The sequence below is a fragment of the Podarcis gaigeae genome, assembly GCF_964106915.1.
Source record: "Podarcis gaigeae genome assembly, chromosome: W".
Classification (NCBI taxonomy): Eukaryota; Metazoa; Chordata; class Lepidosauria; order Squamata; family Lacertidae; genus Podarcis; species Podarcis gaigeae.
This window is the reverse complement of record NC_139695.1, coordinates 19,844,080-20,997,512: the sequence shown is the minus strand read 5'-3', so window position 1 is coordinate 20,997,512 and position 1,153,433 is coordinate 19,844,080. Positions and strand designations below refer to the sequence as shown.

The 1,153,433-nt window shown below is 44.5% G+C and overlaps 1 protein-coding gene, 5 long non-coding RNA genes and 1 pseudogene across 9 annotated transcripts; 2 read left to right on the top strand and 5 right to left on the bottom strand.

Moving 5' to 3' along the window:
• Positions 1–133,021: 133,021 nt before the first annotated feature.
• LOC310836075 (uncharacterized protein) lies at positions 133,022–138,123 on the bottom strand. The gene is made up of 2 exons (XM_083721000.1): positions 137,409–138,123; positions 133,022–134,069 (listed from the first exon to the last, which is right to left on the bottom strand). Exons 1-2 carry the CDS (start codon positions 138,073–138,075, stop codon positions 134,002–134,004), a joined length of 735 nt encoding a protein of 244 aa, XP_083577126.1. The 5' UTR covers positions 138,076–138,123; the 3' UTR covers positions 133,022–134,001.
• Positions 138,124–279,522: 141,399 nt separating this feature from the next.
• On the top strand, positions 279,523–282,650 carry LOC310835964 (tigger transposable element-derived protein 1 pseudogene; annotated as a pseudogene). Of its 3 annotated transcripts, none has more exons than XR_014568650.1 (3): positions 279,523–279,639; positions 280,565–280,611; positions 280,794–282,650. The product of XR_014568650.1 is annotated as a tigger transposable element-derived protein 1 pseudogene (transcript). The 3 variants fall into 3 exon arrangements; XR_014568651.1 differs by having other exon boundaries at positions 280,785–282,650; XR_014568652.1 differs by lacking the exon at positions 279,523–279,639 and adding an exon at positions 279,932–280,506.
• Positions 282,651–353,561: 70,911 nt separating this feature from the next.
• LOC310836013 lies at positions 353,562–1,149,032 on the bottom strand. The gene is made up of 2 exons (XR_014559832.1): positions 1,146,813–1,149,032; positions 353,562–353,697 (listed from the first exon to the last, which is right to left on the bottom strand). It is a non-coding gene; the product is annotated as an uncharacterized lncRNA (long non-coding RNA).
• On the bottom strand, positions 545,854–546,327 carry LOC310835998. The gene is made up of 2 exons (XR_014559817.1): positions 546,196–546,327; positions 545,854–545,917 (listed from the first exon to the last, which is right to left on the bottom strand). It is a non-coding gene; the product is annotated as an uncharacterized lncRNA (long non-coding RNA).
• On the top strand, positions 550,037–571,190 carry LOC310836002. Its single transcript, XR_014559821.1, has 4 exons — positions 550,037–550,506; positions 556,841–557,928; positions 562,716–563,035; positions 569,251–571,190. It is a non-coding gene; the product is annotated as an uncharacterized lncRNA (long non-coding RNA).
• Positions 815,038–816,770, bottom strand: LOC310836011. Its single transcript, XR_014559831.1, has 2 exons — positions 815,947–816,770; positions 815,038–815,363 (listed from the first exon to the last, which is right to left on the bottom strand). It is a non-coding gene; the product is annotated as an uncharacterized lncRNA (long non-coding RNA).
• On the bottom strand, positions 998,528–1,084,244 carry LOC310835985. The gene is made up of 2 exons (XR_014559804.1): positions 1,082,642–1,084,244; positions 998,528–998,939 (listed from the first exon to the last, which is right to left on the bottom strand). It is a non-coding gene; the product is annotated as an uncharacterized lncRNA (long non-coding RNA).
• Positions 1,149,033–1,153,433: the final 4,401 nt, after the last annotated feature.

Sequence of the window (1,153,433 nt, the reverse complement as noted above, 5' to 3'; positions counted from 1 at the left end):
ATTATCATAATATTCTCTCTTAAGGCATTACATGCCGTAAACTTCATACCTGTGGTCCATAACTGTTCCCAATCAGCAAACATAATATTATGTCCAACATCTTGTGCCCATTTAATCATAGCAGATTTCACCGTTTCATCCTTTTTTTTTAATAATATTTTTTATTAAGTTTGTAAAATACAGAAAAAAGAATAAAGAGCATGTTATGAGAATAAAATAAAAAGATTACAAATTTTCTTGTTCTTTTTTCCAAATCTACTGGACTTCCCCACATCCTCCCAACCCTGCATTCTCTGTGAACATAACATCAGCAATTTGTTAACTTATTTCATTACTTATTGTATCCTTCGTTTTATCATGTTACCCAATTTCAAATGTGTTATAACCCGAATCATGTGCATTTTCATTTAAACACAATAAAGTTATTTCCTTATTCTATCTCAGACTTCTTGTGCCTTAATTTCCATTTCTTTAGTTTAACATTACTGAAGCTAGAGTTTCCTAAAAGGTGCATTTTTTAACATTCATACAACTTATAGTGTTTTTCCAGATAGTCCTTAAATTTTTTCCAGTCCTCCTCGATTGTTTCTTCTTCCAGGTCTCGAATTCTGCCAGTCATTTCGGCCAGTTCCATGTAGTCCATCAACTGCGTGTGCCATTCCTCCAGTGTGGGTAAATCTTGTGTCTTCCAATGCTTTGCAATCAAGATCCTTGCTGCTGTAGTAGCATACATAAAAAAAGTTCTGTCCTTCTTAAGCACTCTCTGGTCCACCATGCCCAGGAGGAAGGCCTCTGGTTTCTTAGGTAAGGTAAATCTAAATACCTTTTTTAGTTCATTATGAATCATTTCCCAAAAGGCCTTCACTTTCGGGCAGGTCCACCAGAGGTGAAAGAATGTCCCTTCCGCCTCTTTGCATTTCCAACATTTATTATCAGACAGGTGATATATCTTAGCAAGCTTGACTGGGGTCATGTACCACCGGTATATCATTTTCATAATGTTTTCCTTCAAGGCACTACATGCCGTAAATTTCATTCCGGTGTTCCATAACCTTTCCCAGTCTTCAAACATAATGTTATGCCCCAAATCCTGCACCCACTTTATTATGGCGGATTTGACTGTCTCATCCTGAGTATTCCATTTAAGCAGCAGGTTATACATTCTCGAAAGTAGTTTACTTTTTGGTTCTAACAATTCTGTCTCTAGTTTCGATTTTTCCACCTGGAATCCAACCTTCTTGTCTACTTTAAAGACCTCTTGAATTTGTGCATAATGCAACCAATCTCGCACCTTGTTTTTTAATTTTTCCAAGCTCTGCAACCTCCAATTGTCTCCAATCTTTTCAATAATTTCCCATATTTAGGCCAATTGGCCTCCATGTTAGGTCTCTTACGTGCCTTGGCCTCCACCGGTGAGAGCCACCTCGGAGTCTTACTCTCCAATAAGTCTTTATATTTTGTCCAGACCATTAAAATTGCTCTCCTAACAATGTGGTTTTTAAACAGTTTGTGCACTTTAACCTTGTCATACCACAAATATGCATGCCACCCAAAAGCATTGTCAAACCCTTCCAGATCTAGGACATCAGTGTTTTCCAGTAAGATCCAATCTTTCAACCAGCAGAAGGCTGCGGATTCATAATATAACCTCAAGTCTGGCAGGGCAAATCCCCCTCTTTCTTTTGCGTCAGTTAATATCTTAAACTTTATTCGGGGCTTTTTGCCCTGCCAAACAAACTTAGAAATATCCTTCTGCCACTTTCCAAAACATTCCACCTTGTCCACGATCTGTAGGGTCTGAAACAAAAATAACATTTTTGGCAATACGTTCATCTTTATAGCTGCTATTCGGCCCAACAAGGAAAGTTTCAATCTTGACCACGTTTCCAAATCTCTTTTGATTTCTGACCAACATTTCTCGTAGTTGTCTTTAAACAAATTCAAATTTTTGGAGGTCAGATACACCCCTAGGTATTTTACTTTTTTAACCACATTTAATTCTGTTTCTTTCACGAACTCATCTGTTTCTGTAGTTGTCAAATTTTTTGCTAAAACCTTAGTTTTTTGCTTGTTCAACTTAAATCCCGCCACCCGACCAAAATCAGAAATTAATTCTAACACTCTTTTAGTACTAGAGACTGGCTCCTGCAATGTTAATACCAGGTCATCTGCAAATGCTTTCAATTTAGATTTCACCGTTTCATCCTGAGTATTCCATTTCAACAGCAAGTTATACATCTTTGACAAAATCTTAGTTTTAGGTTCTAACAGCTCTGTTTCTAATTTTGATTTTTCCACCTGGAAGCCAACTTTCTTGTCCAAATTATATGCCTCCATTATCTGATAGTAATGAAGCCAATCTCTCACTTTATTTTTTAATTTCTCAAAACTCTGCAGTTTCAACTCATCTTCTTCTTGTTCCAAAATTTCCCAATACTTCGGCCATTTGGCCTCCATATTGAGCTTTTTCTGAGCTTTCGCTTCCATTGGGGACAACCACCTAAATTGGGGTTTTATTTTCCAATAGGTCTTTATATCTTATCCAAACATTAAACAATGATTTCCTGACAATATGGTTTTTAAATGCTTTATGTGCATTTTGTCGTACCACAAGTATGCATGCCACCCAAAAACATTATTAAAACCTTCTAAATCCAAAATGTCTGTGTTCTCAAGAAGCAGCCAGTCTTTCAACCAGCAGAATGCTGCTGATTCATAGTAAAGTTTAAAGTCTGGCAGGGCAAATCCACCCCTTTCCTTTGCATCAGTTAATATCTTGAATTTTATTCTGGGCTTCTTGCCCTGCCAGACACATCTAGAAATATATTTCTGCCACTTCTTGAAACAGTCCATCTTGTCCACAATTTGCAATGTTTGAAACAAAAACAACATTCTAGGCAATACATTCATCTTTATAGCTGCAATTTGACCCAACAAGGAAAGCTTCAAATTTGACCAAATTTCTAAGTCTTTTTTCACTTCCGTCCAACATTTTTCATAATTATCTTTAAATAAGTTCCCATTTTTAGCTGTCATATTAATCCCCAGGTATTTCACTTTCTTAACCACAGTCAAACCCGTTTCATTCTGAAACCTCTCTCTTTCAATCGATGTTAAGTTTTTCTCTAAAACCTTAGTTTTTAACTTGTTCAGTTTGAATCCTGCCACTTGACCAAACTCTTGAATTAGTTCCAAAACCCTTTTAGTACTAGATTATGGCTCCTGTAACGTCAATACTAAGTCATCTGCAAATGCTCTCAATTTGTACTGTTTGGCTCCGACCTGTATACCTTTAACGAACCGGTCCCTTCTAATCATGTTCAGCAGGACCTCCAGGACCGATATAAAAAGCAATGGGGAAATTGGGCACCCCTGTCGTGTCCCTTTTTCTATCTTAAATTCTTCCATAACCACATTATTTACAATTAATTTGGCCTTTTGTTCAGAGTATATTGCACCTATACCATTTTCAAAACCTTGGCCTACCCCCATACCCTGTAGGTTCTTTTTCATAAAACTCCAAGAGATGTTGTCAAAAGCTTTCTCCGCATCCACAAATATCAGAACTGCTTTAGTGTTTATATTCACTTCTAGCTTTTCCAAAATGTCAATTATGTTCCTCAAATTGTCAGACAAATGTCTTCCCAGGAGAAAGCCCACTTGGTCCTTGTGAATCTCTTCCATCAATACTTTTTTCAATCTCTTGGCCAAAATGTCAGCAAAAATTTTGTAATCCACATTTAATAACGATATGGGACGGTAGTTCTTAAGTTGAGTCTTTTCAGTCTCTGTTTTCGGTATAAGTGTGATATACGCCTCTTTCCACGACTCTGGTGCCCTTTTCCCTTCCAAAATTTCATTGCAGACTTCCTTCAAGGGTTGTAATAGCCACTCCTTCAAAGATCTATAATATCTGGAAGTCAGCCCATCCGGTCCTGGAGACTTGCCTAGTTGCATATTTTGGATGGCACCTTCTACTTCCTGATCAGATATTTTATAATTCAGCATTAATTTACTTTCTTGAGAGATTTTTTGTAATCCATTTGTCTTCAAAAATCGGTCTATGTCCATTTCTTTCTGTGGCCCTTGTGAATATAATTGTTTAAAGTACCTCTGGAAGCAATTTCTAATGTCAATTGGATTATGTATATTCTTTCCTTCCACTTCTAAATTTGTGATGGTGTTTAATTTTTGTCTTTTTTTCATTTGCCAAGCAAGCCAGCAGTTTCCCACATTTATTCGCTGATTCAAATGTCTTTTGTCTCATTTGTTTAATTTTCCATTCTATTTCCTGATCCATCAGTTCCATATATTGTACTTGATATAGTTTTATTTCTCTCAGGATCTCCTGCGACTTTGGCTTTGCTCTCAATTTTTTCTCCCCTTCTTTTATTTTCTCCAGAATTTTATCTTTTTTCTCATTTTGGCCTCTCTTCTTTATTGCATTCTGTTGTATCAAAAACCCTCTCATCACAGCTTTACTTGCATCCCAGATTACTCTTTTTTCAACATTGGTGTTCATGTTTATTTCAAAAAAGTCTCTCAAAGTTTTTTGGGCCTTTTTATACACTTCTTCATCTCTAAATAAGGTGTCATTCATCCTCCATCTGAAGGAACCGGTTGTTATTTGCTTCATCTCCATCCTTACAGAGTTATGGTCGGAGCAAGTTTTTGGGCAGATTTCCACTTTCTTTATCTTTGGTGCCATTCCTCTAGTAATCCATATTTGGTCAATTCTAGTCCATGTCATCTTGGCTTCAGAGAAAAAGGTTCCCTCTCTCCCCAGGGGGTTCTTTGTTCTCCAAATGTCAATCAAGTCCATATTGTCAGTCAATTCAAAGAAAGTTTTTGGTAGTCTACCATCTTTGGTGACTACCTGTCTTTGTGCCTTGTCCATATTTGTAGATACTACTCCATTCATATCCCCCATCAGAATTAAATTATAGTCCAAATAGTCCAATAAAATCTCATGCAACTTCTTGAAGAATTCAGATTTCCCCTCGTTCGGTGCATAAATTCCTACAATCAAAAATTTCTCTCCTTGAACTTGAATTTCAATTGCCAAAAATCTTCCTTGCTCATCTTTAAAGATTAATTTCGGTAGTAATCTCTCCTTTGCATATATCACAACTCCTCTTTTTTTTACTTTATCAGATGAAATAAATTCTTGTCCCAATCTCTTATTAATAAGTATTTTCCTATGTAGCCTCATTACATGTGTTTCTTGTAGACAAATCAAGTCCAATTGTTCTTTTTTTAATATGTGAAAAACGCTTTTTCTCTTCCAAGGTGAGTTCAGACCATTACAATTCCAGCTTAGAAGTTGCAGAGCCATGATGATGGGGTTACTTCGCTTTACCTCCTACTGATCCAAGTAACTGTTCTTGTTCTGTTGGTGGTGTCTCTTTCCTTGGACTGTGCAGTCCAAAAGAAAAGTTTGCTATATCAATTATTCCTTTTTCCAATGCTCCTGGGTCTTCTCCGGATTCTACTTCTTTTTGCAGGTCTTCTCCGTGATCTTTCAGAAATCTGTCTTTGTCGTTAACTGTTCTTATTCTTGTCTTTCTTCCTTTATATTTAAAAGATAGGCCTTGAGGAAATTCCCACCTAAAGAGGATTCCGTTTCTTCTCAACAGGGCAACTAGGTCTCCGTAGTTGGTCCTTAAGTCCAAAAGTTGTTTTGGAATGTCCTTAAAAATCTCTGCTCTCGAATCTCCAATTTCCAAAGCTCTTTGATAGTGCAGGTTCAGAATTTTGTCTCTCTCCTCTTTTGTTAGGAAAGTGATCAAACAGTCTCTTACTTTATTCCTCCTTTGTCCTTTACCGAGTCTAAATGCACTCACTATCTTAAACTCTTCTTTCTCTAGATCCTGTTGCCAAAAGTCTGTAAATTCCTGTGTAAGAAAATCAGACAGATTATCTTTCTCACTTTCTGGTACCGCCCTGATTCTTAAATTCCTTTCTTTATCTCTTAATTCAATCATAGAAAGTGTCAGACCGTGGTCCTCCAATTTTCTTCTTTTTAAAAAAATATTTATTAAAAGTTTTTAATTGCAATACAAATAAATAAAACACAATAGTATATATCATAACACATTTTCTAGTCATCTTTGGACTTCCTCACGTCTTCCGTTTCTGCGTTCCCAGTTATAGAAAATTTAATCCAGCAATTTATCACCTTGTTTGCATACTTACTAACTAGTTTTCCAATGTTACATCACACATTTTAAATAAATTTCTTTTATATCTTAAAAAATTTGGTTTAACCTCATCATTGTCTAATTAAATTTAACTTATCCTCATAATTCACCTCATCTGTTTTAATGGTGCCGAATTATTTATAATCTAGCATCCTGCTTAGCATTCAAACAATTTACAGTATTTTTGTAAATAAACCTTAAATTTCTTCCAGTCTTCTTCTACCGTCTCCTCTCCCAGGTCTCGGATTCTGCCAGTCATTTCAGCCAATTCCATATAGCCTATCAGTTGCGTCTGCCATTCTTCCAGCGTGGGTAAATCTTGAGTTTTCCAGTACTTAGCGACGAGTATCCTTGCTGCTGTTGTTGCATACATAAAAAATGTTCGGTCCTTCCTTAGCACCTTCTGGCCGACAATGCCCAAAAGAAAGGCCTCTGGTTTCTTAGGGAAGGTATACTTAAATACCTTTTTCAGCTCATTATATATCATTTCCCAGAAAGCCTTCACTCTGGGGCAAGTCCACCAGAGGTGAAAGAATGTTCCTTCATTTTCTTTACATTTCCAACATTTGTTATCAGACAAATGGTATATTTTTGCAAGTTTAACTGGGGTCATGTACCATCTATATATCATTTTCATAACATTTTCTTTCAGAGCATTACATGCAGTGAAATTCAGCCCATTGGTCCACAACCTTTCCCAGTCCTCAAACATGATATTATACCCAATGTCCTGAGCCCACTTTATCATAGCTGATTTTACCATTTCATCTTGTGTATTCCATTTTAACAGCAAGTTATACATTCTTGAAAGTACCTTAGTCTTAGGCTCTAACAATTCTGTTTCCAACTTTGATTTTTCCACCTGGAAACTTTTTGTCAAGTTTAAAAACTTCTTTAATCTGAGCGTAATGTAACCAATCTCGCACTTTATCTTTCATTTTCTCCAAACTCTGCAGTTTCCAATTATCTCCATCCTTCTCTAATATTTCCCAATACTTCGGCCATTTGGCCTCCATATTGAGTCTTTTTCGGGCCTTTGCTTCAAATGGTGAAAGCCACCTTGGAGTTTTATTTTCCAATAAGTCTTTGTATTTTGTCCAGACTTTAAATACTGCTTTTCTGACAATATGGTTCTTGAAAGCCTTATGAATCTTAACCTTGTCATACCATAAATATGCATGCCAACCAAAAGCATTATTAAAACCTTCCAGATCCAATACATCAGTGTTTTCAAGAAGCAGCCAATCTTTTATCCAGCAGAAAGCTGCTGATTCGTAATACAACCTTAAGTCTGGCAGGGCAAAGCCCCCTCTTTCTTTCGCATCAGTTAGTATCTTGAACTTAATTCTGGGCTTTTTGCCCTGCCAGACAAATTTGGAAATATCTCTCTGCCACTTCCGGAAACATTCTGTTTTGTCCACAATTTGTAATGTTTGAAACAAGAACAGCATTTTTGGCAATACATTCATCTTTATAGCAGCAATACGGCCTAACAAGGAAAGTTTCAATCTTGTCCAACTTTCTAAGTCTCTCTTAATTTCTGACCAACATTTCTCATAATTGTCCTTGAATAAACTCAGATTTTTAGCTGTTATGTTTACCCCTAGGTATTTTACTTTTTTAACCACGTTTAACTCTGTTTCTTTCTGAAACCGTTCTGACTCTGTATCTGTCAAGTTTTTTTCCAATACCTTAGTTTTCTGCTTGTTCAGTTTAAATCCCGCCACCCAACCAAACTCTTGAATCAATTGTAATACTCTTTTCGTACTAGATTCTGGCTCCTGCAGGGTCAAAACTAGGTCATCTGCAAAAGCTTTAAGTTTGTATTGTTTCACTCCGACCTGAACTCCTTCCACCAACCGGTCCCCTCTAATCATGTTCAAAAGCACCTCCAGAACTGAAATAAATAGCAATGGGGAAATAGGACAGCCTTGTCGTGTTCCTTTTTCAATTTTAAATTCTTCTGTAACCACATTGTTAACTATCAGTTTAGCCTTCTGTTCTGAATAAATTGCGTCAATCCCATTTTCAAAACCCCATCCCACTCCCATCCCTTCTAAATTTCCCTTCATAAATTTCCAAGAAATATTGTCAAAGGCCTTCTCCGCATCTATAAAAATCAACACTGCTTTTGTGTTAGTATTTGTTTGCAGGAGCTCCAAAATGTCAATAATGTTCCTTGTGTTAGCAAACAAATGTCTACCTGGGAGAAAGCCTGCCTGGTCCTTATGAATTACTTCATTTAAAACTTTTTAAAATCTACTTGCTAAAATGTCTGCAAATATTTTGTAATCCACATTTAAGAGAGAGATGGGACGGTAGTTCTTAAGTTGTGTCTTTTCAGTTTCCGATTTTGGTATTAATGTGATAAACGCTTCTTTCCACGATTCCGGCGCCTTCTTCCCCTCCAAAATTTCATTGCTAACCTCCATCAATGGTTGTATCAAATAATCTTTCAATGTCTTATAATATTTGGATGTAAGCCCATCTGGCCCTGGAGATTTGCCCAATTGCATGTTCTGAATGGCTTGTTCGATCTCTTGTCGTGTTATTTTACAATTCAGGATTGATCTATTTTCTTGTGACAATTTTGATAGTCCATTCTTTTTCAAAAATTGTTTTATCTCATCCTCATCTTGTGGCCCTTGAGTATATAGTTTTTTGAAGTATCTCTGGAAACACTTTCTAATGTCCACAGGGTTCTGGATATTTCTTCCTTCAATCTCTAAGTTTGTAACTGTATTTAGTTTTTGTCTCTTCTTCAACTGCCATGCTAGCAGTTTCCCACATTTGTTCGCCGATTCAAATGTTCTTTGTTTCATTTGTTTAACTTTCCACTCTATTTCCTGGTTTATCAATTTGGAATATTGTGCTTGATAGAGTTTAATTTCTCTCAGAATCAGCTGTGACTTCGGATTTAATCTTAGCTTCTTCTCTAATTCTTTAATTTTCTCCAAAATCTTCTCTCTTTTCTCATTTTGTAACCTTTTCTTTACAGCGTTCTGTTGTATCAGAAACCCCCTCATCACAGCCTTGCTTGCGTCCCAGATGATCCTTTTTTCCACCGTAGTATTTAAATTTATCTCAAAATAATCCTTCAAAGCTTTTTGGGCCTTCTTGATGATCTCCTGATCTCTAAGCAAATTGTCATTCATCTTCCATCTAAAGGAGCCTTTTGGTAGTAGTGTCATATCCATCTTTACTGCATTATGGTCGGAGCAGGTCTTTGGGCAGATTTCCACCTTTCTGGTCTTGGGTGCCAGACCTCTAGAAATCCAAATTTGGTCGATTCTTGTCCATGTCAGTTGGGCTTCAGAAAAAAATGTCCCCTCTCTTCCCAAGGGGTTCTTTGTCCTCCAAATATCAATCAAGTCCATATTGTCAGTCAGTTCAAAAAAATCTTAGGTAGTCTGCCATCCTTTGTCAAGTTTTGACTTTGTGACTTATCCATGTTGGTTGATACGACCCCATTCATATCTCCCATCATGATGATGTTATCATAGTCCAGATAATCCAGCATACTCTCATGCAACTTCTTGTAGAATTCCGATTTCCCCTCATTTGGTGCATAGATTCCTAGAATCAAAATTTTCTCTCCTTGATGTTGTATCTCAATTGCCAAAATTCTTCCTTGCTCATCTTTAAATAAGAGTTTAGGTGACAGGCTCTCCTTTGCATAAATCACCACTCCTCTCTTCTTCACTCGATCCAAAGAAATAAATTCTTGGCCTAGTCTTTTGTTTATTAACACTTTCTTGTGGAGCCTAGTCACATGTGTTTCTTGCAAACAGATAATGTCCAATTGTTCTTTTTTCAGTATGTGAAATATCTTCCTCCTTTTTTCCAGGGAATTGCCTCCATTAATGTTCCAGCTTAGAAGTTGCAGAGACATCCTGAATAAATCTGTTATTTTTCTGGGGGTGGTATCTTTTTTCCTGGGTCTTCAGGTTCCAAGGGTGTAGGTGCAGCTGGTAATCCAGGCCCCAAAGGTGTTTCAATTCCTTTCTGAAGGTCCTCTCCATAGGCAATTAAAAATTTATCTCTGTCTTCAGGTGTTCTAATTTTAACCTTCTTCCCTCTGAAGGTAAAAGATAATCCCTGAGGAAATTCCCACCTAAAGATGATTGAATTGCTCCTTAACAATCTAGCCAGTTCAAGATAGATGGATCTAAGGTCCAAAAGTTGTTTCGGGATATCTTTGTAAATTTCAGCTCTCCTGTCCGAAATTTCCAGTGATTTTTCGTAATGTAGGCCCAAAATCTTGTCTCTTTCCTCCTTCGATCTTAAAATTATCAAACAATCTCTGGGCTTGTCCTTCCTTGTAGATTTTCCAAGTCTAAAAGCCGACAAAATTTTAAAGTCCTTTTCCTCCTCTAAAGGCCAAAATTTAGAAAATTCTTTAGTCATGAACTCAATTAAATTTCCTTGTTCAAGTTCTGGTAATGACCTTAACCTCAGGTTGTTTTCCCGGTTTCGCAGTTCTATCATAGACAAATACGTCTGTTGCTCTCCAACTTGCTTATGCAGTGGTTTTACCTCTTGTTCCAAATTTTCAACTTTCAAAGCTGTTGCCTCAGCCAGTTTGCGATTTTCTGCAGTGTCCTCAGCTAGCTGCCCAATTGATTTTACATTCAGAGCCACTTGTTCAGTTATTTTATTTAGGCAGGTTGTATTTTGGTCAATCTTGGCCGTTTGTTCATCCGCTTTCTTGTCCAAAGATTCCACTCTCCTATCCAGAGATTCTAACTTTTCCAAGATTTTTTCTAAAATTGAAGCCGTTGTTCCTGCAGCCATATCTTCCAGCTGCAATTGCTCAGCTTCTTCTTCCCCTGCCAATGAGAGAATAGGCACAGTTTCTTCCCCTGCCAACGGCAAAGTAGGCACAGAGGATCTACGTGTCTGTAAGGCTGAGGCTAAAGTTGTTTGTCTAGTTCTTACTCTATGCTCCTTTTCTTTGGGCTCCTTTTTTCTTGCGCCGCTCATTCCAATTTTATCTGATAGTCAAGGTCAACCAACTTGTTTCCATGGGAATGCAACAGCCCAGAGAGTAAACAGTCACACAGGAGGAAAGGAAAGAGAAAGTAAAGTAATATCCTCTAGAGGGAGCTCAAAATGTCTTAAGGAAAAAAGCCATACCGGTAAAAGTCCATACAGTCCAATTTTATGTCCAGGAACCTTCACAAACTTGAATTTAGCAGAGTTGGTTTGAGTGTATTACACTGTTTCTAATAAGTGCCAATTTAAAGTTTCAAAGTAGCAAGTCTTTAGGCACTCAGGTTGTAACAGATCCCAGATACCATGTATCTGATACTGCAAATTGACAGTTCTATTATTCAGGCAGCACAAGCCCCTGGGTCTCTCAGTCAGAATTTGTAGTTCCCAAAAGAAGAAGTTTCACACAGTTCAAATAAAAGATATGTCAGGAAAATAACTTAAGTCTTCACTTTACCCTAACCCAACTTCTGTGGGAGCCAAGATCAGTTAATTTTAACACCTCTTCACAGGCTTCATTTCTCAAAATCTTTGCTTTGATGTTACCGCAGCAGCGGAAGACGGACTTCCTTTTGACCTTTCTCCGCTTTCAACCCAATTTCTGTTAATTTTGGCTCAAGATTTGTTACAGTCTCACATGACCTGAAAGTGTTGCTGTGCAATGCCAGGTCAATGATTCATAAGACCACTGCCATCCATGACTTGATCATGGATGGAGGACTTGACCTGGCATGTGTAACAGAGACTTGGTTGGATGAAGCAGATGGGCCTGTTCTTGCCGCTGCTTGTCCACCAGGTTTCTCTTACGCACAGCAACCCAGGTCATGTGGGCGGGGAGGGGGGGTTGCAGTGATTTTTAGGAAGTCATTAGTTTGCACCAGGCGTCCTATTGGGAAGACCCAGTTTTCTGAGTGCATGTTCTGGAAGTTGGGCAATAGGGGCAGTACAGGATTCCTTTTGGTGTACCGACCTCCCCGCTGCACCAAGGATTCCCTGCCCGAGCTGCTTCAGGTCGTGGCGGATGTTCTCCTGGAGACACCTAGCTTGGTTGTCCTAGGGGATTTTAACATCCATGCCGACACGACCTTACAAGGGGCCGCTCGGGACTTCGTGGAAAGCGTGGCCTCCATGGGGCTGTCCCTGAATAAGTCTGGCCCAACCCATAGCCGCGGACATGCCTTGGACCTGGTGTTTACCTCTACGGATGTTGGTGATCTGACACTAAGTAAAAGTGAAACGAAAGAAGTGCCATGGTCAGACCACTTCCTGGTGCAACTGGACTTCTCTGCGACCCATCCCCTCTGCAGGGAGGTGGGACCGATTCGGATGGTCCGCCCCCACCACTTAATGGATCCAAATGGTTTCCAGAGAGTGGTAGGGGATGCTCTATCCCATGTTGATGGCCTTTCAGCGGATTCCCTGGTGGCCCGCTGGAATGTGGAGTTAACCAGGGCTATTGACTGTTTGGCTCCGAAGCGCCCTCTCCGATTGCATGGAGCCCGGAGAGCCCCGTGGTTTTCCACGGATCTGAGGGCAATGAAACAATCGTTGAGACGGCTAGAGCGCCGGTGGCGGATAACTCATTCTGAATCTGACCGGACACAGGTTAGAGCTCAACGTCGAGCCTACCAAGTGGCGATAGCGACGGCAAAGAAGACTTTCTTCACCGCCTCTATTGCATCTGCAGAAAACAGCAGCAGGAGACTCTTTGAGGTGGCTCACAATTTAGCGGAACCACCTGTAACATCGGGGCCCAGTACGGGCCACATGTTCTCCTGCAATGATTTTGCAAATTTTTTTGCAGATAAAATCGCTCAGATTTGGGAAGAAGTAGACTCCACCGTGGGAGCAGGGCCGGGGCGGGAGAGTGCTAGAGTCCTGTCTGGTCAAGTTGTGTGGGATCAATTCCAATCTGTTACCTCCGAGGATGTGGACAGGCTGCTTGGACGAGTGAAGCCAACCACCTGTTTCCTGGATCCTTGCCCATCCTGGCTTATAAAAGCTAGCCGGGAAGGACTGGGCGATGGGCTTCGTGGGGTGGTGAATGCTTCCCTCCGTGAGGGAGCCTTCCCAGACCCGCTGAAAGAGGCGGTTATTAAACCGCTTCTTATAAAACCATCTTTAGATGCGGCCACGATGGCCAATTATCGCCCAGTCTCAAACCTTCCATTCTTGGGCAAGGTGATTGAGCGAGTGGTTGCTGAACAACTCCAGGCACGCCTGGAAGAAGCGGACCATTTGGATCCCTTCCAGTCGGGATTCAGGCCTCATCATGGGACTGAAACTGCCTTGGTCGCACTGGTTGATGATCTCCGGCGGGCTAGGGACAAAGGTGAGAGCTGTTTCCTAGTTCTGCTGGATCTCTCAGCGGCGTTTGATACCATCGACCATGACATCCTTCTGGACCGTCTTGAGGGGCTGGGAGCTGAGGGCACTGTCATACAGTGGTTCCGCTCCTTCCTCCTGGGCCGTGTTCAGAAAGTGGTGGTGGGGGATGAGTGTTCAGACCCCTGGGCTCTCACTTGTGGGGTGCCTCAGGGTTCTGTCCTCTCCCCCATGCTTTTCAACATCTACATGCTGCCGCTGGGAGGGATCATCAGGAGGTTTGGGCTGGGTGTTCATCAGTATGCAGATGATACCCAGCTCTACCTCTCTTTTAAATCAGAACCAGTGAAGGCGGTGAAGGTCCTGTGTGAGTGTCTGGAAGCGGTTGGAGGATGGATGGCGGCTAACAGATTGAGGTTGAATCCTGACAAGACAGAAGTACTGTTTTTGGGGGACAGGAGGCGGGCAGGTGTGGAGGATTCCCTGGTCCTGAATGGGGTAACTGTGCCCCTGAAGGACCAGGTGCGCAGCCTGGGAGTCATTTTGGACTCACAGCTGTCCATGGAGGCACAGGTCAAATCTGTGTCCAGGGCAGCTGTTTACCAGCTCCATCTGGTACGTAGGCTGAGACCCTATCTGCCTGCGGACTGTCTCGCCAGAGTGGTGCATGCTCTGGTTATCTCCCGCTTGGACTACTGCAATGCACTCTACGTGGGGCTACCTTTGAAGGTGACTCGGAAACTACAACTAATCCAGAATGCGGCAGCTAGACTGGTGACTGGGAGCGGCCGCCGAGACCATATAACACCGGTCTTGAAAGACCTACATTGGCTCCTGGTACATTTCCCAGCACAATTCAAAGTGTTGGTGCTGACCTTTAAAGCCCTAAATGGCCTCGGTCCAGTATATCTGAAGGAGCGTCTCCTCCCCCATCGTTCTGCCCGGACACTGAGATCCAGCTCCGAGGGCCTTCTGGCGGTTCCCTCACTGCGAGAGGCCAAGTTACAGGAAACCAGGCAGAGGGACTTCTCGGTAGTGGCGCCCGCCCTGTGGAATGCCCTCCCATCAGATGTCAAAGCGATAAACAACTACCTGACATTCAGAAGACATCTGAAGGCAGCCCTGTTCAGGGAAGTTTTTAATATGTGACATTTTAGTGTATTTTTCATCTCTGTTGGAAGCCGCCCAGAGTGGCTGGGGAAACCCAGCCAGATGGGCGGGGTACAAATAATAAATTATTATTATTATTATTATTATTATTATTATTCACGGTTTGTTGGTTCTGAAGTCAAATTTTTCAAGGAAAAAAGGTCAGCGCTCACTGGCAGCAGCTGTGCGGCTTCACTCTGCAGAGTAGCGATCGACTCACAGCGCCGCGACCCCCTCCACGGTCAGAGGCTCCTTACGGGGTCTCTTCTCAGTGTTAGGAGCCGCTTCTGGCGCCCGCCAAGTCCCACGGCCACAGGCTCTTGCTGCCTGTGGTTTTTCGGTGCGGGTCTCCGCTTTGCCGTAGCGGACGACCCGATTCTGCAGAGCTTCCTCCTCAGCGCGAGAGGAGGACCGCCATTGCCGTTTCGCGCCGCCTCCGGAAGTCCCTCCAATTTTCTTACTTGTAGTGTTCAAATCAATTTTGGCAGATGCTTCAGTTACTTGTTTGTTTGTCTTAGCTACGTGCTTAGCCAAATTTTCCAAAGATTCATTGATTTTTCCAAGTGCCTGTGCCAGAACGTCTTCAGACATAACTTTTATTTTAGCCTGTGAAGGTGCAGCCCCTGATGTACCAGATGCTCCAGATGTTGATGCCCTGCGCTGGTGTGTAGTGTCAGCTCGGTACAATCTGCCAGACCTCGTAGTCTTTTCCTGTGTCAACTCTAATTTTCCTTTGTCATTTGCCATAACACTCTCATGAGAATCCAAGGTCACTCCCACGGCTGAAGGAGATTTTTTTGAATGGGAATTTTCCTATAGCCCAGTTGTTGTTGCAACAATGGCAGTACTCCTCTAGGGGGACACAGTTACAGTCCAAAGTTTGCAACTTTAGTAAAACAAATATAGCCCTTTAAAGTCCCCCAACTCCCTTAAAAAACAACAGTTGCAATGTAATTCAATGTTACTTTAAAATCAGGAGAAGTCTGGAAACACTGTATCCCTCTCGCAGAGTCAAATCTAAAGTTCTTAAGTTGCCGACAGGCTTTCCACTGGCCGGCTTTTCCTGTCTGGGGACAGCCCGTTCCCAGGTTTTAAGCAGCGGATATTGACTTTCTTTCCCCCCTTTTCTTGCAGGTAAATATTCTCAGTTCTTTCCCACTCCACTCCTGCAATCTGGAGGGGAATCAACCTTCTTGATGTTAAGATTTACGTCTTTTAAAAAGTCTTTCAAAGTTTCCGCTTTACAGTCTCTTTGCTTTGATCTATTTACAAGTCGGGAAGGCAGACTTCCTGTTTGTACCTTCCCGTTTCGGTATCCAATTTACTCAAATTTTCTCCGATTTTCTCCAATTAGTTCAATATAAATCTACTCACGGGTAGTTGCTTTTAAGTCCAAATATCCCAGGAAAAAGTCAGCGCTCTCCGATAACGGCTATGCGGCTTCGCTCTGCGGAAGAAGCAGTCGACTCTCAGCACCGCGCCTCACCCCCGTCTTGCTCCGGAGCCCTTAAATAGGTTCCTTTGCAACTTGGGGGGGGCGCAAATGGTGCCCGCCGAGTCCCCACGCTCGCAGGCTTCCTCCGCCTACGATTTTTGAAGGGTCCCCGCTTTGCCGCAGCGGCAAGACCCGATCCCGCGGAGCTGGTCCCTCCGAGCTCAGAGGGAATCCGCCATTAATCGTTGGCGCTGACCCGGAAGTCTCTAGTAAATTGTTTTTCTAATGGGTGTTTTAGTCTCCAAATATCAATTAAATTGGAGTTCTCTACCATTGAGAAGAATGTCTTTGGTAGTTTCCCTTCTTTAGATTTGCCTGTTACTCTTAGTCTATCCATCTCCATTGACACAACTGCATTCATATCACCCATTATTATTATCTTTTGGTCTAGATATTCAAATAATTTTTCCTCTAATTCTTTAAAAAAGTCTATTTTGTTTTCATTTGGTGCATATACTCCAACAATTATTTTTTTTTTCTCCTTGCCATTTAACTTGTACTGCCACAATTCTGTTAGGATATTTCCGTTCCACCTTAAAAGTGAGCAGGCTTTGTGAGTCACAGAGTCTGCGTATTTCCTGTTCACAGGATGTTTATGTTTCCTGTTGCTTTCGTTTCTCTGTGCCTGAGCAGACCGAAGCAGGCAGTCATGTTTTTTCTTTGTTCTGACCAACGCTGAATAAACTTGTAAATATGCTCTCCTGCTGTGCATCTTTCGCTGTGCATTATCTGTGCATCAGTTCTGGGATGTGGAAGGCTATTTTCTGGAACTCGTGTCGCTAATTGCTGATACTGTATCTACGGGAGATCGATGGATGTCCGGAGTCGATGTGGAGGCAGTGATGGCCTTTGTCTCCCTGGCAACAGGTTTTGGGCCCATATTCAAGGCACTTACAGGAGAGTAAGACTGCGACAGACTGCTGAGGTATGTGCAAAAGCAAAAGCAAATGAGGCTTTTCTGTGGGCCGCGGCAAGAGTCTCTGATCTCAGGCTGGTCTAATTGGCCTGGGAGCCGAGCCAAGCAGGCTTCGTGATTAATGGGAGCCAAGATAAGGAGTCTCTGAAGTGAAAAAGACTCACGGTTCAAGTAAAGAGCTGGAATGGAGTTTTTCCAAGCCTCTGAAGCTGCTGAGTGCCCAAAGTTAAACCGGCACAATTATGAGACCTGGGCTGTGTGGTGTGAGAGCTTGCTGCGACAGTTTCGAGTGTGGCATACTGTGTGTGAAGCCCCTCCAGTTCCTCTGACAGATAAATGGAAGGCCCAAGATTCAAGGGCTGTAGACGTAATAGTCTTGTCCGTCTCTCTGGAGGAGAAATTTCCTCTCTGGAGGAAATTGCTACGCTAGCTGGCAACACGACTGCACGTCAGATGTGGAATGCTTTGAAAGTAGCTCATCTGCCAGTCATCCCAGCCCAGAGTTTGACTGCATCGGAGGTCCTGGCTGTTTCCCAGAATGCGAGTGAATGCAGGGATGCTGAGGGCACCGGTTGCAAGCTGCAGGGGGAGCTGACTGTGACGTCATCCCAGGCAGCATTCCAGTCTCTGGGGGGAGCCAAGGAGTCGGCAGCTGAGAGCTCTGTTTCTCATGGGAGCCAAGGTCATCCTAACAGATACCGGAAGGCCAGAGGTAAACAGAGACAGATGCCTGCAGATGGCCCAAAGCAGAAGGGGGGTGGAAAGCCCAAGCCAGGGAAAAACAAGGCTTTGTTTGCTGGCACTGCTTCACCAAAGGCTAAAGGCAAGTCTGATGGCCAGGAGCAGGGGGGCAAGCAGCAAAAGCCCACGCCGGTGGAAAACAGGGTTTTGCTTGCCAGAAAAGCTGCTCCAAAGGCCAAGGCCAGATTTATTGTGGACTCAGGATGCACCCGCCATCTTTCAAAAGACCGGCACCTGTTTATCTCCTTCACACCTCAAGACGGAGAGATCCACCTGGCTGATGGAAGGACGTTGCAAATTGCAGGAAAAGGGACTGTGAAACTTGCAAGTCTGCACACTATCATCAGAGATGTACTTTTTGTTCCAGGTGCTGCGGACAATTTGCTTAGTGTCCCACAGCTGACTGGGCGTGGTTTTGAGATTTCCTTCAAGAGGAGCGTCTGTGTCATCAGGAAAGGCAAAGAGGACATTTTGCATGCAAAGTTTATGGATGGCTTATTCTGTATAACTTATGATGACAATGCTGTTGTGTCTAATGTTGATTCTTGTTGTGTTGCACAAACTAACAAAGTTCTTCATGCAGGATGCATTCATGAAGCACATCAAAGATTTTGTCACATGTCTTGGCAAGTGCTAGCCAAGATGCCTGAGTTGGTTGAGGGTTTGAACATCAAACCATGTAAGTTTCACATGAAATGTGTATCTTGTGCAGAGAACAAGGTGAAGGTTGCTCCAAAAGGCAAGGAGTCTAGCAGGCAGGCTTCCAAACCCTACCAGCTAGTGCACGCAGACCTGGTTGATTCACTTGCGCCCTCTTTGGGAGGAGCAAGGTACTTCATGGTTCTAATTGATTCTTTTTCTAGGTACATTCATGTGTTTATGCTTGAGCAGAAATCGCAAGCGTTTCCTAGGTTCAAGGCATTCTGTGGTTGGAGAATGTTCATGGTAAACGTATCGGCTGTTTGTTTACTGATCGAGGCGGGGAATTCACTTCTCAGCAGTTTGAAGCTTTCCTGACTGAGAAGGGAATCCAGCATGACTTGTCAACGCCTAGATCGCCATGGATGAATGGACTTGCGGAGCGAGCAAATCAGACTTTGCTTCAAGGCCTGAAAACCTTGTTGCATGATGCCAACCTCCCTGAGAAGTTTTGGGGGGAAGCTCTGTCGACGTTTGTTTATTCCTATAATCGCAGACTATCATCACCTATTGGTTGTACTCCCTACGAGAAGATGTTTGGTAAGAAACCGAACGTCAAGCACATGAGAATCTTTGGTTCTGACATGTGGGTACACACCCCACAAAGCAACAAGCTTGGGAAGCGTGGGGCACATGGTTTGTGTTGGAATTCAAGCCCTTCTCATGAGAAGCTGGCAGCAGTCCAGGCACCTGGCTTGATTCCCTTTTGACCTCCCTGGCTGCATTCCCCAGCAGACGCAGGCAAGGTCTCGATCGGCGATTCTTCTCAAATGTGAGAAGAACACACCCCTCTTTCCTGCCTTCCCCAGGCAGGGGAAAGAGATAGACAGAAACATATTTACATGCTTTTATTTCTGTCTTTGCAGCGTTACAAAAAACGTGACTGCTCTTTCCAAATTCCAGCAGTGTTGTGACTAAAACTTCCTGTACATCCTGTACAGCTCATATTACACTCTGACGTAATTCCGGTGCTGCGCACTGTGAAATGACTGCCCCTCTGTTCCCACAGCAGTCCCAACATTCCCATCATGTTTACACTTCAAGCTAGGACTTTGCAGCTGCATTGCTTCATTATCGTAACATCCTCCCCCATAAGAATCAATGTGCGCTGCGAACATAGCTTGATCCAGAGAAGAAAACAAACAGTTGTTATACATATAACACTCCCCTGCTGTTTCAGTTCCACCCTTGGAACTACCCGCCACTGGTTTCCCCAGTGTACCTCTCTGGTTGTCTGACTTCCAAGGAATGAGTGCATCTGCATTACCTTGGCTAGGGAATGTAGTGTTACGCTTAGCAACTCCCTGTTGTGTCTTTGTCTCTGACTTAGACACAGCTTCATCCTGTCTTGAGTTGTTAACAATAGTAACACATGCAACAGCTGAGTTAGCAAACTCTTTTGAATAGCTCTTGGGTGGTACACCCTTTATAACTCTCTCAGACCTGCGTATGAGGTGCTGATCCTCTCTGCTCACTGGTTCAGTCTTAGGACTCTTTGGAGAACCAGTTTCAATAGTAAACAGTGGTTCATCCTCCACCTGTGAAGGTCTAGCCATTGTGTGATATTTCCTCTCAATGACTGTGTCAACTGAGCTCTTTGAGCTATCACTGTCACTCTCAGTACCACTGTAATCAGTAAAATCATCATCATCATCTGAATTGTCCTCAGTGGGAAATGTGTGAACAATTACTCTCTCCTGTTCAGGAGCACTCTCTAGAAATTTTGTGAGAATCACTTGACCAGATTCAGACAAAATTACTCTGTAGAGACCCTTTTCATAACCTACAAAAATGCCTCTGGCATTCTTTACTCCACCTGGAGCTTCGGTCCTGACTAGGGACCCAAAAACCTTAAAATGGGCTACAGAAGGTTTTGTGTGAAATAGCTTTTCAAAAGGAGAACATCCCAAACCTTTTGAAACCTTTCTCAACCACGTGTAACAAAAACACAATAGCGATTCCACCCAAAACTCATGTGGCAAGTGTGAACTCAGCAATTGCGCCTTCATCCCTTTTTGCAATTCTTTGTTCACTTGCACACAGACACTTTTGTTCCATGCTCCTGCAGAAACAGCAGTCTTGTGCCTTATCCCTTTCTTATCCAGGAAATCCTGAAAATCCTGTAAAAGGAAAACTGGCTTTTCATCTGTGAAAAGACAATCAATGTTAGCATCATGAACAGTTTTAACCTTGTCACAAAACTCTTTAAACCTTTCTAAGGCTTCTTGTGGTTTCTGCAATGTGTATATCCATACATAATGAGTGAAATAATCCACACACACAAGATAATATCTTGCATTGCCTCTAGATGGGGCTAGAGGTCCAATCACATCAGCATACACTCGCTGAAATGCACTGTTAACTCTCGTCACCTTCCGGACGTTTCTCGCCATACCTGCAAGAGAAATCATGTTAGATTCAGATGCATTACACTTTATGCAATCACTTTGATCAAAAGTCAACAAATACAGTCCATCTTTCTCTTTGGCAAAAAGATACAGCTCTCCATCTTTGTAGATTTTGCAGCTTTCTCTATCATAGGACAAAGTCAGTCCTTTCTTTGTGATCTGCGAAACACTCAGCAGATTGAAGTTTAAATCAGGAACCAAATACACATTGTTAATAGTCAAGTTCAGACTTTCAAGATACACAGTTCCAAATCCGGTCGCTTCCAGCTCTTGGCCATTGGCCTGTTTCACAGTGAAGCTTTGCTTCTTAAACGTTGAAAATGGTTCTTGGTGAGATGTCATGTGTTGCATCGCTCCAGTGTCCAAAATAAAAGCGTTTTCCACTTCTGGTGCGGCTTCTAGTGCCATCAAAGCCTTTGCAGGTTTCACCTGGGACTTGGTACGACTTTTGCCTGACGCTTCAGGCTTTGCAGAGCTCCCCTTAGCTCCTTTCTGTTGACGTGGCTTCTTACAGTTCCGCTGAAGATGCCCAGTCTGTCCACAATTGAAACAACGGACAACGTTCAAAGCAACAGTCTGTTCTTCACTTGCACTAGCAGTGGGGGCTCTACTCCGAGCCTCACTCCCCCTGTCAGCAACATCCGTTGCAGCAAGAACAGGAACAGCAACAGCAACAGCAGCAACAGTTCCTTCACTCCCCCTTTTGGGGTCAAAGCTCTTCTCAGCTTTCGATAAGCTTTCATGAATTTGGCCAGCGTCATCTTGCCTCTCCCCTTCTGGGGTAGTTAACTTCCGGCTCTTGCTTCTCACTCCAGCTTCACAAGCTTTTTGGAGCTTCTGAGAGAACAAAGCCATCTCAATCTCAAGCCTCAGCTCTGACTTTCGAGCCTGCTAAAATCCAATAGCTGGCTGTTTAGTTTTTGCACCTGGGAGCTAAACGCTGGCTGCTCTGGAAAGTCCCTCCAAGAGCAGTGATATAGCAGTCAAAACAAACGTTGTTTTCTTGCCTCTCACAGTCTCAGCCGCACTTCCGTGTTGGCTGGTAATTTTTCACTTTTCAAGCTAACTGGCTCAGAGGTGGCTGGAAAGCATACTCATCTCGTTGCTTAGCAACTGGACATTCCAGGCTTTGAGCAGCAAACCGCTATCACCCCAAGAATGTGAGGTATGTGGCTGTCTCCCAGTGCTGTTTCTCTTTATCCAAGAAAACAGCGTTCGTGAACCAGAGAAGTATCAATCTGCGTTCACTCTTTTTAGCCCAAAAACAGCATACCTTGAGGGTTCCGTAGCTCCTTGCTTATCAGCAAAAACGTCTGTTCTGATGTTCAGCCATTTGATGTAGCTCCATCCGCACGCTACCACAAACTCCTTTATCTTCAAGCAGAGGATGAAGTACGATCCATCAACCTCTTTAGCTGCTTTACATGGATCGGTTCCATTTTGCTCGATGCTACCATTTTGTTGGAATTCAAGCCCTTCTCATGAGAAGCTGGCAGCAGTCCAGGCACCCAGCTTGATTCCCTTTTGACCTCCCTGGCTGCATTCCCCAGCAGACGCAGGCAAGGTCTCGATCGGCGATTCTTCTCAAACGTGAGAAGAACACACCCCTCTTTCCTGCCTCCCCCAGGCAGGGGAAAGAGATAGACAGAAACGTATTTACATGCTTTTATTTCTGTCTTTGCAGCGTTACAAAAAACGTGACTGCTCTTTCCAAATTCCAACAGTGTTGTGACTAAAACTTCCTGTACATCCTGTACAGCTCATATTACACTCTGAGGTAATTCCGGTGCTGCGCACTGTGAAATGACTGCCCCTCTGTTCCCACAGCAGTCCCAACATTCCCATCATGTTTACACTTCAAGCTAGGACTTTGCAGCTGCATTGCTTCATTATCGTAACAGTTTGTTCATGGGGTACGAAAAAGGTGCATACAGGGTATGGATGACTAACTCTAAGTCCATTAAGTTCACCAAGAGTGTTGAGTACAATCCTAAGTGGGGGGGGGGGGGGAATGTGGGAATTTTCCAGAGTTACCCAGAGGTGGATGAAGGTGATGTGAAAAAGGCAGATAATGTTGAGAAAGCTGAGGATGATGATGATGATGATGATGATGGTGATGGTGATGATCAGAGTTCGGATTCCAGTTCAGTTGGTGGCGCTGCTGCTGGTGTCAGTGACAGTGATGACACAGCAGACTACAAGAGCGTAAAGGCCTCAGTCAGACCATCTGATGCGTCTGACAATGAACTGGAAGAACCGCTGTTCACCATTGGTCACTTTTCTCCTAAGGAGGAGGAGATGAGTCCAGAAGACTTGCGTCTAGTTCGCAGGTCTGAAAGGGCGACCAAAGGCAGACCTCCGAAGAGATTTGCTGATGAGTTTGCTAAGACAGCAACTGCTGTTCTTAGTAGCTCAGAGAAGGTGTGGGAACCTTCAAGCTTCAAAGAGGTTCAGGAGTTAACCTCTAAAGATGCTGAGCCTTGGCTAAATGCCATGAAGGCTGAAGTTGATTCCTTGAACAGGAACCAAACTTGGGAGCTGGTACCGGTAGTCCCAGGAATGAGACTGGTTGGCAGTAAATGGGTCTTCAAGGCCAAGACAGACCAGAATGGCAAGGTTGTCAGACACAAAGCCAGATTGGTTGCCAGAGGTTTTTCACAGGTACCAGGACAGGATTACCACGAGACCTACTCGCCCACCGTCAAATATGAGAGCATTCGGCTAATGCTCAAGATCGCTGCAGAGGAGAAACTGCATGTTTCCCATCATGACATTAATACAGCTTTTTTGTACGGGATTTTGGGGGAGGAGCTGTTTATGCTTCCACCTGATGGAATGCAGATACAGAAGGGAATGGTCTGTAAACTGCGGAAATCCTTATATGGTCTCAAGCAGAGTGCGAGGTGTTGGAACACAAAACTCACTGAGACATTGCTTTCTCTAGGTTTTCACCAGGGCAAAGCTGATCCATGTGTGTTTGTCAAGGAGGAGGGGCAAAACAAACTGTATTGTTTATGTTTTGTTGATGATCTTCTGATGTTTTGGAAGAATCAGGCTTTTTACCAAAGCACCCTAGCTCAACTGAAGGAGCACTTTGACATGAAGGATCTTGGTGAGGTATCCAACTATCTTTCTCTGCAGGTGGAGAGGGACCAAGCAGGTAATTTTCTGGTACACCAAACACAGAAAATTGCTGATGTATTAACCAGGTTGAAATTGGTTAATGCAAACCCAGCAGACACACCGATGGTGACAGGTTACCAGGTAGATAGTACTGCTGAAGCGTTTTCTGACACTACGCTGTACAGATGCATTCTAGGCAAGCTGAATTTCATTGCTGGATGTTCAAGACCTGACATAGCTGTAAGCACTAACCTGCTTAGCAGACATGCTAACAATCCTACTGTTCAGGATTGGAAAGCTCTGAAGCGCATAGCCCGCTATTTGAAAGGGACTATGCACTACAGGCTGAGGTTCACCAGTCAGAAGACTGGAGGTCTTGAAATCTTTGCAGATGCTAGTTTTGGAAGTGACACCACGGATGGTACAAGCACTTCTGGAGTGTGCTACATGTACAACCATTGTCTGTTTGACTGGCTGTGCAAGAAGCAGACGACAGTGAGCCTAAGTTCCTGTGAAGCAGAACTCAAAGCTCTGTCATTTTCACTCATGGATTGTGAATGGTTGATGCAACTGTTTAAGGACATCGGAGTTTCTGTGAAATGTCCTATACAAGTGTATGAAGACAATAGATCCTGTTTGGCTTTGCTGAACTCAGAGAGTTGCAAGCAAAGAACCAAGTACTTGCAGATTAAACTACATCGTGCATGAGAGTGTATTCAGAAAGGACTCATTCAGGTGTCCTACATGGCAGGAAATGAAATTCCTGCTGATCTGTTGTCTAAGGTTGTTAACAGAGAACAACTTAAGGTTTATGTACAGAGGTTGCAATTGGGTTGAACCACAGGTACTACAGGTTACCAGGAAAGGGGGAGGATGTTAGGATATTTCCGTTCCACCTTAAAAGGGAGCAGGCTTTGTGAGTCACAGAGTCTGCGTATTTCCTGTTCACAGGATGTTTATGTTTCCTGTTGCTTTCGTTTCTCTGTGCCTGAGCAGACCGAAGCAGGCAGTCATGTTTTTTCTTTGTTCTGACCAACACTGAATAAACTTGTAAATATGCACTCCTGCTGTGCATCTTTCGCTGTGCATTATCTGCTGATAGAGTGTGCATCAGTTCTGGGATGTGGAAGGCTATTTTCTGGAACTCGTGTCGCTAATTGCTGATACTGTATCTACGGGAGATCGATGGACGTCCGGAGTCGATGTGGAGTCAGTGACGGCCTTTGTCTCCCTGGCAGTATCCCAACAAATTCTACCCTCCTCATCTTTAAAAAATTATTGTGCTTCTAATTTATTTTTGATGTATAATACCACTCCTCTCTTTTTAGTTTTATCCGATGAAATAAATTCATTTCCCAGTTTTTTGTTTATTAAAATTTTTCTGTTTCCTCATCACATGAGTCTCTTGTAAACAAATGATATCCAAGTTTTGCTTTTTCAAATATTATTGAATTTTATTTCTCTTTTTTTCTCATTCATCCCATTAATATTCCATGACCAAATTTTCAACGCCATGTTGATTTCTAATTAATTTAAATTATAGTCTTAAAATCTTATTTCTCCTCTTCTTCCTCCCCTTCTTCTCCTTCCTCTTCTGAGTCTTGTGGGCCTCCTCCTCCAGCTCCTGCCTCCGCCAGCGCTGCCTCTTCATCTTCTCCTCCCAGTTCTTTGTATATTCTCAAAAATTTGTCCATTTCATCCAACCTTGTTAATTGTGTCTTTTCCCTTTGTAAGCAAACGATACTCCTTCTGGGAATTCCCATCTGAATTCAATTTTGTTTTTCCTCAGCGCTTGCACCAACTGTTGATATTGGTTCCATTTTTTCAACCACTGAAGTGGGACGTCTTTAAAAATAATTATATAATTCCCATCAATGTTCAATCTTTTCTCCCTGTTCTTTTGTAAAATTAAATTTTTCATTTCTCTGTCTTTAAATATAACCAAACAATCTCCTGGGAGTTTCTTTGCTTTTGTTGATCTTACTTTAATTCTAAAAGCATTTTGTATTGTATTTGCAACATCCTCTTCTTGCATCTCTAACCACATAGCAATTTCTTTAATCAATTTCTCCTTTATTTCTTCTCCTTGGGCCTCCGGGACCATTCTAAATCTCAAATTGTTTTCCTTCTGCCTCAGTTCATTCATCACAATTGCGTCCCACAGTTCCTCTTGCGTCTTATTAAACTCTACTACTTCTGCTTTAGTTTTCTCTTCTTGCTTTCTAATCTCTTTAACTTCCGTTTTAATCTTTTTTGCCCCTTCTTCCAAATTTTGTGTTCTTTTTGTCATATCCTTCATCTGCCCCTTTATTTCATTAACTGTTTCATCAATTTTTTTCACAGTCACATCTATTTTTTTATCCATCTGCTCCAATTTTGTCTCAATATTTTTTTCCACTTTTTTGTATTTCTTCTTTAAGATCAGATTTGAGTTCTGTAAACATCTTTACTAAGTCTCCTTTAATATCAGATTCTTGTCTAGAACTCTTTCTTTCTGCTGGTGTCCCTCCTTCTCCTTTCTTCTGCGAATGAGTAATCTTGTAAATTAAAAATTAGTGCACCAATAATATTATCCACCAGGGGGCAGTGCAAACTTAAAATCAATTTCAGTTCTGTAAATGCTATATTTATATGGTTATCCACTAGAGGGCGTTCTTTATCTATTTAGCCAGCTGTTGTCCAAAAGGAGACAAAAACAACAACAAAAAATAAAATAATAAATAAAAAGTAGAAATCCAATACTTCTTCTCGCCACTTGGATGGCCAAATCCATTTCCGTTTAAAATTCTAAACCACAGGGGGGAATGCACTGGGACAACCGATCTCAGTGATCACGGGTAGGAGGAGTTACGCTAAGACCAGACCATGTCATTACAGAGGAGGCAGGTTTAGTCGTTGTCTGAGGACTATTCCTGCCTCCGGGTCTGGTCCTGACCGGATGGATACTAGAATCAGCAAGGGATACCCACATGACCTGAAGGTGCTGCTGTGCAATGCCAGGTCAATGATTCATAAGACCACTGCCATCCATGACTTGATCATGGATGGAGGACTTGACCTGGCATGTGTAACAGAGACTTGGTTGGATGAAGCAGATGGGCCTGTCCTTGCCGCTGCTTGTCCACCAGGTTTCTCTTACGCACAGCAACCCAGGTCATGTGGGCGGGGAGGGGGGGTTGCAGTGATTTTTAGAAAGTCATTAGTTTGCATCAGGCGTCCTATTGGGAAGACCCAGTTTTCTGAGTGCATGTTCTGAAAGTTGGGCAATAGGGGCAGTACAGGATTCCTTTTGGTGTACCGACCTCCCCGCTGCACCAAGGATTCCCTGCCCGAGCTGCTTCAGGTCGTGGCGGATGTTCTCCTGGAGACACCTAGCTTGGTCGTCCTAGGGGATTTTAACATCCATGCCGACACGACCTTACAAGGGGCAGCTAGGGACTTCGTGGAAAGCATGGCCTCCATGGGGCTGTCCCTGAATAAGTCTGGCCCAACCCATAGCCGCGGACATGCCTTGGACCTGGTGTTTACCTCTATGGATGTTGGTGATCTGACACTAAGTAAAAGTGAAACAAAAGAAGTGCCATGGTCAGATCACTTCCTGATGCAACTGGACTTCTCTGCGACCCATCCCCTCTGCAGGGAGGTGGGACCAATTCGGATGGTCCGCCCCCGCCACTTAACGGATCCAAATGGTTTCCAGAGAGTGGTAGGGGATGCTCTATCCCATGTTGATGGCCTTTCAGCTGATTCCCTGGTGGCCCGCTGGAATGCGGAGTTAACCAGGGCTATTGACTGTTTGGCTCCGAAGCGCCCTCTCCGATTGCATGGAGCCCGGAGAGCCCCGTGGTTTTCCACGGATCTGAGGGCAATGAAACAATTGTTGAGACGGCTAGAGCGCCGGTGGCGGATAACTCATTCCGAATCTGACCGGACACAGGTTAGAGCTCAACGTCGAGCCTACCAAGTGGCGATAGTGACGGCGAAGAAGAATTTCTTCACCGCCTCTATTGCATCTGCAGAAAACAGCAGCAGGAGACTTTTTCAGGTGGTTCACAATTTAGCGGAACCACCTGTAACATCGGGGCCCAGTACGGGCCACATATTCTCCTGCAATGATTTTGCAAAGTTTTTTGCAGATAAAATCGCTCAGATTCGGGAAGAAGTAGATTCCACCGTGGGAGCAGGGCCGGGGCGGGAGAGTGCTAGAGTTCTGTCTAGTCAAGTTGAGTGGGATCAATTCCAATCTGTTACCTCCGAGGATGTGGACAGGCTGCTTGGACGAGTGAAACCAACCACCTGTCTCCTGGATCCTTGCCCATCCTGGCTTATAAAAGCTAGCCGGGAAGGACTGGGCGATGGGCTTCGTGGGGTGGTGAATGCTTCCCTCCGTGAGGGAGCCTTCCCAGACCCACTGAAAGAGGCGGTTATTAAACCGCTTCTTAAAAAACCATCTTTAGATGCGGCCACAATGGCCAACTATCGCCCAGTCTCAAATCTTCCATTCTTGGGCAAGGTGATAGAGCGAGCGGTTGCTGAACAACTCCAGGCACGCCTGGAAGAAGCGGACCATTTGGATCCCTTCCAGTCGGGATTCAGGCCTCATCATGGGACTGAAACTGCCTTGGTCGCACTGGTTGATGATCTCCGACGGGCTAGGGACAAAGGTGAGAGCTGTTTCCTAGTTCTGCTGGATCTCTCAGCGGCGTTTGATACCATCGACCATAACATCCTTCTGGACCGTCTTGAGGGGCTGGGAGCTGAGGGCACTGTCCTACAGTGGTTCCGCTCCTTCCTCCTGGGCCGTGTTCAGAAAGTGGTGGTGGGGGATGAGTGTTCAGACCCCTGGGCTCTCACTTGTGGGGTGCCTCAGGGTTCTGTCCTCTCCCCCATGCTTTTCAACATCTACATGCAGCCGCTGGGAGAGATCATCAGGTGGTTTGGGCTGGGTGTTCATCAGTATGCAGATGATACCCAGCTCTACCTCTCTTTTAAATCAGAACCAGTGAGGGCAGTGAAGGTCCTGTGTGAGTGTCTGGAGGCGGATGGAGGATGGATGGCGGCTAACAGATTGAGGTTGAATCCTGACAAGACAGAAGTACTGTTTCTGGGGGACAGGAGGCGGGCAGGTGTGGAGGATTCCCTGGTCCTGAATGGGGTAACTGTGCCCCTGAAGGACCAGGTGCGCAGCCTGGGAGTCATTTTGGACTCACAGCTGTCCATGGAGGCACAGGTCAAATCTGTGTCCAGGGCAGCTGTTTACCAGCTCCATCTGGTACGTAGGCTGAGACCCTATCTGCCTGCGGACTGTCTCGCCAGAGTGGTGCATGCTCTGGTTATCTCCCGCTTGGACTACTGCAATGCACTCTACGTGGGGCTACCTTTGAAGGTGACTCGGAAACTACAACTAATCCAGAATGCGGCAGCTAGACTGGTGACTGGGAGCGGCCGCCGAGACCATATAACACCGGTCTTGAAAGACCTACATTGGCTCCTGGTACGTTTCCCAGCACAATTCAAAGTGTTGGTGCTGACCTTTAAAGCCCTAAACGGCCTCGGTCCAGTATACCTGAAGGAGCGTCTCCACCCCCATCATTCTGCCCGGACGCTGAGGTCCAGCGCCGAGGGCCTTCTGGCGGTTCCCTCATTGCGAGAAGCAAAGCTACAGGGAACCAGGCAGAGGGCCTTCTCGGTACTGGCGCCCACCCTGTGGAACGCCCTTCCAGCAGATGTCAAAGCGATAAACAACTACCTGACATTCAGAAGACATCTTAAGGCAGCCCTGTTCAGGGAAGTTTTTAACGTGTGATATTTTATTGTATTTTTGGTTTTTATGGAAGCCGCCCAGAGTGGCTGGGGAGGCCCAGCCAGATGGGCGGGGTATAAATAATAAATTATTATTATTATTATTATTATTATTATTATTATTATTATTATTATTATTATTATATACCCGCAAACATAAAAATTCCCAATTTAAAATCTTTTTAATTTTTAAGTCCTGATAAAAAAAAACCAAGGAGGAAAAACAATCCTATAAAACTCTTCCACAAAAAAACCCAAAAACAAAAAAAATAACCACCAGAGGAGTAAAGTCAATCCAAGTTCAGAAAGGGAGGTTAAAAAGGGGGGAAAGACATAAATCCAGACATAAATCCAAACTTCTCCAAGTATCCACCGATAAATTAAAATGGTGTTTCCTTTCTTCCTCTTAAACAAAGGGGATATTAAGGAGGGGGGGCAGGCTTTCCCCCACTGTCCAAACTTTAGCAGATAATCAAACTGAATGTCCCAAAATAACTAAATCCCATCTCTTAAACAGATACCGCAGAAAAAAGAAAGCCATAATTCTTATCTTCCCTTTAAACGGTGCCACAAAAGCGAGGGTAAAAAAAAACAGTTAAAAATGGGAGCTTCACAGTTCATTGCACAGTTTGTTAAAATCGAAAGTAAAGTAATCCAGTCTTGAATCCTTTCCCGACATCTTAATCTTCCACAAAACCGAAAAAAGAAAATTGTCCCCTCTATCGCCTCAATCTTCTTCCCCCCACCGTTAGTTTCTTTTCATGTAAGTCCATTAAAAATACCCAAAATAAGAAGCAAAGAAACGAGATAGTTCTTCTTGTCAAACAGCCTCCGTTTGTTTTTTACTCACAGTTACGCTCCGCACTGATAATAGTCCCAGTGTAAAGTTGACCTCCTGTTTATCCTTTGTCTGCGTCGAATTAGGTCCAAATCAGCAATTTTAGTCAATTCCGAAATTCCCCAATCGATTCCTTTTAATTTGGAAAGCCGATCGCTCTAGTGGGCAGGCTCGGGGCTTCGCTCCTAGAAGCAGGCAATGGCGTCCTGCTGCTAGCCCTTCTACCCCGCCGCTCTCGTCTCCTCTGTAAAAGAGGATACCTGGCAGCCGGGGGAATCGCTTCTTCGCAGCGCTGGGATCCCAACCCCCTGAATATCCTTTCAGCGGGGTTTGGGGGGCTACGGCGCCCTTTTAGCACCCCCTTTTTCCTTCTAGGAGTTAGCTCCCCTCTCCCGAGGGAAAACTCGCTTGCTTCCACCTCACGATCAGACCAGAAGTCCCAAGGCATAACCATGCGTTTCTTAAAGTCAATGTGTGAGTTTTTCGATGGGACCAAACGTCTATTGTATGCCTGGGACTCTGATGGTTTATATAGACTGTATTTTCGCACCTACTCCCAATCGCCTATAAATTGCAGAGCAGCACAGTCAAGCCAGGGGTGGAGGAATGTCAGGCCACATTCTGGGTGTGTCCATGAGGCACACCGACTTCTAGGACATCTGAATTTTGCTGATGTAATTAAGACAAAGAAAATTGTTAATGGCCTCAACTTAAAACCATGTAAATTATTTATGCAATGTCTATCCTGTTGCAAGAATAAGATTAAGGTTGCACGCAAGGGTAGGTGCTCAGATAGGAAAGTAACTGAGCCATTTGAGCGTGCACATTGTGATTTAGTTGGGCCACTCCCACCATCATTAGGAGGTTCTAAGTACTGGCTTACCCTGATAGACCAGTATAGTAGATATGGTTGGACTTATGCAATAGCTGAGAAGTCCCAAGCATTTGAGAAGTACAAGGTTTTTTGCAACTGGGTAAAAACACATTTTAACAAACCTATTAAGAACCTGTTTTCTGACCGGGGCAGGGAATTTGTTTCTGAGGATTTTGAGAATTTCCTGGAAGTGCAGGGGACTACTCTTACCCCCGAAGTCCATGGCAAAATGGGCTTGTTGAAGTTGTGCAGCGTGACTTGCAGGCAGGGGTTAAAACATATCTGCACGATGCTAATCTGCCCAAAGATTTTTGGGCTGAAGCGCTCAATGCTTTTTGCTATGTTATTCTGCTATGTTATTCTTTTTTGCAAATGTTATTCTATGTTATTCTGCTATGCTATTCAAATGTTATTCTATGTTATTCTGCAAATGTTATTCTATGTTATTCTGCTATGTTATTCTTTTTTGCAAAGTTATTCTGATTTAGATGTCACCCCCTATGAGAAGCTGTTTAAAAAATGCCCGAATCTGAAATACCTACGCATTTGGGGTTCAGATGTAATTATGCATTATCCCGCTAATCAGAAATTGGGTGAGCATAGTGTTCAGGGAAAATTAATGGGCTACCAGCAGGGGGCGTACAGAATTTACATACCAGCAAGTGGCAAACTTCATATTACCAGAAGCATGATACAAACTGTAAATTGGAATGTCGTTGCTGTTTTCCAAGATTGTTGTTGTTGTTTAGTCATTTAGTCATGTCCGACTCTTCGTGACCCCATGGACCAGAGCACGCCAGGCACTCCTTTCTTCCACTGCCTCCCGCAGTTTGGTCAGACTCATGTTTGTAGCTTCGAGAACACTGTCCAACCATCTCGTCCTCTGTCGTCCCCTTCTCCTTGTGCCCTCCATCTTTCCCAGCATCAGGGTCTTTTCCAGGGAGTCTTCTCTTCTCATGAGGTGGCCAAAGTATTGGAGCCTCAGCTTTCCAAGATACTAACGGTATAAATGATACTGAGGAAGAAGAGGAAGAAGCAGCAGCAGGAAATGGTGCTTCTGAATTAATGGAAAAAGACGAAAAGCCTGTTGAATCTGATAATTTGCTTGATGATTTAAAGTCACAGGCACCCGAGGGGAGGTTAGATTCTCTTGAGTTTTCTGACCGTGAGCTTAGCCTACAGGCATCTCTTCAGTCTGACAATGATGATTTACAACCTGAAACTAGTAGTTCACTTAGTCCCATTAAGTCTGAGGAGTCTGACTCTCCTTCCGGACTGACGTTCAGACAGAAAGAGGCAGAAGCCACAACGTTTTGCAGATGAACATTTTAATACTGTGTATGCCAATAAGGCGGTTTTTGAGCCAAAAAGCTACAAAGATGTTCAGAATTTACCTAAGCACCAAGCTGTAAATTGGTATAAAGCTATGAACTCTGAGATAGCTTCTTTAGAAGAGCATAACACTTGGTCTCTTGTACCACAAACCCCAGATATGAGACTTATTGATTCAAAATGGGTTTATAGAGTTAAAATGAATGACAAAAATGAAGTTGTAAGGTACAAGGCTGGATTAGTTGCTAGGGGTTTTCAAAAAATTCCAGGCGAAGATTATGATTTGTATTATTCACCAAGTGTAAAATATGAAACAGTTAAGCTTTTGTTAAAAGATGATTCACAACGTGGACATTCTGCTTATCATTTGGATATAAAAACTGCATATTTGTTTGCAGCTTTAAAAGAACATTTTTTTATGTATGTCCCTGAAGGCATAGACGCCGCTGAAGGTTTGGTATGCAAATTAAATAAATCCCTTTATGGTCTGCACCAAAGTGGAAGGAATTGGCACCAAACTTTAGCAAAAGAATTGCTGTATATTGGTTTTTCACAGGGAAAGGCAGACAATTGTGTATTTATAAAGGAAAGGTCAAACTGTAACAAAAATATGTGTGTATGTAGATGACGTGTTAATTTCTACAAAAACTAAACAGGAATATGAACAGGTAGTATCACAGTTACAGAAGAAATTTGATGTGGTGGAATTAGGCATAGCTAAAAATTACTTATCCATGCAAATTGAGAAAGGCAAAAATGGATCTTTTCTGGTTCATCAAACTGCAAAAATTGATGATCTAGTTGAAATGCTATGTTTAGAAAATGCAATTTGGAAGGAAACACCTATGGTGTGTGGTTTCACCTTTACAGGTGAAAATAAGCCATTTCCTAACAAAACTTTGTATCGTTCTGATATAGGCAAGCTAAATTTCATTCAAAGAATCTCAAGACCAGATATAACTTATGCTTTTCACTTTCTGGCAAAATTTGTGGAAAAGCCCACTACGCAATGTTTCTCTGCTCTTAAGAGAGTGGTAATGTACCTTAAACATACCAAACATTATAGGTTGCAGTTTACAACAAGTATTGACAAAGGTTTTTGAAATTTTCTGCATCTCATGCATTGGAACAAAATAATTGCAGGGGTGTGTCTGGTATGGTGTTTGGTTATAATGGTTGTCCATTTGAATGGAAGTCCCAGACACAAACCATTATTTGTTTCTCCACAACAGAGAGTGAATTATGTGCATGCGTTCAGGCCACTCGTGATGTAGAATGGTATCTGCAAGTATTTGCAGACCTCTACAGATGCAAGTAACACTACCAGTAAAAGTTTACCTTGATTCCCAGAGTGGACTTGCTATCCTATGTTCAGAAATCAATACGCAGCGCACTAGAGTCTTAAGATTACGTTTACAGTTTGTAAAGAAACTAATTGCTGATGAAATGATTGTATTTCAATATGTTCCAGGTGACAATCAAATTGCAGACATTTTTACTAAAGCACTTCTAAAGGTTACACATGAAAGACATGTACAAAATATGCTTTATGTTTTTGTTCCACAATAATGAACCACAGGGGAAATGTTGAATGGTCACTTTAAAATGTGAAGGTTCATTATTGTTTCACAAGTTGTGTATGTCTTTAAGGGCCAGGGCCAGGGCAGATAACGAGACCCAGTCTTACAGCTGTGAAACATAGCAGGTGCTGCTGAGTTGTGTTAATCAAGCTGTGTCAGCAATTGGGTATAGTATATAAGGGGCAGCACCTAGCGCTCTCATTACCCTGGGGGATGGGTTGGTGGTTGGGTCTGGTTTGTTGTTGATGTATTTAGCATATAAGGAGTTTTTGTTTTTGTTGTTAAAACCTTGTTTAAGTTATTTTTGAGTCCCTTTTTAATGCATGGTCTCCCCAGCAAGCTCTCTGCAGCGCTGCTAAACTGCAAATAGCCAACAGAAATGTGCTAAAAGGAAGGCACGCCTGGCAAATCCACACCGTGATCAACTCCCGCCCGTAAACCAATGTCCCCACTGTGGAAGGACGTGTGGATCCAGAATTGGCCTCCAGAGTCACTTATGGAGTCATTGTTAAAACCATGTTTATGGAAGACTATTACTCGGCTACGAGTGATCGCCAAAGAAAGAACAACACTGGTCATTAATAAACAAAACAAATAAAGCAACATAATCTTTTTCTCTTTTAGCCACCCAGCCAGAGACCTAATGGTGACTCATTCAGATGCTCATTTACACTAACCCAGATTTAGTTGATCACATGCCCTAATAAGGACACCTGTTGCTGGGAGAATTTTCTGTTGCCTAGCAACTTGTTCAATACCATTTTTCAAGTTTCTTCTAGAATATTCCAACACCATTATGGGGTGAAGCATGGTGCTATAGATTGGGGGGGAAACCCCTAAACCCTAGAAATCAATAAATGGTAGGATTTTGATTATTTTGAATATTGAAGGGAAGATTTGAGGTCATCTGTTTACAAAGCTATTTTCTGAGTCTTATTTACAACTTCAAGAGAAATTATATGGAAGACAAACTGGTTAAGAAAAAAGTAACAGCTGCTTAAAGCTACAAATATTAGCAAAAAGTATAATTTTTGTGTTTTTTCAGAGTTTGTAAATGGGTTAAAACATCTAGAGTGGGAGGAGGACATTGTCACTTTTTATTATTATTCGCATTGTCTATGTAGCTAAAAATGCAGATTAAGAGACCCAATTATGAACCAGCCAACATGATTTCACATATTTTCAACCCAATATTACATTTCACTGGTTTTCTTGAAATATATTAAGTTGCACACTAAAACTGTCTAGCTATCAGTACTGCAGAGTGTTTTAAGAATTCACCTAAAATACTTCACTGCATGCTTTGCATCTTGGTGGACATAAGATATGGACTTCAAATGGATAACTGTACCCCATTACCATGGAACCATGATGCAACAATGCACAATTAGATGCTGCTGCCATATTTGAAACTAATCTGCTAGTCTCTAATGCATTGGCAGTACATCTAGGGCAAAATCCAAGGTAGACAAAAACTGCTTCAACACAATACATTTTGCCTTATGGGTAAGCAATCCCCGGCCATTTTATGGGTTCTGTGTATTAATGTGGACTGAAACAAGTGAACTGGGTGGCCACAGGAAGCCAGCAGCAGATTGTCCAATCAAGCAGTATCTTGTCAGCTGCTACAATCACAGTGGGTACTGAGTTTGGGTAGAAAAAGAGCTATCTAAAGAGGCATCCCTATGTCAATTTTTCCCCCTCAGTAGTGTATACACATAGTGTGCAATGATGTGCTGTATTTTACATTGTGGCTGATGATGTGGAGGCAAATGCATAATGTGATGATGCATCAACTTATAGTAGATATTACATTGTGTGCATGTGGGTGGGCAGGATAGGGGTTTGTGTTGGGGGAGGTGCACATACCGGGGTGGGTGAAAACACCTTTTATTTGCTTGTTAAATTTGTATCCCACCTTTCCAGCAAATGGTGCTCAAGTTGGTGTGTGAACTGCCTTTAGGCATTCAAAATTAATAGAAACAGCTGGAAGATATGCAAGTTAACTCTTCCAGATTAGATCTCTACAGCTGTCTACATGTCCTATGGAGCTCTTGAACTTTACTGCTATATTATGGCTTGAAAATTCTTAACACTGGTAGGCAGTAGAAAGGGAAAATAACATACCAGCCATGTTTTCATGAAACTATAAACCATGGCTTAGCACTTTGTGCACAACATACATCAGTCCTCATGCCCTCTGGTTTGAAGTTGCCTTCTTTAGAAACTGACCAGAGCTTATTTTAAACCACCGTCTGTGATTCTGTGAACGTTAAGCTAAATGGTACTCTTGGATTTTCTTATTTTAATAGACTTGCAGCGGAGTTTCCTTTTTAATTGAGAATCTTTATTATTTACAAAAATTATACTGGTTGAATACAAATAAAATAACATAATCCTTTCATCTTCCAGCCATCTGGCCATATACCAAATGCTGACTCATGCTCATTTACACACTGACACTTTACATGCTCTGACCCTTGTTGGTCACATGACCTTTATAAAGTCTCCTGATGGGGACTTCCGGAGGCGGCGCAAAACAGCAATGGCGGTCCTCTTTACTCTGTGAAGAGGGGCTCTGTGAAAAAGGGTCGTCCGCTGCGGCAAAGCGGAGACCCACTAAGAAAAACCACAGGCAGAGCGAGCATGTGGCCGTGGGACTCGGCGGGCGCCAAAAGCCCCCCCAGAAACGAAGAAGGAACCTCGTAAGGGGCTCCGGAACGTGAAAGGGGGAGCGGCGCTGTGAGTTCATCGCTCTTTTCGTGGAAGCAAAGCCGCGCTGCTGCTGCCGATGAGCGCTGACCTTTCTTCTTGAAAACACCGGAATTGGCTGTAACATACCCGTGAGTAAGGGGAACTAAATATTGGACTAAATTTGTGGAATTTGGCTGAAAACGGGAGGCGAGTAACAGGAAGTCCGTCTCCCGATCTTGCTAACTAGATCAAAGCAACGGCTTAGAAGTGTGCTGAAGCGTTCAAAAGGGATCGTAAAAGCAGAACAAAGGTGCATTGATAGACTTTGTATTGAAAAGACAAGAGGGAAATCTTTGCAAAACTTGTGGACTCTATTCTTGGAACTTTCTTCCTATTTTTGAGCTATGCGGAGTTAAAAGGGACAACCCAGTTGTCGAACTGTCAGCACGTAAAAGAGAACTGTCAAACTGCTGATACTGTTGTTGGAGTTTAAACTGTTACATAGACTGAGATACTAATGCTTAAACATTGTTGCTGGGACCCTTCTTGACACCTTGTGACCCTTTTTTAAGAAATAGAAAGCCTGGGGAACCTTCCTTTTGTGTTCTGGAATTACTAAGACTTAATATGGGGAATATAGGAACTTCAATGGCGGAAAAGAGTTCTCTCCTTCCTTGAAACTTTGAAACACTCCCCCTAGAGGATTGTGGAGACATAGAGGCCTGGGAACTGTATTTTATTGAGACTTTCTGTGGTTTAATTGTTTACACTCTGGATTTGTCTGTCTCATGGAATAAAAGATAATTTGACCTTGAACAGAGGCAGGTGTGGAATGAGCGGCTCAGGGAGAACAAGAGCAGCCAAAGCTAAAGAAAAAGAAAAGAAATCGGTGCATTTTGTTCAAACAACCTTAACTCATCAACGTAGATCATCTGTCCCAACTGTGCTGACAGCACAGGAGGTGGAAGTTGAACAGCCTGCTGCAGAAGACATGGCAACTGGAGGATCTGAAACAGTCCTGAAACAAATTTTGGAGCAACTGGCAATTTTAAATCAAAAAGTGGACAATCAATCATCAAAAATTGATCAAGCTACATCCTCTATTAGTAAATTATCTGATCAGGTTTCCCAGCACACCCAGGCAATTGAGAAACTGCAAGGAGCCACGGCTGAAAATTATAAACTAGCTGTGGAAGCCAGTCAAAAAGCAGAACAGGCGAACAAAAAGGTTGATGAGATCAAGGGGGAAGTAAGGCCTCTGAAAAGACAGGTAGGGGAACAACAAGCCTACCTGTCATTGGTTGAACTGAAAAGTAAGGAAAATAATCTCAGGTTAAGGGCCATCCCAGAATTGGAGGAAGGAAATCTAGAGGGATTTTTGACACTTTTGTTCTCCAAATTCTGGGGAATTGAGGAAGACAAGGAGTTTAAAATTGTGACGGCTTTTAGACTGGGAAGATCGATAAAGAAAGATAAGTCCAGAGACTGTTTGGTTATTTTGAGATCAAGAGAGGAAAGAGACAAGATACTAGGCCTACATTTTAAAAAATCTTTGGAGATAGAAGGTAAAAAGGCTGAAATCTATAGAGATATACCCAAACATCTTTTGGATCTTAGGACCACTTATACAGATCTGACCAAATTGCTGAGACACAACGCAATTCCTTATAGGTGGGAGTTTCCGCAAGGACTATCATTTACTTACAAAGGAAGGAAAGTAAGAATTAAAACACCTGAAGACCAGCAGAAGTTCCTATACGACCACGAGGAGGACCTCCAGAAAGGAGCTGCAGCTTCTTGGCCACCGCCACCACCGGGACCATCTCCAAAGCCTACACCGTCTGGATCTGGACCAGCACTACCACCTCCGGGATCGGAGGGAAACCTAGACACCCCACTGTAGGACCCACTAATTAGACCAGGATGTCTCTGCAGCTTCTTAGCTGGAATATAAATGGCGGAAATTCTCCGGAAAAAAGAAGAAAAGTATTTCATATTTTGAAAAAAGAACAATTGGACATTATTTGTTTGCAAGAAACACATGTGACAAGGCTCCACAGAAAAGTGCTAATTAACAAAAGATTAGGCCAAGAATTTATCTCTTCGGATAAAGTTAAGAAAAGAGGAGTGGTGATATATGCAAAGGAGAGCCTGTCACCGAAATTCTTATTTAAAGATGAACACGGCAGAATTTTGGCGATTGAAATCCAGACACAAGGAGAAAAATTTTTGATATTAGGAATATATGCTCCAAATGAAGGAAAATCGGAATTTTTCAGGAAGCTGCACGAGATTATGCTGGATTATTTAGATTATAACAACATCATTATGTTGGGCGATATGAATGGGGTTGTGTCTGTAAATATGGATAAGTTGCAAAGCGCTAACATAACGAAAGATGGCAGACTACCTAAAACTTTTTTTGAAATGACTGACAATATGGACTTAATTGACATATGGAGGGTTAAGAACCCCCTAGGAAAAGAAGAGACTTTCTTTTCTGAAGCTCATCTGACATGGACACGAATCGACCAAATGTGGATAACTAGAGGACTGGCACCCAAGACTAGAAAGGTGGAAATCTGCCCAAAAACCTGCTCCGACCATAACGCCCTGAAAATGGAACTGAGACTAAACACAACCGGATCCTTTAGATGGAAAATGAATGACACCTTACTAAGGGACGAGAAGATTGTTAAGAAGGCCCAAAAAACTTTAAAGGACTATTTTGAGATAAATTTAAATACCACTGTGGAAAAAAGAACAATCTGGGACGCAAGTAAAGCAGTTATGAGAGGGTTTCTAATACAACAAAACACGATTAAGAAAAAGTTCTGGAATGAAAAGAAGGAGAAGATATTGGAAAAAATAAGAGATGGAGAGAAAAAATTAAGATCTAGGCCCAAGTCGAAGGAAGTGCTGAGAGAAGTGAAATTTTTCCAAGCACAATATTTGAAATTGATAAATCAAGAGGTGGAATGGAAAATTAAACAAATGAAACAAAGATCTTTTGAATCAGCAAACAAGTGTGGGAAACTGCTAGCATGGCAGTTGAAAAAGAGACAAAAACTTAATACAGTTACAAATCTAGAGATTGAAGGGAGAATGGTTCAGAAACCCGAGGAAATTAGAAAGTGCTTCCAGAGATATTTCAAAGAACTTTATTCACAAGGGCCGCAGAAAGATTCGGAGGTGGACCAATTTCTTAAAACTAACGGATTACAGAAAATACCTCAGGAAATGAGAACAACCCTGAATAGTAATATCACACAGCAAGAAATTGAAAGTGCCATTCAGAACCTTCAATTAGGCAAATCTCCAGGCCCCAATGGACTTACCTCCAAATATTATAAGGTTTTGAAGGACTATTTGATACAACCTCTGTTGGAGGTCTGTAACCAGATTATGGAGGGGAGGAAGGCACCGGAAACGTGGAAAGAAGCTTTCATCACATTGATACCTAAACTAGAAACTGAAAAGACCCAGCTTAAGAACTACCGCCCCATCTCACTCCTAAATGTGGATTACAAAATTTTTGCGGACATTTTGGCAAGTAGGTTTAAAAAAGTGCTTAATGAAGTGATCCATAAGGACCAGGCCGGCTTTCTCCCTGGTAGGCATTTGTTTGATAACACAAGAAACATTATTGACATTTTGGAACTTCTACAAACAAATCTTAACACTAGAGCGGTTTTAATTTTTATTGATGCGGAGAAAGCCTTTGACAATATCTCTTGGATGTTTATGAAGAAAAACTTGGAAGGGATGGGAGTGGGGCGGGGGTTTGAAAATCGAATAGAAGCAATATATTCAGAACAAAAAGCTAAATTGATAGTAAACAATGTGGTGACAGAGGAGTTTAAAATTGAAAAAGGGACACGCCAGGGGTGCCCTCTATCCCCCCTACTGTTTATTTCAGTTCTGGAGGTGCTATTGAACATGATTAGAAAGGACCGGTCGGTACAGGGAATTGAGGTCGGAGTGAAACAATATAAATTGAAAGCATTTGCAGATGACCTGGTATTAACATTACAGGAGCCAGTCTCTAGTACTAAAAGAGTGTTAGAATTAATTTCTGACTTTGGTCGGGTGGCGGGATTTAAGCTGAACAAGCAAAAAACTAAGGTTCTAGCAAAAAATTTGACAACTACAGAAACAGATGAGTTCCTGAAAGAAACAGAACTAAATGTGGTTAAAAAAGTAAAATACCTAGGGGTGTATCTGACCTCCAAAAATTTGAATTTGTTTAAAGATAATTACGAGAAATGTTGGTCAGAAATCAAAAGAGATTTGGAAACATGGTCAAGATTGAAACTTTCCTTGTTGGGCCGAATAGCAGCTATAAAGATGAATGTATTGCCGAAAATGTTATTTTTGTTTCAGGCCCTACAGATCGTGGACAAGGTGGAATGTTTTGGAAAGTGGCAGAAGGATATTTCCAAGTTTGTTTGGCAGGGCAAAAAGCCCCAAATAAAGTTTAAAATATTAACTGATGCGAAAGAAAGAGGGGGATTGGCCCTGCCAGACTTGAGGTTATATTACGAATCTGCAGCCTTCTGCTGGTTGAAAGATTGGATCTTACTGGAAAACACTGATGTCCTAGATCTGGAAGGGTTCGACAATGCTTTTGGGTGGCATGCATATTTGTGGTATGACAAGGTTAAAGTGCACAAATTGTTTAAAAACCACATTGTCAGAAGAGCAATTTTGATGGTCTGGACAAAATATAAAGACTTATTGGAGAGTAAGACTCCGAGGTGGCTCTCACCGGTGGAGGCCAAGGCACGTAAGAGACTTAACATGGAGGCCAATTGGCCTAAATATGGGGAAATAATTGAAAAAATTGGAGACAATTGGAGGTTGCAGAGCTTGGAAAAACTAAAAAACAAGGTGCGAGATTGGTTGCACTATGCACAAATTCAGGAGGTTTTTAAAGTAGATAAGAAGGTTGGATTCCAGGTGGAAAAATCGAAACTAGAGACAGAACTGTTAGAGCCAAAAAATAAACTACTTTCGAGAATGTATAACTTGCTGCTTAAATGGAATACTCAGGATGAGACAGTCAAATCCGCCATGATAAAGTGGGCGCAGGATTTGGGGCATAACATTATGTTTGAAGACTGGGAAAGGTTATGGAACACCGGAATGAAATTTACGGCATGTAGTGCCTTGAAGGAAAACATTATGAAAATGATATACCGGTGGTACATGACCCCAGTCAAGCTTGCTAAGATATATCACCTGTCTGACAATAAATGTTGGAAATGTAAAGAGGCGGAAGGGACATTCTTTCACCTCTGGTGGACTTGCCCGAAAGTGAAGGCCTTTTGGGAGATGATTCATAATGAACTAAAAAAGGTACTTAGATTTACCTTACCTAAGAAACCGGAGGCCTTTCTTCTGGGCATGGTGGACCAGAGAGTGTTTAAGAAAGATAGAATTTTTTTTATGTATGCCACTACAGCAGCAAGGATCCTGATTGCAAAGCATTGGAAGACACAAAATCTACCCACGCTGGAGGAATGGCATACGCAGTTGATGGACTACATGGAACTGGCCGAAATGACTGGCAGAATCCGAGACTTGGGAGAAGAAACAATTGAGGAGGACTGGAAAAAATTTAAGGACTATTTGAAAAAACATTATAAGCTGTACGAATGTTAAAAAATGCACCCTTTAGGAAACTCTAGCTTCAGCAATGGTAAATTAATGAAATGGAAATTAAGGCACAAGAAGTCAGAGGTAGAATAATGAAATAACTTTATTGTGTTTAAATGAAAATGTATATGATTTGGGTTATAACATCTTTGAAATTAGGTAACATGATAAAATGAAGGATACAATAAGTATTGAAACAAGTGAACAAATTGCTGATGTTCTGTACCACAGAGAATGCAGGGTTTGGAGGATGCGGGGAAGTCCATTAGACTTGATGGAAAAAAGAACATGGAAATTTGTAACTTTTCTATTTTATTTCTTATATCTGTTTTCTATTCTTTTTTTCTGTATTTCATAAACTTAATAAAAAATATTATTAAAAAAAAATATATAAAGTCTCCTGATGCTGGGCAGACTTTTCTGTTGCCTAGCAACCTGTTCAAGACCAATTCTCAAGTTCTTTCTAGAATATTCCAACAGAGCTGAAGGCTTTGTTTGCACTTGCTGCAGCTCATCTGCACAACACTAAACTGTGGCCATCAACATAGGACAGTGTATATGGAACTCTAAAATCTCTTAAAGTGAGGTTATCAGGAGACTGATAATTCCTAGGCTTTTAACAGTCTCAAAGCAACATTTTAAACCTAAAAACTGTAAAATCAATAACATGATTTTGGATAAATCAGACTTTGGATAAACCAGCTGAATCAAGTTTACAGATTTAAAAACTACATTAAAAAAACTTTCCCCCCTGACGTTTTATTCTGTGTCAAAGTGAACTGCCTTTCCCCTCTTTCCTAAACTCACACTACTATAGTGTAAGCCCAAGTGGCTTAAAAGGCACCTGTCAAAGACATGGCACCCCAGAGTGACGATGGGGAGGATTAAGGGGATAGTGGACTAGAGATCTACAGAGACAGGGATCTTCAGAGAGGCAGCAAGATAGGAGGCGGCAGAGAGGTAGTTCTTCCTTCCTTTACAGCAGTTTGAATCCAGCCCCCCTCAATCCCCCTCTTTTTCTTCTGTCAGAGAAGAGGAGACAGTTTCTCAGGGAAGTGAGCCAGGGCTGGTGGGGAGTCCAGACACTGAGGTATCGGGTAGCAACCAGGAGAGAGGAGGATTCATCAATCAAAGAAGCGTAAGGGGGGCTCCTGGAGGATATCCTGTTGGCGGAGAGAGCGTAGTTGAGATGCCTCAATGTCTTGAAAGGAGCTGTGTAGGAATAACGGAAACGACAGGAGGTTGGATGTACTTGAGCTGTGCAGAGACACGCTGGCAAGCATGTTCCAAGCAAGCTGCCAGCTAGTTCTTCGGAGGCTCCTTTTTTTAGTAGAAGTCAACAACTGGAAACAGTAGTGAAACCACCCTGAACTTAATGTATTTCCATCTAAGCACATTTCCAGCATTAGCAAATACATGTGTCAGCAGGTGTTTCCCTCAGATGTTCCCCCCGATACTTGATTACATCTGCGTCCCCGGTCATGCTCCAGCCAAGCAATATGTCTAACAAATAAATTGTGAAAGGACAAGGTCAGGGGGAAAACCCTGTTTTCTAGCCAAGAAGGCAAAAGGTCAGGGAAAGCAGGTGCAACGCTCCTTGATATACTGTTGCTTGTCTGGTGCAAGGTTTGCCTTCGCAAAGCGGAGCGTTACCTCCACAGAGCTGCTCGCTGGGAATGGCTCGGAGTGTAATTGCTGTACATAATAAACTGTTTGGAAAACTGAAAGCGTCTGCTTGCTGCCTAATTAAGCCGAGGAGGAAACCAGATAGTGACAGCACCACAGCACAGGTTAACTATAAAGGGGCCACATTTTAAACTCTGCATGGCATGTCTGAACTTTTTTTTTTTTTTTTTTGAGCGTTACAAATGCAATCAGAATGTCATTACTTCTGCAAAAGGTACAATAAAACTGAAATATGTCCTAATAGATAATATATTATTTAGGCACCAGGCAAAAACATTCCTCTTTACCCCAAGCCTTTGGTCATTAATCTATGGCCTGTTAATGGTGTGAAGAGGACTATTATGATTATTAGCATGCTGTCTATTTTTACTACAACAATCTTTATTATGGTCCAGAGACCAACAAAACATTACAAATCAATACAGAGTTCATACAGCCTACCTCCAGGTTAATCAAGCACTTTGTTTGGAATATAGGGCTCATTTGTTCTTGCAACCACCGATAAAAACTTTGCCACTGCCAAGGTTCTAGCTTTTGTCCGGTCTTCCAGTAGGAACCTGACATAGTGAGCCTCTGACTTTCCCGGGAAAGGCACCAGCAAGGGTAGTATCAGTTCAGCCCTGGCCTGCTCATACTTCGCACAATGTAACAAAATATGATTTATGGAATCGATGTCTTGAGCACACGAGCAAAGTCTGTCCTGGTAGGGAACTCCTCTCAACCTACCATCCAGCACTGCAGAGGGGAAGACATTCAGTCTGGCCTTAGTAAAAAGCCTTCGATAGTTGGGTACTGTCAGGTTTTTGATGTAAGATGTTGACTCAAAGACATACCCATAATGAACTCCTGCTGCCAGTGGACTACAGACTGCGTGTGACCGAGATCGCAAGTCACTGTGTGCATTGTCCCATAATCTTTGCTTTAAAACCTTTTGGGCGCCTTCATAGCCCAGGTAATACAGTTGGGGGGGAGACAGACCAATAGAGGTGGCTTTTTTAGCCATGGTTTTCTGCCATTTGCTGACAAATTCCTCATTGGTCAAATGTTGGTACAGACCCTTCCCTAGATTAAACACTGAAATCCTGAGCCAATGTCTTAGGGCAGCCCACCACGCTCTAGCTGAAATTGGGCATTCACCAGCTTCCAACAGAAGTACGGAGTTGGGGACGCAGTTAGGTACCTGCAGCAGAGATCGTATAAATTTTGCCTGAAAGCCATCTAGCTTTGGCAGGTCCCCATTATGCCAGACATTTGCTGCATACAGGAGTTGGGAAACGGGCTTTGCATTGAAAACCCTTAAGGCTGCTGGAACATATTTGCCGCCCTTTGTGAAGAAGAATCTATGTATGGCTAGCTTTGTAATCTCCGCCTTTTGAAGGGAGGTTTGCCAATGGTGCTTCCAAGATCTTGTATGATGGAATGTGAGCCCTAGGTAACTGAAGTATTTTACCTGTTCAAGGTTATGGCCCTCCAGCACCCATTTAGACTGGGAGAATCTTCTTTCGAAGACTAAGATTTTAGATTTTTCATAATTAATGGATAAACCATTTCCAGAACAGTAATCAGAAAATTTCCTCAACAGATAATTCAAGCCCGGCCTGGAACGCGAGATGATGGCTGCGTCATCAGCATACAACAACAAAGGGGTCCTTCTCATTCCTATTTTTGGAATGTGTCCATCTGGGTCCATTAAGTTCTCTTCTAGGTCATTTAAGAATAGACAAAACAATGTGGTGGCCAAAATACAACCCTGTCTCACCCCCCTAGTCATCTCGATGCTGTTCGATAGCTGTCCCTGTCGACCGCATCGGACCTGCAGTTTGGTTCCATTGTACAGGGCTTTTATAAGAAAGAGAAGTCGTTTGTTCTGCAAGATCAGACTCAATTTGGACCATAGCTGGGATCTGGGGATGGAGTCAAATGCTGATTTCAGGTCCATAAAGGCCACGAAGAGTTTACCCTGTAGGTGTCTGGTATACTTCTCAGCTAGGAAGGACAGCATTAGACAATGGTCTGTTGTTGAATGATTCTCACGGAAAGCTGCCTGGGCTTCAGATAGTATATTATGTTCATTTAGAAAAGTTGTCAATTTGCTACTGAGGAAATGGGCATACAGTTTCCCAATTATTGAGAGCAGGCTAATAGGCCTATAATTGGAAGGTACATTTGGGTGGCCTCTCTTAAAGATTGGAACTACTATAGCATGTTTCCAGCTATATGGTACCTTACCAGAGTTATTTACTACCGTAAAGAGTGCTGCCAGAAGCGGAGCCCACCAGTGTTGGTTTGATGTAATCAACTCCGCTGGGATAAAGTCTTTCCCCGGAGCCTTTCCACTCTTCAGATTCCCAATTAATGTATGGACTTCCTCCACAGTAACCGGCCTCCAATTAGGGAGCAGTGACAATTGTGCCCTGTCATCCTCCTGTAAACTGGAAGGGAGGTTTGGATTTTCCATAAATATATTTCTGAAGTGGTTCTCCCAAACCTGAGCTGGAATGACACAGCTGGTGGCTGAAGAACTATTTTTCATTGAGTCGGAGACCAGTTGCCAAAAGAGTTTAGTTTCATTGTTTAGTGAGGCATTCAATAGTAGGGACCAGGAATTTTGTTCGGACTGCCTTTTTTTTGAGGCCAAAAGGGCTTTGTACTCTTTTTTGATTTTGAAATAAGATTGAGGTAAGTAGCTTAATCCAGCGTTTCTATAGGCCAAATAGGCGTTCCTTAAGGCTTCCTTCTTTGTGTGGCACTCTTGGTCAAACCAACTGCGCCCTTTAGCAGTGCGTGGCTTGCCGGCTGAGTTTATGTTAACCGAGACCACATCCTGCAAGGACTCAATGAGATTTTCATAAGCTGTCAGGGAGGAATCTATTGATAAATTGTTTATTATAATTGATCTTAACTTAATTGCAGTTTGTGAATTCAATCTATTCTCAACTGCAATTGCTATCTCAGGTGTCCATTTTTTCCTACGCAATGCTGGATCATTTGCTTTGTCTATATCCTCATGTTCTATGTGAGAGTGCTGAATTGAATTTTGGTCAGTAGTGGAGATGATAAGAGGTAAGTGGTCACTTTCAGTCCTATTATCTATTGTGAATTTTTTAATTGATTCAAAGGCCTGTCTGTTAGTGAGACAGTAGTCTACTGTGCTGGCCCCATTTGAATTTATGAATGTGTACTCGCCTTCTCTGTCCCCGGGGAATGCCCCATTAGCAATGATCAGATCAAGACTTATTTGTAAAAAAGCCAGGCAGAATCCAGCATAGTTGATTTGGCAATCTTTCGAATGTCTACGTGGGGGTGGGTTTAGCAAGAGGGCGCTATTTTCCTTTAGATCTCTTAATATTGGGAATTTTATTTCCAGGCTATCATCATTTGAGCCTATTCTGGCATTCATATCTCCCATTAGGTAAAATGGCGAGCCAGGGTACCTAATTTGTAGGGAATAAAGGAAACTATGGATTTTACGCCACGTGCTCTCTATCTGTGTTTGCACTGTATATGGTGGAATATACACTGAAACAAGAATAATACTCTTGGATTCCATATGCAAGGTGATCCCCAGTGCCAGCTGCTCGAAAACTGAGCACTCAATAACTTGTGACGCCAATTGAGTGGAAACCAGAGTTGCTAGGCCACCCCTCGGTCGTCCCCTTCCAAGCGGTTTAGAGGCCTTGATTTCATAGACGTCGTAACCGTCTAGAGCTATGTTATCAGTTGCCCAGGTTTCCTGCAGCATTATTATGTCAAAACCCGTTATATATTCACGAAATGGCTTGTCCCCAAGTTTGTTAGCCCAACCCTCTATGTTCCATGAGATAATGTTAAAGCTGCTAGTTCCATAGCTGGCTTGGCTTCATTGTGGTGGGGAAATTGTTATCAGCTCTTCCACTGGTTCGGTAATGATGCAACCGTTCTTAGGATATGCACGGTGTTGTTGTTCTCGGGATTGATTTGCAGCATTTTCCCGATTTCCCGGCATCGACGGTGTTATTTGGATTGCTGGTGCCATCGGGGGGTCTTCGTCAAAGATAATTAAATCTGTCTCTGGCTTTCTATGTGTCCCATTTCCCTTGGGAGAGTCGTCACTTGGCATTGGCTGATCAGATTCCAGTTGGGATAGAGGGTGGTGAAATTCTGGATCTGCCAAAGGCGTAATAGAGAGTCCTATCTTTGAATTATCTAGATTGGGCTGGCGTTCTTTGTGTGTTTGACCTTTTTGGTCTGATGTTTTCCTCTCCAAGTGAGTGTTGCAGCTGGGTTCACCACACATATTCATCTTTGACGGCCCTTCCGAATGAATCATGGCCCTGTGGCGAAAGCTCTTCGGCAGAGAGGGTGCTGATTGCTTGGGGTTGATCCGGCTATATGACAAGTTTCGCAGTAGTTGTTTTCGTTCTGTGTCTTTAAAAACACGCCTCAAAACAATATTATAGTCCTGTAAAATGGCCCTATATTTCAGTAGCATTTTAGGGGTAGCTGAGTCAGAAAATGTCAGCGTGAGTCTAGTGTGCTGGGGGTCCGTGCAAAGCAAGTTTATCGCGATCAGTGTTGCAATGGATATTTAGTAAAAGCTTAAAGTTTCTCTTCACACTGTCGATTGATTTCCAGTAAGGCAGCATACCATTAAAAGGATATATATCCGGAGCTACTTGAGTACTTTGTAGGATCAGGTCCCTACTTTCGCTTTGGTTGTTTTTAGTATTTGTAGTCTCTTGGTTATCAAGTCCAGGCCGGTTGCACCCCTGTACATGATGGTCTAGAGGGTCTAGAGGGAGGGCAACGCTATGGTCGGTCTCTTTAGTACTGAGTTGGCTATTTTTGGCTGTCAGGAGCACCAACTCCATCAGGAGAGACGTTACCTTTTCTAATTTGATGTTAATATCCTCCACTGTTCTTGCAGTCAGCAGACAGTGGTCCGCGAGTATTTCTGCATAGAGCGGTGCCCCCTCAGATGGTAGTTCATGGGATAATTCATGAGCGCTCATCTCAGCATTCTCCCCTGGTTGATCTCCGCCCATTAAAGCATCCCCACCTACCTGGGAATGCGTTCTGTTTGGTGTGGTAGGTTCTGAGTTCTGTGCTTTTACAAAATCGTCCATTTTGCTCTGCTTGCTCTTCTGTGGGCTCCCTTCTGGAGATGAGGCCGGTCGTTTCTTTTTCCTAGGCATTTTCCAGGGATAGAGCCGCTGTAAATCAGAGCAGCTTCTGCTGTAAATCAGGAAGCTCGGCGTCTACCCACGATGGGGCGTCTAATCTCCACTCCTGCTGAGCTGGAGCTAATTAGGGCCTTCTCCGGAGCTTTCCAGACTTTCTGTAACTCAGGCCCTTGATCTAAGCTTTGTAAATTAATAGCTGCCAACTAACAAATAAAGTACTGAGGCTGATAAAAGCTAGTAAAAACTGATAAAAAAGCTAGTAGAAACTGATAAAAATAATAAAAACAGCATCAACTGATGCGGAGTTCAAGTCGACGCTACTACTAACGACGACGCCATCTTCTATCTATTTTTATGCTCTGTATTATGTTTTTATTATTTTGCTCTGTAAAGCATGTTCTTAATGTTGTACACTGTCTGAGAATCTTTTGATAAAGGGTCGTATATAAATCAAATAAATAATAATAGTTTTAATTCTATCCAAGTTTAATTGTGGTTTTAATGCTTTTTCTATGTTTTTAGCTGTTATTACTTTTATCTGTAAGCCGTCTTGAATCCCTGTCAACAAAAATTGTGGGGTCTAGATAAATATCTTTTTTAAAAAAATGATATTTATTGAGTGTTCCATTTTAACAATCCAATCAAACCACATTATACAGTCCAAATTATTCAATAATCAAACAGTCCAAATATTGTGCCAAATTATAAATTTTTGGGCAAGCCTCCCATGCTCTGAGGTCGTGGGGGGGTGTCTGTGTCAGGAATTCAGCTTACACTTGAGTAGGACCCTGGCAGAGACATATGCCCGACTGGCGTGTTCTCCCCCTCCTGGTCTTTTGTTCGGGAGCTTCATAAGCTTTCTTCAGCCCGAACATCACAGTGACCAATGCCAACCGACACCGGCACACTTAGGGATCCGCAGAGTTTGCGCATCATGTGTAACAGACCTCAGCAACTCAGCATTTTGGCTAATCTACTTTATTTACATATAAACACACACGGAGCACTGCAACATGGCTCCCTCTCTCACTAGCATCAGAAAGCAAAGAGAGAAAGAACAAAAGACAACAGTCTTCACGGAACACAGCAACGCAAACATCCTGTTTCCATCACATCCCACTCTGTGGAGTCAAAACTTACACCGTCATGTGAAAGGCAAAAATCCCATGACTGCAATCATGGAGCAGGAATTCTAACATCCTCCCCCAATTCATGATCTGTGTTGCAGTCATCAGTGTAACTGCAACAACCATCCAGATGCCATACGCACAGTATACCCTGTATCACCCGTTCCACCCTTGGAACTACCTGGCACACATGGCCTCTGGACATAGTCCAGCTTCCTTCGCCAAGGAAACAGTGTCTACCCTTACAGCATTTCCCGTCCCTCAAGGACAAACCCTGTACCCCTTTCATGACTCCAGTTTCCAAGACCTGTGTCGAGCCACTAACCACAGCTAAATCTGCAACAGCTGTGTTAACAAACTCCTGAGCATACCTGGTGGGCATTTCACCCATTGTAGCTCCTCCTGATCTACACATCTGGCACATTTCCCCCACTGTATCAGTGGAACTCACCTCAGTGCACCTGCTATTTATAACAGCAACAGACTTAGTATCTAAGTCTCCAGCAATGGGGTAGCCTAGGAAAATACACACACACACCCCCACTCTGCTCTGCACTCAACATCCCCAGTGAGCAAAATCAGCTTAGTATGAGGCTTTAGTATTCTGTACAAGCCTCCATACCACAGGAAGAATCTATGCTCCCTGCCTCATGACGTCTTAACCCACATGGTCAGACCTATCCATTGGCATCCTGGCTTTTTCCAGGTTTATCTTGTCACAGTTCCCATCAGAAACTCTGACTGAATCCAGGGAAAGACCTTGCAAACTATGTCTGCCTAGCGTATCGCTCTGTGACTTTGGAACCCACATGTCAGATCCAATCATTGGCATCTTGGCTTTTTCCGGGTTTGCCTTGTCACTGTCATCATCACCAATAGAGTGCCTTTGCAAGATACCCATATTGCCTCCCCCTTTTGCTTTGTCCTGAGCACTGGTACACCTGACCATCTTTGTGTCAGACATCAGCAATCTGGAAGACCCATGCAAACATCTTGCATGAAGGACTTCCGGGTCGGCGCCATCGCCGAATGGCGGGCTCCCTCCGAGCTCCGGAGGGAGCCGGCTTGGCAGGGGCTGGGTCCTACCGCACCGGCGATGCGGGGACCCTTAAAAACCACGGCCAGATTGAGGCCGTGGACATGGAGACTCGGCTGGCACCGTTAGCGCCCTCCCGACTCGTGAAGGAGCCTTTTTAAAGGCTACGGATCGGGTGCCGGGGAGAAGCGTGGTGCTTTGAGTTCTCTGCTATCCCTGCCGAGCGCAGCCGCATGCCATCCGGCGGAGAGCGCTGACTTCTTCTATTGAAAATTCGGCTCTAAAGAAGAACCCGTGAGTAATTGGAATATGGACTAAAAAAAAAAGGGGATAAATTTTTAAAATTCGGAGCGAACGGGGGAGGTGGAAAAAAGGAAGTCAGCCTACCCCTAAATTGTAGAAGAGCCAAAACAAAGGACTGGACAACTAAGATCGAGTGTAACCTTATCTTGCCGAATCAGCAACTTCGCGAGGGAAAATTATAAGATTGAGCTGGAGGAGAAAAGTGGAATTGTTTTAAAAAAAAAGCAACCCCCCCGGAATCCCTGGAGCGATTTGTGAAACTGCCTGGAGAAAAGTGATGGAGGTTTTGACAGCTGTCAAAGAGCTGTCAAAAAGGAAGATTAAAATAGAGACTTTGTTATGAGGACTTTGCCGGTTATATTTGTTACAAATTGAATACAAACTGTTTTAAATATCGGTCAACAAGCTACTTGGTCTGGTGGATGTGATTCTGGAAGGGAACTTTGTTACTGCAATCCACCTAGAGGAGCCGAGGGACATTGCATGTGTTTTTCACAGGAAATGTGAACAGTTGAATGGAACTTTCAATCTCCTGGGAAACTGCAGGAATGGAACACTATTTTGTCTACAGAGGTCTACATACTACAGGAAACAATGGAACTATTTGTTGGAAAATGAAAGGAACATGATGTAATGCTTTGCTTCAAGAATAACAAACCTCTGCAGAGACACTAGAAACTTTTGGAAAAAGAACATTTCTGTGGGAGAACAGAGAAATAAAAAGGAGGAGAATGATTGATAAGAACAAGGAAACAACAAGAACTGGACAGAACTGGGGGAACATTTGGGATATTCAGGTTTGACAAGCTTATGGATACAAAATTGGAGTTTTTACTCCTGGATATAAAAACCTGGATAGAAGAAATGGGCCCTTATTTGATAGACTCCTTCTACGATTGGACATCCGTAATTAAAGACTGGCAAAGAATCGGAGGGATATAGTATAATGTGGGAACTCCAGGAAGATATTAGAAGTGGAGGGATAGGTGAAACGCAAAGGGGAAAGAGGGGAGGGAAAATTGGAATCCAAAGGCTGTAAAATTATTATTTACATTTATCTTATTTTCATCTGTACTATGTTTGAAAGGGGGAAACCCGTGGAAGGGTAAAGATCGATCTTAGGGGACGAGAATTTGGATAAATTGGGTTATTGACGAAGAGTGTAATTTGGGGATAAGAATTTGTTGAATTTAATTGCTTATTTGGAAGATTTGGAACACAAGAGGGGGTAGGGAGGGGAAGTCCTAGTTATTGGCAATAGATTGGATTTAATTTGCTTTGATTTGTTTTAATTTGGAAAACCTTAATAAAAATTATTATAAAAAAAAAAAACAAACATCTTGCATGAAAAGAATGGTTATCAGACATAGCATCGCATGTCTCTCCAACCTTTCCACCATCCCCTATGTTAACATCACAACACAGCAAGAACAAACCATTTATAATGCAGTTTTCGTTCTTCTGGATGGTTGCGTTCTGTTTGTTGCCATAAACAGAACAGCTGCGCTGCATCAGCTGGGCTTCTCGACCTGGAATGAAAAACACTTTAGACATCACAACGTTACAGCTTTTCAGTTCCACGGTCCAGGTGCCATGCACCTCCAAGGAATCTCCACTCGACTGGTGGATCAAATCCTTCTGTGACATACATGTGGTGAGCAGTTCCTGTCGGAGCCTCCATACGACCGAGCTGTAATGGCTACTCCTCCGGCCGTATCTTCGGAACCCATCCAGGCTCTCCTCTGACGATTAATGACCTAAGCCTTTGAATGAGGCTTCAGGCACGCTCTCCATTGCGCAGAGTACTCAGACAGCAGCAGAAGGAGCCAGAAATATGTGCTACATTGCTACTTTATTTCTAACTACGTAAGACAGAAAAGAATATGCATCTGCTCTCTGTGAGAGACAGAAAACAAATGAACAAAGAAACAGGAAACCAGTAACGTCAACATCTGTCTCCCGTGAGATTTCCAACAGTCTGGAATGTCAATAGAGTCTTGTGACTCCAAGAACTGCACAGTGGCATAACAGAAACCTAACAGTTCCATCTTCCACAAAGGTATGCCTTCCTTTCAGAATCTCACACAAAAGATTCTTGCACCTCTGTCCTGGAACAGCTGGTGACCAGCTCTGCACTGAAGCTCTGCGTCTCTGGCCTTGCTTCATGTTGCCTGTCAGAAATGCTGCAAACCTTCCTTGCTTTTGCAATCTGTCCAAACTTCCCACTGCTTCGACCTTAGCAGCACCACCTGCTGGTTGCAGTGATGGTTGGGATGATGTCAATCAGTTCCCCTTCTCCTCCTTCAGTTCTGGAGAGTCCTCCCCTCGAACAGGAAAAAATGCAATTTTCCTCCAAAACGCTTCCAAACATGACTGGAGCTTTTGGCCTCAGGAACAATTGCCTCCCACATCATGTGGGTGTCAGAGAGAGCAAAGTCCAGTCTTCCGAACTTCTCTGGCATCCTTGATAGCTCGTCGCCGTCTTGGAATGTCCAAGTGTGTTGCAGATGAAATTCCTGCCGATCACACACTCTGGCTGTTGACACCAGACACAGCATCAAACTGCTTTTGCAGCTTCTGGAAAAAAATCACTGCTCCCCCACATTCCCAAACACACATGGAATGCATCAGAAAAATTCTATCTTCTCAAAGTTCATGCCTGCTACTTCAATGCAGCATCGGGGGAAATTGCTCCCTCTCCCATAGCTGATGTTTCACATACAGCTATTGTTTTGGCAAAGCTTACCGCTGAGCAAATCCAGCTTCATAAGCATTGGGGTATGTCCTCCCTTTGTAGCACATAAATCAGGGCTACTTTCTCTTGGCAAAGACCTGCCGCATCAGGCATTCCCTCTATGTAACTCAGGGACTTGGAATCCAACCCCTTCCAAAAGGTTCACTCTGCAGCTTAGTCCAAGCTGAAACATTTACTGTCCTTATCAGACAGCTATAAATCAAGCCTTCTTCCACCGGCTTGAGCCACTGGCTTTGGCACAAAACAGTCCAGCCTGCCTAAATTTACTTTCACTTTTAGGCAGCTTCTTACTCACAGTATCTCCACACAGCTTTTTTCTCTGCCGTCTCTGAAGAGACTTGCCTCACGCTGCCGCTTCCAGGAGACTCCAAATGAGACAAAAACAGCCCCCGGTTCTTCCTCTGCTGGCACTGGGTCTGTGGCCCCGATCCCTGGGCCCATAACCATTGTCAGGAGTTCATCCACACATGAGTAGGACCCTGGCAAAGACACATGCCTGACTGGCATGTTCCCTCCCTCCTGGTTTATGACATAATAGGCATCACTGAAACCTGGTGGGATAAGTCCCATGATTGGAATGTAATAATGTAGGGATACAATCTATTTCAGACAAACAGACCAGACAAGAAAGGAGGAGGAGTGGCGTTATATGTCAGGGATGTGTATACCTGTGAAGAGATCCAAGATTTAGAACCTCAAAGCCAAAGTGAGAGCATTTGGGTCAAAATTAAGGGAGAGAAGAATAACAGTGCCCTCATTGTGGGACCAGTTACAGATAGGTAGCCGTGTTGGTCTGCCATAGTCAAAACAAAAAAAAAATCCTTCCAGTAGCACCTTAAAGACCAACTAAGTTAGTTCTTGGTATGAGCTTTCGTGTGCATGCACACTTCTTCAGATACACTGAAACAGAAGTTTCCAGACCCTTCTATATAGTGAGAAGGTGGGGAGGGGTATTACTCAGAAGGGTGGTGGGAATGGGTGATTGGCAGATAGCTGTGATGAGCCTGTTGACGACTCTTAACGACTGCAATTGGTCTTACAGGAAAAAGCAAGGGGTGAGAAGGTGAAAAATGGCTTTGTCATGTATAATGAGATAAGAATCCAATGTCTTTGTTCAGACCAGGTCTCTCCATGGTTTTAAGTTTGGTGATAAGTTGCAATTCAGCAGCTTCTCTTTCCAGTCTATTTCTGAAATTCCTTTGTAGTAAAACAGCTACTTTGAGATCTTGTATAGAATGTCCTGGGAGATTGAAGTGTTCTCCTACTGGTTTCTCTGTCTTGTGATTCCTGATGTCCGATTTATGTCTGTTTATTCTTTGGCGTAAGGTCTGGCCTGTTTGTCCAATATAGAGAGCTGAAAGACACTGTTGGCATTTGATGGCATACACAATGTTAGACGATGAGCAATTAAATAGTCCCGAGATGGTATGTGTGATGTTGTTGGGGCCAGTAATGGTGTTGTCCGGGTGTATGTGGCAGCAAAGTTGGCATCTGGGTTTATTGCAGGCTCTGGTGCCAGTGTCCGTGTTAGGTCTGGTTGTAGTATTATTGTGGGTTAGGAGTTGTTTAAGATTGGGTGGCTGTCTGTAGGCAATGAAAGGTCTTCCTCCCAGAGCTTGAGAAAGAGAACTGTCATTGTCCAGGAGAGGTTGTAGATCTCTGATGATGTGTTGTACTGTTTTAACTTGGGAGCTGTATGTGATGACTAGAGGTGTTCTGTTATTTTCTTTTTTGGGTCTGTCTTGCAGCACGTTCTCTCTGGGTATCAGTCTGGCTCTGTTGATCTGTTGTCTAACTTCATCTGCTGGGTATTTTAGTTCTAAAAAGGTTTGCTGTAGATCTCTTAGGTGAGAGTCTCTGTCTGTAGAATTGGAACAGATGCGGCTGTAACGTAGAAAAAAGAATAAAGAGCATATTATAAAAGTAGAGAAAGAAAGTTACAAATTTTCTTGTTCTTTTTTCCAAATCTACTGGACTTCCCCGCGTCCTCCCAACCCTGCATTCTCTGTGATACATTACATCAGCAATTTGTTAACTTGTTTCAATACTTTTTGTATCTTTCATTTTATCATGTTACCCAATTTCAAATATATTATGACCCAAATCATGTACGTTTTCATTTTAACACAATAAAGTTGTTTCATTATTCTATCTCTGACTTCTTGTACCTTAATTTCCATTTCTTTAGTTTAACATTACTGAAGCTAGAATTTCCTAAAAGGTGCGTTTTTTAACATTCATACAACTTATAATGTTTTTCCAAATAGTCTTTAAATTTTTTTCAGTCCTCCTCGATTGTTTCTTCTCCCAAGTCTCGGATTCTGCCAGTCATTTCGGCCAGTTCCATGTAGTCCATCAACTGCGTTTGCCATTCCTCCAGTGTGGGTAAATCTTGTGACTTCCAATATTTTGCAATCAAAATCCTTGCTGCTGTGGTGGCGTACATAAAAAAAGTTCTATCCTTCTTAAACACCCTCTGGTCCACCATGCCCAAGAGGAAGGCCTCTGGTTTCTTAGGTAAGGTAAATCTAAGTACCTTTTTTAGTTCATTATGAATCATTTCCCAAAAGGCCTTCACCCTCGGGCAGGTCCACCAGAGGTGAAAGAATGTCCCTTCCGCCTCCTTACATTTCCAACATTTATTATCAGACAGGTGATATATCTTAGCAAGCTTGACTGGGGTCATGTACCACCGGTATATCATTTTCATAATGTTTTCCTTCAAGGCACTACATGCCGTGAATTTCATTCCGGTGTTCCATAACCTTTCCCAGTCTTCAAACATAATGTTATGCCCCAAGTCCTGCGCCCACTTTATCATTGCGGATTTGACTGTCTCATCCTGAGTATTCCATTTAAGCAGCAAGTTATACATTCTCGAAAGTAGTTTATTTTTTGGCTCTAACAGTTCTGTCTCTAGTTTCGATTTTTCCACCTGGAATCCAACCTTCTTATCTACTTTAAAAACCTCCTGAATTTGTGCATAGTGCAACCAATCTCGCACCTTGTTTTTTAGTTTTTCCAAGCTCTGCAACCTCCAATTGTCTCCAATCTTTTCAATTATTTCCCCATATTTAGGCCAATTGGCTTCCATATTAGGTCTCTTACGTGCCTTGGCCTCCACCGGTGAGAGCCACCTCGGAGTCTTACTCTCCAATAAGTCTTTATATTTTGTCCAGACCATTAAAATTGCTCTCCTGACAATGTGGTTTTTAAACAATTTGTGCACTTTAACCTTGTCATACTACAAATATGCATGCCACCCAAAAGCATTGTCGAACCCTTCCAGATCTAGGACATCAGTGTTTTCCAGTAAGATCCAATCTTTCAACCAGCAGAAGGCTGCGGATTCATAATATAACCTCAAGTCTGGCAGGGCAAATCCCCCTCTTTCTTTCGCATCAGTTAATATCTTAAACTTTATTCGGGGCTTTTTGCCCTGCCAAACAAACTTAGAGATATCCTTCTGCCACCTTCCAAAACATTCCACCTTGTCCACGATCTGTAGGGTCTGAAACAAAAATAACATTTTTGGCAATACGTTCATCTTTATAGCTGCTATTCGGCCCAACAAGGAAAGTTTCAATCTTGACCACGTTTCCAAATCTCTTTTGATTTCTGACCAACATTTCTCGTAGTTGTCTTTAAACAGATTCAAATTTTTGGAGGTCAGATACACCCCTAGGTATTTTACTTTTTTAACCACATTTAATTCTGTTTCTTTCACGAACTCATCTGTTTCTGTAGTTGTCAAATTTTTTGCTAGAACCTTAGTTTTTTGCTTGTTCAACTTAAATCCCGCCACCCGACCAAAATCCGAAATTAATTCTAACACTCTTTTAGTACTAGAGACAGGCTCCTGCAATGTTAATACCAGGTCATCTGCAAATGCTTTCAATTTATATTGTTTCACTCCGACCTCAATTCCCTGTACCGACCGGTCCTTTCTAATCATGTTCAATAGCACCTCCAGAACTGAAATAAACAATAGGGGGGATAGGGGGCACCCCTGCCGTGTCCCTTTTTCAATTTTAAACTCCTCTGTCACCACATTGTTTACTATCAATTTCGCTTTTTGTTCTGAATATATTGCTTCTATTCCATTTTCAAACCCCCGCCCCACTCCCATCCCTTCCAAATTTTTCTTCATAAACATCCAGGAAATGTTGTCAAAGGCTTTCTCCGCATCAATAAAGATTAGCACCGCTCTAGTGTTGAGCTTTGTTTGTAAAAGTTCCAAAATATCAATAATGTTTCTTGTGTTGCCAAACAAATGCCTACCAGGGAGAAAGCCAGCCTGGTCCTTATGGATCACTTCATTAAGCACTTTTTTAAACCTACTTGCCAAAATGTCTGCAAAAATTTTGTAATCCACATTTAGGAGTGAGATGGGGCGGTAGTTCTTAAGCTGGGTCTTTTCAGTTTCTAGTTTGGGTATCAATGTGATGAAGGCTTCTTTCCACGTTTCCGGTGCCTTCCTCCCCTCCATAATCTGGTTACAAACCTCCAACAAAGGTTGTATCAAATAGTCCTTCAGAACCTTATAGTATTTGGAGGTAAGTCCGTCAGGGCCTGGAGATTTGCCTAATTGGAGGTTCTGAATGGCGCTTTCAATTTCTTGCTGTGTGATATTACTATTCAGGATTGTTCTCATTTCCTGAGGTATTTTCTGTAATCCATTGGTTTTAAGAAATTGGTCCACCTCCGAATCTTTCTGTGGCCCTTGTGAATAAAGTTCTTTGAAGTATCTCTGGAAGCACTTTCTAATTTCCTCGGGTTTCTGTACCATTCTCCCTTCAATCTCTAGATTTGTAACTGTATTAAGTTTTTGTCTCTTTTTCAACTGCCATGCTAGCAGTTTCCCACACTTATTTGCTGATTCAAAAGATCTTTGTTTCATTTGTTTAATTCTCCATTCCACCTCTTGATTTATCAGTTTCAAATATTGTGCCTGGAAAAATTTCACTTCTCTCAGCACTTCCTTCGACTTGGGCCTAGATCTTAGTTTTTTTTCTCCATCTCTTATTTTTTCCAATATCTTCTCCTTCTTTTCATTCCAGAGCTTTTTCTTGATCGTGTTTTGTTGTATTAGAAACCCTCTCATGACTGCTTTACTTGCGTCCCAGATTATTCTTTTTTCCACAGTAGTATTTAAATTTATCTCAAAATAATCCTTTAAAGTTTTTTGGGCCTTCTTAACAATCTTCTCGTCCCTTAATAAGGTGTCATTCATTTTCCATCTGAAGGATCCGGTTGTATTTAGTCTCAATTCCATTTTCAAAGCATTATGGTCGGAGCAGGTTTTTGGGCAGATTTCCACCTTTCTAGTCTTGGGTGCCAGTCCTCTAGTTATCCATATTTGGTCGATTCGTGTCCATGTCAGATGAGCTTCAGAAAAGAAAGTCCCTTCTTTTCCTAGGGGGTTCTTAACCCTCCATATGTCAATTAAGTCCACATTGTCAGTCATTTCAAAAAAAGTTTTAGGTAGTCTGCCATCTTTCGTTATGTTAGCACTTTGCGACTTATCCATATTTACAGACACAACCCCATTCATATCACCCATCATGATGATGTTGTTGTAGTCTAGGTAATCCAGCATAGTCTCATGCAGCTTCCTGAAAAATTCCGATTTTCCTTTATTTGGGGCGTATATTCCTAATATCAGAAATTTTTCTCCTTGTGTCTGAATTTCAATCGCCAAAATTCTGCCGTGTTCATCTTTGAATAAGAATTTCGGTGACAGGCTCTCCTTTGCATATATCACCACTCCTCTTTTCTTCACTTTGTCCGAAGAGATAAATTCTTGGCCTAGTCTTTTATTAATTAGCACTTTTCTGTGGAGCCTTGTCACATGCGTTTCTTGCAGGCAAATAATGTCCAATTGTTCTTTTTTCAAAATATGAAATACTTTTCTTCTTTTTTCCGGAGAGTTTCTGCCATTTATATTCCAACTAAGAAGCTGCAGCGACATCCTGGTCTAATTGGTGGGTCTACAGTGGGGTGTCTAGGTTTCCCTCCGATCCCGGAGGTGGTAATGCTGGTCCAGATCCAGACGGTGTAGGCTTTGGAGATGGTCCCGGTGGTGGTGGAGGCCAAGAAGCTGCAGCTCCTTTCTGGAGGTCCTCCTCGTGGTCGTGTAGGAACTTCTGTTGGTCCTCCGGTGTTTTAATTCTTACTTTCCTTCCTTTGTAGGTAAATGATAGTCCTTGCGGAAACTCCCACCTATAAGGGATTGTGTTGTATCTCAACAATTTGGTCAAATCTGTATAGGTGGTCCTAAGATCCAAAAGGTGTTTAGGTATATCTCTGTAAATTTCAGCCTTTTTACCTTCTATCTCCAAAGATTTTTTGAAATGTAGGCCTAGTATCTTGTCTCTTTCCTCTCTCGATCTCAGAATAACCAAACAGTCTCTGGACTTGTCCTTCTTTATCAGTTTTCCCAGTCTAAAGGCCGTCACAATTTTAAAGTCCTTATCTTCCTCAATCCCCCAGAATTTGGAGAACAAAAGTGTTAAAAATCCCTGTAGATTTCCTTCCTCCAGTTCTGGGATAGCCCTTAATCTGAGATTATTTTCCTTACTTTTCAATTCAACCAATGACAGGTAGGCTTGTTGTTCCCCTACCTGTCTTTTCAGAGGCCTTACTTCCCCCCTAATCTCATCAACCTTTTTGTTCGCCTGTTCTGCTTTTTGACTAGCTTCCACAGCAAGTTTATAATTTTCAGTCGTTGCCCCTTGCAATTTTTCAATTGCCTGAGTATGATGAGAAACTTGCTCGGATAATTTACTAATAGAGGATGTAGCTTGGTCAATTTTTGATGATTGATTGTCCACTTTTTGATTTAAAATTGCCAGTTGTTCCAAGATTTGTTTCAGGACTATTTCAGATCCTCCAGTTGCCATATCTTCTGCAGCAGGCTCTGCAACAGGCTCTTCAATTTCCACCTCCTGTGCTGTCAGCACAGTTGGGACGGATGATCTTCGTTGATGAGATAGAGTTGTTTGAACAAGTTGCCCTGGTTTCTTTTCTTTTTCTTTAGCTTTAGCTGCTCTTGTTCTCCCTGTGCCACTCATTCCACACCTGCCTCTGTTCAAGGTCAAATTTTCTTTTGTTTCATAAGTTAGACAAGTCCAGAGTGTAAACAATTTAACCACAGAGAGTCACAATAAAATACAGTTCCCAGGCCTCTATGTCTCCACAATCCTCTAGGTGGGGGTATTTCAAAGTTTCAAGGAAGGAGAGAGCTCTTGTCCGCCATTGAAGTTCTTATATTCCCTATGTTAAGTCTTTAGTAGTTCCAGAGCACAAAAGGAAGTTTCCCCAGGCTTTCTTTTTCTTGAAGAAAGGCCACAAGGTGTCAAGAAAGGTCCCAGCAACAGTGTTTAAACGTTAGTGTCTCAGTCTATGTATCAGTTTAAGCTCCAATAACAGTATCAGCAGTTTGACAGTTCTCTTTTGCACACTGACAGCCCGATAGCTGGGTTGTCCCTTTTAACTCCACATAGCTCAAAATTAGGAAGAAGGTCCCAAAAGTAAGATCCACAAATTTTGCAAAGATTTCCTGCTTGTCTTTTCACTACAAAGTCTGTCAAATACACCCTCGTTTTACTTTTACAGTCTCTTTTAAGCGCTTCAGCGCTCTTCTGAGCAGTTGCTTTAATCTGGTTAGCAGGATCGGGAGACGGACTTCCTGTTACTCGCCTCCCGTTTTCAGCCGAATTTCAACCAAATTCCCAAGTTTTTTCGATGTTTAACTCCCCTTACGGGTATGTAGCAGCCAATTTTGATGTTTTCAAGAAGAAAGGTCGGCGCTCATCAGCAGCAGCAGCGCGGCTTTGCGTCCACGAAAAGAGTGATGAACTCACAGCGCCGCTCCCCCTTTCGCGTTCCGGAGCCCCTTACGGAGCTCCTTCTTCGTTTCCGGGGGGGCTTTGGGCGCCCGCCGAGTCCCACGGCCGCAGGCTCACTCTGCCTGCGGTTTTTCTTAATGGGTCTCCGCTTTGCCGTAGCGGACGACCCTTTTTCGCGGAGCCCCTCTTCACTGAGTAAAGAGGACCGCCATTGCTGTTTTGCGCCGCCTCCGGAAGTCCTATATACAATGGACTGTTTGGTATGTTTGGGATGGTAGCTAGATGTAGATATGTTTGTCGGTCAGTTGGTTTACGGTATAAGGTGGTGTCTATGTGCCCATCCTGTATTTTTATAGTAGTGTCCAAAAAATGTATTTCTTGCATAGATTGATTCATTGTTAGGTTGATTGTGGGGTGAAAATCATTGAATTTCTGGTGGAAGGTGTCCAGGGTCTGTTGACCATGTGTCCAGATGATAAAAATATCATCAATGTATCGCAGGTACAAGAGAGGTTTGAGTGGGTAGGAGTTTAGGAAACGTTCTAAATCTGCCATGAAGATGTTGGCATACTGTGGGGCCATGCGGGTGCCCATTGCTGTGCCGCTGATCTGAAGGAACAGGTCATCACCGAATTTGAAGTTGTTGTGGGTAAGGACAAATTGGCAGAGTTTGGTGGCAGAGTCCGCTGTGGTTTTATCTGAAATGGTGTTCCTTATAGCTTGTAAACCATCGTTGTGTGGGATGTTGGTATACAGAGATTCCACATCCATAGTAGCTAGTATAGTATTGTTGGGAAGATTATTTAAAGATTGTATTTCCCTCAGAAAATCTGTGGTGTCACGTACATAGCTGGGAGCACTGATGGCATATGGTTTCAGAACAGAGTCCATATAACCAGAGACACCCACTGTAATAGTGCCAATACCTGAAATGATGGGGCGTCCTGGATTTCCTGGTTTGTGTATTTTAGGTAGAAGATAGAAAGTTCCTGGTCGAGGTTCTGTTGGTGTGTTAGTGAGGATCTGTTCTTGGATGTGTGGGGGTAGCTCCTTAACAATCTTGTTCAGTTCTTTTTTGTATTCTTGTGTGGGGTCTGAGTCCAATTTTATGTAAAAGGCGGTATTGGAAAGTTGTCTGTGAGCCTCCTGAATGTAGTCAGTTTTGTTCATGATGACGACAGCTCCACCTTTGTCCGCTTCTTTAATTATAATGTCTGGGTTGTTTCTGAGATTATCATTGTGGGAGTTTACTATAGATCCCCAAGCCAAACAGAGGACATAGATGATGCCTTCCTGGAACAGATGGCCAAGCATGCAAAAGGAAGGGAGATAGTAGTAATGGGGGACTTCAATTACCCGGATATTTGTTGGATGTCAAACTCAGCCAAGAGCATAAGATCAAACAGATTTCTCACTGGCCTTGCAGACAACTTCATTGTCCAGAAAGTGGGAGAAGCAACAAGAGGAACAGCCATTTTAGATCTGGTCCTAACCAATGTTGAGGACCTGGTTAGTGGGGTAGAAGTGGAAGGATCATTAGGCGCGAGTGATCATGCTCTTCTGAAGTTTACTATACAGCGGAAAGGAGCAGCCAAGCATACTAGGACTCAATTTCTTGACTTTAAGAAAGCCGACTTCATAAAACATAGGGAAGTGCTGGGTGAGATCCCATGGACAGTAATACTAAAAGGAAAGGGAGTTCATGATGGCTGGGAGTTTGTTAAGAGGGAGATAGTAAAAGCACAACTTCAGGCAATACCAATGAGACGGAAACATGGATGGTGCCTAAAGAAGCCAGGGTGGCTATCTAAAGAACTTTTAACTGAGTTAAGATTAAAAAAGGATGTGTACAAAAAATGGAAAAAGGGGGAAACCACCAAAGAGGAATTCAAACAAATAGCCAGCACATGTAGACACAAAGTCAGAAAGGCTAAAGCACAGAATGAACTCAGGCTTGCTAGAGAGGTTAAAAGCAACAAAAAAGGCTTTTATGGGTATGTTCGTAGCAAAAGGAAGAACAAAGAAACAGTGGGGTCACTCAGAGGAGAAGATGGTGAAATGCAAACAGGGGACACAGAAAGGGCTGAACTCCTCAATGACCTCTTTGCCTCAGTCCTCTCTGATAAAGAAAACAATGCCCGACCTGAAGAATTTGGAGCAAATGATTCAGCAGAGGAAACACAGCCCAGAATAACTAAGGAGATAGTACAAGAATACTTGGCTAGTCTAGATGTATTCATGGCTCCAGGGCCAGATGAACTGCATCCAAGAGTATTAAAAGAACTGGCAGATGTGATCTCAGAACCACTGGCAGTCATCTTTGAGAATTCCTGGAGAACAGGCGAAGTCCCGGCAGACTGGAGGAGGGCAAATGTCCCTATTTTCAAAAAGGGGAAAAGAGAGGACCCAAATAATTACTGCCCAGTCAGTCTGACATCAATACCGGGGAAGATTCTGGAGCAGATCATTAAGCAAACAGTCTGTGAGCACCTAGAGAGGAATGCTGTGATCACCAATAGTCAGCATGGATTTCTGAAAAATAAGTCATGTCAGACAAACCTGATCTCGTTTTTTGACAGAATTACAAGCCTGGTAGATGAAGGGAACGCAGTGGATGTAGCCTACCTTGATTTCAGCAAGGCATTTGACAAGGTGCCCCATGATATTCTTGTAAAGAAGCTGGTAAAATGTGGTATTGACTATGCTACCACTCAGTGGATTTGTAACTGGCTGACTGACCGAACCCAAAGGGTGCTCATCAATGGTTCCTCTTCATCCTGGAGAAGAGTGACTAGTGGGGTGCCACAGGGTTCTGTCTTGGGCCCGGTCTTATTCAACATCTTTATCAACGACTTGGATGATGGACTCAAGGGCATCCTGATCAAATTTGCAGATGACACCAAACTGGGAGGGGTGGCTAACACCCCAGAGGACAGGATCACACTGCAAAACGACCTTGACAGATTAGAGAACTGGGCCAAAACAAACAAGATGAATTTTAACAGGGAGAAATGTAAAGTATTGCACTTGGTCAAAAAAGAAAATGAGAGGCACAAATACAAGATGGGTGACACCTGGCTTGAGAGCAGTACATGTGAAAAGGATCTAGGAGTCTTGGTTGACCACAAACTTGACATGAGCCAACAGTGTGATGCGGCAGCTAAAAAAGCCAATGCAATTCTGGGCTGCATCAATAGGAGTATAGCATCTAGATCAAGGGAAGTAATAGTGCCACTGTATTCTGCTCTGGTCAGACCTCACCTGGAGTACTGTGTCCAGTTCTGGGCACCACAGTTCAAGAAGGACACTGACAAACTGGAACGTGTCCAGAGGAGGGCAACCAAAATGGTCAAAGGCCTGGAAACGATGCCCTATGAGGAACGGCTAAGGGAGCTGGGCATGTTTAGCCTGGAGAAGAGGAGGTTAAGGGGTGATATGATAGCCATGTTCAAATATATAAAAGGTTTTCACATAGAGGAGGGAGAAAGGTTGTTTTCTGCTGCTCCAGAGAAGCGGACACGGAGCAATGGATCCAAACTACAAGAAAGAAGATTCCACCTAAACATTAGGAAGAACTTCCTGACAGTAAGAGCTGTTCGACAGTGGAATTTGTTGCCAAGGAGTGTGGTGGAGTCTCCTTCTTTGGAGGTCTTTAAGCAGAGGCTTGACAACCATATGTCAGGAGTGCTCTGATGGTGTTTCCTGCTTGGCAGGGGGTTGGACTTGATGGCCCTTGTGGTCTCTTCCAACTCTATGATTCTATGATTCTATGGTTGATCGTTCGGGAGCTTCAAAAGCTTTCTTCAGCCCGAACATCACAGTGTCCAATGCCAACCGACACGGCACACTTAGGGATCCACAGAGTTTGCGCATCATGCGTAACAGACCTCAGCAACTCAGCATTTTGGCTAATCTACTTTATTTACATATAAACACACACGGAGCACTGCAACATGGCTCCCTCTCTCACTAGCATCAGAAAGCAAAGAGAGAAAGAACAAAAGACAACAGTCCCACTTCACGCAACACAGCAACGCAAACATCCTGTCTCCATCACATCCCACTCTGTGGAGTCAAAACATACACCGTCATGTGAAAGACAAAAATCCCATGACAGCAATCATGGAGCAGGAATTCTAACATCCTGATCATCTCATACATCTACTGTTTTTCATAGTCATTTCTGATAATTCCCATAAGGCATTCTGATGTTAATCCTTCATTATTTTCGACAGCCAGTGAATTTGTCCAGCAAGCGAGTTAAATTAAAACAGTATGTTTCTGTGTGGATTTTATGTCCTTTTCCCTTTCTTTATGCTTCAAATCCGGCTATGGCGTTCCAATTTCACTTTCCAATATTATATTTATCTATAACCAAGGATTCCCCTCTGTAGGTTCACAGCATCTCTTCACAAACTGATGTTTCTGCCAAGTCAATCCAAGAATCTTCCCATTGCAGGCAGCTGCCAAATCCACTCAGTCCAGATAAGATCAAATCAAGGCGTCTGCCCAGTACTTTCCCCAGACCAGCTGTCTTTCAAACATTAGCCTTTCCAGGGAAGGTTTTACCAAGTAAAACTGGAAATACAAATATCAAGAAATAGAATATTAAAGGCTTACCTCTCCCTATGGCTATATAATTTGATTCAATAAGCTTGTCAGACCCAACAAAATTTGTTTCACTTTTGCTCATGGCCGTTTGCCGATTTTAGAACTGTGCCACGTCCCCTTGCAAGTCCCCTTGGTCATGATCACCTTCAATCTGAATCTCATATTCTGAAACACTGCCATGGTCCGAGTGCCCTTCTTCTTGCAGATAGTTATGGAGAGTTTTGGTGTGAGTTGTTTCCATTCTTAAATCACTGCCTGAAGCAGACAGCCGCACCTGAGAGCAATAGGGAGGAGAGATTTCCACCAGACTGGCAAAATAACTCTTTAACACTGTTGTGGTTTTCCAGAGCATCTTCAGTACCAACAGTTACAGTCAGCTTCACCATCACTGATATTTGAATGGATGCTTTTGAGTATCTGTGTGCACTTATCAATGACACACTGCATTTGTAGAAAACTAGCTGCAGTTAGAAAGCTAACATTACCTATAAAGGACAGCTTTGTGAATAGCTAGTTTGTTAGCAAAGGTTTCCTCTGCATAATGCTGCAGTTACAGTTGCAATTGAAATTATTCAGCCCCATTGCAAATCAGGTTTATTATCAAAATTTACAGACTTTCCGCGTTTTGCAATGAGAAAATCAAATAAAAGCAATTGAAATAGCTCAACACAACAGATGCTTTGAGTGGCTTTGCTAAATTCAGCTTAAATTGCAACTTACACTGGCTTTTCCAGTCTCACTATTATTCAACCACCTGAACAGACTTCCTCACAACAGCACAAATACAACAGGTGTTGTCTCTCTTTTCAAATTATTTTTATTAATTAATTTTCCCAATTATTACAAATCAAACCAGTTTGGCAGGTAGAAATGGGCCTTACAGCAGGGAGCAGTTAAATTAAATTAAATTAAATTAAATTAAATTAAATTAAATTAAAACAATTTCTTAAAATCAGGTTTCCCACTCCTGTTCCAAATGATCATCATTTCCTCACATAGCCGCATCATTTCTTATTTAGAGTCCAGTTAACATCCTTCATTTGCCATTAAACATTTTTCCAGCTGGCCACTCAGCATCGGGTTGTAGTCTGTGCTCTTGTTGTCTCGAGACAAAGGAACAGCACACAGAGAGTTTGTGGAGGTGCAATGGAAGGCGAAGTTGCCCTGACACCCAAGAGGAGTTCTTGGGCACCATAAGCTCCTGGCAGCGCAAAAAGGGGTTTACCCAAATTTCACAGTAAAGAAAATATCTGAACAACCATCAAAGAAAAGGGGAGAACCTCGGCAAATTGAGCAGAAAACACTCTCGCATGCAAACGCCTCGAGAATCTGAGCGACCAGTGCTGGTCTACTCCGCAGAGATAAGGAAACAAAATTAACAGACTGCCCACCCCCGGCAAAACAAAGAAAAATTATGAAGACAAAAAAGGGGGACACAGAAACTAAATCTAAACAACAGGAGAAACAAGGTACATACTAAGGGAGTCTACCTCAATACGGCGGCAAAACTGGCAAACTAAATTGTGGAAGAAACCCAGAAAGAAGTAGATTACCCGACAAAGAAAGCAAAACAGTATCCCAACGGGATGTAAAAAAACCCAACGTAAACAGCAGAGGGGAGACGGAAGATAAAACTGCCTCCAGATGCCAACAGAATGGTAAGGGGGAGAAAGACGCTGAGTAAAAGAGAAGAGAGGGACAAGGAGGAGAGAAACTTACTGGGAAAAACAGATGGAGAGGATGGAGAGGTGGTGGGTGGGTGTTGTTGGAGGGAGAGAAAGGCGGATGGGGAAAGAGGTGCAGTAAGAGGCTGGGTCGACAAACTGAGAGAGGAGGGGAGAAGCAGGTGAATCAGCGAAAGGGAAGGCAGCCATAAAGGAAGTGAGGACACCAGGCACACAGGAAGAGACGTCAAAGTAGAAACACATACGCAGGGAAAGGAGAGTAAAGAAAAATCAGAGAGGATTTCCCCAAGGGGAAAACTTCACATACATAGAAAGAAGGAAGACCTTTAGAACTGTGGGTAAAGCAGGTATTTTCTGGAGAAAATACTGGAAAGACTTGGGAGGGGAACGGGTCCAGGAACTGGAGGAAGAAGGATCGGAGTAAGGAACGGGGAAAATATAAAGTAAGTCTAAGAAAATTAGATGGGAAGATTGAATTAAAATTGTTTTTATTGGTAAAGTGATTTATCTATAATAAAAATTAAAGGTAAAGGTAAAGGTACCCCTGCCTGTACGGGCCAGTCTTGACAGACTCTGGGGTTGTGCGCCCATCTCACTTAAGAGGCCAGGGGCCAGCGCTGTCCGGAGACACTTCCGGGTCACGTGGCCAGCGTGACATCGCTGCTCTGGCGAGCCAGAGCCGCACACAGAAACACCGTTTACCTTCCCGCTGGTAAGCGGTCCCTATTTATCTACTTGCACCCGGAGGTGCTTTCGAACTGCTAGGTTGGCAGGCGCTGGGACCGAGCAGCGGGAGCGCACCCCGCCACAGGGATTCGAACCGCCGACCTTTTGATCGGCAAGTCCTAGGCGCTGAGGCTTTAACCCACAGCGCCACCTGCGTCCCATCAATAAAAATTAAATTGTATTTCATGGAATGTAAATGGGCTAAATAACAAACTCAAAAGAAACAAAATAGAACAATTATTAAAGAAAAAAATGGGACATTATCTGCCTACAGGAGACACATGTTGTGAGGTTTGGTGTTTATAGGGTTAACCTCTATGTGTGCTGCATTTGGGGAGGAGCTTTCTACACCCGGGAGCTGAGTTCTTTGTCTCAAAGCAGAGGGAGCAGAGACACACGCGATGGCTGCTGTTTCTGATGGATTGCCATTTGTTGTTTTATCTGTCTGATGTAAATAAAGCTGTTTAGATTAGAAACAGCGTCTGGACTATCTCTCTCTCACTCACACATCAAGCACGCGCTGCCATTCTGCTACTGACTGGGAATTCTGGGGCAGTGGAAGTGTACCGGACCCAGTCAGCTTATCAAATACATGTAGCCAGAAAACACAAAAGGGTCCTGGAAAAAAACCAAGGCTAGGTATAGAATTTATAGCCTCGGGAAGGAAGAAAAAGAGAATTGGTAATATATGTTAAACCAAATCTGGATCCCAAAATGCTGTTTAGATGAAGAAGGACAAATAATAGGGGTGGAAATAATGCACAAAAAGAAAAAAAAATATTATAGGGATATATGTACCTATAAAAAACTAGAGGAAAAAATGTGGGACTATAGCAATGACAATTTACTACTTATGGGAGACCTGAATGGGGTAACATCAATCAAAATGGAGAGAACCACCAGAGATAATATATCGAATGAAGGTAGATTACCACTCTCCTTTTTCCAAATGGTAGAAAACTTTAATTTGTATGATGCACGGAGAGTCAAACACCCAAATGTAAAGAATATTACCCACTTTTCAGAAGCAAAAAAAATCTGGAGGTAGAATTGACGGGATTCGGATATTGAAAAAATTAATACTAAAATTTTAAAAAGCAGAAATTTTAAGCAAAATAATATCAGACCATAACCCAGTAACAATACATATAATACAAAAAAGGAAGATGGAGAATGAATGATGAGATATGGAATGATGAAAAGACAGTCAAAAAAGCCAAAGAAATGTAAATAGAATTTTTTGAAATAAATATGAAACAAGGAATAGACATAAATATAATTTGGGACACAAGTAAAGCGTATATGAGGGGTTTTGGGGTTCAACAGATGGCAAGAAAGAACTAAAAAATGGAAAATAACATTCAACAAATAGATCAGATTAGACAGAGTGAAAAGGAAATGATAAAGAACCCCAAAAAAGAAAAGGCTAGATACAACATTAAGATTTTACAAACATATATCTCAAATTTATTAAGTAAAGAAGTAGAAAATAAAATTAAACAGATGAGACAAAGTAGCTTTGAATCAGCCAACAAACCTGGTAGGATGTAAGCCTGGTTAATAAAGAAAAGGCAAAAAGATAAAATCATTGGGAAAATAATCGATCAAGGGGAAGATATAGAAGATCCAGATAAAATAAAACAGAGTTTTGTAAATGTCAGGGATCTGACATCGGAGCCGAGTGGAGAGGTTAGGCTCCCTAATGATGCCGGAGAGGGAACCAGCAAGGGGAGAGAGAGAGCTTCCGCTGGGGAAGGAAACCAAGGTGACACCAGGAAGAAAGGAGAGGCTGAGAGTACTTCGGAGGGGAGGCTCCGAGACTCTTCCAGCGAGGCCAGTGAGGAGAGTGCAGGACCACCGCTGGGCACACCCACTCTGCGCAGAAGGCTTCCGCGCAGAGAAGCGAGGAGGAGGTTGTCTGTTAAGGAATTCTTGTGTTAGAGGAAGTTTAGGAAATGCCCACTGACGGATTCTGCCAGTGACTGAGACAGTCGCGTTTTTAGGGCTGTCAAACCGGGGAAAGGTCCAGCTATACTACCAGCTCGGAGCAGTTTGGAATTTACGCACAAGCAACCCTAATTCCCATTACAGTAAACTATTACAAAAAACTGTACAAAGCAGAAGACAAAGAGATAAATAGAATACAACAAAATAAAGTACCAAAAATAACAGAAGGGGAATACAGTTATCTAAATTTGACCATTGAAATAGAAGAGATACAAGAAGTAATTAAAAACAAACAAACAAACAAACAAACAAACAAGCAGGGAAATCACTGGGCCCTGATGGAATCTCAATTAGTTATTATAAAAATTTAGACGAGGCTATATTACCAACCCTTAAAAAGATTATGAACAATATATTAGAGAATGGAAAAACTCCGACATTATGGAAAGAAGCCTTAATAACCTTGAATCCGAAACAGGGAGCAGATTTGATGAATACTAAAAATTATAGACCAATAATAATAATTTATTTATACCCCGCCCATCTGGCTGGGTTTCCCCAGCCACACTGGGCGGCTCCTAATTGAATATTAAAAACAGAATACAGCAATCTCATTGCAGTGGTACCTCGGGTTAAGAACTTAATTCTTTCTGGAGGTCTCTTCTTAACCTGAAACTGTTCTTAACTTGAGATACCACTTTAGCTAATGGGGCCTCCCACTGCTGTTGTGCCGCCGCCATGCAATTTCTGTTCTCATCCTGAAGCAAAGTTCTTAACCCGAGGTACTATTTCTGGGTTAGTGGAGTCTGTAACCTGAAGCGTCTGTAACCTGAAGCATCTATAACCCAAGGTACCACTGTACTAAATTCGGACTACAAAATATTTGCAGGAATACTTGCAAACAGATTAACAAAAAAATATTGAATAGAATAATTAATGATGACCAGGCTGGCTTCCTACCAGGAAGACAAATATTTAACAATACAAGAATGATTGCTCTAATAGAATGTAATGGTTCTAGGGGTTGCTCGTGCGTATGTTGTCGCCACACCTGGCTGGGTTACCTGGGTGAACCCTTTCTGTCCGGACAGCCACCCATCCGTGGCTGTCTCAATCGCTGACAGAATCCGTCAGTGGGCGTTTCTTGAACTTCTTCCAGCAAAGAAGTTCTTTGACGCCAAGTCTCCTTCTACTCTCCCTGCGCGGAAGTCTTCCGCGCAGGGAGGGTGTGGGCAGCGAAGGACCCGTGCTCTCCCCGCTGGTCTCCGGCAAGGAGTCCTGGAGCCCCCTCGCCGATTCCCCCATCTGCCCCCCTTCTCCACTGGTGTTACACTGATTTCCTTCCCCAGCAGATGGGCTGCCTCTCTCCCTACTGGGACCCTCTCCGACATCCCTCTGGAGCCTTCCCTCCGCCTCTGGCTCCGATGGGAGTTCCCTGACATAGAATATTTGGAAATGAAACCAGATAAGAGAGCAGCAATAATGTTAGTGGACGCCGAGAAGGCTTTTGATAACGTATCATAGGATTTCTTGCTGAAAACCATTGAGGCAATGAAATTAGGAAGTAAAATAAATTGTGGAATTAATGCAATTTGTAATGACCAGAAAGCCAAATTAATCATAAACAATGAACTAATGGAAACGTTCAATATTGAAAAAAGCACTAGACAAGGCTGTCAACTGTCGCCACTTCTATTCATTACGATCCTAGAAACATTACTAACAGCAATAAGGAATGAACCAAAAATAAAAGGTATTAATTTGAGCAACAAATATTACAAACTCAAGGCCTTTGTGGATGACCTCGCTATAACCACAGAGAATCCTATGGAATGCATATTAGAAACACTGACAAAAATAAACAAATTCAGGAAAGTCACAGGCTTTAAATTAAACAAAGACAAAACAAAACTATTAGTGAAAAACATGAATGAGGAAGAAAAAAGAGAATTGGAAATTAAAACAGGAGTAAAGATAACAAAGTGAAATACTTAGGTATCTGGGTCACGACAAAAAATATAAATCTCTATAATGACAACTATGTAAAAATATGGAAAGAAATTTTTAAAAATTTGGAAATTTGGGGAAGGTTGAATCTGTCACTTTGGGGCAGGATGTCCATAATTAAAATGCTACTAAAGAAATTGTTTCTATTCCAAACACTATCAATAAATAGCAGAGGAAAATGTTTCAAAGACTGGCAAAAAGATCTGGCAAAATTTATTTGGCAAGGTAAAAAACCTAGAATAAAATTCAAATGATTAATGGAAATTAGAGACAGAGGTGGATTCGCAGTTCCAGACCTTAAATTATACTACGAAGCAACGTACTTCGTTTGGTTTAAAGAGCGGATGATGTTAAAAAAATACGAATATACTTGACATCAAGGGGTGGAACAATGTATTTGGGTGGCACGGCTACCTGGGACACAACAAAGTGAAAAACCACAGAGGAATTCTCAACCATATAATCAGGAAAGCACTACACACAGTGTGGGAACGATACAAAACATTGTTGGAGCATAAAACCCCATGGTGGTTCTCACCAGTGGAGGCAATCATCATCAAACCCCCCCCCCAAAAAAAAAAAACATGGCAAACAACTGGCCAACATATAAGGATCTATTAGAGGAACAAAATAAACAATTATTTTTTTAAAAAAAATAGGAACTTAAAGAGACAGGTATAACCTGGCTACAGTACCATCAGTTAAATGCAATCTTTGAGAAGGCCAAAAAAAGATCAGATTTGAGATTAAAATTTCAGAATTAGAGAAAGAATTAATACAAAATAATAGGAAGATACTATCAAAAATGTATAGGTTACTACTAGATTGGAACTTAAAAGACGAAGAAGTAAAAGAAGTTATGATAAAGTGGGAGCAAGATCTGGGTTACCCTATAGAATTAAAAAAATGGGAAGAGTTGTGGGAAAGAAATCTAAAATTTATGGTGTGTTACCTAATTAAAGAAAATTTCATGAAAATGATGTTTCTTTTTCTTTTTTTAAAATGCTTTTTATTAAGTTTTTCACAAAGAGAAATAAAACAGTATTTTACAGTCATCATTTTATGTCATCTTATTTACACTGCGTATATTCACGCCCAGACTTCTTTCCTTCCCTGCTTCGGTTTTCTTAATATATATCTTCTCTTGTAGATTCTGGGACGATGGCTGGGACAAGTTCCACAGGGGGGGAAGCACTGGGACATCCGATCTCGGTGATCATGGGCAGGAGGCGGAGTTACGCTAAGACCAGACCATGTCATTACCGAGGAGGCAGGTTTCGTCGTTGTTTGAAGACTATCTCTGCCTCCAGGTCTGGCCTTGACCGGATGGATACTGGAATCAACAGGGGAAACCCACATGACCTGAAGGTGTTGCTGTGTAATGCCAGGTCAATGATGAATAAAACCACTGCCATCCACGACCTGATTGTGGCTGGAGGATTTGACCTGGCATGTGTGACAGAGACCTGGTTGGAGGAAGCAGATGGGCCTGTCCTTGCCGCTGCTTGCCCACCAGGTTTCTCTTACGCACAACAACCCAGGTCATGTGGGCAGGGAGGGGGGGTTGCAGTGATTTTTAGGAAGTCACTAGTTTGCACCGGGCGTCCTACTGGGAAGATCCAGTTTTCTGAGTGCATGTTCTGGAAGTTGGGCAATAGGATTCCTTTTGGTGTACCGACCTCCCCGCTGCACCAAGGATTCCCTGTCCGAGCTGCTTCAGGTCGTGGCGGATTTTCTCCTGGAGACACCTAGTTTGGTTGTCCTAGGAGATTTTAACATCCATGCCGACACAACCTTACAAGGGGCTGCTCGGGACTTTGCAGAAAGCATGGCCTCCATGGGGCTGTCCCTGAATAAGGTTGGCCCAACTCATAGTCATGGACATGCCTTAGACCTGGTGTTCACCTCTAGTGATGTGGGTGATCTGACATTAACTAAAAGTGAAACAAAAGAAGTGCCATGGTCAGATCACTTCCTAGTGCAACTGGACTTCTCCACGACCCTTCCCCTCGGCAGGGAAGTGGGACCAATTCGGATGGTCCGCCCCCGCCACTTAATGGATCCAAATGGTTTCCAGAGAGTGGTAGGGGATGCTTTATCCCATGTTGATGGCCTTTCAGCTGATTCCCTGGTGACCCGCTGGAATGCGGAGTTAACCAGGGCTATTGACTGTCTGGCTCCGAATCGCCCTCTCCGATTACATGGAGCCCGGACAGCCCCGTGGTTTTCTTCGGAGCTGAGGGCGATGAAACTATCGCTGAGACGGCTAGAGCGTCGGTGGCAGAAAATTCACTCCGAATCTGACCGGACACAGGTTAGAGCTCAACGTCGAGCCTACCAAGTGGCGATAGCGATGGCAAAGAAGACTTTCTTCACCACCTCTATTGCATCTGCAGAAAATAGTAGCAGGAGACTCTTTCAGGTGGTTCGCAATTTAACGGAACCACCTTTACTTTGCCTTGTAAAGACCCCAAGATCTTCTGCAACGATTTTGCAAAGTTTTTTGCAGATAAAATCACTCATATTCGGAAGGAGCTAGACACCACCGTGGGAGCAGGGCTGGCGTAGGAGAGTGCTAGAGCTCTGTCTGGTCAAGTTGCATGGAATCAATTTCAATCCGTTACCCCCGAGGATGTGGACAGGCTGCTTGGACGCGTGAAACCAACCACCTGTCTCCTTGATCCTTGCCCATCCTGGCTAGTAAAAGCAAGCCGGGAAGGGCTGGGCGATGGGCTCTGCAGGGTGGTGAATGCTTCCCTCTGTGAGGGAACATTCCCAGATGGTTTCTTTAAAAACCATCTTTAGACCCGGCCAGTATGGCCAAGTGGTGGTGGGGGATGAGTGTTCAGACCCCTGGGCCCTCACTTGTGGGGTGCCTCAGGGTTCCGTCCTCTCCCCCATGCTTTTTAACATTTATATGAAGCCGCTGGGAGAGATCATCAGGGGGGTTGGACTGGGTGTCCATCAATATGCAGATGATACCCAGCTCTACCTCTCTTTCAAATCAGAACCAGTGAAGGCGGTGAAGGTCCTGTGTGAGTGCCTGGAGGCGGTTGGAGGATGGATGGCGGCTAATGGATTGAAGTTGAATCCTGACAAGACAGAAGTACTGTTTTGGGGGGACAGGGGGCGGGCTGGTATGGAGGACTCCCTGGTCCTGAATAGGATAACTGTGCCCCTGAAGGACCAGGTGCACAGCCTGGGAGTCATTTTGGACTCACAGCTGTCCATGGAGGCGCAGGTCAATTCTGTATCCAGGGCAGCTGTCTACCAACTCCACCTGGTACGCAGGCTGAGACCCTACCTGCCCGCGGACTGTATCGCCAGAGTGGTGCATGCTCTAGTTATCTCCCACTTGGACTACTGCAATGCGCTCTACGTGGGGCTACCTTTGAAGGTGACTCGGAAACTACAACTAATCCAGAATGCGGCAGCTAGACTGGTGACTGGGGGCGGCCGCCGAGACCACATAAGACCGGTCTTGTAAGACCTACATTGGCTCCCAGTACGTTTCCGAGCACAATTCAAAGTGCTGGTGTTGACCTTTAAAGCCCTAAACGGCCTCGGCCCAGTATACCTGAAGGAGCGTCTCCACCCCCATCCTTCTGCCCAGACACTGAGGTCCAGCGCCGAGGGCCTTCTGGCGGTTCCCTCATTACGAGAAGCAAAGCTACAGGGAACCAGGCAGTGGCGCCCGCCCTGTGGAACGCCCTCCCATCAGATGTCAAAGCGATAAATAACTACCTGACATTCAGAAGACATCTTAAAGCAGCCCTGTTCAGGGAAGTTTTTAATGTGTGATATTTTAGTGTATTTTTGGTTTCTATGGAAGCCGCCCAGAGTGGCGGGGTACAAATAAATTATTATTATTATTATTATTATTATTATTATTATTATTATTCACCTTCTATACGCATCACAGGATTTATGTTAAACCTGCTATAGTTTTTAAACTTCTACAGTTAATTCTTATGTATGCAACAAATTTACCCCACTCTTCTTCAAACTTTGTCCCTTTTTGGTCTCAAATTTTATAAGTCATTTTAGCTAATTCTGTATACTCAAAGTGAGATAATACTTTATTCGGCTATAAGCCCACAAGGTAAAACAAATCAATAGATAAAATAGCATTTTACAATCTAAAATATCAACTAAAATATTTCAGTGCATAATCTCCTTAAATTACTTAAATTCTCTAGATGTACCGTGTTATGGCCTTGAAGATAAAGATGGTGCATAGAGTTTACTGGATTTTTAATAGTCATGCAGCATTCCATGAAGTCTTTTATATGAAAGAACTGAAATCAGGAATCTAGCAACCTGTAATGTTCTATAAGAGTCAATGTCCTGGAGTAGATAAGCTAGATGTAATTCAGGTGGTTTAGCAGCAATTTCCAGAATGATTGAACTCAGGATCCTTGATCGGGGAACAATGTATAAGGGGCAATTAAACAAGATATGATAAAGGGATTCTATTGATTTGTTGTCACATGCGCATAAAACAGAGGTTTTACCGTTAGAAAATCTATTGTTCAGCACATTTGAGGGGAACACATTAAATCTGGCTCTAACAAATGCGAATCTATGCGACGCAGCCGATAAAGTAGACAGATATCGAGGTATCTGGGACATAGATGTAATGCCCTGATTTATCGGGGAACATGTACCTCCACCTGTAGTAAGATTTTGTTGCAAATCTACCTCCTCCAATCTTTGTTTGATGACCTTTTTAGCTGTAATTAGATCTAAATTAAGTATATCGGAAGGAGAGATTCCATAAGACAACAGTTTGGAATGGATTTTTGTTGCCCATGGGCTGGTGAATTCATCTCTCCAAAGGCACTGAATAAGATGGTAGTTTGGCAATTTATGCCAAAGGGACAGCCAATAATTAAAGGCATGTCTCCACATCAGAATATCTAGGGAGGGGGTCTTAAGTTCTAAGCGAATGGCAGAGTTGCTTACACAGGAGGGTAGTTTCAAAAGGCATCTTAGAAAAAGATTTTGCAATGTCACCAGAGGCAAGAGGTTTACAAAGGCGCCCCATAAAGGGACCGCATAGGCCATAGTTGCAACCACTTTTGCACTATAAACTTTTAAGGCGGATGGAACATGCATAGCACCCTCAGTAAAGAAGAAGCGTAATAGAGCATAGATAAGGGCTTTAGCCTTATTTTGTAAATATGTGATATGCGCTTTCCATCCCATATTATACTGGAAGTAAATTCCTAGATATTGAAATTTGTAAACTTGTTCAATTGGCTTCCCCTCGAGTTCCCATCTATACAGTTTACGACTCCTGGAAAAAATTAGGACTTTAGATTTGGAATGGTTAATAGTAAGTAAATTTGTTTGGCAGTATAACGCAAAAATCTTAAGGGCCCTCCTCAAACCGATTCGAGAATAAGAGAGGATCACCGCATCGTCAGCGTACAATAATAAGGGGCAGCGATAGTCTGCAAGCCTGGGTGCATGAATGGAGGTTTGGGCCTCAGCTAGGGGCGTTCTCATGTCACTAATATAGAGGTTAAAAAGATAGGGGGCAAGGATGCACCCTTGTCGTACCCCCTTATTTATTGGTACAGAGTTTGTGAGATCGCCCTCAGGTGTTAACCTCACCCTAGCGGCCGTCCCTTCATGTAATTTAATCATAAGCCACAACAGCCTTTTATCTATGCCCCACTTTGCTAGTTTTTCCCATAACAGCTCTCTAGAGATACTGTCAAAAGCCGCCTTCAGGTCTATAAAAGCGGCACATAGAAGACCATGAGTAGGGGAAGAATACTTCCGCGCCAAATGATATAGAATTATAGCATGGTCAATAGAAGCGCGATTTGGTCTAAACCCGACCTGTTCATGGCCTATCAGATTGGAATCTTCGGCCCATTGGGTTAGTCTGGTTAGCAGGAAGCGAGTATAGATTTTCCCGATGATTGATAATAAACTGATGTTACAATAGTTTCCTGGGTCCTCTGGTGGTCCTTTTTTATATATAGGAATTATGATGGACTCCTTCCATGATCTAGGTATCTGGCCCGTGGCATTGATTGCATCAAAGATTTTTGCAAGAATTTTAGCCCACCATGTTGGGTGTTGTTTAATAGCTTCCGCCGGGATCAGATCGGGCCCTGGGGCTTTATCAGTTTTCAGTTTAGCAATTAAATCTACTATTTCCTCCGGGTCAGTATCTGGCCATATGGGCAAGTGACTTCAAAGAGTATCAGATTGAATGTTAGAGATATCTGTCTGGGAGAAATATTTTCTTAGAAATTGTTCCCATGTCGGGGCTGGGATAACCGTCAATGGGTATTTCCTCGATCTTTTGTTGATTAAATTCCAAAACCCGCGAGAGCTGCGAGGCTTAGAGGCAGCAATCAGCGCTTGCCAACGTCTTAGCTGCCACTCGTGCTTGGCTGACTTCTGTGCCTGTTTGTAAGCAATTTTGGCCTGCAAGTACTCTGGGGGGAGAGTTTCAGCTCCAGAAGATTTATATCTGTTGTAGATACAACAGAGAGAGAGTCTAGCTTGCTTACATTTGGCATCAAACCCAGGTGCACCGAACCTGGGTTGATCCCGGTTAACCAGGTGAGCCGGCATCGTAAAGAAGCTAGTTAAATCTGCAGAGAAGTGGGAGAACCACTCCAGTATCCTATTTGGTTCAGACAACTCCGCCAATGAAACAATAAGGGATTCGGAGATATTCCTCTGGAAGAATTCTGCATATTTTGGGGCCTGTTTCATAGACCATTTAATGCCTCTTACTTGAGCTGTGGCATTTAAACCTACATGAATTGGGTGTGTACCGCTAACCGGGTGCCAGTCAAGCGTTAGCTTGGCCGCTAGAGGTAGGTGGTCACTGGATTGTACATTATCTACTTTGAAATAAAAGAAGTTTGAAAATAGGTCTTCTGAAACTAGAAGATAGTCTAGGACACTATTTGATGTTGTGCCCAAGTGAGTGAATTCACCTGGCACGTCCGGAGGGCAGTTGCCATTTAAAATGTTCAAATTCATACGAATGGCCAATTGATAAAGAAGGACTCCCGCCTCATTCACTCTGTTGTCCTTAGATCTTCTTGATGTAAAAGAGATTAAATCAGATTTTGGGTAGGGGGGAGATACCCACCACTTGGCCTTAATTATCCCATTCCAGTTGGCGGCTGTACATGCATTAAAGTCACCACCCATTATCGATGGAATATTAGGGTACATAACATAGTGTTGCTACCAAAGGGTTAAGAGGTAGCAAGACGCTCTAATCACTGAGCAGCTGGAAGTCATTAAGCTTCCAGGAATGTGAGTTTGTATAAATAGTCAGTTCACCCGTGTGTTTGTCCCTTTTGGGAGAGTTTGCTGATATGTGTGGTTCATCGCCAAGGTTTTTTTTTTTTTTTTTTTTTTTTTTTTGTAAATAAACCTTTTCTTTGAGTTCCAAACCGCTTGCTCCAAGATTCCTCTTTGAAAAGATACTGCCTCTCCTGCCCTTCTTAAACCGCTGCGTGAAATGCTCTGCTGTAATGGGACTTGTGACGATGGAAGCGCACTGGACATTTACTTAGCATTAAACTAATTAAAGTTTAATGGGACACATAGCATGCCAATAAATGATCTTCCAGAGAATCCCATCTGCAATTCTGCATTATTTTTGTCTCAAAATAATATAACCCATCTCTGCATTCCACCTGCAAAAGAGATACGTTATTCTTTGAAATAGTGCAAACCCCATTTTCAAACACAGTTTTAAACCCAACTCTATCAAGTTCTGACACAGACAAAATACACCCCTTCATTCCCTTTAGCACGTAGGCATCAATTTCTGTTTGCAAACAATTCAAGAACACTGTGCCTACGGTCTCTAAGGAACGTTTAGTTGAATCTGCCATTGTCACAACTTTAGGGATTTGCAAATGCCTGCAATTCTGCAAACGGACACTAGATTGTGCCACCAGGTGGTGAGATGCACCACTGTCGATCAACCAGCGTAGATTGCTGCCTTGGCCACGCCCTTGCATCAACGCCATTGCTGAAGCCATGTGCTGTGTGCTGTGGGAGTAGCCATGACCTCCTCCTCTTCTTCGACGTCCCCTGGAACTCCTTGTCTGGTAACTAGGGGTAACGGCCTTGGTGCTGTCTTGACCAGGTTCACGTGTGCAATTCCTGATTAAATGGGAAGGGGAACCAGAGCGAAAACAGTGTCTAGCTGTAAAAGCATTTACTGTGTTCTCAAACTCAGCATCCCCACTCTTAGGCACAGCATAACTCCCCTTTGAAGACAAACCTCTTTCTCTTTGCCTTTTATCCTGTTCATCTGCAAGCCGATATGAAATGTATTCAAGGGTTAATTCAGTTGAAGGCATATCCTCCAAAGTTAGAGCTAGAGTCTCATAGCTTTTATCAAGAGAAGACAACAATATGTATGACTGCTGCTCCATAGAGAAAGGAATGCCCAGCTGTCTTAGTTGATTAAAGGCAGACACCATTTTGGCAATATGTTCTTTCACACACGCTCCCGGTTGGAGACGTAAATCAAACAAACATCTTGTAGCATGGATCTTGGCCCCCGCAGTGTTTCTGGAATTTAACCGCTGCAGAACCGTCCAGACCTCATGCGTGTTCTATAACTCAGAAACATAAGGCATTTGCTCTGGTCCCACTGCCCAAACTAGTAGACCTTGGGCTTTCCTGTCGCGTTTCTGTGAAGCTGCTGCTGCTGCTTTGTCTTCTGCAGACGCGTCTGCAGCTGCCTGTAAAGGCGGTGCTTCAGTGCAACTCCACAACTCTTTTGCTTGCAACCAAACCCTTACTCTAGCCTTCCAATCTTGCCAATTTTTCCCATTGAGTCGCGTAAACGGGACAGCAAAACTTTCCTGGGACTCTGCCATCCTCCCTGGGGCTTAGGAACGATACTCACACACCTGTAGACCGTCTCCCAGCTGCTGAGGTGGCTCCTTGAGGAATAAGACGTCTTCCAGCGAGTACAAACTGCTCAGTGCCTGTTTAAAACTTTTCTAGGCACGTTGCAGGACTCAAGCTGCTTTGAAGGCTTTCGTTGTCGGCAACCGCTTCTGACTTCGCTCCAGTCCTTGCATAAATCACTCTGAACTGCACTCCTTATCTCCTTCTTGACGTACAAACATCCATAACCTGTCCCAGACGGCGGTGCCATAAATGAACACAAGAATTATGGGTGGGCGTGTTCACACAACCAGCATGAACCTGTTCAACTTCATCTGGACTTGTCTCAAAAGCGTTAAGGAAAAAGGGAAGTCCAAGGGCTAGGAAACTCATCTTTTGCGGGTACGAACCACACGCCAAATCTTGGAGGTTCGTGAACCCAGATGGGGATACTACAAGAGTGGTCCTCAGTAGGAGCGCTGAATTTTGTGAGCAGTCCAGATGGACTCACTTACATGCTAACCCTGACATTTTGAGAGATGATTTAGGCATTTATGCTGAGAATGAAAGTCCAGAGAGTAGTGAGCCAGAAGGGGATGGTGCACAAGGTTCAGATGCAGATTCTGACCAGGCACAAGGTTCTTCTCCTAAGGTAGAAAAGCCAGAATCTAGGAGTGTTCCAACATCGCCAGTCAGTAGGCCTAGCAGACAGCAAAAGCGAAGCAGGTCGCCTGCAACACCAAGCCCAAGGGAGGTATCTAAACGGAGGTCTTTATCCCTAGGGGCACGTCCAGATATTAAGTCTGAGACAGATTCTGATAGCCAACGGTCAGAGGGGGCACAAGAGGAGCAATTGCGCAGGTCAAAACGTGCCACAAAGGGCAAGCCGCCAGAGCGGTTTAAGGTGACAAGTGTATACGTAAATATGGCACAGTGTGAGCCAGATAGCTATATGGAAGTACAACAGCTTCCAAGCTCAGAAGCCATAAAGTGGCAGGAAGCAATGGAAAAGGAGATGGCTTCAATGAAGTCTCTCGGTGTGTTTACAAGTACAGAGCTTCCGAAAGGGCAACAAGCTGTAGGTTGTCGATGGGTATATCGTTTAAAGCCCACAACTACTGAGGAGTTGCAATATAAAGCCCGACTAGTTGCAAAAGGGTTTTCGCAGCGCAAAGGTGTTCACTATTCTCAAATCTATGCCCCTACTTCAAGATCGGAGTCATTAAGAATGCTTTTAGCCTCTTCAGCTAAGAAGGGAAATAAGCTGTTTCATTTTGATGTCAATGTGGCTTATTTAAATGCAGACTTACAGGAGGAAGTCTATATGACACCACCACCAGGTTTTGAAGGAGATAAGCCAAACCAGGTCTGGCGCCTACACAAATCCATTTATGGGTTGAAACAGTCCGCCCGTAATTGGAATTCCTGCTTAAACGGGACTTCCGGGTCGGCGCCATCGCCGAATGGCGGACTCCCTCCGAGCTCCGGAGGGAGCCGGCTTGGCAGGGGCTGGGTCCTACCGCACCGGCGATGCGGGGACCCTTAAAAACCACGGCCAGAGGAGGCCGTGGACATGGAGACTCGGCTGGCACCGTTAGCGCTCTCCCGACTCGTGAAGGAGCCTTTTTAAAGGCTACGGATCGGGTGCCGGGGAGAAGCGTGGTGCTTTGAGTTCTCTGCTATCCCTGCCGAGCGCAGCCGCATGCCATCCGGCGGAGAGCGCTGACTTCTTCTATTGAAAATTCGGCTCTAAAGAAGAACCCGTGAGTAATTGGAATATGGACTAAAAAAAAGGGGATAAATTTTTAAAATTCGGAGCGAATGGGGGAGGCGGAAAAAAGGAAGTCAGCCCACCCCTAAATTGTAGAAGAGCCAAAACAAAGGACTGGACAACTAAGATCGAGTGTAACCTTATCTTGCCGAATCAGCAACTTCGCGAGGGAAAATTATAAGATTGAGCTGGAGGAGAAAAGTGGAATTGTTTTAAAAAAGCAATCCCCCCCCCCGGAATCCCTGGAGCGATTCGTGAAACTGCCTGGAGAAAAGCGATGGAGGTTTTGTTATGAGGACTTTGCCGGTTATATTTGTTATAAATTGAATATAAACTGTTTTAAATATCGGTCAACAAGCTACTTGGTCTGGTGGATGTGATTCTGGAAGGGAACTTTGCTACTGCAATCCACCTAGAGGAGCCGAGGGATATTGCATGTGTTTTTCACAGGAAACTTGAACAGTTGAATGGAACTTTTAATCTCCTGGGAAACTGCAGGAATGGAACATTATTTTGTCTACAGAGGTCTACACACTACAGGAAACAATGGAACTATTTGTTGGAAAATGAAAGGAATATGATGTAATGCTTTGCTCCATGAATAACAAGCCTCTGCAGAGACACTAGAAACTTTTGGAAAAAGAACATTTCTGTGGGAGAACAGAGAAATAAAAAGGAGGAGAATGATTGACAAGAACAAGGAAATAACAAGAACTGGACAGAACTGGGGGAACATTTGGGATATTCAGGTTTGACAAGCTTATGGATACAAAATTGGAGTTTTTACTCCTGGATATAAAAACCTGGATAGAAGAAATGGGCCCTTATTTGATAGACTCCTTCTACGATTGGACATCCGTAATAAAAGACTGGCAAAGAACCTGAGGGACATAGTGTAATGTGGGAACTCCAGGAAGATATTAGAAGTGGAGGGATAGGTGAAACGCAAAGGGGAAAGAGGGGAGGGAAAATTGGAATCCAAAGGCTGTAAAATTACTATTCATATTTATCTTATTTCCATCTGTACTATGTTTGAAAGGGGGAAACTCGTGGAAGGGTATAGATCGATCTTAGGGGATGGGAATTTGGATAAATTGGGTTATTGATGATGAGTGTAATTTGGGGATAAGAACTTGTTGAATTTAATTGCTTATTTGGAAGATTTGGAACACAAGAGGGGGTAGGGAGGGGAAGTCCTAGTTATTGGCAAAAAGTTTATAGATTGGATTTAATTTGTTTTGATTTGTTTTAATTTGGAAAACCTTAATAAAAATTATTATAAAAAAAAAGGAATTCCTGCTTAAACGATGCTCTAGAGAGCATGGGGTTCAGAAAGAGCGCAGCAGATGCGTTTCTTTATCTAAAAGGCTTGGGATGTGAGCAAGAAGCAGTCTTGATATTTGTTGACGATTTATTATACAGTGGAAAGGATGATAAACTTGCACAACAATTTGCCACAAAGCTTGGAGAAAGGTTTCAGATAAAATCACTAGGCAATGTATCTGTTTATCTAGGAGTTAAAATTCAGCAAGATGAAAATGGGAACTATTGGCTCAGCCAAGAAGCTAAGATCCAGCAGTTGCTGGAAAGGTTTAAAATGGACAACTGTGCTGGTGTTAAAACTCCAATGGAGTTAAGTTACAAAAAGGATGCTCAAGCCGAGCAACAGGCAGAGTTCAGTAATCCCGGGGTTTACCAGTCAGCGATAGGCAGTCTACTCCACATTGCACAGTGGACTCGGCCCGATATAACATATGCTGTCAACATGCTGTGTAGACAAGCTGAAAAACCATCAATGCATGCTTGGCAAGGAGTAAAAAGAGTTTTAAGGTATCTCCAAACTACCAAAAGGTTTCGCTTAAAACTATCAGCAGAGGGCAGCACACAACTTGAATGTTGGGCCGACAGTAGTTGGGCAGATGCTGAACCAGATAGAAAATCAGTGTCAGGTTATGGCTGTTTGTGCGTCAAGAAGGAGATAAGGAGTGCAGTTCAGAGTGATTTATGAAAGGACTGGAGCGAAGACAGAAGCGGTTGCCGACAACGAAAGCCTTCAAAGTAGCTTGAGTCCTGCAACGTGCCTAGAAAAAGTTTTAAACAGGCACTGCACAGTTTGTACTCACTGGAAGACGTCTTATTCCTCAAGGAGCCACCTCAGCAGCTGGGAGACGGTCTACAGGTTTGTGAGTATCGTTCCTAAGCCCCAGGGAGGATGGCAGAGTCCCAGGAAAGTTTTACTGTCCCGTTTACGCGACTCAATGGGAAAAATTGGCAAGATTGGAAGGCGAGAGTGAGGGTTTGGTTGCAAGCAAAAGAGTTGTGGAGTTGTACTGAAGCACCGCCTTTACAGGCAGCTGCAGAAGCATCTGCAGAAGACAAAGCAGCAGCAGCAGCTTCACAGAAACGCGACAGGAAAGCCCAAGGTCTACTAGTTTGGGCAGTGGGACCAGAGCAAATGCCTTATGTTTCTGAGTTAAAGAACACGCATGAGGTCTGGACGGTTCTGCAGCGGTTAAATTCCAGAAACACTGCGGGGGCCAAGATCCATGCTACAAGATGTTTGTTTGATTTACGTCTCCAACCGGGAGCGTGTGTGAAAGAACATATTGCCAAAATGGTGTCTGCCTTTAATCAACTAAGACAGCTGGGCATTCCTTTCTCTATGGAGCAGCAGTCATACATATTGTTGTCTTCTCTTGATAAAAGCTATGAGACTCTAGCTCTAACTTTGGAGGATATGCCTTCAACTGAATTAACCCTTGAATACATTTCATATCGGCTTGCAGATGAACAGGATAAAAGGCAAAGAGAAAGAGGTTTGTCTTCAAAGGGGAGTTATGCTGTGCCTAAGAGTGGGGATGCTGAGTTTGAGAACACAGTAAATGCTTTTACAGCTAGACACTGTTTTCGCTCTGGTTCCCCTTCCCATTTAATCAGGAATTGCACACGTGAACCTGGTCAAGACAGCACCAAGGCCGTTACCCCTAGTTACCAGACAAGGAGTTCCAGGGGACGTCGAAGAAGAGGAGGAGGTCGTGGCTACTCCCACAGCACACAGCACATGGCTTCAGCAATGGCGTTGATGCAAGGGCGTGGCCAAGGCAGCAATCTACGCTGGTTGATCGACAGTGGTGCATCTCACCACCTGGTGGCGCAATCTAATGTCCGTTTGCAGAATTGCAGGCATTTGCAAATCCCTAAAGTTGTGACAATGGCAGATTCAACTAAACGTTCCTTAGAGACCGTAGGCACAGTGTTCTTGAATTGTTTGCAAACAGAAATTGATGCCTACGTGCTAAAGGGAATGAAGGGGTGTATTTTGTCTGTGTCAGAACTTGATAGAGTTGGGTTTAAAACTGTGTTTGAAAATGGGGTTTGCATATTTCAAAGAATAACGTATCTCTTTTGCAGGTGGAATGCAGAGATGGGTTATATTATTTTGAGACAAGTCCAGATGAAGTTGAACAGGTTCATGCTGGTTGTGTGAACTCGCCTACCCATAATTCTTGTGTTCATTTATGGCACCGCCGTCTGGGACATATTAATTTTCAGTATGTTAAAAGGCAACCTGAATTATCAGAAGGGTGCAAAATGAACAAATGTACTAAGTATTTGGATTGTACTGCATGCAAAAGGGCGAAGGTTCATAGATGCAGCTATCCCAGTTCAGATAGGAAATCTGACAAAGTATTCCAACTTGTGCATATGGACCTATGTGGCCCAATGCCTGTTGCTAGCATGGGAGGTTTGAGGTATGCACTGTGTCTCTCGGATGACAAAACGAAGGTTACATGGTTTTTTCCTCTCAAAACCAAAGCAGATACTGCAGAAACACGTGAACCTGGTCAAGACCACACCAAGGCCGTTACCCCTAGTTACCAGACAAGGAGTTCCAGGGGACGTCGAAGAAGAGGAGGAGGTCGTGGCTACTCAAGCAATCTGCTCATAATTGGAATGAGTGTTTGAATGACGTTTTGGTAGGCATTGGTTTTAGCAGGAGCAAGGCTGACAATTGCTTATATTTCAGAGGTTCAGGAGATGTTCAAGAATCTTTGCTTGTTTATGTAGATGACCTGATTTATACTTCAAAGACACAAGAACAAGTAAAAAAACTAGCCAAAGAGTTAAATAAACACTTCAAAGTTAAGAATCTTGGTGATGTGAAGGTCTATCTTGGTGTTCAGATAGATAGGACCAAAAATGGCAGTTTTCTACTGAATCAAAAAGGCAAGATATTGCAAATGTTGAAAAAGTTTGGCATGACGGAGTGTGCAGGTGTTAGAACACCAATGGAAATGGGTTTTGTAAAAGACAATGAGTTCAAGGATAGTGCTGAATTCAAGCGTGCTGAAATCTTTCAGTCAGCACTGGGAAGCTTACTTCATCTTTCGCAATGGAGTAGACCAGACGTTGCTTACGCTGTTAACTTACTCAGCAGAGAAGCTTCAAAACCTAGTGTAAATGCATGGAAAGGAATTCAAAGAGTGTTAAGATATTTACAATACACCAAAGATTTTTGCCTTGAATTATCTTCTGAAGGACAAGCACAGATTACTTGTTGCGCAGATAGTAATTGGGCAAATTTAAAGGATAGAAAATCAGTGTCTGGCTGTGTAATAAAATTTGGTAACTCTCTGATTGGGTGGAGATCCAAGAAACAGAACCTGATTGCTTTGTCGTTAACAGAAGCTGAGTTCTATGCCTTATCTGAGTTATGTAGAGATCTAGAATTTTACAAATGCTTGGCACAAGAGATGTATGAAAAGGCCATCACTCCAATCACTGTATGGGGTGATAATCAACCGTGTCTTAAGTTAGCACAAAATGGGCAGTTTAAAGGTCGTACAAAACATTTGGATATCCTATTTCAAAATGTTTGTCAAACGGTAAAAGCAGGAATTGTTAAATTAAATTACTGTCCCAGTCATGAAAATCAAGCTGATGGTTTTACAAAACCGCTTGGGTTTCAGCGGCATGAAAACTTTTGTGAAGAAATGGGTCTGAAGTAATTTTGTTTTTGTATTGCCAGCGAGAGGGGGTGTTAGGGTGTGAAACCTAAGACGCTGGCAAGTTAGCAATGTCATGTGACTTTAAGTAGTCAAGCTCGTTAAGTTGTTAAGTTGCTCAGTATATAAAGAGTGTTTGTTTTCTCTCCCTGTGGGGCGTGAAAACTTTAAGGGTTTGCAAATGTCTGCAATTCTGCAATCGGACACTAGATGGCGCCACCAGGTGGTGAGATGCACCACTGTCGATCAACCAGCGTAGATTGCCGCCTTGGCCACGCCCTTGCATCAACGCCATTGCTGAAGCCATGTGCTGTGTGCTGTGGGAGTAGCCACGACCTCCTCCTCTTCTTCGACATCCCCTGGAACTCCTTGTCTGGTAACTAGGGGTAACGGCCTTGGTGCTGTCTTGACCAGGTTCACGTGTGCAATTCCTAATTAAATGGGAAGAGGAACCACAGCGAAAACAGTGTCTAGCTGCAAAAGCATTTACTGTGTTCTCAAACTCAGCATCTCCACTCTTAGGCACAGCATAACTCCCCTTTGAAGATAAACCTCTTTCTCTTTGCCTTTTATCCTGTTCATCTGCAAGCCGAGAAGAAATGTATTCAAGGGTTAATTCAGTTGAAGGCATAGCTTCCAAAGTTAAAGCTAGAGTCTCATAGCTTTTATCAAGAGAAGACAACAATATGTATGACTGCTGCTCCATAGAGAAAGGAATGCCCAGCTGTCTTAGTTGATTAAAGGCAGACACCATTTTGGCAATATGTTCTTTCACACATGCTCCCGGTTGGAGACGTAAATCAAACAAACATCTTGTAGCATGGATCTTGGCCCCCGCAGTGTTTCTGGAATTTAGCCGCTGCAGAACCGTCCAGACCTCATGCGTGTTCTTTAACTCAGAAACATAAGGCATTTGCTCTGGTCCCACTGCCCAAACTAGTAGACCTTGGGCTTTCCTGTCGCGTTTCTGTGAAGCTGCTGCTGCTGCTTTGTCTTCTGCAGACGCGTCTGCAGCTGCCTGTAAAGGCGGTGCTTCAGTACAACTCCACAACTCTTTTGCTTGCAACCAAACCCTCACTCTAGCCTTCCAATCTTGCCAATTTTTCCCATTGAGTCGTGTAAACGGGACAGTAAAACTTTCCTGGGACTCTGCCATCCTCCCTGGGGCTTAGGAACGATACTCACACACCTGTAGACCGTCTCCCAGCTGCTGAGGTGGCTCCTTGAGGAATAAGACGTCTTCCAGCGAGTACAAACTGCGCAGTGCCTGTTTAAAACTTTTTCTAGGCACGTTGCAGGACTCAAGCTGCTTTGAAGGCTTTCGTTGTCGGCAACCGCTTCTGTCTTCGCTCCAGTCCTTTCATAAATCACTCTGAACTGCACTCCTTATCTCCTTCTTGACGTGCAAACTGCCATAACCTGTCCTTCTTAAACCGCTGCGTGAAATGCTCTGCTGTAATGGGACTTGTGACGATGGAAGCGCACTGGACATTTACTTAGCATTAAACTAATTAAAGTTTAATGGGACACATAGCATGCCAATAAATGATCTTCCAGAGAATCCCATCTATAATGGAGGTCTGATATAAGACCACCTGGAGGAAGATAAACATTGGTGATTAATAGTGAGAATTTTTCACTTGAAATCAGACCAATAAAAGCAAAAGGAGGAAAAGTCTGAACTAGCGAGAGTTTAGCTCTCATTTTAAGCGATATGGCGATTGCAAGATTGCCTCTGGACCGGCCACCTTTCTGGGAGGGGATAGCTGGAAGTGATATCAGTTCAAAGCCATTTATATCTATTTTATCTTCTTCCCATGTTTCTTGCAAGAGGATTATCTGAAAAGAGTTTATATAGGACAGAAATTCGGGATCTAATCTTTTCCTTTTCCAGCCAGCAATCTTCCAACATAGGACTGCTAGCTGGGGACTTCTGTGTTGTTCTTTTAACAGTCAAAACGGAGGGGGGGGCAGACTCTCTGTTAAAGACAGAAGATGCAACAAAAAAGTCAGTTATTTTACTTTGGGAAGATGGTAACTGTGAGGAGCCCTCCAAATTAAAGTTTTTAACAATTTGGTTCGACTGTTGGCACACCGTGGATGATCCACTGAAAGTAGAACCCTGAACAGGAAGTCTCTTCATTTCGAAATTCTTGGTACAACTTGACAGAGAAATACCCAGGGAGGGGGAAATTGAGTCCGTCGGAGGAAACCCTCTCGCAGATTTATCATCCGACATTTGGATGATTTTATTGATGCGTCCCATCGGGTCTTCAATCGTTTCCGACGGCGGGTCCCGAGGTGTAACATTCGCAGTTTCCTTTGAAGAAGGTAATTGAGGGGGCATCGCGGGGGCGGGAATTGCGGAAGGCTCTCTCAGGGGCATCACTTGTGGACTACTTCTATATCTGGTCGAAACTGGAGAAGATTCTAGCTCTGGCATAGATGAGTGAGTTAAAGAGGGATTTGAGTCAAGCAGGGAAATGAGAATTTCATCCTTAGGTATGTTGGTCGATGAATATAGATGAAGGTTCAGTGAGGATGGCAGCGCCTGGTCGTCTCGTGATGTAGCGCACGGGGCAGAAACAACTTGAAGATTTGAGTCTTGTCGGATGGTTTTTGTTTTCAGAGTGGGGCTGAGCTGAAGAAGGTCAACCACTTCTGTCCGGTGAGCCCAAGTGGGATTATTTGAGACATCGTTAGTATCTTCCCCTCTATGTTGGACTTGCAAAAGCTGAGATTTAAGCGTGTCAAATCTTTGCATCATCACCGACTATTCTTTTGGAGGGAGGGCTCTGAACGAATCAATAAGTTCCCTTTCGTCAAGGGCAGTCTGCAGATTTTCGTCCTCATATATGGCTGTTTGAGAGGGTATTGAGTTTGGTCGAGGATGGCACGCTGCAGAGTCATCGCGGTGGGGCCTGACAGTATTTTGAAGTAAGGCAGAGTCTCTTGTCCTAATGTCCTCACCGCCAGGGCACCTATTTAGAAGGGGTTTGATCTTGCTGTCTGCAAAAACCCTCGTTGCTACGATGTTGGCCATGGACAAAAGCGTTTTCCTCCTAACTGTTCCACCAGGCCTTTGGTCAGGGCGCAGCCTGACCCCCTCCTCTGGCAACCTGCACAGAATTTTGCTTGATGGTTGCCATTAATTTGATTTTAATTAATTTTATAATGAATGTTTTTAGAATGTTGAACTATTTTGACTGTTGTTAGCCGCCCTGAGCCCAGCTTCGGCTGGGGAGGGCGGGATATAAATAAAATTTATTATTATTATTTAACAATAATAGATGGTATCTTTTCAGAGTGGAACGCAAGTATCACCTTCAAGAAGTTGGTCTGCCGGAGAAGGGGCATCACAGCATATAGGTCAATCTGATGTTTCTTAATTTTTAAAAGTTTGCTTAAACAGTCTTTAGCCCCTTCTAGCGTTGACCATCTTCCTATTTCCGACCTGACAGAAAGGCAACTTTTCTTGGGTTGCAGAGTTAATATCTGATTGTTCAATTGGGAATTTAAGATATATTTAATTTTAGTCTCCTTTATTTTATCTGAATTGGGGTGAGGCAATAAGTTTTTGACCTCACAAACTGAAGATTGTGTTGTTGATTCAAGTTTTTCGATTTTCAGCAGGATATTGGATAATTGTGAAGATACCTCGTCCAGCCTTTTAAAAATACAGTGAAGGGTCTTAATTACTAAGTGTAACTGCTCACAACCGGGGAACTCCCCCATATCAGATGCCAAACCATCTTCCTGTGATGAGAGTTTTTCTTTCGTATTCTCCATTACAGGCTTTACTTTTGAAACATTTTGAGTCATCGGAATTGGAGTAGCTTCTAAATCAATTAGAGGTAGGAAGCGATTTTGGGTTTCCACTGCAAAGCACTGCTCGGCATGGTCACTCCCTCCTCTATTCCGGTGTGGCACCAACCTTGATAGTTTTGGTTTAGGGGATGATAGGGGCTCATCAAAGTCTCTCAAGCGTTTTTTCTGACCCATACTTTCCTCAGGCCAGGGATTATACGATTCTTAAAATAACATAACACTTGACACACAATTAAGATAATGGCGTTCTCAACTCTTTTAGCAGCTAAGGCCAGCCCGCTGATAAGAGAGAAACAAAGAGCAGCCTGCAGCAGTCTGGAGCAGGGCCAAATCTCTCAGAGAGTTTCCATAGCATGCGGCTGCAGCAATTATAAAATACTTCAAAAACTGACTGGGTCAGTTAAGATAAAATATAAAAGATTAAAAGAAGATTAAAAGAAATCCGAAGAGCACTGGTAAGCGCGTCTTACCTCGGCACCATGTTGGCCCCTCCTCCTGTATACTCAAAAAATTTGGCCTGCCATTCCATTACCGTTGGGGTCTCCTGTAGTTTCCACTTTTGAGCCACAAGGATCCTAGCTGCTACTGTAGCATATTGGAATAATTTATGATCCTCCTTTTTTACTTCCTCCCCTATTATCCCTAATAAAAAGGCCTCCAGTTTTTTCGGGAATGTATACTTTAAAAGTTTCTTCAGTTCATTATATATTAAATCCCAAAACTTTTTAATCCTTTCACACTCCCACCACATGTGGTAGAGATCCCCATCTTTTAATTTACATTTCCAACAGGCTTTATTGCTCAATTTATACATTTTTGCCAATTTAACCGGGGTGATATACCACCGGTATATCATTTCCCCTAAATTTTCTCTTAAGGTGGAGCACGCTGTAAATTTCATACCTTCGTTCCATAATTTTACCTATTTATCATATTCAATGTTGTAGCCAAAGTCAACCGCCCACTTTATCATTACTTCTTTTATTAACTCATCCTTAGTGTCCCATTCCAGCAGGTAATCGTACATTTTAGACAGGAGTTTTGTTCTGCCCTCCAAAATTTCTATTTGGTATTTGGACTTTTTCTCACTAAATCCCATTTTTTTGTTCTCCTTTAATAAACCATTCACCTGGTGATATTGTAGCCATCCTGTAAGCCCATCTTTTATATCCTCATATGGTTTAATTTTCCACCCATTCTCTGTTTTCACTAATATATCTTCGTAGGTTACTCTCTTTCCCTCCATATTTAATCTTTTTGTTGTTAACACATCTATCGGGGATAGCCACCAAGGTGCAGTTCTTTCTAATAAATTTTTGTTCTTGTCCCATACATCATATAGGGCACCCCTAAAAATATGATTTGTAAAACCTTTATGTATTTTCACCTTGTTATGCCACAGATAGGAGTGCCATCCGTATTTATTATTGAACCCTTCAAGATCCAACAAGTTGGTGTTTTCCAGAATTATCCATTCTTTTATCCAGCATAAGCAGGATGCCTCATAATATAATTTCAAGTTTGGTACTGAAAACCCTCCTCTCTCCTTCCTGTCAGTTAATAATTGAAATTTAATCCTCGGTCTCTTTCCTTGCCCAATAAATCTTGATAGAGTTTTTTTGCCAATCCTTAAACTGAGATAACCCTTTAATCACAGGGATCATTTGAAAGAGAAATAGCATCTTCTGTAAGATATTCATTTTAATCGCTGCCATTCCTCCGCTCCAGGATAGCTTTAATCTGTTCCAAATATCCAGGTCTCCTTTAATTCCTTTCCATACTAAAGTATAATTATCACTAAATAAGTTAATATTTTTCATCGTGTCAGGGAACTGCCATCGGAAAGACAGGAGGTGGAGAGGCTCTCAGAAGGCAGGAGAGAGTCAGCAGCGGAGGAAGGCACCAGTAGGGGGGGAACGGGAAATCATAAAGAGAGAGAGACGGAGGCATGGCTCAGGGACTCTTCCAGCAGTAACAGTGGAGGAGTTTCAGATCCTCCCATAGGCACTCCCACTCCTCGCCGGAAACTGTCGCGCCGAGAATCCAGACGACGCGTTTCCGTCAAGGAGCTTTTATGTTGGATTAAATTCCGTAGACGCCCACTGTCGGATTCTACCAGCGACTGACGGAGCCATGCTTAAGGGGCTCCGTTAGAGACAGAGGTTGGCTGACCAGCCAAACCCTGAGGGACTAAGCTTTACGCACAAGCAGCTCATTATCCCATCACACATCGTTAGCCAAATCCCAAAATATTTTACTTTTTTCACCACATTAATTCCGCACTTTTGTTCCACTTGTTCTGTTACTTTCCTATCCAAATTTTTAACCATCATTTTAGTCTTTATTTTGTTTAGTTTGAATCCTGATAGTTTACCAAATTCCTCTAATTCCTCCAATGCTTTCCCAACACTTGTTCGTGGATCCTCTAAAGATAATACAAGATTGTCTGCATAGGCCTTCAATTTAAATTCTTTAGTCCCAATTTTTATTCCTCGTATTTCTGATGATTTTCTTAACCTATCTGCTAAAACCTCTAGAACCATTATAAACAGCAACGGAGATAGAGGGCATCCCTGTCTCATGCCTTTCGTAATATCAAAGGACTCTGTCAAAGTATTATTTACAATTAATTTGGCCGTTTGGTTAGAATAAATTGCAGCTATACCCCTCATGAATGAGCCCTCTATCCCCATTGCTTCCATACTCTTCAGTAAAAATTGCCACGACACATTGTCAAATGCTTTTTCTGCGTCAATGAATATTAACACCGCAGGTATATCATTCCTAATTTCCAAATATTCTATAACATTTACAATGTGTCTTACGTTGTCTTTAAGTTGTCAATCGGGTAGAAAACCGGCTTGGTCCTTATGAATCAAATCCTTCAATCTTTTTTTCAATCTATTTGCCAGTATTTCTGTAAAGATCTTATAATCGTTATATAACAGTGAAATCGGCCTATAATTCTTAATATTTAACCTATCAGCTTCTTGTTTAGGAATTAGAGTTATGTATGCTTCTTTCCATGTATTTGAAATATTCCCTCCTTGTAGAATATTATTCATAACTTCACAAAGTACTGGAATTAATTGTTCGTTCAGAATTTTATAGTATTTGGTAGAAAGTCCATCCGGACCTGGAGCTTTACCTATTTTCATCTTTTTTTATCGCAGTTTGAATCTCTTCTGTTGTTGTTATTGGTTTATTTAATTGCTCTTTTTCTTCAACTGTTATTTGTTTCCCTTTATGATCTTCTAAATACTTTCCTATTTTGCTTGCTTCTTCATTCTCTTTCCTATACAAATCTTTGTAAAATTCCTGGAAGGACTTCTTTATTTCCCTCGGATCTTCTATTTGGTGTTCTCCTGCTTTTATTTCATTTATCACATTCTGGTTTTGTCTTTTTCTTAGTTGCCATGCGAGGTATTTCCCAGCTTTCATAGCCAATTCAAAAAATTTCTGCCTCATAAATTTAATTTTCCATTCGACTTCTTGATTTACCAATATTGAAAATTGAGTTTGTAACATTTTAATTACTTGCTTAGTCTGTTCATCTTTAGGTTTTATTGTTAATTTCCTTTCACACTCTTCCAGTTGAGCCAAAATTTCTTCTTTTTTCTTTTCTCTCAACTTTTTCCTATAATTATTTTGCTGAATCAAGAAACCTCTCATGACAGCTTTACTCGCATCCCAAACAATGTCCAAACTTGTTTCTTTATTTAAATTCCATTTAAAATATTCTTTTAAAGTATCTTTAGCTTTTTCAATCACTTCTTGATTTTCAAAAAGATTTTCATTCATCCTCCATCTAAATGAATTCTGTTCTTTACTTCTTAACTCTAAGATTATAGGGTTATGGTCTGATAATGTTCGTGGTAGTATCTCGCATTTCGCTATTCTTGGAGTCAAATCCCTTGAGATCCAGATATAATCTATTCTTCCCCAACTTTGATGTGGCTAAGAGAAGAAAGTAAATTGATTTGTGGTTAGGTGCTTAAGTCTCCAAATGTCTATCAGGTCAAAATTATCAGCAAGATCAAAGAAAGTTCTTGGTAGCTTGCCTTGCTTAAACTTTTTCTTTTTTGCTGACCTGTCTACTTCTGGCATCACCACACCATTGCAATCTCCCATTAGTATTATATTTTGGTCAACGGTTTCTATCAGTCTTCCAACTTCTTGTAAAATTCCACCTTATTTGTATTTGGAGCATAAATCCCAAACACATTAATTTTCTCCCCCTGGTAATTAATTTGAACAACAATTATTCTCCCTTCTTCGTCCTTGAAGATTAATTTGGGCTCCCATGATGGGAAGTTTTGCTTCTGCACATGACTCTGGCAAAACCGTTCTAAGCTGAAACATTCCTTCTTCACCCTAGAATAATAATAATAATAATAATAATAATAATAATAATAATAATAATTAATAATAATTTATTATTTGTACCCTGCCCATCTGGCTGGGTTTCCCCAGCCACTCTGGGCGGCTTCCAACAAAGATGAAAGATACACTAAAATGTCACATATTAAAAACTTCCCTGAACAGGGCTGCCTTCAGATGTCTTCTGAATGTCAGGTAGATGTTTATCACTTTGACATCTGATGGGAGGGCGTTCCACAGGGCGGGCGCCACTACCGAGAAGGCCCTCTGCCTGGTTCCCTGTAACTTGGCCTCTCGCAGTGAGGGGACCGCCAGAAGGCCCTCAGAGCTGGACCTCAGTGTCTGGGCAGAACGATGGGGGAGGAGACGCTCCTTCAGATATACTGGACCGAGGCCGTTTAGGGCTTTAAAGGCCAGCACCAACACTTTGAATTGTGCTCGGAAACGTACTGGGAGCCAATGTAGGTCTTTCAAGACCGGTGTTATATGGTCTCGGCGGCCGCTCCCAGTCACCAGTCTAGCTGCCGCATTCTGGATTAGTTGTAAATGGTCTGCTTCTTCCAGGTGTGCCTGGAGTTGTTCAGCAACCACTCGCTCAATCACCTTGCCCAAGAATGGAAGGTTTGAGACTGGGCGATAATTGGCCATCGTGGCCTCATCTAAAGATGGTTTTTTAAGAAGCGGTTTAATAACCGCCTCTTTCAGCGAGTCTGGGAAGGCTCCCTCACGGAGGGAAGCATTCACCACCCCACGAAGCCCATCGCCCAGTCCTTCCCGGCTAGCTTTTATAAGCCAGGATGGGCAAGGATCCAGGAGACAGGTGGTTGGCTTCACTCGTCCAAGCAGCCTGTCCACATCCTCGGAGGTAACAGATTGGAATTGATCCCACACAACTTGACTAGACAGGACTCTAGCACTCTCCCGCCCCGGCCCTGCTCCCACGGTGGAGTCTACTTCTTCCCGAATCTGAGCGATTTTATCTGCAAAAAAATTTGCAAAATCATTGCAGGAGAACATGTGGCCCGTACTGGGCCCCGATGTTGCAGGTGGTTCCGCTAAATTGTGAACCACCTGAAAAAGTCTCCTGCTGCTGTTTTCTGCAGGTGCAATAGATGCAATAGAGGCGGTGAAGAAAGTCTTCTTCGCCGTCGCTATCGCCACTTGGTAGGCTCGACGTTGAGCTCTAACCTGTGTCCGGTCAGATTCGGAATGAGTTATCCGCTACCGGCGCTCTAGCCGTCTCAACGATTGTTTCATTGCCCTCAGATCCGTGGAAAACCACGGGGCTGTCCGGGCTCCATGCAATCGGAGAGGGCGCTTCGGAACCAAACAGTCAATAGCCCTGGTTAACTCCACATTCCAGCGGGCCACCAGGGAATCAGCTGAAAGGCCATCAACATGGGATAAAGCATCCCCTACCACTCTCTGGAAACCAATTGGATCCATTAAGTGGCGGGGGCGGACCATCCGAATTGGTCCCACTTCCCTGCCGAGGGGAAGGGTCGCAGAGAAGTCCAGTTGCACCATGGCACTTCTTTCGTTTCACTTTTAGTTAATGTCAGATCACCCACGTCACTAGAGGTGAACACCAGGTCTAAGGCATGTCCATGACTATGAGTTGGGCCAACCTTATTCAGGGACAGCCCCATGGAGGCCATGCTTTCCACAAAGTCCCGAGCGGCCCCTTGTAAGGTCGTGTTGGCATGGATGTTAAAATCCCCTAGGACAACCAAGCTAGGTGTCTCCAGGAGAACATCCGCCACGACCTGAAGCAGCTCGGGCAGGGAATCCTTGGTGCAGCGGGGAGGTCGGTACACCAAAAGGAATCCTGTACAGCCCCCATTGCCCAACTTCCAGAACATGCACTCAGAAAACTGGGTCTTCCCAATAGGACGCCTGGTGCAAACTAATGACTTCCTAAAAATCACTGCAACCCTCCCTCCCCGCCCACATGACCTGGGTTGCTGTGCGTAAGAGAAACCTGGTGGACAAGCAGCGGCAAGGACAGGCCCATCTGCTTCATCCAACCAAGTCTCTGTTACCCATGCCAGGTCAAGTCCTCCATCCATGATCAAGTCATGGATGGCAGTGGTCTTATGAATCATTGACCTGGCATTGCACAGCAACACTTTCAGGTCATGTGGGTATCCCTTGCTGATAGATAGATTGAAAGAATCAATCACCAGGCAGATTGATGACCCTACAGCTCAAAATGAATTGATGAAAAAATTGGCCTTTGAAAATGCAAACACCGATTGCAAGAAGGCTTTGCAGTCAATCATACATCGCCCCAAATATGACCTGGCCGATATGATTCAAACCTGTCCAGATGTCGGCAGTCAGAGCCACGCGATGTCTTTGCTTGCCGGTGCCATCTAGGCTGGCAATAAGCCCACGGGCAATTGCTTCAATTGCAAATGCCCAGGTCATTTTGCTAAACAATGAAGAGCCCCTGGCGGGGGAGCAAACAGGAATGGTGATGCCAATAAGGCTAAACCTTCCAAAAAATGCCCAAAATGCGGAAAAGGCTATCATTGGGCAAATCAGTGCAGGAGTTCGGGAAACTCCATGGGGGCCCAGCTCTCGGGCCAGGACAAATAGAGAGCCCTCCGCCGTTAGTTTCCACTATTGATAATTTTTCTAAGGATACACCCTCTGATTTCACCATTGATTTAATCAATCAGGAAACCAAAGACGCTGTTTTACCTGGTGAAATTGTGCTCATGCCCACCCAATTGGCGGGCCCACTACCACCTAAGGTCACAGGTTTAATTTTACCCAAATTCTCTGCGGCCAAAGAAGGAATCCTGGTTATTTCAGGAGTCCTAGATCCTGACTATGTGGGCACAATCATGGTTCCATTTTGGAGCCATATGCCCATGCAGCTAAAAAAGGGTGAGTCTTGGGCTCATTTGGTAGTGCTCCCTTCTCATCCTACTGCTTCTATTATGGATAGTAATTTGCACCAGCTCTCTCCCCTTTCTCCGCAGCTATTAGCTGTAATCCAGAGGATCGGTGAACAGAAACTTCTTCGTAAGTATAAAATCAATGGCAAAGTTCTGGAAGGCTTGATTGACACGGGCGCAGACATTTCTGTCATATCCAGTAATTTCTGGGACCCCATGTGGCCCCTTGAGTCTGCCTCTGCAGTTTGGGGTGTGGGTGGACCTCAAACTTCTTCCAAAAGTGTACAGTGGTTGCCTGTTTCTCTGCCTGATAGCTCTGAAACCATTGCATACATCCAGCCCTGTGTGCTGAAAATCCACCTCAGTCTGTGGGGCAGAGACCTACTACAACAATTACAAGCTACCATTCAATTTAATGAGTAAGCTTGCACTCCCCCTCAACTGGAAATCCACCACCCCTGTATGGGTGGAACAATGGCCCATAACGGGGGAAAAGCTACTTGCTTTAAAACAATTGGTGAATGAACAATTATTGGCAGACCATATTGAGTTTTCTGTTAGCCCCTATAATACACCCATCTTTGTCATAAAAAAGAAAAGTGGGAAATGGAGATTTCTCCAGGACCTAAGGAAGATTAATGACATCCTTGAACCCATGGGGCCCTTGCAGTGTGGTCTGCCTAATCCGAATGTGATCCCCCATTCTTACCAATTGGCTATCATAGATTTGCAAGATTGCTTCTTCTCCATCCCCTTAGAGGAGAAGGATCGTAAATTATTTGCTTTCACTGTTCCTGTGTTAAATAACAGCCAGCCCACGGAACGGTATCAATGGAAAGTCCTACCGCAAGCAATGTTGAATTCCCCTACCATGTGTCAATATTATGTGAATCAAGCCCTCCAGCCTTTCCGTCTTCAGTATCCACACCTTTTAGTCTTTCATTACATGGATGATATATTAATTGCTGACCCCCACCTTCCCCCTCAATGGAAACATGATATGGTAGCCTGTTTGTCAATTTATGGTTTGCGAATTGCTCCCGAAAAGGTGCAGGAATCCTCTCCTTTTAATTACCTGGGACACAAAATGATAGCTAGCTATTCCATTCCCATAGTCCCTGAGCTTCATGCTCCAAAAACAATGAAATATGTCCAGTTACAACAATTGCTGGGCAATATCTATTGGATAAGACCATATTTTAAAATCCCTCTTGAAGTTTTACAGCCACTTTTTTTCAGCCTTAAAAGGCCATCAATCTCCTGGTGAGCAAATTACCTTGACCTCTTCTCAACAGAAAACCGTTGCCCAGTTGAAGGAAATTATGCGTCTCCCCTGGGTTGACCGAGTAATTCTTAATATTTTGCCAGATGTAGTCATAATGACAGATTCTGTCCAACCTTTTGCGGCCCTTGTTCAGTTAGGCCCATCAAAAGTCCATATTATTGAATGGCTGTATTTACATGATACGCCAAAAAACACGGTGACTCCTTTAGTGGATCTCCTTGCTCAGCTCATCAGCAAGGGTCGCTATCGATGCAAAAGTCTCTTTGGTATTGATTGCCGCCAAATTGTTGTGCCCATGCCCCTGGAGCAATGGGAAACTTTTTTCCACTAGCATGGATTTGCAGTGCGCTTTAGCCGATTTTGTCGGCTCGGTGGGATGCCATGCCCCCGCCGACCCTCGCCTGCAAATGGGTAAACAATTTTCCCTATCTTTCTCTTCCATATTGTCTCCTGTCCCTTTGGATGCCCCTGCTGTTTTTACTGACGGAGCCCCCTCCAGGGGGGTGGTTGCATGGCAACAAAATGAGGAATGGCACATCCTCTATACTCTCCCACAAAAAATAGGCTCAGCGTTCTGAGTTGGCAGCTGCCGTTAAAGCTCTGCATCATTTCTCCTCACAGCCAATTAATTTGGTAGTGGATAGCCTTTATGTTGCAAATGTTATAACTCGTTTACAGGGCAGCTATGTAAGTCCCTTATTGGATGACAATCTATTGAGCCTTTTCCTGTCCTTACAATTGCTTCTCTCCAATCACTCCCACCCACTATTTGTAGTGCACATTCGCTCTCACCAACCCTTCCCAGGCTTTCTCACTGATGGCAATGCTAAAGCGGATTCTTTGCTTGGGGCTTTGCATGTCTCCCCCATTGAAAGTCATGCTTTCCGGCTCGTGCAATTATCCAACAATGCCCTCAATGCTCTAATCAGATTGGCCACCCCAGGCCTGGTGTCAATCCCCGTGGGCTGGAGGCCAACCAGTTGTGGCAAATGGATGTGACTCACTTCTCCTCTTTCTCACCTTGGAAGTTCATAAATGTCTGCATTGATACGTTTTCTGGCTTCATTTGGGCCACCCATCAAAGGGGAGAACAGGTTAAACATGTTTGCAATCATCTTGTTCGTACCATGTCAGTCATGGGCAAACCTCATTCCTTAAAAACTGACAATGCCCCAGCGTATTGTGTGAAAACCTTTGCTCAGTTTTGTGAAACTTGGAATATTCACCATTTTTTTGGCATCCCTTACAATTCCCAAGGCCAAGCTATTGTTGAACGTGCCAACTGCACCCTAAAAACTGCCTTAATTCGACAGGAAAAAAAGGCCGGAGTCCCAGCCTCACTTTCAGAAAAGGAAGGCTGGTTGGCTAGTGTTCTCTTTACTCTCAATCATTTGAATGTCTCCATACAGGATCATCAACCCTATACTCGCCTGCAAAAATATTTCCAGGAAAAAGAGATACTTGCGGCCCTGCTGGTCCGTTATAAAATATTACCCTCCAACGAATGGAGTGAACCAGTAAAACTGATTACCTGGGGAAAGGGTTATGCTGCAGTTTCTACTCCACAGGGTGCTCGCTGGGTTCCCGCATGCTGCGTCCGCCTCTACCATGGCATGGCAACAGGCCCTGCCGAATCCGATACCGCAGTTCGACTGTCAACTCCAGATCGCCCAGGATGCGGTGCCCAGCCCCCCCCCCAGGACTCGCAAGCGGGGAAATCGTAATGGACCAGTGATGTGGGGCCAAATAAAATCACTCTCATTTCAAGCTGAACAGTTTAGAAAGGAAAAGCAGCTGGAAGCAACCCCTGATAATTTGCTTTTGTGTCTCATTTCCTGCCTTAATATAAATTCCATGATAGTGCTCATTTTCAGCGTTTTGTTTTTGCCCCTCTCTGCTTCCGCTCCTAATAGCGGTGGTTCCACACGAATAAATGTGTGGGAATCTTTTGCAAAAACCCTCAATGTTTCTTCCTTTTGCCTAACTCAGCAAGTATTAATAGGTGAAATTCTTGGCTCTTGCCTTATCCCTGTTTGCCATGACCCTCTTGATATGCAAAATGATACCTGGTTTTACTCATCCCTACCCCAAAATGATTCTCTCTGCACCCTTGGTTATTCCGGTTACCATCACTGGGGTACCCAAGTGCGCCGATGCCCACCTCTGGCCATTGATTTGTTGACCCCATACGTGGCTTCCTTTAATGTCACTTGCACCCGTATGGTCAATTGCACAAAAACCAACTGTGTGGAAATGGGCAAGAATAATTTTAATTGCTCTAATTATGTAAATATCTCTTATGTATATAAATAAACAGAGCTGCCTGAAGGCTGGTTCTGGTCGTGCCCAGGCTATACATTCAATTATATTCCAGCAAACATTAGCCATGGCACACCTTGCTGCTTAAACCGTTTGTCCATCATTTTACCCAAAAAGCATCATTTGTCCCGCTCTCGATATCGCCGCTCTGTGGAATTGACTAATGATTGTGACGATTCTGTTTCTCTTCCTAGTAGATCTGAATATATCTCCTTAGCTGTTTCTCTCTTAGGAGTCCCTGGGTTGGCTGTATGGAATAGCATGAATATTAACTCTTTAGCTTGCTCCGCAGCAAAAGCTCTGAACTTTACTTCACAAGCCCTTCACCTTTTGAATAAAGAACAGAGTGAACTTCACCACGGCCTTTTACAAAATCATGCTGCCATTGACTATTTGCTCATGCTTCATCATTATGGTTGTGAACAAGTGAATGACATGTGTTGTTTCAATATTACTGATAATTCCAAAGCTATTCAAAAGCAAATCTCTCATTTGCAAAATCTCACACATCACATCAAACAGGACGTTGGATTTTCTGGCCTCTGGGATTCGTTCGCCCAGTGGCTCACTGGCTGGTTGCCAAATCTGAATTGGCTTCGTAATCTTTTTCAATATGTTATTGTCATAATATGTATATTAATTTTGCTATGTTGCTTCATCCAATGCATTCCTGGTCTCATACGCCTTTGGTCTCAGTTTTTTTCTCCTCCTCAGCCACCCAATAAAATCATCGCTGCCTACTTTGCAAAATGGCAGCACCACCAGTAAACATTAGGGGAGATGTGGGCAGACTTATTTTGGGCATGCGCTGGCAAACCACGTATCCCAAAGTATTTTTGTCCCACTCACCCTGAAACAAATAATAGGGGAGATGTGGGCGGACTTACTTCGGGCATGCGTTGGCAGACCACGTATCCCAAAGTATTTTGGTCCCATTCACCCTGAAATCACATAGCAACATTGGTGGGCAGACTTACTTCGGGCATGCGCTGGCATACCACGTATCCCGAAGTATTTTTGTCCCACTCACCTTTAAATCAAAAAAGAAAGGAGGTGATGATGGGAAGTTTTGCTTCTGCACATGACTCTGGCAAAACCGTTCTAAGCTGAAACATTCCTTCTTCACCCTAGAATGTTCAGTTCACATTGAGTTCATGAAAACATTGTACCCTGACCTGTTCTTAATGCATGGTTCATCTATGGATGAAGACTATATCAATCCCTAGTAATAGTTTAAGTCTTGCTATATTAATCACTAGTAATAGTTTAACAAGAAGGTTTTCACGCCTGTCCAATTCTGTGTTCCCTTTCCCAACCTTTAATCTATTCATGATTAATGCTTATATGCAACCTTTGCATTGTATTTGTGTTAACCAATCAGCAACAAGCACATATGTGGCAATGCTGTAATATTCAATAAAAGGGACTCCCCGAGACGTGCTCGGGAGATGCCTCCCATATGACACTTGCCATTCGTCTGTCGTTTATTTCAACCCAACAATAACCAATTTTGTCCACTAGGGGGCAAGGGTAACCTTGACAGAACGCAACCCTGGAAGTATAGAGGCCAGAGTTAAATTTAACAATGTGAGAAAAGAAAAAACAAAACAAAAATAAAAAATAAACCTTACTTGCACTTTCACACTGTGCCTCTAGATGTCCCCCTTTCACTTCCCCTCCCCCACAGTGACTTTCACTTTGTCTCTTTGTTCCCAACTCCAATTAACACAATATCTTTAACAATTTCACTTCAGTAATTCGTCACAAAAAAGAAAGAAAGAGAAAGATAGAAATAAAAAACGGGGGGGGGGAATAAAGCATAGGAAAAATACACAAAAACTCAAATTGTTAATCCAATTAAAGGTCCTCTTCTGCGGTCCTCTTCTGTTCTTCTGTTCTTCCGTAAAATCTTAACTCAGTCTTTCAATAAAGTCTTCAGCCCCTTAATCGGCCTAATCCACCACGATGGAAATATAAGAGAAGAAGGAGAAAAAAACATTTAATTTTTTATGTCTCAGTACTTATCTCTATCCTCTTGCTAACTTAAGCCAATAGAGTACTAAAGATTATAACGAAGTCCAATATTTTTCTTCTTAGCCTCTTGTTGGCTTAATCCACAGGAGGAGATAAATAAATATGCATAAAGTTTTAAAGTTGTCCATCAAGCCTTTCTTTTGCGTAACTCAGTTCTTATTCAGCTGGCTGATTTTTGTCCATTTTATTCCTCTTGCACTCCCTTTCTTTTTCTTCTTTCTCTTCCAATTTCAGTCTTATCCTCCACAAAAATATAATCCAAATAATCCAGATGATAATGATTGATACTCTAATACAGGAGAAGGTATATAAGCTTATATTTATGCAGTCTCATGAAGCAAGTTTAGTACAGTCTCAGAAGACGTTTCTATTTCAAGCCCTTTCGTGTCGCATTTTACTCTTTAAACTGGATTATTTCTTTACTTCCCCTCCACCTCAAAAGTACCCAAAAAGAACTACAAAGTCTCTAATATTTAACTCTTTTTTCAGTTGTTTGCTTTTAAGTATCCCTTGCCTCAGAGCACTGTTCTGAGGACTTTCACTTTGTACTCACTCAGCAGGAACTTTCACTTCCTTCTTTGTTCCTGTGACTTTGATCTCCACGCCATTTTCTCACCGCCACTGGGATGGACTCCCTTTTTACATCCCACAGCATCCAAAACTTCTCCAATTACAGGGAGACTAATGTAAGGATAAGGTCGGTACCAGAAGTGGAAGAAGACAACTTAGCTGAGTTTCTGACCAAAATATTTTCCAAGTTCTGGAACTTAGAGGAAAAAGACTTTAAAATTGTATCAGCTTTCAGGTTCGGAAGACTTCTAAAGAAAGACAAACCCAGAGACTGTTTGATAACATTGAGATCAAAGGAGGAAAGGGACAAGATCCTGGGCCTGCACTACGGAAAGTCACTGGACATTTTGGACAAAAGAATTGAAATTTACAAGGACATTCCTAAACAACTCTTGGATCTTAGATCTGAGTACTTGGAACTAGCAAGACTGTTGAGGAGCAACTCAATCATCTTCAGGTGGGACTTTCCTCAAGGATTATCCTTTACTTTTAGAGGGAAGAAGATTAAAATTAGAACATTGGAAGATAGAGATAAATTTCTGAACGTGTACAGAGAGGACCTTCAAAAAGGACTCGGATTACCCTCGGGGCCTAGAGCACCAGAGGCACCGGCACCCTTGGATTCTGAAGACCCAGTGAACAAGGTACCACCCCCAGAAAAATAACCAGATTTATTCAGGATGTCTCTGCAACTGTTGAGTTGGAATATAAATGGCTGTAATATTCCGGAAAAAAGGAGGAAAATTTTTCATATATTAAAAAAGGAACAATTGGACATTATTTGCTTACAAGAAACACATGTGACTAGGCTCCATAGAAAAGTGTTAATGAACAAAAGACTTGGTCAGGAATTTATATCTTCAGATATAGTAAAGAAGAGAGGCGTGGTGATATATGCAAAAGAGAGCCTGTCACCTAAATTTTTATTCAAAGATGAACATGGAAGAATTTTGGCAATCGAAATACAACATCAAGGAGAGAAGATTCTGTTATTAGGAATTTATGCACCAAATGAAGGAAAATCGGAATTTTATAAGAAGTTGCATGAGACTATGCTGGAGTATCTGGACTATGACAACATCATTATGATGGGAGATATGAATGGAGTCGTATCAACTAACATGGATAAGTCACAAAGCCAAAATGTTACGAAAGATGGCAGACTACCAAAGACCTTTTTTGAAATGACAGACAATATGGACTGGATTGACATTTGGAGAACGAAGAACCCCTTGGGAAAAGAAGGAACATTCTTCTCTGAAGCCCAGCTGACTTGGACAATAATCGACCAAATATGGATAACTAGAGGTCTGGCACCCAAGGTCAGGAAAGTGGAAATCTGCCCAAAGACCTGCTCCGACCATAATGCACTGAAAATGGACATGACATTATTACCAACCGGTTCCTTTAGATGGAAGATGAATGACAATTTGTTTAGAGACCAGGAGATTATTAAGAAGGCCCAAAAAGTTTTGAAGGACTACTTCGAGATAAACATGAACACTACGGTGGAAAAAAGAATCATTTGGGACGCAAGCAAAGCCGTGATGAGGGGGTTCTTGATACAACAGAATGCTGTAAAGAAAAGAACACAAAATGAGAGGAAAGATAAGATCTTGGAGAAAATTAAAGAGTTAGAGAAGAAGTTAAGATCGAATCCGAAGTCACAGCCGATCCTGAGAGAAATTAAACTCCATCAGGCACAATATTCTAAACTGATGAACCAGGAAATAGAGTGGAAGATCAAATTAATGAAACAAAAAACCTTTGAATCGGCAAACAAATGTGGGAAACTGCTGGCTTGGCAGTTGAAGAAGAGTCAAAAGTTAAATATAGTCACAAACCTGGAAATTGAAGGAAGAAACATTCAGAACCCCGTGGAGATTAGAAAGTGTTTTCAGAAATATTTCAAAAAATTATACACTCAAGGGTTGAGATTAAACAATTTTTGGAAAAAAATGGACTTAAAAAACTGTCACAAGAAAATAGATCACTCCTGAACAGCAAAATAACACGACAAGAGATCGAACAAGCCATTCAGAACATGAAATTGGGCAAATCTCCAGGGCCAGACGGCCTGACCTCCAAGTATTATAAGACATTAAGAGATTATTTGATACAACCATTGATGGAGGTCAGTAATGAAATTATGGAGGGAAAGAAGGCGCCGGAATCGTGGAAGGAAGCTTTCATCACATTGATACCAAAATCGGAAATTGAGAAGACACAACTCAAGAACTATCGTCTCATCTCCCTTTTAAATGTGGATTACAAAATATTTGCAGACATTTTGGCAAGCAGACTTAAAAGAGTTTTAAATGAAGTAATTCATAAAGACCAGGCAGGCTTTCTCCCAGGTAGACATATGTTTGCTAACACAAGCAACATCATTGACATTTTGGAACTTTTGCAAACAAACATAAATACAAAAGCAGTGTTAATTTTTATAGATGCGGAGAAGGCCTTTGATAATATCTCTTGGAAATTTATGAAGGGAAATTTAAAAGAAATGGGAGTGGGACGGGGTTTTGAGAATGGGATTGATGCAATATATTCAGAACAGAAGGCAAAACTGATAGTTAACAATGTGGTTACAGAAGAGTTTAAAATTGAAAAAGGTACACGACAAGGCTGCCCGATTTCCCCTCTGTTATTTATTTCGGTTCTGGAGGTGCTCTTGAATAGGATTAGAGGGGACCGGTTGGTGCAAGGGATTCAGGTCGGAGCGAAACAATATAAACTTAAAGCTTTTGCAGATGACCTAGTTTTGACTCTGCAGGAGCCAGAATCTAGTACAAAAAGAGTATTACAACTGATTCAAGACTTTGGTCGGGTGGCGGGATTTAAACTAAATAAACAGAAAACTAAGGTGTTGGGGAAAAACTTGACAGATACAGAGTCAGAACGGTTTCAGAGAGAAACAGAACTAACTGTGGTTAAAAAAGTAAAGTACCTAGGGGTAAATATAACAGCAAAAAATCTGAGTCTATTTAAGGATAACTATGAAAAATGTTGGTCTGAAATTAAGAGAGACTTGGACAGCTGGACAAAATTGAAGCTTTCTTTGTTAGGCCGAATTGCTGCTATTAAGATGAATGTATTGCCAAAGATGTTGTTTTTGTTTCAAACATTGCAAATTGTGGACAAGACGGAGTGTTTCCGGAAGTGGCAGAGAGATATTTCTAAATTTGTCTGGCAGGGCAAAAAGCCCAGAATTAAGTTTAAGATATTAACTGATGCGAAAGAAAGAGGGGGCTTTGCCCTGCCAGACTTAAAGCTGTACTATGAAGCCGCAGCTTTCTGCTGGCTAAAAGACTGGCTACTTCTTGAAGACACTGATGTGTTGGATTTGGAAGGTTTTAACAACGCTTTTGGTTGGCATGCATATTTATGGTATGACAAAGTTAAGATCAATAAGGCCTTTAAGAACCATATTGTCAGGAAAGCAGTATTCAATGTCTGGACAAAATACAAAGACTTATTGGAAAACAAAACTCCGAGGTGGCTCTCCCCTCTGGAAGCTAAAGCCCGAAAAAGACCCAATATGGAGGCCAAATGGCCAAAATATTGGGAAATATTAGAAAAAGACGGTGACAATTGGAAATTGCAGAGTTTGGAGAAAATGAAGGGTAAAGTGCGAGACTGGTTACATTACGCCCAGATTAAAGAAGTTTTTAAAAATGACAAAAAACTAGGGTTCCAGGTGGAGAAATCGAAGTTGGAGACAGAATTGTTAGAACCAAAGACTAAGGTACTATCAAGAATGTATAACTTGCTGTTAAAATGGAACACACAAGACGAAATGGTTAAATCTGCTATGATAAAGTGGGCACAGGATATTGGGCATAACATTATGTTTGAGGACTGGGAAAGGTTGTGGACCACTGGGCTGAACTTCACTGCATGCAATGCTTTGAAGGAAAATGTAATGAAAATGATATACAGATGGTACATGACCCCAGTTAAACTTGCCAAAATATACCATTCGTCTGATAATAAATGCTGGAAATGTAAAGGAAATGAAGGAACATTCTTTCACCTCTGGTGGACTTGCCCTAAAGTGAAGGCCTTCTGGGAAATGATATATAATGAGTTGAAAAAGGTATTTAAGTACACCTTCACTAAGAAACCAGAGGCTTTCCTCCTGGGTATTGTCGACCAGAAGGTGTTAAAGAAGGACCGAACATTTTTTATGTATGCAACAACGGCAGCAAGGATACTCATCGCTAAGAATTGGAAAACACAAGATCTACCCACACTGGAAGAGTGGCAGATGCAGCTGATGGACTATATGCAATTGGCGGAGATGACTGGCAGAATCCGAGACCTGGGAGAAGAAAGGATTGAAGAAGATTGGAAGAAATTTAAGATCTATTTGCAAAAATATTGTAATTTGGTTGAATGTTAAGAAGGATGCTTGATCATAAATAATTGGCCACCACTAAACTAGACTGGAACTTGATGATAAGTGAGATTAAGGAAAACATAAACCTTTCGGAGAATTGCTAGACTATACTTAAATGAGTGGATATAAGATTGCAAACAAGATGATAATTTGCTTGCAAAACTTCTCCAATTATTTTCCAAATTTTCCTGGATATAAATATCCTGTGCACACAGCAGATTCTTATATTTTCCCTTTTGGAAGCTTGCCGCTTTCATGTGAAGCTTGAGACAGCGCAGCTCGGGGGTGGTGGTGCCTTACCTTTCACGTCTGCTGCTCTATCCCTTTCTCAGGTCTTAATAAAAAAAACACAGAGAAGCAGGAGAGCTGCTCTGACGCCACTGGGTGCCCCTGTCCCTCAAGGATGACCCCCTTGAGGTTTGGGGGTGCGCAGTGTCCTTGCGCCCCCCCTAAGCCCCCACGCCACTCAAAAAAACCCCAGAGAGGTTTTTTCGCGCTTCAGCGATATCCACGGCTAAACCAGAAGTCCATGAAAATGATTTTTCGGTGGTATTTAACCCCTTCAAAATTAGCCAAAATGAATAAAAATAACAATAATGTTGGACATGCAAATTACACGAGGGAACCTTTTTCCACATGTGGTGGACGTGTCCTAGAATCAAAAAATTCTGGGACACGATCTACGAGGAGTTTTAAAAAAAGTTAAAGCTTACATTTCCAAAAAAAGCCAGAAGCATTTTTATTAGGGATCCTAACAAATAACATCCCAAATGAAAACAAAAGAATATTCCTCGATGCAAGGACAGCAGCTAGAGTTCTAGTAGCAAAGTAATAGAAGAGTGAACTTATTCCATCAATAGAGGAATGGCATCTAAAGATATGCGAGTACTTGGAACTCGTGAAAATGGCAGAATCAATAAGAAACAAATCAGCAGAGAAAGTAAAAAAATTGGGAATGTTTCAATAATTATTTAATGAAACAAGGTTCAAATATCAAGACTTGGTTGTGTTTTGAATGACTTCGCAAACAGAGACACAAGGTGTCCTCATTCCAATATGAGGATAAAACATTAAACACAGGAAGAAGTAGGCAAACTCAAACTGAAACTGTAATGAGGCAGAAGGAAGTCAACAATATAAAACACATTAAGAGATTCAACCCATACTAAAGGTTACAATATACAAGCAATACTAATATAGGTTTGGATCATATCAAATAGTACCTATCAGGTGATAGGTACCAAGATTGTTTAAGTTATCATGTTGGTATAGTTAAGTGTTCTTGATTATTGTCTTTTCTTTTTTCTTTCTTTTTCTTTCTTTTCTTTTTTATATATGAAGATGTGTATGTTTTATTTTATTTTTTTGTATTGGTTATTAATGAATGCTTTTGTTAATAAACATTCTTTTTCACCTTATAAACAGCACCTCCATTGCATCTTACAGATAAATAGTCCATTTCACATGTGTTCACATGTGTTCACAATGTGTTCACATTGTTGTTCCAGACCTGGTGTGCTGGTAGAGTTAATTACTATCTTCCATTGTTCAGTTTTTTGAAGTGTTTATCTGGATGGTAAAGGTCACATTCCATTCCTTCCTAGTTTACAGACTAGCGTATGAGCTGCGGCCATAATTAACTCACAGAATGTGTATCCGATCTCTACCATTAAAATTCCATTCTGGAGTTCTTCCTCGGCACACAGTTAAAAACAACATCTTTTCTCAAATTCAACCTCTTTACTACGTCTGTTTGGCAGCAGTTCATTCCGTCCCCCCAACTGCATTCCTCCAACAGTAGTCCAGGAATAATTTTAAATCAAGTCCATTCAGCCTTGGTCGAGGGGGGAGAGCATAGTAAAACCTTGTTAAATTCCTTGTTGAGCATAAATCAAAAGCCTCCTCCCTCTTCTGAAATAACCAACAGAATAACATAGCAGCCGCTACACACATCCTTTTCATTATGCAGGGGAGGACAGGAAAAAAAGGAGACCATTTGAAAACCATAAGAAAGCACAAAGCACCTTGTTCTCCCCCTTCCTTTCCCAGCTGTTGTAAGGATTCTCAAGCAGCTGACTGATTGCAGCCCATTAGCATATGTTGGTCCATGAGCGCCTCTCGATTAATGCCAATTGTCCAAATTATGGAGGAACCATGCACAAATCATACCAGAGACAGAGGCTCATCCATGACAGGGACACACTCCCAGGTCACACCTGTTCGGCCTTTCAGGCTGGCAGACACAGGCTTGAGTGGAACAGTGAGCTCTCCAGACCCCACTGGGGAACACTGCCAGTATTTTTGCCTCATAAATCCTGGTTTTTCCCTGCCTGAACCTCCCCATTGCCCAAGGGCAGCGAGGAGCTACTGCCATTGACTTGTGATGTAGCCGGAAACCCAACAGGTGTTGTCTCAAGCACACCTGTGCAACTAATCAAGGGCTTCACTAGTTGCACTGGGTGTGCTTGAGCTGGAACACATGAAACACCTGAGCTGGCTAGGAGGTTGCTGAGTGTCCAATTTTTGTTTGATTTGCTCATTGCAAATAGCTGAAAGTCTGCAAATTTTGATAATAAACCTGATTTGCAATGGGGTTGAATAATTTCAATTGTAACTGTATATTTCATTTATGTCCCACCTTTTTCTCCAAGGAGCCAAAGGTTGTGTATTGGTTCTCCCCTTACTCATTGAATGGCTTAAGAGGTAGTTACTGGCCCAAAGTCACCCAGTGAGCTTCATGGCTAAGGGGGGATTTGAACTGTGGCTCTTCAGTGGCACAGGGAAGGTTCATGTGGCTCCCTTCCTTAGATGCAGTGTAAGAAATGGAGATATAAAAGCTAGGAGCCAAAAACAGAATGGCTAGTCACCCCTCCCCAAATGCATCAGCACTTTATTTATTTTTCAAAACGCATGAACTAATACACAGTGACACATTGTTAACACCACTTTTTTTTTTGAATAATATTTATTAAAGTTTCGACTTCCGGTCAGCGCCAGCGATTAATGGCGGATTTCCCTCTGAGCTCCGGAGGGAGTCTGCTCCGTGGGTTCGGGTCCTGCTGCTACGGCGAAGCGGGGACCCTTAAAAATCACAGGCGGTGAAGCCTGTGAACGAGGAGACTCGGCGGGCACCTTTTGCGCCCCCCCAAAACTGTGAAGGAGCCTTTTTAAAGGCTTCGGAACGGCAGCGGGTGAGCGGCGCGGTGCTGAGAGTTGTTTACCCAGTCCGTGGAGTGAAGCCGCATCGCCATTATCGGAGAGCGCTGATTTCTTCCTGAGAATTGGACTTAAAAGCAACTACTCGCGAGTACGATTAAAGGATTAACTGGAGTTAAATTTTGAAGAATTTGGGCACCGAAACGGGAAAGGTATAAAAAGGAAGTCTGCCTTTCTGTTCTGCAGATAGATCAAAGCAAAGAGACTGCTAAGCTGTAACTTTTGGAGAATTTTTCCTGGAAAAGAGCAAATCCACCGTTAAAAAAGCGGCCCTCCTCCCGTTTGCAGGAGCGGTGGGGGAGGAAATTGTACTTTTTATACCTGCATGAAAAGGAGAGATTAAAAATACATCCACTGTCTTAAACCCTGGGGACGGACTGCCTTGACAGGGAAGCCGATTTGCGGGCTGTCAGCACGTTAAGGTAAAGACTTTGGAAGTGACTTCTGAGCTAACTCTGTGAAAAGATACAGTGTCTCTGGACTGTCTTTGGACTGTTTTGTATTTAAAATAACTTTGAAGGTAATTGAAACTGTGGCTTTTTAGGAGATATGGGGGACTTTTAAAGAATAAATTTGTTTCAAAATTTGTAAAGTGAAGTTGGAATTTCTCCCCCTAGAGGAGACTTTGTTGCAACAATAACAACTAAGCCACTAGCAGCTGAACCACTGGAAATTTTCTATTCAAAACAAATCTACAGGCGTGAGACTGACCTTGGCTTGGCATGAGAGTGTTATGGCAGATGGTAAAGGGAAAGTAGAACTGGCACAGGAAAAAGGTCTTAGGTCCGGCAGACAATACAAGACTGATATTTCACAACAAAGAAGGGCTTCAACATCCGGAGGCACAGGTGCAGCTGCTGCCTCACAAATAAAATCAAAAATTATGTCATCTGAAGACGCATTGGCAAAGGCACTTGGCAAAATTAATGAATCCCTGGAATATTTAATGAAACAAGGGGCAGAGACAAGTAAACAAGTTGCAGAAACTAACAAACAAGTAGCTGAGGTCTCAGCAAAAATTGATTTAAATACTACAAGCATAAATGAACTAGGAAAGAAGGTGAATTCTAATACACAGACTATTGAAAAACTTTTAGAGGAATCGGCTACAACTCGAAAGATTGCAGAGGAGGCAAAGGAAATTGCAACTGCTACCCAGGAGAAGATACCACCGGTCTTTAAGAAATTGGAGGATCATGATTTGACACTGTCCATGATTGATTTGCAAAGAAAAGAGAGAAATCTAAGAATCAGAGCAGTACCTGAAAGTGAGAAGGATAATCTGGTGGACTTTCTTACAAAAGAATTTTCGGACTTTTGGCAACAGGGCCTGGAGAAGGAAGAATTCAAGATAGTGAGTGCATTTAGACTCGGCACAAGACAAAGAAGGAATAAGGCAAGAGACTGTTTGATAACTTTAAGATCAAAAGAAGAAAGAGACAAAATCCTGAATTTGCACTACCAAAAAACACTGGAAATTGAAGATTCTCATGTGGAGATCTTCAAGGATATACCGAAACACATTTTGGATGTAAGAACCTACTACAGAGATCTGGTTGCTTTACTGAAAAGAAACAGCATACTTTTCAGGTGGAAATTTCCCCAAGGCCTATCCTTTAAATACAAAGGAAGGAAAATAAGAATAAGGACAGTGAGTGATAAAGACAAGTTTTTGAGAGAACATGAAGAGGATCTTCAGAAAGAGGCGGAATCTGGAGAGGAGCCAATTTCATCAGGAAAAGGAATACTGGACATAGCAAACTTATCATTTGGACTGCAACCACCGACAGAAGAAGAACAACTACTTGGAGCAGTAGGAGGGAAAAGTAAATAATTCCATCATGGCTCTGCAACTTCTAAGCTGGAATTGTAATGGCTTGAACATACCCCGGAAGAGAAAAAGTGTTTTTCATATATTAAAGAAAGAACAATTGGACTTGATTTGATTACAAGAGACACATGTGATGAGGTCACATAGGAAAATACTTATTAATAAAAGATTGGGACAAGAATTCATTTCATCTGACAGAGTAAAAAAAAGAGGAGTGGTGATATATGCAAAGGAAAGAATGTTGCCGAAATTAATTTTCAAAGACGAACAAGGAAGATTCTTGGCAATTGAAATTCAAGTTCAAGGAGAGAAATTTTTGATTGTAGGAATTTATGCACCGAATGAGGGGAAATCCGATTTTTTTAAGAAGTTGCATGAGATTTTGTTGGATTATTTGGACTATAACTTAATTTTGATGGGAGATATGAATGGAGTAGTATCTACAAATATGGACAAAGCACAAAGACAGGTAGTTACTAAAGATGGAAGACTACCAAAAACTTTTTTTGAAATGACTGACAATATGGACTTGGTTGATATTTGGAGAACAAAAAATCCTCTTGAGAGGGAGGGAACCTTCTTTTCTGAAGCCAAAATGACATGGACTAGAATTGACCAAATATGGGTTACTAGAGGAATGGCACCAAAGATAAAAAAAAGTTGAAATCTGCCCAAAAACTTGCTCCGACCATAATGCCGTAAAGATGGAGATGAAACAAATAACAGCTGGTTCCTTCAGATGGAGGATGAATGACACCTTATTTAGAGATGAAGAAGTGTACAAAAAGGCCCAAAAAACTTTGAGACTATTTTGAAATAAACATGAAGGCCAATGTTGAAAAAAGAGTAATCTGGGATGCAAGTAAAGCTGTTATGCGAGGATTCTTGATACAACAAAACGCAATAAAGAAGAGAAGCCAAAATGAGAAGAAAGATAAGATTTTGGAGAAGATAAAAGAAGGGGAAAGGAAATTAAGATCAAAACCAAAGTCTCATGAGATTTTGAGAGAAATCAAGTTATATCAAACACAATATATGGAATTGATGAATCAAGAAATAGAATGGAAAATTAAACAAATGAGACAAAAGACTTTTGAATCAGCAGATTAATGTGGTAAATTACTGGCTTGGCAAATGAGGAAAAGACAAAAATTAAATACGGTTACAAATTTAGAAGTGGAAGGAAAGAACATTTACAACCCAATTGAGATCAGAAATTGCTTCCAGAGATATTTTAAACAACTATATTCACAAGGGCCACAGAAAGAATTGGACATAGAGCAATTTCTTGAGAAAAATGGATTAAAAAAAATCTCCCAGGAAAGTAAAATAGTTTTGAATCAGAAAATAACTGAACAGGAAATAGAAGGTGCCATTCAAAATATGCAATTGGGCAAATCTCCGGGACCAGATGGGTTGACTTCCAGATATTATAAAGCCTTGAAGGAGTGGTTATTACAACCTTTGAAGGAAGTCTGCAATGAAATTGTGGAGGGGAAAAGAGCACCAGAATCGTGGAAAGAGACTTATATTACACTTATACCGAAGACAGAGACTGAAAAGACCCAACTTAAGAACTACCGCCCTATTTCATTATTAAATGTGGATTACAAAATTTTTGCTGACATTTTGGCTAAGAGACTGAAAAAAGTTTTGATGGAGGAGATTCATAGAGACCAAGCGGGCTTTTTCCCAAGAAGACATTTGTCAGATAACGTAAGGAATATAATTGACATTTTGCAAAAGCTAGAAGTGAATATAAACACTAAAGCAGTTTTGATATTTGTGGACGCGGAGAAAGCCTTTGACAATATTTCTTTTTAAAAAAAATAATTTTTATTGGTTTTCCAACACAAATAAAAAACAAAACAACACACTCACATAAACAAACGAAAACATATAAACATGTATAATTTCAAAAACGTTTTTTTCATAACCTTACTTCTCGGACTTCCCCTTACCTCCCATTTTCTGCATCCTTGTTTTAAAATTTCTTCAGCAACTATTCAGACCAATTAATTAATTACTTATTTTCTTTTTAAACTTCTTCTAACACTTAATCAGTTACAGCTGTAATTCTATATTTTCCTTTCCCCTGACATTTTAGCATTCTTCAATTTTACAACAATTTTTAAGATATACTTTAAATTTCTTCCAATCTTCTTCCACCGTCTCTTTTTCTTGGTCACGGATTCTGCCGGTCATCTCCGCTAGTCCCATGTAGTCGATCACCTTTGACTGCCATTCTTCCAGTGTGGGTAGTTCTTGTGTCTTCCAATACTTTGCTAAGAGGATCCTTGCTGCTGTGGTAGCATACATAAAAAACGTCCTATCCTTCTTTGATACCAATTGGCCGACCATGCCCAGGAGAAATGCCTCTGGTTTCTTATGAAAAGTACATTTAAGTACCTTCTTAATTTCATTATAAATCATTTCCCAGAAGGCTTTAATCTTCGGGCAGGTCCACCAAAGGTGGTAAAAGGTTCCTTCAGTTTCATTACATTTCCAGCATTTATTATTAGGCAAATGATAGATTTTTGCAAGCTTGGTTGGGGTCATGTACCACCTGTAAATCATTTTCATAATATTTTCTCTTAAGGCATTACATGCCGTAAATTTTATACCGGTGGTCCATAACTGTTCCCAATCCGCAAACATAATGTCATGACCACTGTCTTGTGCCCACTTAATCATGGCTGATTTAACTGTCTCATCCAATGTATTCCATTTCAACAGCAAGTCGTACATTCTTGATAAGTTCTTAGTATTGGGTTCTAACAGCTCTGTTTCTAGTTTTGATCTCTCCATCTGGAAGCCAATTTTCCTGTCTTGTTTGAACACCTCCATTATTTGATGATAATGAAGCCAATCTCATACTTTAGACTTTATTTTCTCAAAACTCTGTAATTTAATTTTTCCACTCTCTTGCTCTAGGATTTCACAGCATTTTGGCCATTTGGATTCCATATTAGGTTTTTTCACTTCCTTGGCTTCTATTGGTGACAACCACCTAGGGGTTTTATTTTCCAACAAATCCTTATATCGAATCCAAACACTATATAATGCTTTCCTGACAATATGGTTTTTAAATCCTTTGTGAATTTTTACCTTGTCATACCATATATATGCATGCCAACCGAATCTATTATCAAATCCTTCCAAATCCAAAATGTCTGTATTCTCAAGAAGTAGTCAGTCTTTCAACCAGCAGAAAGCTGCCGATTCATAGTACAGTCTTAAGTCCGGCAGGGCAAACCCCCCTCTATCTTTTGCATCAGTTAATATCTTAAATTTTATTCTGGGCTTTTTGCCCTGCCAGACAAATTTAGATATATCTTTCTGCCACTTCTTGAAACAGTCCACTTTGTCCACAATCTGTAATGTCTGAAACAAAAATAGCATTCTAGGCAATACATTCATCTTAATTACAGCAATTCGACCTAACAAGGAAAGTTTCAAATTTGACCATATTTCTAGATCTTTCTTTACCTCTGTCCAACATTTGTCATAGTTATCTTTAAATAAATTCACATTCTTAGATGTCATATCAATCCCCAAATATTTCACTTTTTTTGCCACCATTAATCCAGTTTCACTTTGAAACCTCTCTTTTTCATCATTTGTTAAGTTCTTCTCCAAGACTTTAGTTTTTTGCTTATTCAACTTAAATCCTGCTACCTGACCAAAAACTTGAATTATTTCTAAAACTCTTTTCGTACTAGTGTCTGGCTGTTGTAAAGTCAATGCTAGGTCATCTGCAAAGGCCCTCAGTTTATATTGTTTGGCTCCGACCTGAATTCCTTCAACCAGCTGGTCCCCCCTAGTCATATTTAACAATACCTCCAAGACGAATATAAAAAGTAGTGGGGATATTGGGCACCCCTGTCGTGTCCCTTTTTCTATGGGAAATTCTTCGGTAACCACATTATTTACAATTAACTTTGCTTTTTGTTCAGAATATATTGCACCTATACCATTTTCAAACCTTTGGCCTATCCCCATCCCATGGAGATTCTTCTTCATAAAACTCCAAGAAATATTATCAAAGGCTTTCTCCGCATCCACAAATATAAGTACCGCCTTCGTATTAATATTAACTTCTAACAATTCTATAATGTCAATTATGTTTCTTACGTTATCTGACATATGTCTCCCTGGGAGAAAGCCAGCCTGGTCCTTATGAATCTCCTCCACCAACACCTTCTTTAGTCTCTTTGCCAAAATGTCAGCAAATATTTTGTAATCCACATTAAGTAATGATATAGGGCGGTAGTTCTTAATCTGATTCTTTTCAGTCTCAGTTTTTGGTATAAGTGTAATGAATGCTTCTTTCCACGATTCAGGCGCCTTTCCCCCCTCTAAAATTTCATTGCAGACCTCCTTCAATGGTTGTACTAACCATTCTTTCAAGGCTTTGTAGTATCTGGAGGTCAATCCATCTGGTCCTGGAGATTTCCCTAATTGCATATTTTGAATGTCACCCTCTATTTCTTGTTCGGTTATTTTCTCATTCAAAATCATTATACTCTGTTACGAAATTTTTTGTAATCCATATTTCTTAAGGAAATCGTCTATTTCTCCTTCATTCTCCGGCCCTCTTGCATATAATCTTCTGAAATAACACTGAAAACAATTACTGATCTCATTTGGTTTATGAATGTTCCTTCCTTCCACCTCCAAACTTGTGACTGTGTTCAATTTCTGTCTCTTCTTCAATTGCCATGCTAGAAGTTTCCCACATTTGTCTGCTGATTCAAATGTCCTTTGTCTCATTTGCTTAATTTTCCATTCAATCTCTTGATTCATCAGTTCCATATATTGCATCTGGTAGAACTTGATTTCTCTCAAAATCTCATGAGACTTTGGTTTTGACCTCAATTTCCTTTCTCCTTCTTTCATCTTTTCCAGTATCTTGTCCTTCTTTTCATTTTGTTTCTTCCTCTTTAAAGAGTTCTGTTGTATTAGGAAACCTCGCATCACGGCTTTACTTGCGTCCCAAATTATTCTTTTTTCAACATCTGTCTTCAGGTTTATCTCAAAGTAATCTTTTAAAGTTTTTTGGGCCTTTTTGTAGATCTCATCATCTCTAAATAGGGTGTCATTCATCCTCCATCTGAAGGAGCCAGCTGTTATTTGCTTCATCTCCATCTTTACGGCATTATGGTCGGAGCAAGTTTTTGGGCAGATTTCTACTTTTTTTATCTTTGAAGCCATCCCACTAGTAATCCAGATTTGGTCAATTCTTGTCCATGTCATTTTTGCTTCAGAGAAAAAGGTTCCCTCTCTCTCAAGAGGGTTCCTCGTTCTCCAGATATCAATCAAGTCCATATTTTCAGTCATTTCGAAGAAAGTCTTTGGTAATCTCCCATCCTTAGAGACCACCTGTCTTTGTGCTTTGTCCATGTTTGTGGAGACCACACCATTCATATCTCCCATCAAGATTACATTACGATCCAGATAGTCCATTAATATCTCATGCAACTTCTTAAAAAATTCTGCCTTCCCTTCATTTGGTGCATAAATTCCAACTGTCAGAAATTTTTCTCCTTGGACTTGTATTTCGATTGCCAAAAATCTTCCTTGTTCATCTTTAAAGATCAACTTTGGGGCCAACTTCTCCTTCGCATAGATCACCACTCCTCTTTTCTTGACTTTATCTGACAAAATAAATTCCTGTCCTAATCTTTTGTTTATAAGTAATTTTCTATGTGCCCTAGTCACATGGGTTTCTTGTAAACAAATTAAGTCCAAATGTTCTCTTTTTAAAATATGAAATACTTCACGCCTTTTTCTGGGAAGGTTCAAACAATTACAGTTCCAACTTAGAAATTGCAGAGACATCTTGTTGTTTAGTTGATTACTCTCCAGCTGCTCCCTGCGGCTGTTCTTCCTCAGTCGGTGGTTTAAGTCCAAATGTTAGATTCAAAATATCTGCTTCTGGAGTCGATTCCACCACTTCCTTATGAAGGTCCTCCTCGTTTCCTTCCAGGAATTGTTCTTTATCTTGCACTGTTCTTATTTTTACTTTCTTCCCTTTGTAGTTAAAAGACAAACCTTGTGGAAACTCCCACCTGAAGAGTATCTTGTTCTTTTTCAGCAGGTAAACCAGGTCCTTATAGTGAGTTCTTGCCTCCAAGATGTATTTAGGGATGTCCTTGTAAATTTGAACAAAAGCGTCTTCAATCTCAAGAGTTCTTTGATAATGTAAATTTAATATTTTATCCCTTTCCTCTTTGGATCTTAAGGTTATCAGGCAATCCCTTGGATTCTTCCTGTTTTGTCTCCTACCCAATCTGAAGGCAGCTGTTATCTTAAATTCTTCTTCCTCTTGGTTTACCTGCCAAAATTCTGAAAATTCTTTGGTGAGAAAGTCCACCAAGCTGTCCCCTTCACTCTCTGGGACCAATCTTAATCTCAAGTTTCTCTCTTTCCTCTGCATCTCCCACAAAGACAAGGCCGCCTCATGTTGATCCAACTGTTTACAGACTGGTACTAATTTTTCCTGTGTAGTTTCTGCAGTAGCTTTAGCTTCCTCAGCAATCTTTCGAGTTGTAGCATTTTCTTCAATCAATTTATTTATGGTTTCTGTATTTGATGTGATACTTTTAGTATTTAGATCTAATTTTGTTGACAGTTCTGTCAGCTGTCTGGTATTTTCCGTGCTCTGCTTTGTCAAAACTTCTAAAGATTCATTTATTTTAAGTAATGCTTGTGTCACTGGATCCATCGGTATATTTGTCCCTTTTTCCTGCCCAGCTGCTCCTGTTGGCAGTGTACTAGATATTGAGCCCCTTTTCTTTTGTGTAGCTTTGACTTTAGATCTTGTTATTATCTCTTCTGCTGGGCCACTCATGTCCCAAGGTCGTTCCCACAGGAGCAGCTTTAAATGGAAAAATCCACTGACTTGTTTTTTTAAAGTCTGTATTGCAACTGTTTCCCCTCAGCCCTCTAGAGGGAGTAATTCAATGTATCCAATAGACAAAAAAAAAAAAAAAAAAAAAAACAAAACAGAAAAAACAAGAAATCCCCAAAGAGAGAGATTTTTTAGCAACAATCTTCCAATATATCCAAACTGTCAATTTGTAACTTCAGTAAAGTCCCAGACTTGTCACAAATAAAGTCCCAACTTTGTAACCAATCTTATCTGACAGCTCACAGTCTCTGTGCCTTGCTCAGGCAGTCCGTTCCCAGAAATTAAAACGGCAGAAAACTTTTCTTCCCTTTACTTTTTCCATGCAGGTTAAGCCAAATTCACTTCACTTCCCCCTTGCTCCTGCTTGCTAGGGGGAAATTCAAGTTCAATATCGAGGCTAAACAGTTCAAATTTATTTTTCCTTCAATTGCAGCTTTGTAGTTTCGTTGCTTTAGCTATCATGCAGTCCGGGGAAGGCAGACCTCCTTTATTTTGTACCTTTCCCGTTTTCGGCCAAATTTTCAGCAAGGTTTTGACAGTACCAGTAAGCTTTCCAATCCTACTTACGGGTGTTCCGTTTCAGTTCCAAATTTCAGGAAGGAATCGGCGCTCTCCGCCTATGGCGACACGGCTTCACTTCACGGGCTGGGTAGCCTTTGACAATATTTCTTGGAGTTTTATGAGGAAGAACCTCCGGGGGATGGGGGTAGGCCAAGGGTTTGAAAACGGTATAGGTGCAATATACTCTGAACAAAAAGCAAAGCTAATTGTAAACAATGTGGTTACGGAAGAATTTAAGATAGAAAAAGGGACACGTCAGGGGTGCCCAATCTCTCCATTACTTTTTATATCAGTCCTGGAGGTTTTGCTGAACATGATTAGAAGGGATCAGCTGGTTAAAGGGGTACAGGTCGGAGCTAAACAGTACAAATTGAGAGCATTTGCAGATGATCTGGTACTTACATTACAAGAGCCAGAATCTAGTACTAAAAGGGTCTTAGAATTAATTCAAGAGTTTGGTCAAGTAGCAGGATTTAAATTGAATAAGTCAAAAACTAAGGTATTAGAGAAAAATTTAACAGCTATTGAAAAAGAGAAGTTTCAGAATGAGACAGGTTTAACTGTGGTTAAGAAAGTGAAATATTTGGGGACTAATATGACAGCTAAAAATGTGAACTTATTTAAAGATAATTATGAGAAATGTTGGACAGAAGTGAAAAAAGATCTAGAAATCTGGTCAAATTTGAAGCTTTCCTTGTCTGGTCGAATTGCGGTTATAAAGATGAATGTATTGCCTAGGATGTTGTTTTTGTTTCAAACATTGCAAATTGTGGACAAGATGGACTGTTTCAAGAAGTGGCAGAAAGACATTTCTAAATTTGTCTGGCAGGGCAAGAAACCCAGAATAAAATTTAAGATTTTAACTGATGCAAAGGAAAGGGGGGGATTTGCCCTGCCAGACTTTAAACTTTACTATGAATCAGCAGCTTTCTGCTGGTTGAAAGACTGGCTGCTTCTTGAGAACACAGACATTTTGGACCTAGAAGGTTTTAACAATATTTTTGGGTGGCATGCATATTTGTGGTATGACAAGGTTAAAGCTCATAAAGCTTTTAAAAATCATATTGTCAGGAAAGCATTATATAATGTCTGGATTAAATATAAATATTTGTTGGAAAATAAAACCCCAAGGTGGTTGTCGCCAATGGAGGCAAAGGCTGTGAAAAGGCTCAATATGGAGTCCAAATGGCCAAAATATTGGGAAATTTTGGAACAAGAAGGAGACAAACTGAAAGTTCCATGTAGTCCATCAACTTCATCTGCCATTCTTCCTGGGTGGGTAGATCTTGTGTCGTCCAATAGTTTGCGATGAGTATTCTTCCTGCTGTTGTTGCATACATCAAGAAAGTTCTATCCTTCTTTGACACCAATTGGCCGACCATGCCCAGGAGAAAGGCCTCTGGTTTCTTCAGGAAGGTATATTTAAATACCTTTTTCGTTTCATTATAGATCATCTCCAAGAAAGCCTTAATCCTTGGGCACGTCCACCAAAGGTGAAAGAATGTACCTTCATTTTCTTTACATTTCCAACACTTATTATCGGGTAAATGATATATTTTTGCAAGCTTGACTGGTGTCATGTACCACCTGTATATCATTTTCATAATATTCTCTCTTAAGGCATTACATGCCGTAAATTTCATACCTGTGGTCCATAACTGTTCCCAGTCAGCGAACATAATGTTATGTCCAACATCTTGTGCCCATTTGATCATAGCAGATTTCACCATTTCATCCTGAGTATTCCATTTCAACAGCAAGTTATACATTCTTGATAATATCTTAGTTTTGGGATCTAACAGTTCTGTTTCCAATTTTGATTTTTCCACCTGGAAGCCAATTTTCTTGTCCAGATTGTAAGCCTCCCTTATTTGATAATAATGAAGCCAATCTCGCACTTTATCTTTTAGTTTCTCAAAGCACTGCAATTTCAATTTATCTCCTTCTTGTTCCAAAATCTCCCAATGTTTCGGCCTGTTAACACCACATTTTAATAGCCATTCTTACTTGGACACCACAAGCATAAATGGGGCTCAGCCTTAGCCAGTGTTAGAAACTCAGATATAAGCTAGGCACCAAATGGCTCCTTAAACCAAGGTTTCAGTTGCCAAAACAGAATGCCTAGTTGCCATTTTTGGACAAGATGGCTCTGTCAGCATCACCCTTGAGCCAGTGCCACTAACTGGACTCATACACTTCAGCCCCGACTGGGCTAGGCGAGCTGGGTAGCACTTCCAGAGACCACCTTCTGCACAGGAACAGGTCAAAGTGCTGTGGACTCACAGCTTAGAGTTGTGAGCATCGGATTCACTCCAACAAGAAGACAGTCGTTGCACAGCAGAGTACAGCAGAGTATAAAGGTAAAGGTAAAGGTACCCCTGCCCGTACGGGCCAGTCTTGACAGACTCTGGGGTTGTGCGCCCATCTCACTTAAGAGGCCAGGGGCCAGCGCTGTCCGGAGACACTTCCGGGTCACGTGGCCAGCGTGACATCGCTGCTCTGGCGAGCCAGAGCCGTATACGGAAACGCCGTTTACCTTCCCGCTGGTAAGCGGTCCCTATTTATCTACTTGCACCCAGAGGTGCTTTCGAACTGCTAGGTTGGCAGGCGCTGGGACCGAGTATAAACGACTCGGAGAGCAGCTCTGTAGAATATCTTCTTTATTCTATCTACAACTATTATACAACTATATAGAGAGCTTAATGAGGTCTAAGCATAAATGAATGCTGCACTACACTGAGTGTCTGCAGCTGCTCTTAGCAGCAACCTTATCTCTACACACGATCTGTAACACTCAGTCTCTCTCTCTCCCCCCCCACACACTGACTGGCTGACTCTTTGATGTGGTGCTGGAGCAGAATAAGTAGAGAGCAGAACACTGCCCCTCCTCTCTGGAGAATCAGCAGACTCATCAGGAGATTCTTGGATATGGGAGGGGTGAAATCTCCTCATCCTCCCCCATTTCATCCGACCATTTCAAGAATCTTTAATATAACTGCAATTTACACACACACACTCCAAAAGTTGTTCTCTGCTTACAACCTTGGTTTATATATGCAGGTATCTCTCTCCCCCTTCATCTAAGACACTTTAACACATCATTAAACAGTCACTGCAACCACTCTGTGTCTATCAGGAAAGAGTTAAACCATAAACCTCAATCTGTGGTTCACACAAAATACACATTGTGAACACACAAATGAAGCAGCTTCTAGAAAAATCTTCATACACATTTTTTCTCAGATACAAATTTACATTATTAATTGGGCAGATTTGAACAAACCACTTTCTGTACTTAAACATACGCTTGCTCCTTCAATCCTGATCCTTTTAACATATTACACATGAACTACTTAAGATCAGGTAAGGAAATAAATAAAGCGTTTTGTGCTATTACTCTCAGCACACTTCATGCCTGGTTTAAAAACCCCACCAGAGTTGCTCGTGACCGCAGCCTTAGCGAACTCTTCAGAAAACCTTTTCGGTAGTACACCCTTGGTTGTTCTCTCGGATCTGCGCAAAACTTTCTGATCCTCTTGTTTTGGTGCTTCCTCCTCTTCGGGAGAAGGGGGAGCTAAAGTATATGAAGCTGCTAAGTCTGAATCAGCATCAGACTCTCCTGAGGCTTTTGGGTTCTGATAATCTGTGCCACCATCTGGAACTACATTGGCATCAGAATTATCAATCACATCAGAACTTGCCTCCCTCTTAACTGTCTTTGCCCCTTTTGCACCATCATCACAAATGGAATGGCACTGAAAAACACCAACTCTGTCCCATTTTGGATTGTCCTCAATACTCCTGGTCAGCCTTATGGTTTTTGTGTCTGTGATCAGGACACTATAAGACCCTTTCTCATATCCTAGGAAAACACCATGCTCACCACGCTTGCTCAGTTTGTCACCCTGCAAGGTGTGCACCCAAACCTCTGATCCAAAAATTTTAAAATGCTTTACACATGGCTTTCTTTTGTGAAGCATCTCATATGGGGTGCAATTTACAGCAGACTGGTACCTTCTGTTATACACGTGACAGAAAAACGAAAAAGCTTCGGCCCAATAGGGATTGGGCAGCCCCGAATCATGTAACAGTGTTCTGATTCCTTGCTGCAGGGTCTGGTTTATTCTCTCACATAAACCATTCTCCCAGGGTAACCTGGGCTTGTCCGTCCTATGCTCAATGCCCTGTTCAGAAAGAAAACTCTCAAACTCCTCTGAACAAAACTCTCCACCCCTGTCTGTGAAAAGACAATGTACATTCTCATTATGTACATTTCTGAGCCATTTACAAAACTGGCGAAACTTGGTAAAGGCTTCAGACTTTTTCTGCAACATATAGACCCATACATATCTAGAATAGGCATCTATCAAAACCATGAAAAACCTTGAATTGCCTCTAGCAAGCACTAGAGGCCCCACTAAGTCTGCATGAATGACTTCGTATGGTTTCTTGGCCTCTCTCCCAGACTCTGTACCTTTGGGAGCTTGCCTTGCCTTACTCTCAGCACAAGAAACACATTTCATATGGTAGGGACACTCTTTCAACTTCATACCCTCAACCATATCAGGCATTTTTGCCACAGCCTGGAAATTCAAATGACCATAAGCACGGTGGTAATAATGAATACATTGGTCATGCAACTTCTCATTCTTATCAACAGACAAATTGCAACACTCTCTCTCAGTTGCATCTACAGTACCTGAAACAAAAGGCAATTGGTACAATCCATTAACACATTTTGCATACAGAATAAGCTTGCCATCTCGACGAATTTCACAACGAGATTTAGCAAACACCACCTTAAACCTTGACGATCAAGCTGGGAAACACTCAACAAATTGTCCTGAATATCAGGCGCATACAGGACATTCTTAATTGTTGCATTCAGGCTCTTTAAAAACACAGTTCCCTGAGCCAAACTTCTGAGAACAGTCCCATCTGCTTGATGAATTGCTTTGTCTTGCTTCTCAAGCTGAACAAAGAGATCCTTATCTTTGGCTACGTGGTTGGAACAGCCAGAGTCGATCACAAAGAACCTCCGCCCACGTTGATTGGAGCAGCGAGAGATCAAAGCCTTTGAAGTAGCAGGTGCTTGGGGATTTCGCCGTCCTCCCCCTCTGCCTCTGAAGTTTCCCTTCTTCTTTGAAGATTTCTTGCAGTGGAAACTCACATGGCCTTGTGCTCCACACGAAAAGCACCGCCTCAACTTTAGTGCTTTAACAGCAGCAGTTTCACTTTCACTTTCCCCTGCTGGAGACTTAGGCACATTTTCAAGCACATTTTTAACAGCACAGTCCCGGCTTTCTCTAACAGCCTGTCTGCGATCCCACTCATTCAGGAGCACGCTAGACACATAATCTTCCGTTAGCCGATCAGAAAGCATTGTAGAAATCTGGGCAGCTACTCCATCGTAAGAATCGTCTAGGCTATTTATCATCAGCATTGCAAACACAGCCTCTGAAATAGCCAGGTCTCGCTGAACAAGGTCCTGTCTGAGACGCTTTAACTGAGATAGATGGCTAGGCAAATCACCACCCTTCTCCAACTGCAGCCTGCACAGCTTCTTGAAGAAAATCACACTGGAACCAGCATTTTGCCTCAAATGCATATCTCTCAGTTTATGCCAAACAGCTCGTGCAGTCTCTTTTTTTTAAAAAAAGTTTACTTTATTAGACAAATTTTTAAAATGCACACATACCAAAGGAGTAAAAATACATGAAGAAAGAAAAGAAAAGAAAAAAAAGAAAAAAGAAAAAAGAGAAGAAACAAGAATAGAAAAAACCACTATACACTTACAGGCAGTGGACCTCGTGCAGTCTCTTGACCCTCTAAGTTTACCAGCAAGTGGTCTGAAACACTCAAAACAATTGTCCCTCGGGCTCTCATATCTGCAGCATGCCACTCAGGCCATTCTTCTGCATCCTCACCGGGAGGGTCATCTTCTATCGTGTGAAATAGCTTTTCCCTCTGTAAAAGGGCTTTCATCTTGACCTGCCAAACTGCATAGGTCTCAGGCGTGAGGAGATGAAAGGACAGAGCCATCTGGCCAGAATGTGTACAGGCCATGTCTGCTATTACTTAGAGCAAGGCACTTCCCTCGTGCAACACAGATAAAGCCTTGACTCCTTCAGCCACTCTCTTTCCCACTCAAAGCGCAATTAACAGGCAAACAGGGATGCTATCTTTTTTCTTTGGCAGTCAGCAACATACCTCCATAAATCAAGCAGCAGCAACAGCAACAGCGACAGCTTGAACACTCTGCTCCAAAACAGCTCTGCTTCTGGGCACCACAAATCAGTCCAGTATGCAGCCTCCGTTCCGCCGTCCGACAATCAGCAACAGAAACCTCTGGCGACTGGGACGACTGGGACGACTGATATGACTGGAACAACGACTGGTCAGACGACTGGGCCCATAACCGATGTCAGCATCACCCTTGAGCCAGTGCCACTAACTGGACTCATACACTTCAGCCCCGACTGGGCTAGGCGAGCTGGGTAGCACTTCCAGAGACCACCTTCTGCACAGGAACAGGTCAAAGTGCTGTGGACTCACAGCTTAGAGTTGTGAGCACCGGATTCACTCCAACAAGAAGACAGTTGTCGCACAGCAGAGTACAACAGAGTCTAGCAGAGCATAAACGACTCGGAGAGCAGCTCTGTAGAATATCTTCTTTATTCTATCTACAACTATTATACAACTATATAGAGAGCTTAATGAGGTCTAAGCATAAATGAATGCTGCACTACACTGAGTGTCTGCAGCTGCTCTTAGCAGCAACCTTATCTCTACACACGATCTGTAACACTCAGTCTCTCCCCGCCCCGCCCCCCCCCGACACACTGACTGACTGACTCTTTGATGTGGTGCTGGAGCAGAATAAGTAGAGAGCAGAACACTGCCCCTCCTCTCTGGAGAATCAGCAGACTCATCAGTAGATTCTTGGATATGGGAGGGGTGAAATCTCCTCAGGCTCTAAAGTTCTATTTTTCAAATGGTAGACTGACTGTGATTGATTATCATTTAAACACCTGACTAGCTCAGATAACAACCTTGAGCTACCTTAAGAACTTTGAGGAGTCCTTGAGAAGAAAGGTCACTTGATCCAGGGACAGTCTACATATACAGGTGAAACTCGAAAAATTAGAATATCGTGGAAAAGTTCATTTATTTCAGTAATTCAACTTAAAAGGTGAAACTAATATATGAGATAGACTCATGACATACAAAGCGAGATATGTCAAGCCTTTATTTGTTATAATTGTGACGATTATGGGGTACAGCTGATAAAAACCCCAAATTAACAATCTCAGAAAATTAGAATATTGTGAAAAGGTGCAGTAGCTATTCAATCCATAACACCTGCAATGGGTTCAGTAGGAAGCACAATCATGGGGAAGGCTGCTGACCTGACAGTTGTGCAGAAAGCCATCACTGAGACCCTCCATAAGGAGGGAAAGCCTCAAACGGTAATTGCAGAAGTTGGATGTTCCCAAAGTGCTGTATCGAAGCACATTAATGGAAAGTTATGCGGAAGGGGAAAGTGTGGAAGAAAAAGGTGCACAAGCAGCAGGGATGACCACAGCCTGGAGAGGATTGTCAGGAAAAGACCATTCAAACGTGTTGGGGACTTTCACAAGGAGTGGACTGAGGCTGGAGTTAGTGCATCAAGAGCTACCACACACAGACGGATCCTGGAGATGGCCTTCAAATGTCATATTCCTCTTGTCAAGCCACTCCTGAACAAGAAATGACGTCAGAAGCATCTTGCCTGGGCTAAAGGGAAAAAAAGAACTGGGCTGTTGCTCAGTGATTCCAAGTCCTCTTTTCTGATGAGAGCAACTTTTGCATCTCATTTGGAAACCAAGGACTCAGAGTCTGGAGGAAGAATGGGGAGGCACACAATGCCAGATGCTTGAAGTCCAGTGTGAAGTTTCCAATGCCAGATGCGTGAAGTCCAGTGTGAAGTGAAGTTTTGGGGATCCATGCCATCAGCTGGTGTTGGTCCACTGTGCTTCATTAAGTCCAGGGTCAACGCAGCCGTCTACCAGGAGATTTTGAAGAACGTCATGCTTCCTTCTGCAGACGAGCTTTATGGGGATGCTGACTTCATTTTCCAGCAGGAATTGGCACCTGCCCACACTGCCAAAAGTACCAAAACCTGGTTCAGTGCCCATGGGATTACTGTGCTTGATTGGCCAGCAAACTCGCCTGACCTGAACCCCATAGAGAATCTATGGGGAATTGCCAAGAGAAAGATGAGAGACATGAGACCGAGCAATGCAGAAGAGCTGAAGGCTGCTATTGAAGCATCCTGGTCTTCCATAACACCTCAGCAGTGCCACAGGCTGATCGCATCCATGCCACGCAGTAATTGATTCAAAAGGGGCCCAAACCAAGTACTGAGTACTGAGTACATATGCATGCTTCTACTTCTCATAGGTCCAATATTGCTCTATTTGCAGTCCTTGTTTTGCTGATTTGATTTAATATTCTAATTTTCTGAGATTGTTAATTTGGGGTTTTCATCAGCTGTGTGCCATAATATCACAATTATAACAAATAAAGGCTTAACATATCTCGCTTTGCATGTCATGAGTCTATCTCATATATTAGTTTCATCTTTTAAGTTGAATTACTGAAATAAAGGAACTTTTCCATGATATTCTAATTTTCTGAGTTTCACCTGTATACTGACCTATTCTGACCTCTTTTTCTTAATGGTGACACAGACCATTCATAATGTAAGACTATTCTTCATAACTGTGAGCAGGGCATTGGGGTGGGGGAAGTGAAGACAAGCTACAACAATTAACTAACATTGTTCCCTGCTCCTGCTCAGGCTGCACAGAAAAAGCATTTTGCTTCCTGAAACTCATTACAATTGTGCAGATAAAATATAACGGCTATAATTCTACAGGATGTGGTATTAGTGTGTGAAAACAGTCAAGATTCAGTGATCTCAGGCATGCACCTCCAGATGGTGGAGATGTCAGATGCCATCCTGGCGCCCAGGCATCTTAATCACAAGCAGCCAATAGCAAGGTGAAAAATACATCTGGCACTTGGCTAATTTCTAACACTGGCCTCAGCAATAATGACCAACCATATGTATTTATAAATACTGGGGTGTGGGGGGTGTGGAGGGGTGTATGTACACACACACTCTCTTAGCCCAATATGTTATGCTGCAACTTCAGCATGTACTGCAGTCACAGTTAAATATGTCTATTATATCAAAATTATTGGAAGAACAGGCCTAACAGCACAATCTTAACCGTTTCTACTGTTACCGGAAAAATCCGAGGGCTCCCTTGGACAAAAAGTAAAGACACCAACCAGGATAACTTGGAGCAAAACAGCAGCCTGTAGGCTTGGCCTTTGCGTGCTGAGGTCCCCCAAAACACCCTTACCCCAATAACTCACACATCACACATAATTTTTGTTTAAGGTTTTTGGCATAATTTTGGCCACAACTTTATTAGCATACAAATTGTGAGTGGTTGCTTAGGCATTGGTTATGACTATCTGTCCCCCCCCCCCCCCCCCGCCTTGGGGACAGCACTGGCTCCCGGATTCCAGCGAAAGCCAGTGTGGAGGAACAAGTTCAGGGATAACTGGAGCTGCGACACAGACCCTCAGCTTCTCCCCGCATGCTCCTAGGGGCTTACACGGCCCAAACCCGATTCCAGGGGATTGGACGAAAGGATGGTAAGCCCCTGAATTCCTTTAAGGGAATTCCCGTGCAGCAGCAGCATTGGAGGGGCAGGCACAGCCAATCCATACCCCTACACCAACCAATTTAAACCAATGCCTAACCGCCACTCGAGCCCTTACGCTCGCCGCCAACCACTCACAAACTCAAACACACCCTCAACTTATCCACCACCGAATTTAACCAAACATCATTCCCCACTGACGACAGATGAACCCCATCCATCATAAAGAATTCAGTGGCTCTGAACGTAATAAGAGGGTGTGGAATCACAAACCCACCCAATTCGACCACCAACTTGCTCACCGCAGAATTAATCCGCTTTCTAACCCGTTCAGTGGCCTCCAAACAGGGACTACCCTGCCAATTACGGCGTTGAAGCAGCTGTGACCAAAGTATTTTAGTCGCCGGCACCATGGCCGCCAATTCCCTCAGATCTTCCAACATCACAGCACGCAAAACATAACAGGAAGATGAAACCATATCATTTTCCCCAAGCTGGACCACAATCGCCGTAGGAGGGCCTTCCATTAGAACACGCCTCTGCATAAGCAGTAGAAGCTCCTTCCACAGCATCCCCCTTCTGGAGATCCAGGACACCCTCACGTGCTGCGGAAAGCCAAGGCCATGTCCTACTCCGGACTGTCAAGCTCTGCTAGCAGCCCAGTGTACAATACTGTGCCCCACGATCCAGATGCGTATAGCTGCTGGACCTAGGGCAAAAACAGAATGTAAGCAACAAAATCACATCATTTTCGTACATAACCTCTGTACGCATCAGACCTCCACCGGCCCAGGTCCTTGATCCTTTCCACCGATAATCCCCAGTGAGCAGCAGTCGTCGCAGCCCCAATCCGAAAGGAATGAGGAGCAAACTCCGATGCCGCAAGGCCGCAGGTAGCAATAACCTTGCGCAACACCTTGGCAAACTGGTGGCGGGCCAGCGGATACCCATTCTCATGAATAAACAAAGGGCCCTCTCCAGGTGGTTGTAAGGCAAGGTACTTCTTGAGATCCTTAACCGGGCAAGGGCCCCCTTCCCCAGTTGCTGGGAGCCGAATCACCGCTCCCTTCCCCCGATCAGTTTTAGAACTCCTGACATTGACTTGCAATTCGGATGGAGACAAGCTCACGTCCTGCAACAGCAAACCCCTTGAACCTCCGTCCCGTGTAGGCTCAAGGACCACCTCCCCCACTCTCAGGGCCCCGAAGAAGGCCAATGAAAAGGCTGCGGAAAACAACCGAGCCTCAAACCTGGACCAACAGATGCTCCTCAGTTTACTGCACATCCTAGTCAGCAGGTGAAATGTAATGGGCCGCCTGGAAGCTGGCCTAGAGGGACGAAGACGCCCCCAGCCTTCAAGAGCCTTCCGCACAACAAATGGATCCTTGTTAAAAAATGCCTTGCTAAAAAAGGAAATTGCTGCGGAATGCAATCTCAGCGTCCTGTTTGCCCGGCGCCTCTGAAATAAATGTGCCAGATACTGGAGCACCTGGTTGGTAGAATGGGGGTTACCAACTCCCCCCGCCACCTGTTGCCCGGTGAACTGTAAGAAATCAGTCCAAGCCTTCTTATAAGACCTCAAAGTGGAGGGGGCAAGAGATGCAGCTACTCCCTGTAAAACTAAGTGCTGCCAAGGTTCCAGAGATGATCCAGGAAAAATTCCGGACGGTCTCGAGCCACTGGCGCCAGGGACCTGAACCGCTCCATCTGAAAACGGGACAGAGCATCAGCAATCTCATTAGACACGCCAGGAACAAAACGAGCAGAAAATACAATGTTAAAATGCAAGCAATGCAAAACAAAAGCCCGTAATAGAGCTGATACCCTAGGGGATCGTGAAGACTGCTTGGCTAGCACATTCACCACCGCCAGGTTATCGGACCAAAAACAAACTCGACGGTCCCTGAAATGCTCGACCCACAAATGCACGGCCACTACAATGGGAAAAAACTCCAGAAAAGTTAGGTCCCGAGTTATAGATTCCCCACGCCAAGCCGGTGGCCAGCGCTCCGCACACCACCTACCATCCCAGTACAGACCAAACCCCAAGGACCCCGCGGCATCAGAGTGCACCTGAAAATCAGTGTGGAGGTTCAAAGTGTCCTGCCACAAAGACACCCCATTGAATTCCTTCAGGAATTCCAACCAAATCCGAAGGTCAGCCCTCACCTGCCGTGGGGCTCTCAAACCTGACATGAATCTGGCCAAGCGGGAGCAGAATGGTCGCCCCGGAGCGACCACCCTGTAAGCAAAATTCAGGTGACCCAGCAACGACTGAAGCTGTCGCAAGGTAACCTTCTTCAATGGTAGCAGATCCTCAATGATTCCTTTAAGCGCAAGAATCTTATCCGCCGGCAACCTGGACGTTTGGGCCATGGTATCCAACATGATACCCAAATAAGTCAGCTACGTAGAAGGACCTTCAGTCTTCTCCGCAGCTAATGGCACGCCCAGCTCCTCCGCTAAGTCAGCAAAGGCCTGCAGTAACACAACGCAGTGCCCAGTATCACTAGCCGAGGCCAATAAAAAATCATCCAAATAATGCGTGACACCGCTCAAACCCGTCCTATCACGCAAGGCCCAGTCCAAAAATGAGCTAAAACTCTCAAAAGCCGCACAGGCTACCGAGCAGCCCATAGGCATGGCCTTATCAAAATAAAATCCTCCATCAAACTGGAAGCCCAGTAACCAAAAGTCATCGGGATGAATAGGAAGCAGCCGAAATGCTGATTCTATGTCGCATTTGGCCAATAGAGCACCTGGCCCAAATTTCCGAACCATCTTGATCGCTTGATCAAGGGAAGCATACCTCACTGAACAAAGCTCCGGGGGAATAACATCATTTACTGATGTGCCTTTAGGATGTGAAAGATTGTGAATTAGGCGAAACTCCCCCGGGGCTTTCTTAGGAACAATACCCAACGGTGAAATGTGCAAATTGGGAAATGAGGGAACCGCAAAAGGGCCAGCCATACGATGTAAAGCCAGCTCCTTCCTGATTTTCTTGCGTGCCACCTCTGGCATATCCATGACTGACTTTTGATTCACAGGATTCCGAGCCACCGGGTTAGAAATCACCGGAATCCTGAAACCCAAAGAAAAACCATACCTGTCTGGGTATGACTGCAACAATGATAGCAGTGGCTGTAGCTGTACTGGGGTATAGGCTAAGGAGGATAAGATACTACTTTGGTGCTCCAGCGGCTGGGGCTGGAGGGGCGGCTTTGGAGGGCTGCTGAGAGCCCCCCCCTTTCCGAAAGGACCGGCAGCCTCCAGCACAAGCCGATGCCGGATGGTTCCCAGAACACTTCTCACAAGCATGTGAGTACCTGCAGAATTGACGCAGGCAGGTACCCTTGTTAAAATCCCAGCAAAACAATTTCCGACCCGCCCTTAGTGGGACAACCTTAGGTTTCAGTGGTTCTGCAGCCTTCTTATCAATACGTGGAGCCACATAAGTGGTCCATACGTCCAAACCCTTCCGGTCCCAGCGAGCCGTAGGAATCTTAGCTGCCCTGCGCCTAAAATTCTCATCATACGATATCGCAGCAGATTCTCCAGCCATCGTGAAGGCCGAACGTACTATAGACAAGTACACCCATAAATGTAAAGATCTCCTAGGATAAGCTGCAGACACTACTCCAGCAAAAACCTGGAAGCTATCCAGCCACCTTTCGAATGTCCTGTCTACCTTTGCTAACACCGCCCGCTTTTTAGAGGCAGGGAAGCCTTTTTCCTGTGGGTCTTGACCCTCAAGCGGGGGGGGGGGCAAGGCTGAATATATCAACATAACGGCCATCCAAGATCCTGGACCGCAGCTTGGTAGCCAAGTGGGCACCGGGTATAAGGTCCCTGGCCGAATTGGTGGCTACCCTTACCTCGGGTACCAGAACCCCATCCCGACACTCCTGCACTGCCCCGTACCTTGCCCTGTGGGAGTTTGCCCTACACTCCCAAGCCCATTTCGGGAGTACCGTCAACTCCCCAAAGCCCCAATAAAGCTTAAGAGAAGCCTCCTCATCGCTACTGGAGCTGGAAGAAGAAGTACCTGAGGAAGAGGATGAAGTGCCCCTCCAACTTCTCTTGGCACGCCTCCTGGAGCTGTTTTTGCGGCGACAGTGTCCACCAGAAGAAGATTTGGGAGGTGGAAGGAGGCTATCCTCTACCGAAGACTCAGAATTGTCCCCCTGCTGAGCGGTGCCCGGAAGAGACTGAAAAGAGACAACCTGAGAATGACCAGGAACCGACCGCACGACTGTTGAGGGTGGCGCAGCTACTGCCCGCGCTGCCCTAATCCGAGCAGATGCCCTTCTCCTGGCCGTACCCTCGGCGCCACCCCGGCCCCTTGGCGTGGCAGCCTGAGACCTGGGTAAACCCAGGGTCTGGGCCAAGGTATCAGGTGAGAGACCCCCAGGTGCCATAATCCCTCTCTCATCTTCACTAGAGGACAACGCCAGAGAGGATGCGCCTGTGGGAGGGGCTGGCCCTACAGAAGAGGTCGACGGAGTTGAGTAGCGATGCAACAGGCCATCCATTTCAGCTTCAACACGGGCCAGCCCAGCAGGGTCACCAGCCAAACCCGTGACCATGGATTGAATGCGACTCAGCGACTGACTTGGCTCAGGCGAACGCAAGGCTTGGGACAGGCCTTTTATAGGTCTCTTGGCTGAGGACACAGGACCGGGCCTTCTAGGCGACTTCCTTTTTGGGGCCATACCTACTACCAATGGAAAAACAAGTAAGCAATTAAAGACAGCAAACAATATCTAAATCGCTAAACAGGCAATAACCAGCTAAAATGGGTATTGGTTCAGCACTTTTAACCAGCTGCAATCAAACCAACCACCACCAGGTGGCGCACTTGCAACCAAAGCCAATTAAAGGCTGCGTTTACTGCCACAGCCACTAGAGGCCATCATACAGTAAAGGAAGGCAGAAAATGGCGCTCCCGCCAAAATCACACAAAATGGAGGTCCCTCAACCAGCCCTCGAGCGAAAGGCCTCCAAGGCCTCGAATCAGGCCAAAAGCAAGCTAAAGTAGCCCAAACCCCTGCCGAGCGCGCTGTGCTCGATCGACAATAAAACTGTTACCCGGCAGCGTCCCAACGGCCAAGGCCGGCTCGGCCACGCCGCGCGCGCCGGAGTACACCCGCAACTGCCGCTGGCGCGGGCGAGGAGAGGGAAGGCGTAGGCCGCCCACCCACCCAAGGTAAGCCGCACCAGAAGCCTGCAAGCCGCTGGGCCCCCGCAGCCCCACCGGACTCCGCGGGGCGCCCTCACGGCGCCCCCCGTCCCAGAGGCCCGCCTCGGCTGTGCGGAGCGCGCCAAAGCGCGCCGCGAGCAGCGCCGGCCTGGGCGGGAGGAGGGACCGCGGCGGCACCCGCCTAGCTACGCCCTGGCCCCCGGGCGCCGGCGGGAATCGTGAGGGAGTGGGGGGGGAGGGGGAAGAACTACCAAACCAAAAAACAAAACAAACAAGGATAAATTAAGATTAAATAATAAACGTTTTCCCAGCCACTAACCCCTAAGGGCCTCAAAGCCGGGCCAAAGTACCAAGCCCCCCCAGCGCTTCAGTCGTGAGCCGGGCCGTAAGCCGCACAGGGTCTGGTACCCACCCTCGGGCGCCAGGGAGATGTGGCAGGGATAAAATGAATTAATAAAAGGAAAACCAAGGAAATAAAACCCAGGATAGGAAAAGGAGAGAAGAAGGAGTTAAAAGTACAACCAGTCCTTCACTGAGTTCAATCTGATCCGATGTCCACAGCGAAAGAGAAAGTAGCCTGCTGTGGACCCTGCTTAAATATCCTCTGATCCCTCCCCTAAATTTGCAACATTAAATTTGCCCAGCAACAACACCAACCAACATTAGGCCCCTTGATTCCAGCCTGCCTAATTACTACAGGGTGCTTTGTCCGGCCCCATCCGCAACACGTGCTCTCCTTTAGTGAGAACACGCTTTATTGAACTGTTGCAACAGGGTGTTCCCCTCACTTGCAGGAGAGAGAAAAGACACAGAAAAATGGTGTGCAAGACCTTATAAAAACTTTTTGAAATTCCCATCCTGTAGGTCAAGCCCACCCCCAGAAACATCATGCATACATTACAGAAAGGAGGGGTTGAGGGAAGAGTTGTGGTGGTAACCTGAGTGTCCTGTCACCTGGCTGGTTCCCTTCTCCCCCTCCCCATGAGTCATTTTCAGAAGACAAAAGGTAGTCGCAGTTTCCTGCCCCCTGAGGGAAGATCTGATCATTGTCCTTTGTTTCAGTCCATGCTGAATCCACTCCCATATGCAAGTTCTTTGTGATCTTGATTGTCTTCTGTCTAGGACCATCAGGGTTGGCATAGCAACTGGGCAGGGCTCCTGTGGATGTGCTGGGATGGTGAAGGGATTATGGCTGGCCTGTATCAAACCTTCCCCATTTTGTAGTCCTTCCTTCATGGAGTAAAATAAAAGTGGAACAGTGAAAATCCGATGTATGGTTGATTTTCTATGAATTTATAACAGAAGCGTATCGCATGTAGTGTGTGAGTGGGAGTGTGTGTGAAGTTTGTACAAACTGAATGATTGGGGGGGCGGGTTTCCTGCTACACTACACAGAAATAGATCCTACTGAATTCAAAAGGTCTTAAACCCAGGCAAATGGGATTGGAATTGCAACCTAATTCATTACTTTTGAGTACTTCTCCATTCACAAGATAACATTTTTTGGCAGGACTGCCTGTATAGCTGAGCCTTAAAAATCCTGTTACATGAAAGGTTCTGGGTACCTGGGTGTCAGGGAGCCAACAAGAACAGGTCATTCACAGTTCAGAGAAAGGAAGTGAAACACTGGCTAACTTAGTTAGTTTCTTTATTAAGTACTGTAAGTAGAACAGAGAACACACAGAGACTTCTAAGGGTTGCTTCATTCTAGAAGAAGCAGTTGCCCAGACTGGCTTGCAACTCTCCCTTCACTCCCTAGCCCTCTGTGTCAGGCCCCTCCCTCTGTCTACGGCAAGCCCCAAGGAACCCTCTCTGTGTCTGCCTGGCTTGGCATCATGCAGCAGACAGTGCATTCTTGGGGGGGGGGGGGGCTTGCAGGTTGTCAGCAGAGAAGCTGTCAGAGTGGCTCTGTGATATAACTGCAAAGTCTGATTCCTGTCCTTGTCCTGTGATGGGGCACCTGCCTATTTTCCTCCTCTTCAAACTCCCAAACCCCAGTACTTCCCAGCTCATCCCCTCCTCTGGGGTGTGTCTGGTTTCCCACCACCAGGAGCCAGTATCCAAATCCTCTCCCTCTGTGCTTCCCCTGGGGAGCGCTTGGCCAGGCGGCTTCTGCCACTCCTCCCCAGCCAGCCAGTCCCTGACACTAGGATGCCACATTTACCATAGCAAAGTAGCTATGTAAATGTTAATACAGTTTGCAGACCTTTCTTTTAATATCCAGAATTTGAGACTCTCTTAAAACAGAGGTTTTCAACCTGTGTGCCTCTGCACCCTTGGGTGACTTAACGATTGGTCAGAAGTGCCACAAGAGGGCCCCCCTCCCCCTCCACCTTCCTGCATCTCTGCAAATCTCTCTCTCTCTTGATCTCTCTCACACACTCTCCCCGTCCCAGGTGAGGCCCCTTTTCAGCTACTGTAGGAGGGTTCCAGTTGTGGAACATTCTATGCAAAGTGGGAAGATTGCCACTTACTGTAGGGGGAGGGACGGAGGCTGAGATCTCTCCAGCAATGAAGGGATGCTCTGGTGCCTGCCTCCTACTCTCAAGTACATACCAACAGTACATGCAAGCACCTGAATGACTAAAGTCAAGCACGTGGGGGGGGGGGGGAGTGAGGGAGTTGTGCCATTTGTGAGAAAGGGTTTTAACTCCTCTGGAAAAAGGGTTGTTTTCATCCCTTCTACTTGCAAGTAAATCCCAACTCTGTTTGTGTTATCACAATGATATCCTGTCTGTTCTACAGGGAGCTCAAGGTGGTATATGTGGTTCTTTTCCCCACCACCCCCTTCTAGCTGCACAAAAACCCTGCGAGGTACGCCAAGCTAAGAGAAAGTGAGTGGCCCCCAAGGTCACACCCTGTGAGATTTATAGTGGAGGATTTGAAGCCCTGAAGTTGCCCCAGGCCCCCTGGTAGGTTTGATCATTATTCCTTCAGTTTGTCCATCTCTTCAAAATAGGGCAACCAGATCTCTTTGCTTGACTGCAATGCAAAAAATTTAGATAGAGCTGGAGGCATCTGTAAGACATTTAATTTACTCCAGAGCCTATACTTGGGTAATATTAGCAGCAGCCCAAAAGCCACAAAGTTTGGTCCTCTTCAGAGTCGTCTCAAGCCAGAAATAAAAGCCCCCCCCCCAATTTATTTGCTGCCATTATCTGCAATACAGCAATATAGAAAGATTATTTAATTTGGTTTGACTTGTAATAATTTGGAAAATTAATAAACAATAATTTGCGGGGAAAGAGACACCACCTGTTATATTTGTGCTGTTGTGAGGGAGTCTATTCAGGTGGCTGAATAATTTCAATTGCAACTTTATAACATCATACCAGAGAATATCATATCATAGGAGTTGTGCAGCCTCCAAGCCAGGTGACAAAGATTGTGGACAGACTTAAGTCCCACACAGATCACCCATAGAGTGCCACCTGCCCCTATTTATTCAAACCCCTTCTCAAAACCTTCCATGAATCTTTCAGCTAAATTACAATTCCTCAGCCTAAACAAAATATATTAAAGTGTAACTGCATCTTGCAGCACTGGAGGTAAAAGACAGGGGGAGGGAAGAACGGAGTTCTAACACCCCCACTGCTGTTGCTACTGGAGAAAATGCAGTAGCGTTAAACGTTGTCAATGTTACAATTGTGGCCAGACTGGGCATCTTCAGCGGAACTGCAAGAAGCCACGTCAGCAGAAAGGAGCCAAGGCGAGCTCCACAAAGTCTGAGGCGTCAGGCAAAAGTCATACCACGGCAAAGGCTTTGATGTCACTAAAAGCCACACCAGAAGCGGGAAACTTCTTCGTCCTAGACACTGGAGCCACAGTTCACATGACAGGACGCAGGGATTTATTTTCTACGTTTAAGAAGCAAAGCTTCGCTGTGCAACAAGCCAACGGTCAAAAACACCGGGATTGGAACTGAGTATCTTGAGAGTCTGAACTTGACTATAAGCGATGTTTATTTGGTTCCAGAGTTGAAGTTCAATCTGCTCAGCGTTTCGCAGATTGCTAAGAAGGGACTAAAACTGTCCTATGATGCTGAAAGCTGTGAGATCTACAAAGATGGAGAGTTATATCTTTCTGCCAAAGAGAAAGATGGACTGTATTTGTTGACTTTTGATCAAAGTGATTACATGGAATGTAATTCTTGTGATTCTAACGTGATTTCTTTTGCAGGTCTGACCAAGAAGGACGCCAAGAAGGTGACCTCGAGGGTCGACAGAGCATTTCAGCGGGTGTATGCTGATGTGATTGGTCCTCTACCACCATCTAGAGGCAATGCAAAATATTACCTTGTGTGTGTGGATTCTTTCACAAATTATGTCTGGATTTATGTTTTGGAGAAACCAAAAGAAGCCTTAGAAAGGTTTAAAGAGTTTTGTGACAAAGTTAAAAATATGCATGATGCTAACATTGCTTGTCTTTGTACAGATGAGAAGCCAATTTTTCTTTCACAGGATTTCCAGAGGTTCCTGCAGGAGAAAGGGATAAGACACAAAATTGCTAGTTCCGGAGAAGCATGGAAGAGATGTGTCTGTGTTAGGGTGAACAAAGAATTGCAAAAGGGAATGCATGCGCAATTGCTTAGTTCGCATCTGTCAAATGAATTCTGGGCGGAGTCGCTGATGTCATTTTGTTATACGTGGTTGAGAAAGGTTTCAAAAGAGTTGGGATGTTCTCCTTTTGAGAAACTGTTCCATAGAAAACCTTCAGTTGCCCATTTCAAGGTTTTTGGGTCTCATGTGAGAACAGAAACTCCAGGTGGGGTAAAGAATACCAGAGGCATTTTCGTGGGTTATGGAAAGGGTCTCTACAGAGTAATTTTGTCTGAATCTGGTAAGGTGATTCTCACAAAATTTCTAGAGAGTGCTCCTGAAAAGGAGAGAGTGATTGTTCACACATTTCCCACTGGAGATGATTCTGATGATGATGATGATGATGAGTTTGATCTTATTGAGTTCAGTAGTACTGATGATGACAGCGATAGCTCAGACAGCTCAGTTGTCACAGTCATTGAGAGGAAATCTCACATAATGACTAGACCCTCAGAAGAGGAGGATGAACCACTGATTAAGCTTAGTACTGGTTCTCCAGAGAGTTCAGAGGCTGAACCAGAAAGCAAAGAAGAGCAGCACCTCTTACGTAGGTCTGAGAGAGCAACGAAGGGTGTACCACCCAAGAGGTATTCACAGGAGTTTGCAAACCTAGCTATTGCATGTGTTGCTGTTGTAAACGACCAAGGACAAATTGAAGCTGTGTCCGAGTCAGAGACAAAGGCACAACAGAGAGTTGCTAGCCAAGGTAATGCAGAAGCACTCATCCTTGGAAGTCACACAACCAGAGAGGTACATTGGTGAAACCAGTGGCGGGTAGTTCCAAGGGTGGAACTGAAACAACAGGGGAGTGTTATAAGTATAACAACTGTTTGTTTTCTTCTCTGGATGACGCTTTGCTAGCAGCACGCATTGATACTTTAGGGGGAGTATGTTGCCATAAAGCAGCAATGCAGCAGCAAGCAAAGGCTATAGCAGCTCAGTCAGCTGCTTGTGGCTGGAAAGCCAAACAGGATGTTTGTGACTGTTGCCATGGGAACAAAGGGGCAGTCCATTCTGTACTGAGCACCGGATGTTAGCTCAGTGTGTGTGTCATATGACCCGTACTGGAAGTACATGGGTGGAGTTTATTCTTACTGCTGTTGAGTGCAGACATGTTTCTCTGTACTGATGTAAGAGACAGAAATAAAGGATGTAAATAGATTTCTGTCTGCTTCTTTTCCCTCCCTGGGGAGACCAAAGGGGAGAGAGAAGGAACGGTGTGTTCTTCTCACACATCTGGGAAGAATCGCCGAGACCTCGCCTGCTTATCTGCCGGGAGTAGCAGCGGGGAGGTCGACAAGGAATATCTGCCGGTGCCTACGTTGTGGCACATTCCTCTGACCCAGGCAGATTTCCAACAAATCCCTCTCTCAGGTTAGCGTACCTCACAGAGTGGTTGTTAAGATCATGGGGAAGGCAAGTGTGCTGCCCTGTGTAGCCTGGGAAGAAAATAAAATGTGCATATACAGTTGAAACTCGGAAAATTAGAATATTAAATGAAATCAGAAAAACAAGGTTTGCAAATAGAGCAATACTGGACTTCTGAGAAGTTGTTGTTATTGTTTAGTCGTTTAGTCGTGTCCGACTCTTCGTGACCCCATGGACCAGAGCACGCCAGGCACTTCTGTCTTCCACTGCCTCCCGCAGTTTGGTCAGACTCATGCTGGTAGCTTCAAGAACACTATCCAACCATCTCGTCCTCTGTCATCCCCTTCTCCTTGTGCCCTCCATCTTTCCCAACATCAGGGTCTTTTCCAGGGAGTCTTTTCTTCTCTTCTCATGAGGTGGCCAAAGTATTGGAGCCTGAGCTTCACGATCTGTCCTTCCAGTGAGCACTCAGGGCTGATTCCCTTAAGAATGGAGAGGTTTGATCTTCTTGCAGATCAAACCTGCAAGAAGCTGGTAAAATGTGGTCTTGACTATGCTACCACTCAGTGGATTTGTAACTGGCTGACTGACTGAACCCAAAGGGTGCTCATCAATGGTTCCTCTTCATCCTGGAGAAGAGTGACTAGTGGGGTGCCACAAAGTTCTGTCTTGGGCCCGGTCTTATTCAACATCTTTATCAACGACTTGGATGATGGACTCAAGGGCATCCTGATAAAATTTGCAGATGACACCAAACTGGAAGGGGTGGCTAACACCCCAGAGGACAGGATCACACTGCAAAACGACCTTGACAGATTAGAGAACTGGGCCAAAACAAACAAGATGAATTTTAACAGGGAGAAATGTAAAGTATTGCACTTGGGCAAAAAAAATGAGAAGCACAAATACAAGATGGGTGACACCTGGCTTGAGAGCAGTACATGTGAAAAGGATCTAGGAGTCTTGGTTGACCACAAACTTGACATAAGCCAACAGTGTGACGCGGCAGCTAAAAAAGCCAATGCAATTCTGGGCTGCAGCGATAGTGTTATTCTAAAGCAGCAATGCTGCAGCAAGCAAAGGCTCTAGCAGCTCAGTCAGCTGCTTGTGGCTGCAAAGTCAAACAGGATGTTTGTGACTGTTGCCATGGAAACAAAGGGGCAGTCCATTCTCCTTATTGAGCACAGGATGTGAGCTCAGTGTGTGTCATATGACCTGTACAGGATGTACATGGGTGGAGTTTTGAGTTTCTCTCTGTTAGTTGAAGAGAGCAGACATCTTTTTCTGTATGACTGCTAAAGACAGGAATAAAAGCATGTAGTTACATTTCTGTCTGTGTCTGATTCCCCTCCCTGGGGATATGCAGGGAGGAGGAGAAGGAGGAGAAGCAGTTGGTGTGTTTTTCTCACAGCCTGAGGAAAATCGCCGGAACGGACCTCTTATGTTTTTCCTGCCGGGAGTCGCCGGAGGGAGGTCAAAGGAATTCAGCCGGTGCCTAGACAGATAGGCACATACCTCTGACCGGAGTATAGCATCTAGATCAAGGGAAGTAATAGTGCCACTGTATTCTGCTCTGGTCAGACCTCACCTGGAGTACTGTGTCCAGTTCTGGGCACCACAGTTCAAGAAGGACACTGACAAACTGGAACATGTCCAGAGGAGGGCAACCAAAATGGTCAAAGGCCTGGAAACGATGCCTTATGAGGAACGGCTAAGGGAGCTGGGCATGTTTAGCCTGGAGAAGAGGAGGTTAAGGGGTGATATGATAGCCATGTACAAATATATAAAAGGAGGAGGGAGAAAGGTTGTTTTCTGCTGCTCCAGAGAAGCGGACACGGAGCAATGGATCCAAACTACAAGAAAAAAGATTCCACCTAAACATTCGGAAGAACTTCCTGACAGTAAGAGCTGTTCGACAGTGGAATTTGCTGCCAAGGAGTGTGGTGGAGTCTCCTTCTTTGGAGGTCTTTAAGCAGAGGCTTGACAACCATATGTCAGGAGTGCTCTGATGGTGTTTCCTGCTTGGCAGGGGGTTGGACTCGATGGCCCTTGTGGTCTCTTCCAACTCTATGATTCTATGTTTCTATGATTCTATGATTCTTGCAGTCCATGGGACTCTCCAGAGTCTCCTCCAGCACCCTAATTCAAAAGCATCAATTCTATGGCGATCAGCCTTTTTTATGGTCCAGCCTTCGCTTCCATACATCACTACTGGGAAAGCCATAGCTTTTACTATACGGACCTTTGTTGGCAAGGTGATGTCTCTACTTTTTAAGATGCTGTCTAGGTTTGTCATTGCTTTTCTCCCAAGAAGCAGGCGTATTTTAATTTCGTGGCTGCTGTCACCATCTGCAGTGATCATGGAGCCCAAGAAAGTAAAATCTCTCACTGCCTCCATTTCTTCCCCTTCTATTTGCCAGGAGGTGATGGGACCAGTGGTCATGATCTTCGTTTTTTTGATGTTGAGTTTCAGACCATATTTTGCGCTCTCCTCTTTCACCCTCAATAAAAGTTTCTTTAATTCCTCCTCACTTTCTGCCATCAAGGTTGTGTCATCTGCATATCTGAGGTTGTTGATATTTCTTCCAGCAATCTTAATTCCAGCTAGGGATTCATCCAGCCCAGCCTTTCACATGATGAATTCTGCATATAAGTTAAATAACCAGGGAGACAATATACAGCCTTGTCATAATCCTTTCCCAATTTTGAACCAATCAGTTGTTCCATATCCAGTTCTAACTGTAGCTTCTTGTCCCACATAGAGATTTCTCAGGAGACAGATGAGGTGATCAGGCACTCCCATTTCTTTAAGAACTTGCCATAGTTTGCTGTGGTCAACGCAGTCAAAGGCTTTTGCATAGTCAATGAAGCAGAAGTAGATGTCTTTCTGGAACTCTCTAGCTTTCTCCATAATCCAGTGCATGTTTGCAATATGGTCTCTGGTTCCTCTGCCTCTTCTAAATCCAGCTTGCACTTCTGGGAGTTCTCGGTCCACATACTGCTTGAGCCTTCCTTGTAGAATTTTAAGTATAACCTTGCTAGTGTGTGAAATGACTGCGGTAGTTGGGAGACTTCCGGTGCAGCGCGATCTCGTTGCAAGCGGGGATTTTACCGTGAGGGAAATCCCGGGTTATTTCGGAGGATTTGGGGTGCTACAGGGCGTGGTGGCCCCCTAAAATACCTCTGGTGGGTGTCCAGAAGGTCAGGTTCCCGGCGGGACCAGAAGCGTTCAGCCCGGCCGTCAGGTAGCTTCTAAAGAAGCGAAGAGAACGGCGGAGCAGATCTGCGGGTCGAGGGAAGCCATTATCTACCTCCGAATAGCGAAGCCCCGAGCTTGCTGAGGAAGCGCTACGCTCTCAAATTAAAGGAATCCGGCTCTAAATTAATTATAAATTTGAAGTTTCAACAACAAGGAAGTCCCGGAGAGAAAGGAGAAGTTTGAGGAGTTCAGCTGACAGCCGAAATCAACTTAGACGCAGCACTGCTTGCAGAGCCGGAAAAGGGAAAGTGAGTTGCCCTAGCGGCTACTGTTTCTTTTCCCCTATTAACTCTTCTAAAAAGTAACTTTTTATGAGGACACAATATATTAAAGACATTATGAAAGTAAAAGGGGAAACAGAAGAGTAACTTTTTGTTTAAAACTGAAGTCTTTGGTGCAACGGAGGGGGTAAATAGAAGGAGGAAGTACTTCTCTACTTTCACTTTTAAAAGAACAAAGGACAGGGAAACGGAAGAGAAGGCTCCGACGCCATTGAGAACGATTAAGCATAGTAAATCAGACACAGTATTAAAGAGCAAGTACATTTTGGCAAGTTTGCTTGGTTGCTGTAAACTATTTTTATTTTTTATTTTTTGGAATCCTTGATATAAAGAATACACAAGTGACTTTAACCAATTGAGATATCTTCATAAATTTTACTTTTTTCATAACAACGCCACACCAACGCGACTTTGGGACCTCTAGTGGTTGGATTGAGACATTACAATTTGTTTTTCTTTTTTGTGATTTGTTCTACACTTCTCTATTGATGGTTACTGAAAGTTGGATATAAAATTGGATACAAATTTGACATACAAGATTCTCAAGGTATTTTGGATTTATAACTGTGGTGTCTTCTGCTACCTGTGAAAAGTAGATTTTGGGTTATTATTATTTTTTGATTTTTATTATGTACATTGCTCCCAAATTTGGAGACAAACTGGAATAAAATTGGATATTATTGGACATGAATTCGATAATAAGGATTTAAATACTCTGTCTTCTTTTTTTTCTTTTGGGACGGATTTCATCAGGAAAATAAACTATAAAGAGGATTAGCCTGAGTGGAGGCAAGAAGACGACATCGTGTGGACCCTGTATTAATATTTTGTGATATATATAATTTAATGATTATTAATATTGAAAGGTTATAAATTTGAAAATTGAGTAACTGTAAAATTGATAAATTGGCAAATTTTGAGGTATACAAAAGATTACCCCATCAGATAAATATTGAGGAATATTGGAATATTGGAAGGTATATGGGAGGTGTTAACATCTAATCTCTTTTTTCCTAAGGGATCGGCAAAAGGTTTTTATTGTGTTTGTTGGATTAATTGGAGTAAAATGTCGAACCCATCAAAGAAAGGGACTGATGGGGGGACGCCAGCAGAAAGGAAAGGGTCCAAACAAGAAGCAGATTTTAAGGCAGATATTTTAAGAATGTTTGCGGAAATTAAGCAGAGTGAAAAGAATTTAGAGTCAAAACTAGTGCAGGTAGATAATAAGATTGGAAAAATGGATTTAAAAAATGATGAAACAGTTAATGAATTGAAAGGGCAAATAAAAGAGGCGTTCAGGAGAACGCAATCTGTAGAGGAGGGATTGAAGAAGACAAGATTGGAGATGAAAGATGTCAAACGGGAGGAAGAAAAGATAAAAGTAGAGATGGTGGAATTAAGTAAAGCGCAAGAAGAAATGAAGGATGTAATAGCCATGAATGAACTGCGACAGAGGGAGGTTAATTTGAGACTTAGAGCGGTGCCAGAGATACAGGGAGAAAATATTAAAGAGAAATTGATAACAGAATTAGCGCAATGGTTGGAACTACCAGCAGAAGAAATGGCAAAAACAGTACAAAATGCATTTAGAATGCGAGTGAGAACAACTAAAGCTATAAATCATTGGTACAAACGCTGAAGAAAAATAACATTGAATTCAGATGGGAGTTCCCGGAAGGAATTTCATTTATGTACAGAAGTAAGAGGCACAGATTGACAAGTCCAGAGGAAACTGGGAAATTTTTGAGAAAATACAAGGAATTAAGATCAGAAGTGGAGGAAATCAATGGAGCAGATTGAGGAACACCAGGAGGATTAAAACCAGAGGAAGAAGAGGGAGAGAATGGAAAGGAAACAGATGAGGAAGAAGAGGAGGAGGAGGAAGAGACAGCTAAATTATATAAATACAAAAAATATATATATTTAAAATCAGGACATCATAGCGTTAAAAATTTGGAATTGGAACATTAATGGGATGAATGAAAAAAGAAAGAGGAACAAAATTGAACAATTTTTAAAGAAGAAAAATTTAGATATCATTTGTTTACAAGAGACACACGTGGCAAGAAGACATAAAAAAAATTGATTAATAAGAGACTGGGAAATGAATTTGAATCTTCAGACAAGGAGAAAAAAAGAAGAGTGGTTATATATATAAAAAATAAAATTGAAGCCCAACAAATTTTCAAAGATGAAGAAGGAAGGATAATTGCGGTTCGAATCAAATGGCAAGGAGAAAATTTGATTATAGTCGGGATCTACTCACCAAATGGTAATAAGACTGAATTCTATAAAATCTTAGAAGAAAAACTATTTGAATATATGGACCAGAAAATTATATTAATGGGTGATATGAACGGAGTGGTTTCATTGGAAATGGATAGACTCAAGAGAGGGGAAAAGTAAAGAAGGGAAACTGCCTAAATCTTTCTTTTCAATGATAAAAAATTGCAATTTGATAGACATTTGGCGTCTTAGACACCCATTGGACAAACAATTTACTTATTATTCAGAACTGAATCAGTCAATGTCAAGAATTGATCAGATTTGGATCTCTAGCGAACTGACTCCAAGAACCCAACAAATAGAAATTCAACCAAAAGTGATTTCCGACCACAGCCCAATAAAATTTGAATTAAAAAGTTTTGAGGAAAGAACTTTCAGATGGAGAATGAAAGATTATCTCTTGGATGACCAGAAAATTGTGGAAAAAGCGCAAAAGAGGTTAGCAGAATACTTTGTAGACAACTGCAACAAAGGTACAAAAATGAAAGTGGTTTGGGATGCAAGCAAGGCAGTGATGAGAGGATTCTTCATCCAGCAGAATACAATTAAGAATAAAAACAGAGAAAAAGGTAAAGAAGAAATTTTGAAGCAGATAATGGACAATGAACAAAAACTAATTAAGAAACCAAACAGTTCGAAAATAAAAGAAAATAAAGTTTTACAAACCCAGTTTGCAATTATAATAAATAGAGAAGTGGAATGGAATATTAAAAAACTGAGACAAAGAAATTTTGAATTTTGAATAAATCAGGAAAATGGCTTGCATGGCAAATCAAAAAAAGAAAGGAACAGAACACAATAAACAAAATTACAGTGGAAGGAGAAGAGATAACCAACCCAAAGGAAATCAGAAAGGGGTTCTTGGACTACTATAGAAGACTATACAGAAATAGAGAAAGAAACAATCTGAGGAAAATAGAGAGATTTTTAAAGGAGAAGAGGGTGCAGAAGATCTCGACAGATAAAAAAGAACAATTGAATACCCTGATTGAAATAGAAGAGATAAAAGAAGTAATAAAAGATTTAAAAAGGGGAAAGGCTCCAGGGCCAGATGGATTCACCACAAGCTATTATAAAGAAATGAAATCTATTTTGATGACGCCAATGAAGGAAGTGATGAACAAGATCTTAAGAGAAAGAGATATTCCGGAAACATGGAAAGTGAGTGAGTGCCTGAGGGCCCTGCTCCTTCCTGCCACTTACCATCTGGCCTGGGGCGGGGCCTGAAGCCTCACAAGGACTGCTTGCTGCTTGCTGCCGCTGCCCAGGAGGACTCCCCTGAGTGAGTCCCTGAGGGCCCTGCTCTTGCCACTTACCACCTGGCCCAGGGCGGGCCCTGACAGGCCTCACTAGGACAGTTGTTACTGCCGGAGGGGCACAGAGTGTTTTTAAAATGTTTTTTTAAAAAATTCTTTTGGATTTTTTGTAGGTGGGGGGGTGGGGGTGGGATGGATGTTTGGTTGGGCTTGGGGAATTTTTTTTTATTTTGATGTTTTTGTAATTTTTACAGGTTTATTTTTTGTTTGTATTGTTTTATTGGTTTTGTTTGTTTGTTTAAGGTGTTATTTTGTTCTTAGGGGGCGGGGTCAGGGCTGCCGGGGAGTGGGCCCCAGCCCACAAAATGGCTGGGGCATGTTCCACAGGGGGGGATGCACTGGGACAACCGATGTCAGTGATCACGGGTAGGAGGAGGAGTTATGCTAAGACTAGACCATGTCATTACAGAGGGGGCAGGTTTAGTCGTTGTCTGAGGACTATTCCTGCCTCCGGGTCTGGACCTGACCGGATGGATACTAGAATTAGCAAGGGATACCCACATGACCTGAAGGTGCTGCTGTGCAATGCCAGGTCAATGATTCATAAGACCACTGCCATCCATGACTTGATCATGGATGGAGGACTTGACCTGGCATGTGTAACAGAGACTTGGTTGGATGAAGCAGATGGGCCTGTCCTTGCCACTGCTTGTCCACCAGGTTTCTCTTACGCACAGCAACCCAGGTCATGTGGGCGGGGAGGGGGGGTTGCAGTGATTTTTAGGAAGTCATTAGTTTGCACCAGGCGTCCTATTGGGAAGACCCAGTTTTCTGAGTGCATGTTCTGGAAGTTGGGCAATAGGGGCAGTACAGGATTCCTTTTGGTGTACCGACTTCCCCGCTGCACCAAGGATTCCCTGCCCGAGCTGCTTCAGGTCGTGGCGGATGTTCTCCTGGAGACACCTAGCTTGGTTGTCCTAGGGGATTTTAACATCCATGCCAACACGACCTTACAAGGGGCACTGTCATACAGTGGTTCCGCTCCTTCCTCCTGGGCCGTGTTCAGAAAGTGGTGGGGGGGGATGAGTGTTCAGACCCCTGGGCTCTCACTTGTGGGGTGCCTCAGGGTTCTGTCCTCTCCCCCATGCTTTTCAACATCTACATGCAGCCGCTGGGAGAGATCATCAGGAGGTTTGGGCTGGGTGTTCATCAGTATGCAGATGAATCAGAACCAGTGAGGGCGGTGAAGGTCCTGTGTGAGTGTCTGGAGGCGGTTGGAGGATGGATGGCGGCTAACAGATTGAGGTTGAATCCTGACAAGACAGAAGTACTGTTTTGGGGGGACAGGAGGCGGGCAGGTGTGGAGGATTCCCTGGTCCTGAATGGGGTAACTGTGCCCCTGAAGGACCAGATGTGCAGCCTGGGAGTCATTTTGGACTCACAGCTGTCCATGGAGGCACAGGTCAAATCTGTATCCAGGGCAGCTGTTTACCAGCTCCATCTGGTACGGAGGCTGAGACCCTATCTGCCTATGGACTGTCTCACCAGAGTGGTGCATGCTCTGGTTATCTCCCGCTTGGACTACTGCAATGCACTCTACGTGGGGCTACCTTTGAAGGTGACTCGGAAACTACAACTAATCCAGAATGCGGCAGCTAGACTGGTGACTGGGGGCGGCCGCCGAGACCATATAACACCGGTCTTGAAAGACCTACATTGGCTCCCAGTACGTTTCCAAGCACAATTCAAAGTGTTGGTGCTGACCTTTAAAGCCCTAAACGGCCTCGGTCCAGTATACCTGAAGGAGCGTCTCCACCCCCATCATTCTGCCCGGACGCTGCGTGTGCTGGCCCCGGGGGGAAGGTTACCGTTGGCGTAGTCAAAGTCCAGTCCTGGGTCACTAGCCTGGAAACAGTTCACAAGGAGCGGGGCGAGGTCCGAAGCCGGAAGCCGGGCGGGGACAGGAACACTGGAGGGTCAGGTCTGGGTCAGGGGAAGGAACAGATACTCAACAACGACGTTGCTCCCGCAACCTGGGACCAGGCTGACTGGCCTTTATCTTCTCTGAGGCCAGGGGCGGTCCCGGCCCCCAGGAGACCCGCCTCTCCTGGCCTTAAGGCGAGCACTCCTCCTGGGAGAAACCAGTTCCCTTCGCCTCTCTGCCCTGAGCCTCTGCAGTTCAGGAGAGGCCGAAGGGTTACTGGGCCCAGGGGGAGACTCACCTGTAGGCACTGAGTCCTCAACCACCTCTGGAGCCAGAGTGGACTCACCTGGTGCCTGCTCACTTCAGAATCAAGGCCCTGCCCCAGTTCAGCCGGCCCTGGAGGCGGGGACTCCTGTGCAGGCTGGGATTCCTCCGGTTCAGCCTCTGAATCGGATTCCCAGGCCATCACACTGAGGTCCAGCGCCAAGGGCCTTCTGGGGGTTCCCTCATTGCGAGAAGCAAAGCTACAGGGAACCAGGCAGAGGGCCTTCTCGGTAGTGGCGCCCGCCCTGTGGAACGCCCTTCCAGCAGATGTCAAAGCGATAAACAATTACCTGACATTCAGAAGACATCTTAAGGCAGCCCTGTTCAGGGAAGTTTTTAACGTGTGATATTTTACTGTATTTTTGGTTTCTATGGAAGCCGCCCAGAGTGGCTGGGGAGGCCCAGCCAGATGGGTGGGGTATAAATAAATTATTATTATTATTATTATTATTATTATTATTATTATTATTATTATTATTATTATTCCAAAACAGGACTCAGATTTAACTCAAGTGAAAAATTACAGGCCAATCTCATTGCTAACCACGGACTATAAAATATTTGCAGGAATCCTTGCGAAAAGGTTGCAAAATATATTAAAGGAAATCATCCATAAGGATCAGGCGGGTTTTCTTCCAGACAGGCAGATGAAAGATAATATAAGAAATATAATTAATATGGTGGAATATCTGTCCACCAGGAATGATAAACAAGCCATAATGATGTTTGTGGATGCGGAGAAAGCTTTCGATAATATAGCATGGGACTTTATGTTGAGAAATTTGGAATATATGGAGGTTGGTAAAGAGTTCTTCAATGGAATAAGAGCAATTTATACAGAACAAAAAGCCAAACTGATTATAAACAATGTAGTTACAGAAGAAATAAAGATACTAAAGGGAACAAGACAGGGATGCCCACTTTCGCCTTTATTATTTATAACAGTGCTAGAAGTCCTTCTGAATTCGATTAGACAAAACAAGAAAATAAAAGGAGTGACAATTGCCCAAAATGAATATAAGATCAAAGCGTTTGCAGATGATTTAGTAATAACGATGGAAGAACCAACAAGTACAGTAAAAAATTTTTTGGAGAAGTATTGGAGGAAATTGAACAGTTTGGAGAAGTGGCAGGTTTTAGATTAAACAAGAAGAAAACGAAAATGATTGTGAAGAATATGGATCAAAGTGTAATTGAAATAATGCAACAGCAAATAAAGATAGAGGTGGTTAAAAAGGTGAAATATCTAGGAATATGGGTAACTCCTAAAACATAGATTTGTACAAGAACAATTATGAGCCAGTGTGGAATGGAATAAGAAAGGACCTGGAAGTGTGGGGAAGAATGAAACTGTCATTTGGGGGAAGGATTTCTACTATTAAGATGAATGTGCTACCAAAAATACTATTTTTATTTCAGACTATCCCCATAATTAAAGGGAATAGGATTTTCAAAGAGTGGCAAAGAGCGATTTCAAGATATATTTGGCAGGGCAAAAAGCCAAGAATTCAATTTAAGTTGTTAACAGATATAAGAGAAAGAGGAGGCTTTGCCCTGCCTGACTTGAAACTGTACTATGAGGCATCATGCCTTTGCTGGATGAAAGACTGGATTAAATTAGAAAACAAGGAACTGCTTGACTTAGAGGGGTTTGACAACAGGTTTGGATGGCATGCGTATTTATGGTATGAGAAAAAGAAAGTCCATAAAGGTTTTGAGAACCACATCTTCCGAGGTCCTTTAATTGAAGTATGGGATAGGTATAAAAACCTATTAGAACCTAGAGTACCACACTGGCTATCTCCTTTAGAAGCTATGAGTGTAAAGAAAATTAATATGAGAGGCAATTGGATCACATATGGTCAATTGTTATTTAAAGAAGGAGGAAAATGGAAAATGAAACCATATGATCAGGTTAAAGAAATGTTTAGGAAAGATAGTAAAGAATATGGTTATGCTGACAAGGATTCTAAATTTCACACTGAAATAATAGATAATGATGTTAAAATTTTATCCAAAATGTATAAGCTGTTGTTAGAGTGGAACTTAAAGGATGAAGAAGTTAAGTTGGTAATGATTCACTGGGCCAGAGACTTTGGTTATAATATAGAATTTGAGGACTGGGTAAGACTTTGGAAAGAGAGGTCTTCCGGGGTGGCGCCTTCGGCAATGGCTGCCTCCCTCTGAACTGGAGGGACCAGCTCCGCGTGAAACGGGTCGTATCCGCTACGGCGAAGCGGGGACCCTCTCAAAAATCACAGGCGGATGAAGCCTGTGACCATGGGACTCGGCGGGCACCTTTAGCGCCCCCCCCCAACCCGTTAAGGAACCCACCAACGGGCTCCAAAGTGAAGAGGGGGAAGTGGCGCGGTGCTGAGAGTCATTGGCTATTTCCGTGGAGCGAAGCCGCATAGCTGTTGCCAGAGAGCGCTGCCTTTTTCCTGGAACAATTGGGACTTTAAAACAACAACCCGTGAGTAGTACAGAAATTGGATTCTTTAAATATCTTTAAATTCAGCACTGATCGGGGAAGGTAAAAACCCGAAGTCTGCCTCCCCTTTCTGTAAATATTCTAAAGCAAAGAACCTCCAACTAAGGTCATGGAGAGCTTTATTTTTTGCAAAAGATTTTAATTCTATTGATTGATACTACAAGAAAATTTATTTGGAAGCAGGGGAACCTGCGGGAGAAGAACTAAATTCAAAAATTGATGTGCCACCCCCCGGACCCGGGAGTGGTCTGTGAGAGCCGGTTGATGAGCAATTGAACAATTTGACAGCTGTCAAGTTAGCTGTCAAGATACAAAAAGAGGACTTTGTCTCTGTTGCTTATATTGGTTACAAGTTTAGGTTTTAAAAGAAGGAAGGACTGCTACAATTTAACTTATGGAACTTTTGGTTTTGTGCTGAAAGGAGTAAAAAGAAACTTAAATCCCCCTAGAGGGAGTCTTGGGACATTGCATTAAGAACCAGCTGAGAAATTGTTTTTTGACCTTGATATGCTTAAGAATGGCAGTTGGTAAGGAAATCCAGTCTGAACTGAACAGGACTTTCTTTCTCTTGGGAAAGCTGCAAGGTCAAATAGGTGTTTTGATTACAAATGTTACAACTTTGGGCACAAGAGCTAGTACTAGCTATGAACTTGATAAGAACTTGGTACAGGAATTCTACTTAACTGAACAAACAGAGAAAATTGAGAAGGAGAATAATGTTGCTTTTGAAGAGAAAAAAGGGGGGGACTCAACCCTGCAGGTGCAAAAGGTGAGCTGCAACTTGAGGCTTGACATGATGGTAACAAGAAGAAACAAATTTCTGAAGATGGAAGCCTGGCCTGAATTGGAAAATGAAAGATGGAGAGACCTCCTTATCTGGAGATCATATGACCCTTGGATTATAAATTTGATTCAGTTGGAAGTTGGAGCTATGGGGACATTTGGAATTCAAAGGAGAATGAAACAAGATGTGGAATACCCTATAGGCCTTATCTTCAAGTACGTAGGCCTGGCTGGAAGAAACGTGGATGCTGCAGGGCAGGAGTCTCCCCAAGATTTGGTCTTGAATATTAAAGACTATCAAAAAGACTGGCAGAGGAGCTATGAGAGACATTTAAGAGCCTCGGACATAAGATCACCGGGTTGATGGTCTTATTTGAGATTTGTTGGGGACTGAAACCGGGAAGGGGGATGGGTGGAACGAAAAATGGGAATTTAAAGTGTACATAATATAAGTTGCTTTTTTGTTTTATTTTTTTTTTTGTCTTACTTTTAGGAGAATTGGAAATTCGTGGAAGGGAATTTTCTTTCAATCTTAGGGAAATGTTTTAAGAACAAGTACCGTTATATAGGTTTGGATGAGAGTTAAGTTTGGATAAAGTAAAAAAGTGGTTTTCAAAAATATGGTAAAATCAAGGTTTTTGTTGATAAGATGTTTGAGAAAGGAATTGGATAAGGATCTGCTGAACCAACAATTTGAATTGGAATACAAAAAAGGGAGGTATGAGGAGGTCTGGGAAACAAGTTAATGAAAAATAAGTAACGGAAATTTTATGTGTTTTTAATTATTTTTATCTTTGTATGTATGTTATTTTTTCTTTTTTTCCTTATTTTTGTATGTATGTTATTTTTTCTTTTTTTTCTTTTTGATTTTTATTGTATTATTATTGGAATCTTTAATAAATATTCTTTAATTCTTAAATTGTTATTAGTTTTCATCAAACATACATCCCAATACATTCATTGTATTAATACATCTCATACATAACATTAGCTCTATTGAGCTTTGGACTTCCTTCCTTCCCTTCGGTAAGTATCATATTGTGATGGGATAATGAGCTGCTTGTGCGTAAAAGCTTGATCCCTCTGGGGTTTGGCTGGTCACCCAAACCTAGGCACTAACGGAGCCCCAAAGCTTGACTCCGTCAGTCGCTGGTAGAATCCGACAGTGGGCGTCTACGGAACTTACTCCAACATAAAAGCTGTTTGACGGACATACGCCTCCTGGACTCTCTGCGTGACAGCTTCCGGCGAGGGGTGGGGGTTGCTAAAGGGGGTCTTGTTACCTCCTCACTGTTCTCACTAGAAGTATCCCAGAGCCTCTCCCCCGATTCCCTTTCCGCTGGAACTCCTGCTCTCCCCCTACTGGTTCCTTCTTCTGCTGTAGAGTCTCTCCTATTCTCCTGGAGCCTCTCCACCACCTGTCCCTCCGATGGCAGTTCCCTGACATCCACCTCCCCCCCAGGGCCCCCTTCACCCCCCCCGCCTCCTCTCCCACTGGCGGTGAGGGCGGAAAGCCCCGGAAGGAACTCTCCTCGTCGTCCGAGGATTCAAACACTTCTAACCACGGCGTACCGTCTCTCTCCTCGTCTTCCTCTTCTTCGTCGGAGTCGGCTTCCTCACCCACCCCTGACTCTGGGAACCCTTCAAACTCCCCTTCCTCATCGGTGGTCCCAAAGTGTTCCCTTCTAAATCGTGCCACGGGTTGCGATTTTTTTGGGAAACGCTGATGAAATGTTTCTATTAAAACCTTGTCCTTGACTAACTCTGCTGGTACCCAAGTGTTTTCCGACTCAACTTCCCCCTCCCATTCTACCAGATATTCCACCTGATTCCCCTTCCACCTGGAATCAATGATTCCTGCCACGTTCATGTCGCGTTCTCTCTCTTCTATCACGGGCGTTTGGGTGACCTCTCTACAAATAACTTGGCGGTTTCCTCCGCGGTGACCGCATGGGAACAGGCTATAAAATGACACATCTTAGTTAATAGATCTACCACCACCATGACAGCTGTTTTGCCCTTGGATTTTGGCAGGTCCGTCATAAAATCTATGGATACTGCCTCCCATGGCCTTTCTGGTGTGGGTAAGGGTTGTAATAGCCCCGCTGGCGCCACCCTCTCCCCTTTCGCTCGCTGGCACCTGTCGCAACCCCTGACATATTCCTGTACGTCCTCCCTCACCTTGGGCCACCAAAACTCTCTGGTAACCAACCACATGGTTTTGTGCTGTCCAAAATGCCCCGCTGTGGGGCTGTCATGCAACTGCTTGAGTACTCTGCCCCTCAGTTCCCCATCTGGTATGTACAGTGCCCCTTTGTAATACAACGCCCCGTTCTTTTCTTCAAACCCCCCTGTGTTCTCCTCTGTCCTCCTGAGTTCTCTGAATTTCTCTTGGGCGTATTCATCGTTCTCAGTACCCTCTATCAGTTCCCTCTGCCCCACCAATGCCGCCCCACACACCCAGCGGTCTTCAGGGATTACATGCCTTGCCTCAGGCGCTCCCTCCCCCTCTAAGTACTCAGGTTTCCTGGAGAGAGCGTCCGCCCTCACGTTCTCGGAGCCTGGCACGTAACGAATCTCAAAGTGGAATTTGGAGAACTCCTGGGCCCATCTCACTTGTCTCTGGTTCAGCACTCGTGCTGTTCTCCAGTATTCCAGATTTTTGTGGTCAGTTCGGACTTGAACCTTGTGCTGCGCCCCAATCAGCAAGTGGCGCCATCTCCGGAATGCTTCATGAATGGCGAGCAGTTCTCGGTCGTATACTGTGTAGTTCCTCTCGGATTTGTTCAACTTCCGCGAGAAGAACGCACACGGTCTCCATTCGGACGTATCTTTTCCCGGCTGGAGAAGCACGGCCCCCACCGCTCGGTCTGACGCGTCAGTCTCCACCCTCATTGGTTGTTGTAGATCTACGTGCAAAAGTTGCTCTTCCGACGCAAACGCCTGCTTTAAGTGTTCGAACGCCCGCTGCGCTTCTTCCGTCCAAACAAATTTTTTCTTGCTGCTAAGACAATCCGTGATGGGCGCTGTTAAATGGGCAAAGTTTTTGATGAACTTCCTATAGAAGTTTCCGAAGCCCAGGAATCTTTGCACGTCCTTCTTGGTCTTAGGTGTTTTCCATTCCAGTACCGCTTGAACCTTGCTGGGATCCATGGCCAATCCCTTGTCAGACAACCGGTACCCCAGGAATTCCACCTCCCTGGTATGAAACTGACATTTCTCCAGTTTCACCCACAGCCGATTTTCTCGCAGTTTGCTCAGTACTTCTCTTACATCTCGCACATGCTGCTCCTCATTCTCTGAGTATACCAGGACGTCATCTAAGAACGCTACACAGTTCTTGTAGAGCAACGGCCCCAGGACGTGATTCATGAACGATTGAAAACAGGCTGAGCCCGCCTGTAGACCGAAGGGCATAACGAGGTACTCAAAGGCCCCCAAGGGGGTGAACATAGTGGTTTTCCACTCATACCCCTTTCTCACACGTATCAAGTTATATGCCCCTCTAAGGTCCAACTTGGTAAAAATTTTCCCTTTTCTCACCCGTGTCAGAATGTCATCAATTCTAGGCATAGGGAACGTCACTGGTTCTGACACTGCATTTAGGCCCCTGAAATCACACACAAGCCTGGGTTTACCCGTGTTTTTTTTGTCCACAAAGAACACTGGGCTGCCCCCCACCGCTCGTGACTCTCTGATGAAACCTCGCTTGAGGTTCTTGTCAATGAACTCCCTTAACTCCTGCATCTCACTGTCTGACATTGCATACAGCTTGCCCACTGGCAATTGTGCTCCTGGGAGTAAGTTAATTTGACAGTCAAAGGGTCTGTGCGGGGGCAGTTTATCTGCTTCCTTTTCGCTAAAGACGTCAATCAAGTCAGCGTATTGTGGTGGCACCTTCCCCTTGTCCATCACTTCCATCCCTGCTAGAGTGGCCCTGGCCCCTGCCTGAGCCTCTCCCTCCTTGCAGTGTTCTAGGCAATGTGCTGATCCAAAGGAAACCACTCTCTGATGCCAGCCTACTAGCGGATCGTGTAGTGCCAGCCAGCTCATTCCCAAGATAATAGGAGCTCCTCCCAAGGTGGCTACGTTAAACGCTATCAGTTCTGTGTGTCTTGCCACCCTCATTATCATTGGTACAGTCTGTTGGCTCACTTCTCCTCCCAACAGTTCCCTCCCATCAATCGTGGTAACCTGCAAAGACTTACTTAATGGGATAGTCTGTATCTGGTGTTCAGCTGCAAACTCCTTACTCATGAAATTACAGGAACTACCTGAATCCAATAGCGCTTTTATCTTTAGTGGGTGTCCGTTTGCCAGTTCCAGCAACACCTCTATCACAAGCGCTGGTCTTGGAGGTTCCGGCGTGGGCACATTCACTACTCCCTGGCCTGGCTGCTGTGCCCTGATGTTGGCAACCAGGCGTTGGCTTTTACTTGCTCCTTGATTTCTTCTTCCTCCTTTCCCCCAACAGTTCCCGCCATCCCTTGCCATTCCTTCCTTTGCGGACAGACTCTGGCAAAGTGACCTGGCTGTTGGCAGAGATAACATCTCTTGGTGCTCTTTCCCTCCTTCTTCCGCCCCTCACTGGTGTTTGAAACTGCGCGCGCGCGCGCTGTTCCAAGTTCCATCGGCTCTGCTGGCGGGAAAGGCTGCTCCGGAATCTCCGGAATGCGGAAGTCCTTCCAACGTTCCCCCTTTCCTTCCCGCTTTTCCAAAGCTCTGGCTTCCTGGCGCGCTCCTATGGACAGCGCAGATTTAGTCAGATGGTCCATAGACTCCGCCCTAGGCGCCCGGGAAAGTTCATCTTTCACTGACGGAGAGAGCCCTTCTTCAAACAGCATTTGAATAGGTTCACTCGCAAGGTCCCACCCCAGTCTATGAATCAGCATGGTGAACTCAGTCCAGTACTCACGTACAGATCGGCTCCCCTGTTTACACGCCATTAACTGCCTGCGCACCACCCCTTGCTCAATCTCGCTGGAAAACATCAAGTCCATGGCGCGAAAAAATTTCATTGTGTCCTTTAAGATTTCATTATTGGCTGCCATCAGGGGCCTAATCCAGTCCCTCGCCCCTCCCTCTAGATGGCCAATCACATACGCCACTCTAGAGTTCTCATCGGGGAAGTCATCAAACAGTAGATTGAGAGCATATTGCATCTCTGTCCTAAATGCTTGATAGTTCCTGGGATCCCCCCCAAATTTCTGCACCAATCCAGGCACCTTTCAGGCAAGTGGGGTGGTTTTTCCCTTATCCGCATCTTGAGCCCTCCTCTCCTCGAGCCTTGCCGTTTGCAGCGCGAGCTGGACCTCCAACGCCCTGTACCTTTCTTCCAGGCTTGGACCTGCTCCAGCTCCAGCTCCTCCGGTTCCGGCTGGTTCGCTCATGATGCCCTCTGCTTGCACAAGCTGCTTTCAAAGACTGTCGGATTGCTGTGATGGGATAATGAGCTGCTTGTGCGTAAAAGCTTGATCCCTCTGGGGTTTGGCTGGTCACCCAAACCTAGGCACTAACGGAGCCCCAAAGCATGACTCCGTCAGTCGCTGGTAGAATCCGACAGTGGGCGTCTACGGAACTTACTCCAACATAAAAGTTGTTTGACGGACATGCGCCTCCTGGACTCTCTGCGTGACAGCTTCCGGCGAGGGGTGGGGGTTGCTAAAGGGGGTCTTCTTACCTCCTCACTGTTCTCACTAGAAGTATCCCAGAGCCTCTCCCCCGATTCCCTTTCCGCTGGAACTCCTGCTCTCCCCCTACTGGTTCCTTCTGCTGTAGAGTCTCTCCTATTCTCCTGGAGCCTCTCCACCACCTGTCCCTCCGATGGCAGTTCCCTGACACATATATTTTATTTATGTCACGTATTTTATACATTTATCTATTTGATCATAAGCTGTTGAAGTTAATCAAATCCTGCCAGTGTTTTTAAAGATTTACAGTTGTTTCTTACATAATCCAAATATTTACTCCAATTTTCATAAAACTTTTATTCATCCTGATCTTTTATTCTCCCCGATATTCTAGCCAGTTCCGCGTAATTAATCATTTTGACCTGCCATTCAGTAATAGTTGGTATTACTTCTGTTTTCCAATTCTGGGCTAACATAGTCCTTGCTGCTGTCGTGGCATACAGGAATAGGTTTTTATCTTTCTTTTTAACATCTTTACCAACTAGTCCCAGTAGAAAGGCTTCGGGTTTTTTTTAAAAAAAGGATACTTAAACATTTTTTAAGCTCATTGTAAATTAATTCCCAGAAGCCTTTCACTTTACTGCAATTCCACCACATATGGAAAAGATCTCCTTCTACCTCTCCACATTTCCAACATTTCTTATTTTTCATTCTGTACATCTTTGCCAGTTTTACTGGCGTGAGGTACCACCTGTATATCATTTTTCATACATTTTCCTGTAATGCCGTACAAGCCATGAATTTTAAGTTCACATTCCATAGTTCTTGCCAGACTTCTAATTCTATATTATAACCAAAGTCTATGGCCCATTTAATCATAACCTCCTTCACCTCTTCATCTTTGGTATACCAATTTAATAATAACTCATATATTTTGGACATTGTTTTATTTTTGCTTTCTATAATATCTATGTGAAATTTTGATTTTTTTATCTTCAAATCCCATCCTCTTTTTGTCTTCTTTTAATATTGCATTAATTTGATGGTATTGTAGCCATCCACTCAGTAAATTCTCCACTTCTTCATATGGCTTTAACTTTGGGCCTTGATTAGTTTTCCTAAGCAATTCTTCATATGTAGATCTGTTTCCTTCCATGTTAATTTTCTTGATGGTTAGTACATCTATTGGAGATATCCACCAGGGGGTCTTTCTTTCTAGTAGATTTTTATTTCTCTCCCATACCTCATACAATGGTCCCCTAAATACATGGTTTAGAAATCCTCTGTGAACTCTTACTTTATTGTACCACAGGTACGAGTGCCACCCATACCTGTTATCATGGCATTCTAGGTCTAGGAGATCTGGGTTGTCCAACTTTATCCAATCTCTGACCCAGATTAAACAAGCAGCTTCATAGTATATCTTCATGTCTGGTAGAGCGAAGCCTCCTCTTTCTTTTTTATTCACCAAAATCTTCATTTTTATTCTTGGCCTTCTGCCCTGCCAGACAAATCTTGCTAAAGTTCTCTGCCATTCTTGAAATTGTTTAAGTCCTCTAATCACAGGGATTGTTTGATACAAAAATAACATTCTAGGTAGGATATTCATTTTAATTACTGAGATTCTACCTAAGAAGGATAGTCTCAGTCTGTTCCAGATTTCTAAGTCCTTCTTAATGCCTCTCCACGTAGTTTCATAGTTATCCTTATATAAATTTATGTTTTTTGCTGTCAACCATATTCCTAAGTACCGTATTTTTTGCTCTATAACACGCACCTGACCATAACACGCACGTAGTTTTTAGAGGAGGAAAACAAGAAAAAAAATATTCTGAATCAAATGTTGTACTAAACTATTTAATAAACAACCGGTATATCAGAATCATATTACAACCATGTAAAGTGAACAGCAGTCAACAGAGGCATTAAGAACCATCATCACTGTCATTAACAAATGAAGAGAGAATTTTAGGTTCGAGTACTCTTCTAGTCTTCTGTGAACCCCAAGAACTCATCAGTGCCAGAGTCAGAATTTATGAAGTGCAGTTGCTCACAATCACTGACATCACTTTCTTCGCTATCTTCATATAAAATGTCATCTTCTTTTGCATCCAAACCATTGCTAATGCCACATTTTTGGAATGACTGTGCAACGATTTCCTCCTGCACCAAGTGCCATGATGCTTTCACCCATTCACAAACTTGACTGATAGTGGACCTCTTCATTCGTCCAGTAGGTGTCAGATCATGATTACCAGCAGCCATCCATTTGTTCCACTCTTCTCGCATAAAGACTTTAAATGGCTTGTTGATGGAAACGTCGAGAGGTTGCAACTGGCTGGTAAGACCTCCAGGAATTACAGCTAGATGAGTCTTCGCTTCTTTAAAGCACTTTTTTGTAGTTTTGCTAATATGTGCTCTAAACTGGTCCAGTACTAATAAGGCAGGTTTTTTCAAAAGCCCTCCAGGATGTTTGGACCACACATTTTCAACCCATACTCTCATTCCATTTTCGTCCATTCATCCTTTCTCATGAACATGTACAACAATTCCTCGTGGAATCACTTCTTTTGGAAATGTTTTCCTTTTGAAAATTAACATGGGTGGCAATTTGGTGCCGTCTGCACAGCAAGACAACACAACCGTGTAATGGGTTTTCTCATGTCCGGAGGTTTTCACAGCAATAGTTTTGGCACCTTTCAGATCAACAGTCCTATTAGATGGCACATCAAAGGTTAGCGGGACCTCATCCATATTCCCAATCTGGCCAATTTCAAATCCATTTCTCTTCCTAGCATCAATTACAAATTTATGAAAAGACAGAATCTTAGATTCATATTCTTCTGGCATTTTTTGTGCAATTCTAGTTTTCGTGCGCATAGCAAGGCCACATCGCTTCATAAATCTGTAGCACCATGATGGTGAGCCAGTAAAATCATGAATGCCTTTCTCTAAAGCAATGCGTTTGGCTTCATATATTATCATTTTTGTGGAGACTGTGAAGCCATTATTCCGGTGATGTGTGATCCATTCTTTCATGGCCACTTTGCAGCATGTCCACGAAAAGTGTGCTTACTTTTATCTGCTTTTTGCAGCTGATCCTCCTGTTTCCTCCAATCTCTTATCATTCTTTCTGTTGGAGGTGGCCCAAAATGTCTCTCTGCTGCTCTGTTTCCATGCTCCTTAACATATTTTACTACCTCTAGTTTAAAAGGAATCTTATATGCTAGTCTTCTCTGCTTTATGAACCTTATCAGAACGGGGGAGGTTTTCTGCAAGAAAATAGAGTTTTCTGCAAGAAAATGATGAAGGAACTGTCAGTAATGTATGGTATCTCCAATACAGTGATGAAGGAAGGGGGGAGCTCACATTTGTCCTAGGCAAAGCAGCCAACTCCTATAGGCCTAGGTGCCTCCACCCCCCCATTAATATTTGAGGGAGTCTTCCTCCCCCCATGAAGATTGGCATTGCCATTCATATAAGGTACCAGTGTGCATGCACTTTGTCTTGTACCTACCCCCCATATTTTATTGAAGTTGGAAGAGGGAGGGAGGGAAGGAAGGAAGAGAGATGGAGAGCTCACATTTGTCCTAGGCAAAGAAGCCAACTCCGATTACGATTACAATTACGATATCTGTATTGTCATTGTCCCTTGCGGAACAATGAAATTGAAAAACTACATAAAACCACATAAAACTACCACAAAACTACATAAAACTACATAAAAACATTCAAAAACCCCTAAAAACTCTAAAACCCCATTTTAAAATACACTATACTACAGAGACCCCTTATGCTGCGTTTAGAACCAGAATTGTATTAACGTAGAAACTGTTTCTCAGGTGGCTAGTCCTGGCCTTTATAACCCTATAGCTTCTTCCAGAAGGCAGAAGCTAAAAGAGATCATTTCCAGGGTGCGTACTATCATGTGCTATCTCTGCCACTTTCTTATGGCACCTGGCAGCATAGATTTGATCTAAGGTGGGAAGAGTGCACCCAATAATTCTCTCTGAAGTCTTTACAACCCTGGATAGCATTGTTTTTTCCCTGGCCGTGCAGCTCCCAAACCACACACAGAGACCATAAGTTAGTACACTCTCCACAGTGCAATGGTAAAATGCCATCAACAGGTCCTTTGAGAGATTGTTTTTCCGGAGGATTCTCAGAAAATATAACCTCTGCTGTGCTCTCTTCACCAGGTCTTTGCTGTTCTCTCCCCAGGTTAGGTCGTCTCTCAACTCCATTCCCAGAAATCGAAACACCAAGACCTGTTCCACGCACTTCCCCTCAAAAATAAGTGGCTGAATATTCAATTTACATTTCCTAAAGTCCACAATGATCTCTTTTGTTTTCTTTAAGTTAAGGAGTAAGTTGTTTTTCCCACACCACTCCCCCAACTACTCAACTTCCTTCCTATAGGCCACCTCCCCCTCTCCAGCAGTAATTAAACCAACCATCGTTGTATCATCTGCGAACTTAATGATCTTATTACTGGGGTATTTGGGGGCACAGTCAGCTGTATAGAGCGTATATAAAAGCGGGCTCAACACGCACCCCTGCGGCGTCCCCGTATTCGTGATGAGATCCGCAGAGACGTGGGAACCCATCCTGACCCTTTGGGAACTGTTTGATAGAAAGTCTAATATCCACCTGCACAAACATGGTGGAATTCCCAGGTCTAATAATTTGGGCACCAATCTATGCAGAAGGATAGTATTAGATGCAGAACTAAATTCTACAAATAACAGTCTCGCGTAGTTCCCTTGCTTCTCCAAATGAGTCAGGACAGCATGTAAAGCCATTGCCACAGCATCCTCTGTGGATCTCTTTGCCTTGTACGCAAACTGGTAAGGGTCAAGTCCCACTGGCAGACAAGATAAGATGCGCTTCCTCACCAGTTTTTCGAAACATTTCATTATAATGGGTGTCAACGCCACAGGGCGAAAATCATTCAGACTGTCTATCTTTGATGTTTTTGGCAGGGGTATAATGGTAGCGGATTTCAGACAGGGTGGAACAGTGGCTTGGGCCAGAGACTGGTTAAAAATCTTCGTAAAGTCGATAACTATGAAAAATGTTGGATTGAAGTGAAAAATGACTTAGAAACATGGTCAAATTTGAAGTTATCACTGCTAGGCCGAATTGCTGTGATAAAAATGAATGTATTGCCAAGGATGTTGTTTTTGTTTCAAACATTGCAAATTTTGGACAAGATGGATTGTTTCAAGTAGTGGCAGAGAGATGTTTCCAGATTTGTCTGGCAGGGCAAGAAGCCTCAAATAAAATTTAAAATATTAACTGATGCTAAAGAAAGAGGTGGATTTGCCCTGCCAGACCTTAAACTTTACTATGAATCAGCTGCTTTTTGCTGGCTGAGAGAATGGCTGCTTCTTGAAAACACTGATGTGCTGGACTTAGAAGGTTTCAAGAATTTATTTGGTTGGCATGCATATTTGTGGTATGATAAGGTAAAAGCACATAAAGCGTTCAAAAACCATATTGTTAGAAAAGCACTGTTTAGTGTTTGGATAAGATATAAGGATTTGTTAGAAAATAAAACCCCAAGATGGTTGTCACCAATGGAAGCGAAAGCACAGAAAAAGCTCAATATGGAGGCCAAATGGCCGAAATATTAGGAAATTCTGGAACAAGATGGAGACAGAATAAAACTGCAGAGCTTTGAAAAATTGAAAAAATAAAGTGTGAGATTGACTCCATTATTACCAAATAATGGAGGCATACAATTTGGACAAAAAAGTTGGTTTCCAGGTGGAAAAATCAAAATTGGAAACAGAATTGTTAGACTCCAAAATTAAGAATTTGTCAAGAATGTATAACTTGCTGTTGAAATGGAACACTCAGGATGAAACGGTGAAATCTGCTATGATTAAATGGGCACAAGACGTTAGACATAACATTATGATGGCTGACTGGGAACAGTTATGGACCACAGGTATGAAATTTACGGCATGTAATGCCCTAAGAGAGAAATTAATGAAAATGATGTACAGGTGGTACATGACACCAGTCAAGCTTGCAAAAATTTATAATTTACATGACAATAAATGTTGGAAATGTAATGAGACTGAAGGTACATTCTTTCACCTTTGGTGGACATACCCAAGGATTAAGACATTCTGGGAGATGATCTATAATGAAATGAAAAAGGTATTTAAATATACCTTCCTGAAGATACCAGAGGCCTTTCTCCTGGGTATGGTCGGCCAATTGGTGCCAAAGAAGGACAGAACTTTTTTTATGTATGCAACTACAGCAGCAAGAATACTCATTGCGAAGTATTGGAAGACACAAGATTTACCCACCCGGGAAGAATGGCAGATGAAGTTGATGGACTATATGGAACTGGTGGAAATGACTGGCAGAATCCGAGACCAGGGAGAAGAATCGGTGGAAGAAGACTGGAAAAAGTTTAAAGACTATTTACAGAAATACTGTAAAATCAATGAATGTTAGAAAAATGTTGGAATGAAGTTATATGGCTTTAGTAGAAATGTTATAAGGAACTAAGTACAAATAGATTATTAATGTATTAAAAGGAAAAAATAAGGTTAGAACATGTTAAGATAAATTACAGGACAGAAAACAGAGGAAGATGGAAAGGAATTGCTGAAACAGTTAATTGAAGTGGAACACAAAAAGGGAGGTGTGAGGAGGTCGCTGAAACAAGTGAATGAAAGATAAGATTATTGGATGTGTTTTAAATTGTTTTTGTTTTGTCTTGTTAATTCAATGTTTTAGTGTTAGTGTTATGTAGTGTCTTTGTTTTTGTATTGTATTGTATTGTTTTGTTTAATTCTTTTCCTTTCTTTCGTAGTCTCTAAACTGTTAATAAATATTATTTTTTTAAAAAATAAAAATCTTCGTAAAGATTCCTGCCAGTTGGTCCGAACAATCTCTTAGCAGCTTGCCAGCCACCCCATCCGGGCCCATAGCCTTCCTCGTGTTTACCTCCTTTAATATTCGCCTCACTTCTCCCTCTTCCACCCTGGCAGCATTTCCTGTAGGTAGTGACGCCAATAGCTCTGGCATCCCTGTTGGTGTCACCTCAAATCGGGCAAAGAAGGTATTCAACTCTCCCACCATGGAAGCAGTACTCTCCACCACTGATGAATTCCTTGATTTATAACCAATCAGATGTTGGACTCCCTGCCACATTTGTCTAGTATCATGATTTCTCAGATGGTCCTCATTTTTTCCTCTGTACTCCGCTTTTGCTTTCCCGATACCCCTCTTCAAGTTTGCTCTTTCTATGCCATACAATACCCAGTCCCCAGTTCTAAAAGCAGAATTTCTGGCCTTCAATAATCTCCTAACCTCTCCTGTCATCCAGGGCTTCCTATTTGGATACAACTTAACATACTTTTCCCTGGTGACATTTGCTGTGCAGAATCTAATATAATCCAGGACCGTTGATGTATAAGTTTCTAGATCTTGATGGTTGAAGATATTCCAGTCAGTCTCCTGGAAACAGTCCTGCAGTTGCTGAGAGGCTCCCTCAGGCCACACCGTAACCATCCGTGTTTGTATCTGGCCTTGTTTCCTGAGGGGTGTGTATACTGGTGTCAGAAGCAGGGACACATGATCTGAACCACCGAGGTGTGCCAAGGTCTTGACCTCATATGCCCGTCTAATGTTCGTATACACCTTGTCAAGAGTATTTTCTCCCCTTGTTGCACACTCAATGTGCTGATGGAATTTTGGGAGTACTGCCCTCACATCTGTGTGATTGAAGTCCCCCGCAATAATGTGCACAGCCTCCGGGTATCTACTCAATCTAGCATTAATTGTCAGAAATTCCACATCCAGAGAACAGTAGGTATCCAACTTGACAGAGTCAGTACACCAGTTTTGATTTACAAAAATACACACCCACCCACCTTGTTTCTTGCCAGAATCCTGTGTCCTGTCCCACCGGTACGTTGTAAAACCTTGTAATTCAACAGCTGTGTCTGGAATAGCTGAATTTAACCATGTCTCTGTGAGTATCAGCACACAACAATCCCGGATGTCTTCCTCCACTCCTACACGAAGCCTCCATTCACCAAGTTTATGGGCCTAGGTGCCTTCACCCCCCCATTAAATATTTGAGGGAGTCATCCCCCACCCCCCACTGTGCTATGTGAGGTGGGGCTTACCTGGCTGCCCCCCAATATTTTTTGAAGTTGGAAGAGGGAGGGAGGGAAGGAAGAGAGAGGGGGAACTCACATTTGTGCAGCTGCCTTGCCTCGAACTGGAGCAAAAAGAGGAGGAGACGCAGGGACACAAGCCTTGTAAGCCGCTTTGTTTGAATTTACCCGTGAGGTGCTGGGGGATGGATGGAAGGGGATGCCCTCTTTGTCCCTCCTTCTGGCTCATTGTAAAGAAAGCAGAGTACGTGTGTGTAAGGGAGAGCCATAGAGCAGGCAGACACTGAGAAAGAGAGGCTGTCTCCCTTCTCCCACCTTGGCTTTTACACGCTGCGCTCAGCTGTTGCCGGCTTCCCAGCGAGCGGCTCCTCCCACCTGCATTCGCTCCACACATTTCCCTTTACCTTTTTTTTGGGGGGGGGGGCTGAGTGTTATGGTGCAAAAGGTACGGTACTTGGCTTTTTTAACAACTGCAATGCCAGTTTTTTGTTGTAGTTCTTCTGATTCTTCTTTGCCTATGTTCTTGATTAACATCTTTGTTTTGTTTTTATTTAATTTGAACCCTGCTAATTCTCCAAATTCTTCTATTTTCTGTAAAGCTTCCTGTATGCTTTCCTTTGGGTCTTCTAAAGTTAACACTATATCATCCGCAAATGCTTTTATTTTGTATTCTTTATATCCAACCTTGATTCCTTTTACCTTTGGTTCTTCTCTTAGTATTTTAATAAGCACTTCCAAAACAGTTATAAACAGGAGAGGTGATAAGGGACAACGCATTTTGAAGAGCCTCCTGTACTTTTAGCATTAGCCATCTTGTTTCTTTAAAGCAGGCTGCTCTGTTTACCAGCAGCTGTGTTTCAAACAGCACACTGCACAAGGCTTTTGCTTATGCTGCCGGTCGATGCTTTGGATAGAAGTTCAAAGTCCACCCTTATTGCCAATTAATTAGGGACTGGCAGGCTTCCCGGAGCATTGAGCACATACCTCTCATCAATCATCTTGACACGCAGAGAAGATAAGCTGCATTCTGTTCTTCTGGGCCCGAAACCAAAAATGTCGGACTTGCGCTCCGTTACGACCAAGCGACTCCCCCGGAATTGCCTCATCCGATGATAATTAACGACCTGAGCTTTTGATGAGGCTCCAAGCACGTTTCCCCATTAAGCAGAGTATCCAGCAGCATGAGGAAGGATGAGACAGTATGAGCTACATGGCTAAAAAGTTTTATTTCTCGCTACGCAGACAGAAAAGAAACATCCTCTCTCTGTGATTGGCAGAGAGCAACTGGAAACACAAAGGAACAGGAAACAGTAACATCACATCCAACTCCCGTCTTCTGTGAGACTTCCAACAGTATGGAATTCCTGGAATGTAAACAGAGTCCCGTGACTCCAAGCAACAGCACAGTGGCATAAACAGAAACTAACAAAAGTGTGGTTGTCATCTCAGGGGTTTCCCTTAAGAGGGGAGTGCAAGAAAGTGCAGCCCAGAAGACTGGGGCCCTTTGAGGCCCATCAGATCAACCCAGTGGCTTTCAGGTTAAAATTGCCGGACAGCATGAGAATACATCCGGTGTTTCATAGGTCCTTGCTTTCACCTTACAGGGAGGGGCACAGCTTCCCGGGAAGGGAGGAGGGTGTGTCTGCCCACCCCAGCGTAGAAGAGAGGGAACTCTGTAATGAAGTTATGGAAATACTTGACTCCAGGTGGAACAGGCAACAGCTAGAGTACTTGGTTGCCTGGGAGGGGGAGCCCAGTTCAGAGAACGCGTGGGTTCCCGCAGAATCTGTCACGGAGGAGTATCTTGTGGAGGAGATCTATGCTCTTTTCCCACGCAAGCCAAAACCCCATGTGCTGGTCCCGAGGGTTAACTGTGCGGCGAGGTCCGAGTCCAGTCCAAGGTCGAGGGTGCAGTATGGAGGCTGTCCGTCAAAGCAAAAGCTGGGTCCAAAGCAGGTAGTCGGGTGAGGTCAGGAACTCTGGCAGAGGTGAGGGCAGGAACAGGCTACCAACAATGTTGCTCCCACAACCTGGGACTGGGGCTGGCTGGCTTTTATCTGCCCTGAGGCATAGGGCGGCCCCGGTCCATAGGTAACTCGCCTCTCCTGGTCTGGAGGCGAGCACTCCTCCTGAGGAAACTTAATTCCCTCCGCCTCTCTGCCCTGAGCCTCTGCAGCTCAGGAGAGGCTGGAGGGTTACCGGACCCAGAGACAACCTCAGCCTCCCCTGACAGGGCTGGGAGTGGAGAACCTGCAGGCAATGGGTCCTCCATCACCTCAGGAGCCAGAGCAGACTTAGCTGGTGCCTGCACCTGAGGATCCAGCACAGGTGAGGACCCTTCAGGCTCATGCCCCAGCCCCAGCTCAGCTGGCTCTGGAGGCGGGGACTCCTGTGCAGGCTGGGATTCCTCAGGTTCAGCCGAATCCCAGGCCAGCACACCCCAGGAGAGATTCTTTGAGGAAGTGTTTGACCCCACAGAGGACGAGGAGGACTTCGCAGGATTTACATCCTCAGGGGAGGAGGAGGGACTCAGGAACGAAGTCGCTGAGCTGTCTGATGGGGAGGAACCTGACTGGGGCTTCCCACCAGAGAGGGGGGGGGGGACAGGGGAATGGGAAGCAGTTTTTGAATCCACAGAGGAAGACGACTATTCTTTCTGGGGTTCCCCCCCTCTCCTACCAATGCCCAGGAGAGGAATGCTGCTAGAGACCCCACCAACGAGGAGGGGGGTCTTGAGGGGGGGTGGATGTCAGGGAACTGCCATCATCTCAGAGGCGAGAGATGGTGGAAGGGCAGTTGTGTTATAGGGAGACTCTGCAAATCTGGCGAGGAGGAAAGCCCCACCTCCAGTGGAGAAGAGGTGCAAGGGCCAGAGGATGCTAGGGAGAGCCTTAACACTGACCCTGAGCAAGCCGGAGAGGCAGGAAGCGCACCCTTGCCAGCGCCCATTCTGTGCAGTAGTCTTCGGTGCAGGGAGGGGAGGAAAAGGCTGGGGGTGACATGACTTTTATGCTGGGGGTGGTACAAAAACCTACCACTCCCAGATTCTGCTAGCGATTGAGCCAGACATGAACTTACGATGCTCTTCACTGTAAATAGTTTGCACCAAGAATAAAGCCTGTAAAAGACAGGTCAGAGTCTTGCCTGGTTACTCTCGAGCAACCACAACAGCATCTGACACTACCAATTATTGTTCGCTACGTACACATGGACGCTGAGAAAGCTGTATCCATCTGTAACAAAGTTGTGGACTTTGTTCAAATTAGAGGGGAAACAGCTGAAATAATATACACAGCTTCATTTCAAACAATCAAGGAACTTGGTTTGGAGCATAAATTGGTAGCGGTTTCAGCAGACAATATGAACACCAACTTTGGTGGTCTGAAGAGGAAAGGTTCAAACAATGCCCTCACCAAAATGATGGAAGGTTTGGGAAAGAATATTCTCGGCTTGGGATGTAATGCTCATATGATTTACAACAGTGCACATTCTGCAATAAATTCAATCCCTCTTGATTTTGAAGGACTTGTTATTTTTTTTTTTTGTTATTTTCATATATTTACAGTAAGAGTAGGATGTCTGAAAGATTTTTGTGAGTTTGTAGGACAGGAACACAAGAATATTCTTAGCTACAGTAAAGTCAGATGGCTTTTGCTGCTACCATCCATCAGAAGGATGTGCAAAATGTATGCTGCCTTGAAATCCTTCTTTCTGTCTGAGGAGGAATGTCTAGCCATGCTGAAAAAGTGGTTCAATGATCCTTGCACCTATTTATGGATGGATTTTGATGCCTCAACTCTGCCACTTTTCCATGATTCCATACTCCAAGCCGAAGGAGGGGAAGTAACAGCAGTGGAATCTTGCATGATTCTCAACAGTTTAATTAAGAAACTTCAGGCTAGGAAACATGACAAGTTTATTCCCATCTCAGTGAGGAAAGTTTTGCCATCTCTCGAGAAAGAAGGTTCCTGCACGCAGGAAGAATTTCTCACCACATTAAGCGACTTCTACACTACTGCTGTTGAATATCTAACTGCATGGAGCTCCCACTCTGAAGATATTAGGTGTATGGAGTGCATTTTGCTTAGGACTTCTCCAGAGAGAGAAAACTTTGAACAGCGTCTCCAATATTTTTCATCAAGAGTAGGAGGAGTTGATCTAAGTGAAGATCATCTATTTGATGAAATTTCTTCTTTGAAAGAATATGTATCAAAAGAAAAGATAACTAAATGGAATGAAGATGGTCTAATGTGTGTTCAAGATGAAGTGACATTTTCTCATTCTTCTCTCAGAAAATGATCCCCTATCCACAGCTTCAAAAGTTGGTTCAACTCTATCTCTGTCTGCCAGGAAGCAATGCTGAAGTGGAGAGAGTGTTTTATTCCATGAACATGATGTGGACATCTCAGAGATCAAGATTTGAAATTGACACTGTGGCATCTGAATATAGACTGCATTTTTAATCAAGACTTATATTGGCTTATATCTTGATCAGGTTCCTAAATTAAATGGGCTTAGATTTTCAAATGTTTCATGCCAGGCAGAAAGAACCTTGGCAAGAGGTTTTTCTCCTAAGACAAGGGGGCCCCATTGATTTATAGTAGAAAAACAATTCTCAAAGTCATAAAAAGGGAGAATTACATATGCTGCCCCAAGGCTGAAAAAACACAATTAAGAATGGGTAAATAGTAAAATAATACCAATGTGCCTCCCAGTAAAATGAGCCAGATCTTCTTTCTAAGGTTGAAAGGCCAAGAGCAGTGAGAAAGGCAACTGGCTTGGCTAGAAGAAAAGAGAGCATTTTTGGGAAATCTTTTAAAGCTGTTTTTTACTGAGTTCCTTTTTACTTTACAAAGGCTTTATTCTTTTAAAAGGCTACCTATGATAAGTGAATGAAATATATTAGCTTAAATATATTGGCTTAAATGTAATTATGCAAAGGATTTAAGGAATGCTAGATTCTTATTTCATATGGTTGTAAGAGTTGTATTTATCCTGAAATTAAGTCAGCCACCAGTCTAGCCCCCCTGCTAGACAGAAGACGCCATCCAAGCACTCTTGATATATAGTTGTCAGGCATTTGTTTAGAAACCTTAAATGAAGGAAATCTTTCAATGTTGATGTGAACTCAAGATCCTTGACATCTGTTGAACATAAAAATGTAAGATTAAACATTTGTTTTAGAAGGCAATAGGGCAAGGAGGGCAAGAGGTGAGCTGGTAATTAAGATTCCATGTAAGATATATTATTACTTATTTGTCACATATATAGCTCTTTGTCTCCCTTATAAGGGCAAGGAAGTGGGTGTATCTTTTGTGGGTGTATCTTTTGTGATTGGTTCTACCAAACAGCCAATAGGAATTTCAACCAGGCTGATTGGACAGAGGCAGCCACAGGAGGAGCAAAGGGGGCTGGATTAAGGGAATATAAGTGCTGGCCAGGATGGCAAGAGGCCAGGCCAGAGCTTGGTAACCATATACCACTGAGCCTCTCATTTATTTGTCTGACAAATAAATTATTATTTTAATTTCTCTATTGCTGCGTTGAATATTTCATTCCAGCTAAGCGTTAACCACAAGCAGGGTGCTACATTTTATGGTGCCACTGTGACTCGGATAAGTGGTCTGCTGGAACGCAGCCCCTTCGCCCTACTGGGCAGGGTACAAGAGAGAGGACAACTGCTTACCCAAAGCGCGCATTGGTAAATTTTTCCAGGGGGAACGCAGAAGACTCGTCTGTCTGATACCCTGCTCATTGGCGGCGACGGACCGGGGGAAACAGGGAACCAACCAAGGGTAAGTGCACAAAGGGATTTTTGGCCCTCCAATTAATTAGGAGGAAGAGAAGTCTTGATCAAACTTCTGCGTCTCAGTAAGGGGAAACTGAGTACGCTAGGTGGTTGGGTACATCAGATGTTGGTCTGGTGGAGGAAAAGGGAAGGATTGGGAGGTAGAGTGTGGTGAAGTATCCAGCGCATTGTATGTGTGAGAAAGTACAGAGCAATCTGTAGCTGACCTGAGTGTGGAGTGGGTAGTACTTCGGTTCCCAGTGAGGCGACTCCATCTGGGCAAGGAAACTCACGAAGTGTGTGTGCGAGTGACTGAGTGGATACTTCACAGGGCCATACAATGGGAGTTGGGGGTTCAAAGGGGGAAAATACACCTCTTGAGTGTATGTTAAATAATTTTAAGAAAGCCTTCTCAGGGGCATATGGAGTCAAAATGACGCCAGAGCGCTTGAGAACGTTATGTGAACTAGAATGGCCAAAACAAAATACTGAATGGCCATCTCAGGGAACTTTTGATATAAATTTAGTAAGCAAACTTTGGTCTAATATCGCCAAAGAAACCGGAGGGTGCCCAGAACAATTTCCATATATAGATTCCTGGCTGAGCACATTAAATAAAAATCCTCCATGGATAAGGGAATGCAAAGTCAAACGATGCAAATTATTGGCTATAAAAGCTGAAGCTAGGAAAGGAATCTTGCCAAATAAACTCAAACCCATTTTTGAGGGACCAGAGGAAGAGGTGCTTCCACCTCCACCCTATGCTCCACATCGAAGGGAGCTTAATCCAAACACTCCACCAGTTGTAACCCCAAGGCAAGAAAGTGGAATGAATAATGGGAGTGGAGTCACAGAGCTTGATTCCTTGATAGATTATGATAAATATCTTCAGGAGGCATTGGAGTCCTATAATAAAGCCCAAGCAGAAGTGGTTATTCCACCTGTGACTCCTAATAGACCTGCATCTACAGTCTCCTTTAGTGGAACAACTGATTGCCCACCCCAAACCCCTGTACATCCAAGTCCTAGAGAATTATTACAGAAGTTACAGGGAGACCTTAATCGGTCAGCAAGCAATACAGCCAGGCGTATAAAGCTGCTAAAAGAACGCCTTGGGACAAATACCATCCCCTATGATTTGAGGCCCCTAGAGCAAAGCAAAGAGAAAGATCACGTAGTAGCCCCTCTTAGAAGAGTATTTGATGCACTTGAGGAGCCTGCGCTGGTTAACGGGCAACCCGGACCACGGCCACCTCGAACTTCGACCCTGCAATATATTCCATTCACAACTACAGATTTGATGAATTGGAAAACACACACCCCATCTTTTGCAGAAAAACCTCAGGCTATGATGGACTTGGTGACTTCAATAGTAAATACTCATAGCCCTACTTGGACAGATTGTCGCCAGCTCCTAAATACTCTTTTCACCACTGAGGAAAGGAGAGACATAATTGAAAAGGCACAGATATATTTGCGTGAGCAGGCCAGAGTGGGAAATATTTTTAATATTGACCGTCATCTCCAAGATAACTTTCCCTTGGAAGATCCTAATTGGGATCCAAACAATGGAATTCACCTGGCCAGACTTACCACCTACCGCCAGACACTTGTGCAAGGTATCCGCAGGGCATGCCAGAAGCCCACTAATATGTCTAAAGTCTCAGAAGTAGAACAGAAACCAAATGAGAGTCCGGGAGACTTTTTAGAGAGGCTGCAAGAAGCCTATCGTATATGGACTCCTTTTGACCCTGAAGCCCCTGAAAACAGCAGAATGATTACTGCTACATTTGTGGCTCAGTGCGCTTCTGACATTCGTAAGAAAATTCAGAAATCAGAAGGATGGGAAGGGATGCTGATGAGCCAAATTATGGCCATTGCACGCCGAGTTTATCGGAATAGGGATGAGGCTGAGAAGCAAGAGAAGAAGAAGTGGCAGAAGGAAAAGATGGTAATGCTAGCCACAGCAGTGAAGCAAAACCACCGCCCCTTAAATGGAGGGAGAGGGCGAGGAAAGAATCCACCACTGGGAAGGAATCAATGTGCAAATTGCAAGAAGGAGGGTCATTGGAAGCGGGAGTGTCCTGAACCCCTGAGGTTGGAAGAAGTACGCCCAGGCCCAGGCCCAGGCCCAGGCCCAGGCTCCGGCCCAAGAAACCAGGGACGGGGACGGGGAATGATCCGAAATGGAAGATATCAGAGACCAGGACAAGGACAGAGTAGAGACAATTTCATTGGACTGGCAGAAGAGGATTTTACTCAAGACTAGGAACGACCGGACTCCATAAAGTTAGGCTTCCAGGAGCCCACGGTCACGATTCAATTAGGGAGCCATTTAATAGACTTTATGATTGATACTGGGGCTGAATACTCAGTACTCCCAGAACTATTGCAGAAAAAGGCATCCAAAAGTGTAGTCATTAAAAGTGCCACTGGTCAGTCAGCTAAGAGGTCTTTCCTCCAACCTTTGGAATGCCAGATTGGGGGACATCGTTTAACCCATCAGTTTTTGTATATACCTGAGTGTCCAATACCTCTCTTAGGCAGAGATATGCTGTCCAAATTGCAGGCCCAAATCACCTTCACTCCTCGAGGTCCAGAAATGAAACTGCCATCAAAAGCAGCAGGAATAATTACCCTCTCAGTACCCAAGGAACAATCATGGCGCCTAATGTCAGCCCTGCAAGTCCAACCCACATTGGATACAGAATTAAACAAGCTCCTCCGAACTCTACAGGTGCCACCAGGAGTATGGGCCGAAAATAGCCCACCAGGAATGGCTAAGAATATAGCTCCAATTGTAGTAACCCTAAAACCTATGGCTACCCCTGTATCTGTAAAGCAATATCCCTTACCCCGGCGAGCAGCAGAGGGCATCCAGAAACATTTGGACCGCCTATTAAAATATGGTCTGCTTAAGCCTTGCCAATCAGAATGGAACACACCCCTTTTGCCTGTTCGAAAACCTGGGACAGTGCAGGACTTGAGGCTCGTAAACCAGGCTATCAAGACCTTGCACCCAAATGTACCAAACCCATATACCTTGTTGAGTTTGATCCCACCAGAAGCAACATTTTTTACTGTATTGGACTTGAAAGATGCATTCTTCTGTTGCCGGCTGGCACCACAGAGCCAACCTATATTTGCCTTCCAGTGGGAAGACCCTTTAACAGGAACAAAAGGCCAGCTAACCTGGACAAGATTGCCCCAGGGCTTCAAAAATTCCCCAACTTTATTTGGCACTGCCTTGGCGAGGGATCTAACAAGTTACCCCTCAATACCGGGAGAAAAGGTGGTTCTGCAATATGTAGATGACCTTATACTAGCGGCAAAGGATTTTGATACCTGTAAAGAAGGGACAGAGGAACTGCTCCACTTGCTCTGGGAAGCTGGCTACCGAGTTTCCCAGAAAAAGGCACAGTTATGTTTAGAAAAGGTCAAATATTTGGGCTTTGACATCTCACACCAACAACGAGCATTGAGACCAGAGATGAAAGAAGCTATTTGCCTTATCAAGGAACCTACCACAAGGAAACAACTTAGAGGATTCCTGGGAACAGCAGGGTTCTGTAGACTATGGATACCTGATTTCAGCAGTCTGGCCAAGCCCTTACATGAAAGCACTCGAGGTGCAGAAAAGGACCCATTCGTATGGGGACCTGAGCAGAAACAAGCCTTTTTAGTTATCAAACAACGACTTATGGAGGCCCCAGCCCTTGGATTGCCTAATTCGGAAAAACCCTTTCAGCTGTATGTACATGAACAGAATGGGATTGCAGCTGCAGTCCTGACCCAGAGACTAGGAAGTTGGAACCGTCCAGTAGCTTATTTGTCTAAACAATTGGACTCAGTAGCAAAAGGATGGCCTCCATGCCTAAGGGCAGTAGCGGCCACTGCAAGCCTTGTCAAAGAAGCTGATAAATTTACCTTCGGCCAGACGATGTATGTGAATGTACCTCATGCTGTTCTGACACTCATGGAATATAAGGGTAGTTATTGGCTAACGAACCCAAGGATGGCTAGATACCAAGGCCTATTGTGTGAAAATCCCAGGATTCATCTACGAGTAGTGAATATGCTCAATCCAGCGACTTTGCTGCCCCTGCCAGAGGTAGATGATGAAGAATCACATGATTGTCTCCAAATAATGGATGAAGTTTATTCCAGTAGACCTGATCTGAAAGATGAGCCATTGAAAAATCCAGATGTTGTATATTATACGGATGGTAGCAGTTACCTGCATGAAGGTGCCAGACGAGCAGGATATGCTGTGGTCACCAATGAGGAAGTTGTGGAAGCTGAAGCTTTGCCTGCTGGCACCTCAGCACAAAAGGCTGAACTTATAGGCTTAACTAGAGCTCTGCAATTGGCAGCCGGATGTAAGGCAAACATCTATACTGATTCTAAATATGCCTTCTTAACCCTGCATGCACATGGAGCTCTATGGAAAGAAAGAGGTCTAATAGGAGCCCACGGGAAGGCCTTGAAATATGGACCTGAAGTAGAAATCCTGTTAGAAGCAGTATGGGCTCCAGAACAGATTGCTGTAATGCACTGCAAAGGTCATGGACGAGGAAGGGATCCAATAACCAGAGGAAATCATGCTGCTGACAAAGCAGCCCGAGAGGCAGCCCAAAAGCCTGTGGGAGGATTTATAGCAGCCCTCATACCAGAGGTAGTTCCAGAAGAAGTTAAACCTCACTATACCCCAGAAGAGAGGAAGTGGGCTGAACAGGAAGGAGCGGTTGTGAAGGACGGTTGGATGATCCTGCCGGACAATAGGATTTATGTACCTCATCATCTAGCAGGCACAATTGTAAGAAATTATCATGAATCTACTCACCTTGGCGGTACTGCAACCAGAGAGAGTCTCAGTCGGAAGTTGTATATTATTAATCTATCACAATTAGCAACTTGCATTTCACAGAAATGTGTTCTTTGTGCTAAAAACAATCCCAGGCAGGGACCAGTACAACCTCCTGGAATTCAGCATGTGGGATATGTCCCCATGGAAAGTCTAATTGTGGACTTCACAGAGCTGGTCCCTTCTAAGGGATTCAAGTATCTCCTTGTGTTTGTAGATACTCTTACCGGATGGGTTGAAGCTTTTCCCACCCGAACTGAAAAGGCACGAGAGGTAACTAAGAGACTCCTCACTGAATTGATCCCAAGGTTTGGATTACCTAGATGCATTGGAAGTGATAATGGGCCAGCGTTCATTGATCAAGTAGTACAAGATGTATGTCGAGTCCTACAAGTAAAATGGAGACTGCATGCAGCATATAGGCCTCAGAGTTCAGGGAAAACTGAAAGAATGAATCGGACTCTGAAAACCCAATTGGCAAAATTAACCCAGGAAACGGGATTGGGATGGGTAGATGTGTTACCCATAACACTGTTTCGTGTTCGGTGTGCACCCACAAAAAGACTTAAGTTGTCACCTTTTGAGCTCCTGTATGGGAGACCGCCCTCCTTTGTTCAGGATATTCCAGCTGACCTTAAACAAATAGGAGATCATGTGACACAGGGACAAGTGCAATCTCTCTCCCGTGTTTTTGTTTCTCTTAACAGGTGGGCCCTCGAACGCACGCCGTGCAGCATTGCCGAGCCAATTCATCAGTTCCAGGCTGGCGATAGCGTATGGGTGAAAGAGTGGAAACGTGATCCACTTGCACCAAAGTGGCGTGGACCTTACACCGTCTTGCTCTCTACTCCAACAGCGGTGAAGGTAGCTGAGGTGACCCCCTGGATTCATCACTCTCGTTTGAAGAAGTCCGAAGGCAGTTGGACGTGCAAAGGTGACCCCTCTAATCCTTTAAAACTAACTCTCTCCAAAAACCCCTGTATCTAGCCCTACCGGGAACGGGCTAGGTCACGGGCAACATTTGACGACCGGCCTGCTGCAGCCACAACCTGGAAGCTGGCTGACCTGCGCACGCCTGAAGCTTGAGGAGCGTCTGAACCAGCGACTGTGAACGGAAAGATTCTCTAATACAATTGATTGACTGCCCCCTTGTGGAACAATTATCAGAGATATTACTCATTGGGGATCCTCGGGATATATGTTTTGGTCTTGGTGGTTCCCCATTTCTGTCACTGGGGGAATTATATTGGGGCTAATAATTATTTGCTATCACAATAAGGTAATCTTTTGTGGAAGGAATGCATATACTAGACATCAACATGATTTTATTATTAATCCTGATCCCTTGGGAAGGGGAAGGGTCCTTGAATCTGACCAAATTGGCTAAATATGGATTCAGCCATGACCACAATATGTGGGTAGGTTTAGCTGAAATGGTAGCCAATGTTGCAAATAGGACCAATTGCCTTGTTTGCTCTCTTGGGCCAGATGATTCAGAGGGAGGTATGCCCTTATTACCGATACCATTAGATGCCATTGGTATGGTAAGCGAAATGCCACACCAAACAGAAATACAGAATTTCCCCGGATGGAACTCAACTAAACCATTACGAGTTATACCTGTACAAGGGGAATTCTGTGTACATAAATCATCAGATGCAGCTGATTCTCCCATGATAGGCTCTTCTCATTGTCACTATACTTGGGATTATATTAAGAATAGTCATACCTGGGCACACGGTACTACCTATCGAACTCGGAATACCTTGCCCTGTGCACCTCCTTTTATTCACGCATGGAAAGTGGTGTGGAACATAACTGTGACAGAAAAAGGCAATCTAACATACTGCACTGTGAACTCTCTACCTCTTTTGGTATTTCGCCTTCTGTACTCCACGTACCAAAAACCTCAGACCCGATGGTTGTGGTGGATATGTGGAGAATGGGCATACAAAAAGCTCCCTTCCAAATGGAGTGGGACTTGTTTCTTGGGTTGGGTATTACCACCAATGTGGATTATGCCCACTAGTTCGGCCAGGCGAACACGAAGGAATGCTGATATTTCTCATATAGCAGGAGGAAGTACCCAAAGTTGGAGCGGTACTGATGATTGGCCGCCAGAGCGCATTATAGCCTATTATGATCCTGCCTCCTGGAATCCTGGTGAGCTCATACAAGGGGCACGGGATCCTATTTATAATCTAAACAGAATAATTCGATTGCAAGCAGTAGTGGAACTTGTAACCAATGCAACGGCCCAGAGTTTGAGACTTATTGCACAACAGTTGGATGAAAGTAGAGCCGCCATTTTGCAGCTGAAAATGGGAATGGATTATGTACTTGCCAGGCAGGGAGGCCTATGTGGAGTCTTGAACTTGACAGGGAATGCCTGTTGCTTTAACATTTCAGATAATGGTGAGGCAATCCGTGTGTTGGCCACAAAGATGGAGAATATAGCACATGTCCCAGTACAAACATGGGAAGGATGGGATATGGGATGGCTCACCAATTGGTTACCTAATGTCACAGGACTCAAAGGGATACTATTGTCTTGCTTGTTTTTCTTGACAGTAGTAGTATTGGTTTTGTGTATGATGCCATGTATCATTTCATGTTTTAGAAGTACAATTAGCAAGATGGTTTCAAATGAAACTCTACCTCATATCATGGCCCTATACAGAGCTTTACCTCAGGAATATGATGAAGGTCAAGCTATCAAGGACACTTGGGATGAAGGTCCTTGAGCTTGAAAGGGGGGAATGTGGCATCTGAATATAGACTGCATTTTTAATCAAGACTTATATTGGCTTATATCTTGATCAGGTTCCTAAATTAAATGGGCTTAGATTTTCAAATGTTTCATGCCAGGCAGAAAGAACCTTGGCAAGAGGTTTTTCTCCTAAGACAAGGGGGCCCCATTGATTTATAGTAGAAAAACAATTCTCAAAGTCATAAAAAGGGAGAATTACATATGCTGCCCCAAGGCTGAAAAAACACAATTAAGAATGGGTAAATAGTAAAATAATACCAATGTGCCTCCCAGTAAAATGAGCCAGATCTTCTTTCTAAGGTTGAAAGGCCAAGAGCAGTGAGAAAGGCAACTGGCTTGGCTAGAAGAAAAGAGAGCATTTTTGGGAAATCTTTTAAAGCTGTTTTTTACTGAGTTCCTTTTTACTTTACAAAGGCTTTATTCTTTTAAAAGGCTACCTATGATAAGTGAATGAAATATATTAGCTTAAATATATTGGCTTAAATGTAATTATGCAAAGGATTTAAGGAATGCTAGATTCTTATTTCATATGGTTGTAAGAGTTGTATTTATCCTGAAATTAAGTCAGCCACCAGTCTAGCCCCCCTGCTAGACAGAAGACGCCATCCAAGCACTCTTGATATATAGTTGTCAGGCATTTGTTTAGAAACCTTAAATGAAGGAAATCTTTCAATGTTGATGTGAACTCAAGATCCTTGACATCTGTTGAACATAAAAATGTAAGATTAAACATTTGTTTTAGAAGGCAATAGGGCAAGGAGGGCAAGAGGTGAGCTGGTAATTAAGATTCCATGTAAGATATATTATTACTTATTTGTCACATATATAGCTCTTTGTCTCCCTTATAAGGGCAAGGAAGTGGGTGTATCTTTTGTGGGTGTATCTTTTGTGATTGGTTCTACCAAACAGCCAATAGGAATTTCAACCAGGCTGATTGGACAGAGGCAGCCACAGGAGGAGCAAAGGGGGCTGGATTAAGGGAATATAAGTGCTGGCCAGGATGGCAAGAGGCCAGGCCAGAGCTTGGTAACCATATACCACTGAGCCTCTCATTTATTTGTCTGACAAATAAATTATTATTTTAATTTCTCTATTGCTGCGTTGAATATTTCATTCCAGCTAAGCGTTAACCACAAGCAGGGTGCTACAACACTATCAAAGCTATGTTATCGGTCTTAGTAACTTTGCCATGACTTGCCAAGAATTTTCAACAAAACTGGAGTCAAGAAGAGATCTTCTCAGCAAGGTGCACTCTTCGGAAAAAACACAACTAGTTAAGAACAAAGGTTATTCTTCAATTTCATTAATGTAGTTGTTTTAATGTATTATCTTAGTAACAAAGTAATATTATTTCATTATTAATACATTTATTTTGTTTTTTTATTTAGTCGTGTCTGACGCTTCGTGACCCCATGGACCAGAGCATGCCAGGCACTCCTGTCTTCCATTGCCTCCCACAGTTTGGTCAAATTCATGTTGGTAGCTTCGAGAAATGGGATCCTCTTCAAGGAGGGTCCTGCTTGTGTGTGGGACCTTGGGGCTCCCCACCCCAGCGTCCGGAGGCTGGGCATGGCCCGGTTGTTTCTGGGACAGCTCCACAATCGTGCCAGTTATGGCACCTAATCAGGTTCATTTGTGGGTTGGGGGAGGGAAAAGGTATATAAACAGCAGCGCGACGAGTCAGAGGCACTTGCTTTGTGCTGCGGCTGTGTCGTTTGGCTTGCTCGTCACTGGCGGCTTCTCGCCAGCAACTTCCCATAACCGATTACTTACTCAGGCTTGTGCCACTACCCCTTTTGCTTTGCTTGTTTCCTCCACTATTCTTTTAGGCTTCGCATTGAATTGGTTCCCTCCCTTCTCTACTTTATATTTACCTCAACCCAACTGTCTCCCTTCTCTTTCCAACCCCTTTACACTTCCCCCCGTTCACTCCCCTCTTCCCTTCCCAACAACCCCCCCCCCCCCCATTCCTTATCCCTCTTTTGCTTGATTTTCCTAACATATATATTGTGCCTGAGGTTTGGGAGTTTATTTTTGGTTCGGGGGTGGGGTATGTGTTTGGGTTTTTTCCAATAAGGGTCGTCTAGTTCAGGGAGGTTGGGGGGCCTTTTCTGGTGGGCTTCCTCATACCGGTTGCATTCCCTGGTTGCGTTGCGTCTCCTTGGCATTTTGCTGTCTCAGCTCGTTATTTAATTTAGCCTTTCCTCTAGATTTTAGGTATTTTAATTGACTTTAGAGGTTCGCCAGTGCGCCAATTTGGTTCACATGCCTGGTTCTCTGTGGGTGGCTCTTTCTGGGACCGTAAGGGAGCTGGTTGCGGGGTCCCCGGCGATACATTATTTTTATTGTGGCAGCCTTTGAGGCTCTTCAAGAGGAAGGGCCTTTCAGTTTAGTGATTTTTGTGCCTTTTGTTGGGGAGAGAAATTAGAAATGCTCATTCTTGCCAGATGCTGCCTCTGGGAGCATTTTTGCTTTAGCCACCCTCTTGCGTAATATTGTCTGGACGGGAATCGCCATCTTAGTTTGTCCATTATGGCTGCCATTTTGACCATTTGTTTGGGCGGGAACTAACACTAGTTAACTCAGTTTTCTAGGGGTATTGCCAATTTTGAACTTTATAGCAGTACGATTTACTTGGCTGCAGTTCATTTAAGGGTTTAAACGGCTATTTTTGTCTGGCATACTTGTTTCTTTTTATCTATCCTTTCCCTTTACTGGAAGATTTCGTCGCCCTCTAGTGCCACAGTGATAGAACTGCTGACACATTCGCAAACTAAGCAGGGTCTTAACAAAAAAAATTCCTTCCAGTAGCACCTTAAAGACCAACTAAGTTAGTTCTTGGTATGAGCTTTCGTGTGCATGCACACTTCTTCAGATACACTGAAACAGAAGTTACCAGACCCTTCTATATGAATTGCAACTTATCACCAAACTTAAAACCATGGAGAGACTTGGTCTGAACAAAGACATTGGATTCTTATCTCATTATACATGACAAAGCCACTTTTCACCTTCTCACCCCTTGCTTTTTCCTGTAAGACCTATTGCAGTCGTTAAGAGTCGTCAACAGGCTCATCACAGCTATCTGCCAATCACCCATTCCCACCACCCTTCTGAGTAATACCCCTCCCCACCTTCTCACTATATAGAAGGGTCTGGAAACTTCTGTTTCAGTGTATCTGAAGAAGTGTGCATGCACATGAAAGCTCGTACCAAGAACTGACTTAGTTGGTCTTTAAGGTGCTACTGGAAGGAATTTTTTTTGTTTTGACTATGGCAGACCAACACGGCTACCTATCTGTAAGCAGGGTCTTGTATGGTTTCAAGTTGGATGGGGACCATACCATTCTGAATCACAATTGCTGTTGTTGGCTCATTCTGGAGTGATTAAGAAGTGGGTATTCTATTGATATACATTCATTAGAGTCCTGCTTTGGCTTTAAAGTACAGTGGTACCTCGGGTTACAGATGCTTCAGGTTACAGACACTTCAGGTTACAGATTCCGCTAACCCAGAAATAGTACCTGGGGTTAAGAACTTTGCTTCAGGATGAGAACAGAAATTGTGTGGCGGATGCGGGAGGGCCCATTAGCTAAAGTGGTACCTCAGGTTAAGAACAGTTTCAGGTTAAGAAAGGACCTCCAGAACGAATTAAGTTCTTAACCTGCAGTACCACTGTATTACGTTAAGCGGTTAATAATTGTTTTCATTTAATTAGGTCATGTTAATTTATTCATTGCTTTGATTGCATACAGTTCATTTTACTTTAATTTAATTTAGCTAGTAAATTGATTTAATTTAATTTTATTTCAATTTTTAAGCGATTCAATTAGCTAATTTATTTTCCTAATTGGAATTATTTAACTAAAAATTTTCCCACAGTTGATTCCTAGCTATTAACCGTTGCTTGTTCTGTTTCTAGCATGGCTCCAAAGAGAAGGACACCAGCCATGGTCTCTTTGCGTGTGTGCAATTGCAGCAGCAGGAGAGTGCATAGGTCCTTGACTCCAGTTGACCAGCCTATGTCAGCAGCACCTCAGCCCCCGGGGCAATTGGGTTCCATTATGGCCAGCTTAGCGAACTGTGAGGACAACCTGAGCTTACAGGGTTAAACAGCTCAGAGTGTGCGTCCTGCCTACTGTGGGGCAGGGAGACTCTGCGTCACTTCCGAGAGTCTGTCCTTTGTTCTATTCTGCTTTCGGTTTTTGTCCGGGACAGACATGCTGGCACGATGTTCCGTGACTGGATAATTCTGCTGTATTAAAGTGCTTTTAGCTTTTAGTAACTCTGTGTGAGACTCTGATTTATGCACACTGACGCACAGAAGACAGAGGCTTATTTTCTGACCACTGCTAGACTCTGCTTTTGCTCAGAGCTTTGGAATGCTTTTATCCCATGTTGATGGCCTTTCAGCCGATTCCCTGGTGGCCCGCTGGAATGTGGAGTTAACCAGGGCTATTGACTGTTTGGCTCCGAAGCGCCCTCTCCGATTGCATGGAGCCCGGACAGCCCCGTGGTTTTCCACGGATCTGAGGGCAATGAAACAATCGTTGAGACGGCTAGAGCGCCGGTGGCGGATAACTCATTCCGAATCTGACCGGACACAGGTTAGAGCTCAACGTCGAGCCTACCTAGTGGCGATAGCGACGGCGAAGAAGAATTTCTTCACCGCCTCTATTGCATCTGCAGAAAACATCAGCAGGAGACTTTTTCAGGTGGTTCACAATTTAGCGGAACCACCTGCAACATCGGGGCCCAGTACGGGCCACATGTTCTCCTGCAATGATTTTGCAAAGTTTTTTGCAGATAAAATCACTCAGATTCGGGAAGAAGTAGACTCCACCGTGGGAGCAGGGCCAGGGTGGGAGAGTGCTAGAGACCTGTCTAGTCAAGCTGCGTGGGATCAATTCCAATCTGTTACCTCCGAGGATGTGGACAGGCTGCTTGGACGAGTGAAGCCAACCACCTGTCTCCTGGATCCTTGCCCATCCTGGCTTATAAAAGCTAGCCGGGAAGGACTGGGCGATGGGCTTCGTGGGGTGGTGAATGCTTCCCTCCGTGAGGGAGCCTTCCCAGACCCGCTGAAAGAGGCGGTTATTAAACCGCTTCTTAAAAAACCATCTTTAGATGCGGCCACGATGGCCAACTATCGCCCAGTCTCAAATCTTCCATTCTTGGGCAAGGTGATTGAGTGAGCAGTTGCCGAACAACTCCAGGCACGCCTGGAAGAAGCAGACCATTTGGATCCCTTCCAGTCGGGATTCAGCCCTCATCATGGGACTGAAACTGCCTTGGTCGCACTGGTTGATGATCTCCGGCGGGCTAGGGACAAAGGTGAAAGCTGTTTCCTAGTTCTGCTGGATCTCTCAGCGGCGTTTGATACCATCAACCATAACATCCTTCTGGACCATCTTGAGGGGCTGGGAGCTGGGGGCACTGTCATACAGTGGTTCCGCTCCTTCCTCATGGGCCGTGTTCAGAAAGTGGTGGTGGGGGATGAGTGTTCAGACCCCTGGGCTCTCACTTGTGGGGTGCCTCAGGGTTCTGTCCTCTCCCCCATGCTTTTCAACATTTACATGCAGCCGCTGGGAGAGATCATCAAGAGGTTTGGGCTGGGTGTTCATCAGTATGCAGATGATACCCAGCTCTACCTCTCTTTTAAATCAGAACCAGTGAAGGCGGTGAAGGTCCTGTGTGAGTGTCTGGAGGCAGTTGGAGGATGGATGGCGGCTAACAGATTAAGGTTGAATCCTGACAAGACAGAAGTACTGTTTTTGGGGGACAGGAGGCGGGCAGGTGTGGAGGATTCCCTGGTCCTGAATGGGGTAACTGTGCCCCTGAAGGACCAGGTGCACAGCCTGGGAGTCATTTTGGACTCACAGCTGTCCATGGAGGCACAGGTCAAATCTGTGTCCAGGGCAGCTGTTTACCAGCTCCATCTGGTACGTAGGCTGAGACCCTATCTGCCTGCGGACTGTCTCGCCAGAGTGGTGCATGCTCTGGTTATCTCCCGCTTGGACTACTGCAATGCGCTCTACGTGGGGCTACCCTTGAAGGTGACTCGGAAACTACAACTAATCCAGAATGCGGCAGCTAGACTGGTGACTGGGGGCGGCCACCGAGACCATATAACACCAGTCTTGAAAGACCTACCTGCCATAACTGAAAGATGGTGGCGTGTGTAGATGCAGCGGCTGGTTGCTCCTCAACTCAGAATTTGGCTTTTTTGTCCTGCCAAAATAGACTTGTTTATAGTCGGCAGGACATGTTATCTATTCGGCTACGGAGTGAGTGCTGCACAAATTGTGAGTGTCTCCGTGTCTACAAGGAAGATTTTTTGACTTCAAAGAACTGGGGAGTAAAGAGACACAGGAGAGACCGTAAACAGAAGAGAGGCTGCAGAGGAGGAAGGCGATTAAGGCAATTAAGGTTGAAGACACAACATTATAACTTACCGCTTCCCAGCATTTTCTATGCGAATGTGAGATCTTTGGTGAATAAGCTGGAGGAGTGGAAATTGTGGATAGCAACGGAGAAAACTGTGAGTGAATGCTGTCTTCTGCTGCTTACAGAAACTTGGCTGACACCAATTATTCCTGACTCAGCCATAGAACTAACAGGCTACACAGTGTTCCGCCATGATAGAACAGAGGACTCTGGTAAAAGAAGGGGGGGGAGGTTTGTGTGCATACGTGAATAACAGCTGGTGCACAAACCACGCTGTGATAGCTAGTCATTGCTCCCCAACTGTGGAATTTATGACGCTTAAATGCAGACCTATATATATCCCCCGAGAATTTACAGCAGTACCGATAACTATAGTATACATTGCACCTGATGCGAACATCAATGAGGCAATGGGTCTTCTGCATGATGCCATTAGCAGACAACAAGGCAAGTATCCCGAGGCTGCATTTCTTGTATGCGGGGATTTTAACCAGGCAGATTTGAAAGTGGTCCTACCTAAATTCTATCAACACATAAAGTGTGAAACCAGGGGAGAAAGGACTCTGGACAGGCTGTATACAAATGTCAAACAGGCCTATAAGGCCGAACCACTGGCACATCTAGGCCAATCTGATCATGTGTCCCTGCTCCTGACTCCTGAATATATTCCATTGAGGAAACAGACTCCAGCTATAAAGAGGGATATTATAATATGGCCAGCTGAAACATCCCAACAACTACAAGACTGTTTTCATGACACCGATTGGGAGGTATTCGCCCAACAGGATGTAGAGACTCATATTGAGCAAGTGTTGGACTATATAGGTTCTGCACTGACAATGTAACACAGAGGCGCCGGATAAAGATCTACCCAAACAGGAAGCCCTGGATGACAAGGGAGGTCCAGGGGTTGCTAAAGGCAAGAAATATTGCTTTCAGAAGTGGAAATAAGTCGTTGTACAGCTTAGCTAGAGCGGATCTAAAGGGAGGTATCCGTGTAGCAAAGGAGGCGTATAGACAGTGGCGGGAGAATCATCTACAAAGTAACAACACCAGGCAGGTGTGGCAAGGTGTGCAAGAATTAGCAGGGTATAAATCCAAGGATTCCCCGGCAGACGAGGGAGGGGCATCCCTCGCAGAGGATTTGAATGCCTTTTTTGCCCGTTTTGAAGTAACATCTGCAGCAACACCTGCTGAGGCTTTACCACCACCACCACCACTCCCTGTGAAGGCTTTGCCACCATCACCACCATCACCATCATCAGTACAAAGGAATGTAGTAGTCTCTGTGGAAAAAGAAGAGATGAGGAAGGTGTTGAAGGGAATCAACCCAAGGAAGGCCACAGGGCCAGATGGGGTAGCTGGAAGGGTATTGAGAGACTGTGCAGATCAACTAGCAGGAGTTTTCACTGGGATTTTAAATCGATCCCTAGCCCAGGCTATTGTTCCATCCTGCCTAAAGTCCTCTACTATCGTTCCAATAGCAAAAAAATCTAACCCAGAAGATCTGAATGACTTTCGTCCAGTAGCACTCACACCTATAATCATGAAGTGCTTTGAAAAGCTGGTACGAAATTATGTCATTGCCTGCCTACCAGAGGGACTGGACACATTCCAATTTGCTTATAAAACGAAAAGATCGACAGAGGACGCTGTGGCAATTGCCCTCCATGCCATTCTTGCACATTTGGAGCAGCGGGGGGTTATGCCAGACTGCTTTTTAAAGATTTCAGCTCAGTATTTAATACCATTCTACCACAACGTCTGATGTCTAAACTGGAAGATCTGGGGCTTCCGTTATCACTTTGTGGGTGGATATTGGACTTTTTGTCAGACCGCCCCCAGAGGGTTCGGTTGGACCCTTATACCTCCAATATGCTTAAGACTAACACAGGAACACCACAGGGATGCGTACTCAGTCCGCTCCTTTATATTCTCTACACGTACGATTGTGTCGCTGCTCACCCTAGTAATAGGGTTGTCAAATTTGCAGATGACACAACCGTGATTTGGCTCATCCCTGAAAGGGAGGGTGAAACGGACTATAGAGATGAGGTGGAGCGGCTGACAGAGTGGTGCAGAGCTAACAACTTGCTCATAAATACAAGGAAGACAAAGGAACTTGTGGTGGACTTCAGGAGACAGAAGAGCAATGTCCAGCCACTTTTGATTGATGGGGTCTGTGTGGAGAGGGTAACAACGTTCAGATTTTTGGGCATTGAATTACAAGAGGATCTGTCCTGGAGTGTCAACACAAGGGGGCTTGTGAAGAAGGCGCAGCAGAGACTGTACTTTTTGAGAATTCTAAGGAAAAACCATCTTCCGCAGAAACTGCTGCTTGCCTTCTATCACTGTGCCATTGAGAGCGTGCTCACTTATGGCTTATGTGTGTGGTACGGAAGCTGTACTACCCAGGACAGGATGGGGTTGTGCAGAGTTGTTAAGGCAGCAGAGAGCATTGTTGGCTGCCCACTCTCCACCTTAGAGCAGATTTATGCCACAAGGTGCCATAGGAAGGCACTGGACATAGTAAAAGATCCATCGCATCCTGGTCACTGTCTCTTCGAGCTCCTGCCGTCGGGACGGAGATACAGGACATTGAAGACAAGAATGAGTCGTCTTAAGAACAGCTTCTTCTCCAGAGCGATCTCGGCCCTGAATGGGAAGCCTGGACTTTGAAAGTCGTCTAATCTTCCTTGCTGTATTATACTGTATTGTTTTAATTAGTGTTTTTATAGTTGTTTTTGATTTTGTGTGGAGTGCCCTACCTGGGTGGATGGAGCAGCCAAGTAATGTTGTTGTCCCCGAGAGGGGGCAATGACAATATAGATAGTATTATTATTATTATTATTATTATTATTATTATTATTATTATTATTATTACATTGGCTCCCAGTACGTTTCCGAGCACAATTCAAAGTGTTGGTGCTGACCTTTAAAGCCCTAAACGGCCTCGGTCCTGTATACCTGAAGGAGCGTCTCCACCCCCATTGTTCTGCCCGGACGCTGAGGTCCAGCGCCGAGGGCCTTCTGGCGGTTCCCTCATTGCGAGAAGCAATGCTACAAGGAACCAGGCAGAGGGCCTTCTCGGTAGTGGCGCCCGCCCTGTGGAACGCCCTCCCACGAGATGTCAAACCGATAAACAACTACCTGACATTCAGAAGACATCTTAAGGCAGCCCTGTTCAGGGAAGTTTTTAACGTGTGATATTTTAGTGTATTTTTGGTTTCTATGGAAGCCTCCCAGAGTGGCTGGGGAGGCCCAGCCAGATGGGCGGGGTATAAATAATAAATTATTATAAATTATTATTATTATTATTATTATTATTATTATTATTATTATTATTTTATTATTATTATTGGAATGCAGGCTGCAGAGCAGAGGCCTGGCTCAGCGATGGAAGTGCGCTGGACTCCAGATTTATCTCTCTGAGCAATAAATCACTTCAGAGGTTATGGCCGAAGCAAGACGCTGTCAGAAAAAGCCTGCTTTTATGTGCTGTGTGCTGAAAAGCTTTTGGCTGCTGAAGAAGGAAGCCCAGCTCTGAAACCCTGCCTGGAGGAAAGCAGGGGGTCTTGCTGGCTGCAAGCTCTGTGCTGCAAAGTGTCGCTGGAGGCCTCTCCTCGGAAGCTGGCTGGTACGCGTGAGTACTTCTGAGCCCCAAGGGAGGACTGGGGGAGGAGATGGCTGATCTCCAGGAAACTTTTAATGTGCCGTTTGAACAGTTGAATGGGCAGAACTGGGAAGACTGGTCGAGGGGAACATGGGCGTGGCTCACAGGGAAAGGCCTGTGGAGCTGTGTTCAGCGTGAACCTACCCCAGCAGCTGCTGGTGCTGATGAAGCAGCGAGGGTGCAGGCAGCTACTGCACTGAGAAGGGACCAGAGAACGTTGGGGCTTTTAATCCTTGCCTTGGATTCCTCCCAACTCCCTCATGCTGACGGTTTAACTACTGTGAAAGCTGTCTGGGACGCTCTGGAGCGTGTCCATCAGAGACCGACTGCTGAGGCCAAGATCCATACTACTAGGAGTCTTTTTGAGATGAAGCTTATGTCGGGGGGGTTCAATGAGAGACCATATAACCCAGATGCTGGCCACGTTTAATAAGCTTCCACAGCTGCAAGTCCCTCTCTCTGAGGAGCTCAAAGTGTACATTCTCCTGAGCTCATTAGACAGGAGCTATAAGACATTGTGTTTGACCTTGGAGGCTATGCCGGCCGAACAGCTGCGTCTGGATTATATTGCGGGGCGTCTTTGCGATGAGGAGGCTCACAGACAGAGAGCTGGGGTTCGAGCTGCAGACCCAGGCTGTGCTCCCAAAGGTGGGGGTGCAGGGAATGCAGGAAGAGCTGGAGGGGAGACTGTGAGAGCTTTCGCTTCATGCCGTTGTTATCGATGTGGTTCTCCTTCCCATCTCGTGAGAGACTGCCCAGTGGAGGCGCAGGAAGGGCCCAAGGTCATCTCCCGGAGCAACCAGATAAAGAGCTCTTCGAAACCTGGGAAACCAAAGCCAAAGGCAGCTAGCAGAGACGGCCCTGAACATAAACATTTGCCAGCTTCTATGGCAACATTCCAGAGCTCTGAACAGGACGCTGTGCTAAATTTGTGATAGACTCAGGAGCGTCACATCATCTCGTGCCCTCTGGTGGCTTTCTGAGGAACTGCATCTCTGTAGTCTCTGGAAAATCTGTTTGTTTGGCAGATGGGACTAAGCGTGCTCCGACGCAGACTGTCTCACTGTTTTGTTCATTCTTACAGGATTCGATACAGGTGTTTGTCGTTCCTGGACTGTCCTACGTGTGGCTATCCGTCGCCGCTCTTGTTGATGATAATTATAGAGTCTGTTTTGAGGATAACATGTGTTCTATTTCCAGGGATGGGCAACAACTAGTCAGTGTGGAATGTAAAGATAGGCTGATTGTGCTAGAAGCTTCTCTTGCAGGTCCAGAGGACACCGAGGCAGCTCAAGCACAGTGTGCCAATATTCCAGTCCATGATGCGTGTGCTCATCTCTGGCATAGACGTCTGGATCACGTGTCGTGGGGTTCCGTGAAGAAGATCCCAGAATGTACTGAGGGGTGCAAAATGAAATCCTGTGCTAAGTTTCTTCAGTGCAGAGCGTGTAAGCACGCAAAGGTGAAAATGTGCCCATACCCAAGGTCTGAGAGGGTGACGACTAGGCCTTTTCAGCTAGCACATGCAGATTTGTGTGGCTCCATGTCAGTAACCAGTCTTGGCGGGGCTAAATTTGCGTTGGTGCTGATAGATAATTTTTCGAGGAACGGCTGGCTGTTCACGCTTAAACACAAGAGTGAGGCTGCACCGCTAATCAAAGACTGGATTGCGGCAGTGGAACTGCAGTTTTCCACGCGCGTGCGAAACTTTCAGAGCGACCACGGCAGAGTTCACCGGGTCTGTGCTGCAAAGTTTCTTCCGCCAGAAGGGAATTCAATACAGGTTGACAGCTCCACACAGTCCCCAGCAGAATGTCGTTGCAGAACGCCGGAACAGAACGCTGCAGGAGATGTCTGCAGCATTGCTGTTTGATGCCGGGCTCCCACAGCGCTTTTAGGGGGAGTCTTGGCGGACGGCCAATTTTACAGGTCATTTAATTCAGTGGTAGGGGACACACCCTATTTTCTGCTGCATGGCAAGAAGCCCAAGGTGCATTTCTTCGGTGTTTTTGGCTGTGAGGCTTGGGTCCTCATACCAAAGGCCAAATGCAGAAAGGGTGGCCCTAGGTCCCAAAATATGATTTTCTGTGGGTATGAGCCAGGGAACAAGGGGTGGATGTTCGCTTATCCATCAGGGAATCAGTCCAGAATTCTGCTCAGCAACAGTGCTGAATTCTGTGAGCAGAGTGGGTGGACATGGATACATGGGAACCTTGATATTCTTTCAGAGAGTCTGCTTGACTCTGCTGATGAAGAAGAGGAAGAGGTTGAACCTGCTGCTGAGGCACAAAGTCCAGACCCAGACCCACAAAGTCCAGACCCAGAGAACTTCTCCTAAAGCTGCGAAGCTTGAACACAGCAGTGCTCCCTCTTCTCCCACAGTTTCAGCTGAGAAGTCCAGAAGGCGCAACAAGTCAGAGGGGGAGCTCTCTGATTCCAAGGACGTTCTGGCTGGCCCTAGTGGGTCAGAGGGGGCACCTGAAGTTGTGTTGCGCCGTTCAACTTGGGCAACGAAAGGGAAACCTCCTGACAGGTTTGCAGTCACTAGTGTGTGGGTTGGTATGGCACAGTGTGAACCCAAGAGTTTTGTGGATGTTCAGAAACTGCCTCAGGAAGAAGCCAGGAAATGGCATGTGGCGATGCAGAAGGAGATGAGCTCAATGGAGTCTCTAGGTGTGTTCTCCCTCACGAAGTTGCCAGTGGGCAAACAGGCCATGAGTAGCCGCTGGGTTTACCGTCTTAAACCCACAGTGTGCTGGTCCCGGGGGGAGGTTACTGTGAGGCGTGGTCAGAGTTCAGTCCTGGGTCAAGGGTCTGGAGACTGTCCACCAGGGGTGAAGCGAGGTCCAAAGCGAGAAACCAGGCGTGGTCGGGAACTCTGGAAGAACAGGTCTGGGTGCTGGCAGAAACAGGTTTCCAACGACGTTGCTCCTTCAACCTGGGACTGGGCTGACTGGCCTTTATTTCCTCTGAGGCCAGGGGCGGTCCCAGCTTACAGGTGACCCGCCTCTCCTGGCCTTAAGGCGAGCACTCCTCCTCAGAGAACTTAGTTCCCTCCGCCTCTCTGCCCTGAGCCTCTGCAGCTCAGGAGAGGATGGAGGGTTATTGGACCCAGGAGCAGCTTCACCTTCCCCTGACAGGGCTGGGAGAGGCGCACCTGCAGGCAATGGGCCCTCAATCACCTCCGGAGCCAGAGTGGATACATCTGGTGTCTGCTCCTGAGGATCCGGCACAGGTGCAGGCCCTTCAGATTCAAGCCCCTGCCCCCGCTCAGCTGGCCCTGGAGGCGGGGACTCCTGTGCAGGCTGGGACTCCTCAGGTTCAGCTTCTGAATCAGACTCCCAGGCCATCACACCATCCCCCCAGGCCCCCCCTTCAACCGAGGTTCCGGACCTGGCTTGCTGGGGTACGCTGCATGGAAATCACGGAAGCAGGCAGGCGCAAGAATGTTGGCTGCTGGTTCCCAGGAACGGTCCTCCGGTCCAAACCCCTTCCAGTCTATGAGATACCGCAGCTTTCCCCTGCGGTATCGGGAGTCCAGAATGCGTTCCACCTCGTACTCGGGCTCCCCCTGAACCAAAACTGGCTGTGGTCGGGGACGGTTCGGGTGGGTCTCGTCGGGTGGGGCCACCGGACTCAGAAGGGACCTGTGGAATACCGGATGAACCTTCAGTGTTGGGGGTAACCGGAGATGGAATGCCACAGACAAAACCTGGTCCATGATAGGAAACGGGCCGGTGAAGCATGCATCCAGCTTCCGTGAAGGTCGAGAGGGGTGGAGGTGGTGAGTGGAGAGCCATACCAGGTCACCGACATGGAGTTCCAGCCCCACCTGGCGGTGGCGGTCGGCCTGGGCCTTGTATGCCTCCTTAGCCTGTCGCAGTTGCTCCATCAATAGTTGTTGCTGAGACTGGAGCTCCTGCAGCCACTCTGTCACCGCAGGGACTGTGGATGCCGGAAGCACATCTGGGAACAACCACGGAAGGTAACCATAACTGGCCTGGAACGGGGTCTGCTGAGTGGATGCATTCACCGAGTTGTTGTAAGCAAACTCTGCCAACGCTAGGTGGTCGACCCAGTCATCCTGCTGGTAGCTGCAGTAACACCGGAGGCACTGCTCCAGCACCGCGTTCGCCCGTTCCGTCTGGCCATCGGTCTGTGGGTGGTAGGCTGACAATAGAAAGACCTCTGTCCCGAGGGTCTGGTGCAACGCTCGCCAGAAATGGGATGTGAACTGAATGCCCCGGTCGGACACCACACGCTCAGGTAGGCCATGCAGGCGGAAGACATGCTAAAGGTATAGCTGAGCGGTTTCCTTAGCTGTGGGTACGGATGGGCAGGGGGCACAGTTCACCATCTTCGTGAAATGGTCGAATAAAACCAGGAGGCAGGTACAGCCATGAGACGGGCGTAAGTCCACCACAAAGTCCAGCGAAACCGTGTGCCAAAGACGTGGTGGGACTGGCAACGGCTGAGGTAGGCCAGGGGGTTGCCCGGTAGGGCCCTTGGCCTGCCGGCAGACATCACAACCAGCAACGTAGCGAGCCGCGTCAGCCTTCAGGCGGGGCCACCAAAACTCGCGGCTTACCAGATAGGTTGTCCGATACTGCCCGAAGTGTCCTGCCGCTGGGGCATCATGGGGCATCCAGAGGACCTCAGCCCGCAGTGGCCCTGGCGGGATGTACAGGCAACCGTGGTGCAGCAGTAGGCCCTGGTGCAAGACCAGCCCCGGATACTGAGGGTATGACCCTTTGGCCAGTTCCCGGAGTCGTTCTCGAGCCCAAGTGTCGACCTGCTGCTGTTCCCTCACCCGAGCCTGCAGTGGCTCAGCCTCCTGAGTGGCCAGGAATGCAGCCGGTGGTAGGATCGTGGTTGGTACTGCTTGCTGTACCGTGTCTGCGATGTCTTCGGGTTTCCGGGACAGGGCATCCACCTTCTGGTTTTGGGAGCTAGGGATATAGCGGATCCGGAACTGGAACCGGGAGAAGAACAACGCCCACCGGATCTGCCTTTGGTTCAACTTGCAGGTGGTCTGAAGGTACTCCAGGTTCCGGTGGTCGGTTCTCACCTCCACTGGGTGTCGTGCCCCCTCAAGATGGTGGCGCCAGACATCAAAGGCCACCTTGATGGCCAGCAGTTCCCGCTCCCACACGGTATAGTTACGCTCCGCCAGAAGGAGCTGGCGGGAATAGAAGGTGCAGGGTAACAGTGGCGCATCAGGTCCGTGCTGCTGGGACAAGACGGCACCGAGAGCCGTGCTGGAGGCGTCGGTCTCTACCACAAAGGGTCGAGAGGGATCAGGATGTTGCAAGATCGGCGCTCTCTGGAAACAGGCCTTCAACCCCTGAAACACCTCCTCTGCCTCCTTGTCCCAGGAAAATGGCGTCTTGGGGCGCAGTACCCGAGTCAACGGGGTGGTGCGATGAGCATAATCTGCAATGAAGGTCCAGTAATAGTTGGCAAACCCCAGGAATCGCTGTAGGTCCTTGCGGTTCCGAGGTGCCGCCCATTCCCAAACCGCTGCCACCTTCCCAGGATCCATCTGGACCCCATCTGGAGAGAGAAAGTCCACTGACCGCTGATGGAACTCGCACTTGCTGAGCTTCGCATACAGGCGGTGCTCTCGCAAGCGCTGCAGCACGGTCCGGACATGACTCTCGTGGCGAGCCGGGTCACGGGAGAAAATCAGACTGTCATCTAAGTACACCACCACGTACTTGTCTAGCAAGTCCTGGAACACGTGGTTGATGAACCGTTGCAACACAGCAGGCGTGTTGCACAATCCGAAGGGCATAACCAAATATTTGAACTGCCCATACCAGGTCCCGAATGCTGTCTTCCACTCATCCCCAGCTCATATTCGAATTAAATTGTAGGCCCCCCGGAGGTCTAGCTTGGTGAACACCTGCGCCCCTTGCACCCGCTCTAACAACTCCGAAATAAGGGGCAAGGGGTACCGGTCTGGGATAGTAATCTTGTTCAGGGCCCGGTAATCATGGCAAAGATGAAGCTCCCCACTCTTCTTCTTAACGAAGAGCACTGGAGCAGTGGTGGGCGAGGTGTAAGGCCGAATGAACCCACACTCCAGGTTCTTACGAAGGAAGTCCTGCAAAGCTTCACGCTCTGGCTCTGTAAGAGAGTATAGGCGACTCACAGGCAGGGGCGCCCCGGGCTGGAGGTCTATGCCGCAGTCGAAAGACCGATGGGGCGGCAGCTGGTCTGCCCCCCGTTCCTCGAACACATCTTGGTAGTCCCGATAAACAGCAGGGAGCGTTGACGCAGCCTCCTCAGTGGGGGCGGCTGCTAGCATCTCAGACCGAGCATGGGGACACGGGTCTGGGAAGTGCACAGTCTGATTGACCCAGTCAATCTGAACATTGTGAGACTCCAGCCACTCCATCCCGAGCACCAGGGGAAACCGGGGCATGGTAGCAATGTCCAAAGTTCGCACCTCCCGGTGCTGCTGGTGACACAGAACCAAGGGCTGTGTCTCCTGAGTAACGGCACCTGAGCGCAGGAGCCGCCCGTCAATTGCCTCCACCTGTACCGATTCCGACTTATCCTGGAGTGGCACCTGATGATGGGCGGCAAAGGCAGAGTCCATATACGAGCGGGTTGCCCCTGAATCCACCAGAGCATGGGTGAGAATCCAGGGCCCACCAGGGGGGTATAGGCACACCGGAACCATGAGGTGTTGCAATTCCACCGGTGAGGGCCCCTCTTGCAAGGTATCCAGGGCCTTCGGCTACCGGGGTTGGTGGTTTCCCTGAGGCTGGCATCTTCTCGGGACAGAATCGGGCATAATGTCCACTCCCACCACAGTAGAGACACAGGTTCCCCTCCCGACGCCGCGTCTTCTCCGAGGGGGAGAGGCGAGGTCGCGCTGCCCCGAGCTGCATTGGCTCGTCCGGCAACTCGGCTGTGGCCGTGGAGCTGCTGGGAAGGACTGGAGCCCGAGAGTGCTAACGGTCCCGGGCCTAGCGACGGTCCTCCAACCGATCGTCTATCTGCAGGCTCCGCTGAATGAGGGCGCCCAGCGTGGGGCGATCCATCGTGGCCAGCTGGTCCAGTATCTCATCCGAAAGCCCCTCGAGATACTGGTCCCGCAGTGCAGAGTCATTCCAAGACAAGTCCTGCGCCAACAGCCGAAATTCTGTGGCGTAGGTGGTGGCTGTGGACTTGTTCTGTCTCAACTGACGAATCGCCCGATTGGCTTGGCTCCCCTTCAGAGGGTTGCCAAACGCAGCCTCCATGTGGTTACAAAACCCCACATAGTCTGTTAGCAAAGGAGAGTCTTGCCAGAGCAGTGGCAAAGCCCACGTAGCCACCTGGTCCTTTAACAAACTGATCAAGAAGTGCACCTTGGTGCGATCGTCAGGAAAATTCCGGGCTCGCCCCTGAATGTACAGCTTGGCCTGGGCAAGGAACATGGGAAAGCTGGCCGGGGACCCATCAAATTTCTCTGGCAGGGCCACTGGGTACTTGCCAGAAGCTGGGGCGTCGGCCCCAGGAGCGGGTAAGGCGTCCAACTGCTGCTGAAACGCCGTAACCGCATTGCTTAGCTGCTGAACGGTGTGAGTCAAGTCCTGGTTCTCCTGGGCCAATGCCACCAAGTCAGCTGCCTGATCAGCCATGGCAAGGAGGACACCCCGGAGAAGAGGCTCGTAGTGGATTACAGAAAGACCAACAAATTCATGATTCCCATCCGATACCCCTTGCCACGCATTGGGGATCTGCTGGAAAGGTTGAGGTAAGTGAAAATGTTCACCAACCTGGATTTGAGGGGGGCCTACAATTTGATTTGTGTGAGACAAGGCGATGAGTGGAAGATGGTGTTCAGTACCAGATATGGGACTTTCAAGTATTTAGTTATGCCGTTTGGGTTGCAATCGGGCAAGGCCACCTTCCACACTAACTATTCGCTAACTATTACCGGAAGTTAGTGTTGGCTATTTGCAGTTTAGTAGCGCTGCAGAGAGCTTGCTGGGGAGACCATGCATTAAAAAGGGACTCAAAAATAACTTAAACAAGGTTTTAATAACAAAAACAAAAACTCCTTATACACTAGATACAACAACAAACCAGACCCAACCACTAACCCATCCCCCAGGGTAATGAGAGAGCTAGGTGCTGCCCCTTATATACTATACCCAATTGCTGACACAACTTAATCAATACAACTTAGCAGCACCTGCTATGTTTCACAGCTGTAAAGCTGGGTCTCGTTATTTTGCTCTGGCCCTTGCTCTGGCCCCTTAAAGACATACACATTGAGTGGAACAATGATGAACCTTTACATTTAAAGAAACCATTCAACATTTCCCCTGCGGTTCATCATTGTGGAACAAAAACATTAAGCATATTTTGTACATGTCTTTCATGTGTAACCTTTGGAAGAGCTTTAGTAAAAATGTCTGCAATTTGATTGTCACCTGGAACAGATTGAAATACAATCATTTCGTCAGCAATTAGTTTCTTTACAAACTGTAAACATAATCTTAAGACTCTAGTGCGCTGCGTATTGGTTTCTGAAAATAGGATAGCAAGTCCACTCTGGGAATCAAGGTAAACTTTTACTGGTAGTGTTACTTGCATCTGTAGGCCTGCAAATACTTGCAGATACCATTCCACATCACGAGTGGCCTGAACGCATGCACATAATTCACTCTCTGTTGTGGCGAGACAAATAATGGTTTGTGTCTGGGACTTCCATTCAAATGGACAACCGTTATAACAAAACACCATGCCAGACACACCCTTGCAATTATTTTGTTCCACTGCATGAGATGCATCGCAGAAAATTTCAAAACCTTTGTCAATACTTGTTGTAAACTGCAACCTATAATGTTTGGTATGTTTAAGGTACATTACCAATCTCCTAAGAGCAGAGAAACATTGCGTAGTGGGCTTTTCCACAAATTTTGCCAGAAAGTGAAAAGCATAAGTTATATCTGGTCTTGAGATTATTTGAATGAAATTTAGCTTGCCTATAGCAGAACGATACAAAATTTTGTTAGGAAATGACTATTTTGAGATAAACGGTTGAAAAAAGAGTAATCTGGGATGCAAGCAAAGCGGTCATGAGCGGGTTTCTGATTCAACAGAATGAGAGGGTTTCAACAGAATGAGCGGTCATGAGATTCAACAGAATGATTCAACAGAATGAGCGGTCATGAGAGGGTTTCTGATTCAACAGAATGCAATAAAGAAGAGAACTCAAAATGAGAAAAAAGATAAAATTCTGGAGAAAATAAAAGAAGGAGAGAAGAAATTAAGAGCGAAACCAAAGTCGCACGATATTCTGAGAGAAATAGAGCTATATCAAGTACAATATATGAAAATGATAAATCAGGAAATAGAATGGAAAATTAAACAGATGAGACAAAAGACATTTGAATCGGCTAATAAATGTGGGAAACTGCTAGCCTGGCAGATGGAAAAAAGACAAAAATTAAACACTATTACAAATTTGGAAGTTGAAGGAAAGAATATACAGAATCCATTGGAGATTAGAAAGTGCTTCCAGAGATATTTTAAACAACTATTTACACAAGGGCCACAGAAAGAGACTGATATAGACCAGTTTTTAAGAACAAATGGATTACAAAAAAATTCTATAGAAAATAAGTTAATGCTGAATTATAAAATAACAGAACAGGAGGTGGAAGCTGCCATCCAGAATATGCAGTTGGGCAAATCTCCAGGGCCGGACGGTTTAACCTCAAAATATTATAAATCGTTGAAAGATTGGTTAATTCAACCACTAAAGGAGGTTTGTAATGAAATTTTGGAGGGGAAAAAAGCTCCAGAGTCGTGGAAGGAAGCTTATATTACACTTATACCGAAAACTGAGTCTGAAAAAACACAACTTAAGAACTACCGCCCCATATCCCTGCTTAACGTGGATTACAAAATCTTTGCAGATATACTGGCTAAAAGATTGAAAAAAGTACTAGTTGAGGAGATACACAAAGACCAAGCTGGCTTTCTCCCGCGTAGACACTTGTCTGACAACACAAGAAATATAATTAACATTTTAGAGAAGCTGCAAGTGAACATTAATACTAAAGCAGTTTTGATATTTGTTGATGCGGAGAAAGCTTTTGATAATATTTCTTGGAGTTTTATGAAGAAAACTCTTCAGGGGATGGGGGGTTGGTCAAGGTTTTGAAAATGGTATAGGTGCAATTTACTCAGAACAAAAGGCCAAATTGATAGTTAACAACGTGGTGACAGAAGAATTTAACATGGAGAAAGGGACACAACAAGGCTGCCCAATTTCCCCATTGCTTTTCATTTCGGTCCTAGAGGTTTTGCTAAATATGATTAGAAGGGACCATTTGATCAAAGGTATTCAGGTCGGAGCTAAACAGTACAAATTGAAAGCTTTTGCAGATGACTTAGTACTGACATTACAGGAGCCAGAATCTAGTACTAAAAGAGTATTAGAATTGATTCAGGAATTTGGTCAAGTGGCAGGATTTAAGTTGAACAAATTAAAAACTAAGGTTCTTGAGAAAAATTTAACACCGATTGAGACAGAGAGGTTTCAGAAGGAGACGGGTTTAATACTGGTTAAGAAAGTAAAATACCTGGGGGTTAACATGACCGCTAAGAACTTAAATTTATTCAAAGACAACTATGAGAAATAGTTGGTCAGAAGTAAAAAAGGATCTAGAAATATGGTTGTCAGGGGCTCAGGAGCAGAGGCACAGGGGAGAGAGGAAACGGAGAGCGAAGGGGAAGAATCTGAGGGCAGCGTAGGGGAGTATGACAGTGGCCCGAGAGATTCCATGAGCTTCTCCAGCGATTCAGAAGATTCCCAGAGGGGGGCACCGACGGCCAGGGCAAGGGGGGTCCCAGGGGGGACGCACCAGAAGCAAGGGGCCAGCGGGTACTCCCAAAGCAGCAGCGGGAGATCAGGACCAGTTCCCCCATCAGAGCGTAGTGGGGGGGAAGAGTCCCATGTATCAGGGCCAGCGTCTCCTCCAGTAGGGAGAGAAGATGAGTCCGGGCTGACCACGCCTCTATCAGAGAGTGAGGGAATGGAGGGGAAGTCAGGTCCAGCTAGCCCCCCCGAAGGGGGAAGCAGTGACAGGAGCAGTGTAACGGTGAGGAGAAAGGTTGCCGGCTGGGCGCGCGCGCCAAGTTCAAATGTACAGGCGCGCGGGATGGCAGAAAACCCGGATTGGGAACCAGGTCCTAAAGCCCGCCGGAGGCAGGGGGAAGACTCAGGGGACTCAGCGTCAGAAGAGTCTAGAAAGGGCAAGACCCCAGTGGACAGGCGGACCCAGAGGAGGAAAGAGCAAAGGAAGAGGTGGAGCAAGGCTAGAGTCTTAAACTGGTGTCTGGGGGGAGGAGATTCAGACGGAGCTTCAGCGGTCTAGAGTTCAAGACGTAGAGCTGCACGCCGCGGCTTTGAAATCGAAACTGAACTTCAATAAAGACTTTTGTATATAACAAGAACTGGCGTTGGTCCTTTGTGAGTTGGGACCTCGGGCAGCTCTGACAATGGTCAAACCTGAAGCTTTCCTTGTTTGGTCGAATTGCTGTTATAAAGATGAATGTATTGCCAAGAATGTTATTTTTGTTTCAATCATTGCAAATTCTGGACAAAATGGACTGTTTCAAGAAGTGGCAGAGAGATATTTCTAGATTTGTCTGGCAGGGCAAGAAGCCCAGAATAAAATTTAAAATATTAACCGATGTAAAGGAAAGAGGTGGATTTGCCCTGCCAGACCTTAAACTCTATTATGAATCAGCAGCATTTTGCTGGCTGAAAGAATGGCTGCTTCTTGAGAACACAGACATTTTGGATTTAAAAGGCTTTAATAACGTCTTTGGGTGGCATGCATATCTGTGGTATGACAAGGTTAAAGCACACAAAGCATTTAAAAACCATATTGTCAGGAAAGCATTGTTTAATGTCTGGATAAGATATAAAGATTTACTTGAAAATAAAACCCCAAGGTGGTTATCACCGATGAAAGCGAAGGCTCAGAAAAAGCTGAATATGGAGGCCAAATGGCCGAAATATTGGGAGATTTTGGAACAGGAAGGTGACAAACTGAAATTGCAGAGTTTTGAGAAATTACAAGATAAAGTGTGAGACTGGCTGCATTACTATCAAATAAGGGAGGCTTACAATTTGGACAAAAAAAATGGCTTCCAGGTGGAAAAATTAAAATTGGAAACAGAACTGTTAGATCCTAAAACTAAGATATTATCAAGAATGTATAACTTGCTGTTGAAATGGAATACTCAGGATGAAACGGTTAAATCTGCTATGATTAAATGGGCACAAGATGCTGGACATAATATAATGTTTGCTGACTGGGAACAGTTGTGGACCACAGGTATGAAATTCACGGCATGTAATGCCTTAAGAGAGAATATTATGAAAATGATATACAGGTGGTACATGACACCAGTCAAGCTTGCAAAAATTTACCACTTGCCCGATAATAAATGTTGGAAATGTAAAGATAATGAAGGTACATTCTTTCACCTTTGGTGGACGTGCCCAAGGATTAAGGCTTTCTGGGAGATGATATATAATGAAATGAAAAAGGTATTTAAATATACCTTCCTGAAGAAACCAGAGGCCTTTCTCCTGGGCATGGTCGGCCAATTGGTGATAAAGAAGGATAGAACTTTCTTTATGTATGCCACAACAACAGCAAGAATACTCATCGCAAAGTATTGGAAGACACAAGATCTACCCACCCTGGAAGAATGGCAGATGAAAGTGATAGACTATATGGAACTGGCGGAAATAACTGGCAGAATCCGAGACCAGGGAGAAGAGTTGGTGGAAGAAGATTGGAAGAAATTTAAAGACTATTTACAGAAACATTGTAAAATTAATGAATGCTAAAATGATGTCGGATTGAAATGAAGCAGTTTTAGCAATAAGGTTAAAAAGGACTATGTAAAAATGGATTGATAACAGATGAAAATGTAAAGCTATAATATGTTAAGATATAGAATTAAGATAAAAACAAAGAGGGAAAGGATTTGCTGAATTCACCAAGCGAACTGGAATACAAAAAAAGGAGGTGTGAGGAAGTCAGGGAAACAAGTAATTGAAAGGCAAGACTTAGAAAGAGGGATTTACTTTTTTTAAATTGTTTTTATTTCTTCTGTATTTTGTATTTTTTGTTTTCTTTTTTCTTTTTTCTTTTTTTCTATCTTTTTTCACCATTTTTGTAATCTTTTTTGAAATCTCAATAAATATCATTTAAAAAAAAAACAAAAAAACAAAGTGCATTTAGACTGAGAGTCAGAACAAACAAAGCAAGAAAATTTCCAGGAGATTGCCTAATCACTTTTAAGGATAGAGAAATGAGAAATTTGATACTACAGAAGAACAGAGAAAAAAGATTAGATATAGATGGGAACTATATCATCATCTTTAAAGACATACCAATAAGACTGTTGAAACGAAGAGATCCGTACAAGCCACTGGTGCAGATTCTCAAGAAAAACAATATCGAATTTAAATGGGAGTTTCCTGTGGGAATTTCGTTCTTTTACAAAAGTAAAAAGCACAGGCTGACGAGCCCAGAAGAAACAGGGAAATTCCAGAGAAGGTATAAGGATTTAAAAGCAGAGGAAACAGAAGTTAAAGGAGCAGAAGGTGGAGCTGGAGCAAAAGAAGAATTGGAATTGGGAGACGGAGAAGAAGAAGAAGAAAATGGAAGGAAGTCTGAAGAAGAAGAAGAAGAAGAAGAAGAAGAAGAAGAAGAAGAAGAAGAAGAGACGCATAGATTATAGGAAAGTAAAACAAACTTATTTAATTAGAAACCATCATGGCGCTAAAATTATGGAATTGGAATATTAATGGGATGAACGAGAAGAAAAAACGGAATAAAATTGAACAATTTCTAAAAAAGAAAAATTTGGATATCATTTGTTTACAAGAAACACACGTGGCAAGAAAGCACAGAAAAAAATTGATTAACAAAAGATTAGGAAATGAATTTATATGTTCGGATAGAGAGAAAAAAAGAGGGGTCGTTTTGTATATCAAAAATAAAATTGAATCGCCACAAATTTTTAAAGATGAAGAATTATTGCAGTCCGGATCAAATGGCAAGGGGGAAATTTGATAATTGTCGGGATCTATGCACCTAATGGAAATAAGACTGATTTCTACAAAACTTTGGAAGAAAAACTTTTTGAATATATGGACCAGAAAATTATAATAATGGGAGATATGAATGGGGTAGTTTCGCTGGAAATGGATAGACTAAGAGACGGAGCATCTAAAGAAGGAAAACTACCCAAGTCTTTCTTTTCAATGATTAAGAACTGTAATTTGATTGATATTTGGAGACTTAGACATCCATTGGAGAAACAATTCACATTTTTCTCTGAACCAAATCAGTCAATGTCAAGAATTGATCAAATATGGGTCTCGAATGAACTGACTCCAAGAATCCTACAAGTTGAAATTCAATCTAAAGTAATCTCAGATCATAATCCAATAAAACTGAAATTAAAAGGCTTTGAAGAAAGAACATTTAGATGGAAAATTAATGATTATCTTTTGGACGACCAGAAATTTTTAGGAAAAGCACAAAAGAAACTAACTGAATACTTCATTGATAACTGTAACAAGGGCACAAAAATGAGCGTAGTATGGGACACAAGCAAGGCTGTGATGCGAGGTTTCTTTATTCAGCAGAATTCATTGAAGAATAAAAATAGAGAAAAAGGGGAAAAGGAAATTTTAAAGCAGATAATGGACAATGAACAAAAATTAATTAAAAAACCAAATAACTCCAAATTAAAACAAGAAATTAAGACTTTGTGTAATGGTTGTGAGGGGTTACTTGTGCGTAAATTGCCTTCGGTTTAGTTAGTTTGCTTGCCGAACCATGCTTAAGGTGAGAGCTCGCCCTCCGTGACCTGTTAGTCACTTGCAGAATCCATCAGTGGGCGTTTCTTGAACCTCTTCCAGCATAAAAGCTGTTTGACCCCGAGTCTCCTCCTATGTTCCCTGCGCGGAACGCGTCTGCGCAAGTAAGGGGAAGGCAGGGGCGTGCCAGCGCTCTCTCCACTAGTTTCGGGTGAAGGGTCTTGGAGCCCTGTCACCAATTCCTCCATCTCCCTCTCTTCTCTATTGGTGTTACCCTGAATTCCTTCCCCCCTGCTGGTCCCCTCTCCGGCATCGCTCGGGAGCCCTGCCTCCGCTTCTCGCTCTGATGTCAGTTCCCTGACACTTTGCAATCACAATTTGCAATGATAATAAATAAAGAAGTGGAATGGAATATTTAAAAGCTAAGACAAAAAAACTTTGAGTTCGCGAACAAATCAGGCAAATGGCTTGTGTGGCAAATTAAAAAAAGAAAGGAGCAGAACACAATCAACAAAATTATAGTGAACGGCGAAGAGATAGATAATCCGAAAGAAATCAGAAAAGGATTCTTTGACTTCTACAGACAATTATATAAAAATAAAGAAAGGAATAACATGAGGAAAATAGAGAGATTTTTTAAAGAGAAAAAGGTGCAAAAGATCCCGGCAGATAAAAAAGACCAACTGAATGCCCTAATAGAGACGGATGAGATAAAAGAGGTTATAAAGGAATTGAAGAGGGGAAAGGCCCCTGGACCAGATGGATTTACATCAGGTTATTATAAAGAGCTAAAAGATACTCTGATGATACCCTTGAAAGAAGTTATGAATAATATTCTAAAGGAAAGAGACATCCCGGAAACATGGAAAGAAGCATTTATTACACTTATCCCAAAACAAGATTCGGACCTAACTCAAGTGAAAAATTATAGGCCTATTTTATTGTTGAATACAGATTATAATTTTTTTGCAGGGATCCTAGCAAGAAGAATGAAAAAGATATTAGTAGAAACTATTCATAAGGATCAAGCAGGTTTCCTTCCAGGCAGACAGATGAAAGATAATGTAAGGAACATAATTAATATTCTGGAATATCTGACTGCCAGGAATGAGAAGCAAGCTATACTTATGTTTGTGGACGCAGAAACGGCTTTTGATAACATAGCATGGGACTTCATGTTGAAAAATTTGGAGTGTATGGAAGTGGGAAAAGAGTTTTTCAATGGGATAAAGGCAATATATACAGAACAGAGAGCTAGGTTGATTGTAAATAATGTGACTACGGAAGATTTTAAAATATCTAAAGGAACCAGGCAGGGATGTCCGCTTTTGCCATTGCTGTTTATAATAGTCCTGGAGGTCTTTCTTAATGCGATTAGGCAAAATAAATTAATAAAAGGGATAACAGTTGGTCAGAATGAATATAAAGTTAAAGCCTTTGCAGATTATCTGGTAATAACGATTGAAGAACCAATAGAAAGTGTAAAAGAAGTGTTAGAGGAGATTGAACAATTTGAGAAAGTGGCAGGGTTCAAATTAAATAAGAAGAAAACCAAAATAATTGCAAAAAACATGTAGCAAAGTATGATAGAAATAATGCAACAACAAACAGAGATAGAGATGGTGAAGAAGGTAAAATATTTAGGGATTTGGTTAACTCCTAAAAACATTGATCTATTTCAGAATAATTATATACCGGTTTGGAACGGAATAAGGAAAGATCTGGAGGTGTGGAGTAGAATGAAACTATCTGTCAGGGAACTGCCATCGGAGGGACAGGTGGTGGAGAGGCTCCAGGAGAATAGGAGAGACTCTACAGCAGAAGAAGGAACCAGTAGGGGGAGAGCAGGAGTTCCAGCGGAAAGGGAATCGGGGGAGAGGCTCTGGGATACTTCTAGTGAGAACAGTGAGGAGGTAACAAGAGCCCCTTTAGCAACCCCCACCCCTCGCCGGAAGCTGTCACGCAGAGAGTCCAGGAGGCGCATGTCCGTCAAACAACTTTTATGTTGGAGTAAGTTCCGTAGACGCCCACTGTCGGATTCTACCAGCGACTGACGGAGTCATGCTTTGGGGGCTCCGTTAGTGCCTAGGTTTGGGTGACCAGCCAAACCCCAGAGGGATCAAGCTTTTACGCACAAGCAGCTCATTATCCCATCACACTATCTTTTTGGGGTAGAATTTCTACGATAAAGATGAGCGTCCTGCCAAAGTTGCTATTTTTATTTCAGATTATCCCCATAACAAAGGGGGTAACAATCTTTAAAGAGTGGCAAAGAATGATTTCAAGGTATATCTGGCAGGGTAAAAAGCCGAGAATTAAGTTTAAGTTACTAACAGATGCGAAGGAAAGAAGAGGCTTTGCCCTGCCAGACTTGAAGCTATATTACGAAGCAGCATGTCTTTGCTGGGTGAAAGAATGGATAAAATTAGATAGTAAAGAATTATTGGACTTAGAAGGTTTTGATAACAGATTTGGATGGCACGTGTACTTATGGTATGGGAAGAAGAAAATTCATAAAGGTTTTGGGAACCACATCTTCCCAAGTGCGTTAATAGAAATATGGGATAGGTATAAAAACCTATTAGAACCAAGAGTTCCTCACTGGTTATCTCTGTTAGAAGTCATGAGTGTAAAGAAAATCAATATGAGAGGTAAATGGATTGCATATGGTGAATTGATAATAAAAGAAGGAGGAAAATGGAAATTAAAACCATATGAACAAGTTAAAGAATATGTTTATGATTGGTTGCATTATTTTCAGGTTAATGAAATGTTTAAAAAAGATTTTAAAGAAAGTGGTTATGCAGAAAAAGATTCTAAGTTTCAAATGGACATTATAAATAATGATTGTAAAATTCTGTAAAAAATGTATAAGATATTGTTGGAATGGCATACGAAAGATGAAGAAGTTAAATCGGTAATGATACAATGGGCCAGGGATTTTGGTTATAATATACAATTTGATGATAGGGAAAAATTATGGAAAGAAAATTTAAAATTTATTGCATGTAACGCGTTAAAGGAAAATGTGATGAAAATGTTTTATAGATGGTATATAACACCAGTAAAACTAGCAAAAATGTTTAAGACGTGTAATAAGTGTTGGAAATGCAAAGAAAAAGAAGGAACGTTTTATCATATGTGGTGGGACTGTAAGAAAGTGAAAAGTTTCTGGGAGATGATATATAATGAGTTGAAAAAGATTTTAAAATATACATTTGTAAAGAAACCAGAGGCTTTTCTTTTAGGGATTACAGGAAACGAGATAAGAAGAAAAGACTGTAAACTATTTCAATATGCAGTTACAGCTGCAAGGATTTTACTGGCCCACAAATGGAAACAAGAGGAAATACTGACGACTAAAGATTGAAACTGACAGACTACGCAGAATTGGACAAGCTAACTGGGAAAATTAGATATCTTAAGGACCAAAAATTCATCGAAGACTGGGGGAAATTTGTAGAATATCTGAAAAACACATGTGATGTGCAAACAACGTTAGTGGGATTTCAAGAAGCACTATGAAATTTGAGATGTATTGTTTTAAAAAAAATAGAAGTGGGAGGGAAGACTACTGACAATACTAATGAGAAAGAATGCGCAATTAAGAGGTAAAGATGGATGATTGTCAGAGAAGCTGAAGGAAGTTCAAAAAGAGAGAATTGGTTTGTCAAAAAGTGGATAAAATTGTATGTTTGTGTTGTAAATTAATATAAATTATTATAAAAAAAGGAAATGGCCCAGATGTTTGTCGAACACATGTTCAAGCTGCACGGGTTGCCATTGCGAGTGGTTTTGGATAGAGGGCACAATTTACCTCGCAATTTTGGAGGAAGCTGATGCAGCTTTTAGAAGTAGAAGTGTGCCTGACCTCAGCAAAGACACCCTTAAACCAACTGGGAGTCAGAGAGAACCAATGCTACGCTGCAACAATACCTGCAATGCTATGTGAACTACCAGTAAGAAGACTGTGTGGACAAGCTGGGACTAGCGGAGTACGCGTATAACAACGCGGTGCATACGTACACCCAACAAACACCATTTTTAGCCAACTACAAAAGACATCCCTGGGCGTTTCTGGATCCTTGGAACACACTGTCAGTGCCAGCAGCAGAGCAGCTTGTGGGGGAGATGCAGGCCTTACAAGAACTACTGAGGGAAAAACTGGATGAGGCTAAGGCCGCATACAAGAAAGACGCTGACGAACGTTGACAACAGGGGGAGGAGATCGAAGTGGGGGATAAGGTATGTGTGATGGGATGATGAGTTGCTTGTGCGTAAAAGCGTAGTCCCTCAGAGTTTGCCCAGATTAGCAAAGCTCTGTCTATAGCGGAGCCCCTTAAGCATGGCTCCCTCAGTCGCTGGCAGCATCCGACAGTGGGCGTTTACGGAATCTACTCCAGCATAAAAGCTCCTTGACGGAAACGCGTCGTCTGGATTCTCGGCGCGACAGTTTCCGGCGAGGAGTGGGTGTACCTATGGGAGGTCCTGAGACTTCTCCGCTGTTATCGCTAGAAGACTCCCTGAGCCATTCCTTTGCCTCCCTCTCTCTCTGATCTCCCACTCTCCCCCTGCTGGTGCCTTCCTCCGCTGCTGAGTCTCTTCTGGCTTCTGAGAGCCCCTCCACCTCCTGCCTTTCCGATGGCAGTTCCCTGACAGTATGGTTGTCGGCAAAGGACTTGCCAACGAAGGGGAGGTGCAGGAAGTTGGAGGCAAGGAGGTTGGGACCCTATGAAGTGGTAGAACATATAAATCCGGTGACGTTCAAACTTAAGCTGCCAACCTCGATGAAAATATATCCTGTATTCCATAGGGCCCTTCTGTCACCATACGTTCCAGTGCACCCCCACCAGGAACCTAAGCAGGCACCCCCTCCCCCAGTCATGGTAGAAGACCAGGAGGAGTTTGAGATCCAGGAGATTTTAGATTTAAGGTTGTGTAGAAGACAGTTGTGTAGAAGACAGTAGTGATGTATGGAAGTGAGAGCTGGACCATAAAGGCGGCTGATCGCCGAAAAATTGATGCTTTTGAATTATGGTGCTGGAGGAGACTCTTGAGAGTCCCATGGACTGCAAGAAGATCAAACGTATCCATTCTTCAGGAAATCAACCCTGAGTGCTCACTGGAAGGACAGATCCTAAAGCTGAGACTCCAGTACTTTGGCCACCTCATGAGAAGAGAAGATTCCCTGGAAAAGACCCTGATGTTGGGAAAGATGGAGGGCACAAGGAGAAGGAGACAACAGAGGACGAGATGGTTGGACGGTGTTCTCGAAGCTAGAAACATGAGTTTGACCAAACTGCAGGAGGCAGTGGAAGACAGGAGTGCCTGGCGTGCTCTGGTCCATGGGGTCACGAAGAGTCGGACACGACTAAACAACAGAAGACAGTTGCAGTATCTAGTGTCATGGAAAGGTTATGGACCTGAGGAAAACTTTTGGGTATGGAGCCAGGATTTACATGCCCCAGAATTGCAGAGGCAATTCCACAGTAGGTATCCCCACAACCCCAAACCCAGAGGGTGGGGGGAGGCGAACGACCTTAGCGAAGAAGAAGCTAAGGAGATAGATACAGGGTGGGAGCTGGAACCGAGAGAGCACTCCATGACAGGCAGTGAGGCTGAAGAGGAGGAAGGGGGCTTAAAGGAGGGGGTGATGTCAGCTCTGGGAATCTCAAGCCTCTCGTGCCTCTGCTGACAGAGCCTGAGAAACGCAAGAGATGTGATTAGGTTGGAATGTGAAGCGGGTGAGGAGTAGCCAAGCTGCAGTAGGAATCTCACAGAACAAAGGGCAGGAAGAGAAGCGGGGGGGGGGGGGGGGGAGAGACACAGACTGTTAGCTCCAGTTCCAACTCTGACGCAGTGACCCCAGAAATAGCCTGTCCAAAAAATCGTAGGCTCGACAGAATCTGCAAGAAGAGGGAAAAAGAAATAAAGCAAAAGTTGGGGCTTCGTTGCTGGAGGAGGAAGGTGCGGAGCTCAGACTCAGCAACTGCAAACTGTGATAAACACACCGAAGACTGAGCTCCGCAGTGATTTATGAGTTTGAGCAATAAACATGAGATAATTACTGCTGGAACTGTCTCGCTTCTGTGGGGGAGAACCAAGCCATTACAGTCTGTTTTCTATAATGGGAAAGCTTTGTGCTGGTTTCCTCTGTATGAAACTGACAACTTTTCTAAATGATAATAACATAATATCCTGGCAACACAGTTTTGCAGAAGGTTTATCATGAAAATTGCAAGCATCTGAGGCTTCCGCCGTGGTGCATTCTGTAATGGGTCAAGGGAAGTGCTCTGATACAGTGGCGAGGGGGGAACGAGGACAACGCAGACTCCCCTGGGAAAAAGCCAGAGAAGAGGTCTCTGGCCGAAAAAGTACCGAGTGGCGCCAGAAGAAACTCTTCATGCCCCGGCACAAAAAGTGGAAGGTGGCAGGAAGAGTCTAGCGCTAAAAAGGGGGCACCCCTAATAGCGAAACGCCTCAAGACCCAGACAAGGAAGCACCTGGTTTCTCCAAATATTACAACTGTAGACTTCAATTCAGACTCCCTAAAACAGACTTTACTATCAGCAATGTGTGGGAGCCTGGGAGCAAAACTCTATTTAAAACAGCAGCATAACATGATTTGGAAAAAGGAGGTTCACTCCGAAGTGATTTTAACAATTGTGACTAAGAAGCTTTGTGAGGATTACTTCCAGTCTCTTGCTGTGGGAAAAGGCTGCCTCCCACATGAACAGACCCCAGCTGTGCTAGTAATTCAGGGTTGATATGGGGGTAATTAGCCCTGGCAGACTCCCCAGGGTGGGGAAGGACTGTTTCACAGACCAGCAGATCATCTGTGATATGTTGGCTTGCATCAAGGTGCAAGCGGCAGGGATGCTGGGTCTAAGAGCACAGCATGGCTGGCACTCTCCAGAGCCACTCCTACACGCAAGAGACACCTGTTTTTCATAATTATAAGATTCAGGGAGAAAAACCAGGCATGTTCCAGATGGAGGAGAAAAAAGAAAAAAAAAACTGCTAAATTATACAGTCATTGGATGTTGAATTTCGGACTTTAAACAGACTCCCATCTTGAAACATGGATTAAGGAGGCGAGCAACCGCTATTTTTTGTTACTTGCTATATTACATCACAATTTGGCGAAGCTCAGCCAGAAAGAATTTAATTACTTGAACGAAACACAAGAGGTGAAAATTATAATTAAATGCATGATGCACAGCCCTCAATGGAAAACTCTAATGAGAAGTTGGCAAAACAAGATCAGATATGGCAGCTTGGGCTGAAGACGGAAACAAAATGTCGATTATTATTGCGCAGTGACAAAAAAATAATAATCTTATAGAAAAGAACTCCTTTGGACTTGGGTGTATTTCGTTCTAAAATATATCTGCTTGTATGGATTATTTTTTATACATGATTGTGGACAGAAATTGTGGACAGAAGGACGGAGAGCGCTGGATCCCTGCCAGCTCTACTAGGGCCTGGAGGAGCTGGGGGAGGGGTCCTTTTCTTCTTGGAGGATACAGCTGGGAAGCATGCCCCACAAGACAGCAATATATAAAGACATATACAGACATCAGCTCATTAAGAGGCATCAGAGAGAACTTGTTGACTTGCTGACTTTATAAACTTTCCTTTGGAACGAAGCCCGATGCCTTTAATGAGAACTTAACAAACAAAGGAGAGATAAGAGGACTGAATTGTGAGAGGTGAGTGCTGCCAAAGCCAGCATAGATAAAACTCCAGGCTCGCCGCCAGTTTCTGTCTTTTAGATTTATTTACAAAGTTCAAAAGGTTTCCAGAGCTTCAAAGCATGTCTGTCCCTGTCTCATTAGATGGCTCAAATGGCTTTTTCTTACTCCTCCTTCCCTAGCAGGCTAATCGGCGGAAACCCCGCATCTTATTTCCTCTGTTCAAAGGATAGCTAGTTCTGGGCTGAGCATCCCCCCTCCCAGCCTCTTCTTCACTGTCAGATGAGACGCTGCTAATTAGCTCTTTCAGCTCTCTATAAGTGCTGGTCTCCTCCCTTGGCTCCTTTGCCATTTGCACTTCCCTGACATCCACCCCCTCCTCAAAGGCCCCCTCCCGTTCGGGAGACTCGACTGTACCCATCTCTCTTTCCTCTGGGGTGGTAGGGGAGAAGCCAGAAAAACTACCCTCCTCCTCATCCGTATCTTCGAACACCTCCCTCCAACCCGCAGTTCCTGGTGTTCCCCGATAAACGCCTTCATCTTCTTCCTCCTCCTCTTCCGATGCTGGGAAACCCTCAAATTCCTCTTTGTTGTCTGTTGTTTCGAACACCTGTTGAAAAAACCTACCCCGGGGTTTGGGTTTGTCAGGGAAAAAACTGTGGAACTCCTCCACCAGGCCCTCGGCGGTGATACTGTCTTCCGGGACCCAGGTATTCTCTGATGTCGGGGCCCCTTCCCACGCCACCAAATATTCCAAATGTCCCCCATTCCAGCGAGAATCCAGTATTGCCATCACCTCGTTGCACTGCTCCCTTTCCTCCATTTTGGGTGGTGGGCTTTCCCCCTCCCCACTACCCTGCCTCCTTCCCCCCTCCCTGTAGGGGAACAGCAGTGACCTGTGAAACACCGGATGGATCCTCATGCTCTCTGGCAACCTAAGCTTAAACGCCACCGGATTGATTTGCTGTATAACCTCAAAAGGGCCCACATTCCTGGGCTTGAGTTTCTTGCAGCCCCCTCTCCAAGGCAACCCTTGCGTGGACAACCACACCTTGTCCCCATCCAGGATGACCTCCCCCGGTCGCCGATGCTTGTCGGCCTCCTTCTTGTATAACTCCTTAGCCCTTTCCAAATTCAACTGCAGCTGCCTATGGATTGCCTCCATCTCCTACACAAACTGTTTGGCTGCAGGAACACTCCACGACTCCTCCCTTCTTCCCGGGAAACCCCTTGGGTGACGCCCGTGATTGGCAAAGAACGGAGTCATCCCAGTGGATACATTCTCCGCGTTATTGTAAGCAAACTCTGCCAGGGCTAGTTTGTCCACCCAATCGTTTTGTTTTTGACTCACGTAACATCGCAAATACTGTTGCAAAACAGCATTCGCCCTCTCCGCTTGCCCATTGGTCTTGGGGTGCCTCGCCGTCGTGAAACTCACTTACACCTGCAGCAAGCCCATGAGCTTGCGCCAAAAATGTAAGGTGAATTGAGCCCCCCTATCTGAAACCACACGGGCACGTACCCATGCAACCTAAACACATGCTCTACAAACAACTTGGCTGTTTCTTCCGCCGTCACGGCATGCAAACAGGCCACGAAATGGCACAATTTGGTCAGTAGATCCACCATCACCATGATAGCGGTCTTACCCTTACATCTGGGCAGATCAGTGATAAAATCCACCCCCACCACCTCCCATGGCTTTCCTGGTGTCGGCAACGGTTCCAACAACCCCGCTGGTGCCGCCCTTTCCCCTTTGGCCCTCTGGCATGTGTCACACCCTCACACATATTCCTTTACATCCTCTCTCACCCTGGGCCACCCAAATTCCCGGGTGACCAGTAGCATGGTCTTATGCTGTCTAAAATGCCCTGCCGTGCAGCTGTCATGGAGTTGCTTGAGAATTCTGCCCCGAAGGTTTTCACCTGGAACATGCAAGGCCCCCCTATGGTACAGGAGTCCAGCTTTCATTTTGAAACCCCTCTCGGCACCCCTTTTTCTCTTAACTCCCCCATCTTTTGTCTGGCAAAGTCATCGTCTCTGAGCAGTTGCATTAGTTCGTCATCCTTGACCAACGCCCCCCCACACATCCATTTGCTCTCGGGGAACATCAGCCTTGCCACCGGAGGCCCTTCTCCCGACAGATACTCCGGTTTCTGGAACAGCGCATCCGCCCTCGCATTCTGCTCTCCTGGCACATACTGGATCTTAAAGTTAAAGTTGGCAAAGAACTCTGCCCATCTTATCTGTCTCTGGCACAACACCCGTGCCGTACGCCAGTACTCCAAATTTTTGTGGTCCGTGCACACCAAAATTTGGTGCTTCGCCCCAATCAGGAAGTGCCTCCATTGTTTGAAAGCAGTGACGATCGAAAGCAATTCTTTATCATAGATGGTGTAGTTTTGCTCCGATTTGTTCAGTTTCCGCAAAAAAAAGGCACACGGCCGCCACTCCCCCTTTTGATCTGGCTGCAGCAGCACCGCCCCTATTGCCCGATCAGACGCATCCGTCTCCACACGCAGTTGTCGAGCGGGGTCGACGTGGATCAGTTGCTCCTCCAAAGCGAAAGCCCTCTTAAGCTTCTCAAACCCTTCTTGGGCCGCCTGCATCCACCGAAACTTTTTCTTGGCACTGAGACAGTCCGTTATGGGCGCCGTCAGTTTTGCGAAACCCTTGATGAATTTCCTGTAGAAATTGCTGAAACCCAGGAAACACTGAACATCTTTCTTGGTCTTGGGGCTCTCCAATTCCACCACCGCCTTCACCTTCTCCGGATCCATGGCCAAACCCTTGTCCGACAGCCGGTACCCCAGAAATTCGACTTCTTTCGCGTGGAACTGACACTTCTCCAGCTTGACCCACAAGCAATGCTCCTTAAGTTTGCTCAGGACCTGACATACATCCTTCACGTGCTGTTTCTCATATTCGGAGTACACTAGCAAGTCATCCAAAAAGCAAACGCAGTTCCTGTACAGCAACGGTCCTAGTACGTGCTGCATGAAGGCTTGGAAACAGGGACTTCCGTACTGCAAACCGAAAGGCATGACGAGATACTCAAACGCCCCCATCGGGGTGAACATGGTGGTCTTCCACTCATCACCCTCTCGCACTCGGATGAGGTTGTATGCCCCCCCCCGGAGGTCCAGCTTGGTGAAAATCTTCCCTTTCCGCACCCGGGCCAGAACATCGGCGATCCTCGGCATTGGGAAAGCCACGGGTTCTGTCAGGCTGTTCAGGATTCTAAAGTCCACTACAAGCCTCCTCTCATTAGTCGATTTCTTGTCCATGAAGAACACGGGGCTCCCACCTGCCGCCTTGGATTCCCTGATGAATCCCCTTCTTAGTTTTTTCTCAATAAAATCCTTCAGGTCCTTGATCTCTCCCTCCGACATGGAATAGGTCTTTCCCACCGGCAACGTGGCCCCCGGGACCAGGTTGATCTGACAATCATATGGTCGATGCGGCGGCAACGCGTCAGCCTCTTTCTTGCTGAACACCTCCTGTAGATCCCTGTAACACGACGGGATTTCAGTCGTCCCCGCTCTGCATGCTGCTGCCATCATGGCCTCCGTCTGTCGAGGTTGCTCTAGACCCAGGCAGTTCTCCATGCAGTGCGTCAAACCGAACGTCAGGAACTGTTGATGCCAGGAAACCACCGGATTGTGCAAAGCCAACCAGCTCATGCCTAATATGATAGGCGGACCCGCCAGCGTGGCCATGTGAAAAGCGATGACCTCGGAGTGGGTAGACACCCGCATCCGCATTGGAGGCATTCGATGAGTCACTTCACCTCCCAGCAATTCTCTCCCATCAATTGTAGTTACTTGCAGCAGAAAATCCAAAGGCCTCAGGTTCAGTTGGTGCTGCGCTGCAAACTCCTTGCTAAAAAAGGACGCAGACGCTCCTGAATCCACTAACGCGAACTCCTCCACTGCCTGGCCATTTGGGAGCTCTAGGACCACCTTCAACACTATGCTTGCTTTGGGGTGTCCAAGCCGAGGACTTTCGGTGCTGCTCCCGCCTGGCTGTTGCCCCGGTCCACCACCAGCCAGGCTTCTCTGTTTCCCGAAGGCTGGGCTTCCTCTGTCTGTTGGGTGGCTCGCACCATTCCCTGCCAGTTACGACGCTCCGGACACACTTTGGCAAAGTGCCCTGTTTTCTGACACACAAAACATCTCTTGGCCGCTTGCCAGTCTGTTTTCTCCTTCCCGCCCGACCGTTGTGCTTTCAACCTCTCCCGTGCAAAGGCTGTGCCTATTTCCATGGGATCAGGCTCTTGTTGACGTTCTGAGGCAGCTGCAGGCATTTCAAGAATGCGGTTACCATGGAAACTCCGCTCTCTGCCCTGCTTCCTTTCCCGCCATCTGGCTTCCTGTCTCAAACCCATTGCAAGAGCAGCCTTCGTTAATTCGTCCATATCTTTAGGGCGGGGGCCCCTCGCAAGCTTGTCCTTAATTTCTGGATTCAGTCCAGCTTTAAACAACGCCTGTACAGGGTCTGCTTCTAAATCCCACCCCAGTTTCTGCACGAGCATGGTGAACTCAGACCAGTAACTGCGCACCGTTGATTTGCCTTGTTTCAAAACCAAAAGCTCCTCCTGCGTCTTGTCAATTAAACTTTGATCTGCATAGATAAAGTCCATCGCTTGTCAAAACTTGGGCAGATTTCTGAGGGCTTCATTATTGGAGGCTATTAACGGCCGGATCCAACGTCTAGCCCCTCCCGACAGGTGCCTAATTATGTGAGCAACTTTCTGGGCATCGTCCCCAAACTGAGCAGATTGAAGCTCTAAAAAATATTTCATCTCAGTTTTGAAATCCAGATAATTTTCCGGGTCACCATTGAACCATTCCACCCACACAGCCTTGCCCCCATCTTCCCATAGCCCACCTGTGGCTCCTTTCTGAGCACCTCTGGCTTCCTCAAGACGGGCCTGCAAGTCTGAAGAACGCTGTTCCAACACGGCATTTCTCTTCCTAAGCTCCAAAACCTCCTTCTCCATCTTGGTGCTTATTTCTTATTCCACCAGCTTTTCAGCAGCAAGTGATTCGAGGCATGCTGTGAGAGGTAAGTGCTGCCAAAGCCAGCATAGATAAAACTCCAGGCTCGCCGCCAGTTTCTGTCTTTTAGATTTATTTACAAAGTTCAAATGTTTCCAGAGCTTCAAAGCATGTCTGTCCCTGTCTCATTAGATGCCTCGAATGGCTTTTTCTTACTCCTCCTTCCCCAGCAGGCTAATCGGCGGAAACCCCGCATCTTATTTCCTCTGTTCAAAGGATAGCTAGTTCTGGGCTGAGCATCCCCCCTCCCAGCCTCTTCTTCACTGTCAGATGAGACGCTGCTAATTAGCTCTTTCGGCTCTCTATAAGTGCTGGTCTCCCCCCTTAGCGCTTTTGCCGTTTCCACTTCCCTGACATGAATACCAAATAATAAGACAGGGAATAAGATGAGTTAAAAAAATGCACCTTGTGGGTTAACTACACAAAAACTTTGCTACAAGATGTGAGCCACAGAAACAACAGCTGATTAGACTGAGAAGAAGGGTGGATAATATTAGTCTTGAATTTGAAACATACCGAAAATGCAAAGACATGAATGAGGACAATTATCTTCAGATATTTGGAACATGGGAAGTCCCAAGAAATTTTTTATAATTGGAATATATAATTGGTGTATTGTTATTATTGTAATTTGGATTGATTTGATTTAATTTGTCATTAATTGGAAGATTGTTATTGAAAATGAGTAAAGTATTTAACAAAACAAAAACAAAAAAGAAGCTTTGTGAGGATTACATCCTAAACTCAACTAAGACAAAACATATCAAAGAAAATAAATACCTGCAAGAAGATACTGCCCAACCAACAAGAACGCTGTTTAAGCAGACGGAAGGTACATGGGGAGAAGTGGAGGTGGAGGCGGTGGGGAGATCGAGAGGAATCGGGAGAGGGAAGAGCCAGGATGACACGATACTGCGAGAGCATTTTGAGAGCCTGGAGGGAGGAGAGAAAGGAAGGAGAAAGGTTTGAGGGCAGATAAAGATGGTGGGGTCAGCTTGCTGATTGCTGACTCACCCTCACATTGGAAAAATCAAACAGGAAACAAAGAAAGAGGAAGGACAGTTAATAAATATTCTGGGAACCAGGAAGAAAGACCTACCATGGCTGGTAACAAAGGAAGGGAAAGCGGACTTCCAATTTCCGCCGCGGATAGAAAGAGAGCGCGGAAAGCCTCGTCGGGGGTTTCCCGAACAACACAGGGGCTTGGGGGAGTTGCAAAGGCACAGCACCCCCAAAATATCTCAAGGGGGATACCCTTGAGGGATGGCTAACCGGCAGCGCGGAAGCGGTCCGGCAGTTTTTTCGGGGTTTTTTTTCTTGAAGAGCTCGAAGACGATGGGATTGCAAGCACAAGAGGAAGGTACCGACCCTGTGTTGCGATGCCTCTCGCTCTCGCTAGAGAAAGCGGTGAATCTCCAAAAATTTAAGAGCGGACCCTTAGTGCGAGAGAAGTATTTTAAAATTAAAAATTTTAAGAACACACTAAAGGAACGCTGGATGTTGAAGGATTAAATTAAGGAATCCAATCCGGTGGAGGAGTTAAAATGGCGCAGGATACAAAGTCGCAGGAGTAAAGGAAGGAAGCAGCTTTTAGCCTGACTGCGTGAGTACATAAAAAAAGCCCACAGCAGCTTTTGTTGAGGCAAATAGACTTTTGAATTTGTGAAACAAAGCAACAGATTAGGGACTATCCAGAGATTTTGTTGTTCCCTCTCGGTGAGAGAGATAATTAGAAACGTAATAACCACAGAGCTGATTGAAAGAGCAGCTTGAGACGACTAGTAGAAGTTTAATTTAAAAGAAAACAGAGAGAGCTTGGAAGCTGCGTTAAAAACAACAAAGTTACAGTAAAGACAAGAATAAGGGAAGACTGGCAGAAACGTCTCTTCTCTTTTAAATAAGAACTGTCTAAGAAAAAAGGTTATATTTGACTGCAATGAACCTGGGTACTCTTTCGATCCTTACTGCTGAAAAACTGGACTTAAGTTAACCCCCTCTTTCCCATTTTCTTTTTCGTTGCTTTTTTTCTCTCTGGGAAAGATTCACATTTAAGCGTTGGAGATAAAAAAAACACAGAAATAATTGGAATGCGGAAAATATCACCCAATAAACCCTGGGAAAATTTGGAAAATAACTTTGAGTGTTAAAAACGGGGTTTTACACCCCAGTAGACTATAATTGGATATTTACAACATCTTGAATTGGACATTCACATCTCTTATGGACTTGAAAATATAAACAGGAAATTGGGACAGAATACGGACCAGTGATTTGGTGACAGAGACGGGAGCAGTGATTTCTTCTTTTTTGTGATAGAGACTGAAACAGTGATTTGGTGATAGAGATTGGACCATTGATCTCCTTTTCTTCAGGGACAGAGACTGAAACAGTGATTTCGTGATAGAGACCGGACCAGTGATCCTGTGATATTGGGATCTAATTAATAATAATAATAATAATAATAAATTTTATTTATATCCCACCCTCCCCAGCCGAAGCCGGGCTCAGGGCGGCTAACAATAATCAAATAATCAAACAATCAAATAATCACACATTCAAAATATTCATTATAAAAATTAATTAAAATCAAATTAATGGCAACCAATTAAGTAATATTCTGTGCAGGTTGCCAGAGGAGGGAGTCAGGCTGCGCCCTGACCAAAGGCCTGGTGGAACAACTCTGTCTTGCAGGCCCTGCGGAAAGATGACAGGTCCCGCAGGGCCCTAGTCTCTTGTGACAGAGCGTTCCACCAGATTGGAGCCGCAGCCGAGAAGGCCCTGGCTCTAGTTGAGGCCAGCCTAACCTCTCTGAGGCCTGGGACCTTGAGGATGTTATTATTTGCAGACCGTAGGTTTCTCTGTGGGGCATACCAGGAGAGGCGGTCCCGTAGGTACGAGGGTCCTAGGCCGTATAGGGCTTTAAAGGTTAAAACCAGCACCTTAAACCTGATCCTGTACTCCACCGGGAGCCAGTGCAGCTGGTATAGTACTGGGTGAATGTGATCTCGCAGTGAAGACCCCATAAGGAGTCTCGCCGCGGCATTCTGCACCCGCTGGAGTTTCTGGGTCAGTCTCAAGGGCAGCCCCACGTAGAGCGAGTTACAATAATCCAGTCTGGAGGTGACCGTCGCATGGATCACAGTGGCTAGGTCAGGGCGAGAGAGATAAGGGGCCAACTGCTTAGCTTGGCGGAGATGAAAAAATGCCGCCTTTGTTATAGCTGTAATCTGCGCCTCCATAGAGAGGGAGGTATCGAAGATTACACCCAAACTCTTAACGGACGGTGCTGGCACCAATTGCACCCCCGCAAGAGATGGGAGTTGCCCCCTCAATCCCATATCGTCCCGGCCAAGCCAGAGGACCTCTGTCTTCGAAGGATTTAACTTCAACCGGCTCCCACGTAACCATCCAGCCACAGCTTCCAGACATCTCGCCAGTGTGTCTGGGGCCGAGTCAGGATGGCCATCCATCAACAGATAGAGTTGGGTGTCATCGGCATACTGATGGCAGCCCAGCCCAAAACTCCGGGCAAGCTGGGCGAGGGGGCGCATAAAGATGTTAAAAAGCATCGGGGAGAGAATCGCACCCTGAGGCACTCCACACACCAAGGGGTGGCGCGATGACAATTCCCCCCCAAGCGCCACCCTCTGTCCCCGACCAGAGAGAAACGAGCGCAGCCATTGAAGGACTGTGCCCTGGATCCCCACGTCGGCAAGGCGGTGGTCCAGGAGTTCGTGATCGACCATGTCGAAGGCTGCTGACAGATCTAGAAGAATCAGCAGCCCCGACCCGCCTCGATCCAGCTGCCTGCGGAGATCATCTGTTAGGGCGACCAGAGCCGTCTCGGTCCCATGGCCAGCGCGGAAGCCGGACTGGAATGGATCCAGAGCAGATGTTTCATCCAGAAACCTACCAAGCTGTTCAGCAACCGCTCTCTCAATCACCTTACCCAGGAATGGAAGATTCGAGACCGGGCGGTAATTGGATAGATCTAAGGGATCTAATGATGTTTTCTTTAAGAGCGGACGCACCACTGCCTCCTTCAGTTCCCCTGGGAATATCCCGGTGCCAAGGGACAAATTGATGATATCCCCCAGGGGGGCCCGCACCTCGTCTGGACACGCTCTAATCAGCCATGACGGGCACGGGTCAAGAGGACAGGTGGTGTGCTTTCCAGCTCGGAGGAGTCTGTCCACATCGGCTGGAGATATCCGGTCAAAGTGCTCCAATACTGGACCCGAGGACAGTCGAGGGGCCTCCAGTTCCTTTATTGTATCCAAATTGGCAGGGAGGTCATGGCGGAGCAACAGGACCTTCTCCGCAAAAAAGCTCGCAAATGCCTCACAGCTGTGTGTCAAATTATTATTTAAATTTGGCTGTCCTTCAAGGGACGTTAAAGACCGAATTATACTAAATAATTGCGCCGGGCGAGAGCTAGCGGATGCAATGGAGGCCGAGAAGTAGGACTTCTTAGCGGCCTTCACTGCCATCTCATAGGTTTTCATAAAAGCCCTATAAGATGTTCTTGAGGCTCCGTCACGGGCACCCCGCCATACTCGCTCTAGCCGTCTGAGATCCCGCTTCATTTTCCGAAGCTCCTCGGTAAACCAGGGAGCCCGGTTTCTGCGGGGTCGCAGAGGGCGCTTAGGTGCGATCTCATCGATGGCTGCCAAGAGCTGGGTATTCCAGCCCTCAACAAGCTCAGTCAATGAGTCGCCAGGGGGAGCAAGGTCCCGCAAGGCTTGACGGAATCTATCAGGGTCCATCAGCCTCTGCGGGCGAGCCCAAATCGGCTCACCACCTAAGCAGGGTGGGGGTGGAAAGTCAATCCTGGCTTTCAGGGCGTAGTGATCAGACCATGGCACCTTCATCGAAGGAGACATGATCACATCTATACCGGCGCCAAAGATCAAATCCAGCGTGTGGCCTGCTTGATGTGTGGGGCCCGAAACAAACTGGGAGAGCCCTAGTGTCGCCATGGAAGACACCAGGTCCAGAGCCTGTGAGGAGGGAGTGGCATCAGCATGGAAGTTGAAGTCTCCCAATACCAATAGGTTAGGGAACTCCAAGGCCCAGCCGGCCACCGCCTCCAGCAGGCTTGACAGGGTGGCTGCTGGTGCGCTAGGTGGCCGGTACACCAGCCGGACAGCCAAGCTCTCCTCGGCCTGTTTTAAATCGTGGATTAAAGCCTGAATTATTAGCCTTACTAGACCTTGGATTAGGACATTATTTAATTTTTAAAAAAGGAACTACTGCTCTCCCATCAATTTATGTGGACTTTAGAAAACCACTTTAACAGAAATAACTCATACATAAGTAATAATTATTTGAGTCTTGGAGAAATTTACCAAACTTTCGGAGGGAGTTAATGTTTTAAGGGATGGTTTGGGAAAACACAAACTATATTGTCATATACTATTAATAATACCCTAGGAGGGGGGAATCATTTGAAGAAAAACAAGAGCCTAAGGAAGGTACTAAGGTGTATAAACAAGACTTTAAGATTGCCAAGGTCGAGACATACTGGGATTATAAGTGAAGCTATTTTCTTTCATTTCTGGACATTTTATTATTCAGCTGGATCTGTAACTGTTTATTATAATAGTACATATTTTCTGGTGGTACTAGGAGGTATTATGGTTGTACTTTAGGATACAGCTGAATTAATTGACTTCAAAGGTAATACTCTGTCTGAAAAAAAGGAAATATAATAGATATAAAAGAAATTGTAAGAATATAAAATAAGAAAAACAAAATCGCACGGGTGTAATAAGGTAAATTTAAAAAAAAAAAGATTGTGTGCCCCTCAGGGGAGAGACAGAAAATTAACACAGACTATTGTGTAAATAATCACAAAATGTCAGGGAAAAATGGAAAAAAGGTAGGAGGGACTCCTGGAGACAGAAAGGTCTCACGACAAGAGGAAATTAAAGACCTAGACATATTGTGGTTAAAGATCAAAGAGGAATTTAAACAGAGTGAATTGCATATGGGAAGTAAATTAGGAGAGGTGCAGGAACAGATAGATAAAAAAATTGAAGGAGCTGTGGGAAAACTCACTAATAAAATACAAGACCTATCATTTACATCAAACGTTATAGAGGAATCGGACTTACAGGGTGGCACCATCGGAAAATGGCTGATTCCCCCTAATTCGGAGGGGACTGGCTCCGCGGAAACTGGGTCTTTACCACTACAACGCAGCGGGGACCCTCAAAAATCACAGGCGGGTGAAGCCTGTGACCGTGGGACTCGGCGGGCACCTTTTGCGCCCCCCCAATCGGCGAAGGAGTCCAGCTCTGGGCTCCGGAGCAGAGCGGGGAAGTGGCGCTGTGCTGTGAGTCGTCTGCTTCTTCCGTGGAGTGAAGCCGCGAAGCCGTTGCCGGAGAGCACTGCCTTCTTCCTGAAAATTTGGCACTAAAATCAACGATCCGTGAGTAGGTCAATTTTGCAATTAAAGGAACTCTATAAAAGATTTGGCACCGAATGCGGAGAGGTATAAACAGGAAGTCTGCCTCCCGTTTTTGTAAAGGAAGTAAAGCAATGAACTTGTAAGCAGAAACTTCAAAGGACGTTCTTAAGGATTACAATCTGAACATCAAACAAGTGTTTCCCCCCCTTTGACACAGGGGAGGAGGGGGGAAAGGATTTGAACAGCATTTCCCTGCAAAAAGAGAGAGCAAGAGCAGCTCAAATCCACCGCTCAAATCCCTGAGACCAGCTTCTAGTGAACAGTAAAAATGCCGTATTGGGAAACGTGCTGTTGCTGAAAGTACTTTCTTTTGTAATAGTTAACTCTGCGTCTGAAGATACAATTAAGACACAATATTACTGACTGGTTTCTCCTGATTTCAAAGTATCAGGTAATAAATAAATTGAAATAGAAACTGTTGTCCTTTTGAGACTGGGGGATGAAAGGGAAAAGTAAGTTACTTTAAAATATTATTGACTGTCGTTGTTACTGTGTCCCCCTAGAGGAACTTGGAAATTGCTGCAACTGCAGCTGGATTAAGGGAATTTTCCACTTCAAAACAAATTCTGACTTTGAGTGTGTGACTGACCTTGACTTTTATCTGGAGGGTTATGGCAGATGGGAAAGACAAGTTAGAGTCTCAACAAGCAACCAGATTTGGCAGAGTACTTCGTACAGACGGTGGGCTGCAAAGGAGAGCTTTGACATCCGGCCCTGCTGGCTTGCCAATAACAACCCCATCGGCACAATCTAAGCCTAAAGGTATGGCTGCTGACGATGCCCTGGCTCAGGCACTTAGTAAAATAAATGAATCTTTGGATAAAATAAGTAAACAAGTAGCCGAGGCATCGAGTAAAATTGACCAAAACACCACAAGTATTAATCAAAATACTACAAGCATTAATAATTTGGGTCAGAAGGTAAACACTAATACTGAGACCATTCAGAAATTACTACAGGAATCAACTTCAATACGAAAGACAGCTGATGAGGCAAAAGAAATTGCAACCTATGCAGCCACCGTTGTAGAAGAGAAGATACCACCGATACACAAACAACTACAAGACCACAGATCAATACTGTCTATGACTGAGTTGAGGGAGAAACAAGCAAATTTAAGGGTCAGGGCAGTTCCTGAATTGGAGAAAGATAATTTGATTGAATTTCTTACAAAGGAATTTGCAGACTTTTGGAATCCAGATTTGGAGAAGGACAGCTTCAAGATAGTGAGTGCTTTTAGACTCGGAAAAGGAGGGAGAAAGAATAGAGCAAGAGACTGTTTGATTACCCTCCGAACAAAAGAGGAGAGAGACAAAATCTTGAGTCTGAACTTCCAGAAGACTTTGGTAATACATCAGTCAAGAGTGGAGATATTTAAGGATATTCCGAAACATCTTCTGGACCTTAGGTCCAATTACAGAGACTTGACTGCACTGCTGAGAAGTAACGGAATCTTTTTCAGGTGGGAATTCCCCCAAGGTCTGTCTTTTAGTTACAAAGGCAAGAAGATAAAAATAAGATCAGAGGACGACAAAACCAAATTTTGGAAAGACCACGGAGAAGACTTGCAGAAGAAAGCTGAAGGAGAGTTAAGAACACTTGTAAGTGAAACTTTGGATATACCAGATCTACCTCCTGAATTAAAAGAGCGTTTGAAGAAGGGGATACCACCAACAGAACAGGCACAGGCACTGGGTGCAGTTGGAGGAGAAGCATAGTAACTACATCATGGCTCTGCAACTACTAAGTTGGAATTGTAACGGTTTGAACTCCCCTCAGAAAAGGAGATCTGTGTTTCACTTATTAAAAAAGAAACAATTGGATCTGATTTGTTTACAAGAAACTCATATAACAAGGCTACAGAGGAAACTATTGATTAATAAAAGACTTGGTCAGGAGTTTATCTCATCGGACAAGGTAAAAAAAAGAGGAGTTGTGATTTATGCAAAAGAGAGATTACAACCGAAATTTATATTTAAAGATGACCAAGGAAGATTTGTGGCAGTTGAAAGTCAAATACAGGGAGAAAAATTTTTGATAGTAGGTGTTTATGCACCAAATGAGGGGAAATCTGATTTTTTTAAAAAGTTGCATGAGATCCTGATGGACTATTTGGATTACAATGTAATTTTGCTGGGAGACATGAATGGAGTGGTATCTACACATATGGACAAGGCACAAAGACAGGTAGTCACCAAGGATGGTAGACTACCGAAAACTTTTTTTAAGATGACAGACAACTTGGATTTAGTTGATATTTGGAGAATAAAGAACCCCTTGGCTAAGGAGGGAACCTTCTTTTCTGAAGCCAAAATGACATGGACTAGAATTGACCAAATATGGGTAACTAGAGGAATGGCACCAAAGACTAGAAAAGTGGAAATCTGCCCAAAAACCTGCTCCGACCACAACGCTGTCAAGATGGAGATGAAACTAATATCAACTGGTTCCTTCAGATGGAGGATGAATGACACCTTATTTAGAGATGAAGAAGTTTTAAAGAAGGCCCAAAAAACCTTGAGAGACTACTTAGAGATAAATATGAACACCAATGTGGAAAAAAGAGTAATCTGGGATGCCAGCAAGGCGGTTATGAGAGGGTTCTTGATACAACAGAATGCACTAAAAAAGAGAATCCAGAATGAGAAGAAGGATAAAATTTTGGAGAAAATAAAGGAAGGTGAAAAAAAATTGAGAGCAAAACCCAAGTCGCAGGAGATTTTGAGAGAAATAAAGTTATACCAAGTGCAACTTATGAAAATGATGAACCAAGAGATTGAATGGAAAATTAAACAAATGAGACAAAAGACATTTGAGTCAGCTAACAAATGTGGGAAACTGTTGGCTTGGCAAATAAAAAAAAGACAAAAACTAAATACAATTACAAATTTAGAAGTGGAAGGAAGGAACATACAGAACCCAGCTGAGATCAGAAACTGCTTCCAGAGGTATTTCAAACAATTATATACACAAGGGCCACAGAGAGAAATCGACGTAGACCGATTTTTGAAGAAAAATGGATTACAAAAAATCTCTCAAGAAAATAAATTAATGTTGAGCTATAAAATAACTGAACAGGAGATAGAAGGTGCCATCCAAAATATGCAATTGGGTAAATCTCCAGGACCGGATGGACTGACTTCTAGTTACTACAGATCCTTAAAGGAATGGTTAGTACAACCTTTGAAAGAAGTCTGTAATGAAATAATGGAGGGGAAAATGGCACCAGAGTCGTGGAAAGAAGCATATATCACACTTGTACCGAAAACAGAGACTGAAAAGACGCAGCTCAAGAACTACCGTCCCATATCACTGCTTAATGTGGATTACAAAATGTTTGCAGATATTTTGGCTAAAAGACTAAAAAGAGTGTTAGTGGAAGAGATACATAAAGACCAAGCAGGTTTTCTCCCAGGAAGACATCTTTCTGACAATGTGAGAAACATAATTAATACCATAGAGAAATTGCAAGAGAATGTAAATACTAAGGCAGTTTTAATATTTGTGGATGCGGAGAAAGCCTTTGACAACATCTCTTGGACTTTTATGAAAAAGAACTTACAGGGTATGGGGGTAGGCCAAGGTTTTGAAAATGGTATAAGTGCAATATATTCAGAACAAAAGGCAAACTTAATTGTAAACAATGTGGTGACGGAAGAATTTAAAATAGAAAAAGGAACACGACAAGGTTGCCCAATTTCCCCATTGCTTTTTATATCGGTTCTGGAGGTTTTGCTGAACATGATTAGAAGGGACCAGTCGGTAAAAGGTATACAGGTCGGAGCCAGACAGTACAAACTGAGAGCATTTGCAGATGATTTAGTGTTGACGTTACAGGAGCCAGAATCTAGTACTAAAAGGGTTTTAGAACTGATTCAAGAATTTGGTCAGGTCGCTGGGTTTAAACTGAATAAGACAAAAACCAAGGTTTTAGAGAAAAATTTAACACAAATTGAGAGAGAGAGGTTTCAGAACATGACAGGTTTAACAGTGATTAAGAAAGTTAAATACTTGGGGATCAATATGACAGCAAAAAATGGGAACTTATTTAAAGATAACTATGAAAAATGCTGGGGTGAAGTGAAAAAAGATTTAGAAATATGGTCAAATTTGAAGCTTTCTTTGTTGGGTCGTATTGCTGCTATAAAAATGAATGTATTGCCTATAATGTTGTTTTTGTTTCAGGCATTGCAAATTGTGGACAAGATGGACTGTTTCAAGAAGTGGCAGAGAGATATTTCCAGATTTGTCTGGCAGGGCAAGAAGCCTAGAATAAATTTAAAATATTAACGGATGCAAAGGAAAGATGTGGATTTGCCCTGCCAGACTTTAAACTTTATTATGAATCAGCAGCTTTCTGCTGGTTGAAAGAATGGCTACTTCTTGAAAACACAGACATTTTGGATTTGGAAGGTTTTAATTATTTGGATGGCATGCATATCTGTGGTATGATAAGGTCAAAGCACATAAAGCATTTAAAAACCATATTGTTAGGAAATCATTGTTTAATGTTTGGATAAGATACAAGGATCTATTGGAAAATAAAACCCCAAGGTGGCTGTCACCGATGGAAGCGAAAGCTCAGAAAAAGCTCAATATGGAGGCTAAATGGCCGAAATATTGGGAAATTTTGGAACAAGATGGAGATAGACTAAAACTGCAGAGTTTTGAGAAACTAAAGAACAAAGTGCGAGACTGGCTTCATTATTATCAGATAATGGAAGCATATAATTTGGACAAGAAAATTGGCTTCCAGGTGGAAAAATCAAAATTAGAAACAGAACTGTTAGAACCCAAAACTAAGAATTTGTCAAGGATGTATAACTTGCTGTTGAAATGGAATACTCAGGATGAAACGGTGAAATCTGTTATGATTAAATGGGCATAAGATGTTGGACACAATATTATGTTTGCTGACTGGGAACAGTTCTGGAACACCGGTATGAAATTTACGGCATGTAATGCCTTAAGGGAGAATATTATGACAATGATATATAGGTGGTACATGACCCCAGTCAAGCTAGCAAAAATCTACCATTTGCCCAATAATAAATGTTGGAAATGTAAAGAAACTGAAGGTACATTCTTTCACCTTTGGTGGATGTGCCCAAGGATTAAGGCTTTCTGGGAGACGATATATAATGAATTGAAAAAGGTATTTAAATATACCTTCTTGAAGAAACCAGAAGCCTTTCTCCTGGGCATAGTTGACCAATCGGTGTTAAAGAAGGATAGAACTTTCTTTATGTACGCCACAACAGCAGCAAGAATACTTATTGCAAAATATTGGAAGACACAAGATTTACCCACTCTGGAAGAATGGCAGATGAAGGTGATGGATTACATGGAATTGGCGGAAATGACTGGCAGGATCCGAGATCAGGGAGAAGAGTCATGGGAAGAAGACTGGAAGAAATTTAAAGACTATCTACAGAGACACTGTAAAATTAATGAATCTTAGAATGATGTTGGATTGAAATTAAGTGGTTTCTAGCTGTAATGGTCTAAAAGAATATGAAAAAATGGTTTTTTATAAGTAAAAATAGTAAAAATTCAAGGCTGTAATAATTTAAGATTAAAGATTTGGGTAGAATAAAGAGGGAAAGAAACTGCTAATATATTGAATTGGAATACAAAAAAGGGAGGTCCGAGGAGGTCCAAGAAACAAGTGAATGAAAAATAATATGATGAGAAGACTGATTGTTTCTTTTTTTTATATAATATTTTTTATTAGTTTTATGAAATACAGAAAAAAGAATAAAGAGCATATTATAAAAGTAGAGAAAGAAAGTTACAAATTTTCTTGTTCTTTTTTCCAAATCTACTGGACTTCCCCGCGTCCTCCCAACCCTGCATTCTCTGTGATACATTACATCAGCAATTTGTTAACTTAGTTCAATACTTGTTGTATCTTTCATTTTATCATGTTACCCAATTTCAAATATATTATGACCCAAATCATGTACGTTTTCATTTTAACACAATAAAGTTGTTTCATTATTCTATCTCTGACTTCTTGTACCTTAATTTCCATTTCTTTAGTTTAACATTACTGAAGCTAGAATTTCCTAAAAGGTGCATTTTTTAACATCCATACAACTTATAATGTTTTTCCAAATAGTCTTTGAATTTTTTCCAGTCCTCCTCGATTGTTTCTTCTCCCAAGTCTCGGATTCTGCCAGTCATTTCGGCCAGTTCCATGTAGTCCATCAACTGCGTTTGCCATTCCTCCAGTGTGGGTAAATCTTGTGACTTCCAATATTTTGCAATCAAAATCCTTGCTGCTGTGGTAGCGTACATAAAAAAAGTTCTATCCTTCTTAAACACCCTCTGGTCCACCATGCCCAAGAGGAAGGCCTCTGGTTTCTTAGGTAAGGTAAATCTAAGTACCTTTTTTAGTTCATTATGAATCATTTCCCAAAAGGCCTTCACCCTCGGGCAGGTCCACCAGAGGTGAAAGAATGTCCCTTCCGCCTCCTTACATTTCCAACATTTATTATCAGACAGGTGATATATCTTAGCAAGCTTGACTGGGGTCATGTACCACCGGTATATCATTTTCATAATGTTTTCCTTCAAGGCACTACATGCCGTAAATTTCATTCCGGTGTTCCATAACCTTTCCCAGTCTTCAAACATAATGTTATGCCCCAAGTCCTGCGCCCACTTTATCATTGCGGATTTGACTGTCTCATCCTGAGTATTCCATTTAAGCAGCAGGTTATACATTCTCGAAAGTAGTTTACTTTTTGGTTCTAACAATTACTTTTTTGGTTCTAACCAGCAGAAGGCTGCGGATTCATAATATAACCTCAAGTCTGGCAGGGCAAATCCCCCTCTTTCTTTCGCATCAGTTAATATCTTAAACTTTATTCGGGGCTTTTTGCCCTGCCAAACAAACTTAGAGATATCCTTCTGCCACCTTCCAAAACATTCCACCTTGTCCACGATCTGTAGGGTCTGAAACAAAAATAACATTTTTGGCAATACGTTCATCTTTATAGCTGCTATTCGGCCCAACAAGGAAAGTTTCAATCTTGACCACGTTTCCAAATCTCTTTTGATTTCTGACCAACATTTCTCGTAGTTGTCTTTAAACAGATTCAAATTTTTGGAGGTCAGATACACCCCTAGGTATTTTACTTTTTTAACCACATTTAATTCTGTTTCTTTCACGAACTCATCTGTTTCTGTAGTTGTCAAATTTTTTGCTAGAACCTTAGTTTTTTGCTTGTTCAACTTAAATCCCGCCACCCGACCAAAATCCGAAATTAATTCTAACACTCTTTTAGTACTAGAGACAGGCTCCTGCAATGTTAATACCAGGTCATCTGCAAATGCTTTCAATTTATATTGTTTCACTCCGACCTCAATTCCCTGTACCAACCGGTCCTTTCTAATCATGTTCAATAGCACCTCCAGAACTGAAATAAACAATAGGGGGGATAGGGGGCACCCCTGCCGTGTCCCTTTCTCAATTTTAAACTCCTCTGTCACCACATTGTTTACTATCAATTTCGCTTTTTGTTCTGAATATATTGCTTCTATTCCATTTTCAAACCCCCGCCCCACTCCCATCCCTTCCAAATTTTTCTTCATAAACATCCAGGAAATGTTGTCAAAGGCTTTCTCCGCATCAATAAAGATTAGCACCGCTCTAGTGTTAAGCTTTGTTTGTAAAAGTTCCAAAATATCAATAATGTTTCTTGTGTTGCCAAACAAATGCCTACCAGGGAGAAAGCCAGCCTGGTCCTTATGGATCACTTCATTAAGCACTTTTTTAAACCTACTTGCCAAAATGTCTGCAAAAAAAATATTTTGTAATCCACATTTAGGAGTGAGATGGGGCGGTAGTTCTTAAGCTGGGTCTTTTCAGTTTCTAGTTTGGGTATCAATGTGATGAAGGCTTCTTTCCACGTTTCCGGTGCCTTCCTCCCCTCCATAATCTGGTTACAAACCTCCAGAAAGGTTGTATCAAATAGTCCTTCAGAACCTTATAGTATTTGGAGGTAAGTCCATCAGGGCCTGGAGATTTGCCTAATTGGAGGTTCTGAATGGCACTTTCAATTTCTTGCTGTGTGATATTACTATTCAGGATTGTTCTCATTTCCTGAGGTATTTTCTGTAATCCATTGGTTTTAAGAAATTGGTCCACCTCCGAATCTTTCTGTGGCCCTTGTGAATAAAGTTCTTTGAAGTATCTCTGGAAGCACTTTCTAATTCCCTCGGGTTTCTGAACCATTCTCCCTTCAATCTCTAGATTTGTAACTGTATTAAGTTTTTGTCTCTTTTTCAACTGCCATGCTAGCAGTTTCCCACACTTATTTGCTGATTCAAAAGATCTTTGTTTCATTTGTTTAATTCTCCATTCCACCTCTTGATTTATCAGTTTCAAATATTGTGCTTGGAAAAATTTCACTTCTCTCAGCACTTCCTTCGACTTGGGCCTAGATCTTAGTTTTTTTTCTCCATCTCTTATTTTTTCCAATATCTTCTCCTTCTTTTCATTCCAGAGCTTTTTCTTGATCGTGTTTTGTTGTATTAGAAACCCTCTCATAACTGCTTTACTTGCGTCCCAGATTATTCTTTTTTCCACAGTAGTATTTAAATTTATCTCAAAATAATCCTTTAAAGTTTTTTGGGCCTTCTTAACAATCTTCTCGTCCCTTAATAAGGTGTCATTCATTTTCCATCTGAAGGATCCGGTTGTATTTAGTCTCAATTCCATTTTCAAAGCATTATGGTCGGAGCAGGTTTTTGGGCAGATTTCCACCTTTCTAGTCTTGGGTGCCAGTCCTCTAGTTATCCATATTTGGTCGATTCGTGTCCATGTCAGATGAGCTTCAGAAAAGAAAGTCCCTTCTTTTCCTAGGGGGTTCTTAACCCTCCATATGTCAATTAAGTCCACATTGTCAGTCATTTCAAAAAAAGTTTTAGGTAGTCTGCCATCTTTCGTTATGTTAGCACTTTGCGACTTATCCATATTTACAGACACAACCCCATTCATATCACCCATCATGATGATGTTGTTGTAGTCTAGGTAATCCAGCATAATCTCATGCAGCTTCCTGAAAAATTCCGATTTTCCTTCATTTGGGGCGTATATTCCTAATATCAGAAATTTTTCTCCTTGTGTCTGAATTTCAATCGCCAAAATTCTGCCGTGTTCATCTTTAAATAAGAATTTCGGTGACAGGCTCTCCTTTGCATATATCACCACTCCTCTTTTCTTCACTTTGTCCGAAGAGATAAATTCTTGGCCTAGTCTTTTATTAATTAGCACTTTTCTGTGGAGCCTTGTCACATGCGTTTCTTGCAGGCAAATAATGTCCAATTGTTCTTTTTTCAAAATATGAAATACTTTTCTTCTTTTTTCCGGAGAGTTTCCGCCATTTATATTCCAACTAAGAAGCTGCAGCGACATCCTGGTCTAATTGGTGGGTCTACAGTGGGGTGTCTAGGTTTCCCTCCGATCCCGGAGGTGGTAATGCTGGTCCAGATCCAGACGGTGTAGGCTTTGGAGATGGTCCCGGTGGTGGTGGAGGCCAAGAAGCTGCAGCTCCTTTCTGGAGGTCCTCCTCGTGGTCGTGTAGGAACTTCTGTTGGTCCTCCGGTGTTTTAATTCTTACTTTCCTTCCTTTGTAGGTAAATGATAGTCCTTGCGGAAACTCCCACCTATAAGGGATTGTGTTATATCTCAACAGTTTGGTCAAATCTGTATAAGTGGTCCTAAGATCCAAAAGGTGTTTAGGTATATCTCTGTAAATTTCAGCCTTTTTACCTTCTATCTCCAAAGATTTTTTGAAATGTAGGCCTAGTATCTTGTCTCTTTCCTCTCTCGATCTCAGAATAACCAAACAGTCTCTGGACTTGTCCTTCTTTATCAGTTTTCCCAGTCTAAAGGCAGTCACAATTTTAAAGTCCTTATCTTCCTCAATCCCCCAGAATTTGGAGAACAAAAGTGTTAAAAATCCCTGTAGATTTCCTTCCTCCAGTTCTGGGATAGCCCTTAATCTGAGATTATTTTCCTTACTTTTCAATTCAACCAATGACAGGTAGGCTTGTTGTTCCCCTACCTGTCTTTTCAGAGGCCTTACTTCCCCCCTAATCTCATCAACCTTTTTGTTCGCCTGTTCTGCTTTTTGACTAGCTTCCACAGCAAGTTTATAATTTTCAGTCGTTGCCCCTTGCAATTTTTCAATTGCCTGAGTATGATGAGAAACTTGCTCGGATAATTTACTAATAGAGGATGTAGCTTGGTCAATTTTTGATGATTGATTGTCCACTTTTTGGTTTAAAATTGCCAGTTGTTCCAAGATTTGTTTCAGGACTATTTCAGATCCTCCAGTTGCCATATCTTCTGCAGCAGGCTCTGCAGCAGGCTCTTCAATTTCCACCTCCTGTGCTGTCAGCACAGTTGGGACGGATGATCTTCGTTGATGAGATAGGGTTGTTTGAACAAGTTGCCCTGGTTTCTTTTCTTTTTCTTTAGCTTTAGCTGCTCTTGTTCTCCCTGTGCCGCTCATTCCACACCTGCCTCTGTTCAAGGTCAAATTTTCTTTTGTTTCATAAGTTAGACAAGTCCAGAGTGTAAACATTTTAACCACAGAGAATCACAATAAAGTACAGTTCCCAGGCCTCTATGTCTCCACAATCCTCTAGGTGGGGGTATTTCAAAGTTTCAAGGAAGGAGAAAGCTCTTGTCCGCCATTGAAGTTCTTATATTCCCTATGTTAAGTCTTTAGTAGTTCCAGAGCACAAAAGGAAGTTTCCCCAGGCTTTCTTTTTCTTGAAGAAAGGCCACAAGGTGTCAAGAAAGGTCCCAGCAACAATGTTTAAACGTTAGTGTCTCAGTCTATGTATCAGTTTAAGCTCCAATAACAGTATCAGCAGTTTGACAGTTCTCTTTTGCACACTGACAGCCCGATAGCTGGGTTGTCCCTTTTAACTCCACATAGCTCAAAGTTAGGAAGAAGGTCCCAAAAATAAGATCCACAAATTTTGCAAAGATTTCCTGCTTGTCTTTTCACTACAAAGTCTGTCAAATACACCCTCGTTTTACTTTTACAGTCCCTTTTAAGCGCTTCAGCGCTCTTCTGCACAATTGCTTTAATCTGGTTAGCAGGATCGGGAGACGGACTTCCTGTTACTCGCCTCCCGTTTTCAACCGAATTTCAACCAAATTCCCAAGTTTTTCCGATGTTTAACTCCCCTTACTCACGGGTATGTAGCAGCCAATTTTGATGTTTTCAAGAAGAAAGGTCGGCGCTCATCAGCAGCAGCAGCGCGGCTTTGCGTCCACGAAAAGAGCGATGAACTCACAGCGCCGCTCCCCCTTTCGCGTTCTGGAGCCCCTTACGGAGCTCCTTCTTTGTTTCCGGGGGGGCTTTGGGCGCCCGCCGAGTCCCATGGCCGCAGGCTCACTCTGCCTGCGGTTTTTCTTAATGGGTCTCCGCTTTGCCGTAGCGGACGACCCTTTTTCGCGGAGCCCCTCTTCACTGAGTAAAGAGGACCGCCATTGCTGTTTTGCGCCGCCTCCGGAAGTCAGAAGACTGATTGTTTCTAACAACTTTTATTTTGTATTTTTTTTCTTTTTTCTTTTTTCTATTTTGTAATGCAAAAATCTTAATAATTTTTTTTTATAAAAAACAACAACAAAAGTTATAGAGGAATCAAACAAGAAAATTCAAAAAGAAATGAAGGAACATAAAAGGGAGACAGAAAAAATGAAGGCAGAAATAAGAGATTTGAACAAATTACAAGAACAGATTGAGGATAGCTTAGCTATGACAGAAATGCGTCAGAAACAACTCAATTTAAAATTTAGAGGAGTAGAAGAAGAAATTAATGAGAATATAAAAGAAAAAATGGTAAGAGAATTAGCAAAATGGTTGGAAACAAAAGAGGAAGAAGTAACCTGTACTGTAGAAAATGCATTTAGAATAAGGGTGAAACCCCAGCAGCTCAAACTAAAAAAAATCTCCTGGTGATTGTTTGATGATTTTCAACTCAATTGAGATAAAAAATATGATATTAAGAACAAGTTATCGGGGGAAAAATAATAATTGAAAACAGAACAATTATTATATACAAAGAAATACCAATTAGACTTTTGTGTAAAAGACAAGGACAAATAGTAAGTGTCTTACAGAGAAACAATATACAATATAGATGGAAGTTCCCCGAAGGAATTACCTTCTATTATAAAGATAAAAGATTCAGATTGACAGATACACAAGAAGCAGAATTTTTTTTGAGAAGATATGAGAAGGAGCTAGGAAAAGGGGAAGAAAGGTACGGAGGAGGAGGGAGATATACAGAAAGGAGGAAGGAAAAGAAGGCAAAACCACAGAGAAGCAAAAGAGAGAGAGAGAAGAGGAAGAAGAGGAAGTGGAAGAGGAAGGAGCAGTAGGAGGAGAAGAAGAGGAGGAGGAGGAAGAAGAAGAGCTAACGGAGAAGAGGTCGACTAGAATATAAATTAAAGTCAAACAATATAATGTCGTTAAAGGTTCTGTCCTGGAATGTAAATGGTTTGAACGAAAAATCTAAAAGGAATAAAATTCAAAAGGTGTTAAGGAATAAAAATTATGATGTGATCTGTTTTCAGGAAACACACGTGGCAAAAAAACACAAACATATACTAGCAAATAAAAGGTTGGGGTAGAGTTTGTTAATTCAGACACTAATAAAAAAAGAGGAGTTGTGATATACGTGAAGGAGAAATGGGACCCAATATTAATATGTAAGGACGATGAAGGAAGGATTTTAGGAGTACAAATCAACCATCAGGGAGAAAAGATTAACGTTATAAATGTCTATGCACCATATATGAATAAAGCTGAATTCTTAAAAAAATTGGAACAAATGCTAACAGAATTGGAGGATCATAAGATGATTTTACTTGGAGATTTGAATGCCGTGCCAACACCTGAATTAGATAGAAGCGTGAAAAGAAGAAAAGTTAAGCAGGGGAAATTACCAAGAACATTTAATAATCTGGTGGAAAATCTAGATCTGATAGACATCTGGAGACATAAAAATCCAACAACGAAACAATATACACACCTGTCAGAACCACACCAAAGTTGGGCCAGGTTGGATCAAATATGGGTCTCAAGAGAATTAACATTAAGAGCACTTAAATGTGAAATCCAACCCAGAACTCTTTCAGATCATAGCTCAGTAACGTTGGAGATAAAAAGCAGATTACAAGGAACATACAGATGGAGAATGAACGATTATCTTTTTGAAAATGAGGAAATAATTGAGAAGGCCAAAAGAACGTTAAAAGAATATTTTGAGATGAATTTAAATAAAGAGACTAATATAGAGATAGTTTGGGATGCCAGTAATGCAGTGTTAAGAGGATTTTTAATTAATCAGAACAGCCATAGGAAAAAGTTAAGAGAGAGAAAAAAAGAAGAAATAATCAATTAAGAGTGTCAGGGAACTGCCATCGGAGCCAAGAGTGGTGGTGAGGCTCCCTAGCGATGCAGGAGAAGGACCCAGCCGAGACAGAGGGAACACTTCATCGGAGGAAGCAGATCAGCGTGACACCAGGAAGAACAGAGAGCCAGAAGGGAAGTCAGAGCGATGGCTCCAAGACTCTTCCACAGAGACCAGCGGGGAGAGCCCAGGACCTCCGCTGGCTACACCCACTCTGCGCAGAAAACCTCCGCGCAGGGAGGCTAGGCGGAGACTTGGTGTCAAACAGCTTTTATGTTGGAAGAAGTTCAGGAAACGCCCACTGACGGATTCTGCCAGTGACTGACACAGCCACGGAGAAAGTGCTGTTCAGCCAGGGAAAGTTTAGCCAGGGAACGTTGCCGAAAGCAGCGGCCACTTACGCACAAGCAACCCCAATTCCCTTTACAGCAATCCGTCAGTCCCCTAACGTTGCTTGTGCACAACGATAGGACTGGCAGCATCATGAGTCAAACAGGAGGAGCGGGCGCCGGAGAGGGAGCAGCGGCAGTGCCAAATCTGGAGGAGAGAAACCGGGATTTGGAACGGCAGGTGGCTCTGTTAGCGGCGCGGCTAGATGAAAGGCGGACTCAAGATGCCCAGGGGAAGCCCACCCCCACCGCAAGGAAGGTACTGGGACTGGTGCACAAGTTTGGGGGAAAACCCAGAGATTATAATGCATTCAGGACGGAGGTACAGTACGCGCTGGAACTGCAGTATGATGATTTTGCTGATGACGGGGAGAGGGTGGCTTATGTTATCGGACACCTTCAGGACGCGGCCAGAGAATGGATCCGGCCATTAATGGCAACGCAGAATGCTGCCCTAAAGGACATTAGGAATTTTTTTGGCGCCATGGATACCATGTTCGCAAGTGAAGTGGAACAGAGTGTGACGCGCAGGGAACTGATGGCGTGCAAGCAGGGGGGCCAGTCAGTTAGAGAGTACTGGTCGCGTTTTGCGATGCTGATCCACAGACTTGGGTGGGAACTGAGTTCGGAACCAGTGCAAATGCTTTTTGAGGAAGGCTTATCCCCCTCGGTGAAGGATGAACTTTCCCGCGCGCCCCGCCCTCAATCGATGGATCAGCTGACTAAAGCTGTGCTTGCGATAGGAGTACGGCAAGAAGTGCGCGCTCTAGAGAAGCGGGAAGGGAGGGGAGAGCGTTGGCATGACAACCGAATTCCTGAAATACCGGAGCAGCCTTCCCAGCCAGTGGAACCAATGGAGATTGGAGGAGCGTGCGCGGGGGGGAGGGTTCAAACTCCGGCGAAGAAGGAGGGGAAACCAGCCAAGAAGTGTTTCCTCTGCCAACAGCCAGGACATTTTGCCAGGGTCTGCCCTCAGAGGAAGGCATGGCAAGGAATGGTGGGAGCTGCTGGCTGTGAGGAGGAGGGGGATAAGGAGCAGGGAAAAGCCAACGCTTGGTTGCCCATCAGTGGGCACAGCAGCCAGGCCAGCAACCAGTAAAAGTGCCCAAGCCAGACCCCCCCACAAGCAGCCACAGCCATAGAGGTGGTACTAGAACTCCCTAACGAGCACCCAATCAAGGTGAAGGCACTGCTGGATTCCGTCAGTTCTTGCAATTTTTTTTGCAAGGATTTCGCGCTGGAGCACCAGTTCCACCTTCTGCCTCTAGACAGTCCCTTACAGGTAACGACCATTGATGGCAGAGAACTCCTGGGAGGAGAAGTGACGCACCAGACTCCCCCCATGAGAATTAGAGTTTCCAGACACACAGAAACCATTGCCTTCCACGTAGCCACACTGGCAGGACCGCCAATCATACTGGGGATGAGCTGGCTGGCACTACATGATCCAGTGGTGGCATGGCACCAGCGGACAGTTACTTTTGGGTCAGCTCACTTCATGGAACACTGTCACGGGGGGGGGGGGAGACCCAGAGGATGGCCGTAGCCAGGGTGGCAGGGATGGCGGTGGGGGGAAAGGGGAAGGTACCACCGCAATACGCTGACCTGCAGGAGGTCTTCAGTGAGAAGGAAGCGGATAGACTACCCCCCCATAGGCCCTTTGACTGTCAAATCAACCTACTCCCAGGAGCTCAGCTGCCAGTGTGTAAACTGTATGCCATGTCAGACAGAGAGATGCAGGAGCTGCAGGAGTTTATTGACAAGAACCTGAAAAGAGGTTTCATAAGAGAATAAAGGGCGGTGGGAGGCAGTCTGGTGTTCTTTGTGGACAAAAAAGACACAAATCAGCCCAGATTAGTCGTAGATTATAGGGGCCTCAACCTTGTATCGGAACCCGTGACCTTCCCAATGCCCAGGATTGACGACATTTTAACGCGAGTAAGGCAGGGGAAAATTTTCACTAAGCTGGACCTTCGGGGAGCGTACAATTTGATTAGGATGAGGGAGGGGGATGAATGGAAAACCACCATGTTCACCCCTCTGGGGGCCTTTGAGTACCTAGTTATGCCTTTTGGATTACAATCAGGCTCCGCCTGTTTTCAAAGCTTCATGCACCACGTGTTGGGATCCCTGCTGTACAAGAATTGCGTGGCCTTCTTAGATGATGTGTTAATCTGCTCGGAGAACGAGGAGCAACATGTCAGAGACGTCAGGGAAGTGCTAAAGAGGCTACAGAAGCACCAGTTGTGGGTCAAACTGGAGAAGTGCCAATTCCACGCCCGAGAGGTCGAGTTCCCTTGATACAGGTTGTCGGACAAGGGCCTAGCTATAGACCCCGGCAAGGTGCAGGTGGTTCTGGAATGGAAGACCCCCAAGACCCGGAAGGACGTGCAGAGGTTCCTGGGGTTTGGGAATTTCTATCGGAAGTTCATCAAGAACTTTGCCCACTTAACCGCACCCATCACCGATTGTCTCAGTAGCAAAAGGAAGTTCGTCTGGACAGAAGAGGCACAGCAATCTTTTGAAAGGCTAAAGAGGGCGTTCGCTTCGGAAGAGCAGCTCTTGCACGTGGATCTGCAGAAGCCAATGAGGCTGGAGACAGACGCGTCAGACCGAGCCGTGGGGGCGATGCTGCTCCAGCTGGGAGACCAGTCCAGCTGGAGGCCGTGCGCCTTTTTCTCGAGGAAGCTGAGCAAGTCGGAGCAGAACTACACGGTGTATGATCAGGAACTGCTTGCAATTTATGAAGCTTTTCGACGCTGGAGACATTTGTTAATAGGGGCGCAGCACAAGATCCAGGTGTGCACGGACCATAAGAACCTGGAATACTGGAGGACTGCACGGGTGCTCAACCAGCGACAAGTGCGATGGGCTCAGGAGTTCTCCAAGTTCTTCTTCTTGATTCAGTACGTGCCGGGAGAGGAAAACGTCAGAGCAGACGCCCTCTCCCGGAAGCCGGAGTACATGGAAGGAGAGGGACCACCAGAAGCCCGACATGTGATCCCCGAGAACCGATGGGTGTGTGGGGGAGTGTTGGTGGGGAGACGAGAACTAGCCGGGCTGACAAGAGACGACGAGTTCGCCCAAATCAAAATCAGGGAACTCAGGGGTGAAGGGGAAAACCATGGGGGTTTTGAGGAGAAGGAAGGGGTACTGTATTACAGGGGAGCACTGTATGTACCAGGGAATGACTTGAGGAGAAGGGTACTCAAACAACTAAATGATAACCCGACGGCGGGGCATTTTGGTCAACACAAAACCATGTTGCTTGTCACCAGGCAGTTCTGGTGGTCAAGAGTGAGGGGAGATGTACGGGAGTACGTAAGGGGTTGCGACCGCTGCCAAAGAGCGAAAGGGGAGAGGGCAGCGCCCGCAGGGTTACTGGAACCCTTACCCACACCGGGAAGACCATGGGAGGTGGTATCCATAGATTTTATGACCGATTTGTCCAAGTCAAGGGGGAAAACAGCCTTCATGGTTGTTGTAGACCTTTTAACAAAAATGTGCCATTTTATCGCTTGCTCGCATGCGGTGACGGCAGAGGAAACTGCCAGGCTGTTTGTGGATCACATCTTCAGGCTGCATGGCGCCCCCTTGAGGGTTTTGTCCGACCGAGGAAGGCAATTTACTTCCAGGTTCTGGAGGAAGCTCATGAGCTTGCTGCAAGTCGAGGTGAGCTTCTCGACAGCCAGACACCCGGAGACCAACGGGCAAGCGGAAAGAGTGAACAGTATACTCCAACAATACCTACGCTGCTATGTCAGCGAGAGGCAGAACGATTGGGTGGAGAAACTAGCGCTGGCCGAATTTGCGTACAATAACGCTGAACATGTGTCCACGGGAATGAGCCCGTTCATGGCCAATTATGGGAGTCACCCCAGGGCCTTCCCAGGGGAGGGGGAGGAGAGGTGGAGTGTACCGGCGGCAGAGCAGTTTGTAGAGGAAATGGAGGCCTTACACCAACAACTTAAGATGAACTTGGAACGGGCCAAGGAAGTGTACAAGAGGCAGGCAGACAAGCACCGTAGGGAAGGGGAAACCATACGGGTTGAGGATTGGGTGTGGTTGTCAACCCAAGGGTTACCGTTCAAGGGAGGTTGCAAGAAGTTGCGACCAAGGCGGCTGGGACCTTTCGAGGTAACACACCAGGTTAATCCCGTGGCGTTTAGGCTCAAGTTGCCAACCAGCATGAAACTATACCTGGTGTTCCATAGGTCTTTACTCTCACCATACAGGGAGGGACTGGAATTTCCAGGGGGGGGAGAGAGAGGTCCCTACACATCCACAGGTAGAGGAGAGGGAACTCAGTAGTCAAGCCTCGGAAATACTCGATTCAAGATGGCGAGGGAGACAGGTGGAGTATTTGGTGGCTTGGGAGGGGTAGCCCGAGTCGGAAAACACGTGGGTTCCCGCGGAAACCATCAGGGATGAGTATCTCCGGGGGGAGTTTCACAGCAGGTTTCCAAGGAAGCCCAAACCAATAGCGAGGTTCTGGGAGGAGCAATTTGGCACCACAGATGATGAAGAAGAGTTTGTGGGATTTCCGGCCTCCGAAGAGGAGGGGGGAGAGGTATCAGAAGGAGAGGAATTGGATTGGGAAGATTACCCCGTAAGCAGAGATAGCAGCAGGTGGAGAGCAATGTTTGAATCTTCAGAGGATGGGGATAGCTCCTTCCGGGGATTCCCCGCATCACCGTCAGAGGGGAGGGAGGAATTTGGGCCAAAGGAACGGGCCGGAGGTGAGGGGGGTCCGGGGGGGGGGAGGTGGATGTCAGGGAACTGCCATCAGAGCCAAGAGTGGTGGTGAGGCTCCCTAGCGATGCAGGAGAAGGACCCAGCCGGGACAGAGGGAACACTTCATCGGAGAAAGCAGATCAGCGTGACACCAGGAAGAACAGAAAGCCGGAAGGGAAGTCGGAGCGATGGCTCCAAGACTCTTCCACAGAGACCAGCGGGGAGAGCCCAGGACCTCCGCTGGCTACACCCACTCTGCGCAGAAAACTTCCGCGCAGGGAGGCTAGGCGGAGACTTGGTGTCAAACAGCTTTTATGTTGGAAGAAGTTCAGGAAACGCCCACTGACGGATTCTGCCAGTGACTGACACAGCCACGGAGAAAGTGCTGTTCAGCCAGGGAAGGTTTAGCCAGGGAACGTCGCCAAAAGCAGCGGCCACTTACGCACAAGCAACCCCAATTCCCTTTACAAAGAGATTGCGAAAGAAAACTAGCAATAAATCCAACTGAGGAGCAGGTTAAACAAACTTATAGAATATTACAAACGCAATACTCAAATTTAGTAGGCCAAGAAGTAGAATGGAGAATCAAGATATGGAAGCAAAAATTCTTTGAATCAGCAAATAAAACCGGAAAATTATTAGCATGGCAATTACGAAAAAACAAAAAACAAAATATGATCAACAAATTAAGAATAGAAGAGCAAATTGTGGAAGAACCTAAGAAAATAAAGGAAAATTTCATCAAATTTTATGGAAAATTATATAAAAGAGAAAAAGAAGACAGCACAGAAATAAAGAAATATTTAGAAGAAAATAGACTAAAAGGATTAACAGAAGAGGAAATAACACAATTAAATAATCCTATAAAAATTGAAGAAATCCAGGATGTGATAAAAATAATGAAATTAGGAAAGGCTCCAGGGCCTGACGGCCTTTCAGCTAAATACTACAAAGTTCTAGAGGAATATTTAGCCCCGGTGCTGTGTGAAGTAGCGAATAACATCTTAAGCGGCAGAAAGATACCAGACTCATGGAAGGAAGCCTATATTACATTAATATCTAAGCCTGACACAGATAAATTAGATATGAAAAACTACAGACCAATATCATTATTAAATAATGATTATAAATTATTTGCGGAAGTAATGGCCAACCGTCTTAAGAAATGTTTAAAATACCTTATCCATACAGATCAAGTCGGATTCTTACCCAATAGACAATTAAAAGACAACATCAGACATATAATTAACATCATTGAATATCTAGAGGCCAAGAATGAAATACCTGCGGCACTAATTTTTATTGACGCCGAAAAGGCCTTCGATAATGTATCTTGGCAATTCCTTGTAAGATGTCTAGAAACAGTAGGGATAGAGGGTGCCTTCCTGGAAGGGATAAAAGCTATTTACTCAAGCCAGAAAGCAAAATTGATTATTAATAATGATTTAACTGATTATTTCAAAATTTCAAAGGGTACGAGACAGGGGTGCCCTCTATCACCTCTTTTATTTATAATGATATTAGAAATTATAGCAAATAAGATAAGAACAACTCCAGAAATACGTGGAATTAAAATTGGAAAAAAAGAATACAAACTGAAAGCATACGCTGATGATCTGATGGTATCATTAGAAGATCCACAAAAAAGTGTCCATAAGGTAATAGAATTGTTAGAAGAATTTGGAAAGTTATCGGGTTTTAAGTTAAACAAATCAAAAACTAAAATGATGACGAAGAACATGGAAAAAGTTATGAAAAACCAGCTAGAGGCTAAAATTGGAATTAAAGCGGTAAAAAAAGTAAAATACCTGGGAATTTGGCTAACTATGAAGAACATAAATTTAATGGCGGACAATTATGAAACAACCTGGAAAGAAATTTTAAAAGATTTAGATATATGGAACAGTATAAAATAATCATGGTCAGGAAGAATGGCCGCAATTAAGATGAATATACTTCCAAAGTTGTTATTTCTATTTCAAAATATTCCGGTGATAAGAGGAAACAAAGTATTTAAAGTTTGGCAGAAAATATTATCTAAATTCATTTGGCAGGGGAAAAGGCCTAGAATTAAATTTAAATTGCTTACAGATAGAAGAGAAAGAGGAGGTTTTGCAGTAGCGAATTTGAAACTGTATTACGAGGCCTCATGCCTCTGTTGGATTAAAGAATGGATTGTAATAAAAAACACTGACCTACTAGATCTAGAAGGCTTTAACACCAGATTCGGTTGGCACGCATATTTGTGGCATAATAAAGCAAAAGTACATAAAGAATTCTCCAGTCACATCATTAGAGGACCTCTGCTAGAGGTTTGGGAAAGAAATAAAAATCTTCTTGAAAGGAAAAATCCCTGGTGGTTGTCACCAATAGATATTTTAACAATTAAAAAAACAAACATAGAAGGTAAGAGATGGACATATGAAGATTTATTGGTGAGAACAGAAAAAGGTTGGCAGATCAAAACGTATGAAGAACTAGGCGATAAATTAACAAGTTGGTTACAATTCCATCAAATTAATGCACTGTGGACAGAAGATAAAAAGACCGGGATAAACGAAAAAAAATCAAGATTCCAGATAGAAATACTGGAAGGAAATTCAAAACTCTTATCAAAAATGTATAATCAATTATTAGAATGGGATACTAAGGACGAGGAAGTAAAAGAGGTTATGGTGAAATGGGCGATAGATCTGGGATATAATTTGGAATACGATAGTTGGATTAAGCTCTGGAATAAAGATATGAAGTTCACTGCTTGTGTTGCCTTAAGAGAGAACATGGAAAAAATGATGTACAGATGGTACATCATCCTTGTAAAATTGGGAAAAATCTATAAGAATAGAGATAAAATGTGCTGGAGGTGTAGAAACAAGGAAGGTAGTTTTTACCACATGTGGTGGACTTGTGAAAAAATCAAGAACTTCTGGGAGCTCATTTATAATGAACTAAAAAAAATGTTTAAATATACTTTTGTTAAAAAACCTGAAAATTTTCTTCTGGGAATGATTGGCAATGAAATTAAGAAAGAGGACCAGACCTTATTCCAGTACACAACAGCAGCTGCTAGAATTTTAATCGCCCAAAATTGGAAATCAACTAATATCCCAACAGTAAGAGATTGGCAAAGTAAATTATTTGAATATTCAGAATTGGCAAAATTAACACAAAAAAATTAGAGACCAGAAAGAAACAAAGTTCATTAAAGAATGGAATAAATTCATAACCTATATTGAAGTAGATTTAAAAAATGTAACCCTTCGGCATACAAAAGTTTTAAAGAAAAACTGGGGGGGGGGGAATGTATTACATAACCCAAAACTGAGGTGGAGGAAAGTCAATAACCTACATGTTTGTCTGTTTTCTTCTTCTTCTTCTTATAATTAAGTTATGTTGTTCTTATTACTGTTTTTTTCCCCGTGAAAAATTTATTTTCTGTACATGTGTGTGTATATGTGTGTATGAAAATTAATAAAGAGAAATTTTAAAAAAAGGAAGGGAAAGCGCACAGCGCCACCTGGCAGACAATTTTAAAAGTGCACGTAAAATGTGTTGATGTGTTCATCCTTTATATTTGAATCCAACTCTTCTATCTCTTTCAATACAAACATTGGGAATAAAGTCTCTCCTCCCTGGAAGAGAGGGGAGTGGTTGTGGGCGGAAGCCCGAGCTCCGCCCCTAGCAGGGGGCGTTAGCCCCCTGCCTCCCCCACTCACCTGGCTGGTGCCTACGCCCATCGGCAGGCACCCAACCAGGTGACTCCGAGGGGGTGTTTACAGCAGCCTATATGCTGCGGCGCCAGCCCCTCCTCGGCCTCACTCTCCGTCGTCCCGTCGCGAGTCAAGACCGTCCTTATCTTCCGTGTGCTCAGCTGTGGGGAGGCGACCACGTGGATCCAAGGAAGAGGACCTTGACCAGGGAAGTTTGCCTTAATTCGCTTGTTGTGTGCGCTGGCCTCTTTTCCTCCTTTCTCTTGCTCCCAGTAATTACCAGTAATTCCTTCCATGGGATTGGGTCGTGGTGTGTGTGTTCTGGGAGCGGGACCACCACTGTTTTCCCTTTCAAACTGTGCTACGAACGTTGAAGCAGCAGCGCACTGTAAAAAGCTCTATAAAAGCCTTCTAGTTGCAGGCAGTTTTTGCTTGGCTGCCTCCCCCGTATCCCTCGTGTGACTGCTTAGGACACCCCCTTTTTGTCACCCCCCCCCCCCCGTCTGTGTCCTCGCCTAGTTATGAGTGGCGCTCCTTGGAGCGGCTTGTCGCAGCCTCCGATTTTTGCTTGCCTGCATCCCCTTCTTTTGCACAGCGCCCCTCCGTCTTTTCTCTATCAGCACTTTCTCAGCGCTCCTCCGACTTCTGATCCGACACTCTGTGTGGGGTGAGTGCGTGTCCCGGCGCCCCTGCGATTTGAGGGGTGACAATCTGTGTGTGGGAGTGTGTGTGTGTTTTGGACACCACTGTGCTTGTTGAGGGGGTGCTGGTGGAAAATCGCGGAAGCGCATTAAATAAAGCCCCTGCCAGCCGGCAAATTTACCTTCCTAATTTTATTCAGGCACACGCCGTGCGTTGGTTTTTGCACCCACGTGTTCGCCTGTGATTGTAAAAACACTTGCTTCTCCCCCTTCTTCTCTTTCAATACAAACACTGGGAATAATAAATTTTGCGGAGTATCCAAAATAAAAGAAAGGAATGAAATAAGAACTTAAGATTCATATCCTGACAGGTCCCAATAGTTTGAAAATGTTAGACTTTGAGGCTCTGGAGTTGTTGGTTATATTGAAAGATCTCATTAACCAAACCTGGGTCAAAGCATATTAACTTGTGTATATAGGAAAAACAAAGGGAAAGTCAAGATGGCCAATAAGAAAATACAATCTAAAATAACTTCTACTGCCAGCTTACAAGGTAGGAGACGTTCAACAGCAGAAATTGTTTTTTTTAAAATATTTATTAAGAATTTTTATAAGAGAAAAACATAAATAACAAACAACATTGCTTATGTCATACACAAAATTTCATAACTCGTTTGGACTTCCTCACGTCTCCCGCTCCCACTTGCATTGTTAAAAATTTTTTTCAAGCAAATTATCATCTTGTTTACAATCTTATATCCACTCGTTTCAATATATTCTGATAGTTCTCCCAAAGGATTTGTCTTTTCCTTAATCTCACTTATCATCTAATTTCAATCTAGTTTAGTGGTGGCCAATTATTTATGATCAAGCATCCTTCTTAACATTCAATCAAATTACAATATTTTTGTAAATAAGTTTTAAATTTCTTCCAATCTTCTTCCATCCTTTCTTCTCCCAGGTCTCGGATTCTGCCGGTCATCTCTGCCAGTTGCATATAGTCTATCAGCTGCACCTGCCATTCTTCCAGTGTGGGTAGATCTTGAGTCTTCCAATTCTTGGCAATGAGTATCCTTGCTGCTGTTGTTGAATACATAAAAAATGTTCGGTCCTTCTTTAACACCCCCTGGCCGACAATACCCAAGAGGAAGGCCTCTGGTTTCTTGGTGAAGGTATACTTAAATACCTTTTTCAGCTCATTATATATCATTTCCCAGAAGGCCTTCACTTTAGGGCAGGTCCACCAGAGGTGAAAGAATGTTCCTTCATTTTCCTTACATTTCCATCATTTATTATCAGACGAATGGTATATTTTGGCAAGTTTAACTGGGGTCATGTACCATCTATATATCATTTTCATTACATTTTCCTTCAAAGCATTACATGCAGTGAAGTTCAGCCCAGTGGTCCACAACCTTTCCCAGTCCTCAAACATAATGTTATGCCCAATATCCTGTGCCCACTTTATCATAGCAGATTTAACCAGTTCGTCTTGTGTATTCCATTTTAACAGCAAGTTATACATTATTGATAGTACCTTAGTCTTTGGTTCTAACAGTTCTGTCTCCAACTTCGATTTCTGCACCTGGAACCCTAATTTTTTGTCATTTTTAAAAACTTCTTTAATCTGGGCGTAATGTAACCAGTCTCGCACTTTACCCTCCATTTTCTCCAAACTCTGCAATTTCCAATTGTCACCGTCTTTTTCTAATATTTCCCAATATTTTGGCCATTTGGCCTCCATATTGGGTCTTTTTCGGGCCTTGGCTTCCAGAGGGGACAGCCACCTCGGAGTTTTGTTTTCCAATAAGTCTTTATATTTTGTCCAGACATTAAATACTGCTTTCCTGACAATATGGTTCTTAAAGGCCTTATTGATCTTAACTTTATCATACCATAAATATGCATGCCAGCCAAAAGCATTGTTAAAACCTTCCAAGTCCAACACATCAGTGTCTTCAAGAAGTAGCCAGTCTTTTAGCCAGCAGAAAGCTGCGGCTTCATAATACAGTTTTAAGTCTGGCAGGGCGAAGCCCCCTCTTTCTTTCGCATCAGTTAATATCTTAAACTTAATTCTGGGCTTTTTGCCCTGCCAGACAAATTTAGAAATATCTCTCTGCCACTTCCGGAAACACTCCGTCTTGTCCACAATTTGCAATGTTTGAAACAAAAACAACATCTTTGGCAATACATTCATCTTAATAGCAGCAATTCGGACTAACAAAGAAAGCTTCAATTTTGACCAACTGTCCAAGTCTCTCTTAATTTCAGACCAACATTTTTCATAATTATCCTTAAATAGACTCAGATTTTTTGCTGTTATGTTTACCCCTAGGTACTTTACTTTTTTAACCACAGTTAGTTCTGTTTCTCTCTGAAACCGTTCTGACTCTGTATCTGTCAAGTTTTTCCCCAATACCTTGGTTTTCTGTTTATTTAGTTTAAATCCCGCCACCCGACCAAAGTCTTGAATCAGTTGTAATACTCTTTTTGTACTAGATTCTGGATCCTGTAAAGTCAGGACTAGGTCATCTGCAAAAGCTTTAAGTTTATATTGTTTCACTCCGACCTGAATCCCTTGCACCAACCGGTCCCCTCTAATCCTATTCAAGAGCACCTCCAGGACCGAAATAGTCCTTCAAAACTTTTTGGGCCTTCTTGATAATCTCCTGATCTCTAAACAAATTGTCATTCATCTTCCATCTAAAGGAACCGGTTGGTAGAAGTGTCATGTCCATTTTCAGTGCATTATGGTCGGAGCAGGTCTTTGGGCAAATTTCCACTTTCCTGACCTTGGGTGCCAGACCTCTAGTTATCCATATTTGGTCGATTCTTGTCCAAGTCAGCTGGGCTTCAGAGAAGAATGTTCCTTCTTTTCCCAAGGGGTTCTTCGTTCTCCAAATGTCAATTCAATCCAATCCATATTGTCTGTCATTTCAAAAAAGGTCTTTGGTAGTCTGCCATCTTTCGTAACATTTTGGCTTTGTGACTTATCCATGTAAGTTGATACGACTCCATTCATGTCTCCCATCATAATGATGTTGTCATAGTCCAGATACTCCAGCATAGTCTCATGCAACTTCTTATAGAATTCCGATTTTCCTTCATTTGGTGCATAAATTCCTAATAGCAGAATCTTCTCTCCTTGGTGTTGTATTTCGATTGCCAAAATTCTTCCATGTTCATCTTTAAATAGAAATTTAGGTGACAGGCTCTCTTTTGCATAAATCACCACGCCTCTCTTCTTTACTGTGTCTGAAGATATAAATTCCTGACCAAGTCTTTTATTTATTAACACTTTTCTATGGAGCCTAGTCACATGTGTTTCTTGTAGGCAAATAATGTCCAATTGTTCCTTTTTTAATATATGAAAAATTTTCCTCCTTTTTTCCGGAATATTGCAGCCATTTATGTTCCAACTCAACAGTTGCAGAGACATCCTGAATAAATCTGGTTATTTTTCTGGGGGTGGTACCTTGTTGGCTGGGTCTTCAGAATCCGAGGGTGCCGGTGCCTCTGGTGCTCCAGGCCCTGAAGGTAATTCAAGTCCTTTTTGAAGGTCCTCTCCGTACACGTTTAGAAATTTGTCTCTATCTTCCAATGTTCTAATTTTAATCTTCCCTCTGAAAGTAAAAGATAGTCCTTGAGGAAAGTCCCACCTGAAGATGATTACGTTGCTCCTCAGCAGTCTTGCTAGTTCCAAGTACTCAGATCTAAGATCCAAAAGTTGTTTAGGAATGTCCTTGTAAATTTCAGTTCTTTTGTCCAAAATGACCAGTGACTTTCCGTAATGCAGACCCAGGATCTTGTCCCTTTCCTCCTTTGATCTCAATGTTATCAAACAGTCTCTGGGTTTGTCTTTCTTTGTAAGTCTTCCAAGTCTGAAAGCTGATACAATTTTAAAGTCTTTTTCTTCTAAGTTCCAAAACTTGGAAAATATTTTGGTCAGAAACTCAGCTAAGTTGTCTTCTTCCACTTCTGGGACCGACCTTATCCTTAAATTAGTCTCCCTGTTCCGTAATTCAATCATAGAAAGGTAGGTCTGGTGTTCTCCTACTTGTTTACTGAGTGGTCTCACCTCTTTTTCTAGCTTTCCAAGTCTTTGGCTGGTATCTTCAGCCAATTTCCGATTTTCACCTGTAGCCTCCTTCAATTCTCCAATTGCTTGTGCATTCTGTGCCACTTGTCCAGTTAATCTATTTAGACATTCTGTGTTTTGATCGATTTTAAATGTTTGCTCATCAGCTTTTTTATCCAAGGATTCAACTCTCTTGTCCAAAGATTCCAATTTTTCATAGATTTTCTCTAAAATAGAAACAGTTGTTCCAGAGGCCATATCTTCCAATTGTAATTCCTCAGTTTCTCCTTCTCCTGCCCTTGGCAAGGATGCAGCTTCTTCCTCAGAAAGTAAAATAGGCACAGACAATCTACGTGGCTGTAAGGCTGTGGCTAAGGTTGTTTGTCTAGTTCTTACTCTATGTTCCTTTTCTTTGGACTCCTTTTCTTTAGGCTCCTTTTTTCTTGCACCACTCATTCCAAAGTTATCTAAAAGTCAAGGTCAGGCTGAGTTGTTTCCCATGAGAAAGAGACGGCCCAGATGGTAAGAGTCTAACAGGAGGCCGGGAAAAAGAAAGTAAAACAATGCCACTGCTGTAAATTCCAAAACCTCTAGGGGGAGCTTAAAAAGTCTTTCGGGAAGAGATCAATTCCAATAAAGTTCATAAAATCAAGATTAATGTCCAGGAACCTTCAAGTAATAAGTTTTAGCAGAGTTGGTATTAAATAAATACAATGTCTCAAATAGTGCTTGCTGGTATTCCAAATGATGCCTCAAAGTAGCAATTCCAGACCCCTCAGATTGTTTCCAAATTTAAATTCAAAGTATCCAAATCTGCAAGCTGACTGCTACAGTTACTCAGGCAGTTCCAGCACCTGGGTTTTTAACTTAAATTGTAACTCCAGTAGGAGAAGATGTCACAGTCCAAATTAGCAACACAAAATCCAATGCTTACAGTCCTATTCTGCTTCAAAGGAGGTTCAATGGGTGCTCAGATCCATTAGGTTAAAAGTTCACTCTCTGCCTCCACACCTCCTGCTCTTTGCTTTGAAGTTCAGTAGCAGCGGAAGACGGACTTCCTTTTTTTCGTCAATCCGCTTTCAGCCAAATTCCGTTGCTTTTTAGAGCTTTAAAAATTTTTGAAAGTCCTTATTACTCACGGATTGTTGCTTTCCGAAACGTAGATTCAGGAAGAAAGGTCAGCGCTCACCGGCAACAGCTTCGCGGCTTCACTCCGTTGACTGCGGGGCGACCCTCAGCGCCGCTACCCCCTCCGCGATCCGGAGCCCCTTACGGGGTTCCTTCAACGTTTTGGGGGCAGCTCCTGGCGCCCACCGGGTCCCAAGACCGCAGGCTTCTGCCGCCTGCGGTTTTCCGATGTGGGTCTCCGCTTCGCCGTAGCGGACGACCCGTTTCAACGGAGCTTCCCTCTCCTGTTTAGAAGAGGGCAGCCATTACCGTTCGCGCCGCCTCCGGAAGTCCCGTTCAACAGCAGAAATTGATCCCAATGCAGACTTGAAAGATTTGATAGTCAACGTGAATGAAAATATAAATGAGAAACTGGACTCAATGGACAATAAGATTGAACAAAATTTAAAAATAATAATAGACCTCCAAGGAGAGGAAAAAGACCTGACAATCAAAAATAAGGAGCTAGATAAATCAGTTCAGGAATTAAAAATTAAGACTACTAAGCAAGAAGAAGTGTCCAAAAAAATTCAGAATAATAAAGATCTGAGAAAAAATCAGGAGGCTCTATCGGAGGACATAACAGAGATAAAGAAAGCACAAGAGCAAATATTGGATCAGATTGCCATCTTGGTAATGTATCAATGTACAAGGATTCTGCGTTTTCGAGGAATCCCTTTATCCCAAGACGAACAAATTGAGAATAAAATAATTCAAGAGTTAGCAAAGTGGGTGGGAGTCCAAGGGGATGGATATGGATAAAATATTCAGGATCAGATCAGAAAGATCAAATACGTACAAAGGCCCAGGAGATTGCCTAGTGCTTTTAAACTCAAGGCTACTCAAAGATAAAATACTTCAAAAAAGAAGCCAATGTAAATTAGTAATTGATGGAAAGAATATATCAATTTTTAAGGAATTGCCAAAAAGACTACTTAAGAAGAGGCAAAATTATAAAACTCTCACAGATGCCTTAAAGAAAAACTCAATAAGATTTAAGTGGGAATTCCTGGAGGGACTGACATTAAGATCGACAGAAGAAGTGGCAAAATTCTGGAGAAAGTACAAAAAAGGAGCTTGGAGGAGAAGCATTGGTGGAAAGAGAAAAGGCGTTGGAAGGGAGAGAATAGAAACTTCAGTGCAGAAGGATAATCACTAGACAAGAACGACGTAATTAATTCACTTGAGTTTAGAAGTTTAACATAGTAATAAATTAGATAAATTTGAATAAAGATTGAAGAACTTGAACATAATTTCTTGTTGTATGCTAAGCTAGAAAAATGCCAGTTCCACGTCCAGGAAGTAGAGTTTTAGGGCTATTGCCTTTCACCAAAGGGGGTGCACATGGACCCAGCCAAGGTGCAAGCAGTGTTGGAATGACAACAGCCCAGAACCAAGAAGGACGTGCAGAGGTTTCTGGGATTTGCACACTACTATCGTAAGTTCGTACCAAGGTATTCTCAGATCACACCACTCGCAGATAGTTTTTCACAGCTCTACCTCTCCTTTAAATCAGAACCAGTGAAGGCGGTGAAGGTCCTGTGTGAGTGCCTGGAGGCGGTTGGAGGATGGATGGCGGCTAATGGATTGAGGTTGAATCCTGACAAGACAGAAGTACTGTTTTGGGGGGACAGGAGGCGGGCAGGTGTGGAGGATTCCCTGGTTCTGAGTGGGGTAACTGTGCCCCTGAAGGACCAGGTGCACAGCCTGGGAGTTATTTTGGACTCACAGCTGTCCATGGAGGAAAAGGTTAACTCTGTGTCCAGGGCAGCTGTCTACCAGCTCCATCTGGTATGCAGGCTAAAACCCTACCTGCCCGCGGACTGTCTCGCCAGAGTGGTGCATGCTCTAATTATCTCCCGCTTGGACTACTGCAATGCTCTACGTGGGGCTACCTTTGAAGGTGACCCAGAAACTGCAATTAATCCAGAATGCGGCAGCTAGACTGGTGACTGGGAGTGGTCGCCGGGACCACATAACACCGGTTCTGAGATATCTGCATTGGCTCCCAGTACGTTTCCGAGCACGATTCAAAGTGTTGGTGCTGACCTTTAAAGCCCTAAAAGGCATCGGTCCTGTATACCTGAAGGAGAGTCTCCATCATTCAGCCTGGACACTGAGATCCAGCGCCGAGGTCCTTCTGGCGGTTCCCTCATTGCAAGAAGTGAGGCTACAGGGAACCAGACAGAGGGCCTTCTCGGTAGTGGCGCCCGCCCTGTGGAACGCCCTCCCATCAGATGTCAAAGAGATAAACAACTACCTGACATTCAGAAGACATATTAAGGCAGCCCTGTTCAGGGAGGTTTTTAATATGTAACGCTGTATTGTTTTTAACACTTGATTGGAAGCCGCCCAGAGTGGCTGGGGAAACTCAGCCAGATGGGCGGGGTATAAATAATAAATAATAATTATTGTTGTTGTTGTTGTTTTAAGGGGTAAAGGGCCTTTCCAATGGACCAAGGAAGCTCAGGAGGTGTTTGAGAGTTTAAAAGCAATGTTTGCAACGGATAAGTTTCGGATGCATTTAGATCCATGTAGACCAATGAGGGTAGAGTCTGATGCCTCAGACAGGGCGATTGGTGTTTTAGTACAGGAAGACAGGCAAGGCGACTGGAGGCCATGTGCCTTCTACTCCAGAAAGTTAAACAAGTCTGAGCAAAACTACACAATCTGGGATAAGGAACTCCTTGCGATCACTTCTGCCTTTAAGACTTGGAAGCACTACCTGGAGGGTGCTCAGCAGTGGTACGCATGGACCACAAAAACTTAGAGTACTGGAGAAAGGCTAGACAGTTGAATCAAAGGCAAATTAGGTGGGCAGTTTTTTGCTGGGTTTAATTTCAAGATTGAGTATGTTCCAGGGCAGCAAAATGTCCGAGCAGACATGCTGTCCAGAAAACCTGAATATATGGGAGAAAAGGCACTTCCAGAAGTGAGAGGGGTTCTGAAGCCAGAGCAATGGGAATGTGCTGCAACCATAGTGAGTGACAGGCAGTTCTTGGAGCAAACTGCTATTGATGAATTTGTGCAAAAAAAGTTAGGGGAGTTGAGGCAAGGTAGGAGGAAAGAGGAGGGTTTTGAAGAGAAAGGAGGGTTCTTGTATCACAAGGGAGCACTGTACATCCCAGAAGGAGAATTGAGAGCCAAGATTCTAAGGCAACCCCACGACAACCCCACTGCGGGTCATTTTGGTCGCAATAAGACCTTGTATCAAATCACAAGAGAGTTTTGATGGCCAGGTTTGAGGGAAGATGTGGAGGCATACGTTAGGGGATGTGAGATATGCCAGAGGGTCAAGGGGGGCACCTGTTGGATTGTTGCACCCCTTGGCCATGCCCGGTAAGCCCTGGGAGGTAGTGTCTATAGACTTCATAACTGACCTGCCAACCTCACAGAAACAAACAGTCATTTTGGTGGAGGTAGATGTGTTCACTAAGATGGTACATTTCATATCCTGCGAAAAGGTGCCATCAGCTCAAGATACTGCCAAGGTGTTTATAGACCACGTTTTCAGGTTGCACGGTTTGCCCTCGAGGCTAATATCTGACCATGGAGCTCAATTTACTTCACAGTTTTGGAGGAAGTTAATGCAACTGTTAGACGTGGAAGTAAGTCTCACTTCGGCCAGGCATCCACAAACAAAAGGGGAGGCAGAAAGAACGAGTGCCACACTGCAGCAATATCTGAGGTGTTATACCAACTACCAACAAGATGATTGGGCAGGAAAACTGAGTTTGGCAGAATTTGCATATAACAATGCAGTACACGCATCCACGGGGTGGGCACCTTTTGTGGCAAATTATGGGCTGCACCCAAGAGCTTTTCCCGGACAGGAGGAACAGCTGTCGGTGCCAGCAACTGAGCAATTAATGGAGGAGCTGAAATGCTTTCATGAAATGTTGAAAGAGGATTTAGAGGCATCAAAGGTGGCATATAAGACAACGAGGAGGAGTTTGTGGGATTAGTCCCTCCTGAGGACAGGGAGGGAGAAGAAGATTGGGAGGGGCTTAGACGGGGGGGGGGTGATGTCAGGGCAGAGCCAGGACGATCAGAGTCCCCTGACATAGCAGAGCATGAGCACTTAGAGACAGGAGCAGAAGAGGAGTACGTGTATGTAGAAGGGGAAGAAGAGCCTAGTGGAGCAGCGTCAACTCCAGCAGGACCTGAGAACCAGGAAGAGGTGGGGGTGTGAACGGGCTGACTTACAGGCATCGCAAGGGTTAAACTCTGAATCGGATGGGGGCGGGAGATTTACAAGACGTGAGGACAAATGAAAGGGTCTGAGGCGGGGCTCAAGACAAATTGAGGGAAGTCAAAAAAGAGAAGTAAGATGTAATTAAGATGTATGGAATGTATAAATTTGCTTTTGTATTTGAAAACTAATAAAAATATAATATATATATATAAAAGAGGCGGGGCTCAAGGTTCTCGCACTTTAGGTGCTGGAGGAGGAAGAAGAAGCCGTTAGCTGTATCTGAAGTGAGTGGCTCGGTTTGATGGATTAATCATTATGCCTTCTGTATATAGTTGTAAATAAAGACTATAAAACCATCAACATTCTGCCGTGGTTTCTGGTGAAGTGAGCAACTTCCAGCCCTGACAATAATCCAGTTACACTGGAACTGAGAGATAATAGAAAGATAAAAAGAAGATGGAGAATGAATGGGAAAAAAATTAAATGATGAAAAGATTATATGCAAAGCACAAGAACTACTTAGAGAATTTTTCCAAATTAATAAAGAGCAAGATACAGATAGTAGAATAATATGGGATGCGAGTAAAGCATTTATAAGAGGATTTTATATCCAACAAAATGTGATTCAAAAAAGAAACAGAGGGAGGAAATGGACCAAATTCGAAAAGAAATGGAAGAAAACGAGAAAATATTAGCCAAACAACCCAAAAATGAAAAAGCAAGGCAGGCAAGCAATTTAATTATCACACAATCAATTATCAGCCTTATTAAATCAGGAAGTAGGAAAAACATCAGATGGTTAAAATAAAGGATTTTTGAATTGGAGACTTCCGGAGCAGCACGCTCAGCAACAGGTTGGAGTTTGTGCTCCTGCTAGCTCGAGACAGACTCAGCACTTAGGGAGTTTTTATGGGAGCAACGGGAGGCGTAGGTTGCCCCAACTCAGGTAGATTTCCTGAGAGCAGAAGCTCAAGGTGGCACAATAAGGGGTTCCTGTTGGGTTGAAATAACGACAGACGAGTGGTGAGCGTCATATGGGAGGCATCTCTTGAGCATGTCTTGGGGAGTCCCTTTTATTGAATATTACAGCATTGCCACATACGTGATTGTTGCTGATTGGTTAATACAAGTACAAAGCAAAGGGTTGCATATAGGCATTAATCACCGATAGATTAAAGGCTGGGAAAGGGAGCACAGAACTAGACAGGCATGAAAACCTCCTAATTAAATTATAACTAATGATTAATATAATAAGACTTAAAACAATTACTAATGATTGATATAGGAAACTTAAAAGAACATAATAATCACGTTCCGTAGATGTGATCAACTATGCATTAAGAATGGGTCAAAGTACAATGTTTTTCCTGAACTCAATGTGAACTGAACATTCTAAGGTGATGAGTGAATGTCTTAGTATTAGAACGGTTTGTGCAACATCATGTGCAGAAGTGAAGCTTAGAAGCAAGACTTCCCATCAGGCCACAGTCATGTGTAGAATCATAGCATCCCATCAGGTTCCCCCAAAACATAGGTCAGTTGACTGAAGGAAAAATAGAAAACCAACAGATGTGGGGAGAACCTTGGTGCATCAAACGAAACCACTCCCTGGTACTAGCGCCTCAAAACCTGGCGAGACAGCGCTGAACTTTCCTTTGCGAAAAACATAAGTTAAAGGGATGCTCCCCCCGGAGAAACCCCAAAATTGAAATAAATAAATGAAATACGGAACAAGTGCTTTTAAAAACGGAAAGGAAAAGGGGGGGAGTGACTAAATTGCTACAGTATCAAGTAAATAGAGGGTTATGGAAAGAGGGGCTATCCCCCACAACAGAGGCAGAGACTGTTATCGTAGCTTGCAGTGGATTTTTAAGGAAAACATTCAACACGCCAGACCGACTAATACTGATTAATAATCCAACAAAACTCAACAGTTAAAAAGGAAACGTCTTTTAAACAGCATCCTGAAAAGGACCTCAGCTGTAACAAAAAGCAAGAAGGCTCTTATTAAAAGCAAGAAAACTGCAGAAACTCTAAGAAAATGCCAACACCCCACAAATCCTCCTCAAACCAGAACGGTAAGCAAGGGCGAAAATGCAAAGAAGAAGGAGGGGCTAAAGAACTGAAAAGCCTTACCGGGGGGGACGGGGACTTGAAGTAAATGACGACAATTAAACTTGTGAGGAGGCGGTTTAGATAAGAAGAGTTACTATTTGGAAGGGCTGCGGGGGACGACTCGGAGGGAGGAGGCGGTGCAAAGACAGAGTGGGTGTCTCAGAGATCTGGGGAATTGTTCGGAGGGTCATCTGGAAAGCGGGGAAAGAGGGGAGTGAGTCAGCAGATTAGACAGCGGCCATTACGGAAGTGAGGCACCAACCCTTTAGGAAGAGACATCAAGAAGATAGACCAGCGGATCAAGGAAGAGAGGCAGACAAAAGGGAAGGTCGGTATTACACAGTGACAACTAGAGGACAGAAACGACATAACACCCAAAGAATAAACAGAAGACAATTACCCTTAGTCACAATGCCCCCATTAAACCTGCTATTATCACAAAGAAAACAAAACTAAGGTAGCCTAAGAAGGTAACAAGAAAGGAAAACTTCAGCTAACAGTTAAAGTACTCAGCCTACCCAAATATTAAAGGACCGGACTGTGAGGAGTATATAATTCACATTAGAGCTCAAATCCAAGGACAGTCAGACAACCAAATGGGCTCTAAGAGAACACAAACAATGATCGGCCTACCAGTTTGAAAGCATGTCAAAGTGCAAGTAGATAAATAGGTACCGCTCCGGCGAGAAGGTAAACGACGTTTCCGTTTGCTGCTCTGGTTTCACCAGAAGTGGCTTAGTCATGCTGGCCACATGACCCGGAAAAACTGCGGACAAACGTCGGCTCCCTCGGCCAGTAAAGCGAGATGAGCGCCGCAACCCCAGAGTCGTTCGCGACTGGACTTAACTGTCAGGGGTCCTTTCCCTTTCCCCTTAGGAATACAAATTACAATGAAAAAATATCAACCTATTTGAAGATAAGTATAATAAATTATGGAAACAGATTAAAAAGGATTTGGAAACTTGGCAAAGATTAAAGTTATCATTCTGGGGGGAAATTACAGCAATAAAAATGAACATCCTCCCAAAAATATTGTTTTTGTTTCAAGTGATTCCTATAATTGGAAAAATGGAATGCTTTGACAAATGGAGAAGAGAGTTATTAAAATTTATATGGCAGGGTAAGAGGCCTCGTATTAAATATGATACTTACTGATAAAAGAGAAAGGGGGGATTTAGTCTCCTGGATTTAAAATTATATTATGAGACCTGTTGTCTCTGCTGGATTAAAGAATGGATATTACTAGAAAATATGGATTTGTTGGATTTAGAGGGACATAACAACAGACATGGTTGGCATGCATATCTTCTAGATAATAAGACAAAGGTCCATCAAGGATTTATGAACCATATAATAAAAAACTCTCTTATCAAAGTATGGAGGAAATATCTGTCAGGGAACTGGGGGCTGAGAAGGGGAAATACAGAGAGAAGCCTCCGATCGTAAGCAGCTACACATCTTCAGAGGGGGAGGATGACGAAGGGTTGTCAGGAAGCAATGAATCAGGGAGGGGGGAGCAACTTCCGGGGTTTAGCTCTTCATGTAAAAGAGGAAGGAAGAGGGGAGGGCTCCGGAAATGGTTATGCTGGAGAAAACGAAAGGAGGGGCCAGTCTCGGCAACTGACACCGAATAAGCCAGACATGCTTTAGAGAGCTCCGTAGTGTAAATAAGATAATGGACTCAATAAACCCTGTAAAGTGTTGGAAATTCAAGCCCTTCTCATGAGAAGCTGGCAGCAGTCCAGGCACCCGGCTTGATTCCCTGTTGACCTCCCTGGCTGCATTCCCCAGCAGACGCAGGCAAGGTCTCAATCGGCGATTCTTCTCAAACGTGAGAAGAACACACCCCTCTTTCCTGCCTCCCCCAGGCAGGGGAAAGAGATAGACAGAAACGTATTTACATGCTTTTATTTCTGTCTTTGCAGCGTTACAAAAAACATGACTGCTCTCTTCAAATTCCAGCAGTGTTGCGACTAAAACTTCCTGTACATCCTGTACAGCTCATATTACACTCTGAGGTAATTCCGGTGCTGCGCACTGTGAAATGACTGCCCCTCTGTTCCCACAGCAGTCCCAACATTCCCATCATGTTTACACTTCAAGCTAGGACTTTGCAGCTGCATTGCTTCATTATCGTAGCTGAAGGCCTGGGCTGTGATCTTTTCTAGCACCCACCAATCATCCTTGACAATATCACAGGTTACTAGAAGCACTTGAAATGATATCAATAAAAAAGAAAAATATGGAGAAATTAGGGGTAATGTATAAGCAACTTTTAAAGGACGAGCAAGGACAATTGAAACTGAAACCATATGAAGAACTTAAACAGTTTTGTACCACCTGGCTACAATATCATCAATTATAGGATAAATTTAACTCTGATAATAAAATTTGTTTCCAAAAAGAAGAATCAAAATTCCAGTTAGAACTTTTGAATAATCCAAAAAAAGAGACATTTTACAGGTGGTATTTAACCCCTGTAAAACTAGCCAAAATTTATAAACTAACATTGAGGCGTTCCCAAAGTAAAGGAAGGATTGAACTCTGATTAATAAGAATACACACAGAGGCTTGAACTAGCAAGACTCTGGGAAGGGTGCGTATAATAATCTGTCCTCCACCCCCTGGCCCAGGTCGTTTTATTCACAAAAGAACTTTTTACAGAGTGTTCGTAAGAGCCAATCAGATTTCTTCTGAGCATTTCAACAAACCCCATGTGGGGACAAAGTTAAACTACAAACACTAATTAAGCATGCATACTTTGGGGGTAAACAAAACAGAACTACAAAGGAGTGTGTCTGGCAACCCCGGAGGTGATAACAAGCAATATACATGAACAAGCAATATACATGATAAGGATGGCCAGGAAGACAGAGATCATTATCATCTTCAGGTGAGATCTGTTTCCTGGCCCTAAGATTAACATCCTAAGATTAACATATCAGAAAACCTACATTAAAGAAACTGCCCACCATCTTTCATAGCCCAGGATGCATGCCTGGCGAAGCAACTGGCAGCTGGGCTGTGTACGTGACTTGTCAAGCAAGAGAAATGGAGCAGGGATGCAGAGGTGTGGATTGATAAAAAATCATATAAAAATAGTTTAAACCCAGTCAACACAATACTTTCATTGCTGACACAGATGGCTTACTCTATATTTGTTATAATTCCTCATAGCAATCCCACTACATAACATCTAATCTGTGTTGGAGATGTAAGGTATCAGAGGGATCTTGGTATCATGTCTGGTGGGGAAGTGATAAAATTAATTTTTGGGGGGGAAATATATATGAGGAATTGAAAAAAAATATTTAGAATAACAATTGGTAAAAAGCCGGAAGCATTCCTTTTAGGAATTGTAACAAATGACATCCCCAAAGACATGAAGAGAATTTTTCTATATGCAACAGCCGCCGCAAGGTTATTGGTTGCCAAAAATTGGAAATCAGAAGAAGTACCTGTTGGGATACTGCCAGGGAGACAGAGGCATCAGGCAGGCCCCAATCATCATCTCCGGACCATCTCCTGGTCTCCCATGGAAACAGCCTCAGTCAATTAGCAACACGAGCCTCAGACACATTCCAAGACTCATGCACACCCTTTTCAGCAGTCTCTGCAACAGAAGATTCACCCAGAAGAGCATATTTACAGCTTTATTCAACGTAGGTCAGAACAAAGGAAAAACATGACTGCTAGCATCCATGTCGAGGGGGGAAAAAAACCAGAAACAAAAGCTATATACAGAACGGAAACTCCCAGTGAGCAAGAAGTACGCAGACTTGTGACACACAACAGCCTGTTCCCTTTTTAAGGAGGAACGGAAATATCCTAACATCCTCCCCCTTTCCATGTAACCTGTAGTACCTGTGGTTCAACCCAATTGCAACCTCTGTACATAAACCTTAAGTTGTTCTCTGTCAACAACCTTAGACAACAGATCAGCAGGAATTTCATTTCCTGGCATGTAGGACACCTGAATGAGTCCTTTCTGTTGGAGGGGGATTCCCAGCTGGTGGCAGAGGACAGAGTGACTCCAGGAGACATAGGTGTAAAAACCCAAACTAAAATGAAGACTTTATTACAAAACAATAAACTCAAACTCGGGTGGGTGTTATTCCTGCAGGCAAGCTACAAAACTCAGCTTTTTTCCTTTATAGCAACGGTTAGCTGCAGCCAATTAATCCCAGAAATTTCTTAAAGGTATACACACATGTTTCTGTGCCGAATGTCCCCTAACACTTTCTGAATACGCTCTTTTGCACAATGTAGCTTAATCTGCAAGTACTTGGTTCTTTGCTTGCAACTCTCTAAGTTCAGCAAAGCCAAACAGGATCTATTGTCTTGATACACTTGTATAGGACATTTCACAGAAACTCTGATGTCCTGAAACAGTTGCATCAACCATTCACAATCCATGAGTGAAAATGACAGAGCATTGAGTTCTGCTTCGCAGGAACTTAGGCTTACTGTTGTCTGCTTCTTGCAGAGCCAGTCAAACAGACAGTGGTTGTACATGTAGCATACTCCAGAAGTGCTTGTACCATCCGTGGTGTCACTTCCAAAACTAGCATCTGCAAAGATTTCAAGACCTCCAGTCTTCTGACTTGTGAACCTCAGCCTGTAGTGCAAAGTCCCCTTCAAATAGCGGGCTATGCACTTCAGAGCTTTCCAATCCTGAACAGTATGATTGTTGGCATGTCTGCTAAGCAGGTTAGTGCTTACAGCTATGTCAGGTCTTGAACATCTAGCAACGAAATTCAACTTGCCTAGAATGCATCTGTACAGTGTGGTGTCAGAAAATGCTTCAGCAGTACTATCTATCTGGTAACCTGTCACCATCGGTGTGTCTGCTGGGTTTGCATCAACCAAATTCAGCCTGGTTAATACATCAGCAATTTTCTGTGTTTGGTGTACCAGAAAATTACCTGCTTGGTCCCTCTCCACCTGCAGAGAAAGATACTTGGATACCTCACCAAGATCCTTCATGTCAAAGTGCTCCTTCAGCTGAGCTAGGGTGCTTTGGTACAAAGCCTGATTCTTCCAAAACAGAAGATCATCAACAAAACATAAACAAAACAGTTTGTTTTGCTCCTCCTCCTTGACAAACACACACGGATCAGCTTTGCCCTGGTGAAAACCTAGAGAAAGCAATGTCTCAGTGCCTTTTGTGTTCCAACACCTGGCACTCTGCTTGAGACCATATAAGGACTTCCGTAGTTTACAGACCATTCCCTTCTGTATCTGCATTCCATCAGGTGGAAGCATGTACAGCTCCTCCCCCAAAACCCCATACAAAAAGCTGTGTTCACGTTGTGGTGAGAAACATGCAGTTTCTCCTCTGCAGCAATCTTGACCATTAGCCGAATGCTCTCATACTTGCGGGGGGTGAGTAGGTCTCATAGTAATCCTGTCCTGGTACCTGTGAAAAACCTCTGGCAACCAATCTGGCTTTGTGTCTGACAACCTTGCCAGTCTGGTCTGTCTTGGCCTTGAAGACCCATTTGCTGCCAACCAGTCTCATTCCTGGGACTACTGGGACTAGCTCCCAGGTTTGGTTCCTATCCAAGGAATCAACTTCAGCCTTCATGGCATTAAGCCATGGCTCAGCATCTTTAGAGGTTAACTCCTGAACCTCTTTGAAGCTCGAGGGTTCCCACACCTTCTCCGAGCTACTAAGAACAGCAGTTGCTGACTTAGCAAACTCATCAGCAAATCTCTTTGGAGGTTTGCCTTTTGTGGCCCTTTCAGATCTGCATACTAGATGCAAGTCTTCTGCACTCATCTCCTTCTTCTTAGGAGAAAAGTGACCAATGGTGAGCAGTGGTTCTTTCAGTTCAGTGTCAGACGCATCAGATGGTCTGACTGAGGCCTTTGCGCTCTTGTAGTCTGCTGTGTCATCACTGTCGCTGACAACAGCAGCAGCACTGCCGACTGAGCTGGAATCTGAACTCTGATCATCATCCTCAGCTTCCTCTTCTACCTCTTCATCATCCGCTTCTTTCACATCATCTTCATCCTCCTCCTCTGAGTGACTCTGGAAAATTCCCACATCCCCCCCCCCCCCCACTTAGGATTGTACTCAACACTCTTTGTGAACCTAATGGACTTAGAGTCAGTCATGAATACCTGTATGCACCTTTTTCGTACCCCATGAACAAACCATGTGCCTCACGCTTCCCAAGCTTGCTACTCTGTGGGGTGTGGACCCACATGTCAGAACCAAAGATTCTCATGTGCTTGACGTAAGGTTTCTTACCAAACATCTTCTCACAGGGAGTACAACCAATAGGTGATGACAGTCTCCTGTTATAGGAATAAACAAACGTGTTCAAAGACTCCCCCCAAAACTTCTCAGGGAGATTGACATCATGCAACAAGGTTTTTAGGCATTGAAGCAAAGTCTGGCTTGCTCGCTCACAAAGTCCATTCATCCATGGAGATCTAGGAGTTGAGAGGCTGTGCTGGATTCCCTTCTCAGTCAGGAAAGTTTCAAACTGCTGAGAAGTGAATTCACCCCCTCGATCAGTAAACAAACAGCCAATGTGTTTGTTGTGAGCATTCTCCAACAAAGCACAGAATGCCTTGAACCTAGGAAACACTTCTGACTTTTGTTGGAGCATAAACACATGAATGCACCTGGAAAAAGAATCAATTAAAATCACGAAGTACCTTGTTCCAACCAAAGAGGGCGCAAGTGGACCAACTAGGTCTGCGTGGACTAGCTGATAGGGCTTGGAAGCCTGTCTGCTAGACACCTTGCCTTTTGTTTTTTTTTTTTAATAATATTTTTATTAGTGTTATGAAATACAGAAAAAAGAATAAAGAGCATATTATAAAAGTAGAGAAAGAAAGTTACAAATTTTCTTGTTCTTTTTTCCAAATCTACTGGACTTCCCCGCGTCCTCCCAACCCTGCATTCTCTGTGATACATAACATCTGCAATTTGTTAACTTGTTTCAATACTTGTTGTATCTTTCATTTTATCATGTTACCCAATTTCAAATATATTATGACCCAAATCATGTACGTTTTCATTTTAACACAATAAAGTTGTTTCATTATTCTATCTCTGACTTCTTGTACCTTAATTTCCATTTCTTTAATTTAACATTACTGAAGCTAGAATTTCCTAAAAGGTGCATTTTTTAACATTCATACAACTTATAATGTTTTTCCAAATAGTCTTTAAATTTTTTCCAGTCCTCCTCGATTGTTTCTTCTCCCAAATCTCGGATTCTGCCAGTCATTTCGGCCAGTTCCATATAGTCCATCAACTGCGTTTGCCATTCCTCCAGTGTGGGTAAATCTTGTGACTTCCAATATTTTGCAATCAAAATCCTTGCTGCTGTGGTGGCGTACATAAAAAAAGTTCTATCCTTCTTAAACACCCTCTGGTCCACCATGCCCAAGAGGAAGGCCTCTGGTTTCTTAGGTAAGGTAAATCTAAGTACCTTTTTTAGTTCATTATGAATCATTTCCCAAAAGGCCTTCACCTTCGGGCAGGTCCACCAGAGGTGAAAGAATGTCCCTTCCGCCTCCTTACATTTCCAACATTTATTATCAGACAGGTGATATATCTTAGCAAGCTTGACTGGGGTCATGTACCACCGGTATATCATTTTCATAATGTTTTCCTTCAATGCACTACATGCCATAAATTTCATTCCGGTGTTCCATAACCTTTCCCAGTCTTCAAACATAATGTTATGCCCCAAGTCCTGTGCCCACTTTATCATTGCGGATTTAACTGTCTCATCCTGAGTATTCCATTTAAGCAGCAGGTTATACATTCTCGAAAGTAGTTTACTTTTTGGTTCTAACAATTCTGTCTCTAGTTTCGATTTTTCCACCTGGAATCCAACCTTCTTATCTACTTTAAAGACCTCTTGAATTTGTGCATAATGCAACCAATCTCGCACCTTGTTTTTTAGTTTTTCCAAGCTCTGCAACCTCCAATTGTCTCCAATCTTTTCAATAATTTCCCCATATTTAGGCCAATTGGCTTCCATATTAGGTCTCTTACGTGCCTTGGCCTCCACCGGTGAGAGCCACCTCGGAGTCTTACTCTCCGATAAGTCTTTATATTTTGTCCAGACCATTAAAATTGCTCTCCTGACAATGTGGTTTTTAAACAGTTTGTGCACTTTAACCTTGTCATACCACAAATATGCATGCCACCCAAAAGCATTGTCAAACCCTTCCAGATCTAGGACATCAGTGTTTTCCAGTAAGATCCAATCTTTCAACCAGCAGAAGGCTGCGGATTCATAATATAACCTCAAGTCTGGCAGGGCAAATCCCCCTCTTTCTTTCGCATCAGTTAATATCTTAAACTTTATTCGGGGCTTTTTGCCCTGCCAAACAAACTTAGAGATATCCTTCTGCCACCTTCCAAAGCATTCCACCTTGTCCACGATCTGTAGGGTCTGAAACAAAAATAACATTTTTGGCAATACGTTCATCTTTATAGCTGCTATTCGGCCCAACAAGGAAAGTTTCAATCTTGACCACGTTTCCAAATCTCTTTTGATTTCTGACCAACATTTCTCGTAGTTGTCTTTAAACAGATTCAAATTTTTGGAGGTCAGATACACCCCTAGGTATTTTACTTTTTTAACCACATTTAATTCTGTTTCTTTCACGAACTCATCTGTTTCTGCAGTTGTCAAATTTTTTGCTAGAACCTTAGTTTTTTGCTTGTTCAGCTTAAATCCCGCCACCCGACCAAAATCCGAAATTAATTCTAACACTCTTTTAGTACTAGAGACAGGCTCTTGCAATGTTAATACCAGGTCATCTGCAAATGCTTTCAATTTATATTGTTTCACTCCGACCTCAATTCCCTGTACCAACCGGTCCTTTCTAATCATGTTCAATAGCACCTCCAGAACTGAAATAAACAATAGGGGGGATAGGGGGCACCCCTGCCGTGTCCCTTTCTCAATTTTAAACTCCTCTGTCACCACATTGTTTACTATCAATTTCGCTTTTTGTTCTGAATATATTGCTTCTATTCCATTTTCAAACCCCCGCCCCACTCCCATCCCTTCCAAATTTTTCTTCATAAACATCCAGGAAATGTTGTCAAAGGCTTTCTCCGCATCAATAAAGATTAGCACCGCTCTAGTGTTAAGCTTTGTTTGTAAAAGTTCCAAAATATCAATAATGTTTCTTGTGTTGCCAAACAAATGCCTACCAGGGAGAAAGCCAGCCTGGTCCTTATGGATCACTTCATTAAGCACTTTTTTAAACCTACTTGCCAAAATGTCTGCAAAAATTTTGTAATCCACATTTAGGAGTGAGATGGGGCGGTAGTTCTTAAGCTGGGTCTTTTCAGTTTCTAGTTTGGGTATCAATGTGATGAAGGCTTCTTTCCACGTTTCCGGTGCCTTCCTCCCCTCCATAATCTGGTTACAAACCTCCAACAAAGGTTGTATCAAATAGTCCTTCAGAACCTTATAGTATTTGGAGGTAAGTCCATCAGGGCCTGGAGATTTGCCTAATTGGAGGTTCTGAATGGCGCTTTCAATTTCTTGCTGTGTGATATTACTATTCAGGATTATTCTCATTTCCTGAGGTATTTTCTGTAATCCATTGGTTTTAAGAAATTGGTCCACCTCCGAATCTTTCTGTGGCCCTTGTGAATAAAGTTCTTTGAAGTATCTCTGGAAGCACTTTCTAATTTCCTCGGGTTTCTGAACCATTCTCCCTTCAATCTCTAGATTTGTAACTGTATTAAGTTTTTGTCTCTTTTTCAACTGCCATGCTAGCAGTTTCCCACACTTATTTGCTGATTCAAAAGATCTTTGTTTCATTTGTTTAATTCTCCATTCCACCTCTTGATTTATCAGTTTCAAATATTGTGCTTGGAAAAATTTCACTTCTCTCAGCACTTCCTTCGACTTGGGCCTAGATCTTAGTTTTTTTTCTCCATCTCTTATTTTTTCCAATATCTTCTCCTTCTTTTCATTCCAGAGCTTTTTCTTGATCGTGTTTTGTTGTATTAGAAACCCTCTCATAACTGCTTTACTTGCGTCCCAGATTATTCTTTTTTCCACAGTAGTATTTAAATTTATCTCAAAATAATCCTTTAAAGTTTTTTGGGCCTTCTTAACAATCTTCTCGTCCCTTAATAAGGTGTCATTCATTTTCCATCTGAAGGATCCGGTTGTATTTAGTCTCAATTCCATTTTCAAAGCATTATGGTCGGAGCAGGTTTTTGGGCAGATTTCCACCTTTCTAGTCTTGGGTGCCAGTCCTCTAGTTATCCATATTTGGTCGATTCGTGTCCATGTCAGATGAGCTTCAGAAAAGAAAGTCCCTTCTTTTCCTAGGGGGTTCTTAACCCTCCATATGTCAATTAAGTCCACATTGTCAGTCATTTCAAAAAAAGTTTTAGGTAGTCTGCCATCTTTCGTTATGTTAGCACTTTGCGACTTATCCATATTTACAGACACAACCCCATTCATATCACCCATCATGATGATGTTGTTGTAGTCTAGGTAATCCAGCATAATCTCATGCAGCTTCCTGAAAAATTCCGATTTTCCTTCATTTGGGGCGTATATTCCTAATATCAGAAATTTTTCTCCTTGTGTCTGAATTTCAATCGCCAAAATTCTGCCGTGTTCATCTTTAAATAAGAATTTCGGTGACAGGCTCTCCTTTGCATATATCACCACTCCTCTTTTCTTCACTTTGTCCGAAGAGATAAATTCTTGGCCTAGTCTTTTATTAATTAGCACTTTTCTGTGGAGCCTTGTCACATGCGTTTCTTGCAGGCAAATAATGTCCAATTGTTCTTTTTTCAAAATATGAAATACTTTTCTTCTTTTTTCCGGAGAGTTTCCGCCATTTATGTTCCAACTAAGAAGCTGCAGCGACATCCTGGTCTAATTGGTGGGTCTACAATGGGGTGTCTAGGTTTCCCTCCGATCCCGGAGGTGGTAATGCTGGCCCAGATCCAGACGGTGTAGGCTTTGGAGATGGTCCCGGTGGTGGTGGAGGCCAAGAAGCTGCAGCTCCTTTCTGGAGGTCCTCCTCGTGGTCGTGTAGGAACTTCTGTTGGTCCTCCGGTGTTTTAATTCTTACTTTCCTTCCTTTGTAGGTAAATGATAGTCCTTGCGGAAACTCCCACCTATAAGGGATTGTGTTGTATCTCAACAGTTTGGTCAAATCTGTATAAGTAGTCCTAAGATCCAAAAGATGTTTAGGTATATCTCTGTAAATTTCAGCCTTTTTACCTTCTATCTCCAAAGATTTTTTGAAATGTAGACCTAGTATCTTGTCTCTTTCCTCTCTCGATCTCAGAATAACCAAACAGTCTCTGGACTTGTCCTTCTTTATCAGTTTTCCCAGTCTAAAGGCAGTCACAATTTTAAAGTCCTTATCTTCCTCAATCCCCCAGAATTTGGAGAACAAAAGTGTTAAAAATCCCTGTAGATTTCCTTCCTTCAGTTCTGGGATAGCCCTTAATCTGAGATTATTTTCCTTACTTTTCAATTCAACCAATGACAGGTAGGCTTGTTGTTCCCCTACCTGTCTTTTCAGAGGCCTTACTTCCCCCCTAATCTCATCAACCTTTTTGTTCGCCTGTTCTGCTTTTTGACTAGCTTCCACAGCAAGTTTATAATTTTCAGTCGTTGCCCCTTGCAATTTTTCAATTGCCTGAGTATGATGAGAAACTTGCTCGGATAATTTACTAATAGAGGATGTAGCTTGGTCAATTTTTGATGATTGATTGTCCACTTTTTGGTTTAAAATTGCCAGTTGTTCCAAGATTTGTTTCAGGACTATTTCAGATCCTCCAGTTGCCATATCTTCTGCAGCAGGCTCTACAGCAGGCTCTTCAATTTCCACCTCCTGTGCTGTCAGCACAGTTGGGACGGATGATCTTTGTTGATGAGATAGGGTTGTTTGAACAAGTTGCCCTGGTTTCTTTTCTTTTTCTTTAGCTTTAGCTGCTCTTGTTCTCCCTGTGCCACTCATTCCACACCTGCCTCTGTTCAAGGTCAAATTTTATTTTGTTTCATAAGTTAGACAAGTCCAGAGTGTAAACAATTTAACCACAGAGAATCACAATAAAGTACAGTTCCCAGGCCTCTATGTCTCCACAATCCTCTATTTCAAAGTTTCAAGGAAGGAGAGAGCTCTTGTCCGCCATTGAAGTTCTTATATTCCCTATGTTAAGTCTTTAGTAGTTCCAGAGCACAAAAGGAAGTTTCCCCAGGCTTTCTTTTTCTTGAAGAAAGGCCACAAGGTGTCAAGAAAGGTCCCAGCAACAATGTTTAAACGTTAGTGTCTCAGTCTATGTATCAGTTTAAGCTCCAATAACAGTATCAGCAGTTTGACAGTTCTCTTTTGCACACTGACAGCCCGATAGCTGGGTTGTCCCTTTTAACTCCACATAGCTCAAAGTTAGGAAGAAGGTCCCAAAAATAAGATCCACAAATTTTGCAAAGATTTCCTGCTTGTCTTTTCACTACAAAGTCTGTCAAATACACCCTCGTTTTACTTTTACAGTCCCTTTTAAGCACTTCAGCGCTCTTCTGCACAATTGCTTTAATCTGGTTAGCAGGATCGGGAGACGGACTTCCTGTTACTCGCCTCCCGTTTTCAGCCGAATTTCAACCAAATTCCCAAGTTTTTCCGATGTTTAACTCCCCTTACTCACGGGTATGTAGCAGCCAATTTTGATGTTTTCAAGAAGAAAGGTCGGCGCTCATCAGCAGCAGCAGCGCGGCTTTGCGTCCACGAAAAGAGCGATGAACTCACAGCGCCGCTCCCCCTTTCGCGTTCCGGAGCCCCTTACGGAGCTCCTTCTTCGTTTCCGGGGGGGCTTTGGGCGCCCGCCGAGTCCCACGGCCGCAGGCTCACTCTGCCTGTGGTTTTTCTTAATGGGTCTCCGCTTTGCCGTAGCGGACGACCCTTTTTCGCGGAGCCCCTCTTCACTGAGTAAAGAGGACCGCCATTGCTGTTTTGCGCCGCCTCCGGAAGCCTAGACACCTTGCCTTTTGGAGCAACCTTCACCTTGTTCTCTGCACAAGACACACATTTCATGTGAAACCTACAGGGCTTAATGTTCAAACCCTGAACCAACCCAGGCATCTTGGCCGGTGCCTGCCAAGACATGTGACCAAATTTTCGGTGCACCTCCTGAATACATCCTGCATGAAGAACTTTGTTATTTTATGCAACACAACAAGATTTAACATTAGACACATCAACAGCATTGTCATCATAATTTATACAGAACAAGCCATCTATAAACTTTGCATGCAAAATGTCCTCTTTGCCTTTCCTGATGACACAGATGCTCTTCTTGAAGAAAATCAGCTGTGGGACACTGAGCAAATTGTCTGTAGAATCTGGAACAAAAAGTACTTCCCTGATGGTTGTGTGCAGACTTGCCAGTCTCAACTGTCCTGACTCCTGCAATTCTCAACGTCTTTCCATCAGCCTGTTGGATCTCTCCATCTTGAGGCGTGAAGGAGATAAACAGGTGCTGATCCTTAGTTAAATGCCGTGTGGCTCCAGAATCGACAACAAATCTGGCTTTGGCCTTTGGAGCAGCAGTGCCAGCAAACAAAACCTTGTTTTCCACCGGCCTGGGCTGCTGTTTGCCCCCCTGCTCCTGGCCATCTGCAGGCTTTTGTCTCTGTTTACATCTCACCTTCCGGCCTCTGTGAAGACAACCTTGGTTCTCACAGGAAACAGAGCTCTCAGCTGCTGACTCCTTGGCTCCGGCTCCCCCTGGACACTGGAATGCTGTCTGGGATGACATCACAGTCAGCTCCCCCTGCAGCTTGCAACCGGTGCCCTCGGCATCCCTGCAATCACTCTCAATTTGGGAAACAGTCAGGACCTCCGACACAGTCAAACTCTGTGCTGGGAAGGCTGCCAGATGGGCTACTTTCAAAGCATTCCACATCTGACTTACTGTCGTGTTGCCAGCCAGTGTTACAATTCCCTCCAGAGAGATGGACAAGACGATCACGTCTATGGCCCTTGAATCCTTCGCCCTCCATCTATCTGTCAGAGAAACTGGAGGGGCTTCACACACAGTGTGCCACACTCCAAACTGTCTCGATAGGCACAGTACCTTGCCCAGGTCTCATATTTGTGGGCATTAAGCTTTGGCACGAAACACCATTTGAGGCTTGTAAAAACTCCATTTCAGCTCTTTACTTCAGCCGTGAGTCTTATTTCCTTCAAAGACTCCTTATCTTTGGCAGCTCATAAATTTCGAGGCCTGGTGGCTCTTCTCCGCCAGCCTAATTAGCCTGCCGGACATCAAAGACTCTGCCGCGGCATCAGAAAAGTCTTGCTTTTCCCCACATACCTCACACAGTCTTCAGCAGTCTTACTCTCCTGTAAGTGCCGTGAATCTGGGCCCAAAACCTATTGTTGGGATACTGCCAGGGGGACAGAGGCATCAGGCAGGCCCCAGTCATCGTCTCTGGACCATCTCCCGGTCTCCCGTGGAAACAGCATCAGTCAATTAGCAACACGAGCCTCAGACATATTCCAAGACTCATGCACGCCCTTTTCAGCAGTCTCCACAACGGAAGATTCACCCAGAAGAGCATATTTACAGCTTTATTCAACATTGGTCAGAACAAAGGAAAAACATGACTGTTTACATCCATGTCGAGGAAAAAAAACAACAGAAACAAAAGCTATATACAAAATGGAAACTTCCAGTGAGCAGGAAGTACACAGGCTAGTGACACACAACAGCCTGTTCCCTTTTTAAGGAGGAATGGAAATATCCTAACAGTACCATCAGTGATAGATTGGCAACATATTGTTTTTGAAATGATTGAATTAGCAAAAATGACAGCAACAATTAGAATGCAATCTAACCAAAATCTCAAACAGGAATGGGAGTGTGTAGACGAATACATGATCAAAAGATGCTCCAAGAAAAATTTATTGATATGCATAATTTAAACAGATATACAAGAATGTATGTTTAATTATAAAGATACAAAATACAATCACAATAATGTTATAAAAACACACACAAGAAAGTCACGCGCGGGTGGAGGGAAGACATAGGGAAAGAAATAAGAAGCAAATAAGAAATGACCAAATGTTGGTACATAATGAAATGGAAAAATGTGAATTTACAAATATAATGTATATGTAATACTATGTGAATATTTTGTATATGTATCGAGATATCAATCAATCAATGATAATAACATAATACCTTAAGCCCAGGCTGCCTTTCACTAGAATTTCTCAACATCAGACCACTGCCTTGTGCTGTCCCACTTAGCGGAGAAATACACCAGGCCTCTGTAGGGAAAATTATTTGTCGTCTTTATGGACTTGAAATCCACATTTGACTCTATTTCCAGCTCGAAATTGTGGGCCAAATTACATCTGGTACTGCGGGATAAAAGACCTTATTAATGCTCTGTATAGCGACAGTAAATTGCAGGTTAGATGTGGGTTGCAGGGCCAACTTTGGGATTGTATTGAGATGGATAGGGGAGTGAGAAAAGGGCAGTATTTTGGCCCCTACATTGTTCAGCCTTTTTCTAAATGATTTAGAGGAAAGTATAATTGACCCAGATGGTCACCTCCCAAAAACAGGAACCAGAAAGACCCCTCTCTTACTGTATGCACAGAATGCGGCCATACCCTCTTGGTCCAGACCTGGTTTGAAATACCAACTGAGGAAGTTTTCAGATTACTTGTCTGCAAATGGTTTACCCATCAACTATGAGAAATCAAAAATCACGGTCTTTGAGAAAATATGTAAATGTAAATGGGTATGGGTGGCCATACAGTGGTGCCCCGCAAGACGAATGCCTCGTAAGACGAAAAACTCACTAGACGAAAGAGTTTTTCGTTTTTTGAGGTGCTTCGCAAGACGAATTTCCCTATGGGCTTGCTTTGCAAGACGAAAACTGAGGAGATTTCACCCCTCCCATACCCAAGAATCTCCTGATGATCTCCTGATGGTCTCTGCTGACTCTACAGAGAGGAGGAGCAATGTACTGCTCTCTACTTCATTAGTCAAGTGAGTGAATCAGTGAGTGTGTGAGAGAGTCAGTCAGTGTGTCGGAGAGAGAGTGCAAGAGATCGTGTTGATAGATAAGATTTCTGCTAAGAGCAGCTGCAGGCACTCAGAGTATAGCATTGATTTATGCTCAGAATATTTAGCTCTGTATATAGTATTATAGCTGTAGTTATAGAATAAAGGAGGATATTTTACAGAGCTGCTCTCCGAGTGGTTTATACTCTGCAAGACTCTGCAAAACGCTGCTGCGCAACGGCTGTATTATTGAGACAGTGAATCCGGTGCTCTCAGCTCCAAGCTGTAAGTCCACAGCACTGTGACCTGTTCCTGTGAGAAAGGAGGTCTCTGGCAGTGCTACCCAGCTCGCCTAGCCCAGTCGGGGCTGTAGTGCATGAGTCCAGTTGGTCTTGCAAGTTTGTTTCCTTTTTTGTAAAACCGTTAATACCCAGGGTGCATTGCTTGAAGAGGTGCAGTTGCGACTTGAACTTTGAGGAGCAACACATAGCACGCGGTGTGGTAGCCTTTTTTGAGGTTTTTGAGGACTTTGCTGATTTTTGAAGCTTTTCCAAAACTTCTTTTGCATCCATTTGGTAAGTTAAACTTTTAAAACTTTTTTGGATTTTGGGTTGGGGTGTTTGGAATTCAAGGACTTGGTGTTGGGGAGAGGTTTGCAAGAATCTGGGAGCTTGCATGGTTTTTTTCTGCATTTTTATGATTTTCTGTGACCATTGGGGCATGTGGTTTTTTTTTTCTGGATTTGAATTTCTGTGTGGTGGCTGGCTGGGGGAACAGTTGAGGAGGGGTTTGCAACAATCTGGGAGCTTGTGTGTTTTTTCCTGCATTTTTATGATTTTTTGTGACCATTGGGCCATGTGGTTGTTTTTTTTTTAAAAAAATAATCTGGATTTGAATTTCTGTGTGGTGGCTATCTGGGGGAACAGTTGAGGAGGAGTTTGAAAGAATCTGGGAGCTTGTGTGGGTTTTTTTGAATTTTTATGATTTTCTGTGACCATTGGGCCATGTTGGTTTTTTTTTTAAAAAAATAATCTTGATTTTAAGTTCTGTGTGGTGGCTGGCTGGGGGAACAGTTGGGGAGGGGTTTGCAAGAATCTGGGAGCTTGTGTGGGTTTTTTTTAAAATTTTTATGGTTTTCTGTGACCATTGGGCCATGTTGGTTTTTTTAAAAAAAAAATCTGGATTTGAATTTCTGTGTGGTGGCTGGCTGGGGGAACAGTTGAGGAGGGGTTTGAAAGAATCTGGGAGCTTGTGTGGGTTTTTTTTTTTAATTCTTATGATTTTCTGTGACCATTGGGCCATGTTGTTTTTTTAAAAAATAAATAAATTCTGGATTTGAATTTCTGTGCGGTGGGTGGCTGGGGGAACAGTTGGGGAGGGGTTTGCAACAGTTGGGGAGGGGTTTGCAATTTCTGTGTGGTGGGTGGGTGGCTGGGGGAACAGTTGAGGTTTTTGAAGACTTTGGTGATTTTTAAAGCTTTTCCAAAACTTCATTTGCAGCCATTTGAGGATTTTGAAGACTTTGGTGATTTGCAGCCATTTCGTAAGTTAAACTTTTAAGACTTTTTTTTGGGGGGGTTGGATTTTGGGTTGGGGTGTTTGGAATTCTAGGACTTGGTTCTGGATTTGATTTTCTGTGTGGTCGGTGGCTGGGTGCTTTTGAATTTTTTGGAAGTGAAGCACTGATTTATTTATTTATTTTTTTTACGAAGAAAAAAAGTTTACGAAGGAGCTGTGCTGCCATGGGACCCAAGAAGACTGCTGCTGCAGAGGCCGGCGAGAGGAAGAAGGAGAAGGTGACACTGGAAATGAAGAAGGAGATCATCCGGAAGCACGACGGTGGAATGCGTGTGACAGACCTCGCCAGGGAGTACGGCAGGAATCCATCGACCATCGGAACCATCCTGAAGATGAGGGAGAAGATCCTTGCGATGGATGCAGCCAAGGGAGTCACCAGGATCATGAAGAACCGCCCAGCTGTTCTGGAGGAGGTCGAGAAGTTGCTGCTCATCTGGTTAGAAGAGAAGCAGCGTGCAGGGGACACAGTGACTGAGGCCGTCATTTGCGAGAAGGCCAAGGCCTTGCACGCAGACCTCGTCCGGGAACAGTCAGGAACCTCAGGTGAGCCAGAAGTCTTCAAGGAAAGCAGAGGTTGGTTTGACCGGTTCAAGACAAGATCTGGAATCCACAGCGTGGTCAGGCATAGAGAGGCTGCCAGTTCTGATGTTCCTGCGGCTGAAGACTTTGCAGCGGAGTTCCTGGAGGTTGTGAAGACGGAGGGCTACGTTCCACAGCAGGTCTTCAACTGCGACGAGACCGGGCTGTTTTGGAAGAGGATGCCCAAAAGGACTTTCATCACTCAAGAGGAGACCAAGTTGCCTGGCCACAAGCCCATGAAGGACCGTCTGACCCTGCTCTTCTGTGCCAACGCAAGCGGCAACCTGAAGATCAAGCCCTTGCTGGTGTACCACTCGGAGAACCCACGGGCCTTCAAGAAACACAAGGTCGACAAGGAGCAGCTGAGTGTCATGTGGTGATCCAACAGCAAGGCTTGGGTCACACGTGTGCTGTTTGTGGACTGGGTCAATCTTGCTTTTGGCCCTGCTGTCAAACAGTACCTGCTGGACAACGACCTGCCGCTGAAGGCTTTGCTTCTGATGGACAATGCTCCTGCTCATCCTAAAGGCCTTGAGGAGGACTTGTTGGAGTAGTTCAGCTTCATCAGCATCATGTTCCTGCCGCCTAACACCACACCACTGCTCCAGCCGATGGATCAGCAGGTCATCGCCAATTTCAAAAAACTCTACACCAAGGAGCTTTTCAGGCGATGCTTCGAGGTGACTGATTGCACCACCATCACCCTGTGGGAATTCTGGAAGGACCACTTCGACATCGTCACCTGCTTGAAGATGATCACCACGGCCTGGGACGGGATCAGCCTGAGAAATTTGAATTGCGCTTGGCGCAGCCTGTGGCCGGACTGTGTGGCACCAAGTGACTCTGATGCACCAGAGTCAACAGTGGTGCAGGACATTGTTTCCTTGGGGAGGACCATGGGCCTGGAAGTCACAGAGGAGGACGTCAGCGAGCTGGTGGAGGAGCACGACCACGAGCTGACCACCCAGGAGCTGGTCGAACTGCAGGCAGAGGCTGCGCAGGAGCGGGCCTCGCAGGAAGAGGAGGAAGCAACTGAGGAACGGCTGTCCTCCAAAGAACTGAGGGACATTTGCCAGAAGTGGAAGGATGTGCAGGCTTTTGCACAGCGGCACCACCCTAACAAGCATGTGATACATGACCTTGTGAACACTTTTGATACGACGGTCATGTCGCCTTTCAGGGAGGTGCTGAAAAGGCGGATGAAGCAGCAGACCATGGACAGGTTCTTCAGCAAGAAGCAAAGAGTGGAAGAGGAACCTTCTTCGAGTGGTCCCCCAGAGTCTTAGAAAATGTACTGTACACTTTGTTGATTTTTAAATGTTTTTCTGTCATGTTTAGAAACTTAATTTATTGTTCCTTCAGTTTTTGAACTGCTCTTTACAGTATGTGTGACTTTAAAGAGCAGTTAACAAACTCTTGTTGTACCAAATTTGGCTTTGTTAGGACTTTTTTTGACCATAGGAACACATTAATTGAATTTCAATGCATTCCTATGGGATTTTGTGCTTCGCAAGACGAAAAATTCGCTAGACGAAAAAACTCACAGAACGAATTAATTTCGTCTTGCGAGGCACCACTGTAATCTAGAGCAGACCAAATGCTTCCGGTATTTAGGGCTGTTGTTTCACCACACAAAGTCCTGGAATTGCCACTGGCCTGTCAGAAGGCGAAGATGAGCAAGCTTGCTATACTCCGTTCTTCTTCTTTTTCCCTCAAAGGGAGGTCATTATGTTCCACCAGCCATAAGGATATTTAATGCAAAATCTGTTCCCCAACTCCTAAATGCTTCAAATGTCTGGTGCAATGGTTTATGTCCTAAGCTAGACAGGTTCCAGGCAAAGTTCATTCGGTTCCTACTTCAGGTTCTAAACTGTGTTCCTAATTCAATTCTATTTCTGGAAACAGGTAAATGCCTGCTTTCCACCAAAGTGTGGTGGGCTGCCCTGAAATACTGGTTAAAGATTTCAGTATTTGTACATTTAAGCAGCTGTCAGTTCATGGTTAAACTATGGCTCAAAAAGCCTCCTCAATTGGACTTTTAGCATCCTTTTTACATCATCTGGGTTATGATATTGCCCTTAAATCATTGAGACAGAGGTTATGGGATATTGCATCCACTCTCTATCATATGAAACCTGTGGATCATTTGCATCCAGAATTCAATATGGGCATGATTTTCAATTACCCTTGTATCTTACGAATCTGTCAGTATCCAATTATTGTCAACTGTTTACCAAAGCCAGATTAAATGTATTTCCATCTGAAGTTCTAAATGGCAGACTGACTGATATACCTTATCAGAATAGACTATTTATGCTTTCAGGCTGTTGATTGTATGAAGCATATCTTACTACACTGTGGGCTATATAAACAAGCCAGGGATCAATTAATTAAACCCCTTTTCTCAAAGATAAGTCAAATTATATTACCCTGGCCATGGCAAAAAAAATTCTCAGAGGTAGTAAGAAATAGAAATCAGCATGCTCTGGATAAAACATAGTGACTGCCTTGAAATCTTTTCCTTGTATCTCTGCTGCATTTTGCTTTCAAAACTGTTTTTATAGGTCTTTGGACCATAATCAAGAATGTGTGTGTTATCTGATCCCAAGTGAACACTGGTGTGCAACATGCAGTTCAAAACTCATTTCACACATTGCCCAAACTTCTTCAGATTGCCCCGTTCTCTCAATACAGTGGTGCCTCGCAAGACGAAATTAATCCGTTCCGCGAGTCTCTTCGTCTTGCGGTTTTTTCATCTTGCAAAGCATGGCTATTAGCGGCTTAGCAGCTATTAACGGCTTAGCGGCTTTAAGAAAAAGGAAACAAACTCGCAAGAACTCGCAAGACGTTTCATCTTGCAAAGCAAGCCCATAGGGAAATTCGTCTTGCGGAATGACTCAAAAAACGGAAAACTCTTTCGTCTTGCGAGGAATTCGTCTTGCGAGGCATTCGTCTTGTGAGGTACCACAGTACCTCATAGCTCCTTCTTTCCTGTTCATGTCCTCTTGCTTTTCATGGCTTTAAAAAGTGTCATTTCCCCTCTTTCTATGCAGGTTAAAAATACTTAGAAGGGGCAGCATTTTATTTGAGATATAATGGTTGTATTGCTTATGGAATAGTAATCTTTCACACACAGCCAGTTGCTGGAAAAGAAATTTATAGATTTCAGGCATATGTGTGTGCATTTGTAGTTTGTTGAAAGGGTTTTGGTCAATAATGCAGTTTACCTACATAGCGAAGCATTTTAATGTATAATGTTTTATTATGTTTTTATATATGTTGTAAGCCACCCAGAGTATATCTCACTGGGTTTTGCCAATTATCCATTAACAATTATCTGTGCTGTCTGTGATGTGTAGATCAAGTTTACACATTTAATAAAGTTGTCTCCAAAGTTCATTTCCTGCAGTACTCTAAACTAAAATACCCAATTTATGTTGTCAAAAGGGTTTTCTGCATAAAAAAATCAAAATAAAAAAGAATAAAAGCAGCTTGCTTCTCATTGTGGTAATTCAAGCATTCAAAAACGTCTAATGCATTTCTTTTAACTGTCCTTTGGGTAGGACTCCACACTGATCGTCGTGAATGAAGTCCTGTAAAATCTTGTTTAATCTTTCTGACAAAATCAATGTAAATAACATATGATCATTGTTCAGTAAGGAAAATAGTCATTATTTATTTATTTATTTATTAATTTTGCTAAAGACATGTTTTGAGCTTCTTTAGGTGTAAGTGTAATGTTGGCCTCCTTCCAGCTATCTGGTGTCTTACCACTCTGTATAATATTGTTTATTGTTTTTTGTCCATTGCAAAGGTTGTAAATGTTCATCTTCAAAAGGCATAGTAAGAAGCCAATAGTCCATCTCGGCCTGGTACCTTTCCTTTCTTCATTTTTAAAATTGCATCACATAATTCTCAAGTAGTTTTGGGGCCATTCATTATTTGTCTTTGAGGATCTGAAATGTTTAGTAAATGCCATTTTTTTTTAAAAAAAAAAGATATTACTTGACATTTATACAACTTAGAATACTGGTGAAATACTTTTTTCATATTTTGTATTATCTGTTATTACAGCATTTCCTTCTTGCAACTTCAGTATCACTTTCTTTTCTTTCTCTTTCCACAGTTTATATGCTAACCATTTCCCAGGTTAGCAAATTCAAAAAGATAGTGTTTAGCATAATTCCATTTTGTTTCTATCTCCTACATTGTTAACACAGACAATTGCATGTCAAGGCCCCATGACCACTCCGTTCTCTTAGGTACCAAGCAACTGCATATACCACCTTCCCTGTTGAATGGTCACTTTAAATTTGAAGGTTCATTATTGCTCCACAAGATGTGTATGTCTTTAAGGGCCAGAGCAAATAACGTGACCTAGTTTTACAGCTGTGAAACAGTATAGCGAGTGCTGCTAAGTTGTGTTAATTAAGCTGTGTCAGCAATTGGGTATAGTATATAAAGAGCAGCACCTAGCTCTCTCAGTACCCTGGTGGTTGGGTCATGGCTATTGATATGTTATAATTAATGTAAAAGGAGTTTTTGTTTTTGTTATTAAAACCTAGCTAAAGTTATTTTGCATTCTTTGTAATGTGTGGTCTCCCCAGCAAGCTCTCTGCAGCGCAACTAGTCTGCAAAGAGCCAACATTCCCGTCCTCTGGTAGTGTCACTAAGGGGTGAAACCAGCCGGAAGGGGCAAATCGGGGCATGCCGCAAGTGGTCTCCATTGAAAGAGTGGTATGGTCTGGGCATTGGACAAGAGCCACTCCTCCCAGATCCTTTTAACAGGTTACCCTTAACCGTGGAGGGGCAGGTGGAGGCTACAACCTCCCCTCCAACCAAGACCTAGGCTTACCCAATGCCTATCCAACTGAGTCGTTAGCTGTTTGCCACCAAACCAATCACACCTGCAACCGACCATAGATGCCTTCCACTATGTTGCGCAGCCAGATATCATTGCCAGCATCTGAAAGGTATGCCCCGTCTCCCCGATAATGTGCCTCCCAATTAAATGTGATGTCAGGGTGTCAAATCACACAGCACTTGGAGCGCTCCACCCTGCGACTGATGGCACGATTGGCCTGCTTCCTGGCCCGATTAAGGCTAGCAGGGTCAGGGCTGTTGCGCCACCAATGCTGTTCAAGCCAGTGGGACCATAGAATATGGGGAAAAGATGCTGACAGTCTTTCTAAGTTCTCAATTACACTCCAATTAATGTCTATGGTGTTCCAGGGGCTGAGATCATTCTCCCTTAGCTGGAGAATGATTGCCTTGGGGGGGCTGTGTTGCCTGATCTTAAATGTGACAATGGGCATGAACTCCTGCCATTTCATTCCATGCCTCATAAACCAGGATATCTGGATGTAGGGCGATAAACTGAGGATTCTGTCTCTCCCTGTGTTGACTGCATGGACCCTAGCCCACTGGGCTATACTGTGGCCGACAATTCAGATCCATTTTGGGCAAGTACCTGTGGAGATTGATATTATGCGGGGGTGAGTACTTGTGACTCACAATGTACATATTTCTTATTGGCGTTAGAATTAAAACAATCAGGAGGTGTAAGTCTGTCTGTTGGGAGGCCCCACGGAGCTGCCATAGTGGTGGCCCCGATTCTAAAGGAGTGGGTTGCAAAGTTGGCTGCCTGACCCCCACAGGTTAAATGACTTTACGCAACACCTATGTAAATTGGTGCCTGGCCAGTTGCGAATTGTCTTCGTAAATGAATAACGGGCCAGGACCTGGGGGCCTTAGTGCCAAGTATCATATCATGTCCTTGACAGGGCAGGGTCCTTTGTGCTGCAGTGCAGACAGTCTGATTAGCGTTCCTCTGCCTGCCTGATCTGTCTTGAATGAGTGGATCCTAATTACTAGCTCATCCGGGGTGAGATTTATGTCTTATCATAACAGCCCATGGGAAAGGGGGTCACTGGTGCCCTCGTTAACATATCCCCCAACTCTAAGGGCCCCCCAAAATGTGACCGAGTAAGTGGCGCTGAAAAGCCTGATCTTGTATTTTGACCAACATATGTTTTGGAGAGAGCGCCTAATTGTGCAGAGCATGTCAAATGTGATCAACTTTTGACCTTCAGTGTTGGGGGGGGGGGGTTAAGCCTATGTACCAGAAATGACACACAATGATTGATGGAGTGCATACATTTACTGAAGAAGGTGATACCAGCTGCCTGAAGGGCCAATGTCTTAGCCGCACCACCCAAGCTTCTCAGGTGGGCAAGATACTGCATAACCTCACTTCAGGTCTGGGAATGGAGCCGTGAGGGATGGCCTTCTGATCTCTCTGGTTAAAAGGCCTTCAAATACTTGGAAAGCAGCTCCATGTGGTCAAAAGACTAACATCAAAGGGTAAATAAACTTTCTACTATCTCTTTACAAGACTAATTAAGATAAATCACCATGTCTATCAACATGAGAGCTGCTGAAAGAACAAAAGTGGCAGAAGCTAACGCTGAAAAAAGCATGGCTGATGCAACAAAAGCTGACTCAGACGCTACCAAACATAAACAGGCAGACCCAAATACAGCTATTTTACAAAATATCCTGACCCAGCTTGAAACCCTAAACCATATACAAGACAAGCTGAAAACTCTAACAAAAGACTTTAATGAGTTCCGGGTGCAACTGACAAACTGTGAAGGCAGATGGGACTCATTTGAGACATTTTCACAGGCCTCTCACAACACTCTTAATCGTTGCCATAACAATTTAGAATCTCAGAAAAGATGAAAGAACCTGAAAATTCTCAGCCTTGAAAACCTGCCAAGCCAAATTGAGCTGGCAGATTACTATGTCAATTTGACATAGAATATGTTTTCAAAATCCCAGTGAAAAGGTGAAGGACGGGGGCTCCCTCAAATATAGTAATTGTCAAGTTTGTGCATGTTCAAGATAGAGATGATGTGCTGGACCCGGGGGTAAGGTACCGTGGGCGTAAGCAGAGTCCACACGAAGAGGGGCGAGGTCCGAGGGCCGGTAGGGCTTCCAAGCGCTGCTGAAGCGCCGTAACCGCGTCGCTGAGCTGCTGCACAGTGTGAGTCAAGGCCTGGTTCTCCTGGGCCAAAGCCACCAGCGCAGCTGCCTGGTCAGCCATGGCCTCTGGCTCTTCCCGAACGCACCCCAACGAAGGGGGAGTGCGGGTGTGGCGGGAGCAAACTGTGCTGCACCCGGGGGTAAGGTACCGTGGGCGTAAGCAGAGTCCACACGAAGAGGGGCGAGGTCCGAGGCGGAGAGCCGGGCGGGGAGCCTCTGGCTCTTCCCGAACGCACCCCAACGAAGGGGGAGTGCGGGTGTGGCGGGAGCAAACTGTGCTGCACCCGGGGGTAAGGTACCGTGGGCGTAAGCAGAGTCCACACGAAGAGGGGCAAGGTCCGAGGCGGAGAGCCGGGCGGGGAACAGGAACGCTGGAACAGGAGGCCGAGCAGGGAACAGGAACACCGGATGGTCAGGAACAGGAACACCGGATGGTCAGGAACAGGAGGCCGAGCAGGGAACAGGAGCACAGGAAGGTCCGAAGCCAACAACGACGTTGCTCCCGCAACCTGGGGCCGGGCTGACTGGGCTTTTATCCTCTTCTAAGGCCAGGGGCGGTCCCGGCCCCCAGGAGCCCCGCCTCCTCTGACCTTAAGGCGAGCACTCCTCCTGGGAGCAACCAGTTCCCTTCGCCTCTCTGCCCTAAGCCTCTGCAGATCAGGAGAGGCCGAAGGGTTACTGGGCCCTGGAGGAGGCTCACCTGTAGCCACTGAGTCCTCAAGCCCCTCTGGGGCCAGAAGGGTTTCACCTGGGGCCAGCTCCTGGTGCTCTGCCACAGGTGCAGGCTCTACAGCATCTAGGCCTTGCCCCAGTTCAGCCGGCCCTGGAGGCGGGGACTCCTGTGCAGGCTGGGATTCCTCTGGTTCGTCCTCTGAATCGGAATCCCAGGCCATCACAGATGAACTCTTACGCAAATTCCGCCAAAGATCAATAGAAGCCCCGGTGCAGTGGGAACAGAAGAATATTTCTCTCTTCCCAGACTTCTCCAAGTATGTGATTCAAGCGTGCTCTAAATTTGTTAAAGCAAAAGCCCTTGCTAGGGCAAAGAATGTGAAATATTACATTCAGTTCCCAGCAAAGTTTTGTACTAAATATTCAGGTCAAACTCATAATAAGTGGAATAAGCATTATTTTTTAGGAAAATGAAGTTGTAATGTTATTCTTAAAAAACAACCTTGAGTTTACAAATTATATTGCCTGGGAAGTGTAAATAATATGATCATGATTACCTGACAGTGTGGCACTTTTAGAATCTGCTTTGTGTTGTCATTAAACATGTTGGGAGTCATTCTGCAAAGAAATAGTAAAAATGTTTGTACCTTTAAGAATTGTTTCTGTGAGCTCTGGGCAGATTGGGTACAGCTGGTAATGACTACTGCAGTCTTATTAGACTTTACCGATTGGTGGGGTCTGCGTTGCTCCCGGATGGGAGGAAGGAAGTCAAATGACACCAAGGTTTGGTTCAGAGAAAGAGTTTATTCTGCTCTCCGGATAGCAGAAGGCACTGCGTGAATCGGTTCACAGCAAGCACAAAAGCAAGAGAAATTACATACAGTATATATATCCTCCAGGTACCCTCTCCCCCTTTCCCCAGGAATCCAGACACGTAAGCTTATACACGTAAGTTGACATCACAGATGTTCCTGCTCCTGTACTCTTAACCATAAAAGGGTGTTCCTGTTCCTGTATTCCTTATCTTGGGGTAAGAAGGTCACCAACTCTAAGAGCATTCCTGGCGCCGTTCCCGGGGGGCTAACAAGGTCTGTGCGTCAGTGTAAGGTAAGACCCAGATGTGTCATCCCTGCTCCACTTTGGAACTGACAAGGCCATTCATTAGGCATCACGGACTGATAAAGGAGAGAGCTTTGTTTATACAGCTGTGTTCTTGTTATACATTTCCTCAAGAGCTCAAGTTAATGGTTTTTAGCTAATGCACCCTTGGAGAAGGAAAAATGGGATTTTGGGGCCCGTTTCAGACTGACTGTACAGTCAGATTTTAGATTTGGGAAACCCATTCCTTCACTACAAAAGGAGGAAAAGTTGCAGTTTGAACTTTGCCTGCAGGGAGAAAACACCCACAAACTTTGTTGTTTGTTGTTTTGTAATAAAACCTTTATTTGTTTGGTTTTACACCAGTCTTGTGGTGTCATAGTTTCCGTCATCTGCCACCAGATGACAGAAAAAACCCTCTAACCAACTATGGGTGCCAGTAGTCCTGAGTGGGCAGTGACAGATTGTGGAAAAGAACCCAGAGACTGGAAGCAACTCAGTGTTTCTCAAGCAGCTAGCTGTGTGAAGGCGTCGGCAGGGAGTGTCTGTTTGCGACCAGGAGCCGAGCAATTTCTTCAAGTCACGTGTGAGTAAAGACTGCGTGGAAAGCTGAAAGCTGGGTGGACCCATGGCTGGACTTGGAGCTGGAGCTCAAGGGGGAGCTTCATGTTTTCCAGTAGAGAAACTGGGAGAATCCAATTATATGTCATGGAGTTTACAGACGCAGGCATTTTTAAAGAAAGAACAATGTTGGACTGTTATTGTTAACCCTCCTTCAGATTCAGAAGTTGTTTTATCTTCAGATGTTACAGATAAATTTGTGAAATTTGAGGAAGAAAAGCCACAAATTAAAGAAAGTTCTGAAAGTGATAGTGATGAGGAATCAGGGGATGAGGGTCCCAGTACACAATCTCCTAAAGCTGAACCAATTTCTCCTGAGCAAGATGAATTAGAAGGGAAGATACCGTATTTTTCGCTCTATAACACGCACCTGACCATAACACGCACATCGTTTTTAGAGGAGGAAAACAAGGGAAAAAACATTCTGAATGAAACAGTGGATGTATCATTTTGCGCTTCATGCTGTGGCCACAGACATGTGATCTGATGGTGAATTTGGGCTGACCCAATGCAAAAATCCTGAGAATCCCTGTGCATCCATGGTTTGTAACCACGTTTTTGCACCATTGCAGCCCCAGGCAACAGTGGGTGCGTGATTTTTGGGGGGCAGGCTGTAGCCATGGACATGCTATGTGCTCTGATGGTGAATTTGGGCTGACCCAATGCAAAGATCCTGAGGATCCATGTGGATCCATGGTTTGTAACCACATTTTTGCACCATTGCAGCCCCAGGCAACAGTGGGTGCGTGATTTTTTGGGTGCAGGCTGTAGCCATGGACATGCTATGTGATCTGATGGTGAATTTGGGGTGACCCAATGCAAAGATCCTGAGGATCCATGCTTTGTAACCACATTTTAAGTGGGGAGCGAAGGAAAAACAAAGAAGGGACATTAGAGGGGTGTGCAGAGAAGCAGCTGGCTAAGAATGCAGGAGAGGGATTTAACGGGAGGGAGGAAAGAAAGGCAAAAGTTTCCCCCCACCCAAGCCAGCCATCTCTCTCTCTCTCTCTCTCTCTCTCTCTCTCTCTCTCTCTCTCTCCCTCCCCCCTCTCTCTCTCCCTCTCCCTCCCCCTCCCCCCTCTCTCTCTCCCTTCCCCCCTCTCTCTCCCTCCCCCCCAGCAGCACCGGAGCTTGCCTGGAGGGGAGGGGCTTTCCCTGCTCTTTGTTCCGTTTCAGCAAACACAGCAACGAAACAGAGGGGGTGGGCAGTAAGACCCTGAGGCAGAATGCAGGAAAGCAGCCGCTTCCTCTTTTCAGGTTTCGCTTCTCCGTGCAGCGTGCAGCGCCGCGATTTGATTTTTGCATGATTTTTCGGCTCCAGGGACCACACATTCTCTCTATAACACGCACAGACATTTCCCCTTCCTTTTTAGAAGAAAAAATCTGCGTGTTATAGAAGGAAAAATACGGTAGTTCAGAGGGGGAAAGTGCTCAAGTTAGAAGATCACAAAGAAGCAATAAGGGGTTACTTCCAGAAAGCTTTACCATACAAGAAGTTAAAACTGTTGATGTGAAGAAAGAACCTCGTGATTATGAGGAAGTTTTAAAGTCACCACACCAGGAAATAGTAATGTGGAAAAATGCAATGAGAGCAGAAACGAAATCTTTAGCAGAACATAATGTGTTTACTATTGAGCCATTGCCAGAAGGAAAAAAGGCAATGGACTGTAGATGGGTGTATAAAACACTTGGCAGATGGTAGTGTTAGGTACAAAGCTAGGTTGAAACCTTTTCTCCTACTGCAAGGAGCAAAAGTGTACGTTTATTGCTAGCTATTGCAGCACCTTCGTGGATCACTGCCTTGCTGTGGTGAAGGGCTTGAATAACTCAGAGAAGCTATGAGTTATGATGTGCAGGCCACCCAAGATGGACAGGTCATAGCGGAGAGTTTCGACCAAACGTGATCCACCTGGAGCAGGAACCGAATAGCCTCTCCAGTATCCCTGCCAAGAAAACTCAATGGACAAAGACAACAGGCATATAAAGGTTATGACGCTGGAAGTTGAGCCCCTCAGGTCAGAAGGCGTCCAACATGCTACTGAGGAAGAGCGGAGGACAAGTACAAGTAGATCCAGAGCTGATGAAGCGGCTGGGCCAAAGCCGAAAGGACGCTCAGTTGCGGATATGCCTGGAAGCGAAAGGAAAGTCCAATGCTGTAAAGAAAAATATTGCATAGGAACCTGGAATGTAAGAACCATGAACCTGGGTAAGTTGGATGTGGTCAAAAATGAGATGGCAAGAATAAATATTGACATCCTGGGCATCAGCGAACTAAAATGGACGGGAATGGGCGAATTCAGTTCGGATGACCATCATATCTACTACTGTGGGCAAGAATCCCGTAAAAGAAATGGAGTGGCCCTCATAGTCAAAAAAAGAGTGGTGAAAACTGTACTGGGATGCAATCTCAAAAATGATAGAATGATCTTGATACGAATCCAAGGCAGACCTTTCAACATCACAGTAATCCAAGTTTATGCACCAACTACTGGTGCTGAAGAAACTGAAATTGACCAATTCTACATGGGTGGTGCTGTGGGTTAAACCACAGAGCCTAGGACTTGCCGATCGGAAGGTCGGCAGTTCGAATCCCCACGACGGGGTGAGCTTCCGTTGCTCGGTCCCTGCTCCTGCCAACCTAGCAGTTTGAAAGCATGTCAAAGTGCAAGTAGATAAATAGGTACCGCTCCAGCGGGAAGGTAAATGGCATTTCTGTGTGCTGCTCTGGTTCGCCAGAAGTGGCTTAGTCATGCTGGCCACATGACCCGGAAGCTGTACGCCGGTTCCTTCGGCCAATAAAACGAGATGAGCACTGCAACCCCAGAGTCCGTCACGACTGGACCTAATGGTCAGGGGTCCCTTTACCTTTACCTTTATGAAAACTTACAACACCTTCTAGAAATGACACCAAAGAAGGATGTTCTTCTCATTATAGGGGATTGGAATGCTAAAGTAGGGAATCAAGAGATAAAAGGAACAACTGGCAAGTTTGGCCTTGGAGTTCAAAACGAAGCAGGGCAAAGGCTAATAGAGTTCTGCCAAGAGAACAAGCTGGTCATCACAAACACTCTTTTCAAACAACACAAGAGACGACTCTACACAAGGACATCACCAGAAGGGCAGCATCGAAATCAGATTGATTATACAGTGGTGCCCCGCAAGACGAACGCCTCGCAAGACAGAAAACTCGCTAGACGAAAGAGTTTTCCGTTTTCGAGTTGCTTCGCAAGACGAATTTCCCTATGGCCTTGCTTCGTAAGACGAAAACGTCTTGCGATTTTGTTTCCTTTGTCTTAAAACCCGTTAAAACCAAGGGTGCTTTGCTTGAACAGTTGCAGTTGCGACTTGACTTCGAGGAGCAACTGTTAGCACGCGGTTTGGTAGCCTTTTTTCAGACTTTGCTCATTTTTGAAGCTTTTCCAAAACTTTTCCAGAACTTCTTTTGCATCCATTTGGTAAGTTAAACTTTTAAAACTTTTTTTTGGGGGGGTGGATTTTGGGTTGGGGTGTTTGGGATTCAAGGACTTGGTGTTGGGGTTTTTTTGCGAGAATCTGGGAGCTTGTGGGTTTGTTTTTTTGAATTTTTATGATTTTTTGTGACCATTGGGCCATGTTTTTTTTCAAAATTTTTCTGGGTTTGAATTTCTGTGTGCTGGGTGGCTGGGGGAACAGTCGGGGAGGTTTCTGCAGGAATCTGGGAGCTTGTGGGGGGTTTTTTCCTGCATTTTTCTGTGACCATTGGGCCATGTATTTTTTTAAAAAAAAATTCTGGGTTTGAATTTCTGTGTGCTGGTTGGCTGGGGGAACAGTTGGGGGGAGGGGTTTGCAATTTCTGCGTGGTGGGTGGGTGGGTGGGTGGGGGAACAGTTGAGGTTTTTGAAGACTTTGGTGATTTTTGAAGCTTTTCCAAAACTTCTTTTGCAGCCATTTGAGGTTTCTGAAGACTTCGGTGATTGATTGTTGAAGCTTTTCCAGAACTGCTTTTGCATCCATTTGGTAAGTTAAACTTTTAAAACTTTTTTGGGGGGGTTTTGATTTTGGGTTGGGGTGTTTGGGATTCAAGGACTTGGCTCTGGGTTTTAATTTCTGTGTGGTGGGTGGCTGGGTGCTTTTGAATTTTTTGGATTTGAAGCACATCACTGATTTTTTCTTTTTCTGAGTTTACGAAGGAGCTGTGCTGCCATGGGACCCAAGAAAACTGCTGCTGCAGAGGCCGGCGAGAGGAAGAAGGAGAAGGTGATGCTAGAAATGAAGAAGGAGATCATCCGGAAGCACGACGGCGGAATGCGTGTGACAGACCTCGCCAGGGAGTACGGCAGGAATCCATCGACCATCGGGACCATCCTGAAGATGAGGGAGAAGATCATGGTGACTGATGCAGCCAAGGGAGTCACCAGGATCGTGAAGAACCGCCCAGCTGTTCTGGAGGAGGTCGAGAAGTTGCTGCTCATCTGGTTAGAAGAGAAGCAGCGTGCAGGGGACACAGTGACTGAGGCCGTCATTTGCGAGAAGGCCAAGGCCTTGCACGCAGACCTCGTCCGGGAACAGTCAGGAACCTCAGGTGAGCCAGAAGTCTTCAAGGAAAGCAGAGGTTGGTTTGACTGGTTCAAGACAAGATCTGGAATCCACAGCGTGGTCAGGCATGGAGAGGCTACCAGTTCTGATGTTCCTGCGGCTGAAGACTTTGCAGCGGAGTTCCTGGAGGTTGTGAGGACGGAGGGCTACGTTCCACAGCAGGTCTTCAACTGCGACGAGACCGGGCTGTTTTGGAAGAGGATGCCCAAAAGGACTTTCATCACTCAGGAGGAGACCAAGTTGCCTGGCCACAAGCCCATGAAGGACCGTCTGACCCTGCTCTTCTGTGCCAACGCAAGCGGCAACCTGAAGATCAAGCCCTTGCTGGTGTACCACTCGGAGAACCCACGGGCCTTCAAGAAACACAAGGTCGACAAGGAGCAGCTGAGTGTCATGTGGCGATCCAACAGCAAGGCTTGGGTCACACGTGTGCTGTTTGTGGACTGGGTCAATCTTGCTTTTGGCCCTGCTGTCAAACAGTACCTGCTGGACAACGACCTGCCGCTGAAGGCTTTGCTTCTGATGGACAATGCTCCTGCTCATCCTAAAGGCCTTGAGGAGGACTTGTTGGAGTAGTTCAGCTTCATCAGCATCATGTTCCTGCCGCCTAACACCACGCCACTGCTCCAGCCGATGGATCAGCAGGTCATCGCCAATTTCAAAAAACTCTACACCAAGGAGCTTTTCAGGCGATGCTTCGAGGTGACTGATTGCACCACCATCACCCTGTGGGAATTCTGGAAGGACCACTTCGACATCGTCACGTGCTTGAAGATGATCACCACGGCCTGGGACGGGATCAGCCTGAGAAATTTGAATTGCGCTTGGCGCAGCCTGTGGCCGGACTGTGTGGCACCAAGTGACTCTGATGCACCAGAGTCAACAGTGGTGCAGGACATTGTTTCCTTGGGGAGGACCATGGGCCTGGAGGTCACAGAGGAGGACGTCAGCGAGCTGGTGGAGGAGCACGACCACGAGCTGACCACCCAGGAGCTGGTCGAACTGCAGGCAGAGGCTGCGCAGGAGCGGGCCTCGCAGGAAGAGGAGGAAGCAACTGAGGAACGGCTGTCCTCCGAAAAACTGAGGGACATTTGCCAGAAGTGGAAGGAGGTGCAGGCTTTTGCAGAGCAGCACCACCCTGACAAGCACCTTGGGAACACTTATGATACGACGGTCATGTCGCCTTTCAGGGAGGTGCTGAAAAGGTGCATGAAGCAGCAGACTATGGACAGGTTCTTGAGCAAGAAGCAAAGAGTGGAAGAGGAGCCTTCTTCGAGTGGTCCCCCAGAGTCTTAGAAAATGCACTGTACACTGGATGTACTGTACTGGACTTTTTTTGACCATAGGAACACATTAATTGAATTTCAATGCATTCCTATGGGATTTCGTGCTTCGCAAGACGAAAAATTTGCTAGACGAAAAAACTCGCAGAACGAATTAATTTCGTCTTGCGAGGCACCACTGTATTCTCTGCAGCCAAAGATGAAGAAGCTCAATACAGTCAGCAAAAACAAGACTTGGAGCTGACTGTGGCTCAGATCATCAGCTTCCTATAGCAAAATTCAAGCTTAAACTGAAGAAAGTAGGAAAAACCACTGGGCCGGTAAGATACACTCTAAATCAAATGCCTTATGAATACACAGTGGAAGTGAGGAACAGGTTTAAGGATTTAGATGTGCTGGACAGAGTGCCTGAAGAACTATGGGTGGAGGCTCGCAACATTATACAGGAGGCAGCAACAAAAACCATCCCAATGAAAAGGAAATGCAAGAAAGCCACTTCTGACCTGGGGAGGAGGTGGTGTTGCGGGCTTCACACCCCCAACATGTGTGCGTGGAGGCTGGCTCCCAGCCCCACGTGATCTGGGGAATCCTCGGCCATGTCATCCCCGGGCCAGCCAATCGGCTGTCTCAGGGGGTGTGGCTTGCCTCATTTAAGGCAAGCGCGGCCGAGGATTTCCCTCTTTGGCCGCTCAGCTGCTTTGGTTTGCTCAGCTGCTTTGGTTTACTGTTAGCTCTCTGGTTGTGTTTTCAGAGTTTTTTTGTTGCATTAGAGATCTTCTGCCTGTTCTCTCCGTTTTTTCTCCTTCTGGTTGCAAGGCCAGTGATCACAGCGCGTGGATCAGAAAGGACCTGGGAGCGCAATCCCGTCTGCTTTGCTGACAGCGTTCGGCTCGGAGCTCACTTAGCTGGGAACCTTGGCTGCTGGTTTTCCCCCGCAGCTAACAGTGCCACGCCATGCAGGAACGGAAAGAAGGGGCTAAGGTGTGCAATCTGTTGGTACTAAAGGGTTAAGAGGTAACAAGTCGCTCTAATCACTGAGCAGCTGGAAGTCATTAAGCATCCAGGAATGTGAGTTAGTTTGTATAAATAGTCAGTTCACCCGTGTGTTTTTCTCCTTTCCCCTCCCCCCTTTGACCTGATTCGCAGACTCAGTTTGTGGCCATGGGCGTGTTTGCTGATATGAGTTAAGTTTAGAGTAAAGTTTTCTTTATGCCGGAGATAAAAGCATGTGTGCTTTATCGCCAGGGTTTTTCTTTTGTAAATAAAGTTTTTTCCTGAGTTCCAAAGTGCTTGCTCCAGGATTCTTCATTGAAAGGTACTGACTCTCCTGCCTTCTTCAACCGCTGCATGAAATTCTCTGCTGAGATAAGATTTATGGCGCTGGAAGCGCACTGGACATTTACTTAACATTAAACTAATTAAAGTTTAATGGACAGGTTATGGCTGTTTGTGCGTCAAGAAGGAGATAAGGAGTGCAGTTCAGAGTGATTTATGAAAGGACTGGAGCGAAGACAGAAGCGGTTGCCGACAACAAAAGCCTTCAAAGCAGCTTGAGTCCTGCGACGTGCCTAGAAAAAGTTTTAAACAGGCACTGCGCAGTTTGTACTCACTGGAAGACGTCTTATTCCTCAAGGAGCCACCTCAGCAGCTGGGAGACGGTCTACAGGTGTGTGAGTATCGTTCCTAAGCCCCAGGGAGGATGGCAGAGTCCCAGGAAAGTTTTGCTGTCCCGTTTACGCGACTCAATGGGAAAAATTGGCAAGATTGGAAGGCGAGAGTGAGGGTTTGGTTGCAAGCAAAAGAGTTGTGGAGTTGTACTGAAGCACCGCCTTTTCAGGCAGCTGCAGAGGCGTCTGCAGAAGACAAAGCAGCAGCAGCAGCTTCACAGAAACGCTATAGGAAAGCCCAAGGTCTACTAGTTTTGGCAGTGAGACCATAGCAAATGCCTTATGTTTCTGAGTTAAAGAACACGCATGAGGTCTGGACGATTCTGCAGCGGTTAAATTCCAGAAACACTGCGGGGGCCAAGATCCATGCTACAAGATGTTTGTTTGATTTACGTCTCCAACCGGGAGCGTGTGTGAAAGAACATAGTGCCAAAATGGTGTCTGCCTTTAATCAACTATGACAGCTGGGCATTCCTTTCTCTATGGAGCAGCAGTCATACATATTGTTGTCTTCTCTTGATAAAAGCTATGAGACTCTAGCTCTAACTTTGGAGGATATGCCTTCAACTGAATTAACCCTTGAATACATTTCTTCTCGGCTTGCAGATGAACAGGATAAAAGGCAAAGAGAAAGAGGTTTGTCTTCAAAGGGGAGTTGTGCTGTGCCTAAGAGTGGGGATGCTGAGTTTGAGAACACAGTAAATGCTTTTGCAGCTAGACACTGTTTTCGCTGTGGTTCCCCTTCCCATTTAATTAGGAACTGCACACGTGAACCTGGTCAAGACAGCACCAAGGCCATTACCCCTAGTTACCAGACAAGGAGTTCCAGGGGACATCGAAGAAGAGGAGGAGGTCGTGGCTACTCACACAGCACATGGCTTCAGCAATGGCGTTGATGCAAGGGCGTGGCCAAGGCAGCAATCTACGCTGGTTGATCGACAGTGGTGCATCTCACCACCTGGTGGCGCCTTCTAGTGTCTGTTTGCAGAATTGCAGGCATTTGCAAACCCTTAAAGTTGTGATAATGGCAGATTCAACTAAACGTTCCTTAGAGACCGTAGGCACAGTGTTCTTGAATTGTTTGCATACAGAAATTGATGCCTATGTGCTAAAGGGAATGAAGGGGTGTATTTTGTCTGTGTCAGAACTTGATAGAGATGGGTTTAAAACTGTTTGAAAATGGGGTCTGCACTATTTCAAAGAATAACGTATCTCTTTTGCAGGTGGAATGCAGAAATGGGTTATATTATTTTGAGACAAGTCCAGATGAAGTTGAACAGGTTCATGCTGGTTGTGTGTACTCGCCCACCCATAATTCTTGTGTTCATTTATGGCACCGCCGTTTGGGACATATTAATTTTCAGTATGTTAAAAGGCAACCTGAATTATCAGAAGGGTGCAAAATGAACAAATGTGCTAAGTATTTGGATTGTACTGCATGCAAAAGGGTGAAGGTTCATAGATGCAGCTATCCCAGTTCAGATAGGAAATCTGACAAAGTATTCCAACTTGTGCATATGGACCTATGTGGCCCAATGCCTGTTGCTAGCATGGGAGGTTTGAGGTATGCACTGTGTCTCTCGGATGACAAAACAAAGGTTACATGGTTTTTTCCTCTCAAAACCAAAGCAGATACTGCAGAAACAGTTAAAAATTGGGTTCATGCAGTAGAACTTGAATTCGGTACTAGAGTACTTGCTTTTCAGACAGAGGGTCAGAATTTACCGGGTCTGTGTTGCAGAATTTCTTTAAGAAAAAGGGAATTAAGCATCGTCTGTCTACACCTTATTCCCCCCAAGAAGGAGGCGTGGCCGAACGTAAAAAACAGGGTTCTGCAAGAGTTGGCAAACTCTGTTGTTTGATTCTAAACTCCCTCAAAGTTACTGGGCGGAAGCCTGGCAGACGGCTACTCATATTCTGAACCGAGTATATAATTTGGTAATTGATACTACGCCATATTTTGCTTTATACGGGAAGAAGCCCAAAGTTAATTACTTTCGGGTGTTTGGATGTCCAGCCTATGTACTTATCCCAAAAGCATTAAGGAAAAAGGGAAGTCCAAAATTTTTATCTCAGAAGAATTCTAGGCCTCCCTCAGAGTACTCCGGCAGCTCTCCTAAGAGTGGAAGTAGGATTACCTTCTGTGTCTGCCAGGGCACACTTAAGATTCCTGCGTTTTTTTACCAACCTCATAGATGCCCCGAACACCTTATTGGCTAAACAAGCCTTTGTATCATTACAAAATAACACTACTTGGCATAAAAGTCTATCAGACATTCTATCCAGATACAACCTACCTGAGTTAAATACTCTCAAATTGTGGAGCGCTGATAAAGTTCGGGAATGGATCTTTGAAAAAGACGCCTTTATGGACTCCACCAAGATAAAGAACTCTGGGTTTTCCTACTGGCTCCCCCAAGTAAAAGCAGTCAAAATCTGTGCCAACTACTTGGTCGAGATCACTGACCCCACCCTTCGGAGAGCTTTTACTATGGCACGGTTTCAAACATTGCCAACTGCCTACCTGACCGGTAGATACACAAAAACCCCAGTAGAACATCGTCTATGTCCTTGCCTTATGAGAATTAAAGAGGACCTTACACATTATTTCCTCTATTGCCCCATTTATTCGGGCTTTAGAGATGCATTGCTGCAAATTATACCCAACTGTATAACCAGTCCTGAAGATAGAGTAAAATTTTTGTTAGTTGATGCAAACCCACGCATTACCCATGTGGTAGCGGTCTTTGTGATGAAGGCCATGAAAGCCAGGGAAAGATTTATGAACGACAATGTAAAGACCCCTCCATCGTCTGTTTGACTCGCTGCTCGTTTTCCCTCCTTTTCTATTTTGTGGGAAGAAGGTTTTGTCGGCATAGTATGTAATGAATTTTAACAATTTTTAACTACTGTTGATTTTTGTGCACAGGCATGGTCCTCACAATAAACGAATTTGTTGTTGTTACTGGGCGGAAGCCTGGCAGACGGCTACTCATATTCTGAACCGAGTATATAATTTGGTAATTGATACTACGCCATATTTTGCTTTATACGGGAAGAAGCCCAAAGTTAATTACTTTCGGGTGTTTGGATGTCCAGCCTATGTACTTATCCCAAAAGCATTAAGGAAAAAGGGAAGTCCAAGGGCTAGGAAACTCATCTTTTGTGGGTACGAACCACACGCCAAATCTTGGAGGTTCGTGAACCCAAATGGGGATGCTACAAGAGTGGTCCTCAGTAGGAGCGCTGAATTTTGTGAGCTATCCGGATGGACTCACTTACATGCTAACCCTGACATTTTGAGAGATGATTTAGGCATTTATGCTGAGAATGAAAGTCCAGAGGGTGGTGAGCCAGAAGGGGATGGTGCACATGGTTTCAGATGCAGATTCTGACCAGGCACAATGTTCTTCTCCTAAGGTAGAAAAGCCAGAATCTAGGAGTGTTCCAACATCGCCAGTCAGTAGGCCTAGCAGACAGCAAAAGCGAAGCAGGTCGCCTGCAACACCAAGCCCAAGGGAGATATCTAAACAGAGGTCTTTATCCCTAGAGGCACATCCAGATATTAAGTCTGAGACAGATTCTGACAGCCAACGGTCAGAGGGGGCACAAGAGGAACAATTGCGCAGATCAAAACGTGCCACAAAGGGCAAACCACCAGAGCGGTTTAAGGTGACAAGTGTATACGTAAATATGGCACAGTGTGAGCCAGATAGCTATATGGAGGTACAACAGCTTCCAAGCTCAGAAGCTGTAAAGTGGCAGGAAGCAATGGAAAAAGAGATGGCTTCAATGAAGTCTCTCAGTGTGTTTACAAGTACAGAGCTTCCGAAAGGGCAACAAGCGGTAGGTTGTCGATGGGTATATCTTTTAAAGCCCACAACTACTGAGGAGTTGCAATATAAAGCCCGACTAGTTGCAAAAGGATTTTCGCAGCGCAAAGGTGTTCACTATTCTCAAATCTATGCCCCTACTTCAAGATCGGAGTCATTAAGAATGCTTCTAGCCTCTTCAGCTAAGAAGGGAAATAAGCTGTTTCATTTTGATGTCAATGTGGCTTATTTAAATGCAGACTTACAGGAGGAAGTCTATATGACACCACCACCAGGTTTTGAAGGAGACAAGCCAAACCAGGTCTGGCGCCTACACAAATCTATTTATGGGTTGAAACAGTCCGCCCGTAATTGGAATTCCTGCTTAAATGATGCTCTAGAGAGCATGGTGTTCAGAAAGAGCGCAGCAGATGCGTGTCTTTATCTAAAAGGCTCGGGATGTGAACAAGAAGCAGTCTTGATATTTGTTGACGATTTATTATACAGTGGAAAGGACGATAAACTTGCACAACAATTTGCCACAAAGCTTGGAGAAAAGTTTCAGATAAAATCACTAGGCACTGTATCTGTTTATCTAGGAATTAAAATTCAGCAAGATGAAAATGGGAACTATTGGCTCAGCCAAGAAGCTAAGATCCAGCAGTTGCTGGAAAGGTTTAAAATGGACAACTGTGCTGGTGTTAAAACCCCAATGGAGTTAAGTTACACAAAGGATGCTCAAGCCGAGCAACAGGCAGAGTTCAGTAATCCTGGGGTTTACCAGTCACCGATAGGCAGTCTACTCCACATTGCACAGTGGACTCGGCCTGATATAACATATGCTGTCAACATGCTGTGTAGACAAGCTGAAAAACCATCAATGCATGCTTGGCAAGGAGTAAAAAGAGTTTTAAGGTATCTCCAAACTACCAAAAGGTTTCACTTAAAACTATCAGCAGAGGGCAGCACACAACTTGAATGTTGGGCCGACAGTGTTGGCTTTTTGCAGTATAGTAGCACTGCAGAGAGCTTGCTGGGGAGACCATGCATTAAAAAAGGGGACTTAAAAATAACTTAAACAAGGTTTTAATAAGAAAAACAAAAACTCCTTTTACACTAAATACATTAACAAACAAACCAGACCCAACCCATCCCCCAGGGTAATGGGAGAGCTAGGTGCTGCTCCTTATATACTACACCCAATTGCCAACACAGCTTAATCAGTACAACTCAGCAGCACCTGCTATGTTTCACAGCTGTAAAGCTGGGTCTCGTTATCTTGCTATGGCCCTTGCTCTGGCCCCTTAAAGACATACACATCAGGTGGAACAATGATGAACCTTTACATTTAAAGAAACCATTCAACATTTCCCCTGCGGTTCATCATTGTGGAACAAAAACATTAAGCATATTTTGTACATGTCTTTCATGTGTTGGGCAGATGCTGGACCAGATAGAAAATCAGTGTCAGGAATGGCGATAAAATTTGGAAATGCACTAATTGGTTGGAGATCAAGAAAGCAATCACTTATAGCTTTAAGTTCAACTGAATCTGAGTTCAATGCATTATCAGATATATGTAGAGAACTGGAATTTTATAAGCAACTGGTACAAGAATTGTTTGGAGAATGTTCCCTACCTATCAGAGTGTGGGAAGACAATCAACCTTGTATTAAACTAGCTAAATCAGGACAATTCAAGGCACTCACAAAACACTTGGATATCCGTTATCAAAATGTATGCCAAAGTGTAAAACAAGGTTTAGTTGAACTAAAGTATTGTCCAAGCAAAGAAAATCTTGCAGACGGTTTTACAAAAGCTTTGAGTCCGCAATCTCATAAATATTTCTGTTCAGGTTTAAATTTGAATTAAGGTTGGTACAGCTAAGTGTTACGAGCAAGAGGGGGTGTTGGTACTAAAGGGTTAAGAGGTAACAAGTCGCTCTAATCACTGAGCAGCTGGAAGTCATTAAGCATCCAGGAATGTGTATAAATAGTCAGTTCACCCGTGTGTTTTTCTCCTTTCCCCTCCCCCCTTTGACCTGATTTGCAGACTCAGTTTGTGGCCATGGGCGTGTTTGCTGATATGAGTTAAGTTTAGAGTAAAGTTTTCTTTATGCCGGAGATAAAAGCATGTGTGCTTTTTATCACCAGGGTTTTTCTTTTGTAAATAAAGTTTTTTCCTGAGTTCCAAAGTGCTTGCTCCAGGATTCTTCATTGAAAGGTACTGACTCTCCTGCCTTCTTCAACCGCTGCATGAAATTCTCTGCTGAGATAAGATTTATGGCGTTGGAAGCGCACTGGACGTTTACTTAACATTAAACTAATTAAAGTTTAATGGACACAATCCCTGATCACTCTGCTCTGCAGGCAGCTTCCGGCTTCGCTTCCATCCTGCAGGGATCCCAAGCCGCTGGTTCCACTGCAGCGAGCTGCGCCTCGCCGTGTTTCCCTCCCCGCAGCACCAGAACAGATCCCTCCATCGGGTGCCTCCAGCACGCCTGCCCAGGACATTTGCACGCGAGCCGCTGCAGCGCTCGCGGGATGTGTAGTTTATCTTGGGGTTTTTGAACCTGAGGGAGGTGCGGGCAATTGGGGGTGAGTGGAGGCTTTTGTTTTAGCAATACGCCTTGGTGGGAGGCTGTTGTGATAGCTTGGTTGCACACATTCTTGGGCAAGGTGATTGAGCGAGTGGTTGCTGAACAACTCCAGGCACGCCTGGAAGAAGCGGACCATTTGGATCCCTTCCAGTCGGGATTCAGGCCTCATCATGGGACTGAAACTGCCTTGGTCGCACTGGTTGATGATCTCCGGCGGGCTAGGGACAAAGGTGAGAGCTGTTTCCTAGTTCTGCTGGATCTCTCAGCAGCGTTTGATACCATCGACCATAACATCCTTCTGGACCGTCTTGAGGGGCTGGGAGCTGGGGGCACTGTCATACAGTGGTTCCGCTCCTTCCTCCTGGGCCGTGTTCAGAAAGTGGTGGTGGGGGATGAGTGTTCAGACCCCTGGCCGCTCACTTGTGGGGTGCCTCAGGGTTCTGTCCTCTCCCCCATGCTTTTCAACATTTACATGCAGCCACTGGGAGAGATCATCAGGAGGTTTGGGCTGGGTGTTCATCAGTATGCAGATGATACCCAGCTCTACCTCTCTTTTAAATCAGAACCAGTGAAGGCGGTGAAGGTCCTGTGTGAGTGTCTGGAAGCGGTTGGAGGATGGATGGCGGCTAACAGATTGAGGTTGAATCCTGACAAGACAGAAGTACTGTTTTTGGGGGACAGGAGGTGGGCAGGTGTGGAGGATTCCCTGGTCCTGAATGGGGTAACTGTGCCCCTGAAGGACCAGGTGTGCAGCCTGGGAGTCATTTTGGACTCACAGCTGTCCATGGAGGCACAGGTCAAATCTGTATCCAGGGCAGCTGTGTACCAGCTCCATCTGGTACGTAGGCTGAGACCCTATCTGCCTGCAGACTGTCTCGCCAGAGTGGTACATGCTCTGGTTATCTCCCGCTTGGACTACTGCAATGCGCTCTACGTGGGGCTACCTTTGAAGGTGACCCGGAAACTACAACTAATCCAGAATGCGGCAGCTAGACTGGTGACTGGGAGCGGCCGCCGAGACCATATAACACCGGTCTTGAAAGACCTACATTGGCTCCCAGTACGTTTCCGAGCACAATTCAAAGTGTTGGTGCTGACCTTTAAAGCCCTAAATGGCCTCGGTCCAGTATATCTGAAGGAGCGTCTCCTCCCCCATCGTTCTGCCCGGACACTGAGGTCCAGCTCCGAGGGCCTTCTGGCGGTTCCCTCACTGCGAGAGGCCAAGTTACAGGGAACCAGGCAGAGGGCCTTCTCGGTAGTGGCGCCCGCCCTGTGGAATGCCCTCCCATCAGATGTCAAAGCGATAAACATCTACCTGACATTCAGAAGACATCTGAAGGCAGCCCTTCAGGGAAGTTTTTAATATGTGACATTTCAGTGTATCTTTTATCTTTGTTGGAAGCCGCCCAGAGTGGCTGGGGAAACCCAACCAGATGGGCGGGGTACAAATAATAAATTATTATTATTATTATTATTATCATCATCATTATTTATTATTTATTATATCTGGGGGTTCCCATTGTAAGGTAGTCATGTGGCCCGGTTGCAGCGGCGATCATCTTAGGTGAGGCACACGGCACGTGATACAGTATCAATGCGGCCATTTTAGGTGTGGCACACATGGCCCGGCAGCCCCAGCGATCATATTAAGTGTTGCATAGCCTGAAGCTAGCATGTCACAGGGTTTATTCTAGGGAGGCACCAAGCAAAGTTAATTAACTTTGTTGGTTCACGGTATTTGGGGGTCACTTTCTGATACCGCTGGGCAACTTCCTTAATTATAACTCACTATAAAGGCAGGGTTTTAAACCTTTTGGCAACAATAAATTGGTTAGTGCCTTGCTCATAAAGTATCCCTGGCACAGACTGTGTTTAGTGGATTGATTTAGCACATATGGTGGCTTAATTTTAAAGTGCTGTTGCCTAGTGCCTTGCCCTGTTGCAGATCTTGCTTAGTGGATTGTTTTAGTGTGTGTGGTGGCTTATTTTAAAGTGCATTTGCTAACGGGTATGGCAGCTTAATTTTTAAAGTGTGTTTCCTTAGTGCCTTGCGCATAAAGTGCCTAGTGTTGTATTTGATAAGTGCTGTTTCGCTTGCACAGAGAGTGCTTTCTGGGTATAAGTTATTGTGTAATTTTCTGAGCTTCATACACAACGGCCATTTAATTTACTTGCTTTTAATTTAATTTTTAAGTTTCCTTTGTGGCAAGCAGAAAGTATATATTATTTCATTTAATTTGTGCATGTGGTTTGAGAACTTTTGGGTGCTTCTGTTTTAATTACTGTGCTTAGGGGATTAAATTTAAAGTGTTATAGTGCAGTGCCTAGCTCATAAAGGGCTTGTTCCTCATCAAGCAGGGCACAAGCGGACCCGTAGTAAGTGCTTCGGGTGAATAGTTAAAATCCTGTTGTGGTGTCAGTTATAATAGCAAGGTTGGAACCCCAGCAAAATAAAAAGCTTTAGCAACCTTTGAGCTGCTGTAGGCTAGTGTGGACAACACTCAACTAAGAGCAACACCACAACAATAACTGTTTGGGGAGGCTAGTGTGGACAATACTGAACTAATAGCACCGACACAACAATAACTGTTTTAGGTGGTCAGTGCATAAGCTCGGTGGTGCCATGGCTTCCAGGGGCAACCCACAGGCACCCTCTCCCAATGGAGGCGGGTCCGGTACGCAAACCCCTGCCATGCCTTGCAACCCACAGGCCTTTGCACAGTTCTTTTCTGCGTTTGAAACATTCTATCTACAATGCAGGCTGAGGGTCACAGGGTCCCCTGTGCCAATAGCAGGTACGCAGGATTGCATTCCAGACACCCTCCCTAGCAACCAGGAGTGCCCAGGTACATCAGCCTCCAGTTTAAGTGCTGCGCAGCCTGGGAGCAGCCTGGGTAGTCACCCTCACACACGCTCACAGTCATCGCGCACACAAAAGTCTAGGCCCAGTTCCACGGGTGGCAGGACACATTCCACTAGGTCTAATCGCTTTATTCCTCAGCAGCAGATTATAGATGTTCCTAGTATATTGCAGGAGCTACTGTCTCAGCCTACACCCACCGAAGGGGGATCAGGATCATCTTCAGAGGATAATGCGCAGGCACAACAAGTAACACCCACAACCGCTGAGATGACCCCTGACGTCAGTGAGGTGCAGGGAGGAAAGAGAAAGGCAAAGAAGAAACACACAGAGAAGAAGAGTAAGAAAAGTAAGCCTTCCGACACTGAGGATGAATCAGGTACTTCCTCATCAGATTCCGACAGTGACGCCCCCTTGGAGTCTGGGGGAAGAAATTTCTGGGGTCCCGTTATGGGTTCATGAGCAGAGGGCTAATTGCCATCATAAGACATTTAATGGGTCCTTGGAATGTAAGGGAGGTGCTTTGGTGGAGGACGTGAAAACGTCCACTAATTTTTCCACTGATTTCATTTTGGGAAATCACCTATCCAAAAGGAAAAGGGCCAAGATTCTTAATGGGGATTATGTGGATTTTTTCACCCTGCTTCCACCAGCTAAGGTCTCAGGGAAGGGGGAAAAGAAGCGTACTTATGGGAAACGAAGGTATAGGACACCACAGGCAGAACGCAATTTTGAGAACTGGCTGGACAGGGTTTCAGGTCTTCATGGGCGTAATTTGCGCATGTTATCCCAAACGCGCCATGCATTTAGTTGCCTACATGGCCCACGTACGAAGGGCCTTTGCTCTGCCTGGGGAGGCAGCCGCCTTAACGTATGATGAAGATTTCAGCAGAAATGCTTCTTTGCTGCCTACTACCCGCTGGGACCTGAGGGACCAGAACTATTGGATGGAGCATGTGGGTCCATACGTGGAAAAGAAGCCACAGGACTCATTTAAGTCTGGTAAGTTCGAGTCAAAACGTCGTAGGCAGTGCTGGGAGTATAACAGAGGGACGTGTATGTGGCCAAACTGTAAGTACCTGCACGATTGTGAAAAGTGCCTAGGCAACCATCCGGCCACATCTTGCTTTAAAGGTAAGCAGCCCTTTCGGGGCAGCAGGGGGCACTTCCACCAAGGAAATCGAGGTGCCCCGGGACCCTCCCAGGGTGCGGCCGGAAACTGGTATTAATACTGCCCTCGGTCTGGCCTCCTCACCAATTAAATTGCAACTGCTAAAAATCTTCCTTGATTTATACCCAAACAAGCAAGCCGCTAGGTACCTTTGGGAGGGGTTTTCCCTTGGTTTTAGAATTCCTGTTTCATTCACACCTAACTCCGGGAACCCCCCAAACCAGAAATCTGTAAAGGATATGCCAGATATCGCTAAAAAGAAAATACATAAGGAAATTATGGCTGGGAGGGTAGCTGGCCCCTTCATGGAACCTCCGTTCGAGGGTTTACACATTTCGCCGTTAGAAATTGTCCCTAAGAAGGCCCCGGGCGAATACCGCATGATACACAACCTTTCCTATCCAAAGGGGAGTTTGGTTAACGATGCAATACCACAGGAATTGTGTTCTGTGAAGTATGCCTCCTTCGACCAAGCGGTAAAGCTTATTCGTAGATTCGGTAGGGGAGCCCTGCTAGCTAAGTGCGACATCGAGTCTGCCTTTCGTCTCCTTCCGGTTCACCTGGATGACTTCCATTGGCTGGGTTTTTAATTTGAAGGGGCGTATTTCATAGATAAAGCCATACCCATGGGGTGCTCGGTAGCATGTGCAGCCTTTGAGACCTTTAGCACATTTCTGGACTGGGCTCTTCGCTTTAAAACTGGTTCCGAAGGGGTGGGACATTATCTTGATGACTTTATTCTTGTGGCAAGTAATGGGCCCAAGTGCACAGTGTTACTACAAGCATTTACATCCCTGGCAGAGGCGCTCGGTGTCTCTTTGGCTACGGACAAAACTGAAGGCCCAGTCACAACCATGACCTACTTGGGCATAGAGCTGGACACGATCGCGCAGACATCTCGCCTACCCAAAGAAAAATTAACTGCCCTTAAATAGTTTATTTTACAGCTGCTGCGTCTTAGGAAGGTCACCCTCAGGCAGATTCAATCGCTCCTAGGTCATTTTAACTTTGCTTGCCGGGTGGTGTCCCCGGGCCGCCCCTTTTGAGGGCTTTTGACAATGTTGTCAGCAGGTCTGCAGACTCCCCAGCACAGGGTGCGCCTTTCAAAAGTGGTCAAGTCTGATTTGGAGGTTTGGCTAGAGTTTTTGGACATGTACAATGGCATTTCATTATGGCAGGACAATCTGTCACTTCAGGCTGACTTTCAGGTACAGTCTGACGTGGTGGGTTCCTTAGGGTTTGGCATCTACTTTAAAGGACAGTGGTGTGCGCAAATGTGGCCCTCGGCCTGGCAGGGTAAGCCTATAACGCGTGACCTCACCTTCCTATAATTTTTTCTGATTGTGGTCGCGGTACACTTGTGGGCGGAGGAGTTCAAAGATCACATGGTATGCTTCTGGACAGACAACCAGGAAGTTGTCTCAGTCCTATCAAAACAGTCATCGCGTTCCCCAAGGGTGGCAGCCCTGCTGAGATCCTTTGTCCTTTTGTGCCTAAAACTAAACATTTATTTCTCGGCCAAGTTTGTACCAGGAGTTAATAATGACATTGTGGATACTCTATCTCATTTCCAGATGGATCGCTTCCGCTCATTGGCGCCAGAAGCACAGCAATTGCCACAACCATTTCCGGAGCACCTTTGGAGCCTTGGGAGTGAGAAGTCCTGAAAATTGTATTAGCATCTGTTGCCCCGTCAACACTTAGATCATATAAAAAGGTTTGGTCAGATTTTTTGGCATTCCATAATAAAATAGAGATAGGCGTGACACCCCCCCTGCAAAGGCAGAGGTGCTAAAATACCTGGTGCATTTACTGTCGGAATTTCCGTTCAACCGAGCTGATAAGGCTCATCTTCAGAATTGCATCCTGGCGGTTAATTGACCACCTGATCCTTTGATAAGGCCTCAGGCACGTCGTCCCAGCAGAGCATCAAAACAGCATGCGGAAGGATGAGATAGTATGAGCTACTCTGGACTGTGGTGGTTAAGGGTTAAACCTCCTGAATGTCCTGCATCTGGGAAGGAGCTTCCCAGGAAGCGGAAGCTGCGTTGTTCTTTGTCTGTGTCTGTGTAGAAAGCACTTTCGATTTGGGCGGAGAGAGAGACATACAGCGTGTGTCCGAGTTCTGATGGAACTGTTTGTTGTTCTGCTTGCTGTAAATAAACGCTGTTAGAAAGAATAGTGAGTGGACCCTTTTTCCTTCTTCTCACACGGAAGCAACCGCTGCTCAGCTACGCAGCTGTCTGGAAGCAGATTTATTGCACCACGGAAGCGTGCCGGACAGGCAGTAAATTTCACAGGTTATGGACCGTTCGTTTTGCTGCTGAGTGTGAGAAGGAAATGTCCAGCTTTGAAGTCCTGCCAGACATTGAGGCAGTTGAGATTTCGCTTGTGAAGCGGAGCTGAAGGAAGCATCTTTGAGCACCGGCTGGCAGAAGTGTGAGTAAGCTAAGCCCCGGGAAAGATGGCGCAGGCTCCAAAGGCTTTCACCTTGCCTTTTGAAAGGCTGACTGGCCCCAATTGGGAGGAGTGGTCCGTAAGGATGAAGCACTGGCTGTTGGGAGAACAGCTCTGGCAATGCATGCAAACTCCACCACCTCAGGCTGCTGAGAGTGCTACTGAGGCAGAAGTGGCTGCAGCTCTGGAAAGGGAGCAGAGTGTGCTGGGCATGTTGAGAGCAAGCGTGGATGCTTGGCTGTTGCCTCACCTTGGGGGGAGGAAGGAGGCCCGGGTCACTTGGCAGGCACTGGAGAGGGTGTGTGAAGCCACAGTGGGAGCCAAAGACCGAGAGGGGGCCGTGAGCCCAGTGAGGGCTAAAAACAACGTTCCTGGAAGCTGTTTCTACACTTCAATACATCTGTGTGATGGACAGGGAGAGAGGCAGAGAGCTGAGAGGAAAGCAGTCGCAGGCTGTTCCTCTGGAAGCTGGGCACCCAGGAGTGGGGGTGCAGGCAGAAGCTGGGAGAGCTCTGTGAAAGCCTTTGTCTCCAAAAGATGTTTTCGTTGTGAAAGTACTGGCCATCTTGTGAGAGACTGTCCTGCAGAGGCGCAACAGGAAGGGCCCAAGGTGGTCTCCCAAAGCAACCAGATAAAGAGCACTTCCAAGCGTGGAAAAGCTGGCAAGGGCCCTGGCCGTGGCGAAAGTAGAGAGAAAACATCTCTGTACCACCTGGCTGTTGTGAAACCCAAACAGGAAGCCAGTCTCTCCTTTGTTGTTGACACTGGAGCCACACACACTTTAGTGTCATCTGCTGGGCTTCTTCAGAACTGCAAAGTGGAAGATATGTGTCACTGGCAGATGGAAGCAGAAGGCCACTGACTCAGTCTGGAACCCTTTATTTTTCATTCCTAGATCATGATGTTCAGGCTTTTGTGGTTCCAGAAATAGCCAACTGTCTTTTATCTGTGTCTGCTCTAGTAGCTGATGGTTTCTGTGTTCAGTTTGCAAATAACATGTGTTCTTTTTCCAGGGATGGGAAGCAGCTTTTCAGTGTTGAGTGGAAGAATAGTCTGTTCGTGGTTGAGATGCCTATTGCTGGTGATGACCCCCCTGAGGTAACACAGGTGCAGTGTGCAAACGTCCCACCACATGATGGCTGTTCCCATCTCTGGCACAGGAGACTCGCTCATTTGAATTGGTCCTATATCAAGAAGGCCCCAGAGTGTGCAGAGGGGTGTAAATTAAAGGGATGTGATAAGTTTTTAGATTGCAGAGCCTGTAAGCAATCCAAGGTAAAAACATGCTCATATCCCAGGTCAAGCAGAGAGACAAGCAAGCCTTTTGAGCTAGTCCATGCAGATTTGTGTGGACCCACGCCAGTAAAGTGTCTGGGTGGGTCAAAATTCATTCTTCTTTTGGTGGATGCTTTTTCGAGGAACTCTTGGGTTTTTTCGATAAAACACAAAGGGGAAGCCACTGCATTGATTAAGGATTGGATCACAGCGGTAGAGTTGCAATTTTCTACCAAATTGGTTAGCTTTCAGAGCGATAGAGGGGCGGAGTTTACTGGATCTGCACTGCAGAGTTTCTTCCGCCAGAAGGGGATCAGTCACAGACTGACAGCACCACAGAGTCCTCAACAGAATGGTGTTGCTGAACGCAAGAACAGAACACTACAAGAGGCTGTGGCTGCCATGCTGTTTGACGCAGGACTCCCACAACGCTTTTGGGCTGAAGGGTGGAAGGCGGCTTCGTTCACTCAGAATCACGTGTTTAATTCAGCTGTAGGGGACACACCCTATTTTCTGGTGCACGGTAAGAAGCCCAAAGCGCATTTCTTACGTGTTTTTGGCTGTGAGGCTTGGGTCCTCATCCCAAAGGCCAAACACAGAAAGGGTGGACCAAGGTCCAGGAAGATGATCTTTGTGGGATATGAACCTGGGACCAAAGCATGGCGGTTCGCATCTCCTGATGGCAACCAGTCCCGGCTGCTTGAAAGCAGCAGTGCTGAGTTCTGTGAGCAAAGTGGGTGGACACGCATACATGGTAACCCAGATGTTCTTTCAGAGCAGTTTCTTGACTCAGATGAGGAGGAAGAGGAGGGAACTGAGCCTGTTGCTGAGGAACAGAGTCCCAAGCAACAGGGTCCAGAGCAGGAGCGGCCCAAAACCCCTCCAAGGGGGTGGCCTAGAACCCCTCCATAGTCCACTGTCAAGTCTGAGCCAAAGAGTGAGCCGTCCTCACCTGCAGGTCCAGCAGAGAGGTTCAAAAGACACAGCAGGTCGGAGGGGGAGTTCTCTGATACTGGGGATGATCTAGCTGGCCCTAGTAGGTCAGAGTTGGTACCAGAGTTCACACTGAGGAGATCAACTCGGACCACGAGAGGTAAGCCACCTGACAAGTTTGAAGCCACAAGTGTGTGGGTTGGTGTGGCTCAGTGTGAACCTGAAAGTTTTGAGGATGTTCAGAACCTGCCTCAGGAAGAAGCCAGCAAATGGCATGAGGCGATGCAGAAGGAGATGAGCTCAATGGAGTCTCTAAGTGCGTTCTCTCTCACAACGTTGCCGGCTGGCAAACAGGCTGTGAGCAGCAGGTGGGTTTATCGCCTTAAACCCACAGAGTCTGGAAAACCACAGTACAAGGCTAGGCTAGTTGCCAGAGGGTTCACACAGCGGAAGGGGCTGCATTACAGGGAGGTGTATGCTCCTATTTCCAGAAGTGAAACTCTGCGCATGCTCTTAGCCGTTGCTGCACAAAGAGGTTGGGAGATGAACCACTTTGATGTAGATGTCGCCTACTTGAACTCAGATCTCCAGGAGGAGTTGTACATGCTTCTTCCTCCTGGGTTTGAGGCCAAAGGGCAAGGCATTGTTTGGAGATTGCATAAATCTATTTATGGTTTACGTCAATCTGCCAGAAACTGAAACATGTGTCTGAATGAAGCCTTAGAGAAGCTAGGTTTCAGGAGAAGTGTTGCTGATAACTGTCTGTACCTTTAAGGGTCAGGAGAGACACAGGAAGCTATTCTGGTCTTTGTTGACGATATTATTTATATGGCCCAGACAGATAAACATGTGGAGAAGTTTGCTAAAGAGCTCGGTAAACAGTTCAAGCTCAAACATCTAGGAGCTGTTCGGACTTACCTGGGTGTAGAGGCAGCTCGAACTGAAGATGGAAGCTTTTTGCTCAGCCAGAAGGGTAAAATTGAGCAACTGCTTAAGAAGTTCAGAATGACTGAGTGTGCAGGCATTTGGACACCCATGGAGATGAGCTACGTGAAAGACAGTCAGCAAGTAGAATGCACTGCGTTCGAAAATACTGAACTCTTTCAGTCAGCTCTGGGTATCTGCCCCACTGTATCTGTCCCAGTGGAGCAGACCTGACATAGCATCAGGTCTTGAACATCTGGCAATGAAGTTTAGTTTGCCTAGCACACTTCTGTACAGTGTAGTGTCAGAAAATGCTTCTTCAGTATCATCTATCTGATAACCTGTTCTCATTGGTGTGTCTACAGGGTTAGCATCCATCAGGTTTAGTTTGCTTAACACATCAGCAATTTTCCGTGACTGGTGTACTAGAATATTACCATCTTGGTCTCTCTCTATTTCCAGAGATAGGTAGTTGGTTACCTCACCAAGATCTTTCATGTCAAAGTGCTCCTTCAGTTGAGCTAGGGCGCTGTTGTACATTGTGACATCCTTCCAACAGCAAAGAATAAAACAGCAACATAAAACAAGCAATACAGCTTCTTTTGCCCTTCCTCTTTGACAAATGCACATGGATCAGCTTTACCTTGCTGAAAACCTAGAAAAAACAACACTTCAGTGTGTTTAGAGTGCCAGCATCATGCACTTTGCTTGAGACCATATAGGGACTTCTTCAGAGAACAAACAAATCCCTGTTTTTCAGAAATGTGTAGATTCTCTTCTGCAGCAAGTTTGAGCATAAGCTTAATGCTCTTATATCTCACGGTGGGTGAGTAGGTCTCGTGATAGTCTTCTCCTGGTACCTGTGAAAAACCTCTGCCAACCAGTCTGGCTTTGTGTCTGACTATCTTGCCATTTTCACCTGTCTTTGCTTTGAAGACCCATTTGCTGTCAAGCAGTTTCATCCCTAGAACTGTTGGAACTAGCTCCCATGTTTTGTTCCTCTCTAAGGAATCAAGCTCAGCCTTCATGGCAGTTAACCATGGCTCAGCATCCTTTGAGTCCAAAGCCTGGATCTCTTGGAAACTTGAAGGTTCAAATACCTTATTGGAGCTATTAACAGCTGTTACAGCTTTTGCTGCTTTAGCAAATTCATCAGCAAATCTCTTTGGAGGTCTACCTTTTGTGGCTCTTTCAGACCTGCAAATTAGACGTAGGTCTTCAATGCTCTCCCCTTCTTTCTTAGGAGAAAAGTGGCCTATAGTGAACAGTGGTTCCTCCAATTCTTGATCAGAGCCTTTGGAGGGTCGCATAGAGGCCTTAGCACTCTTGAAATCCTCTGAACCATCTGATTCAGTTTCAGGTTCAGAATCAGAATCTTCATCAGTGGGTGTGGGGTTTTGCTGCTGCTTATCCTCAGACTCTTCACTGTCATCAGGATAACATTGGAAAATACCCACATTCTCCCCCCACTTGGCATTGTACGCAACACTTCTAGTGAGCCTAATTGTATTAGTGTCAAGAACCTTTCTGAGATCCTAGAAAGATACCATGCAAATCACGTTTGCCTAACTTGGAGCTTTGTGGTGTGTGAACCCACATGTCAGAACCAAAAATTCTCATGTGCTTTTTTATATTGATATTTATTTATTTTCACAAACAGTTTTATACAGCCAATCACATTTTGTCACACATTCATATTTTTTTTGACTTCCCTCAGTTTCTCTGACGCATTTCTAAACTTATTATTGCCTTTAAATATCACCTCTCCATCTTACTCTCTTTTTTACAACATTCCTTATTTTTTCACAGAGTCTCTTGAAAACCAACAAGCGTTACCTGTTCATCACTTATACTTTTCAGATAATCTGTAAATCTTCCCCAGTCCTCAATGAACTTTTGGTCCCGCTGATATCGAATCTTCCCTGCTAATTTATCCAGTTCCGCATACTCAGTCAGTTTCAGTCTCCATTCTTCCACTTTTGGAATTTCTTCCTGCTTCCATTTTTGGGCCAGAAGTATTCTCGCTGCTGTTACTGTGTATTGGAAAAGTTTACAATCTTTCTTATTTATATCATTTCCAACCATTCCCAACAGAAAGGCCTCCGGTTTCTTAACAAACGTAAATTTCAACATCTTTTTCAATTCATTATATGTCATTTCCCAGAAACCTTTCACCTTTTTACACTCCCACCACATATGGTAAAATGTCTCTTCTTTTTCTTTACATTTCCAACACTTATTACATGTTTTATACATTTTGGCCAATTTTACTGGCGTTATATACCATCTACATATCATTTTCATTACATTTTCCTTTAACGCAGTGCATGCCGTAAATTTTAACCTTTCATTCCATAATTTAAACCAATTGTCAGGGAACTGCCATCAGGGCCGGAGGGAGAGAGCGGGCTCCAGAGGGACTCCAGAGAGCACCCCGGGAGGGGGAGAGGCAGCCCATCTTCTGGGGAAGAGAATCAGCGTAGCACCGGTGGAGAAGGGGGGCAGATGGGGGAAGCGGCGAGGCGGTTCCATGACTCCTTGCTGGGAACCAGCGGGGAGAGTAGGGGTTCTCCACTGCCCACACCCTCCTTGCGCAGAAGGCTTCCACGCAGGGAGAGTAGGCGGAGACTAGGCATCAAAGAGCTTCTTTGCTGGAAGAAGTTCAAGAAACGCCCACTGACGGATTCTGCCAGCGATTGAGACAGCCACGGGTGAGTGGCTGTCCGGACAGAAAAGGTTTACTTAGGCAACCCAGCCAGGTGTGGCACCGGTTTACGCACAAGCAACCCCTAGAACCATTACAGGAATTCGTCAGTCACTGACGTTGCTTGTGTGCAGCCCCGGAGAGGCAGCACGATGAGCCAAACAGGGACAGCCGGAGAGACGGAGCAACAAGCGGTGGTGAGAGGTCTGGTTGAGAGGAACCGAGATCTGGAGGCGCATGTAGCTACCCTGACGGCGCGGCTGGAGGAGAGACGGGCTCAGGATGCACAGGTCAGAACCACCCCCATCGCAAGGAAGGTACCGGGACTGGTACACAAGTTTGGGGGAAAGCCCCAAGACTACAATGCCTTCCGAACGGAATTTCAGTGTGCTTTGGAATTGCAGAAAAATGACTTTGCTGATGACGGGGAGAGGGTGGCTTACATTGTGGGACATCTGCAGGATGGGGCGCGCGAATGGAACTGATGGGGTGCAAGCAGGGGGGGCAGTCCGTCAGAAACTACTGGTCGTGTTTTGCGATGTTAGTCCACAGGCTCGGGTGGGATCTGGACTCTGAACCGATACAAATGTTGTTTGAGGCGGGTTTATCCCCCGAAGTGAAAGACGAGTTGTCCCGAGCGCCCCGGCCGCGGTCGATGGATGAACTCACAAAGGCTGTGCTTGCGATCGGCGTACGCCAGGAAGCGCGGGCTCAGGAGAAGCGGGAGATAAGAGGGGAACGTTTCCATGACAACCGCATTCCTGAGATGCCGAGGGAGCCTTCCCAGGCGGCGAAGCCGATGGAAATTGATGGCGCGCAAAGTTTCAAACACTGGTGAAGGTCAGAAAAGGGAGGGAAAGGAGTGGAAAACTACCAAGAAGTGTTTCCTCTGTCAACGACCGGGACATTTTGCTAAGGTCTGCCCTCAACAAAAAGCCTGGCAAGGGATGGTGGGGGCTGCAGGCCACGACGAGAAGGGGGAGGAAGGGCAGGCGTAGGGAAACAACAATGCCTGGCTGCCAACCAGCAGGGGCAGCAGCCAGGCCAGCGACCAATAGAAGTGCCCCAGCCTGACCCCCCCAAGGCAGCTATAGCCATAGAGGTGGTGCTAGAACTCCCGAATGGGCACCCCGTCAAAGTGAAGGGATTGCTAGATTCGGGCAACTCGTGTAATTTCTTCAGCAGAGACTTCACTCTGGAGCACCAACTCCACCTGTTACCACTAGATTTTCCCTTGCAGGTGACCACCATCGATGGCAGGGAACTTCTGGGAGGGGAAGTGACACACCAGACACCTCCAATGCGAATGAGGGTCTCCAGGCACACAGAAATCATTGCCTTTCACGTGGCCACGCTGGCAGGACCCCCAATAATACTGGGAATGAGCTGGCTGGCAATACATGATCCAGTAGTGTCATGGCATCAGCGGTCAGTCACCTTTGGGTCAGCTTACTGCTTAGAACACTGTCTGGGAGGGAAGGAACCAAGAATGACGGTGGCCAGGGTGGCGGGGGTGGCCTTGGAACAAAAAGGGGAGGTGCCACCACAATATGCTGACTTGAAGGAGGTCTTCAGCGAGAGGGAGGCAGATAGACTACCCCCCCACAGGCCCTTTGACTGGCAAATCAACCTACTCCCAGGAGCTCAGTTGCCGGTGGGTAAGCTGTATGCCATGTCCGACCGGGAGATGCAGGAGTTGCGGCAGTTTATTGACAAGAACCTGAAGAGGGGGTTCATAAGGGAATCAAAGGCAGTGGGGGGCAGTCCGGTGTTCTTTGTGGACAAAAAGGAGACCAATCAGCCCAGGCTAGTCGTAGATTACCGGGCCCTGAACCTGGTGTCAGAACCCGTGACTTTCCCAATGCCCAGGATTGACGACATTTTAACACGTGTGAGGCAGGGGAAGATTTTTACCAAGCTGGACCTCAGGGGAGCATACAATTTGATTAGGATAAGGGAGGGGGACGAATGGAAAACAACCGTGTTCACCCCCCTGGGGGCTTTTGAGTACTTAGTTATGCCATTTGGATTACAATCGGGCTCCGCCTGCTTTCAAGCCTTCATGCACCATGTGTTGGGGCCCCTGCTGTACAAGAATTGTGTAGCCTTCCTGGATGATGTCTTAATCTATTCGGACAATGAGAAGCAACACGTCAGAGACGTCAGGGAGGTGCTACAGAGATTGGAGAAGCATCAGCTGTGGGTCAAGCTGGAAAAATGCCAATTCCACACCAGGGAGGTCGAGTTTCTGGGGTACAAGTTGTCAGACAAAGGCCTAGCCATGGACCCAGGCAAAGTAAAGGCAGTGCTGGAATGGAAAGCCCTCCAAAACCGCAAGGATGTGCAGAGGTTCCTAGGCTTCAGCAACTTCTACAGGAAGTTCATAAAGAAATTCGCTCACTTGACAGCGCCCATAATGGACTGTCTTAGTAGCAAAAAGAAGTTCGTGTGGACAGAGAGTGCACAGCAATCCTTTGAAAGGCTGAAGAAGGCGTTCGCCTCGGAAGAGCAGCTCCTGCACGTGGACCTGGAGAAGCCCATGAGACTGGAGACGGACGCGTCCGTCCGAGCCATTGGAGCGGTCCTTTTGCAGCCCGGGGCCAAGCAGGGCTGGAGGCCGTGTGCCTTTTTCTCAAGGAAGCTGAGCATGTCAGAGCAAAACTACACAGTATATGACCGAGAACTGCTTGCGATCTATGCGGCGTTTCAGCAATGGAGACATCTACTGATAGGGGCGCGGCACAAGATCCAGGTCCGAACTGACCACAAGAACTTGGAATACTGGCAGACCGCGCGAGTGCTCAACCAGAGACAGATTCGGTGGGCCCAGGAGTTCGCCAAGTTTTCCTTCGAGATCAGATATGTGCCGGGAGAGGAAAACGTAAGGGCAGATGCTCTCTCCCGGAAACCGGAGTACATGGAAGGAGAGGGACCGCCGGAGACCAGACACGTGTTCCCCGAGGACCGGTGGGTGTGTGGAGGAGCGTTGGTTGGGAAACGAGAACTGGCAGGGCTTACTAGAGAAATAAGTTCTCCTATTACTTATATAACTGTCAAAACCAATTTCCATTGATAATTTCCAATTATAATTGTAAAACTGAACACCCTTCGAAAAACAAAACACAAAACAGAATTTATTCTTTCTTCTTGCCACCACTTAGTCTAATTCCAATCCTATCCACAGTCCGAGGCAGACTCCAGAGGTTAAATAATATAATGTCCAATCAATTGTATACCATTCAACACTATGTGCAATCTTTAAGATAGCCAAAATTATTGCAAAAAAGAGGAAAGTGAAGGAACTAGCTCCCATGTGTTGCAAAGTGTTGCAAAGGGGGGGGGGGGTTGAAAGGGCAATCCGGGGTTCAAAAGTGCTGAGATGAAAAAATTAAATTTGAATATAAAATATTTTTGAAATGCCTAAATATCGCAATATATCCACAGAAACCAATTGGCAGACAGTGCATTCAGATTATGCAGAGGAAAGGAAAAAATCACCAAAAAAAAGAAGAGATATTGAAGAAGTAACCCCAAATCTGGTGATATAGAGATGAAAAAGAAAAAAGCCAAATCCACGTTTAAATTAAATCCAAATATACATCAAGTGACGTTATACCACAATGCAGCCGAATAGGCAGTTCCTTCTCCTTTGTAGGTACTTCGTAGGTACTTGAAATTTAAAAGAGGGGATTAACATGAAGATCCTTCACTCAAGCTCAGTCATTTTCCCTTTTATAATAAAAAGCTAGGTTGAAAACAGAAGTAATTAAAAAAAAAACCTATAGAGGAAACACATTACCAAATATATTCAGATAACTCATTCAATCTGTCTTTTTATCTCTTTTCTTCTTCTTTTTTGTTGCTGGGTTGCTTTAAACTCCAATTAAAATGGAGGTGCAAAAGCTCTATTTTATTGCGCAGTTCTTTTTTAAACCGAAAGTACAGGGAAGCGTCTTACTGTCTTTACTTCTGTCAAACCAATCGTTACAACTAAGACCTCCAAAGTCACAAAATAACCAACTTCTGCTTCCTCTTTTAGTTGCCCACTTTTTACAACTTTTGCAACAATGTATGTTACTTTTAGCAAACTTTCTCAGAGAAAGAAGTTCAAACCGCCTGCCGAATCACCAACCTCTCATTCCAAACTCCGCTTGTAGTCTTGCGTTCCTGTCCGATCTCAGATGAAACTGACCTCCGTTTTCCTTCTTTTTTATTCCGAAACCTTCCTTTTTATTAAATCCAATTATAAATCCAAATTTGGTTCGAATTTCTTATGAGTTGAGAATCGGTCACTCACCCTGCAAGCCTGGGGCTGCGCTCTCGGGGGTAAGACAATGGTTTCCCGGTGCCTGCTTCTCCACCCGCCATTCTCTTCGCTCCTATTACGGAGTTACCTGACGGCCAGGCGGTCTACAATCGGCTCCGCTGGGATCCTGACCCTCTGGTTTCCCTCCAGAGGGGTTTTGGGGGGCTACTGCGCCCTGTAGCACCCCTGTTTGTCCCCAAAAGCCCGGGTTTTCCCTCTCCGAGAAAATCCCGCTTGCGTCGGGTCCGTGGCTCGATTCTCATGTGCTTGATGTATGGTTTCCTGCCAAACATCTTTTCATAGGGGGTACAACCAATCGGTGATGACAATCTGCAATTATAAGTATAAACAAAACAGCTGAGCGATTCTGTCCAATAACTCTCTGGAAGATTGGCATCATGCAGCAAGGTTTTCAAGCCTTGAAGCAATGTTTGGCTTACCCTTTCACAAAGTCCATTCATCCAAGGAGACCATGGACTTTGTGAATTCCTTTCTCAGTCAGAACAGCTTCAAACTGCTGAGAAGTGAATTCTCCCCCTCAATCTGTAAATAAACATTCCACTTGTTTATCATGCATATTTTTCAACCAAGCACAGAATTCCTTGAAACTAGGAAACGCTTCTGATTTCTGCTTGAGATTGAACACGTGAATATACCTGGAAAATAAATCAATGAGGACCATGAAGTACCGGGCTCCACCCAAAGAGGGTGTTAGTGGACCAACGAGATCTGCATGCACTACCTGGTATGGTTCTGTAGCTTGTCTACTAGACACCTTACCTTTTGCAGCCATTTTGACTTTGTTTGCTGCGCATGTGTCAGGGACTCAAGAGCAGGAGCACAGGGAAGGGAGGAGATGGAGAGCGAGGGGGAGCAATCCGAGGGCAGCGTAGGAGAAGATGACAGTAGCCCGAGAGATTCCATGAGCCTCTCCAGCGAATCGGAAGATTCACAGAAGGGGGCGCCGGTGGCCAGGGCAAGGGGGGCCCCAAGGGGGACACTCCAGAAACAAGGGGCCAGCGGGGACTCCCAGAGCAGCAGTTGGAGATCAGGACCGGCTTCCCCACCAGAGCGTAGTGGGGGGGAGGAGTCCCAGGTATCGGGGCCAGCGTATTCACCACCAGGGAGAGAAGATGAGTCAGGGTTGACCACGCCTACATCGGAGAGTCAGGCAACGGAGGGGTGGTCACGTCCAGCCAGCTTCCAGGAGGAAGGAAGCAGTGATAGAAGCAGTGTAACGGTCAGGAGGAGGATCACGGGGTTGGCGCGAGAGCCAAGTTCAAATGTACAGGAGCGCAGGACAGCAGAGAACGAGGATTGGGAACCAGGTCCTAAAGCCCGCAGGAGGCAGGGGGAGGAGTCAGGCGACTCAGCGTCAGAAGAGTCCAGAATGGTGAATGCCCCAGCGGGCAGGAGGACCCAGAGGAGGAGAGAGGAGAGGAAGAGGTGGAGCAGGGCTAGGATCTTAAACTGGTGTCAGAGGGGAGGAGATTCAGACGGAGCTTCACCGGTCTAGGGTTTAAGACGTAGAGCTGCGCGCTGCGGCTTTGAAATGGAAACTGAACTTCAATAAAGACTTTTGTACATAACGACAGCCTGGCGTTGGTCCTCTGTGAGCTGGGACCTAGGGGCAGCTCTGACAGTAAGCTCCGTCTCCCATAAAACCTTCGCAGCGTGAGTGGACGCAGCGAGGGGCGAAGCTTGGTGCTTTGCGAGCTCACGAAGATCGGAAAGGATGAGTACCGATGAAAGAGTGGCAGCCTTGCAAGAAGCAGTCACAAGGCTTAACATGGAAATAGCAGCATCCAGAAAGAAAGAGGATGAAGCAGCCGCTGCCTGCCGGGATCTGCAAACCAGGTTGGAAATGTTGACCAAATAGGGGCTACCGGGTGCCAGACCAGAGGGGATTGGTCTAGGAAAGAGGGGAGGCAGCCTCGTGTCTCATTTCGATGGGAGCCTGCAGCAGTATCCTAACTTCAGAGCAGACATAGTTTTCGCGCTCAAGTTGCTGCAGAAGGACTTTAGAGATGAGGAGGAGAAAGTGGGCTTCATACTGACTCATCTCCATGGGGAAGCTAAAGCGTGGCTGCGCAATCTGTGGCGCGATAATGACCCAGCCCTCCGAAATGCGGATGCCTTTATTAAGGCGATGGACGCTTGTTTTTTATCAGCGGTAGATGTAGATGTGGCCAGAAGGGAGATACATGGACTGAAACAGGGCAAAGCCACTGTACGACAATATCACTCCCGCTTTTTTGCATTGGTCAACGCACTGGGATGGGAAAAAGACTCAGCTGCCGTCCGGGACCTGTTCTGGGAGGGGCTGAATGGGGCTGTGAAAGACGAAATTGAGAGGGGGGAGAGACCCCAGAGCACTAAAGAAGTTGTCCAGAAAGCGCTGGTGATAGGAGTGCGGCTGGAAGAACGTCCTTGGAGCAAAGACGAAGGGTGTTGGGGACGCACACCAGCTAGATCACCTCCTTTCTTTCCCAGAGAGACAGCGTGCGCCCAGTCCACGCCTCCACTGGGAGGGGGAGAAGAGCCGATGGAGTTAGGTGGTGCCAGGGCTCAGACAGCAACCAGAGCCCAAACACCAGGAGCAGTCAAGGCGAAGCCTCCTAGAGGGAGCAGGAAGTGTTACATCTGCGATAGTGCTCAGCACATGGCGAAAGAGTGTCCCCAGAGGATCCACAAGCACACTGCAGCCTCAGCAACAGTAAAAGAAGCAGTTCAGCAGGGAGAACCACTGCAGGGAAACGACGGAGTCTGGCTGGAAGCGGAGGCACTGGGGCCCAGCCAGACGAGTCAGTGAAGCAGTCCCCAGGGATTTTACAGCCCACAGACCCCCTCCCACCCAAACCAGTGGTGCAGCTCACCGCATCACTCCAGCTTCCCAATGGGCTCACCATGGAAGTCCCTATTACCATTGACTCTGGTAGTAATGCAGACTTTATAGGAGTGGATTTTCTCAAGCAACATAACGTAGCGCTCCTACCAGCCACGATGCCCCTGAAAGTGGTCACGGTCGATGGCAGGGAGCTATTGGGAGGACAAGTGGTACAGCAAACACCGCCAATGGTGATGCACATTGGAAATCACCGCGAAGTCATCAGCTTCAACGTCACCCACCTGTCGGACACACCCATAGTATTGGGCATGAGTTGGCTGGACAGGCACAGCCCGGCATTAGCATGGTACCAGCGTCAATTGACTTTCTGCTCCTCCTACTGCGCAGAACACTGCATCCTCGCTAACCAGGAAGATGAGGGGCACGAGGATGGACCACAGCTACACTTAGGCATGTTGCAAGTGGTACCCGACAAGTACAAAGAGTTTTTGGAGGTTTTCTGCGAGAAGGAAGCGGACAAGCTACCTCCCCACAGGCCCTACGACTGCAAGATTGACCTCCTGCCGGGGGCGACGCTGCCGACGGGGAAACTGTATTTCATGTCTCAGGATGAACTGCATGACCTCAGGGAGTTCATAGATCACAACTTGAAGCGGGGATTCATCTGAGAATCCAAAGCAGTGGGGGGCACACCCCAAAAGAGGCTTGTAGTTGATTACAGAATTTTAAATTCGAAAACCAAGCCCATGGCGTTCCCCATGCCCAAGATCGATGACCTGCTCGCGACGGTGAGGAAGGGACGCATCTTCACCAAGTTGGATCTACGAGGGCCGTACAATCTTATACGCATGCGGGAGGGCGACGAGTGGAAGACAGCCATGTTTACGCCCCTAGGCACCTATGAATATAGAGTTATGCCGTTTGGTTTACAAAATGGCTCCCACTGTTTCCAAGCCTTCATGCACCACGTCTTAGCGGGACTCCTCTACAAGAAGTGTGTCTGCTTCCTAGACGACATCCTGATCTTCTCGGAATCGCAGGAGGCTCACGAGAGGGACGTCAAGGACGTTCTGCAGAGACTACGGGAGCACAGACTTTACGCCAAACTGGAGAAGTGCCAGTTCGACATGACGGAGGTGGATTTCCTGGGTTACAAGCTATCCGACAAGGGACTTGCCATGGACAGCGCCAAGGTCCGCTCTGTGTTGGACTGGAAGAGCCCGCGCAATCGGAAGGAGGTCCAGAAGTTCGTCGGCTTTGCCAACTTTTATCGCAAGTTTATCAAGGGATTTGCCATGCAGACGGCGGCCATCACGGACACCCTCAGCTCCAAGAAGAAGTAGTTCATCTGGACGGAGCAGGCGGAGCGGTCCTTTCAGACGCTCAAGCGTCTCTTCACGTCCGAAGAGCTGCTGCTACACGTAAACCCCAGCACGCCCATGAGGGTGGAAACGGATGCCTCAGACAGAGCCGTGGGGGTGGTCCTGCTGCAGCGAGACCCGCAAGGGGACTGGAGGCCGTGCGCTTTCTACTCCAGGAAACTCAGCAATTCGGAGCAGAACTACACCATCTGGGACAGGGAGTTGCTAGCCATCCATGCAGCCTTCAAGGCGTGGCGACACTTCCTCATCGGGGCCAAACACACGGTCCAGGTTCGCACAGACCATAAGAACCTGGAGTACTGGCGCACGGCGCGGTTCCTGAACCAGAGACACATCCGCTGGGCGGAGTTCTTTGCGGATTTCGACTTCAGGATACAATATATCCCGGGAGACAGCAACATCATGGCTGATGCGCTATCCAGGAAACCGCAGTACCTCGAGGAAGCGGCACCGGTGGCGGCCAAACACATTTTCGCACCTAAAGCGTGGGCCTGCGCTTCGGCCAACGTGGACCTAGACGCGGTACGTCGCGCTCTGCAGACAGATTCCTTCGCGCGATCCAAGATGGAGGAGGTGCGAAGCGGCACTGCGAAGGACAACGAGTTCCAGATACGCGATGGACTACTCCTCCGTAAAGGGGCTCTCTACGTACCGGGAGACGACCTCCGCGCGAAAGTACTGCAACAGTTACACGACGCACCCAGCGCTGGACACTTCGGCAAGGACAAGACGGCAGAATTGGTGGCCAGACACTTTTGGTGGCCCAGGATGAGGGGAGAAGTCGCGGATTACGTCACTAGGTGCGACACATGCCAAAGGGCCAAGCCAGTACGGGACTGTTGGAACCACTACAGACACCGCTCGAACCATGGGAGAGGGTGGCCCTAGACTTTGTCACTGATCTGCCCAGCTCGCGGGGCAAAACAGCAGTACTCGTGGTCGTAGACATGTTCACCAAGATGGCGCACTTCATTCCTTGCGCGAAGGTGGCCACAGCGGAACAGACCGCCAAGCTGTTCATAGACCACGTGTTCAAGGTCCACGGCCTACCACGATCTATCCTGTCCGACCCGGGGCGCCAGTTCATCTCGAGCTTCTGGCAGAAGCTGATGGGCATCCTGAACTTCAAGGTCAACCTAGCGTCGGCAAGACACCCGCAGACCAACGGACAAGCGGAGAGGGTCAACGCTATCATGCAGCAGTACCTGAGGTGCTACGCGAATCAACAGCCCTCGACCTGGGTGGACTACCTACCGCTGGCCGAGTTTGCCTACAACAACACGAAGCACGGGTCCACGGGGGTGACACCGTTCTTCGCCAACAATGGGCGGCATCCCAGAACCTTCCCGGGATTAGAGAAAGGGGAGGAGGGGGAGCCACAGAGAGCAGAGGCCTTGGCAGCGGAGTTGCAGGAGGTCCACGAGCAACTCAGGAGGCAGTTAGAACTAGCGAAACACGCCTACAAGATGCAGGCAGACAGACACAGAAGGGTTGGGGAAGACATCCAAGTGGGGGACTGGGTCTGGTTAGCGGCCCAGGCAGTGCCGGCCAGATCGTTAACTAAGAAAAAGCTCGGACACAAGCAGCTAGGGCCTTACCAAGTCGAGGCACAGATCAATCCAGTGGCCTTCCGGTTGACACTCCCGGAGGGATCCAGAATGCACCCGGTCTTTCATAGATCAGTGCTCATGCCCTACAAGGCACCTCACAGGTTTCAGGCGCCAGAGACAGCACCAGACCCGCTCAGAGTAGCGCCCACGAAAGGGGGGGTCGCCGGGGGCGGAACCACTCAACGAGGCCACAGAGATTTTAGACTCGAGATGGGGGGAGGAATGGATTGAATATCTCCTCGCCAGGGAAGACACCCCGGCCAGCGCCAACAGGTGGGTACCGGACTATGCCGTGGAGGAGCAATTCCTCAAAGACGAGTTCCATGCACTTTTCCCACACAGACCCATGCCGGCAGATTATTTTGATGAATATCTTTTCACACCCACACTCTCAGCCAGCACGTTTCAGGGGTTCTCATCAGCTGAGGAAACGGCGCCAGAGACTACCTCTCCGGAGGGATCGATCTCAGGCTTTGGTACGGACCGCTCTTATTGGTGGGACACTCAACCCGAGGAGGAGTGGCGCTGGGAACTGCTAAGAGGGCCCTGGCATGCAGCCTCACCCGAGGAGACGGGGGGACAGGGGGGCATGGACGGGTTGGGGGAGGACCCTGGGTTCGAGCACACCTGCAAAGATATGGAAGCGGAGGAGATTGACGTCGACGTGCCCGTCATGGACTGGCAGCATGCCAGGGGGGAAGAACTGTATCCTGCACTCACCCTCACAGCATTGGAGCACCCAGAACCCACGCCAGAAGAGGGAGAGGGGGGAAGGGGGGGGCTTCGAGGGGGGGATGGATGTCAGGGACTCAAGAGCGGGAGCACAGGGAAGGGAGGAGATGGAGAGCGAGGGGCAGCAATCCGAGGGCAGCGTAGGAGAAGATGACAGTAGCCCGAGAGATTCCATGAGCCTCTCCAGCGAATCGGAAGATTCACAGAAGGGGGCGCCGGTGGCCAGGGCAAGGGGGGCCCCAAGGGGGACACTCCAGAAACAAGGGGCCAGCGGGGACTCCCAGAGCAGCAGTTGGAGATCAGGACCGGCTTCCCCACCAGAGCGTAGTGGGGGGGAGGAGTCCCAGGTATCGGGGCCAGCGTATTCACCACCAGGGAGAGAAGATGAGTCAGGGTTGACCACGCCTACATCGGAGAGTCAGGCAACGGAGGGGAGGTCACGTCCAGCCAGCTTCCAGGAGGAAGGAAGCAGTGATAGAAGCAGTGTAACGGTCAGGAGGAGGATCACGGGGTTGGCGCGAGAGCCAAGTTCAAATGTACAGGAGCGCGGGACAGCAGAGAACGAGGATTGGGAACCAGGTCCTAAAGCCCGCAGGAGGCAGGGGGAGGAGTCAGGCGACTCAGCGTCAGAAGAGTCCAGAATGGTGAATGCCCCAGCGGGCAGGAGGACCCAGAGGAGGAGAGAGGAGAGGAAGAGGTGGAGCAGGGCTAGGATCTTAAACTGGTGTCAGAGGGGAGGAGATTCAGACGGAGCTTCGCCGGTCTAGGGTTTAAGACTTAGAGCTGCGCGCTGCGGCTTTGAAATGGAAACTGAACTTCAATAAAGACTTTTGTACATAACGACAGCCTGGCGTTGGTCCTCTGTGAGCTGGGACCTAGGGGCAGCTCTGACAGCATGCCTTACACTTCATGTGGTATCTGCAGGGTTTAATAGTCAACTAATAGTTCAACTAAGGCAGGCATTTTGGAAACTGCCTCGAAGTTTAAATGACCACGTTTCCTGTGATAATCATGAATACATCCTGCATGCAAAACCTTGTTAGTATCTGCAATACAAGTTTCATTCTGCACAACATCAACAGAATCATCATAATGCAATACAAACAAACAATCAATATAATCAGCATGCAATACAAAGTCATCTTTCTTGGTGATGGTGCACTTCCTTTTCTTGAAGGAAACGTCTATGTCCTGTTCAGTCAGCTGTGAGATGCTCAATAGGTTGTGTGCAGCATCTGGAACAAAAAGAATGTTGCGTATCGATGCATCCAAGCTGTGAAGAACAACCGTTCCGTATCCTTGACTGGAGATCGTGTGGTCATCCGCTTGGTGAATCGCACCTTCTTGCGGAGTAAAGACCACGAACAGGTGTTTGTCCTGACAGACATGCCTAGTAGCTCCCGAGTCGACGATGAAGAAAGATCTAGACGTCTTCTGGACCTTTGGAGTGAAGCGTGAGACCATTGCCTTGTGTTGCGTTGTCTTGGACATCTGACCCTTGTCTTTGCCTTTTCCACGCGTTGAGCCTTCGCTGCGCTGCTCTGTTGCCTTGGCCTTGGGATATTCACATTCCCCCTTCACGTGGCCTAGACGTCCACACGAGTAGCATTTCACTGCTTTTAAAGCTTTGGCACCATCTAGTGGTTCCACTGCATTCTGGGATGACGTCTGTGAGGACTCCCCCTTGGTGATGCAGCTAGCACTACGCCGATCTGCTTCATTTAACACCACAGCAGTGACATGCGCTACCATAAGCTGAGCAGTAGGCAAAACAGCAAGCTGGCTGGCTATCGCTTCCCAACTTGAACCCAAAGAACGTAGAATCATGAAGGAATACACAGCCTCTGGAAAGGTGATTCCACGCTGTTGCAACTCATGCCTTAGATTCTGCATTTCCATGAGGTGAGCACGTACGCCTGCTCCATCAGCAAGTGCCATATCATGCAACTTGGCATAAAAGAACAAAGAAACACCCTCTTCTGTTCTCAAATGTGACTCTTGTAGACTGTCCCACATCTGCCTGGCTGAGGCCTTGTCACGCAAAATACATAGCTCTTCAGGAGACACAATCAGCGTCAGAGTTCCCCTTGCTTTGGAATCCTTAGCCTTCCATTGTTCAGTCACTGGAGCTGGGGGGGGGGGCATTTGATATCACATTAAACAGACCCTCTTTTCGTAGCAGAGCTTCTGCATGCTGCACCCAGTTTTGATAATATTTTTTTTTGAGCTTTGGAAATCCAAACACGTTCTCAAGAGCCTCTGTTACTCTTGGACTGGCCACGTCTGTGACTTTTAAAGCAGACTGCGTCTATTTGCCAGCTGCATTCCAAAAGCACACTGCATAAGGCTTTCGCTTTCTCCTGAGCTTCTGCCGCAGCTGATTAGTGCTTTGGCTTGAAGTTCAAAGTCCACCCCTTATTGCCATTAATTAAGGACTGGCAGGCTTCCTGTGGCAAGAGCACATACCTCTCATCAATCTTCTTGACACGCTGAGAAGATAAGCTGCGTTCCGTTCCTCTGCCGTTCGTTTGGATTCTGTTCTTCTGGGCCCAGGACCAAAAATGTCGGAATCTCCATTCGACCGAGCTGATAAGGCTCATCTTCGGAATCACCTACCAACGGTTAATTGACAACCTGATCCTTTGATAAGGCCTCAGGTACGTCGTCCCAGCAGAGCATCAAACAACACGCGGAAGGATGAGATAGTATGAGCTACATTGTTATGCTTTATTTTCTAGCTACGCAGAGAGCAAAGAAATATACATCCTCTCCCTGTGAGAGCAGAGAGCAACAAAACAAAGGAACAAAGGAAACAAGAAACCACTAATGTCACATCCCATCTCCCGTCTCCGTGAGACTTCCAATAGCCTGGAATCCCTGGAATGTAAACAGAGTCCTGTGACTCCACGCAGCTGCTTAGTGATAAGTGTGAGGAGAACCTGAGCTTACAGGGTTAAACAGCTCAGAGTGTGCGTCCTGCCTACTGTGGGGCAGAGAAACTCTGCGTCACTTCTGAGAGTCTCAGTCCTTTGTTCTATTCTGCTTTCGGTTTTTGTCCGGGACAGACATGCTTGCACGATGTTCCGTGACTGTGGATAATTCTGCTGTATTAAAGTGCTTTTAGCTTTTAGTAACTCTGCGTGAGACTCTGATTTATGCACACCAACGCACAGAAGACAGAGGCTTATTTTCTGACTGTTGCTAGACTCTGCTTCTGCTCAAAGCTTTGGAATGCCTTTGGAATGCAGGCTGCGAAGCAGAGGCCCGGCGCAGTGATGGAAGCGCTGGACACCAGACTTATCTCTCTGAGCGATAAATCACTTCAGAATAAGAACAGAAACTAACATTTACAAGGGTTGGGCCGCACAGCGAAGACACTTAACATACAGTCTGCAGCGATCTCCTTCTTTTGTAACGCCATGTACTCAGTAGACCCTTGTGCTGATTTTCTGGTGAGGAAGGTGCTGGAGGGCTGGCGCAGGCTTCAGCCTCCCAGCACTGATGGTAGAAGACCCATAACCTTTGACATCCTATGTCAAATCCATAAAAAAACTAAGGGCCATTTGTTGGTCAAAGTATGAAGCATGCCTATTTTCAGCAGCTTATTCCATCGCCTTTTTCGGCGCCTTGCGCATAGGCGAGGTGGTTTGCGACGACCAGCCAGATTCTGTTGCACCTGGGATCCTCTTAAAGGATGTGACATTATCTCGTTCAGATATAGTGCTCCATATCCGGAGCTCAAAAACTGATCAGCTAGGAAAAGGGGCCCTAATTCGGCTTATAGCAACTCAAAAGAAAGGGCCATGCCCAGTAAAGGACGCAAGACAATTTATATATTTGAGAACAAATACCCCTGGACCATTTTTCATACATGCAGATGGCTCCCGCCTTACAAGACATGAGTTTACACGTGTTATGTGTAAGGCAATTGCTGCTTGTAGTTTTTCCCCAGCTGAATTTGCGGCCCACTCATTTCGGATCAGGGCAGCCACTACAGCAGTACACTTAGGCTTACCAGCTGAAAGGATAAAGGATCTGGGTCGATGGAAGTCAGATGCTTTTAAAAGGTACATTCGGAGGCCTTTATGACTGTTTTCATAACCCCTGACCCCTCCTTGTTATGCTCTTTTTCTTTTAGGTGACATGGTTGTGTACGTTTGGATCATAGGCCATAGCATCGTCCACTGGGCCAGAAACCATGCTGTCAGCCGTGACCAGGGGTGCAGGTTAGATCTGCCAAAAAATGTTGAAATCTCCTGGATCACTCTCTGTGGAATGCGTCGGGTGGAATTTCTGCCAGCGGTAAAAGCAAGAGCCGCCGTGAAAGGCCCACCGGATGCCCTTGTCATTCAGCTGGGTGAAAATGATTTGGCCTACCGGAAGGGTGTGGACTTAATGTGGAACATTTTCAATGATTTTGATGATCTGAGGATTTCTTTCCGAAATTTAGTCTTAATTTGGTCATCACTGTTGGAAAGGCGCACTTGAAGGGACTGCTGATGCCCTATTGCTATAAACAAATCCAGAAAGATCCTGGAATGCTCAGTGGCACGTAGAGTGGCAGCGCTGGGGGGGGGGATCATTGACCACCCCAACATCCAGTTCAGCAAGGTGACCCTGTACCGCGAGGATGGCGTGCATCTTTCCAATGCGGGAAACAATGTTTGGTTGGCTGACATATCTGCGGGGATTGGGGATTTGTTGCAGGTCTGAGGGTATTGGCGGCGAGCTTGCTCGAGTGGCGGTTAGGCATTGGTATGGGTATTGTTATGTAGATGTATGGGGAGGAGTGCCATCACCTCCCCCAGATATTGAAGGGTAGTCTGGTAAAGGATTCTGGGGGCATGGCCCCGTCTGAAGCCTATGGAGGCCAGGGCCCAAGGCACGCCCCCGAGCGGTGACCCCAGGGGAGTGCCTAGTTGATGTGCATCAGCAGGGCTCCCCCTGCCTGGTGTTAACCTTTCCAGGTCTTCAAGCAAGCAGGCTGAAGCTGATTAGTCGGATAGGACCAATGCCTAAGCCAATACCGCTCATCACTTTTAACCAATAAAGTTGTGGCCAATTTTAGCCCATAAGCCTTAAAATATCGGTGTCATATGTCTTTATTCCTACTGGTGGGAGGCGGGAACTCGCCACGCAAAGCAAAGTGGCTGTCCAACGAGGCCTTACAGATAGCGGGGGAAAGAAGTCAAGCAAAATGTGAGGGAGATAGTGAAAGATAAAGGAAATTGAATGCAGATTTCCAAAAAATAGCAAGGACAGACAAGAAGGCCTTCTTAAACAAGCAATGCAAAGAAATAGAGGAAAACAACAGAATGGGAAGAACCAGAGATCTGTTCAAGAAAATTGGAGATATGAAAGGAAAATTTCGTACAAAGATTACCATAATAAAGGACAAAAGTGGTAAGGACCTAACAGAAGCAGAAGACATCAAGAAGAGGTGGCAAGAATACACAGAGGAATTATACCAGAAAGATATGGATGGCTCGTACACCCCAGGTAGTGTGGTTGCTGACCTTGAGCCAGACATCTTGGAGAGTGAAGTCAAATGGGCCTTAGAAAGCACTGCTAATAACAAGGCCAGTGGAAGTATTCCAGCTGAACTATTTAAATTTTTAAAAGATGATGCTGTTAAGGTGCTACACTCAATATGCCAGCAAGTTTGGAAAACTCAGCAGTGACCAGTGGATTGGAGAAGATCAGTCTACATCCCAATCCCAAAGAAGGGCAGTGTCAAAGAATGCTCCAACTACCACACAATTGCACTCATTTCACATGCTAGCAAGGTTATACTTAAAATTCTACAAGGCAGGCTTAAGTAGTATGTGGACCGAGAACTCCCAGAAGTGCAAACTGGATTTAGAAGAGGCACAGGAACCAGAGACCAAATTGTCAGCATCGCCCTTGAACCAGTGCCACCGACTGGACTCATCCACTTCAGCCCAACTGGGCCAGGTGAGCTGGGGTAGCACTTTCAGAGACCACCTTCTGCACAGGAACAGGTCAAAGTGCTGTGGACTCACAACTCAGAGTTGTGAGCACCAAATTCACTCCGAAGACAGTTGTTGCACAGCAGAGTACAGCACAGCATAAACCACTCAGAGAACAGCTCTGTAGAATAACTACTTTTATTCTATCTACAACTATCATACAAACTATATACAGAGCTAAATGGAGAAGCTGAACTGCACTGAGTGTCTGCAGCTGCTCTTAGCAGCAACCTTATCAACACATAGATATCACTCTCTCTCTCTAACACTCAGTCTCTCTCTTTGAGATGAGGCTGGAGCGGAATAAGTAGTGAGCAGAAACCGCCCCCCTCCTCTCTGGAGAATCAGCAGGGAACACCAGCAGATTATTGGAATGGGAGGGGTGAAAGAGAGTTCCAGAAAGACATCTACTTCTGCTTCATTGACTATGCAAAAGCCTTTGACTGTGTCGACCACAGCAAACTATGGCAAGTTCTTAAAGAAATGGGAGTGCCTGATCACCTCATCTGTCTTCTGAGAAATCTCTATGTGGGACAAGAAGCTACAGTTAGAACTGGATATGGAACAACTGATTGGTTCAAAATTGGGAAAGGAGTATGACAAGGCTGCATATTGTCTCCCTGCTTATTTAACTTATATGCAGAATTCATCATGCGAAAGGCTGGGCTGGATGAATCCCTAGCCGGAATTAAGATTGCTGGAAGAAATATCAACAGCCTCAGATATGCAGATGACACAACCTTGATGGAAGAAAGTGAGGAGGAATTAAAGAACCTTTTAATGAGGGTGAAAGAGGAGAGCGCAAAATATGGTTTGAAGCTTCACATAAAAAAACACGAAGATCATGGCCACTGGCCCATCACCTCCTGTCAAATAGAAGGGGAAGAAATGGAGGCAGTGAGAGATTTTACTTTCTTGGGCTCCATGATCACTGCAGATGGTGACAGCAGTCACGAAATTAAAAGACGCCTGCTTCTTGGGAGGAAAGCAATGACAAACCTAGACAGCATCTTAAAAAGCAGAGACATCACCTTGCCAACAAAGTTCTGTATAGTTAAAGCTATGGTTTTCCCAGTAGTGATGTATGGAAGTGAGAGCTGGACCATAAAGAAGGCTGATCACCGAAGAATTGATGCTTTTGAATTATGGTGCTGGAGGAGACTCTTGAGAGTCCCATGGACTGCAAGAAGATCAAACGTATCCATTCTTCAGGAAATCAGCCCTGAGTGCTCACTGGAAGGACAGATCGTGAAGCTGAGGCTCCAATGCTTTGGCGACCTCATGAGAAGAGAAGACTCGCTGGAAAAGACCCTGATGGAGGGCACAAGAAGGAGGGCACAAGGAGAAGGGGACGACAGAGGATGAGATGGTTGGATAGTGTTCTCGAAGCTACCAGCATGAGTTTGACCAAACTGCGGAAGGCAGTGGAAGACAGGAGTGCCTGGCGTGCTCTGGTCCATGGGGTCACGAAGAGTCGGACACGACTAAACGACTAAACAACAACAAATTCAGCACAACGTGGGTCTAAGGTAAATCATTTTGATATTGAAACTGTTGTTTTTGCAGAGTCCCGTACACAGCAGAAGGATGAGCAGTACATGCCACATGCTTAACTTTAGTTTATTTACACTTCAATGCTGAGAGTTTACAAGCAGGCATCTTGCCTCTGCGAGAGCAGAGAAGCAACTCCTCTCTCCTCGGAAAACAAAGAACTTCGAGAGAAAAAGTGAAAAACAGGAAACCAGTGTACGTCACATGCAGTCTCCCATTCCCGTGGGAAAACCCAACAGTACGCTGACTGTGGAATGTAAACAATGCCTTGTGACTAGCATTTCGCTGCACAGTGAAGGAAGCAGAAACCAACAGAAACAGCTTATCTTAACGCAAATCTGCACAAAGAAATTTTTATTAATCAAGCACCAGGATTTGTGACAAGCGAACAGAATTCTGTATATAGGTTACACAAAGCAATCTATGGGCTCAAAAATCAGCTAGAAATTGGAACGAGTGTCTTGATAATACTTTTTAAAAACTTGGCTTTAAAAGAAGCTTAGCTGATAACTGCTTGTACACTAAAGGAAAAGGTGATAAGCAAGAATTATGTTTGTCTTATGTTGATGATTTGCTTTATTCTACAAAAAATGACAAGCTAGTGGAAAAATTTGCAGAACAACTAAGAAAGGAATTTAAAGTAAGAGTTTTGGGACCAGTAAAAAATAATCTTGGTCTAGAAATTCAAAGGACAAACGATGGAATTTTTTTGTTGAGTCAAAAAGAGAAAATAATGGAATTACTTGAAAGAAGCAATATGCAAAACAGCAAGGGAGTAAAAACCCCAATGGAAATAGTTTTCAAGAACGAAGGAGATTGCACAGAACCAGTAAATCCTGAAAAGTACCATTCAATAGTTGGAAGTTTATTATACATTTCATTGTGGAGCAGACCAGATTTGAGTTATGCAGTTGGAATACTGAGCAGACTAGTAAGCTACCCCACAGAAAATGCCTGAAAGGGTTTAAAACGTATTTTCCAGTATTTAAAACATACACTTGATTATTGTTTAAGATTACCATCTTCAGGGTCTACAAAATTGCAGTGTTACGTTGACAGCGATTGGGCCAACCTGCCTGATAGAAAATCCATTTCTGGTATGGTGTTTCAATTTGGGTATTCCTTGATAGGTTGGAAGTCCAAAAAGCAAGGAATCGTGGCCACATCTTCAACAGAGGCTGAATACTGTGCTTTATCGGAGTTGTGTAATGAAATAAAATATTACGTTCAAATCCTCAATTATTTAGATATACAATGTGATTATCCAGTTCAAATATGGGAACTTCCAGGTTAGCGCCATCGGCAATGGCGGAATTCCTCTGACTTAGAGGAACCCGCTCCGTGAAAATCGGGTCTTGCTGCCGCGGCGAAGGCGGAGACCCCTTAAAAATCCCAGGCGGAGGAAGCCTGGGAACGTGGGATTCGGCTGACACCAGGAGCGCCTCCCCTAATCGCAGCGCGGTGTCTTGAATCAACCGCTATTTTTACGGAGTGAAGCCGCACAGCCGTTGCCGGAGAGCTCTGACTTTTTCCTGTGGACAATTGGACTCTAAACAAGTACCCATGAGTAGAACGAAAAATTGGATTAAGAAACACTTTAATTTGGCATTGAAGTGGGAAGGTCTAAACAGGAAGTCCGCCTTCTGCTTTTTGTATACAGACTGAAGCAAAAATTGTGCAAGCCAAAGTCTGGAATGTTGTATATAAAGACCTAAATTTCCTTCATTTTTAACCATCAAAACCCCTCTTGGAAGCAGGGGAAAAGAGGGGGAATTTTGATTGTTTAAGCCTGTGGAGAGAGAGTAAAGAAAGATAAATTTCCACCATCTCAAACCTGGGAACGGGGTGTCAGAGACAGAAACTTTTGGGGAAGCCCATCAACTGTGAATGGAATGTTTTTTGACAGATAGTTAAAGAAGAGAAACAAATTGACTCCAAAGTCACCTTTTGCATTTAAAAGAAACAAAAATTTGAAAAATGAAAGTAACTTTCTTTTGCTGGACTTGTGTGATGGCCTGGGATTCCGATTCTGAGAGTGAACCGGAGGAATCCCAGCTGGCACAGGAGTCCCCGCCTCCAGGGCCGGCTGAACTGGGGCAGGGCCTTGATTCTGAAGAGCCTGCACCTGTGCCGGATCCTCAGGAGCAGGCACCAGGTGAATCCATTCTGGCCCCAGAGGTGGTTGAGGACTCAGTGCTTGCAGGTGAGTCTCCCCCTGGGCCCAGTAACCCTTCAGCCTCTCCTGAACTGCAGAGGCTTAGGGCAGAGAGGCGAAGGGAACTGGTTTCTCCCAGGAGGAGTGCTCGCCTTAAGGCCAGGGGAGGCGGGGCTCCTGGGGGCCGGGACCGCCCCTGGCCTCAAAGAAGATAAAGGCCAGTCAGCCCGGTCCCAGGTTGCGGGAGCAACGTCGTCATTGAAGAGCTGTTTCGGCCAGCATCCAGTCCTGTTCCTCCAGTGTTCCTGTTCCCCGCCCGGCTTCCTGCTTTGGACCTCGCCTCGCACCTTGTGGACTATTTCCAGGCTAGTGACTCAGGACTGAACTTTGACTATGGTAACAGTAACCTTCCCCCCGGGACCAGCACAGTTTGCTCCCGCCACACCCGCACTCCCCCTTCATTGGGGTGCGTTCGGGAAGAGCCAGAGGCCATGGCTGACCAGGCAGCTGTGCTGGTGGCATTGGCCCAGGAGAACCAGGCCTTGACCCACACCATTCAGCAGCTAAGAGATGTGGTTGCGGCGCTTCAGCAGCGGTTGGATGCCTTCCCAGATCCTGGGGCCGACGCCCCAGCTCCAGGCAAGTACCCAGTGGCCTTGCCAGAGAAATTTGATGGGGCCCTGGCCAGTTTTCCCATGTTCCTCGCCCAGGCCAAGTTGTATATTCAGGGGCGAGCCCGGAACTTCCCTGACGACCACACCAAGGTGCACTTTTTGATCAGTTTGTTAAAGGACCAGGCGGCCAAGTGGGCTTTGCCACTGCTCCGGCAAGACTCTCCTTTGCTAACGGACTATGTGGGGTTTTGTAACCACTTAGAGACTGTGTTTGGTAACCCTCTGAAGGAGAGCCAAGCCAATCGAGCGATTCGTCAGTTGAGACAGGACAAGTCCACAGCCGCCGCCTACGCCACAGAATTTTGGCTGTTGGCACAAGAATTGTCTTGGAATGACTCTGCACTACGGGACCAGTATCTTGAGGGACTGTCGGACGAGATACTGGACCAGTTGGCCATGATGGATCGTCCCACCACGCTGGACGCCCTCATTCAGCGGAGCCTGCAGATAGACGATCGGTTGGAGGACCGCCGCCAGGCCCGGGACCGCCAGCACTCCCGGCTCCTAGCGCCAGTCCTTCCCAGCAGGTCCACGCCCACAGCCGAGTTGCCAGTCGAGCCAACGCAGCTCGGGGCTGCGCGACCTCACCTCTCCCCCTCGGAGAAGACGCAGCGTCGGGAGGGGAACCTGTGTCTTTACTGCGGTGGGAGTGGACATTACGCCCGTTCCTGTCCCAAGAAGATGCCAGTCGCAGGGAAACCGCCAACCTCGGTAGCCGAAGGCCCTAACAACATGGGGTCCCAAACCATGCAAGAGGGGCCCTCACCAGTGGAATTGCGACATCTCAAGGTACTGGTGCGTCTCTACCCTCCAGGTGGGCCCTGGATTCTTACCCACGCTCTGGTAGATTCGGGAGCAACCCGCTCCTATATGGACGCTGCCTTTGCCGCTCATCATCAGGTGCCACTTCAGAACAAGCCAGAACCGGTACAGGTGGAGGCAATCGACGGACGGCTCCTGCGTTCGGGTGCCGTCACTCGGGAGACCCAGCTCTTGGTCCTGTGTCTCCAGCAGCACCGGGAGGTGCGAACCTTGGACATTGCCTCCATGCCCCGGTTCCCCCTGGTGCTCGGGATGGACTGGCTGGAGGCTCACAATGTTCAGTTTGACTGGGTCAATCGGACTGTGCACTTCCCAGACCCATGTCCCCATGCTCGGTCCGAGATGCTACACCCACTGAGGAGGCTGCATCCATGCTCCCCGCCGAGTACCAGGACTACCAAGATGTGTTCGAGGAATGGGGGGCAGACCAGCTGCCGCCACATCGGTCTTTTGACTGCAGCATAGAACTCCAGCCCGGAGCGCCCCTACCGGTGAGTCGCTTATACTCTCTAACAGAGCCAGAGCGCGAAGCTTTGCAGGATGTCCTGCACAAGAAGCTGGAGCGTGGGTTCATTAGGCCTTCTACCTCGCCCACCGCTGCGCCTGTACTCTTCGTTAAGAAGAAATGTGGGGAGCTTCGCCTATGCCATGATTACCGGGCCCTGAACAAAATTACCATCCCAGACCGATACCCTTTGCCCCTTATTTCAGAGTTGCTGGAGCGGGTGCAAGGGGCGCAGGTGTTCACCAAGCTAGACCTCCGGGGGGCCTACAATCTAATTCGGATCCGAGCCGGGGATGAGTGGAAGACAGCGTTCGGGACCCGGTACGGGCAGTTCGAATACCTGGTCATGCCCTTCGGATTGTGCAACGCGCCTGCTGTGTTCCAACGCTACATCACCCCACGTGTTCCAGGACTTGCTAGACAAGTACATGGTGGTGTACTTGGATGATATTTTGGTTTTCTCCCGTGACCCGGCTTGCCACGAGGGTCATGTCCGGACCGTGCTGCAGAGTTTGCGGGAGCACCGCCTGTATGCAAAGCTCAGCAAGTGCGAGTTCCATCAGCGGTCAGTGGACTTCCTTGGTCACCGACTCTCTCCAGATGAGGTGCAGATGGATCCTGGGAAGGTGGCAGCGGTTCGGGAATGGGCGGCACCTCGGAACCGCAAGGACCTACAGCGGTTCCTGGGGTTCGCCAACTACTACCGGACCTTCATTGCTGATTATGCTAATCGCACCACCCCGTTGACCCGGCTACTGCGCCCCAAGATGCCGTTTTCCTGGGACAATGAGGCAGAGGATGTGTTTCAGGGGTTGAAGGCCTGTTTCCAGAGAGCGCCGATCTTGCAACATCCTGATCCCTCTCGACCCTTTGTGGTAGAGACCTACGCCTCCAGTACGGCTCTTGGTGCCGTCTTGTCTCAGCAGTACGGACCTGACGCGCCACTCTTACCCTGCGCCTTTAATTCCCGTCAGCTCCTTCCAGCGGAGCGTAACTATACTGTATGGGAGCGGGAACTACTGGCCATCAAGGTGGCTTTTGAGGTCTGGCGCCACCATCTTGAGGGGGCACGACACCCGGTGGAGGTGAGAACCGACCACCGGAACCTGGAGTACCTCCAGACTACCCGCAAGCTGAACCAAAGGCAGATCCAGTGGGCGTTGTTCTTTTCCCGGTTCCAGTTCCGGATCCGCTACATCCCTAGCTCCCAAAACCAGAAGGCGGATGCCCTGTCCCGGAAACCTGAAGACAACACAGACACGGTACAGCAAGCAGTACCCACCACGATTCTACCACCGGCTGCATTCCTGGCCACCCAGGAGGCGGAGCCACTGCAGGCTCGGGTGCGGGAACAGCAGCGGGTTGACGCTTGGGCCCAGGAACGACTCCGGGAACTGGCCGAAGGGTCATGCCCTCAGTATCCGGGGCTGGTCTTGCATCAGGGCCTTCTGCTGCACCACGGTCGCCTGTACATCCCGCCAGGGCCACTGCGGGCTGAGGTTCTCCGGATGACCCATGATGCTCCAGCAGCGGGGCACTTTGGGCGGTATTGGACCACCCATCTGGTAAGCCGTGAGTTTTGGTGGCCCTGCCTGAAGGCTGACGTGGCTCGCTACGTCGCTGGTTGTGATGTCTGCCGGCGGGCCAAGGGCCCTACCGGGCGACCCCCCGGCCTACTTCAGCCATTCCCAGTTCCACCACGTCCTTGGCACACGGTTTTGCTGGACTTTGTAGTGGACTTACCCCCGTCTCGTGGCTGTACCTGCCTCCTAGTTTTCTCCGACCATTTCACTAAGATGGTGCACTGTGCCCCCTGCCCATCTGTACCCACAGCCAAGGAAACTGCTCAGCTGTACCTTCAGCATGTCTTCCGCCTGCATGGCCTACCTGAGCGTGTGGTGTCCGACCGGGGCGTTCAGTTCACATCCCGGTTCTGGCGAGCATTGCACCAGACCCTCGGGACAGAGGTCTGTCTCTCGTCAGCCTACCACCCACAGACTGATGGCCAGACGGAACGGGCGAACACGGTGCTGGAGCAGTACCTTCGGTGTTACTGCAGCTACCAGCAGGATGACTGGGTCGACCACCTAGCATTGGCGGAGTTCGCCTACAACAACGCGGTGAATGCGTCCACCCAGCAGACCCCGTTCCAGGCCAGTTACGGTTATCATCCACGGCTGTTTCCAGATGTGCTGCCGGCATCCGCGGTCCCTGCGGTGACGGAGTGGCTTCAGAAGCTCCAGTCCCAGCAACAGCTATTGATGGAGCAACTGCGCCAGGCCAAGGAGGCATACAAGGCGCAGGCCGACCGCCACCGCCAGGTGGGGCCGGAACTTCACGTCAGTGACCTGGTATGAATCTCCACTCGCCACCTCCACCCCTCTCGACCTTCGCGGAAGTTGGACGCCCGTTTCACCAGCCCGTTTCCTATCGTGGACCAAGTCTCACCTGTGGCATTCCGTCTCCGGTTGCCCGCAACCCTGAAGGTTCACCCGGTCTTCCACAGGTCCCTTCTGAGTCCGGTGGCCCCACCCGATGAGTTCCACCCGAACCGTCCCCAACCGCAGCCAGTTTTGGTCCAGGGGGAGCCTGAGTACGAGGTGGAACGCATTCTGGACTCCCGATACCGCAAGGGAAAGCTGCAGTATCTAATAGACTGGAAGGGGTTTGGACCGGAGGACCGTTCCTGGGAACCAGCAGCCAACATTCACGCGCCTGCCTGCCCCCGAGATTTCCATGCGGCGTACCCCAGCAAGCCAGGTCCAGACCCTCGATTGAGGGGGGGGGCTGGGAGGGGGGATGGTGTGATGGCCTAGGATTCCGATTCTGAGAGTGAACCGGAGGAATCCCAGCTGGCACAGGAGTCCCCGCCTCCAGGGCCGGCTGAACTGGGGCAGGGCCTTGATTCTGAAGAGCCTGCACCTGTGCCGGATCCTCAGGAGCAGGCACCAGGTGAATCCATTCTGGCCCCAGAGGTGGTTGAGGACTCAGTGCTTGCAGGTGAGTCTCCCCCTGGGCCCAGTAACCCTTCAGCCTCTCCTGAACTGCAGAGGCTTAGGGCAGAGAGGCGAAGGGAACTGGTTTCTCCCAGGAGGAGTGCTCGCCTTAAGGCCAGGGGAGGCGGGGCTCCTGGGGGCCGGGACCGCCCCTGGCCTCAGAGAAGATAAAGGCCAGTCAGCCCGGTCCCAGGTTGCGGGAGCAACGTCGTCATTGAAGAGCTGTTTCGGCCAGCATCCAGTCCTGTTCCTCCAGTGTTCCTGTTCCCCGCCCGGCTTCCTGCTTCGGACCTCGCCTCGCACCTTGTGGACTATTTCCAGGCTAATGACTCAGGACTGAACTTTGACTACGGTAACAGTAACCTTCCCCCCGGGACCACAACAACTTGCCTTCAAAAGATGGATACAAATGGAAATTGTTCCCTCTAGAGGGAGCTTGTTAAATTGTTGCTGGAGTCGATCTGGGGATTTCACAGCTGTGGAGATTAGGATCGTGAGACCAGACTCTGATCTTGAACAAAAATGGATATAGAAGAAGTTTTGGTGCTTGCTTTTTGCAAGACAAGCGCTTTGCTGGAGCAGATGCATGAGACGATGAATTTGATGACTGTTGCAGTTCAAAATTTTGGACAAACAGTGAATACTTATATAGAAACCACTCAGGACCCAACCCAGGAACCTGTTTTGACAGGGCAAGTGCAAATGCAGAAGACAATGGAGGAGGTTGCAGCTGAACCTCAAGCAACACAAATGGATAGAACCGAGGCCCTGCAGGAGCATAAGCCGCTGTTCTTGAAGATTGAACCTGGAGTGGGCCAGGGGGGGGTCTGGAGTTGTGGGGGTCCTTAATTTTGGAGGGACTTTGAAACATGCATTTAAATATTTTCTGGACTACCTGTTTGACTGTGGGGAATGGGACTGTGGGGAATGGGCTGATCTGTTGAGGGGAGATGGAGATATTTTTGGGTTGGAGTTTCCCCGAGACCTACTCCTCAATGAGAAAGGAAAGAAATTAAGAAAGAGACCAACAAAAGACAAGGCAAAGTGCTGGTATAAACAAGAAGAAGAACTGCAGAAGGGACATGGAAAGGACTTAAGAGCCTCGGACATAAGATTACCAGGTTGATGGACTAGAAGGAATGGACAGTAAGGTCTGACATAACCCGAGACCAGGAAGAAGAGACGTTGGATGAAGATTGGAAGAAAGCTTTAAAAATTTATTTTGGGAATTAGGGTAAAATTTATTTTGGGAATTAGGGAAAATGGTGGAATGAAATCATTTGGCTTTAGTAGAAATGATATTAGGAGCTATGTATAAATAAGTATTAAGTTCTAGGATTTAAGGTATTTTATGGTAAGATAAGGTTAAAATAAATTAAGGTAAATTGAATGACAGACTATTGTGAAAGATGAAAAGGATTTGCTGAGTTAATTGATAGGTTAGACTGTTAAGATAAATTATCCAATAAAAATTGAGAAAGATGGAAAGAATTTGCTGAAACAATTAAACTAGAATACAAAAAGGGAGGTGTGAGGAGAGGAGGTCGATGAAACAAGTAAATGAAAGATAAAGAGATGGAATATTGGATGTGTGTTTTATTTTTTATTTTTTTATTATTGCTGTATTTTTCTTTCTATTTTTTTCTTTTTTCTATTTATTTTTTATATATTGTAATGTATACGTTATTTTTTTTTTGCTGTTTGTTTTCTTTTTCTCCTCTCTGTAATCTCTAAACTCTTAATAAATAACATTTTAAAAAAACAAATATGGGAAGACAATCAAGCTGTAATAACTTTAGCTGAGTCTGAGCAGTTTAAAAATTGTTGCTATCAAAGGGTTAAAAGGTAGCAGAAACGCTCTAATCACTGAGCAGCTGGAAGTCATTAGGCTTCCAGGAACATGAGTTTGTATAAATAGTCTCCTGTGTGTTTGCTCCTCCCTTCTCCCCTTTTGGGCGTGTTTGCTGATATGTGTGGTTTGTCGCCGGGGTTTTTTTTTTTTTTGTAAATAAACCTTTCTTTGAGTTCCAAAACCGCTTGCTCCAAGATTCCTCTTTGAAAAGATACTGCCTCTCCTGCCCTTCTAAACCGCTGCGCGAAATGCTCTGCTGTAGTGGGACTTGTGACGATGGAAGCGCACTGGGCATTTACATTAAACTAATTAAAGTTTAATGGGACAGGTTATGGCTGTTTGTACGTCAAGAAGGAGATAAGGAGTGCAGTTCAGAGTGATTTATGCAAGGACTGGAGCGAAGTCAGAAACGGTTGCCGACAACAAAAGCCTTCAAAGCAGCTTGAGTCCTGCAACGTGCCTAGAAAAGTTTTAAACAGGCACTGAGCAGTTTGTACTCGCTGGAAGACGTCTTATTCCTCAAGGAGCCACCTCAGCAGCTGGGAGACGGTCTACAGATGAACAGGATAAAAGGCAAAGAGAAAGAGGTTTGTCTTCAAAGGGGAGTTATGCTGTGCCTAAGAGTGGGGATGCTGAGTTTGAGAACACAGTGGATGCTTTTGCAGCTAGACACTGTTTTCGCTGTGGTTCCCCTGCCCATTTAATTAGGAATTGCACACGTGAACCTGGTCAAGACAGCACCAAGGCCGTTACCCCTAGTTACCAGACAAGGAGGTCCAGGGGATGTCGAAGAAGAGGAGGTGGTCGTGGCTACTCCCACAGCACACAGCACATGGCTTCAGCAATGGCGTTGATGCAAGGGCGTGGCCAAGGCAGCAATCTACGCTGGTTGATTGACAGTGGTGCATCTCACCACCTGGTGGCGCCATCTAGTGTCCGTTTGCAGAATTGCAGGCATTTGCAAATCCCTAAAGTTGTGACAATGGCAGATTCAACTAAACGTTCCTTAGAGACCGTAGGCACAGTGTTCTTGAATTGTTTGCAAACAGAAATTGATGCCTACGTGCTAAAGGGAATGAAGGGGTGTATTTTGTCTGTGTCAGAACTTGATAGAAATGGGTTTAAAACTGTGTTTGAAAATGGGGTTTGCACTATTTCAAAGAATAACGTATCTCTTTTGCAGGTGGAATGCAGAGATGGGTTATATTATTTTGAGACAAGTCCAGATGAAGTTGAACAGGTTCATGCTGGTTGTGTGAACACGCCTACCCATAATTCTTGTGTTCATTTATGGCACCGCCGTCTGGGACATATTAATTTTCAGTATGTTAAAAGGCAACCTGAATTATCAGAAGGGTGCAAAATGAACAAATGTGCTAAGTATTTGGATTGTACTGCATGCAAAAGGGCGAAGGTTCATAGATGCAGCTATCCCAGTTCAGATAGGAAATCTGACAAAGTATTCCAGCTTGTGCATATGGACCTATGTGGCCCAATGCCTGTTGCTAGCATGGGAGGTTCGAGGTATGCACTGTGTCTCTCGGATGACAAAACAAAGGTTACATGGTTTTTTCCTCTCAAAACCAAAGCAGATACTGCAGAAACAGTTAAAAATTGGGTTCATGCAGTAGAACTTGAATTCGGTACTAGAGTACTTGCTTTTCAGACAGACAGAGGGTCAGAATTTACCGGGTCTGTGTTGCAGAATTTCTTTAAGAAAAAGGGAATTAAGCATCGTCTGTCTACACCTTATTCCCCCCAAGAAGGAGGTGTGGCCGAACGTAAAAACAGGGTTCTGCAAGAGTTGGCAAACTCTATGTTGTTTGATGCTAAACTCCCTCAAAGTTACTGGGCGGAAGCCTGGCAGGCGGCTACTCATATTCTGAACCGAGTATATAATTCTGTAATTGGCACTACCCCTTATTTTGCTTTATATGGGAAGAAGCCCAAAATTAATTACTTTCGGGTGTTTGGATGTCCAGCCTATGTACTTATCCCAAAAGCGTTAAGGAAAAAGGGAAGTCCAAGGGCTAGGAAACTCATCTTTTGTGGGTACGAACCACACGCCAAATCTTGGAGGTTCGTGAACCCAAATGGGGATACTACAAGAGTGGTCCTCAGTAGGAGCGCTGAATTTTGTGAGCAATCCGGATGGACTCACTTACATGCTAACCCTGACATTTTGAGAGATGATTTAGGCATTTATGCTGAGAATGAAAGTCCAGAGAGTAGTGAGCCAGAAGGGGATGGTGCACATGGTTCAGATGCAGATTCTGACCAGGCACAAGGTTCTTCTCCTAAGGTAGAAAAGCCAGAATCTAGGAGTGTTCCAACATCGCCAGTCAGTAGGCCTAGCAGACAGCAAAAGCGAAGCAGGTCACCTGCAACACCAAGCCCAAGGGAGATATCTAAACGGAGGTCTTTATCCCTAGAGGCACATCCAGATATTAAGTCTGAGACAGATTCTGACAGCCAACGGTCAGAGGGGGCACAAGAGGAACAATTGCGCAGGTCAAACCGTGCCACAAAGGGCAAGCCGCCAGAGCGGTTTAAGGTGACAAGTGTATACGTAAATATGGCACAGTGTGAGCCAGATAGCTATATGGACGTACAACAGCTTCCAAGCTCAGAAGCCGTAAAGTGGCAGGAAGCAATGGAAAAAGAGATGGCTTCAATGAAGTCTCTCCGTGTGTTTACAAGTACAGAGCTTCCGAAAGGGCAACAAGCTGTAGTTTGTCGATGGGTATATTGTTTAAAGCCCACAACTACTGAAGAGTTGCAATATAAAGCCCGACTAGTTGCAAAAGGGTTTTCGCAGCACAAAGGTGTTCACTATTCTCAAATCTATGCCCCTACTTCAAGATCGGAGTCACTAAGAATGCTTTTAGCCTCTTCAGCTAAGAAGGGAAATAAGCTGTTTCATTTTGATGTCAATGTGGCTTATTTAAATGCAGACTTACAGGAGGAAGTCTATATGACACCACCACCAGGTTTTGAAGGAGACAAGCCAAACCAGGTCTGGCGCCTACACAAATCCATTTATGGGTTGAAACAGTCCGCCCGTAATTGGAATTCCTGCTTAAACGATGCTCTAGAGAGCATGGGGTTCAGAAAGAGCGCAGCAGATGCGTGTCTTTATCTAAAAGGCTCGGGATGTGAACAAGAAGCAGTCTTGATATTTGTTGACGATTTATTATACAGTGGAAAGGATGATAAACTTGCACAACAATTTGCCACAAAGCTTGGAGAAAAGTTTCAGATAAAATCACTAGGCAATGTATCTGTTTATCTAGGAGTTAAAATTCAGCAAGATGAAAATGGGAACTATTGGCTCAGCCAAGAAGCTAAGATCCAGCAGTTACTGGAAAGGTTTAAAATGGACAACTGTGCTGGTGTTAAAACCCCAATGGAGTTAAGTTACATAAAGGATGCTCAAGCCGAGCAACAGGCAGAGTTCTGTAATCCCGGGGTTTACCAGTCAGCGATAGGCAGTCTACTCCACATTGCACAGTGGACTCGGCCCGATATAACATATGCTGTCAACATGCTGTGTAGACAAGCTGAAAAACCATCAATGCATGCTTGGCAAGGAGTAAAAAGAGTTTTAAGGTATCTCCAAACTACCAAAAGGTTTCGCTTAAAACTATCAGCAGAGGGCAGCACACAACTTGAATGTTGGGCCGACAGTAGTTGGGCAGATGCTGGACCAGATAGAAAATCAGTGTCAGGAATGGCGATAAAATTTGGAAATGCACTAATTGGTTGGAGATCAAGAAAGCAGTCACTTATAGCTTTAAGTTCAACTGAATCTGAGTTTAATGCATTATCAGATGTGTGTAGAGAACTGGAATTTTATAAGCAACTGGTACAAGAATTGTTTGGAGAATGTTCCCTACCTATCAGAGTGTGGGAAGACAATCAACCTTGTATTAAACTAGCTAAATCAGGTCAATTCAAGGCATACACAAAACACTTGGATATCCGCTATCAAAATGTATGCCAAAGTGTAAAACAAGGTTTAATTGAACTAAAGTATTGTCCAAGCCAAGAAAATCTCGCAGACGGTTTTACGAAAGCTTTGAGTCCGCAATCTCATAAATGTTTCTGTTCAGGTTTAAATTTGAGTTAAGGTTACGAGCGAGAGGGGGTGTTGCTATCAAAGGGTTAAAAGGTAGCAGAAACGCTCTAATCACTGAGCAGCTGGAAGTCATTAGGCTTCCAGGAACATGAGTTTGTATAAATAGTCTCCTGTGTGTTTGCTCCTCCCTTCTCCCCTTTTGGGCGTGTTTGCTGATATGTGTGGTTTGTCGCCGGGTTTTTTTTTTTTTTTTTTGTAAATAAACCTTTCTTTGAGTTCCAAAACCGCTTGCTCCAAGATTCCTCTTTGAAAAGATACTGCCTCTCCTGCCCTTCTAAACCGCTGCGCGAAATGCTCTGCTGTAGTGGGACTTGTGACGATGGAAGCGCACTGGGCATTTACATTAAACTAATTAAAGTTTAATGGCACAAAAATAAATCCAAACATTTAGAAATTAAGTATGAAAATGTAAGTGAAAATGTTAAACAAAACCTGATAATGCTGAAATACTGTGAGAGCATGCAAAATGTGGCTGATATATTTACGAAAGCAACAACTTTTGAGAAACATGCACAACTAGTGACAAAATTAGGAATTGTTGTGCATGATGCATAAATGTTTGGTATATGTTTAAAGTACTGTTTTGTTTCTGTTTGAATGAGAGGGGGTGTTGGGAGTCATTCCGCAAAGAAACAGTAAATATGTTTGTACCTTTAAGAATTGTTTCTGTGAGCTCTGGGCAGATTGGGTACAGCTGGTCATGACTACAAAAGGAGGAAAAGTTGCAGTTTGAACTTTGCCTGCATTGAGAAAACACCCACAATCTTTGTTGTTTTGTAATAAAACCTTTATTTCCGGACTGCTGCGGTGGAAAATTGAGACATTCACAAATTAAAGGAAGGATTGAACTCTGATTAATAAGAATACACACAGAGGCTTGAACCAGCAAGACTCTGGGAAGGGTGTGTATAATAATCTCTCTCTCTCTGTCCCTCCAGCCCTCGGCCCAGGTCGTTTTATTCACAAAAGAACTTTTTACAGAGTGTTCATAAGAACCAATCAGATTTCTTCTGAGCATTTCAACAAACCCCACGTGGGGACAAGTTAAACTACCAAAACTAATTAACAGAACTACAAAGGAGTTCATTCAGCAACCCCGGAGGTCATAAACAAGCAATATACATGATAAGAAGGATGGCCAGGAGGACAGCGATCATTATCACCTTTATGTGAGATCTGTTTCCTGGCCCTAAGATTAACATATCAGAAAGGCCTTCAAAGAAGCTTGCCCACTATCTTTATGGCCCAGGATCCTGCCTGGCGAAGCAACTGGGCTGTGTACGTAACTTGTGAAGTAAGAGAGATGGACAGTAGAGGAAATGGCCAGAAATGCAGAGGGTTGTGGGATTTGATCAGAAATTATTGTCAATGAATTAAACCCAGTCAACACAATGCATTCATCGTGGACACAATGGCTTGATGCATATTTTTTTATTCCTCATAGTAATCCCACCTGACCCCACACTCTGGATATTTGCACTCCTACAGAAAATGTTGGTGTGCTAAGTGTCGTCTGTGACACAGAGCTGGCAGAGAGGCTTTGAGGGCAGCACCAGAGCTCAGTGCACCCCCACAAAACCCCCACAGGAGTGTGGGGACCCAAGGGTTCCTGCAGAGCGAAAATTCTTGCCCCCCCGAGCCCCCCCCCCCGGTGGCTGTTTAGCACACGGGAGGAAAGGGGGAGAGGCTTGAGGACGCTCCAGGCAACAACGCATCCTCCTGCTGAAGCTACGATCCAACAACAGAAGCAACAGACCTTCCTAATTAGAGGTAAAAGCCAATAAAACAATTTAAAGGTGCAATTAGACCATAAAACTTCAATTTGGCGAAACGGAAACAAAAGAGGAAGTCAGTTTCTGATCTTTGCGGACAGGCTCTGCAAGGGAACTTTTTTGTGAATGGGACTCAGACTTTGTTTATTGCTATGGAGAATTGCTACAGCTAACTTTGACTGGAAGGATGGTTACATTCTAATGGTTTGCAACTTTAATTGTATCCAGTTACCGAGTGAGATATAAGTTAAAATCTACACAGCTGAAGGTTTAAGCAACTTTATAAAAAAATGGAGGAGCTAAAGAAGAAAGGGGGAAGTAAAGACAGGAAGCCTGCAGGGAACTCTTGCACATTTGGGGGGCAACCTCCAAAATAAAAGTGGGAAAGAGCCTGGAACAGCTTCCCAAGTATTCGAAAGTACCCCAAAAAGAAATCAGAGAGCTCTCCAAATAAGATTTGTTAATCAAAGCCTCAGCTGCTTGCGAATTGGAACTTTAGTTGCCTGTGAATTTACGATTTGGAAAAAAGACTACGGTCATGGGATTAAAAATAAGAACCAACTAAAAGGACCTACAAGTTCTGGAAATATTACAAATCACCACCATTTGAGAGACTATAAGTAGATAAGTATAATTTAAAGAATAATCTCTTCTCTGCTGGTTTGTTGTAACAAAAGGAATGCACAAAACAAATTTTTAAAAAACAAGACAATATCGGAAATTGGAAATTGGACTGACCTAATATATGTTTAAATTTTACCTCCCTTGTTCTTGGAATATTAATTAACTGCCCCCCCCCCCTTATTGTTAAATATTGTATTGTATATTGATATATTCTATGTTACATGCTTTATTGAAAGTCCCCCCTTTTTTTCCATATCTTCCTTTGCCTAGGGGATAAAAGTGAATGTGAAAGTGTGACGGGGAGAGAGATAGCTGACAAAAGGGGAACTGGGAGAAAGCTGGGAGGGGGGGATACCTGTACGGCCGAACAGACTCAGAGCTGGCAGGTGTGACCTTGAACAACTCATATAATACTGGGAACCAACAGATAAGAAATGTCGGGGCCAGACAGAATAACAACACGGAAAACAGCAGCTTTGGTTGCTGCTGCAGCTGCAAGACAGGCCAGTGTACAGGGCGATAATGGGGAAAAAGGTGACAAAGAACAGACAGACCCGTTTGCACTGCAGCTTTTAGAATTCAGGAAAGAGATGATGAAATCAATGCAAGAATTTACACAACAGGTCCGTAGTGACATGGAAAAATCTAATTTATCATTGAAGGAACAAGTACATAGAGATATTAAGAACTCAAATAAAGTTTTAAAAGAACAGTTTGGGATATTGGGAGACAAGGTTAGCAACTTGGAGACAAAATTAGATAAATTAGAAAAATTAAGAGAGGAGGTCACAGAAGTAAGGGAGGAACAAAAAGGGATGTTAGGATTGGTACAAGGGGTTCAAGAGAAAAAGAGTGACTTAGAAGATCAGGTTTTACTTCTGCAATTACGAGAACGGGACAGGATGATCAGAATCAGAGGGCTACCAGACTCTGACTGTGAGCCAGTCCTAAAATTATTATTATTATTATTATTATTATTATTATTATTATTATTATTATTTGTATCTGGCTGTGTTTCCCCAGCCACTCTGGGCGGCTTCCATAGAAACCAAAAATATACTAAAATATCACACATTAAAAACTTCCCTGAACAGGGCTGCCTTAAGATGTCTTCTGAATGTCAGGTAGATGTTTATCGCTTTGACATCTGATGGGAGGGTGTTCCACAGGGCGGGCGCCACTACCGAGAAGGCCCTCTGCCTGGTTCCCTGTAGCTTTGCTTCTCGTAATGAGGGAACTGCCAGAAGGCCCTCGGCGCTCGACCTCAGCGTCCGGGCAAAACGATGGGGGTGGAGACACTCCTTCAGGTATACTGGGCCGAGGCCGTTTAGGGCTTTAAAGGTCAACACCAGCACTTTGAATTGTGCTCGGAAACGTACTGGGAGCCAATGTAGGTCTTTCAAGACCGGTGTTATGTGGTCTCGGCGGCTGCCCCCAGTCACCAGTCTAGCTGCCGCATTCTGGATTAGTTGTAGTTTCTGAGTCACCTTCAAAGGTAGCCCCACGTAGAGCGCATTGCAGTAGTCCAAGCGGGAGATAACTAGAGCATGCACCACTCTGGCAATACAGTCCGCGGGCAGGTAGGGTCTCAGCCTGCGTACCAGGTGGAGTTGGTAGACAGCTGCCCTGGATACAGAATTGACCTGCGCCTCCATGGACAGCTGTGAGTCCAAAATTACTCCCAGGCTGCGCACCTGGCCCTTCAGGGGCACAGTTGCCCCATTCAGGACCAGGGAGTCCTCCACACCAGCCCGCCCCCTGTCCCCCCAAAACAGTACTTCTGTCTTGTCATGATTCAACTTCAATCCATTAGCCGCCATCCATCCTCCAACCGCCTCCAGACACTCACACAGGACCTTCACTGGTTCTGATTTGAAAGAGAGGTAGAGCTGGGTATCATCTGCATATTGATGGACACCCAGTCCAAACCCCCTGATGATCTCTCCCAGCGGCTTCATATAGATGTTAAAAAGCATGGGGGAGAGGACGGAACCCAGAGGCACCCCACAAGTGAGGGCCCAGGGGTCTGAAAACTCAACCCCCACCACCACTTTCTGAACACGTCCCAGGAGGAAGGAGTGAAACCACTGTATAACAGTGCCCCCAGCTCCCAGCCCCTCTAGACGGTCCAGAAGGATGTTATGGTCGATTGTATCAAAGGCTGCTGAGTGATCCAGCAGAACTAGGAAACAACTCTCACCTTTGTCCCTAGCTCGCCGGAGATCATCAACCAGCGTGACCAAGGCAGTTTCAGTCCCATGTTGAGGCCTGAATCCCGATTGGAAGGGATCCAAATGGTCCGCATCCTCCAGGCGTGCCTGGAGTTGTTCAGCAACCACGCGCTCAATCACCTTGCCCAAGAATGGAAGATTTGAGACTGGGCATAGTTGGCCATACTGGCCGTGTCTAAAGATGGTTTTTTAAGAAGCAGTTTAATGACCGCCTCTTTCAGCGGATCTGGGAATGTTCCCTCACAGAGGGAAGCATTCACTGTTGGTTTGCAAGCCCCCTCCACAGAGGCTGGCCCCTCTCACTGTCCTCGAAGCTTGCTTACCGGTAACCACCTCTGGCTGATATCTCGGACAGACCAGGGAGATTTTGATAGGCGACATTTTCCCAAGCGTGGGTAAAATGCACAACCCCTCTCTCCTGCTTCCGCAGGGGAAAGAAAATAAGTCGGAAATTTATTTACATGATGTTTATTTCTGACATTACAGCACTAGAGAAAAACACGTCCTTTCAGTTCAGTTCTTCCAGCAAGTCTGACAAACTTCCTGAACATGCGCACACAGAAGGTTTCAAGTTACACTCTTCACAAAGACTTATCCAGCCTGTGAACGTCCTGGGAAACTCTTCTTTCCCACAGATAGGCGCATCATGTGATGTCAACAATCTGTCTGTCTGCAGCGGTGATGTTTCCATATACTGACATTCACCACCCCACAGAGCATACCGCCCAGCCCTTCCCGGCTTGCTTTTATTAGCCAGGATGGGCAAGGATCAAGGAGACAGGTGGTTGGTTTCACGCGTCCAACCAGCCTGTCCACATCCTCGGGGGTAAGGGATTGAAATTGATTCCATGCAACTTGACCAGACAGGGTTCTATCACTCTCCCGCCCCAGCCCTGCTCCCATGGTGGTGTCTAGCTCCTTCCGAATATGAGTGATTTTATCTGCAAAAAAACTTAGCAAAATCGTTGCAGGAGATCTTGGGGTCTTTACAAGGCCCCGGTGGTAAAGGTGGTTCCGTTAAATTGCGGACCACCTGAAAGAGTCTCCTGCTACTATTTTCTGCAGATGCAATAGAGGCGGTGAAGAAAGTCTTCTTCGCCGTCGCTATTGCCACTTGGTAGGCTCGACGTTGAGCTCTAACCTGTGTCCGGTCAGATTTGGAGTGAGTTTTCTGCCACCGACGCTCTAGCCGTCTCAGCGATTGTTTCATCGCCCTCAGCTCCGAAGAAAACCACTGGGCTGTCCGGGCTCCATGCAATCGGAGAGGGCGCTTCGGAGCCAGACAGTCGATAAAAAAGGTAAAGGTAAAGGTACCCCTGCCCGTACGGGCCAGTCTTGACAGACTCTGGGGTTGTGCGCCCATCTCACTCAAGAGGCCAGGGGCCAGCGCTGTCCGGAGACACTTCCGGGTCACGTGGCCAGCGTGACATCGCAGCTCTGGCCAGAGCCAGAGCCGCACACGGAAACACCGTTTACCTTCCCGCTGGTAAGCGGTCCCTATTTATCTACTTGCACCTGGAGGTGCTTTCGAACTGCTAGGTTGGCAGGCGCTGGGACCGAGCAGCGGGAGCGCACCCTGCCGCAGGGATTCGAACCGCCGACCTTTCGATCGGCAAGTCCTAGGCACTGAGGCTTTAACCCACAGCGCCACCTGCGTCCCTGGTTAACTCCGCATTCCAGCGGGCCACCAGGGAATCAGCTGAAAGGCCATCAACATGGGATAAAGCATCCCCTACCACTCTCTGGAAACCATTTGGATCCATTAAGTGGCGGGGGCAGACCATCCAAATTGATCCCACCTCCCTGCAGAGGGGAAGGGTCGTGGAGAAGTCCAGTTGCACCAGGAAGTGATCTGACCATGGCACTTCTTTTGTTTCACTTTTACTTAGTGTCAGATCACCCACGTCACTAGAGGTGAACACCAGGTCTAAGGCATGTCCATGACTATGAGTTGGGCCAAACTTATTCAGGGACAGCCCCATGGAGGCCATGCTTTCCGCAAAGTCCCGAGCAGCCCCTTGTAAGGTCGTGTCGGCATGGATGTTAAAATCCCCTAGGACAACCAAACTAGGTGTCTCCAGGAGAACATCCGCCACGACCTGAAGCAGCTCGGACAGGGAATCCTTGGTGCAGTAGGGAGGTCGGTACACCAAAAGGAATCCCTATTGCCCTAACTCCAGAACATGCACTCAGAAAACTGGATCTTTCCAGTAGGACGCCCGGTGCAAACTAGTGACTTCCTAAAAATCACTGCAACCCCCCTCCCCGCCCACATGACCCGGGTTGCTGTGCGTAAGAGAAACCTGGTGGGCAAGCGGCCTAGAGACATATGTGACACAGATAATTTCAGAGTGGATGGGGGAAAGAACAGATTGGCTGGATGGTTCAGTTGAAAGCTGTTATAGAATTAAATTGTTTCAGAGCAGAGAACGGAAGCAGCCAGGAGACATTTTGTTAACATTAGTGACAAAAAAAGTGAAGGACGCAATCCTTCAGAATTGCTTTGAAAATGATCTCGTGGTTGCTGGACAGAAAGTAGACATTTTTAGAGAAATTCCTCTGAAATTGAGATTAAGAACAACAAAATACCGGTTTTTGACAACCGCTCTTAGGAGAGCCAACATCAGATACAAATGGGAATTTCCTGAGTGTGGGATGTAAACACAGAAGCAGTCAATGACAACATTCCTAGAGTGTACATGTTAGAACATGGGGAGGGATGTCTGTCCATCAAGCAGGTAAACTTCCTGGGGACGGACTTCCTCCGCATGTGACCAGAGGTGGGTGTGGCCTCACCTGTGCAGGTAAATGATAAAAGCACAGGGCAGGCAGACATTCTCTCTCTTGCCTCTTGCTCTCTCTCATCTTCATCTTTTGAAGAAGCAGGATGCCCTCTTGGCTCTCAGCCAAGAGAGGAGGATAGGACTATCTTCCTATAAGATAGATTCTGAATGGATGTAACCTTTTTAAAGTTGTCTGCCTTCTGGGATCATATTGTGAACAGAACGTGAGTAAATTCTTTTATAATGACTGTGTTGTGTCTTGTATTTTAAGAGGGAGCAAAGGGGAAATTACCAGAGTAATTATTATAGAGGTTCTAGCGAACCTGTGCAGATGTTACCGTTGCAAACCTAAAGGGGAATGTCTATAAACTCTGCTGATTTTTTGGGAACTTGTTAGCACTAAGAGAGTCTGTGTACTGGTCCAGTAAACGCTTCTGCTGCGCAACCAGCAACAGTTCTCTTTGCAGAGTATTAATTAAGTCCAGTGCAGAGATTCTTGTTGCAGTACAAGCTTCAGAGTCTCAGCAGCAAAGAAATAACGACACAGGGAAGCCTGTCTTTCCAAAGACAGGTTTATTGCAGAAAGATAACAGAAACACCTCCGGAGCTTTCAGACATTTTTGCTTCATGCCCCACAGGCAGAGAAAACAAACACTCTTTATATACTGAGCAACTTAACAACTTAACGAGCTTGACTACTTAAAGTCACATGACATTGCTAACTTGCCAGCGTCTTAGGTTTCACACCCTAACACCCCTCTCGCTGGCAATACAAAAACAAAATTACTTCAGACCCATTTCTTCACAAAAGTTTTCATGCCGCTGAAACCCAAGCGGTTTTGTAAAACCATCAGCTTGATTTTCATGACTGGGACAGTAATTTAATTTAACAATTCCTGCTTTTACCGTTTGACAAACATTTTGAAAGCGGATATCCAAATGTTTTGTACGACCTTTAAACTGCCCATTTTGTGCTAACTTAAGACACGGTTGATTATCACCCCATATAGTGATTGGAGTGATGGCCTTTTCATACATCTCTTGTGCCAAGCATTTGTAAAATTCTAGATCTCTACATAACAAAGATAAGGCACAGAACTCAGCTTCTGTTGACGACAAAGCAATCAGGTTCTGTTTCTTGGATCTCCACCCAATCAGAGAGTTACCAAATTTTATTACACAGCCAGACACTGATTTTCTATCCTTTAAATTTGCCCAATCACTATCTGCGTAACAAGTAATCTGTGCTTGTCCTTCAGAAGATAATTCAAGGCAAAAATCTTTGGTGTATTGTAAATATCTTAACACTCTTTGAATTCCTTTCCATGCATTTACACTAGGTTTTGAAGCTTCTCTGCTGAGTAAGTTAACAGCGTAAGCAACGTCTGGTCTACTCCATTGCGAAAGATGAAGTAAGCTTCCCAGTGCTGACTGAAAGATTTCAGCACGTTTGAATTCAGCACTATCCTTGAACTCATTGTCTTTTACAAAACCCATTTCCATTGGTGTTTTAACACCTGCACACTCCGTCATGCCAAACTTTTTCAACATTTGCAATATCTTGCCTTTTTGATTCAGTAGAAAACTGCCATTTTTGGTCCTATCTATCTGAACACCAAGATAGACCTTCACATCACCAAGATTCTTAACTTTGAAGTGTTTATTTAACTCTTTGGCTAGTTTTTTTTACTTGTTCTTGTGTCTTTGAAGTATAAATCAGGTCATCTACATGAACAAGCAAAGATTCTTGAGCATCTCCTGAACCTCTGAAATATAAGCAATTGTCAGCCTTGCTCCTGCTAAAACCAATGCCTACCAAAACGTCATTCAAACACTCATTCCAATTATGAGCAGATTGCTTGAGTCCATAAATAGATTTATGTAGTTTCCATACCTGATTTGATTTACCAACTTTCAATCCTGGCGGTAGCTCCATATAGAGCTCTTCAGCCAAGTCTGAATGAAGATAAGCTGTAGAGACATCAAATTGCTTCACTTTGAACCCTTTCTGAGCAGCAACTGCTAATAGTGCCCGTAGGGTTTCACTCCTTGAAGTGGGTGCATAGACTTCGGAATAATGTAACCCCTTTCTTTGCGTAAAACCTCGAGCTACAAGCCTTGCTTTGTACTCTGGTTTCCCCATCGCTGTTGTCTTTATCCCGTACACCCACCTACAACTTACTGCCTTGGTACCTTCTGGCAGTTTGGTGATGGAAAACACACCCAGTTCTTTCATAGAATTCAACTCTTTTTGCATGGCCTCATGCCACCTACTGGCCGCCTCCTGGGGTAATTGCTCAACCTCCTCAAAACTTTCAGGTTCGCAATTTGCCAAACCAGCCCAAACACTAATAGCTTGGTACCTTTCAGGAGGTTTACCTTTGTTGGTACGCTTGGAATGCCTTAACAGTTCCTGTGATGTTCCTTCAGTTTCCCCCTCTGACCCAGAATCACTAGTCGTCACCTGTTTGTCACTAGTAGTTGAAGAACTTTCTGATTCTGACTTTACACGTCTCTCTTGCTGTACAGGTGAACTTTTAGAGCTAGAAGATACTGACTTTACAGACTTGGGTGAACTAGACGATTTCTCACCCTCATCCTCAGACTCAAATTCCTCAGCCTGTTCTGGAACTAATACCTGCCCTGGGGCGTGAGTTTCATTGTTACTGTTCACCACATCAAATAGTATGTCAGGATTTCCATGAATTTTATTCCAACCATCCTGTTCTCAAAATTCCGCACTTCTGCTGATTGTGATTTTCGTTTGATTGCCTTCTACATTCACAAATCTCCAACCTTTTGTGTTTGCTTGATAACCACAGAAAAACATTTCTTTAGATCTAGGATCGCCTTTCCTACGTTGTGCCCTAGGCACCAGCACATAAGCACGACATCCAAAAACTCTTAGATGATCAATTTTTGGTTTTTCCCCAAATAACATGAAGTAAGGAGTGTTGCCTACTGATTCTTGGAGTTCTCACGTCGTCTTCCCCTGTAGCTCCGGAAACTGGCCTTGGACTGTTGAAATTCCTGTTGCTTTTCTGGACACTTTGCTATCAAATGAAACCTGCTGCCACATCGAAAACATGACTTGCTGGCCATAGCAGACACTTGTGAGGCTTCCTTACAGCTCTGCCTGCTAGTTCCCCCACGCTGGGAAATATCTGAACATCCAACCCTTGGGGTATTTGAATTATCAATACATTTTCGATGATGTTGATATTCTTGCTCACACAATCTACCAGTCACATAATTCATATTCAGCTGGTCCTCTGGCAAAACTTGTAAAGTTAGTACTAAGTTTTCAAACCCTGCATGCAGGCTGCTAAGCAGAGTATAAACTTTAATATTTTCAGGAAAATTCACACCTAGAGATGACAGTCGGTTGAAGTACTCAGTCATCTGTGACGTGTGTTCAACCACACTATCCCCTGGCTTCAGGTTCAACTCATACAAAGCACGTATAATGTTCACCTTCTCTCCGGGCGTGGCTCTATGGTGAATTCGCCTAAGAGCTTCCCAAATTTCAAATGCAGACCTTAAATTTTCCACATGAGGTAATTGTGAATCGTCTATCGATACCATCAACATGCATCTAGCTTTAGTGTCCATTTTATCATGTTCCCTGTTCTGAGCATGTGCAGCAGCCTGTTGCTCTGCTGTGGCATCTGCTGCAACAGCCACAAACGGCTTTCGCCTCTGGACATAGTCAGCCCACACTTCTTTGGCTTCCAACCAGACTTGAGCCCTCTTAGACCACTGCACGTAATTAGCAGAGTTCAACTTTGTAAAGGGAACCTGGAAATTTTCCACTGCCATTCTTGGGGTCTGCTGCTACTCCCTCTGTGTGCCCTTGCTTCTCTTTCCCCTTGGGATTTGTTTTACTCACTTTTCAGACGCCTCCAGCCTCCTCTGAAGCCTTTTAAACTTTTTCCCTCCGTCTCTTCACTAGCAACCTACCACCGTCCTCTGTTTTTATTAACAAAACAAAAACACAACGGGAGGTCAAGCTAGCCTTTTGCAGCTAATGAAGCTGTAAATCTTCACTTACGCAGCTCTCTCAACTTTCTGCAGCCTCTCAGTTCCTTTAAGAGCTGGATTTACGACCAAGCCGGTCTTCTCTCATCCGAAAGCTGCTTTCACTTTCTCTGCACACAATACAGCTGTAGAAACGTAGAAGGAGCCATAACCTAAGAGAGTCTGTGTACTGGTACAGTAAACGCTTCCGCTGCGCAACCAACAACAGTTCTCTTTGCAGAGCATTAATTAAGTCCAGTGCAGAGATTCTTGTTGCAGTACAGGCTTCAGAGTCTCAGCAGCAAAGAAATAACGACACAGGGAAGCCTGTCTTTCCAAAGACAGGTTTATTGCAGAAAGATAACAGAAACACCTCCGGAGCTTTCAGACATTTTTGCTTCACGTACCGTAGGCAGAGAAAACAAACACTCTTTATATACTGAGCAACTTAACAACTTAACGAGCTTGACTACTTAAAGTCACATGACATTGCTAACTTGCCAGCGTCTTAGGTTTCACACCCTAACAAGCACAAGTTGGATAAGGATATAATTAGTCAATATATCCTCTCCTGCACCCCAGAACATTCCCACACTGAGGGTATCTCCTTTCCATACATGAAGAGGAGATATAAACTGACATCAGAATTTCAGGCGAGAGAATTCCTGGATAAAAATAGGAGAGACTTAGATCCCAAACAAGACAGGGGAGACCCCCAGTCTGAGCAAAAGAAAGCCTTGGAACAACTTGCACTGGAAGAGGCGGCATCAGGGAAAACAGATATTGTAACTGACTCTGGAAATGGCCAATCTTAAATTATTGAGTTGGAATGTTAACGGTTTATTTTTTTAAAAAAATTCTTTTTATTAAGTTTCATTTGCCATACACACACACACACACACAAAAAGAGCATTTAAAGAAAAAAGAAAAAAGAAAAATACAACTACTCATTAAACGAAAAAACAAAGAAAAATAGAAAGAAAAAACCAAAAAGAGGAAAAAAGACTAATACATATAACAGTTAACATACACCGACTGACTTCCTTCCCTGCTGATTTCGGGTTTCTAATTTTAAAAATTTCATTTTTACAGCTGGTATTGGTTATTAGTTTATACATCGAAAGTTTTATAACAGACCTGCTATAGTTGGTAGGTTTCTATAATTACCTTCAATATAGACCATGAATTTATTCCAATCATCATTTAACTTTGTATTTTTTTGATTTTTAATTCTTTGCGTCATTTTTGCCAATTCGACAAATTCATATAATTTTGTTTGCCAATCCCTCACCGTTGGTATGTTTGTACTTTTCCAGTTTTGTGCGATTAGCATTCTGGCCTCTGCTGTCGAATATTGGAATAAAGTTTTGTCTTCTTTCCTAATTTCTTCTCCAATAATACCTAGTAGGAAGGCCTCTGGTTTTTTAGGGAATGTGTATCTAAATATTTTTTTTAACTCATTGTATATCAAATTCCAGAATTTTTTCACATCCTCACATGCCCACCACATATGTATAAAATTGCCTTCTTTTGTTTTACATTTCCAGCAGGCCTTATTTCCAGTCTTATACATCCTACTTAATTTTTCTGGTGTTATATACCATCTATATATCATCTTCTCTAGGTTTTCTCTAATTGCAACGCTTGCCGTGAATTTTATCCCTTATTCCACAATTTTGACCATTTTTCATATTCTATATTGTGCCCCAGATCTATCGCCCATTTGACCATAACCTCCTTGATTTCTTCGTCTTTTGTATCCCATTCCAGTAATATATTGTACATTTTAGATAATAACTTAGATTTGCTTTCAATTATTTCAATCTGGAATTTGGATTTCTTTTCATTCATTCCAATTTTTTTGTCTTCTGTCCATATTGCGTTTATTTGATGATACTGTAACCAGCCTGTCAGCTTTCCCTTCAACTCCTCATACGGTCTTAATTTCCAGCTGTCTTCAGATCTTATCAATAAATCTTCATATGTCAATCTTTGCTCTTCCATATTTATTTTTTTGATTATTAGGATATCTGTTGGGGACAGCCACCAAGGTGTTCTCCATTCCAGCAGTTTTTTGTTTTTTCCCCAAACTTCGTACAGTGAACCCCTGATGATGTGACTTGAGAACCCTTTGTGGACCTTCTCTTTGTTTGACCACAGGTAGGCGTGCCAGCCGAACCTGTTATCGGCCCCTTCCAGATCTAGTAGGTCAGTATTCTCTAGAGTTATCCAATCTTTAACCCAACATAAGCAGGCGGCCTCGTAATACAGTTTTAAGTTGGGGACTGCAAAGCCCCCTCTCTCCTTTCGGTCTGTAAGTAATTTAAATCTGATCCTCGGCCTTCTTCCCTGCCATATGAATCTTGAAAGAGTTTTCTGCCAATCTTTAAATATTTTGGAACGGGAACAACATTTTTGGAAGTACATTCATTTTTATTGCCTCCATCCTACCCATCCACGAGAGATTAGCTCTATTCCAAACATCCAAGTCTTTTTTAATTTCTTTCCACGTTGTCGAATAGTTGTCTTCGATTAAATTTATATTTTTTGGTGTGAGCCATATTCCTAAATATTTTATTTTTTTTGCCACCTTGATTCCATATTGTCTCTCTAATTTTTCTCTTTCATCATTTCCCAGGTTCTTTATCATAACATCAGGTCGTCCGCGTAGGCTTTTAATTTGTATTCCTTTATTCCTATTTTAATCCCTTGGATCTCTGGTATCGATCTTATTTTGTTCGCCAATACTTCTAATACCATGATGAATAAAAGCGGGGAGAGAAGGCATCCCTGCCTTGTTCCTTTTTCGATTTTAAATGTATTTGTAAGGTTGTTGTTTATTACCAATTTGGCAGATTGGGCTGAGTATATTGCCTCTATTCCTTTCATAAATTCGCCCTCTATCCCTGCCTTCTCCATGGATTTTAGTAGAAACAACCAAGAGACGTTATCGAACGCCTTTTCCGCATCTATAAAAATCAATGCCGCAGGTACATCGTTATTCATCTCCAAATATTCAATTATATTTATAATATGTCTCACATTGTCTTTCAAGAACCTGTTTGGGAGGAAACCCGCCTGGTCTTTGTGGATTAGATTTATTAGACACTTTTTCAATCTGTTTGCCATAATATCGGCATAGATTTTATAATCGTTATTTAGTAAGGATATCGGCCTATAGTTCTTGATGTTCAGTTTTCCATGTCTGGTTTAGGGATTAACGTTATATATGCCTCCCTCCAGGACTCAGGTATTTTTCCTCCTCCTAAAATATTATTCATGGTATCACAAAGCGCTGGTGACAATTGATTTTCCAAAACTTTATAGTATTTAGCCGATAAGCCATCCGGACCCGGTGCCTTTCCCAATTTCATTTTTTTTATCGCATTCTGAATCTCTTCTATTCTTATAGGTCTATTTAATTGAATTCTTTCTTCTTCTGTTACAATCTTCCCTTTGCAATTCTCTAGATATCTTTCTATTTGGATTGGATCTTCTTCTCCTTTCTTATATAACTCCTCATAAAATTTGAGAAAAATTTTTTGTATTCTTTTTGGGTCTTCTATCAGTTCTTCCTCTACCTTTATTTTATTTATCACATTTTGTTTTTGTCTTTTTCTCAGTTGCCAAGCTAATAATTTTCCCATTTTGTTTGCTGATTCAAAATATCTTTGCCTCATTAGCTTAATTTTCCATTCAATTTCTTGGTTTGTTAACATCGAGTATTGTGTTTGTAATATTTTTATTGTTTGTATGCTTTGTTCATCTTTCGGATTTTCTGTTAATTTTTTCTCAGACTCCCTTAGCTGTCTGAGAATTTCTTCCTTCCTTTGCTGTCTTATTTTCTTCTTGTGGTTATTTTGGTGGATAAAGAAACCTCTTAGGACCGCCTTGCTGGCATCCCATACCACTTCTATATTTGTTCCTGCGTTGAGGTTCAGATCAAAATACTCTTTTAATGTAGCTTTGGCTTTTTCAATAACCTCATCACTATCTAATAAATATTCGTTCAACCTCCATCTAAAACCCCCCTGCGATACGCCTTTTATTTCCAATGTTATTGAATTATGGTCAGAGAGGGTTCTCGGTTGGATTTCACATTTTGTGGCTCTTAAGGTAAGTTCCCTCGAGGTCCAAATTTGGTCTATTCTGCCCCAACTTTTATGTACATCTGAGAAGAAAGTAAACTGCTTTTCTGTTGGGTGCTTGTGTCTCCACATATCTATTAGATCCATGTTTTCTTCCAGGTCCTGAAATGATTTTGGTAATTTTCCTTGGTTTCGTTTTTTCTTTTCTGTTTGTCTATCAATTTCTGGTGTCGGCACTGCATTGAAGTCTCCCAATAAAATCGTCCTATTACTTTCTAATTCTAATAAGACTTGTTCCAATTTCTTAAAAAATTCTGGTTTATTTGAGTTTGGGGCGTATATATTTACCACATTAATCTTTTCCCCCTGGAAGCTGATTTGTACCCCCAGTATCCTTCCTTCTTCATCCTTGTAGATCAGTTTAGGTTCCCATTTTTCATTGACATATGTTACTACTCCTTTTTTTCCCTCTGCCGTGGAGCTTATAAATTCTGTTCCTAAATTCTTATTTAACAAAACATGTTTATGCTTTTTGGCTACGTGAGTCTCTTGTATACAGATTACATCCAGCTTTTTCTTTTTCAAAACATTTACAATTTTATTCCTTTTAGTTTTTTCGTTCAAACCGTTTACATTCCATGTTAAAATTTTAAGATTCATTATTGCTTTTGTCTACTGATAAGTCAGTAATTTACCAATTTGGGTTTTTACCAATGTAAATTCGGGTGGTTTTGCTTTCTGTTTCTTCTTCTTCCTCTCCCACTTCTTCCTCCCCTACTTCTCCCCCTTCCTCCTCCTCCCCCTCTTCTCCCTCCACTCCTCTCTCACCCTCCCCCCTCCCCCTCAGTCCTGTACCACCCCTCTCCTCCTTATCTCCACCTTTCCCTCCGTATCTCTCCTCCATCCTCCCAAGGTCTTTCTCGTATCTACGCAGGAATTTACTGACTTCCTGGCTTTCAGTAATCTTAAATCTTTTTTCCTTGTAGAAAAAGGAAATCCCTTCTGGGAATTCCCATCTATGTTGTATGCCATTCTTTTTTAAAGTATTTACTAACTGTTTGTATCCCTCTCTCTTGCGAAGAAGTCTGGTTGGTATTTCTTTGAAAATGATAATTGGTCTTCCATCAATTACAAGTTTCTTCTGGTAACTTTCTCTTAAAATTATGTTTCTCATCTCTATCGATTTGAAAATCACTAAGCAATCTCCTGGAACCTTTTTCAATTTGTTTTGTTTGGGTCTTATTTTTATTCTAAAGGCATTTTCTATTGTTTGTGCAACTTCTTCTTCCTTCAAAACTAACCACCTTGCCAATTCTTTAGTCATTTTTCCTTTAATATCTTCGTTAATTTCTTCCCCTACTCCTCTAAATTTTAAGTTTAACTGTTTTTGTTTCATTTCCATCAATGCTAAATTGTCCAAAACTTGGTCTTGACTCTTGCTCAGTTCTCCAAAATTCTCCTTTATTTTCTCTGCTTCCTTTCTCTGATCTTTCATTTCTCTTTGTATTTTTTTGTTTGAGTCTTCTAAGGACTTTGTTCGAGTTGTTAGTTCTTTTATCTTATTTGACAGTTCCCCTACCACACCCTCTATCTTCTTATCAATGGATTCCTGCATCTCTCCTAGTTTTTTCTCCATGTGGATTTCGTTCTGTTTAAATTCTTCCTTTATTTTCATCCATAATACATCTAAATCTCTGATTTCCTCTTGTCGTGAGGTTTTCCTCTCTGATGGTGTTCCTACTGGCTTCTTCCCGTCCTTTCCCGCCATCTCCCCGGTCTCCACCTCCCCTCACCCCTTATCCTTAGTTTTAGACAAAATTTAATTTCTTATGTCTCTCCCCTAGAGGGCGCACAATCTTAAATAATTTTAGTTATCTCAGCAGGAGATGCACTGGTCTTCCCTTATTCAGGTCAGGACGCTATTGTCAAGTTCCACCGTCAGGAGTTCCCACCCTTCAGATAATATACCTAGTCTGTCCTCCTGATTCAAAATGAAACCGCCTTATCAAATGTCTCCCACCTTGTAAGTGTTATCTTAATCTGTCCAACTCTTTTGCACTCCCTTTTTATGGATTTTCTAGTCTGAAGTTTCACCTTCAGGTCTTCATTAAATACTTTTAGTCTCATCTGCCACCCATCTAAATTCTGAAAATCAGGCAGAATCACGACTTGTTAACAATTTAGAGATATGGTAGTACACTACAGCCAACTTGGGGAGTTGTTGCTCTAAAATATTGAGGAGACTGTGGTAAAGAAAGAAAGGAGGAAAAAAGAAAAAGGGAAAAAGAGAAAAGAGGCGAGAGAATAAGCTAGAAAAAAAAGCTAGGGAAAAGGGGAGAAAGACGGAATAATAAAGGTGAGGGTAGAAGATTGTAAATATACTCAATGTCCGAGTTTTGTTATGTTTGTTCTGTTTGTTCTGTTTTCCAATTAGAACAGTTTATTTCTCCTTCTTTTAATCGGTTTTCAGCCACTTGTTTGGCTTAATCCATTTCCGCGGGGTGAAGGCGGTATTTAGGAAACTATCTGGATAGTGTTCCTGTCGAAAATGTAGGGGTTAAGAAAGAGGAGGAGGGGGGAAGCGAAGGAATGGGGGGAGGGGGGATGAGAAAAGGGAGTAGGAGGAGTAGGAGGTTCAAAAAATTTCAAGGTCTCTCTGTAGTACAAAAATATTCCATAGAGGGGAAAAGGAATCTAAATTAAGTTCCAGCTTCTTAACTTTGCGCCTCCCTACTGGAACTTTCCGATCGCGGAACTATGCAAAGAGGGATGATTTAGGAGTTCGGGATTATCTATTGTTCGTCCGACAAAATGGGGGGGGGGGGCTTCTATTTCCCCCACGAAAAAAGTTCCGCTCAAAAGTAGATCAAGTTCAAGAGATGCTACAGCCTTCGTCATGCGGATTATTTCCAAAAATATAATTAAGTCCTTTGTGAACCGGCAGGGTGTATAGGGTCCAGCTGGGTTGCTACAAAGAGGAGGTAAGTACTGGCGGGCCGTGTAGACACGGGTCTTGCAGAATTTCCTTCCCGCTATTAGTAAAGGGTGAGGGAGGGCAAAGTCCAGAAAGTCAGAAGGAGGGGATCGAAATTCCAAGATTTTTTTTGGGGGGGGGGCCGCCGTCAGAGCTGGTGAGGAGGGGAGACATTTACTTCTTCAGCGCCATTACGGTCTGTATACGTTCCTTCTGTTCTGCTCTCCCCTCTCCCCCTCTTGCTTTTCCGCTCCTAATTAAAGCCTCCGTTAAGTCCTCTCAGTATGCCCTTTAAATCCTCCTCTTACTCTTTCGTGTTCACCCAGTACGATACAAAGTCTCTGAAGTTTTCTTTCTATTTAGCTACTTTCTTCTAATTTGTTTCCCTTACCCCGCCTAACTGCCGACGGGGACTTTCACTTCTCCGTTTCTACAGCGGGTGAGTAAAAGTTTCTTTGTTTCACTCTTACGATTTTAGTTCCAGCGCCATCTTAGATCCGAAATACAGGTCGGGCTCCTTAACTTAATCTATTAACATCCATCGCTCCTTAGTTTCTATCTTTCAATTTTCAGTTCCAACATTTATCGCTCAGCACCAAGGGCGTCTGTTCTTAAAATTACGGAGATTTGTTGCCTTTTTCAGTGGGAGCTAGAGGCATTACCGCACGGGGTCCGCAGAGCTTACCAAAACGCGTTTCTCAGTCCCATCGCTCCCGAGTCTTTCCAAAAAGAGAAAAAACCCGAAGGAACTCCGGAACCATTCCAACGCTGCTGGTTTGCGCTTCCCTCAAGGGGGCCCCCCTTGAGATTTTGGGGTCGCAGTGCCTTTGCGTTGCCCCTCAAACCCCCATGCAGTTCGGAGAAGCCCTTCAGCGGCTTCGCCGCGCTCCCTTACTGCTCGCGATCCAAACCGGAAGTCGGAATGTTAACGGTTTAAATTCTGGAGCCAAACGACATCAGATTGAACATGTAATAGCAAAACAGAAATTGGATATAATCTGTCTCCAAGAGACACATATTGCAAGAAAGCATAAAAGGGTCTTAATTAACAAAAAATTAGGTATGGATTTCATCTCATCAGATAAAACAAAAAAGAGAGGAGTTGTTTTTTATGTTAATCCTGCACTTGAACCCAAATTGATTCAGAAGGACGAAAAAGGCAGAATTTTAATAATACAAATTAAAATCCAGGGAGAGAAAGTGATATTGGTTGGTATTTACGCCCCTAATGATAAAAAAGCAACTTTTTTTCAGAAAACTAGAAACAGAACTACTTGAATTTGCAGATCAAAAGATTATCTTAATGGGAGACTTAAATGGAGTTCCAGCTTTAGACAAAGACAGATCAGCCAGGAAAAAAGAGACCAAAGAAGGTAAACTGCCAAAAACTTTTTTTGACATGACTCAAAATCTAAAGCTGATAGATATCTGGAGAATGAGACACATGTTTGATAGAGAGTATACTTTTTACAGCCATATACATGACAACAGCTCGAGAACAGACTCTGTATGGATTTCCAAAGAACTGGAAACAAGGGTCAAAAGAATTGAAATCAATCCCAGAACCTTTTCAGACCATAATTCCCTGACTATGGAATTACAAAAAGGAAGCCAAATCTCTTTTAGATGGAGATTAAATGATGATTTATTAGATGATCACAAATTTGTTGAAAAAGCAAAAAAGACCTTGATGGATTATTTTGAAATAAATAGTCAAGGGCTAACAAAGTTACCGACGGTCTGGGATGCAAGCAAGGCTGTTAATTAGAGGACTCTTTATACAGCAAAACAAATTTAAAAGGAAATTGAGAGATAAAAAGAAAAAAGAAATATTAGAGGAAATTATGAAAAAGGAGAAACAGCTGTCAAACAAAGCAAATAAAGAGGCAGTAAAACAGGCAATCAAAACATTACAAACCCAATATTCAATTATTATAAACGAGGAAATCAGCTATAAAATAAAAAGAGTAAAACAAAAATATTTTGAGCATGCAAATAAACCGGGGAAGTTGTTAGCCTGGCAGTTGAATAAAAGTGAACAAAGGAACGCCATAAATAAAATTAACATAAATGGTAGAATTACAGACAAACTGAAGGAAATACGAGAAGGATTTGTTAAATATTTTTCTGAGCTGTATAGACAAGTGAAAGAAAAAAACATTTAAGATAGAAGAGTACATTAGAAATAGCAATATGCCATATTTAAAAGAAGAACAAAGGAACATCCTTAACTCCCAGATAGCAATGCAAGAAATACTTGAGGCAATAAAAAACTCTAAAAATGGCAAATCTCCAGGCCCGGATGGCTTTACGGCAACATATTATAAGACATTAAATGAACAATTAGCGAACCCATTGAAAGATGTCATGAATGAAATATTGAACACAGGCGAAATCACAGAAACATGGAAACAGGCCTATATAACATTAATTCCAAAACAAGACGCAGATTTGCTGCAAATTAAAAACTATAGGCCTATCTCCTTGTTAAATAACGATTACAAATTATTTGCAAATATTCTAGCTAACAGATAAAAAAATATTAAATGAATATATACATCAAGATCAAGCCGGGTTCCTACCAGGAAGACAAATGAAGGAGAATATAAGGAATATTTTGAATATAATAGAATATTTGGAGGCTAAAAATGAAAAGAAAGTGGCAATGATGTTTATAGACGCTGAAAAAGCCTTTGATAATGTTTCTTGGAAGTTCATGATAAAGTTGTTAGAACAAATCAGAAGCAGTCCTAAGTTTTTAAAAGCAATAGCAGCAATCTATTCAGAACAAAAAGACATACTAATTATAAATCAGGTGATAATGGATGACTGTAAGATCCAAAAAGGAACAAGACAAGGATGCCCATTATCACCATTACTGTTTATTCTGGTCTTGGAAGTACTTACCAAAAACATAAGAACAAATAAAGAGATTACAGGTGTGAAAACTGGGAAAAGTGAATTCAAGTTAAAAGCGTATGCAGATGACCTAGTGATAACAGCGGAAGAACCTAAAACTTCACTCCCTAAAGTAATAGAAAAAATTCAGAATTTTGGGGAAGTGGCAGGATTTAAGCTAAATAGGAATAAAACTAAATTATTAGTTAAAACCATGAAGGAAGAAGAAAGAACCGAATTAGAACAAAACATTGAGATTGAAGTCCATAAAAAGGTTAAATATTTAGGGATTTGGTTAACATCAAGAAATATAAACCTATTTAAAAATAACTATGAAAAAATTTGGCTTGAGAAATTTAGAAATATGGAGCAGAATGAATCTCTCAATGTTAGGAAAAATATCAGTGATTAAAATGAAAGTGTTGCCAAAAATGCTATTTCTTTTTCAATCAATACCTGTCATCCTGAAAGATTAATGCTTTAAAAATGTCAGAAAGAGATTTCTTTTTAAAAAATTTCTTTTTATTAGTTTCTATTAACCATACAACAACCAACAAAGACGAAACAAAGAACACAGCAAAAAAGAAAAAAAGAAAAAACAAGACATACAATAGTTAAACAACACAACAATAGTTGACTTCCCTTCAACTTGGTTTTGGACTATATTACAAAATATTTTCTTTCTGCAGTTTCATTTTTTAACCTCTGCATGTTGCAGGAGTTATATCAAACCTACTGTGATTTTTAAATTTTTTACATCTACTTCAATATATGTTATGAATTTGTTCCAATCATTAATAAACTTTGTACCTTTTTGGTTTCTAATTTTTTGTGTCATTTTTGCCAGTTCTACGTATTCAAATAATTTAGTTTGCCAATCTTTTACAGTTGGGGTATTTGGTGTCTTCCAATTTTGTGCTATCAATATTCTGGCGGCTACTGTTGCATATTGGAATAATATCTGATATTTTTTAATTTCATCTCCAATTATCCCCAAAAGGAAGGCCTCGGGTTTTTTAACAAAAGTATATTTAAATATTTTTTTAAATTAATTATAAATAAGTTCCCAAAACTTTTTGATTACCTCACAAGTCCACCACATGTGGTAGAAATTGCCTTCCTTGGTTTTACATTTCCAACATGTTTTATCTCCAGTCTTGTACATTTTCTCCAATTTTACAGGTGTGATGTACCATCTGTACATCATTTTTTCCATATTTTCTCTAAGTGCCGTGCAAGCTGTAAATTTCATACCTTTATTCCAACTGTCATATTCTACATTATATCCAAAATCTATCGCCCATTTTACCATTACTTCTTTTATCTCTTCATCTTTGGTGTCCCATTCTAGCAACTGCTTATACATTTTGGATAGAATTTTAGATTTACCTTCTAATATTTCTACCTGATATCTGGATTTTTTTTCATTCATCCCTATTTTTTTGTCTTCAGTTCACAGAGCATTGATTTGGTGAAATTGGATCCAACCTGTTAGTTTATTCTTTATCTCTTCATATGATCTGATTTTCTATCCTTTTTCTGTTCTTACTAGAAGGTCTTCATAAGTCCATCTTTCGCCTTCTATGTTTATTTTTTTAACTGTTAAGATGTCAATTGGTGATAACCACCAGGGAGTGTTTCTTTCGAGCAGTTTTTTATTTTTCTCCCATACCTCAAGCAATGGCCCTCTAATAATATGGTTAGAGAATCCTTTATGGACCTTTTCCTTATTGTGCCACAGATATGCGTGCCATCCAAATCTGATGTTAAAACCTTCTATGTCCAGCAAGACTGTGTTCTTTAAAACAATCCATTCTTTGATCCAACAAAGGCACGAAGCTTCATAATATATTCTCAGATTTTGAACCGCAAATCCTCCCCTGTCTCTTTGGTCCGTAAGTTATTTAAATTTAATTCTCGGTCTTTTCCCCTGCCAAATGAATTTTGAGAGAATTTTTTGCCAATCTTTAAATACTGAGGTTCCCCTGATTACCGGAATGTTTTGGAATAAAAACAGCAGTTTCGGAAGTATATTCATCTTAATTGCCGCCATTCTTCCAGACCATGAGAGTTTTATCCAAGTCCTTTTTTATTTTTTTCCAGGTATTTGTATAATTATCTTCCATTAAGTTTATGTTTTTCATGGTTAGCCATATTCCCAAGTATTTTATCTTTTTACCACTTTAATCCCAGTCTGTGTTTCAAGATGGTTTCTTAAATCTTCCTTCATGTTCTTAGTCATCATTTTAGTTTTTGTTTTATTTAATTTGAAGACGGATAACTTTCCAAATTCCTCTAGTAATTCTAACACTTTACCAACACTTTTTTGTGGATCTTCTAACGATAACATTAAATCATCAGCATATGCTTTCAGTTTATATTCTTTTACACCAATTCTAATTCCACGTATCTCTGATATTTTCCTTATCTTATTTGCAATTATTTCTAGCACCATTATAAACAAAAGGGGTGACCCTTCGAGATTTCAAATGAGTCAGTTAAGTTATTATTGATAATCAGTTTAGCTCTTTGATACAAATAGATCGTTTTTATTCCTTCCAAGAATGTGCCCTCTATCCCTGCTATTTCCATACATTTTAATAAGAATTGCCAGGATACATTATCAAAAGCTTTTTCAGCATCAATAAAAATTAGTGCCGTGGGGATTTCATTTTTACATTCCAAATATTCAATAATGTTTATTATGTGCCTTACGTTATCTTTTAATTGCCTATTGGGTAGGAATCTGGCTTGATCCGTATGAATAAAATTGATTAAACATTTTTTGAACCGATTTGCCATTACTTCTGCAAAAATTTTATAATCATTATTTAATAATGATATCGGTCTGTAGTTCTTAATATTGAGTTTGTCTGAGTCTGGTTTGAGTAGCAACGTAATGTATGCTTCTTTCCAGGAGTCTGGTACCTTTCCTCCTCTTAAGATGTTATTCGTTACTCTAGGACTTTACAGTACTTTGCCGATAAACCACCAGGCCCTGGGGCTTTCCCTAGTTTCATCTTCTTTATCGCCTCTTGGATTTCCTCTATTTTTATAGGTTTGTTTAGTTGGCTTTTCTCCTCTTCCGTTAAGCATTTGATTCTATTGTCTTCTAAATATTTTTCTATTTCTGTTGTATCTTCCTCTTCTCTTTTGTATAATTTTTCATAAAATTTAAGGAAACTTTTCTTTATTTCATTAGGGTCTTCCAAAAGTTGCTCTTCTATTTTTATTTTGTTAATCACGTTTTGCTTTTTGCTTTTTCTTAATTGCCACGCCAAAAATTTCCCCGTTTTATTTGCTGATTCAAAGGATTTTTGTTTCATTAACTTAATTCTCCATTCCACTTCTTGATTTATTAATATTGAGTATTGTGTTTGTAACATCTTGTACAATTGCTTCTTTCGTTCCTCACTAGGTTTTGTTATTAGATTTTTTTCACATTCTCTTAATTGAGTATCTCTTCTTTTTTTTTGTTCTCTCAACTTTTTCCTGTAACTGTTTTGTTGAATCAAAAACCCTCTTAAAACTACCTTACTGGCGTCCCAAACTATATCTATGTTTGTTTCTTTGTTAATGTTTAAATCAAAATAATCTTTCAGGGTAATTTTGGCCTTCTCAATCACCTCATCATTTTCAAGTAAGTAATCGTTCATTCTCCATCTGTACGTACCCTGTACTTCACATTTTAACTCCAAAACTATCGAGCTATGATCGGAGAGGGTTCTAGGTTGTATCTCACATTTCACAACTCTTGTTGTTAGTTCTCTTGAGACCCATATTTGATCCAACCTACCCCAGCTCTGATGTGGTTCTGAAAAATGTGTGAATTGTTTCATCATTGGATTTTTATATCTCCATATGTCTATTAAGTCTAGGTTTTCCTCGAGGTCATTAAACGATCTTGGTAGTTTCCCTTGATTCAGTTTTCTCCTTTTTGAGCTTCTGTCTAATTCTGGTGTTGGCACTCCATTTAAGTCTCCAAGTAAAATCAGCTTATAACTCTCTAGATCTAGTAATATTTGTTCCAATTTCTTAAAGAACTCTGCTTTATTTGTGTTTGGGGTGTAAACAGTTACCACATTAAGTTGTTCTCCCTGATGGTTAATTTGTATTCCCAAAATTCTTCCTTGACCATCCTTACAAATTAATTTGGGTTCCCATTTCTCCTTCATGTATATCACTACCCCTCTTTTTTTATTAGTATCTGAGTTAATGAATTCTATTCCCAACCTTTTATTTATCAAAATATGCTTATGTTTTTTGGCCACATGTGTTTCCTGACAACAAATGACGTCAAAGTTCTTTTTCTTTAAAACCTTCTCAATTTTATTCCTCTTAGATTTTTCATTCAAACCATTCACATTCCAGGACAAAAACTTAAGAGTCATTGTTATATTTAGTTACTATTTGTTCTACTCTGTTTTTCTGGTTTATATTCTAGTGGTTCTATTTCCAATAATTTCTTCCTCTTCCTCTTCTTCTCCTCCCACTGCTCCTTCCTCTTCTCCGTCTTCCTCCTCCTCTCCCCCTCCTGTCTCTGCCCTCTCGACTTCTCTTTCCTTTCTTCCTCTCTTCTCCTCTGTATTCGTCTCTCTTCCTCCAGGTCTTTCTTCCAGTTTTCCAAGTTCCTTTTCGTATCTTCTCAAAAACTTTTTCACTTCTTGAGTGTCTATCAGTTTAAATCTTTTATCCTTGTAGTAGAAGGAGATTCCTTCTGGGAACTCCCATCTGTATTGTATAGCATTTCTTTTCAAGACACTTATTATTTGTCTATATCCTTCCCTTTTGCGTAGGATCCTGATTGGAATTTCTTTAAAAATAATAATTGGCCTGCCTCCAATTATTAATTTTTTTTTTGATAGCTCATTCTTAATATTGTGTTTTTTGTTGGGTTGAAATAACGACAGACAGGTAGCGAGCGTCATCTGGGAGGCACCTCTCGAGCATGTCTCGGGGAGTCCCTTTTATTGAATATTACAGCATTGCCACGTATGTGCTTGTTGCTGATTGGTTAACACAAATACAATACAAGGGTTGCATATAAGCATTAATCACCAATAGATTAAAGGGTGGGAAAGGGAACACAGAATTGGACAGGCGTGAAAACCTCCTTATTAAACTTTTACTAGTGATTGATATAGTATTCATCCGTAGATGTGGTCAACTATGTATTAAGAACGGGTCAGGTACAATGTTTTCCTGAACTCAATGTGAACTGAACATTCTAAGGTGGTGAGTGAATGTCTTAGTATTAGAATGGTTTGTGCAGCATCATGTACAGAAGCGAAGCTTAGAAGCAAGACTTCCCATCAGGCCATAGTCATGTGTAGGATCATAGCATCCCATCATCTCCCCCTTTCTTTATTTATTTAATGGTGAGTGGGACAGAAATACATCGGGATACATGGTTTGCCAACGCATACCCTAAATAATTCTGCCCACATCTCCCCTAATGTTTACTGTTGGTGCTGCCATTTCGCAAAGTAGGCAGCAATGATTTTATTGGTTGGCTGAGGAGGAGAAAAACACTGAGACCAAAGGCGTATGAGACCAGGGATGCATTGGATGAAGCAACATAGCAAAATTAATATACATACTATGACAATAGCATATTGAAAAAGATTGCGAAGCCAGTTCAGATTTGGCAACCAACCAGTGAGCCACTGGGTAAACGAATCCCAGAGGCCAGAAAGTCCAACGTCCTGTTTGATGTGATGTGTGAGATTTTGCAAATGAGAAATTTGTTTTTGAATAGCTTTAGAATTGTCCGTAATATTAAAACAGCACATGTCATCCACTTGTTCACAGCCATAATGATGAAGGATCAGCAAATAATCAATTGCAGCGCGATTCTGTAAGAGTCCATGTTGGAGTTCACTCTGCTCTTTATTCAAAAGGTGAAGGGCTTGTGAGGTAAAGTTCAGAGCTTTTGCTGCGGAGCAAGCTAAAGAGTTAATATTCCTGCTATTCCATACAGCCAGTCCAGGGACTCCTAAGAGAGAGACAGCTAGAGAAATATATTCAGATCTGCTAGGGAGAGAAACAGAATCATCACAATCATTAGTCAATTCTACAGAGCGTTGATATGGAGAGCGGGATAAATGATGCTTCTTGGATAAAATGATGGACAAACGGCTTAAACAACAAGGTGTGCCATGGCTAATGTTTGCCGGAATATAATTGAATGTATAGCCTGGGCACAACCAGAACCAGCCTTCATGCAGTTCTGTATATTTATATATATATGAAATATTTACATAATTAGAGCAATTAAAATTGTTATCCTTGCCCATTTTCACACAGTTGGTTTTAGTGCAATTGACCATACGGGCACAAGTGGCATTAGAGGAGGCCATGTATGGGGTTAACAAATCAATTGCCAGAGATGGGCGTCGACGCAGTTGGTTACCCCAGTGATGGTAACCGGAATAACCAAGGGTGCGAAGAGAATCATTTTGGGGTAGGGATGAATAAAACCAGGTATCATTTTGCATATCGAAAGGGTCATGGCAAACAGGGATAAGGCAAGAGCCAAGGATTTCACCTATTGATACCTGTTGAGTTAGGCAAAAGGAAGAAACATTGAGGGTTTTTGCAAAAGATTCCCACACATTTATTGGAAGTGGAATCACCGCTGTTGGGAGTGGAAGCAGAGAGGGGCAAAAACAAAACACTGAAAATGAGCACTATCATGGAATTTATATTAAGGTAGGAAATGAGACACAGAAGCAAATTATCAGGGCTTGCTTCCAACTGCTGTTCCTTTCTAAACTGTTCAGCTTGAAGTGAGAGTGATTTTATTTGGCCCCACGTCACTGGTTCATTACGATTTCCCCGCTTGCGAGTCCTGGGGGGGCCGGGCGTTGCATCCTGGGCGATCTGCAGTTGACCGTCGAACTGTGGTATCGGATTCTGCAGGGCCTGTTGCCAAGCCATGATAGAGGTGGACGCAGCGTGCAGGAACCCAGCGAGCACCCTGTGGAGTAGAAACTGCAGCATAACCCTTTCCCCAGGTAATCAGTTTCACTGGTTCACTCCATTCGTTGGAGGGTAATATTTTATAACGGACCAGCGGTGCTGGAAGTATCTCTTTCTGCTGAAAATGCTTTTGGAGCCGAGTAAAGGATTCATGATCCTGTATGGAAATATTCAAATGATTAAGAGTAAAGAGAACACTAGCCAACCAGCCTTCCTTTTCTGAAAGTGAGGCTGGGACTCCGGCCTTTTTTTCCTGCCGGATTAAAGCGGTTTTCAAAGTGCGGTTAGCACGTTCAACAATAGCTTGGCCTTGAGAATTATAAGGGATGCCAAACAAATGGTGAATATTCCAAGTTTCACAGAATTGAGCAAAACTTTTTGCACAATACGCTTGGGCATTGTCAGTTTTTAAAGAATGGGGCTTGCCCATGACTGACATGGTATGAACAAGATGATTACAAACATGTTTAACTTGTTCTCCCCTTTGAGGGGTGGCCCAAATGAAACCAGAGAACGTATTCGCATTTTGGTGATGGAAAGCATAATAATAATAATAATTTATTATTTGTACCCCGCCCATCTGGCTGGGTTTCCCCAGCCACTCTGGGCGGCTTCCATAGAAACCAAAAATACACTAAAATATCACAGATTAAAAACTTCCCTGAACAGGGCTGCCTTAAGATGTCTTCTGAATGTCAGGTAGTTATTTATTGCTTTGACATCTGATGGGAGGGTGTTCCACAGGGCAGGCGCCACTACTGAGAAGGCCCTCTGCCTGGTACCCTGTAGCTTTGCTTCTCGTAATGAGGGAACCGCCAGAAGGCCCTCGGCGCTGGACCTCAGCTTCCGGGCAGAACGATGGGGGTGGAGACGCTCCTTCAGGTATACTGGGCCGAGGCCGTTTAGGGCTTTAAAGGTCAACACCAGCACTTTGAATTGTGCTCGGAAACGTACTGGGAGCCAATGTAGGTCTTTCAAGACAGGTGTTATGTGGTCTCGGCGGCCGCCCCCAGTCACCAGTCTAGCTGCCGCAGTCTAGCTGGATTAGTTGTAGTTTCCGAGTCACCTTCAAAGGTAGCCCCACGTAGAGCGCATTGCAGTAGTCCAAGCGGAAGATAACCAGAGCATGCACCACTCTGGCGAGACAGTCCGCGGGCAGGTAGGGTCTCAGCCTGCGTACCAGGTGGAGTTGGTAGACACCTGCCCTGGATACAGAATTGACCTGCGCCTCCATGGACAGCTGTGAGTCCAAAATGACTCCCAGGCTGCGCATCTGGTCCTTCAGGGGCACAGTTACCCTATTCAGGACCAGAGACTCCTCCACACCAGCCCACCCCCTGTCCCCCCAAAACAGTACTTCTGTCTTGTCAGGATTCAACCTCAAGCCATTAGCCGCCATCCATCCTCCAACTGCCTCCAGGACCTTCACCGCCTTCACTGGTTCTGATTTGAAAGAGGTAGAGCTGGGTATCATCTGCATATTGATGGACACCCAGTCCAAACCCCCTGATGATCTCTCCTAGCGGCTTCATATAGATGTTAAAAAGCATGGGGGAGAGGACGGAACCCTGAGGCACCCCACAAGTGAGGGCCCAGGGGTCTGAACACTCATCCCCCACCACCACTTTCTGAACCCGGCCCAGGAGGAAGGAGCAAAACCACTGTATAACAGTGCCCCCAGCTCCCAGCCCCTCTAGACGGTCCAGAAGGATGTTATGGTCGATTGTATCAAAGGCCGCTGAGAGATCCAGCAGAACTAGGAAACAACTCTCACCTTTGTCCCTAGCTCGCCGGAGATCATCAACCAGCGCGACCAAGGCAGTGGCCGGGTCTAAATATGGTTTTTTAAAGAAGTGGTTTAATGACCGCCTCTTTCAGCGGATCTGGGAATGTTCCCTCACAGAGGGAAGCATTCACCACCCCGCAGAGCCCATCGCCCAGCCCTTCCCGGCTTGCTTTTATTAGCCAGGATGGGCAAGGATCAAGGAGACAGGTGGTTGGTTTCACGCGTCCAAGCAGCCTGTCCACATCCTCGGGGGTAACGGATTGAAATTGATTCCATGCAACTTGACCAGACTGAGCTCTAGCACTCTCCCGCCCCAGCCCCGCTCCCACGGTGGTGTCTAGCTCCTTCCGAATATGAGTGATTTTATCTGCAAAAAACTTTGCAAAATCGTTGCAGGTGATCTTGGGGTCTTTACAAGGCCCCGGTGGTAAAGGTGGTTCCATTAAATTGCGAACCACCTCAAAGAGTCTCCTGCTACTATTTTCTGCAGATGCAATAGAGGCGGTGAAGAAAGTCTTCTTCGCCGTCGCTATCGCCACTTGGTAGGCTCAACGTTAAGCTCTAACCTGTGTCCGGTCAGATTCGGAGTGAGTTTTTTGCCACCGACGCTCTAGCCGTCTCAGCGATTGTTTCATCGCCCTCAGCTCCGAAGAAAACCACGGGGCTGTCCGGGCTCCATGCAATCGGAGAGGGCGCTTCGGAGCCAGACAGTCAATAGCCCTGGTTAACTCCGCATTCCAGCGGGCCACCAGTGAATCAGCTGAAAGGCCATCAACATGGGATAAAGCATCCCCTACCACTCTCTGGAAACCATTTGGATCCATTAAGTGGCGGGGGCGGACCATCCGAATTGGTCCCACCTCCCTGCAGAGGGGAAGGGTCGTGGAGAAGTCCAGTTGCACCAGGAAGTGATCTGACCATGGCACTTCTTTTGTTTCACTTTTACTTAGTGTCAGATCACCCACGTCACTAGAGGTGAACACCAGGTCTAAGGCATGTCCATGACTATGAGTTGGGCCAAACTTATTCAGGGACAGCCCCATGGAGGCCATGCTTTCCGCAAAGTCCCGAGCAGCCCCTTGTAAGGTCGTGTCGGCATGGATGTTAAAATCCCCTAGGACAACCAAACTAGGTGTCTCCAGGAGAAAATCCGCCACGACCTGAAGCAGCTCAGACAGGGAATCCTTGGTGCAGCGGGGAGGTCGGTACACCAAAAGGAATCCTGTACTGCCCCTATTGCCCAGCTTCCAGAACATGCACTCAGAGAACCGGATCTTCCCAGTAGGACGCCTGGTGCAAGCTAGTGACTTCCTAAAAATCACTGCAACCCCCCCTCCCCGCCCACATGACCCGGGTTGCTGTGCATAAGAGAAACCTGGTGGGCAAGCAGCGGCAAGGACAGGCCCATCTGCTTCCTCCAACCAGGTCTCTGTCACACATGCCAGGTCAAATCCTCCATCCACAATCAGGTCGTGGATGGCAGTGGTTTTATTCATCATTGACCTGGCATTACAGAGCAACACCTTCAGGTCATGTAGGTTTCCCCTGTTGATTCCAGTATCCATCCAGTCAAGGCCAGACCCGGAGGCAGGGATAGTCTTCAAACAACGACTAAACCTGCCTCCTCGGTAATGACACGGTCTGTTCTTAGCTTAACTCCGCCTCCTGCCCATGATCACCGAGATCGGATGTCCCAGTGCTTCCCCCCCTGTGGAACTTGTCCCAGCCATCGTGTTGGCAGGGGCCCCACTCCCAGGCAGCCCTGATCCCGCCCCTTAAAAACAAAACACAAACTATACAGAACCAATAAAACAACAACAACAAAAAAGGAACAGAACAATTATACTAAAATTAATCCCCAACCAAATATCCATCCCACCCACCCCCAACAAAGGATAAAAGGAAAAAAAGAAATAAAAATTTAAATTGCCACCGACTGCTTGAGGACATTTTAAAGCATATTAACCACCTGGAACAGGGAAGCAATGGCAAAACACTTCCCACCCTTCCCAAAAAGTTTGTTCCAAATAAGGGCCTGGGCCACGCCCCCTGGGCCAGTTGGAAAAGGCCCTGGAATGGAGCACGCCCTGCAGTCCTCACCCAGCCGATGGAGTCCCTTTGTAGCTGGGAGAGACGGCCTGGGCCACGCCCCCTGGGCCAGTTGGAAAAGGTCCTGGAAGGGAGCAGGCCCTGCAGTCCTCACCCAGCCGATGGTCCGAGGCCTCACTGCAGCAGGAGTCCCTGTAGTAAAGTTAGTGTTTGTTTAGAAGCTATTCCTTGGTCAAGCAACAAAAGTGAGGCCTTGTGGGTAACCAGCTAGCCACAAGAACTATGGGAAATAAGTTCTGTCCCTTTAACCTCAGACTAACAGGCTCCCAGGGTGTGAGAGATTTACTATGGGAAAGGAAACCCTTGATTTAATGAAAGCCTTGACACCTGGGTCCGAAGTTATGTGCATTCCCTCAGTGATGTTATCTGCCTTAATTGCCTGAGAATGTGTATCTGCATAAACGCTAAGGAAGGGAGGAACCCCTTTGATTTAAGTTCTGGCTTCTTAATGAGTCCAGCTGCCAGAAGTTAGATTGATTGGCCCGCAAGCCGGTCATTGGAGAATTCAAAAAATAATCAGGAGTTATGATTGGTTTTGGGGTTCCGACGCTACTTGCAAATTGGGGATAAAAGATCTTGGAAATGGCTGAGAAAGCGCGCTCTGCAATCCGCAAATTGCCCGGCTGCTGATGGTCCAACTAGTAGCTGTCCTTTCATCCTTTGTGTTGGAGAATTGGAAAAGACTCTGAATGCGGAACTTTGGAAGGACTTTAACCATTCTATCTGTCTCTTAGTTGTGAGTATGTAAGCCAGTTAGATTTTACAATGTCTTTGTTTTCTTGCTTGTAACTTACCAAAGAAGTGCCTGCTACTTTAGCATGTTTTCTTATGTTCTTTTAAAATAAAATTTTAAATAAGAAACTGTTTGGGTTTGTGTGCCTTTCCGGGGGGAATAGCTAATTCCTAGCCTTACGCTTGTTTATGCTCTACCGTGTAATTTCTGCCTGCAGGTTTGTGGATACAACTTGTGGAGTGGGGATAGCCAGTGATAACGGGTCACAGCCTTCTCCCTGGGTTGTGGTTCTGTGTCCCCTGGAACAGAGGGAGTGGTGGCAGCCCTACCGGGTCTATTTTGTTCTGTTTTTGTAAATGTAAACACGCCTGCCAACACTGATCAAGAAACCTGGTCTGGCCGGAGAGCAAAGACAGGTGAGGGAGGGGTGAACGGTTGGGGGCGAAGGTTTACCACAGTCCCTTTATAGCTGGGAGAGAGGGCCTGGGCCACGCCCCCTGGGCCAGTTGGAAAAGGCCCTGGAAGGGAGCAGGCCCTGCAGTCCTCACCCAGCCGATGGTGATGGAAAGCATGACTTTCAATGGGGGAGACAGGCAAAACCCTGAGTAAAGAGTCTGCTTTTGCATTACCATCAGTGAGAAAGCCTGGGAATGGTTGGTGAGAGCGAATGTGCACCACAAATAGTGGGTGGCAGTGATTGGAGAGAAGCAATTGTAAAGACAAAAAAAGGCTCAATAGATTGTCATCCAATAAGGGACTTACATAGCTGCCCTGCAAACGAGTTATAATGTTTGCCACATAAAGACTGACCACCACCAGATTAATTGGCTGTGAAGAGAAATGATGCAGAGCTTTAACAGCAGCTGCCAACTCAGAACGCTGAGCTGATTTTTGTGGGAGAGTATAGAGACTATGCCATTCCCCATTCTGTTGCCATGCAACTACCCCCCTGGAGGGGGCTCCGTCAGTAAAGACACTAGGGGCATCCAAAGGGGCAGGAGACAATATAGAAGAAAAGGACAGGGAAAATTGTTTGCCCATTTGCAGGCAAGGGTCTGCGGGTATATGACATCCCACCTGGCCAACAAAATCTGCTAAAGCGCACTGCAAATCCATGCTAGTGGAAAAAACAGTTTCCCATTGTTCTAAGGGCATGGGCACAATAATTTGGCGGCAATCGATGCCAAAGAGGCTTTTGCATCGGCGGCGACCCTTGCTGATGAGCTGAGCAAGGAGATCCACTAAAGGAGTCACAGTGTTCTTTGGCGTGTGATGTAAATACAGCCATTCAATTATGTTAACTTTTGATGGGCCTAACTGAATAAGGGCCGCAAAAGGTTGGACAGAATCTGTCATTATGACTACATCTGGCAAAACATTAACAAGTGCTCGGTCAACCCAGTGGACACACATAATTTCCTTTAACTGGGCAACAGTTTTCTGTTGAGAAGAGGTTAAAGTAATTTGCTCACCAGGAGATTGATGGCCTTTTAAGGCTGAAAAAAGCGGCCGTAAAACTTCAAGAGGGATTTTAAAATATGGTCTTATCCAATTAATGTTGCCCAATAATTGTTGCAGTTCTACATATTTCATTGTTTTTGGAGCATGAAGCTCAGGGATTATGGGAATGGAATAGCTAGCTATCATTTTGTGTCCTAGATAATGAAAAGGAGAGGATTCCTGCACCTTTTCGGGAGCGATTTTCAAACCATAAATTGACAAACAGGCTTCCATATGCTGTTTCCATTGAGGGGGGAGGTTTCACCAGGTAAAACAGCGTCTTTGGTTTCCTGATTAATTAAATCAATGGTGAAATCAGAGGGTGTGTCCTTAGGAAAATTTTCAATAGTGGAAACTGACGGCGAAAGACTCTCTATTTCTCCTGGCCCGAGAGCGGAACCAACGTGCCAGGGAAAGGCTGGCACTGCAGCAAAAGGCTGCTGAACACGCCCCCACCGCGGCACCTGGTTGGGTGGCCACTGGGGGGCGTGAGTGCCAGCCAGGTGAGCTGGAGGCAGGGGGCAACGCCCCCTGCTGGGCGGTGCTCGGGCTCCCGCCCACAACCACTCCCCTCTCTTTCAGGGAGGAGAGTCTTTCCCGAACTCCGGCACTGATTTGCCCAATGATAGCCTTTACCGCATTTTGGGCATTTTTTGGAAGGCTTAGCCCTGTTGCCGTCACCATTCCTGTTTGCTCCTCCGCCAGGGGCTCTGCATTGTTTAGCAAAATGACCTGGGCGCTTACAGTTGAAGCAGTTGCCTGTAGGCTTATTGCCAGCCTGGATGGCACCGGCAAGCAAAGACATCGCATGGCTCTGGCTTCCAATTTCTGCACAGGTTTGAATCATATCGGCCAGGTCGTATGTAGGGTGATTTATAATTGACTGCAAAGCCTTCTTGCAGTCGGTGTTTGCATTTTCAAAAGCCAATTTTTTCATCAATTCATTTTGGGCTGTAATGTTATCAACCTGCCTAGTGACTGATTCTTTCAATCTATCTATAAATTGATGGTAAGTCTCCGAATGTTGTTGCTTAATATTAACAAAGGAGCTCAGTGGTTGCCCTGAGACAGGGACTTTCCGAAAGGTGCGTTGCACACAGGTCGCGGTGCGACTGAAATGCAAAGGTGTCAATGTCGCCTGGGCTGTTATATTATCATACGGACCAGCGCCATAAAGTTGATTGGCTGTATGCTGTAGATCAGCCAGGGCTACTGCACTATGCTTAAATTCGCTTTCAAAAACTACATACTCACCTCCTTCACTGGTGTTGTGCAATGCCAGGTCTATAGGCAACAAAACCGCGACCCTGCAAGATTTCTTTACCTCGCAGGGGGTCGACCTGGCTTGTGTGACGGAGACTTGGGTGCGCGAAGCGGTAACTGTTACCTTACGAGAGATGGCACCCCCGGGTTTCTCCGTCCTCCACCAGTCACGGACTGTGGGCCAGGGGGGAGGGGTGGCATTATTAATCTGGGAAGATTGTTCTTTCAGGGCTCTACCATCGCCATCAATCCCCGGTGTGATGGGATGATGAGCTGCTTGTGCGTTAAAGCTTAGTCCCTCAGAGCTTGTGCATGGTTCTCAAACTCTGCCTTAAGCGGAGCCCCCTTAGACATGACTCCCTCAATCGCTAGCAGAATCCGACAGTGGGCGTTTGCGGAATCTGCTCCAACATAAAAGTTCCTTAACGGAAACACGTCTTCGGGATTCTTGGCGAGACAGCTTCCGGCGAGGAGTGGGTGTACCTATGGGGGGTCCTGAGACTTCTCCACTGTTTTCACTGGCAGTCTCTCGGAGCCCTCCCTCCGACTCACTTTCTCTCTGAGCTCTTTCTCTCCCCCTGCTGGTACCTTCCTCTGCTGCTGAGTCTCTCTTAGCGTCTGAGAGCCCTTCCACTGCCTGCCTTTCCGATGGCAGTTCCCTGACACCCGGCATTGAATGTGTTGGCTTAGTGTGGGGCTCCGAGGAGAGCTTGAGGCTCGAGGGAGTTGACCAGCATATCATAGCTGTCATCAAGGGAACTCAGGACTATAAAGACTTTGTCCTCTTCCCCCACAGGCCTCCCTCTTAAGGCTAGCTCCTGGAAACAGCCTGTTAGGAATTTTAGGTGGTTTACCAGGGAGTCCCCCGGTTTCTTCCGACACTGGTACAGTTTCCTGGTCAGTGTTATCAGTGAGCCAGCTGTCTCTCGCACATGGACAGCCTTGAGCGCATTCCACGCCTCACTTGCCGTCACCTTATCAGCTACGTAGACTAGCTGGCTGTCGTCCACTCCAAGGATGATCGTAGCCAAAGCTTTCTCATCCTTTTCTAGCCGGGCCTCTGCTAGTGCCAGCTTTTCATCGTCGTTCTCATCCTCCTCAGGGGGCTGCGGTGGAGTTTCCACCACCTTCCACAGACCCTCACGCTTGAGGCAGTGTTGCATGCGGACCGACCAGATGCTGTAGTTTGTGGCCGTCAGCTTCTCCAGCAACACGCCACTTCTGGACTGCTCCATCCCTGCAGCTCACCTCCAGCACCCACGGCTAGATAACTGCCACCTGTACTCTTGCGCAGCGGAAGCGTGCTGGGCCCATAACCCTGTCGCGTATTCCTCGCGGCGCTTTTAGCAGAAACGCTCAGTCCCAGGTTTTTCCCAGTGCAGTCTTTTTAATGTGAGCTATATACAGGTATTTACAAAAACAGTCCATACAGAGTACCTGCTCCTTAAGGCAAACGAATGCTCTCTACCACAGCATCACCACACCACAGCACAACCACCACACAACCACAATTACTGTTAAACAGGCTTTCCTTTTAAAACAGGTGATAGCCAATCACATTAATCACATTCCTGCTGAGTCACTCTGACCCAGCACTTCACAGAGTATTGCATCATCCTGTTGAAGCCTGCAGACTTACTCAGTATCCTGCGAATCCCAACAATGAGCCCATAACGCGATTTTGAGACCATGAGGTGGTTGTGGGACCGAGAAGCAATGTCCAGTCCTTCGTAAGAGATTTATATTTGGACCTGTTGACAATGGTGGGATGATATTCCCTGGAACGAAGAGAGTGAGCTAGAATTTCTGCACTGTTATGGAAATCATGGTCCAGAAGAGGAATTTCTTTTAAGGCGTAAAAATTGTCCATAAGGTAAGTTGTCCTTCAATCGTCTGGGGTGAAAAGAAGAATAGTGTAATAGAGAATTACAATCAGTGGGTTTTTTCTGAGGTTTAACAGCAAGGAAGCCATTATGTTTTATAACCTCAACATCCAAAAAAATACAAGAAACGGAGCTATGATGACCCGAAAAAGACAAAGATGGATGTAACGAGTTAAGCCATGTGGAAAACTGTAAAAACTCTTGTTCATTACTGAAAAGGAAAAATAAATCATCAATGTATCTGTAATAAAGTAATAAAGCAGAAGAAAAAGGATTGTTGTGTAAAATGTGTGATTTTTCAAATTCATTCATGAAGATATTAGATACCGAGGGGGCTATGAGAGATCCCATAGCCACTACCTGCAATTGAAAATAAAATTGGTCCATGAAACGGAAGTATTTCCCCCCCGCCAATATAATATCCAATAAATCAAGAGGGAAATCCGGTGTGTGTGTGTGTGTGTGTGTGTGTGTGTGTGTGTGTGAAGGATCTGTGTGGGATCGCAGAAGGCGACTGATAATTGAATGTGCCTCATCTAAAGGAATGTTGGTCTATAGCGAGGCTACATCCAGAGCAGCTAGAACCATAGCGTCAGTGACTCTGGTCTGCTCTATGACTCAAATAAAATGAGACGTGTCATGTAAATACGCTGGTGAATCCTTGGCAAACGGTTGAAGAAAATGTAAGTATTTTGCTGTGGGATCCAAAATGGAACCCAATCCTGATACTATAGGCCTGCCTGGGGGGAAATGAATGTCCTTGTGGATCTTAGGAAGGCAATAAAAAACTGGAATACCACTCGAGCAGTTGGGGTTCGGATTGGGGAACTCACCCATACGTACACAACACTCACCCATACGTACACATCACTCACACATACGTAATGCCAATATGGAGGCACCTCTGGTAGAACATTTTGTTTCTCACAATCCTTCAGACATGGATTTATTATTTACAGTTTTATGGGTGAATCAAAAGACAATTGGTATCAGAAAAGATTATGAGTGACATTTACGGCAGCAAGAAACCCGTTTTATTTTTATGTTTAAAACTATTCATCCAGGGGGACTTAACTCTGAATTAGACCTCAATTGTTTTGATTATCTGTATCTTTGCTGTTACTTTGTACCGTGTCTTTAAACTCGGTCTCCTTGTTATTAGTATCACCCGGGATTGGCTATATATATTTTTTTCAAAAAATGTTGTTAGTAACAGTGACTACATAATCGCATGAGCACTATTCCAGAGTATTTTTCATTCTCCTGTATATTATAGCTATTCAAAAAAATATTGGCTATGTAACTTTTTTATGTTACAGTTTATAATTTATACGCTATTTGAAGTTGTTGTTACGCATGTGCAGGTCATCATTTGAATATTTTATTTTCAGTTAATGAAGAAATTACATATCTTTCTACTTACGAGTGTTGAACTAATTGGCTGATGAAGAATTCACCGAAACAGTAGTTGTTATCCAGAAGCACTGTTCAGCAGAGTTCAAAGTTGGACATCAGAATTGGACATTTGCTGATTATACAAAGCTTCACAGCTTGTTCTCCGCCAGGTAAAGTCTGGCACCGTGATTCATTTAAGGTTTTTCAGAGACTTTCAGATACTTCAGTTTGTTAGTTTTGAAGTTTTGAATTATTCCATAAAGTTTTTCACATTGTAATTGTTTCGGGCCATCGTGTTGCTTTTGATATTGCTGACTCATATTTTGCAACACAGGGACCTGAGGGTTGACAGAGGCGGCATCTAGAAGCCGGTGAGTGCCAACCAGGACCGTCCAGTTGGACTCTAAAGAGAGTCAGAAGAGACTGCTGGAGGTCCCACAGAAGGGGCTCAGCAAGCACCAGCAGAGATGGCAGATTTCCAATCTTCCCAAGTGGTAAATATTGGGGAAGGCATTCCTTTTGAACTTCTCTCAGAGAGCAACTGGCTGAGTTGGTTGATAAAAATGCAGCAGTTGCTAAAAAGAGATGGACTGTGGGACTGTGTTGAAATGGCTGGATGAAAGGGCTTGTGCCCAAATCATGCTGTGTTTGAGCAACTCTCAGTTATTGCATGTAGCAAATGCCAGCACAGCGTTTGAGTGCTGGAATTGATTAAGAGCAATGCATGTCAGAGAAACTGCTGGAACCATAATTTCTCTTACCAGAAGGCTGTTCAGGACTGTTATGAAGGAAGGTGGGAGTTTGGCAACTCATCTTCAAACACTGAAATCTCTGTTTCTGCAACTACAACAGAGAGGTAAGCATTATGATGAGACTGACCAACCTACATTATCCTTTCAAGCTTGCCTGAAAGCTGGTTGCCCGTGATTAATATCATGGAGAGTATGTGTCCCCGAGATCTGACCCTTGAGTATGTTGTCGGAAGATTGACCGAAGAAGCAGAAAGAAGGTCAGATAGACAGGCTGAACTCCAAGAGCGGAGGAGTTACAGCTGAGGGGGCCAGCAGCAGAATCTGCCAACGGAGCAATGCCAAGGTTTGGACTTGGCCATGTCATTGAGGAGATGCTATGGATGCAACCAACCCAGGAATGTCCAGCACCAGTGCAGGGCAAGACTTCCAGGAGACGACATGGAGCAGAGACAGCAATCGATGCAGAAATGTAAGCAGAAGTGGTTCTCTTCAGGGAAGAGGAACACGTGTTCTGCTCAGCTTGTGCCTGCATTTTCTTGAGAGGAGAGGAAGATACCTTCGAGGAACGTAGTTGCTGGACTCTGGCAGCAGCAAGATTATCTGCAACAGTCGGGAGGACTTTAGGACCCTGGGGAAGCCAGTCAGCTGAAAAGACTCAATCTATCTTGCTGATGGTCACAGGAGCAAGCTTGATGGCCAGTGAATATGTTTCCTGCAGTGCTTGAACACTACCAGAGACTCTGTCAGCAGTTTGGACTATTGTTTACTGTCTGTAAGCTGTTCGATTAATGCAGGGTATAGTGTTAAGTTCACGCAGGATGGTTGTCTGATAAAGAATGGAACTCAGGTATCTGGCCATGCAAAGATGGAAAATGGGCTGTTAAAGCAGCCCAGGGGGTTCAGGATAATCTGCCAGTTCATAAGGGGTGTGTACAAGAACTACATAGAAAACTGGGCCGTGCAAATTTTCATGTGCTTTCTGAGATGCAAAAGGTGTGCAAAAATTTAAAGGTATGTAAAATGGCCAAATTTAAGAGGAAGCCTGTGGCTTCTAAAAGTGACAGTGTCTAAAGAAGTTTTAGAACTTGTCCATTGTGACGTGATAGGCAGACTGAAGGGGGCACCAGATGTGCTTTTCTGGTAATAGATGATAAGTCACGTTTTAGTTGGTTGTTTTTGTTAAATCAGAGTGTTTCCCCACATTCAGAGAATGGGTTGCCAAAGCTGAAAAGCTCTTCGCTCACCCTTTTGTGCAGTTGCAAACAGATAGGGGTGGGGAATTTCTGAACAAACAATTTGGGGCATGGTTGCGATATAAGGGGACCACTCATTGTTTGACTAACGGTTATAGCCCTGGTGAAAATGGTCTGTGTGAAAGACATGGGGCTGTAATACAGTCAGTGAAGGACTGCCTGCTAGTGGATGCAGGATTAGGTCACAACCATAGGCTGTGGGGTGACACATTCCTCTCAGCAAACTTTCTGATCAATAGAACCTGGTCGAGCTCTATAAAGGATATTCCTTATCGAATATTGTTTGGGAAAGTACCAGAGTGGTCGATGCTCCATAACTGGGGTTCTTGTGCACATGTAAATATCCCCAAAGCTCAGTGCCAAAAAGGGGGCGCTAGAGCACAGAGACTGTGGTTTGTGGGATACCAACCCTATGGCAAAGGGTGGCGTGGTTCTGTCACGAAGTGCAGACTTCGCTGACCAGGACAGATGGACCACGATCCATGCCAACCCAGATTGCCTACTACCCCTGCAAAAAAGAGAAGCGGTTTCTTCTCAGCCATTGGCAACACAGGAGCAGGATGAAGAGGAGGCACACACTTCCCCAAAAGATGTGGCAATAGATGATACTACTTCTCCAGAGGTAGAGAAAGAAGAGCCCAGAGATAAGGGAGCAGGAAGAAGTAGTTGTAGCTAGATGCTCTCAGCATTCAAACAAGGGTGTACCTCCCCAGCGTTTGACCCTAGGAGGAGTGAGAGTGAAAGATGTGAGTTATGTGGAACCACAAAGCTATAACAAAGTCTTAGACTTACATCCTGAGGAATGTGCTTTGTGGCAACAAGCTATGAAAGAAAAAATGAACTCTCTTAAATGTAACAAAGTGTTTGAGGTTATAATGCAGCCACCTGGTGGCAGAATGGTGTCATGCAAGTGGGTTTACAAAGGGAAAACCCTTGCATCTGAGGAGCCATGTTTTCAAGCCAGATTAGTAGCTAGAGGGTTCACTCAGATAAAAGGGGAGAGTTATGATGAGGTGTTTTCTCCCACTGTAAAAAGTGAAACTTTTTGTTTAATGCTCTCTATTGCTGCTGTAAGACAATTAGCAGTGCAACATTTTGATGTTGATGCTGCATAAAGGTAAAGGTAAAGGGACCCCTGACCATTAGGTCCAGTCGTGGCCGACTCTGGGGTTGCTCATCTCGCTTTATTGGCTGAGGGAGCTGGCGTACAGCTTCCGGGTCATGTGGCCAGCATGACTAAGCCGCTTCTGGCGAACCAGAGCAGCACACAGAAATGCCGTTTATCTTCCCGCCGTAGCGGTACCTATTTATCTACTTGCACTTTGACGTGCTTTCGAATTGCTAGGTTGGCAGGAGCAGGGACCGAACAATGGGAACTCACCCCGTCACGGGGATTCAAACCTCCAACCTTCTGATCAGCAAGTCCTAGGCTCTGTGGTTTAACCCACAGCACCACCCGCGTCCCTTGATGCTGCATATCTGCATGCAAATTTAGACCATGAAGTGTTAATGAGACAACCCCCTGGGTTTGAAGAGGGGAATGGCGTTTGAAAAAAGGCTGTTATGGCCTCAAACAAAGTGGAAGGTGTTGGAACCAGTGTCTAAATGAAGCCCTTGTAAAACTTGGTTTTAAAAGGAGTGTGGCTGATCCATGCCTTTACACCAAGGGAACAGGTGACAAATATCTGATGCTCCTAGTCTTTGCTGATGACTTGCTAGTAGCAAGTAGTTCCACAGATGAAATCCAGAAGCTCACAAGTCAGCTGGAAAAGAGATTTAAGCTTAAAGCACTAGGACCTGTAAGCAACTACTGGGGGGGGGGGGGTAGAAGTAAAGTGTGAAGCTGATGGAAGCTTCCTACTAATCCAGAAGGAGAACATTCTTCGTTTGCTAGAGCAGTTTGGCATGGAAAACTGCAAGTCAGTTCAGACTCCCATGACACCAGATTTCCCAAAGACAGTGTGCAATGATGAATTTGATCAGCCTGAGTTGTATCACTCAAAAATAGGATCACTGTTGTATTTAAGCCAGTGGTCAAGGCCAGACATTGTGCGTGCTACAAATGTACTGAGCCAACGTGTATCTAAACCCAGCACTGCCGATTGGCGTGCTGTGCAAAGGCTTATCAGATATTTAAAAGAGACATCAAGTGTATGTTTAAAGATATCTAGTATGCAAAATGAGAGACTAGAAGTATTTGTTGTTGCGGACCGGGGGAGCAGTGTAGCTACCAGAAAATCCACAAGTGGCATGGTAATGTTTGCCAATTCCACAATAGGATGCAGGTCAAAGAAACAGGGATTTGTCGCAACCTCATCCTGTGAGGCAGAATATGGGAGACTGTCTAGCATGTAATGAAATCATGTGGTTTATCCAGATACTAAAAGACCTAGATTGTAAAGTGGATTTGCCCATCCAAGTGTATGAAGATAGTCAATCGTGAATTGCATTAGCAAGCTCGGAAATAATGAAATCCGCATCAAAACATATTGCTATTTTCATGCAAACGTTAGAGATTGTGTACAGAATAGGGTAATCAAACTGGAATAGTGTTAATCACAAGATAATATAGTGTAGCACCCTGCTTGTGGTTAACGCTTAGCTGGAATGAAATATTCAACGCAGCAATAGAGAAATTAAAATAGTAATTTATTTGTCAGACAAATAAATGAGAGGCACAGTGGTATATGGTTACCAAGCTCTGGCCTGGCCTCCTGCCATTCTGGCCAGCACTTATATTTCCTTAATCCAGCCCCCTTGCTCCTCCTGTGGCTGCCTCTGTCCAATCAGCCTGGTTGAAATTCCTATTGGCTGTTTGCTAGAACCAATCACAAAAGATACACCCATTTCCTTTTGCCCTTTTATGGGAAACAAAAAGCTATATATTCTTCTATCTATAAATGACAAATAAGTAGTAATATATCTTACATGTGTCTCAACATGGAACCTTAATTACCAGCTCACCTCTTGCCCTCCTTGCCCTATTGCCTTCCAAAACAGATGGTTAATCTTAACTTTTTATCTTCAAGGATCTTGAGTTCACATCATCATTGAAAGATCTCCTTCTTTTGGAGGTCTTTAAACAAAGGCCTGACAACCATATGTGTGCTCTAATGATGTTTCCTGCTTGGCAGGGGGGCTGGGCTGGTGGCTGGTGGCCCCTGTGATCTCTTCCAACTATATGAAATAAGAATCCATCATTTCTTAAATCCTTTGTATAATTACATTTAAGCCAATATATTTAATACATAACATAAATAACCTTTTAAAAGGAAAAGAAATCTTTGCAGAGTAAGAGAATCTCAGTTTAAGAAAGAAACAACTTTAGAAAAGACTTCCCAAAATGCTCCCTCCCTTTCTGCCAGCCAGATGCTTCTTTCCATTTGCTCTTGACCTTTTAACCTTGGGAAAATATGGCTCAAGTTTAATGGGAGGCACATGGTTTTATTTTACTATTTATCAACTCTTAATTTATGTTTTCTCAGCCTTTTTTATATTCTGTAACATGCAAGGTCAGTGTCCTGCTCTCAGCCTGTAATTCCCTTTTTACGACTTTGAGAATTGTTTTCTGCTATAAATCAGGGGGCCCCCTTGTCTAGGAGGAAAAACATTGCCAAGGTTCTTAGGCAGCTGGTCTTTTGCCTGGCATAAACATTTGAAAATCTCTAAGCTCTTTTTCAAATGCAGGCCCTTATCAAAAACTATAAGCTTTGATAAAAAATGCAGGCTTATGATTAGATGCCTCAATAGCTGATTTGTTTACCAAGCCTTTGCCAACAGCATGCCATACCAAATTGATGACAAAACTGGGTTTATGTATATAGTGTATATATGTTTTGTTTCTGTTGGGAGTTTTTTGCATTTAAAGAAACAGAAGGGGTGTCACAGCTTAAAATTAGCCGCTGTTTCTTTAATACAAAAGGAACTGAGTCTGCATGAGTCAGTGGCCTACAATGAATCGGCAAAGCCTGCATAACTCATGCAACCTTTCAGCTACATATGCCTGTATATATAGAATGGCTGGTTGGTAGAAAGCTGGTTGCGTTTGATATGTATAAAGCTCTCGGTTGTGGTTGGAGAAGACTTTTTTTAGAATAAAAGCAGCATTCTGCAAAGTACTCTTTCTCAAGGACTCTTTGTGCCGACTAGGGTCCAAGGACCAGACAAAGGAGGTCAGAACCTTTTCTTTTTCAAACACTGACACATTCCTGGCCCAAATCCCTGAAGATGTTCTGTATTCTGCAACATTTGAAAGTACTTTTCCAACATCAAGTCCTAAATGTGCAGCTTGTATCGTAATCCAGTCAAATGCAGCAGCTGTATTCTCATCACTCACACCACTGCCTTAGTATCTTGGATCCAGTAGATTTGCAGCAGTGTGTATTGGATGGCAACAGAATTATTCCCGTTCCTTAATAAAATCTTTCACTTTACTTTTTTCAGCAGTTGCAAGTGGAGATGCACTTAGGTTTTCAAAAACAGATGTTTTTATCATAGCCATGTGGTTAGGAATTTCTCACAAAAGTGCAGCGTCTTATTCAGATGAATGGATTGCTGAAAAAATTGGTGTTAAAATCTGTAGGGAGTTCTGCATCTGAACCCAAAACACGTCCTCATTAAGCACAGTGTTCCTTATATTTCTGGGAATTTTAAGATCTTCAATTATTACTGTTGCTTGAAGAGCTTCTTTGTTTTTTAGTAAATTTTCAAAGGAGATCACCACTCCACCCCAACATGTTTTACTACAGAGCTTCAGTGTCACTATTTTATTCTGTGGATTTTTTTCTGCTTGCTTCTTCTTGGAGACTGCGGTGACAACATGAGTAGCTTTTACATATTTGATAACTTCTTTATCTCTTCTATAAATCCTTTGAAGGGTGTCCAGTTTCATGAAGTCACTAAGAAGTAAGTTTAGTCCATGAGATGCACATCCTATTGCAGTAATATGTGGATACTTGTCCATTATGATTTCCCATGCATCTTTCATATTACTTGCATTGTCAGTCAGCAAAGCAAATACTTTACCACTCTTAATTTTCTCTAAAACTGCACATATTTCACTGCTGATATACTCTGCAGTATGTCTGTTCTCTCCAGTTTCAATGCTTCCATAAAAGACTGGTTAAGGTGTTGTTATCACAAAGTTGATAATTCCTTCTCCCTGAGCATTTGTCCACCCATCTGTAAGTATTGCAAGACATAGTCCTTCACTGATTTTTCCTTGTACAGATTCCATCACACGCTCATATTCTGACTCCAAAAGAGGCTTGCTCAAGCAATGTCTGTTTGGCAAATGATTTGATGGTCGTAATAATTTAAAAGCTTCCTGCCAATATGCATTTTCAGTTATTGACAACGCTGATCCAGAAGCATATATTGTGAAGAATCTTTATTGCTCAGATAAGCCTTGGCGTCCAGCCCGCTTCAGCTGCGCAGTTCTGCTAGGCCTCCGGACTTCAAAGGCCACATTCCAAAGGCTCTGAGCAACACGCAGAGATGAGCAGCGGTCAGAGAAAGCTGCAAGCTCCAATGCGTTCTTCGGTGTGCTTAAATAAAATCCACTCAGGATATTAGCAGCTAGAAGCAGTTTTTATTTACAGCAGACTATCCATTGTCTATCACAGCGAACAGCATCGTGAAAACATGTCCTCTCTCCTCAAAAGCGAAAGTAGAGAAAAAGAACAAAGGCTGGAGACTCTCGGATATGACGAATCTCCCCCCTCCTCCCAATTTGTAGGCAGGGCGTACACTCTGAGCTGTTTAACCCTGTAAGCTCAGATTCTCCTCACACCCCCTCTCGCCCTGCGCTACTGTGGGGAAAGTATGTACAGAACTTACCCCCAACTCCAAACCATCACAAAACTCCCCATGACGCTGGAAGCTTAAAGGTTTGGTAAATCCATCGGCCAAGTTATCGTGACTGGCACAATACTTCAGCCGAATCAAACCTGACTGAACACTCTGACACATTTTGGAAGCGTATGTCCAGATGCTGGCCTTAAATTGCGCAGATTCTGGCCTTAAATTGCGCAGATTCAGCCAATTTCAAACAAGGTTGGTTGTCTTCCCAAACCGTGATGGGCAAGCTACAATCCCCATAGATCTCTTGCACCAAGCATCTATAGAACTCTAGTTCCCAGCACAAATCAGACAGCGCACTGAATTCAGCCTCAGTAGAAGACAGCGCAATGAGACTTTGCTTTCGGGACTTCCACCCAACTAATGACTTCCCAAACTTTACCACTAACCCAGACACAGACTTGCGGTCCTGCAAATTTGCCCAGTCACTGTCCGCATAGCATGTGAGCTTCGCCTCACCTTCAGCTGGCAGCTTAAGACAGAAGTCTTTGGTATGCTGCAGGTAGCGCAGTACCCGCTTGATACCGTGCCAAGCACTCACACTGGGCTATGACGCTTCCCTACTTAGCAGGTTGGTAGCAAAGGCAATGTCTGGTCTGCTCCATTGGGACAGATACAACAGACTACCTAGAGCAGACTGAAAGAGCTCAGCATTCTCAAACTCTGCACTTTCTGCTTGCTGGCTATCTTTCACGAAGTTCGTCTCGATGGGTGTCCGAACTCCTGCACAATCAGACATTCTGAACTTCTCAAGCAACTGCTCAATCTTGCCTTTCTGACTGAGCAAGAAGCTACCATCCTCAGTTCTCGCTATCTGGACGCCTAGGTAGATCTTTACTGCACCCAGGTTCTTGAGCTGAAACCGCTTCCCAAGCTCTTTGGCAAACTTCTGCACCTGTTTGTCTGCCTTTCCAATGTGGATGATGTCATCAACAAAAAATAACACCAATTCCTGTGAGTCTCCTGATCCTCTAAGGAACAGGCAACTGTCAGCAAGACTCTTCCTGAAACCTAGCTTCTCCAAAGCTTCATTCAGGCACAAGTTCCAATTCCTGGCCGACTGCTTCAGGCCGTAAATTGACTTGTGAAGTTTCCACACAGTACCTTGCTCATTGCCCTCAAACCCTGGAGGAGGAAGCATGTACAGATCCTCCTGGAGGTCTGAGTTCAAGTAAGCAACGTCCACATCAAAATGATGCACCAGCAACCCTCTTTGTGCAGCGACGGTCAAGACCAAACGTAGAGATTCACTCCTACAGGTGGGAGCATAAGTTTCCGTATAATGCAACCCCCTGCGCTGCGTGAATCTCTCGCCACTAATCTGGCCTTATACTGCGGTTCTCCAGTCGCTGTGGGTTTAAGACGGTAAACCCAGCAGCTACCCACGGCCTGTTTCCCCACCGGCAACTTCGTGAGGGAGAACACACCTAGAGACTCCATTGAGTTTATTTCCTTCTGCATCGCCTCATGCCACTTCCTGGCTTCTTCCTGAGGCAGTTTCTGAACATCTTCAAAACTCTCGGGTTCACACTGTGCCATTCCGACCCACACGCTAGTGACGGCAAACGTTTCAGGAGGTTTCCCCTTGGTCGTCCGAGCTGAACGGCGCAGCACTACTTCAGGAAACCCCTCTGACCGACTGGGGCCAGCCAGAACGTCCTTGGCATCAGAGAGTTCCCCCTCTGACTTACTGCGCCTTCTGGACTTCTCAGCCGAACCTGTGAGGGAAGATGGAGCACTGCGTTGCTCAATCTTCACAGCCTTGGGAGAAGTTCTCCCCTCTGCCTGCACTGGGTCTGAACTCTGAGCCTCAGTAGCAGGTTCAACCTCTTCCTCTTCTTCATCGGCAGAGTCAAGCAGACTCTCTGACAGGATGTCAGGGTTCCCATGTATCCTTGCCCAGCCACTCTGCTCACAGAATTCAGCACTGTTGCTGAGCAGAATTCTGGACTGATTCCCTGACGGATAAGCAAACCTCCACCCCTTAGTCCCTGGCTCATACCCACAGAAAATCATCTTTTGGGACTTGGGTTCACCTTTCTTGCGTCTGGCCTTTGGTATGAGGACCCAAGCCTCACAGCCAAAAACGCGGAAGTAGTGCACTTTCGGCTTCTTTCCATGCAGCAAGAAGTACGGTGTGTCACCTACCACTGATTTGAACGACCTGTTCAGAATAAAGTTGGCCGTTCACCAAGCCTCCCCCCAAAAGCGCTGTGGGAGCCCGGCATCAAACAAAAGAGCTGCGGACATCTCCCCTAGAGTCCTGTTCCGTCTTTCCGCAATCCCGTTCTGTTGGGGAGAGTGCGGAGATGACAACCTGTGTTGAATCCCCTTTTTGCGGAAGAAACTTTGCAGTGCAGACCCGGTGAACTCCCCACTGCGATCGCTCTGAAAGTTTTGCACCCGTGTGGAAAACTGCAGTTCCACAGCCGCAATCCAGTCTTTGATTAGCGGCGCAGCTTCATTTTTGTGTCGGATCGTGAAGGTCCAGGAGTTGCGTGTATGGTCATCAATCAGAACCAGCGCAAATTTGGCTCCACCCATACTGGTCACAGACATCGGACCTGACAAATCTGCATGAATTAACTGAAAAGCCCTAGTGGTCACCCTCTCAGACCTAGGGTATGTGCACGTTTTCACCTTTGCGGACTTGCACGCTCTGGAATTTAGAAACTTAGCACATGATTTCATTTTGCACCCTTGCGTACACTCTGGGATCTTCTTCACTGACCCCCCAGGACATGTGACCCATGTGTCGGTGCCATAAGTGAGCACACGCATCATGAACTGGAACGTTGGCACACTGTGCTCGTGCCACCTTCGTGTCACCTGTACCTGCAAAAGAAGCATCTATCACAAACAACCTGTCTTTACATTCAACACTGACTAGTTGCTGTCCATTCCTAGAAATAGAACACCTATTGTTCTCAAAACACACTCTGTAGTTCTCAGCAAGAAGGGCGCTGACAGACAGCAACGCGCATGACAGTCCTGGAACAACAAAAGCTTGGATCGAATCCTGTAAGAAAGAACAAAACAGTGAGCCAGTCTGCGTGAGTGGGTGTCGAGTCCCATCTGCTAAACAGACAGTCTTCCCAGAAGTTACAGAGGTGCAGTTCTCCAGGAATCCTCTAGATGGCACTAAATGATGGGAAGCACCTGAGTCCACCACAAAAGTCAGCACAGCGTCCTGTTGACAACTCTTGACTGCAGCCATAGAGGCTGCCAAATGTTTATGTTCAGTGTCTCTGCCAGCTGCCTTCGGCTTGCCTTTCCCACGCTTTGAAGAAGAGCCCTTTATCTGGTTGCTACGGGAGACGGTCTTTGGATGTTCCTGTGCCTCCACTGGACATTCTCTCACCAGATGGGAGGGGGAGCAACAGCGATAACAGTGGCGACGCGTAGCAACAGCTCTCACAGCTCCCTCTTCAGCCATTTCTGCGTTCCCAGCACCCCCACCTTTGGGTGCACAGCCTGGGCCTGCAGGCTCCCCAGCACTCTGGTTGTAGGCCTCAACATCACACGGCCCCTCAGAGACAAAGCAGCTACTCCCAGCTATAACTTCAGGAACATGGCCAGCAGCCCCCACTGGGCTCTCGGCTTCCTCCCTGCTCTCGGCTTTCTCCTGGCCCTGGGCTCCTGCTGAGCTTTCACACAGATTCCTCAGCACCTGCCAGGCGGCCTGAGCCGACTCAACACCCTCCAGGTGGGGCAACAGCAAAGCGTCCACGCTTGCTCTCAACATGCAGAGCTCTCTGTGCATTCTTTGCTCTCTATCTTCCAGCAAAGCAGCCTCCAAGTCTGCTGCGTCATCTTCAGTAGCAATTGGCATGGGTGGGGCAGGCTCCTTCTGGGCTATACTCCAGAGCCCTGTGGCCAAAAACCACCCCCTTACTCTTCTAACCCAGATATCCCAGGACTGGGTTGTGAGCTTTTCAAACGGGACATCATAAAAGTCCTGGAGCTCAGCCATCTCCTCCCCCAGTGCTCCCATTGGGGCCTTTGAAGTACTCACGCGTACCAGCCAGCTTCAAAGGAGAGGCCTCCAGTGGTTCTTTGCAGCACACAACATTTTAGCCAGTTTCCCTGCTTTCTCCCAGGCGAAGCCTCAAAGCAGAACTTTTTTTCTCCGGCAGCAAAAAGCAGCTTCTCAACTTTCACAGCCTCTTTAAGCACACAGCAGGCATCAAAGCAGCTTCTTCTAAATGCAATTACTGTCGTCCATAACCTGAAGAATGTTTATTGCTCAGATAAGCCTTGGCGCCCAGCCCGCTTCGGCTGCGCAGTTCTGCTAGGCCTCCGGACTTCAAAGGCCACATTCCAAAGGCTCTGAGCAACACGCAGAGATGAGCAGCGGTCAGAGAAAGCTGCAAGCTCCAATGCGTTCTTCAGTGTGCTTAAATAAAATCCACTCAGGATATTAGCAGCTAGAAGCAGTTTTTATTTACAGCAGACTATCCATTGTCTATCACAGCGAACAGCATCGTGAAAACAGGTCCTCTCTCCTCAAAAGCGAAAGTAGAGAAAAAGAACAAAGGCTGGAGACTCTCGGATATGACAAATCTCCCCCCTCCTCCCAAATTGTAGGCAGGGCGTACACTCTGAGCTGTTTAACCCTGTAAGCTCAGGTTCTCCTCACATATTGCTCTTGCAAGGGCACGATCAAATTTCTCCTGATTTTCAGGTGCCATTTTATCTATAAATGAAGGTATGGTGCATTTTTGTGAGACACTGGTTTGCAACACTGGTGAAGAAACACTTTGTAATGACCCAGAAGCAGCAAAAATAGTGTTTCTGGAATTAGAACTCTGGAAGGAAAAGCTACTTGCACTTTCATTCTGGTCCTCATCATTTAATTCCATAAAGTATTTTTTAAATGTCTTTAGGGCACCTCTCTGGCATGCAAGAATGTGTTTTGTCATCCTTTTGTAGCATTTGGGAAAGAATATTTCTTCTCACAATATTTGCAAATAGCAGCTTTGCTCTCAGCAGAAATTGCACTCTGGAAATGTTTCCAAACTCTAGATGTTGGTCTCACCATTTTACTGAGAGGAGGAAAAGAAAAACCAATTTACTGACCAGACTATAGGTAAACATTATGCTGTGGTGGTGGAGAACATTAATAGGAATCATTTAAGGGTTACAAAAGAGAAAGTAATTTGTCAGTCAAAATTACCCTCTTACCTGTCAGTTAAGGCCTGAGAAGAGGACAAAAACTATCACCTCCTGTATACCAACAATTACTCAACTGTAGGAGGTCTGAGGTACACAAGTAAACTAAACTGGAGGCTTTTCCCTGCAGTGCCCCCTAGTGCCACAAATGAATATTTATCCTGTTTGAGAACTGCATTGAGAAGTACAGTGTTACTTGAATTCTATTCCAGGATTTGCTTGCCTTCAGCTGAGAGAACTTGCAATAATTTAAGACTTTACAAAAAGTCCCAGAAATCTTTCATTAAGGTCTTCATGTTATATAGTTTGAATACCATATCATAGATATATTATTTATCATTGGAAAAGAACATATTCCACACACTTTTTTTTTCAATTTTTCCAGGAAAAAACAGCTTTGGGGAAAAATGGGGAAAACTTGTTCCCCCCCCCCCCAAAAAAAAAAAAATAAAAATCCAGGTTTATTCCAGGCCTTCCCATCTCTAGTGGTTTGCAGAGGAACTGGAAGCTATGCACAGCTTACTGCAAGATCACCTAGAAAGAGCGAAGAAACAATACAAGAGGGAGGCGGATAAGCACAGACAGTAAGGCAGGGAGATAAGGGTGGGAGACCAGGTGTGGTTGTCTACCAAAGATTTGCCGAGTAAGGGGCGGTGTCGTAAGCTGGACCCTCAGAGGGTGGGGACATTTGAAGTGGTAAAGCAAATTCACCCTGTGTTGTTTAAGCTTTGACTGCCTGCATCCATGAAGATACACCCGGTATTTCATAGGTCCTTGTTTTCTCCTGTGACACCTGCACACCTTTATCAACTGCCAAAAGAGTCACCACCCCCTCCTATCATGGTAGAGGGGAAACGTGAATATGAGGTGTCGCAACTGTTGGACTCTCGCTGGAGGGGGAGGAGATTGCAGTATCTAGTGTCTTGGAAGGGGTACGGGGATGAGGAAAGTTCATGGGAGTACTCGGGGAATGTAGACGCCACTAGGTTGGAGGTGGAGTTCCACCGCAGGTACCCCAACAAACCCAAACCAAGAGGGTAGAAGGAGGAGTGTGAGGCGTGGGAAGAAGACAAAGAGAGTGTGGCGGATTGGGGATTGGAAGTAGAGGAAAACCCACAAGGGGGAGGTTACTGGGAAGAGAGTGAGGATGAATGGTGGGGAGGTTATGGCAGCACTCCTCGTGAGGAGGGGGAGCAGGGAGAGGTGGAGAAGGACCTTGGGGGGGTGTCATGAATGAACCAGCCCCCAGGGAAGGTTTGCTGCCAGCTGAAGGAAGCAGCCAGGAACAGAGAGAGTTAACTGCCAGGTAGGATGAGCATCATCTAGTGCCAACTCCCCCACCCCTAGGAATGCCAGCTGAGACGTGTAAAATGCCGTGAACAGAGAAGGAAGCAGTTTAGCAGGTGGGAAAGAGCTAAGAGACAGCCTCTCAGAGAATGAGGAAGAGGTGGGAGCTGACCCTCTCAGTCCAAGGTCTCGGCAAATGGGAGGGCTGCAAGACAGGAAGCAAAACAAGAGGTGTCAGAAGAGAAAGTTCAGTTGCTTCTGGTCTTGCAGGAAGCACTCTTCAGAAGGGTCATCTTGATTGCTGATGCCGGCGGCTAGGTTACAGCCGTCCAGAACTATCTGTTTCTTTTGCATTAAAACCTCTTTTTAATTAACAACGCTTGCTGTGTTATCAAAACGGGAAAGCATGACAGGCTGCAGTCAGTGATTGCAGCTCAGCTGAGGTGACAGTTCCCCAGCAGTGATTTCAGCTTGTGGAAGCTAGTCAGGGCTGTATACCTAGCCTAGCATCCCAACTTCGTCACCAGTGAAGTGTAGGTGGGTTCCCACGAGACAAGACATGGTGATAACAGCAAGAATCTTTATTCAACTACATGACTGGGAAACAGGGGCAAAGCAACTGCTTATATACCGTACATTCCTGAAAGCCTGGCCACTCCCACTCCCAACGTGATTGGCTATCTAAACTCCCAAGCTGTGAATCATGAATCAGAGTTCAAGGGCCAAAGGCAGAGGCCCAAATCCTGAAATGTTCTGTGATTGGACATCATGTATCAAATCAGAACACAGGAGCTCAGAATCCTTAGTCCAGACTCAAGCTCAGGCAAACACAGACCACTGGATACATAATTTTGGAGGAAAAAGATATCACATAATGAGCTTAAAAACAAGAGAGGTCATAACAAGACACGTGATTTATTTTGATGAAGAAGGTAAAGCTACCCCTCCCAGTTTGGTGTTATCTGCAAATCTGATGAGCATCCCTTCAATTCCTTCACCCAAGTTGTTTATAAAGACATTAAACAACAATAGGCCCAGGACAGAACCCTGCAGCACCCCACTTGCAACTTTTATCCAGAATGTTGAGGAACCGGACTTCCGGTCCGCTGCGGAGGAAATTGCGGTGAACTCTGTGTCGTCCGCATAAGAGACGGCACGGTTTAAGGTAAATAGAGCCTGAGGGTGATCGCCAGGAATCAGCGCACCCCCCAAAAAACCCCACAGAAGAGTGGGGATCCCAGGGGTCCATCAGAAGTGGAGAAACTCGCCTCCTGAATCCCCCGCTTGCCGCTTTGCACACGGGAGAAAGGGAAGAGGCTTGAGTTTGCTCATGGCTTCAACACACTCTATTGCCGAAGCCACATTCCGTCACCAGAAGCAGCGGATCTTCCACTTAGAGGTAAAAGCCAAATAAAGTTCTTAAAGAAAGGAATTAGGTCTAAATTAATTTGGTGAAACGGAAGCCAAACAGGAAGTCAGGTTTCTGTGGACTGGCTCTGCAAGAGACGTTTTTGTGAATGGGAGACAGTGAACTGCTGACAGTCATGGAGACTTAGTTACAAATTGGCTCTGACTTTGGGAAATGTTTCCTTCTTTGGCATACAAGTTAGAAATTACTGTATCAAGCTGTTCTTTGGAACTAAAAGGATATGTAAGCTGGAGGAATTTGAACAGTTTGAACAGTCTTTTGGAAATTGGGGGCGCAGAAGAAAAGGGGAAAGGAAAAACCCCAGACTTTGGGGCTTGGAGATATAAGAGGGAACTCTTGGTGCTATTGAGGGGAAACCTCAGGAAGTGGAAAGAGCCTGGAATAGCTCTCAAAGCAACCTTATTGCCCCACAGTAAGTGCCTGCAAAGAAAGACGTACCAACTGGAACTCCAGCATGCTTGTGATTTAAACACCAAATTAAACATGCCATGGGATTACAGTAAGGATCAAAGTGGAGATACAGTTTTTGGATCTATCGCAGTTTTTTTGAGACAATATAAGCAGTTAAGTACAAACTAAGTACAATTTTGCCCTTAAAGACATGAAACTGGAATAGTACTGTTCTGACTTTCTGTCATTGGACTTTTTAATTTTGTTTCTCATTTCTCTCTCCCTTATAATTGTACATTTTATGTTTCTCAATTTTATTGGATGTCTTTTTTCCTCTTTGCTATTTCTTTGTGATATTGTATGATAGTAATATTCAATGCAGTGGGGAGGGAGAAGGTAGACAAAAGGGAAAGATAAACTGGGAAACAAGCTTGGAGGGGGGAAAACAATCTCACGGTCAAACAGAGTTGGAACTTGTAGGTGTGACCTTGAATAACTCAAATAACACTGGGAACTAACTGATATGGTGGGGAAGGAAGGAGCAACAACTTGAAAAGCTGCAGCTGCGGCCGCGGCTAGACGGGCTAGTGTTCAGGAAGAATTGCCTGATAAGGGGGGAAGAGAACAGACAGATTTCCTTTACAGCAAATTTTGGAATTTAGGAAAGAAATGGTTCAATCGATGCAAAATCTTACACAACAGTTCCATAGTGATATGGAAAAAGCCCATCAAACACTGATTGAACAAGTCCATAGAGGTATTGAAAATTCAAACAGAGTTCTGAAAGAACAATTTGGGATACTGGGAGATAAAGTCAACAAGTTGCAAACCAAAGTAGATGTAATGGCTTGGCTCTCCCACAGAAGCGAGACACCGGTAGTAATTATCTCAGGTTTATTGCTCAAACACATAAATCACTCCGGAGCTCCTTCACTCCGTGTCTGATTCGAAGTTTGCAGTTGCCGAGTCTAAACTCCGCCCCTTCCTCTTCTTCCGACAGGGGGAAAACCCCTTTTGCTTCCGTTCTTTTCCCCTCCTCTCACTGACCTTTTCGCGCCTTCGAGTTTTGGGGCTGACTATTCCTGGCCTCTCTCCATCTGTTTCTGAGCTAAGATTGGTATTTTGTGTATCCCTGCTCTGGCTCCCCCTTCCTTGGTCACTATGCTCCAGGATCAGATTAACATTGCTATCTGCTGCCTCCTCTCTGTTCTCTGAAGCCATGCCGCTAGGCTGCCCCTCCTCCCTCTCACATTCCAGCTCACATTCCAGTGTCCTTATCTCTCTTTGTCTGTTCTCATTCCCAGCCTGTCAGCTTCAGAACAAAGCTGACAGTAGATAACTTGGAAAAGACCAAAGTGGAGATAGGAGAATTGAGAGAAGAACAAAAAGGGATGAAGGGGACTTTGGAATGGGTTCAAGGGAAGCAGAATGAACTGGAGGATCAGATTCTCCTTTTGCAGTTAAGGGAAAGAGATAGGACATTAAGATTAAGGGGATTTCCAGAATCTGATACAGATTCAAACCTGGAAACATATGTCACACAGACAATCTCGGAGTGGATGGGAGAAGGGAGGGATTGGCTGGATGGACTTTCAGAGAGCTGTTTTAGAATTAGGACATGCGAAAGCAGAGAGCGAAGGCAGCCAGCAGATGTGTTATTAACATTAGTATAAAAAAAATGAAGGATGCAAACCTTCAAAAGAGTTTTAAAGACAATCTCATGGTTGCTGGACAGAAAGTGGACATTTTTGGGGAAATTCCACTGAAATTGAGACTTGAGACTTGAAATTGAGAAGGATTAGATATAGGTCTTTAACAACGGCACTCAGGAGAGCTGACATCAGATATAAATGGGAATTCCCAGAAGGCATATCCTTCACATTTATGAAAAAGAGATACAGGCTAACATCGGAATTCTAAGCAAGAGAGTTCTTTGAAAAACACAAGAGAGACTTAGACCCAAAACAAGACAGGGGGGACCCAGTAGCAGAACAAAGAGCTGCTTTAGAGCAGCTAGCACTGGAAGGGGCAATGTCCAAAAAAACAGATATTGTAACTGACTCTGACAATGGCCAATCTTAAAATACTGAGTTGGAACGTTAACGGATTAAACTGTAAAGCCAAACGCCACATGTATTGAGCATGTAATAGCAAAGCAGAAATTAGATATAATCTGTCTCCAAGAAACACACATTGCAAAAAAAACATTAAAGGTAAAGGTAAAGGTACCCCTGCCCGTACGGGCCAGTCTTGACAGACTCTGGGGTTGTGCGCCCATCTCACTCAAGAGGCCAGGGGCCAGCGCTGTCCGGAGACACTTCCGGGTCACATGGCCAGCGTGACATCGCTGCTCTGGCGAGCCAGAGCCACACACGGAAACGCCGTTTACCTTCCCGCTGGTAAGCGGTCCCTATTTATCTACTTGCAGCCGGAGGTGCTTTCGAACTGCTAGGTTGGCAGGCGCTGGGACCGAGCAGTGGGAGCGCACCCCGCCGCAGGGATTCGAACCGCCGACCTTTCGATCGGCAAGTCCTAGGCGCTGAGGCTTTAACCCACAGCGCCACCTGTATCCCTTCAAAAACAAACAAACAAACAAACAAACATTAAAGAGTCCTAATTAATAAAAAAGTAGGTATGGACTTCATCTCATTAGATAAAACAAAAAAGAGAGGAGTAGTTTTTTACATTAATCCTGCACTTGAACCCAAATTGATTCATAGGGATGAAAAAGGCAGAATTTTAGTAATACAAATTAAAATTCAGGGAGAGAAAGTGAGATTGGTTGGCATTTATGTACCCAATGACAAAAAAGCAATCTTCTTAAAAAATTAGAAACAGAACTACTCGAATTTGCAGATCAAAATATGATCTTAATGGGGGACCTAAATGGAGTTCCATCTCTAGATAAAGATAGATCAGACAGGGAAAAAAGAGACAAAAGAAGGTAAACTACCAAAGACTTTTATTGATACGGCTCAAAATTTAAATTGGATAGATATATGGAGAACTAAACACATGTTTGATAAAAGTTCACTTATTATAGCCATGTACATGACCGTAGTTTGAAATAGACTGTGTGGATCTCTAAAGAATTGGAAACAAGAGTCCAAAAAAAAATTGAAATTAATCCCAGAACCTTCTCAGATCATAATTCCTTGATAATGGAATTGCAAAAAGAAAGTCAAATTTCATTTAGATGGAGATTAAATGATGATTTATTAAATGATCAAAAACTTTTGGAAAAATCGAAAAAGGCTCTGACTGATTATTTTGAAATAAACAGTCAAGGACAGACAAAATTACAGAGAGTCTGGGATGCAAGTAAGGCGGTAATGAGAGGACTCTATACAAAAAATTCATATAAAAGGAAATTGAAAGAGAATAATAATATCATAATAACAATAATTTATTATTTATACCCATCTGGCTGGGCTTCCCCAGCCACTCTGGGCGGCTTCCAACAAAACATTAAAATACCGTAATACATCAAACATTAAAAGCTTCACTAAACAGGGCTGCCTTCAAATGTCTTCTAAAAGAAAAAGGAGATCTTAGACGAAATTACAGAAAAGGAGAAACAACTGTCAAACAAAGGAAATAAAGAGGCAGTCAAACAAGCAATAAGAACTCTACAAATTCAATACTCAATGATAGTTAATGAGGAAATTAGGTGGAAAATAAAAAGAGTGAAACAAAAATATTTTGAGCATGCAAATAAACCAGGAAAATTGTTAGCTTGGCAGTTAAAAAAAATTGAACAGAGGAACTCCATAAATAAAATTAATATAAATGGAAAGACCACAGACAAGCTGAAGGAAATACGAGAAGGATTTGTTAAATATTTTTCAGAACTGTACAGACAAGGGAAAGAAAAAATGTTTAGGATAAAAGAGTACATCAGAAGCAGTAATATGCCACATATAAAAGAGGAGCAAAGGAACATTCTTAATTCCCAGATCACAGTGCAAGTACTGCTAGAGGTAATAAAAGGGTCAAAAAATGGCAAGTCACCAGGCCCGGATGGACTTATGGCAAAATGTTACAAAAAAATAAGTGAACAATTAGTGAACCCTTTGAAAGATGTCATGAATGAGATATTGATTACAGGTGAAATTCCAGAAAAATGGAAAGAGGCCTATATTACAATAATTCCAAAACAAGATGCAGACTTGCTGCAAATTAAAAATTATAGGCCTATTTCTTTGTTAAACAACGATTACAAATTGTTTGCAAACATATTAGCTAATAGATTGAAAAAAATATTAAATGAGTATATACCTCAAGATCAGGCAGGGGTTCTTCCAGGTAGACAAATGAAGGCGAATATAAGGAATATTTTGAATATAATAGAATACCTGGAGGTTAAAAATGAAAAGAAAGCAATGATGTTTATAGATGCTGAAAAAGCATTTGACAACGTCTCTTGGAAATTCATGACAAAGTTACTTGAAGAAATTAAATGCGGCCCTAAATTTTTAAAAGGAATATCAGCAATTTATTCAGAGCAAAAAACCAAATTAATTATGAATCAGGTGATAACGGATGAATGTAAGATACAAAAAGGAACCAGACAAGGTTGTCCATTATCACCATTATTGTTCATCCTGGTGCTGGAAGTACTTGCCAGAAATATAAGAGCAGATAAAGAGATCACAGGTGTAAAAACTGGGAAAAGTGAGTTTAAGTTAAAAGCATATGCAGATGATTTAGTGATAACAGTGGAAGAGCCCAAAACTTCATTCCCTAAAGTAATAGAAAAGATTCAGAAATTTGGGGAAGTGGCAGGATTTGAGCTAAACAGGAATAAAACAAAATTATTAGTTAAAAATTTGAAGGATGAAGAAAAAAAGGAATTAGAGCAAAACATTGAGATAGAAGTCCATAAAAAGGTTAAATATTTAGGGATATGGTTAACATCGAGAAATATAAACATATACAAAGATAATTATGAAAAATCTGGCTTGAGATAAAAAGAAATTTAGAAATATGGAGCAGAATGAATCTCTCATTGTTAGGAAAAATAGCAGCGGTTAAAATGAATGTGCTACCAAAAATGCTATTTCTTTCTCAATCAGTCCCAGTAATTGTGAAAGGTAGTGCCACAGGTGGGCTACTGGGGAGGAGCAAACCTGCATTGGTGGAAAAGTTTCACGGGAATACAGAGGAATATTTGGGATTTAAAACGGAGATGAACTATCTTCTGGAGCTAGAGGCAGCTCAGTTTGCTAATGATGCTCAGAAGGTTGCCTATCTAATTAGTCACCTGTCGGGAGGGGCCAAGAGTTGGGTGAGGCCTTTGATTGCAGCTAATAATGAAGCGCTGCGAAGTTTGCCCAAGTTTTGGCAGGCGATGGATTTGATGTATGCAGATGAAAGCCACATAGATATGACGCAGCAGGAGCTTTTGGCTTTAAAGCAAGGCAGCTCTGCCACTTCTTGAAACAATCCATCTTGTCCAAAATTTGCAATGTTTGAAACAAAAACAACATCCTTGGCAATACATTCATTTTTATCACAGCAATTCGGCTTAGCAATGATAACTTCAAAGTTGACCATATTTCTAAGTCCTTTTTCACTTCAATCCAACATTTTTCATAGTTATCCTTAAACAAGTTCACATTCTTGGCAGTCATGTTAACCCCTAAATATTTCACTTTCTTAACCAATGTTAATCCTGTCTCCTCCTGAAAATTCTCTCTCTCATTCACAGTTAAATTTTTCTCTAAGACCTTAGATTTCATCTTGTTCAACTTAAAACCTGCTACCTGTCCAAATTCTTGAATCAGTTCCAGTACCCTTTTGGTACTAGATTCTGGTTCCTGTAAAGTCAATACTAAATCATCAGCAAATGCTTTCAGTTTGTACTGTTTAGCTCCCACTTGTATACCTTTAACCAATTGGTCCTTTCTAATCATATTTAGCAAAACCTCCAGGACCGATATGAAAAGCAATGGAGAGATTGGGCAGCCTTGTCGTGTTCCTTTCTCAATCTTAAACTCTTCTGTCAATCCAACATTTTTCATAGTTATCCTTAAACAAGTTCACATTCTTGGCAGTCATGTTAACCCCTAAATATTTTACTTTTTTAACCAATGTTAATCCTGTCTCCTCCTGAAACTTCTCTCTCTCATTCACAGTTAAATTTTTCTCTAAGACCTTAGATTTCATCTTGTTCAACTTAAAACCTGCTACCTGTCCAAATTCTTGAATCAGTTCCAGTACCCTTTTGGTACTAGATTCTGGTTCCTGTAAAGTCAATACTAAATCATCAGCAAATGCTTTCAGTTTGTACTGTTTAGCTCCCACTCGTATACCTTTAACCAATTGGTCCTTTCTAATCATATTTAGCAAAACCTCCAGGACCGATATGAAAAGCAATGGAGAGATTGGGCAGCCTTGTCGTGTTCCTTTCTCAATCTTAAACTCTTCTGTCACTACATTGCTCACAATTAATTTTGCCTTTTGTTCTGAATAAATTGCACCTATACCATTTTCAAAACCTTGACCTACCCCCATCCCCTGTAAATTCTTCTTCATAAAACTCCAAGAAATATTATCAAAGGCTTTCTCTGCGTCCACAAATATCAGAACTGCCTTAGTATTAATATTCACTTGTAGTTTTTCTAAAATATTAATTATGTTCCTCATATTGTCAGACAAATGTCTGCCCGGGAGAAAGCCCGCTTGATCTTTATGAATTTCTTCTACTAACACCTTTTTTAATCTTTTAACCAAAATGTCTGCAAAAAATTTATAATCCACATTAAGCAGCAATATGGGGCGGTAATTCTTAAGCTGTGTCTTTTCAGACTCAGTTTTCGGTATAAGTGTAATATAAGCTTCCTTCCATGACTCTGGTGCCCTTTTCCCTTACAATATTTCATTACAGGCTTCCTTCAATGGTTGTATTAACCATTCTTTCAAAGATCTGTAATATCTTGAAGTCAAACCATCCGGTCCTGGAGATTTACCTAATTGCATGTTCTGGATGGCCCCTTCCACTTCCTGATCCGTTATTTTATAATTCAACATTAACTTATTTTCCTGAGAGATTTTCTGTAGTCCATTTATTTTCAAAAATCGATCTATGTCCATTTCTTTCTGCTTCTCCTGTGTATAAAGTTGTTTAAAGTACTTCTGGAAGCACTTTCTAATCTCCACTGGGTTCTGTATATTCTTTACTTCCACTTCCAAATTCGTAATAGTATTAAGTTTTTGTCTTTTTTTCATTTGCCAGGCCAACAATTTTCCACACTTATTTGCTGATTCAAATGTCTTTTGTCTCATCTGTTTGATCTTCCATTCTATTTCCTGATTCATCAATTTCATATATTGTACTTGATATAACTTTATCTCTTTCAGGATCTCCTGTGACTTTGGTTTTGCTTTCAGTTTCTTCTCTCCTTCCTTTATTTTCTCCAGGATTTTATCCTTTTTTTCATTTTGAGTTCTCTTCTTAATTGCATTCTGTTGTATCAAGAATCCTCTCATAACCGCTTTACTTGCGTCCCAGATTACTCTTTTTTCCACTGTAGTATTCATATTTATCTCAAAATAATCTCTCAAGGTTTTTTGGGCCTTCTTGGTCACTTCTTCATTCCTAAACAAAGTATCATTCATCCTCCATCTAAAGGAACCGATTGGCGTCAATTTCATTTCCATCCTCACAGCATTATGATCAGAACAAGTTTTGGGGCAAATCTCCACTTTGCTGGTCTTCGGAACCAATCCTCTAGTTACCCAAATTTGGTCAATTCTTGTCCATGTCATTTTAGCCTCAGAGAAGAAGGTTCCCTCTCTTCCCAGAGGATTCTTCATTCTCCAAATGTCAACTAAATCCATATTTTCAGTCATGTCAAAAAAGGTTTTTGGTAGTCTACCATCTTTGGTGACTACCTGTCTCTGTGCCTTGTCCATATTTGTAGACACCACTCCATTCATATCTCCCATCAAAATCATATTATAATCCATATAGTCCATCAGAGTCTCATGTAACTTCTTTAAAAAATCTCATTTTCCTTCATTTGGTACATAGATGCCTACTATCAAGAATTTCTCTCCTTGTGATTGAATTTCAATTGCAACAAATCTTCCTTGGTCATCTTTGAATATAAATTTCGGTGATAGGCTCTCCTTTGCATAAAGAACTACTCCTCTTTTTTAACTTTATCTGATGAGATAAATTGATGGCCCAATCTTTTATTACTCAATATAAAAGAACCGCTACTACTGACTGATTGTCTGTATTGAAACAAACCCTATGATTGCGAAACTGTCCTGCCCATAAATGTACTGCCACTACAATAGGAAAAAAATCTAAAAATGTAAGGTCTCGAGTAATGGGCTTGCCCTGCCAGTCTGCAGGCCACCTTTGAGCACACCACTGTCCCCTGAAATAAACACCAAATCCCAGAGAACCCGCCGTGTCTGATTACACTTGCAAGTCAGCCTTGAGAGCCATAGTATCTTTCACGTTGCCACACTGGTGGGACCCCCGATAATACTGGGCATGAGCTGGCTAGTGCTACATGATCCAGTGGTGGCCTGGCACCAACGGACAGTCACCTTCGGGTCAGCACACTGTTTGGAACACTGTCTAGGGGGGGAGAAACCCAGGGTGAGGTTGGCCAGAGTGGCAGCAACTACACTGAAGCAGAGAGTGGAAGTGCCGCCACAGTACGCAGATTTACAGGAAGTCTTCAGCGAGAGGGAAGCGGACAAGCTGCCGCCACATAGGCCCTTCGACTGCCAAATCAACCTGCTCCCTGGGGCGCAGCTACCGGTGGGTAAGCTGTATGCCATGTCGGACAGAGAGATGCAGGAGTTGCGAGACTTTATTGACAAAAACCTTAAGAGGGGGTTCATAAGGGAATCTAAGGCGGTGGGGGGCAGCCCTGTGTTTTTTGTGGACAAGAAAACCACGGATCAGCTGAGGCTTGTAGTGGACTTTTGAAAATTAAACCTTGTATCGGAACCCGTGACCTTCCCAATGCCCAGAATTGATGATATTCTGACTAGGGTGAGGAAGGGCAAGATCTTCACCAAGCTGGACCTCCGGGGAGCATACAATCTGATTAGAATAAGGAAGGGGGACGAATGGAAAACCACCATGTTCACCCCCCTAGGGGCCTTTGAGTACCTAGTCATGCCATTTGGACTACAATCGGGCTCAGCCTGTTTTCAAAGCTTCATGCACCATGTGCTGGGACCCCTGCTGTACAAAAACTGTGTAGCATTTCTGGACGACGTACTGATCTATTCGGACAATGAAAAGCAGCATATCCAGGACGTCAGGGAAGTGCTGAAGAGGCTACTAGAGCACCAATTGTGGGTCAAGCTGGAAAAGTGCCAATTTCACGCCCGTGAGGTGGAATTCCTGGGATACAAGTTGTCGGACAAAGGACTTGCCATGGACCCTGGCAAGGTGCAGGCAGTGCTGGAATGGAAGGCCCCTAAGACCCGGAAGGATGTGCAGAGGTTCCTCGGGTTCAGCAACTTCTACCGGAAGTTCATCAAGAACTTCGCCCACTTGACCGCACCCATCACGGATTGTGTCAATAGCAAGAAGAAGTTCATCTGGACGGAAAGTGCCCAAAGGTCCTTTGAAAAACTAAAGAAGGCGTTCGCCTCGGAGGAACAGCTCCTGCACGTGGATCTGCAGAAGCCGATGAGGCTGGAGACCGACGCATCAGACAGAGCTATTGGAGCAGTGTTGCTACAGCCGGGACGGAGCCAACACACCTGGAGGCCGTGCGCCTTCTTCTCACGGAAACTGAACAAATCGGAGCATAACTACACGGTGTATGATCGCGAACTGTTAGCTATTTATGCAGCTGTCAGAGTTGCCTCTAGGTCCCAGCTCACAGAGGACCAACGCTAGTCAGTAATAACGTATAAAAGTCTTTATTGAAGATTAGTTTCCATTTCCAAACCGCAGCGTGCAACTCTACGTCTTAGAACCTAGACCGGCGAAGCTCCATCTGAGTCTCCGCCTCCTAGACACCAGTTTAAGACTCTAGCCTTACTCCACCTCTTCCGTTGTTCTTTCCTCCTCTGGGTCCTTCTGCCCCCTGGGGTTTCCTCCTTTCTGGACTCTTCTGACGCTGACCCCCCTGAGTCTTGCCCCTCCTTCCGGCGGGCTTTAGGACCTGGATCCCTATCCGGGCTACCTGCTGTGCCGCTCGCCTGTACATTTGAACTTGGCGCGCGCGCCCAGCCGGTAACTTTCCTCTTGACCGTTTCCCCGCTCTCCGATGGAGGCGTGGTCAATCCTGACTCATCTCCTCTCGCTGGTGGTGAGAACACTGGTCCCGATGCCTGGGACTCCTCCCCCCCACTGCGCTCTGGTGGGGAAGCTGGTCCTGATTTCCAACTGCTGCTCTGGGAGTCCCCGCTGGCCCCTTCCTTCTGGGGTTTCCCCCTTGGCACCCCCCTTGCCCTGGCCATCGGCGCTCCCTTCTGTGAATCTTCCGATTCACTGGAGAGGCTCATGAAATCCCTCTGACCACTGTCACCGCCTACGCTCCCCTCGGATTCCTCCCCCTCGCTCTCCATTTCCTCCCTCTCCTGTGCCTCTGCTCCTGAGCCCCTGACAGCAGCGTTTCGGCAGTGGAGACATCTCCTAATAGGGGCACAGCACAAGATTCAGGTTTGCATGGATCATAAGAACCTGGAATATTGGAGAACAGCTCGAGTGCTCAACCAGAGACAGATTCGATGGGCACAGGAGTTCTCCAAGTTCAACTTTGAGATCAAGTACGTGCCGGGGGAAGAGAACGTGAGGGCGGACGCGCTTTCACGGAAGCCCGAGTATACGGAAGGAGAAGGACCGCCGGAAGCTCGACACGTGTTTCCTGAGGAACGATGGGTTTGCGGGGGAGCGTTGGTTGGGAAACGAGAACTAACCAAGCTGATTCGCCAGGACGAATTCGCCCAAACCAGAATCAGGGAACTCAGGGGAACGGGGGGAGATCAGGGAGGCTTTGAGGAGAGGGAAGGACTGCTGTATTACAGGGGAGCAATGTATGTGCCCGGGGAAGCCCTGCGAGAAAGGGTTCTCAGACAGCTTCATGACAACCCAACAGCGGGGCACTTTGGGCAACACAAAACCATGTTACTGGTTACGAGGCAATTCTGGTGGCCAAGGGTGAGGGAAGATGTACGAGAGTATGTACGGGGGTGTGACCGCTGCCAACGGGCCAAGGGAGAGAGGGCGGCCCCGGCGGGGTTACTGGAGCCCTTACCCACACCGGGAAGACCATGGGGGGAGGTGTCGATTGATTTCATGACCGATTTACCCAAATCTAGAGGGAAGACAGCAGTCATGGTAGTAGTAGATCTGCTAACCAAAATGTGCCATTTTATAGCGTGCTCACATGCAGTAACGGCCGAGGAAACTGCCCGGTTGTTTGTGGATCACATTTTCAGGTTGCATGGGGCTCCGACGAGGGTTATCTCCGACCGAGGGAAACAATTTACCTCGAGGTTCTGGAGGAAACTCATGAGCTTATTGCAGGTGGAAGTGGGATTCTCGACGGCGAGACACCCGGAGACCAACGGGCAAGGAGAGAGGGCTAATAGCATTTTACAGCAATATCTACGCTGCTACGTCAACGAGAGACAGAACGATTGGGTAGAGAAGCTAGCACTAGCGGAGTTTGCGTATAACAACGCTGAGCATGTGTCCACGGGGATGAGCCCGTTCATGGCTAATTATGGGTTGCACCCCAGGGCTTTTCCTGGGAGAGGGGAGGAAGGGTGGAGCGTGCCCGCCGCAGAGCAGTTTGTGGAAGAAATGGAAGCTCTGCACCAGCAGCTTAAGATGAACCTGGATAGGGCCAAGGAAGTGTACAAAAGACAAGCAGACAAACGCCGCCGGGAAGGGGAGACCATTAGGGTGGGGGACCGGGTGTGGTTATCCACACAAGGCTTACCTTTCAAGGGCGGGTGTAAGAAACTGAGGCCAAGACGGCTGGGACCATTTGAGGTGACCCACCAAGTTAACCCGGTGGCGTTCCGGCTCAAGTTGCCAGACAGCATGAAGATCCACCCGGTATTTCATAGGTCACTGCTCTCACCGTACAGAGGGGAGCGGAGGGTCCGGGAGGCAGGAGGGGAAGGGCTCACCGACCCACTAATGGAAGAGAGGGAACACCACACGAGGTAATGGAGATCCTGGATTCGCGCTGGCGAGGGCGGCAGGTGGAGTACCTAGTGGCTTGGGAGGGGGAACCCGAGTCAGAAAACACGTGGGTGCCTGCAGGGGAAATAGATGATGGATATCTGGTGGAAGAGTTCCACAACAGGTATCCGAGGAAGCCCAAACCCCTCGGGAGATTCTGGGAGGAGCAATTTGCCACCACCGACGAGGAGGAGGAGGATTTCGTGGGTTTTCCGGCTTCCCAGGAGGAAGGAGGAGAATCGTCAGGAGAGGAGGAGTCAGATGGGGAAGTCCCGACCGTGAGAAATTGGAGCAGGTGGGAAGCGGTGTTTGAGTCCACGGACGACGACAGCAGCTCCTTTCGGGGGTTCCCGGCATCGTCGGCTGAAGAAGGGGACAAGGTCCCATCACAGGGTCAGGCCGGGGGTGAAGGGGGTCCTGGGGAGGAGGTGGATGTCAGGGAACTGCCATCAGAACGAGAGACGGAGGCAGGGCCACCCAGCGATGCCGGAGAGGGGACGAGCAGGGGGGAAGGATTTCAACGTAACACCCATAGAGAAGAGAGGGAGATGGAGGAATTGGTGACAGGGCTCCAAGACCCTTCCTCCGACGATAGTGGAGAGAGCGCTGGGACGCCCCTGCCTTCCCCTTACTTGCGCAGACGCGTTCCGCGCAGAGAACATAGGAGGAGACTCGGGGTCAAACAGCTTTTATGCTGGAAGAGGTTCAAGAGACGCCCACTCTTGGATTCTGCAAGTGACTAGCAGGTCACGGAGGGCGAGCTCCGACCCTGGGCATGGTTGGGGCAAGCAAGCTAACTGAACTGAAGTAAGGTTACGCACAAGTAACCACTAACTACCATTACAGTGATCTTCTGTCCGATGCTCTTTGCTCTAGTCCTTTATCTGGTGATCTTCTGTCCGATGCTCTTGGCTCTTTTCCAAGTTCCTTCTGCATATCTTCTTCGTAGTTATACAAAAACTTTGCTTTATCTTCTACTGATCTTATTTTTATTTTCCTTGCTTTGAAACTGAAGGATAGACCTTGGGGAAACTCCCACCTAAAGATGATTTTATTCCTTCTCAGCAGGGCAACCAAATCTCCGTAGTTAGACCTAAGATCCAAAAAATATTTCGGGATGTCTTAAAAAATTTCCACTCTTGACTGTTGTACTTCTAAGGTCTTCTGGTAGTGCCAACCCAAAATTCTGTCTCTCTCTTCTTTAGTTCGGAGGGTGATCAAACAGTCTCTTATTCTATTCTTCTCTTTTCCCCCTCCTCTTCCAAGTCTGAAGGCCCTCACAATTCTAAACTCTTCTTGATCCAAGTCCAAGTCCCAAAAATTAGCAAATTCCTGTGTGAGAAAGTCTATCAAACTTTCCTTCTCCAGTTCAGGTAAAGCTCTGATCCTCAAATTCGCCTGTTTTTCTTTGAGCTCAATCATAGAAAGCGTCAACTTGTGGTCATCGAGTTGCCTCTGTAGGGCTGGGACTCTCTCTCCAGTTGTGTTACTTTACCTTCCACAGCAGCAACTTTTTCCCTAGCTTCCTCTGCGGTCTGCCGTATCAAAGTAGATTCCTGTATCAATTTCAGGATGGTTTCTGTGTTGGTATTCAACTTTTGTCCCAAATTATTTATACTTTCTGTATTTAAATCGATTTTAGTAGTTGCCACATCCACTTTCTTGTTAAGCTGTTCCAATGAATCATTTATCTTACTTAATGCAACCGCTAAGGCCTCTTCTGTTAACATTCCTCTTGATTTGGAATGTACTGGTGCCAGCCGCAGAGGAAGCAGGGGGGGGCTGATGTTGAGGCTCTCCTAGATTGATGCCAGGTCTTCCCAGACCTTGTTGTTTTTTCCGGAATTGACTGGTCTATTTTTTCCTTTCGATCTGCCATAACACTTAAAAGATTCAAGGTCAGTCCCACAGTCCCACAGTTTTTATCTTGCAGCTGGAAATTCCCCTAATCCAGCTCTTGTAACAGTTTCGAAAGCTTCCTCTAGGGGAAAACAGTTTCTATTTGTATTAATCCGTAATGACCCCTTTTAAAACACAGTTCAAACAATAAAGTTAGTTTCAATTTTCAGTTACTTTTGCTCCTTTTTAAGAGCAGACGGAGACAATAGAAACAATGTATCTCTCTTATTTAGCTAGCTGTCAGTGAACGTTCTATTCGCTGTCAATGAACATTTCAAAAACGTCAGTCTTACTAGCAGCCCGTTTCCAGGTTCGGAGCGGTGGTATTTTAACTTTCTTCACTCTCTCCTGCAGGCATACACAATCCAAAACTTTCCCCCTCTTCTCCTGCTTCCAAGGGGGGGTTAATGTTTTTTACCGATGGAAATTTAGTCCTTTACAGTAGGCTTTCCAAGACTTTAGCTTGCAGCCTCTTTGTCTGGCAGGGCAAGAAGCCTCGAATAAAATTTAAGATATTAACTGATGCTAAAGAAAGAGGTGGATTTGCCCTGCCAGACCTTAAACTTTACTATGAATCAGCTGCTTTTTGCTGGCTGAGAGAATGGCTGCTTCTTGAAAACACTGATGTGCTGGACTTAGAAGGTTTCAACAATGTATTTGGTTGGCATGCATATTTGTGGTATGATAAGGTAAAAGCACATAAAGCGTTTAAAAACCATATTGTTAAAAAAGCACTGTTTAATGTTTGGATAAGATATAAGGATTTGTTAGAAAATAAAACCCCAAGATGGTTGTCACCAATGGAAGCGAAGGCACAGAAAAAACTCAATATGGAGGCCAAATGGCCGAAATATTGGGAAATTCTGGAACAAGATGGAGACAGAATAAAACTGCAGAGCTTTGAAAAATTGAAAAACACAGTGCGAGATTGGCTCCATTATTACCAAATAATGGAGGCATACAACTTGGACAAAAAAGTTGGTTTCCAGGTGAAAAAATCAAAATTGTGAACAGAATTTTTAGATCCCAAAATTAAGAATTTGTCAAGAAAGTATAACTTGCTGTTGAAATGGAACACTCAGGATGAAACGGTGAAATCTGCTATGATTAAATGGGCACAAGATGTTGGACAAAACATAATGATGGCTGACTGGGAACAGTTATGGACCACAGGTATGAAATTTACGGCATGTAATGCCCTAAGAGAGAATTTAATGAAAATGATTTACAGGTGGTACATGACACCAGTCAAGCTTGCAAAAATTTATAATTTACCTGACAATAAATGTTGGAAATGTAATGAGACTGAAGGTACATTCTTTCACCATTGGTGGACATGCCCAAGGATTAAGACATTCTGGGAGATGATTTATAATGAAATGAAAAAGGTTTTTAAATATACCTTCCTGAAGAAACCAGAGGCCTTTCTCCTGGGCATGGCCGGCCAATTGGTGCCAAAGAAGGACAGAACTTTTTTAAAAACAAAAAAAAATTCCTTCCAGTAGCACCTTAAAGACCAACTAAGTCAGTTCTTGGTATGAGCTTTCGTGTGCATGCACACTTCTTCAGATACACTGAAACAGAAGTTTCCAGACCCTTCTATATAGTGAGAAGGTGGGGAGGGGTATTACTCAGAAGGGTGGTGGGAATGGGTGATTGGCAGATAGCTGTGATGAGCCTGTTGACGACTCTTAACGACTGCAATAGGTCTTACAGGAAAAAGCAAGGGGTGAAAAGGTGAAAAATGGCTTTGTCATGTATAATGAGATAAGAATCCAAGGTCTTTGTTCAGACCAGGTTTCTCCATGGTTTTAAGTTTGGTGATAAGTTGCAATTCAGCAGCTTCTCTTTTCAGTCTATTTCTGAAATTCCTTTGTAGTAAAACAGCTACTTTGAGATCTTGTATAGAATGTCCTGGGAGATTGAAGTGTTCTCCTACTGGTTTCTCTGTCTTGTGATTCCTGATGTCCGATTTATGTCCGTTTATTCTTTGGCGTAAGGTCTGGCCTGTTTGTCCAATATAGAGAGCTGAAGGACACTGTTGGCATTTGATGAGTAATACCCCTCCCCATCGGAGGAGCAGCTGTCAACCCCAAGCGACTGCTGCGAGTTGAGACAGATGCCTCTGATCGGGCGATAGGGGCGGTGTTGCTGCAACCAGATGAAAAGGGGGAGTGGCGGCCGTGTGCGGACCACAAGAACTTGGAGTACTGGCGTGCGGCGCGGGTGCTGTGCCAGAGGCAGATACGCTGGGCAGAGTTTTTTGCCAACTTTAACTTTAAGATTCAATATGTGCCAGGGGAGCAGAATGCGAGGGCGGATGCGCTGTCTCGCAAACTGGAGTACCTGGCAGAGGAAGGGCCTCCGGTCGCCAGATTACTGTTCCCCAAGAACAAGTGGACTTGTGGGGGAGCGTTGGTGAAGGACGAGGAACTGATGCAGCTGCTCAGAGACGATGACTTTGCAAGGCGAAAGATGGGCGAGTTAAGGCAAAAGGGGGGGTGCCGAGGGTGGTTTCGAGGTGAAAGGGGGGCTGCTGTACTATCGGGGGGCTTTGTACGTGCCAGGTGAAACCCTTAGGGCCAGAGTCCTTAAGCAACTTTACAACAGCTGCATGGCAGGGCATTTGGGGCAACACAAAACCATGCTACTGGTCACCCGGGAATTTTGGTGGCCCAAAGTGAGGGAGGATGTAAGGGAATATGTGAGAGGGTGTGACACATGCCAAAGGGCCAAGGGGGTAAGGGTGGCCCCAGCAGGGTTGTTGGAACCTCTGCCCACACCAGGAAAGCCATGGGAGGTGGTAGCGGTGGATTTCATCACTGATCTGCCTAAGTCTAAGGGTAAGACAGCAATCATGGTGGTAGTGGATCTCCTAACCAAAATGTGTCATTTTGTGGCATGCTCCCATGCCGTGACGGCGGAAGAAACAGCCAAGCTGTCTGTAGAGCATGTGTTTAGGTTACATGGGGTACCTACCCAGGTGGTTTTGGATAGGGGGACTAAATTCACCTCACGGTTTTGGCGCAAGCTCATGGGTTTGTTGCAAGTAGAGGTGAGTTTCACGATGGCGAGGCACCCTGAAGCCAATGGGCAGGCAGAGAGAGCCAATACAGTTTTGCAGCAGTATTTGCGGTGCTAGAGACAGAATGACTGGGTGGACAAATTAGCCTTAGCCTAGTTTGCTTACAATAACGCAGAGAACGTATCCACAGGGATGACTCCGTTCTTTGCTAATCATGGGTGTCACCCCAGGGCGTTTCTGGGGAGGGGGGAGGAGTCGTGGAGTGTGCCTGCAGCGGAACAGTTTGCGGAGGAAATGGAGGCAATCCACCAACAGCTCCAGTTGAACTTGGAAAGGGCTAAGGAGGTCTACAAGAGGGAGGCCGACAAGCATCGGCGACCAGGGGAGGTCATCCAGGTTGGGGACAAGGTGTGGTTGTTCATGCAAGGGTTGCCCTGGAAAGGAGGGTGCAAGAAGCTTAAACACCGGAGAGTGGGGCCTTTTGAGGTGATCCAGCAGGTCAGTCCGGTGGCATTTAAATTAAGGTTGCCTGAGAGTATGAGGATACATCCGGTATTTCACAGCTCACTGATGTCGCCCTACAGGGAAGGGGGAATGAGGCAGGGTAGTGGGGAAGGGGAACTCCCACCACCCGAAGTGGAGGAAAGGGAGCAGTGCAACGAGGTGACGGAAATACTGGATTCTCACTGGAATGGGGAACAGTTAGAGTATCTGGTGGCGTGGGAAGGGGCCCCTAGTTCTGAGAATACCTGGGTCCCGGAGAGTTGTGTCACTGACAAGTATCTGGTGGAGGAGTTCCACAATTTCTTCCCTGACAAACCCGAACCTCAGGGTAGATTTTTTCAACAGGTGCTTGGGCTGACGGTCGATGAAGAGGACTTCGAGGGATTCCCACCATCTGACGTGGAGGAAGAAGAAGAGGAAGACGTCTATTGGGAAAGACAGGGAACTGCGGGTTTGAGGGAGGATTGGAGGAAGGTTTTTGAAGATACGGATGAGGAGGAGGGAATTTTTCCAGGTTTCACCCCCACCACTCCGGAGAAGGGAGAATCGGGAACGGTCGATTCTCCTGAGCGGGAGGGGGCCTTTGGGGAGGGGGTGGATGTCAGGGAATTGGAGGCTGAAAAAGAGGTGAGGGGGGAGCAGAGAGGCACTTACAGAGAGCCTACGTCTTTAATCAGCAGCTATTCCTCCACGTCAGAGGAAGATGGGCCAGAAACGTCAGGAGACAATGAAACTGGGAGGGGTGAGTTAGTGCCAGGGACCAGCCACTCACGGAGCAGAGGAAAGAGGAGGGCGGGACTCCGGAAATGGGTCTGCTTGGCGCGGCGAAAGAAAAGATCAGATGATCCAACTGACTCATAAAGATGGAGTGTATCTTTTGAACTCTTGTAAATACTTTGAAGCTTTGCAATAAATCAGTGTACAGAGATGGCTGTTTGCCCAGAGTTTTATCTCAGCTAGCTTGTCAGCACTTCCCTCACAGCGGCCAAGGATAAAACATAAGATACTTACTGATATAAAAGACAGAGGCGGTTTTGCTCTCCCAGATCTTAAATTATATTATGAAGCGGCTTGCCTGGTATGGATCAGGGACTGGATGAAGTTGGAAAAGCAAGAAGCATTAGAATTGGAAGGACATGATAATAGATTTGGCTGGCACGCATACCTATGGTATGGAAAAGGGAAGGTACACAAAAGTTTTTATAATCACATAATCAGGAAGTCATTAATAAGAGCATGGGAAAGATATAAAGATTTGCTAGAACAGAAGACACCTTGGTGGCTTTCACCACATGAAGCTTTACTGCTCAAACCACTTGGAAAGAAAGGAAAGTGGCTTACGTACGCTGATTTGCTAAAGGATCAAGAAGGAAAATGGAAATTAAGAGATTATGAGGAAATAAAAGACCATTTTCGGAGCTGGTTACATTATTGGCAACTACATGAAACATACAAAGATGACAATAAGAAAGGATTCAGTTATACGACTTCCAGATTTCAAAAGGAAGTCGTAGAAGGGAAGGTGAAGCTGGTGAAAGGTGTGTATAGTATTCTGCTAGAATGGGATACAAAAGACGAAGAGGTGAAATTAGTTATGATTAAATGGGCACAAGATAGGCGTCATAACATAATGTTTGAAGACTGGGAAAGGTTCTGGAAAACTGACTTACAATTTACAGATTGCTCCTTGCTGAAAGAAAATTATATGAAAATGATGTATAGATGGTATGTAACACCAGTGCAGATAGGAAGAATGTACAAAACCGGTTCAAACATGTGTTGGAGATGTAAGGAAAAAGAAGGGACTTTTTATCACATGTGGTGGGACTGCAGTAAGATTAGAAAATTTTGGGAAATGATATATAATGAGTTGAAAAAAATGTTCCAATTAACATTTGTCAAAAAAACCTGAAGCATTTTTGTTAGGGATTGTTGGGAAAGACCTGCCAAAGAAATTTAAGAATATTTTTATGTATGCAACAACTGTGGCAAGAGTCTTAATAGCACAAGGATGGGAGAATGAAGAAACCCTGACTAAAGTACTATGGCAAGAAAAATTGATGGACTACGTGGAGTTGGCGAAATTGACATACAAATTGCGGGACAAGGACAACTGTGATTTTAAAGAAGAATGGGAACTTTTTACAAAGTATTTAAAGAAACAGCAAAATGAATTGGACTCATTGGCAGGTTTTGAATAAACACTCACAAATTTATTATTAATAACACAGAGACAGATAAGTTAAGGATCTTTACAATTTTACAATATGCAGAGAATTATAAGTATGGAAAAACCAGAGAGAGGAGCTGAGGGAAGTCCGGGGGAGGGGAGGGGGGTTTCTTTTGGGGGAGGGGGGAGGAAAAAACTAGGGGGGGACTTTTGGATGATATGTTTTGTTAATATTATGTTGTTATGCTTAATAAAACTTTAAAAAAACAAAACAAAAGCAGAATGTTGAGGAACCATTACTCTTTGGGTTCGGTCAGTCAACCAGCTACAGATCCACCTAACAGTTCCCCCGTTCAACCCACATTTTACCAGCTTCCTCACAAGAATATTGTTACAAAAGCCCAGCACCTGTCCCTCTCTCTGCCAAGCTGCAGCAAGAGTGCATGGGATCTCAGGCGCCCACACAGGGTCTGTGTCCCTTTGGAGAACAGAATACATAGCGTAGGCTGTTGTGCTTTAAGAAATAGGGTTTATTCACCTATTTACACCTTCCATTAGAATGGAGGGGGTCCAGATCTTACAGCATGGTCCACAGTAGTGCAGGCAGTCCTTCCTTCACCCCTGACAAGATGGATCTCCCCCTTTCTTCTTCTTTCTTCTTCCCATAAGTCCCTTGCCTGGTCCCAGAGCAGTTACCCTGGCAACCTTCCAAATCTCTAGTCTCTGGTCACACCTGGGACAAGGAGTTGTTGATGACCATCTATGCTAACAGCTCTGCTCTTCCCTCAGCCAGCCAGACTGGTTTGTGTAAGTGTTATGCACTGAGTTTACTGGGATCCAAACTGCAGCAGTCTGATTGATCCTAGAACAATAGGATCCAAAATGCAGCAGTCTGATTGGTCCTAGAACAATGCAGCAGTATGGTTGGTCAGCAGGAGCCACCCAATCCAGCTCCAGATAGAAGTGAATCCACAACCTGATTGGCCTACAGGAGAATTCCGGAATTAGCCAATCACGTGCAGCCCATTGTGTAAATAATGTATATAAAGCAGATACTTTGAGGGGACTTTCATTTCCCTCCTCACCACTATGAGCTGAATAAAGAGCATGAAATCCACTCTCGACTCTGAGTATATTTCACTGGCGACGAGGATGGGATCCCGCTGAGCGGACCGCCACACACAGCACCTCAGCACGGCCACCTGCCGCACCGTTGCCTTGCACCGTGTATCCAGGCTTCAGCTCCGGGACCCAAGGAACTCAGAATGGCAACCAACAGCAGCTTCTCGCTGTTCAACCCAGCATCCGGAGACTGGGAAGCGTATGCCTCCTGTTTCATAGAATCATAGAACCATAGAGTTGGAAGAGACCACAAGGGCCATCGAGTCCAACCCCCTGCCAAGCAGGAAACACCATCAGAGCACTCCTGACATATGGTTGTCAAGCCTCTGCTTAAAGACCTCCAAAGAAGGAGACTCCACCACACTCCTTGGCAGCAAATTCCACTGTCGAACAGCTCTTACTGTCAGGAAGTTCTTCCTAATGTTTAGGTGGAATCTTCTTTCTTGTAGTTTGGATCCATTGCTCCGTGTCCGCTTCTCTGGAGCAGCAGAAAATAACCTTTCTCCCTCCTCTATGTGACATCCTTTTATATATTTGAACATGGCTATCATATCACCCCTTAACCTCCTCTTCTCCAGGCTAAACATGCCCAGCTCCCTTAGCCGTTCCTCATAAGGCATCGTTTCCAGGCCTTTGACCATTTTGGTTGCCCTCCTCTGGACACGTTCCAGTTTGTCAGTGTCCTTCTTGAACTGTGGTGCCCAGAACTGGACACAGTACTCCAGGTGAGGTCTGACCAGAGCAGAATACAGTGGCACTATTACTTCCCTTGATCTAGATGCTAGATCTAGATACTCCTATTGATGCAGCCCAGAACTGCATTGGCTTTTTTAGCTGCCGCGTCACACTGTTGGCTCATGTCAAGTTTGTGGTCAACCAAGACTCCTAGATCCTTTTGACATGTACTGCTCTGAAGCCAGGTGTCACCCATCTTGTATTTGTGACTCTCATTTTTTTGGCCCAAGTGCAATACTATACATTTCTCCCTGTTAAAATTCATCTTGTTTGTTTTGGCCCAGTTCTCTAATCTGTCAAGGTCGTTTTGAAGTTTGATCCTGTCCTCTGGGGTGTTAGCCACCCCTCCCAGTTTGGTGTCATCTGCAAATTTGATCAGGATCAAATCAGCAAGCCCCTGGGGAAACCATAACTGGGTTTGTGACCTCTCTCCGCCAAGTTGCCCGGTTCTGCAACTTCTCAGAATTGGAGAACATGCTTCGTGACCGCCTCGTCGGTGGCCTGAAGGATGAGAAGCTGCAACGACGCCTCTACGCTAAGAAGGACCTAACGTTCCAGGTCGCTCTGGAGGAGGCCCTGGCAATGGAAGCTGCCGAGAGGTCGACGCAAGAGGCACAGCCGAGCCAGCCGTCCCAACCGAGGGTCCACCACAAAGGACGACTCAGGATCTGACAGGGAGGAGGTGCACTGAGTACAGCAGTGCACTCAAGCAGCGCACAGACCACAGCTGCCTCGACGAGAAGGAGGAAACTGCGCAAGCTGCGGGGAGAGTCACGAGAGGAGGACCTGCCATTTCCGCAACACAGAGTGCAGGCAGTGCGGAAAATTGGGACACATCGCCCGGGTGTGTCGGGCTCGGCCCACCCGACGCCAGGCATCAGATGACCGATCCAAGAGCCCCAGGTCCCAGGGCCCAACACACCAAGGCAACTTGACGGAGCTCACAGACTTCCAGGTATACCAGTTGCCCCACCCCAATGTAGAGAAAATTTATGTAGAGGTACAGATAGAGGGGGCCCCGTGCTGCATGGAGCTTGACACGGGTTCAACTCTATCCATAATCTCAGCAAGGACCTTAAGGAAACTGTGTCCTAGTGGGGGTCCCAAACTCAGGCCAGCCCCATTCACCCTCCGGGACTTCCAGAAACGTAAGGTCCCCACAATGGGGATGGGGACCTTCAGGGTGCAATATCGAGGGTGGACGCAGCAACTGGACTTGCTTGTGGTCAAGGGCCCCTACATTAGCTTACTGGGATTGGCATGGTTTGGACCACTGGGGCTAGCCGTCACCGGGGTGAACCACACTAGCTTACAAGCGGACGTGGACGCCATATGCAAGGAATTTTCGGGGGTTTTCGATGGGAAATTGGGACAGTATACAACCTATTAGGCTCAAGGCCCGCCGGGTCCCGTTCGCCCTGAAACCCCGTATAGACAAGGAATTGGACCGGCTCGTGGAGCAAGGAGTGCTGGAGCCGGTGCCTAATGCCCCCTGGGAAACCCCTATCATCACACCCATCAAGCCTAATGGTTCGGTCCACATCTGCGCAGACTACAAATGTACCATAAACAAGGCCCACAGCCCACGCATACGCAGTGCCAGTGGTCAACCATGTCCTTGCCACCCTGGCTGGGTCAAATTTTTTTGGAAAGCTGGACTTGGCCCAAGCATATCAACAGTTGCCAGTAGATGAGGCTACAGCAGAGGCACAGACGATTGTGACACACAGAGGAGCGTTCAGGGTAAAGCGGCTGCAATTCGGTGTCAGCATGGCACCAGGCATATTCCGGAATCTAATGGACTCTCTCCTTAAAGGGATTCCTGGCGTCACCCCCTTCTTTGATGATGTGTTGATTGCTGGGCCCACACCAGAGGAGTTTGAGGACCGCGTCCGCACCGTTCTGCACTGTTTCCAGACGGCGAGTCTCAAGGTGAAGCGGGAAAAATGTCTACTAGGAATGCCTCAGGTGGACTTTCTGGGATTTATGGTGGATGCAGAAGGGGTCCAACCAACTGGGGACAAGGTACGGGCCATTTGTGATGCCCCAGCGCCCAAGAGCAAGACTGAACTTCAGGCCTTCTTGGGACTATTGAACTTTTACCATTCCTTCCTTCCCCACAAGGCGGCGGTAGCGGAGCCCCTACATAGACTCCTGGACAAGCGGGCCCCTTGGGTGTGGGGCCAGCACCAGGAGGCAGCATTCCAGGCAGTCAAGGACTTGCTTGTCTCAAATTCGGTCTTGGCACACTTCGACGAGAGGCTGCCGGTGGTGCTAGCATGTGACGCCTCGCCGTATGGCATCAGCGCTGTCCTGGGACACCAACTCCCGGATGGAAGAGAGGTACCGGTGGCATACTTTTCCCAGACACTCAACGCAACCGAGCGGAACTACTTGCAAACCGACAAGGAGGGTCTGGCAATCGTGAAGGGAGTAAAAAATTCAATGATTTCTTGTACGGGCGGCCCTTTACCGTGGTGACTGACCACAAGCCGTTGCTTGGTTTGTTTGCCCCTGAAAAGCAGACCCCCCAAGTGCTGTCTCCTCGCGTCCTCAGGTGGTCAATTTTCCTTGCCAGCTACCAGTATGCACTGATTCACCGCCCTGGGAAGGCGATGGGCCATGCGGACACCCTCAGCAGGCTACCACTACTGGAAACAGGCCCCGAGCCAGCACCTGCACAAGAGGTTATGAGCCTGGAGCTGCTTCCCGACCGCCCCATTCAGGCACAAGAAGTTGCACACCATTCAAAGAAAGATAGGGTCATCTCCCGGGTCCTGGACTGGGTGTGGAGGGGATGGCCCAGCAGCCAGAATTCGCCAGCTACACAACCCGCAAACATGAACTGTCGGCCCACAAGGGGTGCCTGTTATGGGGAAGTAGGGTCGTTGTTCCCCAGCCCCTCCGCCAAAGGGTCCTCACAGCCCTACACACGACACACCCAGGGGTAGTGAGAATGAAGGCCCTTGCCAGGAGTTATGTGTGGTGGCCGGGGATCGACGGAGAGAGAGAGGCCTGGGTCAAACACTGCCAGGCCTGCCAAGAATCCTGCCCAGATCCCCCAAGGGCCCCAGTCCAGTCCTGGGAGTCCGCCCAAGCACTATGGTCACGCCTGCATGTGGATTTCGCTGGCCCCTTTCAGGGGAAAACATTCTTCATAGTGGTGGACTCCTACACCAAATGGCTGGAAGTCGCACTGGTACCGTCCACTTCCATGTCCGCAGCCATCTGGGTACTACGCAGGCTGTTTGCAACCCACGGGCTCCCTGACACTCTTGTCTCAGACAACGGGACCGCATTTACGTCAGGAGAATTCCAAATCTTCACAGCGTAGAACGCCATCCGCCACATCTGTTCGGTGCCATTCCACCCTGCCACCAATGGCCAAGCAGAACACATGGTGCGGACCACCAAGGACACCCCCCGCCGCATGATGCAAGGGGATTGGGAGTACCGCCTTGCCACATTCCTTCTAGCACAGCACAGCACCCCCAGCTCAATGACTGGCCGGACCCCGCTGAACTACTAATGGGTCGGCGCCTTGCAATCAGATTGGACCGCCTTCACCCCGATAGAGCTCAGGATGAGGTAGTGGTGGGGGAAGGCAGAAACCCCTGGACCTTCAAGGCCCAGGACCCAGTGTACGCAAAGAATTTTGGGGCAGGCCCAGCATGGGTACCCGCCACAGTCACCAGAGTCACTGGCCCCGTGTCGTACGAGGTGCTAACGGATGGGGGGCAATGCTGGCACCGCCACTGCGACCAGATACGGCGACGATTCCCGGGAGAAAACCAGGAGGAGGACAGGTAAGAGGAGTCCCAAGGGAACAGTGGGGCAGTGAGGCCCATAGAACAGGAGGGGCCAGCAGGACAGGCAGAATCAGTAAATACAGAGAGGACCCGCAAGGCCAAAAGGACACCGGAACCAGAACCACGACTGAGCGAGCTGATTGCACCAGACCAAACGGCCCCATTACAGCCAGCATCCTTGGAACACAAGCCAGAACCTGAACCCCGGACCAGGGAACACCCCAGGCCACAACACACACGTAGGCCGCTGGCGTACCTTGAGGACTATGAATGCAACCTCCCGGGCAGGACTGGAACTTAGAGGGGAGGGGTGTTATGTACTGAGTTGAATAGGATCCATACTGCAGCAGTCTGATTGGTCCTAGAACAATAGGATCCAAAATACAGCAGTCTGATTGGTCCTAGAACAATGCAGCAGTATGATTGGTCAGCAGGAGCCACCCAATCCAGCTCCAGATAGAAGTGAATCCACAACCTGATTGGCCTACAGGAGAATTCCGGAATTAGCCAATCACGTGCAGCCCATTGTGTAAATAATGTATATAAAGCAGATACTTTGAGGGGACTTTCATTTCCCTCCTCACCACTATGAGCTGAATAAAGAGCATAAAATCCACTCTCGACTCTGAGTATATTTCAGTAAGGCAGCCTAGGAATCCCCTTGCAGCTTATATTGTTCCTTCCTATCACAAAGAACCCCAAATCCTAGCATTTATTAATTTATAGGGTTTACCTCAAATCTCTATCAATATCATGGGGGACTTTGCCGTACTGAAGTCAAGATAGGGACTTCCGGGGGCGGCGCGAACGGCAATGGCGGTCCTCTTCACCCGCTGAAGGGGAAGCTCTGCAGAAACGGGTCGTCCGCTACGGCGAAGCGGAGACCCAGGCAGGAAAACCACAGGCAGGCAGTGTTAGCCTGTGGCCGTGGGACTCAGCGGGCACCATTGGCGCCCCCCGAAACGGTGCTGAGAGTCGATCGCTCTTTCTGTGGGGTGAAGCTGCGAAGCTGCTGCCGGTGAGCGCTGACCTTCTTCCAGGGACAAATTGGCTACGAAACAAATACCCATGAGTAAGAAGAACTTTATTGATTCGGGACAAAATTGTTGGAAATTTGGCTTCAAAGCAACCAGGAAGTCCGCCTCCCGGCTCTGTATAAAGACTTAAAGCAAAGACGTTTAACTTGCTAATGCCCGGGAATTTATGTCTCTAAAGGGTATTCATCTGACCATCGATTGGAATCTAGCTTACCTCTGCTACATGTGGATTTAACCTTTTATTTGTGGATATATCTCTTTTTACTTGTGGATTTACAAATTCTTTGGGAGACTCTGGCAATCGGGCTGCTAGACTACTAGAGCTACAAAGTTGCTAGAACTGTCAAACCGGCTAGAACTGTTACAGTGGACTGTTACATTGATCTGCTACATTGGGAATTCACACTTTTTGAGACATTGTAAGTACTCAAGGATTGGCTCTGCAAAAAACTAAAGGACTAAGAAGGTTTTTAGAATTTTTTTTGGCTGTTTGATACTGACATTAATATTTGAGAGACTTGAACAACTTGGTAAATTGCATGAATAGTAACTTTTTTTTTCTTTTCTCTCTCAAGAATTAGCCAGTGTCCCCCTAGTGGAACATTGAAACTTGGCAATTGCTGGGGGAATTTTCCATTCCAGGGGCTTGTGGATTCCCATGGGAATTGTTAAGCGTGAGACTGACCTTGGCACATAGTCAGTGGTGGGATGAGTGGGAAAACAAGATCAGGTAAAGCCAAAACACAACAAACTACTATAACTTCACAGCTGCGCAGATCATCGGTTCCTATTGTTTCCGTGGCACAACAGGAAGATTTAGAGCAAGCAAGGCCTGAAGGAATGGCCACAGGTGGAGACACATCAGTATTGGATAAAATCCTTGGAAAACTAGACGATCTGTGTAAGCAAGTGAATGAACATTCCACTAAATTAGATCAAAATACAGCCAGTGTTGATAATTTGACTCAACAAGTTGGCTTAAATGCACAGGCAATTGGGAAACTCTTGGAAACCACCACTGAAAATCGCAAAATTGCGGAGGAGGCCCAACGGAAAGTGGAGGCCGTGGAACAGGAAATAAAACCTATGCGTAAACAGATTGGTGACCACCAGGCATACCTGTCCATGGTGGATATAAAAAGTAAAGAAAATAATTTGAGATTGAGGTCAGTCCCAGAGCTTGAAAAGGGAGATTTAAATGAATATTTGACAAAAGAATTTGCAGAATTTTGGTCTTTGGAAGAAGATAAGGACTTTAAAATTGTAACTGCATTCAGACTTGGAAGAGGAGGGAGGAAGGTTAAGTCTAGAGACTGCCTGATCTCCCTCAGAACGAAAGAAGAAAGAGACAAAATACTGAATGCACACTTTCAAAAGACCTTAGAAATTCAGGATATTAACGTGGAAATCTACAAGGACATCCCGAAACACCTATTGGAACTTAGATCTGATTACAGAGATTTGGTGACATTACTGAGAGGTAACAGTATCATCTTTAGATGGGAGTTCCCCCAGGGATTATCTTTCACCTTTAGAGGGAAGAAAGCTAAAATCAAAACAGCTGAAGACAAGGAAAAATTTCTGAGTGACTACAGAGAAGACCTTCAGAAAGGGATTGAAGGTGAACTAGGAGCCTTAGGACCTGGACCACTAAGTTCGGTACCCACACCTTTGGGATCTGAGGACCCTGAGAAAGTGATACCACCACCAAAGGGAGAATAAAAACACTTCAACATGTCTCTGCAACTACTAAGCTGGAACATTCATGGCTGTAACTCTCTGAAGAAAAGGAAAAGGATATTTCATTTATTAAAAAAGGAACAATTAGATCTAATTTGTTTACAGGAAACACACGTGACCAGGCTGCACAGGAAAGTTTTAATTAATAAGAGACTGGGCCAAGAATTTATCTCATCTGACATAGTGAAGAAGAGAGGAGTTGTCATCTATGCAAGAGAAAGCCTGTCACCAAAATTTCTTTTTAAAGATGAACATGGAAGAACTTTGGCAATTGAAATTCAAGTACAAGGAGAAAAAATTTTGATCTTGGGAATTTATGCACCGAACAAGGGGAAGTCGGAATTTTACAAGAAGTTGCATGAGACAATGCTGGAGTATATTGACTACGATAACATCATTATGATGGGAGATATGAATGGGGTGGTATCCACGAATATGGATAAAGCGCAAAGCCAAAATATGATAAAAGAGGGCAGACTACCAAATACCTTTTTTGAATTAACTGACAATTTGGACTTGATTGACATCTGGAGAACAAAAAACCCCATAGGAAGGGAAGGGACTTTCTTTTCTGAAGCGAAAATGACATGGACAAGAATTGACCAAATATGGATAACTAGAGGACTGGCACCGAAGACTAGAAAAGTGGAAATCTGCCCAAAAACCTGCTCCGACCATAACGCAGTAAAGATGGAAATGAGATTAACTACGACTGGCTCCTTCAGATGGAGGATGAATGACACCTTACTAAGAGATCAAGAGATTGTTAAGAAGGCCCCCAAAAAATTGAAGGACTATTTTGAAGTAAATCTGAAAACTACAGTGGAAAAAAGAATAATCTGGGACGCAAGTAAAGCAGTTATGAGGGGGTTTCTGATACAGCAGAATGCAATAAAGAGGAGAGCCCAAAATGAGAAAAAAGACAAAATCTTGGAAAAGATAAAAGAAGGAGAGAAAAAGTTAAGATCGAAACCAAAGTCACAGGAGATCTTGAGAGAAATTAAATTATATCAAGTACAATATATGAAATTAGTAAACAAAGAAGTTAAATGGAAAATTAAGCAAATGAGGCAAAAAACTTTTGAATCGGCAAATAAATGTGGAAAACTGCTGGCATGGCAGTTGAAAAAAAGACAGAAATTGAATACGGTAACCAATTTGGAGATAGAAGGGAGAAATATACAGAATCCTGTGGAGATTAGAAAGTGTTTCCAGAGATATTTCAAACAACTGTATACACAGGGGCCGCAGAAAGAGACTGACATAGACCAATTTTTAAGAACTAATGGATTACAAAAACTATCTCAAGAATATAAGACAATATTGAACTATGAGATAACGGAACAGGAGATTGAAGGTGCCATCCAGAACATGAAATTGGGCAAGTCTCCAGGGCCGGACGGGTTAACCTCCAAGTACTATAAGATTTTGAAAGACTATTTAATCCAACCACTAAAGGAGGTGTGCAATGAGATTATGGAGGGGAAGAAGGCACTGGAGTCGTGGAAAGAAGCTTTCATCACACTCATACCAAAATCCGAAGCTGAAAAGACACAACTTAAAAACTACCGTCCCATATCCTTGCTAAATGTGGATTACAAAATTTTTGCAGATATTTTAGCCAATAGGCTGAAAAGAGTGTTAAATGAAGTAATACATAAAGATCAGGCGGGCTTTCTCCCAGGTAGACATTTGTCTGACAACACAAGGAACATTATCGATATACTGGAGTTATTGCAGACAAACACAAATACAAAAGCAGTGTTAATTTTTATTGATGTGGAGAAGGCCTTTGACAACATTTCTTGGAGTTTTATGAAAAAAAACCTTAAGGGAATGGGTGTGGGACGAGGGTTTGAAAATAGTATAGAAGCAATCTATTCGGAACAAAAAGCAAAATTGATAGTTAATAATGTGGTGTCAGAAGAGATCAAAATTGAAAAAGGAACACGACAGGGGTGCCCTATCTCTCCATTGCTATTTATTTCGGTCCTGGAGGTGCTCTTGAATATGATTAGGAGGGACCAGTTGGTTAAAGGTGTTCAGTTCGGAGCCAAACAATATAAACTTAAAGCCTTTGCAGATGACCTGGTTTTGACGTTGCAGGAGCCAGAATCTAGTACGAAAAGAGTTTTAGAATTGATTCAGGAGTTTGGTCAGGTGGCAGGATTTAAACTAAATAAACAAAAAACTAAAGTATTGGAGAAAAATATGACTTTAATGGAAATAGAAAAGCTTCAGAAAGAGACAGATTTAAATGTGGTAAAGAAAGTGAAATACCTAGGGATAAATATGACAGCCAAAAACCTGAATTTATTTAAAGACAATTATGAAAAATGTTGGTCAGAGGTAAAAAAAGATCTAGAAATATGGTCAAATTTGAAGCTCTCCTTGCTGGGCCGAATTGCTGCTATAAAGATGAATGTATTGCCAAAAATGTTGTTTTTGTTTCAGACCTTGCAGATTGTGGACAGAATGGACTGTTTCAAGAAGTGGCAGAGAGACATTTCTAAATTTGTCTGGCAGGGCAAAAAGCCCAGAATAAAATTTAAAATATTGACTGATGCTAAAGAAAGAGGGGGGTTTGCCCTGCCAGACATGAAGCTATATTATGAATCAGCAGCTTTCTGCTGGATAAAGGACTGGCTACTTCTTGAAAACACTGACATTCTGGATTTGGAAGGGTTCAACAATGCGTTTGGGTGGCATGCATATTTGTGGTATGACAAGGTTAGAGCTCATAAAGCATTTAAGAATCATATTGTCAGGAAAGCAGTTTTTAATGTCTGGACAAGATATAAAGATTTATTAGAAAACAAGACCCCAAGGTGGTTGTCACCTATGGAAGCTAAGGCTCGGAAAAGACTCAATATGGAGGCCAAATGGCTGAAATATTGGGAGATATTAGAACATGATGGAGACACATGGAGATTGCAGAGTTTTGAGAAATTAAAAGATAAAGTGCGAGACTGGCTACATTATTACCAAATCAGAGAGGTCTTTAATTTGGACAAGAAAATAGGTTTCCAGGTGGAAAAATCGAAATTAGAAACGGAATTGTTAGAACCCAAAACTAAGGTACTGTCAAGAATGTATAACTTGCTGTTAAAATGGAATACTCAGGATGAAACGGTCAAATCAGCTATGATCAAGTGGGCACAAGATATTGGTTATAACATCATGCTTGCTGACTGGGAACGGTTATGGACCACTGGTATGAAATTCACGGCATGTAATGCCCTGAAAGAGAATATTATGAAAATGATTTATAGGTGGTACATGACACCAGTCAAGCTTGCAAAGATATATCATTTGCCTGACAATAAGTGTTGGAAATGTAAGGAAACTGAGGGAACATTCTTTCACCTCTGGTGGACGTGCCCAAAGGTAAAGGCTTTCTGGGAAATGATCTATAATGAATTGAAAAAGGTATTTAAATATACCCTCCTTAAGAAACCAGAGGCCTTTCTACTGGGCATTGTCAGCCAGAAGGTGTTAAAGGAAGATAGAACTTTTTTTATGTATGCAACAACAGCAGCAAGAATACTGATCGCTAAGTACTGGAACACACAAGATTTGCCCACCTTGGAAGAATGGCAGATGCAACTGATAGACTACATGGAACTGGCAGAAATGACTGGCAGAATCCGAGACATGGGAGAAGAACAAACAGAAGAAGAATGGAAGAAATTTAAAGACTATCTGCAAAAACATTGTAAAATATTTGAATGTTAAAGTGATGCAGGATAGTGAGACAATGTGGCATTAGTGACAAAGCTGAAAGAAATGTGCAAAGATGTTTTATGAACAACAAGTAAAGAAACATAGTTAAATTAATCAAATGATGGGGGATTAGAAGAGAAGTGGATAGCAGTGGGAATGGTTAATTTAAAAGAAATTATGAAATATTAAAATTAGTCAAAATAGAGGAAGAATTTGCTGAAACTAAATTGGAAATTTGAATACAGGAAAGGGAGATGTGAGGAAGTCAGGAAAGTAAGCTATATGAAATTAAGATCTGAACGTATATATTTTTGTTCGGTTTAGGTGTTTTTTATTGTTTATTGTTTGTTGTTGTGTTTGTGTTATTTTGTTTTGTTTGTTATTATAAATTTGTTGAAATTTTAATAATTTTTTTAAATTTTTTTTTTTACTGAAGTCAAGATACACTATTTCCACAGGATTTCCCTGATTCACCAAGCTTGTTGCTCCATCAGAAAAAGAAATGAGCTTTGTCTGACATGACTTATTATTTAGTGGCACATACTGGGTCTTAGTAATCACAGCATCCTTTTCTAAGTGCTCACAGACTGTTGAATCACTGGGCAACAATTTTTTACTTTTTGAATGTTGTCGAGATTTCTACAAATGATTTAGGGTATTTTTGCACTGCTGAATCAGGAAATGGCATCTGTTTCTCTCCATCAGGCCAGGTTTACTGTAAACTGAATGGTGGGCATTGATAAAGGTAAGTACACGTAAATTGCATGTTGCTTCACCATTTTTCAAACTTCGGGGCTTGAACTTCTGTTTCTTGGAACTCCTGGAATGTTCAGCGGCAGGGAGGTCTCTCTTCAGAGTCCAACAGTAGTCAGCCACAAGTAAGTGAAGCAGTCACCATCCTTGTCCAGAGCCTTGGTGAACTGCTTGATTAAGCCAAGCTTGATGTGCAGCGGTGGGAAGAGTATTCTGTCTCTGTCCACCAGAGGGTTGTTGATGACGTTCCTTTTTTTGCAAGGCACCAATTCCTCCCGCACAGGCCAGTCCTTCTTCGTGTAATCGTGAGCACGGTCCCTACTATCCCACATGCACAGAAAACATGGGTACTTGGTGAAGCCAGACTGTTGTCCCAACAAAAAGTTCACCATCTTCAGGTCAACACAAATAAACCACTTATGCTGATCATAACCAATTTTCTCCAGCACATACTTCACCGTTTCATAGTTCTCCTTCAGTGTACTTGAGTGAGCCAGGGGTATAGAGGCAAACTGGTTGCCATTGTGTAGCAGAACACATTTCAGTGATCGCTTGCTGCTGTCAATGAACAGTCTCCAATCTTTGGGTTTGTACTGTGGCACTCCAGGCTTGAGCAGAAGCTGCACAATATCTGCACAGTGCACCAAGTCCTTCTCTTCCGAGAAAAAACGGAGGTACTCTTGATGCCTGTTGTGGAAGAAGCTGATGCGAGCGCTGTCAGAGAGGAGGTTTTTTTTCCTTCAATCTGGATGCCAACAGTTTGGCAGAGTCCTTTGACAAGCTGAGGTCGCGAAATAGATCATTCAACTTCTTTTGGGAAAATGGATGTGGAGCGTCATCTTCAAGAACCACTTCTTCTTCTTCATGTCCTTCAACACTGGAGGCATCTTCGTCACTAATGTCAGGAAGTTCTTCAAAGATAGGCACTGGAATTTCATCAAAATGAGCTACAGGACGACGTGCTGATTGAAGATCAGGATACTTTGTGGGGCGGCTTTATGCTTTGCCACACCAATTTATGGAAGATTTTGAGGTTTTATGACTTCAAACTGATCCCTTTTTGACATAACCACCCAGAACTATCGGACCTGAATACTTCTTGTCATTAAAATAACCATTTCCAATCAAAACAATTATTTGACATGGCATTTTACCCCCACCAACTTCTTCTAAAATGCTCCACACAAGCGTACATGTGAATAAAAACGTAAAAAAACGACATGTGGCCATAGCTCAAAAACTTGACCTGATTGAGCAAAACCAATGTGAGTTTTGGATTCAGCGCATCAGATTCGTCCTAAATCAACTGAAAAAATGCAGACAACAAATTTGTTGTTGACCAGTGATCTGTTCTAGGACCTTTCCTGCTATTGATGTCAAGCCCACCAGTCGGTAGTTACCTGGGTCTTCTCCCCCCCCCCCCTTTTGAAGATGAGGACAAGATTTCTGTCTGTAGGAACCTCACCTGTTTGCCAAGATTTCTCAAAGATTATTGACAGAGGCTCTGAGATTACATCCGCAAGCTCCTTTAATATCCTTGGATGCAGCTCATCAGGTCCTGGAGATTTGAACTAATTAAAAGTTGCTAGGTGTTCCAATGCCACCTCTTTTTCTATTTTGGACTGCAACTCCCTCCTTACATATTTTATTATTGTTATAGGTAAAGGTAAAGGGACCTTTGACCATTAGGTCCAGTCTGGGGTTGCGGCGCTCATCTCACTTCTGTTGGTTTCTGTTTCCCTCACTGAGCAGCAGCTGCAAGTCATGGGACTATGTTTTCATTCCACAGTTCAGTTACTGTTGGGTTCACACGGGAAAGGAAGATGGGATGTGACGTACACTGGTTTCCTGTTTTCTTTGTTCTGTCATTCCTTTGTTGGAGTTGCTCTCTGCTCTCACAGAGGCAAGATGTATATTTGTGTGTTCTCAGTATAGCTTAGAAATAAAGATTAGCAATGTAGCCATACCTGCTTCATCCTTTTGTTTGCGGACACTGGGATTATGCTCTGCTGGGCTCAGGATCAAGATGAGCCGTAACAGCTCGAGGGCTGGAGCTGAATGAAACTAACAATTTTTGGTTATGGGGCTCCAGAGGGCAAAATCAAGATGACGGATAGCGGAGGCACGGAACGTTATTTGCTCTGCGCGTCAAGATGATTGATGAGAGGTGTGTGCTCTTGCCCCGGGAAGCCTGCCAGTTCCTAATTAATGGCTTTAAGGGGTGGACTTTTGGGATTCTTTGAAGCCTTTGAACTTTTAAGCCAAAGCACTAACAGGCTGCAGCAACAAGAAGCTCGGGAGAAAGTGAAAGTGCTTTTGGGAAGCAGCTGTAAACAGACACAGGTTGCTTTAAAGACACAGACATGGCCAATGCAAGGCTAGCAGACACTTTTGGGATTCCAAAGCTCACCAAAGAGAATTACGCGGAGTGGGCACAGTATGCAGAGGCACTGCTACGGAAAGAGGGTCTGTTCAATGTCATAACAGACAACCCCCCCAGCTCCTGTAACAGATGATTGGAGAGCAAGAGATTCAAAAGCAAGGGGAACTCTTACGTTGATTGTATCCCCTGAAGAGCTATGTCTATTACGTGACAAAGCCTCAGCCAGAGAAATGTGGGACAGTTTGCAACACTCACATTTGAGAACAGAGGCTGGAGCTTCTTTGTTCTACTATGCCAAGTTGCATGATATGGCACTTGTTGAAGGTGCAGATGTGTGTGCTCATCTGATGGAGATGCAGAATCTGAGACATGAGATGCAACAGAGAGGACTCACCTTTCCAGAGGCTGTGTATTCCTTCATGATTCTACATTCTTTGGGTTCGAGTTGGGAAGCAATTGCCAGTCAGATTGCCGTATTGCCAACTGCTCAGCTCACAGTAGCACATGCTACTGCTGTTGTACTGAATGAAGCGGATCACCGTAGTGCTAGCTGCATCACTAAGGGGGAGTCTTCACAGACGTCATCCCAGAATGCAGTGGAACCACTAGATGGCGCCAAAGCTTTGAAGGCAGTGAAATGCTACTCGTGTGGACGTCTAGGCCACGTGAAAAGGGAATGCAAGTATCCCAAGGCCAAGACAACAGAGCAGCGCAGCGTAAGCTCAACGCGTGGAAAAGGCAAAGGCAAAGGTCCGGTGTCCAGGACAACGCAGCACAAGGCAATGGTCTCACGCTTCGCTCCGAAGGTTCCAAAGGTCCAGAAGACGTCTAGACCTTTCTTCGTCGTGGATTCGGGCGCGACCAGACACATTTGCCGCGAGAAAAGACTGTTCGTGTCTTTTACACCACAGGAAGGTGCGATTCACCAGGCGGATGACCACACGATCTCCAGTCAAGGCTACGGAACTGTTGTTCTTCACAGCTTGGACGTATTGATACGCAACGTTCTCTATGTTCCAGATGCTGCACACAACCTACTGAGCATCGCACAGCTGACTGAACGGAACACTGACGTTTCCTTCAAGAAAAGGAAGTGCATCATCACCAAGAAAAACGATTATGTATTGCATGCTGATTATGGTGACCATTTGTTTGTGTTGTATTATGATGATGATGTGCAGGATGAAACTTGTTGTATTGCAGGTACTAACAAAGTTTTGCATGCAGGATGTATTCATGATTTTCATCGAAAATTTGGTCATTTACACTTTGAGGCAGTTTCCAAAATGCCTGCCTTGGTTGAAGGTATGACTATTAAACCCTGCAGGTACCACATGAAGTGTAAGGCATGCTCAGCAAACAAGGTCAAAATGGCTGCGAAAGGTAAGGTGTCTGGTAGACAAGCTACAGAACCATACCAGGTAGTGCATGCTGATCTTGTTGGTCCACTATCGCCCTCTTTGGGTGGAAACAGGTACTTCATGGTTCTTATTGATTCATTTTCCAGGTATATTTATGTGTTCAATCTCAAGCATAAATCAGAGGCGTTTCTTAGGTTCAAGGAATTCTGTGCTTGGTTGGAAAATGTGCACGGCAAAAAGGTAAAATCTCTTTTTACTGATCGCGGGGGGGAATTCACTTCTCAGCAGTTTGAAGCTTTTCTGACTGAGAAAGGAATTCAGCATGATTTGTCAAGTCCTCATTCTCCATGGATGAATGGACTTTGTGAGAGAGCAAATCAAACATTGCTTCAAGGGTTGAAACATTGCTGCATGATGCCAATCTTCCAGAGAGTTATTGGGCAGAATCTCTGAGCTGTTTTGTTTACAGTTATAATCGGAGATTATCATCATCGATTGGTTGTACCCCCTATGAAAAGATGTTTGGCAGGAAACCATACATCAAGCACATGAGATTTTTTTTATATATAATTTTTATTAAAATTTCTTTTACAAATTATTCAACACAATCTTATTCTCATATTTTACAATTTTTGAACTTCCACCAGCTCCTCCACCAATCATCCATATTTCTTATTCGTTACGCATTTTTCATGTCTTGTATTGCCAGTTAATAGTAACTTAACACTTCTGTTTTTCTTTTACAGTACATCTTTAACAATCACAAAGCCTCTTTAAAACCGACTAACGTTGTCTGTACATCACATCTATTTTCCAGATAATCCGTAAACTTTCCCCAGTCCTCGATGAATTTGTGGTCTTTTTGGTTCTGACATGTGGGTTCACACGCCACAAAGCTCCAAGTTAGGCAAGCATGTTTTGCATGGTATCTTTCTAGGGTATCAGAAAGGTTCTTACAGAGTAATGATGACTGACTCTAAGAAGTGTTGAGTACAATGCCAAGTACAATGCCAAGTGGGGGGAGAATGTGGGAATTTTCCAGTGTTATCCTGATGACAGTGAAGAGACTGAGGATAAGCAACCGCAGCAGCCCACACCCACTGATGAAGGTCCTGAGTCTGAATCTGAGACTGAATCGGATGATTCAGAGGATTTCTAGAGTGTGAAAACCTCTATGCGACCCTCTGAAGGTTCTGATCGGGAATTGGCGGAACCATTGTTCACTATAAGTCACTATTCTCCTAAGAAAGAAGAGGAGAGTGTTAAAGACTTACGGCTAATTCACAGGTCTGAAAGAGCCACAAAAGGTAGACATCCAGAGAGATTTGCTGATGAATATGCTAAGACAGCAGTTGCAGCTGTTAATAGCTCCAAGAAGGTATTTAAACCTTCAAGTTTCCAAGAGATCCAGGCTTTGGATTCAAAGGATGCTGAGCCATGGTTAACTGCCATGAAGACTGAGCTTGATTCCTTAGAGAGGAACAAAACATGGGAGCTAGTTCCAGTAGTTCCAGGAATGAAACTGCTTGGAAGCAAATGGGTCTTCAAAGCGAAGACAGATCAAAATGGCAAGATAGTCAGACACAAAGCCAGATTGGTAGCCAGAGGTTTTTCACAGGTTCCAGGTGAAGACTATCACGAGACCTACTCACCCACCGTGAGATATGAGAGCATTAGGCTCATGCTAAAGCTTGCTGCAGAAGAGAATCTACACGTTTCTCACCATGATGTGAATACAGCATTTTTGTACGGATCCTTAGGTCAGTGTTTCCCAACCTTGTGCCTCCAGATGTTTTTGGCCTACAACTCCCATCATCCCTGACCACTGGTCTTGCTAGCTAGGGATGATGGGAGTTGTAGGCCAAAAACATCTGGAGGCACAAGGTTGGGAAACACTGCCTTAGGTGAATCACTTTATATGCTTCCACCTGATGGCATACAGGTAAAACAGGGATTTGTTTGTTCTCTGAAGAAATCCCTTTATGGTCTCAAACGGAGTGCACAATGCTGGCATTCTAAACTCACTGAAGTATTGTTTTCTCTAGGTTTTCAGCAAGGGAAAGCTGATCCATGTGTATTTGTCAAAGAGGAAGGGCAAAAGAAGCTGTATTGCTTATTTTATGTTGATGATATTCTTTTCTTTTGGAAGGATGTCACAGTGTACAATAACACCCTAACTCAACTGAAGGAGCACATTGACATGAAAGATCTTGGTGAGGTAACCAACTACCTATCTCTGGAAATAGAGAGAGACCAAGAAGGTAATATTCTAGTACACCAGTCACGGAAAATTGCTGATGTGTTAAGCAAATTAAACCTGATGGATGCTAACCCTGTAGACACACCGATGACAACAGGTTATCAGGTAGATGACACTGAAGGAGCATTTTCTGACACTACACTGTACAGAAGTGTGCTGGGCAAACTAAATTTCATTGCCAGATGTTCAAGACCTGACATTGCTGTTAGCTGTAATTTGCTAAGCAGACAAGTCAACAATCCTACTGTTAAGGATTGGAAAGCTCTGAAACGCATAGCACGCTATTTAAAAGGCACTATGCATTACAGACTGAGATTTAACAGTCAAAAGTCTGGTGGTCTTGAGATATTTGCAGATGCAAGTTTTGGTGGTGACACTACAGACAGGAAAAGCACGTCTGGGGTTTGCTATATGTACAATCAGGGTCTATTTGATTGGTCATGCAAGAAGCAAACAATAGTTAGCTTAAGTACTTGTGAAGCTGAACTGAATGCACTGTCTTATTCACTTAAGGATTGTGAATGGTTGTTACAATTGTGCAAAGACATGAAAAGTCCTGTCAAATGTCCAATCCAGGTTTATCAGGACAACAAAGCATGTTTGGCTTTGCTGAATTCTGAAGGTTGTAAGCAAAGCACGAAGCACTTGCATTTAAAGTTGCAACATGCTAGGGAATGTGTTCAGAAGGGACTTGTAACGGTGTCCTATATGCCAGGTAATGAAATTAATGCTGATTTATTGTCCAAGGTTGCTCCAAGGGATCAACACTGTACCTATGTACAGAAGTTGGGTTTCTACTGATATTGTATGAACACGCTGCCCAGTGATGTTCACAGAAAGGGGGAGGATGTTGGTTTCTGTTTCCCTCACTGAGCAGCAGCTGCAAGTCATGGGACTATGTTTTCATACCACAGTTCAGATACTGTTGGGTTCCCACGGGAAAGGGAGACGGGATAGTGGTTTCCTGTTTTCTTTGTTCTGTCGTTCCTTTGTTGGAGTTGCTCTCTGCTCTCACAGAGGCAAGATGTATATTTGTGTGTTCTCGGTATAGCTTAGAAATAAATATTAGCAATGTAGCCATTCCTGCTTCATCCTTTTGTTTGCGGACACTGGGATTATGCTCTGCTGGGCTCAGGGTCAAGATGAGCCATATCAGCTCGAGGGCTGGAGCTGAATGAAACTAACAGCTTTATTGGCCGAGGGAGCCGGCATACAGCTTCTGGGTCATGTCGGCAGCATGACTAAATCGCTTCTGACGAACCAGAACAGTGCACAGAAACGCTGTTTACCTTCCCTCCGGAGCGGTACCTATTTATCTACTTGCACTTTGATGTGCTTTCGAACTGCTAGCTTGGTAAGAGCAGGGACCGAGCAATGGGAGCTCACTCCGTCGCGGGGATTCAAACCGCCGACCTTCTGATCGGCAAGCCCAAGGCTCTGTGGTTTAACCCACAGTGCCACCCGCGTCCCATTATTGTTATAGATGTGGGTAAAATTAATAAATGTTAGGATTTTAATTAATTGGGACATGGATTAAAGTGCAGAACTGTGCCAGGCAGGGAATTCAGGGAATGCATGGGCTGGCTTATGCAAACCAGCCTGGCTGGCTGGAGGAAGAGCAAACCTGTTAGCATTACATAAAGGTGTTGTAGGGCCATTGAGGAGAGGAATCCTTTAGCCTGGGGGGTGAGATGTTACCAAGGTGATGGAGTGTATGTTTGAAGGGTCAGGAAAAGGGAGCTTTGAAGCAGGGATTCCTGGGAAGGAGGAAGTAAGGCTGAGATCCATTTTAGAGACAGAGATGAAAGGTTTCCTGTACTGCTGTGGGGGCCATGCTGTAAGATCTGAATCCCTTGCATGGAGACTGAAGGTGTAAATAGGAGAACAAACTGTATTTCTTAAAGCACAACTGTCTCCACCATATCTTCTATTCTGCAAAAGGACACAGGCCCTGTGTGTCTGCCTGCGGTCCCATGCACTCTTGCCACTGCTTGGTGGAGATAGGGGCACAGCAGACTTTTGTAACACTGGTGTCAGAGGTGGGATCTGTGTTTCCTGGCGAGAAGGCCTAGGAGTGACATACACCTAAAGTCAAATTGGAGGGAGGAGAACCAACAACCCTTGAGCTGGAGAGAAAACTAGCAGAGACGGAAAGGGCAGAAGCACAATGGCAGCAGTCTGTGTTCTTGCATGAGCAGCTGCAGCAGGAGAATGAGAAGTGCCACAGTAAGTTCAAATATCTGCAAAAGGAGTACATGGGATACCTCCAAGGAAAGCAAGATGTGACTCCAAATGTGGTGAGGAAAGCAACAACATTCCTTGAGCAGCTCATATTGGTGGACCAACAGTGGGGTGAGCATGTGAACAAGCAGGTCATTGAAATAAACCAACTGACAGACCAGCACAATAGGATTCTCCTTGGGGAGAAAAGTGTAACTCCATGCGAGGGAAGTGCCCTGCTGGAAGGTGAGAAGCTACAGGGGTCTGGGAGTGACCCGGGAGCCCAGCTGCCAGGTGCCCAAGAGGAAGGGGTGACCAGAGAGATCCAAACCATGGATGGGCAGTTCAAGGGCTTGGACTGTGAAGAGTTGCAGTCTGTAGGTGAATGCAATGGAGATAAGGATAAGCTGGCTGGAGTGGGGGAGCAGTCAGCTCCCACTGAGTCGAGAAGCTGTGCCTGAGGAAATGGGAGAGGAACCCTCACCTGTGAGGAAGGCAGTGGATGCCAATGTACCCATGGAGGGGCAGCAGCTTCCTGTGAGCTCGGGGGGGGGGGGAGCTAGAGGAGCAGCAGGCGGCTGCTGGATCAGCGCCTTTGTGGTGCCAGGAGAAGGGGAGCGCAAAGCTCCTGCTGAATCTGTGATGGAAGAGGACTTCTGGAGCAGCGTACTCGGAGGACGGGTGAAGGATTGTGCTCTTGGCAACTCGAGGCAGTCCAGACGCCAGAGAAAACCGAGGGAGTGTAGCACCCTGCTTGTGGTTAACGCTTAGCTGGAATGAAATATTCAACGCAGCAATAGAGAAATTAAAATAATAATTTATTTGTCAGACAAATAAATGAGAGGCACAGTGGTATATGGTTACCAAGCTCTGGCCTGGCCTCCTGCCATTCTGGCCAGCACTTATATTTCCTTAATCCAGCCCCCTTGCTCCTCCTGTGGATGCCTCTGTCCAATCAGCCTGGTTGAAATTCCTATTGGCTGTTTGCTAGAACCAATCACAAAAGATACACCCATTTCCTTTTGCCTTTTATGGAAAATAAAAAGCTATATATTCTTCTATCTATAAATGACAAATAAGTAGTCATATATCTTACATTTGTCTCAACAAGGAACCTTAATTACCAGCTCACCTCTTGCCCTCCTTGCCCTATAGCCCTCCAAAACAGATGGATATTAGTTTTAAATTTTTATCTTAGACAGATGTCAAGGATCTTGAGTTCACATCATCATTGAAAGATCTCCTTCTTTTGGAGGTCTTTAAACAAAGGCCTGACAACCATATGTGTGCTCTAATGATGTTTCCTGCTTGACGGGGGGGCTGGGCTGGTGGCTGACTTAATTTCAGGATAGTTACAACTCTTACAACTATATGAAATAAGAATCCAACATTTCTTAAATCCTTTGCATATTACATTTAAGCCAATATATTTAATACATAACATAAATAACCTTTTAAAAGGAAAAGAAATCTTAAAAGGATCTCAGTTTAAGAAAGAAACAACTTTAGAAAAAGACTTCCCAAAATACTCCCTCCCTTTCTGCCAGCCAGATGCTTTTTTTCCATTGCTCTTGACCTTTTAACCTTAGGAAAATATGGCTCAAGTTTAATGGGAGGCACATGGTTTTATTTTACTATTTATCAACTCTTAATTATGTTTTCTCAGCCTTTTTTATATTCTGTAATATGTAGGGTCAGTGTAACCTTGGCTCTCAGCCTGTAATTCCCTTTTTAGACTTTGAGAATTGTTTTCTGCTATAAATCAGGGGGCCCCCTTGTCCAGGAGGATAAACATCTTGCCAAGGTTCTTAGGCAGCTGGTCTTCTGCCTGGCATGAAACATTTGTGAATTTTTAAGCTCATTTTAAAATACAGGCCCTAATCAAAAATATAAGCTTTGATAAAAATGCAGGCTATGATTAGATGCCTCAGGAGAACAGGAGGCGTTAGTTTTCCCGAGCTCAGGTGGGGATCCTGAGTATAGAACCCAGGGCAATGCATTTCTGGGATTTCCCCAAGACCAAACAATTTAAAACCCATTTAGAAATGTCTGGCCGAAGAGCTAGCAAGGGGAGAAACTCAGCGCTAAGGGACAGAGCCATTCTCTGGCGTTAACGTCTCCAAACCCAGCGAGGAAGTGCTGAACTCTCCATTAAGTTTAAAACTGGAGATAAAGAAACCCCCGCCCCCCTTCCTTATAAAGAACTGGAAACTGGAAAACTGCTGGTTATCAGCAGAGCACAGGGGCGGAGGCAGCAGAAATAAAGAATATAAAAAATACAGAGTGACCTTTTAAGAGTGAAAGGGGACCAATCCCCACAGCACCAACAGTAACTGTTATTAAACTTCACAAAGCTGCCTTATAAGAGTGAATATAACCCAGCAGAGAGTTTTAAAACAGCAAAGACAGAGATTGCTGAGAATGCTGAGACAGAGACTGCTTAAATAGCAGAGAAAGGGGGGAAACCAGCAGCTTCTACTTACATAAAGTTGCAACTTTTAACCAGAGCCTTCAATTAAAAAGAAATAAGGACAGAAACACTCTGTGTCGGCTGTGTGGGACGAAGGGGCTGTGAGGGGAAGGAGAAGGGTGAATGAGTCAGCGTGGAGGAGCCCCGCCATAACAGGAGCAAAGGCAAGCAGGAAGAGAAGCTAAGGAGTCAGCCTGCACACATGAAAGGGAAAAACAGATGAGACAAAACAGAGTGTAGAAAAAACTAGAGGGACGCCTAGTGGCAAAAGAAGTGAAAGACATGAGTAAAATCAACAGAAGGCAATTACCGTAATTTTCGCTCCAAAACACGCACTTTTTTGCTCCTAGAAAGTAAAGGAAAATGCCTGTGCGTGTTACGGAGCGAATGCACTTGACCGGAGCCATGGCTGCCGTCAGTCAAGCAAAGCGGGAGCCACTTGCAGGGCTTTGCACGGCTCTAGCTTTGATTGCTTTACAGCCAGGAGGAAGGGGAGGAGCCGAGGAGGAGAGACGGAAGGAGAGCCATGGCAGCAAAGCGGGCAGCAGCCGCTTACATGCGAGGAGGGACAGACGGGAGCCATAGCGAGCCGGAAAAAGCACCCCGTAGCCAGCAACAGCTGCTGCAGCCTCAGCTAGCAAAGGTCCGTGTGCTCTCTAAATGGAGCAATGAGGCTGCAGAGGGACGGCAGGGCACACAAGGGCTCTGAGCCACGAGCGCAGTGAAAACCAGTAAAAAAGTTTTTTAAAAGGCTGCTGGGGACAGGAGGGCACAGGATGAGGGATAGGGGGAATTACGATTCTCCCAGCGTCTCAGCTGATCCGCTGAGCAGGACTTGGGTTGCAGGGGATTCACCATTAGCTGCGTAAAGCAGCAAAGAGGGAGAGAAGGAGCAAAGCGGGAGAGGAAAGGAGATGCTTACACTGCTGTAAGTGGCTGCTGTCCGGTTGGCTCCTTTAAAGCAACCGTGCTCTTTGCCTCCCCCCTCCCCGCTCAGCTCGCCGAAAAGCTCCTTTTCCACACACCCCACGCGAGCTCCTTCTCCCCTTAAACCCCTTTCCTGCATAATTAGCAGCATCCTTCTCCACCCACCCCACGCGTGTTCCTTCTCCCCTTAAACCCCTCTCCTGCATCATTAGCATCATCCTTCTCCACCCACCCCACGCGTGTTCCTTCTCCCCTTAAACCCCTCTCCTGCATCATTAGCAGCATCCTTCTCCACCCACCCCACGCGTGTTCCATCTCCCCTTAAACCCCTCTCCTGCATTATTAGCAGCATCGTTCTCTACACACCCCATGCATGCTCCTTCTCCCCTTAGACCCCTCGCCTGCATTATTAGCCGCATCCTTTTCCACACACCCCACACGTGTTCCATCTCCCCTTAAACCCCTCTCCTGCATTATTAGCAGCATCGTTCTCTACACACCCCATGCATGCTCCTTCTCCCCTTAGACCCCTCACCTGCATTATTAGCCGCATCCTTTTCCACACACCCCACACGTGTTCCTTCTCCCCTTAAACCCCTCTTCTGCATCATTAGCAGCATCCTTCTCCACACACCCCACGTGTGTTCCTTGTCCCTTGAATGCTTTTCGTTCCCTCCCCATTTAAAACGTGGTTACAAAGCATGGATCCAGATGGATCCTCAGGATTTTTGCACTGGGTCACCCCAAGTTCACCATCAGATCACATAGCATATCCATGGCTACAGCCTGCACCAAAAAACACACACGCACCCATTGTTTCATGGGGCTGCAATGGCGCAAAAACATGGTTACAAAGCATGGATTCACATGGATCCTCAGGATTTTTGCATTGGGCTACCCCAAACTCACCGTCAGATCACGTCTGTGGCCACAGCATGAACCACAAAAATCATACATCCACTGTTTCGTTTAGAATATTTTTTTCTTGTTTTCCTCCTCTAAAAACTACGTGCGTGTTATGGTCAGGTGCGTGTTATAGAGCGAAAAATACGGTAAGTATAGTGGTAGTTCCACCTACTGGGCAAACTGGAAATAACAAGAATAAACTGATATAATAAAGAAATGAACACTGTATATATTAGCTAAATTTGAAAGAATGTGAACCTAAAAAACCTAAATAACCCAAACAAAGAAGATTCCTGGTCTTACTCAATATAAGAGCAATTAAAGAATTATTATTATTATTATTATTATTATTATTATTATTATTATTATTATTATTATTATAAAACGGAAATGGAAGTATAAAAAGTGAAGCAAGGGAAACTCCCAGAAATAAAAGAAGCGCAGAAACCACCTGAAACTGTTATTTTAAAAGAGGTATTGCTAGGTAGGCTTCTCAATGGGATCGAAGAAGATTCAGACAACAACTGGCCTAGCCTCAGCCTCTAACCAAGCAAGGAGAACATCAGTGGTGGAGAATGAGAGCAACATGGACGTTAAAGAGATATTATTGGCAATGGAAAGAATGGAGAAGAACCTAGGAGATAAGATAAGCACCCTAGATGGAAATATTAAAATCTTAGATGGAAAAGTGGAGAGTATGGGCACAAAGATTGAGAAAAATTCCACATTAATAATGGACCTTTCTAATCAAGTGAACCAACTGACAACAAAGAACAACAAGCTAGACAAGATGGTGCAGGAGATAAAGAATAAGTCATTAAAACAAGAGGAAGCCATAACAAAATTCAGGCAGATCAAAGAGACTCAAGGAAACTCCAAGTGAAAAACAAATAGGAAACTGAGGAACTGAGGAAGGTTCAGGAAGAGACCCTGGATGCAATTGCTGTCCTCTCCTCTTCAACAACCTGGTCGGGATCTCCTTCATAATCTCAATTACTTTGCCCTCTATACACAAGGGATCTGTTCTATTCTTTAATAGGATTTTCCCCCTGAGTAGCCTCAAGTTCAGAAATACTAAACAATCTCCCGGTCCCTTTTTGTTTCTTGACTTGTTTGCCTTAATCCTAAATATTTTTTAAGTGTCCAAAAGTAACTCATCTTCCTCGACCCCCTAGCCAATCCGCCAGTACTTTCAATAGTTTTGAATATTGATTACAAAATTTCCGCAGACGTGTTAGCAAATAGATTGAAAAAATGCTTGAACAGAGTAATAGGCAGGGACCAGAATGGCTTCTTACCGGGGAGACAGATAAAAAATAATACAAGAATAGTGATTGATCTTCTAGAATATATTGCTATGAAACCTAGCAAGAAGGTGGCAATGTTACTGGTAGATGCGGAGAAAGCCTTCGACAGTGTGGCCTGGAATTTTCTGGTCCACACTGTGGAAAGTTTGAAACTTGGGAACAAAATTTCAAATGGTATTAAAGCAATATATGAAAACCAGAAAGCTAAGCTAATAATTAACAATGAAATAACTGAAGAATTCCAAATTGAAAGAGGCACCAGACAAGGATACCCTCTATCCCCACTTTTGTTTATTATGACGCTGGAAACACTCCTAATAGCGTTAAGAAAGGACCCAAAAATCAAGGGGATTAGCCTAGGTAATAGACAATATAAAGTCAAAGCGTTTGCGGACGATGTAATCATTACTACAGAAAACCCAGAAGAAAGTATACCAGAAGCACTAAAGAAATTGTTTGAATATGGAGGAGTATCAGGCTTTAAGTTAAATAAAGAAAAATCTAAATTATTAACAAAAAATATGGGGGTAAAGGATCAGGAAGAATTGGAAAGAGTAACAGGCCTTAAAATTACCATGAAAGTTAAGTATTGGGGGATCTGGGTCACAACTAAAAATACCAATTTGTACAAGGATAACTATGTGAAGAAGTGGAAGGAAATAAAAGGACATCTAAATAAATGGAATAAATTGATCTTGTCCTTATGGGGAAGGATATCCTTGATAAAAATGTCAATTCTACCAAAAATGCTCTTCCTTTTCCAGACGATCCCAATAATTATCGGGACAAAATGTTTTAAAGGTTGGTAAAGGGATCTTTCTAATTTTATCTGGCAAGGTAAGAAGCCAAGAGTAAGGTTCCAAGTACTGATGGAGCCTAGAGAAAGGGGCGGGTTCGCTGTCCCAAACCTCAAGCTGTATTTTGAGGCTGCATGCATGACATGGCTGAAAGATTGGATGTTACTGACAGACACCGAAATCTTAGACCTGGAGGGCTGGGACAAAGTTTTCGGGTGGCATGGCTATCTGGGTCACGATAAAATAAAAGCACATAGAGGATTCACTAATCATTTGGTGAGAAAGGCCCTATTCGAAGTCTGGGAAAGAAATAAAACAATAGTAACAGCCAAAACTCCCTGGTGGCTATCACCTATAGAGTCATCAGCCTTGCATAGAAGCAATATGAAAGATAGCTGGCTAACATATAGGGAACTCGTAGAAGAGATAAAAGATTGCCCAACCGTAAAGAAATTTGAAGAATTAAAAGAGAGGGGGGTGAATTGGTTAGAATATTTCCAATTAAAAATAATATTTGAGAAGGATAGTAAGCTTAAGGGGGTTGATAAAAAAAATCTCAGTATGGGAAAAAGAAATTTTATATAAAAACCAACAGACGCTCTCAAAAATATATAAACTGTTACAAAATGGGAAAATAGAAAAGGAGGAAAAAGGAGACGCTATTAAAAAATGGGAACAAGATCTGGCCCACCCAATTGAATATAATGAATGGGAAAGACTATGGACAAAAAATATAAATTTTACAGCATGTTACCTAATAAGAGAGAACTATATGGAAATGTATCACAGGTGGTACCTGGCATCAGAAAGGCTTGCAAAAATGAATAAAACATATAATAATAAGTGCTGGAAATGCAAGATACAAAAAGGAACCTTCTACCATATGTGGTGGACATGCCCCGAAATTGGGAAATTTTGGAGCATTATCCATGAAGAAATAAAGAAAATATTAAGAATATCATATAGTAAAAGGCCAGAGGCATTCCTTTTAGGAATTTTAAATGATGATATCCCAAAAGACAAAACTATTTTTTTCTTATATGCAACGTCTGCAGCAAGAATCCTGGTGGCTAAGTACTGGAAAGGGAATCAGTTACCCACTAGGGGAGAGTGGCTATGTAAGCTCTCAGAATACTTAGAATTAGCCAAATTGACAGATATAATAAGACAAAAACCAAAAAGTGAAGTAAAAATAGAATGGGAGTGCCTAAATGAATACCTCAAAAGTTAAGGTTCGAGGGCAGAAATCTGGCTGACTCTGGAATAACCTTGTGAAGTGAAAGGATATGAAAGAAGGATTTATATCTAGATGTTAGGATAGAGTGGATAAAGAAAACGGGAAAACAGGAAGACACAATGAGCGATAAAGGAGGTGCTGTGAGATTGGTGGAAGTCAATGTTTTGTTGTTGTTGTTTTAGTGTTTATAATATTAACTTGTAAGATATGGATTTGTTTGTTTTTTTGTCTTTTTTAGTTTTCGAATGTAGATTTTTGTGTGTTGTGTATTGTTATATTTTGATATATTTCGTGTTGTTGTTGCTGTGTGGAAAATACTAATAAAATTCATTTTTTAAAAAAAAAGAATATGTGATGGAAAAGGAAACTGAGCTGGCAGAGTTTTCCTCTGTGGAGGAGAACACACAAGGAAAGCTTCAAGAAGAGGCATGTCTGCGTGGGCCAGAAGTACAAGAGGCTTGTGTGCCTGCTGGATTTGGTGAGGACAGTCCTTAAGCGGACTCTAGCAGCCAAGGCCTCCCAAAGTCTCATGGGTTGGGGAGAAGAAAGACACTGAGGAATTACCGTATTTTTTGCTCTATAAGACTCACTTTTTCCCTCCTAAAAAGTAAGGGGAAATGTGTGTGCGTCTTATGGAGCGAATGCAGGCTGCACAGCTATCCCAGAAGCCAGAACAGCAAGAGGGATTGCTGCTTTCACTGCGCAGCGATCCCTCTTGCTGTTCTGGCTTCTGAGATTCAGAATATTTTTTCCTTGTTTTCCTCCTCCAAAAACTAGATGCGTCTTATGGTCTGAGGCGTCTTATAGAGCGAAAAATATGGTACTTGTCTTTGTTTAGTTCCAGGGGTAAGCAAACAGGGGGGGGGGGTTGCAAGCCACCCTGTGGGTGGGATGGGCTCAGAGGTTCGAAAGAAAGTGCCCCCAGAAAAAAACCTGGTGGCAAAATTGTGATTTGGAATTTGGGGCAGGAAATGAGGTGGACTGGGCCCCAGAGAACAAATTCCCCATGTGCCAGAGAGGAGGCAGCTGGGACCCTGGAATTATGTTTGAAGGAGCTGCAGAAATTGTTGTGGGACTGGGGGTGTGAGTTTGGGGGCCCTGACCCACAACCCAGAAGGAATAGGAGGGGCCTCAGAAGGACAGAAACTGTGAATTAACCAACAAGGACTAAGAACTGTTTGATTAACTCAAGGATAAGAGTAAACAGACACAAGAATTGTCGCTCCAAGTGATCCTTGCTATTGCGGGTAAATTGGGGGGGGAGCATGGGCATCACTCCCTCTCTTTAAAGCTCTGGGGGTACTGGAGTGTCTGGGCTCCACAGTGTGGTTGGCCGGCTCCCCCAACTTTGGGAGGTCCCGGAGGGGGCCTGTTAAGGTTTGGGTTGAGTGGCAGTACAGGACACCATTGCTCTGCCCATAACAGGAAGCCTCTAAGTCTGAGCTTCAGTGGTGACTTCCCTAAAAATTCAATTTGCCTTTTATTGGTTTTTTTAAAAAAGAATTTGCTTGAATTTGGCATTCCTTTGGGATGAAAAAAGGGAATCCATCCCAGAAGTGGTGTATTTTTGTTGCATGGGGACAATCTGGTTGTGTAATAACAAAAGGTAACGAAAGACCTAGTTTGCTTCTGAATGTGAACTGCAGTGGCTGTTACTACCTTACGTGATATAAATAATGCATGAATGAAGATTGAAGACTGATTGATTGTACCCCACCCCCCACCCCAAGAAAAGAGACTTTCCAATCTTAAGGTGAACTGAGTGTGTGGTGTATTTTATTTTGGATGTATATTCCCTCAAACTGAAAGGAGTTAAGACTGAGGGGAAGGCGGTGCCAGGGTTCTGGTAGTGTCCCAGAGCCTCTACGCCACCCTCCCAAAGAGCTAAGACTTTAGCTGTAGGAAGTCTATACCTGTAATAATTGGAACAGTGGATATTTTTTGAATAGGCTCTTCTGAAAAGACTTCCCCCCTATTTGAGTTGTTGAACTAAGGCAGAAATCTGCCTTTCTTTGTGGAAGGCTAAACAAGTACTTGCAGTTGCTGCCATCATCGAAGGTTGATAAGAATGATGTGAACTAAAAATATGGCAGGAGTTAGACAAGTGGACTGAGCTACCTTGTGGCCAACTTAATAATTATCATTGAATTTTTGAAAATGAGGTCATAGAGACATCTGTTGGGTTACACTAGAATTTCAAGTGCTGGAAGATTTTTTTTTTTTTTTTCATGTGATGGCAACCCAGAAGAAAGATTAGACACCAGGACAAACAAAAAAGCTTCCACAAGCTGAAATGGCAAAGGACAGGCAGGAAAAGGAGGAGGAGGATAAATCTGACATTTTAGCTATGTTTTCAGCTTTGCGTACAGGATTAGAAGCAAACACTCAGGCCATTAAAGATCTGCCGGGGAAGATATCAGGATTGGAAACTATTGTGCAAGTCCTTTCTTCTAGAACTTTTTTTGAAGAAAATGCAGGTGGAGACAAAAGAAATTGAAAAAGAACAAGAGAAGATCTAGAAAGATAGGCAGCACTTGGATCTAAATCTTGTTGTTGTTGTTTAGTCGTTTATTCGTGTCTGACTCTTCGTGACCCCATGGACCAGAGCACACCAGGCACTTCTGTCTTCCACTGCCTCCCGCAGTTTGGTCAAATGGATCTAAATACGTACATTAATACTCAAGATGCTATTGAAACAATAACATCAGTTCAAATGATATGGCACCACATGTCCCAAAAATATAATTTTGACCTTTTCTCCCACGACAAAATGACTTTGTGGGGAAACCCATCTTTTAAAATTGGAAAAGAAATGGTCATATGGAAGAGGTGGATGAAATTGGGTATATTAACGTTAGACCAGTTGATAAACGAAGAGGATGAATTCTATACATATTCCATATTAAGAGACAAATAAAGATTACCCACAAAAGTTCAATGGCAATATCTCCAGATAAAACACTTACTAACCACCATCTACGGAGCTAATAATAATAATAATAATAATAATAATAATAATAATAATATATTTATACCCCACCCATCTGGCTGGGTTTCCCCAGCCACACTGGGCGGCTTCCCACAAAAGAGTAAATATACATTGAAACATCAATCATTAAAAACTTCGCTAAACAGGGCTGCCTTCAGATGTCTTCTAAACGTCAGATAGTTGTTAATTGCTTTGACATCTGATGGGAGGGTGTTCCACAGGTGATGCGCCACTACCGAGAAGGCCCTCTGTCTGGTTCCCTGTAACTTCACTTCTCGCAGTGAGGGAACTGCCAGAAGGCCCTAGGCACTGAACCTCAGTGTCCGGGTTCAACGATGGGGGTGGAGACCCTCCTTCAGGTATGCTGGGCCGAGGCCATTTAGGGCTTTAAAGGTCAGCGCCAACACTTTGAATTGTGTTCGAAAACGTACTGGGAGCCAATGTAGGTCTTTCAAGACCGGTGTTATATGGTCTCGGCAGCTGCTCCCAGTCACCAGTCTAGCTGCCGTATTCTGGATTAGTTGTAGTTTCCGGGTCACCTTGAAAGGTTGGACCACGTAGAGCTTGTTGCAGTAGTCCAAGCGGGAGTTAACCAGAGCATGCACCACTCTGTTGAGACAGTCCACGGGCAGGTAGGGTCTCAGCCTGCGTACCAGATGGAGCTGGTAGACAGTTGCCCTGAACACAGAATTGACCTGTGCCTCCATGGACAGCTGTGAGCCCAAAATGACTCCCAGGCTGCACACCTGGTCCTTCAGGGGCACAGTTGCTCCATTCAGGACCAGGGAGTCCCCCACACCTGCCCGCCTCCTGTCCCCCCAAAGTAGCACTTCTGTCTTGTCAGGATTCAACCTCAATCTGTTAGCCGCCATCCATCCTCCAACCGCCTCCAGGCACTCACACAGGACCTCCACCGCCTTCACTGGCTCCGATTTCAAAGAGAGGTAGAGCTGGGTATCATCCGCATATTGATGGACACCGAGCCCCAACCCCCTGATGATCTATCCTAGTGGCTTCATAAAGCATGGGGGAGAGGGCAGGACCCTGAGGCACCCCACAAGTGAGAGCCCAGGGGTCTGAACACTCATTCCCCACTACCACTTTCTGGACACGGCTGAGGAGGAAGGAGCGGAACCATTGTATAACAGTGCCCCCAGCTCCCAGCCCCTCTAGACGGTCCAGAAGGATGTTATGGTCGATGGTGTCAAAAGCCGCTCGAGAGATCCAGCAGAACTAGGAAACAGCACTCACTTTTGTCCCTAGCCTTCCAGAGATCATCGACCAGTGTGACCAAGGCAGTTTCAGTCCCGTGATGAGGCCTGAATCCCGATTGGAAGGGATCCAAATGGTCCATATCCTCCAGGTGTGCTTGGACTTGTTCAGAAACCAGCGTTCAATCACCTTGCCCAAGAATGGAAGATTTGAGACTGGGCGATAGTTGGTCATATTGGCCGGGTCTAAAGATGATTTTTAAAGAAGCGGTTTAATGACCGCCTCTTTTCAGTGGGTCTGGGAAGGCTCCCTCGCAGAGGGAAGCATTCACCACCCCGCAGAGCCCATCACCCAGTCCTTCCCAGCTCGCTTTTATTAGCCAGGATGGGAATGATCAAAGAGACGGGTGGTTGGTTTCACTCGTCCAGGCAGCCTGATTCCATGCAACTCAACTAGACATGACTCTAGCACTCTCCCACCCTGGCCCTGCTCCCACAGTGGAGTCTACCTTTTTCCAAATCTGAGCGACTTCATCTGCACAAAAAAAAAAAAAAAAAACTTTGCAAAATTGTTGCAGGAGATCTTGGGGTCTTTGCCAGGCCCCGGTGGCAAAGGAGGTTCTGTTAAATTGCGAACTACATGAAAGAGTCTCCTGCTGCTATTTTCTGCAGATGCAATAGAGGCAGTGAAGAAAGTCCTCTTACACAACAAAAAACCAGCCATCAATATATAAATATTTTTTTTATTAGCAAACCAAGTTGATATACAAGTATTGAGGGAAGATTGGAATAAAAAATTAGAGGTCTCAACTTCGACCACACAGTGGGAAACTGTTTTAAATGCTATAACAAGGGTGTCTCTGGATTTTAAATTGAGGCTTATACAGCAAAAAATAATATTTAGAATATAATGGACCCCATTACATTTGTTTTAAAAAGGGCTATCTAAGGTATCTAACTGTTGGAGATGCAATAGGGATAATGCTTCTCTAAAACATGTTTTTTTAATTGTACTATATTGAAAGACTTTTGGCAGAATGTAACTGTAACCATCAACAGAACTGTACGGAACAACCTCACATTTATAGAGCGAAACATCCTCTTGAACTATATACCCAACACATGGAACCTTACAAAAGGACAATATGAGTGGACTCTCCGCTGCCATAACCACAGCAAAAAGACGGATACTAATGAATTGGAAAAATAAAAATGTGGCTCCTTTCTATGGCTGGATCGAAGACTTGTACAAACCCACAACATATGAACAACTTGCACATAAACACAGACTTGCCATTGATAAATTCAATGATATTTGGAATCCATTCTTACAAATACTGTAATAGGTTGAGATCTGGTGAGGTACAATATCAATCTTGTAAAATATACAGTTTTGGGTCCATTCCCCCCCCCCCATTGCTTTCCCTTCTGCACGGGTTCTGTTTCTTTCCCCCCCTTTTTTGTTTGTGTCTTGTAATGGTTATATGGGGTTGCTTGTGCGTATGTTGCCGCCACTCCTGGCTAGGTAGCCTGGTTAAACCTTTCCTGGCTGGACAGCCCTTCACTTCGTGGCTGTTCAGTCGCTAGCAGAATCCGCCAGTGGGCGTTTCTTGAACTTCTTCCAGCAAAGAAGTTCTTTGACGCCAAGTCTACACCTACTTTCCCTGCGCGGAAGTCTTCTGCGCAGGGTGGGTGTGGGTAGCGGAGGACCTGTGCTCTCCCCGCTGGTCTCCGGCAAAGAGTCCTGGAGCCCCCTCTCTGATTCCCGCATCCGCCCCCCTTTATCCCTGGTGTTACGCTCATTTCCTTCCCCAGCCGATGAATTCCCTCTCTCCCTGCTTGGCCCTTCTCCGGCATCGCTTGGGAGCCCTGCCTCCACTTCTGGCTCCGATGTCAGTTCCCTGACATCCACCTTCCCCCCCAGGACATCCTCCACCCCGGCCCGACCTTTTGACCCAACTTTGTCCCTTTCCTTGGCCGGCGATGCGGGGAATCCCCGGAAGGAGCTGTCGCCATCCTCTGAGGATTCAAACTCCGCTTCCCACCCGCTCCGATCTCTTCCCACGGGGTGGCCCTCCCAGTCCGATTCCTCTTCCTCTGACGCCTCTCCTCCCTCCTCTTCGGAGGCAGGAAAACCCACAAAATCCTCTTCATCATCTGTGGTTCCAAATTGCTCCTCCCAGAATCTCGCTAGTGGTTTAGGTTTATCTGGGAACAGGCTGTGGAACTCCTCCACAAGATACCCATCATTGATAGCCTCCGCGGGAACCCACGTGTTTTCTGATTCGGGTTCTCCCTCCCAAGCTACCAAGTACTCCACCTGGCGCCCTCGCCACCTTGAATCGAATATTTCCATGGCTTGGTTGTGGTGTTCCCTCTCCTCTACCTGCGGGTGTGTGGTGACTTCTCCCTCTCGCCCCGGGAATTCCCGCCCCTCCCTGTACGGTGAGAGTAGGGACCTATGGAACACCGGGTGTATTTTCATGCTGTCAGGCAACTTGAGCTTGAATACCACGGGGTTCACCTGCTGTGTTACCTCAAAAGGTCCTAGCCGCCTTGGCCGCAACTTCTTGCACCCTCCCTTAAAAGGTAACCCTTGGGTTGACAACCGCACCTGGTCTCCCACCCGTATGGTCTCCCCTTCCCAACGGTGCTTGTCTGCCTGCCTCTTGTAAATTTCCTGGGCCCGCTCCAAGTTCATCTTGAGTTGCTGGTGCAAGGCCTCCATTTCTTCCACAAACTGCTCTGCCGCAGGTACGTTCCGCCCTTCCTCCCCCCTCCCCGGGAAGGCCCTGGGGTGACACCCATAATTGGCCATGAACGGGCTCATTCCCGTTGACACATGTTCAGCGTTATTGTACGCAAATTCAGCCAGCGCTAGTTTCTCTACGCAATCGTTCTGTCTCTCGCTCTTTCTGCTTGCCCGTTGGTTTCCGGGTATCTCGCCGTGGAGAAGCCCACCTCGACCTGCAGCAAGCTCATGAGCTTCCTCCAGAACCGGGAAGTAAATTGTTTCCCGCGATCTGAGATGACCCTCGAGGGAGCCCCATGCAGCCTGAAGATGTGATCTACAAACAACCTGGCTGTTTCCTCTGTCGTTACCGCATGCGAGCAAGCTATGAAATGGCACATTTTTGTTAGCAGATCGACTACTACCATGACTGCTGTCTTCCCCCTTGACTTGGGCAAATCTGTCATAAAATCTATGGATACCACCTCCCAGGGTCTTCCCGGCATGGGTAAGGGTTCCAGTAACCCTGCGGGTGCAGCCCTCTCCCCCTTTGCCCTCTGGCAGCGGTCGAACCCTTGTACATATTCCCGTACATCTTCCCTTACCCTTGGCCACCAGAACTGCCTGGCGACAAGCAACATGGTTTTGTGTTGACCAAAATGCCCCGCTGTTGGGTTGTCGTGGAGTTGTTTGAGTACCCTTCCCCTCAAGGTCTCCCCCGGTACGTACAGCGCTCCCTTGCAGTACAGTACCCCTTCCTTTTCCTCAAACCCTCCCTGGTTTTCCCTTCCGTCCCGGAGTTCCCTGATTTTTGTTTGAGCGAATTCGTCGTTTCTAGTAAGCCCGGCTAGTTCTCGTTTCCCAACCAACGCTCCCCCACACACCCATCGGTTCTCGGGGAACACGTGTCTGACTTCCGGAGGTCCCTCTCCTTCCATGTACTCCGGCTTCCGGGAGAGAGCATCTGCTCTTACGTTTTCCTCTCCCGGATCTCGAAGAAAAACTTGGAGAACTCCTGTGCCCATCGAATCTGTCTCTGGTTGAGTAATCGCACAGTCCTCCAGTATTCCAAGTTCTTGTGATCTGTACACACCTGGATCTTGTGCTGCGCCCCTATTAGCAGATGTCTCCATCGTCAAAATGCTGCATAAATTGCAAGCAGTTCGCGGTCATACACCGTGTAGTTTTGCTCCGACTTGCTCAGCTTCCTCGAGAAAAAGGCAAACGGCCTCCAGCCCTCCTGGGCCACCGGCTGCAACAGTACCGCTCCGATGGCCCGGTCTGATGCGTCGGTCTCCAGCCTCATTGGCTTCTGCAGATCCACGTGCAGGAGCTGCTCTTCTGAAGCGAACGCCTTCTTCAGCCTTTCGAAGGATTGCTGGGCACTTTCTGTCCAGACAAACTTCTTTTTGCTACTGAGACAATCTGTGATAGGCGCTGTCAAGTGGGCGAAGTTCCTGATGAACTTCCGGTAGAAGTTGCTGAACCCTAGGAACCTCTGCACGTCCTTCCGGGTTTTGGGGTTCTTCCATTCCAGCACCACCTGTACCTTGCTGGGGTCCATAGCTAGTCCCTTGTCAGACAACTTGTAACCCAGAAACTCGACTTCTCTGGCGTGAAATTGGCATTTTTCCAGCTTGACCCACAACTGGTGCTTCTGCAGTCTCTTTAGCACTTCCCCGACGTCTCTGACATGTTGCTTCTCATTGTCCGAACAGATTAAGACGTCGTCCAAAAAGGCTACGCAGTTCTTGTACAGCAGGGACCCCAACACGTGGTGCATGAAAGCTTGAAATCAGGCGGAGCCCAACTGTAATCCAAATGGCATAACTAAGTACTCAAAGGCCCCCAGGGGGGTGAACAGGGGTTTTTTCCATTCGTCCCCCTCCCTCATCCTAATCAAATTGTACGCTCCCCGGAGGTCCAGCTTAGTAAAAATTTCCTCCTGCCTCACCCGTGTTAAAATGTCGTCAATCCTGGGCATTGGGAAGGTCACGGGTTCTGACACCAGGTTGACGGCCTGGTAGTCCACAACGAGCCTGGGCTGATTAGTATCTTTTTTGTCCACAAAGAACACCGGTGACTGCCCCCCACCGCCTTTGATTCTCTTATGAAACCTCTTTTCAGGTTCCTATTTTTCCTATTATTTTTTTCAACCTGTTAGCCAATAATCCTGCATATAAATTTTATAATCCGAATTTAACAACGAAATGGGTCTATAATTTGAGACAGATTCCAAGTCCATACCTTGTTTTGGCAGGAGTGTTATATACGCTTGGGTCCAAGAGTCTGGAATATTCCCCTTCTCTACTGCTTCCTCTATTACTTCTTTTAGTGGGTCGATTAATTCATTTAACAGTATTCTGCTGGTATGCTGTCTGGACCTGGGGATTTCCCTATTTTTAATTTTTGAATCGATTCCTTAATTTCTACGGTTGATATTGGTTCATTTAATAATTTATGGTCTTCTTCTGCTATCTCTATTAATTTATTTTTCTTTATATATTCCTTTATTTCTTCTATTGACACGTCATCTTTCTGATAGATTTTTTATAATATTTTTCAAATTCTTTTTTAATTTCTGTAATATCTCTTATTGTCCTCTCTTCTACTTTTATCTTATTTATTAATTTTTCATTTCTTTGTTTCTTTAATTGCCAGGCAAGGATCTTGCCTGGTTTATTTGCCCATTCAAAATTTTTATATTTCCAAAATTTGATTTGTTGTTCTACCTCCTGTTCTATAATTTTATTGTATTCTACTCTCAGTAATTTAATTTCTTGATTTAATTTCTCTTTATTTTTGCTTGCATAGGCCAATTTTTCCTTCCTTTTAATTTCTTCTAAAAGCTCCCTTTTCTTTTTTTCTTTATTCTTATATGCTGTTGAGTTTTGTTGTATGAAATATCCCCTAACAACTGCCTTCCCAGCATCCCACACTGTTTTTACATCTGTCCCTTTCCTCCAGTTGTTTTCAAAATATTCCTTCATCAACTTTCTGGCTCCTTGTATTACTTTTTGGTTTTTTAATAGGAAAACATTCATTCTCCACCTTTCTCCCCCCTTTCTCCTCTTTTCCTTTAAGAGTTAATGATACTGGATTGTGATCTGTAAGTGTTTTTGGTAATATTTCGGCATTCTCTGCTTTAATTGTCATATCCTTAGTAATCCATATACTGTTGATTCGACTATATAAATTTTTTGGTTCTGATAAATATGTGAACTCCTTTTCGACAGGATATTTATATCTCCATATATCCACTAAATCAAAGATCCTTACCATTTCCACAAAACTTTTTGGCAGCTTCCCTTCATTTCCCCCTCTCTTCTTCTGCAATCTGTCCAATTCTGGTTCCATTACTCCATTTAAATCCCCTAACACAATAATTCTCATATCTATATATTCCATTAATAATGATCTTACTTTAACATAGAATTCTGATTTTATTTTATTTGATCCATAGATTCCCGCTACCACAATTGGTTCCCCCTCTAGTGATATTTTGAATATTACAATCCTCCCCTCTTTACCTTCATATAACAATTCTGGTTCGTATTTGCTTTTAACATACATTACAACCCCCCTTTTTTTTCTTACATCACATGTGATGAATTCTTCCCCTAACTTTGGTTTTACTAATCTTTTATGCTTAGTATTGATGTGGGTTTCTTGTAAACAAGCAAGGTCCCACGTCTGCCTCTCTAAGATACGTTCTATTTTCTGCCTTTGCCTCCTATTGTTTAAACTATTTACATTTTAAATTTCATACTTTATTAGTTAAAAAATTATAAAGTTAGTAGAAAAAGTTTAAGTTATCTGTGGTAGTAAAGGAGAAGAGACTTGTAATAGTTATTGGTCTGATTAGTTCTTTATCCTTCCACCCTTTGCTGAGCTCTCTCTTCTTCTTCCGCCTCATCCAATAGCTCTCTCTTTTTTCCTTCCTCATTTCTTACTTCGCTTTTCCCTCCTCCTAATTCTCTTCGATACTTCCTCCAAAACATATCTGCTTCCTCAAATGTCTCAAATCGTCTTCTTTTTCCTTTGAAATTGAAGGAAATCCCCACTGGGTATTCCCGTCTGAAGGCTATTGATTTGGCCTTTAATGCTTTTGTTAGAAATTGGAATTGCGTGGCGAGTTCCCCCCTCCCACCAGTAGAAATAAAGACACAAGACACCATAGTTAAGGTTAATGGGCTAAAATTGGCCACAACTTTATTGGTTACAGGTGATGAGCAGTATTGGCTTAGGCATCAGTCCTAATCAACTATCTGGCTTCAGACTGTCTGCCTGAGAGGCCGGGAAGGGTTAACACCAGCAGGGGGAGCCCTGCTGATGCACATCAACTAGGCACTCCCCTGGGGGTCACTGCTCGGGGGCGTGCCTTGGGCCCTGGCCTCCATAAGCTTTGGACGGGGCCACGCCCCCCAGAGTCCTTTACCAGACTACCCTTCGCAACCGGGGGAGGTGATGGTGCTCCTCCCCCCATTCATCTACATAACAATACCCCGACCAATGCCTAACCGCCACTCGAGCAAAGCTCACCGCCAGTACCCTCAGACCTGCAACCAATGACTAATCCTTGCAGAAATGTCAGCAAGCCAAACATTGTTCCCCTCATTGGAAAGATGTACGCCATCCCCGCGGTAGAGGGTCGCCTTGCTGAATTGAATGTTGGGGTGGTCAATGACGCGTCCCCCCAGCGTCACCACTCTACGCGCCACCAAGTGTTCCAGTATTTTTCTGGACTTGTTAATAGCAATAGGGCATCTGCAATCCCTCCATGTGCGTCTTTTTAACAGGGAAGACCAAATTATGACTAGCCTTGGGAAAGAGTTTTTCAATTCATCAAAATTGTTGTAAATGTTCCACATTAAATCCACGCCCTTCCTATAAGCCAAAGCGTTGTCCCCCAGCTGAATGACAAGGGCATCCAGTGGGCCATCTTTGGCGACTCTAGCCTTTACTGCCGGTAGAAATTCTGCCCAACGCATTCCACGGCGAGTAATTCAGGATAACTCCATGTTCTTTGGCAGATCTAGCGTGCCTCCCTGACCCCGGCTAACTGCATGATTTCTGGCCCAGTGTCCGATACCATGGCCAATGATCCAGATACGCACAGCCACGTCACCTAAAAGAAAGAGAGCATAACAAGGAGGGGTCGGGGGGGTGAATACCACCATAAAGGTCTCTGAACATACCCTTTAAAGGCGTCTGATTTCCACCGCCCCAAATCCTTTATCCTTTCAGCTGGGAGGCCTAAGTGTACTGCTGTAGTGGCTGCCCCGATCCGAAATGAATGAGCCGCAAATTCCACAGGGGGAAGACTGCACATAGCAATTGCCTTGCGCATGACGCGCATAAACTGATGCCTTGTAAGGCGGGAGCCATCCTTATGTATGAAAAAGGGGCCAGGGGCATTTGGTCTCAAGTATAAGAATGTCTTGTGTCCTTTACTGGGCATGGCCCCTTCTTTTGAGTTGCTATAAGCCTAATTAAGGCCCCTTTTCCTAACTGATCAGCTTTGGAGCTCCGAATATGGAGAACCAGGTCTGAGCGAGATGATGTCACGTCTTTTAACAGGATCCCCCGTGCAACATGACTGGGCTGCTCATTGTGCACTACCTCACCAATGTGCAAGGCGGCAAAAAAGGCAACAGAGTACGCTGCAGAAATAGGCGTGCTTCATAGGTCGACCAACAAACAGACCTTAGTTTTTTATGGATTTGACCTAGGATGTCGAAGGTTATGGGACTCCCGCCATCTGTGATGGGAGGCTGGAGCCTGCGCCAGCCCTCCAGCGCCTTCTGTACTAGGAAGTCAGAGCAAGGATCTACCGAGTACAGAGCCTTACAAAAGAAAGAGATCTCTGAAGACTGAATGTTAAGGGTCTTTGGTGCGTGGCCCAATCCCTGTAAATGCACCAAGTATTTCAGCACCTCTGCTTTTTTCGGGGGGGGGGTGTCCTGAATAGCAAAGCCTATTTTATTACGAAATGTCATGAAATCTGCCCAAGCCTTCTTATAGGATCTAAGTGTTGACGGGGCCACTGATGCTAATACTCCCTTTAGGACTTCTCGCTCCCAAGGCTACAAAGGTGCTCCGGAAACGGTTGAGGCAATTGCTGTGCATCCGGCACCAATGAGCGGAAGCGATCTATCTGGAAGCGAGATAGAGCATCCGCGATATCGTTATTGATTCCTGGTGCAAACTTAGCTGAGACATAAATGTTTAGTTTTAGGCACAAAAGGACAAAAGATCTCAGTAGAGCTGCCACCCTCGGGGAACGCGTGGATTGCCTTGAGAGTACGGAAACCACAGCCTGGTTGTCCGTCCAGAAGCATACCAGGCAGTCTTTGAACTCCTTTGCCCACAAATGCACTGCCACCACTATTGGAAAGAATTCCAGAAAGGTAAGGTCACATGTTATAGGTTTTCCCTGCCAGGATGAAGGCCATGGTTGCGCACACCACTGTCCCCTGAAATAAACGCCAAACCCGAGAGAACCCGCTGCGTCAGATTGTACTTGAAAGTCAGCCTGAAGCGATAGGTTGTCCTGCCATAATGAAATGCCGTTGTACATGCCCAAAAACTCCAGCCATACCTCTAGGTCTGCCTTAACTGCTTTCGATAGACGGACCCTGTGATGGGGAGAGTGCAAACCTGCCGACAACCTCGCCAAACGCCCACAAAAGGGGTGGCCCGGGGCCACCACCCGGCAAGTGAAGTTAAGATAACCTAGAAGCGACTGAATTTGCCTGAGGGTGACCTTCCTAAGGGGCAACAGCTGTAAAATGAACTCTTTAAGAGCAGTCAACTTTTCCTTGGGTAAGCGGGATGTTTCAGCGATAGTATCAAGCTCTATGCCTAGGTATGTCATGGTTGTGACAGAACCCTCTGTTTTGTCATTTGCTTGAAGGGACGCCCAGCTCCTGCGCCAGGAATGTAAAAGCTTGAAGCAAGGCTACGCAGTCAGGCGCATTACTAGCCACTAAATAAATAAATAAATAATAATAAAATTATTTATACCCCGCCCATCTGGCTGGGCCTCCCCAGCCACTCTGGGCGGCTTCCATAGAAACAAAAAATACAGTAAAATATCACACATTAAAAACTTCCCTGAACAGGGCTGCCTTAAGATGTCTTCTGAATGTCAGGTAGTTGTTTATCGCTTTGACATCTGCTGGAAGGGCGTTCCACAGGGCGGGCACCACTACCGAGAAGGCCCTCTGCCTGGTTCCCTGTAGCTTTGCTTCTCGCAATGAGGGAACCGCCAGAAGGCCCTCGGCGCTGGACCTCAGCGTCCGGGCAGAACGATGGGGGTGGAGATGCTCTTTCAGGTATACTGGACCGTCATCTAAAGTCATCTAAATAATGCCCCACCCCTTCGGAACCTGTTTTAAAGTGAAGGGCCCAGTCCAGGAAGGTGCTAAAGGTCTCGAAGGCTGCACAAGCTACTGAGCAACCCATGGGCATGGCCTTATCTATGAAGTATGCCCCCTCAAATTTAAAACCCAGCCAACAGAAGTCTTCCAGATGTACTGGAAGGAGGCAGAAGGCCGACTCAATGTCACACTTCGCTAGCAAAGCTCCCCTCCCAAATTTACGAATAAGCTTTACCGCTTGATCAAAGGAGGCATATTTAACTGAGCAGAGTTCCCGAGGAATTGCATCATTAACTGAACTACCCTTAGGATAGGAAAGGTTGTGTATCATGCGGTATTCACCCGGGGCCTTCTTGGGGACAATACCTAGCGGTGAAATATGTAAACCCTCAAATGGAGGCTCCATGAAGGGGCCAGCTACCCTCCCACTGGCAATTTCCTTATGTATTTTCTCCCTAGCAACTTCAGGCATGTCTTTTACTGATTTTTAGTTGGGGGGTTTCCGGAAATGGGTGTGAATGAAACAGGGATTCTGAAGCCAAGGGAAAACCCCTCCCAAAGGTACCTAGCAGCTTGCTTATTTGGGTATAAATCGAGGAGGGCTTTTAACGGTTGCAGTTTAATTGGTGAGAAGGCCAGACCGAGGTTAGTGTTAATACCGGTTTCCGGCCGAGCCCTGGGAGGGTCCGGGGGCACCACGGTTACCTTGGTGGAAGTGCCCCCTGCCACCCCGAAAGGGCTGCTTACCTTTGAAGCAAGCTGTGGCCGGATTGTTGCCAAGGCACTTTTCACACTCATGCAAGTACTTACAAGTGGGATGCAAACACGTGCCTCTGTTATACTCCCAGCATTGCAGACGCTTTTTTGGCTCGACCGTCCCAGATTTATGAGGGTCCTGCGGCTTCTTTTCCACGTAAGGGCCCACGTGCTCCATCCAATAGTTCTGGTCCCGCAGATCCCAGTGGGTAGTTGGCAGTAAAGAAGCATTCCTGCAAAAATCTTCATCATACGTTAAGACAGCTTCCTCCCCCGCCAGGGCAAAGGCCCTCCTTAGATGCGCCATGTAGGCTACCAGATGCATACTGCGTTTGGGATAACGTGCACATACTACCACCATGTAAACCTGAAACCCATCCAGCCAGTTCTCAAAATTGCGTTCTGCCCATGGCGTCCTATACCTTCGCCTTCCATAAGCACACTTCTTTTCCCCCTTACCCAACACCTTAGCAGGTGGAAGCAGGGTGAAAATATCTACGTAATCCCCATTAAGAATCTTGGCCCTTTTCCTATTGGACAAGTGGTTTCCCAAAATGAAATCGGTGGAAAGATTAGTGGAAGTTTTTACGTCCTCCACCAGAGCACCTCCCTTCCATTCCAGGGACCGATTGAAAGTTTTACGATGGGAATTAGCCCTCCTCTCATGCACCCACAAAGGGACCCCAGAAATATCCTCACCAAGGCCCCAGTACGCCTCCAGGGGGGCGTCGCTATCAGAGTCTGAAGAGGAAGTACCTGATTCCTCCTCAGTGTTGGAAGGCTTACTCTTCTTTGACTTCTTAGCAGTGTGTTTTTTCTTCGCCTTTCTCTTTCCCCCTTGTACCTCTCCGACGTCCGGGGCTGGCCCTGCGATTCCGGATGTTTCTAGCTGTGGCTGGGCCTCCTCCTCCTCCTCTGATGAAGCAGAACCACCTTCTGTGGGCGTATTTTTAGACGGTGGCTCCTGGAATATACTAGGGACATCTATAACCTGCTGCTGTGGAGCAAAGCAATTAGGCCTAACCAGCGGAATTTGGTGTAGACGTTTTGTTATGAGATGACTGAGAGTGCGTGTTAGGGCGACTGCCTGTACTGCTGCATGGCTGCGCACTACTCAGACCAGAGGCAGATGTACTCGGATGCTCCAAAATGCTAGGTGGGGTGTCTGGAATACAATCCTGCATACCTACTATTGAAGCAGAAGACCCTGCACCCCCTGGCCTACACTGCAGATAAAATGTTTCAAAAGCAGAGAAGAATTGTGCAAAAGCCTGAGGACTGCAAGGCATGATAGGATTTTGGGACCCGCCCTGTATGCCAGGCCCACTTCTATTGCTAGAGGATGCCTGTGCATTACCCCTGTTGGCCATAACCACCACAGCAATTAATTATACAGTCGCTTATCAGTTAAAGCTCCAAAGGAAGCTGCAGCTCAGTATGGCACCAGGTGCCCTAAATTTTGTTGGGGTTCGTGTTTATTAGTCTCTCCCCACCCACAGGTTTCAACTAATGCTAAGTAGAAAGCAAAGAAGACGATCAGCTGCATATAAATGCCCCTGCTAGAGCCACTTGCCAAATTAGGTACACAGCAGTGTAATTTGCCAAATAAGATGCAAAAAACTCTAGGTCCCAAATCTGGGTCTCTCAGGACCCCCCAATGTACTTCAAATAATTGCCCTCAAACGACGCAATGCACTAAAAAAGCCACCAGCCCCTGCTAGGGATTAATGAAGCCACAGACTGCACCTTAATTATAAATTAGAAGCTCGCTCTTAATCAGTTAAATGATTATCTGTTAAAATGTGCCGATCCACAGCTTAAATATCACTCCTCCTTTGGCCAACAGCACTTTAAAATTCACGCTTATTTATTTTATTTTATTTTATTTTATTTTATTTTATTTTATTTTATTTTATTTTATTTTATTTTATTTTATTTTATTTTATTTTATTTTATTTTATTTTATTTTATTTTATTTTATTTTATTTATTTTGCTGCGCGATGCAAATTAATTATTGTATTGGCAACTATAAATTACTGGTAATGAATTATACTGTATTGGCAATCTCCGGCCTTTATTAATTGGAAGGATTTTGCCCCAAGCAAACAGCACTGTATAAGTTAGCCTATTCCATAACAGCACTGAGCACTTTGTTACAATTAAAGGATTTAATGCGCAAGATACAAAGTTCCCCTTAAACAAACACAAAGTAAGCAGCTAAAGCGTTACAGCCACAGGCAAATGACACAAAGTAGCCCTGCCTGTAAAAAACAACAACACGGGCACAGGCAGGAAGCTGCCTCTCGTAAAATGGCGGCCGCCGTGCGACCACATGGTCTCACTTAAAATGGCGGCGGTGCCTATTGGTTACCGTGGCAACTCAGGAAACAGTTCTCCCTTCCCAAGGCGCAAAGTAAGCGATCCGCCATTAGCCCCAAAGCGCTGAGTAAAAGAAATTTAAAAGGTAGCCTCCTAAAAGCAAATGCGCCTAAGGCTGGCAGCTCCAAAAAAACCTGGCCGCACGCAAATTCCCCCAGTCGTTAGTGGGCTACACCCCCCCCAAGCCCCGGTACTGGGAGAATCAAACCTCACGCGGTTGCGGAAGGCTTTCATGTTGAAAGAGGCTTTGCCAAGGTATAAGCCCTAGCCGAGGAGGACCTCGCGTCACGGAGCTTGGTAGAAGCAAGGCTGTAAGGAGTTCGTGGAGAGAGGCTCGGTAACGGCAATTTGCAGCACAGCGCTCCTGGAAGTTTGAAGAAAGCCGAGCAGCTGGATGCAACCCAAGGAGCTGCTGAGAACAGTGCTGTTGTGGGTGGAACGCCAGGCAAGTATCAGGACTCCAGCAGGCTAAAAGGGGTTAGATGGAGGCAGACTGTCCCGTGAAGGAATGCGCGAAACGAAGTGAAATCCTGCAAGTGGACCAAGCCGGAGCAAGCCGTGCCAAGCCTCAGCGCATACCCTTTCCTCCGCTCCTCGGCTCCTCGTGCTGCGGTACGCTAAGACCAAAGGCAAAAAAAAACAACAACAAACAGGAGACAAAAGCAAAGCAACAAACCTAGGCAAGCAGAGTATATAAACCTAATACCAACCAAATTTCCCAGCTAATTGGCGGCAAAAGAGGGAGCTCCTCTACCGCGCTTGCCTTAAGTTCGGCTGGCCAATTGGCTGGCCAGGGGATGACGCGGCAGAGGATTCCCCTGTTCGCGCAGGGCTGGGAGCCAGCCTCCGTGTGAGTGTTGGGGGCGGGAAGCCCGCAACACCACCTCCTCCCTAAGGTCGAAAGAGGCTTTGCTGTCTCTTTTTTATCAACCTGGGTGGGACTTCTCGTAAAAGTATTATTTCTTTTCCATCTATGGTTAACTTGTTCTTACTCTTTGTTTGGAGGATCTTATCTTTCATCCAATTCGATGTGAATACAATGATGCAGTCTGCCGGCCATTTGTTCATTTTTGCTTTTCTTCAGTTCACTCTGAAGATTTTATCCGTTTGTTCTATTATGTCTTTTTTCCTGTAAAAGTAACCACTTTGCTAAAATTTCAATCATCTTCTTCCAAATATCCTCCCTCTTCTCTTCTGGAATATTTCTGAATCTCAAGGTCTTCTCTTTAATCTGTATCTGTATCATTGCTAGAGCATCCCCAGTAGCTTCCTGGATTGCTTTTTGTTCCTCCATCTCCTTTTTCGATCTGTCCATTTCATTTATTTGTTCCCTTTGTTCTTTGCAAATTTTCTTCACCATCTCTTCCATTTGTTGATTTTTATTCTTTATTTCTTGTACTTTCTTATCTGTCTCCTTCATTCCTTCTAAGACTTCTGTTAATTTTTTCTTTATTTCTTCATTTTCATTTTTTTCCATTGTGTTTTCTAATTTTTCTAATTTCCCGTCAATTGTATTGATTTTTCCCTCCAACTCTCTTCTCATTCCACCAATGTCTGCCTTCAAACTTGAAGGGAAGCTTTGCTTCTGCACACGACTGTGGCATGATGGGAAGTCTTGCTTCTAAGCTTTGCTTCTGCACATGATGCTGCACAAACCGTTCTAATATTAAGACATTCCCTCATCACCTTAGAATGTTCAGTTCACATTAAGTTCAGGAAAACATTATATTCTGACCTGTTCTTAATGCATAGTTGACCACGTCTATCGGAACATAATTGTTTAAGCCTTGCTATATCAATCACTAGTTATAATTTAATTAGGAGGTTTTCATGCCTGTCTAGTTCTGTGCTCCCTTTCCCAGCCTTTAATCTATTGGTGATTAATGCCTATATGCAACCTTTGCTTTGTACTTGTGTTAACCAATCAGCAATAAGCACATACGTGGCAATGCTGTAATATTCAATAAAAGAGACTCCCCGAGACTTGCTCGAGGGATGCCTCCCATATGACACTTGAGAGCCAGTCACACTTCTTTGAAGTCTCTCAGCCCCACTCACCCCACAGAGTGTTTGTTGTGGGGGAGGAAGGGAAAGGCGAATGTTAGCCGCTTTGAGACTCCTTAAAGGGAGTGAAAGGCAGGATATCAAATCCAAACTCTTCTTCTTCTTCTACTACTCGTCTGTCGTTTATTTCAACCCAACACAAACTTATGATAAGCTCCCTCAAATCCATTTCTTCAAAGCCTGAGTTTCTTCTTACAGTAATTGTTGCTGTTGACTTCCAGTTCCAGTCGTCTGTTTTTTAATTGCATGAGACATTTTGCATTCTCTTTTTCAACCACCAGATGTCCTTCTGTTGCTTCAATTTTCCTTTACTGCTGCTTTTCCTACTTTGTCCATTGGGTGTCACTGTGTTCTTATTTATTCAGCTCACCAGCTTCTGTCCTCCTTTAAACCTCACTTTCACTATTTTGTCTTCGTCACTTCCTCCTTCTCAGTGATTACTCAGCGTCTTCAGACCCTCATCGCCATCTTATTTGTTAAATTCCCCTCCTTTCCCCCACAGCGTTCCTTATTCCTTTGTCTTTATCTTTCCTTCAAGGACCTTCAGTTTCAAAGCGGCTGCTTTACTCTACCCAGCTCCAATAACAGGCAGCCTGCACCGCTTTACACTTTCTAGTAAGTCCGTTTCAGATAGTGTGCTTTTCAAATAGTTTAATTGCAATCTGAGTGATTTATTTACATTCTCTATATATTTTTTCTGTTCTTCTGTCTTCCCTTTACTTTTGTGGTAGCATTGTTTCCCCTCCGCTATTTTTACTCTTTATTTTGTTTTGGGTTTACTCACTCCGCGAGGGGTTCCCCCCTCCCTGAGTTCCCCTTTTTTCTTCTTGTCTTATTTCCTTTTAGGTTTTATTGCTGCTGCTACCACTTTACGTTTCTTTTAATATAGAAATAGAGATTTTACCATCTTGTTGCTGCTAGACTCCTGTCTAGTCATGTTATATGGGATCAATTCCAATCTGTTACCTCTGAGGATGTGGACAGGCTGCCTGGATGAGTGAAACCAACCACCTGTCTCCTTGATCCTTGCCCATCCTGGCTAATAAAAGCGATCTGGGAAGGGCTGGGTGATGGGCTCTGCGGGGTGGTGAATGCTTCCCTCTGCGAGGGAGCCTTCCCAGACCCGCTGAAAGAGGCGGTCATTAAACTGCTTCTTTAAAAATCATCTTTAGTCCCGGCCGATATGGCCAACTATCACCCAGTCTCAAATCTTGTTCGGATAGATTTATTGCTTTATTGCTTGGCGCCCAGCCACGCTCCCCTGCGAGTCTCTGCAGCTTTGGTTTACGCAGTGTGGCTTTGGAGCGGTCGTAAAGCAATTAGCAGAATTACACAGCGGCTGTATGTGAAAGGGCAGTAAAAAAGTCCAGACGTTTCTTCTATCCTAATACCTCTTTATTGGGAAACAAAACAGCGTATTTACAATCCATAACAGCCATCAGTCTGTAGCTACATTTTCTCTGCGTCGTTCTCTCTCAGCTTGCAGCTATGCAACAAACTGCTTTCGCTTTCCACTCAGCTCACAGCATTCCAAGCTGCTTTCGTCACATCCTGGCGTACTTCCCTTGTATGCGCCTCCTCTCAGGCTTGAGGCACAGAAGGTTAACCCTTCACTACATCCAACACCCCCTCTTGTCTCGCGCCTGAGGGGAGAATCGACCCTTGGTGGTCCCAAACCCAGACCTTCGCAAAACTCCCCATGTCTTTGGAAGATGAGTGGCTTCGTGAACCCATCAGCTAGGTACTTGGCAGAGGGACAATACTTCAGTGCAACTAATCCCTCTTGAACACTCTGGCACACATTCCGAAAGCGAATGTCTAAGTGTTTAGTTCTCGCCTTGAACTGACGAGAGGCATGGTTGATTGTCCTCGAACACACGTAGCGGTTGACAATCCACTTCGTAGAGTTCCTGTACTAAGCAAGCATAGAACTCTACTTCTCTGCACACCTCTGAAAGAGCACTAAACTCAGCCTCAGTGGATGAGAGCGCTATAAGACTTTGCTTCTTGGACCTCCATCCAACTACTGAGTTCCCAAACTTCACCACTAGGCCAGACACAGACTTGCGATCCTCAAGATTAGCCCAATCTGAGTCCACAAAGCAAGTCAGTTTGACTTCTCCTTGCGCTGGCAACCTAAGACAAAAGTCTTTGGTTTCCTGCAAATACCTCAGAACTCTCTTGATGCCATTCCATGCTTGCACACTAGGGTTTGAAGCTTCCTTGCTGAGTAGATTGACAGCAAAAGCTATATCAGGTCTGCTCCACTGGGACAAGTACAACAAACTCCCTAGGGCTGACTGAAACACTTCAGTATTTTCGAACGCAGCGCGTTCTACTTGCTGGCTATCCTTCACAAAACTAGTCTCCATAGGACTTCTCACTCCTGCACAATAACTCATCCTCATTTTCTGAAGCAATTGCTCGATTTTGCCTTTCTGGCTGAGCAAGAAACTTCCATCCTGTGCACGCTCAACACTGACACCTAGATAGGTTTTGACAGCACCAAGCTGTTTACGCTTGAACCGTTTACCTAGCTCTTTGGCAAACTTTTCTGCCTGTTCATCCGTCTCTGAAAAGAATAACAAGTCATCCACCCAAATCTGCAAATACTCTTGTGTTGCACCTGAACCTCTCAAATAAAAGCAACTATCAGCAACACTTCTCCTGAAACCTAGCTCTTCTAAGGCTTCATGCAGGCACATGTTCCAGTTTCTAGCAGATTGACGTAATCCATAGATGGATTTTTGCAATCTCCACACAACATCCTGTCTCAAGTTCTCAAACCCCGGAGGAGGAATCATGTATAGCTCCTCCTGGAGATCTGAGTTTAGGTAGGCAACATCCACATCAAAGTGGTTTACCTTCCAGCCTCTCTGTGCTGCACAAGCTAAAAGCGTTCTCAGAGTCTCCGCTCGTGACGTTGGCGAATACACCTTCGTGAAGTGTATTCCCTTTCTCTGAGTGAACCCTCGAGCAACTAACCTGGCTTTATACTGTGGCTCTCCAGTGTCAGTGGGTTTCAAGCGGTAAACCCACCTGCAACTCACAGCCTGCTTTCCTGGTGGCAACTCTGTGAGTGAGAACACACCTAGGTCTTTCATGGACTTCATCTCTTTGTCCATTGCCCTGTGCCACTTATCTGCTTCTTCCTCAGGTAAACTCTGAATATCCTCGAAGGATTCAAGTTCACATCTGGCTGAACCTACCCAAACGCTTGAAGCGTCGTACCGATCAGGAGGCCTCCTTGTCCTCGCTGATTTCCTCAGTGTGAATCCTGGTGACCCTGCTGCCTCACTGGGTCCAGCTAAATCTTCCTCAACTTCAGTGTCTTCCCCCTCTGACCTGCTGCGCCTCTTGGGCCTTACAGCTGGTCCAGCAGGTGAAGAAGGCTCACTCTTTGGCTCAAACTTGACACTTGCCTGAGGAGGTGTTCTGGGTTCCCCCCTCTGAGGGATCCTGAGCTGTCCCTGCCTTGGACTCTGCCTCTGTGGTGGACCCTGTTGCTCTGGACCATGGTCCCCAGCAACAGGTTCCTCTTCCTCCTCAACGTCTGAGTCATAGAACGGCTGTGGAATTACGTCTGGATTAGCGTGCAGACGCTTCCAACCAGCTTGCTCACAGAACTCAGCGCTGTTGCTGATAACCAACCTTGACTGGTTTCCACTTGGGTACGCAAACCGCCAGGCCTTTGAGCCAGGCTCATACCCTACAAAGATCATTCTTTTAGATCTTAGCTCACCTTTCTTGCGTAGAGCCTTTGGAATAAGCACCCAAGCCTCACAACCAAATACACGAAGGTAGTGTACCTTGGGTTTCTTTCCATGCAACAAGAAATACGGGGTATTTCCTACACTAGAGTTGTACACTCTATTCTGCGTATGGACCACAAATCTCATAGCTTCAGACCAATATTTCTGGGGTAGCCCTGCGTCCCACAGGATCGCAGACACAGCTTCCTGCACCGTCCTGTTCTTTCTCTTTGCGACCACATTTTGTTGTGGAGAGTAAGGAGTGGTCAGTCTGTGGCTAATCCCCTTCTCCCTAAAGAAATCCTGTAAAGCAGAACCAGTGAACTCGGAACCTCTATCACTTTGAAAGCCACGAACTCTGGTGGAAAAGGTTACCTCAACTGCGGTGATCCAATCCCTGATCATTTTAGCTGCCTCCCCTTTCGTTTTCAGGGCAAAAGTCCAAGCAGATCTCGAGAAATCATCAATCAGGAGCAGAGAATACTTCGATCCTCCCAGTGACTCAACTGACATGGGTCCACACAGATCTGCATGAGTTAATTCAAAGGGTTGTGTGGTCTGCCTCTCTGACTTTGGATAGGAGCATGTCACAATTTTTGCCTGTTTACATGCATTGCAATCTAAAAATTTGTCACAAACATTAAATTTGCACCCTTGTGTCAGCTCTGGTGCTTTCTGAAGATATCTCCAATTCAAATGGGCGAAGCGTTGGTGCCAAATATGTGAACAACCATGGTGAGGCGCTACATTCACACATTGGCCCTTCACTTCTTCGGTGTCATCCTCTCCTTTAGAAAAAGGCACATTTACAGCAAACAAATTGCCTTTAGACTGCACTGTGTACACGTGTTTCCCATCCTTGGAAAACTCACATTTTGTACCTGCAAAAGAGACATGATAACCATCAGTGAGTAAATCATGCACACTTAACAAACAGTTAGTTAAACCGGGCACTGCATAAGCTTTGACTTCATGCTTAAGAAAGGGACAGAAGAAAAAGCCTGTCTCTGTTAGTCTTTTTCTGCTTCCATCTGCAATCGTCACAAATTTCTCAGTTTCTACTGTCCTGCAATTTCTCAAAAGACCAGGAGATGGCACCAGCGTATCTGTGGCTCCTGAGACGATTATTACAGTGAGAAAGTCTTGTTGTTTACATTCCTGGGTCACCATGGCAACAATCTTCTCGCTGCCCCCCCTCCTTGGGGCCTCTGCAGATGTCCTCTCTGGTTGTCACGGCAACAGACTCCCCCCCCCCCGGCAGGAAGACTTGCCCACGACCTTCACAGCTTCCGTAGATGCAACTCTCTCAGTTGCCTTGGAAACCGGACTTGTCTCAGCGTTCCCACACAACTCCACAGCTCTTATCTCTACTTGCTGCAGGTGGCCGGCCTTGAAGCCTCCAGCTCGGCTAGGCTTCAGCTCATGGCGTAAACAACTCTTGGCAGCTTTTGGAGAAAGAGGCGTCTCTGAGCTTTCACTGCTCACTGCCCCCCCCCCACTACTCACGGGGCTCCCAGGACGTTTTCCTGCACCCCCTCTGGTGGGTAAAGGGCTCCCACCTCTTGGCCTCTCTCCTGGCTTCTCACAGAGACACGTTGCAGCATCCATACAGCTCCCAGGCTCAGCAAAAGCCCCAGCAGCATTGCCAGCAACAGCAACAGTCCCTTCACCCCCCCCCCCATGGGGGCTCCCAGCTCCTCCCAGCTGTGTGTCGGCTCCCACGAATGTGGCCGACGCCATCTTGCCTCTCCCCTTCGGATGCAGCCATGTCTCGGCCCTTGCTTCCCACCCCAGTTCCACAAGCTTCTCGGAGTGCTAGCCAAGCGGCCTCTGGCCTTTTTGCACCCAGGACAACTGGCACTGTTAGAGGTCAGAACTCAACAGGTTAAGTTGTTCCCATGATGCCTCAACATTCTGACGTCAGGATTGGAAGCTGGGAGGAGTCTGTCTCTGTTCCTTTGTCTTTGAGAGAAAAGGCAGCAGTTTGTCATGGCTGCGAGAAGTCCAGGAGTTTTCTGAGAAATGTCGCAATAAAGAACTGTTAATAGACAAACCAGTATTCTGTGTGTTTGTCTGAAGCTAAGTGACAGCTTTGCCGCTGTGTTTACTCTGCAAGGCGTGACTGGACGGAGCAGAATGCGCAGCTGATTGGGAAGCGCACCGGACCGCTGTAAATGGCTAATTGGGATCGTAAACCAATTAGAAGGTCACGCCCTAATCAATAAATCTCACAGGCACTAGATGAGCATCCACATTTTCTGCCAAAAAAGCAAGCACACACTTCTCAACTTCACTTTGCTCTGCAGCCCTTTCAGCCTCTGCTTTCCCAGCTGCCTTCTGTGGGGGGTGAACTACGTCCCACAGCTGCTCCCCCACTAGCAACAGCTCCACTTGAAAGCTCCACTGCAGCCAATTTTGGCTACCCAGTTTCTGACATGGCAGTTTAAACTCAAAGCCATGTTCTCGGGGCTGAGCCATTGTCTCCCTTCTGTTGACAGCCAAACCGAGCACTCCAAACAACGTGGCTCTCAGCTCCCTCTCCGTCAGCCTCCTCCGATCTGCCCTCTGCTCTCTTTGAAGCCTTGGCAGTCGCTCAAGCTGACGTTCAGTCTTTTGAAGTCTTCCAAAGCCCTTTCTCACACGCTTCGCATCGACCCATAACCTGTACGGATAGATTTATTGCTTTATTGCTTGGCGCCCAGCCACGCTCCCCTGCAAGTCTCTGCAGCTTTGGTTTACGCAGTGTGGCTCTGGAGCGGTCGGAAAGCAATTAGCAGAATTACACAGCATCTGTGTGTGAAAGGGCAGTAAAAAAGTCCAGACGTTTCTTCTATCCTAATACCTCTTTATTGGGAAACAAAACAGTGTATTTACAATCCATAACAGCCATCAGTCTGTAGCTGCATTTTCTCTGCGTCCTTCTCTCTCAGCTTGCAGCTATGCAACAAACTGCTTTCGCTTTCCACTCAGCTTACAGCATTCCAAGCTGCTTTTGTCACATCCTGGCGTACTTCCCTTGTACGCGCCTCCTCTCAGGCTTGAGGCACAGAAGGTTAACCCTTCACTACATCCAACAAATCTTCCATTCTTTTTGAAATGACAGACAATATGGACTGGATTGACATTTGGAGAATGAAGAACCCCTTGGGAAAAGAAGGAACATTCTTCTCTGAAGCCCAGCTGACTTGGACAAGAATCGACCAAATATGGATAACTAGAGGTCTGGCACCCAAGGTCAGGAAAGTGGAAATCTGCCCAAAGACCTCCTCCGACCATAATGCAATGAAAATGGACATGACACTATTACCAACCGGTTCCTTTAGATGGAAGATGAATGACAATTTGTTTAGAGATCAGGAGATTATTAAGAAGGCCCAAAAAGTTTTGAAGGACTACTTTGAGATAAACATGAGCACTACTGTGGAAAAAAGAATCATTTGGGACGCAAGCAAGGCCGTGATGAGGGGGTTCTTGATACAACAGAATGCTGTAAAAAAAAGAACACAAAATGAGAGGAAAGACAAGATCTTGGAGAAAATTAAAGAGTTAGAGAAGAAGTTAAGATCGAATCCGAAGTCACAGCCGATTCTGAGAGAAATTAAACTCCATCAGGCACAATATTCTAAACTGATGAACCAGGGAATAGAATGGAAGATCAAACTAATGAAACAAAAAACTTTTGAATCAGCAAATAAATGTGGGAAACTGCTGGCTTGGCAGTTGAAGAAGAGACAAAAGTTAAATGTAGTCACAAATTTGGAAATTGAAGGAAGAAACATTCAGAACCCCGTGGAGATTAGAAAGTGTTTTCAGAAATATTTCAAAAAATTATATACTCAAGGGCCGCAGAATGAGGCTGAGATTAAACAATTTTTGGAAAAAAAATGGACTTAAAAAACTTTCACAAGAAAATAGATCACTCCTGAACAGCAAAATAACACGACAAGAGATTGAACAAGCCATTCAGAACATGAAATTGGGCAAATCTCCAGGGCCAGACGGTCTGACCTCCAAGTATTATATGACATTAAAAGATTATTTGATACAACCATTGATGGAGGTCAGTAACGAAATTATGGAGGGAAAGAAGGCGCCGGAATCGTGGAAGGAAGCTTTCATCACATTGATACCAAAATCGGAAATTGAGAAGACACAACTCAAGAACTATCGTCCCATCTCCCTTTTAAATGTGGATTACAAAATATTCACAGATATTTTGGCAAGCAGACTTAAAAGAGTTTTAAATGAAGTAATTCATAAAGATCAGGCAGGCTTCCTCCCAGGTAGACATATGTTTGCCAACACAAGGAACATCATTGATATTTTGGAACTTTTGCAGACAAACATAAATACAAAAGCAGTGTTAATTTTTATAGATGCGGAGAAGGCCTTTGATAATATCTCTTGGAAATTTATGAAGGGAAATTTAAAAGAAATGGGAGTGGGACGGGGTTTTGAGAATGGGATTGATGCAATATACTCAGAACAGAAGGCAAAACTGATAGTTAACAATGTGGTTACAGAAGAGTTTAAAATTGAAAAAGGTACACGACAAGGCTGCCCGATTTCCCCTCTGTTATTTATTTCGGTTCTGGAGGTGCTCTTGAATAGGATTAGAGGGGACCGGTTGGTGCAAGGGATTCAGGTCGGAGCGAAACAATATAAACTTAAAGCTTTTGCAGATGACCTAGTCTTGACTTTGCAGGAGCCACAATCTAGTACAAAAAGAGTATTACAACTGATTCAAGACTTTGGTCGGGTGGCGGGATTCAAACTAAATAAACAGAAAACTAAGGTGTTGGGGAAAAACTTGACAGATACAGAGTCAGAACGGTTTCAGAGAGAAACAGAACTAACTGTGGTTAAAAAAGTAAAGTACCTAGGGGTAAACATAACAGCAAAAAATCTGAGTCTATTTAAGGATAATTATGAAAAATGTTGGTCTGAAATTAAGAGAGACTTGGACAGTTGGACAAAATTGAAGCTTTCTTTGTTAGGCCGAATTGCTGCTATTAAGATGAATGTATTGCCAAAGATGTTGTTTTTGTTTCAAACATTGCAAATTGTGGACAAGACGGAGTGTTTCCGGAAGTGGCAGAGAGATATCTCTAAATTTGTCTGGCAGGGCAAAAAGCCCAGAATTAAGTTTAAGATATTAACTGACGCGAAAGAAAGAGGGGGCTTCGCCCTGCCAGACTTAAAACTGTACTATGAAGCCGCAGCTTTCTGCTGGCTAAAAGACTGGCTACTTCTTGAAGACACTGATGTGTTGGACTTGGAAGGTTTTAACAATGCTTTTGGCTGGCATGCATACTTATGGTATGACAAAGTTAAGATCAATAAGGCCTTTAAGAACCATATTGTCAGGAAAGCAGTATTCAATGTCTGGACAAAATACAAAGACTTATTGGAAAACAAAACTCCGAGGTGGCTGTCCCCTCTGGAAGCCAAGGCCCGAAAAAGACCCAATATGGAGGCCAAATGGCCAAAATATTGGGAAATATTAGAAAAAGACGGTGACAATTGGAAATTGCAGAGTTTGGAGAAAATGGAGGGTAAAGTGCGAGACTGGTTACATTACGCCCAGATTAAAGAAGTTTTTAAAAATGACAAAAAACTAGGGTTCCAGGTGGAGAAATCGAAGTTGGAGACAGAATTGTTAGAACCAAAGACTAAGGTACTATCAAGAATGTATAACTTGCTGTTAAAATGGAACACACAAGACGAAATTGTTAAATCTGCTATGATAAAGTGGGCACAGGATATTGGGCATAACATGTTTGAGGACTGGGAAAGGTTGTGGACCACTGGGCTGAACTTCACTGCATGTAATGCTTTGAAGGAAAATGTAATGAAAATGATATATAGATGGTACATGACCCCAGTTAAACTTGCCAAAATATACCATTCGTCTGATAATAAATGTTGGAAATGTAAGGAAAATGTAGGAACATTCTTTCACCTCTGGTGGACCTGCCCTAAAGTGAAGGCCTTCTGGGAAATGATATATAATGAGTTGAAAAAGGTATTTAAGTATACCTTCACTAAGAAACCAGAGGCCTTCCTCCTGGGTATTGTCGGCCAGAAGGTGTTAAAGAAGGACCGAACATTTTTTATGTACGCAACAACAGCAGCAAGGATACTCATTGCCAAGAATTGGAAGACTCAAGATCTACCCACACTGGAAGAATGGCAGATGCAGCTGATAGACTATATGCAACTGGCAGAGATGACCGGCAGAATCCGTGACCTGGGAGAAGAAAGGATTGAAGAAGATTGGAAGAAATTTAAAATTTATTTACAAAAATATTGTAATTTGATTGAATGTTAAGAAGGATGCTTGATCATAAATAACTGGCCACCACTAAACTAGATTGGAATTTGATGATAAGTGATATTAAGGAAAAGACAAACCCTTTGGGAGAACTATTAGATTATATTTAAACGAGTGGATATAAGATTGCAAACAAGATGATAATTTGCTTGAAAAAACTTCTTAACACTGTAAGTGGGAGCAGGAGACGTGAGGAAGTCTAAACAAGTTATGAAATTTTGTTATGATATAAGCAATGTTGTTTGTTACTTATGCTTTTCTTTTACAAAAATCTTAATAAATATTTATACAAAAAACAACAACAACAAATCTTCCATTCTTGGGCAAGGTGATTGAGTGAGTGGTTGCTGAACAACTCCAAGCACGCCTGGAGGATGCGAACCATTTGGATTCCTTCCAATCGGGATTCAGGCCTCATCATGGGACTGAAACTGCCTTGGTCACACTGGTCGATGATCTCCGGCGGGCTAGGGACAAAGGTGAGCGCTGTATCCTAGTTATGCTGGATCTCTCAGCGGCTTTTGACACCATCAACCATAACATCCATCTGGACCGTCTAGAGGGGCTGGGAGCTGGGGGCACTGTTATACAATGGTTCCGCTCCTTCCTCCTCAGCCATGTCCAGAAACTGGTGTTGGGGGATGAGTGTTCAGACCCCAGGGCTCTCACTTGTGGGGTGCCTCAAGGTCCTGTCCTCTCCCCCATGCTTTATAATAGCTATATGAAGCCACTGGGAGAGATCATCAAGGGGTTTGGGCTGGGTGTCCATCAATATGCGGATGATACCCAGCTCTACCTCTCTTTTAAATCAGAACCAGTGAAGGCGGTGAAGGTCCTGTGTGAGTGCCTGGAGGCGGTTGGAGGATGGATGGCGGGTAACAGATTGAGGTTGAATCCTGACAAGACAGAAGTGCTGTTTTGGGGGGACAGGGGGCGAGTGGGTGTGGGGGACTCCCTGGTCCTGAATGGTCCTGAATGGGGTAACTGTGCCCCTGAAGGAGCAGGTGCACAACCTAGGAGTCATTTTGGACTCACAGCTGTCCATGGTGGCGCAAGTCAATTCTGTGTCCAGTGCAGCTGGACCAGCTCCATCTGGCATGCAGGCTGAGACCCTGCCTGCCCACAGACTGTCCCGCCAGAGTGGTGCATGCTCTAGTTATCTCCTGCTTGGACTACTGCAATGCGCTCTACATAGGGCTACCTTTGAAGATGACTCGGAAACTGCAATTAATCCAGAATGTGGCAGCTAGACTGGTGACTGGGAGTGGCCGCCGGGACCATATAACACCAGTCCCGAGAGACCTGCAGTGCGTTTCTGAGCACAATTCAAGGTGTTGGTGCTGACCTTAAAAGCCCTAAACAGCCTCAGTCCTGTAAACCTGAAGGAACGTCTCCACCCCCATCATTCAACCCAGACACTGAGGTACAGTGCCAAGGGCCTTCTGGCGGCTCCCTCACTGCGAGAAGTGAGGTTACAGGGAACCAGGCAGATGGCCTTCTCGGTAGTGGCACCTGCCCTGTGGAATGCCCTCCCATTAGATGTCGAGGAAATAAGCAAGTATCCTACTTTTAAAAGACATCTGAAGGCAGTTCTGTTTAGGGTAGTTTTTAATGTTTAATGCTGTATTGTGTTTTTAATATTCAATTGGGAGCTGCCCAGAGTGGGGCATAATAATAATAATAATAATAATAATAATAATAATAATAATAATAATTCCCTTCTTAGTTAGAAAAGCAAAGGCCAGAGTTGTGTGACCTAGAAGCCAGAAGCAGGAAGAAGCCAGAGAGAGAGAGGCATGCTTGATTTCTGCTGGGATCCAAGGCTGTGGCCATGGGGAAAACAATACCTGTTTGAGATGTTAATGCTGTGAGCAAGGGAGAAAACTTCTCCCAAAGTTCTTAAAAGTCCATAAATGATTAAAGGAATCTCATATTGGAATCCATGAGGTTGGTCTCCTCAGATTAATTGGATCAAGGAAGCCTTAAAAGGGGAGCTATTATTTTCCTTTCAGTCATTCTCTGTAAATTATTGCTATGTTGTGGTATTCAGTACTTGTAAAAGTGTGTTAATATTTTTTTGTAAATAAATCCAATAGGTAAATTGATAACTTTGATAAGGTGTGATCATAATCCCAAAATCTGTGTCCGACGAGAGGGCATGAAAATTGATTTTGCAACTCCAGTGACACAGCATGGCTCCTGACAGTCCTGTTTCTGTATGTTACGGTCCTCCACAGGTATTTCTCCTGCATTGAACAATCTTCTCCCTCTTTAGGGGCACCCCCGGCCCCACATCACTGTTGCAGGACTGTCTACTCTACTCTATTAATAACTTCCTCATCTTTCCGGATAACTCGAAGTGTGGATATTTACTTACTTACCTACCCACCCACCCACCCACAGGTCTCAGGGCGGTTCACAGGATAGGCAGGCCTCAAGTTAAACCTTGTCTGCCAGCAAGACAACCAGCTTGCACTTGATACAGGTATTGTTTTACATATTCTCAGGCAGGAAGACAAAACATGGCACAGGTATTGCAGGTCACTGCAGCACCTCCCTCACCACCCATGTCTCTTTGTCCTACGTACACTGTGAGACAGCACTCTAGACCTCAAAATGCCCTCGCAAACACTCCTGGTTACAACTCCTGGTTACAAGCTCCCAGAGACTTCAAGCAGCTGAGTGGAACTGCTGCTGACTGCAAACTTTATTGTGCATTCAGTATGATCTGTGCTCGTGATGGTGTTTGTTATGTACTGAGTTGAATAGGATCCAAAATGCAGCAGTCTGATTGGTCCTAGAACAATAGGATCCAAAATACAGCAGTCTGATTGGTCCTAGAACAATAGGATTCAGAATGCAGCAGTATGATTGGTCTGCAGGAGCCACCCAATCCAGCTCCAGATGGAAGTGAATCCACAACCTGATTGGCCTACAGGAGAATTCCGGAATAAGCCAATCACGTGCAGCCCATTGTGTAAATAATGTATATAAAGCAGATACTTTGAGGGGACTTCCATTCCTCCTCACCACTATGAGCTGAATAAAGAGCATGAAATCCACTCTCGACTCTGAGTATATATCAGCGTTGGAGCATTAGTTTTCCTGCTTTCAATACTGTTTGCATCTTTAAAAGTTTCAGAACAGATAGGTTGCTTAGTTTCCAATCTGCATATGTCCTGTTGCTTCCTGCTGAAATCCTGTGACTTTTTATACCACAAATTTTCTAGGGTTGCTGGTGGGGTCTTTTTTTGTCAGGGTTTCAGGGACTAGCAGGGCTCCAAAGAGTGTGTGGCAGAGGCAGGGAACCAGGAGAGGGGACCAGTGAGTTTAGGGGTGTCCTATCACCTGCAAGGGGACGCGAGTGGCGCTGTGGGTAAAAGCCTCAGCGCCTAGGGCTTGCCGATCGAAAGGTCGGCAGTTCGAATCCCCGCAGCGGGGTGCGCTCCCGTTGCTCGGTCCCAGTGCCTGCCAACCTAGCAGTTCGAAAGCACCCTCGGGTGCAAGTAGATAAATAGGGACCGCTTTCTAGCGGGAAGGTAAACGGCGTTTCCGTGTGCAGCTCTGGCTCGCCAGAGCAGCGATGTCACGCTGGCCACGTGACCCGGAAGTGTCTTCGGACAGCGCTGGCCCCTGGCCTCTTGAGTGAGATGGGCGCACAACCCCAGAGTCTGGCAAGACTGGCCCGTACGGGCAGGGGTACCTTTACCTTTATCACCTGCAAGGCAGGAGCCAGGGGAGGAGGGAAAGTCAGGACTGTCAGTGACAGAGGAAGGCATGCAGGATGTGGTGGAGGGAAAAGGGACAGTTCAGGTGAGGGATGGGTCAGTAGATTCCCCAGCTTCCCCTGCCCCACTGTCTCCAAGAACCAGGAGGGACCTGAAAAGGGAAGAGCAGTGACAACTTTTGTGCAGAAGAAGTCTCAAGTTGTGGGCACACAGCCCAGCAGAGGAGGGTATATAAGCCAGAGGAGGGGAGGGACATAGGGTTGCCACCTGTCCCTAGAGAAATGGGATTGTCACTTTTTGGGACAAAAATGTCGTCTGTCCTGTTTGGACTTTTTCCAGTATTTGAGCTCCTCCTCAAAACTGTGTGGGCAGAGGGTGGATCTGGAGAAGAGCAAGAGTAAGACTTTGTGAGGGCAGGGCGGAGGGTGGGTCTGGTTCATTGGTTGGCATCGCCTGTCCACCTCCCTTCCCCTAACTCACTGTTGCTGTCCTTGACACTACTGTATTATCCTCCCCAACCCCAGGAACAGCCCCTCCCTTCCTTGACACCATCAGGCCTGTGAGGGAGGCAACTGGCCGCAAATGGTGGCTGCCTCACTGTTGGTGCAGCTGAGAAGGAGCCCGGCCCAGCACAAGCAACAATAGAGAAAAGGGGGAAGGAGCAACCTCCTCTCCCTTCCTCACCCCCTGCATCCTTCCCTTTCACTGGTACCTTTGAAGGTGACCCGGAAACTACAACTAATCCAGAATGCGGCAACTAGACTGATGACTGGGAGTGGCCACCGAGACCATATAACACCGGTCCTGAAAGACCCTCATTGGCTCCCAGTGCGTTTCCGAGCACAATTCAAGGTGTTGTGCTGACCTTTAAAGCCCAAAACGGTCTCGGCCCAGTATACCTGAAAGTCCATCTCCACCCGCATCGTTCAGCCTGGACACTAAGGTCCAGCTCCGAGGGCCTTCAGGCAGTTCCCTCACTGTGAGAAGTGAAGCTACAGGGAATAAGGCAGAGGGCCTTCTCGGTAGTGGCGCCCACCCTGTGAAACGCCCTCCCAAAGAGAAAAACAACTATCTGACTTTTAGAAGACATCTGAAGGCAGTCCTGTTTAGGGAAGTTTTTGATGTTTGATGTTTTATCACATTATTATTATTATTATTATTATTATTATTATTATTATTATTATGTTGGGAGCCACCCAAAGTGGCTGGGAAAACCCAGCCAGATGGGTGGGGTATAAATAATACATTATTATTATTATTATTATTATTATTATTATTATTATTATTATCCTCCACTGCTGCTGCTACTCTAACATGGTGAGTGTCCACCGCCACTTGGCCCCCTCTGCCACCCCGACCTGACTCCTCCTCCTCCTCCTCCTTTGTGCTTGAGTCTCTTCTGCTGCCAGCTTGGGCAAGAGCCTGGAGCTGCAGCTCAAGTCCCCTGTAGGAACCGGCTGTCTACCTCTGGCCCCTGCCCATCTATGTGAGTTGAAGCAAAGAGCGGAGCCGGGGTGGTGAGGGAGGTGGGAGGCCGAATGCAGGGAACCACCCTCCAAAAGGGGAGGGAAGGATTTGGTGTCATGAGAGTGTGTGTGCCCCACAAGCCCCATCCCCTGACCTATCCCTTATGTTGCCCGACCAAAGGTGGCAAACTTAGAGAGGTCCCACTATTGCTCTAACTGTTGCACAGGGCCCAGACCTGTGGACAGCTACCCAGTGGTGTAGGGAGCTCAAGTGGCCACAGGGGTGGAGCATGCTGGAGGTGGGATGCGCCACCAGAGCTGCATGCCTCCCGGTGCCCTCCAGCTGGCAGCTGAGGAGGGGGTGCAGCAGCTTGGCACCCTGCGAGCCCAGCCCCAGGCCGCAGTGCTTTTAGGAGCAGTGCACTAGGTTCTGGGGTGCCTGGACTTGCACGCCACCTTGGGCTCTGGTGTGCCACCCCAAAGGTAAATGCCACCAGGGGCATCCCGCCCCCCCATCCCCCTAGCTACACTACTGCAGCTGCCTAGAGGCGAGAAGCATGTTTGTGTGTGTGTACCCAGAGCACCGTGGAAGCAGCTGCAAGTGTTTCTCTTGCCAATAAAGAGTTCACTATCAGGTGTGTGCCTCCCTTATCTGGAATGGGCCATAACAAAGAATGCCCCTCTTGCCAATAATAATGATGTAATATCAGGGAAGCATCACAGAACAAGAAATAAAGCCAAACAATGTGTGTGATGTCCATATAGTATAAATTCACCACTAACACACTGTTATTGTGTCAATCACATCCAAATAAGGCAGAGCAAAAAACCAATTTAGAGGGACCCTCTGCTTTCCCTCTTGCCCCTCTTTTTTTTCTTCAGGGTGGCAGTGGGTGGGAAAATGGGATTCTTTTGGTAATTAAAGGCATTGATACATGGAGATTTGACTCCAGACCAGATTAAAATGTAATACAACTTGGAGGTGCCTCAGAAGTCTGGGCAAATTGCCAGAGGGGGGAACAATGTGGGGCAGACTGGACAGATAATAGGTGAACTCCCCCCACCCTCACCGTCAGTCCATCAAAAATGTTTGCTCTATCTACATTTGGTTTCCTTCCAGAGATTTGCGAGAGGGGAGCTCTCTTTCCCCCACCTCTAAGTCCTTTTGTCCATCCTTTGTAATGGAAAGAGTTCCTCCTAAATCAAAGCCATGACAATGTTATTGTTTCTCCACTAAGGTCAGGAATGTGGACAGCTGCTATTGTGACGGTGCAGCCTGGGTGGTTGGGGGTATTGAAGGGTCGGCCTGTCTCTGTGGGTCATCTGACAACAAATCCTTTTGAGAATAACTACCCTTCATCACTGCCAATATTGTCTTTTGCCAGCAGGGTCCTGGCACAGAACTTGAATGGCTCTAGCTTCGGCCTCTGTCCACTGCATCGGTCAGCATCTGGGAATGGACAGAAGGGCATTGTGTGTGAAAAAAGCTTTGTTTTATGTTACAGCTCCCCGGGTTTGGACTAGGACTGACCAAAGCCCTGGTGGGTGGGAGAGAATAGATTTAGAGAAGGGGGGATTGGGAAAGTATGGGTCAATGCTTCCTAGAGTGTTTTCCCACCCCTCTGGGCCAAATACTTTTGTGTCCAAACTTTAGAGAGCCAAGATGATGAATTTTGAAGGGGTCATTCTCCTGCGTTTTCTCCCTTTTTAAAAAGTAGGGGAATTTATTAGGGGTGGGGGAAAATATATAAAAGGGAAAATTCCTTCTTTTTTAAAAAGGCAAAGAATTACGGTAAGCCAGATGTTTTTGTGGAATTAAGAAATCTATGTTGTGAGTTAAATGAGGGATAAAACACATTTGGCTGGAAAGTACAATCAATATATCTGTCTGCTTTTGCTTTTTTTAAAAAATTGAAGCAGTATTTTATTGAAAGTAAATAGTTTTACATCAGCTGATGTGAGTCATTGTGGGAATTTTCTATCCTAAATTCTATCTAACAAAAAAAGAGGACCCATCCCTATTTTCTGATATCTTTCCCTAGTAAAACATATCCTCATTTTGCCTCTCTGTGTGATTTGCAATAGATTGGCAAGACTTTCGAGACCCAAATAAGCAGAGGTTGGATGGCCATCTGACATAGATGCTTTAGTTGAGTTTCCTACATTGCAGGGGTTTTTACTAGAAAGATGCTCCTTGGGGTCCCTTCCAGCGCCATGATTTTATTTCATTATGATCCTATCATTTTATGTAATTGTATTGTGTATAAATTATAAACATGAATAAAACATGTTTCATTTACAAACAAAACATTTAAATAGCTACCTTTCTACCAGTAGGATGGGGGGCATGGGCATAGCCAGGAGAAGTTGCTGAATTGCAACTTATCACTAAACTGAAAACTATGGAGAGACCTACAGTCTTAATAGAGATATTGGATTCCTGTCTCATTACATATGCTAATCACCTGCATACTATCCCTTGCTTTTTCCTGTAGGACTAATTACAGTTGTTAACAGTCGTCAACAGGTTTACCATACCCATTGAGTCAATCACCCATCTCCTACTACCCTCCTGAGAAAACCCCCACTCCATCCTCCCACTATATATAAGGGTCTGGTGACTTCTGTTTCAGTGTTTCTGAAGAAGTGTGCATGCACACGAAAGCTTATACCAAGAACAAACTTAGTTGGTCTCTAAGGTTCCACTGGACATTTTTTTTATTTTTTTTTATTTAGTTGGTAATACTGCAGCCAGTCATTTACATGTTCTTGAATCTCTTCAAGTTCTTTCAATTTTAATTTCCCTTCTATTTCTATTAAGAGATCTCTATATGTAGGCCATATCTCTTTCCTATTTATTTTTTTAATTGAGGCTGCTTCTGTTGGTGACAACCACCATGGGGGTCTTGGGTTCTAATAAATCTTTGTATCTTTCCCATACTTTGGCAAGTGCTCTCCTAATTATGTGATTATATAATCCTTTATGTACTTTCCCTTTATCATGCCACAAGTACGCATGCTATCCAAATCTGTTGTCATGTCCTTCAAGATCCAACATGTCTGTATTTTCTAATTTAATCCAATCCCAGATCCAAGTAATACAAACAGCTTCATAGTATAGTTTAAAACCTGGAAGGGAGACTCCTCCCCTGTTTTTAGTATCAATGAGTAGTTTATATTTTATTCTAGGTTTCTTCCCTTTCCATATAAATTTTGAGATATCTTTCTGCCATTTCTTGAAGCATGCTGTGTTACTTATTACCAGTACTGACTGGATCAAGAACAACATTTTTGGCAATGCATTCGTCTTAATTACTGCAATTCCTCCTAATAATGATAAATTCATTCTGCCCCATATTTCTAGATCCATTTTTATTTCATTTCAGATCTTAATAATTATCTTTAAATATGTTAATATTCTTAGCTGTGAGCCAAATTCTAAATATTTAACTTTTTTATGAATTTCTATTTCTATGATCTGATGTAATTCTTTTTTATCCAATTCTGTAAAGGTGCTGCTTCCCTTTCGCATTAACACTCCGGCAAAGTCAGCATTGATACTTACAGTCTTTATTACATATATACAAGAAACAACTTGTTATGTACTGAATTGAATAGGATCCAAACTGCAGCAGTCTGATTGGTCCTAGAACAATAGGCTCCAAAAGGCAGCAGTCTGACTGGTCCTAGAACAATAGGATTCAGAATGCAGCAGTCTGATTGGTCTTAGAACAATGCAGCAGTATGATTGGTTGGCAGGAACCACCCAATCATGCTCCAGATAGAAGTGAATCCACAACCTGATTGGCTTACAGTAGAATTCCAGAATTAGCCAATCATGTGCAGCCCATTGTGTAAATAATGTATATAAAGCAGATACTTTGAGGGGACTTGCATTCATTCCTCCTCACCACTATGAGCTGAATAAAGAGCATGAAATCACTTTGCGACTCTGAGCATATTTCACTGGCGACGAAGGTGGGATCCCACTGAGCTGACTGCCACACACAGCACCGCAGCACCGCCACCTGCCGCACCGCTGCTTCGCACCGTGTATCCAGGCTTCAGCTCCGGGACACAAGGAACTCAGAATGGCAACCGACAGCAGCTTCTCGCCGTTCAACCCAGCATCTGGAGACTGGGAAGCGTACGTGTCAGGACTGCCACTAGGTCCCAGCTCACAGAGGACCAACGCCCAGTGGATGTTATATACAAAAGTCTTTATTAAAGTTTAGTTTCCATTTCCAAGCTCTGGGCGCGCAGACCCACGTCTCGACGCTAGACCGGCTAAGTCCCCTCTGACTCACTGCTCCACCCACACCAGTTTAAGATTCTAGCCCGGCTCCACCTCTTACGCTGTTCTTTCCTTCGCTGGGTCCTTCTGCCCTCTGGGGTTCCCTCCTTCCTGGACTCCTCTGACGCTGAGCCTCCTGAGTCTTGCCCCTCCCTCCGGCGGGCTTTAGGACCCGGCTCCCTTCCCGGGCTCCCCGCTGTGCCGCGCTCCTGTACATTTGAACTTGGCGCGCGCGCCCAGCCGGTGACTTTCCTTCTGACCGTTTCCCCGCTTCCTGATGTGGGCGTTGCCAAACCTGACTCCTCTCCTCCCTCTGGTGGTGAGGACACTGGTCCCGACTCCTGGGACTCCCCCTCCCCACTGCGCTCTGGTGGAGACGCTGGTCCTGATCTCCAACTGCTGCTCAGGGACTCCCTGCTGGCCCCTTCCTCCTGGGGCTTCCCCCCTGGAGCCCCCCTCGCTCTGGCCACCGGCGCTCCCTTCTGTGAGTCCTCCGATTCGCTAGAGAGGCTTGTGGAATAACTCTGGCCACTGTCACTGCCTGCGCCCCCCTCGTACTCCTCCTCCTCCTCACTCTCCATTTGCTCCCCCTCCTGTGTCTCTCCTTCTGAACCCCTGACAGTACGCCTCCCGTTTCACCTTCCTCCTAGAAGCCAAAGGGGTCACCGATGCAGAAGACGGCAAGAAGAGGGCAATATTCTTCAGCGTCTGCGGAGAGGAGACGTTTGAAATCGCCCGGGCTCTCCTTGCACCTGAAGACGTTGCTACTGTTCCATTCAAAACAATAATGGAACAGCTGAAGGGGCACTTTCGCCACAGCCCTCAGTGGTGGCTCATCGAAATGCCTTCTACGCAAAGCGGCAAGCCCCTGGGGAAACCATAACTGGGTTTGTGACCTCTCTCCACCAAGCTGCCCGGTTCTGCAACTTCTCAGAGCTGGAGAACATGCTTCGTGACCACCTCGTTGGTACGTCTTTCTTTGCAGGCACTTACTGTGGGGCAATAAGGTTGCTTTGAAAGCTATCCCAGGCTCTTTCCACTTCCTGAGGTTTCCCCTCAATAGCACCAAGAGTTCCCTGCTAGCTCCCTCTTATATCTCCAAGCCCCAAAGTCTTGGGTTTTTCCTTTCCCCTTTTCTTCTGCGCCCCCAATTTCCAAAAGACTGTTCAAACTGTTCAAATTCCTCCAGCTTACATATCCTTTTAGTTCCAAAGGACAGCTTGATACAGTAATTTCTAACTTGTATCCCAAAGAAGGAAACATTTCCCAAAGTCAGAGCCAATTTGTAACTAAGTCTCCATGACTGTCAGCAGTTCACTGTCTCCCATTCACAAAAACGTCTCTTGCAGAGCCAGTCCACAGAAACTTGACTTCCTGTTTGGCTTCCATTTCACCAAATTAATTAATTTAGACCTAATTCCTTTCTTTAAGAACTTTATTTGGCTTTTACCTCTAAGTGGAAGATCCGCTGCTTCTGGTGACGGAATGTGGCTTCGGCAATAGAGTGCGTTGGAGCCGTGAGCGAACTCAAGCCTCTTCCCTTTCCCCCGTGTGCAAAGCGGCAAGCGGGGGATTCAGGAGGCGAGTTTCTCCACTTCTGATGGACCCCTGGGATCCCCACTCTTCCGTGGGGGGGGGGGGTTGGGGGTGCACTGACCCCTGGCGATCACCCTCAGGCTCTATTTACCTTAAACCGTGCCATCTCTTATGCGGACGACACAGAGTTCACCGCCATTTCCTCCGCAGCGGACCGGAAGTCTGGTTCCTCAACATTCTGGATAAAAGTTGCAAGTGGGGTGCTGCAGGGTTCTGTCCTGGGCCTATTGTTGTTTAATGTCTTTATAAACAACTTAGGTGAAGGAATTGAAGGGATGCTCATCAGATTTGCAGATAACACCAAACTGGGAAGGGTAGCTTTACCTTCTTCATCAAAATAAATCACGTGTCTTGTTATGACCTCTCTTGTTTTTAAGCTCATTATGTGATATCGTTTTCCTCCAAAATTATGTATCCAGTGGTCTGTGTTTGCCTGAGCTTGAGTCTGGACTAAGGATTCTGAGCTCCTGTGTTCTGATTTGATGCATGATGTCCAATCACAGAACATTTCAGGATTTGGGCCTCTGCCTTTGGCCCTTGAACTCTGATTCATGATTCACAGCTTGGGAGTTTAGATAGCCAATCACGTTGGGAGTGGGAGTGGCCAGGCTTTCAGGAATGTACGGTATATAAGCAGTTGCTTTGCCCCTGTTTCCCAGTCATGTAGTTGAATAAAGTTTCTTGCTGTTATCACCATGTCTTGTCTCGTGGGAACCCACCTACACTTCACTGGTGACGAAGTTGGGATGCTAGGCTAGGTATACAGCCCTGACTAGCTTCCACAAGCTGAAATCACTGCTGGGGAACTGTCACCTCAGCTGAGCTGCAATCACTGACTGCAGCCTGTCATGCTTTCCCGTTTTGATAACACAGCAAGCGTTGTTAATTAAAAAGAGGTTTTATTGCAAGAGAAACAGATAGTTCCGGGCGGCTGTAACCTAGCCGCTGGCATCAGCAATCAAGATGACCCTTCTGAAGAGTGCTTCCTGCAAGACCAGAAGCAACTGAACTTTCTCTTCTGACACCTCTTGTTTTGCTTCCTGTCTTGCAGCCCTCCCATTTGCCGAGACCTTGGACTGAGAGGGTCAGCTCCCACCTCTTCCTCATTCTCTGAGAGGCTGTCTCTTAGCTCTTTCCCACCTGCTAAACTGCTTCCTTCTCTGTTCACAGCATTTTACACGTCTCAGCTGGCATTCCTAGGGGTGGGGGAGTTGGCACTAGATGATGCTCATCCTACCTGTCAGTTAACTCTCTCTGTTCCTGGCTGCTTCCTTCAGCTGGCAGCAAACCTTCCCTGGGGGCTGGTTCATTCATGACACCCCCCAAGGTCCTCCTCCACCTCTCCCTGCTCCCCCTCCTCGCGAGGAGCGCTGCCATAACCTCCCCACCATTCATCCTCACTCTCTTCCCAGTAACCTCCCCCTTGTGGGTTTTCCTCTACTTCCAATCCCCAATCCGCCACACTCTCTTTGTCTTCTTCCCACGCCTCACACTCCTCCTTCTACCCTTTTGGTTTGGGTTTGTTGGGGTACCTGCGGTGGAACTCCACCTCCAACCTAGGGGCGTCTACATTCCCCGAGTACTCCCATGAACTTTCCTCATCCCTGTACCCTTTCCAAGACACTAGATACTGCAATCTCCTCCCCCTCCAGTGAGAGTCCAGCAGTTGCGACACCTCATATTCAGGTTTCCCCTCTACCATGATAGGAGGGGGTGGTGACTCTTTTGGCAGTTGATAAAGGTGTGCAGGTGTCACGGGAGAAAACAAGGACCTATGAAATACCGGGTGTATCTTCATGGATGCAGGCAGTCAAAGCTTGAACAACACAGGGTGAATTTGCTTTACCACTTCAAATGGCCCTACCCTCTGAGGGTCCAGCTTACGACTCCACCCCTTACTCGGCAAATCTTTGGTAGACAACCACACCTGGTCTCCCACCCTTATCTCCCTGCCTTACTGTCTGTGCTTATCCGCCTCCCTCTTGTATTGTTCCTTCGCTCTTTCTAGATGATCTTGCAGTAAGCTGTGCATAGCTTCCAGTTCCTCTGCAAACCACTAGAGATGGGAAGGCCTGGAAAAAACCTGGATTTTTTTTTTTTGGGGGGGGGAACAAGTTTTCCCCATTTTTCCCCAAAGCTGTTTTTTCCTGGAAAAATTGAAAAAAAAAGTGTGTGGAATATGTTCTTTTCCAATGATAAATAATATATCTATGATATGGTATTCAAACTATATAACATGAAGACCTTAATGAAAGATTTCTGAGACTTTTTGTAAAGTCTTAAATTATTGCAAGTTCTCTCAGCTGAAGGCAAGCAAATCCTGGAATAGAATTCAAGTAACACTGTACTTCTCAATGCAGTTCTCAAACAGGATAAATATTCATTTGTGCCCCTAGGGGGCACTGCAGGGAAAAGCCTCCAGTTTAGTTTACTTGTGTACCTCAGACCTCCTACAGTTGAGTAATTGTTGGTATACAGGAGGTGATAGTTTTTGTCCTCCTCTCAGGCCTTAACTGACAGGTAAGAGGGTAAATTTGTCTGACAAATTAGTTTCTCTTTTGTAACCCTTAAATGATTCCTATTAATGTTCTCCACCACCACAGCATAATGTTTACCTATAGTCTGGTCAGTAAATTGGTTTTTCTTTTCCTCCTCTCAGTAAAATGGTGAGACCAACATCTAGAGTTTGGAAACATTTCCAGAGTGCAAATTCTGCTGAGAGCAAAGCTGTTATTTGCAAATATTGTGAGAAGAAATATTCTTTCCCAAATGCTACAAGGATGACAAAACACATTCTTGCATGCCAGAGAGGTGCCCTAAAGACATTTTAAAATACTTTATGGAATTAAATGATGAGGACCAGAATGAAAGTGCAAGTAGCTTTTCCTTCCAGAGTTCTAATTCCAGAAACACTATTTCTGCTGCTTCTGGGTCATTACAAAGTGTTTCTTCACCAGTGTTGCAAACCAGTGTCTCACAAAAATGCACCATACCTTCATTTATAGATAAAATGGCACCTGAAAATCAGGAGAAAATTGATCGTGCCCTTGCTTCTGGATCAGCGTTGTCAATAACTGAAAATGCATATTGGCAGGAAGCTTTTAAATTATTACGACCATCAAATCATTTGCCAAGCAGACATTGCTTGAGCAAGCCTCTTTTGGAGTCAGAATATGAGCGTGTGATGGAATCTGTACAAGGAAAAATCAGTGAAGGACTATGTCTTGCAATACTTACAGATGGGTGGACAAATGCTCAGGGAGAAGGAATTATCAACTTTGTGATAACAACACCTTAACCAGTCTTTTATGGAAGCATTGAAACTGGAGAGAACAGACATACTGCAGAGTATATCAGCAGTGAAATATGTGCAGTTTTAGAGAAAATTAAGAGTGGTAAAGTATTTGCTTTGCTGACTGACAATGCAAGTAATATGAAAGATGCATGGGAAATCATAATGGACAAGTATCCACATATTACTGCAATAGGATGTGCATCTCATGGACTAAACTTACTTCTTAGTGACTTCATGAAACTGGACACCCTTCAAAGGATTTATAGAAGAGCTAAAGAAGTTATCAAATATGTAAAAGCTACTCATGTTGTCACCGCAGTCTCCAAGAAGAAGCAAGCAGAAAAAAATGCACAGAATAAAATAGTGACACTGAAGCTCTGTAGTAAAACATGTTGGGGTGGAGTGGTGATCTCCTTTGAAAATTTACTAAAAAACAAAGAAGCTCTTCAAGCAACAGTAATAATTGAAGATCTTAAAATTCCCAGAAATATAAGGGGACTTCCGGAGGCGGCGCGTCCGGCAATGGCTGCCCTTTCCTAACCGGGAAGAGGGAGCTCCGCAGAAACGGGTCGTCCGCTACGGCGCAGCGGAGACCCTCACCGAAAAACCACGGGTAGCGTAAGCCCGTGGCCGTGGGACTCGGCGGGCACCTGGAGCGCCCCCCGAAACGCAGAAGGGACCCCGTAAGAGGTCCCGGAACGTGGAAGGGCTGGCGCGGTGCTGTGAGTCAATCGCTCTTTCTGAGGAGTGAAGCCGCAAAGCTGCTGTCGGTGAGCGCTGTCCTCTTTTCTTGGGAAAATTCGGCGTGAAACCAACAACTCGTGAGTAAGATCAGAAAAGATAAGGTTTGGAATACAAATTTGTTGCAAATTCGGCTAAAAGCGAGAGACGTAACCAGGAAGTCCGTCTCTTGCCACTGCTTAAGACTTAAAGCAAAGACTTTGACCTTTGGAGCCCTTGAAGAGGTGTCAAAAGGCAATCAACTCTCACATCTGTTTAAGCTATTTTAGGACTTAACTTTCTAAGAATTTTACTTAATACATGAATTGTGTGATACCTGCACTGTTGGATATACAAATTGATAAAGAATCCCAGGCAGTCGGGCTGCCTAGATAAGAGAACTGTCAGTTTGCAAGACTTGGATACTTTGTTGCTGGAACCAGCATTGGCTGAGCTTTACTGGAACTGTTGCTTTGAATTGTTACATTCTGCACTTACTGAGACATTGTTATACTTTGAGACCAACTCTGCTAAATAGAACTGCTGAAGGTTTTCAAGAAATTAAAGGCTGTTTGGACATTGCTGTTAAATACTGAAGTTTGGAAAAAATTTAATAACTGATATTAATAATTAGACTTCTTCCCTATAATAGAACCCGGGCTCCCCCTAGAGGATCTTTGGATTACAACTAAATGTGACTTTCCTTTTGGTTTCCTTTCCTCCGATTTGGTTGTTTATCTTATGGGCTTGTGGATTCTCATGAGAACATATCCAGTTTGACCTTGACTAGCAGATAGAAGTGGAATGAGCAGTACTGGGAGACAAACAAGATCGGCTAGAGGAAAAAGGCAAACAACTTTGACTCTACTTTTCCAGCCGCGTAGATCATCGGTCCCTAATGTTTTGGAATTAAAGGAAAGTGTGCAGTTGCTGGGAGAAGATATGGCAGCAGGTGGAACTGCATCAGTATTAGACAAAATACTTGAAAAATTGGAAGGCCTAGATAAAAAGGTGGACGAACAAACGATAAAGATTGACCAGACTAGAGATTGTGTCAACAAGCTAACAGAACAAGTTACTTCGAACGCTCAAGCAATCAGGAACTTATCTGAATCCACTGTAGAAAATCGGAAGCTGGCAGAGGAAGCCATTCAGAAAACTGAAGCACTGGAGCAGGAGGTGAGACCACTGCATAAGCAGGTCGGGGAACAACAAGCCTATCTGTCTATGATTGAACTTCGGATGATTAGAAAGGACCGGTTGGTACAGGGAATTGAGGTCGGAGTGAAACAATATAAATTGAAAGCATTTGCAGATGACCTGGTATTAACATTGCAGGAGCCTGTCTCTAGTACTAAAAGAGTGTTAGAATTAATTTCGGATTTTGGTCGGGTGGCGGGATTTAAGTTGAACAAGCAAAAAACTAAGGTTCTAGCAAAAAATTTGACAACTACAGAAACAGATGAGTTCGTGAAAGAAACAGAATTAAATGTGGTTAAAAAAGTAAAATACCTAGGGGTGTATCTGACCTCCAAAAATTTGAATCTGTTTAAAGACAACTACGAGAAATGTTGGTCAGAAATCAAAAGAGATTTGGAAATGTGGTCAAGATTGAAACTTTCCTTGTTGGGCCGAATAGCAGCTATAAAGATGAACGTATTGCCAAAAATGTTATTTTTGTTTCAGACCCTACAGATCGTGGACAAGGTGGAATGTTTTGGAAGGTGGCAGAAGGATATCTCTAAGTTTGTTTGGCAGGGCAAAAAGCCCCGAATAAAGTTTAAGATATTAACTGATGCGAAAGAAAGAGGGGGATTTGCCCTGCCAGACTTGAGGTTATATTATGAATCCGCAGCCTTCTGCTGGTTGAAAGATTGGATCTTACTGGAAAACACTGATGTCCTAGATCTGGAAGGGTTTGACAATGCTTTTGGGTGGCATGCATATTTGTGGTATGACAAGGTTAAAGTGCACAAACTGTTTAAAAACCACATTGTCAGGAGAGCAATTTTAATGGTCTGGACAAAATATAAAGACTTATTGGAGAGTAAGACTCCGAGGTGGCTCTCACCGGTGGAGGCCAAGGCACGTAAGAGACCTAATATGGAAGCCAATTGGCCTAAATATGGGGAAATTATTGAAAAGATTGGAGACAATTGGAGGTTGCAGAGCTTGGAAAAATTAAAAAACAAGGTGCGAGATTGGTTGCATTACGCACAAATTCAAGAGGTCTTTAAAGTAGATAAGAAGGTTGGATTCCAGGTGGAAAAATCGAAACTAGAGACAGAATTGTTAGAACCAAAAAGTAAACTACTTTCGAGAATGTATAACCTGCTGCTTAAATGGAATACTCAGGATGAGACAGTCAAATCCGCAATGATAAAGTGGGCGCAGGACTTGGGGCATAACATTATGTTTGAAGACTGGGAAAGGTTATGGAACACCGGAATGAAATTTACGGCATGTAGTGCCTTGAAGGAAAACATTATGAAAATGATATACCGGTGGTACATGACCCCAGTCAAGCTTGCTAAGATATATCACCTGTCTGATAATAAATGTTGGAAATGTAAGGAGGCGGAAGGGACATTCTTTCACCTCTGGTGGACCTGCCCGAAGGTGAAGGCCTTTTGGGAAATGATTCATAATGAACTAAAAAAGGTACTTAGATTTACCTTACCTAAGAAACCAGAGGCCTTCCTCTTGGGCATGGTGGACCAGAGGGTGTTTAAGAAGGATAGAACTTTTTTTATGTACGCCACCACAGCAGCAAGGATTTTGATTGCAAAATATTGGAAGTCACAAGATTTACCCACACTGGAGGAATGGCAAACGCAGTTGATGGACTACATGGAACTGGCCGAAATGACTGGCAGAATCCAAGACTTGGGAGAAGAAACAATCGAGGAGGACTGGAAAAAATTTAAAGACTATCTGGAAAAACATTATAAGTTGTATGAATGTTAAAAAATGCACCTTTTAGGAAATTCTAGCTTCAGTAATGTTAAACTAAAGAAATGGAAATTAAGGTACAAGAAGTCAGAGATAGAATAATGAAACAACTTTATTGTGTTAAAATGAAAACGTACATGATTTGGGTCATAATATATTTGAAATTGGGTAACATGATAAAATGAAAGATACAACAAGTATTGAAACAAGTTAACAAATTGCTGATGTTATGTATCACAGAGAATGCAGGGTTGGGAGGACGCGGGGAAGTCCAGTAGATTTGGAAAAAAGAACAAGAAAATTTGTAACTTTCTTTCTCTACTTTTATAATATGCTCTTTATTCTTTTTTCTGTATTTCATAAAACTAATAAAAAATATTATAAATAAAAAAAAATATATATGATTGAACTTCGGGCACGGGAAAACAACCTGAAACTGAGGTTCATACCAGAACTTGAACATGAACAAGGGAATCTAACTGAGTATCTAACAAAAGAATTTTCCAAGTGGTGGAGTCTGGAGGAGGAAAAGGACTTTAAAATTGTGACTGCTTTTAGGCTTGGAAAATTTACAAGGAAAGATAAACCTAGAGACTGTTTGATTACTTTAAGATCCAAGGAGGAAAGGGACAAAATATTAGGACTACACTACAGAAAGTCACTTGAAATTTTGGACAAAAGAGCAGAGGTTTACAAGGACATTCCTAAACAACTTTTGGATCTTAGATCCACATACCTTGAACTAGTGAAGTTGTTGAGGAGCAATTTAATTATCTTCAGGTGGGAATTCCCACAAGGACTATCTTTTACGTTTAGGGGGAAGAAGGTGAAAATCAAAACAGCTGAAGACAGAGACAAATTTTTGAATACCTACAGAGAGGACCTTCAGAAAGGGATTGAAAGACCCTCAGGGGCTGGACCACAGTCTGCACCTACACCTACACCGGCGGGGTCTGTAGACCAGGATAAAAAGATACCACCACCAGAACAATAACAGATTTGACCAGGATGTCTCTGCAACTTCTAAGTTGGAACATAAATGGCGCTAACATCCCGGAGAAAAGGAGAAGGATATTTCATATTTTGAAAAAAGAGCAATTGGACATTATTTGTTTGCAAGAAACACACGTGACTAGGCTACATAGAAAAGTGTTAATAAATAAAAGACTAGGCCAAGAATTTATTTCTTCGGATCGAGTAAAGAAAAGAGGCGTGGTGATATATGCAAAAGAGAGCCTGTCACCAAAATTTTTATTCAAGGATGAACATGGACGAATTCTGGCAATTGAGATTCAGACCCAAGGTGAAAAGTTTTTATTATTAGGAATTTATGCGCCAAATGAGGGAAAATCGGAATTTTATAAGAAGCTGCATGAGATCATGCTGGACTATCTGAACTATGATAACATCATTATGATGGGAGATATGAATGGAGTGGTATCAACTAACATGGATAAGTCATACAATCAAAATGTGACAAAAGACGGCAGACTACCTAAAACATTCTTTGAAATGACTGACAATATGGACTTGATTGACATCTGGAGAACAAAGAACCCCCTAGGAAGAGAAGGAACATTCTTCTCTGAAGCCCAACTGACATGGACAAGAATCGACCAAATCTGGACAACTAGAGGCCTGGCCCCCAAGATAAAAAAAGTGGAAATCTGCCCAAAGACCTGCTCCGACCATAATGCCATTAAGATGGACATGAGATTAACTCCAACCGGCTCCTTTAGATGGAGGATGAATGACAATTTGTTTAGAGATCAGGATATTATCAAAAAGGCCCAAAAAGTTTTGAAGGACTATTTTGAGCTAAACCTGAACACTACAGTGGAAAAAAGAACTGTCTGGGATGCAAGTAAGGCGGTGATGAGAGGGTTTCTGATACAACAGAATACAATTAAGAAAAAAATACAGAATGACAAGAAAAATAAGATTTTGGAGAAAATTAAAGAAGGTGAGAAGAAGTTAAGATCGAGACCGAAATCAAAGGAGATTTTAAGAGAAATTAAACATTATCAAGCACAATATTCAAAATTGATAAATCAAGAAGTGGAATGGAAAATTAAGTTAATGAAACAAAGATCCTTTGAATCGGCAAATAAATGTGGAAAGCTGCTAGCATGGCAGCTGAAAAAGAGACAAAAATTGAACACAGTAACAAACTTGGAAACTGAGGGAAGAAATATTCAGAACCCGGTGGAAATCAGAAAGTGCTTCCAGAGATACTTCAAACAACTATATACACAGGGGCCGCAAAATGAATCAGAGATAGAACAGTTCTTAAAGAAGAATGGCTTACCAAAGTTGTCTCTCAAGAACAGAACAATCCTGAATTATAAAATAACACAATTAGAAATTGAGGAGGCCATTCAGAACATGCAACTGGGCAAGTCTCCAGGGCCAGATGGGCTTACCTCCAAATATTATAAGACATTGAAAGACTATCTGATACATCCATTAATGGAGGTTTGCAATGAAATTATGGAAGGGAAGAAGGCACCGGAGTCGTGGAAAGAGGCTTTCATCACATTGATACCCAAATTAGAAACTGAAAAGACACAACTTAAGAACTACCGCCCCATCTCCCTCCTGAATGTGGATTACAAAATATTTGCAGACATTTTAGCAAGAAGACTCAAAAAAGTCCTTAATGAAGTAATCCATAAGGACCAAGCAGGCTTTCTCCCAGGTAGACACCTGTTTGCTAACACAAGGAATATTATTGACATTTTGGAACTTCTGCAAACAAATATCAATACAAAAGCTGTGTTAATTTTCATAGATGCGGAGAAGGCCTTTGACAACATCTCTTGGAAGTTTATGAAGAAAAATTTGGAAGGAATGGGAGTGGGGCGGGGGTTTCACAATGGGATAGAGGCAATTTACTCAGAGCAAAAAGCAAAATTGATAGTCAACAATGTGGTGACAGAAGAGTTTAGAATTGAGAAAGGAACAAGACAAGGTTGCCCTATATCCCCTTTGTTATTTATATCGGTCCTGGAAGTGCTCTTGAATATGATTAGAGGAGACCGGTTGGTGGAAGGTATTCAGGTCGGAGCGAAACAATACAAACTGAAAGCATTTGCAGATGACCTAGTTTTGACCCTACAGGAGCCAGAGCCTAGTACTAAAAGGGTATTGCAATTGATTCATGAGTTTGGTCGAGTGGCGGGATTTAAACTTAACAAGCAAAAAACTAAGGTTTTGGAAAAAAACTTGTCTCCTTTAGAGTCAGAAAGGTTTCAGAAAGAGACAGAATTAAATGCGGTCAAAAAAGTAAGATACCTAGGGGTAAACATAACAGCGAAGAACAGGAATCTATTTAAAGACAATTATGAAAAATGTTGGTCTGAAATTAAAAGAGATCTAGATGTATGGCCAAGACTGAAACTTTCCTTGTCAGGATGTATTGCTGTTATTAAGATGAATGTATTGCCAAAAATGTTGTTTTTGTTTCAAACTTTGCAGATAGTGGATAAAATTGAGTGTTTTGGGAGGTGGCAGCGAGATATTTCTAAATTTGTCTGGCAGGGCAAAAAGCCCAGAATCAAGTTTAAGATATTAACTGATGCTAAAGAAAGAGGGGGCTTTGCCCTGCCAGACTTAAAGCTGTACTATGAATCAGCAGCTTTCTGCTGGTTGAAAGATTGGCTACTTCTTGAAAACACTGATGTTTTAGATTTGGAAGGATTCAATAATGCGTTTGGTTGGCATGCATATCTGTGGTATGACAGGGTTAAAATACACAAGGCTTTCAAGAATCATGTTGTCAGAAAAGCAGTGTTTAATGTCTGGTCAAAATATAAGGACTTATTGGAAAATAAGACCCCAAGGTGGCTATCACCAATGGAGGCTAAGGCCCCGAAAAGACTCAATATGGAGGCCAAATGGCCAAAATATTGGGAAATAATAGAAAAAGATGGAGACAACTGGAAGTTGCAGAGTATGGAGAAACTAAAGGGGAAAGTGCGAGATTGGTTACATTATGCTCAGATCAAAGAAGCTTTTAAGTCACATAAAAAATTAGGATTCCAGGTGGAAAAATCAAAATTAGAAACAGAACTGTTAGAACCCAGCTCTAAGATACTTTCAAGAATGTATAACTTGCTGCTGTGGGCTTCCGGTGCTCCGCGATCTCAACGCAGGCAAGGTTCTTACCGGGAGGGAGAACCTGAACTATTTTGGAGGATAGGGGCAACTCCAGGGTGCGGAGACCCCACAAAACACTTCTGGAGGGTGTCCAGAAGGTCTGGTTCCCGGCGTGGCCAGAGAAAGATCGACCCGGCTGCCAGGTAGCTTCGGAAGAAGTGAAGAGCGCGGCGGAGAGATCTTGCAGGTCGAGGGAAGCCATTACCTACCTCCAATTAGCGAAGCCCTGAGCCTGCGGAGAGAGCGGTGCATTCTCATAGATAAGAACTCCGAACAGAAAGAAAGTATCCAAACCTGACGGTTAAAAGACCAAAAGAACAAGGAAGTTTCGGAGCAACAAAGAGAGGTTAATGGAGTTTAGCTGAAAGCCGAAATCAACCTAGACGCAGCGCGACGCCAGTGCGGGAGAAAGTGAAAGTGAGTCGCCTTGGCGGATACGTTGTCTCCCTTCGAGTATCTCTCCCAAGATAACGATAAAAGTAAGTTTGCAAGCAGGAATGCTTTGATAGTAAGAGGGAGGAGAAAGAGGGGCCAGAGAAAAATTATCGGAATTTGACGTTCTTGGTGAAACAGAGGGGGTGAAGAGGAGAAGGAGTGTCTCTCTATCTTTCTGGCAGATCATAAGAGATGTTAACCCGGAAGAGAAGACCCCGCCGCCATTAGAAATTTTTGAGCGTGGCAAATGCGATAAGGGAAAAGAGGAGAGGAAAAAGAGGACAGTGTTATATATCTATATTGATGCTTCAATGCATATGATTTCCGCTTCTTGTGTTTGATTTTTCTTTTATTTTTTTCGGACTGGGACTTGGAATCTTGGATTTTTGACTTTCGATTTACATGAGAGACTAAACACCGGAGAATTAAGATGCTGACATATCTTTAGAAAGCAATTTGGACTTCCAACTTATATGAGAGACTAAATTGGGATCTCTAAACTATATGAGAGACTGACTTCTGGAGAACTGAGATGCTGGAGAACTAAAACGCCGATATAGCTAAAAAACGCTAACTCATAGAGACTTGGTGACACCTAGTGGCAGGATGGAGATCGCTTAATTTTTGACCGGTCTCTCCTCCCCCTGCTCTCCTTCCCTTCCCCCCTGCCCCCCCTATCCGGCTCTCTTTCTTTTTCTTTGTTATATATTTTTTCTATTAAGCGCTCTTGTGTGCCTACCCAGCCATATGGACTAGCCAGATTGGAAGCGAGAAGATTCTCTGGTAGTGAACAATTCGATCGGAGGAAAGAAGAATCTACAGGATTTTGTAGCAAGAACTTTATAGTGACTTTTTGGAAAATATTTATATATATATATAAGAGTTCAGTAACTCAGTAATATTAACGACGGAAGGTCGGCATAAAGAAAATTGATAAGGTTGGATATATATAAAGAAAGCATTAGGGACAACTACGGAGGGAAAGGTACTTTTTGGGAGCCGTGGGAACTTAAATCTGTAAGATGTCACGCACAGGAAAGAAGGGAACAAATGGGGGGACCCCTGGTGACAGGAGGGGCTCTAAACAAGAGGCAGATTTCAAGACAGATATTTTGAAGATGTTTGTGGAAATTAAGCAGAGTCAAAACAATTTAGAGCATAAATTAGAGCAGGTAGATAATAAGATTGGGAGAATGGATAAAAAAATGGATGAAACGGTGAATGAACTCAAAGGCCAAATAAAGGAAATATTTAGGAGAACGCAGCTCACTGAAGAAGGGTTAAAGAGGACAAGGTTGGAACTAAAGGATATAAAAAAGGATAAAGAAAGGGTTAAAGCAGAAGTGATGGATTTAAATAAGGCACAGGAGGAGATGAAGGATATTATAGCGATGAATGAACTAAGGCAGAGGGAGGTGAATCTGAGGCTTAGAGCCGTACCAGAGACACAAAATGAAAATATTAAGGAGAAACTGATAAAGGAGCTAGCGGAATGGATGGGCGTACCAGTTGAGGAAATGGTCAAAAACGTACAGAACGCATTTAGAATGCGGGTCAGTACAATGAGAGTAAAGAAATTTACAGGTGACTGCCTGATTACATTTAAGGATAAAGAAATGAGGAATAAGATTCTTCAAAGGAATAGAGATAAGAGGCTGAATATAGACGGGAACTACATTATTATCTTCAAAGACATCCCAATCAGATTACTTAAACGAAGAGACTCTTATAAATCATTGGCGCAGGCATTGAAGAAAAACAAAATCGAATTTAGATGGGAATTCCCGGAAGGGTTATCATTTACATATAGAGGCAAGAGGCATAGGTTATCAAATCAGGAAGAAACCGGGAAATTTCTGAGGAAATATAAGGAATTGAGAGTGGAGGCGAACGGTACGGGGGGAGCAGAGGGAGGATCATCAGGAGAACCAGAAGCAAAAGAGGAGGAGGTGGGGGGAGGAAGCGGACCGGACGAAGAGACAGAGGAAGAAGAAGAAGAAGACCCAGGGAATTTATAAAGAAAAGGAAAACTTAAGTGAGAGTTAGATATCATGGGGTTAAAAATTTGGAGTTGGAACATTAATGGGATGAACGATAAAAAAAGAGGAATAAAATTGAGCAATATCTGAAAAAGAAAAACTTGGATATTATTTGTCTCCAGGAAACGCACGTAGCCAGAAGACATAGGAAAGTATTAATTAATAAGAGATTGGGAAATGAATTTGATTCTTCGGACAGAGAAAAGAAAAGAGGGGTAGTATTGTATATTAAAAATAAAATCGAAGCCAAAACAATATTTAAAGACGAGGAGGGGAGGATGATAGGGGTCCGTATTAACTGGCAAGGAGAAAATCTGGTGGTAATCGGGGTGTACGCTCCAAATGGTAATAAGACTGATTTCTTTAAAAAATTAGAAGAGAAAATATCTGAATATGTAGATCAGAAAATTATCTTAGTGGGCGATATGAACGGGGTGGTTTCGTTAGGAGTTGATAGATGCAGGGAAGGAGTAAGCAAGGAAGGGAAACTACCAAAAACTTTCTTTTCAATGGCGGAAAGTTGCAATTTGATAGATATATGGCGCCTCAGGCACCCACTAGATAAACAATTCACCTTTCACTCCGAACCAAATCAATCGATGTCGCGTATAGATCAGATATGGATTTCAAGTGAATTATGTCCAAGAGTTAAACTAATAGAAATAAGACCGAAAGTAATCTCAGACCATAATCCGATAGAGTTGGAATTAAAAAGCTTGGAGACAAGAACCTTCAGATGGAGACTGAAAGACTATCTCCTGGATGATCAGAAAATTGTTGAAACTGCGCAGGAAAAATTGATGCACTACTTTGTGGATAATTGTGATAAAGGAACAAAGGTTAATGTAGTGTGGGACGCAAGTAAGGCAGTAATAAGAGGATATTTTATCCAGCAGAATGCAATTAAAAATAAGATTAGAGAGAAAGGTAAAGAAGAAATCCTAAAGCAGATAATGGTAAACGAACAAAAACTATCCCAGAAACCTAACTGTCAGAAAGCAAAAGAAAGAATAAAAATCCTACAAGCCCAATTTGCCACAATAATAAATAGAGAGGTGGAGTGGAACATCAAAAAACTAAGACAAAAAAACTTCGAATTTTCGAATAAGTCAGGCAAATGGCTTGCATGGCAAATTAAAAAGAGGAAGGAACAGAGCACAATAAATAAAATAATAGTGGGGGGGGGGGAGAAAAAACTGACCCTAAAGGAATTAGGAGGGAGTTCCTCAACTACTATAGAAGTTTATACAAAAATAATGAGAGAACAAGTTTAAGGAGGATAGAGAGATTTCTGAAGGATAAAGGGGTGCAGAAAATTTCAACAGAGGAAAAACAACGACTGAATAACCCAATTGGAAATGATGAGGTAGAAGATGTAATTAAAGATTTAAAGAGGGGGAAAGCTCCAGGCCCGGATGGATTTACCGCAGGCTATTATAAAGAGATGAAATCTGTTTTGGTGGGACCTCTGAAAGAGACTATGAACAATATCTTAAGGAAAGGAGAATTCCCAGAGACTTGGAAGGAGGCATACATCACGTTCATCCCCAAACAGGACGCAGACCCAACCCAAGTTAGAAATTATAGACCAATCTCACTGCTAAATACAGACTATAAAATATTTGCAGGGATCCTTGCAAGAAGGTTGAAGAGGTTGTTGTCAGAAATTATTCATAGGGACCAAGCGGGATTCCTGCCAGGTCGGCAGATGAGAGATAACATAAGAAATATAGTTAATATGTTAGAATACCTATCTATCAGGATTGATAAACAAGCTATAATGATGTTTGTGGATGCCGAGAAGGCATTCGACAATGTGATATGGGACTTCATGCTGAAAAATCTAGAATATATGGACGTGGGTAACGACTTTTTTAACGGGGTAAACGCTATATATACAGACCAGAAAGCTAAACTGATCATTAATAACATTGTGACAGAAGAGATAAAGATACAAAAAGGAACAAGACAGGGTTGTCCACTCTCCCCACTTTTGTTTATAACAGTTTTAGAAGTTCTTCTAAACTCTATAAGACAAAATCAAAAAATAAAAGGAGTGTTAATTGGACAGAATGTATACAAGATTAGAGCCTTCGCGGATGACGTAGTAATAATGACAGAAGAACCAACAACTGCAATAGAAGAAATACTAAAGGAATTAGGCCAGTTTGGAGAGGTAGCAGGGTTCAAATTAAATAAGACGAAAACGAAAATGATAGGTAAAAATGTGGACCCGAAGACAACAGAAATAATTCAACTCCAATCGCAAATAGAGGTGGTTAAAAAAGTGAAATATCTTGGTATTTGGCTAACACCTAAAAATATAGATTTATTCAAAAATAATTATGAGCCGGTGTGGAGGGAAATAAGAAAGGATTTGGAAATATGGGGAGGGCTGAAACTGTCATTCTGGGGAAGGATTAATACAATTAAGATGAATGTCCTTCCATGGCTGATGTTCTTATCCCAGACTATCCCTATAATCAAGGGGAGCCAAATCTTTAAAGAGTGGCAAAGAGTGCTCTCAAGATAACATCTGGCAGGGGGAAAAACCTAGGATTCAGTTCAAATTATTAACGGATATAAAAGAAAGGGGGGGTTTTGCTCTGCCGGATGTGAAACTATATTATGAGGCAGTTTGCCTCTGTTGGATAAGAGATTGGGTAAAGTTAGTGAATAGGGAGCTTCTCGATTTGGAGGGCTTCGATAACAGATTCGGCTGGCACGCCTATTTATGGCAGAACAAAAGAAAAGTACATAAGGGATTTGAAAATCATATTTTTAGAGGGCCATTAATTGAAATATGGGGAAAATATAAAAATTTGTTGGAACCGAAAACACCACACTGGCTTTCACCCCCGGAAGTAATGAGTGTAAAGACCATTAATATGAGAAGTAATTGGGCAACATACAGTCAGTTACTAACTAAAGAAGATGGGAAATGGAAGGTTAGACCATACGAACAAGTTAAGGACTATGTTCATGATTGGCTACACCATCTTCAGGTGAGTCAGATGTTTAGAAAAGATATTAAAGAAAGAGGTTATGCAGAGAAAGAGTCCAAATTCCAGACGGAGATTATAAATAATGAAGAGAAAATTATATCTAAAATGTATAGAATGCTGTTAGATTGGAATTTGGGAGACGAGGAAGTCAAATCCGTGATGATCCGCTGGGCAGAGGATGTAGGACATAGTATACTATTTGAGGACTGGGAAAAACTTTGGAAGGATGGATTAAATTTTACAGCGTGTATAATGATAAAGGAAAATGTCATGAAGATGTTCTATAGGTGGTATTTAACACCTACGAAACTGTCGAAAATGTATAAGGTGGACAATAAGTGTTGGAAATGCAAGGACAAAGAGGGCTCCTTTTACCACATGTGGTGGGAGTGTGGAAAAGTAAAACAGTTTTGGGGAAAAAATTACATTGAACTAAAGAAGATCTTAAAATATACGTTCACAAAGAAATCAGAAATTTTCCTATTAGGGATACTAGGCCACGAGATAAAAAAAGAAGATTGTAAATTAGTATACTATGCAGTCACACCTGCAAGGGTAGTGTTAGCCCAGATGTGGAAACAGCAGGAAACACCAACGGTGGAGGAGTGGAGATCAAAGCTGCTAGACTACGTGGAATTGGATAAACTTACAGGAAAAGTTAGGTATATAAGAGACCAAAAGTTCATCAAGGATTGGGGAAAGTATGTAGACTATCTGGAATCTATCAGTGAGGGAAAAACAACGCTAAAGGGATTCAGAGATGCACTGTGATAGACTAGGAGTTATTGTGTAAAGAAAATAGGAGATAGAGAAAGGTACAATGACAATATATGCTAAGAAATGTGTAACCCAAATTATTACTTTGAATGATTTTCGGGCAAGCTAAAGGAAGCCTCGAAAGGGAAGATTAGGTAACTTTGTTGATGTGAAAATTATAATTTTGTGTATCTTCTTTTTATCTTTCTTTTCCGTTTTATTGTTATTTGTCTGTGTAATACTCTTTTCTCTTTTTTGTTTATCTGCGTCTTAGTTCCTATTTCTTTTAAGGAATGAAGCAATAAAAAGAATTAAAAAAAAAAAGAGAATACAGCTGCTGCATTTGACTGGATTACGATACAAGCTGCACATTTAGGACTTGATGTTGGAAAAGTACTTTCAAATGTTGCAGAATACAGAACATCTTCAGGGATTTGGGCCAGTAATGTGTCAGTGTTCAAAAAAGAAAAGGTTCTGACCTCCTTTGCCGGGTCCTTGGACCCTAGTTGGTGTTCCACCTTAAAAAGGAACAGGCTGTTGTGTGTCACAAGCCTGCGTATTTCCTGCTCACAGGGAGTTTCCGTTTTGTATATAGCTTTTGTTCTTGCTGTTTTCTTGGCATCAAAGCAAGCAGTCATGTTTTTCTTTTGTTCTGACCAACACTGAATAAAGCTGTAAATATATGCTCTTCTGGGTGCATCGTCCGTTGCTGAGTCTGCTGAAAAGGGTCTTGGAATGTGTCTGAGGCTCATGTCGCTAATTGATTGATGCTGTTCCCACGGGAGACTGATGATCGTCCGGAGATGACGTGGAGGCATGATGGCCTTTGTCTCCCTGGCAGTATCCCAACAACAGGTTTCAGGTCCAGATTCACGGCACTTACAGGAGTGTAAGACTGCTAGAGACTGCGAGAGGTATGTGGGGAAAAGCAAGACTTTTCTGTGCCGCGACAGAGTCTTTGAACTCCGGCATGCTAATTAGGCTGGTGGAGAAGAGCCAGCAGGCCTCATGATTTATGAGCTGCCTAGATAAGGAGTCTTTGAAGGGAAAAAGGCTCATGGCTCAAGTAAAAAGCTGAAATGGAGCTTTTACAAGCCTCAGATGACACTCCGGTTCCAAAGCTTAATTGCCACAATTATCAGACCTGGGCAAGGTACTGTGAGGGCCTATTGAGACAGTTTGGAGTGTGGCACACTGTGGCTGAAGCCCCTCCAGTTCCTCTGACAGATAGATGGAGGGCCGAGGATTCAAGGACCATAGACGTGATCGTCTTGTCCGTCTCTCTGGAGGAAATTGTAACAGTGGCTGGCAATACGACAGCAAGTCAGATATGGAATGCTTTGAAAGTTGCCCATCTGGCAGCCTTCCCATCACAGAGTTAGACTGCATTGGAGGTCCTGGCTGTTTCCCAGATTGAGAGTGATTGCAGGGATGCTGAGGGCACCGGTTGCAAGCTGCAGGGGGAGCTGACTGTGATGTCATCTCAGACAGCATTCCAGCCTCCAGGGGGAGCCAAGGAGTCAGCAGCTGAGAGCTCTGTTTCCTGTGAGAACCAAGGTCATCCTCACAGATACCAGAAGGCGAGAAATAAACAGAGGCAAAAGCCTGCAGATGGCCAGGAGTGGGGGGGGGGGGGGCAAGCAGCAGCCCAAGCCAGTGAAAAACAAGGCTTTATTTGCTGGCACCGCTGCTCCAAAGGCCAAAGCCAGATTTATTGTTGATTCTGGATCCACAAGGCATTTAACGAAGGATCGGCACCTGTTTATTTCCTTCACGCCTCAAGATGGAGTGATTCAACAGGCTGATGGAAAGACGTTGAGAATTGCAGGAGTCGGGACAGTGAGACTGGCAAGACAGAAAAACACAAGACAGAAAAAAATTATAAAGAAAACCTTGAATAAACTGCAGCTTTATGCTGAAGGGGAAGTTATTGTTACAGCAGACTTTAATTGGAATATAAAGGACGACAGTACTTTCAGATTATCTAAATGGGGATTAAAGGATGTTTTTGAGAGGGGAAACCCCAACACCAAACCTACCTTCTTCTCCAACAGACATAAGACTTTCTCTTATATTGATTACGTGCTAATTAAAGAAGGGAATGAAATCAGTGTTAGAACAGCAAAGACTATGGAAATATGGATTTCATATTTTTTTTATAAATATTTATTAACAGTTTTTGAATACAATACACAACAAAGAAACAATATAACATATATCTTAACGTAGTTTCTTGACATCTTTGGACTCCCTCACGTCTCCCGCTCCTGCGTTCCTCACAATAAAATTTTGCCAGCAATTTATCACCTTGTTTCCAATCTTATTTATCTAGTTTTCCCATGTTATTTCTCTAATTTTAGATATCCTTTATTCAAATCCTAAAAGTTTAATGTAATCTAATAATTATCCAAAACTTTTTCTTTTCTTAAATCTAACTTATCTTCATAATTCCATCTAAGTTAATGGTGCCAAATTATTTATGATCTAGCAACCTTCTTAACATTCATACAATTTACAGTGTTTTTGTAAATAGATCTTGAATTTCTTCCAGTCTTCTTCAACCATCTCCTCTCCCAGGTCTCGGATTCTGCCGGTCATCTCGGCCAGTTCCATATAGTCTATCAGTTGCATCTGCCATTCTTCCAGGGTGGGTAGATCTTGGGTTTTCCAGTGCTTAGCGACGAGTATCCTTACTGCCGTTGTTGCATACATGAAAAATGTTCGGTCCTTCTTTAACACTCTCTGGCCGATAATACCCAGGAGGAAGGCCTCTGGTTTCTTAGGGAAGGTATACTTAAATACCTTTTTCAGCTCATTATATATCATTTCCCAGAAAGCCTTCACTCTAGGGCAAGTCCACCAGAGGTGAAAAAACGTTCCTTCGCTTACTTTACATTTCCAGCATTTATTATCGGACAAATGGTATATTTTTGCAAGTTTGACTGGGGTCATGTACCATCTATATATCATTTTCATAACATTTTCTTTCAAAGCATTACATGCAGTGAATTTCAGCCCAGTAGTCCACAACCTTTCCCAGTCCTCAAACATGATATTATACCCAATGTCCTGTGCCCACTTTATCATAGCCGATTTTACCATTTCATCTTGTGTATTCCATTTTAGCAGCAAGTTATACATTCTTGAAAGTATCTTAGTCTTAGGCTCTAACAATTCCGTTTCTAACTTCGATTTTTCCACCTGGAATCCTAACTTTTTGTCAAGTTTAAAAACTTCCTTAATCTGAGCATAGTGTAACCAATCTCGCACTTTATCTTTCATTTTCTCCAAACTCTGCAGTTTCCAATTATCTCCATCTTTTTCTAATATTTCACAATAGTTCGGCCAGTTGGCCTCCATATTGAGTCTTTTTCGGGCCTTAGCTTCCAATGGTGAAAGCCACCTTGGAGTTTTATTTTCCAATAAGTCTTTATATTTTGTCCAGACATTAAACACTGCTTTTCTGACAATATGGTTCTTGAAAGCCTTGTTAATCTTAACCTTGTCATACCATAAATATGCATGCCAACCGTAAGCATTGTTAAAACCTTCCAAATCCAATACATCAGTGTCTTCGAGAAGTAGCCAGTCTTTTAGCCAGCAGAAAGCTGCTGATTCATAATACAACCTTAAGTCTGGCAGGGCAAAGCCCCCTCTTTCTTTAGCATCTGTTAATATCTTAAACTTAATTCTGGGCTTTTTGCCCTGCCAGACGAATTTGGAAATATCTCTCTGCCACTTCCGAAAGCACTCTGTTTTGTCCACAATCTGTAGTGTTTGAAACAAAAACAGCATTTTTGGCAATACATTCATCTTAATAGCAGCAATTCGGCCTAACAAGGAGAGTTTCAATCTTGTCCAACTTTCTAAATCTCTCTTAATTTCTGACCAGCATTTCTCATAATTGTCCTTAAATAGGACAATTCTACCCCTAGGTATTTTACTTTTTTAACCACATTTAACTCTGTCTCTCTCTGAAACCGTTCTGACTCTGTAACTGTCAAGTTTTTTCCTAATACCTTAGTTTTCTGCTTGTTCAGTTTAAATCCCGCCACCTGACCAAACTCTTGAATCAGTTGTAATACTCTTTTCGTACTAGGTTCTGGCTCCTGTAAGGTCAAAACTAGGTCATCTGCAAAAGCTTTAAGTTTGTACTGTTTCACTCCGACCTGAATTCCTTCAACCAACCGGTCCCCCCTAATCATATTCAAGAGCACCTCCAGGACTGAAATAATAAATATGGATTTCAGACCATGCTCCACTATTTGTGGAGCCGGGCCTGGAAGAGGATGGGAAAAGCAGGAGATGGCAGTACAATAACCTAATAATGTCAAAAGAGATTGACAGGGAATGTATCAGAAAACAAATTGGTTGGTATTTTAAAGAGAACAATGGTTCGGTAGTATGGGACGCTTTCAAAGCTGTTATAAGAGGACATTGTATACTGAAAGAGATTGTGATTAAGAATGATTGGTACTCGGGGAGACAGGAAAAAATTAAAGAGATTGAAATTCTGCAACAACAGCAACAGGTTAAATTTCTAAGGAGCAGACAGGAGCAGTTAAGAAAGTTAAAACAGGAATTGGATGAGTTGGATATAGTTGCGGTGTGGAAGAGAGATAATATGATCAAAAATGATTTTCAGAGAACCTCAATAGGATCATATAAGAGATTGGCAAACTATTTAAAGAAAAGAAGGGATAAACAGAGGGTGAAGGCCATTAAGACCAGAAGGAAAATACTCACACAAAGCTCTAGAGAAATAAGGAAAGAATTTGCAGAATTCTATAGGGACGCGGGTGGCGCTGTGGGTAAAACCTCAGCGCCTAGGACTTGCCGATCGCATGGTTGGCGATTCGAATCCCCGCGGCGGGGTGCGCTCATGTCGTTCGGTCCCAGCGCCTGCCAACCTAGCAGTTTGAAAGCACCCCCGGGTGCAAGTAGATAAATAGGGACTGCTTACCAGCGAGAAGGTAAAGGGCGTTCCATGTGCTGCGCTGGCTCGCCAGATGCAGCTTGTCACGCTGGCCACGTGACCCGCAAGTGAGATGAGCGCACAACCCTAGAGTCTGTCAAGACTGGCCCGTACGGGCAGGGGTACCTTTACCTTTTTATCAATCTTTATATAAAGAAGAAATTAAAAATACTAGTAGGGAAAGTTTGGGGTTTAAAATCGAAGAAAGTGATAGATTAAGACTGTATGAGGAAATTTCTTTGGAAGAAATAGAGAATGTAGTTAAATCATTTAAAGGTAAGAAATCCCCAGGATTAGATGGAATTACGGCAGACTTTTATAAAGAAACAATTGATATCCTGGGCTCAGAACTCAAAAAGTATTTAATAATACCTTAGAAGGGGGGAAAGCCCCAGACACTTGGAAACTAGCGGAAATAGTAGTGATTGAAAAACCGCAAAAGGATCCTACAGAGGTGGGGTCATACAGACCAATTAGTCTATTAAATCAAGACTATAAGATATTTACGAAGATCCTGGCAAGGCGACTGGTACTACCTAAAATAATTAAGGAAGATCAATATGGATTTGTTAAGGGAAGATACATAGGCCATCCTATAAGAAATGTGTTAAACGTATTAACAAGCAGGGTAAAAGGAAAATTGGTGGTCTTAAAATTGGATGTGTAGAAGGCCTTCGACACGATTAGACATAAGTTCTTATGGAATATTATGCGGGACGTAGGATTAGGAGAGAACTTTGTGGAAGCAATCCAGGAATTGTATAGAGAAGGGAAGGCTGTGGTCAGATTGAATGAGGGGGTTTCAGATCAATTCAATATACAAAGAGGAGTTAAACAAGGATGTTCACTCTCACCACTACTATTTGTATTGGGTATGGAGTACTTGGCAGATAGAATACGAAACTCAGTAAGGATAAAATGATATAAGAAAGGAAAGGAAGAAATTAAGTTAAACATGTATGCAGATGATATCCTATTATTATTTACAAACCCCTTAAAGGGTGTAAGAGAACTTATGATAATCTTGAAGGACTTTAAAGAGAAGTTGGGATTGGGAGTAAATCTGGAGGAGTCTGAAATTTTATTTTGGGATGTAAATAAAGAGGAGAAGAAGGAAATTGCAAAAATGACAAAGATGGATATCAATAGGAAAAAAATTAAATACTTGGGGGTAAATATTATTAAAAATATTGCTAAGATTCCAGATGTAAATTACAAAGAAGCGTGGAGGAAGATCAAGAAGGACATAAAATCATGGAAAAATAAGAATTTATCTATTCTAGGTACGATTAGAGCAGTTAAAATGTTTCTGGTACCGAAATTATTATATTTATTTCAAGTAATTACATTACCCATTAGGAAAATATGGTTCAAAACATGGAATAAGGTATTTAAAAATTGGATTTTTGGAAGTAAAAGAGTTAGAACCCCAGACATAGTAAATTGTTCATCTCAAGAAGAGATGGGATGGGGAATACCAAACTTAGAATTTTATTATGAAACATTCCAATTGAAAAATCTAATAGATATTGGATATAAGGATGGGATTAAATGGATAAGGCTGGAGAATGAAATAAATGAAGGAATAGGAAGAGAAGGGATATTTAATAGAGATATTAATACGGCTTTTAAGAAGACAATAGGACCAAGGAAAACTGCGTTAGGAATTTGGAAGAATTGGAATACAAAATGGATGCCAACATACTCAAGGTGGACGCCATTAAAATATATGCAGGAGGGTCAAAGGGAACCGGGTTGGTGGAAGAAATTAGAAGATCAGGGATTTTATAAATTAAAAGATATGTTTGATGAAGAAGGGAATTTAATTACAAAAAAAGTTTTTATTTAGAAAAAATAGGAAAAAAATTGGCCGAAAGTGCAAGGGCTTTATGATTTAATAAAAATGCAAAGAGCAGAGGAAACGATGAGGACAGAAATAAAAATAGATATGGTGCTGAACAAAAGACAAATAACGGAGAAAGGGATAGCAGGGATGTTATATAAACTGATGATAAGCGACAAAGAAAGAATGATAAGGATAATCCAGATTAAATGGGAGCAGGAAGGTATGATCCATCCAAACACGGCTCAAGAACTGATGAAGACTATAAACAATATTAAAATAGAAAAGTATAAAGAATTAAGTATAATTTTTTTATTAAAATGGTATAGAACTCCGGCACAAATGGCGTAAATAGTGAAAGTTTTTAGTCCCAAATACTGGCATTGTGGTCAGGAAAAAGGACTATATTCACACATGTGGTGGGAATGTAATGTGGTTAAGGAATATTGGCAAAAGATTATAAAGGTAATTTCTGGACTATTTCAAATAAACATAGAATAGGGATTTGTTATTTTCGGGAATACTGGGAAATAACAAAGTAAAGAGTAATAAGCAAGAGTTGTACAAGATTATGATTCTAGCTGGAATGGAAAGAAAAGGCCAAATGGAATATGGAAAAATTGAATGATTATGTTTTTGAAAACGTACAATCAGAAATATTCGCACAGATAGTGGTAGAGGATAGATGGGAAAATAAATGCCAAAGAATCACAAATAAATGGGCATTTTACAGGAACTGAATAGAAAGAGGGGAAGCCAACCCTAACATACAAGCTTGAATGAACAGACTGTGTACATGGATAAAGATATGAAGAAGGAAGGCCTGACTGGGGGCGGGGAGGGCTGGAGTGGGGAGGGAGGGAAATAAAAAAAAAGTAAACCGGATGGTATTTTGAATTGATTTTGTTATGTAAGCCTTTTTTCCAGAAACCATATATATTAACGTTATGTAGTTAGGCATTGTAGTATGAATGAATTTTGGTCTGTATTTTTTTTTTATACAATATATATAATAATGTTATGTTACTTAGCAAATTTAATAAAACAAGGTGGGGGGAGATACAGAAGGGAATGGTCTGTAAACTATGGAAGTTCTTATATGGTCTCAAGCAGAGTACCAGGTGTTGGAACACAAAACTCACTGAGACATTGCTTTCTCTAGGTTTTCACCAGGGCAAAGCTGATCCATGTGTGTTTGTCAAGGAGGAGGGGCAAAACAAACTGTATTGTTTGTGTTTTGTTGACGATCTTCTTCTGTTTTGGAAGAATCAGGCTTTGTACCAAAGCAACCTAGCTCAGCTGAAGGAGCACTTTGACATGAAGGATCTTGGTGAGGTATCCAACTATCTTTCTCTGCAGGTGGAGAGGGACCAAGCAGGTAATTTTCTGGTACACCAAACACAGAAAATTGCTGATGTATTAACCAGGTTGAATTTGGTTGATGCAAACCCAGCAGACACACCGATGGTGACAGGTTACCAGATAGATAGTACTGCTGAAGCATTTTCTGACACCACACTGTACAGATGCATTCTAGGCAAGTTGAATTTCATTGCTAGATGTTCAAGACCTGACATAGCTGTAAGCACTAACCTGCTTAGCAGACATGCCAACAATCATACTGTTCAGGATTGGAAAGCTCTGAAGTGCATAGCCCGCTATTTGAAGGGGACTTTGCACTACAGGCTGAGGTTCACAAGTCAGAAGACTGGAGGTCTTGAAATCTTTGCAGATGCTAGTTTTGGAAGTGACACCACGGATGGTACAAGCACTTCTGGAGTATGCTACATGTACAACCACTGTCTATTTGACTGGCTGTGCAAGAAGCAGACGACAATAAGCCTAAGTTCCTGTGAAGCAGAACTCAATGCTCTGTCATTTTCACTCATGGATTGTGAATGGTTTATGCAACTGTTTAAGGACATCGGAGTTTCTGTGAAATGTCCTATACAAGTGTATCAAGACAATAGATCCTGTTTGGCTTTGCTGAACTCAGAGAGTTGCAAGCAAAGAACCAAGTACTTGCAGATTAAGCTACATCGTGCAAGAGAGTGTATTCAGAAAGGGCTCATTCAGGTGTCCTATATGACAGGAAATGAAATTCCTGCTGATCTGTTGTCTAAGGTTGTTGACAGAGAACAACTTAAGGTTTATGTACAGAGGTTGCAATTGGGTTGAACCACAGGTACTACAGGTTACACAGAAAGGGGGAGGATGTTAGGATATTTCCGTTCCTCCTTAAAAAGGGAACAGGCTGTTGTGTGTCACAAGCCTGTGTACTTCTTGCTCACTGGGAGTTTCCGTTTTGTACATAGCTTTTGTTTCTGGTTTTTTTCCCCTTGACATGGATGCAAGCAGTCATGTTTTTCCTTTGTTCTGACCAACGTTGAATAAAGCTGTAAATATGCTCTTCTGAGTGAATCTTCCATTGCGGAGACTGCTGAAAAGGGTGTGCATGAGTCTTGGAATGTGTCTGAGGCTCGTGTCGCTAATTGACTGAGGCTGTTTCCATGGGAGACCAGGAGATGGTCCGGAGATGATGATTGGGGCCTGCCTGATGCCTCTGTCTCCCTGGCAGTATCCCAACAGGTACTTCTTCTGATTTCCAATTTTTGGCAACCAATAACCTTGCGGCGGCTGTTGCATATAGAAAAATTATCTTCGTGTCTTTGGGAATGTCATTTGTTACAATTCCTAAAAGGAATGCTTCCGGCTTTTTCCCAGTTGTTATTCTAATTTTTTTTTTCAATTTCTCATGTATATATTCCCCCCAAAAATTAATTTTATCACATCCCCACCAGACATGATACCAAGATCCCTCTGATACCTTACATCTCCAACACAGATTAGATGTTATGTAGTAATCAGGTGGGATTGCTATGAGGAATTATAACAAATATAGAGTAAGCCATCTGTGTGAGCAATGAAAGCATTGTGTTGACTGGGTTTAAACTATTTTGATATGATTTTTGATCAATCTACACCTCTGCATCCCTGTTCCATTTCTCTTGCTGGACAAGTCACGTACGCAGCCCAGCTGCCAGTTGCTTCGCCAGGCATGCATCCTGGGCTATGAAAGATAGTGGGCAGTTTCTTTGATGTAGGTTTTCTGATATGTTAATCTTAGGGCCAGGAAACAGATCTCACCTGAAGGTGATAATGATCGCTGTCTTCCTGGCCATCCTTATCATGTATATTGCTTGTTTATCACCTCCGGGGTTGCCAGACGCACTCCTTTGTAGTTCTGTTTTGTTTACCCCCAAAGTATGCATGCTTAATTAGTGTTTATAGTTTAACTTTGTCCCCACGTGGGGTTTGTTGAAATGCTCAGAAGAAATCTGATTGGCTCTTACGAACACTCTGTAAAAAGTTCTTTTGTGAATAAAACGACCTGGTCCAGGGGGTGGAGGACAGATTATTATACGCACCCTTCCCAGAGTCTTGCTGGTTCAAGCCTCTGTGTGTATTCTTATTTATCAGAGTTCAATCCTTCCTTTACTTTGGGAACGCCTCAATGTTAGTTTATAAATTTTGGCTAGTTTTACAGGGGTTAAATACCACCTGTAAAACGTCTTTGTTTTGGATTATTCAAAAGTTCTAACTGGAATTTTGATTCTTCTTTTTGGAAAACAATTTTATTATCAGAGTTAAATTTATCCTATAATTGATAATATTGTAGCCAGGTGGTACAAAACTGTTTAAGTTCTTCATATGGTTTCAGTTTCAATTGTCCTTTCTCTTCCTTTAAAAGTTGCTTATACATTACCCCTAAATTTTCCATATTTTTCTTTTTTATTGATATCATTTCAAGTGCTTCTAGTAACCTGTGATATTTCCTCCATACTTTGATAAGAGAGTTTCTTATTATATGGTTCATAAATCCTTGATGGACCTTTGTCTTATTATCTAGAAGATATGCATGCCAACCATGTCTGTTGTTATGTCCCTCTAAATCCAACAAATCCGTATTTTCTAGTAATATCCATTCTTTAATCCAGCAGAGACAACAGGCCTCAGAATATAATTTTAAATCCGGGAGACTAAATCCCCCCCTTTCTCTTTTATTAGTAAGTATCATATTTAATACGAGGCCTCTTATCCTGCCATATAATTTTTTTTAAAATAATTTTTTTTTTTATTTTCAATGCAGAATCATAACAAAAATTACAAACATTGAATCCAAAATAGTACTATACAGACAAAAATCCCCGGAACATATATATATATATATAAAACAGAAAAGGGAAAAAAGGGGGGCAAAGGAAACAAAACAAAACTAAACAAAAACGAAAAAACACACATCTACAGAGCAAAACCATATCATTACATACATAAACACAAATTGACTTCCTTCCTTTGTTCTAAGACCTCAAAAAATTTACTCTTACTGTATTGTTGTGTCTAATTAGATTACTTCCATCTTTGTGCTTTTTTACACCATTTTTCTTATTCTTTAACCCTGTAAAGCATCATTCATTACATACCAATATACTAACTCCAGAACAATGTTTTTTCATATACTCTTTAGCACAACCCCATTCTTTTAATATTTTCTGGTTCGATTGTCCCCTTATGTAAGCTGTGAGTCTTGCCAGATTTATGTATTCACAAAATTTAATTTGCCAATCTTTCACTGATGGTATTTTTCTGCCTTTCCAGTTTTTAGCTATAAGCATCCTGGCAGCTGTTGTTGCATAAAGGAATACTTTCCTTTGATTTTCGGGGATATCATTTGTAATTAAACCTAAAAGGAATGCCTCCGGTTTTTTACTAAAAGATATTTTAAACATCTTTTTGAGTTCTTCATAGATTTCATTCCAGAATTGTTTAATAGGTCGGCATTCCCACCACATGTGAAACATTGTTCCTATTTCTTTTTTACATCTCCAACAGGTATTCGATTTTAGTTTGTAAATTTTAGCCAATTTTACTGGAGTTAAGTACCATTGGTACACCATTTTCATAAAATTTTCTCTTATTGTATAACATGCCGTGAATTTGATGTCATATTTCCATAATTTCTCCCATTGGTCCAGCCGAATTACATATCCTATATCACATGCCCATTTGATCATAACTTCTTTTACTTCTTCATCCTTTAATTCCCATTCTAATAATAAATTATACATATTGGATATATATTTTTTTGAGTTTTGTAATAATACTTTTTGTAATTTTGATTCTTCTTTTTCAAATCCTATTACTTTATCCTGGTTGAATATTTGTGCAATTTGGTGATATTGTAACCATGTGGTACAGTATTGGGTCACCTCATCGTATGGTCTTAGTTTTAATTGGCCCTGTTCTTCCTTTAGGAGCTGCTGGTAAGTTGCCATTCTTCCTATAGTATTTTTCTTTTTAACTGATATTACTTCTAGCGGTGAGACCCACCATGGGGTTTTTGGTTCTAACAACCTTCTATGTCTCACCCAGACCTTGTATAATGCATTTCTAATTACGTGGCTTAGAAATTCTTTATGGACTGCCACTTTGTTATAAATTAGATAGGCATGCCAACCATATCTGTTGTTCCATCCCTCCAAATCCAAAATGTCACTGTTATCCAATTTGATCCAATCCTTGATCCAAGTAAAGCATGCTGCATCGTAATATAGTCTCAGGTCTGGGAGTCCAAAACCTCCCCGCTCTTTTATGTCAGTTAATAATTTATGTTTGATCCGTGGCTTTTTGCCTTGCCATATAAACTTTGTTAGGTCCGTTTTCCATTTTTTAAAACAATCATCTTTACCTATTATGGGAATCATTTGAAAAAGGAACAGAAGTTTTGGTAAGATATTCATTTTAATAGCCGAAATTCTACCCCAGAGTGTTAATTTGAGTCTTGTCCAAGTTTCCATTTCTCTTTTTGTTTCTTCCCAAATTTTTTTATAATTATCTTCCACCAAATTTATATTTTTCATTGTTATTTGTATACCTAAATATTTCACTTTTTTTACAATTTGTAATCCAAATTTTTCTACCAGTTCCTTTTTCTCTTGATCTCCCATATTTTTTACCATTAGTTTCGTTTTTTCTTTATTCAAAGCAAAACCTGATACCCATCCAAAGTTTTCCATTTTTTTCTAGAGCCTTTGCTATGCTTTCCTTTGGATTTTCCACCATTAAAACTAAATCATCTGCAAATGCCCTTATTTTGTATATTTTCTCTCCTAGGGATATTCCATTTATTTCTTGATCCAATCTGATTTCTTGATTTAATATTTCCAAAACCAAAATGAATAACAAAGGTGAAAGTGGGCACCCTTGCCTGGTGCCCTTCTGTATTTTAAAATAATCAGTTGTGTCGTTATTTATTATTATATTTGCTTCTTGTTGTTCATAAATTGCTTTTAACCCTCTTGTGATTTGGTCTCCCATGTCCATCTGGTCTAATAATATTTTTAGAAATTTCCATGATACTTGGTCAAACGCCTTTTCCGCGTCCACAAAAACAAAGGCTACCTTCTTACTTGGTTTCATGTCTAAACACTCGATCATATCAATCACTGTTCTTATATTGTCACTCATTTTCCTGCCCGGCAAGAACCCTGCCTGATCTTTATTTATACAATCCTGCAAAACTGTCTTTAATCTTGTTGCCAATATTTGTGCATAGATCTTGTAATCATTGTTTAGTAATGATATTGGTCTATAATTGGTTATAAACTCTTTATTTCGTCCTTGTTTTGGGATTACTACTATATGCGCCTGTTTCCAGGTGTTGGGAATCTTCCCATCTTCTAATATTGTATTTTAGAGTGTCTTCATAGGTGATAATAACGGTTCCTCTAATTTTTTGTAATGTATTGCGGTAAGACCATCTGGGCCTGGGGATTTTCCCAGTTTCATCTTAATTATCGCTTGATGAAGCTCTGTCGTGGTTATTGGGGAGTTTATCCTGCCATATAAATTTTAATAACTCTCTTCTCCATTTGTCAAAGCATTCCATTTTTCCAATTATAGGAATCGTTTGAAGCCAAAGTTTGTCCGCAGTATTTCCGGGTCATGTGGCCAGCATGACTAAGCCACTTCTGGTGAAACCAGAGCAGTAAACGGAAACGCCGTTTACCTTCCCGCTGGAAGGTACTTTGCACTTGCACTTTGACATGCTTTCGAACTGCTAGGCCGATCATTGTTTGTGTTCTCTTAGAGCCCATTTGGTTGTCTGACTGTCCTTGGATTTGAGCTCTAATGTGAATTATATCTTTGATTTAGGTTAGTTGTTCTTCTCCTCAAAGGTTAATTTACAAGTTTAGGTTTGTCTTCCGAGTCCGTTTCTTGATTTTATTATTATCGTGAAATAATATTGTATATTTCTGGGAATTCCCCTTAGGGATGGTAGTTTTAATTTACATAGATTTTACACTTATTTTGCTCCTCACAGTCCAGTCCTTTAATATTTGGGTAGGCTGAGTACTTTAACTGTTAGCTGAAGTTTTCCTTTCTTGTCGTTTCCTTCTTAGGCTACCTTAGTTTTGTTTTCTTTGTGATAATAGCAGGTTTAATGGGGGCATTGTGACTAAGGGTAATTGTCCTCTGTTTATTCTTTGGGTGCTATGTCGTTTCTGTCCTCTAGTTGTCACTGTGTAATACCGACCTTCCCTTTGGTCTGCCCCTCTTCCTTGATCCGCTGGTCTATCTTCTTGATGTCTCTTCCTAAAGGGTCAGTGCCTCATTTCCTTAATGGCCACTGTCTAATCTGCTGACTCACTCCTCTCTTTCCCCGCTTTCCAGATGACCCTCCGAACAATTCCCCAGATCTCCGAGACACCCACTCTGTCTTTGCACCGCCTCCTCCCTCCGAGTCGTCCCCCGCAGCCCTTCCAAATAGTAACTCTTCTTATCTAAATCGCCTCCTCACAAGTTCAATTGTCATTGTTTACTTCAAGTCCACCCCCCCGTAAGGCTTTTCAGTTCTTTAGCCCCTCCTTCTTCTTCGCATTTTCGCCCTTGCTTACCGTTCTGGTTTGAGGAGGATTTGTGGGGTGTTGGCATTTTCTTACAGAGTTTCTGCAGTTTTCTTGCTTTTAATAAGAGCCTTCTTGCTTTTTGTTACAGCTGAGGTCCTTTTCAGGATGCTGTATAAAAGACGTTGTTTCCTTTTTAACTGTTGAGTTTTGTTGGATTATTAATCAGTATTAGTCGGTCTGGTGTGTTGAATGTTTTCCTTAAAAATCCACCGCAAGATAGGATAACAGTCTCTGCCTCTGTTGTGGGGGGATAGCCCCCTCTTTCCATAACCCTCTATTTACTTGATACTGTAGCAATTTAGTCACTCCCCCCCTTTTCCTTTCCGTTTTTAAAAGCACTTGTTCTGTATTTCATTTATTTATTTCAATTTTGGGGTTTCTCCGGGGGGGAGCGTCCCTTTAACTTATGTTTTTTGCAAAGGAAAGTTCAGTGCTGTCTTGCCAGGTTTTGAGGCGCTAGTACCAGGGAGTGGTTTCGTTTGATGCACCAAGGTTCTCCCCACATCTGTTGGTTTTCTATTTTTCCTTCAGTCAACTGACCTGTATTTTGGGGGAACCCCTTATTGTGCCACCTTGAGCTTCTGCTCTCAGGAAATCCACCTGAGTTGGTGCAACCTACGCCTCCCGTTGCTCCCATAAAAACTCCCTAAGTGCTGAGTCTGTCTCGAGCTAGCAGGAGCACAAACTCCAACCCGTAGCTGAGCGTGCTGCTCCGGAAGTCTCCAATTCAAAAATCCTTTATTTTAACCATCTGGTTTTTTCCCTACTTCCTGATTTAATAAGGCTGATAATTGATTGTGTGATAATTAAATTGCTTGCCTTGCCTTTTCATTTTTGGGTTGTTTGGCTAATATTTTCTCGTTTTCTTCCATTTCTTTTCGAATTTGGTCCATTTCCTCTCTCTGTTTCTCTTTTGAATCACATTTTGTTGGATATAAAATCCTCTTATAAATGCTTTACTCACATCCCATATTATTCTACTATCTGTATCTTGCTCTTTATTAATTTGGAAAAAAATTCTAAGTAGTTCTTTTGCTTTGCATATAATCTTTTCATCATTTAATTTTCCCCCCATTCATTCTCCATCTTCTTTTTACCTTTCTATTATCTCTCAGTTCCAGTGTAACTGGATTATTGGCAGGGCTGGAAGTTGCTCACTTCACCAGAAACCACGGCAGAATGTTGATGGTTTTATAGTCTTTATTTACAACTATATACAGAAGGCATAATGATTAATCCATCAATCCGAGTCACTCACTTCAGATACAGCTAACGACTTCTTCCTCCTCCAGCACCTAAAGTGCGGGAACCTTGAGCCCCGCCTCTGACCCTTTCTTTTGTCCTCACGTCTTGTAAATCTCCCGCCCCCATCCGATTCAGAGTTTAACCCTTGCGATGTCTGTAAGTCAGCCCGTTCACACCCCCACCTCTTCCTGGTTCTCAGGTCCTGTTGGAGTTGACGCTGATCCACTAGGCTCTTCTCCTTCCCCTTCTACATACACGTATTCCTCTTCTGCTCCTGTCTCTAAGTGCTCATGCTCTGCTATGTCAGGGGACTCTGGTCGTCCTGGCTCTGCCCTGACATCACCCCCCCCCCGTCTAAGCCCCTCCCAATCTTCTTCTCCCTCCCTGTCCTCCTCCTCGTCTTCAATTTCACTATCCATTTCCTCTTCCTCCCACTCTTCGGGCTTCGGCTTGTGCAGATACCTCCTATGGAATTCTCTCTGCAACTCTGGGGTGTGAAGGTTCTCTACTTGCTCCCACAAATTCTTCGAAGCATCAAAACCCTTCCACGCCACTAGGTACTGCAACTTCCTCCTGCACCACTTAGAGGACAAAATCTCCTCCACTTCATATTCCTCCTGATCATCTACTAAAACTGGAGGGGGTGGCACTGGCTTGGCTCCCTGATACCTATGAGCCGGGGAAAAAACCACTGACAATAGGGACCTATGAAACACTGGGTGTATTTTAGAAGAGTTTGGATTTGATATCCCGCCTTTCACTCCCCTTCAGGAGTCTCAAAGCGGCTAACAACCTCCTTTCCCTTCCTCCCCCACAACAAACACTCTGTGAGGTGAGTGGGGCTGAGAGACTTCACAGAAGTGTGACTGGCCCAAGGTCACCCAGCAGCTGCATGTGGAGGAGCGGAGACACGAACCCGGTTCCCCAGATTATGTGACTGCCGCTCTTAACCACTACACCACACTGGCTCTCAATGCTTCCTGGTAACCTAAGTCTGAAAATCACGGGGGTTAATCTGCCCCGTTACTTCAAAGGGGGCCAACGTCCTTTGTTCTAACTACTTGCACCTCCCCTTGAGTGGCAGACCATTTGAGGACAACCAGACCTTATCCCCCACTTTTATTTCTCTGCCCACTTGCCTATCTGCATCTGTTGCCTTCTTATATGCCACCTTTGATGCCTCTAAATCCTCTTTCAACATTTCATGAAAGCATTTCAGCTCCTCCGTTAATTGCTCAGTTGCTGGATGTTCCTCCTGTCCGGGAAAAGCTTGAATCCTGACAAGACAGAAGTACTGTTTTGGGGGGACAGGAGGCGGGCAGGTGTGGCGGATTCCCTGGTCCTGAATGGGGTAACTGTGCCCCTGAAGGACCAGGTGCGCAGCCTGGGAGTCATTTTGGACTCACAGCTGTCCATGGAGGCACAGGTCAAATTCATGTCCAGGGCAGCTGTTTACCAGCTCCATCTGGTATGCAGGCTAAGACCCTATCTGCTTGCAGACTGCCTCGCTAGAGTGGTGCATGCTCTGGTTAACTCCCGCTTGGACTACTGCAACAAGCTCTACGTGGTCCAACCTTTCAAGGTGACCCGGAAACTACAACTAATCCAGAACGCGGCAGCCAGACTGGTGACTGGGAGCGGCCGCCGAGGCCATATAACACCGGTCTTGAAAGACCTACATTGGTTCCCAATACATTTCCGAGCACAATTCAAAGTGTTGGTGCTGACCTTTAAAGCCCTAAACGGCCTCGGTCCAGTATATCTGAAGGAGCGTCTCCAGCCCCATTGAGGGCCTTCTGGCGGTTCCCTCACTGCGAGAAGCCAAGTTGCAGGGAACCAGGCAGAGGGCCTTCTCGGTAGTGGCGCCCTCCCTGTGGAACGCCCTCCCACCAGATGTCAAAGAGAACAACAACTACCAGACTTTTAGAAGGCATCTGAAGGCAGCCCTGTTTAGGGAATCTTTTAGTGTTTGATGTATTGCAGTATTTAAAAAAAAATTGGGAAGCCGCCCAGAGTGGCTGGGGAGGCCCAGCCAGATGGGTGGGGTATAAATAAAAAATTATTATTATTATTATTATTATTATTATTATTATTATTATTATTATTATTATTATTATTATTATTATTGATTGTATTTTCTTATTGGCCATCTTGACTTTCCGTTTGTTTTTCCGATATACACAAGTTAATATGCTTTGACCAGGTTTGGTTAATGAAATCTTTCAATATAACCAACAACTCCAGAGCCTCAAAGTCTGAAAATTTCAAACTATTGGGACCTGTCAGGATATGCATCTTAAGTTCTTATTTTATTCCTTTCTTTTCTTTTGGATACTCGGCAAAATTTATTATTCCAAATGTTTGTATCAAAAGAGATAGAAGAGTCGGATTCAAATATAAAGGATGAACACATCAACACATTTTACGTGCACTTTTAAAATTGTCTGCCAGGTGGCTTTCCCTTCCTTTATTACCAGCCATGGTAGGTCTTTCTTCCTGGTTCCCAGAATATTTTTTTAACTGTCCTTCCTCTTTCTTTATTTCCTGTTTGATTTTTCCAAGGTGAGGGTGAGTCAGCAATCAGCAAGCTGGCCCCGCCATCTTTATCTGCCCTCAAACCTTTCTCCTTCCTTTCTCTCCTCCCTCCCAGCTCTCAAAACGCTCTCACAGTATCGTGTCATCCTGGCTCTTCCCTCTCCCGATTCCTCTCGATCTCCCCACCACCTCCGCCTCCACTTCTCCCCATGTACCTTCCGTCTGCTTAAGCAGCGTTCTTGTTGGTTGGGCAGTATCTTCTTGCAGGTATTTATTTTCTTTGATATGTTTTGTCTTAGTTGAGTTTAGGATGTAATCCTCACAAAGCTTCTTTTTTGTTTTTGTTTTGTTAAATAATTTACTCATTTTCAATAACAATCTTCCAATTAATGACAAATTAAATCAAATCAATCCAAATTACAATAATAACAATACACCAATTATATATTCCAATTCCCATGTTCCAAATGTCTGTAGATCGTCCTCATTCATGTCTCTGCATTTTCGGTATTTTTCAAATTCAAGACTAATATTATCCATCCTTCTCAGTCTAATCAGCCATTGTCTCTGTGGCTCACATCTTGTAGCAAGGTTTTTGTGTAGTTAACCCACAAGATGCATTTTTTAAACTCATCTTATTCCCTGTCCTATTATTTGGTATTCAGTCCTCTTTTTGTTTGTTTGTTTGTTTTTTGTTCTGTATCTCATATATTTTTTATTAACAAACCAATCAGATCACATTAATTCCAAATTACAAAACCAAATTTTTAAATTTTTGTTGGGGGTACCCATGCTTCGAGCTCAGAAAGGGATCCAAACATCTCTCTTGCTGCTGCTTTAATATTCACAGTTCTGTCCAAATAGTATTCACAGTTCTGTCCAATCTTCTCTCTATTACTTTCTTCATCTTCTTGTTGTTATCGTATATTCCTTTCTGCGTCATTCCAAAGGCCTTTCATTCCTTTCCAAATATTTCACAAGCCATGTCTTTGATTTGTAATTCATTTCCACACAGTTCTTAATCATTCCGCTTATAATCAGTAATTGCAACGATTCTTCCTGGGGGGTGGATTGTTAGGTAATCACATAAGATAAAAAAAGAAAAGTCCCCCCCCCCCCATTCCGTCTCATTCCAACATACCGACCCTTTGATGTGTCTTCTTCGATATATTTTCCTGTTGAATCCAGCTGTCGCTCCACTTCACAGAGGTCACTTCAATTAGCAGTCTTAACTCCCGTTCTTCACTCGAAATATGTGCATTTGCTTCTCTCTCTAATTATTTATTTTGAATTGCTGCAACCAGGCTGCGCGATCAGAGACAGCGTCCGGCAGAGCCATTCCACACGAGTGCTGTGTGCCTTGTGCCCTCACCCCCTTCTTTCAAACTCGGGGGTGATTTATGGCAACCGCAGGCGAGGCAGTGTTCCCCATTCCCTTAGGGTAACAAGGGAGGCTGCATACTCCCATATCAGCCTCTTAATTACCTCGTGTGGGCTGGAGAGATGGTATTGTCGGCCATCTTCCAATGCGCCCCAGCAGCTCCCCGGTATTCAGTCCTCTTATCTCTCCTTTGTCCTTCATGTTCTCATTAAAGGCACCGGGCTTCGTTCCAAAGGAAGATTTATAAATGGCAAGTCAACAAATTTATAAATGGCAAGTCAACAAATTCTCTCTGGTGCCTCTTAATGAGCTGATGTCTGTATATGTCTTTATATATTGCTGTATTGTGGGGCATGCTTCCCAGCTGTATCCTCCAAGAACAAAAGGACCCCTCCCCCAGCTCCTCCAGGCCCTAGAAGAGCTGTTCATGTGGGAGGCAGCCTTTTCCCACAGCAAGAGACTGGAAGTAATCCTCACAACACTTCTTAGTCACAATTGTTAAAATCACATCAGAGTGAACCTCCTTTAGACTTCCAGTGGAGCGCGATCTTGCCGCAAGTGAGGGATTCTTCGCTGAGAAGAATCCCAGCTATTTCGGGTGAAAAAGGGGCGCTACAGGGCGTGGTAGCCCCCTATAAAGCCTCTGGAGGGTGTCCAGGGGTGCCAGGTTCCCGGCAGTGCCCTCAAAACTGCCCATCTGGCCATCAGGTAACCCCTAAAAAGGGGCGAAGAGTACGGCGGAACGGGCTAGCGGGCTAGCGGGCTAGCGGGCTAGCGGGAAGCCATTGCTGCACCCGAATAGCGAAGCCCCGAGCTTGCAAAGAATAGCGCTTTGCTCTCAAAACTAAGAAATTTGGACCTAAACTAAACTATAAACTGCAAGATGTGGAACTAAGGAAGACTCCGAAATAACAAAGATTTTTTTTTTGAGTTCGGCTGTCATCTTGAATCAGTTTTGACGCAGCAACATAAGCAGAGCTGGAAAGCGAAAGTAAGTTGCCGCTAGCGGCTATTGTTTCCGTTTCCCCCGTAACTTTCAGACAAAATAAAGAAGCTAAAAAGTAACTTTGCTAAGTTTTAATGAGGTGGAAAGAGGCATCAGACTAAAAGAGGGAACAGAAAGGAACTGTTGCGGTGAATAGAGATCTTTGATGGAACAGAGGATATACAGAGAGTCAAGTTCTTTGTCTTCCCACTTTCGCTTTTAAAAGATAAAGAAAGGAGAAGCTTCCGACTCCATTATTAACAGTAAAATAGGAGGGAATCTGGAAAGGCTGCAGTTACAACGTACAGGAATTAACACTTTTCCTTTTTTTTCAATCCCCTTATTAATTGGATTTACAATTTTGGCATACCAAAGTAAAAACTGGATTTGTTTATTTGGTCTTTTTTAAATTTTCTTTTTTCCACCCGGTTTTGGACACTGACACCTAGAGGATGGAATAAGTCATTACACCTTGGGGGTTTTTTGTGCTTCTTCCAATGTGAGTGGAGTTTTTTTTCTTTTTCTTTTTATGAAGTGACCTTGGACTTCCGGAGGCGGCGCCATCGGGAATGGCGGATTCCCTCTAGCTCTGAGGGATTTAGCTCCGCGGAAATCGGGACTTGCCACTACGGCGAAGCGGGGACCCTTCTGAACCCACAGGCGGGTGAAGCCTGTGACTGTGGGACTCGGCGGGCACCTTCAGCGCCCCCCCCCCCCAATCTGCAAAGGAACCCAGTTACGGGCTCCGAAGCGAAACGGGGTGTCTGGCGCGGTGCTGAGAGTCAATTGCTTCTTCCGTGGAGTGAAGCCGCACACCTGTTGCCGGAGAGCGCTGACCTTTTTTCCTGTGACAATTCGGCTATCAAACGACTACCCGTGAGTAGGTCAAGTTTAAAGATCGGGGAATTAAGAAAAAAAAAGTACTAATTTGGGACCGAAGCGGGAAGGTGTAAACAGGAAGTCCGCCTTCCGTTTCTTGTAAACAGATCAAAGCAAAGACTGTCTAAGCTAAGACCTGGAAAATCACTTTAAAAGGACTTAAATCCTAACATCAATATTAATTTATTGACTTAAATCCTAACATCAACAACAAGAATTAACAGGGTATAAATCCAAGGATTCCCTGGCAGACAAGGGAGGGGCATCCCTCGCAGAGGATTTGAATGCCTTTTTTGCCCGTTTTGAAGTAACATCTGCAGCAACACCTGCTGAGGCTTTACCACCACCACTCCCTGTGAAGGCTTTGCCACCATCAGCACCATCGCCATCATCAGTACAAAGGAATGTAGTAGTCTCTGTGGAAAAAGAAGAGATGAGGAAGGTGTTGAAGGGAATCAACCCAAGGAAGGCCACAGGGCCAGATGGGGTAGCTGGAAGGGTATTGAGAGACTGTGCAGATCAACTAGCAGGAGTTTTCACTGGGATTTTAAATCGATCCCTAGCCCAGGCTATTGTTCCATCCTGCCTAAAGTCCTCTACTATCGTTCCAATAGCAAAAAAATCTAACCCGGAAGATCTGAATGACTTTCGTCCAGTAGCACTCACACCTATAATCATGAAGTGCTTTGAAAAGCTGGTACAAAATTATGTCATTGCCTGCCTACCAGAGGGACTGGACACATTCCAATTTGCTTATAAAACGAAAAGATCGACAGAGGACACTGTGGCGATTGCCCTCCATGCCGTTCTTGCACATTTGGAGCAGCGGGGGGGTTATGCCAGACTGCTTTTTTTAGATTTCAGCTCAACGTCTGATGTCTAAACTGGAAGATCTGGGGCTTCCGTTATCACTTTGTGGGTGGATATTGGACTTTTTGTCAGACCGCCCCCAGAGGGTTCGGTTGGGCCCTTATACCTCTAATATGCTTAAGACTAACACAGGAACACCACAGGGATGCGTACTCAGTCCGCTCCTTTATATTCTCTACACGTACGATTGTGTCGCTGCTCACCCTAGTAATAGGGTTGTCAAATTTGCAGATGACACAACCGTGATTGGGCTCATCTCTGAAAGGGAGGGTGGAACGGACTATAGAGATGAGGTGGAGCGGCTGACAGAGTGGTGCAGAGCTAACAACTTGCTCATAAATACAAGGAAGACAAAGGAGCTTGTGGTGGACTTCAGGAGACAGAAGAGCAATGTCCAGCCACTTTTGATTGATGGGGTCTGTGTGGATAGGGTAATAACGTTCAGATTTTTGGGCATTGAATTACAAGAGGATCTGTCCTGGAGTGTCAACACAAGGGGGCTTGTGAAGAAGGCGCAGCAGAGACTGTACTTTTTGAGAATTCTAAGGAAAAACCATCTTCCGCAGAAACTGCTGCTTGCCTTCTATCACTGTGCCATTGAGAGCGTGCTCACTTATGGCTTATGTGTGTGGTACGGAAGCTGTACTACCCAGGACAGGATGGGGTTGTGCAGAGTTGTTAAGGCAGCAGAGAGCATTGTTGGCTGCCCACTCTCCACCTTAGAGCAGATTTATGCCACAAGGTGCCATAGGAAGGCACTGGACATAGTAAAAGATCCATCGCATCCTGGTCACTGTCTCTTCGAGCTCCTGCCGTCGGGACGGAGATACAGGACATTGAAGACAAGAATGAGTCGTCTTAAGAACAGCTTCTTCTCCAGAGCGATCTCGGCCCTGAATGGGAAGCCTGGACTTTGAAAGTCATCTAATCTTCCTTGCTGTATTATACTGTATTGTTTTAATTAGTGTTTTTATAGTTGTTTTGATTTTGTGTGGAGTGCCCTACTGGGGTGGATGGAGCAGCCAAGTAATTTCGTTGTTCCCGAGAGGGGGCAATGACAATAAAGATATTATTATTTATTATTATTATTATTATTATTATTATTATTATTATTATTATCATCATCATCATCATCAATATAAGAGAACTCCCTCCCTGAGTTGCAGGAGAGGGGAGGGAAAAGGGGGAAGCATTTTTTGCCTGCAAAAAAAAGAGAGAAAAGGGAACAAAGACCACCACTCAATGCCTGGGAACGGACTGTCAAGGGATAATAGAATTGCCGTACTGTGAATCGCGCTGTTCGTGGACAATGTAACTTTTTGACAGTTAACTCTGCAAGAGAGATACTCTGATTCTGAAGGGTTTCTCCGGACTTGAAACTGTTGCTTACTTCGTTAAATGGGGGATTTGGGAAAGTTGGAAAAGTTATTTTATTGTAACAAGTATTGACTGTTACTGTGTCCCCCTAGAGGAACTTTGAAATTGCTACAACTGGCCAGGGAATTTTCCACTCTAAACTGGCCAGGGGAATTTTCCACTGCAAAACAAGCTCTGGCCGTGGGATTGACCTTGATCCCTAGATAAAGTGTCATGGCAAACTTGCCTCAGGAAAAAACAACAAGATCGGGTAAAATTAGACTGCAGCAGCAAAGAGCATCAGCATCTGGCCCTTCTGCTCCACTAGGGGAAGATTCTGCTCAAGTTGGGTTAAAAGGAATGGCATCTGAAGAGGGTCTAGCTTCAGCATTAGGCAAAATCTATGAATCTTTGGAAAAATTAAGCAAACAAGTTGCTGAAGCAACAACTAAAATTGACCAAAACACTATAAGCATCAATAACTTGGGGCAGAAGGTGAACTCAAATACAGAATCTATTGAGAAACTGCTGCAGGAATCTACTTCGAATCGAAAGACAGCTGAAGAAGCAAAGGAAAAAGCATTGGCTGTAGAGGAAAAGATACCACCGATATGTAGGCAGCTCGAGGATCACAGGTCGTTGCTGTCTATGATTGAACTGAAGGAAAAACAGACAAATCTAAGGATCAGGGCTGTACCTGAACTTGAGAAAGATAACTTAAGTGATTTTCTTACGCAGGAATTTGCAGACTTTTGGAACCTAGACTCAGACAAGCAAGATTTCAAGATAGTAAGCGCTTTCAGACTTGGAAGAGGGGGGAGAAAGAACAGGGTGAGAGACTGTTTGATTACCCTCCGAACAAAAGAGGAGAGAGACAAAATATTGAGTCTGCACTTCCAGAAGACTTTGGAAATACATGAATCAAGAGTAGAGATATTTAAGGACATCCCGAAATACCTTTTGGATCTTAGGTCTAATTACGGAGACCTGGTGGCCCTGTTGAGAGGAAATAGAACTGTTTTCAGGTGGGAATTCCCCCAAGGCCTATCTTTTACCTTCAAAGGGAGAAAGTTTAAAATAAGATCAGTGGAAGATAAAGAAAATTTTTTGAGAGAGCACGGAGAAGACCTGGAAAAAGAAGCTGAAGAAGAGCCAAGAGCATTAAAACCAGGAATACTAGACATAGTATCACTACCTTTGGGATTGGACAAATTAGAGAAAGTGACACCACCGACAGAACAAGAACAACTACTGGGTGCAGTTGGAGGAAAAGCAAAATAATTACACCATGTCTCTGCAACTATTAAGTTGGAATATTCATAGCTTTAACTCCCCGGAGAAAAGGAAAAAAGTTTTTCATTTATTGAAAAAGGAACAATTGGACTTGATTTGTTTACAGGAAACACATGTGATAAGGCTACACAGGAAAGTACTGATTAATAAAAGATTGGGTCAAGAGTTTATTTCATCGGATAAGGTAAAAAAGAGAGGAGTAGTAATGAAACAGGTTTGACTGTGGTTAAGAAAGTGAAATACCTGGGGATTAACATGAACTTATTTAAAGATAATTATGAAAAATGTTGGACGGAAGTGAAAAAAGACTTAGAAATTTGGTCAAATTTGAAGCTTTCCTTGTTGGGTCGAATTGCAGCTATAAAGATGAATGTATTGCCTAGAATGTTGTTTTTGTTTCAAACATTGCAAATTGTGGACAAGATGGACTGTTTCAAGAGGTGGCAGAAATATATTTCTAGATGTGTCTGGCAGGGCAAGAAGCCCAGAATAAAATTCAAGATATTAACTGATGCAAAGGAAAGGGGTGGATTTGCCCTGCCAGACTTTAAACTTTACTATGAATCAGCAGCATTCTGCTGGTTGAAAGACTGGCTGCTTCTTGAGAACACAGACATTTTGGATTTAGAAGGTTTTAATAATGTTTTTGGGTGGCATGCATACTTGTGGTACGACAAAATGCACATAAAGCATTTAAAAACCATATTGTCAGGAAATCATTGTTTAATGTTTGGATAAGATATAAAGACCTATTGGAAAATAAAACCCCAATTTAGGTGGTTGTCCCCAATGGAAGCGAAAGCTCAGAAAAAGCTCAATATGGAGGCCAAATGGCCGAAGTATTGGGAAATTTTGGAACAAGAAGAAGATAGGTTGAAACTGCAGAGTTTTGAGAAATTAAAAAATAAAGTGAGAGATTGGCTTCATTACTATCAGATAATGGAGGTATATAATTTGGACAAGAAAGTTGGCTTCCAGGTGGAAAAATCAAAATTAGAAACAGAGCTGTTAAAACCTAAAACTAAGATTTTGTCAAAGATGTATAACTTGCTGTTGAAATGGAATACTCAGGATGAAACGGTTAAATCTGCTATGATTAAATGGGCACAAGATGTTGGACATAATATTATGTTTGCTGACTGGGAACAGTTATGGACCACAGGTATGAAGTTTACGGCATGTAATGCCTTAAGAGAGAATATTATGAAAATGATTTACAGGTGGTACATGACACCAGTCAAGCTTGCAAAAATTTATCATTTGCCCGATAATAAATGTTGGAAATGCAAAGAAAATGAAGGTACATTCTTTCACCTTTGGTGGACGTGCCCAAGGATTAAGGCTTTCTGGGAAATGCTTTATAATGAAATGAAAAAAGTATTTAAATATACCTTCCTGAAGAAACCAGAGGCCTTTCTCCTTTTTTTTTTTCAAATACATTTTTATTAAGGTTATACACATAACAAACATACAACCAAATACAAAAGAAAAAATTGTAACAAAAAAGAGAGTCAAGATATACAAGCCAACTTTTTCCTCTCTCTAACTATACAAAGATAGATTAATCTGGCTATTTCACAAAACAGTAAAAGATTTAAAAAAAAAAAAAAAAACACCCACAGAAACCGCCTCCTGGACTTCCTTCCATCCTTTTGGTAAGTATCAAATATCTGCTTCCAATTACGTATTTGATTTTTAATCTATAGGCCTAAATTCACACGCTGGTAGTATTTGTTCTGACCCCGCCAATCACATTAAGCATTTATTCCAATATAGTTCCAGTATTTACTCCAATTTTTCAGAGATTTCTGTTCATCGTGGTCTCTTAATTTACCTGTTAATTTATCAAGCTCAGCATATTTTATCATTTTAATTTGCCAATCATTTATATTGGGGATAGTTTCCACTTTCCAATATTGTGCCAATAAAATTCTCGCTGCTGTGGTGGCATAGAGGAATATCGTTCTATCTTCTTTCTTAATATCTTTACCCGTCATTCCCAGCAAAAAGGCTTCGGGTCTTTTGGGAAAAGTGTATTTAAATATTCTTTTAAGCTCATTGTAAACCGATTCCCAAAAGCCTTTCACCTTTTTGCATGTCCACCATAGATGATATAGGTCACCCTCCACCTCCCCACATTTCCAGCATTTCTTATCTTTTAGTCTATACATTTTGGCCAACTTCACAGGGGTGTGGTACCACCTATATAGCATCTTCCAAACATTTTCTCTCAGAGACATACATGCTGTAAACTTTATGTTACAATTCCACACTTCCAGCCACCTTTCAAAATCGATGTTATAACCAAAGTCAATTGCCCATTTAATCATTGCCTCCTTCACCTCCTCGTCCTTTGTATACCACTCTAAAAGTATGTCATAGATTCTAGATAGGGTTTTGTTTTTACCTTCTATTACTTCTACATTGAATTTTGATTTTTTGTCATCAAAACCCAACTTCTTCTTGTCCTCTTTTAGCAAATCATTCACCTGGTGGTATTGCAACCACCCAGTGAATAGATTTTTTATCTCTTCATAAGGTCTAAGTCTTGGCCCTTGGTCTGTTTTTCTTAACATTTCTTCATAGGTGGCGTTTTTTCCCTCCATGTTTGTTTTCTTCACCGTTAAAGCCTCAATTGGTGAGATCCACCATGGGGTCTTTCTTTCAAGGAGATTTTTATTCCTTTCCCATGATTGGTATAAAGGTCCTCTAAAAATATGATTTAGAAAGCTCTTGTGGGCCTTCACTTTCCCATACCAAAGGTACGAATGCCATCCGTACCAATTATTAAAGCCTTCTAAATCCAGTAGATCTCTATTCTCCAGTTTTATCCAATCTTTTAACCAAAGTATGCAGGCCGCTTCATAGTATAGACTTAGATCCGGGAGAGAAAAGCCCCCTCTTTCTTTTTTATCTATCAAAATTTTCATTTTTATCCGTGGCCTTTTCCCCTGCCAGATATACTTTGCCAAGACTCTCTGCCACTCTTTGCATTGTTTTAGGTCTTTAAGTATGGGGATGGTCTGGAATAGAAATAGCATTCTAGGCAGAATATTCATTTTGACAACAGCTATCCTCCCCAAAAAGGAGAGTTTCATCCTCCCCCAAAATTCCATGTCTTTCTTTATACTCCTCCAGGTGACATCATAGTTATCCTTATATAAATTTATGTTCTTAGCTGTGACCCATATCCCAAGATACTTCACTTTCTTAGCTACTGCAATTTCCGTCCTTCTCTCTAGATCTATTATTTCTTCCTTTGTTAAATTTTTAACCAACGTTTTGGTTTTATTTTTATTTATCTTAAGTCCTGCCACGGCTCCAAATTCGTCAATCTTTAATAAAGCTTCTTTTACACTCTTTTTTGGGTCTTCTAAAGTTAGTACGGTGTCATCTGCAAAGGCCTTGATTTTATATTCCCTCTTTCCTACCTGCACTCCTTTTATTTCTGTTGCCCCCCTCAGTCTCTCATTCAATATTTCTAGTACCGTTATAAACAGTAAAGGAGACAGGGGGCAACCCTGTCTAGTTCCTTTATATATACCAAAATATTCTGTTGTGATGTTGTTTATTACCAATTTTGCCTTCTGTTCCTTATATATTGCTTCTATCCCTCTTCTAAATTTCTCTCCCATTCCCATCGTTTCCAGACTTTTCTTCAAGAACTCCCATGAGATGTTATCAAACGCCTTTTCAGCGTCTATAAATACCAAGGCCGCTTGTCTGTCTATATTCATATCCAAATATTCAATAATATCTATCAGATTCCTTACATTTTCCCTTAATTGCCTCCCTGGAAGGAAACCCGTTTGATCTTTATGTATTTTGTTGTTCAAAACCTTTTTTAGTCTCTGCCATTATATCTGTGAATAATTTATAATCATTATTTAATAATGAAATTGGCCTATAGTTTTTCACTTCCAGGGTATCTGCATCTTTTTTAGGAATCAAGGTAATATATGCTTCCTTCCAGGTGTTCGGGATCCTTCCTTCCTTTAATATATTATTCATCACTTCTCTTAGCACTGGGGATATTTGGTTACTTAGTGTTTTATAGTATTTGGCCGAAAGGCCATCTGGCCCTGGGACTTTCCCACTTTTCATCCTTTTAATAGCCTTTTTTATCTCTTCTTGAGTAATAGTCTGGTCTAATATCTCATTTTCTTCTTTTGAAATTCGTTTTAGGTGATGCATTTGCAAAAAGTGGTCTATTTCTTGCTTTGTTTCCTTTCCTCTTTTATATAAATCCTTGTAATATTTTTGAAATATCTTTCTTATCTCTTTTGGCTCTTCCACAATCCTTTCTCCTTCCCTTATCCTACTAATCGTATTTTGTTTTCTTCTTTCTCTTATTTGCCACGCCAGGTATTTTCCTATCTTATTTGCTGACTCAAACGTTCTCTGATTCATCATTTTAATTTTCCATTCTACCTCTTGGTCGATTATTGTAGAAAATTTAGCTTGTAATATCTTTATATTCTGTTTTGCGATCTCCTCATTGGGGTTGATAGTCAACTTTCTTTCATTTTCCATAATCTGTGTTAGGATCTGTTCCTTCTTTGTCTCTTTTTCTTTTCTTACTTGACTATTTTTCTGTATTAAGAAGCCCCTCATAACTGCCTTTCCTGCGTCCCACACAGTCTCTATAGCAGTTTCCCCATTTAGATTCCATTTAAAATAGTCTTCTATTGTCTCTATTGCCTTATTTACAATCTTCTGATCATTAAATAAAAATTCATTCATTCTCCATCTAACCGTTCGGATATCCCTACCTTTTAGCTCAATGGAGACCGCATTATGATCAGATATAGTTCTTGGAAGAATTTCCGATTTAGTTAGATTTTGAGTTAGTTCCTTCGAAATCCAAATGCTGTCTATTCTTCCCCAACTCTGATTTGGGTTTGAGAAGAAAGTATATTGTTTTGTAATGGGGTTTTTAAGTCTCCACGCATCAATCAGTCCCAGATTGCTTACCATATCAAAGAAGGATCTCGGTAATTTACCTTCCTTCTTCTCATGTTTTTTTGTTGACTTATCTAGGTTTGGGGACACCACCCCGTTAAAGTCACCCATCAATATCATTTTTTGGTCCGTCCATTCCATCAATTTGTCTCCTAATTCCAAATAAAAGGCTGATTTTTTATCATTTGGAGCATATATTCCCACAACAATTATTTTTTCTCCCTGAAACACCATTTGAACAATGACTACTCTCCCTTGGTCATCTTTGTATAATAATTGTGGATCATATTTTTCCTTTATGTATATTACCACCCCTCTTTTCTTCACTCTATCTGATGTCACAAAATCTATTCCCAATCTCTTATTGCTTAGTAATCTCTTATGCTTATTTATTATGTGCGTCTCTTGGAGACATATTAAATCACAGTTCTTTTTCAGTAATATGTGTGTAATCTGATTCCTTTTATTTTTATTGTTCAATCCATTCACATTCCAGTTTAGTATTTTTAATGCCATCTGTTATATACTATTTAATTAACTTATTAAACCTATATACAATTTAGTGTTCTTTGTCTCCTTCCTCTAGTTCTTCTCTTTCTCCTATTGAGCTCTCCTCTCTTTCTTCTTCTTCACTCCCTCCTTTTTCTTCTCCTTGCTGGTTCTCTACCTCCTCCTCCCCCATCATTTCCCCCAGGTCCTTCTCGTATCTCCTTGCAAATTTTTGAAGTTCTGAGATAGTGGACAGTTTAAACTTTTTTTCTTTGAAATAGAATGAAATACCTTCCGGAAACTCCCATCTATACAAGATCCCATTTTTCTTCAGTTGATTTGTTAATTTTTTATATGGGTCCCTCCTTCGAAGAAATCTCGAAGGAATCTCTTTGTAAATAATAATTGGGTTTTCTTCAATATATAACCTTTTGACATAGTTCTGTTTCAAAATTTCGTTTCTTATCTCCAATGAGTTAAACATGGCTATTACATCTCCTGGCAATTTTTTCCCTCTGGCCTTGGCCAATTTTGTTCTTATTCGAAATATGTTTACCAAGCAATGGTTTATCTCTTCTTCTTTTCTATCTAGCCATATTGCCAGCTCTTTCACCACTTTAACTCTAATATTCTCATTTAGATCCTCTGGTATTCCTCTAAGTTTTAGGTTAGATTGGTTTTGTCGCAACTGCGTCATAGCCATGTTGTCCAACAACTCTTCCTGTGTTGCTCCTATTTCTTTAACTTCTAATCTAATCCTGTCCATCTCTTTCCTACTGTCTTTCGTATCCTTTTGAACCCTTTTCACTGAATCCTCCAAAACCTTAGCTTTTACCGAGAGATCCTTAACTTTCCCTTTCAGTTCCCCTACCACTTCCTCCAATTTTTTGTCTAGAGTATCTTGTACCTCCATCAATTTTCTCTCAATATACTGTTCATTATTTTTAAATTCCTTTCTTATTTCGGCCATCAAGCTATCATAATCTCTAATTTCTCTTGCCTCCTTCCCCTCTTCTTGTCTTGAAGGCCTCCTTTCCACTGGTGTTGCCACCCCCTTCTTAGAACCGTTCGGCATTTGTATATTTAAGTTTAGTTCTTCCTAGTATACTGTATAATGTAATATACTATGTGGGTAAGATATAGAGGTAACAAGGTTAACAAGGTTAACGTCTCTCAGATATTACAACAGGATTCCAAAATTGACTAAATTGGTACAGCACAAAAATTAACCCTTAATTAAGATCAGATATTAATAATACAGTTTTAACTGTACCTAAATTCAGACACGTATTTGAATCCTCAGAGTCTTATAATTAAATGTAGTAAACACCTGAACCTCCAGAAACACTTCCAGATTCAGGGGGTTCTCAAACTCATGAGCAAGGTCCTGCGAAAACGTATTCTTTAACTTTGCATCCCGGGGTGTATGTCTCTTTAAATCCCGAGGAATCAAGAGAATCACAGCTGTCTCTGAAGCTCAAGAACGTATCCGGTTGGGGATGAAGAAGGCGGGTCCCCTTTAACTCACTCAATATGGCAGTCCTTTCACAGTCTCACCATCTTTAAGCAAACTTTAAACAAACTTTAAACACAGTCTCACAGTCCCTGTCTTTAAACACAGAGTGCTGCTAAGGCACCTATATTCCACACTCCGTTTAAGTCCCAATTCTCCCCAATCCTGAGGTTTAAAAGCAAAAGTCCTCCACCGAAACCTGTGCTGGCTAAAGCGCTCTCCGTCCCGATGAAACAGAAAAGTCTTTTTCCCCTCTCCCTAGTCAATATAATAGTTCAACTGTTGCCTTGCCTCTGACACTTTATACTTTGCGTCTGAGGTCTTTCCACCACACACTCACTGGCAGCTTGTTTCCTCTTTTCCTCTTTTGTTTCCTCTCTGCCACCGTCTTGCTATACTTTCTTTTCACCTTACCGCCAGGAATGGACTCCTCCTCCTTTTCACCAATTATTTCTTCTCCGCTGGGTTCTTATCAAAACATTCCTTTAATCTTATCTAAGTAATTTCCAATATTTCTTTTGTCCCCACTGCTTTTTCCACAGTGATTTATAGCTACTTCCCAGCTTCTCCGCTGTTGTTGGAGGTCCGCCGCTTTCCCTCGGAGCTTGAGGCTTCACAGCATGGAGTCTGTTGCCTCCCCTTTACACTGCAGCTCCAGCCTTGTTAAACGCCGGCAACACAGGCGAGCACAGGCAGCGTCGCAGGGTACCTTGTCCCGCAGGATTCCCTCCTGTGGTTTCAGGGTTCACGTAGCCTTCGCGACCCCTCTAAATCTCCATGCTGTTCGAGACTCCCCCATAGGAGTTATCTCGCACTCCTTTTCTGCGGCCGCGGCGTCCCGGAAGTCGCCTTTCTCCTGGGCATGGTCGGCCAATTGGTGTCAAAGAAGGATAGAACTTTCTTTATGTATGCTACAACAGCAGCAAGAATACTCATTGCAAAGTACTGGAAGACACAGGATCTACCCACTCTGGAAGAATGGCAGATGAAGATGATGGACTATATGGGATTGGCAGAAATGACTGGCAGAATCCAAGACCAGGGAGAAGAGTCGGCGGAAGAAGATTGGAATAAATTTAAAGACTATTTACAGAAATATTGCAAAATTAATGAATGTTAGAATGATGTCGGATAGAAATTAAGTGGTTTCCACCTGTAATGTTTTAAGAGAATATGGAAAAAAAGGTTTAGAAATAGGTTAAAATTTCTTGATAAGGATTTGCTGAACTAACAATTTGAATTGGAATACAAAAAAGGGAGGTATGAGGAGGTCTGGGAAATAAGTTAATGAAAAATAACTAATGGAAACCTTATGTGTTTTTAAATATTTCTATTTTTGTATTTTTGTTATTTTTTTCTTTTTCCTTTTTCCTTTTTATTGTATTACTATTGAAAACTTTAATAAATATTCTTTTTTTAAAAAAAAAAAAAGAGAGGAGTAGTAATTTATGCAAAAGAGAGCCTATCACCGAAATTCATTTTTAAAGACGACCAAGGAAGATTTGTTGCAATTGAAATCCAAACACAAGGAGAGAAATTTTTGATAGTAGGAGTTTATGCACCAAATGAGGGGAAATCTGAATTTTTTAAGAAGTTGCATGAGACATTGTTGGACTATATGGATTACAACATTATTGTGATGGGAGATATGAATGGAGTGGTGTCTGCAAATATGGATAAGTCACAAAGACAGGTAGTCACCAAAGATGGCAGACTACCAAAAACTTTTTTTGAGATGACTGACAATATGGACTTGATTGACATTTGGAGAACTAATAATCCCTTGGGTAGAGAGGGAACTTTCTTCTCTGAAGCCAAAATGACATGGACAAGAATTGACCAAATCTGGATAACTAGAGGACTGGTTCCTAAGATTCGAAAAGCGGAAATTTTCCTAAAACTTGCTCCGACCATAATGCTGTGAGAATGGAGTTGAAATTAACACCAACTGGTTCCTTTAGATGGAGGATGAATGACACCTTGTTTAGAGATGCAGAGGTTACCAAGAAGGCCCAAAAAACCTTGAGAGACTATTTTGAGATAAATATGAACACTACCATGGAAAAAAGTAATCTGGGACGCAAGCAAAGCGGTTATGAGGGGGTTTCTAATTCAACAGAATGCAATAAAGAAGAGAACTCAAAATGAGAAAAAAGACAAACTTTTGGAGAAAATAAAAGAGGGAGAGAGGAAATTGAGAGCGAAACCAAAGTCACAAGAGATTCTGAGAGAAATAAAGTTACAGTGGTGCCCCGCAAGACGAATGCCTCACAAGACGAAAAACTCGCTAGACGAAAGGGTTTTTCGTTTTTTGCGTCGCTTCGCAAGACGAATTTCCCTATGGGCGTGCCTCGCAAGACGAAAACGTCTTGCGACTTTGTTTCCTTTGTCTTAAAACCGTTAAAACCAAGGGTGCTTTGGAGGAATGGCAGACGAAGGTGATCGAATATATGGGATTGGCAGAGATGACCGGCAGAATCCGTGACCAGAGGAAGGAGGCGGTGGAGGAAGATTGGAGAAAATTTAAAGTATACCTTAAGAACTACTGTAAAATATTGGACGGTTAAGATGTCGAGAAGGCTAGAAACAAAGAACTACAGCTGTAAATCGTAAATTAAAGGGGGAAACTTAATGAGAATATATAAAGAAATTGACTGAAGGGTTGCTGACACATTATAAAATAATGATGCAGAGAAGGGGAGGTATGGGGAAGTCATGTTTTATGTATTTGTTTGTGATTTGTTTGTTTTTCCTATACCCTTGTTCCCTGTTTTTGTTTTGTTTTGTAAAAACAATAAAAAATTATTATAAAAAAAAAAAAAACCAAGGGTGCTTTGCTTGAACAGCTGCAGTTGTGACTTGACTTCGAGAAGCAACTGTTAGCACGCGGTTTGGTAGCCTTTTCTCAGACTTTGTTCATTTTTGAAGCATTTCCAAAACTTTTCCAGAACTTCTTTTGCATCCATTTGGTAAGTTAAACTTTTAAAACTTTTTTGGGGGGTTTTGGATTTTGGGTTGGGGTGTTTGGGATTCAAGGACTTGGTGTTGGGGGGGGGTTAAGAGAATCTGGGAACTTGTGGGTTTTTTTGAATTTTTTTGATTTTTTGTGACCATTGGGCCATGTTATTGTTTTTTGAAAATTTTTCTGAGTTTGAATTTCTGTGTGCTGGGTGGCTGGGGGAACAGTTGGTGGGGTTTCTGCAGCAATCTGGGAGCTTGTGGGGAATTTTTTGATTTTTTTTTATTTTCTGTGACCATTGGGCCATGTTGTTGTTTTTTTGAAAATTTTTCTGGGTTTGAATTTCTGTGTGCTGGTTGGCTGGGGGAACAGTTGGGGAGGGGTTTGCAGGAATCTGGGAGCTTGTGGGGTTTTTTTGAATTTTTTTGATTTTCTGTGACCATTGGGCCATGTTGTTTTTTTTTGAAAATTTTTCTGGGTTTGAATTTCTGTGTGCTGGTTGGCTGGGGGAACAGTTGGGGAGGTTTCTGCAGGAATCTGGTAGCTTGTGGGGGATTTTTTTGAATTTCTTTGATTTTCTGTGACCATTGGGCCATGTTGTTGTTTTTTGAAAATTTTTCTGGGTTTGAATTTTGAAATGCTCTTTACAGTATGTGTGACTTTAAAGAGCACTTAATAAACTCTTGTACCAAATTTGGCTTTGTTTGGACTTTTTTTGACCATAGGAACGCATTAATTGATTTTCAATGCATTCCTATGGGATTTCGTGCTTCGCAAGACGAAAAATTCGCTAGACGAAAAAACTTGCGGAACGAATTAATTTCGTCTTGCGAGGCACCACTGTATACCAAGTTCAATATATGAAAATGATGAACCAGGAAATAGAATGGAAAATCAAACAGATGAGACAAAGGACATTTGAATCGGCTAATAAATGTGGGAAACTGCTAGCTTGGCAAATGAAAAAAAGACAAAAACTCAACACTATTACTAATTTGGAAGTGGAAGGAAAGAATATACAGAATCCAGTGTGTAATGGGAATTGGGGTTGCTTGTGCATAAATTCCAAACTGCTCCGAGCTGGTTGTATAGCTGGACCTTTTCCCGGTTTGACAGCCCTAAAAACGCGACTGTCTCAGTCACTGGCAGAATCCGTCAGTGGGCGTTTCCTAAACTTTCTCCAACATAAGAATTCCTTAACAGCCAACCTCCTCCTCGCTTCTCTGCGCGGAAGCCTTCTGCGCAGAGTGGGTGTGCCAAGCGGTGGTCCTGCACTCTCCTCACTGACCTCACTGGAAGAGTCTTGGAGCCTCCCCTCCGAAGTACTCTCAGCCTCTCCTTTCTTCCTGGTGTCACCTTGGTTTCCTTCCCCAGCGGAAGCTCTCTCTCTCTCCTTGCTGGTTCCCTCTCCGGCATCATTAGGGAGCCTTACCTCTCCACTCGGCTCCGATGTCAGTTCCCTGACACAGTGGAAATTAGAAAATGTTTCCAGAGGTATTTTAAACAGTTATACACACAAGGGCCACAGAAAGAGACTGATATAAATCAATTCCTAAAAACAAATGGACTACAAAAAATCTCTCAAGAAAATAAGTTAATGCTGAATTATAAAATAACAGAACAGGAGGTGGAAGGTGCCATCCAGAATATGCAGTTGGGCAAATCTCCAGGGCCAGATGGCTTAACCTCAAAATATTATAGATCTTTGAAAGATTGGATAATTCAACCACTAAAGGAGGTCTGCAATGAAATTTTGGAGGGGGAAAAAGCGTCAGAGTCATGGAAGGAAGCCTATATTACACTTATACCGAAAACTGAGTCTGAAAAGACACAACTTAAGAACTACCGCCCCATATCCCTGCTTAATGTGGATTACAAAATTTTTGCAGATATTTTGGCTAAAAGACTAAAAAAAGTATTAGTGGAGGAGATACATAAAGATCAAGCTGGCTTTCTCCCGGGTAGACACTTGTCTGACAACACGGGGAATATAATTAACATTTTGGAGAAGCTGCAAGTGAACCTTAACACTAAAGCAGTCTTAATTTTTGTAGATGCGGAGAAAACCTTTGATAATATTTCTTGGAGTTTTATGAAGAAGAATCTTCAGGGGATGGGGGTTGGTCAAGGGTTTGAAAATGGTATAGGTGCAATTTACTCAGAACAAAAGGCTAAACTAATAGTCAATAATGTGGTGACAGAGGAATTTAAGATAGAGAAAGGGACACGACAAGGCTGCCCAATTTCCCCATTGCTTTTTATTTCGGTTCTGGAGGTTTTGCTGAATATGATCAGAAGGGACCATCTGATCAAGGGTATACAGGTCGGAGCCAAACAGTACAAATTGAAAGCTTTCGCAGATGACCTAGTATTGACATTATAGGACCCAGAATCTAGTACTAAAAGGGTATTGGATCTGATTCAAGAATTTGGTCAAGTGGCAGGATTTAAGTTGAACAAGTTAAAAACTAAGGTTCTTGAGAAAAATTTAACACTGATTGAGAAAGAGAGGTTTCAGAAGGAGACAGGTTTAATATTGGTTAAGAAAGTTAAATACCTGGGGGTGAACATGACCGCAAAGAACTTAAACTTATTTAAAGATAACTATGAGAAATGTTGGTCAGAAGTGAAAAAGGATCTAGAAATATGGTCAAATCTGAAGCTTTCCTTGCTTGGTCGAATTGCTGTTATAAAGATGAATGTATTGCCAAGAATGTTATTTTTGTTTCAATCGTTGCAAATTCTGGACAAAATGGATTGTTTCAAGAAGTGGCAGAGAGATATTTCTAGATTTATCTGGCAGGGCAAGAAGCCCAGAATAAAATTTAAAATATTAACTGATGTAAAGGAAAGAGGTGGATTTGCCCTGCCAGATCTTAAACTCTATTATGAATCAGCAGCATTTTGCTGGCTGAAAGAATGACTGCTTCTTGAGAACACAGACATTTTGGATTTAGAAGGTTTTAATAATGTTTTTGGGTGGCATGCATATTTGTGGTATGACAAGGTTAAAGCACATAAAGCATTTAAAAATCATATTGTCAGAAAAGCATTGTTTAATGTCTGGATAAGATATAAAGATTTACTTGAAAACAAAACCCCAAGGTGGTTATCACCGATGGAAGCGAAGGCTCAGAAAAAGCTCAATATGGAGGCCAAATGGCCGACATATTGGGAGATTTTAGAACAGGAAGGGGACAAATTGAAATTGCAGAGTTTTGAGAAATTAAAATATAAAGTGTGAGACTGGCTTCATTATTATCAAATAAGGGAGGCTTACAATTTAGACAGAAAAATTGGCTTCCAGCTGGAAAAATCAAAATTGGAAACAGAACTGTTAGATCCCAAAACTAAGATATTATCAAGAATGTATAACTTGCTGTTGAAATGGAATACTCAGGATGAAACGGTTAAATCTGCTATGATTAAATGGGCACAAGATGTTGGACATAATATAATGTTTGCTGACTGGGAACAGTTGTGGACCACAGGTATGAAGTTTACGGCATGTAATGCCTTAAGAGAGAATATTATGAAAATGATTTACAGGTGGTACATGACACCAGTCAAGCTTGCAAAAATTTATCATTTGCCCGATAATAAGTGCTGGAAATGTAAAGAGAATGAAGGTACATTCTTTAACCTTTGGTGTACGTGCCCAAAGATTAAGGCTTTCTGGGAGATGATCTATAATGAAATGAAAAAGGTATTTAAATATACCTTCCTGAAGAAACCAGAGCTCTTTCTCCTGGGCATGGTCGGCCAATTGGTGCCTGTTGGGTGTAGTGAAGGGTTAACCTTCTGTGCCTCGAGCCTGAGAGGAGGCGCTTACAAGGGAAGTAAGCCAGGACGTGACGCAAGCAGCTTAGAATTCTGTGAGCTGAGTGAAAAGTGAAAGCAGTTTTGTTACGCAGCTGCAAACAGAGGGAGAAGATGCAGCTTAAATCAGATGGAAGTTCTTCTTTGTAAATATGCTACTTTTGAGCAAATAAAGTGATATTAGGACAGAGGAAACGTGTGGGACTATTTTACTGCCCTTTCACACACAGATGCTGTGTAATTCTGCTAATTGCTTTACGACCGCTCCAAAGCCACACTGTGTAAACAGAAGCAGCAGAGACTCGCAGGGGAGCGTGGCTGGGCGCCATACAATAAAGCAATAAATCTACACCGAATATGTTATGGGTCGACACGAAGCGTGTGAGAAAGGGCTTTGGAAGACTTCAAAGGACTGAACGTCAGCTTGAGCGACTGCCAAGGTTTCAAAGAGAGCAGAGGGCAGATCGGAGGAGGCTGACAGAGTGGGAGCTGAGAGCCACGTCGTCTGGAGTGCCCAGTTTGGCTGCTGATTGAGTACTTTTGCAAAGGCCAACAGAAGGGAGGCAAATGGCTCAGCTCCGAGAACACGGCTTTGAGCTTAAGCTGCCATGTCAGAAACTGACTAGCCAAAATTGGCTGCAGTGGAGCTTTCAAGCAGAGCTTTTCCTAGTGGGGGGGGGGGGGGCAGTGAGCAGTGAAAGCTCAGAGACGTCTCTTTCTCCAAAAGCTGCTAAGAGTTGTTTATGCCAAGAGCTGAAGCCTAGCCGTGCTGGAGGCTTCAAGGCCGGCCACCTGCAGCAAGTAGAGATAAGAGCTGTGGAGTTGTGTGGGAACGCTGAGACAAGTCCGGTCTCCAAGGCAACTGAGAGAGTTGCATCTACGGAAGCTGTGAAGGTCGTGGGCAAGTCTTCCTGCCGGGGGAGTCTGTTGCTGTGACAACCAGAGAGGACACCTGCAGAAGCCCCAAGGAGGGGGGTAGTGAGACAATTGTTGCCATGGCGACCCAGGAATGTAAACAACAAGACTTTCTCAGTGTAATAATCGACTCAGGTGCCACAAACTCGCTGGTGCCATCTCCTGGTCTTTTGAGAAATTGCAAGACAGTAAAAACTGAGAAATATGTGACGATTGCTGATGGAAGCAGAAAAAGGCTGACGGAAACTGGTTTCTTCTTCTGTCCTTTTCTTTTTTTAAAAAAAATTATTTTTATTGAGTTCTTTCTCATAAGAAAAAAAAGGAGTCACAAGAAAAAACAGAAAGTGACAAAATAAAGAATAACATTAAACAAAATTACAAACCCAGCAACAAACACAACAACAGAAAAAGAACAAAAGAAACGAAAAGCGCACCCACCCAACACCAACAGTGATTGACTTCCCTTCAGAACGACCTGAGTTGTGATCCCGCGTTATCTTCCTGCGGGGTGTATCTTATCTCCTTTGTTCATACCTCTCAAACTTTATATGTCGCCTACTGTGATTTTAATGTTTCCTAAATTTGTTTCCATATATGTGAAAAATTTACTCCAGTCATTAATAAATTTTGCGTTTTTCTGCTGCCTGATCCTCTGTGTCATCCTTGCTATCTCTATATACTCAAATAACTTGGATTGCCAGTCTCTAATAGTTGGAATATTAGGGGTTTTCCAGTTCTGCGCTAGCAGTATCCTGGCCGCTACCGTTGCGTATTGGAACATAGTTTGATCCTCCTGGCTAATCTCCTTCCCAACCATCCCTAAAAGGAAGGCTTCGGGTTTTTTTGGGAAGGTGTATCTCAATTTTTTTTTTAGTTCGTCATAAATAAGTCCCCAAAACCCTTTTACTTTTTCACAGGTCCACCACATATGGTGGAAATCTTCTTCCTTTACCTTGCATTTCCAGCAGGTTTTGTCCCCCGTCTTGTACATCTTTCCTAGTTTCACAGGGGTAAGGTACCACCTGTACATCATTTTTTGTAAGTTTTCTCAGAGGTCGACACATGCTGTAAATTTCATGTCCTTATTCCAGAGTTTCTCCCACCTATCAAAATCCAGATTATATCCAAGATCTATGGCCCATTTGGTCATTACCTCCTTTACCTCCTCATCCTTCGTGTCCCAATCCAATAATTGATTATACATTTTAGATAGGAGTTTGGAGTTTCCTTCTATTATTTCCACCTGAAATCTGGACTTTTTCTCGCTCATCCCTGTTTTTTTATGCTCATTCCATAGGGAGTTGATTTGGTAGAATTGCAACCAAGTTGTTAATTTATCCTTCAGTTCTTCATAGGGTCTGAGCTTCCACCCTTTATCTGATTTTACTAATAGATCCTCATAGGTCCATCTTTGCCCTTCCATATTAGGTTTTTTGGTTGCCAAAATGTCAACTGGTGATAACCACCATGGGGTGTCTTTTTCTAGAAGTTTCTTATTTCTGTTCCATACCTCAAGTAGCGCACCTCTGATTATATGATTGGAGAATCCTTTATGGGTCCTCTCCTTATCTTGCCATAAGTACGCGTGCCAGCCGAATCTGACGTCAAACCCCTCCAAGTCCAGTAAATCTACATTTTTCAAAACAATCCAGTCCTTGATCCAACACAGACACGCGGCTTCATAATATAATTTCAGATTAGGAACGGCAAACCCTCCCCTGTCGCTGCGATCTGTAAGTAATTTAAATTTAATTCTTGCTCTCTTACCCTGCCAAATAAATCTGGACAGGGTTCTCTGCCAGTCTTTGAACGATGTCATACCGCTTATCACCGGAATGTTCTGAAATAGGAACAGCAACCTTGGGAGAATACTCATTTTAACTGCGGCCATTCTGCCCGACCAAGACAGTCTTAGCCTCCCCCAGGTGTCCATGTCTTTTTTGATCTCTTTCCAGGTCCTTGTATAATTATCTTCTACTAAGTTTATATTTTTTGTGGAGATCCAAATGCCCAAATATTTCACCTTTTTCACCACCTTAATTCCCGTTTTCGACTCTAACAGATTTCTTTGCTCTTCAGTTAAGTTCTTTGTCAGCATTTTGGTTTTAACTTTGTTTAGTCTAAAGCCGGACAGATTTCCAAACTCCTCGAGCAACTCTATAACTTTGCCGATACTAACTACTGGATTTCCTAGCGATATCACCAAATCATCGGCATAGGCTTTTAGTTTATATTCTTTGTCCCCTAGTCTGATTCCCTTTATTTCGGAGGTTTCCCTGATCTTGTTTGTAATCACTTCCAGTACCGTAATGAATAGGAGGGGGGATAGAGGGCACCCCTGTCTTGTGCCTTTCGAGATCTCAAATGAGCTAGTTAAGTTATTATTAATGATCAATTTGGCCCTTTGTTCTGCATATATCGCCTTTATACCTTCCAAAAAGGGCCCCTCTATACCAACCCTCTCCAAGCCTTTTAGTAGAAACCTCCATGACACGTTGTCAAATGCCTTTTCAGCATCAATGAAAATTAGAGCTGCTGGGATATCGATCTTAAGATCCAGGTACTCAATAATATTTATTATGTGTCTTACGTTGTCCTTTAAATACCTGTTAGGAAGAAATCCTGCTTGGTCTTTGTGGATAGATTTCGATAGATATTTCTTAAGCCTATTTGCCATTATTCCTGCGAATATTTTATAATCATTATTGAGTAGTGATATCGGCCTATAATTTCTTATGTCCAGCTTGTCAAGTTCTGATTTGGGGATTAACGTGATGTACGCCTCTTTCCAAGAGTCAGGCACCGGACCTCCTTGCAAAATATTATTCATTACTTTACAAAGGATCGGGGCCAGATGTTCTTCTAACACTTTATAATACTTTTGAGATAATCCATCAGGACCTGGTGCTTTCCCTGGTTTCATCCTCTTAATTATTTCCTTGATCTCGTCAACCGTTATAAGTTTGTTTAAGTAAATTTTCTCCTCATCCGTCAGCTGTTCTCTTCTATTCCTTTCCAGGTACTTATCTATTTCTTCCATGTCTTCCTTTTCCTTTTTATACAAATTTTCATAAAATTGAAGGAACCTTTCCTCTATTTTACCGGGGTCCTCAAGTATTTGTTCTTCTAATTTAATTTTATTAATCACGTTCTGTTTTTTCCTTTTTCTAAGTTGCCACGCCAGTAGCCGTCCCGTCTTGTTCGCAGATTCAAAATACTTTTGCTTCATTGATCTAATTCTCCATTCTACCTCTTGACTTATTAATATCGAATATTGCGTCTGCAGCGTTTTAGAAATTTGTTTGGTCCTTTCATCTCTAGGGTTCACTATTAGTTTTTTCTCACATTCCCCCAATTGTTTAACTATTTCTTCCTTCTTTGATTCTCTTAATTTCTTTCTATATGTATTTTGCTGAATAAAAAATCCTCTTAGGACCGCCTTACTGGCGTCCCACACAACGTTAATTTTTGTTTCTTTATTCAGGTTCATATCAAAATACTCTTTAAGAGTAGTCTTAGCCTTTTCAGTTATCTCCTCATTTTCAAATAAGTATTCATTCAATCTCCATCTATATGGGCCTGATGATTTGCATTTTATTTCCAACACTACTGGGTTGTGGTCAGAAAGGGTTCTAGGTTGTATTTCACATTTCATTGTTCTTGTTGATAACTCACTCGAGACCCATATCTGATCAATTCTACCCCAACTCTGATGTGGTTCTGAGAAGTACGTGAATTGTTTCGTTGCTGGATTTTTATGCCTCCAGATGTCAATTAAGTTCAGATTTTCTTGGAGATTATTAAATGATTTAGGAAGTTTCCCTTGGTTCGATTTCTTCTTTTTCCCATTTCTGTCTAGTTCTGGCGATGGTACTCCATTCAGGTCTCCAAGCAGAATTAATTTGTGGTTTTCTAGTTCTAGTAACATTTGCTCCAGTTTTTTAAAGAACTCTGCTTTCTTTGTATTGGGTGCATAAACAGTTACCACATTAAATTTTTCCCCTTGGTGGTTAATTTGTACTCCCAAAATTCTACCTTCAGCATCTTTACAGATCAATACTGGTTCCCATTTCTCTTTAACGTAAATTACCAGCCCTCTTTTTTTTCCTACATCCGAATTAATAAACTCTACTCCCAGCCTTCTATTCATCAATATATGTTTATGTTTTTTGGCTACGTGTGTTTCTTGCCAGCAGATCACATCATAATTTTTATTCCTCACAATTTTTTCTAATTTATTCCTTTTTGATTTTTCATTCAAACCATTTACATTCCAGGTCAAAAAGTTCAAAGACATTCCTTACGGTTTAATCTCCTTGTTCAGTCAAACTTTTCAGATTTATATTTTGGGGCTTCCATTCCCAGTATATTCCTCCTCTTCTGCTTCCTCCCCTCCCACCGCCCCCTCTTCCTCTTCAGTTTCTTCTTCTCCAATTTCTCCTTCCTCCTGTCTCCCTTTCTTATCTTTCTTTCTTTTCCTCTCGTTTCTAGATCCCTCTCTGTCTCTTATCCTCTCTTCCCCCTTTCCAAGCTCTTTCTCATACCTTCTCAAAAATTTTTCCACCTCTTGGATATCTGTCAGTTTAAATCTTTTGTCTTTGAAAAAGAAGGCGATCCCCTCAGGGAACTCCCATCTATATTGTATACCATTTCTCCTCAGAACACCCGCTATCTGTCCATATCTTTCCCTTTTACGCAAAAGCCTAACTGGGATCACTTTAAAGATAATAATTGGTTTATCATCAATTATTAATTTTTTATGATAGCTGGTTTTTAGTATTAAGTTCCTCATCTCAATTGAGTTTAAGATTACTTGACAGTCCTCCAGGGGTTTCTTTGACCTATTTTGTTGGGGCCTCATTCTTATTCTATAGATATTCTCCACCGTACACGCCACCTCTTCCTTTTTCAATTCCAACCACTTAGCCAACTCCTCAATCATTTTCTCTTTTATGTTCCCTTTATTTTCCTCTCCTATTCCTCTGAATTTTAAGTGGAGATGTTTCTGTCGCATTTCTGTCATCGCTAAATTATCCCATATTTGCTCCTGCATCCTATTCACCTCTCTCACTTCTTCCTTTATCCTTTCTGTCTCCTTTCTCTGCTCTCTCATCTCTTTTTGAATTTTTTTATTAGTTTCCTCATATATTTTTGACTTAGCAGACAGTTCTTGAATTTTGGTGGAGAGTTCACCTACTGCTCCTTCTATCTTTCTATCTATCAGCTCTTGCATTTCTCCTAGTTTGTTTTCTATGTGGGATTCGTTTTGTTTAAACTCCTCCTTGATTTTTAGCCAAAGGATATCTAGGTCTTTAATTTCTTCCTGTCGGGATAGCTTCCTTTCAATTGGGGTTCCCCCAGCCTTTTCCCCATCTTTTCCCCACATTATATCCCAATTTTCACGTTCTATATTTTATACCAAAAAACTCTCCCTTAAAGGGCTCACAATCTTTCTTCCTTCTTTCCCTTCTTTCCCCTCCTTAGTTCTTAGTTGTTAGAGGCACATATCCTAGAGAAAAGTCTGGCGTTCAGGTTTGCTTCAGTCTCTTTCCCCTCATCAGGGAGATCAAAGAAATTGCAGCTTTCAAAGTTGCCAGTACAGTTATTAATAGGGGACTGAAGTCAAATAGCTTGTTAAGATGGTAGAGGGGAAGGGGGAGGTAAAACCTATGAGGGGGAGTAAGGGAAAAAAAAAGAGGGGAAAGGGACTTGCAATGTCTTGCAGCCCTCGCCACTTTCTAGTCCCTTAAGTTTTCTAAACCCTTATATTTTAATTCTCAGAACATCCGTAATTGAGGGTCTGCCTCCGTCTGCCCCCTTCTCTTTATCTTTTGCTCTGTCTGCGCCGCTCTTCTCAAACTTTCCTCAGGCTTTCCCCGTTTGCCGCCGCCATTCAATGCACTCCCCAGTTGCAAAGTTCCAAATAAAGTTTGTAACTGTATCTCACCACCAAAGAAACAGTGTACGCAGCAATGAGGTAAGATAGTAATTCAAACAGGCAACATCTTCATTACTTCATTACTTTGTATTTAGTGGTTAGTCGTTAGCTTGCTCAGGCAAAAAAAGGGCCTTAGCGATCTGTACTCACTCAGTCAGGCAATGGCCGGGGAGACGGAAGCCACTGCTTCCTCCTTTGTGCGCCTGAGATTCAGCAACCCGCGCCATTTTCTGCTCTCAGCCGGCTGAATTCCTCACCAAAATCTTTAAACATCCACGGCTCTCCCCGCTTAAGATCCAAATTTTTTTAGCGATTTAGCACCCAACACGAAGGAGAATCCGTTCTTGCCCAGTGGAGGTTCGTCGCTCTTCCTCGGCTGAAGCTAGAGGCATCTCAACATGGAGTCGGTGTTTTCCCTTTCTTGCGCTCGCAGCCCCGTCCCGAGTCTCTTCCACCAAAAGAAGGAACAGACCCGAAAGACTACAGACCGCTCCCACGCAGCCGGGAAACCTATCCCCCAGGGTCTCCCCCCTGGGATTTTTTGGGGGCGCAGTGCCCTTGCAGCTCCCCCAAGCCTCCGCGTTGATCAGAAAGTCCTTGCAAGGACTTTCTGCGCTTCTTCACCGATCGCGATCCAACCGGAAGTCCCTTCTGTCCTTTTCTTAAGCATGAAGTCAAAGCTTATGCAGTTCCCGGTTTAACTAACTGTTTGCTAAGTGTGCATGATTTACTTGTCGATGGTTTTCATGTTTCTTTTGCAGGTGACAAGTGTGAGTTTTCCAAGGATGGGAAACACGTGTACACAGTACAGTCTAAAAATAATTTGTTTGCTGTAAATGTGCCTTTTTCCACAGGAGAGGATGACACCGAAGATACGAAGGGCCAATGTGTGAATGTAGCGCCTCACCATGGTTGTTCACATATTTGGCACCGACGCTGCGCCCATTTGAATTGGAGATATCTTCAGAAAGCACCAGAGCTGACACAAGGGTGCAAATTTAATGTTTGTGACAAATTTTTAGATTGCAATGCATGTAAGCAGGCGAAAGTTGTGACATGCTCATATCCAAAGTCAGAGAGGCAGACCACACAACCCTTTGAATTAATTTATTCAGATTTGTGTGGACCCATGTCTGTTGAGTCACTGGGAGGTTCGAAGTATTCTCTGCTTTTGATTGATGATTTTTCGAGGTCTGCTTGGACCTTTGCCCTGAAAACGAAAGGGGAGGCGGCTAAAATGATCAGGGATTGGATCACCGCAGTTGAGGTAACCTTTTCCACCAAAGTTCGTGGTTTTCAAATTGACAGAGGTTCTGAATTCACTGGTTCTGCTTTGCAGGATTTCTTTAAGGAGAAGGGGATTAGCCACAGACTGACCGCTCCTTACTCTCTGCAACAGAATGGGGTCGCAGAGAGAAAGAACAGGACGGTGCAGGAAGCTGTGTCTGTGATCCTGTGGGACGCAGGACTACCCCAGAAATATTGGTCTGAAGCGACAAGATTTGTGGTCCATACCCAGAATAGAGTGTACAACTCCAGTGTAGGAAATACCCCGTATTTCTTACTGCATGGAAAGAAACCCAGGGTACACTACCTTCGTGTGTTTGGTTGTGAGGCTTGGGTGCTTATTCCAAAGGCTCTACGCAAGAAAGGTGAGCCAAGATCTAAAAGAATGATCTTTGTAGGGTATGAGCCTGGCTCAAAGGCCTGGCGGTTTGCGTACCCAAGTGGATGTTGGTTTCTGCTCTCTTTCACTGTGCAGCGAAGTGCTTGTCACGAGACAGGTGTTTACATTCCACAGTCAGTTGCTGTTGGGTTTTCCCACGGGAAAGGAAGACTGGATGTGACGTACACTGGTTTCCTGTTTTTCACTGTTCTTCGCAGTTCTGTGTTGTTCTCTCCGTGCTTTAGAGGAGAGAGGATGCTTTCTCTGCTCCGGCAGAGGCAAGATGTTTTTCTGTAACCTACCAGCTTTGAAGTGTAAATAAAGCAATATAGAGTATGTGCACGTACTCCTCATCATTCCGCTGTGCACGGGACACTGCAATATCAACATAAATGGTTATGGGCCCAGAAAAACGCCCAGAAGTCGAATCGGAGTGCCGGCAAAAGGATCGGAATGCAGAGGGACGGATCGGACGGTATCTGCTCTGCGCGTCAAAATGATTGATGAGGTATGTGCTACTGCTCCGGGCAGCCTGCCAGCTTCTATTTAATGGCTTTATGGCTGGACTTTGAACTTTTAAGGCCGTTTTGCCGGGCACAGGCAAAGGCTCAAAGGAACAAGCTCCTATGCTGGGAAATCGAAAGTAACTTTTAAAAGTGCTTTTGGAATAAAGCAGCTGCAGCAGTGATGCAGCTTGATTTAAAGCAGCAGAGAGAAAGCACTTTTGAACTTGCCTTTGGAATGAGGTTTGAAGCAGCTGCAGTTAAGCAGAGTGGCACAGGCTCACAGGCAGAGGCTGTTTTGAACTTGCTTTTGGAATGAAGCAGCTGTACACAGATGCAGCTTGTATAAAGCAGCTTGATTTAAGGCAGCAGAGATGACGCAGAAGGCTAATGCCAGAGTCATGATGGCTAGCTGCAGAAGGCTGGCTGAGGCAAGTGGGGAATTTGATACCACTGATCAGCCAAATGCTCAACTCACAGTAGCCTGTGATACTGCCGTGATTCAGAATGAAGCAGACCGCCAGGGTGCTAGCTGCATGGGCAAGGGGGAGACTTCACAGACGTCATCCCATAGTGCAGTGGAACCACCAGATGGCGCCAAAGCTTTGAAGGCAGTAAAATGCTACTCGTGTGGAAGTCTAGGCCATATCAAGAGGGAATGCAGATATCCCAGGGCCAAGACAGAGCAGCGCAGCGAAAGCTCATCGTGTGGAAAAGGCCGAGGCAAAGGCAAAGGTCCGGTGTCCAGGACAACGCAGCACAAGGCAATGGTCTCACGCTTCACTCCAAAGGTTGCAGAGGTCCAGAAGACGTCTAGATCTTTCTTCGTTGTTGATTCGGCTGCAATGCATCACATGTGCAATGATAAGCGACTGTTCGTGTCTTTTACACCGCAGGAAGGTGCGATTCACCAGGCGGATGACCACACAATCCCCAGTAAAGGCTACGGAACTGTTGTTCTTCACAGTTTGGACTTATCGATACAGGATGTGCTTTATGTGCCAGATGCCAAGCATAATCTGCTGAGCGATGGACAGCTGAATGAGCGGAAAATTGGCGTTTCCTTTAAGAACAAAAGGTGCATCATCACAAAGAAAAATGATTATGTATTGCATGCTGAATATGTTGATCGTTTGTATGTTTTGTATTTTGATGATGTTGTGCAGGATGAAACGTGTTGCATTGCAGGTACTAACAAAAATTTGCATGCAGAATGTATTCATGATTTTCACCGGAAATTTGGTCATTTGCATTTTGAGGCAGTATCTAAAATGCCTGCCTTGGTTGAAGGTATGACTATTAAACCCTGCAGGTACCACATGAAGTGCAAGGCATGCGCAGCAAACAAGGTGAAAATGGCTGCGAAAGGTAAGGTGTCTAGTAGGCAAGCTACAGAACCACACCAGGTTGTTCATGCTGATTTGGTTGGACCACTAGCGCCCTCTTTGGGTGGAAACAGGTACTTCATGGTTCTCATTGATGCATTTTCCAGGTATATTTATGTGTATAATCTCAAGCAGAAATCAGAGGCTTTTCCAAGGTTCAAGGAATTCTGTGCTTGGTTGGAAAATGTGCATGGTAAGAAGATAAAAATTCTTTTCACTGATCGTGGGGGGGAATTCACTTCTCAGCAGTTTGAAGCTTTTCTGACTGAGAAAGGAATTCAACACGATTTGTCTAGTCCTCGCTCGCCATGGCAGAATGGACTTTGCGAGAGGGCAAATCAAACATTGCTTCAAGGGTTAAAAACCTTGCTGCATGATGCAAATCTTCCAGAGAGTTATTGGGCCGAATCTCTCTCGTGTTTTGTTTACAGTTACAATCGCAGGTTATCTTCAGCGATTGGTTGTACCCCCTATGAGAAGATGTTTGGCAAGAAACCATACATCAAACACATGAAAATTTTTGGTTCTGACATGTGGGTTCACTCACCACAAAGCTCCAAGTTAGACAAGCGTGGTTTGCATGGTATCTTTCTAGGTTATCAGAAAGGTCTTACAGAATAATGATGACTGACTCTAAGACAATTAAGCTCACAAGAAGTGTTGAGTACAATGCCAAGTGGGGGGAGAATGTGGGAATTTTCCAATGTTATCCTGATGACAGTGATGAGACTGAGGATAGTCAACAGCAAAAGCAGCCGCAACAACCCACACCCACTGATGAAGGTTCTGATTCTGAGTCTGAAACTGAATCGGATGATTCAGAGGATTTCAAGAGTACGAAAGCCTCTATGCGACCCTCTGAAAGCTCTGATCAGGAATTGGAAGAACCATTGTTCACAATAGGCCACTTTTCTCCTAAGAAGGAAGAGGAAAGTGTTGAGGACTTAAGGCTAATTCGTAGGTCACAGAGAGCCACAAAAGGCAGACCTCCAAAGAGATTTGCTGATGAGTTTGCTAAGATAGCAGTAACAGCTGTTAAAAGCTCCAAGAAGGTATTTGAACCTTCAAGTTTCCAAGAAATCCAGGATTTGGATTCAAAGGAGGCTGAGCCATGGTTAAATGCCATGAAGGCTGAGCTTGATTCCTTGGAAAGGAACAAAACATGGGACCTGGTTCCAGTAGTTCCAGGAATGAAACTGCTTGGAAGCAAATGGGTCTTCAAAGCGAAGACAGATCAAAATGGCAAGATAGTCAGACACAAAGCCAGATTGGTAGCCAGAGGTTTTGCACAGGTACCAGGTGAAGACTATCACGAGGCCTACTCACCCAAAGTGAGGTATGAGAGCATTAGGCTTATGCTCAAGCTAGCTGCAGAGGAGAATCTACACATTAGTCATCATGATGTGAATACAGCTTTTCTGTACGGATCTCTAGATGAATCACTTTTTATGCTTCCACCTGATGGCGTACAGGTAAAACAGGGATTTGTTTGTGCTCTGAAGAAGTCCCTTTATGGTCTCAAACAAAGTGCACGGTGTTGGCACACAAAACTCACTGAAGTATTGTTTTCTCTAGGTTTTAAGCAAGGGAAAGCTGATCCATGTGTATTTGTCAAAGAGGAGGGGCAAAAGAAACTGTATTGTTTGTTTTATGTTGATGATCTTTTATTCTTTTGGAAGGATGTCACAATGTACAATAATGCCCTAGCTCAACTGAAAGAGCACTTTGACATGAAAGATCTTGGTGAGGTAAACAACTACCTATCTCTGGAAATAGAGAGAGATCAAAATGGTAACATTCTAGTACACCAATCACGGAAAATTGCTGATGTGTTAAGCAAACTAAACCTGATGGATGCCAACCCTGTAGACACACCGATGACAACAGGTTATCAGGTAGATGACACTGAAGAAGCATTTTCTGACACTACACTGTACAGAAGTGTGCTAGGCAAGCTAAACTTCATTGCCAGATGTTCAAGACCAGACATTGCTGTTAGCTGTAATTTGCTAAGCAGACAAGTCAACAATCCTACTGTTAAGGATTGGAAAGCTCTGAAACGCATAGCGCGGTATTTGAAAGGCACTATGCATTACAGACTGAGATTTAACAATCAGAAGTCTGGTGGTCTTGAGATATTTGCAGATGCAAGTTTTGGAAGTGACACTACAGACAGGAAAAGTATGTCTGGAGTTTGCTATATGTACAATCAGAGTCTATTTGATTGGTCATGCAAGAAGCAAACAACAGTTAGCTTAAGTACTTGTGAAGCTGAACTGAATGCACTGTCTTATTCACTTAAGGATTGTGAATGGTTGTTACAATTGTGCAAAGACATGAAAATTCCTGTCAAATGTCCAATCCAGGTTTACCAGGACAGCAAAGCATGTTTGGCTTTGCTGAATTCTGAAGGTTGTAAGCAAAGCACGAAGCACTTACAATTAAAGTTGCAACATGCTAGGGAACGTATTCAGAAGGGACTCGTAACGGTGTCCTATATGCCAGGTAATGAAATTCCTGCTGATGTACTGTCCAAAATTGTATCAAGGGAACAACACTGTACCTATGTGCAGAAGTTGGGTTTGTACTGATATTGTACGAACACGCTGCCCAGTGATGTTCACAGAAAGGGGGAGGATGTTGGTTTCTGCTCTCTTTCACTGTGCAGCGGAAGTGCTTGTCACGAGACAGGTGTTTACATTACATAGTCAATTGCTGTTGGAGTTTCTCACGGGAAAGGAGACTGGATGTGACGTACACTGGTTTCCTGTTTTTCACTGTTCTTTGCAGTTCAGTGTCTTCTCTCCGTGCTTTAGAGGAGAGAGGATGCTTTCTCTGCTCCGGCAGAGGCAAGATGTTTTTCTGTAACCTACCAGCTTTGAAGTGTAAATAAAGCAATATAGAGTATGTGCACGTACTCCTCATCATTCCGCTGTGCACGGGACACTGCAATATCAACAGTGGAGACCAGTCAAGGTTGGTTATCAGCAATAGTGCTGAGTTCTGTGAGCAAGCTGGTTGGAAGCGTCTGCACGCTAATCCAGATGTGATTCCACAGTCGTTCTATGACTCAGACGTTGAGGAGGAAGAGGAACTTGTTGCTGGGGACCATGGTCCAGAGCAACAGAGTCCAAGGCAGGGACAGCTCAGGATCCCTCAGAGGGGGGAACCTAGAACACCTCCTCAGGCAAGTGTCAAGTTTGAGCCAAAGAGTGAGCCTTCTTCACCTGCTGGACCAGCTGTAAGGCCCAAGAGGCGCAGCAGGTCAGAGGGGGAAGACACCGAAGTTGAGGATGGGGGGACTTCCGGAGGCGGCGCAAACGACAATGGCTGCCTTCTTCTAATTGTGAAGGGGGAGCTCCGCAGAAACGGGTCGTCCGCTACGGCGAAGCGGAGACCCACGTCGGAAAACCACAGGCAGCGAAAGCCTGTGGCCGTGGGACTCGGCGGGCACCAGAAGCGCCCCCCGAAATGCAGAAGAGACCCCGTAAGGGGTCTCGGAACGTGGAAGGGTTGGCGCGGTGCTGTGAGTCGATCGCTCTTTCTGTGGAGTGAAGCTGCGTAGCTGCTGTCGGTGAGCGCTGACCTTTTTTCCTGGGAACATCCGATTTGAAAACAACAACCCGTGAGTAAGAAAAGAAAGAAAGATTTGGAGGCTAAATTACTGCTAATTCGGCTAAAAGCGGGAGACGCAACCAGGAAGTCCGTCTCTCGTCTCTGCTTAAGACTCAAAGCAAAGGACTTTGATGTTTGGAGCCTTTGAAGAGGCGTTAAAAGGCAATCAATCTATACATCTATTGGAGCTGTGTTTAAGGAGACTTAGGACTTAACTCTTTGAGTGATTCACTTCTTAATATGAACTGTGCTTTACCTTTTCTGCTGGAATTACAAATCTACAGAGAAACCCAGGCAGTCGGACTGCCTATTTAACAGAACTGTCAGATTGCAAATTTTGACACTTTGTTGCTTTGTGCTGTTACAAGCTGAGTGCTATTGGAACTGTTATATTGAATCATTTTCTCTGGCACTTGCTGAGACATTGTTATGCTTTTAAGACCAACTCTGCTAACTACAGGGAAACTGAAGGTTCTTCGGAAACTAAAGGCTGTATGGACATTGTTTTAGAAACATTGGAATTTGGAAAAGTTTGGAGTTTTAAAACCATTGACTTTAACAATTTGATTCCCTCCCTCAAAACATAATTGGGCTCCCTCTAGAGGATTTTGGATTTACAATTGCATGTGACTTTGCTTTCTTTTCCTTTCCTTCTATTTGGCTGTTTACCCTCTGGGCTGGTGGTTTCCCATGGGAACATACTCAGTCTGACCTTGACCAGTAGACAGAACTGGAATGAGTGGCACTGGGAGATCAACAAGAGCGGCTAAAGTGAAAGCAAAACAAACAACTCTGACTTTAACTTCACAGCCGCGTAGATCATCTGTCCCTGCTGTTTTGGAAGTGGAAGAAGGAACTGAGCAACCTTTGTTAGAGGATATGGCAGCAGGAGGATCTGCTTCAGTATTAGACAAAATATTTGAAAAACTGGAAGCTTTAGACAAAAAAGCGGATGAGCAAACGGCAAAGATTGATCAAAATACAGCCAGTGTTAATAAATTAACTGAACAAGTCACTTTGAATGCACAATCAATCGGCAAATTATTTGAAGCCACCGCAGAAAATCGGAAATTGGCAGAGGAAGCTAATCAAAAAACTGAAGAACTGAGGCAGGAGGTAAAACCATTGCACAAGCAGGTTGGAGAACAACAGGCCTATCTGTCTATGATTGAACTACGGGCTCGGGAAAATAATTTGAGATTGAGGTCTATACCAGAACTTGAACAAGGGAACTTAATTGAGTTTCTGACAAAGGAATTTTCCAAGTTTTGGCCTTTGGAGGAAGAAAAGTACTTTAAAATTGTGACTGCTTTCAGACTTGGAAAACTAACAAGGAAAGACAGGCCCAGAGACTGCTTGATTACTTTGAGAACTAAGGAGGAAAGGGATAAAATATTAGGTCTACATTACGATAAGTCACTTGAAATTTCGGATAGAAGAGCAGAGATTTATAAAGACATCCCAAAACAACTTTTGGACCTTAGATCCACCTATACTGAATTAGCAAAACTGTTGAGGAGCAACTCAATCATTTATAGGTGGGAATTTCCCCAAGGATTATCTTTCACATTTAGAGGGAAGAAAGTGAAAATCAAAACAGCCGATGATAAAGTAAAATTTCTGAGTACCTACGGAGAGGAGCTTCAGAAAGGGATTGAAAGACCTTCAGGGTCTGGACCCTCGCCTGTACCTACACCTACACCTTTGGGGTCCGAAGACCAGGAGAAAAAGATACCACCACAAGAGGAATAACAGATTTATCCAGGATGTCTCTGCAACTTCTGAGTTGGAACATTAATGGCGCTAATTCTCCGGAAAAAAGGAGAAGAATATTTCATATATTGAAAAAAGAACAATTGGACATTATTTGCTTGCAAGAAACACATGTGACTAGGCTCCACAGAAAAGTGTTAATAAACAAAAGATTAGGCCAAGAATTTATTTCTTCAGACCGAGTCAAGAAAAGAGGAGTGGTGATATATGCAAAGGAGAGCCTGTCACCAAAATTTTTATTTAAAGATGAACAAGGAAGGATTTTAGCAATTGAGATTCAAAACCAAGGAGAAAAGTTTTTGATATTAGGAATTTATGCGCCAAATGAGGGGAAATCAGAATTTTACAAGAAGCTGCATGAGATAATGCTGGACTATTTGAATTATGACAACATCATTATGATGGGAGACATGAATGGGGTGGCATCAACCAACATGGATAAGTCACATAGCCAAAATGTGACAAAAGATGGCAGACTACCTAAAACATTTTTTGAACTGACTGACAACATGGACTTGATTGACATTTGGAGAACAAAGAACCCCCTGGGAAGAGAAGGAACATTTTTTTCTGAAGCCCAACTGACATGGACAAGAATCGACCAAATATGGATAACTAGAGGTCTGGCATCTAAGACAAAAAAAGTGGAAATCTGCCCAAAGACCTGCTCCGACCATAATGCTGTAAAGATGGATATGAGACTAACTCCAACCGGCTCCTTCAGATGGAAGATGAATGACAATTTGTTCAGAGATCAGGAGATTACCAAAAAGGCCCAAAAAGCTTTGAAGGACTACTTTGAGATAAATTTGAACACTATGGTGGAAAAAAGAACCGTCTGGGACGCAAGTAAAGCGGTTATGAGAGGGTTTCTGATACAACAGAACACCATAAAGAAAAGAGCACAGAACGAGAAAAAAGATAAGATCCTGGAGAAAATTAAAGAATGTGAGAAGAAGTTAAGATCGAGACTGAAGTCAAAGGAGATTTTAAGAGAAATTAAACTCCACCAAGCACAATATTCTAAATTGATAAATCAGGAAGTGGAATGGAAAGTTAAGTTAATGAAACAAAGATCTTTTGAATCGGCAAATAAATGTGGAAAGCTGTTAGCATGGCAGCTGAAAAAGAGACAAAAATTGAATACGGTCACAAATTTAGAGATTGAAGGAAGAAATATTCAGAACCCAGTGGAGATCAGAAAGTGTTTCCAGAGATACTTTAAACAATTATATACACAAGGGCCGCAAAACGAGGTGGAGATAGAACAATTTTTGATAAAGAATGGTCTACCAAGGTTGTCTCAGGAAAATAGAACAATCCTGAACTATAAAATAACACAACAAGAGATTGAAGAAGCCATTCAGAACATGCAGCTGGGCAAATCTCCAGGGCCAGATGGGCTTACCTCCAAATACTATAAGACATTGAAAGACTATTTGATACATCCATTAATGGAGGTTTGCAATGAAATCATGGAGGGGAAGAAGGCACCGGAGTCGTGGAAAGAAGCTTTCATCACATTGATACCCAAACTAGAAACTGAAAAGACACAACTTAAGAATTACCGCCCCATCTCCCTCCTAAATGTGGATTACAAAATATTTGCAGACATTTTAGCAAGTAGATTTAAAAAAGTTTTAAATGAAGTAATTCATAAGGACCAGGCAGGCTTTCTCCCAGGTAGGCATTTGTTTGCTAATACAAGGAATATTATTGACATTTTGGAGCTTTTGCAAACAAATATTAATACAAAAGCAGTGTTAATATTTATAGATGCGGAGAAGGCCTTTGATAACATCTCATGGAAGTTTATGAAGAAAAATTTGGAAGGGATGGGAGTGGGACGGGGGTTTGAGAATGGGATAGAGGCAATTTATTCGGAACAAAAGGCTAAATTGATAGTGAACAATGTGGTGACGGAAGAGTTCAAAATTGAAAAAGGAACACGACAAGGTTGCCCTATCTCCCCTTTGCTATTTATTTCGGTCCTGGAGGTGCTCTTGAACATGATTAGAGGAGACCGGTTGGTGGAAGGAATTCAGGTCGGAGCGAAACAGTATAAACTTAAAGCATTTGCAGATGACCTAGTTTTGACCCTACAGGAGCCAGAGTCTAGTACGAAAAGGGTATTACAATTGATTCAGGAGTTTGGTCGGGTGGCGGGATTTAAACTTAACAAGCAGCAGAAAACCAAGGTTTTGGGGGAAAAATTGACACCTTTAGAATCAGAAAGGTTTCAGAAAGAGACAGAGTTAAATGTGGTTAAAAAAGTAGGATACCTAGGGGTAAACATAACAGCGAAGAATATGAGTCTATTTAAGGATAACTATGAAAAGTGTTGGTCTGAAATTAAAAGGGATTTGGAAGTTTGGTCAAGATTGAAACTTTCCTTGTCAGGACGAATTGCTGCTATAAAGATGAATGTATTGCCAAAGATGTTGTTTTTATTTCAGACTTTACAGATTGTGGATAAAATGGAGTGTTTTGGGAGGTGGCAAAGAGATATCTCCAAATTTGTCTGGCAGGGCAAAAAGCCCAGAATTAAGTTTAAGATACTAACTGATGCTAAAGAAAGAGGGGGCTTTGCCCTGCCAGACTTAAAGCTGTACTATGAATCAGCAGCTTTCTGCTGGTTGAAAGATTGGCTGCTTCTTGAAAACACTGATGTTTTAGATTTGGAAGGATTCAACAATGTTTTTGGATGGCATGCATATTTGTGGTATGACAAGGTTAAAATACATAAGGCTTTCAAGAACCATATTGTCAGGAAAGCAGTGTTCAATGTCTGGATAAAATATAAAGACTTATTGGAAAATAAGACCCCAAGGTGGTTATCACCAATGGAAGCTAAGGCCCGGAAAAGACTCAATATGGAGGTCAAATGGCTGAAATATTGGGAAATAATAGAAAAAGATGGAGATAATTGGAGGTTGCAGAGTTTGGAGAAATTAAAAGATAAAGTGCGAGATTGGTTACATTATGCTCAGATCAAAGAAGTTTTTAAGCTGGATAAAAAGATAGGATTCCAGGTGGAAAAATCAAAGTTAGAAACGGAATTGTTAGAACCTAAGAGTAAGGTACTTTCAAGAATGTATAATTTGCTGCTAAAATGGAATACACAAGATGAAACGGTCAAATCGGCTATGATAAAATGGGCACAGGACATAGGGTATAATATCATGTTTGCTGACTGGGAAAGGTTATGGACCACCGGTTTGAAATTCACGGCATGTAATGCCTTGAAAGAAAATATTATGAAAATGATATATAGGTGGTACATGACCCCAGTCAAGCTTGCAAAAATATACCATTTGTCTGATAATAAATGTTGGAAATGTAAAGAAACTGAAGGAACGTTCTTTCACCTCTGGTGGACCTGCCCTAGAGTTAAGGCTTTCTGGGAAATGATATATAATGAGTTGAAAAAGGTATTTAAGTATACCTTCCCTAAGAAACCAGAGGCCTTTCTTTTGGGCATCGTCGGCCAGAGGGTGTTAAAGAAGGACCGAACATTTTTTATGTATGCAACAACAGCAGCAAGGATACTTGTCGCTAAATACTGGAAAACCCAAGATTTGCCCACACTGGAAGAATGGCAGATGCAACTGATAGACTATATGGAGCTTGCAGAGATGACTGGCAGAATCCAAGACCTGGGAGAAGAAGTTGTGGAGGAGGACTGGAAGAAATTCAAGGACTATTTACAAAAATATTGTAAATTGTATGAATGTTAAGAAAGATGTAAGATTATCAACAATATGGCACCAATAAGTTAGTTAAAAGGAATATGAAGATAAATGAAAATATAAGAAAAGATAAATTTTGGATAAATATTATGTTAAAATTAAGCTTTTAAGGTTTGGGTTAAATTATCTAAAATTAGGGATACAATATCAGAAAATTATAATATAAGAATTGAAACAAGGTGATAAATTGCTGGGTAAAGTTCGAAAATTTGGAACGCAGGAACGAGAGATGCGAGGAAGTCCAAAGAAGTGATGAAAATGTGGATATTGGAAAAATTATATGTTATTTTGTTTGTTCTTTCTATTGTTCTAAGAAAATCTTTAATAAATATTTATATATATAAAAAAAGACACTGAAGTTGAGGATGATTTAGCTGGACCCAGTGAAGCAACAGGGTCACCGGCATTCACACTGAGGAGATCAGCGAGGACAAGGCGGCCTCCTGATCGGTACGACGCTTCAAGCGTCTGGGTAGGTTCAGCCAGATGTGAACCTGAATCCTTCGAGGATATTCAGAGTTTACCTGAGGAAGAAGCAGATAAGTGGCACAGGGCAATGGACAAAGAGATGAAGTCCATGGAAGACCTAGGTGTGTTCTCACTCACAGAGTTGCCACCAGGAAAGCAGGCTGTTACTTGCAGGTGGGTTTACCGCTTGAAACCCACTGACGCTGGAGAGCCACAGTATAAAGCCAGGTTAGTTGCTCGAGGATTCACTCAGAGAAAGGGAATACACTTCACGGAGGTGTATTCGCCAACGTCACGAGCGGAGACTCTGAGAACGATTTTAGCTTGTGCAGCACAGAGAGGCTGGAGGTAAACCACTTTGATGTGGATGTTGCCTACCTTAACTCAGATCTCCAGGAGGAGCTGTACATGATTCCTTCTCCAGGGTTTGAGAACTTGAGGCAGGAAGTTGTGTGGAGATTGCACAAATCCATCTATGGATTACGTCAATCTGCCAGAAACTGGAACATGTGCCTGAATGAAGTCTTAGAAGAGCTAGGTTTCAGGAGAAGTGTTGCGGATAGTTGCTTTTATTTGAGAGGTTCAGAGGCAACACAAGAGTTTTTGCTGATTTGGGTTGATGACGTGCTGTTCTTTTCAGAGACGGATGAACAGGCAGAAAAGTTTGCCAAAGAGCTAGGTAAACGGTTCAAGCGTAAGCAGCTTGGTGCTGTCAAAACCTATCTAGGTGTCAGTGTCAAGCGTGCACAGGATGGAAGTTTCTTGCTCAGCCAGAAAGGCAAAACCGAGCAATTGCTTCAGAAAATGAGGATGAGTGATTGTGCAGGAGTGAGAAGTCCTATGGAGACTAGTTTTGTGAAGGACAGCCAGCAAGTAGAACGCGCTGCATTCGAAAATACTGAAGTGTTTCAGTCAGCCCTAGGGAGTTTGTTGTACTTGTCCCAGTGGAGCAGACCTGATATAGCTTTTGCTGTCAATCTGCTCAGCAGGGAAGCTTCAAACCCTAGTGTGCAAGCCTGGAATGGCATCAAGAGAGTTCTGAGGAATTTGCAGGAAACCAAAGACTTTTGTCTTAGGTTGCCAGCACAAGGAGAAGTCAAACTGACTTGCTTTGTGGACTCAGATTGGGCTAATCTTGAGGATCGCAAGTCTGTGTCTGGCCTAGTGGTGAAGTTTGGGAACTCAGTAGTTGGATGGAGGTCCAAGAAGCAAAGTCTTATAGCGCTCTCATCCACTGAGGCTGAGTTTAGTGCTCTTTCAGAGGTGTGCAGAGAAGTAGAGTTCTATGCTTGCTTGGTGCAGGAACTCTGCGGAGTGAATTGCCAACCGATACGTGTTTTCGAGGACAATCAACCATGCCTGCGTTTGGCAGAGTCAGGTCAGTTCAAGGCGAGAACTAAACACTTAGACATTTGCTTTCGGAATGTGTGCCAGAGTGTTCAGGAGGGATTAGTTGCGCTGAAGTATTGTCCCTCTGCCAAGAACCTAGCTGATGGGTTCACAAAGCCACTCACCTTCCAAAGACATGAGGAGTTTTGCAAAGGTCTGGGTTTGGGACGACCAAGGGTCGATTCTCCCCTCAGGCGCGAGACAAGAGGGGGTGTTGGGTGTAGTGAAGGGTTAACCTTCTGTGCCTCGAGCCTGAGAGGAGGCGCTTACAAGGGAAGTAAGCCAGGACGTGACGCAAGAAGCTTGGAATTCTGTGAGCTGAGTGAAAAGTGAAAGCAGTTTTGTTACGCAGCTGCAAACAGAGGGAGAAGATGCAGCTTAAATCAGATGGAAGTTCTTCTTTGTAAATATGCTACTTTTGAGCAAATAAAGTGATATTAGGACAGAGGAAACGTGTGGGACTATTTTACTGCCCTTTCACACACAGACGCTGTGTAATTCTGCTAATTGCTTTACGACCGCTCCAAAGCCACACTGTGTAAACAGAAGCAGCAGAGACTCGCAGGGGAGTGTGGCTGGGCGCCATACAATAAAGCAATAAATCTACACCGAATAGTGCCAAAGAAGGATAGAACTTTCTTTATGTACGCCACAACAGCAGCAAGAATACTCATCGCAAAGTATTGGAAGACACAAGATCTACCCACCCTGGAAGAATGGCAGATGAAAGTGATAGACTATATGGAACTGGCGGAAATGACTGGCAGAATCCGAGACCAGGGAGAAGAGTCAGTGGAAGAAGACTGGAAGAAATTCAAAGACTATTTGCAGAAATATTGTAAAATTAATGAATGTTAAAATGATGTTGGATTGAAATGAAGCGGATTAGCAACAAGGTTAAAAAGAATATGTAAAAATGGATTGATAATGGATGAAAATATAAAGTTATAATACGTTAAGAGATAGAAATTAAGATAAAAACAAAGAGGGCAAGGATTTGCTGAATTAACCATGTGAACTGGAATACAAAAAAGGGAGGTGTGAGGAGGTCAGGGAAATAAGTAAATGAAACTTAAGATATGAAAAGATTGATTTGTTTTTAACTGTTTTCTATTTATTTTTTCTGTATTTTGCATTTCTTTTCTATGTATTTTTGTATTATTTGCATTCTTTTTTTTCTTCGTTTTTATTTTGTAACTTTTTTTTCTTTGTAAAACTTTAATAAATATCTTTTTTATGAAGTGACCTTGGGCCCACTCCTTCCTTGTGCTGTTTTTCCTCTCTTAGAGGAGCTCCCCTCTTCGGATATTTGTGGTCATTTTCTGCAGACAATTTATACTATTTTTTTTTTAATATTAAACAGACTTAGATATTAAATTTAAGGCTAAATCGGTTCCCCTTATTGACAATGCAAAAGGACCATCTCATCCTAAGTGGAATATAACAATTTGAACCTGGAGTCAAGTTCCTCATTTTTTATTAATAAATTTTGATCTCTCGGACCTAAACTCTATTTGGATTATAATTTTATTTGGATTACAATTGAAGGACCATCTCATTTCAAGTGGGATGGAATAATTTGAACTTGGAGTCAAGTATTTCATCTTTTAAATAAATTTTGACCTTTCGGATTTAAACTCTATTTGGATTATAATTTTATTTGGATTATAATTGAGGCAAGTACAAACACAGAAGGAAGAAATCAATTAAGGATTAGCCCAAGTGGGGGCAAGAAGATTGTCTTCATCTTTGGACAGGATTGGGATTAGTTCTCTAAACTTTCTCCATATTATTATTGGGGGATCAATTAATCTTTAACTAATTCCTTTTTCTTTTGAAATTATAAGATATTTTTATTTGCAAAAAAGACATTGGGTACCCACCTCAACCACTTTCTTTTTCAATTTAAAATCTGTAAATTGGTCATATTTGCTGTGATTTGAACAGGTGGGGGCTTGATAAAGGTTCATTTTGGGTGAAATGTCACATCTACCAAAGAAAGGGATGGAAGGGGGGACACCAACTGATAGGAGACCGTCTAAGCAAGAATCTGACTTTAGAGCAGAAATATTGAAAATGTTTGCAGAAATTAAAGAAAGTGAAAAGAATTTGGAAACAAAATTAGAACAAGTAGATAATAAAATGGAACAAGTTGATAATAAAATTGGGAAAATGGATAAAAAAAATGATGAGACAGTTAATGAACTGAAAGGACAAATAAAAGAGGTTTCCAAAAGAACACAATTATTAGAAGAGGGGTTGAAAAAGACAAAATTGGAGATGAGGGAAGTGAAACAAGAGGAAGAAAGGATGAAGGTGGAGATGATAGAAATAAATAAATCACAGGAGGAAATTAAAGATGCAATTGCTATGAATGAACTGAAACAGAGGGAACTCAACCTGAGGCTGAGATCTGTACCGGAAATACAGAATGAGAATGTTAAAGAGAGACTGATTATAGAATTGGCACAGTGGCTGGAGATTCCAGTAGAAGAAGTAGCAAAAACAGTACAAATGAGAGTAAGAACAACTAAGGCAAGGAAATTTCCAGGTGACTGTTTAATTACGTTTAAAGATCGGGAGATGAGAAATTTGATATTACAGAAGAATAGAGAGAAAAGATTATATATTGATGGGAACTACATAATCATCTTTAAAGATATCCCGATAAGGCTGTTGAAACAAAGAAATCCCTATAAGCCACTGGTGCAGATTCTTAAGAAGAACAAGATAGATTTCAGATGGGAATTTCCAGAAGGAATTTCCTTTTTTTACAAAACTAAGAAACACAAGTTGACAAGCCCTGAAGAAATAGGGAAGTTTACAAGAAGATACAAAGAATTGCAGGTGGAAGAAGAAGAAGTCAAAGGTGCAGAGGGAGGAGTGGGACCCAAGGACGAGTCAGAATTGGCGGAAGAAGAGAGCTCCGAAAAAGAAGAAGAAGAAGGAGAAAAGGAAGACAGGTTATAAGTAAATTAACGGAAATTTATTTAAATTGGTCTTTATCATGGCTCTAAAACTTTGGAATTGGAATATTAATGGGATGAATGATAAGAAGAAACGAAACAAAATCCAACAATTTCTAAAAAAGAAAAACTTGGACATTATTTGCTTACAAGAAACACATGTGGCAAGAAGACACAGAAAAATTTTGATTAATAAAAGACTAGGGAATGAATTTATATCTTCGGATAAAGAGAAAAAGAGAGGGGTTGTTTTATATATCAAAAACAAAATTGAATCTCAACAAATATTTAAAGATGAAGAAGGAAGAATCATAGCAGTTCAGATCAAATGGCAAGGCGAAAATTTATTAATTGTCGGGATCTATGCACCTAATGGAAACAAGACTGATTTTTATAAAGTTTTGGAAGAAAAACTATTTGAACATATGGATCAGAAAATCATAATTATGGGAGATATGAATGGAGTGGTCTCATTGGAAATGGACAGATTAAGAGTAGGAATAAACAAAGAAGGGAAACTACCTAAGACTTTATTTTCAATGACCAAGAACTGTAATTTGATTGATATCTGGAGACTTAGACACCCATTGGAGAAGCAATTTACTTTCTATTCAGAACCGAATCGGTCAATGTCAAGAATCGACCAAATATGGGTATCAAATGAATAGACTCCAAGAATCCAACAAATTGAAATACAACCTAAAGTAATCTCAGACCATAATCCAATAAAAATGGAACTAAAAGTTTCGAAGAAAGAACCTTTAGATGGAGAATTAACGAATATTTGTTGGATTATCAGAAGATTATAGAAAAAACACAAAAGAAATTAACAGAATATTTTCTAGACAACTCCAAGAAAGATACTAAGATGAATATCGTCTGGGATGCAAGCAAAGCAGTTATGAGAGGATTTTTTATTCAACAGAACTCACTGAAGAACAAACATAGGGGAAAAGGGAAAAAAAATCTAAAGCAGATTATGGACAATGAACAAAAATTAATTAAAAAACCAAATAATTTAAAAATTAAGCAAGAAATCAAGACACTCCAAACTCAATTTGCAATGATAATAAATAAAGAAGTGGAATGGAATTGTCAGGGAACTGCCATCAGGGCCGGAGGGAGAGAGCGGGCTCCAGAGGGACTCCAGAGAGCACCCCGGGAGGGGGAGAGGCAGCCCATCTTCTGGCGAAGGGAATCAGCGTAGCACCAGTGGAGAAGGGGGGCAGATGGGGGAAGTGCGAGGCGGTTCCATGACTCCTTGCCGGGAACCAGCGGGGAGAGTAGGGGTCCTCCACTGCCCACACCCTCCTTGCGCAGAAGGCTTCCGAGCAGGGAGAGTAGGTGGAGACTAGGCGTCAAAGAGCTTCTTTGCTGGAAGAAGTTCAAGAAACGCCCAGTGACGGATTCTGCCAGCGATTGAGACAGCCACGGGCGTGTGGCTGTCTGGACAGAAAAGGTTCACTCAGGCAACCCAGCCAGGTGTGGCGCTGGTTTATGCACGAGCAACCCCTAGAACCATTACAGCAATCCGTCAGTCTCTGATGTTGCTTGTGCGCAGCCCTGGAGAGGCAGCACGATGAGCCAAACAGGGACAGCCGGAGAGACGGAGCAACAAGCCGTGGTGAGAGGTCTGGTCGAGAGGAACCGAGACCTGGAGGCGCATGTAGCTACCCTGACGGCGCGGCTGGAGGAGAGACGGGCTCAGGATGCACAGGTCAGAACCACCCCCATCGCAAGGAAGGTACCGGGACTGGTACACAAGTTTGGGGGAAAGCCCCAAGACTACAATGCCTTCCGAACGGAAGTTCAGTACACTTTGGAATTGCAGAAAAATGACTTTGCTGATGACGGGGAGAGGGTGGCTTACATTGTGGGACATCTGCAGGATGGGGCGCGCGAATGGATCAGGCCCCTAATGGCGACGCAGAATGATGCCTTGAAAGAATTTAAGAAGTTCTTCCAGGGAATGGACGCGATGTTCTCCAGCGATGTTGAGCAAAACGTGACGCGGCGGGAACTGATGGGGTGCAAGCAGGGGGGCCAGTCCGTCAGAAACTACTGGTCGCGTTTTGCGATGTTAGTCCACAGGCTCGGGTGGGATCTGGACTCTGAACCGATACAAATGTTGTTTGAGGCGGGTTTATCCCCCGAAGTGAAAGACGAGTTGTCCCGAGCGCCCCGGCCGTGGTCGATGGATGAACTCACAAAGGCTGTGCTTGCGATCGCCGTACGCCAGGAAGCACGGGCTCAGGAGAAGCGGGAGATAAGAGGGGAACGTTTCCATGACAACCGCATTCCAGAGATGCCGAGGGAGCCTTCCCAGGCGGCGGAGCCGATGGAAATTGATGGCCCGCACGCGAAGTTTCAAACGCTGGTGAAGGTCGGAAAAGGGAGGGAAAGGAGTGGAAAACTACCAAGAAGTGTTTCCTCTGTCAACGACCGGGACATTTTGCTAAGGTCTGCCCTCAACGAAAAGCCTGGCAAGGGATGGTGGGGGCTGCAGGCCACGACGAGAAGGGGGAGGAAGGGCAGGCGCAGGGAAACGACAACGCCTGGCTGCCAACCAGCAGGGGCAGCAGCCAGGCCAGCGACCAATAGAAGTGCCCCAGCCTGCCCCCCCCAAGGCAGCTATAGCCATAGAAGTGGTGCTAGAACTCCCGAATGGGCACCCCGTCAAAGTGAAGGGACTGCTAGATTCGGGCAGCTCATGTAATTTCTTCAGCAGAGACTTCGCTCTGGAGCAACAACTCCACCTGTTACCACTAGATTTTCCCTTGCAGGTGACCACCATCGATGGCAGGGAACTTCTGGGAGGGGAAGTGACACACCAGACACCGCCAATGCGAATGAGGGTCTCCAGGCACACGGAAACCATTGCCTTTCACGTGGCCACGCTGGCAGGACCCCCAATAATACTGGGAATGAGCTGGCTGGCAATACATGATCCAGTAGTGTAATGGCATCAGCGGTCAGTCACCTTTGGGTCAGCTTACTGCTTAGAACACTGTCTGGGAGGGAAGGAACCAAGAATGACGGTGGCCAGGGTGGTGGGGATGGCTTTGGAACAAAAAGGGGAGGTGGCACCACAATATGCTGACTTGAAGGAAGTCTTCAGCGAGAGGGAGGCAGATAGACTACCCCCCCCACAGGCCCTTTGACTGCCAAATCAACCTACTCCCAGGAGCTCAGTTGCCGGTGGGTAAGCTGTATGCCATGTCCGACCCAGAGATGCAGGAGTTGCGGCAGTTTATTGACAAGAACCTGAAGAGGGGGTTCATAAGGGAATCAAAGGCGGTGGGGGGCAGTCCGGTGTTCTTTGTGGACAAAAAGGAGACCAATCAGCCCAGGCTAGTCGTAGATTACCGGGCCCTGAACCTGGTGTCAGAACCCCGTGACTTTCCCAATGCCCAGGATTGACGACATATTAACACGTGTGAGGCAGGGGAAGATTTTTACCAAGCTGGACCTCAGGGGAGCGTACAATTTGATTAGGATAAGGGAGGGGGACGAATGGAAAGCAACCATGTTCACCCCCCTGGGGGCTTTTAAGTACTTAGTTATGCCATTTGGATTACAATCGGGGTCCGCCTGCTTTCAAGCCTTCATGCACCATGTGTTGGGGCCCCTGCTGTACAAGAATTGCGTAGCCTTCCTGGATGACGTCTTAATCTATTCGGACAATGAGAAGCAACACGTCAGAGACGTCAGGGAGGTGCTACAGAGATTGCAGAAGCATCAGTTGTGGGTCAAGCTGGAAAAATGCCAATTCCACACCAGGGAGGTCGAGTTTCTGGGGTACAAGTTGTCAGACAAAGGCCTAGCCATGGACCCAGGCAAAGTAAAGGCAGTGCTGGAATGGAAGGCCCCCCAAAACCGCAAGGATGTGCAGAGGTTCCTAGGCTTCAGCAACTTCTACAGGAAGTTCATAAAGAACTTCACTCACTTGACAGCACCCATAACGGACTGTCTTAGTAGCAAAAAGAAGTTCGCGTGGACAGAGAGTGCACAGCAATCCTTTGAAAGGCTGAAGAAGGCGTTCGCCTCGGAAGAGCAGCTCCTGCACGTGGACCTGGAGAAGCCCATGAGACTGGAGACGGACGCGTCCGACCGAGCCATTGGGGCGGTCCTTTTGCAGTCAGGGGCCAAGCAGGGCTGGAGGCCGTGTGCCTTTTTCTCAAGGAAGCTAAGCAAGTCAGAGCAAAACTACACAGTATATGACCGAGAACTGCTTGCGATCTATGCGGCTCTATGCACAAGATCCAGGTCCGAACTGACCACAAGAACTTGGAATACTGGCGGACCGCGCGAGTGCTCAACCAGAGAAGATTCGGTGGGCCCAGGAGTTCGCCAAGTTTTCCTTCGAGATCAGATATGTGCCGGGAGAGGAAAACGTAAGGGCAGATGCTGGGTAGAGAACAACTGGGTAGAGAAATTAGCTTTGGCTGAATTTGCGTACAATAACGCTGAACATGTGTCCATGGGAATGAGCCCTTTCATGGCCAATTATGGGTGTCACCCCAGGGCTTTCCCGGGGAGGGGGGAGGAAGGATGGAGTTTACCTGCGGCTGAGCAATTCGTGGAGGAAATGGAGGCCTTGCACCAGCAACTCAGGATGAACTTGGAGCGGGCCAAGGAAGTTTACAAGAGGCAGGCGGACAGGCACCGTCGGGAGGGGGAGGCCATACGGGTGGGAGACCGGGTGTGGTTGTCAACCCAAGGGTTACCCCTAAAGGGAGGGTGCAAGAAGTTGCAGCCGAGGCGGCTGGGGCCTTTAGAGGTAATACAGCAGGTGAACCCAGTGGCATTCAAACTCAAGTTGCCTGACAGCATGAAGATACATCCGGTGTTCCATAGGTCCCTACTTTCACCGTACAGGGAGCGGCAGGAATTTCCGGGGCGGGAGGGAGAAGTCACCACCCACCCGCGGGTAGAGGAGAGGGAACACTGTAACCAAGCCACGGAAATACTCGATTCAAGGTGGCGAGGTTGCCAGGTGGAGTACTTGGTAGCTTGGGAAGGAGAACCCAGGTCGGAAAACACGTGGGTCCCCACTGAATCAATCAATGACGGGCATCTGGTGGAGGAATTCCAGTTTGTTCCCAGAGAAGCCAAAACCCCTAGCTAGATTCTGGGAGGAAGAATTTGGACCCACAGATGATGAAGGGGACTTTGTGGGTTTTCCTGCCTCCGAAGAGGAGGGAGGGGAGGTGTCCGAGGGAGAAGAATCAGACTGGGAGGTTCAACCTGCGGGAAGAGATTTGAGCGGATGGGAGGCTGGTTTTGAATCCTCAGAGGATGATGACAGCTCCTTCAGGGGATTCCCCGCATCGTCGGCCGAGGAGAGAGAGGAGGTTCTATCGGAAAATTGCGCCGGGGGTGGAGGGGGTCATGGGGAGGAGGTGGATGTCAGGGAACTGCCATCAGGGCCAGAGGGAGAGAGTGGGCTCCAGAGGGACTCCAGAGAGCACCCTGGGAGGGGGAGAGGCAGCCCATCTTCTGGGGAACAGAATCAGCGTAGCACCAGTGGAGAAGGGGGGCAGATGGGGGAAGAGCTGAGGCGGTTCCATGACTCCTTGCCGGGAACCAGCGGGGAGAGTAGGGGTCCTCCACTGCCCACACCCTCCTGTCGCAGAAGGCTTCTGCGCAGGGAGAGTAAGCAGAGACTAGGCGTCAAAGAGCTTCTTTGCTGGAAGAAGTTCAAGAAATGCCCACTGACGGATTCTGCCAGCGATTGAGACAGCCACGGGCGTGTGGCTGTCTGGACAGAAAAGGTTCACTCAGGCAACCCAGCCAGGTGTGGCGCCAGTTTATGCACGAGCAACCCCTAGAACCATTACAGGAATGTTAAAAGGTTACGACAGAAAAACTTTGAGTTCGCTAACAAATCAGGTAAATGGCTTGCATGGCAAATTCAAAAGAGAAAAGAGCAAAATACAATCAACAAAATTATTATGAATGGTGAAGAGATAGTCAATCCGAAAGAAATTAGGAAAGGATTCTTGGACTTTTATAGGCAATTATATAGTAAGAAGGAAAGGAATAACATGAAGAAAATAGAAAGATTTTTAAAAGATAAAAAGGTGCAGAAGATCCCGACAGAACAAAAAGACCAGCTGAAGTTGAAGAGATCAAGGAGGTTATAAAAGAATTGAAGAGGGTAAAGGCCCCGGGACCGGATGGATTTACATCAGGATATTACAAAGAAATGAGAAATGCTTTGATGATACCACTGAAAGAAGTCATGAATTATTAAAAACAAGAGAGATTCCAGAAACATGGAAAGAAGCATTCATTACTTTGATTCCAAAACAAGATTCGGACTTAACACAAGTTAAAAACTATATACCTATTTCATTGTTGAATACGGATTACAAAATATTTGCGGGGATTTTAGCGAAGAGAATGAAAAAAATATTGATAAGAACTATCCACAAGGACCAAGCAGGGTTTCTGTCAGGCAGACAAATGAAAGATAATGTAAGGATAATGTAAGGAATATAATTAATATTTTGGAATATCTGACTGCCAGGAATGAGAAACAAGCGATACTAATGTTTGTGGATGCGGAAAAGGCATTTGATAATGTAGTTTGGGATTTTGTGCTGAAAAACCTGGAATATATGGAAGTGGGGAAAGAGTTTTTCAATGGAATCAAGGCAATATATACAGAGCAGAGAGCTAAACTGATAGTCAATAATGTAGTTACAGAAGATATAAAGATATCATAAGGAACAAGACAGTGTTACGAAGAAGGAGCAATGCAGCAGCGAGCTGCAGCTGGCTGGAAAGCCAAACAGGATGTTGATGTTTGGGACTGTACCGTGGGAATAAAGGGGCAGTCTATTCACTGTACTGAGCGCCGGATGTTAGCTCAGTGTGTCATATGACCTGTACTGGAAGTACAGGGGTGGACTCTCTCTCTGCTGTTGGTGTTTAGAGAGTGCAGACATGTTTTCTCTGTACTGCTGCAAAGACAGAAATAAAGGCATGTAAATACATTTCTGTCTGTCTCTTTCCCCTCCCTGGGAAAGGCAGGGAGGAGGGAGGAGTGGTGTGTTCTTCTCACGTTGAGAAGGATCGCCGGGAGTCGCAGACGGGGAGGTCAACAGGAAATCTAGCCGGGTGCCTGGAGAGTGGCACATTCCTCTGACATGGCTAAGAGATTTCCTCACATCTGGTAGCAACGCCGATGGTTTCTGATCCATGGGACTCTGCGTAAGAGGTTGATGGATCGTTTGTCATCCTCTGCACCAAAGGAAAGAAGATAACGTCTGCGTGCAGCTGGACGCTGAACAGACGGCTCGGCATCGAGACGAGGTGAATGCCAAGCAACGTATCCCAAAGGTATGGTGGATTTATAGCTGTGAAGTGAACGCGTTAAGAATAAAATATTTGGTTCACGAAAAGTGTCTGCGTTTGAGAGAAACCAGCACTGTGGAATACAGCCGCATACCTTGCATACCTAGATAACAGAGGTATGCACAGTTGCTAAGCAACGGAAAGTCAGTGAGAGTGGAAAGTAACTGACTAAGGGACTGGCTCAGTGAGAGCCTGGGAAGCGAAAGTTGTTTTGTCTATCTTCGCTGCTGTGCAAGGACATTGAAACAGATTGCAGTTTTGCCTGCCGGAGTAGGCAGTAAACAACCAGGAAGGCTCTTGGAATTTTACAGGCTTGAGAGTGAGAGCTGAGGCTTGGATTCAAAATGGATGCCAAGAAGGGGGGAGGCCTGCCTTATCCACCCCCCCAACTAATGACAATTATTCATCTTGGTCTATAAAGATGAAGGCCCTGCTGCAGAATCAGAGGATCTTTGGGGTGATTGAGAACCCCATCCCTGCAGCACCAACGCGAGGTTGGGAATCACAGAATGTAAAGGCCAGGATGGCTATAATTCTGTGCGTCTCAGATTGTCAATTAGTGCATATTCAGCATTTAGAATACGCGCAAGAGATTTGGGAGAGGCTGCGTAGAACACATCAGAGAGATGCTGGTTCTTCAGCGTTGCTGTATTTTGAGAAGCTGACCAATCTGAGGCTTGCGCCTGATGGAGATGTTCAAGGGCACCTGACGGAGATGAAATTTCTGCGCCAACAGATGGTGGAACGCAATTTCCGTCTACAGGAGGAAGTGTTTTACTTCATGATGATAAACAGCCTGAATCGGACTTATAAAACGGTTGCCAGTCAGCTTGGTTCCCTACCGGCCCAGGATTTGACCGCTGAGAGGGTGTGTGCCGTGGTCCTGAATGAACACGACCGACTTGCTGCACTGGAAGTAAAGGACAGGGGGAGGGAGGAACGGAGTTCTAACTCCCCCACTGATGTTGCTACTGGAGAAAATGCTGTAGCTTTGAACGTTGTCCGCTGTTACAATTGTGGACAAAAGGGGCATCTTCAGCGGAACTGTAAGAGACCACGTCAGCCAAAAGGAGCCAAGGAGAGCTCTGCAAAGTCTGAGGCGCCAGGCAAAAGTTATACCAAGTCAAAGGTGAAACTTGCAAAGGCTTTGATGTTGAAAGGAACCACGCCAGATGTTGAGAACATGTTTGTAATTGACACGGGTTGCACGGTTCACATGTCCCCACACAGAGAACTGTTTTCAACGTTTAAGAAGCAAAGCTTCGCTGTGAAGCAAGCCAACGGTCAGGAGCTGGAAGCGACTGGATTTGGGACTGTGTATCTTGAGAGTCTGAACTTGACTATAAACAATGTGTACTTGGTTCCTGAGTTAAAGTTCAATCTGCTGAGTGTTTCGCAGATTGCAAAGAAAGGACTGAAACTGTCCTATGATGCTGAAAGCTGCAAGATCTTCAAAGATGGAGAGTTGTATCTTTCTGCCAGAGAGAAAGGTGGACTGTATTTGTTGACTTTTGATCAAAGTGATTACATGAAATGTAATTCTTCTGATTCTAACGTTATTCTCTCGCAGGTGTGACCAAGAAGGTCCAGGAGGTGACCAGAGTCGACAGGGCATTTCAGCGGGTGTATGCTGATGTGATTGGTCCTCTAGCACCATCTAGGGGCAATGCAAGATATTATCTTGTGTGTGTGGATCATTTCTCTAATTTTGTTTGGGTATATGTGTTAGAGAAACCACAAGAAGTCTTAGAAAGGTTTAAAGAGTTTTGTGACAAGGTTAAAAATGTGCATGATGCTAATATCGATTGTCTTTTCACAGATGAGAAGCCAATTTTTCTTTTACAGGATTTTCAGGAGTTCCTGCAGAAGAAAGGGATAAGGCACAAGGTTGCTGTTTCAGCGGAAGCGTGGAACAGGGGTGTCTGTGTATGGGTGAACAAAGAATTGCAAAAGGGGATGCGAGCGCAATTGCTTAGTTCACATCTGCCACATGAGTACTGGGCGGAGTCGCTAATGTCGTATTGTTATACGTGGTTGAGAAAGGTTTCAAAAGAGTTGGGAAGTTCTCCTTTTGAGAAACTGTTCCATAGAAAACCTTCTGTTGCCCATTTCAAGGTTTTTGGGTCTCATGTGAGGACAGAAGCTCCAGGTGGAGTAAAGAATGCCAGAGGCATTTTTGTGGGATATGAAAAGGGTCTCTACAGAGTAATTTTGTCTGAATCTGGTCAGATGATTCTCACAAAATTTCTAGAGAGTGCTCCTGAACAGGAGAGAGTGATTGTTCACACATTTTCCACAGGGGACGATTCGGATGATGAAGATGATTTTACTGATTACAGTGGTACTGATGATGACAGTAGTAGCTCAGGGAGCTCAGTTGACACAGTCATTGAGAGGAAATCTCACATAATGGCTAGACCCTCACAGGCGGAGGACGAACCACTGTTTACCATTGGAACTGGTTCTCCAAAGAGTCCAGAAGCTGAACCAGTGAGCAGAGAGGATCAGCACCTCATACGTAGGTCTGAGAGAGTTACAAAGGGTGTACCACCCAAGAGGTATTCAAAAGAGTTTGCCAACTTAGCTGTTGCATGTGTTGCTGTTGTACACAACCGAGGACAGGTTGAAGCTGTGTCTAAGTCAGAGACAAAGACACAACAGAGAGTAGCTAGCCAAGGTAATGCAGATGCACTCATTCCTTGGAAGTCACACAACCAGAGAGGTACACTGGGGAAACCAGTGGCGGGGAGTTCCAAGGGTGGAACTGAAACAACAGGGGAATGTTATATGTATAACAACTGTTTGTTTTCTTCTCTGGATCACGCTTTGCTTGCAACACGCATTGATTCTTTTGGGGGAGTATGTTACGAAAAAGGAGCAATGCAGCAGCGAGCTGCAGCTGGCTGGAAAGCCAAACAGGATGTTGATGTTTGGGACTGTACCGTGGGAATAAAGGGGCAGTCTATTCACTGTACTGAGCGCCGGATGTTAGCTCAGTGTGTCATATGACCTGTACTGGAAGTACAGGGGTGGACTCTCTCTCTGCTGTTGGTGTTTAGAGAGTGCAGACATGTTTTCTCTGTACTGCTGCAAAGACAGAAATAAAGGCATGTAAATACATTTCTGTCTGTCTCTTTCCCCACCCTGGGAAAGGCAGGGAGGAGGTAGGAGTGGTGTGTTCTTCTCACGTTGAGAAGGATCGCCGATAGAGACCTCGCCTGTATCCTGCCGGGAGTCGCAGACGGGGAGGTCAACTAGAAATCTAGCCGGGTGCCTGGAGAGTGGCACATTCCTCTGACATGGCTAAGAGATTTCCTCACAGACAGGGTTGCCCACTCTCGCCACTGTTATTTATAACAGTCCTAGAGGTCTTCTTAAATGTGATTAGACAAAATAGATCAATTAAATGGGTGACAGTAGGTCAGAATGAATATAAAGTTAAAGCCTTTGCCGATGATCTGGTTATAACGATGGAAGAACGAATGGAAAGTGTCAAAGAAGTACTAAAGGAGATTGAATAATTTGGAAATGTGGCCGGCTTTAGATTGAATAAGAAAAAGACTAAAATAATGGTTAAAAACATGGAGCATAGTATGATGGAAATAATGCAACAGCAGACAGAGATAGAGGTGGTGAAGAAAGTCAAATATTTGGGAATTTGGTTAACTCCTAAAAATATTGACCTGTTCCAGAATAACTATGTACAGGTTTGGAAGGGAATAAGGAAAGACCTGGAGGTGTGGGGCAGAATGAAACTGTCTTTTTGGGGTAGAATCTCTACGAAAAAGATGAGCGTGCTTCCAAAGATGTTATTTTTATTTCAGACTATCCCCATTATCAAGGGGATAGGGATTTTTAAGGATTGGCAAAGAGCAATTTCAGGGTATATATGGCAGGGTAAGAAGCCAAGAATAAAATTTAAATTATTAACAGATGTGAAAGAAAGAGGAGGCTTCGCCCTGCCAGATATGAAATTATATTACGAAGCAGCATGCCTATGTTGGTTAAAGGATTGGATTAAACTAGAAAATATGGAATTATTAGACCTTGAAGGGTTTGATAACAGATTTGGTTGGCATGCTTACTTATGGTGTGACAAGAAGAAAGTCCATAAAGGTTTTGTGAATCACATTTTCAGGAATTCGCTAATAGAAGTATGGGACAGATATAAGAGTCTTCTGGAACCGAGAGTTCCACATTGGTTATCCCCATTGGAGGTGTTGTGTGTAAAGAAAATTAACATGAGAGGTAAATGGGCTACGTATGGGGAAATGGTAACTAAAGAAGGAGGAAAATGGAAGTTAAAACCATATGAACAAGTTAAAAATTATGTATATGATTGGTTGCATTACTTCCAGGTAAACGAAATGTTTAAAAAAGATATAAAGGAAAGTGGTTATGAAGGAAAAGATTCTAAGTTCCAAATAGATATAATAAATAATGAACATAAAATTTTGTCAAAAATGTATAAGATATTGTTGGAATGGCATACGAAAGATGAGGAGGTCAAATCGGTGATGATACAATGGGCCAAAGATTTTGGTTATAATATTCAATTTGAAGACTGGGGAAAAATGTGGAAAGAAAATTTAAAATTTACTGCATGCACAGCGCTGAAGGAAAATGTTATGAAAATATTTTATAGATGGTACATCACAACGGTAAAACTTGCAAAAATGTATAAAACATGCAATAAGTGTTGGAAATGTAAAGAAAAAGAGGGAATGTTTTACCATATGTGGTGGGAATGTAAGAAGGTGAGGAGCTTTTGGGAAGCAATATATAATGAATTGAAAAAGATGTTAAAATATACTTTTGTTAAGAAACCAGAAGCTTTTCTTTTAGGGATTACAGGAAATGAAATAAGAAGGAAAGACTGTAAACTCTTCCAGTATGCAGTTACAGCAGCAAGAATTTTACTGGCACAGAAATGGAAACAAGAGGAAGTTCCGACGATGCAAGAATGGAGATTGAAATTAACAGACTATGCGGAACTGGACAGATTGACTGGGAAAATAAGATATGCTCGAAACCCAAAGTTCATCGAGGATTGGGGAAAGTTTGTAGATTATCTGAAAAATGTACGTGATGTGCAAACAACGCTAGTGGGGTTTCAAGAAGCACTGTAAAAGATTGAGATGTATTGTCAAAAAGAAATAGGAAGGGGAGGGAAGACAAATGGCAATACAATGAAGGGAATGCGTATTGAATAGTAAACATGGATGATTACCAGAGAAGCGGAAGGAAGTCAAAAAAGAGTAATTTGTTAAAACATAGAGAAAAATGTATAATTGTTTTGGAAAACTAATAAAAATATTTACAGAGTGAACCTCCTTTTTCCAAATCATGTTATGCTGTTGTTTTTAATAGAGTTTTGCTCCCAGGCTCCCACACATTGCTGATAGTAAAGTCTGTTTTAGGGAGTCTGAGTTGAAGTCTCCAGTTGTAATATTTGGAGAAACATGGTGCTTCCTTGTCTGGGTCTTGAGGCGTTTCGCTGTTAGGGGTGCCCCCCTTTTAGCACTAGACTCTTCCTGCCACCTTCCACTTTTTGTGCCAGGGCATGGAGAGTTTCTTCTGGCACCATTCGGTACTTTTCCGGCCAGAGACTTCTTCTCTGGCTTTTTCCCAGGGGAGTCTGCATCGCCCTCGTTCCCCCCTCGCCACTGTATCAGAGCACTTTCCTTGACCCATTACAGAATGCACCACGGCGGAAGCCTCAGATGCTTGCAATTTTCCCGATAAGCCTTCTGCAAAACTATGTTGCCAAGATATTATATTTTATCATTTAGAAAAGTTGTCAGTTTCATACAGAGGAAACCAGCACAAAGCTTTCCCATTATAGAAAACAGACTAATTGGCCTATAATTTGAAGGCACATTAGATTGTCCTTTCTTAAAAACTGGGACAACTATTGCATGTCTCCAGCTGATCGGCACTTTGTCCAAGTTATGAACTGCTGTAAAAAGTGCCACTAAAAGAGGGGCCCACCCGTGATGGTTTGATGTCATCAGCTCAGCTGGGATAAAGTCATTTTCCAGGGCCTTACTGCTCTTCAGGGTCATAATTAATACATGGACTTCTTCCACCGTAACTGGGCTCCAAAGTGGAAGCTTGGGCGGCTCTACAGAGTAATTGTAGCAAATGGGAGGGGGGGATTCAAATTATCACTAAATATTGTTTTAAAATGGTTCTCCCATACTTGGGCTGGGATACCACAGCTAGGGGCTGGGAAATTGTTTCTTAGCGTACCAAGACCAGTTGCCAAAAAAGTTTAACTTCATTATTTAGTGAAGCGTTCAGTAACAGGGACCAAGAGTTTTGTTCAGATTGCCTTTGGTTCGCAGCCAATAAGGCTTTGTACTCTTTTTAAAATTTTGAAATAGGTTAGAATCATAGAATCATAGAATCATAGAGGTAAATCATAGAATCATAGAGGTTGGAGGTAAATAAGTTAGACTCGCATTTCTATAGGCCAAGTAAGAGTCCCTTAAGGCTTTTTTCTTCTTACGGCACTCTTGGTCAAACAATTGCACCCTTTAATTTATTATTATTATTATTATTATTATTATTATTATTATTATTATTATTATTGTTGTTGTTGTTGTTGTTGTTGTTGTTGTTGTTGTTGTTGTTGTTGTTGTTGTTATTAATACCCCACCCATCTGGCTGGGTTCCCCCAGCCACTCTGGGCGGCTTCCATCAAATTATTAAAATACAATAGTCCGTCAAACATTAAAAGTTTCCTTCAGATGTCTTCTAAAATCTGGTAGTTGTTTTTCTCTTTGACATCTGGTGGGAGGGTGTTCCACAGGGCGGGTGCCGCTACTGAGAAGGCCCTCTGCCTGGTGCCCTGTAACTTGGCTTCTCGCAGCGAGGGAACCACCAGAAGGCCCTCAACGCTGGACCTCAGTGTCCGGGCAGAACGATGGGGTGGAGACGCTCCTTCAGGTATTATGCAGCTTACTGCCCAAATTTATGTTCCCTGAGACCACATCCTGAAAAAACTCAATGTGGTTATTATAAGCCTCCAGGGAGGAATCTACTGAGGGATCTTTAATTATTATTGATCTTAAGTAGATTGCAGTTTGCGAATTCAGTCTGGCCTCAGCTAAAGTAGTCAGCTCAAGGGTCCATTTTTTTTCTTTGCTAGGCTGAGCCTCCAACTTCACCATTTATCAATTGTTCTCTATCTGATCAAATATTAGAATTTTGGCCAGTGATAGAGAAGATCAGGGACAGATGATCACTCTCGATACTATTGTCAATACTAAAACTTTTTATTGATTGAAAGGCCTTCCTGTCTGTGAGACAATAATTGACTGTGCTTGCTCCATTATAATTCATAAAGGTGAATTCTCCCATAATTCCCAGAAACACCACATTCACAATCATGAGGTTTAGACTTAGTTTTAGAAGAGCCAGACAAAAGCCAGCATAGTTAATTTTTCAATCTTTGAAGGAGCTGCAAGGGAGGTAACTGTTACCAAAAAGGAGCAATGCAGCAGCGAGCAGCTGGCTGGAAAGCCAAACAGGATGTTTGTGACTGTTACCATGGGAAGAAAGGGGCAGTCCATTCACTGTACTGAGCACCGGATGTTAGCTCAGTGTGTCATCTGACCTGTACTGGAAGTACATGGGAGGAGTTATATTCTCTCTGCTGTTGATGTAAAAGAGAGTGCAGACATGTTTCTCTGTACTGCTGCAAAAGACAGAAATAAAAGCATGTAAATATATTTCTGTCTGTCTCTTTCCCCTCCCTGGGGATAGCAGGGAGGAGAGGGGAGGAGTGGTGTGTTCTTCTCACGTTTGAGGAGGATCGCCGATAAGAGACCTCGCCTGTTTTCCTGCCGAGAGTCGCAGGGGGGAGGTCGACAAGGAAATCAGCCGGTGCCTGTAGAGTGGCACTTTCCTCTGACGAAGGCTTGATTCCAACCAAGGCCGAAACTAGGCTTTCTGTCACCTGGGGTAAGACCCAGTTTGTCACACACACACCCCTCAACACATTTGTTAATAAAGGGTATTAAAAGTATTTTGAAAGAGGCTAGTCTCTCCAAATAGTAAAATTGTCTCTGTGTGTATTTGGCTTTCATTCAACCTTAAATAGATCTCCTCAGAGAGTAATAGGTCATTTGAGGAATTCTAAGAAGTATTATGACTGCATGATATAATGATAATAATGATAATGGAAGCTGTGATAATGATCGGGCACATACCAGAGAGTAAGTCCTATTAAACTTAGTGGGACTCACTTCTGAGTAAAAATGCTTAAGACTGCAGTATAAGACTGCAGAATCTTTACACTGGGAATAAGCTCCATTGAATTCAGTGGGACTTACTTTTGAGTAGTAAAGGCTTGCAGTTAAGACTCTAAAGAATAAAATAAAAGAATAAATACTCCACAAATTTCCTTAAAAAAATGCTGGCTGCTGAACCATTGCAATTAAATAATTTAAAGTGGATTGACTATATTTTCCTTCCAAATTACAGGAAGGGATAAATACAAAGTGCTTTGTATGTTAGCATCACATTTCTTTCATTGCAGGTATTTTATTTTCAGTATAAAGACGACTCATTTTTTGTAGCTGGTTGTATGCAGCAGTGCCCTCTTTATGTATTCACATGGTGTAAACATGTATGTTGTCCTCTAGATCCAAACACACACACACACACACACACACAGAGAGAGAGAGAGAGAGAGAGAGAGAGAGAGATAAGCAATACTCCAAAGTGCCTATCTTGTGAACTTGTCATTTAAATTGTTTAAGCATAACGAAAGCTTTGTCCTTGTCCATGGAGTTTTCTTGGCAGGGATACTGGAGTGGCTTGCCGGTTCCTCCTCCAAGTGGATTACGTTTGGTCAAAACTCTCCACTATGACCTGTTCATCTTGGGTGCCCTGCTCGGCATAGTTCATAGCTTCTCTGAGTTCTTCAAGCCCCTTCGCCACGGCAAGGCAGTGATCCATGAAGGGGATCCAAGAAAACTCCATGGACAAAGACAACAGGCATATAAAAGTTATGACGCTGGAAGATGAGCCCCTCAGGTCGGAAGGCGTCCAACATGCTACTGGGGAAGAGCGGAGGACAAGTACAAGTATATCCAGAGCTGATGAAGCGGCTGGGCTAAAGCCGAAAGGACGTTCAGTTGCGGATATGCCTGGAAGTGAAAGGAAAGTCCAATGCTGTAAAGAAAAATATTGCATAGGAACCTGGAATGTAAGAACCATGAACCTGGGTAAGTTGGATGTGGTCAAAAATGAGATGGCAAGAATAAATATTGACATCCTGGGCATCAGTGAACTAAAATGGACGGGAATGGGCGAATTCAGTTCGGATGACCATCATATCTACTACTGTGGGCAAGAAACTCGCAAAAGAAATGGAGTGGCCCTCATAGTCAACAAAAGAGTTGCGAAAGCAGTACTGGGATGCAATCTCAAAAATGATAGAATGATCTCGATACGAATCCAAGGCAGACCTTTTAACATAACAGTAATCCAAGTTTATGCACCAACTACTGGTGCGGAAGAAACTGAAATTGACCAATTCTATGAAGATTTACAACACCTTATAGAAGTGACACCAAAGAAGGATGTTCTTCTCATTATAGGGGATTGGAATGCTAAAGTAGGGAACCAAGAGATAAAAGGAACAACTGGCAAGTTTGGCCTTGGAGAGCAAAATGAAGCAGGCCAAAGGCTAATAGAGTTCTGTCAAGAGAACAAGCTGGTCATCACAAACACGCTTTTCCAACAACACAAGAGACGACTCTACACGTGGACATCACCAGATGGGCAGCATTGAAATCAGATTGATTATATTCTCTGCAGCCAAAGATGGAGAAGCTCGATACAGTCAGCAAAAACAAGACCTGGAGCTGACTGTGGCTCAGATCATCAGCTTCTTATAGCAAAATTCAAGCTTAAACTGAAGAAAGTAGGAAAAACCACTGGGCCGGTAAGATACAATCTAAATCAAATCCCTTATGAATACACAGTGGAAGTGAGGAACAGGTTTAAGGATTCAGATTTGGTGGACAGAGTGCCTGAAGAACTATGGATGGAGGCTCGCAACATTATACAGGAGGCAGCAACGAAAAGCATCCCAATGAAAAGGAAATGCAAGAAAGCAAAGTGGCTGTCCAATGAGGCCTTACAAATAGCGGGGGAGAGAAGGCAAGCAAAATGCGAGGGAGATATTGAAAGATACAGGAAATTGAATGCAGATTTCCAAAAAATAGCAAGGAGAGATAAGAAGGCCTTCTTAAACGAGCAATGCAAAGAAATAGAGGAAAGCAATAGAATGGGAAGAACCAGAGATCTGTTCAAGAAAATTGGAGATATGAAAGGAACATTTTGTTCAAAGATTACCATAATAAAGGACAAAAGAGGTAAGGACCTAACAGAAGTAGAAGACATCAAGAAGAGGTGGCAAGAATACACAGAGGAATTATACCAGAAAGATATGGATGTCTCGCAAACCTCAGGTAGTGTGGTTGCTGACCTTGAGCCAGACATCCTGGAGAGTGAAGTCAAATGGGCCTTAGAAAGCACTGCAAATAACAAGGCCAGTGGAAGTGATGGTATTCCAGCTGAACTATTTAAAATTTTAAAAGATGATGCTGTTAAGGTGCTACACTCAATATGCCAGCAAGTTTGGAAAACTCAGCAGTGGCCAGAGGATTGGAGAAGATCAGTCTACATCCCAATCCCAAAGAAGGGCAGTGCCAAAGAATGCTCCAACTACCGCACAATTTCACTCATTTCACACGCTAGCAAGGTTATGCTTAAAATTCTACAAGGAAGGCTCAAGCAGTATGTGGACCGAGAACTCCCAGAAGTGCAAGCTGGATTTAGAAGAGGCAGAGGAACCAGAGACCAAATTGCAACCATGCGCTGGATTATGGAGAAAGCTAGAGAGTTCCAGAAAGACATCTACTTCTGCTTCATTGACTATGCAAAAGCCTTTGACTGTGTCGACCACAGCAAACTATGGCAAGTTCTTAAAGAAATGGGAGTGCCTGATCACCTCATCTGTCTCCTGAGAAATCTCTATGTGGGACAAGAAGCTACAGTTAGAACTGGATATGGAACAACTGATTGGTTCAAAATTGGGAAAGGAGTACGACAAGGCTGTATATTGTCTCCCTGCTTATTTAACTTATATGCAGAATTCATCATGCGAAAGGCTGGGCTGGATGAATCCGAAGCCGGAATTAAGATTGCCGGAAGAAATATCAACAACCTCAGATATGCAGATGACACAACCTTGATGGCAGAAAGTGAGGAGGAATTAAAGAAACTTTTATTGAGGGTGAAAGAGGAGAGCGCAAAATATGGTCTGAAGCTCAACATCAAAAAAACGAAGATCATGGCCACTGGTCCCATCACCTCCTGGCAAATAGAAGGAGAAGAAATGGAGGCAGTGAGAGATTTTACTTTCTTGGGCTCCATGATCACTGCAGATAGTGACAGCAGCCATGAAATTAAGAGACGCCTGCTTCTTGGGAGGAAAGCAATGACAAACCTAGACAGCATCTTAAAAAGTAGAGACATCACCTTGCCAACAAAGGTCCGTATAGTAAAAGCTATGGTTTTCCCAGTAGTGATGTATGGAAGTGAGAGCTGGACCATAAAGAAGGCAGATCGCCGAAGAATTGATGCTTTTGAATTATGGTGCTGAAGGAGACTCTTGAGAGTCCCATGGACTGCAAGAAGAACAAACCGATCCATTCTTAAGGAAATCAGCCCTGAGTGCTCACTGGAAGGACAGATCGTGAAGCTGAGGCTCCAATACGAGATGGTTGGATAGTGTCTTCGAAGCTACAAACATGAGTCTGACCAAACTGCGGGAGGCAGTGGAAGACAGAAGTGCCTGGCATGCTCTGGTCCATGGGGTCACGAAGAGTCGGACACGACTAAACGACTAAACAACAACAACAACAACGAAAGCTTCTGTTCCCAAAAAGGACAGGAGGTGGTGTTCTGATCTCTTCACCACTTTTAATTGATCTCTGAGACATTGAGGGAAGCAAAAGAAGAAAGCAGCAAAATTTCCTATTTTCAACTTTTCTTGGAGAGCAACATTCTCCAGCATTTTTCTTTCACACACAGTTCCAAAAACAGACGGGGGGAAAGGGAAAGGAGGATCATTTTCCAGGTTTTTCTGCTTCCCCTTGCAAATTAGCATCCCTCTGGTGCTCAGCAGCTTGAGAACCACACTGTGATACAGAAGGACACTTTTAGACTCTGGAGCTGCAAGGAGAGGCTGTGGTTGGAGGAAGTCACCCCCCTCCCTGCAAGCTGGGAGCCTCAGTGGCTGTCAGGGACTAGACAGTGAAGGAATGGTGGAGACCACCTCCCCAGCCTGAACCTTCCAGAGAAGAGGAATACAATATAGATTTACAACAGTGGTTTTTGCGAGAGGTCACAGCTCAGAGGTAGATGAGGGTAAAATTTGGGAAATAATGGGAGAAAAGGAGGAGGCAGAGCCGGAGCAGCTGGCTGGCACATTATCACTAGAAAGCATTCCAGAGTCCCTCTCCCAGAACCCGGTGAGCATTGAAAGTAGGAGAGCAAAGGGCTCGGAGGCAGATGTCCCTAAGCAGCAACCATAAGGTGGGTGGTACTGTTGACAAATGAGGAAGTAGGAGAGAAGGTGGGTGGAGATTTACTTGGAGCAACACCATTAAACCAAGAGGCTGCATTTCTAAGCCTCTCTCTGTGAATATTGAATAAACAACATTGGTAAGGACTTTCCTTGTCGTATCCATTCCTGGTAACCTACCATGGGGGGGTTGGATCCTCTGGCGCCTGACAGATTGCTCTGAATCCACTTTAATTGTCGGTTAAGTTATAAATCATGACAGACGGTGCAGGAGTGTCAGCGGAGCCTCTGGCCAGCTCTGAAGCTTGAGAAGAACAAGTTCAATGGCTAAGACAGCAAAATTTACTGTTGACAGGACACGTAGAGCAGATAACCTCCTCAATAAATCAGCAAAATATTGCATGGGCTAGGGCGAATGTTGAGCTATAGTTTAAATTACAAGCCCCGAATTCTGAGATGAACAAGAATGTGTTTTTCATAGTAAATCTTCTGAAAGGAGTTGATGTATCCCTTAATCAGCACCCTTGTTTATTGAGCATGAGCAGTTTTATGGCTCACCTCGAGTCCATGTTCCAGGACCCCCAAAGAAAAGCCTCTTCCTCCAGATAAATAATGAACTTGAGGCAGGGGTCCAACTCAGTAATGGAGTAAAACACTGAGTTTAGTTTGCTGTTGCAGGAGTTAGAGTGGAATCAGGAGGCCTTAATGGCGATTTACCATACGGGACTGAGTGAAACCCTGCTGGATGAGTTGGCAAGAATGCCCCCCCCCCCCAAGTTGCAGTTGCGAGCCCTCATAGACTCAGGTGCCTCAACAGATTTTGTGGATGTAGAATTTGCTAAGGAACATGGCATACCCATGCAGAAACTGTCAACCCCTTTGGAAGTAGAGACCATAGATGGAAGACCCCTGGTGTTTGGCGTTGTGCCTTTGACCCTGGAGCTACCAGCTCGTTGAGAGCAATCTACCTTCCACTTGTCAAAGTTGCCCACGTATCCACTAGTCTTGGGGATGACCTGGTTATCCTGACATGTCCTTCTCATTGCTTGGGGGCAGAGATCCCTAGTGTTTACTTCAGCGTATTGTCACTTCCACTGTCTGGGTGACAGGCCATCGGTAGTTGCAGCGGTGTTGGGAGCAGGAGTGCTGGGTCCTCTGACCAGCGAGGAGAGCCAGCTGCCCCCGGAATACCATTTCTTCAGAGACATCTTCTGTGAGAAGGAAGCAAACAAGTTGCCGCCCCATAGGCCTTATGACTGTAAAATAGACCTCCTGTCAGGCGTGCAATTGCTCACAAGTCGCCTCTATTCAATGTCAGAAGTAGAGCTGGTGGCTTTGAGGGAGTTTCTGGAGAAGAGCCTGGCAAGAGGTTTCATCAGACCTTCCAAGGCACCAGGTGGCATCCCTGTTCTGTTCGTGAAGAAGGATACAGCAGAGTTGAGGCTGTTATTAAACCGCTTCTTTAAAAACATCCTTGGACCTGGCCAATATGGCCAACTATCGGCCTGTCTCAAATCTTCCATTCTTGGGCAAGGTGATTGAGCAGGTGGTTGCTGAACAACTCCAGGCATGCCTGGAGGATGTGGACTATTTGGATTCAAGCCTCATCATGGGACTGAAACTGCCTTGGTCATGCTGGTTGATGATCTCCGGCAGGTTATTTATTTTCAATTAAAAACCCAATTAATAACAAATCCACTACAATCACAATACAAACAAATAAGACCAAACTACCTTCCGAAATTTTTCAGAGGGACTTCCCATGTTTTGGATGTCAAGAAATTAGAAATTGTCTCACACACTTTTTTCCTGCTTTCTTTGCTGTTGTTATGCCAGTTTCCAAATTCCGATCTTAACCTCTCAAAGTCTCTTCAGTCGCAGGTGCATATCTCTCTATCATATTAAATAAATCCATATGTCCATTCGTCTGTCGGAATGCAGTTTAATTCATGTTGTTGTCCATCAGTAAGAATTATCAGCGCAGCCTCCCTTCCAAATCTGGGCTGTTGTGCAAGTCTGCTTCCTTTAAAGATTAATGACACAGTAAGCTCTCAAGTTGTTTAACAAACTGTTATTCCAAAGTTTTTGGTAGAAAATCAGAATGACAAGGTATATTTCACTTTCAGGAATAATTTGGGGATTGACTGGCTTTTCCTGGAACACATACCTGTCTCCCCCAGGCCCTTGGGGGGGGGGCTGCTAGACGCCAGCTTCACTTTCACGTTCACCTTTTATAACAATAATCCGTGCGAACAAATGCACTGTTTTGCGTGAAATATTTCCCATGTTATAGCATGTTATAGTCCAAAAAAATGTTTCCCACTCCCTCAGAAGAAGGAGGTTTTTCCTTCTACGCCACAGCTAAGGGACATCATTTTCTCAACTCCTTTAGCTTTTACCATGTCAAATTAAAACTTCAAATGAGGGCTGCACAGCCAAATAACTAATTGCAATTGGAAATCCGCCTGTATTCTGTTTAATGTTAGTTCTTTCTTGGTGAGGTTCGGCATGGAAAAGGAGATGTAGATATATAGAAGGGGAAAAAATAACCTCTCGCCTCAAGTTATTGAAAACACAACGATAGGAGTCCTTTCAAATCAAAACCTTGACATCCAGCGACTGGTTCGTTTAGCAGATCTTTTTTATCTCCTTTCCAGAACATGCCTGTTCCTTAGTCCAAATTTCATTAATTTTTAGAAAACAGAGATCCCCTGCTCGCTGACTGTGGAGAGTTTCCAGTTTTGTGCCATGCTAGTACCCAGCGTCTCTGCACCCACATCTTGTTGTGAGAGGCAGATAACGGACAGTCTGTGGGTGAAGCAGCCCCCCCTACCTGGGGGGTGGTGTCAACAGGGCTAATTACCATCATATTAACCTTGAATTACTGGTACGATGGGACATGGGTGGCGCTGTGGGTTAAACCACAGAACCTAGGACTTGCGGTTCGAATCCCTGCAACGGGGTGAGCTCCCGTTGCTCGGTCCTTGCTCCTGCCAACCTAGCAGTTCAAAAGCATGTCAAAGTGCAAGTAGATAAATTGGTCCGCCCCTGCCACTTAATGGATCCAAATGGTTTCCAGAGAGTGGTAGGGGATGCTTTATCCCATGTTGATGGCCTTTCAGCTGATTCCCTGGTGGCCCGCTGGAATGTGGAGTTAACCAGGGCTACTGACTGTCTGGCTCTGAAGCACCCTCTCTGATTGCATGGAGCCTGGACAGCCCCATGGTTCTCCCTGGAACTGAGGGCGATGAAACAATCGCTGAGACAGCTAGAGCGCTGGTGGTGGAAAACTCATTTTGAATCTGACTTGATTTAAAGGCAGCCGCAGCCCTTGTGAAGCCTGTCAAGCCCCGACCCAAGCCAGGTGGAAAGAGGCCAGGCAGGGCCCTTCAGGCTCTTCTCAGGCAGTCCTCCTGTGGAAGACACGGTGTATCTTCATGGATTTCGGCAACTGAAGCCTGAATGACACAGGGTTATTTTGTTCCACCACTTCAAACAGCCCCACCCTCTGAGGGTCCAGCTTCTGACACTTGTCCTTGTTCAGCAAGTCTTTGGTAGACAACCACACCTGGTCTCCCACCCTTATCTCCCTGCCGAACTGTCTATACTTATCCATCTCCCTCTTGTATTGTTCCTTCACGCTCTCTAGGTGATCTCACAGTAAGCTGTGCATAGCTTCCTTTGTTAGGATATTTCCGTTCCACCTTAAAAGGGAGCAGGCTTTGTGAGTCACAGAGTCTGCGTATTTCCTGTTCACAGGATGTTTCTGTTGTGTCTATGCTTTCGACTCTTTCTCTGCCTGAGCAGACCGAAGCAGGCAGTCATGTTTTTTCTTTGTTCTGTCCAACGCTGAATAAACTTCTAAATAATACTCTCCTGCGTGTCGCTAATTGCTGATACTGCCAGGGAGATAAAGTCCATCTGAGCCCCCAAGCCGGCTGCCGGACGATCCATCGACCTCCCGTAGATACAGTATCAGCAATTAGCGACACGAAGCCTAAGAAATAGCTTGCCACATTCTTGGGCTGGTGCACACTCTGTCAGCAGAATTCACACAGCAAAAGTTGCACTCAGGAGGGTATCATTTAGAATGTTTATTCAGCGTTGGTCAGAACAAAGAACAATCGTGACTGCCTGCTAGCGTGTTCTGGCGCAGAGAAAGAAAACGAAAGCAATAGCAAACATAAACATCCTGAGAACAGGAAATACACAGACTCTGTGACTCACAAGCCTGCTCCCTTTTAAGGTGGAACGGAAATATCCTAACAGATCGATGGATCGTCCGGAGGCGATGTGGGGGCCATGATGGCTGATATCTCCCTGGCAGTATCCCAACAACAGGTTTCGGGCCCAGATTCACGGCACTTACAGGAGAGTAAGACTGCGACAGACTGCTGAGGTATGTGTGGGAAAAGCGAAAACAAATAAGGCTTTTCTGTTTGCCGCGGCAAGAGACTCTGATGTCCGGCTGGCCGAATTGGCCTGGGAGCCGAGCCAAGCAGGCTTCGTGATTAATGGGAGCCTCTGAAGTGAAAGATAAGGAGTCTCTGAAGTGAAAAAGACTCACGGCTCAAATAAAGAGCTGGAATGGAGTTTTTCAAAGCCTCTGAAGCTGCTGAGTGCCCAAAGTTAAATCGGCACAATTATGAGACTTGGGCAAGTTGCTGTGAGAGCTTGCTGTGACAGTTTGGAGTGTGGCATACTGTGTGTGAAGCCCCTCCAGTTCCTCTGACAGATAGATGGAAGGCCCAAGATTCAAAAGCCATAGATGTAATCGTCTTATCCGTCTCTCTGGAGGAAATTGCTACGCTAGCTGGCAACACGACTGCACGTCAGATGTAGAATGCTTTGAAAGTAGGTCATCTGCCGGTCATCCCAGCCCAGAGTTTGACTGCATCGGAGGTCCTGGCTGTTTCCCAGAATGCGAGTGAATGCAGGGATGCTAAGGGCATCCTTGTTAGGATATTTCCGTTCCACCTTAAAAGGGAGCAGGCTTTGTGAGTCACAGAGTCTGCGTATTTCCTGTTCACAGGATGTTTATGTTTGCTATTGCTTTCGTTTTTCTCTCTGCATCAGAACACGCTAGCAGGCAGTCATGTTTTTCTTTGTTCTGACCAACGCTGAATAAACTTTCCAAATAATGCTCTCCTGAGTGCAACTTTCGCTGTGTGAATTATCTGCTGATAGAGCGTGCATCAGCCCAGGAATGTGGCAATCTATTTCTGGAGCTCGTGTCGCTAATTGCTGATACTGCGTGTCTACGGGAGATCGATGGACGACGTGGAGTCATGATGGACTTTATCTCCCTGGCAGTATCCCAACAACAGGTTTCGGGCCCAGATTCACGGCACTTACAGGAGAGTAAGACTGCGACAGACTGCTGAGGTGTGTGCAAAAGCAAAAGCACATGAGGCTTTTCTGTGGGCCGCGGCAAGAGTCTCTGATGTCCGGCAGGTCTAATTGGCCTGGGAGCCGAGCCAGAGGCATCGTGATTAATGAGCTGCCAAGATAGGGAGTCTTTGAGGTGAATGAGACTCATGGCTCAAGCAAAGAGCTGAAATGGAGTTTTTCCAAGCCTCTGAAGCTGCTGAGTGCCCAAAGTTAAACCGGCACAATTATGAGACCTGGGCTGTGTGGTGTGAGAGCTTGTTGCGACAGTTTGGAGTGTGGCATACTGTGTCTGAAGCCCCTCCAGTTCCTCTGACAGATAGATGGAAGGCCCAACAGTCAAGGGCCATAGACCTAATTGTCTTGTCCGTCTCTCTGGAGAAAATTGCTACGCTAGCTGGCAACACGACTGCACATCAGATGTGGAATGCTTTGAAAGTAGCTCATCTGCCAGTCATCCCAGCCCAGAGTTTGACTGCATCGGAGGTCCTGGCTGTTTCCCAGAATGCGAGTGAATGCAGGGATGCTGAGGGCACCGGATGTACTTTATGTTCCAGGTGCTGCAGACAATTTGCTCAGTGTCCCACAGCTGACTGGGCGTGGCTTTGAGATTTCCTTCAAGAGGAGCGTCTGTGTCATCAGGAAAGGCAAAGAGGAAATTTTGCATGCAAAGTTTATAGATGGCTCATTCTGTATAACTTATGATGACAATGCTGTTGCTGTGTCTAAAGTTGGTTCTTGTTGTGTTGCACAAACTAACAAAGTTCTTCATGCAGGATGCATTCACGAGGCACATCAAAGATTTTAAGGTGGAACGGAAATATCCTAACATCCCCCCCCTTTCCGTGTAACCTGTAGTACCTGTGGTTCAACCCAATTGCAACCTCTGTATGTAAACCTTAAGTTGTTCTCTGTTAACAACCTTAGACAACAGATCAGCAGGAATTTCATTTCCTGCCATGTAGGACACCTGAATGAGTCCTTTCTGAATACACTCTCTTGCACGATGTAGCTTAATCTGCAAGTACTTGGTTCTTTGCTTGCAACTCTCTGAGTTCAGCAAAGCCAAACAGGATCTATTGTCTTGATACACTTGTATAGGACATTTCACAGAAACTCTGATGTCCTGAAACAGTTGCATCAACCATTCACAATCCATGAGTGAAAATGACAGAGCATTGAGTTCTGCTTCACAGGAACTTAGGCTCACTGTCGTCTGCTTTTTGCACAACCAGTCAAACAGACAGTGGTTGTACATGTAGCATACTCCAGAAGTGCTTGTACCATCCGTGGTGTCACTTCCAAAACTAGCATCTGCAAAGATTTCAAGACCTCCAGTCTTCTGACTGGTGAACCTCAGCCTGTAGTGCATAGTCCCTTTCAAATAGCGGGCTATGCGCTTCAGAGCTTTCCAATCCTAAACAGTAGGATTGTTAGCATGTCTGCTAAGTAGGTTAGTGCTTACAGCTATGTCAGGTCTTGAGCATCTGCCAATGAAATTCAACTTGCCTAGAATGCATCTGTACAGTGTAGTGTCAGAAAACGCTTCAGCAGTACTGTCTACCTGGTAACCTGTCACCATCGGTGTGTCTGCTGGGTTTGCATCAACCAAATTCAACCTGGTTAATACATCAGCAATTTTCTGTGTTTGGTGTACCAGAAAATTACCTGCTTGGTCCCTCTCCACCTGCAGAGAAAGATAGTTGGATACCTCACCAAGATCCTTCATGTCAAAGTGCTCCTTCAGTTGAGCTAGGGTGCATTGGTAAAAAGCCTGATTCTTCCAAAACATCAGAAGATCATCAACAAAACATAAACAATGCAGTTTGTTTTGCCCCTCCTCCTTGACAAACACACACGGATCAGCTTTGCCCTGGTGAAAACCTAGAGAAAGCAACGTCTCAGTGAGTTTTGTGTTCCAACACCTGGCACTCTGCTTGAGACCATATAAGGATTTCCGCAGTTTACAGACCATTCCTTTCTGTATCTGCATTCCATCAGGTGGAAGCATATACAACTCCTCCCCCAAAATCCCATACAAAAAAGCTGTATTAATGTCATGATGGGAAACATGCAGTTTCTCCTCTGCAGCAATCTTGAGCATTAGCCGAATGCTCTCATACTTGACGGTGGGCGAGTAGGTCTCGTGGTAATCCTGTCCTGGTACCTGTGAAAAACATCTGGCAACCAATCTGGCTTTGTGTCTGACAACCTTGCCATTCTGGTCTGTCTTGCCTTGAAGACCCATTTGCTGCCAACCAGTCTCATTCCTGGGACTACCGGTACCAGTTCCCAAGTTTGGTTCCTGTTCAAGGAATCAACTTCAGCCTTCATGGCATTAAGCCAAGGCTCAGCATCTTTAGAGGTTAACTCCTGAACCTCTTTGAAGCTTGAAGGTTCCCACACCTTCTCTGAGCTACTAAGAACAGCAGTTGCTGTCTTAGCAAACTCATCAGCAAATCTCTTTGGAGGTCTGCCTTTGGTTGCCCTTTCAGACCTGCGAACCAGACGCAAGTCTTCTGGACTCATCTCCTCCTTCTTAGGAGAAAAGTGACCAATCGTGAACAGTGGTTCTTCCAGGTCATTGTCAGACGCATCGGATGGTCTGACTGAGGCCTTTGCGCTCTTGTAGTCTGCTGTGTCATCACTGTCGCTGACACCAGCAGCAGCGCCACCCACTGAACTGGAATCCAAACTCTGATCATCATCATCATCATCCTCAGCTTCCTCAACATCATCTGCCTTTTTCACATCACCTTCATCCTCCTCTGGGTATCTCTGGGAAATTCCCACATCCCCCCCCCCCCACTTAGGATTGTACTCAACACTCTTGGTGAACTTAATGGACTTAGAGTTAGTCATCCATACCCTGTATGCTCCTTTTTCGTACCCCATGAACAAACCATGTGCCCCACGCTTCCCAAGCTTGTTGCTTTGTGGGGTGTGTACCCACATGTCAGAACCAAAGATTCTCATGTGCTTGACGTTCAGTTTTTTACCAAACATCTTCTCGTACGGAGTACAACCTATAGGTGATGACAGTCTGCGATTTAAGGTATAAACTACTGTTGACAGAGCTACCCCCCAAAACTTCTCAGGGAGGTTGGCATCATGCAACAAGGTTTTTAGGCCTTGAAGCAAAGTTTTATTTGCTCGCTCCGCAAGCCCATTCATCCATGGCGATCTAGGCGTTGACAAGTCATGCTGGATTCCCTTCTCAGTCAGGAAAGCTTCAAACTGCTGAGAAGTGAACTCCCCGCCCCGATCGGTAAAGAGACAACCGATACGTTTACCATGAACATTCTCCAACCAAGCAACCAAGCGCAGAATGCCTTGAACTTAGGGAATGCTTGCGATTTCTGCTCAAGCATAAACAACTGAATGTACCTAGAAAAAGAATCAATTAGAACCATGGAGTACCTTGCTCCTCCCAAAGAGGGCGCAAGTGGACCAACCAGGTCTGTGTGCACTAGCTGCTAGGGTTTGGAAGCCTGCCTGCTAGACTCCTTGCCTTTTGGAGCAACCTTCACCTTGTTCTCTGCACAAGATACACATTTCATGTGAAACTTACAGGGTTTGATGTAAACTTACAGGGTTTGACCAACGCTGAATAAACTTTCTAAATAATGCTCTCCTGAGTGCAACTTTCGCTGTGTGAATTATCTGCTGATAGAGCGTGCATCAGCCCAGGAATGTGGCGATCTATTTCTGGAGCTCGTGTCGCTAATTGCTGATACTGCATGTCTACGGGAGATCGATGGACGTCCGGAGACGACGTGGAGTCATGATGGACTTTATCTCCCTGGCAGTATTCCAACAACAGGTTTCGGGCCCAGATTCACGGCACTTACAGGAGAGTAAGTCTGCGACAGACTGCTGAGGTGTGCGCAAAAGCAAAAGCACATGAGGCTTTTCTGTGGGCCGCGGCAAGAGTCTCTGATGTCCAGCAGGTCTAATTGGCCTGGGAGCCGAGCCAGAGGCATCATGATTAATGAGCTGCCAAGATAGGGAGTCTTTGAGGTGAATGAGACTCACGGCTCAAGCAAAGAGCTGAAATGGAGTTTTTCCAAGCCTCTGAAGCTGCTGAGTGCCCAAAGTTAAACCGGCACAATTATGAGACCTGGGCTGTGTGGTGTGAGAGCTTGTTGCGACAGTTTGGAGTGTGGCATACTGTGTCTGAAGCCCCTCCAGTTCCTCTGACAGATAGATGGAAGGCCCAACAGTCAAGGGCCATAGACCTAATCGTCTTGTCCGTCTCTCTGGAGAAAATTGCTACGCTAGCTGGCAACACGACTGCACGTCAGATGTGGAATGCTTTGAAAGTAGCTCATCTGCCAGTCATCCCAGCCCAGAGTTTGACTGCATCGGAGGTCCTGGCTGTTTCCCAGAATGCGAGTGAATGCAGGGATGCTGAGGGCACCGGATGCATTCACGAGGCACATCAAAGATTTTGTCACATGTCTTGGCAGGCGCTGGCCAAGATGCCTGAGCTGGTTGAGGGTTTGAACATCAAACCCTGTAAGTTTCACATGAAATGTGTATCTTGTGCAGAGAACAAGGTGAAGGTTGCTCCAAAAGGCAAGGAGTCTAGCAGGCAGGCTTCCAAACGCTACCAGCTAGTCCACGCAGACCTGGTTGGTCCACTTGCGCCCTCTTTGGGTGGAGCAAGGTACTTCATGGTTCTAATTGATTCTTTTTCTAGGTACATTCATGTGTTTATGCTTGAGCAGAAATCGCAAGCGTTTCCTAGGTTCAAGGCATTCTGTGCTTGGTTGGAGAATGTTCATGGTAAACGTATCGGCTGTCTCTTTACTGATCGGGGCGGGGAATTCACTTCTCAGCAGTTTGAAGCTTTCCTGACTGAGAAGGGAATCCAGCATGACTTGTCAACGCCTAGATCGCCATGGATGAATGGGCTTGCGGAGCGAGCAAATAAAACTTTGCTTCAAGGCCTAAAAACCTTGTTGCATGATGCCAACCTCCCTGAGAAGTTTTGGGGGGTAGCTCTGTCAACAGTAGTTTATACCTTAAATCGCAGACTGTCATCACCTATAGGTTGTACTCCGTACGAGAAGATGTTTGGTAAAAAACCGAACGTCAAGCACATGAGAATCTTTGGTTCTGACATGTGGGTACACACCCCACAAAGCAACAAGCTTGGGAAGCGTGGGGCACATGGTTTGTTCATGGGGTACGAAAAAGGAGCATACAGGGTATGGATGACTGATTCTAAGTCCATTAAGTTCACAAAGAGTGTTGAGTACAATCCTAAGTGGGGGGGAAATGTGGGAATTTTCCAGAGTTACCCAGAGGAAGATAAAGGTGATGTGAAAAAAACAGATGATTTTGAGGAAGCTGAGGAAGCTGAGGATGATGATGATGATGATCAGAGTTCGGATTCCTTGTTCAGTGGGCGGCGCTGCTGCTGGTGTCAGCGACAGTGATGACACAGCAGACTACAAGAGCACAAAGGGCTCAATCAGGCCATTTGATGCGTCTGACAATGAACTGGAAGAACCACTGTTCACCATTGGTCACTTTTCTCCTAAGAAGGAGGAGATGAGTCCAGAAGACTTGCGTCTAGTACGCAGGTCTGAAAGCACCACCAAAGGCAAACCTCCAAAGAGATTTGCTGATGAGTTTGCTAAGACGGCAACTGCTGTTCTTAGTAGCTCAGAGAAGGTGTGGGAACCTTCAAGCTTCAAAGAGGTTCAGGAGTTAACCTCTAAAGATGCTGAGCCTTGGCTTAATGCCATGAAGGCTGAAGTTGATTCCTTGAATAGGAACCAAACTTGGGAGCTGGTACTGGTAGTCCCAGGAATGAGACTGGTTGGCAGCAAATGGGTCTTCAACGCCAAGACAGACCAGAATGGCAAGGTTGTCAGACACAAAGCCAGATTGGTTGCCAGAGGTTTTTCACAGGTACCAGGACAGGATTACCACGAGACCTACTCACCCACCGTCAAATATGAGAGCATTCGGCTAATGATCAAGATTGCTGCAGAGGAGAAACTGCATGTTTCCCATCACGACATTAATACAGTTTTTTTGTACAGGGTTTTGGGGAGGAGCTGTACATGCTTCCACCTGATGGAATGCAGATACAGAAGGGAATGGTCTGTAAACTGCGGAAGTCCTTATATGGTCTCAAGCAGAATGCCAGGTGTTGGAACACAAAACTCACTGAGACATTGCTTTCTCTAGGTTTTCACCAGGACAAAGCTGATTCGTGTGTGTTTGTCAAAGAGCAGCCCTGCTGGCGCTACATGAGGCCTATTGGCCCACTGACAAGTCTTACACACCTTTACATACTCCTTGGTTTCCTCCTTCACCTTCGGTCACCAAAACTGTCATGTCACTTGGAACAAAGTTTTGTATTGTCCAAAATGTCCCACTGTGGGGCTGTCGTGGCACTGCCTCAGAACCTTGGCACGGGGCTCACCCTCTGGGATATACAGTGCTTCTCCCTTATACAGCAATCCTCCTCACTCCACAAAACCTTCAGCATCGCTATCCCTCTACTGTATTGCATCCCTCTTCTTATTAGCAAACACATGCTCTGCAGTTTGCTTCAGAAATTCGGGCATCTCAGCTACAGAAACAGGTGCTAGCTGTACCTGTTCCAGCTTGAGAATGTGCCTCTGCACCAGGGCGGCTTCCTCTCCTTGATACTCAGGCTTCCGTGACAGGGCATCTGCTCTTTAGTTCTGTGGATCCGAAACATACTGTACTCTAAAATTAAATATGGTGAAGAACTGCGCCCACCTTATCTGCTTCTGGTTAAGGTGTCTAGCCATCTGTCAGTGTTCTAGATTTTTGTGGTCGGTGTGCACCTCCACTTGGTGCTGTGCCCCCTCTAGGAAGTGGCACCACGTCCCCAGAGCATCCCGAATAGCAAGCACTTCTTGTTCCCAAATGGTGTAGTTTGGCTCCGATGGATTCAGCTTGTGCGAATGGAAAGCACACGGTCTCAGGGCCCCATTCTCATCCTCTTGCAACAGAACCGCTCCCAGACCCCTGTCGGATGCATCGGTCTCTACTATCATTGGCTTGTGGGGGTCAGGATGCGCTAAGTACTCCTCTGAGGCAAACATGGCCTTGAGTATCTCAAATGCTCTCTGGGCCTCTTCTGTCCATCGGAACAGTCTCTTACCGCTTAAACAATCCATGAGTGGTGAAGTTAGCCCCAAGTATCTGGGTATAAACTTATGGAAGTAGTTTGCGAAACCCAGGAACATTTGCAAGTCTTCCTTGCACCAGTGTGGTGTAGTGGTTAAGAGCGGTAGATTCGTAATCTGGGGAACCGGGTCCGCGTCTCCGCTCCTCCACATGCAGCTGCTGGGTGACCTTGGGCTAGTCACACTTCTTTGAAGTCTCTCAGCCCCACTCACCTCACAGAGTGTTTGTTGTGGGGGAGGAAGGGAAAGGAGAATGTTAGCCTCTTTGAGACTCCTTCGGGTAGTGATAAAGCGGGATATCAAATCCAAACTCTTCTTCTTCTTCTTCTTGGTTCTGAGTTCCTGCCACGTCACCACAGCCTGTTGGTTTCTATTTCCTCACTGAGCAGCAAAATGCTTGTCACAAGGCAATGTTTACATTCAACAGTTCAGAGTTACTGTTGGGTTCCCACGGGAATGGGAGACTGGATTTCCTGTTTTTCAGTGTTCTCTCGGTTTCTTTGTGTCAAGAGGAGTTGCTTCTCTGCTCTCACAGAGGCAAGATGTATGTCTGTATGCTCTCAGCATAGCTTGTAAATAAACTTCAGCATGTAGCATATTATCTGCTTATCCTTTCGTTGCGGGACTACACTCTGCTGTATCAGCTCCAGATGGGCAGGAGCTGATCAAAATCTCACATTTTTGGTTCCGGGCCCAGAAAATGGAATCGGACTGACTAATGGCTGCCAACAGAGGAACAGAGGGACGGATCGGTGTTATCTGCTCTGTGCGTCAAAAAGATTGATGAGAGGTATGTGCTCTTGCAACGGGAAGCCTGCCAGTTCCTAATTAATGGCTTTAAGGCTGGACTTTGAACTTTTAAGCCGAAGTAGCTTTTTGCTACGGCAGAGGCTCGGCAGAGGCTTGAAACGAAAGTGCTTTTGGAATGAAGCTGTTGTAAACACAGACACAGCTTTATTGATGACGCAGAAGGCTAATGCCAGAGTCATGGCAGCCCTTTGGGATGCTTTTGGAATTCCATAGACACAGTATGGGATGCTAGCAAGGCTGTGTTAAGAGGCCTCCTGATACAACAAAATACCCAAAGAAAAAAGGCTAAAGAAAAAGAAGAAGAATTAATCCATCAATTGAAAGAATGCGAAAAAAATATGATAAAAAATCCAAACGACGATGGCCATAAGCAACAATATAAAATGCTCCAAACAGAATATTCGATATTAATAAGCCAAGAGGTGGAATGGGGAATAAAGTTAATGAAACAAAGGTCCTTCGAATCGGCAAATAAAATTGGAAAGTTTCTGGCGTGGCAACTGAGAAAAAGAAGAAAACTTAGTACCATCAATAAAATAAAAGTTGAAGAACAAGTCCTGGAAGACCCCAATGAAATAAAAAAGAACTTCCTTAAATTCTATGAGAACCTATACAAAAGAGAAGAAGAAGATTTAACGGACATCGCAAAATACCTAGAAGAAAATAGTCCCAAAAATATATCAGAAAAGGAAAGAACCGCCTTAAATAAACCTATAAAAATAGAGGAGATCCGGGAGGCAATCAAAAGGATGAAACTGGGGAAAGCCCCAGGCCCAGATGGGTTATCTGCCAAGTATTACAAGGTCCTAGAGGAATACATAACACCAGTACTATGTGACGTAATCAACGAGATACTAAGAGGAGGAAAAATGCCAGCATCCTGGAAAGAAGCCTATATCACGTTGATCCCAAAACCAGATTCAGACAAACTTAACATCAAGAATTACAGACCGATTTCATTATTGAATAATGACTACAAGATATTCGCAGATATAATGGCACACAGACTTAAAAAGTGTTTAACTAATCTCATTCATATTGACCAGGCCGGTTTCCTTCCCAACAGACAAATAAAAGATAACATTAGACATACAATAGACATTATTGAATATTTAGAATGTCATAATGAAATTCCCGCTGCTTTAATGTTCGTCGATGCCGAGAAGGCTTTCGACAATGTCTCCTGGGGTTTTCTGATAAAGTGCCTGGAAAGATCAGGGATAGATGGCACATTCCTGGAAGGAGTTAGAGCGATCTACACACAACAAAGAGCTAGATTAATTATTAACAATACCCTGACAGAACAGTTTGAAATAGCAAAAGGCACTCGACAGGGGTGCCCTCTGTCACCGTTGTTGTTTATCATGGTTTTACAGCGTTTAATGGCTGCCCTTGCCTCGAGCTCCGAGGCAGGACTGCTCCGCGGGTTCAGGTCTGACCCGCTACAGCGAGCGGGGGACCCCTAAAATCACAGGCGCAGGAGCCTGTGAACAAGGAGACTCGGCGGGCACCTTTTGCGCCCCCCGGTACTGCGAAAGAGCCTTTTTAAAGGCTCCGGAGCGGCATCGGGTGTGAGCGCGGTGCTGAGAGTCGCTACCCAGCTTGTGGAGTGAAGCCGCGTCGCCATGAACGGAGAGCGCCGATTCCTTCCTGAAACTGAAAATTGACTGCAACACCCGTGAGTAAGAATTGAGGGACTGAACGGGACATTAAATTCTGAAATTTGGCTGAAAACGGGAAAGGCATAAACTAAGGAAGTCTGCCTCCCCGAACTGCATGATAAACAAAGCAACGAAAGAGTAAGCTGCATTTGAAAGAAAAGATTTTTTTTCCCCTTAAGCTGTCAAACCTGACATCGGACTCAGACCTCCCCCCAACAGGCAGGAGAAGGGGGGAAGAAAATTGGACATTGCCAACCTGCACTAAAATAATTGGATGGAAAAAAGGGTCTTCCACTGCTAAATCCCCCAGGTCGGGCTGCCTGAGCAAGGCACCGGGAAAGTGAACTGTCAGTTTAGACTGGATACAAAGTGGGGTTTGTCTGAAACAAAGTTACTGGACTTTAATGGAATTATTTTGCTGAACTTTTGGTTACATTGAAAAAAGTGAGGATTTACAGTGTGGACTCTTGAACTTTTTGTTCATTGCTCTATGTTTCCTTGCTTCTTTGTCTCTCTTTTCCATTTGGATACAATTGAATGCTCCCTCTAGAGGGTTTAAAGAGAAACTGTTACATTGAAAAAGAAACTGTCAGGGGTTCAGAAGGAGAGACACAGGAGGGGGAGCAAATGGAGAGTGAGGAGGAGGAGTACGAGGGGGGCGCAGGCAGTGACAGTGGCCAGAGTTATTCCACAAGCCTCTCTAGCGAATCGGAGGACTCACAGAAGGGAGCGCCGGTGGCCAGAGCGAAGGGGGGTCCAGGGGGGAAGCCCCAGGAGGAAGGGGCCAGCGGGGAGTCCCTGAGCAGCAGCTGGAGATCAGGACCAGCGTCTCCACCAGAGCGCAGTGGGGAGGGGGAGTCCCAGGAGTCGGGACCAGTGTCCTCACCACCAGAGGGAGGAGAGGAGGCAGGTTTGGCAACACCCACATCAGGAAGCGGGGAAACGGTCAGAAGGAAAGTCACCGGCTGGGCGCGCGCGCCAAGTTCAAATGTACAGGAGCGCGGCACAGCGGGGAGCCCGGGAAGGGAGCCAGGTCCTAAAGCCCGCCGGAGGGAGGGGCAAGACTCGGGAGGTTCAGCGTCAGAGGAGTCCAGGAAGGAGGGAACCCCAGAGGGCAGAAGGACCCAGTGCAGGAAAGAGCAGCGCAAGAGGTGGAGCCGGGCTAGAATCTTAAACTGGTGTGGGTGGAGCAGTGAGTCAGAGGGGACTTAGCCGGTCTAGCGTCAAGACGTGGGTCTGCGCGCCCAGAGCTTGGAAATGGAAACTAAACTTTAATAAAGACTTTTGTATATAACATCCACTGGGCGTTGGTCCTCTGTGAGCTGGGACCTAGCGGCAGTCCTGACAGAAACAGTGGGATTTTCCACTTGTAAACTTTTCCTGTGAGAACGGCCTTGAGGACATGAGTGGCCCAGCAGATGAGATAGCAACCAGATCTAAAGCAAAGCTTGCACAAAAGAAAAGGGGCTCAATATCAGGTACAATACCAGCTGCACAGGAAAAGGCAACAACAGCATCTATGGGTTCTATGACACAGGCACTGCTTAAAATAAATCAATCTTTGGAAGCACTGACAAAGCAGTCCACAGAAAATTCCAAAAAATTGACAGAACTGGCAGCAAGATTGGACTTGAACACTGCAAGCGTAACATCTAATACAGACTCTATTAATAAATTAATCCAGGAAAGTGCTGAAACACAAAAGATTGCTGAAAGTGCAAAAAATACTGCAGAGGAGACAAGGGAAAAGTTTGTGCCGATTGTAAAAAAAGTGAAGGAACATGATGCAACTTTGGCCTTACTGGAACTACAGAGGAAGGAGAAAAACCTGAAATTAAGACTAGTTCCTGAAAGTGAGGGGGACAGCCTTGTGGAATTCCTTACAGAGAACTTTGCGGAATTCTGGCAAGAGGAATGGGGGGAAGAAGAGGAGTTTGAAATAACAACAGCTTTTCGGCTGGGCAGGAGGCAGGGCAAGAAACCAAGGGACTGTCTAATTACACTGAGATCTAAGGAAGAAAGAGATAGAATATTGAACCTGCATTATCAAAAGGCACTGGTGATTCAGAACTGTCAAATACAGATTTTTAAGGACATCCCTAAATATATCTTGGAGGTGAGAACCTGCTATAAAGATTTGGTCGACCTGCTGAAGAAAAATACCATACCTTTTAGGTGGGAGTTCCCACAAGGACTATCCTTTAATTTCAAAGGAAGAAAGATTAAAATAAGAACAATTCAAGACAAAGAACAGTTTCTGGAGAGATACTTAGAAGACCTGCAGAAAGGAACAGTAGGGGAGAAAGAATCAACTGACATTGCAAATTTATCATTTGGACTCTTGCCACCACCATCGGAGGAAGAACAAAAGCTTGGAGCAGTTGGAGGAACAGGAACCCAATAACAAAATGTCTCTACAACTTCTTAGTTGGAATTGTAACGGTTTGAACCTTCCCCGAAAAAGACGCCAAGTTTTTCATATTTTGAAGAGAGAACAATTAGATTTAATATATTTGCAAGAAACTCATATTGCCAGGATACACAGGAAATTGTTGACAAATAAGAGACTTGGACAGGAATTTATTTCATCAGACAAAGTTAAGAAAAGAGGTGTGGTGATCTACGCAAAAGAAAAATTGGCTCCAAAAATGATATTCAAAGATGAACAAGGAAGATACCTGGCAATTGAAATACAAATTCAAGAAGAAAAAATTTTGATAGTTGGAGTTTACGCGCCAAATGAAGGGAAGGCCGAATTTTTTAAGAAGTTGCATGAGACCTTAATGGACTTTTTAGACTATAAAATCGTAATGATGGGAGATATGAATGGAGTCGTCTCCACAAACATGGATAAAGCACAGAGACAAGTGATTTCTAAGGAAGGGAGACTACCAAAGACTTTTTTTGAAATGACTGAAACTATGGACTTGATTGATATTTGGAGAACAAGGAACCCTCTTGAGAGAGAGGGAACTTTTTTCTCTGAAGCAAAAATGACATGGACAAGAATTGACCAAATTTGGGTTACTAGTAGCCTGGCGCCAAGAATAAAAAAAGTAGGAATCTGCCCAAAAACTTGCTCCGACCATAATGCGGTAAAGATGGAGATGAAATTAACAACAACTGGATCCTTTAGATGGAGAATGAATGACACCCTACTCAGAGATGAAGAGATTTATAAGAAGGCCCAAAAAACATTGAAAGATTATTTTGAGATAAATTTGAGAACAGAAGTGGAGAAAAGAACAATCTGGGACGCTAGCAAAGCCGTGATGCGAGGTTTCCTAATTCAACAGAATTCCATAAAAAAGAAAAAAGAAAATGAGAGGAAAGAAAAAATCTTAGAAAAAATGAAAGAAGGAGAAAAGAAATTGAGATCTAAACCAAAGTCTCATGAGATCCTGAGAGAAATAAAGTATTATCAGATGCAATACATGGAACTGATGAATCAAGAAATAGAATGGAAGATAAAGCAAATGAGACAAAAGACATTTGAATCAGCAGACAAATGTGGGAAACTTCTGTCATGGCAATTGAAAAAGAGGCAGAAATTGAACACAGTGACAAGTCTTGAAATGGATGGGAAGATTATCCACAAACCTAATGAGATAAGTAATTGTTTTCAAAGCTTCTTTAAGAAATTGTATGCACAAGGGCCAGTTAACGAACAAGAAATAGAAGAATTTATTAAAAAATATGGACTACCAAAAATTTCAGAACAAAGTAAAACGATCCTGAATGAGAAAATAACAGAACAAGAAATAGAGGGTGCCATTCAGAATATGCAATTGGGAAAATCACCAGGACCAGATGGTTTGACTGCTAGATATTACAAAGTGTTGAAGGAATGGTTAATACAACCACTGAAGGAAGTCTGCAATGAAATTCTGGAGGGGAAAAAGGCACCTGAATCGTGGAAAGAGGCTTTCATCTCGCTTATACCGAAAACAGAGACTGAAAAGAACCAGGTCAAAAACTACCACCCTATATCTTTACTTAACGTGGATTACAAATTTTTTGCAGACATTTTGGCAAAAAGATTGAAGAGAGTGTTGTTAGGGGAGATTCATAAGGACCAAGCTGGCTTTCTCCCAGGGAGACATATGTCAGACAATGTGAGGAACATTATAGACATTTTGGAGTTGTTAGAAGTTGATATTAACAGGAAGGCTGTTTTGATTTTTGTGGACGCGGAGAAAGCCTTTGACAATATTTGTTGGAGCTTTATGAAGAAGAATCTCCAAGGGAAGGGGGTAGGCCAAGGCTTTGAAAACGGTATAGGTGCAATATATTCTAAACAAAAAGCAAAATTAATTGTAAACAATGTGGTAACGGAAGAAATATCAATAGAAAAAGGTACACGACAGGGATGCCCAATATCCCCTTTGCTCTTTATATTAGTCCTGGAGGTTTTGTTAAATATGATTAGAAGGGACCAGTTGGTTAAAGGAATTCAGGTCGGAGTTAAACATTACAAGCTAAGGGCATTTGCAGATGACTTAGTATTAACTTTGCAACAGCCAGACACTAGCACTAAAAGAGTATTAGAACTAATTGAGATATTTGGTCAAGTAGCAGGATTCAAATTGAACAAACAGAAAACGAAAGTGCTGGAAAAAAACTTAACAATGGAAGAAAGAGAGAGGTTTCAGAGTGAAACAGGTTTGGAAATAACGAAAAAAGTGAAATATCTGGGGGTGAACTTAACATCTAAGAATTTCAACTTATTTAAGGACAATTATGAAAAGTGTTGGACAGAAGTAAAGAAAGATCTGGAAATATGGTCTAGGTTGAGACTTTCCTTGTTAGGCCGAATTGCTGTTATCAAGATGAATGTATTGCCTAGAATGTTATTCTTATTTCAGACGTTACAGATTTTGGACAAGATGGACTGTTTCAAGAAGTGGCAGAAAGACATATCTAAGTTTGTCTGGCAGGGCAAAAAGCCCAGAATAAAATTTAAGATTTTAACTGACGCAAAAGATAGAGGGGGTTTTGCCCTGCCGGACTTAAGACTTTATTATGAATCAGCAGCTTTTTGCTGGTTGAAACATTGGTTGCTTCTTGAAGACACAGACATTTTGGATTTGGAAGGGTATGACAATAACTTTGGTTGGCATGCATATTTATGGTATGACAAGGCAAAGGTGCATAAAAGATTTAAAAACCATATTGTTAGGAAAGCATTATACAATGTTTGGACTCGATACAAAGATTTGTTGGAAAGTAAAACTCCCAGGTGGTTGTCACCAATGGAAGCTAAGGCGGTGAAAAAACTTAATATGGACTCTAAATGGCCAAAATATTGTGAAATTCTAGAACAAGATGGTGAAAAGGTTAAACTTCAGAGTTATGAGAAATTAAAGTTCAAAGTTCGAGATTGGTTGCATTACCATCAGATAAATGAGACATTTAAGCAGGACAGGAAAATAGGATTTCAGAAGGAGAGGTCAAAATTAGAAACAGAATTGTTAGAACCCAATACAAAAAAATTGTCAAGAATGTATAACTTGCTGTTGAAATGGAATACACAGGATGAAATGGTGAAATCAGCTATGATTAAATGGGCACAAGACATCGGTCATGACATTATGTTCGCTGACTGGGAACAGTTATGGACCACTGGTGTTAAATTTACGGCATGTAATGCCTTAAAAGAAAACATAATGAAAATGATCTACAGGTGGTACATGACCCCAGTCAAACTTGCAAAAATTTATCATTTCCCCAAGAACAAATGTTGGAAATGCAATGAGACTGAAGGTACTTTTTATCACCTTTGGTGGACCTGCCCGAGGGTTAAAGCCTTTTGGGAAATGATCTATAATGAAATTAAGAAAGTCCTTAAGTGGACCTTTCCTAAGAAACCTGAGGCTTTTCTCCTGGGCATGGTTGGCCAATTGGTGCCAAAGAAGGATAGGACCTTTTTTATGTACGCTACCACAGCAGCAAGAATTCTTCTGGCAAAGTATTGGAAGATGCAAGAACTACCTACTCTGGAAGAATGGCAGACAAAGGTGATGAACTTTATGGGACTGTCAGAGATGACCGGCAGAATCCGCGACCAGGGGAAAGAAACAGTGGAAGAGGACTGGAAGAAATTCAAAATATATCTTAAAAATTGTTGTAAAATTAAGGAATGTTAAGATGTCAAGGTAAGAAGTAGAGAATTACAGCTGTAACTAACAAGTTTATGGAAACGTAATGAAAGGGAACTAATAGATAAACTGACTAAAGGGTTGCTAAAGAATTCCAAAATAAGGATGCAGCGAAAGGGAGGTATGGGAAAGTCGGAGGAAAGAAGGTCTATGAATATAAGATTATGAAATTATACATGTTTAAATGTTTTGTATGTTTTTGTCTTGTGTTTTGTTTGCTTTTATTATGTGTTTGAAAAATGAATAAAAATTATTTTTTTAAAAAAAGATAATCACAAACAAGAGAAGAAAAACCCCAGAGATCCGTGGCATAAAAATAGGAGCGAAAGAATATAAACTGAAAACATATGCAGACGATCTTATGCTGTCATTGGAAGGACCAAAAGAGAGCGTCGGCAAAGTGTTAAAGCTACTAGAGGAATTTGGAAAATTATCCGGATTTAAATTGAACAGAGCAAAAACCAAAATAATGACCAAAAATATGGAAGAAGAAACCAATAACGATCTTGAAAGTCAAACTGGAATTAAAATAACTAAAAAAGTAAAATACCTTGGAATCTGGTTAACTATGAAAAATATAAATTTGATTGAAAATAACTACAAGAAAACATGGAAAGAAATAATGAAGGACTTGGATACATGGAATAGAATACATCTCTAGTGGTTGGGGAGAATGGCGGCGATTAAAATGAGCTTACTACCTAAATTACTCTTCCTATTCCAGAATATACCGATAATTAGAGGAACCTCAATATTCAAAGAATGGCAGAGATTACTTTCTAAATTCATTTGGCAGGGAAAGAGACCAAGAATTGGATTTAAATTGCTCACAGACCAAAGAGATAGGGGTGGTCTTGCGGTTCCAAATTTGAGGTTATATTATGAAGCTGCATGTCTTTGTTGGGTAAAAGACTGGATTGTCATCAAAAACAAAAATTTGTTAGATCTAGAGGGGTTTAATCTAAGATTCGGTTGGGACTTCCGGAGGTGGCGCAAAACGGCAATGGCGGTCCTCTTTACTCTGTGAAGAGGGGCTCCGCGAAAAAGGGTCGTCCGCTGCGGCAAAGCGGAGACCCATCAAGAAAAACCACAGGCAGAGCGAGCCTGTGGCCGTGGGACTCGGCGGGCGCCAAAAGCCCCCCCAGAAACGAAGAAGGAGCCCCGTAAGGGGCTCTGGAACGCGAAAGGGGGAGCGGCGCTGTGAGTTCATCGCTCTTTTCGTGGATGCAAAGCCGCGCTGCTGCTGCTGATGAGCGCCAACCTTTCTTCTTGAAAACATCGAAATTGGCTGCAACATACCCGTGAGTAAGGGGAGCTAAACATCGGATTAAAATTTGGGAATTTGGTTGAAATTCGGCTGAAAACGGGAGGCGAGTAACAGGAAGTCCGTCTCCCGATCTTGCTAACCAGATCAAAGCAACCGTTCAGAAGAGCGCTGAAGCGCTTAAAAGGGACTGTAAAAGCAAAACGAGGGTGTATCTGATAGACTTTGTAGTGAAAAGACAAGCAGGAAATCTTTGTAAAATCCGTGGACTTTATTCTTGGAACCCTCTTCCTAATTTTGAGCTATGCGGAGTTAAAAGGGACAACCCAACTGTCGGGCTGTCAGTGTGCAAAAGAGAACTGTCAAACTGCTGATACTGTTATTGGAGTTTAAACTGATACATAGACTGAGACACTAACGTTTAAACATTGTTGCTGGGACCTTTCTTGACACCTTGTGGCTTTTTTTCAAGAAAAAGAAAGCCCGGGGAACCTTCCTTTTGTGCTCTGGAACTACTAAAGATTTAACATAGGGAACATAAGAACTTCAATGGCGGATAAGAGTTCTCTCCTTCCTTGAAACTTTGAAATACCCCCACCTAGAGGATTGTGGAGACATAGAGGCCTGGGAACTGTACTTTATTGTGATTCTCTGTGGTTAAATTGTTTACACTCTGGACTTGTTTGACTTATGGAACAAAAGAAAATTTGACCTTGAACAGAGGCAGGTGTGGAATGAGTGGCTCAGGGAGAACAAGAGCAGCTAAAGCTAAAGAAAAAGAAAAGAAACCAGTGCAACTTGTTCAAACAACCCTATCTCATCAACGAAGATCATCCGTCCCAACTGTGCTGACAGCACAGGAGGTGGAAGCTGAAGAGCCTGCTGCAGAAGATATGGCAACTGGAGGATCTGAAATAGTCCTGAAACAAATTTTGGAACAACTGGCAATTTTAAATCAAAAAGTGGACAATCAATCATCAAAAATTGACCAAGCTACATCCTCTATTAGTAAATTATCTGAGCAGGTTTCCCAGCACACTCAGGCAATTGAAAAATTGCAAGGGGCAACGACTGAAAACTATAAACTTGCTGTGGAAGCCAGTCAGAAAGCAGAACAGGCGAACAAAAAGGTTGATGAGATTAAGGGGGAAGTAAGGCCTCTGAAAAGACAGGTAGGGGAACAACAAGCCTACCTGTCATTGGTTGAATTGAAAAGTAAGGAAAATAATCTCAGGTTAAGGGCCATTCCTGAACTGGAGGAAGGAAATTTACAGGGATTCCTAACACTTTTGTTCTCCAAATTCTGGGGGATTGAGGAAGACAAGGATTTTAAAATTGTGACGGCTTTTAGACTGGGAAAATTGATAAAGAAGGATAAGTCCAGAGATTGTTTGGTTATTCTGAGATCAAGAGAGGAAAGAGACAAGATACTAGGCCTACATTTTAAAAAATCTTTGGAGATAGAAGGTAAAAAGGCTGAAATTTACAGAGATATACCCAAACATCTTTTGGATCTTAGGACCACTTATACAGATTTGACCAAACTGTTGAGATACAACACAATCCCTTATAGGTGGGAGTTTCCGCAAGGACTATCATTTACCTACAAAGGAAGGAAAGTAAGAATTAAAACACCTGAGGACCAACAGAAGTTCTTACACGACCACGAGGAGGACCTCCAGAAAGGAGCCGCAGCTTCTTGGCCACCACCACCACCGGGACCATCTCCAAAGCCTACACCGTCTGGATCTGGACCACCATTACCACCTCCGGGATCGGAGGGAAACCTAGACACCCCACTGTAGACCCACCAATTAGACCAGGATGTCGCTGCAGCTTCTCAGTTGGAATATAAATGGCGGAAACTCTCCGGAAAAAAGAAGAAAAGTATTTCATATTTTGAAAAAAGAACAATTGGACATTATTTGCCTGCAAGAAACACATGTGACAAGGCTCCACAGAAAAGTGCTAATTAATAAAAGATTAGGCCAAGAATTTATTTCTTCGGATAAAGTTAAGAAAAGAGGAGTGGTGATATATGCAAAGGAGAGCCTGTCGCCGAAATTCTTATTTAAAGATGAACACGGCAGAATTTTGGCGATTGAAATTCAGACACAAGGAGAAAAATTTTTGATATTAGGAATATATGCTCCAAATGAAGGAAAATCGGAATTTTTCAGGAAGCTGCATGAGATTATGCTGGACTACTTAGACTACAACAACATCATTATGATGGGTGATATGAATGGGGTTGTGTCTGTAAATATGGATAAGTCGCAAAGTGCTAACATAACGAAAGATGGCAGACTACCTAAAACTTTCTTTGAAATGACTGACAATGTGGACTTAATTGACATATGGAGGGTTAAGAACCCCCTAGGAAAAGAAGGGACTTTCTTTTCTGAAGCTCATCTGACATGGACACGAATCGACCAAATATGGATAACTAGAGGACTGGCACCCAAGACTAGAAAGGTGGAAATCTGCCCAAAAACCTGCTCCGACCATAATGCTTTGAAAATGGAATTGAGACTAAATACAACCGGATCCTTCAGATGGAAAATGAATGACACCTTACTAAGGGACGAGAAGATTGTTAAGAAGGCCCAAAAAACTTTAAAGGACTATTTTGAGATAAATTTAAATACCACTGTGGAAAAAAGAACAATCTGGGACGCAAGTAAAGCAGTTATGAGAGGGTTTCTAATACAACAAAATATGATCAAGAAAAAGCTCTGGAATGAAAAGAAGGAGAAGATATTGGAAAAAATAAGAGATGGAGAAAAAAAACTAAGATCCAGGCCCAAGTCGAAGGAAGTGCTGAGAGAAGTGAAATTTTTCCAAGCACAATATTTGAAATTGATAAATCAAGAGGTGGAATGGAAAATTAAACAAATGAAACAAAGATCTTTTGAATCAGCAAATAAGTGTGGGAAACTACTAGCATGGCAGTTGAAAAAGAGACAAAAACTTAATACAGTTACAAATCTAGAGATTGAAGGGAGAATGGTTCAGAAACCCGAGGAAATTAGAAAGTGCTTCCAGAGATATTTCAAAGAACTTTATTCACAAGGGCCACAGAAAGACTCGGAGGTGGACCAATTTCTCAAAACCAACGGATTACAGAAAATACCTCAGGAAATGAGAACAATCCTGAATAGTAATATCACACAGCAAGAAATTGAAAGTGCCATTCAGAACCTTCAATTAGGCAAATCTCCAGGCCCTGATGGACTTACCTCCAAATACTATAAGGTTCTGAAAGACTATTTGATACAACCTTTGTTGGAGGTCTGTAACCAGATTATGGAGGGGAGGAAGGCACCGGAAACGTGGAAAGAAGCCTACATCACATTGATACCTAAACTAGAAACTGAAAAGACCCAGCTTAAGAACTTCCGCCCCATCTCACTCCTAAACGTGGATTACAAAATTTTTGCAGACATTTTGGCAAGTAGGTTTAAAAAAGTGCTTAATGAAGTGATCCATAAGGACCAGGCAGGCTTTCTCCCTGGTAGGCATTTGTTTGGCAACACAAGAAACATCATCGATATTTTGGAACTTTTACAAACAAAGCTCAACACTAGAGCGGTGCTAATCTTTATTGATGCGGAGAAAGCCTTTGACAACATTTCTTGGATGTTTATGAAGAAAAATTTGGAAGGGATGGGAGTGGGGCGGGGGTTTGAAAATGGAATAGAAGCAATATATTCAGAACAAAAAGCGAAACTGATAGTAAACAATGTGGTGACAGAGGAGTTTAAAATTGAAAAAGGGACACGGCAGGGGTGCCCTCTATCCCCCCTATTGTTTATTTCAGTTCTGGAGGTGCTATTGAACATGATTAGAAAGGACCGGTTGGTACAGGGAATTGAGGTCGGAGTGAAACAATATAAATTGAAAGCATTTGCAGATGACCTGGTATTAACATTACAGGAGCCAGTCTCTAGTACTAAAAGAGTGTTAGAATTAATTTCTGATTTTGGTCGGGTGGCGGGATTTAAGTTGAACAAGCAAAAAACGAAGGTTCTAGCAAAAAATTTGACAACTACAGAAACAGATGAGTTCGTGAAAGAAACAGAACTAAATGTGGTTAAAAAAGTAAAATACCTAAGGGTGTATCTGACCTCCAAAAATTTGAATTTGTTTAAAGATAACTACGAGAAATGTTGGTCAGAAATCAAAAGAGATTTGGAAACGTGGTCAAGATTGAAACTTTCCTTGTTGGGCCGAATAGCAGCTATAAAGATGAACGTATTGCCAAAAATGTTATTTTTGTTTCAGACCCTACAGATCGTGGACAAGGTGGAATGTTTTGGAAAGTGGCAGAAGGATATTTCTAAGTTTGTTTGGCAGGGCAAAAAGCCCCGAATAAAGTTTAAAATATTAACTGATGCGAAAGAAAGAGGGGGATTTGCCCTGCCAGACTTGAGGTTATATTATGAATCTGCAGCCTTCTGCTGGTTGAAAGATTGGATTTTACTGGAAAACACTGATGTCCTAGATCTGGAAGGGTTTGACAATGCTTTTGGGTGGCATGCATATTTGTGGTATGACAAGGTTAAAGTGCACAAATTGTTTAAAAACCACATTGTTAGGAGAGCAATTTTAATGGTCTGGACAAAATATAAAGACTTACTGGAGAGTAAGACTCCGAGGTGGCTCTCACCGGTGGAGGCCAAGGCACGTAAGAGACCTAACATGGAGGCCAATTGGCCTAAATATGGGGAAATAATTGAAAAGATTGGAGACAATTGGAGGTTGCAGAGCTTGGAAAAATTAAAAAACAAGGTGTGAGATTGGTTGCATTATGCACAAATTCAAGAAGTTTTTAAAGTAGACAAGAAGGTTGGATTCCAGGTGGAAAAATCGAAACTAGAGACAGAACTGTTAGAACCAAAAAGTAAACTACTTTCGAGAATGTATAACCTGCTGCTTAAATGGAATACTCAGGATGAGACAGTCAAATCCGCCATGATAAAGTGGGCGCAGGACTTGGGGCATAACATTATGTTTGAAGACTGGGAAAGGTTATGGAACACCGGAATGAAATTTACGGCATGTAGTGCCTTGAAGGAAAACATTATGAAAATGATATACCGGTGGTACATGACCCCAGTCAAGCTTGCTAAGATATATCACCTGTCTGATAATAAATGTTGGAAATGTAAAGAGGCGGAAGGGACATTCTTTCACCTCTGGTGGACCTGCCCGAAAGTGAAGGCCTTTTGGGAAATGATTCATAATGAACTAAAAAAGGTACTTAGATTCACCTTACCTAAGAAACCAGAGGCCTTCCTCCTGGGCATGGTGGACCAGAGAGTGCTTAAGAAGGACAGAACTTTTTTTATGTATGCTACTACAGCAGCAAGGATCTTGATTGCAAAACATTGGAAGACACAAGATTTACCCACACTGGAGGAATGGCACACGCAGTTGATGGACTACATGGAACTGGCCGAAATGACTGGCAGAATCCGAGACTTGGGAGAAGAAACAATCGAGGAGGACTGGAAAAAATTTAAGGACTATCTGGAAAAACACTATAAGCTGTATGAATGTTAAAAAATGCACCTTTTAGGAAACTCTAGCTTCAGTAATGTTAAACTAAAGAAATGGAAATTAAGGCACAAGAAGTCTGAGATAGAATAAGGAAATAACTTTATTGTGTTTAAATGAAAATGTACATGATTCGGGTTATAACACATTTGAAACTGGGTAACATGATAAAACGAAGGATACAATAAGTAATGAAATAAGTTAACAAATTGCTGATGTTATGTTCACAGAGAATGCAGGGTTGGGAGGATGTGGGGAAGTCCAGTAGATTTGGAAAAAAGAACAAGAAAATTTGTAATCTTTTTATTTTATTCTTATAACATGCTCTTTATTTTTTTTTCTGTATTTTACAAACTTAATAAAAAATATTATATATATATAAAAATTAATAATCTAAGATTCGGTTGGCATGCCTATTTATGGCGAGACAAAGGAAGGGTTCATAAAGGTTTTTCTAATCACATTTTCAGAGGGCCACTGCTGGAAGTGTGGGAAAGGAACAAAAACTTGTTGGAGCAGAAAACGCCCTGGTGGTTATCACCAATAGACATTTTAACAATTAAAAAATTAAACATTGAGGGGGAAAGATGGACATATGAAGATTTACTAACCAAAACAGAATCCGGGTGGAGGATTAGACCTTACGAGGAAATAAAAAGCAAGCTGACTGGCTGGATTCAATACCATCAAATTAATTCAATGTGGAGGGAAGATAATAAGATCGGAATAAATGACAAGAAATCTAGATTTCAGATTGAAATAATAGAAAGTAAAACAAAATTATTATCAAAAATGTACAACCAGTTGCTTGAGTGGGACACCAAGGACGAGGAAGTAAAGGATGTGATGGTGAAGTGGGCGGTAGACCTAGGGTACAACATAGAGTTTGACAAATGGAAGGCATTGTGGAGTAAAGATATGAATTTCTCAGCATGCACGACACTAAAGGAAAACATGTATAAGATGATGTACAGATGGTACATAACGCCGGTAAAACTACATAAAATGTATAGAACAGGCGATAAATTGTGTTGGAAATGTAAGAGCAAGGAGGGTGATTTCATCCATATGTGGTGGACGTGTGAGATTCTCAAAAAATTCTGGGAATCCATCTATAATGAATTAAAAAAAATTCTTAAATATACGTTTGTTAAAAACCCCGAAGCCTTCCTGCTGGGGATAATTGGTAAGGATATCAAAGAAGAAGATAGAACCTTTTTTCAATATGCAACGGTGGCCGCCAGAACCCTCATAGCACAGTACTGGAAAACACCAAAAATCCCAACACTAAAGGAGTGGCAACTTAAATTATCCGATTATTTGGAGTTGGCTAAATTGACACAGAAAATAAGAAATCAAAGAAGTGCAAAATTTAACAATGAATGGGATAAATTTAGGATATATATGGAAATAGAGACAAGGGGAAAATCAAAATGTTGATCAGAAACATATATGTACTTACAGAATTCACAGTAGGCATGAGATAACGCTTACTACGTAAAAAGTTTTATTAAGGAATAGACACAGCAGATAGATAAACAAGATAATATTTTCCGAAATCGAGATAAAGGGAAGTCGATTAATGTCATTTAAAGTTGTATGTTTTTCGTGTTTTTCTTTTTCTCTCTCTCTTTTTTTCTTTCTTTTTCTCTTTTTCTGTTTTTTTCTTTTTCATTTTGTCTTTTGTATGTTTGTGAAATATATTTATGTCAAAATTTAATAATAATAAAAAGGGATGCTGTCAGGGGCTCAGGAGCAGAAGCACAGGAAATGGGGAGCGAAGGGGAAGAATCTGAGGGCAGCATAGGAGAAGACGACAGTGGCCCGAGAGATTCCATGAGCCTCTCCAGCGAATCGGAAGATTCACAGAAGGGGGCGCCGATGGCCAGGGCAAGGGGGGTCCCAGGGGGGACGCGCCAGGAGCAAGGGGCCAGCAGTGACTCCCAGAGCAGCGGCTGGAGATCAGGACCAGCTTCCCCACCAGAGCGTAGTGGGGGGGGGGGGGAAGAATCCCAGGTATCAGGGCCAGCGTCTCCTCCAGGAGGGAGAGAAGATGAGTTAGGGCTGACCACACCTCCATCGGGGAGCGAGGGAACGGTCAAAAGGAAGGTTGCCGACTGGGCGCGCGCGCCAAGTTCAAATGTACAGGCAGAATTCGAGACCTGGGAGAAGAGAGGGTTGAAGAAGACTGGAGGAAATTTAAGACTTATTTACAAAAATATTGTGATTTGGTGGAAAGTTAAGTAGGATGTTTGATCATAAATAATTGGCCATCACAAAATCGGATTGGAATGGGATGTAAAGCGAGACTAAGAGAAACAAATTTTCAGAGGACTATATTTAAATAAGCGGTTATAAAATTTGCAAACTAGATGATAAATTGCTTGGAAAAAATTTATGATGATGAAAATGGCAGTGGGAGATGTGAGGAAGTCCAAAGAAGTTATGAAACTCTGTTGAGATAAAAGTAAGGTTGTTTATTGTCTTTGTACTTTATTCTGTAAAAAACCCTAATAAAATTTTATTAAAAAAAAAACAAATGTACAGGCGAGCGGCACAGCAGGTAGCCCGGATAGGGAACCAGGTCCTAAAGCCCGCCGGAAGGTGGGGAGTGAATCCGGGGACTCAGCGTCAGAAGAGTCCAGAAAGGGTGAGACCCCAGCGGGCAGGAGGGCCCAGAGGAGGAAGGAGCTAAGGAAGAGGTGGAGCAAGGCTAGAGTCTTAAACTGGTGTGGAAGGGGAGCTTCGGCGGTCTAGGGTTTAAGACGTAGAGCTGCGCGCTACGGCTTTGAAATGGAAACTGAACTTCAATACAGCCTTTTGTATATAACGACGACCTGGCGTTGGTCCTCTGTGAGCTGGGACCTGGAGCAGCTCTGACAGATGCTTTTGGAATTCCAAAGCTCGATAAAAAGAATTACGCAGAATGGGTGTTATACGCAGAGGCACTTCTGCGAAAAGAGGGTCTGTACAATGTTATTACAGACATCCCCCCAGCTCCGATGACGGATGAATGGGCAGCTAAGGATTCCAAAGCAAGGGGAACTCTTACATTGATAGTATCCCCAGAAGAGCTATGCCTATTGCGTAATAAGACCTCAGCCAGAGAGATCTGGGACACTTTAAGAGATGCTCATTTAAGAACAGAGGCTGGTGCTTCTTTCTTCTACTCTGCCAAGTTGCATGATATGGTGATATGGCACTTGCTGAAGGTGCAGATGTGCGTGCTCATCTGATGGAGATGCAGAATCTGAGACATGGGCTGCAACAGAGAGGACTCACCTTTCCAGAGGCTGTGTATTCCTTCATGATACTACATTCTTTGGGTTCAAGTTGGGAGTCCGTTGCCACTCAGATTGCTGTTTTGCCAACTGCTCAGATCACAGTAGAGCATGTCACTGCTGTGATTCAGAATGAAGCTGACCGGCGTAGTGCTAGCTGCATCAGTAAGGGGGAGTCTTCACAGACATCATCCCAGAATGCAGTGGAACCACTAGATGGCGCCAAAGCTTTGAAGGCAGTGAAATGCTACTCGTGTGAACATCTAGGCCATATGAAGAGGGAATGCAGATATCCCAGGGCCAAGACAGAGCAGCGCAGCGAAAGCTCAACGCGTGGAAAAGGCAAAGGCAAAGGTCCGGTGTCCAGGACAACGTAGCACAAGACGATGGTCTCACGCTTCACTCCAAAGGTTGCAAAGGTCCAGAAGACGTCTAGATCTTCCTTCGTTGTGGATTTGGGCGCGACCAGACACTTATGCAACTACAAGCGACTGTTCGTGTCTTTTACACCGCAGGAAGGTGCGATTCACCAGGTGGATGACCACATGATCTCCAGTCAAGGCTACGGAACTGTTGTTCTTCACAGTTTGGACTTGTCAATACATGATGTTCTCTACGTTCCAGATGCTGCACACAATCTACTGAGCGTTGCGCAGCTAAATGAACGGAACATTGACGTTTCCTTCAAGAACAAGAAGTGCACCATCATAAAGAAAAACGATTATGTATTGCATGCTGAATATGTTGATCGTTTGTTTGTTTTGTATTTTGATGATGATATGCAAGATGAGACTTGTTGCATTGCAGGTTCTAACAAGGTTTTACATGCAGGATGTATTCATGATTTTCACAGGAAATTTGGTCATTTACAGTTTGAGGCAGTATCAAAAATGCCTGCCTTGGTTGAAGGTATGACTATTAAACCCTGCAGGTACCACATGAAGTGTAAGGCATGTGCAGCAAATAAGGTGAAAATGGCTGCAAAAGGTAAGGTGTCTAGTAGGCAAGCTACAGAACCATACCAGGTAGTGCATGCTGATTTAGTTGGTCCACTATCGCCCTCTTTGGGTGAAAACAGGTACTTCATGGTCCTCGTAGATGCATTTTCCAGGTATATTTATGTGTACAATCTCAAGCAGAAATCAGAGGCATTTCCTAGGTTCAAGGAATTCTGTGCTTGGTTGGAAAATGTGCATGGTAAGAAGATAAAGACTCTTTTCACTGATCGCGGGGGGGGGGGGAATTCACTTCTCAGCAGTTTGAAGCTTTTCTGACTGAGAAAGGAATTCAGCACAATTTGTCTACTCCTCGCTCGCCATGGCAGAACGGACTTTGTGAGAGAGCAAATCAAACATTGCTTCAAGGTCTGAAAACCTTGCTGCATGATGCCAATCTTCCAGAGAGTTATTGGGCAGAATCTCTTAGCTGTTTTGTGTACAGTTATAATCGGAGATTATCATCATCGATTGGTTGTACCCCCTATGGGAAGATGTTTGGCAAGAAGCCTTACATCAAACACATGAGAATTTTTGGTTCTGACATGTGGGTTCACAAACCACAAGGCTCCAAGTTAGGCAAGCGTGGATTGCATGGTATCTTTCTAGGTTATCAGAAAGGTTCTTACAGAATAACGATGACTGACTCTAAGACAATTAGGCTCACAAGAAGTGTTGAGTACAATGCCAAGTGGGGGGAGAATGTGGGAATTTTCCAATGTTATCCTGATGACAGTGATGAGGCTGAGGATAGGCAATAGCAGCAGCAACAGCCACAGCTGCCACAACAACCCACACCCACTGATCAAGGTCCTGATCCTGATTATGAGACTGAATCAGATGATTCAGAGGATTTCAAGAGTGTGAAAGCCTCTATGCGACCCTCTGAAGGCTCTGATCAAGAATTGGAGGAACCATTGTTCACTATAGGCCACTTTTCTCCTAAGAAAGAAGAGGAGAGTGTTGAAGACCTACGGCTAATTCGCAGGTCACAAAGAGCCACTAAGGGTAGACCTCCAAAGAGATTTGCTGTTGAATTTGCTAAAACAGCAGTAGCAGCTGTTAAAAGCTGCAAGAAGGTATTTGAACCTTCAGGTTTCCAAGAAATCCAGGATTTGGATTCAAAGGAGGCTGAGCCATGGTTAAATGCCATGAAGGCTGAACTTGATTCCTTAGAGAGAAACAACAGATGGGAGCTAGTTCCAGTAGTTCCAGGAATGAAACTGCTTGGAAGCAAATGGGTCTTCAAAGCGAAGACAGATCAAAATGGCAAGATAGTCAGACACAAAGCCAGATTGGTAGCCAGAGGGTTTTCACAGGTACCAGGTGAAGACTATCACGAGACCTACTCACCCACCGTGAGGTATGAGAGCATCAGGCTTATGCTCAAGCTTGCTGCAGAAGAGAATCTTTACGTTTCTCACCACGACGTGAATACAGCATTTTTGTATGGATCTCTAGGTGAATCTCTTTATATGCTTCCACCTGATGCCGTACAGGCAAAACAAGGATTTGTCTGTTCTCTGAAGAAATCCCTTTATGGTCTCAAACAAAGTGCACAGTGCTGGCACACAAAACTCACTGAAGTATTGTTTTCTCTAGGTTTTCAGCAAGGGAAAGCTGATCCGTGTGTATTTGTCAAAGAGGAAGGGCAAAAGAAGCTGTATTGCTTGTTTTATGTTGATGATATTATTTTCTTTTGGAAAGATGTCACAATGTACAATAACGCCCTAACTCAACTGAAAGAGCACTTTGACATGAAAGATCTTGGTGAGGTAACCAACTACCTATCTCTGGAAATAGAGAGAGATCAAGATGGTAACATTCTAGTACACCAGTCACGGAAAATTGCTGATGTGTTAAGCAAACTAAACCTGATGGATGCTAACCCTGTAGACACACCGATGACAACAGGTTATCAGGTAGATGACACTGAAGGAGCATTTTCTGACACTGCACTGTACAGAAGTGTGCTAGGCAAACTAAACTTCATTGCCAGATGTTCAAGACCTGACATTGCTGTTAGCTATAATTTGCTAAGCAGACAAGTCAACAATCCTACTGTTAAGGATTGGAAAGCTCTGAAACGCATAGCACGTTATTTGAAAGGCACTATGCATTATAGATTGAGATTTAACAATCAGAAGTCTGGTGGTCTTGAGATATTTGCAGATGCAAGTTTTGGAAGTGACACTACAGACAGGAAAAGTACGTCTGGAGTTTGCTATATGTACAATCAGGGTCTATTTGATTGGTCATGCAAGAAGCAAACAACAGTTAGCTTAAGTACTTGTGAAGCTGAACTGAATGCACTGTCTTATTCACTTAAGGATTGTGAATGGTTGTTACAATTGTGCAAAGACATGAAAATTCCTGTCAAATGTCCAATCCAGGTTTATCAAGACAACAAAGCATGTTTGGCTTTGCTGACTTCTGGAGGTTGTAAGCAAAGCACGAAGCATTTGCAATTGAAACTGCAACATGCTAGGGAATGTGTTCAGAAGGGACTCGTAATGGTGTCCTATATGCCAGGTACTGAAATTCCTGCTGATGTATTGTCCAAGATTGTATCAAGGGATCAGCACTGTACCTATGTACGGAAGTTGGGTTTGTACTGATACTATACGAACATGCTGCCCAGTGATGTTCACAGAAAGGGGGAGGATGTTGGTTTCTATTTCCTCACTAAGTAGCAAAATGCTTGTCACAAGACAATGTTTACATTCAACAGTTCAGAGTTACTGTTGGGTTCCCACGGGAATGGGAGACTGGATGTGACGTACACTGGTTTCCTGTTTTTCAGTGTTCTCTCGGTTTCTTTGTGTCGAGAGGAGTTGCTTCTCTGCTCTCACAGAGGCAAGATGTATGTCTGTATGCTCTCAGCATAGCTTGTAAATAAACTTCAGCATGTAGCATATTACCTGCTTATCCTTTCGTTGCGGGACTACACTCTGCTGTATCAGCTCCAGATGGGCAGGAGCTGATCAAAATCTCACACAGCCTGCACCTTGGTGGGGTACATGTGTACACTCTCGGGGGGCTGTGGTAGCCTAAGAACTCCACATCCGTCACGTGAAACCGACACGTCTCCAACTTGGCAGCAGTATTTCCTTCATGTGTTTTATGTGTTCTTCTGGGGTGTCTGAGTAAATCAAGAGAACATCAAGATAATGCAACACTGTAGAGTCCAGCAGACCCCCCAACACATGACTGATGAACTCCTAGAACGTTGCAGTGCCGGATTGTAATCCAAACGGCATGACTAAGTACTTGAAACTGCCATATATTGTACAAAAGGTGGTCTTCCACTCATCACCCTCTCTCACGCGTATTAGGTTGTACACCCCCCTCAAGTCAAGTGTTATGAAGATCTTTTCTGACGTCAACCTCTCCAGCAGATCCTCGATGCGTGGCAGGAGATAGCAGTTGGGCACCGTCACCTTGTTCAGGACCCTGTAATCACTGCAGAGTCTCAACTCCGGGATGTCACGCTTCTTCACGAATAGCACGAGGCGGTGCCCCCTGGAGCCATAGACAGGCGGATGAATCCGCATGCCAAATTTCTGTCCAGAAATTCCCTTAACGCAGCTAACTCCACCTCTGAAATGGAGTACAGCTGGCTGGTGGGTAGCTGAGCCCCCGGCAGCAAGTGTAGGGATAATCGCGGAGTGGGCAGTGGGGTCCAGAGGGAGAACACTCCCCACCAGCAGGCAGTCGTAGTCTGCCTGCAAGCATGAGCCTGGGGTGCGAGGTACACCCCCCCTCAGACAAGCCACGGCTGTTGGAACATTGTTCCCTCTGTCTAACCTTTTGCGGTCTCAGTAGTCGGCGGTGTCCCGTCTGTAACCTTTGTCCCTGAGACCTTTTGTCTCCATCATACACTGTGCAAGAGGAAAATGACGCGGTGGAAACAGGTGCCAAAATTGTGAGGAGAATCAGAACTTACAGGCTTAAACAGTTCTGTGTGACGTCTCACATTCTGAGGCGTGGTTATGTTCACATATGGGAATCTTTCTTTGTGTGAGTTTCCTTTCGTTTTTGGCTGAGAGACGGAAAGGATGTCTGCTCTCTTGCCGGGCTGATTTATGATGTTTTTCTTCTCATTAAAGACTGTTGGAGATTAGCAAGAAGCTGTGTCCAGTCTGATTTATTACCCACACACAAAGGCAACAGTTTCTGCCGCTGCAAACTCTGCTAACGACTTTGCAAAGAGAGCTGAGGGGAGCTCAAGTTTTTCTATCGGCACAGACGTCCGATCGGCGTAGCAGAAGCGTGCCGGACGCCATCTTATCTTCACAAAAATAACTTTGTACCATCCCACGATCTCGGAACCAAGATGTGTAAAGGTCACAGCCCAAAATGTATCTGCCTGGTTTGCATGTTTGTCTCAATAAAAGGAGGCTCCACAGGGCTAGCCAGCAGCTTGCATGCAGCTCACCTGTGCGCAGCTCACCTGATGACCAACCCCCAGTCTTGTGCCTTCACTTCATCTGGCGCCCAACTCTCTGGGGCTAGACTATTCACTTCTCTCGACAAGAGCTACAGACGCGTCCTTGCATCCTCTATAAGGATCCCGGTGAGTATACGAGGTAAGGAAGATTTCTGCCCAACAATTGCAACATCGTAAAAATCTCCAGTATTTGCTCTCAAAAGCACAGCATCCTTGTTCCTGCAAGGCACTTAATGCTCTCTTGCAGGAAATCAATGCACAGTGTCCCTGGTACCCAGAGAGCGGGTCTCTCCGGCTCAGGGACTGGGAGCAAATAGGGCAGACCCTGCATTCGGAGCCGCAAGCTCCGGTGCAGGTGATTCAGACATGGCACCTCTGCAGAGATGCAGTTAAGTGGTTTGGCCCTGCAGAAGTTCAGCCTGTACTTTCTCTTATCAACCCTTCATCTGTTCCTTCCGCCCTGATGAGGGTGGCGGTAGCAGCTCCGCTGAGCCTGGCTTCTAAGCAGCCAGCGTCTGAGAAGCCAACAGCTGCAGCTAAGGTTTCTCAGGGTTTTCAGCAATCCCCTCTTTTATCTCAGCCCAAAGTTTCTCTTGATACTTCATTTCAGCCCTCAAGTCTGCCTGTCTTGGCAGATCCAGCAGTGCCTCTTGAGTCGGTAAAGGCTCAGAAGGCAAATCTCTCCGCTGTAGAGCAAATGGTTAAGGAGGCAAAAGCATCTTCTCACCTAACTGTGGAAGAGCTTGCTGACCTAACCATGATTTGTCCGGTTACATGGGCACCGGATGGTCAGGGCCAACAGGTTAGCTGTTGGGACCCTCCGCCTTATTCTGTTATCAGAAAAGGGAGGGAAAGCCAATAATGAATTGGATTTGACCAGTACCTATCTACGTGGACTGGAGGAGGATGAGTCCTCAAACCTTGCTTTGATTCCTGATGATCAGAAATCTGTAATGAAAATGCTCCTGAATCCTGGCCAGTTTGTCATTTGGCTTAGTGAATTTTGCCAAGCTGCAGAGCATTAAGCCCGTGTGCAGGCTGCCCAAGGCCTCCTCTTTGAACATCTGGCAGGAGAAGGACAGTTTAGTACTGTGGGCATGCAAAGTCAGCCGCCTCAAGAGTGTTTCCCCTTAATTGCTGCATGCGCTTTGCAGGCATTTAAGAAAGTCGCTGTGAACCTGCAAACACGATTGTTACAGGAACTGTTTCCTGTGATTTCTGCATGCGCCCTACATGCCCTTCAAGCTCATAAAGCTAGTGCACTTGCAGGTGCTTTGTGTTACTCAGGGAACAGCCAGTAATCGGGTCACCCTCTGACCCAGGACCAAAAAAGGGGGAATGTTTTCCTGCTCAGATAGCCCCACAGCCAGTAACATCTTTGAAAAGCCTACCACCAACGGCAATGTGGGGCTGTAATTAATTATGCAGGAAGACACCATTTTCCATCTGCCAGGGGAGGTTCATCTCATTCCCATTCAGGTCGGGGGTCTTTTCCCCCTAGAACTGTGGGTTTGATCCTCCACGGGTCCCACACAGTCTCTGCAAAAGGGACAACTGATTCTGTCTACATAGGCATTCTCAGAACACAAGCGTGGCCACAGACTCTGCTAAAGGGAGTCTGTTGCACAGCTACTTCTTTTTCCTATGCTTGCAGCTGCAGACACTCACTGAGAAGGGGGGTTTCCACACCTTTCTAGCTTCTTCTTTAGTTGTGGACAAACCTTGACATCATGTCTGATTTTGTCTCAGTGTTGCCTTTAAAGTGGCTAACATCTGAACCTGTTTGGGTTGCGCAATGGCCGTTGTCCGCGGAGAAATTAGAGATTTTACAAGGCCTAGTGGCAGAGCAACTTGCTTGCCAGCATATAGAAGTCTCCGTCAGTGCTTGGAATTCACCAGTTTTTGTAAAAAGAAGAAGAAGAAGAAGAAGAAGAAGAAGAAGAAGAAGAAGAAGAAGAAGAAGAAGAAGAAGAAGGAGGAGGAGGAGGAGGAGGGCTGTTTTAGGCTTCTGCATGACCTTAGGAGCATCAATTAATGCATACAACCTATGGGTCCTCTGCAATTTGGTTTGCCTAATCCCAATTTGATCCCTTCCTCATATCAATTGTGCATTGTAGATTTAAAGGATTGCTTTTTCACCATACCACTAGCCAGCACTGACAGGGAGAAGTTTGCTTTTACCGTCCCTGTGTTAAATAATGAACGCCCAGCAAAAAGATACCAGTGGAAAGTAGTGCCACAGGGTATGCTTAACAGTCCGACCTTATGCCAGTACTTTGTAGGTCAAGCCCTGCAACCTTTCCGAGACAAATACCCTGAATTGCTAGTCTATCCTTTCACAGATGACTTGCTTATAGGGGGAAAGGTTGTGGCGGACTCACATATTGAGGATCTTTCCCAGATCCTAGGGTAAAGTGGACTACTAATTGCACCTGAAAAGTCCAACGCCAGTATCCTTACTTGTATCTAGGACATAAATTCTCTCTACCCATTCTGCCCCTGTCCATCCTCAATTAGAATTCCCGCAGCCACTAACACTGGCAAGCTTACAGCAGATTTTAGGACACATTAATTGGATCAGACCATATTATAAATTATCTACAGCGCAGTTGCAACCACTGTTTGACTTACTGAGAGGAGCAAAGGGCCCGGCAGATGTTATTTCGATAACTGATACCCATCGCACATGTCTCGCCAACCTAAATACCTCTTTGGCACAGCACCTTGTTGACAGGCCAGACACTGCCAGACCCTTGCGTCTGGCAGTCTTAGACACCGCACACACTTCCACAGCCGTGCTGTATGTGCCACGCACAGAGAAGGCAGTTTACATCATAGAATGTTTGTATCTGGCAGCAACACCTCCAAAAAACATGTACCCATACATTGAAGCTGTGGCAGATCTCATTAGGACGATCTTGAGCATTACAGCTCATTGGCTTTGATTTAGTCTATTGCAGTACCCTTTCACAAAGCAGATGTGGTACCTTGGTTGCAATATTCTGTACTCTCACAGAGTTTGTAAGAGATAATTTTTTTTAACTTACCGAAGGATGCTTGCCTGCCTGTCACCTGCGTATTCCTCACGAACTCTGCTGCTCAGCACCCATCTCCCAAGCCATCTACTGACAGGGCACGGGGGGGGGGGGGGCGGTGCTGGCGTACCAACTTCCTGGAACTGTAGAGTTTGCTATTTAAATTCATTCCACCTCAACCTGTTTCCCTCACCTCAATGAGCGGAAATTGCTGCTTCGGTTTTAGTTTTCTAAAATTTCCAGCCCACCCTTCAAATTGGTGCTGGACTCACGATGTGCCTATCAATTGACTCATTGATTGCCAATAGCTCAAATCACGCATCTAATAGATGAAAATTTATTGAGTCTTTTTCTCTCTTCGCTGTGTCTAATCAGCCAGCATGCTGTAAGTTTTTTGTGGTAAACCACATCAATGTGCGTAACCTGCATGGGCCTTGCTCTCTGCAGGAAATAAGAGGGTGGATGCACCTCTGTGTAACTTGGCAACCAATGCTTTGTTCACAGACCTGGTAGAAAGTTATGATGTTTTTTCATCTATCAGGGGAAAAATGTTAGCTGAACAATTTCGTTTACCTTTACTGCCACCACAGAGCCCAGCTAGCTCCATCGGTAGAGCATGAGACTCTTAATCTCAAGGCTTGCTCACATTGCTCCATAATCTCAAACATTTCCACATGCTGTGACTCCTAGCGACACAGAAGCACTGCAGTTGTGGCCAAGGGACTGTGCATTTTAAACCATATTCCACAGTCCATGTCACACTTGAAACCTTTTTCAGGGTTTATAACAACTCAAAGGGTTATACAGCACATGATTGCCTGTATTGCTGTTATGGGCCAGGCCCAAACGCCTAACACTCCTGCTTCTTGTTCCTGTTTATTGCTCCCATCTTTTCCAGCAACCCTGCATCCAGTGGGGTACTTCTCTTACCCACAGTAGTCCCTGTGATTCCACCAGTTAAACAAGTGTGGAATTGGCCAATGGCTCCCCGAAGACACTTTTGGAAAACATTAGGAAATGGGGAGAAGTGTAGGCCCTAGGCAACATCCAGCGCAAATTAAACACCTTGCGGTTTTTCATTTAACCATCTTGCTTTTGATTCAGACAGGTTTGCACCAGCAGACAGACATCTCCGCAAGTCCAAGGACCTTGAGCTAACAACCTTTTATATCAACAGCTACCGGATCTGCAGCAAACCTGAAGTGGCGTGGCCTTGTGTCCCCTGACCACCTGGGGGCGGGGCTATGCTTTATTTCTACCCCTACAGGTCTCTTGTGAGTTCCAGTTTGATGTGTGCGATTCACTCTCCAGCATGGTCTGGCATCATGGCCTGACCAGTCCGACTCCAAACTTCCAGCTTCCTATGGGAGATGCCAGTAACACACCACCCAAGTGAGACGTAGTACCGCCAAGTGCAGACCGGGAAGAAGTCGCTTCAGTCACTTGGGTGACATCAAGCCCTTGTTTCCGCTGGACAACATCAGCTCTCTGGAGCCTGAACAACCAGAGACATTTCCTCACTGACTGCTGCCATATATTTGCCCAACTTACTGCCAACTCCATGCTGTTTCTTTTCACGCCATGCCTGCTTGTGCCAATGAAGGCTTTGACAATCTGTGGAACTGGCTCACTAGCTGACATCCTGATCTTCTATGACTCAACACATCTTCACCTATGCTGTAATGTTTCCAACCTGCCTTATTTGCTGCTATTGTTGTATGCAATGTATTCCCACTGTTTTACAGCTCTGCAAAGTTCGCCCTGGTCCCTGCGTCATGGCCCTCTCTGCTTTTGATCAAATTCGGCTTCAACACCTTGCTCCCGGCATTATACACTCCTCCAATTCGGAGTATGCCCGGCTTCACACACAGGACACGGGTGGACTCGGGACCTGCTCTTAGATAGACAGAAAAGGGGAGATGTAGGGATAATCGCGGAGTGGGCAGTGGGGTCCAGAGGGAGCACACTCCCCACCAACAGGCAGTCGTAGTCTGCCTGCACGCGTGACCCTGGGGTGCGGGGTACACTCCCCCCTCAGACAAGCCACGGCTGTTGGAACATCGTTCCCTCTGTCTAACCTTTTGCGGTCTCAGTAGTCGGCAGTGTCCTGTCTGTAACCTTTGTCCCTGAGACCTTTTGTCTCCTTCATCATACACTGTGCAAGGGGAAAATGACGCGGTGGAAACAGGTGCCAAAATAACTTTGTACCATCCCACGATCTCGGAACCAAGATGTGTAAAGGTCACAGCCCAAAATGTATCTGCCTGGTTTGCATGTTTGTCTCAATAAAAGGAGGCTCCACAGGGCTAGCCAGCAGCTTGCATGCAGCTCACCTGTGCGCAGCTCACCTGATGACCAACCCCAAGTCTTGTGCCTTCACTTCAGCAAGTCAATTTTGCATTAATACGGTCTATGGGGGGGGGGCAACATGTCAGTTTCCTTCTCGCAAAACACATCTCGGGTAGGCCTTATACTGTTGGGGTAAATGTCCTTCCTCTCCCGTGAGGGGTCCAAAGGCCGTCGCCCCTCTAGCCTCTGCCGTATTGGGCATCCTCACCCCTAGACAGTGTAGGAGGCAATACACTGATGCGAATGTCAATGATCTCTGCCCCCAAGTGACCACTGGATCATGCCGGGACAGCCACGTCATTCACAGCACCACAGGGTAAGTGGTGTTGAACGCTATTGTCTCTCGGTGGCCTGGCAACTCAAGACCTATGGGCATCGTGGCCTCTGCGACACGCCCAGACAACAAGGGTCGTACATTGATGGTCCTCACTTCTAGAGGGGATTCTAACTTCTCTGTGTCTAAACCTAGCCTCTCCACTAAGTCCACATGTATAAACTCTGTAGATGCTCCAGAATCTATGAGTGCACACGCTTGCTTGCTGCTCCCCACCAGGAGCCATAACATGGCCCACACTGTAATTCCAGGAATCACTGGTCCTGGCAGAGGCCCTTCTACTGCCTTTTCTCCCAGACCTGGGCCTCCGAAATTGGCTGGGTCTGGTTGTTTCCCAGTGACGCCTCCTTGTGCTCAGGCTTTCGGTCCACACTCGTCCCTGACAGGGATCCCTGGGGCTTCCTGGCTGCACACTGTCATGCCATGTGTGTCACTGAGCCACTCCTTCCAATGTTTTTCCCTCTCAGCTGGCAAAACTCCAGGAAATTGCCCCCCCCCCCCCCCCGCAGCACCCAGTTGTATAGGCTCCTCCCCCTCCTGGTTCTCTTGGGGCTGGCAACTCCTGTTCTCTGCTGGCGCATAGGTTCTGGGGTTTACAGGCCTTGCCTGCCCTTGGCATACCCTAGCATGCTCCTGCAGTCTCAGGTCCAGCTGCAATGAAGCCTGTCCGACCGCTTGTAGCATAGTCTGTGGGGGCATCCATGCCAGTTCATCCGAAATCTGCTCATTCATCCCCGCCTTATATAACGCCACCAAGGATTTTCTTTCCCATCCCAGTTGCCGGACATACATCTGAAAGTCTGCCCATTACTCCGCTACAGTCTTGTTTCCCTGCTTGAGGTTCATGAGCTTCTGGGCAAGTGCCTCCCCTCCTGCAAAGGATCTAAATATATGCTGTCCATCATTTTTATGAAGGCATCCAAGTTGGCAAGCGCTCCATCATTGCTTAACATGAGGGGAGTCACCAAATGCCGAGCCCCTCCCTCTAATAGGCTAATGAGGAATGTAACTCTTTCTTTATCATCTTGGAATTCTGCCCCTCGGAGGCTCAGGAAATAAAGGAAGGCTGTTTTGAAGGCCACATATTCTGAGGGCTTTCCTGAAAATCCTGGGGGTGGCAGCACTAGGCTCTTGGACATCTGTCTCCCACATGCCTCAGTCAGCTGTCTAGACTGCTCCTCCACCACTCCTTCCAGCCTGTTAAACTGTGCCTTTAATTCCAGATTGTGTTGCCAAAGTACCTGATAAGGATCTGCAGGTGGGTTCTGTCCTCCTTCTACTCCCCCCGGCATGGTCGTGGGGAGTTGTTGTTCTTCTATTATCAGCTCTTTTCTCTGCCAACTAATGCAAAGAACTTAGAAAAGGGTCATTCTGTCAGGAGTTCAGGTTCCCAGCTTGAGAACACAGTAAGCGTAGGTAATTAAATAGGATTTATTGCAAAAAAAGATAGCTCCAGGCAGCTCTATCGAAGCCGCCAACATTATTATTCAAAATGACCCTTCTGAAGACTCCTTCCGGTTCCTACAAAATATATTGAACGATCGCCCCTTACATCTCTTGTTCTGCTTCCCAGCCTGCCTATGATGGATAAAAGACTGGGTAACCCTGGAAACTCAGACCTGTTAGATTTGGAGGGATACAATAACAGATATGGGTGGCATTCCTATCTCCGGTATGGTAAAGTGAAAATGTACAGAGGTTTTACAAACCATGTGATAAGGAGTGCCCTATATGAGGTCTGGGATAGAAACAAGAATTTGCTAGATAGGAAAACACTGTGGTGGGTTTCACCAGTCGAAATGTTAACTGTAAAGAAATTGAATATGGAAGGGAGGTATGCTACATATGAGGAGATTTTGATGAAATCAGAGAAAGGATGGAAATTGAAGCCCTATAATTGTATTGAGGAGAAATTTACAGGATGGCTGCAATACCATCAAGTAAATGATGTATTTAAGGATGCTAAAAAATTAGGATTCAAAGATAAAAAATCAAAATTTCAAACTGATATTTTAGAAAGCAGGTCCAAATTACTCTCGAAAATGTATAATTTTTTATTAGAATGGAATACAAAAGATGAATTGATAAAAGAGGCAATGATAAAATGGGCAATAGACTTCAGGCATAATATTGAATATGATGCATGGTTGAAACTCTGGAACGAAACATTGAAATTCACTGCATGTACTACTTTAAAGGAGAATGTAATGAAAATGATTTATCACTGGTATTTAACACCTGTCAAACTAGCAAAAATGTATAGTATGAGTAACAGAATTTGCTGGAAATTTGCTTTTTCCTGTAAGACCTATTGCAGTCGTTAAGAGTCGTCAACAGGCTCATCACAGCTATCTGCCAATCACCCATTCCCACCACCCTTCTGAGTAATACCCCTCCCCACCTTCTCACTATATAGAAGGGTCTGGAAACTTCTGTTTCAGTGTATCTGAAGAAGTGTGCATGCACACGAAAGCTCATACCAAGAACTGACTTAGCTGGTCTTTAAGGTGCTACTGGAAGGATTTTTTTTTTTTTTGAACAGGAAATATGTCATTTGTTGCTCCTCCTCTTGTGGGCTTGACGCCAAGCCTGAACTCTGCTCAATCTCCAGGAGTGAAGGGATTCCAGAACTGACCGTCCTGCTTGCCCTTCGTCCCCTGAGAACATGTCTGAAAGTTGTGGCTGCTCTGCCTGGCTTACATCTCCCTGGGAATTTACGACTTCCATTCCAGGGGAGGAGGGGCTTGCTTCACTTTCTGTCTGTGAAGAAAGCAAACCTCTGTCTCTTTCTTCCTCCCCCCCCCCCCCCCGTCCTTGGCTTCCTCGCTTTCACTCTGGGAAGGAACATTCCTGACATCACCCTCCCCTTTAAGCTCTCCCTCCTCCTCTTCAGCTTCGCTGTCTGTCAGAGAAGCTTCCCTCATCGCTACCCCTCCCACCTCCATCACTCTCTTCTTCTTCCTCGCTGCTTCTATTCTCTTCCCTCCACCCTCAAGGTTTGGTCTTCTGTGGGTAGCGGTGATGGAATTCTCTCTGTAAGAAAGGGGCATGTACATTCTCAACCCCCTCCCATGAATTTTCCTCAAATCCATACCCTTTCCAGAAAAGCAGATACTGCAACTTTCTCCTGCAAAATCTAGAATCCAATATCGTCTTGTTACCGGAAAAATCCGAGGGCTCCCTTGGACAAAAACAAAGACACCAACCAGGATAACTTGGAGCAAAACAGCAGCCTGTAGGCTTGGCCTTTATTGAACTGTTGCAACAGGGTGTTCCCCTCACTTGCAGGAGAGAGGAAAGACACAGAAAAATGGTGTGCAAGACCTTATAAAAACTTTTGAAATTCCCATCCTGTAGGTCAAGCCCAGCCCCAGAAATATCATGCATACATTACAGAAAGGAGGGGTTGAGGGAGGAGTTGTGGTGGTAACCTGAGTGTCCTGTCACCTGGCTGATTCCTTTCTCCCCCCCTCCCCACGAGTCATTTTCAGAAGACAAAAGGTAGTCGCAGTTTCCTGCCCCCTGAGGGAAGATCTGATCATTGTCCTTTGTTCCAGTCCATGCTGAATCCACTCCCATATGGAAGTTCTTTGTGATCTTGATTGTCTTCTGTCTAGGACCATCAGGGTTGGCATAGCAACTGGGCAGGGCTCCTGTGGATGTGCTGGGATGGTGAAGGGATTATGGCTGGCCTGTATCAAACCTTCCCCATTTTGTAGTCCTTCCTTCATGGAGTAAAATAAAAGTGGAACAGTGCAAATCCGATGTATGGTTGATTTTCTATGAATTTATAACAGAAGCGTAGCGTATGTAGTGTGTGAGTGTGAGTGAAGTTTGTACAAACTGAATGATGGGGGGGGGGGGTTCCTGCTACAATTTCAACCTCTATTACAAGAGGATGGGGTGCTTGCCTAGGCTTTTAGTACTGGGTGGCTTAGGTGACAGGTGAGCTCTATGGAACACTGGATGCATCTGCATCAAGGCTGGCAATTATATATATAATAATTTTTATTGGTTTTTACATATATTTTCTTACATGACATCATAGTATACAAAAGTAAATGAAACATTTGGCTTCATGAGCCTGTGACTTCTCCCCTCCCCGATTGATGGCTTTCAAACCTATTCTCTATATACTGCATTTTCCTATATTTCTTATTACTTTTAAATCATAATCTTATTTAAATACTATATTAACTGCAATAAGTAATAAGTAATAAATTTAACCTTACAAGACTTCCTGTAACCCTACTAGCGATGTTAGTTGTTTACAGTTGTCTTTCAAATATAACACAATTTTTTTCCAGTCTTTCTGAAAAGTCTGGTCCTGCTGGTTCTGGATTTTTCCCGTCAGTTTTGCCAATTCGGCATAGTCCAGTAATTTCATCTGCCACTCTTCTTTCGTTGGTAAATCTTCTTTGTCAGATGCTGCTGCTGGTTGCTCGTGAGTAACCAGGCAGGACTCCAACCTGTCTTTTACAAGTTTTATTGTGCAAACTATTTACAGTGCAGATCTACCAAGTTCATGTCCGTCTTAGTCACTTGCAGAATCCGGGAGTGGCCCCTTCCGCCTTCTCCCCCAACATAAGAACTTTGACACTCCAAGCCTCTGTCTCCCCTCCTTGTGTTTCACCCCTCTGTGCAAGCTGGACGACGGAAGTGGCGTGCGTCCCTCCTGGTCAGTTCGGCAAGGTGAGGCACTGGGGCTCTTTAATTTTTTTTAAAAAATATTAGGAATTTGAACAAAACATATTATCTTAAAACATATCATCCTTAATCCCCCCCTTTTCCTCCTCCCACCTCCCTCCCATAAAACAACCCACCCTCCCCACCCCACCCCTGACTTCCCTCAGTTCCAATCTCTGGTTTCTCTATAAATGCTATTCACTGCATGTTACAAATTTGTATAAATCCTTGATTTGTCTAACTGGTTATTATCAATAAAAATTTTGTGAGTGTTTATTCAAAGCCTGCCAAGGAGTCCAATTCACTTTGTTGCATCTTTAAGTACTTTGTGAAAGGTTCCCATTCATCTTTAAATAATAATAATAATAATAATAATAATAATAATAATAATTTATTATTTATACCCCGCCCATCTGGCTGGGCCTCCCCAGCCACTCTGGGCGGCTTCCATAAAAACCAAAAATACAGTAAAATATCACACGTTAAAAACTTCCCTGAACAGGGCTGCCTTAAGATGTCTTCTGAATGTCAGGTAGTTGTTCATCGCTTTGACATCTGCTGGAAGGGCGTTCCACAGGGTGGGCGCCACTACCGAGAAGGCCCTCTGCCTGGTTCCCTGTAGCTTTGCTTCTCGCAATGAGGGAACCGCCAGAAGGCCCTCGGCGCTGGACCTCAGCGTCTGAGCAGAATGATGGGGGTGGAGACGCTCCTTCAGGTATACTGGACCGAGGCCGTTTAGGGCTTTAAAGGTCAGCACCAACACTTTGAATTGTGCTTGGAAACGTACTGGGAGCCAATGTAGGTCTTTCAAGACCGGTGTTATATGGTCTCGGCGGCCGCTCCCAGTCACCAGTCTAGCTGCCGCATTCTGGATTAGTTGTAGTTTCCGAGTCACCTTCAAAGGTAGCCCCACGTAGAGTGCATTGCAGTAGTCCAAGCGGGAGATAACCAGAGCATGCACCACTCTGGCAAGACAGTCCGCAGGCAGATAGGGTCTCAGCCTACGTACCAGATGGAGCTGGTACACAGCTGCCCTGGACACAGATTTGACCTGTGCCTCCATGGACAGCTGTAAGTCCAAAATGACTCCCAGGCTGCGCACCTGGTCCTTCAGGGGCACAGTTACCCCATTCAGGACCAGGGAATCCTCCACACCTGCCCGCCTCCTGTCCCCCAGAAACAGTACTTCTGTCTTGTCAGGATTCAACCTCAATCTGTTAGCAGCCATCCATCCTCCAACCGCCTCCAGACACTTACACAGGACCTTCACCGCCTTCACTGGTTCTGATTTAAAAGAGAGGTAGAGCTGGGTATCATCCGCATACTGATGAACACCCAGCCCAAACTTCCTGATGATCTCTCCCAGCGGCTGCATGTAAATGTTGAAAAGCATGGGGGAGAGGACAGAACCCTGAGGCACCCCACAAGTGAGAGCCCAGGGGTCTGAACACTCATCCCCCACCACCACTTTCTGAACACGGCCCAGGAGGAAGGAGCGGAACCACTGTAGGACAGTGCCCCCAGCTCCCAGCCCCTCAAGACGGTCCAGAAGGTTGTTATGGTCGATGGTATCAAACGCCGCTGAGAGATCCAGCAGAACTGGGAAACAGCTCTCACCTTTGTCCCTAGCTCGCCGGAGATCATCAACCAGTGCGACCAAGGCAGTTTCAGTCCCATGATGAGGCCTGAATCCCGACTGGAAGGGATCCAAATGGTCCGCTTCTTCCAGGCGTGCCTGGAGTTGTTCGGCAACCGCTCGCTCAATCACCTTGCCCAAGAATGGAAGATTTGAGACTGGGCGATAGTTGGCCATTGTGGCCGCATCTAAAGATGGTTTTTTAAGAAGTGGTTTAATAACCGCCTCTTTTAGCGGGTCTGGGAAGGCTCCCTCACGGAGGGAAGCATTCACCACCCCACGAAGCCCATCGCCCAGTCCTTCCCGGCTAGCTTTTATAAGCCAGGATGGGCAAGGATCCAGGAGACAGGTGGTTGGCTTCACTCGTCCAAGCAGCCTGTCCACATCCTCGGAGGTAACAGATTGGAATTGATCCCACACAACTTGACTAGACAGAACTCTAGCACTCTCCCGCCCCGGCCCTGCTCCCACGGTGGAGTCTACTTCTTCCCGAATCTGAGCGATTTTATCTGCAAAAAAGTTTGCAAAATCATTGCAGGAGAACATGTGGCCCGTACTGGGCCCCGATGTTGCAGGTGGTTCCGCTAAATTGTGAACCACCTGAAAAAGTCTCCTGCTGCTGTTTTCTGCAGATGCAATAGAGGCGGTGAAGAAATTCTTCTTCGCCGTCGCTATCGCCACTTGGTAGGCTCGACGTTGAGCTCTAACCTGTGTCCGGTCAGATTCGGAATGAGTAATCCGCCACCGGCGCTCTAGCCGTCTCAATGATTGTTTCATTGCCCTCAGATCCGTGGAAAACCACGGGGCTCTCCGGGCTCCATGCAATCGGAGAGGGCGCTTCGGAGCCAAACAGTCAATAGCCCTGGTTAACTCCACATTCCAGCGGGCCACCAGGGAATCAGCTGAAAGGCCATCAACATGGGATAAAGCATCCCCTACCACTCTCTGGAAACCATTTGGATCCATTAAGTGGCGGGGGCGGACCATCTGAATTGGTCCCACCTCCCTGCAGAGTGGATGGGTCGCAGAGAAGTCCAGTTGCACCAGGAAGTGATCTGACCATGGCACTTCTTTCGTTTCGCTTTTACTTAGTTTCAGATCACCAACATCCATAGAGGTAAACACCAGGTCCAAGGCATGGGTTGGGCCAAACTTATTCAGGGACAGCCCCATGGAGTCCATGCTTTCCACGAAGTCCCGAGCTGCCCCTTGTAAGGTCGTGTCGGCATGGATGTTAAAATCCCCTAGGACGACCAAGCTAGGTGTCTCCAGGAGAACATCCGCCACGACCTGAAGCAGCTCGGGCAGGGAATCCTTGGTGCAGAGGGGAGGTCGGTACACCAAAAGGAATCCTGTACTGCCCCTATTGCCCAACTTCCAGAACATGCACTCGGAAAACTGGGTCTTCCCAATAGGACGCCTGGTGCAAACTAATGACTTCCTAAAAATCATTGCAACCCCCCCCTCCCCACCCACATGACCTGGGTTGCTGTGCGTAAGAGAAACCTGGTGGACAAGCAGCGGCAAGGACAGGCCCATCTGCTTCATCCAACCAAGTCTCTGTTACACATGCCAGGTCAAGTCCTCCATCCATGATCAAGTCATGGATGGCAGTGGTCTTATGAACCATTGACCTGGCATTGCACAGCAGCACCTTCAGGTCATGTGGGTATCCCTTGCTGATTTTAGTATCCATCCGGTCAGGACCAGACCCGGAGGCAGGAATAGTCCTCAGATAACGACTAAACCTGCCCCCTCTGTAATGACATGGTCTAGTCTTAGCGTAACTCCTCCTCCTACCCGTGATCACTGAGATCGGTTGTCCCAGTGCATCCCCCCCTGTGGAACATGCCCCAGCCATTTTGTGGGCTGGGGCCCACTCCCCGGCAGCCCTGACCCCTCCTCCTAAGAACATAATAACAACTTAAACAAACAGACAAAACCAATAAAACAATACAAACAAACAAACAAAAAGTGTAAAAATTACAAAAACATCAAAATAAAAAAATAATTCCCCAAACCCAACCAAACATCCATCCCACCCCCACCCCCACATACAAAAAATCCAAAAGAAAAATTTTAAAAACATTTTAAAAACGCTCTGTGCCCCTCCTGCAGTAACAACTGTCCTAGTGAGGCCTATCAGGCCCCGCCCTGGGCCAGGTGGTAAGTGGCAAGAGCAGAGCCCTCAGGGACTCACTCAGGGGAGTCCTCCTGGGCAGCAGGCAGCAAGCAGCACACAGTCCTTATGAGGCTTCAGGCCCCGCCCCAGGCCAGATGGTAAGTGGCAAGAGCAGGGCCCTCAGGCACTCACTCAGGGGAGTCCTCCTGGGCAGCAGGCAGCAAGCAGCACGCAGTCCTTGTGAGGCTTCAGGCCCCGCCCCAGGCCAGATGGTAAGTGGCAGGAAGGAGCAGGGCCCCCAGGCACTCACTCAGGGGAGTCCTCCTGGGCAGCAGGCAGCAAGCAGCACGCAGTCCTTATGAGGCTTCAGGCCCCGCCCCAGGCCAGATGGTAAGTGGCAAGAGCAGGGCCCTCAGGCACTCACTCAGGGGAGTCCTCCTGGGCAGCAGGCAGCAAGCAGCACACAGTCCTTACGAGGCTTCAGGCCCCGCCCCAGGCCAGATGGTAAGTGGCAGGAAGGAGCAGGGCCCTCAGGCACTCACTCAGGGGAGTCCTCCTGGGCAGCAGGCAGCAAGCAGCACGCAGTCCTTATGAGGCTTCAGGCCCCGCCCCAGGCCAGTTGGTAAGTGGCAAGAGCAGGGCCCTCAGGCACTCACTCAGGGGAGTCCTCCTGGGCAGCAGGCAGCAAGCAGCACACAGTCCTTACGAGGCTTCAGGCCCCGCCCCAGGCCAGATGGTAAGTGGCAAGAGCAGGGCCCTCAGGCACTCACTCAGGGGAGTCCTCCTGGGCAGCAGGCAGCAAGCAGCACGCAGTCCTTGTGAGGCTTCAGTCACAGTTATCCTTGTCCCGTAGTTTATGTGTCAATTTTGCCAATTCTGCATAGTCCATCAGTTTCTCTTGCCATGATACTTTAGTCGGGATTTCCTCAGTCTTCCATCCTTGTGCTATGAAGACTCTTGCCGCCGTTGTCACATACATAAAAATATTTTTCAGCTTCTTTGGCAGGTCTTTTCCTACAACCCCTAACAGAAATGCTTCAGGTTTTTAAACAAATGTTAGATGAAACATTTTCTTCAATTCATTGTATATCATTTCCCAAAATTTTTAAATTTCATTATAATCCCACCACATATGGTAAAATGTCCCCTCCTTTTCTTTACACTTCCAACGCATATTTGAACTAGTTTTGTACATTTTCCCTAACTGCACTGGTGTCATATACCATCTATACATCATCTTCATATAATTCTCTTTCAGCAAAGAACAATCTGTAAATTTTAGATCAATTTTCCATAACCTTTCCCAATCTTCCAACATGATGTTGTGACCTACATCTTGTGGCCATTTGATCATGACTGATTTTACCTCTTCATCTTTCGTCTCCCATTCTAGCAGTATGCTGTATGCGGCCTTCAATAGTTTCATTTTCCCTTCAATCACCTCTATTTGGAACCTAGCTCTTGTGTAACTGAATCCTTTCTTGCTATCTTCCTTATATGTTTCGTATAATTGTTGATAATGCAGCCAACTCTGAAAGTGATCTTTGATCTCATCATAGTCTCTTAATTTCCATTTTCCTTCATGGTCCTTTAATAAGTCGACATATGTAAGCCATTTTCCTTTCTTTCCAAGTGGTTTGAGCAGTAATGCTTCATGTGGTGAAAGCCACCAAGGGGCCTTTTGTTCCAATAGGTCTTTGTATTTCTCCCATACTCTCATTAGAGATTTCCTAATTATATGGTTAAGGGACGTGGGTGGCGCTGTGGGTTAAACCACAGAGCCTAGGACCTGCCGATCAGAAGGTCGGCAGTTCGAATCCCCGCGACAGGGTGAGCTCCCGTTGCTCAGTCCCTGCTCCTGCCAACCTAGCAGTTCGAAAGCACGTCAAAGTGCAAGTAGATAAATAGGTACCGCTCCGGCGGAAGGTAAACGGCGTTTCCGTGCGCTGCTCTGGTTCGCCAGAAGTGGCTTAGTCATGCTGGCCACATGACCCGGAAGTTGTACGCCAGCTCCCTCGGCCAATAAAGCGAGATGAGCGCCACAACCTCAGAGTCGGTCATGACTGGACCTAATGGTCAGGGGTCCCTTTACCTTTACCTAATTATATGGTTATAAAAACTTCTATGAACCTTTCCTTTCCCATACCATAAATATGCATGCCAGCCAAATCTATTGTCATGTCCTTCTAATTCTAATGTCTTGCTTGTCCAACCTCATCCAGTCCTTGATCCATACCAAGCAAGCAGATTCATAATACAATTTGAAATCTGGGAGGGCAAACCCACCTGTCTTTTACATCTGTAAATATTTTGTGTTTTATCCTTGGCCTCCCCCCCCCCCCCCGGAAAATACATTTAATACATTCATCTTTCAGGATGACTGGTATTGATTGAAAAAGAAATAGCATTTTTGGCAGCACATTCATCTTAATCGCCTCAATTTTGCCTAACAATGAAAGGTTCATTCTACTCCATAATTCTAGATTTCTTTTTACCTCAAGCCAAGTTTTTTCATAATTGTTTTTAAATAGATTTATATTTCTTGATGTTAACCAAATCCCTAAATACTTGACCTTTTTGTGAACTTCAGTCTCAATATTTTGTTCTAACTCCATTTTTTCCTCTTTTAACTAATAATTTAGTTTTATTCCTATTTAATTTAAATCCTGCCACTTCCCCAAATTTCTGGATCTTTCCTATTACTTTAGGGAGTGAAGTTTTAGGTTCTTCCACTGTTAGCACTAAATCATCTGCGTATGCTTTTAACTTAAACTCACTTTCCCCCATTTTTACACCTATAATCTCTTTGCTCATATATTTCTGGCAAGTACTTCCAGTACCAGGATGAATAATAATGGTGATAATGGGCATCCTTGTCTAGTTCCTTTTTGAATCTTACAATCATCCATTATCACCTGATTTATAATTAATTTTGCTTTTTGTTCTGAATAAATTGCTGCTATTCCTTTTAAAAATTTAGAACCACATCTGATCTGTTCTAACAACTTTGTCCATGAATTTTCAAGAAACATTATCAAAAGCTTTTTCAGCATCTCTAAACATCATTGCTGCTTTCTTTTCATTTTTAGCCTCCAGGTATTCTATTATATTCAGAATATTTCTTATATTCTCCTTCATTTGTCTACCTGGTAAAAACCCTGCTTGATCTTGATGTATATACTCATTTAGTATTTTTTTTAAATCTGTTGGCTAATATGTTTGCAAACAATTTGTAGTTATTATTTAACAAGGAAATAGGCCTATAGTTTTTAATTTGCAGCAAATCTACATCTTGTTTTGGAATTACTGTGATATAGGCCTCTTTCCATGTTTCTGGAATTTCACCTGTATCCATCTTTCAATGGGTTCACTAATTGTGTGTTTAATTTTTGGTAATATTTTGCCATAAGACCATCCGGGCCTGGTGACTTGCCATTTTTAGAGCTTTTTATTGCCTCTAGCAGTATTTGCGCTGTGATCTGGGAATTAAGAATGTTCCTTTGCTCCTCTTTTATATGTGGCATATTACTGCTTCTGATGTACTCTTCTATCCTAAACATTTTTTTCTTTCCCTTGTCTGTACAGTTCTGAAAAATATTTAACAAATCCTTCTCTTATTTCCTTCAGCTTGTCTGTGGTCTTTCCATTTATATTAATTTTATTTATGGAGTTCCTTTGTTCACTTTTTTTTAACTGCCAGGCTAACAGTTTTCCTGGTTTGTTTGCATGCTCAATATATTTTTGTTTTACTCTTTTTATTTTCCAGCTAATTTCCTCATTTATTATCATTGACTATTGAGTTTGTAAGGTCTTGATTGCCTGTTTTACTGCCTTTTTATTTGCTTTGTTTGGCAGCTGTTTCTCTTTTTCCATAATTTCCTCTAGAATTTCTTTTTTCTTTTTCTCTCTCAATTTCCTTTTATATGAGTTTTGTTGTCCTCTCATTACTGCCTTACTTGCGTCCCAGACCATCTGTAATTTTGTTTGCCCTTGACTGTTTATTTCAAAATAATCCATCAAAGCCTTTTTTGTTTTTCTACAAATTTTTGGTCATCTAATAAATCATCATTTTATCTCCATCTATAAGAAATTTGACTTTCTTTTTGTAATTCCATAATCAAGGAATTATGATCTGAAAAGGTTTTGGGATTAATTTCATTTTTTTTTTACTCATATTTCCAGTTCTTTGGAAATCTATACAGAGTCTGTTCTCGAGCTGCTGTCATAGACATGGCTGTAAAAAGTAAATTCTTTATCAAACATATGTCTCATTCTCCATATATCTATCAAATTTAGATTTTGAGTCATGTCAAAAACGGTTTTTGGCAATTTGCCTTCCTTAGTCTCTTTTTTCCTGGCGTATCTGCCTTTATCTAAAGATGGAACTCCATTTAAGTTTCCCATTAAAATAATCTTTTTATCCGCAAATTCAAGTATATATAAATTCAAGTTTATATTTTTTTAAAGAAAATTGCTTTTTTATCATTGGGTGCATAGATACCAACCAGTATCACTTTCCACTTTTACTTCTACTACCTCCTCTCTTAATTTTTCTAATTTGTCTACTTTGGTCTCTAGATTATTGACCTTATCTCCCAATACCCCAAACTGTTCTTTCAGAACTTTATTTGAGTTCTCAATGTCTCTGTGTACTTGTTCCTTCAATGATAGGTTAGATTTTTCCATATCACTGTGAACCAGTTGTGTAGATTCTTGCATTGATTGAATCATCTCTTTCCTAAATTCTGAAAGTTGCAATGCAAAAAGACCTGTCTGCTCTTTCTCTCCTTTCTCTCCATTGTCTCCAAGTTGTACACTGACCCGTCTGGCAGCTGCCGCAGCAGTAGCTACTGCTTTCATAGTTGTTGCCCTCTCTGTACCAGACATTTCTTATCTGTTGGTTCCCAGTGTTATATGAGCTGTTCAAGGTCACACTTGCAAATCCTGAGTCAATTCAGCCGTAGGACTATTCCCCCCCTCCCAGATTCCTCCTAGTTTCCCTTTCCCTTTTGTCTGCTTTCTCCCTCCCCAAGACACTGTATCATGCGCTTTTATCCCAAAAACAGAGGAGAAACATAAGGAAAAATAACACTTCCAGTAAATAAAAAAACACAAAATGTACAAATACAATATTAAACAGTGAAAAAGAGAATTAATTAATTAATATTCCCAGAAACAGAGGAGGAGAAGTGATAAATACATTAGGCCAGTCCGGATTCCAGTTATTGTCTCTTAAAGAAAAGGAATGAAAAGAAGGTTGTTCTTTAAGTTATACTTATCTACTTATAAAATGTCAAATGATGATGGTTTGCAATAGTTCCAGAACTTGTAATTCCACTTTATTTAATTCTTATTTGTAATCTCATGGCAGTTGTCTTGTTTTCCAGTTCTCAAACAGGCTGGGGTTTCAGTTGGCAGATCTTATTTGAAGAGCTCTTTCAATTATTATTATTTGGGGGGGGGGGGCGCATCAGAATGCTTGGGAAGCTGTTCCAGGCTCTTTTCCACTTTTATTGGGGTTGCCCCCCAAATGTGCAAGAGTTCCCTCCAGGCTTCCTTTCTTCCCCCTTTTCTTCCTTAGCTCCTCCAATATATATTTTTTAAAAAGTTATTCAAACCTCCAGCTGTCAACAGGCTTTCACTTGTATCTCACTAGGTAACTGGATCAACAGGCATATAAAAGTTATGACGCTGGAAGATGAGCCCCTCAGGTCGGAAGGCGTCCAACATGCTACTGAGGAAGAGCGGAGGACAAGTACAAGTAGATTCAGAGCTGATGAAGCGGCTAGGCCAAAGCCGAAAGGTCACTCAGTTGCAGGTATGCCTGGAAGCGAAAGGAAAGTCCAATGCTGTAAAGAAAAATATTGCATAGGAACCTGGAATGTAAGAACCATGAACCTTGGTAAGCTGGATGTGGTCAAAAATGAGATGGCAAGAATAAATATTGACATCCTGGGCATCAGTGAACTAAAATGGACGGGAAAGGGTGAATTCAGTTCGGATGACCATCATATCTACTACTGTGGGCAAGAATCCCGTAAAAGAAATGGAGTGGCCCTCATAGTCAGCAAAAGAGTGGCGAAAGCTGTACTGGGATGCAATCTCAAAAATGATAGAATGATCTTGATACGAATCCAAGGCAGACCTTTTAACATCACAGTAATCCATGTTTATGCACCAACTACTGGTGCTGAAGAAACTGAAATTGACCAATTCTATGAAGACCTACAACACCTTATAGAAATGACACCAAAGAAGGATGTTCTTCTCATTATAGGGGGTTGGAATGTGTCAGGGAACTGCCATCGGAGAGTCAGGTGGTGGAAGGGCTCCAGGAGGCTAGGAGACCTTCGGATGCGGAGGAAGGAATCAGTAGGGGGAGAGGGAGAGTTCCTGCAGAAACTCAATCGGAGGAATGGCTCCAAGATGTTTCCAGTGAGAACAGCGGGGAGGGCTCAGGACCTCCGCTGGGGATGCCCACTCCGCGCAGGAAACTGTCACGCAGAGAATCCAGAAGGAGGGTTTCCGTCAAGGAACTCTTATGTTGGCACAAATTCCGGAAGCGCCCACTGACGGATTCTGCCAGCGATTGAGGTAGCCATGCACCCATGGCTCCGCGGACTGGGAGAGTTTAGGAACTGATGGCAAAGCTTGGAGGGCTTAAACGAGCAGCCCCCTTTTCCCATTACAGCAATCCTTGTGCGAAGGAGAGGCTTCATGAGCAACCCAACCGGAGCCGGAGGAGCAGGAGGAGCTGGAGGGGGACCAACTCTGGAGGAGAGAAACAGAGCTTTGGAGCACCAGCTGGCACTGCTAACGGCGCGGCTCGAGGAAAGGAGGGCGCAGGATGCACAGGGGAAACCCACCCCCATCGGAAGGAAGGTACCTGGGTTGGTACAGAAATTTGGGGGTGATCCAAGGAACTACCAAGCCTTTAAGACAGAGATGCAGTATGCACTGAACCTGCAACACGATGACTTTGCCGATGAGGAATCGAGAGTGGCTTTTGTGATTGGGCACCTCGAGGGAGGGGCTAGAGATTGGGTGAGGCCCCTGATGGCAAATAATAATAACACCTTAAAGGACTTGAGGAAATTCTTTAGTGCGATGGACTTGATGTTTTCCAGCCAGATTGAACAGGGCGTGGTACGCAGACAGTTGATGGCGTGCAAACAGGGAAATCAATCAGTCAGAGAGTATTGGACACAGTTTACCATGCTTATACATAAATTGGGGTGGGATCTGTCTTCGGACCCGATACAAATGTTGTTTGAAGAAGGCCTAGCCCCAGCGGTAAAAGATTAACTTTCCCGCGCGCCCCGTCCGGAGTCCATGGATCAGCTGACCAAGGCAGCGCTTGCGATTGGAGCGCGCCAGGAGGCGAGAGCTCTGGAGAAGCGGGAAGGGAGAGGAGAGCGTTGGAATGATTTCCACATTCCTGAGATGCCGGCGCAACCTTCCCCGCCAGTGGAACCGATGGAGATTGGAGGGGCGAGTGCGCGCGTGTCAGGGGCTCAGGAGCAGAGGCACAGGGGAGAGAGGAAATGGAGAGCGAAGGGGAAGAATCGGAGGGCAGCGTAGGGGAGTATGACAGTGGCCCGAGAGATTCCATGAGCTTTTCCAGCGAATCAGAAGATTCCCAAAAGGGGGCGCCGATGGCCAGGGCAAGGGGGGTCCCAGGGGGGACGCACCAGAAGCAAGGGGCCAGCGGGGACTCCCAGAGCAGCAGTTGGAGATCAGGGCCAGCTCCCCCACCAGAGCGTAGTGGGGGGGAAGAGTCCCATGCATCAGGGCCAGCGTCTCCTCCAGCAGGGAGAGAAGATGAGTCAGGGCTGACCACGCCTCTGTTGGAGAGTGAGGGAACGGAGGGGAAGTCAGGCCCAGCTAGCCCCCCCCGAAGGGGGAAGCAGTGACAGGAGCAGTGTAACGGTCAGGAGAAAGGTTGCCGGCTGGGCGCGGGCGCCAAGTTCGAATGTACAGACGCGTGGGACAGCAGAAAACCCGGATTGGGAACCAGGTCCTAAAGCCCGCCGGAGGCAGGGGGAAGACTCAGGGGAGTCAGCGTCAGAAGAGTCCAGAAAGGACAAGACCCCAGCGGACAGGCGGACCCAGAGGAGGAAAGAGCAGAGGAAGAGGTGGAGCAGGGCTAGAGTCTTAAACTGGTGCCTGGGGGGAGGAGATTCAGACGGAGCTTCAGCGGTCTAGAGTTCAAGACGTAGAGCTGCGCGCCGCGGCTTTGAAATCGAAACTGAACTTCAATAAAGACTTTTGTATATAACAAGAACTGGCGTTGGTCCTTTGTGAGCTGGGACCTAGGGCAGCTCTGACAGCGCGGAACTTCAAATGTTAACGAAGGGCGGAAAAAGGAGGGGAAGAGCGCCAAGAAGTGTTTCCTTTGTCAACAGCCAGGACATTTTGCCAGGGTCTGCCCGCAACGGAACGGATGGCAAGGAATGGTGGGGGCTGTTGGGAGTGAGGAGGAGTGGGTTAAGGAGCAAGTAAAAGCCAACGCCTGGCTGCCAGCGACAGGGCACAGCAGTCAGGCCAAGGATCAGTGAACGTGCCCAAGCCTGAATCCCCAAGAGCTGCTCTCGTCGTAGAGGTGCTACTAGAGCTACCCAACGGACATCCACTCACAATAAAAGCCCTCTTAGATTCAGGCAGCTCCTGCAATTTCATGAGTAAGGAGTTTGCGTCAGAGCACCAGATACAGACGCTGCCCTTAAGTCCTTCATTGCAGGTGACAACGATTGACGGGAGGGAACTGCTGGGAGGGGAAGTAAACCAACAGACGGTCCCCATGACAATGAGAGTGGCAAGGCACACGGAAGTCATTGCATTTCATGTAGCCACACTAGCGGGACCTCCCATCATCCTGGGAATGAGCTGGCTGGCGCTACATGACCCGCTAGTGGGATGGCACCAGCGGACAGTCTCTTTTGGGTCAGCTCATTGCCTAGACCACTGCAAGGGAAGAGAAATGCAGGGACTGGCTAGGGCCAGTCTGGCAGGGATGGCGGTGGGGGAAAAGGGAGAAATACCCGACAATACGCCGACCTGAGTGACGTCTTCAGTGAGAAGGAAGCAGATAGACTGCCCCCGCATAGACCCTTTGACTGTCAAATTAACCTCCTCCCGGGAGCTCAGCTACCAGTGGGCAAGCTGTACGCCATGTCAGACAGGGAGATGCAGGAGTTAAGGGAGTTCATAGACAAGAACTTGAAACGAGGTTTCATCAGGGAGTCAAGAGCGGTGGGGGGCAGCCCAGTGTTTTTTGTGGACAAAAAAGACACTAATAAACCCAGGCTGGTCGTGGACTTCCGGGCCGTCAACGCGGTGTCAGAACCTGTGGCCTTTCCCATGCCCAGGATTGACGACATTTTGACCAGGGTGAGGAAGGGAAAGGTTTTTACCAAGCTGGACCTGAGGGGGGCGTATAACCTGATACGGATGAGGAAGGGGGATGAATGGAAAACTACCACGTTCACCCCCTTGGGGGCCTTTGAGTATCTCGTTATGCCCTTCGGATTACAGGGGGGCTCAGCCTGCTTTCAATCCTTCATGAATCACGTGCTGGGACCTTTGCTCTATAAGAACTGTGTGGCCTTCTTAGACGATGTGTTAGTCTACTCAGAGGACGAAGAGCAGCATGTCCGAGATGTTCGAGAGGTCCTACGCCGGCTGCAAGCAAACCAGCTGTGGGTCAAACTGGAGAAGTGCCAGTTCCATACCAGAGAGGTGGAATTCCTGGGGTACCGGTTGTCAGACAAGGGATTGGCCATGGATCCTAGCAAGGTCCAGGCGGTACTGGAATGGAAGACACTCAGAACCAGGAAGGACGTGCAGCGATTCCTGGGGTTTGGAAACTTCTATCGGAAGTTCATCAAAAACTTTGCCCACTTAACGGCTCCCATCACCGATTGTCTCAGTAGTAAGAAGAAATTTGCATGGACGGAAGAGGCGCAGCGAGCGTTTGAAAGGCTAAAGAAAGTGTTCGCTTCGGAAGAACAGCTCTTGCACGTGGATCTACAGAAACCGATGAGGGTGGAAACAGATGCATCAGATCGAGCGGTAGGGGCGGTTCTGCTCCAACCGGGGAAGGATGCGTCGGACTGAAGACCGTGTGCCTTCTTCTCGCGGAAGTTGAATAAATCCGAAAGGAACTACACCGTGTACGACAGGGAACTGCTCGCCATTCATGAAGCGTTTCGACGATGGCGGCACCTGCTAATAGGAGTGCAGCACAAGGTCCAGGTGTGCACGGACCACAAGAACTTGGAATATTGGCGAACGGCCCGAGTACTGAACCAGAGACAAGTGCGATGGGCACAGGAATTTTCCAAGTTCCATTTTGAGATTCGCTATGTACCGGGACCAGAGAACGTAAGGGCGGACGCTCTCTCTCGAAAACCAGAGTATATGGAGGGGGAGGGAGCGCCTGAAGAGAGACATGTCATCCCCGAGGACCACTGGGTGTGTGGGGCAGCATTGGTGGGGCAACGAGAACTGGTAGAAGGGACAGAGAACGATGAATACGCCCAAGATAAACTCAAAGGGCTCAGGAGAGCCGGGGAGATCACCGGGGGTTTTGAAGAAAGGAACGGGGCGTTGTACTACAAGGGGGCCTTGTACATACCAGAAGGGGAATTGAGGGGTAGGGTACTCAAACAAATGCACAACAGCCCCACCGCGGGGCACTTTGGGCAACACAAAACAATGTGGTTAGTCACCAGGCAATTCTGGTGGCCCAAGGTGAGGGAAGATGTACGAGAGTATGTAAGGGGGTGCGACCGCTGCCAGCGAGCGAAGGGGGAGAGGGCAGCGCAGGCGGGGTTGCTGGAAACATTACCCACACCCGAACGGCCATGGGAGGCAGTGTCCATAGATTTCATGACGGATTTACCAAGATCCAAGGGGAAAATGCGGTAATGGTAGCGGTAGACCTGTTAACCAAGATGTGCCACTTTATAGCTTGCTCACATGCGGTAACGGCGGAAGAAACCACCAAGTTATTTGTAAAACACGTTTTTAGGTTGCAGGGCGCCCCCTTGAGGGTGGTCTCAGACGAGGGAAACAATTTACGTCCAGATTCTGGAGGAAGCTCATGAGCTTACTGCACGTGGAGGTCAATTTCTCAACCGCCAGACACCCAGAAACTAATGGGCAGGCGGAAAGGGCAAACAGTATTCTGCAACAATATCTGAAGTGTTATGTAAATGACAGAGAGAATGATTGGGTAGAGAAATTAGCCCTAGCCGAATTCGCATACAATAATGCGGAAAATGTGTCCACGGGCATGAGTCCATTTATGGCTAACTATGGGTGTCACCCCAGGGCATTTCCAGGGGAAGGAGGGGAAAGATGGAGCGTGCCGGCAGCGGAACATTTTGTGGAAGAAATGGAAGCAATACATCAACAGCTCAAAATGAATTTGGATAGGGCCAAGGCAGAATACAAGAAGCAGGCAGATAGGAGCAGAAGGGAAGGAGAGACCATAAGGGTGGGGGACCGGGTGTGGTTGTCAACACAAGGGTTACCGTTCAAGGGGGGTTGCAAAAAATTGCGGCCAAAACGACTGGGACCCTTCGAGGTTATACAGCAGGTCAATACGGTGGCCTTTAAACTCAGGCTGCCAGACAACATGAAACTACATCCAGTATTCCATAGGTCATTACTATCACCATACCGGGAGGGGCGGGAATTTTGGGGACGTGAAGGTGAGGTTCCCGCGGCACCGCAAGTAGAAGAGAGGGAGCGAAGCAGTCATGTAGCAGAAATACTCGACTCTCGGTGGAAGGGGAAACAGGTGGAGTACTTAGTGGCATGGGAAGGGGAACCGGAGTCCGAAAATACCTGGTTACCGGCAGAAACGGTCAAGGATGAGGTCTTAGTAGGAACGTTTCATCGTCGGTTCCCAAGGAAGCCCCAGCCCTTGGCTAGGTTCTGGGAGGAACACTTCGGCACCACTGATGAGGAAGAGGAGTTCGAGGGGTTCCCAGAATCAGAACAGGAAGAGGAAGAAGACTCAGATGGGGAAGAGTATGGGGAAAGAAGGGACAGTAGTAGGTGGAGAGCGGTTTTCGAGTCATCCGAAGATGAGGAGGATTCTTTCAGGGGGTTCCCAGCCTCGCCACCCAGAGAAGAGGGGGAAATGGGGGGTGAGGGGAGTCCTGGAGGGGAGGTGGATGTCAGGGAACTGCCATCGGAGAGTCAGGTGGTGGAAGGGCTCCAGGAGGCTAGGAGACCTTCGGATGCGGAGGAAGGAACCAGTAGGGGGAGAGGGAGAGTTCCTGCAGAAACTCAATCGGAGGAATGGCTCCAAGATGTTTCCAGTGAGAACAGCGGGGAGGGCTCAGGACCTCCGCTGGGAACGCCCACTCCGCGCAGGAAACTGTCACACAGAGAATCCAGAAGGAGAGTTTCCGTCAAGGAACTCTTATGTTGGCGCAAATTCCGGAAGCGCCCACTGACGGATTCTGCCAGCGATTGAGGTAGCCATGCACCCATGGCTCCGCGGACTGGGAGAGTTTAGGAACTGATGGCAAAGCTTGGAGGGCTTAAACGCTTACGCACGAGCAGCCCCCTTTTCCCATTACAGAATGCTAAAGTAGGGAATCAAGAGATAAAAGGAACAACTGGCAAGTTTGGCCTTGGAGTTCAAAACGAAGCAGGGCAAAGGCTAATAGAGTTTGGCCAAGAGAACAAGCTGGTCATCACAAACACGCTTTTCCATCAACACAAGAGACGACTCTACACATGGACATCACCAGATGGGCAGCATCGAAATCAGATTGATTATATTCTCTGCAGCCAAAGATGGAGAAGCTCGATACAGTCAGCAAAAAGCTGACTGTGGCTCAGATCATCAGCTTCTTGTAGTAAAATTCAAGCTTAAACTGAAGAAAGTAGGAAAAACCACTGGGCCGGTAAGATACAATCTAAATCAAATCCCTTATGAATACACAGTGGAAGTGAGGAACAGGTTTAAGGATTTAGATTTGGTGGACAGAGTGCCTGAAGAACTATGGATGGAGGCTCGCAACATTATACAGGAGGCAGCAACGAAAACCATCCCAATGAAAAGGAAATGCAAGAAAGCAAAGTGGCTGTCCAATGAGGCCTTACAAATAGCGGGCAAAAGAAGGCAAGCAAAATGCGAGGGAGATAGCGAAAGATACAGGAAATTGAATGCAGATTTCCAATGAATAGCAAGGAGAGACAAGAAGGCCTTCTTAAACGAGCAATGCAAAGAAATAGAGGAAAACAATAGAATGGGAAAAACCAGAGATCTGTTTAAGAAAATTGGAGATATGAAAGGAACATTTCGTACAAAGATTACCATAATAAAGCACAAAAGTGGTAAAGACCTAACAGAAGCAGAAGACATCAAGAAGAGGTGGCAAGAATACACAGAGGAATTATACCAGAAAGATATGGATGGCTCGTACACCCCCGATAGTGTGGTTGCAAAGCCAGTGGAAGTGATGATATTCCAGCTGAACTATTTAAAATTTTAAAAGGTGATGCTGTTAAGGTGCTACACTCAATATGCCAGCAAATTTGGAAAACTCAGCAGTGGCCAGAGGATTGGAGAAGATCAGTCTACATCCCAATCCCAAAGAAGGGCAGTGCCAAAGAATGCTCCAACTACCGCACAATTGCACTCATTTCACATGCTAGCAAGGTTATGCTTAAAATTTTACAAGGCAGGCTTAAGCAGTATGTGGACTGAGAACTCCCAGAAGTGCAAGCTGGATTTCGAAGGGGCAGAGGAACCAGAGACCAAAGTGCAAGCATGCGCTGGATTATGAAGAAAGCTAGAGAGTTCCAAAAAGACATCTACTTCTGCTTCACTGACTATGCAAAAGCCTTGACTGTGTCGACCACAGCAAACTATGGCAAGTTCTTAAAGAAATGGGAGTGCCTGATCACCTCATCTGTCTCTTGAGAAATTTCTATGTGGGACAAGAAGCTACAGTTAGAACTGGATATGGAACAACTGATTGGTTCAAAATTGGCAAAGGAGTACGACAAGGCTGTATATTGTCTCCCTGCTTATTTAACTTATATGCAGAATTCATCATGCGAAAGGCTGGGCTGGATGAATCCCAAACCAGAATTAAGATTGCCAGAAGAAATATCAACAACCTCAGATATGCAGATGACACAAGCTTGATGGCAGAAAGTGAGGAGGAATTAAAGAACCTTTTAATGAGGGTGAAAGAGGAGAGCGCAAAATATGGTCTGAAGCTCAACATCAAAAAAACGAAGATCATGGCCACTGGGCCCATCACCTCCTGGCAAATAGAAAGGGAAGAAATGGAGGTAGTGAGAGATTTTACTTTCTTGGGCTCCATGATCACTGCAGATGGTGACAGCAGTCACAAAATTAAAAGACGCCTGCTCCTTGGGAGAAAGGCGATGGCAAACCTAGACAGCATCTTAAAAAGCAGAGACCTCACCTTGCTAACAAAGGTCCGTATAATTAAAGCTATGGTTTTCCCAGTAGTGATGTATGGAAGTGAGAGCTGGACCATAAAGAAGACTGATCGCAGAAGAATTGATGCTTTTGAATTATGGTGCTGGAGGAGACTCTTGAGAGTCCCATGGGCTGCAAGAATATCAAACCTATCCATTCTTAAGGAAATCAGCCCTGTGTGCTCACTGGAAGGACAGATCCTGAAGCTGAGGCTCCAATAATTTGCCCACCTCATGAGAAGAGAAGACTCCCTGGAAAAGACCCTGATGTTGGGAAAGATGGAGGGCACAAGGAGAAGGGGACGACAGAGGACGAGATGGTTGGATAGTGTCTTCGAAGCTACAAACATGAGTCTGACCAAACTGCGGGAGGCAGTGGAAGACAGAAGTGCCTGGCGTGCTCTGGTCCATGGGGTCACGAAGAGTCGGACACGACTAAACGACTAAACAACAACAACGAAAGCTTCTGTTCCCAAAAAGGACAGGAGGTGGTGTTCTGATCTCTTCACCACTTTTAATTGATCTCTGAGACATTGAGGGAAGCAAAAGAAGAAAGCAGCAAAATTTCCTATTTTCAACTTTTCTTGGAGAGCAACATTCTCCAGCATTTTTCTTTCACACACAGTTCCAAAAACAGACAGGGGGAAAGGGAAAGGAGGATCATTTTCCAGGTTTTTCTGCTTCCCCTTGCAAATTAGCATCCCTCTGGTGCTCAGCAGCTTGAGAACCACACTGTGATACCGAAGGACACTTTTAGACTCTGGAGCTGCAAGGAGAGCCTGTGGTTGGAGGAAGTCACCCTCCTCCCTGCAAGCTGGGAGTAAAAGACTAAACAACAACAACAACAACAACAACAACAACAAGGTAACTGGGTACAGTTAAGATTGCAAACTGTTAGAATGTAGCCATCCATCCAGTCAGAGTTAACTGTTGCAATTCTCCTTTTCTGTATGCAGAGTCTGAGTCCCATTCACAAAAAAGTTTCCTTTGCAGAGCCTGTCCGCAAAGATCGGAAGCTGATTTCCTGTTTTGCTTTCGTTTTGCCAAATTGTAATTTTAGAGCCTAATTCCAGGTTTAAAATGTTTTATTGGCTTTTACCTCTGATTAGGAAGATCTGCTGCTTCTGGTGACGGATTGTAACTTCGGCAGCAGGCTGCATTCACAGCATCGGCCGGGAGACGATGGGGGAGGCGAGATTTCTCGCTCCGCTGGAACCCTCAGGTCCCCACTCTCCTGTGGGTTTTTTTGAGGGGTGCACTGAGCTCTAGCCCTGCCCTCCAAGCCTCTCTGCCAGCTCTGTGTCGCGGACGACACTCGGCACACCGTCATTGTTCTCCGCAGGAGACCGCAAGACTCTCAGCAGCATCCTCGAGCCCTTTCCTCGCTTGGCTGGCCCCTTCCCTCTCTTCTCCACTGGAGGTGTGGCTTTTCCCACTGCTGGAAGAGGAACTGGAGTTTTGGAGGCTCTCTGTATCTCAACGGCCCCCCTGCCTCCCTCCCCTGTTCCGATGGCAGTCCCCTGACATCCACCCCCCCTCAAAACCCCTCGTCCCATACGTGGGGTCCAGAGCTGCTTCCCACTGATGGGCGTCGGCAGGAGAGGGGGAGAACCTGAGGAAGGAATCGTTGTTCTCCTCTGTGGAGTCAAAATCTGCTTCCCACCCCACCCCCCAATCCCGGTTCTGGTGGGAAGTCCCTGGAAGGTTCCTCCTCATCAGAGACCTCGGCAACTTCGTCCCCTATTCCCTCCGCCTCCCCTGAGGGCGGGAATCCCTCGAAGTCCCCCTCGTCCTCTGTGGGTCCAAACACTTCCCCAAAAACCAGCTTCGGGGGTTTGAGCTTGTGCAGTTAGAGAGTGTGGAATTCCTCTACGAAATACTCCTCAGTCACACGCCCTGCCGGAATCCACACATTTTCTGAACTGGGAGCCCCCTCCCAGGCAACTAGGTACTCTAGTTGATGTTCGTTCCACCTGGAGTCAAGTATCTCCATCACTTCATTACATAATTCCCTTTCTTCTATGCTTGGCGAGGCAGGCACCTCCTGTTCCCTCCCCGGGAAGCCGTGCCCCTCCATGTAAGGTGACAGCAGAGACCTGTAAAACACCGGGTGTATCCTCATGTTATCTGGCAACTTCAGCCTGAACGCTACTGGGTTGATCTGCTGTGTCACCTCAAAGGGACCAACCCTCCTAGGCTGCAGTTTTTTTGCACCCCCCTCTCAGTGGCAGCCCATGAGATGACAACCACACCTTGTCCCCCACCCGGATAACCTCTCCCGGTCTCCTAAGTTTGTCCTCCACCTTCTTGTACGCCTCCTTGGCTCTTTCCAGAGTCATCTTGAGCTGTTGGTGTATGGCCTCCATCTCTTCTGCGAATTGTTCTGTGGCTGGCACACTCAATTCCTCCTCCTCCCGCCCTGGAAAGGCCCTGGGATGACACCCGTAATTGGCAAGAAAGGGACTCATCCCTGTGGACACGTGTTCAGCATTATTGTATGTGAACTCTTCCAGTGCTAGCTTCTCCACCCAATCGTTCTGCTGCTGATGAATGTAGCAGCACAAGTACTGTTGCAAAATGGCATTTCCTCTTTCCGCCTGTCCATTCGTCTGGGGGTGCCTGGCTGTGGAAAACCTCACCTCTACTGGCAACAAACTCATGAGCTTGCGCCAGAAACGCAAGGTGAACTGTCTTCCACAGTCAGAAATTACCCTAGAAGGGATCCCATGCAGCTGAAAGATGTGATCAAGGAACACCTTGGTGGTTTCCTCAGCTGACACCACATGGGAGCATGCCACAAAGTGGCAAATCTTCGTCAGTAGGTCCACCACCACCAGGACTGCCATCTTACCTCAGGACATGGGCAGGTCCATCATGAAATCTATGGACACCACCTCCCATGGTCTCCCTGGTGTTGGTAAGGGCTCCAGCAGCCCAGCCGGGGCCGCCCTTTCCCTCTTTGCTCTCTGACACATTTTGCACTCTTGGACATATTCCCGCACATCCTCTCTTACCTTGGGCCACCAGAAATCCCGTGTAACTAACAACATGGTCTTGTGTTGCCCAAAGTGCCCAGCTGTAGGGTTGTCATGGAGCTGCTTGAGGACTCTCACCCTCAAGGGCCCTCCTGGTACATACAGTGCCCCTTTGTAGAACAACAGCCCCCCTTTCTCCTCAAAGCCCCCATCTGCTCCCAGACCCTCCCTGAGCTCCCTAATTTTCCTTTGGGCAAAATCATTGTCTCTGGTGAGTCCAACCAGTTCTGCCTCTCCTGCCAGTGTTTCCCCACAGGTCCATTTGTCCTCCTGGAACATTTGTCTGGCCATGGGGGGCCCTTCATCTTCCATGTACTCAGGCTTCCTGGATAACGCGTCTGCCCTCACATTCTGCTCTCCAGGAACGTATTGGATCTTAAAGTCAAAATTGGCAAAAAAACTCTGCCCATCGGATCTACCTCTGACTGAGCACTCGCGCGGTGCACCAATATTCCAAGTTCTTGTGGTCTGTACATACCTGAATGTGCTGCTGCGCCCCAATCAGAAAGTGTCTCCACTGCCAGAAAGCAGCATAAATGGCCAGCAGTTCTTTGTCGTAAAAGGTGTAATTTTGCTCTGATTTGTTCAGCTTCCAGGAGAAAAAGGCACACAGTCTCCAATCTTCAACACAGTCTCCAATCTTCCCCTGTATCTTGTTGCAACAGCACCACGTCAATGGCCTGATCTGAAGCGTCCATTTCCACCCGCAAGGGCTTGTGAGGAGCCACGTGAAGCAGCTGCTCCTCTGAAGCAAAGACCTTCTTTCAGCTTTCAAAGGCCTGCTGCACCGCCATAGTCCACAGAAACTTTTTCTTCCCACTCAGACAATCAGTTATGGGTGCCAACAAATGCGCAAAGTTCCTGATAAACTTACGGTAGAAGTTGCTGAAGCCCAAGAATCTTTGCACATCCTTCTACGTCTTGGGGCTTTTCCAGTCTAACACTGCCTTCACCTTCTCCTGATCCATGGCAAGTCCCCAATCCGACAGCCGGTACCCCCAGAAACTCGACCTCGCGAGCATGAAACTGGCATTTCTCCAGTTTGACGCACAACTGAAGCTCCTTGAGCTTCTCCAACACTTGACGGATGTCCTTCACATGCTGTTTCTCATTCTCTGAAAAGACCAAGATGTCATCTAAGAAAGAGACGCAGTTCTGGTACAGGAGGGAACCCAGCACATGATGCATGAAGGCCTGGAAGCAGGGACTTCCGCCTTGTAATCTGAAAGGCATAGCGAGGTATTCAAATGCCCCTAGGGGGGTAAACATGGTCATCTTCCATTTGTCACCCTCCCGCACTTTGATCAGATTGTAAGCTCCTCTGAGGTCAAGTCTGGTAAAAATTCTGCCCTTCCTTACTCTCGCCAGTACGTTGTCAATGCGAGGCATGGGAAACATGAGGGGTTCCATCAAGGAGTTGACAACCCTGAAATTGACGACCAGACGGGCGCTCTTTGGTACCCTTCTTGTCCACAAAGAACATTGGACTTCCCCCCACCACCTTTGATTCTCGGATTGTCATGGTATTGCCAGAGAATGCAGGCGAGGAACAGGAACAGGCAGAGGGAAGGGGGCAGGAAGTGGCGATTGAGGAAAGAGGAGAAAGCCAGGAGGTGGGACGGCTCTCAGATGTTGAACCAGAGCCTCAGCACCGCACAGGAAGTTCTGGCACAGACAGTGAGACAATGCCTATTCCGTCTGCCAGGGAAAGGAGGGAGTTATAGAGGAGGGTGGAGAGGCATCACGTGAAACTTCCCCGCCTTTTCTGTTGGAGAAGGAGCCGGTGTAGGCCACTCCCAGAATCTGAGCTGGAGGATTCAGATGCATGATTGTAATGTGCTGCCTGTACATATGTAAAATAAAGACTTCCTCAAAATCCGCATATTGCTGAGGAATTCTCTTCTTCTTCCCCAGACTCGCCGTTGCGACCTTGGCCTTCCGCTCCCGTGGCTCCTCCCTCCCCAGACAGTGTTTCACACAGTGAGCCGACCCAAAGGTTAGGGATTGCTGGTGCCATGGCACCACCGGATCATGGAGAGCCAGCCAACTCATTCCCAGAATGATGGGAGGTCCTGCCAAGGTGGTCACATGAAAAGCAATGGTCTTGGCGTGTTTGGAGATCCTCATTCACATGGGGGGGGTGTCTGGTGAGAGACTCCCCCCCCCCAGCAACTCTCTCCCATCAATGGTGGTGACTTGCAAGGGAAAGTCTAGTGGGAGTAGGTTCAACTGGTGCTCCAAGGCAAAGTCTCTGCTGAAGAAGTTTGCACTGGCTCCTGAGTCGACCAAGGCCTGCACTTCCACTGCGTAGCCATTAGGGAGCTCCAGCACCACCGTGACCACTGTGCCTGCCTGGGGGGGGGGGCACACGGTCAGGGTCCTTCTACTGCTTGCCTGCCTGGCTGCTGTCCCTGTTTCCCTGCAGCCAGGCACTGTCTGTCGGAATCTCCACTCGGCCAAGCTGATAAAGCTCATCTTCCGACCGAGTCCTTCGGAATCGCCCTTCAACGAATAATTAACAACCTGAGCCTCTGATAAGGCTCCAAGGCAAGTTCCTCCATTCAGCAGAGTTTCCAAAGCAGCAGTAGTGATGAGATTCATGGCTACATGCTATGCTTTATTACTTACTATGCAGACAGCAAAAAAATATACATCCTCTCTCTATGAAAGCAGAGAGCAACCGAACAACAAAGGAACAAAGGAAACCGGAAACCACTAACGTCACATCCTGTCTCCCGTGAGACTTCCAACAGTCTGGAAGGTCTCTGGAATGTAAACAGAGTCCTGTGACTCTAAGCAGCTACTCAGTGGCAAACAGAAACTAACATCCTCCCCCTTTCTGTGAACACCACTGGGCAGCATGTCAGTACAATCTCAGTACAAACCTAATTTCTGTACATAGGTTCAGTGTTGATCCCTTGGAACAACCTTGGACAATAAATCAGCAGGAATTTCACTACCTGGCATGTAGGACACCGTTACGAATCCTTTCTGAACACATTCTCTAGGATGTTGCAGCTTCAATTGCAAGTGCTTCGTGCTTTGCTTACAACCTTCAGAAGTCAGCAAAGCCAAACATGCTTTGTTGTCCTGATAAACCAGAATTGGACACTTTACAGGAATTCGCATGTCTTTACACAATTGTAACAACCATTCACAATCCACAAGTGAATTCAGTTCACAAGAACTTCACAAGAACTTAAGCTTACTGTTGTTTGCTTCTTGCACGGCCAATCAAATAGGTCCTGGTTGTACATGTAGCAACCTCCAGACGTGCTTTTCCTGTCTGTAGTGTCACTTCCAAAACTCGCATCAGCAAATATCTCAAGACCACCAGACATTTGATTGTTAAATCTCAGTCTGTAGTGCATAGTGCCTTTCAAATAGCATGCTATGCGTTTCAGAGCTTTCCAATCCTTAACAGCAGGATTGTTGACTAGTCTGCTTAACAAGTTACAGCTAACTGCAATGTCCAGTCTTGAACATCTGGCAATGAAGTTTAGTTTGCCTAGCACACATCTGTACAGTGTAGTGTCAGAAAATGTGTCTTCAGTACCATCTACCTGATAACCTGTTGTCATTTGTGTATACAGGGTTAGCATCCATCAGGTTTAGTTTGCTTAACACATCAGCAATTTTCTGTGACTGGTGTACTAGAATATTACCATCTTGGTCTCTCTCTATTTCCAGAAATTGGTTACCTCACCAAGATCTTTCATGTCAAAGTGCTCCTTCAGCTGAGCTAGGGCACTGTTGTACATCTTGACATTCTTCCAAAAGAAAAGTATATCATCAACATAAAACAAGCAATACAGCTTCTTTTGCCCTTCCTCTTTGACAAATACACATAGATCAGCTTTACCTTGCTGAAAACCTAGAGAAAACAACACTTCAGTGAGTTTAGAGTGCCAGCATCGTGCACTTTGCTTGAGACCGTATAGAGACTTCTTCAGAGAACAAACAAATCCCTGTTTTAACTTTACGCCATCAGGTGGAAGAATGTAAAGTGATTCACCTAAGGTTCTGTCCAAAATGCTGTATTCACATCGTGATGAGAAACATGTAGATTCTCTTCTGCAGCATGTTTGAGCATAAGCCTAATGCTCTCATATCTCACAGTGGGTGAGTAGGTCTCGTGATAGTCTTCTCCTGGCACCTGTGAAAAACCTCTGGCTACCAAGAGATCCAGGTCTCTGGAATGTAAACAGAGTCTTGTGACTCTAAGCAGCTGCTCAGTGGCAAACAGAAACTAACGCTGTCGTTTCCCTGCTCTTTGGGCTCCCCTCCTTCCTCCTTTGCCGCTGCCCCCACCATTCCTTGCCAGCCTTTGTGCTGCATTCAAGCTTTGGCAAAGTGGCCCAGCTGTTGGCAGAGGAAGCACTTCTTGGCTGACTTCCAGCTCGCTCCCTCCCTCCTTTTTTTCTTGGAGCCTCAGCCTTTGAAAGTTCCTGCGCGCTGGCTCCGTCAATTTCCATCGGCTCCGCCTAGGGCACCCTGTGTGTATTCCCAGCTGGTGTCTCAGGAATGCGGTTGCCATAGAAACGCTCTCCTCTGGCCTCCCGCCTTTCCTGTGTGCACACCTATTGCTGAACACCAATAGACAATGCCACTTTGGTCAGCTCATCCATCGATCTCTGCTGGGGTCCCCTGGATAGCTCATCCTTAATGTCCGAATTTAAGCCCGCCTTAAAGAGCGCCTGCATGGGTTCAGACAACAAATCCCATCCCAGCTGATGCACCAGCATTGCGAACCGGGACCAGTAGCTGCGAACTGTCAGGGATCCCTTTTTGAGTGTCAGGAGCTCCTACTGCATGACATCCCACTGAATTTCGTTGTTAAACATTGCGTCCATCGCCTAATAAAATTTCTGCAAGTCCTGGAGGGCATCGTTTCTCGCCACTATCAGGGGTCTCACCCATTCCAAGGCTGCGCCTTCTAAGTGGGAAATTACGAATGCCGCACTCTCCTCATCATTTGCAAATTCCCTCCTTTGCAAGTCCAGGGTCTTAAAGGCAAGGTACTCTTGAGGCTTCCTGCCAAATTTGCTCACCAGAGCCGGTATCTTTCTCCCCACTGGAGTTGCCTTGATTTGCTGCTCCTGCAATCTGTGTTCCTCCAGCCTCGCTGCGAGGTCAGAGACGTGTGCTTCCAGCTCCACGTTCCTTTGCATCAGGGCCACTAAGTTCTGCACTGCATCTTCCTCAGCGCCTCTGCCTGCAGCCCCTTGCTCCTCCGGCCTCGCTTTATTCTCTTGACTTATAGTACCGCTCTTCACTGCTACACACGAGCAACCGCAAAGACACCCGGATTGCTGTCAGATGCTGCTGGTGGTTGCTCGTGAGTAACCAGGCAGGACTCCGACCTGTCTTTTACAGGTTTTATTGTGCAAACTATTTACAGTGCAGATTTACCAAGTTCATGTCTGTCTTAGTCACCTGCATAATCTGGAAGTGGCCCCTTCCGGCTTCTCTCCCAACATAAGAACTTTGACACCCCAAGCCTCCACTTCCCCTCGTTGCATTTCACCCCTCTGCGCAAGCTGGATGAAGGAAGTGGCGTGCGTCCCTCCTGGTCAGTTTGGCGAGGTGAGGCGCTGGGGCTCTCAGCAGCATCCTTGAGTCCTTTCCTCGCTTGTCTGGCCCCTTCCCTCTCTTCTCCACTGGAGGTGTGGCTTTTCCCACCGCTGGAAGAGGAACTGCTTCTCAGGAGTTTCAAAGACTCTCTGTAGCCCAACGGCCCCCATGCCTCCCCCCCTCCCGTTCTGATGGCAGTCCCATGACATCCTTGTTTCCATCTTTGGGCTAATAACATTCTCGCTGCAGTTGTTGCATATAAAAACAATGTTTTATCCTGCTTATGTATTTCTCGACCTACTATACCTAATAGGACGTCTTCTGGTTTTTTTTAAATAAACGTATATTTCAACATTTTTTAAAGTTCACTATATATAATATATATATAACTATATATAATTTCCCAGAAGACATTCACCTCCTTACAGGTCCATCACATATGGTAAAAGGTACCCTCTTTTTCTTTGCATTTCCAACATTTATTATTTATTCTACACATTTCTGCTAATTTCACTGGTGTTGAATACCATCTAGACATCATTTTCATTACATTTTCTTTAAGTGAACTGCATGTGGTAGAATTTAGTCCATCTTTCCACAATCTTTCCCAATCTTCTAGCTGTATATTATGACCAATACCTCTTGCCCAATGTATCATTACAGATTTTACTTCATCTGTCATATGCCATTCCAAAAGTAACTTAATACATTTTCAACAATATTTTAACTTTGCTGCCTAATAAATCCAAACCTAGATCTTATAAATTAAAATAAATTCAAACCTAGATCTTATAAATTAAAATCCATTTTTTTTGTCTTCTCTATAATACTTCATTTACTTGACGATAATGCAACCAATCATTTACTGACTCTTACCTCTTCATAAGGGTTCGATTCCACTGGTTATCCATCTCTATCACCAAATCTCCATAGGTGGCCCATTTTTGTTCCACATTTATCTTTTTTATAGATGTTGCCTCTAACAGGGACAGCCACCATGGTGTTTTACGTTCTAATAAACTCTTATATCTACTCCACACCTCAGATTGATTTTCGAATTATGTGGTTCAGAAAACCTTTACGAACTTTTACCTTCTCATACCACAAATATGCATGCCACCCAAACCTGTTGTCAAATTCTTCCAGATCTAATAGATCTGTGTTCTTTAACAATATCCAATCCCTTAACCAACATAGGAAAGAAACTCCATAATACAATTTCAAATCTGGCAGGGAGAAACTTCCTCTTTCTTTAACATCTGTAAGTAATTTAAATTTTATTCTTGTTTGTTCCCCTTGCCAGATAAATTTTGTAATTACTTTTTGCCACTCTTTAAAATTACCAACACCATTTATAATTGGGATTGACTGAAATAAAAATAGCATTTTGGGTAGCGCATTCATTTTAATCACTGAAATTCTGCCCCATAGAGATAGTTTTTCTTCCCCACACTTCTAGGTCTCTTTTGATACCATTCCATACCGGTGTGTAGTTATCTTTAAACAGATTTATGTTTTTTTATGTTAACCAGATTCCTAAATATTTAACCTTTTTTACCACCTCAATACTTAGTTTTTGTTGCAGTTCATCTTTTACACATTGATCCATATTTTTAACAAGCATTTTCTTTTCTTTTTTAAATTTAAAACCTGCTACCTGTCCAAATTGTTCAATTCTTTCCAGTGCTTCCATTGCACTGGTTGTTGGGTCCTCTACTGTTATAACTAAATCGTCTGCAAAGGCTTTCAGTTTATATTCTTTTTGACCGACACTAATTTGATTAATTTGGGGACGCAGGTGGCGCTGTGGGTTAAAGCCTCAGTGCCTAGGACTTGCCGATCGAAAGGTCAGCGGTTCGAATCCCTGCGGCGGGGTGCGCTCCCGCTGCTCGGTCCCAGCGCCTGCCAACCTAGCAGTTCGAAAGCACCTCCAGGTGCAAGTAGATAAATAGGGACCGCTTACCAGCGGGAAGGTAAACGGCGTTTCCGTGTGCGGCTCTGGCTCGCCAGAGCAGCGATGTCACGCTGGCCACGTGACCCGGAAGTGTCTCCGGACAGCGCTGGCCCCTGGCCTCTTGAGTGAGATGGGCGCACAACCCCAGAGTCTGTCAAGACTGGCCCGTACGGGCAGGGGTACCTTTACCTTTACCTAATTTGATTAATCTTGTCAGTTTTTCTCATATTTATTAGAAGGACTTCCAAGACTGTTATAAATAGTAATGGCAATAACGGGCACCCTTGTCTGGTACCCTTCGTAATTTCAAAGTTGTCAGTCCCCAGAGGATCATGCTTGGTTAGCCCTCATTCCCAAAACATGGGGGTATTTGGCAAACTTTGTGACATGAAATGCCATAGTCACAGACATGCCTTAGACCTGGTGTTCACCTCTAGCGGCGTGGGTGATCTGACACTAAGTAAAAATGAAACAAAAGAAGTGCCATGGTCAGATCACTTCCTGGTGCAAGCCTTCCCCTCTGCTGGGAGGTGGGACCAATTCAAATGGTCCGCACCTGCCACTTAATGGATCCAAATGGTTTCCAGAAAGTGGTAGGGGATGCTTTACCCATGTTGATGGCCTTTCAGCTGATTCCCTGGTGGCCCGCTGAAATGCGGAGTTAACCAGGGTTATCCGACTGTCTGGCTCTGAAGCACCCTCTCCAATTGCATGACTTTCTTTAGAGCTGAGGGCGAGGAAACAATCGCTGAGACGGCTAGAGCGTTGGTGGCAGAAAACTCATTCTGAATCGGACTGGACACGGGTTAGAGCTCAATGTCGAGCCTACCAAGTGGCAATAGCGATGGCGAAGAAGACTTTCTTCACCGCCTCTATTGCATCTGCAGAAAACATCAGCAGGAGACTCTTTTAGGTGGTTCACAATTTACCAAAACTACCTTTACCACCTGGGCCTTGTAAAGACCCCAAGATCTCCTGCAACGATTTTGATTTTTTTTGCAGATAAAGTTGCTCATATTCGGAAGGAGGTAGACACCACCGTGGGAGCAGGGCTGGGGCAGGAGAGTGTTGGAGCCCTGTCTGGTCATGTTGCATGGAATCAATTTCAATCCGTTACCCCCAAGGATGTGGACAGGCTGTTTGGACGCGTGGAACCAACCACCTGTCTCCTTGATTCTTGCCCACCCTACCTAATAAAAGTAAGCCGTGAAGGGCTAGGTGATGGGCTCTGTGGGGTGGTGAATGCTTCCCTTTGTGAGGAAGCATTCCCAGACCCGCTGAAAGAGGCGGTCACTAAACAGCTTCTTTAAAAAAGATCTTTAGACCCGGCCAATATGGCCAACTATCGCCCAGTCTCAAATCTTCAATTCTTGGGCAAGGTGACTGAGCAGGTGGTTGCTGAACAACTCCTGGCACGCCTGGAGGATGAGGACCATTTGGATTCCTTCCAATTGGGTTTCAGACCTCATCATGGGACTGAAACTGCTTTGGTCGCACTGGTTGATGATCTCTGGCGGGCTAGGGACAAAGGTGAGAGCTGTTTCCTAGTTCTGCTGGATCTCTCAGCGGCCTTTGATACCATTGACCATAACATCCTTCTGGACCGTCTAGAGGGGCTGGGAGCTGGGGGCACAGTCATACAGTGGTTCCGCTCCTTCCTCCTGGACTGTGTTCAGAAAGTGTGGGGGGGGAGGATGAGTGTTCAGACCCCTGGGCTCTCAGATCCCGAGACACTTTTTGGCCCTGAGAAATAATTATACAGTTTTGGTGACTTCTTTAAGAAGAATGACCATCTTTTTCAGGTGGGAGTTCCCAGAAGGTCTCTCTTTCAAATTTCAAGGGAGAAAACAAAGAATTAGAACTGTGGGGGAGAAGGAGAGATTTCTAGAGAAAAACGCAAAAGAGCTTGGGTTGGAAAGTCCTTCTTCATTGGGGGCCGGGGCAGTGGGCCCCTAAAAAATTAGGATGTCCCTAAAAAATTACTCCTGGAATGTGAATGGTTTGAACTCATGTCAAAAAAGGAACCAAGTTTACCATGTTTTGGCAAGACAGAATCTGGATATAATTTGTTTACAAGAAACACATGTTATTAGACCTCATAGAAAGATTCTACAGAATAAGAAACTTGGACAGGAATTTATTTCATCGGGCAAAGTAAAAAAAAGACACGTGGTTTTCTATGTTAAAGAAAAATGGAATCCCAAGTTGTTGTTTAAGGATGAGGAGGGGAGATACATTGCTGTTGAAATTACAGCACAAGGCGACAAATTTATTTTATTGGGAATTTATGCACCAAACGATGGCAAAGTGGAATTCTTCAAGAATTTGGATTTAAAACTTACAGATTATCTGGATTACAAATTGATTTTAATGGATGACTTGAATGGCGTAACCTTGACATTTATGGATAAGTCACAAGGACAAAAATTCCAAAATTCTGGCAGATTACCAAAGTTCTTTTTTGATTTGATGGATAAATACGATTTGTCAGATATATGGAGGCTACAGAACCCTATGGAAATAGATTATACTTTTTTCTCAAATTCAAGCCAAACATTTTTGAGAATCGATTATTTATGGCTTACTAGAGATTTGGTTCCCAGGGTTTGTAAAATTCAAATTTGTCCTAAGACTTGCTCTGATCATAATGCAGTGCTTTTGGAAATGAAATTATGCCTGCAGGGTTCCTTCAGATGGAGGATGAATGATGAGTTGTTGAGGAATGAAGAGACGATTGGTAAGGCCCAAAGGACTCTAAGAGACTATTTTGAATTAAATATGAACACAGAGGTAGAAACAAGAGTCATTTGGGACGCCAGTAAAGCTGTAATGAGAGGTTTCCTCATACAACAGAATTTGATAAGGAAAAAGATACAGAATGAGAAAAAAGAAAAAAAAAATCTGTTTCAAATAAAAGAAAAAGAGAAGAGTTTGAGATCATTGCCAAAGAACCAACAGATACAAAAAGAAATTAAGGCTTTGCAGATTCAATTTTCTCAAATTATAAATTAAGAAATAGAATGGAAAATAAAAATAATGAAACAGAGAAATTTTGAATCTGCAAATAAGTGTGGAAAATTGTTGGCCTGGCAATTAAAAAAGAGATAGAAACAAAATACTATTACACATATTGTATCTGGTGGGAAATCTGTGGAAAACCCTGCAGACATAAGGAAATGTTTTCAGAAATATTTCAAACAACTCTATAAAAACGGTAAAGAAGATAAAGATAAAATTGAGCAATTCCTTAATGCACACGAATTACAGAAAATTCCCATAGATAAAAGATCCTTACTCAATGATATGATTACAAGACGGGAAGTTGAGACAGCAATAAATCAGATGCAATTAGTCAAAGCCCCAGGACCAGATGGTTGGCAGATGTGTGTAATAAGATTTTAAGAGGGGAGAAAGCACCTGAAACCTGGAAAGATGCATACATAACCCTGATATCGAAACCAGAGCAAGATAGATCAGATGTTAAGAGTTACAGACCAAGCAAAAGGGATGACTAGGGAAGGGAAATTACCAAAAACTTTTTTCTCTTTGACAGAGAACTGTAATTTAATAGACGTTTGGAGACTAAGACACCCGTTAGAAAAACAATTTACATTTCAATCGGAACCAAATCAATCAATGTCAAGAACCGATCAGGTGTGGATATCTAATGATTTAATGTTAAGAACTTTGGAGATCGAAATTCAACCAATGGAGCTTTCGGATCACAATGCAATAAAGTTTGTAATGAAAGGTCACGAGGAAAAGTCTTTTCGGTGGAGATTAAATGAATATCTTCTGGATGACCAAAAAAAATGTGGAGAAAGCACAAAAAAACTTAACAGATTATTTTGTAAATAATTGCAACAAAGTTACAAAAATGAGTACTGTATGGGATGCCAACAAAGCCGTGATGAGGGGGATTTTTATTCAACAAAATTCGATTAAGAATAAGTTCAGAGAGAAAGGAAAGAAAGAGATCTTAAAACAGATAATGGAAAATGAGAACAAATTAATTAACAGGCCAAATAACTTGAAAATAAAACAAAATATAAAGATTTTACAATCACAATTTGCAATGATAATTAATAAAGAAGTAGAATGGAATATAAAGAGAATGAAACAGGAAAAAAATTGAATTTGCAAATAAATCAGGGAAATGGCTGGCTTGGCAGATTAAGAAAATGAAAGAACAGAAAACAGTTAATAGAATTCTCGTAGACGGAAAGGAAATAGACAATCCGAAAGAAATCAGAAGAGGATTTGTGGACTTTTATAGGAAACTGTACAAAAAAGGAGAAGAGCAATATTTAAAAAATTGAAGAGTTTTTAAAGAAAAAAGAGGTGCAGAAGATCCCGACTGACAGAAAAGACAAACTGAATAACCCAATTGACACTGAGGAGATTAATGATGCAATAAAGGAGTTGAAAATAGGGAAAACACCAGGACCAGATGGACTTACAGCAAGATATTACAAGGAGATGAGACATATCCTACTTGGGCCATTAAGAGAAGTGAAAGATCTTGAAAGAAAGAGAAATCCCTGACACTTGGAAAGAAGCCTTTATTACATTTATTCCTAAACAAGATTCAGATTTGACACAAGTTAAAAATTACAGGCCAATTTCATAATTAAATAATGATTACAAAATATTTGCAAGCATTTTAGCAAAGAGACTGAAGAAGTTATTGCAAGAATTCATTCATAAGGACCAAGCGGGTTTTCTTCCTGGCAGACAGATGAAGGATAATATAAGAAGTATAATTGACATTTTGGAATATCTGAATGCCAGGAATGATAAACAAGCTATGCTAATATTTGTAGACGCAGAAAAGGCCTTTAATAATATATCTTGGGAATTTATGTTTAAAAATTTAGAAATTATGGAGATGGGTCAAGGGTTTTTCAATGGAATTAAAGCAATTTATACAGAACAAACAGTAAAATTGATAGTAAATAATGTGTTAACAGAAAATATTAAAATAGCTAAAGGCACAAGACAAGGATGTCCACTTTCACCGTTACTTTTCATCATGGTACTGGAAATACTCCTGAGTTCAGTAAGGAAAAATGAGTTAATTAAGGGGGTAACAGTTGGTCGAAATGAATATAAGGTTAAAGCCTTTGCCGATGATCTGGTATTAACAGTAGAAGAACCGGTAAAAAGTGTCAAGGAGGTACTGGAGGAAATAGAACAATTTGGACAAATGGCAGGATTTATTTTGAATAAGAAGAAAACTAAAATGATTGCTAAAAATATGGACCAAGATATGATAAATGGAATGCAACAACAGACAGAGATAGAGGTGGTGAAAAGAGTTAAATACTTGGGAATTTGGGTGACCCCCAAAAATATTGATTTATTTCAAAATAATTATATACCAATGTGGAATGGAATAAAAAGAGATCTAGAGGTGTGGGGAAGGATGAAATTATCTTTTTGGGGAAGAATTTCGACGATAAAGATGAGTGTTTTGCCGAAAATGTTATTTTTATTTCAGACAATTCCGGTAATCAAAGGGGCAATGATATTTAAGGAATGGCAAAAAACAATTTCAAGGTATATACTATACTATGAAGCATCTTGCCTCTGTTGGTTGAAGGAGTGGATGAAATTAGAGAATAAGGAATTGTTGGATTTGAAAGGATTTGGAAGGATTTGATAACACTGGGCAACAATTTTTTACTTTTTGAACGTTGTCTGGATTTCTACAACTGATTTAGGGTATTTTTGCACTGCTGAATCAGGAAATGGCATCCGTTGGCATCCGTTTCTCTCCATCAGCACAGGTTTACTGTAAACTGAATGGTGGGCATTGATAAAGGTAAGTACATGTAAATTGCATGTTGCTTCACCATTTTTCAAACTTCAGGGCTTGAACTTCCGTTTCTTGGAACTCCTGAAATGCTCAGCGGCAGGGAGGTCTCTCTTCAGAGTCCAACAGTAGTCAGCCATCATGACTGCATCCCAGCGACCCTGGTACCTGGTCTCCATCTCTTTCGTGTCCTGATGGAATCTCTCCCCCTGCTCGTCACTCATTGAACCCAGGTTCTCAGGAAACCTGTTTAGGGAAGCTTTTAATGTTTGATGTATCACAGTATTTTAATATTCTTTTGGAAGCCGCCCAGAGTGGCTGGGGAAGCCCAGCCAGATGAGCAGGGTATAAATAATAAATTATTATTATTATTATTATTATTATTATTATTATTATTATTAACCGGTTCATATGTGAAAATAGGTAGTGCATCTTGACGCTCATGTTGCAGCCCAGGTTTCTGAAAGCAGTCAGCATGTTGTTGACAAGTTCTGCGTAGTTTCTCGCCTTATTGTTGCCAAGAAAGCTCTTCACTACCAGAACAAATGCCTTCTACACTTCCAGTTCCACTTCGTTCATTGAGTTTCCGAACTCTGGATCTCTGATGAGCTGACGGATCTGAGGACCGTCAAAGATGCCAGCTTTCAACTTCTCCATGGTCAATCCTGGAAAAGCCTGGCACAAGTAAGTGAAGCAGTCACCATCCTTGTCCAGAGCCTTGGTGAACTGCTTGATTAAGCCGAGCTTGATGTGCAGCAGTGGGAAGAGTATTCTTTCTCTGTCCACCAGAGGGTCGTTGATGACATTCCTTTAACTTAGTTTTGATCCCCCAACTTTATGCTTTGCCGCACCAATTTATGGAAGATTTCGAGGTTTTATGACTTCAAACTGATCCCTTTCCGACATAATCACCCAGAACTATCGGACCTGAATATTTCTTGTCATTAAAATAATCATTTCCAATCAAAACAATTATTCGACATGGCATTTTACTCCCACCAAATGACATGTAGCCATAGCTCAAAAACTTGACCTGATTGAGCAAAACCAATGTGATTTTTGGATTCAGCGCATCAGATTTGTCCTAAATCAGCTGAAAAAACGCAGAGAACAAATTTGTTTTTGACCAGTGTAATAGATTCGGTTGGCACGCTTATTTATGGTATGATAAGAAAAAAGTACATAAAGGTTTTGAAAACCACATCATTTGAAGATCTCTTTTGGAAGTCTGGGATAGGTATAAAAACCTATTAGAACCAAAAACACTGCATTGGTTATCTCCATTTGAAGTGATAAGTGTGAAGAAAATCAATATGAGAGGGGGGTGGATAACTTATGGGGATATGATTATTAAAGAAGGAAAATGGAAGTTAAAGCCATATAAGGAAGTAAAAGAACATGTAAACAATTGGTTGCATTACTATCAGATTAATGAAATGTTTAAAATGGAGATAAAGGAGAGAGGTTTTTCAGAAAAAGAATCAAAGTTTCAAAGTGTGATGTTGAGTAACGAATTTAAAAATTTGTCTAAAATGTATAAACTGCTGCTAGAATGGTATATGAAAGACGAAGAGGTAAAATCGGTTATGATCCATTGGGCCAGAGATTCTGGGTATAATATACAATTAGATGAGTGGATTAAATTGTGGAATGAAAGGATAAAATTCACAGCCTGTACTGCATTAAAAGAAAATATGATGAAGATGGTTTATAGATGGTATAGCATTCCAATGAAATTAGCAAAAATGTATAAAGTATGTAAAAAGTGTTGGAAATGTAAAGAAAAAGAGGGAACATTTTATCATATGTGGTGGGAGTGTAAAAAGGTGAGAGTCTTCTGGGAACTGATATATAATGAATTAAAAAAAATGTTGAAATATACATTTGTTAAAAAACCAGAAGCATTTTTGTTAGGAATGGTTGGAAATGGGACTTCCGGTCAGCGCCAGCGATTAATGGCGGACCTGCCTCCGAGCTCCGGGGGAAATCTGCTCCACAGGTTCGGGTCCCGCAGCTACGGTGAAGCGGGGACCCCCAAAAGTCACAGGCGCGGAAGCCTGTGAACGAGGAGACCCGGCGGGCACATTTTGCGCCCCCCCAAACCGCAAAGGAACCTTTTTAAAGGCTGCGGAGCGGTAGCGGGTTAGCGGCGCGGTGCTGAGGGTCGTCTACCCAGCCTGCGAAGTGAAGCCGCGTCGCCATGATCGGAGAGCGCTGATTTCTTCCCAAGAATTCGGACTTAAAAAACAACTACTCGTGAGTAGGATTAAGGGATTAAATTGGACTTAAATTTTAAGAATTTCGGCACCAGCACGGGAAAGGTACAAAAAGGAAGTCTGCCTTTCCGCCCTGCAGATAATTTAAAGCAAAGTGACTGTAAACTGTAACTTAAGAGGGAACTTTTTCTTGAAGTTGGGAGTTTATCGTTTGGAAGAGCATCTCTCTCCCCCCCCCCCCCGGTTTGCAGGAGCGGTGGGGGGTGGAAAATTGAACTTTATATGCCTGCAGGAAGAAATGAATTTAAATTTAAAAAGGACATCCGCTGCCTGATCTCTGGAGTCGGACTGCCTTGAGGGGAAACTGAATGGTGAGCTGTCAGCATTCTGAAACTGTTTCTACTAATAACTCTGCTAAAAGATACATCTTGTAAAGATACACTGCTTGTGGAGAGACTTTTAAACAAAATAGCATTGAAGGCAGAATTGAAACTGTGGCTTACTGGAAAATAAAAGGGTTTTTTTAAAGAGACATTGTCTAAAAATTGTAAAGTGAAGCTGGAACTTTTCCCCCTAGTGGAGACTTTGTTGCAATAATAACAACTAAGCCACTTGAAGTAAGATCTAGTGGAAAATTCCTTTAAAAACAGAGGCACAGGTGTGGGACGTGACCTTGGTTTTGAATGAGAGTGTTATGGATGAAAAGGGGAAACTAGAAGAAAAAAGTGCAAGCCTAAGATCCGGTAGACAATACAAGACTGACTTTTCCCACCAGCGAAGAGCTTCAACAAGTGGAGGCACAGGAACAGCTGCTGCCTCTCAAATAAAAGTAAAAACAATATCAACAGAGGATGCCCTGGCACAGGCACTTAGTAAAATTAACGCATCTTTGGAACATTTAACTAAACAGGGAACAGAAACAAGCAAACAAGTCTCAGAAACTAACAAACAAGTAGCTGAGGTCTCCGCAAAAATTGATTTTTTAAAAATAATATTTATTGAACATTTTCAAATATAACAGAAAAAAGAAAAGAAATAAAACATCCATTTTATAACCTTATTTTCATTAGCATCTTTCCAGGACTTCCCCACCCCACCCCCTCTTGTATTCCAATTCCTTCAAATAGATTCAGCAAGTTCTTACCCCAAATTTTAAACTTATTATAATTAACCCAATGTTAAGAATGTTTTTCCATCCCCTAAAATCGACCCCGCTCCCTTCCACGAGTTCCCCTCTTTAATATGCAGAACAGATTAAAATAAAAGAAAATAGAAAAAAGAATAAAGTATAATTTAACACCCTTTGGATTCCAAATTTCCCTCCCCCCTTTCCCGGTTGCGTTCCCCAATGTCCATCAATGCCTGTTGTCATCCTGGAGATCCCACATCTAGGCCGAAATCCTTCAGAAGTCCACTTTGCCGTCTTTTTGATCATCTTTAGTTTCGAGCGTCCAATCTTGGAATAACTCTATCTCAAAAAGGTCAATTTTTTCCATCCAGATCTCTGTATTTAAGAGTAAAAACTCCAATTTTGTTTCTTTAGACCTTTCAAATCTGGATGTCCCAAATGTTCCCACTTCCAACTTTGTCCAATTCTTGTTGTTCATGTTGTTCTTATTATTCTCTCTCCTCACTTTCCTCTAGTTTCTTTTCCTGCTCTCCTGCAAAAATGTTCCAATTCCAAAAGCTTCTAAATCCCCTACAGAGGCTTTGTTATTCAGGAACAAAACTTTACGTCAAGTCCCTTCCATTCTTCAATAGATAAATCTATTGTCTCCTTTAGTGTAGAGACCTCTGTAGACAAAATAGTGTTCCATTTCTGCAGTTTCCCAGGAGATAAAAAGTCCAATTCAAATTCCATGCCAGCAATACTTGTAGTGTCCCACAGCCCCTCTAGAGGGATTATAGTAACTCAGTTTCCTTCCAGATCGCACCCAACAGTCAAAGTAACTTGTTATTCCTTGTTTTAAACAATTTATATCTAATTTGTAACAAATGTAACCGGCAAAGTCCTCATAACAAAGTTCTCTTTTTATTCTTCAGCTTTGACAGCTCCTTTGACAGCTGTCAAAGCCTCTGTTTCTCCTCTCCCAGCGCTCTCGCGGATCGCTCCCGGTTCCGGGGGGGGGGGGGTTGCATTTTAGCTCACGTTCTACTTTTCTCCTCCAGCCCAGTCTTATAATTTTCCATCGTGAAATTAGTAACTTTATCAAAACTTAGGTAGCACTCGATCTTAGTTGTTAAATCCTTTGCTTTAAATCCTCTACGACAGGGGGGAGACTGACTTCCTTTTTGCACCTCCCCCGCTCGCTCCGAATTTAAAATTTAAACTTTTTCCCCTTTTTAAGTCCAGTTTCCAATTACTCACGGGTTGTTCTTTTAATCTGAATTTTCAATGGAAGAAGTCAGCGCTCTCCGCCAAATGGCATGCGGCTTCGCTCGGTAGGGGAAGCGGAGGACTCATAGCACCACACCCCCCCGGCACCCGCTCCGTAGCCTTTAAAAAGGCTCCTTCGTGGGTCGGGGGGCGCAAACGGTGCCCGCCGAGTCACCATGCCCATGGGTTTCAGCGCCCATGGTTTTTGAGGGCCCCCGCGACGCCGACACGGTAGAACCCAGCCCCTGCCGAGCAGGCTCCCTCCGGAGCTCGGAGGGAGTCCGCCATTCGGCGATGGCGCCAACCCGGAAGTCTCCGCAAAAATTGATTTGAACACGAAAAGCATCGATGAATTAGGAAGGAAAGTGAATTCTAACACAGAGACTATTGTAAGACTTTTGGAGGACTCGGCTACAACCCGAAAGATTGCTGAGGAAGCAAAGGAAATTGCTGTTGCCACTCAAGAGAAGATACCACCGGTCATTAAGAAGCTGGAGGACCATGACCTGACTTTTTCTATGATTGAACTTCAAAGGAAGGAGAGAAATTTAAGGCTTAGGTCAGTTCCGGAAAATGAGAGAGACAATCTGGTGGAATTTTTAACAAAAGAATTTTTGGACTTTTGGCAACAGGGTTTGGAGAAGGAAAAATTTAAGATAGTGAGTGCATTTAGGCTTGGCATAAGACAAAAGAAGAATAAGCCAAGAGATTGTTTGATAACATTAAGGTCAAAAGAAGAAAGAGATAAAATTTTGAATTTGCACTATCAAAAAACTTTGGAGATTGAAAATTCCTTTGTGGAGATTTTTAAAGATATTCCGAAGCATATCTTGGATGTAAGAACCTACTATAGAGACTTGGTTGTTTTACTGAAAAAAAACAAGATACTGTTCAGGTGGGAAGTTCCACAAGGCCTATCCTTTAAATACAAAGGAAGAAAGATAAAAATAAGAACAGTGAGTGACAAAGACAAGTTTTTGAGAGAGCACGAAGAAGACTTAGTGAAGGAGGTGGAATCTGGAGGGGAGTCGACGCCGCCAGGAAAAGGAACACTGGACATTTCAAACTTATCATTTGGATTGAAACTACCGATAGAAGAAGACCAACTACTTGGAGCAACAGGAGTAAGTAAATAGTCCCATCATGGCTCTGCAACTTCTAAGCTGGAATTGTAATGGTCTAAACATGCCCCGAAAGAGGAAAGCAGTTTTTCATATATTGAAGAAAGAACAATTGGACTTGATTTGTCTACAAGAAACACATGTGATGAGGTCACATAGGAAAATATTGGTGAATAAAAGATTGGGCCAATAATTTATTGCAGCCAACAAAGTAAAAAAAAAGAGGAGTTGTGATATATGCAAAGGAAAAACTGCTACCGAAATTTATTTTTAAATATGAACAAGGAGGAATATTGGCAATTGAAATTCAAGTCCAAGGAGAAAAATTTTTGATTGTAGGAATTTATGCACCGAATGAGGGGAAATCAGAATTTTTTAAGAAGTTGCATGAGATCTTGTTGGACTATCTGGATTACAATTTAATATTGATGGGAGACATGAATGGAGTGGTTTCAACAAATATGGATAAAGCACAAAGACAGACAATCACTAAAGATGGAAGACTACCTAAAACTTTTTTTGAAATGACTGACAATATGGATTTAATTGATATTTGGAGAACTAAGAATCCCCTTGAAAGAGAGGGAACCTTCTTCTCTGAAGCCAAGATGACATGGACCAGAATTGACCAAATTTGGATTACTAGAGGACTGGCACCAAAGATAAAGAAAGTGAAAATCTGCCCAAAAACCTGCTCCGACCATAACGCAGTAAAAATGGAGATGAAACAATTAGCAACTGGCTCCTTCAGATGAAGGATGAATGACACCTTATTTAGAGATGAAGAAGTTTATAAAAAGGCCCAAAAGACTTTGAGAGACCATTTTGAAATAAATATGAAGACCAGCGTTGAAAAAAGAACAATCTGGGACGCAAGTAAAGCCGTTATGCGTGGATTTTTGATACAACAAAATGCAATAAAAAAAGAGAAGTCAAAATGAGAAAAAAGACAAGATTTTGGAGAAAATAAAAGAAGGGGAAAGGAAATTAAGATCAAAAGCAAAATCTCAAGAGATCCTGAGAGAAATTAAATTATACCAGACACAATACATGGAACTGATGAATCAAGAAATAGAATGGAAAATTAAACAAATGAGACAAAAGACATTTGAATCAGCAGATAAATGTGGAAAACTATTGGCTTGGCAAATGAGGAAAAGACAAAAATTGAATACGGTCACAAAGAAGTGGAAGGAAAGAACATTTATAAGCCAAATGAGATTAGAGATTGTTTCCAGAAATATTTTAAACAATTATATGCACAAGGGCCTCAGAATGAAATGGACATTGACCGCTTTTTGAAGTCAAATGGACTACAAAAAATATCACAAGAAAGTAAACTAAAGTTGAATTGTAAAATATCCGACCAGGAAATAGAAGGTGCCATTCAAAACATGCAATTGGGCAAATCTCCGGGACCGGATGGGCTGACTTCCAGATACTATAAAGCTTTGAAGGAGTGGCTATTACAACCATTGAAGGAAGTCTGCAACGAGATTTTGGAGGGGAAAAGAGCACCAGAATCGTGGAAAGAAGCATACATTACACTTATACCAAAGACAGAGACTGAAAAGACTCAACTTAAGAACTACCGCCCTATCTCGTTATTAAATGTGGATTACAAAATATTTGCTGACATTTTGGCTAAGAGACTTAAAAAAGTATTGATGGAGGAGATTCATAGAGACCAAGCGGGCTTTCTCCCAAGAAGACACTTGTCAGATAACGTAAGGAACGTAATTGACATTTTGGAGAAATTAGAAGTAAATTTAAATACTAAAGCAGTTCTGATCTTCGTGGACGCGGAGAAAGCCTTTGACAATATTTCTTGGAGTTTTATGAGGAAAAATCTCCAGGGGATGGGGGTAGGCCAAGGATTTGAAAATGGTATAAGTGCAATATACTCTGAACAAAAAGCAAAGTTAATTGTAAATAATGTGGTTACGGAGGAGGTTTTGCTTGGAGTCTTGGAGGTTTTGCTGAACATGATTAGAAGAGACCAGTTGGTTAAAGGTATACAGGTCGGAGCCAAACAATACAAATTGAGAGCATTTGCAGATGACCTAGTACTTACATTACAAGAGCCAGAATCTAGTACGAAAAGAGTTTTAGAATTAATTCAAGAGTTTGGTCAAGTAGCAGGATTTAAATTGAATAAGTTAAAAACTAAGGTATTGGGAAAAAATCTAACACCTATTGAAAGGGAGAGGTTTCAGAATGAGACAGGTTTAATTGTGGTTAAGAAAGTGAAATATTTGGGGATCAACATGACAGCTAAAAATGTGAATTTGTTTAAAGATAATTATGAGAAATGTTGGACAGAAGTAAAAAGGGATTTGGAAATTTGGTCAAACTTGAAGCTTTCCTTGTTGGGTCGAATTGCAGCTATAAAGATGAATGTATTGCCTAGAATGTTATTTTTATTCCAAACATTGCAAATAGTCGATAAGATGGATTGTTTTAAGAAGTGGCAGAAAGATATTTCAAAATTTGTCTGGCAGGGCAAGAAGCCTAGAATAAAATTTAAGATATTAACTGATGCTAAAGAAAGGGGTGGATTTGCCCTGCCAGACTTTAAATTGTATTATGAAGCAGCAGCTTTCTGCTGGCTGAAAGATTGGCTACTTCTGGAGAATACAGATATTTTGGATTTAGAAGGTTTTAACAACACTTTTGGGTGGCATGCTTACTTGTGGTACGACAAGGTTAAAGCCCACAAAGCTTTTAAAAATCATATTGTCAGGAAAACATTGTACAATGTCTGGATCAAATATAAGGATTTGTTGGAAAATAAAACTCCAAGGTGGCTGTCCCCTATGGAGGCAAAGGCCGTTAAGAAACTTAATATGGAATCTAAATGGCCGAAATATTGGGAGATTTTGGAACAAGAAGGGGATAAATTGAAACTGCAGAGTTATGAGAATTTGAAAGATAAAGTGCGAGATTGGCTCCATTACTACCAAATAGTGGAGACTTACAAGTTAGATAGCTTCCAGGTGGAAAAATCAAAATTGGAAACAGAACTGTTAGAACCCAAAACTAAGAATTTGTCGAAAATGTATAATCTGCTGTTGGAATGGAATACACAGGATGAAACAGTTAAATCAGCTATGATCAAGTGGGCGCAAGACCTGGGTCATAACATTATGTTTGAAGACTGGGAACGGTTGTGGACCACCGGTATTAAATTTACGGCATGTAATGCCCTAAAAGAAAATATTATGAAAATGATATACAGGTGGTACATGACCCCAGTCAAGCTTGTAAAAATTTACCACTTGTCTGATAATAAATGTTGGAAATGTAAAGAGAATGAAGGTACATTCTTTCACCTTTGGTGGACATGCCCAAGGATTAAGGTCTTCTGGGAAATGATTTATAACGAAATAAAAAAGGTACTTAAATATACCTTTCTGAAGAAACCAGAGGCCTTTCTCCTGGGTATGTTAGGCCAATCGGTGCTAAAGAAGGATAGGACATTTTTTTATGTATGCCACAACAGCAGCAAGAATACTTATCGCAAAGTACTGGAAGACACAAGAATTACCTACTGTGGAAGAATGGCAGATGAAAGTTATAGACTATATGGGACTGGCAGAAATGACTGGCAGAATCCGTGACCAGGGAAAAGAGACGGCGGAAGAAGATTGGAAGAAATTTAAGGACTATCTTAAGAAACATTGCAAGATTATTGAATGTTAAAACGATGTTGACTTAGAAATTAAGGGGTTTTTAGCTGTAATGATTATGTATAAGAAAAGGAAGATTGAAAATTAAATCAGAATTTAGGGGAAGGATTTGCTGAATTGGCTTGATTAGAGATTGGAATACAGAGAGGGGAGGTACGAGGAGGTTGGGAAAGTAAGGTATACGACTATAAGGGAATGAAATTATACTTGTTATTTGTTTTGTATGTATGTCTATCTTATTGTCATTTTTGCTTTTCTTTTTTTCTTTTTTGTTGTTTTTATGTTATTTAAGTTGTTGAAAACTTTAATAAATATTCTTTAAAAAAAAAGGAATGGTTGGAAATGAAATAAATAGAAAGGACCATCAATTATTTTTATATGCAGTATCAGCAGCAAGAATACTACTGGCCCAAAAATGGAAGCAGGAAGAATTACCTTCGATAGAAGAATGGAGAATGAAATTAATGGACTACGCCGAATTAGATAAATTAACAGGAAGGATCCGAAACCGACGAGATCACAAGTTTACCAAGGACTGGAGCAAATTTGTGGACTATATGAAAAACATTTGTGATACGCAAATAATGTTTGTGGGTTTACAGGAAGCTTTGTGAAGAAATAATATTAGAAACACTGTAGAAAAGGGAATAAGGGAATAGGTTTATTTAAAATAAAAGGCAATGTTAAATTTAGAATTGTGGATAGAAGATTAGAAAACGGAAGATTTGCGGATGAGCTGAAGGAAGTCAAAATTATGTATTTGTGATAAGATTGAAAATGTATGTTTAAATCTTGTAATGGAAATTGAATAAAAATAATTTAATAAAAAAAAGAATTATAGACCAATCTCATTACTTAATGTGGATTATAATTTTTTTGCAAATATTTTGGCCAATAGATTTAAAAAGTCTTAGCAAAATATATACATAAGGACCAGGCAGGATTTCAGCCTGGGAGACATATGAAAGATAATAATAGGAATATAATTTACATATTAGAAAGATCAGAAGCTAAAAGAAATTGTAAAGCATTATCAATGTTTATTGAAGCGGAGAAGGCCTTTGATAATATTTCTTGATTATTTATGGGGGGGAAATTAGAAAGAATTGAGTTTAGTTCTTGCAGCTATTGGTGCAGGTCAGAGATAGCGTCCAGGAGTGCCGACCCACAGGAGGGTTTTGTGCCTAATGCCCCCATCCCCCTCAAAAATTTGGGGGTGGTATCGGGCACAGCAGGCATACGTCTTGAGTGGGTAGGGAGGCTAATTACTCCCAACATAGCCTCCAAATACCTCCTGTGGGTCGGAAAGATGTTATTGTCGGCCATCTTCCTATGCGCCCCCTAGTGGGCCCCCCCTAAGCTGGACCTTCGGGGAGCGTACAATTTGATTAGGATGAGGGAGGGGGATGAATGGAAAACTACTATGTTCACCCCTCTGGGGGCCTTTGAGTACCTCGTTATGCCTTTTGGATTACAATCAGGCTCCACCTGTTTTCAAGGCTTCATGCACCACGTGTTGGGATCCCTGCTGTACAAAAATTGCGTAGCCTTTTTGGATGACATGTTAATCTATTCGGACGACGAGGAGCAACATGTCAGAGACGTCCGGGAAGTGCTAAAGAGGCTACAGGAGCACCAGTTGTGGGTCAAACTGGAGAAGTGCCAATTCCACGCCCGAGAGATTGAGTTCCTGGGATACAGGTTGTCGGACAAGGGCCTAGCTATGGACCCCAGCAAGGTGCAGGCGGTGCTGGAATGGAAGACCCCCAAAACCAGGAAGGAGGTGCAGAGGTTCCTGGGGTTCGGCAACTTCTATCGGAAGTTCATCAAGAACTTCGCCCACTTAACCGCACCCATCACAGATTGTCTCAGTAGCAAAAGAAAGTTCGTCTTTTGGGTAAATAAATCCTGTGTCCAGTCAGGCTTCCCTGCGTGGCTCTGCTGGGGAGCTGACCTGGCAGGAGAGCAGAGTAGCAGCGGTCCTGCGTCCGTGTGAGAATAGGGATAAATCAAGTCCAGAGACAGTTCGGTTCTTATCTCTAATAGTGTTTATTTACAAAGCAGTAATTCCATCAGAAACTTCGGGCATTTCTCTGTGCTTCCAAAAGCACACTCGCACAGCCTCTGAGCTGTGCTGCGTGTCAGCCAGAAGAGAAAGCAAGTCTGAACACTGACACACACTGTGACGCACTTCTCTGCGTCAAGCTCCTCCCAGATACAGGACACAACGGAGTTTTAACCCTGTCAGTTCCAAACTCCACAGTCTGGACAGAAGAGGCACAGCAATCTTTTGAAAGGCTAAAGAAGGTGTTCGCTTCAGAAGAGCAGCTCTTGCACGTGGATCTGCAGAAGCCAATTAGGCTGGAGACAGACGCGTCAGACCGGGCTGTCGGAGCGGTACTGCTACAGCTGGGAGACCAGTCGAGCTGGAGACTGCGCCTTTTTCTCAAGGAAGCTGAGCAAGTCGGAGCAAAACTACACGGTGTATGACCGTGAACTGCTTGCAATTTATGAAGCATTTCGATGCTGGAGACATTTGTTAATAGGGGCGCAGCACAAGATCCAGGTGTGCACGGACCATAAGAACCTGGAATACTGGAGGACTGCGCGAGTACTCAACCAGAGACAGGTGCGATGGGCACAGGAGTTCTCCAAGTTTTTCTTCGAGATTCGGTACGTGCCGGGAGAGGAAAACGTCAGAGCTGACGCTCTCTCCCGGAAGCCGGAGTACAGAAGGACCGCCAGAAGTCCGACACGTGATCCCCGAGAACCGATGGGTGTGTGGGGGAGTGTTGGTTGGGAGACGAGAACTAGCTGGGCTGACGAGAAACGACGAGTTCGCTCAAACCAAAATCAGGGAACTCAGGGACGCAGGGGAAAACCATGGGGGTTTTGAGGAGAAGGAAGGGGTACTGTATTGCAAGGGAGCACTGTACGTACCAGGGGAGAACTTGAGGGGAAGAGTACTCAAACAACTCCATGACAACCCGATGGCGGGGCATTTTGGTCAACACAAAACCATGTTGCTTGTCACCCGGCAGTTCTGGTGGCCAAGAGTGAGGGAAGATGTACGGGAATATGTATGGGGGTACGACCGCTGCCAGCGAGCAAAGGGGGAGAGGGCTGCACCCGCAGGGTTACTGGAACCATTACCCATGCCGGAAAGACCATGGGAGGTGGTATCCATAGATTTTATGACCGATTTGCCCAAGTCAAGGGGGAAAACGGCCGTCATGGTGGTAGTCGACCTGCTAACAAAAATGTGCCATTTCATCGCTTGCTCGCATGCGGTGACAGCAGAGGAAACAGCCAGGCTGTTTGTGGATCACATCTTCAGGCTGCATTGCCCCCCCTTGAGGGTTTTGTCCGACCGTGGGAAGCAATTTACTTCCCGGTTCTGGAGGAAGCTCATGAGCTTGCTGCAAGTCGAGGTGAGCTTCTCGACGGCCAGACACCCGGAGACCAACGGGCAAGCGGAAAGAGCGAACAGTATCCTCCAACAATACCTACGCTGCTGCGTCAGCGAGAGGCAGAACGATTGGGTGGAGAAACTAGCGCTGGCCGAATTTGCCTACAATAATGCTCAACATGTGTCCACAGGAATGAGTCCGTTCATGGCTAATTATGGGTGTCACCCCAGGGCCTTCCCGGGGGAAGGGGAGGAGGGGTGGAGCGTACCGGCGGCAGAGCAGTTTGTGGAAGAAATGGAGGCCTTACACCAACAACTTAAGATGAACTTGGAACGGGCCAAGGAAATGTACAAGAGGCAGGCAGACAAGCACCGTAGGGAAGGGGAAACCATACGGGTTGGGGACCGGGTGTGGTTGTCAACCCAAGGGTTACCTTTTAAGGGAGGTTGCAAGAAGTTGCGGCCAAGACGACTAGGACCTTTCTAGGTAACCCAGCAGGTGAACCCCGTGGCTTTTAGGCTCAAGTTGCCAACCAGCATGAAACTACACCCGGTGTTCCATAGGTCTCTACTCTCACCATACAGGGAGGGACAGGAATTTCCAGGGCGAGAGGGAGAAGTCCCCACACACCCACAGGTGGAGGAGAGGGAACTTCACAGTCAAGCCACGGAAATACTCGATTCAAGATGGCGAGGGAGCCAGGTGGAGTATTTGGTGGCTTGGGAGGGCGAACCCGAGTCAGAAAACACGTGGGTTGCTGCGGAGGCCATCAGGGATGAGTATCTCAGGGAGGTGTTTCACAGCAGGTTCCCAAGGAAACCCAAACCACTAGCGAGATTCTGGGAGGAGCAATTTGGCACCACAGAAGATGAAGAGGATTTTGTGGGGTTTCCGGCCTCCGAAGAGGAGAGAGGAGAGGTATCAGAGGGAGAGGAATCGGACTGGGAAGATTACCTCATGGGAAGAGATAGGAGCAGGTGGGGAGCAATGTTTGAATCATCAGAGGATGGGGGTAGCTCCTTCCGGGGATTCCCCGCATCATCGGCCGAGGAAAGGGACGAAATTGGGTCAAGGGAACGGGCCGGAGGTGAGGGGGGTCCTGGGGGGGAGGTGGATGTCAGGGAACTGCCATCGGAGCCAGGAGTGGAGGTAAGGCTTCCCAGCGATGCCGGAGAAGGGCCCAGCAGGGAGAGAGGGAACTCATCTACTGAGGAAGGAAATCAGCGTGACACCAGGAAGAAAGGGGAGCAGGGGAGGGCTTCGGAGAGATGTCTCCAGGACTCTTCCCCAGAAACTAGCGGGGAGAGCACAGGTCCTCCGCTGGCCACGCCCACACTGCGCAGAAGACTTCCGCGCAGGGAGGCTAGGCGGAGACTTGGCATCAAAGAACTTTTATGCTGGAAGAAGTTCAGGAAACGCCCACTGACGGATTCTGCCAGTGACTGACACAGCAGCGGAGTAAGGGCTGTGCAGCCAGAGAAAGGTTTAACCAGGCAACTTTGCCAAGAGTAGAGGCAACTTACGCACAAGCAACCCCAATTCCCATTACAGTTAGTAATGTGGTATCAGAGGAAACTAGAGTTGAAAAAGGAACCAGGCAAGGGTGCCCACTTTCCCCTCTATTATTTATTTTGGTTCTGGAGGTTTTGCTAAATATGTTGTGGAAAGAAGAGTAGTATAAACAGAGGGAAGATGGCCGCCGAACTAGCTGCAGAGTTCTGGAGGTTAGCTGAGGCAAGTTCATAAACTTGTTTTTTAAATAGGCTCGACACCGAGCCAACTTTTGACACTCTTTTTTAATATACTTTAACTCCTCCAGAGTAGTTAAATAGTTCTAATTAGTTCTTTTAGCTTGTTTCCAAAAGAAGCCCTCCTTGTTATCTTAATGTCCGGAGGGTTTACTCCTCACGCTGCCGCTCTCCTCAAGTCTGTTCGATAATAAGGAAAACGGGTGACAGCTAATTTATTACCAACCCCGTGTTATGCTCTGAACTATAAGCTATCATTACAAACAGCTATCCCAAATCTTGCCTCAAATTTGGACTTTAGTCTACAGTTGGGTGGAGTCTCTGACTTCCTAAGAGACTTCCTAAGAGACAAGTTTTTGAAATAGGAAGAATAACCCCTGACTGGTAACAAGATTTACAAATGGTACTTACTAGAAAGAAACGTAGGGACCTGGGGATAGTGACAAGCCCATTGTTCCAGGAGTGCCTTGAGAAACAGAGTAAAATCACGCAATACTTTTCACATACAAGGGACAACGAGAATGGAAATGGAAATGAGCAAAAGATGGCTGAGATGATTGAGTTGAAGCAGGATGAGGCTCTTCTCTTTTCCTCTGCTGCTCAAGATCACTCAACTTTTCCTAGAGGAATACAGGACTCGGAGAATAACAACCAAAATAGAAATACAATGAGCCTGGCCCATGAAATAGTCTTGGCTGAGATATTATCTTCAGAGTTACAGGAAGAAACCCGAAACTCCCAGAAAACCCAGACTTCATCTATGGGCTCCCAGACGGAAAACAATGACTGCTATTCTCAGGACTGGCTGCTCTCTATAAATCTGGATCTGGCAGCTATGAAAAAATATTTAACAATAACAAATGGGTTGCTCCTGACACTAGTGGAAAATTATTCCCTCCAAGCTAAAGGCTCAGAATTTCATGGTGCTGATCCACCAACCATCCCTCAAGAGCCAGAACATATAAAGCAACCAGCAACCAGTAAGTGCACACAAGGATCATCAGCGGAAAATCATTTACACCAAGGAAAGGACATAGGGTTGTATGTCTCTGCCCCCAAAACTGAATCTTCTACTCAAGTAAATCAAAAGAAGCGAGGTATCAGCAAGAGATCCCATAAGAAGAAAGCTGAAACTAAAAAGAAAAGTAAGAACATAAAAACTGCAAGGAAATCTGTCATAAACCGACGTGCATGTAAAGTATGTTGGAAAAGACTATATAAGCTGATTCCAACAAAATCAAAAACAAACTCTAACAAACCTGCTACACATGGCAGCAGAGAGAATAACAGTGTGGATGCAGAAAAAAAGATCCAGCTGAAGTCTTTGAAAGAAACACCATTGCTGCCTAACAAAACAAGTGAGGAAACGAAATCACTACTCGGGTGCTCTATGCTGAAACCTCAAGGATCCACAAATATTAAAGAAGACTCACCCCATACCATTGATTATGGCAGATCTCAAGATGAGCCAGTAGCAGGGCAAGATCTGTCCCAGGATAAAGGATGGAAACTGATACTGGCAGATAGGAAGTTGGCTTTTCTAAACTACCCGAAGCCAAAGGGCTTCCTTACACAGAAAGAACGCTCGGTGCATTTTGTGAATACTTTAGATGATATGCTGCCAGGGAAAATAAGATTAAATGACATTACCTCAGTAGATTTCATATTCTATAATGGATACTCTCTGCGAGTGATTGCCTCCTTCAAAGATCAAAACTTGGCCAAATATATATATAGATCAAGACACTTGCTGTTAAAGAAAAGGATAACGGTAACAAGATATTTTGAAAACAGCACATGTTTGAATTTGCTTCCTGATGATATTACGACAGCTGAGATAAGATTTACTTGTAAATCAAAGGAGGAGAGAGGACACTCAAAAGACAAACTGGAATATATTGAGCAAGGGCCCTTGAAACTAAGACAGGAGATGAGACTGCCTAATGAGGGGACTGATAACTTCTATCCAGAAGAAAAGGCATTAATAAATCAGTTTGGATTGTTGCCTTTCCTTGCCCAATCTGAGATCTTGGGAAGATTGGAGACCCTTAGAAATAAGCTAACAGAGATGAATGTTCAGGAAAAAGCAAGAGAGAAAGATCCGGCAACGGACCATTTAAAGAAAGAGAACCTCTCTGAAAAAGCCAAGATAGACCCCATGAAGGACTACTCCTATAATACCTCTGCAACTGCAGAGATAAACCTGTTAACAACAGATCTAACACAGTGCGCAAGGGACAGTAATAAACTACCATCTAAGAAGGAAACCATCCCTATGGCAACCATGAAAGACTACTTTTACAATACCTCTGCAGTTGCAGAGATAAACCTGATAGCAACAGATCTAACACAGTGCGTAAGGGACAGTAATAAATTACCATCTAAGAAGGAAACCATCCCTATGACAACCACAACGTGCTCTTGGACCAGCATGAGATATCTGGATGAGGACGAACTTGGTACTAGACAAATAGAACACCTCAAGGTAGATTCGCCAAAAAAAGGAGTACTGATCACTAATGTTAGCACGTTGCACCCTTCAATCGATTCCATTGAGTACTTGGGCGATAATACATCTATGGACATTGCCAAAATGAACGAAACTCAATCAATAGACAAAAAGATAGGCCCTAAAAATCTTTTAAAGGCAAATTGACTAAGATCAACTTTTGGCAAGACAACGTGCAACCTTACCTTGCTAACTTGGAATATTGCAGGTTGGCAAAAGAGGGCTTCTGACCAATCCTTTACTAAATATATTCAGAGACATGACATTGTGTTTCTCCAGGAGACCTGGAGCACAAGCGAAGTGGAGTTAAATGGCTTTTCTGCGTTCTCCCTCCCAGGTCTTTTAAGTACTAGAGGGGGGCGAGTTAAAGGTGGGTTAGTTACTTTAATCTCAACAAGGCTAAGGGCCATATTTAAAAAACTAGACCCACTAGACCATCTGGCCACAGCTGTGCAGGTACAGTGGAGAACCCACAGCTTGCTGCTGATTAACGTATACCTACCCCCACAAAGAGAGAAAAGACTGATAAGAAATACCTGGGCTCAGTTAGAACAGTATCTTGACAAACTATCAAATCAATTTCCTGATGCCTCTGTAGTGGTGGCTGGCGACCTAAATGCCAGAACTGGACAATCTGATGAGGCTTTGTATGCCCATTTCCATGAAACAGCCCCCATTATAGAGGAAGCCCACTCAATACCAGCTAGAATCTCAAAGGATAAAGGCTGTAATTATGCTGGCTTATGCCTATTACACTTGGTCAATAAGTTGGACTTGGTTATACTGAATGGCCGTACTGAGGGGGAGAAGGTCGGAGAATTCACATTTATATCTAACAATGGCGCCTCCACAATTGATTATATAATCGTGTCGTATGATCTTCAAAACAAAGTTCTGGAATGCAAAGTGGAGGAGCGCTTAGACAGTGACCATCTGCCATTAAGTGCACTTGTAGTTGCGGGAAAGGATTTATCCTGCGCTGAGAAAATCGAATATTCGAGCCCTACAGCTTTGGAGCTCAGATATTCTCGTATTAGATGGACAGATGAACTGCATAAGGAAATTTCAAGTAGGCTATGCTCAAAGGAATTCCTCACTAAGAGAGATAACCTTATAACTTCCTCAAGCCATGAATTAAAAATAAATTTATTTCAGGAGTTAATTTCACTCCTTCAAGATTCCCTGAAGGAAAAAAGGAACAGGTCAAATAGGCAATCCTCAGTATATAAAAACTCCAAACCCTGGTTTGATCAAGAATGCCAGGACATGAAGCTAAACTTACTGAAAAAATACAAGAATTATAGATCTGCCAATTTACCCCAACTCCCCACGGTCTGGTTTGAAGATAAACGAAATTATAAAATCCTGATTAAAAACAAAAAACTCCTGGCACAGAAAAGAGAATGGAAATGCCTAATAGATGCATCCAGAGAGAGAGACTCGGCCACCTTCTGGAGAATGGTAGCGAATGGAGTGCGATCTACCTCCTCAGAAGTGGAGTATACTATACCTGCAGGGACTTGGGAGGCATTTTTCCAATCACTATATTCAGCTCTGCCTTTGACACAGCCACTAACACAGTGTGCGGCAGGTGATGAGTGGCCTCCGGTGTCGGTTGCGGAGGTCAGGAGGCTTATTCAGGCACTCAAATACAGAAAAGCCCCGGGAGCAGATAATATCTCCCCTGAGCTTCTCAAAGCCAATATTGACTGGTGGGCCCCAGTCCTTGCCACCCTATTCACCAGCATAGATCAAACAGCAATAATACCAGAGGACTGGGGATTGGCAATCATCGTTCCCATATTCAAGAAAGGCTGTAAACTTGATCCAGCCAATTACAGACCAATCAGTCTCTTAAGCATTATTAGCAAACTTTACGCAACTCACTTACGTGAAAAGTTTGCGGACTGGCTGGAATGGGAACACATCCTTAAGGAAGCCCAGGCTGGTTTCAGGGCACATAGATCAACTTTAGACCAAGGACTGGTATTGCAACATCTAGTGGAGAAATACACCTCAAAGAAAGGAGGCTCCCTCTATGTAGCCTTTATAGATTTCAAATCAGCTTTTGATTTGATACCCCGGCACAGACTTTGGGAAAAATTAAGTGCCACAAACATCGACAGACGTCTTTTGCTTCTTATCCGTAGACTACATGAAAATACTCGGATCCGTGTTAGATGTGACCGTTATGGGAACCTATCAAAGGAAATCCAAAGTTTCCATGGTGTCAAGCAAGGCTGTGTTCTTGCCCCTATTCTATTTAATTTCTACATAAATTCCTTAGTCAGAAAGATGGAGGATGCAAGTACTCATCCCCCAAACCTAAATAATATACCAATTCCAGTCCTTTTGTACGCAGATGATGCGGCACTTATTTCCTTCTCTTGTGTGGGTCTAAGAAAACTTTTACGAGCTCTTACAGAGTATTGCGAAGCTGAACACCTAATAATAAATTACACTAAATCAAAAATTATGGTGTTCTCCAAGAGAAAACTCCGACATAAATGGAAAATTAATAACCAACCTATTGAGCAAGTAACATCCTTTAGATATCTTGGAATAATCTTTGATGAGAAGGGATCCTGGTGCCATCAGATTAAGAATTCCATTGCAAATGCGCAAAGATCCTCCAGAGCTATCATAAGATTCTTCTATAGAAAAGGAGGTCAATATGTTCCTGCTGCCTCCCAGGTCTTTGTCGCAAAAATACTTCCACAACTGATGTATGGCACCCAGATATTTAATTGTCAAAAACTCAAGTCCCTGGAATCTGTACAAACTAAATTTTACCGCTCCCTACTAGGGTTACCTACCTGTGTTTCCAACACAGCCATTAGGCTGGAGGTAGGTCAACTCCCTATCAATGCCAGGATATGGATCCTGAAGATTCACTTCTGGCTAAAACTCATATTTTTCCCAGTGGGAGTGGCTCCATTGACTCTATTAGACCCGTTCCAGTCTAAATGGAGATTGTTGCTCTATGAAAAATTGAAGGGCCTGGGGCTTTCCCCACAAGAACTTATAGCCTCAGGTTTTGAAAAGGCTAAAAGGATGGTGAGCCAGCGAATAGGAGATGTAGAGCTCCAGGACCATATGAGCAAGATAGATAAATATCCAGCCATCCAAGATTATGGAAAAGGGTTCAATCTAACACCATATTTGCTGGATTTACAAATCGCAAAATACAGGCGGGCGTTTACCCTTACCAGATTTGATGTACTGCCATCTGCCTTACTAAAGGGCAGATACGTGGGCAAACCCTATGCTGAACGAGTCTGCCCATGTGGTCTGAAAGAGGTGGAAACGGTTTCACATGTGTTGCTACACTGCGACCTCTATGGGGATATCAGGTCACTGTTTATTTCCCCTATCGTTCAGAAATTTCCAGGTCGATCTGAATCTCAGCGGCTGAAAATCCTACTAGGAGATAAAAACCCAGAAGTAACACTGAAAGTGGCCAAATTTTCTGCGGCTGCGATCAAGCGGAGGGCATTAGCTGTAAAAAAGTAAAAGACTTGACCCCTGGACAAGCCCCTTCATTTTTTAAGTCTATACATACATTGTAGTGCGTGTGTGCGTGTATGTGTGTGTGTGTGTGTGCATATGTGTATTGCTTTTATGTATAATTTTACAATTTTTAATTGACACCATTACTCCCCTTGTAAATTATCGTTGTTGTTTTTTCTGGTCTATGACCGTAATAAATTAATTCATTCATTACAGTTAGTAATGTGGTATCAGAGGAAACTAGAGTTGAAAAAGGAACCAGGCAAGGGTGCCCACTTTCCCCTCTATTATTTATTTTGGTTCTGGAGGTTTTGCTAAATATGTTGTGGAAAGAAGAGTAGTATAAACAGTATAAATTAAAAGCCTTTGCTGATGACTTGGTTTTAACTTTACAGGAACCAGAAACCAGTGCAATAAAAGCACTGGAGATGATTCAGGAGTATGGGCAGGTGGCAAGATTTAAATTAAATAAGAGCAAAACCAAAGTTTTGGATAAAAATCTAGACAATGAGGATAGGAGAACACTTACTGAAAAGACAGGCCTGATTTTTACGAAAAAAGTTAAGTATTTGGGGGTGAACCTAACGGCGAAGAATTTGAATTTACATAAGGATAACTATGTAAAAGTTTGGAATGAAATCAAAAGAGATTTAGAGATATGGTCAAATTTAAAATTTTCACTTATGGGCCCAATATCTGTGATTAAGATGAATGTATTGCCGAAAATGCTGTTCTTGTTTCAAACCCTACCAATTATTGACAATATTAAATGCTTTAAAGAATGGCAGAAGACGTTGTCGAAATTTATCTGGCAGGGGGAAAAACCTAGAATTAAATATAAATTACTTACGGATGTAAAAGAAAGAGGGGGTTTTTCCCTGTCAGATTTGAAGATATATTTTGAAGCTGTGGCCTTCTGCTGGATTAAAGATTGGATTCAATTAGACAATGAAGATATTTTGGACTTGGAGGGGTTGGACAATTGATTTGGATGGCATGCATATTTATGGTATGATAAGATAAAGGCCCATAGTGGTTTTAAGAATCATATAATTAGAAAAGCGCTATACAATGTATGGAGTAGTACGAAAAACACCCAAATAGATTTCGCCAATGGAAGCACAGGCCCCAAAAAAGCTAAATATGGAAAACAAATGGTTGAGATACTTAGATCTATTGACAGAGGACCATGAAGTTTTTAAATTAAAACCGTTTGAACAAATTAAAGATAAGGTGAATTGGCTTCAATATTATGAAATTAATGAATTATTTAAGATTGATAAGAGAAATGGTTTTGCAACAGAAAAAACCAAATTGGAAAGGGAGCTGTTAGATACCAATGTTAAAAACATGTCTAAAATGTACAACCTGTTGTTGGAGTGGCATACAAAGGATGAACAACTTAAATCTGTTATGATTGATTGGGCACGAGATGTGGGACATAATATAATGATGGAGGACTGGGAGAGGTTATGGAAGAAAGGGGTAAAGTTTACTGCATGTACGATGTTAAAGGAAAACATAATGAAAATGATGTATAGATGGTATCTAACCCCTGTTAAATTAGCTAAGTTTTATCATAGCTGTGATAACTTATGTTGGAAATGTAAAGAAAAGGAAGGTACCTTTTATCACATGTGGTGGACTTTGTTACGATATGAGAGCAACGCAGCTGCAAACTGGCAGCTTGGTGAAAACATCACATGATGTGACTAGCTATGGGAAAGAATATTCCCGGAGGTTCACAGGCTTCTCAAAGCTTAGTGAAGTGTGTAATATGAGACCTTCCGTTTGCGTATGTGAAGGAAGTCTTACTCACTTGCTTGCCGAACATTGAACTGTTCGGACATCTTTTTTGTAGAGCTGCATCAGTCAGAAATAAACAAGATGTAAAAGGATTTCTGACTATCTCCTTTCTCTTGCCGGTATGCAAGGAGGGAGGGGGTGTGCATTTCCACACTGGGAAATGCCGCCTATCAAGATCTTCCTGGACTTGCGGGGATGCCAGCCACGGCAAGATCACCGGTAAACAAGCTCTGAGAGCAGCGAGGGGGGCCAGCCTCTCCGGAGGGGGCTACAGGGAACCAGGCAGAGGGCCTTCTCGGTAGTGGCGCCCGCCCTGTGGAACGCCCTCCCATCAGATGTCAAAGAGATAAAGAATTACCTGACATTCAGAAGACATCTTAAGGCAGCCCTGTTCAGGGAAGTTTTTAATATGTAATGCTGTACTGTTTTTAACACTGATTGGGAGCCGCCCAGAGTGGCTGGGGAAACTCAGCCAGATGGGCGGGGTATAAATAATAAATTATTATTATTATTATTGTTTTCCAACAAATGGTAGCAGATGGAGGTCGATGGATCGTAAACATACTCTGCAAGGAATGTTGGGATACTGCCAGGGAGATAAAGTCCATCATGGTTCCACGTCGCCTCTGGACGATTCATCGATCTCCCGTAGATACAGTATCAGTCAATTAGCGACACAAAGCTTCAAAAATAGCTTTTCACATTCCAGAGCTCGTGCACGCTCTATCAGCAGAGTTCGCACAACGAAAGATGCACTCAGGAGAGCATATTTACAAGTTTATTCAGCGTTGGTCAGAACAAAGAAAAAAACATGACTACCTGCTTGATGTCTCAGGCACAGACAGAAAGAAACAAAAGCATAGACAAAACATATACTTCCTGTGAACAGGAAATACGCAGACTCTGTGACTCACAAAGCCTGCTCCCTTTTAAGGTGGAATGGAAATATCCTAACATCCTCCCCCTTTCCGTGTAACCTGTAGTACCTGTGGTTCAACCCAATTGCAACCTCTGTATGTAAACCTTAAGTTGTTCTCTGTTAACAACCTTAGACAACAGATCAGCAGGAATTTCATTTCCTGCCATGTAGGACACCTGAATGAGTCCTTTCTGAATACACTCTCTTGCACGATGTAGCTTAATCTGCAAGTACTTGGTTCTTTGCTTACAACTCTCTGAGTTCAGCAAAGCCAAACAGGATCTATTGTCTTGATACACTTGTATAGGACATTTCACAGAAACTCTGATGTCCTGAAACAGTTGCATCAACCATTCACAATCCATGAGTGAAAATGACAGAGCATTGAGTTCTCCTTCACAGGAACTTAGGCTCACTGTCGTCTGCTTTTTGCACAACCAGTCAAACAGACAGTGGTTGTACATGTAGCATACTCCAGAAGTGCTTGTACCATCCGTGGTGTCACTTCCAAAACTAGCATCTGCAAAGATTTCAAGACCTCCAGTCTTCTGACAGGTGAACCTCAGCCTGTAGTGCATAGTCCCTTTCAAATAGCGGGCTATGCGCTTCAGAGCTTTCCAATCCTAAACAGTAGGATTGTTAGCATGTCTGCTAAGCAGGTTAGTGCTTACAGCTATGTCAGGTCTTGAGCATCTAGCAATGAAATCCAACTTGCCTAGAATGCATCTGTACAGTGTAGTGTCAGAAAACGCTTCAGCAGTACTATCTACCTGGTAACCTGTCACCATCAGCAATTTTCTGTGTTTGGTGTACCAGAAAATTACCTGCTTGGTCCCTCTCCACCTGCAGAGAAAGATAGTTGGATACCTCACCAAGATCCTTCATGTCAAAGTGTTCCTTCAGCTGAGCTAGGGTGCTTTGGTAAAAAGCCTGATTCTTCCAAAACATCAGAAGATCATCAACAAAACATAAACAATGCAGTTTGTTTTGCCCCTCATCCTTGACAAACACACACGGATCAGCTTTGCCCTGGTGAAAACCTAGAGAAAGCAACGTCTCAGTGAGTTTTGTGTTCCAACACCTGGCACTCTGCTTGAGACCATATAAGGATTTCCGCAGTTTACAGACCATTCCCTTCTGTATCTGCATTCCATCAGGTGGAAGCATATACAACTCCTCCCCCAAAATCCCGTACAAAAAAGCTGTATTAATGTCATGATGGGAAACATGCAGTTTCTCCTCTGCAGCAATCTTGAGCATTAGCCGAATGCTCTCATACTTGACGGTGGGCGAGTAGGTCTCGTGGTAATCCTGTCCTGGTACCTGTGAAAAACCTCTGGCAACCAATCTGGCTTTGTGTCTGACAACCTTGCCATTCTGGTCTGTCTTGCCTTGAAGACCCATTTGCTGCCAACCAGTCTCATTCCTGGGACTACCGGTACCAGTTCCCAAGTTTGGTTCCTGTTCAAGGAATCAACTTCAGCCTTCATGGCATTAAGCCAAGGCTCAGCATCTTTAGAGGTTAACTCCTGAACCTCTTTGAAGCTTGAAGGTTCCCACACCTTCTCTGAGCTACTAAGAACAGCAGTTGCTGTCTTAGCAAACTCATCAGCAAATCTCTTTGGAGGTCTGCCTTTGGTCGCCCTTTCAGACTTGCGAACCAGACGCAAGTCTTCTGGACTCATCTCCTCCTTCTTAGGAGAAAAGTGACCAATGGTGAACAGTGGTTCTTCCAGTTCATTGTCAGACGCATCAGATGGTCTGACTGAGGCCTTTGCACTCTTGTAGTCTGCTGTGTCATCACTGTCGCTGACACCAGCAGCAGCGCCACCCACTGAACTGGAATCCGAACTCTGATCATCATCATCATCATCATCATCATCATCATCATCCTCAGCATCATCTGCCTTTTTCACATCACCTTCATCCTCCTCTGGGTATCTCTGGAAAATTCCCACATTTCCCCCCCACTTAGGATTGTACTCAACACTCTTGGTGAACTTAATGGACTTAGAGTTAGTCATCCATACCCTGTATGCACCTTTTTCGTACCTGTCAGAGCCGCCCCTAGGTCCCAGCTCACAGAGGACCAACGGCCGGCTGTAGGTATGTACAAAAGTCTTTATTGAAGTTCAGTTTCCATTTCAAAGCCGCAGCGTGCAACTCTACGTCTTAAAGCCTAGACCGGCGAAGTTCCGTCTGACTCTCCTCCCCTTCCACACCAGTTTAAGACTCTAGCCTTGCTCCACCTCTTCATTAGCTCCTTCCTCCTCTGGGCCCTCCTGCCCGCTGGGGTTTCATCCTTTCTGGACTCTTCTGACGCTGACCCCCCTGATTCTTGCCCCTCCTTCCGGCGGGCTTTAGGACCTGGTTCCCTATCCGGGCTACCTGCTGTGCCGCTCGCCTGTACATTTGAACTTGGCGCGCGCGCCCGCCCAGCCGGCAACCTTCCTCTTGACCGTTCCCTCGCTCTCCGATGGAGGCGTGGCCAACCCTGACTCATCTTCTCTCGCTGGTGGTGAATACACTGGCCCTGATACCTGGGACTCCTCCCCCCCACTACGCTCTGGTGGGGAAGCTGGTCCTGATTTCCAACTGCTGCTCTGGGAGTCCCCGCTGGCCCCTTGCTTCTGGGGTGTCCCCCTTGGGGCCCCCCTTGCCCTGGCCATCAGCGCTCCCTTCTGTGAATCTTCCGATTCGCTGGAGAGGCTCATGGAATCTCTCGAGCTACTGTCATCTTCTCCTACGCTCCCCTCGGATTGCTCCCCCTCGCTCTCCATCTCCTCCCCTCCCTGCGCTCTCGCTGCGTCCCTGACAGTACCCCATGAACAAACCATGTGCCCCACGCTTCCTAAGTTTGTTGCTTTTTGGGGTATGTACCCACATGTCAGAACCAAAGATTCTCATGTGCTTGACGTTCGGTTTCTTACCAAACATCTTCTCGTAGGGAGTACAACCTATAGGTGATGACAGTCTGCGATTATAGGAATAAATAAACGTCGACAGAGCTTCCCCCCAAAACTTCTCAGGGAGATTGGCATCATGCAACAAGGTTTTTAGGCCTTGAAGCAAAGTTTGAGTTGCTCGCTCCGCAAGTCCATTCATCCATGGTGATCTAGGTGTTGACAAGTCATGCTGGATTCCCTTCTCAGTCAGGAAAGCTTCAAAGTGAACTCCCCGCCTCGATCAGTAAACAAACAGCAGATACCATTTACCATGAACATTCTTCAACCAAGCACAGAATGTCTTGAACCTAGGAAACGCTTGCAATTTCTGCTCGAGCATAAACACATGAATGTACCTAGAAAAAGAATCAATTAGAACCATGAAGTACCTTGCTCCTCCCAAAGAGGGCGCAAGTGGACCAACCAGGTCTGCGTGCACTAGCTGGTAGGGTTTGGAAGCCTGCCTGCTAGACTCCTTGCCTTTTGGAGCAACCTTCACCTTGTTCTCTGCACAAGATACACATTTCATGTGAAACTTACAGGGTTTGATGTTCAAACCTTCAACCAACTCAGGCATCTTGGCCAGCGCCTGCCAAGACATGTGACAAAATCTTCGATGTGCTTCATGAATGCATCCTGCATGAAGAACCTTGTTAGTTTGTGCAACACAACAAGAATCAACATTTGAGACAGCAACGGCATTGTCATCATAAGTTATACAAAATAAGCCATCCATAAACTTTGCATGCAAAATGTCCTCTTTGCCTTTCCTGATGACACAGACGTTCCTCTTGAAGGAAATCTCAAAACCATGCCCAGTCAGCTGTGGGACACTAAGCAAATTGTCCGCTGCACCTGGAACAAAAACTACATCTCTGATTGTAGTGTGCAGACTTACAAGTTTCACAGTCCCTTTTCCTGCAATTTGCAACGTCCTTCCATCAGCCAGGTGGATCTCTCCGTCTTGAGGTGTGAAGGAGATAAACTGGTGCCGGTCTTTTGAAAGATGGCGGCTAGCACCAGAGTCGACGATAAACCTGGCCTTGGCCTTTGGAGCAGCTTTTCAGGCAAGCAAAACCTTGTTTTCCACCGGCGTGGGCTTTTGCTGCTTGCCCCCCTGCTCCTGGCCATCAGACTTGCCTTTAGCCTTTGGTGAAACAGTGCCAGCAAACAAAGCCTTGTTTTTCCCTGGCTTGGGCTTTCCACCCCCCTTCTGCTTCTGGCCACCTGCAGGCATCTGTCTTTGTTTACCTCTGGACTTCCAGCCTCTGCAAAGACGATGACCTTGGCTCCCATGAGAAACAAGGCTCTCAGCTGCCGACTCCTTGGCTCCCCCTGGAGGCTGGAATGCTGCCTGGGATGGCATCACCGTCAGCTCCCCCTGCAGCTTGCAACCGGTGCCCTCAGCATCCCTGCATTCACTCGCATTCTGGGAAACAGCCAGGACCTCCGATGCAGTCAAACTCTGGGCTGGGATGACTGGCAGATGAGCTACTTTCAAAGCTTTCCACATCTGACGTGCAGTCGTGTTGCTAGCTAGCATAGCAATTTCCTCCAGAGAGATGGACAAGACGATTAGGTCTATGGCCCTCGACTGTTGGGCCTTCCATCTATCTGTCAGAGGAACTGGAGGGGCTTCAGACACAGTATGCCACACAAGCTCTCACACCACACAGCCCAGGTCTCATAATTGTGCCGGTTTAACTTTGGGCACTCAGCAGCTTCAGAGGCTTGGAAAAACTCCATTTCAGCTCTTTACTTGAGCCGTGAGTCTCATTCACCTCAAAGACTCCCTATCTTGGCAGCTCATTAATCACGATGCCTCTGGCTCATCTCCCAGGCCAATTAGACCTGCCGGACATCAAAGACTCTTGCCGCGGCCCACAGAAAAGCCTCATGTGCTTTTGCTTTTGCACACACCTCAGCAGTCTGTCACAGTCTTACTCTCCTGTAAGTGCCGTGAATCTGGGCCCGAAACCTGTTGTTGGGATACTGCCAGGGAGATAAAGTCCATCATGACTCCACGTCGTCTCCAGACATCCATCGATCTCCCGTAGACACGCAGTATCAGCAATTAGCGACACGAGCTCCAGAAATAGATTGCCACATTCCTGGGCTGATGCACGCTCTATCAGCAGATAATTCACACAGCGAAAGTTGCACTCAGGAGAGCATTATTTAGAAAGTTTATTCAGCGTTGGTCAGAACAAAGAAAAACATGACTGCCTGCTAGCGTGTTCTGGCGCAGAGAGAAAAACGAAAGCAATAGCAAACATAAACATCCTGTGAACAGGAAATACGCAGACTCTGTGACTCACAAAGCCTGCTCCCTTTTAAGGTGGAACGGAAATATCCTAACAAGGAAATGTTAGCACGCGGATGGTGGCTACAGAGTAACGACTAAGGACGGCTGATGAAGATGTGTTTGCTGTTTTGCTACGTTCCACGGACCCCTGATGATTGCTGATTTATGGCTGTATGGTGAACGTGGATTGAAAATTCTTTGGTTCACTGAAGAGCTGCATGTTTTTGGATTAAAACAGAGCCAGAGAGAGCCACATTCTTCGCATTCCAGGGGAGCTGATAACTGCCGTTGCCTAGCGACAAGACGTGAGTACTCTCTGGGGCTGAGAAGAGAAGCAATCCGGAGCGCATCTTAGTCTGAGAGGCTGAAAATAGCTATTGGAATTTTCAGCGTTTGCTGGCTGCTCACAGACTGTTTGGAAGAGACTTTCCAAGCGTAGCTTGCTGATAAGGAGCTTGCAGCTTGTAGAATACAGCTTGTAAACAGCTCACAGACTGTTGGTTTTTCCAGCTCGTAGCTGAAAGCTGAAGCTTGGAATTAAGATGGCTCTATTCTCTCAGAAACTGAGTGGGCAAAACTGGGAAGAATGGTGTTTTGCAATGGAATACCTGATAATGGGAGAGCAGCCTGTTGCTGTACAAACACAGGGGAAGAAGGCTGCAGTTCAAAGTGAGCTGGAGCAGCGTGTGCTCAGAATTCTGGCTGAAACCTGCCCCAAGGTGAGAGACTTCTAGGAAAAGATTTATAATGGATTTTTTAAAAAATGATGAAATATACATTTATAAAGAAACCAGAGGCCTTTTGAATTACCCAAGAAAGATGTAAGGTTATTTTTGTATGCCACAACTGCTGCTCAAATTTTAATAGCCAAGAAATGGAAAACACAAGAATTACCAACTGTGGAAGAATGGCAGGTGAAAATGATGGACTATATGGAGTTGGCTGACCTTACTGGAAGAATCCGCAACCAGAAAGAAGAGGAATACCAAGAAGAGTGGAAGAAATTTAAAGACTATTTGAATAAATATTGTAATATTAAAAATTAGAAATTACTTGAAAGTACCAAATAGGCCTAGGATTAAATTAGGAGCTAGTTAAATAAATGAGATCTAGAACTCTAAGAAAAGTTAAGAAATTTGATTTTATTTGGAATATTGTGTTTTATTAATGATATTAGAAAACTGCTACATTCAAATACAAGGAAATTCAGATGGGAGGGCCTAGAGGAAGTCAAAAACATGTTTATGAGGTTAGAAGTTTAAATAACCAATTAATTTGTGTTGTTTAGGTGTTTGTTGTTATGTTATTATTATTATTATTTATTGCTTATATTTGTGATTTTTTTTCTTTGTTGTAGTATGTGTTATAATTGTAAGAAACTTAATAAAAAAGGTTAGACTCCAAAATTAAGAATTTGTCAAGAATGTATAACTTGCTGTTGAAATGGAACACTCAGGATGAAACGGTGAAATTTGCTATGATTAAATGGGCACAAGACGTTGGACATAACATTATGATGGCTGACTGGGAACAGTTATGGACCACAGATATGAAATTTACGGCATGTAATGCCCTAAGAGAGAATTTAATGAAAATGATTTACAGGTGGTACATGACACCAGTCAAGCTTGCAAAAATTTATAATTTACCTGACAATAAATGTTGGAAATGTAATGAGACTGAAGGTACATTATTTCACCTTTGGTGGACATGCCCAAGGATTAAGACATTCTGGGAGATGATCTATAATGAAATGAAAAAGGTATTTAAATATATCTTCCTGAAGAAACCAGAGGCCTTTCTCCTGGGTACGGTCGGCCAATTGGTGCCAAAGAAGGACAGAACTTTTTTTATGTACGCAACTACAGCAGCAAGAATACTCATCACGAAGTATTGGAAGACACAAGATTTACCCACCCGGGAAGAATGGCAGATGAAGTTGATGGACTATATGGAACTGGCAGAAATGCCTGGCAGAATCCGAGACCAGGGAGAAGAATCGGTGGAAGAAGACTGGAAAAAAATTAAAGACTATTTACAGAAATACTGTAAAATCAATGAATGTTAGAAAAATGTTGGAATGAAGTTATATGGCTTTAGCAGAAATGTTATAAGGAACTAAGTACAAAGAGATTATTAATGTATTGAAGGGAAAAAATAAGGTTAGAACATGTTAAGATAAATTAAGGACAGAAGACAAGGAAAGGAATTGCTGAAACAGTTAATTGAAGTGGAACACAAAAAGGGAGGTGTGAGGAGGTCGTTGAAACAAGTGAATGAAAGATAAGATATTGAAATTATTGGATGTGTTTTAAATTGTTTTTGTTTTGTTTTGTTAATTCAAAGTTTTAGTGTTAGTGTTATGTAGTGTCTTTGTTTTTGTATTGTATTGTATTGTATTGTTTAATTCTTTTTCTTTCTTTTGTAGTCTCTAAACTGTTAATAAATATTATTTTTAATATTTTTTTTTAAAAAAAACTTAATAAAAAAGAAAGAAAAGAAAAGGGGAACTGGCAGAGATGGTTCGAAGCAAAGGCACTTGGCAACTTCCACAGTAACTGTCAAGGACTGTAACCAGGGTGACGTGCTGACTTTTGTGATTGACAGTGGAGCACTGCACCACCTAGTGCCCTCTGGTGGTTTTTTGCGTAACTGCACCTCTGTAAAATCTGGAAAAAGAGTTTGTCTTGCAGATGGAAGCAGACGTGCTTTGACTATGTCTGGCTCACTGTTTTATTCTTTCTTACAGGCGTCGATTGAGGCTTACGTCATCCTCGAATTGTCCTGCTGTCTGTTATCTGTTTCTGCTCTTGTTGCTGACGGATTCAGAGTCTGTATTGAGAATAACATGTTTCTCATTTCCAGGGGTGGGCGACAGCTGATCAGTGTGGAATGCAATGATAGGCTGTTTGTGCTAGAAACCTCTCTTACAGGTCCAGGTACCACTGAGGCAGCTCAAGCGCAATGTGCCAACGTTCCAGTCCATGATGCGTGCCACCACCTATGGCACAGAAGAATGGGTCACGTGAACTGGGGATACGTGAAGAAGATCCCAGAGTTCACTGAGGGGTGCAAAATGAAGTCATGTGCCAAATTTCTTGATTGCAGGGCCTGTAAACAGGCAAAAATGAAAACATGCTCTTATCCTAGGTCTGACAGGGTAAGCACTAAACCCTTTGAACTGGTGCATGCAGACTTGTGTGGCCCTATGCCAATGGCCAGTCTGGGTGGGGCCAAATTTGCTCTTTCTCTGGTGGATGATTTTTCGCGGAATGCCTGGATTTTCATAATTAAACACAAGAGTGAGGCTTTATTGATTATAAGAGCTTTCAGACAGATCACTACGGGGAGTTCAGCGGGTCTGTGCTGCAGAGTTTATTCTGCCAGAAGGGAATATGTCACAGATTGACAGTTCCGCATTCTCTCCAGCAGAATGGCGTAGCAGAATGCAGGAACAGAACACTTCAGGAGATGGCAGGAGGTTTGCTTTTTGATGCTGGGCTCCCCCAAAGCTTTTGGGGGGAAGCATGGAGAAACGCTTCATTCACTCTGAATTGTTCTTTCTGTTCTGTTGTAGGGGACACACCCTATTTTCTGCTGCATGGCAAGAAGCCCAAGGTGCAATTCTTTCGTGTGTTTGGCTGCGAGGCTTGGGTCCTTGTGCCAAAGGCCAAGCATAGAAATGGTGGCCTTAGGTCTCAAAAGATGATTTTCTGTGGGTATGAGCCAGAGACCAAGGGGTGGAGATTTGCCTATCCAACTGGCAATCAGTCCAGGGTTCTAGTCAGCAGGAGTGCTGAGTTCTGTGAGCAGAGTGGGTGGACACGTATACATGGGAACCCTGGCATTCTTTCAGAGAGTCTGCTTGACTCTGCTGATGAGGAAGAGGTAGAGGCTGAACCTGCTGCTGAGGCACAGAGTCCTGACCCAGAGCAGGAAAAAGGGAAGAGCTTCTACTAAAGCTGTGAAGCTTGAGGAGAGAAGTGCTCCTTCGTCACCCACAGGTCCAGCTGAGAAGTCCAGAAGGTGCAGTAAGTCAGAAGGGGATTTCTCTGACAGCAAGGATGTTCTGGCTGGCCCTAGTGGGTCAGAGGAGGTACCTGAAACTTGTCAGTATATGAGAACATCGCAGCTGCAGACAGCCAGCTTGTTGACATCACATGATGCAGCTATCTGTGGGAAAGAAAGTTCCCGAAAGTTCACAGGCTTCTCAGAGCTCTGTGAAGAGTGTAATTTGAAACCTTCCGTTTGCATATGTACAGGAAGTTTGTCAGACTTGCAAGAAGAACTGAACTGAACGGACATGTTTTTCTCTAGGGCTGTAGTCAGAAATAAAAGGATGTAAATAGACGTTTCTGTCTGTCTCCTTTCCCTGCTAGGGAAGAAGCAGGAGGGAGGGGGTGTGCATTTACCCACGCTGGGAAAATGTCGCCTATCAAAATCTCCCTGGTCTGTCTGGATGTCAGCCAGAGGAGGTTACCGGTAAGCAAGCTCCGAGAGAGGGGCCAGCCTCTATGGAGGGGGCTTGTAAACCAACAAGTGGTAGCAGAGGATGGTTGTCACAACAAGTGATAGCACGGCGGATGGCTGAGACTGTGAAGCACTGCTAAAGACGGCTGGAACACCAGGTGGGAGACATTTTTTGCTGATAAGCAACGATCCACGGACCTCTGCGATTGCTGATTTATGGTTGGATGCTGAACGCGAATTGAAACCTCTTCGGTTCACGGAGAAAAGGCTCCTGTTTTGGATAAAACAGAGCGGAGAGAACCCACATACTTCACATTCCAGAGCAACTGATAAGTTCTGCCGTCCCCTGCCAATTTCCATTGCTAAGCAACAAGACGTGAGTACTTTTTGAGCTAAATTTATGAGCTGGTTAGCTTAAAGAGCAAAGAGAGAAAAGAAGCCGAGGAAAAAGCAAGGGTGGGCTGACTGCCAAGTGAAAGCAGCTAGTAGACAGCTCAATAGACTTTTGGATTCTCCAGCTTGTAGCTGAAAGCTGCAGCTTGGGATAAAGATGGCTCTGTTCTCTCAAAAACTGAATAGCCAAAATTGGCTAGAATGGTCTTTTGCAATGGAATTCCTGCTAGTGGGAGAGCAATTATGGGATGTAGTCCAACCCCCACAGCCTGTTGCTGTACAAGCACAGGGGGAGAAGGCTGCAGTTCAAAGTGAATTGAAGCAACGTGTTATCAGAATTTTGGCTGAAAATGTGGACGCTTATCTTGGGCCAGTCCTAAAGGGTGCCAAAGAACCAAGGGTCGCTTGGGAGTCACTCCGGAAAGCTTGTGAAGCTGGGGTGGGAAGCAAGGACCGAGAGTTGGTTGCATCAAAGGGGGAGAGCCAAGATGAAGCTGGCCAGATTCTGCAAAGCTCATCAAAAGCTGGGAGGAGCTTTGAGCTACAACAGGGAAGTGAAGGGACTGTTGCTGCTGATGCTGTTGATGATCCTAGCATTGCTGCAATGGCTGTTGCTGATGAGGGGACTGAAGCTCGGAAATCAAGCACCCCCACTACAATTGCTACAGAGGAGAAAGCTGTAGCTCAGAACGCTGTTCGTCAGGACACACCACGTCAGGAGAAAGGAGCTAGAGGGAGCTCTGTAAAGCCTGAGGCTTCAAACAAAGGTCGTACCCAGTCCCAGGCAAAACCAGATATGGCTTTGATGTCGCTAAAAGCCACATCATCCATGGAAAACACATTTATTGTTGACACAGGATGCACGCAACACATGGCATCACGCCAGGAATTGTTTTCTACATTTGAGAAGCAACACTTCACTGTGAAACTGGCCAATGGTCAGGAAATGGAAGCAACTGGGATCGGAACTGAGTATCTGGAAAGTCTGAACTTGACTATAAACAATGTTTATTTTGTTCCTGATTTAAAGTACAATCTGTTGAGTGTATCTCAAATCACTAAGAAGAAACTGGTGTTGTCCTATGATGAGGAAAGTTGCAAAATCTACAAAGATGGAGAGCTGTATCTTTCTGCCAGCGAGAAAGACGGACTGTATCTGTTAACTTTTGATGAAAGTGATTATAAAATGTGCACAGCATGTGAATCTAAAATGCTTTCTCTAGGAGGTATCTCGAAAGAAGACACGAGAGGAAAGGCAACAAAGATTAACAATGTTTTTCAGCGAGTGTATGCTGATGTAATAGGTCCTCTAGCACCATCTAGAGGCAATGCAAAGTACTACCTTGTATTTGTTGATCATTTCTCTCATTATGTATGGATTTACATTTTGCAGAGTCCCAGAGAAACCTTAGAAAGGTTTAAGGAGTTTTGTGATAAGGTTAAGAATATTCATGATGCTAAAACTGATTTTCTTTTCACAGATGAGAAGCCAATTTTTATTTCACAGGATTTTCAGGATTTCCTTGAGAAGCAAGGGATAGAGCACAAGGTTGCTGTTTCTGAAGCTGCATGGAACAAAACTGTCTGTGTAAAAGTGAACAAAGAGTTGCAAAATGGCATGAATACACAATTGCTGAGTTCACACTTGCCACATGAGTTTTGGGCTGAATCTTTATCTTGTTTTTGTTACACTTGGGTGAGAAAGGTTTCAAAAGGTGTGGAATGTTCTCCTTTTGAGAAGCTGTTCCACAGAAAACCTTCATTTTAGGGTTTTTGGGTCTCAAATCAGGACGGAAACTCCAGATGAGATGAAGAATGCCAGAGGCATTTTTGTGGGTTATGAAAAGGGTCTCTACAGAGTAATTTTGTCTGAATCTGGTCAGGTGATTCTCACAAAATTTCTAGAAAGTGCTCCTAGACAGGAGAGAGTAATTTTTCACACATTTCCCACTGATGACAATTTAGATGATGAATTTGATTATTCTGATTATAGTGGTACTGACAGTGACACAGAAAGCTCAGAGAGTTCTGTTGACACAGTCATTGAGAGAGGTTCACGCACAATGGCTAGATCTTCACAGGTTAAGGATGAACCACTGTTTACTATTGGAACAGTTTTGCCAAAAAGTCCTGAGACTGAACCAGTCAGCAAAGAGGATCAGCACCTCATACGCAGGTCTGAGAGAATCACAAAGGGCGTACCACCCAAGAGGTATTCTCAAGAGTTTGCTAGTTCAGCTGTTGCATGTATTACTGTTGTTGACAACTCTAGACAGGTTAAGGGTATGTCTAAGTCAGAGACAAAGACACAACAGGGAGTTGCTAAGCGTAACACAACATTTCCTAGCCAAGGTAATGCAGATGCACTCATTCCTTGGAAAACAGACAACCAGAGAGTTACATTGGTGAAACCAGTGGCGGGTAGTTCCAAGGGTGGAACTGAAACAACAGGGGGTTGTTACATGTATAGCAACTGTTTGTTTTCTTCTCTGGATCAAGCTTTGTCCGCAGCTAACGATGATTCATATGGGGGAGGATGTCAGTATATGAGAACATCGCAGCTGCAGACAGCCAGCTTGTTGACATCACATGATGCGGCTATCTGTGGGAAAGAAAGTTCCCGAAAGTTCACAGGCTTCTCAGAGCTCTGTGAAGAGTGTAATTTGAAACCTTCCGTTTGCATATGTACAGGAAGTTTGTCAGACTTGCAAGAAGAACTGAACTGAACGGACATGTTTTTCTCTAGTGCTGTAGTCAGAAATAAAAGGATGTAAATAGACGTTTCTGTCTGTCTCCTTTCCCTGCTAGGGAAGAAGCAGGAGGGAGGGGGTGTGCATTTACCCACGCTGGGAAAATGTCGCCTATCAAAATCTCCCTGGTCTGTCTGGATGTCAGCCAGAGGAGGTTACCGGTAAGCAAGCTCCGAGAGAGGGGCCAGCCTCTATGGAGGGGGCTTGTAAACCAACAAGTGGTAGCAGAGGATGGTTGTCACAACAAGTGATAGCACGGCGGATGGCTGAGACTGTGAAGCACTGCTAAAGACGGCTGGAGCACCAGGTGGGAGACGTTTTTTGCTGATAAGCAACGATCCACGGACCTCTGCGATTGCTGATTTATGGGTGGATGCTGAACGCGAATTGAAACCTCTTCGGTTCACAATCTGTGCTGAGATGTTCAGCTCGCACAACGAAAGGTAAACTTCCCGACAGGTTTGCAGTCACAAACGTGTAGGTTGGTATGGCCAAGTGTGAACCTAGGAGTTTTGAGGATGTTCAGAAACTACCTCAGGAAGAAGTCAGGAAATGGCATGAGGCAATGCAGAAGGAGATGAGCTCAATGGATGTGATGGCCTGGGAATTGTATTCAGAGGCTGAACCTGAGGAATCCCAGCCTGCACAGGAGTCCCCGCCTCCAGGGCCAGTGGAGCCGGGGCAGGGACTTGAATCTGAAGGGCCTGCACCTGTGCCGGATCCTCAAGAACAGACACCAGATGTATCCACTCTGGCTCCGGAGGTGATTGAGGACCCATTGCCTGCAGGTGTGCCTCTCCCAGCCCTGTCAGGGGAAGGTGAAGCTGCCCCTGGGTCCAGTAACCCTCCAGCCTCTCCTGAGCTGCAGAGGCTCAGGGCAGAGAGGCGGAGGGAACTAAGTTCTCTCAGGAGGAGTGCTCGCCTTAAGGCCAGGAGAGGCGGGTCATCTGTGGGCCGGGACCACCCCTGGCCTCAGAGGAGATAAAGGCCAGTCAGCTCAGTCCCAGGTTGCGGGAGCAACGTCGTTGGAAACCTGTTTCTGCCAGCACCCAGACCTGTTCTTCCGGAGTTCCCGACAACGCCCGGCTTCTTGCTTTGAACCCCGCTTCTACCTTGGTGGACAGTCTCCAGACCCTCTTCCCAGGATCGGATTCTGACCACAGCTCTCGGTAACCCCCCCCCCCCGGGTCCAGCACATTGGAGTCTCTAGGTGTGTTCTCCATCACGACGTTGCCAGCGGGCAAGCAGGCCATGAGCAGTCTCTGGGTTTACCGTCTTAAACCCACAGCAACTGGAGAACCACAGTACAAGTCTAGGCTAGTAGCTAGATGTTTCACACAACGGAAGGGGCTGCATTCCACTGAGGTATATGCTCCTACTTCCAGGAGTGAAACTCTGCACATGCTCTTAGCCATTGCTGCACAAAGAGGTTTTCAGGTGCATCACTTTGATGTAGATGCGGCCTATTTGAACTCAGACCTCCAGGAGGATCTGTACATGCTTCCTCCTCCAGGGTTTGAGGGTGATAGTCCAGATACTGTGTGGAAACTTCACAAGTCCATTTATGGCTTGAAACCGTTGGCCAGAAATTGGAACTTCTGCCTAAATGAAGCCTTAGAGAAGTTAGGTTTCAAGAAGAGTCTTGCTGACAGCTGCCTGTACCTCAAAGGGTCAGGAGAGTCACAGGAAATGGTTTTGATCTTTGTAAACGACATTATTCATGTCTCAAGGTCAAACAAACAGGTGCAGAAGTTTGCCAAAGAGCTTGGAAAGCCTTTCCAACTCAAGAACCTGGGTTCAGTGAAGGTCTACCTAGAAGTACAGATAGTGCTGAAGATGGAAGCTTCTTGCTCAGTCAGAAAGGCAAGATTGAACAGTTGCTTGAGAAGTTCAGAATATCTGATTGTGCAGGGTTCAGGACACCCATGGAGACAAGTTACGTGAAAGACAGTCAGCTAGCAGAACCTGCTGAGTTCGAGAACGCTGAGATCTTTCAGTCAGCTCTGGGTAGTCTGTTATATCTGTCCCAATGGAGCAGGCCGGACATTGCATTTGCTACCAATCTGCTCAGTAGGGAAGCTACAAAGCCCAATGTAAGTGCCTGGAATGGTATTAAGCGGGTGCTGCGTTACCTGCAGGATACCAAAGACTTCTGTCTCAAGCTGTCAACTACAGGTGACACCAAGCTCACTTGTTGGACAGATAGCGACTGGGCAAATCTGGATGACAGGAAGTCCGTGTCTGGGATAGTAATAAAGTTTGGGGAATCTCTAGTTGGGTGGAAGTCCCGGAAGCAGAGTCTCATTGCGCTGTCCTCTACTGAAGCTGAGTTCAGCGCACTGTCGGAGCTGTGCCGGGAACGGGAGTTCTATAGATGTCTGTGTTGGGATATGAGTACTCACCAGCTGCGTGCTAGCAGCATATTGTTTACATCATGTGATGTTTCTGATGTTACTAAGCATGAGACAGGATGTCCTACACTGTTCCCGGGGTTGTGTTCTCAGTGTAACTTGAGTTGTGCAGTGAGTTGTACAGAGGCTGTTGAGAGAGCAGACATGTTTGTACTAGCTCCGTATACAGTGGACAGTCTGTGAATAAAGTAGGATGTTAGACTACTTTCAGACTGTTTCATTCTTCTGCTGAGATGCAAGGGGAATGTGAGTGTGCATCTCTCAAAAGGGAGGTGTCGCTTATCACGGGTCTCTCTGGACTGAGCGAAGACCAGCCAGAGGCAGACCACCAGAGAGAGGCCCCAGTGCCTGGGAAGAGGAGTCAGCCTTTCTCGAGGGGGCCGATCGCCAACAGTCTGGTCCAAGAAATCTATGGGGATTGTTGCTTGCCCATCACTGTTTGGGAAGACAATCAACCCTGTCTGAAGTTGGCAGAGTCTGGGCAGTTTAAGGCCAGAACCAAACATACATCTGTTTTCAGAATGTGTGTCAGACTGTCCAGACAGGCTTGGTGAAATTGCAGTACTGTCCAAGCCATAAGAACCTGGCAGATGGGTTCACAAAACCTTCGAGCTTCCAACGTCATGGGGAGTTCTGTGAAGGTTTGGTTTTGGGGTAAGTGTTGCTACTTACAAGCCCCGCAGAGCAGGATGAGAGGGGGTGTGAGAGAGCTTACAGGGTTAAACAGCTCAGTTCTTTCGTCCTGCCTCTGAGGGGGCAGAGAGATCCACATCTGGGATCTGTTTCTTTGTTCTGTATTCTGCTTTTCTTTTTGTCTGAGAAGGAGGATGTTTTTCCTGCTGGACACTGACTGATTTATACTGCTGTAAATAAATGCTTCTAGCTTAGAAAGAAGTTGAGTGAAGTCTTTGATATATGCACACTATGCATGCACAGAGGGCAGAAGGCCAATTCGCTGTGTTTACTCTGCTGTGCTCAGAGGTCTAAAGAAGCAGAGATGCACATTGGAAGCCTGCCGGACCTTTACCCTGAGCATTATCCAACAATGCCTCCCTTCTGTGTCAAAACAAAAAGCAGACTGAACCCAAAGAACATATTCCTGGATGAAGGAACCACCCCCCAGTGGGCAGGATGCTTACTCTGAGCTGTTTAACCCTGTAAGCTCTAATTCTCCTCACACGCCCTCTCTCGTCCTGCACCGCTGGGGGCATGTAAGCATACCACTTACCCCAAAAGTAACCCTGCACAGAACTCACTGTGTCTCTGGAAGCTCAAAGGTTTAGTAAACCCATCTGCCAGATTCTGCTGGCTTGGACAGTACTTCAGTTTCACCAAGCCAGTCTAGACACTCTGACACACATTTTGGAAACGTATGTCTAAATGTTTGGTTCTGGACTTGAACTGACCAGACTCTGCCAACTTCAGACAGGGTTGATTGTCTTCCCAAACAGTGATGGGCAAATAACATTCCCCACAGATTTTTTTGACCAAACAAGTGTAAAACTCTAGTTCCCTACAGAGCTCTGACAACACACTGAACTCAACTTCAGTAGAGGAAAGCACAATGAGACTTTGCTTTTGGGCCTTCCACCCAACTAGAGATTCCCCAAACTTTATTACCATCCCAGACACGGACATCCTTGTTAGGATATTTCCGTTCCACCTTAAGAGGGAGCAGGCTGTGTGAGTCAGAGTCTGCGTATTTCCTGTTCACAGGATGTTTATGTTTGCTATTGCTTTCGTTTTATCTCTCGGTGCCTGAACACGCTAGCAGGCGGTCATGTTTTTCTTTGTTCTGATCAACGCTGAATAAACATTCTAAATGATACTCTTCTGAGTGCAACTTTCGCTGTGTGAATTCTGCTGATAGAGTGTGCATCAGCCCAGGAATGTGGCAATCTATTTCTGGAGCTTGTGCCGCTAATTGCTGATACTGTATCTACGGGAGGTCGATGGACGTCCGGAGTCCGGAGTCGGCGTGGAGGCAATGATGGCCTTTGTCTCCCTGGCAGTATCCCAACAACAGGTTTCGGGCCCAGATTCACGGCACGTACAGGAGAGTAAGACTGCGACAGACTGCTGAGGTATGTGTGCAAAAGCAAAAGCAAATGAGGCTTTTCTGTTGGGCCGCAGCAAAGAGTCTTTGATGTCCGGCAGGGCTACGTTGGTCTGGGAGCCGAGCCAAGCATGCTTCGTGATTAATGGGAGCCAAGATAAGGAGTCTTTGGGGTAAAGGAAGAGACTCGGGCTCAAGTAAAGACCTGAGATGGAGTTTTTACAAGCCTCAGAAGCTGCAGAGTGCCCAAAGTTAAATCGGCATAATTATGACACCTGGGTTGTGTACTGTGAGAGCTTGCTGTGACAATTTGGAGTGTGGCATACTGTGTGTGAGGCCCCTCCAGTTCCTCTGACAGAGAGATGGAAGGCTCAGAATTCGACGGCTGTAGACATAATAGTCTTGTCCGTCTCTCTGGAGGAAATTAAAACGCTTGCTGGCAACGTGACTGCACGACAGATGTGGAATGCTTTGAAGAAAGCTCATCTGCCAGTCATCCCAGCTCAGAGTCTGAATGCCCAGAGTGTGAATGCATCGGAGGTCCTGGCTGTTTCCCAGAATGCGAGTGAATGCAGGGATCCTGAGGGCACCGGTTGCAAGCTGCAGGGGGAGCTGACTGTGATGTCATCCCAGGCAGCATTCCAGCCTCCAGAGGGAGCCAAGGAGTCGGCAGCTGAGAGCTCTGTTTCTCGTGGGAACCAAGGTCATTGCCTTTGCAGAGGCCGGAAGGCCAGAGGTAAACAGAGCAAGATGCCTGCAGATGGCCCGAAGCAGAGGGAGGGTCAAGAGCCCACGCCAGTGGAAAACAAGGCTTTGTTTGCTGGCACAGCTTCACCAAAGGCTAAAGGCAAGTCTGATGGCCAGGAGCAGGGGGGCAAGCTGCAAAAGCCCACACCAGTGGAAAACAAGGTTTTGCTTGCCAGAAAAGCTGCTCCAAAGGCCAGATTTGTTATTGATTCGGGGTGTACCCGTCATGTTTCAAAAGACCGGCACCTGTTTATCTCCTTCACACCTCAAGACGGAGAGATCCACCTGGCTTATGGAAGGACGTTGCAAATTGCAGGAAAAGGGACTGTGAAACTTGTAAGTCTGCACACTACAATCAGAGATGTAGTTTTTGTTCCAGATGCAGCAGACAATTTGCTTAGTGTCCCACAGCTGACTGGGCGTGGTTTTGAGATTTCCTTCAAGAGGAGCGTCTGTGTCATCAGGAAAGGCAAAGAGGACATTTTGCATGCAAAGTTTATGGATGGCTTGTTCTGTATAACTTATGATGATGACAATGCTGTTGTGTCTAATGTTGATTCTTGTTGTGTTGCACAAACTAACAAGGTTCTTCATGCAGGATGTATTCATGAAGCACATCGAAGATTTTGTCACATGTCTTGGCAGGCGCTGGCCAAGATACCTGAGTTGGTTGAAGGTTTGAACATCAAACCCTGTAAGTTTCACATGAAATGTGTATCTTGTGCAGAGAACAAGGTGAAGGTTGCTCCAAAAGGCAAGGAGTCTAGCAGGCAGGCTTCCAAACCCTACCAGCTAGTCCACGCAGACCTGGTTGGTCCACTTGCGCCCTCTTTGAGAGGAGCAAGGTACTTCATGGTTCTAATTGATTCTTTTTCTAGGTACATTCATGTGTTTATGCTCGAGCAGAAATCGCAAGCGTTTCCTAGGTTCAAGACATTCTGTGCTTGGTTGGAGAATGTTCATGGTAAACGTATCGGCTGTTTGTTTACTGTTCGAGGCGGGGAGTTCACTTCTCAGCAGTTTGAAGCTTTCCTGACTGAGAAGGGAATCCAGCATGACTTGTCAACACCTAGATCGCCATGGATGAATGGACTTGCGGAGCGAGCAAATCAGACTTTGCTTCAAGGCCTAAAAACCTTGTTCCATGATGCCAACCTCCCTGAGAAGTTTTGGGGGGAAGCTCTGTCAACGGTAGTTTATACCTTAAATCACAGACTGTCATCACCTATAGGTTGTACTCCGTACGAGAAGATGTTTGGTAAAAAACCAAACGTCAGGCACATGAGAATCTTTGGTTCTGACATGTGGGTACACACCCCACAAAGCAACAAGCTTGGGAAGCGTGGGGCACATGGTTTGTTCATGGGGTACGAAAAAGGTGCATACAGGGTATGGATGACTAACTCTAAGTCCATTAAGTTCACCAAGAGTGTTGAGTACAATCCTAAGTGGGGGGGAAATGTGGGAATTTTCCAGAGATACCCAGAGGAGGATGAAGGTGATGTGAAAAAGGCAGATGATGTTGAGGAAGCTGAGGATGATGATGATGATGATGATCAGAGTTCGGATTCCAGTTCAGTGGGTGGCGCTGCTGCTGGTGTCAGCAACAGTGATGACACAGCAGACTACAAGAGCACAAAGGCCTCAGTCAGACCATCTGATGCGTCTGACAATGAACTGGAAGAACCACTGTTCACCATTGGTCACTTTTCTCCTAAGAAGGAGGAGATGAGTCCAGAAGACTTGCGTCTGGTTCGCAGGTCTGAAAGGGCGACCAAAGGCAGACCTCCAAAGAGATTTGCTGATGAGTTTGCTAAGATGGCAACTGCTGTTCTTAGTAGCTCAGAGAAGGTGTGGGAACCTTCAAGCTTCAAAGAGGTTCAGGAGTTAACCTCTAAAGATGCTGAGCCTTGGCTAAATGCCATGAAGGCTGAAGTTGATTCCTTGAACAGGAACCAAACTTGGGAACTGGTACCGGTAGTCCCAGGAATGAGACTGGTTGGCAGCAAATGGGACTTCAAGGCCAAGACAGACCAGAATGGCAAGGTTGTCAGACACAAAGCCAGATTGATTGCCAGAGGTTTTTCACAGGTACCAGGACAGGATTACCACGAGACCTACTCACCCACCGTCAAGTATGAGAGCATTCGGCTAATGCTCAAGATAGCTGCAGAGGAGAAACTGCATGTTTCCCATCATGACATTAATACAGCTTTTTTGTACGGGATTTTGGGGGAGGAGCTGTACATGCTTCCACCTGATGGGATGCAGATACAGAAGGGAATGGTCTGTAAACTGCGGAAATCCTTATATGGTCTCAAGCAGAGTGCCAGGTGTTGGTACACAAAACTCACTGAGACATTGCTTTCTCTAGGTTTTCACCAGGGCAAAGCTGATCCATGTGTGTTTGTCAAGGAGCGGCAAAACAAACTGTATTGTTTATGTTTTGTTGATGATCTTCTGATGTTTTGGAAGAATCAGGCTTTTTACAAAAGCACCCTAGCTCAGCTGAAGGAGCACTTTGATATGAAGGATCTCGGTGAGGTATCCAACTATCTTTCTTTGCAGGTGGAGAGGGACCAAGCAGGTAATTTTCTAGTACACCAAACACAGAAAATTGCTGATGTGTTAACCAGGTTGAATTTGGTTGATGCAAACCCAGCAGACACACCGATGGTGACAGGTTACCAGGTAGATAGTACTGCTGAAGCGTTTTCTGACACTACGCTGTACAGATGCATTCTAGGCAAGTTGAATTTCATTGCTAGATGCTCAAGACCTGACATTGCTGTAAGCACTAACCTGCTTAGCAGACATGCTAACAATCCTACTGTTCAGGATTGGAAAGCTCTGAAGCGCATAGCCCGTTATTTGAAAGGGACTATGCACTACAGGCTGAGGTTCACCAGTCAGAAGACTGGAGGTCTTGAAATCTTTGCAGATGCCAGTTTTGGAAGTGACACCACAGATGGTACAAGCACTTCTGGAATATGCTACATGTACAACCACTGTCTGTTTGACTGGATGTGCAAGAAGCAAACGACAGTTAGCCTAAGTTCCTGTGAAGGAGAACTCAATGCTCTGTCATTTTCACTCATGGATTGTGAATGGTTGATGCAACTGTTTAAGGACATCAGAGTTTCTGTGAAATGTCCTATACAAGTGTATCAAGAAAATAGATCCTGTTTGACTTTGCTGAACTCAGAGAGTTGTAAGCAAAGAACCAAGTACTTGCAGATTAAGCTACATCGTGCAAGAGAGTGTATTCAGAAAGGACTCATTCAGGTGTCCTACATGGCAGGAAATGAAATTCCTGCTGATCTGTTGTCTAAGGTTGTTAACAGAGAACAACTTAAGGTTTACATACAGAGGTTGCAATTGGGTTGAACCACAGGTACTACAGGTTACACGGAAAGGGGGAGGATGTTAGGATATTTCCATTCCACCTTAAAAGGGAGCAGGCTTTGTGAGTCACAGAGTCTGCGTATTTCCTGTTCACAGGAAGTATATGTTTTGTCTATGCTTTTGTTTCTTTCTGTCTGTGCCTGAGACATCAAGCAGGTAGTCATGTTTTTTTCTTTGTTCTGACCAACGCTGAATAAACTTGTAAATATGCTCTCCTGAGTGCATCTTTCGTTGTGCGAACTCTGCTGATAGAGCGTGCACGAGCTCTGGAATGTGAAAAGCTATTTTTGAAGCTTTGTGTCGCTAATTGACTGATACTGTATCTACGGGAGATCGATGAATCGTCCAGAGGCGACGTGGAACCATGATGGCCTTTGTCTCCCTGGCAGTATCCCAACAGGGACGTGGAATGCTGTACATGAGATTGGTTATGGAAACATGGATATCAGCTTTAATAGTAATGTAATGTAAGCTATAGATGGATGCAGTTTTGTTGGAATTCTGGAAGCCAAGACCCATGTTCAGAGTAGGTAGTCTTTGGTGAGAGAACCCCAGCAGAGATTTAACATCGCAAAACATGCAGCAAAGGAAAACATGGAAATATAAGCTTTATAACCTTTAAAATGTGTGTTTCAAGTAAGTCACAAAGTAACCCACTTCACTAGCACACAGATAGACGACACATTTGGTAAATTATAAAATGGTTTACTTACAAAATTCTTCAAAGGTCAGATTAAGGCGTTTTCCCATACAACAGTCAGAAAAAGTTGCACAGGCAGTAAAATGTTGCTTGTTTACAAAATGGTAAAACTTCCTAAACTATTGGTATACAAAAATGCTTGTCTGAAACCAAAGAGGCTGGTTAAAGCCATGCGGCTGCTCTGGAACTACCAACTCAGACCACCTCACACACACAATTCACATGTAGACTGATTCCAACAGAAAGGCTTGGTTGCCCATTTCCTCGCAAGGTGAGAAGTCAAAACAAAAAAAATTCCTTCCAGTAGCACCTTAAAGACCAACTAAGTTAGTTCTTGGTATGAGCTTTCGTGTGCATGCACACGAAAGCTCATACCAAGAACTAACTTAGTTGGTCTTTAAGGTGCTACTGGAAGGAATTTTTTTTGTTTTGACTATGGCAGACCAACACGGCTACCTATCTGTAAGGTGAGAAGTGACAGGCTAAACCAGGCAGGACAGCTTACTAAATGGCATTAGCCCCTTCATGCATTACTTAGACTCAAGAATGCTGGTTATATGAGTCTGGTTACCTTACAATTTTAAGAACAGTGCATACTTTTTGCAAATTAAAAATTGACAGATACATTACACAATTTAAATTGCTGATGTCATCACTGAAGTTTGTGCTGAGCTTGGGCGGGGTGCTAGTCTTTGTAAAGAAGAGATGAGCTAATTTTTTAAGAAAAGCAAATAGTAAATGGCATATTTGGAAACATATGCAGATGCTGTTGATGTGAGCATAAGGTAAAGAGAGCCTCCACTAGGAAAGGTGACTTCCAATATAATGTAATCTTTTGGGATTATGCCCACCCCACCCCCGGTTATGTGCTTGGATCTCCTTGTGTGTCATTAAATTACTTCCTAATTATTTATTTTTATATAGTTTTTTTAAAGCTCAGATTAACACTTTTGTATTGTCATATAATTTTCAGGCATCTTAGTGCTTTTTCAGCATTGTTTTAATTAAATCCAAAAGACACACACACACATACACAAACACACAAACACACACAAAGGGAAACCAGTAGAGAGAGGTGCATTGAAACAAAACAAATAGTAGTAATAACCAAGATAGGGCACATAAGATAGAGGGCACCACAGAAAAAAAGAGAGGAAAAGAGAAGGCGGGGGAGAAGAAAAAAAGGAAAGTTGGGAAAAGGTTAAGAGGGAGAAGGATGATGTTTGCAACCTTTTCATTCCAATAATTTATGAAAAGGATCCTTCTTTCTAAGAACTGCTCTCTTTTTGCTTTCTGACTTCTCTACTTGAGTATGTCACTTTATTGCATGTTACCACTAGACATACTTTTTCTCTTAGTGGGGCCTGGGGGGTGTGTCATTTCTGTCTTCCAGTATTTAGCAATGCAAATTCTGGCTCGCACTAGAAGAGTTGCAATCACTTCTAAGTCTGTTAGTCTCACCTCCAATCTCAGATAGCAAAGAAGAACTGTTTTCAGAATGTGTGGCAAGCTGTAGCCAGTGCTTTCTTGTATCATGTCAAACACACAATTCCAGAATTTCTTTAATTTTTTTACACTACCAAAATATATGACTTCCTGTCAGGGTTTCAGGGACAGAGAGCGAGGGGGAGGGGTCCCAGGGTGACGAGGAAGAGGACGACGATGACCCGAGGTTGTCAGTGAGTCCGTCAAGTGAATCCGAGGATTCCCAAAAGGGAGCCCCCCTGGTCAGGCCAAGGGGCAGTAGAGAGGGAAGCAGTCAGAAGCAGGGGAACGAAGAGGGAATCCCCAGTGGGGGTTGGAGATCGGGACCGGCCTCTCCGTCGGAACGGAGTGAAGGGGGTGGAGTTACCAGTGTGTCAGAAAGAGCAGAACAGGGAGCAGAGAGGGGAAGGAGTTCGGAGCAGAACATCCTGCCGGAAGGGGAGGAGTGTAGTACCGAGAGTAGCGTAACGGTTGAAAGGAAGGTCAGAGGCAACGTACGCGCGCCAAGTTCAAATGTGGAGGCGCGCGGAAATGAGGAGAGCCCTGAGGAGGAGCCTGGTCCCAAAGCACGAAGGAGGGGGGAGCAGGCGTCAGAAGACTCAGCCTCGGGGGAGTCCCGAAGGGAGGGAGCACAGGGGGGCAGGAAGACCCTGCGGAAAAGGAAGGAGAGGGAAAGGTGGAGCAGTACAAGCCTCTTAAGCTGGTGCAGGGGCGGGACTGACTCAGAGGGGACTTCAAACATCTAAGGGTAAAAGATGCTGAGCCACGGAGCTTGGATGTAACGACAACAATGTTCTTCAATAAAACCTTTTGTATATAACTTGGACTGGATTTTGGTCTCTTGTGAGCTGGGACCTCGGGTGGCTCTGACAGTAAGTCCCCTCCCAAAGAACGCAAATTTTTTTTTTGCAAAGCTCACAAACGGTGACAGCCATGAGAGCGGAGGATCAGCTGACAGCACTACGAACTACAGTTTCCGAACTCACTGCTGCAGTCCTTGCGTCTCAGAAGAAGCATGACGAAATGGAGAAGCGCTGCCAGGACCTGCAAACAAGGTGGGAGCGTGCAAACAGGGAAGGGTTCCCAGGGTCCAGATCAGAGGGCATTGGACTTGGAAGGCGGGGGGGCAGCCTAGTCACCCACTTCGATGGGAACCTGAAGCACTACCCCAGTTTCAGAGCAGACATTTTGTATGCATTACACTTGCTTCGTCATGACTTTAAAGATGAGGAGGAGAAAGTGGGGTTTATTGTTTCTCACTTGCATGGGCCGGCCAGAGACTGGTTGCGCAATTTGTGGCGTGAAGATGGCCCTGCCCGCCGCGATTCTGATGAATTCATTAAAGCGATGGATGCCTGCTTCCAGTCAACCGTAGATTTGGATCTTGCACGCAGGGAGATATTTGGACTGCGGCAAGGCAAAGCCACTGTGCGTCAGTACCATTCCAGATTTTTTGCTTTACTGACTGCGTTACGCTGGGAGAAAGACTGCACACCTGTGAGGGATTTGTTCTGGGAGGGTCTCAGCGGTCCCATAAAGGACGAACTTGCCAGGGGAGACAGACCTCAGACCCTGGAGGAGGTGGTGCAGAGGGCTCTGGCGATTGGGATACGTCACGAGGGACGTCCTTGGCACAATGAGGAAGAACGTCAGGTGCGTCCACCAGCGAGGACGTCTTCTTTCATCCCCAGGGAGTTCAGTCAGTCACATCCCTCGCCGCTAGGGAGGCAGGGGGAGGAGCCGATGGAACTTGGTGGTGCTAAGGCTCAAGCAACAGCCAGAGCCCCAGTTTCCGGTGCAGTAAAGGCGAAGCCTCCTAGAGGGACCAGGAAGTGTTACATCTGCGACAGTGCACTGCACATGGCGAAAGAGTGCCCCCAGAGGCTCCAGAAGCACACTGCAGCTTTAGCGACGGTAGCTGCAGAAGTGATCCAGGAAGAGGAACCTCAGGGAAACGACAATGCCTGGCTGCAAGCAGGATTGCTGGGGCTCAGCCAGGCGAATCTGTAGAACAGTCCCCAGCGTCTTTGCAACCCACAGACCCTTTACCACCCAAGCCAGCGGTGCAGCTCACTGCAACACTTCAGTTGCCAAATGGGACCACCCTAGAAGTGCCCCTCACGATCGATTCGGGGAGCAACGCCGATTTCGTGGGGATGCAATTCGTCAAGCAGCATCGCATAGCGCTTCTGCCCGCCACAACGCCTCTGAACGTAGTCACGGTGGATGGCAGGAAATTGCTAGGAGGGCAAGTTGTGCAACAGACACCTCCCATGGTGATGCGGATAGGGGATCACCGAGAAGTCCTTAGCTTCAATGTCACCCAACTGTCTGACACGCCTATAGTATTAGGCATGAGTTGGCTGGAGAGACACAGTCCTGCTGTAGCGTGGTACCAACGCCAGATCACCTTTTGCTCATCGTACTGTGCTCAAAATTGCATCCAGTCCTGCCAGGAGGAGGGGGCTGAGCACCAGCTGCGACTTGGCATGGTGCAGGCAGTACCTAGCAAGTACGAAGGGTTCCTGGAGGTTTTCTGCGAGAAGGAAGCTGACCAGTTGCCGCCCCACAGACCTTATGATTGTGCCATCGACCTGGTGCCGGGGGCGCAGTTGCCGACTGCAAAACTGTATTCCATGTCTGAGGACGAGATGCAAGAGCTCAGGGAGTTCATAGAGCTCAATTTGAAGCGTGGATTCATCCGGGAATCGAAAGCAGTGGGGGGCAGTCCTGTGTTCTTTGTAAAGAAGAAAGACACGCCCCAAAAAAGACTCATTGTGGATTATAGGTTCATAAACAGTATGACCAAGCCCAAGGCCTTCCCCATGCCCAAGATAGATGATCTCCTAGCAACCGTGAGGAAGGGGAAGATCTTCACCAAGTTGGATCTGCGTGGAGCGTATAACCTCATACGCATCCGGGAGGGCGATGAGTGGAAAACGGCCATGTTCACGCCTCTGGGCACGTACGAATACAGAGTTATGCCGTTTGGTCTCCAAAATGGATCTCACGTATTCCAAGCCTTTATGCATCACGTGCTAGCGGGACTCCTCTACAAGAAATGTGTGTGTTTCCTCGACGACATCCTGATCTTTTCGGAGACGGAAGAGGCCCACGAGAGGGACGTAAAGGAAGTCCTGCAAAGACTACGGGAGAACAGGCTCTACGCCAAGTTAGAGAAGTGCCAGTTTGATGTGACGGAGGTGGATTTCCTGGGCTACAAGCTGTCCGACAAGGGGCTGGCCATGGACAGCGTCAAGGTCCGCGCGGTGTTGGACTGGAAGAGCCCACGCAATCGGAAGGAAGTCCAGAGATTCGTCGGCTTCGCCAACTTCTACCACAAATTCATCAGAGGTTTTGCAAAGGAGACAGCAGCGATCACAGACACTCTGAGTTCCAAGAAGAAGAGGTTCGTGTGGACGGAACAGGCGGAGCGCTCTTTTCGGAAGCTTAAAAGCCTTTTCGCCTCCGAGGAGCAGCTGCTGCACGTGGATCCAGGCAGGCCCATGCGAGTAGAGACCGACGCGTCAGACAGGGCGGTTGGAGCCGTGCTCCTGCAAGAAGATCCACATGGGAACTGGAGACCCGGTGCCTTTTACTCCCGAAAGCTCAGCAAGGCGGAGCAAAACTACACCATATGGGACAGAGAGCTGTTGGCCATTCACGCAGCGTTCAAAGCGTGGCGACACTTCCTCATAGGAGCCAAGCACACAGTACAGGTCCGCACGGATCACAAGAACCTAGAGTATTGGCGCACGGCGAAGCTCCAAAGCCAGAGACACATGCGCTGGGCGGAATTCTTCGCGGATTTCGACTTCCGGATAGAGTACATCCCCGGAGATTCCAACGTTATAGCCGATGCGCTATCCAGGAAACCGCAATATCTCGATGAAGCGACACCAGTAGCAGCCAGGCACATTTTCGCACCGCAGGCGTGGTCGTGCGCTGCCATCACAGTAGATCTGGACGCGGTGCGACGCGCGTTGCAAGTGGATCAGTTCGCACAGTCCAAAATGGAGGAGTTGCGCAGAGGTGTGCAGAGTGGCGAAGATTTCCAACTACGCGACGGGCTGCTAACTCGCAAAGGTGCCCTCTACGTGCCAAGCGACGAGCTTCGCGCAAAGGTTCTGCAGCAGTTGCACGACGCCCCCAGTGCGGGCCACTTCGGCAAGGAGAAGACAATAGAACTGGTGGCAAGGGACTTTTGGTGGCCTCGGATGCGTGGAGAGGTAGCGGATTACGTCGCCAGGTGTGACACTTGTCAAAGGTCCAAGCCAGTACACCAGAAGCCAGCGGGGCTGTTGGAACCGCTGGAAACGCCACAGCAACCGTGGGAGAGGGTAGCCCTGGACTTCGTTACTGACCTGCCCAGCTCCAGAGGGAAGACGGCGGTACTGGTGGTTGTGGACCTGTTCACCAAGATGGCGCACTTCATTCCATGCGCAAAGGTGGCGACGGCGGAACAGACTGCCAAACTCTTCATTGATCACGTGTTCAAGGTGCATGGGCTGCCGCAGTCCATCCTGTCCGACAGGGGGCGCCAGTTTGTTTCCAATTTTTGGCAGAAGCTTTTAGGTATCCTGAACGTCAAGATCAACCTTATGTCGGCGAGACACCCACAGACCAACGGCCAAGCTGAGAGGGTCAACGCGATCATGCAGCAGTACCTGAGATGTTACGCCAATCAGCGACCCGCAGCTTGGGTGGACTACCTGCCGATGGCAGAGTTTGCCTATAACAACACGAAGCACGCGTCCACGGGGGTGACGCCGTTCTTCGCGAACAACGGTCGTCATCCCAGAACCTTCCCGGGGTTCGGGGCACCGAGAGAGGGGGTGCCGCAAGAAGCCGACCAGTTTGCAGCGGAGCTGCAGGAGGTGCACGAAGAGTTGCGGAGACATTTGGAGCTGGCCAAGCAAGCATATAAGGTGCAGGCAGACAAAAACAGGAGAGCGGGGGAGGAGATCCAGGTGGGGGACTGGGTGTGGTTAGCGGCCCAAGCGATGCCAGCCAAGTCGTTGGCCAAGAAGAAGCTAGGGCACAGGCAGTTAGGGCCGTACCAGGTGGAGGCTAAGATCAACCCTGTAGCCTTTCGACTAGCCCTCCCCGAAGGTTCCAGAGTGCATCCGGTATTTCACAGGTCGGTGCTCACCCCCTACAAGGCACCGCACAGGTTTCAGGAGTCTGAAACAGTCCCGCAACTACACACTAAGTCACAGGAGAGGGAGAGGGCGCCTAGGGCCGAACCACTCAACGAGGTCACAGAAATCCTGGACTCGAGATGGGGGAAAGAGGGGGTAGAATACTTTCTAGCCACAGAGGGCACTCCAGCCAGTGCCAACGGTTGGGTGCCGGGCTACGCTTTAGACGAACCTCTTCTAAAAGACGAGTTCCATGCCCTTTTCCCGCATAGACCCATGCCAGCCGAGTACTTTGATGACTGGCTCTTTACGCCCACACTCTCAGACAGTACTTTCCGGGGTTTTTCTTCAGCTGAGGAGAGAACGCCAGAATCTAGCCCGCCCAGGGGATCGTGCTCAGGGGTGGACACAGAACCCTCTTATTGGTGGGACGAGCAACCAGAGGAGGACTGGCGCAGGAAATGGCTGACGGGACCTTGGCCGGCAGCACCAGACGAGGTACCAATGGAAGAGGGAGAAGAGAACACTTTGGGTCAAGAACCCGAATTCGAACACTCATACACCGAACTGCAAGCAGAGGAAATGGAGGTACACAACCTGTATCCTGCATCCACCTCCGAAGAGCTGCAGCTCCTACAACCTGCACCCGATGGGCGGGAGGGGGGAAGGGGGGGCTTCGAGGGGGGGATGGATGTCAGGGTTTCAGGGACAGAGAGCGAGGGGGAGGGGTCCCAGGGTGACGAGGAAGAGGACGACGATGACCCGAGGTTGTCAGTGAGTCCGTCAAGTGAATCCGAGGATTCCCAAAAGGGAGCCCCCCTGGTCAGGCCAAGGGGCAGTAGAGAGGGAAGCAGTCAGAAGCAGGGGAACGAAGAGGGAATCCCCAGTGGGGGTTGGAGATCGGGACCGGCCTCTCCGTCGGAACGGAGTGAAGGGGGTGGAGTTACCAGTGTGTCAGAAAGAGCAGAACAGGGAGCAGAGAGGGGAAGGAGTTCGGAGCAGAACATCCTGCCGGAAGGGGAGGAGTGTAGTACCGAGAGTAGCGTAACGGTCGAAAGGAAGGTCAGAGGCAACGTACGTGCGCCAAGTTCAAATGTGGAGGCGCGCGGAAATGAGGAGAGCCCTGAGGAGGAGCCTGGTCCCAAAGCACGAAGGAGGGGGGAGCAGGCGTCAGAAGACTCAGCCTCGGGGGAGTCCCGAAGGGAGGGAGCACAGGGGGGCAGGAAGACCCTGTGGAAAAGGAAGGAGAGGAAAAGGTGGAGCAGTACAAGCCTCTTAAGCTGGTGCAGGGGCGGGACTGACTCAGAGGGGACTTCAAACATCTAAGGGTAAAAGATGCTGAGCCACGGAGCTTGGATGTAACGACAACAATGTTCTTCAATAAAACCTTTTGTATATAACTTGGACTGGATTTTGGTCTCTTGTGAGCTGGGACCTCGGGTGGCTCTGACACTTCCTATTTTGGGTGATGTAAAGAAAGAGTGTGTTCAACTTAGTTTCAAGGTTCAGTTCACTTATTGCAGTGATTCTGTGTCACCATTAAGATTATTCCCAGTAAAATGCAAACTTTAATCTCTGCTGAAAGCTGCCAGAAAGTGTGTCCAGAATTTTTAAAATGCTGTTCAGTAGTCTGGGGAGTATTAGTAATTATTAATTGCCTTCCATATATGTCCCAATGTGATGTACAAAATACAATAAAAACAGAAGAAAAAATAACAAGATGCTCACTTGGTTAGTGTGTGGTGCTGATAATGCCAGGGTCACAGGTTCAATCCCCATATGGGACAGCTGTATATTCCTGCATTGCAAGAGGTTGGACTAGATGATCCTCAGGGTCCCTTTCAACTCTACAGTTCTATGATTCTATGACTGCAAAGTGAACATCCATAGCAAAGACTTGTACATTCATCTGGGAATGCTTATTAGAATAAAAAAACCTTTTTCAGTTATCTCCAGAAATAACTCAAGAGGAGTACTGAGCAGAGTAGTTTATTAAGAGGTTATCAGCAGCCACAGTGCATCTATCATAAAGCTTCTTCTATCCCTTAAAGATAGTGTGTCCACTTCTGACTGTAAAATCACACTTCTGCCCAGTGGCGTAGCGTGGGTTGTCAGCACCCGGGGCAAGGCAAGTAATTTGTGCCCCCTAAACCATGGATTTGCGCCCCCTAACCCTAACCCCCAGATGTTGCACCCGGTGCGGCCGGCCCCCCCTGCACCCCCCACGCTACACCACTGCTTCTGCCAAATCTTGAGCTGTAGAACATAATAGCCTGTATTCTTAGTTTGTATCTGCATCACAGTTTGATGTGCTAAATTAAGCTTGTGTTAAAAACTATGTGTCAGACTGTCCAGGGATTAGAATCTAAGGAAGAGTAGTGTGTATTCTAAGCATGGCTGCTGTCTCAATTGGTAGAGCATGAGACTCTTAATTTCAGGGTTGCGGGTTTGAGTTCCATGTTAGGCAAAAGATTCCTGCACTGAAGGGAGGTGGACTAGATGACCCTTGTGGTTTCCTCCAACTCTAGAATTCTATGATTCTATGATTTCACAGTGCTAAAGAAAATAGTAACTGTGGCACAAAACCTTAGAAAATGGAGTCTTTATCAAGGCTGCTGCATTTAAAAGAGACAGACAGTATGGATTCCTGATTGTTTAGGATAATATCATTGTCAACAAACTTTATGGTGCTGTTAATAATGAACAGAAATTAACACACACACAACATCATTAGCTGATTAAACAGCCCTGGTTGGCTTCCTTAACTTCAGGCCCAGGCTTTGGGGTTGTGTATTTAATAGATGGCCAGCTCCAGGTTGCAGCTATTGTTGCTTCTGAGCTCTGAAGAGAGCGAAAGATTCATTACCCCCTAAAACACAATGGACATTTATCACACTGTGGGTTATTCAAATCCAGCACCAATTGCAGGCCACCCCCATTCTTTGCTAGCCCTCCTCTACAACACACTTATTGTTTTGGGGCTCCAGTAAAGACCTTGGCCCAACCAGCCGCTGCCTTCAGTCCACTGTCTCCTGCGTGACTTCCTGCATCAGAGCTCCGGAGCTGGCTCTGGAGCCAGTTTTGGACCATACCAGAGCTTGTCTGCTGCATCCCTGGCAGCGGATGCTGCCAGCTCAAATGGATTTGCGGGAGCTGAGCAGGGAAGAAAGAGAAAGAGAGAGAGATGGTGGGTTTTTTAAAAAAATTAAAAAGCAACCCAGAGGCAAACAATCAGTGAAGAAGTTTTGGGGAGGGGCCCAAGGGGGACATTTGGAAGGAAAACATCCAGCCTCTGGATACTCCACTTCTCCCCCCCCCCAAAAAAAAAAGTCAGTTGGGGATGCCTGTGAGCAGATAGGACTTGGCCAACATCCATGTGCATGCTGCCTGATTTGGAAGGAAGAAAACGAGTAACAGGTATAAAGGAGCAAAGGAACTCAGCTGGTAATTAGGAAACTCCACATTGTATGGGTGGCAATGCGGGTGGGCAACCATGCTTAGATATTACTTTAGGAGGTACTTTTGTAGAACCAATGTTAAGAAATATACTATTGTTATTTTCTATTATCCTTCTCTCGTTTTTGTTTGTGTTTTTAAATTTCTGGTTGCTTTTCTTTCCAATCGTCTAGCAGGGAATTTATAGTATCACTAGTATCTGGATGGAAAAATCTAGGAAATTGCAAGGAGAGGGAATATCTCTGGGTATATATACAGCAGGGGAGTAAATGTACATATCTAACTAACAGGTCAACAGCTGTATCTGTTGGGATTTAGTCACTCCTGCTCCAAACTGCTGTGGCTGTGCTTTGCTTTATTTTAAAGTTATTATCATTATTAAGATCATCATCAATTGTGTGGGTTTCTAAAACATTAATATTCCATCTCTCTGTCTCCCCCCCCCCCCCCAGGATTGCCTATAATTAGCTAGTAAGACTTTAAACTTCACACGTTGCATGCATTCCTGCATATGTGGAGCAATATTTTCCTTTCTGCTAGCAATTCTGCTTTAGGTTTAGACCAGTTCCGTGTGGGCCAGATACTTCAAATCAGCTGAAATGAAATTTAAATCTCCACTTGGACCCTTTCTGCAATTTTCCACAGGGGAAGCCGTGTCTCATATGAGATAAGACTAACTATTTGAAGGGGAAAGAAAGGCAAATCAGCACTTAACCACTTCTTTACAAAAAAGTGAAAGTCTTTCTAATTTGCATCCCCATAGATTCATGCCAATTCTAGAATATTTATTGCAGCAATAAAAACAAAACTCCGAACCACTGCAAATATGAGCCTTCAGGTTTGGAAGAGGGGCGGAGAAGGAGACAGACAATAGAATGGACCATTTGATGCTGACCTTTTGAATCCTGTTTTTGATCATGCAAATAAAACAGAAATGAAATAAGATAGGTAGGATTTGATTGTTTTGTTTTTGTTTTGTTTGAGTGGGGAATTTCATCCTGTAAACTGGATGTTTGATCTTTGCTGGTAAAAGCAGGAAAATTGCATCTAATTTTACAGGGAAAAACTAAATTTGGAAAAAGGGTGATGATTGTGGAATATAGTTCTAAATTCCATTTCCTTTTTGCTGGTCCTGTAAGACCAAGTTGGGAACGAAATGGTCCAAAATACAGAACCACAGTGTATATAATTAAAAATAAAATAAAATATTTTTCTTTTTAAAACCATTATTTTGAATGTTTGTGACGAGGTGGTAGTGGGCAATGAAAACAGTGTTCTTTGCAGGATACTCGGGGGTGGGGTTTCAGAGGCTGATGACCTGTTCCAAGATCCCATTTTAAAAAGCAGAAGGAAAATAGGTTTTTTACCTCTTGGATGATATTTCTCACTGCACCCACAGGGAAGGGGATCAACAATGATTTATTCAAAACTTATCTGGGGTTTATGTGTGTAAGAGGGTGTGAGCCACCTCCACCCCACTCAATCAATTTTACTTTATCATTTAAACAAATTGGACATTCTTATTTTGAAAGCCTAGTCAGTTTCACAGGCATAGGCAACAGCAGATGCTTAGAAGGGATAGATTCCCTAAAACACATTTTCACTCCCCTCCCCCACTCATGCCCTGCCAAAACGATCTGATTAGATGAATAGTGAGAAATGAAGGAGGGGGGAGAGAGAGGCAGGAGGCAGGATGAGAGAAATGGGAGAGGGAGAGGAAGGGGAGAGGGAGAAGAAGGAGTGCAAAAGTGATCAAGGGGACAGTTTGGGCATGCTGTGGTTTTTCCTAGGAAAATGTCTATTTTTGTTTGTTGTTGTTGCTGCTGTTTAATTTTATTTCTCTCCCTGTAAGAGAGATGTCAACACAAAACACAAAACACGGAGAGATCCTGGAACCTTTGCTTCTGATTGTCCAAACGCAATTCTTGTCCAGGAAACATAGAAACCAAGAATTGTGTCTGGACATCTGGGGCTGAGTTTTCAACTCCCTCACATCAACCTTTCAGGAGACAGAGCTGGGGTGGGGATCAAAGGACTTATTCCAATCTATGATCCACAAGGCAATCCATCCCCTTGCCTGTTACTCAAGATGGAATTTCTCAAAAGTTGGGACCTGCGATTTCTCAATAAAATAGGTGTAGAGTTATTTTATGATTTTTCATTATTTAGTCTACTGCTGGATGCCATTGAAAAACCCACAATTTAAGTGGTTAAAATATCTGTTAATATGTTAAAGCAGATTTTATGTTGTGTGTGTGTATTCATATATTTTCTTTCTTTGTTTAATTCTTGTCTACTTGTTCTGAACCTGAATAAAGAATTTAGACTGATTTTCCATTGATTTCGCCCCTCATTTTCTCTTAAAAGAAATAAGCTATGAATTTGTTGAAAATCATTTAAAATAAAAAAATGAAGCTACTGGCATTAAATTAAACTGGATTTTTTTAAAGCGGGGTAGGAAGAGAAAGAAAGAAATGGGCGTAAAGAACATTCAGATAGGAATCTTTTTGCCAGAACATGGTTGAAGACAGCAGAGCAAGGCAGAGTCTGGTGTACCTTGAAATTTCCCTCCTTGGATTAATTTGAATAACTCTTGGATTGAATTTGTGTGTAAAATCATACAAATTAAGACTGGGAGCAGCGCATGGCATCTATCTATCTATCTATCTATCTATCTAGATTAGTTTAAGCTGCTTACAAATGAAATATAAACATGAACATGGCAGGCATGGCATGGCATTTTTATATTAAAAGCAGCAAAATGGGAGAGTTACTGGCTGGCAATACCTGAAGGGGGTCAGGGAGAAGAAGGTGGAACCACATGGTTTCAAAAGGCTCACACTCTGGGAACAATTAAATCAGGGGTCCTCAAACTTTTTAAACAGGGGCCCAGTTCACTGTCCCTCAGACAGTGTTGGGGGCCGGACTATAGTTTGAAAAAAATATGAACGAATTCCTATGCACACTGCACATATTTTATTTGTGGTGCACAAAAAACAGGAAAAACAATACAATATTTAAAATGAATAATGATTTTAATCAACATAAACTTATAAGTATTTCAATGGGAAGTATGGGCCTGCTTTTGGCTAATGAGATGGTCAATATCCGATTCCATATTTGTCACTGCTAGTTGTAGCAAGTGATACAAGTGTTCATCCTGCAATCTGAGGCTCTTCTTCGCGTGTCTCCCCCCCAAGAGGTCTGGAGGCCTGCAACACAAGAATGGGCCAGCAGCCTCCTTACACATTGTTCTGAATTCAATAAGGCGTTAGAATGTAATCTAACTCCTAAATTGTTGGATCTGGCAAAGGTTGGAAATAACACAGGGCAGTTTCCTCATGAGGTAGTCATGTGATAATGGCTGAGTCAGATAGGCCATTGGGGGAGGGAAGTGGGGGGATCGGGTTGCTTTTCCGGATTGGGTGGGGGGAGTTGTGACTAAGAAACAATAGGAGGGGGCAGGAATCACACTCTGCAGTCACCTGGAGCTTTGCAAAAAAGGGGGGGGGAATGGGGAAGGTTGTTGCTTGATCCCCCCCCCCCCATGGTCTTCTCAGCCTGCACTGCGATCTCTTTGAGGCCATTGCACATAAATGCACCTCAGGATTTTTTTTTTTACGTTACCCACGCACTCCCTTCTTTTCCAGCCCCCCACCTCACCCCATCCCAGTGATTAATGCATGCAGCTCTGTGGGGCTGGAAAGAGGGGCGGGAAGAGTTGTATGGTCTTGCCCCCCCCTTCTCAAACTGGGGTGGCAGCTGCTTTAGGAAGGCGAGGGGAGGGCAGGAGTCGTTGCACTGCATCTCTGGGGACTGATTCTCCTCCTGTTGGTGGCTTTTCTTGATTCCCGTCTCTGGCGATCTGTGGCTTCCCCTCTCCCTCTGTAGGGGTGGGCATGGACTGTAAGTAGTGGTTTCATATTTTGCTCACCCATCGAGCTGGTTTGTTTGTATTCCCCCCCACCATCTGATCTGCCTTTTCCTCTCACAGTGACTCATTCTCTTTTAACTGCCGTCGCTGGTGGAAGCCACAATTGCCGGGCGGGGCAGGTTCAGGACCCTGGCTGGCCGGATCTGGCCTGTTTGAGGATCCCTGCATTAAAGGGTTGATCATACAGGAAAGGGGAAGGCTTGACAATGGTCCTTGGCCTTTTCAAAAGCAACTCATCTGGCTCTGCCCACCCCTTTCACTGTTTCCTCCATTTCCTAGATTGTCTGGCTCTAAGGAGTGCTTCTCTCTCCCTCAGACACTGAAATGTTTGTATTTTAACTGTATAAATTTTGTAGAAGTCAGACTTTCACTCCACTCCACAGTATTAATAGACATGGGGCTGCTGATCCTGGGGGTGGGTGTCATTTCTTGTTGAAAACCAGTTTGGAGGTGGATGGTTGTGCTGGTGGGGGAGCCTAGTCCACACAGAGCCATCCCTTTGTACAAGTGGGAGTTAAAAATTAGGCACTGATACGGAAAGGGGGGGGGCATGTCTTCTTTACCTTCTTCTTCGCTACAATATATCCATTTATTCCAATTGTCAATGTCAAAAGGGACTAAAATCTATAAAATTCATAGAAAATCAACGTGCCAGTTTGCTCAATTTCTCTAGGACTCCATCACACCTCCCCTGTCCAGCATAATCCCTCAAGCAAGGTGTTAAGACCCTAATCCTGTCAAATCGCTCTGATCAGCCTTTCCTCCAGGCAATGTCAGGTGGCAGACTATGCATATTTGAGACCATTGTTTTCTCATCCCCAGGAATTGTTTATCTGTGCATATCTCCAGCTCTGCATATTCCCCCCCTCCCTCCTCCATATGTTAATCTGTGTAACCCAACCTCCCTTTAATATATTCATGATGTAATCTGTGTAACCAAACCTCTCTTTAATGTATTCATGACGTGTTTTGCACTGTATTCTGGGACATGGAGGGAGTTTCAAAAACTCATGTCACCCCTTTCTCACTGTTCAATCTCGCCTTGAACCTGTTGCGCAATAAACTTGGATCTTCTGCAGTTTGCTCCTGTCTACGGCTGAGCTCATTTTTCCTCCGCAGGGACCCACGGACTTAGTCCGATGAGCTGGGTGGCAGAGCAGCCTCGCACCCAGATTTTGCCGTAACAGCACATTCTAGGACTTTTTCTAAAACAGGAGAGACTTTTACTGCTGATCACCCTTGAAGTTTGATGCAACCATTTCACAGATGAGATGAGCTGTTAAACCCATGAAATAGACAAAGCTTCAGTGCCAGAAGAAGAAAAACATCCACCAATACAGCCTCTAACAAAGAAAACCTGTCCATGTGACTATGTTACCAGAAAATAGGGGGGTGCCTTTAACAGCCTAACTCCTGTGATAGGAATTTTGAGGTCTTAGATATATGGTAATGTTCGTAAGTGTACCAACCAAGCACGTACATAGATCAACACAGGAAGACCAACCTGGAACCATTTTGATCCCTAAACTGAGCAAATGTTTTCCCTGCAAGGTCAAAGTGGGAAACCTCCCCATTGTCTCTTTCCTCACAAATCCTGTCTTAAGGGCACATTTAAGATATGAACAGGGTGTGAGCCTGTGACCTGGCCCAGGAACAAAGTATTTATCATTACAAAAGACTGGCTAGGCTCCCCAGTCAATCCAATCAAGTAACCTGCCAGACAGGAGATAAACAATGACAGGAGAAAAACAACATTCGTGATGTAGGTGTGATGTATCTGGGGGGTGGTCTTAGGTTACACCCCTTCTGTGATGTATGTATGATGTTTCTGGGGGTGGTCTTGATGTACAGGGTGGCAATTTCAAAAGTCTTTATAAGGCCTTGCGCACCATTGTTCTGGGTTCCTCCTCCTTTCCTGCGGGTGAGGGGAGCAGCCTGTTGCAACAGTCAATAAAGATCAAGCTTACTAGCTGCTTTGCTTCTCAATATTCTCTGGTTGGCCTCTGTTATTTTCTCCTACCAATAGGGAACCTACATAAGGACTCTATATGGGCTCTTGGATACCCCATAAGGGAAAAGGGCAATTTTTGTTTACAACACTCCCATTTTAAGGGACTCAGGGTCCCCCAGATTTGTTATTGGTCTGAGAAGAATGAACTGAGGCAGGATCCAGTGAAAGCAAGGCAGTTCTTTATTCTTTTGTTGCCACAGAGTCCCCTTCCCTGCCCACTTTATAGGAGGTGAGAACCCAGAACAAGGATGTGCAAGAACTTTTAAAGACTTTAGGAACTACCCAACCTTAACCAAAAACTACCCACAGCGCAGAAGAATGTGGTCTACAGCAGAAATTTATATGTGTGACTTGTCTCCTGACTGTAAAAATATGTGATAATGTTTGCTGATTGCCTCACTTTGGTCAGGTCCATGGTAAATACTTTAGTACCTGAGTGTCATTCAAAATTTTGTACCTTTTGTTACACAAAAGATACTCTATTGACAGTCTGCTCTGCTTAACAGATACTTGCCAGGCTGGTTTTGTATTTCCAAGCAGCTTATTTATTCACAGGCTTTGGCTTCCCCAGATACTTCCTTCTACTTCAGGGAAATATTTAAGAGAGTCAAAATGGCTTCAGGATTGCTCCACTGCACCATTTCAGAATACGCTTTATGTACTTGTGTATGTGCACCCACCCTGTGCATTTTGAACATTTATTTTATTGTTTTGACATCTCAGAAGGTTTCTGTCAGGAACATGGCCCCCTAGAGCGCAGCGGAAGAGTCGGCCTCAGAAATTCAGTTAAGTGAACAAGTGGTTGACTCTTCAGATGAGACCTGTTTGTCAGAGTTTAGAGAGGACAGCCCGGCCCCCCTCCTTCCCAGGGAAGAAGCTGTTAGCTCCCAAGGAGAGGAAGAGTTGGAAGTTGGCCAGAGCGTTGCCAGGCAACCATCAGATAAGTCAGAGTCTGAGGCTGTGTCTTCTGGGAGTGGGGAGACAGGCGAGCCATTCAGTCCCTGTACTAGGAGATGGGAGAAGCTCAGGAAAAAAATGGAAGGGAAGGAGAACAAAAGGTAGGATTTGGGCATCCTTTCTGTTGGGGGAGGGACGATGATGTTACGATATGAAAGCAATGCTGCTGCAAAGTCCTAGCTTGAAATGTAAACATGATGGGAATATTGGGACTGTCCATGGGAAACAGAGGGACAGTCATTTCACAGTGCGAAGCACCGGAATTAGCTCAGAGTGTAATATGAGCTGTACAGGAAGTACAGGAAGTGTTTGTCACAACACTGCTGGAGTTTGAAGAGAGCAGTCATGTTTTTTGTAATGCTGCAAAGACAGAAATAAAAGCATGTAAATACGTTTCTGTCTATCTCTTTCTCCTGCCGGGGGGGCAGGAAAGAGGGGGGGGGGGTGTTCTTCTCAAGTTTGAGAAGAATCGCCTATCGAGACCTTGCCTGCGCTTGCTGGGGAATGCAGCCAGGGAGGTCAACAGGGAATCAAGCCGGGTGCCTGGCATTGTTGCCAGTTTCTGCTGAAGAAGGGCTTGAATTTCCCGACATCTGGCAGCACGGAGTCGATGGCATCGATCCATGAAAGCAGCTAAAGAGGTTGATGGATCGTATTCATCCTCTGCAAGGAGATAAAGGAGTTTGTGGTAGCGTGCGGATGGAGGCTACTACGGAAGGCTGAACACCGAAGCAGACGTTTTTGCTGATAAGCAAGGAGCTACGGAACCCCTAAGGTATGCTGATTTATGGGCTAAAAGAGTGAACTCAGATTGATTCTTCTCTGGTTCACAAAAGCTGTTTTTTGGATAAAGAAACAGCACTGAGAGAGAGCCACATTCTTCGAATTCCTTAGGACTGATAAGCCGGTCAGCCAAGTCCAGTTGCTAAGCAACGAGACGAGTACGCTTTTCAGCCCATTCTGAGCCAGTTAGCTTGAAAAGTGGAAAATTACAAGCCAAGTGAGGCTGGGACTGTAAGAGGCAAGAAAAACAACGTTTGTATTGTCTGCTATCTCACTGGTCTTGGAGGGACTTCCAAAGCAGCCTGCGTTTAGCTGCCAGGTGCAAAGAGTAAACAGCCAGCTATTGGATTTTAGAGGCTCGAGAGTGAGAGCTCAGACTTGGATTCAAAATGGATACCAAGAAGGGGGGAGGCTTACCTTACCCACCTCCACTGACTAATGACAATTATGCCTCATGGTCTGTAAAGATGAAAGCCCTGCTTCAGAATCAGAGGATTTTTGGGGTGATTGATAACCCCATCCCTCCTGCACCAACACCAGGTTGGAATTCACAGAATGTGAGAGCCAGGGCGGCCATAATTCTGTGTGTCTCAGATGATCAACTTGTACATATTCAGGATTTGCAATACGCGCGTGAGATTTGGCAAACGCTGCGTAGAATACATCAAAGAGATGCTGGTTCTTCAGCGTTGCTGCATTTTGAAAAGCTGACCAATCTTAGGTTAGCGCCTGATGGAGATGTGCAAGCGCATCTGACAGAGATGAAATTCTTTTGTCTGAATCTGGTCAGGTGATTCTCACAAAATTTCTAGAGAGTGCTCCTGAACAGGAGAGAGTAATTGTTCACACATTTCCCACTGAGGACAATTCAGATGATGATGATGATTTTACTGATTACAGTGGTACTGAGAGTGACAGTGATAGCTCAAGGAGCTCAGTTGACACAGTCATTGAGAGGAAATCTCACACAATGGCTAGACCTTCACAGGTGGAGGATGAACCACTGTTTACTATTGGAACTGGTTCTCCAAAGAGTCCTGAGACTGAACCAGTGAGCAGAGAGGATCAGCACCTCATACGCAGGTCCGAGAGTGTTACAAAGGGTGTACCACCCAAGAGGTATTCCAAAGAGTTTGCTAACTCAGCTGTTGCATGTGTTACTATTGTTGACAACTCAAGACAGGTTGAAGCTGTGTCTAAGTCAGAGACAAAGACACAACAGGGAGTTGCTAAGCGTAACACTACATTCCCTAGCCAAGGTAATGCAGATGCACTCATTCCTTGGAAGTCAGACAACCAGAGAGGTACACTGGGGAAACCAGTGGCGGGTAGTTCCAAGGGTGGAACTGAAACAACAGGGGAGTGTTATATGTATAAGAACTGTTTGTTTTCTTCTCTGGATCAAGCTATGTTCGCAGCGCACATTGATTCATATGGGGGAGTATGTTACGATAATGAAGCAATGCAGCTGCAAAGTCCTAGCTTGAAGTGTAAACATGATGGGAATGTTGGGAAACAGAGGGACAGTCATTTCACAGTGCGAAGCACCGGAATTAGCTCAGAGTGTAATATGAGCTGTACAGGAAGTACAGGAAGTGTTTGTCACAACACTGCTGGAGTTTGAAGAGAGCAGTCATGTTTTTTGTAATGCTGCAAAGACAGAAATAAAAGCATGTAAATACGTTTCTGTCTATCTCTTTCCCCTGCCAGGGGGGGCAGGAAAGAGGGGGTGTGTTCTTCTCAAGTTTGAGAAGAATCACCTATCGAGACATTGCCTGCGCTTGCTGGGGAATGCAGCCAGGGAGGTCAACAGGGAATCAAGCCGGGTGCCTGGGATTGTTGCCAGTTTCTGCTGAAGAAGGGCTTGAATTTCCCGACAGATGAGTCAGACTGAGCAACTACTGTTAATAAGAGCAGGTGGGAGGGCCATGCTCTGGATGTGTTTCTTCTTTTAATTAAACTTACATAAAACTGACTGTAGTGATGTATTGTCCCCTGCAATGGAAACATGACATGGTGGAGCAAGTTGCGTAGATAACTAGGCAACATCCAGGGGGCCTGGGATAAGTGTCAAGGGAGAAGATCAGTCTACATCCCAATTCCAAAGAAGGGCAGTGCCAAAGAATGCTCCAACTACCGCACAATTGCACTCATTTCACACACTAGCAAGGTTATGCTTAAAATTCTACAAGGCAGGCTTAAGCAGTATGTGGACCGAGAACTCCCATAAGTGCAAGCTGGATTTCAAAGGGGCAGAGGAGCCAGAGACCAAATTGCAAACATGCGCTGGATTATGGAGAAAGCTAGAGAGTTCCAGAAAGACATCTACCTCTGCTTCATTGACTATGCAAAAGCCTTTGACTGTGTCGATCACAGCAAACTATAGCAAGTTCTTAAAGAAATGGGAGTGCCTGATCACCTCATCTGTCTCCTTAGAAATCTCTATGTGGGACAAGAAGCTACAGTTAGAACTGGATATGGAACAACTGATTGGTTCAAAATTGGGAAAGGAGTACAACAAGGCTGTATATTGTCACCCTGCTTATTTAACTTATATGCAGAATTCATCATGCGAAAGGCTGGGCTGGATGACTCCCTAGCCGGAATTAAGATTGCTGGAAGAAATATCAACAACCTCAGATATGCAGATGACACAACATTGATGGCAGAAAGTGAGGAGGAATGAAAGAACCTTTTAATGAGGGTGAAAGAGGAAAGCACAAAATATGGTCTGAAGCTCAACATCAAAAAAACAAAGATCATGGCCACTGGGCCCATCACCTCCTGGCAAATAGAAGGGGAAGTAATGGAGGCAGTGAGAGATTTTACTTTCTTGGGCTCCATGTTCACTGCAGATGGTGACAGCAGTCACGAAATTAAAAGACGCCTGCTCCTTGGGAGAAAGGCGATGGCAAACCTAGACAGCATCTTAAAAAGCAGAGACATCACCTTGCCAACAAAGGTCCATATAGTTAAAGCCATGGTTTTCCCAGTAGTGATGTATGGAAGTGAGAGCTGGACCATAAAGAAGGCTGAGCGCCGAAGAATTGATGCTTTTGAATTCTGGTGCTGGGGGAGACTCTTGAGAGTCCCATGGACTGCAAGAAGATCAAACCTATCCATTCTTAAGGAAATCAGCCCTGAGTGCTCAGTGGAAGGACAGATTGTGAAGCTGAGGCTCCAATACTTTGGCTACCTCATGAGAAGAGAAGACTCCCTGGAAAAGACCCTGATGTTGGGAAAGATGGAGGGCACAAGGAGAAGGGGACAACAGAGGACGAGATGGTTGTATAGTGTTCTCGAAGCTACCAGCATGAGTTTGACCAAACTGCGAGAGGCAGTGGAAGACAGGAGTGCCTGGCGTACTCTGGTCCATGGGGTCATGAAGAGTCGGACACGACTAAATGATTAAACAACAACAAAGGGCAAAGCCCTGAATGTATCTTGCTAGTTTTGCATATCTTGCTAATGAAAGAGGCTCTGCGAAGCTAGCCAACAGCTTGCTCCTGCACAACTCACTTGCATCAACTCCTGTGTCGTCTCCTTATTTCTACACTGATGGAGAGTTGTTGCTGCTTATCAGGCTGCTTGCTTGCCAGAGATCGTTATAGCTTCTTTGGCTATGTCCGAAGTAAGAGGAAGAACAAGCAAGTGGTAGGTCCTCTGAGTGGAGAAGACGGAGAAATGCTATTTGGCGACAAAGAGAAGGCAGAACTACTCAACACCCACTTTGCCTCCATCTTCACCCAAAAAGAAAGTGATGCCCAGTCTGTTGATAACAGAAAAACTGGTGTAAGGGGGGGAGCTACAGCCCAAGATAGGAAAAGAGGTAGTAAGGGAACACCCAGCTACTTTAAATGAATTCAGATCTCCAGGTCCTGATGAGCTGCATCCAAGGGTACTAAAGGAGCATGTGGATGTACTGTATTTTTCGCTCTATAGGACGCACATTTTCCCCTCCAAAAATGAAGGGGAAATGTGTGTGCGTCCTATGGAGCGAATGCAGGCTTTTGCTGAAGCCTGGAGAGCGAGAGGGGTCGGTGCGCACCGACCCCTCTCCCTCTCCAGGCTTCGGGCAGATATCCGCAAGCCTTGGGAGCCGGACGGGAGTTCCCGCCGTGCTCCAAAGGCTTGCGGATAGCAGCCTGCATCCGGAAACCCGGGAAGCGCTGCGCAGTGTGCCTGGGCTTTGGGCAGATATCCGCAAGCCTTGGGAGCATTGTCATGATTCTACAATTTACAGTGTTGAGGATCTTAGGTCAATAAACACCATTTACAGGGGTTGGTTTTGCTCCCTGGATTTTTCTTGAAGTTGTTGAGCAGTGAAAATCATACCCACTGTCCCCCTACAAGGTTGTAAACCATTTTGGGATTCAGAAAGCATATCCTTAGGTATAGTTAGGAGACAGTTTGCTAAGATCCTTGCAAGAATTTTGCCAGACACAGCTAATAGAGAGTTGCCTTGATAGTTCCTGCAATCTGTTCCATCACATTTTTAAAAAAGATTGATAATTGACTCAATCTGACTCAATCAATTTTATTGTTTATAGCCAATGGCCAGTTCTCTGGTAACATCTACTCAGACGTCAGTGGGATTTACTCCTAGGTGAATGGGTAGAGGGTTGCTGCCTAAGGGCATTCTGTGGGATTACTTGATTTATAGGACAAAATCCCCATTCTCTCCTGTAACTCAGTAAGAGAGGTTTCTCTTCCTAAACCAACACCATTTACCATTCTTTGGGGGTTTTATCCTGTGCTATTTTTCTAGAATAAGAGTGTTCAGTGTCAGGAGGCCCTACACACGAGTAGGAGTCCGGCAGAGACACATGCCACACTGGCATGTTCTCTTCCTCCTGGTCGTTCGTTCAGGATATTCAAAATATTTCTCCAGCCCAAACATCACAGTGACTGATACCTCAGAGGCATCAGAACACTTCAGGATCAGCAGAGTATAGGCAGTCAGCATACAGACTCAGTAGCGCAGCATTTGGCTATACTACGTTTATTTACATATATACACTCGGAGCATCATAACTCAGCTCCTTCCTCTTCAGCATCAGACAGCAAAGAGAAAGAGCAAAGGACAAATGTCCTACATCGCGGAAGCACAGTAATATAAACATCCTGTCTCCGTCACTTCCCACAATGTAGAATGAAAACATACACCATCATGTGATATAAACAATCCCATGACTGCAACACAGGGAAAGAATCCTAACATCCACCCCTGATTCATGCACCGTGTTGTAGTCATCAGTGTAGCTGCAACAAACATATAGATGTCATACACATAGTATACCCCTGTATCACCCATTCCACCCTTGGAACTACCTGCAACTGGACTAGCCTTGGGCCTTACCATCTTGCACATCTGGTTACCCTTCTTCCATGGAACTAGAACCTTAGCTCTGTTCCTCTCTGAGGAAACAGTATCTACCCTTATAGCCTTTGGGCGTGGTTTCCCGTCCTTTGAGGACAAACCTTATACCCCTTTCAAGACCTGTGTTGAGCTACTAAAGGTGAAGGGACCCCTGACCGTTAGGTCCAGTCGCGGACCACTCTGGGGTTGCGGCACTCATCTCGCTTTATTGGCCGAGGGAGCCGGCGTACAGCTTCCGGGTCATGTGGCCAGCATGACTAAGCTGCTTCTGGCGAACCATAGCAGCACACGGAAATGCTGTTTACCTTCCCGCCAGAGCGGTACCTATTTATCTACTTGCACTTTGACGTGCTTTCGAACTGTTAGGTTGGCAGGAGCAGGGACTGAGCAACGGGAGCTCACCCTGTCGTGGGGATTTGAACCACCGACCTTCTGATCGGCAAGCCCTAGGCTCAGTGGTTTAACCCACAGCACCACGCGTGCCCCTGTGTTGAGCTACTAGCCACAGCTAAATTTGCACCAACTGTATCAATGGAACTCACCTTGGTATCAGGCATCAGTACTCTGTACAAGCCTTTTCCATACCCCAGGAAAATACTATGCTTCCTGCCTTGTGACGTCTCCACCCACATGTCAGACCCATTCGTTGGTCTCTTGGCACTATTTGGGTTTGCCTTGTCATTGTCCCTATCAGAACCTTCGTCTGATACTGAATCATAATCACCAAAAGGGCGCCTTTGTAAGATACCCATATTGCCTTCCCCTTTTGCTTCGTCCCAAACACCTTTGGTACATCTGACCATCTTCGTGTCAGACACCAGCAGTCTGGAAGACCCATGCATGCCCATCACATGTCTCTCCAACCTTCCCCCCCCCCCATGTTGGCAAGAACAAGCCATTTATACAATCAGCATGTAAAATGCCGCTTCCGTTCTTCTGGATGGTCGCTTTCTGTTTTCTGAAGATACAGTACTGCCATGCTGCATCAGCTGGGATTCTCCCAGCCTGCTGCGTTTTTGACTTGGAATAAAAAACACGTCAGACAACATAACGTTACAGCATTTCAGTTCCACAGTCCTGGTGCTTTGCACCTCCAAGGAGTCTCCACCCGACTGGTGGATCGGACCCTTCTGTGGTGTAAGACTTGCTGAAGTCTTGTATCTCTGGCCTTGCTTCATGCTGCCTTTGGAAAATGTTGCAGATCTTCCTGGCCCTTGGACTCTGTCCAAACTTCCCACAGGAAAACCTTTCTGGTGCTTCAAACTCAGCAGCAGCAGGACTTCCGGGTTGGTGCCATTGATTAATGGCGGATTCCCTCCGAGCTCCGGAGGGAATTGGCTCTGCAGAGACTGGGTCTTACCGCTGCGGCGATGCGGGCACCCTTAAAATCACAGGCGCAGAAGCCTGTGAGCGTAGTGACTCGGTGGCCACCATTTGCGCCCCCCAATCCGTGAAGGAGCCTTTTTAAAGGCTTCGGAACGGGGACGGGGTGCGGCGCGGTGCTGAGAGTACTCCTTCATCTGCGGAGTGAAGCCGCAAGCCATTATCGGAGAGCGCTGACTTTTTCCTTGGAACATTCGGACTCTAAAACATCAACCCGTGAGTAATACGGAAATTGGAATTTTAAAGAAAAATTTGACGGATCAGGAACGAGCGGGGAAGGGTTAAAAAGGAAGTCCACCCCCCTCTTTGTAAACAATTTAAAGCAAAGGACCTGCTAGCTAAGGTTGAGAGAATCTTTTCTTTCTTTTTTTAGTAAAAGACTTTAATTTCACGGTTTTGACATTATAGGAATTTTTGCTGGAGGATAATAAGATTAATTTTGGGAGCTGAAGTTTCACACCCCCCCCCCCCGGACCCGGGAGTGTCCCACGAGAGAGCCTGTTGATGAAAGACTGAAAAGTTTGACAGCTGTCAAGTTGGCTGTCGAGACGGAAAAGGAGAACTTTGTTTTTGTTGCTTCTGTTGGTTAATTTGTAATAATTTGTTGAAAATAAGGAAGGGCTGATACAAAATAATCTGACTTTTGGACTTGAGCTGAAAGGAATATTAAGGAACTAAAATCCCCCTAGAGGGGTTTAGTGACATTACAGGAATGGCTGGAGGAAGGAAAATCCAGGCTGAATTGGACAGAGCATTTGTTCTCTTGGGAAAGTTACAAGGCCAAACTGATGTTTTGGCTACAAATGTTACAACTCTGGACTTAGCAGTAAAGAACATTGTTGAATCTGATAAGGACTTGAAACAAGGAGCCTATCCAACTGAACAAATAGAGAAAACGGAGAGCTTTGACAATATGGAGCAGGTGACAGATGTTGTCCCTGAAGAAAAGGAAGGAGGAGCTGAAACTTTGCAGAAGTTAAAGGAGAGCAGCATTTTGAAGCCTGACATGATGACAAAAAAGGAAAATAAAAATCTGATGTGGAGAGCCTGGCCTGAATTGGAGGTGGAAGCTGGAGCTTGGGGGACATTTGGACCTGAAAGGAGTATAAAACAAGATTTGAAGTACCCCATAAGCTTTATTTTTAAATATGGAGGTCTGGCTGGTAGAAACATGGATCCTGTTGGGCCGGAGCTTCTTCGAGATTTGGAGTTTAACATTAAAGACTACCAAAAAGACCGGCAGAGAGGAACTGAGAGAGAATTGAGAGCCTCGGACGTGAGATCTCCAGGCTAAACACTATATTGAGACTGATGGAATTTTGTTGAGGACTGAAACCGGGAAAAGGGTGGGTGGAGTTTGGGAATCCAAAGGGTATATAAATATAGTTTGTTTTATTTTTACTTTGCTTTGCTATTGGTATGGAAATTGGGAAAGACGTGGAAGGGAAATTTTGGTCGACTTTAGGAAAAATGTTTAAGAAAAAATAATGAGGTATAAATATTGATGTGTAAATTTGGATAAGTTAAAATTGATTTTTTAAAATGGTCTAAATTAAATGAAAATAAGGTTTGTAAATATAAATTGAGGAAATGGAAGAAAGAAGAAAAGTAAAATAATAACATGTTAGAATAAATTAAATTAAGTTAAAATGGAGAAGTAAGTTAAGGATTTGCTGAGTCAATAATTTAAATTGGAATACAGGAAGGGGAGGTGTGAGGAGGTCTGAGAAACAAGTTAAAAGAAAATAAGTATTTGAACTTTTAGGTGTTTTTAATTGTTTTTCTTAAGTTTTGTATTTTTGTATTTTTTGTTTATTTTTGTTTTTGTTTTTATATGTTTTGTCCTTTTTTGAAAATGCTAATAAATATTCATTAAAAAAAACAACAACTCAGCAGCAGCACCTGGTGGTTGTAATGATGGTTGGGAGGATGTGGCAGTCAACCCCCCTTGCTCCTCCTGTGCTGGAGATTTATCACCCGAAACAGGAAACATCGCCCTTTGTGCAATTTTCCTCCAAATGCCTCCCATCACGTCTGCAGCCTTTGGTTTCAGGAAAACAACTCTGCACGGTCGTCTGGGATGTGGATAGATTCAGAACTTATAGGGTTAAGAAGTTCTGAGTGACGTCTCACATTCCTGAGGCGTGGCCAGTTTACACAGAAGGGAGTGTTTTCTCTGTGTCTTTGTTCCTTTCGCTTTCGCAGTGAGGAAGCAAGATGAGTGCTCTCTCACTGGGTGTAACTTCTGTCTGATTTATGTTTGTTTTTCTACACGATTAAAGAGAAAAGCTAAGCCAGAACGTCCGTCTGGAGTCTTGATTTATCACACACGCACCGCATCAGTTGCTACGCTGCGGAGACTCTGCTACAGGGAGTCCACGGAGAGCTGTTCCCTGGAGGTCCAGTGTGGAGCAGGGTGCCAGGGAAGCGTCTGGACTCCATCCAAAAGCCACATGGGATACTGTATCAGCCTCCCCCGGGGCGTGATTTATGGCATTCTGCTGAGCTATTGCCTCCCACTGCATGTGGGTGTCGGAGACAGCAAATCCTGCCCTCCGAACCTCTCTGACATCCTGGTCAGCAACACACACCCCCGCCATATTGAAGTGTCCAAGTGTGACGCAGCTTTAATTCTTGCCGAACACACACTGCCTGTTGGCATCAGACACAGCCTGGGTCTCAAACTGCTTTTGCTGCTTCAGGAATGAAACACCTGCTCTCCCGTTCCCCTTTCTTTTCTCAGGGAATGAATTATGAATCAGAAGATCCTTTCTTCTCAGGCTTATTGCCTTGTCTGCTGTTATGCAGCATTGAGGAATGTCCTCCCTCCATAACTAATAAATCAGTAGCTACATTCTTGGCAAAGTCTTGCCGCATCAAGCAGCTCTTCTGTCTCTTGAAAAGCAGCTTTTCCATTCCCTCTGCATAACTCAGGGACTGGGACTTTTACGCCTTCCTGCTCCAACTCCTTTCCAGAGATTACTCTGAGCCAGGAAAACATAGTCATAAATCAAACAGGTTATTCTGTGCACAAGCTGCTGGCATTGGTACAAACAGTCCAGTCTATTCACTTTCGGTTTTAGGCTCTCGCATCTACACTTACAGCTGTACTCACAGACTCTATCTGCAGCTCCATCCAGAGAGTGCTTCACACTGCCGGTTGCCAGAGACTTCAACTGGGACAAAAACAGCTCCCAGTCCTTCCAGCTGGCACTGAGCCTGCTGTCCTCTGTGGACACGAACCCTGGGCCCATAATCATTGTCAGGAGGTCCTACACATGAGTAGGAGTCCGGCAGAGACACATGCCACACTGGCATGTTCTCTTCCTCCTGGTCGTTCTTTCGGGATATTCAAAATCTTTCTCCAGCCCGAACATCACAGTGATTGATACCTCAGAGGCATCAGCACACTTCAGGATCAGCAGAGTATAGGCAGTCAGCATACAGACTCAGTAGCGCAGCATTTGGCTATACTACGTTTATTTACATATACAAACTCGGAGCATCGTAACTCAGCTCCTTCCTCTTCAGCATCAGTCAGCAAAGAGAAAGATCAAAGGACAAACGTCCTACATCACGGAAACACAGTAATATAAACAGCCTGTCTCCATCACTTCCCACAATATGGAATGAAAACATACACCGTCATGTGATATAAACAATCCCATGACTGCGACACGGGGAATGAATCCTAACAGCCGAAACTCACCATGAACACCTTGCTCATTCTCTTAGAATGGCAATGGTGCCCACCTGAGAGGTGCTGGAAGTCTGTTCTGGAGAGTTAGCCCTGGTTTATCTATCCTCTCCCTGCCACCCCTAAGCCTCAGAGCAGGAGTAAAGGGAGAAATGAGAAATAATGCAATGCAACATGTTTTAAATGCATAACTGTCAGGGACTGGACTATCAGGAGCCCAGGCTGCCATCTTGATAACACAGCACACAAGTCATAATTAGCTTGAAGATTTATTGCAAAACAAACAATCAGCCTCGGACACTCTGTCGGAGCTTCCGTACCTTACAATTCAGTTGATCCTTCTGAGGAGTTCTTTTTGTAAATTTTTTTTTTGCTTTAAACAAATACATATAAATATAGACAACCAAAATTACAAAAGAAAATTTATTAATAATAATAATAAAAGCTAAAAAAACCTACAAAAAATATCAAAATACATGACATAAAATATAAACCATTATGGGAAAGAAAAAGGAAAGAAGAAGGAGGATGGGGGGGGGGGGGAGAGAAAAAAGAAAAAGAAAAGAAAAAAAGAGGAAGATGAGCCAAAACACAAGAAGGCTCATCTATTGTATGCTTCAGTCAAGGTCACAACAGATCATTATTCTTATCAATTCTCTCTATCTGCATTCCAAGGAATCCCTCATCTTGGTGTCAGGGAACATTTCCCTATGCAGTATCTGTCAGCATCGCCCTTGAGCCAGTACCACCAACCGGACTCATGCACTTCAGCCCCGACTGGGCTAGGCAAGCTGGGTAGCACTTCCAGAGACCACCTTCTGCACAGGAACAGGTCAAAGTGCTGTGGACTCACAGCTTAGAGTTGTGAGCACTGGATTCACTTCCACAAGAAGACAGTTGTCGTACAGCAGAGTATAGCAGAGCATAAACAACTCGGAGAGCAGCTCTGTAGAATATCTTCTTTATTCTGTCTACAACTATAATACAACTATATACAGAGCTAAATGAGTTCTAAGCATAAATGAATGCTAAACTGCACTGAGTGTCTGCAGCTGCTCTTAGCAGCAACCTTATCTATACACACGATCTCTAACACTCAGTCTCTCTCTCTCCGACACACTGACTGACGTAGTGCTGGAGCTGAATAAGTAGAGAGCAGAACACGCCCCCTCCTCTCTGGAGAATCAGCAGACTCATCAGGAGATTCTTGGATATGGGAGGGGTGAAATCTCCTCATCCTCCCCCATTTCATCCGACCATTTCAAGAATATAAACAGAACTGCAATTTACACACACACTCCAAAAGTTGTTCTCTGCTTACAACCTTTGTTAACACATTTGCAGGTATCTCTCTCCCCCTTTTTCTAAGACACTTTACCACATCATTAAACAGTTACTGCAATCACTCTGTGTCTATCAGGAAAGAGTTGAATCATAAACCTCAATCTGTGACTCACACAAAATACACATTGTGATTATACAAATGAAGCAGCTTCTAGAAAAATCTTCATACACATTTTTTCTCTGATACAAATTTACATTATTAATTGGGCAGACTTTCAGTACTTAAACGCTTGTTCCTTCAATCCTGATCCTTTAAACATACATGTGAGCCACTTAAGATCAGGTAAGGAAATAAATGAAGCGTTTCGTGCTATTACTGCTCTCAGCACACTTCATGCTTGGTTTAAAAAACACACCAGAGTTGCTCGTGACCGCAGTCTTGGCGAACTCTTCAGAAAACCTTTTTGGTGGTACACCCTTGGTTGTTCTCTCAGATCTGCGCAAAAGTCTTTGATCCTCTTGTTCTGGTGGTTCCTCCTCTTTGGGAGAATGGGGAGCTAAAGTATATGAAGCTGCTAAGTCTGAGTCAGCGTCAGACTCTCCTGAGGCTTTTGGGCTCTGATAATCTGTGCCATCATCTGGAACTACATTGGCATCAGAATTATCGTCAACTACAGAACTTGCCTCCCTCTTAACTGTCTTTGCCCCTTTTGCACCATCAAAAAACCTTGAATTGCCTCTAGAGAGCGCTAGAGGCCCCACTAAGTCTGCATGAATGACTTTGTATGGTTTCTTGGCTTCTCTCCCAGACTCTGTACCTTTGGGAGCTTGCCTTGCCTTACTCTCAGCACAAGAAACACATTTCATGTGATAGGGACACTCTTTCAACTTCATACCCTCAATCATATCAGGCATTTTTGCCACAGCCTGGAAATTCAAATGACCATAAACAGGGTGGTAATAATGAATACATTGGTCATGCAACTTCTCATTCTTATCAACACACAAATTGCAACACTCTATCTCAGTTGCTTCTGCAGTACCTGTACCTGAAACAAAAGGCAATTGGTACAAACCATTAACACATTTTGCATACAGAATGAGCTTGCCATCTCTATGAATTTCACAACGAGATCCAGCAAAAGCCACCTTAAAACCCTGACGATCAAGCTGGGAAACACTCAACAAATTGTCCTGAATATCAGGCGCATACAGGACATTCTTAATTGTTGCATTCAGGCTCTTTAAGAACACAGTTCCCTTAGCCAAACTCGTGAGAACAGTCCCATCTGCTTGATGAATTTCTTTCTCTTGCTTCTCAAGCTGAACAAAGAGATCCTTATCTTTGGCCATGTGGTTTGAACAGCCAGAGTCGATCATGAAGAAACTCCACCCACGTTGATTGGAGCAGCAAGAGATCAAAGCCTTTGAAGTAGCAGGTGCTTGGGAATTTCGTCCTCCTCCCCCTCTGCCTTTGAAGTTTCCCTTCTTCTTTGAAGATTTCTTGCAGCACTGAAAACTCAAATGGCCTTGTGCTCCACACGAAAAGCACCTCCGCAACTTTAAAGCTTTAACAGCAGTTTCACTTTCACTTTCCCCTGCTGAAGACTCAGGCACATTTTCAAGCACATTTTTAACACCACCATTGTCCCAGCTTTCTCTAACAGCCTGTCTGCGATCCCACTCATTCAAGAGCACGCTAGACACATAATCTTCCGTTAGCCGGTCAGAAGGCATTGTAGAAATGACAGACAATATGGACTTGGTTGATATTTGGAGAACAAAAAACCCTCTTGAGAGAGAGGGAACCTTCTTCTCTGAAGCCAAAATGACATGGACTAGAATTGACCAAATATGGGTTACTAGAGGAATGGCTCCAAAGATAAAAAAAGTTGAAATCTGCTCAAAAACTTGCTCCGACCATAATGCCGTAAAGATGGAGATGAAGCAAATAACAGCTGGCTCCTTCAGATGGAGGATGAATGACACCCTATGTGATGGCCTGGGATTCCGATTCAGAGGACGAACCAGAGGAATCCCAGCCTGCACAGGAGTCCCCGCCTCCAGGGCCGGCTGAACTGGGGCAAGGCCTAGATGCTGAAGAGCCTGCACCTGTGGCAGAGCACCAGGAGCTGGCCCCAGGTGAAACCCTTCTGGCCCCAGAGGGGCTTGAGGACTCAGTGGCTACAGGTGAGCCTCCTCCAGGGCCCAGTAACCCTTCGGCCTCTCCTGATCTGCAGAGGCTTAGGGCAGAGAGGCGAAGGGAACTGGTTGCTCCCAGGAGGAGTGCTTGCCTTAAGGTCAGAGGAGGCGGGGCTCCTGGGGGCCAGGACCGCCCCTGGCCTTAGAAGAGGATAAAAGCCCAGTCAGCCCGGCCCCAGGTTGCGGGAGCAACGTCGTTGTTGGCTTCGGACCTTCCTGTGTTCCTGATCCCTGCTCGGCCTCCTGTTCCTGACCATCCGGTGCTCCTGCTCCCTGCTCGGCCTCCTGTTCCTGACCAACCGGTGCTCCTGTTCCCTGCTCGGCCTCCTGTTCCAGCGTTCCTGTTCCCCGCCCGGCTCTCCGCCTCGGAACTCGCCCCTCTTCGTGTGGACTCTGCTTACACCCACGGTACCTTACCCCCGGGTCCAGCACAGTTTGCTCCCGCAACCTGGGGCCGGGCTGACTGGGCTTTTATCCACTTCTAAGGCCAGAGGCGGTCCTGGCCCCCAGGAGCCCCGCCTCCTCTGACCTTAAGGCGAGCACTCCTCCTGGGAGCAACCAGTTCCCTTCGCCTCTCTGCCCTAAGCCTCTGCAGATCAGGAGAGGCCGAAGGGTTACTGGGCCCTGGAGGAGGCTCACCTGTAGCCACTGAGTCCTCAAGCCCCTCTGGGGCCAGAAGGGTTTCACCTGGGGCCAGCTCCTGGTGCTCTGCCACAGGTGCAGGCTCTTCAGCATCTAGGCCTTGCCCCAGTTCAGCCGGCCCTGGAGGCGGGGACTCCTGTGCAGGCTGGGATTCCTCTGGTTCGTCCTCTGAATCGGAATCCCAGGCCATCACACCCTATTTAGAGATGAAGAAGTATACAAAAAGGCCCAAAAAACTTTGAGAGACTATTTTGAAATAAATATGAAGACCAATGTTGAAAAAAGAGTAATCTGGGACGCAAGTAAAGCCGTTATGCGAAGATTCTTGATACAACAAAATGCAATAAAGAAGAGAAGCCAAAATGAGAAGAAAGACAAGATAAAAGAAGGGGAAAGGAAATTAAGATCAAAACCAAAGTCCCATGAGATTTTGAGAGAAATTAAGTTATATCAAACACAATACATGGAATTGATGAATCAAGAAATAGAATGGAAAATTAAACAAATGAGACAAAACACTTTTGAATCAGCAGATAAATGTGGTAAATTATTGGCTTGGCAAATGAGGAAAAGACAAAAACTGAATACGGTTACAAATTTAGAAGTGGAAGGAAAGAACATTTACAACCCAATTGAGATTAGAAACTACTTCCAGAGATATTTTAAACAACTATATTCACAAGGGCCGCATAAAGAACTGGACATAGAACAATTTCTTGAGAAAAATGGATTAAAAAAAAATCTCTCATGAAAGCAAAATAGCTTTGAACCAGAAAATAACTGAACAGGAAATAGAAGGTGCCATTCAAAATATGCAACTGGGTAAATCTCCAGGACCGGATGGGCTGACTTCCAGATACTATAAAGCTTTGAAGGAGTGGTTATTACAACCTTTGAAGGAAGTCTGCAATGAAATTTTGGAGGGGAAAGGGGCACCAGAATCGTGGAAAGAGGCTTTTATTACACTTATACCGAAGACAGAGACTGAAAAGACTCAACTCAAGAACTACTGCCCCATTTCTTTACTAAATGTGGATTACAAAATCTTTGCTGACATTTTGGCTAAGAGATTGAAAAAAGTTTTGATGGAGGAGATTCACAGAGATCAAGCGGGCTTTCTCCCAAGAAGACACTTGTCAGATAATGTAAGGAATATAATTGACATTTTGGAAAAACTAGAAGTGAATATAAACACTAAAGCAGTTTTGATATTCCTGGACGCGGAGAAAGCCTTTGACAACATTTCTTGGAGTTTTATGAGAAAGAATCTCCGGGGGATGGGGGTAGGCCAAGGGTTTGAAAATGGTATAGGTGCAATATACTCTGAACAAAAAGCAAAGCTAATTGTAAACAATGTGGTTACGGAAGAATTTAAGATAGAAAAAGGGACACGTCAGGGGTGCCCAATCTCTCCATTGCTTTTTATATCAGTCCTCGAGGTTTTGCTGAACATGATTAGAAGGGATCAGCTGGTTAAAGAGGTACAGGTCGGAGCCAAACAGTACAAACTGAGAGCATTTGCAGATGATCTGGTACTTACATTACAAGAGCCTGAATCTAGTACTAAAAGGGTCTTAGAATTAATTCAAGAGTTTGGTCAAGTAGCAGGATTTAAACTGAACAAGTTAAAAACTAAGGTACTGGAGAAAAACTTAACAGCTATTGAAAAAGAGAGGTTTCAGAATGAGACAGGATTAACTGTGGTTAAGAAGGTGAAATATTTGGGGATTAATATGACAGCTAAAAATGTGAATCTATTTAAAGATAATTATGAGAAATGTTGGACAGAAGTGAAAAAAGATTTAGAAATCTGGTCAAATTTGAAGCTTTCCTTGTCTGGTCGAATTGCAGTTATAAAGATGAATGTATTGCCCAGAATGTTGTTTTTGTTCCAAACATTGCAAATTGTGGACAAGATGGACTGTTTCAAGAAGTGGCAGAAATATATTTCGAAATTTGTCTGGCAGGGCAAGAAGCCCAGAATAAAATTTAAGATTTTAACTGATGCAAAGGAAAGGGGGGGATTTGCCCTGCCAGACTTTAAACTATATTATGAATCGGCAGCTTTCTGCTGGTTGAAGGACTGGCTGCTTCTTGAGAACACAGACATTTTGGACTTAGAAGGTTTTAATAATACTTTTGGGTGGCATGCATATTTGTGGTATGACAAGGTTAAAGCTCACAAAGCCTTTAAAAATCATATTGTCAGGAAAGCATTATATAATGTCTGGATTAGATATAAAGACTTGTAGGGAAATAAAGCCCCAAGGTGGTTGTCGACAATGGAGGCAAAGGCTGTGAAAAGGCTCAATATGGAGTCCAAATGGCCGAAATATTGGGAAATTTTGGAACAAGAAGGGGACAAACTGGAATTGCAGAGCTTTGAGAAATTAAAAGATAAAGTGCGAGACTGGCTTCATTATTATCAAATAATGGAGGCTTACAAGTTGGACAGGAAAATTGGCTTCCAGGTGGAAAAATCAAAATTGGAAACAGAATTGTTAGAATCCAATACTAAAAATTTGTCAAAAATGTATAACTTGCTGTTGGAATGGAATACGCAGGATGAAACTGTGAAATCAGCCATGATTAAGTGGGCACAAGATATTGGTCATAACATTATGTTTGCTGACTGGGAAAAGTTGTGGACCACCGGTATGAAATTTACGGCATGTAATGCCCTAAGAGAAAATATTATGAAAATGATATGCAAGCTCTGGAACCACATAAGCTTGCACCCAATGATCTAAAAGCTTGCACCCAATGATCTAAAAACCCAGATTCAGTCAATGGTCTCTGAGACCCATCTGCTAACGTAACATAGCGTCCAGTTTTAACTGTCTTGCAGTTCTTCAGGAGCTCTCAAGACTTCACGAGGCAATGAGGCGCGCCTGAGTCGATTACGAGAGATAAAGTGTCTCTCTGGCTGTTTTTCCAAAGTTGCCATGGCGTTGCTCGCACCCCCCACCGGTTGCCATGGCCACAGCCTCCCCCCGACTAAGGCTTTTGTCTTTTCTCAGAGACACCATCGCAGCTGTGAGGTGATAAGACGCCTTGTCTTTGTTTTTCTCCTGGCCTGCTGCTTTCCCACGTCTTTGCTGGGAACCGGCCCTGGGAACCTGCTTTGTTGACATTCCACGCCAGCCGGTGTCCTTGGCAGCCTGGGCCTCTAGCGGATGTTTCCCAGCGCTGTTGGACAACGCCACAAAGCACAAACAACTTTCGGAGCCTTTGGCTTTCTCAGAGCTCTTGGAATGGCCTGCCTGGCCTGCACCCCCACTCCTGGGTGCACTGCTGCCTGAGGAACAGCTTGCGACTGCCGTCCTCTTCCCAGCTCTCAGCCTCTCTCCAGCACACAGTCCATCACACAGACGTGTTGAAGCATTGCAACAGCTTCCCAACACAGTCCCAGCCCCCACTGGGCTTTCTGGGCGTCCCTCAGCCCCTTCTGGGCTTCCAGCCCCCTCTGGTCTGGCTCCCACTTCGGACCAAGGCTTGCTCCCTTGGCCCTTGGCTTCCTCCCGGCCCTTGGCTCCTTCTGAGCTTTCGCACAGACTCCTCAGCACCTGCCAGGCGGCCTGAGCCGATTTAACGCCCTCCAGATGGGGCAACAGCAAAGCGTCCACACTTGATTTCAACATGCAGAGCTCTCTCTGCTCTCTCTCACTCAGCAGAGCAGTAGCTTGCGTGGGTGGGGCCGGCTCCTTCTGGACTGGACTCCAGAGCCCTGTGGCCACAAACCACCCCCTTACTCTTCTTGACCAGGCTTCCCAGTTGGCCCCATTCAGTCTCTCACTGGGGTAGCTGTCTTGGCCCTGCTGTGCCTGTGCAGCAGCCATTCTCCTCCCACCGGGGCTTCAAGCGTACTCACGCTGCCAACAACTGGTCCTCTCCGAAGCAGCCGTCTCTCTTGGCTCTTGGCTCCGATCACCAGCATCTCCCACTGCCCTTCCTGGCAGGAGATCACAGCAACTCAACGCTGGCAGTCTTCCTCCCTTCTCACACCTGTCAGGAAACGCGGAACTTCCATAACTGTCCCATTAAACTTTAATTAGTTTAATGTAAATGCCCAGTGCGCTTCCATCGTCACAAGTCCCACTACAGCAGAGTATTTCGCACAGCAGTTGAAGAGCAGGAGAGGCAGTATCTTTTCAAAGAGGAGTCTTGGAGCATGCGGTTTGTAACTCAAAGATAAGGTTTATTTACAAAACAAAAAACAACCCTGGTGAAGAACCACACATCTCAGCAAACACGCCCAAAAAGGGGAGAAAAGGGAAGAACAAACACACAGGAGACTATTTATACAAACTCATGTTCCTGGAAGCCTAATGACCTCCAGCTGCTCAGTGATTAGAGCGTTTCTGCTACCCTTTAACCCTTTGATAGCAACACCCCCTCTCGCTCGTAACACTGAGCTGTACCAACCTTAATTCAAATTTAAACCTGAACAGAAACATTTATGAGATTGCGGACTCAAAGCTTTCGTAAAACCGTCTGCAAGGTTTTCTTGGCTTGGACAATACTTTAGTTCAATTAAACCTTGTTTTACACTTTGGCATACATTTTGATAACGGATATCCAAGTGTTTTGTGTGTGCCTTGAATTGACCTGATTTAGCTAGTTTAATACAAGGTTGATTGTCTTCCCACACTCTGATAGGTAGGGAACATTCTCCAAACAATTCTTGTACCAGTTGCTTATAAAATTCCAGTTCTCTACATATATCTGATAATGCATTGAACTCAGATTCAGTTGAACTTAAAGCTATAAGTGACTGCTTTCTTGATCTCCAACCAATTAGTGCATTTCCAAATTTTATCGCCATTCCTGACACTGATTTTCTATCTGGTCCAGCATCTGCCCAACTGCTGTCGGCCCAACATTCAAGTTGTGTGCTGCCCTCTGCTGATAGTTTTAAGCGAAACCTTTTGGTAGTTTGGAGATACCTTAAAACTCTTTTTACTCCTTGCCAAGCATGCATTGATGGTTTTTCAGCTTGTCTACACAGCATGTTGACAGCATATGTTATATCGGGCCGAGTCCACTGTGCAATGTGGAGTAGACTGCCTATCGCTGACTGGTAAACCCCGGGATTACTGAACTCTGTCTGTTGCTCGGCTTGAGCATCCTTTATGTAACTTAGCTCCATTGGGGTTTTAACACCAGCACAGTTGTCCATTTTAAACCTTTCCAGCAACTGCTGGATCTTAGCTTCTTGGCTGAGCCAATAGTTCCCATTTTCATCTTGCTGAATTTTAACTCCTAGATAAACAGATACATTGCCTAGTGATTTTATCTGAAACCTTTCTCCAAGCTTTGTGGCAAATTGTTGTGCAAGTTTATCATCCTTTCCACTGTATAATAAATCGTCAACAAATATCAAGACTGCTTCTTGTTCACATCCCGAGCCTTTTAGATAAAGACACGCATCTGCTGCGCTCTTTCTGAACCCCATGCTCTCTAGAGCATCGTTTAAGCAGGAATTCCAATTACGGGCGGACTGTTTCAACCCATAAATGGATTTGTGTAGGCGCCAGACCTGGTTTGGCTTGTCTCCTTCAAAACCTGGTGGTGGTGTCATATAGACTTCCTCCTGTAAGTCTGCATTTAAATAAGCCACATTGACATCAAAATGAAACAGCTTATTTCCCTTCTTAGCTGAAGAGGCTAAAAGCATTCTTAGTGACTCTGATCTTGAAGTAGGGGCATAGATTTGAGAATAGTGAACACCTTTGCACTGCGAAAACCCTTTTGCAACTAGTCGGGCTTTATATTGCAACTCTTCAGTAGTTGTGGGCTTTAAACGATATACCCATCGACAACCTACAGCTTGTTGCCCTTTCGGAAGCTCTGTACTTGTAAACACACCGAGAGACTTCATTGAAGCCATCTCTTTTTCCATTGCTTCCTGCCACTTAACGGCTTCTGAGCTTGGAAGCTGTTGTACCTCCATATAGCTATCTGGCTCACACTGTGCCATATTTACGTATACACTTGTCACCTTAAACCGCTCTGGCGGCTTGCCCTTTGTGGCACGATTTGACCTGCGCAATTGTTCCTCTTGTGCCCCCTCTGACCGTTGGCTGTCAGAATCTGTCTCAGACTTTATACCTGGATGTGCCTCTAGGGATAAAGACCTCCGTTTAGATACCTCCCTTGGGCTTGGTGTTGCAGGTGACCTGCTTCGCTTTTGCTGTCTGCTAGGCCTACTGACTGGCAATGTTGGAACACCCCTAGATTTTGGCTTTTCTACCTTAGGAGAAGAACCTTGTGCCTGGTCAGAATCTGCATCTGAACCATGTGCACCATCCTCTTCTGGCTCACTACTCTCTGGACTTTCATTCTCAGCATAAATGCCTAAATCATCTCTCAAAATGTCAGGGTTAGCATGTAAGTGAGTCCATCCAGATTGCTCACAAAATTCAGCGCTCCTACTGAGGACCACTCTTGTAGTATCCCCATTTGGGTTCACGAACCTCCAAGATTTGGCGTGTGGTTCGTACCCACAAAAGATGAGTTTCCTAGCCCTTGGACCTCCCTTTTTCCTTAACGCTTTTGGGATAAGTACATAGGCTGGACATCCAAACACCCGAAAGTAATTAATTTTGGGCTTCTTCCCATATAAAGCAAAATAAGGGGTAGTGCCAATTACAGAATTATATACTCGGTTCAGAATATGAGTAGCCGCCTGCCAGGCTTCCGCCCAGTAACTTTGAGGGAGTTTAGCATCAAACAACATAGAGTTTGCCAACTCTTGCAGAACCCTGTTTTTACGTTCGGCCACGCCTCCTTCTTGGGGGGAATAAGGTGTAGACAGACGATGCTTAATTCCCTTTTTCTTAAAGAAATTCTGCAACACAGACCCGGTAAATTCTGACCCTCTGTCTGTCTGAAAAGCAAGTACTCTAGTACCGAATTCAAGTTCCACTGCATGAACCCAATTTTTAACTGTTTCTGCAGTATCTGCTTTTGTTTTGAGAGGAAAAAACCATGTAACCTTTGTTTTGTCATCCGAGAGACACAGTGCATACCTCGAACCTCCCATGCTAGCAACAGGCATTGGGCCACATAGGTCCATATGCACAAGTTGGAATACTTTGTCAGATTTCCTATCTGAACTGGGATAGCTGCATCTATGAACCTTCGCCCTTTTGCATGCAGTACAATCCAAATACTTAGTACATTTGTTCATTTTGCACCCTTCTGATAATTCAGGTTGCCTTTTAACATACTGAAAATTAATATGTCCCAGACGGCGGTGCCATAAATGGACACAAGAATTATGGGTAGGCGTGTTCACACAACTAGCATGAACCTGTTCAACTTCATCTGGACTTGTCTCAAAATAATATAACCCATCTCTGCATTCCACCTGCAAAAGAGATACGTTATTCTTTGAAATAGTGCAAACCCCATTTTCAAACACAGTTTTAAACCCATTTCTATCAAGTTCTGACACAGACAAAATACACCCCTTCAATCCCTTTAGCACGTAGGCATCAATTTCTGTTTGCAAACATTTCAAGAATACTGTGCCTACGGTCTCTAAGGAACGTTTAGTTGAATCTGCCATTGTCACAACTTTAAGGGTTTGCAAATGTCTGCAATTCTGCAAACGGACACTAGATGGCGCCACCAGGTGGTGAGATGCACCACTGTCGATCAACCAGCGTAGATTGCTGCCTTGGCCACGCCCTTGCATCAACGCCATTGCTGAAGCCATGTGCTGTGTGCTGTGGGAGTAGCCACGACCTCCTCCTCTTCTTCGACGTCCCCTGGAATTCCTTGTCTGGTAACTAGGGGTAACGGCCTTGGTGCTGTCTTGACCAGGTTCACGTGTGCAATTCCTAATTAAATGGGAAGGGGAACCACAGCGAAAACAGTGTCTAGCTGCAAAAGCATTTACTGTGTGCTCAAACTCAGCATCAACACTCTTAGGCACAGCATAACTCCCCTTTGAAGACAAACCTCTTTCTCTTTGCCTTTTATCCTGTTCATCTGCAAGCCGAGATGAAATGTATTCAAGGGTTAATTCAGTTGAAGGCATAGCTTCCAAAGTTAGAGCTAGAGTCTCATAGCTTTTATCAAGAGAAGACAACAATATGTATGACTGCTGCTCCATAGAGAAAGGAATGCCCAGCTGTCTTAGTTGATTAAAGGCAGACACCATTTTGGCAATATGTTCTTTTACACACGCTCCCGGTTGGAGACGTAAATCAAACAAACATCTTGTAGCATGGATCTTGGCCCCTGCAGTGTTTCTGGAATTTAGCCGCTGCAGAACCGTCCAGACCTCATGCGTGTTCTTTAACTCAGAAACATAAGGCATTTGCTCTGGTCCCACTGCCAAAACTAGTAGACCTTGGGCTTTCCTGTCACGTTTCTGTGAAGCTGCTGCTGTTGCTTTGTCTTCTGCAGACGCGTCAGCAGCTGCCTGTAAAGGCGGTGCTTCAGTACAACTCCACAACTCTTTTGCTTGCAACCAAACCCTCACTCTAGCCTTCCAATCTTGCCAATTTTTCCCATTGAGTCGCGTAAACGGGACAGAAAAACTTTCCTGGGACTCTGCCATCCTCCCTGGGGCTTAGGAACGATACTCACACACCTGTAGACCGTCTCCCAGCTGCTGAGGCGGCTCCTTGAAGAATAAGACGTCTTCCAGCGAGTACAAACTGCGCAGTGCCTGTTTAAAACTTTTCTAGGCACGTTGCAGGACTCAAGCTGCTTTGAAGGCTTTCATTGTCAGCAACCGCTTCTGTCTTCGCTCCAGTCCTTTCATAAATCACTCTGAACTGCACTCCTTAGCTCCTTCTTGACGTACAAACACCCATAACCTGTCCCATTAAACTTTAATTAGTTTAATGTAAATGCCCAGTGCGCTTCCATCGTCACAAGTCCCACTACAGCAGAGTATTTCGCACAGCAGTTGAAGAGCAGGAGAGGCAGTATCTTTTCAAAGAGGAGTCTTGGAGCATGCGGTTTGTAACTCAAAGATAAGGTTTATTTACAAAACAAAAAACAACCCTGGTGAAGAACCACACATCTCAGCAAACACGCCCAAAAAGGGGAGAAAAGGGAAGAACAAACACACAGGAGACTATTTATACAAACTCATGTTCCTGGAAGCCTAATGACCTCCAGCTGCTCAGTGATTAGAGCGTTTCTGCTACCCTTTAACCCTTTGATAGCAACAATAACCTTTTGCGTAAATAAATCCTGCATCCAGTCAGGCTTCCCTGCGTGGCTCTGCTGGGGAGCTGACCTGGCAGGAGAGCAGAGTAGCAGCGGTCCTGCGTCCGTGTGAGATGAGGGATAAATCAAGTCCAGAGACAGTTCGTTCTTATCTCTACAAGCGTTTATTTACAAAGCAGTAAACCCATCAGAAACTTCTGACATTTCTCTCTGTGCTCTCCAAAAGCACACTTGCAGCCTCTGAGCTGTGCTGTGTGTCAGCCAGAAGCAAAAGCAAGTCTGAACACTGACACAGACTGTGACGCACTTCTCTGCGTCAAGCTCCTCCCAGATACAGGACACCACGGAGTTTTAACCCTGTCAGTTCCAAACTCCACAGTACCTTGGGTTACACACGCTTCAGGTTACATATGCTACAGGTTACAGACTCCGCTAATCCAGAAATAGTGCTTCACGTTAAGAACTTTGCTTCAGGATGAGAACAGAATTTGTGCTCCGGCGGCATGGCAGCAGCAGGAGGCCCCATTAGCTAAAGTGGTGCTTCAGGTTAAGTACAGTTTCAGGTTAAGAACAGACCTCCGGAACGAATTAAGTACTTAACCCGAGGTACCACTGTAATTATTTAAACATTCCCATTCTTCTTTCACCACCTTTAAGGTTTATCTCTTATTGCATCTGTCAGCTTCGCAAGCTCCAAGTACTTGCACAATTTGACTACCCATTCATCTTTAGTGGGTGTATTTTTATCTTTCCAGTGTTTTGCCACTATAACCCTTGCTGCTGACGTCGCATACATAAATAACCTGGTTTTATTTTTGGGAATATTATCTGAAACCATTCCTAGTAAAAATTCTTCCGGTTTCTTGCTAAATGTAGTTTTTATCAATCTCTTTATCTAGTCATAAATCATATTCCAAAATCTTTGTATCTCTAGACAGGACCACCACATATGGTAGTATGTTCCTATCTGTTCCTTACATCTCCAGCATTTGTTATTGTATGATTTATTTATTTTTGCTAGTTTTACAGGGGTCAAGTACCATCTATAGTACATTTTCATATGATTTTCCCTAATAAGGAAGCAAGCTGTGAATTTTATATTTTCAGTTCCAAATACTGGGTTTGATCATATGTGAAGCAAGCTGTGAATTTTATATTTTCATTCCAAATACTGGGTTTGATCATATGTCCCAGGTCCCTCTCCCATTTTACTGTAGTTTATTTGATATCCTCCTCTTTTCTTTGCCAATTCAAAAATAGTTTGTACATTTTTGAAAGTGTCTTTTGATTATTATATAATATATCCTTTTCCAGATAGGATATTTTGTTGTCAAATCCTTTTATCCTTTTCAAGGGCGGCTTTTAGTTGATAATACTCCAGCCAGGTTATTCCCGTCTGTTTCAGTTCTCTTAGGTCCTTTATTTTCGGATCGCTACTTATTTCCTCTACTAAATCCTTGTATGTTAACCAATAGCTGTTAATATTTTTCATATGAACCGTCATAGATTCCATCGGTGACAACCACCATGGTGTTTTGGTCAGTACTATTTTTTACTCCTCTCCCATACTTCATATAATGCCCTTCTCACAATATGATTTAAGAATCCTTTGTGGGATTTAACCTTGTCATGGCCTATGTAGCCTTGCCACCAATATACAATATCCCATCCCTCCAGATCTAGGACTTCTGTGTTTTTAATTAATATACAGTCCTTAATCCATGTCCAGCTTGCTGCCTCAAAGTACAGTTTAAGGTCAGAGACCACAAAGCCCCCTCTTTCCTTCAGCTCTGTTAGTAGCTTAAATTTTATGCATGTTTTTTCCTCTTGCCAAATAAACTTGGCAAGGTCTTTCTGCCATTCCTTAAAACACTTTACACCTCTAATTATAGGTATTGTTTGGAACATAAAAATCATCTTTGGCAATGCCATCATATTAACTGTGGATATTCTTCCCCACAGGGACAAATTCAATTTCCCCCAGATCTCTAATTCTTTTTTTATTTCCTTCCACTTCTTTTCGTAATTATCCTTATATAAATTTATATTTTTATTGGTGATCCAAACCCCCAAATAATTCACCTTATTAGCTACCTGTAATAGTTCTAGAGGTTGCTCGTGCGTAAGTTGTCGCCACTCCTGGCTAGGTTACCTGGTTGAACCCTTTCTGTCTGGACAGCCTCTCACCCGTGGCTGTCTCAATCGCTGGCAGAATCCGTCAGTGGGCGTGTCTTGAACTTCTTCCAGCAAAGAAGTTCTTTGACGCTAAGTCTCCTCCTACTCTCCCTGCGCGGAAGTCTTCTGCGCAGGGAGGGTGTGGGCAGCGGAGTACCCGTGCTCTCCCCGCTGGTCTCCGGCGAGGAGTCCTGGAGCCTCCTCTCCAATTCCCCCCCTTCTCCACTGGTGTTACGCTGATTTCCTTCCCCAGCAGATGGGCTGCCTCTCTCCCTACTGGGACCCTCTCCGGCATCCCTCTGGAGCCTTCCCTCCGCCTCTGGCTCTGATGGCAGTTCGCTGACATCCACCTCCCCCCTAGGACCCCCTCCACCCCGACCCGACCTTCTGATTCAACCTCGTCCCTTTCCTCGGCCAACGATGCAGGGAATCCCCTGAAGGAGCTGTCGCCATCCTCTGAGGATTCAAAACCTGCTTCCCACCCGCTCCGATCTCTTCCCGTGGGGTGGGCCTCCCAGTCTGATTCTACTCCCTCTGACACCTCCCCTCCCTCCTCTTTGGAGGCAGGAAAACCCACAAAGTCCTCTTCGTCATCTGTGGTTCCAAATTCTTCCTCCCAGAATCTCGCTAGTGGTTTTGGTTTATCTGGGAACAGGCTGTGGAATTCTTCCACCAGATACCCATCATTGATCGCCTCAGCGGGGACCCACGTGTTTTCTGACCTGGGTTCTCCCTCCCAAGCTACCAAGTACTCCACCTGGCGCCCTCGCCACCTTGAATCGAGTATTTCCGTGGCTTGGTTGTGGTGTTCCCTCTCCTCTACCCGCGGGTGGGTGGTGACTCCTCCCTCCTGCCCTGGAAATTCCCACCCCTCCCTGTACGGTGAGAGTAGGGACCTATGGAACACCGGATGTATCTTCATGCTGTCAGGCAACTTGAGCTTGAATGCCACAGGGTTCACCTGCTGTGTTATCTCAAAAGGTCCCAGCCACCTTGGCTGCAACTTCTTGCACCCTCCCTTTAGGAGTAACCCTTGGGTTGACAACCACACCCGGTCTCCCACCCATATGGCCTCCCCCTCCTGACGGTGCTTGTCCACCTGCCTCTTGTAAACTTCCTTGGCCCGCTCCAAGTTCATCTTCAGTTGCTGGTGCAAGGCCTCCATTTCTTCCACAAACTGCTCTGCCGCAGGTACACTCCATCCTTCCTCCCCCCTCCCCGGGAAGGCCCTGGGGTGACACCCATAATTGGCCATGAACGGGCTCATTCCCGTGGACACATGTTCAGCGTTATTGTATGCAAATTCAGCCAGCGCTAGTTTCTCTACCCAATCGTTCTGTCTCTTGCTGACATAGCAGCATAGGTATTGCTGGAGTATACTGTTCGCTCTTTCTGCTTGTCCGTTGGTTTCCTGGTGTCTCGCCGTCGAGAAGCCCACCTCGACCTGCAGAAAGTTCATGAGCTTCATCCAGAACTGGGAAGTAAATTGTTTCCCGCGATCTGAGATGACCCTCAAGGGAGCCCCATGCAGCCTGAAGATGTGATCCACAAACAACCTGGCTGTCTCCTCTGCCGTCACCGCATGTGAGCAAGCTATGAAATGGCACATCATCCTCAGTAGATCGACTACTACCATGACTGCTGTCTTCCCCCTTGACTTGGGCAAATCTGTCATAAAATCGATGGACACCACCTCCCAGGGTCTTCCCGGCGTGGGTAAGGGTTCCAGTAACCCTGCGGAGGCAGCCCTCTCCCCCTTTGCCCTCTGGCAGCGGTCGCACCCCCATACATATTCCCGTACATCTTCCCTCACCCTTGGCCACCAGAACTGCCTGGTGACGAGCAGCATGGTTTTGTGCTGCCCAAAGAGCCCAGCTGTTGGGTTGTCGTGGAGTTGTTTGAGTACCTTCCCCCTCAAGGTCTCCCCCGGTACAGGAAAATTGGCTTCCAGGTGGAAAAATCAAAATTGGAAATAGAATTGTTAGATTCCAATATAAAAAATTTGTCAAAAATGTATAATTTGCTGATGAAATGGAATACGCAGGATGAAACAGCGAAATCAGCTATGATTAAGTGGGCACAAGACATTGGTCATAACATTATGTTTGCTGACTGGGAAAAGTTGTGGACCACCGGAATGAAATTTACGGCATGTAATGCCCTAAGAGAGAATATTATGAAAATTATTTATAGGTGGTACATGACCCCAGTCAAGCTTGCAAAAATTTACCACTTGCCTGATAATAAATGTTGGAAATGTAAAGAAAATGAAGGTACTTTTTTCCACCTTTGGTGGACGTGCCCAAAGATTAAGGCGTTCTGGGAAATGATATATAATGAATTGAAAAAGGTATTTAAATATACCTTTCTGAAGAAACCAGAGGTCTTTCTCTTGGGTATTGTTGGCCAAACGGTGCCAAAGAAGGATAGAACATTCTTTACGTATGCTACAACAGCAGCAAGAATACTCATCGCAAAGTATTGGAAGACACAAGATCTACCCACCTTGGAAGAATGGCAGATGACTACCGTATTTTTCCCTCTATAACACGCAGATTTTTTCTCCTAAAAAGGAAGGGGAAATGTCTGTGCGTGTTATAGAGCGAATGTGTGGTCCCTGGAGCCGAAAAATCAAATCGCCAGGCAAAAATCAAATCGCGGCGCTTCACGGAGAAGGGAAAACTGAAAAGAGGAAGCGGCTGCTTTCCTGCATTCTGCCTCAGGGTCTTACTGCCCACCCTCCTCTGTTTCGTTGCTGTGTTTGCTGAAACGGAACAAAGAGCAGGGAAAGCCCCTCCCCTCCAGGCAAGCTCCGTTGCTGCTGGGGGAGAGGGAGAGAGAGGGGGGAAGGGAGAGAGAGAGAGAGGGGAGGGAGGGAGGGAGGGAGGGGGAGGGAGGGAGAGAGAGAGAGAGAGAGAGAGAGAGAGAGAGAGAGAGAGAGAGAGAGATGGCTGGCTTGGGTGGGGGAAAACTTTTGCCTTTCTTTTCTCCAACCCGTTAAATCCCTCTCCTGCATTCTTAGCCAGCTGCTTCTCTGCACACCCCTCTAATATCCCTTCTTTGTTTTTCCTTCGCTCCCCACTTAAAATGTGGTTACAAAGCATAGATCCACATAGATCCTCAGGATCTTTGCATTGGGTCACCCCAAATTCACCATCAGATCACATAGCATGTCCATGGCTACAGCCTGCACCAAAAAAATAACGCACCCACTGTTGCCTGGGGCTGCAATGGTGCAAAAACGTGGTTAAAAAGCATGGATCCACAGGGATTCTCAGGATCTTTGCATTGGGTCACCCCAAATTCACCATCAGATCACATAGCATGTCCATGGCTACAGCCTGCACCAAAAAAATCACGCACCCACTGTTGCCTGGGGCTGCAATGGTGCAAAAACGTGGTTAAAAAGCATGGATCCACAGGAATTCTCAGGATTTTGGCATTGGGTCACCCCAAATTCACCATCAGATCACATGTCTGTGGCCACAGCATGAAGCCCAAAAATGATACATCCACTGTTTCATTCAGAATGTTTTTTCCCTTGTTTTCCTCCTCTAAAAACAATGTGCGTGTTATGGTCAGGTGCGTGTTATAGAGCGAAAAATATGGTATATGGGACTGGCAGAAATGACTGGCAGAATCCGAGACCAGGGGAGAGAGACAGCGGAAGAAGATTGGAAGAAATTTAAGGACTATCTCAAGAAATATTGCAAAATTAAAGAATGTTAGAATGACGTTGGTTTAGAAACTATGTGGTTTCCAGCCGGATTGGATAAGTAGTAAGAAAAGAAGGGTTAAAAACTAAACGAAATTAAGGGAAAGGAATTGCTGAATTAATAAAATAGAAATTGGAATACAGAGAGGGGAGGTATGGGGAAGTCGGGAAAGTAAGTTATAAGAAAAAAAGGGAATGAAATTATACTTTTTTCTTTTGTCTTGTTTTCTTTGTCTGTTTTTTATTACTGTTTTGTTTTGTTTTTATATAACTTTTGAAAAACTTAATAAAAATCTTTAAAAAAAAGGTCTCCCCCGGTACATACAGCGCCCCCTTATAGTACAGTAGCCCTTCCTTTTCCTCAAACCCTCCATGGTTTTCCCTTCTATCCCGGAGTTCCCTGATTTTCAATTGAGTGAACGCGTCGTTTCTAGTAAGCCCGGCCAGTTCTCGTTTCCCAACCAACGCTCCCCCACAAACCCATTGGTTCTCGGGGAACACGTGTCGGATCTCCGGCGGTCCCTCTCCTTCCATGTACTCCGGCTTCCGAGAGAGAGCATCTGCTCTTACGTTCTCCTCTCCTGGCACGTATCGGATCTCGAAGGAAAACTTGGAGAACTCCTGTGCCCATCGAATCTGTCTCTGGTTGAGTACTCGTGCGGTCCTCCAGTATTCCAAGTTCTTGTGGTCAGTACAAACCTGGATCTTGTGCTGCGCCCCTATTAACAGATGTCTCCATCGGCGAAACGCCACATAGATCACAAGCAGTTCGCGGTCATACACCGTATAGTTTTGCTCCAACTTGCTCAGCTTCCTCGAGAAAAAGGCACACGGCCTCCAGCCCTGCTTGGCCCCTGGCTGCAAAAGTACCGCTCCAATGGCTCGATCGGACACGTCGGTCTCCAGCCTCATGGGCTTCTCCAGATCAACGTGCAGAAGCGAACGCCTTCTTCAGTCTTTCAAAGGATTGCTGGGCACTTTCTGTCCAGGCGAACTTCTTTTTGCTACTGAGACAATCTGTGATGGGCGCTGTCAAGTGGGCGAAGTTCTTGATGAACTTCCTGTAGAAGTTGCTGAACCCTAGGAACCTCTGCACATCCTTCCGGGTTTGGGGGGCCTTCCATTCCAGCACTGCCTGCACCTTGCTTGGGTCCATAGCTAGGCCCTTGTCTGACAACTTGTACCCCAGAAACTCGACCTCTCTGGCGTGAAATTGGCATTTTTCCAGCTTGACCCACAACTGGTGCTTCTGCAGTCTCTTTAGCACTTCCCTGACGTCTCTGACATGTTGCTTCTCATTGTCCGAATAGATTAAGACGTCGTCCAAAAAGGCTACGCAGTTCTTGTACAGCAGGGGCCCCAACACGTGGTGCATGAATGCTTGAAAGCAGGTGGAGCCCGATTGTAATCCAAATGGCATGACTAAGTACTCAAAAGCCCCCAGGGAGGTGAACATGGTGGTTTTCTATTCGTCCCCCTCCCTTATCCTAATCAAATTGTACGCTCCCCTGAGGTCCAGCTTGGCAAAAGTTTTCCCCTGCCTCACCCGTGTTAAAATGTTGTCAATCCTGAGCATTGGGAAGGTCACGGATTCTGATACCAGGTTTAACGCCTGGTAATCTACGACTAATCTGGGCTGATTAGTCTCCTTTTTGTCCACAAAGAACACCGGACTGCCCCCCACCGCCTTTGAGTCCCTTATGAACCCCCTCTTCAGGTTCTTGTCAATAAACTGCCGCAACTCCTGCATCTCCCAGTCAGACATGGCATACAGCTTACCCACCGGCAGCTGAGCCCCTGGGAGTAAGTTGATTTGGCAGTCAAAGGACCTATGGGGGGGTACTCTATCCGCCTCCTTCTCGCTGAAGACTTCCTTCAGGTCAGCATATTGTGGTGGCACCTCCCCTTTTGTTTCCACAGCCACCCCAGCCACCCTGGCCACTGTCATTCTTGGGTTCTCCCCCCCCCAGACAGTGTTCCAAGCAGTAAGCTGACCCAAAGGTGACTGACCGCTGATGCCATGACACTACTGGATCATGCAGTGCCAGCCAGCTCATCCCCAGTATTATTGGGGGTCCTGCCAGTGTGGCCACGTGAAAGGCAATGGTCTCCGTGTGCCTGGAAACACTCATTCGCATTGGCGGGGTCTGGTGTGTCACTCCCCCCCCCCCCCGAAGTTCCCTGCCATCGATGGTGGTCACTTGCAAGGGAAAATCCAGGGGCAGCAGGTGTAGTTGGTGCTCCAGAGCGAAGTCCCTGCTGAAGAAATTGCAGGAGCTGCCCGAATCCAGCAGCCCCTCAACTTTGACTGGGTGCCCATTCGGGAGTTCTAGCACCACTTCTATGGCTATAGCTGCCCTGGGAGGGTCAGGCTGGGGCACTTCTATTGGTTGCTGGCCTGGCTGCTGCCCCCGCTGGTTGGCAGCCAGGCGTTGTCGTTTCCCTGCATCTGCCCTTCCTCCCCCTTCTCCTCGCAGCCAGCAGCCCCCACCATCCCTTGCCAAGCCTTTCTTTGAGGGCAGACCCTGGCAAAATGTCCTGGCCACTGGCAGAGGAAACACTTCTTGGTGGTTTTCCAATCCTTCCCCTCCCTCTTGTGACTTTCACTGGAGTTTGAAACCTTGCGTGCGCGCGCGCCATCTATTTCCATTGGCTCAGCGCCTGGGAAAGCTGTCTCGGTATTTCAGGAATGCGGTAGTCATGGCAACGTTCCCCTCTCACTTCGTGTTGCTCCTGAGCCCGCGCTTCCTGCCGCACTCCAATCGCAAGCACAGCCTTGGTCAGCTGATCCATCGACTGTGGGCGGGGTGCGCGGGACAGCTCATCCTTCACAGTTGGGGACAACCCCTCCTCAAACAACATTTGTATCGGTTCAGAGTCCAGATCCCACCTGAACCGGTGGATCAACATCGCAAAGCGTGACCAGTAGTCTCTAACTGACTGGCTCCCCTGCTTGCACCCCATCAATTCTCGCCGAGTCACACTTTGCTCCACTTCACTGGAATACATCGCATTCATTGCCTGGAAGAATTTCCTAAGGTCCTTCAAGGCATCATTTTGCATCGCCATTAGGGGCCTGATCCATTCACGTGCCCCATCCTCCAGATGCCCCACAATGTATGCTACCCTCTCCCCGTCATCAGCAAAATCATTATGCTGCAGTTCCAAAGCGTAATCTATTTCCGTTCGGAACGCATTGTAGTCCTGGGGTTTCCCCCCAAACTTGTGTACCAGCCCCAGTACCTTCCTTGCGATGGGGTTGGGTCTGACCTGTGCATCCTGAGTCCGTCTTTCGTCCAGCCGCGCCGTCAGGAGAGCTACATGCTGTTCCAAGTCTCGGTTCCTCTCTACCAGACTTTGCACTCCAGCTGCTTGCTCTGTCTCTCCGGCTGCCCTGGTTTGGCTCATTGTGCTGCCTCTCTGGGGCTGCGCACAAGCAACGTCGGTGACTGACGGATTGATGTAATGGTTCTAGGGGTTGCTCGTGTGTAAGTTGTCGCCACTCCTGGCTAGGTTACCTGGTTGAACCCTTTCTGTCTGGACAGCCTCTCACCCGTGGCTGTCTCAATCGCTGGCAGAATCCGTCAGTGGGCGTTTCTTGAACTTCTTCCAGCAAAGAAGTTCTTTGACGCCAAGTCTTCTCCTACTCTCCCTACATGGAAGTCTTCTGCGCAGGGAGGGTGTGGGCAGCGGAGTACCCATGCTCTCCCCGCTGGTCTTCGGCAAGGAGTCCTGTAGCCTCCTCTCCAATTCCCCCCCTTCTCCACTGGTGTTACGCTGATTTCCTTCCCCAGCAGATGGGCTGCCTCTCTCCCTACTGGGACCCTCTCCGGCATCCCTCTGGAGCCTTCCCTCCGCCTCTGGCTCCGATGGCAGTTCCCTGACACTACCTTTAAACCTGTTGTATTTCCCAATTCCTCTTGTTCTGACTTACGTAAATTTTTCGTTAATAATTTGGATTTTCTTTTATTCAATTTGAACCCAGAGACCTTCCCATATTCTTCCAGTTGTGCAAGCATTTTGGATACTTTCCACTGGGTTTTCAGTGGTTACGATTACATCGTAGGAGAGAGGGCACCCCTGTCTTGTCCCCTTTTCAATGTTGAACTCTTCAGTGATCTCGTTATTTATTAGCAATTTTGCTTTTTGGTTATCATATATCGCCCTAATTCCATTAATTATCCCCCCCCCCATGTCCAGACCTTTAAAAGTTTCCAATGGGAAATTCCATGATACTCTATCAAAGGCTTTTTCTGCATCGACCAATAACATGGCAATCTTTTTACTTGGTTTCATTTCCACATACTCCAAAAGGTCAATTATTTTTCTTGTATTATCTTTTATGTGTCTATCCGGGAGGAAACCCGGCTGGTCTCTGCTGATTATTTTGTTTAGAATCTTTTTTAATCTATTAGCCATCACTCCAGTATAGATTTTATAATCTGTATTCAACAGGGAGATTGGTCTATAATTTTTCATTTCTGTCAGCTCCATTCCCTGTTTCGGGATTAGAGTGATCAGTGCTTTTTTCCATGATTGTGGTATATCCTTTCCCCCCAATATTCATTATTCTATGTAATATAGGGTGGATTACTTCTTCCAGGTTCTTATAGTATATTAATGTGATTCCATCTAGGCCTGGTGATTTGCCACTCTTCATTTTCTTTATCACTTGTGCTATTTCATCTATTTCTATACTAGAATTTAGGGCCTCAACTTCTTTTTCAATTCTTGGTAATTTATTTTGTTGTAAATACTCTTCCATTTTATTAACATCTAATTGTTCTTGTTTATACAATTCTTTATAAAAAATTTAAAATGTTAGTTTTATTTTTACTGGGTCAGTTACCGTATTTTTCGCTCTATAAGATGCACATTTTCCCCTCCAAAAATTAAGGGGAAATGTGTGTGCGTCTTATGGAGCGAATGCAGGCTCCTTGGCTTCAGCGATAGCAATGCAAAGCCTCCGGAGCATGGCGGGAACACTCCTACCGCGCTTTGGAGGCTTCGCGTTGCTTTCGCTGAAGGGTAGGTGCCCCTTCAGCTAAGTGGGAGGAGAAATGGAAGGGGCTCCGTTTCTCCTGCTGCTTCGCTGAAGGGGCGCTGCACAGAGAGGGGGAGATATTTTTTTTCTTGTTCTCCCCCTCTAAAACAAGGTGCGTCCTATGGTCGGGTGTGTCCTATAAAGCGAAAAATATGGTATTTCCTCCCCCTGGTCCAGTATTTTATTTATTATTATTTTTGTTTGCTTTTCCTTTATCACCCAAGCTAACATCTTACTGGGCTTATTGGCAGACTCAAAATACCTTTGTTTTGCCCATTTAATTTTATTTTCTACTTCCTTATTTAATATATTAAAAATATGGGATTGCAATATCTTTATTTTTTGTAATATTTCAAAAAAAAAGAAAAAACAGAAAGCCAGAGACAGATTTAATTGTCTTTGACGAAGACCCCCCGATGGTCCCAGCAATTCAAATAACACCATCGATGTGGGGAAATCGGGAAAATGCTGCAAATCAACCCCGAGAACAACAACACCGTGCATATCCTAAGAACGGTTGCATCATTACCCAACCAGTGGGAAAGCTGATAACAATTTCCCCACCACAATGAAGCCAAGCCAGTTATGGAACGTGCAGCCTTAACATTATCTCATGGAACATAGCGGGTTGGGCCAGCAAACTAGGGGACGAGCCATTTCGTGAATATATAACGGGTTTTGACATAATAATGCTGCAGGAAACTTGGGCAACTGACAACATAGTTCTCGACGGTTACCACACCTATGAAATCAAGGCCTCTAAACCGCTCGGAAGGGGATGACCGAGGGGGGGCCTAGTAATTCTGGTTTCCACTCAATGGGTGTCACAAGTTACTGAGTGCTCAGTTTTCGAGCAGCTGGCACTGGGGATCACTTTGCATCTGGAATCCAAGAGTATCATTCTTGTTTCAGCTTATATCCCACCATATACAGTGCAAACATAGATAGAGAGCACGTGGCGTAAATTCCATAGTTTCCTTTATTCCCTACAAATTATGTACCCTGGATTTTACCTAATGGGAGATATGAATGCCAGAATAGGCTCAAATGATGATAGCCTGGAAATAAAATTTCCAATATTAAAGGAAAATAGCACCCTCTTTCTAAACCCACCCCCTCGTAGACATTCGAAAGATTGCCAAATCAACTATGCTGGATTCTGCCTGGCTTTTTTACAAATAAGTCTTGACCTCATCATTGCTAATGGGGCATTCCCCGGGGACAGAGAAGGCGAGTACACATTCATAAATACAAATGGAGCCAGCACAGTAGGCTACTGTCTCACTAACAGAGAGGCCTTCGAATCAATTAAAAAATTCACCATAGATAATAGGACTGAAAGCGACCACCTACCTCTAATCATCTCCACTACTGGCCAAAACTCAATTCAGCACTCTTACATAGAACATGAGGATATAGATAAAGCAAATGATCCAGCATTGCGTAGGAAAAAATGGACACCTGAGATAGCAATTGCAGTTGAGAATAGATTGAATTCACAAACTGCAATTAAGTTAAGATCAATTATAAGAAACAATTTATCAATAGACTCCTCCCTGACGGCTTACGAAAATCTCATTGAGTCCTTGCAGGATGTGGTCTCGGTCAACATAAACTCAGCTGGCAAGCCACGCCCTGCTAAAGGGCGCGGTTGTTTTGACCAAGAGTGCCGCACAAAGAAGGAAGGCTTAAGGAACGCTTATTTGGCCTATAGAAATGCTGGATTAAACTACTTACCTCCATCTTATTTCAAAATCAAAAAAGGCAGTCCAAACAAAATTCCTGGTCCCTGCTATTGAATGCCTCACTAAACAATGAAACTAAACTCTTTTGGCAACTGGTCTCTGACTCAATGAAAGATAGTTCTTCAGCCCCCAGCTGTGTCATTCCAGCTCAGGTTTGGGAGAACCACATCAGAAATATATTTATGGAAAATCCAAACCTCCCTTCCAGCTTCCAGGATGATGACAGGGCAGAATTGTCACTGCTCCCTAATTGGAGGCCGGTTACTGTGGAGAAAGTCCATACATTAATTGGGAATCTGAAGAGAGGAAAGGCTCCGGGGAAAGACTTTATCCCAGCTGTCAGGGGTTCAGAAGGAGAGACACAGGAGGGGGAGCAAATGGAGAGTGAGGAGGAGGAGTACGAGGGGGGCGCAGGCAGTGACAGTGGCCAGAGTTATTCCACAAGCCTCTCTAGCGAATCGGAGGACTCACAGAAGGGAGCGCCGGTGGCCAGAGCAAGGGAGATTCCAAGGGAGAAACCTCAAGAGGGAGGGGCCAGCGGGGAGTCTCTGAACAGCAGCTGGAGATCAGGGCCAGCGTCTCCACCAGAGCGCAGTGGGGAGGGGGAGTCCCAGGAGTCGGGACCAGTGTCCTCACCACCAGAGGGAGGAGAGGAGTCAGGTTTGGCAACACCCACATCAGGAAGCGGGGAAACGGTCAGAAGGAAAGTCACCGGCTGGGCGCGCGCGCCAAGTTCAAATGTACAGGAGCGCGGCACAGCGGGGAGCCCGGGAAGGGAGCCAGGTCCTAAAGCCCGCCGGAGGGAGGGGCAAGACTCAGGAGGCTCCGCGTCAGAGGAGTCCAGGAAGGAGGGAACCCCAGAGGGCAGAAGGACCCAACGCAGGAAAGAGCAGCGCAAGAGGTGGAGCCGGGCTAGAATCTTAAACTGGTGTGGGTGGAGCAGTGAGTCAGAGGGGACTTAGCCGGTCTAGCGTTAAGACGTGGGCCTGCGCGCCCAGAGCTTGGAAATGGAAACTAAACTTCAATAAAAACTTTTGTACATAATATCCACTGGGCGTTGGTCCTCTGTGAGCTGGGACCTAGCGGCAGTCCTGACAGTAAGTCCCCTCTCCATTTTCACCAATTTTGCAACCTCGTGGAGTGCGGGAAAGCAGCGAGGGGTGAAGATTGGTGCTTCGCGAGCTCACGAAAAACAGGGAAATGACTACCGAAGAGAGGATAGCGAGTTTGCAAAACGCAGTGACGCAGTTGACTGCAGAAATTGCGGCTTCCAGAAAGAAAGAACAGGAAGCAGCTGCTGCCTGCCAGGATCTGCGAACCAGGTTAGAAGTGCTAAGTACACAGAGGCTACCAGCCACCAGACCAGAAGGGATTGGGCTGGGAAACAGAGGAGGGAGCCTGGTATCTCACTTCAATGGGGACCTGCAGGAGTATCCTAACTTCAGAGCAGATGTGATTTATACATTGCAGCTGCTTGACAAAGACTTTAAAAATGAGGGAGAGAAAGTGGGATTTATTATTTCGCATTTGCGGGGGGAGGCAAAATCGTGGCTGCGCAATCTATGGAGAGACAAGGATCCAGCCCTCCAAAATGCGGCTGCCTTCATTAAAGTGATGGATGCGTGTTTTTTATCTGAGATTGATGTGGATATCGCTAGGAGGGAGATTCACGGACTAAGACAAGGTAAAGCCACTGTGAGGCAATATCATTCACGTTTTTTCGGATTGGTGAATGTACTAGCCTGGGAGAAAGAATCGCCTGCCGTCAGAGACCTGTTCTGGGAGGGGTTGAGCGGAGCTGTGAAAGATGAGATCGCAAGGGGGGGAAGACCCCAAACCACCAAGGAAGTGGTGGAACGGGCACTCTCCATTGGGGTTCGGTTGGAAGGACGCCCTTGGGACAGGGAGGAAGGGCATTTGGGACGCACGCCAGCGAGAGGACTGCCTCCCTTCCCCAAGGAGGCGGCGCGCGCTCGATCCATGCCTCCGCTGGGAGGGGGAGAGGAGCCGATGGAGATAGGTGGTGCTAAGGCTCACTCCACAGTCGGAGCCCTAACTCCGGGAGCAGTCAAGATGAAGCCTCCTAGAGGAACCAGGAAGTGCTACATCTGCGACAGTGCTCAGCATATGGCAAAAGAGTGTCCCCAGCGGTTCCACAAGCATACTGCAGCCGCAGCGACAGTAACAGACGCAATTCAGCAGAGGGAGTCGCAGCAGGAAAACTCCACTGTCTGGCTGGAGATGGCGTCTCTGGGGACCAGCCAGACAAGTCAGTGAAGCAATCCCCAGGGATCTTACAGCCCACCGACCCCCTCCCACCCAAACCAGTAGTGCAGCTCACCGCATCCCTTCAGCTCCCCAATGGGCTACTTGTGGAAATTCCCATCACCGTCGACTCGGGGAGCAATGCAGATTTTATAGACATGCAGTTCCTCCAGCAACATGGCATAGCCCTTCTGCCAGCGGCGGTACCTCTGAAAGTCGTCACAGTGGACGGCAGGGAGCTACTGGGAGGGCAAGTGCTACAGCAGACGCCGCCAATGGTGATGCGCATTGGAAACCACCGTGAGGTCATCAGCTTCAACGTCACCCGCCTGTCAGACACGCCCATAGTGTTGGGAATGAGTTGGCTGGATAGGCACAGCCCGGCATTAGCTTGGTACCAGCGGCAACTGACCTTCGGCTCCTCTTACTGCGCAGAACACTGCATCCTGGCGGACTTGGAAGATGAGGGGCACGAGGATGGACCACAGCTGAACTTGGGCATGTTGCAAGCGGTGCCTAACAAATACAAGGAGTTTTTGGAGGTCTTCTGCGAGAAAGAGGCGGATAAGCTGCCACCCCACAGACCCTACGACTGCAAGATCGACCTCCTGCCCGGGGCGACGCTCCCGACGGGGAAACTGTACTCCATGTCTGAGGATGAATTGCAAGAGCTCAGGGAGTTCATAGATCACAACCTGAAGCGGGGATTCATCCGGGAGTCCAAGGCGGCAGGAGGCAGTCCCGTGTTCTTTGTAAAGAAGCGGGACACGCCCCAAAAGAGGCTGGTCGTTGATTTCCGCTTCTTGAACCTCAAGACCAAGCCCTCAGCATTCCCTATGCCCAAGATCGATGACCTGCTGGCGACGGTGAGGAAGGGTCGCATCTTTACCAAGTTGGATCTGCGCGGAGCGTACAATCGCATTCGCGTACGGGAAGGCGACGAGTGGAAAACAACCATGTTTACGCCGCTGGGCACTTATGAATACAGAGTTATGCCTTTTGGATTAAAAAATGGTTCCCACTGCTTTCAAGCCTTCATGCATCATGTCTTGGCGGGTCTCCTCTACAAGAAGTGCGTCTGCTTCCTGGATGACATCCTAATCTTCTCGGAATCGCCGGAGGCTCACGAGAGAGATGTTAGGGAAGTTCTGCAGAGGCTGCGGGAGCACAGGCTGTACGCCAAGCTGGAGAAGTGCCAGTTCGACAAGACGGAGGTGGATTTCTTGGGCTACAAACTGTCCGACAAGGGACTGGCTATGGACGGTGCCAAGGTACGTGCAGTACTGGATTGGAAGAGCCCACGCAATAGGAAGGAAGTACAGAGGTTTGTCGGTTTTGCCAACTTTTATCGCAAGTTCATCAAGGGTTTCGCCATGCAGACAGCGGCCATCACCGACACCCTCAGTTCCAAGAAGAAGAGGTTCATCTGGACGGAGCAGGCAGAGCAGTCCTTTCAGAAGCTCAAGCAGCTCTTCGCTTCCGAAGAGAACCTACTGCACGTAAATTCCAGCAGGCCCATGAGAGTGGAGACGGACGCCTCAGACAGGGCCGTGGGAGCCGTTCTGTTGCAGCAAGACCACCAGGGGGACTGGAGGCCGTGCGCTTTCTACTCCAGAAAACTCAGCAAAGCGGAGCAGAACTACACCATTTGGGACAGGGAGTTGCTGGCCATACATGCAGCCTTCAAGGCGTGGCGGCACTTCCTCGTCGGAGCCAAGCACACGGTGCAGGTCCGCACAGACCATAAGAACTTGGAGTACTGGCGCACGGCGAGGTTCCTGAACCAGCGACACATCCGCTGGGTGGAGTTCTTTGCAGATTTCGACTTCAGAATTGAGTACATCCCAGGAAACAGCAACGTCTTGGCGGACGCGCTGTCCAGAAAACCGCAGTATCTGGAGGCAGAGGCACCGGCGGCGGCCAAGCACATTTTCACACCACAGGCGTGGGCATGTGCGTCAGCCACGGTGGACCTGGACGCGGTGCGCCGCGCGCTGCAAACGGACTCGTTCGCCCGAGCCAAGATGGAGGAGGTGTGCAGTGGCAAGGCGAGGGGCGACGAATTCCAAGTGCGAGACGGCCTGCTCCTACGCAAGGGAGTCCTCTACGTACCAGGAGACAGCCTCCGCGCGAAGGTCCTGCAACAGCTGCACGACGCGCCCAGCGCGGGGCACTTCGGCAAGGAGAAGACGGTGGACTTAGTAGCCAGAGACTTTTGGTGGCCTAAGATGCGGGGGGATGTCGCGGACTATGTCAATAGGTGCGACACCTGCCAAAGGGCTAAGCCTGTGCACCAGCCGCCGGCGGGCCTGTTGGAACCGCTACAGACACCGTTCGTACCGTGGGAGAGGGTAGCCCTGGACTTTGTCACAGATCTACCCAGCTCAAGGGGCAAGACGGCAGTGCTCGTGGTAGTGGACCTGTTCACCAAGATGGCCCACTTCATTCCGTGCGCTAAGGTGGCCACGGCCGAGCAGACCGCTAAGATGTTCATAGACCACGTGTTCAAGGTGCACGGCCTACCACGGTCTATTTTGTCCGACCGGGGGCGCCAGTTCATCTCCAACTTCTGGCAAAAGCTGATGGGATTCCTGAACGTCAAGGTCAGCCTGGCGTCGGCGAGACACCCGCAAACTAACGGGCAGGCGGAAAGGGTCAACGCCATCATGCAGCAGTACCTGAGATGCTACGCGAACCAGCAGCCATCGACCTGGGTGGAACCGTTGGCCGAGTTTGCCTACAACAACACGAAGCACGGGTCCACGGGGGTGACCCCATTTTTTGCCAACTACGGGAGGCATCCCAGAACCTTCCCGGGTCTGGACACAGTGCGGGAGGGGGAGCCACAGGGAGCAGAGGAAGTGGCAGCGGAGTTGCAGGAGATCCACGAGCAGCTCAGGAGGCAGTTAGAGTTGGCAAAACAGGCTTACAAAGTGCAGGCAGATCGACACAGGAGGGTTGGGGAGGACATCCAGGTGGGAGACTGGGTCTGGTTGGCAGCACAAGCAGTTCCAGCCAGATCGTTAGCCAAGAAGAAACTAGGGCACAAGCAGCTAGGGCCTTACCAAGTAGAGGCGCAGATCAACCCAGTGGCCTTCCGGTTGACACTCCCGGAGGGTTCCAGAATGCACCCGGTCTTTCATAGATCAGTGCTCACGCCCTACAGAGAGCCCCACAGGTTTCAAGCACCGGGGAAGGCGCCAGACCCGCTCAGAGAAGCGCCCAAGAAAGGGGGGTCGCCGAAAGGGGAGCCACTTAATGAAGCCACTGAGATTTTAGACTCAAGGTGGGGGGAGGACGGGATTGAATATCTTCTCGCCACGGAGGACACCCCGGCCAGCGCCAACAGGTGGGTGCCGGATTACGCAGTGGAAGAGCAGTTGCTCAAGGAAGAATTCCACACACTTTTCCCGCACAAGCCTATGCCGGCGGGCTTTTTCGAGGATTGTTTGTTCACACCCACACTCTCGGCCAGCACTTTCCGGGGTTTCTCGTCAGCTGAGGACTCGGCTCCGGGAGGCAGCTCTCCGGAGGGATCACTTTCAGGTTTTGGCACGGGGGGATCTTATTGGTGGGAGGACCAACCCGAAGTGGGCTGGCCCAGAGACATGCCGAAGGGGCCCTGGGAGGTGGACCCCCATCACACAACAGGGGGAGGAGGGCTCTTGGGTGATTTGGGGTCGAGCGCAGATTTCGAGCACACCGCGCAGGAGATGGAAGCGGAGGAGGTCGTCGTCGACGAGCCCATGGGGGACTTCCCGGACTTATCTCGATGGTTGCAAGCCTCAGGGGACGAGCTGTATCCTGGACTCACCCCTACAACAATGGAGCACCCGGAACCCGCACCGGAAGAGGGGGAGGGGGGAAGGGGGGCTTCGAGGGGGGGATGGATGTCAGGGGTTCAGAAGGAGAGACACAGGAGGGGGAGCAAATGGAGAGTGAGGAGGAGGAGTACGAGGGGGGCGCAGGCAGTGACAGTGGCCAGAGTTATTCCACAAGCCTCTCTAGCGAATCGGAGGACTCAAAGAAGGGAGCGCCGGTGGCCAGAGCAAGGGAGATTCCAAGGGAGAAACCTCAAGAGGGAGGGGCCAGCGGGGAGTCTCTGAACAGCAGCTGGAGATCAGGGCCAGCCTCTCCACCAGAGCGCAGTGGGGAGGGGGAGTCCCAGGAGTCGGGACCAGTGTCCTCACCACCAGAGGGAGGAGAGGAGTCAGGTTTGGCAACACCCACATCAGGAAGCGGGGAAACGGTCAGAAGGAAAGTCACCGGCTGGGCGCGCGCGCCAAGTTCAAATGTACAGGAGCGCGGCACAGCGGGGAGCCCGGGAAGGGAGCCAGGTCCTAAAGCCCGCCGGAGGGAGGGGCAAGACTCAGGAGGCTCCGCGTCAGAGGAGTCCAGGAAGGAGGGAACCCCAGAGGGCAGAAGGACCCAACGCAGGAAAGAGCAGCGCAAGAGGTGGAGCCGGGCTAGAATCTTAAACTGGTGTGGGTGGAGCAGTGAGTCAGAGGGGACTTAGCCGGTCTAGCGTTAAGACGTGGGCCTGCGCGCCCAGAGCTTGGAAATGGAAACTAAACTTCAATAAAAACTTTTGTATATAATATCCACTGGGCGTTGGTCCTCTGTGAGCTGGGACCTAGCGGCAGTCCTGACACCAGCGGAGTTGATTACATCAAACCAGCACTGGTGGGCTCCGCTTCTGGCAGCACTTTTTACGGTAGTAAATAACTCAGGTAAGGTACCATATAGCTGGAAACATGCTATAGTAGTCCCAATCTTTAAGAGAGGCCACCCAAATGTACCTTCCAATTATAGGCCAATTAGCCTGCTCTCAATAATTGGGAAGCTGTATGCCCGTTTCCTCAGTAGCTAACTGACAACTTTTCTAAATGAACACAATATACTATCTGAAGCCCAGGCAGCTTTTCGTGAGAACCATTCAACAACAGACCACTGTCAAATGCTGTCCTTCCTAGCCGAGAAGTATACCAGGCCTCTACAGGGTAAACTCTTTGTGGCCTTCATGGATCTGAAATCAGCGTTTGACTCCATCCCCGGATCCCAGCTATGGTCCAAATTAAGTCTGATTTTGCAGGACAAACGACTTCTCTTTCTCATAAAAGCCCTGTATAATGGAACCAAACTGCAGTTCCGATGCGGTCGACAGGGACAGCTATCGAACAGCATCAAGATGACTAGGGGGGTGAGACAGGGTTGTATTTTGGCCACCACATTGTTTTGTCTATTCTTAAATGACCTAGAAGAGAACTTAATGGACCCAGATGGACACCTTCCAAAAATAGGAATGAGAAGGACCCCCTTGTTGTTATATGCTGATGACGCGGCCATCATCTCACGTTCCAGACCGGGTTTGAATTATCTGCTGAGGAAATTTTCTGATTACTGTTCTGGAAATGGTTTATCCATTAATTATGAAAAATCTAAAATTTTAGCCTTTGAAAGAAGATTCTCCCGGTCTAAATGGGTGCTGGATGGCTCACAGTCCATCATACAGGATCTTGGAAGCACCACTGGCAAACCTCCCTTCAAAAGGCGGAGATCACAAAACTAGCCATACTCAGATTCTTTTTCACAAAGGGCGGCAAATATGTTCCAGCAGCCTTAAAGGTTTTCAACGCAAAACCCATTTCCCAACTCCTGTACGCTGCAAATGTCTGGCATAATGGGGACCTGCCAAAGCTAGATGGCTTTCAGGCAAAATTTCTACGATCTCTGCTGCAGGTACCCAACTGCGTCCCCAACTCCGTACTTCTGTTAGAAGCTGGTGAATGCCCAATTTCAACTAAAGTGTGGTGGGCTGCCCTAAAACATTGGCTCAGGATTTCAGTGTTTAATCTGTGAGATTTTGACCAGCTTCGGCCCATCTGAAGCTGATAGAGGCTCGTCTTATCTTGAGCCCAAGCAGAGTAGTCCACACAGCATAAGGATAAGCAGTATGTGCCACATTCTTAAGTTTATTTTACACTCTATGCTGAGAGAATACAAACATGCATCTTGCCTCTGTGAGAGCATAGAAGCAACTGTCTCTCTAACAAAGAAACCGAGAGAACCCAGAAAAACAGGAAACCAGTGTACGTCACATCCAGTCTCCCATTCCCATGGGAATCCAACAGTAACTCTGACTGTGGAATGCAAAACAATGTCTTGTGACTGCAGGTGCTGCTCAGTGAGGGAAATAGAAACCAACATAATCTAGGGAAGGGTTTGTACCAACACCTGACCAACGAGGAATTTGTCAGCAAATGGCAGAAAACCATGGCTAAAAAAGCCACCTCTATTGGTCTGTCTCTCCCCCCCCCCCCCAACTGTATTACCTGGGTTATGAAGGCGCCCAAAAGATTTTAAAGGAAAGATTATGGGATAATGCACACAGTGACTTGCGATCTCGATCACATGCAGTCTGTAGTCCGCTGGCAGTAGGAGTTCAATATGGGTATCTCTTTAAGTTAACATCTTACATTAAAAACCTGACAGTACCAAACTACCGAAGGCTTTTCACCAAAGCCAGACTAAATGTCTCTCCCTCTGCAGTGTTGGATGGCAGGTTGAGAGGAGTTCCCTACCAGGACAGACTTTGCTCGTGTGCTCAAGACATCGATTCCATAAAACATATTTTGTTGCATTGTGCAAAATATGAGCAGGCCAGGGCTGAACTGATACTACCCTTGCTGGTACCTTTCCCGGGAAAATCAGAGGCTCACTATGTCAGGTTCCTACTGGAAGACCGGACAAATGCTAGAACGTTAGCAGTGGCAAAGTTTTTATCGGTGGTTGCAAGAACAAATGAGCCCTATATTCTAAACAAAATGCTTGTCTAACCTGGAGGTAGGCTGTATGAATTGTGTATTGATTTGTAATGATTTGTTGGGTCTCTGGACCGTAATAAAGATTGATTGATTGATTGGTTGTAATATTTCATGACTTTTTGGATTTTTGATCAATTCTTTTTCATTAATTCTTATCTGTTTAGCTAGCTCTTGGATGTTATTGTCTTTTTTCTTCTTCAGCCTAGCCATTTGTTGTATTCCAAGACCCCTCATGTACGCTTTACTTGCGTCCCAAACTACATTTATATCTGTATTTTGTTTCCCATTTATCTCAAAAAATTCCGCTAACTTGTTTTTTGCTTGCATCACCCATTGTTCATCTCTCCATATCTCAACGTTCTTTGATAGGAGACACTGATAGGAGGATCACACCCATCACTTTGGAATCACTCAGCCTCGGACACTCTATCGGACCTTCCGTACCTTACAATTCAGTTGACCCTTCTGAGTTCTTCGTGCTTCTGCAGAATATCCTGAACCTATGACCCTTACGTTTCTGGTTTTGTTTCCTGTCCAACACCTTTCCCAACCTTGGGCTCATAGGATTAATTGCCTCCTCTTCTGGTGAGGAAATGCTCCCCCTCCTGCTTTCCAAGCCTTCCTGTGCTTCTTGAGTGAGTTGGCTTCTCTCCATCCCACCCTCTGCTAGCGTCTTATCTGCATTCCTTTCAGTGTCAAGGGGAGGGGGTGTAGACAGCAGACTGCTCCCAGCTATCTGAGAGAAATGCAAGCTTTCCTGCTGCTGGCTGCTTCCTAACTCATGCTGTGCCTCTCTACTTGGGGCAGATGTGTTCATGACATGGACTGAGGAGGAGGAGTAATATGAAATATAACCCAAGAGGAGAACAGGGAGCAGTCCTAGGCCCAAGAACAAGACAGAAGCACTGTATGTGAGTACATCCCATGTCCAAGAAATCAGTCAGTTCCCTACCCTGGATGAGGTCGCACTCATCCTGAAGGAGCAGATTCATGGTTTGGGGGATGCTTCTGTCACTGGAGGCTTAAGTAACCTCAGTGGCTAGAAGTGCCTTTTACGAACTGTGACTGGTTTGACAGCTATAGCCATTCCTGGACCAGGAAAACCTTGCCACTGTAGTTCATGAGTTGGTTGCTTCAAGACTGGTTCAAGGTCTACTTATTAGCATATTAGTTAACAACTTGGGGCCAGTTTACCTATTGCATGTGCCCACATGACACTACTATCACATGTGCCCACGTGACACTACCCCTCCTCCTGCTCATGGCCAGGTTCCTGAAACTCCACAGGAGTTACTGGTAAGAGACTGCTTTCTCTTTGTACTGCTTATCTACGGCCAAGGTGGGAGGAAGTTGAGCCCCTGAAGCCTGACAGTTCCATGGTTTATTCAAAAGGTGGTTGTTCCTCACATGGGTAACGAACAAGGTGGTGTAGTGGTGAATTCTTACCACAACAACAACCCAGGTTGTGTGGGTGGGAAAGGGGGGAGTTGCAGTGATTTTTTAATAAGTCCTTAGTTTTCACCAAGGAGACAAAGTTCTCTGAGACCATGTTCTGGAAGCTGGACAATAGGGGCAGTACAGGATTCCTATTGGTATACTGACCTCCCCCCTGCACCAAGGATTCCCTGCCTGAGCTGCTTCAGATCATGTCGGATGTTCACCTAGAGATACCTATTTTGGTGGCAGGGGTGCCAACTTGAATAAAATATTGAGAGGTCCCAGGTAAGCCCCACCCTACATAATTGATCACATGATGCAGTGCACGTACACCATTTGAATGGCAATGCCCATCAACCTGGGGGGGGGCCTCCCTCAAATATTTTACTGGGGGAGACAAGCCCCCTTGGTCCCTAGGAGTTGGCTCCTATGCTTGGTGGTCCTGGTTGATTTCAACATCCATCCAGATGCGACCTTACAAGGGGCCGCTCAGGACTTCATGGAAAGCATGGCCTCCATGAGGCTGTCCCTGAATAAATCCGGCTCTACTCATAGCTGTGGACACGCCTTAGATCTGGTGTTTACCTCTGTGGATGTGGGTGATCTGACACTAAGTAAAAGTGAAACAAAAAAAGTGCCATGGTCAGATCACTTCTGGGTGCAACTGGACTTTGCTGTGACCCTTCCCCTCTGCAGGGAGGTGGGATCCACTGACGTAGCATGGGTTGCCAGTGTCTGGGGGAGGGCAAGTATTGCACCCCCTAGTGAACTGAGCAGCTGGGGTGGAGGCATGCGTCAGGGGGACATGCACCAGAGGGGTGTCATGAATTCTGTTCATATTGATCCAGAGCAGATTCCAACATATAGTTAGCAGAGTAAAAAACTTAAAAACATTGTAGGATCCCCCAAAATAGACCAGAGGCAATTGTATTTTATCCAGCAGAGCTTTACTGCTACTGAAGGCAAATGAGCATAATGGTCACAAATCCAATACATTCAGGATTGGCACAGTCCATAAGAAAACCAGTTGCAGCAGACTTAACCTAAACCTACAATAACTTACAATAAGACTAAAACTTAGCACTTAAGCATACTATGTACAGAACACCACACCAGAAGAAGTGAAACCCAGGCTCCTTCTGGCCTATTATTATAGTCAGCATGACCTTGAGTGAAAGAGATAACAGAACCAGTTTAAATCAGCTGTTCAGCTTCTCTGAAGGAGTAACTCAAACATCAGGAACCCTTTTCTGGTTTCTAGGCAGAATAGATTCTTGTGTGTCAGCTAGAAACTTCCAGCTTGCACCAGCTTGTATCACACAGAGAAGCTTCCAGAACCCTCTTAAATCAATTAGAATAGGAAATATATCTACAATTTAAACCAATACGTTCTGTACCAAGAAATGAAAATGGACAGAGGACGCGTAGAGGGTGAATGGAGCGTGCCTCACCTCCATCCACCTGCTCACTAGAGAAACCTGCCTGCTGCTGTACCTCAGCTGCCAGGTTGCACCCCCTCAAAAATGTGTGCCCAGGGAAATGGCACCTCTGGCACTCCTCACACTACGCCTCTGGTGGGACCAATTTGAATTGTCTGCCTCTACAACTTAATGAAGATAAATGGTTTCCAGAGGGTGGTAAGGGATGCATTATTCATAGAATCATAGAATCATAGAATTGGAAGAGACCACAAGGGCCATCGAGTCCAACCCCCTGCCAAGCAGGAAACACCATCAGAGCACTCCTGACATATGGTTGTCAAGCCTCTGCTTAAAGACCTCCAAAGAAGGAGACTCCACCACACTCCTTGGCAGCAAATTCCACTGTCGAACAGCTCTTACTGTCAGGAAGTTCTTCCTAATGTTTAGGTGGAAACTTCTTTCTTGTAGTTTGGATCCATTGCTCCGTGTCCGCTTCTCTGGAGCAGCAGAAAACAACCTTTCTCCCTCCTCTATGTGACATCCTTTCATATATTTGAACATGGCTATCATATCACCCCTTAACCTCCTCTTCTCCAGGCTAAACATGCCCAGCTCCCTTAGCCGTTCCTCATAAGGCATCGTTTCCAGGCCTTTGACCATTTTGGTTGCCCTTCTCTGGACACGTTCCAGTTTGTCAGTGTCCTTCTTGAACTGTGGTGCCCAGAACTGGACACAGTACTCCAGGTGAGGTCTGACCAGAGCAGAATACAGTGGCACTATTACTTCCCTTGATCTAGATGCTATACTCCTATTGATGCAGCCCAGAATTGCATTGGCTTTTTTAGCTGCCGCGTCATGTCAAGTTTGTGGTCAACCAAGACTCCTAGATCCTTTTCACATGTACTGCTCTCAAGCCAGGTGTCACCCATCTTGTATTTGTGCCTCTCATTTTTTTTTTGCCCAATTGCAATACTTTACATTTCTCCCTGTTAAAATTCATCTTGTTTGTTTTGGCCCAGTTCTCTAATCTGTCAAGGTCGTTTTGAAGTGTGGTCCTGTCCTCTGGGGTGTTAGCCACCCCCCCCCCCTCCCCAGTTTGGTGTCATCTGCAAATTTTATCAGGATGCCCTTGAGTCCATCATCCAAGTCGTTGATAAAGATGTTGAATAAGACCGGGCCCAAGACAGAACCCTGTGGCACCCCACTAGTCACTCTTCTCCAGGATGAAGAGGAAACATTGATGAGCACCCTTTGGGTTCGGTCAGTCAGCCAGTTACAAATCCACTGAGTGGTAGCATAGTCAAGACCGCATTTTGCCAGCTTCTTTACAAGAATATCATGGGGCACCTTGTCAAATGCCTTGCTGAAATCAAGGTAGGCTACATCCACTGCGTTCCCTTCATCTACCAGGCTTGTAATTCTGTCAAAAAACGAGATCAGGTTAGTCTGACATGACTTATTTTTCAGAAATCCATGCTGACTATTGGTGATCACAGCATTCCTTTCTAGGTGCTCATAGACTGTTTGCTTAATGATCTGCTCCAGAATCTTCCCTGGTATTGATGTCAGACTGACTGGGCGGTAATTATTTGGGTCCTCTCTCCCCCCCCCCCCTTTTAAAAAAATAATATTTATTAGAGTTTTAAGGGTTACAGAAAGAAAAAAGAGAAAACACCAAATCAAACAAAAACAAAACAACACATCACAATAAGGAAAGAGAAAAAAAACAGAAAAATAGAAACAATTAAAAACACAACAAATATTCCCATAACTTATCTTTCATTTGCTTGTTTCCTTGACCTCCTCACACCTCCCTTTTTTGTGTTCTAGTTCGGTTAGCTATTTCAGCAAATCCTTTCCATCTTTCCCAGTTTTTGTCCTATAATTTATAAATTATAGGATAATTTATAATTTAATCTAACTTTACTTTTCCTCCTTTCACCAATTAACAATCTATTTTGACTTAATCCTTTATAACATTTCTGCTAAAGCCACATAACTTCATTCCAACATCCTTCTAACATTCATTAATTTTACAATGTTTCTGTAAATAATCTTTAAATTTCTTCCAATCTTCTTCCACCGACTTCTTTTTCCCTTTTTGAAAATAGGAACAACAGTTGCCCTCCTCCAGTCTGCCGGGACTTTGCCTGTTCTCCAGGAATTCTCAAAGATGACTGCCAGTGGTTCTGAGAACACATCTGCCAGTTCTTTTAATACTCTTGGATGCAGTTCATCTGGCCCTGGAGACTTGAATACATCTAAACTAGCCAAGTATTCTTGTACTAGCTCCTTAGTTATTCCATGACGATGGCATGTCAGGGACTGGGCAGAGGAGGAATGGTGGAGACCACCTCCCCATCCTGACCCCTCTTTGGAGAAGGGAGAAGAAGACAGTATAGATTTACAACAGGGGTTTGAGGGAGGTCGCAGCTCAGAGGCAGTTGAGAGGGAAAGTTTGGAAATAATGGGGGAGTCAGAGCAACATCTGGCTGACACTTCGCTGTTAGAAAGCATTCCAGACCCTCCATCTCTCAGAACACAGCGAGACTTAAATGTAGGAGAGCAAAGAGCTGAAAGACAGAGAACATGTAGCAGCACCCGTAAAGAGATGATGAGAATGACGAATGAGGAAGTGGGAGAGTCGGGGGATGGAGATTCACTCGGGACAATGCCATTATCCAAGAGCCTGGGCTCCATAGCCTCTCTCTGTAATGATTGAAATAAAAAAGGACGGTAAGAAACTTTTCCTTGTTTTTATAATTTCCTGGGCAACCAGCCGGGAGCCGCTGACAGCATCCTGACACGGCCTCTCAGTTTATTCCCTGGTGGCCCTCTGGAATGCAGGGTTGCATTCTTTTAAAGGCTTGCAGCATAGTTTCTTTCTACAGAGAATTTTTATTATTTACAAAATTTTACACTGTTCAAATAAAACAGCATAATTCCTTCTCCTCTAGCCATCTGGCTCTAATACTCAATTGCTGACTCATTTACACTTCTTTTCATTTACACACAGACACTGACCTTCATTGACCACATGCCCTCAATAAAGGCATCTGTTGCTGGGGAGATTTTTCTGTTGCCTAGCAACCTGTTCAAGACCAATTCTCAAGTTCTTTCTAGAATATTCCAACAGCTCTCCTAACTTGAAATTCTGTCTTGGACACCTATTATATTATTATTTTTCTTTTATTCAGTAAGACCAAATTCCATAGTGAGCATTTTAAATTTTACAGCAGTCAAAGGCTTTATAAAAATGTCTGCAATCATAAGCTCTGTAGAACAATACCTGAGCTTGATCTACCCTTTTAAAATGCAATCTTTCACATGTGCATAGCATATATCTAAGTGTTTTGTTTTAGGTCTACAATTTTCTGATTCAGTCATAGTTATACATGATTGATTATCTTCAAATATCGTTACAGTTTCTGGAAAATTTATATGTAGATCATTGTAAAGTTGTCTGAACCATTCAACCTCATTACAGGCTAATATCTTCTGCATCCACACTTGATACTGCTACCAAACTTTGTTTTCTAGAGTACCATTCAATGGGAGTTTGTTTATACATAAATACAGTTCCAGATGGGACCTTCTTTCTGTAGAAGTCCCCCGATCTGTGTCAGCATAAACACAGAAATCACCATCACTTTGTTCAGATAGTTTAAGCTTATAATGAATGGTTCCTTTAAGGTATCTTAAAACTCGCTTCATTGCATTCCAATCTTGCTGTGTTGGCTTGGACATTTTTCTGCTAAGTATGTTAGTTTCATTTGATATGTCAGACCTGGATATGTTTTCTAAATAAAGCAAACTACCAATTACACTTCTGTATTTTTCAATATCCTCAAATACTTTTTCATCATCTTGCTTTTGATATTCTAGAGTCATTGGAGTAGCAACTGGGTTACAATTATCCATGCCATAGCAGAGCCTGAATTTTCCTACTTTGGCTAATCAAAAAAGAGCCTGATTCATCTCTGTCTATTCGCATGCCTAGGTAATTCTTTACTGTTCCTACAAAATGTGCTTTCACACCTTTTTCAAACTTGTTTTTCTGCTTATCTGAATCATAAATCAATAAAAGATCATCAACATAAATCACCAAATAAGTAATTCCATCATTATATTTACAAATGTACAGACATTGATCACCTTTGCTTTGTTTAAATCCAAGATTTTTCAACACATTGTCTAATTTCTTGTTCCAACATCTAGCTACCTGTTTTAAACCATAAATGGACTTTTTTAGTTTGCATACCAGATCTGGATCTTTCACAAAACCTTGTGATTGAATCATGTATATTTCTTCTCCAAATTCACCATATATATATAAAAAAAACAGTTTTGATATCAAAATGTGAAACCTTCATTTTCTTTTCTGCTGCTATTTTTAACAATAGTCTAACACTGGAATATTTTGTTACAGGAGCAAAAATAGATTTATAGTCTTCCTTGTATTTTTGTGCAAAACCCCTTGCAACTAATTTAGCTCTAAATCTCTCTACTTGACCTTGTTGTCAGGAGTCCCAGTTTCCGACTTGATAACACAGAAAGTGTGGTTAATTTTAAAAAGAAGATTTATTGCAGTAACAAACAGTCCTCCAGATGGCTCTACAATGCCACCATTCCCAGTAATCATGATGACCCTTCTGACTCCTTCCTTTTCCAACAGAAGATATTGAACTTACAAACCCTAATTCTCTTGTTTTTCTTCCTATCTAACAACCGGCCCCTTTGCCTATTCTTGGCACTTATTGGCTTAGCTCCAATCTCTTCCTTTTCTGACAAACTACCCATGTCTCTGTTCGCTCCTGTTTGAAACTCCTGAGAGCTTTGGCCGGGTTCCCGCCTGTGCGCAACGTTATCAGTTGGCATTCCAATGGGCAGGGGAGATGGCCCTGGCCAAGGCTCCTCTTGTCTGTCATTTAACCCTCTCTCTTCCTGACTGCTTCCTTCACTGGGAGCTGGCTCATTCATGACACCCCCCTTCTAAGGTCCTCCACTCCTCCCTGCCCCCCCTCCTCGTGAGGGACACTTCTGAAACCTCCCGACCATTCATCCTCTCTTTCTTCCCAGTAACCTCCCCTTGTGGGTTTTCCTCTGCTTCCAATCCCCAATCTGCCTAACTCTCTTTGTCTTCTTCCCATGCCTCAAACTCCTCCTTCCACCCTCTTGGCTTGGGTTTGTTGGGGTACCTGCGGTGGAACTCCACCTGCAACCTAGGGGCATTTACATTCCCCGAGTACTCCTATGAATCTTCCTCATCCCCGTACCCCTTCCAAGACACTAGATACTGCAATCTCCTCCCCCTCCAGCGAGACTCCAGCAGTTGCGACACGTCATATTCAGGTTTCCCCTCTACCATGATAGGAGGGGGTGGTGACGCCTTTGGTGTTTGATACTCGTGTTCAGGCGTCACAGGAGACAACTAGGACCTATGAAAGATAGGGTGTATTTTCATGGATGCAGGTAGTCGAAGCTTGAACGACACAGGGTTAATTTGCTCTACCACTTCAAATGCTCCCCCCCCCCCCCACTGAGGGTCCAGCTTATGACACCGGCCCTTACTCAGCAAGTGTCATGGTCCGGTTTACAGGCAAAGTCCCAGCTGAGGGCATTGGGACCGGGGGCAAGACGGCAGGGTGGGAGCAGGAATGGGAGTCCGGAAGCCAGGAATCAGGAAGCCAAGGGTCCAGAGGGCAGGATGAAGAGAAGCCAACTCACTCAAGATGCACAGGCAGGCTTGGAAAGCAGGAGGGGGACCATTTCATCACTGGAAGAGGAGGCAATTAATCCTATGAGCCCAAGGAGTAGACATATGGGAAAGGTATTAGACAGGAAACAAAACCAGAAATGTAAGGCTTCAGGATATTCCGCAGAAGCATGAAGAACTCCTCAGAAGGGTCAACTGAATTGTAAGGTACGGAAGCTCCGATAGAGTGTCCTAGGCTGAGTGATTCAAAAGTGATGGGCATGATCCTCCTATCGGTGTCTCCAGAGGAATTGATAGTGCTGGATGGCAAAACATCAGCAAAAGCAATGTGGGAGGCTCTACAGGAAGCTCACCTGAGAGTAGAGTCTGGCTTAGTTTTGCTCTACTTCAGGAAGTTGCACAGGATGAAGCTGATGCCTGGAGGGGGTGTGCGTGCTCACATAATGGCAATGCAGTCTCTCAGGCAGGAGCTTAAACAAAAAAATTTCCTTCCAGTAGCACCTTAAAGACCAACTAAGTTAGTTCTTGGTATGAGCTTTCGTGTGCATGCACACTTCTTCAGATACACTGAGCTTGTGCACAGAGGTTTCACATTTCCAGAAGCCTTATTTTCAGTTCTCATACTGGACTCCTTAGACCACAGTTTCAGTGCTATAGCAAGCCAACTGGCTGCTCTTCCACAACAGGATTTAACTGCGTCAAAGGTGTCGGCAGTTCTTCAAAATGAGGCTGATCGCAGAAGTGCCAAGAGTGCCGGTAGCAACGTTCAGGGGGAGTTGACTGTCACATCATCCCAGACAGTGATGCAGGCACCAGATGGCACTAGAGCAGCGGTTCTCAAGCTGTGGGTCCCCAGATGTTGTTGAACTACAACTCCCATCACCCCTAGCTAGAAAGGCCAGAGCTCAGGGATGATGGGAGTTGTAGTCCAACAACATCTGGGGACCCACAGCGTGAGAACCGCTGCACTAGAGTGTTGACAGCTGTGAAATGCTATTCCTTTGTTACTCTCACGGCACAAGAGGGTACTGTTCACCAGGCGGATGGCAAGTGGTTACCGATTGCTGGTGAAGGGAAAGTCATGCTTAGGAGCTTGGATGCTACTATTAGCAGGGTTCTCTACATTCCCGATTCAGCTGACAATCTGTTGAGCGTCTCTCAGCTGACAGAGCAGGACTTTGACATTTCCTTCAAGAAGGGGGGCTGCTCCATAATGAAGAACAATGAAGATAACATATGATGATGTTGATGTTAATGTGCAAAGTGATGAATCATGTGGTGGTCATGTGAGAAAACAAAATCATTTTGGGAACTGATTTACAATGAACTGAAAAAGATGTTTAAATATACCTTTCTCAAAAAGCCGGAAGCTTTTTTGCCGGGCTTGATGGGAGAGGAAATTGACAAGTGGATCAAAGGTGATTTGAATCAACAGTCAGTTGTGCTGCCAGGAGGACAGACAGTTGGGCAGCAATTGAATCAAAGCTAGCATGCAGACTATTAATTATCATGAAACAGAAAACATCTTCAGAGAGTTGCACTCCCCTTTTGTTTACTTCCTCCTGGATAAATTTTAGTTGCATCAGATGGGCCTCTATATCATCACTCAGTTGCAGCTGCATTCTGCAAAGCTTCGTAAAATACACTATTGAGGAGCCAGCAGCATTTCTCAAATGGATTTCACTGAGAGCATCCCACATCTGTCTCACAATCTGTTTACCTTGCAGATTGATTAATTGGGCATCGGAAACTCCCAGCACAATGGTGCCTCTGGACCTTTGATCTGTGTTTCACCATGCATCCGTGACGGGCTGTGGGGCGTCCTCTGTAATGACATGCCAAAGCTTCTCACGCAGTTGAAGACTTTCCATGTGAAAGCTCCATGTTGCGTAGCTCCTAGAATCCAGGCAAGGAAATGCAAAAGCCTTGTTTCTGCTCTGCGCTCCGGCCATTTCTAGCTTTTCTTACTCTAAGCTAGCAAATGAAGCACACGGGCAGCAGAGATTTACTACCGGCAATTCACTCTTCTTGGTCAAACAGCAAACCATCCAAGAGATGGCAGCAGAACAGACAGCAGCTGCCTCTTTAGCAGCTGGACCTGAGCCACATTCTATAAATCAAAACTCTGGGCCCGTAAACCGATTTTGGGATGTCCTTCTTATCATAGTTCTGTATAAATCATCGACACACATCCTCAAGATATGTGCACAATATAAAGTACATTAGCAGAGTCAGCAAAAACAGATTTGTGTAGGAATTGTAGCATTGAGTATTTATTATTTACAGCAAAAGAAACAAAAGAAAAATAGCATTTTGTGTGAGCTGTATCTCACACATCCTCCCTCGCTTTCTAGCTGGAAAGAGAACAAAGAGCGGAAGTTTATCGGCTTGCCCTCCGCCTACACACACAGTGATAAGCAATGTGATCATCCGATCATGTGACCCTCTGCAATAGTCACAGTGAAAATACTGACACCAACATCATTTGAAAGGCTCCAGGTTCCCCAATCCTGCATCTCATCCAAGATAACTGATGTGAGAAGTTACAGATAGGTAGCCGTGTTGGTCTGCCATAGTCAAAACAAAAAAAAAAATTCCTTCCAGTAGCACCTTAAATACCAACTAAGTTAGTTCTTGGTATGAGCTTTCGTGTGCATGCACACTTCTTCAGATACGAAGATATGTGAGAAGGTAATTCTGTGTATGCTTAGAGAGCTGCCCTTTGCATGTTCCAGGGTTCAGCCTTGACATTGAGGATTCAGGAGTTGAGCCTGGGTACACATTTAAATGGTACCTTCTGCTGCACATGTTTAACAGGTTGGTGTTGCTGAAGAAAACTAAATTCTGAAAGGAAAAAAGTGGTTTGATGCTTAATCTTGTCATACTAGGACTGGTGATACCTGGGTTCAAATTGTGGATTATTTGTGAGCTGTTTTGGTCATATATGTGGAACAGTGGGATAAAAAAATAAAAATAAAAATCAACTCTCTACTTGGCCTTGAAGCTCACTGCATAACCTTCATCCAATGACTTTATTGTTGAACCAAACTTACCACTTAAGGTTGTTGTGAATATAAAGTAGCATGGGGAGAAGACCACCCAGAGCTTCATAGATGGCAGGAGTGGGGCCAATATTATTGTTAAAAACCTGGTAAAGAAGAAGACAAAGCCACATTAATTTGGTGTGTCTGTATACCAGTTATATAATGTTTTTCTAGTTCTGGAATTTGAATCTTTCCAAGGTATAATTTTAAGACTCTTGCTTTAAAGAATGGATAGGAAGACTGTTGTCCTGGTGAGTTTCCTGTTCTTGCTTGTTGAATTGCAGTAACTAATTCAATTGTTGAGGTAATCTACTGAGGTAATCAACAGAGGTAATCTATGTTCGTTCGCTAAACAGGGCATCTTACATTCGGTAATGTATCTTTCAATCATCTCTTCATCTTCTCCTCCCTTTGTGTATTCTTTGCTAATTTCATTCAGGTTGTAGATTGTTCAGCCTTTGACTGCAATTTTGTTTATGATGTTTGGTTTCCTCCCTTTTTTTTTGTTTTGTTACCATGCTAAAAGTTTCCTGGGTTTATTTGCTCACTCGAAATGTTTTTGTTTCAGTGGTCTAATTCTTTGCTCTACTTCCACTTGCATAATCATCGTAAATTGTGTCTGTAGTACTTTTATCTGTCTTTCAGTTATTGGGTCTCCTGGTTTTTCCAATAGTCTTTTTTCATAAATGAGTATTTTTATTTTATTTTTTAACATGATTTTTATTTAATCTTTCCATATTTCATTTTAATTCAATACACATATTCACAACATCTTATTTGCTCAAAGTGTGCTTTGAGTTCCTTCTACCTCTCTTTCTGACATATCTTACTATAACATATCTTTCGCATTCCCATAATCACTTCTTTATCTATAATCACCTTAATAATTCACATTCTTATTTATAAATCATCATCATGATTTCACATTACAAAACATTTCACGTTAATGCTACAAACATTTTTAAATGAGTACAGTTTTCTTTCAAATAATAACTAAATTTGCTCCAGTCCTTTTGATATTTTTCTTCGAGCCGATTCCTGATTCTCCCCGTCAGCTTCGCCAACTCCACAAATTCTACCATTTTTAATCTCCTGTCTTCCAATGTAGGGAGTTCTTGCTGCTTCCACCTTTGAGCCAAGAGGATTCTCGCTGCCGTTGTGGCATATATAAATAAATTTACATTTTTTTATTAATTTCTTCATCAATTAGCCCTAATAAGAATGCCTCTGGTTTTTTTTTACTAAAGTTATATTTTAATATTTTTTTAAAATTCATTGTAAACAATGTCCCAGAAATCCTTGACCTTAGCACAAGACCACCACATATGTAGGAAGTTCCCTTCCTTCACCTTACATTTCCAACATAATTTGTCCTGGCACCTATACATTTTGGTCTGCTTACTTGGGGTGATGTACCAACGGTACATCATTTTCATTAAATTCTCTTGGAGAGTCACACATGCTGTAAATTTTATTGTTTTGTTCCACATTACTTCCCATTTCTCAAAGTCAATATTGTGTCCCAAATCTTGTGGCCATCTTAACACTGTACTTTTTACCTCCTCGTCCTTCGTGTTCCATTCTAGTAATACTTTATACATTTTTGACACCACTTTCTTTTTACTGCCCAACAATTCTGTTTCGATTTTAGATTTAGTATTGCTAAATCCATTACTTTTATAATCTTTCCTGAAAACATCTTGTAATTGATGATATTGTAGCCAATCCGTTAATTTCCCCCTCAATTCTTCAAAAGATTTTAGTTTTAATTTACCGTCAATTTCCACAACTAGATCTCTATATGTCGCCCACACCTTCCCCATATTCTTCTTTTTAACAGTGAATGCCTCCAATAGCGAAATCCACCACAGAGTTTTTCTTTCTAACAGGTTTTTGTGTCTATTCCATACTTCATACAGGGATTTTCTAATAATATGGTGCAGAAATCCTTTATGTACATTCACTTTTCCATACCACATGTAAGCATGCCATCTGAACCTGTTATTGAAACCTTCTAGATCTAATATCTCCTCATTATCAAGTGTCATCCAATCCCGCAACCAACTCAGACAAGCTGCTTCATAATAAATCTTTAGGTCTGGCTGGGAAAAGCCACCTCTTTCTTTTGCATCGGTCAAAATTTTATATTTAATCCTGGGTTTCTTTACCACCCAGAGAAATTTAGATATCCCTTTCTCCAAGTTTCAAATTGCTTTGTTCCACATATTATGGGGATGAATCATTAATGGGCAGAATCGCAGCCATTAAAACGAACGTGCTTCCAAAACTGTTATTTTTATTTCAGACCATCCCCATAAATGAGCATTTTTTTCATTAGTTTTTGTTCCTCTTCTTCTCTTTTCTTCCTAAAGTATGCATTCCCTTGTATGAAGAATCCCCTTACCACTGCTTTACTCACATCCCACATTACTTTTTTTTTTGGTCAGTCTCGTTGTTTAGGTTAAACTGGAAATATTCTCTTAATAATTGTGTACCGTTCCTGATTACCTCTTCATTTCTTAAAATATTTTCAGTTAGCCTTCATCTAGTTAGTATCTTCCATCTATCTCTTAATATCATTTTTATTGGGTTATGGACCGATAGAGTCCTGGGGTGGATCTCTAGATTTCTTATTCTTGTTGTATGTTCTTTAGATAGCCAGACCATGTCTATTTTGGAGTTGGCTCCCGTCGAGTGTGAATAGTATATGAATTCATGTTTTGTGGAGTTTTTAAATCTCCACCCATCTGTTAGTTCCATTGAATTGACCATTTCAAAAAAAAAAGTCTGGTAATTTTCCTTCTCTAGCTGGTCCCTGTTTGCCCCCTTTGTCATATTCTAGTGAAATGCTTCCACTAAAGTCTCCCATTATTATTATTTTGCCATTATATATTTCAAAAAGTTCTTCCTCTAACCTTCTAAAAAAATCCATTTTGTTTTCATTTGGTGCATAGATTCCCATTATTAGTATTTTCTCCCCTTCTGCATTAATCTCAACTACCAATATTCTGCCTTCATTGTCTTTGGAAATTCATTTAGGATTTACATAGGTCACTACTCCTCTTTTCTTAACTTTATCCAATGCAATAAATTCCATTCCCAGCACTTTGTTTTTTAATAATTGTCTATCTCTCATTTTGATGTGTGTTTCTTGCAGAAAAATAGCATGTGATTTCTGTTTTAAAAGGTAATTTGTTGCTTTATTCCTTTTAATTTTTGCATTCAAACCATTTACATTCCACGACAGGAACTTCATTTCATTTCTTATCTCTATGCCTTGCCTGTTCCTGTTCCTGTACATCCTCTACCTCTCCCAATGCTGTCTTATACCTCCTCCATAATTCTCGTGCCTTTATCACCACATAAGATAAAAGTTGTCATCCTTCTCTTTACACTTCCAACATAATTTATTACTCATCCTATACATTTTTGCCAATTTCACAGGTGTTAAGTACCATCGGTACATCATTTTCATTATGTTTTCCTTTAAGGTGGCGCATGCTGTAAATTTTAGATTCTCGTTCCACAATCTCACCCACGCATCATACTCAATATTGTACCCAAAATCTATCGCCCATTTTATCATCACCTCCTTTGTCTGTTCATCTTTTGTATACTATTCTAATAAGAAATTATACATTTTAGATAATAATTTAGTTCTGCCTTCCAGCGCTTCAATTTGAAATCTAGATTTTTTTATCATTAAATCCTACTTTCTTGTCACACCTAAACACATCATCCACTTGGTGGTATTGTAGCCATTCTGTTAAGGCATCCTCAATACAATTATAGGGCTTTAGTTTCCAACCTCTATCTGTTTTCATTAAGATTTCTTCATAGGTAGCTCACCTCCCTTCCATGTTCAATTTCTTTACAGTTAGCACCTCCACTGGTGATATCCACCACGGTGTTTTCCTTTCCAGCAAATTTTTGTTTCTGTTCCAAACCTCATATAAATACATTTTTGGTAGTGGGCTTGGAGAACTCTGTCTTTAACTATTCTTGAATTGAATAGCATCATGTAATCCCCTGGGATTTTTTTGTTTCCATATAAAATGACTTTATTCTATATATTCTATCAATTACTTTGGTTAATTCTTCTTCTTGGATTTCTGTTTTCTCTGCCAGTTCTTTCTCAATCTTATTTTCTAGCTCCCCTTCTGGTATTTATGTAATCCCTCTAAGTTGAATCCAAAGTTCTTTTTGATAAAATTCTAGAAGTGATAAAATTCTTTTCAGTGATCAGAAAAGTTTTCCTGTTGGGCTTTGCTTAATTCTAAATCTCCTCTAAGTTTCTCCTGCTCTCTCTTAATTTCCTTATTGTCTCCTAGCATTTTCTTTAGTGAATCTTCTACTTGTGTTGTTTTGACAGATAAGTCGTTCACAGTCACATCTAAGTCTGCTATTGCCTTAGATAGACCTCTTATTTTGGTGGTCAGCTGAGCTACCACATTTGTATTCGTTTCCATTGTTTCTCTCAAATTTAAGTTCTGTCCAATCTTTTTTGTCTTTATCTCCCTCTCCTGAAAATGAGAGCTTCCTTGGAATGCCGGGTGGTACTGATTTCTTTCCAGCCATGGAAAAGTATTTGATCTGTTTTGTTTGTCTTAATTCACTATTTTGATATTTCCCCTTTAAGGGGTAAAGGCAGTCTATGTAACACCAATGTAGAAAGTAATCCACTTTGCAGGCAAACACAGTATTGGTTTAGCTTTTCTTATATTTTCTCACTTCTCCCTCTTTCCCCTCTTAAACTCTCTGGTCTGTGCTACAATTGTTGCTGTTCATGTTTGTTTGTTTTTACACTTTCTTCCTTCACCTACACCCTCCTCCCTTCTTCTGCTCGTTCCCTTTAACCTCCCTGCTCCTCTATAGTAAATTTTCTTATTGTCTTCTAGTTACAGCGTGTATATATAGTTCAAATAGCAAATCCTTTCATCCTTTCATTTAAACTCTCTTTCTCCCTCCCCCTTATATTTACCACCTTCTCTTTTGATTTCTTGTTCTTTTCAACCGAAGGGTGGTTTTTATGTCAGGCAAGTTCCCCCTTCTCCTATTTGATTTATGAAAGTAGGTCAACTCCTTGCTGTCCCATTCCTTTCTTATCTCTCCACTCTGAACTGCTCCACTTCCCCTCTCCCCTCTGACTTTCCCTCATTTGCTTCTTTTGTCCTTCTGTTCCTTCCTTGTTAAATTGGGTTCTATATAAGTTGATGTTTTCCACAAGGGAGAGCCCAGCTTTTCCCTTGCTAAGTACAGTGGGTTAAAATAAAGGTTTTAATGCTTTTTGGTTCCAGTAATCTGTTGCTCTTCATCCTTATCTGTTATTGTTGGGTCTAGTAAAGTAGGCCATTCTATTCAGTTTCCCTCCCTCCCCCTCCCTTGTTGCTTCCCCCACCATTTCCCCTTCTTAGTTCTCTATTTTCTTTGCAGTTCTCTATGCACTTTTACAATAATAATAATAATAATAATAATAATAATAATAATAATAATAATAAAAAATTTTATTTATATCCCACCCTCCCCAGCCGAAGCCGGGCTCAGGGCGGCTAACAACAATCAAATAATCAAACAGTCAAATAATCACACATTCTAAAAATATTTCATTATAAAAATTAATTAAAATCAAATTGATGGCAACCGATTAAGCAAAATTCTGTGCAGGTTGCCAGAGGAGGGAGTCAGGCTGCGCCCTGACCAAAGGCCTGGTGGAACAACTCTGTCTTGCAGGCCCTGCGGAAAGATGTCAGGTCCCGCAGGGCCCTAGTCTCTTATGACAGAGCATTCCACCAGATTGGAGCCGCAGCCGAGAAGGCCCTGGCTCTAGTTGAGGCCAGCCTAACCTCTCTGAGGCCTGGGACCTTGAGGATGTTATTATTTGCAGACCGTAGGTTTCTCTGTGGGGCATACCAGGAGAGGCGGTCCCGTAGGTACGAGGGTCCTAGGCCGTATAGGGCTTTAAAGGTTAAAACCAGCACCTTAAACCTGATCCTGTACTCCACCGGGAGCCAGTGCAGCTGGTATAGTACCGGATGAATGTGATCTCGCAGTGAAGACCCCATAAGGAGTCTCGCCGCGGCATTCTGCACCCGCTGGAGTTTCTGGGTCAGTCTCAAGGGCAGCCCCACGTAAAGCGAGTTACAATAATCCAGTCTGGAGGTGACCGTCGCATGGATCACAGTGGCTAGGTCAGGGTGAGAGAGATAAGGGGCCAACTGCTTAGCTTGGCGGAGATGAAAAAATGCCGCCTTTGTTATAGCTGTAATCTGCGCCTCCATAGAGTGAGGTATCGAAGATTACACCCAAACTCTTAACGGACAGTGCTGGCACTAATTGCACCCCCGCAAGAGATGGGAGTTGCCCCCTCAATCCCATATCGTCCCGCTCCAGCCAGAGGACCTCTGTCTTCGAAGGATTTAACTTCAACCGGCTCCCACGTAACCATCCAGCCACAGCTTCCAGACATCTGGTCAGTGTGTCTGGGGCCGAGTCAGGATGGCCATCCATCAACAGATAGAGTTGGGTGTCATCAGCATACTGATGGCAACCCAGCCCAAAACTCCGGACAAGCTGGGCGAGGGGGCGCATAAAGATGTTAAAAAGCATCGTCAAAACAAAAAAAAAATTCCTTCCAGTAGCACCTTAAAGACCAACTAAGTTAGTTCTTGGTATGAGCTTTCGTGTGCATGCACACTTCTTCAGATACCAAGAAGTGCATGCACACGAAAGCTCATACCAAGAACTAACTTAGTTGGTCTTTAAGGTGCTACTGGAAGGAATTTTTTTTGTTTTGACTATGGCAGACCAACACGGCTGCCTATCTGTAAAAAGCATTGGGGAGAGAATCGCACCCTGAGGCACTCCACACACCAAGGAGTGGCGCGATGACAATTCCCCCCCAAGCGCCACCCTCTGTCCCCGACCAGAGAGAAACGAGCGCAGCCATTGAAGGACTGTGCCCTGGATCCCCACGTCGGCAAGGCGGTGGTCCAGGAGTTCGTGATCGACCATGTCGAAGGCTGCTGACAGATCTAGAAGAATCAGCAGCCCTGACCCGCCTCGATCCAGCTGCCTGCGGAGATCATCTGTTAGGGCGACCAGAGCCGTCTCGGTCCCATGACCAGCGCGGAAGCCGGACTGGAATGGATCCAGAGCAGATGTTTCATCCAGAAACCTACCAAGCTGTTCAGCAACCACTCTCTCAATCACCTTACCCAGGAATGGAAGATTCGAGACCGGGCGGTAATTGGATAGATCTAAGGGATCTAATGATGTTTTCTTTAATTTTTTTTTTAAGCCATTTTTATTGCATTTTCAATTTACAGAAAAGAAAGAAAAGAAGAGAATAAAACTCCAACTTTTGAGATACATTTTTAGGTTATTAGCTGGACTTCCCCACACCTCCCTCCCCGTGCGTTCTTTACAATAAAACATATCAGCAAATTATTACCTTGTTTCGTATCTTATTTATATCTTTCAAAATATTTTACTTCTGAATTTAAAGTACCTTTTATCCAGTGTTTATGCCTTAAAATAAAAAATATAATAACCTTAAATTTCGACTTTTTCTTAATTATAACTTGTCTTCCTATTTTCCCAATCTAGTTGCAGGAGCTCAATTCCAAAACATGCAGATTCTTAACATTCATACAACTTATATTGTTTTTGCAAATAGTCCTTAAATTTTTTCCAATCTTCTTCCGTTGTCTCTTCACCCAAATCTCGAATTCTGCCAGTCATTTCAGCCAGTTCCATATAGTCCATCAACTGCGTCTGCCACTCTTCCAGCGTGGGAAGATCTTGTGTCTTCCAATATTTTGCTATAAGTATTCTTGCTGCTGTAGATGCATACATAAAAAATGTTTTGTCCTTCTTTATCACCCTTTGGTCCACAATGCCCAGGAGGAAGGCCTCTGGTTTCTTGGGAAAGGTGTACCTGAACACCTTTTTTAATTCATTATAGATCATTTCCCAGAAGGCCTTCACTTTTGGACAAGTCCACCAAAGGTGAAAAAATGTCCCTTCAGCCTCCTTACATTTCCAACATTTATTATCAGACCGATGGTAAATTTTTGCAAGTTTGACTGGGGTCATGTACCACCTATATATCATTTTCATAATATTCTCTTTCAAGGCATTACATGCTGTAAATCTCATTCCAGTGGTCCATAACCTTTCCCAGTCTTCGAACATAATGTTGTACCCAATATCCTGAGCCCATTTTATCATGGCTGATTTAACTATCTCATCCTGGGTATTCCATTTAAGCAGCAAGTTATACATTCTCGAAAGTACCTTGGTCTTAGATTCTAACAGTTCTGTCTCTAGTTTCGATTTTTCCACCTGGAATCCTATTTTTTTGTCCGACTTAAAAACTTCTTGAATTTGAGCATAGTGAAACCAATCTTGCACCCTATTCTTTAATTTTTCAAAGCTCTGCAGTCTCCAAGTGTCTCCAGTTTTTTCTATCATTTCCCAATATTTTGGCCATCCGACCTCCATATTGAGTCTTTTTCTGGCCTTGGCCTCCGCTGGTGATAACCACCTCGGGGTCTTACCTTCTAGTAAGTCTTTGTATTTTGTCCAGACCATAAATATAGCTTTTCTGACAATATGGTTTTTGAACATTTTATGAACCTTTACCTTGTCATACCACAAATATGCATGCCATCCAAAAGCATTATCATGCCCTTCCAGATCTAGGACATCAGTGTTCTCAAGAAGTAACCAATCTTTCATCCAGCAGAAAGCCGCAGCTTCATAATATAACCTTAAGTCTGGCAGGGCAAACCCCCCTCTCTCTTTTGCATCCGTTAGTATTTTAAATTTTATTCGGGGCTTTGTGCCCTGCCAGACAAACCTAGAAATATCTTTCTGCCAATACTTTTTTAAGTCTACTCGCCAAAATGTCTGCAAAGATTTTATAATCCACATTTAGGAGTGAGATGGGACGGTAGTTCTTTAGTTGAGTCTTTTCAGTTTCCACTTTAGGGATCAATGTGATGAAAGCTTCTTTCCACGATTCCGGTGCCCTCTTCCCCTCCAAAATCTGGTTGCATACCTCCATTAGTGGTTGTATCAAATAGTCTTTCAATGTCTTGTAATACTTGGAGGTAAGCCCATCCGGACCTGGAGATTTGCCTAGTTGCATATTCTGAATGGCACTCTCTATTTCTTGTTGTGTTATTTTATGATTCAGGATTGTTCTCTTTTCCTGAGCAAGTTTTGGTAGACCATTTGTTTTCAAAAATTGGTCTATCTCCTTCTCCTCTTGTGGCCCTTGAGTATAAAGCTTTTTAAAGTATCTCTGGAAACACTTCCTAATTTCTTCTGGTTTCTGGATATTTCTCCCTTCAATCTCTAGATTGGTGACTGTGTTCAGTTTTTGTCTCTTTTTCAGTTGCCATGCTAAAAGTTTCCCACACTTATTAGCTGATTCGAATGATCTTTGTTTCATTTGTTTAATTTTCCACTCAACTTCTTGATTTATCAATTTCGCATACTGTACTTGATAAAATTTAATTTCTCTCAAGATCTCCTTCGATTTTGGTTTAGATCTCAACTTTTTCTCTCCATCTCTTATCTTCTCTAAGATCTTGTCTTTTTTCCCATTCCAGAGCCTTTTCTTTATCGTATTCTGTTGTATCAGAAACCCTCTCATAACTGCTTTACTTGCGTCCCAGATTGTTCTTTTTTCCACCATGGTACTCAAATTAATTTCAAAATAGTCTTTCAAAGTTTTTTGGGCCTTCTTCACAATCTCCTGATCTCTTAATAGGGTGTCATTCATTTTCCATCTGAAGGAACCGGTTGGAGTAAGTCTTAATTCCATTTTCATAGCATTATGGTCGGAGCAAGTTTTGGGGCAGATTTCCACTTTTCTAGTCATCGGTGCCAGCCTCCTAGTTATCCATATTTGGTCTATTCTTGTCCATGACAGATGGGCCTCAGAAAAGAAGGTTCCTTCTTTACCTAGGGGGTTTTTTGTCCTCCAGATATCAATTAAGTCCATATTGTCGGTTAGTTCAAAAAAAGTTTTGGGTAGTCTGCCGTCTTTTGATAAGCTTTGATCTTGTGACTTGTCCATATTTGTGGAGACCACTCCGTTCATATCTCCCATCAAAATGATGTTAGTGTAGTCTAAATAGTCCAGGATTGTCTCATGCAGTTTCTTGTAAAATTCTGATTTCCCCTCATTCGGTGCATAGATTCCTAATAACAAAAATTTTTCTCCTTGAGTCTGTATTTCAATAGCCAAAATTCTTCCTTGCTCATATTTAAATAAGAATTTTGGTGACAGGCTCTCCTTTGCATAGATCACCACTCCTCTTTTCTTAACTTTGTCCGATGAGATAAATTCTTGGCCTAATCTTTTATTAATCAAAACTTTTCTGTGGAGCCTGGTCACGTGTGTTTCCTGCAAGCAAATAATATCCAATTGTTCTTTTTTCAATATATGAAAAATTCTTCTTCTTTTCTCTGGGGAATTTCCACCATTTATGTTCCAACTAAGCAACTGCAGAGACATCCTGGATCAAACTATTTGTCCTGTGGTGGCGTCCCTTTCTTTTGGTCCTCTGGTTCCGAGGGTATAGGTGCTGGTACAGGTGTAGGTAATGGTGGTGGCCAGGCTCCTGTTGTCCCTTTCTGTAGGTCCTCTTCGTGATCGTTCAGAAACTTTTGTTGGTCTTCTGCTGATCTGATTTTAACCTTCTTTCCTTTAAAATTAAAAGATAGTCCTCGAGGGAACTCCCACCTGTAAGGAATTGAGTTGCCTCTCAGTAATTTTACAAGTTCCGTATAAGTCCCTCTAAGATCCAAAAGCTGTTTAGGTATGTCTCTATAAATTTCAGCTCTGTTGCCCTGAATGACAAGCGATTTTCCAAAGTGGAGGCCTAATATTTTATCTCTCTCTTGCTTAGATCTTAAAACAATCAAACAGTCTCTAGGTTTATCCTTCCTTGTCACTCTTCCCAATCTGAAAGCAGTCACAATTTTAAAATCTTTATCCTCTTCAATACCCCAGAACTTTGAAATTTCTGATGTCAAGTAGCCGATCAAGTCCTCCTGTTCTAGTTCTGGAATAGCTCTAAGTCTCAGATTGCTTTCCCTATTTCTCAGTTCAGTCATCGACCAGTAGGCCTGCTGGTCATTTATCTGTTTGTGTAACGGCTTCACCTCCACCTTTAATGCCTCAACTTTCAAGTTGGCTTCCTCTGCTTTTTGTTTGGCTTCCTCAGCCAGTTTGTGGTTCTCTACTGTTGCTTCTTGAAGGTTCCCAATTGCTTGTGTATGTTGTGCCACCTGGTCAGACAATTTATTTATTGAGGATGTGGCTTGATCAATTTTAGTCGAATGTTCATCCGCCTTTTTATTTAGAATTGCCAGTTGTTCTAGAATCTGATTCAAAACTTTTTCAGACCCTCCTGAAGCCATATCCCCTGTAGGTGTCAGCTCATCCACCTCTTTTGGTGTTTCTAAAACAGTTGGGACCGATGATCTGTGTGGTTGGGAAGTCAAAGTTGTTTGTACCAATTGTTTTGCCTTTGTTTTAGCCAACCTTGTTTTCGCTGCCTCGCTCATTCCAATCCCTTCTGTATATCAAGGTCAAACTGTAAGTGTTCCCATGAGAGAGACAGTTCCAAAATGTAAACAACCAGGCAACAGAGAGTCAAAACAAAATGCAGTTCCCAAGGAATTATAAATCCGAAATCCTCTAGGGGGAGTAATAAAGTTCAACCAAAGGAAAGAATTTTTCCTTCTTTGCAGACCCAACAATCCACAAAGGAACAACAATCCAAAGTGAAACAACTGAGGTTCCAAGCAGTCTTTTAGTTTCTTTTTAGCATTGAGCTTTTCCCAACTTAAAACAATGTCTCAGAAGTGGTGCAAGAAACAGTTTCTCTATATCTTCAATATTGCAGCCTTAATATGTAACACTTTCAACATTAAGAATAGTATCCACAATTTAGCAGTTTGACAGTTCTTCTTTACACTGGCAGACCTCAGATTGGCTTCTTCTATTACTTATAAATCCCAAAGGAAGAAGCAAAGTCCAGTCAGAAAATCAGCATAAAAACTCCACAATTAACTCCTTTAGTCCCAACCGATAGTTCTAACATCTGCACGAAATCCGAACTTTACAGTTCTTTCACAGCACTTCCCGCTTTTTGAAACTTTACTTTGATCTCTTAAGCACGGTGGGGAGACGGACTTCCTGGTTACATCTCCCGTTTTCAGCCAAATTAAAGTATTTTAGTCCCACTAATTTTAAGTCCCCTTACTCACGGGTTGTGGTTGCAGATCTAATGTTCCAAGAAGAAAGGTCGGCGCTCATCAGCAGCAGCCGCGCGGCTTTGCTTCCCGCAGAAAGAGCGATGAACTCACAGCGCCGCTCCCCCTTTCACGTTCCGGAGCCCCTTACGAGGTCCCTTCTTCGTTTCTGGGGGGGCTTCTGGCGCCCGCCGAGTCCCACAGCCACGAGCTCGCTCTGCTCGTGGTTTTTCTGGATGGGTCGCCGCTATGCCGCAGCGAACGACCCTTTCCTGCGGAGCCCCTCTTCAGAGCGCGAAGAGGACCACCATTGCTGTTTCGCGCCACCTCCGGAAGTCCCCTAATGATGTTTTCTTTAAGAGCGGGCGCACCACTGCCTCCTTCAGTTCCCCTGGGAATATCCCGGTGCCATGCAATAGCTATGCAAGCACAAGTTCAAATAGAAATTAACTGAAAAAAGAAATATTAGGGAGAATGCTAAAATGAAAACCAAAGTCTCGTCCAGTTAGAGCCACTGTCCAGTCTTTCTCTTTCTCTTCTTTCTTTTTTCTTCTACCTTCCTTCTCTGGAGTCTGGCATCTCTTTCCTCAACCTCCTTCTAGTTCCCTCCTGGTTCCCCCCAATCATCTTCACATTCACTCTTGTTAGTCTCCCCCAAGATCCAGTCAGGTTGTCTCCCAGATTCCGTTCCTCAATTGTCCTTTCTCCGTCATTTTTCCTCTTTTCCACTCCCATTTTCCCCCTTCACCCTTTTGTTGATTTTGATTTTTCTTTCCTGTGTGTCTTCCCCGCGTCTTGGTTAGAAGCTTTTGAAAGTCAGCAGTGTACCATATATTAGCGAGTGGTGCTTGTCAGAACAGGGATAGAAAGCCAGCTGGCTTGGCCCCAGCCGGAGCGTCTCCCTTCTCAGCCTTGCTGCTGCAGAGATCCAACAGTCATCCTCCTCCGACGTGCATCTGTGACTCAAGCTGCTGTGCATGCAAGAGCACACATTTCTCAGCAGAGTAAACACACAACATATCAGACTCGAGGCTTGGATACTGTACTAAACTACACATTTATTCTACATAAATCAGGACAAAGAAAAACATGGCCTCTCTCCTTGTAGTTCTTCTTGGAGAGAGAAAACAAAAGCAATACAGAGCGGATGTTCCACTCAAGAGACTCCAGCAATCTGTGCTGGAATGTAAACAGACATGTGACATGTAACAATCCCACATATGTGAAGCAAAGGGTGGAATGGAATTCCCAACATCCTCCCCCATTACATGTAATCCATGGCTGCAGTATTTCAGCCTAACTGCAACCGCTGTACATAAATCTGAAGTTGTTCCCTGTTAACAACTTTTGACAACAGATCTGCAGGAATTTTGTTTCCTGGCATGTAGGACACCTGAATCAGTCCTTTCTGGATACACTCCCTTGCACGATGTAATTTTATCTGCAAGTACTTGGTTCTTTGCTTGCAACCCTCTGAAGCTAGCAAGGCCAAACATGACCTGTTGTCTTGATAAATCTGTATAGGACATTTCACATTAACCCTCACGTCCTCAAACAGTTGCACCAACCATTCACCATCCAAATGTGAATATGACAGTGCATTGAGTTCAGCTTCACAAGAACTTAGAATCAGTGGCGTAGCATGGGTTGTCAGCACCCGGGGCAAGGCAAGTAATTTGCACCCCCTAACCCGTGGATTTGCACCCCCTATCCCGTGGATTCGCGCCCCCTAACCCTAACCCCCAGATGTTGCACCCGGTGCGACCGCCCCCCCCTGCACCCCCACGCTACGCCACTGCTTAGAATCATAGAATCATAGAGTTGGAAGAGACCACAAGGGCCATCGAGTCCAACCCCCTACCAAGCAGGAAACACCATCAGAGCACTCCTGACATATGGTTGTCAAGCCTCTGCTTAAAGATCTCCAAAGAAGGAGACTCCACCACACTCCTTGGCAGCAAATTCCACTGTCGAACAGCTCTTACTGTCAGGAAGTTCTTCCTAATGTTTAGGTGGAATCTTCTTTCTTGTAGTTTGGATCCATTGCTCCGTGTCCGCTTCTCTGGAGCAGCAGAAAACAACCTTTCTCCCTCCTCTATGTGACATCCTTTTATATATTTGAACATGGCTATCATATCACCCCTTAACCTCCTCTTCTCCAGGCTAAACATGCCCAGCTCCCTTAGCCGTTCCTCATAAGGCATCGTTTCCAGGCCTTTGACCATTTTGGTTGCCCTCCTCTGGACACGTTCCAGTTTGTCAGTGTCCTTCTTGAACTGTGGCTCACTGTTGTCTGCTTCTTGCATAACCAGTCAAACAGACAATGGTTGTACGTGTAGCACACTCCAGAAGTGCTTTTGCTATCTGTGATGTCACTTCCAAAACTTGCATCTGCAAATATCTCAAGACCTACAGACTTCTGATTAGTGAATCTCAGCCTGTAGTGCATAGTACCTTTCAGGTAGCGTGCTATGTGATTCAGAGCTTTCCAATTCTGAACAGTAGGATTGTTAGCGTGTCTGGTAAGTAGATTAGTGATGACAGCTATATCAGGTCTTGAACATCTGGCAATGAAATTTAGCTTGCCTAGAATACATCTGTACAGTGTAACATCAAAAAATGCTTCATCAGTATCATCTAACTGGAAACCTGTTACCATTGGTGTATCCACAGGCTTTGCATCAACCAAGTTCAGTCTGGTTAATATATCAGCAATTTTCTGAGATTGATGTACCAAAATATCACCTGCCTGGTTTGTTTCTTTCTACCTCCAGAGAAATATAGTTGGTTACCTCATCAAGATCCTTCATATCAAAGTGCTCCTTCAGTTGAGCTAGGGTGCTTTGATATAAGGCCTGATGCTTCCAAAAGAAAAATCATCAACAAAGCATACACAATACAGTTTGTTTTGCCCCTCCTCTTTGACAAACACACATGGATCTGCTTTGTCTTGGTGAAAACCTAGAGAAAACAATGCCTCTGTTAGTTTTGTATTCCAACACCCGGCACTCTGTTTGAGACCATATAGCTTACAGACCATTCCCTTCTGTACTTGCACTCCATCAGACTCCCCCAGTTCCCCGTACAAAAATGCTGTGTTCACATCGTAATGAGAAATGTGCAGTTTCTCCTCTGAAGCAATCTTGAGCATAAGCCTAATGATCTCATACTTGATGGTGGATGAGTAGGTCTCGTGGTAGTCTTGACCTGAAAAACTTCTTGCGACCAATCTGGCTTTGTGTCTCACTGCCTTGCCATTCTGGTCTGTCTTGGCCTTAAAGACCCATTTGCTGTCAACCACCTTCATTCCTGGTACTATTGGAACTAACTCCAAGGTCTTGTTCCTTTCTAAGGAATCAAGTTCAGCCTTCATAGCTTTTAACCATGGCTTTGCATCCTTTGAGGTTAAATCTTGGACCTCTTGGAAGCTTGAAGGTTCCCAAACCTTCTCTGAGTTACTAACAGATGTTTTAGTAAACTCATCAGCATACCTCTTTGGAGGTTTGGACTTTGTGGCTCTATAGTATCTGCATACTATACGCCAGTCTTCAGGACTCATCTCCTCTTTCTTAGGAGAATGGTGGCCAATAGTAAACAGTGGTTCTTCCAATTCAGTGTCAGGCCCTTCAGATGGTCTGAGTGGGGCTTTTGCACTCTTGTAGTCTGCCATGTCATCACTGTCACTGTCAACAGCACTGCCACCTCCCGCTGAATTGGAAACCGAACTGTGATCATCCTCATCAGATTCCTCAGCATCATCAGCATCAGGGTGACATTGGAAGATCCCCACATTGTGTTAGTTTCTGTTTTGCAACTGAGCAGCTGCTTGGAGTCACAGGACTCTGTTTACATTCCTGGGATTCCATACTATTGGAAGTCTCACGGGAGAGGAGACGGGATGTGACGTTAGTGGTTTCCTGTTTCCTTTGTTCCTTTGTTCGGTTGCTCTCTGCTCTCATAGAGGGAGGATGTCTATTTCTCAGCTGTCTACGTAGCTTAGAAATAAAACTCTTTACAATGTAGCCCAAACCTCTCATCTCTTTCCTGAGCTGGAAACTCTGCTGAAGAACGTGCCTTGAAGCCTTATCAAAGGCTCAGGTCGTTAAACACATTGGGAGGCGATTCCGAAGGCTCAGCTCAGAGGAAGATGAGGCTTTATCAGCTTGGTCGAGTGGAGATTCCGACATTTTTGCTTATGGGCCCAGACGAACAGCAGAAGAACGGAATGCAGCTTATCTTCTCTGTGTGTCAAGAAGATTGATGAGAGGCATGTGCTCTTGCCCCGGGAAGCCTGCCAGTCCCTAATTAATGGCAATAAGGGGTGGACTTTGAACTTCTAGCCAAAGCACTTACCGGCAGCGGCAGGAGAAAGTGAAAGGCCTCAAGTAGTGTGCTTTTGGAATGCAGCTGGTAAATAGGTGCAGCTTGCTTTAAAAGACACAGAGATGGCCAGTCCAAGAGTAACAGAGGCTCTTGAAAACGCGTTTGGATTTCCAAAGCTCCAAAAAAATAATTATAAAAACTGGGTGAAGTGTGCAGAAGCTCTACTACGAAAAGAGGGTCTGTTCAATGTGATATCAGATGCCCCCCCCCCCCAGCTCCAGTAACTGAAGAATGGAAGGCCAAGGATTCCAAAGCAAGGGGAACTCTGATGCTGATTGTGTCCCCTGAAGAGTTATGTCTTTTGCGTGACAAGCCCTCAGCCAGACAGATGTGGGACAGTCTCCAAGAGTCATATTTGAGAACAGAGACGGGTTCTCTGCATAGTTTAGTAATAAAGCATAGCAATGTAGCCCATACTATATCTCATCCTTCCGTTGTGGACTTTGTTGTTTTAATGCTCTGCTGGGCTCAAAGGAAGATGAGCCATATCAGCTCGGACGACCAGAGCTGAAATTCTAATATTTTTGGTTATGGGCCCAGAAGGATGGAATCCAGAATGACGGACGGCAGAGGAACACAGCTTATCTTCTCTGCGTGTCAAGAAGATTGATGAGAGATATGTGCTCTTGCCCCGGGAAGGCTGCCAGACCCTAATTAATGGCATTAAGGCTGGACTTTGAACTCTTTGCCAAAGCACTAACCGGCAGCGGCAGGAGAAAGTGAAAGAGTGTCTTTGGAATGCAGCTGGTGGTTGAGAGACGCAACTTGCTTTAAATGACACAGAAGGCTAATGCCAGAATAATGGAGGCCCTTCGAAATGCCATGAGTTTTCCAAAACTTGGAAAAGGGAATTATTTGGAATGGGTGCAATATGCAGAGGCTCTGCTAAGAAAAGAAGGTCTGTTTAATGTGATAACAGACACCCCCCCAGCTCCAGTAACTGATGAATGGAAAGCCAAGGATTCGAAAGCAAGGGGAACTCTGACGCTTATTGTGTCCCCTGAAGAGCTATGTCTTTTGCGTGACAAGGCCTCAGCCAAAGAAATGTGGGACAGTTTGCAACAGTCACATTTGAGAACAGAGGCGGGCGCTTCTTTGTTCTTTTATGCCAAGTTGCATGATATGGCACTTATTGAAGGAGCAGGTGTATGTGCTCACTTAATGGAAATGCAGAATCTCAGGCATGAGTTGCAACAGCGGGGAATCACCTTTCCAGAGGCTGTGTATTCCTTCATGATTCTACATTCTTTGGGTTCAAGTTGGGAAGCAATTGCTAGCCAGCTTGCTGTTTTGCCTACTGCTCAGCTAACGTTAGCACATATTACTGCTGTGGTATTGAATGAAGCGGATCGCCGTAGTGCTAGCTGCATCACTAAGGGGGAGTCCTCACAGACGTCATCCCAGAATGCAGTGGAACCACTAGATGGCGCCAAAGCTTTGAAGGCAGTGAAATGCTACTCGTGTGGATGTCTATGCCACGTGAAAAGGGAGTGTAAATATCCCAAGGCCAAGGCAACAGAGCAGCGCAGCGAAAGCTCAAAGCATGGAAAAGGGAAAGGCAAAGGTCTGAAGTCTAGGACAACGCAACACAGGGCAATGGTCTCACGCTTCGCTCCAAAGGTCCAGAAGACGTCTAGATCTTTCTTCGTTTTCGACTCGGGAGCAACCAGACACATTTGTCGGGACAAACATCTCTTCGTGTCCTTTACTCCGCAGGAAGCTGCGATTCACCAAGCGGATGACCACATGATCTCCAGTCAAGGCTATGGAATGGTTGTTCTTAACAACTTGGATACATTGATACGCAACCTTCTTTTTGTTCCAGATGCTGCACACAACCTATTGAGTGTCTCGCAGCTGACTGAACAGGACATAGATGTTTCCTTCAAGAAGAGGAAGTGCACCATCACCAAGAAAGATGACTTTGTATTGCATGCTGATTATATTGATCGTTTATTTGTATTGCCTTATGATGATTCTGTTGATGTTGTGCAGGATGAAACTTGTTGTACTGCAGATACGAACAAGGTTTTGCATGCAGGATTTATTTATGATTATCACAGGAAATTTGGTCATTTAAATTCGAGGCAGTTTCCAAAATGCTTGCCTTAGTTGAAGGTATGACTATTAAACCCTGCAGGTACCACATGAAGTGTAAGGCATGCTCAGCAAAGAAGGTCAAAATGGCTGCAAAAGGTAAGGTGTCTAGTAGACAAGCTACAGAACCATACCAGGTAGTGCATGCTGATCTCATTGGTCCACTAACACCCTCTTTGGGTGGAGCCAGGTACTTCATGGTTCTCATTGATTCATTTTACAGATATATTCATGTGTTCAATCTCAAGCAGAAATCAGAAGTGTTTCCTAGGTTCAAGGAATTCTGTGCTTGGTTGAAAAATGTGCATGATAAACAGGTGAAATGTTTATTTACAGATCGAGGGGGAGAATTCACTTCTCAGCAGTTTGAAGCTTTTCTGACTCAGAAAGGAATTCAACATGACCTTTCATATTTTTTTAAAAAAAATAATTTTTATTAACAGGCCAATCACATCACATTATTCAAATCACATTAGTTCCAAATTATACAGCCAAATTTTAAATTTTGTTGAGGGTACCCATACATCAAGCTCCGCACGAGTCCAGAATTCCGGATAACTCCAGGCATCACTTATTTTACTGCTTTAATTAGACAGTTCTATCCAGTTCGATCCAGATAGTCCTTTATTACTTTCTTTCTCTTCTTGTTGTTATCATATATTCCTTTCTTTGCGACCTCTGATGATTTTCACAAGCAGATTGAAAACTGGCGTCTCTGCGTGGGTTTTGTACTCTTCAAAGACCATATCGCTCAGGGACAGTGTGCTGGTCCCGGGGGGAAGGTTACTGTTACCGTAGTCAAAGTTCAGTCCTGAGCCTGGAATTAGTCCACAAGGTGCGAGGCGAGGTCCGAAGCAGGGAGCCGGGCGGGGAACAGGAACACTGGAGGAACAGGACTGGATGCTGGCCGAAACAGCTCTTCAATGACAACGTTGCTCCCGCAACCTGGGACCGGGCTGACTGGCCTTTATCTTCTCTGAGGCCAGGGGCGGTTCCGGCCCCCAGGAGCCCTGCCTCCCTTGGCCTTAAGGCGAGCGCTCCTCCTGGGAGAAACCAGTTCCCTTCGCCTCTCTGCCCTAAGCCTCTGCAGTTCAGGAGAGGCTGAAGGGTTACTGGGCCCAGGGGGAGACTCACCTGCAGGCACTGAGTCCTCAACCACCTCTGGGGCCAGAATGGATTCACCTGGTGCCTGCTCCTGAGGATCCAGCCCAGGTGCAGGCTCCTCAGAATCAAGGCCCTGCCCCAGTTCAGCCGGCCTGGAGGCGGGGACTCCTGTGCCAGCTGGGATTCCTCCGGTTCACTCTCAGAATCGGAATCCCAGGCCATCACAGACAGCCTCTGTTCAACGCTTCCATAAACAAAATTAATCTTCAGTCTGTCCTTTATTTTTTCTCAGGCTAGCCAAATAAACCAAATAAATCAGGGGGCTCTGTCAGGTCAAACTTGCATTCCAACATTCCTTCTCTTTCGAACAATCCTGATTCTCCTCCCCCTGTCCTTATTTCTCCGGCAAGCCTGTCTTGGCGAGACGCCATTTTTAAACTGCGTCATAAAATTTTTCCTCTTTCTCACCGTTCACCAATCTTCTCTCCTGTTGTAATCCATCCCACACAGTTCTTAAAATCCTGCTTATGATTAGTAAAAATGTGACAATCTTATTTCTTTCTGGGGTGAAGGGTTATTAATATCACATCGTGCAAAGAAAAAAAGAGTTTTTTCCTCCACCCCCCCCTTCGTTCCAAACATACAGTCTCCTAATGGTGATTCATCAGAAGATTTACTTATCCATCCGTCACTCCCGGTCACAGAGATCCATTAATCAGCAGTCTTATCTGTCGAGCTTTACTTGATGTATGTGCTTCAGCTTCATTTCCAATCGTATGTTTCCAATTATAATTCCGAGCTGAAGCAACCAGCACGCGCTAATTGGAATCGGCGTCAGGAAGATCTGACTTCACCGAGTGCTCATGCCAAGTGTTCGGCACCCCCATCTCTCGGATCAGGGGGTGCATTGTGAACACCGCTGGCAAGACAGTGCCCCCCACCTCCTGGGGGGGTGGGAAGGCTGCATACTTCCCATAGCAGCCCCTTAATTACCTCGTATGGGTCAGAGAGATGTTATTGTCGGCCATCTTCCAATGCGCCACCTGGCGGCCCCCTCATGACCTTTCAAGTCCAGGGTATCCGTGGATGAATGGACTTTGTGAAAGGGCAAGCCAAACATTGCTTCAAGGCTTGAAAACCTTGCTGCATCATGCCAATCTTCCAGAGAGTTATTGGGCAGAATCGCTCAGCTGTTTATAATCGCAGATTATCACCACCGATTGGTTGTACCCCCTATGAAAAGATGTTTGGCAAGAAACCAGACATGAAGCACATGAGAATGTTTGGTTCTGACGTGTGGGTTCACACACCACAAAGCTCCAAGTCAGGCAAACGTGGTTTGCATGGTATCTTTCTAGGGTATCAGAAAGGTTCTTACAGAGTAATGATGACTGACACTAACACAGTTAGGCTCACTAGAAGTGTTGAGTACAATGCCAAGTTGGGGGGGGGGGGAGAATGTGGGAATTTTCCAGTGTTATCCTGATGACAGTGAAGAGTCTGAGGATAAGCAGCAGCAAAACCCCACACCCACTGATGAAGATTCTGATTCTGAATTTGAAACTGACTCAGATGGTTCAGAGGATTTCAAGAGTGCTAAGGCCTCTATGTGACCCTCTGAAGGCTCTGATAGAGAATTGGAGGAACCATCATTCACTATAGGCCACTTTTCTCCTAAGAAAGAAGAGGAGAGTGTTGAAGACTTACGTCTAATTCGCAGGTCTGAAAGAGCCACGAAAGGTAGACCTCCAAAGAGATTTGCTGATTAATTTGCTAAAGCAGTAAAAGCTGTAACTGCTGTTAATAGCTCCAAGAAGGTATTTGAACCTTCAAGCTTCCAAGAGATCCAGGCTTTGGACTCGAAGGATGCTGAGCCATGGTTAACTGCCATGAAGGCTGAGCTTGATTCCTTAGAGAGGAACAAAACATGGGAGCTAGTTCCAACAGTTCCAGGGATGAAACTGCTTGACAGCAAATGGGTATTCAAAGCAAAGACAGATCAAAATGGCAAGATAGTCAGATACAAAACCAGATTGGTAGCCAGAGTGAATCACTTTACATTCTTCCACCTGATGGCGTACAGGTAAAACTGGGATTTGTTCTCTGAAGAAGTCCCTATATGGTCTCAAGCAAAGTGCACGATGCTGGCACTCTAAACTCACTGAAGTGTTGTTTTCTCTAGGTTTTCAGCAAGGTAAAGCTGATCCATGTGTATTTGTCAAAGAGGAAGGGCAAAAGAAGCTGTATTGCTTGTTTTATGTTGATGATATACTTTTCTTTTGGAAGGATGTCAAGATGTACAACAGCGCCCTAGCTCAGCTGAAGGAGCACTTTGACATGAAAGATCTTGGTGAGCTAACCTATCTCTGGAAATAGAGAGAGACCAAGATGGTAATATTCTAGTACACCAGTCACAGAAATTTGTTGATGTGTTAAGCAAACTAAACCTGATGGACGCTAACCCTGTAGACACAAATGACAACAGGTTATCAGGTAGATGGTACTGAAGAAGCATTTTCTGACACTACACTGTACAGAAGTGTGCTAGGCAAACTAAACTTCATTGCCAGATGTTCAAGACTGGACATTGCAGTTAGCTGTAAATTGCTAAGCAGACAAGTCAACAATCCTACTGTTAAGGATTGGAAAGCTCTGAAATGCATAACACACTATTTGAAAGGCACTATTCATTACAGACTAAGATTTAACAATCAGAAGTCTGAAGGTCTTGAGGTGTTTGCTGGTGCGAGTTTTGGAAGTGACACTACAGACAGGAAAAGCATGTCTGGTTACTTCCAGAACAGCGTGTTCAGCGTCGGGTCAGAGTTTGAGCTCTGAGCTGCTCGAGACAGACTCGGCACCTGGAGAGGTGAAGCAGGAGCAACAGGAGGCGTAAGTTGCCCCTACTCGGGTCGATTTCCCGGGAGCAGAGGCTCAGCAGCACAAAAAAGGGGTTTCCCCACACTAGAACTGGACTTTTAAAAAGAAGAAATTTAGGGGAGAACCTCTGCGCAAAGGAGCGACACCGCCCTCCGGTGCCTTCGCCTCCAGACCCCATGAGATAGCACTGGACTCTCCAGTAAGATATTGACACAAATTCAAGGAGCGCCCCCCCTAATTTATACAGTGAGAAAGGGGTTATCTAAGCCCCAACAATACAAAAAACCAAAAAGGGGGGAACTAACAAACAGATAAAATTAAGAAGTTGCAAGTGGAATGCTAAAAGGGGGTCATCCCTCACAACAGAAATTAACGCTGCAGAACCAGCAGTGCGGTAGAGATCTTGAGGGGCTTCTCTGCGCTCCCAAAACAACACAGTTAACCTAAGAAGTGTCACTGGAGTTTGGCATGGGGGAACAGTTTAGACCAGCTAAACAGACAACAGAATTAAGGAGAGCTCTTTACCAGAGACTTGCGGAGATCTGGAGAGGCGGGGAGAAGGCTGGGGGAGTGAGGTTTATGTTTTAACTCTTTCCTAATGGACACAGAGTGGTTACAGTGATTGTTTAATGGTATTGTTAAAGTGTCTTAGATAAGGGGGGGAGAGATACCTACAGATATGTAAACCAAGGTTGTAAGCAGAGAACAACTTTTGGAGTATGTGTGTAAATTGCAGTTATGTAAAAGATTCTTGAAATGGTCGGATGAAATGGGGGAGGATGAGAAGATTTCACCCCTCCCATATCCAAGAATCTCCTGAGGAGTCTGCTGATTCTCCAGAGAGAAGGAGGCATGTTCTGCTTCTCTACTTATTCTACTCCAGCACCAAGTCAGTCAGTCAGTCAGTGTGTCGGAGAGAGAGAGACTGAGTGTTACAGATCGTGTCTAGAGATAAGGTTGCTGCTAAGAGCAGCTGCAGACACTCAGAGTAGTGTAGCATTCTTTATGCTTAGAGAACCCATTAAGCTCTGTATATAGTTGTATAGTAGTTGTAGATAGTTGTACAGCTCATATTACACTGTGAGGTAATTCCGGTGCTGCGCACTGTGAAATGACTGCCCCTCTGTTCCCACAGCAGTCCCAACATTCCCATCATGTTTACACTTCAAGCTAGGACTTTGCAGCTGCATTGCTTCATTATCATAACTGGTCAGTGTTGCATGTCAGAACAACCTCTTTGTTCTGGAGACACCTCTGGAGGGTAAGGGGGACGCTGAGACAGCACAGGCGAAGTGTGCAAATGTTCCCATTCATGATTCTTGTGTTCACTTGTGGCACAGGAGAATGTCGCATGGCTGTTGGAAAGATATCCAGAAGTTGCCCCAATGCACTGGAGGTTGCAAGATGAAAGCATGTGGTAAATCCCTAGATTGCAGGGCATGCAGAAGGGCAAAGGTAAAAAGGTGTAGTTATCCCAGAACGGAGAGGGTAACCACAAAGCCTTTTGAGCTTGTGCACACAGACCTTAGTGGTCCCATCCCAAAGCCGAGTCTGGGCGGGGCCAGGTTTGTGCTTACGCTGACAGATGATTTTACCCAGAATGGGTGGTTCTTCTCGCTGAAACAGCAAAGCGAGGCAGCGCAACTGATCAAAGACTCGGTTGCGGCGGTGGAACTACAGTTTTCCACCAAGGTGCAGAGCTTTCACAGTGACCGAGGCGAAGTGTTCACTGGGCCTGCTCTGCAGAGTTTCTTCCGCCAGAAGGGAATACGTCACAGGTTGACGGTTGCTTCTTCTCCTCAGGAGAGTGGCGTGGCGGAGCGCAGGAGCAGGGCACTGGCCGAAGCAGCTGACGCTCTACTGTTTGACTCTGGTTTGCCTCAGAGCTTTTGGGCGGAAGCCTGGAGGACGGCCAACTTCACGATGAACAGGTCCTATAGCTCTGTTGTAGGTGACACACCGTATTTCTTACTGCACCGGAAGAAACCGAAGGTGCATTTCTTCTGTGTGTTTGGTTGCGAAGCCTGGGTGCTTGCGCCAAAGGCTCAACGAAAGAAGGGTGACCCGAGGTCGCGGAAAATGATCTTTTGTGGGTACGAGCCTGCGACAAAAGGGTGGAGGTTTGCCTATCCAGAAGGTGATCAGTCCAGGCTTCTAATCAGCAGAAATGCTGGGTTCTGTGAGCAGAATGGGTGGTCAAGGATCCATGTGAATCCTGACATTCTCTCAGAATGTCTGTCTGATTCTGAGGAGGAGGGAGAGTCAGAAGCTGAACCTGTTGATGAGGACCAGGTCTCTGACCAGGGTCAAGAACAGGGTTGGGCATCTCCACAGGTTGTTAAAAGAGAGCCCAAGAGTGAGCCTTCGTCTCCCGTTAGCAAAGTGCAGAAGGCCCGAAGACGCAGTAAGTCAGAGGGGGAGTCTTCTGGTACCAGTGACACACTTGCTGGCCCCAGTGGGTCAGAGGGAGCACCTGAGACAGTGCTCAGACGTTCCGCACGCACCACAAAGGGGGTACCACCTGAGAGGTTTCAGGTCACCAGCGCGTGGGTTGGTTTCGCATAGTACGAACCTGGGAGTTTTGAGGAGGTTCAACAGTTGCCTGAGACAGAAGCCAGGAAGGGGCAAGAGGCAATGGGAAAGGAATTGAACTCAATGAGGTCTTTAAATGTGTGCTCGACCACGAAGCTGCCAGAGGGCAAACAGGCCGAGGGCTGTGCACAGACAGATAGACAGATCCAAGTTTTTGCCAAAGAGCTTGGCAAGAAGTTCCGGATGTCTGACTGTGCAGAGGTAAGAACGCCCATGGAGTCCAACTCTGTGAAGGGTTGCGTTTGGGGTGAGTTATACTCACAGTTTCCCTCAGGATGCGAGACGAGAGGGGGTGTGAGGAGAATCAGAACTTACAGGGTTAAACAGTTCTGAGTGACATCTCACATTCTGAAGCGTGGTTATGTTCCCATACGGGAATCTTCCTTTGTGTGAGTTCTCTTTCGTTTTTGGCTGAGAGACGAGAAGGATGCCTGCTGTTTCGCCGGGCTAATTTACGATGTTTTTCTACGCAATAATTTTAAATGAGTTGATTCATAAAGACCAAGTAGGTTTGTTACATGGCCGACAATTAAGAGATAATGTAAGGCACATTGTAGATATATTAGACTATTTGGAGGTCAGAAATGATAAGCCAGCTGTGTTAATGTTTATAGATGCAGAAAAAACATTCAACAATGTTTCTTGGGAATTCATGAAGAAAAGTATGGAGATGATGAAAGTGGAAGGATCTTTCCTGAGGGGAATAGAGGCAATATGCTCAGAACAGAAAGCAAAATTGATTGTGAACAACATTTTGACAGAATATTTTGATATCACAAAGGGGACCAGACAAGGTTGTCCACTGTCCCCATTACTGTTCATCATTGTACTGGAGATATTAACAAATAGACTGAGAGAAGCATGAGAAGTAAAAGGTATACAGATTGGTGCAAAGGAGTTTAAACTTAAGGCCTTTGCGGACGATTTGGTGTTAACATTAGAAGAACCCCATTCTAGTGTTAAAGAAGTAATGGAAGAAATTGAGTAATTTGGGCATCTGACGGGATTTAAATTGAATAAAACTAAGATGAAAATGGTGGCTAAAAACATGGGAAAGAATGAAATAGAAAGGTTGGAGCAAGAATGTGGAATTAAGGTGGTAAAGAAAGTAAAATATTTGGGAATTTGGCTGACTGCAAAGAACATAAATTTGTTTAATGATAATTATCATCTGGTTTGGAAGGAGATCAAAAGAGACCTGGAAATATGGAATAGACTAAAATTGTCAATGTGTGGTAGAATATCAGCGGTCAAAATGAATGTATTACCCAAGATGTTATTTTTATTTCAAACGATTCCTATAATTAAAGGTGTGGGGAAATTTAAAGAATGGCGGAAGGTACTTTCACGATTTATATGGCAGTTGTGACGAGTTGCTACGAGGTAGGCGAAAAACCAAGTCGCTGAAATTTGCCAATTGGGAAAAATTCCTACCAGGCCCCTTGTGGCGACCAACCGAAGTCCACAGCAAAGTCAGGAGCCTGCCTAAAAGGAGGGAGGGTGGGAAATTGGATCAGCTGGCACAGCGAAAAGAGGGCGAGCCCCAGCCGCGCCGGCCCTAAATAGGGCAGGCCATGCCTCCCCAGCCACCCGATTGGCTGGCTGGGTAGACGACGCAGCCAGGATTCCCCCGGTCAGAAGTGGCTTTGCGTGGCGAGTCCCCTCCCCCCCGGAGAAATGAAGACACAGGACACCAAGTATTAGGTTAATGGGCAAGATAGGCCACAACTTTATTGATTACAGGAATGAGTGGTATTGGCTTAGGCATTGATCCTATCGACTAGCCGGCTTCAGCCCGATTGTGTGAAGACCGGCAAGGGTTAACCACCAGTAGAGGGAGTCCTGCTGAGGCACGTCAACTAGGAGCTCCCACGGGTTACCGCTCGGGGGCGTGCCTTAGGCCTACACCTCCATAGGTTTCGGATAGGGCAACGCCCCCCCCAGGAGTCCTTTATCGGACTACCCTTAGCTTGGGGGGGGGGGAGGTGATGGCGTTTCCTCCCCCCTCACATACTCTTAACCCCTCCTTACCAATGCCTAACCGCCACTCGAGCAACAGCTCGCCGCCAATACCCTCATACCTGCAACCAATCCCTAATCCCTCCTGCTGTCACTCAGCCAGATGTCATTTCCAGCATCAGAAAGATGCACGCCATCATACTGGTAGAGGGCCTCCTTGGTGAAACGTATGCCGGGGTGGTCAATGACCCGCCCACCCAGAGCCACCACTCTACGTGCCACGGCCCACTCCAAGGCTTTCCTAGCTCTATTTATAGCGATCGGGCACTGGCTACCTCTCCAAACTCGCCTCTCCAGCAATGAGGACCACAGAATGATGATGTCCGGGTGAGAGGCCTTCAATTGCTCAAAATCCCCAAAAATATGCCACATCAAGTCAACTGCCTTTCGGTATGCTAGGTCGTTTTCGCCTAGCTGAATTACGAATGCATCTGGTGGGCCTTCCACTGCCGTTCTGGCTCTCACTGCGGGCAACATCTCAGCCCAGCGCATTCCCCTCCGCGATATCCAGGACACCTCAGTGTTTGAAGGTAAGTTAAGATGCGGCCCGAGACCGGTATTGATGGCACGAGCCCTGGCCCAATGCACGATGCTGTGTCCCAGTATCCAAATGTGCGCCCTCAAGTTTCCTGCAAAAGAATTGAAACGACAGGCTAAGGTAAGATGGGAAGCTTCACGCGGGGTAAGCAGTCATAATATTTTTCTGACATAGCTTTTGTAAGCATCTGATTTCCAGCGGCCTAAGTCTTTTATCCTCTCGGCCGATAGGCCCAGGTGCACTGCTGTAGTGGCTGCCCCTATGCGAAATGAATGGGCCACAAACTCCACGGGGGTGCAGGCCACATGCTGCGATCGCCAACCGCATGACGCAGGTAAACTGGTGTCGAGCCAGGAGTGAGCCATCGGCATGGATTAAGAGTGGTCCTGCAATATTAGATCTCATGGACAAGAAGCGTCTAGTGTCTTTAACTGGGCATGGGCCTGATTTTTTTGTTGCCAAGAGTCGAATTAGGGCCCCTTTACCATACTGGTCAGTTTTGGAACTGCGAATCCGCAAGATCAAAACTTCCTATGCTTCCCATGATAGCGCAAGATCGCTCAGAAGTAATCCCCGGGTAATAGCGTCTGGGCCACCCTCGCACACCACCTCCCCAATGCGGAGTGCACCGAAAAAGGTGATGGAATATGCTGCTGAGAATAAGCGGGCTTCATACTTTGACCAACATATTGTTCTTAACTTTTTATGGATTTGGTAAAGGATGTCAAACGTTATGGGTTTCTGTTTGTCACTGCTGGGAGGCTGTAGCCTACGCCAGCCCTCCAAGGCCTTGCGCACTACAAACTCTGCACAGGGGTCGGAGGAATAAGCTGCCTTGCAGAAGAATGATATTGCCGCCTGCATATTAAGGGTCTTAGCTGCGCGGCCCAAACCTCTCAGGTGCAATAAATAGTGAAGGACCTTGGACTTGGAGGGGGGGGTAAATTCTGGTGGCACTGGAATTATTACGGAATCGTAGGAAATCTGACCACGCTTTCTTGTAAGATATTAATGTGGAAGGCGCCACTGAGGCTAATACTCCCTGCATCACTTCAAGTTCCCAAGGCTCCAAAGGTGCTCTGGGAATGGCTGCGGCAGCTGTTGAGCATCCGGTGCTAACGAGCGAAAGCAGTCCATCTGAAAATGAGATAGGGCGTCTGCGATGTCATAGTTAACACCAGGCACAAATTTGGCCGAAAAGTGGATGTTAAGCTCTAAGCACAAGAGGACAAAAGAACAAAGAAGGACCCCCACCCTCTGTGAGCGAGAAGCCTGCTTAGTTAGAACCAATACTACCGCCTGGATGTCAGTGTGAAAGCATACCCTATGGTTACTGAACTCTTTTGACCACAAATTCACTGCTACCATGATCGGGAAAAATTCCAGGAAGGTTAGGTCTCGGGTAATGGGTCCACCCTGCCAAGCGGTGGGCCAGCGCTGAGCGCACCATTGTCCCCTAAAATAAACCCCGAACCCTAAAGAACCTGCTGCATCTGAATGTACCTGGAAGTCTACTTGTAACATGCTATCGTGCCACAAGGAAATTCCATTATATCTTTCCAAAAACTTAAGCCAAACTTCCAGATCGGATTTAACCTCTTTGGATAGGCGAACCCTATGGTGGGGTGATCGCAATCCTGCTGACAACCTCGCAAGTCAACCGCAAAATGGGCGACCGGGGGAAACCACCCGGCAAGCAAAGTTCAAATGGCCTAAAAGTGACTGAATTTGCCTGAGAGTATCCTTTCTCAGAGGGAGAAGTTGCCAAATAAGGTCCCTAAGCACAACTAATTTTTCTTTAGGTAGTCTAGAAGTCTGGGCGATTGTATCCAATTCAATGCCCAGGTACACCATAGTTGTGGTGGGGCCCTCCGTTTTGTCTGCTGCCAAAGGAACTCCCAGCTCCCCTGCCAGAGATGTGAAAGCCTCGAGAAGGGCAGAGCACTTCTGTGTACTATCGGCTATGAGAATAAAGTCTTCCAAATAGCACAACACACCCCCAGAGCCTGTTCTAAAGTGAAGTGCCCAGTCCAAAAAGGTACTAAATGCCTCAAAGGCTGCACACGCCACCGAGCAGCCCATAGGCATAGCCTTGTCTACAAAGTATGCCCCCTCAAATTTAAACCCAAGCCACTCTTGTACTGGCAAGAGTCAGAAAGCGGACTCTATATCACATTTTGCTAGCAAAGCACCTTTTCCAAATTTGCGAATAAGCTTGACCGCCTGATCAAAGGAGGCATACCTCACAGAGCAAAGTTCCTGAGGTATTGCATCATTGACAGACCCTCCTTTTGGGTAGGAAAGGTTGTGAATCATGCGAAACTCACCAGGTGCCTTTTTGGGGACGATACCTAACAGGGATATGTGCAAACCGTCTATGGGAGGGACAGAGAATGGGCCGGCTACCCTCCCTGCCTTAATTTCCTTTAGAATTTTCTTACGCGCCACTTCAGGCATCTCTCTTACTGACTTTTGATTTGGTGGGTCACCTGAATTGGGGGGGGGGGGAGAGAAACTGGGATCCTGAAACCTAAGCTAAAACCCTCCCAGAGATATAACGCCGCTGTTCTGTTTGGATAAAGATCAAGAAGGGATTTTAAAGGACTCAGCTTGATAGGGGAGAAGGCCAAGCCGAGGCCAAGGTTACTGACGATTTCCCTGTGGTCCGAATGAAGGTCCGTGGCCTCCCCTAGCACCCTGGTGGGAGATCCCTCTACCGCCTCGAAAGGGCTGCTTCCCCTTAAAGCAGGCCGTGGCTGGGTGGATTCCGAGGCATTTTTCGCACTCGTGGATGTACTTACAGGTTGGCCTCGTACAAACCCCCCTGTTGTATTCCCAGCACAGTCGCCTCCGCTTCGAATCGGCCTTTCCGAATTTGGACAGTTCTTGAGGCTTCTTCTCTACGTAGGGACCTACATGCTCCATCCAATAATTTTGGTCCCTCAAGTCCCAATGTGTGGATGGTAGGAGGGAAGCATTTTTATGGAAATCTTCATCATATGTTAGTGCCGCGGACTTCCCAGCCAATTCTTGCGCCCTTCTGACGTGGGCCATGTAAGCTATTAAATGCATAGTGAGTTTGGGATAAGCCACGCTGACTACCCTCATGAAAACATGGAACCCGTCCAACCAATTCTTGAAAGTATGATCGGCTCGGGGTGTCCTAAACCTCTGCTTGCCATAGGTACGCTTCTTTTCCCCTTTCCCAGTCATCTTAGCTGGTGGTAACAAGGTAAAAATGTCAACGAAATCACCGTTAAGTATCTTTGTCCTCTTTCTTTGAGATAAGTGATTACCGAGGATAAAGTCAGTGGACAAATTAGTGAACGACTTTACACCCTCAACTAATGCACCGTCCTTCCATTCTAAGGAACCGTTAAAGGATTTGTGGTACGAATTAGCCCTTCTTTCATGCACCCACAAAGGAAGCCCAGAGCTATCCTCACCCAAGCCCCAGTATTCTTCCATAGGGGCATCACTATCTGAGTCTGATGAAGAGATACCTGATTCATCTTCTGAGTCCAACCGCCTACTTCTCTTGTTCTTCTTCGACGTATGCTTCCTTTTTTCTTTCCTCTTTCCCCCATGGCCATCACTCAAGGTTGATGCTGGAACACTGGCCGAGTGTGCGCCCTGGTGCTCCTGGGCTTCCTCCTCAGAAGAGGAACCTGAGGCGCCCTCAGCTGCCGTGGGTTGCGACGGGGGGTCCTGAACAATACTAGGGAGACCTGCATCCTGCTGAGAGTTATTAGATCCACCAGCCCCTACCCTGCCACCCTTAGGACCCAATTTTGACTTGCCAGCGCAGGAAGACTGAGATCGTGTAAGGGGGCGATTTGCTGAATTGCTCTCCGACTTCAATGCAGTCGAACTAGCAGCAGATGTGCTGGGGCGATCCTGATCACAAGGGGGGGTGTCTGGGATGCAGTCTTGGGAGGCCGCTAATGGTACCACAGCCCCTTGGCCTGCAGGCCTGCATTGCCTATAAAAGGTCTCAAAAGCAGAAAAGAACTAGGCAAACACCTGCGGGTTACATGGCATGACCAAAGCCTGGGAGTCGCCCTGACTCCCTGGCGCACCCCCAGCTCCAGAAGGACCCTGCTGATTTCCCCTAGCCGCCATAGCAAAACTCAATAAACCTGAAGACCAAGTTCAGTATAGATTACCCTGAATGAGTTACACAGGCCTTGCCCTAAGCCTAAATAACCTAGTTGTGTAAAAGGCTATAACCTAATGGCCTAGCTTAGTAAAGTCTACCCTGACTGGGTTAAGTGTATTGAGTTGCACTCACTAGTTCAGAATTGTCTACACTGGCGGGTTAATCGGGAAATCACACAACACAGTTATTGTTACTGGTTTCAGAACTCACAGGGTTAAGGAGTTCTGTGTGACGTCTCTCCATTCCTGAGGCGTGATAGAAGGTGGGAGTGGCTTTATCTCACTGCCTGTTCTGTCTCTGCGTCCGAAAGAGACGGAAGCAAAATGTGTGAGCTGAGTCCAGGAAAGCTCCGTAATTGTTTAACTGCTTGAATAAACAATGAGTTATAAACACACTGACGCCTAGGTGTGTTTGATCTGTTTAACACTGGGGAGCAACAGAACGCTGCGTGAAACGCTCTGCACTTGTGGCTGCCGGAGGAGGACCAGCAGAGAGGGCGCAGACAGAAGAGTACCGGGCTGCCATTTGAGTAGCTGCGCCTAATTGGGGTCCACTCCAATTAGCCACGCCAATTATTCAACAGTTATGCACCTACCTACGATCAGCACAGCCTCCACCAAGGCTGCACTAAAGACTACACAAATATGATATGACAGAGGAAAGTTATAGGCAGCCCAAGGCCCACTACCACAAATGGCTATTGCGTAATGTCAGAGGTAAGTTGCTAATGGCGCACTGCCAAGAGGCAAATGGCTAATGCAGTCCTGCCAAGCGGTAATTGGTGAATGTAGTACAGCAGAGAGGTAACACAACAGCACAATGCTACACCGATAAGGTGTCAGATTGAATGCCACCAGTATAAGATATAATGTATAATGTAAAGGTATATACTGTAGAAGGTATACTGTATCAGATATAAGATTGAGTGCCAGCAGTAAGAAACTTATTAAATGCAATAAGCTGCACCTAATTCCAAGCCTGAGATATAATACACTTAATTTATAACTGCCAATGTCAGCCACCAATCAGGCAAAGATAGGCACAGCAAACCCAGAAGGCTGCCTACCCCCGTGAATAAACTTTAACTAAAACAAGGATAATCACAGTTTCTTTTAGAAACCCCAAATCTGCATTGATTAATAGGTAGAGAACCCCGAAGGCACTTCCAGTTGAAAGCCCCTTTAAATTAAATGCCCTCAAATAGAATTAATTAAGAGGTGAATAAATTAAGAAGTAGCTATTTATAAAGAAGTAGGTATTAACTAAGAGGTAACTTAATAAGAGGTAGGTAATAAAGAGGTAGGTATCCCGACTTCCAAGACTGTACAAATCAAGAGATATGCATCCTTGACACTGAAATTAATTAGCTAGGATTCAAAGGCAGTCACACTGCAGCAATGGTGCCCCAGCGCGGGGGTACCATGTAGAGCCGCTAACAGCAGAATTGCCTGAGCCAAAGCCTTGACGCAGCACAATACACTTTAAACTCAATCATAAAACAACCACAATGGAAGCCGACCCAAATAAGCAGCAATTAATCAAAGGATTAACTTATTGCACCGTGGACTAAAGCGAGGGGTCTATTGGTGTACTAGGACACAGGAGACCCGGCCACTGCCCACGTAAAAAAATACTATAAGCCCTTGACCAATGCGCGATGATTAAGACCCTTGCAAACACAGCCGCTTCACGATTAAAAGCTGCCGCTAAAAACCCTTCCCACGGGGGGTGTTGCCTCTCCTAAGATGGCCCCTGTACTCAGCCACGTGGTCAGCTAAGATGGCGGCCGCCACAACCAGTAACCTAGCAACGACGGCAGCTGCTTTCAAGTCGAAGCATTGGCACGAAAGTCTGGAAGCCCGCCCCACAGCTGATCTAGCGCCGTTCTAATGACCCGCTGATGAATATATAGAATAAAGTCATTTTATATGGAAACAAAAAAATCCCAGGGGATTACATGATGCTATTCAATTCAAGAATAGTTAAAGACAGAGTTCTCCAAGCCCACTACCAAAAATGTGTTTATATGAGGTTTGGAACAGAAACAAAAATTTGCTGGAAAGGAAAACACCGTGGTGGATATCACCGGTGGAGGTGCTAACTGTAAAGAAATTGAACATGGAAGGGAGGTGAGCTACCTATGAAGAGATCTTAATGAAAACAGATAGAGGTTGGTTGGAAACTAAAGCCCTATAATTGTATTCAGGATGCCTTAACAGGATGGCTACAATACCACCAAGTGGATGATGTGTTTAGGTGTGACAAGAAAGTAGGATTTAATGATAAAAAAAATCTAGATTTCAAATTGAAGTGCTGGAAGGCAGAACTAAATTATTATCTAAAATGTATAATTTCTTATTAGAATAGTATACAAAAGATGAACAGACAAAGGAGGTGATGATAAAATGGGCGATAGATTTTGGGTACAATATTGAGTATGATGCGTGGGTGAGATTGTGGAACGAGAATCTAAAATTTACAGCATGCGCCACCTTAAAGGAAAACATAATGAAAATGATGTACCGATGATACTTGATGTCGGAAATTCAAGCCCATATCAGCAGAAACTGGCAACAATCCCAGGCACCCGGCTTGATTCCCTGTTGACCTCCCTGGCTGCATTCCCCAGCAAGCGCAGGCTAGGTCACGATCGGCGATTCTTCTCAAACGTGAGAAGAACACACCCTCTTTCCTGCCTCTCCTGGCAGGGGAAAGAGATAGACAGAAATGTATTTACATGCTTTTATTTCTGTCTTTGCAGCGTTACAAAAAAACATGACTGCTCTCTTCAAACTCCAGCAGTGTTATTACAAACACTTCCTGTACTTCCTGTACAGCTCATATTACACTCTGAGCTAATTCCGGTGCTTCGCACTGTGAAATGACTGTCCCTCTGTTTCCCATGGACAGTCCCAACATTCCCATCATGTTTACTTTTCAAGCTAGGACTTTGCAGCAGCATTGCTTCCATATCGTAACATACTCCCCCATATGAATCAATGTGCGCTGCGAACATAGCTTGATCCAGAGAAGAAAACAAACAGTTGTTATACATATAACACTCCCCTGTTGTTCCAGTTCCACCCTTGGAACTACCCCCCACTGGTTTCCCCAGTGTACCTCTCTGGTTGTCTGACTTCCAAGGAATGAGTGCATCTGCATTACCTTGGCTAGGGAATGTAGTGTTACGTTTAGCAACTCCCTGTCGTGTCTTTGTCTCTGACTTAGACACAGCTTCAACCTGTCTTAAGTTTTCAACAATAGTAACACATGCAACAGCTGAGTTAGCAAACTCTTTTGAATACCTCTTGGGTGGTACACCCTTTGTAACTCTTTCGGACCTGCATATGAGGTGCTGATCCTCTCTGCTCACTGGTTCAGTCTCAGGACTCTTTGGAGAACCAGTTCCAATAGTAAACAGTGGTTCATCCTCCACCTGTGAAGGTCTAGCCATTGTGTGAGATTTCCTCTCAATGACCATGTCAACTGAGCTGTTTGAGCTATCACTGTCACTCTCAATACCACTGTAATCAGTAAAATCATCATCATCATCTGAATTGTCCTCAGTGGGAAATGTGTGAACAATTACTCTCTCCTCAAAGAGACTTAGTGGTTTTTAATGGTAGGTGATGTTGCTGTGTTGTATTAAATTACCTATGTACATCGATTTATTTCTTGGAGCTAAGAATAGGACTGGGATAAATTGTGTTCGCTGAGCCCGTATTTTATACAGTCTGTATATGATGTTTGTTTGTTAATGTGTGGTGTGCTATGCCTAATAAAGGATTTTGAATTTGAATTTGAATTACTCTCTCCTGTTCAGGAGCACTCTCTAGAAATTTTGTGAGACTCACCTGACCAGATTCAGACAAAATTACTCTGTAGAGGAGGACTTCCGGGTTGGCGCCGTCAATTAATGGCGGATTCCCTCCGAGCTCCGGAGGGAATCTACTCTGCAGAGACTGGGTCTTACCGCGGCGGCGACGCGGGGACCCTTAAAATCACAGGCGCAGAAGCCTGTGAGCGTAGTGACTCGACGGGCATCATTTCTGCCCCCCAATCCGTGAAGGAGCCTTTTTAAAGGCTTCGGAACGGGGACGGGGTGCATCGCGGTGCTGAGAGTACTCCTTCATTTGCGGAGTGAAGCCGCAAGCCATTATCGGAGAGCGCTGACTTTTTCCTTGGAACATTTGGACTCTAAAACATCAACTCATGAGTAATACGGAAATTGGAATTTTAAAGAAAAATTTGGCGGATCAGGAACGAGCGGGGAAGGGTTAAAAAGGAAGTCCACCCCACTCTTTGTAAACAATTTAAAGCAAAGGACCTGCTAGCTAAGGCCGAGAGAATCCTTTCTCTTTTTTTTTAGTAAAAGACTTTAATTTCACGGTTTTGACATTATAAGAATTTTTGCTGGAGGATAATAAGATTAATTTTGGGAGCTGAAGTTTCACCCCCCCCCCCCGGACCCGGGAGTGTCCCACGAGAGAGCCTGTTGATGAAAGACTGAAAAGTTTGACAGCTGTCAAGTTGGCTGTCGAGACGGAAAAGGAGAACCTTGTTTTTGTTGCTTCTGTTGGTTAATTTGTAATAATTTGTTGAAAATAAGGAAGGGCTGATACAAAATAATCTGACTTTTGGACTTGAGCTGAAAGGAATATTAAGGAACTAAAATCCCCCTAGAGGGGTTTAGTGACATTACAGGAATGGCTGGAGGAAGGAAAATCCAGGCTGAATTGGACAGAGCATTTGTTCTCTTGGGAAAGTTACAAGGCCAAACTGATGTGTTGGCAGAAATGTTACAACTCTGGACTTAGCAGTAAAGAACATTGTTGAATCTGATAAGGACTTGAAACAAGGAGCCTATCCAACTGAACAAATAGAGAAAACGGAGAGCTTTGACAATATGGAGCAGGTGACAGATGTTGTCCCTGAAGGAAAGGAAGGAGGAGCTGAAACTTTGCAGAAGTTAAAGGAGAGCAGCATTTTGAAGCCTGACATGATGACAAAAAAGGAAAGTAAAAATCTGATGTGGAGAGCCTGGCCTGAATTGGAGGTGGAAGCTGGAGCTTGGGGGACATTTGGACCTGAAAGGAGTATAAAACAAGATTTGAAGTACCCCATAAGCTTTATTTTTAAATATGGAGGTCTTGCTGGTAGAAACATGGATCCTGTTGGGCTGGAGCTTCTTCAAGATTTGGAGTTTAACATTAAAGACTACCAAAAAGACCGGCAGAGAGGAACTGAGAGAGAATTGAGAGCCTCGGACGTGAGATCTCCAGGCTAAGCAGTATATTGAGACTGATGGATTTTTGTTGAGGACTGAAACCGGGAAAAGGGTGGGTGGAGTTTGGGAATCCAAAGGGTATATAAATATAGTTTGTTTTATTTTTACTTTGCTTTGCTATTGGTATGGAAATTGGGAAAGACGTGAAAGGGAAATTTTGGTCGACTTTAGGAAAAATGTTTAAGAAAAAATAATGAGGTATAAATATTGATGTGTAAATTTGGATAAGTTAAAATTGATTTTTTAATATGGTCTAAATTAAATGAAAATAAGGTTTGTAAATATAAATTGAGGAAATGGAAGAAAGAAGAAAAGTAAAATAATAACATGTTAGAATAAATTAAATTAAGTTAAAATGGAGAAGTAAATTAAGGATTTGCTGAGCTAATAATTTAAATTGGAATACAAGAAGGGGAGGTGTGAGAAGGTCTGAGAAACAAGTTAAAAGAAAATAAGTATTTGAACTTTTAGGTGTTTTTAACTGTTTTTTTAAGTTTTAGATTTTTGTATTTTTTGTTTATTTTTGTTTTTGTTGTTATATGTTTTGTCCTTTTTTGAAAATGCTAATAAATATTCATTTTAAAAAAACAAAAAACAAAATTACTCTGTAGAGACCCTTTTCATAACCCACAAAAATGCCTCTGGCATTCTTTACTCCACCTGGAGCTTCAGTCCTGACTTGGGACCCAAAAACCTTAAAATGGGCTACAGAAGGTTTTCTGTGGAATAGCTTTTCAAAAGGAGAACATCCCAAACCCTTTGAAACTTTTCTCAACCACGAGTAACAAAAACACAATAGCGATTCCGCCCAATACTCATGTGGCAAATGTGAACTCAGCAATTGCGCCTTCATCCCATTTTGCAATTCTTTGTTCACTTGCAAACAGACACTTTTGTTCCATGCTCCTGCAGAAACAGCAGTCTTGTGCCTTATCCCTTTCTTATCCAGGAAATCCTGAAAATCCTGTAAAAGAAAATTTGGCTTTTCATCTGTGAAAAGACAATCAATGTTAGCATCATGAAGAGTCTTAACCTTGTCACAAAACTCTTTAAACCTTTCTAAGGCTTCTTGTGGTTTCTGCAATATGTATATCCACACATAATGAGTGAAATAATCCACACACACAAGATAATATCTTGCATTGCCTCTAGATTGTGCTATAGGACCAATCACATCAGCATACACTCGCTGAAATGCACTGTTAACTTTGGTCGCCTTCCGGACGTCCTTCGCCATACCTGCAAGATAAATCATGTTAGATTCAGATGCATTACACTTTATGCAATCACTTTGATCAAAAGTCAACAAATACAGTCCATCTTTCTCTCTGGCAGAAAGATACAGTTCTCCATCTTTGAAGATTTTGCAGCTTTTTCTATCATTGGACAAAGTCAGTCCTTTCTTTGTGATCTGCGAAACACTCAGCAGATTGAACTTTAAATCAAGAACCAAATACACATTGTTAATAGTCAAGTTCAGACTTTCAAGATACAAAGTTCCAAACCCGGTCGCTTCCAGCTCCTGGCCATTGGCCTGTTTCACAGCGAAGCTTTGCTTCTTAAACGTAGAAAACAGTCCTCGGTGTGACGTCATGTGTTGCGTCGCTCCAGTGTCCAAAACAAAAGCGTTCTCCACTTCTGGTGTGGCTTTTAGTGACATCAAAGCCTTTGCAGGTTTCATCTGCGACTTGGTACGACTTTTGCCTGACGCCTCAGGCTTTGCAGTGCTCCCCTTAGCTCCTTTCTGTTGACGTGGCTTCTTACAATTCCGCTGAAGATGCCCAGTCTGTCCACAATTGAAACAATGGACAACGTTCAAAGCAACAGCCTGTTCTTCACTTGCACTAGCAGTGGGGGTGTCAGAACTCCGAGCTTCTCTCCCCCTGTCTTTGACATCTATTGCAGCAAGACGGTCTCTCTCATTGAGAATCAAAGCACAAATTCTCTCCGCCGTAAGATCTCTGGCAGGTAGAGAACCAAGCTGACTTGCAACCGTTTTATAAGTCCGATTAAGGCTGTTAATAATCATGAAACAGAATATCTCTTCCTGTAGAGGAAAACTGTCTTGCGCCATCTGCTGGCGTAAGAATTTCATCTCTGTCAGATGCGCTTGCACATCTCCATCAGGCGCTAGCCTAAGATTGGTCAGCTTTTCAGAATGCAGCAACGCTGAAGAACCAGCATCTCTTTGATGTATTCTACGCAGCGTTTGCCAAATCTCACGCGCGTATTGCAAATCCTGAATATGTACAAGTTGATCATCTGAGACACACAGAATTATGGCCACCCTGGCTCTCACATTCTGTGAATTCCAACCTGGTGTTGGTGCAGGAGGGATGGGGTTATCAATCACCCCAAAAATCCTCTGATTCTGAAGCAGGGCTTTCATCTTTACAGACCATGAGGCATAATTGTCATTAGTCAGTGGAGGTGGGTAAGGTAAGCCTCCCCCCTTCTTGGTATCCATTTTGAATCCAAGTCTGAGCTCTCACTCTCGAGCCTCTAAAATCCAATAGCTGGCTGTTTACTCTTTGCACCTGGCAGCTAAACGCAGGCTGCTGTGGAAGTCCCTCCAAGAGCAGTGTGATAGCAGACAAAACAAACGTTGTTTTTCTTGCCTCTTACAGTCCCAGCCTCACTTGGCTTGTCATTTTCCACTTTTCAAGCTAACTGGCTCAGAATGGGCTGAAAAGCATATTCGTCTCGTTGCTTAGCAACTGGACTTGGCTGACCAGCTTATCAGTCCTAAGGAATTCGAAGAATGTGGCGCTCTCTCAGTGCTGTTTCTTTATCCAAAAAACAGCTTTTGTGAACCAGAGAAGAATCAATCTGCGTTCACTCTTTTAGCCCATAAATCAGCATACCTTAGGGGTTCCGTAGCTCCTTGCTTATCAGCAAAAACGTCTGCTTCGGTGTTCAGCCTTGCGTAGTAGCCTCCATCCGCACACTACCACAAACTCCTTTATCTCCTTGTAGAGGATGAAGTACGATCCATCAACCTCTTTAGCTGCTTTCATGGATCGATGCCATCGGCTCCGTGCTACCAGATGTCCATATCAAGCCCATATCAGCAGAAACTGGCAACAATCCCAGGCACCCGGCTTGATTCCCTGTTGGCCTCCCTGTCTGCATTCCCCAGCAAGCGCAGGCTAGGTCACGATCGGCGATTCTTCTCAAACGTGAGAAGAACACACCGTCTTTCCTGCCCCCCCGGCAGGGGAAAGAGATAGACAGAAATGTATTTACATGCCTTTATTTCTGTCTTTGCAGCGTTACAAAAAAACATGACTGCTCTCTTCAAACTCCAGCAGTGTTATTACAAACACTTCCTGTACTTCCTGTACAGCTCATATTACACTCTGAGCTAATTCTGGTGCTTCGCACTGTGAAATGACTGTCCCTCTGTTTCCCACGGACAGTCCCAACATTCCCATCATGTTTACTTTTCAAGCTAGGACTTTGCAGCAGCATTGCTTCCATATCGTAACACTTAACACCTGTGAAATTGGCACAAATGTATAGGATGAGTAATAAATTATGTTGGAAGTGTAAAGAGAAGGATGACAACTTTTATCTTATGTGGTGATAAAGGCACAAGAATTATGGAGGAGGTATAAGAAAGCATTGGGAGAGGTAGAGGATGTACAGGAACAGGAGCAGGCAAGGCATAGAGATAAGAAATGAAATGAAGTTCCTGACGTGGAATGTAAATGGTTTGAATGCAAAAATTAAAAGGAATAAAGCAATAAATTACCTTTTAAAACAGAAATCACATGCTATTTTTCTGCAAGAAACACACATCAAAATGAGAGATAGACAATTATTAAAAAACAAAGTGCTGGGAACGGAATTTATTGCATTGGATAAAGTTAAGAAAAGAGGAGTAGTGATCTATGTAAATCCTAAATGAATTTCCAAAGACAATGAAGGCAGAATATTGGTAGTTGAGATTAATGCAGAAGGGGAGAAAAATACTAATAATGGCAATCTATGCACCAAATGAAAACAAAATGGAATTCTTTAGAAGGTTAGAGGAAGAACTTTTTGAAATATATAATGGCAAAATAATAATAATGGGAGACTTTAGTGGAAGAATTTCACTAGAATATGACAAGGGGGCAAACAGGGACCAGCTAGAGAAGGAAAATTACCAGACTTTTTTTTTTAAATAGTCAATTCAATGGAACTAACAGATGGGTAGAGATTTAAAAACTCCACAAAACATGAATTCATATACTATTCACACTCGACGGGAGCCAACTCCAAAATAGACATGGTTTAGCTATCTAAAGAACATACAACAAGAATAAGAAATCTAGAGATCCACCCCAGGACTCTATCGGACCATAACCCAATAAAAATGATATTAAGATATTAAGAGATAGATGGAAGATACTAACTAGATGAAGGCTAACTGAAATGAAGAGGTAATCAGGAACAGTACACAATTATTAAGAGAATATTTCCAGTTTAACCTAAACAACGGGACTGACCAAAAAAAAAAAGGTAGTGTGGGATGTGAGTAAAGCAGTGGTAAGGGGATTCTTCATACAAGGGAATGCATATTTTAGGAAGAAAAGAGAAGAAGAGGAACAAAAACTAATGAAAGAAATGCTCATTTATGTGGCCACAGCACTGAAAGTGCAGCGATGCTTTTACTGTGGAGAATTGGGACATCTTCAAAAATTTTGTAAAAAGCCCAGCAACTTTAAACGTGGCTCCAGAGGGAAAGGTGGGGGCAGAAAGCCTCAGGGACCTTCCCAACCCAAAGCTTTGACCATACGCTGTTCCATTCAGCTTCTGCAGAGTTCTTTTTGTTATAGACTCTGGTGCCACACGTCACCTTTGTAAGGTTAAAAGCCTGTTCATCCAGCTTGCAATGCAGGAGGGAACGATCCACCAAGCTGATGGAGGACTGTTGTAGAGCAACGAAAAAGGGGCGGTGTTTCTTAAAAGCCTTAACACATCCATCAGGAATTTACTATATGTCCCGCACCTGGCAGATAACCTTCTGGGTGCTTTGGCTTTCCTCCTGGGCATGGTTGGCCAATTGGTGCCAAAGAAGGATAGGATCTTCTTTATGTATGCTACTACAGCAGCAAGAATTCTTCTGGCAAAGTATTGGAAGATGCAAGAACTACCTACTCTGGAAGAATGGCAGACAAAGGTGATTGACTTCATGGGACTGGCAGAGATGACCGGCAGAATTCGTGACCGGGGGAAAGAGGCAGTGGAAGAAGATTGGAAGAAATTTAAAATATATCTTAAAAACTGTTGTAAAATTGAGGAGTGTTAAGATGTCAAGGGGTAAGAAGCAGAGAACTACAGCTGTAACCAACAAATTTATGGGAATTTAATGAAAAGGAACTAAATGGATAAATTGATTAAAGGGTTGCTAAAAAATTTTTTTTCTAAAATAAGGATGCAGCGAAAGGGAGGTATGGGGAAGTCGATTGAAAGAAGTTACAAGAAAATAAGATTACGAAATTATTTTTGTTTGATTTGTTTATGTTTGTTTATGTTTGTTTGTGTTTTGTGATGTGTTTGTCTTTTAATTATGTGTTTTAAAAATTGAATAAAAATTATTTTTTTTTTTTAAAAAAAGATAACCTTCTGGGTGCATCACAGCTCACTTCACAAGGCGTCAAGGTGTGCTTTACTAAGACTAAATGTGAAATTACCAAAGGCAATGAGGTCATTCTGTCTGGTAAATTTGAAAAAGGATTATTTCTATTGTCTTATTATACCAGTGCTGATGTTACTAATGTGCTTTCTACTGCTGTAAAAGATGAGCAATGTTGCATTATGACTGAGCAAAAATGAGAAATTGCATGATAATTGTGTACATGACTACCATCACAAGCTAGGGCATTTGCATTTTCAGGCCGTTGCTAAAATGCCCAATTTGGTGCAGGGTATGTCCTTGAAGGATTGCAAATACCACATGAAATACATTTCTTATGCTGTAAACAAGGTCAAAATGGCTCCCAAGGGGAAAATGTCAGGGAGGCAGGCCTCAAAGCCTTATCAGTTCTTACATGCTGACCTTGTGGGACCACTAGCTCCCTCCAGAGGTAATTCATGATTTTTTTTGGTGTGTTAATTGATCAGTTTTCCAGATATGTTTATGTTTACATGCTGAAACATAAAAGTGATGTATTTTCTAGGTTTAAAAATTTCTGTGCATGGTTGAAGAATGTGCATGATACCCAAGTGAAATGCTTGTTCACAGATAAGGGTGGTGAATTTTGTTCAGCTGAATTTGAGCAATATCTGAACTTGGCACTGAGCATCAAGTTGCATGTCCCAGATCCCCATGGCAAAATGGTCTCTGTGAGACAGTAAATCAAACACTCCAACAAGGAATGAAGACTTTGCTTCATGATGCCTACTTGCCAGACCCTTTTTGGGGAGAGGCTTTAAACTGTTTTGTTTATTGTTACAATCACAGGTTCTTATGAGCCATAAGGCTGCACCCTCCATGAAAAAATGTTCCAGAAAAAGCCTTTCATCAAGCACCTCAGAATTTTTGGTTCAGATGTCTGGGTTAATACACCTCAAGACAACAAATTGAGCAAGAGATGTTTGCATGATAAATTTATTGGTTATGAGAAAGGGGCTTATCGTGTATTTGTCGCGAATTCCTCGCGGCGCTTTTTAGCGAAACACTCAGAGTCCCAGGTTTTTCCAGTGCAGTCTTTTTAATGTGAGCTACATCATCCATCATCCTGCGAATCCCAACACTCCTCCTTAAGTCAAAGGCTTGAGACCTAATAATTCTCTTAAGTCTCAAAATTTAGGAGCATCCAAACATTTTGTATACAAATCTGCCACATTACATTTTGTGTTACAGTGCTGTACCTTTAACACATTTCTTTCCAAAGTATTTTTCACATTTCCGTATCTTATAGCAATATGTTTACTCTTGCTCTTAAAGTTCTGTTGGTTAGCAAGCTGTTGTGTAGCCATGTTGTCACTTAGCACAGTGATTGGCATTTCAGAAGGTATTCCAAGCTCTTTTGTTAGGCAAGCAAACCACTCTATTTGTGACACACATTTGCTTATGGCTGAGTACTCTGCTTCACAAGTACTTGTGGCAACAAATGTTTGTTTCTGGGATTTCCACTGAACCAGAGCATTTCCAATATATATGGCATAGCCAGTGGTAGACTTTCCATTTTCTCTGTCTCCCCAGCTGGCATCAGCGTATGCATACACTTGCTGATCATATCCTGTATCCAGCATCAGTTTGTAATCTTTTGTGCCTTTCAGATACCTTAGGATTCTTTTAAGTGCTACCCAATCTCTCTGAGCCGGGTCTGCACTTCTTTGGCTTAACATGTGCACTGCCAATGTTATGTCGGGTCTTGTCCAACAACTTAAATATAACAGAGAACCCAACAGAGAATGAAATGCTGTTGCATTCTCACATTTTTGTCCTTCTGGTTTATTTTTGTACTGGGTAGTTATGGGAGTGTCAACCTCATTTGCCCTCTCCATTCCATATGTCTTCAGTAACTTTTCGATTTTTTCCTTCTGACTCAGATAGTAGTAATTCTGAATCTCTCCCAAATACTTCAGTTTGTATTTGTTACCTAGGCTGTTCATAAACCAAGACACTTGCTTTTGTGCAGTTGTTATTAGATAGATATCACCAACATACAAAAGTAAATAACAAACACTTCCTTGCACCATTGCTGAATATAAACAGGAATCAGCCAGGCTTTGTTTGAATCCCATCTTTTTCAAAGTTGTGTCTATGCATTCATGCCATAGACGTGCACTTTGGTGTAAACCGTATAGTGCCCTTTGCAGCTTTAACACCATGCTGTCTTTTTCCAGCTCATAAACTGGTATTTGCTGTAAATACACCTCGGCGTCAATAGGAGCATTTAAATATGCTGAGGCAACATCAAAATGATTAACTTTTAACCCTCTCAGACTTGCCATTGCTAAAACTGATTTTACTGTTTCAGCCTTTGCTGTTGGGGCAAACACTTCATCATAATGTATCATTTTTCTTTGTGTAAAGCCCCTTGCCACCAACCTGGCTTTCCTCTAACAACTACCATCAGCCAGCTTTTTCACTTAAAAAACCCACTTACAGCTTATGGGCTTTTTACCTTCAGGCAATTCTGTAGGTACAAACACATTGTTGTTTAACAGAGAGTTATACTCTGCCTGCATTGCCTTTAACCACGCCTCTTTCTCTAGAGTAGGTAACTCTTGCACTTCTTCAAAGTTTTCTGGCTCAGTTACACAAACCTGGTTTATGGTGGCTGGGAATCCATAACGGTCTGGAGGTTGACCTTTATTACTTCTTGCAGACCTCCTTGGTTCATTAATCTCACCCCCTGGGCTACCTTCAGGACTGCTTTTGGGGTGGATTGACTCCGTAGATCTACCTCCTCCTGTCCCTGTTGCACTTTCTTTCCCCCCCCCCCTGCTCCATGCTAGCAGCTGGAGAAAAATGCTCAACCTTTACCTCCTCCCTTTCAGTTTCTCTGGGAGAGCTGCCAATTCTTAGCTTTGTTTCAACTACCTTATCAGGTATGCTCGGCAGTAAAACTTTTTCTGTCAGCAGGTTTGCATGTATCTTGGGCCAATTTCTTTGCTCATTAAAGCTGGCTGATCGACTATAACTCAAAAGATTTTTATCATCTTCAAACCTGTAGGCTTTCGTACAACTTTCATACCCAAGAAATAGCAACTGCTGTGCCTTTTCCCCACCTTTTCTTCGGTTCTTTACAGGTATGTCAACCCACGCCTTTGTCCCAAAGATTCTCAAATGTTGCAAACTGGGACTTTTGTTATAGAGAATTTTATAGGGTATGTCATCTAGTACCCTTGACCACAAGCGATTCCCAATATAATTCGCGGTCTTAATACTCTCAGCCCAGTACTTAATTGGAAGATTTGCATCTGCTAACAATGCTTTCATTTGTGTCTGCAAGACACCTCCCCTACGCTCTGCTACTCCGTTCTCCTGAGGCGTCGCCACATTGGTAAGCCTATGTTTAATCCCTTGGGAACACAACCAGTTTCTTAGGGAGCTTGCCATAAACTCTCCTCCCCTGTCTGTCTGAATAGAACTTCAAAGTTTGGGCAATGTCAGACTTTTGCTTTAATGGATAGACCCAGCCAAATCTAGAATAGTCATCCACTAGGATCAAACAGTACTTGTTATGGGAGACACTTGGTGGAAAAGGACCAGTTACATCAGCATGAATCAACTCCAGTGGTTTTTTTGTTTCTCTCTGGCTTGCTCTTGCTACTGGGCAAGCCCTGCTTTTAACCTCCTTGCAGATATTGCAGTCTAAGTAATTATCACAACTTTTAATGTTTTTCATCCCCCCACACAACTCCAATGTTTTGTTCAGCATCTTAAAGCTAGCATGAGCCAGACGCCTGTGCAGGAGATGAATACACATATCATGGGTTGGGACATTTTGCACATTTGCAACCTTAGACTCACACTGCAGTACATACATATTAGTTCTAAGGTTAGCATTTGCCAACACTGCCCCATTTTGCTTTATCTGGCACTGATCTCCCACAAAGTTTACTTCAAAGCCTGCTTTTGCCAAGTCTGGAATACTCAGGAGATTGTTTTGCAAACTAGGCACACACAAAACATTCCTGAATGTGTGTCCCAGCTGTGGGAACACAACCTCCCCCTCACAAACCACATTAACTTTCTGGCCCGTAGCAAGACTTACATGTTTTTTGTTTGAGGCCCTCCAACAGCTGGGCTGAGGTCATCTTTCGCTCTGCACGCCTGTCCTCCTCTGCATACAACCGTCCGGTAACGTATTCCGGAGTCAGCTTATCAGTCTCTACCGACTCGAGGGAATTGACCAGCATATCATAGCTGTCATCAAGGGAACTCAGGACTATAAAGACTTTGTCCTCTTCCCCCACAGGCCTCCCTCTTAAGGCTAGCTCCTGGAAACAGCCTGTTAGGAATTTTAGGTGGTTCACCAGGGAGTCCCCCGGTTTCTTCCGACACTGGTACAGTTTCCTGGTCAGTGTTATCAGCGAGCCAGCTGTCTCTCGCACATGGACAGCCTTGAGCGCATTCCATGCCTCACTTGCCGTCACCTTATCAGCTACGTAGACTAGCTGGCTGTCGTCCACTCCAAGGATGATCGTAGCCAAAGCTTTCTCATCCTTTTCTAGCTGGGCCTCTGCTAGTGCCAGCTTTTCATCGTCGTCCTCATCTTCCTCAGGGGGCTGCAGTGGAGTTTCCACCACCTTCCACAGGCCCTCACACTTGAGGAAGTGTTAAATGCGGACCGACCAGATGCTGTAGTTCGTGGCCGTCAGCTTCTCCAGCAACACGCCAGTTCTGGACTGCTCCATCCCTGCAGCTCACCTCCAGCACCCACGGATAGATAACTGCCACCTGTACTCTGGCGCAGCGGAAGCGTGCTGGGCCCATAACCCTGCCGCGAATTCCTCGCGCCGCTTTTTAGCGAAACGCTCAGAGTCCTAGGTTTTTCCAGTGCAGTCTTTTTAATGTGAGCTATATACAGGTATTTACAAAAACAGTCCATACAGAGTACCTGCTCCTTAAGGCAAACAAATACTCTCCACCACAGCACCACCACACCACAGCACAACCACCATTACTGTTGAACAGGCTTTCCTTTTAAAACAGGTGATAGTCAATCACATTCCCGCTGAGTCACTCTGACCCAGCACTTCACAGAGTATTGCATCAGCCTGTTAAAGCCTGCAGACTTACTCATCATCCTGCAAATCCCAACAGTATTAATGTCTGATACTAACACAATAAGGTTGACTAGGAGTGTTGAATGCAAAATGGAACAATGTGGGGATTTTTCAGTGTCACCCCACTTCTAAGGATACAAGTGGTGAATCTGATGTTGATGATGGAGGTTCAGATTCTGATGGCGATGATGGTGCTGCTGCAGGTTCTGATAGTGATACAGACACAGCCGATTACAAAAGCACCAAAATATCTCTCAAAACATCTGATGAGTCTGATACTGAATTAGAGGTACCCCTCTTCACTATAAGGAGATTTCACCCCTCCCATATCCAAGAATCTCCTGAGATCTCTGCTGATTCTCCAGAGAGGAGGAGCAGTGTTCTGCTCTCTACTTATTCTACTCCAGCACCAAGTCAGTCAGTCAGTCAGTCAGTGTGTTGGAGAGAGAGAGAGACTGAGTGTTAGAGATTGTGTGTATAGATAAAGTTGCTGCTAAGAGCAGCTGCAGACACTCAGTGAAGTGCAGCATTCTTTATGCTTAGACCTCATTAAGCTCTGTATATAGTTGTATAATAGTTGTAGATAGAATAAAAGAAGTTATTCTACAGAGCTGCTCTCCGAGTCGTTTATATACTCTGCTAGACTCTGCTATACTCTGCTGTGCGACGACTGTCTACTTGTGGAAGTGAATCCGGTGCTCACAACTCTAAGCTGTGAGTCCACAGCACTTTGACCTGTTCCTGTGCAGAAGGTGGTCTCTGGAAGTGCTATCCAGCTCGCCTAGCCCAGTCGGGGCTGAAGTGTATGAGTCCAGTTGGTGGCACTGGCTCAAGGGCGATGCTGACAACAGACACACCCGATTACAAAAGCACCAAAATATCTCTCAAAACATCTGATGAGTCTGATACTGAATTAGAGGTACCCCTCTTCACTATGGGGCGGTCCTCTCCAAAGAGTGAAAGACCTGATCCTGAGGATCTGCATATTATACTCAGGACTCAGAGAGCCACTAAAGGTAAACTTCCTAAAAGGTATGCTGATGAGTATGTTAGCACGGGTGTCACTAGCAATTCAACACAGGTTTTTGAACCTGCAAATTTCCGAGGTTCAAGATTTGTCCTCAGAGGATGCCAAGCCTTGGCTTAATGCCATGAAGGCTGAACTTGATTCATTGAGTAAGAACAATACCTGGGAATTAGTTCCAATTCAACCTTCCATGAAATTAATTGATAGTCGTTGGTTCTTTAAGGCCAAGACTGACCAACATGGAAAGGTAATTTGGCAGAAGGCGAGACTAGTCGCTCGTGGATTTTCACAGATCCCAGATCAAGATTACCACGAGATATATTCACCAACTGTGAAGTTTGAAAGCATAAGGTTCATGCTTAAAATTGCTGCTGAAGAAAAAATGCCTATTTCTCATCACAATGTAAACACAGCTTTTCTGTACAGTGAACTGGCTGAAAATATTTACATGCTGCCACTTGATGGTATGAAAGTGAAACAGGGAATGGTGTGTAAACTTAAGAAATCCCTGTATGGACTCAAGTAAAGTGCCCATTGTTGGCACTCAAAATTGACAGAAGCATTATTTTCTTTGGGTTTTCACCAAGGTAAAGCTGATCCATGTGTATTTGTCAAAGAGGGAAAGCAACACAGGGTCTTTTGTATCTGTAACGTTGATGATATCCTTTTACTTTGGAAGGATGAAGCCATGTACAAGGCCACCTTAGCTGAATTACAGGAGCACTTTGACATAAAGAATTTTGGCGAAGTAACCAATTATTTCTCTCTCGAGATAGAGAGAAACCAAGAAGGTGATATTCTGGTACACCAGACAAAGAAAATCAATGATGTACTAACTAAACTCAATTTGATTGATGCTAATTCTGTTGATACACCTATGGTTACAGGTTTTCAGACTGATAATACTGATGATACCAACAGTAGGATCCAAACAATATAAATTAAAAGCCTTTGCTGATGATTTGGTGTTAATACTGCAAGACCCAGACTCCAGTGCAGTAAAAGCACTGGAGTTGATACAGGAGTTTGGACAGGTAGCAGGATTTAAGTTAAATAAGAGCAAAACCAAAGTATTGGGGGGGGGGGGATTGGATAATGAAGAAAGGAACACTCTTCAAGAAAAAAAGTCTAGTTTTGTGAAAAAAGTGAAAAATATGGGTGTAAATTTGTCAGTGAAAAATTTGAACTTATTTAAAGATAACTATGCGAAATTATGGAATGAAATTAAAAGAGATCTTGAGATTTGGTCAAATTTAAAATTGTCATTAATGGGCCGAATATCAGTGGTCAAGATGAATGTATTGCCAGCTTCCGACGGAAGTGCGGACATGAAATGAAGTGCAAGAAATAGCGTGGGGCTATTTTGAGAGGTTCTGCAGACTTCCGGGTTAGCGCCATCGGCAATGGCGGAATTCCTCTGATCAAGAGGAACCCGCTCCGCGAAAATCAGGTCTTGCCGCCGCGGCGAAGGCGAAGACCCTTTAAAAATCCCAGGCGGAGGAAGCCTGGGAACGTGGGATTCGGCTGACACCAGGAAACCTACTTGCAAGGAAACCCCTTTTTCGGGGATCCGAAGTGACTTGGGGTGAGCGGCACGGTGTTTTGAATCGACCGCTATTTTTACGGAGTGAAGCCGCACAGCCGTTGCCGGAGAGCGCTGACTTTTTCCTGTGGACAATTGGACTCTAAACAAGTACCTGTGAGCAGAACGGAAAATTGGATTAAGAAACATTTTAATTTGACACTGAAGCGGGAAGGTTCTAAACAGGAAGTCCACCTTCCACTTTTGTATATAGACTGAAGCAAAAATTGTGCAAGCTAAAGTCTGGAAAGTCGTATATAAAGGTTTAAAATTCCTCCAGTTTTAACCATCAAAACCCCTCTTGGAAGCAGGAGTAAAGAGGGGGTATTTTGATTGTTCAAGCCTGCAGGAGAGAGAGTAAAGAAAGATAAATTTCCACCGTCTCAAACCTGGGAATGGGGTGTCAGAGACAGAGATTTTTGGGGAAGTTCATTGACTGTGAATGGAACGTCTTTTGACAGATAGTTAAAGAAGAGAAACAAATTGATTCCAATGTTGCCTTTTGCATTTAAAAGAAACAAAAAATTTGAAAAATGAAAGTAACTCTCTTTTGTTGGACCTGCTTTCAAAAGATGGATACAAATAGAAATTGTCTCCTCTAGAGGGAGCTTGTTAAATTGTTGCTGGAGTCGATCTGTGGGACCAGACTCTGACCTTGAATAAAAATGTGTTTGGAAGAAGTTTTGGTGCTTGCTTTTTGCAAGACAAGCGCTTGGTTGGAGCAGATGCATGAGAAGATGGATTTAATGACTGTTGCAGTCAAAAATTTTGGACAAACAGCGAATATTTATACAGAAACCATTCAGGAGCCAACCCAGGAACCTGTTTTGACAGGGCAAGTGCAAATGCAGAAGATAATGGAGGAGGTTGCTGTTGAACCTCAAGTAACACAAATGAAGAGACCTGAGGCCCTGCAGGAGCATAAGCTGCTGTCCTTGAAGACTGAATTTGGAGTGGGCCAGGGGGCGTCTGGAGTTGTGGGGGCCCTTAATTTTGGAGGGACTTTGAAACATGCTTTTAAATATTCTCTGGATTACACTGCTGACTGTGGGGAATGGGACTGTGGGAAATGGGTTGATCTGCTGAGGAGAGACGGAGATATTTTTGAGTTGGAGTATCCCTGAGACCTACTCCTCAATGAGAAAGGAAAGAAATTAAGAAAGAGATCAACAAAAGACAAGGTAAAGTGCAGGTACAAACAAGAAGAAGATCTGCAGAAGGGACATGGAAAAGACTTAAGAGCCTCGGACATAAGATTACCAGGTTGATGGACTAGATGGAATGGACAGTAAGGACTGACATAACCCGAGACCAGGAAGAAGAGATGTTGGAGGAAGATTGGAAGAAAATTTTTAAAAAATTATTTTGGGAATTAGTGTAAAATTAATGAGCATTAGGAAAAACGTTGGAATGAAAATACTTGGCTTTAGTAGAAATGATATAAGGAATTATGTACAAATAAATATTAAGTTTTAAGCTTTATGGTAAGATAAGGTTAAAATAAATTAAGGTAAATTGAATGACAGAATATAGTGAAAGATGGAAAGGATTTGCTGAGCTAATTAATAGGATAGACTGTTAAGACAAATTGTTGTTGTTGTTTAGTCGTTTAGTCGTGTCCGACTCTTCGTGACCCCATGGACCAGAGAACGCCAGGCACCTCTGTCCTCCACTGCCTCCCGCAGTTTGGTCAAACTCATGCTGGTAACCTCGAAAACACTATCCAACCATCTCGTCCTCTGCCGTCCCCTTCTCCTTGTGCCCTCCATCTTTCCCAACATCAGGGTCTTCTCCAAGGAGTCTTCTCTTCTCATGAGGTGGCCAAAGTACTGGAGCCTCAGCTTCACAATCTGTCCTTCCAGTGAGCACTCAGGGTTGATTTCCTTCAGTATGGAGAGGTTTGATCTTCTTGCAGTCCATGGGACTCTCAAGAGTCTCCTCCAGCACCATAATTCAAAAGCATCAATTCTTCGGCGATCAGCCTTCTTTATGGTCCAGCTCTCACTTCCATACATCACTACTGGGAAAACCATAGCTTTAACTATACGAACCTTTGTTGGCAAGGTGATGTCTCTACTTCTCAAGATGCTGTAAGACAAATTACCCAATAAAAATTGAGAAAGATGGAAAGAATTTGCTGAAACAAATAACTAAACTAGAATACAAAAAGGGAGGTGTGAGGAGGTCGATGAAACAAGTAAATGAAAGATAAAGATACGGAATATTGGATGTGTGTTTTTTTATTGTTGTTGTATTGGTTTTTATGCTTTTTTTTCTTTTTTATATATTGTTATGTATGCTTTGAATTGTTTTTTATTTTTTGTTTGTTTTCTTCTTTTCTTTTTTTCTGTAATTTTTGAAACTTCTAATAAATATCATATATATATATAGAGAGAGAGAGAGAGAGAGAGAGAGAGAGAGAGAGAGGTTCCACAAAGGCTACGCGGTCCTCTTAACCTCAAGAGGCTATCTTGAGGGTCCTGGTACCCGGCGGTGCCCTGAGGTGCTCTCCCGCTCTTCGGGTTTTTACAAAAAGATCCGGAGACGGGATAGAGCTGCGGGCATGAAGGGGAGCATTCTATTTATTTATTTATTTATTTTAATAAAAAATTTATTACATTTTCAATTTACAGAAAAGGAAGAAAGAACAAACCAGAAGAAAGAAAAAAGAAAAATAATCCAACTTTCAAAATGCATTTTTACGTTACTAACTGGACTTCCCCACATCTCCCTCACCCTGCGTTCTTTACAATAAACATATCAGCAAATTATTACCTTGTTTCGTATCTTTTTTATATCTTTCAAAATATTTTACTTCTAAATTTAAAGTACCTTTTGTCAAATATTTATACCTTAAGATAATACATAAAATAACTTTAAATTTCAATTTTTTCTTACTTATAACTTAACTTTCTATTTTCTCAATTTAGTTGCAGGAACTAAAATTTCCAAATCATGCAGATTCTTAACATTCATACAACTTATAATGTTTTTGTAAATAGTCCTTAAATTTCTTCCAGTCCTCTTCCATTGTCTCTTCTCCCAAATCTCGGATTCTGCCAGTCATTTCAGCCAGTTCCATATAGTCCATCAACTGCGTCTGCCACTCTTCCAGCGTGGGAAGATCTTGTATCTTCCAATATTTTGCAATAAGTATTCTTGCTGCTGTAGTTGCATACATAAAAAGTGTTCTATCCTTCTTTAACACCTTTTGGTCCACAATGCCCAGGAGGAAGGCCTCTGGTTTCTTAGGAAAGGTGTACCTAAAAACCTTTTTTAACTCATTGTAGATCATTTCCCAGAAGGCCTTCACTTTTGGACAAGTCCACCAAAGGTGAAAGAATGTCCCTTCAGCCTCCTTACATTTCCAACATTTATTATCAGACCGATGGTATATTTTTGCAAGTTTGACTGGGGTCATGTACCACCTGTATATCATTTTCATAATATTCTCCTTCAGAGCATTACATGCCGTGAATTTCATTCCAGTGGTCCATAACCTTTCCCAGACTTCGAACATAATGTACCCAATATCCTGAGCCCATTTTATCATGGCTGATTTGACTATCTCATCCTGAGTGTTCCATTTAAGCAGCAAGTTATACATTCTCGAAAGTACCTTGGTCTTGGGTTCTAACAGTTCTGTCTCTAATTTCGATTTTTCCACCTGGAATCCTATTCTTTTGTCCAACTTAAAAACCTCTTGAATTTGAGCATAATGAAACCAGTCTTGCACCCTATTCTTTAATTTTTCAAAGCTCTGCAGCCTCCAATTGTCTCCAGTTTTATCTATTATTTCCCAATATTTCGGCCATCCGACCTCCATATTGAGTCTTTTTCGAGCCTTGGCCTCCACTGGTGATAACCACCTCGGGGTCTTACCTTCTAATAAGTCTTTGTATTTTGTCCAGACCATAAATATAGCTTTTCTGACAATATGGTTTTTGAACATTTTATGAACCTTTACCTTGTCATACCACAAATATGCATGCCATCCAAAAGCGTTATCATGCCCTTCCAGATCTAGGACATCAGTGTTCTCAAGGAGTAACCAGTCTTTCATCCAGCAGAAAGCCACAGCTTCATAATATAACCTTAAATCTGGCAGGGCAAACCCCCCTCTCTCTTTTGCATCCGTTAGTATTTTAAATTTTATTCGGGGCTTTTTGCCCTGCCAGACAAACCTAGAAATATCTTTCTGCCACTTCCCAAAACACTCCACTCTGTCCACGATCTGTAGGGTCTGAAACAAAAATAACATCTTCGGCAATACATTCATCTTTATAGCTGCAATTCGACCCATCAAGGAAAGTTTCAATCTTGACCAAATCTCTAAATCTTTCTTAATTTCTGACCAACATTTTTCATAATTATCTTTAAATAGATTCAAATTTTTGGCAGACAAGTTTACCCCTAGGTATTTTACCTTTTTAACAACATTTAACTCTGTCTCTGTCAAGTAAAGTAAAGGACTTGTACAGGACAAGACAAATTCAATCTCATGTCTTTGAATAATTGCAACAACCATTCAACATCAATGAGTGAATACGTCAGAGAATTAAGTTCAGCTTCACAGGAACTTAAACTTACAGTGGTTTGCTTCTTGCATGACCAGTCAAACAAACAGTTGTTGTACATATAGCATACACCAGAAGTGCTTTTTCCATCTATGGGGTCACTTCCAAAACTTGCATCAGCATATATTTCAAGCCCTCCAGACTTCTGATTAGTAAATCTCAGTCTGGGATGCATAGTACCTTTCAGGTAGTGAGCAATGCGTTTCAATGCTTTTCAATCTTTAACAGTGGGCTTGGTAGCATGTCTGCTTAACAGATTCACTCTGACTGCAATGTCTGGTCTTGTACATCTGGCAATGAAACTCAGTTTGCCTAAAACACTTCAGAACAAAGTAACATCAGAAAAGGTATCATCAGTATTATCTTTTTTCCCCAATTTTTTTAATTGATTTTCCAATTTTATATCACACAGAAAACATCAAAAAACAAACATTTATCCTAACTATAATAATTCCATTTTTTTAACATTGTTAAATGACTTCCTCGAATCCCCCAGCTGAGTTTCCATATAGTCCGTTGTAGCAGTTTTCCAAAACTATTTTCACATAAAATTTTACTTAGTCAATTTACATCTTTCTTTCTTTTCATTTTAGCTTTAACATAGTATTTTACAACATCACGTATTTAAATCATAGGCCTATTTGGTACTTGCAAGTAATTCTATTTATGTTATCTTAACATATTCAGCTAAATATTCTTTGAATTTCTTCCAGTCTTCTTGGTGCTCCTCCTCCCTCTGATCACGGACTCTTCTGGTCAAGTCGGCTAGCTGCCCAAAATCCATCATCTTCATCTACCATTCCTCCACTGTTGGTACTTTTTGTAGTTTCCAATCTTTGGCCAACAAAATTCTAGCTGCAGTTGTGGCATACAAAAACAATCTGACATCTTTCTTAGGCAATTCCAAACCTATTATTCCAAGTAAAAAGGCTTCTGGTTTCTTAATAAATGTATATTTCAACATTTTTTTTCAATTCATTATAGATCTTTTCCCAGAAATCTTTCACCTTGGGACACGTCCACCACATATGGTAAAATGTACCTTCTTTTTCTTTACATTTCCAACATAGATTATCACTCTTGTGGTAGATCTTTGCTAATTTTACAGGGGTTAAGTACCACCTATACATCATTTTCATAACATTTTCCTTTAACATCGTACATGCAGTAAACTTAACCCCTTTTTCCCACAACCTTTCCTAATCTTCAAACATTGTATTGTATCCAACATCTCTTGCCCAATGTATCATCACAGATTTAACTTGTTCATCCTTTGTATGCCACTCCAACAGTAAGTTATACATTTTAGATAAGTTTTTAACTTTAGAATCTAACAACTCCATTTCCAATTTGGTTTTTTCCGATGCAAAACCATTTTTCCTGTCTAGTTTATACAATTCATTGATCTGGTAATAATGTAACCAATTTATTTTATCTTTGATTTGATCAAATGGTCTTAATTTAAATCCTTCTTTATCTTCCAGCAATAAATCTAAGTATCTCAACCAGTTAGTCTCAATATTTAACTTTTTCTGAGCCTTTGCTTCCATTGGTGACAACCACCTGGGTGTTTTCCTTTCTAGGAGATCTTTATATTTTATCCAAACGTTATATAAAGATTTTCTTAATCACATGATTTTTAAACCCATTATGGGTCTTTATCTTATCATACCATAGGTAAGCATGCCAACCAAAAACATTGTCGAACCCCTCCAAATCAAGAACATCAGTATTATCTAATTGTATCCATTCCTTAACTCAACAAAGAGCTGCGGCTTCAAAGTATATCTTTAGATCCGGCAGGGAAAATCTCCCTCTTTCTTTTGAGTCCGTTAATAATTTGTATTTAATTCTGGGTTTTTTCCCCTGCCCGATAAATTTAGACAGAACTTTCTGCCACTCTTTAAAGCATTTCACATTATCAATAATTGGTAGGGCTTGAAACAAAAACAACATCTTTGGCAATACATTCATCTTCTTGAAATAAATTTTTATTGTTTTCAACATGTAATTCTTTTTCCAACAATCCTTATTGTCACATTATATATATATATATTTAAATAATATTTATTAAAGTTTTAAGGGGTACAACAAGAAAAAGTAAAAAAAAACATCATTTTAAACAAAAAACAATACAACACATCCCAATAGGTAAAGAAAAAAGGATAAGATACAAAAGAAAGAAAAAAGAAAGAAAAAAACAGAGAAATAAAATCTATTAAACAAAAAAGAAAAAACAAAGAAAAATACAGCAAATCTTCCCATTACTTATCCTTCATTAGCTTATTTCCTTGACCTCCTCGCACCTCCCTTTTTTGTATTCTAGATCGATTATCCATTTCAGCAAATCCTTTCCCTCTTTTCAAATTTTAGTCCTGTAATTTATCTTAGTATAATGTAGCTTTACTTTCCCTCCTTTCACCAATTAACAGTCAGTTATTCCCAAATCCTTTATATCATTCCTGCTAAAGTCACATAACATCATTCCAACATCCTTCTAACAGTCATTAATTTTACAATGTTTCTGTAAATAGTCTTTAAATTTCTTCCAATCTTCCTCCACCGACTCTTCTCCCTGGTCTCGGATTCTGCCAGTCATTTCCGCCAGTTCTATGTAGTCTATCACCTTCATCTGCCATTCTTCCCGGGTGGGTAGATCTTGTGTCTTCCAGTACTTTGCAATAAGTATTATTGCTGCTGTTGTGGCATACATAAAGAAAGTTCTATCATTCTTTGGCACCAATTGGCCGACCATGCCCAGGAGAAAGGCCTCTGGTTTCTTCAGAAAGGTATATTTAAATACCTTTTTCATTTCATTATATATCATCTCCCAGAAAGCCTTAATCCTTGGGCATGTCCACCAAAGGTGAAAGAATGTACCTTCGGTCTCTTTACATTTCCAACATTTATTATGGGGCAAATGATAGATTTTTGCTAGCTTGACTGGTGTCATGTACCACCTGTAGATAATTTTCATTATATTCTCTCTTAAGGCATTACATGCCGTGAACTTCATACCTGTGGTCCATAACTGTTCCCAGTCAGCCATCATAATATTATGTCCAACATCTTGTGTCCATTTAATCATAGCAGATTTCACCGTTTCATCCTGAGTATTCCATTTCAACAGCAAGTTATACATTCTTGATAGTATCTTAGTTTTGGGGTCTAACAGTTCTGTTTCCAATTTTGATTTTTCCACCTGGAAGCCATTTTTTTTGTCCAAGTTATATGCCTCCATTATCTGCTATTAGTGAAGCCAATCTTGCACTCTATTTTTTAATTTTTCAAAACTCTGCAGTTTTAATCTGTCTCCCTCTTGTTCCAAAATTTCCCAATATTTCGGCCATTTGGCCTCCATATTGAGCTTTTTCTGAGCCTTTGCTTCCATTGGTGACAGCCACCTTGGGGTTTTATTTTCAAGCAAGTCCTTATATCTTATCCAAACACTGAACAGTGCTTTTCTGACAATATGGCTTTTAAACGCTTTATGTGCTTTGACCTTATCATACCACAAATATGCATGCCACCCAGAAACATTGTTAAAGCCTTCTAAATCCAACATGTCAGTGTTCTCAAGAAGCATCCATTCTCTCAGCCAGCAAAAAGCGGCTAATTCATAATAAAGTTTTAAGTCTGGCAGGGCAAATCCACCTCTTTCTTTAGCATCAGTTAATATCTTAAATTTTATTTGAGGCTTCTTGCCCTGCCAGACAAATCTAGAAATATCTCTCTGCCACTTCTTGAAACACTCCATTTTATCCAAAATTTGCAATGTTTGAAACAAAAACAACATCCTTGGCAATACATTCATTTTTATCGCAGCAATTCGGCCTAGCAATGATAGCTTCAGGTTTGACCATATTTCTAAATCCTTTTTCACTTCCATCCAACATTTTTCATAATTATCCTTAAATAAATTCACATTCTTAGCAGTCATGTTAACCCCTAGGTATTTCACTTTCTTAACCAGTGTTAGTCCTGTCTCCTTCTGAAACTTTTCTCTCTCCGTCACTGTTAAATTTTTCTCTAAAACCTTAGTTTTCATCTTATTCAAATTAAAACCCGCTACCTGACCAAATTCTTGAATCAGTTCCAGTACTCTTTTAGTACTAGATTCTGGCTCCTGTAATGTCAATACCAAATCATCGGCAAATGCTTTCAGTTTGTACTGTTTGGCTCCAACTTGTATACCTTTAACTATTTGGTCCCTTCTAATCATGTTTAAAAGAACCTCCAGGACCGATATAAAAAGCAATGGAGAGATTGGGCAACCTTGTCGTGTTCCTTTCTCTATCTTAAATTCTTCCGTCACTACATTGTTCACAATTAATTTAGCGTTTTGTTCTGAATAAATTGCACCTATACCATTTTCAAAACCTTGACCAACCCCCATCCCCTGTAAATTTTTCTTCATAAAACTCCAAGAAATATTGTCAAAGGCTTTCTCCGTGTCCACAAATATCAAAACTGCTTTAGTATTAATATTCACTTATAACTTTTCTAGAATGTTAATTATGTTCCTCGTGTTGTCAGACAAGTGTCTGCCCGGGAGAAAACCAGCTTGGTCTTTATGAATTTCTTATACTAATACCTTTTTTAATCTTTTAGCCAAAATGTCTGCAAAAATTTTATAGTCCACATTAAGCAAAGATATGGGGCGGTAATTCTTAAACTGTGTCTTCTCAGACTCTAATTTCGGTATAGGTGTAATATAAGCTTCCTTCCACGACTCTGGTGCCCTTTTCCCTTCCAATATTCCATTACAAACTTCCTTTAATGGCTGTATTATCCATTCTTTCAGGGATCTATAGTATCTTGAAGTCAAACCATCCGGTCCTGGAGATTTACCCAATTGCATATTCTGGATGGCCCCTTCTATCTCTTGCTCCGTTATTTTGTAATTCAACATTAGCTTATTTTCTTGAGAGATTTTTTGTAATCCATTTATTTTCAGAAAACGATCAATGTCCATTTGTTTCTGAGTTTCCTGTGTATATAGTTGTTTAAAATACCTCTGAAAACACTTTCTAATCTCCACTGGATTCTGTATATTTTTTCCTTCTACTTCCAAATTTGTAAGTGTTAAGTTTCTGTCTTTTTTTCCATTTGCCAAGCCAGCAGTTTTCCACATTTATTTGCCGATTCAAATGTCTTTTGTCTCATCTGTTTAATTTTCCATTCTATTTCCTGGTTCATCATTTTCATATATTGTACTTGATGTAGCTTTATCTCTTTCAGAATCTCCTGCGACTTTGGTTTCACTCTCAGTTTCTTCTCTCCTTCCTTTATTTTCTCCAAAATCTTATCTTTTTTCTCATTTTGGACTCTCTTTTGAATTGCATTCTGTTGTATCAAAAATCCTCTCATAACCGCTTTGCTTGCGTCCCAAATTACTATTTTTTCTACAGTGGTGTTCATATTTATCTCAAAATAGTCTCTCAGAGTTTTTTGGGCCTTCTTAGTCACTTCTTCATTCCTAAACAATGTGTCATCCTTATTGTCACATTATAATCCCTTTGACTCTGCCGAGTCCTGACTTCCCTCCCTCCCAACCGCACATACTTATTGCGTATATTATTGTCATAACTCTACTGTTTTACATTGGAAGTGTTATTCCAGTCCTGCTAGTGTCTTAATATTTTTGTTGTTCTCCTTTATATATTCAATAAATTTATTCCAATTGTTATTGTATCTCTGGTCTTCTTGATCCCGGATCCTTCCTGTCAATTTGGCAAGTTCCGCAAAATCTATCATCTTCACCTGCCACTCCTGGATGGTTGGTAAATCTTGTGTTTTCCATCTTTGGGCCAGTAAAGTTCTTGCGGTGGCTGTGGCATACATGAACAAGTTCTGATCTTTTATTTTAATTTCTTTTCCCACCAGACCTAGCAAAAATGCCTCTGGTTTTTTAGGAAAAGTTTACTTAAATATCTTTTAAAGTTCATTGTAGATTAACTCCCAGAATCTTTTTACCTTGCCACAAGTCCACCACATATGAAAGTAATCTCCGTCTATTTCCCTACATTTCCAACATTTTCTGTCTCTTTTCCTATACATTTTAGCTAATTTTATTGGCGTCAAATGCCATCTATACATCATTTTTAATACATTCTCCTTTAAAGCCATACATCCTGTAAATCTCAAACCAACATTCCATAATTTTACCCATGCTTCCAGCTCAATATTGTGCCCAATATCCATTGCCCATTTTATCATCGATTCTTTAACCTCTTCATCTTTTTTGTACCATTCAAGCAGTAAATCATACATTCTAGATAACAATTTTCCTTTACACTCTGTTAGTTCAACTTGGAATTTCAACTTTTTATCCTCAAACCCGTTTCTCCTTTTATCCTCACTTAGTAGATTATTAATCTGATGATATTGTAGCTATCCCGTTAACTCAGTTTCAATTTGGTCATATGGTTTGAATTTTACCCCTCTCTCTGTTTTCCTGGCAATAGCCTCATATGTTACTCGTTTCCCTTCCATATTGGTTTTTTTAATTGTCAGTATGTCTACTGGTGATATCCACCAAGGTGTCTTTCTCTCTAAGAGATTTTTATTTCTCTCCCACACTTCATATAATGATCTCCTAAACACATGATTTGTGAATCCCTTGTGTACCTTCCCTTTATCATACCATAGGTACGAGTGCCACCCGTACCTATTATCATGCCTGTAATGGTTATAGGGGTTGCTCATGCGTAAGTTGCCGCCACTCTTGGCTAGGTTGCCTGGTTAAATTTTTTCTGTCTGGACAGCCCTTCACTTCGTGGCTGTTTCAGTCGCTAGCAGAATCCGTCAGTGGGCGTTTCTTGAACCTCTTCCAGCAAAGAAGTTCTTTGACACCAAGTCTCCGCCTACTCTCCCTGCGCGAAAGTCTTCTGCGCAGGGTGGGTGTGGGCAGCGGAGGACCCGTGCTCTCCCCGCTGGTCTCCGGTGAGGAGTCCTGGAGCCCCCTCGCCGATTCCCCCATCTGCCCCCCTTATCCCTGGTGTTACGCTGATTTCCTTCCCCAGCTGATGAGTTGCCTCTCTCCCTGCTGGGTCCTTCTCCAGCATCGCTTGGGAGCCTTGCCTCCGCCTCTGGCTCCGATGGCAGTTCCCTGACAATGCCCTTCTAAGTCCAGGAGATCCGTGTTTTCCAATGTTAACCATTCCTTCAACCTGACTAACCAAGGAGCCTCATAATATAAATTCAAGTCAGGCAGGGCGAAACCCCCTTTCTTTTTTGTCTACTAATATCTTCATCTTTATTCTTGGTTTCTTCCCCTGCCAGACAAATTTTGATAAGATTTTCTGCCAGTCTCTCAATTGTGCTGTCCCTTTGATTACCGGTATAGTTTGAAATAAAAATAACATTCTTGGTAAAATATTCATTTTTATCACAGATATTCTACCCAGAAATGACAATTTCAGTCTAGACCATGTGTCTAAGTCCTTCTTGATTTCTTTCCATACATTCTCATAATTGTCTTTAAACAGGTTCATATTCTTCGATGTCAGCCAAATTCCCAGGTATTTCACCTTTTTAGCTACCATAATTGCTGATGTGGCTTGTAATTCTTCTATATCTTCTTTACTCATATTTTTTACTAACATTTTTGTTTGTCTTTATTCAACTTAAATCCTGACATCTTTCCAAAATCCTCTATTTTTTGAGGGCTTCTTTTACACTATGTTTTGGGTCTTCCAGGGTTAAAGCTAAGTCATCTACAAAGGCTCTTATGTTAAACTCCTTTACCCCCACTTTCACCCCTTTGATTTCTGGGGATTCTCTCAGATCCTTATTTAATACCTCCAGGACAGTAATAAATAATAATGGAGACAGAGGGCACCTCTGTCTGGTACCTTTGGATATCTCAAAATTATCTGATAAGTTGTTGTTAATAATGAGTTTTGCTTTTTGATTTGAGTATATTGTGTTGATCCCTCTCAAAAACATCTCTCCCATTCCTAATGCCTTTAAATTCTCTTTCATAAAATGGCAAGATACATTATCAAATGGTTTCTCAGCGTCTACGAACATTAACACTTCCTTTTTCTCATTCCTTACTTCCAGATATTCAATTATATCTACAATATTTCTTACATTGTCCTTCAATTGTCTTTTCAGTAAAAAACCGAAAGCTCTCAGCAACCTTCTTTTAAACTTGTGAGTTCTTGTTGTTACTTTTTTCTTCTGATTACTTTCCTTTTTCTTCTCCTTCTTCCTCTTCTTGCTCTTCCTGGTCCTCTCCTCTGCCTCCTGGTCTTTCTTTGGTCTCACCTTTTCTGTCTTTCCTAGTTCCTTCTCGTATTTTCTGGTGAATTTTCCTAGATCCTGTAGATTTCCTAGTTTAAAACTTTTATCTTTGTAATAAAAGGAAATTCCTTACTGAAAATCCCATCTGTGTTGGACCCCATTTTTCTTCAAGAGGCCCACCAGTTGTTTATAAATGTCCCTCCTTGGCAAAAATCTTGCAGGGACCTCTTTAAACACAATAATTATTTTACCATCAATACAAAGGTTTTTGCTGTAATTCAGTCTCAGTATTTCATTTCTTACATCCATTGAATTGAACATTACTAGAACGTCCCCTGGGAGTTTCCTCCCTTTTGCTTTCACCGATCTGACTTATATTCTAAACACATTCACAATAGTTGGTTCAATATCTTCTTCTTTTAAATCCATCCAATTCGCTAATTCTCTTATGATTTTAGCTCTTATATTTTCATTCATCTGTTCAGGGATCCCCCTAAATTTCAAATTCAATTGTTTTTGCCTCATCTCTAAAAGGGCCATATTGTCCAACATCTCTTCCTGCTGTCTATTCATTTCTAACATCTCTCCTCTGATCTGCTCTGTCTCTCTCTTTGTCTCCCTTAGATCTTTCTGAGTACGCTTCACTGCATCCTCGACTGCTTTCGATCTTCCCTCCAAGTCCTTTACTTTACTTGACAGCCCAGGAGAAAGGCCTCTGGTTTCTTCAAGAAGGTATATTTAAATACCTTTTTCATTTCATTATAGATCATCTCCCAGAAAGTCTTAATCCTTGGGCATGACCACCAAAGGTGAAAAAATGTACCTTCAGTTTCTTTACATTTCCAACATTTATTATCGAGCAAATGATAAATTTTTGCAAGCTTGACTGGTGTCATGTACCACCTTTATATCATTTTCATAATATTCTCTCTTAAGGCATTACATGCCGTGAATTTCATACCTGTGGTCCACAACTGTTCCCAGTCAGCAAACATTATGTTATGTCCAACATCTTGTGCCCATTTAATCATAGCAGATTTAACCGTTTCATCCTGAGTATTCTATTTCAACAGCAAGTTATACATTCTTGATAGTATCTTAGTTTTGGGGTCTAACAGTTCTGTTTCCAATTTTGATTTTTCCACCTGGAAGCCAATTTTTTTGTCCAGATTGTAAGCCTCCCTTATTTGATAGTAATGAAGCCAGTCTCGCACTTTATCTTTTAATTTCTCAAAACTCTGCAATTTCAATTTGTCTCCTTCTTGTTCCAAAATCTCCCAATATTTCGGCCATTTGGCCTCCATATTGAGCTTTTTCTGAGCCTTCGCTTCCATCGGTGATAACCACCTTGGGGTTTTGTTTTCAAGTAAATCTTTATATCTTATCCAGACATTAAACAATGCTTTCCTGACAATATGGTTTTTAAATGCTTTGTGTGCTTTAACCTTGTCATACCACAGATATGCATGCCACCCAAAAACGTTATTAAAGCCTTCTAAATCCAAAATGTCTGTGTTCTCAAGAAGCAGCCATTCGTTCAGCCAGCAAAATGCTGCTGATTCATAATAGAGTTTAAGGTCTGGCAGGGCAAATCCATCTCTTTCCTTTACATCGGTTAGTATTTTAAATTTTATTCTGGGCTTCTTGCCCTGCCAGACAAATCTAGAAATATCTCTGTCAGGGAACTGCCATCGGAAAGGCAGGCGGTGGAAGGGCTCTCGGACGCTAAGAGAGACTCGGCAGCAGAGGAAGGTACCAGCAGGGGGAGGGAAAGAGCTCAGAGAGAAAGTGAGTTGGAGGGAGGGCTCCGAGAGACTGCCAGTGAAAACAGTGGAGAAGTCTCAGGACCCCCCATAGGTACACCCACTCCTCGCCGGAAACTGTCTCGCCGAGAATCCCGAAGACGCGTTTCCGTTAAGGAACTTTTATGTTGGAGCAGATTCCGCAAACACCCACTGTCGGATACTGCTAGCGATTGAGGGAGTCATGTTTAAGGGGGCTCCGCTTAAGGCAGAGTTTGAGAACCATGCCCAAGCTCTGAGGGACTAAGCTTTAACGCACAAGCAGCTCATCATCCCATCACAGCAATCCGACAGTCCCTGAAAGCCGCTTGTGCAAAGAGAGGCATCATGAGCAACCCAATCGGAGCCGGAGACGCAGGAGGAGCTGGAGCGGGTCCAAGCCTGGAAGAAAGGTACAGGGTGTTGGAGCTCCAGCTAGCGCTGCAAACGGCGAGGCTCGAAGAGAGGCGGGCTCAGGATGCGGACAAGGGAAAAACCACCCCACTCGCAAGGAAGATGCCGGGGTTGGTGCAGAGGTTTTGGGGGGATCCCAGAAATTATCAAGCCTTTAGAACAGAGATGCAATACGCCCTCAAGCTGCAGTTTGATGACTTTCCCGATGAGGAATCGAGAGTGGCGTTTGTTATTGGGCATCTCGAAGGGGGAGCGAAAGACTGGGTGAGGCCCCTGATGGCAGCGAATAATGACGTTCTAAAAGACTCGAGAAAGTTTTTTCGCAGAGACAGAAATTGAACACCGTGACAAGCCTAGAAATGGACGGAAAGATTATCCACAAACCTAATGAGATAAGTAATTGCTTTCAAAGTTTTTTTAGGAAATTGTATGCACAAGGGCCAGTCAATGAGCAAGAAATAGAAGAATTTATTAGAAAATATGGTCTACCAAAAATTTCAGAACAAAGTAAAATGATTTTGAATGAAAAAATAACAGATCAAGAAATAGAGGGTGCCATTCAGAACATGCAATTGGGAAAATCACCAGGACCAGATGGTTTGACCGCTAGATATTATAAAGCGTTTAAGGAATGGTTGATGCAACCATTGAAGGAAGTTTGTAATGAAATTATGGAGGGGAAAAAGGCACCTGAATCGTGGAAAGAAGCTTTCATCTCACTTATACCGAAAACAGAGACTGAAAAGAACCAGGTTAAAAACTACCGCCCAATATCTTTCTTAATGTGGATTACAAAATTTTTGCAGACATTTTGGCAAAAAGACTGAAGAGAGTGTTGATAGGGGAGATTCATAAAGACCAAACTGGCTTTCTCCCAGGGAGACATATGTCAGATAATGTGAGGAACATTATAGACATTTTGGAGTTATTAGAAGTTGACATTAACAGAAAGGCGGTTTTGATTTTTGTGGATGCGGAGAAAGCATTTGACAACATTTGTTGGAGTTTTATGAAGAAGAATCTCCAAGGGATGGGGGTAGGCCAAGGTTTCGAAAACGGTATAGGTGCAATATATTCTAAACAAAAAGCAAAGTTAATTGTGGTTACGGAAGAAATTCCTATTGAAAAAGGCACATGACAGGGGTGCCCAATATCCCCTTTGCTTTTTATATCGGTCCTGGAGGTTTTGTTAAACATGATTAGAGGGGACCAGTTGGTTAAAGGAGTTCAGGTCGGAGTTAGACACTACAAACTAAGAGCATTTGCAGATGACCTAGTATTGACTTTGCAACAGCCAGACACTAGTACTAAAAGAGTATTAGAGCTAATCGAGACTTTTGGTCAAGTAGCAGGATTCAAACTTAATAAACAGAAAACGAAAGTGTTAGAAAAAAACTTAACTACAGAGGAAAGAGAGAGATTTCAGAGTGAAACAGGTCTGGAAATAACGAAAAAAGTGAAATACCTGGGGGTAAACTTAACATCTAAGAATGTGAATTTATTTAAAGACAATTATGAAAAATGCTGGTCAGAAGTAAAGAAAGATCTAGAAATATGGTCAAGGTTGAAACTCTCCTTGTTAGGCCGAATTGCTACTATCAAGATGAATGTATTGCCTAGAATGTTGTTTTTATTTCAAACCTTACAAATATTGGACAAGATGGACTGTTTCAAGAAGTGGCAGAAAGATATATCAAAATTTGTCTGGCAGGGCAAAAAGCCCAGAATAAAATTTAAGATTCTAACTGACGCAAAAGACAGAGGGGGGTTTGCCCTGCCGGACTTAAGACTCTATTATGAATCGGCAGCTTTTTGCTGGTTGAAAGACTGGCTACTTCTTGAGAATACAGACATTTTGGATTTGGAAGGGTATGACAATAGCTTTGGTTGGCATGCATATCTATGGTATGACAAGGTAAAGGTATATAAGGGTTTCAAAAAACATATTGTCAGAAAAGCATTATACAATGTCTGGATTAGATATAAGGATCTGTTGGAAAGTAAAACTCCCAGGTGGTTGTCACCAATGGAAGCTAAGGGGGTTAAAAAACTTAATATGGAATCTAAATGGCCAAAATATTGTGAAATTCTAGAATATGAAGGCGAAAGGGTTAAACTTCAGAGTTATGAGAAATTAAAGTCCAAAGTTAGAGATTGGTTACATTACCATCAGATAAACGAGACATTCAAACAAGACAGGAAAATAGGATTTCAGAAGGAGAGGTCAAAGTTAGAAACAGAACTGTTAGAACCCAATACTAAGAATCTGTCAAGAATTTATAATCTGCTGTTAAAATGGAATACACAGGATGAAACGGTGAAATCAGCTATGATTAAATGGGCACAAGACATTGGTCATGACATTATGTTTGCCGACTGGGAACAGTTATGGACCACTGGTGTTAAATTTACGGCATGTAATGCCTTAAAAGAAAACATAATGAAAATGATCTACAGGTGGTACATGACCCCAGTCAAACTTGCAAAAATCTATCATTTGCCCAATAACAAATGTTGGAAATGTAATGAGATGGAAGGTACCTTTTATCACCTTTGGTGGACCTGCCCGAGGATCAAAGCCTTCTGGGAAATGATCTATAATGAAATTAAGAAAGTCCTTAAGTGGACCTTTCCTAAGAAACCTGAGGCTTTTCTCCTGGGCATGGTTGGCCAACTGGTGCCAAAGAAGGACAGGACTTTTTTTATGTATGCTACCACAGCAGCAAGAATTCTTCTGGCAAAGTATTGGAAGATGCAAGAACTACCTACTCTGGAAGAATGGCAGACAAAGGTGATTGACTTTATGGGACTGGCAGAGATGACCGGCAGAATCCGCGACCAGGGGAAAAAGACAGTGGAAGAAGACTGGAAGAAATTTATAATGTATCTCAAAAATTGTTGTAAAATTGAGGAGGGTTAGATGTCAAGGGGTAAGAAGTAGAGAATTACAGCTGTAACTAATAAATTAAGGAAAACTTCATGAAAGGGAATTAAATGGATAAATGGATTGACGGGTTGCTAAAAAATTGTAAAATAAGGATGCAGTGAAAGGGAGGTATGGGGAAGTCGGATGAAAGAAGGTATACGAAAATAAGATTGTGAAATTATACATGTTTGTTTTTGTTTTAGTTTGTCTTTATTATGTGTTGTGCTTGTCTTTTTTGTATGTGTTTAAAAAATTGAATAAAAAATTATTTTTTTAAAAAAAGAGAAAGTTTTTTCGCGCCATGGATCTGATGTTTTCCAGCGAGATTGAGCAAGGGGTGGCGCGCAGACAGTTGATGGCATGTAAACAGGGGAATCGCTCCGTCCGAGAGTACTGGACAGAGTTTACCATGCTGATCCATAAATTGGGATGGGACCTGACTGCGGAGCCGATACAAATGCTGTTCGAAGAAGGTTTATCCGCGGCGGTGAAGGATGAGCTCTCCCGCGCGCCCAGGGCGGAGTCTATGGACCAACTGTCTAAATCCGCGCTCACCATAGGAGCGCGCCAGGAGGCGAGAGCCTTGGAGAAGCGGGAAGGGAAAGGGGAACGTTGGAGTGAGTTCCGCATTCCAGAGATGCCAGAGCACCATTCTCCGCCCGTAGAACCGATGGAGATTGGGACAGCGCGCGCACGCGGAGTTTCAAACACCAACAATGGGGGGAAGAAGGAGGGAAAGAGCGCCAAGAAATGTTTCCTCTGCCAACAGCCAGGACATTTTGCCAGAGTCTGTCCGCAAAGGAAGGGATGGCAAGGAATGGCGGGAGCTGTTGGGGGTGAAGAAGAGGGGGTTCAGGAGCAGGTAAAAGCCAACGCCTGGTTGCCAGCATCGGGGCACAGCAGCCAGGCCAAAGAGCAGTGAATGTGCCCAAGCCTGAACCCCCAAGACCAGCGCTTGTAGTAGAGGTGGTGCTAGAGCTACCAAACGGACACCCGCTAAAGATAAAGGCGCTATTGGACTCAGGCAGCTCCTGCAATTTTATGAGCAAGGAGTTTGCAGCAGAACACCAGATACAGACGATCCCTTTAAGTAACCCCTTACAGGTGACAACGATTGATGGGAGGGAGCTGTTGGGCAGAGAAGTTAACCAACAGACTGTCCCTATGATAATGAAGGTGGCCAGACACACGGAGGTAATAGCGTTCAATGTGGCCACCCTGGGAGGGGCGCCCATCATATTGGGGATGAGCTGGCTAGCGCTGCATGATCCGCTAGTGGGATGGCACCAGCGGGTAGTTTCCTTTGGGTCAGCACATTGCCTAGCACACTGCAAGGGAGAAGAGGCTCAGGGAGGAGCCAAGGCCACCCTAGCAGGGATGGAAGTAGCTGATAAGGGGGGGGGGGGGTACCACGACAATACGCCGACCTGGGTAACGTCTTCAGCGAAAGAGAAGCAGATAAACTGCCCCCGCACAGGCCCTTTGACTGTCAAATTAAGCTACTCCCAGGAGCCTAGTTGCCAGTGGGCAAGCTGTACGCTATGTCCGACCGGGAGATGCAGGAGTTAAGGGAGTTCATTGACAAGAACCTCAAACGAGGTTTCATCAGGGAGTCACGAGCGGTGGGGGGTAGCCCAGTTTTCTTTGTGGACAAAAAAAACACGGATAAACCCAGGCTTGTAGTTGATTACAGGGCCGTAAATGCCGTGTCAGAACCCGTGACCTTCCCCATGACAAGAATCGATGACATTTTGAACCGAGTGAGGAAGGGAAAAATCTTTACCAAGCTGGACCTGAGGGGGGCGTATAACCTGATACGAATGAGAAAGGGAGATGAATGGAAAACCACCATGTTCACCCCCCTGGGGGCCTTTGAGTATCTCGTTATGCCCTTCGGTCTACAAGGGGGCTCAGCCTGCTTTCAATCGTTCATGAATCACGTCCTGGGACCTTTACTTTACAAAAACTGTGTGCCATTTTTAGATGACGTATTGGTGTACTCAGAGAATGAGGAGCAGCATGTGCGGGACGTAAGAGAGGTATTGAGCAGGCTGCAAACAAACCAGCTGTGGGTGAAACTGGAGAAATGTCAGTTTCATACCAGAGAGGTGGAATTCCTGGGGTACCGTTTATCAGACAAAGGATTGGCCATGGATCCCAGCAAGGTTCAAGCGGTACTGGAATGGAAGACACCGAAGACCAAAAAGGACGTACAAAGGTTCCTGGGGTTCGGAAACTTCTACTGGAAGTTCATCAAGAACTTCGCCCACTTAACGGCGCCCATCACTGATTGTCTCAGCAGCAAAAAGAAATTTGTCTGGACGGAAGAGGCGCAGCGAGCATTCGAATGATTAAAAAGGGCGTTCGCGTCGGAAGAACAACTTTTGCATGTGGATCTGCAACAACCGATGAGAGTGGAAACAGATGCATCAGACCGCGCGGTGGGGGCGGTGCTTCTGCAGCCAGGAAAGGATACGTCGGAATGGAGACCGTGTGCCTTCTTCTCTCGGAAACTGAACAAGTCTGAGAGGAATTACACCGTGTACGACCGAGAACTACTCGCCATTCATGAGGCGTTCCGGAGGTGGCGACACTTGCTGATCGGAGCGCAGCACAAGGTCCAAGTGTGCACCGATCACAAAAATCTAGAATACTGGAGAACTGCCCGAGTACTGAACCAGAGACAAGTGAGATGGGCACAGGAGTTCTCCAAATTCAGTTTTGAGATTTGTTACATGCCAGGGCCGGAGAACGTCAGAGCGGACGCCCTCTCTCGAAAACCAGAGTATTTAGAGGGGGAGGGAGCGCCAGAGGAGAGACATATCATCCCCGAGGACCACTGGGTGTGTGGGGCAGCATTGGTGGGGCCGAGAGAATTGGTGGAGGGAACCCAGTACGATGAATACGCCCAAGATAAGCTCAGAGGACTTCGGGGAGGTGGAGAGAACACAGGGGGTTTTGAGGAAAGGAACGGAGCGTTGTACTACAAGGGGGCACTGTACATACCCGAAGGAGAACTGAGGGGGCGGGTACTCAAACAATTGCACGACAGCCCCACCGCGGGGCACTTCGGGCAACACAAAACCATGTGGTTGGTTACCAGGGAGTTCTGGTGGCCCAAGGTGCGGGAAGACGTACGGGAATATGTAAGAGGATGTGACCACTGCCAGAGGGCAAAGGGAGAGAGGCTGGCACCGGCGGGGCTACTGGAACCCTTACCCACACCAGAAAGGCCATGGGAGGCAGTATCCATAGATTTTATGACGGATCTGCCAAAATCCAAGGGGAAGACAGCTGTCATGGTGGTAATAGACCTATTAACCAAGATGTGCCACTTTATAGCCTGCTCGCATGCGGTTACAGCAGAAGAACCGCCAAGTTGTTTGTAAAACATATTTTTAGGTTGCATGGCGCCCCCTTGAGGGTGGTCTCAGACCGAAGGAAACAATTTACTTCCAGGTTCTGGAGGAAGCTCATGAGCTTACTGCACGTGGAAGTCAATTTTTCGACTGCCCGACACCCAGAAACTAATGGGCAGGCGGAAAGGGCGAACGGCATTCTACAACAATACCTAAGGTGTTATGTAAATGACAGAGAAAATGATTGGGTAGAGAAATTAGCCCTAGCCGAATTCGCATACAATAATGCGGAAAAAGTTGACTCTGGCAGAATTTGCCTATAACAACGCGGAGCATGTGTCCACAGGGATGAGTCCCTTCCTGGCAAATTATGGGTGTCATCCCAGGGCATTTCCAGGAGAGGGAGGGGAAAGATGGAGTGTCCCGGCAGCAGAACACTTTGTAGAAGAGATGGAAGCGATCCACAGGCAGCTCCAACTTAATTTAGAGAGGGCCAAAGAAGAATACAAGAAGCAAGCAGACAGAAACAGACGGGAAGGTGAAACCATAAGGGTGGGGGACCGGGTGTGGTTATCCACCCAAGGGTTGCCGTTTAAGGGGGGATGTAAGAAATTGAAACCTAAACGGCTGGGACCATTTGAGGTGATACAACAAGTCAACCCAGTGGCATTCAAACTTAGGTTGCCCAACCACATGAAACTGCACCCAGCTTTTCACAGGTCCTTACTGTCGCCGTACCGAGGGGGGCAGGAGTGGGGGGAACGTGAGAGGGAGGTCACTCAAACGCCAGTGATAGAAGAAAGGGAACGCAACAATCATGTGGCAGGAATCGCCGATTCCAGGTGGAAGGGGGATCGGGTGGAGTATCTGGTAGAATGGGAAGGAGAACCGGAGGCAGAGAACACCTGGGTACCGGCAGAGGAGGTCAATGACGAGGTTTTAATAGAGACGTTTCACCAACGGTTCCCAAGGAAACCTCAGCCGGTAACACGGTTCAGGAGGGAATACTTAGGCACCACCGATGAGGAAGAGGAGTTCGAAGGGTTCCCAGAATCAGGGCTGGAAGAAGGTATAGATTCCGATGAGGAGGAACACTTGGGGGGAGGAGACGGAAGTCAGTGGAAAGAAGTGTTCGAGTCCTCTGACGATGAGGAAAGTTCTTTCCGGGGTTTTCCGCCCTCACCGCCCGTAGAGGAGGGGGCGGGAGGGGGTGAAGGGGGCCCTGGAGGGGAGGTGGATGTCAGGGAACTGCCATCGGAAAGGCAGGCGGTGGAAGGGCTCTCGGACGCTAAGAGAGACTCGGCAGCAGAGGAAGGTTCCAGCAGGGGGAGGGAAAGAGCTCAGAGAGAAAGTGAGTCGGAGGGAGGGCTCCGAGAGACTGCCAGTGAAAACAGTGGAGAAGTCTCAGGACCCCCCATAGGTACACCCACTCCTCGCCGGAAACTGTCTCGCCGAGAATCCCGAAGACGCGTTTCCGTTAAGGAAATTTATGTTGGAGCAGATTCCGCAAACACCCACTGTCAGATACTGCTAGCGATTGAGGGAGTCATGTTTAAGGGGGCTCCGCTTAAGGCAGAGTTTGAGAACCATGCCCAAGCTCTGAGGGACTAAGCTTTAACGCACAAGCAGCTCATCATCCCATCACAATCTCTCTGCCACTTCTTGAAACACTCCATTTTATCCAAAATTTGCAATGTTTGAAACAAAAACAACATCCTTGGCAATACATTCATTCTAGAGATATTTCTAGAGGATGTGTGTCAATGATTTATACGGTACTTCGGTAAGAGGGACATCCCAAAAGTTGGGACTACAACTCCCATCAGCCATAGCCAACAGTCAGGGCTGGTGGGGGTTGTAGTTCTGTAGCCTTATTGGAGTTCACCAGTTGGGTCTGCGTTGCTCCGGGACAGGAGGAAGGAAGTCAAATGACACTGAGTTGGGTCAAAGAAAGTTTATTCTGCTCTCCGGATAGCAGAAGGCACTTGCGTGGTGAGTCCACAGCAAGTCCAAAGAAATGGCAAGTTTCATGCAGTATATATATCCTCCAGGCACCCTCTCCCTCCTCCCCTAGGAGCCCAACTACGTCAGCCTATGTACGCAGGTTGACATCACATATGTTCCTGCTCTGGTACTCTCAACCATAAAAGGATCTTCCTTCCTGTACTGCTGGCGATTAACCGGAAGGCTGTGGCTGTGGCATTGGCGACAATCTCTACTACAGCTTGGAGTCTAATAATGCGGTTCAAATTATAAATTGGCTCTGTTGCCCCTGTTATTAGTTCTCCCGGATTCCAAGAAGCAGGGTTGTAATGGGCCATTATCCTTTCAGTGGGCCACTGATCTTTTCCCCAGGTCTGAGCGCTGCCTCCTGCAATAGCTGCTATGTCAACTGAGCGTTTTTCCCGACGGGGTGCAGTGGCGACCGGCTCATAAATCCACATGGGAGGAATTAAGGATGCCGGGAAGCACACTCCATACCACCCCTTTGGGAGGAAACGATAAGCCTGTTTTCCACATACCCAATAAACATCATGTCCTTGAGTGGAGGCACTACTTCCTCCTTCTGAAGCCCTCGCCAAGTGTGTAAGGCAGTTAGTCAGATTACAATGAGCTCCTGGTGCATTGGAGTCAACTGTGATGGGCTGGGCTGGGAAGGTGCAATTACAACAGGAGGTCCCCACATATGTCAGATTGCTACTGCCACTCTTGGACTGGTTCACACAAAGCCATCCAGTAACTCAGTGAACCCGGAAGGGGATAGAATGATTTCATAGAGAGGAATTGTTTCCTAGGGGGCGGAACCCCAAAATCGGGGCCATAACTGAGGACTCATTCCAAGGCACAGGGAGGAGGGGTATTAGGCCTCTCCTATCCCACTATACAGGGACCCACCCACAGGGACGCGGGTGGCGCTGTGGGTAAAAGCCTGAGCGCCTAGGGCTTGCCGATCGAAAGGTCGGCAGTTTGAATCCCCGCGGCGGGGTGCGCTCCCGCTGCTCGGTCCCAGCGCCTGCCAACCTAGCAGTTCGAAAGCACCCCTGGGTGCAAGTAGATAAATAGGGACCGCTTACCAGCGGGAAGGTAAACGGCGTTTCCGTGTGCTGCGCTGGCTCGCCAGATGCAGCTTCGTCACACTGGCCACGTGACCTGGAAGTGTCTCCGGACAGCGCTGGCCCCCGGCCTCTTGAGTGAGATGGGCGCACCAACCCCAGAGTCTGTCAAGACTGGCCCGCATGGGCAGGGGTACCTTTACCTTTACCTTTATCCCACTATTCCCCAGTTCTGCAATCTCGACTGCAGCACCTCATCAAAAGGCTGAATACCACACTTTAATTGATATTTAAACCACTGAGGACTCGCCTAATCACCACCCAGAGTTACTTACTAATGATCTTCAAAGACCAGACTCTCTCGGGACTTTATATGAGGCGAGCCAAGGTAACGGGTTCGAAATTTTTGAAAATAACTTAATTTACTCCTACTGCGCTCTCCCCCAAGAAACTCAGAACAAAATACTTTATAGACTGAATAACCTTCGTGCTTGTCTGACAAATCTGACGAAGGACCAACCGGGACCACACAACCAAAACATATCTGATTATGTCCCAGATCAGGCTTCATGCTTCTACCGTCACGAGCTGGATTTATGGGTCGGGAAACCCTCCGTTACCCCAGGCCAATTGGTTGCTGCGGAGATGAATCCATCCTCTCAGATCTTGGAGCCGAAACGCCCCTCCTATAACCCAGCTCGCATGCAATCCATCCCAGAGGCAAACCTGGTCACTACATTAGCATGGGATAAAATGAGAGAATTAAATGAGACTGAATTGGGCTCCCCAAATAAACCGCCCAGCATGGATGTGCCAGGTTGCAACCCTAGCATTCCACCCTCCTCAAATGTGAGCATACTGAATACATCTTTAAACACCATTGAATTAGCATCTGAACTATCTGAACCCGCTGAAAGGGCTAATAGTAAGAACCAGAGGAACTTGGTGTGACATCCGGAATGCACCATGCATACCTCACTAGCACCCTTAAATCAAAGATCTCTCCAAACTCTTTCTATTATGTCCTGGAATGTAGCTGGACTCTCATGTAAATTAGCTGATTCTGATTTTATAAATTTTCTTGAGTCTTATGATATAATACTTTTGCAGGAAACCTGGTCTCTTAAACCTTTAAATATTCCTAATTTTATTACTTATAATTTACCCGCTACTAAAATGTCAACAAAAGGTCGCCCTAAAGCCGGTTTGATCTGTGGTATTAAACAGTCTTCTAACCTTAAAATTAATTATATCAGAAATATTGGACAGTATGCACAACTGTTATCATTTTCCATTGTTTACAGGGAAATTCTTCTTTTAAATATATATTTTCCTCCCATAGAGTTGGAAATTAGACCAGATTATGGTTGGAATATAGTCTTTGAAGAGTTGTATTTAATACGTAGTAAATCTCCAAATATCCCCCTGATTGTAATGGGAGACACCAATGCTCGAATTGGATCAGATAATACAGATCTCTATAAACGCTATGTCTCAAATCTAGCTGAAGATGCCCCACTTCCATTGAGAATAGGGAGGAATTCAAAGGACATCATTATTAATAAAGCGGGAGGAAAACTTTTACAATTGGTTTTAGAATTTAACCTCTCATTTTTGAATGGCTCAATGTGGCCGGATATTCCAGGAAATTTTACCTTCAGCTCCAAAAGGGGTAGGAGCGTAATCGACTATTCTCTAGTTTCCGTTGAAATGTTAAATGAAGTTGCCTCTTTTACAGTTGTACCTCGCTCAGAGAGTGACCACTTCCCAATAGTTTTAGAGATGTACAGGAATCCTAGAAATAATGGTATTAGTCCTCTTAATAGTATTGATAAGACTATTTATGCCAAAAGAATTTATATAAGTGATAAAAATAGGGAGGATCTATTAGCAGTATTTGAAAATAACCCAGTTCTTCTCGAACCTGTGGCTAACCAAAATTTGATGCCCTTGGAGGACAATGATTGTTATTATAAGACTATCCAGGAATTATTTTCTTCTTTTTTAGACCCTCAGTTCAGCAACAAACCTTTAAATAAGTATAACTGGTTTGATAAATGTCAGGGAACTGCCATCGGAGCCAAGAGTGGAGGTAAGGCTCCCTAGCGATGCAGGAGAAGAGCCCAGTTGGGAGAGAGGGAACACTTCCTCTGAGGAAGGAAATCAGCGTGACACCAGGAAGAAAAGGGAGCCGGGAAGGACTTCGGAGAGATGGCTCCAAGACTCTTCCACAGAGACCAGCGGGGAGAGCCCAGGACCTCCGCTGGCCACACCCACTCTGTGCAGAAAACCTCCGCGCAGGGAGGCTAGGCGGCGACTTGGTGTCAAAGAGCTTTTATGCTGGAAGAAGTTCGGGAAATGCCCACTGACGGATTCTGCCAGTGACTGACACAGCCACGGAGAAAGTGCTGTTCAGCCAGGGAAAGTTTAGCCAGGGAACGTTGCCAAAAGCAGCGGCCACTTACGCACAAGCAACCCCAATTCCCTTTACAGCAATCCGTCAGTCATTGACGTTGCTTGTGCACAACGACAGGACAGGCAGCATCATGAGTCAAACAGGAGGAGCAGGCGCCGGCGAGGGAGCAGCGGCAGTGCCAAATCTGGAGGAGAGAAACCGAGATTTGGAACGGCAGGTGGCTCTGTTAGCGGCGCGGCTAGATGAAAGGCGGACTCAAGATGCCCAGGGGAAGCCCACCCCCATCGCAAGGAAGGTACCGGGACTGGTGCACAAGTTTGGGGGAAACCCCAGAGATTATAATGCATTCAGGACAGAGGTACAGTACGCGCTGGAACTGCAGTATGATGATTTTGCTGATGACGGGGAGAGGGTGGCTTATGTTATCGGACACCTTCAGGACGCGGCCAGAGAATGGATCCGGCCATTAATGGCAACGCAGAATGCTGCCCTAAAGGACCTTAGGAAATTTTTTGGCGCCATGGATACCATGTTCTCAAGTGAAGTGGAGCAGAGTGTGACGCGCAGGGAACTGATGGCGTGCAAGCAGGGGGGCCAGTCAGTTAGAGAGTACTGGTCGCGTTTTGCGATGCTGATCCACAGACTTGGGTGGGAACTGGGTTCGGAACCCGTGCAAATGCTTTTTGAGGAAGGCTTATCCCCCTCGGTGAAGGATGAACTTTCCTGCGCGCCCCGCCCTCAATCGATGGATCAGCTGACTAAAGCTGTGCTTGCGATAGGAGTACGGCAAGAAGCGCGCGCTCTAGAGAAGCGGGACAGGAGGGGAGAGCGTTGGCATGACAACCGCATTCCTGAAATACCGGAGCAACCTTCCCAGCCAGTGGAACCAATGGAGATTGGGGGAGCGCGCGCGGGGTTTCAAACTCCGGCGAAGTTCGAAAGAAGGAGGGAAAGGAGGGGAAAACAGCCAAGAAGTGTTTCCTCTGCCAACAGCCAGGACATTTTACCAGGGTCTGCCCTCAGAGGAAGGCATGGCAAGGAATGGTGGGGGCTGCTGGCTGTGAGGAGGAGGGGGATAAGGAGCAGGGAAAAGCCAACGCTTGGTTGCCGATCAGCGGGCACAGCAGCCAGGCCAGCAACCAGTAAAAGTGCCCAAGCCAGACCCCCCCCCCAAGCAGCCATAGCCATAGAGGTGGTACTAGAACTCCCTAATGGGCACCCAATCAAGGTGAAGGCACTGCTGAATTCCGGCAGTTCTTGCAATTTTTTTAGCAAGGATTTCGCGCTGGAGCACCAGCTCCACCTTCTGCCTCTAGAGTGTCCCTTACAAGTAACGACCATTGATGGCAGAGAACTCCTGGGAGGAGAAGTGACGCACCAGACTCCCCCCATGAGAATGAGAGTTTCCAGACACACAGAAACTATTGCCTTCCACGTAGCCACACTGGCAGGACCACCAATCATACTGGGGATGAGCTGGCTGGCACTACATGATCCAGTGGTGGCATGGCACCAGCGGACAGTTACTTTTGGGTCAGCTCACTGCTTGGAACACTGTCACGGGGGGGAAACTCTGAGGATGGCCGTAGCCAGGGTGGCAGGGATGGCGGTGGGGGAAAAAGGGAAGGTACCACTGCAATACGCTGACCTGCAGGAGGTCTTCAGTGAGAAGGAAGTGGATAGACTACCCCCCCATAGGCCCTTTGACTGTCAAATCAATCTACTCCCAGGAGCTCAGCTGCCAGTGGGTAAACTGTATGCCATGTCAGACAGAGAGATGCAGGAGTTGCGGGAGTTTATTGACAAGAACCTGAAAAGAGGTTTCATAAGAGAATCAAGGGCGGTGGGAGGCAGTCCGGTGTTCTTTGTGGACAAAAAAGACACTAAACAGCCCAGATTGGTCGTAGATTTCAGGGCGTGAAACCTTGTATCGGAACCCGTGACCTTCCCAATGCCCAGGATTAACGATATTTTAACCAGGGTGAGGAAGGGGACAATTTTTACCAAGCTGGACCTCCGGGGAGCGTACAATTTGATTAGGATGAGGGAGGGGGATGAATGGAAAACCACCATGTTCACCCCTCTGGGGGCCTTTGAGTACTTAGTTATGCCTTTTGGATTACAATCAGGCTCAGCCTGTTTTCAATCTTTCATGCACCACGTGTTGGGATCCCTGCTGTACAAGAATTGCGTGGCCTTTTTAGATGACGTGTTAATCTATTCAGAGAACGAGGAGCAACATGTCAGAGACGTCAGGGAAGTGCTAAAGAGGCTACCGGAGCACCAGTTGTGGGTCAAACTGGAGAAGTGCCAATTCCACGCCCAAGAGGTCGAGTTCCTGGGATACAGGTTGTCGGACAAGGGCCTAGCTATGGACCCAGGCAAGGTGCAGGCGGTGCTGGAATGGAAGACCCCCAAGACCCGGAAGGACGTGCAGAGGTTCCTGGGGTTTGGGAATTTCTATCGGAAGTTCATCAAGAACTTCGCCCACTTAACCGCACCCATCACAGATTGTCTCAGTAGCAAAAGGAAGTTCATCTGGACAGAAGAAGCACAGCAATCTTTTGAAAGGCTAAAGAGGGTGTTCGGTTCGGAAGAGCAGCTCTTGCACATGGATCTGCAGAAGCCAATGAGGCTGGAGACAGACGCGTCAGACCGAGCCGTAGGGGCGGTGTTGCTACAGCCGGGAGACCAGTCCAGCTGGAGGCCGTGCGCCTTTTTTTCGAGGAAGCTGAGCAAGTCGGAGCAAAACTACACGGTGTATGACCGGGAACTGCTTGCAATTTATTAAGCTTTTCGACGCTGGAGACATTTGTTAATAGGGGCGCAGCACAAGATCCAGGTGTGCACGGACCATAAGAACCTGGAATACTGGAGGACTGCACGGGTACTCAACCAGCGACAGGTGCGATGGGCTCAGGAGTTCTCCAAGTTTTTCTTCGAGATTCGGTATGTGCCGGGAGAGGAAAACGTCAGAGCAGACGCCCTCTCCCAGAAGCCGGAGTACATGGAAGGAGAGGGACCACCAGAAGCCCGACATGTGATCCCCGAGAACCGATGGGTGTGTGGGGTAGTGTTGGTAGGGAGACGAGAACTAGCCGGGCTGACGAGGGACAACGAGTTCGCCCAAACCAAAATCAGGGAACTCAGGGGTGAAGGGGAAAACCATGGGGGTTTTGAGGAGAAGGAAGGTGTACTGTATTACAGGGGAGCACTGTATGTACCAGGGGATGACTTGAGGAGAAGGGTACTCAAACAACTCCATGATAACCCGACGGCGGGGCATTTCGGTCAACACAAAACCATGTTGCTTGTCACCAGGCAGTTCTGGTGGCCAAGAGTGAGGGAAGATGTACGGGAGTACGTACGGGGGTGTGACCGCTGCCAACGAGCGAAAGGGGAGAGGGCGGCGCCCGCGGGGTTACTGGAACCCTTACCCACACCGGGAAGACCATGGGAGGTGGTATCCATAGATTTTATGACCGATTTGTCCAAGTCAAGGGGGAAAACAGCCGTCATGGTGGTTGTCGACCTGTTAACAAAAATGTGCCATTTTAACGCTTGCTCGCATGCGGTGACGGCAGAGGAAATTGCCAGGCTGTTTGTGGATCACATCTTCAGGCTGCATGGCGCCCCCTTGAGGGTTTTGTCCGACCGAGGAAAGCAATTTACTTCCAGGTTCTGGAGGAAGCTCATGAGCTTGCTGCAAGTCGAGGAGAGCTTCTCGACAGCCAGACACCCGGAGACCAACGGGCAAGCGGAAAGAGCGAACAGTATACTCCAACAATACCTATGCTGCTATGTCAGCGAGAGGCAGAACGATTGGGTGGAGAAACTAGCGCTGGCCGAATTCGCATACAATAACGCTGAACATGTGTCCACGGGAATGAGCCCATTCATGGCCAATTATGGGTGTCACCCCAGGGCCTTCCATGGGGAGGGGGAGGAGAGGTGGAGTGTACCGGCGGCAGAGCAGTTTGTGGAGGAAATGGAGGCCTTACACCAACAACTTAAGATGAACTTGGAACGGGCCAAGGAAGTGTACAAGAGGTAGGCAGACAAGCACCGTAGGGAAGGGGAAACCATATGGGTTGGGGACCGGGTGTGGTTGTCAACCCAAGGGTTACCGTTCAAGGGAGGTTGCAAAAAGTTGCGGCCAAGGCGGCTGGGACCTTTCGAGGTAACACAGCAGGTTAATCCCGTGGCCTTTAGGCTCAAGTTGCCGACCAGCATGAAACTATACCCGGTGTTCCATAGGTCTTTACTCTCACCATACAGGGAGGGACTGGAATTTCCAGGGCGAGAGAGAGAGGTCCCCACACATCCACAGGTAGAGGAGAGGGAACTTAGTAGTCAAGCCACGGAAATACTCGATTCAAGATGGCGAGGGAGACAGGTGGAGTATTTGGTGGCTTGGGAGGGGGAGCCCGAGTTGGAAAACACGTGGGTTCCTGCGGAAACCATCAGGGATGAGTATCTCCGGGGGGAGTTTCACAGCAGGTTCCCAAGGAAGCCCAAACCAATAGCAAGGTTCTGGGAGGAGCAATTTGGCACCACAGATGATGAAGAAGAGTTTATGGGGTTCCCGGCCTCTGAAGAGGAGGGAGGAGAGGTATCAGAGGGAGAGGAATCGGACTGGGAAGATTACCCCGTGAGCAGAGCTAGCAGCAGGTGGAGAGCAATGTTTGAATCATCAGAGGATGGGGATAGCTCCTTCCGGGGATTCCCCGCATCACCGTCAGAGGAAAGGGAGGAATTTGGGCCAAAGGAACGGGCCGGAGGTGAGTGGGGTCCTGGGGGGGAGGTGGATGTCAGGGAACTGCCATCGGAGCCAAGAGTGGAGGTAAGGCTCCCTAGCGATGCAGGAGAAGGGCCCAGTCGGGAGAGAGGGAACACTTCCTCTGAGGAAGGAAATCAGCGTGACACCAGGAAGAAAAGGGAGCCGGGAAGGACTTCGGAGAGATGGCTCCAAGACTCTTCCACAGAGACCAGTGGGGAGAGCCCAGGACCTCCGCTGGCCACACCCACTCTGTGCAGAAAACCTCCGCGCAGGGAGGCTAGGCGGCGACTTGGTGTCAAAGAGCTTTTATGCTGGAAGAAGTTCAGGAAATGCCCACTGACGGATTCTGCCAGTGACTGACACAGCCACGGAGAAAGTGCTGTTCAGCCAGGGAAAGTTTAGCCAGACAACGTTGTCTAGAGCAGCGGCCACTTACGCACGAGCAACCCCAATTCCCTTTACAATAAAGATTGTATTAACTATAAGAAAGAACTTAGAACTTGTCTAAAAGAAGCCTATATGACCAACTCTCAAGGTCTCTGGAAGACTTATTTTGAAATGAAAAATGCTTTTAAGAACATGCTCCTGGAAAAAAAATCTGAGTTTGCACTAGCCAAATGGTCTAAAATTGTTACTGCATTAGAAATTAAATATACCAAAACTTTTTGGTCACTTCTCTCAATAAAAGATATCACTGATTTCCCTAATATAAGCGATGAGGCTTGGATTTCACATTTTACTGCTGTTTTTTATGATCACCAAGTTTGTAAAAAGGAAAATTTTAAATTTTCTCTGGCAAAAACCACACAATTTCCAATTACTGTTGAGGAGATGAAAAGGATAATTTTTTTCGTTTAAGCAAGGGAAATCACCTGGTATGGATGGCATTCCAATAGACCTGTTGAGATTAGATGTAGAATGGTGGGCCATTAAACTTGTGCCGCTTTTTAATTCTATCTATCACTCAGCCCTTGTACCTAAGTCGTGGAACAACTCAATAGTGGTACCGATCTTTAAAAAAGGTGATAGGAATTGCCAAGAGAATTACAGGCCTATAGGTTTGTTACCATGCATAAGTAAAATCTATGCCAAATCACTGCTTATTAAATTGGAAGAATGGATGCTGACAAAAGGTCTACCTGGTAAAGAGCAGGCTGATTTTAAGGCAGGCTCGTCAACTCTTGACCAGTGTCTAGTGTTAAGTCATCTTGTGGATAAATACGTCATGAGAAATAAACGAAAACTCTTTATTTTTTATTTTTTTTAATGAATATTTATTAGCATTTTCAATAACAAACTGTCAGGGAACTGCCATCGGAGAGTCAGGTGGTGGAAGGGCTCCAGGAGGCTAGGAGACCTTCGGATGCGGAGGAAGGAACCAGTAGGGGGAGAGGGAGAGTTCCTGCAGAAACTCAATCGGAGGAATGGCTCCAAGATGTTTCCAGTGAGAACAGCGGGGAGGGCTCAGGACCTCCGCTGGGGACGCCCACTCCGCGCAGGAAACTGTCACGCAGAGAATCCAGAAGGAGAGTTTCCGTCAAGGAACTCTTATGTTGGCGTAAATTCCGGAAGCGCCCACTGACGGATTCTGCCAGCGATTGAGGTAGCCATGCACCCATGGCTCCGCGGACTGGGAGAGTTTAGGAACTGATGGCAAAGCTTGGAGGGCTTAAACGCTTACACACGAGCAGCCCCCTTTTCCCATTACAGCAATCCGTCAGTCCTTGACGCTGCTTGTGCGAAGGAGAGGCATCATGAGCAACCCAACCGGAGCCGGAGGAGCAGGAGGAGCTGGAGGGGGACCAACTCTGGAGGAGAGAAACAGAGCTTTGGAGCACCAGCTGGCACTGCTAACGGCGCGTCTCGAGGAAAGGAGGGCGCAGGATGCACAGGGGAAACCCACCCCCATCGGAAGGAAGGTACCTGGGTTGGTACAGAAATTTGGGGGTGATCCAAGGAACTACCAAGCCTTTAAGACAGAGATGCAGTATGCACTGAACCTGCAACACAATGACTTTGCCGATGAGGAATTGAGAGTGGCTTTTGTGATTGGGCACCTCGAGGGAGGGGCTAGAGATTGGGTGAGGCCACTGATGGCAAATAATAATAACGCCTTAAAGGACTTGAGGAAATTCTTTAGTGCGATGGACTTGATGTTTTCCAGCCAGATTGAACAGGGCATGGTACGCAGACAGTTAATGGTGTGCAAACAGGGAAATCAATCAGTCAGAGAGTATTGGACACAGTTTACCATGCTTATACATAAATTGGGGTGGGATCTGTCTTCGGACCCGATACAAATGTTGTTTGAAGAAGGCCTAGCCCCAGCGGTGAAATATGAACTTTCCCACGCGCCCCATCTGGAGTCCATGGATCAGCTGACCAAGGCAGCGCTTGCGATTGGAGCGCGCCAGGAGGCGAGAGCTCTGGAGAAGCGGGAAGGGAGAGGAGAGCATTGGAATGATTTCCGCATTCCTCAGATGCCGGCGCAACTTTCCCCGCCAGTGGAACCGATGGAGATTGGAGGGGCGAGTGCGCACGGAACTTCAAATGTTAACGAAGGGCGGAAAAAGGAGGGGAAGAGCGCCAAGAAATGTTTCCTTTGTCAACAGCCAGGACATTTTGCCAGGGTCTGCCCGCAAAGGAAGGGATGGCAAGGAATGGTGGGGGCTGTTGGGAGTGAGGAGGAGGGGGTTAAGGAGCAAGTAAAAGCCAACGCCTGGCTGCCAGCGACAGGGCACAGCAGTCAGGCCAAGGATCAGTGAATGTGCCCAAGCCTGAACCCCCAAGAGCTGCTCTCATCGTAGAGGTGCTACTAGAGCTACCCAACGGACATCCACTCACGATAAAAGCCCTCTTAGATTCAGGCAGCTCCTGCAATTTCATGAGTAAGGAGTTTGCGTCAGAGCACCAGATACAGACGCTGCCCTTAAGTCCTTCCTTGCAGGTGACAACGATTGACGGGAGGGAACTGCTGGGAGGGGAAGTAAACCAACAGACGGTCCCCATGACAATGAGAGTGGCAAGGCACACGGAAGTCATTGCATTTCATGTAGCCACACTAGCGGGACCTCCCATCATCTTGGGAATGAGCTGGCTGGCGCTACATGACCCGCTAGTGGGATGGCACCAGCGGACAGTCTCTTTTGGGTCAGCTCATTGCCTAGAGCACTGCAAGGGAAGAGAAATGCAGGGGCTGGCTAGGGCCAGTCTGGCAGGGATGGCGGTGGGGGAAAAGGGAGAAATACCCCGACAATACGCCGACCTGAGTGACGTCTTCAGTGAGAAGGAAGCAGATAGACTGCCCCCGCATAGACCCTTTGACTGTCAAATTAACCTCCTCCCGGGAGCCCAGCTACCAGTGGGCAAGCTGTACGCCATGTCAGACAGGGAGATGCAGGAGTTAAGGGAGTTCATAGACAAGAACCTGAAACGAGGTTTCATCAGGGAGTCAAGAGCGGTGGGGGGCAGCCCAGTGTTTTTTGTGGACAAAAAAGACACTAATAAACCCAGGCTGGTCGTGGACTTCTGGGCCGTCAACGCGGTGTCAGAACCTGTGGCCTTTCCCATGCCCAGGATTGACGACATTTTGACCAGGGTGAGGAAGGGAAAGATTTTTACCAAGCTGGACCTGAGGGGGGCGTATAACCTGATACGGATGAGGAAGGGGGATGAATGGAAAACTACCATGTTCACCCCTTTGGGGGCCTTTGAGTATCTCGTTATGCCCTTCGGATTACAGGGGGGCTCAGCCTGCTTTCAATCCTTCATGAATCACGTGCTGGGACCTTTGCTCTATAAGAACTGTGTGGCCTTCTTAGACGATGTGTTAGTCTACTCAGAGGATGAAGAGCAGCAGGCCCGAGATGTCCGAGAGGTCCTACGCCGGCTGCAAGCAAACCAGCTGTGGGTCAAACTGGAGAAGTGCCAGTTCCATACCAGAGAGGTGGAATTCCTGGGGTACCGTTTGTCAGACAAGGGATTGGCCATGGATCCTAGCAAGGTCCAGGCGGTACTGGAATGGAAGACACCCAGAACCAGGAAGGACGTGCAGAGATTCCTGGGGTTTGGAAACTTCTATTGGAAGTTCATCAAAAACTTTGCCCACTTAACGGCTCCCATCACCGATTGTCTCAGTAGTAAGAGGAAATTTGCATGGACGGAAGAGGCGCAGCGAGCGTTTGAAAGGCTAAAGAAAGCGTTCGCTTCGGAAGAACAGCTCTTGCACGTGGATCTACAGAAACCGATGAGGGTGGAAACAGATGCATCAGATCGAGCGGTAGGGGCGGTTCTGCTCCAACCGGGGAAGGATGCGTCGGACTGGAGACCGTGTGCCTTCTTCTCGCGGAAGTTGAATAAATCCGAAAGGAACTACACAGTGTACGACAGGGAACTGCTTGCCATTTATGAAGCGTTTCGACGATGGCGGCACCTGCTAATAGGAGCGCAGCACAAGGTCCAGGTGTGCACGGACCACAAGAACCTGGAATATTGGCGAACGGTCCGAGTACTGAACCAGAGACAAGTGCGATGGGCACAGGAATTTTCCAAGTTCCATTTTGAGATTCGCTATGTACCGGGACCAGAGAACGTAAGGGCGGACGCTCTCTCTCGAAAACCAGAGTATATGGAGGGGGAGGGAGCGCCTGAAGAGAGACATGTCATCCCCGAGGACCAGTGGGTGTGTGGGGCAGCATTGGTGGGGCAACAAGAACTGGTAGAAGGGACAGAGAACGATGAATACGCCCAAGATAAGCTCAGAGGGCTCAGGAGAGCCGGGGAGATCACCGGGGGTTTTGAAGAAAGGAACGGGGCGTTGTACTACAAGGGGTCTTGTACATACCAGAAGGGGAATTGAGGGGTAGGGTACTCAAACAAATGCACGACAGCCCCACCGCGGGGCACTTTGGGCAACACAAAACAATGTGGTTAGTTACCAGGCAATTCTGGTGGCCCAAGGTGAGGGAAGATGTACGAGAGTATGTAAGGGGGTGCGACCGCTGCCAGCGAGTGAAGGGGGAGAGGGCGGCACAGGCGGGGTTGCTGGAACCATTACCCACACCCGAACGGCCATGGGAGGCAGTTTCCATAGATTTCATGACGGATTTACCAAGATCCAAGGGGAAAACTGCAGTAATGGTAGTGGTAGACTTGTTAACCAAGATGTGCCACTTTATAGCTTGCTCACATGCGGTAATGGCGGAAGAAACCGCCAAGTTGTTTGTAAAACACGTTTTTAGGTTGCATGGCGCCCCCTTGAGGGTGGTATCAGACCGAGGGAAACAATTTACGTCCAGGTTCTGGAGGAAGCTCATGAGCTTACTGCACGTGGAGGTCAATTTCTCAACCGCCAGACACCCAGAAACTAATGGGCAGGCGGAAAGGGCAAACAGTATTCTGCAACAATATCTGAGGTGTTATGTAAATGACAGAGAGAATAATTGGGTAGAGAAATTAGCCCTAGCCAAATTTGCATACAATAATGCGGAAAATGTGTCCACGGGCATGAGTCCATTTATGGCTAACTATGGGTGTCACCCCAGGGCATTTCCAGGGGAAGGAGGGGAAAGATGGAGCGTGCCGGCAGCGGAACATTTTGTGGAAGAAATGGAAGCAATACATCAACAGCTCAAAATGAATTTGGATAGGGCCAAGGCAGAATACAAGAAGCAGGCAGATAGGAGCAGAAGGGAAGGAGAGACCATAAGGGTGGGGGACCGGGTGTGGTTGTCAACACAAGGGTTACCGTTCAAGGGGGGTTGCAAAAAATTGCGGCCAAAACGACTGGGACCCTTCGAGGTTATACAGCAGGTCAATACGGTGGCCTTTAAACTCAGGCTGCCAGACAACATGAAACTGCATCCAGTATTCCATAAGTCATTACTATCACCATACCAGGAGGGGCGGGAATTTTTGGGACGTGAAGGTGAGGTTCCCGCGGCACCGCAAGTAGAAGAGAGCGAGCGAAGCAGTCATGTAGCAGAAATACTCGACTCTCGGTGGAAGGGGAAACAGGTGGAGTACTTAGTGGCATGGGAAGGGGAACCGGAGTCCGAAAATACCTGGTTACCGGCAGAAACGGTCAAGGATGAGGTCTTAGTAGGAACGTTTCATCGCCGGTTCCCAAGGAAGCCCCAGCCCTTGGCTAGGTTCTGGGAGGAACACTTCGGCACCACTGATGAGGAAGAGGAGTTCGAGGGGTTCCCAGAATCAGGACAGGAAGAGGAAGAAGAATCAGATGGGGAAGAGTATGGGGAAAGAAGGGACAGTAGTAGGTGGAGAGTGGTTTTCGAGTCATCCGAAGATGAGGAGGATTCTTTCAGGGGGTTCCCAGCCTCGCCACCCAGAGAAGAGGGGGAAATGGGGGGTGAGGGGAGTCCTGGAGGGGAGGTGGATGTCAGGGAACTGCCATCGGAGAGTCAGGTGGTGAAAGGGCTCCAGGAGGCTAGGAGACCTTCGGATGCGGTGGAAGGAACCAGTAGGGGGAGAGGGAGAGTTCCTGCAGAAACTCAATCGGAAGAATGGCTCCAAGATGTTTCCAGTGAGAACAGCGGGGAGGGCTCAGGACCTCCGCTGGGGGCGCCCACTCCGCGCAGGAAACTGTCACACAGAGAATCCAGAAGGAGAGTTTCCGTCAAGGAACTCTTATGTTGGCGTAAATTCCGGAAGCGCCCACTGACGGATTCTGCCAGCGATTGAGGTAGCCATGCACCCATGGCTCCATGGACTGGGAGAGTTTAGGAACTGATGGCAAAGCTTGGAGGGCTTAAACGCTTACGCACGAGCAGCCCCCTTTTCCCATTACACAAACATAACAAAAATAGACAGAAAAAAGTAACAAAAATACAAAAAAAACTTAAAAAGAACAATTAAAAACATATGCAATTTCAATTGCTTATTTTCATATAACTTCTTTCTCAGACCTCCTCACCCCTCCCTTTCTTGTATTCCAATTCAATTGTTATTCCAACAAATTCTTATTACTTATTTCTCAACCTTCGCTTAATAATTTTTACATATTGTAATTTTACCTTTCCTCTTTCTTCCATTTCCTTAAATTATTTTTGCAATTCTTATTTTCATTTTAATTTGACCGTTCTAAAAACCAATTTTAACTTATCTAAACTTAAACATCAATACTTATACGTCATTTCTTATTCTGAAGCATATTTCTTAAAGTCGGCCAATATTTCCCTTCCACGGCTTTCCCAACTTCCATGCAAATAATCAACACATTAAAACAAAGTAATTTATAATTATATACCCTTTGGATTACCAAACTCCACCCCCCCTTTCCCGGTTTTGGTCCCCAACAATTGTTCATCATATACTGTTTAGCCTGGAGATCTCACATCCGAGGCTCTCAAGTCACCCTCAGTTCCTCTCTGCCGGCCTCTTTAACAGTCCTTGATGTTAAGCCCCAAGGCTCGGAGGGGCTCCAACCCCACAGGATCCAAGTTTTTTCCAACTAACCCTCTATATTTAAAATTAATGCTTATGGGGTGCTCCAGACCTAGTTTCATCTTCCTCTCAAGTCCAAAAGTTCCCCAAGCTCCAACTTCCACCTTGGTCAGATTTGTGATCCTTAGGTCTTCATTTTCCATCTCAGGCCAGACTTTCCACCTCAAATTTTTATTCTCCTTTGTTACCTTCCTGTCAGGCCCCAAATTATAGCTCTCCTTTAACATCTGCAAGGCTGGAACTCCTCCTTCCTTTTCTTCAAAAACAACATGTGTCTCTTTATCCATATTCTCATGGCTCTCAGATTTCTCTGATTGTTCAATTGTGTAGATTTCTTGCTTCCACTCCTTATCAGTCTCAGCAATGTTATTTACTGCCAAGACCAAAGTGTTCACACTTGTAGTCAAAACATCGGTCTGATCTTGTAACTTTCCCAGGAGAACAAGTATTCTATTGAGTTCAGTCTGATTTTTATTTCCTTCAGCTATTATTGTAATGTCCCTACCCCCCACAAGGGGGATTTTGGTACTTTACTGTCTTTCGATTTAAACCCAGTAAACAAGTTAGTTTGTATCAGCTCTCCCTTATTTTCGAAAAATTGCAACAAATATAGCCAGCAGAAGCGACAAAGACAAAGTTCCCTTTTTCCTTTCCTTTGACAGCTAGTTTGACAGCTGTCAAGCTCTTCAGTACTTCATCAGCAGGCTCTCTTGCGGGACGCCCCCAGGTTCGGGGGGGGGGTGAAACTTTAACTCCCAAAGTTACTTTTATCCTCCGGTAAAATTCTTGTAGTGTCAAACCGTGAAGGTTAAAAGCTTTTAGGGGGGGAAAAAGAAGATTCTCTCGACCTTAAATAGCAGGCTCTTTGCTTTAAAATATCTACAAAGGGGGGGGGCGGACTTCCTTTTTAACCCTTCCCCGCTCGTTCCTAATTCAACAAAATTTTCTTTAAATTCCGAATTTCATATTTACTCACGGGTTCTTATTTTTAGGTCCAAATGTTCCAAGGAAAAAGTCAGCGCTTCTCCGACAATGGCATGCGGCTTCGCTCCGCAGAAGTAGCAGTCTACTCACAGCACCGCGCCGTACCCCGTCCCCGTTCTGTAGCCTTTAAAAAGGCTCCTTCGCAGTTTGGGGGGGCGCAAATGGTGCCTGCTGAGTCACCACGCTCACAGGCATCTGCGCCTGTGATTTTTGAGGGTCCCCGCGTCGCCGCCGCGGACAAGACCCGATCCTGCGGAGCCGATTCCCTCCGGAGCTCGGAGGGAATCCGCCATTAGTCGATGGCGCTAACCCGGAAGTCCGAAAACTCTTTATGGCATTTGTGGATTTAAAAAGTGCCTTTGATTCAGTCGACCGCAACAAACTATGGACTAAACTAGAACACCTTGGTATCGACCCATATCCACTTAGACTGATTCAAAGTTTACATTCTAATAACCAAATATATGTTAAAGTATCAAAAGATGGTAGACTTGCAGGTCCTATTCTGAATAATCGAGGAGTTAGGCAAGGCTGTATCTTGGCCCCTACCCTATTTAATCTATTTTTATCTGACCTACCATTATCCCTTCAAAACGCAACCACTCATACTCCTTATTTAAACAATAGCCCACTCTTTTTATTACTTTATGCAGATGATGCTGTAATTATTTCACTCAGTGGAGAGCTGCCTGCATCCTGAAGCCTGGGGCGCACTGAGTTCAGCGCGCCCCAGGCTTCGAGCTTCGCGCAGCTCTCCGTAAGCCGTGGGAGAGCTGCGCGACTTCAGGCAGATATCCGCAAGCCTGGGGAGACCGGTGCGACTTCCCGCCGGGCTCCCTAGGCTTGCGGATAGCAGCCTGTTCTGGGGGCTGGGGTTGGGGGAAGCTCGGGCTTCCCCCGCCCCAGCCCCACGCCTGGGGGGGGGAAATAAATTTCCCCCCCTTTATTCCCCCCCCCAAAAAACTAGGTGCGCCCTATGGGCCGGTGCGCCCTATGGGGCGAAAAATACGGTACTTAATTGACTTGGGATAGTGGTTCAGTTAAATTAGGATACAGCAATAGGTTAAGTGCTACCTGCTATGTGGCTGAATTTTATTATAAGAAAGCATCTGATAACAGTTTGAAAGGGTATTCCTATTAAACAGGAGGAATAAGCATCTCATGCTGACTTTTAGATAAGTGACATCAGAACTCAAAGAAACAGCAGAGAAACAGCACACACTGTATTCAGAATGTTTAAGAACCCACAGTAGGCACTGACTTGATGATCATGCTGAGTAAGTATAAACTCATTTTTGCATCTGTATATCACACACAGAAGGGGACAGAGTGCAACTCAACTTTTAACACCAACTTTTTGCATATTTATCCAATTTAAGCATGTGCAGAGCAAATGGGGGAGGGGTAAAACATGGCAGGCACCTAGACACCGTTTAGGGGAAAGGTTGCTGATTGTTCCTTTTCATAATGTGAAACTAAATATCTGACCTAGAGCACTAGGAACATTTTAGTGAACACCACGTAGAAGGCTACGACAGCATATGACACAAGCAGCCCTGATAAGAGGTGCCTGATAACTTCCATATTTGAAACCACAAAGAAAGGCACAAACCACAAACAAACGAATACAGACAGTGGGGCCTATGGACTTCGCTAAACATCTCTCCCCAAAAGCTGAAAAGAAAAGGGGTTCTAGCTCAGTTTCCCCTCATTCTTTATGATGTTAGGGAATGCTCAGCACACACAGGTGTACTGGACGCTCAAGGCATTTCCTCTAATGAAAAGGTCAGTCCCCCATTGTGTGGAGCTTCTTTTACTGATCTCAACTCTTCCACAACAAGAATCTGCAAGGCTGCAAGCACACTAACAAGGGAGTAAGTCCTATTGAGCTTACTGGAACAGCCTTCTGAGTAGACATTTACAGGTTTCCGGGTTAGCGCCATCAGCTAATGGCGGATTTCCTCCGAGCTTCGGAGGGAATCGGCTCCGTAGGATTTGGGTCTAGCCGCTGCGGCGACGCGGGGACCCTCAAAAATCACAGGCGGTGAGCCTGTGAACCTGGTGACTCGGCGGGCACCATTTGCGCCCCCCGACCTGCGAAGGAGCCTTTTTAAAGGCTTCGGAACGGGGGACGGGGTGAGCGGTGCGGTGCTGAGAGTTTGACTGCTCCTCCTACAGAGTGAAGCCTCATGCCATGGTCGGAGAGCGCTGACTTCTTCCTGTGAACAATTGGACTCTAAAGCAATAACCCGTGAGTACTACGGAAATTGGATTTGTAAAGGAATTTTTTTTTTTTTAATTAGGCACGATCGGGGAAGGCGCAAACAGGAAGTCCGTCTCCCCGTCTTATAAATAATCTAAAGCAAGGACCAGCTAACTAAGGTCGAGAGAATTTTTTCCTTTTTACTGGGTAAAAGACATTAATTTCACGACTTGGCAGTATAAGTAATCTTACTGGAGGATAAGAGTTAATTTTGGGAGCTGAAGTGCCACCCCCCTGGACCCGGGAGTGATCCGTGAGAGAGCCTGTTGAAGAGATACTAAAGAGTTTCACAGCTGTCAAATTAGCTGTCAAGACGGGAAAAGAGAACTTTGTTTCTGCTTCTTCTGCTGGTTATATCTGTTACAATTCTGTTACAATTTGTTGAAAACAAGGAAGAATTGATACAAACTAACTTGATTATTGGATCTGAACTGGAAGGAATACTAAGTAACCAAAAGCCCTCTAGAGGGGGTTTTGGGACATTACAGGAATGGCTGAAGGAGGGGAAATTCAAGCTAAACTGGACAGAGTTTTTCTTCTCTTGGGAAAGTTACAAGGCCAAATTGATGTTTTGGCTACTAATTTTGTAACTCTGGACTTAACAGTAAACAAATTCATTGAATTTGATAAGGACTTGAATCAGGAAGTTCATGCAGCTGGACAAGAGGAGAAACTTGAGAGCTTTGAGAGTGTGGAGAAAGAGATATATGTTGTTTCTGAGGGAAAGGAAGTAGGAGACGTAATGCCGCAGATGACAAAGGAGAGCCAGAGGCCTGACATGATGGCTTTAAAGGAAAATAAGAACTTGATGACAAAAATCTGGTTTGAATTGGAGATTGAAGAGTGGAGAGATTTCATGAAGTGGAGATTTGAAGACCCAAGGATTACAAAATTGATTAAGGTGGAAGTCGGAGCTTTGGGGACATTTGGATTTGAAAGGAGCAAGAAACAAGATTTGGGCTCCACTTTTAAGTATGGATGTCTGGCTGGAAGAAACTTGGACCATATAGGGCCAGAGCTTCTCCGAGATTTGGCGCTTAATACTAAGGACTATAAAAAAAAAACTGGCAGAGAGGAATTGAAAGAGAATCAAGAGCCTCGGACATGAGATCTCCAGGCTGATAGTAGACCAAGACTGATGGATATTTGTTGGGGATTGAAACCGGGAAAGGGGAAGGGTGGGGTTTGGGAATCCAAAGGGTGTATAATTATAATATGTTCTTTCTTTTTTATTTTTGTTATGTTATTAGTATGAAAAATTGGGGAATTCGTGGAAGGGAATTTGGGTCGACTTTAGAAAAAAGCTTTAAGATTGAGAATTGAGAATTGATGTACAAATATTGATGCTTATAAGGTAAAATTGGTTTTTTAAAATGAACTAAATATAAAAAATTGGGGAAGAACTTGTTGAATTAACAAACTTGAATTGGAATATAAGAAGGGGAGGTGTGGGGAAGTCAGGGAAATTTGTTATAGAAAAATAAGGATTGTAAATTCTATGTGTTTTTAATTTTCTTTCTTCTTTTTGTCTTTTTTGTGTTTTGTTTTTCTTTTTTGATTTTTAATGTACTAAAGTGGAAAATTTCAATAAATATATATTTTTTTTAAAAAGAGTAGACATTTACAGGATTGTGCTACAAGTCCAGCTTGGGGTGAGTGGAGCAGAAAACCAGTGAGATTTTCTTCCTGGCTCCAGCATCAAATAGATAAAACTTTTAATATTTTAATATTGGCAATGTGCCAGATGGAGTACTTGGAAATGGAGGCAGGATCACAGATATGCTACTGTGACCTATCCTTTGTCCCAGTTTCCCAATACACACATTTGCTATTTCACCCCAACACTCTTCCTACATTATAATTAAAGGACATACTGTCCCATGTCCCGTGTTTCCCTCCACCTTGTGCTGCATCTGAGAGGTGGCTTTTAGGTGTTAACGGGGGTCTTTGGAAACAGATTCATCATACAAATCTTGAAAAGACTTGTGAAGTACGCACACAACACAAGTCTGCAAATATATATTGCAAATTCCCTTTGCTGCTACCTGCAAGATGTAAAGGTGTGTCAAATTAACAGAACCACCCCTATGATAACAAAAAGAGGTCATATGTTTAAATGACACAGGTACTCTTGCTCTTACTCGGGGGGGGGGGGGTTGGCATGCTATACAATATTTGGTAATTTGTAATTTTCCTGAGTGTTCTCTGGCCCCATTTCAACCTGGTTTCCAGACTTCCCTGTATCAATAAGCATTGGGGTATTTGTCTATTAACATCTTGATTCTGCTGTCACTAATGCATTTGATACCTTTTGATTCTGGCAGCTACCCTGAGTATATGTGTGTCTCAGAACAGGAAAATTTCAAAGCATTGGACGACACTTTCCACAGCCTAATGTGAACAGGGAAATAAAAGTTATTTTGCCTAAGACCTCTCCTGGCAGGTACACTTAGAAATCAAAAGAGCCGTCTCAATTTTCAATTAATAGATATTGGAGGAGTATCTTTCATGGAGGGGACATACTAAAAAGAGCACAAACAACATTCCAGGTCCCTACTCTTACTGTTAATTTATGGATGGTTAGCTGTCCAGCCAGCCAAAAGAGGGCTGCTCCATAATATATTATATTCTTAATTCTTAATTCAGAATTCTTTAAAAGCTGGTTTTTACTCATGAAAATCTCAACCAAGAATCTCAGTGCATTTTAACAGCACATGCAAGAATTTGACTAAGTGTGTTGCTGGTCACACACAGCCTTTATGCAATTCAGCTTTTACTATATTTAGTAAATTCTCTCTCAATGATAGCATCTAAATATATTAATTTCATTAATACTTATCAGCATAAACACTTAATTGTCTTTACAACCCATTACCCAACTTTTCTCCTGTTCCAACATTCTCACTTCTCTTCTCATCTGTCTGAACCTGGGATTTAAAACCTCATCCCTTTTGACAACACTACCTTGTGGTTTGAGGACCCGACCTGCGCAATGAGAAATGAATACACAAGGACACGAGATATAAGGTTAATGGGCAAGAAAAGGCCACAACTTTATTGATTACAGCAGTGAAAAGGTATTGGCTTAGGCATTGGATGTCTAAAACAAGGGGGATTATTCACCAGTAGGTGGAGCCTGTTGATACTCATCCAACTATAGGCTCTCCCCTGATGTCACCGAGGGTCGTGCCATGGCCTCCCGCCAAGCAAGCATCGGACAGAATACATGACCGCCAGATTCCTTTAATGGAATACCCAGAATATTGAAGGTATAGGCGATGGCCACACCTAGCTCTTCGACGCCACAGCACATTTTTCCAATGCCTAATCGCCACCCGAGCCCAAAAAGGCTCGCCGCCAATACCCTCACAGATGTAACCAATCCCTAATGCTGCCGATGACGCTATCTAGCTAAATGTCGTTCCCCGGGTCTGAGAGAAGCACCCCGTCATTCCGGAACAATGCCTGGTCTCCAATCCGGATACGGTCATGATAAATGACTCGGCCATTCATAAAGCGCACCCAACGGGCCACTGCCCGATTTACGAGTTTCCTGGTTTTTTCCATGGCCATACAGTTCTGCGCACCGCGCCACACAATTCTCTTCAGGAAGGAGGACCAGAACACCGTTGTTCCGGGACACAAGGCGGCAATTGCATCCAAGTCTCTTTTTATGTACCACGACAAGTCCGCACTTCTTTTGTTAACAAGGTCATTTCCCCCTAATTGAATGATAAGGATGTCGGGAAAGCCGAACGTGGCTACTTTCTCCACCAGCAATGGCATGAGTTCCTCCCAACGCATGCCTCGTCTTGAAAACCAGGAAACTCGAACTCCAGGTGGCAAACCAAGGTTAGGCGTGAGGCCGCAGCTGACCGCCCGAACGCGGGCCCAATGGACTATACTGTGGCCGCAAATCCACACACTTCTCCTGAACACAGCTGAGAATGAAAGGAAAGAAAAACCAGGTAAGTAGGGGTACTGTAGTAGAGCGCAATCTAACGAATATAACCTTTATAAGCGTTGGATTTCCACCGGCCCATTTCCTTAATCCTATCCGCAGGCAGACCCAACCGCGCAGCTGTTGTTGCGGCGCCAATCCTAAATGAGTGTGCAGCATAATCCTGGGAGGATAAACCACAAGCGTCAATAGCTTTGCGGAGTACCCTTGTGAATTGATGTCTCAATAAGGGAGACCCGTCTTCGTGAACCAGAAGCGGACCCAGGCCGGGCGGTCTGAGGTAGAGGTACTGTCTGGTGTCCTTGACCGGGCATGGGCCCTGCTGCGCTGACGCTGTAAGTTTGACTAGAACACCCCTACCGGCCTGATCCGTTTTGGATTGACGTATCCGCACGGTCATGCTAGATTCGGACAACTGCACATCCTCCATAAGAAGGCCGCGCGTTGCACCGCTTGCACTAACCTCGACCACAACTTCGCCAACTCTCAAAGCACCAAAAAAGGCGATAGCATACGCTGCGGAAAAGAGGCGGGCCTCAAACTTGGTCCAACACATTGACCTAAGCTTTGTGCGTATCTGAGATAGCAACCCATAAGAGATTGGCTTACGGCCCTCGGCCCTAGGGGGTTGCAATCTGCCCCAACCCTCAATAGCTCTGCGGACCAAGAAGTCACAGCACGGATCGGAGGAAAACGTGGCTTTAGCAAAGAAGCTGATGGCGGCTACATGTATCTTTAAGGTTTTGGGGGCACGACCCAAATCGTCTAGATGGGAAAGGTATTGCAGAACGTTGTCAGTGGTGGGTGGCACGCTAGGTGAGAGCCCGGATACCCCAGACCTGAAGCTCAAGAAGTCGCACCAGGCCTTCTTGTAAGACCTGAGAGTGGAAGGTGCGACAGACGCTAATACTCCCTTAATCACTTTGCGTCTCCAATGTTCCACAGGTGCTCCAGAAAGGGTTCGGGCAACAGTTGTGCTCCAGGTGCCAGCGACCGGAAGCGAAACATCTGAAAGCGAGACAAAGCATCGGCTATATCATTCTTGATCCCCTGTACAAATTTGGCTGAAAAAATTATGTTGTACTCAAGGCACCAGAGAACGAACGCCCGCAGCAGGGAGGAGACCCTTGCTGATCAAGATGACTGCCTAGCCAGGATGTTCACCACCGCCTGGTTGTCGGTTCTGAAGCACACCCGGCGATTTTGGAACTCCTCCGTCCAGATGTGTACGGCCACTACTATTTGAAAAAAACTCGATCCCGCATGATGGCCTCGCCCTGCCACCCAGTTGGCCATCGTTGGGCGCACCATCGTCCCTTGAAGTACATGCCAAAGCCCAGGGACCCTGCTGCATCCGACTGAACCTGGAAATCCCAGGACAAGTTAAGAACATCCTGCCATAGGGATACCCCATTGTAGTGGTCCAGAAATGTTAACCAGACATCTAGATCCGCCTTAACTGACTTGGGAAGTCGGACCCTGTGGTGTGGGTGTTTGAGTCCTACTGAGAGCCTGGCCAAGCGGGCACAGAAGGGGCGTCCAGGGGAAACCACTCTGCATGTGAAATTAAAGTGACCCGTAAGGGTAGTTCGGATTACTTCCGTAAGGGCGTCATTTTTTTCCTTAGGTAGGCGGGATGATTGTGCAGTTGTGTCCAACTCAATGCCCAAGTACGTGAGGCATGTAGCAGGGCCCTCAGTTTTATCAGCTGCGAGGGGAACACCCAGCTCCTGGGCCAGAGCTGAGAAGGCCCCAAGCAAGGAGGCACATTCCCCGGTGTTGGACTTTCCCACGAAAAGAAAATCATCGAGATAGTGCGTGACCCCAGTGGAATTAGTCCTAAAACGCAAGGCCCAGTCCAAAAAGGTGCTGAATGTTCCGAACGCCGAACAGGCTACTGAACAGCCCATTGGCATGGCCTTATCAACGTAATATTTTCCCTGAAATTTGAAGCCCAGCAACCAAAAATCATTGGGGTGCACTGGCAAAAGGCGGAAAGCTGATTCTATATCGCACTTTGCCAAAAGCGCCCCAGGACCAAAACTCCTAATTAGTTTAACTGCCTGATCAAAGGTGGCGTCTTTTACCGTGCATAACTCTGGTGGGATGGCATCATTTACTGAGCCACCCTTCGGATAAGAAAGATTGTGAATGAGCCTAAATTCCCCAGGGGTCTTCTTGGGAACGATGCCTAATTGTGATACGTGTAAATTTGGGATGGGAGGGTTGTCAAACGGGCCTGCTACCCTGCCTGCGCTCACTTCTTTGGCTATCTTTTTCTCGGCAACTTCCGGCCTTTCCCTAACGGACTTCTGGTTGGGGGAATCTTTTGCTATTAAAGAACCCGCTACTGGGTTTCGAAACCTGCTGGAAAACCCGTCCCGAAGGTAAGAAGCTGCATTTTTATCTGGGTAAAAGGACAGAAGGTCGCGAAGAGGGGCAAGCTTGATAGGGGAAAACGCCAAATCCAAAACTACCTCATCTTCTGTTCCCAGCCGCGGGGGCTCCTCTGGAACTGGAGTTATGGAACCCCCGGCCTCCACGAAAGGGCTGTTTCCCCCCTTTAAAGCAAGTTGCTACTGGGTGAGCTCCGGCGCATCTCTCACATTCATGAGGGTATTTACATGAAGACCTTTGGCATGACCCTTTATTGAACTCCCAACATACCTTGCGCCTGAAGTCCCTTCTTGGGTCGGCCCTGGCCGAACGGTGTGAATCAAACTGCTTCCTCTCTTCATACGGACCTACCGCTATTGACCAGATGCCGTTTTCAATCTGATCCCAGCGTGCTAGCGGGATCCTAGAGGCCTTCCTGCGGAACTTCTTGTCGTAGCTTATGGTGGCGGCTTCCCCCGAGAGGGCGTATGCCGTACGAATGTGTGAAAGGTAAGCAACCAAGTGAACTGCTCGCTTAGGATAGGCCGCAACTATTGTCCCCATAAAAGCCTGGAACCCATCTAGCCAGTTTTCAAATGTCCTAGGCACGGAAGGGTACCTGCTCTTCCGCTTCCCATGGGAAGGCCTCTTTTCGCCCCTACCTAACTCCTCTGCAGGGGGAACTAACTTGAACATATCAACAAACTCTGCATTTAAAATTTTTGCCCGCAATTTGGGGGAGAGATGATCACCTGGGATAACATCAGACGTTGAGTAGGTGGATGTAGTTGAATCCTTTACCAGAGCTCCATCCTTCGACTCCTCGGTCCCCCTGAACTTTTTCCGATGGCAATTGGCCCTCCTCGAGAGAGCCCAGTCGGGAAGTCCCGAAACTTCCTCTCCCTTACCCCAGTAGGAGCCCAAGGATGCATCGCTATCATACTCAGAAGAAGAACTACCTGTCTCCTCGTCCGTGTCGTCCTTCCTTGACTTGCTTTTCTTGCAAATGTGTTTCTTTTTCTCACGCCTCTTCCCCGAGGGCTTATCCTCTGACACTGCACTGGGGGCCTCCTCCGACTCCTGTTGCTCATCCTCGGCTGCGGATGAAGAGGCTGATTCCGGTAGATCCACCCTGGGCCACTTCTCCTGCGAACAATTGGAAGAGCTAGAAGTGACAAGGTTATTAGCACGGGCAGACTTAGCTGTCGCCTCCCCCCCCCCCCCGAGCATGAGACGCGGATGCTGAAGATTTTGACTGGGACCTTGTCCGAACCGGCTCCGACCTATGATTTACGACCGCCCTTGACAATTGGGAATCACTAAAGAGGGCGGCCGAGGTGCTAGGAAGCTCGTCCCATTGGGAAGACCGCGGACTCTCCGGAACAACCTGCGTATCCGGGATGACGTCGGGAGATGAGGGAGGGCTGGGGTTTTGCTCAGGAAAGCTTTGTTCATAATCATCTATGAAAGACCTAAATGCCTTGAGGAAGTGAGCAATAGACTTTTGGTTATTATTCTTTCCATGGTTCCCCCGCGACGTGCTTCCAGTCGCATTGCGTGTGGTTCCATTTGCATTGCGTGCTGATTCGGATGTGCGCTTTCTCTTGGGCGCCATTGGGTGTGCCACGTGCAATAAGATATAACTGTTGTTTATTAAGCTGGGTTGTTATCTATTTATCTATATCTAAATTTAATTTATTTATTTATTTATTTATTTATTTATTTATTATCTATTTGTTTATTGAAATGGTTTGCTATTTATTATCCTCCAAAGAAAATAAAATAAAGAAAATAAAAGTCTATTTTATTTACTTCTTTATTTATTATTATTGTTGTTGTTGTTGTTGTTTATTGTTTGTTTATTCTATAAATATTGTTATATCTTTATTTATTTATCAAGTTGTTTGTTATGATTATTAATATAATTGATTTGATTTATTAATTAATGAATTATTATTAACTGATAATAACTCTTTACTAATTGATCCGATAAATCAAATAATCATAGGATTCAATTACTTATTAATAATGCTGATGCTCACAACCATAAAGTAAATGATAACAGATAAATGAACAACCAGCAGATTTAATTCCTAACCAGGATAATATCAAACCTGCCTCCTCCAGGGGGCACTACTGCTAATCTCAAACTGTATTCACAAACTGGAATTAATTATATTATCTACTGATACTATCCGCAGTTATAGTGAGATGAACAGACCTAATAAATACCAATTAGTTCTTTCCCCTCCTTAGTTATTGCTCACTACCTAACTGGCAGTGGAGGCTACAGCGACGCCCCCCCCCCTTCCAGGTGTCCCTCAATGGAATAATGTATGCAGCAACACAAATGAAATTAAGCCACAGCAAACAAAGTAAGGGTTAATGCTTCCAGGAAGTTACCAACAAGCCTGCAATGAATGACCGTGATAAAGGCAAGCTTCCTTTGTTCTAAGGCCAGGAAGCTGCAAATAGCCCAGCTGACGAGCAAACAATGCAACAATAATACGGCGATCAGCCAGGTCCCGAGGGAACAGAGGGGACAAAGGCTGCCAGCAAATGCAGCTGCTGAAAGGCTGAATAACAATGCCTTAAGTATCGCTCGTTAGCTACTTTTCTCCGAGAAGCACTACTATGGCAACACAATGAGTCACCCTACAAGCCAAATCCCTGGCAATTGTTTCCCTAAAGTGAAGGGAGGGGTGATTGAACTCAGAGGAAGGTGGGGGGGGGTTAAACACACTGAGGTAAACAAAATATATGGAGCGAGGAAGGGGGGGAAATGCGAGAGTGGGTGGTGAACAGATTTACTATTAAAATAAACTCCACAAGGCAATGGCCGCCTGGCAAGGCAAAGCCCTACAACAGTACCACAGTGAGAACTGGAATGAGGCTGGTAGGACTTAAGAGCGGGGTAACAAGCAAATATGCTGCTGCACTAGCTGGGTCTAAATTTTGCTGTGCTCCAACAACCCTGTTTAGTGACTGGAATAGTAAACCCAAAGAACGCTCCAAGAATGCCGCAGTCAGACCAGGAAAATTTTCCCCGCTAAAACATACACTCCAAAGAAGCTCACTAGTCACTTCCACTGTGATCGCAACGTTCCAGCGCATGCTCGCTCTGCCCGCGCAGCCTAAAACACACACACACACTCTGAATATCTTATTTTACGGTCATGGACACACGCTCCCCGTGCTCACCCCACTCAATGGCAGAGCCCAAGTCGGGCGGACTTAAAAGCCACGCTGCTGCTCTTAATAGTAAGCTGGGGAACCCCTTTGGACAAAACAGAAAAGGAACACAGACAGGGGAACAAAAGAATTTAAACGGGAACCTCAACTAAGGAAAGCAAGCGAACACACCCACACCCACGTGGCGTGATATCCAGCTTCACTGGGCACAAGAAACAAAGTGAAAAAACCGGCAGGAAAAAAGGGGACAATCGGGCAGCCGCCAATGGGGCGGGAGCAAAGTAACCAGCAGGGAAAACAAAGCGAAAAGCCGGCAGGGGAAAAGGGAGCAAAGTAAACGGTTCCGGCAATGGGGAGCAAAGTAAACGGCAGGGAAAGAGATTACTGCAGACACCCACACCGTTCACAAACACAGACACCCGCTAACACGGGTCAACGAGGTAAAAATGGAGGGAAGCTTTGGAGGTTATTTGCGAGGTGCGGAACGATCAACCCCCAACCAAATTGCGTGGACAGGCAACCGAAGCTAACCAAAATACACAGACTAACCAAATTAAGGCTAAGCAAATTGTGTGGGCAGGCAGCGGACAGAAGATCCGTGCTGCTGCCAGCTGAACCGCCACTTAATGGGTAAAAAGGGGGGGGGGGATTGTCAAAGGTAGGGGGAACGATGATCAAAATGCCGACAGCGGCAGAACAGAGATATTACCTAGCATGCACACCCTGTGTCGGGCTTCAGTTCGCGTCGAGTACACGGCCGGAGAAAGTCAGGTAAGCTGCAGTACGGCCCAAGCGCAAACGAACCACCACTAAGAACTCCACTAACCAACGTACAACACACGACACACGAGAGTGATAAACACAACTAAAGTAAGCGGCCAGCGGCTGAGCGAACCAGTAAGCTTACGCTGAAAGCCTACCCCCCCCTGACCGTAATCTCACAAAATACTTCCCTGGCTTCCGCTGAATGTGTTGATCTTGACTCGCGACGGGACGAAGGAGAATGAGGCCGAGGAGGGGCTGGCGCCACAGCATTTAGGATGCTGACAACGCCCCCACGGAGGCACCTGGTTGGGTGCCTGCCGATGGGGGTGGGCGCCAGCCAGGTGAGTGGGGGAGGCGGAGCTCGGGCTCCCGCCCACAACCACTCCCCTCTCTTCCAGGGAGGAGAGTCTTTCTTCCATACATTTGTACATTTTTACTTTTTATCAACATTTAACAAGTGGTTTCTAAATCACCCAGGGTACCTTATGCAACAGAGTCAATAAGAAACAAACTTATTAACAAAATATGAAGATACCAGGTAGCTCAAAGCACAGTGAATTGATGACATTCAAATTCTGAAACCAGTACATGATTGTATTGGTAATTGAAACCTTCCCACCTTTATCACGAAAATATAAAGTTTGACCTCATGAGCAACTCATGTCACTTTTAATGTTAAAGACCAAATAATCCCTTTTTTATACTTGTACTCTGCAAGATTCTAGGTGTTTTAAGGTCTGTTTCCCCACCCCCTAACATGCAGCACAGTGAATGTGGCAGAATCGGGAACCCCTTCATGCAGGATTCTATTCCTGGCACCTCTGCACATCGGCAGAGCACATATCCCCCCCCTTTTTTCCCTTTTCCGGACCCCACGTGTTGGCAATACAATACAAGCCAACTGGACGCACCTATGCTGGTCTCCGCCAGAATACAAAAAGGAGCTTACAAGGGTTTTCAACTGTAGCTTGACATTTCCAATTGTCCCCAAAATAAAACACTGCAAGGGGGTTGGTTTACTCTCTCTCTCTCTCTCTCTCTCTCTCTCTCTCTCTCCTCCCCCCCCCTTTTCTTCCTTAACCCCTGGGACGCTCCGTTTCTCACTCAGTCACCTTTCTCCACGTCCTGTTAGTGGCCTAGACGGACTTGTGTAGCTAGAAACCACTTCACTTGTGTCCACTTCAAGGACCACACCTCGCTTCAACAGTGGCTTCTGAGCCTTGATGTCTCATCCACTCAAAACATTCACTGGAGTGTCCCCACACACAAATAAATGCACATACATACGAATCCCCATACACATACAAACCCCATGCACCTCCACTTTCCCCTTTACCCATAAACTTCCCAAAGCCGGTGGCACTTTTACTGCTCTTCTACCGGCAAACCAGCGGCACACTACTGCTCTCTACTGGTCAAACCCAGTGGCACTTTACTGCTCCTACTGGGTGGGGCTTGATCAGACCCCTGGCTCCCACAAAATAAACTGTGGAGCTTACCTTCCTTTCCCTTGGGCACCCTTTTCCCCGTGCAGCTGCTGTTTCTTTCTTTCAATCTCTGCTGCGTCTCCACTCAGGTATGGCGTGGAGAAAATGTAGGGTGCGCGCTTGGAGCCACCAACGCCGACCGAGCTGTTCACTTAGCAGTGACGCCCTGTCCTTCGTCCTTGTCCTTGGAGAATGCAGGTTCCAGGCCAATGCACAAAAAAATGTAGCCTTATTGGAGTTCACCAATTGGGTCTGCGTTACTCCGGGACAGGAGGAAGGAAGTCAAATGACACCGAGTTGGGTCAAAGAAAGAGCTTATTCTGCTCTCCGGATAGCAGAAGGCATTTGCGTGGTGAGTCCACAGCAAGTCCAAAGAAATTGTAAGTTTCATGCAGTATATATATCCTCCAGGCACCCTCTCCCTCCTCCCCTAGGAGCCCAACCACGTCAGCCTATGTACGCAGGTTGACATCACATATGTTCCTGCTCTGGTACTCTCGACCATAAAAGGATCTTCCTTCCTGTACTTCTGACCATAAAAGGATCTTCCTCTTCCTACTCTTATCTGGGAAGCGGTCATAATCTCCAGGAACACGCTCTTGGCGTTTTTCCCGGACATTGGTCTGCACGTATTTTTGTGGTCAGCACATAAGATAAAGTGCTGACGTGTTTTCTTTGTTCCTCTAGAGAGCCAGGGTCATCCCTTGTCGTGACTGATAAAGGAGAGAGCTTGTTTATGCAGCTGTGTCCTTATTATGCTTTTGCTCAACAGCTCAAGTTTTACGCATTTTAAAATGCCCTCTTTTGAAAGAACAAAGGGAGGGGTTGAGTCAGTTTTAAACTTGCTACACAGAAACCCATTCCTTCAGTTCAGCATCATTTGTAGGGCCACAAGTTCCTCACTGTGATGGGATAATGAGCTGCTTGTGCGTAAAAGCTGAATCCCTCAGAGCTTTGCATAGGTCTCAAAGCTCTGCCTTTACGGGAGCCCTCAAAGCATGACTCCCTCAATCGCTGGCAGAATCCGTCAGTGGACGCTTCCGGAATTTATGCCAACATAAGAGTTCCTTAACGGAAACTCTATGTCTGGATTCTCTGCGTGACAGTTTCCTGCGCAGAGTGGCCGTCCCCAGCGGAGGTCCTGAGCCCTCCCCGCTGTTCTCACTGGAAGCATCTTGGAGCCATCCCTCCGCCTGAGTTTCTGCAGGAACTCTCCCTCTCCCCCTGCTGGTTCCTTCCTCAGCATCTGAGGGTCTCTTAGCCTCCTTGAGCCCTTCCACCACCTGACTCTCCGATGGCAGTTCCCTGACACTCACCTTTGGAACAGAGGGCACAGACAACAGTAGCTACCTCTCCCAAGCAGTTTAAGCCCCTATACCTCTATTTTTAGGCAAAACACAAGAGCCTGAGGTTAAATATTGCACAGAATATTTTAACCCCTTTAAACACTGGAAACAGTCCCTGACTCCACCTTTCAACTTTCCTGTGACCATAAGAAGCTGCCTTTTACAAAATCAGACAATTGGCCTATCTAGCTTACTATTGTCTACACCAGGCATCCCCAACCTGTGGCCCTCCAGATGTTTTGGCCTACAACTCCCATGACCCTAGCTAACAGGACCAGTGGTCAGGGATGATGGGAATTGTACTCCAAGACATCTGGAGGGCCAAAGGTTGGGGATGCCTGGTCTACACTGACTGGCAAGCAGCTCTCCAGGCTTTCAGCAGAGGGGTGTTCCTAGCACTAACTGCTAGATTGAACCTGGGACCTTCTGCATGCAAGGCAGGTGCTCTACAGCTAGGCTGTGGGTCTCCCTTTTGTACCCTGACCTGTTTGCAAAAACAGAATAGCTTTCTGTATGAAAATTACAACTGAAAATAACAACCCCCAAAAAACAAAGCTGTCAAGGGTTCATCCATGCTTACCTTTTGCCCCACGCTTTAAAGTGTTACCAAAAAGGACCAGTGCAGCAGCGAGCAGAAGCTTCAGCAGCTGCAGATTGTTGGAAACAGGATGTTGATGTTTGTGACTGTTACCATGGGAACAAGGGGGCAGGCCATTCAATGTACTGAGCACCGGATGTTAGCTCAGAGTGTGTGTCATATGACCTGTACTGGAAGTACATGGGAGGAGTATATTTTCTCTGCTGTTGAGTGCAGACACGTTTCTCTGTACCGCTGCAAAAGACAGGAATAAAGCATGTAAATATATTTCTGTCTGTCTCTTTCCCCTCCCTGGGGATAGCAGGACAGAGGGGGAAAGGAATGGTGTGTTCTTCTTACGTCTGAGAAGGATCGCCGATAAGAGACCTCGCCTGTTTTCCTGCCGGGAGTCGCAGCGGGGAGGTCAATAAGGAAATCAGCTGGTGCCTAGCGAAGTGGCACATTCCTCTGACAAGGCTAGATTCTAACAATGGTAGCAGAGCCCGATGGTTTCTTCGCTCCATGGAACTCTGCAATGAGAGGTTGATGCACCTCTGCACCTGAGGAAAGAAGATAACGTCTGTGTGCAGCCAGAAGCTGAACAGACAAGCCACGGAGCCCCAAGGTATGAAAAATTTCGGGCTAAAAGTGTGAACGCAGATTGATTTATTCTCTGGTTCACGGGAGCAGCGTTTGGGAAAAACAGCTCCGAGAGAGAAGCTTGCATTCCAGGGATTTTTGTGGTTGATAAGGTTCCTGTTCAAGGAAAGGAATGCACAGTTGCTAAGCGACGCCCGTCAGTGTAGTGGAAATCTACCAGAAGGGCTGGGCTATGAGGCTGAGCCTGAGAGAGGCGAAAACAATGGAATGTTTTGACTACAGTATCACGAGCTCTTGGAAGGGACTTTCCAAAGCAGCCAGTGTTCAGCTGCAAGAGCGTAAACAGCCGGCTATTGGATTTTAGCTGCTTTAAAAAAGAGTGAGAGCTGAGGCAAGGCTTCAAAATGGATGCCAAGAAGGGGGGAGGTTTGCCTTTTCCACCCCCCCAACTGATGACAATTATTCATCTTGGTCTATTAAGATGAAGGCCATGTTGCAGAATCAGAGGATCTTTGGGGTGATTGAGAACCCCATCCCTGCAGCACCAACGCGAGCTTGGGAGTCACAGAATGTGAAGGCCAGGACGGCTATAATTCTGTGTGTCTCAGATTCCCAGCTTGTGCATATTCAAGATTTAGAATACGCGCGAGAGATTTGGGACACGCTGCGTAGGACACATCAGAGAGATGCTGGTTCTTCAGCGTTGCTGTATTTTGAAAAGCTGAGGCTTGCGCCTGATGGAGATGTTCAAGCGCACCTGACGGAAATGAAATATCTGCGGCAACAGATGGTGGAACGCAATTTCCGTCTGCAGGAGGAAGTGTTTTGCTTCATGATGATAAACAGCCTAAATCGGACTTATAAAACGGTTGCCAGTCAGCTTGGTTCCCTTCCGGCGCAGGATTTGACCTCTGAGAGGGTGTGTGCCGTGGTCCTGAATGAACACGACAGACTTGCTGCACTGGAAGTAAAAGACAGGGGGAGGGAAGAACGGAGTTCTAACGCCCCCGATGCTGTTGCTGCTGGAGAGAATGCTGTAGCTTTGAACGTTGTCCGATGTTACAATTGTGGACAAACTGGGCATCTTCAGCGGAGCTGTAAGAAGCCACGTCAGCACAAAGGAGCCAAAGGAAGCTCTGCGAAGTCTGAGGCATCAGGCAAAAGTCATACCAAGTCCCAGGCGAAGCCTGCAAAGGCTATGATGTTGCTAATAGCCACTCCAGAAGTGGGGAACTCTTTTGTCTTCGACACGGGGTGTACACAACACATGTGTTCACACAGAGATCTGTTTTCGACGTTTAAGAAGCAAAGCTTCGCTGTGCAACAAGCCAACGGTCAGGAGCTGAAAGCGACCGGGATTGGAACTGTATATCTTGAGAGTCTGAACTTGACTATAAACAATGTGTACTTGGTTCCAGAGTTGAAGTTCAATCTGCTGAGAGTTTCGCAGATTGCTAAGAAAGGACTAAAACTGTCCTATGATGCTGAGAGCTGTAAGATCTACAAGGATGGAGAGTTGTATCTTTCTGCCAGAGAGAAAGATGGACTGTATTTGTTGACTTTTGATCAAAGTGATTACATGAAATGTAATTCTTGTGATTCTAACATGATCTCTTTTGCAGGTCTGACCAAGAAGGACGCCAAGCAGGTGACCACAAGGGCCGACAGGGCATTTCAACGTGTGTTTGCTGATGTGATTGGTCCTCTAGCACCTTCTAGAGGCAATGCCAGATTTTACCTTGTGTGCGTGGATTCTTTCTCAAATTTTGTCTGGATTTATGTTTTAGAGAAACCACAAGAAGCCTTAGAAAGGTTTAAAGAGTTTTGTGACAAGGTTAAAAATATGCATGATGCTAACATTGATTGTCTTTTCACAGATGAGAAGCCAATTTTTCTTTTACAGGATTTTCAGGAGTTCCTGCAGAAGAAAGGGATAAGACACAAGATTGCTGCTTCAGCGGAAGCGTGGAATAAAAGTGTCTGTGTACGGGTGAACAGAGAATTGCAAAAGGGGATGCGTGCGCAATTGCTTAATTCACATCTGCCACATGAGTACTGGGCGGAGTCGCTATTGTCGTATACTTATACGTGGTTGAGGAAGGTTTCAAAAGAATTGGGAAGTTCTCCTTTTGAGAAACTGTTCCAGAGAAAACCTTCAGTTGCCCATTTCAAGGTTTTTGGGTCTCATGTGAGAACAGAAGCTCCAGGTGGAGTAAAGAATGCCAGAGGCATTTTTGTGGGATATGAAAAGGGTCTCTACAGAGTAATTTTGTCTGAATCTGGTCAGGTGATTCTCATAAAATCTCTAGAGAGTGCTCCTGAACAGGAGAGAGTAATAGTTCACACATTTCCCACAGGAGATGATTCGGATGATGATGATGATTTTATTGATTACAGTGGTACTGATGATTACACTGGTACTGATGATGACAGTAGTAGCTCAAAGAGCTCAGTTGACACAGTCATTGAGAGGAAATCTCACGTAATGGCTAGACCCTCAGAGGTAGAGGACGAACCACTGTTTACAATTGGTACTGGTTCTCCAAAGAGTCCGGAGACTGAACCAGTGAGCAGAAAAGATCAACACCTCTTACGTAGGTCTGAGAGAGTCACAAAGGGTGTACCACCCAAGAGGTATTCAAAAGAGTTTGCCAACTTAGCTGTTGCATGTGTTGCTGTTGTAAACAACCGAGGAGAGGTTGAAGCTGTGTCTAAGTCAGAGACAAAGACACAACAAAGAGTTGCTAACCAAGGTAATGCAGATGCACTCATTCCTTGGAAGTCACACAACCAGAGAGGTACACTGGGGAAACCAGTGGCGGGTAGTTCCAAGGGTGGAACTGAAACAACAGGGGAATGTTATATGTATAACAACTGTTTGTTTTCTTCTCTGGATGACGCTTTGCTCGCAGCACGCATTGATTCTTTTGGGGAAGTATGTTACCAAAAAGGACCAATGCAGCAGCGAGCAGAAGCTTCAGCAGCTGCAGATTGTTGGAAACAGGATGTTGATGTTTGTGACTGTTACCATGGGTACAAGGGGGCAGTCCATTCAATGTACTGAGCACCGGATGTTAGCTCAGAGTGTGTGTCATATGACCTGTACTGGAAGTACATGGGAGGAGTATATTCTCTCTGCTGTTGAGTGCAGACACGTTTCTCTGTACTGCTGCAAAAGACAGGAATAAAGCATGTAAATATATTTCTGTCTGTCTCTTTCCCCTCCCTGGGGATAGCAGGGCAGAGGGGGAAAGGGATGGTGTGTTCTTCTTACGTCTGAGAAGGATCGCCAATAAGAGACCTCGCCTGTTTTCCTGCCGGGAGTCGCAGCGGGGAGGTCAATAAGGAAATCAGCCGGTGCCTAGCGAAGTGGCACATTCCTCTGACAAGGCTAGATTCCAACAAAAAGCACCATGTCCAAGCACTCCCCCCCCCCACTGCTTTCTGCGCGAAAACCTGCTCTTTAATGCTGAATAGGAACAAATGCCAACTTGGGTTTTCCACTGACTGCAGTTTGCTCTGATTCAGTGGCGCAAAAGGAAATCTGGATGAGCTCCAAGTTCCACTCTATAAATTTAGAATTTCTAGTCCACAACATCACAATCACATTGCATTATGATGGCTCATCCTTGGACATCTTCCCTATAAAGAGTGGTGTGAAACAGGACAATGTTCCCACTCCAACTAGTTTGGGCATATTCTTTCCCCTTGTGCTCTCCTATACCTTCAGCTTGACTGAAGATGGTCAGTACTTTCATTCAAAGAGTGACGGGGGTCTCTTCAACCTGGCATGTCTTTGAGCAAAAACAAAAATATGGTGGCTCCTTATCCAAGAGATGTTGTTTGCAGATGGTACAGTCTTGATAGCGCACACCAAGGAAGCTCTACAGAGACTCATGAACCATTTTGCCCAAACCCGCAATTTTGCCTTACTGTCAGCCTGACAAAGATCAACGTCTTGGGTCAGGACATTGCCAGCACTCCAGACATCAGCACTGGTGACCACATGCTTGGGGTGGTAGACAATTTTGCCTGCCTAGGCACCGCCATAACCTGCAACCTCTCCATTGACGCTGAACTGGAGAAACATATATGCAAGACAACTACGGCAATGGCTCACCTGTTCCAAAAGCATATGGGAAAATGTGATACTAACAACCAATACCAAGATGAAGGTCTACCGGACTTGAGTGTTGAGCACACCGCTTTATGGTAATGAGACGTGGGAAACTTACACCTGCCAGGAGCGACATCTCAGTACCTCCTGCATGCACTGTGTCAGGAAGATTTTGGGCATCACATGGCAGGACAGAGTCTCAAACAAAGATGTGCTCTCCCAAGCCAACATTTCCAGCATGTTTGCACTTCTTTTTAAAAAATATTTTTATTAGTTTTCAATTACAGTCTAATTATAGCCTCATTATAGCAATACAAATATATAATACAATTATTAATACCAATCGTTCAAATACCGAATTATATAATTTAGATAAAGTGGCTCCCCACATGCTAGATTTGATGGTTTGATGATTTTCTTTATCTCTGTGTTCAGAAATCTTATTAATTTCCATTACATTCCGGTCATAATAAGAATTCCTTATGCAACAACTACAATATTAATAACTTCTATTGGTCTTGACACAATAAATGATTTATAAAACTACAAGTGACAAACTCAAACTATATCCGTGTTCTTCCTTTGTGTGGCAGTTATTCTGTCTGTGGTGTTTCTTCATGTCCTTGTTGTTACGATATTGAAGCAATGCTGCTGCAAAGTCCTAGCTTGAAAAGTAAACATGATGGGAATGTTGAGACTGCCCGTGGGAAAAAGAGGGACAGTCAATTCACAGTGCAAAGCACCGGAATTAGCTCAGAGTGAAATATGAGCTCTTCCGTTTATTCCTGTCCGGGATGTACAGGAAGTGTTAGTCACAACACTGCTGGAGTTTGGAGAAAGCAGTCATGTTTTTTGTAACTCTGCAAAGACAGAAATAAAAGCATGTAAATACGTTTCTGTCTATCTCTTTCCCCTGCCAGGGGAAGAGGGGGTGTGTTCTTCTCACGTTTGAGAAGAATCGCCGATCGAGACCTTGCCTGCGCTTGCTGGGGAATGCAGCCAGGGAGGTCAACAGGGAATCAAGCCGGGTGCCTGGGATTGTTGCCAGTTTCTCCTGAGAAGGGCTTGAATTTCCCGACACTTGTAAGATGTTATGTCTTTCTTCCCCCTGGTTGTTGCTCTTATCCATCATGTCTTTGACGGAACTGATATCCCATTGTTGTTCCAGAAATTTCTCCATCGCTCCGTCCCGTGCTTCGTTGTTTTGCAACTTTAACAACAGCTGCAAAAGTCACTCTGTCCCAATAAATAACCTGATGTCACTATTTTTCCTCTTTTCCTGGGAAGAAGAGCAGTCTGTTGAACTGCAGATGACTCAGTAAAGAACCTTATCAGTTCTTTGGCAGTTCACAGACTTCTTTCATCCTTCCCTCCAGCTGAAGATATATGAGCAATTATACTTCCAATTAAATTAAATTCCAAGTCCTCTTAGTGTTATTCAGTTCACTTCATAAATAATAAAGGATGGGGAAGAGTCAGCTCTAAGTTTCCATCGTAAACCTTTTCCAAAATAGAGCTTCCTTCCCTTTTCTCTTTTTTTACACACGCAGTTCCATCTGATGTTATTGTTAGGATATTTCCGTTCCACCTTAAGAGGGAGCAGGGACCATCTCCAAAGCCTACACCGCCTGGATCTGGACCAACATTACCACCTCCGGGATCGGAGGGAAGCCTAGACACCCCATTGTAGACCCACCAATTAGACCAGGATGTCGCTGCAGCTTCTTAGTTGGAATATAAATGGCGGAAATTCTCCGGAAAAAAGAAGAAAAGTATTTCATATTTTGAAAAAAGAACATTTGGACATTATTTGCCTGCAAGAAACGCATGTGACAAGGCTCCACAGAAAAGTGTTAATTAATAAAAGACTAGGCCAAGAATTTATCTCTTCGGATAAAGTGAAGAAAAGAGGTGTGGTGATATATGCAAAGGAGAGCCTGTCACCGAAATTCTTATTTAAAGATGAACACGGCAGAATTTTGGCGATTGAAATTCAGACACAAGGAGAAAAATTTCTGATATTAGGAATATACGCCCCAAATGAAGGAAAATCGGAATTTTTCAGGAAGCTGCATGAGATTATGCTGGACTACTTAGACTATAACAACATCATCATGATGGGTGACATGAATGGGGTTGTGTCTGTAAATATGGATAAGTCGCAAAGTGCTAACATAACTAAAGATGGCAGACTACCTAAAACTTTTTTTGAAATGACTGACAATGTGGACTTAATTGACATATGGAGGGTTAAGAACCCCCTAGGAAAAGAAGGGACTTTCTTTTCTGAAGCTCATCTGACATGGACACGAATCGACCAAATATGGATAACTAGAGGACTGGCACCCAAGACTAGAAAGGTGGAAATCTGCCCAAAAACCTGCTCCGACCATAATGCTTTGAAAATGGAATTGAGACTAAATACAACCGGATCCTTCAGATGGAAAATGAATGACACCTTATTAAGGGACGAGAAGATTGTTAAGAAGGCCCAAAAAACTTTAAAGGACTATTTTGAGATAAATTTAAATACTACTGTGGAAAAAAGAATAATCTGGGACGCAAGTAAAGCAGTCATGAGAGGGTTTCTAATACAACAAAATACGATCAAGAAAAAATTCTGGAATGAAAAGAAGGAGAAGATATTGGAAAAAATAAGAGATGGAGAGAAAAAAATAAGATCTAGGCCAAAGTCGAAGGAGGTGCTGAGAGAAGTGAAATTCTTCCAAGCACAATATTTGAAACTGATAAATCAAGAGGTGGAATGGAAAATTAAACAAATGAAACAAAGATCCTTTGAATCAGCAAATAAGTGTGGGAAACTGCTAGCATGGCAGTTGAAAAAGAGACAAAAACTTAATACTGTTACAAATCTAGAGATTGAAGGGAGAATGGTTCAGAAACCCGAGGAAATTAGAAAGTGCTTCCAGAGATATTTCAAAGAACTTTATTCACAAGGGCCACAGAAAGATTCGGAGGTGGACCAATTTCTTAAAACCAACGGATTACAGAAAATACCTCAGGAAATGAGAACAACCCTGAATAGTAATATCACACAGCAAGAAATTGAAAGTGCCATTCAGAACCTCCAATTAGGCAAATCTCCAGGCCCCGACGGACTTACCTCCAAATACTATAAGGTTTTGAAAGACTATTTGATACAGCCTTTGTTGGAGGTTTGTAACCAGATTATGGAGGGGAGGAAGGCACCGGAAACGTGGAAAGAAGCCTTCATCACATTGATACCCAAACTAGAAACTGAAAAGACTCAGCTGAAGAACTACCGCCCCATCTCACTCCTAAATGTGGATTACAAAATTTTTGCAGACGTTTTGGCAAGTAGGTTTAAAAAAGTGCTTAATGAAGTGATCCATAAAGACCAGGCTGGCTTTCTCCCTGGTAGGCATTTGTTTGGCAACACAAGAAACATTATCGACATTTTGGAACTTTTACAAACAAATCTAAACACTAGAGCGGTGTTAATTTTTATTGACGCGGAGAAAGCCTTTGATAATATTTCCTGGATGTTTATGAAGAAAAACTTGGAAGGGATGGGAGTGGGGCGGGGGTTTGAAAATGGAATAGAAGCAATATATTCAGAACAAAAAGCGAAATTGATAGTAAACAATGTGGTGACAGAGGAGTTTAAAATTGAAAAAGGGACACGGCAGGGGTGCCCCCTATCCCCCCTATTGTTTATTTCAGTTCTGGAGGTGCTATTGAACATGATTAGAAAGGACCGGTTGGTACAGGGAATTGAGGTCGGAGTGAAACAATATAAATTGAAAGCATTTGCAGATGACCTGGTATTAACATTGCAGGAGCCTGTCTCTAGTACTAAAAGAGTGTTAGAATTAATTTCGGACTTTGGTCGGGTGGCGGGATTTAAGCTGAACAAGCAAAAAACTAAGTTTATAGCAAAAAATTTGACAAGTACAGAAACAGATGAGTTTGTGAAGGAAACAGAATTAAATGTGGTTAAAAAAGTAAAATACCTAGGGGTGTATCTGACCTCCAAAAATTTGAATTTGTTTAAGGATAACTATTTAAGGAGAAATGTTGGTTAGAAATCAAAAGAGATTTGGAAACATGGTCAAGATTGAAACTTTCCTTGTTGGGCCGAATAGCAGCTATAAAGATGAATGTATTGCCAAAAATGCTATTTTTGTTTCAGACCCTACAGGTCGTGGACAAGGTGGAATGTTTTGGAAAGTGGCAGAGGGATATTTCTAAGTTTGTTTGGCAGGGCAAAAAGCCCCGAATAAAGTTTAAGATACTAACTGATGCGAAAGAAAGAGGGGGATTTGCCCTGCCAGACTTGAGGTTATATTACGAAGCTGCAGCCTTCTGCTGGTTGAAAGATTGGATTTTACTGGAAAACACTGATGTCCTAGATCTGGAAGGGTTTGACAATGCTTTTGGGTGGCATGCATATTTGTGGTATGACAAGGTTAAAGTGCACAAATTGTTTAAAAACCACATTGTCAGGAGAGCAATTTTAATGGTCTGGACAAAATATAAAGACTTATTGGAGAGTAAGACTCCGAGGTGGCTCTCACCGGTGGAGGCCAAGGCACGTAAGAGACCTAATATGGAAGCCAATTGGCCTAAATATGGGGAAATCATTGAAAAGATTGGAGACAATTGGAGGTTGCAGAGCTTGGAAAAACTAAAAAACAAGGTGCGAGATTGGTTGCATTATGCACAAATTCAAGAGGTCTTCAAAGTAGATAAGAAGGTTGGATTCCAGGTGGAAAAATCGAAACTAGAGACAGAATTGTTAGAACCAAAAAGTAAACTACTTTCGAGAATGTATAACCTGCTGCTTAAATGGAATACTCAGGATGAGACAGTCAAATCCGCCATGATAAAGTGGGCGCAGGATTTGGGGCATAACATTATGTTTGAAGACTGGGAAAGGTTATGGAACACCGGAATGAAATTTACGGCATGTAGTGCCTTGAAGGAAAACATTATGAAAATGATATACCGGTGGTACATGACCCCAGTCAAGCTTGCTAAGATATATCACCTGTCTGATAATAAATGTTGGAAATGTAAAGAGGCGGAAGGGACATTCTTTCACCTCTGGTGGACCTGCCCGAAAGTGAAGGCCTTCTGGGAAATGATCCATAATGAACTAAAAAAGGTACTGAGATTTACCTTACCTAAGAAACCAGAGGCCTTCCTTCTGGGCATGGTGGACCGGAGAGTGTTTAAGAAGGACAGAACTTTTTTTATGTATGCTACTACAGCAGCAAGGATTCTGATTGCAAAATATTGGAAGACACAAGATTTACCCACACTGGAGGAATGGCACACGCAGTTGATGGACTATATGGAACTGGCCGAAATGACTGGCAGAATCCGAGACTTGGGAGAAGAAACATTCGAGGAGGATTGGAGAAAATTTAAAGACTATTTGGAAAAACATTATAAGTTGTATGAATGTTAAAAAACGCACCCTCTAGGAAATTCTAGCTTCAGTAATGTTAAATTAAAGAAATGGAAATTAAGGTACAAGGAGTCAGAGATAGAATAATGAAACAACTTTATTGTGTTAAAATGAAAATGTACATGATTTGGGTTATAATACATTTGAAATTGGGTAACATGATAAAAAGGAAGATATAATAAGTATTGAAACAAGTTAACAAATTGCAGACGTTATGCATCACAGAGAATGCAGGGTTGGGAGGACGTGGGGAAGTCCAACAGATTTGGAAAAAGGAGTAAGAAAAATTTGTAACCTTTCTTTTTTACTTTTATAATACGTTCTTTATTCTTTTTTCTGTATTATATAAAACTAATAAAAAATATTATATAAAAAAAAGAGGGAGCAGGCTGTGTGAGTCAGAGTCTGCGTATTTCCTGTTTCTCAGGATGTTTAAGTTTGCTATTGCTTTCGTTCTCTCTCTCTGTGCCAGAACACGCTAGCAGTCGGTCATGTTTTTTCTTTGTTCTGACCAACGCTGAATAAACATTCTAAATGATACTCTCCTGAGTGCAACTTTTGCTGTGTAAATTCTGCTGATAGAGTGTGCATCAGCCCAGGAATGTGGCAATCTGTTTCTGAGGCTTGGTGCCGCTAATTGCTGATACTGCGTGACTACGGGACATCAACAGATCGTCCGGAGACGACGTGGAGGCAGTGATGGCCTTTGTCTCCCTGGCAGTATCCCAACAACAGGTTATGGGCCCAGATTCACGGCACTTAAAGGAGAGTAAGAATGAAAATGCAAGAGACTGCTGAGGTATGTGAAAAGCGAAAACGGAGGCTTTTCTGTTGGGCCGTGGCAAAAGGCCTTTGATCTCCGGCAAGGCTTAATTAGCCTGGGAGCCAAGCCAAAGAGGCTTCGTGATTAATGGGAGCCAAGATAAAGAGTCTTTGAGGCAAAGAGAGAGGCTCGGGCTCAAGGAAAACCTGAAATGGAGTTTTTCCAAGCCTCTGCTGAATGCCCTAAGTTAAATGGGAATAATTATCAGACCTGGGCAAAATGGTGTGAGAGTTTGCTGCGACAATTTGGAGTGTGGCATACTGTGTCTGAAGCCCCTCCAGTTCCTCTGACAGAGAAATGGGAGGCCCAGAATTCAAAGGCCATTGACATAATCGTCTTGTCCGTCTCTCTGGAGGAAATAAAAACGCTTGCTGGCAACGTGACGACACGTAAGATGTGGAATGCTTTGAAGAGAGCTCATCTGAAACTCGTCCCAGCTCAGAGTCTGAATGCCCAGGGTGTGAATGCATCGGAAGTCCTGGCTGTTTCCCAGAATGTGAGTGAATGCAGGGATGCTGAGGGCACCGGTTGCAAGCTGCAGGGGGAGCAGACTGTGATGTCAGCCCAGGCAGCATTCCAGCCTCCAGGGGGAGCCAAGGAGTCGGCAGCTGAGAGCTCTGTTTCTCGTGGGAGCCAAGGTCATCGTCTTTGCAGAGGCCGGAAGGCCAGAGGTAAACAAAGACAGATGCCTGCAGATGGCCTGAAGCAGAGGGGGGGGGGTGAAGAGCCCACACCAGTGGAAAACAAAGCTTTGTTAGTTGGCACAGCTTCACCAAAGGCTAAAGGCAAGTCTCATGGCCAGGAGCAGGGGGGCAAGCTGCAAAAGCCCACGCCGGTGGAAAACAAGGTTTTGCTTGCTGTAAAGACTGCTCCAAAGGCTAAAGCCAGGTTTGTTGTGGACTCAGGGTGCACGCGCCATTTATCGAAGGACAAGCACCTGTTTATCTCCTTTACACCTCAAGAAGGAGAGATCCACCTGGCTGATGGAAGGACGTTGCAAATTGCAGGAGAAGGGACTGTTAAACTTGCAAGTTTGCATACAACCATCAGTAATGTACTTTATGTTCCAGGAGCTGCAGACAATTTGCTCAGTGTCCCACAGCTGACTGGGCATGGTTTTGAGATTTCCTTCAAGAGGAGCGTCTGTGTCATCAGGAAAGGCAAAGAGGACATTTTGCATGCAAAGTTTATGGATGGTTTATTCTGTATAACTTATGATGACAATGCTGTTGTGTCTAATGCTGATTCTTGTTGTGTTGCACAAACTAACAAGGTTCTTCATGCAGGTTGTATTCATGAAGCACATCGAAGATTTTGTCACATGTCTTGGCAAGCTGCCAGGGTTGGTTGAAGGTTTGAGCATCAAACCTTGTAAGTATCACATGAAATGTATATCTTGTGCAGAGAACAAGGTGAAGGTCGCTCCAAAAGGCAAGGAGTCTAGCAGGCAGGCTTCCAAACCCTACCAGCTTGTGCATGCAGACCTGCTTGGTCCACTTGCGCCCTCTTTGGGAGGAGCAAGGTACTTCATGGTTCTAATTGATTCTTTTTCCAGGTACATTCATGTGTTTATGCTTGAGCAGAAATCGCAAGCATTCCCTAAGTTCAAGGCATTCTGTGCTTGGTTGGAGAATGTTCGTGGTGAACGTATCGGCTGTCTTTTTACCGATCGGGGCGGGGAGTTCACTTCTCAGCAGTTTGAAGCTTTCCTGACTGAGAAGGGAATCCAGCATGATTTGTCAACGCCTCGATCGCCATGGATGAATGGACTTGCGGAGCGAGCAAATCAGACCTTGCTTCAAGGCCTGAAAACCTTGTTGCATGATGCCAACCTCCCTGAGAAGTTTTGGGGGGAAGCTCTGTCAACGGTGGTTTATAACGTTAATCGCAGACTGTCATCACCCATAGGTTGCTGTGCTGGTCCCGGGGGTAAGGTACCATGGGCGTAAGCAGAGTCCACACGAAGAGGGGCGAGGTCCGAGGCGGAGAGCCGGGCGGGGAACAGGAACGCTGGAACAGGAGACCGAGCAGGGAACAGGAACACCGGATGGTCAGGAACAGGAGGCCGAGCAGGGAACAGGAGCACCGGATGGTCAGGAACAGGAGGCCGGGCAGGGAACAGGAGCACCGGATGGTCAGGAACAGGAGGCCGAGCAGGGGTCAGGAACACAGGAAGGTCCGAAGCCAACAACGACGTTGCTCCCGCAACCTGGGGCCGGGCTGACTAGGCTTTTATCCTCTTCTAAGGCCGGGGGCGGCCCCGGCCCCCAGGAGCCCCGCCTCCTCTGGCCTTAAGGCGAGCACTCCTCCTGGGAGCAACCAGTTCCCTTCGCCTCTCTGCCCTAAGCCTCTGCAGATCAGGAGAGGCCGAAGGGTTACTGGGCCCTGGAGGAGGCTCACCTGACGCCACTGAGTCCTCAAGCACCTCTGGGGCCAGAAGGGTTTCACCTGGGGCCAGCTCCTGGTGCTCTGCCACAGGTGCAGGCTCTTCACCATGTAAGCCTTGCCCCAGTTCAGCCGGCCCTGGAGGCGGGGACTCCTGTGCAGGCTGGGATTCCTCTGGTTCATCCTCTGAATCGGAATCCCAGGCCATCACACCACCCCCCCTCCCAGGCCCCCCCCTCAACCGAGGGTCCGGACCCGGCTTGCCGGGGTACGTCGCATGGAACTCTCGGAGGCAGGCAGGTGCGTGTACGTTGGCCGCTGGTTCCCAGGAACGGTCCTCCGGTCCGTACCCCTTCCAGTCAATGAGATACTGCAGCTTTCCCCTGCGGTATCGGGAGTCCAGGATGCGTTCCACCTCGTACTCAGGCTCTCCCTGAACCAACACTGGCTGCGGTCGGGGACGGTTCGGGTGGAACTCGTCGGGTGGGGCCACTGGACTCAGAAGGGACCTGAGGAAGACCGGGTGAACCTTCAGGGTTGCGGGTAACCGGAGACGGAATGCCACAGGAGAGACTTGGTCCACGATAGGGAACGGGCCGGTGAAGCGGGCGTCCAACTTCCGCGAAGGTCGAGAGGGGTGGAGGTGGCGAGTGGAGAGCCAAACCAGGTCACCGACACGAAGTTCCGGCCCCACCTGGCGGTGGCGGTCGGCCTGGGCTTTGTACGCTTCCTTGGCCTGGTGCAGTTGCTCCACCAAAAGCTGTTGCTGGGACTGGAGCTCTTGAAGTCACTCCGGCACCGCCGGGACCGCGGAAGCCGGCAGCACATCTGGAAACAGCCGTGGATGATAACCGTAACTGGCCTGGAACAGGGTCTGCTGGGTGGACGCATTCACCGCGTTGTTGTAGGCGAACTCCGCCAATGCCAGGTGGTCGACCCAGTCATCCTGCTGGTAGCTGCAGTAACACCGGAGGTACTGCTCCAGCACCGCGTTCGCCCGTTCCGTCTGGCCATCGGTCTGTGGGTGGTAGGCTGACGAGAGGCAGACCTCCGTCCCGAGAGTCTGGTGTAATGCTCGCCAGAACCGGGACGTGAACTGAACGCCCCAGTCGGACACCACGCGCTCAGGTAGGCCATGCAGGCGGAAGACATGCTGAAGGTACAGCTGAGCGGTTTCCTTGGCTGTGGGTACAGATGGGCAGGGGGCGCAATGCACCATCTTGGTGAAATGTTCGGAGAAAACTAGAAGGCAGGTACAGCCACGAGACGGGGGTAAGTCCACTACAAAGTCCAACGAAACCGTGTGCCAAGGGCGTGGTGGAACTGGCAATGGCTGAAGTAGGCAGGGGGGTCGCCCGGTAGGGCCCTTGGCGTGCCGGCAGACATCACAACCAGCAACGTAGCGAGCCACGTCAGCCTTCAGGCGGGGCCACCAAAACTCACGACTTACCAGATGGGTGGTCCGATACCGTCCAAAATGCCCCGCTGCTGGGGCATCATGAGCCATCCGGAGAACCTCCGGCCGCAGTGGCCCTGGCGGGATATACAGACGACCGTGGTGCAGCAGAAGGCCCTGATGCAGGACCAGCCCCTGATACTGAGGGCTGGACCCTTCAGCCAGCTCCCGGAGTCGTTCCTGGGCCCAAGCGTCGACCCGCGGCTGTTCCCGCACCCGAGCCTGCAGTGGCTCCGCCTCCTGGGTGGCCAGGAATGCAGCTGGAGGTAGGATCGTGGTGGGTACTGCTTGCTGTACCGTGTCTGCGTTGTCTTCAGGTTTCCGGGACAGGGCATCCGCTTTCTGGTTCTGAGAGCTAGGGATATAGCGGATCCGGAACTGGAACCGGGAAAAGAACAACGCCCACCGGATCTGTCTTTGGTTCAGCTTGCGGGTGGTCTGGAGGTACTCCAGGTTCCGGTGGTCGGTTCTCACCTCCACCGGATGTCGTGCTCCCTCAAGATGGTGGCGCCAGACCTCAAAGGCCACCTTGATGGCCAGTGAATGAATGAATTAATTTATTACGGTCATAGACCAGAAAAAACAACAACGATAGTTTACAAGGGGAGTAATGGTGTCAATTAAAAATTGTAAAATTATACATAAAAGCAATACACATATGCACACACACACACACACACATACGCACACACGCACTACAATGTATGTATAGACTTAAAAAATGAGGGGGCTTGTCCAGGGGTCAAGTCTTTTACTTTTTTACAGCTAATGCCCTCCGCTTGATCGCAGCCGCAGAAAATTTGGCCACTTTCAGTGTTACTTCTGGGTTTTTATCTCCTAGTAGGATTTTCAGCCGCTGAGATTCAGATCGACCTGGAAATTTCTAAACGATAGGGGAAATAAACAGTGACCTGATATCCCCATAGAGGTCGCAGTGTAGCAACACATGTGAAACCGTTTCCACCTCTTTCAGACCACATGGGCAGACTCGTTCAGCATAGGGTTTGCCCACGTATCTGCCCTTTAGTAAGGCAGATGGCAGTACATCAAATCTGGTAAGGGTAAACGCCCGCCTGTATTTTGCGATTTGTAAATCCAGCAAATATGGTGTTAGATTGAACCCTTTTCCATAATCTTGGATGGCTGGATATTTATCTATCTTGCTCCTATGGTCCTGAAGCTCTACATCTCCTATTCGCTGGCTCACCATCCTTTTAGCCTTTTCAAAACCTGAGGCTATAAGTTCTTGTGGGGAAAGCCCCAGGCCCTTCAATTTTTCATAGAGCAACAATCTCCATTTAGACTGGAACGGGTCTAATAGAGTCAATGGAGCCACTCCCACTGGGAAAAATATGAGTTTTAGCCAGAAGTGAATCTTCAGGATCCATATCCTGGCATTGATAGGGAGTTGACCTACCTCCAGCCTAATGGCTGTGTTGGAAACACAGGTAGGTAACCCTAGTAGGGAGCGGTAAAATTTAGTTTGTACAGATTCCAGGGACTTGAGTTTTTGACAATTAAATATCTGGGTGCCATACATCAGTTGTGGAAGTATTTTTGCGACAAAGACCTGGGAGGCAGCAGGAACATATTGACCTCCTTTTCTATAGAAGAATCTTATGATAGCTCTGGAAGATCTTTGCGCATTTGCAATGGAATTCTTAATCTGATGGCACCAGGATCCCTTCTCATCAAAGATTATTCCAAGATATCTAAAGGATGTTACTTGCTCAATAGGTTGGTTATTAATTTTCCATTTATGTCGGAGTTTTCTCTTGGAGAACACCATAATTTTTGATTTAGTGTAATTTATTATTAGGTGTTCAGCTTCGCAATACTCTGTAAGAGCTCGTAAAAGTTTTCTTAGACCCACACAAGAGAAGGAAATAAGTGCCGCATCATCAGCGTACAAAAGGACTGGGATTGGTATATTATTTAGGTTTGGGGGATGAGTACTTGCATCCTCCATCTTTCTGACTAAGGAGTTTATGTAGAAATTAAATAGAATAGGGGCAAGAACACAGCCTTGCTTGACACCATGGAAACTTTGGATTTCCTTTGATAGGTTCCCATAACGGTCACATCTAACACGGATCCGAGTATTTTCATGTAGTCTACGGATAAGAAGCAAAAGACGTCTGTCGATGTTTGTGGCACTTAATTTTTCCCAAAGTCTGTGCCGGGGTATCAAATCAAAAGCTGATTTGAAATCTATAAAGGCTACATAGAGGGAGCCTCCTTTCTTTGAGGTGTATTTCTCCACTAGATGTTGCAATACCAGTCCTTGGTCTAAAGTTGATCTATGTGCCCTGAAACCAGCCTGGGCTTCCTTAAGAATGTGCTCCCATTCCAGCCAGTCCGCAAACTTTTCACGTAGGTGAGTTGCGTAAAGTTTGCTAATAATGCTTAAGAGACTGATTGGTCTGTAATTGGCTGGATCAAGTTTACAGCCTTTCTTGAATATGGGAACGATGATTGCCAATCCCCAGTCCTCTGGTATTATTGCTGTTTGATCTATGCTGGTGAATAGGGTGGCAAGGACTGGGGCCCACCAGTCAATATTGGCTTTGAGAAGCTCAGGGGAGATATTATCTGCTCCCGGGGCTTTTCTGTATTTGAGTGCCTGAATAAGCCTCCTGACCTCCGCAACCGACACCGGAGGCCACTCATCACCTGCCGCACACTGTGTTAGTGGCTGTGTCAAAGGCAGAGCTGAATATAATGATTGGAAAAATGCCTCCCAAGTCCCTGCAGGTATAGTATACTCCACTTCTGAGGAGGTAGATCGCACTCCATTCGCTACCATTCTCCAGAAGGTGGCCGAGTCTCTCTCTCTGGATGCATCTATTAGGCATTTCCATTCTCTTTTCTGTGCCAGGAGTTTTTTGTTTTTAATCAGGATTTTATAATTTCGTTTATCTTCAAACCAGACCGTGGGGAGTTGGGGTAAATTGGCAGATCTATAATTCTTATATTTTTTCAGTAAGTTTAGCTTCATGTCCTGGCATTCTTGATCAAACCAGGGTTTGGAGTTTTTATATACTGAGGATTGCCTATTTGACCTGTTCCTTTTTTCCTTCAGGGAATCTTGAAGGAGTGAAATTAACTCCTGAAATAAATTTATTTTTAATTCATGGCTTGAGGAAGTTATAAGGTTATCTCTCTTAGTGAGGAATTCCTTTGAGCATAGCCTACTTGAAATTTCCTTATGCAGTTCATCTGTCCATCTAATACGAGAATATCTGAGCTCCAAAGCTGTAGGGCTCGAATATTCGATTTTCTCAGCGCAGGATAAATCCTTTCCCGCAACTACAAGTGCACTTAATGGCAGATGGTCACTGTCTAAGCGCTCCTCCACTTTGCATTCCAGAACTTTGTTTTGAAGATCATACGACACGATTATATAATCAATTGTGGAGGCGCCATTGTTAGATATAAATGTGAATTCTCCGACCTTCTCCCCCTCAGTACGGCCATTCAGTATAACCAAGTCCAACTTATTGACCAAGTGTAATAGGCATAAGCCAGCATAATTACAGCCTTTATCCTTTGAGATTCTAGCTGGTATTGAGTGGGCTTCCTCTATAATGGGGGCTGTTTCATGGAAATGGGCATACAAAGCCTCATCAGATTGTCCAGTTCTGGCATTTAGGTCGCCAGCCACCACTACAGAGGCATCAGGAAATTGATTTGATAGTTTGTCAAGATACTGTTCTAACTGAGCCCAGGTATTTCTTATCAGTCTTTTCTCTCTTTGTGGGGGTAGGTATACGTTAATCAGCAGCAAGCTGTGGGTTCTCCACTGTACCTGCACAGCTGTGGCCAGATGGTCTAGTGGGTCTAGTTTTTTAAATATGGCCCTTAGCCTTGTTGAGATTAAAGTAACTAACCCACCTTTAACTCGCCCCCCTCTAGTACTTAAAAGACCTGGGAGGGAGAACGCAGAAAAGCCATTTAACTCCACTTCGCTTGTGCTCCAGGTCTCCTGGAGAAACACAATGTCATGTCTCTGAATATATTTAGTAAAGGATTGGTCAGAAGCCCTCTTTTGCCAACCTGCAATATTCCAAGTTAGCAAGGTAAGGTTGCACGTTGTCTTGCCAAAAGTTGATCTTAGTGAATTTGCCTTTAAAAGATTTTTAGGGCCTATCTTTTTGTCTATTGATTGAGTTTCGTTCATTTTGGCAATGTCCATAGATGTATTATCGCCCAAGTACTCAATGGAATCGATTGAAGGGTGCAACGTGCTAACATTAGTGATCAGTACTCCTTTTTTTGGCGAATCTACCTTGAGATGTTCTATTTGTCTAGTACCAAGTTCGTCCTCATCCAGGTATCTCATGCTGGTCCAAGAGCACGTTGTGGTTGTCATAGGGATGGTTTCCTTCTTAGATGGTAATTTGTTACTGTCCCTTACGCACTGTGTTAGATCTGTTGCTATCAGGTTTATCTCTGCAACTGCAGAGGTATTATAAAAGTAGTCTTTCATGGTTGCCATAGGGATGGTTTCCTTCTTAGATGGTAGTTTATTACTGTCCCTTGCGCACTGTGTTAGATCTGTTGTTAACAGGTTTATCTCTGCAGTTGCAGAGGTATTATAGGAGTAGTCCTTCATGGGGTCTATCTTGGCTTTTTCAGAGAGGTTCTCTTTCTTTAATTGGTCCGTTGCCGGATCTTTCTCTCTTGCTTTTTCCTGAACATTCATCTCTGTTAGCTTATTTCTAAGGGTCTCCAATCTTCCCAAGATCTCAGATTGGGCAAGGAAAGGCAACAATCCAAACTGGTTTATTAATGCCTTTTCTTCTGGATAGAAGTTATCAGTCCCCTCATTAGGCAGTCTCATCTCCTGTCTTAGTTTCAAGGGCCCTTGCTCAATATGTTCCAGTTTGTCTTTTGAGTGTCCTCTCTCCTCCTTTGATTTACAAGTGAATCTTATCTCAGCTGTCGTAATATCATCAGGAAGCAAATTCAAACATGTGCTGTTTTCAAAATATCTTGTTACCGTTATCCTTTTCTTTAACAGCAAGTGTCTTGATCTATATATATATTTGGCCAAGTTTTGATCTTTGAAGGAGGCAATCACTCGCAGAGAGTATCCATTATAGAATATGAAATCTACTGAGGTAATGTCATTTAATCTTATTTTCCCTGGCAGCATATCATCTAAAGTATTCACAAAATGCACCGAGCGTTCTTTCTGTGTAAGGAAGCCCTTTGGCTTCGGGTAGTTTAGAAAAGCCAACTTCCTATCTGCCAGTATCAGTTTCCATCCTTTATCCTGGGACAGATCTTGCCCTGCTACTGGCTCATCTTGAGATCTGCCATAATCAATGGTATGGGGTGAGTCTTCTTTAATATTTGTGGATCCTTGAGGTTTCAGCATAGAGCACCCGAGTAGTGATTTCGTTTCCTCACTTGTTTTGTTAGGCAGCAATGGTGTTTCTTTCAAAGACTTCAGCTGGATCTTTTTTTCTGGATCCACACTGTTATTCTCTCTGCTGCCATGTGTAGCAGGTTTGTTAGAGTTTGTTTTTGATTTTGTTGGAATCAGCTTATATAGTCTTTTCCAACATACTTTACATGCACGTCGGTTTATGACAGATTTCCTTGCAGTTTTTATGTTCTTACTTTTCTTTTTAGTTTCAGCTTTCTTCTTATGGGATCTCTTGCTGATACCTCGCTTCTTTTGATTTACTTGAGTAGAAGATTCAGTTTTGGGGACAGAGACATACAACCCTATATCCTTTCCTTGGTGTAAATGATTTTCCGCTGATGATCCTTGTATGCACTTGCTGGTTGCTGGTTGCTTTATGTGTTCTGGCTCTTGAGGGATGGTTGGTGGATCAGCACCATGAAATTCTGAGCCTTTAGCTTGGAGGGAATAATTTTCCACTAGTGTCAGGAGCAACCCATTTGTTATTGTTAAATATTTTTTCATAGCTGCCAGATCCAGATTTATAGAGAGCAGCCAGTCCTGAGGATAGCAGTCATTGTTTTCCGTCTGGGAGCCCATAGATGAAGTCTGGGTTTTCTGGGAGTTTCGGGTTTCTTCCTGTAACTCTGAAGATAATATCTCAGCCAAGACTATTTCATGGGCCAGGCTCATTGTATTTCTATTTTGGTTGTTATTCTCCGAGTCCTGTATTCCTCTAGGGAAGGTTGAGTGATCTTGAGCAGCAGAGGAAAAGAGAAGGGCCTCATCCTGCTTCAACTCAATCATCTCAGCCATCTTTTGCTCATTTCCATTTCCATTCTCGTTGTCCCTTGTATGTGAAAAGTATTGCGTGATTTTACTCTGTTTCTCAAGGCACTCCTGGAACAATGGGCTTGTCACTATCCCCAGGTCCCTACGTTTCTTTCTAGTAAGTACCATTTGTAGATCTTGTTACCAGTCAGGGGTTATTCTTCCTATTTCAAAAACTTGTCTCTTAGGAAGTCTCTTAGGAAGTCAGAGACTCCACCCAACTGTAGACTAAAGTCCAAATTGAGGCAAGATTTGGGATAGCTGTTTGTAATTTGATAGCTTATAGTTCAGAGCATAACACGGGGTTGGTAATAAATTAGCTGTCACCCGTTTTCCTTATTATCGAACAGACTTGAGGAGAGCGGCAGCGTGAGGAGTAAACCCTCCGGACATTAAGATAACAAGGAGGGCTTCTTTTTGAAACAACAAGCTAAAAGAACTATTAGAACTATTTAACTACTCTGGAGGAGTTAAAGTATATTAAAAAGGAGTGTCAAAAGTTGGCTCGGTGTCGAGCCTATTTAAAAAACAAGTTTAAGAACTTGCCTCAGATAACCTCCAGAACTCTGCAGCTAGTTCGGCGGCCATCTTCCTTGGGTGAATTCCTTGATGGCCAGTAGTTCCCACTCCCACACAGTATAGTTACGCTCCGCTGGTAGGAGCTGGCGGGAATAGAAGGCACAGGGTAAGAGTGGCGCTTCAGGTCCACTCTGTTGAGACAAGACGGCACCGAGAGCCGTACTGGAGGCGTTGGTCTCCACCACAAAGGGTCGAGAGGGGTCAGGATGTTGTAAGATTGGCGCTCTCTGGAAACAGGCCTTCAACCCCTGAAACGCCTCCTCTGCCTCCTTGTCCCAGGAAAACGGCGTCTTGGGGCGCAGTAGCCGGGTCAACGGGGTGGTGCGATGAGCATAATCTGCAATGAAGGTCTGGTAGTAGTTGGCAAACCCCAGGAAACGCTGTAGGTCCTTGCGGTTCCGGGGTGCCGCCCATTCTCGAACCGCTGCCACCTTCCCAGGGTCCATCTGCACCCCATCTGGAGAGAGCCGGTGACCAAGGAAGTCCACAGTCCGCTGATGGAACTCGCACTTGCTGAGCTTCGCATAAAGGCGGTGCTCCCGCAAGCGCTGCAGCACGGTCCGGACATGTCCCTCATGGCGAGCCGGGTCACGGGAGTAAACCAGTATGTCATCCAAGTACACCACCACGTACTTGTCTAACAAGTCCTGGAACACGTGGTTGATGTAGCGTTGGAACACAGCAGGCGCGTTGCACAAACCGAAAGGCATAACCAAGTATTCGAACTGCCCGTACCGGGTCCCAAACGCTGTCTTCCACTCATCCCCGGCTCGGATCCGAATCAAGTTGTAGGCCCCCCAGAGGTCCAGCTTGGTGAACACCTGTGCCCCTTGCACCCGCTCCAGCAACTCCGAGATAAGGGGCAAAGGGTACCGGTCTGGGATGGTAATTTTGTTCAGGGCTCGGTAATCATGGCAAGGGCGGAGTTCCCCACATTTCTTCTTAACAAAGAGCACTGGTGCCGCGGTAGGCGAGGTGGAAGGCCTAATGAACCCACGCTCCAGGTTCTTGCGCAAGAAGTCCTGCAAAGCCTCGCGCTCTGGCTCTGTTAGAGAATATAAGCGACTCACTGGTAAAGGCGCTCCGGGTTGGAGGTCTATGCCGCAGTCAAAAGGCCGATGCAGCGGCAGCTGGTCTGCCCCCCGTTCCTCGAACACGTCCTGGTAGTCCTGGTACACGGCTGGGAGCGTGGGTGCTGCCTCCTCTGTGGGCGCGGCCGCCAGCGTCTCGGATTGAGCATGGGAACATGGGTCTGGGAAGTGCACAGTCCGTTTGACCCAGTCAATCTGAACGTTGTGAGCTTCCAGCCAGTCCATCCCGAGCACTAGGGGGAACCGGGGCATAGAGGCAATGTCCAAAGTTCGCAACTCCCTGTGCTGCTGGAGACACAGGACCAGGGCCTGGGTCTCCTGAGTAACGGCACCTGAACGCAGAAGCCGTCCGTCAATTGCTTCCACCTGGACCGGTTCTGGCTTGTTCCGAAGTGGCACCTGATGATGGGCAGCAAAAGCATCGTCCATATAGGAGCGGGTTGCTCCTGAATCTACCAAAGCATGGGTGAGGATCCAGGGCCCACCTGGAGGGTATAAACGTACCGAAACCATAAGATGTTGCAAGTCCATTGGTGCGGGACCATTCTGCGCTGTTTGGGACCCCCGGTAGCTAGGGCCATCAGCTACTGGGGTTGGCGGTTTCCCTGCGGCTGGCGTTTCTCAGGGCAGGACCGAGCGTAGTGTCCACTTCCGCCACAGTAGAGACATAGATTTCCCTCCTGACGCCGCGCCTTCTCTGCGGGGGAAAGGCGTGGCCGCACTGCCCCGAGCTGCATAGGCTCCTCCGTTAAATCAGTTGTGACCGTGGGGCTGCCGGAAAGAACTGGTGCCGAGAACTGGAAGTGTCGGCGACCCCGGGCCTGACGACGATCCTCCAGCCGGTCGTCTATTTGTAGACTCCGTTGAATGAGAGTGTCTAGCGTGGTGGGGCGTTCCATTATGGCCAGCTGGTCCAGTATCTCGTCCGAAAGCCCTTCGAGATACTGATCCCGCAGTGCCGAGTCATTCCAGGTCAAGTCCTGTGCCAACATCCGAAACTCCGTGGTATATGCGGCCACCGTGGACTTGCCCTGTTTCAACCGCCGAATCGCCCGGTTGGCTTGACTCCCTTTCTGGGGGTTGCCGAACGCGGCCTCCAAAAGATTGCAAAACCCCGTATAGTCTGCCAGCAAGGGGGAGTCTTGCCTGAGTAGCGGCAACGCCCACTTGGCCGCCTGGTCCTTTAACAAACTAATCAAAAAGTGCACCTTGGTGCGGTCGTCAGGAAAGTTCCGGGCTCGCCCCTGAATATACAGCTTGGCCTGGGCAAGGAACATGGGAAAGCTGGCCGGGGCCCCATCAAATTTCTCAGGCAAAGCCACTGGGTACTTGCCAGGAGCCGGGGCGTCGGCCCCAGGAGCCGGTAGGGCTTCCAAGCGCTGCTGAAGTGCCGTAACCACGTCGCTGAGCTGCTGCACGGTGTGAGTCAAGGCCTGGTTCTCCTGGGCCAAAGCCACCAGCGCAGCAGCCTGGTCAGCCATGGCCTCTGGCTCTTCCCGAACGCACCCCAACGAAGGGGGAGTGCGGGTGTGGCGGGAGCAAACTGTGCTGGTCCCGGGGGTAAGGTACCGTGGGCGTAAGCAGAGTCCACACGAAGAGGGGCGAGGTCCGAGGCGGAGAGCCGGGCGGGGAACAGGAACGCTGGAACAGGAGACCGAGCAGGGAACAGGAGCACCGGATGGTCAGGAACAGGAGGCCGGGCAGGGAACAGGAGTACCGGATGGTCAGGAACAGGAGGCCGAGCAGGGGTCAAGAACACAGGAAGGTCCGAAGCCAACAACGACGTTGCTCCCGCTACCTGGGACCGGGCTGACTAGGCTTTTATCCTCTTCTAAGGCCAGGGGCGGTCCCGGCCCCCAGGAGCCCCGCCTCCTCTGACCTTAAGGCGAGCACTCCTCCTGGGAGCAACCAGTTCCCTTCGCCTCTCTGCCCTAAGCCTCTGCAGATCAGGAGAGGCCGAAGGGTTACTGGGCCCTGGAGGAGGCTCACCTGTAGCCACTGAGTCCTCAAGCACCTCTGGGGCCAGAATGGTTTCACCTGGTGCCTGCTCCTGAGGATCTGACACAGGTGCAGGCTCCTCAGAATCTAGGCCTTGCCCCAGTTCAGCCGGCCCTGGAGGCGGGGACTCCTGTGCAGGCTGGGATTCCTCTGGTTCATCCTCTGAATCGGAATCCCAGGCCATCACAGTTGCACTCCGTACGAGAAGATGTTTGGTAAGAAACCTAACGTCAAGCACATGAGATTCTTTGGTTCTGACATGTGGGTACACTCCCCACAAAACAACAAGCTTGGGAAGCGTGGGGCACATGGTTTGTTCATGGGGTACGAGAAAGGTGCATACAGGGTGTGGATGACTAACTCTAAGTCCATTAAGTTCACCAAGAGTGTTGAGTACAATCCTAAGTGGGGGGAAAATGTGGGAATTTTCCATAGATACCCAGAGGAGGATGAAGGTGATGTGAAAAAGGCAGATGATGTTGAGGAAGCTGAGGATGAGGATGATGATGATGATCAGAGTTCGGATTCCAGTTCAGTTGGTGGCGCTGCTGCTGGTGTCAGCAACAGTGATGACACAGCAGACTACAAGAGTGCAAAGGCCTCAGTCAGACCATCTGATGCGTCTGACAATGAACTGGAAGAACCACTGTTCACCATTGGTCACTTTTCTCCTAAGAAGGAGGAGATGAGTCCAGAAGACTTGCGTCTGGTTCACAGGTCTGAAAGGGCGACAAAAGGCAGACCTCCAAAGAGATTTGCTGATGAGTTTGCTAAGACAGCAACTGCTGTTCTTAGTAGCTCAGAGAAGGTGTGGGAACCTTCAAGCTTCAAAGAGGTTCAGGAGTTAACCTCTAAAGATGCTGAGCCTTGGCTTAATGCCATGAAGGCTGAAGTTGATTCCTTGAATAGGAACCAAACTTGGGAATTGGTACCGGTAGTCCCAGGAATGAGACTGGTTGGCAGCAAATGGGTCTTCAAGGCCAAGACAGACCAGAATGGCAAGGTTGTCAGACACAAAGCCAGATTGGTTGCCAGAGGTTTTTCACAGGTACCAGGACAGGATTACCACGAGACCTACTCGCCCACCGTCAAATATGAGAGCATTCGGCTAATGCTCAAGATCGCTGCAGAGGAGAAACTGCACGTTTCCCACCATGATATTAATACAGTTTTTTTGTACGGGATTTTGGGGGAGGAGCTGTATATGCTTCCACCTGATGGAATGCAGATACAGAAGGGAATGGTCTGTAAACTGCGGAAATCCTTATATGGTCTCAAGCAGAGTGCCAGGTGTTGGAACACAAAACTCACTGAGACATTGCTTTCTCTAGGTTTTCACCAGGGCAATGCTGATCCATGTGTGTTTGTCAAGGAAGAGGGGCAAAACAAACTGTATTGTTTATGTTTTGTTGATGATCTTCTGATGTTTTGAAAGAATCAGGCTTTTTACCAAAGCACCCTAGCTCAGCTGAAGGAGCACTTTGACATGAAGGATCTTGGTGAGGTATCCAACTATCTTTCTCTGCAGGTGGAGAGGGACCAAGCAGGTAATTTTCTGGTACACCAAACACAGAAAATTGCTGATGTATTAACCAGGTTGAATTTGGTTGATGCAAACCCAGCAGACATCCCATAACTATAATTCAATTTCTTCCATCCTCGCTTGTACAAATGTAATTTGAACATTCAGAGGAGGGTTGCCTAATCATAAACGCAGGGAAGAAAACTTTAAATAAAAAAACCTGTAGTCTGCCCTCCCCCACACCGTCTTTTGCACTGAATGAAGTCTTATCTCAAGTTCAGACCTTAAAGTCCTTGCAGCTGGTTTTGTTCCGCAGTTTGTGATCTCATCTCTTCTAGCACGTGCCTGTACTTTAGTCCAATTAAGCTCTAATTAACAAAAGAACCTCTGCTTCTTAATGGCGGCATTGAAGGATTTTCGCCAGGCAAAATGCTTTTGCACTCAGTGCCTCCCTGCCCCCTACATTCCATGCAGGAACGAAAGCCAGGTACTGAGACAAATTGCAAGTGAAGCCCATTCTCCCCATCCCTGGGGGGAATTTGCAAAGATAAATACCCTCAACCATCCTTGTTTTTCCTTCGCCAATGATCTCCCGCTGTTGTGGGGGCTGCCTCCATTAAGGCAGAGTGGAACTGGAAGCAGTGTGTTTGCACTTCTTTCTCAGCAACACCTATGCTCTCTTGATCATGTCCACAAAATGGAAGATGGCAGGATCCTCAAGGACATGCTCTATGGCAGTGGTGGCGAACCTATGACATTCCAGAGGGGGCACTCAGAGCTCTCTCTGTGAGCACACGGGCCATTGCCCCAGCACAGAGCCGACAGAAGGTGAGGGCGGTGCATCAAGTCCTCAGCTCAATTGGGCAGCTGGAGCACCATGTGCACAGCGGGTCAGCGCAGGAAACTGCATGGCCGGAATGGGATGCGATGCCCACCAGGGCAGTGACTCTCTCCAAAACGGGGGTCGTAGCTATTCTTTGGCCCGAGTTCATTGTGCCCAATAGCACAGAGGCTTCTGGAGCATATTGTGGCAATTAGTATTTTCTGCGAGCAGGTTGTGAAATAACACCAGCAATTATTATGGTGAACCCTCAATTTCGGATGCTGCACGAGCAGGACAGTAAAGAGGCGAAATCCCCAAACTGGCCCATCTGCTGTAGTGCCTTTATGGCTCCTTTTGCTCAGCTATTCCACGCAGGATGCCCAGACCGAGAAAGCACCCTCATGGCTAGGGAAGGGCCGAGTGGAGCATTGGTCCCAATCGGATACGTAACGCTATCCCCAAGCAAGCAAGCGCTCATGTTGTTTTCAGAGGCTGGGCATGGATCCTGGGACTTGCGTTATTTGTGTTGGTCATTGAAACTCTGGCCAATGTAATCAGAGAATATGGAAATATAAAAGGAAAAGGCAATAAAGGAAAAGAGAAAATAAGCTTATTTGCCGATGACACCTTGCTAACAATCAAAATTCCATTGGAAAATATGCAGGTAATAGAGGCAAATTTTGGAAAAAAAATTGGAGAAATAACAGGGTTGCAAATTAATTGGTCCAAATCAGAGATGATGATAGTTACAGGTAGGTAGCCATGTTGGTTTGCCGTAGTCGAACAAAATGAAAAAATCCTTTCCAGTAGCACCTTAGAGACCAACTAAGTTAGTTATTGGTATGAGCTTTCGTGTGCATGCACACTTCTTCAGATACCACACCCATTCCCACCACCCTTCTGAGTAATACTCCTACCCACCCTCTCACTATATATAAGGGTCTGGTGACTTCTGTTTCAGTGTATCTGAAGAAGTGTGCATGCACACGAAAGCTCATACCAATAACTAACTTAGTTGGTCTCTAAGGTGCTACTAGAAGGGATTTTTTTCATTTTGTTTAGAGATGATGATATTTAACTATGATGAAGATGAAAAATGAATTTTTTTGAAGGAAATCAAAATAGATATAAAATTAAGCAATGTAATAAAGTACTTGGGAATAAATATAACAAGAACTGTAGAAAATTTAGAACAAGAAAATTTAAACACATTAAAGAGAGAAATTAAGGAAAAGCTTGAGGAATATAAGAAAATTAAGCTTTTGCGGTTTGGAAGAATAGCAATAATTAAAATGAAAATTTTGTCTAGAATATTTTTTTTATTTAGAATGTTACTGTCAGAGCTGCCCGAGGTCCCAGCTCACAAAGGACCAACGCCAGTTCTTGTTATATACAAAAGTCTTTATTGAAGTTCAGTTTCGATTTCAAAGCCGCGGCGCGCAGCTCTACGTCTTGAACTCTAGACCGCTGAAGCTCCGTCTGAATCTCCTCCCCCCAGACACCAGTTTAAGACTCTAGCCTTGCTCCACCTCTTCCTTTGCTCTTTCCTCCTCTGGGTCTGCCTGTCCACTGGGGTCTTGCCCTTTCTAGACTCTTCTGACGCTGAGTCCCCTGAGTCTTCCCACTGCCTCCGGCGGGCTTTAGGACCTGGTTCCCAATCCGGGTTTTCTGCTGTCCCGCGCGCCTGTACATTTGAACTTGGCGCGTGCGCTCAGCCGGCAACCTTTCTCCTGACCGTTACACTGCTCCTGTCACTGCTTCCCCCTTCGGGGGGGGGGGGGCTAGCTGGACCTGACTTCCCCTCCGTTTCCTCACTCTCCGATAGAGGCGTGGTCAGCCCTGACTCATCTTCTCTCCCTACTGGAGGAGACGCTGGCCCTGATACATGGGACTCTTCCCCCCCACTACGCTCTGGTGGGGGAACTGGTCCTGATCTCCCGCTGCTGCTTTGGGAGTCCCCGCTGGCCCCTTGCTTCTGGTGCGTCCCCCCTGGGACCCCCCTTGCCCTGGCCATCGGCGCCCCCCTCTGGGAATCTTCTGAATCGCTGGAGAAGCTCATGGAATCTCTCGGGCCACTGTCATACTCCCCTACGCTGCACTCAGATTCTTCCCCTTCGCTCTCCGTTTCCTCTCTCCCCTGTGCCTCTGCTCCTGAGCCCCTGACAGTTACCAATTAAGATATCGGAGACGGAGATAAAGGGCTGGCAAAGTATGATCAATAAATTTTGTAATGGGCATAAAAAACCTAGAATTAATAAAAGATGGTATAAACCTCAGAAAACAGGTGGACTGAGTCTCCCCAACATAAAGTTATATTATATAGCAAATCAGTTAAGATATATAACACTGGGCAATAATTTTTTACTTTTTGAATGTTGTCTAGATTTCTACAACTGATTTAGGGTATTTTTGCACTGCTGAACCAGGAAATGGCATCCATTTCTCTCCATCAGGTCAGGTTTTTGTGTTATGCTGATTTGAAAAAAATCAGATCTTGTGACAAAATCAATTACATTTTTGTGGCATTATCAGCTGATTTTTGTCAACACATATCATCCTAAATATGTTTTTAAGACAAAAAAATGTTTTTCCAACAAAATATATTGATTACCTGATAGAAACATCGATTACTGTAAACTGAATGGTGGGCATTGATAAAGGTAAGTACATGTAAATTGCATGTTGCTTCACCATTTTTCAAACTTCAGGGCTTGAACTTCCGTTTCTTGGAACTCCTGGAATGCTCAGCGGCAGGGAGGTCTCTCTTCAGAGTCCAACAGTAGTCAGCCATCATGACTGCGTCCCAGCGACCCTGATACCTGGTCTCCATCTCTTTCATGTCCTGATGGAATCTCTCCCCCTGCTCGTCACTCATTGAACCCAGGTTCTCAGGAAACCAGTCCATATGTGAAAAGAGGTAGTGCATCTTGACGCTCATGTTGCAGCCCAGGTTTCTGAAAGCAGTCAGCATGTTGTTGACAACTTCTGCATAGTTTCTGGCCTTATTGTTGCCAAGAAAGTTCTTCACTACCAGAACAAATGCCTTCCACGCTTCCAGTTCCACTTCGTTCATTGAGTTTCCAAACTCTGGTTCTCTGATGAGCTGACGGATCTGAGGACCATCAAAGATGCCAGCTTTCAACTTCTCCATGGTCAATCCTGGAAAAGCCTGGCACAAGTAAGTGAAGCAGTCACCATCCTTGTCCAGAGCCTTGGTGAACTGCTTGATTAAGCCGAGCTTGATGTGCAGCGGTGGGAAAAGTATTCTGTCTCTGTCCACCAGAGGGTCGTTGATGACGTTCCTTTTTCTGCAAGGCACCAATTCCTCCCGCACAGGCCAGTCCTTCTTCGTGTAATGCTGAGCACGGTCCCTACTATCCCACATGCACAGAAAACATGGGTACTTGGTGAAGCCAGACTGTTGTCCCAACAAAAGGTTCACCATCTTCAGGTCAACACAAATAAACCACTTATGCTGATCATAACCAATTTTCTCCAGCACATACTTCACCGCTTCATAGTTCTCCTTCAGTGTACTCGAGTGAGCCAGGGGTATAGAGGCAAACTGGTTGCCGTTGTGTAGCAGAACACATTTCAGTCTCCAATCTTTGGATTCGTACTGTGGCACTCCAAGCTTGAGCAGAAGCTGCGCAATATCTGCACAGTACACCAAGTCCTTCTCTTCCGAGAAAAAACGGAGGTACTCTTGATGCCTGTTGCAGAAGAAGCTGATGCAAGCACTGTCAGAGAGGAGGTTTTTTTCCTTCAATCTGGATGCCAACAGTTCGGCAGAGTGCTTTGACAAGCTGAGGTCGCGAACTAGATCATTCAACTCCTTTTGGGAAAATGGATGTGGAGCATCATCTTCAAGAACCACTTTTTCTTCATGTCCTTCAACACTGGAGGCATCTTTGTCACTAATGTCAGGAAGTTCTCTGAAGATAGGCACTGGAATTTCATCACAATGAGCTACAGGACGACGTGCTGATTGAAGATCAGGATACTTGAGGCTGCTCCGGTTCTTTCTGTTGATCCCAGTCACATCAACAGCACAGAAGTAGCAGTCAGTGACATGGTTTGTCGGCTCCCTCCAAACCACGGGAATTCCAAAGTTCAGACTCCTCTTGCCATTGGTCCACCCACATAGAGTCTCGGTGCATGCCTTGCACACCATGTGTGGCGCCCTAGCTTTATCCTGGTCACCAAGTTTAATACCAAAATAACTTTATGCTTTGCCTCACCAATTTATGGAAGATTTCGAGGTTTTATGACTTCAAACTGATCCCTTTTCAACATAATCACCCAAAACTATTGGACCTGAATACTTCTTGTCATTAAAATAATCATTTCCAATCAAAACAATTATTCGACATGGCATTTTACCCCCACCAACTTCTTCTAAAATGCTCCACACAAGCGTACATGTGAACAAAAACGTAAAAAAAGGACATGTGGCCATAGCTCAAAAACTTGACCTGACTGAGCAAAACCAATGTGATTTTTGGATTCAGCGCATCAGATTCGTCCTAAATCAACTGAAAAAACGCAGACAACAAATTTGTTGTTGACCAGTGAGATGGGATAACAAAACAAGGAGAGTTAGAATGGTTAGAGAGTGGTAGACAAATAATGAGGGAGAAGTTAGTGAATATATTTTTATCAAATCAAATAGGCAATGGTGGCAGAATATTGAAAATCCCTTATTAAGAAATATCATTGAGACATGGGCGAAATATAAAGGAAAATTGATACCAGCAAATTCCCCACTAACCCCAGTGGTGATGTTAGAAGACTTCCCAGTAAATTTAAAAAAGAAAATTGAAAAAGAGGCAAAAGAGAATAAAATACTTAAAATAAAGAATTGGGTGGAGAAAACGAGAAGCAAATAACAAATAAGAGAAGCTCTAACAGGAAGCATGATAACTTGGTTTAACTGTATACAACTGGAGCAATGGACAAAAAAGTGGTTAAGGGAAAACAAGAACTGCAAAGAATATACAAAATTTGAAAAAAAATGATTATAAAAAGGGAAGATAAAGAAGAAAATACAGTTATGAAAGGGGAAACCAGTGAAATTTATAAAATATTAGTAGAAATGGAGGATCAAAAAGATAATTTTTTTAAAAAGTGTGGGGAAAAGAGACAACAGGGCAGCTAGATAGTCAAAGCTGGGGGGAAATATGGGAGAATCATACGTTAAAAATGTTGTTTATAAGAATAAAAGAAAATTATTATAAATTAATTTGGAGATTATTTGATTTAATCTTACTGGTGTTAAGTACAAAGAATGAATATTCAGTGTTATGTTGGACGGGATGCCAGGAAACAGGGAATTATGTTCACATGTGTTGGGGGTGTAAATATGCAAAATAATTTTGGCAAAAGGTGTTTAAGGAGATAACAGAAATCACTGGGTTAAAACTGACCAAAAGTCCAGAGGCAGCATTATTATCAATTACGATGGAGTGGAAGGTTCACAGGCTATGAAGGACTTGCTCACAAATTTATTGACAGCTGCACAAATTATGATAGCTAGGAAGTGGAAGGGGCAAAGTGAATATAAAACGGAAGAATGGTATAAAGAGGTATGGGATATAGCTATTAATGATAAATTTGTTAGAATATAGTTTTATTCCACCTTAAAAGGGTCAGGCATGACTGTTGTGTATCACATGCCTGTTTACTCCCAGCACTGTCTGCTGGGAACTTCCGTTGTATATAGCTTTTGTGTTCTGGCTTTTTTCCTGAACACAGAGGCAAGCATTCATGTTTTTCCTTTGTTCTGAACTACATTGAATAAAGCTGTAAATATGCTCTCCTGTCTGCATCTTTCGTTGTGGAGACTCTGCTGAAAGGGTGTGCACGGGTCTTGGAATGTCTCTGAGGCTCGTGTTGCTAATTAACTGATGCTGTTCCACAGGAGACCGGTGATCGTCCGTAGACGACTGGGGGCCTGCCTGGTGCCTCTGTCTCCCTGGCAGTATCCCATCAAAATTAACATGGCCATTCAGGTAAGATGGGGAATATGAGGGAGAAATGATTTTGAGGAGATATGGAGGGTGTTTGTAAAATTTGTACTGTTAAAACAGAAAGGGGTCAAACCATTGCAAGAGGTGTTGAAATTTTGGGAGATTGGATAGTTACAAGGGAATGGTGTTGGTGGTGGGGTGCACATTTCTATTCCTATTTATTTATGATTATTATTTTGTAAAAAAAAAAAGGAACACAGGCCCTGGGTGAGTGCCTGGAACCCCGCTGAAATCTTGCTATGGCTTGGCAGAGGGGGTGGGAACACCCAACTTTTGTAACAGTATTATCATAACAATGGAACACATTCACAAACTGGATGGCAGGGTGGTTATAGTTATTAATTCTGACTTGATTCTGTGTTTATAAGGCAGTATATACATCCAATGCAGAAACAACCAAGCATTGCATTGCCGAAGAGGAAAGGAGCGAGTTAATGGCACAGGATTTGCAGCGTGGATGCTTGTTTTCTACAAGAAGAAAGAAACAAAAATCCAAGAAATTAGCCTCTTGTTTATGATGTGCTGTTGGCATTCATCTGTCTTGGGAGAAAATGGAAGACTTCACCTTCAGGGGTGAAGTCAAACCATGTCAGAGTTACAGTGCTTGCTGTGGCTGTAGAGATGTGCTGATCCCAGGGGGTTACCATGCGGCGTGGTCCAAGTACAGTCCGAGGTCAAGGGTGTGGTATGGAGGCTGTCCGTCAAGGCTGAAGCGGGGTCCAAGGCGATGTTAGGATATTTCTGTTCCACCTTAAAAGGGAGCAGGCTTTGTGAGTCACAGAGTCTGCGTGTTTCCTGTTCACAGGATGTTTATGTTTTCTATTGCTTTCGTTTCTCTCTCTCCCTGTGCCTGAGCATACCGAAGCAGGCAGTCATGTTTTTTTCTTTGTTCTGTCCAACGCTGAATAAACTTCTAAATGATACTCTCCTGCGTGCAACTTTCGCTGTGCGAATTCTGCTGATAGAGCGTGCATCAGTTCTGGAATGTGGCAAGCTATTTTCTGGAGCTCGTGTTGCTAATTGCTGATACTGTATCAATGGGAGATCGATGGACGTCCGGAGACGACGTGGGGGCCATGATGGGCCATATCTCCCTGGCAGTATCCCGACAACAGGTTATGGGCCCAGATTCACGGCACTTACAGGAGAATAAGACTGCGACAGACTGCTGAGGTATGTGTGGGAAAAGCGAAAGCGAAGGCTTTTCTGTTTGCCACGGCAAGAGTCTCTGATGTCCGGCTGGCCTAATTGGCCTGGGAGCCGAGCCAAGCAGGCTTCGTGATTTATGAGTAGCCAAGATAAGGAGTCTCTGAAGTGAAAAAGACTCACGACTCAAGTAAAGAGCTGGAATGGAGTTTTCCCAAGCCTCTGAAGCTGCTGAGTGCCCAAAGTTAAATTGGCACAATTATGAGACCTGGGCTGTGTGGTGTGAGAGTTTGTTGCAACAGTTTGGAGTGTGGCATACTGTGTCTGAAGCCCCTCCAGTTCCTCTGACAGATAGATGGAGGGCCCAAGATTCAAGGGCCATTGACCTAATCGTCTTATCCGTCTCTCTGGAGGAAACTGCTACGCTAGCTGGCAACACGACTGCACGTCAGATCTGGAATGCTTTGAAAGTAGCTCATCTGCCGGTCATCCCAGCCCAGAGTTTGACTGCATCGGAGGTCCTGGCTGGTCCAGAATGCGAGTGAATGCAGGGATGCTGAGGGCACCGGTTGCAAGCTGCAGGGGGAGCTGACTGTGATGTCATCCCAGGCAGCATTCCAGTCTCCAGGGGGAGCCAAGGAGTCGGCAGCTGACAGCTCTGTTTCTCATGGGAGCCAAGGTCATCCTGACCGGTACCGGAAGGCCAGAGGTAAACAGAGACAGATGCCTGCAGATGGCCCGAAGCGGGGGGGGGGGGGTGAAAGGCCCACGCCAGGGAAAACAAGGCTTTGTTTGCTGGCACTGCTTCACCAAAGGCTAAAGGCCTAAAGTCCGAGTTCACAAGACGAGAGGCGAGGTCCGAAACAGGGAGCCGGGCGGGGAACAGGAACGCTGGAAGGTCAGAAGCAGGAGGCCGGGCAGGGAGCAGGAACACTGGAAGGTCAGGAGCAGGAGGCCGGGCAGGGAACAGGAATGCTGGAAGGTCAGGAGCAGGAGGCCGGGCAGGGAACAGGAACACTGGAAGGTCTGAAGCCAACAACGACGTTGCTCCCGCAACCTGGGACCGGGCTGACTGACCTTTATCTTCTTCTAAGGCCAGGGGCGGTCCCGGCCCCCAGGAGCCCCGCCTCCCTTGGCCTTAAGGCGAGCACTCCTCCTGGGAGCAACCAGTTCCCTTCGCCTCTCTGCCCTAAGCCTCTGCAGTTCAGGAGAGGCCGAAGGGTTACTGGGCCCCGGAGGAGGCTCACCTGTAGACACTGAGTCCTCAAGCACCTCTGGGGCCAGAATGGTTTCACCTGGTGCCTGCTCCTGAGGATCTGACACAGGTGCAGGCTCCTCAGAATCTAGGCCTTGCCCCAGTTCAGCCGGCCCTGGAGGCGGGGACTCCTGTGCAGGCCGGGATTCCTCTGGTTCAGCCTCTGAATCGGAATCCCAGGCCATCACACCATCCCCCCTCCCAGGCCCCCCCCTCAACCGAGGGTCCGGACCCGGCTTGCCGGGGTACGTCGCATGGAACTCTCGGAGGCAGGCAGGTGCATGGACGTTGGCCGCTGGTTCCCAGGAGCGGTCCTCCGGTCCGTACCCCTTCCAGTCAATGAGATACTGCAGCTTTCCCCTGCGGTATCGGGAGTCCAGAATGCGTTCCACCTCGTACTCAGGCTCTCCCTGAACCAAAACTGGCTGCGGTCGGGGACGGTTCGGGTGGAACTCATCGGGTGGGGCCACCGGACTCAGAAGGGACCTGTGGAAGACCAGGTGAACCTTCAGGGTTGCGGGCAACCGGAGACGGAATGCCACAGGTGAGACTTGGTCCACGATAGGAAACGGGCCGGTGAAACGGGCGTCCAACTTCCGCGAAGGTCGAGAGGGGTGGAGGTGGCGAGTGGAGAGCCATACCAGGTCACCGACGTGAAGTTCCGGCCCCACCTGGCGGTGGCGGTCGGCCTGGGCCTTGTACGCCTCCTTGGCCTGGTGCAGTTGCTCCATCAAAAGCTGCTGCTGGGACTGGAGCTCCTGAAGCCACTCCGTCACCGCAGGGACTGCGGATGCCGGCAGCACATCTGGAAACAGCCGTGGATGATAACCGTAACTGGCCTGGAACGGGGTCTGCTGGGTGGACGCATTCACCGCGTTGTTGTAGGCGAACTCCGCCAATGCCAGGTGGTCGACCCAGTCATCCTGCTGGTAGCTGCAGTAACACCGGAGGTACTGCTCCAGCACCGCGTTCGCCCCGTTCCGTCTGGCCATCGGTCTGTGGGTGGTAGGCTGACGAGAGACAGACCTCTGTCCCGAGGGTCTGGTGCAATGCTCGCCAGAACGGGGATGTGAACTGAACGCCCAGGTCGGACACCACACGCTCAGGTAGGCCATGCAGGCGGAAGACATGCTGAAGGTATAGCTGAGCGGTTTCCTTGGCTGTGGGTACAGATGGGCAGGGGGCACAGTGCACCATCTTAGTGAAATGGTCGGAGAAAACTAGAAGGCAGGTACAGCCACGAGACGGGGGTAAGTCCACTACAAAGTCCAGCGAAACCGTGTGCCAAGGACATGGTGGAACTGGCAATGGCTGAAGTAGGCCGGGAGGTCGCCCGGTAGGGCCCTTGGCCCGCGGCAGACATCACAACCAGCAACGTAGCGAGCCACATCAGCCTTCAGGCGGGGCCACCAAAACTCACGGCTTACCAGATGGATGGTCCGATACCGCCCAAAGTGCCCCGCTGCTGGGGCATCATGGGTCATCCGGAGAACCTCGGCCCGCAGTGGCCCTGGCGGGATGTACAGGCGACCGTGGTGTAGCAGAAGGCCCTGATGCAAGACCAGCCCCGGATACTGAGGGCTGGACCCTTCAGCCAGCTCCCGGAGTCGTTCCTGTGCCCAAGCGTCGACCCGCTGCTGTTCCCGCACCCGAGCCTGCAGTGGCTCAGCCTCCTGGGTGGCCAGGAATGCAGCTGGTGGTAGGATCGTGGTGGGTACTGCCTGCTGTACCGTGTCTGCGTTGTCTTCAGGTTTCCGGGACAGGGCATCCGCCTTCTGGTTTTGGGAGCTAGGGATGTAGCAGATCCGGAACTGGAACCGGGAAAAGAACAACGCCCACCGGATCTGCCTTTGGTTCAGCTTGCGGGTGGTCTGGAGGTACTCCAGGTTCCGGTGGTCGGTTCTCACCTCCACCGGGTGTCGTGCCCCCTCAAGATGGTGGCGCCAGACCTCAAAGGCCACCTTGATGGCCAGTAGTTCCCGCTCCCACACGGTATAGTTACGCTCCGCTGGAAGGAGCTGGCGGGAATAGAAGGCATAGGGTAAGAGTGGCGCTTCAGGTCCATACTGCTGAGACAAGACGGCACCGAGAGACGTACTGGAGGAGTCGGTCTCCACCACCTTCAACCCCTGAAACGCCTCCTCTGCCTCCTTGTCCCAGGAAAACGGCGTCTTGGGGCGCAGTAGCCGGGTCAACGGGGTGGTGCGATGAGCATAATCTGCAATGAAGGTCAGGTAATAGTTGGCGAACCCCAGGAAACACTGTAGGTCCTTGCGGTTCCGAGGTGCCGCCCATTCTCGAACCGCTGCCACCTTCCCAGGATCCATCTGCACCCCATCTGGAGAGAGCCGGTGACCAAGGAAGTCCACAGACCGCTGATGGAACTCGCACTTGCTGAGCTGTGCATACAAACGGTGCTCGCGCAAGCGCTGCAGTACAGTCCGGACATGACCCTCGTGGCGAGCCGGGTCACGGGAGTAAACCAGAATGTCATCCAAGTACACCACCACGTACTTGTCTAGCAAGTCCTGGAACACGTGGTTGATGTACCGTTGGAACACAGCAGGCGCGTTGCACAAACCGAAGGGCATAGCCAGGTATTCGAACTGCCCGTACTGGGTCCCGAATGCTGTCTTCCACTCATCCCCGGCTCGGATCCGAATCAAATTGTAGGCCCCCCGGAGGTCTAGCTTGGTGAACACCTGCGCCCCTTGCACCCACTCCAGCAACTCCGAAATAAGGGGCAAGGGGTACCGGTCTGGGATGGTAATTTTGTTCAGGGCCCGGTCATCATGGCAAAGGCGGAGCTCCCCACATTTCTTCTTAACAAAGAGCACTGGCGCAGCAGTGGGCGAGGTAGAAGGCCTAATGAAACCACGCTGCAGGTTCTTGCGCAAGAAGTCCTGCAAAGCCTCGCGCTCTGGCTCTGTTAGAGAGTATAAGCGACTCACCGGTAGGGGCGCTCCGGGTTGGAGGTTTATGCCGCAGTCAAAAGACCGATGTGGCGGCAGCTGGTCTGCCCCCCGTTCCTCGAACACGTCTTGGTAGTCCCGGTACACGGCTGGGAGCGTGGGTGCTGCCTCCTCCGTGGGAGCGGCCGCTAGCATCTCGGACTGAGCATGGGAACATGGGTCTGGTAAGTGCACAGTCCGTTTGACCCAGTCAATCTGAACATTGTGAGCCTCCAGCCAGTCCATCACGAGCACCAGGGGGAACCGGGGCATGGAGGCAATGTCCAAGGTTCGCACCTCCCGGTGCTGCTGGAGACACAGGACCAAGGGCTGGGTCTCCCGAGTGACGGCACCCGAACGCAGGAGCCGTCCGTCAATTGCCTCCACCTGTACCGGTTCTGGCTTGTTCTGAAGTGGCACCTGATGATGAGCGGCAAAGGCAGCGTCCATATAGGAGCGGGTTGCCCCCGAATCTACCAAAGCGTGGGTAAGAATCCAGGGCCCACCTGGAGGGTAGAGACGCACCGGTACCATGAGATGTCGCAATTCCACTGGTGAGGGCCCTTCTTGCATGGTTTGGGACCCCATGTTGCTAGGGCCTTCGGCTACCGAGGTTGGCGGTCTCCCTGCGACTGGTATCTTCTCGGGACAGGAACGGGCATAATGTCCACTCCCACCGCAGTAAAGACACAGGTTCCCCTCCTGACGCCGCGACTTCTCCGAGGGGGAGAGGCGAGGTCGCGCAGCCCCGAGCTGCGTTGGCTCGACTGGCAACTCGGCTGTGGGCGTGGACCTGCTGGGAAGGACTGGCGCTAGGAGCCAGGAGTGCTGGCGGTCCCGGTCCTGGCGACGGTCCTCCAACCGATCGTCTATCTGCAGGCTCCGCTGAATGAGGGCGTCCAGCGTGGTGGGATGATCCATCATGGCCAACTGGTCCAGTATCTCGTCCGACAGTCCCTCAAGATACTGGTACCGTAGTGCAGGGTCATTCCAAGACAAGTCTTGTGCCAACAGCCGAAATTCTGTGGCGTAGGCGGCGGCTTGTCCCAGGTCCCCATGGCAAAATGGTCTCTGAGAGAGAGTAAATCAGACACTGCAACAAGGTATGAAAACTTTTCTGCATTATGCCAGATTGCCATAAGCTTTTTGGGGAGAAGTTTATTAAACTGTTCCGTTTATTGCTACAATCACAGGTTCTCATTAGCCATGAATTTCCAGAAGAAGCCTTTCATCAAGCACCTGAGGATTTTTGGTCCAGATGTATACACCTCAGGACAACAAGCTAAGCAAACATGGTTTGCATGGTATATTTCTTGGTTATGAGAAAGGTGCCTATTGTGTGTTAACATCTGATACCAAGGTAATAATGTTAACTAGGAGTGTTCAATGCAATGCAAAATGGGACAATGTGGGGATTTTTCAGTGTCACGCTGTTTCTGATAATGCAGATAATTAATCTAATGCTGATGATGGGGGTCAAGATTCTGATGATAATGGTGGTGGTGCCGTGGGTTCTGACAGTGATAAAGACACGGATGACTACAAGAGCACCAAAACATCTCTTAGACCATCTGATCAGTCTGATACTGAGTTAGAGTTACCCCTTTTCACTACAGGACATTTTTCTCCAAAACAGGAACCTGATCCACAGGATTTGCATATCATACGTAGAAGCCAAAGAGCCACTAAGGCTAAGCCTCCTAAAAGGTATGCTCAGCAGTATGCTAACACAGCTATTGCTGATACAGCTGTTGCTAGCAACCTAAAGCAGGTTTTTGAACCTGAAAATTTCTAAGAGGTTCAAATTTTGTCCTCAGAGGATGCTGAGCCTTGGCTTAATGCAATGAAGGCAGAACTTGATTCCTTAAGGAAAAATAATATTTGGGAATTGGTTCCAATGGAACCAGACATGAAGTTGATTGGCAGTTGTTGGGTCTTTAAGGCCAAGACTGAGCAACATGAGAAGGTAATTAGACACAGGGTGAAGTGGGGATTTGAGCTGCGGGCGTGAAGGGAAAGCACCACTAACCCTGTGTTGCACAGTATCTAGCTTCTGGTGAAAGCGGCAAGCTTCCAAGAAATAAAAACGGATTGGATTTTTGATTTTATTTGGATATATTTATCCACTGAAATATTGGATTAATTTGGAAAAATCCAGACAGCTGAGTGGCGAAAAAAGGGAGTCCGTCCCAGCAGCGGTGAGGAAAATGGCTCAGGAAAGAAAGTTGCAAGAGTGAAGACAGAAGTGAATGGCCCTGCTGAGTGAGTGTTAAACTGAAAGTCCTCAGATACTTTGTTGAAAGACCTGAGGCAAAATTAACTTTGTTGTGAACTTTCTATTGCCTGGAGACAGAGTTTAAGAGGGATTTTGTTTTTCTTTCCTGGTGAGGACCCTGAGGTTCAGTGGGGGAGATATTAATGTGCTGAGCTCCAGCCCAGAGGAAAGAGGCTTGGCGAACAGCAATCGGCAAACAGAACAATTTAGAAGTCCAAAGGAGCTTAAAGAGACTTATGGAGGTGGGGGGAAGGAACGTGTAACTACCCCCCCCCCTAATAACTGCCTAAACTCTGACTTTGGAAATTCTTTTCTTTATTGGGAGTGGATTAAATCCATTTTATTTTGTTATTTTGTAACATCACCTGAAGGCGGCTGTGGACTTGAACCTCTTATGAGAGGAATTGGATGTCCTCCGCTCCAGTTTCCTTATTGGATTAAGCCAGAAATTGGTTGAAGAACGTAGAGAGTCCTCTTTCTTCACCCCCTCCTTTTTTGTTGGATAACAGTAATACCTGGGTTCCTGGTGTGGATTAAGCCAACAAGTGGCGGAAGAATAGAGAGAAGATATTCTTTCTTATTGGATTACTAGCTTGGCTTCCACTTCTAAAGCTCAATATTTGGTTTTGGGATTGTGAAATGTTTGGATATAAACTGGTCTCGCCTTATCTCCTTTGAATTACTTTCGATTTAACAGACAAAGGAATTAGCAGCTACTGTGTAGGGAAAGCGAGAGGTATCAGGCACCAAGTGCCATCTAGGGGCAAACACCTGAACTGCAATTGTTAATAACCGCTTTTCTTTTTGAGTGTGTGTGTGGGGAGGGAGGGGGTGTCTGCTCCCTCAAGTGGTTAAATCAATATATTGTGACATTTAAGTAAAAATGGCTAGGGAAAATGGGGAGAAATTATGGGAAAGCCACTTCCAAGCTTGGGAGGAGGTGGGGTTCCCAGCCCCCGTGAGATCAGGGGAATCCTCGGCCACGTCATCCTCTCCGCCAGCCAATTGGCTGGCTGGGGAACGGGGCGTGGCTTGCCCTATTTAGAGCTGGCGCGGCCGAGGCTCCCCCTCTTTGCATCCGTGCCAGCCAGCTGATTCAGTTTGTTCGTTGGTTTGTATTTTCTGCATTGCATGCAACGATTGCTACGAGGTAGGCGAAAAAACCAAAAAGGCCTAATGCCAAATGGAAAAACTCCTACCAGGCCCCCTAGAAAACCAGGGCGACCAACCTAAGGTCCATAGCAAGGCCAGTGACCTAAGCCCTAACTAAAAGGGAGTGGAGGGTGGGTGACTCGTGGCGAGAGGACGAAGAATGAGGCCAGGCAAAGGCTGTCGCCGCAGCAAAAGGCTGCTGAACACGCCCCCCCCCCACAGGCACCTGGTTGGATGCCTGCTGAGGGGCGTGGGCGCCAGCCAGGTGAGGTGAAGGCAGGGGGCTAACGCCCCCTGCTAGGGGCGGAGCTCGGGCTCCCGCCCACAACCACTCCCCTCTCTTGCAGGGAGGAGAGTCTTTGCTGGTTGACTGTTGTTTTGTCTTCTTTTTTTTAAAAAAAATATAATTTTTATTAGAGTTTCAACACATTTTTATCATAACAAAACAAAACAACACAATAACAGACAAAACACAGTATAAAACATAAAAAACAAAAAGAAAGATATAAATTCAAATCTTATTTTCTTGTAGCTTACTTTCCCGACTTCCTCACACCTCCCCTTTCTGTATTCCAATTTCTAATTTATTTTCAGCAAATCCTTCCTCTATTTTGACTAATTTTAATATTGCTTATTTTCTTTTAAATTAACCATTACCGCTACTAACCACTTATCTTCTAATCCCCCATCATTTTAACATTGATTAATTTTGCTATATTTCTTTACTTATTGCTCATAAAACATATTTGCATATTCCTTTCAACTATGTCACTAATGCCACACTATCTTTATATCCTGCATCACTTTAACATTCAAATAATTTACAATTTTTTTGCAGATAGTCTTTAAATTTCTTCCAATCCTCTTCCGTTTGTTCTTCTCCCGTGTCTCGGATTCTGCCAGTCAATCAATCAAACCTTTATTGCATTAGCATACAGCCATAGCAGGATAAGACAAAAATGCTAGAGACAAGCAACCAAACAAGATTCAAAGATTCTGCCAGTCATTTCTGCCAATTCCATGTAGTCTATCAATTGCATCTGCCATTCTTCCAGGGTGGGCAAATCTTGTGTCTTCCAATACTTTGCGATGAGTATTCTTGCTGCTGTTGTTGCATACATAAAGAAAGTTCTATCCTTCTTTAGCACCATCTGGCCGACAATGCCCAAGAGAAAGGCCTCTGGTTTCTTAAGGAAGGTATACTTAAATACCTTTTTCAGTTCATTATAGATCATTTCCCAGAAAGCCTTAACCTTTGGGCACGTCCACCAGAGGTGAAAGAATGTTCCCTCAGTTTCCTTACATTTCCAACATTTGTTATCAGGCAAATGGTATATTTTTGCAAGCTTGACTGGTGTCTTGTACCACCTATAAATCATTTTCATAATATTTTCTTTTAAGGCATTACATGCCATGAATTTCACACCAGTGGTCCATAACCGTTCCCAGTCAGCAAACATAATGTTATAACTGATGTCTTGTGCCCACTTAATCATAGCTGATTTGACCGTTTCATCCTGAGTATTCCACTTTAACAGCAAGTTATACATTCTTGAAAGTACCTTAGTTTTAGGTTCTAACAATTCCGTTTCTAATTTCGATTTTTCCACCTGGAAACCTATTTTTTTGTCCATATTAAAAACCTCTCTAATTTGGTAATAGTGTAGCCAATCTCACACTTTATCTTTTAATTTCTCAAAACTCTGCAATCTCCATGTGTCTCCATTTTGTTCTAGTATCTCCCAATATTTCGGCCATTTGGCCTCCATATTGAGTCTTTTCAGAGCCTTAGCTTCCATAGGTGACAACCACCTTGGGGTCTTGTTTTCTAATAAATCTTTGTATCTTGTCCAGACATTAAATACTGCTTTCCTGACAATATGGTTCTTGAATGCTGACTGTTGTTTTGTCTTCTAGGTTCTTTTCTTTTTCAGTTTCTCTAATCTTCGCTGGAGTGGTGAAATTGCGCTGGGAATCCTATTCGCAGTCTGGGTCGCTGGGGAACGTTCTCCCGGTTCTTTCGTCTGTCGCCTGCTGGCAACCTGGAGCCCTGCCGCGCGCCAACGCTCTAGGAGCGTTGGTCGTTCCTCTGCTCCTCCTGGCTTACCCCAAAGGCAGTGTTGGATTATCGTTTGAAACCCTTCGTTTTGAAGCTGCTTTCGATCATTTGTTACTCAGAGGCTATATTGCAGCTAGCCGGGGTCGCGCCACACCACGGGCCTGATTTATCGCGTTCCCACTTCCACGGAGGCTCCTCTGCGCGTGGCGGATCAGGTTTGCGGGGTGCCAACAGCGTGTGGGGGTGGTGGCTGATTGCAGCCGGCAGCTCGGGAGGCCACTACAAGTGGAATAGAGTGTGGTACTGAGCCGACGAGGGCTCGATTCTTAAAGCCTGGGGAATATGGGACTTTTGGCGGATTATCTAGATCTGTCGCCCCACGGGTCGGGAATTTAGTAAGGGGAATTGTTTCTTGCTTTCGGGCTTGTAGCTCATTAAAAGAAAAATGCTTCACAGCTTTCCCGGCATTCGCACAGGCACGGTGAGTTAAGAAGCGGCTACTGCCGTTGCCAGGTTACCGGGTAGCCGTGGCCGCCATCTTAGTTTGACCACGTGGCCAGGGTCAGTGGCCATTTTACGAGAGGCAACCTTCTGTGGGAAGGGGGCTTTGTTAACGTCAAATAAACAGCAGGTTTAGCGGGATTCAGCGGAACGAGGCTCTTTCTCCTCTAGGATCAGGACCCATTGTCCCATAGCGCCGATTTGTTGTTTAGTCGTTTAGTCGTGTCCGACCCTTCGTGACCCCATGGACCAGAGAACGCCAGGCACCTCTGTCCTCCACTGCCTCCCGCAGTTTGGTCAAACTCATGCTGGTAACCTCGAAAACACTATCCAACCATCTCGTCCTCTGCCGTCCCCTTCTCCTTGTGCCCTCCATCTTTCCCAACATCAGGGTCTTCTCCAGGGAGTCTTCTCTTCTCATGAGGTGGCCAAAGTACTGGAGCCTCAGCTTCACAATCTGTCCTTCCAGTGAGCACTCAGGGTTGATTTCCTTCAGTATGGAGAGGTTTGATCTTCTTGCAGTCCATGGGACTCTCAAGAGTCTCCTCCAGCACCATAATTCAAAAGCATCAATTCTTCGGCGATCAGTCTTCTTTATGGTCCAGCTCTCACTTCCATACATCACTACTGGGAAAACCATAGCTTTAACTATACGGACCTTTGTTGGCAAGGTGATGTCTCTACTTCTCAAGATGCTGTCTAGGCCTGTCATTGCCCTTCTCCCAAGAAGCAGGCGTCTTTTAATTTCGTGGCTGCTGTCACCATCTGCAGTGATCATTGAGCCCAAGAAAGTAAAATCTCTCACTACCTCCATTTCTTCCCCTTCTATTTGCCAGGAGGTGATGGGACCAGTGGCCATGATCTTCGTTTTTTTGATGTTGAGCTTCAGACCATATTTTGCACTCTCCTCTTTCACCCTCATTAAAAGGTTCTTTAATTCCTCCGCACTTTCTGCCATCAAGGTTGTGTCATCTGCATATCTGAGGTTGTTGATATTTCTTCCGGCAATCTTAATTCCGGCTAGGGATTCATCCAGCCCAGCCTTTCGCATGATGAATTCTGCATATAAGTTAAATAAGCAGGGAGACAAAATACAGCCTTGTCGTACTCCTTTCCCAATTTTGAACCAATCAGTTGTTCCATATCCAGTTCTAACTGTAGCTTCTTGTCCCACATAGAGATTTCTCAGGAGACAGATGAGGTGATCTGGCACTCCCATTTTGTGATGGCCTGGGATTCCGATTCAGAGGACGAACCAGAGGAGTCCCCGCCTGCACAGGAGTCCCCACCTCCAGGGCCGGCTGAACTGGGGCAAGGCCTAGATGCTGAAGAGCCTGCACCTGTGGCAGAGCACCAGGAGCTGGCCCCACGTGAAACCCTTCTGGCCCCAGAGGGGCTTGAGGACTCAGTGGCTACAGGTGAGCCTCCTCCAGGGCCCAGTAACCCTTCGGCCTCTCCTGATCTGCAGAGGCTTAGGGCAGAGAAGCGAAGGGAACTGGTTGCTCCCAGGAGGAGTGCTCGCCTTAAGGTCAGAGGAGGCGGGGCTCCTGGGGACCGGGACCGCCCCTGGCCTTAGAAGTGGATAAAAGCCCAGTCAGCCCGGCCCCAGGTTGCGGGAGCAATGTCGTTGTTGGCTTCGGACCTTCCTGTGTTCCTGATCCCTGCTCGGCCTCCTGTTCCTGACCATCCGGTGCTCCTGTTCCCTGCCCGGCCTCCTGTTCCTGACCATCCGGTGCTCCTGTTCCCTGCTCGGCCTCCTGTTCCAGCGCTCCTGTTCCCCGCCCGGCTCTCTGCCTCCGACCTCGCCCCTCTTCGTGTGGACTCTGCTTACGCCCACGGTACCTTACCCCCGGGTCCAGCACAGTTTGCTCCCGCCACACCCGCACTCCCCCTTCGTTGGGGTGCGTTCGGGAAGAGCCAGAGGCCATGGCTGACCAGGCGGCTGCACTGGTGGCTTTGGCCCAGGAGAACCAGGCCTTGACTCACACCGTGCAGCAGCTCAGCGACGCGGTTACGGCGCTTCAGCAGCGCTTGGAAGCCCTACCGGCTCCTGGGGCCGACGCCCCGGCTCCTGGCAAGTACCCAGTGGCTTTGCCTGAGAAATTTGATGGGGCCCCGGCCAGCTTTCCCATGTTCCTTGCCCAGGCCAAGCTGTATATTCAGGGGCGAGCCCGGAACTTCCCTGACGACCGCACCAAGGTGCACTTTTTGATTAGTTTGTTAAAGGACCAGGCGGCCAAGTGGGCGTTGCCGCTACTCAGGCAAGACTCCCCCTTGCTGGCAGACTATACGGGGTTTTGCAATCTTTTGGAGGCCGCATTCGGCAACCCCCAGAAAGGGAGTCAAGCCAACCGGGCGATTCGGCGGTTGAAACAGGGCAAGTCCACGGTGGCCGCATATACCACGGAGTTTCGGCTGTTGGCACAGGACTTGACCTGGAATGACTCGGCACTGCGGGACCAGTATCTCGAAGGGCTTTCGGACGAGATACTGGACCAGCTGGCCACAATGGAACGCCCCACCACGCTAGACACTCTCATTCAACGGAGTCTGCAGATAGACGACCGGCTGGAGGATCGTCGTCAGGCCCGGGGTCGCCGACTCTTCCAGTTCTCGGCACCAGTTTCTTCCGGCAGCCCCACGGTCACAACTGAGTTAACGGAGGAGCCTATGCAGCTCGGGGCAGTGCGGCCACGCCTTACCCCCGCAGAGAAGGTGCGGCGTCGGGAGGGAAATCTATGTCTCTACTGTGGCGGAAGTGGAAACTACGCTCGGTGCTGCCCTGAGAAACGCCAGCCGCAGGGAAAACCGCCAACCCCAGTAGCTGATGGCCCTAGCTACCGGGGGTCCCAAACAGCGCAGAATGGGCCCGCACCAATGGACTGGCAACATCTTATGGTTTCGGTACTGTCAGAGCTGCCTCTAGATCCCAGCTCACAGAGGACCAACGCCAGGCTGATGTAATGTACAAAAGTCTTTATTGAAGTTTAGTTTCCATTTCAACGCCAGAGCGTGCAGCCCTACGTCTTAGACCTTAGATCGGCGAAGTCCCGTCTGAATCACTTCCCCTTCCGCACCAGTTTAAGATCCTAGCCCTGCTCCACCTTCTGCGCTGTTCTCTCCTCCTCTGGGTCTTCCTGCCCGCTGGGGCATTGCCCTTTCTGGACTCTTCCGACGCTGAGTCACTCAGCTCCTCCCCCTCCCTCCGGCGGGCTTTAGGACCAGGTTCCCAATCCTCATTCTCTGCTGTCCCGCGCTCCTGTACATTTGAACTTGCCTCTCGCGCCAACCCAGTGACCTTCCTCCTAACCGTCACACTGCTTGTGTCACTGCTTCCCCCTTCCGGGACACTGGCCGGATCTGACCTTCCCCCCGTTGTCAGACTCTCCGATGGAGGCGTGGTCAGCCCTGTCTCGTCTTCTCTCCCTGGTGGGGAATGCACTGGACCCGATGCTTGGGACTCTTCCCCCCCACTCCGCTCTGGTGGGGAAGCTGGTCCTGATTTCCAACTACTGCTCTGGGAGTCCCTGCTCCCCCCTTGCTCCTGGAGCATTCCCCTTGGGAACCCCCTGCCCTTGGCCGCTGGCGCCCCCTTCTGTGAATCTTCCGATTTGCTGGAGAGGCTCGTGGAATCCCTCGGACCACTTTCCTCTCCTGCGCTCCCCTCGGATTCCTCCCTCTCGCTCTCCATTTCCTCTCTTCCCTGCGCCTCTGCTCCTGAACCCCTGACATCCATCCCCCCCTCGAAGCCCCCCCTTCCCCTCTTCTGGAGTGGGTTCTGGGTGCTCCAGAGTTGTGGGGGTGAGAGCAGGATACAGTTCTTCCCCCGTGGCGTGCAACCAGCTGGAAAAGTCCGGGAAGTCCTCCATGGTCTCGTCGACGGCGATCTCCTCTGCTTCCATCTCTTGGGAGGTGTGTTCGAACCCTGGATCGTCCCCCAACTCGCCCATGACCCCCTCTCCCCCTGTCGCCTGGGATGACACTGCGTGCAATGGTCCTCTCGGCAGTTCTCTGCGCCAGCCCACCTCAGGTTGATCTTCCCACCAATAAGATCCGCCTGTGCCAAACCCTGAGAGTCATCCCTCTGGGGAGCTAGTCTCCGGCGCCGTCTCCTCAGCTGAAGAGAAACCCTGGAAAGTGCTGGCTGAGAGTGTGGGTGTGAAAAGATATTCGTCGAAATAATCCGCCGGCATGGGCCTTTGTGGGAAAAGTGCGTGGAACTCGTCTTTGAGCCATTGCTCCTCCACTGCATAGTCCGGTACCCACCTGTTGGCGCTGGCTGGGGTGTCTTCCCTGGCGAGGAGATATTCAATCCCTTCCTCCCCCCATCTCGAATCTAAGATCTCTGTGGCCTCGTTGAGTGGCTCCCCCTTCGGTGACCCCCCCCCCTTTGTGGGCGCCTCCCTGAGCGGGTCTGGTGCTGTCCCTGGCGCCTGAAACCTGTGGGGTGCCTTGTAGGGCGTGAGCACTGATCTATGAAAGACCGGGTGCATTCGGGATTCGCCACTGGATTGATCTGTGCCTCGACCTGGTAAGGCCCTAGCTGCTTGTGTCCTAGCTTCTTCTTGGCTAACGATCTGGCCGGTACTGCCTGGGCTGCCAACCAGACCCAGTCTCCCAACTCTTCTGTGTCTGTCTGCCTGCATCTTGTAAGCGTGTTTTGCAAGCTCTAACTGCCTCCGGAGCTGTTCGTGGACCTCCTGTAACTCCGCTGCCAAGGCCTCTGCTCCCTGCGGCTCCCCCTCCCCCACTTTCTCTAACCCCGGGAAGGTTCTGGGATGCCGCCCATTGTTGGCGAAAAATGGTGTCACCCCCGTGGACACGTGTTTCGTGTTGTTGTAGGCAAACTCGGCCAGCGGCAGGTAGTCCACCCAGGTCGAGGGCTGCTGGTGCGCGTAACATCTCAGGTACTGCTGCATGATGGCGTTGACCCTCTCCGCTTGTCCGTTGGTCTGCGGGTGTCTTGCCGACGCTAGGTTGACCTTGACGTTCAGGATGCCCATCAGCTTTTGCCAGAAACTCGAGATGAACTGGCGCCCCCGGTCGGACAGGATAGACTGCGGTAGGCCGTGCACTTTGAATACGTGGTCTATGAACAGCTTGGCTGTCTGTTCCGCCGTGGCCACCTTCGCGCAAGGAATGAAGTGGGCCATCTTGGTGAACATGTCCACGACCACGAGTACTGCTGTTTTGCCCCTCGAGCTGGGCAGATCAGTGACAAAGTCCAGGGCCACCCTCTCCCACGGTTCGAGCGGGGTCTGTAGCGGTTCCAGCAGTCCCGCCGGCGGTCTGTGTACCGGCTTGGCCCTCTGGCATGTGTCGCACCTAGTGACGTAACCCGCGACTTCTCCCCTCATCTTGGGCCACCAAAGGTCTCTGGCTACCAATTCCACCGTCTTATCCTTGCCGAAATGTCCGGCGCTGGGCGCGTCGTGCAACTGTTGCAGTACTCTCGCACGGAGGTCGTCTCCCGGCACGTAGATGGCCCCTTTGCGGATGAGCAGTCCGTCGCGTATCTGGAACTCGTCGTCCTTCGCTGTGCCGCTTCGCACTTCCTCCATCTTGGATCGTGCGAAGGAATCCGTTCGCAGCGCGCGACGTATTGCTTCCAGGTCCACGGTGGCCGAAGCGCATGCCCACGCTTTAGGTGCGAAAATGTGTTTGGCCGCCACCGGTGCCGCTTCCTCGAGATACTGCGGCTTCCTGGATAGCGCATCAGCCAAGATGTTGTTGTCTCCCGGGATATATTCTATCCTGAAGTCGAAGTCCGCAAAGAACTCCGCCCAGCGGATGTGTCTCTGGTTCAGGAACCTCGCCGTGCGCCAGTACTCTAGGTTCTTATGGTCCGTGCAAACTTGCACTGTGTGTTTGGCTCCGATGAGGAAGTGCCTCCACGCCTTGAAGGCTGCATGAATGGCCAGCAACTCTCTGTCCCAGATGGTGTAGTTCTGCTCCGACTTGCTGAGTTTCCTGGAGTAGAAAGCGCACGGCCTCCAGTCCCCTTGTGGATCTTGCTGCAACAGGACTGCCCCCACGGCTCTGTCGGAGGCATCCGTTTCAACCCTCATGGGTTTGTTGGGGTTCACATGTAGCAGTTGGTCTTCGGACGCGAAGAGACGCTTGAGTTTCTGAAAGGACTGCTCCACCTGCTCCGTCCAGATGAACTTCTTCTTCTTGGAGCTGAGGGTGTCCGTGATGGCCGCCGTTTGCATAGCGAAACCCTTGATAAACTTGCGATAAAAGTTGGCAAAGCCGACAAACCTCTGGACCTCCTTCCTATTGCGCGGGCTCTTCCAGTCCAGTACCGAGCGGACCGTGGCGCTGTCCATGGCGAGTCCCTTGTTGGACAGCTTGTAGCCCAGGAAATCCACCTCCGTCACGTCGAACTGGCACTTCTCCAGTTTGGCGTAAAGTCTGTGCTCCCGTAGTCTCTGCAGGACTTCCTTGACATCTCTCTCGTGGGCCTCCTGCGACTCCGAGAAGATCAGAATGTCGTCCAGGAAGCAGACGCATTTCTTGTAGAGGAGCCCCGCTAACACGTGATGCATGAAGGCTTGGAAGCAGTGGGAGCCATTTTGTAAGCCAAACGGCATAACTCTGTATTCATAGGTGCCCAAAGGCGTAAACATGGCTGTCTTCCACTCGTCGCCTTCCCTCATACGTATAAGGTTGTATGCCCCTCGCAGATCCAACTTGGTGAAGACGCGACCCTTCCTCACTGTCGCGAGCAAGTCGTCGATTTTGGGCATCGGGAACGCCGTGGGCTTGGTTTTCGAATTTAAAATTCTGAAATCAACTACCAGCCTCTTTTGGGGCGTGTCCTTTTTCTTCACGGAGAACACAGGACTGCCCCCCACTGCTTTGGACTCCCGGATGAATCCTCGCTTCAAGTTGTGATCTATGAACTGTTGGAATTCTAGCCCGGTCAGAGGTATGTGCCTATCTGTTCAGGCACCGGCTGAATTCCTTTGACCTCCCTCCGCCGACTCCCGGCAGGAAAAACATACGAGGTCCGTTCCGGCGATTTTCCTCAGGCTGTGAGAAAAACACACCAACTGCTTCTCCTCCTCCCTGCATATCCCCAGGGAGGGGAATCAGACACAGACAGAAATGTAACTACATGCTTTTATTCCTGTCTTTAGCAGCCATACAGTAAAAGATGTCTGCTCTCTTCAACAAACAGAGAGAAACCTCCAAACTCCACCCATGTACATCCTGTACAGGTCATATGACAAACCCACTGAGCTAACATCCGGTGCTCAGTACAGAATGGACTGCCCCTTTGTTCCCATGGCAACAGTCACACACATCCTGTTTGGCTTTCCAGCCACAAGCAGCAGACCGAGCTGCTAGAGCCTTTGCTTGCTGCAGCATTGCTGCTTTAGAATAACATACTCCCCCTAAAGTATCAATGCGTGCTGCGAGCAAAGCGTCATCCAGAGAAGAAAACAAACAGTTGTTATACTTATAACATTCCCCTGTTGTTTCAGTTCCACCCTTGGAACTACCCGCCACTGGTTTTACCAATGTAGCTCTCTGGTTGTGTGACTTCCAAGGAATGAGTGCTTCTGCATTACCTTGGTTAACAACTCTCTGTTGTGCCTTTGTCTCTGACTCAGACACAGCTTCAATTTGACCTTGGTCATTTACCACAGCAACAGCTAAGTTAGCAAACTCTTGTGAATACCTCTTGGGTGGTACACCCTTCGTTGCTCTCTCAGACCTACGTAAGAGGTGCCGCTCTTCTCTGCTTTCTGGTTCAACCTTTGGACTCTTTGGAGAACCAGTACCAATTGTAAACAGTGGTTCATCCTCCTCTTCTGAGGGTCTAGTCATTATGTGAGATTTCCTCTCAATGACTGTGACAACTGAGCTGTCTGAGCTATCGCTGTCATCATCAGTACTACTGAACTCAATAAAATCAACATCATCATCAGAATCATCAGAATCATCATCATCACCTGTGGGAAATGTGTGAACAATCACTCTCTCCTATTCAGGAGCACTCTCTAGAAATTTCGTGAGAATCACCTTACCAGATTCAGACAAAATTACTCTGTAGAGACCCTTTTCATAACCCACAAAAATGCCTCTGGCATTCTTTACTCCACCTGGAGCTTCTGTCCTCACATGAGACCCAAACACCTTGAAATGGGCAACAGAAGGTTTTCTGTGGAACAGTTTCTCAAAAGGAGAACTTCCCAACTCTTTTGAAAACTTTCTCAACCACGTATAACAAAATGACATTAGCGACTCAGCCCAGTACTCATGTGGCAGATGTGAACTAAGCAATTGCGCTTCCATTCCCTTTTGCAATTCTTTGTTCACCCTAACACAGACACATCTGTTCCAAGCTTCTTCGGAACTAGCAATTTTGTGTCTTATCCCTTTCTTCTTCAGGAACCTCTGGAACTCCTGTAAGAGAAAAATTGGCTTCTCATCTGTGCAAAGACAATCTATGTCAGCATCATGCATATTTTTAACCTTATCACAAAACTCTTTAAACCTTTCTAAGGCTTCTTGCGGTCTCTCCAAAAGATAAATCCAGACAAAACCTGTAAAAGAATCAACACATATTAGGTAATACTTTGCATTGCCTCTAGATGGTGCTAAAGGACCAATCACATCAGCATACACCCGCTGAAATGCTCTGTTGACCCTCGAGGTCACCTTCTTGGTGTTCTCCTTGGATACACCTGCAAAAGAAATCATGTTAGAATCACAAGAATTACATTCCATGTAATCACTTTGATCAAAAGTCAACAAATACAGTCCATCTTTCTCTTTGGCAGAAAGATACAACTCTCCATCTTTGTAGATCTCGCAGTGTTGATCATCATAGGACAGTTTTAGTCCCTTCTTGGCAATCTGCGAAACGCTGAGCAGATTGTACTTCAACTCTGGAACCAAATATACATTGTTTATAGTCAAGTTCAGACTTTCAAGATACACAGTCCCAATTCCGGTGGCTTCCAGCTCTTGACCGTTGGCCTGTTGTACCGCGAAGCTTTGCTTCTTAAACGTAAAAAATAGTCCTCTGTGTCCTGTCATGTGAACTGTCGCTCCCATGTCCAAAACGAAAGAATTCCCCACTTCTGGTGTGGCTTTTAGGGACATCAAAGCCTTTGCAGTCTTTGCCTTTGGCTTGGTGTGACCTTTGTCTGACGCCTCAGACTTTGTGGAGCTTCCCTTGGCTCCTTTGTTCTGCTGACGTGGCTTCTTACAGTACCGCTGAAGATGCCCAGTCTGTCCACAATTGTAGCATCGGACAACATTTAACGCTACAGCATTTTCTCCAGTAGCTTCAGCAGTGGGGGTGTCAGAACTCCGTTCTTGTCTCCCCCTGTCCTTGACTTCCAGGGCGGGAAGTCTGTCATGTTCATTCAGAACGACGGCAAAGACCCTGTCTGACGTTAGATCAGCTGCTGGGAGAGACCCCAGCTGACTGGCAACTGTTTTGTAAGTCCGATTCAGACTGTTGATCACCATGAAGCAAAACACTTCCTCATCCAGACGGAAATTGCGTTCCACCATCTGCTGACGCAGAAATTTCATTTCCGTCAGGTGCGCTTGAACATCTCCATCAGGCGCAAGCCTCAGGTTGGTCAGCTTCTCAAAATACAGCAACGCTGAAGAACCTGCATCTCTCTGATGTGTCCTTCTCAGCGTGTCCCAAACATCTTTCGCGTGCTGTAAATCTTGTATATGGACAAGCTGAGAGTCTGACACGCACAGAATTATAGCTGTTCTGGCCTTCACATCCTGTGACTCCCAAGCACGTGTTGGTGCTGCAGGGATGGGGTTCTCAATCACCCCAAACAGTCTCTGATTCTGCAGCAAGGCCTTCATCTTAATAGACCAAGATGCATAATTGTCACTGGTCAGGAGGCTTGGAGAAGGCAGGCCTCCCCCCTTCTTGGCATCCATTTTGAGTCCTTGCATTGACTCTCAAACACAAGCCTCTAAAATCCAATAGCTGGCTTGTTTACACTCTGTGCACCTGGCAGCTATAACACTGGCCGCTTTGGAAAGTCCCTTTCCAACAGTTCCTTTGGGCCTAAGTCAAAACATAGGCTGTTTTGCCTCTCTGAGGCAAAGCCTGACTTCCAGCCCTCTCGTGAAACTGGCCTTCGTTGCTAAGCAACAGCATTCCTTTCCTTGAACAGGATTAACCACAGGAATGTTTGGAATGCAGAGCTCTTCTCTCTCGGAGCTGTTTTTCCCAAACCTTGCTCCCTTGTAGCAGAGAATGAATCAACCTGCATTCACACTTCCAAGCCCGAAAATCTCATACCTGGGCTCCGTTGCTTGGCTTTCAGCTTCTTCTGGTCAGCTTCTGGCTGCAGAGAATCAGCTTTCTCACCTCAGGCCTCCATGGAGCAATGAATACAGCAGCTCTGCCACTTTTCTGCAGACTTCCATGGATCGTAGAAACCATCAGCTCTGCTACCACTGTTGGAATTCTAGCCCGGTCAGAGGTATGTGCCTATCTGTTCAGGCACCGGCTGAATTCCTTTGACCTCCCTCCGCCGACTCCCGGCAGGAAAAACATACGAGGTCCGTTCCGGCGATTTTCCTCAGGCTGTGAGAAAAACACACCAACTGCTTCTCCTCCTCCCTGCTCCCTGCATATCCCCAGGGAGGGGAATCAGACACAGACAGAAATGTAACTACATGCTTTTATTCCTGTCTTTAGCAGCCATACAGTAAAAGATGTCTGCTCTCTTCAACAAACAGAGAGAAACCTCCAAACTCCACCCATGTACATCCTGTACAGGTCATATGACAAACCCACTGAGCTAACATCCGGTGCTCAGTACAGAATGGACTGCCCCTTTGTTCCCATGGCAACAGTCACACACATCCTGTTTGGCTTTCCAGCCACAAGCAGCAGACCGAGCTGCTAGAGCCTTTGCTTGCTGCAGCATTGCTGCTTTAGAATAACATGAACTCCCTGAGCTCTTGCAGTTCGTCTTCGGACTTGGAATACAGTTTTCCAGTCGGCAGCGTCGCCCCCGGCAGGAGGTCAATCTTGCAGTCGTATGGTCTGTGGGGTGGTAGTTTGTCCGCCTCCTTCTCGCAGAAGACCTCCAAAAACTCTCTGTACTTGTCGGGTACCGCTTGCAGCATGCCCAAGTGCAACTGCGGTCCATCTTCTGGCCCCTCATCTTCCTGGGTAGGCAGTATGCAGTTCGCTGCGCAGTAGGAGGAGCCGAAGGTCAATTGGCGCTGGTACCATGCTAATGCCGGACTGTGCCTGTCCAGCCAACTCATGCCCAACACTATGGGGGTGTCCGACAGTTGGGTGACGTTGAAGCTGATGACTTCGCGGTGATTTCCAATTTGCATCACCATTGGCGGTGTTTGCTGCACCACTTGTCCTCCCAGGAGCTCCCTGCCATCTACCGTGACTACGTTCAGGGGCATCGTGGCAGGTAGGAGCGCCACTTTATGTTGCTTGAGAAAATCCACTCCTATGAAGTCTGCATTGCTGCCAGAGTCGATGGTGATAGGGACCTCCATGGAGAGCCCATTGGGAAGCTGGAGTGTTCCGGTGAGCTGCACCACTGGTTTGGGTGGGAGGGGGTCCGTGGGCTGTAAAATTCCTGGGGACTGCTTCACTGACTCGTCTGGCTGGGCCCCAGTGGTTCTGCTTCCAGCCAGACTCCTTCGTTTCCCTGCAGTGGTTCTCCCTGCTGAACTTCCTCTCTTACAGTTGCTGAGGCTGCAGTGTGCTTGTGGATCCTCTGGGGGCACTCTTTTGCCATGTGCTGAGCACTGTCGCAGATGTAACACTTCCTGTTCCCTCTAGGAGGCTTCGCTTTGACTGCTCCCGGTGTTAGGGCTCTGGCTGCTGACTGAGCCTTGGCACCACCTATCTCCATCGGCTCCTCTCCCCCTCCCAGCAGAGGCGTGGATTGAGCGCGCGCTGTTTCCCTGGGAAATAAGGGAGGTCCTCTCGCTGGCGTGCGTCCCCAACGCCCTTCGTCTTTGCTCCAAGGACGTTCTTCCAGACGCACCCCAATCGTCAGCGCTCTCTGGACCACTTCTTTAGTGGTCTGGGGTCTCTCTCCCCTTGCAATTTCATCTTTCACAGCCCCGTTCAACCCCTCCCAGAACAGGTCCCTGACGGCAGCTGACTCTTTTCCCCATCCCAGCGCGTTGACCAATGCAAAAAAGCGGGAGTGATATTGCCTTACAGTGGCTCTGCCTTGTTTCAATCCATGTATCTCTTTTCTGGCGATATCTACATCAATCTCTGATAAAAAGCACGCATCCATCGCTTTAATGAAGGCATCCGCATTTTGGAGGGCTGGATCTTTATCTCTCCAGAGATTGCGCAACCACGCTTTAGCTTCTCCATGGAGATGAGTTATTATGAAGCCTACTTTCTCCTGCTCATCTCTAAAGTCCTTCTCCAGCAACTTTAGCGCAAAAACCACGTCTGCTCTGAAGTTAGGATACTGCTGCAGATTCCCATCAAAATGAGACACAAGGCTCCCTCCTCTCTTTCCCAGCCCAATCCCCTCTGGTCTGGGTCCCGGTAGCCCCTGTTTGGTCAACACTTCCAACCTGGTTCGCAGATCCTGGCAGACAGCAGCTGCTTCGTCTTCCCTCTTCCTGGCTGCTAGTATCTCCGCGTTAAGTTGTGTCACTGCGTTTCGCAGGGTTGCTATTTGTTCTTCGGTAGTCATCTTGTCCTGCTTTCGTGAGCTCGCGAAGCACCAATCTTCGCCCCTCGCGGCGTCCACTCACGTTGCGAGGTTCTTTTTGAGACGGGACTTACTGTCAGAGCTGCCTCTAGATCCCAGCTCACAGAGGACCAACGCCAGGCTGATGTAATGTACAAAAGTCTTTATTGAAGTTTAGTTTCCATTTCAACGCCAGAGCGTGCAGCCCTACGTCTTAGACCTTAGATCAGCGAAGTCCCGTCTGAATCACTTCCCCTTCCGCACCAGTTTAAGATCCTAGCCCTGCTCCACCTTCTGCGCTGTTCTCTCCTCCTCTGGTTCCTGCTGCCCGCTGGGGCATTGCCCTTTCTGGACTCTTCCAACGCTGAGTCACTCAGCTCCTCCCCCTCCCTCCGGCGGGCTTTAGGACCAGGTTCCCAATCCTCATTCTCTGCTGTCCCGCGCTCCTGTACATTTGAACTTGCCTCTCGCGCCAACCCAGTGACCTTCCTCCTAACCGTCACACTGCTTGTGTCACTGCTTCCCCCTTCCGGGACACTGGCCGGATCTGACCTTCCCCCGGTTGTTAGACTCTCCGATGAAGGCGTGGTCAGCCCTGTCTCGTCTTCTCTCCCTGGTGGGGAATGCACTGGACCCGATGCTTGGGACTCTTCCCCCCCACTCCGCTCTGGTGGGGAAGCTGGTCCTGATTTCCAACTACTGCTCTGGGAGTCCCTGCTCCCCCCTTGCTCCTGGAGCGTTCCCCTTGGGAACCCCCTGCCCTTGGCCACTGGTGCCCCCTTCTGTGAATCTTCCGATTCGCTGGAGAGGCTCGTGGAATCCCTCGGACCACTTTCCTCTCCTGCGCTCCCCTCGGATTCCTCCCTCTCGCTCTCCATTTCCTCTCTTCCCTGCGCCTCTGCTCCTGAACCCCTGACAGGTACGTTTATACCCTCCAGGTGGGCCCTGGATTCTTACTCATGCTTTGGTAGATTCAGGAGCAACCCACTCCTATATGGACGCTGCTTTTGCTGCCCATCATCAGGTGCCACTTCGGAACAAGCCAGAACCGGTCCAGGTGGAAGCAATTGACGGACGGCTTCTGCGTTCAGGTGCCGTTACTCAGGAGACCCAGGCCCTGGTCCTGTGTCTCCAGCAGCACCAGGAGTTGCGAACTTTGGACATTGCCTCTATGCCCCGGTTCCCCCTAGTGCTCGGGATGGACTGGCTGGAAGCTCACAACGTTCAGATTGACTGGGTCAAACGGACTGTGCACTTCCCAGACACATGTTCCCATGCTCAATCCGAGACGCTGGCGGCTGCGCCCACGGAGGAGGCAGCACCCACGCTCCCAGCCGTGTACCAGGACTACCAGGACGTGTTCGAGGAACGGGGGGCAGACCAGCTGCCGCCGCATCGGCCTTTTGACTGCGGCATAGACCTCCAGCCCGGAGCGCCCTTACCAGTGAGTCGCTTATATTCTCTAACTGAGCCAGAGCGCGAGGCTTTGCAGGACTTCTTACGCAAGAACCTGGAGCGTGGGTTCATTAGGCCTTCCACCTCGCCTACCGCGGCACCAGTGCTCTTTGTTAAGAAGAAATGTGGGGAACTCCGCCCTTGCCATGATTACCGAGCCCTGAACAAAATTACCATCCCAGACCGGTACCCCTTGCCCCTTATCTCGGAGTTGCTGGAGTGGGTGCAAGGGGCACAGGTGTTCACCAAGCTGGACCTCTGGGGGGCCTACAACTTGATTCGGATCCGAGCCGGGGATAAGTGGAAGACAGCGTTTGGGACCCGGTACGGGCAGTTCGAATACTTGGTTATGCCTTTCGGTTTGTGCAACGCGCCTGCTGTGTTCCAACGGTACATCAACCACGTGTTCCAGGACTTGTTAGACAAGTACGTGGTGGTGTACTTGGATGACATACTGGTTTACTCCCGTGACCCGGCTCGCCATGAGGGACATGTCCGGACCGTGCTGCAGCGCTTGCGTGAGACCATTTGTATGCAAAGCTCAGCAAGTGCGAGTTCCATCAGCGGACTGTGGACTTCCTTGGACACCGGCTCTCTCCAGATGGGGTGCAGATGGACCCTGGGAAGGTGGCAGCGATTCGAGAATGGGCGGCACCCCGGAACCGCAAGGACCTACAGCGGTTCCTGGGGTTCGCCAACTACTACCGGACCTTCATCGCAGATTATGCTCATCGCACCACCCCGTTGACCCGGCTACTGCGCCCAAAGACGCCGTTTTCCTGGGACAAGGAGGCAGAGGAGGCGTTTCAGGGGTTGAAGGCCTGCTTCCAGAGGGCGCCAATCTTACAACATCCTGACCCCTCTCGACCCTTTGTGGTGGAGACCAACGCCTCCAGTACGGCTCTCGGTGCCGTCTTGTCTCAACAGAGTGGACCTGAAGCGCCACTCTTACCCTGTGCCTTCTATTCCCGCCAGCTCCTACCAGCGGAGCGTAACTATACTGTGTGGGAGCGGGAACTACTGGCCATCAAGGTGGCCTTTGAGGTCTGGCGCCACCATCTTGAGGGGGCACGACATCCGGTGGAGGTGAGAACCGACCACCGGAACCTGGAGTACCTCCAGACCACCCGCAAGCTGAACCACAGACAGATCCGGTGGGCGTTGTTCTTTTCCCGGTTCCAGTTCCGGATCCGCTACATCCCTAGCTCTCAGAACCAGAAGGCGGATGCCCTGTCCCGGAAACCTGAAGACAACGCAAACACGGAACAGCAAGCAGAACCCACCACGATCCTACCTCCAGCTGCATTCCTGGCCACCCAGAAGGCGGAGCCACTGCAGGCTCGGGTGCGGGAACAGCAGTGGGTCGACGCTTGGGCCCAGGAACGACTCCAGGAGCTGGCTGAAGGGTCCAGCCCACAGTATCCGGGGCTGGTCCTGCATCAGGGCCTTCTGCTGCACCACGGTCGTCTGTACATCCCGCCAGGGCCACTGTGGCTAGAGGTACTCCGGATGGCTCATGATGCCCCAGCAGCGGGGCACTTTGGACGGTATCGGACCACCCATCTGGTAAGTCGCGAGTTTTGGTGGCCCCGCCTGAAGGCTGACGTGGCTCGCTACGTCGCTGGTTGTGATGTCTGCCGGCGCGCCAAGGGCCCTACCGGGCGACCCCCCGGCCTACTTCAGCCATTGCCAGTTCCACCACGCCCTTGGCACACGGTTTCGTTGGACTTTGTAGTGGACTTACCCCCGTCTCATGGCTGTACCTGCCTTCTAGTTTTCTCCGACCATTTCACCAAGATGGTGCACTGCGCCCCCTGCCCATCTGTACCCACAGCCAAGGAAACCGCTCAGCTGTACCTTCAGCATGTTTTCCGTCTGCATGGCCTACCTGAGCGCGTGGTGTCCGACCGGGGCGTTCAGTTCACATCCCGGTTCTGGCGAGCATTACACCAGACCCTCGGGACAGAGGTCTGCCTCTCGTCAGCCTACCACCCACAGACCGATGGCCAGACGGAGCGGGCGAACGCGGTGCTGGAGCAGTACCTCCGGTGTTACTGCAGCTACCAGCAGGATGACTGGGTCGACCACCTGGCATTGGCGGAGTTCGCCTACAACAACGCGGTGAATGCGTCCACCCAGCAGACCCCGTTCCAGGCCAGTTACGGTTATCATCCACGGCTGTTTCCAGAGGTGCTGCCGGCATCCGCGGTCCCGGCGGTGACGGAGTGGCTTCAGGTGCTCCAGTCCCAGCAACAGCTTTTGGTGGAGCAACTGCACCAGGCCAAGGAAGCATACAAAGCCCAGGCCGACCGCCACCGCCAGGTGGGGCCGGAACTTCGCGTCGGTGACCTGGTTTGGCTCTCCACTCGCCACCTCCACCCCTCTCGACCTTCGCGGAAGTTGGACGCCCGCTTCACCGGCCCGTTTCCTATCGTGGACCAAGTCTCTCCTGTGGCATTCCGTCTCCGGTTGCCCGCAACCCTGAAGGTTCACCCGGTCTTCCACAGGTCCCTTCTGAGTCCGGTGGCCCCACCCGACGAGTTCCACCCGAACCGTCCCCGACCGCAGCCAGTGTTGGTTCAGGGAGAGCCTGAGTACGAGGTGGAACGCATCCTGGACTCCCGTTACCGCAGGGGAAAGCTGCAGTATCTCATTGACTGGAAGGGGTACGGACCGGAGGACCGCTCCTGGGAACCAGCGGCCAACGTCCACACACCTGCCTGCCTCCGAGAGTTCCATGCGACGTACCCCGGCAAGCAGGGTCCGGACCCTCGGTTGAGGGGGGGGCCTGGGAGGGGGGATGGTGTGATGGCCTGGGATTCCGATTCAGAGGACGAACCAGAGGAATCCCAGCCTGCACAGGAGTCCCCGCCTCCAGGGCCGGCTGAACTGGGGCAAGGCCTAGATGCTGAAGAGCCTGCACCTGTGGCAGAGCACCAGGAGCTGGCCCCAGGTGAAACCCTTCTGGCCCCAGAGGGGCTTGAGGACTCAGTGGCTACAGGTGAGCCTCCTCCAGGGCCCAGTAACCCTTCGGCCTCTCCTGATCTGCAGAGGCTTAGGGCAGAGAGGCGAAGGGAACTGGTTGCTCCCAGGAGGAGTGCTCGCCTTAAGGTCAAAGGAGGCGGGGCTCCTGGGGACCGGGACCACCCCTGGCCTTAGAAGTGGATAAAAGCCCAGTCAGCCCGGCCCCAGGTTGCGGGAGCAACGTCGTTGTTGGCTTCGGACCTTCCTGTGTTCCTGATCCCTGCTCGGCCTCCTGTTCCTGACCATCCGGTGCTCCTGTTCCCTGCTCGGCCTCCTGTTCCCGCGTTCCTGTTCCCCGCCCGGCTCTCTGCCTTGGACCTCGCCCCTCTTCGTGTGGACTCTGCTTACGCCCACGGTACCTTACCCCCGGGTCCAGCACACATTTCTTTAAGAACTTGCCATAGTTTGCCGTGGTCGACACAGTCAAAGGCTTTTGCATAGTCAATGAAGCAGAAGTAGATGTCTTTCTGGAACTCTCTAGCTTTCTCCATAATCCAGCGCATGTTTGCAATTTGGTCTCTGGTTCCTCTGCCTCTTCTAAATCCAGCTTGCACTTCTGGGAGTTCTCGGTCCACATACTGCTTGAGCCTTCCTTGTAGAATTTTAAGCATAACCTTGCTAGCGTGTGAAATGAGTGCAATTGTGCGGTAGTTGGAGCATTCTTTGGCACTGCCCTTCTTTGGGATTGGGATGTAGACTGATCTTCTCCAATCTTCTGGCCACTGCTGAGTTTTCCAAACTTGCTGGCATATTGAGTGTAGCACCTTAACAGCATCATCTTTTAAAATTTTTAAATAGCGCCGATAGCAGCCGTGTAACCTTGTTTCCGCTGACTATCGCATTGCCCATAGGGCTCTACTGCAGCTGGGTCTCCTGTTGTTGCCTGTCAGTGTCAGGGGGACATCAATTCAATCGGGTCTTCTCGCTTCTGCTTTATTACGCTGTTCAAAGGGTTCAAAGGGGCGCAATTCCTTCACCTATAAGCCATTGTTGTGCGCTGTTGCCCGCCCCCCTTCTTTTCTGTTTGTCTATTAGGTAGGGACACCTGAGGGATATATTGGATATTCTGGGGTTTTTTGCCACTAGGTTGTCTCCATAAATTAAGAGTGCTGCTAAGTTAACAGTGTTGGTGTGGGGTAATTGATTCATAGTTGCATTCTACTTTCATCCTAATTAGTGGGTTGGTGTGCAGCCCTCATTCTTGGGCACTACTGTTTTGTGTCTTCTTAACTGATCCATTCTCGGGTGCTGCTATTTTGTGTCTTCTTAACTGAACCATTCTAGGACACTGCTATTTTGTGTCTTCTTAACTGAACCTGGCCTAGAGGGTTATCCACTTCCTATTTAATTTGGCTCCGGCCTTTAATTAAAGAGGTTCTTTAGGTCTTTGATTGGGGTACCTGGGTTTATTCTATTTGGGGTTTATTTGCATTTCATCTATTTGGTTGCTGGCATTTTGCATTCTAGCCAAACACATCTGTCCTTCAGGCCTGGGGCACGAATTTCAAATTGCAATTTAGTCATTTTAATAAATTAGTCGTTATTTGCTGGTGATTGTTCATTGACCTTAAAGCGGCACAGGCACAGGGTTGTTATTGTGAGATTTTGACCAGCTTCGGCCCATCTGAAGCTGATACAGGCTCGTCTTATCTTGAGCCCAAGCAGAATAACTCTCACTGTGGAATGCAAAACAATGTCTTGTGACATGCATTCGCTGCTCAGTGAGAAAGCAGAAACCAACATCCTCCCCCTTTCTGTGAACATCACTGGGCAGCGTGTTCATACAATATCAGTACAAACCCAACTTCTGCACATAGGTACAGTGTTGATCCCTTGACACAATCTTGGACAATATATCAGCAGGAATTTCATTACCTGGCATATAGGACACCGTTACGAGTCCCTTCTGAACACATTCCCTAGCATGTTGCAGTTTCAATTGCAAGTGCTTCGTGCTTTGCTTTACAACCTTCAGAAGTCAGCAAAGCCAAACATGCTTTGTTGTCTTGATAAACCTGGATTGGACATTTGACAGGAATTTAAATGTCTTTGCACAATTGTAACAACCTTTCACAATCCTTAAGTGAATAAGACTGCATTCAGTTCAGCTTCACAAGTACTTAAGCTAACTGTTGTTTGCTTCTTGCATGACCAATCAAATAGACCCTGATTGTACATATAGCAAACTCCAGACGTACTTTTCCTGTCTGTAGTGTCACTTCCAAAACTTGCATCTGCAAATATCTCAAGACCACCACACTTCTGATTGTTAAATCTCAGTCTGTAATGCATAGTGCCTTTCAAATAGCGTGCTATGCGTTTCAGAGCTTTCCAATCCTTAACAGTAGGATTGTTGACTTGTCTGCTTAGCAAATTACAGCTAACAGCAATGTCAGGTCTTGAACATCTGGCAATGAAGTTTAGTTTGCCTAGCACACTTCTGTACAGTGTAGTGTCAGAAAATGCTCCTTCAGTGTCATCTACCTGATAACCTGTTGTCATCGGTGTGTCTACAGGGTTAGCATCCATCAGGTTTAGTTTGCTTAACCCATCAGCAATTTTCCGTGACTGGTGTACTAGAATGTTACCATCTTGATCTCTCTCTATTTCCAGAGATAGGTAGTTGTTTACCTCACCAAGATCTTTCATGTCAAAGTGCTCTTTCAGTTGAGCTAGGGCGTTATTGTACATTGTGACATCTTTCCAAAAGAACAAAATATCATCAACATAAAACAAGCAATAAAGCTTCTTTTGCCCCTCCTCTTTGACAAATACACATGGACCAGCTTTCCCTTGCTGAAAACCTATACTTCAGTGAGTTTTGTGTGCCAGCACTGTGCACTTTGTTTGAGACCATAAAGGGACATCTTCAGAGCACAAACAAATCCCTGTTTTACCTGTACGCCATCAGGTGGAAGCATATAAAGAGATTCACCTAGAGATCCGTACAAAAACGCTGTATTCACATCGTGGTGACTAACGTGAAGATTATCTTCTGCAGCAAGCTTGAGCATAAGCCTAATGCTCTCATACCTCACTTTGGGTGAGTAGGTCTCGTGATAGTCTTCACCTGGTACCTGTGAAAAACCTCTGGCTACCAATCTGGCTTTGTGTCTGACTATCTTGCCATTTTGATCAGTCTTCGCTTTGAAGACCCATTTGCTTCCAAGTAGTTTCATTCCTGGAACTACTGGAACTAGTTCCCATGTTTTGTTCCTCTCTAAGGAATCAAGCTCAGCCTTCATGGCATTTAACCATGGTTCAGCATCCTTTGAATCCAAATCCTGGATTTCTTGGAAGCTTGAAGGTTCAAATACCTTCTTGGAACTTTTAACAGCTGCAACTGCTGTTTTAGCAAATTCATCAGCAAATCTCTTTGGAGGTCTGCCTTTTGTGGCTCTCTGAGACCTGCGAATTAGCCTTAAGTCTTCAACACTCTCCTCTTCCTTCTTAGGAGAAAAGTGGCCTATAGTGAACAATGGTTCCTCCAATTCTTGATCAGAGCTTTCAGAGGGTCGCATAGAGGCTTTCGCACTCTTGAAATCCTCTGAATCACCTGATTCAGTCTCAGACTCAGAATCAGGACCTTCATCAGTGGGTGTGGGTTGTTGCGGCAGCTGTGGCTGTTGCTGCTGCTGCTGCTGCTGCTGTGGCTGTTGCCTATCCTCAGTCTCATCACTGTCATCAGGATAGCATTGGAAAATTCCCACATTCTCCCCCCACTTGGCATTGTACTCAACACTTCTTGTGAGCCTAATTGTCTTAGAGTCAGTCATCATTATTCTGTAAGAACCTTTCTGATAACCTAGAAAGATACCAAGTAATCAACGCTTGCCTAACTTGGAGTTTTGTGGTGTGTGAACCCACATGTCAGAACCAAAAATTCTCATGTGTTTGATGTAAGGCTTCTTGCCAAACCTCTTCTCATAGGGGGTACAACCAATCACTGAAGATAACCTGCGATTATAACTGTAAACAAAACAAGAGAGAGATTCGGCCCAATAACTCTCTGGAAGATTGGCATCATGCAGCAAGGTTTTTAACCCTTGAAGCCATGTCTGATTTGCCCTCTCACAAAGTCCGTTCTGCCATGGCGAACGAGGACTAGACAAATCGTTTTGAATTCCTTTCTCAGTCAGAAAAGCTTCAAACTGCTGAGAAGTGAATTCCCCCCCGCGATCAGGGAAAAGAGTCTTTATCTTCTTACTATGCACATTTTCCAACGAAGCACAGAATTCCTTGAACCTTGGAAAAGCCTCTGATTTCTGCTCGAGATTGTACACATAAATATACCTGGAAAATGCATCAATGAGAACCATGAAGTACCTGTTTCCACCCAAAGAGGGCGATAGTGGACCAACCAAATCAGCATGAACAACCTGGTATGGTTCTGTAGCTTGCCTACTAGACACCTTACCTTTCTCAGCCATTTTCACTTTGTTTGCTGCGCATGCCTTACACTTCATGTGGTACCTGCAGGGTTTAATAGTCATACCTTCAACCAGGGCAGGCATTTTAGATACTGCCTCAAAATGCAAATAACCAAATTTCCTGTGAAAATCATGAATACATCCTGCATGCAAACTTTTGTTAGAACCTGCAATGCAACAAGTTTCATCATGCACATCATCATCAAAATACAAAACAAACAAACGATCAACATATTCAGCATGCAATACATAATCGTTTTTCTTTGTGATGGTGCACTTCTTGTTCTTGAATGAAACATCAATTTTCCGTTCATTCAGCTGTGCAACACTGAGTAGATTGTGTGCAGCATCTGGAACGTACAGAACGTCTGGTATCGATAAGTCCAAACTGTGAAGAACAACAGTTCCGTAGCCTTGACTGAGGATCGTGTGGTCATCCGCCTGGTGAATCGCACCTTCCTGCGGTGTAAAAGACACAGTCGCTTGTCGTTGCATAAGTGGTGTGTTGCGCCCGAATCCACCACGAAGAAAGATCTAGACGTCTTCTGGACCTTTGCAACCTTTGGAGTGAAGCGTGAGACCATTGCCTTGTGCTGCGTTGTCCTTTGCCTTTGCCTTTGCCTTTGCCTTTGCCTTTGCCTTTGCCTTTGCCACGCAATGAGCTTTCGCTGCGTTGCTCAGTCTTGGCCCTGAGAAATCTGCATTCCCTCTTCATATGGCCTAGACGTCCACACGAGTAGCATTTCACTGCCTTCAAAGCTTTGGCGCCATCTGGTGGTTCCACTGCATTCTGGGATGACGTCTGTGAAGACTCCCCCTTACACATGCAGCTAGCACCTCGCCTGTCCGCTTCATTCAGAATCACGGCAGTAACATGTGCTACTGTGATCTGAGCAGTTGGCTGAACAGCAATCTGAGTGGCAACGGACTCCCAACTTGAACCCAAAGAATGTAGAATCATGAATAATAATAATAATAATAATAATAATAATAATAATAATAATAAATTTTATTTATATCCCGCCCTCCCCAGCCGAAGCCGGGCTCAGGGCGGCTAACAACAATCAACAATCAAACAATCAGATTCTAAAAAACACATTCTAAAAATATTTCATTATAAAAATCAATTAAAATCAAATTAATGGCAACTAATTAAGCAAGATTCTAAGCAGGTTGCCAGAGGAGGGAGTCAGGCTGCGCCCTGGCCAAAGGCCTGGTGGAACAACTCTGTCTTGCAGGCCCTGCGGAAGGATGTCAGGTCCCGCAGGGCCCTAGTCTCTTGTGACAGAGCATTCCACCAGATTGGAGCCGCAGCCGAAAAGGCCCTGGCTCTAGTTGAGGCCAGCCTAACCTCTCTGAGGCCTGGGACCTTGAGGATGTTATTATTTGCAGACCGTAGGTTTCTCTGTGGGGCATACCAGGAGCGGCGGTCCCGTAGGTACGAGGGTCCTAGGCCGTATAGGGCTTTAAAGGTTAAAACCAGCACCTTAAACCTGATCCTGTACTCCACCGGGAGCCAGTGCAGCTGGTATAGTACCGGATGAATGTGATCTCGCAGCGAAGACCCCATAAGGAGTCTCGCCGCGGCATTCTGCACCCGCTGGAGTTTCTGGGTCAGTCTTAAGGGCAGCCCCACGTAGAGCGAGTTACAATAATCCAGTCTGGAGGTGACCGTCGCATGGATCACAGTGGCTAGGTCAGGGCGAGAGAGATAAGGGGCCAACTGCTTAGCTTGGCGGAGATGAAAAAATGCCGCCTTTGTTATAGCTGTAATCTGCGCCTCCATAGAGAGGGAGGTATCGAAGATTACACCCAAACTCTTAACGGACGGTGCTGGCACTAATTGCACCCCCGCAAGAGATGGGAGTTGCCCCCTCAATCCCATATCGTCCCACCCCAGCCAGAGGACCTCTGTCTTCGAAGGATTTAACTTCAACCGGCTCCCACGTAACCATCCAGCCACAGCTTCCAGACATCTCGCCAGTGTATCGGGGGCCGAGTCAGGATGGCCATCCATCAACAGATAGAGTTGGGTGTCATCGGCATACTGATGGCAACCCAGCCCAAAACTCCGGACAAGCTGGGCGAGGGGGCGCATAAAGATGTTAAAAAGCATCGGGGAGAGAATCGCACCCTGAGGCACTCCACACACCAAGGAGTGGCGCGATGACAATTCCCCCCCGAGCGCCACCCTCTGTCCCCGACCAGAGAGAAACGAGCGCAGCCATTGAAGGACTGTGCCCTGGATCCCCACGTCGGCAAGGAATACACAGCCTCTGGAAAGGTGAGTCCTCTCTGTTGCATCTCATGTCTCAGATTCTGCATCTCCATCAGATGTGTACGGACATCTCCACCTTCAGCAAGTGCCATATCATGCAGCTTGGCATAGTAGAACAAAGAAGTGCCAGCCTCTGTTCTTAAATGAGCATTTCTTAAAGTGTCCCAAATCTCTCTGGCTGAGGTCTTATCACGCAACAGACAGAGCTCTTCTGGGGAGACTATCAATGTAAGAGTTCCCCTTGCTTTGGAATCCTTAGCTGCCCATTCATCTGTTATTGGAGCTGGGGGGGTGTCTGTAATAACATTAAACAGACCTTCTTTTCACAGAAGAGCCTCTGCGTACAGCACCCAGTTCGTGTAATTCTTTTTTTTTTTTTTTGAGCTTAGGAATCACACAAGCATCAGCCAGCCTTGCATTAGCCATCTCTGCTGCTTTAATCAAGCTGCGTCTGTGTACAGCTGCTTCCAAAAGCACTTGTAAAAGCACTTTCAGTTTTCAAGCCTCTCAAGCCTTTGAGCCTGTGCCGCGGCAAACGGCTTTAAAAGTTCAAAGTCCAGCCATAAAGCCATTAATTAGGAGCATGAGCACATACCTCTCATCGATCTTCTTGACACGCAGAGCAGATAAGACCCGATCCGTCCCTCTGTTCCTCTGCCAGCAGCCATTCTTCAGTCCGATTCCGTTAATCTGGGCCCATAACCAAAAATGTGAGATTTTGACCAGCTTCGGCCCATCTGAAGCTGATACAGGCTCGTCTTGTCTTGAGCCCAAGCAGAATAGTCCACACAGCAGAAGGATAAGCAGTATGTGCTACATTCTTTAACTTTATTTACACTCTATGCTGAGAGAATACAAATATGCATCCTGCCTCTGTGAGAGCAGAGAGGCAACTCCCTTGGAAACAAAGAACACCGAGAGAACAGTGAAAAACAGGAAACCAGTGTACGTCACATCCAGTCTCCCATTCCCGTGAGAATCCAACAGTAACTCTGACTGTGGAATGCAAAACAATGTCTTGTGACATGCATTCGCTGCTCAGTGAGGAAGCAGAAACCAACAGTTATTGCATCTATACCGCCTTGTTTGGACAGCATCTTGCAGCTTAGCCTGCTGTAACTTACCTGGGCTTTGTCAGTACCCAGGTTAACAGACAGTGTAGACGCTACTGAACTAGTTGGTTTGACAGAGTGGTTGAGTTTGGATGTTACAGGTTAACAGGCAGTGTAGACACTACTGAACTAGGTGTATAGACAGAGGGTTGAGTGTGATCTAGGCGCTAAGTCTCTCTGTGGGAGGGCACAACGGGGAGTTGATTGCAGTTACGCGATACCTAGGTTGCCCAGACATAGTAGGCGCTACTGAATTAGGTGATCTGTCAGTGCAGACTTCATTGTTGCACTCAGCCATTGTCGACTTTACTGCCGACTCAGTTTGAGATAATGGCCTCTAAAAGAAATCAGCAGGCATCCACTGGGGCTGGGGCTACACCAGGGGCGCAGGGCGGTTCGCAGGCGCTGGTTATGCCTTGCAACCCTCAGGCATTTGCTCAATTCTTTACCGCTTTTGAGACCTTTTACAGGCAATGTAGGCCTGCAGGATCAGGGGCAACATCAGACTCCCAAGACTATTCCGGACAACCCTCCTTTCAATCAGGTCCACCCCAGTATCTCGGCAGCTAGCGTGGCCGCCTTAGGGTCAGGTGGCAACACGGCCAACTGCTCTCTTACATGGTCACAGTCATTGGGTGCCGGTAAATCAAAAAAGGGATCCAAGGGCAGAAGGTCAGGGGCTGCTAATTCTAATAGTTCTAATTCTCAGCAGGAAGCAGATGCTCCTAGTATCTTTCAGGACCCTTTGTCGCAGCCTATGGCAACGGAAGGCACTTCAGGTTCCTCTTCAGAAGAGGAAACTCAGGACCAGCAGGGCGCACAACCGGTTAGTGTTTCAGCTTCAGCTGCAGGTGAAGGACAAGGGGGAAAGAGAAAGGAAAAAAGGAAGCATACATCTAAGAAGACCAAGAAAAGTAGGCGGTCGGACTCGAGAGACGATTCAGGTACCTCTTCATCTGATTCTGATAGCGATGGCCCTATGGAAGAATATTGGGGCCTGGGTGAGGACAGCTCAGGGCTTCCTTTGTGCGTGCACGAAAGAAGGGCTAATTCGTAGAGCAAATCCTTTAATGGTACCTTAGAGTGGAAGGACGGTGCGTTAGTTGAGGACGTAAAGTCCTCCACAAACTTGTCTATTGATTTCATACTTGGCAATCATTTATCTCAAAGAAAGAGAACTAAGATTCTTAATGGTGATTTTGTAGACATATTTACCTTGTTACCGCCAGCCAAGATGACGGGTGAAGGAGAAAAGCAGCACACCTATGGCAAGCGGAGGTCCAGGACACCGCGAGCTGATCACACTTTTGAAAATTGGCTGAATGGGTTCTAGGTTTTCATGGGGGTCATTAGCGCTGCTTATCGCAAACGTGCTATGCATTTAATAGCGTATATGGCGCATGTTAGAAGGGCGCACGAATTAGCAGGGAAATCCGCGGCACTAACATATGATGAAGACTTCCGTAGAAATGCTTCCTTGCTCCCCTCCACGCGTTGGGATCTGAGGGACCAAAATTATTGGATGGAGCACGTGGACCCTTATGTGGAGAAGAAACATCAGGACTCCTCCAAATTTGCAAAGGCAGAGTCGAAGTGGAGGCGACAGTGTTGGGAATACAATAGGGGGGTTTGTACTAGGCCAGCATGTAAGTATATCCACAAGTGTGAGAAATGCCTTGGCAACCATCCTGCCACTGTGTGCTTTAAAGGAAAGCAGCAGCCCTTTCGGGGTGGCAGAGGCTTCTCCCACCAGGGTGGAAGGGGAGGCCACGGGCCCCCCCTTCGGTGCGCAGGGAAGTCGTCAATAATTTGTCCCTTACCTTGTGTGAGTGCCTGGAGGCGGTTGGAGGTTGGATGGCGGCTAACAGATTGAGGTTGAATCCTGACAAGACAGAAGTACTGTTTTGGGGGGACAGGAGGCAGGCAGGTATGGAGGATTCCCTGGTCCTGAATGGGGTAACTGTGCCCCTGAAGGACCAGGTGCGCAGCCTGGGAGTCATTTTGGACTCACGGCTGTCCATGGAGGCACAGGTCAAATCTGTGTCCAGGGCAGCTGTTTACCGGCTACATCTGGTATGTAGGCTGAGACCCTATCTGCCTGCGGACTGTCTCGCCAGAGTGGTGCATGCTCTGGTTATCTCCCACTTGGACTACTGCAATGCGCTCTACGTGGGGTTACCTTTGAAGCTGACCTGGAAACTACAACTAATCCAGAATGTGGCAGCTAGACTGGTGACTGGGAGTGGCTGCCGAGACCATATAACACCGGTCTTGAAAGACCTACATTGGCTCCCAGTACGTTTCCGAGCACAATTCAAAGTGTTGGTGTTGACCTTTAAAGCCCTAAACGGCCTTGGTCCAGTATATCTGAAGGAGTGCCTCCACCCCCATCGTTCTACCCGGACACTGAGGTCCAGCACCGAGGGCCTTCTGGCGGTTCCCTCACTGCGAGAAGCCAAGTCACAGGGAACCAGGCAGAGGGCCTTCTCGGTAGTGGCGCCTTCCCTGTGGAACGCCCTCCCACCAGATGTCAAAGAGAATAACAACTACCAGACTTTCAGAAGACATCTGAAGTCAGCCCTGTTTAGGGAAGTTTTTAAGGTTTGATGTATTATAGTATTTTAATATTTTTTGGAAGCCGCCCAGAGTGGCTGGGGAAGCCCAGCCAGATGGGCGGTGTATAAATAATAAATTATTATTATTATTATTATTATTATTATTATTATTATTATTATTATTATTATTACTGGCCGTCACCCCATCAAACTGAACCCATTAAAATCTCTTCCCGATCTCTACCCAAACAAAACAGCCACATCCTATTTGTGGGAAGGGTTTAGCATAGGATTTAGGATCCCGGTTGCTTTCCCACCCAACTCAGGTGACCCTCCAAATCAAAAATCGGTAAGAGAGATGCCTGAAGTGGCGCGTAAGAAAATTCTGAAGGAAATTAAGGTGGGGAGGGTCGCTGGCCCCTTCTCCGCCCCTCCCATAGAGGGTTTACACATCTCCCCTTTAGGCATCGTTCCCAAGAAGGCGCCTGGGGAACTTTGCATGATTCACAACCTTTCCTACCCAAAGGGAGGGTCTGTCAATGATGCAATACCTCAGGAGCTTTGCTCAGTGAGATATGCCTCCTTTGATCAAGTGGTCAAGCTTATTCACAAATTTGGAAGGGGTGCATTGCTTGCAAAGTGTGATATTGAGTCGGCTTTCCGCCTCTTGCCGGTGTACCCCGAGGATTTCCGGTGGCTTCGGTTTAAGTTTGAAGGGGTATATTTCATTGAAAAAGCAATGCCTATGGGCTGCTCCGTGGCTTGCGCAGCCTTTGAATCATTCAGTACATTCCTGGACTGGGCGCTTCACTTTAGAACAGGCTTCGAGGGTGTGTTGCACTATTTCGACGACTTTATTCTCGTAGCTGAAAGTAGGCATCAATGCTCTGCTCTTCTCGAGGCATTCACATCATTGGCCACAGAGTTTGGGGTTCCCTTGGCAGCAGAAAAAACCGAGGGCCCCGCAACAACTATGGTTTATCTGGGCATTGAATTGGACACAATCGCCCAGACCTCCAGGCTCCCTAGAGAAAAACTGGTAGCGCTTAGGGACCTAATCCTCCAGCTTCTTCCCCTAAGAAAGGTTACCCTCAGGCAAATCCAGTCACTTTTGGGCCATTTGAACTTTACTTGCCGGGTGGTCTTGTTGGAATTCTGGCCCGGTCAGAGGTATGTGCCTATCTGTCTAGGCACCGGCTGAATTCCTTTGACCTCCCTCCGGCGACTCCCGGCAGGAAAAACATACGAGGTCCGTTCCGGCGATTTTCCTCAGGCTGTGAGAAAAACACACCAACTGCTTCTCCTCCTCCCTGCTCATCCCCAGGGAGGGGAATCAGACTCAGACAGAAATGTAACTACATGCTTTTATTCCTGTCTTTAGCAGTCATACAGTAAAAGATGTCTGCTCTCTTCAACAAACAGAGAGAAACTCCAAACTCCACCCATGTACATCCTGTACAGGTCATATGACACACACTGAGCTCACATCCTGTGCTCAATAAGGAGAATGGACTGCCCCTTTGTTTCCATGGCAACAGTCACAAACATCCTGTTTGGCTTTCCAGCCACAAGCAGCTGACTGAGCTGCTAGAGCCTTTGCTTGCTGCTGCATTGCTGCTTTAGAATAACAGGTCTCCCCCGGCTGTCCATTCTGCGGTCGCCTTTCCAGGTTGTCAGCAAGCTTGCGTTCACCTAACCACAGGGTCCGCCTTTCCAAAGAGTTAAAATCTGACTTGGAAGTCTGGCTAAAGTTTCTCAAGAAATATAACGGAATTTCCCTGTGGCAGGATAGCATTTTGCTAAAGGCAGACTTTCAAGTGCAATCAGATGCAGCTGGATCTTTAAGTTTTGGGGTTTATTTCAGGGGGCAATGGTGCACCCAGCGCTGGCCCGCCACTTGGCAGGGGGGATCCATTACCCGTGACCTTACCTTCCTGGAATTCATCCCTATAGTGGCAGCGGTCCACCTATGGGCAAAAGAACTTAGTAACCACAGGGTGTGCTTTCATACTGACAACCAAGCAGTAGTGTCGGTCTTAGCTAAACAGTCATCGCGCTCACCGAGAGTGGGGACCCTTCTGCGTGCTTTTGTCCTCTTGTGCCTAGAACTCAACATCCACTTTTCTGCCAGATTTGTACAATGACATCGCAGGTGCCCAATCTCGCTTTCAGATGGACCGTTTTCGCTAGTTAGCACCGGATGCTCAGCAGCTGCCGCAGCCATTCCCAGAGCACCTCTGGAGCCTTGGGAACAAGAAGTGATGCAGGGAGTATTGGCCTCAGTGGCCCCATCCACCTTAAGATCTTACAAGAAATCGTGGTCTGATTTCTTGCGATTCTGTAACAATCTTAACGCCACCAGGGCTGCTTTCCCCCCTTCTAAATCAGAGGTCCTTTGTTGTTTGGTGCACCTCAAGCGTTTGGGCAGGGCTGCCAAGACCCTTAAGATTCAATCGGCCGCAATATCGTTCTTTTGCAAAGCAGCCTTTTCTTCTGACCTCTGTGCAGACTTTGTAGTGCGTAAGGCCTTGGAAGGGTGGAGTAGGCTTCAACCGCCCAGCAGTGACAAGAGGAAGCCAATAACTTTCAATATACTTTCCCAAATTCATAAAACGTTAAGGACAATATGCTGGTCGAAATACGAAGCCCACTTATTCTCAGCAGCATATTCTATCGCCTTCTTCGGCGCACTTCGCATTGGTGAAGTGGTCTGTGAAGGCAGCCCTGTTGCTAGTTTCCGGGGAATACTCCTGAGCAATATTACCCTTTCGCGGGAGGATTTGGTGCTGCGGATTCGCAGCTCAAAAACTGACCAACACAGTAGGGGGGTCCTAATTCAACTCTTGGCAACAAATAGACTGGGTCCATGCCCAGTAAAAGACACCAGACATTTCTTATTCCTAAAATCTAATCTCGCAGGCCCACTCTTAGTCCACGCGGATGGATCTTTCCTAGCTCAGCACCAATTCACCCGTGTTATGCGCTTGGAGATCGCTATGTGTGGCCTGCCCCCCGCAGAGTTCGCGGCTCATTCATTTCATATAGGGGCAGCCACAACAGCCATACACCTTGGCTTATCGGCCGAGAGGATAAAAGACATGGGCTTCTGGAAGTCGAACGCTTACAAACGCTATATCAGGAAAAACTTATGACAACCTGCCCTTGTTTAAGCCCCTCTTCCCTACTTTAGTATCTTCTCTCAATTCTCTTGCAGGAATCTCAGCTGTGCACATTTGGATAATCGGGCACAGTATCGTGCACTGGGCCAGGACTCACGCCATCAATACCGGGGTCGGGCCGCAGCTCAACTTATCTTCAAACACCAAGGTGTTCTGGATCTCGCTGGGCAGAACTGATGCCAGCGGTGGAAGCTAGAGGGCCCTAGCAGAGGGCCCTCCGGATGCCCTAGTCATTCAGCTGGGTGAAAGCGACCTAAGCTTATCGAAAGGTGGTCAACCTGATGTGGCATATTTTTGGGGACTTTGATCATCTGAAAGCCTCTTACCCTGACACCACCATACTGTGGTCATCAATGCTGGAGAGGCGGGTTTGGAGGGATAGTCGCTGCCCGATTGCATTAAATAGATCAAGAAAAAACTTGGATTGGGCCGTGGCGCGCAGAGTGGTGGCCCTAGGAGGGCAGGTCATTGACCACCCCGGTATACGTTTCAAACCCTCTACCGGTTTGATGGCGTGCATCTTTCTGATGCCGGAAATGATATTTGGTTGAGCGAGATTTCAGGGGGGATTAGGGATTGGTTGCAGGCATGAGGGTATTGGCGGCGAGCTATTGCTTGAATGGCGGTTAGGCATTGGCAAGGGAGGGTTAAGTGTATGTGAGGGGGGAGGGAAGCGCCATCGCCTCCCCCACAGGAAAAGGGTAGTCCGATAAAGGACTCCGGAGGGGCTTTGCGCTGTCCGAAGCCTATGGAGGTGTGGGCCCAAGGCACGCCCCCAAGCAGTGACTCCAGGGGAGTTCCTAGTTGACATGCCTTGCCGGTTTTCATGCAGCCGGGCTGAAGCTGGCTAGTCGATAGGGCCAATGCCTAAGCCAATACCGCTCATTCCTGTAATCAATAAAGTTGTGGCCTATTTCACCCATTAACCTTAATTCTTGGTGTCCTGTGTCTTTATTTCTTCCTGGGAGGGGGCGGGAATTTACCACACAACTCCAGGAGATAGAAGACCATCGAAAAAAGAAGAAATCCAAGATTTGGACAATTTATGGCTAAAAATAAAAGAGGAATTTAAACAAAATGAGCAACATATGGAGAAAAAAAATGGCAGAAGTGCAAGAAATATTGGATAAAAAGATAGATGGAGTGGTGGGAGAACTCTCAAATAAAATTAAAGATTTGATGGTACGATCTAAGACAATGGAGGAATCAATGAAGAGGACTCAGAAAGAAGTGAAGGAGACAAGAAAGGAGACAGAGAACGAGTTAAGGATGAAGTATCAGAGTTAAGTAAAGCACAGGAACAAATATGGCTATGATGGAGATGCATCAAAAGCAGAAGAATTTAAAATTTAGAGGTATAGCAGAAGAGATGAATGAGAATGAGGATGTAAAATTAAAAATGATTAGAGAATTGGCAAGATGGATGGAGCTTAAGGAAGAAGAAATTGGATATACAATTGGGAATGCTTTCAGAATAAAGGTGAGGTCGGCGAAAGCCAAATCAAGAAAATTTCCTGGAGATTGTTTGGTGATTTTTAATTCATTGGAAATGAGAAATGCAATTCTAAGGATGAGCTATAATAAAAAAAATATTCATTGATGGAAGACCAATTATAATTTTTAAGGAGATCCTCCCCCCCCCCCAGATTTTTATGAAGGAGAGATGGATACAAACAGTTGGTGGCATTATTGAAGAAAAATGGAATCCAACGTAGATGGGAGTTTCCGGAAGGGGTCTCCTTTTATTACAAAGATAAAAGATTTAAACTGATGGATGCCCAGGAAGTTAAGAAATTCACAAGAAGATATGAGAAGGAATTAGGGAAGGTGGAAGTAAATCCTGTTGGACCCATTGGACCTGTTGGATCTGATGCGGATTTAAAGGAGGAGAGGAAGAAGAAGAAGAGGAAGGAAAGGAATAAGGGGGAAGAGAATGAAGAAGGAGAAGAGGAAGAAGAGGAAGAAGAAGTAGATATTGATAATAAAACTACCTAACTTTAAGACAAGACTTACTGATTGTGAGGATCAGAAATGGTGCTAAAACTGCTATCCTGGAATGTGAATGGACTTAATAATAAATCCAAAAGAAATTAAATTGAGCATGTTTTGAAAAGACGGAAGGCGGCGCGAACGGTAATGGCTGCCCTCTTTTAACCAGTAGAGGGAAGCTCCGCTGAAAACGGGTCGTCCGCTACGGCGAAGCGGAGACCCATATCGGAAAACCGCAGGCGGCAGAATCCTGTGGTCTTGGGACCCGGCGGGCGCCAGGAGCTGCCCCCAAAACGTTGAGGGAACCCCGTAAGGGGCTCCGGATCGCGGAGGGGGTAGCGGCGCTGAGGGTCGTTCCGCAATCAACGGAGCGAAGCCGCGTAGCTGTTGCCGGTGAGCGCTGACCTTTCTTCCTGGAAATTCTGTTTCGGAAATGCAACAACCCGTGAGTAATAAGGACTTTTAAAAAATCTAAAGATTTTAAAGTTACTGAATTTGGCTGAAAGCGGAGTGACGAAAAAAAAGGAAGTCCGTCTTCCGCTGCTATTGAACTTCAAAGCAAAGAGCAGGAGGAGTGGAGGCAGAGAGTGAACTTTTAACCTAATCGATCTGAGCACCCACTGAACTTCTCTTGAAATAGAATAAGGACTGTAAGCATTGGATTTTATGTTTTTGACTTGGACTGTGATATCCTCTTCTATTGGAATTACAATTTAAGTAAGAAACCCAGGTGCTGGAACTGCCTGAGTAACTGTAGCAGTCAGTCTGCAGATCTGGATATTTTGAATATAAATTTGGAAACAATCTGAGGGGGTTTGGATTTGCTACTTTGAGGCACCATTTGGAACACCAGCAAGCACTGTTTGAGACATTGTGTTCTTTTAATACCAACTCTGCTAAAACTTATTATTTGAAGGCTCCTGGACATTAATTCTGATTTTATGAACTTTACTGGAATTGATCTCTTCCCGAAAGACATTTTAAGCTCCCCCTAGAGGTTCTGGAATTTACAGCAGTGGCATTGTTTTACTTTCTCTTTCCCGGCCTCCTGTCTGACTGTCACCATCTGGGCCGTCTCTTTCTCATGGGAATAACTCAGCTTGACCTTGACTTTTAGATAACTTTGGAATGAGTGGTGCAAGAAAAAAGGAGCCTAAAGAAAAGGAACCTAGAGTAAGAACTAGACAAACAACCTTAGCCTCAGCCTTACAGTCACGTAGATCGTCTGTGCCTATTTTGCTTTCTGAGGAAGAAGCTGTTTCTCTGCCACGGGCAGGGGAAGGAGAAACTGAGGAACTACAATTGGAAGACATGGCCTCAGGAACAACTGTTTCTATTTTAGAGAAAAATTATGAAAAATTGGAATCTTTGGACAAGAGAGTGGAATCTTTGGATAAAAAAGCCGATGAGCAAACATTCAAAATCGACCAAAACACAGAATGTTTAAATAGACTAACTGGACAAGTGGCACAGAATGCACAAGCAATTGGAGAATTGAAGGAGGCTACAGGTGAAAATCGTAAACTGGCTGAGGATACCAGGCAAAGACTTGGAAAGTTAGAGAAAGAGGTAAGACCACTCAGTAAACAAGTAGGTGAACACCAGACCTACCTTTCTATGATTGAATTGCGGAACAGGGAGACTAACTTAAGGATAAGGTCGGTACCAGAAGTGGAAGAAGACAACTTAGCTGAGTTCCTGACCAAAATATTTTCCAAGTCCTGGAACTTAGAGGAAAAAGACTTTAAAATTGTATCAGCTTTCAGGCTTGGAAGACTTATAAAGAAAGACAAACCCAGAGACTGTTTGATAACATTGAGATCAAAGGAGGAAAGGGACAAGATTTTGGGCCTGCACTACGGAAAGTCACTGGACATCTTGGACAAAAGAATTGAAATTTACAAGGACATTCCTAAACAACTTTTGGATCTTAGATCTGAGTACTTGGAACTAGCAAGATTGTTGAGGAGCAACTCAATCATCTTCAGGTGGGACTTTCCTCAAGGATTATCCTTTACTCTTAGAGGGAAGAAGATTAAAATTAGAACATTGGAAGATAGAGACAAATTTCTGAACGCGTACGGAGAGGACCTTCAAAAAGGACTCGGATTACCCTCGGGGTCCGGAGCACCAGAGGCACCTGCACCCTTGGATTCTGAAGACCCAGTGAATAAGGTACCACCCCCAGAAAAATAACCAGATTTATTCAGGATGTCTCTGCAACTTTTGAGCTGGAATATAAATGGCTGTAACATCCCGGAAAAAAGGAGGAAAATTTTTCATATATTAAAAAAGGAACAATTGGACATTATTTGCTTACAAGAAACACATGTGACTAGGCTCCATAGAAAAGTGTTAATAAACAAAAGACTTGGTCAGGAATTTATATCTTCAGACACAGTAAAGAAGAGAGGCGTGGTGATATATGCAAAAGAGAGCCTGTCACCTAAATTTTTATTCAAAGATGAACATGGAATAACTTTGGCAATCGAAATACAACATCAAGGAGAGAAGATTTTGTTATTAGGAATTTATGCACCAAATGAAGGGAAATCGGAATTTTATAAGAAGTTGCACGAGACTATGCTGGAATATCTGGACTATGATAACATCATTATGATGGGAGATATGAATGGGGTCGTATCAACTAATATGGATAAGTCACAAAGTCAAAATGTCACGAAAGATGGCAGACTACCAAAGACCTTTTTTGAAATGACAGACAATATGGACTGGATTGACATCTGGAGAACGAAGAACCCCTTGGGAAAAGAAGGAACATTCTTCTCTGAAGCCCAGCTGACTTGGACAAGAATCGACCAAATTTGGATAACTAGAGGTCTGGCACCCAAGGTCAGGAAAGTGGAAATCTGCCCAAAGACCTGCTCCGACCATAATGCACTGAAAATGGACATGACATTATTACCAACTGGTTCCTTTAGATGGAAGATGAATGACAATTTGTTTAGAGATCAGGAGACCATTAAGAAGGCCCAAAAAGTTTTGAAGGACTACTTCGAGATAAACATGAACACTATGGTGGAAAAAAGAATTATCTGGGACGCAAGCAAAGCCGTGATGAGGGGGTTTTTGATACAACAGAATGCTGTAAAGAAAAGAATACAAAATGAGAGGAAAGATAAGATCTTGGAGAAAATTAAAGAGTTAGAGAAGAAGTTAAGATCAAATCCAAAGTCACAGTCGATTCTGAGAGAAATTAAACTCCATCAGGCACAATATTCTAAACTGATGAACCAGGAAATAGAGTGGAAGATTAAATTAATGAAACAAAAAACTTTTGAATCGGCAAACAAATGTGGGAAACTGCTGGCCTGGCAGTTGAAGAAGAGACAAAAGTTAAATATAGTCACAAACCTGGAAATTGAAGGAAGAAACATTCAGAACCCCGTGGAGATTAGAAAGTGTTTTCAGAAATATTTCAAAAAATTATACATTCAAGGGCCGCAGGATGAGGTTGAGATTAAACAATTTTTGGAAAAAAATGGACTTAAAAAACTGTCACAAGAAAATAGATCACTCCTGAACAGCAAAATAACACGACAAGAGATCGAACAAGCCATTCAGAACATGAAATTGGGCAAATCTCCAGGGCCAGACGGCCTGACCTCCAAGTATTATAAGACATTAAGAGACTATTTGATACAACCATTGATGGAGGTCAGTAATGAAATTATGGAGGGAAAGAAGGCGCCGGAATCGTGGAAGGAAGCTTTTATCACATTGATACCAAAATTAGAAACTGAAAAGACACAACTCAAGAACTATCGTCCCATCTCCCTTTTAAATGTGGATTACAAAATATTTGCTGATGTTTTGGCAAGCAGACTTAAAAGAGTTTTAAATGAAGTAATTCATAAAGATCAGGCAGGCTTTCTCCCAGGTAGACACATGTTTGCTAACACAAGGAACATTATTGATATTTTAGAACTTTTGCAAACAGACATAAATACAAAAGCAGTGTTAATTTTTATAGACGCGGAGAAGGCCTTTGATAATATCTCTTGGAAATTTATGAAGGGAAATCTAAAAGAAATGGGAGTGGGACGGGGTTTTGAGAATGGGATTGATGCAATATACTCAGAACAGAAGGCAAAACTGATAGTTAACAATGTGGTTACAGAAGAGTTTAAAATTGAAAAAGGTACACGACAAGGCTGCCTGATTTCCCCTCTGTTATTTATTTCGGTTCTGGAGGTGCTCTTGAATATGATCAGAGGGGACCGGTTGGTGCAAGGGATTCAGGTCGGAGCGAAACAATATAAACTTAAAGCTTTTGCAGATGACCTAGTTTTGACTCTGCAGGAGCCAGAATCTAGTACGAAAAGAGTATTACAACTGATTCAAGACTTTGGTCGGGTGGCGGGATTTAAACTAAATAAACAGAAAACTAAGGTGCTGGGAAAAAACTTGACAGATACAGAGTCAGAACGGTTTCAGAGAGAAACAGAATTAACTATGGTAAAAAAAGTAAAGTACCTAGGGCTAAACATAACAGCAAAAAATCTGAGTCTATTTAAGGATAATTATGAAAAATGTTGGTCTGAAATTAAGAGAGACTTGGACAGTTGGACAAAATTGAAGCTTTCTTTGTTAGGCCGAATTGCTGCTATTAAGATGAATGTATTGCCAAAGATGTTGTTTTTGTTTCAAACATTGCAAATTGTGGACAAGACGGAGTGCTTCCGGAAGTGGCAGAGAGATATTTCTAAATTTGTCTGGCAGGGCAAAAAGCCCAGAATTAAGTTTAAGATATTAACTGATGCGAAAGAAAGAGGGGGCTTTGCCCTGCCAGACTTAAAGCTGTACTATGAAGCCGCAGCTTTCTGCTGGCTAAAAGACTGGCTACTTCTCGAAGACACTGATGTATTGGATCTGGAAGGTTTTAACAATGCTTTTGGTTGGCATGCATACTTATGGTATGACAAAGTTAAGATCAATAAGGCCTTTAAGAACCATATTGTCAGGAAAGCAGTATTTAATGTCTGGACAAAATACAAAGACTTATTGGAAAATAAAACTCCGAGGTGGCTTTCCCCTCTGGAAGCTAAGGCCCGAAAAAGACCCAATATGGAGGCCAAATGGCCAAAATATTGGGAAATATTAGAAAAAGATGGAGACAATTGGAAATTGCAGAGTTTGGAGAAAATGAAGGATAAAGTGCGAGACTGGTTACATTACGCTCAGATTAAAGAAGTTTTTAAAAATGACAAAAAGTTAGGGTTCCAGGTGGAGAAATCAAAGTTGGAAACAGAATTGTTAGAACCAAAGACTAAGGTACTATCAAGAATGTATTGTAGCACCCTGCTTGTGGTTAACGCTTAGCTGGAATGAAATATTCAACGCAGCAATAGAGAAATTAAAATAATAATTTATTTGTCAGACAAATAAATGAGAGGCTCAGTGGTATATGGTTACCAAGCTCTGGCCTGGCCTCTTGCCATCCTGGCCAGCACTTATATTCCCTTAATCCAGCCCCCTTTGCTCCTCCTGTGGCTGCCTCTGTCCAATCAGCCTGGTTGAAATTCCTATTGGCTGTTTGGTAGAACCAATCACAAAAGATACACCCACAAAAGATACACCCACTTCCTTGCCCTTATAAGGGAGACAAAGAGCTATATATGTGACAAATAAGTAATAATATATCTTACATGGAATCTTAATTACCAGCTCACCTCTTGCCCTCCTTGCCCTATTGCCTTCTAAAACAAATGTTTAATCTTACATTTTTATGTTCAACAGATGTCAAGGATCTTGAGTTTCACATCAATATTGAAAGATTTCCTTCATTTGAAAGTTTCTAAACAAATGCCTGACAACCATATATATCAAGAGTGCTTGGATGGCGTCTTCTGTCTAGCAGGGGGGCTAGGCTGGTGGCTGACTTAATTTCAGGATAAATACAACTCTTACAACCATATGAAATAAGAATCTAGCATTCCTTAAATCCTTTGCATAATTACATTTAAGCCAATATATTTAAGCTAATATATTTCATTCACTTATCATAGGTAGCCTTTTAAAAGAATAAAGCCTTTGTAAAGTAAAAAGGAACTCAGTAAAAAACAGTTTTTAAAAAGAAGCCTCTTCAGTTTACACCTCCCCCCTTTCCCCCTCCTTTCCCAGCCAGCTAGATGCTTCTCCCATTAGCTCTTCCCAACAGCTTTAGAAAATTTCCCAAAAATGCTCTCTTTTCTTCTAGCCAAGCCAGTTGCCTTTTTCACTGCTCTTGGCCTTTCAACCTTGGAAAGAAGATCTGGCTCATTTTACTGAGAGGCACATTGGTATTATTTTACTATTTACCCTTGCCTTTAATTGTGTTTTTTCAGCCTTGGGGCAGCATATGTAATTCTCCCTTTTTTATGACTTTGAGAATTGTTTTTCTACTATAAATCAATGGGGCCCCCTTGTCTTAGGAGAAAAACCTCTTGCCAAGGTTCTTTCTGCCTGGCATGAAACATTTGAAAATCCTTTTTTTTTTAAGCTCATTTTTAAATACAAGCCTTGATAAAATATATAAGCTTTGATAAAAATGCAGGCTTATGATTAGGTGCCTCAGTATAACTTGCTGTTAAAATGGAACACACAAGACGAAATGGTTAAATCTGCTATGATAAAGTGGGCACAGGATATTGGGCATAACATTATGTTTGAGGACTGGGAAAGGTTGTGGACCACTGGGCTGAACTTCACTGCATGTAATGCGTTGAAGGAAAATGTAATGAAAATGATATACAGATGGTACATGACCCCAGTTAAACTTGCCAAAATATACCATTTGTCTGATAATAAATGTTGGAAATGTAAAGGAAATGAAGGAACATTCTTTCACCTCTGGTGGACTTGCCCTAAAGTGAAGGCCTTCTGGGAAATGATATATAATGAGTTGAAAAAGGTATTTAAGTATACCTTCACTAAGAAACCAGAGGCTTTCCTCCTGGGTATTGTCGACCAGAAGGTGTTAAAGAAGGACCGAACATTTTTTATGTATGCAACAACGGCAGCAAGGATACTCATCGCTAAGAATTGGAAAACACAAGATCTACCCACACTGGAAGAGTGGCAGATGCAGCTGATGGACTATATGCAATTGGCGGAGATGACTGGCAGAATCCGAGACCTGGGAGAAGAAAGGATTGAAGAAGATTGGAAGAAATTTAAGATTTATTTACAAAAATATTGTAATTTGGTTGAATGTTAAGAAGGATGCTTGATCATAAATAATTGGCCACCACTAAACTAGACTGGAATTTGATGATAAGTGAGATTAAGGAAAACATAAACCTTTCGGAGAATTGCTAGACTATACTTAAATGAGTGGATATAAGATTGTAAACAAGATGCTAGCAGTGGCTACCAGTCAGGGGAGCTGTATGCTGTCCCCGGGCTCAAAAGGAACATGCTATGAAATGCCGCTGACTGTGGTCCTCATATCCTGCTTTTGAGCTTTCCATAGGCATTTGGCTGGCCATTGTGGGAAACAGGATATTAGAACAAGATGGCGTCGTTGGTGGTAGCTCTATTTTGTGCTCCGCGTTGATAATATAGATTTATCAGTATTTTCTAGCACTTTTAAAGCTTTTTTTTTTTTTTAACTGAGCTTAGTAGTTTTAAACTATTATCTTTTTTATTAACTGCCAAAGGCCTATTTTTATCCAAAAGAGGTTCGGCAAGCCGCCCTATCTTCACGAAGCTGGTAATTAGCAGACGTGGGAGTCAGCTACTCCTCTGGAAGGACGCCGAGCTTTTTATCCATAAAAAAAAAAAACAAAAAGGAAGGAACTGAAGCAGCTACAACTCCAAGAAACACAAGGCAAGTTCAACTCGATAATTATTCCAAGGGACTTTTGTTATACTGCCTAGCTACTTTACCGGTTACGCCGTGAGGCTGCTGAATGAGGGAGAAAGACCTAGTTGAATTTTAAAAGAAACAAGTTATAGTACGAAAGCCTAGGACCAGTAATATTTTCCAACATTTTAAATGATTGATACCTCACAAGCCCCGATGTAAATTGCTGGAGAAACTAACAAGTTGAAGAGGTTGGAGAGGTCTAGAGGCAACTTCCACAAATCGGCATTTCTGCTATTGATTACTCCAGCTTAGAACAAAAGATAAGTCGCCGTTAAGCAAGCACCCCCTACCATATATCCATATATACCTATATACCCACTATGGTCCTCACCAGGAAAAAATACAAGGACCAAGGAATCTTGCCTAATTCACCACAGAGCCCGATGGAGCGCCGAAGGAGACAAAGTAAAATTACCAGCTACTTTCCTCAAAAAGACTCGAGTAAGAGAACTCAGAATGAGAGTATTCTAGAGGTAGCTATGCCTTTGCCACTCACAGTGTTGGATTGGTCAACACAGCTAAAGGACTTGCAAACAAACAACAAGAGGACAAACCATCCAACAAATTTGGCCCAAGAACTTGCCATAGCAGAGAATGCTACAAAGGCTAATACAGCCAACACACCTGATGCTAATCCTCATTTGTCACCGCTGGAACCTGGAAGCAACCTTTCAACCCACTGGTTGAAAGCCAATGACAGCGGAACAGAAATGCGGGGTGATTATCTTCAGGAGCAGATATACCAGATTTCTACGGATCTCCTTAACGTCAAAAATTTCTTATCGATAACAAACGGGCTTCTCCTGACCCTAGTGGATAATTTCAAACAACATGTGAGCGCTTCAGTCCAGAATACAAATCCCCTAGCCAGCCCGGATCTACCACTCCCCAGCAAACCCCGGAGGAAAAAAGCCGAGCCTAAGATGAAGAAAAGCAAAAATATGAAAAACCTAAGGCGGCTTAAGACAACTCACCGTACCTGTAAAAAATATTGGCAGAAGCTCTTTAACCTTCTTCCATCCCTTTCTACAAATGGAACAAACAAATCCAACTCGAGTGCCATCAAAGAGACACGTAAAGTAGATACACTCACAAAAGAATCTAAACCAAGCTTTGAAGAACCAACACCGAGCTGGGACAAAGGAACTAATCCATCTACAGTTATACCGCCCCAGAGTCCTCTTATGGCCAGCACAGAATCTGCAGACAGAGGTGAGCTGGCGACCCAAGCTATTGAGAGGAACCACTCCTCTCAAGCTCGACAGATGTTGTGTCCCAAAAGAGAATGGAGTTTAGTCCTAATCCCACAAAAGCTTGTCTTTGCTAATTACCCTAAACCGCCTAGATTTTATGCAGGGTCGGACCGTATAGACCACTTTTTGTCCATCATAAGTGGCATTTTACCGGGGGTAGTAAAAGCAATTGACATAGCCGCTATAGAGTATCTACATCAAGATGATTGCTCGGTACGAGCACTGATTACTTTTTTAGATCATAGTCTGGCCAGCTTTATTTTTAGAGCTAAAAACCTATTCAAAAAAGAAAGAATAGTCCTATTAAGAATATTTGAAAATAGAGCACCTTTAACCTCTCTGATGGGGCCCAAGGGCATAGGAATGGAAGTTCACAAAAGGGAAAAAACCAACCACCAAAACCATCAAAATAGAAAGCATAAGTTCCAGCAGGATCATCTCCATCAAACAGTGCCAAATGAAAAAAAGGAAGCTCCACATCCAACTGGCGTCTGGCCTCTCATGTGTGATAGTGAGGACTCCGTTTTGGAGGAAGAACTCTCACTGATAAAGCGATTCTGGTCACTGCACTCTCCAGCTCAAACTGAGATCCTGAAAAGACTTGATTTACTTCGAAGCAGACTAGAAAAAAAGGATGACCAAGGTGAGACAATGAAGGACCCTTATGTGCAGCCCATATCTCCCAAATGTCTAGTGGATAGGAGGACGGTGGGAGGCACCTTTAAATGTGTAGACGTGGAATTACAATCTGAGCCCCCTGTGATGTACAATAAAGTAAGACCAAATCAAGGTGTGAAATCTCAAAGCGCCTGGCACACCTATCTTAAATTGTCTCCGAATGAATTAGCTTCCCCAACTCCAAAATCTAGCCCCAAATCACCAAGAAGAGAGGATCATTACACTCTCTCCAAGCAGTCATCCTCGAAAAGAGCCAATGGGTGTGTTTTTTTAGACACCAAAGAATTGCTGGACGTGGTGGTGACATAGATCCAGCTCCCCGAAGGGCCCGGGGCCTAAAAGTGCTGTCTTGGAATATCGCGGGTTGGCACGCCAAGAAAAACAACCAACAATTTTTGTGCTACCTTAAGCAATTTGACATCATCTTCTTTCAGGAGACATGGCAGAATGACCCTATATTTCTCAATGGGTATAACTGCCACTACCTGCCTGCCTCTCCATCTTTAAGGGGCGGCAGATCTAGTGGTGGCCTAGCTTGCTTCATTTCCACGGAGCTGGCGCATTCTCTAACAGCCCTACCCAGCTGCAATTCTCTAGCAACAGCCGCTCTACTTAGCTTCAAGAGAACTACTCTTTTGCTGGTCAATGTCTATATTCCCCCAGGCCAAAAAAACCCCGCGGTCAAGGCTATTTGGGCTGAGCTAGAGGCGTTTTTAGAGCCTTTCGAATCTACTTACCCGTCTGCCCTGACTATTGTGTGTGGAGACTTTAATGCTAGTATAGGAACAGATGACAACAGTCTATACACTCACTTCAACCTATTTATGGACCCTGAAGAACAGACGGATATTGGTGCGACACGACTGTCCAAAGATAGAAGAAGTAATTTTTCAGGTCTCTGCTTAGTGCAGGCTGCCAGACGGAGGGAACTGCTGATATTAAACGGCAACATAGAGGGGGATCGCCCCGGGGAATATACCCATTTTTCCAAGGCTGGGGGAAGCGTTATAGATTATATTCTAATCTCAAGATTTGCTCACAGCTTTGTAAGGAAGTTCCAAGTGGGCCACAATACTCTGAGTGATCACCTACCTCTAATTTTAGAGCTTGCAGGTCGGCCTTTTGACTATTCTATTGCCGAGCCACAATATATACCTTCTGTAAATTTGGGTATACCTGCTCCCAAAAGACTTAAATGGTCCTCAATACTGAATGAAAATTTAACCCTCCTTCTTCAGTCAGCGGAGTTAAAGCTTATTCGCTCCGCTATTGTGTCAGGCAATTCAGTAGATGCGATTATGGAACGCTTTAAATTACTTTTGGAAAGATTGAAATCCCATTTAACAACAGTGATACATAGCGCCGCTACAAAGAGGGCAAAGGACGGAGCTAGCTGGTTTGACCTGGAGTGCAGGCAAACAAGGAGACAAATGAGAACAGCCTACCAGAGATATAGGAAATCAGGGACTGCCCTCCTACTTAATGCTTATATTTATCTGAGAAGGTCTTACAAACAATTACTAAGGAGAAAGAAACTGGAAGCTGAAAGAGCCGCATGGCACAGTCTGGTTAAGGCATCGCACGAGAAAGATACTACTTGCTTTTGGCGAACCATATCTGGTCTACTGGACCAGGAGCGTACTAATTCCATCTGTACAGTGGAACCAATGGAGTGGTTGCGCCATTTTCAATCTTTGTTCTATGACCAGGAAGCCCAACACTACAAATTATGTATTCAATTGGAGGACCTACCTCATTGGCCACCAGTAACTGTAAAGGAAGTTGAGAACTTAATCGCACAATTAAAGAACAACAAGGCCCCAGGGAATGACTACATCCCTGCCGAACTTCTGAAGTCCAACATTGGCTGGTGGGCCCCCCTGCTGGCGTCTTTATTTTCTTGGATCGACTCAACGGGTTTACTCCCAGATGGTTGGACTGAGGCAATAGTTATTCCAATCTATAAAAAAGGACCTATGCCAGACCCGGCGAGTTATAGACCAATCAGTCTTCTGCCTATACTCAGCAAACTATATGCCAAACATCTTTATATTAAGCTAACTAGCTGGCTCGAAACTGAAGCTATTCTAGCGGAAGAGCAAGCGGGTTTCAGGCAAGGCAGGTCCACCATAGACCATTGCTTCACCCTAGCCTATTTAATTGACAAATATGCCAAAAAATCCCGTGGGGTGCTATATGCAGCCTTTATCGATCTAAAGGCTGCTTTCGATTCAATTCCACGTGCAAGACTCTGGGATAAATTGAGCACATCAAGTATAGACAAAAGACTATTATTTCTGATCAGCTGTTTATATAAAGACACGGTGCTGCATGTAAGAACTTCGTCAAATGGCCATCTTATAGGACCAGTTCCTGTCTGCAAGGGGGTCAAGCAAGGTTGCATCTTGGCCCCAGTTTTATTCAACTTTTACATCAATGATATGGTTAATTGTTTGTCATCTCCGGACTTCCACGCCCCCAAACTGGCTGACAAATCAATATCAGTACTTTTGTATGCTGATGATGCGATACTCCTATCTCGAACAAGAATAGGCTTAAATAGGCTCATAGGTGAATTTTCAGCATACTGCAGGAGAGAGCAACTGGTAATAAACTATCAGAAAACCAAAATTATGGTTTTTGCAAGGAAACACAGACAGTACAGCTGGAGGATGGATAACCAGACAATTGAACAGGTTAAAGCCTTCAAATATCTGGGTATCGTTTTCCAGTCGACCGGGTCCTGGGATGTCCATCAAAAATGTGCCAAAGAAAAAGCAGCTCAAAGTATTAAGATGCTGTCTCGCTTCTTTTATACGAAGGGGGGCAGATACATCCCAGCAGCCTTTGAAGTTTTTCAAGCAAAACCTCTGGCGCAGTTACTGTATGGGGCACAAATCTGGACGGGGAACCACTGCTCCAGTCTTGAAACTGTTCAGTCTAAATTCCTAAGGCAGATATTCGGCGTCCCCTCCTGTGTTCCAAACGCAGCATTACGACTCGAGGCCTGCCTTCCATCTGTAGAAACTCAGACCTGGCAAAGAACATTCAACTACTGGCTTCGTCTTAATCTAAATCCACCTGGTCTACTGCCTCTAGTAATGCAAGACCCCCACAAAAGCAAGTGGTTCAAAACTGTGCATCAAAAACTTCTTACATGCGGTCTGCATTCACAGTCCCTACTATCAATGGGCCTCATTAAAGCAAAGAGTCTAATAGGCCAGCGCCTGAAAGACATTGAACGGCAAAACAACCTGACTATCTTAAAGAAACTGTGCCCATGGTATACCTACTTTCCCCCTTCTCATTTTGACTCTCCAGCTTCATATTTGTTTAAATTAACCATCCCAAAATACAGACGTGCCTTTACATTGGCTAGATGGGATGTTCTCCCTTCTGCCGTACTCGAAGGTCGCTACCAAAAGACTCCATTTGAAAAACGACTCTGCCCATGTGGAGATGGTAACACGGAAACAGTGTCCCACGTCTTCCTATCCTGCCCCCTTTACAAAGACCTAAGGAATGAGATTATTACTCCACTCATTCTCTCCAACCCCGGCCGTTCACCAGACATCACACTGTATTTCCTCTTATCTGATACGGATAGTCAGATAACAGAGAAGGTCGCGAGGTACATCGAAAGAGCTATGAAATTGAGGGCCACCATCTGAGTGACAGACTTGTTCATCTGACGGACCTCCTTTTGCTTGTTCTTTTCTCCCTTTTATCCTTATTTCTATTTTTAATTCTTGTATAGCTGTGGCCTGTTGGCTTTGCTAATAAAGTTTTGATTGATTGATTGATGATAATTTGCTTGAAAAAAACTTTTTAACGATGTAAGTGGGAGCAGGAGACGTGAGGAAGTCCAAACAAGTTATGAAACTTTGTTATGATATAAGTAATGTTGTTTATTATCTATGTATTTCTTTTATAAAAAAAACCTTAATAAATATTTATTAAAAAAAAAGAAAAGACGGAATTTGGGAAACTTCTGGTTTACCGTGGAGCCGATTTGCGAGCAGGATTCAGACCTCCGGGGAGAATCCAGCTTTTCGGGGGGAAACGGGGTTTTTGCAAGGGCGCCGCAAGCCCCCGAAAGCCTCAGAAGGAAGATCCTGAGGACAGGATCCCTGCAAGCCACAGAACAGTCTCTCCGCTGCCAAAAAAGCTCCTTTAAGGAGCAAAAAGAGCAGCGAGATTGAGATGCCGGCGCGGGATGCCATTTTCTACCCTCAAGAAGCGCAGCCTCAAGCTTGTCCGGCATAGTGGTAAACTCCAAAACACTAAAAAATCTGGATTTAATTGGCAAAACAAAGAGGAAAAAGGACTAGTAACAATTCGGAAGCAGCGGGGTGCTAAAAAGGAGGTCATCCCCGACTGGGATCTTATTCATATGCAAGAAGTACCCACGGAATGAAAAGAAACAGTGAGTTGTCCTAAAGCGGAATATACGATTTAAAATAAACACTTTACTTTACTTAAGACAGTGGATTATGCAAAGGAAGAGGTGAAAGCCCTTATTAAGGGGTTTGGGTTTTTTTTGTCTTTTTGGTGAATTTATGGGACTGCGGGAGGAGAATCTTTCCTGTGACTTTTACTTTCGATTTTAACAAACTGCGTAGACAATTGTTAAGAAGCCTCGTGGTGGATTGTTTATTTCTTTTTATTTTTATATATGCCAAAGCAGCTTTATGGAGAAAATGCCAAACACAAACTGAATGACTGACTTTTTATTTTACGTTAATTCCTCTAATTGGTTTTTGGAGAAAAGCTGAGTGTGGAGAAAAAACTGTATACCCACTCCCCCCCTTCCTGCTTCTGACTTTGCCGACGTGGAGGCTGAGAGTGCCAGACTGCTTTTAAAGATGGATTAAACTTGGTTCCTTTCTTTTAAGAAAAAACCTGTTCGGACCCTGCTGCTTTGGCAAAGAGAACCCTGACTGTGTCCTTGTTATTTCTTTTCCTTTTTGGATACCCTACCCTCTCCTTATTCTTTTTTTTTCTTTTTTACTTTGTGATCAGTATATATTTAACCCTTTGCGCTTAACTTCTCCTTTTCTTTTCTTTTCCTTTCCTTTCCTCCCTTTCTCCCTTACTCTGTCCCTCTTCTTTCTTTCTTTCTTTCTTTCTTTCTTTCTTTCTTTCTTTCTTTCTTTCTTTCTTTCTTTCTTTCTTTCTTTCACCAAGGGAAAAAAATAGAGAATATTTTGTCTCTTTTTATATTTACAGTTATTTATACCTCTATAAAATGCTATTCACAATAAAAGAGTGAAATGAAAGATAAGATATCAGAAAAAAGAACAAAGAACAAAGAAAAAAAGAAAGAAGTAAAAGAAAAAGATCATAGGTGAAAATTTTTAAAAGTAGATAAGTACTCACAATACATATCCGTTTCCCATCTATATTTATATTCAGTTGTATAACTTCATCTTGTCCTTATCTACCTTAAATAAAGTGGTTTAAAAAAGAAGAAGAAAAAAAGACTTCCACCGTTTACCTCACACATTTTTAATAATCCGTTCATCAGATCCTCTGTTCTTCATATTTTCCCTTTGGATTTCCCTAATGTCTCACTTAGTATTTTTTATATTACACACAACATTATTCTAAACACAACCAGATTTTTGTAGTCGACCCCTGGTTTTGTAAATAATCATTTAAGAACTCCCATTCTTTCATAACCATAGTTTTAGATTTTCTCCTTATTATATCCGTCAGTTTTGCTAGTTCCAGGTACTCACAAAGTTTCCCCAACCATTCTCTTTTTGTTGGGATGCTGTCTTCTTTCCAATAGCTAGCAATCAAAATTCTTGCCGCTGTTGTCGCGTATAGAAATAAGTTAGTTTTATCTTTTGGGATATCTTTATCTAGAATACCTAATAGATATGCCTCTGCCTTTTTTGTGTGTGATGTCCTTATCAATTTTTTTATTTCGTCGTGGATTATGTCCCAAAAGGTTTTAATCTTTGGGCAAGTCCACCACATGTGGTATAGCGTACCTTTTGTTCTGTTACATTTCCAACATTTGTCGTTGTTCCTTTTATTTATTTTTGACAATCTGTCAGATGTTAGGCACCATCTGTGGTGAATTTTTCTGAAATTCTCCCTTAATAAATCACACGCAGTAAAATTTATGTTTTTCTCCCAAAAGGTTTTCCATCTTTTCAGATCTATCTCATATCCCAAATCGTGTTCCCATTTTAACATGTTTTCCCCTTTCGTCTCTTGTTCTAAGGTGGTTTTCATTAATAATCTATACATTTTTGCAAGTATTTTTTGATCGCTTTGCAATATTTCCTTTTCTAATTTTGAAGTTTTATTTTTAAATCTCCCCTTTCTATGCTTTTAATTGATAATATTGTAACCAATTTATTCCAAATGTTTGTAATTGTTCGTAAGTTTTTAATTTAATATTTCCGTCTGCATCCTCTAATATTTCCCTATATGTTGGCCAAGTCTCTTTTGCATTACTCTTTAATGTTGTGGTTGCCTCCACTGGCGAAACCCATTGGGGAGTTTTCTCAACAATTTTTCCTTTTGTTCTTTCCCAGACATGCAATAGAGCCTTTCTTACTATGTGTTTTGTAAATTTTTTATGTTGTTCTTTTTTGTCATAGAATAAATAGCCATGCCAGCTGTATATTTTGTCCCAACCCTCTAGTGTTAGGACTTCATTATCTTTTAATAATATCCATTTTTTTATCCAACACCAACACGCTCCCTCAAAATACTTTCTTAAATCTTTGGAATCTTAATTAAAGAATGGGATTGGTCAGACAAGTGGTGGAAGATTCCCCCCCCCCCATATTTTAAGAGGATTGTTTCACCCCCCCCCCCTTTTGTGGTTTGTTTCTCTTTTTGTTTTTTTCTCTTTTTTTGTTTTGTTTGGACTGCTTATTGGTGGTTTGTCCTTCTTTCCCTTTGTATTACTATAATATATTGGATTAGCCAAACAAGTGGTGGAAATATTCATCTTTTTCTTTTTGGTTTATTATTTCTCTACGTTAAAGAAATTTGGATTTCATTTATAAGGATAGCACGGGAAGAAGAGAACAATGTCTCATGCACAGAAAAAAAACAGGAGAAAGTGTGACACCTTTGGAAAGAAGAGGAAGCAAACAGGAAACTGAATTTAAAGGGGACATTGTAAAAATGTTCACAGAAATTAAAAAGGACATTAAACAAAGTGAAAAAAAATATAGAGACAAGATTAGATCAGATGGACAAAAAAATTGACATGACAGTTAATGAATTGAAAGGACAGATGAAGGAAATAACAAAAAGAAGGCAAAGTTTGGAAGAAGGAATGAAACGAACAAAATTAGAAGTAAGGAAGGTGAAGAAGGAGGAGGAAAGGGTTAAGGGAGAGGTTTTAGAAATTAATAAAACACAAGAAGAATTATGGGATGTGATTGCTATGAATGAATTCAGGCAAAGAGAATTAAATTTGAGACTGAGATCTGTGCCTGAAGTTCAAGGAGAAAATATAATGGAGAAACTAACATCAGAGATTGCACAATGGTTAAGTATGGAAGTGGAAGACGTCAGAAAAACAATCCAAAATGCTTTCCGAATTAAAACAAGAACTGTTAAAGCAAAGAAATTCCCAGGTGATTGTTTGATTATATTCAAAGATAGAGAAATGGAGAATTTGATGTTACAGAAAAATAGAGGAAAAAAAGGTTGTGTATTGATGGAGCTTTAATAATTATTTTTAAGGACGTCCCACTTCGCTTATTGAAAAAACGTGACCCTTATAAACCACTGACACAGACATTAAGGAAGAATGAAATTGAATTTAAACGGGAATTTCCGGAAGGGATTTCCTTTTACTACAAAGGGAAGAAGTTTAAATTTACAAATGTGGGCAAAACACATAAATTTCTGAGACGATATAAGGAGCTGGGAAAGGGAGAGGAAATAGAAGTAGCAGGAGCAGCAGGCCCGGCAGGACTGGAAGAAGAGGAAAAGGATAGTAAAGAAGAGGAAGAAGAGAAAGAGGAAGAAGAAGAAGAAGAAGAAATACAAGTTTAAGACTTTTATACCTTTATTGGTAAATGAAGCACAAAATGGCACTAAAATTATGGACTTGGAATATTAACGGAATTAATGACAAAAAGAAACGAAATAAAATTCACCATTTCTTGGGGGGGAGAATTTGCGCATTATTTGTTTACAAGAAACTCAAGTGGCGAGAAGACATAGAAAGGTATTGATTAATAAAAAATTGGGAAATTAATTTATTTCATCTGATAGAAGCAGGAAGAGAGGAGTGGTTTTGTATATAAAGAATAAATTTGAAGCTCAGCAGATTTTCAAGGATGAAGAAGGTAGGATAATTGCAGTACAAGTCATATGACAAGGGGAAAAATTGATAATAGTCGGAGTATACGCACCGAATGGAAATAAAACTGAATTTTATAAAGATTTAGAGGAAAAAATATTTGAATTTGTGGATCAGAAAATTATAATAATGGGTGATATGAATGGAGTAGTTTCAATGGAAATGGACAGGTTGAGACCAAGTGGGAAATCGAAGGAAGGAAAATTACCTAAGACTTTTTTTCTATGATTGAGAACAGTAACTTGATAGATGTTTGGAGGCTAAGACACCCATTAGATATACAATTTACATATTTCTCAGAACCAAATCAATCAATGTCAAGAATAGATCATGTTTGGTTATCAAGTGAGTTAACTCCAAGAGTGCTAAAAATAGAAATACAACCAAAGATACTTTCGGACCATAATGCAATAAAGTGTGAAATAAAAGGAATGGAGGAAAAATCCTTTTGATGGAGGCTAAATGAGAGCTTATTTGATGATCAAAAAATAGTTGAGAAACTGCAGAAGAATTTAACAGATTACTTTGTGAATAACTGTAATAAAGGTACAAAAATGAGCACAGTATGGGACGCCAGCAAAGCAGTAATGCGAGGGTACTTTATACAGCAGAACACTATTAAAAATAAATTCAGAGAAAAAGGGAGAAAAGAAATATTAAAACAAATAATGGAAAATGAGAAGAAATTATTATTATCATTATTATTTAAATGAATTTTATTAGTATTTTCCACACAACAACACGAAAGATATCAAAAAATAATAATACACAACACACAAAAATCAACATACAAAAACAAAAACAAATCCATATCTTACAAGTTAATATTATAAATACTAAAACAACAACAACAAGACATTGACTTCCACCAATCCCACAGCACCTCCTTTATCTCTCATTGTGTCTTCCTGTTTTCCTGTTTTCTTTATCATCTCTATCCTAACATCTAGATATAAATCCTTCTTGCATATCCTTTCACTTCACAAGGTTATTCCAGGCTCAGCCAGATTTCTGCCCTCGAACCTTGACTTTTGAGGTATTCATTTAGGCACTCCCATTCTTTTTTTACTTCACTTTTTGGTTTTTGTCTTATTATGTCTGTCAATTTGGCTAATTCTAAGTATTCTGAGAGCTTACAAAGCCGGTCTTCCCTAGTGGGTAACTGATTCCCTTTCCAGTACTTAGCCACCAGGATTCTTGCTGCAGACGTTGCGTATAAGAAAAAAATAGTTTTGTCTTTTGGGATATCATCATTTAAAATTCCTAAAAGGAATGCCTCTGGCCTTTTACTATATGATATTCTTAATATTTTCTTTATTTCTTCGTGGATCATGTTTCAAAATTTCCCAATTTCGGGGCACGTCCACCACATATGGTAGAAGGTTCCTTTTTGTTTCTTGCATCTCCAGCACTTATTATTATATATTTTATTCATTTTTGCAAGCCTTTCTGATGCCAGGTACCACCTGTGATACATTTTCATATAGTTCTCTCTTATTAGGTAACATGCCGTATTTTTTGTCCATAGTCTTTCCCATTCATTATATTCAGTTGGGTGGCCCAGATCTTGTTCCCATTTTTTAATAGTGTCTCCTTTTCCCTCCTTTTCTACTTTCCCATTTTGTAACAGTTTACAGTGGTGCCTCGCAAGACGAAAAGAATCCGTTCCGCGAGTCTCTTCGTCTTGCGGTTTTTTCGTCTTGCGAAGCAAGCCCATTAGCGGCTTAGCGGGCTTAGCGGATCAGCTGATAAGCGGCTTAGCGGCTTGGGAAAAAGGGGGGGAAGGAAAAAAACCCCCGCAGGAACTCGCAAGACATTTTCGTCTTGCGAAGCAAGCCCATAGGAAATTTGTTTTGCGAAGCACCTCCAAAACGGAAAACTCTTTCGTCTAGCGGGTTTTCCGTCTTGCGAGGCATTCGTCTTGCGGGGCACCACTGTATATATTTTTGAGAGAGTCTGTTGGTTGTTATATAAAATTTCTTTTTCCCATATCGAGATTTTTTTATCAAACCCCTTAAGCTTACTATCCTTCTCAAATATCGTTTTTAATTGGAAATATTCTAACCAATTCACCCCCCTCTCTTTTAATTCTTCAAATTTCTTTACGGTTGGGCAATCTTTTATCTCTTCTACGAGTTCGCTATATGTTAGCCAGCTATCTTTCATATTGCTTCTATGCAAGGCTGATGACTCTATAGGTGATAGCCACCAGGGAGTTTTGGCTGTTACTATTGTTTTATTTCTTTCCCAGACTTCGAATAGGGCCTTTCTCACCAAATGGTTAGTGAATCCTCTATGTGCTTTTATTTTATCGTGACCCAGGTAGCCATGCCACCCGAAAACTTTGTCCCAGCCCTCCAGGTCTAAGATTTCAGTATCTGTCAGTAACATCCAATCTTTCAGCCATGTCATGCATGCAGCCTCAAAATACAGCTTGAGGTTTGGGACTGCAGACCTCCAGGCTCCATCAGTACTTTGAACCTTACTCTTTTTTAAAAAATAAGTTTTTATTAATTTTCCAATATATTTATACATTTTAAACCAAATTATAACAAAGCATCTCTTTTGGACTTCCTTCAGCTTCTCTGGCAATCATCCATGTTTATCTCTTAATTACACATTCCCTTTACACATATTGCCGTTTGTCTTCCCTCTCCCTTCTATTTCTTTTTGACAATATCTCTCAGTTTTTACAGCGCCTCTTGAAACCCCACTAGCGTTGTTTGTATATCGCATACATTTTTCAGATACTCTACAAACTTTCCCCAGTCTTCAAGGCACCAGAGTCGTGGAAGGAAGCCTATATTACACTTATACCGAAAACAGAGTCTGAGAAGACACAGCTCAAGAACTACCACCCCATTTCTTTGCTTAATGTGGATTATAATTTTTTTTGCAGATATTTTGGCTAAAAGATTAAAAAAAGGTACTAGCAGAAGAAATTCATAAAGATCAAGCGGGCTTTCTCCCGGGCAGACACTTGTCTGACAATACGAGGAACATAATTAACATTTTAGAAAAACTACAAGTGAATATTAATACCAAAGCAGTTTTGATATTTGTGGACGCGGAGAAAGCCTTCGACAATGTTTCTTGGAGTTTTATGAAGAAGAATTTACAGGGGATTGGGGTTGGTCAAGGTTTTGGAAACGGTATAGGTGCAATTTACTCAGAACAAAAGGCTAAATTAATTGTGAATAATGTAGTGACGGAAGAATTTAAGATAGAGAAAGGAACACGACAAGGTTGCCCAATCTCTCCATTGCTTTTTATATCGGTCCTGGAGGTTCTCTTAAACATGATTAGAAGGGACCAATTGGTTAAAGGTATACAAGTCGGAGCCAAACAGTACAAATTGAAAGCATTTGCCGATGATTTGGTATTGACATTACAGGAGCCAGAATCTAGTACTAAAAGAGTACTGGAACTGATTCAAGAATTTGGTCAGGTAGCGGGTTTTAAGTTGAACAAGACGAAAACTAAGGTTCTAGAGAAAAATCTAACAGTGACTGAGAGAGAGAGGTTTCAGAAGGAGACAGGATTAACACTGGTTAAGAAAGTGAAATACCTAGGGGTTAATATGACTGCCAAGAATGTGAATTTATTTAAGGATAACTATGAAAAATGTTGAATGGAAGTGAAAAAGGATTTAGAAATATGTGTTGTAATTGCAGACTCCTGTACACAGCGGAAGGATGAGCAGTACATGCCACATGCTTAACTTTACTTTATTTACACTTCAATGCTGAGAGATTACAAGCATGCATCTTGCTTCTGCGAGAGCAGAGAAGCAACTCCTCTCTCCTCGGAAAACAAAGAACACCGAGAGAAAAAAGTGAAAAACAGGAAACCAGTGTACGTCACATCCAGTCTCCCATTCCTGTGGGAAACCCAACAGTACTTTGACTGTGGAATGCAAAACATTGTCCCGTGACAAGCACTTCGCTGCACAGTGAAGGAAGCAGAAACCAACATCCTCCCCCTTTCTGTGAACATCACTGGGCAGCGTGTTCGTACAATATCAGTACAAACCCAACTTCTGTACATAGGTACAGTGTTGATCCCTTGACACAATCTTGGACAATACATAGCAGGAATTTCATTACCTGGCATATAGGACACCGTTACGTGTCCCTTCTGAATACATTCCCTAGCATGTTGCAATTTTAATTGCAAGTGCTTCGTGCTTTGCTTACAACCTTCAGAATTCAGCAAAGCCAAACATGCTTTGTTGTCCTGGTAAACCTGGATTGGACATTTGACAGGAATTTTCATGTCTTTGCACAATTGTAACAACCATTCACAATCCTTAAGTGAATAAGACTGCATTCAGTTCAGCTTCACAAGTACTTAAGCTAATTGTAGTTTGCTTCTTGCATGACCAATCAAATAGACCCTGATTGTACATGTAGCAAACTCCAGATGTACTTTTCCTGTCTGTAGTGTCACTTCCAAAACTTGCATCTGCAAATATCTCAAGACCACCAGACTTCTGATTGTTAAACCTCAGTCTGTAATGCATAGTGCCTTTCAAATAGCGCGCTATGCGTTTCAGAGCTTTCCAATCCTTAACACTAGGATTGTTGACTTGTCTGCTTAGCAAATTACAGCTAACAGCAATGTCAGGTCTTGAACATCTGGCAATGAAGTTTAGCTTGCCTAGCACACTTCTGTATAGTGTAGTGTCAGAAAATGCTTCTTCAGTGTCTTCTACCTGATAACCTGTTGTCATCGGAGTGTCTACAGGGTTAGCATCCATCAGGTTTAGTTTGCTTAACCCATCAGCAATTTTCCGTGACTGGTGTACTAGAATGTTACCATTTTGATCTCTCTCTATTTCCAGAGATAGGTAGTTGTTTACCTCACCAAGATCTTTCATGTCAAAGTGCTCTTTCAGTTGAGCTAGGGCGTTATTGTACATTGTGACATCTTCCCAAAAGAATAATATATCATCAACATAAAACAAACAATACAGCTTCTTTTGCCCCTCCTCTTTGACAAATACACATGGATCAGCTTTCCCTTGCTGAAAACCTAGAGAAAACAATACTTCAGTGAGTTTTGTGTGCCAGCACTGTGCACTTTGTTTGAGACCATAAAGGGACTTCTTCAGAGCACAAACAAATCCCTGTTTTACCTGTACGCCATCAGGTGGAAGCATATAAAGAGATTCACCTAGAGATCCGTACAATACTTCAGTGGAGGAGAGGAAGATGGCCGCCGAACTAGCTGCAGAGTTCTGGAGGTTATCTGAGGCAAGTTCTTAAACTTGTTTTTTTAAATAGGCTCGACACCGAGCCAACTTTTGACACTCCTTTTTAATATACTTTAACTCCTCCAGAGTAGTTAAATAGTTCTAATAGTTCTTTTAGCTTGCTGTTTCAAAAAGAAGCCCTCCTTGTTATCTTAATGTCCGGAGGGTTTACTCCTCACGCAGCCGCTCTCCTCAAGTCTGTTCGATAATAAGGAGAACGGGTGACAGCTAATTTATTACCAACTCCGTGTTATGCTCTGAACTATAAGCTATCAAATTACAAACAGCTATCCCAAATCTTGCCTCAATTTGGACTTTAGTCTACAGTTGGGTGGAGTCTCTGACTTCCTAAGAGACTTCCTAAGAGACAAGTTTTTGAAATAGGAAGAATAACCCCTGACTGGTAACAAAGATTTACAAATGGTACTTACTAGAAAGAAACGTAGGGACCTGGGGATAGTGACAAGCCCATTGTTCCAGGAGTGCCTTGAGAAACAGAGTAAAATCACGCAATACTTTTCACATACAAGGGACAACGAGAATGGAAATGGAAATGAGCAAAAGATGGCTGAGATGATTGAGTTGAAGCAGGATGAGGCCCTTCTCTTTTCCTCTGCTGCTCAAGATCACTCAACCTTCCCTAGAGGAATACAGGACTCGGAGAATAACAACCAAAATAGAAATACAATGAGCCTGGCCCATGAAATAGTCTTGGCTGAGATATTATCTTCAGAGTTACAGGAAGAAACCCGAAACTCCCAGAAAACCCAGACTTCATCTATGGGCTCCCAGATGGAAAACAATGACTGCTATCCTCAGGACGGGCTGCTCTCTATAAATCTGGATCTGGCAGCTATGAAAAAATATTTAACAATAACAAATGGGTTGCTCCTGACACTAGTGGAAAATTATTCCCTCCAAGCTAAAGGCTCAGAATTTCATGGTGCTGATCCATCAACCGTCCCTCAAGAGCCAGAACATATAAAGCAACCAGCAACCAGCAAGTGCACACAAGGATCATCAGCGGAAAATCATTTACACCAAGGAAAGGACATAGGGTTGTATGTCTCTGTCCCCAAAACTGAATCTTCTATTCAAGTAAATCAAAAGAAGCGAGGTATCAGCAAGAGATCCCATAAGAAGAAAGCTGAAACTAAAAAGAAAAGTAAGAACATAAAAACTGCAAGGAAATCTGTCATAAACCGACGTGCATGTAAAGTATGTTGGAAAAGACTATATAAGCTGATTCCAACAAAATCAAAAACAAACTCTAACAAACCTGCTACACATGGCAGCAGAGAGAATAACAGTGTGGATCCAGAAAAAAAGATCCAGCTGAAGTCCTTGAAAGAAACACCATTGCTGCCTAACAAAACAAGTGAGGAAACGAAATCACTACTCGGGTGCTCTATGCTGAAACCTCAAGGATCCACAAATATTAAAGAAGACTCACCCCATACCATTGATTATGGCAGACCTCAAGATGAGCCAGTAGCAGGGCAAGATCTGTCCCAGGATAAAGGATGGAAACTGATACTGGCAGATAGGAAGTTGGCTTTTCTAAGCTACCCGAAGCCAAAGGGCTTCCTTACACAGAAAGAATGCTCGGTGCATTTTGTGAATACTTTAGATGATATGCTGCCAGGGAAAATAAGATTAAATGACATTACCTCAGTAGATTTCATATTCTATAATGGATACTCTCTGCGAGTGATTGCCTCCTTCAAAGATCAAAACTTGGCCAAATATATATATAGATCAAGACACTTGCTGTTAAAGAAAAGGATAACGGTAACAAGATATTTTGAAAACAGCACATGTTTGAATTTGCTTCCTGATGATATTACGACAGCTGAGATAAGATTTACTTGTAAATCAAAGGAGGAGAGAGGACACTCAAAAGACAAACTGGAACATATTGAGCAAGGGCCCTTGAAACTAAGACAGGAGATGAGACTGCCTAATGAGGGGACTGATAACTTCTATCCAGAAGAAAAGGCATTAATAAATCAGTTTGGATTGTTGCCTTTCCTTGCCCAATCTGAGATCTTGGGAAGATTGGAGACCCTTAGAAATAAGCTAACAGAGATGAATGTTCAGGAAAAAGCAAGAGAAAAAGATCCGGCAACGGACCAATTAAAGAAAGAGAACCTCTCTGAAAAAGCCAAGATAGACCCCATGAAGGACTACTCCTATAATACCTCTGCAACTGCAGAGATAAACCTGTTAACAACAGATCTAACACAGTGCGCAAGGGACAGTAATAAACTACCATCTAAGAAGGAAACCATCCCTATGGCAACCATGAAAGACTACTTTTATAATACCTCTGCAGTTGCAGAGATAAACCTGATAGCAACAGATCTAACACAGTGCGTAAGGGACAGTAACAAATTACCATCTAAGAAGGAAACCATCCCTATGACAACCACAACGTGCTCTTGGACCAGCATGAGATACCTGGATGAGGACGAACTTGGTACTAGACAAATAGAACACCTCAAGGTAGATTCGCCAAAAAAAGGAGTACTGATCACTAATGTTAGCACGTTGCACCCTTCAATCGATTCCATTGAGTACTTGGGCGATAATACATCTATGGACATTGCCAAAATGAACGAAACTCAATCAATAGACAAAAAGATAGGCCCTAAAAATCTTTTAAAGGCAAATTGACTAAGATCAACTTTTGGCAAGACAACGTGCAACCTTACCTTGCTAACTTGGAATATTGCAGGTTGGCAAAAGAGGGCTTCTGACCAATCCTTTACTAAATATATTCAGAGACATGACATTGTGTTTCTCCAGGAGACCTGGAGCACAAGCGAAGTGGAGTTAAATGGCTTTTCTGCGTTCTCCCTCCCAGGTCTTTTAAGTACTAGAGGGGGGCGAGTTAAAGGTGGGTTAGTTACTTTAATCTCAACAAGGCTAAGGGCCATATTTAAAAAACTAGACCCACTAGACCATCTGGCCACAGCTGTGCAGGTACAGTGGAGAACCCACAGCTTGCTGCTGATTAACGTATACCTACCCCCACAAAGAGAGAAAAGACTGATAAGAAATACCTGGGCTCAGTTAGAACAGTATCTTGACAAACTATCAAATCAATTTCCTGATGCCTCTGTAGTGGTGGCTGGCGACCTAAATGCCAGAACTGGACAATCTGATGAGGCTTTGTATGCCCATTTCCATGAAACAGCCCCCATTATAGAGGAAGCCCACTCAATACCAGCTAGAATCTCAAAGGATAAAGGCTGTAATTATGCTGGCTTATGCCTATTACACTTGGTCAATAAGTTGGACTTGGTTATACTGAATGGCCGTACTGAGGGGGAGAAGGTCGGAGAATTCACATTTATATCTAACAATGGCGCCTCCACAATTGATTATATAATCGTGTCGTATGATCTTCAAAACAAAGTTCTGGAATGCAAAGTGGAGGAGCGCTTAGACAGTGACCATCTGCCATTAAGTGCACTTGTAGTTGCGGGAAAGGATTTATCCTGCGCTGAGAAAATCGAATATTCGAGCCCTACAGCTTTGGAGCTCAGATATTCTCGTATTAGATGGACAGATGAACTGCATAAGGAAATTTCAAGTAGGCTATGCTCAAAGGAATTCCTCACTAAGAGAGATAACCTTATAACTTCCTCAAGCCATGAATTAAAAATAAATTTATTTCAGGAGTTAATTTCACTCCTTCAAGATTCCCTGAAGGAAAAAAGGAACAGGTCAAATAGGCAATCCTCAGTATATAAAAACTCCAAACCCTGGTTTGATCAAGAATGCCAGGACATGAAGCTAAACTTACTGAAAAAATACAAGAGTTATAGATCTGCCAATTTACCCCAACTCCCCAGGGTCTGGTTTGAAGATAAACGAAATTATAAAATCCTGATTAAAAACAAAAAACTCCTGGCACAGAAAAGAGAATGGAAATGCCTAATAGATGCATCCAGAGAGAGAGACTCGGCCACCTTCTGGAGAATGGTAGCGAATGGAGTGCGATCTACCTCCTCAGAAGTGGAATATACTATACCTGCAGGGACTTGGGAGGCATTTTTCCAATCATTATATTCAGCTCTGCCTTTGACACAGCCACTAACACAGTGTGCGGCAGGTGATGAGTGGCCTCCAGTGTCGGTTGCGGAGGTCAGGAGGCTTATTCAGGCACTCAAATACAGAAAAGCCCCGGGAGCAGATAATATCTCCCCTGAGCTTCTCAAAGCCAATATTGACTGGTGGGCCCCAGTCCTTGCCACCCTATTCACCAGCATAGATCAAACAGCAATAATACCAGAGGACTGGGGATTGGCAATCATCGTTCCCATATTCAAGAAAGGCTGTAAACTTGATCCAGCCAATTACAGACCAATCAGTCTCCTAAGCATTATTAGCAAACTTTACGCAACTCACTTACGTGAAAAGTTTGCGGACTGGCTGGAATGGGAGCACATCCTTAAGGAAGCCCAGGCTGGTTTCAGGGCACATAGATCAACTTTAGACCAAGGACTGGTATTGCACATCTAGTGGAGAAATACACCTCAAAGAAAGGAGGCTCCCTCTATGTAGCCTTTATAGATTTCAAATCAGCTTTCGATTTGATACCCCGGCACAGACTTTGGGAAAAATTAAGTGCCACAAACATCGACAGACGTCTTTTGCTTCTTATCCGTAGACTACATGAAAATACTCGGATCCGTGTTAGATGTGACCGTTATGGGAACCTATCAAAGGAAATCCAAAGTTTCCATGGTGTCAAGCAAGGCTGTGCTCTTGCCCCTATTCTATTTAATTTCTACATAAACTCCTTAGTCAGAAAGATGGAGGATGCAAGTACTCATCCCCCAAACCTAAATAATATACCAATCCCAGTCCTTTTGTACGCAGATGATGCGGCACTTATTTCCTTCTCTTGTGTGGGTCTAAGAAAACTTTTACGAGCTCTTACAGAGTATTGCGAAGCTGAACACCTAATAATAAATTACACTAAATCAAAAATTATGGTGTTCTCCAAGAGAAAACTCCGACATAAATGGAAAATTAATAACCAACCTATTGAGCAAGTAACATCCTTTAGATATCTTGGAATAATCTTTGATGAGAAGGGATCCTGGTGCCATCAGATTAAGAATTCCATTGCAAATGCGCAAAGATCTTCCAGAGCTATCATAAGATTCTTCTATAGAAAAGGAGGTCAATATGTTCCTGCTGCCTCCCAGGTCTTTGTCGCAAAAATACTTCCACAACTGATGTATGGCACCCAGATATTTAATTGTCAAAAACTCAAGTCCCTGGAATCTGTACAAACTAAATTTTACCGCTCCCTACTAGGGTTACCTACCTGTGTTTCCAACACAGCCATTAGGCTGGAGGTAGGTCAACTCCCTATCAATGCCAGGATATGGATCCTGAAGATTCACTTCTGGCTAAAACTCATATTTTTCCCAGTGGGAGTGGCTCCATTGACTCTATTAGACCCGTTTCAGTCTAAATGGAGATTGTTGCTCTATGAAAAATTGAAGGGCCTGGGGCTTTCCCCACAAGAACTTATAGCCTCAGGTTTTGAAAAGGCTAAAAGGATGGTGAGCCAGCGAATAGGAGATGTAGAGCTTCAGGACCATAGGAGCAAGATAGATAAATATCCAGCCATCCAAGATTATGGAAAAGGGTTCAATCTAACACCATATTTGCTGGATTTACAAATCGCAAAATACAGGCGGGCGTTTACCCTTACCAGATTTGATGTACTGCCATCTGCCTTACTAAAGGGCAGATACGTGGGCAAACCCTATGCTGAACGAGTCTGCCCATGTGGTCTGAAAGAGGTGGAAACGGCTTCACATGTGTTGCTACACTGCGACCTCTATGGGGATATCAGGTCACTGTTTATTTTCCCTATCGTTCAGAAATTTCCAGGTCGATCTGAATCTCAGCGGCTGAAAATCCTACTAGGAGATAAAATCCCAGAAGTAACACTGAAAGTGGCCAAATTTTCTGCGGCTGCGATCAAGCGGAGGGCATTAGCTGTAAAAAAGTAAAAGACTTGACCCCTGGACAAGCCCCCTCATTTTTTTAAGTCTATACTTACATTGTAGTGCGTGTGTGTGTGTGTGTGTGTGTGTGCGCATATGTGTATTGCTTTATGTATAATTTTACAATTTTTAATTGACACCATTACTCCCCTTGTAAACTATCGTTGTTGTTTTTTCTGGTCTATGACCGTAATAAATAAATTAATTAATTCATTCATTCATTCATTCAATACTTCAGTGAGTTTTGTGTGCCAACACCATGCACGTTGTTTGAGACCATAAAGGGACTTCTTTAGAGCACAAACAAATCCCTGTTTTACCTGTACGCCATCAGGTGGAAGCATATAAAGTGATTCACCTAGAGATCCGTACAAAAACGCTGTATTCACATCATGGTGACTAACGTGTAGATTTTCTTCTGCAGCTAACTTGAGCATAAGCCTAATGCTCTCATACTTCACTGTGGGTGAGTAGGCCTCGTGATAATCTTCACCTGGTACCTGTGCAAAATCTCTGGCTACCAATCTGGCTTTGTGTCTGACTATCTTGCCATTTTGATCAGTCTTCGCTTTGAAGACCCATTTGATTCCAAGCAGTTTCATTCCTGGAACTACTGGAACTAGCTCCCAAGTTTTGTTCCTTTCTAAGGAATCAAGCTCAGCCTTCATGGCATTTAACCATGGCTCAGCTTCCTTTGAATCCAAATCCTGGATTTCTTGGAAACTTGAAGGTTCAAATACCTTCTTGGAGCTTTTAACAGCTGCTACTGCTGTCTTAGCAAATTCATCAGCAAATCTCTTTGGAGGTCTGCCTTTTGTGGCTCTTTGTGACCTGTGAATTAGCCTTAAGTCCTCAACACTTTCCTCTTCCTTCTTAGGAGAAAGGTGGCCTATTGTGAACAATGGTTCTTCCAATTCTTGATCAGAGCTTTCAGAGGGTCGCATAGAGGCTTTCGCACTCTTGAAATCCTCTGAATCATCCGATTCAGTTTCAGACTCAGAATCAGAACCTTCATCAGTGGGTGTGGGTTGTTGCGGCTGCTTTTGCTGTTGCCTATCCTCAGTCTCATCACTGTCATCAGGATAACATTGGAAAATTCCCACATTCTCCCCCCACTTTGCATTGTACTCAACACTTCTTGTGAGCTTAATTGTCTTGGAGTCAGACATCATTATTCTGTAAGAACCTTTCTGATAACCTAGAAAGATACCATGCAATCCACGCTTGTCTAACTTGGAGTTTTGTGGTGTGTGAACCCACATGTCAGAATCAAAAATTTTCATGTGTTTGATGTATGGTTTCTTGCCAAACATCTTCTCATAGGGGGTACAACCAATCGCTGAAGATAACCTGCGATTATAACTGTAAACAAAACACGAGAGAGATTCGGCCCAATAACTCTCTGGAAGATTTGCATCATGCAGCAAGGTTTTTAACCCTTGAAGCCATGTTTGATTTGCCCTCTCGCAAAGTCCATTCTGCCATGGTGAGCGAGGACTAGACAAATCGTGTTGAATTCCTTTCTCAGTCAGAAAAGCTTCAAACTGCTGAGAAGTAAATTCCCCCCCCGCGATCAGTGAAAAGAGTCTTTATCTTCTTACCATGCACATTTTCCAACCAAGCACAGAATTCCTTGAACCTTGGAAAAGCCTCTGATTTCTGCTTCAGATTGTACACATAAATATACCTGGAAAATGCATCAATGAGAACCATGAAGTACCTATTTCCACCCAAAGAGGGCGATAGTGGACCAACCAAATCAGCATGAACAACCTGGTATGGTTCTGTAGCTTGCCTACTAGACACCTTACCTTTCGCAGCCATTTTCACCTTGTTTGCTGCGGATGCCTTGCACTTCATGTGGTATCTGCAGGGTTTAATAGTCATGCCTTCAACCAAGGCAGGCATTTTAGATACTGCCTCAAAATGCAAATGGACAAATTTCCGGTGAAAATCATGAATACATTCTGCATGCAAACTTTTGTTAGAACCTGCAATGCAACAAGTTTCATCCTGCACAACATCATCATAATACAAAACAAACAAACGATCAACATATTCAGCATGCAATACATAATCGTTTTTCTTTGTGATGGTGCATTTCTTGTTCTTGAAGGAAACGTCAATTTTCCGTTCATTCAGCTGCGCAACACTGAGTAGATTGTGTTTGGCATCTGGTACGTAAAGTACATCTTGTATCCATAAGTCCAAACTGTGAAGAACAACAGTTCCGTAGCCTTGACTGGGGATCGTGTGGTCATCCGCCTGGTGAATCGCACCTTCCTGCGGTGTAAAAGACACGAACAGTCGCTTATCGTTGCACATGTGGTGGGTCGCTGCTGAATCAACAATGAAGAAAGATCTAGACGTCTTCTGGACCTTTGCAACCTTTGGAGTGAAGCGTGAGACCATTGCCTTGTGCTGCGTTGTCCTGGACACCGGACCTTTGCCTTTGCTCTGGCCTTTTCCACGCAATGAGCTTTCGCTGCGCTGCTCTGTCTTGGCCCTGGGATATCTGCATTCCCTCTTCATATGGCCTAGACGTCCACACGAGTAGCATTTCACTGCCTTCAAAGCTTTGGCGCCATCTGGTGGTTCCACTGCACTCTGGGATGACGTCTGTGAAGACTCCCCCTTACCCATGCAGCTAGCACCCCGGCGGTCTGCTTCATTCAGAATCACGGCAGTAACATAGTCTACTGTGAGCTGAGCAGTTGGCTGTAGAGCAATCTGAGTGGCAACAGACTCCCAACTTGGACCCAAAGAATGTAGTATCATGAAGGAATACACAGCCTCTGGAAAGGTGAGTCCTCTCTGTTGCAGCTCATGTCTCAGATTCTGCATCTCCATCAGATGTGCACGCACATCTCCACTTTCAGCAAGAGCCATACCATGCAGCCTGGTATAGTAGAACATAGTGGACCCAGCTTCTGTCCTCAAGTGAGCCTCTCTCAAAGCGTCCCAAATTTCTCTGGCTGAGGTCTTATCACGCAACAGACAGAGCTCTTCTGGGGATACTATCAATGTAAGAGTTCCCCTCGCTTTGGAATCCATAGTGTTCCATTCATCTGTAACTGGAGCTGGGGGGTTGTCTGTGATAACTTTATTTTTTTTTTAATTCTTTTTATTAAATAGCTTTCATAACACAGACATATGCAGAACAAGAAAAAGAAAAACAATTAAAGAAAAAACAACACAAAATACAGCTGCACACTAAACACAGTAACCAGTGAGTTAAAGAAAAAAGGCATCAAAAAGAAAAAGAAAAACCGAGAAGATTAAAGAAAAAAGTGAAAGAAAAAAAAACTTAAAATATATAACAGTTAACACCCATCACCTGACCTCCTTCCCTGCTGATTTCGGGTTTCCAGTTTTAATAGTTTCCTTTTTATAGCTGGTGTTGATATTTAGTTTGTACACCGGAAGTTTTATACCAGACCTACTATAGTTGGTAAGTTTCTAAAATTTCCTTCTATATAAGCCATAAATTTGTTCCAATCGTCATTTAACTTTGCACTTTTTTGGTTTCTAATTCTTTGCCTCATTTTTGCCAATTCGATGAAATCGTATAGTTTTAATTGCCAATCCCTCACCGTTGGGATAGTTGTACTTTTCCAGTTTTGGGCGATTAGCATTCTAGCCGCTGCCATTGAATATTGAAATAGGGTTTTATCTTCTTTCTTTATCTCATCTCCAACAATCCCTAGTAAAAAGGCCTCTGGTTTTTTGGGGAATGTGTATCTAAATATTTTTTTTAACTCATCATATATTTGATTCCAAAATTTTTTCATTACCTCACATGCCCACCACATATGTATAAAATTGCCTTCTTTTGTTTTACATCTCCAACAGGCCTTATCTCCAGTCCTATACATCCTACTTAGTTTTTCTGGTGTTAAGTACCATCGATATATCATTTTTTCTAAATTTTCTCTAATTGCAGCGCTTGCCGTGAATTTCATTCCCTCATTCCACAATTTTGCCCATTTCTCATATTCTATGTTATGTCCCAAATCTATCGCCCACTTGACCATGACTTCCTTAATTTCTTCGTCCTTTGTGTCCCACTCCAATAATATGTTATACATTTTAGACAATAATTTAGATTTACTCTCGATTATCTCAATCTGAAATTTAGATTTCTTTTCATTCATTCCTATTTTTTTATCTTCCGTCCATCTTGCGTTAATCTGATGGTACTGTATCCAACCTGTCAGCTTCTCTTTTAACTCCTCGTATGGCCTTAATTTCCAGCTATTTTGAGATCTAACTAATAAGTCTTCATATGTCAATCTTTGATCTTCCTGGTTTATTTTTTTGATTGTTAGGATATTTGTTGGGCATAACCACCAAGGTGTTTTCCCCTCTAGCAATTTTTTATTTTTTCCCCAAACTTCATACAGGGGGCCTCTGATGATGTGATTCGAAAATCCTTTATGGGGCTTCTCCTTATTTGACCAAAGGTAGGCATGCCAGCCAAACCTATTATCTGCCCCTTCGAGATCTAATAAATCAGTGTTCTCCAAGGTTATCCATTCCTTAACCCAACATAAACAAGCAGCTTCGTAATATAGTTTTAGATTGGGGACTGCGAGCCCTCCTCTCTCCTTTCGGTCCGTGAGTAATTTAAACCTGATCCTTGGCCTTCTTCCCTGCCAAATGAATCTGGAGAGAGTTTTCTGCCAGTCTTTGAATATTTTGGACCCTCTGATAACAGGAATATTTTGAAACAGGAACAGCATCTTAGGGAGTATATTCATTTTTATAGCCTCCATCCTACCCAACCAGGAGAGGTTAACTCTGTTCCAAACATCCAGATCTTTTTTGATTTTATTCCACGTTGTCAAGTAATTGTCTTCAATCAGGTTTATATTTTTTGGTGTGAGCCATATTCCTAAATATTTTATTTTTTTTGCCACTTTAATTCCGTTTTGTCTCTCTAATTTTTCTTTTATATCGTTACCCAGATTCTTTATCAGCATTTTGGTTTTAAATTTATTCAATTTGAAACCAGATAGTCTACCGTACTCCTCTAAGACTTCCAGCGCTCTACCCAGACTTCCTTGCGGCTCTTCCAAGGATAACATCAGGTCATCCGCATAAGCTTTTAGTTTGAACTCCTTTAATCCAATTTTTATCCCTTGTATCTCAGGCATTGATCTTATTTTATTCGCCAAAACTTCTAAAACTATGATGAATAGGAGCGGGGAGAGAGGGCAACCCTGTCTTGTTCCCTTCTCGATCTTGAATGTGTTTGTAAGGTTATTATTTATCACCAGTTTAGCAGATTGGATTGAGTATATTGCCTGTATTCCTTTCATAAATTCTCCCTCTATCCCCGCCTTTTCTATGGATTTTAATAGGAACGACCAAGAGACGTTATCAAACGCCTTCTCGGCGTCTATGAAGACCAGAGCTGCAGGAATATCATTATTAATCTCCAAGTGTTCGATTATGTTTATAACATGTCTCACGTTATCTTTCAGAAACCTATTTGGGAGGAAACCCGATTGGTCCTTGTGGATTAGATTTGTTAAACATCTTTTGAATCTGTTTGCCATAATTTCAGCGTATATTTTGTAATCATTGTTGAGCAAAGATATTGGCCTGTAATTCTTCATATTCAATTTATCTGTGTCTACTTTAGGGATTAATGTTATAAAGGCTTCCCTCCAGGACTCGGGTATCCTCCCTCCTCTCAAGATATTATTCATCGTATCACAAAGCGCTGATGTAAGTTGGCTTTCCAAAACTTTGTAATATTTGGCCGAAAGGCCGTCCGGTCCTGGTGCCTTACCCAATTTCATTTTTTTTATCGCATTCTGTATCTCTTCTGTGTTTATGGGTCTGTTTAATTGGCGTCTTTCTTCCTCTGTGACAATCTTCCCTTTACATTTCTCTAAATATCTTTCTATTTGGATTGGATCCTCTTCTCCTTTCTTGTATAGCTCCTCGTAGAATTTAAGAAAATTATTTTGTATTCTTTTTGGGTCTACTATCAGTTCTTCCTCAACCATTATTTTGTTTATCACATTTTGTTTTTGTCTTTTTCTCAATTGCCAGGCCAGAAATTTCCCCGTTTTATTCGCTGATTCAAAATATCTTTGCCTCATTAACTTAATTTTCCATTCAATTTCTTGGTTCATTAACATCGAGTATTGTGTTTGTAATAATTTCGTTGTTTGTAGGCTTTGTTCATCTTTCGGGTATTCTATTAATTTTTTCTCACACTCCCTTAGCTGTTTAAGTATTTCCTCCTTCTTTTGCTGTCTTATTTTCTTCTTATAATTATTTTGCTGAATGAAAAAGCCTCTTATAACCGCTTTACTAGCATCCCATGCCACTTCTATGTTTGTTCCTGTATTAAGGTTTAGGTCAAAATACTCTTTTAATGTGGCTTTGGCTTTTTCAATAATCTCGTCATTATCTAATAAGTATTCGTTCAATCTCCATCTGAAGCCCCCCTGCGATGTTCCTTTTATCTCCAGTGTTATTGAGTTATGATCAGAAAGGGTTCTCGGTTGGATTTCACATTTCGTGGATCTTAAAGTGAGTTCCCTCGAGGTCCAAATTTGGTCTATTCTGCCCCAGCTTTTATGCACCTCTGAGAAGAAAGTAAACTGCTTTTCTGTTGGATGCTTGTGTCTCCATATATCTATTAGGTCCATATTTTCTTCCAGGTCCTGAAATGTTTTTGGTAACTTCCCTTGGTTTCGTTTTCTCTTTTCTTAATTTCTGTCAATTTCCGGTATCGGCACTACATTAAAGTCTCCCAGTAATATCATCTTGTCATTTCCTAATTCTAATATCACTTGTTCTAATTTCCTAAAAAATTCAGGCTTATTTGAATTTGGCGCATATATGTTTACTACATTGATCTTTTCCCCCTGGAAATTGATTTGAACCCCCAAAATCCTTCCTTCTTCATCCTTATAAATCAATTTAGGTTCCCATTTTTCATTGACATATGTTATTACTCCTTTTTTTTTTCTCTGCCGTGGAGTTTATAAATTCTATTCCTAAGTTCTTATTTACTAAAACGTGCTTGTGCTTTTTGGCTACATGAGTCTCTTGTATACAGATTACATCCAATTTTTTCTTTTTCAACATGTTTACAATTTTATTCCTTTTAGTTTTTTCGTTCAAGCCGTTCACATTCCATGTTAAAATTTTAAGATTCATTATCTCTTTTATCTAACAATAAGTCAGTAATTTACTGGTTTAAGTTTTACCGATTTGAATTCGGGTGGTTTTGTCCTCTGTTTCTTCTTCTTCCTCACCCTCCTCCTCCTCCTCTGTCTCCTCCCCCTCCCCCCTCCCCCCCCTCCCTCCGTCCCCCTGCCCCCTTCCCCCTCCCTCCCCCTCCTGCACCAACCCTCTCTTCTCTTTCTCCACTCCTCCCTCCAACTCTCTCCTCCACCCCCCCGAGATCTTTATCATATCTGCGTAAAAACTTACTGACTTCCTGATTGTCCATTATCTTGAATCTTTTCCCCTTGTAGAAAAAGGAAATCCCTTCGGGGAATTCCCATCTGTGTTGTACACCATTCTTTTTTAAAATGTTAACTATCTGTTTGTAGCTCTCTCTCTTACGAAGAAGTCTGATTGGTATTTCTTTGAAAATGATAATTGGTCTTCCATCAATTACCAATTTCTTCTGGTAACTTTCCCTTAAGATTACGTTTCTCATCTCTATCGATTTGAAAATCACTAAACAATCTCCTGGGACCTTTTTCAGTCTGTTATGCTTAGGTCTTATTTTTATCCTAAAGACGTTTTCTATCGTTTGTGCCATTTCCTCTTCTTTCAATGCTAACCACCTCGCCAGTTCCTTAATCATTTTCTTTTTAATGTCCTCCTCCACCTCTTCTCCCACTCCTCTAAACTTTAAGTTTAGCTGTTTTTGTTTCATTTCCATCATTGCTAAATTATCCAGAACTTGGTCTTGACTCTTACTCAGCTCTCCAAAATTCTCCTTTGTTTTCTCAACTTCTTTCCTCTGGTCTTTCATCTCTCTTTGTATCTTTTTGTTTGAGTCTTCTAAAGCCTTTGTTCTGGTCGTGAGTTCATTTATTCTGTTTGACATTTCCCCTACCACCCCCTCTATTTTCTTATCAAAAGATTCCTGCATCTCTCCTAGTTTTTTTTCCATGTATGTCTCATTCTGTTTAAATTCCTCTTTTATTTTCAACCATAAAGCATCTAGGTCTCTGATTTCTTCTTGTTTCGAGGATTTCCTCTCTATCGGTGTTCCTGCTGACTTCTTCCCATCCTTTCCCGCCATCTGCCCAGCCCACATCCTCCCTCCCTAAATTTTCAATTATATACAAGCTTAAGAGTCCTTTAGCCCTCCCCTAAAGGGCGTACAATCTTTGATAATTTTAGTAATCTCAGCGGGGGGTGCCGAACTACCCCCTGGACAGGGCAGGGTAGCGTTACTAACTTCCACCGTCAGGTCGTCTTAAGAAGCCCTATCCAAGTCAGCAATCAACGGCAATCCCCGCGTTGTAAATGGTGGCTTAGCCCAACCAAGTCTTATTCAATCCCCTTATTTAGGTCTCAGCTACTGTTCATCGGAGAGCATACAAAATCACAGCTTATAATCAGCTTAAAGGGTTGTCATACATAAATATAGAAATACTGTAATTAGAGGGGAAGAAAAAGAAAAAAGAAAATAGAGGAAGAAGCCAAAGGGAAGGAGGGGAGAAAGGGACAAGGTGGAAAGGGAAGGGGAGATGGGATGGGGGGGCAGAAAAGGGAAAGGGAAGGGAAAAATGAAAGGGGGAAAAACGAAGTGGAAAAATGAAAATCCTTCTTTTTTCAATTTTAAAACACGTCGGAGGGGGGGGAGGGGAGGCGGAGAGGGGGCCAGTCCAGTATCTCAGGATATGATGATCCGCCGTGGAGGAAAAAAAATAAAAATAAAAATCTAAGTTGAACTTCAGCTTTCCAACAAGCGTGGAGAAGGGAGGTGAGGTTTCTACCCCCCCCCCCCGGGAGAGGTGTTCCGCACGTAACACAGGTCCAATAAAGAGAAGGAAAAAAAAAAAAGCAAGAAAAAAGGAAGTACGGAAGCAGCAGTCTTCGTAACACGTAGCACGAACTAGATCCCAATATGTTGTTAGGTCCTTTAATATCCAGCGGGAGTACCTAAAATCCAGCAGAGTTGCTGCCCAGCGAGGATAGATACTGGGGTGTTGTTTGTATACAGATTTTGCGCGGGGTTATCCTCCCGCGGTTAGTAAAATGCAGGGAAAGGCTAAGAAAAATACCGAGGGGCTCTGAGAAATAGGGAGGGGAGGCAATGGTTCGAGTCTATTTTACGCCACTAACAAAAGCTGGTGGGTGACGGTGGGGGGTGGAAGGAGCTGCTCCTTCAGTGCCGCTTTAGTCCGCTATCTCCTCTCCCCCTCCTCTCCCCTCCTTCCTTTCCGTTTCTAAGTGTCGCCTCCGTTCGCTCTTCTCGACGTTCCGTTTAAGCAATCTTTTCAAGCCCCTCTGCTGAAACTGCCAAAACGATACAAAGTCTCTAGGGTTTTCCTCAAATTAGTTAGTTTTCTGCTTGGTTACTTTTGCCCCGCGGAGCCTCCGACGGGGACTTTCCCTTCCACGTTTCTACAGCGGGTGAGTGAAAGTTTCTTTGTTTCACTCTTCCGATGTTAGTCCCAGCGCCATCTTAAATCCGAAATACAGGTCGGGCTCCTTAACTTAATCTGTTGACATCCGTCGCCCCTTAGGCTCTATTTCCAGAATATCTCCATATATTTATCACTCTGCTCCAAGGGCAACTGTTCTTAAGATTACGGAGATCTGTCGCCACTCTCAGTGAGAGCTAGAGGCATCACTGTACAGGGTCCGCAGGGCTTACCGAAAATGCGTCGCTCGGTCCTATCATACTCGGGTCTTCTCCCAGAGGTAGAAAAAAGACCCGGAGAGACTCCAGGACCCCTCCGACGCTGCCGGTTGCGTTTCCCTCAAGGGCCCCCCCCCTGAGGTTTTGGGGTCGCAGTGCCTTTGCGTTGCCCCTCAAAAAACCCTGTGCAGTTCGGCGAGGTTGGGCTGCAACTTCACCGCGCTCCCATACTGCTGGCGATCCAAACCGGAAGTCCTCGTCTGTGATAACTTTAAACAGACCCTCTTTCTGCAGAATTGCCTCTGCATACAGAACCCAGTCCATATAGTTTTTCTTATTGAGCTTAGGAATCCCAAAAGCATCAGCCAGCCTTGCATTTGCCATTTCTGCTGCTTTAAATCAAGCTGCGTCTTTGTTCTGCAGCTGCTTCATTCCAAAAGCACTTTTAAAAGGTACTTTCGGTTTTCCAGCCTCCCCCAAGCCTGTGAGCTTGTGCTTTAGAGCCTTTGCCTGTTGCCGTGGCAAATGGCCTTAAAAGTTCAAAGTCCAGCCATAAAGCCATCAACTAGAAGCTGGCAGGCTGCCCGGAGCAAGAGCACATACCTCTCATCAATCATCTTGACGCAGAGAAGATAACATCGGATCCGTTTCTCTGTTGACCCGACTTCTTGAGTCCATCCGTCAGTTTGACTGCGTTTTTCTGGGCCCATAAGCAATAATGTTGTAATTGCAGACTCCTGTACACAGCGGAAGGATGAGCAGTACATGCCACATGCTTAATTTTACTTTATTTACACTTCAATGCTGAGAGATTACAAGCATGCATCTTGCTTCTGCGAGAGCAGAGAAGCAACTCCTCTCTCCTCGGAAAACAAAGAACACCGAGAGAAAAAAGTGAAAAACAGGAAACCAGTGTACGTCACATCCAGTCTCCCATTCCCGTGGGAAACCCAACAGTACTTTGACTGTGGAATGCAAAACATTGTCCCGTGACAAGCACTTCGCTGCACAGTGAAGGAAGCAGAAATCAACAATATGGTCAAATCTGAAGCTATCATTGCTAGGCCGAATTGCTGTGATAAAAATGAATGTATTGCCAAGGATGCTGTTTTTGTTTCAAACATTGCAAATTTTGAATAAAATGGACTGTTTCAAGAAGTGGCCAAGAGATATTTCCAGATTTGTCTGGCAGGGCAAGAAGCCTTGAGGTTTTGCTGAACATGATTAGGAGGGACCGTCTGATCAAAGGTATCCAGGTCGGAGCCAAACAATACAACTTGAAAGCTTTTGCAGATGACCTAGTTTTGACGTTACAGGAGCCAGAATCTAGTACGAAAAGAGTATTAGAATTGATTCAAGAATTTGGTCATGTGGCAGGATTTAAGCTGAACAAGTCAAAAACTTTTCTCAAAAAGTGCTTGAGAAAAATTTTACACCGATTGAGAAAGAGAGGTTTCAGAAGGAGACAGGTTTAACATTGGTTAAGAAAGTAAAATATCTAGGGGTTAATATGACTGCTAAGAACCTAAACCTATTTAAAGATAACTATGAGAAATGTTGGGCAGAAGTGAAAAAAGACTTAGAAATATGGTCAAATTTGAAGCTTTCCTTGTTGGGTCGAATTGCAGCTGTAAAGATGAATGTATTGCCAAAAATGTTATTTCTGTTTCAATCATTGCAAATTGTGGACAAGATGGACTGTTTCAAGAAGTCAAAACAAAAAAAATTCCTTCCAGTAGCACCTTAAAGACCAACTAAGTCAGTTCTTGGTATGAGCTTTCGTGTGCATGCACACTTCTTCAGATATACTGAAACAGAAGTTTCCAGACCCTTCTATATAGTGAGAAGGTGGGGAGGGGTATTACTCAGAAGGCTGGTGGGAATGGGTGATTGGCAGATAGCTGTGATGAGCCTGTTGACGACTCTTAACGACTGCAATAGGTCTTACAGGAAGAAGCAAGGGGTGAAAAGGTGAAAAATGGCTTTGTCATGTATAATGAGATAAGAATCCAAGGTCTTTGTTCAGGCCAGGTTTCTCCATGGTTTTAAGTTTGGTGATAAGTTGTAATTCAGCAGCTTCTCTTTCCAGTCTATTTCTGAAATTCCTTTGTAGTAAAACAGCTACTTTGAGATCTTGTATAGAATGTCCTGGGAGATTGAAGTGTTCTCCTACTGGTTTCTCTGTCTTGTGATTCCTGATGTCCAATTTATGTCCGTTTATTCTTTGTTTCAAGAAGTGGCAGAGAGATATTTCTAGATTTGTCTGGCAGGGCAAGAAGCCCAGAATAAAATTTAAGATATTAACTGATGCTAAAGAAAGAGGTGGATTTGCCCTGCCAGACCTTAAACTTTATTATGAATGAGCCGCTTTTTGCTGGCTGAGAGAATGGCTGCTTCTTGAAAACACTGATGTGTTGGACTTAGAAGGTTTTAACAATGTATTTGGTTGGCATGCATATTTGTGGTATGATAAGGTCAAAGCACATAAAGCGTTTAAAAACCATATTGTCAGAAAAGCACTGTTTAATGTCTGGATAAGATATAAGGACTTGCTTGAAAATAAAACCCCAAGGTGGTTGTCACCAATGGAAGCGAAGGCTCAGAAAAAGCTCAATATGGGGGCCAAATATTGGGAAATTTTGGAACAAGAGGGAGAAAGATTAAAACTTCAGAGTTTTGAAAAACTAAAAAATAGAGTGTGAGATTGGCTTCATTATTACCAAATAATGGAAACATATAATTTGGACAAAAAAATTGGCTTCCAGGTGGAAAAATCAAAATTGGAAACAGAACTGTTAGATCCCAAAATTAAGAACTTGTCAAGAATGTATAACTTGCTGTTGAAATGGAACACTCAGGATGAAACGGTGAAATCAGCTATGATTAAATGGGCACAAGATGTTGGACATAACATTATGATGGCTGACTGGGAACAGTTATGGACCACAGGTATGAAGTTTACGACATGTAATCCCTTAAGAGAGAATATAATGAAAATGATCTACAGGTGGTACATGACACCAGTCAAGCTTGCAAAAATTTATCATTTGCCTGATAATAAATGTTAGAAATGTAAAGAGACTGAAGGTACATTCTTTCACCTTTGGTGGACGTGCCCAAGGATTAAGGTTTTCTGGGAAATGATATATAATGAAATGAAAAAGGGAATTTAAATATACCTTTCTGAAGAAACCAGAGGCCTTTCTCCTGGGCATGGTCAGCCAATTGGCGCCAAAGAAGGATAGAACTTTCTTTATGTATGCCACAACAGCAGCAAGAATACTTCTTGCAAAGTACTGGAAGACACAAGATTTACCCACCCGGGAAGAATGGCAGATGAACGTGATGGACTACATGGAATTGGCGGAAATGACTGGCAGAATCCGAGACCAGGGAGAAGAGTCGGTGGAAGAAGATTGGAAGAAATTTAAAGTTTATTTACAGAAACATTGTAAAATTAAGGAATGTTAGAAGGATGTTGGAATGAAGTTATGTGGTTTTAGCAGAAATGTTATAAAGGATTAAGAAAAAACAGTCTGTTAATTGGTGAAAGGAGGGAAAGTAAAGTTACATTATATTAAGATAAGTTACAGGACAAAAATTGGAAAAGATGGAAAGGATTTGCTGAAATAGCTAACCAAACTAGAATACAAAAAAGGGAGGTGTGAGGAGGTCAAGGAAACAAGCAAATGAAAGATAAGTTATGGGAAGGTTCATTGTGTTTTTTAATTGTTTTATTTTATTTTTTTTCCTTTTCCTTTTTCCTTTTTTTCTTTTTCCCTATTGTGATGTGTTGGTTTGTTTTTGTTTAATATGGTGTTTTCTATTTTTCTTTTTGTAACCTATAAAATATTATTTTTTAAAAAATACAAAAAAAAATATACAAACTTTCCCCAGTCTTCGATGAACCTTTGGTCTCGGACATATCTGATTTTCCCAGTTAATTTGTCCAGTTCCGCATAGTCTGTCAATTTCAATCTCCATTCTTCTATTGTCAGTAATTCCTCTTGTTTCCACTTTTGAGCCAATAAAATCCTTGCCGCTGTAACTGCATACTGAAAGAGTTTACAGTCTTTTCTTCTTATTTCTTTTCCTGTCATTCCTAAAAGAAAAGCTTCTGGATTCTTCACAAAAGTAAATTTTAACATCTTTTTCAATTCATTATAAATCGCATCCCAGAAACCTTTGACCTTCTTACATTCCCACCACATATGGTAAAATGTTCCTTCTTTTTCTTTACATTTCCAACACTTATTACATGTCTTATACATTTTTGCTAATTTTACCGGCGTGATATACCATCTGTAAAACATTTTCATAAAATTTTCCTTCAACTCAGTACATGCAGTAAATTTCAAATTTTCTTTCCACAATTTTCCCCAATCATCAAATTGTATATTATAACCAAAGTCTTTGGCCCATTGTATCATTACCGATTTAACCTCTTCATCTTTCAAGTTCCATTCCAACAATATTTTATACATTTTTGACAGAATTTTACATTCATTATTTATTATATCTACTTGAAACTTTGAATCTTTTTCTCCATATCCACATTCTTTTATATCTTTTTTAAACATTTCATTAACCTGTAAATAATGCAACCAATCATATACATGTTCTTTAATTTGTTCGTATGGTTTTAACTTCCATTTTCCCTCCTCTTTAATCACCATTTCGCCATATGTTATCCAATTGCCTCTCATATTAATTTTCTTTACACTCATAACTTCTAACGGAGATAGCCAGTGTGGAACTTTTGGTTCCAGTAAATTTTTGTACCTGTCCCATACCTCTATCAACGAATTCCTGAAGATGTGGTTCCCAAAACCTTTGTGAATTTTCTTCTTATCACACCATAGGTAAGCATGCCATGCAAATCTGTTATCAAAACCTTCGAGATCTAATAATTCCTTATTATCTAATTTTATCCATTCTTTTAACCAGCAAAGACATGCTGCTTTATAATATAATTTCATATCTGGCAGGGCGAAGCCTCCTCTTTCTTTCACATCTGTTAATAACTTATATTTTATTCTTGGCTTCTTGCCCTGCCAGATATACCATGAAATCACTTTTTGCCACTCTTTGAAAATCCCTAACCCCTTTATAATGGGGATAGTCTGAAATAAAAATAGCATCTTTGGAAGCACACTCATCTTTATCGTAGAAATTCTGCCCCAAAAGGACAGTTTCATTCTGCCCCACACCTCTAAATCTTTCCTTATTTCCTTCCAAACCGGTACATAATTATTCTGGAACAGGTCAATATTTTTGGGTGTTAACCAAATCCCCAAATATTTTACTTTTTTCACAACCTCTATCTCCGGCTGTTGTTGCATTATTTCTATCTTATTTTGTTCCATATTTTTAACAATTATTTTAGTCTTTATCTTATTCAGTCTAAATCCTGCCATTTTTCCAAATTGTTCTATTTCTTCCAAAACTTCTTTTACACTTTCCAGTGGTTCTTCAATTGTTATAACCAGATCATCGGCAAAGACTTTATCCCAGCGGAGTTGATTACATTAAACCAGCACTGTTGGGCTCCGCTTCTCGCAGCACTTTTTACAGTAGTAAATAACTCGGGTAAGGTACCATATAGCTGGAAACATGCTATAGTAGTCCCAATCTTTAAGACAGGCCACCCAAATGTACCCTCCAATTATAGGCCAATTATAGGCCAATTAGCCGGCTTTCAATAATTGGGAAGCTGTATGCCCGATTCCTCAGTAGCAAACTGACAACTTTTCTAAATGAACATAATATACTATCTGAAGCCTAGGCAGCCTTTCGTGAGAACCATTCAACATCAGACCACTGTCTAATGCTGTCCTTCCTAGCTGAGAAGTATACCAGGCCTCTACAGGGTAAACTCTTCGTGGCCTTCATGGATCTGAAATCAGCGTTTGACTCCATCCCCAGATCCCAGCTATGGTCCAAATTAAATCTGATTTTGCAGGACAAACGACTCCTCTTTCTTATAAAAGCCCTGTACAATGGAACCAAACTGCAGGTCCGATGCAGTCGACAGGGACAGTTATCAAACAGCATCGAGATGACTGGGGGGGGGGGGTGAGACAGAGATGCATTTTGGCCCCCACATTGTTTTGTCTATTCTTAAATGACCTAGAAGAGAGCTTAATGGACCCAGATGGACACCTTCCAAAAATAGGAATGAGAAGGACCCCCTTGTTATATGCTGATGACGCGGCCATCATCTCACGTTCCAGACCAGGTTTGAATTATCTGCTGAGGAAATTTTCTGATTACTGTTCTGGAAATGGTTTATCCATTAATTATGAAAAATCTAAAATTTTAGTTTTCGAAAGAAGCTTCTCCCGGTCTAAATGGGTGCTGGATGGCCATAACCTTGAACAGATCAAATACTTCAGTTATCTAGGGCTCACATTCCATCATACAGGATCTTGGAAGCACCACTGGCAAACCTCCCTTCAAAAGGCGGAGATCACAAAACTAGCCATACTCAGATTCTTTTTCACAAAGGGCGGCAAATATGTTCCAGCAGCCTTAAAGGTTTTCAACGCAAAACCCATTTCCCAACTCCTGTACGCTGCAAATGTCTGGCATAATGGGGACCTGCCAAAGCTAGATGGCTTTCAGGCAAAATTTCTACGATCTCTGCCGCAGGTACCCAGCTGTGTCCCCAACGCCATCCCTTCTGTTAGAAGCTGGTGAATGCCCAATTTCAACTAAAGCGTGGTGGGCTGCCCTAAAACATTGGCTCAGGATTTCTGTGTTTGATCTAGGGAAGAGTTTGTACCAACACCTGACCAATGAGGAATTTGTCAGCAAATGGCAGAAAATCATGGCTAAAAAAGCCACCTCTATTGGTCTGTCATCCCCCCAACTGTATTACCTGGGTTATGAAGGCGCCCAAAAGATGCTAAAGCAAAGATTATGGGATAATGCACACAGTGACTTGCGATCTCGATCACACGCAATCTGTAGTCCGCTGGCAGTAGGAGTACAATATGGGTATGTCTTTAAGTTAACATCTTACATTAAAAACCTGACAGTACTAAACTATCGAAGGCTTTTCTTTCTTTCTTTTTTTTTTTAAAAAAAATTTATTGAAGATTTTTTATTACAATAGAAAGAAAGAAAAAAGAAAAAAAAGAAATAAAAACAACATAACAGAGTACAAACAATGTTCCTTCTCTTCATTATTGGACTCCCTCACGTCTCTCACTCCTACTTTCCAAATTTATAGAACCTTAACCAGCAAATTATCACCTTGTTTCCATTCTTGTTGTACACTTTTCCAATATTTTGTCTCTAACTTTGAATAATTTTATCTAGATCTTAAATCTCTAATCTTACCATAATATTTATTCAAAATCTATTTTTCTCATAAAATTCACTCATTCTCGCAATCTTTTCACCAAATTTTATGGTGCCCAATTGTTTTCAAATCTCTCATCCTTCTTAACTCTCGTACAATTTACAGTGCTTTTGTAAGTAGTCCTTGAATTTCTTCCAGTCCTCTTCCACTGCTTCCTCTCCCAGGTCTCGAATTCTGCCAGTCATTTCTGCTAACTCCATGTAGTCCATCAGTTGCATCTGCCATTCTTCCAGTGTGGGCAAGTCTTGAGTTTTCCAATATTTAGCGACGAGTATCCTTGCTGCTGCTGTTGCATACATAAAAAATGTTCTATCATTCTTTAACACCCTCTGGCCAACAATCCCCAAAAGGAAGGCCTCTGGTTTCTTAGGGAAGGTATACTTAAATACCTTTTTCAGCTCATTATATATCATTTCCCAGAAGGCCTTAACCCTGGGGCAAGTCCACCAGAGGTGAAAGAACGTTCCTTCAGTTTCCTTACATTTCCAACACTTATTGTCTGACAAGTGGTATATTTTTGCTAGCTTGACTGGGGTCATGTACCACCTATATATCATTTTCATAATATTTTCTTTTAAGGCATTACAAGCCGTAAACTTCATACCGGTGGTCCATAACTTTTCCCAGTCAGCAAACATAATATTATAGCCAATGTCCTGTGCCCACTTTATCATAGCTGATTTAACCGCTTCATCCTGTGTATTCCACCTCAGCAACAAGTTATACATTCTTGAGAGTACCTTAGTCTTAGGTTCTAACAGTTCTGTTTCCAGTTTCGATTTTTCCACCTGGAATCCTAACTTTTTATCCAATTTAAAAACCTCTTTAATCTGAGCGTAATGTAGCCAATCTCGCACTTTGTCTTTTAGTTTCTCCAAACTCTGCAATCTCCAATTGTCTCCATCTCTCTCTAATATTTCCCAATATTTCGGCCATTTGACCTCCATATTGGGTCTTTTCACAGCTTTAGCTTCCATAGGTGATAACCACCTTGGGGTCTTATTTTCTAATAAGTCTTTATATTTTGTCCAGACATTAAACACTGCTTTCCTTACAATATGGTTCTTGAAATTCTTGTGAATCTTAACCTTGTCATACCACAGATATGCATGCCATCCAAAAGCATTATTAAATCCTTCCAAATCTAAGACATCAGTGTTTTCAAGAAGCAGCCAATCTTTCAGCCAGCAGAAAGCTGCTGATTCATAGTACAACTTTAAGTCTGGCAGGGCAAACCCCCCTCTTTCTTTAGCGTCAGTTAGTATTTTAAACTTAATTCTGGGCTTTTTGCCCTGCCAGACAAATTTAGAAATGTCTTTTTGCCACCTCCCGAAACACTCCATTTTATCCACAATCTATAAAGTTTGAAATAGAAACAGCATCCTTGGCAATACATTCATTTTTATAGCAGCAATTCGACCCAACAAGGAAAGTTTCAATCTTGACCAATGTGATGGGATAGTGAGCTGCTTGTGCGTAAAAGCTTGATCCCTCTGGGGTTTGGCTGGTCATCCAAACCGAGGCACTAACGGAGCCCCCAAAGCATGACTCCGTCAGTCGCTGGTAGAATCTGACAGTGGGCGTCTACGGAATTTACGCCAACATAAAAGCTGTTTGACGGACATGCGCCTTCGTGACTCTCTGCGTGACAGTTTCCGGCGAAGGGTGGGAGTTCCTAACGGGGGTCTTGTTACCTCTTCGCTATTCTCACTAGAAGTATCCCAGAGCCTCCCCTCCGCTGTGATTCCTGCACTCCCCCTGCTGGTTCCTTCCTCTGCTGCAGATTCTCTCCTATTCTCCTGGAGCCTGTCCACCACCTGTCCCTCCGATGGCAGTTCCCTGACATCCACCTCCCCCCCAGGGCCCCCTTCACCCCCTCCCGCCTCCTCTCCCACTGGCAGTGAGGGTGGAAAGCCCCTGAAGGAACTCTCCTCGTCGTCCGAGGATTCAAACACTTCTAGCCACAGCGTACCGTCTCTCTCCCCGTCTTCCTCTTCTTCGTCGGAGTCGGCTTCCTCACCCACCCCTGACTCTGGGAACCCTTCAAACTCTCCTTCCTCATCGGTGGTCCCAAAGTGTTCCCTTCTAAATCGTGCCACGGGTTGCGGTTTTCTTGGGAAACGCTGATGAAATGTTTCTATTAAGACCTCGTCATTGACTACCTCTGCTGGTACCCAAGTGTTTTCCGACTCTACTTCCCCCTCCCATTCTACCAGATATTCCACCTGATTCCCCTTCCACCTGGAATCAATGATTCCTGCCACGTTCATGTCGCGCTCTCTCTCTTCTATCACGGGCGTTTGGGTGGCCTCTCTCTCACGCTCCCCCCACTCACGTCCCTCTCGGTACGGCGACAGTAATGACCTGTGAAATACTGGGTGTAATTTCATGTGACTGGGCAGCCTGAGTTTGAATGCTACTGGGTTGACCTGCTGTATGACCTCAAAGGGTCCCAATCTTTTGGGTCTCAATTTCTTACTCCCGCCCTTGAACGGTAGTCCTTGGGTGGATAACCACACCCGGTCTCCCACCCTTATAGTTTCACCTTCCCTCCTATTTCTGTCTGCTTGCTTCTTATATTCTTCCTTGGCTTTCTCTAAGTTAAGTTGAAGCTGACGGTGGATCGCTTCCATCTCTTCAAAAAAATATTCCGCCGCCGGCACGCTCCACCTCTCCCCTCCCTCTCCTGGGAATGCCCGGGGGTGACACCCATAATTTGCCAGAAAGGGACTCATCCCTGTGGACACGTTCTCCGCGTTGTTGTAGGCAAATTCTGCTAGAGGTAACTTATCCACCCAATCATTTTCTCTGTCTTTTACATAACACCTCAGGTATTGTTGTAAAATCCCGTTTGCCCTTTCCGCTTGCCCATTTGTTTCTGGGTGCCGGGCAGTTGAGAAACTGAGTTCTACGTGCAATAAGCTCATAAGTTTCCTCCAGAACCTGGAAGTAAATTGTTTCCCTCTGTCGCTCAAAACCCTCAAGGGGGCGCCATGCAACCTAAAAATATGTTCTACAAACAACTTGGCGGTTTCCTCCGCTGTGACCGCATGTGAACAAGCTATAAAATGACACATCTTGGTTAATAGATCTACCACCACCATGACAGCTGTTTTGCCTTTGGATTTTGGCAGGTCCGTCATAAAATCTATGGATACTGCCTCCCATGGCCTTTCTGGCGTGGGTAAGGGTTGTAATAGCCCCGCTGGCGCCACCCTCTCTCCTTTCGCTCGCTGGCACCTGTCGCAACCCCTGACATATTCCCGTACGTCCTCCCTCACCTTGGGCCACCAAAACTCCCTGGTAACCAACCACATGGTTTTGTGCTGTCCAAAATGTCCCGCTGTGGGGCTGTCATGCAACTGCTTGAGTACTCTGCCCCTCAGTTCCCCATCGGGTATGTACAGTGCCCCTTTGTAATACAACGCCCCGTTCTTTTCTTCAAACCCCCCTGTGTTCTCCTCTGTCCTCCTGAGCTCTCTGAGTTTCTCTTGGGCGTATTCATCGTTCTCAGTACCCTCTATCAGTTCCCTCTGCCCCACCAATGCCGCCCCACACACCCAGCGGTCTTCAGGGATTACATGCCTTGCCTCAGGCGCTCCCTCCCCCTCTAAGTACTCAGGTTTCCTGGAAAGAGCGTCCGCCCTCACGTTCTCGGAGCCGGGCACGTAACGAATCTCAAAGTGGAATTTGGAGAACTCCTGGGCCCATCGCACTTGTCTCTGGTTCAGCACTCGGGCTGTTCTCCAGTATTCCAGATTTTTGTGGTCAGTTCGGACTTGAACCTTGTGCTGCGCCCCAATCAGCAAGTGCCGCCATTTCCGGAATGCTTCATGAATGGCGAGCAGTTCTCGGTCGTATACTGTGTAGTTCCTCTCGGATTTGTTCAACTTCCGCGAGAAGAATGCACACGGTCTCCATTCAGACGTATCTTTTCCCGGCTGGAGAAGAACGGCCCCCACCGCTCGGTCTGACGCGTCAGTCTCCACTCTCATTGGTTGTTGTAGATCCACGTGCAAAAGTTGCTCTTCCGACGCAAACGCCTGCTTTAAACGTTCGAACGCCCGCTGCGCTTCTTCCGTCCAAACAAATTTCTTTTTGCTACTAAGACAATCCGTGATGGGCGCTGTTAAATGGGCAAAGTTTTTGATGAACTTCCTATAGAAGTTTCCGAAGCCCAGGAACCTTTGCACGTCCTTCTTGGTCTTTGGTGTTTTCCATTCCAGTACCGCTTGAACCTTGCTGGGATCCATGGCCAATCCCTTGTCAGACAACCGGTACCCCAGGAATTCCACCTCCCTGGTATGAAACTGACACTTCTCCAGTTTCACCCACAGCCGGTTTTCTCGCAGCTTGCTCAGTACCTCTCTTACATCTCGCACATGCTGCTCCTCATTCTCTGAGTACACCAGGACGTCATCTAAGAAGGCTACGCAGTTCTTGTAGAGCAGTGGCCCCAGGACGTGATTCATGAATGATTGAAAGCAGGCGGAGCCCGCTTGTAATCCGAAAGGCATAACCCGGTACTCAAAAGCCCCCAAGGGGGTGAACATAGTGGTCTTCCACTCATCCCCCTTTCTCACACGTATCAAGTTATATGCCCCCCTAAGGTCCAGCTTGGTAAAAATTTTCCCTTTTCTCACCCGTGTTAGAATGTCATCAATTCTAGGCATAGGGAAAGTCACTGGTTCTGACACTGCATTTAGGGCCCTGAAATCACATACAAGCCTGGGCTTGCCCGTGTTTTTTTTGTCCACAAAGAACACTGGGCTGCCCCCCACCGCTCGTGACTCTCTGATGAAACCTCGCTTGAGGTTCTTGTCAATGAACTCCCTTAACTCCTGCATCTCACTGTCTGACATTGCATACAGCTTGCCCACTGGCAATTGTGCTCCTGGGAGTAAGGTAATTTGACAGTCAAAGGGTCTGTGCGGGGGCAGTTTATCTGCTTCCTTTTCGCTAAAGACGTCCATCAAGTCAGCGTATTGTGGTGGCACCTTCCCCTTGTCCATCACTTCCATCCCTGCTAGAGTGGCCCTGGCCCCTGCCTGAGCCTCTCCCTCCTTGCAGTGTTCTAGGCAATGTGCTGATCCAAAGGAAACCACTCTCTGATGCCAGCCTACTAGCGGATCGTGTAGCGCCAGCCAGCTCATACCCAAGATAATAGGAGCTCCTCCCAAGGTGGCTACGTTAAACGCTATCAGTTCTGTGTGTCTTGCCACCCTCATTATCATTGGTACAGTCTGTTGGCTCACTTCTCCTCCCAACAGCTCCCTCCCATCAATCGTGGTAACCTGCAAAGGCTTACTTAATGGGATAGTCTGTATCTGGTGTTCAGCTGCAAACTCCTTACTCATGAAATTACATGAGCTACCTGAATCCAATAGCGCTTTTATCTTCAGTGGGTGTCCGTTTGCCAGTTCCAGCAACACCTCTATCACAAGCGCTGGTCTTGGAGGTTCCGGCGTGGGCACATTCACTACTCCCTGGCCTGGCTGCTGTGCCCTGATGTTGGCAACCAGGCGTTGGCTTTTACTTGCTCCGTGATTTCTTCTTCCTCCTTCCCCCCAACAGTTCCCGCCATCCCTTGCCATTCCTTCCTTTGCGGACAGACTCTGGCAAAGTGACCTGGCTGTTGGCAGAGATAGCATCTCTTGCCGCTCTTTCCCTCCTTCTTCCGCCCTTCACTGGTGTTTGAAACTGCGCGTGCGCGCTGTTCCAAGTTCCATCGGCTCTGCTGGCGGGAAAGGCTGCTCCGGAATCTCTGGAATGCGGAAGTCCTTCCAACGTTCCCCCTTTCCTTCGCGCTTTTCCATAGCTCTAGCCTCCTGGCGTGCTCCTATGGACAGCGCTGATTTAGTCAGCTGATCCATAGACTCCGCCCTAGGCGCCCGGGAAAGTTCATCTTTCACTGCCGGAGAGAGACCTTCTTCAAACAGCATTTGAATAGGTTCACTAGCAAGGTCCCACCCTAGTCTATGAATCAGCATGGTGAACTCAGTCCAGTACTCACGTACAGATCGGCTCCCCTGTTTACACGCCATTAACTGTCTGCGCACCACCCCCTGCTCGATCTCGCTGGAAAACATCAAGTCCATGGCGCGAAAAAACTTCATTGTGTCCTTTAAGATTTCATTATTGGCTGCCATCAGGGGCCGAACCCAGTCCTTCGCCCCTCCCTCTAGATGGCCAATCACGTACGCCACTCTAGAGTTCTCATCGGGGAAGTCATCAAACAGTAGATTGAGAGCATATTGCATCTCTGTCCTAAAGGCTTGATAGTTCCTGGGATCCTCCCCAAATTTCTGCACCAATCCAGGCACCCGTCTGGCAAGTGGGGTGGTTTTCCCTTTATCCGCATCTTGAGCCCTCCTCTCCTCGAGCCTCGCCGTTTGCAGCGCCAGCTGGACCTCCAACGCCCTGTACCTTTCTTCCAGGCTTGGACCTGCTCCAGCTCCAGCTCCTGCTCCTGCTCCTCCGGTTCCGGCTGGTTCGCTCATGATGCCCTCTGCTTGCACAAGCTGCTTTCAAAGACTGTCAGATTGCTGTGATGGGATAGTGAGCTGCTTGTGCGTAAAAGCTTGATCCCTCTGGGGTTTGGCTGGTCATCCAAACCGAGGCACTAACGGAGCCCCCAAAGCATGACTCCGTCAGTCGCTGGTAGAATCTGACAGTGGGCGTCTACGGAATTTACGCCAACATAAAAGCTGTTTGACGGACATGCGCCTTCGTGACTCTCTGCGTGACAGTTTCCGGCGAAGGGTGGGAGTTCCTAACGGGGGTCTTGTTACCTCTTCGCTATTCTCACTAGAAGTATCCCAGAGCCTCCCCTCCGCTGTGACTCCTGCACTCCCCCTGCTGGTTCCTTCCTCTGATGCAGATTCTCTCCTATTCTCCTGGAGCCTGTCCACCACCTGTCCCTCCGATGGCAGTTCCCTGACAACCAACTTTCTAAGTCTCTCTTAATTTCTATCCAACACTTTTCATAGTTGTCCTTAAATAAATTCAAATTTTTTGCTGTTATGTTCACCCCTAGGTATTTTACTTTTTTAACCACGTTTAACTCTGTCTCTTTCTGAAACCTTTCTGACTCTGAAACTGTCAAGTTGTTTTCCAATACCTTAGTTTTTTGTTTGTTTAATTTGAAACCCGCCACCCGGCCAAAGTCTTGAATCAATTGTAGTGCCCTTTTCGTACTAGATTCTGGCTCCTGTAAAGTCAAAACTAGGTCATCTGCGAAAGCCTTAAGTTTGTACTGTTTCGCTCCGACCTGAATTCCTTCCACCAACCGGTCCCCTCTAATCATGTTCAGGAGCACCTCCAGGACCGAAATAAATAACAGAGGGGAGATAGGGCAAGCTTGTCGTGTTCCTTTTTCAATCTTAAATTCTTCTGTCACCACATTGTTAACTATTAATTTAGCCTTTTGTTCTGAATAGATTGCATCTATCCCATTTTCAAATCCCCGTCCCACTCCCATCCCTTCCAAATTTTTCTTCATAAATTTCCATGAAATATTATCAAAGGCCTTCTCCGCATCTATAAATATTAACACTGCTCTTGTATTGATATTTGTTTGCAAAAGTTCCAAAATATCAATAATATTCCTTGTGTTAGCAAACAAATGTCTTCCTGGGAGAAAGTCTGCCTGATCTCTATGAATCACTTCACTTAAAACTTTTTAAAATCTGTTTGCTAGAATGTCTGTAAAAATTTTGTAATCCACATTTAGAAGGGAAATGGGGCGGTAGTTCTTAAGTTGTGTCTTTTCCAGTTCTGATTTGGGTATCAATGTGATGAAAGCTTCTTTCCACGTTTCCGGTGCTTTCTTCCCCTTCAGAATCTTGTTGCAAACCTCCATTAATGGATGTATCAAATAGTCTTTCAGTACCTTATAATATTTGGAGGTAAGCCCATCTGGTCCTGGAGACTTGCCCAATTGCATATTCTGAATGGCAACTTCAATCTCTAGTCGTGATATTTTACAATTCAGGATTGATCTATTTTCTTGAGACAATCTTGGTAGTCCATTTTTTATCAAAAATTGTTCTAGCTCAGCCTCATTTTGCGGCCCTTGAGTGTATAATTGTTTAAAATATCTCTGGAAGCACTTCCTTATCTCCACAGGGTTCTGAACATTTCTTCCTTCAATCTCTAGGTTGGTGATCGTGTTTAATTTTTGTCTCCTTTTTAACTGCCATGCTAGCAGTTTTCCACATTTATTTGCCGAATCGAATGATCTTTGTTTCATTAACTTAACTTTCCACTCCACCTCCTGATTTATCAGTTTGGAGTATTGTGCTTGATAGAATTTAATTTCTTTCAAAATCTCTTTTGACTTCGGTTTCGATCTTAGCTTCTTCTCACATTCTTTAATTTTCTCCAAAATCTTATCTTTTTTCTCATTTTGTGCTCTTTTCTTTATGGTGTTCTGTTGTATCAGAAACCCCCTCATAACCGCTTTACTTGCGTCCCAGACGGTTCTTTTTTCCACCGTAGTGTTCAAATTTATCTCAAAGTAGTCCTTCAAAGCTTTTTGGGCCTTTTTGATAATCTCCTGATCTCTAAACAAATTGTCATTCATCTTCCATCTGAAGGAGCCGGTTGGAATTAGTCTCATATCCATTTTTACGGCATTATGGTCGGAGCAGGTCTTTGGGCAGATTTCCACTTTTTTTGTCTTGGGTGCCAGACCTCTAGTTATCCATATTTGGTCGATTCTTGTCCATGTCAGTTGGGCTTCAGAAAAGAATGTTCCTTCTCTTCCCAGGGGGTTCTTTATTCTCCAAATGTCAATCAAGTCCATATTGTCAGTCAGTTCAAAAAATGTTTTAGGTAGTCTGCCATCTTTTGTCACATTTTGGCTATGTGACTTGTCCATGTTGGTTGATGGCACCCCATTCATATCTCCCATCAAAATGATGTTGTCATAGTTCAGATAGTCCAGCATTATCTCATGCAGCTTCTTATAAAATTCCGATTTCCCCTCATTTGGTGCATAAATTCCTAATATGAAAAACCTTTCTCCTTGATTTTGTATCTCAATTGCCAGAATTCTTCCTTGCTCATCTTTAAATAAAAATTTCGGTGACAGGCTCTCTTTTGCATATATCACCACTCCTCTTTTCTTAACTCGGTCTGAAGAGATAAATTCTTGGCCTAATCTTTTGTTTATTAACACTTTTCTGTGGAGCCTAGTCACATGTGTTTCCTGCAAGCAAATAATGTCCAATTGTTCTTTTTTCAATACATGAAATATTCTTCTCCTTTTTTCCGGGGAGTTGGCGCCATTAATGTTCCAGCTCAGAAGTTGCAGAGACATCCTGGACAAATCTGTTATTCCTCTCCTGGTGGTGTCTTTTTGTCCTGGTCTTCAGACCCCAAAGGTGTAGGTGTAGGTGCAGGCGCTGGTCCAGACCCTGAAAATCTTTCAATCCCTTTCTGAAGGTCCTCTCCGTAGACACTCAAAAATTTATCTTTGTCCTCGGCTGTTTTAATTTTAACCTTCTTCCCTCTGAATGTGAAAGATAATCCTTGGGGAAATTCCCACCTAAAAACAATTGAGTTGCTCCTCAGCAGTTTTACTAACTCAATGTAGGTGGATCTAAGATCCAAAAGTTGTTTAGGAATATCTTTGTAAATTTCAACTCTTTTGTCCGAAATGTCCAGTGACTTTCCGTAGTGTAGGCCTAAGATCTTGTCTCTTTCCTCCTTAGATCTCAAAATAATCAGACAGTCTCTGGGCCTGTCTTTCCTTACAGATTTTCCAAGTCTAAAAGCAGTCACAATTTTAAAGTCCTTTACCTCCTCCAAAGGCCAAAACTTGGAAAATTCTTTTGTCAGGAACTCAATTAAATTCCCTTGTTCCAATTCTGGCACTGACCTTAACCTCAAATTGTTCTCCCGATTCCGCAATTCAATCATAGACAAATACGCCTGCTGTTCACCAACCAATTTGTGCAGTGGTCTTACCTCTTGTTCTAATTCTTCAACTTTTTGGTTGGCTTCCTCAGCCAATTTGCGGTTTTCTGCAGTGGTCTCAGATAGACTTCCAATTGATTGAGTGTTCGATGCAACTTGTTCCATTAATTTATTTACACTGGCTGTATTTTGTTCAATCTTGGCTGTTTGTTCATCTGCTTTCTTATCCAAAGCTTCCAGTTTTTCTAGGATTTTCTCTAATACTGAACCAGATGCTCCTGCAGCCATATCTTCCGTCAGTGGTTGCACAATTCCTACCTCTTCTTCCAACAAAACAGTAGGAACAGATGATCTACGCGGTTGTGAAGTTAAGTTTAAAGTTGTTTGTTTAGCTTTCGCTTTGGCCGCTCTTGTTCTTCCAGTGCCACTCATTCCAGTTTTATCAACAAGTCAAGGTCAAGCTAAGTTGTTCCCATGAGAATCTAGCAGCCCAGAGAGTAGACAGTCAAATAGGAGGAAAGGAAAGAGAAAGCAAAGCCACATACAACTGTAAATCCAAAGGCCTCTAGAGGGAGTTCAAATATGTCTTGAGGGGAAAAGCCAAATTGTAAGTTCCAGTTAGTTTCAGCCGTCCAATTAAGTTCCAAAAGGGACCTTCAATTTTTCTTGCAGTTAGCAGAGTTGGTTTAAAAGAGCATTACAATGTCTCTAGCCAGTGCCAGAAAAGATGTTTCAATATAGCAAATCCATAAAAGCTCAGATTGTAGCAAAGCCAAAATTACAAAATATCCAATTCTGCACTCTGACAGTTCTATCTTTCAGGCAGATCCTCTACCTGGGCTTCTCTGAATAAGTTTGTAAGTTCCAACAGAAGAGGTAAAACACAGTCCATAAAACAGATAAGTCACTTAAAAGAAATTAAATCCTTTTTTAGCATACAAGCAGCTTCAATGGATGCGCAGATTAGTTGTTTTTAGCGTCTCTCCAAAGGCTCCAAACATCAAAGTCTTTTGCTTTAGATCTGAAGCAAAAGCGGAAGACGGACTTCCTGTTTACGTCTCCCGCTTTCGGCCGAATTTAAAACAATTTATTTCCAATTCTTATAGTCTTTCCTTACTCACGGGTTGTTGCTTTTCAAAGTTTGGTATTTTCCAGGAAGAAAGGTCAGCGCTCACCGACAGCGGCTATGCGGCTTCACTCCGCAGGAATAGCGATCGACTCACAGCGCCGCGATACCCCCTCCACGTTCGGAGATCCCTTACGGGGTCCCCTCTCCGTTTCGGGGGGCACTTCTGGCGCCCGCCGAGTCCCACGGCCACAGGCTCTTGCTGCCTGTGGTTTTCCGGTATGGGTCTCTGCTTTGCCGTAGCGGACGACCCGTTTCCGCGGAGCTCCCTCTTCGCAGTTAGAAGAGGGCAGCCATTGCTGTTCACGCCGCCTCCGGAACTAAACTATTGAAGGCTTTTCACCAAAGCCAGACTAAACGTATTTCCTTCTGCAGTGTTGGATGGCAGGTTGAGAGGAGTTCCCTTCCAGGACAGACTTTGCTTGTGTGCTCAAGACATCGATTCCATAAAACATATTTTGTTGCATTGTGCAAAATATGAGCAAGCCAGGGCTGAACTGATACTACCCTTGCTGGTACCTTTCCTGGGAAAATCAGAGGCTCACTATGTCAGGTTCCTATTGGAAGACTGGACAAATGCTAGAACATTAGCAGTGGCAAAGTTTTTAGCGGTGGTTGCAAGAACAAATGATCCCTATATTCTGAGCAAAATGCTTGTTTAACCTGGAGGTAGGCTGTATGAATTGTGTATTGCTTCTGCATGCTGCTGGAAACTCTGCTTAATGGATGGAAATGTGCCTGAGGCTCAGGTCATTAAGTATTTGTTGGAGGCGATTCCGAAGGCATGGCTGGAGGAAAATGAGGCTTTATCAGCTTGGCCGAGCGGAGATACCGACATTTTTGGTAATGGGCCTAGAAGAATGGCAGAAGAATGGAATGCAGGTTATCTTCTCTGCAGTCAAACTGACGGATGGACTCAAGAAGTCGGGTCAACAGAGAAACGGATCCGATGTTATCTTCTCTGCGTCAAGATGATTGATGAGAGGTATGTGCTCTTGCTCCGGGCAGCCTGCCAGCTTCTAGTTGATGGCTTTATGGCTGGACTTTGAACTTTTAAGGCCATTTGCCACGGCAACAGGCAAAGGCTCTAAAGCACAAGGCTCTAAAGCACAAGCTCACAGGCTTGGGGGAGGCTGGAAAACCGAAAGTATCTTTTAAAAGTGCTTTTGGAATGAAGCAGCTGCAGAACAAAGACGCAGCTTGATTTAAAGCAGCAGAAATGGCAAATGCAAGGCTGGCTGATGCTTTTGGGATTCCTAAGCTCAATAAGAAAAACTATATGGACTGGGTTCTGTATGCAGATGCAATTCTGCAGAAAGAGGGTCTGTTTAGGACTTCCGGAGGCGGCGCGAACGGTAATGGCTGCCCTTTCCTAACCGGGAGAGGGAAGCTCCGCTGGAAAAGGGTCGTCCGCTACGGCGAAGCGGAGACCCATTTTGGAAAACCGCAGGCAGCGGAAGCCTGCGGTCTCGGGACCCGGCGGGCGCCAGGAGCAACCCCCGAAACGTTGAGGGAACCCCGTAAGGGGCTCCGGATCGCAGAGGGGGCAGCGGCGCTGTGGGTCTATGCGCATTCAGCGGAGCGAAGCCGCGCTGCTGTTGCCGGTGAGCGCCGACCTTTCTTCCTGCAACACAAGATTCTAAAACGCAACAACCCGTGAGTAACTGAGGACTTTACTAAATTTTGGGACTAAAAATACTGAAAACAAGCTGAAAGCGGAGAGACGAGGAAAAGGAAGTCCGTCTTCCGCAGCCATTGACTTTTAAAGCAAAGAGCAGGAGGAGTGGAGGCATAGAGAGAACTTTTGACAGCTCAGATTGAGCACCCGCAGAAATTACTTTCAATCCCCTTAAAGACTGTAAGCAACTGATTTTTGGACTTTTATCAGGACTTATATATCCTCTTCTTTGTGGATTACAACTTTATTTAAGAAGCCCAGGTGTCAGAACTGCCTGAGCAGTAGAACTGTCAGACTGCAAATTTGGATACATTGCATTTAAACTTTGAGACAGTCTGAGGGAGTTCAGAATGGTTACGTTCTTGCATTATGGAACTCCAGTAAGCACAACTTGAAATATTGTGGCAAACCTAAAACCAACTCTGCTAAAACTACTTTTGTGAAGATCCCTAAGTATTGGTTCAGATTTTGTATGATTGGAATGGACTCTTCTTCTTAGGACATTTTATGCTCCCCCTAGAGGATTGAGGATTTATAACAAAAACATTGTTTTACTTTCTATTTCCCGGCCCTCTGTTTGACTGCTACCACCTGGGCCGTAGCTTTCTCATGGGAACAACTCAGCTTGACCTTGACTGCTAGATAACTTTGGAATGAGTGGCGCAAAAAGAAAGGGATTAAGAACTAGACAAACAACTCTGACAACCTTAACTGCAGCCTCACAAACACGCAGATCATCTGTGCCTACTCTGCCCTCGGAGGAAAAAGCTACCTCCCTGTCACAGGCAGGGGAGGGAGAAACTGAGGAATTACAACTAGAAGAGATGGCCTCAGGAGGATCTGGTTCTGTATTAGAGAGAATTCTTGAGAAATTGGAGTCTTTGGACAGGAAAGTTGACCAACAAACTGCGAAAATTGACCTTAATACAGAAACTTTAAACAAATTATCTGGGCAAGTTGCACAGAATGCACAAGCAATCGGACAACTGAAGGAGGCTGCAGGTGAAAATCAGAAACTGGCCGAAGAGACCAGCCAAAGAGTGGGAGAGTTGGAAAAAGAAGTAAGGCCGCTCAGCAAGCAGGTTGGGGAACACCAGACCTACCTCTCTATGTTGGAACTTCGGAACAGGGAGACTAACTTAAGGATAAGATCGATACCAGAAGTGGAAGAAGGCAATTTAGCTGAGTTTTTGACCAAAGAATTCTCCAAGTTCTGGGGTCTAGAGGAGGAAGACTTTAAAATTGTGTCAGCCTTCAGACTTGGAAGACTCATAAAGAGAGAGAAGCCCAGAGACTGTTTGATTACGTTGAGATCAAAGGAGGAAAGGGACAAGATTTTGGGCCTGCACTACGGAAGATCCCTGAACATTTCGGACAAAAGAATTGAGATTTTTAAGGACATTCCTAAACAGCTGTTGGACCTCAGATCTGAATATTTGGACTTAGTAAAACTGCTGAGAAGCAACTCAATCATCTTTAGGTGGGACTTTCCCCAAGGATTATCCTTTACCTTTAGAGGGAAGAAGATTAAAATTAGAACTTTGGAAGATAGGGATAAGTTTTTGACTGCCTACGGAGAGGACCTTCATAAAGGACTTGAACTACCCTCAGGGCCTGAACCACCACAGGTACCTGTACCACAGAACCCTGAAGACTCACAGAACAAAACACCATCCCAAGGAAACTAAACAGATCCATCCAGGATGTCTCTGCAACTTTTAAGCTGGAACATAAATGGCTGTAACAGCCCGGAAAAAAGGAAGAAAATCTTTCACATATTAAAAAAGGAGCAACTAGACATTACTTGTCTACAAGAAACACATGTGACTAGGCTCCACAGAAAAATATTGGTAAATAAAAGGTTAGGCCAAGAATTCATATCTTCGGATTCAGTTAAGAAGAGAGGAGTGGTGATATATGCAAAGGAGAGCCTCTCACCAAAATTTCTATTTAAAGATGAACATGGAAGAATTTTGGCAATTGAAATACAGCACCAAGGAGAGAAAATTTTGATATTAGGAATCTACGCTCCAAATGAAGGGAAATCAGAATTCTACAAGAAGTTGCATGAGATTATGCTGGATTATCTGGACTATGATAACATCATTATGATGGGAGATATGAATGGGATCGTTTCAACGAACATGGATAGGTCACAAAGCCAAAAGGTTACTAAAGATGGCAGACTACCAAAGACCTTTTTCGAAATGACAGACAACATGGACTGGATTGATATATGGAGGACAAAGAACCCCTTGGGGAAAGAAGGAACATTTTTCTCTGAAGCCCAACTGACTTGGACAAGAATTGACCAAATATGGATTTCTAGAGGTCTGGCTCCTAAGGTTAGGAAAGTGGAAATCTGCCCAAAGACCTGCTCCGATCATAACGCGTTGAAAATGGACATGACACTATTACCAACCGGCTCCTTTAGATGGAAGATGAATGACAATTTGTTTAGAGATCAGGAGATTATTAAGAAGGCCAAAAAAACAATAAAGGACTACTTTGAGATAAATTTGAACACTGCAGTGGAAAAAAGAACAATCTGGGACGCAAGCAAAGCTGTGATGAGAGGGTTCTTGATACAACAGAACGCCATAAAGAAAAGATTACAAAATGAGAAAAAGGATAAGATTTTGGGGAAAATTAAAGAGTTAGAGAAGAAACTAAGAGTAAACCCGAAGTCACAGCCGATCTTGAGAGAAATTAAACTTCATCAGGCACAATATTCCAAACTGATAAATCAGGAAATAGAATGGAAGATTAAATTAATGAAACAAAAAACATTTGAATCGGCTAACAAATGTGGGAAACTGCTGGCTTGGCAGTTGAAGAAGAGACAAAAGTTGAACATAGTAACAAATTTGGAAATAGAAGGAAGATATATTCAGAACCCGGTGGAAATTAGAAAATGTTTCCAGAAATATTTTAAGAAATTATACACTCAAGGGCCACAAAATGAGGAAGAGATTGCAAAATTTTTGGAGAAAAATGGACTTAAAAAACTATCACAAGAAAATAGATCACTCCTGAATAGTAAAATAACACGATTAGAGATAGAACATGCCATTCAGAATATGAAGCTGGGCAAGTCTCCAGGGCCAGATGGCTTGACCTCCAAGTACTATAAGACATTAAGTGACTATTTGATTCAACCACTGATGGAGGTCAGCAATGAAATTATGGAGGGAAAGAAGGCGCCTGAATCGTGGAAGGAAGCTTTCATCACATTGATACCAAAATCAGAAACTGAAAAGACACAACTTAAGAACTACCGTCCCATTTCCCTTTTAAATGTGGATTATAAAATATTTGCTGACGTTTTGGCAGGAAGACTCAAAAGAGTTTTAAATGAGATAATTCATAAAGACCAGGCAGGCTTTCTCCCAGGAAGACACTTGTTTGCTAATACAAGGAACATTATTGACATTTTGGAACTTTTGCAAACAAATATTAACACTAAAGTAGTTTTAATTTTTATAGACGCGGAGAAGGCCTTCGATAACATCTCTTGGAAATTTATGAAGGGGAATTTAAAAGAAATGGGAGTGGGGCGGGGTTTTGAAAATGGGATTGATGCGATTTACTCAGAACAAAAGGCAAAACTGATAGTTAACAATGTGGTTACAGAAGAGTTTAAGATTGAAAAAGGGACACGACAAGGCTGCCCGATTTCCCCCTTGCTGTTTATTTCTGTCCTGGAGGTGCTCTTGAACTTGATTAGAGGGGACCGGTTGGTGCAAGGGATTCAGATCGGAGCGAAACAATATAAACTTAAAGCTTTTGCAGATGACCTTGTTTTGACATTGCAAGAGCCAGAATCTAGCACAAAAAGAGTGTTACAATTGATTCAGGACTTTGGTCGGGTAGCGGGCTTCAAACTAAATAAACAGAAAACTAAGGTGTTGGGAAAAAACTTGACAGATGCAGAGTCAGAACGGTTTCAGAGAGAAACAGAACTAACTGTGGTTAAAAAAGTAAAGTACCTAGGGGTAAACATAACAGCAAAAAATCTGAGTCTATTTAAGGACAATTATGAAAAATGTTGGTCTGAAATTAAGAGAGACTTAGACAGTTGGTCAAAATTGAAGCTTTCTTTGCTAGGCCGAATTGCTGCTATTAAGATGAATGTATTGCCTAAGATGTTGTTTTTGTTTCAAACATTGCAAATTGTGGACAAGACGGAGTGTTTCAGGAAGTGGCAGAGAGATATTTCTAAATTTGTCTGGCAGGGCAAAAAGCCCAGAATTAAGTTTAAGATATTAACTGATGCGAAAGAAAGAGGGGGCTTTGCCCTGCCAGACTTAAGGTTGTACTATGAAGCCGCAGCTTTCTGCTGGCTAAAAGACTGGCTACTTCTAGAGGACACTGATGTGTTAGATTTAGAAGGTTTTAACAATGCATTTGGTTGGCATGCATACTTATGGTATGATAAAGTTAAGATCAATAAGGCCTTTAAGAATCATATTGTCAGGAAAGCAGTGTTTAATGTCTGGACAAAATACAAAGACCTATTGGAAAATAAAACTCCAAGATGGCTATCACCTCTGGAGGCCAAGGCCCGAAAAAGACCCAATATGGAGGCCAAATGGCCGAAATATTGGGAAATAATAGAGAAAGAGGGCAATAATTGGAAATTGCAGAGTTTGGAAAAAATGAAAGACAAAGTGCGAGACTGGTTACACTACGCTCAGATTCAAGAAATTTTTAAAAAGGATAAAAAGTTAGGATTCCAGGTGGAGAAATCGAAGTTGGAAACAGAATTGTTAGAACCTAAGACTAAAGTACTTTCAAGAATGTATAACTTGCTGTTGAAATGGAATACACAAGATGAAATGGTTAAGTCGGCCATGATAAAGTGGGCACAGGATATTGGGCATAATATTATGTTTGAGGATTGGGAAAGGTTGTGGACCACGGGGATGAACTTCACGGCATGTAATGCTCTGAAGGAAAATGTAATGAAAATGATATATAGGTGGTACATGACCCCAGTTAAACTTGCCAAAATATGCCATGTGCCAGACAATAAATGTTGGAAATGTAAGGAAAACGAAGGAACATTCTTTCACCTCTGGTGGACCTGTCCCAGGGTGAAGGTCTTCTGGGAAATGATATATAATGAGCTGAAAAAGGTATTTAAGTATACCTTCCTTAAGAAACCAGAGGCCTTCCTCTTGGGCATTGTCGGCCAGATGGTGCCAAAGAAGGATCGAACATTCTTTTTGTACGCAACAGCAGCAGCAAGGATACTTATCGCTAAGAAGTGGAAAACTCAAGATCTACCCACGCTGGAAGAATGGCAGATGCAGCTGATGGACTATATGCAACTGGCTGAGATGACTGGCAGAATCCGAGACCTGGGAGAAGAGAGGGTTGAAGAAGATTGGAGGAAATTTAAGACTTATTTACAAAAATATTGTGATTTGGTGGAAAGTTAAGTAGGATGTTTGATCATAAATAATTGGCCACCACAAAATCGGATCGGAATGGGATGTAAAGCGAGATTAAGAGAAATAAATTTGCAGAGGACTATATTTAAATAAGCGGTTATAAAATTTGCAAACTAGATGATAAATTGCATGGAAAAAAATTTATGATGATGAAAATGGCAGCGGGAGATGTGAGGAAGTCCAAAGAAGTTATGAAACTCTGTTGAGATAAAAGTAAGGTTGTTTATTGTCTTTGTACTTTATTCTGTAAAAACCCCTAATAAAAATTTTATTAAAAAAAAAGAAAGAGGGTCTGTTTAAAGTTATCACAGACAACCCCCCAGCTCCAGTTACAGATGAATGGAACACTATGGATTCCAAAGCGAGGGGAACTCTTACATTGATAGTATCCCCAGAAGAGCTCTGTCTGTTGCGTGATAAGACCTCAGCCAGAGAAATTTGGGACGCTTTGAGAGAGGCTCACTTGAGGACAGAAGCTGGGTCCACTATGTTCTACTATACCAGGCTGCATGGTATGGCTCTTGCTGAAAGTGGAGATGTGCGTGCACATCTGATGGAGATGCAGAATCTGAGACATGAGCTGCAACAGAGAGGACTCACCTTTCCAGAGGCTGTGTATTCCTTCATGATACTACATTCTTTGGGTCCAAGTTGGGAGTCTGTTGCCACTCAGATTGCTCTACAGCCAACTGCTCAGCTCACAGTAGACTATGTTACTGCCGTGATTCTGAATGAAGCAGACCGCCGGGGTGCTAGCTGCATGGGTAAGGGGGAGTCTTCACAGACGTCATCCCAGAGTGCAGTGGAACCACCAGATGGCGCCAAAGCTTTGAAGGCAGTGAAATGCTACTCGTGTGGACGTCTAGGCCATATGAAGAGGGAATGCAGATATCCCAGGGCCAAGACAGAGCAGCGCAGCGAAAGCTCATTGCGTGGAAAAGGCCAGAGCAAAGGCAAAGGTCCGGTGTCCAGGACGACGCACCACAAGGCAATGGTCTCACGCTTCACTCCAAAGGTCCAGAAGACGTCTAGATCTTTCTTCATCATCGACTTGGGAGCAACCAGGCATGTCTGTCGGGATAAACGCCTGTTCGTGTCCTTTACTCCTCAGGAAGGTGCGATTCACCAAGCGGATGACCACACGATCTCCAGTCAAGGCTATGGAACGGTTGTTCTTCACAGCTTGGATGCATTGATACGCAACGTTCTTTTTGTTCCAGATGCTGCACACAACCTACTGAGCAACTCGCAGCTGACTGAACAGGACATAGACGTTTCCTTCAAGAAGAGGAAGTGCACCATCACCAAAGAAGATGACTATGTATTGCATGCTGATTATGCTGATTGTTTGTTTGTATTGCCTTATGATGATTCTGTTGATGTTGTGCAGGATGAAACTTGTATTGCAGATACTAACAAGGTTTTGCATGCAGCATGCATTCATGATTATCACAGGAAACTTGGTCATTTAAACTTTGAGCCAGTTTCCAAAATGCCTGCCTTAGTTGAAGGTATGACTATTAAACCCTGCAGGTACCACATGAAGTGTAAGGCATGCGCAGCAAACAAGGTCAAAATGGCTGCAAAAGTTAAGGTGTCTAGTAGACAAGTTACAGAACCATACCAAGTAGTGCATGCTGATCTCATTGGTCCACTAACACCCTTACGGCAAATAGACTGAAATAAATTCTTAAAGAGTTAATTCATAAAGATCAAGCAGGTTTTCTTCCTGGTCGACAATTGAAGGATAATGTAAGACATATTGTTGATATAATAGAATATTTGGAGATCAGGAATGATAAACCTGCCAAGTTAATGTTTATAGATGCGGAAAAAGCTTTTGATAATATTTCTTGGCAATTTATGACAAAATTTTCGGATGTAATGGAAGTGGGGGGATCTTTTCTGAAAGGAATAAAGGCAATATACTCAGAGCAGAAAGCAAAACTGATTGTGAACAATGTCTTGACAGAATACTTTGATATAAAAAAGGTACCAGACCAGGTTGTCCACTGCCTCCACTATTGTTTATTGTGGTACTGGAGTTGTTAACAAACAGATTGAGAGAAACATCAGAAATAAAAGGTATAAAAATTGGTGCAAAGGAATTTAAATTAAAAGCCTTTGCAGATGATTTGGTGTTAACTTTAGAAGAGCCGCACTCCAGTGTGATAGAAGCAATGGAAGGAATTGAAGAATTTGGGCAGTTGGCAGGATTTAAACTGAACAAGAATAAGATGAAAATGGTGGTTAAAAACATGGGGAAAGTTCAAATAGAAAAATTGCAACAAAAATGTGGAATTCTGGTGGTAAAGAAAGCAAAGTATTTAGGAATTTGGTTGACTGCAAAGAATATTAATTTGTATAATGATAATTAACAACCGGTGTGGAAGGAGATTAAGAGAGATTTGGAAACATGAAATAGATTGAAGTTGTCGTATGGGAGATTATCAGCAATTAAAATGAATGTATTACCTAAGATGCTATTTTAATTTCAAACAATTCCCATAATCAGGGGAACAGGACAATTTAAAGAATGGCAGAAAATACTCTCAAGATTCATCTGGCAGTGGAAAAAAACAAGGATTAAATTATTAGTCGATAAAAAAGAAAGAGGTGGATTCTCAGTGCCAGATCTGAAACTCTAATACAAAGTGTCCTGTCTCTACTGGTCATGGGAATGGATTAAATTAGAAAATACAGATCTATTGGATCTGGAAGGATACGACAACAGGTTTAGATGGCACTCTTATCTCTGGTATGACAAAGTGAAAGTCCATAGAAGCTTTACATATGATGTGATAAGAGGCCCATTATATGAGGTTTGGGATGGGTATAAAAACCTGTTAGAGAGAAAAACACCATGGTGGATATCACCTGTGGAGGTATTAACTGTGAAGAAGTTAAATATATTCTAATGAAAATAGATTCTAATGAAATAGATTCTAATGAAAACAGAAAGAGGTTGGAAATTAAAACCATATAACCACATTGAAGATGCTTTTACAGGATGGTTGCAATACCACCAAGTGAATGGTATGGGTATTGTTATGTAGATGTATGGGGGGAGGAGCACCATCACCTCCCCCAAATATTGAAGGGTAGTCCGGTGAAGGATTCCAGGGGGCATTGCCTTCTCCAAAGCCTATGGAGGTCAGGGCCTAAAGCGCGCCCCCGAGTGGTGACCCCGGGGGAGTCCCTAGTTGACGTGCATCAGCAGGGCTCCCCCTGCTGGTGTTAACCTTTCCCGGTCTTCAAGCAATCAGGCTGAAGCTGGATAGTCGATAGGACCAATGCCTAAGCCAATACCGCTCATCACCTGTAACCAATAAAGTTGTGGCCTAATTTTAGCCCATTAACCTAAATTACTGTGTTCTGTGTCTTTATTTCTACTGGTGGAAGGCGGGATCTCGCCACGCAACAGGTTCAGAGGGCACTCTTATCTCTGGTATGACAAAGTGAAAGTCCATGGTGGATATCACCTGTGGAGGTATTAACTGTGAAGAAGTTAAATATGGAGGGGAGGCAGGCCACATATGAGGAGATTCTAATGAAAACAGAAAGAAGTTGGAAATTAAAACCATATAACCACATTGAAGATGCTTTTACAGGTTGGTTGCAATACCACCAAGTGAATGATGTATTTTTGGGTGACAAGAAAGTAGGGTTTAAAGATAAAAAATCTAAATTCCAAATTGAATTGCTAGAATGCAGAAGCAAATTATTATCTAAAATGTACAATTTTTTATTGGAATGGTATACAAAAGATGAACAGACAAAAGAAGTGATGATAAAATAGGCATTGGATTTTGGGTATAACATTGAGTATGACGCATGGTTGAGGCTGTAGAATGAGAGCCTAAAATTTACAGCATGTGCCACCTTAAAAGAGAATGTAATGAAAATGATGTACCAATGGTACTTAACCCTGGTTAAGCTAGCCAGAATGTACAGGATGAGCAATAAATTATGCTGGAAATGTAAAGAGAAAGATGGAGACCATATGTGGTGGACATGTGAGAAAACAAAATTATTTTGGGAATTAATTTATAATGAACTGAAAAAGATGTTTAAATATACCTTTCCCAAAAACCCAGAAGCTTTTCTGCTAGGCTTGATGGGAGAGGAAATAGCAAAGGTGGATCAAAGTTTATTTATGTACGCAACAACTGTGGCAAGAACTTTACTGGCCCCAAATTGGAAATTACAGGAAGTACCTATGTTGGAAGAGTGGCAGACAAAAATGATGGATTATGCGGAATTGGCAAAACTGACCTGCAGGATTCGAAACCAGGATGAATCAAAATTCCAAAGAGACTGGAGTAAATTCATTGACTATTTAAACAAGAACTGTAGAAGTTTGAAGACACTAGCAGGATTAAAATAAATCTCACAACATGGACTTGAATAAAGAGGAAACTGTGAGATGTAGATCGGAAATAGAAAACTGTTGGCAGGAGGGAGGGAAGTCATTGCTCGGCAGAGCGGGGGGGGGGAGAGTTGTACAAATGAACGTGGAAATTTATTGTTGTTTGGTTAAAGTGAAAACTTAATAAAAAAAGTATTTATTTTTTTTAAAAAAAGACACAAGGCGAGACTAGTCTCATGTGGTTGTTCACAGGTTCCAGATCAAGATCACCACGAGACCTATTCACCAACTGTGAAGTTTGAAAGCATAAGGTTAATGCTTAAAATTGCTGCTGAAGAGAAACTGAATGTTTCCCATTATGATGTGAACACAGCCTTTTTGTATGGTACTCTGGATGAGAGTATTTACATGCTACCACCTGATGGTGTACAGGTAAAACAGGGATTGGTGTGCAATCTCAATAAATCTCTGTATGGTCTCAAGCAGAGTGCCTGTTGTTGGTACAGTGGTACCTCGTTTTTTATATATATAAATAATTTTTATTATTTTCCAGCACAAATACACAATTCTATCAGATTTTCACAAATTTGGTTCTTTTTAGACTTCCTTCGGCTTCTCTGATTTACTTCCTTCGGCTTCCATATTTACTTCTCAGTTTACGCATTCCTCTGTTTATATTGCCATTAAACTTCCCTCCCACTCCTATTTCTTTTTAACAATATATCTCGACTTTCACAGTGCTTCTTGAAATCCCACCAGTGTTGTTTGCACATCACATGTTCTTTTCAGATACTCAACAAATTTCCCCCAGTCCTCGATGAACTTTTGGTCTCGAAGATATCTAATTTTCCCGGTTAATCTGTCCAATTCTGCATAGTCAGTCAGCTTCAGTCTCCATTCTTCTATTGTCGGTATTTCCTCTTGTTTCCATTTCTGGGCCAGTAGAATTCTTGCTGCTGTGGCTGCATATTGAAAAAGTTTACAGTCTTTTCTTCTAATTTCATTCCCTGTAATTCCTAAAAGAAAGGTCTCTGGTTTCTTTACAAATGTATATTTTAACATCTTTTTCATTTCGTTATAGATCATCTCCCAGAAGCCCTTCACTTTCTTACATTCCCACCACATATGATAAAACGTACCTTCTTTTTCTTTACATTTCCAACATTTGTTACACGTCTTATACATTTTTGATAATTTGACCGGTGTAATATACCATCTGTAAAACATTTTCATAACGTTTTCTTTAAGTACTGTACATGCAATAAATCTTAAATTCTCTTTCCACAGTTTTTCCCAGTCCTCAAATTGAATATTATAACCAAAATCTCTAGCCCATTGTATCATTACCGATTTAACTTCTTCATCTTTGGTATTCCATTCCAACAATATTTTATACATTTTTGACAAAATTTTACAATTATTGTTTATCACGTCTGTCTGGAACTTTGAATCTTTTTCTACATAACCACTTTCTTTAATGTCTTTTTTAAACATTTCATTAACCTGGAAATAGTGCAACCAGTCATATACATATTCTTTGACTTGTTCATATGGTTTTAATTTCCATTTTCCTCCTTCTTTGATTATCAATTCACCATATGTAATCCAATTACCTCTCATATTTATTTTCTTTACGCTCATAACCTCTAATGGAGACAACCAGTGTGGAACTTTCGGTTCTAAAAGTTTTTATACCTATCCCATATTTCAATTAATGAACTCCGGAATATGTGGTTCCCAAAGCCTTTATGGATTTTCTTCTTTTCACACCATAGATACGCGTGCCATCCAAATCTGTTATCAAATCCCTCTAAGTCTAATAGTTCTTTATTCTCTAATTTTATCCACTCTCTCAACCAGCAAAGACATGCTGCTTCATAATATAGTTTCAAGTCTGGCAGGGCGAAGCCTCCTCTTTCCTTTGCATCCGTTAATAATTTAAATTTAATTCTCGGCTTCTTGCCCTGCCAGATATACCTTGAAAGCACTCTTTGCCAATCTCTAAAGATTGCTACCCCCTTTAATATGGGGATAGTTTGAAATAGAAATAACATCTTTGGAAGGACACTCATTTTTATTGTAGATATTCTACCCCAAAAAGATAATTTCATTCTTCCCCACACCTCTAAGTCTCTCTTTATTCCGTTCCAGACCTGTATATAGTTGTTCTGAAACAAGTCAATATTCTTAGGAGTTAACCAGATTCCTAAGTATTTAACCTTTTTCACCACCTCTATCTCTGTCCTTTGTTGCATTATTTCTATTATACTTTGATCCATATTTTTTGTAATTATTTTGTTTTCTTCTTGTTTAATCTGAACCCTGCCACACTTCCAAATTTCTCAATCTCATCCAAAACTTATTTTACACTTTCTAAAGATTCTTCAATCGTAATTACCAGATCATCAGCACATGCTTTTACTTTATATTCATTCTGACTAACTGTTACCCGTTTTATTAGTTCATTTTGTCTCATTGACCTCAGGAAGACCTCTAGGACCATTATAAATAGTAATGGCGAAAGTGGACACCCCTGTCTAGTTCCTTTTGTTATTTTTATATCTTCTGTAGTTACATTATTTACAATTAACTTTGCTTTCTGCTCTGTGTAAATTGCCTTTATCCCATTAAAGAACTCAGTTCCCACATCCATAAACTCCAGGTTCTTCAACATAAAGTCCCAAGCAATATTGTCAAAGGCCTTTTCTGCATCAACAAACATTAATATAGCTTGCTTCTCATTCCTTGCAGTCAGATATTCCAAAATATTAATTACATTTCTTATATTATCTTTCATCTGCCTGCCTGGAAGGAAACCTGCTTGATCTTCATGAATAATTTCTTTCAATATTTTTTTCAATCTATTCGCTAAAATCCCTGCAAATATTTTATAATCTGTATTGAGCAGTGAAATAGGCCTGTAATTTTTCACTTGTGTTAGGTCTGAGTCTTGTTTAGGGATCAATGTAATGAAAGCTTTTTTCCATGTTTATGGGATGTCTCTTTCCTTTAAGATGTTGTTCATTACTTCTTTCAATGGTTGCATTAAAACCTCTCTCATTTCTTTGTAATATCTTGCTGTAAATCCATCTGGTCCTGGGGCTTTCCCTCTTTTCAGTTCCTTTATAACTTCTTTTATCTCCTCATTTCCTATTGGGGCATTCAGTTGGTCTTTCTTTTCTGTCGGGATCTTTTGCACCTTTTTTTCTTTCAGAAATCGATCTATTTTCCTCATGTTGTTTCTTTCTCTGTTTCTATATAAGTGCCTATAAAAATCCAAGAATCCTTTTCTGATTCCCTTCAGGTTATCTATCTCTTCTCCGTTTACAGTGATTTTGTTGATCGTATTTTGCTCCTTTCTCTTTTTAATTTGCCACACAAGCCATTTGCCAGATTTGTTCGCAAATTCAATTTTTTTTTGTCTTAGTCTTTTGATGTTCAGCTCTATTTCTTTATTTATGATCATTGCAAATTGTGTTTGCAAAGTCTTAATCTCTTGTTTTATTTTTAGGTTGTTTGGTTTTTTAATAAGTTTTTGTTCATTGTCCATTATCTGCTTTAAAATTTCTTTTCTCCCTTTTTCTCTGTATTTGTTCTTCAGAGAATTCTGTTGAATGAAAAAACCTCTCAACACTGCCTTGCTTGCGTCCCATACTACACTCATCTTCGTATCTTTGTTGCTGTTCTCCACAAAATACTCAATTAATTTCTTTCTTGCTTTTTCTATAATTTTTTGATCATCTAAGAGACAATCATTAATTCTCCATCTGAAAGTTCTTTCTTCAAATCCTTTCAGTTCCATTTTTATTGGATTGTGGTCCGAGATTGTTCTAGGTTGAATCTCAATTTGTAGGATTCTTGGGGTCAATTCGTTCGAGACCCATATTTGATCTATTCTTGACATTGACTGATTAGGTTCGGAAAAATAAGTGAACTGTTTGTCCAATGGGTGTCTAAGTCTCCAAATATCTATCAGGTTATGGTTTTTAACCATTGAAAAGAAAGTCTTAGGTAATTTTCCTTCTTTGCTTGTTCCATCTCTTAGTCTATCCATTTCCAATGAAACCACCGCGTTCATGTCTCCCATTACTATAATTTTCTGATCCATGTAATTGAATAGTTTTTCTTCTAATGTTTTGTAGAAATCAGCCTTATTTCCATTAGGTGCATAGATCCCGACAATTATCAAACTTTCGCCCTGCCATTTGATCTGTACTACTATAATTCTTCCTTCTTCATCTTTGAAAATTTGTTGTGCTTCAATTTTGCTTTGGATGTATAAAACTACCCCCCCCCTTTCTTCTCTTTATCTGATGATATAAATTCGTTACCTAGTCTTTTGTTGATCAAGATTTTCCTGTGTTTCTTTGCGACATGTGTCTCTTGTAAGCATATAATGTCCAATTTTATTCTTTTTTAAGAATTGTTCAACTTTTTTCCCTCATTCATCCCATTAATATTCCAATTCCATAGTTTTAGTGCCATATTGATTTCCAATTAAATAAATTTTATTTATTTTTAACTCTTTTATAATTTATCTGTATCTTCTTCCTTTTCTTCTTCGTCTTCTGTCTTTTCCCCATTCTCATCGTCTTCTTCCCCCGACTCTGATTCATCCTTGGCACCTGCTCCTTTAACTTCTTCAGCTTCCTCTTCTTCTGCCTTTAATTCCTTATATCTTCTCAGGAATTTTCCTGTTTCTTCTGGACTTGTCAATCTGCGCTTCTTGGTTTTGTAAAAAAATGAAATTCCCTCCGGAAATTTCCATCTAAATTCAATGTTGTTCTTCTTAAGTACCTGCACCAACAGTTTATATGGGTCTCTTCGTTTCAATAATCTTATTGGTATGTCTTTAAAATAATTATGTAGCTTCCGTCAATATCTAATCTTTTCTCTCTGTTCTTCTGTAATATCATATTTCTCATTTCTCTGTCCTTGAAAGTGATTAAGCAGTCTCCTGGAAATTTCCTTGTTTTAGATGTTCTTACTCTCATTCTAAATGCATTTTGTACTGTTTTAGCTACCTCTTCTAATGGTAACTCCATCCATTGGGCTAATTCTGTTATCAGTCTTTAATATTTTCATTCTGTATTTCCGGGATGGCTCTCAGCCTCAGAATAGTTTCCCTCTGTCTCAATTCATTCATAGCGATCAAATCTTTAATTTCTTCTTGAGATTTGTTTAGTTCCATCATCTCCACTCTGATCCTCTCTTCCTCTCTGTGATGGCCTGGGATTCCGATTCAGAGGATGAACCAGAGGAATCCCAGCCTGCACAGGAGTCCCCGCCTCCAGGGCCGGCTGAACTGGGGCAAGGCCTAGATGCTGAAGAGCCTGCACCTGTGGCAGAGCACCAGGAGCTGGCCCCAGGTGAAACCCTTCTGGCCCCAGAGGTGCTTGAGGACTCAGTGGCGTCAGGTGAGCCTCCTCCAGGGCCCAGTAACCCTTCGGCCTCTCCTGATCTGCAGAGGCTTAGGGCAGAGAGGCGAAGGGAACTGGTTGCTCCCAGGAGGAGTGCTCGCCTTAAGGCCAGAGGAGGCGGGGCTCCTGGGGGCCGGGACCGCCCCCGGCCTTAGAAGAGGATAAAAGCCTAGTCAGCCCGGTCCCAGGTTGCGGGAGCAATGTCGTTGTTGGCTTCGGACCTTCCTGTGTTCCTGACCCCTGCTCGGCCTCCTGTCCCTGACCATCCGGTGCTCCTGTTCCCTGCTCGGCCTCCTGTTCCTGATCATCCGGTGTTCCTATTCCCTGCTCGGTCTCCTGTTCCAGTGTTCCTGTTCCCCGCCCGGCTCTCCGCCTCGGACCTCGCCCCTCTTCGTGTGGACTCTGCTTACGCCCACGGTACCTTACCCCCGGGACCAGCACAGTTTGCTCCCGCCACACCCGCACTCCCCCTTCGTTGGGGTGCGTTCGGGAAGAGCCAGAGGCCATGGCTGACCAGGCTGCTGCGCTGGTGGCTTTGGCCCAGGAGAACCAGGCCTTGACTCACACGGTGCAGCAGCTCAGCAACGCGGTTACGGCACTTCAGCAGTGCTTGGAAGCCCTACCGGCTCCTGGGGCCGACGCCCCGGCTCCTGGCAAGTACCCAGTGGCTTTGCCTGAGAAATTTGATGGGGCCCCGGCCAGCTTTCCCATGTTCCTTGCCCAGGCCAAGCTGTATATTCAGGGGCGAGCCCGGAACTTTCCTGACAACCGCACCAAGGTGCACTTTTTGATTAGTTTGTTAAAGGACCAGGCGGCCAAGTGGGCGTTGCCGCTACTCAGGCAAGACTCCCCCTTGCTGGCAGACTATATGGGGTTTTGCAACCATTTGGAGGCCGCGTTCGGCAACCCCCAGAAGGAGAGTCAGGCCAACCGGGCAATTAGGCGTTTGAAACAGGGCAAGTCTACTGCGGCCGCCTACACCATGGAATTTCGGTTGTTGGCGCAAGACTTGTCTTGGAATGACTCTGCACTTCGGGACCAGTATCTTGAGGGGCTTTCGGATGAGATACTGGACCAGCTGACCATGATGGATCGTCCCACCACGCTGGACGCCCTTATTCAGCGAAGCCTGCAGATAGACGATCGGTTGGGGGACCGTCGCCAGGCTCCTGGCTCCAGTGCTTCCCAGCAGGTCCACGCCCACAGCTGAGTTGCCGGACGAGCCAACGCAACTCGGGGCTGTGCGACCTCGCCTCTCCCCCTCGGAGAAGACGCGGCGTCGGGAGGGGAACCTGTGTCTTTACTGTGGTGGGAGTGGACATTACTCCCGATCCTGTCCCGAGAAGATGCCAGTCGCAGGAAAACCGCCAACCTCGGTAGCCGAAGGCCCTAGCAACCTGGGGTCCCAAACCATGCAAGACGGGCCCTCGCCAGTGGAATTGCGACATCTCATGGTTCCAGTGCGTCTCTACCCTCCAGGTGGGCCCTGGATTCTTACCCACGCTCTGGTAGATTCGGGGGCAACCCGCTCCTATATGGACGCTGCCTTTGCCGCTCATCATCAGGTGCCACTTCGGAACAAGCCAGAACCGGTACAGGTGGAGGCAATTGACGGACGGCTCCTGCGTTCGGGTGCCGTTACTCAGGAGACCCAGCCCCTGGTCCTGTGTCTCCAGCAGCACCGGGAGTTGCGAACTTTGGACATTGCCTCTATGCCCCGGTTCCCCCTAGTGCTCGGGATGGACTGGCTGGAAGCTCACAACGTTCAGATTGACTGGGTCAAATGGACTGTGCACTTCCCAGACCCATGTTCCCATGCTCAATCCGAGACACTGGCGGCCGCGCCCACGGAGGAGGCAGCACCCACGCTCCCAGTCGTGTACCAGGACTACCAGGACGTGTTCGAGGAACGGGGGGCAGACCAGCTGCCGCCGCATCGGCCTTTTGACTGCGGCATAGACCTCCAACCCGGAGTGCCTTTACCAGTGAGTCGCTTATATTCTCTAACAGAGCCAGAGCGCGAGGCTTTGCAGGACTTCTTGCGCAAGAACCTGGAGCGTGGGTTCATTAGGCCTTCCACCTCGCCTACCGCGGCACCAGTGCTCTTTGTTAAGAAGAAATGTGGGGAACTCCGCCCTTGCCATGATTACCGAACCCTGAACAAAATTACCATCCCAGACCGGTACCCCTTGCCCCTTATCTCGGAGTTGCTGGAGCGGGTGCAAGGGGCACAGCTGTTCACCAAGCTGGACCTCCGGGGGGCCTACAACTTGATTCGGATCCGAGCCGGGGATGAGTGGAAGACAGCGTTTGGGACCCGGTACGGGCAGTTCGAATACTTGGTTATGCCTTTCGGTTTGTGCAACGCGCCTGCTGTGTTCCAACGCTACATCAACCACGTGTTCCAGGACTTGTTAGACAAGTACGTGGTGGTGTACTTGGATGACATACTGGTTTACTCCCGTGACCCGGCTCGCCATGAGGGACATGTCCGGACCGTGCTGCAGCGCTTGCGTGAGCACCGTTTGTACGCAAAGCTCAGCAAGTGCGAGTTCCATCAGCGGACTGTGGACTTCCTTGGTCACCGGCTCTCTCCAGATGGGGTGCGGATGGACCCTGGGAAGGTGGCAGCGGTTCGAGAATGGGCGGCACCCCGGAACCGCAAGGACCTACAGCGTTTCCTGGGGTTCGCCAACTACTACCGGACCTTCATTGCAGATTATGCTCATCGCACCACCCCGTTGACCCAGCTACTGCGCCCAAAGACGCCGTTTTCCTGGGACAAGGAGGCAGAGGAGGCGTTTCAGGGGTTGAAGGCCTGTTTCCAGAGGGCGCCAATCTTACAACACCCTGACCCCTCTCGACCCTTTGTGGTGGAGACTGACGCCTCCAGTACGGCTCTCGGTGCCGTCCTGTCTCAACAGAATGGACCTGAAGCGCCACTCTTACCCTGTGCCTTCTATTCCCGCCAGCTCCTACCAGTGGAGCGTAACTATACTGTGTGGGAGCGGGAACTACTGGCCATCAAGGTGGCCTTTGAGGTCTGGCGCCACCATCTTGAGGGGGCACGACATCCGGTGGAGGTGAGAACCGACCACCGGAACCTGGAGTACCTCCAGACCACCCGCAAGCTGAACCAAAGACAGATCCGGTGTTACTGCAGCTACCAGCAGGATGACTGGGTCGACCACCTGGCATTGGCGGAGTTCGCCTACAACAACGCGGTGAATGCGTCCACCCAGCAGACCCCGTTCCAGGCCAGTTACGGTTATCATCCACGGCTGTTTCCAGATGTGCTGCCGGCTTCCGCGGTCCCGGCGGTGACCGAGTGGCTACAAGAGCTCCAGTCCCAGCAACAGCTTTTGGTGGAGCAACTGCACCAGGCCAAGGAAGCGTACAAAGCCCAGGCCGACCGCCACCGCCAGGTGGGGCCGGAACTTCGTGTCGGTGACCTGGTTTGGCTCTCCACTCGCCACCTCCACCCCTCTCGACCTTCGCGGAAGTTGGACGCCCGCTTCACCGGCCCGTTTCCTATCGTGGACCAAGTCTCTCCTGTGGCATTCCGTCTCCGGTTGCCCGCAACCCTGAAGGTTCACCCGGTCTTCCACAGGTCCCTTCTGAGTCCGGTGGCCCCACCTGATGAGTTCCACCCGAACCGTCCCCGACCGCAGCCAGTGTTGGTTCAGGGAGAGCCTGAGTACGAGGTGGAACGCATCCTGGACTCCCAATACCGCAGGGGAAAGCTGCAGTATCTCATTGACTGGAAGGGGTACGGACCGGAGGACCGTTCCTGGGAACCAGCGGCCAACGTCCACGCACCTGCCTGCCTCCGAGAGTTCCATGCGACGTACCCCGGCAAGCCGGGTCCGGACCCTCGGTTGAGGGGGGGGCCTGGGAGGGGGGATAGTGTGATGGCCTGGGATTCCGATTCAGAGGATGAACCAGAGGAATCCCAGCCTGCACAGCAGTCCCCGCCTCCAGGGCCGGCTGAACTGGGGCAAGGCCTAGATGCTGAAGAGCCTGCACCTGTGGCAGAGCACCAGGAGCTGGCCCCAGGTGAAACCCTTCTGGCCCCAGAGGTGCTTGAGGACTCAGTGGCGTCAGGTGAGCCTCCTCCAGGGCCCAGTAACCCTTCGGCCTCTCCTGATCTGCAGAGGCTTAGGGCAGAGAGGCGAAGGGAACTGGTTGCTCCCAGGAGGAGTGCTCGCCTTAAGGCCAGAGGAGGCGGGGCTCCTGGGGGCCGGGACCGCCCCCGGCCTTAGAAGAGGATAAATGCCTAGTCAGCCCGGTCCCAGGTTGCGGGAGCAATGTCGTTGTTGGCTTCGGACCTTCCTGTGTTCCTGACCCCTGCTCGGCCTCCTGTTCCTGACCATCCGGTGCTCCTGTTCCCTGCTCGGCCTCCTGTTCCTGATCATCCGGTTTTCCTGTTCCCTGCTCGGTCTCCTGTTCCAGCGTTCCTGTTCCCCGCCCGGCTCTCCGCCTCGGACCTCGCCCCTCTTCGTGTGGACTCTGCTTACGCCCACGGTACCTTACCCCTGGGACCAGCTCACTCTCGCTTCACTTCCTTCATTTCTTGTTTCATCCTCTTAGAGCCCTCCTCTAGTGAATGTGTTCTCTTAGACACCTCTTTTATCTGCCCTTTCAATTCATTAACTGTCTCATCAGTTTTTTTGTCCATTTTCCCAATTTTATTGTCCACTGATTCTAATTTTGATTCTAAATTCTTTTCACTCTGCTTTATTTCAGCAAACATCGTCAAGATTTCTGCTTTAAATTCTGCTTCTTGTTTAGACCCTTTCCTCTCTGCGGGTGTCCCCCCATCTGCTCCCTTCTTCTGCTGGTGTGTCATTTTCCAGATTTTATATTTTATATTTAACCACCTTAATAAAAACTATAGAATATAGTCAAATTAATAACCCAAATAAAACAGAAGTAATCTTCTTGCCACCAATTAGGCTATTCCACCAGATGACTAGTTCGGGTACAAACCATGCAGAGTGATGTAGTACAAAATTAATCTTCTTGCCACCAATTAGGCTATCTCCAAAATGGTTTTTGCAAATTAATCCACAACTGTCTTCTAGGAAGAGTAGCTAAAAGTCAAATTAAATCCACCCAAAAAAAGGAGTTCCAAAAGAAAGAAAGATATCTTAGTCCAGAAGAGAGAAAAATATCTTAGTCATAAATTATATCCAATTATCGACCCTTTCCAAAATTTATCCAAATATCCAATATCCGGAGGTAAAGTTCTTAAATGCGGGGAAAAAAGAGGTTACCGATTTCTATAATTAAAGAGACACTTGTCGCTTTCCAATGTTATGTCTCTCCCAAAAAAACAAAAAGGAAAACTTGAAAAACAAATTGTAATTTTTCATTCCCACCACTAGGGTTATAAGTAATTTACTACTTTAAGAGTTCCAAATGCAAAAAAAGGAAAAAGGAAAAAGAGAAGTTCCAAAACTTATATGTCTTAAGTGACAGGAGAACTAAATTCTTCTTTGATGATTAAGTTCCAAAACAAAGATTTAAGAGTCTTATATTCTTTGTCTCTACGTTACTGTAATGCAGTGGACCCAAGTGAGTCTTATTAATAGAGTCGAAAGCTCCCTTCTTGCAAGCTCAGGGCTTTGCTATTTGGATATAGAAAATGGCTTCCCTTAGCCCGCTGCCCGCTCCGCCGTTCTCTTCACCCCTTTTTGGGGTTACCTGACGGCCGTGCGGGTTGCTCCTGGCTTCGCTGGGAACCTGACCCTCTAGATATTCCCCCAGAGGTTAAATTCGGGGGCTACTGTGCCCTGTAGCGCCCCTTTTTATCCAAAATAGCACGGGATTCACCTCGCGGTAAAATCCCCGCTTGCGGGAGAATCGCGCTCCACCGGAAGTCCCTGGTACAGTGGTACCTCGGGTTAAGTACTTAATTTGTTCTTGAGGTCCGTTCTTAACCTGAAACTATACTTAACCTGAAGCACCACTTTAGCTTATGGGGCCTCCTGCTGCTGCCACGCCGCCGGAGCATGATTTCTGTTCTCATCCTGAAGCAAAGTTCTTAACCCGAGGTAATATTTCTGGGTTAGCAGAGTCTGTAACCTGAAGCGTATGTAACCCGAGGTACCATTGTACTCTAAATTGACAGAGGTATTGTTTTCTTTAGGTTTTCATCAAGGTAAAGCTGACCCATATGTGTTTGTCAAAGAGGGAAAGCAACACAAGCTCTATTGTATCTGTTTTGTTGATGATATACTTTTCTTATGGAAGGATGAGGCTATGTACAAAGCCACATTACAGGAACAATCTGACATGAAGGATCTTGGTGAGGTAACCAATTATCTCTCTCTTGAAATGAAGAGAAACCAGAAAGGTGATATTCTGGTATACCAGACAAAGCAAATAAATGATGTGATAGCTAAACTGAATTTAGATGATGCTAACACTGTTGATACACCTGTTACAGGTTTTCAGATTGAAGATACTGGTGATGATTTTTCTGATGCTACTTTATTCCGCAGTGTTTTAGGCAAAATGAGTTTCATTGCTAGATGCACAAGACCAGACATTGAAGTCAGCGTGAATCTGTTAAACAGGCATGCTACCAAGCCCACTGTTAAGGAACGGAAAGCGTTAAAACACATTGCTCGCTACCTGAAAGGTACTATGCATTACAGACTACGATTTAGTAATCAGAAAACGTGGTGTAGTACTTTATATCACACCTGCACTTGAACCCAAACTAATCCAAAAAGATGACAAAGGGAGAATTCTAGTGGTACAAATTCAAGTCTAGGGAGAAAAAATAATATTGGTAGGTATATATGCACCAAATGAAAACAAATCAAAATTCTTTCAAAAATTGGAAACAGATCTCTTGGAGTTTGCAGACGAGAAGGTGATACTAATGGGAGACTTATACGGAGTACCATCATTAGAGATGGACAGAACAATTAGGAAAAAAGATACCAAAGAAGGCAGGCTCCCAAAAACATTTTTTGACATGACAGAGACATTGAATTTAATAGACATTAAGAGAAGAAAACATCTGTTTGATAAACAGTTCACTTTCTTTTCCCATGTTCATGCAAGCAGTGCTCGGTTGGATGTGATTTGGATCACAAAAGAATTAGAATTAAAAGTAAAAAAAATGAAATAAATCCCAGAACATTGTCGGATCATAATCCCATAATAATGGAAATTCAGAAAGAAAATCAATCCACTTTCAGATGGAGATTGAACAAAGATTTTGTTGGCTTTTTGCAGTATGGTAGCGCTGCAGAGAGCTTGCTGGGGAGACCATGCATTAAAAAGAAAGGGACTCAAAAATAACTTAAACAAGGTTTTAATTACAAAAACAAAAACTCCTTATACACTAAATACTGTACCTTAACAACAAACCAGACCCAACCCCCAGGGTAATGGGAGAGCTAGGTGCTGCTCCTTATATACTACAGCCAAATGCTGACACACCTTAATCAAATACAACTCAGCAGCACCTGCTATGTTTCACAGCTGTAAAGCTGGGTCTCGTTATCTTGCTCTGGCCCCTTTAAGACATACACATCGGGTGGAACAATGATGAACCTTTACATTTAAAGAAACCATTCAACAGATTTATTAGATGACAATAATTTTTTAGAAATCACAAAAAAGGCACTGGGAGATTATTTTGAATTAAATCTTGATAATGGAACCAAGCTGCAAACAGTATGGGATCCCAGTAAGGCAGTTATGAGGGGACTGTTTAGCCAACAAAACTCAATCAAGAAGAAATTAAGGGGAAAGGAAAAAAAGGAAATCTTGGATGAAATATTAGAGAAAGAAAAAGAATTAATAATAAAAAATAAGGAGACAGTTAAGCAGGCAATTAAATTATTACAAACACAATATTCACTGTTGATTAATGAAGAAATAGGGTGGAAAATTAAAAGGATGAAACAAAAGTATTTTGAACATGCCAACAAGCCAGGGAAACTGCTGGCATGGCAAATGAGGAAAAGTGAGCAAAAAAATATTATATAAATAAGATAAAATCTAATGGCAAAGTCACAGATAAACCAAAGGAAATAAGGGAAGCCTTCATTAAATATTTTACTGATCTATATAAAAATGAATTGAAAAGAAGACCTTGATATACGAATATATAAAAAGTAGTAACCTTCCAAAAATAAAAGAATCAAAGCTGACATTATTAAATGCCAAAATAACAGTGCAAGAATTATTAGAAGCAATAAACCAAGCAAAGACAGGTAAATCTCCAGGACCAGATGGAATCTCAGCCAAGTATTATAAAAAATTAAGTGAACAGCTTGTGATTCACTTAAAGGACATGATGAATGAGATTTTAAAAACAGGGGAAGTCCCAGAAACATGGAAAGAGGCGTACATAACATCAACCCCAAAGCAAGATTCAGATATAACTTTAGTTAAAAATTATAGGCCCATTTCATTATTAAATAATGATTACAATCTGTTTGCATATATTTTAGCTAACAGAATGAAATATTTTTTTGGAAAAATATATACATCAAGATCAAGCAGGATTTCTCCCAGGCGGACAAATGAAAGATAATATTAGGAATGTTTTAAACATAATAATAATAATAATATAATAATTTATTATTTATACCCCGCCCATCTGGCTGAGTTTTCCCCAGCCACTCTGGGCGGCTCCCAATCAGTGTTAAAAACCGTACAGCATTACATATTAAAAACTTCCCTGAACAGGGCTGCCTTAAGATGTCTTCTGAACGTCAGGTAATTCTTTATCTCTTTGACATCTGATGGGAGGGCGTTCCACAGGGCGGGCGCCGCTACCGAGAAGGCCCTCTGTCTGGTTCCCTGTAGCCTCACTTCTCGCAATGAGGGAACCGCCAGAAGGCCCTCGGCGCTGGATCTCAGAGTCCGGGCTGAACGATGGGGGTGGAGACGCTCCTTCAGGTATACAGGACCGAGGCCGTTTAGGGCTTTAAAGGTCAGCACCAACACTTTGAATCGTGCTCGGAAACGTACTGGGAGCCAATGCAGATCTCTCAGAACCGGTGTTATGTGGTCCCGGCGGCCACTCCCAGTCACCAGTCTCGCTGCCGCATTCTGGATTAATTGCGGTTTCCGGGCCACCTTCAAAGGTAGCCCCACGTAGAGCGCGTTGCAGTAGTCCAAGCGTGAGATAACTAGAGCGTGCACCACTCTGACGAGACAGTCCGCGGGGAGGTAGGGTCTTAGCCTGCGTACCAGGTGGAGCTGGTAGACAGCTGCCCTGGACACAGAGTTAATCTGCGCCTCCATGGACAGCTGTGAGTCCAAAATGACTCCCAGGCTGCGCACCTGGTCCTTCAGGGGCACAGTTACCCCATTCAGGACCAGGGAATAGAATACCTGGAAGTTCAAAATGAAAAGCAAGCTGCATTGATGTTTATAGATGCAGAAAAAGCATTTGATAATGTTTCTTGGGACTTTATGAAAAAAGATCTTGAAGAAATGGAATTTGAAGAAAACATTAATAAGAGAATCCAAGCTATATATTCAGAACAGAACGCAAAACTAATTATTAATCAGGTGATAACAAATCAATGTAAAATACAAAAAGGAACTAGACAAGGATGTCCGCTATAACTGCTCTTGTTCATTTTGGTCCTGGAGGTTTTAGCAAGAAATATTAGAGCTGACAAAGATGTGGCAGGAATAAGAATAAAGAGAAATGAGCATAAACTGAAAGCTTTTGCGGATGATTTGGTTATTACTGTAGAAGATCCAAATACTTCCCAAATACTTAACTCTTTTAACAACTTCTATACCTATTTGTTGCAGCAATACTTCTACCAGGTCCTGTTTTTGACAATTATCTTACCGTATTTTACGCTCCATAACACACACTTTTTTCCTCCTAGAAACTAAGGGGAAATGTCTGTGCGTGTTATGGAGCGAATGCCTACGGATGGCGGGGGGATCTGCTGCAGTCGTGAGCAGAGGATCCATGGTTCCCCTTCCTTCACTCCTCCGTAGCTCGCTTTGAAACAGCAAAGCGGGAGAGGAGCAGCTTACACAGGTGTAAGCGGTTCCTGTCTGGTTGGCTGCTTTAAAGCAACCGTGCTCTCTGTCCCTCTCTCCTCCCCACTCAGCTCGCTAAATAGCAGCAAAGCTTTTCAGCAAGCTGAGCCGGGGAGGAGGGAGAGAAGCAGAACCTACTTGTTTTAAAGGAGCAAAGCAGAAGAGGAGAGGAGCCTTCTCCTCTTATACCCCTCTTCTGCATTATTAGCAACATCCTTCTCCACCCACCCCACGCGTGTTCCTTCTCCCCTTAAACCCCTCTCCTGCATTATTAGCAGCATCCTTCTCCACACACCCCACGCGTGTTCCTTCTCCCCTTAAACCCCTCTCCTGCATTATTAACAGCATCCTTCTCCACACACCCCACGCGTGTTCCTTCTCTCCTTAAACCCTGTTCTGCATTATTAGCAGCATCATTTTCCACACACTCCATGCGTGCTCCTTGTCCCTTGCGTGCTTTTCCTTCCCTCCTCACTTAAAACGTGGTTACAAAGCACGGATCCACATGGATACTCAGGATTTTTGCATTGGTTCACCCCAAATTCACCATCCGATCACATAGCATGTCCATGGCTACAGCCTACACCAAAACACCCACACCCACCCACTGTTTCATGGGACCGCAATGGCACAAAAACGTGGTTACAAAGCATGGATCCACATGGATGCTCAGGATTTTTGCATTGGGCTACCCCAAACTCACCGTCAGATCACATGCCTGTGGCCACAGTATGAACCACAAAAATCATACATCCACTGTTATGTTTAGAATATTTTTTTTTCTTGTTTTCCTCCTCTAAAAACTATGTGCGTGTTATGGTCAGAATTGACCCGTATCCATAAATTCCAAATTTTTTAACATAAATTCCCAAGATATATTATCAAAAGCCTTTTCCGCATCCACAAAAATTAACATTGCTTGCTTTTCATTCCTGGCAGTCAGATATTCAATTATATTAATTTCCTTATATTATCTTTCATCTGTCTGCCAGGTAGAAAGCCTGCTTGATGTTAGGATATTTCCATTCCACCTTAAAAGGGAGCAGAATGTTTGTGTCACAGCCTGCGTATTTCCTGTTCACAGGATGTTTCTGTTGTTTCTATGCTTTCATTTTCTCTCTGTGCCTGAGACATCAACGTAGGCAGTCATGTTTTCTTTGTTCTGACCAACGCTGAATAAAGTTGTAAATAATGCTCTCCTGCGTGCATCTTTCGCTGTGCGAATTCTGCTGATAGAGCGTGCATCAGCTCTGGAATGTGGCAAGCTATTTCTGGAGCTCGTGTCACTAATTGAATGATACTGCGTGTCTACGGAAGGTCGATGGATCGCAACGGAGACGACGTGGGGTCATGATGGACTCTGTCTCCCTAGCAGCATCCCAACAACAGGTTTCGGGCCCAGATTCACGGCACTTACAGGAGAGTAAGACTGCGACAGACAGCTGAGGTATGTGTGGGAAAAGCAAAAGTCAAGGCTTTTCATTGCCACGGCAGAGTCTCTTTGAAGTCCGGCTGACTAATTGGCCTGGGTGTCGAGCCAAGCAGGCCTCAAGATTTATGAGTAGCCAAGATAAGGAGCCTCTGAAGTGAAAAAGGATCACGGCTCAAGTAAAACCGTGGAATGGAGTTTTTACAAGCCTCAGATGATGGCACTGAGTGCCCAAAGTAAGTAGGTAGGTAGGTAGGTAGGTAGGTAGGAGGGAGGGAGGGAAGGAAGGAAGGAATCTTGCTTTGCCCTCTCCACCCCCATGTGCACACTAATTTTGGGAAAGGCAGGATGGGGCTGCCATGTGGAGTGCATCAACATGGCCCTGCAGAGCAGTGGTGTTGCTTGGGTTCCCATTGATACATGTGCTCCCATTTACATGCCCGCCAAAAATGTTCTACGAGGTCTGGTTCTGGTGCATCTCTCTCTTCCTGTGCAGCATCCCTCCACAGGCAAGCTTCAGTGACTGGCATCTGCACAATCTCTTCCCAGTGGAAGAGGTGAGGTAGGACAACTGTAGGGTTGGAACACAATGAGTGTCTGACATCTGGCTCTGGAATCTTGTCGGTATTGTTACAAAAGCTGTGTGCCTGCCCCTCTCTCTGCCAAGTGGTGTCAAAAGCCCATGGGGTCCCAGGCACACACACAGGGTTTGTGTCCCTTTGGAGAATGGAAGACACAGTGGAGACTATCGTACTTTAAGAAATACGGTTTATTCACCTATTTATACCTTCAGTCTGCATGGAGGGAGTCCAGATCTTATGGCATGCACATTTCCAGAGGCAGCAGTGCAGGCAATCTTCATGCTGCCTGCCTCCAAGATGGATCTCACCTTTTTCTCCCTTCTTCTTCCCTTGCCCTCCCCCAGAGCAGCTACCCTGGCAACCTCCCAAATCCCCGGTCTCTGTTCACACTTGGGGGAAGAAGTCAATGGCCCTCTCCTATTCTCTTGCTAGATGTAGCTTGGCCAGGTTGGTTTGCATAAGACAGCCCAGGAATTCCCTGTCTGGCACAGCTCTGCAGTTTATGTTGTAATCATTTCCAAATTAATTGCAATCCTAGCATTTATTCACAACTAGGTTTTAGGGGGAATCTCACCTGCACTCTATAACACCATCTTCCTCACCCTTTAACACAGGCATATCATTGTCAGTCTCCTCCCCTCTGGTTGTGCTCTTTCTTGGAATCTGCTCTTCTACGTCTCTTTCTTATTCTGCATCTGTGCTAGGTGGTGTGACAGTAGAAGGCAGCTCTGGAACATTATACATCAGATCAGGAAAGTTTATGATGACTTTTGCTTCTTCCTCTGACTCCTCAGAAAAGTATCACAGTTCCTCTCTTGTCTGCTTTCCTGTGTTCTGCAAAATGAATCATGTATCTTGTGCTAACTTTCCTTGTCCATTAATTGTGGGGCTGCTGATTCAGCTGTCTGCCTGGACACGTGCCTCCTTCTTCACTCTTTCAGCGTGGAAGGCTTCGCTCCCTCAAGAACACACCCATCATTATTCTTAGGGCCTCCTACACTTCAGGCCTGAGACTAGCTCGAAGACAAAGTGCCCACGGAAGACTCAGTTTCCTTCTAGTCAGGAGATGTATGTAAACAAGATTCAGCTAATGGGGAAATAGTTTCATTGGTTAAACTGTACCTTAACTTTTAGTCTGCATGCACAAGACATGTCAGAAACCTACTTTAAAAACATGAAAATGACTTTCTATAGCAAAACTGTGTATGAGAAGTATTCTTTTTCCTTGTGTAGGTGATAGACATTTCTCTGTATTTTGTAATGCAAAGTGCTTTGCTTTCTGTCTTTTTAGTAATTCTGGTGCATTGCAGAACTATAGGTTGTTTCTCATCAAGAAAGAAAAGCACTAATGGCAGAGTGGTTATAAAATGTATTAATGATAAACAAAAAACACACTAACACTTCAGTTTGTCAGTGAATGGAAATTTACTGACATAATGAATTCATTCCTCTCAGATTTCTTTCACTTAAGTGGCAAATTAGTTTATTGGAAATAGATTGAACTGGTGTTATAAGAATTTTAAGGTCACGTATAAAAAAATAAATCTGCATAACTGTATATATAAACCACATGACTGAAACCCTATAGAAAAGGTCCTGAACAAATTGACCTCAAATATTTCTCTGCAAGGTCAAAGTGGGAAACCTCCCCATTGTCTCTTTCCTCACAAATCCTGTATTAAGGGCACATTCAAGATATGAACAGGGTGTGAGCCTGTGACCTGTGACCTAGATTCAGGCATTAAGTAGTTATAATAAGAAAATGATAGAATGATCTCGATACGAATCCAAGGTAGACCTTTTAACATCACAGCAATCCAAGTTTATGCACCAACTACTGGTGCTGAAGAAACTGAAATTGACCAATTCTATGAAGACTTACAACACCTTCTAGAAATGACACCAAAGAAGGATGTTCTTTTTATTATAGGGGATTGGAATGCTAAAGTAGGGAGTCAAGAGATAAAAGGAACAACTGGCAAGTTTGGCCTTGGAGTTCAAAACAATCTTTTCCAACAACACAAGAGACGACTCTACACATGGACATCACCAGATGGGCAGCATCGAAATCAGATTGATTATATTCTCTGCAGCCAAAGATGGAGAAACTCTATATAGTCAGCAAAAACAAGACCTGGAGCTGCCTGTGGCTGAGATCATCAGCTTCTTATAGCAAAATTCAAGCTTAAACTGAAGAAAGTAGGAAAAGCCACTGGGCCGGTAAGATACAATCTAAATCAAATCCCTTATGAATACACAGTGGAAGTGAGGAACAGTTTAAGGATTTAGATTTGGTGGACAGAGTGCCTATGGATGAAGGCTAGCAACAATATACAGGAGGCAGCAACGAAAACCATCCCAATGAAAAGGAAATGCAAGAAAGCAAAGTGGCTGTCCAATAAGGCCTTACAAATACTGGGGGAGAAAAGGCAAGCAAAATGTGAGGGAGATAGCGAAAGATAGTGAAAGATACAGTAAACTGAATGCAGATTTCCGAAAAATAGCAAGGAGAGACAAGTGGGCCTTCTTAAACGAGCGATGCAAAGAAATAGAGGAAAACAATAGAATGGAAAAAAACAGAGATCTGTTCAAGAAAATTGGAGATATGAAAGGAACATTTCGTACAAAGATTACCATAAAGGACAAAAGTGGTAAGGACCTAACAGAAGCAGAAGACATCAAGAAGAGGTGGCAGGATGTCTCATACACCCCAGGTAGTGTGGTTGCTGACCTTGAGCCAGACATCCTGAAGTGTAAAATCAAATGGGCCTTAGAAAGCACTGCTGATAACAAGATGATGCTGTTAAGGTGCTACACTCAATATGCCAGCAAATTTGGAAAACTCAGCAGTGGCCAGAGGATTGGAGAAGATCAGTCTACATCCCAATCCCAAAGAAGGGCAGTGCCAAAGAATGCTCCAACTACCTCACAATTGTACTCATTTCACACGCTAGCAAGGTTATGCTTAAAATTATACAAGGCAGGCTTAAGCAGTATGTGGACCGAGAACTCCCAGAAGTGCAAGCTGGATTTCGAAGGGGCAGAGGAACCAGAGACCAAATTGCAAGCATGCACTGGATTATGGAGAAAGCTAGGTAGTTCCAGAAAAACATCTACTTCTACTTCATTGACTACACAAAAGCATTTGACTGTGTCAACCACAGCAAACTATGGCAAGTTCTTAAAGAAATGGGAGTGCCTGATCACCTCATCTGTCTCCTGAGAAATCTCTATGTGGTACAAGAAGCTACAGTTAGAACTGAATATGGAACAACAGATTTGTTCAAAATTGGGAAAGGAGTATGACAAGGCTGTATATTGTCTGCCTGTTTATTTAACTTATATGCAGAATTCATCATGCGAAAGGCTGGGCTGGATGAATCCCAAACCAGAATTAAGATTGCCGGAAGAAATATCAACAACCTCAGATATGCAGATGACACAAGCTTGATGGCAGAAAGTGAGGAGGAATTAAAGAACCTTTTAATGAGGGTGAAAGAGGAGAGCGCAAAATATGGTCTGAAGCTCAACATCAAAAAAACGAAGATCATGGCCACTGGGCCCATCACGTCCTGGCAAATAGAAGGGGAAGAAATGGAGGCAGTGAGAGATTTTACTTTCTTGGGCTCCATGATCACTGCAGATGGTGACAGCAGTCACAAAATTAACAGATGCCTGCTTCTTGGGAGAAAAGCAATGACAAACCGAGACAGCATCTTAAAAAGCAGAGACATCACTTTGCCAACAAAGGTCCGTATAGTTAAAGCCATGGTTTTCCCAGTAGTGATGTATGAAAATGAGAGCTGGACCATAAAGAAGACTGATCGCTGAAGAATTGATGCTTTTGAATTATAGTGCTGGAGGAGACTCTTGAGAGTCCCATGGACAGCAAAAAGATCAAATCTATTAATTTTTAAGGAAATTAGCCCTGAGTGCGCACTGGAAAGACAGATTGTGAAGCTGAGGCTCCAATACTTTGGCCACCTCATGAGAAGAGAAGACTCCCTGGAAAAGACCCTGATGTTGGGAAAGATGGAGGGCACAAGGAGAAGGGGACGACAGAGGACGAGATGGTTGGACAGTGTTCTCAAAGCTACGAACATGAATTTGACCAAGCTACGGGAGGCAGTGGAAGACAGGAGTGCCTGGCGTGCTCTGGTCCATGGGGTCACGAAGGTATGATGTATCTGGGGGTTGTCTTGGACTCCAGGGCGGGCAATTTAAAATGTCTATATAAGGGCGGGCACGCCTTTGTTCTGGGTCCTCCTCCTCTCTCCTGCATGTGGGGGAGCACCCTGTTGCAACAGTTAATAAAGATCAGGCTTACCAGCTGCTTTGCTTCTTATTATTTTCTGGTTGGCCTCTTTTATTTTCTCCTACCAATAGAGAACCTACAAAAGGTCTCTATATGGGCTCTTGGGTACCCCATAAGGGAAAAGGAGCAGTCTTTTTCTTATATTAACTGGAATACATGATTTCCATCAAAATATGCTGATGCAGCATAACTGCCCCACCTCATGTGGGCAGAACATATCACGAATAAATTAAGAGTTTGTCAACATCTTCAAAAACAGCAAGGTAGTTTTGCTGCCTAATCTTGACATATACTGTATATCCATAAATGTTTAACATTTCCAAAATATTTATGATTCCCCAGAGCATATGAAATTAGACCTCAGAAACCTACAATCACTGGTCACTGCAGAAAAGCTTGACTATTTATATCCATAGATAGAATCAACAAAAATCAAAAGGTTTCACTCATGTTTAGGATTTTAATTAAAATGTTTACCATCAAATATTATGGTGATTTTATCCTGATTCTGTTCATTGACCGCAATAAAACAACTTTATACTTTTACTGGTCTAGGCAGTTGTTATTATGTGATTTTTTTAAGAACATGCAAAACTAAAGCACCAAGCATTTTAGGGATGGGGGAGCCAGGTGAATGCTAGTTACTGTGAAATGTAAGATGAGGCACATTAATATTCAGGATGCTGCTGTTATTCCAATTCTTATACAGGTTGTCATTTACCCAAGCACCCCATGACTTGTATATATTTTGCCTGATGCAAAGTTCTGCAGAACTTGAAAACTTGCTACATTTTGTGAGTGTTTTGGTTGGTCTTAATAAATGTACTGTGGACTTTGGAGGGAGTTTTTTATTTAAAAAGACAACAGCTGGTTGGGAAGGATTAGACTGTACTTTTAAAAACTAACATTTCTGACCTTCCAGCATGGTGCACTCAGAGACCGGGTCAGGGAAAGTGCTCCGCTGAACTCGGGCACTCCCAATTGCGGTAAACTGGATGCTGGGGAGAGCGAGGGCGATGTTTTTCTCCTCGAAAAAAGCCCGAGATGAGGTCTTGGGTTAAAAGCACCAAGCAGCGCCACAAAAAGACTTCTACACCCCGGCACAAAAGGCGGAGGAGGCGGGAGAAGCCTGGCACAAAAAAAGGGGCATTCCACACTGCAAGACGCCTCAAGACTCGGGAGAGGAAGCACCAAGTAACTCCAGTTTAACGACTGGAGACTGAAATCCACACTCCCTAGAAGTGCATAAATTTGTAAACAACTGGTGGGAGAAAGGAAAACATCAAGAACTTAAAAAACGGCAATGTAAACAGAGACTAAAGGAAGTCACCCTGGCATGATTTGTAAAATTGTGCATAAGAAAGCTTAATGGGAATTTCTTGTTAAAGAGGAGGTGCTTATCCAGCTTTATATAAAGGAGGACTATGAATATGACTGTGGAAAATAATAAACTGAGTTTCAAAACGTTTTAATAATAAAGAAAGGAAAAAAGGCAAACCGAGAAGTAGCATTAAGAAAGCAACAGCTCATTTACAAAGTAAAGGAGAAGGAGGTGTTGGAGGCTGTGAGGCTCAAGGTTGCGGGGCAGAGAGGGGAGTGCTCTGGGAGCTAAAACAGGGGAGACAGATTACAGAAGGAGAAAATAAAGCAACATGAAGTGGTGGACATTTGCTGACTCATCTTCACTATGCAGAGAGAGCAGGATTTGCAAAGGCGGAAGTGTTGTGCAAGTATATTCGGGTGATCAACAGAGAGAGAAAGAGCACTCCCAAGCCAAAGCAAGGGGATTGTAAAATTCCAATGCCACCTGGTGGGCAAATAACTAAAACACAGCATACTTTATTATTGTAAAAGGCCTTTTTGCTCCTACTCTGCCTCCCTTCTGCTTCCTTCCCTCTGATTCTTGTTAGCTGGCGTTTTCAGGATTTCTTTTTACACTTTTGTTATTAGAAGGACTGTTATGAGACTTTAGATACTAAATAACCCAAGGACCCCTATACATACACTGCTCCAGACTAAACAATAACTGAAAATTGAATATTGGGTTGGACAGGAGTCAGATCTGGGACAGAGCTTTACCCTTTGTGTACATAGAGGCAACAACAAGAGAATGGGAATGTAAAGGTGGTGTTTCCCCTTCGCATTAACATTCCGACGCAGTCAGCATTGGTATTTACAGTCTTTATTACATATATACAAGAAACAGCTACTGTTCAGAATTACGTGTCCGAACCCATTGAGTAAGATTTGGGGAGTGGTTTCCGATTATTCCCGTGCCAACAAAATAGGCATGGGAATTGCGCGAGATGTCTTTGATACTTACATTTCATTTCCCTCCTTGTCTGTGCTGATTTGAAAGCCCCCTCCCTTCCTGAGTCTGAGCTTCCTTCTCAAGCCTGAGCTTCCTTCCTGAGCCTCTGGGTGGTTGAAGGGCTCTTCAACATCCCTGGGCCCCTGTTCCACCTCTTCGGACCATTGCTCCTCCGAATCCTCCCTGACAGGGAAAGAGAGAAAAGACACAATCTACAGTTATGGCTGTGGTGAACTCACAGGCAAGGAGACAATCGGTAGAGAATTCTGATTCAAATTTTGATCTGAAAGAAATGATTATGGCAATGGACAAAAAGCTTAAAGATAAACTGGACTCAATGAATGCCAGTATAGTGCAGAACTTTAAAATAATAATGAATTTAACAGGACAAGTAAAAGACTTGGCAACCAAGAATAAGGAACTCAATCAAGAAATGCAGGAATTAAAAGGCAAAACGAATACACAAGAGGAAGCCTCTAAAAAAGTTCAGAATGAAAATAGGGAACTGAGGAAAAACCAAGAGGCGCTTTGGAGATGACCTAGCAGAAGTCAAGAGTGCCCAAGAACAACTTCTGGACCAAATTGCGTTACTTGAATTACATCAACGTGAAATGATTCTGCACTTGAGGGGGATTCCCAGATATAAAGATGAACAAATTGATAAGAAAATTATGCAAGAGTTGGCAGTTTGGCTGGGGGTCCAAGAAGACGACCTAATTTTGGATTAGGATTAGACCAGATAGATCAAAATAATATAAAGGTCCAAGTGAATGTCTCATATTTCTGAATTCCAGGCTACTGAGACAAAATTTTGAAAAAAGGAGTCAGAGCAAGCTAATAATTGATGAAAGAAATATATTCATCTTTAAGGAGTTGCCAAAATAAATTTTGAAGAAAAGACAAAATAAAAAATCTTTTACAGATATTCTAAAGAAAAAATCAATTAGATTCAAATGGGAGTGTCAGGGAACTGCCATCGGAGAGTCAGGTGGTGGAAGGGTTCAAGGAGGTTAGGAGACCCTCGGATGCTGAGGAAGGAACCAGCAGGGGGAGAGAGAGAGTTCCCGCAGAAACTCAGTCGGAGGGATGGCTCCAAGATACTTCCAGTGAGAACAGCGGAGAGGTTTCAGGACCTCCGCTGGGGACGCCCACTCCGCGCAGGAAACTGTCACGCAGAGATTCCAAAAGGAGGGTTTCCGTTAAGGAACTCCTATGTTGGTGTAAATTCCGGAAGCGCCCACTGACGGATTCTGCCAGCGATTGAGGTAGCCATGCACCCATGGCTCCGCAGACGGGGAGAGTTTAGAAACTGATTGCAGGAGTTAAGAACTCAGCCATTTACGCACAAGCAGCCCCTTAACCCATCACAGCAATCCGTCAGTCTTCGACGCTGCGTGTGCGAAAGAGAGGCATCATGAGCAACCCAACTGGAGACGGAGCAGCGGGAGGAGCTGGGGAGGGACCAACTCTGGAGGAGAGAAACAGAGCGTTGGAACACCAGCTGGCACTGCTAATGGCGCGTCTCGAGGAGAGGAGAGCTCAGGATGCACAGGGGAAGCCCACCCCCATCACAAGGAAGGTACCGGGGTTGGTACAGAAATTCGGGGGTGACCCAAGAAACTACCAAGCCTTTAAGACAGAAATGCAATACGCACTCAACCTGCAGTTTGATGACTTTGCCGATGAGGAATCGAGAGTGGCTTTTGTGATTGGGCACCTCGAGGGGGGAGCTAGAGAATGGGTGAGGCCCCTGATGGCATCGAATAATGATGCCCTAAAGGACTTGAGGAAATTCTTTATCGCGATGGATTTGATGTTTTCCAGCCAGATTGAACAGGGCGTGGTACGCAGACAGTTAATGGCATGCAAACAGGGGAATCAGTCCGTCCGAGAGTATTGGACACAGTTTACCATGCTCATACATAAATTGGGGTGGGACCTGTGCTCGGACCCGATTCAAATGCTGTTTGAAGAAGGGCTATCCCCGGCGTGAAAGATGAACTTTCCCGCGCGCCCCGGCCGGAGTCTATGGATCAGCTGACTAAATCGGCTCTTGCGATTGGATCACGCCAAGAGGCAAGGGCTCTGGAGAAGCGGGAAGGGAGAGGAGAGCGTTGGAGTGATTTCCGCATTCCTGAGATGCCAGGGCAACCTTCCCCGCCAGCGGAACCAATGGAGATTGGTACTGCGCGCGCGTACGGCATTTCAAACGTCCAGGAAGGGCGGAAGAAGGAGGGGAAGAGCGCCAAAAAATGCTACCTCTGTCAACAGCCGGGACATTTTGCCAGAGTGTGCCCACAAAGGAAGGGATGGCAAGGAATGGTGGGAGCTGTTGGGAGTGAGGAGGAGGGGGTTAAGGAGCAGGTAAAAGCCAACGCCTGGCTGCCAGCGACAGGGCACAGCAGCCAGGCCAAGGATCAGTGAACGTGCCCAAGCCTGAACCCCCAAGAGCGGCTCTAGTCGTAGAGGTATTGCTAGAGCTCCCCAATGGACATCCACTCACGATAAAAGCCCTGTTAGACTCAGGCAGGTCCTGCAATTTCATGAGTAAGGAGTTTGCATTAGAGCATCAGATACAGACGCTGCCCTTAGGTAATTCCTTGCAGGTGACCATGATTGATGGGAGGGAACTTCTGGGAGGGGAAGTGAGCCAACAAACGGTCCCCATGACAATGAGGGTGGCAAGGCACACGGAAGTCATTGCCTTTCACGTAGCCACTCTGGCGGGGCCGCCCATCATATTAGGGATGAGCTGGCTGACGTTACATGACCCGCTAGTGGGATGGCACCAGCGGGCAGTCTCTTTTGGATCAGCTCATTGCCTAGAACACTGCAAGGGAAGAGAAACTCAGGGGTTGGCTAGAGCAAGTCTGGCAGGGATGGTGGTGGGAGAAAAGGGTGAAATACCACCACAATATGCAGACCTGAGTGATGTTTTCAGCGAGAAGGAAGCAGATAGTCTGCCCCCGCATAGACCCTTTGACTGTCAAATTAATCTACTCCCGGGAGCCCAGTTACCAGTGGGCAAACTGTATGCTATGTCGGACAGGGAGATGCAGGAGTTAAGGGAGTTTATAGACGAGAACCTGAAACGAGGGTTCATCAGGGAGTCAAGAGCGGTGGGGGGCAGCCCAGTATTTTTTGTGGACAAAAAGGACTAAAAAAAAACCAGGTTGGTCGTGGACTTCCGGGCCGTCAATTCGGTGTCAGAACCAGTGGCCTTTTCCATGCCCAGGATTGACGACATTCTGACCAGGGTGAAGAAGGGAAAGATTTTTACCAAGCTGGACCTGAGGGGGGCTTATAACCTGATATGGATGAGGAAGGGGGATGAATGGAAGACCACCATGTTCACCCCCTTGGGGGCCTTTGAGTATCTCGTTATGCCCTTCGGATTACAGGCGGGCTCAGCCTGCTTTCAGTCCTTCATGCATCACGTCCTGGGACCTCTGCTCTATAAGAACTGTGTGGCCTTTTTAGACGATGTGTTAGTCTACTCAGAGGACGAGGAGCAGCATGTCAGAGATGTCAGGGAGGTCCTAAGCAGGCTGCAAGCAAACCAGCTGTGGGTAAAATTGGAGAAGTGCCAGTTCCGTACCAGAGAGGTGGAGTTCCTGGGGTACCGTTTGTCAGACAAGGGGTTGGCCATGGATCCCAGTAAAGTCCAAGCGGTACTGGAATGGAAGACACCCAGAACCAGGAAGGACGTGCAGAGATTCCTGGGGTTTGGAAACTTCTATCGGAAGTTCATCAAAAACTTTGCCCACTTAACGGCGCCCATCACCGATTGTCTCAGTAGTAAGAAGAAGTTCGCCTGGACGGAAGAGGCACAGTGAGCGTTTGAACAGCTAAAGAAAGTGTTTGCGTCGGAGGAGCAGCTCTTGCACGTAGATCTACAGAAGCCGATGAGGGTGGAGAAGGACGCTTCTGATCGCGCGGTAGGGGCGGTGCTTCTCCAGCCGGGAAAAGACGAGTCGGACTGGAGACCGTGTGCCTTTTTCTCGCGGAAGTTGAACAAATCCGAAAGGAACTACACAGTGTACGACCGGGAACTGCTCGCCATTCATGAAGCTTTTCGACGGTGGCGACACCTGCTGATTGGTGCGCAGCACAATGTCTGGAATATTGGAGAACGGCCCGAGTACTGAACCAGAGACAAGTGAGGTGGGCACAGGAGTTCTCCAAATTCCATTTTGAGATTCGCTATGTACCGGGACCAGAGAACGTCAGGGCGGACGCTCTCTCGAAAGCCCGAGTATATGGAGGGGGAGGGAGCGCCCGAAGAAAGACATATCATCCCAGAGGACCACTGGGTTTGTGGAGCAGCATTGGTGGGGCAAAGGGAACTGGTAGAAGGGACAGAGAAGGATGAATACGCCCAAGATAAGATCAGAGGGCTCAGGAGAGCTGGGGAGAACACAGGGGGGTTTGAAGAAAGGAATGGGGCGTTGTATTACAAAGGGGCATTGTACATACCGGAAGGGGAATTGAGGGGTAGAGTACTCAAACAACTACACGACAGCCCCACCGCAGGGCACTTTGGGCAGCACAAAACCATGTGGTTAGTTACCAGGCAGTTCTGGTGGCCCAAGGTGAGGGAAGATGTAAGAGAGTATGTAAGGGGGTGCGACCGCTGCCAGCGAGCAAAGGGGGAAAGGGCGGTGCCGGCGGGGTTGCTGGAACCATTGCCCACACCCGAACGGCCATGGGAGGCAGTCTCCATAGATTTTATGACGGATTTGCCCAAATCCAAGGGGAAAACGGCTGTCATGGTGGTAGTAGACCAGTTAACCAAGATGTGCCACTTTATAGCCTGCTCACATGCGGTAACAGCGGAAGAAACCGCCAGGTTGTTTATAGAATACATTTTTAGGTTGCATGGCGCCCCCTTGAGGGTGGTCTCAGACAGAGGGAAACAATTTACGTCCAGGTTCTGGAGGAAGCTCATGAGCTTACTGCACATAGAGGTCAATTTCTCGACTGCCAGACACCCGGAAACAAACGGGCAGGCGGAAAGGGCAAACGGTATTCTGCAACAATACCTGAGGTGTTATGTAAATGACAGAGAGAATGATTGGGTAGAGAAATTGGCCCTGGCCGAATTCGCCTACAATAACGCGGAAAATGTGTCCCCGGGCATGAGTCCATTTATGGCCAATTACAGGTGTCACCCCAGGGCCTTTCCAGGGGAAGGAGGGGAAAGATGGAGTGTACCAGCCGCGGAACATTTCGTGGAAGAAATGGAAGCCATACATCAACAGCTCAAGATGAATTTGGATAGGGCCAAGGAAGAATACAAGAAGCAGGCAGATAGGAGCAGAAGGGAAGGCGAGACCATAAGGGTGGGGGACCAGGTGTGGTTGTCAACAAAAGGGTTGCCCTTCAAGGGCGGGTGAAAAAAATTGAGACCGAAACGACTGGGACCCTTCGAAGTTATACAACAGGTCAATCCGGTGGCCTTCAAACTCAGGTTGCCAGACAACATGAAACTGCATCCAGTATTCCATAGGTCATTACTGTCACCGTACCGGGAGGGGCGGGAATCTTTGGGACGTGAAGGTGAGGTTCCCGCGGCACCGGAAGTAGAAGAGAGGGAAAGCAGTAGTCATGTAGCAGAAATACTCGACTCTCGGTGGAAGGGTAAACAGGTGGAGTACTTAGTGGCATGGGAAGGGGAACCAGAGTCCGAAAATACCTGGGTACCGGCAGAAACGGTTGATGATGAGATTTTAGTAGGAACGTTTCATCTCCGGTACCCAAGGAAGCCTCAGCCCTTGGCTAGGTTCTGGGAGGAACACTTCGGCACCACTGACGAAGAAGGGGAGTTCGAGGGGTTCCCAGAATCAGGACAAGAAGAGGAAGAAGAATCAGAGGGGGAAGAGTATTCGGGAAGAAGGGACAGTAGTAGGTGGAGGGTGGTTTTCGAGTCATCCAAAGATGAGGAAGAGTCGTTCAGGGGGTTCCCAGCCTCACCACCCAGAGAAGAGGGGGAAACGGGGGGTGAGGGGGGTCCTGGAGGGGAGGTGGATGTCAGGGAACTGCCATCAGAGAGTCAGGTGGTGGAAGAGCTCAAGGAGGTTAGGAGACCCTCGGATGCTGAGGAAGGAACCAGCAGGGGGAGAGAGAGAGTTCCCGCAGAAACTCAGTCGGAGGGATGGCTCCAAGATACTTCCAGTGAGAACAGCGGAGAGGTTTCAGGACCTCCGCTGGGGACGCCCACTCCGCGCAGGAAACTGTCACGCAGAGATTCCAAAAGGAGGGTTTCCGTTAAGGAACTCCTATGTTGGCGTAAATTCCGGAAGTGCCCAATGACGGATTCTGCCAGCGATTGAGGTAGCCATGCACCCATGGCTCTGCGGACGGGGAGAGTTTAGAAACTGATTGCAGGAGTTAAGAACTCAGCCATTTACGCACAAGCAGCCCCTTAACACATCACAGGGAGTTTCCTGAGGGTTTAACTTTCACCTTCAAAGAAAGGAGGAAAACGCTAAGATCGATAGAAGAAGTGGCCAAATTTAAGAGGAGATACAGGAAGGAGTTTGGCATAGGAACCAAAGAAACAGGCAAAATATATAAAAAATAATATAATATAAATAATATAAATATTGTCCAGCAGACCTTAGAGACCAACTAAGTTTGTTCTTAGTATAAGCTTTAGTGTGTATGCACACTTCTTCAGATACCTGAAGAAGGTATCTATCTACCTACCTACTTATCTAGCTAGCTAGCTAGCTATCATATTATATTTATATCATTTTAATATTATTTTAATATTATTTTATTATTTTATTTTTTATATATATTTTGACTGCGTCAGGCCAACATGGCTCCCTACCTGAATCTAGAACCATCGAAGAAACAGGGAGAGAGAGTACGGAGGAGACAGAAGTGGGAGAGTGAAGATTGAAGATATTGATTTAACTTTTTTACCATTTAAATTGAAATAAAGTTTAATGGACTTAAATATAATTACATGGAATGTAATGGACTTAATAATAAATTGAAGAGAAACAAAATACATCACATTATGAAAAAGGGTGAGTGGGATGTGATATGCTTACAGGAAACGCATGTTAAGGGTTTTGAAAAATAAAAATTAGGTTTAGAATTTATATCATCAGACTTGAGGAAAAAGAGAGGCATTGTAATATATGTTAACCCAAAATTGGAAACAAAACAAATTTTTAAGGATGTTGAAGGCAGAATTCTGGGAATACAAGTGGGGGAAGGTAATGAAAAAATTGTGATAACAGGAAAATATACCCCAAATGGGAATAAGACAGAATTCTTTAAGGTGGTGGAAGATAAGCTATTAGATTTCATAAATGAGGAGATTATATTGTTAGGAGATCTGAATGGAGTCACTTCATTGGAATTTGATCATACAGAATCAGGAGGTAGACCTAGAGGAAGACTCCCCCCTACTTTTTTTTAGTATGGTGGAAAGTTTGAATTTGAATGATGTGTGGCATTATAAGCACCCATTAGAGAAAAAAATTACTCATTATTCCCAAGCAAAAAAGACAGCGGGTGGGATCAATGGAATCTGTATAACTAATAATCTATTACCGAAGGTTAAAAAAATCAGATATTCTACCTAAATTGATAACTGACCATAATCTGATTCAAAAGGATATCCTTGATAAAAATGTCAATTCTAAAAGGCGAAAGATTTATACGATCTGAAGAGAAACCAAATTGTGGACAAGATGGATTGTTTCAAGAAGTGGCAGAAAGATATTTCTCGATTTGACTGGCAGGGCAAGAAGCCCAGAATAAAATTTAAGATATTAACTGATGCAAAGGAAAGGGGTGGATTTGCCCTGCCAGACTTTAAACTTTACTATGAATCAACAGCATTCTGCTGGTTGAAAGACTGGCTGCTTCTTGAGAACACAGACATTTTGGATTTAGAAGGTTTTAACAATGGTTTTTTTTGGGGGGGGACGCGGGTGGTGCTGTGGGTAAAAGCCTCAGCGCCTAGGACTTGCCGATCGAAAGGTCGGCGGTTCGAATCCCCGTGGCTGGGTGCGCTCCCGTCGCTCGGTCCCAGCGCCTGCCAACCTAGCAGTTCGAAAGCACCCCCGGGTGCAAGTAGATAAATAGGGACCGCTTACTAGCGGGAAGGTAAACGGCATTCCGTGTGCTGCACTGGCTCGCCAGATGCAGCTTGTCACGCTGGCCACGTGACCCGGAAGTGTCTGCGGACAGCGCTGGCTCCTGGCCTCTAGAGTGAGATGAGCGCACAACCCTAGAGTCTGTCAAGACTGGCCCGTACGGGCAGGGGTACCTTTACCTTTACCTTTTTTAACAATGTTTTTGGGTGGCATGCATATTTGTGGTATGACAAGGTTAAAGCACATAAAGCATTTAAAAACCATATTGTCAGGAAAGCATTGTTTAATGTCTGGACAAGATACAAAGATTTACTTGAAAATAAAACCCCAAGGTGGTTGTCCCCAATGGAAGCAAAAGCTCAGAAAAAGCTCAATATGGAGGCCAAATGGCCGAAATATTGGGAAATTTTGGAACAAGAAGGAGATAGACTGAAACTGCAGAGTTTTGAGAAACTAAAAAACAAAGTGTGAGATTGGCTTCACTACTATCAGATAATGGAGGCATATAATTTGGATAAGAAAATTGGCTTCCAGGTGGAAAAATCAAAATTAGAAACAGAACTGTTAGAACCCAAAACTAAGATTTTGTCAAAGATGTATAACTTGCTGCTGAAATGGAACACTCAGGATGAAACGGTTAAATCTGCTATGATAAAATGGGCACAAGATGTTGGACATAACATTATGTTTGCTGACTGGGAACAGTTATGGACCACAGGTATGAAGTTTACAGCATGCAATACTTTAAGAGAGAATATTATGAAAATGATTTACAGGTGGTACATGACCCCAGTCAAGCTTGCAAAAATCTATCATTTGCCCGATAATAAATGTTGGAAATGCAAAGAGACCAAAGGTACATTCTTTCACCTTTGGTGGACGTGCCCAAGGATCAAGGTTTTCTGGGAAATGATATATAATGAAATGAAAAAGGTATTTAAATATACCTTCCTGAAGAAACCAGAGGCCTTTCTCCTGGGCATGGTCGGCCAATTGGTGTCAAAGAGGGACAGATTTTTTTTTATGTATGCAACAACAGCAGCAAGAATACTCATCGCAAAGTACTGGAAGACACAGGATCTACCCAATCTGGAAGAATGGCAGATGAAGAGGATAGACTATATGGGACTAGCAGAAATGACCGGCAGAATCCGAGACCAGGGAGAAGAGTCAGCGGAAGAAGATTGGAAAAAATTTAAAGACTATCTACAGAAACACTGTAAAATTAATGAATGTTAGAATGATGTCGGATAGAAATTAAGTGGTTTCTAGCTGTAATGTTTTAGGAGAATAGAGGGGGGGGGGGAAGGTTCAGAAGCAGGTTAAAACTTATTGATAAGGATTTGCTGAATTAACAATTTGAATTGGAATACAAAAAAGGGAGGTATGAGGAGGTCTGAGAAACAAGTTAATGGAAAGTAAGTTCTGGAAATTTTGTGTGTTTTTTAATTATTCTTATTTTTGTATTTTTGTTATTTTTTTCTTTTTTCTTTTTGATTTTTCTTTTTGTATTAATATTGAAAACCTTAATAAATATCTTATAAAAAACAAAAATGTCAATTCTACCAAAAATGCTCTTCCTTTTCCAGACGATCCCAATAATTATCGGGACAAAATGTTTTAAAGGTTGGCAAAGGGATCTTTCTAATTTTATCTGGCAAGGTAAGAAGCCAAGAGTAAGGTTCAAAGTACTGATTGAGCCTAGAGAAAGGGGCGGGTTCGCAGTCCCAAACCTCAAGCTGTATTTTGAGGCTGCATGCATGACATGGGTGAAAGATTGGATGTTACTGACAGATACCGAAATCTTAGACCTGGAGGGCTGGGACAAAGTTTTCGGGTGGCATGGTTACCTGGGTCACAATAAAATAAAAGCACATAGAGGATTCACTAATCATTTGGTGAGAAAGGCCTTATTCAAAGTCTGGGAAAGAAATAAAACAATAGTAACAGCCAAAACTCCCTGGTGGCTATCACCTATAGGGTCATCAGCCTTGCATAGAAGCAATATGAAAGATAGCTGGCTAACATATAGCGAACTCGTAGAAGAGATAAAAGATTGCCCAACCGTAAAGAAATTTGAAGAATTAAAAGAGAGGGGGGGTGAATTGGTTAGAATATTTCCAATTAAAAACAATATTTGAGAAGGATAGTAAGCTTAAGGGGTTTGATAAAAAAATCTCGATATGGGAAAAAGAAATTTTATATAACAACCAACAGACTCTCTCAAAAATATATAAACTGTTACAAAATGGGAAAGTAGAAAAGGAGGAAAAAGGAGACACTATTAAAAAATGGGAACAAGATCTGGGCCACCCAACTGAATATAATGAATGGGAAAGACTATGGACAAAAAATATAAATTTTACAGCATGTTACCTAATAAGAGAGAACTATATGAAAATGTATCACAGGTGGTACCTGGCACCAGAAAGTCTTGCAAAAATGAATAAAACATATAATAATAAGTGCTGGAGATGCAAGATACAAAAAGGAACCTTCTATCATATGTGGTGGACATGCCCCGAAATTGGGAAATTTTGAAACATGATCCACGAAGAAATAAAGAAAATATTAAGAATATCATATAGTAAAAGGCCAGAGGCATTCCTTTTAGGAATTTTAAATGATGATATCCCAAAAGACAAAACTATTTTTTTCTTATACGCAACGTCTGCAGCAAGAATCCTGGTGGCTAAGTACTGGAAAGGGAATCAGTTACCCACTAGGGAAGACCGGCTATGTAAGCTCTCAGAATATTTAGAATTAGCCAAATTGACAGATATAATAAGACAAAAACCAAAAAGTGAAGTAAAAAAAGAATGGGAGTGCCTAAATGAATACCTCAAAAGTCAAGGTTCGAGGGCAGAAATCTGGCTGAGTCTGGAATAACTTTGTGAAGTGAAAGGATATGAAAGAAGGATTTAAATCTAGATGTTAGGATAGAGTGGATAAAGAAAACAGGAAAACAGGAAGACACAATGAGAGATAAAGGTGCTGTGGGATTGGTGGAAGTCAATGTCTTGTTGTTGTTTTAGTGTTTATAATATTAACTTGTAAGATATGGATTTGTTTGGTTTTTTTGTTTTGTTTTTGTTTTATTTTTAGTTTTCGAATGTTGATTTCTCTGTGTTGTGTATTGTTATTTTTTGATAGCTTTCAAGTTGTTGTTGTTGTGTGGAAACTACTAATAAAATTCATATAAAAAAACCTGACCATAATCTGGTTACAGTAGAATTAAGAAGTAGAAGAAGGGTAATTAAAAGATGGAAAATGAATGAAAAAATCCTAAATTATGAAAAAAAATAGCTAAAGCACAAGAACTACGTACGGAATTTTTCCAAAATAACAAGGTGCAGAATACAGGTATTAGGGTAATATGGGATGTGAGTAAAGCATTTATAAGAGGTTTTTACATTCAGCAGCATGCAATCCAAAAAAAAGAATAGGGAATCGAAGATGGAGGAAATTAAAATAGAAATTCAAGAAAATGAAAAAGTATTAGCTAAACAACCTAAAATTGAGAAGGCAAGGAAAAATTGCAATTTATTACAAAATCAATTATCAGTGTTATTAAACCAGGAGATAGAAAATAACTTAAGATGGATGAAACAGATATTTTGAATCAGCAAATAAAACCAGAAAGTTATTGGCTTGGCAATTGAAGAAAAGGCAGAAAGAACTATTAATAGAGTAGTGAACGAAGGGAAGATCATAGTTAAAACGGAAGAAATAATCAAAAGGTTTGTAAAATATTACACTAAATTATATGAAAAGGGTAAGGAGAAAGTCGAGGAAATAGTAGAGTATTTACAAAGCAGACCCTTACCCAGAATATCTGATGAAAAAATAAAACTGTTAAACTCCCCTGTTACCATGATGGAAGTGGAATATGCTATCTCAAGGAGTAAATATGGTAAAGCCCCTGGTACGGATGGTCTCCCCACAATCCACTATAAAAGGTTAAAGGAGGTGCTTTCGACTCCATTAAAATTACTTTTAAATAAGATAATGGAAGAAGGGAATTTACCGGACTCGTGGAGGGAAGCTCACATAATTCTATTACCAAAAGAAGGTACAAAGAGAGAAATGATTGAAAATTATAGACTCATTTCATTGCTAAATTCAGATTACAAAATTCATGAGGATATATTGGCAAATAGATTAAAAACTGTGTTAAATGAAATAATAAGTCAAGATCAAGCGGGTTTTTTGCCAGGGAGGAAAATGAGTACAAATATGAGAATAGTGATTGACCTATCAGAATATCTGGATATGCACCCAGGGAAGAAAGCCACTTTTATGTTTATTGATGCAGAAAAAGAGTTTGATAATGTATTGTGGGAATTTTAAAAGAAAAATCTAGAGAAGAATGAGATGGGGGAAAGATTTATTAGAAGGATAACAGCTATCTATGAATCTCAAAAGGCAAATCTGATAATTAACTTGGAAATGTCAGAGATCTTCAAGATTGAAAGGGGTGCAAGGCAAGGGTGCCCACTTTCACCGCTCTTGTTTATTTTAACCCTAGAAATATTGAATCAAGATATAAGACTAGATGAGAGCATAAAGGGGATTGTTTTGGAACATAAATCTTATAAACTATGTGCATTTGCTGATGACCTACTCCTGACACTCAAAAATCCAAATGAGAGCATTTAAAAACTTTTAGAATTAATGGCGAGCTATGGGAAAGTCTCTGGCTTTAAATTAAATATGACAAAGACAAAATGAATGGTTAAAAATATGGATTAAAAGGAAAAAAGAGAACTGCAAGAAAGACTCTCCTCCCTGCAAGAGAGGGGAGTGGTTGTGGGCGGGAGCCCGAGCACCGCCCCTAGCAGGGGGCGTCAGCCCCCTCCCTCCACCTCACCTGGCTGGCGCCCACGCCCCCCAGCAGGCATCCAACCAGGTGCCTGAGGGGGGGCGTGTTCAGCAGCCTTTTGCTGTGGCGCCAGCCTGACGGGGTGCATTTATCAGACCTGGGGAACGACATTTGGTTAGATAGTGTCATCAATAGCATCCGGGATTGGTTACAGCCGTGAGGGTATTGGCGGCGAGCCCTGGGGCTCGGGTGGCGGTTAGGCATTGGAATAATGTGATGTGCTGTGTCGAAGAGCTAGGTGTGGCCATCGCCTATGCCTTCAATTTTTAGGGGTATTCCGTTAAAGGAATCTGGCGGTCGTGTATTCTGTCCGATGCCTGCTTGGCGGGAGGCCATGGCACGACCCTCGGTGACATCAGGGGTGAGCCTATAGTTGGATTAGCATCAACAGGCTCCACCTACTGGTGAATAAACCCACTTGCTTCAGAAATCCAATGCCTAAGCCAATACCTTTTCACTGCTGTAATCAATAAAGTTGTGGCCCTTCCTTGCCCATTAACCTTATATCACGTGTCCTTGTGTATTTTTTCCACATCGCGGGGGTCGGGTCCTCGAACCACAAAAGGTGGGATTACAAATTGTGAATAAAATCAGGTACCTAGGCATACAAATTACAATGCAAAATGTAAATCTATTTAAAGACAATTATACTAAATTATAGAATCAAGTTAGAAATGATCTGGGAATCTGGCATAGACTAAAATTATCTCTTTGGGGGAGAATAGCAGCAATCAAAATGAATATACTTCCAAAACTTTTATTTCTCTTCCAAATGATCCCTATAATTAATAAGATGGACTGTTATGAAAAGTGGAGAAGGATATTATCAATTTTATATGGCAGGGTAAAAGGACTTACATAAAATTCAAACTTCTTACAGATAGCAGAGAATGGGGCGGGGTTGGTCTTCCTGATTAAAAAATCTACTACGAAGCCTCCTGCCTCTGTTGGGTCAAGGAGTGGATTTGGCTTGAGAACACTGACATACTGGACCTAGAGGGGCATGATTTAAGATATGGATGGCATGCCTCTTTATTGGACAATAAGACAAAAGTACATCAGGGTTTTATGAACCATATTATCAGGAATCCACTAATTAAAGTCTGGAGGAAACATCATATGCTTTTGGAACCTAAAACCCCTTGGTGGGCGGCCCCTTTTGAAATACTTTCAATTAAAAAGAAAAACATGGGCAAAATTGGAACCACATATAGATAATTGATAAAAAAGGAGGAGGACAGTTAAAACTCAAATCATATGAAGAACTAAAAGTATATTGTACCAGCTGGGTCCAGTATTACCAACGAAATGATAAATTTGTTTGTGACAAGACAATTGGTTTTTTGAAGGAGGAATCTAAATTCCAATTAGAAATCATACAAAACCCAAAGAAAAATCTCTCAAAATTGTATAATCTGCTCCTTGAGTGGGAACTAAAAGATGAGCAAACCAAGGAATTTATGATAAAATGGGGACAAGATTTGGTATATGCAATTTGGTTTAAGAGATGGGAAAGGTTATGGAAAAATGATATAAATTTTACTGTGTGCATCGTCATTAAAGAAAACATCATGAAGATGTGCTATAGGTGGTATATGACCCCGGTCAAATTGGCAAAAAATTATAAACTACCCACAAATTTTTGTTGGAGATGCATCCAAAAAAAGACCTGAAGTGTTTCTTCTTGGTCATCTCAAATGATATCCCTAAAGACAAGGTCAGAGTCTTTTTACACACAACAGTGCCCACAAGAGTACTCGTGGCCAAAAATTGGAAAAGCAAGGAGACTCCCTCAATGTCAGAGTGGTAAATTAAATTATGTGAATATATTGAACTAGCCAAGATGACAGTGTCAATTAGAATGCAATCAAAACAAGAATTAAGAAAGGAATGGAAGTGTGTTGAAGAATATATTGTACAATATTACTTCAATGGAAATCTTTGGATAAGTACTGATTGTGTTCATTAAGTTAAGATGCAATGATTCTAGAATAGAGGATTGATTGGGGGGCCACTAGGGGCGCATCGGAAGATGGCTGACAATAACATCTCTCCGACCCACACGAGGTAATTAAGAGGCTGTGATGGGAGTAAACAGCCTCCCAGCCCCCCCAAGTGGGTGGGGGGGACTGCCCTTGCCTGCTGTGCCCTATACCACCCCCGAATTTGAGGGGGTGGGGGCACTAGGCAGAAAGCCCTTGTGTGGACTTCAGGGCTCCTGGACGCTGTCTCTGATTCGCGCCTCTAGCTGCAGCAACTTCAAAAGAAACAATTAGGAGGAAGCTAATGCACATATTTCAAGGAAGAATGGGGAGTAAAGACTGCTAACCAAAGAGATCTCTGAGAAACAAGATGGGTCGGAGGAACAGGAATAAATCATGAGAAGACACACCAAGGCTCGGTATGTTCAGCAATGGGACTGGATGGGGGGGGGGACTTTCCTTTCTTCTCTCTATGTGATTAACCAAGAAACCCCCCCCCCCACAAGTCACAAGTCAGAAATGCCGTTTAAATGACTTAAGCTGAGGATTTAAGACTGTGTGGAGATAATTTTCTAACCAAAGCATGTTTTAAGGAGACCGTGGAAAGTATAAGAGCTTTGGAATGACGCAGCAAAAAATAGCGTCGCCATTTTGGCAAGTTCTGTCGAAAGACTTATGTCTGGGAGGAGGGATAGATCTGTTTTCATATTGTGGGTGAGCCTCCTCAGAGGGACTAAAGAAGGCGACAGAATTGCGAGACTGATGATGGAAAGAGTGCTTTTATTTATGAAAGTGATGATATATGGAAACCATCTCGACATGATGATTGGACGAACAGAAAATTCACACAGGATTATAACTGGTGTTTACTTGCTTAAGGAGATTATCAGAAGAGATCATAAAGAAAAAAAGAAAAATATACGAACAAGATGAGATGTGAGAACAGCAAGATAGGACTGGATAGAATTATGAACATTATTTGGACAGATTTGTGGATATTAACGCAGCAGCAAGAAGATGATTGGAATCCCCTTCGGAACTTGAAATATGCCCCCCCCCCCCCAACAAAAATTTAAAATTCGGCTTTGTAATTCGGAATTTATGTGATGTGATTTGATTTGATTTGATTGGTCGGTTAATAAAAATTATTTTAGAATAGAGGATTGATTAATGTGATGAATAAATATGAACACAATGATAGAGTTTTAATGTAGTGAGAAGGACATCATGCATGTGGGTGAGGGAAGTCACATGGGTATTTGGGTAAATGGTGAATAGGGTATAGGGTTAGATGTGGGGAATCCGTATATTTAATATAATATATATTTTGTGCAGTGCTGAAATTGTATGGTAACTAACTTGTAATATGAATTTAATAATAAATAAAGGAAAATTTAAAAAAAACCCTAACATTTATTGTGGTATATTAAATATGTTAGGCTATTAAGGGATCACAATGCTCTTGTTTTTGCTCTAATGGACTAACATGGCCATACTTCAGGAATATGATTTTTAAAATAATGTATTGGTGACCCTCCCCCTTTTTAAAAAATGAAATCCATTGTCACATGAGTGTCACATCAGCCTGCCAGAGCTCTCTGGAGTGGGAGAAGAAGCTACACCTCAAAGCCCAGGCCAGCGTCCCTATTTTCATCTGTGAAATGTTGGAGAGCATGTTATTGGAAGCTACACAGTCCTGAACCTCGCTGAGTCCTCCCAAGTGACTGTCCTAAATCCCTGCAGTTGGGGATTCCTATAAGGAAGAGAGTAGCCTGTGATGAAGGATGCAAAGTCTGGGGTGAAGTGGGTATGCTTTAAAATGAAATGGAAAACAATGGCACTCAGATCCTCCATCCCAAACCAAGCATCTCTTTTCTGGCTCAGCTCCCCATGCATAGCAAGGAAACCTTCTGCCGCTCCAGAGCACTTTCCTCACCAGTTCTCTCCCTGACACTATCCACCCCATCACCCCTAATCTCTGTACCCTTGGTGTCTCACTTACAGCCGCAATATTTACGGCTTGATTTTATTACTGCTTTGGATGTTCCTGGCTGAAGTTAAACGCCGGAATGGATCCTTTGCATGATGGTGTGCGGATTTCCTCCTTTCCCCAACTGACCAAGCAAAATTATGCTACGTGGTCAGTGTACGCAGAAGCTCATCTGCGCAGGCAGGGGTTATGGCATGTAATTAATGAGCTGACCCCAGCACAGCCATCAGCAGAATGGACTGAGACTGATTCCAGAGCCCAAGGCACACTAACATTAGCTGTCCCTACTGATGAGCTGATTTTATTGCACGGTAAAGCAAAAGCCAAGGATGTTTGGAATGCTTTGTGCAGCTGGCTCGTCCCTAATCCATTTTAAGAGACTGCACAAGATGGCGTTACAGCCTGGAGGTGATGGCAGCACTCATCTGATGCAGATGAAATTCCTGAGACAGGAGTTAGTCCAGAGAGGGATCACAATTCCTGAGTCCCTGTGTTGTTTTCTGATGCTGGACTCTTTGGGTAGCAGTTATCAATCAATAGCTGCACAACTGGCTGTGCTTCTGACAGCAGATCTCACAGCAGATCATGTTTGCGCAGTCCTACTTAATGAGGCGGATTGCAGGGATGCCACAGGTCGCATTCAGGGGGAGCCTCAAGTTATAGCACCCCAGCCAGCGATGCAGGCATCAGATGGCGCTAAAGCTCTGAAAGCTGTGAAATGTTTCTCTTGTGGCAAGATGGGACATACGCAGAGGTTTTGCAAACAACGTTGCCCAAAAGCCAAAGAGGATGCCAGTAAAAGCAGCAAGGGCAGAGGGGGTAAAGGCAAGAGTCCTAGCCACCCCAAGACCGCCCAAGCCCAAGCTCTGGTAACACACTGTTCCAGCCCACATGCCCAGAAAGTTTTCATCATAGATTCAGGAGCCACAAGACACATGCCGGAACCAACATTTGTTTGTCACGTTTACGCCACAGAAAGGAACCGTGCACCAGGCAGATAGTCAATCGTTGCAGAGTGAAGGCGAAGGGACTGTCGTGCTTCGGAGTCTGGACACCACCATAAGCAATGTGCTCTGTTCCTGGTTTGGGGGACAACCTACTGAGCTTCTTCCGGCTCACGGCACAAGACTTTACTGTAAACTTCAGTAAAGAGAGCTGCAACATTGGCAAGAACCAAGAGGACATTTTATATGCTGATTGTGTAAATGGCCTGTTCTTATTGTCATATGATGTTGATGTTGTGCAAAGTGATGAGACATGTTTTGTTATGTCTGATAACAAAATTTTGCATGCAGGTTGTATGCATAACCATCATCACAGGCTAGGTCACCTGCACTTTGAAGCCATCACCAAGATGCCAGGTATCACAAAGGGAGGAATGGCAGTGCCTAGTGGAGGCCTCCCGAAGGAAAGATTCTGCCACGTTTTGGAAAACAATTGCAAAAAGCTGGAGAGACTCCCCAATTGAAATTGAATACTCTATACCCGCTGGAGCATGGGAGGCCTACTTCCTCTCATTATATTCATCAAATCAACTGGTCCCAGCTCTGCTTCCTGCTTCAAGTGAATTTGGCAAGGAATGGCCCCCTGTGACCACAGAAGAAATTACTGGCCTTATTCAATCTCTTAAATCAGGGAAAGCCCCGGGTGCTGATAATATCCCACCAGAAATTCTTAAGGCAAATGTTGAATGGTGGGCCCCTGTGCTAGCTGCCTTGTTCACTAGTATAAATCAAGCGGCTATTATCCCCGAGGACTGGGGTTTAGCCATCATCATTCCAATATTCAAGAAAGGAAACAGAACTGAGCCAGCTAACTACAGACCAATCAGTCTATTAAGTATTATTAGTAAACTGTACGCTGCTCATTTATGTGATAAATTAGTGGAGTGGATGGAAAGAGAGCATATTCTATCAGAAGCTCAAGCTGGCTTTAGAGAAAAGCGTTCAACTATAGACCAGGCCCTTATCCTTCAACACCTGGCAGATAAATACTCTAGAAAAGGGGGGTCTTTATATGCAGCTTTTGTCGATTTTAAATCGGCTTTTGATCTAATACCAAGGGATAGACTCTGGGAAAAGCTTGGCGCTACAAACATAGATAAACGCTTATTACGCCTTATTCGTGGTTTATACGAAAACACCAGGGTGAGAGCAAGATGCGATCGGTCAGGCCATCTAACTAAAGAAATTCAAACGCACTATGGGGTTAAGCAAGGATGTGTCCTCGCGCCAACGCTATTTAATTTCTACATCAACTCTCTAGCAGTAAATATGGCGAAAGAAAATGCCCACCCTCCCAAACTGGCAGGTTTGCCCCTCCCGGTGCTTCTGTATGCGGACGACGCAGTCCTACTCCCCTTTTCCTGCGTTGGCTTGAGGAAGCTTTTGAGATCACTTGCTGACTATTGTCAAGAGGAACAACTATCAATAAATTACAGCAAATCTAAAATTATGGTGTTTTCAAAAAAAAGAAGGAAACACAAATGGAGAATAAACGGTCAACCTATTGACCAGGTAGCAACTTTCAAATACCTGGGAATAACTTTTCCGGAAAGGGTCTCGTGGCACCAACAGATGAAAAACGCCATTGCCAACGCAGGAAGGGCCAATAAAGCCCTTACAAGGTTTTTTCACGGGAAAGGGGGTAAATACGTTCCGGCAGCCTCCCAGGTTTTTGCTGCAAAAATACTCCCACAACTCACTTATGGATCCCAGGTTTGCAGTTTTAAAAATTTTGCGCCTATGGAGGTATTTCAAACAAAATTCTATCAGTGTCTATTGGGGATCCCCCCCTGTGTATCTAATATAGCTGTCCGCTTAGAAGTTGGACAACCACCCGTTAACGCGCGGTTGTGGATTCTAAAGATACACTATTGGTTAAAACTTATTTTTTCCCCGGCCGGTTTGGCTCCTTTAACACTCTTAGACACCTTTCATTCTACCTGGAAAGCTTCCCTGTTTGAAAAGATAAGAAGCTTGGGATTCTCCCCGCAGATCTTGATAGCGGCAGGATATGAGAGAGCCAAAAGTCAAGTGCTTCAACACATTAGGGACATAGAGTTGCAATGTCATATGGGCAAAATGGATAAACATGCCACAATTAGAGACTTTGGGAGAGGGTTTTCACCCGCAAATTATCTGGCTGATTTACAAATACCTAAGTACAGACACTCCTTTACCCTGGCCAGATTCAACGTTCTGCCCTCTGCCCTGCTGCTAGGCAGATATGAGGGCAAACCATATGAGTCACGTGTTTGCTCATGTGGCTCATCGGAAGTGGAAACAAGTCTGCATGTATTGCTGCACTGTAGTTACTACGAGGATCTACGCCTGACCTTTATTGCCCCAGTTCTACAAAAGCTTAAAAATGAACCAGAACTCCAACGTATGAGAGCATTGGTAGAAGATAAGGTTCCTGAAATTACGATCAATGTTGCCAAATTCTGTGTAGCCGCTATTAGGCGTAGGAAACAAGAGCTTTCCAATGTCAATATGCAGGCAAAGGCAAATACTTAATTTTATTTATGCTGTCTAATTTTAAATTGCTGTTATGGCCTAATCTGTATTGAAATTGTCCTTTGTTTTTTCCGGTGTTATGCTTCGCTGACTAGCTGTACGAGTTAATCTGGTCTGTGACCGTTTAATAAAATTTGATTTGAAGATGCCAGGTATGGTCGAAGGGATGACAATTAAACCCTGCAAGTTCCACATGAAGTGTAAGTCATGTGCAGCACCCAAGGTCAAGGTATCTCCCAAAGGGAAGGATTCTGGGAGAGTGGCTACAGAGCCGTACCAATGCATACACGCAGACCTTGTTGGTCCTCTATCACCCTCTAGAGGCAATGCTACATATTTCATGGTACTGAATATTCATCCCAGATATTCATGGGTGTTTATGCTGGGGCACAAACATGAAGCATTTCCTAGATTTAAGGAATTTTGTGTATGGTTGCAAAATGTCCATAAATCAAAGATGTGTTGTCTTTTCACAGATCAAGGGGGAGAATTCTGTTCACAGGAATTTAAAGCTTTCCTGGCTGAACAGGGAATTCAACAAGATGTTGCCAATCCCAGAGCACCTTGGCAGAATGGTCTCTGTGAACGGGTAAGTCAAACTCTCCAGCAGGGCATGAAATCTCTGTTACATGATGCTGACTTACCTGATTCTCTTTGGGCTGAAGCATTGTTGTTGTTGTTTAGTCGTTTAGTCGTGTCCGACTCTTCGTGACCCCATGGACCAGAGCACGCCAGGCACTTCTGTCTTCCACTGCCTCCCGCAGTTTGATCAAACTCATGCTAAGACTGACCAGGAGTGTTCAGTACAATGCAAAGTGGGGAGACAATGCAGGTATTTTCCAATGTCACCCTAATGCTGATGCTGAATCTGATTACACTGATGCAGTTTCAGATTCCGGTTCTGACAGTGACAGTGACAGTGACAGTGACAGTGACAGTGACAGTGACAGTGACACAGCAGATTACAAGAGTGTGAAAGCCTCTCTCAGACCGTCTGTAGGGTCTGACACTGATTTAGATCTAGAACCACTGTTCACTATAGGTCACCATTGTCCTAAAGAAGAGAAGCCCAGTCTTGAAGACTTGCGTATCGTACGCTGATCTGAAAGGGCTACAAAAACCAAAGCACCTATGAGGTATGCAGTAGAGTTTGCTAAAACAGCCATTGCAGATACAGCTGTTGTTAGTAGCTTGCAAAAGGTTTTTGAACCTACAAGCTTCCAAGAGGTCCAGAGTTTATCCTCAAAGGATGCTGAGCCATGGTTAAATGCCATGAAGGCTGAACTTGATTCCTTAGAGAGGAACAAGACATGGGAACTAGTCCCAGTGGTACCAGGTATGAAGCTTCTTAACAGCAAATGGGTCTTTAAGGCCAAGACTGATCAAAATGGCAAGATTGTAAGACACAAAGCCGGATTGGTCGCACATGATTTTTCACAGGTACCAGGTCAAGATTACCATGAGACATTTTCACCAACTGTGAAGTTTGAGAGCCTAAGCTCAAAATTGCTGCAGAGGAGAAATTGCATGTTTCCCATCATGATGTGAACACAGCATTTTTGTACGGTGAATTGTCTGAGCAGGTTTATATGCTACCACCTGCTTGAGTACAGGTACAGCAGGGAATGGTCTATAGTCTCAAGAAACCCCTCTATGGTCTGAAACAGAGTGCCCGGTGTTGGCACTCAAAATTAACAGAGGTATTGTTTTCTCTAGGTTTTCACCAAGGTAAAGCTGATACATGTGTATTTGTCAAAGAGGTGAACCAACAGAAGCTGTAATGTTTATGCTTTGTTGATGACATTATTTTCCTTTGGAAAGATGAAGCCTTATACAAAGGCACTCTTGCAAAATTGCAAAAGCACTTTGACATGAAGGATCTTGGTGAGGTAACCAATTATCTTTCTCTGGAAATAGAGAGAAACCAGAGAGGTGATATTTTGGTACATCAGACACAGAAAATTCGAGATGTGCTAACCACACTGAATTTGGTTGATGCTAATGGTTACAGGTTTTCAGTTAGATGATACTGATGAAGCATTTTCTGATGTCACACTGTACCGATGTGTTCTAGGCAAGCTAAGTTTTATTGCCAGATGTATAAGACCTGATAAGTCAGCACAAATTTGCTGAGCAGACATGCTTCCAAGCCTACTGTTAAGGATTGGAAAGAACTGAAACGCATAGCACGTTATTTGAAGGGTACTATGCACTACAGACTGAAATTTACTGATCAGAAGTCTGGAGGTCTTGAGATATATGCAGATGCCAGTTTTGGAAGTGATCCCACAGATGGGAAAAGCACTACAAAAGTCTGTTATGTGTATAATGACTATGTTTGATTGTGAACGGCTGTGTTAGGTAATGCAGCAGCGGTTACATGAAATGGGGGAGGATGTTGAGATTTCATTCCTCCCGTTGCAGTATGTGTGATTGTTTTCATCACATGTCTGTGTTGACATTCCATACTGTTGGAGTCATGAGAATGGAGGTTTCAGTTACACTGTTCCGTTATGTTGTACTTTTGCATTTTCTGTTCTCTCTCGGACGAGAAGGAGAGAGCAGCCATGATTTCTTTGTTCCGTAACACTTGATCTTGTACATAATAAATTAGCTTAGTATTCTACACCTCAAGTCCAGCTTCTGCTTTGAACTCTGCTATGTTTGTGTGTGCATATATCTTTGGATATATGTTGCAGTAGCAACTTGGGGCGGAAGAGTGATGAATCATCCCGAGGGGCACTTCGGAGGGAAAGACACAGTTCCCTGGCATTTTCCTAACAATGCATTCCGAGAGACCTGGCTCTACCATAGGATTTTTATGCCTTTTGAAACATCAGAATTTGCTTTATGCCAAGTCAGTCCACTAGTCTATCTAGCTCAGTATTGTCTACACTGATTGGCAGCAGCTCTCCAGGGTTTCAGATTGGGAGGCTTTCATAGCTCTACCTGCAGATGCTGGGGATTGAATCTGGGACTTTCTGCATATCGGGAAGATACATAGGAGCCTTCTGAGTTTTTGTGCTTGCAGTGCTAATTTCCTGGTTATTTTTTTTAAAATTGCTGAATAAATAATTTGTCAGTCCTAAATGAGAAGTATGGAACTTGCTGATAAATTATAGGTTCAACAATGTCCATACCCCAGAAATTATGGCTGCAAGCACAAAGATTCTTATTTTATCCTCTCCCCCCCCCACCTACTTAACCCCTTGTTATATAGTTTTATGAGTTTTGGGGTGGGGGTAGGCTGTATGCCTGAGCCCTGCTTCTAATTCTTGGATCCAGCATAGATTCAATTGCTGGAATAGCCAGGCCAGCCTGGTAATGGCCCCCTCTTGTTGGCATCCATCTGTCTTGAGAAACAATGGAGTGCACCTCAACAGGGTCTATTTTGACCCCAAATGTTGTTGAATTTTTTCTCAGCTGTTAGCATGGGAAAAACTAGCTAGCCGCTCAGAGTGGCTGGGGAAACCCAGCCAGATGGGCAGGGTATAAATAATCTTCATCATCATCAAATTGTATATCACTCTTCATCCATAGTTCTCAGGGCAGTTCACAGCATAAAATACGTGGTAAAAACAAGGACAAAAACAAAAAGCAATAACACCCTCTCCCCGCCCCACATAAACAAATAGATTTCAACCCTTTTCCTCCATGCTGTTTTCCCAGTGTAAATTACACTCATGCAACCCACAGATATACTATTCTCACCACTAGGGAAAACAGTAGACATGTTTACTAAGTAGGTGTAGATTAAATGTTCTTTGATAGTAGCACTCCCTGCTTCAGAAAGTAGTGCAATAAAGGCCACTGCCAAATGCATGAATATAACACAGGTTGGCAGAACCCTTGACTCTGTTTAACATGGAAGAATGCCAGTCAATAATATATAAATGATCCTATTTTCATCTGTGAAAACTCAGAAGGCATCCATTCTTTGCACACACACTGCACAGCAGTGTGCTTAGGCTAAATATTAACCCAACCCTGTTCTTTCAAGCAGGGAACCCACAACAAATGAATTGACAGTGCCATTTCCTATATAAAACTAGGCCCCATCAAGGAGACATTTTCTGCCCATGAACCTCTCAGAAGGAGCAAATTATTTTTCAATAAAGCATTTTGAGGAATCCACAGTTATTTGTCTGCCTCACCTTGGCAAGTCAAACTTTAAGGGTTTTAATAACAGACAGGAGTGTTGGACCTGCTGCAGCAGCCATGACAATTGGGATTCTTGTGTCTGGGACTTTGTTTTATTTCTCCCAGTTGCAGTGTTGAACTCCCTTCTGCATCAGAGAAAAGGAATCTAGGGGTGGGGTGGAATGTGGGAGCAAGGGAGAAATGCTGAGGGGGAAGGGGAGGGAAGGTCAGGGGGAGTTGAAGCCTTTTCTGTCCCATTCATGTGGTAATTGGGTGTCAAGCAGAGATCAGTAAGGTGGAGGCTGGCCTCTGAACTTGGGTTAAACTGTCACTCAAAGACAGCAGGGAAGCCCAACTGACAGAGGCCTCTCAGAAAACTGCCAGTCTGTCCTGTGAGGAGGCATTTCTATTTAAATTGCTGGGAGTGGCATGTGGAGTGGACACTGAGCTTTCCCCCCAATTCACAGGCTCCTAAACAAAGCTGGAGAGTGTTTAAACAATGCCAGGCCCCCATCTCCATCTTCAATAGGGGGCTCTAAATAGGCGTTTAACCTTCAGAATAGCTGAAAGTGATACTCAAAAGCAGCTTGGCCCCCTTATTATAGCTGAACCAGAAGAGGCCACTTGGATGGCTTCTCTCTGTCAGGGAAAAAAGACTTCTGCCCTCCCCTTGGCCTGCATCACTTCTGGTTATCTTGCTAATAAATGGTTTTTTCAACAGGGCTGGCCAGGGTGCACAGGGTCTTTCCAGCTCACAAAAGGTCCCATGCAGAGATCAGAAATTCTTGGGGGTGGGGGGAGGTCTGTGATAGAGTCCAAAACCTGGCAGGCTCACGGACAATCTCCACAACCCTGTTGCTGTCCAGGGAAAGGCAATTGCCAGGGCTAATCTTGTGGAGAGGAGACCATCAGACTCAGATGGAGAGCATGGGCATGTTCAGAAATTCCATTTTTTTTTTGAGGGGGGTGGGTAAATGCTCACTTGGGCAGGGATGGTGGTATTTTTCTGGAACCTGTCCTGGGTAAAACTATCCCTGTTTTGTCTTCCTTTATTGCCTTTTGGGGAGATGCTGAAGTATCTTTTAGCCATCAGGTGTCAACATTTTGAAAGCTCCCTAAATCTCTAGAAATTGCATCCAAACTCTGATGTACAAGCAGCGGTGGAGTGTAAGCTCATGCCGCCCATGGCGGGGCACAGAGGAAGCCCGCTGCAGCTCGCCCAACAAAGTGCATCCGGGGCACGCACACCACAGCCTCTCTCCGCCCCTGGGTCAAGCCCGACCTGGTAATAGAGCTGCTGCAGCCTGGTGCACACATGCTACAGCCCAAGAGAGTAACACCTTTTTGTGACATACCTATGATGTTTTGATGATGCTATGTGAAATGTATTATGGGAAATTGTGGGAACTTTTAAGAGGCCATTTGCCCTTTGTTCTGGGCTTCTTCCTGGTTTTATTTTTTGGGAGTTGAAGCCTTGTTGCAACAATAAACGATCAGGGTTCCTAGCCGCTGTCCTGCTTCAATTTGCCTGGCTATGGTCTCTTGCTTGAACCTGACCAATTCAGAACTCACAGGGCTAGACTCTAGTGAAGTTGGGAAATGGTGTAAGTACCGTACACCAAGATTTTGTCCTTATCAATCTGAAATCATCATAGAAATTTCACAGAATAGATGTGGTCTGCAACAGAAATTTTGACAGTATTGCTTGTCTCCTGTCTGTCAAGAGACCTGATAATGCTTCTTGATTGCCTTTTCCTGGCCAGCCTGGGTCATTCCTTAGTAATCTTGGATCAACAGTGATTTGAGATTTGCGTTGGCCCTTGCAATGGAATTCCAATATGGGATGTGTCCATTTATTTGGAAAACAATGATCACCACCTGAGTCTGTAGAAGGCTCAGTTTAGTCTTTTTGCTGTGTGACATTACTATTAGAAGCATAGGGAGCCCATGGCTTGGAGCAAGAAGAAAAACTGTTTGCTGCCTTGGTCTGATCCAAGTTTAGGGACACTGCAGGGCCTTCTAGGGGCATGAGAATCATGTCTCCCCTTGAATCTCATGGTCCTGGTATGGTCAGTAAGGACAATATCTTTTCCAGTTCATCATTAATGGATTGTAACCTTTCTGCAATTAAAAAGCACAGCTCTGACAGTAATTTTGCTTCCTCTTCAAAGAGCATTTGCTTGGCTGCAGAGGGTGTGGTGACAGAATCACTTGATGGCATATCTGCTTCTCTGGCAATTTCCCTACCTCTTCGGCATTCTCCTATTGTGAGCCCCTCACATCCTGGGATTCCCCTCCCCTCTCCCCAGCCAGGGGGATAACATGTTAGTCAAGGTTGTTTCCAGCTTGGCAGAAGAATGTCCCAATATGAAAGCATCTAGTCTGCTTTATTTAGAATTAGGTAGAGTGCACAAATTCGTTGGTGAGTAAGACATTTTCCTTCTTTTTTGCATGCTGGCGAATCAGACACTAAGCTCAAGTGGGGTTGTCAAGTACTGTTTCTGGAGAATTTCAGTTCCCAGTTTGCAGCTAATCTGGTAATGGCATCATTGTATTCAGCAGACAGTTGAGAAAGGTGGGGACGCCGGAGGTCTTGTGGCAATTTTGAGGTAAGTGCAAAGATAATCACTTTAGGATTGAGGATTTTAAAACTATGGCAATAGTAAAAATAGAAGACATAGCTGGACTAGTGGGCTGGAGCATCAGCAGACCAGCAAAGCAGCTAGGCAGCAAGCTACGGTGGCGAGCATGTGCGGCAGCCAGTAATAAAACTGAAAAAGACACAGCAATAACTGCTTCCGGCCCTTAAGGGACATGGTAAGCCTGCTAGGTCCTTGTGTGGTTCCCGCGGTCAGAGAGGACTAAAAACAGACACCGACCAGAGTAACCTGAAGCGAAGAGGCTAAGAAGCCTGACCTTTATTTGGTATAAAGCAAACTGCTATAGCAGGGTCCTACCTAATCTGGCAGGGAGAAAGGCAAGACCCCGAACAAAAGACGACATTGACTTTTAAAAGTTACCCTCATATCCCAGAATACAGTTCAGACATCGTCATCAATACATCATGGCTACATCACTAATTTGTCATACAAGGGGAGGTCCAGGGGTTGTAACCTGAGTTTCAGGTACCCACCCCTCCCTCCTCCTGACCATCACCAGACACCCACTGATGATAGAAAACAAAACTATTTACAAGTTCTTTTTTTATATATAAGATATTTATTAAAGTTTTAGAAGTACAAAAAGAGAAATCAAAAAACATCCTTTTAAACAAGAAAAAATAAAATTCAAAAAGGAAAAAAGAAAAATCAGTAAGCAAAAAGGAGAATCAAGAAGAAAAAGAAAAAAAAGAAAAAGAAAAAGGAAACAATACAACAAATCTTCCCATTACTTTCCTTTCATTTGCTTATTTCCCTGACCTCCTCACACCTCCTTTTCTTGTATTCTAAGTCAATTATCCATTTCAGCAAATCCTTTCCCTCTTTTCAATTTTTTGTCCTGAGAATTTTTCTTAATACTAATATAAGTTTACTTTCCTTCCTTTCACCAATTAACAGTCTATTTTTCTTAAATCTTTGTTACATTTCTGCTAGAGTCACATAAATTCATTCCAACATCATTCTAACATTCATTGATCTTACAATACTTTTGTAAATAGTCTTTAAATTTCTTCCAATCTTCCTCCACCGTCTCTTCTCCCTGGTCTCGGATTCTGCCAGTCATTTCCGCCAGTTCCATATAGTCCATCACCTTCATCTGCCATTCTTCCAGAGTGGGCAGTTCTTGTGTCTTCCAATAGTTTGCAATAAGTATTCTTGCTGCTGTTGTAGCATACATAAAGAAAGTTCTGTCCTTCTTTGGCACCAATTGGCCGATCATGCCCAGGAGAAAGGCATCTGGTTTCTTCAGAAAGGTATATTTAAATACCTTTTTCATTTCATTATAGATCATCTCCCAGAAAACCTTAATCCTTGGGCCAAAACTATTTACAAGTTCTTGACCCTCGGGCTAAGTAAATCACAGTCTCCTTGTGTGTCCTGGTGTGAATCCATTCCTGGTTTGGCCACCTTTGTGATTGTGATGGGTGGCAGCCTGACACCTGGACTTGACAATCTCTCTAGGGCAAGGTTCACTGAGTATGTGACTGCACGCCTTGGGATTCATGGCTTCTAGAGTCATATTTCCCAATCCTTTTTCTGAGTGGAGCAAAAGTGGAATGGAGAAGATCTGTTGGATGGTTGATTTTTAGTGAATTTATATTAATTTACCTTAGTCTGCAACCATCTGCAAAATGCCTTGACCTAGACAGGAAGTAATTAATAAAAGTTGCTACAATGAAGCCTTGCTGGCTTGATAGGATTTTCTCCCTTGACATAACTTGTTGAATGGAAAGGAGTGCAATGTAAGGCTGCAGTACCAACGATATGTACCCTAGGTGGCGATGTTTGTTAACGTTGATTGGTCAAAGCTTGACAGATCATTTTGAATACTGTACAGTGTTTCGCACAAACGGTCTACCCACATTATTGAATCAGTGACGCTTCTCCTGTGATCAATTGGTGGTACTGGCTGCCCTTATGTACGGGGGCCGTGTAATAACCAAGTAATTAATATCAGTCTTACCTTAGGATAATAGCAGATAAGTGTTCATAACAAGCATGCCATGAGGCAACTCGTGGTTTTCTTGTGTGTAAAGCCTGGATGGGATTACAGGCTGCTAACAGTTTTTCTGTCTGCTTCCTCCCCGCAGGTGTGACATTGCTGGAGGCACTAATTGTTTTTCCTGTTTGAAACAAGTCTGGGCACATCCTAGTGTTTTGCATAACCATTTATCTCAGGCTTGAGCCCACATACTTGCTGATAGCGGGTGTGAAAAAAATGTGTGGGTTTTTTCTTTTCACTGCCCTGCTGGTTGTTATTTTGTCGTGCTTGTGTGACCCTTTCAACAGAAACAATGTTAAGTACAGGCATGGCTACAAACACGTTAGAATCTATGGATTTGATTCCCTGCAATAAATTAGGACCTTGGACCATAGTGCAACTGTTCTTCCGATGGCATAACTGAACATTACCATACAAAATTCCGAAAGGTCGACCCCCCCTTCCCTCCATTTAGAACAAAACCATAATGCGATTAAGTAAAAATGAAGTAAAAATGAGGTGAAAGAGGACAATACAATAATAAAACTAAGCCATAAAATACTTAAAACACTAAAACCATAAAACACTAAGACTAGTGGAATAAAACTTAACTGGAGGTTGCATGATTTGCATGAAGTTGCCGCCACCGGAAGTCCACCAGCAGAGACGGTTCTATGGCTTCTTAGTGATGTAAACGCTTTGGTGACTCATAAAGTCACCCTTTTTGCTTTGGCGGCCAAAAGATCAGAAAGACGACACTGGACAATATAGCAGTGAAATGTAAGGGAGACGCTGAGATCTTAAGAGAGACCATTATTTGCAGCGCAACACTCCTTTTGCTTGTTTTTACTTTTGTTGCAGATTTGTCATCACCAATGGCTAGTACAATAAAGTTATTTTGATTGGATTGGGCTTGCTTATGTGTGTGTGTGTGTGTGTATGTGTATCTAGAGGATAACATACATGTTTATGTGAATACATAAAGAGGCCGCTGCTACATACAATCAGCTACAAAAACTGAGTCTTGTTTATATTGAAAATAAAATACCTGAAATGAAATAAATGTGATGCTGACATATGGAGCACTTTGTATTTATCCCTTCCTGTAATTTGGAAGAAAAATGTAAGCCAATCCACTTTTAATTCTTTAATTGCAATGGTTCAGCAGCCAGCAGGTGTGTTTTTTTTTTTTTTAGGAAACTTGGGGAGTATTTCTTCTTTTATTTTATTCTTTAGAGCCTTAACTGCAAGCCTTTACTACTTAGAAGTAAGTCCCACTGAATTCAATGGAGCTTACTCCCAGGTAACTGTGTAAAGATTCTGCAGTCTTGTACTGCAATCTTAAGCATTTTTTCTCAGAAGTTAAGTCCCACTGAGTTCAATAGGACTTACTCTCTGGTATGTGCCTGATCATTATCACACTTTCTGTTATTATTATTGTTGTTGTTATATGTGTGTGGGGGGGGGTGCCAAACTGAGTCTTTGATCTGGGTGAAAGAAAGCCTAGTTTCACCCCTGGCTTGGCCAGTTACCAGACAACATGCTTGACAAGTGAACTGTACCTGGCTAAGCTCCAAGGACAGGTGACATAATGAACTGTCACTGAAACTTGTTCTGAGCCGGTACAGGAAACCTATTACGGAAGATTATTGTGATTTCGAGGTGATTAGTGACCTGACATGGTCATCTCTTCCTGCCTCTGGTTATCTATGTTTATTACCTCTCTCACGCTGTGGGTTAAACCACAGAGTCTAGGACTTGCCGATCAGAAGGTCGGCGGTTCGAATCCCCGTGACGGGGTGAGCTCCCATTGCTCAGTCCCTGCTCCTGCCAACCTAGCAGTTCGAAAGCACGTCAAAGTGCAAGTAGATAAATAGGTACCTCTCCGGTGGGAAGGTAAACGGCGTTTCCATGCACTGCTCTGGTTTGCCAGAAGCAGCTTAGTCATGCTGGCCACATGACCCGGAAGCTGTACGCCGGCTCCCTCGGCCAATAAAGCGAGATGAGCGCCGCAACCCCAGAGTCGGTCACGACTGGACCTAATGGTCAGGGGTCCCTTTACCTTTACCTTTTATCCCTTGAAAAATGTCTTTGATGGCTGCTTTTGATGTATGGTCGGGGGGGGCAAATAGCTGAGCCTGCACTGGCCAGTATCTACCTTTGATGTCTGGCCTGGCTTTTTTGTCTTTGATGTAGAGTAGAATGGCTCACAGCTGAGCCTGTACTGGCCATAACAAGGCACAGCCATCTATAAAATATTTGGCTTTTGAGCATAGCAGTAAGAAGTTTGGGCACAGGCTGTTGGCTGTGGAGCTGTGCATTGAAGGCTACCTGGGGGTCACTTCACCACTTCTTCAGGGCTTCTCAGTGGCAGATTGAAGTGCTGCTTGGCAATGTACGGTATATATTGCTTGCTGTTTGGGAATAAAATCTGTAATCTTCTCACTCACTTGTGTTTGTATTGCTTCTGAATCTAATTTTAGAGGAACCACCTGGCATTCGGCAAGACATAAATTGGTGCTGTGAGCAGGACTCAGAAACAATGCCCTTTTGGTAGCACCTTAAAGACCAACTAAGTCAGTTCTTGGTATGAGCTTTCGTGTGCATGCACACTTCTTCAGATACACATTCTTATCTGAAGAAGTGTGCATGCACACGAAAGCTCATACCAAGAACTGACTTAGTTGGTCTTTAAGGTGCTACTGGAAGGAATTTTTTTTGTTTTGACTATGGCAGACCAACACGGCTACCTATCTGTAACTAATGCCCTTTTGGGAGAGACGAAAAAAGCATGCTAGGCAGGAAAAGGGTATTCTTCTGGGTCGCATCCATGGTTGACCCAGTACAGATATCTGGGAGCCAGTGGCCTAAGTTTTGAATCAGTTCAACCCACCGATGTCTTGGGAAGCTGAGATAGCCGAGTTTGGAGGGCCAACTCCTAATGTCGTGCTTAAATGCTTGGAGGCAGCAGGAGTGGAGTTGAAAGCAGCAAGATTTGGGTGGATTTTGCTGACTGGGCTCTGGGAAATGTGGTAGGAATTAGAAACTGCTCAGAAGAAAGTCAACAGCAAGCCAAGGGTCTTGCTGTTTGCAAGGATCAGCAGTCTCTCCTGTGAGAGGTGCTAGAAAGTGCTCAGGGGAGGGTGGATTTAGCTGAGGAGTTTGCAAAGTTAAAACATCACAAGCAGGCAAAGAAAGGGCAGATACCCAACCCTTGTAAATTAAGGGCTTTAGTCACATCCCAGGGGTGGGATCCAGAGACCTGGGATGGGGACATGTGGGACTCGGAAGTGGCATTCAGTGGGTCTGAGGAGGAAAGAGGTGAGGGCGCTTGGTCAGCCTTTAATAACTAACAAGACAAAAGGCCCTCCTGGGAATGTGCAACAAACCCAGCATACAAGGACTGTACGGGATTACACCCAGCAAGAATTAGCTGGGATTTCTAAAAGTGCAAGGCAGCAACAGGGGAAGCCTTTAAGTCACTGGATTGTGTGACTGCGGGATCAGGCAGCTCAAGTATCTATCTCAGTGCCAAGGAATTAATAAAGTTAGGAGCACTGGCAAAGGATACTTTGCTTAATCAGCATCTGAGATCGCCAACAGCAGATGCAATGGGCAGTTTTTTTGACTGGTGTACACTAGCTTGTCGGAGCATGCCTGGGGGCACATGAGGCCTCAGAATGAGACCGACCTCTCCAGACGTCTTCCTGATGAGGCGCAGCCCTGGACGATCACAAATCAGTCCTGTTGTGCACCAGCGACATATATCAAAAGACATGTGCACGCTCAATCAGCAGAGTATAGCAGAAATGGTGGAGCATGAGTGTAGCATTCTAAGTGATTTATTAAGCAATATATACAGGACAAAGCGACCATGGCATCCTTTCACTTCTCCAAGAGAGAGGGAGAAAAAGAAAAGTACAAAAGTGCAGTAAAGCAGGAGAGAAATAAGACTGACTTCCGCTCTCACACTTTCCAAGCCTAGAAAGTAAACAATGGCATGTGATTTAACAATCACACATCTAGCAACGGAGGAGTGAAATGCTAACATAGCTGTACGTCAGAGGTATCCTGCTGCTATGGATTGGGAGGAATGCCTCCCTGCATGGTGTACTATTGAGGAAGCAGCAGAGCAATTGAGAAGCATGACAATGCAAGCTGGAATCTACCTAGCTGGGTTCGATGGCCCAGATGCATAGCTGTTAACAGCAGGAATGTGAGTGAGGCTGTTGAAGGGGGCCCCAGCTGCCATGTGCCGGGCCCTTGCTAACATTGTTGGGGACTGCCCATGGAAGATCTATTGGGGAAATTGTTGTTTTGATAGGGCAGCTAGGTGATGTGCAGGAAGATAGAGCTGCCAGACCTCAAGCACGGGCTGTGAGGGATGGGGGAGAGCAAGCAAGCTTTTGAAATTCAGAGCAGAAGATGAACAGATGTTTAGTGAATTACTAGGGATGGAGGTGCCGAAAGCTGACATCAAATGGCATTTCCACTGGAGAGATGTTTAAGCTTTGGAAAAAGAAGTGTGCTAGCAGCAAATAAGAGGAGGAGGGGAAAGGGCCTCAGGTAAGGGGGGCTACCCCCACAGCACCCCATCACATCATTGTATCCTTCACTGCAAGGCCATGGGGGAGATGGGTGGGTGAGCAATTGGGAAATTCCCCAGCAAACAGATATGGGGTGTGGTGCAGCTCCAGAGGTAAGGCTAATGAAGACAGCTATCCCTGGAGACCAGTGCCCACACCTGCCATTGACCATTTACTGGTCTCATGGTGTGCTGCCAAATACAGCAGTTCTTTCCAAGGATATCAGGACAAAAGGAATGAGGAGATAGAAGGGGAACCGAAACAGTTTTATTAACAAATAAACAGCAGGCATGCAAAGCATAACATAAAACATACCCAACAGGGGCTACCCAATCTCCCCTTCAGCTGCCTGGAGCCTCAGGTAGAGCAGCAGGAGAAAGACCCTGACCGTCGGTCTCCCAGCATCAGGTCCTTTGATCTGGGTAGAAGCTCTCTGGGCCCCTCCCACCTATGGCTTTTATAGCCTGCCTTGATGTAATCAAGTGCACCTGGCATTACTCATGATTAGCCCAGGACCCTGAGATGGAACTAATACAGAGCGGCTGAGAGTCTCCCACTACCTGCAGCCAGCCAGCCAGCCAGCACTTGCAACACAGAAGAACCCAAGAAACTCCTGACAGGTGTGTGAAACACAAGAATACAGCAGACCTCAAACCGGGGATGCTAAAGGGAAAGGGACATGCCACCTAACTCCTCGAAATACAATTGTCTTCCACATTTCCACTACATTCCACCCCGTGGCATGTCCCATTTCCCTTTCATCCTTGGTTTCATTTGGGTGATGGTGTTCCACATCTTCTGGACATCGTTCTTATCCCTTGCCCCGTTCTGTTCATGTGCTTGTCCTGGGTGCCTGGGAGCCATCGTCTTTGGGAGAAGATAGGTTGTTCCTCATTAAAGGCAGGCTTGTGCATGTTCGTGTGGGATACTTAAGAGATCCTAAATGAAAGAAACAAAATTAATACCAACTAATAAACATTTAAGGTACTCTGAAAATGAGTTATCATTCTCTTCGCTTCAGTTTAGCATAATCCAAACAAATCGGAGCGCCGGGTTGGGATAGCAGCACCCAATAGGTGGCCCCCGGGCCCCCACCAATTATTTCCCCTGGTTGGTCAGACCGGTTGGGATACACCACCCATATCTTTTGTCCTGCCATGAAATCTGAACCTGTTGATTCAGACTCTTTGCTACCTGTGTTTGTAGGTTGGTTTGGACCGGCTACTCCCTGGATAGTTGGTATCCTTATTTTTTGCAGATAAGTTGAGCTATTCGCTGTCCTGTGGGGAGAATCACATCTTGCACACCAATATTATGCAGTAGTACTTTTATTTCATCTTGGTAACCAGTATCCACCACCCCTCCTAGTATCTGGATGCCCTTGAGAGCCAGCTCCAACTGCGGTGCAGTTCGCCCATACGTACCAGGGGGCACTGCAATCCCTATGCCTAAGGGTACTGTTACCTGCCCTCCAGCTGGTACCACTGCTTCCTCAGGCGTGATGAGATCTGCTCCTGCACTATCAGGCATTGCCCGGAGGGGTAGCTTACCGTATGGTTGAACCTTCCATACCCTGAGGTGGGTTACCAGTAAGAATACTCCTCATGAGATCATTCACTGCAAAGGTGTCTGTCCAGCACGACTGTTCAATTCAAATTAATGTGTGGGTAGGTGTTAGTTGCTGAAGTTTTTGCTTGAAGAGACCATTGAGGCATTCTATCAGGCCTGCAGCTTGGGGGTGATGTGGGATATGGTAGACTCATTGAATACTCCACTTGTTGGCCCAATCCCTCAACTCTCCCCCAGCAAAATGTGAACCCTGATCACTTTGGATCTGTAAAGGAACCCCAAAATGTCTAACTAGCATTTCTAAACCTTTTAGGGTACTCTGCTGAGTTGCTCTACTGCATGGGTGGGTCAGAAGATATCCTGAATAGGTATCTACCATAGTCAAGACATATTGCCAACTTCCACTTTGAGGTAAGGGTCCTATATTTGGCAGATCTGACCTGGACCACTTCCCCTGTACAATTTCCCCATCAGGATTTTCACCAGAGGTAATTGTTTCACACGAGAGCAAACTTGACAATTGGCATCCACAGTGGCAGCTGCATCCACAGAACAAGAAATACCTCTACCGAGTGCCCATTCTTGTGTAGCTTTGGCACCTAAGTGGCCAGATTTCTCATGAGCCCATCGAGCTAGGATCAACAGCTCTTCGTCCTCTAACTCTTGATCGGGTCTAGTTGCCCTTATTTTAGCCAAGTGATCTGCTGCTTGATTATACAAGGCCTCAGGTGTCCCAGATATATGGCTAGCCACATGGCCAACATACACTTGTATTTGTGGAAGCAATCGATCTAACTGCTTCCAAAGCTCTTGGCCCCATAAAGGCCTGTTATGGATGCAGAAGCCATCCTTTTTCCATTTTGGTAACCGCATGGTTAAGCCTTTATACACAGCCCATGAAACAGTATAAACATATACAGTTTCTGACTTTTGCTCCGGGGCGTGTTCAACTACCATTAACATTGCCATCAATTCAGCGTATTGGCTAGTGTTACCTTTCCCTGAACGGGTCAAGGTAATTTTGTCTTTTAGGATTGATGGCCGCAGCGTGCCACACTCTCTCATTTCCTTGGTATCGATCCGCCCCATCTGTAAACCAGACTTCCTGGTGAAGAACCTGCTCGTATGGGCCACCTCCATCACTGGGGATTTACCCAGTTCGACCAAAGAATTCTCTTGCACCTCCTCCCCTGTAGGTAACAGTGCTAGCACCTGCTCATGCAGTGCACTGACTCCCTGAGACCCTGCCCTTGCTCTGTTGGCAATTGTCAGATGGCAGTGGGGATTGCCCGTGAGTAACCAGTCAGGACTCCAACCTGTCTTTTACAGGTTTTATTTTGGTGCAAAACTATTTACAGTGCAGAGTCACAAGTTCATGTCTGCCTCAACCGCTAGCAGAATCCGGGAGTGGTTGTTTCCAGGACTTCCCCCAACATAAAAGCTTCATCACCCCCAGCATTTTCCTCCTTTCTTTGCGTTTTACACCTCTGCGTAGGGTGGGCGACGGAAGGGGCATGCCTCCCTCCTGGCCAGCTTGGTCAGGAGTGGTGCTGAGGCTCCCAGCAGCATCCTCTGGTCCTTTCCCCCCAGGAGAGGTGCTGAGGCTCCCAGCAGCATCTTCTGGTCCTTTCATCTCTTCCCCACTGGAGATGTGGCTTTCCTCACCACGGGAAGAGGAAATGCTTCACAAGATTCTTGGAGGTTCCCTGTAACCAAACTGTCCCTCTGCTTCCCTACCCTGCTCCAAAGGCAGTACCCTGACATCCACCCCCCAAACCCCCCTCCCTGTTGGTGGGGTCCATAGCTGCTTACCACTCACTGGTGTTAGCAGGAGATGGGGGGAAACCTAAGAAAGAATCGTCGTCCTCTGAAAAGACCAGGATGTCATCCAAAAAGCAAACACAGTTCCGGTACAGTAGGGGACCCAGTACATGGTGCATGAAGGCCTGGAAACCCGGACTGCCGCCTTATAGACCGAAGGGCATAACGAGATATTCAAATGCCCCAAGGCGGGTAAACATGGTCGTTTTCCATTCGTCTCCTTCCCACACCCTGATCAGGTTGTACGCTCCATGGAGTTCAAGCTTGGTAAAAATTCTGCCCCGTCTGACTTTCGCCAAAACATCGTCAATTCTGGGCATGGGGAAGGTCAGGGGTTCCATCAGGCTGTTCACGATCCTGTAATCCACCACCAGACGGCGCTCTTCAGTCCCCCTCTTGTCCACAAAGAACACTGGACTACCCCCTACCGCCTTGGATTCCCTTACGAAAACCCTTTTCAAGTTCTTATCAATAAACTCCTTCAAATCTTGTATTTCTTGGTCGGACATAGAATACACCTTACCCGCCGGCAACTTGGCACCTGGGACCAAATTGATCTGACAATCATATGGTCTGTGGGGTGGTAGCTTGTTAGCCTCCCGCTTGCTGAAGACGTCCTCAAAATCCCCATAGGTAAAGGTAAAGGTACCCCTGCCCATACGGGCCTGTCGTGTCTGACTCTAGGGTTGTGCGCACATCTCACTTAAGAGGCCGGGGGCCAGCGCTGTCCGCAGACACTTCCGGGTCACGTGGCCAGCGTGACAAGCTGCATCTGGCGAGCCAGCGCTAGTAAGCGGTCCCTATTTATCGACTTGCACCCGGGGGTGCTTTCGAACTGCTAGGTTGGCAGGCGCTGGGGCCGAGCAACGGGAGCGCACCCCGCCGCGGGGATTCAAACCGCCAACCTGATGATCGGCAAGTCCTAGGTGCTGAGGTTTTACCCACAGAGCCACCCGCGTCCCCAAAATCCCCATATTACTGAGGAATTCTCTTCTTCTCCCCCAGATTCACCATGGCGACCTTGGCCATTCTCTCTTGTGGCTCCTCCTCCCCCAGACAGTGTTCCACACAGTGTGCTGACCCAAAGGTGAGCCAACCAACTCATTCCCAGAATAATGGGAGGTCCTGCCAAGGTGGCCACATGAAAGGCAATGGTCTCGGCGTGTTTGGAGACTCTCATTCTCATGGGGGGTGTCTGGTAAGTGACTTCCCCCCACCCCAGCAACTCTCTCCCATCAATGGTGGTGACTTGCAAGGGAAAATCTAGAGGTAACAGGTGCAGGTGGTGCTCCAAAGCAAAGTCTCTGCTGAAAAAAATTGCACTTGCTCCAGAATCGATTAATGCCTGCAGTTCCACCGGGTAGCCATTAGGGAGCTCCAGACCACCTTGACTGCTATGCCCACGGGGGGGGGGGGGCACGGTCAGGGCATTTCTACTGGTTGCCTGCCTGACTGCTGCCCTTGTTTATCTGCAGCCAGGCTCTTTCGTTTCCCTGCTCCTTAGGGCTTCTCCTGTCCCATTAAACTTTAATTAGTTTAATATAAATGCCCAGTGCGCTTCCATCGTCACAAGTCCCACTACAGCAGAGCATTTCGCACAGCGGTTTAAGAAGGGTAGGAGAGGCAGTATCTTTTCAAAGAGGAGTCTTGGAGCATGCGGTTTGGAACTCAAAGATAAGGTTTATTTACAAAACAAAAAAACAAACCCCGGCGACGAACCACACATATCAGCAAACACGCCCAAAAGGGGAGAAGGGGAGAACAAACACACGGGAGACTATTTATACAAACTCATGTTCCTGGAAGCCTAATGACCTCCAGCTGCTCAGTGATTAGAGCGTTTCTGCTACCTTTTAACCCTTTTGAATACAACACCCCTCTCGCTCGTAACACTGAGCAGTACCAACCTTAATTCAAATTTAAACCTGAACAGAAACATTTATGAGATTGCGGACTCAAAGCTTTCGTAAAACCGTCTGCGAGATTTTCTTGGCTTGGACAATACTTTAGTTCAATTAAACCTTGTTTTACACTTTGGCATACATTTTGATAACGGATATCCAAGTGTTTTGTGTGTGCCTTGAATTGACCTGATTTAGCTAGTTTAATACAAGGTTGATTGTCTTCCCACACTCTGATAGGTAGGGAACATTCTCCAAACAATTCTTGTACCAGTTGCTTATAAAATTCCAGTTCTCTACATACATCTGATAATGCATTGAACTCAGATTCAGTTGAACTTAAAGCTATAAGTGATTGCTTTCTTGATCTCCAACCAATTAGTGCATTTCCAAATTTTATCGCCATTCCTGACACTGATTTTCTATCTGGTCCAGCATCTGCCCAACTACTGTCGGCCCAACATTCAAGTTGTGTGCTGCCCTCTGCTGATAGTTTTAAGCAAAACCTTTTGGTAGTTTGGAGATACCTTAAAACTCTTTTTACTCCTTGCCAAGCATGCATTGATGGTTTTTCAGCTTGTCTACACAGCATGTTGACAGCATATGTTATATCAGGCCGAGTCCACTGTGCAATGTGGAGTAGACTGCCTATCGCTGACTGGTAAACCCCGGGATTAGAGAACTCTGCCTGTTGCTCGGCTTGAGCATCCTTTATGTAACTTAACTCCATTGGGGTTTTAACACCAGCACAGTTGTCCATTTTAAACCTTTCCAGCAACTGCTGGATCTTAGCTTCTTGGCTGAGCCAATAGTTCCCATTTTCATCTTGCTGAATTTTAACTCCTAGATAAACAGATACATTGCCTAGTGATTTTATCTGAAACCTTTCTCCAAGCTTTGTGGCAAATTGTTGTGCAAGTTTATCATCCTTTCCACTGTATAATAAATCGTCAACAAATATCAAGACTGCTTCTTGTTCACATCCCGAGCCTTTTAGATAAAGACACGCATCTGCTGCGCTCTTTCTGAACCCCATGCTCTCTAGAGCATCGTTTAAGCAGGAATTCCAATTACGGGCGGACTGTTTCAACCCATAAATGGATTTGTGTGGGCGCCAGACCTGGTTTGGCTTGTCTCCTTCAAAACCCGGTGGTGGTGTCATATAGACTTCCTCCTGTAAGTCTGCATTTAAATAAGCCACATTGACATCAAAATGAAACAGCTTATTTCCCTTCTTAGCTGAAGAGGCTAAAAGCATTCTTAGTGACTCTGATCTTGAAGTTGGGGCATAGATTTGAGAATAGTGAACACCTTTGCGCTGCGAAAACCCTTTTGCAACTAGTCGGGCTTTATATTGCAACTCTTCAGTAGTTGTGGGCTTTAAACGATATACCCATTGACAACCTACAGCTTGTTGCCCTTTCGGAAGCTCTGTACTTGTAAATACACCGAGAGACTTCATTGAAGCCATCTCTTTTTCCATTGCTTCCTGCCACTTTACGGCTTCTGAGCTTGGAAGCTGTTGTACATCCATATAGCTATCTGGCTCACACTGTGCCATATTTACGTATACACTTGTCACCTTAAACCGCTCTGGCGGCTTGCCCTTTGTGGCACGGTTTGACCTGCGCAATTGTTCCTCTTGTGCCCCCTCTGACCGTTGGCTGTCAGAATCTGTCTCAGACTTTATATCTGGATGCGCCCCTAGGGATAAAGACCTCCGTTTAGATACCTCCCTTGGGCTTGGTGTTGCAGGTGACCTGCTTCGCTTTTGCTGTCTGCTAGGCCTACTGACTGGCGATGTTGGAACACTCCTAGATTCTGGCTTTTCTACCTTAGGAGAAGAACCTTGTGCCTGGTCAGAATCTGCATCTGAACCATGTGCACCATCCCCTTCTGGCTCACCACCCTCTGGCCTTTCATTCTCAGCATGAATGCCTAAATCATCTCTCAAAATGTCAGGGTTAGCATGTAAGTGAGTCCATCCGGATTGCTCACAAAATTCAGCGCTCCTACTGAGGACCACTCTTGTAGTATCCCCATCTGGGTTCACGAACCTCCAAGATTTGGCGTGTGGTTCGTACCCACAAAAAATGAGTTTCCTAGCCCTTGGACTTCCCTTTTTCCTTAACGCTTTTGGGATAAGTACATAGGCTTGACATCCAAACACCCGAAAGTAATTAACTTTGGGCTTCTTCCCATATAAAGCAAAATATGGGGTAGTACCAATTACCGAATTATATACTCGGTTCAGAATATGAGTAGCCGCCTGCCAGGCTTCCGCCCAGTAACTTTGAGGGAGTTTAGCATCAAACAACATAGAGTTTGCCAACTCTTGCAGAACCCTGTTTTTACGTTCGGCCACGCCTCCTTCTTGGGGGGAATAAGGTGTAGACAGACGATGCTTAATTCCCTTTTTCTTAAAGAAATTCTGCAACACAGACCCGGTAAATTCTGACCCTCTGTCTGTCTGAAAAGCAAGTACTCTAGTGCCGAATTCAAGTTCTACTGCATGAACCCAATTTTTAACTGTTTCTGCAGTATCTGCTTTGGTTTTGAGAGGAAAAAACCATGTAACCTTTGTTTTGTCATCCGAGAGACACAGTGCATACCTCAAACCTCCCATGCTAGCAACAGGCATTGGGCCACATAGGTCCATATGCACAAGCTGGAATACTTTGTCAGATTTCCTATCTGAACTGGGATAGCTGCATCTATGAACCTTCGCCCTTTTGCATGCAGTACAATCCAAATACTTAGCACATTTGTTCATTTTGCACCCTTCTGATAATTCAGGTTGCCTTTTAACATACTGAAAATTAATATGTCCCAGACGGCGGTGCCATAAATGAACACAAGAATTATGGGTGGGCGAGTTCACACAACCAGCATGAACCTGTTCAACTTCATCTGGACTTGTCTCAAAATAATATAACCCATCTCTGCATTCCACCTGCAAAAGAGATACGTCATTCTTTGAAATAGTGCAAACCCCATTTTCAAACACAGTTTTAAACCCAACTCTATCAAGTTCTGACACAGACAAAATACACCCCTTCATTCCCTTTAGCACGTAGGCATCAATTTCTGTTTGCAAACAATTCAGGAACACTGTGCCTACGGTCTCTAAGGAACGTTTAGTTGAATCTGCCATTGTCACAACTTTAGGGATTTGCAAATGTCTGCAATTCTGCAAACGGACACTAGATGGCGCCACCAGGTGGTGAGATGCACCACTGTCGATCAACCAGCGTAGATTGCTGCCTTGGCCACGCCCTTGCATCAACGCCATTGCTGAAGCCATGTGCTGTGTGCTGTGGGAGTAGCCACGACCTCCTCCTCTTCTTCGGCGTCCCCTGGAACTCCTTGTCTGGTAACTAGGGGTAACGGCCTTGGTGCTGTCTTGACCAGTTTCACGTGTGCAATTCCTGATTAGATGGGAAGGGGAACCACAGCGAAAACAGTGTCTAGCTGCAAAAGCATTTACTGTGTGCTCAAACTCAGCATCAACACTCTTAGGCACAGCATAACTCCCCTTTGAAGACAAACCTCTTTCTCTTTGCCTTTTATCCTGTTCATCTGCAAGCCGAGATGAAATGTATTCAAGGGTTAATTCAGTTGAAGGCATAGCTTCCAAAGTTAGAGCTAGAGTCTCATAGCTTTTATCAAGAGAAGACAACAATATGTATGACTGCTGCTCCATTGAGAAAGGAATGCCCAGCTGTCTTAGTTGATTAAAGGCAGACACCATTTTGGCAATATGTTCTTTCACACACACTCCCAGTTGAAGACGTAAATCAAACAAACATCTTGTAGCATGGATCTTGGCCCCCGCAGTGTTTCTGGAATTTAACCGCTGCAGAACCGTCCAGACCTCATGCGTGTTCTTTAACTCAGAAACATAAGGCATTTGCTCTGGTCCCACTGCCAAAACTAGTAGACCTTGGGCTTTCCTGTCACGTTTCTGTGAAGCTGCTGCTGTTGCTTTGTCTTCTGCAGACGCGTCTGCAGCTGCCTGTGAAGGCGGTGCTTCAGTACAACTCCACAACTCTTTTGCTTGCAACCAAACCCTCACTCTAGCCTTCCAATCTTGCCAATTTTTCCCATTGAGTCGCGTAAACGGGACAGAAAAACTTTCCTGGGACTCTGCCATCCTCCCTGGGGCTTAGGAACGATACTCACACACCTGTAGACCGTCTCCCAGCTGCTGAGGTGGCTCCTTGGGGAATAAGACGTCTTCCAGCGAGTACAAACTGCTCAGTGCCTGTTTAAAACTTTTCTAGACACGTTGCAGGACTCAAGCTGCTTTGAAGGCTTTCGTTGTCGGCAACCGCTTCTGACTTCACTCCAGTCCTTTCATAAATCACTCTGAACTGCACTCCTTATCTCCTTCTTGACGTACAAACATCCATAACCTGTCCCATTAAACTTTAATTAGTTTAATGTAAATGCCCAGTGCGCTTCCATCGTCACAAGTCCCACTACAGCAGAGCATTTCGCACAGCGGTTTAAGAAGGGTAGGAGAGGCAGTATCTTTTCAAAGAGGAGTCTTGGAGCATGCGGTTTGGAACTCAAAGATAAGGTTTATTTACAAAACAAAAAAACAAACCCCGGCGACGAACCACACATATCAGCAAACACGCCCAAAAGGGGAGAAGGGGAGAACAAACACACGGGAGACTATTTATACAAACTCATGTTCCTGGAAGCCTAATGACCTCCAGCTGCTCAGTGATTAGAGCGTTTCTGCTACCTTTTAACCCTTTGATAGCAACATCTCCTCCCTCCTCCTCCTTGATCGCTGCCCCCACCATTCCTTGCCAGCCTTTGCGCGGCGGACAAGCCTTGACAAAATGGCCGGGGTGTTGGCAGAGGAAGCACTTCTTGGCTGACTTCCAATCCCTTCCCTCCTCCTTCTTTGGGAGGTCAGCGTTTGAAATCTCCCGCGCAAGGGCTACATCAATTTCCATTGGCTCTGCTGGCAGCAGGAATTTGGTTGCCATAGAAACACTCCCCTCTGGCCTCCCGCCGTTCCTGTGCACGCGCCTCTTGTCAAACCCCAATGGCTAATGCTGCCTTGGTTAGCTCATCTATTGATCGTGGCCGAGGACCCCTGGAGAGCTCATCTTTCACATCGGAACCTAAGCCCGCCTTAAAAAGCGCTTGCATGGGTTTGGATGACAAATCCCAGCCCAACTTGTGCACCAACATTGTGAAGTTGGACCAATAGCTGCGGACAGTCAGGGACCCTTGCTGAAGTGTCAGTTGTTCCTGCTGAGCGACATCCCCCTGCATTTCGCTGGCAAACATTGCATCCATCGCCTGATAAAATTTTGCTGAGTCCTGAAGGGCATCATTCCCCGCTGCTATCAGGGGCCACACCCATTCCCTGGCTGCGCCTTCCAAGTGTCCAACCAAAAACACCACCCTCTCTTCATCACTTTCAAATTCCCTTTTTTGCAAGTCCAGGGCGTATTTAATCTCCGTCTTAAATGCCAGTTAATCTTGGGGGTTCCTTCCAAACTTGCTCACCAGCGATGGCACTTTTCTCCCAACTGGAGTGGTTCTGACCTGCTGGTCCTGCACTCTGCGCTCCTCAAGCCTCGCTGTGAGCTCGGCGACGCATACCTCCAGCTCCACGTTGCTCTGTACCAAGGCTGCTACGTTCTGCTCCTCCTTTTCCCCAGCGCCTCCGCCTGCAGCTAACTTTTTGGGGTGACTCATTGTGTCTCTCTCTGCTGCTACATGTGAGCAACCGCAAAAACTCCCAGATTGCTGTCAGATGGCAGTGGGGGTTGCTCGTGAGTCAGGACTCCAACCTGTCTTTTACAGGTTTTATTTTGGTGCAAAACTATTTACAGTGCAGAGCCACAAGTTCATGTCTGCCTCAATCGCTAGCAGAATCCAGGAGTGGTTGTTTCCAGGACTTCCCCCAACATAAAAGCTTCATCACCCCCAGCCTTTTCCTTCCTTCTTTGCGTTTTACACCTCTGCACAGGGTGGGCAATGGATGGGGCGTGCCTCCCTCCTGGCCGGCTTGGCCAGGAGTGGTGCTGAGGCTCCCAGCAGCATCTTCTGTTCCTTTCGCCTCTTCCCCACTGGAGATGTGGCTTTCCTCACCACAGGAAGAGGAACTGCTTCACAGGATTCTCAGAGGTTCCCTGTAACCCAACTGCCCCTCTGCCTCCCATCCCTGCTCCAATGGCAGTACCCTGACAGCAATGTACCACTTCCACTTAACGATTGAGAACTGCTGAGCTCGTCCTACTCTCGGGCTCACAGATTCATCCCGAACCCATGCCATGATTGGAATGGCAGGTCTTAACACCACTGGGTCTTGCCCAGTTAAGCGCTCAGTGTCTACCAAGGCCCAGCAACAGGCAAGAAGCTGTTTTTCAAATGGAGTGTATGATGCAGTGGACAATTTCCTTGACCAGAACCATAGAGGAATCCACTTCCCTTTCTGGCCCCTTTGCCATAAACCCCAGACAGCAATTTCCTAGTCTATTGACACTTGCAATTCAAAAGGTTGCCCTTTTTCATAGGGTCCGAATGGCATGGCAGTCGCTACTGCGGCTTTGGCTTCAGCTAAGGCTCTCCCATGCAGCTCCCACCATTCAAATTGGGCCTTTTTCCTTGTCACATTGTAAATTGGCCCCAATATCTGTGCCAAATGGGGAATATGCTGCCTCCAAAAACCCATCAATCCCACCAGCCGCCGAGCCTCCTCTTTGGAGTGCGGAGCCTGCAAAGTGGCAATTACACTGAGGGTTTTCTCAGGAATATGCCCCACAGGTCCTGCCCAGATCACTCCTAGGAACTGCACCTGTCGTGCTGGTCCCTGAATCTTTCTGGGATTAATTCCCCACCCTCGGGCTTTTATTTTATTTTTTTGCTTTTTTTATTGATACAGAAAGAAAAAAAAGAGAGAAAACACAAATACCAAATTACACACAGGAATAACAATAGATACTGAATTTTCTTAAACAGTGAGACATAAATTGGACTTAACACTAAAGACCCGACCTTCCGTCTATTCCATATTTCGATTTCATACAACTTATTGCCAGTACACACGTTATCTTTAAACTTTTTCTTAATATATCTTAATTCTTATATCTGCCTTTCAGCTATTACTGAAGTTCGTCAAATGCTGCAACCAGTTTAAACTACTATATTTATATTTCAAATATTCTTTGAAAACCTCCCAATTTGAAACAAATTCCTGTTTTGATTTATTCTTTATTTTTTCTTATAGACTGTCTAATTCTGCATATTCTGTCAGCTTTTGGATCCAATCTTGTATAGAGGGGATTTCATTACTCTTCCATTTTACTGCGATCAAAACTCTTGCTGCCGCCGTCGCATATAAAAAGATACCCTTCCTCTTTTGTGGAATATCCAGATCTGTAATTCCTAGGACGTAGGCCTCTGGTTTTTATTAAAAGAGATCTTTAGCATTTTTTTGCAGTTCTGAATGAATACTCTCCCAGAATACCTGTATTTTCTTCCATAACCACCACATATGGTAGAAAGTTCCTGAGTTATCGCCGCATCTCCAACAATTACTTGGCACATTTTTGTACATTTTTGAAAGTTTCCATGGTGTTACGTACCATCTATGTTGCATTTTTAGAAAGTTCTCTCTGATCGTATAACAATTTGTGAATTTCCAATTGTTTTTCCATAGGTTTTCCCATTGGGCCATGGCTATTGAATAACCAAAATCTTGTGACCACCTCACCATTGCCACTGTTACCTTCTCCTCCTTGACTGTCCAGTCAAGGAGGAGTCAATAAGTTTTGGAAAGAGTTTTTCTTTTAGAATTTACCAGATCGGGAAATTTCTGTTGAGAACCCCTTTTGTTTGTCTGATTTAAATTTATCAAATAACTTATGGTATTGGAACCAGTCTGAGATATGTTCTCTTATTTCCTCAAAGCTTTTTAATTTTAGTTGGTCATCTTCGTCTTTTAAAAGTGTTTTATATGTTGGCCAACTTTCCTGGGTGTTTTTCCACTTTACCGATATGGCTTCTATTGGAGAAGTCCACCACGGGACTTTAGGCTCCATCAGATCTTTATGTTTTTCCCATACAGAAAAGAGTAACTTTCTTATTATATGATTGGTAATTTTTTTATGAATTTGGCTTTTCCATATATCAGGTAGGCGTGCCATCCCCAACGGTTGTCAAAATCTTCCAAATCCAAAAGGTCCGTGTCTTGCAATGTGCACCAATCCTTTAGCCAGGTGAAACAGGCTGCCTCATAATAAAGTTTCAGGTCAGGTAAGGAAAAGTCTCTTCTCTCTTTTATATATATTAGGATCAGGTGTTTAATCCTGGGTTTCTTCCCTTCCCACAAGAATTTGGAAATTTGCCATATCTTGAGACAACCCGCTTTGCCCAGTATTGGAATGATTTGAAATAAAAAGATTCATTTTGGAAGCACATTCATCTTTATAATGGAAACCCTGCCCAAAAATGTTAATTTTAATTTACTCCAGATTTTTTAAAAAATCTAATCTCTAACCAAGTTTTTGTGTAATTATCCTGAAATAAATTTATATTCTTAGGGGTGATCCAAGTCCCCAGATATTTTGCTTTTTGAGAGATCCTTTTCCTTTGTATCTACATTTTTTACAAGCATTTTTGTTTTTGTTATATTCAACTTAAAGCCTGTCACTTCTCCAGATTCTTTAATCAGTTCCAGCACTCTTCTCAGGCTTTCTTTAGGATTGTCAGTCATAACAAGTAGATCATCAGCAAAAGCTTTAATCTTATACGTTTTATTTCCCAGAGTGATGCCTTTAACAAGCCGATCCTTTCTTATCTGATTGTTCAAGATTTCCATCACCAAAATAAATATCAGTGGTGACAGTGGGCAGCCCTGTCTAGTTCCCTTGTTTACTTTGCACTCCTCAGTAACTCCTCCGTTGATGATTTTGCATATTGTTCCGAATAGATGGCATTTATTCCATTGCATATATTTTCTCCAAGTCCGATTTCTTCCATTAGTTTTTTCATAAACTTCCAGGACACATTGTCAAAAGCCTTTTCAGCGTCCACCAACAAAATAGCTGCTGGTTTATCCGTTTTAATATCCAGATATTCTAACTCATTAATCACACATCTAGTATTGGATTGCATATATCGTCCAGGAAGAAATCCGGTTTGATCTTTATGAATTATCTCTTTCAGCACCATTTTTAATCTATTCGCAAGAATGTCTGCAAATATCTTGTAATCATTATTTGGCAGTGCAATGGGTCTATAATTATCCATATTTGAGGCATCTGTTTCCTGTTTATGGATAAGAGTAATAAAACTGTCTTTCCAGGTTCTTGGTAGCTTCCCATTTATCAAAATATTATTCATTAGGTCTTTCATTGGGAGAAATAGTGATTATTCTAACTTTTTATAGTAATTAGCTGGGAGACCATCTGGGCCCGGTGTCTTTCCTGATTTTGATCTTTGTATAGCTTGTTGCACCTCCATAGTTCAAAGTTTCAGTTTTTTCCTTAGGTATTATTGGTAATTTATTTTTGCCTAAATAATCAATTTTCCCCCCCAATTTCTCTGGACCTTCTTTAAATTCTATAAATTTCTTCTATAAATTTCCAAAAAATCAAATAATTTTTTTACTAATTTCCTTCGGTTCTTGAATCCATTTGTCTTCAACTTTAATTTTATTTAATTTAGTTGCCAGGCCGGGGGTTTGCCTGGTTTGTTTGCAAACTCAAAATTTCTATGTCTCAGCCATTTTATCTTCCACTATCTCGTAATTTATTAACACAGAGAATTGTGTCTGTAATATTTTTATACTTTGCTTGGTTAATTCATCATCTGGTTTTTGGAATAGTATCCTTTCATTTTTTATTTCTTCACAGATCTCCATTCTCTTCTTCTCCTTTATTTTCCTTTGGAATGCGTTTTGTTGAATAAAAAAGCCTCTTATAACGGCTTTACTCGCGTCCCAAACCGTTTCTAAATCTACTCCTTGATTTAAATTAAACTTAAAGTATTCTTCTAAGATTTGTTTGGCAAATCTTTTGTACAATTTTTACAACATTCAACATACTCTCATTGAGTCGCCATCTTTTAACCTTTTCTTCTTTTCCTTTAAACTTAACCCAGACCACATAACGATCTGAGATTGTCCTTGGGTGGATATCTGCTTTTATAATATTATTTAATAAATCCTTTGTTGTCCAGATCGTATCGATTCGTCCCACCGATTTATGTGGCAGTGAATAATATGTAAATTCTTTCTCTGTTGGATTCTTAAACCTCCAAACATCAAACTGTTGTGGTTCTGGACTGTCAAGAGTTAAAACTGCAGGAGCGTTCTTATCAACTAGGTGCGCTGCCCACATGATCCATGCATTTTTCCTTTGATCTGTGCTCTGTGGGGACTGAGCTCTCTCTGGAGAGCAGTCTGTCTGAGAATGTGAGCAAGGTCGTTTCGTTTTTGTAAGAGGCAGAAAGCTGCGAACATGCAGCTAGATTCTGTAGGTTTTCTTTTCTGTTTTGAATGCTTCTAAATAAAGAGTGTTAGATTAGAAGCACTGGTGTCGAGCTGAGTTATTGAGGACACCATGTCAACACAGACAAGCCATTTTATGCTGCGTGTGAACTCTGCTATTATCCGGCAACTGAGGAGAGTGGCAGCGCGGAGTGGAAGTGTGTGGGCACCACTGGAAGTTTGTCGGAGTGTCAATAAATCAAATTTATTGCAGGGCCTTTGCAGCAGACTCAGTGGGTCAAAAGATATACGACCCAACAAATTTTAAACACAAATAAATTCAGGAGATCTATTAATTGGAAAAATGTATTTGGGAGCTTGTTCTGTCTCCTTTCTTTCTTTGTTGTTCTGTCCATATTTGGATTAACTATTGCATTAAAATATCCTAATAATATAATTTTTTTCTTCTAAATATTCTATAACTTTTTCTTCCAAGAATTGATAAAATTCAGATTTTCTTTCATTTGGTGCATAAACTCCAATAACTATCACTTTTTCAACATTGATCTTGACTTCTATAATCACTATTCAGCCTTCATCATCATTGTAAAGCAGTTTTAGCGCCAATTGAGTTTTTACATAAATTACCACCCCTCTCTCTTTTTCTTTACTTGATGTAATAAACTCAAGCCCCAATCTTTTATTTATTAATACTCTTTTATGTTTTTCCGCTACATGGGTTTCTTGCAGGCAGATTAGATCATATTTTTGCTTAACCAGAATATGTTCAACCTTATTCCTTTTTGATTTTTCATGTAAACCATTTACATTACATTTATAATCCATACTTTATTTCTTATGATAAGTCAACAGGTTAACATTTTTTTTACACATTCAAGGTCTCAATATACTTTTAATATTTTTTTATAAAAGAAATAAATTCCCTTCTTATATCTTTCCCCTAATTCCTAACTCTCATCTGTTTGTTCAGTTTCCTCTGATTCTCCCAACAAATGTCTTTTTCCTCCGAGCTCTTTCCAGTACTTTCTCGAGAACTTGTCTGCATATAATGCCGACAAGCACGTTCTATGTTTCCCTTTGAAGAAAAAGGATATGCCTTCGGTGTACTCCCACCTATAATTCACTGCCTTTGCCTTTAGTGCCTCGGCCAGAGGTTTATAAGTGTCTCTTTTTTATCAATCAATTTGGGATAATCTTGTGGACGATAATGTCGTTTCCTTCTGATTTGAATTTCTTGTTACTAGTTTGTAAGATTCAGTTTCTGAAATCCATAGAATTAAAGGAGACTAAACAGTCAGCCGGCCAGTTGTTTGCTTTTGCAACAGTAGATTTGACTCAAGGCTTTTTCTATTTTTTTGTGCTACTTCTGTTTCCTCTACGTCTAACCAAGCTGCTAGCTCTTTTGAGATTTTTTTTGTTCAATTATTTCCTCTGCGTTCTCTGTTAGCGCTCTGAGTCTTAGTGTGTTCTCTTTTCTCTGCATTTGCAACATCGTGATAGAATCCAGGGTTGATTCTTGCTGCACTTTCAGATCTGCTGTTTCTTTCCTTATCTTATCACATTCCCTTTTCAACTCTCTATATTCATTCTGTAATATTTTTTTTGAGCTTCCTCTAGATTCTGTGTTTTAACCATTAAGATCCAGCACTATTTTTGTCAGTTCTGAATTTTTTTGTACTAAATTATTGACCTGAGTTGATAACTCAGCTATTTTCACATTTTCATCTATTTTAACTCCCATCGAAATAAGTTTTTCTTCTGCTGTTTTTGCCTTCTCATTTACATTACTTTTAAAATCTTCGATATTTTTCTTCAAACTTAAAACTAATTCTCTCATGTCTAACAGTTGATCCATGTCAATGACAGCTGTTCTCCTAATTTGTGAGGCTGAAACTGCCGCAGAACCTGACACTGTTGTTTTTTTACCAGACATCACTATGAAATTCAATTAATTCACAAGATAATTTGCCCTTTTTCTTTCTGTCTTACAGACTGGATATCAATTAATTTCAATCTTTCTTATTACAATCACAGCTATATTACCAATCTGATAATTAATCTCAATTAATTCTGACCTGTGTATTCACAATTTTTTATATTCACCCACCTCACTCAATATATTTAAAATTGATTATAGACAATTATCTAAATACTTACAGCCTATTCTCAATACAACAATATCACAAATTCGTCAAATCAAATAAATCTAATAAATAATTGCAATCCTTGCATTCACTTGCTCATTCAGGGTGATAGATCATATATATAAATATTTAAACAGGTTGGCAACTCAATTAATCAAGCACTTAACAAGAAAATTAATATCGGCTGCAGTGACTACTGAAAAACACAAAAGAAAAAAGAAGAAGAAAAAACAACATCAAAAGACAAAAGGAAAAAAAGAAAAAACCCACACAAATAAAAAAGTTACACAAAAATACAACCAGAAAATAAGCACCAAGGAAACAAAAGAAAAGGAAAAAAAATGTAAGGGGGAAGGATGGAAGAAGAAAGAGAAATTAACAATAATAATGATATTTATAATTTGTAGAGGAGTAAAGAAGGGGAAGAGAATATATAATAGTAATAATAATAATAATAATATAAAAATAATAATGGTAAAAGGGCAGCTGGGGGATATTTTCAATTAATGATGCACAGTGCAATACTATTATGTACTATTATGTTCTCACTGGATATTACTCTTCCAGAGGTATCAGGAATGCTATTCCAGTAGTGGGGTATGAGGTCTATATTGTCAAAACCTATTTGGTGTTTCGCAACTTTCTGACTAGTTGCAGGACCTTACCCAGACCTAGCAGAGTAAAAGCAGAATCCACGGAAGCAATTTGCAACTTGGCTGCAGACAGGATAGATGAAGCAGGAACCAGGAACTTGTAGTTAGGTGTTTATTATATAGAGTGGACTATTTACAGGAACAGAACACAGATCTTTAGCTTGCTCTCTCATACACGACTCACAACTCCTACACTCACTGACACACTGAACCATAAACTACCAGTTAGTAGGCCATTAATTATCACTCCCTTGAGAGAGCTTGACCAGTCAGGGAGCTGTCTCCATGCCTCTGTTATCACCAGGCAGACTTACTCCTTCAGATTGCCTTCTGGCTGGCTGCCAAACCTTAATTGACTCTGTGTGAGTAGCTGCACGTACACAGTTTCCCAACACCCCCTCACAGCTCTCACACAGTGCAATTTACTTCTGAGCACATACAGAGTATTTTACCCAACTTTGTTCTGCAAACCCAAGCTTTCACACATTTGCTTTTTTTTTTTTACAAAAGGCAACAGTTTCATAAATATGTCAGCAACATTTCCAGCACTCTGAACATATTCACATGCAATGACACTGAGAGCCAGTGTGGTGTAGTGGTTGAGAGCGGTGGAGTCGTAGGGACTTCCGGCGTGGCACCACCGGCAATGGCGGACTCCCTCTGAACTGAGGGAATAGCTCCGCGGGAAACGGGTCTTCTCCGCTACGGCGAAGCGGGGACCCTTTCAAAAGTCACAGGCGGATGAAGCCTGTGACCATGGGACTCGGCGGGCACCTTTAGCGCCCCCCCCAACCCGCTAAGGAACCCACTAACAGGCTCCGAAGTGAAGAGGGGGAAGTGGCGCGGTGCTGAGAGTCATTGGCTATTTCCGTGGAGCGAAGCCGCATAGCTGTTGCCGGAGAGCGCTGCCTTTTTCCTGGGACAATTTGAACTCTAAAACAACCCGTGAGTAGTACGGAAATTGGATTTTTAAAATACTTTTAAATTCGGCACTGATCGGGGAAGGTCCAAACAGGAAGTCTGCCTCCGCTTTCTGTAAATAATCTAAAGCAAAGAACCTCCAACTAAGGTCGTAGAGAGCCTTATTTTTTGTAAAAGATTTTAATTCTACTGATTGAGACTACAAGAAAATTTATTTGGAAGCAGGGGAACCTGCGGGAGAAGAACTGAAGTTAAAAATTGATGAGCCACCCCCACCCCCCCGGACCCGGGAGTGGTCCGTGAGAGCCGGTTGATGAGCAATTGAACAATTTGACAGCTGTCAAGTTAGCTGTCAAGATACAAAAAGAGGACTTTGTCTCTGTTGCTTATATTGGTTACAAGTTTAGGTTTTAAAAGAAGGAAGGACTGCTACAATTTAACTTATGGAACTTTTGGTTTTGTGCTGAAAGGAGTAAAAAGAAACTTAAATCCCCCTAGAGGGAGTCTTGGGACATTGCATTAAGAACCAGCTGAGAAATTGTTTTTTGACCTTGATATGCTTAAGAATGGCAGTTGGTAAGGAAATCCAGTCTGAACTGAACAGGACTTTCTTTCTCTTGGGAAAGCTGCAAGGTCAAATAGGTGTTTTGACTACAAATGTTACAACTTTGGGCACAAGAGCTAGTACTAGCAATGAACTTGATAAGAACTTGGTACAGGAATTCTACTTAACTGAACAAACAGAGAAAATTGAGAAGGAGAATAATGTTGCTTTTGAAGAGAAAAAAGGGGGGGACTCAACCCTGCAGATGCAAAAGGTGAGCTGCAACTTGAGGCTTGACATGATGGTAACAAGAAGAAACAAATCTTTGAAGATGGAAGCCTGGCCTGAATTGGAAAATGGAGAAAGATGGAGAGACCTGCTTATCTGGAGATCACATGACCCTTGGACTATAAATTTGATTCAGCTGGAAGTTGGAGCTATGGGGACATTTGGAACTGAAAGGAGAATGAAACAAGATCTGGAACACCCTATAGTCCTTATCTTTAAGTACGTAGGCCTGGCTGGAAGAAACATGGATGCTGTGGGGCGGGAGTCTCCCCGAGATTTGGTCTTTAATATCAAAGACTATCAAAAAGACTGGCAGAGGAGCTATGAGAGAGATTTAAGAGCCTCAGATATAAGATCTCCGGGTTGATGGTCTTTTTTTTCCCTCTCTTGAGATTTGTTGGGGACTGAAACCGGGAAGGGGGTATGGGTGGAATGAAAAATGGGATTTTAAAGTGTATATAATATAAGTTGCTTTTTTGTTTTACCTTTTTGTTATTACTTTTAGGAGAATTGGGAAATTCGTGGAAGGGAATTTTCTTTCGACCTTAGGGAAATGTCTTAAGAACAAGTATTGCTATATAGGTTTGGATGAGAGTTAAGTTTGGATAAAGTAAAAGTAAAAGTGGTTTCTAAAAATATGGTAAAATCAAGGATTTTGTTGATAAGATGTTTGAGAAAGGAATTAATGTGGCTTTGGTAAAAAGACATTAAAGGATTAAGCAAAAATGAATTGATGAAAGAGAGAATGTAATGATACAGTATGTTAAAATAAATTATTAAGATAAAAATTAGGTTAGAAGGATTTGCTGAAACAATTTGAAATAGAATACAAAAATGGGAGGTGCGAGGAGGTTCAAGGAAATAATTAAAGGAAGAAAGTTATGTAAAGGTTTGATTTGTTTCTTTTTTTCTTTGTTTCTTCTTTTTTTAATGATTGTATGTTTTCTATGGTTTTTTTTTTAAAAAATTCTGTTTTCCTTTTTTTATTGTAACCTTTAAAATTTTGAATAAATATTATTTTTTTAAAAAAAGAGCGGTGGACTCGTAATCTGAGTAACCGGGTTCGAGTCTCCGCTCCTCCACATGCAGCTGCTGGGTGACCTTGGGCCAGTCACACTTCTCTGACTCAGCCCCACTCACCTCACAGAGTGTTTGTTGTGGGGGAGGAAGAGAAAGGAGAATGTTAGCCGCTTTGAGACTCCTTCGGGTAGTGATAAAGCGGGATATCAAATCCAAGCTCTTCTTCTTCTTCTCCTCTGTACATTACATAACACATTTTGGTATTTTACGGCCACATGTTTGGATCTGGATTTAAACTGTTCAGTTTTACTGAGCGTTATACAAGCTTGATTGTCAACATACACTTGAATTGGAGAATTGCATTGTATGCCCAAATCTCTCAGCAACTGCTTGTAATACAATAGCTCGTTGCAGAGCTCACTTAACTCTGCAAACTCAGCTTAGGTGGATGACACAATGACTATACTTTGTTTTCTGGACTTCCATCCAATCAGGGACTGTCATGGTATTGATGGAGAATGAAGGGGAGGAGGAGAGACAAGCAGAGGAAGTGGGGCAGGAAGTGGCGGTGGAGGAAAGAAGAGAAAGCCAGGAGGAGGGACAGCTCACAGATGTTGGAACAGAGCCTCAACACCGCACAGGAAGTTCTGGCACAGACAGTGAAGCAATGCCTGTTCCGTCTGCCCAGGAAAGGAGTGTGTTAAAGAGCAGGGGACAGAGACATCACATGAAAATTCCACGTCTTTTCTGTTGGAGAAGGGGCGGGCGTAAGGCACTCCAAGAATCTGAGCCGGAGGATTCGGATGCATGATTGTAACGTGCTGCTTGTACATATGTAAAATAAAGACTGTATATATGTATCTCTGAGTGAGCAGAGGCATTTCTTGCGGAGAGCGTTCACAAGCCATCACAGGGACCCACCAAGCAAAAACACTAATCCAGTAACTGATTTAGGATCAGGTAAATTTGCCCAGTCTCTGAGTAACACGTAAGCGTCTCATAACCTGCTGAACTTAACTTTAAAACACTTCCAGCAGTACGCTTCAGATACCTCAGAACACGTTTTACTGCTTTCCAGGTACTCACAGTGGGTTTAGACACTTGCCTGCTCAAAATCCCTACTGCGTACCTAATATCAGGCCTGCTGTACTGTGATATATACAGCAAACTCCCAATAGCTGATTGATACAAATTAGGTCGCTCAAACTCAGAGACTCAAAACTGCTAAATAGAGTTCCTCACTCAAACTAGCATGTAAATAAGCTGTCTGGATGTCAAAGTGGTTTACTTTTAACTTGCGTTTGTTTCGCTGGAATTGCCAGCAGCAGACGCAAACTCTCTCTTCTAGCTGTGGGAGCAAACACTTTGTCAAAATCAAGCCCCGGTCTTTGGGAAAAACCCTGAGCCACTAAACGTGCCTTGTACTTAAAATCCCCAGTGGCTAATGGCTTGAGCTTGTAAACCCACCTGCACCCCACTATTTTAGCTCCTTTCGGTGGTGTGGGTGTAAACACTTCATGCTCAACTAGAGAATCCATTTCCTCCTGCATAGCGCTTTTCCAGAGCAAAACTTGGTCCTCTGGTAACTCCAACATCTCTTTGTAGCTTTGCGGTTCAACAGCTACATGAAAAAATTAGCAGTACCGGGCTTAAAACGATCTGGGGGGGGGGGTAGTCCTTTATTCTCCTTCTGAGACCTTCGGGAATAAAACTGTCTTTGCTTTCACTGTCATCCCCCTCAGATTCTCTCCCACCCCCCTTGAGGAGAGTGGAATTCCTCCTTTGGCAAAAACTGACTGCCATTCTCATTAGCCTCAACAGAAGAATCCTCTTCTGTGTCTGGTTTTCTTTTAGCTCTCAAAGATTTCCCCTTTGATATTTGAAACCAGACCTCAGAATTGGCATGCAGCTTTTCCCAGCCGCTATGCTCACAGAACGTAGCATTTCTTGAAACAACCAGCCCATTTTTACCAACAGCAAACCTGAAACCTGTTGGGAAACTGTGTATGTGCAGCTACTCAGAGAGTCAATTAAGGTTTGGCAGACAACCAGAAGGCAATCTGAAGGAGTAAGTCTGCCTGGTGATAACAGGTATGGAGACAGCTCCCTGACTGGTCAAGCTCTCTCAAGGGAGTGATAATTAATGACCTACTAACTGGGATGTGTTTGAGTGTTCAGAGTTCAGTGGTTCAGTGTGTCAGTGAGTGTAGGAGTTGTGAGTCGTGTCAGAGAGAGCTAGCAAAAGATCCGTGTTCTATTCCTGTAAATAGTCCACTCTATATAATAAACACCTAACTACAAGTTCCTAGTTCCTGCTTTGTCTATCCTGTCTGCAGCCAAGTTACCAATTGCTTCCGTGGATTCTGTGTTTACTGTGCTAGGTCTGGCTAAGGTCCTGCAACTAGTCAGAAAGTTGCGAAACACCAAATAGGTTTTGCCAATATAACCTTTGCCCAAATCTTGGTAACCTACAAAAATAAGCTGTTGCGCTTTGGGATCACCCTTTTTCCTCTGCGCTCGAGGCACATGAACCCATGCTTTTACACCAAAAGTACGCAAATTATCAACTTTGGGCTTTTTGTTAAACAATTTGAAATAGGGCGTTGTTCCAATTGAACTATGAAAAATGTGATTCTGAACATAACAAGCCGAAAGAAACGCTTCGGCCCAATAAGCTTTTGATAGACCAACATCCTCAAGCATTGAGTGCATCATCTCCTTAAGACTTCTATTCTTTTGCTCACATAATCCGTTTTCTTCCGGACTATAGGGGTTTGTTTTTCTGAGACCTATGCCCTTTGTCTGTAACCAGGACTGAAAAGGTCCAGACATAAACTCGCCTCCTCAATCACTCCGCAATTTGCCCACGTTGAAAGAAAATTGTGTTTCAATATAGTTCACCCAGCTTTTGAATACTTCATATTTGTGCTTCATGGGGTAGACCCAACAAAACCTTGTGGCATCGTCAATGATTGTTAGGGCATAACGTGAATTACCCCTGCTGAGTGCGAAAGGACACACCACGTCAGCATGCACGAACTGAAATGGTCTTTCGCTCCCCCTTTCACTTCTGGGATAAGACACACGGTGGCTTTTAACTTTTTTACACACATTACAATCAAGGAATTCGTCACAACCCTGTAACACACACCCATCACTCAATTGTGGCATTTTGGTTACACTCTGCCAATGGGCATGACCTAATCTTCTGTGCCATAAATGCAAACATGTTTTATGAAAACTTTCATTTTTACATACAGGTTGTGTGCCATTGCTGGCTAATACAGACTCTTGAACACAGTCCTTTAGCACAAACAACCCATTTGCTGTCAGAGCCCTCTCCAATGTCTCTCCGCCTTTCTGGATCTCACAGTAACTGTCCCAAAACAGCACTACAAACCCAGCTTTCAGTAGACAGGAGACGGACATCATGTTGCTCCTCAGCGAAGGAACACACAAATCGTTGTCCAGATGCGTGCGTAGACAGGAGACAAACACAGAGCCACCCGACTCCACGTCAGATTTCCTCCCATCAGCCAACGCTACCTGGCTCCGTGGTGTAGCAACCTTCTTGGCAAAAAACGCCTCTGAAACAACAATATGCTGGGAACTCCCTGAATCGATGATCCAGGTGTTTCGCCGCTCATCAGAACACTCGACCATGGCCGTCACAAGTTGCGCCATCTTTGCAAACTTCTTCTGCTGCTTGCGCTGCTGTGGACCCTCAGATACGGCCTCCTCCGGACACTGCTTCCTCAGATGCTGAGTAGAACCGCACTGGTAGCAACGCCAAACAGCAAATGCAGCCTCTTCGCCAGCCGCAGCTCGGGTACATTGTTTAGGCTGTTTTTCTTCAGAAATGCTGCCTGCATTCCTCACAAGCCGATTGCTTGACAAAGCACTTGAGGCCGACAACTCCTTGCCGTCGCGCCTCTGCCATTCTTCCAGCAGCCTGCCAGTGACATAATCCAGAGTCAGATCTTCTTCACGCATAGCTTCCAGCGTGAGAATGAGATTGTCCCAGCTGTCAGGGAGAGAACTTAGGATAATGCAGACCTTTTCCTCCTCAGGAAGATTACAGCCTCTCTCCTGAAGTGCCACAAACTTCAGCTGTAAATCGTGGAGATGATCTTGCATTGTAACTTCTGGTTTTAGCTCAGACTTGTACAGAGTCTTCTGGATAGACAGCTTCGAACTAGCCGTCTCCCGAATGTGGAGATTTCTCAGCACCAACCACACATCTCATGCAGAATCGAACCCATGCACATGTGGCAGCTGCAAATCATCCAGTCCCAGGATTATTGTGGCTTTTGCTCTTTGGTCTCTATCTTTGTCTTCAGCATCAGGCTTCAAAGGCGGTCTGTCCACCGACTCCCAGAGAAACTCTCTCTGCAACGTAGCCTGCATGCGCTGAGACCATAGCAAATAGTTATGGTTGTTGAGCCATTCAAATGGCATCACAAATGGAAAAGCCACTGCTTCTGAGCAGTGTTCCACAGCAAACAGGAACCAGCAGCTTACAACTCCAGAGAGTGATCCAGAACATCCAGCTTCCAAACATTACAGCTGGTGTCTGTCCTTAGCTGCTCCAAACGTTCACACACCCAGGACACCCAGGTCTTGCCGCATCAGCTTCTGGCGTCGAGACACACACGACACAGGTACTGCTGATCACCTCCGGCCAGTCCTCACCAACTCCTACGCTAGGAATCTGGGAGACTGTTGACCCAGGCGTCCACTGCTTCAGAACTCGCTGCAACCAATCTGCGCCAATCTGCTGTCCATAACCTATTGGCAAAACCTATTTGGTGTTTCGCAACTTTCTGACTAGTTGCAGGACCTTAGCCAGACCTAGCAGAGTACACGCAGAATCCACGGAAGCAATTGGCGACTTGGCTGCAGATAGGATAGATGAAGCAGGAACCAGGAACTTGTAGTTAGGTGTTTATTATATAGAGTGGACTATTTACAGGAACAGAACATGGATCTTTTGCTAGCTCTCTCTGACACGACTCACAACTCCTACACTCACTGACACACTGAACCACAAACTACCAGTTAGTAGGCCATTAATTATCACTCCCTTGAGAGAGCTTGACCAGTCAGGGAGCTGTCTCCATGCCTCTGTTATCACCAGGCAGACTTACTCCTTCAGAGTGCCTTCTGGCTGTCTGCCAAACCTTAATTGACTCTGTGTGAGTAGCTGCACATACAGTTTCCCAACAGTCTATGACATCTATAAAGCCTTGTCTCTTTCAGCAGGATATGGTGCAGCACTTTGGTATTTTCACTGGTTGCTGTTCATGCAATAAACACAGTAATTTATCTTAGGAGATTTATTTGTGGAATGTCTTTTTCAGAAGAGTGCAGAATTCTTATTCCCCAGCGGGTGTCGCTGTTTGAGATTCAGTTGTTCCGTCTCTGCGGTTTTCGCTCCCCTTTTTTGATCAGTGTCAGCTTTAATCAGTTTATTTCCATTCCTCAAGCCAGGCAAATGTTGGTCTAAAAAAATGTCGGGTTGCGTGAGTCAGCAAAGGTATTTTTAGCCGTTGTTAGTTTGATTTATATTCCATTGAGCGTCCGTACCTATCCAGAGCTAAAATCAAACAACAACCACAACAGGTAGAAATAGCAACACTTCACGGGAGAGGGGAGGCTATGTTTATCAGTCTTATAACAGTTTTATCACTTTGTAACCAATCCCCTCTCAGTCATTGCCATTCTCTGGGAGCCTCTGATTCTTATACCCCTTTTGCCAGGGTTTGCAGACAGTTGGAAACTAATTTATCTGTACTGAAAAGTTTTGGGAACCCTTTTATATTTTCTCCTCTTGGGAAGGGTCTTCTTTTATTTCTTCTTTCTTACATTTGGTCGCTTTCTGTTGCAACAATAGTAAAGCCACAGGTATTCTTTTTGTTCATAACTCCAGAAAGAAAAAATGGCTAAAACATCTTAAGTTTTAATGGAATAGATGTCTTTCTTTTCCCAAAACAGTCTGTTATAGCTTGTAAGCAAATCTTGGTCAATTGCAAAAAGCCCTTTGGTTTCAAACACTTTGTAATTCCATTTCAGTTAATGTTTTAATCATTAAATAACATGTTCACTAAGTAGACTCGGCTAATCATTTAGGTTTGCTTCAGTTTGTTCGAAGCGTAGCCACAGACATACCCACGGGCTCGGGCTTCTCATCAGCGGAGGGTCGCAGGAACTAGTGCCAAAGAAGTTCTCCCCTTTCTTGCCTTTCTAGCTCCACTTTTTAGAGCTTGAAAGTGGTCTGGGGGTCCTCTTCTCTGTGCTGTAGCAACGCCATATCGCCTCGGAACCTCCTTCCAAAGCTTCGGGGTTCGCTTAGCCTTAGCTTCCCCTTCTAGCTCCGCTGGCGAACGCGTACCTCCCGACTTTAGCAGAGGAGGAGAGACGCATCTGTCCGTGAGCAATGACCCACACCACCCTTGGGCTTTCATGTGGTCACTTAAAATGGCTAGGCCCTGCTGAACCTCCTTTTCAGTAGTTCCTGATAACACAATGTGATGGGATGATGAGCTGCTTGTGCGTAAAAGCGTAGTCCCTCAGAGTTTGCCCAGATTAGCAAAGCTCTGTCTATAGCGGAGCCCCTTAAGCATGGCTCCCTCAGTCGCTGGCGGAATCCGACAGTGGGCGTTTACGGAATCTACTCCAGCATAGAAGCTCCTTGACGGAAACGCGTCGTCTGGATTCTCGGCGCGACAGTTTCCGGCAAGGAGTGGGTGTACCTATGGGAGGTCCTGAGACTTCTCCGCTGTTATCGCTAGAAGACTCCCTGAGCCATTCCTTCGCCTCCCCCTCTCTCTGATCTCCCACTCTCCCCCTGCTGGTGCCTTCCTCCGCTGCTGAGTCTCTTCTGGCTTCTGAGAGCCCCTCCACCTCCTGCCTTTCCAATGGCAGTTCCCTGACACACAATATCATCAATGTAATGAGCCATAAACAAGGTAGAGTTCAGTATAACTTCCTTTAAGTCCCTAGGCACCACCCCATGGCATAGGGTGGGACTATGCATGTACCCTTGTCGTAAAACCTGGAAGGTGTACTGCCTGCCTTCCCAGGTGAATGCAAATTGATCCTGGGACTCTGGGGCAATTGCTATTGAGAAGACTGCATTGGTCAGATCAATTACGGCATGCCAGGTGCCAGCATGTGCCAGCATTTTTCTCTATTTGTTCCAATAAGGTCACTATGTCTGGCACAGCTACAGCCAGTGGCGGGGCATGCTTATTCAATTGCCGATAATCAACTGTCATTCTCCACGTGCCATCTGGCTTCTTCAGTGGCCATACTGAAGAATTAAAAGGGGAGACCACTGGTCTTAGAACTCCCACTTCCAGCAATCCCGGAATGGTTTGTGATATCTCTTTATGCCCCCGACAGTCGATATTGCTTTACATATTCCACTTTGCAAGGTGGTGGTACTTTTAATGGGGTCCACTTTGCCCTTCCCAGCATTATGGCCCAAATCCCAAAAGAGAACTGACCCCATGGGGTTTGAAATTCTCTCCCTTTCAATAAATCTATTCCAAGATATACTCAGGTACATGAGAGACTAACACATTTGCCCAAAAGGGTCTAGACTTTCCCAAAGCTAGGCATACTGCCGCCTGAGTGGTACACTCTTCCCCATCCCCATAAGAATTGATATATATTGTGGCCCCCTGATGCTTATCGGGGTTGCCATGTATCAGGGTTACCTCGGCCCCAGTATCCATGAGGGTCATTACATGCTGAACATTTGTTCAAGACCAATATATGGTCAGAGGTATATGAGGGCGCTGATCTCAGGGGATGGCTGTCTTTATTAGCCTTACCTCCGGAGTCTTGCAACCCCCCTAATCCATGGGCTGAGGTATCTCCCACCCCTGGGCCTCCTTCCAAGAGGGATAAAATGCCTCCTCTGGTGGGGCGGTTGGAACGGCTGGGGTGGCTCCCCATACTTGAGGATTGCTGTCTATCTCTCTATGACCATCAGCACACCTCTGCTTCCACATCTTATATATCTCCGCTGTTGCAATACCATCAATGTCTACTTTAGGCACCCCTGCCTTGAGAAGCTCCATGAACATTTGCCCCCGTGTTATCTTACTAGCCGGTCTCTTGGCTTGCCTACTCTTGACTTGTTGAAACTTCTCCCCCTCTCTTGCCGCATGTGCCCGGGGCTTGGTAACATTTTCCCTGTGGACCTCTCCTAGTTGACTTAACAACACAACTACCTCCCCCACTGCTACCCCCTGTGCTGGTCCAAGCAGTGCTAACAGGGGAACTTGCATGTGGGGAGGGGCGCCCTTCATTACACATGCTCTCATTCCTGCAGTAAAATGCTGAACATCCAGCCCTGCAAACCCTTGCAAGTAAAGTCCAGTCTGCATAGCCATCTCTCACAACTGCTCTACTGCTTCATCAATTGTATGCCATGGGGGCATCTGTTCCTCCCAGTCCATTGCGGCAGGGTATCTAGTCCGGACTGCATGTGCAACCCAATCAAATAAAGATACAGCGGCACTGGGGTTAGTGGTATGGAGGTATGGGTTAATCATTGTATCCTTTCAGTGTGCCCAATTTAATTAATTCACCTGCAGTGAAGTAAACACTGCTAGTTCCTTATTCCCACAGTCTTACCAACCACTGACTCAATCTTTCCCCTGGATTCTGCCTATTGTTTCTTGCTACATCAGCTAACACCTGCTGCATTTAGTCTCTAACAATCCTACTTGTTTGAATAGTCTGTGGGTTACCAGGTGGCCCTTTGCTCTTATTTGTAATCAGTGGCCGTGCTGCAGCCACCCATGTACTTTCATCCCCTTCCTCATCGCCGGTCCATTCACACTGATCATCATCATCAGCATCATCTGAATCCCGGATATCCCCATCCCAAGTCTCAGGGTTCCAATCCCTAGAGGCAACCAGAGCCTGTACTTTATGTGGGCTGGGGATAATCCCTTTTCTTGCCTGCTGGCGATGTTTTAACTGGGCAAACCGAGCAGCCATAGTAGTGGCCCGTCCTTCTGCTATATCCCCTCTTCTTCTGGCACTTCCCAGCGCTTCCCTCAAAAGGGCCTGCCGATCCTTCAGGACAGCCATCCCCTCTGTTTGCTGGCGCACCCTCCCTTGAATGGCCTCCAACTGTTCCCAAACCTCGCTGAGCACAGTAAGCAGGACCCCTCCAAGCCCTATCACTGCCTTCTGCCCCTCCTTCTACTCCTGCCAACTGTAAACACTTGAGTGTCATGTGACAAAGACACATGAGAGCAGAAGCAGCAAAGCAGGCTGGGAAGTGCTGGGACTGCACAATCATTTGGGCCTTTTTTTTGTTTTTGTTTAGTCGTTTAGTCGTGTCCGACTCTTCGTGACCCCATGGACCAGAGCACGCCAGGCACTTCTGTCTTCCACTGCCTCCCGCAGTTTGGTCAGACTCATGTTTGTAGCTTTGAGAACACTGTCCAACCATCTCGTCTTCTGTCGTCCCCTTCTCCTTGTGCCCTCAATCTTTCCCAACATCAGGGTCTTTTCCAGGGAGTCTTCTCTTCTCATGAGGTGGCCAAACTATTGGAGCCTCAGCTTCACGATCTGTCCTTCCAGTGAGCACTCAGGGCTGATTTCCTTAAGAATGGATGCATTTGATCTTCTTGCAGTCCATGGGACTCTCAAGAGTCTCCTCCAGCACCATAATTCAAAAGCATCAATTCTTTGGCGATCAGCCTTCTTTATGGTCCAGCTCTCACTTCCATACATCACTACTGGGAAAACCATGGCTTTAACTATACGGACCTTTGTTGGCAAGGTGATGTCTCTGCTTTTTAAGATGCCGTCAAGGTTTGCCATCGCCTTTCTCCCAAGGAGCAGGCGTCTTTTAATTTCGTGACTGCTGTCACCATCTGCAGTGATCATGGAGCCCAAGAAGGTAAAATCTCTCACTGCCTCCAATTCTTCCCCTTCTATTTGCCAGGAGGTGATGGGACCAGTGTCCATGATCTTCGTTTTTTTTTATGTTGAGTTTCAGACCATATTTTGCACTCTCCTCTTTCACCCTCAATAAAAGGTTCTTTAATTCCTCTTCACTTTCTGCCATCAAGGTTGTGTCATCTGCATATCTGAGGTTGTTGATATTTCTTCCGGCGATCTTAATTCCGGCTTGGGATTCATCCAGCCCAGCCTTTCGCATGATGAATTCTGCATATAAGTTGAATAAGCAGGGTGACAATATACACCCTTGCCGTACTCCTTTCCCAATTTTGAACCAATCGGTTGTTCCATATCCAGTTCTAACTGTAGCTTCTTGTCCCACATAGAGATTTCTCAGGAGACAGATGAGGTGATCAGGCACTCCCATTTCTTTAAGAACTTGCCATAGTTTGCTGTGGTCGACACAGTCAAAGGCTTTTGCATAGTCAATGAAGCAGAAGTAGATGTCTTTCTGGAACTCTCTACCTTTCTCCATAATCCAGTGCATGTTTGCAATTTGGTCTCTGGTTCCTCTGCCTCTTCTAAATCCAGCTTGCACTTCTAGGAGTTCTCGGTCCACATACTGCTTGAGCCTTCCTTGTAGAATTTTAAGCATAACCTTGCTAGCATGTGAAATGAGTGCAATTGTGCGGTAGTTGGAGCATTCTTTGGCACTGCCCTTCTTTGGGATTGGGATGTAGACTGATCTACTCCAATCCTCTGGCCACTGCCAGAGTTTTCCAAAATCTTGGATTTAAAAGGAGCATTGCTGACCCTTGCTTGTATACAAGAGGATGAGGTGACAATTACATATTGGTTTTGATCTTTGTAGATGACTTGATGGTGGCAGGTAATTCCACAGGTAAAATTCAAAAAATAGCAAATCAGTTGGAAAAACATTTCAAACTGAAAGACCTAGGACCAATAAGTCACTATTTAGGGGTCTGAATATGCAGAGAAGCAGATGGAAGTTTCTTAATATGCCAAGAGCAAAAGATTAAAGGTCTGCTTGAACAGCTAGAAATGCAGGATTGTAATGCTCTGCAAACCCCTATGACTGTAGATTTTCAAAAGACTGAGTGATGTTTTGTTTGATCAACCAGATTTATACCAATCGGTAATAGGATCTCTTCTGTACCTGAACTGTAGCACCCTGCTTGTGGTTAACGCTTAGCTGGAATGAAATATTCAACGCAGCAATAGAGAAATTAAAATAGTAATTTATTTGTCAGACAAATAAATGAGAGGCACAGTGGTATATGGTTACCAAGCTCTGGCCTGGCCTCCTGCCATTCTGGCCAGCACTTATATTTCCTTAATCCAGCCCCCTTGCTCCTCCTGTGGCTGCCTCTGTCCAATCAGCCTGGTTGAAATTCCTATTGGCTGTTTGCTAGAACCAATCACAAAAGATACACCCATTTCCTTTTGCCCTTTTTATGGGAAACAAAAAGCTATATATATTCTTCTATCTATAAATGACAAATAAGTAGTAATATATCTTACATGTGTCTCAACAAGGAATCTTAATTACCAGCTCACCTCTTGCCCTCCTTGCCCTATTGCCTTCCAAAACAGATGGTTAATCTTAAATTTTTATCTTAAACTTTTATCTTAAACAGATGTCAAGGATCTTGAGTTCACATCAACATTGAAAGATCTCCTTCATTTGGAGGTCTTTAAACAAAGGCCTGATAACCATATGTGTGCTCTAATGATGGCAGGGGGGCTGGGCTGGTGGCTGACTTAATTTCAGGATAGTTACAACTCTTACAACTATATGAAATAAGAATCTAGCATTTCTTAAATCCTTTGCATAATTACATTTAAGCCAATATATTTAATACATTATCATAAATAACCTTTTAGAATAATAAACCTTCTCAAAGTAAAAAAGGAAGGAACAGTTTCCAGCCTCAAAATAAGATAGGAAGAAACCTATCTTCTCCAGCCAAGCCAGTTGCCTTTTTCACTGCTCTTGACCTTTTAACCTTAGGAAAATATGGCTCAAGTTTAATGGGAGGCACATGGTTTCATTTTACTATTTATCAACTCTTAATTTATGTTTTCTCAGCCTTTTTTATATTCAGTAACATGCAAGGTCAGTGTCCTCGGACTCAGCCTGTAATTCCCTTTTTACGACTTTGAGAATTGTTTTCTGCTATAAATCAGGGGACCCCCTTGTCCAGGAGAATAAACATCTTGCCAAGGTTCTTTAGGCAGCTGGTCTTCTGCCTGGCATTAAACATTTGAAAATCTTTAAGCTCTTTTTAAGATACAGGCCCTGATCGAAATATAAGCTTTGATAAAAATGCAGGCTTATGATTAGATGCCTCAGAACCAATGGTCAAGGCCTGATATTTCATTTTGTGTAGGTATTCCAAGCAGAAAAGCAAGTAAGCCTAGTGTACATGATTGGGCTGCTGTGAAGCGAATACTGAGATACTTGAAGGGTAAACAGAATAAGTGTATAAAATTATCTGCATCTAATTCAAGTGATTTGCAGGTGTTTGTGGACAGTGACTTCGTAAATTGTCCATCCACGATAAAATCAACCAGCGGTCTAGTGGTCATGTTTAGAAATTCACTAATTGGTTGTAAATCCAAAAAGCAAGGTTTTGTTGCCACATCTACTTGTGAGGCAGAATTTTCTGCATTATCTGAAGCGTGTAACGAAGTCACATGGTACATCCAGGTATTAAATGATTTGGGATATGAAGTGCAACAGCCTGTGACAATCTATGAGGATAATCAAGCTTGTATCGCAATCACTAATTCAGGGAACACTTCAGCACGTGCAAAACACGTGGCCATCACGTGCTAACTGCCGAGTCACTCTGACATGTGACTTACCAGTTAGCAGTTAGGCCTGAATAACTTTAGTAGGCCCAAATGATTGTGCAGTCCCAGCACTTCCCAGCCTGCTTTGCTGCTTCTGCTCCCATGTGTCCTTGTCGCATGACATTGAGGACAGCATAAGGAGTAGGACCCCCGAATTCTTCCAGCTCTGAGTCCCAAAAAACCGGTGGCATCAGCCAGTTCAACATTTGAGCCACTGGCCCCAGACACTAGTGCTGGGACAGCCAGGAATATAGCTCTCGCCAATACTTTACTCAGTGGTTCTCCACTTCCACCAAAACATTGTCCTGATATCCTGCTCACAGTGCCAAATTGTGCTGCCAAATACAGCAGTTCAAGGAATGAGGAGATGGAAGGGGAATCAAAACAGTTTTATTAACAAATAAACAGCAGGTATGCAAAGCATAACATAAAACATACCCAACAGGGGCTACCCAATCTCCCCTTCAGCTGCCTGGAGCCTCAGGTAGAGCAGCAGGAGAAAGACCCTGACCGTCGGTCTCCCAGCATCAGGTCCTTTGATCTGGGTAGAAGCTCTCTGGGCCCCTCCCACCTATGGCTTTTATAGCCTGCCTTGATGTAATCAAGGGCACCTGGCATTACTCATGATTAATACAGAGCGGCTGAGAGTCTCTCACTACCTGCAGCCAGCATCCAGCCAGCACTTGCAACACAGAAGAACCCAATAAACTCCCGACAGGTGTGTGAAACACAAGAATCCAGCAGTCCTCAAACTGGGTATGTTAAAGGGAAAGGGACATGCCACCTAACTCCTTGAAATACAATTGTCTTCTGCATTTCCACTACACATGGAAATGTTCAGAGGGTTTTGGCTCTGCTGAATACTGGCTCTGAAGTGACTTTAATTCATGGGAACCCTGATAAGCACCGGGGGCCCACAGTAATGATTAGTGGTTATGGGAATGGGGAGGAATGCACAACACAGGTGCGGGTTTGATCGGCTCTGGGAAACTCAGCTGCTTTCCAGACTAAGGTGCTAGTTTCTCTGGTGCCAGATACATTGTGAGCATTAATTTGTTGAAAAGACAGGAGTTCAGAACTGCAGACATGCCTTAAACCTGTTGTTCACCTCTATGGATTTCGGTGATCTGACACTAAGTAAAAGCAAAACAAAAGAAGTGCCATGGTCAGATCACTTCCTGGTGCAACTGGACTTCTCCGTGACCCTTCGCCTCTGTAGGGAGGCGGGACTGATTTGGATGGTCCGCCCCCACCACTTAATGGATTGAAATGCTTCCAAGAGAGTAGTAGGGGATGTTTTATCCAGTGTTGTTGGCCTTTCAGCAGATTTCCTGGTGGCCTTCTGGAATTTGGAGTTAACCAGGGCTATTGACTGTCTGGCTCCGACGCTCCCACTCCGATTGCATGGAGCCAGGACAGCCTCGTGGTTTCCTCCAGGGCTGAGGGTGATGAAACAATCGCTGAGATGGCTAGAGCGCTGATGGCGGAAAACTCATTCTGAATCAGACTGGACACGGGTTAGAGCTCAACGTCGAGCCTACCAAGTGGCGATAGCGACAGTGAAGAGGAGCTTCTTCACCGCCCCATTGCATCTGCAGAAAACAGCAGCAGGAGACTCTTTCAGGTGGTTCGCAATCTAACGGAACCACCTTCACCATCGGGGCCTGGTAAGGACCCCAAGATCTCCTGCAATGATTTTGCAAAGTTTTTTTGCAGATAGTCAATCAGATACAGAAAGAGGTGGACTCCACCGTGGGAGTAGGGCGGAGGCGGGAGAGTGCTGGAGTCCTGTCTGGTCAAGTTGTGTGGGATCAATTCCAATCTGTTACCTCCAAGGATGTGGACAGGCTCCTTGGACGAGTGAAACCGACCACCTGTCTCCTTGATCCTTGCCCATCCTGGCTCAGAAAAGGGTCATTCCACGCCAAATCACCTGGTGCCATGTGCTCTCACGACTCAGATTTTCTTCATTTTTTTTTAATGTGTAGATATCTATGAGATAACCTCAAATTAATTTTTAGATTGTTTTGGTCCAAAATTGGGCTCAAGAGAGTTTTTTGATTTTTTTTTTTATAAATAAATTTTATTAGTATTTTCCACACAACAGCACAAAAAATATCAAAAAATAATAAACAAAACACAAAAACCAGCATACAAAAAACACAAATCCATATCTTACAAGTTAATAATACAAACAGTAAAAAGAAAAACAAACATGGACTTCCACCAATCCCACAGCACCTCCTTTACCTCTCATTGTGTCTTCCGGTTTTCCTGTTTCCTTATCATCTCTATTCTAGCATCTAGATATAAATCCCTCTTTCTTATCCTTTCACTTCACAAGGTTATTCCAGACTCAGTGAGATTTCTGTCCTTGAACCTTGGCTTTTAAGGTATTCAGTTAGGCACTCCCATTCCTTTTTCACTTCACTTTTTGGTATTTGTCTTATATCTGTCAATTTGGCTAATTCTAAATATTCTGAAAGCTTACATAACCATTCTCCCCTATTGGGTAACTGATTCCCTTTCCAATACTTAGCCACCCAAATTCTTGCTGCAGAGGTCGCATATAAGAAAAAATTAGTTTTAGTCTTTTGGAATATCATCAATTAAAATTCCTAAAAGGAATGCCTTTGGCCTTTTACTCTATGATATTCTCAGTATTGTCTTTATTTCTTCGTGGATCATGCTCCAAAATTTCCCAATTTCGGGGCATGTCCACCACATATGGTAGAAGGTTCCTTTTTGTTTTAATTTTCACACAATTTAGGCTAATGGCAATTTCTGTGTTAGTTTAGAAAAAAAACTCCTGTTTCGCTTACCAAAATAGCCCAATTGGTTGAAAAGTATCAAAATAAAGCTAATTGTGGTCTCTTTCAAAATAAGGTATAAAAATGGTATTAAGTGCCACAGAAAAGGGTCACCGACCATTCAAAGTGAATTTTTGTCATTTTATTCCCGGTAGGTTTGATAAGCCATAGCGCGAAAACCACAACTAACATGTTTATCATACTTTTGTTGTAGAATGGGCTAACCATGTACTTGTTATGTTTTGAAAATAAGGAGGGTGTTTTTTGTGGTTAAAAAATAAATTAATTTTGAAATGTTTTACAAAAAAAAAATTATTACTTTTTTTGGACAGGTTTAAGATTTCTTTGAGTCTGAATTAACTCACACATTCGTGAGAATAGTTAAAATTGTACCCTCTTATGTTATCTGATATTTTTAAAATTAAATTTTATTGATTATTTAATAAAAACAAATTACGTCTCAGAGCCCTTGTGTCACAGTCTGGTTTATGGGTGGTCGAAGTCCTGGTGGAGGATGTCAGTGTTGGGATGCATCCAAGGGAACGGGGGCAATTTGCAAGCCCCCAGCTGGCTCCAGCCCACCGGCCAGCAGCCGGGCGATCTCCGGTCCTTGGCTCAGCATCAAACAGCGACTCACAGCTTCAGAAGTCTTCAGAAGCTTGAGCATGCTCTAATCAGCAGAGTGAATAACACGCAACAGAAGTGGCAGGAGACGGCTGTGATGAGCATATTTACAGCCAGTTATTCAGCATCAGGACAAAGGGAAAAACATGTCTTCTCCCTTTTGTATTCAAGCAAGCAGCAAAAGCCAAAGCTATACACCAACGGAAGTTCCCAGCAAGCTGTGCTGGAGTGTAAACAGACATGTGACATAAAACAATTCCACACGTCTGTAAAGGTGGAACGGAATATTATAACAGTCGGGACCAGGGGCAAGACAGTGGGGTGGGAGCAGGAACTAGAGTCCGGAAGTCAGGGAGCCAAGGGTCAGGAAACCAGGAGTCAAGAAGCCAAGGGTCCGAGGATCAGGAAGCAAAGAGTCAAGAAGCCAAACACAGCAAGGCATGAAGCATGTTGCTGTGACAAAGAGCCAAAGGGAAATGCTGACCTTATATCCCTGCTCTTACCACCAGGTGCTGTGAGTTACCAATCGGCCTCACCTGTGTGGCCGCACCTTGCCGCTTGAGAACAAACTTAGGAAAGCCCAGTCCTGCGAAGCCCTACCGGTCACAGGGCCTGGCTCCTGCACACACTCCTGACAGTACTCCCCCCCATAGGAAAACGGGGTTCCACCCCCGTTCATGGCCCGGGCTTGTCTGGGAACCTCTGATGGAACGCCTGAACCTTGGTGGGTGCATAAAGTCAGCTGGCTCCCACGATTGTTCCTCCAGCCCATAGCCCACCCAGTCAATTAGATAGTGGAGCTTGCCATGGAGCCATTTCGAGTCCAGGACCTCAGCAACCTGGAACTACTCATGGCTGTCAACCTAGACCAGTGGTGGTGGTGGGGTGATGCGACCTGGAAAATGGTCCGCATGGCAAGGCTTGAGCTGGGATATATGAAATACTGGGTGGATCTTCAGAGAGGGGGGAAGCTCCAAGTTGTAGGCAACTGGATTGATCTGCAGCAGGATGGTGAATGGTCCCTGGTACTTGTAGTCCAGCTTAGCCGAGGGAAGTCCAGTGCTGTGCTGCTCCAAGGACAGCCAGACCTTATCCCCGACTTGGAATGCGGGCCACTGCTGGCGCCGTCAATCTGCTTGCACCTTATAATCTGCCTTGGCTCTCTCTAGGTGCCGTACCAGGTCAGCTTATGTCTCCTGGATGTGGGAGACTCAATCATAGGCAGAAGGTACGAGAGATGCCGCCGGTGTGCAGGGATGGTTGCGTGGGTGGTACCCAAAGTTGGTGCAGAAATGGCTCTGTCCCGTGGAGGCATGGCAGTCGTTGTTATAGGCAAACTCAGCCAGTGGCAGCAGGTCCAACCAATCGTCCTGATGGTAGTTTAGGAAGCAGCAGAGATATTGCTCCAGGACTTGATTAACCCTCTCCGTCTGACCGTCTGTTTAAGGGTGGTATGCAGAAAAGAGGCGTCTCTCAATACCCAGTCCCTTGATGGCCACCCAGAACCGGGACGTGAACTGGGGGCCCCATGGGAGATCACCGTGTCCGGGAGTCCATGTAGCTGGAACATGTGTTCAAGAAACAGGTGGGCTGTCTGTTGCGCTGTGGGGAGGCTTCGAGCCGGGATGAAGTGTGCCATCTTGGTGAGTGAATCCACCACCAGGACCAGAATGACCGACTGTCCTTTGGACACAGGGAGGTCCACGATGAAGTCCATAGAAAGCATTGATCATGGCCTGTGGGGGGTGGGTAACGGCTGGAGGAGCCCCTGGGGTCTCTGCCGTGGCACCTTGGTCCGATCACAAGTCTCACAGGACCACATATACTTCTTAGTGTCCACTCGAACCCCTGGCCACCAGAAAGCTTGGGCCAGTAGCTGCAGTGTCTTCACGTATCCCCCATGTCCAGCAGTTCACACATCGTGGCACTGCTCAAGGACCTGGGACTGGAGCGGCCCCTCCAGAATGTAGAGCCGGCCGTGATGGTACACACGCCCATCCCAGACATCAAACAGTGCACCCCCTGGTCCTGAAGGCACCGGGCCAGTATCCAACCAGTCCTTTGTGAATGGATCCTGGCGCACGGCTAGGCGCACCTGTGCCTGAAAGTCCTGCTCCCAGGTTCCCTGGACAAAATTGGTCGAGGTCAACATGGGCAATGGCTCCGAACCATCATTCCCAGAATCCGAGTCCCTCCGGGAAAGAGCGTTGGACTTTCCGTTCTGGGTGCTGGGGCGATAGGTGATCTGGAAATTAAAATGTGCGAAGAACAAGTCCCACCGTGCTTGGCGTGGCTTAAGGCATTTCATGGCTTGGAAATGTTTGCGGTTCTGATGATCCGTGAGGACCTGAACCGGGAACTGGACTCCTTCCAGCAGGTGGCGCCATTCCTCGAACGCCAATTTAATCATAGAATCATAGAGTTGGAAGAGACCACAAGGGCCATCGAGTCCAACCCCCTGCCAAGCAGGAAACACCATCAGAGCACTCCTGACATATGGTTGTCAGGCCTCTGCTTAAAGACCTCCAAAGAAGGAGACTCCACCACACTCCTTGGCAGCAAATTCCACTGTCGAACAGCTCTTACTGTCAGGAAGTTCTTCCTAATGTTTAGGTGGAATCTTCTTTCTTGTAGTTTGGATCCATTGCTCCGTGTCCGCTTCTCTGGAGCAGCAGAAAACAACCTTTCTCCCTCCTCTATGTGACATCCTTTTATATATTTGAACATGGCTATCATATCACCCCTTATCCTCCTCTTCTCCAGGCTAAACATGCCCAGCTCCCTTAGCCGTTCCTCATAAGGCATCGTTTCCAGGCCTTAGACCATTTTGGTTGCCCTCCTCTGGACACGTTCCAGTTTGTCAGTGTCCTTCTTGAACTGTGGTGCCCAGAACTGGACACAGTACTCCAGGTGAGGTCTGACCAGAGCAGAATACAGTGGCACTATTACTTCCCTTGATCTAGATGCTATACTCCTATTGATGCAGCCCAGAATTGCATTGGCTTTTTTAGCTACCACGTCACACTGTTGGCTCATGTCAAGTTTGTGGTCAACCAAGACTCCTAGATCCTTTTCACATGTACTGCTCTCAAGCCAGGTGTCAACCAACTTGTATTTGTGCCTCATTTTTTTTGCCCAAGTGCAATACTTTACATTTCTCCCTGTTAAAATTCATCTTGTTTGTTTTGGCCCAGTTCTCTAATCTGTCAAGGTCGTTTTGAAGTGTGATCCTGTCCTCTGGGGTGTTAGTCCCCCCCCCCCCCAGTTTGGTGTCATCTGCAAATTTGATCAGGATGCCCTTGAGTCCATCATCCAAGTCGTTGATAAAGATGTTGAATAAGACCGGGCCCAAGACAGAACCCTGTGGCACCCCACTAGTCACTCTTCTCCAGGATGAAGAGGAACCATTGATGAGCACCCTTTGGGTTCGGTCAGTCAGCCAGTTACAAATCCACTGAGTGGTAGCATAGTCAAGACCGCATTTTACCAGCTTCTTTACAAGAATATCATGGGGCACCTTGTCAAATGCCTTGCTGAAATCAAGGTAGGCTACATCCACTGCGTTCCCTTCATCTACCAGGCTTGTAATTCTGTCAAAAAACGAGATCAGGTTAGTCTGACATGACTTATTTTTCAGAAATCCATGCTGACTATTGGTGATCACAGCATTCCTTTCTAGGTGCTCACAGACTGTTTGCTTAATGATCTGCTCCAGAATCTTCCCTGGTATTGATGTCAGACTGACTGGGCGGTAATTATTTGGGTCCTCTCTTTCCCCCTTTTTGAAAATAGGGACAACATTTGCCCTCCTCCAGTCTGCCGGGACTTCGCCTGTTCTCCAGGAATTCTCAAAGATGACTGCCAGTGGTTCTGAGATCACATCTGCCAGTTCTTTAAATACTCTTGGATGCAGTTCATCTGGCCCTGGAGACTTGAATACATCTAGACTAGCCAAGTATTCTTGTACTATCTCCTTAGTTATTCTGGGCTGTGTTTCCTCTGCTGAATCATTTGCTCCAAATTCTTCAGGTCGGGCATTGTTTTCTTTATCGGAGAAGACTGAGGCAAAGAAGGCATTGAGGAGTTCAGCCCTTTCTGTGTCCCCTGTTTGCATTTCACCATCTTCTCCTCTGAGTGACCCCACTGTTTCTTTGTTCTTCCTTTTGCTACAAACATACCCATAAAAGCCTTTTTTGTTGCTTTTAACCTCTCTAGCAAGCCTGAGTTCATTCTGTGCTTTAGCTTTTCTGACTTTGTGTCTACACATGCTGGCTATTTGTTTGAATTCCTCTTTGGTGGTTCCCCCCCTTTTCCATTTTTTGTACACATCCTTTTTTAATCTTAACTCAGTTAAAAGTTCTTTAGATAGCCACCCTGGCTTCTTTAGGCACCTTCCATGTTTCCGTCTCATTGGTATTGCCTGAAGTTGTGCTTTTACTATCTCCCTCTTAACAAACTCCCAGCCATCATGAACTCCCTTTCCTTTTAGTATTACTGTCCATGGGATCTCACCCAGCACTTCCCTAAATTTTATGAAGTCGGCTTTCTTAAAGTCAAGAAATTGAGTCCTAGTATGCTTGGCTGCTCCTTTCCGCTGTATAGTAAACTTCAGAAGAGCATGATCACTCGCACCTAATGATTCTTCCACTTCTACCCCACTAACCAAGTCATCAGTTTCACTTCTCTCCGAGAGCGAAAGGAGAAAGCCACGATGGAACTAAGCTCTGATGGAATGTAAATTGCTTCTGCTTGTAAATAAAGCTTCTTAGAATAGAAGACTCTTGTCTCTGGACTATATCATTCCCTATTCTACTTCACGACAGCAACGCCGCTGCATCTCTGCTGTTCCTGCCTTAGGTGGAGTTTCCCCCAGAAGATTGCACTGAGAGCAAAGCAGTGTTTTGTACGCAGGGGAAACGCACTGGACAGGCAGAAGTTCTACAGGTTATGGGAGCCAACGTTTTAGTTGCTACGTGATGAGAAGGGAGTGCAAGGAGACGCTGTGCCAGCTGGATCTCCTGCCAGGACTACAAAGGCAGTTCTGAGGTCGCTGGAAAAGGGGAGCCAAGTCTTTCCGGATGCCCGGTTGGCAAGAATGAGTAAGTACTCTAGCCACAGAAGGAATTGGGAAAAGATGGCTCAGCCCCAAGGAAATTTTCCCTTTGAGAGACTGACTGGACAAAATTGGCTTGAATGGTCCTTTCAGATGGAATATCTGTTGCTGGGGGAACAGCTGTGGCAGTGTGTGCACCCCCCATCGCCTGAAGCTAGTGAAAAAGCTGAGGCAAAGATGGCCGCGGTCCAGGAGATGGAGCAGCGTGTGCTGGGCATTTTAGAAGCAGGCGTGGAGGCTTGTCTTCTGCCACTCCTTCAAAGGAAGGGGCTCTCAGAAGCTTGGCGGGCACTACAGGAGGCATGTGAGGCCGGGGTAGTCGCCAGGAGCCGAGAAACGGCTGAAGTGTGGAGCCCAGAAACGGCTGAGAAGAGCCCTGAGAAGGCAGTGAGCCTTGTTAGCCCAGGTTTGGCTGGCCAGAGCCTTGTGAGCTTATTGAAGGCTGAGAGGAGCCTTGTACCCCCAGTGGGGAGGGGGGGGCGAAGGGACTGCTTCTGCTTCTGTTGTTATTTCTGTTCCTTGAAGCTGTTTGGATGCTTCAACACGTCTGTGTGATGAGCTGGGAGAGAGGCTGAGAGCTGGGAGGAAAGCCGTGGCAAGCTGTTCCTCAGGCTGTTTCTCTGGAAGCCCTGCACTCAGAGGGGGTGCAGGCAGAAGTTCTGCTCCCAAGAGTGGGGGTGCAGATGCCAGCAGTGAGAGCTCTGGGAAGCCTTTGTCTCCAAAAGCTGTTTACGTCAAAAGCCAGAGTCTGGCTGTGAGAAGCTTTGTCCTGCTAGAGGCTCCAAGGTCGCGCAGCTGGAGAAGGAGCTGATAACGGGCGGTTATCAGACGGCGCAGCGTGAGAACACCGGCAGAGGTCCTGCAACTATGGCAACATCTGGAGCAGTATCCATGGCAACCGTGCAGGACATTTGTGAAGGCCCCAGCCAGGGAGATGGTCGGGGGGAGAGCTTTGCCATGGCAGTTCTTGAGGAATGTCAACAACAAGCCACCCTCACTGTTGTGATAGACTCAGGAGCGACAAACACTCTTGTGCAGGAAAGTTAAAACTGATATGTTTGTCACCTTGGCTGATGGAAGCAGAAAACCGCTGACTGAGCCTGGAATGCTTTATTGTTCCTTTCTCAAGCATGAGGTTCAGGCCTATGTTGTACCTGAGATAGCAAATTGTCTTCTAAGCGTAACTGATTTAATTGCTGCCAAATTTTGTGTGTCTTTTGTAGATAAAATGTGTTCTTTTTCCAGAGACGGCGAAGAGCTGTACACAGTGGAATGCAGGAACAACTTGTTTATTGTAGAGATGCCAATTGCTACTGAGGATGCCACTGACGATGCAAGGGTGCAATGTGTGAATATAGCGCCACATAGTGGTTGTGCTCATCTCTGGCATAGAAGATTTTGTCATGCTAATTGGAATTATGTTAAGAATGCCCCAGAATTAACAGAAGGATGCAAATTTAAGAGTTGTGACAAATTCCTGGATTGCCGAGCTTGCAAGCAATCGAAAGTTGTCACATGCTCTTATCCCAAGTCAGACAGGAAGACCACTGAACCTTTTGAGTTAGTGCATGCAGATTTGTGCGGCCCCATGTCAGTTGAGTCGCTAAGGGGTTCAAAATACGCTCTTCTTGTCAATTATTTTTCGAAATCTGCTTGGGTTTTTTTGTTTAAAAACTAAGGGGGAGGCTGCTGGGTTGATCAAGGATTGGATCACTGTAGGTTGAGGTGACCTTCTCCACCAAGATGAGGAGTTTTCAAAGTGACGGGGGGGGGGGAGTTCACTGGGTCTGCTTTGCAGAATTTCTTCAGACAGAAGGGGATTAGTCACAGGCTGACTGCGCCTCATAGTTCACAACAGAATGGGGTTGCAGAGAGAAAAAATCATTTTTTGCAGGAAGCGGTGTCAGCAATTCTTTTTGATGCAGGGCTACCCCAGCGCTTTTGGGCTGAGGCCTGGCGCTTTGCTGTTTTCACACAGAACAGAGTGTACAATTCAAGTGTAGGAAACACACCCTATTTCCTGCTGCACTGTAAGAAGCCCTAGGTTCATTACCTCCGTGTGTTTGGTTGTGAGGCCTGGGTTCTTATTCCAAAGGCTCTATGCAGGAAGGGTGAGCCAAGGTCCAAGAAAATGATCTTTGTGGGGTATGAGCCTGGCTCAAAGTCTTGGAGGTTTGCATACCCAAGTGGAAACTAGTCCAGACTGGTAATCAGCAATAGTGCTGAGTTCTGTGAACAGGCTGGTTGGTCGAGTCTGCATGGCAATCCAGACGTGCTTTCACAGCAGTTCTATGACTCAGATGGTGAGGAGCAAGAGGAACTTGTTGCTGAGGACCAAAGTCCAGAGCAACAGGGTCCGCCGCAGGGACAGAGTCCACAGCAGGGACAGCTTAGGATTCCTCAGAGGGGGAGACCTAGAACACCTCCTCAAGCCGTAGTCAAGACTGAACCAAAGAGTGAACCTTTCCTCACCTGCTGGGCCGGCTGTAAGGTTCAAAAGGCGCAGCAGGTCAGAGGGGGAGATTTCTGACACTGAGGATGGTCTTGCTGGCCCTAGTGGGTCAGAGGGGGGACCAGGGTTCACGCTGAGAAGGTCAGCAAGGTCAACCAAAGGGAAGCCACGTGATAGGTTCGAAGCTACTGGTGTGTGGGTAGGTGTGGGTAGGTGTGAACCTGAATCCTTCGAGGATGTTCAGAAGTTGCCTCAGGAAGAAGCCAGCAAATGGCATGAGGCAATGCAGAAGTAGATGAGATCCATGGAAGATCTTGGTGCGTTCTCACTCACAGAGTTGCCACCTGGCAACCAAGCTGTGAGTTGCAGATGGGTTTATCGCCTTAAACCCACAGAAGCTGGAGAACCACAATATAAAGCGAGATTAGTGGCCAGAGGTTTCACCCAGAGAAAAGGGATTCATTTCACGGAAGTGTATTCGCCTACCTCTAGGAGTGAAACTCTACGCGTGCTTTTAACTGTTGCTGCACAGAGAAGTTGGAAGGTAAACCACTTTGATGTGGATGTTGCCTACTTGAACTCAGATCTCCAGGAGGAGTTGTACACGCTTCCTCCTTCAGGGTTTGAGATCATGAGGCAAGGCATTGTGTGGCGGTTGCAAAAATCCATCTATGGGTTACGTCAGTCTGCCAGAAACTGGAATATGTGTCTGAATGAAGCCTTGGAAGAGCTAGATTTCAGAAGAAGTGTTGCTGATAGTTGCCTTTATTTGAAGGGGTCAAGTGAGACACAGGAAGCTGTGCAGGTCTTTGTTGACGACCTCTTATTTCTTGCAGAGACAGGTAAACAGGTAGAAAGGTTCGCCAAGGAGCTTGGGAAATGGTTCAAGCTCAAGCAGCTGGGAGCTGTTAGGACTTATTTGGGTTTGGATGTGTTTAGGACACAAGATGGAAGTTTCTTGCTCAGCCAGAGAGGCAAAATTGAGCAACTGGTTCAGAAGTTCAGGATGAGTGATTGTGCAGGTGTCAGAAGCCCTATGGAAACTGGCTATGTAAAGGATAGTCAGCAAGTAGAACGCGCTGTGTTCGAAAATGCTGAAATCTTTCAGTCAACTCTAGGAAGTTTGCTGTATTTGTCCCAGTGGAGCAGACCAGATATAGCGTTCGCTATCAATCTGCTCAGCAGGGAGGCTTCAAGTCCTAGTGTACAGGCCTGGAATGGCATCAAGAGAGTTCTGCGGTATCTCCAGGATACCAAAGACTTTTGCCTTAAGTTGTCAGCTCAGGGTGAGGTCAAGCTGACCGCATGGGTGGAATCGGACTGGGCTAATCTTCAGGATCGCAAGTCCGTGTCCGGCCTAGTGGTGAAGTTTGGGGACTCAGTAGTTGGGTGGAGGTCCAGGAAGCAGAGCCTCATAGCGCTCTCATCCACTGAAGCTGAGTTCAGTGCTCT

Bases quoted from the DNA above. Each gene is read 5' to 3' on its own strand.
- LOC310836075 (XM_083721000.1), bottom strand. From the start codon at position 138,075: ATGGCCCCAAAAAGGAAGTCGCCTAGAAGGCCCGGTCCTGTGTCCTCA. The intron at 134,070-137,408 runs GTACTTCTTCTT...TTTTTGCCCTAG, and splicing joins CACTTCATCCTCTTCCTCAG to GTCCAGCAGCTATACGCATC.